This window comes from Grus americana, chromosome 13 (assembly GCF_028858705.1).
Source record: "Grus americana isolate bGruAme1 chromosome 13, bGruAme1.mat, whole genome shotgun sequence".
NCBI classification, from domain to species: domain Eukaryota; kingdom Metazoa; phylum Chordata; class Aves; order Gruiformes; family Gruidae; genus Grus; species Grus americana.
The window spans coordinates 4,397,294-5,531,531 of NC_072864.1; the positions used below are offsets into that span (position 1 = coordinate 4,397,294).

Consider the following 1,134,238-nt stretch of genomic DNA (forward strand, 5'->3'; position numbering starts at 1 on the left):
ATTAATGAATGTAAAAGATATTTTACCCAAATAATCTCTACTTCAGATTGTACACAGATAGTAACAATATGTAGCCTCTACATACATACCTTGTTCATCTTCACTGTTTATTATCAGGAGATATTTCAGACACACAGTTGTGAAGATGTGCATTTACACTTGTTTGGGCTCAGGTTCTGTAAATTGTTTCTTTGTGAACAAAACATCAAAGGAGACAAGGAATGGATATTGAATTATTTTTGTTTATGCCAGCTAACACCAGAGGCTTTGGGGATCACATATATATTGTATGCTGGTATTAGGATATTCACTACTTTATCAACATTTTGAGTTTACAGTCTTCTTGAGAGTGTCAGCTTTCCCTATTTTCCAGTGAAAAATTGTACTGAGATCCAGTACTTTTCCCTCACACCTTTCCCACTGCCACAGCCCTCCTCCTCCTCCTCCGTTGCTCTCCAGGTATATCAAGTACAGCATGAGTACTCTAGAGATTATTTTATCCTTTTTTATTGCTTTTGACTCTTTATTACTGCTCATCAGAATGTTATTAGCTTGGCCTCAGTTATGACAATATTCAACACCTGCTTCATATAACGAGCCCATTTCCTTTCCCTTCCCTAGCATTGCACACCTGGGCCTTGAATTATTCCCTTTGGCTGAGTTGAATGAAGGAGCATGAGAGAGTAGGTCCTTGTTTTTTCTGAGGTAAGAGGCTTTTAATTTGTGACTCGACATGGATCCTGTTATTATTGATTCTGCAGCATGCTTTTCATCCTGACTCTATGTAGTGACTGACACTGACAATTATTTTGGAAGAACAGTGACGTGAATGGTATTTCAGCAGAAACAGAGAGCCAGGATTTAGTCTGCTTTTATCTGAACTGGATTGTTTGCTGAAAAATCTTCATGGTGAGAACATAGACGTGTACAGACCTGGCGGTGACTTGACTGGAGCGTGCAATGTGCTAAAGGCCAGCAGTCCTCTAGAGCTCCAGCTCTGTCTTATTTCCAATGCTGTTATCAGCAGGTTGGAATCAGAGGGTCACTACTTTTTTTACCCAGAGAAGGCTCAGCGAAAGCCAGGATTTCTTTTGTTATGAGTAATGTTTCTGAACCTGATGCTATTAAGTGCTAGTGAAGCAGAGACCTATAAAAGAAAGGAAAAAGTGTGGAAGAAATGGAGAGCATCAGATGAGATTATCCTGGGATAACATATGTTACCTGAAAACAGAGGAAAGCTGCATTGTTTGGGACTGTATTGCAGAGAAATGCTTCCCCACCTCTCTGGTGATGGTTATGGCTTACAAATAAAGATCACAGGTGTCTTCTCTTCAGGGTTCCTGTTTTTCCCTTTATTTAGTTTGGGTTTTTCAGTTTTCAAAAATGGAATGAAATCACAGCAGTATCACACAGAGAGGAAAGCGAGGGCAAGGGAACAGGGACAGGATATAAACCTATCCATGTAACTTAGATTTTGTTTTTATCAAATTTATGAAGTACCAAAGCTTCTGCGCCTCACACACTGATAATCCTGAACCACTATTGTGGGAATAGTCAGCATTTGCAAGGAAATAAGAAGCCATTGAAATTCTATTTTTACCAGGGTGAGCCATGAGGCAATTGGAGAGTGAAGTTGTAATAAAGAATAAGTTTCATAGCCCCTTTTATCTATTAAAATTAGCCATTTACTTAAACAGGTTTTGGATCAGGTCTGAACTCCAGCGTGTATGAAACTTATATGTCTTTCTTTTTCACACACAATTCTTGTGCCAAAATTCTTTAAATCTGAAGAAAGATATATTTTTTGCAGGCTTTCTGCTATTTATTTTTCTTTTTAATAAAAAATTGAATCAATTTCAAATATGCAAATAGTAAATTTCTAAATGTACGGTTCGATATTGTAAAAGAAGAAAAATAAATTAATTTGGCTGTCTTCTAAAAGGGCCCTGTTGTCGCAGGAAATTTGGCATTTCCTTGGTAAACTGAAAAAAGTATTATTTGAAGTCATTGTAGTTTAACTGCTATGAATTAGGTTACTTTTAAGTAATTATAAAAAATCTTAAATCAACACTTTAACTGAAAAATAATTTTGAATTGAAAAATAAAGCATATCTTCTGGGAAATGTAGCCATTAAACATGTATATTTTTTAGCATTCAGAGTGGAATGGTTGAGATTTATTCAAGAAAAATTAGCAAAAAGTAATGGTTGTTGGAGGTCTTTTTCCCGATTTGTACCCAACTGCAGAATTTCTGCTAATAGTAAAAGGATACAAACTGTGATCTGTTTCTAAACTTGAAATAGGTAAAAGCCCAGAGACTCCAAAATGAAGTGCCACTGTGGAATGATTCACTTGCACCAAGAATTCTGTGAAATATTGAACTTAACCTCTTCACTTGTGTTAAGGTCTATATCAAGTAGGCAGAGTGCCTTTACAACAAACAGCAACACTGTATCTTGATATCCTTACAAAGACCTTAAGTAGAACTCATAAATCTTTTGTGGTTATAACAAGCCTTTTGAAATCAAGGGGATGCTCCTTTAGTTTGTCCCATTTTCAGAAGAGTTGAGTTTCCAGAACTCAGCTGAAGCTACTGATGATTAGGCAACTCTGAAAGTCAGCATCCTGGAAAAACTGCTGTAAGGCGGAGGACTACCTAATCTCCTTTTGTTGATAGATGGTTTGTTTTCTGGAAGGGGAGTTGAGGAGTTTACTGCTTGTTTATGTCATAGGAATAGAAACACAATGTGTTAAAATACACGACCTCTTGGCGTACATATGCGTTGTGAATATAGGAGTTGTTTGAAAGTAGTGAACGTGTATGCATGGCATCCAGTAGACAGAATTTTAAATTTTATAGCAAGTTACTAGGCAGCTTTTAGACATTCCACTATTTGTGGATACCTTCATTTTCTAGGCACTATAAGATGATAAAAAGATCAGGATTTTTCTTTATAGCTTCAACTCTTTGACCCAATCTGGCTGTATATCTTGATGTCTGGAAGTGTGAAAAGATTCAAGGCAGAATATTTTCATCCTAGGTCAACTTTCTCCAGCACCTAATGCATACAAAGGAGGCCTTCAGGAGATTTCGCACACACTGGAGAGTGATATTGGAAAGTATATGCTTATGACAGCTCTAAATGTAACATTCGTCACAGAATCCTTCCCGGCTGTACGCTATTTTCTGTTATATTTCAAAGGAAACGGAGGAAAGGAAATTCTCAAATGACCAGCCCAAGATGGCACTAATGGTTTCCTCTCCCCTGGGTTTCATGGGAGCAACCACTGTTGAAGTTACCTATGTAACTGTGTTAGCCATAAGTATTAATCAATACTTGGCCATCTGAACTAAAAAGGAATTAATAGTGGCCTTTAAAATAGAAATCAGTCTCACATTAGATACCTTTTTTATTTTATTTTTGTCATTCACTGATAGTAATAGATATTTATGTACGCAGTTTTCTTTGCATTATTCACCACCTATCTTTTGCTCCATTCATTCATAATAACGTGATTATTTGTCACAATAATAGCTGGAGTAACTGATTGTGCTGCTGGAATTGAGGCTATACCGATTTTTCTGTAATGAGCTGCTTTTTTTTTTTTTTCCTCAAGGCTGTAAGTCAGCCATGAAATAGCTAAGAGTGAGGCAGCAGAAGGTCATAATTTGGGAAAGCTTTTTATTTTTAAAGAAATATTGATACAATGGAACTGATTGTTTTGAAGTTAAAATGAGGCAACAGGCACACTTTTGTTTGTTTATTCTTTTGGATGAATTTTGTGTCTCAGTGTAAGAATGGCTTTTTTCTCCTCAGAAAAGAAAAAGTGACTTTTTCAGCCCAAAATGCTGTAATGCAGATTGCTTTAAAAATAAAATGGATGTCTGTGGAAGTAAATATTTTTGGGGAGCAATGAATGAAATCACTGTTATTTTATTAAAAAGTAAATTTGGAAACAGGAGAGAGATCTGTATTTAAACATAGTTACACAGCCAGCAATTTGGCAGGGCAAGGCTCGGAAACCCAGGAAGCCTTAGGCATGTGTGTTAGCATCTTAAGAACCCTCTGACTGCCATGCTCTCCCTTTGGAGAGGAAACACGCAGTTTACTCATTTAGCCTTTGGTAGAGCAGCCTCAGGTGTACGAGGCTGGGGTGTACTTTGATTATGCAAGGGAAGTTACACAAACCTCTAAAGCCTGGTTCTGATCAGTAGGGCTGGAGTGTGTGAGGTGGGTTACGCTTAGCCGTTACAGCCACAGCTGGTGCTCTCTGGTTATTACAGACTTTACTATGTCTTCTCTTCTTTAAATGCAACTTTTGTAATGCTTCAGTGAATCCTATAGCTGTAAAAATTACCAGCTAGGCACCCCAAAAACACAGAAATTAAACTTCTCAGCTGGCCAAAGTTGTCATGGGTTCAGTGGCCTCTACGAAGCTATGGCTGTTTGCACCAGCAACGTATTTGTGGGCAAGGAGAGGAATTGCAGGGGCGGAGCAAGTATGTTATGAGCTGGTCAGTTCTCAACAACATATACTGAGAGGCTTATGAAGGGAAGGGTAAGGATAATTGTGTGTCTCAGCATGGTTACATCCTGCTGAGATGCCCAGTAAAACAGGGTTGATGATTTTTGTACTCACTTGAGCATGAACAAAAGTCTTGAAATAGCAAAAATATCAAAGGCAACTTTCAATTTGTAAGCATGCTTTTCTCCATAACTAAACTGGCCAAGAATGTGATGATAATTAGATAAAGAATAAGTTACTCTTAAAAATTGCTTGATAATTTCCTTTAGCAAAAGAAACTGTCATGGATGCGTTGTGAAAGTAAAGGATCTAATCTGATAAGTATCAGTCATAGGAAAAATACAGTAATTAGACAATAAACCACATGTGTCCGCACTGTGAAATTTACCTGATTGGTACATGAAAGGCTGAATGTACCTAAATATTTGTTAAGAAAAAAGAAAGAAGGTTAAATTTGTGTTTTGTAATGCTTGCAGTCCAGGCTGATTAATAAACAGCCGTCATCCTAATACGCCTAATACATTAAAGGCATATTTTATGTCCAGTCAGTTTGAATTGTATTAGCGCTTTTGACTGTGTGCCTGCATCACGTATTGACAAATAGATTTGTATTTGATGGCGAAAGTTACTCCTGATTTTCATGGAGACATTTCCTGTACCTTATGTCACATCAGAGGAGCAAAAGGACATTCAACAGATGGCTGTTTTATTTCTGTATTTTCTTGATGCATAACCCACTGGGTTTTTTGGAGGTTGGTTTGTTTTTTTTTTTTTTTTTGGAGGGGGGAATAAAGTGGTATGTATTGTTTTTAAGTGGTTTCAGGGTTTCAGTAATTAGAGCGTATCATAAAATCATCCTGTTTTTCTTTACTCTCCTATTATGAAATCCTAGTTTAAGGGAAGCCTTTGGGAGTTATACTCACTGAAAGTGGTTGCAAGTTTTATCTTAAGGTATCCTGAACTGAGTACCTTGCCTAGAAACGCAGCAAGCCTCTTGCCTTCAATTTAAACACCAGGGAACATCTCCCAAGCATGTCAAGCCCAAGTATCTCAGTTCTCCAGAGCTGCCGGTTATGTTCCACTTTAGGCAATGTATGTACTATGGGGCTGATTACAGAATCTGCAGACCGAAGTGAATGACAGTTATGTGTCATGGGAAAGAGGAAAGAACATGACGCATGTAAAAAAATTAACCTAGAAAACCAATAAGGGAGGGTAAAATATGAAATAAGATATACTGGAGACAGGGTTGTTCAGAAATTTCCCAAAAGGGAATCCTTTCTCTTTGCAAAAAGTGTTACCTGATTTTTATTTACACTTTGAAGATTTTTCCTGTGAGCTAGTTATATGCCTTTTTATGCCTTTTTTTTAAATCCATATGAAAACTGTTTGCCATGTATAAACTTTGACCATTAATACCATGATGTGAATCTCTGTTACCGCTACTGACACATCCAAATACAGAGATCAACTTAAGAAAATGGAGGAGTGATTTAGAGAGCTGAGCTACCCAGTACACTGAGCTTTGTGCCACAGTGCTACTGAGACTCCTAGTTTCTTAAGATCTATTGATTTATAGGTTATTCTAAGTTGTGATGTTCTGGGGGATGTCCCACAAATGGGATATTTTGCAGTCCCAGTTAGTTTTATTACATCCAGGTGTGTTTTGTTTAGAAGGCACAGCTGAAATGTTTGAGTTAAGAAGGATGATTTATTGTAGATTGGAATATTGATAATTTTCTGTTTTTTCCTTGGAAAGGACTTAGTACTTCTTAGGACAGCTGGTTTGTTGGCTGGTACATTGATGACAAAATATAACAGTGAATAAGTCTATCTTCAGTTTAAGATGCTTTTTTGCTTTCTTATCTGTATTGGTTAATGCTTTTTCCCAAGCATGCAGAAAGCCCTAATGAACTTTTTTGAGGGCAGACTTTAGTCATTCTTAGAGCATTCTGTCCATGCCATCCCCTGCTTCATGGCTATTCCAGGTTATAGAAATGACTCTTCAGATTTATGGGCGTTTCAAGCATCAGGTGACATATAGCTGATCCATTTTTCCATTCAGAAAACTGGTGTTTTGTCTGTGCAGGGTCCCTTCCTCCCCCCCCCCCCCCATAATTCAGTGGAAAATAATTGGTCTTCTGCATAAAATACCTGCATATTTCTAAAACAAGCAAAAAATACTTTATAGGCCAGAAGGCTTTGCTAATCAGTGTGTAATGTGCAATATAAAAGCATTTGCTAGCTTTTGCTCCTGGAAAATCTGAATGCTGACAGAATTACACCATAACTATAGGGTCTGAACAGTTTTGTTTGTTTTCTCTCTTTTTAATATATTTCATTTGGTTTCACATTATACCGACATGCAGAACAAACCAGGGAAAATGTCTGGATGCCTAAATCAGCAATGAAGAGAAATGTTAGCTCTTAGTTCGGTAAAAAAACAGAAGGAACACCTTAAAGATTGCATTTTGTTAATGTCTGATGTGTCTCACCGTCCCTCTGTTTTCCTTCTGATTCCACAGAGAAATCTGGTGGGGTTTTTTGTTGTTTTGGTTTGGGGGTTTTTTCTGTTGTTTTTTTAACCTGGAATATATGTCTGTACACAGTTTCATGTACTGTGTTCACACACAGACAAATCCCACCCTTCCTTCCAGGTACCATTTCTATATCCTTAACTGCATAGTTCCTAAAATTAATTTCTACTGCTATATGTGTATCTTCTAATGCTATTTGCTGCAGTGATCATAGTACAATAATGCTTTCCCAACAGAAATGTTTATGGCAAACTATAGTACTGTTACAGAAACAATCACTCTATTTTGATTTGTATGAGAAATTGACACATTTCCTGCAGACTTTATTTTAATTTCCCTTAGATATCATGAAAGTCAAATCAAATCAACCCCAATTTATTGCAGCATTTAACACCAACACAGCTACTCACTTGTATGAAACTGCTTTTAAAAAAGACAGTTACATTTGTGTCCCCCCCCTTCCCCTTTTGAATAAAGCAGTAACCATAAAGAAACAAGGATTCTAGTACAGGAGGATAATTTTAACAGCTCCTTAGTCTGCTGCCTGAAAATTAGCTCCCCAGCCTATTAAAAGGAACTGGAGTCTTCCCAATGCCATTGTGCGCTCTGGGTCAGACCTGAATTTTCTGGAATATGCCAACTCTGGTGAGGATTTGCAGGCTGGATTTGCATATGAGAGTTTCATTTACTGTGCCTTAACCATATTGTTTGTCAAGCTTAATATTTTTTCCTACATTTTGATATGTTTGAAGTGTTTGTCTGATAAACTTACAAATTAAATTTTATCAATCTTTCAAATGTCAAGACCTTTTGTGTTTTCTCTGCACATGTATACAGAATAAAATTACTGCAGCGAGCAATGCTGGGAGACTAGCCAGAATATAGCTTTGATTAATACTTTGAACCCATTCCTAGATTAAAAATATATATATATGAAAACATTTAATAATAACCTTTTTCCTGGCTGAGATGATGTGCTTAGCATTTTATTCTCATCTGGTTTTGGGGGCTTCTGGTTTGATTTCTGAGGTTAGGTTTTGAATGTTGCATTTCTTAAGGCACACAGATAATGGACGTTATTTTAGTTGATGAGCTATAGGAAAATGTATTTGCAGCTGTACCAGAAAGGTTATAGCAGCAACACAGGTTATTATTCATGTGGTCAGGTGGTGATATGGTAAACATGACTCTAAGTTACTGTGCAGTAATCCTTTTTCTCAATGCAGTTAATTTGGAGACATTAAAGACTCCCTGCAAAATAATACGTAGCGTTTCACAGCAACTAATCTAACTTGCATGATTTGTATCAGCACTACAGCTCATCTCAGCTTGCTTTCTAGCTGAAATGCTTAGTAGGAGTATGACTTTAAGGCAAGCTCGTGGTCTGTATGTACTTTATAGACAGTAGGTAGCTGATTGAGGGAACTTGCTGGCACACGAAATCACCTGTGATTGGATGGATTTAACCAGAAAATTAGGTCGTTATATGAGAACTTATGTATAGCAAAAATGATAACATTTCATGTATCATAATTTAAGCTCAGAACCTCCGCGTGCAGTGAATAACAGAGGTGAGCAAGTGTTGTCTCAATGTAGGGCCAAGGTGGAGAGACTTTCCACCTCCAAGTCATGAATCAGAGGCTGGTTTTGGAGCTGGAATATTAGATTTGACAGGCTTTTATCAGAATGACAGGGCAGCAAGGCCATTGCTTGGAATATACTATTGCACAACAGACAGTTTTCTTTATTAGCTATTCCGGCTAGGCAGCGTTGTTATCCTTTAATAAAGCATGCTGATTAATGTCACATAGCAGGAATGTGTATGCATAACTGTCTGTACAGCCAGCTGTAACTCAGGTGACTCGGATGTCTAGTGCTGGCAGCACACAAACTTTACAACTTCTATTCTGCAACTTTCGAAATGTTAAAATATTAGACAAATCCAACTAACACAAGGAGCTCACAGATTTAATATGAAGCCTGAAACACAAAAAAGAAACCTTAACAATATTATTTATTCACTGATAAGATCCCCAAATCCCTTGCAGCTGAAAAATTATAGAGGATTTAAAAGACTTCATGCTCCAGGTTATGAATTGACAGTGAGCCAGTCACAGTGAGAAGTTCTGTCTTATGGGGACACTGAACCACTATTACTTCAAGCTTTCTAATTCTCTGCAACCTAAGTCTTGACAGATGATTGCAAAGAGAAGCCAGAAATGTCACTTGTTCCACCCCCTATCATGGTTTAGTTATTTACTTAAATGCTTCTTACACCATCCTCCCAGTGAGATGGAAGAATAATGAAAATGGAAAGGAAATCTGTCTTGAAAGCACAGTGAGCTCCTCCTGAGAATCTGCTTCACTGAAGCGCAAGGGTGATTCCTGAGGGAGAAAAACCATCTGGTTGCTACATTGACGGGGAAACCACAGAAAAGAGGGTGTTCTGCCTGCTGGGCTGCAGTAGCACAGACTTTGGGATAGGCAAGCAGAGAGGACAGTCAATGCTATAGGCTGAACCCAGCCTAAAACTCGGCAGCTGCTAAAGGACACGGTCCCATTGAGAGTTCCTGGTGCACCTCTTCTGCCCATTAGGTCTTGTACATTTATGTGGCGATGTCATCTAGTTGAAAACCAACCCTGATCTGTTGTGGTGGTTTTATTAGTGCTTGTGCCAGCAAAAGAGAGAAAACAAGAACACACAGGCAGCAGCAAAGAAAGGAGCACCTGTTGGGGGCTGCACAGATGAAGGTTAGTTCACTTTGTACAAGTGCGCCCACTGACTGCTCCAGTAGACTTGCCTTAGAGAAGCTATTTTCTCCCTATTTGCTTAGACTGTGAATTATGAGTTGTGCCATTCAGTTATACTGCACGGAACCCAAAGGGCTTTGAGCTAACAATAAACGAATTTTCTTGGCATTTTTATATTAATGGACAAGATGTGTAGTAAAGGCAGAGGAAGTTTCTAGGAAAAAATATTTACTGTAGCTAACTTTCATGCAAGACTCCTTTTCAGTTCACTCACTTCAGGTCCCAATAGGTTTAATAATAGAGCAGGTCTCTTAAAAGAATGTTTGCAGATACATAGACTTTTAAAATTGTTTTCAGGCCCTTTATTCCCTGAAATAACATAATCCCCCAACCAGATTAAATGGGTCCATCAACTGCAGACCCTAAGCAAGAGCTCAGGTGGAGGTAAGCTGCAGTCATTACACTGAAATGAAAGCAGCTGTGCTGACTTGCACCAGCTGAGAATGTAGTGAGGTGCGTAGAAATGGTTTCTTTAATTTAAGCAGTATCTGGGACAGAAAAAACCTACTTCCTCGGAGACAGCCTGGAAACTCAGGCTAGGATCATTTCTCGCCGTAAGTGCAGGGAGCTGTTCGGTACTGCATCTCAGCTGCAGTCCCCAAAGCACAGCAAGATCTTCAGGCAAGGTCTCTGGTGTGTTGAGTCAACACATCGGAACTCATGGGTATGTTCAAGAAAGCATAACTTAATGATGCAAAACTGCTAAGTTCTGCATTTATGAAAAAGGGAATGCTAATTTAATGAGTGTGTGTGTCTCACATAACTAGTTTCCTCCATGTTTTTTTCTATTGATATTAGTTATACTCTAACTACCTTCTTAAGCTCATTCTTATTTTAAGTCCATCAGGATGATTTTATTCATAAATGTTTTGCATTTAGCTATTTCATATGTATATAGAAAATAAATGTAGGCCTCCCCTGAGGAAAATAAGAGCTTTATTTTATCTAAAAGAGTCTTTTTCCACATGGATTACTACCTACATGCAACAGCTCAGCTGACTCATGGTTTCAATACTTACATAAGGGTTTTCAGCACAGCCCATATGTGTAAGTGCTTTCCAGATCTTAATGAAGGCCTCTTAAGAAGTGTTTTCCCCTAATGGAAAAGAGAAAACACATGGATCGGCCACCTGAAATCTCTTAATATTTTCTGAAGGCCAGTGCTTCTGGTGTAGTTAATAGGCTGCATATATGATACAAGGTTATGAGCGTTGTAGCAGGAGGGAAGTGCTGCAAACCTAGAGGGAAATGCTTAGTCAGCAATTCTTCTCATAAAGACACACTTTTTCTAGGAAGTGTCTGTGCTATTCTTGGATTCAACACTTCTGTTTCCTGCTACTGGAAGTCTCGGATGAAAAAGCAGGTGTTTGGGGTATGGATTTCTTACCTAGCTCTCAATTAGAGGTGAGATGCGAACTCATAACCTTTACGTATCACTAAATCTGTAGTTCATCCCTAAAATCAGAAAGCTGAAGCTGGGAGTGAGGGGCAAAATACTGATTAGTCCTTTAACTGTCTGCATTTTTTTTTCTCACTTCCCTCAGCTTTTTCTGAAAGTTTTTTTTTTTTCCTTGGGAGTACAGAAGATAAAGTTACTTATGGATAATTCATGAACTAGAGACTGAATACTTGGATTAAAGGTTTAAGATTTTTCTAAACAATTTAATGAAACGAGCAAATAATATATAGGTATTTTTCTTCCACATGTCAATCATTCTCAAACTATGTTAGCATCTTAATTTTTTTTACATGTTAATGACATCTCATTATTCCTTTAATGGTCTGCAGCAGGATTATCTGTATTTATTTTCCATTAGTGCTTATGCATCTTGGTATGCCTGAACAAGTATTAGAAAGTTAAGCTTCATCTTTCCTTGGAAACATGGGACAACTGAAGCTTCTTATAGAAATTTCCTCAGTATGCATATTTAAATGTTAAGTTCTAATTTTTATTTGAATTCTATTCCTATGAGCTTTAGTCTCTTAATTTTCCAATCACTGAGTGATTGAGAAGTTGGGAATAAGAGCTGCCCTGGTATCTAAAAGCAATCTCCAGGACAGAGTTTTTAAAACATGAATGGTTACACCTCCACTGATCACTAGAGCGCTGCTTGCTTGCACTGGTTAAGAATCTGGCTCCACAGCTTCAGTGAAGCTGTAAATATGCTGCAAATCCTTCGAATCTGCTGAAGTGGGTTATCTTTATTAGTTATGTTTGTAGAATATTTCTATTAGGAAAGGGTAGAATAAAGGCACTAAGTTTGACTTAGGCAGTAAAAAACGGAGCATTTCTCAGTTTTCTTTTGCAATTATTGTTGAAGAAAGCCCTGGAATCCTTGCTTAGCAACAGTGTAGTGCTTTCCCTTGTGATCTCCTGAATGGGTGCTTCCCTGACTTGGTGCAAGATTCGACAAGATCAGACAGGTTCTGGACTAGATGTGTGGATTGAAGTCAGCATTATCCTCTTGAAAATATTTTCTAGGTTGTGAAAGAGTATCTCTTCAGAAACAATTGTGCTAATACATCTAGCACAAGGAGGTGGAGGTGTTGAATATATCCAGTGTGGCCATTTCAATTCAGCAAAACTAATTAATGCTTAGAGATTGTCATGCAAGGAAATCTGAGCCAGGCAGTGACCTGATCTGTCCTGTTGTTACTAAAGCAAAGTAACTTGTCACCTTAGAAAACAGGGGGCTGGTGGCTTTTCTAAGACTTTAGAAAAAAAAATGATCAAATATAACGTTTGATAAATGGTTCCTGTGCATGTGGTTCCTGTTTTTTTCCATGCTTTTACCACCATTATTTGCTTAGTTGTCTTAGTAGTTTTTCCTCTCCATAATGATAAATCTTTTTGTTTAATATAAATTAAAACCTCTGCACTGATTTAAACTTCTCTTAAGCAAGTGGAGATTTAGTCTAGAGAAAACATTTTCTTCTTTTGGCTGTTTCTGTGTTTGGGGGAGCGTACTACATTTTGGTTCATGAGGGAATCCTCTGCCTGAGGCAGGAACCGAAGCCAGTGTTGAATGTGTTGGCTAGTCCAAAGCAGTGCATTTCAGTAGTACCTTCATCTTTACTGACTATGAATTGTTTGTTGGATTAAATAAAAATTTATGCTTTTGAAATATAAAGTCCTGTATGGGGTGGGGCTGCGCTACTAGAAATTTCTCTCTTCTTGGGTTGTATTGCAAGCATTGCAGTAGGTAGAGAGACTTGCATTAGTTCAGCACTGGTTTTGCCTGAGGCAGAGGGAGGAAAGGTGGTGGTCTGCATTAAGAAGCTTCAGCTGTTAAGTAGGCTTTCAGCTTGATTTGCAAAAGCCTAAGCCTGGTGATGTCCCTGTTTGTATGGGATCCTATGGGCTAGGTCTTTGAAAGAAAACTAATATATGTGGTCAAGATGAGCTTTATGTCCTGCAGGTTAATTAAATTATTGACTTTCAGCAAGAACACAGACTTTCAGGTGAGGGCTTCTTCAGTAAATTGTTCACATATGACTTATTTTTAGGCTTTTATAAAAATGGGTTCACGACTGGTAAGGATTCAGTGGTACTGTTATAGGAAATCAGTAGAACACAGTAATTCTTTTTTAATCTTTCAGCTTTTTTTTTTTTAATTCCTTTAAAATGTTTCTCAGATTGATCTTCTTTCCCCTCCCTGTGTTACATACTGCACTTCCTACAAGCTAACCAAACAGTCCTTTATTTTGGCCCAGCTGATTTGTGGTATTTCTATTTTGTGTGTTAGCCATGAGGTTCCTGTGATGCCTTGGAAAAGCACGCACCTTATTTATTCTGTACATTTATCAAATAAAGCCTGACATGAAATCATTGGGTTTGGCAAAAGATTTATGGTGGTTGCAGTTGGTTTTGCATTAGTGCCATGATATTCTTTGACACTGTGTTGAGCAGAGTTGGTTAAAGGATTTTTTTTTTAAGGCCTTCTGTCCCATCAGGTTTGTAAAACAGTTCATAGAATATTTGCAGTCCACCCCATCTAACCTCTAATAAATTTATGAGTGTAGTGTAATTTGTTGGCTTTCTTTCCAACTTCTGTAAAGTGAGTTTTTTATTTAATGCTAGTCCTGCTCCCCATCTTGGCACTTGACCATGAGTTGCTGTTTCCCCTGCCTTCACTTTCCTGCTTCTGCTCACGTCTCTCTCCAAAAATGGTCTGAAGCCTTGGAGAAATGCATTTAAAGTATGATTTTTTGGCTCTAATAAAGAAGAACAAGAAGTGGTAGAGAGAAGGATGGAAAAGAGACAAATATAATGGACATGGAGAAGAACATGCTGATTCATATTTAAGCCCTTAACCTTTGGTGACCCTTCTGAATGAGTGGTCAGCATCACTGTTTTGAGAAAAGATTCATCATGATTCTGACTCTGATATTCTATGAGACCTTTAAAGTTGAAGCTTGTCTAAAAATAAAATCAGAGATGTTTAATAGTAAACTTATTTTTTTAAAAAAGTGCAATCCAGGATGTTTTGACCTTTAGCTTAGAGGAGCCAGCTTGGGCCAGTTAACAATTAACTCTATCCCAACCAAAACTAGCACAGGTGGTGACTGCCTTTAAGAGCTACCTCTCCACCATGAGGGGTAGGTGATGTTTTAGTGGGACTCAGTAGAAATTTTGACAGAATGGAAATAGATGTTACTGTGGGAGTGTCAGCTATGTCAGAATTTACAATGCAAAGGTAATGGTCTAACTAGTGAACTGTTCTGCATGTCTAGGGTTTTTTCCCCTTTTAGGTTTCTTCATCTGCCTAGTTATCTGTAGGTGTTTTGCTGGGGCATCAGGAACATGTCAAAAATGAAGTTGCATGGAAATAAATTCTGCTGTGAAAAGTTGCAAAACTTTGTTTTATACTGAGCTGGATCATAAAGTAGTCTTCTGAATCTTGATTTCTTTCAAAATGATAGAACTGCAAAATATGTCCTGCAAGTCAGCACCTCCTGTATCTAAGAATGGTTTCAAAGAGAGATGGAAAACTATAAATGCATCACAGGGTTACCTAAGGTGGTTCTTTGACTGTGATGCAGTAACAGAGTAGGAGAAAAAAATCAAAATGTATTCAATGTAGAAATTAAGAAAAATGCTTTTGGGGGGGGGGGGGGGGGGAAGGTTGGCACTCAGTCACTACACCACACATGCATCAGTTATGCCATTGTTCTCAAGAATATCTAAAAGATCTAATGTTAGATTTGCCCCCCTCCCAGCTGAATTCAAAAGGCAGACACACTTCCTCACAATCCCCTTGTAGGAGAGCATACTAGAAGATACACAGGAAAATACCTGTAACTCTGTTCCCTTGGTGCAACATTTGAATAACTCTTCCTGACTGCAGTGGAAAACAATCTCAAATTTATTGTACATTTCAAAAGCCCTCACCACATAGCTTTGCAGCATTCATTTTTTCAGTATCAGTAATCAGTTGCACCACAAATTTTTTTGGAGCATTTTACCTTTCTTTGGCTCTGTCTTACATGACCACATTGCATTTACTGAGAGATGATTTTTACCCATCAGTTTGCAGAAGGTCCCACACAAGTTGTAAATAAAGAGCAGGCCATAGGGCATTGTGGGATAGTTCCACCTTTACCTCCTGAGTAAGGAAGCCAACCTAATTAATGACTTCCTTCCAACTGGAGAGGTGTAGAATAGTAATTTGGATACTGGCAAACCAGGGATTTATTGTCAATTCAGAAGACTGTGAGTGCCAACTCTGCAGTTCTCTACATCTCAACTTACAACTGGGATCAATACTGTACTTGCAGCTTCCACTTGTATATTTTATTTATGGAGCACGTATTTTGAAACTTTTTTCCCTGTTGTTTTTAAAGAGTTACTGCCACTACCTACTTTGATTTAGGGTAGCCAGAATTTATTTTGCTTTCTTTTGAAAGTGGGACAACAAATGCTAGTAATAACGGGATGTGTGTTTGGGTATACGAGCCCCTTTCCTTGTGTGTAGTTAGAGGTAACAGTACATGTAAATCTGTCAATTTGAATTTCATTTAACTTAATTTCTCCTTCAACCTCCCCTGGCAGTGCTATTGTCATGAACGCATATCACGGCCAGCAGAATGTAATAAAGTCTTTGGTATGTGAGAATTATGTTTTGGATATATCTGGAAAATTCCAGTGAGCTTTCTATGGGTAACTGCAATCGATGGTAGAGAGGTGCATTTAAAGCAAGGTCACAGATCTGAATATCCCTATCCTCTGGAGCTCAGGTCAGCATCTCTATTCAAATGCTCCAGCACTTTCTGTGATGTGCTGACACAGGTTATGCTTGATGTTGTATTTACTGAGGAAATATACATTAAATGATTGCTAAAATGGGAAACACTATTTCCAAATCTTCCATGTGCATTTTGTGTGTGCACATATATAATGTGCAAACAGAGATATGCTTTGGGTAGACACTGGAGTTACAGATGCAGTATCACAGTAGAAAAATAATGTAGTTACTCTGATGGGCAAGGGGATGAGATTTTTTTTTTTCCCTTAAAATGTCTAGTGTAAAAATCCCTGCTTAACTATGTATAGGTGTCCCATCCCACTCAGGGGGTGAGGGTGAGGTTAACTTTTTAATTCTCTGTGTGGTAATCAGAAGTAATGACACTTTAGAGGTTCAAACCAATCGTAAATTTACTTAAAACTCAGTGGAACTACAAAAGATAGAGGCTTGGCAAAAGTCATAACAATGCTCAAAATTTAGCAGAACTATGAAAGGTAAGGGTTTAGCAAAATCTGTCACAATATTACCCTAATGTGCTGAAAATTAAGTTAAAGACAGAGAGAGTGATAGAGAGGAAAAGAAAGAGAGAAAGAAAAGAGAGAGACAGAGAAAAGATATCACCACCCTTGGATCCAGCAATGTTCTCTGCTCATAGTTGTAGTCTTCAGGTGGTGGGCGCGCACCGAAAACTTATGTTTCCCCTTTTTATAACCCGATGTGCCTGCCCCGTAGGCGGGGGTCTCTCATTACTGAGCAGGCGCAGTATGTGCTCAGGAATGTTCAGAAATGTTCTAGAAATGAGTCGGTGGGTTGTGGGGGTCCTGGGGGACTCACTGCCCCCCCCTTCAGGGCTGACCAAGTGAGTGGTGATCTGTCACAGGCACATGGCACACAGGGCACAGATGGTCTTTGTTTACGTGTTTCAGGACTAGAGGAGTGGTCTCACAAGACGTTATCCTGCCTCCGCAGGCTCCGTCCTTGTTCAACACTCCCTGGTCATCATCAGCCCATCCCTGCCCATGTCAAGACGGGTGTTTGCGACATTCACTTGTTATCAGGGCCTTACAACAAGCAATTGGAAAACCAAGGAATTTCAGTATAGAAGCTAAATGACATGGGCTGTACAGTCAAATAGCAGAATGACACCTTGAATAAAAGTGGGAAAATACTTTAAATTTTGTCTCACTATATTACCTAGCTGTACTTTCTCAACAGTGTCACTGATGGCGCAGTATGTGAGTAGGGATCAAGCTGAAATCATCTACCAGTTTGTCTTTATGGGAACTCTTCTTCCTGTTTTGTGGGCAGAGGGTACTTTGGGGTCCACCTTTAATAGCTGTCACACACCAAGCAGTAAACCCTATCACTCTGCCTGCTCAGCTGCCTTCTCTGATGATTTGCCAATGTAAGATGAAAATTAAAGCATGTACCCTATAGAGAAAGAATAGATAACTAATTATTTGTGATAACAACTTCTCAGGACAGATAAGGTTTGACTGTAGTCTTTCAGTAAATCAGAGGAGCCTGTTCACTCAGGAGTGGGACTACCAAACTCATTTCACGTTTACTGCCGAACAGACACAAAAACGAATCAATGTGGGCTAGGTTTCAAGCAGTAAGACAGAAATGAACCTGCAAACCAGTCCATTATTAGTCCCCTTAACTCTCATGTGATAATGATTTGGAGGACCTAAAATTATTTAACTGTACCTCTGTTTTCCACTTTTCAACCTTATTTTTGCCTTTAAAAAACCCTATGCAGTTAACAATTATCTAATTAACACTTTTTCAGAAGGATTTCTTGCATTTTAAGTTAGTCACATTACCATAGTGCATCTGTGTGGGGGTTTGTATTCCATGGTTATTGTTCTCTATGAAATACCTGTGATTTTTTTTTTTTTTTTTTAACCAGGCAAAGAGTAATAACAACTAAACAAAATGGAAATCAGGCAGTTACATTTTTCATCCTTTGCAGTTAATGCATTAACATTCTCTGGATTTAGCACTTGTTTCAATGACTGTGTTCAGTCTAGTCACAATATCCCTAGATCTCAAGGCTTCAAGAAAAACAGCTAGAAAATTTTAATTAAATCCCTCTCTTTACTACCCCCACCCCCAGTGGGTTATTTTTTGTTTTTCTGTTCTATAAACCACAGACTATCAGTTTAGCTGTTGCCTAAAAGGTAATGTGATGGAAGCCTGGCTATAGATTTGATATATTGCAGGAAGGCTGCATTCATGAATTGTGAATAGGAGCAACAATTTTTCAAATATATATTGTCAAAGCCGTTTTCTCTCCAATAACATTGCACATAAAATGTTACAAGTGTAATGGCTATTTTACTTGCAGTTAAAAAGTGCATACAATTATAATATATCAGCTGTTGTTAAAATGACGTCTAGGAATATATGAAGGTTTTTTCTTATCCTGTTTCAGATTTCTTTACTACCTATATTTCCTGTTAAAGGTATTAGTATTAAAGAATTACTAGAGAGAGGACAGCACCTACATACGTATGTGTGTGTTACACATACACACACATATATATGTATTTGTTCTTGGCAGATCTTAGTGCCTGTATTTAATGCACATTACTGTCTATTGAATGACATAGTAATTTCTTTGTAGTTCAAATAATGGACCTCACTGTGTGCTTTCACTTGCATCTGTCAGATGCTGAGTGACCATAGTTGGCCTATGGTCATTCTGAATAGCTCTGTTTCCAGTTCTCATTGGATTAAATGGTTGAAACTCGTTGCTGCTCCAAAGATTGCAAAACTGTAGGGATGATCTTGATTCAACTCATCCAGTAAAGTCAGTTGCAGTAAAATTAATTCTTCAACTGCACTTCAAAGGTATTCTAATACAGGTTGTTAAAAGCTCTAAAGGTCTGACAAAGAAATTCAAAGTGACTTATCAAGAAGGATTCCTCTGTTATAAGCAGACAGCATGCAATCCTTGATCGGTTGAGGACAAATGCAAAGCTTTCCTTTTGCTGAGGCCAGGATTTCATCCACAGTATGGGATTTTTGAAAAGTTCTCATCATAGATGTTTGAAGTCTTTAATAGGAATACCAATGTTGAAAATCCCTCTTAATATGCTGTGCACATGGCACACACAGAGCATCATGTTCCTTCTGCCCGTCCTTGAAGAAGTCATTGCTTAAACTTAATGCCTTATTTCTACAGTTTCTCCTTGATCCTGCATAGGAGTCTGTACTTGCAGAATACATGCCAGACTTTCTGAAAGCATCTACGTTAGCTACTTCTACTTTGGACCAAGGTTTTAGAAGGCTAATCTTTGAGAGTAGGAAACTGCTTTTATTTATTTAGAAGTCTGTAAAGCTCCTCACCTTAGTTGTAGGACTAGTGTCTGACACTGAGAAATGTGGTCTGGGACTACTGGATTATCTGGAAGATACTTCTCCAAACTTCCCCTGCTTGACCAGCAGTCCTGGACTGACAAGCACAGTTTCTTGCATAAGATGACTGCAACTCCCTTCCATGGTCTGGGATGGAAATGCAACTGAGCTTTCATGATCAACCTTATTTCAAACCCTAGAAATGAGGAAGCTAAAAGCAAGAGTCCGTTATAAAAGTTAAAATAGTTGAATATTCCTGCTTAGTTTGAAGTTGGTGCTTTGTCCTTCCGCCTACATTTCCCGAGAGCTTTGATGTTGCAGCATGCACTTTATCAAGCTCTATTCTGAACTGGTTACCTCATTTGGTTTAATGTTTGATTAATGAGTCATTAAATACTATGTAAGAACACAAACTGTATGCAATTCTTCTTTGGTTTCTAGTAATGATTTGAAAAATGTTCAGAGTACATGTGATATACCTTTGTCATGAGCAGGGAATGATAGCTACTAAAAATCAGTTCTAGCCAAATATCTTATAACACAATATGTCATCCAGTATTTGTGGACTGAAATTACTAATCTAAGGGCATTGTTATCAAATTTCTAATATGATATTTGACAATAAGTTGTAAGTAGACCTTTATACTTTTAGTCTCTGGTGAGTGCCTTTCTGGTTGTGATGAACTGCAGACTTTCATAGGATTCAGTCCTCCTAAGAGAGAAGCAGTGGAGGTTGACGTAATCCTGAGTCGGGGATATGCCACAAGACAGTTTATGTCAGTTTCACTGACAGCATTCCTGAGGTTTAATTGTTCTTCTCACCCTTCACCCTCTTATATTGCTCCCTGCCCCCTGTTCCCCCAGCTGGTTTTCCTTGAAATAGTTTAATACCAGCCATTCCTAATATAATCATGCTGAAATTATGGAAAAATTGAGCAAAGCTGTGATCAAAGGCCTGTGAGCTTTTTTTCTCCTAAGCAGACTGTAGGCTACTTCTGATAATAAAATTGCATGTGTCAAAAGGAAAAGTTGCTATTGTTTTGTGTGATGTTATTTTAATGGTGCCACTCAAAAATTAAGTTCTCTTGCTGAAACACTAGCTGTGTGGAGCACTTCCTGTGCTCCAAAATGTCTACCAAGTATGTACCTCTTGGGAAGCAATCAGCAGTTAACCTTGAGCACTGTGCTTATCTAAACTGTAGATGGCAAGCTCAAGAAAAATGATCCACTAAATCCAAATTTAATAAAAACAAATGTGTGCTGAGGCCAACCGATGTGAATGGTGGCATGTAACTATATGCATATATTGTTGATGGGTAAATGTTCCTCTGCCCCTGCTTTCTGTGGTGGAGGCAAAGTGAGGAGCCTCTGAGAAGATCGAAGGTGCTGTGTGTCGGATTTCATCTTGCTGAGCAGCAGTGGGATCTTGTGCTGTGCTATCTTTCATTAGTGGGGCAGCCCTTTAGAGCAGGGGAGAGATTAAACACTCTAACAAATGTGTCTAATCCATAAGGTGAGAGAGAAGGGTATATGCTGTCCCATTATTCAAATGCTATTTCCTCTTCCTAAATAGCCAGAAGATTTTTCTGGATCATTTGTGGTCACTTCACTGTTCACATTTTTGTCCGTTTCTGTCACTATGTTACAGTCAGTGCATTTTCCCCACAAGCAGTCCAACCAAAGTTGTTTGTACCTAACCACTTGGTTTTCTTACTTCAATGGGAATAGGAGCAGCAAAATCTGGATGCTAGTGGGTTGGGTGGTGAATCTCAGAATGAGAGTTAATAAAACATGTGTGAAGTGCTAGCTCAGGTTACAGAAGCCTCTGGCAAGGAAAAGAGTATATTGCTTTGCTGTAGGGGTAGTTGCTGGCTTGGAGAGAAAAATCCATAAAGTAATAAGCATTCTGAAAGGTTGTTATTGTGTTACTTGCATAAAAATGAAGCCTCTGAACTATTTTTGTTTGTCATTGTATTGAATAAAGAATAGAAGACACTTGTTCCTAAGCAATTGAGAGGCAACAGGTAATTTGTGGAGGTGACAGAAGAGTTGATGCAGGTGAAACTATGCAGAAGGGGAGCAGAGGAGAAGCAGCATGCCTCAAATTCACAAAGAGCAGAGGATCTGAAGAAAAGGGTTATAGCTGGACATGCAGGATGTCTGTTGGCTTTGTAATTCTGCATAGCAGTCTTTTTCTCTGACCACCCTCTAGCAGTGTGTATTGATTGTCCTCCAGCTACCCGCAGAAATGTCTTACTTGCGGGATCAGTGGTCTCCAGCATTTAGTAATGAAGTAAAAAATCTAATCTATGTATTTAATTGTGTCCTAAAGCAGCTGAAGATAAATGTCAAAAGTTCAAAGGTTCCTATCAAAGGCTTAGTCATAGTGGTGGCAATGACAGATTCTGTGAGGGTCCCACCAGGCTGGTAAAGGTGGAAACCCAAAGCTGTGGCTTTACAGTATATCCTAAAATGAGGCATGAGAGTTGAGGGAAGCAGAGAAAGAATCTTTGTTTAAAAGGAATTTGGCCTAAACCAGTATTTTCCCTTGAAAAAACGCATTAATGTCTCGAGAATTATTCTTAGAGTTTTGGTTTGTTGTTAAAAATAGTAGTAAATCCCTTGCTGCTCTGGTTGTAAAGAAAAATTTGGAAAATATGACATGACCAAAGCTGAGGTGTTTCTGAAAGTCTAATGAATATAAATGGCTTCATGTGTTTTGGTGAAAATATTGGGTAATAGTCAACTTTCCCCTGGTTTTAACTGTTTTAGTCTTAACAGAAAACAACGTACCGAATCATCTTCGTACTTACCTGAAATTTCTGAATTTCAAGAAAGTATGAGGAATTGCAGAACTTTACAGTTTTACTGTGAATACAACCTCATTTTGGTCTATGCTTTTCCTTTCTTTATTCTGCTGTTTTTCCAAAGAGAGATTTTTCCAAGTCTTACGGCATTGTCCAATCTCACTCACCTGACAAAAACGTTCAGGTGTTCATGGGGTCTTAGGTACCATGCACTGTCTTTTGTTGAACATCTGAGAATTTAGGGTGATTATGCTTTCATGTTGATGCCTTGCACTGCCACAGGTCTCATCTTAAAGGTCAGCTATATTCCCTTGCTTCAGTCCTTTCCCCCAGTCAAGCTCTGACTACGTGCTCATCTTTTTCTCATGAAAACTGTTATTTATTTATTCCAGATCACTAAAAGATAAAAGCTACATGTAAAAAAGGAATACTTCAGTATCCTTCTTAATGTTGTGCTAATGGTGACAGAAGATCCAGGCGGCAGGGGTTGTGAAATTGATGATAATTCGATCCTCTCATTCTAGGAAAGACATTTTAATTTTACGAGAACTGGCCTCATAAAAGGAGGAAAAAGTTTAAGTAGGTAAGGGACGTAAAATTACTCTATCACCAGGAGGCAAGGCAGAGACAAGTAGGACATTTCCCTGGGGAATCCTTCCAGAAGCAGCAAGTAATGCCAGGAAAAATAGCCACAGCAAATTCAAAAGTAAGTTCGGTTCTGGTCAAAAAGGAGTAAACACATACTTATGATTGAATGCACATCCCCAGGGGAGATGTGGTTGGGAAAGCATACGAGCTGCAGATAAATACTAGAAGAGGATGTAAGGTAGGTAAGGAAATTGTGATGCTGAGCTAGTAGAAAAGAAGATATTACTAAATAAAACTGGGTACAAGTATGATGCTGATGCTCTTATTTTACATATTTCATAGACGTCACGTGGGGAAATGACATGCAGTGGGATAACTGCTGGGTGTTTGACAGTCTTGCATTGCGTCTTGCTTACACAAAAATCCTGCTACAGTCTGCAGGTAAGGGCTGTGGAAAGGGCGTAAGAATTGCAGCAGACGTAGCTTGTGATTATGCACCTGGTCCATAAACGGCTGTTTCCTTAGGGGGAAAGAATAGAGATGTGTTTTGAACACAAAGAAGCCTTTTTTTTTCCTGAGTCATAAACCCAAACTGTCTTTCCTTTGCTCTCTTTCTTTAAGTTATGGTGAGGCCTGAACCAAAAGTTAGTCTTGCTTCTCTATAAATCCAAATGACTTCAGTTTAGTATGCATGGGTGAAAGAGAGAGGAGATCCACCGGTATTCCTGTCTTCTGTTCTCTAATTTCCCTCAGGTGGTAGTTTTTAATGTTTGGAACAACTGCTACTGCATAACCTGTGCTGTTTTTGACACGTCCAGATGGTGGGTAAGACAACTTCATCTAGACAGTGCCAGAAGAGCTTTAAAGTCCATCGTAATAGCCCTCTGGGGTTGGCAGGAAAGATGCTCTGGAGCTGCCTCTGCATTGTCTGCCCCTCGTTGAGTTTCCTGCTCTGCCAAGATCACAGCTGGTTCAACCCCTCGGCAGTATCCCCTGGTGACTTGGAGGCTGCATATGATGGCCATGAAGGACATGGGCACATAACTGATCTCTTTTGTCCCCTGTTTTCAGTCAAGGGGATGGACTAGCTAGGGTTGGTGAGGGACTTTCTGAATTGGTTCCTTTATGTCAGAGCCTTTCTGGACAGTGAAAGTGAAGTAGCAAGAGTGGGGAGGGTGGACAACTGCTTTGGTCTGTGGGAGGAGAGGGCAGGGGGAAGATAAAAGAGCATTTTGAGACCTTTGTAGCTGTGCACAAGGCCCTGAGATAGATGAACAGTCTCAAGACTGTACAGCTGAAAGTAATGTTGGCTCTTGCAGTTTTTCTGGGGGGATGATTTCCTTACTCTGAGGGACTTCTTGAAGGGATGCTAATTAATTGAAAGGTGGGTTTAGTAGAAATCCACCAAAGCAGCTGTTAATGTTGTTTGTAACTGATTAGGCCTATTTGTACTGTCTCTTCTCTCCCGATATGTTTATTCTTTCTGCTAGATTGCTGCAGGCTTCCTGAGCATTAAAGCAGCAGTTTGGTAGTGATATGATATTGTGCCTGAGCTAGAGAGCAGCAAATTGGCAGCATCAGCGTTCTTACTCCCTGTCTTAGGCTGCTGTACAGAGTAGGTGAAGTCAACATTAATGTCATAAAAATATTACAAATGCACATTTGTTGGAACCATACCGTTGCCCTGATACTTTTTTCTCTCTAATGACAGGTGGCTGTACAGCAGCACTCAAATATTCATTTTGATATCTTCTTTCTCATGAAGTCTTTTTAACATCAAGGATTCTTTTTCTGATGCATCTCAGATTCCAGATTACTAACTTAATCCTTTCCTTTTTATCATTCTTGAGAGCTAGGGATTGACTAACAGCCACTCTCTTAAGAGACTTGGCCACAAGGGACTGGGATTAATAGTCATATTGATAGGAAGTTTTACTGCACTCTGGAGGCAGAATATCTCTCATAGTCTTTTTGGCACTGTGTGGCAAACACAAGCTAAAGCAGACCTGTCTGTTAGTTGAGATTAATTTTGATTTTTCACTTGTTCCTTTTTTGACATTGGTAACTACAACGGAGCAAAGGCATTTTGAGAGAAATTCTTCTTGAAGTTCCTTTAAGTTCTTGCTTCACAGGAAGTTTGGGCTCTGGGGAAAAGAGCCAGGGAGATGAGCGAATGCATCTGAATTGGACCGAAATCACTGCTGATGTGAAAAGGGAGCTAAGAACCTTTAATTAAGGAAAGGACTAGTAGTTTGAAAATTTATGAAGACAGCTGAATGAGCAATTCTTTCATATCTGCCTTAAGAAGCTGAGTGGTAAAGGAGGACACAGGTATTTTGCTGAACAGTGAATTAGTAGAACATAGTCTTTTAATATGAATATTTCTGCGTTGTTAGTATTGTATATCACATTACAACTTCCCACTCTAGAAAACCAGAACTTTTGGTGGCTGACAATACAAATTGTATTCTCAAAAAAAAAAAAAAAAAGAGATGCTTTTAGGAGTAATTGGAAATATAATCCCAGGCTTTTGTTTTCTTTTGTTTGTTTTAGTTATTTATGTTTGGGGATGAGGCTTTTGTTTGGTTTTTTTTTCTAAGAAAAAAAAGAGAAGGAAAAGGCCTGAGAATATAAACAGAAAAGTACGTGTAAGACACCTGCACTGAAAATCTCTGCCTTATTTTTCTATTACCGTAGGTTATAATCTTAAAAATCCCCAAAACAAATTTGTGGAAAAAGACAAGTATTTCCACACAAATTTCCATATGTGTGGACTGCTTTTCTTCAAAAATAATCTGATGGCTAACAAGATGTTTTGACTGTCTTAAAACAGTCTTAACTTCAGGTAGTATCAAAGCTGTTTTCTCACTTGATTTTACTATTGATCTTTCTTTTATACAAAGTTTATAACTGACATGATATTGCTCTTGCATTAAACAGTAGCTGAATTTTTGTGTGGATTCCTGTGCAGTCAGTAATGCAGGCTAATGCAGATATATTCTGGTCCTGAAAAATGATGAGGTCAAACAGCATGCAAGGGAATTCTTCTTTTAAAATTCAGAATTGCAATACTAACTGGTCAGGCCCTAGGGCACAGATCTGCAATAGGATATAGAGCAAGTACTGTTAAAGGTGAGGTTTTGGTTGGCTGCTTGTTTTCAGGACTCTACAAACTCTGCTGTAGGGATGTTTGCTTAAGGTCAGCTGTGGGAAGGGGAGGACAGGGAACAGTATTTCAAACCTCTCTGCCATTGCAGGGAGCATTGATAAGAATACTGAGTGTGAATTTGATAATTTTGATAGATTTCTGAATGAGAGATTACACATAGAAAGGCTTTTCAGTCTCCTAGTTTGATGGATGAGTGAGGAGTACTTGTATTACCAGTATGTTCAGTCTCATACACAAAAGATGAGGACAGGTGAGGAGAAAGAACTTGTGTTCTTCAGTTGTAGGTTTTTGTTTGGGCTTTTTAAAGAAAAAAATCTAGCACTTCAGTTAAATTATATTTAAAATCTTAACTTGAAGTGGTCCTAGCTTTGGCAAGAAATACAAGCTCGATCTGACTGATGCTTAAAACACTGATTGGTAAAAGTTTGGATGGACAGGAGAAAGGATGATTCAACTTATTTTCTTACTCACTTTTACAAAGCATCTACCGTTTGCTGGTAATGGAAAGAAGTTCATGGGTTACATGAATCTTCTAAGCAGCTCTACAGGAGAAGATCCATGCATAAAACTATTTTTCTGCAACTTTTTCCTTCTTTTGGGTATGTGTGAGGGTTCATTCCATCCTCTTTTCCCCTTTTCCATTTTGATACATGGGAGGAGAAATAAAGGACAAGGAAAATAACACACATCTTGAAAAATTAAACACTTTAAAAGCTTTCCATAGAAAAAATGTCTTTTTCATCTTGCTATAAGTAAGGGACTGAGCTGGTATGAAGTTGGCTTTACTCAGAATCCCTGTCATGGGATCAGGAGCTAATGACTCTTCTTTACCTATTGAGATAGTGGCATATTCTATTTACTGTTGTCCCTTGTACAGCTAGGGCAGAAGGGAATGAGAGAGGATGGGATAATCTCTTGGAAGGCAGCATTTAACACCTGTCTGGTAGGAGATAATTGCTGCATTCCTGGGGGATTAGCATGGTGGAACTTTATTATAGTGTAGTGAAACTGTAGCCAGCTATCTCTCACCAGGTGGATGTCAGACTATTTTGTCACAGAAGACACAAAGCACAGAATGAAAGATTCATGAAAAAAGCATGTTTGTGCAGATGAAATGTAGTTTGTGCCATCCTCTCTGCTTCAAAACTGGATAGATATTTTTCTCACTGCTGTCCTACTTCAAAACTGTTTGAGGAACACTTGGGAATGACTAAAGTGGTGTCTATATTGCAGTCAAAGGAGTGCTTGTATAGGAGGCACAACTATATGTCATCTAGCCTGCTGAGCAACAAAAGCAGTGTTTCATAGCGCTGTGGCTTTTGGATAGGTAGCCCAAAAAGCAACCTCAATCAGAAGGCTGGGTCATTGTGCTTGTGTTGCTTTCCACTGAGCAAGTAAAGTTAAGGATAGCTTGGGAAACATTTGTGCCTTCCCTGGCTGGTTCCTGCTGACATCCCTGGGAATTTGTTGATACAGTGAGCTATAGACCAGTGTACCGTCTGGGGGGAAAATGACTTTTTATCATCTGTACCCATAGTAGTATCCTGGGTGCGTCTCTTACTTTTGCTATGTAGACATAGCTTGGCATTTTTCCTACTGTCCTACTTTTCAGTGGTACTCTTTAATGTGTATTGATCCTTGTGGTTTACAAATAAAAATCATCATTTTCAAATGCATACCAAGAAACTGGAGCTTTTCTATAGGAAGGCAAGCCCCTTGACATCTGATGCTGTATATTAGGGAGTGTGTTTTGCATTTTCAGTAATTGTAGTTTGCCTATAGTTGGATCCTCAGCATGTAGTTTGAATTGTGATAGTATACTAAGAAGCAAATAAAACATACAAAAGAGAAATGAAAAGAAGATAAAAATTTAGCAAAGAGAAACTCCAGAATTGGCATATACTCTATAAAGTAGAAATATACTCTGCTAGGCTGTCTGAATGCCAGTTCCTTGCATCAGCAGGAAGAACAAGTTGATAGCTTCCTAATTCTGCTGTTCATTTGCTTTTTATTTGAGTCTGTTCTGCACATGGATTATAAAATACTGCATTGCTTTTTCTGTGAGCCTGAATGTAGCATTGCATCACTTGTTACTACACAGCACGTAAGTTTTAAGTCTCTCATGGAATGCTGAGTCCTTAGTCTGATTATTTAACCGTACTTTGACATAGAGGAAAATATTTTCTAATTTTACTCTCTGCCCTATTACATCTTCATGCTTTAAAATTGGGTGCCTAAAATGAGAAAATACTTAAAACCTTGCTTTGCAGTTCTCATATTGTGCTGGAATGCTGCTTGAGCAACAAAAGGTGTTATTTTTGACACTTAATTTGCAGTACAGAACTATTTTAGGAATAGACTTGATTTCATCTACTTAATGACCTTCACTATATATAACAGTCTAAGAACTGAAAGTTACTGAGAGGTTTGTGGTAGCAGCAGAATTCCAGGGGAGAGGAAAAATTGTTTACTAGTTTTCAGAAGAATAAACCCAGAGCAACACAATATTTGGTGTGCAGCATTTTAATTCAGCAGTGAAACAAAACTCCAGTAAGATTTAAAATTTCCATTGTAGCTGTGTGACCACTGTCAATATAGAGCACTAGTAGTACTGGGTAAGAGTAGTGTTCTTTACCTGCTAAAAGAAACACAGGAAATAATTTTCTACATTAATTGGTCCTGCAAGGAACGGGGAGTTGGACTTAATGATCCTTATGGGTCACTTCCATCTTGAGATGGTCTGTGATTCTATGGTGTTGACTGGCTAATTGCAATGGAAGAAGAGAGTCTAGTTTTGTGGACTTTATTTTGAACTTGATCTGCTATTTATTTTTTGTTATACACAGACTTGTATAATTTTGTAGAAATCCTTGTTGAATGAAGTCATGGCCTCTGAATCATAACTAAAAATCTGAACACTAATCTCTTACTGTAATAACATCTCAAGTTGAAAATCTTTGTATATATTGGCTTATGCATAATTTCTAATGCTATCTCAAATGAAATTGCAAATAGTTGTTGAAAATGTCTCAGGGATAATTCTTCTAAATCATCTTCATCCTGAGATCCTTTGAAAATTGGCTTCCATCTTGCTGATGTGTTGGCAATTACCTCTTGTTTAGCAGGCAAGATAGGTCATGACCCAACATACCGTCATGGCCTGAAAACACCTGACATTAGAATAAAGATTTAATCACAGTGGGGAGGCAAAAAATGAACTGTTTATGTTACAGTTGCTTTCCTGTCACACAGTGTGAATGGTGTTAATAGAGAGGGGACCATAACTACCAAAGGTGTTTTCAGCTAATGTGTTCTGCTCTGCATTTGTAATAGGCAAGGAATATGCAATAAAAACTGCTTATTGCATCATGAAGAAATATAGCTTCTTTAAGTGCATCAACTTAGTTTCTCATTATCACGTGGGCATACATGGAGAAAAGCCTTATGCCTTTGCATGCTTTGAGTGTGTTGGCTTTTTTTTAAACACACCTTCTATTATGTTGGAAACATTCAGCACTGTCACTAATTTCCTGTGAAACCAAATGATCAGAAAATAGTGAATGATCTAGTAATCAGAATCAGCAAGTGGAGTTTAATTCATTTGCCTGTAGAGTGCTTGCCAACACTGTCATGTAGAGCTCACTGCTGTTCCAAGAGCCACTTGTGCTTATAATAATTAGAGTTCCAATGATCTGGAACTGCTTGATTCAGCTAAAGTTTTGGCAGGTGGTTGACACACTGAAGCGTATTTAAACACTGTGCTAGCCTTGAAAAAGTCACTTCAAATTATTTGCATGCCTGTAATAGTCTTACAGTCATCAAAAAAGAAGAAGAAAAAAAAAAGCGGCCAATCTATCAGCTGTGGATGTGTAGTTATGTCACACACAAACCACACGAATTACTGATTTTGGGGAATAACTGGATTGGGAAAGCTCAATTGGTTAATTGTATTAACATTTTTACTGTTAGAAATTAAATTCTTCCTCTATTCATTTTGGTGTATGATAGCTCATGTGCACTTAGCACTATTAGTAAGCCTTCATAACTGGAATTATGCCTGATGAGCAGGTCTAGGTGTGGAATTAGCAGGAAATGGATGAAATGTATATACTTCCTCTTCTAATATAAAAAAAACCCAAAACCATGAAAAGCTCATAATAAATCCTTCATTTTTGAACCTTCTCAAATTCTCAAAGCCTTGTTTATCAGAAAATGTCAAGTTTGCCACCAGATGTCAGTTAAGACCTAAAGAGCTACTGTTTTCCTAGACTGCTAAACCCACAGGTACTATTGAGATAATTTAGCCTATATCAGTTCCAAACAAATGCTAATGGATTTTTCAGAAGAATTTTTTTACTTGAACATTAGGATACATTTTAGATCAAGTATAGGATAACACATTTTTTCATATGATGACTGACCATTCAGTTAGCTGATTTTGCCACTGTGTAAGGTTGTCTCACACAAGCTTTGAGGATTTGCTTGATCTTTTGCCGGTTTTTGTGCTGGTTTTGTGGAAAAGATGAGCACAGAGCTGTTGTTCTTAATCTGCACCTCTGAACCCACCAAAGTTGTACATAGGGAAGTTAGATAGGCTCAGACCATGATGAATTTCACATATAGTCTAGGAATTTAATAGATATGAACTCTCAATCTCCTCAAAGTTCCTGGAAATTTGTGTTGAGATAATAATGTTTCGGCTCTTTGTGTTCAAATTCCATATTCCAGGGTTAATGAAATATTGGTTACACAGGAAGCCAGTGTGATGAGCTGAAGTGCAACAAAGTGTATTTCTTTAGGATGGAAATGTTCCTGCCAGTTATGGAGGAGTAGTTGGCATAAGATGCAGAAGGGGGAGGAAACAGTTGGAAAGGAACTGAGATGAATTGAGGACTGATGGCTTTTTACTCATCACTCACTGGCTCTTTTAACATGATGGTAAACTTTCTTTTGTTATCACATGGAGTACCTGCATAAAAATGGCTGCTAACAACTCCTATTGACTTAAGAATTGGGGTTTTTAGCCTTAAAGGAGCTATCTGCCTCTTTCTAAAATTTTGTACACTGTTCCCTGTGATTAATTCTACTATGTCAAATCACGGTACTGTTTCATTTGCTGTCAACAGCCTTTTGTGATATATTGTTTACTTGTCACAAGTTCTCTGGGGGGAGAGAATTCCAAGTGCTTTGCACTTCTCATCTGATTCATTTGATAGCAGTAGTAGATGCTTATTTCAGCGAATGATAGGCAGAAAAGAAAATGAAATAAGCTTGTGTTGTTTTTATTTTAGGGGTCTTTTTTATGATGGTCTTTTGGCTGGATTTTTTTGTTGTTGTTTTGTTTTAAACTCTCAAAACTCAATACTAAGCCAATATGAAAGCAACTCATATTACTAGGTTTCCACCAAGAAAAAAAAAATATAGGCGGTTTTTCATGATAAATGTTGAACTGCTGAAAGCCAAAAAGCAGTACAAGTAAGAACTTGCTAGGCAGAGATGCCTGTTGTGTGGCTTTTTGATATTTGAGTCATGACATGTCTGCTTTGTGAACTGCTATTGTCCACGCGCACTTCGTTAGGTTCCAGTAGGAATGTTTCTTGCACCCAATACCAATATATCTTTAGTAAAAACTGTCCTGATCTACCCATAACAACCTGTCACCATGTAGAAGTTGTCACGACTGAAAACATGATAATGCATTGTGCAGGCGACATTTATTAAATACTAATTGGCACCAGCATAGAAACATGTTCTGGCTATGTGAGAAGTCTGCACCCAGTTTTGCTGCAATGCAAAGCTTTCCAAAACAACATGTCTTGCTCCCATCAATAGCTAGGACATTGTAGATTATAGCAAGAGGTACTGCTTTTCATTAATTAAATGCATAGAAAAAAACCAAAGGTTTAATATTTAGGAAAAAACAAGGTTTAGGAAAGAGCTTTGTGAATTACTTGGACTCTGGGACTCTAGTCCTTATGTTCAGTCTTTCATTTATAAAGAGACATCTGGGGAGGAGACATCTGGCAGTAGACAGTTTGTTAATCTTTGCTGGAAAAAGTATGATGAGATCCAGTGACTGGGGCTGGAAGAAGATAAAATCAGACATATTTCAGAATGGATGACTCTTGAAAGCGTGTCTTAAAGCTCCAGCAGAAGTGCATGATGCAGAAGTTGTCTGAAGGTTCTTGAGCCATGTCTAGGTAGAGTGCTGAAAGAGTTCCTCCTGTAGTCTTAAGATCAGTAAAGAAAGCTTGGAGTAAACCCGTGTTTTAAGGAGCAATAGCTGTGGTTCTGCATTGAAGCAACCCGATGTTCTGCGCTCCTGGATCCAGTTCCTATTTTGCTACAGATCTTGCATGTGATGTTGAACAGATTCCCCATCCTGCTGCACTTCAGACCTTTCTCTGTAAACCAAGCGTAGCATCATTTCTTGGATGTCAGGCTATGGATTAACTGCAGAGGTTGGATACAGAAATGTCAGTGCTAACTCTTTAGGAGCCAGTTTTCCTTGGGAAGTAACACAGCCTCTTATCTGCAGTGTGTTATTTGCCATATAAACTTAGATGTTCAAGTCAGTGGTGATGTGGGAATCGCACTTTGCCAGACTCGGCAGTAATACCGATTGTTATCTTCTCCCTTTTCCTCACTATGTCCTCCCTGCATGTCTGTCTTCTCAAATTTTTGCATTGTCGGTGTTTTCCCTTTGTCTAACCTTTTGTCCTAACCCTTCCTTCCCTCACCGGCCTGGATAATAGAGAGTTGACAGAGATGTGAAGTTAACTACAGTAAAGGTTGTGAAGTACTTACACAGCTTCTATTGTGATAGTGGTTAAGTACCTAAGAGAGATAGATAGATACATATAGGCACAAAACCTCATGACATACATACTTATTCTTGGTATCAGTAACATCTAAGCTTCATTCTTTACAAAGCCCGGTTGTATAGCACAGTAGTTTCCTCAGTCTTTTATCCATTCTGGCTCTAGTACTTTCTGAAAAAGAAGTCACTTACTCTCTGTCAGTGTCATACCCCCAAAGGAAGAACATGTAAATCATGTTTCAGTCTTTTCAGTAATAACATAAAAGTTGGCTAGTAAGAGCCTGAAATGAAGTCTGAAAATGGATTCTCTGTAGATGGGCATGATGATTTTTGTGCACATAAATGTCAGGTTCCGCATTACATGAACTAATTTGTAATTTTTTGCAAATAAAGCACCAATGGGCTTTCCAAGGTGCAGACAGAGGACTGCAATCTTGTCTTCTGCAGTGATTCACCTCAGCCTTAATATTCAAATGCGAATGCATACAAGTGAAAAGCGCGTGTAGAAAGTTGCACATGCATAGAGTCTGAACCAGCTCTCTTTGAATATTCAGCCCTTAATGTGTAACATTTAATCACTAAATACTGAGTTTAAATAGAGCTCTTTTGATGATGATGAAATGATTAATAAAGCGGTCTGAAACATAGTTCAGAGCCTCTCCCTAGGGAGTCTTGCTTTGCCAATTTTGGCAAGATGGCCTCCTACAGCAACAGAATCAGAAATGCCAATTGTAATTGAAGTCTCTAATTACATTTCCTGCTTTATTTCAATGTAACAAGTGTGTGGGTTTTGTGGTGTATTTTTTTTTTTCTCCTCTTTGAATTTCAGTAGTGCTGAAAATGTGTATAGGCTTCCTGTGAGTCCTTGGCTTTCTGAAAATAATAACAGATGAATACAAAGAAAAAATGAGTCCCTTCCAGAAATAACTATAGAGTTTTGCAAGCCTTTTCAAAGTTCTGTCAGGCCTTGTCACGCATGCTACAAGTTTACTTAAATATAATCTTCAAATTTCACTTCATGTTAAAGGAAGATTTGAGCAAGTAGAATGGTGCAGCTGAAAAGAATAGTAAGTGCATGGGCTCTTCAAACCTTACAGTATGAACCATGTCTTAAATCATAAATCATGAAGAAAGGGCAGAAGGAGACAGAAACAGCTAAGCCATTTCTTAGTGAGACAATTTCTTTACTTCTTGTTAAAGATTAAAGCTACCATCATCCTTGTCAATGCAAACAAACACAAAAGGGCCACTGGAAGGATGAGGGAGGTTACCAGGAACAAACCAGAAAAGTGGAGAAAATAACTCGTACTGTGCATTAAGAAAACATTGCAGCCTGGTCACCAGATGCTGAACGTACGCTGCTTTTATTATGGCCTGCAGAGAGTGTTCTGGCCTGCTATCTAGACCATGATTTGCTGCACTTAATGTCCTTTTTATGCCAAATTGTTCTGATGCAGCTATCTGGGATTTGTGCAACCCTGGAATAAACATAGTACAGTAGAAGACGAGACCTCACCCCAATTTTTTTTTTCCTCCTGTTGCCCATTTAAGCAATATGCAATTAAATGACTTCAGTTACAGACAGTTGCTTTTTGCAGTGATGTTTTTTGCACATCTAACCATTTTTTTTCATGTCCTCATGATTTAAAAAGATCAGTGGGGAAAAATTAAAGCAAGTTGGCATTGAGTAGGCATTCAGTATTGAATGTCTGCTCCTCAGCAGCCCATCAGTTGGCTTGATGGATGTCAGTGGTGCTCACACGTGGACCTGCTTGACAGATTGCAGCAAGAACCATGCTAGCCTTTGCTCTGGTCTGCTGTTAAAATCTGGTGAATTGTACCCTTTTGTTTCCTATGTGTAGAACTGAAGAGGAAGAAAGCAGATACAAGCCTTTGTTCTGACCTTGCTTTCCCCTGTTTTCTTCTGGTGCGCATGAGCTGCCACAGAATCTCTCTACTTTGGAGACATCTGCCATATCTTGTCTTCAGCAGCAGGTTTGCTGGTGTTTATACGTAGTAGCTCTTCTCTTTCAGATCTGCTTCCAGTCATGCTGTTTTTTCTGGAGATTAATACGATTCGGTACTGGCATTATCAAGTAGAGACCACAATATCTGTATCTTGCTACTGTGATGATTACCCTTTCAGATAGTTTAATTCTACTTTTCATACCGAAATAGGGCAAGCAAAGCTGAGGCTTTGTCCTGAAGACCTTCTGTTCAACACCTTTTACATTTTATTTTTAAACACAGTTTATTATTATGCTAGATGTCATTCTGACAGATTGTTGGTACATAAAGGTAATATAAGTCTTCCTGAAGAACTCCTGTTAACTTTCATATTTCAGTTGGCCATGGCTTTCAAACTGAAATTGTTTCCTTAAGGAAATGCAATGAAAAGCATCGCTTCTGTGATGGTTTTGTTTGTTTGTGATAAAGCTGATGGCAATATTTCTTATATGTAGCAGGGTCAAATTCCTCCTTCATTTGTCTTTCCACCTCAGAGAAGTTACAGCAGAAATCTCCTTCAGGCTGTGTTGTCAAAAGATCTCATCTTCTATTTGAGAACCAAAGTTGCCCAATTTTCAGAATATATCAACACAGCAAGGACAGTTTGGACACAGAGTATTTGTGAAAACATCTTGAGTTTTTAAAACTTTAATTTTTTTTGGATGTGTAAATTGTAGTTTAGCTTTTTAGAAAATCTTGTCTTGGAAACAGTGCTGACATGTTAAAGTCTGTGTTTGAACAATATAAAAATTAAGCTTTATTACCTTTAGTCTAATGAAGTCAATAGTTGGCTTTTACATTAGAGATTGCTGTAAGTATACACTCATTTTAAACATCTTATTTAAAAATATAAATTTGGAATTTCAATAAACTATAAGTGGTTTCTTTTCAGGAATTTCATAATGCAATTGTTTTGCTTTTTAAATAATTTTTAATTTCCAATTTACTGTTCCTATTTAATTTTTACTTTTCAGGAAACTATCTGTGAAGTTTAAACTATCTGTGAAGTTGAAACAATTTTTTAGATAGAACTTAAAATTCTCAATTTTTAGATCATGGGGAGAAAAAATGCAAATCCATTTTCAAAAGGAAAATGTGTCATGGAGGAGAAACTAATTTTTGAATCCTTAACAGGCTTTAATAACTCAGTTTAAACGCTACCATGTCTGAAAACAATTGTCGAAAATTACTTAGTGTTCCTTTAAGTATGAATTTGTAAAACCAGCATTTTAGCAGATGACATGGAGAATATGGTTTTTCTGGGAACTTGAAATACAAAAATGTGTCTATCCTTTTCTTGAGCAGAATTCTAGCTTTTTATTTATTTATTTTTATGCATTGGCTTATGCTTTGGTTTTGGCTTCATTGAGATGCCAACTGCAGCAGAGGCCCTGGAGTGCTTTGTGTTTTGTTGGTGCTTGTTTTACAAAAACTGCCTCTTGCATGACAAAAATGATTTGGGTTAAGGCTATTGAAATTCTGTCCCTGGAGGGGTGGTCATTGGAGAAAGACTGTCTTTATTTTAAGCATATGTATTTGCTATATGTAGCTTCATGTGGATAAACCACATCACCCACTTTAACGCTTCCCCTGAAAAACCCTCTTTGCATTTGCACCAGGGGAATAATCAGTGGCTGCAGGGGGACGTGGCAGTACCCGGAGTCCTACATACAGCACTGTCTGTAAGTTGCTGCTTTCTTGTCCTTGCTTTATTCTGCCAAAGGGTGATGCAGCACTTCAATGTCAGAATAATCCTTGACATGCCTTGCTGCTGCCGCTGTTTCTTTTGCAGCTGTGAGAGGGACCGTGGGGTGGTTGGAAAGCCAAAGCCCAGGGAGCACACGGTGTTGTCCCTGCTGTGCTGTCAGTGGCCAGGTAGCCAGCAGGTGACTTGGCTGGGTTGTCTAAATTGTGTTAATAGAATCTTTTTGCTTCATTCTGGTGTGTGTGTGTGCTGCTATTTTGTGTGTAGAAATATTGCTTACTGCCTCTTGAACATCTAATAAGGAATTTCTCATTTGCAAATAGGAATTTCCTTTGAAGATGAATGAAAACATAGCTACCAGCTTCTTTCTTCCTTGATGATGCAGTAAAGAAATATCAGACAGCAAAAGCTATTTTTATTAGCTCATGTTCTCCTTTCCTTTGAGTTTGTTGTGCCTCGCTTGTGCTGTATGCATAATTATTCTTCAAACTGAAATGAAAAAACAGCTTTATTTAAGAAACAGTTACAGATTCAGATTTAACTATGACTTAATGGAAAAGGTAGAGAAAGAAGCTGTAGATTGTAAGAAAAACTTACAGCTCTGCCTGCAAAAAATGAATGGTTTATAGCTTTTCTTCATATTTTTCCTAAATTGTTATAGTTTGAATGCTCAGATTTTTTCTCTGTAATGTCTCTGGAATATGCAGTCTTTCCTAACCATCCTTGCAGCTAACACTCTCAAGAAGTGCGTATATAAGCTGCAGCACCGTCCCTTTCTTTTCCCTTGGTGCTGATGCTTGAATCCATTCTTTTGCAAAGATCTTTTTCCTTATCTGCCCTTTGGACCATGTCACTTCTCTCTTTACAGTCCTCCTTTGCCTCTTTCTTTATCGCATCAAATCAAATCTCTCAGGTTCACTTTTAAAGCTATTTGCAGCCTCTCTTTGCCTTAACCCTTATTTCAAGGCTGGTATCAAAAGTCAGCTCCCATATCTGATCAACCTCATATACCAGCCATTGTATTCCAGCTGTTAAATATTATGAGCAAACAGCTTTGTGCATCTCCCGCATCTCCCTCATCCTTGGGAAAAGATTCCCATGCTCACAGCAAAGCCACATCTTGGTTCTCTTTCAAATTCCTCTTTTAAGACAAATTTCTCTTCTAAAAACTCTCTTTTGTTACAACACCTTCAAAACTCCTGAGTGGTTAGCTGCTGCTGCTGAGACACACCATTGGCATGTGATGTGGTTTTAGTACTGGCTTGCTGTTTAGTTCTGTTCCTTTATCTGTCTAAATTAATCTGTTTTCTCATGTATTAGATTCTTGGAATGGGCCATCTTTTTCTTTTGTGCCTATATAGACTCTAACTGGCCCTAAGCTATACAGAAACGCAAATAATGTATGTGTGTAATATGAACAGAAAGGTTTATGCTCTTCACGCTGTCCTTAAGCTCATGTTCCTTAAATATCTGTAACATTAGAAGGTAAGGATGTTCTTTACAGCATGAAATCTCTCATGTTTCTTAGAGGGAGATGCTGAATTTCACTGTTTCAAATACTTAATTGCTTTTAGCTCCATTTGAAAACACCACTATAAAACAATTAATCCATGCTGTGTTGGGAAGTTACATTTTAAGCAGCTTTTCTTGGTTTTGCTTTGTTTATTTTCAGGGTGTATAGAGGCAACCAGAAACTGTTAGACAAATACAGGGGTAAGAAGAGCTACCTCCTCCTTCGTGCTGTCACCAGCCATGTAGTTGCACACAAATAATGGAAATGATCTGGCTGAACGCTGACCCAAGAACAAAAAATAGCAACTTGAACGATGGCCACATAAGCTCTCTGCTGTGACTTGCCAGGAGGTGGTGTGACTGGTGCAGGCACAGGGATGGGGTGGAAGCAGAGCACCAGCCAGGAGGCAGGGACTAGCTATCTCTCAGCACCAGCCACCCCTTGGATTACAGCTATCGGGGACTGCAGCTGCAAACCAGAATGCTAAACATGAGCGAAAATGGAAACAGCGGAGGTACAATGAACAGAAATAGTGGAATTATGAACAGGATGGTATATCCACCACAATGAAAACTAGCTGGAAATGCCCATCTCAGCATTCGATTGTCACTTCTGTCTCTTTGACAGAGCCAGGTTACTTGAGAAAGAGCCATATTTCCAGAGTTCATATATGTGTATGGTCATGGTCTAAGACAATGGTCAGTACAGTATGAGTTTTGATATGAAAACCAAAAAGGTTATACGAGCGGGACTGAGTTAATCTCAAATGGGAAACCATTTTAACAGACTAGCAACAACATTTGTGGGAGCTTGAGAAGGTGAAAAGAAAGAATGTTTGAACAGAGATTATTGCAGCTTTTTTTATGGGAGAAATTGTGCTGTGGTTTTATTTATTTATTTATTCATTTAGGTTGCGTATGTAGGTCATCCAAACTAAATCATAAGTTAATGCTGAGTCCATAAAAGTGTCTCAGTCTTGATAGGAAAAAGGATGAGAACAATTCTGGAAAATTGAGAAAAAGTTTTTCTTATTCTTTAAAATTTTTATTCTTTTGAATGACAGCTCCTGCAATATTTTTTTTAATACAAATTTAACAGCTGGAAAACAAGATCGATTCATATTTCAAACTGGATGGTGTGAGTTCGGAGATTAGTGGAAGTATAAGGTTTTCTGGCCTTCATTAGGAGCTGTAAGACAAGCCTTCCCTCTGATCGTAGGGGTGTACAAATTGGATACAAAACTAGTGCCTATCAGACCTGAGATGACTGTGAAGAAAAGGGAAATTAGGATGCCCCTGTGTAGCTGTAGACCTAAACTAGATCTCAAAAGGTCATCTTGTCCATATTCTTTCCCCATCAGGGTCAAGTATACTTTCAAGATCTGTCAGTCTCCGCAGCTTCTAGAGGTGGACTGTTTCAATACATTGCTTAGTCTGAGAAAGTATTTCTTGTTACCTAATGTGACTTTTTCTTTTTTTTCAGTTTAAATCTATCACTTTGTTATAGACATAGGTAGAACACTTTCATCCCCAGCTGTTATGCATTTAAAGATCACTATCAGTTTCCCCTTCTGTTTTTTCTTTTTCAGGCTTCACAGACATGTTTGTCCTCTGAGGAAGGATGGGATGTATTTTTTGAAACCTCTGAGCCTTGTTAGAAGTTAGTGCAGATGATTGTTCTGGTCTTTCTTTATCTTCTGAGCTTGTATAATACTTCATTCCCTCTTTCCTACTGTGAAGCCATACACATACTTAAAATAATATGCAGCTTCATAGGGAATTTCTGTCTTTACTGGAGTTAAAAAAAAAAAAAAAAGTTTGATTTCCATATGCAAAATCAAAGACTTTTCCAAGTCCCTCAATCCAAGATGAAAAAGGATTTCATTGAGGAGAAGAGTTTCTGCAGCAGAGGGACAAATGGGTGATTGAATATTTAGTTAGGAATTCAATCACTGTATAGATTCTCAGTAGGCCTTAATCATAGTCTTCCATGCATGATCCCGCAAGCCTTATGCAAGCAAATTTTCATTAAAGTTGAAGAGAGATTTTTTTATTGCTTGAGAATTACAAATTTAGTCTGTTTGGCATGCATTGATTTGCTCGTTTAGTTTTGTGTAGTTTAGGTGTATATCCAATACTTAACTTTTTTAAGTTCTATGTTTCAAACACCCAGATGTGCCCAACTTTTATGGGGTAAATAAGGACAAAACTGTGGTTTTTATTTTTTAATTTTTTTTTTTTTCAGAGCAGTGAGGTAGAAAGAATTTATACCTGGCTATTGCTGCTTACCATTAGTCTTCGTAACTTCAGAAAAATATGCTTGAAAGTATGTGACTTCCTAGTTTTGCCAGAAAATTCCTCTGATAGAAGGAGGCAGTAAAGCAGATACAGAAAAATAGTGGGTATAAAGGCAATAAAATCTTATATAGGAAGCTAAATCAGATTGCAGAGCTGGAGCAGTATTTTGTATTTTGTTGGAAAGTTTTTGCTGGTCTTCATTCAGGAAATGTAAAGCAGTGGCAAATCTTGCTAAATATTCAGCCTCATAGGGACTGCAAGCTAAGTGCTCAAGCTCCCTGCCAGGAAGCTAGCTGACAAGCTTTCCCTTGAATTCTTATGTAAGGCTGGGAAAAAGTGTTTGGAAAATATCTATTCAAAGCTAGAATACTAAAACCTCTGTATTTTCTGTAGTGTAGCATAGCTTAATTCTCTGAAATTTCTGAAAATGCTGTGGAAAAAATGGTAAAAATCACTGTCTCTACTTTCCATAGTGATAGTGAGATATTTTTTTATAATCTGTATGCAAATAGGAAAGTGTTGCTTGTATGAGAGAGATGACATTTTTAGACTGAATTTTCAAATCTTCGCTCTCAGCGAATTGGCTATAGTGTGGCAGGGTGTGCATTCAGGACTCGAGATGAAGTGTTGCCTTTGAATGAGGTTATTGTGTTTCTGGTTTGGATATTGCATTTGGTGATACAGCAGAAGCAGTAACACATGATATCGAAGTTTGTGGTGGTCTAGTTCAAGTTCACTGCCTGTATCATGGAATGAGTTACACATCCTGTAGCATTTGCAATTGAAATAATTTGGAAATTATTCACATAAGTAATATCCAAATAATTGTGTATAATTGAATGTATTCAGTAAGGTCGTGATTAGAATTGGGTAATTTGCAAAGGATGAAGAACAGGAAGAAGGATAAGGGTTTTCTGTGAGCTGCACGATCCTCTTACGGCATTCACTTCAGAGAAATGAACCTAAGGATGGGGCAAGGGAAGAAAAGTATCTGGTCAGGCAAAGCACACGTCTGGCTGCCCTTGAGTACCAAGTGTTGGTCAAATAAATCTATGGCTCTGGCATCTGGATTCTGCATTGCTAGCAAAGTATGGTTCTGGTTTTGTGCCGGCACTTGGGGCTTGTGAAGAACACTTTTTATTCCCACAAGTTTAGGAGGTGCCCCATCACATGCCTTATCTGAGATATCGTCTGCTGCAAGGAAACATGTTAGTTCGTTTAATATTGAATCAGGAACTGGTGGGTTTTTTTCCTGGAACTAGGGCTTGAACCAGTTAGAGCTAATTGCTGTTCTGCCCCATAGAAGCAGAAATCCTGCCTGTCAGTCCCTGGTTTATTAAATCAGGCTTCCAGACACTGTTTGATTAGGAGACATACACATGCACCTATACTGTTAAGTTTGCTATCTCTTTTATCTTTTTTTCCTTTGGTTGTTAACTTCTGTTCCTTGCATTGTTTTTCCTTCCTTGAAATAGATGTTTTCACAGGCATAAAAAAGTAGATATTTAAAAAATGAAATACACCAACTATATATATAGAGAGAACTGCTCGTTTGTTCACCTGTCCTGAGTTTGCAGTTTTTACTAACATTTTACAGCCTAATTCTACTGATTCATCCCCTCTGAGAACAAAAGTATCCTGTGAAGGGAAAAAAAAATTCCTGTGTTTGTTTTTAATTGATTGTAGGTTTAGATCTTTAAGGACAACAGAACAAATACAAAGGAAATACTTTTATTTTTTTACCATTAGGTCAAACTTCAAAGGGGAGGATAAAAACTTGATGCTTCCTTGTGGTTTCTTTTCCCATTGTTTCTTACGTTACCTTTCTACTCTTTGGTAAGCCTTTTGTGGTGTCAACAGCTACTTCTGTCACAAACCAAAATGATATTTCCTAGGCTTTCATGAGAACTGTATGTAGCGATTTAAACCATGGCACTGGGCTTCAGGCACAAATGCACATGCAAAATGGTACATAGAGAAAACTGACTTTCAAGTATCTTAAGTGTTGCTTAGAACAGCACTGTTTGGTGCAGCACATAGAAAGTCATAGCTACTTCACCTGTTTTTTAATATTTTATGCATTATTTGGAATAAGTCAGAGTCTGTTATACATTCTCAAAAGATCCTATGTCTCTAGGTTGGGCAGCAAAAGACTTACTAGGGAATAAATTTCTTGCAAGATTCCCCTGTATTCAGTCGTCATAAGGTTTGTGTGACTGTGCAATAAGAAAAAAGACATTCAGTCACCATCTGTGTTGGAGTAGAAAGGGAGCAGCAGCTCAGGGAGAAATCAGAGGAGATAAGCAGTGAAGCCCTGTGGTGTTCAGGTTGGTGTATTCCCTCGTGCCCAAAGGAGAGCAACAAGCATCCTACTCACGCTGTAATACAGCCTGCACCTATGGTAGCTAACCCAGGAACGGCAGCCTAGCATGGGGGTGCTCGCAGAAGTGGTCTTGGTGTAGTGCATCACTGTAACTCAGTCTTTACAGTACCTTTCTGTTCTGACTACTACTTGAAAGGTACTGGAAACAGGTGGCTGTTTTTTCTCACTGGTCTTTCTTGTGGGTTGTTTATTAATCCAACTCTTATTCTCAAACCTCGGGAGACATTGTGCTCTGACTGAAACCTTGTAGTGTATTTACTCATTCCTCGGAAAATGTCCTGATCCACTGTAAGATCAGGCTAGCTCTGACAGATCTGCTATATTTATGGTTATAGTCGTTGACAATTACTTTGGTAACTATAACTACAGACTAATTAGGAAGAAGCACTATTAAAATGCTAAATAGATAAGGGAACTAGAATTCTTTTAGCTTGTCAAATTGGTCCATTAAATCTGTGTGTGTTGTACCTGTAATTGCAAAGCTCCAATTATCATACACTTAGTGAAAGGAGTGATAAGGTTTTCTGGAGTGGAAAGTGATAAGAGATAAAAGTGAAAAGTTGCCCAATAATAACTTTTACTAAAAGCTATCAACGGCAAATGTATACTTCTGATAAGAACCAGAAGCCAAAACTTTAAAGCCTGATATCTCCAAGCAAACAAAATGAGGGAAAGTAGAAGTTGGAAGGAAATGTCATCACCTTGTTTGTATAGGTGTTTTAAACAAGGTAAGACCCTCTAGTCTTCGCGGCCTATTCATATTGCTCCTGGTAAGTGCTGTACTGGTGTCCATGCAGCACTGACATGAAGAGACTATGGCCTTTGGAGACATTTAGTACTTAATGTTATCTAGGATAGAGTCATCTTCCATAAAACCATCAGAGAATGAAGGATCTCACCTAAGCTGACATTCTTATTCCTCTCTGGGGATTGTTCTTGACTGTAATCATCCCTGGGAGACAGCCAGCTCATAGGGATGGTTATAGTTTGTTTTGAAAATAGTTCTGCCTTACGGGTTCTCTTGAAAGTCTTTGGGGTAAGATGGAGAGAAATGACCAAAATACAGGTATGAATGAATTCAGGCACCGATGAAGACTGGCATTTATGTAGAGGAGAAGGGAATTAGAGCTGCTTCTATTCTGCCATAATTCACAATGGTGGAAAGCTGAATAAAGGTCTCAGTACCTTTCTGTTAATCTGAATCTTTTGAAGTGGGAGCTGGAGAAGTTTTTAGAAAGCCTGGAATCAATTTGTGAAGGGGTATAAAGGTGAAAGATTGTGTGAGGGACCAATGATTTTGAGAAATACATAAAAGGAGGAGAAGGGTGGCCTTAAGAGCGGGCAAGATAGAAAGGATTGTTGTTGTTAAGCAGAACTTACTTCACAGAAAAACAATACTGAACTGACTGCTGTTTGTGAGAAGGGGGGAAGAAAAAGAATCATTCTTTTCTGAGAACCCAAGAGGCTTTATCCATTTTAAAACCAATTCTGTGCAAAATAAAGGCAAGTGAGCATATGTATTCTAAATGGCACTTCAACCTCTCTCCAGAAAGTCATCAGTGTTAAAATAGGCGTCATTACCCTGTGGTGTTGCTTGCTTGCTTGCTTTCTTTTTTTGTTATTGGATTGAAAATGACAAGCCTGACTTCTAATTGGTTTTAGAGATATTGTTTGCAAAGCTTTGCATATAAAGGGAAGGAAACAGAATTTTTCTGCTTGTGTCAAAAGTGAAAAAAATGAGAAACAATACAGATAAAAGACAAGAAAAGGGTGACCATTTCTGCGGTTAAAGTGGCTTTGGAAATTTGACTTTAAATGAAGGAATGTTTTCTTTTGAATGGTTGAGATAAAACAATAAAAAGGTTTTGCCTCTGAGAAATCAAAATGTTTGTTCCAAGTGAGGGAAGGCTGATGGTCAGATGATTAAAATTACACTTCTAATGACTTCCTAAGCTGAATTGTATCCACTCTACAAGTGGCAGTCATGTATGATACTGGGGGCTTATAGGCAGCTGGAAGGAGAAAGACCTGGAGAAGAAGAAAGGAATTGGCTTAGAGTTTGGTCTTGAATACCATGTTTGTTAAAATGTAGGATCTACGTATCTACCAGCTGTAGAGCTGAGGATTTTAAGGGCAAGGTCTCCCATCCCAGCTCTTCTGTACTTGACCCCATTTGTGAGCTGCCTGGGTCTCCTTGTGACTACTTTCCCTCTTCAGGGTCAAATCCTCAGAGATGTAAAGCACTTTGCACCAATTCCTTCAGGAAATGAATAAAAGAGAAAGAATAATAGGTTGAGTTCACTCTGGAGTATGCATGTTTGAACTGTACTGACCATCCCTGCTGTGGTAGCAGATGTAAGCAGTTTGAGAGGAGGTGTTACAAGGCATTTAGTTGCTTCAGATTTTTTTTTTTTGATTGGCACATCGGAACAGTCATTTAGAAAGTAATCTGGCTTCATAATAAGACCACTTCAATAACAGTGGTCCTAAAATTATAGTTCAGCCATCATAATATTTGTCATCGTCTTCTTGTAACTATATGCATGTTTTTCAAAGGTTATTAGTAACAGAACAGGTTAAGAATTATTAAACAGTGAAAACTGTGAAACCTTAAATTTAATTATATTTCCTGAAGTGGTGGGAAGATCTGGTCATGTTGTGATTTGTTTGACAGGCTGCTAACATCCTATCTGACAGGACAAAGGGGAAGGCACCTACTCAATTTTAATTTTTTTTTATGATACTTGTTCTGTATCTTGGATCATAGCAAATGATTCTTGGGGCCATCTAATATCAAATTAATAAATGAAGAATTGAGGCACTGACAGTAGGGACAAGTGGTGAGAACTGGCTTAATATTTTCATCTGTGTGGACACGATGTCAAAGAATGCACTTTCCCAACGCCAAATACCGCATCCAAGTCCATGGTCCCCAAGAAGCAAATTGGTATTGGAGAAAGGTACAAGTATAGCTGTTCCAACAGTGACTTGACAGGAAGCTTTCCGCATGGAATAAGCTTGCTGAACTTCAATGTGAACAGAAACAACCAAGCAATATCCTTCTGTAAAGGAAAGCAGCAGCTTTCACTGTGGTTACATGAGGAATACGTTAGCACTTTTGGTTTATGCAGGTGTATCTGCTGAAACAGCCCAAGTAATTTCTACTAGCTATTGTAAAATAAGGGGTCTTGCAATTCCCTTCCTCACTGTGTGTCTTAATGCCTCAAACTTTTGAGCAGTGTGCTTTACCTACCTGACAAACAGTGTGCCTATGGTTTAAGACTGGATCATGGGATCTGTGAACGCTGGCTGCTCATCCACCTCTCTTTCATCTGCAGGAAGCAATTTAATTATTTATATGTTTTGAAATTCTGTGGGATGAAATATGAGAACTTCATAATAAAAATAATAATACCTGAGAGGCCACAAGTATCACTGGGGACTTTGATTTTATTAGCTAGCATTTATTAAGTGTGAATTAAAAACTAAGCACTGCATCAAACAAAGGTCTGCAGTGACACTTGCAACAAACACTTCTACATGATAAAAAAAAATCTGTCTTGGCTAATTTTAAAATTAAAAAAGCTTATGTTTAAATCCAGGCACTTTGTTTGCACTTTTTTGAACAATACTTTTTTTTTTTTTTGCTTGGGAAGTGAAGGATGACTTTTGATCGCGTAAAGAGGCTTCTTCAGGGAAATCAAACATTCTTGGAAGGCTACAAAATCCCTTCTCTGAACTGCAGCTGCAAAAGGAGAGCTTCAGACTACTGTGTCATGTTAAGTGCTCACAGCAGGAAAAGAACCAGGTACTTGAACTGACATGATGGATTCCCCCTTCACCTGCTGCCTCTATCTCATTAAACTGTAGTGATTAAAGAGTTATCAAAATTTAATACTTCAAAATGACTGCACAAAAGCAACTTCTCCTTAAGATAAGCTGTCTTTATAAACTGTCACCCACGTACACAGAATTTCTCCCACAAATCTCTTCCTCTGTGCACCCCTTCCCTCCCTACACATTCAGTCCTTAAATTTATGAGGAAGTGGTGAAACCTTTAGCCAGTGAGATCCACTCCTGAGAACAAATATGGGCTCTAAATTATTTGAGCCCATCGGGCATATTGGTTATTAAACCTCATCTGGTGCAAGAGGGCAGATGGATGTGCTGTGTCATTGCCAGCTATATTAATTGCATGCTAAAGATTTTCAATTTTTTAGGTAGAAATATGGATCGGAATAATACCAGGATTATTCAGGTGACTCTGACAAGCTGTAGCTTGAGAGATGTATTGAAACAAATTAGGAGCAGCCTAGTTTGATCAGGCATTGAATGTTGTCACCTTGCTGCTTTTTTCTTTCTCCTTTCTGGGCAGTCTGTGCACATGTGAGATTAGTCCAACAGAATACAGACATTAGAATTTGGTGCTAAAACAACTAATTCTTATGGTTTTTCCATCAGTAGATCTCAGTGAAGTAGATCTACCCCCACCCTCAATACTCAAAAGGAAATGCTAAGAAGCCAAGTGACTTGCCCAAAGCCACTTGGAGGGAGGTGAGTGCTAGGTATAGAGTCTGTTTATCTGGAATCCCAACACATTGTAATGTTTACTAAGCTACGTTGTTTCCCCATGTATGGGGAAAACACGGAGATGAAAAAGTACCTTAGAATGGTGCCTGGCCCAAGGATCAGTGCAGACCGTACCAGCTAGTGGCATGGCCCCTGGGCACCATTGTTTGTTCGTGAGGGCAGCTTGGAGCTCTCTCTGCATCTAGCTGCAGAAGCAAGGGGATGAAACAGTGGGGGGAAAAAAAAAAGCTTTGGAGCCTCCAATTCGTCAAGCCTACCTGCAGCTGACATAATGTGAATTTTTTCCTGGATAGCAGTAGATCCCGTGAATTATGATATAGTGCCTGGCAAAATTCAGCTATACAACGTGGGTACTGATAAAGCCGACAGTCAGTGTAGGATGGGGTGGGGTCCCTCAGTGCTGGTCCTTGTGCATTGCAGTTTTGCCATTTTGAGATTGGATGCCTTCTGTGTTTAGGTGTATAACGTTTTCATTAACCGAGTTCCTGGTGGCAAATAATAAAAGAACGACTTCTATGTAAGAAGAGGAAAAACTTCCTGCAGAAACCCCAAAGTAAACAAACATTACAGTACTACTTTTGTAGGCAGTGAAAGCATTGATATTCACCAGTTTGCAATATTAGTAATGGATCTAAAATACTCAGGAAAATATTTTAAGGTCTAATTTCACAAGGTCTGGGTTATACTGCAGGAATTAATGTAAAAGAGTCTCATGTTTAAAAAAAAATAAGCTTTTCAAATTAGTGTTCTTCAAGCTACTAGTACCACAATACACTTATCTGTGAGTGTGCTAGGAACCTCACTCACACAGTGGCTGTGCAGGTGGGGGATGTGTACAGAGATCTCTGGCCTCAAAAGCTTGTAGCTTGCACATAGGAGAAGAAACAACCCACCGGTATAGGCAAACGGTGGGGAAAAGGAAACAAGGCAGCAGCGTTGGTTAGCCTGATGGACAGTGGTGTGTGGATGTGGCTGCTCAGCTCCTCTCTAACTGCCTGAGGCATTACAGAAAGGAAACTCCAGAGAAAGGGTGGTAATGCTACACTTTCATTTTGATCAGGGTTGATCTGACTTTCCAAAGTGATGTCAAATACAGAAAAGTCTGAACCGCGTAAATCAGCTTAAAGTTGCATTAATGCCTGTATTAACTACCTGATATGATTCTGCTTATATGTTAGTTTATACCCCAGTGCAATAAATCCAGATTTATATGCACATTTTCATATATGCACTCTATATAGTCTCACGGATTAATTTTAAGGAAAGGGAAACAATTGCATAATACATGTTTTCGTTTTTGAGTTTTAGGGAAAAGAAGGTTATTTAATAAAAATTAGTCAATCTGCGTTCTATTCTCCATCAAAGACTTTGTTTAGCAAACTCATTCTCCTTTATCAGACAGGGAGGATCATACCTCTGCTTTTATATAGATTATTTACTTACTAAAAGGTTATGTTTAGTTCTTAATTTCATTTCCAGTTTATCAGCATCTCCCCCTGGCTGCCTCTGTGTTACGTATGTCCAAATGTTATGGCCAGAGCAAATAAAGGTTAATTTAGGGGCTGCAGTAACTGTTGCAGCACTGGGCTTGCTGGTCAAAAGTTCCTAATATAATTTTCAGAGCATGGGAGTGCGTGAAAGATGAAGTAGTTAACTATGATGCTGATCAGAGACAGCACAGCATGGCAATGGCTGGAGGATATCTGTGGGACATATGTATTGTACAAAAAGCTAGTGATATGGTTTGTTTGGTGTTTTTTTTACCTGGTGGAGATGCAAACCCTCCCCACCTTCATTGCCATATGTCAGCTTACATTAGAAAGTGCAAATGATAGCAGACACACAAACAGCGTGAGTGGAGTTGATTCTGTTATTTCTCATACAAATAACACAGGTCTGAACAGCTTGCACAAGTATTAATAAGCAGCGGAAGGCAAGAAACATTGGGGAAGCAACAGTTACATCTATAATAAGAATATGAGAGAGAAAAATTTTATTTCCAGGCACGCTCTACAACTGTTTTCATGATCTGCTATCTCTCTATATCACACAGTGGTTTATTATTCTTTTTCTAATTGATTGCACTTATTTGTGGTGCAGGCTTAAATGACCATTAGGACAAGATGCCTGTCCCCCGGAGCTCATAGTCAAGGGATTTGGCCTTGTGTAGCACTGACCGACTTCAGTCTCGTATAGGTACACTCAGTCCAATTCAGTTAACTTGCTGCAACTGCAAAGATGAAGAGGTTGATTTGTGTATGCATAGACACCTTTATTACTACTCTGGAAGCACAGAGGAGCTTTGACATGAGTGACCTTGTACAATGCACTACACCAGTATGCAAACTCTTTTTTCCCTTGGAGAAATGTAGCTAATGACAGTTTGTGAAGCTTCTAAAGGTCAATTTTCTATGGTAGTGTGAGTGAAAGATGATTATAAAGAGTTTTGTGTAGATGCAATGCTGGAATTCTAAAGTATGTTGCCAGCGTGCGTTGTAACTTGATTTACTCTGACCAAAACTGAGGATGCTGCTGTTAGCCAGATATCCCGATGATCTCAGAGCTGTTGACTGTAGATATGAGAGTTGTAGCTCTTCTGTGCAATAAGGAGCTGCACAGAAGCAGGAGTGATAATGATGGCATGAATATGCAAGTAGTTCTCAATGCCAGCATCATCATCGCAGATGTTCTCATGCATCTGGGGTCCATGCACGATTCATTCATTTTGCACATGTTCCCACTCAACCAGCTACTCTGAATATTTTCACCCAATTGGGGATGGCTGATTGTTCAGCCTTTATCATATTTTCCTCAAGTTTATTCTAGTAACATCTGTGTACAGTCATTATAGACCTGGCACTTGTTCTGAGTCGGTACTAATTTTCTTTTTTGGTGACAGGCAATGCTCTGTTTTTCTATCCCATTGAACATGTAGAATAAAGCAACCTATGCTATCAGATAATGTCAGGCTACGTTCATTGCACCATAACCCTGAAGTGTTAAGCCATCTTACCACTTTTGTGATAAACTGTGGAGCACTGGCAAAGCTGATGATGGCACCTATTCTACCAGGAGTCCTAGGCTGTGCTTTGGCTGGTGTTGCCCTCAAACTTGGTTGGCCAGCTGGACATAATGCTACAGTGTCAGAGCATTTTCTTAGCTTTGAGTGTGTGAGACACTCTACCAATATGCTGATCAGATTTTGCACCGTTTCCTCTATTTCTAGCATATCGAAAACAAAACCAACCCAAAAAACCCAAACCCAGCCTATTAGTCAAATGGTTACAGAACTCTTCTGGGCTGTAGGTCTGGTGGAGTCGATTCCATTTGGGTAAGGAAGTCCTAGAACCCTGTTTCCCTTTTTTGAGAGTTGATGAGTGACTTACAGGTAAGGTAGTTGTCCAAAAATAATCTGCTGCTTCTACTACACTATGTGGAGAAGTAAACGCAATAGCTGTCAGCTCAGCATGACCTTATCCTGCCGTATTTGAGTTTTGAAGCATCTTCAATTGTGTCACAGGAACCTATAAAATGTTGCAGTTGTGAGAAGTCAGGTGCCAAACAAACTGTGATGTTTGTAAGCTCTGACAATGGCTATAAATACAAGATTTGCAGCATTCGCTCACGTGCTCACTAAGGTACCTGTCTTCCTTTTGGAAAACATAGAAATAGTTTAAATGAAGGAGCTGAACAGTTTCAAGAATTCCCTCTTCCTAGGAGCAAGATTGGGGTGAAGTTATCGAGTAAATAGTGCAGTTTAGTTATCAAAATACGTTTGCACTAGTTTGGCTGTTTGGAAAGGAGATTGTTCTTGGCTTGCTTGTTAGTGGTGTGTGCTTTCCATGAGCAATAATTGAGATTAAACATTCTCTAGGGAAGTAGGTAATTTATTTTGTAGTAAACTGATATCTGTTGATATTTTAACATTGCTTACGTTATTTATATGTAGATTTGCATCCATGAACTGGAAAATATAATCTTTTATTTCATAAGAAAAGTAATTTAATGTTAAAAATTTAATAAAATATTAATTACATATGAAAAGGCTTATGTAGCACAGAACACGACCTGTATGTTATTACAAATTGTTCACGCTGAATAAATTGCTTTGCAAAGGAAATGGGAATACATTAGCACAAAATAAAAGCAGCGGAAGTTGGCTGTCCTCTTTGGTAGCTTGGTATGTATAGCTAGGCAAGTTACATGTGTGGATTCTTCTCCTGTGCCTGAAGACAGCAAAGCAGGAGAGAAATTGCTGTATCGCAGCTATTTATCCTTGTTTCTGAAAAGGATCTGCTGGCTAAAAGCTTCCCAACTGCAATGCACTGTATTACTGCAATACGTAATTGGTTTATGTCCCTTCCCCCCGCACCCCCCTCCTGTTGGAGTGTTTGAGAACCTGCAGTTGGGAAATTTTGGGCTGCCACAGTGCAGTTTTTCAGTTCATCAGAACACTAATGATTCAAGCAACAGTGTAATTGGGCAAAGAGTTGGATTAATGTTGTGACAATTAATTTAAGACTTTAATTCTTGTCAGGCAAAGGACAAGCTCGGCTGGAATTGGGGAGAAATGGTTAAATGGTGTTGAGGAGAGCATTTTTTTTCATTGACAATACCAATATTCTCAATTAGCAACAGATTTCATTGCAAGCCATCAGCACACAATTATCCCTGGATTGTACATTAATTTCTATGTTGAGTCTTGGCCTCACTTAATGTTTTATGTGCTGAACCAAATGACATCTGAAACAAGGAACTGCTTGCTTAGATGGATAATCTCCTGGCAGTAAATGCAATATATCTGAAAGTTGTTTAAATAATGTGCATGCTTTCTCAGGCAGAAAAACCCACCTGACTTTCATATGGTTGAGAAAAGTCATGCCTTTTAACTTTGCATTGCTTTTGGTCCAGATGATTTATTCTGAGGACATATTCTTACCTCATGCACTCTAACCTTTGCAAAACTCGTTCCATTACACATTTGTGGCCTCTTCTACAGGAATGGGGTTCTCCTCCTAATGTGCTCTGTGGCTTTATAACTAGTGAGGTCACATCTTTGTAGGAGTTGCAACAAAGATGGAAGTTCTCTCCAAGCCTTTTTCCTGAGAGCTAAATCCACCATAAAACCAGGGCTTTCAAGATTTTTTTCTAAGCTGAGAAGTGTTGAGCACTCAGATAAAGATCACACTTTTTTTTTTTTTTTTTCATTTAAGTAACTGCAAAAAGGCATATGTATTAATTCACAGACTCTCTGCATACATTTGGGTCTGTCCTGCAACTCCCATCACTTTTCTACAATTACTGTAATACTGAGCTAATTCGAGTAGGTTTTGTTCTTCTTGTGTAAGATACATGTTTTTCTGTGGGCAGGTTGTTGAGTGATTAATAATTAATACTGTGTATATTTCCTCTGAATATCTCAAAGCTGATGATTTTTTCAATATCTTTGAGTGCTTTAGATTATCAGGTGTCAGTTAAAATTTGTGCACACAAAGCAATTGTAAAATTTATGGTATGAGGCCTGAATACTTGGGCTGGAGCTAACTACATTTTTAGAATATCCTCCACCAAGTGATACAATAATATATATATTCAGTATGTTTAGCTGTCACTGCGTATCCATTCCTCATGTTTTCCTTTCCTTTCTTTATGTCAAAGACCCTCTTTGGTGCATGCAGTGATGTGTACATTTAAATTCACCATAGTGAAATTATTTTCCTAGAATTTCTTTGTACATTTTATGGTAAAATTCCACTAGGCTACTTAGTTTTATGATTCAGGATGATTCCTGCTTAGTTGTCTCTCAAAACTATCAAGATATTGAATCTATATTTCTTCCTTGTCTCTCTGAGCATCCAAGAACAGTGATGAATTCTATTCTTAAAAATAGGCTGTCATCTGGCAACACAAACACAAAAAATAACATTAACTATATCGGACATGATGAGTTCGAGGAAAGTGCTGTTACATTTCACTAGCTGTCCACAAACTATGTTCGGGGCAGCTGGAATGGAAACAGTATATGCCCTTTTAGAGCTGAATTTCAGCTTCTGTATGGCTACAACAATTCTGAGTCACTGCAGATGGAAACAGAAATTCCTCCATTCTAACATGTGTTCTCATGAACATATTAAATTAATATATACCTCTGAATCAAGATGTTCAGTTATTTTCTCATAGGAATGCCGTTGGGATTCTATGTGCCTGTCATAACATTGATCCAGGCAGTCTGCTCCAATGGATTTGTTAAACAGGTTTTTACATCAGCACGTAAAATCAGGAATTTATGGCTTGCCATAAGGCATACAAAGTGAGATTTCAACTCCCCGTGGTGCACAGCACATCACACATCAGGAATGTCACTATTCCTTGTAGCATCTATTACTCCAACCTGCTGCTAAAATGCAATTCTAGGCTGTGCTTCATGTGTTTCAGGAGCTAGGATAAGACAGGAAGATGGATAAATTGCTGTGGGGTGATGGCACAGAGGTGGTAAAGCCTATCGTTCTCCAAAACTTTTTGTAATTTTATTTCTGAACATGACCCTTTTAAACCCACTTTTGATAACCCTGACTGTTCAGATGGCCACAAACAGAACAAATTAAGTAGAAGTGAAAAGTCAAAGCACACTTAACACATTATGAAAAACAAGGTGATGAAATTTAAAAATTGCAACAAATAAATGATTGGTTATCAGTCTGAAATGAACTTTTCTTTCACACCAACACCCTCTTCTGCAAGCTCTATTTTGTATAGCACCTGATGTTAATTGTTGCTAGGAGTACTACTTGAGCTCTCCTCCAGTGCCTCTCTGCTGAAGGGCCCATTTCAGTTCTGAAGAGCAATTTTTTTTTTTTCCCCCATACAGCCGGCAGCAGTTACCTAGCAAGTTCTTGCAGGGTTTCAAAAGCTTCCACCAAGACTTTACAATTTCCGTTCATCTGCTCATGATCTCTAATCCTAGTATTTTCAGTGGGACTAGAAATTATCACCCATGAGACACAGAGTATGGTTGTGCTTAACCATATATAATAGGGTTAATATCTATAAAATAAATTATAAATATATATTATATATTGTAACCGCATATATATTAAAAATATCCAAACTTAATACTTTTAAAACCAATGATGTGCTTCATAGCAGCTAGTGTTACACAAGCTTTCAACACAACAGCCACTGCTCCAGGTAGGTTGTAGTCAAAGTGAACCTTTTTCTTTTGTTTTCTTCAAAGAGGTGGAGAATCTAGTGATGGTGATACTTTGGAGTTGACAGGCATAAACTCACTTGTGCAGGTTTTAATTACATGTGATCTGTGTTTCTCTGTGAGTCAAGGCAGCAAATCCATCTTCACATGTATCCAACGAGCCCTTGAGTTGACTCCTGTTTTGCTGGATGAATTTCAGCCTTGTTTCATTTTCATTTCACGCACCGGTGTACAAATTTCCTATCAGCTTCTTGCCAGAGTAATGCATGTGCTATGCTAGAGAACTGGATGTCAGGGTAGTGTAAAAATAAAGTTGTTTTTAATTGGCTGGCCTTTGGGAATGAACAGTGGACTGAAAAGCCGGTCACATCCTGGCTTCCATTTCATATGCTTCTCATGTAAATAGTGACCACCATCAAATAGTTGTCTGCTGACTGCTTGACACTTGGTATGAGGAGGAATAGTAGCACTTACTACACTGACAGTTGACAAGTCCTGTGCCTCTTACAGATACTATCATCGTTGACCTTGTAACCACTTACCAATAGAAGATGCCAGTATGTATAGTGTGCTATATAAACCTACACAGTCAGACTTCTCAAGAAAACTGCTACTCTGTCCCTCTCCCATCACACCCCCTCTCAAGCTTTCAGTGTCCAACTGTTCCCTGTGACCCAATGTAACTCTATAATGGGTGGTGGATAGCAACAGGGATGCTGGCTGGGTGCCGTCTGAGTTTCATCTAGCCTTCTGCTTCTCAGCCTTCTGGACTCTTGTAATTACAGAAATTTGCTTTCTTTCAAGATGTACACACCCTCCCTTTTATGCTGACAACACAACTTTCAACTGGAGGACCTTGAATGGAGTGAGGGCTGGAATTTGTGCTATCTCTTAAGTGAGTGAGGGTCAGCGATTGCAACAGTTGATTTCCTTTAGCCGATCAGCGCTTCTATCCAAGCGTTAGCAGCCATCCTGCTGAGTAGAGAGAAGGATCTGCCCATGCTCCAGATTGGGAATACGTTTCCCCTGCTATATTTATTCTTTTAAATGCATTCACTAAAGAGGCACAAGGAATCGTAGCTTTGTTGTCTGAACTTTGGTTCCAGCCTCCCACATTAATGGAGAACGTGGATAAAAAAATAATCCATTTTTATTTGCCACTATGTAACTTCTCTCTCCCTCTCATTTATTTTGGCATTGATAAAAACTGAGGAGAGGCTGCTGTATCACTGTGTTATTATTTGGCTCAGTTTCAAGAGAAACCTAGTTGATTGAGGTTTCTGTGCTACAGGCAGCTGGTCTGCCCTGCTCAGAGGGATTTCAAAATAGCCTGCCAGCCTTTGCATGGGTCCCTGCTCTGCTTCTCAGGCTTTAAGGCCATATTCCAATTACTCCTTCAGAAGGGCTGATTTAAGAATGAGGATAGGCATGCCAAAAAGGCATTTTTTTAGCTTGCTAGCTAAAATCAGCAGGTCTGATGCTGCTCTGTGGCACAGAGTAGCTTGCTCTGAGATATCAAATATTTCTTTAGTGTGGTTAATAGGATGTTTTGTACAATGCGGGGAATAAAGAAGACTGTTCAAGCAGGAATACAGGAGAGAGAGAGACAGAAGAGGGCAAGGTTACCAGTTAGGCAGAATTCTATCAGCCTTACCTGTCCCTATAGTGTAAGCTACAATATATAGCCAGAATGCCCAAGGTCCAGGGCTATGAGCAACATCTAGTTATGCTACGTGCCACTGGTTACTGTTGGCTGCTGCCAGCTGCGTACTACTAGCTTTTACACTGAAACTCATCCTTTTTTGTTGAGCTGATGCTTTTGCATAACTTTTTCAATATTTATATCTTGAGATGGAGCAAGAGTATAACTGTAAGACAGAACTGACATAATGAAAGATCAATCAGAACTTCACTGGGAAGCATCTAAGTGTCTAAGGGAGCTTATAAGGGATTGGTGGCTTTCATGTGTCTGGTGAAGTTGCATAAAATCAAAACTTTGTCCAAGATACTATCCATTTAAGAAATGGGAATTCATCTACTTCTCAGTCTGTTGGAGCAGTCACTTCAATGCTGTTTTCAGTAAACAGACAGGAAGAGAGAAGGAGAAACTCTGGGAAGTGATGCACTGGCAAATGCTGAGAGCCAATGTTCTACACTTTATTGCTCAAATTGCTGTTTGCAAAAGTTAGGTCCAAATAACCTTAATAGGTAGCCCTATGGGCAGAGGAGTTAACAAAGCCTGCTTTGCCATGTATTTGGGTCTATGGTTCATTGATCTAGAAGACCTTTTTTCTTTTTTTAAAAAAAACAAAGGTTTCATTGTGGCCACACCCCTGATCAGACACCGGGGCCCATTTGGAGCAAATTCTTGGGGTGCTTTAAATGGTACTGTCAAGGTTTCCCTCTCATTAGAGGTGAGAGAAGCCTTAGGAGTGGATGACCCTAGTGCCCAATAAAGGTCTGGCTCACAGTGCAGCGTTTTTCTCAGCAGATAACCTATATAACCTCTCTGTTCTCTGTGTGCTTCCTCTTTTCATAAAGCTTGCAGGAATTTTGTATCTTTGAGACATTTCCCCCATCAAATTTGATTGAAACTTGATGGACAGGCTTAAAAGCTGTTTGCTGGAAGAAAGACAAAGTTGTACACATACTCATATATCTTATTCTGTGATAAGATACCAGGATAAAAATCTATAAATCATAAAAGAACCACCCTAAATTTTGCAAGTTAGGCTTTGTCACAAGGGGGAGGGGATAAATTTATTTGTTTATTCTCTGGATAATGTTTCAGACATCATTATTCTTGGAACCCTGTAGTTTGCCACGTCAAGTGAAGCATCAGTTTCTAGACACCCTGCTGACCACACAAGGAAGAATGCCAAGTCCTTCCCAAACCCAGGACCTTCATGCAGCAAACAGATGTGCTGCCTGCAGTGCTGAGCCACCGAGTATAAAGGCTGGATCAGTTTCTAGGAAATTAACATTATTTAGCCTTTAGCAGAGAAATCCCATCCCTGGTACTCTTTTAATAATTTTTCTAGTAGTTTCTATTTCATTTGAATGTATTCCTCAGTGTCACATCTAATTTTTGTATCTGTATAGAATGCATTGTGGAGGATCAAACAGCAGAGGCTGAGAAAGCAAACATATGAGCATGGGTGATATGGCACAGAAGTGCAGTCTCCTTACTCCATTGGCTACTGCTCTGAGCACAACGAAGAAAATCACTTTCAAAATACAATACAGTGACTGTCTGAAGCCTATTCAAACCAGTGCAGGACAAACCTCAGAAGGGGCTGAGGTTCTGCTTGGCTCTGATAAGCTTCAGAAAGCATCCAACTGTTTTGATGATTATCGGAAAGTCTTGCATCTGCCAGACAGGGCTGGAAAACTTGTGAGAAGCTCCCAGCTTGCTTATGAGATTTTTGCTACTACCTGCTTTGGGCTAGATGTGCCTCTGGAAAGGCCTCAGTAGTAAAGATGAGTGGCACACTAGAAAGAACTAAAATGGACAGAAGTGTTCAGTCTCCAAGGAATGTGGCCCTGCATTTTCTGATTCCAGCTGGGAAGGGATGATAGAAAAGTATGTAGAAAGGAGGAACAGACGTTGCCTTTTAGATCTTAGTAACAGCAATAAAATGTCTGCTCTTCTTTCTGGTTGCAAGACTTTTCATCTTTCTGGGTCAGTTGTGTATCTCATCCAGAGCAGAGAGTGTGATCTCCTCCTGCCACCTCTATAATTTTAGGCGGAACAAAACACAGATCCTGGCTAGCATTCTTACAAAATACTGTAACATAAATATGTGGTGTTAATTTAATTGCTCTCTATTTCTTCCCTTGGCTCTGGTCATCTTCATGAGATTCCTAGTCCCATGCAGCTGACTTTTTTGTGGGTTGATCCTGCCTTTTTGCTATTTTCCACCACCTTTTCCTCTGTGTACTGTTTCCTTTTCCCTGTTAGCACATGGAGGAACTGACAAGGTAGTTGAAGTCCAAGTGTTAGAAAGGACCATCCTTTTAAGAAAGTACACACAAATATCCTTATCTCATCATGAAGATTCTGAACCTCATGCAGTATTTGTCTGTGGGAGTTGGACATACACATATTCTCAATACAGTGGGAGGGAGAAAGTATTCTTCAAAGCAAATGTAAACATTTGAAAGTAGCATATATCTTTAAGGCTTTTCTGTTTGCTAAATTGCAAAGCAGTTCTTTCGTTAGTTAAGTTTGTTATTAGGATTCCCGGCTTAGTGAAGCTAGATACTTAAGAAAAAAGGAAAACAGTGAGTTGTCTCGACTCTCTTTCACACTGCATCTCTGTGCTTTATGAAACAGTTCTGATGACTGGATTATCTTGATCTTGTACGTAGCACATCATGTGTGTTGTAAGGTATTTTATAGCTGTAAGGCTGCCACAGTAGGTCCTGGCCTTCTGCTGTACAACTTGGTGTAAGACCTCTCCAAATGCCTCATGCTGCTCTTTCTAAAGTTGATAACCAAACTCCCTTGGAATTTCGGTGTTACAGTGTGAAACTGAAAGATTTATCCAGATTTGGCTCACTCTGAATAGTAACAGACCTTTGGTCACTATTTCTGAAAGCTTGATAAGATCTGAGTTGCAGATCCACAGGTGGTGACAGTGTTCTTTTAAAACAGATGCATGTAAATGGGGAGTTTGGAATGCTGACATCCCAAAAACCTTTAGAACAGCTTGCTTTCTTCAATGGTTTGAAAAAAAAAAATTGCTAAGATCCATTAACATTAAAAACTTTATGCTAAAGCTCAAATATTTAGATTTAAAAAAAAAATAATCAGCTGTTAGCACATTTTATTGTGTACGGTGAAACTCCAAACAAACCTAGATCTCAGAAAGAAGTGAATTATGTGCAAGTATGAAACAGAGATGGTTTTGCATTTGGGAGTTTCCCTGGTTTTGCTTGTCAGGGACCTAATTCTAGAGGCAGCTTTTGCATTGTAGGCTGAAAAGTGCGTTTTGAAACCCAAATCCATAAAACACAACGGATGTCAGAGCATAAAAACAGCACAGGAGCTATGTGAGTAAGTTCTGAGGGAAGCACTCAATGCATAAACTCCTAGTTTGCATCAAAAGCCGTGTATTATGGTTACTTTTGTGTTTCCATTGTATTGATCCTTACTCTAGAAAGAAACTGCTTGCGTGTTCACATCTAAGTTTGACTGCAGTGAAGTCAAGGTTCTTCTTTCTCTGAGCTGTAGAAATTGGGGTCTGGTTCCCTATATCCTGTTGTTGTTCGGATGCCAGCTGAACTGCAGCAAGGGGTGTAAGTTTGCAAGATCTCCTTGGTTGTCATCAGTTCAAAATTTTCAGTTTCTTTTTGCAAAAAAAAAAAAAAAAAAAACAACCAAAACAAAACCTGTAAGACTGTCAAGTATATTTAGCTTTACATTGATAAATGCTATTTCTTCTGTTTTTATTCTTTCTAAATCTGAAGGGCCCTTGGCCACAACTTCATCCTTTGTTTCCCACAAGACCCACTGATTAAGTCAGTGGGAATAGTCAGGGTTCAAAGACAAAATATGTATTTCGGGTACATAAATTTCAATACATTACTCTCTTTAGTGACCTGCAATAATATATTGCATTTTTAAAAAGAAGCTTTTTTTATTAAGAAAAGTTATATACTTGCTTCAGAGCTTTAGCTGAATTAATTCTTAATATCATCAGGGCTAAGGCATCATCTTTACTTGAATGGCAAGGGAAAACCTCAGGGTTATTCTCTTTATATACCAAAAACATCTCCAGCAATAACATTCGCCAGTGGTTTCCATGTTATCTGTGTTACTTTAAGCAACTTTTGTGCAAAGGAATATGTTGCTGTATCTCTAATTGTGTACCGCAGTCACTCCTGGTGGAATTTTATTCCTTATTACTTCTATTGTCTGCGTTGCATTACTGGAAGATGACAAAGAGATCTGGTCTTCACTCTGTTATATTCTGGACAAACATATGATAAGTGACTTGGAGACTCTGCAGTGTAAAAGTGATAAGAGGTAGATTAATAAAGAGGAAGGCTAAGGTAAGAATGATAACATGAATGGACACATACTTGTGAGAAATTATTGCATTTTTAGCATTGCTAATACTAAATCTGACTTTTTTCTTTTGTTTTTTTTTTAGCAGCTGTAACAGGGATTTCTGTAGAAGTTATAACAATGGCACCCTCAAAAAATCAGTTAGGGATTTTCTGCTAGCTTATTTACATGGACTGCTTATTTTATTCTTTTATTTTTAGTTCTGCAACACATTCTCTATCAACTCGGACTGAAATTAACTGCCAGAAATAAAAATTCTAATTTAGATTCTTAATTACCTGCCTTCAGGTGTGCTCGTGGATCATCAGAGGCTAAGGAAAATCTGCAATGATTGTGTAATAATTCTGGACTGGCAGTACATTAAACAAATGTATTCAGGCACAGAGTTTTACTGAAGCAGTTACCTTGGGGACTGCTCCCCAAGCTGCCACGTACGTCTGTAACCTCAAAGGCACTTGAATTGTTGCAGATCTACGGACAAGAACAGAAACGTGCCCGCATAAGAATTTAGTCAAGGGGAGACTAGTCATGGTGCTTGAAGGAAGAAGTGCTTTGTAGGTTTAGTTCTGTTAGTGCAGAAAAGAGGCTTTTTTGTAACTAGTACATCACCATGTTCAATTATATTAACTCACTAACTAGTTACGCTCATTTGTAGGTCTGCTGATAGGTAGATAAAATTCTACACTGCTGTCCCTCAAGGGAAAGCTATTTAATCAGCCTGTCATTTGGGAGACAATCCTGCTAATGTTGTCCATGCTGATAGCCTCCTTATCTTTAATGGGATGATTTCTGTTTGATAATCTGGAATTTCTTTTGTTTCACCAAGAGAAAGATAGCAACAGCTATTCAGACCTTATTCCATTTTGTTAAGTACAGTAGTACAGTACATTAGTTTCTCTTTCATTTTACTGGCAAACTTCTGTTTTGATATATTTAATTTATATGGTAACTCTAGTAATTAATTTTCAGCAATCCAGCAAAACTGTTGAATCAAGAGGATCTCCTGGCAACAAGAACAAATAGTGTGAGAGAAAGCAATGGACCAAGGGTAGTGGCAACTGAAGAAGGGTCCTTTCTATAGACTAGTGAATTCTCTTTTGTTTTTCCTAAGAACCAGTCAGATTTGGTGCATGATGTTGGATAAAAGTTTTACATATATTTTATGTCAGATTTGGCAAAATATTTAATGGAGATACTGATTTTTTGTTTGCTTTATCAAAACAAAGATTTTTTTTTTTCTCTTCTCTTTAGAGTGGACTCCTTAGTGTATCTCTGCTTCTACACTACTATGGTCTGTGCTGGGTTGAATAAGGGTATCTGAAAAGTAAAAGAGTGGGGTGCAGGTTTGCTTTGTTGGGAAATTAAATGAAGCTACAGTGAGGTGGGTTATTGTATTTCCTGGTATCTTATCCCCTACAAGTGCTAAGTTATATAGGATAATCAGTGAAGAAGATGTACCTGTTTCATAATTGGTGTATGACTCTTCATGAAACTGTAATAGGCGACACAGGATTTTTGCACTGATTTAGTAAAGTACCTTTTAAAACAAGACAGCTGATTAAGCCGTGTCAGCCTAAGTGAGAGTGCATAATGAGGGTCCAAGGTTTAGGATGTACTATTAGATGGTGATTAAATATAATCCGGCCTTGTAGTCCAATCAGGAGTGAGGCAGCACTGAGAAAATAATGCTCACAAGGACAGATTTCCTTTCAGTCTCTACAGAAAGTCGTCGGCATCCGGTGTGCCAAGACAGCTACCCATCATGCCGAACGGCACTGTCTGCTTTTGCTCTGACTCAGCTGTAACATAACTACACAATGTCTGACAGAATTGGTGTCGGGTGGGTGAGCTTAGCTTGGCATGGAAGAGGAGTGGAGTGAGGTGGCGTGTTGTGCAATGACTGTATGCATCTCTAATCTCTTTGTTCAGCTATTGTCTTTTTTTTTTTAAAACTCTCTAGGACTGGAATTACTGTACTGGGAAGCTGTTTATGATGAGGCTTCCTGACCTTGCTGCAATACAGTAATTGTATAGAATAATATTTTACTTGCAAATGCTTCCCAATTGAATCACTTGGCTAAGTTCAAATTAAGTCACTGTTCACTGTGAATGAGGATGACAGAATTTAACCATCAGAGAATAAAAAAATCTACCACAATTTAAATTGTACTCCCTACCACTTTCCCACTTTTCTGCAGGAAAATGAGCTTGCCTTGTTGCCAAGAATAGCTCTGTCTGAGATATTCCAGCTGAAGCACATAATGTATGAGTCAGCCCAAGTTTGCCTTTGAACTGAAAGGTTCATTAAAGTCTACAAAGTGGTGCTGAGTTTCAAACAAAACCCAAGGAATGAAACAGGGCAAAACTTTTCAATTTTGATGAGTTCTGCTTTGAATTTTGGGTGCATCTATAGAAGTTTGGGTATAGGAAACCAGGCAAAGACAAAGGTTACCACATTAATATGAATCTATTCTTTAATAAGCTTCCCTTAGAGAAGTAGTCTTAAAGAAATGTCACCTAATTTAAAAGTTTGTCCAAAGGCCATTGGATTTGATTGCAATTTTTTCCCTTGACTTTATCAGGTTGAAGTGTCTGAGTGTCACACTTTAATCTGAAAATATGTTTCAGTGAAGCCAGCCATGTTTGCTAATACATGCCAAGTAGATTTTTGCCTTGTTAATATAATGAAATATTCAATTTGAACAATAGTTTAGTTTAATTGAGCAGTTATCTGATAATCTGCTCATGCTTAATGGGGTAAATGTGTGAGGCAGGTGCAAAAAAAGATCCTTTAGTAAATTAAACTAATACAACATTCAATGAACTAATGAGGTGCTGTGGGAGTTGCATTTCAATTAAAAATCTATGAGGATATAAGCAACTTATGAAAGTTTGTTAGTTTTGCCTGCTTGCAATGGAAGGGAGAATCAGTCAAAGGCTCCTTAAACACAACTGAGTTAGAAATGAAAGCTGAAAATACGTTTTAATGAAGATATAACTGTTTCTCTTCCAACTGTATTCGGCAGTCCTACTTCTTAACAACCTGCCTGGCCTCACTTACATTCCACATAGAGCGACTTGGATTTTCTCATAACACTTGATGAAAGGGCCAACTGTAGAGAATGACCAACATATGTCTCAATTCCTACAGGCACAGTAGAGACTAGCTGTGTGTCTGAGAAAACCATTAGGTTTATAGACTTTAAGAATGAATAACTCCCGATATGCTTGCAATAAGCTAAGGGGATTGATCTGTAATGGTTTTCCAGATATGTTGAGAGTTATTCAGCAATTTGAAACTCCAGAGGCTGCAGCTGAAGCGGCCAAGAACAGATTTGATTGTCAGCCTTGCAGAGGTCCAATGAGGATATAGATCATTTGTGAGAGTAGCGTGTTACAAATAGGCTATTTGAAGAGAAGCAAAGCAGTAGGGAGAAGATGTACCAAAGGGAGTGCCATTGGCAGGACTTCGGTGAGCCTGCACCAAAGTTTTTTGAAGTTTTTGAGACTCTTTTCTCTTAACTTAATGAATATTAAACCAGATGTCATCTCACTTTCATGATGGTCTAACAATGCTTTAACGATTTGTAATTGCACCTCTTGAATTGCGATTGCAATAACATTAACTTATCACCAATGTCTATCTCTTTCTGCATCTTTCACAGGAACAGCCAAGCTGAGGCAGAATTTCGCTTGGGCTTTCTGTTCTTATTTTGTAAAATGGGGAAAAATTCTGTTTTGTTAAAATTTGTGATGTGTTGTTATATGTGCTAAAACAGCACAGAGAGCAAAGGGATCCTGATTCAGCCCAGAGATCTAACAAAAAGTAAAAAGAATTAACAAAATTAGTGATAATATACCCCCTTTGCATACGGAAGGCCTTAGTGAGAGAGAGGGATGGCCTAGTAGTATCTTAGAACTCAGATTACTGATTTGGATTGCTCTGGTGTTTTGCCAGGGAACAGATCCCCAACTACTAGTAAAATTATATTCCTGCTTGATCTCATCATCTTGGTATGCCTCCAGAAATCAAATCTGTAAGTTTTGATTACAGATTTGTCTCCAAAATAAAGTAGAATTAATCCTTTACAGGTAATCTAATGAGATGCTTTCCACAAAAAGGTTACAAGTAGTCTTCTAAACCCTGAAAATGATAGGGGCGTTGTTTTTTACTAGAGTAATCATGGAATTAATAAGCTTGGAATTTGATGTTATTTTGTTAACTTGAATGCTTATACATGTCAATCGACGTAGGATTATTCTTGACAGGTGGACCTGTAATTTAGCATATCACTTTCTTTTTCTTGTTATAAAAGTAATACTTTATACCAGGAGGAAATTATTTGTCATACTCAATGTGTCAAAATATTTGGAAAGTTGCCCAGAACATTAGTTAACCAAACACCATACAACATTAGTTTTAATGTAAATTACATTAGTTTATAAGTTACACAGCGGTTGTATTTCCCATATCTCTACTGGTTTATCCCGAGGAGCATGTCAGCATGAAAACTCTGTTTTTATGATGCAGCAGACAAGCTATACAGAGATATTCAAAAGCTGTGCTTTTGACGAGAATCAGACTTTGGGCTGATGGGGCAAATGGTTCCCATCCCATGTTCTGCATGACCCTATCTCCAAACCCACTGAAATTAAAGGAAAAACTTCTGCTGACTTTAGTGGCCATTGAATCCATTTAACTTTCTGAAAATAGCTCAAACCCCTACTTTTTCTGAAATGGATGGCAAAATTCCCAGTCTTTATTATGGCTATTGTTTTAGACTCTGTTTTTGAAGGTTTTTTCAGCTTGCATATAAATACAAATTCAAGAATGAATGAGAGGTTCATGCAGCCATCAACATCTCATGGCATGTGCTGTTCTGTTTCAAGGTTCAGTGTTGCATTACATTGTAGTCTTTTGTTATTTTTACAAGTGCAGCTATTCCTCTCAGCAATTTTTTAATGTCAGATGGGTGTTTGCATTGTTATGCTTAGAATCAACATTCAGCCTTTCTTAATATGTTACATGACAAAAACAGAGTTTAGAATATCGATCAGTTTTGGCATTGTCATTGTGGCAAAGTATTTTAGAGATACCTGTGAGTGGTCTCTGAAAATAGATATTTCAGAGGAAGCATAATTCTCTTTGATGAAGTGCTTATTTTAAAGCAAAGACGTTATCTGTATTGCAACCTTGTATGCTTTGGAGTTTTGCATAATTTCTAGCAATCTCAGTGTCTGAATTCTTCTCCATTACGTATTCTGCTGGTTAATTTATGAAGTGTGAGGAATAAAGCTGGTTAAAAATAAATTTACTTTGGTGATACTTAATCTTTTTCCACAATACGTGCTGTAATTAACATATTAATCTGTAACAAATGCTAAAAGTTTCTTCCTAATCGGTTTGCCATACATTTCATTTGACATTTCAGTTATATTTCACTAGCTTGCCTGATGAGCATAAAGTGATAAAAAATTCAATGAAATCGGACATATTCATACTAAGAATCTGATTTTTATATAAGATTAGTTTGATTTTTGTGAAAAGACTCTGTATTTGGGAAGAATGTGACTTACACGAACAAAAATACCATTTGCTAAATGCCAAGAGGGGTGAATAGAATAAGAATTTGGAAATGATTATGTAACATTTTAGATATACTCGAAGCTATCTCACTATAAGTTAAGTGAAAAGCATTACAGAGGCACATTAAGTTGCATCTTTATGGGGAATAAAAAGCTTCCAAATCACAAAACCTGCTACACTCTGGAAATTAATGTAGAAATATGCTGGCATCGTACTGTGCTGTGGGTCAAATTCCTCTCTCAGCGCAACAGCCCTACTCAGTTTAACTTTGGGAATAGTTTGAAGAACTTTAATAAGATTGAGTGATTTTTTTTTTGTTACAATGACAGCAATATTTAGGATTTTAGTTTTTCCTTTCAGTGTTGGGAATTAAATACGGCAGTACTGAGCTTAATCTGTAAGAGTTATAGAAGCAAGGTGATTACAAAAATGCCTCATTTAGTTTCATCAGTGTTGTTTTGTATCAGCTCTTCTCTCTAACAGCTAAGAGCATTTTGGTAGACAAATTATTATAGTTATTTTATTGTTTGTATTGGAGTAGCAACTTAATGTGCTAGTCGTGGACAGTGTTCCACAGTGATAGACATAGCAACATAAGATCATGAGTTGGACCCTGCCTCAAGTAGTTTATAATCAAGTAGTTAGAATAAAACAACAGTGGGAAACCTTATGATGGATTACTGAGGTGGTACTTACGGCATAACATTCAACATGGTATGCCTAACTAGGCAAACTAATTAATCTATTTATTCATTTGGAATCAACTCCCCCCAAACCTCTACAATAGATGTTCCAATTTTCACAGAAGGGAAAACTCTTTTTCATGGGATTACAGGAGAAGTGTTTCATTAAATAGGAGCAACTGAGGGCTAAGGTGCCAAATTCCCCATTATTGCTCCTGCAGGAAACAAACTCCAAAACCCCAGATTCTCAAAATTACTGTTCATCTGCAATCGCGTCCTGGCAGCCAGCAATTACGGTTTCATGAGTAAATGATCCATAAGTAAAAGTTGTGATCCTGGGCTGGAGGACTAGGGGTATATAGGAAAAGAGCATAGTTCCAGATCCTGTCAGAGCATTGACCCGAAAAGTGACAATTACAGCACAATATGCATTTGTTTTGTTTGTGACCCTCTCTGTAAATCCTTTCCTGAATTTCTCCTGCCTGCTCAACTTCTCCTCATGTTGTATTTGTGTATTTGAATTTTACTTCCAAAATGAAGCCATTTGCATTTGTCTTTTTAACAAATTTGATAAACTTTGGAGTATTTCTCCATTTTATTAGCTCACTGATAACCCTTTTTCCAAAGTACTTGTTAGTTACCTGTCTAACTTTGTGTCATTTTTACAGTTGATGCCCAGACAAGCCCTCTGTGGCCTGCTTCACATATGACTGCTTTTGGAGTAGGTTATTCAGCTGATGTCCTCCCTCCATACAGTAACTGAATGCTGGATGGGCAAATGCACATGGGCTGTCCAGGGCCCACCAGAAGAGTTTGGTGCTCTGTGTGCTCCCCTAAAGCACTCTTACCTGAGGACCTCTTGCGGGCACCTGGATGCCAGGCTGTGGCATGTCTGGGTGCACATCAAGCCGTATCTGCAGCATAAGCACTTTGACAACAGCTTCAATAATCTATGCTGCTCTGTAGGAATTATTGATCAGAAGCCTTACTAAATTTAAGATGTATGACATCTACTGCTCTATCCATTAGGCAAGTTACCTTGCCAGAGATGGAAACCAGACAAGTTTGACATGATAGATTCTTGAAAAATGTCAGCCGTTTCTTGTCACTTATTTATTCCCCAGGCACTGACAAATTAATTCTCTAATAATTTGTTCTAGTATTTTTCTAGGCACTGAAATTAAAGTAGCTGTTCTCCAGTTGTCTGTATCTTCCTTTTCACCCCATTGTGAAGTTAGGTATGATATTTGCCCTTCTTATTCTTCTGGGGCCTCCCCTCTTCTTTGAATGCAAGCTTGCTTATGGGAACTGAGTTAATCATCCCATTTTGGCTTAGAGTTACTGCTCCGGCATGACTGGCATTTGATTCAGCACTTCTCTCATATTATTATTTGAGAACATACAGAAGAAACTGCTTGCTCTCTTTTCCTAGTTAGTATTCAAGGAATGACTGGAGCAGAATAGACAGAGGTGTCCAGGCTTAGCAGGATTATAATTAAAAAAGAACAAAGAAACTAAGAACAAAGGTGAAAAATAAAAGGGAGGGGTGAGAAAGAAAAAAAAAAAACCCTAAAGTGTCAAAGAGTAATAAGAAGTGGATCTCTTGATTTAAATCACCAATATGTTTTTAGGTCGTTTTTAGCTTAGCGTCTTACTGTCTCTCCCCCATTTTTGTCTTAAACAGAAAAAGGAAGTTTTACTGTATGAAGTTGCTAAAAAATACTAACATTGGGATTTCCTTCTGCCAGGACATCAAGGTATGTTGCATATCCCTGTATATATGTGTATTTTATGAATAAATAAATAAATATGTATATATACACACTTACCAAAACTGATAGCTGCCTATGATAGTTCTAAGCCTCCAATCTATGTAGAAACTGATTTTACTTGGGATACTGGCTGTGGCTCACGGCAGTGACTGCACATGAGCTCCCAGTGTTCCTGAATTGTAGTTTAGTTGCTGAAAGAAAAAATTCGTTACAGCTTAGCACCGGACAGCTGGTACAACCCTTCCTTGGCAGGATGTTGTTACAAATCTCCTCTAATATTCTGCTTGGAAGATGGCTGCCAATGTACTTGGCATCAGAGCTGAGACCAGAAAAAGCTAGGTTTTTAAGTCCTCATCTCTTATGTAATATAACACTGTGATAAGTGATTTGGCGCTCTGTGCTTCAGAGGAAGAAAATTATTCTGTAACTGGTGTATTTGTAACCCAAATACATTCTAGTGAATTCACCACTGAAATTTCGCTTTGTTCTTACACTAAGAACACTAAACTCCTGATTTGGATGGGTTTTGTTTTGATTTTAATTTTTTGTTTAATGACTCATTTTCTAGACAAGGTGAAGTAAATAGCTACTTTCTATTTTCCAACCTGTTTCATGCAGGTGCAGTAGACAGAGTCATTCGTTAAAACATAGGGGTTTTTTTGTTAAGAATTTTAGTTGTTTAAGAATTTTAGTTGCTAAGAATTCTAAGACCTTTGCTATTCTTTTTTTCACTTACAGTACACTGCATTTATCAGTTGAAGGCCACTTGTCCACTATGGTTTAGAGGGAATATGCTGTATATCTTCAAAAATGCCTATTAAAAAAAAAGGGAGGTAACCTTTGAAAGGATTTTGGAAGAGGAGAGTAATGTATATCAGTCTCCTACTGATTTTTGTTTGAATACAGAAGGGTTAATTTAGTTATACTGAGTGTTTCTGTTTTACTCAATGACATCACATATGGTTTTCATAGAATCAGAATGGCGTGGATTGGAAGGGACCTTAAATATCATCTAGTTCCAACCCTCTGCCATGGGCAAGGACATCCTCCACTAGACCACATTGCTCAAAGCCTCAAACAGCAGCCTCCCATTGGGGATTTGTGCTAGAGTTTGCAAGAAAGGCTGTTCCTTTCTAGGTAGAGCAGGGCTGTAAAATAAAAAATGCAAAGGTGGAGCTGTGTCACCTGGCCAGATAAAAGGGAGAGCCTGGAGGTGCTGCTGGGCTGTACCAGAGAATGATGTCTAGTCCAAGCTGTGCTCTGCCTGCACAGCCATGCAGTGAGTGGCCCTTCCCCAGAGGTGGGGGCCCGCTGTCCAGGGCAGGGTGACGTCTGTGGCCCGAGCAGCGTGTTTGCTTGGGTTCCTTCTGCTTCTTGGGGTCCAAGTAAGAGCAATTGTTTTCCTTTCAACTTTCCTGAACCATCTGCATTTCTGCATACTCCTGTCACACATTCTTTATTACTAAACTGAAGAGCCCTACCTTATTTGACTGTTGCCAGTACAGAAGACAATCCATGCCTCTGTACTAGGTGCCCTTCTTTGCACATGTCTAATTCTGCTAAATCCCTCTGGTGAAAAACAAGGCAAGGAACCAACCTGCAAATCGAAAAGGGGAAGACAAAAAATTGATGACAGAATGTCACACTATGGGCACAGATATGAATTATGATATTATGGCTGTAAAGACAATACCTGAAGAAATGAGGTCTGCTTATTGAATAACGGGGTACTGCCAAAGATTTTCATGTAGCTGTAGCAACTTGTACCCTTGGGGGAAAGCGCTATAGTGTCTCCTGGGTGGAGACGGAAAATGGATAACAATTCTAATGTGATCTGGTTCACAAAGAGAAAGATGAAAGTGAAATACAGTGAAAACTGAGTGTCATTGAAGGTAAGAAGAGGAGGAATATCATTATGTAACTCCTGGGAGGGGAAAAAACAAAACCCCATTATCCCATTGGATGTGTTCAACAGCTGCTAAAATATATACCAGATGATCAGAGATGAGTATATTACAGTATTGCATATGCTTTCAGATTCTGGTTATAGACTAGGGAATTTGTGAAAAGGCTGCTCTATTATCAACAAAAAGAAGCTATAATAAAAAAGGCCAGAAAACTGAATGGATAAGCTTTTAAGGAAATTAGGTACAAATTTATCAGCATATCAGTGTAATGAGTTTGGAATGAGGGGAGAATAAAATAAAATAACTGAAATCTGGAGCAGGAGGAGGATTTGCCAGCATCAAGACATGGTCTGCCCTTTACATGGTTAAGCTCTGCACATTACCTGTGTCACTAGGCAACATTATCACAGGGCTTCGGGCAAGTTAATTCTCATCACCCTCTTAATTCTCATCTCAAAAACATTGCAGAAAGCCTTCAGGCTGTTTGTGAGAACATTTTTGTTTTATTAGGAACTTGAACCAGGGGTGTCAGGATTCTCTAAAGTAGTGAATCTCTATATGAGGAATGACGATGCTCCACAGGGATTGCTAAAAGGCAACTCTGCAGTGGAATCAACAGTTTAAAAAACACACCCGTCTGTCTAACTATACCAAACTGAAGGATGCTGGACAAATGAAAAGCCAACATGTCATTGTAGAAATCAGAGTTCTAAAGGCAGAATAGGATGAAATCAACAAAATAATTTTGCAAGTGATGGAGCACTCATGTGTGGTCTTTGAAGGATATTTTTTAACGCTAATATAAACATAAAAATGTTATCTCTGATGCATCTGGAAAGCATACACATGGAACTCAACAGTTCATCACAAGTATATTTATATTGAAGTAGGCCACAGCTTTGTAGGTAACTTAATGTAATAGAAGAAAGTGAAAATGTAGTAAGTGTGGAATTTTATAACAATTACATCAACAGAGAGTTTAGTTACTAGTAGAAGAAGGAAGTGTGTGGCACTTACAGGTGAAGACAGGTAAGTGTCCAAAGTAATTTGAAAAAATACTGATGCGAGGATTGTAATATTTAATTTCTTTTTCTTAGAGAAAGCTCTTAAATGTGAAAAAACTGATGTCTTTGGGGCAAATTCATATCTAACATAAATTGCTATACCTCCAATGTTTCAGAAGAACTATGACATTCTATATCAGCTAAAGAATCTGTCTAAAATTGCACTGAAAGTAGCATCTGAAAAGAAAAATAAGACAGCCTGGTATTCAAAGACACCCAAATCAAAGAACTGTTATGATCAAATATTTAGAAATTTAAACTTGCTGCCAAAGTATAGCTCATTAAAACAATGATTAAAAACCTGTTTCATAGACACTGTTGTAGTGTAGGATCTGAAATTCATCTGATTTCTTAATTTTGCACAATTTTTTGTTATCTTTTACATTTTAAGCAAACACTTTTTAAAAATTGCATTAAAAATGAAACAACCCACCTTAATTACCCATTTTTTCCCCAGAAAAATGAGATCATAATCAACGTTATCTGTGACTGAAAAAATACACATATACTCATGCATAAGCCCCCGTGTCACTGTACTATATTCTGCAATGTTAAAAATCTGGAAGAAGTTTCTAGCAGTATTGCAAAACTATCAAAGATGTTGCCATTTTGACAAAACATTCAGTATTCAAGGAAAAGCCATTTATCATAGAAAACACATTGTGTAAAAAAGTTACAATCTCTAATTAATGCAGGAGATTTTCACTGTGCATTGAATCCCAGATTTGGAATTATCAGAGAGAAAGGTAATTAAGGATAAAGCTGCTGGAGATAAGTAACTCTTCAGCCATCTTCTGGGTGACATATGAAAGCATCTAAACACTACTGTGAGCAATTAATCTTCTATAACTCTCACAATATGCACATTAAGAACAAATCTAGTACTGAACTACACAACACATGCTGAAGTTTTGAATCTGTACGTATAGTCAGCATCACATTTCAAGTTTTGCCTTAGTGGGTCTTCCATAAAAGGTTAGTTCTGGAGACAAGAAAAATAATATATGCTGTTAAATTGTGTATTAGCACAAGAACCTCACAGTGGAAGAAATGATTGTTTATTGAAACAAGACCTTCAAGGGACTCTTTAATTATAAAACAGCTTGATATTTTAAAGAAAATGACACAAACAACAGAAAGAACAATTTACTGTGGGTAGCAGGTTGAGTATAGCTTGGGGCCTATTAATCAGTCATGCATAACAAGTATCCTATAAAGAAATTGGAGTAAGCATACAGAAAATACTGCTTCTGCAAGAAGATTGAAAGAAACATTACTGGGTTTTAAAATGTACTTAACAGTTGCATCATATTACATTAAGAGGAACAAAAGCAGTATCCATCTCGCAAAAATAGATTAATAAAATGAAGACATCGGTTCTCCAGCTTTGGAACCCTCTGACAGCAAAATAATTGCAAGTTCTGAAGAAGTTGGAGCATGTTAGCTACATACCATCGCTAGCTGCAGGCATTGGTACTGAGACACCAAGCGAGGCTTTGAAGCAGATGGGTTTTTTTTGCTGGGCATCTCCAGTTTCAAAGCCAGAGAGATAGCAGCAGAGAATTTTGTCGTGAAGTTTTCTAGAAAGTAAACACAGACCATAGCTGTTATCTTTTAAAAAACATACATCAGTAAATATGCGTAAATGCTTAATAATGGAAAGAGGATGTTTTCTCATCAAAATTGTGCACAGTGTAATAATAAGAAACGTGGAGGGGGGCAGACTTTTCCATGTGTGAGCTATTGGTGTGGATTATCTAAATTGCTGTTAGTGCAGGGCCCAACAAGGTTATTCAGTGGGCTGTGATAAATTCTGGGGTCAACCCTGCAGAAGCACGAGGTAACCCTTTGCTACTTTTGGGAGACACCAGGGAAGCTTTCCTTTACCCCAGAGCGCTATTCTGAAAAATCAAAGTCTTTTGAAAAGCATTATCTGTCTGATAATCTTGCCCAAACACAAGACATTGGACTACTCTTTGATAAAAGAGCAGTAAAATTTAGTGAGTGGGTCTTTTTTAATGAAGAAGACAAGCAGAACAGTGCGAAGGTATGATGACAAGTGTTTATTGGACAGATGAGATTAGGTGAGGTAACTGGTGTGAGGCATCTCAAGATGTTCAAGGAATTCAAGAGCTACAAATATTTCAGATGTTTTTCAATTTCATTTGACAGCATTGATGTTGGTTTGTTTCATCCCTTGAATTGTAGCTTAGCTATGATTATTTCGATACCTGGTATGTAATTGTGTCTAGTTTGGCTGTGATAACGCTTAGGTTGTCCTGCCCTTCTATCTTCCCACTGGCTGAGTGGCAGGGCAACCGTTATTTACAGCAGCAGAACTGGTGTCTAGTTCACTTGTGATTCCCAGCTGGGCAGATAATATTCTGATTAGTATCATTAAAGGTATAGCGTTTGGCTGCCAACATTAACACAAGAGGTTAGATGGTATAGTGAAGTATCTCCACAAAGTATATAGACAGCACTAAAGAGATTTCCCATGGTGCAGCAGGTGGTAATGGATGCAGAGAGCAATGATCTAACATCTTGCAGTGGTAGGATGTATTTCTTCTGGAAATAATTTTGGTATAGCCATCAATAAGCTGGGCAGCTAGTCTAATATACTCAACAGTTAGAAACTGGCCACTCCAAAGGGCAGTTCGTCCTATCCTAAAATAAATTAGATGAACCAACTCACTCTGACTGCAAAGGAAGGCTAGATAATTAGCTTAGATTCAATTTTTGGTTTTCCGTTGTCTGAAGTTAAGCTAGGCTGAATGTCTCTCAGATACTTTTCTAAAAGGGAACAGAGTCATAGCAAAGCTTCTAACAGTGCTCTGTTGATTATCCACATTCACTGGCAAACAGTGCTAACATGTTGAGCAAGTTGTGAGATTCTGTGGCTTAAGTGTTTAAATGCTGGCAGGTAAATGCTGAAAATACCATTTCTGCCTGCAATTACACATCCTTCAATAAATCAAAACAGACTAATGCACACATCACCGTGTGTAAAATGTGTAACTGCAGGGGACAGTAGCATGCATAGCAAGTTATATGGCTAAATGTAGAAATAAGTAAATACTCCTCTTGATCCCTCCAGATACAACCATTGGTCCTTTTTCAAGGCCTTACAGAATTTTGGAGGTAGAGACCAGACCGCTTGTAGTGGTGCTTACCCTCTATCAGGCTAGAATTTTAGCCACTCTGTTTGCAGCATCTCCAAATTAGATGCATTTTACCTCATTAATCACTGCTAGGAAATACCACATTTTACTCACCCTGAACCCAGAGTCTGATCCCCATCATTAACTGCCATCTGCTACTTTGTGATAAAGTTATCCTCAGGCTTCCTCTATCTGAGTCAGGTAAGAATGTCAAAATGGCATTATTAAAATTGGAAAGACTGTTTTGTCATTAGCATGCCTAGAATAAGGCATAAAATTAGGTGGGTTAGACTGTTTGCAATCTGCAGGTTGGTTTTGATAGTCAGAGACTGTAGTGCCAGATACCCCTGCCTTTGTCTTTTGCAGACCTGTTGCTGAAGCCAGTTCCATGTACAGGACTGCCAGGGAGGGTGACGCTAGGCCTTGTAGTCTGAGGTCTAGACAGACAAAATGAACTAAAGAGGCTGGTAGCATCGTGCTGTGTACCCCTGTAACCTATTATATATGGCATTATCATTGGTGGTGACAGACCGTACACTACATTGCTTCGTTTTAGCCCAAGGGATTTTCTTGACTCCTCTTGCTTGCCTTAGCAGCCGAGCAGTTGGGTAGCTAAAGTCTAGTAGCAAAAAGAAAAGGTTACGTGGTTATTGCTTAATGATGAGTCTTGTTCACTAACCTTCATCCTTGCAGTTATTTGGACTTGTTTCATTGAATTTTGTGATCCAATGCCTACCTACAGCATATCTGGTAATGCTGAGTGATACATACATGGCAAAAGCTTAGCAAAGAGCCTCTAGTGAGCAAAAAATTGTAGTATAGCATGAAATTGCTGATCATCAGGAGGGAAAAATGTTGACAGGCAACAAAATCAGAATTACTATAAGGCAATCCCAAAGCAGCACCATTGACACTGATCTCCTGGCAGGGGCATAAGGTGCTAACACCACATCTCAACCCCAAACTCTTCCCCAAGGCAGGCACAGTTAGCAGCTCCAGGAAACCAGGGGTGGTGACCCCCAAGGGGAGAGAAACCTCAAATAACAGGGACAGATATTAGGCAGCATATTCTATATATTACAATTTTAATTGCATTATTAATTCTTCTTTAATTGAACAACTTGTGTTGTTATGCAGGTGGCATTTTAACTGGGCTAGTAATGTCTTTTACTTGAGTTTAATTGGGGTAGCAATAAATTCTTGTATCCTTGTATGGTTTTCCTTTTTGCTCATAGCAAGTTTTGAATAAAACGATTAGAATGGCCTTCCTGCGTCCTTCTTTAACATCTCCTGCAAACATGTTCCATCTCTTTTTAATAAGCTTGCACAATCTCACCTAGAAGTAGTTAGGGTTTAAGAGGCTTTTCTGAGCATCTCAGTAAAGAGATGTTTTATTTGTTTTGTTTTTTTAAAAATGTTCATTTGTAACCATGAGCTGTCTTCTGACAGGAGCAGGATAGAGCTTGTGCTTGAAAGGCCTGAGTACGTCCACAGAGCATCTGAGGTCTCTCCTCAATTGTCTGAAGTTAGACGCCAACGTATGTGGCAGGATCAGGACCCTGGGCAAGGTAAGTGAACATGTGTAGTGAGTCTACCCAGTGCTTTGAGGGTTTAGCATCGATGTTCTCCTGCAGCTATACCTCCTGTGAGTTAATGAAGATTAGATCTCATCTAGATATATAGCTCCAACACACTGAAACTTCCTTAATAAATTTTAGGATAGACTTTAGTGCAGAATTACAGTGTAGGTCTCCAGCCATTAAAAATGAATTATTGTTACTGATGTAACTCAGCAGCAGAGCACCCTGACAGCAGTGGCCTGAGCTAATTCCCCCAAAGATTATTCTCTGTTCCTGGAAGATAACTGCTCTAGCCTTGTTTCCTTATGTTGGATTTTTATATAGTACCTTGTGTAGCACCGCACCATTTTCATTTGCATGTACTGTACAGGACTGTATCGACACTATCAGAGAAGATATTATATCACACCTCATTTGAAAGACTTGGTGAAGGTTATCTCTGCCTGAAGCAAAGATACTACTAGGCTGAATATAAAGCTGTTAGAATAATTTCTAATGAATAATATATCAAACAATTTTACTTCCTTTTCCCCTCCCTCTGTGCATGAATTGTTTGAGATTTTTTTTTAAATAAAAAAGGAACTATTTAATAATGAAACTACAATAATGTTGAATACATAAGTTAGTTACAGGTGGCAGATCTCGAGACAGACTTTAGTCTGGTTAGATACTTTAAATGCTCTCTGGTAAGTTTGGATTTGCAGGTCATTTATTAGCGAGCTGTTACAGGCATCTGGCACTCCTATTTTGACTGGATGCTCAATCACCTGTTGTCATTTTTCCTCCCCAAATGGCTAAGGGTGATTCATAGGATCTCATGTTTTGTACCCCTTACTTTTCAGCTTGAAGGTGAAATTTAGTTTATACCAACAAGCTGAAATGCCCATTGGTCTGATAGCCATTCCCTTTTTATTATTCGTACTTTTAAAAGCTGACAGAAACAAAACACAAAATGGACAAGAAGTGGGTTTTTTTTCAGAATATGACCCTTTGTGTATGATGGTCTTTATAACACTCACCTACCTGTTTACAGGAAGATAAATATAAGAGGCTCAAAGAGAGAAAATGCCTATGGAGAATATTTATTAAAGTCCTCAAGAATGTGCCACAGTTGCAGAAATTCGGTGATACATAGGAGTAGTCTGTAACATTCCTATTTTTATGGTAAGTCTTTATCTTTTCATTATGCCATTTTACCATCAACGATGATGTGGTCACCTGTGGCTTTCGGTGTCCTGGTGAGTGACAGCTGTGGACTGACTGTTCAGCCAGATCTCTTTAGGTACAGGCTGATCTGGGTGCCACTGAACCTGCAAGGCAATGTGTTCCGTTTTCAGAGTTCAGTTCTCTGGAAATGTCTTAGATTCTCTGAATTTCTTTTTGAGAATAAAAAAAAGAGAGAAAAGAACTTCATCTGTGAAAAAGGAGAACCTTATCTCTGCTCATGATTTTGTCAAGCTTGTTCAGATGTAACCACCTCAATGATAACAAGTTGTTGTAATTTTCTTGGGGAAAAACAGGAAGGTAACTGCCTTCAAAGAAATCAGTAAATATATTTTCATGATGTCTTCCCATCCTAGTAGTCTCACCTTTGTTTCATTAGTGGCAGTTTCACAGCAGTCTTTTCTCCTTATGTTGTTCTCTTTTTTTTTTTTCTTTTTTAAAAAAGCAAATTTAAAATTGCTAATTGCACCTATCCTTGGATGGGTGTGGTGTATTTCATAAAGATGAGATAGATTCAATTAACATAATGTGCAGACAAAGCTCATAATGTTTGAGCCCCCCCCCCCCCCACCCCGGGGATGCATGCTAAAACTTTTGGCTTTTTTTTAATAAACAGAAAGGCAAATCATTTGTGCAGGGTTGATACCAAAAGAGAAGGACTTAATGCACAATTTAATTGAACATTTGTTCTTAACTTTACTCAGGGACATTTGACATGAAAGTTCTTACCATATTTGGCAGGAAATCCCACTGATTTCACAGATGAAACCAGTTGCGTGTATCCAGAACTAGATGGTTTAGGGAGATAGTGGAAGATGATTGCATATTGTACAATCTCCCAGGCTTTCAGGGGCAATTAGAAATGCAAACCTGTTACCCTGGCAACTGCAAAATTTGCCAGGACTTGAAACCTCTGATCTCTTTGACTAAGGCAGCAACATGTATAAATTTTCCTCATTCACCTTACTATAGTTGTTATTTTGAATTGCATCAGCCTCTTCTCTGCTGAAAAGACCTCATATGACTATAAAGCTAATATATAACAGCAATTGTACAGGATAGAGGTTCCAAAATTTCACCCCATGGACCACTGGTGAACTGTCAAGTGCCAACTGGCTCCAAGATGGTGGTTCATTCCCTGTGTTTCCAGCTGTTAATATTTCACCAAAAGGCAGCTAAACACATTATATGTTCTCCTAATAGCTCCAGAGAAAAATCAAATCAACAGCAAACATCTAAACTGCTAATACCAAGCTTGTTCTCTTATAGGTTCCCTCTTCCCCATCCTCTCTTTTGGTGCAGTCGCATACTCTCAATTTTGTTGAATTCGGAGGTTTTGCTGCACTTGACCACAATAAAGTCACCTTTGCAGAGCTGCATATTTTTGTTATAAAATTGAAAGTGGGGAATTTTGCCTCGGATGGAGCTGGATTCTCTCCGGAATTCAGCAATGCTGAGATTAATACCAAAGAACCCGATTTAGTTCTAGAGTCTTTATTGTTTCTTTAGGTTTATGGCAAGTTTAGAGACAGCGGAAAAAAAGAGGCCCTAAAATGATTTTTGAGGACTGGAGAGAAATAAAGGTGATAAGTAGCATGTAAAAATGACTGACAACAAATTCAGTTACCATGTAGAAATAATTTAGTGGGGGAAAAGCACAGCAGGTACAAAAAGGTGCTTTTGCTAAGAAAAAAGATAACAGGAACTAACACCTAGTTAAACACAGAGAAATTAGGAGCAAAATGAAAATTTTTAACCATAAGACAACCACCGTGCATAGGGAAGCTCTAGATTCCCTGCCTTTTTGAACTGTTCAAGTAAAGACTGAATTTCCTTTTTTTTTTGTGGATGGTTGACATTTGGTATTTGAGTCAATACAGGAGCGATATTACAGAGATTTTCTTATGTAAAGATCTGACAAGATGAATTTCTATTCAGACCTTAGTATGAAAATGTACTTCACTCTTCCTCTGTTAAAAAAAAAAAAAAAAAAGTATTCCCACTTAATACTCAACATCACCATAATACTTTTATACAGTTGATTGGCCTACTTTAGAGTGTTTTGTATAAATTTATGAGTCTGAAATGGAAGAGTTCACTGAAAAAGTTTGAAATGTTGAAGATTTTGCATATTCCTGAGCTTGGAAAGGGCCTGCGTTCTCTTTGCTTCCTTGAAGTGGCTCCTGTATTGGGACACAGTTTCTTAAACTTCAGCTAACCTCAGAGTATCCCAGGTGAGATTTGAGAAATGTCAGACTCATTCACCACCACTTAACAAGAGTCTATCTCAGTTAGTCTTGGCTTACCCTCCAATAACTATTAAATGCTCAGCCAGCCATAAAACTCTTATTCTCCTAATTAGTGTTTTGGATTCTGCTCATCCTCTTTTCCTTTCAACTTTCAGGAAATTTGCCATTTCTGCCCAGCACTGGTTCATAGCCTTAGGAATAAATCCTTCTATGCAGGGAACTTCCCTATTGCCTAATTTTCTCCCCCCTGATGGGGAAAGAATTACCTCCAAACTAAGGTGCTAATTACGTCATTGACTCTGTGATACAGCTGCTGACTTCACTTACTCTTCTTAATAACTAGCACTAACTAATGACTTGGCTGCTATTAAGCTCTGGCTGACATTAAGTGGCAAACTCAGTGAAATGGCTCTGAATGCCTGCAGCTATCTAAACCCCTGTAATATTAAAACTAGATTATACTTTTCAGAAAGAAGTTTCATGTAATGACGTTTACTTTTCTTGCAGATGTCAGTGAAGGGGCTGAAGGATTTCATCCCAGCTGCATCATGGTTTCATTTACCCTTTAGAAAAAATACACATTTTGGGGATTTAATCTAGTGGCTTTTTCCAGAAGCACTAATCGTGCTTGTGTACAGATTCAGAGATGGACAATTCTGTTTTAAGATTTGGGGTTTTTTCCATTCTTTTTCTTTTTCATTTGGGGTTCTGTGCTTGTGGTATGTCAGCTAATTAGTTTTTAGGCAAATTAATCTTCAAGTGACACTAAGAGGTGTGGGAAGTTAATTCTCAGTCATTTCTTGTTTCTTTATGACTATCTAATTATTCATGAATGTTGCAGGGGTTATGTTCTAGAAAGGCAACTCAGCATGGGGTTAAGCAGTGCCCCAACAGAGGAAGAAGGGTAAAAAATTTACATATTTGACAGGCGTACAGCTGCTTTGAGATTGTCATTCCCCAATTTTCATTTCTGTCCTGTTGGTATTGTAAATTATTAATCAAACAATGATTACCTGTACGATCCTCTGAATTTCCAAAGAGCTTTGTTAATATGGACTAAGACACCTGTCATGTGCTCAAGAGAAGTTATGATCTCGGAGCCAGATTTTCCCTTGTATTATGCTTATGGAACGTGCTTATCAATCAAGGAATTTGGCATGCAAGAAGCAGCATAATTTTGTTGTGAATTAAATAGGACAAGGAAAGACTTGTGATACAAGTTGGGATAAGGCCTTTTAAGAACAGAGGAAGAAATGCTGGCTTGGGTGGTCATAAAGAATCTGTTTCAGGAAGAGCAAGGAGGTATAGAGATAGTTGTGGAAGAAATAAAGTAAATGAGGCAAAAAAAAATTGTAAAGTCTTGCAAGAGTACAATTGAATTTCAGGGATATCTAATACAAGAAGTAAACATTTGTGGAGGATAAGGGATGTCATCAGATCACAAAAAAGGAAGATGGGCTCAGCTGCAATGTCTGAAGGCTCTCTGGAAAGAAGAAGGATGAAGCCAGACAGGTAGGATTGGGAAAGGTTTGCATTATTTTATCTTTTTCATTTGCAGTTGCTAGAGTTGTATTTACCTACAAGAAGTAGAGATGGTCAAATGTGTTCAATGACTAGCAGAAATAAGGCCCCTAACAGCTCAGGTTCAATATTTACAGTCAGAATGGGGAGGGGAGAAATACCTCACTATAAAATAACCTTTCTCTCACAGCTAAATGTAAAATAACCTTACTAAGTTGGGCAAAAATGTGGGACGTATTCGGTTTCTTTGAACTTTTCCAGAGAACTTTTTGACTTTTCTAAACCCAAAATGTATTGGTTTAATTTTGTTCCACTTCAACCTTAGAGTTCTTCAAGACTGAAAGAGCAAACATAAAAAATGCTGTGTCCCCCCCACCCCCTTCCTTCCATTTTGACCTTTTTCAAGAAGAAAAGGAAAGTGTGGCCAGTGTTGAGACACCAAAGAGATGAGATGTGTAAGAAAGAGACACCAAGGTTAGCAAAAGGGTTCTAAAACTCAAAAGCCAGCTTTTATCTGAATGCAAAGCAGAACAGAGCAACATTTGAAACAGAGAAAACTCAGCAAGACAGATTAAAATGACAGATCTCTCACCTTTCCACTATTTTTGTGCAGGACCCTTGAGGTCTTTCTCAGTCCAAGAAATTTCAGTGCATTTCTTGTTTGCAGCAAGTTCTACCTTAAGTCCCTCTGGACATGGTGCTTTCTTCTTTCTTCTTCTTTGCTTTGCATATGCTCCCTATCAAGACCAACAGACTCATGTTGCAGGTTTCTTGTTTTCTACCTGGTTTCCCCACCTTGTACTCCAGAATCTACTTTTCCTCATTGATTTCTGCACTTTAGGTTGCTTTACAAGCAGTAACAACTCCTGTTCATGCCAGAGGGTCTCACCTTGGCCTGGGCCAGAGAGATGTAAATACAAAGCCTTCTTCCCATCTGTCTCTCTGCAGCCTTTTTAGCAGAACATAGCATACAAACCAAAGAGATGCCATCTGTCTTAGTAACATTTCCCCTCTCAATACCTCCTCTCCCCCACCCTCACTTTTTACACCACTATGAAACAAATTTTAAAAAAAACAACAACAAAAAGGACTAAATTAAACTTTCCATTATTGCTCACTCGAAAAGCCGCTGTTCATTAAATGATTTATACTGTGATGGTTTTGAAGCTGGTTTCAACTGTAAAGGTAGTGAGGAAGGGCCACATACTGATCACTTTAAAGAAGCAAATGAGTTTACCCATCTCAATTTCAGGTAAACAAACGATGCAGGTGTTAATAACATCTTTGGCTGTTGGTGCAGAGAACAGGAAGACAACTGGATTTTCAGTGGTGACAGTAGTATTAACTAAAATAGGTGTGGAGGTAATTAGCCTTCAAACTTGTCAATATTTCTCAGAACTGTAGATAAGACTACAAATTCAAAACAATAAGTAGTAGCTTTCTCTATGTCATTTTAGTATGATCCATCCCAAGCAGAATTTATTTTTCAAATAGTGCGTATCCAGCCAATTTGACTACCTCCTCCTCCTCTTGTTAAAATCAAAGCAATATAGCGCGCGCTCTCTCTCTTGCTCAAAAAAAAAAAAAAAGGCAGCATAATATCTTGATGGTTTCTTACAAGATCTCTTCTCACAGTTATAGGTATGTTAGAAAGGAAATTGATGTATCTTCCTTTCTTCTTTGTGTGTTCTTGGTACCACAAGCTGTGCACAGCATGCTTTCAATTAATTTAAACTAACTTTCCATCTGCTTCAACAAATGTAGGGTTTGAGTGAAAGACAGTATGATGGAGTGACATGAAATACGCTAATAGCAAACACTAATGTGAAAGCCAGTCTTCTGTGGAAAATGTAATATCCATAGTGCACTCTTTCTACTCCATATTAAAGGCTCACTTTAGTGAAAAATGATTATTGTTTTCAATATTTGCCTAATCAAGATGGGAAATGAAAGCTTTAGTGATGGAGATAGAGATTTACATTTTACAGAGCATGGTAAGAACAGGATGTATCAGATCGATTCCTTTTTAACTGCCACTTTCATCAAGCTTTATGTTATGGAATTATTTCTTTATATTTGTACACTTAAAAGAACACAAATGCTGAAAATGATTAGAACTTGCAAAGCTTTGGCTTTGTTATCAGTTTGATCAGAATACTGTGTATTTTGCAAATATTCTATTTTTCCCCAACAAACTAAAGTTCCCAGAAAGGAATTTAAATTAGAAAAGCCAAGGCCACAGCAAAACAGCTACAATGGCTACATTCAAGTAATGACAGAGACTAAATTATAGTAACTACGTACAACAAAAGCCTTTTCCTACTAAATGTATGCTCTTTACAGACATTACTGTAGTTCTTTGTGTGGGGGGTTTTGTGGGTTCTGGGGTTTTTTGTTTGTTTTGGGTGGTTTTTTTGTTTGGGTTTTTTTTTTTTAGTATAAAGTAGGAACCTAACTGTGATTCTGGCACCAGTCTTTCAAGCAATAACTGTTTAAAGCCATGTGGTAATTAAATTCTACCTGCAGCCCAACCTTGTTCTCAATCGAACCCCTGAGAATAGGGTTATAGCCTTTTTCCCCAATTTCAATTAGCATGTGAATTTGCAAAGTGGAATTTATTTTGGACCATAGTTCCTCCTCCCCATATTTCTTACATTAAGTACTGTGCTTACTGATAAAATAAATGCAAATCAAAATTCTAGACTTGGTGAGATGCACAGGGAAGCATGGTGGCAGCATTACTATGAACAATAGCAAGTAAAAGATGATAAAGCTTATTCTTGAGTACCTCAAACTCAATACCACTTGAACTTAAAAGTAGAGTTCCGTAGGGGATAATTCTCCATAATCTTGTGCAGATCCATGGAAAGTGATGTCATATTTTCATGGCAATTATATACCGGAGTCCAAACTTGCAGTAAAGACAGATACTTCTCAACTGCTGCAGTCTATAGCTGCCACATCTTTCAAGGTTAAAATTCCTCAAGCACTGACAGTTTTTTGTTGTGGTTTGGTTTTTTTTAAGATATGCCTGGAAGGCGTTCATTCTTGGCAAGGCTGAGCAAGTGCTGAATTGCAGGTGTCCTCGGAGCCTACCTATAGATCAAAGTGTATAAAAGATACTCAGTGGATGAAGGAGAGGGTCCTTCAAAGAAAGAAAATAAACACTGCATTTCTTTCTTTCCCTGGGAATATATAAGCATCTAGCACCTAATGTCTAGCATTTCGCAGCAGTGCACCCTTATCACCAATATATGGCAACCTTGGTGCGCATCTTCCATTCTGCAGAAAAGAATTAAAGATTTTCCAAGGCAAGATGATATGGGAGTAGACGATGTTTAATTTGCTTACGTTCCTTTTTAGTTTGCCACAAACAGACCCAACCGAAGAGAAGTCTGTTCATCAGCTGCTTTTCTTCATTGAACGTTTTAAATGTAGCAATGGTTTTGAAGATAGAAGGATATGAGACAGGAAAGGTTTGTAATACTTATATGTGACCAGCTGACACAAGCGAGTAAGAAAAAAGGACATTCTTTTGGACGTACAGTAAAATCATTCTTCACTGATATTTAGCAAAGGTCCTATGTGTCCAAACGCTTGTCTGTTTTCCCAATTATGTCATACGGTCTAAGAAACAGTATTAACCTTCCCTACATACCTTTCCTCTCTACGGTTCTACTGGACAGTTATACACTCACAGCAGATAATGTCCTCAAGAATTTATATGCTCAACCTGAAACCCTTGTAAGAGAAGTAATTAGACAGGCTTAATTAGGGCTGGCATGACAAAATATATGTCAGTAAATCTGCACAATTCTGCCCAGAAAGGCATTTTCAAAGGGCTTTGACTGCTCTGTTAGTAATGCTCATTTTTCAGGTGGTACATACAACAGTATAATATTTAACCCCCATTAAATGCTTTTCCAGTTGGGACTTTTCATGTGTAACTCAACTATTTAATCAATCTCTCTCATTGTTAGATTACAAGTGATGTGACTGCAAAAAGGGAGAAGAAAAGAGAAAATGAGATGCTCCATTAGAAAACACCATCCAGAAGTGACAGATTAAGCTATTTGAAATGAAGGCAATCGTGAATGATTTTGGGGATATTTTATTTTATGCGTAAATTGGATCATTGGCTGAAAAATAATCACTTGGTCCATCAAAGACATAACCCAGCAATGAGGTGGAGATAGAAGTTAACAGAGGATGAGTAATAGAGGTAAAAGATCAAGCGTGCAGCAAGGCAGGGATGATAATACAAGTTTATTTAACATGGGAAACAATGGCAACTAATGGTAATTAGCAGTAAAGTGAACACATTTTCCCCTCATAAATCTGGTGTTGGTGTCAGTGTGACTTGCCTGAATGCAGATTCAGGAGAGAACATGGCTCCAAAATGCTAACAAGAAAGCAGGAAAGAATTATCAGAGCATGACTTGGCCGGGGTGTGAGGAAGAGGGGGGAGTCCAAGAAGATGAGGGGAAGAAAAAGTCACAGAGGAATGTATCAGGAAAAATGTGCAGTCTACTGTTATATGTGTTTCTAGATCTTTCCTGTGCCCAGCAGAATAACAATCCCTTATGAACATAACTCCAGAGATAAAGCTGTATATTTTTAGCCTGTAGGTTCCAAATTATACATTGATAGACATTATTGAAGGAAAGATGTCCTTGTTGTGGGACTAATTGCACTTCCAAATACAGTCCCTTAAATCTCTTACAAGATGTAAATCATGTCCTTAAAATAATTCCTGGTTTATTATACGTCAGCCAGAATTTCTTATTATGTTATACAGAATGTGGTATCTGCAAACATTCACTGTTACATGTAGGTAAGTGTGAGTTTATAGAGATGAAGTGTGACTTTTATTAAAAAGTCTCCTTCTCAGAAGCAAAGGAAAAAAGATTTCTTCTCTCTCACATATGAACACGTGTGCCTGTACATGCAACTGCCGTACCTAAGGCCTAACGTCAGCAGAGGAGAACTCTTCTAGTTTGTCCTAATGTTTGATAGCCATAACATCTCCCCACTAAAAACTATTCCTAGCTGTGATGGAAGAAGGACTTAACTGCAGTTTCAGCATTTCTTGCCTTGTTAATACAATGGTATAATTTTTGCTAGAATAGGAGAAAACATCCTGAGTAATAGCTCAGATGTTATTTTCAGTAATATTTTGGGGCATGATAAAGAATAACATATATTTATAATTTAACCTGCCTGTTTATGAGGCAAATTACCTGGATCCATTTTCTGGGTTTTCTGCTTGTTTCTTAGAAGCTTAATCTGAAATAAACCATACATATATGGTATATATAAATTTATATACGGGGTGTGTGTTTGTGTGTGCATACCTCTAAACTGTTATTTGTGCAGTCTCTAGAAGTGGAAAATATTTTCAGACACAGATAATTCTGCATAGCATACAAGAGACAGTAATTCAGCTATCAAGTATTCAATATTATTCACTTAGTCATGTGTGAATGGTGGCAAATTGTCTCTCTCACCTCCCCATCCTTAGGAATGCTCATTACTTGAAATAATTTTGTGTCCCAGACCTGAAGGATGTGAAGGAGAGGATTTAAGATTAAGTACAGCTGTTTGTGACTAGAAAGACATGTCAATCTTGAAGCTTCTAGATTCATTTCAGAAGTTAAATTTGTCTAGTATTATCATAAAATGGAAATACACCATTCTACTGTCAAAGTAGTTAAATATTCAGGAGTAAGACCATGGTTAATAGGACATTAATCATTTACCATTATTCAGAGACAGTTTGGATCAGGCTGGAGGAATTATAAAAAGTATAAATGAGCTCCGAAAAAGCCATCTGAGTTTGGGTGACAAAGCTATCAAGTGGACAGGAAGAAAAATCTAATCTGTAGGTAGATAAGACTTGCACAAGTGACAGATTCATGGGCTATAATGAATGAACAACTCTCTGGCTGATTGATTTACTCGGATGTTAATAAACAGTTTGCTATCTAGACTTGTCCACAGTTGCAGTACATCACTGGTCTCCTGGGAGTCATTCATCGACGGACTGGTCTGTCTGTACAGCAGCAGGCTGGAGAGGCCACTGTATTTCAGTGTAATTCCTTCTGTTCAAGAACACCTTCTTACAGGGAGGATACACTGCCTCACAGGATGATTGCAGGGGCTGCACAGATGTTGTGAGAGTATACACAGAAGCGGTCAAATCGCTGACCTTGCGTCAGCTCCCAACGAGTGCATGAAACTTCTCCGGAGTGGGAGAGCCCGTTGTTCTGCATTAATGTACTCCAGAAAATGTGTTCCTTCAGAGCTCCCATATTGTATGTCCAAGCAAGACCTGATTATTTTTGGGACTGCACATCATTCCTGGGCCACTAAATAAATATAGATGTCTTTTTATAGTAGGCTACTAATAATACAAATTTATATATATTGCAGGTAGTGGTTTAAAACATGTAACACTTTTTAAATACTTGTAGGCATTAAGTTTTAGCTTCCCAGTCTAAAAATGTTGACTATAATTATTAAATATTTAAGGTATTCCATTCTTACAAGAAAGGTTTTCTGCTGTACTATTTACCATTTTCTTTGGTCAGCTTAATTTCTTGGTTTTTTTTTTAAAGCAAATCTTTCTTACATGTTTATAATATCTTAGAGGTAATTATTAAGATTAAGCACTTGGCTTATATAAATTGTCATTCCAATTCACATTCAAGTAAACTAGAATTGCAACAAGCAACAGAGATTTTTCTTGAATCCTTTTAAAATGCTAAGTTATTTGTATACTCCAGTTCTTCATATTCTCATTTTTGTCTTGGTTTGTGAAGACTGGTTTTAAATTAGTAAACAGGCTTTCAAGACTCGTGGTAGGTCTTAGATAAGGTGCAAAAATGATGCTAAAATATGCAGTGATAATTGCGTGTCAATTTAAGAACATGTTCCCCATTGAACAGGTGCCTGTTTTTTCCTGCGAACTTGAGGTTATTGTTAATACACTGTTAACAGGTTCCCAGGAGTTTCCATGCAGTTCATTTCACACTTGAACGTTGCAATATTTGCAACAATTTGCAGAGTTCAGAAATGTCCAGGAGACTTTGGCAGGGACAGCCAAGCAAAATGCTAATAAGGAAAAACAGAACAGAAGTCTGAGCCAGGATTCGACTGCTGCCAGACTCCATCGGCACTACACAATGTTGACATGAAAAAAAAGAGTTCTTTCATCTCTTACAGCCATAAACCAATGGGGATTTTATTTATTTATTAACAGAGAAACAACAGAATGAAATACAAGGGAGGGCTTGAAAGAAGCCCATTGTGTTAGGCCGGTGACCTCTCTCTCAAATGAGTATCTGTGAATGGGTTTTGCTTCATAACATAGCTATGTAACAGAGTGATCTAACAGTCACATCAGTGTTTGTCATCCTGCAGAGTAATTTACAGTTCTACAAACTGAGAGGAAAATACTAGTGAATCAAAGCTGATCTGATTTATAGTCTTATGCTTTGGCGCACCAGTTGTATAAAGGCATATGAGGTGTAAAGCAACAGCAAGTCAGCCAGTTGGACTTCCAACGTCTTAGCATCTGATGTTTGACTGACGTAAGAACGTCTTGGACCCATGCTTTACTTCTGGTTGGAATAGTAAACAGTAAATTGTGTTATGTAATGAAAGACTGACCTCCAAAGGGCAGAAATCAGAGGAGGCTGGCTTGTGAAGTGCCCACCAAGGTATATAGCAAGACCCAGACTTCCAGGGAAGCAGCTCATAAGCACCAACAGCATCATCAAACTCTAGTTTGGCTTTTAGTCTGAAGCCCATCCTGCATTTGGGCATAAGCAACTATTTTTAGCAAATCTCTGCAACAGGGCCCTCTGCTACTTAACTGTGTGACGCTAGTACTATCAAAAGTGAGGGGCAAGTTTTCAGAGTCTTGACTCATGCGACATTCTACTTCTAAACAAGTTAACTTCTAGATTGAGTGCTTAAAAAAAAAAGAAGAGGCTAACAGGCTCCTTCAGTGTTGTTTCCTTAGAGATTTGGCATCCTTCTTTCATCTCAATTATGAGAAAGGCTGCAAAATACTTTTCATAAAAGTCTGGTTTGTAACAGGTAAATGTCTTCTGACTCACAAGAAATTGGACAGCTTGTAAGAATGGTTCTTGACACAGTGGCCTTTGGTACGAACAAACTAACAGGGATCTCCCATAGTGAAAAAATTCTACGTGACTGAGGAGCTAAGCAGGCTGAGAGTTTCATGTTATTAAGTCTTGGGGTATTTCAAATTTATTTGTGTAAAGGAAAGATTTAGTGTCAAGAGCAGGTCTCTACATAAACAAAGTCAGAGCTGACTGTGTTACGGGGGTAAGTCATATATGAATCTGCTCTTTTTTTAGAGAGTGTTTTTCCAGACTTTGTGAAGACTCACATTAGAAAACACCCCCCCCCCCCCCCCGATTTCCTTTAAAACTAAAACCAAAAAATACAACTCTCAACAAAACCCTGAAGTAGCATAAAATCCCTCTGCTAGGCTAATGAAGATGACTGGTACAAGTCTGTCCTGCCTACTGTCCCTACTTCCATCTCTTTAAAAGTATTTGATTTGCCCCAATTCCCATATTAATTAGTCTGTAGTACAGTTTAATTGCATCGTACTATTTTTTCCCAATGAACTGAGCTTTTAATGAGTATTCACTGTTTAATAACCAATTAAAAAAATAGCCTATTATTTTGTGTGTGGGATAATGAAACTCATCACCTTAGCTGTTTATAGATATACATGCATATTTTAATACTTTGATTTGAACAATAAATCTATTAAATCCATCTATCTTTGTTATAAGTGAGTTATACCTTCACTAAATAATTGCAATTAAACGCACATACCGCCTTTCTCTCTTATTTAGCCTAAACAGGACAAGAGATGAAGAAGAGCTGCAGTAGCAAGAGGACTTTTGTTTAAAATTGAAGACAGAAAGAGCTGAAGATAGCAAGCTTTGGATTGCATCCAGTCAACCCCAGAAGACAGACTTGTGTACAGCACACATTCTCATTAGCTTCAGGTACTCAGTGCTCATTTGCTAAAGAACAAAGTACACAGTGCCAAGGAACAGAAATTAAGAGTGCGAGAAAGTACTGCAGCTCACAAGTTGTGTAAATGACGACAGACAACTACAATTAGAAGTAGGTTTACCACAGAACTGATAAAAGAGTAAGCCCTGATGGCTCTTTAATAAGGTGCCAAGCTAGAGCATCAGTGCAAGAATGATGACTGGATGTCACGGCACAGAAACCAGATGATGAGAACTGTCTTAACTGAGTGAGAAAGAGGGAGGAGGAAAAAACCATCCAAACTAAAAAACCCTTCCACATAACACCGTTGTTTCATTTGCTGGGGGGGTGCTCACTCGTCTTGTACGAATGGTGCCTGGCAGCCCAGCAGCGTGCGGGGCCTGACAGGCACGTCAGGACTGCTCAAAGGTATGATGTCTGGCAGGAGTCTGGGGCAGAGTCTGACAGTAGCTCCACAGGGCTACCTGACCTCCCCGGCCCTGTGTCCGGGTGGCCGAGGCGGCGTCCCTCCTCTGGGAAGGGTTCAGCTGTCAGGCCGGTGCCTGCCTGAGGTACGGGCGTGAGGTGCTGCTGCACCCTGGCTCTTTGGTCATCGTGCTGAGCTGCCTGCGCTTGCCAGGAGGGTAAGTCTCCAACTGGCTCTGCTGCCAGGATGGTTTTGAACTGTGCACTCTGTTTCTGTGTTTCTGTCTTTATACTGCAGTTCTGTCCCTAGCACTGAAGCAGAGTGAGAAGAGGGAGTAAAGAGGCAAGAGAACACAGCTTGATGGGTGCACGTAGGTCAGAATCCTGCAGTCAGCTCTGCCAGTGTGCTGGCCAGCAGCTGCACAAAGCCCTTGGCAGGGCTGAGGATATAGGGGGCTTTGCCCAGCTCAAAGGATTGCTCTCTATAGCTATGGTTGTTTTGACTTATCTGTGCAGGATCCAAAAGCAAGACATTTTCACATGGATAAATGCAGTTTTTGCCATTAGTAACAATGGCAAAATTCGCCAGGCACCATGACCGGGCTTTCTAGCACTGGTCTAGTTCTTACGTGATGTAGCTAATAGTCACAGCTTGCATGTATAAATTTTATTGCACCAAAAAGTCTAAATCTTTCCTTTAGACTTACTGTCTCATAACGAGGGTTCTTCTAATTACTACAATATATCATTTCTACTTTGCTTTATCTGTGCACTCTGTCATGTTCTCTATGATTCCCAAATGAATTAAATATCCCCGATCTTGTTCTTTTTCTTTTTTTTGGCAATCCAGTATATAAAAGGCTGAGTATTTGTTAATTAGGGCACCTGCTCTCTAGAGGTTTTGCTGGTTTTGCTCAATAGGAAAGTTGATGACAATTAAGTTACCTTGGAGATACAGGAAACATTTCAGTGTATATTAGCTCATCATGACTTTAAAAAAAAAAAAAAGCTTATAGTTATATAATGTTTTATTGGGGGCGGGGGAAGTTTCAGCTCTTAGGCTTCTGGCTTTTTAGTGGCACTAGTGGGAACTATGTGTTCAAATCCCACCAAAGGCTAGCTCCCTTGGTACTAACAAGTAAATAATCCATGCTGTAACCCCAAGGCAGGTTATAATCCCTGTTTTATGGCTACTTGGAAGGTGTCTTACTGCAGCTGATCAAATAGCACAAAGAATGAGACACAGCTGATGTGATTATTTATTTATTCATTTGTGTACAAAGAGGCGCTATTTGATTTGCTGTCATTTCCAAGCGCAGGCTATGCTCGTTATCTTACCACTGTGCCCAGCAAATCAGTTACAGCAAGGGTGAAGTTGGTAAGATAACTGGAATGGCAAAATTAGCCCAGTATAAAATATGTTCCCAAGTGGCTGCTGGCGTGAAGCAAGATATCAGGTGTTAATAACAACGGACACATTTATAAAAACTAAAATTTTAAAACCCTGTTGGTGACATGAAGATTTAATGCAGTTCATAAACACTGTCTACTTATGTTTCATTATCCTTCTGTTAAAAATAGATGTGGTCAGTTTGAAAAGACAACATTGAGAGTTTTGTTTTGTTCTATGTTTTTCTTTGAATGTACCACAAAAAGCTGTTTATGAACATCCCCCTTCCCAAATCAATTACTCCAGTATTGTAACTGTATTGCACAGCACTATTTGCAAGGAATTAATTAATTATAAGTGTCCAGCTATGAGCTATAGTTTACATTTTGATTTTTCAGCATGCCTTGTAGTAAACAAGCAGTGTAAACGCTTTTGCTTTTCTTGTTTTGGACAGTCATAAAAAGTACATAGAGCCACAGTGGTGGATGTAATGGTGGGTAGTGAGTATCCCACAATTGCATGTGGAAACAGTAAGTTGCAAACTGTGTCATATGTAATAAAATATACTGCCATATAACGTTGGAGTGTACTGGACTAGAGTAACTTGCTGCTGTAACCACAGGAGCAGCGAAGGTCATCAAGCACTGGGAGGTGGATGAGTAGAGTCCGGCCAGAGGCGTGGCAGTTGAGGAAGAGCATCCTAGTAGTTTTACAGCAGGAGTAATGACCCTTGCTTTGTTTCTGCAGGTAAGAAGGTTGTACTGAAGCCAGAAGGGACTGTTCTGATTTACTATTGCTGGAGAAAAAAAATGTAACTGGATTGAACTGTGCAAAGTTACCGAGTAACAGTAGGCTGCAATCCGGAACATGTGGTGTTAGATGAGACAGAAGAATGTTGAAAGGGCAACGGAAAACTTCTACACTGCTAAAAGCCATTCAGCATTTTCTATCTCTGTTAACATTTCCTTGCTTTTGATTTAACTTTGTACTGTTTCAAACACTTCTTTTTAGGTACAAGGCACAGCACTAGTTTAGGACAACGATCTCAACTGAGACCAAAGGAGGTGATGCTTTTTTTCCCTGCAGCTTTCAGGTAATGACCTTTTGCTCAATTACACCGCAAGTTTCACGTATGCTCTTTCATCCTCTACTTATTATGGACCACATTAAAAAGCTCCCTTTAGATTCAAACTCTGATAAAGCACTGGCAATGGGCAAAAGCTGGAGGTGGGTCTCGGTGGAAGCAAGCTGCTGTGGCTTGTACTCAAATGGTTCCTTCAAGTGCCCTCCCTCCCCCAGCTTCCTCCATTCTCAGATGGAGTAGAACACTATTTTCAGGGATAGTCTATCTTTATGTGTCTCTCTCACTTTAGATAACTTCCTACAAGAGCTGAAAAACAACTTCAGGAATTTCAGAAAGCCAACAGAATCTAGTTTTGTGCTGGAAAAAAGAATCCCTTGGTAAAGAAGCAAAAATGCCATAGTGCTATGGTGCACATTTCCTGCAGGATTTTCATTCTGCCTAGCCCTCTATTCTTTTTTCGGCCCTGGATTCTGGGCCAGAATTATTATTTAGTTATTTCACCTACTGGGCCCTTCTGCAATGTCTGGGAGCAGCTAGCAGCACAGGAAAGCGCACCCCACTTCCTTTCCTCTTACAATCGCAGATTATGAGAGTTGAGTGAAAAAAAAGAAAATCGTATCTTACAAAGCTTAGAGTCCTGCTACTGGGAACACATCGTGCTAAAGTGCTAAGCCTTGCCAGTGCAGTCTGCAGTTCCCAGTACAGAAGGACATTAAAGCAGCGCAAGCTTTTTTTGGGGGGGGGTGGGGGGGCAATCTGGCCCTGAGCAGTTTGAGCTTGAAGGCAATAAGGGCTCTAAATTTTGGTGTAAGGCTTTTTTCTGAATCAGGGCAACAAGTAGACCGTATCTGCAGGCACATCTGTGTGTTAAGCAGAGGGAGGGAGGGAGCAAATCAGACGGGACTGCAGACGGTGGCAATACTAGCAGTTAAAAGCCATCTTGTAATCAGCCATGACAGTGGCGACAGAAATGCAGCCCGAGAGTATCCCATGGTGGTCCTCACTGACGGATGTTTGTTCAGCCTGTTTCTACATTGTTGACAACAGTCACTTTTTGTGGCTGGCTGTTCTAGATATGCTGAAGTGATGGTGGTAGGTGGGGAAGGTGGCCAGGTGAAGCAGAAAGGAAGCACAAAAAAAAAAAAAAAAATCCATTACAGCTCCTGCACACACTCCAGCCTGGGGACATCTGACACAAATTTGGCTCAGTGCAACTTTTTGTAATGAAAGTGGGGCTTTGGAAGGCAAATCGTTGCTGTTACCTGAATGGACGCTGAATAACCTGCTGTTGCTTTCTTGTGTGGTCAAACCTTATTTACCTCTGTAACCCCCAGATTCTCATTCTATAACCATGGCATGGTGGTGATGAAGGCTGCGATTTAGCTCTTTTACTTAGAGCAACATGGGAGTTTCCGGTATTTCGCGCAGGCTATTCCAGTCCTTTGGCAGTCTCAAGGTCATTTGTAGTCCTCCATTCATGCCGTATTGCATCAGGAAGGTCTACGCCCAGACAAAAGGTAAAAGCCCATACATCCTTTATTTGAGCATTTCACAAATAAATTACAAGTTTCTTTGCAACCACGTCATAAATCAAAATGTTTATTTACACCTCAGAAACAGCAAGCAATTCAGCAACTAGGGCCCAAAGGAACGATTAACTGGAAAAGTAGCTGAATTAAGTATCTTTAAAATCAAACAAAATATTTTCCTCCTTGCTTGAACTTTAAAAAAAGAAAGGAAAAAAATTATCTTGGTGGTAACTTAAAGAAACAGAGTTTGTTATGGGGCAAATACGATGTTGCAGGAGGGTTCTGTCTGAAATGGCAGCAACAACACAGCTTGCTTGTGCTGAATTCACCATCACAGTCCACCAGACACGCTCTTATTCCACAGTCCCAGGCAGGACGCGTATGCATGTACATACACATAGGCTGTCTTTAGACTACATTCAGTTTAACCCCAAGTCATCGACTACAGTCGTTTGCTGATGCAGAGGAGGAGTGCAATGTTCAAAGGGTGGATGAAACTTTCCCAAATAGCTGTCCCACTGAAAGCGCAGTAATGCAGAATTCTGGCTATAAACCCTTCCCTTTCCACTACTGGTGACCTGCTGATACATAGACAACTAAAAATGAGTCAGTAAACAATTATGCATATATTCAAATGATATAATTGTGTGAGGAGGGGACAGCTAAAGGTAGCATAAATACAACATGAGAGTTGGGATAAGCCTGGGGTTTAGTGTGGGGGGTTTTTTTGCCTTTTTTTCTTTAAATCAGACTTGTTTGGCAGCTGTAACCCATGCTGTCCCTTAACTCATGTATTCATCCATAATTCGTGGAATTAAATTGCTTATTCCAAGACCCCATGTTGTATTAGTCTCCCTCCATCTGCATATATTTTTTTATATATATATTTATATGTGTATGTGTATATCTCTATATATCTACATATATACACACACATAGCAATTGTGCACCTAGTAACTTTCCACTGAGAGTGTATGAGTGTATGCGTTTCATTTGGACAAATATAAATCAACTAGCATATCTTGATGTGAGGCAAGAGAACAGTGTAGTCAATGGGCTATGTGTTTTACATGGTAAAATAGTCAGCTATATCTGCTTTAAACAGAATAGTTATAATGATAATTACTAATGTACTTTGCATGTTAATTCTAAAGATTATAGAGCACAGAGTTAGTTGAAAGAAAATAATTGCTATTTTAGTTATTTATCTTTTTGTTAACATTGGACAGTGTATCTCTCAGACAACAGAGTTTTCAGAGATGCAATAAAGGGAAGATAGGATCAGAGTTTTGCCTTAGACTTGGTGTTCTCAAGCTCATGTGACTTTAATATAATTAACTTGTGGGAATTTTTTTTTAATTAAATAAGACATTATTAAACCCATTCAGAAAGAAGCTTAGCCTTTAGATAAAGTGATGTAAAGTTATTTGCGTACAAAGTTCTGCTATGTTTCAAGTGGCCGAGTGTATTAGTAGCAATTGAGAAGAAAATCAGCAGCTTTCTCACTATTTCAGACAGGAAGTCTTTGCAAAGGCAGGACCAATGATGTAAAAGTTCTTAATATAACATATAGCTTTTTTTTTTTTTTTTGTAGTGATAAAACACAAGCTAGGGTCCTACAAACTGATTGTAAGTCTGTAATTTAATAAATGAGGTTTTTATTATAATGATCCCTAACTTAAATGACTACACAGGAGACCAGGACGAATTATTTGACTACAGGCCACAGCCATTTCAAATAAAGGTTAAACCAAATTATGCTGGGTGCCTTAGAGACACGTTGAAGTGGTCGGTTAAGAAAGTGAGTCATCTGTGGGAGGCATCTAAGCTGTAGGTTTCTGTATATGTCACAAAAAACAGACTTTCAATAATATGTAAGCACTCAACAATCCTGTGACTAATATTGCTGCTTTACTGTTCACATAAGACCAGTAAAAGCAATACGTGAGGACATTTAGATGAAAAATTTCATCTAAATATGATTAACTGAATCTCAAACAATTCTAGTAATGGAGTTGCTCTTTGATTTACAGCCGTGTAAACATGATGAGAACGGGGCTCAGAAAGTGTATTAGCCAGTGTTCCACTCTTACCTAATTTTCCTTGATACCCAGTGGGAAATTCAGCTCGTTTCCCTTTGTTTTAATCTTCAGACCTACAGTTACTGAACAAAATGTACATTAATAAATGCACATAGGCATAGTGTAAAAGCATACACGAGGTGTACAGACAAGGGTTCAATTAGCAAGTACACCACAAATGAGACCTTTGTCTTGCTAATAAACTCCTCTCACTGATTGTTATACCCAATTTGTGTTTTAACAGCAGCTACTCTTTTCAAGTGAAATGATTTTTGCACAAGAAGTTTTGTGCACGTTACAAAATGAAAATCAACAAGTTCACTGCCTTTCTGACTCTATACAGCATTAGTGTCTACAAACAGACCGAAGTAAACATTGTAGTGACCAAAATAGCTAGGTAGAAATAAGTGCTACATTATAAAACCAGCAAGCTTGGCTGAACAAATGTTAAACATAATTAACTATTTAGAAAATGACAACCAATTTTGTAACTTCTCTACTTTTTCATTATGTTGTAGAAAAAAAAACCTAACAAATTATTGTTGCGCCTTTGTTTCAGGAAATGGGCATCATTTTCTGAACCAGAGACAACAATCTTATTCAGGTAAGAAAACTCAGATTCTAATACGGTTCCTCACTTGTATAACGCTACAGCAAGTGCTGTAATCTCTTGTTAAATGGGGTTTGTTCTCAGGTACAGAGAGGGAGAAACATTAACACGGCAGCTTCATCTTCTCTTTGCATGCTTAGGTAGTCCAGTGATTAGCTCCATCTGAAGCCTAGAGACACACAGTAAAGGCTGGGAGGCTTTAATCTAGGTGCAGAAATAAAGTGATAATAGTGAATGAAGGCTTTGATGCGTCTTGATTCAGAGTTTCAGCCATGATACTGACCTCTCTACATGTCAAAAGGTTGCAGTGTTATCCAAGAAGAAAGATCTCTTGTCCTCGGGCGCAGAGTGGTAGAAAGAGTCTTCCCATTGTTAGCGTAGTTCCAGGCAGAGGAGATTTTTTTTTTTCTTTGTTCCTCATTTTGGATGCCCTTGAAATGATCCACCAAATGCTATATTAGCCTTGGTTTAAACAAGAAAAGGGTAGCTTTATCTGGTACTTGATAGAAATGACACTAATGTCAATGGGTGTCTTTCCAGAGGTGGGTTTTGCTGGATAGAGAGAGGGAGGAAGCAAGTAGAAAAAGAGTATTTGTCGGGGAGGATATTATAATTTCTTTTATTCAAATAGTGGTTTTGTAGATGAAAGCATAGGGTGCAGTTTATCTTTGGGTGCATCTGGATGCATTCATTAAATATACATGTTGAAAATCCAGTGGTGTTATGCATTTGTTGATTTTCTTGTTTTGAAAAATTTGGCTAAAAATTACATTTTTTTTAGAAGACATGTTTGTTGATGATAAAGCAGCAGCATATGATTATTACAAGGCATGGGCGGAGAAAGAGAACTAGAAGCATGCCCATGTTAATGTTTGAGATCAGGCACTTTCCCGCTGAAATGCCTGCAGCTGCCTAACAGCCCACTCCTGAAGCCCTTGCTCAACACAAACTCCCACTAACCTCAAAGTACCACTTTGGTAATTGAAACACCTAGAGCGTGCTGCAAGAGAAACAAGGTCAGTGGGAGATTTGACTTGGTCAGGACTGCAGGAGTTTCACTGGAAGAGAAAAATAGGTTCCTGTCTGAAGGCAGCTTGTATCTTATCAAGACATCTACAATGTTAGGAAAGTTCACAACACAAACTAATTTTTCCTCTGTCGCTGTTGTTATTACTCCTTTTGATTAAAAAAAAAAAAAAAGACCTGTTTCATATTTGGTACAATACAGGAAGTCAGAGAAAAGCTATTGTACAGCAATTTTTAACCACCAACACACATTTAATATCTAGTGTAGCATTATGGAGAACTAAATGTATGTTTGGACTTTTTAATGCTTCCAAAAAGCTTTACTATTGAAACGTATACGTGGTGTGGAAGATATGCTCATAATCTCACTGTAGTAAAGACAACATACAGTATGACTCATAAGTACTGTAAAAATGCTAACTAAAGACTGCAGCTGCAAAGTTCTATTGCATAAGGAAGCTTTCTTGTTTAAACTTTAAATAAGCAAGTTTATTAAAATATTCTAAGACACTTACCTTACCCTAGTTACTGGCAAGCTCTAATAAAAGCCACAGTCTGTCACTAGTATACTTTTTGTGTTAATTTTATAAAAATTTGGTGTGAGCTTTGATGGATCATTTACAATTTATTAACAAGATGATCATCTTGATACAGTTAGAAGGTTTGGTTTTTTTTTTTAACCTTACATGCTCACAGAATAAAAAAGGATCCATATTCATATATAACGAACACCCTTTTTTTTCCATGTCTGCAAACAAGTGTGGTAAGTTTACACACACAAAGAAATGCTCTTGTTACTCTTAACTGGAAACTGTGTGTACATGTGTATGTATGTATATATATATTCAAAACTATATATATGTGTGTGAATATATTTATAGAATAGGGTATCTGTTTTCCTCCTTGCGCTTACGTATGTGATGACGGCTGCATAGAGGCTGAGAGAGAGACCAGTGCTTCTGAGAAATACTTTGCTTTTGCTGTTCTAATCAGCTTCTCATATGCAGACTCCTACCTACTTAACTGTGTCTGCAGAGCTGACGAAAGACTTAAAATTTGTAAACCGCTCCGGCAAATAATAATCTGCCGGAACATAAAGGAAGCCCCTTTAAAATCAGGCCCAGCACTCCCACTGCTGTAAATCGTGACCCACGCAGCGCTGGTCGCAGCTGGCTGCTTCCCGCTTTCTCACAAATCTGAGCTTCGCAGCACCTCCCAGCGCTGCTCCCACCGAAACGGGGAGCGAAGCGCTGTGCTCCTGCCGGATCGTAAATTCCATTTGGGGCATAAGGAAAGCAGTTCAGATCCAAAACAAGCCAGGGGGACTTGCGTTTCTTGTTTGCTGAACCTGAGGTACAAGAAGTGACACTGCAGAGCCCTGGGCCTGCTTTATTTGGTGTCAACAAAGTGGCTGTTGTAGCGGTATGATTGCAATAGGCTCTCTCCTTCTGGCCACACTATAAACAGCAAATACAGTAGGTTTAGCCATGGTAGAATAGTTACAATTCATCTGTGGCTGAATTATTCTGCTTTGTCCCTTGCACGCTCCAGATGAATATTTTATAAAAGCTAAACCTGTCGTATAACTCTTCTCTCTATATAAATATATATATATACATACACTCATACATATACAAATACTAACCCACAGACAAAATATTTTCTGAACAGTTGAATAGCAACAAGTCAACAGATAGAAAAAAATGGAGTCAATCTGTTTTCTGCTCTCCCAAGGTCCAGTTTAGATGTCATGGTCTTTTAACATTCAGAGAAAATTCGCATAAACCTTGTGTCTTGCAAGAGGAATCCATTAATAAACGGAAGTTAGGGTAGAGGCTGTCAAACACCAATGTATAGTCGGACGGATTAGGTGAGGTTGCAAATTAAACTGAATCTGGAGCAACTGAGGCCTAGTAGTGAAGAACAGTAACTGTAAACTGCAATCTTCAGATCTGACGTTTTCTTTTTTTCTCGTTGCCATGGCAACTCGGTAGGACAGCTTCAAATGTCAGGAGTTCTTACAGACCTAAATGATGGGAAACGTGTGTGATTATTACTGCGCAGATCATAGTATCTTTTAACTTTTTAGGTTTTTTCCCCAATCAAATTACTGACTGAGTGCATGCACATTTGTCAGTAATTAAATATAAATTAGCCAGGTTCAGAAGCAATTATTTGTGAAGACAGAAATCTCCAAGAGGAAACCCAAAATGTCACCTGGGGCATTCAGAGACCTTTGCAGTGCAATTCAGAAAAATGTAGTGCAGAGGTCTGAGCATAAATCTCGAGCCAGGACCTGACTCTCCCTGTGCTGGGCTGACCTTGGCTGCTCACCCGGTGCCCACCAAGCTGCTCTATCACTGCCCTCCTCAGCAGAACAGGGAGGGGAGATAAATAAGATGGAAAAAACCTCGTGGGTCAAGATAAAGGCAGTTCAATAAAGCAAAAGCAAAAGGCTGTGCATGGAAGCAAAGGAAAAAAACAAAAGATTTATTCTCTATTTCTGATCAGCAGGCAATGTCCGGCCACCTGAAGGGAAGCAGGGCTTCTGTACGCATAGCGGTTGCTCTAGAAGACAAATGTAAATAACAAATGTCCCCCTTCCTCCTCCTTTCTCTCAGCTTTTATTGCTGAGCAGATGTCATATGGTATGGAATATCCCTTTGGTCAGTTGTCCCGGCTGTGTCCGCTCCCAAGATCTTGCCCACCCCCAGCCTACTGCCGAGTGGGGGCTGTTGGAGAGCCAGCCCTGATGCTGTGCCAGTGCTGCTCAGGAGTATCCCGAACACTGGTGTGTTACCAACACCTTGCTCGCTACCGATACACGGCACTGAGGGCTGCTGTGGGGAAAAGTAACCGTTTGCAGCCATACCCAATACACTCCCCATTTGACACCTTGATTATTTGTTAGTGCAAGAGTGCGAGTAAAATGCCAGGGAGTCACTCCCTTGTGTGCACACACACTGACAAGCAAAGAGCAAACAAACAGTATCTTTTTAAAAATGACATGATTATAGTGCCCGTTATGCGTGATGGAGCTCTGCTTTCCTGGACATGGCTGAATGCCTGCCTGCCCATGGGAAGTGCAGAATGAATTCCTCATTTTGCTTTGCTTGTGTGCACGGCTTTTGCTTTACCTATTAACCTGTCTTTATCTCAACCCACGAGTTTACTCACTTTTCCCCTTCTGACTGTCTTCCCCATCCCTCCAGGGCAGTGAGCAGCTGCCTACCCGGGTTAAACCACAACAGTGCATTGAAGGATTACGCTCTCTACCCTGGGAGGAGACAACTGCTGTATCAAAACACAACAATGCAAGTCAAACATATGCATCAAAACTCACAAACACTCAGGAAATGTTTGTCTAATATATATTGTGTTTGTACATTTAAATGATGCAATATCAATAGTTTTGTCACAACCATAGAGCTGCAGCATCAACAGTAATGTACTGGCCATTATTAGATGTTGGCTTGTGCTCTTTACTCATTTTTAATTACCTGCATTTGGTTTTGGGCAAATCAAGTTTAATATAATTATTGATAAGGCTATTTTACTTTATCTGTTTGTTTCTTGTTATTATTTGAATTGACTTCAGTATTAAATTCTTCCAGCTAGGGGCCTGTCCAGATGGGCTATGCAGCAAGGCAGACACCTGGGTAGCACACATCAGCATGTCCTTTCCCCTGTAGCATGACCTCAGTTCTGTTAAATAAAGGTAAGTAAAGCAAATTAAACAAGTGTAAGAACCAATAGAGGGACTGATGGATGGGACTCACTGAAGTAAGAAGGATCACAGATTTCCAAATATCTGGAAATTCTGGAATTGCTTGGCAAATGGATTTTTAGCATGCTGTTTAAAGAAAATGTCTGGCCACAAAATTAGGATTCAGACTTACATATAGGAAATTTGTGATCATGACTGCCAAAGTTTGTATATATTTGGATTAGGGATTCCAGCTAGGACTAAATTCTCATAAACAACTTGACCTCCTGAGGTAGTGAAAAGCAAGAGTTCAGGACTCTGATCTCACAGACCATCTGAAAAATAGCATTTCCAGATCGCAAAGAAGCCTGGTATCATTAAAGGGCATTTTTTTCAATCCTGACTCAAAGGAAATAACACTAGCTTTTGAATTGGCAAAGCTACTCTGAATGTTAGGAGATCCCTGGATGTCTTCCTGCCAAGGACAGGCTCTTGTATATGATGAATGAACAGCAGCTGTAGCACTGAATTTCTGCACAATCTATAGGCTGAAACTTCACCAGAGGAATCTGTCAGCACAAAATTTATAATTATCACACAAATTCAAGCAGCTAGTGACTGCTTTACCAATAGCTTGTAAATAAAGGGCAATATATGTTGATTTATGTGCAGACCTGAAGAAAAGCTTGTATATTTTACATCATATTGACAGATATTATGAATGTTACTACCTTATCATACACCTTGCCTTTTCTGAGTAAACTATATATTAAAACTAGTTAGTTCAGCTTTAATTATGAATATGTTTTTTCCTATCTTAGTTTTTTATCTACTGCAGGCTAGCTTCTCTCTCTCACAATATAAGCATGCTTTAGATGCTCCCTGTTACCCCACCTGCATCTTCAAGCACCACCACAGCTCTTCATTCTCAAAGCTCTACAGTCCCTGCCTAGACTTTCTTTCTACTGAAATTGCTTCTCAACTTCCTCCTTTCTGAGCTATCAGCTGCCTTCAACCCATTTAATCACATGCCTGGAAATGTGATGCTTCCCTTGGCTCCTGTGTCTCCTCCTGTCATTTTACTATGATTTCTCTAATCACTTTTCCAGCATGACCTTCTGTCTCATTCCCTCCATCCCAGGTTTCTGGGGAAACATTTTCCCCCCTACTTTAATTGCTTCCCTTTCTTTGTGGCACCATTCATACATGTTCAGCAATCCCTTCAGTGCTGACAGTTCAGAGATCTTACTCTCTTTACTTGCTTTTCCATTTAAACTAAAATGTCGACCTCTAGCTCTGATACCTTTTCGATGTTTAGCTGACAGCTCTGCACAGCTAAAACTGAGCTCTTAAATCTCTCCCCTAAAGCACTCCCTTCTAGTTCTTCCTTTGATTGCTCAGGACAACACTATCATCCTGCCTCTTATTCAAGCCTAAAACCAGAAAGAAACTGGAGAAGGATTTTGTCATGGAATCTCTCCTTTCTAGGTCTGTATATTTAGGTTATGTGTTAATCTAGAAGATTCTTTTTCACACATCATCCCAAAGGATTTTTTTTTTTAGCCGTTCAAACAGCTAAATCTCCTACCCAGGCTCTCCTCAGTTAGCAGTTTTACAACGTCTTTTCACAGCCCTTGACAAATTCAAGCTACTGTGCTCATATCCTGCCAGTCTTTTGCTGTACAGAGCATTTTCCTAGTCTGCCACTTTGACAAACCCTCTGTTACTCGAACGCCTTCATGGCCTTCTTCCCTACTACGCATATTTTCCTGGATTATCCCTACACGACCCGTTTTTCCTCTCATTCATAGCCCACGATGGCAGCTTTCATTGACATGTTTTCAAAGAAACCTGTTTGGGCTTTTTCCCAGGCTTTCCCATGTATTAGGAGGAGCTCCCTGCAAGCATCTATAAAGTCCTGTCTCCTTCACATCTGCTTTTACTGAAACATCTACAGAAATCTTGGCATTGGCAAAGGGTGACAAAACTACTATGAATTCAGCTCAGCCCTTTCACCAGTCTTAACTGAAGTTGTGTTAAAAAAATTATCTTATTCCAAACATTGTTTGGAAGGATAGTATATATGCCTGTGCTCATTAATGATGACTTGAACCTTTTGTAAAGCTGGATTGATAAATGAGTAGTTTTTAGCTTTTAAAATAAGATTAAAAATTCAAAATTATAGGCTGTAAAATTTCAGTAAATAATTTTTAGTAGTTCCAGCAAGAACATTTAAGATTGAATCTGTCTTCCTTATTTCTATTGCATACAAAGTTGATACAAAATTGCTTATGTCCAATACAGAATTTAATCTAACTTTTAGTTTCTGTGGTTAATATCAAAGTTTATCGGTTACAAATTTACTTTCTAAAAATATACTGATATAATCATCTAAAGTGTTACTGGACGATCATTCTGGCCAGTAACTCCCTTAATACAAACTCTACAGAAATCAAGAACAACCAAAGTATTGTGGAGAAAGTGCAATGATGAATGCAAGCAGATCTACTGAACTCAACAGAACTGCTCTATTATAAATTCTTTGGGGGGCTGATAAGCATCTGGTCCATATTTGAAACCTCTGTTCCCCAGCTGGATTTCCAATGTTCATTATTGTTTTCTGTATAGGAATTGTATTTTTCTTGTTTGCTTTTTTTTTTCCCCTCCCCTCTTTATTCTCCCCATAAAGCAGGACCAAATGAAAATTCCAGAAATACACACACAATGCCAAATTATTAGGGTCTACTTATTTGAGTCCGAACTCTAAACAACTACCCTAAAGACTACTGACTTCTAGTGTTTATCCACTGACTTCAGTGGGGTTGTGTTGATGGTTGCTTTTTTTTTTGGACCCATTCTTATGTATTTTATATCATGCACGATTTAAAGTTTGCAGCTGGCAACAGCTCGTAAAAGATATTAGTATTTAAGGAATACTGTGAGCATAAAATGTGCAAATAATGTGTGCAGGGAGCACATTTGCTGATCCATGCTAACTATCTCTTTTAGGAACTTAATGCCCTGGTAAGCCTGTGCCTGGCAGGTTTAGATCTGTACACTAATGATCATTATGCCTAGTAATTATTTTATTTTCTTTGTATTGGCTGTTAAGAACAACGCTGTCTCTATAGCTGGTCTCAGCACTCAAGAACTATTACACACCATGTGTTGTTTTAAATGTGATTTCTGACTACCTACAAGAAGTAATTTGCTGCATACAGCTGCAGGCATGAAAGCCACAAAGGCAGTCTGTGCATCGTTGTTCTTACGTGGTCATCCCCCACCTTTCCCTTAAGGTATCTGGGGGATGTGCAAGCAGCATAAAGCTAGCATTGCTGCATAGAACTTTTTTCTCCAGAAATCACTCTCACTGAAGTCTCTAATGTGATCTTCACCATTTTTATCTCACAGTTCTTCTCTGCTCTACCTTTTCGACACTTGAGAGGTACATTCAGCCACGTTTCTTTTAAGATAACAGTCAAATGGTGAGATAACAGTGAAATAGGCGGGGTTATTTTTATCTGCTTGCTGTCTGAATTATTACTATTATGGTTAATAGGTCTCAGCACAGCTTATTGTCATAAACAGATGGGGTCTGTTGGCATTAGTACTTTAGCACTGGAAGATGATGTTTGCTTTTGCTGGTCAAGAAAACTGACAAACTTTGTATATATTTCTCTGGATCTAATGTACCAATAGTATGGAGTGTGATAATGCTATAGGAATAATAGGTCTAAGTATGCAGTTTAAGGTAGGGACATCATGATATAGAAGCTTAAATGGAACAAAACCCCCTTTCTACTGCCACTAATATCTGTTGCTGTTGACTGTATTTGGAAGGTCAAAAGAGTTTTTGATGTTGGTGGCAAACTCCACAGGACAGATCTGAATTGTCATCTAGTCATGGAGTTTTGGATGCTAAATTGGTTTGGAAAAGGACCAAGTCACCTAATACAGACTAAGTGTTTATACTGTTGATGACTTCAATGTCTACAGCTACCTGTCTGTTTCAGAGTGGGCTAATCTAAGGTTTATTCCTTACACTGATCAACGTGATAGAATAAAATGGAGAAAAAAATGCACATAACTCTAAGACAAAGATTTCATAATGCCTTGTCCTAGGAAAAAGGCACCTGGTGGCATGTAACCTCATTCACTATGGTTCAGGTTGCCAAGAGCTCATATTCCACCAGAACCCTTCTAATCAACCAATAAACAATCTTGTTGTTTGCAAAACAGCTTCTTCTGATGTCAGAAAATGCTTTGGCATTTCCCAGGCACTCTAGCTTTCCCTGTTGCACCCTTAGCTTTCTCTGAACATATTTACATATTAGTGACTCAATTCCCTGCTTATTTTAAAGAAACAGGTTTAAACTGAGTAATTCAAAGCCTTTGAAAGATGTGTTCCTTATGAGACCAAACTCACTCCCCATTGCACAGACTATGCTTCCTACATTGCAGTTAAAACCTCATAAAAATTAAAGGCATTTAAGTTTCATGCTGACCTTCTGTACAGGAATGAACTTTACCCAAGATGCATTCATCCTCTAATTCCCATTTAACACAGAAGAGAGTTAACACAGCTGGAGTTTGGCGTTCAACTCATGCATGCTCCATTTCTTTCAGATTTCTTTCAATTACCCTCTCATCAGAAATATTACATTCATCTTTGCATAATTAAAAGTCTATATTACATCATGGACTTTATCAAAACCTCAGTAATGTTAAAGAGGTAATGCGAAAATTGTAGAAGAGATCAGAACCATGTTTCTGATTAGGCAGCTAATCAACATCCAGGTACTTCTTTCCTGGATTTACCATCCATAAAAGGACATTAATTAGATACACAGTTATTAGTTTAGCCTCCACATAGAACTTACTTAGAAAAACATAAATGGTTTTCATGTACATCACTGGTTGATTTATCATGGGTAGTTTTCAATACCAAAAATGTCACAGTGTTTGCACCATATGCCTATAAATTATAATATTTTGCACTTTTATGTAAAATAATCATTTAATAGCTATGCTCTTCTGTGACCTCGTCAGTGGTCCAAGCACTGTCTAGGCTTTGCTGCAAGTGCCAAAAATCTAGTGGTCACTGGTTTTTGCCTGTCCTGGTATTGTGTTCTCAAAAAAAAAAAAAAAAGGGGAATCTTTTCACCCCAAATGTCACTGAACTTGAAAGACTGACACAGCTATTCCCAGACACACACCATGTGTCCTTATTCCTGCAATTAGGAAACTTGGTTCTTAGTATCAAGTATAGCAGCAGGTATGCTTGTGACGAGAGCAAATTAGTGCTCTCACTGAACAGTAATACATTGTGGAAAAGTTTATAAGGAAGAGAATAGTAAATGAGTTTATCCTGAAAATTTGCAGCTTATAACATCATATATAATTTGTTTCCCATTTATGTGAGGAAATTATTTCAAAGTTCTTAATGATAGGAAAAACACAGTATGCATTAGCACAGTGTTTGTGAAATGAGTGTCTCATAATTCTACTCAAAGCTCCAGTAGGCCTTCATATATCAATGTCAATATTTAACTTCGGGAGCTAAAATGCCAGCGTGTGCTATGCAATTGGCCAAAATTGGCAAGACGGTGGAGAAAGATGCCAATCTAAACTAATCAGCTTGCACAGGGGAATAAGTTGCTCAGGCTGAAGTAATTTTCAAAGAGGATCTGTTTGACACCAGCAGATGATATTTCCAAGCATGTCTCTCTCGCTGCTAACTTATTACAAGACTATACTGGCAGATCTGAAACAGTGCTGATTTACGCCAAGTGCTCTTACTCCTCTGACTTCTGGCAAGGACCTTGCTCCCTGTTGAATCCTTGTCTCTGCTTCACCTCTTCCTTGTCATGTACCCACATATACTCACTATGTAATGGGCCATATTTATGAAGTGCAGAATGTATGTGCATATAAGCACCATCTGAGAGAAAAGTTCCTCAGATCAACTAAAAGACTAGCTATGCTTGCTTAGAAATTCAGAAAGCTGTACTACTCAGTCCAGTGCAGTGCTATGTTTCTAGAACCATAGAATGGGTTGGGTTGGAAGGGACCTCAAAGCCCATCTAGTTCCAACCCCCTGCCAAGGGCAGGGACACCCTCCACCAGACCAGGTTGCCCAAAGCCCCATCCAACCTGGCCTTGAACACTTCCAGGGAGCCAGGGGCAGCCACAGCTTCTCTGGGCAACCTGTGCCAGGGCCTCAGCACCCTCACAGGGAAGAATTTCTTCCTACTATCTAACCTAAATCTACTCTGCAAATCAATTGCAGAGGTGACTGCCTGCAGTCTGGGAGTACATTTTTCTCATGCTCTAATCTGATAAATTTAACCAAACAGTTAAAAATATTTAGCAAGTGAAATGAATAAGTACAGTTTTGAAATAGCAGCATTGCACAAGTCTCCTAATTTTTCATATTTGTGCTGAAAATGAAATGTATCAAATGTAACAGCTAGCCACCCTTCTAAAGCGATGTATAACTGTGTAAGCTGTCAGATCGCATCTTCCACAGCAGTACAGCTTAGTTTACTATCAGGTTTTAATAAGTAGAACATGAACATAAGTAGTCCAGACACATTCAGATCTGTAGGCATGCACTAATCCCAGCTCGAAGTACTAACAGAATCATCTGAAAAACCTCTTATTAAGCAAGAATAAAAGTGTGAGGAAAGTATTATGCTTAGAAGCCATGGAAAAGGAGAAATCAAATTACAAAATTGCCAGGTTTGGCTAAGTTGATATCAACTTGACTATTTCAAAATTTTTCAAGAAGAACTTGTAAGCATGACAGCTTATGTAAGCACTAACCAGTGACATATACAAATGAAGTGTATGGGTAAAGTAAAGCTTTAAGATTAGTCTGAAATACTCCAAACCTCAATGGCATTTTAAAGGACTTTGTAAGTATCAGCTGTCTGGTAGAGAAGCAAAAGCAATACCATCTAACCTTTAGGCACAACAACTCTCCCCCATTCATCATCAATATTATATATCACATTTAAAGCTGAGTAGCAGCTGTCCACATGAAGAGCACATTTTGAAGTGTTGGGATGTTATAGAGCGGGGAAATATCCAAGGACAGGCACAGTTAAAAGAAACAGAAATCCCATGGTGTATAGTGGCCATTAATGACAGAAAAAATATTTGAACTGGTCATTTATTCAGTTCCAGTTTTTAGTCATAGTCCGCTCCAGAACAATTCTGATGATAACTATCTGAAGTTATATATTTATGTGACTTTAAGAGGTTGTTCAGAAAAGAAATACAAAATATTATATATCAACAGTGACTGTTGAGAAAATGGAAACATAAAATGTTCATTTGAATTCACAACACTGAATGGTCTATCAAACCGATCTCTTTAAATGTTCATTTCATGTCTACAGAATGACCATCATGAACAATATTACAGCTCTTAGGGAAGGAGCTGTATTTGCTAGTAACATTTCTCTCTCTTGCATTCCAAACACACATCTTCTAAACTGTCGTATTTTTTCATGTCTATACTTCTGGAACATGTTTGGATGGTTTAAAATGTGCATAAAATGCCATTTCCCACCTAATTGACTCAATAAAATGTAATGTCATTAAGTACATTTTAAATATGCTGATGTACAATTTGAGGGTATTTCTATCTGTCATGTCTATATGACTAGGTATATAAACATCCTGTCTCAATTATGTACATACATATGGACTTCTGTGCCATTTCAAGCCCCATTAACTTTAGGTGGGCTCCCAAAGCCAACTGCACAACAAATTGCAGGACGGAGTACACTTGCAGAGAAACCAGAACACCGGACACAGAGGACTGTGTTAAAAGTGAGATTCAAATCAAGACTGTCTCAATTTGAATGCAGTCCCTTAACCCCCAAACCATCCTTTCCTTACTGGAGTCTAACCAACCACAGTCTTTAAGGAGACAAACAACAATGGTATTTTTCTCATACACGCATTTGAGAATGCATCTATACCCACTGACAATTTAGCAGTAACAATAATAATGTTAATATGGACAAAAGCATCTGTAATGAAGATAATAAGTATTAGAGTAACAGTGGATATTGCTGCTGTTATTATTGGCTTTAGGAAGTGAGATTTGTATCACTGCAACTCACTAAATGTCACTAATTTCCAATTACATGGGTAACATCATTTAGCTGCTACTTTAAGTAAGTACCCACATGGTACATGCACTAATGCAGGAATGTAACCTAAGTTATAATAGTGCAAAAAAACCCAAAACCAACCCAGCAAACCACCTTTCACAGAAAAACTTTCCCCATCTTGGTAGTTTTTGAAATTCTAGCCAATATAGGGATATTTTACATCTCAGAAATAGGAAAATTAATCTTGCAAAATTTCCTAGTCTTGCTAATTAAACTGATTTTTTTTAATTAAATGCCACTGCTCTGGAAAGTAGAAAATTGCTATAGAAGATTAAAATATGCTAAGACAAACTAAAACATAAAAAGTATTGCTTTTTAGCAAATTCATCTATTGGGAATGATTTCTCTGAAGCTTCATCTTTGGAACTATATGGAACAGGGATGAATTTTTTCTTTTTTTCTTGGGAAAAACAAAAATCCTACTGTAAAAACTAAATAGTAGTTGAGCCCTGAAAAAATTATACTGCATGCTTGTCTAAAACTAAGCTAAGTAACTCACAATAAAGGCTGAAAACTGTGTATCTGCAGGTAACAAATCTGCACTTGTAATGGAAAGAGCAATGACCTTAAAGGTCTTTTCCATTTCAAACCTGCTATGATTTGTCTTAGTCTTATGCCATTCAAGAATGCATTGCTTCAGTCTTCAGACATTTGATGTTCCTGCACAAACAACACAGGACATACAAGAAATACAGATGCTTCTCTTGCTTTGAAAAATGAACTAGGTGAAAGATAACGCTGCAGTTTTAAGTCTGGCTATGTTCAGGAAAATTCAAATCCACCAGTTTAATATAATTTGAATTTTTGTAATAGTTTAATACCAAATACATAATTTTCAAGGAAAAACAAAAGACATTTTGACTATTGACCCTGTAGCTTCATTCCTCAAATCAGAAAAACATGGTGGCAAGCATTAAAAAAGGAAAAGTTAGTGGAAGGTAATAGGAAGTTAAATTCAAGGGTATCTCTAAGGCTTCTTTGCAATCGCAGTACAGACATCTGTGTGAGTCTCTGTTTTTCAACACACCTGAGGCCCTTCACCCTCAGTTTAACAAATTAATTTCAATGTAGAGACCTCCAGCTTATTTAATTTCTTCGTAGCAGTATTTGCCCCCCAGTCTCTCACCTTACTTTCTGTTCATAATAATGGACTACTTATTTAAGCTCAAGTCAATGTACAACTTTGTAGTCCACTGGCCAGGTTAACAAAAAAAAAGTTTCTTATCAGTGTTTGACAGTCAAATAAGATATCATTTTTTTTTTCAACATGAAGTGTTTAAAGTCCTGTCTTTTTCTAACAAGGAAATTTAAGTAAAATATTATTGCTAGTGTGACTGAGCTATTAATGGAATTGCTCTGAGTTCTGCTTGTTCAGGACATGACTATTGTGCCTTTGGTTCTTCTTTCAGTCCCTTGATTCAACACATTTGAATGTAACTTGGTCTTTTATGTTGGTAGAATATAAAAGGAAATATGAAATGCAATTATCATGCCATGATTATGCAATTAAGTGAAATAATTATTATCAAATCAAAAGTCTAGAATCCAAATACTCCTTTAAATAATAGTAATAATATAAACCAATACCTAAATGAAATATCAGCTACCAATTTGTAGGTTGCAATAAAGGGCACATTTTTTCCCTGTCTCTCTGTTCCTCATCCTTATGGAATATTGTAGATACTCACTTACACAGAGTGAACTTGTTTATAATTCTAGCATTGTTGAGCACATCACTTTGGTTACACTCATTCTGAACAGAGCTATTTTAGCTGTGTCAGTTGAAAACATGAGATCACTGAGACAATACAGCCGTAAGGGGCAACATGGACAATCTCAGACCCAGCACCAGACATGCTGCATAACACGGTCTCTTTCTCCCACTTGTTATCTTCCTCAATGACTGATTTCTGTAGTCCTTCTCCCTGACTAGGAATCCAGATCTACTTTTTGATCTGTTCTTTTTCCTCAGTCTGAATTACTAAATTCTAAATTATATCTGAACATTTTGGTCCTATCTTGTCTCCAGTAGTGGCTAGGAAAAGCTGACAGAGGCCAAGATGCCACTACACTAGGTCTCATCTTAAACATGGTGTCTGCATTAATGACAGATAAGACTTAATATTCTTTCCATTAATTGTTAGCATTAACTATTATAGCTTCGGAAAGTCCTCTACCTGTCCACTATACATCTTTGCAGCTTGACTGCAGCGATTCCCCATGGTAATGTTAGGTTAAGTACAAAACATGAAAAGATGCCCCATTTTTCAATCAACTCTGTATTCACCATCTTTTAATTCCACCACACACCTTACTGTTTTGTTGTTGAAAACCAGCAGTCTGCCCATATACTTTGGCATCTTATATTTTCTATTTCTGGCTGACAAGAACTCCTATATTTTTCTTGTTCCAAGTATATCTCCCTTTCCAAGGGCTTCTGGGCAACTCTGCAGTCTGTATCCCATTATCCCTCAGTATACTGAACACAGTAGGGCAGCTACAGAATAGGCGAAACTGCTGCTTTTTGCATGCATTACAGTTTTAATCAGGCTCTTCAGTTCTGTGCTGAGATACTTCAGAAATCTACCACATATGACTTCTTCCATGATTTACAAAGGAGGCATATATTCTAAGTATAGATAATAATTGCACCATTTAAATGATAATACCAAGTTGTTTTGTATGGGGAGGAGATTCATGCAGGGCATTTTTATCATGAACAGCTCTTTCATAGGGCTATCTATCCTCACACCAGATGTCAAATACAAAAAGAAATACTTTGGCACGAATAACAAAGTTCATTTGACTGAAGGATTTACCTCCTAGGAACAAGAGCCTCATAAAACATAAACATTGGGAGCAAAAAGTAAGCCACGTAAGGGCTTTTGCAAAAATTAAACCCATAACTTGCCACTAGAAACAGGATATTTCATCTGTTCAATAAGCACTAAAGTTCTCTTTGTTTTTATGGCATCGTAATCTTTGATTACTCTGATAAATATTTGGACTACACAAAACATTGCAATGGAACTAATCACAGTTATAAAAAAACTATGTGTGAAAATGAATTGGGAATGCAGTGATACCAGCACATTTTAGAGAAGTTCAAATACAGAACCACATTATTTTAACTGGCTCCCAGCTGCATTCTTTTATGTCTCCATGTAGTCATTTACACCTGAGGAAGATGGTTATGAAAGTTGTTATGCTTGCTGGCTTTGCACAAGCAAAGTACGAGACATGGGTTACCAGCCTTGCTTTGTGTGACTGGGTGAACCCAAACCACACAATGGACTAGTAGCAAATTTTGGCAAAAAAAAAAGGGTGGTCCTGTGTTGAGGATTAGGTCTCTCTATGCTGAAGTCTATTTGTGGAATTCATGCTCCCACTCACAACAGCCTCGGTCTCCAGAGGGAGATCTTTCCTTCCCCTTCCCTTCAACTCATCCACTATTTCCCTTTGGTTTGGTTTTACTGCTCAGACCACAGACCAGATCATCATACCACTGGCAGATTACGTGCATAATCTTACTCCCTTTTTTGTTTAAAATTACAACTCTCTTCATACTTGTTACTGTACTCTGAATGAATGTAAGGTTGCAGAAAGGCTCTAGGCATGTCTGTATGGTTTCCCAGTGCAAAGACTATTCAGTGCTATTTATTCTTTTACAGTAGGAGAGGGAATCCTGCTGTAATTCAGGATTCAGAGCACCATGCACCATTCAGATGCCAGGGGCCTATATTCTGCCCACAGCTGAGCTGGAGAAGATCTGTAGTCAAGAAGAGCAATTCAAGAGCAGCTTTCCAATACCTAGAACTGCATTTTATAATTCAATGTAAGGAAAATGATCAGACTTCTTTGGGGACAAGAAAAAAGCAACACGATTACTTTCAAAAGCAAAATGCTTTTCTCTTCCTCATTGTATTCTGAGCAAATGCATTAATGTAAAGAAAGTTCAAGTGCAAATCAGGTCAGATAAGAAAGTAATTCCAGTGGTGAAAGTCACACCTAGTATAGCACCAGCAACATTTATGAAATGGTAACAAGAATATATTTGAATCAATGAGCTGCATATTTATATCACTGATGCGATAGTGTCACGTACTGTCAAATATTTTTAACATATTACTTCTAACAGCTGAAGTCTGCGTTTGGTTCCAGCAGACTAAACCCAGAATAACTGAACCAAAGCCAGTGGAGATACTTCAGATGTCACTGATTGGAACAAAGAACGTGAATTTGCACTTAGCATTTATATAGTCCTTTTCATCTTCAAAGAGCATCACAAACATTAGCTAGTTCTAATTCTCTCACAATGACCTTCATGCTAACCTTTTGGGATAAAAGTAATATACTGTAAGAAAAAAACTGACAAGATGTGTAATCAAGCATACACCAAGCCTCAGACGTGTAAACTATCTGTGCCTTGACCTCTGTCTCTGCCTCATGGTAGATTTTATCTTGTCAAGAATATAAGGCCTTTCACTATGGCTCAGGTATTAATTCACCATGCCATGTATTTTACTAACATAATATGATGGTAATAATCCTTGAATAACAGATTTACTATCATAGTTATAAGATACAGCTATTCCTTTTTAATAGATAAGGAACTTAAAATAATACTGCATCAAAACATTTGCTGGAACCTGTCACAGGACAAGCCAGGGACACATCTAGGTTAGATGTTGGGATTCCATGGCTTTGAGTTCCTACTCTTTAGTCATTCTGGGATTTGTTTTTACTCCTTCCAATTCAAACTAGGAACTTCATAAGTCTCTTTTAGAAAGCTTTCTTAGAAGCAGCAGAAGCTTCCTTTATGTATCAGTTCTCTCTGCCCTCCAACCCAAACTTGCAATTTGATTATCAAATCTGGGTGTCTCTAAGCCCAGAATCTTGAATAGGTTCCCCACGTTCCAGTTGCTTGCGCACTTTGTTATACAGAGGAATAGACTGAAGCAGATAGTACTCATTTTCATGGCGACCCAGAACAGCTATTGTTACAAGAACACCTTTAATCTCCTCTTTCTGTTTTTGAATTGAATTCACGTGGGGAGAGATGAAAGAAAGCATCTCACAAATCTGCTACCACAGCTGGTACTTCTTAGTTTATCATATGCTAGTTCTAATTCTCTTTGATTCTCCTTAAAATTATTGCTTCTATTTCTTAATTTGACAACTAGGCATTCATTGCTATTTTTTGACTATGAAAAAACCCTCCCCTCCCTCTTTCTTATAGCTACTTATTCAGGAAAAAAAGCCCCAAACTTACTGCATTTTGGTATCAATGTATGAATTTAACTTCTCCCTTGGTAGGTTTTCTTATGCAGCATACAAATGAGCAGCTAAATAACACTTCTCTACTTACAGTTCAGGAAAAGACTTACAAAACAAACTGAAGAGTGAAAGAAGAGTAAGGGTCATGCTGATATGAAGGGCATCAGTTGCGCTGCAGTCCATTTTGGATTTCTTGCAGGAACACACTTGTAATTTCAGTTCTGTGTTGTTAGTCAGAGGTGGTTTTCCAGAATCTGTCACTGAGATTGGGATGTTGTAATTGGCCTTTTTCAGGTTTTGAAGCAGGATGACCTGGGCATGAGTATCTGCAAAGGACAAAGTGAGAATTAGCCAAATAGCGGTTGTTTGGAAGGGAAGAGGAATCTGCAAATAATATTAGACATGCCACAGTTACTCATGGAAATTAAGAAGAAAATGAGAATGCTCTAAGGAAAAGATTAAAGAATTGACTTGGAGGTAAGAAGAAGCAGTTAGAGAAATTCTTTCATGGGCTGAGAGCTAATTGCAAACACATTCCAAACCCCACCAAAAGACAGACTTTTAAGAGCCCCTTTTGTTTAAATACATTATTTGGTCTGCAAATTATTGGTAGAATTTGCCTGTGGAAACTAATATATTAATGAAATGCTAAGGCATATCATCCCCAAAGCAACACAACAGAGAAGAATATATTTATTTGCCAAAGGAAAAAACCCTTCCTGCAAAGAAGTACTGGCAGAGCTGCTTAACTACATCCCCAGTTTGACTGAGAAGGCAGTGAAGGGAAGTAATGCCCCTTCAGATCCACAGATCTGCTCCACCTGAGCAGCAGTGGGTCATAACAGCTATCACTACCCAGGTGAACGTGCAGACTCTTTTAGGGGGTTAACAGAGTGGTGGTTTGATATTTGGAGAACTGCAAAGAAAATGACTCCTCTGCTTTGCCCACGACAACCTGCAGGCAGGTACAGACATCACATCCATCATTAGATTTTTCTAAGAACAATGTGAAATGAACTGCTAAAAGATTCGATCATGACAGAGATAAAGAATACATACTAAAACCCGAATAGAAATAATCTACACTAAAAAGAAATGTAGTAGTTTGTGCCCACAATTTGCCATACGAACATTCTGTAATTGCATAGCATGTGCTTTGATCCTCTTACCAATAGCGTACAGTCCTAGTGCCTTTGGGTATTTTATTTGCAAAGAGTTCAAATACTTAAAATCAGGAAGTTTTTCAAGTACGTTGTTAAAGCCCACGCAACAGTTTGATCCTGTCCTATAGCAAAGCCTTGTGCATCTTGTGCAAACAAATTCCATGCCATGAAATACAGTAATCTTTACAAAACTGTAAGTCATTAGTAGCCTTTCTTTAATGCAAAGCTAAAAGAGGAAAGTCTGGTCAACATAAGAAGAAGAGGAAAAAAGTTCAGATTTCAGAGGAAAAGGCAGACAATCATCCCACCAGGCAGCTGGTACGAGCACAAACAGCACAGTGTAAAGCAGCAGCAATGGATCCATCCTGCAGGACTTCCATGCACAACTGCTCCTGAATTCACATAACGGGCAGCCTCAGGGTGAGTATGCTGGGATGGAGAGGTGGGAGAACTAAATGCATATGAAAAGAAGGCAAGAGACTTACTGTTAAGCTTGGCGATTCTCCACAATTTTTCTGGGCCAGATTGCTTACTCAGTTCAAATTTGAATGGATCTGTGTTGGGGTGAAGGTCTTTGTCCGATGCACCTAGTACCACTACCTTGAGATCTTTTGCATCGTCACAAACTTTTGCCAGTGTTGGATAAAGGGATGGGACATTGTCATTGACATCCTCCAAGGTGATGTGTAAAGTTCCTGTACCTGTAGCGGGAGGGTTACCTATATGAAAAAACAAACATGTTTATTAAATGATACTTCCATAAACACTTGCTGTTATTTGTACCTGCATGCTTGCAAAGGGAAATAGTTTTTATAGTTCTTACCTCTGTTATATGAAAATTATGGCTTTAAAAAACTGTTGAGTCACTGTTGTAAATTTGTTGCTGTATTTGCAGAATACAGCCTGTCTGATTCTTTACAGTATGGATAATTATTCTAAGGAAACCTCTGGGAGAGGAATATTTTGAAGTTAAAATGAGTTTAGGACATTAATAGATATCTGGAAAAGATTCTGTTCATAACCACATACTGAGAGAAACATAGTAGGAAGCATCCCCTAGATAGACAGCATGGTATTAAAAGAATCAAGAACAAGACAAGTAAGAGGAAAAATGACAGCAGAGAGGAATCAATTTGTATGGTGGGTGCCCCTAAACAGAACAGGACCAGATCATTCCCCAACAGCCCTTGGAGCCACATTTAGTTATGTCAGCAGAAGTGAAACCTGTCAACATGCAATTCTGGAAAATGAGATCTTTTATTTACCCAGAGCCACCCGGTGTTAGCAGTGGAGTTTCAAGCTTTCTCAAATTATTTGCCAGCCTGCCTCAGCCCTGACCTGAAAGAACCAGCTTCAGAGGTGAGGATGTTGTTTATTCACCACGGCACTGCTACAAGCCTTTGCACCAAGGCTGTGACTGACAAACCAGCCATGGCGCTGGAAGTGTTTGTAACGGAGACGTCTGCCCACTGGGAGCTGGACTGAGACTAGCACCTCATTTCACAGAGGTCAGAGAGGAGCTGACAAGTGGTAATAACTTTCAGTCAGTACAGATGTGTGCCATGGTTGAGCCAGTAACCTACTGCTTTCAGTCTAAAGCTCAATATCTTATAATGGATCCCTTTGCCATTTTAACCGATCTCAAGGTTTTCTAAATGCACATTATTTCCTTCATTGTATACCTCACTTAATAATTTCTCATTTAAAATGCTGCACTTCTGGGTTGTGTTACTCGTTTTTCTGGTTTAGTACACAAGATCTATGATCTCTGCACTTCCCTTGGCTGTAAACCCTTAGCAGGCAGAAAGGATTCAAGAGGTTGCACTTAACCTGTAAAGCACTAGTGCAATGTGTCACGGTAGTTTTAAGTTTAGCACTGAAAGAGGTACGCTTTAGCATAATTACCCTGCCTATAGCAGCCCAATAAACTATGGAATTATTGCTGCACTGTGAATGCATCCTAAGGGAGAAGTAAATACCCTGTGGTCTGGATCTGATAAACTACTAGCTGTAGCAGAATGCAATTAGTCCTTTCAATAACAAATGTTACTAATGGTGACACTTCATCTGTTTCATGCACACATAAATGCGTAACAAAGACAGAATTTTCATAGTTCTTTAGCTTTCCCCCCCCTCTTCATCTTGCACTTTGTCATCAGAAGGGTTAGGGTTGAGTTCTTTTTAATGAAAAAGAAATTATTTTTCACTTTTTATTGGACTAATTGAATTTGCAGAAAGACTCCAATACATTTTTTGTTCTTGATATATTATTAAGTAAAGTCATACGGCAGAATGGATGAAAAGACATTCGAGTATTTGAAATATGATCATAAAAGCCAGCCTTTCATGCACTTAATTAAACTGCTGTCTTTAATTTTGAATGCATTATTTCCACACTGGACTGATAATGTCTTATGCACTGCCCTTCTTATCTTTCTCTGAAGTCAGTAATATTAAAATCTGCCTTTTGAAATTAAGAAGCCAACAGCATTATGAATGTACTGTTATTTTGTCAAACGCAGATATGGCTGCATTTTGTCTGCCATGCTAATGTTTCACTATCTTTGAACGGCTTACGGGCCAGTCAACTATTACGCACAAATAGAGAGAAAGGAAATTGCTTCTGTCCATTTCAATGACTTATTCTCTGGTTGGTTTATTTATAATGATTTAAACAAAATATTTTGGTGATTTATGAAGACCTCCAAAAGAAAAATAAGCAAATGTCAAGGTCATAAACTGAAGCTTGTTAACACACATGCCATAAAATATACAACAAGAAAGGAATCAAGGAAAAATGGTCACAACATATCCATTGGGAATATATGACTTTCATAACTTTGGCAGTATTATGCCTTTGAAATAATTCAAAAATCCCATGATCTCCAGACAGTTTTGGTTTTGAAATGAATGATTTCCACAGCATATTTTAATTCTGAAATAAGACTTCTCTTAATTTGTATTGTAAAACCTTGCAGCTGAAAGCAGAATTAATACATAAACCAGGACACAAAGGGCTCTATCCAACAACCCTTGGGAGCAGCTTTTCAAAAGAGCTCTGCTCCCATTTTTGCCACTGAACTGAACCGGCCATTCTTCCTGAGGCTGAACACTTTAAACCTTTAGGTGCCTTTAGAGCCATTTGGGATAGAGATAATTTCAAATTCCTGCTAAGGCTCCCACAAGCAGCATAGCTGTGAATATACCATGACAAGCATATGAATGAAACAGCATTACTCACGTGCGTAGCTACTAAAACAGAGACTGAAAGATGGCTAATTTCATACTGAAAGAAAGTGAAAGCTTTGTCTGGAATCCTGATTTCAATAACCTAGGGCAAGACCAAGACCTTAACGAGTAATCTTCAATGAGACTGAAATGCAAGTAAGATCTTTCAAGTTTGTTAGGGTCTGTGGGACTGGAACTTTGATCTGCAACGCTAAAAGTACAGATTCATCTTCAAACATGCTGCAATTGGAAATGTGTGCTACACTTATCTGAATTGGACCAGGACTGGTAATGTCTTCATATCCTGGCATTAGACTGCATACAAAGCTTCTAAGAGCAGTCTTCAGATAGGCAATAGCTCCTGCTGTTGTAAGATGCAACAAGGGCAAAATATACTAACAGAAGTAGTTCTATTTCATGAGTTAGAGTGTGCCATAGAATATGATGGGGTCTATTGTCTGGGAACTGGAATCTGTAATGCAAGGGACTGTTACCAGAAGATGTAGAAGTTAAACTGGATTTTAGTGCTATCAGCATAAATGACCATGTTGCTACCTTTATTTAAAAAAAAAATAGTTTCAAAAGAAATATTATAGAAACACAAACTTTGTATACTTCTGTGTACTTGAATTTTGATGAAAATCCATGCAGAATCATATTAGAATTATTAGTGCAAAGTCTTAAATTATAAGGCCTCTGTAGCAAAACACAGCCAAGAAATTTGAAAACTGGCATTCAGTTTTGGTGCAAAAAGTTCCCATAGGAACAATAATATCATTTAGACATCTAACTACTCAAATGAGACTGCCAATCAGGTAGTTAGTTTCTTAAAAGATACCAATTATGCACAATGATGGCCATGGACTAAGATGACATTTCTCTTAAGTATCAAGACTTGCAGAAAATGGCATGTCTAACAAGCAATCATATGGTTGAATGGCTGATGATGCATTTAATCTGGGCATAACATTTTTATGGTCATGAAGAGCCATTTTATGTTCCACTTTCTAGTTTTTCTACAGAAATCTGATGCTGTTTTGTACAGATTTCTTATATGGCTGAGTTATGCTCCATGAAATTAAAGACAGTATCTGAACTGCTTTGAAACTGAATTAAGACATTCCTAATCAGCGTACATTCAAATACCAACAGCTTTCATTTATCTGAGATGACAGCAAAAACACAGAGTTAGGAATTGCCACACAGCAGGTGAGATTTTCTGATTTGGCTTCCACAATTAGAAGTCCAACACCCCTAAAAAGTCAGTGGAAGTTGAGGACTTAAATTTTCCAAAGAAAACCTCATAATACGACTGAGGGTGTGTCTACACAGCACCCTGTTTCTTTGCACGATGTAAACACACCTGCACTTCTATCTTGTCTTCCTGCTATTAGCATCCTAAAAGACTGATAGAAGGATCCGCGCTGCATGAGTAAGTCCACAGTCATCTCTCAATGTCTCACCACATCTTGTGCAGACATGTCTGCAGATGCTAATAACTAGCCTCAAATTATTAATATGAAAGTTGTTTTTATTTATTTTAACTCAAAGTGTGACTTTCATGGAGCATTTTGAGTTCATACATTTTTTTCAGCATTGGGGAACACAACACTGGCTACACTGGTGGTATCTGGGACGTGTCAACCTGCTATTTTCACCTTCAGTAGTGTTTTTCTTCACTAACTGAGCTCTATCAGCAACAACAACAGTGGGAGACACAATAGGTACTTCATTGTTGGAATCACAACAGTTACCAAGTTTAGACACTATGTTCTCTTCTAGGAGTACAGCCGGGCATGAGGGTAGTTAAAAGTAGCCATCCATCTACACTAAATTGCTGGTGTGTACTTACAGAAGCCGGTCAGAAACATTGTTCTAAACTGGAAGAACATTTTCAAGATGGAAGAGATGTTTAAATGCATCTCAAAGAGAAAAAAGTCATAAAGATTTAATCCTTTTCTTCCAGCTTTCCCTTTCCAATTTGCAGCAAACCTCAAGATTAGCCTAAATTACCCCGATTACATTTTCCAAGCATTCAAAAACATATTCAGAACTTAGAAAATGAGCAGATTTGGACATTAGAGATTATGGTGAGTTTAGATTGTCCTTGAAAATGAGGATGCATATTCCTTAAAGCAGTGGAAAGGTTCTTAAGAACATATCCAAGTAAAACAATTGCTTGAACATTGCTGCTTAAAACATAAAATCATATTCTTTGGTCAACAGACCACCCAAAAATCAAAGAGTTAAACTGATGTTGTACATCCTACCTTGAGCTTTCTTAGTTCTGAAATTTTTAAATCCCTCTGTGGAATAACTCAGGTGTATTTGTTCTTATTTTTTTTCTTTTAGAATTGAGTATTTAAAATATTTTTATTTTAAGATTTAAAGGATATTATAAACTAAACAAACTGAATATAAAAAGAATATTTGTTTGGGTAAATAAAATTTAATTTCATTTGTGAAAACCAACAAGAAAATCCTCAAGAAATATTTTCCCTTCTAGTTTGATTATTCTTTTTAGTTTGACAGGAAACTTGACTTGATCTAAAGTAGAACAAGTTGCACAAGGGAGAACAAGGATTATCAAACACAAAAAAGTACATTTCCACATGCTACATGAAAATGAGCTTTGAATAAATCAGACAAAAGTCAGTTTACTTGTAAATAATATAATTTGTTTAGTGGCACAGCTAAGGAACAAAGCATTGATAATCAAAGCATTGATAACAAGAAAAATGCCAGAGACAGAAATCAAAATGTGTTAAGACTGGGAGACAATGAGACTGCACGTTTTCACGTATATTTAGAAAGTTCATCTAGTGGTATCAAAAGCCAAACATAAGGAATCTTCTCTGTTTAGACCTCTAATGGTTTCTATCTTACAGAAAAGGAAAAATTATATAAATGCCTTTACATAACAAAATTGAATTAGAAACAAATATGAAAAAAAGCAATTTAATTTGAACTATTATACTTAAAAAAAAAAAAAAAATAATCCGAGACCTTGGATTCTGGCAATATTGATCAAAATTCCAAAGAAGAAAAATCAACCATTCTAGAGAATTCAGCTTATTGCTGGAAGCCAGAACAGTTTTTAGGAAGAATGGAGCATGAACTGTCCCTTTTCACATGCTCATTATGAATGGTAAAAAGACTTCTGTAGTAATTTCTTCTTATTAAATTAAGCTTCCAGCACCATCAAATTAATACACATTATCTATGCCCTTCTATGCCATGATGCAGAAATTACAAGGCCATTAATTCCTAGAGCAAGCAATAGGGTATCCATTGCCATATAGATTCCCTCTCAAGCTGACAGAGTAGAAATTAATTTATTCTAAATTTTACTAGAATATTTATAGTTTACCATTTAGCAGCAGTTTTTAATCCACTTGCACTATCACTTATGTAACCCAGAAAGCTCAATTCCAACTTTTTTCCCTGCTTCTACTTTTTTTGCTGGCTAACAAAGTTACACAGATACAAAATGAGTGAGCAATTATAGTAAGAACAATTTTTCTTCATATTTGAGCAGGAGAAAAAGCCTTTGAGAATGTGGGTTTGCTAATTTCTGGCACAATTACCTTTCCTCTGAACCATCATGAATAAAGCCTTATCTCTTAAAACTTCCATAAACTATATTTGAATCATATTCATATCGAGGTCAATTTGGAACTGCAATGATGCCTACAGAATTTCCTTCATTTTACTCCCATGTAACCAACTGTAAAATGTAGGACTGCCTAGGATCTTTCCTTGGATATAGATTTTTCTCCCACTTTTCTATTTTCAGCTTCCTATTTGCCTGAAGGAGAATACAACAAGAAAGGAGGAGAATAAAGAATGAAAAGAGCATTGTAGAAGTTCCTAAATTGTTTGGAGAAAGCTATGTAGCCAGACTGCAGTACGTGGTTAAGCTAAGTACCATGTTCTCTCTTTAAATTACTATACTTCCAATATGGACTGTGAGGAATAATGCTTCATTCTTTCTAATGATACTGCTATGAAAATCTACACACAAATGTCTGTCTCCTCCCTCACAGTTCTTTTTTTCCCCTCCATATGCTGTTTTTCTAATCAGAAAACGTGTGCGTACTAGCTGATTTGGCAGCAGGTACCCTCTCTGCAGGCACAAGTCCCATTCAGACAGGTGTATTCCAGTACATTTTGTGTTCAAGCCCAGCTCTCTTAATGGTTCAACCACAGTAAATGGAACCGGTAGAGTGGGAAGATCCCAAACTGTGGGTGTGCTGCTCAGAATTTGACGTATTTGAAAACTGGTCTCAGAAATGCCATGTGCCGACATTTTGTATAAAAGAGGTCCTAAATTTCCCATGCGTTGAAATTTCCCATGCATTTTCTGTACGTATTGGCATATAGATATTTTTCAAAATTCATGGAATAGTCTTTAAAAGTTACAATCCTTCATTCATTCACTCAAATAATATATGCAGATCCTATTTTTGAGTAATTACATTTCAAAAGAGCACAGCTCTTTCAGCATATCAAATTGCTACTGACATATGCCATCCGTCTTAAATACTGTTTTCAGCATTCTAATTTCTTTTTCTAATCATGGGTCCGTGATGACAAATTAAAACAATATTTTGTGTGCAATTCATATTTTACTGAAATTTAAAATGGCAAGAAAAGGATGAGTATTCAATTTATTTTCTCTTCTCAATTAATATAGCAATTAAGATAAGGGGTATAAAACTGGCTTAATTGAGTTGCCATGGCAACTAATTGCCTGATTTCTTGAAAAGTAGCATGTTTTAGGTGGAATCAATCTGTGGTAATTTAATTATGTACATCATGAAGCAAGAAGACAGGTTAGATACATGTAGGGAAAAGTTCTAATTGCAAATTGTTACACATCCCTTTGTTACTCCATTTTTTTCTAGATGTTGTCTGTTACTGTTCATTACACATAATACAGAATGATAATTTTTCTTTTTAATGATTGGGAGTATCAAAACTTGCACAATAAATGAGATTTGGAATTGCTTGGGTGTAGTTCAGCTGGTCTTTGGAAACAAGGAAAAAAGTGAAAACAGACCCTGACTCACTTCTTCCTCATTTTGCTTTGCATGTACAACAGGGAAACTGAAACGGTGCCACTCAGCTATCTGATTTATACACATGCAACTGGCCACAGTCATCGAAGCAATATCCAAGATGTTTTGTTGCTTTTTTTTTAAACTGGCCAGTGTAGCTCCAGGCAAATGCTGAAATCATGCCGATCCAGAGAGACCTCTTTATTGTCCTCCATATCTCTTAACCTTTACCTTGCTCAAATACGTATACTCCATTAAATAGAGGCTACTGCTCCTGAAGGTTATGTCCTGCAGCTCGGCTCTCCTCTTGGACATCCTGCCTTTGAGTGCAGATGGCTGCCATGCAAATACTTACAATGTCAAACACTGAGGATGGTGATGTCATATAGGGAGCAAACCACTTTCAGAAAACAGTTTTCACTGATGCACTATGGCTGTTAGAAACACTGCTTACTGTGATTTAGTGCATTTAAAGCTACATCAGTTAAAATTTTGAACCCTTAACTCCATCTCTGAGTATCTTTAACATCTGGAAGAGATGCCACATTTTTACTGACATTTATCCTCCTCTGTGTTTAACGTAGTAGAAGTTCTTATATTCCCAATTTTTGTCTCAGTAGTTCGCAGGTGATGAGAATAGCAGGGGAGCGAGGGGGCACATTTAAACTAGATGAGAGTATCTGTCTCAGCAGGAGGACATTGCTCCCTGGCTTTGTGCGGGGGCTACTCCACCAGGGTGGCACGAGAAAAGTGAGGTAGGTAACTGCGTTTAACCAAATCAGCAGGGCGGGGTATCAGTGTTTCATCACTTGTCACCAGCAGCTGACAAACTTGAACAGCATAGCTGGTTTTTCCATGTATCAGGCAAACAAAGGTAACCAAAGTTTTTTCTCCTGAAGAGATAGAAAAAGTTACACAATGGGGACATTAACTAGGGTATCCTGCCCCTCTGCAATAACATGAGTGATTGTTGCATAACTAGGGTAAATCTGGCTATATTTTATTATTCATCATTCTTAAAAAGGGAGAAAGCAGTTTTAGCTTTTTTAGATTTCACACATTTTCCAGATTTTTAGCTTCACCTCCAAAATTTTCATGTTTTACTCCTCCCTTACTTTTCATAAATTGTGACTCTCAGAATACAGGGGAAAAAAAGACCATTCCTGGAGATTTTTTAGCATGACTGACCTTAGAAGAAAAACATACAGGTATTCTGCTTTATGACAGTCATCCTGAATACTGCAGTGCATAATAGAATCTGTAGGATGATGCTACAACATGGTCATGCAGCAAATCTCCTGGAAGGTCTGTTCCAAGCAGATTCCTCAAACTCAAGTGATTTCTTGTCGGTATTTAACATATGTGTGTTTTACAGCTGTACTCCCAATAATGGCACTGTGTGCTTGTGATATTGCATTGTTTCTAGTGATTAGAATGCTAAATTCAGGAAATAAAATGGTCACCATTATTGGCACTTTTGTTAATTGAAAGAAACCTCAGATGTCTTCCAAGTTTGCATAAACCTGACTTTGTCCCATTATGAGCTCATTCTCAGATTAAACACAGTTCATGACACTTTAATGTGTTAACTCTGCTTCATGATATTTCCTACCAGTGTTTAATTTCTTTTTTAATAGACCAGAGACTCTGTGTCCACACAAGTCTTTAATAAAAAGAGTTTTCAAATTCTAAAGACACTACCTTGACCTTTACTGAAATCAAAAGTACAGAGAAAATTAGGATATTAATTCCAAAAGTCCTTTTTAAAGTGAAATTTCCCCCAATAAAAGGTCAAACTTTATTATCTATAAAATTAATACTGTGTCCATCAAATTTGCTTTTACACATTGTTTCAATTATGTTTGGGAAGGTACAGGAACTGTTTAGATGAGAAATAACATAATTCATACTTAACTACTTTTCTCTGCAGTTAATTTGATAATGCTGACAAACAATATCATAAAGTTAAAAAAGAATATAATAAATAACTGAATTATTTCCTGCAGTGGAATGACTCCATTTTCTACGGTCCATTCATGGTTACTGCCCTACTGGTAAAGAATAGTTTTAAGATTTACTGAAAAAAGATAAAGATGTGATGGATTTATATAAAGAACTACCGAGCATGAAGCTTCTGGTTTTACTTCTGACAGAAATCTTCAACATTTTACAAATAAGAAAAATGCCCTGGCACTTGTCACTTGCACTGAAGTGTAATAACAAGAAGCCAGCGCCTGCTGAATCCAATGACGGATTCTCTGTTGACAGCAGTGAAAGGGTAGGGAAGTGAGTTTTGTTTTCAGCTGTCTCCACTCCTCACCCAGGATAGCATGCAAAGGTAAGGTCATTTTAAAAAGAGGTGGTCATGGAATATGATGGGACAACAGTATCTTTTCTGTAATTATATAAACTCTATATGCTATGAATACTAACAGAAAAGAATATGTTTGTTTACTGGTTTAGTGTATGACTGAGGTCCTTTAGCAAAGTCTAAGGTCCAAGGTTTTATTTGATTTTAGAACCTCGCCTTATTAGAAATACTGTCAAAAATTAGCGCACAACTGACAGACACCCTTCCACAGTAAGCATCCTGTTTGCAACCCCTTATGCTGACAATTAACAAGGTTAACACTGCTGAAACTCCTGGTAGTGCTGGGGGAGATGGATTAGGCATTGTTGATGTGGCCACGCAGACCTGTGACGGAGCTGGGCTGCCTAGGAAGCCTCGCAAGCACCTGTGTGGTGCTGGGCCTGGACTGAGGTGCTCTGTAACGCTTGGACTGCGCTGAGCACCAATTCACGCCGCTGTACTGCACAGTGGACATTGCCTGAGCTCTTCTGTATTCCCCAGTTAAGAAAAGGAAAGTGGATGGCAGCTCAGACTTCCTCAGTGCATGTGCCAGCACATCTCAGATTTGACTTAGAGATAAGATGATAGGCCAAAGGAAACAATAGCCTACATTGAATACTTCTGAAAAAAGTATCTCTGATTAAGTGGGGTTTTTTCTCCTCTCTTGCCTTTTAGCTCCGAGTCTGTTAGCCCAAGCAAATGCCTTGCTCTATTGGAAATGCCTCTGAATTTTCAATTTACCACCCTATCTCATTTAGCAATTCTTAATCCTGCCTTTGGCTGCCCTCTCACATAAAATCCCTAACCATATTCACTGGTATTAGATAGGCTACACTTACTAACCTGAAGAGAGAGAATTGCAGTTTGTGGACAAAGCTGTTTTAAAAAGAATGCATATAGTTATGTTCAATCTGATTTTTTTTTTTTTCCTTTTTAAGTTAACATAACCTCCTTTTAAAGTCCTGGAAGTATTCTGTATTCATTTCATATTATTCTACCACAATTTGGCTTGTCATCTAATCTAATAGCCCTTTTCAGTATAGACATTAGCTATGATGGCTAGAAAAATGAAGTGGGTTTCACAGCTTTGCTAGTTAGCATTACAGTTGCCCGGAAATAAATTGGGGAACACGTTCCCGGGATATTATCAGTCCCACTCCCCAGCACCGCTCCCCTGGCCAGGTGTGACCTGGCAAGTATCTGTGTGTGATGGAGGTTGTGGTTGGGGCTCCAGAGGAGCTCCTGCTCCTCTCAGCTCCCACAGATTCCACTCTTACATATTTATACAGACCAGCAGATAATTTTTCCAGTTACCAACCTGCGTCTAAGTTTAATGTGTTTCACAAGCTGTTTGGTAATTAATCCAGGGGTGATACAGACCACAAGGTTAATATCAGCTATTTAAGTTCTGCTATTTATTGCCACTTCCACGTGTGGCTGAGCTACATACAGTGAAGTAGTACAAAACTCCTGAATGATCATTATTAAGACCTTAGCATGACAGTACTAAATGCACACATGTGGCTTCTAATTACTTCATTCAAAGAAGTCAATAATGTTGGAGCAGATTAGCTCCTGTGCTAACAGTACTGCAGAATTACAAATAAACACAGTACCGGCCACTTGAATTAGATGCTGACTCAGTCCCTCAACTGAACAGGATTCCTTGTCTCTAACCCACGTTAAGTATCTTCTCTTGCTCTGCTGTTCAGCGCACAGACACCTTTCCCTTCTCTCGTTTTTCCGGAACGGAAAAAAATTCTGGGAATTAAGAGGGGTCACCTAGCAGTGAGGTTCTTGGCTTCGAAGAGACGAGCAATGCATGTTACTGCCCTAAGCGCAACATAAAGGTATACCCAAAAATCCACTTTATTCAGACTGGTTTCCACAGTTGGAAATATTCACCTTCTTGTTCCATCTATTCTCTTTGAGGATATTTGACTCCACCTTTACAACATAAGCAACTTTGTCCTTTTGATAACCCCTCAATAATATTATCCTGAATTTTTACTTTCATTGTAAAATGACATTTCCCCGTGTACCAGATTTTAAGATGCATTTTAAAAAATCTTTGTCCAATAGCAAGTAAAAGACAGAGATAAGTTTAGTGCTACATTTTTCCATACAAATTTCCTGAGAAAAATATGTATATGAATATATAAGTAAATCATCATCTCAACAGATTTTTTTTTTCTTTTATACTTAAGGCGATATTTTCTTTTTCCTGTCAGGCCCTGCAAATGTTCCCTGAGTCATGTGGTTACAAAAATGTAGAATTACTCTCCTAAAAAGAACATTTTACAATTCATCACCAGGGCTAAACCAGCTGCAGCTGTGAAAAAGCGTGAGCATATTAGCTGTTATATTACAGAGAAATCTTTTATTTATTTTGTGCCTTTAGCTCTGGAGATTTGGAACGTTCAGGATTTTCTCTTTCTCTGCTCCAAAGTCACTCACTGAATTTTCACTAAATAGTTTAATTTTGATTATATTTGACAGAAGGAACTTTATTCCACGCATTATGTAAAAAGTATTGCATTTTAACAAGGGTTTTTACTTATGTTTTTATTGTCACTGTCATTGTATTGAATAGAATAGAATTCAGCATATCAGGGATGAGTTGTTATTGGTATTTAGGTGCCTTAGGCTTACTAACTGCTCAAATATTATGAAGAAATTAACTCTGATAAAGATGATTTATTACTTTCCAAGAATGTTTCATAGACTATTTGCATCAGTATTAAAATCTCAGTGTAGGAATAAATGTGTGAGACGTAATTGTAAATCAAAGCTGTTCTAAGTTTGAAGGTTTAAGTTAATTTCTCTATTTTCTGTTTGTCACAACGATCTCTAATACCTTACATGGCCACCTAGCAAAGTGCTGAAGCGTATGCTTAAATCTACACCTGCACCTTTCTGAACAGGAAATTTCACACAGGGAAAAAAGTCATATACTTTAGTGAATATGATGCATAACAGTTACTCACCACTGTCTATTGCCAGAAAGAGAGCAGTGTATATGTTATTCTGAACATGAGGAGATTCCCGATCCAGGATAGCAGTGGTGCTGATGGTACCATTGGTTGGGTTAATTTCTAGCCAGTCTGCTGGATCCTTGTAAACCGAATACCTAAATAAAAATACAGAAGTTGTTAACAAATTGTATATCTAGACATAAAAAAATTACATTACTATAAAATAATTTGTCTTTGCGCTCACTAGCTTTCATGGGGTGGATTTCTTAATACTTAAAAAATTCAGTTTAAACCTTGTGCCTTCGCTTGGAGACACTTCATTATTGTTATGCTTACCTGGCAGGGGGAGATATAGAGAGAGGTTTGACTCAATTTCTTTGGATACATGTGTCCCAAAGCTTAGTACAGAAATCAAAATTCAAAACATTATGCAGGACCTGTTTCCTACTGCTGTGTTATACAGCCAGAGTACCTGAACACTTTCAAGGGACCTCTGCAACACCACAAGTATTTACAGACCTCATGAATCCTCTCACAGTCCTCCTTTTCCAGAAGCAAAACTCTGGCTGGACTAGCAATTATATTTTTAATTTGGTTTTTTTGTGTTTTCCATTTTTTTCTTACAATTAGTTATTTTGGGTGAGGCTGGAAATGTAATAAATTGGGGGTATGGTAGCCAAAAGAGAGTTAGACTATGGATTCATTAGGTCTGACGGGAGTGCGTTATATGCAGCCCTGGTTTGCACACATTTGTTCTGCAGTCTGTGATCTGTAGTTTCCTGCTGCTGCTGATTTCAAATAGATGCTCAGAATCTTGGAACAATTCAACCACATACATGTTGTCTAAATAAGGACTCAAAAATGCTGTCAGCCAAGATCCCTCAATACAAAATTCGCTGTTGTGCTTTCTTTGCATTAATTGGCACAAATATTTAGGCCTTGATACTGGAAACGTTTAGAGAGATTGTGGAGTTTATGCACTAAGAACTGCCCTACTTGACTGAAGTAATAAACATAAGAGTGTTCATGATTAGGGCCTAATTCTATACTCAGTTAAAATATATTAAGTAATATAACCACACAGAGCTGAATTAACTGGTACCAATTCCCTCTCCAATGAAATGTGTTAATATTTTAAACCAAAACTCCAATCATATAATCAATACTTAGTATAATAACCTGTTTACCTTTTTTGTAGTGAATTGTTATAGGACATTAACAGCCATACAATCTTCTATAGACATTTTAAATTATAAATAATTGGCATGAAAATTGTTATTGTTTAACGAGGATGTGCCTAGCCAGTGCCTCGCAGTGGCATTCATCTGAAAGGTGTGTATGTGATAACGCTGCCAAAAATAATTTCTCAGCACAACTATTTTCTGAGGGAATAATCAAAAATAACAGATGATTGTTAGGAGGGTAAAAAAAGTAAGTAAAATGAAACAAAATCTCAGTTGCTAGAAGAGGAAAGAATAAATTGCAGGCCAAAATAGGCAGACATGGTCTCATTGAATGCTTATTTCAGAGGCTTGCTTTAGTCTCTTGTGCCCTCTGGAAAGCAGAAAAATAAGCTGTGATTAGTTGCTAGATCCCTCCAGCAGACTGGTAAGGGATTTCCATTGTCATGGCTTACAACGAGGGGGCAATGTGTGGCTGTCCTAGCCGGCTGCCTCTGACCCCCCAGGCCTCATTTCAGAGCGCTCAGTCCCGTATAACTTGTGCTTTTTCACAGTTATTTTGATCAGGCAGACTTTGAGAGCTTTGGATTTTCGCTGGGATCTCGGAAAAGCTAGGCAGAGCCACAGCTCTGAGCTGTCAGATGTCCGAGATGGCCATCAGCATCATTCATTATTCATGCAGGAAATTTTACTGTGTTTGAGCAGTAGGTCTGATCACTGGCCGAAGGTAAAAGAAAAACAAAAGAAAATGACTTAGTGCATGGCTCAAGCTTAAATTCTGTCATTAAGACGGCACTGTAAAAGCCTATTGAATGGATCTCTTCCGTCCCTCATCCCAGGAACTTCCCCTCCGACATTTGAAATAATGCCATGGGAAGGTGTCATTAAGCAAAGATGGATTTTTTCCCCTATGTAAGTCAGGAAAGATTAGAACGGATTTGACTTATAATAGCCTTTGAATAATAAATTTTGGGCACGGACACCATACTATTCAGCAGGAAGAAAACTTAATTGTTAAAAAGTTCCGGGCAAATTGGTTTCCTCATGCATAAATGAGGCAGTGCACATACAGGAGCTCAGGCCTGAGAAATGCAGGCCAGAAACAGAGACATTTTTCCCCAGCCCCCAGATCAGGTATCCATTATAACCGGATTCGCTGGAGGCAGAACGAGACTTGAATTTATGCCTTAGAAAGGGCAGGGCTCCAGAATCCCTACGAATTTGCCATGTGGCCCACAGGTCCATTTAAATAAACTATTTTATAGATTGACATTATACTTCAAAGATCAATAAAGTACTGTTATTTCAAAAGAATGATAGTACAAAGAAAAAATACTGAGTTTTGTCTTTGAAAAACAAAATTGCTTTTAGCAGAAAGCCTTCTCTTAATTCATCAGAGAAATACCTCTCACCAAAAGAATCATCAGCTGCCTCAAAATTTCTTTGGTGTACCTCCAGGGGAAGTGATGTTGTCCTACAGAAGATGAGCATGGCTAATTTCAGAGGTGCTAGCAGACAACCCTGTCCACACGACTGCTGTTCTTTACCGAGACCTTGCTTCAGGCTGGACAAACGCAACCCCCTCAGGGCTGCTGGACCAGATTAACTTTTCCATGGTACACAGGAACCCACAGGTCTTCGGGCAGCCAGTTTCAGGATCAAAACTTCAATATATACAGCCATGAAAAATTCCACATTTTTATGAGCCATTTATTACTGTGTTAAAATAAACTAAAGGACAAATTTGGAAACCAGAACCTTTTACAATTTATAAGAAAAAGAGACAAATAGTGAAAACACTTGGCTTATTCATGCTCCCACAAAAGTCACTCAGAGCTTCACCAATGGCTTCCCCAGGGGCAGAAATTATCCCTTAGGAAATATGTGGAAAAGAATCAAAGGCAAATGCTAGTGCATAGTGAGACGTTCCATCAACCCAACATGACCTTCCACGTAATAACCATTTAAACATTAATCAATACTTGAGATTTATCTCCCGTAAAACTGAGTTACTAGAATAGTAACAATGCAGATCATTATTTCATTTCACTTCTTTGTTTCTTTTTTTATTGTTGTTTTTATAACTTTGCAACAAAGGTATGCACAAAAATATGAAACAAGGGCAGCCTAAACAATTCCTAGTCTATTGTAAAACTGCAAATTCTCAATTAACCCTGAAACAATTTAAGAAGATTCAACACTTCTAAAGTAATGAGAATTTAAAATGGATTGTATTATCTTCCCTGATTGCTCTACAAAGCACTGTTGGCTGTGCAAATAAAAACCTGAATTGTATAACCTGTGATTTGGCACAGGATATTGTAAAAGTAGTACTTTGTCTTTCCCACCACATTTTTTACTTATTGTAAGAGTACATTGCAGCACAGTTAAGATGATTGTTCTTTGTTCATTTTTTTGAGGGCACTGCTAGCAAAAGGTTTAGAATAGACTCATTAAGAAAAGCACTATAAAAAATAGTAGTATAGAATACAAAGCTTCACTTCCTACTTTTGACTTTAGTGGGATCTGCTGATTGCACAGCAGTTTTGAAAAATCAGACCATTTTTTTAGGTGGTTAAACATGAACTTATGTGCCTGCGTGTACCTACTCAGTTTTGATAATCATAAGCACATTGATACATCTGTATGGATGTATAGAGAACTACGTTCTCTGGTGTGCCAATTACTGTTTATTGGACTTATTCTACATTGCATTTAGTGCTGCTTTGTGGGGTTTACTTCTTTTTTTTTTTTTAATTTTAAACCATGCCAACAGCTTACAGTTCCCAAGGGCTTATATGACAACAGGGCATGGGCAAAGTGGGTGTAACCTATTTTGTCTGTAACTTCCTTGCACTAGGTTCATGTCCTTGAACTATCTATAAACCAGGTATTGCGAAGGAAGTAGAAAAAACAATTCCCTTTGACTGGAAATCGTCTGCTGCGAAGTGTAAGTACACACCTTAAACACAGACCTACAAACAGATGCAGAGGGATTGTAGATGCAAAACAAGAGAACACAAATCAAAATATGCACTTGGCCTATATGGTGCAGAACTAAAATAAAGTAGCAAATATATGGACATAATTTAAAATTTATAAATGGCATCTTCCCATTCCTGTAATACAGGGAAATAATTCAGAGAACACCTCCTGGGGTTGCTAGCAGATGTGATGGTGCCGGTGGCTGGCAGCTTGATTAGCACAGAAGATCATTACACAGAACAGTGGTGATAATATGGACATAGAAATCTAATCAGAGCCACAACCTTGCACTAGCCACAAAAAGAATTTCACAGCCGACAGTGCAATAGCCCAGGGTGCCACAGGAGAGCAGCCAGGCAGCTAGGCACAGAGTCAGATGCTGCTCTTGGCAAGGACTTCCAGCGCTTGATAGTTGCCAGACTTTTCCCATGTGGAGTCAAGGGGTCTTGGCTCTTACGCTTTAACAGAAAGACAAGACAAAACGAAGCAGAGCCAGATCTGTGCTGAATGACGCATCTGCGCCAGTTTGATGTGTGGCATGGACAGGAGTTAAGGTGAGCGAGTCAGAGAGGCTCGTCAGGATGGCGGTTTTCAGCCTTGCACATCTGGAGACTGCTCAAGTCACGTTGTGCGGAGACTGGATGACCAGAAAGATGCAACAGAAAGGAAGTGGTACAGTGGCATTGGCCCCATGAAAGAGCTGCCTGATGCTGCAGTTAGGCTTTGCTACGACAATGCGTTACGGGGCAAGAGACTGTAGGCGGCAAGCTGACACTGTGGTGGACTAGTGAGCAAGGCTGGTCTGGCTAAATTAGGACTTGGAGAATTGGACTCTGAGTCCCGGCTCTGTCACAATGGAATTAAGGAAGCCCTATAATTCATGCTATGCCCCCAACTCAGCTTTAAAATGGTGAAGATGTATTTCTGCCTTGAAAAGCCGTTAAAAGGATAAAATCTGTAAATCATTGCAAAAAGGACTGAGAACATACAGCAATGAGGGAGATCAAAAGTACTGAGATAGCCAGAATAGAAAAGAATAATTTGAATAGCTTTCCGAAGATGCAGAAAGATATTTACTGGCATTTTCAAATTGCGTAGTTGCTCATCTCAATTTTTTTGAAACTATGTTTAAAATGGAGTTAAACCCAGATGAGTAAAAATTCATATTCTCTGCGATACATACATATACATATATATATATGAGTGTGTATACTCACTGGCCTTGGGTGAAACCGAAGGAGTCAAAATACTGATAGTAACCATTTTCATACTGTTTCAATCTGACAGGCAGGAGTCAGTATCAGAAATATAACACAGCTCATTCATATAATAGATTTCCAAATCATATTTGCTGCTTTTATGGATCCTGCTCCTACTGACTTAAGTGAAAAAATATCAGTTGAATAGACCCAATATTTCATCTAAGAAGTATAGCTACACATTTGTATTTTGAATGGAAAGCATTCACATTATCCACATTTCTGAATCCATAGCAGTTCACCTACAATTAGGTAACATACTGAAGTTACCATATCTGTCTTGCTCCTGCTGGGACTATACCATAGAATGGCAGTCCCCGAAATTTTTCTGTGCACTCTTCATGAACCATCCAAGTAAAATGATCAGTGGGGAAGGTAACTTTGTATTGTCTGTGCCTAAGAGCTCAGCATGAGAACTCCCTTATGCCTCTGAATGAAAAAAATCTCTAAATACAGCCATTATGTAATCTTTAAATCCAGCCACTATGAATTTCATCTCATTATATCAAGCCCACCTGAAAAATCAAGAGCGACTACCTCTGGAAGAATATTCACAGGTATTTGGGAGAGACCAGTGCAGCAATTACAGCATAAATATAGGCGCCTTTGTAAACAATGGGGGTTCTAGGAGAAAGACAGAAATGCTTCAAAAAAATAGAAGTGTAACATAAAAAACCTGGATTAAAACTGCATTGTGCTTCATATGCTTCATGTTCGGATGACATAATGTAGAGCTTTAGAGATCAACCGGCTTCCCATCATGCTCCATCTTCTCCACTGTGCTATCATTACCTTTTGCCTGCACTAATTATGGCAGCATATGGCATCAGAAGGAGTAGAAAGGAAACCTTATTGCAATGCAATTCTCCAGCTGAAAGATACTCCAGGCTAATTAATGATGACACACTGCAATTCTTCTGCTATTTGACTATATGATAACAAAGGTATTCCTGCTCCCATATTGGTTTAGGTTATAAGCTTGGGGAGAGCAACTTACATTTCATGTATGTATAGTCACAGCCTCGCACAGCACGGTCTCTAATTGCTAACCCATGCCAAGTGAAAACAATAGTAGTAATTCTTTAATATATATTACATCTAATGTTCCCTAACTATATAAATAATTGATTTTGTAAAGCTATTTATTATGCAACTTCCAGGCTTTTTTTTTTTATTATTTTAAAATGTTTGTGTCAGTAAAGCCATCGGAAGAATATCCTTGGAGCAGTTGCAGGTTTTTACTTTTTTCAGCTATTGAAAAACAATGTTGATGAATAAAGTGTTTTAATTTCAAGGTGCAAGTGAATATACAGGTTTGTTTTCCATGCTATACCCAGATACAAAGCTACTGCCTAAAATCTGCTGCTGCAGCCCCTAAACACTATGTTGTACAAGTCAGTAACGTGATCCATGGTCCTTGTGTTTAGTGTGACAAAGCATGTCCTGACAACAGAAAGGAGGCATTATTAGGGATAACCGAATTCACCATATTAACAAAAAATTCTGGCAGTGAAATAGAGAGATTGCCAGTGAGGCTCATCTTTACCTTATCACATTAGCTTAAAGTATACTACCAGTAAGCAGTTCTGTGGAAAATCAGTTATTCAGAAGGGCTTTTCATACCTCCTTTCAATACTATGTCCTCATTTGCTTTCCCATTTCCATACCCAAATACGTTTTTCTTTTTCATGACCCTTGAAGAGCTCTACAGTTTCTACTGATCCATATTAGAGGATGTCTTCACATACTTCTGTATGAGGTAGACTCAGAGGCTGGTAGCTCGCTTTTCAACTTCAAAGTGCCTGGATCTGAGCCTGCACGTGAGCATGACGCTGTTTCACATCTCTCCAACGCTCAGCGATGGTCCGTGCTCTGAGAAAGTGCTGATGCCAACCACTCCTCTCCAGTGCCGTTGGCATTGGTCTGCCCTCACAGTTTTGTGCCTTCTTTTGCAACTCTGTTTAAATGAGTGCGTGCAGTCAGCGTGGCAGTGTTGTCAGAAGTATAAAACTACTATTATGGGCCCCAGATCGTGACAATTTCAATGTAACTCTGCTGTTGCTTAGGGTGTTCTGTTATGTAGGCATTACTGAGTAATAATTCAAACCTAAGCCTTTTTTTCATAATTCATTTGCAATTCAAATAACACTGCCTGAAATAACAAAAACACGTCAACAGGTAAATGGCTGTGTGTTGGGAGAGAGAGGCAAAAACTGATTGGTCCTGGTTTTCATACACACACCAGCTACATTGCTGTTGGCAAGTGGAAATGCAACACTACCTTGGCACTCGTTAAATCCCCTGTTCCACATTGCGTTCAACACCCTGCTCTGTCCCTGAGCGTGTGGGTCTGGTCCTTCCTGAGGGAATGCATCAGGGAATCTCACTCTGTTCAGAGACATACTGACTGCTCAGTGTGCTCTTTGCAACAGAGCTATGGGCTGCACGCAGGAGACTTGGCTACGAGCAATTCAGGTACACGTGTGACGTTTGAGGAGTTTGGCAGTTTAGGAGAACTGGGAACATTAAGTGTTCATGGCAGAGCTAATCAAGATCCCTGTTGAACAGTGGCAATAGGTCATCCAATGTATAGAAATAAGATGATATAACACAGGCAGCCCTACCAAGTCAGCCAGCTGAACTGGTTCTTTAGTTGTAGCATTTTTCTTTTCACTCCTGTAATATGAATCATCAGAAAAAAAATCCTGCATTAAGCTCAGTGCTATCAATAACAGCCTGTTACTAGTTCTAGCTTATTTAAAGCTAGCCTGGATATCTATCCACCGTGCTATGGACACAACCTAAAAAAAGCATTTCCATTGCAGGGAAGTGCTAAAAAGTAACCAGAGGATTTCACATCACAGCATAATGCTTCGTCACAGAATGTTATTGAGACAAAATGTAAGCATTTATTAATCAAAAAAGCTACAAGTTATAAGAGAAATGATAAAGGCAACAGTACTGAGAGCCCATTAAAGGGCTTTTTCCGATCTTTTCCGGTCACTTGGTTAAATGTACATGTTGATTACTGATCCTCAAGGCTTTCAGTAACTGTCTTCTATTTGTCTTTGTGATTCCACAAAACGATCACTGACAGTTTTAAAGACCTGTTTTGAATCTTAAACCTAACTGCATCTGGCCAAACCCCTGATGTACATATATCCCTTACAAACGTGCTCTGTTAACACAGTTAAGAAGTCCCCAACAATCTTCAAAAGATGCTATTAAAGTCAGAAATCTAAACTGTCATCTGTTTGTACTTTCCATTCCCCATATTTGACTTATACAATACAGTTGGAAAACTAAGCATAGTTAGCCATCTTTTCCCATTAAATATATGATCAGACAAAATGCATGGGTTTGAATTTGTTGAAATGCTGTTACTAGAAGTGTGTCTATATGCTAAATGTGCAGTAGGCTGTAAAATATCGCCTGCAGTGCTCTCCTGCAGAGATTTGGACGTGCTCAAATTACTTTGGCTAGATTCTTTACAATAAAAAAAATTAAAAGCAAATGTAACTAAAATATGCTATTATTAACCAGAATAAACATATCATTAAAAAAATCTAAAACCTGAAATAAATCACATTTTCTGGCAACATGGTTGAGAAAGGTATTAGGTCAGATGCATTTTTAAACTTACTGAAGATAGAGGATTTATGCAATAGCCATTTTTCAGCTTCATGGAACATATTTATGGGCTGGCAGACTGTCTGTATTTTCACAGGCTGGAAATGTCAACTTAGACTACAATTTAAAAAAAATAAATGAAAATCCCCATCAATGTTGTGCCACAAGTCACCCTGTGCATTTTTGGTCACTGAAAATTCATGTTCCTCTTTGATAAACCGGACGTATTCCTGGGTGAATTCATTAGCTACACACTAGTGCATAGCCCAGCTCTGCAGGTCAGGCATGACAATCTTTGTAGTAACCCACTGCAGCAGTTTTTTCCCGGGTCACCCTGAGGTGTCTCTCAAATTTCTAGGAGTTTATGTACAAACATAAGCACACACGTAGTGTATTCTAACCCTATCTGAATAGGCATCACACTTCTCTGGCTTCAGTGCCAGCCTGGCACATGAAATAATGTAATAATCCTCTCCCAAGTGCATGCGTATCTGTAAGGATGTACAGTAGACAGGATATGTACGCTACTAAATTCAGTGGTGCTGCACAAGACTGATATATGCTGCTTTTTAAGGCTTAAGGTTTATACACATTCATGTTTTGGTCAGATAGTTGTTGTTGTTAATACCAGTTTTCCATTGATTCAATCCCATGAAAAACTCATTTCAGCTTGGTCTAAAGAAATGTGTATTTTTACAGAGAACCGGAGCAGGAATGCTGGGGTGCAAGAGGGCTGAGCATAACGCTGAAGAAGCTCGGCAATTTTTACCAAAACTCCTCTGTGCTGGATAAGCACAGAATGTTCTCTAGGACAAGGTTCCATTTGAGCCACCTCCTTTCAGTCACCCTTCCAGTTTATCAGTAATATATAGATATTTACTGCAGGAAAAGGAGTCTGCCCAGTGCTCTGAAAGGACAACTTGGCTCTGCTACAGCCTTTCTTGGCTGGTATCTGGTTTATGTCAGCAAGTCACAGGAAAGTCTGCTGAAAATGTAAAACATCTTTCAGAAATATTTCAGCCTTTTTTTTTTTTTTTTTTTTTTACTTTGACAATTGAAAGGGTGCTTTTTTTGATACAACATACTTTAAAAGGCAGACAAAATAATAAAATGGATACTCTAGGCACTACTTGGTCTATACCAATATGCCATTATACTTAGAAACACTATAACATTCTACTTCCCATTTACACAAGTAGAAGTACCATTTAAAATTATCATTAAAAAAAAATCAGCTAGAAATAATAAAAAATAAATCCTCCTCCCTCCAAAGTATATTTTATACAAGCAACAAATCTTGGCAGGAATGATTTTGCTTAAAAACAAAACAAGCAAACAAAAAGAACAAAAAACTTGCTTACTTCAATCTTTTTTGCAGTTAATGGGGCTGCAATATAAATATTGTTTTATATGGGTGGGAGGACATTATAATGCTCGTATCTCTCTATTTGTGGAATTTTCTCTTGGCCTCACTCAGAGCCAAGGGCAGACCCAGCAGAGAGAATTAAGTAGCATAGCTCTCTCAGAAATGGGTTTTTGTCTCATTCAGGTGAAAATGAAGTATTGCCAATACAGGCAAATTGGAGCATATGGGACAGCATGAAAGGTCAAACGAGAGAGCTTCAGCCGCTCATCCTTACTGCTAATGACAGATCGATATATACCCAATATCATCTCCTGCTACTCACTGAATCAGAGGGAGCACAGTGGAAGTGAGAGTGTTATAAAAAGAAATGTTGGTGCTATTCCGGATCAGACTTAGAAGGCGACGAGCTCCTTTGCTCAGACGTGAGTGACCAAGCATTCTTCAGGCTGGGGCTCTAATCTCGTAGATTTTGGCACTGGAAGTGGTTCCTGTGCCCCGAGGGAGCAGTTTGCAGGGCTGTGGCCACATTACAGACAGTATTTGCTTCTGTTTCCATCTGCAGATCACTTTTTAAATTATACACCCCACCTCACCATCTGAGCAAAAAGATTCATTCAAAAAGCTTTATTTTGCTTGTCACATCAATGATTTAGCAGGTTGGCTTTCATCGCAATTCTCTATCTACAATATGATCAAAACAGAATGAAAAATTAGATGAAATTCAGGTTCTAGTCCCCTGCCAGTGAGAAATATCAGATGAGAAAATGGTTGACTAATTAGTTATTTGTGTGGAGAAACAATAGGAGTAAAACCCTTGGTAAACATGAAGAAAGTAACAGGAGAGTCATTGCAACTAGAATAATTAAAAACCCCAAACACAAAACCTACAGCAATTAATCAAATGAAAATACTAAAATTGTAATAATGAGGCAGTTAAATAAAATGTTTTGAAAAGGAAAATATTTTTTGTTATTATTGTACAGTCTTTCAAACATTTCTCTATGCCAAGATCTAATTTTCAGGTTTTTTCCTTCAGGGCAAAAAAATCCTAGAAGCTGAGGTGTGACAAAAAAAAAATCCACAAACTCATTTATGTAATTTTTAATCAGAAGTGATTAGGGCTATGGTTAAATGAACCCAGAGGCTATTCTTAAAACTAGGGAATAATACACCGTATCTGGGACTAACACACTAGTATAATCGGGTTGTTACTGTTAGAATAATTGTCGACACATGCAAATCAGTAAAAGATTTTTCATTGTAGCAATTGTGCCTCAAAAGCTAATCAACGTGAGATGAGCTGGAGGTTCTTTTATAAACTACCTAGAGAAGGTTTTGGCAGTAAAACTCTATCAAGTTTCCGCACATGCCAGTTCTTTGCAACCGTGCTTCCAGCAAAAGTGGCTTCTCCCACTGCAAATCCATTTGCTGCTTTCCCTTTCAAGCAGGGGTTCCGGTAGCTCTTGAAAAGCTAGGAAATTTTTTACAAGAGCCCAGCAGATTCACTACTAAAATGTCACTATTGAACGCAGCCACGAAATAGCGCATTTCCACAGAGTCAGTGCGAGTTATTTTTTTCAAAGGGACGGGCAGAAGAGAGGCGAGAAGTGGCTCACTACTGTGAAGCATTAGTCTATCCAGATCAATACAAGTCCTGGGGGACTGCGGGTCCTGCTGCCAGGAACTGGCTGGTCCCAGCACGGCATTACTTCTGCCAGCTGCCGTGGAACCTCAGTTTTGCCCTGGCTAATACTGAGGTCACGAAGAAAACGCCCTCACCTGGAAGCGCTCCCCCAAAACGGCAGGGGAGCCGCGAGACTCGGCTCCAGCGCGGGTTTGCAACCTGTGTGGTACAAACACCGTGACGAGATCCAGTCCTGGCCCCTGTTCACATCTACTGACGCTGGGACTCGTCTCATAAGGAAGGGAGGGAATTAATGTTTCTGCAAATTAATTTCCAAAAGGAAAGGGTAGCGAATTGGTGAATATGCTGAATAATCATTTTAGCCCAGTTTATGGCCTGTGCCAATCTAAGGCCTTCGCAATATCGATGCCTTTGGAAGCAGAGGTTGGTGCAGCAGGCATCCCCTGTGCACTACTTTATCTGTTTCTGTCACGCTCGCTTGCCTCTTTTGTTGCCTTTTTCTCATCAAAACCTTTCAAAGAATTACAGCCCAGTATAAATCTAGAAGACATTGGGACTGGGTTGCCCCAGAGATGGGGAATAACTCCTTGTCACTCTGAAAATAATTAAAAATAAAGCCTAGAACTATCATAGGCCATTCTCCCTATTGCCAGAGGAGCAAGAAATACCAAGGAGGAAATTTTTTGAATTGGTGTCTGCAGATTTAGCAGAATGACTTCCTTTGATACTAAACATGCACAACTTTTCCCATTAATTGCAGATGTTCTTTGGGAAGCAAAGAACGTTCACAAATGACACAAACAGAAAGAACGACGTCTAAATCCAAATATACACGTGGGATCTCTGGGATCACAGCTTTTGGCTATCCTCAAGGCATTCAGAATTAGTTATAGCATGACTTTCCTCCATCTTATCCCTTACTACATGTAGTAATTTTTACCTCTTCAGTGCTAGAGAAAATGCTAAGCAGGAGTGCTGAAACTGGCATTTGAAAGAGGAAAAAATGTCAGGTATTTTTGTCATCCTCACTAGTAAATAAAATAATTACCTCTAACAGAAGATTAAATTATGATCCTCAAGGTGAAAGATGATGCTTTTGTCAGTGTTTTTCTTTTTTTAAAAAGACTGCAACTTTTACTAGGTCACAAATACCAGGCACATTTTTCCCTTTTTTTTTTTTTTTTTTAAAACTAATACCTGAAAAAAATAAGGGAGGAGAAAGGGAAGATGAACTACAACAGAAGTCAGGAAGTAGGTATTAGCCAAAACAGTGCAATTCCAAATAAAGGAAACTTATGAATTGTTAACAGAGTTGGAAGAGACTGTAAACATTGCTGAAGAGACAGTTACTTAAAAGTTAATGAGACCTTGAAAATGTAGTAGCTCGGTGAAATCAATTCTACCACAGAGACCTACATCATAGCCACAAAATGCAAAGATATTAACAAGATAGACAGTTTGTTAGAAAATAAGTTCCAAACTCACAAACCTCAACCTTGAAATCACCGGACAACATTAGTTAAAGTTGTAAAAGAGATGCCACGAAGGAAATGTCTGCTCAGTCTGTCAAGTCAAGGTCAGAAAAGATAAAGTGAAAGGTTCCAAGCAATGAAGAACAAATACTTCAAAAAAAGTTCCTTGAGACCTGGGTCCTAATGACATGAGATTTTCTTAAAAAAAAAAAAAAAAAAAAAAAAAAAAAAAAAATTAGGGCTCCCCGGCTATATCAGGTATTTCAGCAAAAAAAAAAAAAATTGCATAAAAGTGTATTTACTGTGATGAACCAGCATAAATATTTTCACTAGCTTTTTCTTAGCTTAGCAACAAAAGACAAAGAAAAAAGGGACTAGCATAAGAAAGGACAAAATTTAACGTACAATAAATTGACTGTGCAATAAGTAGCAATTCAGAAAGAAAATCTGTGAAGAAGCTGATACTGCCAGAAAAGTAATCGAAGTAGTTTCCTGTGCTGACAGAGCTGGGGCATTCCTGAGTTGGCTGAACTTGCACAGGACTTATTTCTAAGATTCAGCTATTTCTAAGGCGAGCGCCATAACACAAGAGATGATAGGCGAGCAATAATGTTCTGCTGACTTCGAAAAGCTTCTGAGTTTCTTGGCAGGTTGCAGTTAGGGGCCTGGCAGGAAAACCAGCCCCATTCCTGCTCGTTCCCTCTCCTTTCCCCATCAAGTGCACAACGCTGTCCCCACAGCTCTGTTTAAACTGCGTGTATGTGACAACTAGCATAAAATATGCAGCTGGTGCGGGTTTCCCTCTCCAGAAGCTCATTTTGGTGAGATATTGGTTGCTAATCCTACGATTATAAGAGTGTGTTTTCACATATTTGACAGGCATAATCTTGAGTGGCAAAGATCCACGTTGGAATCCAGACTTCACTCAAATAAAAGGAAAACACTGATCCTGGGACTTGAGCTGAACCTGATCCAGGCAAAAAACCTGGCTTGAATCTTGTTTTTTCTCACATTAGAGCACTGCCTGAGCCATTATTTGTAGTCTTTGCTGAATGTGGAGCTGATCCCCAGAAGTATATTTCATGTTACCAGTTCACAACAACAACTGAATTAATAACTGCCATCTCTTAGAGAGGATTTGTTCAACAGGGAGAGCTGTGCGAACCCACAGCAGTCTGCAGCATCACCCCTCGGCCCCTCCTGCCATCCTACAGCCTCACGCTGCTATTGCTGCCGCAGGCTCCCGTCAACCCCTGCCACCCACTAATCCCCGTCGCACCCTACCGCACGTTTACACGTTTCCCATTACGTTTGTGTCTCTGTACCTCTGGGATGGGTGCCTGTGGGTAGAGCTTTATCAGCAAGGTCGAGTGGTTTCGCTAACCCGTCTCCTGCACCCACCACGACATCGATGCCAGCTCTAAACCAACAAAATGCCTCTACGCCTCTCCCCTGCCTGCCACCAGATCCCTGAAGCAAGGAGCTTGACAGAAGCAACAGCAGTGTGCCGGAAATTCAGGTTCCTGCTGGTACGTGGCACTGGGAGGAGGAGATGGGGAATGAAAGGCTTCTCCTGGCTCAAGCCCTTCATGTGGACTTCCTAAATGCTCCCTCTAGGGAGGTGATATGTGCAGTTCCAAACCCAGTCAAAATATTTTAGAAAGAAACAGAATCAAATCAGAATTATTTTGGTCCCAGTTGGGTGCCAACCGATGAGTTAGTTAACTCCTTGTTCCCTATTTAATCTACTAAGCGTCTATTATGAAGGCTGAATTCTCTAAAGGTCAGGACAAGAGCAGGAAATAAGGATGTGGGGGTTTTTAAAAGAGATTTTTATTAACCTTTTTTTAGTAGCCTATGTTTTCCTGTATTTCCTCTAAATTCCTATTGTTTCTTCATGAAAAATATTTTATACACACAGAAGCACATACAAATAAATTTGCCCAAGAAGGATTTCTCAAGGAAATTCTATGAGTTATTCATACAGATATGAGAGAATTACTCTGTGTAGCCATTCCTTCTGGAAAATTATAGAGGCACTTATGTAAAATCTTCTGCTAAATTGATGTCCTAGTAAAAACCATATCCTTACCATTGCTCGGCATCAGATTATGTTTTTAGTTGCATACTACAAGACATGAACACGATAATGTTCATTTCATGTCAATGTCTATGTGAAAAATAGATGCAAGGCTGCCTAGTGTTTGATTAATGGTCTGACTTTATCTGGAAGAACTGGAAATTCTCATTGGGTTTTATAAATCAGTGAAAAGCCAACAAATTAATAACTTTGTTTCCATAGAAATAGAACTCAACTAATTCCATAAAATATGTCACTTTGGTAGTATTATTGCAGCAATTAAGTTTTTTTCCTTTTAATTCTTTAGTTTAGCTTTGTTTAAAAATAAATGCATTCGTAGTAGGAAAATAGACTGTCTTAATGCTTTTGTATAGTTATGTAGCCCAGAGGAATTAATACCCACCAAGTAAAAATACTTTCCAACCTTGTAACATTCAATAACAAAGAAAGAAAGGGTAGGTGAGAAATTCAGTAGCATGTATGATAGATAATGTGAGTATATAATATTCAAGAAAAAATCACCCTACTATCCAATCTGATAATATGAAGAAAAAGGCACATTTATTCCTGCCTAACAATAACACAAATTAAGTTTTCATTTTTTCCAGCTGATTTTGAATACACTACGTACTTCATGGGTGCAGTTCTTACAGATGAAACTTAATTAATTCTCCTTCATTCTTTTTGTAATAATAGGCAATCTCCTATCTGAGGTTTATTTGACTGAGTACACTGAACTATACGAAAAACAAGCAACCATTTTCTGTCCTAAATGTTGGAGCAACGTGTGATATCATGTCACATCTTTTCCTTTATTTTAGGCCAGTTTCTTTTGTTTGCCTAACTCACTATCTTTAATGACCATGGCAAATGAAAAGGAAAGTGTAATTTACTTTTTCTAATCTCTATGAATCAGTTTCTTGGGCATTCAAGCTGTCCAAATGAACTGTAAAAGCCATGGACTTCCCTCTTACCTGTCTGGCCCTTATCACTTTTCAAGGTTGTGTATAACCATGTCTTAGTTGTTTTATTTATAATGTCATCAAGTCCCGGTTGTTACATTTGTTATAGGCTGCTGCACTGAATTCCACCCCCCTCCCTGGCTTTCTGCCTCTGCCTTCAAGGGATGTTAGAAAAATGAAATACTGCTTTTCACTTGTTGGACAAAAACATTAAAAGTCAAATTCCACACTTGGTTATATTCACTCAGGGGATATTCACTGTAACATCCCTTGTCTAACTGACGTTACTGCAAAACAAATTTGGTCCTCTACATGTAAATATTAATAGAGAATACTGCCAGAAATTAAATTCTGCTAGATATTCTGAAAAGCATGTCACAAGGTATAGTGGGATTGAGAAAATGGCCCTTTTACATATAATTAAACATATAATATACAACCTATGAAAAAAACCCTGTGTTTTTCAAAGACATAGAAAATTAAAGGATATTCTTTACAGGGAAAATAATCCTTTATTTGCTAAAAGGTGATTTTGTGCTAAACACTTCTCAGTAACATTCCTTTGGAGGTTAGAAAGCATCTTTTTTGTTAGGGTAACTATCCTGTGTGCATCTGAACGCTTGCTCTGATATACTGTCTACAACAAATCTACTCTATACAGCACAATTTTTATATCATGTTCATCATCATAATAGCCAAGCCCCTTTCGGGTGCACATTAAGCAACATAACAAATGTGTGTCATTTAAGAAATCTGCTGGCCAATGATGGAAAACGTGAAGAAGTTAGAGAAAAAAGCTCCACATAAGTATTCACTTATAACACAAAAAAGAGCTTTCATTAGATGTAATGGGATTAAGTGCTGAAAAGACAGGAAATGGAAGAATTACAGTTCTTTGTTTAACCTTAATTTGCAATTCTTTACCAACAGTCTTCCACTATTTGGTCATATATAGTTTTATTTTCTGCTTGATATCTATTGCATCCAGTGCACAAAATATATGGTGCTCTGTAAATTGGAGGTATTTAATCCTCTCCTACGCTTCTTATTAACTATTATGTCTTAGTTACTGTATGCTATTTAACCCTGATTGCATGCCCGAGTTAAACTTCTTGTGCATTTTTCCCTTGTCATTAGGGATCCGAATGTTTTGCCAGTGCCTTCAATGCATGTCCATAGTATCACTGTGGGTTGAATTTTAATGTTTCAATTTGACAGACAAAAAATAGAAGCCTCAAGACCTTTAAACCTAAAAGTATCTGCTATTTTTTTCCTGAAATGACAGAAACTGAAATGAAAAAACCTCACCTAACTGCACAAAGGAGGACTCATTCTAAGGGTTACAGTTATACAATGATTAAAGCTATTATGGGCTTTTTCTTCTTCTTTTTTCCTTGTACTTAAAAACCTAAACTCTGTAATGGTTTCCATGAGTCAAACTAACTTAACACAATTGACATGGAGATATGCAAAACGGAGACAGTGTTGTTTTCTCTCTCTACTAAAATGTCTTTTAAACACTAGTTAATGACTTAGAAGCTTCCAGGGCCAGAAGAAACTTTTGAAAGCTCCATTTTGAAGCTGCAAACCTTGTGCTCTACTAATACAAAAAATTCTTGTTTTAGCCCTGAAGCATTATCAGATAAACTCTGTGGCTGCATTTGTTTTTTATGTATAAAATGCTACTGAGGACCTAGGGCTGAATCTCCAGAGAGGTTGGGCCTTAGGCTGGTAGCATTCTATTGGAAATTTCCCATTTGAAAGGAAAGAGGAAACATTATTCTGACAGGCCCATTAAAACAGGTAAATGTGTAAAAATTCTCCAGGGTTTGGACTATTCAATGAGTCTGGGTGAGACAGGTTAGTGTCTCCAAGGCAATGCTATGCTAAGTACTACCCAATGGAGCTGCCCCAAGGGATCACAGGGCTGATAATTATCTAGCTATATGTAGAGTAGGCATGCATGTCTCTGTAGGCATATTTACCTAGAGCATAATGGTCATAAAATTAGGAAGAAGTCAGTCCCTAGCAATTCACATTTGAACCAAGAATGAATCTGCAGGCTTACTGCTGCTTAACAAAGTGCGTAATTTCACTCTTACTCAGAAACTATTTTACAGAAATTGGCATCCTTATTACTAAGTTAATAGAAAAATTCCAATTGAACTCTACAAGACTTTTTCCTATTACAGTAACATTGCATAGCTCCATTTAGTAAAAATGAGTGCTTAAACCTTCTGACAATTTCTTCACTGAACTTAAATTCTACTCCAAGAATAACTGCCTGTGAGTCTGAAAGAAGGTGGGGTTCTTTATGTCTTGAAACGCACAGACTAGGGAGGTCTTCTGGTTGAGCAGTAGCTGTAAATGTACAACAGAAGTTCTGTGTACTTGGGAAAGCTTCTGCTCTGAGATGCAATCCTACACCCAGATTCAGTGGGAATTTTGCCACTGAACTGAGTGTGTCCATGGTTAATTCTGACCTTAATCTGCAGATGGCAAATTAATGAAATATAGCCATAACATTAGCATCTCATATCTTCATAGCAGGAGAAAAAAGCTATGGAAGAATTACAGCGTTTCCCTTTTCCAATCAGGACATGAATGCCAGACAACACCTGCTCTGGCATCATCTGAGATCTATACTGCTTTAAATACAGAAGTGCTGAACTCCACAAGAAGAACAAGAATGGCTTAATCACATACTTTCACTTGATAATAGGATTCTGGCCTGGATGCATCACCAGTCTTCCCGGAAAACTTTTGAGTGCTTGGTTTTCCAGCTTTTGCCTTCATATAAAATAACACTGGTCACTGGAGCTACAATCTCACATATTACCTGTCCGAATAAATTTCTGTCAAAGCACCATTGAAAGTTGTAACTACATTCAGATGTGCATACGCGATCTAACTTGGCTGAGGGACTCAAGAATTCAATGGCTTTAAAATATTAACAGAAATTCATACCACCCCCTTCCCTGTGAACTTGCCTCCTCACACAGCATCCTCAAACTTGATAGCTAACTTATTATAATCAAGATACTCTTTACTTCTTCCAGAGGCAAAATCCTGCCTTTTCTGAAACTAGAAGAGAACAGTAATGACAAAGCGAGTTATTGTCAAGATCTGACTTCCACTGCAAGCATAACTTGTGACTGATATATCCTATTGTTATATTTCTCAAGAAGATCTGCAATATTGTTTAGTCAGTGACATGAAAAATGTGCCCTATAATTTCACAGTTCACAGCCATTCACTGAGTGCTGACATGGTTGAAATCATAATGTGGCATAATATTGTTATGCAGGATAAAGACAGAGGGTCTAATTAAACTCCCCTTAAATGTTACATTCATCCTTATTAATCAAGAATTTGGGATTCTTAAGGTAATATGAAGAGAAGTTAAAATTGGTTTCTATGGCTTATTTGATTACATGGAAACACAGATTCGCTATTCTATCATCTATAGCTTTAATATCAACATATTAAGTATGATTTATGCCAACAGAGTAGAGCAGATGGAAAATTTCAGTAATACGATCTTCTGACAAGTATTGTCAGGAGTGATGAAGGCTGGCTTCAGGTAGCTGGATTCCCTGCAAAACTATGAATCACTGGATTGAGAATTCTGGAGACCATGCTTTAGGTAGCCTTTAAGAATTTAATTCAGACACTTCTGCTATTTCAGGGACTAATCAAAGAGAGAGGGTTTAATCTTTTTCTCTCAGGAAAGGGACACTGTTCTTCAGAACTGCCTCATTCAGTCTGGGTGAAAATTTGCTCTCTGCTCTGCCTCCTTTTCTACTAGGAGAGTAAGGAAAAAATAGGTGCTATAGCGTCCTGTTTATGTGCATTAATCTTTCCCCCAAACCTTAACAACTGCTAGGAAGAACGAAGCAGTAAGACAAGGTGTTAGCACAGATAAGACAACGTAAGTATGGGAGTTCCTCCACCTCCTTGCAAGGCAGAAGCCAGCATACCAAAGCTTAGCGCCAACTGGTTAGATGGGATTGTCCTTAAGCACTACAAATTGATATACAAAAGCAGACAAGGACAGAAGAGGCCTACATTTGCCCCAACACAGAGAGTATCAGTAAGAAGAGGGCAAAAAGAAACAGCGGAGGAGACTTAAAGGTGTTCAATACTAGGAGAAACACCAGAAGCAACTGGGAAATCAGGGACTCCTAGGGAGTCTCCAAGGTGCAAAAAGGGAGGTGTTGACCGGTTGGTTATAAATTAAGAAAGCCAGGGAATGCCTATGAGTAATAATAGGACTGAATAACAGACTTTGGGAAGCAGACTATCAACAACCATTCACTACTCTGAGGAAAAGAAGGTCCTGTAATAGTATAGCTCCGATATTGAAGCTGACGGAGGCTTTCCTGAATGGTCAGAGTTAGCTGCTGTCCACAGCTTTTATAGGACCTGGCTTCCAGATTTGGCAGATGCTTTGATTCTCTTGGCGCTGGGATTTTACTCCAGTCACTTATTCTCATCAGTCTCACCTCAGTAGTTCCCACCAGAGACTTTTGTTTGTTTGTTTGTTGTTTTGTTTTGTTTTTTGTTTACCAGCTGCTTCCTCCATGTTAATTCAGGCTCAGGATATACTACCTGCACAGTGCTGGCCAGCTACAAATCATTTTCTGAACAGGAAAAATGGGGCCTGATTTTACTCTTAAGCCATTATCACCCTTCCAGAGTTACATCAGTGTGGGCACTGGTATGAGAGGAGAATAAAGGAAGCACAGTACCACTCAAGAAACAATTTTCCTTCTTTCCCATCTTGCTGTAGGCCTAAAGCATTTGCTGTATGGGGAAAGAGGGGCTTGTTTACTTTGTCCAGTAAACAAAAAGTGAAAGTCAGTTTGGTCAAACAATGACCAAAAAACAAAAGAAGACAACACATTCTTTCATTAATTTTTCCCTTCAGATATTAATATTATAATACTAACATATATATCACAGTGATTACCTACATAGATATTATTCACACATTTAAGAAACAGTTTCAGTAAAAAGACTGTTGTGTAGAATACTGTTGAGCTAACAGTTGATGAGTGAGTACCTGCAATTACAGATGATAGTTGTGTAGCATGAGGGAATTGGCCAAATTCTTTCTTTCAGCGGTGATTAAATCTCTCCTTTTCCAGCACTGCTTGCTGGATACCCCAATACATGCAGCTCTCTAGACTTAGTGTTTCTGTGTTCAAAATTTTGCAGGAAAGATGGAAGAAGAAAAACTTTTTGCTTCAAGCAGATTCCCTCTCTACCTGGCTTTACTTCTAACTAAAATAAGAGAAAGGAAAAGAAAAACAATGTGCATTGTCCAATATACAGTAACTTCAGATCTAGAGTTGTGCTACAAATTCCCAATGGCTGGGTTCAGACAGGCCATAAATAAAACTGCAGAGCCAACTTGAGATGCTCTCGGGTGTAAGTTAGAGTGAAAAACTCTGGCGCTGCATGCTGAAAGCATGGCTCAGCCATTCATTTATAACAATAGAACTATTCTTCTGTCTGCGCAAGGAAAACAAATCTCCTGTTGTTAGGAATCAAAGACAAGTCCTTCAGATTCCAGGAGACATATTTAACAATGACTAAGTGTATTACTTCATAAGCATTCACTCTTTAAGACTTTCTATCCCTCTCTCATTATACAGTACTTCTGTAAGTGATTGCTGTGTATCCCAAAAAGCAAGTTTATTGACCTTCACCTGCAACAAAAGTGCTTTAAAAAGGCTTGATGTGCAACAAAGTATGCAAAATTGATCCCTTAAGTGTTTGTGAGGAATGTGATTTGAAGCCTCATCCTTGTTCAGAGGGGGTTCAGGATCTCTGAAAAAATCCTGGCAAGAGACAGGAAAAAGGCTTTTTGAATTGTCTTTGAAATTCATGGCTTATGTATTCACTAGGTGTAAGGGGGGTGATTGGCAGCAAAGAGTAACAGAGGTAAACTTGCTTTTTCCAGTGAGTTCTCCTTAGTTTTCTCAAGTATCTGAGATTTGGAAGAAACTCACTGAACTATAAATCCCACTTCAGTCTAGTGTCAGCAGTATTTTACAGTTTTTTAGGCAGCCAGTTTTTTTGGACAAAAAGTATGCAGATCATGGTTGCCACCAATACAAGTTTGGAACATTTCCACTGATGTTCACCAATGCCATAGGCACTGACCCCAAAGTTATGATGATGTAATCTAAAGCAAAATGTGGCCCAGTAGCAAAAATTCCCATTCCCAAAGTCAATGGCCAGTCCATTGTCCAGTGGCTCTTGGTGAAATGACAAATAAACAAACATGGTCATTTTAATTCAGTGTCTGTTAGGTTCAGGCTTATCATCCCCATGGTCTGATGTTCAAGGGTGACGCCTCATTAATATATACACTCAGTTTGCAGTACAGAAAAATGCACTTCATGTAAAGGAAAACAGAGTCTGTCCACCTTTCAGATAGACCGGTAGCTGTTATTTGGAACTGACGACAATAATAAATATGACTTTGCTCCCATTTCCAGACTAGTAGAGCTCTCAAACACACAGCCAGTACAATGCCAGTGCTATAGCACTTGAACGTCCAGGCTGTCGGTTAACAGGCAGCTGGGTAGCTGGATCCATCACAGGCTATTCTAATTTGAAATGATTAATCTCAAACAAATGGAGATTTACTGGTTTCATATTTGTGTAATTCCACTAAATTAACAATATGGTGATATAAGGAGACCAGAATCAAATAAAAGGATGTCAACTTCCAAGCAAAAAATTGGCTTTCAAATTTCTACGGTTGAGACTTCACCGCTAAGACAATGTACGTATGCTTCCAGAAGCCACTTATACTATGTGGGGTCAACTGGATTCAGGGCCAGGTAAAAAAATTATACACACAAATATACATCTTATTTACATATATTCCTTCAGATATTTATGGCAGTCTTTCATATTCCTATGAAACTCTCTGCAGTTTGGGTTCCATTTCTAAGTTCTCCAGCTTCAAATACTGCATTTTAATTCTGCTTAATGAATTAGATATGCTTTAGAGCTATAATAAACTTTTCTTGTGAAGATATTTCTGAAGCATTGAATCACATTGCTTACTGAGAATAAATACCACAATAATATATTTACATAAATAATTTAAAATCCAAGAGCACAGTAGGTAATAAAAATATATTGCCATGATAAACCATGAAACCGGAGAACAACGTCACTTTAATTAAAAATTACAAATACACCACAGTAAACAACTTATTTACATGTAGTTAAAAGTCTAACTATCGAATATCCTGGACTTGTTGAATCCAAAAAAGGGAAAAATACTGAAACCAATCTCTTCACACAGACAAATATTGAGGACTGTAACTGTGTTTAATTAAGATCTACTGTTAATAATGGATTTCAGAGAGTGAGGTTCTTCTTTTAATTTCCCAAGGTAGAAAATGTTATTAAATTTGGCCTTTAACTTCTCATTGACATGTACACTTGAAACTTCTGATTAAAATTTCAGAGGTTGGGAAAATGCACCCAAAATTAAACTCTTAAATCTGGCACAAAAATACCAATGATCCCTGATTAAGAAATCAAATTTCAGAAACTTCATTACTGTTCTATTAATACATTGTTGGGTTATAATTAAAAAGGGGCCTGCTGGATTTCCTTCTTTTTTTAGTTCTAAAAAAGTTGGAAATTGTAGAGGGAATTAAATCCTTAAAAAAAATAATAAATAGGTTAATGAATCTAAGAAAGGTAATCCAACTTCAGCAGGTTCCTTTTCTTTCTGGGAGTGATCGCAGTGGAATAAACATTATTTTCCACCCAAAGGTATGTCTTCAGGAAAAAACACTGGTTCTGTCTGCTCCTTCCTTCCTACAACATCCACAGTCCAAAGCTCACTATATTCATTGCAGACTTTTCATAGGAAATCGTAGATCTGCATATAGTTGTGAAAGTCAGCGTTAACCTAGTTTTAAACAGGTATAATTTAGAGTAAGATTAAACTTGATGCCTACATTATTTAGCTGGTCAATATGAGCATGTGGTTCTTGTTTCCAGGATGATGTTCCTACCTCTATCTTGAGTTTCTTTGAAATGTTAACATCAGTAGATCAGAGAAGAGCTGACACCATGAAAGTTCACTGCTAATCGTGTGCAGACAAATAGCTAGAGCTCAAGGTACGTGCTTTTGAGTCTTACAAATACTCAGAGTCATATTTTTTTCAGTGTAATACATTTTTGCCAGCTTGTTTGAGCTCTTAAATGAAATTCCTTCTCAGTCTGCAAAAACACTTCAAGCTGAAGAATAAGAAAGAAAATTGCTTCAAAAGTACAGCTGTCTTTAGGAATTTTTACAAAGTAAGCCACTTTTTTCAGAGAGATAAGTAATTTGAATCTGATTCAGATATGCAACGTTCAAAGAATAAATTCAATATAGATGTGGACAATGGCACAAATGGTTTCTATATACCATTCATGGTTCTTGAAATGTATTTATGATGTTATATCTAGTAGAGTAACTAAATTTCCTGATTACAAATAATCAGCCCTCCCTACAAGTTTTATATAGAAAATTAACTAAAAATACCCCTGCAGTTAGACATGTATCAGTTGTTATAGGTTGAAAATAAAAAAAAAAACCCAACATTACTAATTCTCTGTTCTTCTTTTGTTTGTATCTGTCTGCATATTTTGAACAGTATGTGCTTTGTTGGGGGCGATGTACATTGTTTCCACAGCACACACAATATGAATCTGGTATTCATTGCGTCCCGCAGACACAAACCATTGCTTGCTCATGGTCACTGATATTTAGTGAAATACCTCGTTTAAAAGCCTGTATTGTGCCTAGTTGGCCTTTATGTTACCAGTATAATCATAGTAAGGACTCTGATGCTATAATTTATAGCAGCATAGTCTGAGAACCATGCAGTTTGGTGTGCATTCTCTATAAAAGTCCTGGACCTACGCCCAAACTCTAAACACAAACCTGCCTGTAGGAACTTAAGAGAAAACATTTTGGCCAGATCCAAACTAGTGAGTAGCTTTAGCCCTTATACACACAATTTTACACTACCCTTAATTGCAGATGCTGTTCTCATATACTACAGTCTTCCTTTTTCACTGCTAGTAGCTATGTGTTTCAATAATACCTGTCAGTGTTAAATGCATCTTTTAAAAATGCTATTTTATGCTTTCCTGTTACTTTAGCAAAAGAACATACAAGTAGTCAAATTAGCCTTTCCCAAATCATTCTGCCGTTCCCAGATTTCCATTGTATTTGCATTATTTTCTTCTAACTTATACAGCCACTTCCTTCCACAAAGTTTCTGTATATGATCGTGGTACATTCCCAGCCCAATCTAGCTTTCTGCTCTTCTTTTCTGAACATACAGGGTAAGAAAAGAAAAAAAATCTTGCTTTCCAGGTTTTGGCCATGCAGATATGGTAAAACTTCTGGGAAAATTGTATTTAGACTATAAGCTAGTTATAGTCAAGATTTGAGAAGTCTTTTGCAGTCAGCCGTGAGATGTGGTGGACTGCAAAAAGTGTTTAGGTTACTTAGCTGGTCATACACAATACTCAAAGTTTTCAGCGACTCATTGGTGTGTCCTATAATTTCAATGTCAATGTAGTTAGGAGAAATTCAGCAACATCAGTAGATCAAGGGGGACAAACTCAGATAATAGTTTCTGGATTGTTTTTTTGATAACCAAATCCTTATATTTTCTTGGCTTTTCTCTTTCAGTATTATAAAATCAACTGTTACTTATCTCCTATGAAAATACATAAAGTTACGGATAACTTCAATAATTATGTTTCTTAAACTCAGTCCCAATCCCAAAGAGAATAAATATCTTTTCCCTACAAAAGTCAGGTTCTGACTAATGCTGCTGAGGGTCATATTGCTTTATCTGACAAGCAACAGAAATTCCATAGGTTTTCCATCCATAGACACAAATTTGTGTGACCACAGTGAATGAAATAAAGAATCTTTGGAGCAAAAAATAAAATTAAGAATAAAAATACATTCCATAAATACATTTAGAAAACAAGGAGAATGACATATGCTAAGAATAAACTTGAGATAAACTGATATTTCAATGGCAGAACTCAAAGGTGTTTTTGATAGAGAAAAATGGAAATATTCATACTCCATTAACTAGGTATTTTTGAGGTGATGTAAAGAATTGACATTTTTAATTGTCTGCCTTGCCTTTTTCCTCCCTGGAGATGAGCACACTCACCTGCTTAAATTCACCTTCTCATCATTCGAATCCAAGGCTGTCAGTGCGGTCCTTTGCAATGGCATGTTTACCAATATTTGTTACTGACAGAGAACATCTTCAAGATCAGTAGCTTTATTTTTTTGTAGCACAGTACATATGCCAAAACTTCTTTAAGTAGTACACAATCACTGCTAAATAACCCTGTGATAGCAGAGAAATCTACCTCTATGGTATAGATTGACAGTGCACGTTGTTCAGGTAAAGCTTTGAAGTCATTCTCACAAAGATGTTTATGTCCTTTTATATACATTCATGTCTAGGGGAAATTAGACTCACAAGTAAGAACAAAAAATTAAACACAGATGTAGATTTTAGCTGTAGCACCTAACCTTCAGTTCTCAAAGGCTGAGAAAAGCTGTCTGGAAAGTCAATTTAGTATGAGAGAAGAAAGCGGTTGATCTTTCATTTTTCAACAAATCTAAAACAAAAGATCAGACCAGGTGGGTTAAAATATATGATGATGGCACCACTTAATACCTAGGTTTGCTCCTTGCAACATGGCACGTGTGGGATTATATTATCATAGCACAGAAATAATAATTTACTTTCATTTATCTGGGCAAGGCAAAGTCATAGCTGACTATAGCTTCAATGTGTCATTGGGAAATGTTTTGTCAGCCCTTGAACGTGGATGGACAGTCATTACTTCACTGAGGGACATTATAAATGATCATAAACTGACAAATCATATGTAAACCAGATAAATTATTTGTATACACATTTTCAATTTTTACACGTTTTCTCTGGCTCTCACGAAGGAAGAGGAATAAACAAGCAGGTTAAAAGTAATTTTGAAACACTGTGCAAAGGTATATCTATTGCTCATGGCATTTGATTGTTCTACTGCAGTAATCTCATAGCCTGGAAAACTACTGCCCCCTGTCTAATGCAGTTCTTTCTTTTCATTATACTGAATCTCTTCATTGCAGGGAAAAAAAAAATAATTGCCACTTATTATTATGTAGAGCCCAAACAACTTTAATTTAATTCTGTACTGGCAGGCAAATTCACGGGCACAAAAGACGTACTCGCTTCCTGATGGATGAAAATTAGAGGGTACTGCACTCACCTGATAGTCTGATGCTGCAAAGTATCTGGATCAGTGGCATTTACCGTTAACACGACACTGCCAATAGGGATGTTTTCTTGTTTTGTCACTGTCATTGGGTTTGGGTGGAAAAGCGGGCCTTCATTCACATCCTCAACAGTAATCTGAACTGTTGCCGTGGAACTGGGGCCATAGGCTATGTCTGGAATCAGAGGGTCTTCATTTTCTACTTTGATCAGCAGCGTGTGAAACGCCGAAATCTCGTAGTCTAAAGGCTGTAAAACACATCACAAAATCAGAGTGCAAGGTGCAAAGACAGTACTTAACCCTTTTTCCTTGTATCCCATTGCAAACTTGCAGAGCATAGAATTAGCCAGAAAGGGACAACGGCATTCACCGCATCTGATACTTGGTCAGTTTAGCATGAGACACAATGGTAGTTATAAAGTACATTGAAGACAACATAATGGACTTGCTGAAAGATGGAGATGTCCCTCTGCCCAAGAGCATATACTTTTTTGCCATACCTCATACATATAGTTTAATTCTCATATATACATACTTATTTATGATGTAATATGCATTTAGCAAACAAATCAGTCATAATTAGTAGCTTCTTATGATAAGTAACATAAGGCTATTTTCTCAACTCCTACCTTGAAATCAAAAGCACCACCATGGAAATACATGCCATTTATCCTAAAATTGAAAATGCCTCTTCTGAAGTCAAACAGAGAAAATTCTGGTACAGGCAGCAACCAAGGCTATTTTCTTTTTTTTTAAAGTGTGAGACAGAGGATTAGCTTCATACAAAGACAGCAAATAAATTTTTTCATGAGACTTTAGAAATGTGGGACCAAAGACAGCTCTCCAGTTCAGTCTGAAGCCACATCCTCTACTTCCCTGGTATTTGCATCTGTATTCTCTAACTTAGAACAAAATGTGGCCCTTCAATTCTAATTGTACCCTTAGTCACAAACAAAACTTTGTTGTAAAGTCTCACTATTAATTGTGATGCTTACTGCAAAACTAGCTGCCATTTAAGCACAATGACAATATAGTTAGCAACAGGCAGGTCCTCACGGCCAGAGCAGTAAGCCTGCTGTGACAGCAGAAGGGGTTATACATATTGTGTGGACAAGGGCTGATAGCCAGCTCTATATTTTTGAGTAACTTATCCTTGGTGTGCCTTCTCTTACGCAGTGAATTCAGTGGGTGGACCTTACACTAATAATACAGTACAACAGGAAATTGTTCTTACTTTGACAACTGAGAGCATTCCCTCATTAGTCTGGGGATTGGTATGGATTTCAAAGCTCTGCCCTGGATTTCCATTAATAATGGTGTAGACAGCTCTCCACGCTCCAGTTGCTGGGTCATCTCGGTCACCAACGGTTAAGTTTACTATTACACCTGTGACTCCCTCCTTTACTGTGGCTTGAAACTAGGAAAAAAAAAAACAACAAAAAACCAAAAAAACCAGAGAGGAAATTGTTACTATTTGCAATTAATGACCACACGTGCAAAATACCCAAGCCAGCATTAATTATTCACTATGACAGAAGAAAGATGTAATCCTTGACTGAAACAGAATGTTATAGGCTCTAAATAATACATTCTCATTCATGAAATAGAAGGTAGTGCATTACAGCTGCTCTCCATTTAACAGGTGACAGATAAGCAGCAATGTGATAGGAATCAAGCTTTGGAAGATTCTGATCACAAGACGACAGATCATCTCATATTACTGGAGAAGTGAATCCTGAAAATATATATGGTGTTGCATAGGTGCATATGCTATCAGAACGGGAACTATACTCATAGCTAGGCAGAAGAGGAAGCTAACTAATACAGCCCATTCTTGCCCTCGAATGTACTGTTGTGTGGTGGGTTGACCCTGGCTGGAGGCCAGGTGCCCACCAGAGCCGCTCTCTCGCTCCCCTCATTCACTAAACAGGGGAGAAAAGGTATAACGAAGCGCTTGTAGGTCGAGATAAGGACAGGGAGAGATCACTCACTAATTGTTGTCATGAGCAAAACAGACCGAACTTAGAGAGGGAATTCATCTGATTTATTACTAGGCAAAACAGAGTAGAGGAATGAGAAAATAAAATCAACTCTTAAAACACTTCCCCTCACCCCTCCTATCTTCCCGGGCTCAACTTCACTCCCGGCTTCAACCTTCCCCCCTCTCAGTGGCACAGGGGGACAGGGAGTGGGGGTTACGGTCAGTTCATCTCACGGTGTTTCTGCCGCTTCTTCATCCTCAGGGGGAGGACTCCTCTCATCATTCCCCTGCTCCAGCATGGAGTCCCTCTCACAGGGTGCAGACCTTCAGGAGCAAACTGCTCCAGCGTGGGGTCTCTCCCACAGGGTCACAAGTCCTGCCAGCAAACCTGCCCTGGCGTGGGCTCCCCTCTTCACGGGTCCACCGGTCCTGCCAGGAGCTTGCTCCAGCGTGGGCTTCCCACGGGCCGCAGCCTCCTTCAGGTGCCTCCACCTGCTCCGGCGTGGGGTCCTCCACGGGCTGCAGGTGGAATCTCTACACCCCCTCATCCTTCCTCCATGGGCTGCAGGGGGACAGCCTGCTTCACCATGGCCTTCACCATGGGCTGCAGGGGGATCTCTGCTCCGGCGCCTGGAGCTCCTCCTCCCTCTCCTTCTGCACTGACCTTGGTGTCTGCAGAGTTTCTTACATCTTCTCACTCCTCTCTCCGGCTGCAAAAGCTCTCTCTAACTGTTTTTTTCTTCTTCTTAAATATGTTATCACAGAGGCGCTGATTGGCTTGGCCTTGGCCAGCGGCGGGTCCGTCTTAGAGCCGGCTGGCATTGGCTCTGTCAGACACAGGGGGAGCTTCTAGCAGCTTCTCACAGAAGCCACCGCTGTAGCTCCCCCGCTACCAAAACCTTGCCACGCAAACCCAACACAGTTGTATACCAATAATCCAGTTTTGCATTTCAGACTATTATTTTTCATAAATTATCCCACCCATATTAATTTTTCACTACACTGTTATCAATACATAAAACATTTTTCACAAAAAGTGTTCCCATACTGTTTTTTGGAGGGGTTGCTCTAAGAGACTCAAAAATAATTGGACCTCATGCTGCCACTTGGTCTGCATAACTAAAAGTCAGTGTTACTTTGTTTTTTCAGTGGAAGAATTTTTTATGATCTTGTGAAATTTGTTGCACTGCTGTACTATTCAGCTAGCCAAGCCCTATGAGAAAACTCTAATTTAATATCCAGTCAAACAGTGTATAACATCATTCTTATTTATGTAGGAAAAACATTAAGCAATCCATTGGAAAAGCTTGTAAGGGTCAGACCTAATAATACTCCTCACCTTTCAAGTACTTGAGGCTGACGTGCTAAAAGCACTGTATATAAGAGTGATAAGATAATACCTACTTTATAGGTGGATAAACCAGAATGATAACATACTTAATCCTGAGAAGTGCTGAACATCAGCAGTACCATTATAGATCATTAGGAAATCTTAGCATTTCTGGGGATTAAGCCTTCAAAAGTCCAAAATTACAAACTTTAATGACACAAATAGGCTTTGCCGTACATGCACGGCTTAAAAGCTGCATCGTCAGTGACAATATATCACTCAAGGGCAAAAATCACCCAAGTGGCTTCAAGACCTGAATAGACTAAATGTCTTTTGCTCTGTCTTACGGACCACATGAAGTCATAACACTACAGAAGATTTTGTGAGAATACTGAATACAGAAAATGGCATTTTATTAGTATATAGATTTCACAATCTGGACAAATAGTAGGTAAAATGGATTTCCTCATAGTAAAATACAAGGAGACAACTATGTCTTTTCCTGTGTTCAGTTATCCTTTGTTTCATTTCTTCCAATAAATTTGACTTATGTTTCTAAACCCTTTTTCAATTTAGCTGTGTAATTTGAGTGTATGCATTCGGTTCAAGATTTCCAGCCTCAAACCTGATTTTATAAAAGGATGACATTAATGATTGCCTATTTCTATCTTCTTTGGTATATTTAACAATGAATTTAAAGATTCTTTTGATTTTGATAGTTAATATGTAACAGGTTGTCATTGAGCTTTGTTTCAGACACATCATTAAGCTCATTTGCAGTTTAATTAACTCTAAACGATAATATAACAATATTTTTGCTTGCTTTGAAACAAATAAAAAGAAAAGCTCTATTAAGAATCTTGGAAATAACAGAGGAATGATTACCAAGATTGTATTCCTTCCTACTCAGCAAAACGCTGTCACTGGAAAGCACACTTGGACACCTCTTACTCTAATTGAAAATAAGCGATTAGCATGATTAATATTTTTGTATTATTTCATATTGTCTCAGCTTGAGTGTGTGTAAAATGAGACATCAGAACCATAAGGGCCAGAATTTTTCCCAACAAGCGTTCAGTACCAAACAATTCCTATTTAGCAATGTAAAAGGTGACTAGACTTCAAGGAACCTAATCCTAAAGAATCTATTAGATTTGACTAGGCGTCTGCTCCTAATTCATATTGATCCTTCTGAAAAATCTTTTCCTTAATCCACTAGTCTGATTCAATTAAAGGTTCAACTCTCCCTGGATCACCTTGGGAACAGTAAGACCTGTTAGGGTAAAATATTTAAAGATCTGTTTTATTCAGATACATAATTGTGAAGCCAGTGAAATAAATTTATTATGCTTACCCCACCAGTGCCAGACTATGATGGAAAAGGTTGCCATGATGTGCCAGCTAGTTCGAAAAATACTGAATGTCAGTTTAAGGATATCCAATTCAAGGATATCTCAGCTGGGGCTGGCTTTCTTCTGCATTCCTATTTTCTCCGTATTTAGGAAGGGCTCTTGGTAGCTTCAATTGCTATGAGTTCATAGTGCAGAAAGGGCACATAGACTTGCTGGGGGCATAAAACTGACACCTACAGATCAAGGAAATGACAATGTCTACAGCCAAAGGCTGTGCCAAGCCAAATAATTCCAAGCAGAGTGGTATGCTCACCCCTAGCATTCTTTGCATTTTAGAAATGACCATATAAACACAGAGGGTATTTGAAGCTGTCTGGAATATTACACTAAAATCTGTTCAAGATGGATGAAAAAAGCAGAATGATCAAATCATAGAAGTTGTCACATGGGTCTACTATAAATTTATAACTTGAAAAGTGTAATAAATCACAGATGCGTAATTGCAAAAGGCAAATATCTACTGTGAAATAGAGGCACAGAAAAATATAGTGTATATTATCTAGAAGGTGAACTCTTTTACCTGTTCAGTCACCTTTATATAAAGAATAGAATTCCCAGTATTTAGAAAAATCTGTTATATTTATACAGGGTCCCTTTCAAAAAAAAAAAAAAAGGAATTTAAAAACTATGAAAGGACAAAAATAGGAATTAGATTTGCAAATAGAGAAAACATAACCACAGGTTCATCGTATTTCAAAATGAAAGGTTTACCTTCTCAAAACACGGTGCTTAACTGGGCAAGTCTGATCCAGTGCTCTAAAATAAAACCCCATAGTGGCTAACACAAATAATTGGATCACAAGTTAATTGATTTTACGCTTTTTAAATATCTGCACATCCCTTAAGCACCACTATAAATTAAGAACAAAATAGATGAGTTCAGTACTTTATTTAAGCTGCTATCATCTAGACCCATATTAAAAATACTAACTTAGAAGGCAAATACCCTGGGCCAGAGTTACATTTGGTTGGAAGGAGCTATGTTCATCTACTACAACTGAGCTTTGAATATGTAAGGCTAACTTGCTCTGCAGAGTGAGATGCCATATTGTCATTTATTGTGTTTGTCATGCATACAGCCTAGAAATTCTAGTCATTCTGTTATATTCAGAATTTTATAAACATAGGAGGGGAAAAAAGACCTGATTCCCCTTTTTCCGCGCCCAAAAGCTTATTAAAAAACTACAGAAAAAACAGACAACAGACTGATAGCAGCTTAGAAGGAAAAAATGAGTCAACAGTGGCCAGCAGTCTACCCTTAACAGTCAGTTTTTTCTAGACAAATGAGACTTTTAATGGGGAACTGAAAGACATGAAGGAAATATCATGATGGATATAGATGAAGAGTTCCTCCAAGAGTGTGAGGGTGGCTTGTGAGGAAGCACGAATAGACTTGAAAATGTAATGAGTGAGAAATGTTTGGTGTCATGACAGACTGATGGGAAGTAGAGATCGACCACTGGACATTCTTTTGAGAGATCACAAAGATGGTTCCACTAGGCATGGAGGTCCTTGAGAGTGAAAACAAGCAGTTTATATTTCTTACAACAAAGGAGTCGGTAAAGGTGTGGAAATGGTACCTAACCTCTATGAAAACTGGATTCTTATCTGACAGCCTTATTTAAAGTTTCTGTAGTAAGTGAGGTTTTATTTACTGGCTTCCCAGAGCACAGAGGAACAAATGAACTTAACTGCATCAGAATCACCTGAATGTCTACTGTCCAGCAACAGCACGAGCACACAGTAATAACCTTAATACCTTTATGAAGCTACCAAAAAACTGTGTCAGAGTGGAGTATCGATATACCCAAATTAAAGAGCTGCCACAAGCAGCAAACACAATGCAAGATAAATGTGTCTGGGATCGGTGATCACTACCTTATGGCTCATTAAGATTCTGCATGCTGTGATTCCCAGGCAAGAACAAACAAATTAAAACTGCATGTCAGTTTGCATTTATCAGCGCGACATTCCAGTTGAAGGTATTCTGTGCTACTATCATGTGTTTGTTTCCCCTTCTATATGTCATAAAAGATGAGAAATAATGGGATATATTAATTCACATGTCTCTATTAGAAATTCCCCAGGGAAATTGTATTATTGTACTTGTCCTCCTCTACTGAAGTCCACGGCTTTTGCAGACATATTTTGTCTATCTACTTTCTTGAAAAGACGAAGACAAGCTTATACAGTCTCTTGCAATCTGCTTGCTCATTGTCTGTCTTTTACTTTGCGCTCTGTCATTCAGTATGTGCGCACCTGAGTGGCCAATATTTATTTGCTAAGGAAACAACGTATTTTCCATAGTTCTGTACCTGCAATATCTCCAAGGACAAATGGATTTTCAGAGTGATCACAAAGGTTTGCGTTCTCAAGCAATCAGGAATGAGAATCTGACAAATGCCAGTAACGGTCACTTCGTGTGGAATTCACTGGGACACAAAGCCCAGCTTGCCAGCTAACGACAAACCAAGTAATCTGGTGCTTGGAGCTCATCAGACTTCACAAACTAGGCAGGTGAAATACTAGATGGAAATATTATCATAACATTTGTGCATCGAACAAGGTGATACTGACGATTCTTCAGTCACCTTTCATCTCAGCACAATGGCCAGACATGCTGGCCTGCTATCGGGCTGAAAAACAGGACCTGACCGACTGCAGCTTATACCGAACTCTCCATGAGCAATTTAATGGCCAATTTTGTGGTCAGGGCAAATTGAAACTTGGTATTACATTCTCCCTAATCTCTTCTACAGATTTTGAAGGTATTTCCCCTCTTAAAACTGTGCATAGCCTTTACTATATGGACACAAATAGTTGCTGTATTTCACTACAGAGCATTAATGCAATGATATAATGATATGCGTTGATATAAGTTGTGCATGAAGCAACATGTGAAGCACTTTGGAAACCATTTAGATGAAAGAAACTATGTAAATATAAAGCATAATCACAGTATGACAAGGATTTGACATTGTAAGTAGATGCAAAACACAAATCAAAGCTATGAGTCACCTAAACGGTCATCAGTAATTGTCATTGTCTTACTGCCATAATACTGGCTCGTAGACACTACATTATTTCTTAACTTAAAGTGTTTCTTTCAGCTTATTCTATATTTTTTCTAAAGACATAATATTCTTCCGTCTCCCTAGTAAAATTACAGAAAGAATTCCATTGTAGCTTAGAATTTTTTCCCCGAATATATTAAATTGACCATAATAATTTTGGATGCATTTTCACCTTTGACTTTTGAATGAATTTCACAGGCTATACATTGTAAATGCCTTGTGATCTTTCAAGGCACACACCAGTTACTTTACAAAATAAACGTACTGCTCAATAATGAAAGACTGAATGAATATTTTTGTCCACTATGTGCTGCAGCCTGCAACAACAGCAACAAATCCAAAAGATTAATTAGCTAAATGGAAAGCCAAAGATTAAATTCTGCTCTCTGTAACATGGCTGCAACTTCTGCAGGCTCTATAAATTTGTATCTTTTTATCAAAATGCTTAATATCATTGATACTAATCCCAAATGATCAACAAAAGGCAAGTTTCAACATGACTTTATCTTGTTTTGCTGCTCATCAGTCTGCTTGGAAAAGTACTGCTAAGGAGTGCTAGTAATGCAACAAACAAACAAACAAGAAAGTATTAATCAGGCTGTTTCCCTGTGCTGCAGGTACAAGTCCCTCTGGGAGCAGTTTTCCGTTGTGATGAAGCCAAGCTGTCTCTGGGAGTCAGTGGGACCACCTCAACAACTCTTTAGGTATTAGGATTGATGATTGAGTAGGGCAGGGACAGAACACAAAAATAACAGGGTAAGATGGATGGATGGACGGATGGATGGATGGACGGATGGATGGATGGAGAACCTGCTGGGTGCTGCAAGAGTTGACTGTAAAGTTGCCGGAGCAGCAATGTGAAGAGTCCTTCTATCTTTTTTGCAGACATCACAAATCTTAGAAAACTTTGGAAGATCTACAGAGTAAGATCCTCATAAGATTCACAAATGAATTTAAAGAACTTTCCTTTCTGCTTCTTTCCCACAGCAGAGCTGAAACTCCATTCAGAGCTGATGTTGTACTCCTATCCTCTCATTTATGTGCTTGCAGAAGACTGAAAAGCCATTCAGGGACTGTAAATAAGTGATGGTGAAGGATACTTGAAAATAGCCACTGTTTTGAATCATTTTGAAGACTTTTGTTTACACTAGACTTTGACACTTTCTCAGCTCATGGCCTCACTGAGTGAAGGCAAAAATATAATTGTAACATGTATTAATCATATGTTGAATGCCAACTTCAAAGTCTGTTACCTCCAGGGTACACATCAAATGTAGTACAGTTGTCTGAAGATTCAGAAGGAAGACAAGCGTATCCTCTTTTTTTCAAGAATATATAAATAATTTAGAAAGAATTCTTTTTTTTTTTTTTCCACTTTTCCACCTATAAATGCAAGGTGCATTCAATTATTTTCAGAATAAATCAAGTACCCATAAATACACTTCTAGAATGATGGTCGTATCATAGAAAAACAAATACTCTTTCTCCAGGTGGACAGAGGACAGCGAAAGGTCACTATAATATTTACTACACTTAAGGTACTTTTGAGAAAAACACAAAGAAATAATGATGTTATTTTCTTATCTATCAACAATTCCTTTCCCCTCAGGTAGAACAAACCTAATGTTTAAAACAACAGCATCCCAGAAAATTATGATCTGACCGAGCCTGAAAGAGCAAACTACACCTATTCACCTATTACAGCATCAGCGTTGCCTAGGGACCAGGGAGATATCTGCTTTTCACATTTATGAGATCACTTGCACTGTATTCAGCCAACCCAGCTACGTATTATTTCTTCCTCAGTGCACTTCCCATCAAGAGCAGTGTTAAGCCTATCTTCTTTCTAAGATGCTGGATGTCTTATTTAAATAGAATGAACTTTAAATACAATAGACTTAGCTGGATTCTTCTTTCTTTTCTATCCACTGCATTTTAGGAGCAGAAAGGTTTCACAGGCTTTTCCCTCCATCAATCCACACAGTTCTCTCTTATGCTAATGAGAGTCACGAGCAAAGGGAAGGAGGCCTTGTTAAACGCTCCTCTCATTTTCAGCAGAGGCTTTTTCATACCCAGACCAACTTTTCTGATGGTGAAGATTAACATCTGAACATATATGGCTGGGCTTACTGATACCGTCTTACTAATAGGAAAAAGTGTGGAAGCCACATACTCATGTTACAATGAATTTATGCAAACTCTCCTATGCCACTAAGACTGCTTGACATGCCAGTCCCAGTTACAGGTGGGATTCGTTTGCTCCATGAGTCAGAACAGTAAGCAAGAAATTCCTACTACTGGTTCCCAGACTGTCACGTTTTGGAGGTTCATCTGGACATGGAATGGGTTCAGAAAAGATGTCCCCTCTAATTGCTGAAGTTGCTACCTGTACCATTTAGGCTCCTTAACAGCAGGACAGATGAGTTCACTCCTCTCTGAACATCAAAGTGGTAGATAAAAGGGGAATTTTCTCACAAGAGAAACATTATTTTGATAGCATTAACTGTAACATGCATAAGCAGAGACCAGTCTATTTGCTAGAAAGCCTGGGAGATTTAGAGGAATGAAGCAGAAACTACGCTAGTGGGCTTAGTCTCCTCCTAGGTATAAATAAATGCAGTGCGGCTTCTGTTCGGACGGGGACAGAGCTGAGCAGTGACAAGACCTTCAGTAGATGAAAGCTACTGATGAATGTTAAACTATCGTCATGTTAATGTTTAGGGAGCAAAGGGCATTTCGTGACTTCTCTTTAGGAATGTAACTTCCAGGATTTCTTTTCCTACATGTATGAAAACTGTATTTTAGTGCTACACAAAAGCAAACTAATGGAAGAAGTTAAAAGAAAAAAAAAAAGAAAAAAAAAAAAAAAAGACTGCTGCCTTTTAAACAGGCCAAAGAACAAAAATTTCCTAGCTAAAATTCTAGAGGGATCTTGTTCATCTGTATAACTACTACTATAGTTACGAATGAATGTTCTGTGAAATCTTAATTTTGTGATTTATTACATTTTTATTTTTTAACACAATTCTTTTCACTCCCTTATTCTATTATTTGAGGACTTAGCAATGAATAAGATATATCCTGAATACTTTACCAAACATGCCCTTAGAACTGACATGAGCTATGACTGCACACAGATTTGATGGAAAAATTAAATGCCAAGAAATCCATTCTGACAAGCAAGGGTTTATACATGTCTTGATGGGGAAAAAGAAAAAATAAAAAGCCCTTTAAGACGATGCGCTTAATATTCAGGAAATCATTACCTAAAATGATGGAACCTGTTCTGGCAGGAATTTTTCTGTGTGTTTCTCCTGCCTTACATGAGCACCAAATAGAAAATGCATTCACAGTTTTTTGAATGCACATAGTCTAATTTAAGTGAATTCTGTAATGCTGTTGGCTGTTTTAAATATTTGATCACGCACATTTTGAATAGTCGTCTCCAGTGACACCACATCAATACTGACAACTTGAAGTTGAGCACAATTTTCTGAAAAAGCACCAATTCTAGATTTAAAGAACCTAAGTGATAAGCATATTATTAAATTCTTTGGCAATCAGTTTCGATGGTTATTTGCTCTCTATTTAAAATTATGATAATGATTACGTCTCAAACTGTGTATAAATAAGGAGATAATAAATTAGTCTATCAAGCTCATATATATAGACACCAACTTCATAGCGACTGTCACAATGTTTTGGAACACAGTTAGTTCAAGATCAGGTTTAAAATGTAGGTTAAATACAATTTGATTATTGAATGGTAGATGGAACTGAGTCACAATCTAGCAGTCTTTCCAAATAAGATTGCACTAAGGAAATCACAGATTAACAGGGGGCTTTTCAAATCCTTTAAACACTTTTCAGAGCATTGTGAAAATACTCTATTTTGGTACTTTAATATTGGAAGACTGAACCATATTCTTACCAGGTTAAGAAGCCAACATGTCTTTGCAGAGAGGTGGAAATTACAATGTAAATGAGATTTTCTCAATGGCAGAATCTTTGGGCTCTTTGATAAAAAGAAGCATATGCATCCAATGAGAAATCTTGCTTTTTCTGCCTGAGAGGACACTGCTTCCAAAGAAGATAGTTATTCACTGTGCCAGATTACAGCTGATCATGACCCATGCTGCCAAACAACAGATGTTTTGACAGTGGTTAAACTTCTTCACATAGTCTTTGGTGAGCAGTGCCTAGCAGCACCATTCAAAGCATTCAAAGCAACTTGTATCTCTAGAATATTTTAGCAATGAAATTTATCAATTCCCCAAACTTCTGGCATTTTAGGTTGTGCCAAGTGATGGGGATGAGATGCCCTAGATTTACAAGCCCCTCCAGCTGAGAGCTGTCTGAAGTTAGCCCAGTTTGAAAAGTCTTTTTTGGAAGCAGATAAGAACTCTGCAAGGTTTCACGCTGTTCCAGTGGAGGCAGGAGGTACAGATGGAAGTTTACAGGCAGTATTATCTGCAGTGATACAGAATTTGTCTGAATTTTAAAACTGAAATCTCTAGCCAGTATTTTGTTTTCTGTGGAAAACTGGGTGGGGAGAGGAGAACTTGGACTGAACGTTCCATATTTCAATCCATCTGAACACAGTGAGTCTTCCAAGTCTGCCGACAAAGTGATGAATGAAGTCTACTTCATGTAGTTTCTTCTACTGGATACACATGATTTTTTTTCTCAAATTGTCTAGCCTACATCCTGTTTGCAGAACATTCATTGAGCTGTATCAGAAAGTTGTGATACAAGAAGAATCATTTAGAGATCATAGACATAGGTGAACTTTTACAATTAATTAATCTCTTTCCTTTTCTGTTTTCCTCCCATAGCAGAAAAATCTTTATCATATCTTGAACACCAGGTAAGCACAGTGCTCTCTTTACCCTGACAGGGAACAATGAGGTCCTGGGGTCTCCAACCCTATTAGCACAGAAAAATTCTTTTCCCAAGGTCAAGAAAAAGAATAATAGAAATAAATGCAACCTATTTGAAAAATGCCTATGGAGTGATCTGAGCCTCCCCATATAGCACTGTGATGGGAGGTTTCAAAAGGCAGTTTGAGAGGAGTTCACTTGCAGCTGGGGTGGCCTGCTTTGAAAACACATGAGATTTAAGCGTATATTGAGACATACAGTGCTGAACAGCGATTGAAGCATGGAAAAACAGACGTATGGTTTGGCATTGCACAGATGTGGAAAAGGTCAGGAAAAAAGCAAAGATATGCTAAATGGTTTTATTGCTTTCTGCTTTAAGGATACCCATGGTCTCCATCTCCCACTGCCCACCTCCTTTTGCCAATGCTCATTTTGTCTTTTCTTGAAAGAAAAATATTTGTAATAAAGGAAAATGAAACATTCCTTTTGTAAGTGCCGATTCTGTGCTTATTTCCTGTCTAGAATGTCGCAGAGGGAACATTCAGGGCCCTTTCATTTTCTCGCCTGTGATTTATGCTTTCCTAACCATACATTCACTGTACACACAGCCATCTTGAACACAAACACTGTTGCAGCCTCAGCTGGATATGTTTTGCTGTAAATAGGTAAATATCCATTTGGTCCTTTTTATTAATAAGGAGGATAAAGAATGAACTAAGGGATTTTTAAATATCCTGTTACTGAATTCTCTCTAAGCTATTCGGATGACATCAATGACTACAAGTTTGATGGCGGTGCTCCTCAGTTTATGTGTCTGAGCACCAAGAATAAGGAGGGAGGTCAAGACTGGCCAAGGCACTACACTTGTGCTTTGGACAGAAAGATGTGCATGCACACCATGAAGTCTATAGCCTGTCAGACCTACCTTGTATGGCCTGCAGAGATTACCTGAACATCAACAGCAAATGTGGCCAGTCCCAGTGGCACATCATGCTTATTGTGCCTGTGAAGACCATCATTGTAATACGTTCATGGAAGGTGAAAAGCATCATGCCTAGCACAAATGTACTTCTTGGTCCATCTGGGTAGGAGCAGCGAAGTCCAATGCACCTACACAGCAAGTAATCACTAGAGCTGACTCTTGCTGGGACATCCAGAAATCATACAATTCCTTCATCCTTGTCACGCTAATGCTGTGGTATGCTTGGAAATCCTTGAGCAGCAGTTTAAGTCCTCCAATTCCAAGCAGACCAAATTTCTAATACACATAAAGGCAATTCCCAGGAAATACAGGTGACACCAATAAGATAAATGTTTGGTACTATCTTGGTTTATATCAAAAAAGCTTTTCCACAGGGTTGAATGCTTATTAAATCAGGACATGTATGAAGAAAATTAGTTTATTAAGCAACTGTGCTATTCCTCTCTCTCAAGACTGCTTTCCCTTCTTCTGTAGCAAATCTCTACATAATATGCTAATACATCTGCATCAAAATTGCCACACTGAACTCTTCCCAAGGAGAGCAAGCAAGTACACCAGCAATTAATTGGATCCTAAACCACATTTCTAGATACAGATTTTTCAACTGAGCTTGCCAGTTCAAGGGGAAATCATGTTAAGGGACAATAAATACCACTTTATTTCTATACACAGCAGTATGATATACTGTAAGCGGCCACCCTTTCTCCCCTTGGAAGGGAGAAAAATGCTGCGCTTGCAGGTAGCTTGAAACATATACTATTTCTTGCTTCTGAGTAAGCTCATAATTAGAGTAGAAACATGAGGAACAATTTCAATGGAGCTGTAAACTCCAGCAGGAGGAAAAATCTATTTGATGTTAGAACAAAATATTTTTTAATCTGGCTAATGCTACTTTTGTGCTGATGCTGATCATTATATATATTGCAAAACTATGGGACATTCCAAAGCGTTGATACCTGACTTCACTTGCTAGAAAAGCAATCACTTTCAGATATTCAGCTTGGTGATTAATATGTAGATACCTAATTTTTAGTGAATTAAACCATGTTGTATCAATTTGGTGGTCTTTAGGATTTATAATCAAACCCTGATGACATCTGATTAATGCCAGCATTGGTTCCCTGAACCTTACAATATTCTTGTTCCTTTGGAGCTCAGATCACGGCAGGCTGATTACCCCCCTGATTATCCTGAGTAACTGGGGTCAGAGGTTAGCTAGCACCACAGAACACATTTAATTCAATCAATTCAGTTAGTGAAGCGGTTGGGAAAAAAAATTACTCCAATTGCTGTAACACTGCATTAGAAAATTTGCCCAGGATTTCTGTGCTCCAACTGATGAGCATTTTTGCTTAATTTCTCATTTAATATTCTGCTGGGGTTTGCAACTTCAATTACTTGTGATATTTTCACTCATGAAGTCAGGGGCATGGAGCTTGGAGGGGGACAGGAAAACCAGCAGAAGAAGAGCTGCCTGTATTAAGCTGTATAAGAACCTTTTCTCACAGACGTGCACACGCACACTTTCATAACTCAGTTGTGGTTTTCCTGGTTACACACACTAGTGGTGGCTCAGAAAAGTCCTCCATTTGTCCTTTTTGCCACTGCCAGATTTTAGGTCTTTTACTTTTGGTAGATTTTCAGTATTGTTTAGCTGAGTATTACTTCATTTGTCTTATAAGCAAAGAGACTTTGATCACTTGTGATACGCCGCAGTCCTACATTCAGACAGCCCAGCATCCTTGTGTGTGCTCAGACGGAGTTTGGGGGAGCTCATTAAAGATACTGGCACCGTACTTCGGTCACCACAGCAAGTATTATGTCTGGGATGAGATATAAAAAAGAACCTCTTACTACTGTCTGAAAGCTTCAAAGCACTTCTCCCATGAATACAAATGCCCAGCAGCTCAGTTTGACTCCTGCTAGTTAGTTTTGCATCCTATATAACAATCCCGAATCTGCTGATACACAGATATTCTTTATTGTGAGTCCTGAGGCTACTGCCACAGCCACCGACTCTGCCTTCTGACCCCGAGATGTGTTGGTTATCAGAGTTTCAGAGGACTAACGATGATGGAGAGCTTCCATTACACTTCAGAATGAGTCAGTGCACAACACACACTCACCTCCAATCAAGACATGGGGCCAAAGTTGCACAAAGTCTGCACCAGCCACGATACTTAAACTTTCTGCTACGTATGGGACCCAAGTGCTGTCCCAATCGTTAAGTGCTAACTGCAGCCTAGAAAACACAGAACGATACAGTAACTGTGTAGCTCTGTAATATGGTACTGCCACTGCTAGCAACTGGCCATGTTTTGAGTTTGCAAGGCCTCAAACCTCAGGACGGAGGTTTGTCAGGCTTGCTCTGCCTGAACTTTCCTTGACCTGCCTGCAGCTTTGTTTTACTTGGTTTTGCTGTAAAAGTATTTGGTTAATTTATTTTTGCTCTTTTATCTTTGTACGGTACCACCAAAGTTTCATAACTCTCACATGATGACGTAGTACAGAGAAATAGAGGCCTTGTGTGACAAAAGAGGCCTTGAGAAGTGGTGGCACGGTGCAGTACAGAGAAGTGCAGCCACGGGATAACAAAACTCGAAGCACAGACTTGACAGCGGAGACCCCACGGCTATAAACACCTCACCAATGTTCAGCTAAAGAAATGCAGACCTGGAGCTGGACAAAACTGATTTTAGGGGCAACAAAGTATCTAAAAAATGTAAAAGGCATCATATATTTGGAGGTAATGTGGAGCTTCAGACTAATGAAGAAAGAGAAACATGTAAAAGCCTGTTAGCAAATGCATAAAAATGACCCCAAATGATCTCAAAGGGAGGAAGAAGAAATGATCAACATGAGCATCACGCTTGTCCTGGCAACGGACTCCAGGTGCTGACGACTTGCCATAACACCCCTACCACAAACACTGGAAGGAAACCACCAACTTTATGACCCAGAGGAACCAGGAAATGATCAGCATAACAGCAGGAAAAGGGGTAGAAGCTAAAGAAGGATGTGTACAATGATTTTATAACTGTCATGTTATCATTATTGAAAATTTTTCTGAATAGAAGAATTTTTTTTTTCTACAGTAATTCAATCTGGATTAATAATGATTCTTGGATTAGGATGGACTTGGATTAGTTTTCGGTTTTACTAACAATATATTCTTGGCTTTATATATAAGGTGGGCTTCCCCTTTGCCCATCAACAAGATTTTGAGTGTAACACAACACCACCAGGGTTAGCCACTTATTTAGAAATTAAAGCAACATTCCTGAGTAGGATTCTTTAATAAAGGAAACAAAGTCTTACAACTCCATTTTCCCTGCAAGCAGCAGAAAGCTGCAATTTAATCTTCTGTTTGCCCACAAAGAGGATCCATTTTCTATGTGTTCCTTTGGGGTTCTTTGGAATGAAAAAATGCTATATGGCTATAAAACATTCTCCTAATGAAACTCGCTCTGAACTAACTCTGGAATTGATGAATCTTCTCCTAAGCCCCTGTGTACATTTGCCCATGGCACAAAGTCTGATACAGCTGTCAGACTCCCTTACTTTAAGAGAAACCCAAAATAGGAACTGCAGGATAATTGGAGGTCAGAAGTTAGGTGTATTAGCAGAAGGATGTGAAGATCACAGTGTGCCTAAATGGGACATAAAGCTCCCTATCCAGTGCTTCTAGACTCTCATTTGTGTATGAAATATCCTCAGCCTGTTCTGTAATAAAACCCAAACCAAATAAAAACAAAACACCCAAATGATATAATCAAATTCTCCATATTAAACACGAACCCACATATATAAAAGAAAACAAACAGCAGCAAAACCCCATCACATCAAAATGCTCAATATATATATACTGTTCTCCTGTGGTGAGGATGAAAGAAGAAGAAACCACATATAGCAGATGTTAGTTTTGTCACTTACTCTGCTACTGGAAAAGAATCGTGGACAATAAAGGCAATTTAATGTTGCAAAACCAGCAAAACTGTATCGAGATGTGTAAGAAGTAGTACAGTGTGCAAGACAGAAGCAGGAATTCTTCCATCTGCTCAGCACTGGGGAGCCCCAGCTGTATTACAGCACCTGATTCCTGCCTACGGTATGGAAGGCAAAGAGCGATCAGAGAGGCACAAGACTAAAGCTCATAGTTTTGAACAAATCTGCATAGAAACGCACACATAGCTGCTGTAGATAAAAGGATTGTCTGTGTGTCACATTCATAGTGGACAAGGCCAAGAAGCGATGGGCTTCAGTGGAGGCAAGGACAATTCTCATCAGAGGTGAGGCAATACTTGCTACTAGCAGGGTAGCTGTAGTACTGTAGTATAGCACATTGCTGGGAGATCACAGAGACTGTATCTTCAAAGCTCTTGAAGGAAAAATAAGCAAACTGGAAATTATACAAATAGGAGGGAGGACTTGAGTATATCTTGAGAACAGTTTCCCTGCAGATTTCATGATAAGCCCAAATCCAAGAATCTATACAGAACAGAAATGGGAACTACACACTTTTGCATAGTTTTCTAAAATTTTTAAGGTCCAAGGTGCTCATTAACTTCCATGAAGCTCATGGATTGCAAAAAAAAAAAAAGAAAATTTCTGTGCCCTAAACCAAGCGATAGGAAGGAGTTCTCTCACTGAGATTCCAGTCTCAAACTCCCCATCCTACAAGACTCTTTATTATGCTGGATTTGGGGCTGACAGCTAGAGATACAGGGTGTAACTGCAAAATCACATTTGCCCTCCCTACAGCAGATAAAAGAATAAAATTATGCCTCTAGCATTTGCTTTCCTAGCTGGTCATATTCTCTTTTGGCAACAAAAGGTAAAGAAAGGAGAGAGCAAAATAATTATGATCTCAGCTTGGGGAAGGATTAGAAGGGAAAAAGAATGGCAGAACTAGATACCGAAATTTAATTGTTTTGAGACTGTCTGCAACATGGCCACTATAAAAAAAATACCTGCTCCAGTTACAACTCCGCCATTCTTACTAGTGAATTAACAACTTTTTCCTAGCAGTCCCATAGAGACAAACTGCTCTTGCCACTGCAGAGAAGGTTTCTGAAGAAAATCATGCTTTTTTACAAATCTCAACCATTACTTCATCATTTTCCTGAATTGCCTGGCAAAGAGGTATTTAAAGGCCTGCATTTAAATTCTGAAGCAACTATGAAATGAAGAAAGCAGATTGATTCACATTCTGTTCCACTACTCTCTTTTGCCAAAGTGATTTTTATCAGAGAAAAAAACCCCTAAAAAATCACAATCTGAGCCTGAGAATTCTGTCGTCAACTTCGAACCATCAAATTTTTTTACGGCTTGCTTACAATATAAACCCTTAGAAATGGGGTTTACAGAAGAAATGCTGCCAGAACCCCTAGGACATATTATCCACTCATTCCTCACATGGAATTAGTGCAAAATATCACCCTTACATTGCCCACAAACCTTGCCAACAAATAAGAATGGTGATAGGCTGAGAGCACACTGTCTGGGATTTTTATACTCATTTTTTTCCATGGCAACGTGTTTGTTTCATGCGCTTTTAAGCCTCCATAATTTTATTCCATCTAATCTCTGCATTGTCTTTTGTTTGTTTATCACTTCCAGGGAGCACCTGCCATGCTCCCAGGCTGCCACAAGACAAATAAAACACATCTTCATGAGTGGTTGGGGCCAGCTGACACGTGTTCCTTAGCTGCAAATTTCACTACAATTACACCCAACCTTCTCACCTCTCCCACTTACCAGTCATCATTTGTCCCTTCCTTGGCTTTTCCCAACTTGTTGCTAAGAAATTGCACAGCCCCCACTAGCACCGTAAATGCCAACCAAAAAGATTAAATGCAGCTGTGTGCCACCTCATTCTGTCAGAGAGAACAGATAGTGTCTCCTCAGAGTCCACCTGTCAATCTTCAATGTAGATGGCAAGGGAGTTTTCCAATCAGATCCTGGGTGTTCCAGTGCCTAGGTTTTGCTGAATAGCCTTGAAGAGATGGGATTTAAATTGTATTGAGGATATTAGTCTAAAGTGAATGAAGTGGAGAGTATACTTCTCGTTTATATCCCCAGAGTGATAAATGTGAGAGTGTAATTTTTTTTTTTTTCTAAGGCAAAGAAAATGGGAAACCAACACGGATTTCAGACACATGAGAAATAGCTTATGAATTTAGATGATAGTTCAGCAGAAATAAATTGTACATCTGTTCATTCATTTTAATAAAGCAGGGAAATGACACACTGCTGGAGACCTTTGAGAATGCCGGTATTTTTAAATTATGATCCTATAATAGTAGCATTAACATTTGTAATGCTGCCCATACTTTATGAATTTAAGAAAAATAAATTTATGGAATAAGTGAGTTTCAACCTATAGCCTGGACTCTGGGCATTTAAAAGTGAATAAGGTACTTCCTGAATATTTACAAATTAGTAGAGGGAAGACATTACAGTAGCTTTACTATGTAACACAGATAACCCTCTGTGTAAGTGTTGACAAACCATGCTTATTATTTCTGAATAAATAATTCAGATGTGCAACACGTAGCTGAATGCATTTATTTCTGCTGACTAGTACCTAGTGTTTGCATTTATAGGCAGCTACGGTCTAGTACTTCCCTTTGAAAGGAGTCTTTTACAGAAACAAACTAGATGCTTTTCTTGGCTGTACATATGCATGGAAACATGTACTACCTTCTGCTGAATTCAGGCAGGAATATTACCTTTATCTTGCATCTCCCAGAACACAAAAATGAGAAATGGAAAAAGTTATGAGCTGAATACAATTGCTTCATTGTTTCTTTTTAACCATTATTTACAAAGATGACATAAATTTAAGAAATAAACAAGTGAGACTGCAGGGGATGTCGACTTTTACAAGCTTATGTTTTGATTTTCCAAACTTATCACCATGGGAAATAATAAATTAAGAATTCAATAATAGCTGTCATGTTTCCTTTAAAAGCACAATTAGTAAGATCATTAAAATTCCCTTTTAATCGATTGCATTAAAGCAACTCCTACTAGAGTAAAGAGAATCTAAAACTGATTACTTGCTCACATATTGCCTCATTGATCAACTAAGATAAGCCTCATTCAAGAAAAGGGAAAACAGGCAACCCTGACATTCTTGAAAAGTGGTAAAGTTCAGCTGAAATCAGATGTCAGCACCTGAGACCTCTTTTTGTAATCCACCCGACACGGTTTCCCACTAACATGCCAAATGAGTCAAGAGCGCATGCTTAAATATTTAATCTTCCTAAAGCAAAGACTTCACAGAGGCTATGCTGGAACGCAATATTGCTAAAAGAGGGACCTTTCTGCAAACATCTCTATCTATATCCATCAGCATGTGAGTGTGTGAGTGTGCTCTGTATTGCTCACTCCAGTTCCAGCAGGCAGTCCAAAAACAATCTCAACAGGCAGTCTAGGTAAACAAGACTTATTGTAATTTGGTTCTCTCGTGAATACAGAAGAATTGAAGAAAAGAAATACCTCTGGGACACAGAAGACCCCTAGGCGAGCACTTACCATTGACAGAAACCGTACAGATTTATTGATTGGAACTGCATTTTAATCATATGGCTGGAGGAAAGAAAACAGTTCCTAGAGACTGCCAGTCAGCCCCAGCGTGGGGCATGATAAAACTGTTTCTGCCATTAATATCAGGCAGTGGTTATGTTAGAGTAAAAGGACATTAGAGAGTTCAGCATCTGCAGGCAAAGTTGAATTTATTTACTCATGGCTTCAATTATTATTTAAGATGGAAAACTTGAAAAGGTCAGAGCTGCTAAGTTAGAAAGCATGCCCTTCATTTGTCTTCAAACATACACTTTTTTCTTAGCTTAGTTCAACACTGAATCAATTAATCAGGTACAGTGTTCTCTGTTTTCAAATGCTAGTTGTGTTATTTTCAAGCACACATGTAAAACTAAACCAAATTTCATTTTTGTTTTAATCCATATTAGAAAATGTGATTTTAGGACAATAAAGCATCTGGTCCTCAGTTTAGGTAGGTAAACATCTGTGGGCCTATGTTTCCATGTCTATAGATATGCATATGCATAAAATCCAGATTTACATTATAGTCTAATCCTGCATTCACATCTCCATGGAGCACTCTGTTTGGATGGGAGCCATAGCTTGGATACAGGCAGCTAAGAATATCAATACTATAGATAAATCTTTTCCCTTGCTATTATTTCAGCAAAAGACAACTGTTGGTTTAGATTTAAACTTACTTAGCAGGATTGATTTTTCTTATGTATCTTTTGAAAGTTTCTCACATAACTCCTTAGATTTTTCAAACTTTTTTTGAACTAAAAGATTGCTTTCAACCCTTTAAACTTGTTGAGGACAGCAGCACTCTCCTTACCATCAGTCTTCTAAATGAAGAAAAATCATTGATCTAAGAACATCTGACAGTACTACATAACGTATGGGCACTGCTGGCCTCAGTGACTGAAGGCGGTCAAAACAAATGAGCTGAGGAGGAGGAAATAAAGCATAAAAGAAAAAAATGAGATGATGTGTGGAAGCAGACAGTGATGGTACTCGGTTTATAGAAGGCAGACAAAGTGTACATGGACTTTTGCAAGTCATAAGCAAACAGACAGTTTAAGTCATGAAAACAGAAAGGTGGTTCCCAAGGGAAGCAGGCAGTGAGGGGATGAAGAGTTCACTGGGGGACAGCATCAAGGAATGGAAAAAGGAAGGTCTTCCAGAGCTAATACTGAAGGAGCAAAAATATGGGGACAGAAAGAGGATCCCATGAGATGACAAAGGTCAGAAACGTAGCTTTTTATGAAATACTAGAAGAGTTTTCCATATAAAAACACAGTGGGGAAAGTGACGAAAATAAGAACAAAAAGAAAGGGGATATCACACTCAGCAAAAAGGAGTCAATGGATACATCACTGAAATTAGTCTTGGTACATCTGAACCAAGAACTGGAAACAGGAGCAGACAGGCATTTAAAGGATGCTAGATGTTCAGGCTCTGACAGTCAAATGACAGACTCAAGGAGTTTGGAGAGGAAGGAAAAAATAAATATTAAAATTCAGAGAAGGCTCCTTACATTCCGCTGACTAAATAGTAGGTTTGAAAGGGAGAAAACCCAAAAGATAAGTGTTTTCTGTTTGTTTGCTTGGTTTGGGGTGTTTTGGTTTGTTTTTACGAAAGAGAATGATGAAGCAGGCAGAAGGGATTTTGAAGGATGATGCAAAAAGACAACGATAAATTTCAGCACTGGGCAAATTAAATATCAAGACAACCGGACAATTAAGTAGCTGGAAGGAATCTTCCACAATATGCAGAGAAGTGAACAAAACCATGTCTATAAAAGCTGCATCAAGCTAAGTGGAAGAGGAGAACAGGAGTTAGAGCACAACCTCAAAAGTACTGGCCATAGAGCAATAGTGTTGGAGGCAAACACAGGATCAGGTAACCAACTGGGATTCAGGGATTTTTCCTAATGGGCTCAAAGTCTAGAATCGAAAAGCAAGGATAACTTTGATACACCGTGTAGCGTTGGGATTATATGTCTTGTGACATATGGACTGGGAACACAGGGGAAAATCTTTGTAAAAACAAATAAATATTAAGTGACTGTTAGACAGCCGGCTAGAGAAAGGGCTACCCTTTAAGCAAATAAGCATCTGGGACTCTAAGGCAAACGAATCCTGGAAATAAGCCAAACTAGAAAGTACAAGGATATGAATAAATTACACTCCTGAACCATTTTCCTCAACAGAGACTATAACTGCAAAGAGTTCTGTATGAATCCCCTAATCTGTTTTTTTCTTAAACGTATCAACACTGTTTTCATTCCAGTAAGTTCAAGAGACGATCAGCCCTATAGAATTTTATTGCTTTCCAAATGAGTCTCTTTCATAGGCACTTACTAACAATTTTACTTGAATAAATGTACAGCTCCTTTTAGCATGTTGATTTTTATCGGTTCACTATTTTAATGTTTCAGAGCAGAAGGAAAAAAGATATTTTGTCTAAATAATCCTGACATTTTGATTCGTATGCACAGATGGTTAGCAAATTTTGCAGTAGCCAAATCAGTTTTAGTGTTGCTGACAAAAATCTTAAAATCTCACTTGTCAGTGAAGAAATTGATAAACTGATCACAAAACTCATTCCACTCTAGTGGAATGGCCTAAGCAGTCATATAACTATTATTTTTCTATGAATATACTTCAGCTTTATAAATCCCTTCTGCTCATATAAACGGCAACTATGATACCAGCTCACACATGTTGTGTAATTGCTATTAAATAGGGTTTTGTCTGGTGCAAATTGAATACGTTAAGATCTATAGTGTGTTATCTTGTTTAATCCTACTTTTAAAATAGAACTCCTACAGATGCTAGAGGCATACTAACAGTGTGGGTTTCTTAACTCATGGGATTAGAGTGATATTTTGCTACACATCTAACAATTCCTCTATTTATTACTTCTCAAATCAGCTGTGCTGTGTCAGACAGGGAGATTTAGAGTTTTTGGTATTTCTGTTAAGATTCCCTGTTCTACATCTGAGGAACTGTAACCCTTTATGCACATAAAAGTCCCTTCAAGCCACAGAAAATTTTTGCTGGCTGCACCATAAAGGTAATACCTGGTCTTCTATTCCCCACTACCTGCCCACCAATTTACGTACTGTCTAGGCTGAATGAGGCAATGATTTAGGAGCCACTCTGCAATGAACACCCTATATGAAAACCATCGAGCTGCCACACAGAAAGTAGGATTTCCGTCAACTGGACGTTACAGAGTCAAATGAGGTCTCCCAATACAGAACCCAAAAGTTAATTTGAGAAAATAGACTGATGCATTCTTTCAGATCTTGAACTGAAAATAATTGTGTGAATTTTCTTTGAAGTCTGGGTGTCACGTGCGTGCAATGTTGAAGGTGGAACTCCTTGGACAGTTAATGAGATACAACATGCTATAAACCACTCTTGGAGAAGAGTGAAATTAAAGGAAATTTCCATGGAATGCTCAGCAGCACATTCAGAGGAAAAAAAAAATTCTCAGCCAAAAGACTCCAACTTTGAAATTTACAATAAAATTGAGATCTCTAGAAAGCAGTCCTAATGTGATTTGAAGGCAACTGCAAAATTCCAGCTGGAGACAAAAAATTTAATTGGAAAATCACATAGCCATTCCTAGCAATGACTGCTAATAATTACGTTTATATAGCTTCCCTGAATAAGTGGTCCAAGACTTGGTCTGGAGACATTACATTATCTATGTTTGGCTTGTGCTTCTCTCAAGAGCCTTTGTTTGAGCCTTTCTTCCTTTTTAATTTCTACTATCCAGTTACTTACGCAAACGTATTTGTGCTAGATGTAGTCAAAACTCTTACTGCTACTGTTTGCTTTGTAATTCAGCCCTTAATATCTATGGTAAAGTTCACACTTCACAGACCACATTGAGGAAGCATATTAACCTTCACTTCTTGTAGAAGAGAGCAATAAATTGTGGGTTTATGGCTTTTTTGTTGCTCGCAGTGTTTGGATATTTGCTGTTAGCAGAAGCAGATGGAAGAAGTCTTCAGAGGATAGTCAGCATTGGAATGGTTTTGTGGTGAGAATTTACCAGCTGTAGTGAGAATTGCTGTTATTACCACTGAGTTGCTCCTGACCTTCCAAGCATAACCAAAGGGTTACAAAAGGCAAGGACTCACACAGAAGTTTGCATCAGGAGTGCTCAGATCAGCTGATCATAACAAATCAAGGAAACTAAACAAAGGGCAGGAAAGGAACACAGAAAATGAGAAAAGAGAGAAGGACAGGCAAAAATACAAGTTTACTATGTGAGCTGGACAGCAAGAATGCTGGGAAAAAAATCAGATCTGGAGAAGTGCCTTTGTGTTCCTCCCCAATTTCACACTGTTTGAACGATCATTTTTATTCATAGAACCTTTCCTGTACTTATACAAGTGTTTCTCAGTTGCTTTCAGATTATAAAGCAGGCACTCTGTTGTTTTATGTACCACTGAAATGTGTTTATCTGGAGATTAAATAGACAACTTCATGTATTTCATGACCTTGGTGGAGAGAAACAAAGCAATGAACTCACCCCTCACAAGCAAAGATAAATGTAGAAGTCTGCTGCCTACTGCTATGCAGTGTATCCAGCTCTAATTATGTGATAAGTGGATGGACTCAGTGTTAAACATATTTTGCAAAAGTTCTTGAACAAAATGCTTACACTGGTTATGCAGATAGCTTGCTGAAAGCCACATGAATACAAATTATCATGCACACAGTATGAATCTGGATGAGTACAGGAAACACTGGTCTTCCAAACCTTGTTTTTTGCTGAAGAGTCCTCTATTTCGGTCAATGCACAGAATGAGCGTATTTGTTTTTCTTTCTCTCTCTAACATTATTCTATTCTTACTTGTAATGCTACAGCAGAATATTTGTTTTTAAGGTCATTGGTAATTCAATCCTGAATGGTGCTGAGCATTTCTCGTCACATGAGAAACCTGAAACCAGCTAATTCTGATGAGAACTGACACACAATATTGAAGAAGGAAAAAAAATAACAAAAAGGTAATTTCATTATCCAGAAAGCCAGATTGTTTAAATAAGTCTTCCAGATGTCCTTAGTTTGGTACCACCGCAACACAACTCAGACATATTAACAAACATCCTTCGTGATCGCAGGCATTTTTCCAAGTTGTTTGAAAGTGGTTAGGTTTAGAAGATAGACAGGTATTTGGGATCCTAATTGCACTGAGAGTCAAAGCAATCTATACTCCTAAAACCAGCTTTTTAAACTCCATTGGGAATTTGATGTCTTTACACCTATTTTTTTAAGTCAAATAAGCTCTTCTTTTTTATCTTTGACCTTTTTTTTTGGGGGGGGGGGGGGAATAAAAGAGGTCTAAATGCCTACATTATTTAAATACTTAGGTTCCTAAACTGCTTATGTGACTGAAAATCTGTTCTGCAGCTCATGACATCTAAGAAAACTCTGACTTTAACACAACTGAGATTAGTGACCAATTATTAACCACGAAGAAATGGTACAGTTAACAGAACCTTACTAAAAATTTCAAACAATGTGTTATTTTTGCAGTGAGAACAGAATGCTTGCAGTCTTCATTTAGAAAACAAAATATTTATCACTATTGAGATGCTTGTTTCCTTTCACATGGATTTAATAAACAGCTTTTCATTTCACTAATAGATACTCTCTAAACTAAATTAATAGATACTTTGCAAATGGACTCTAGTAGAAACACATATACGTCTACATCTTTGCCTCAGCTTAAACATGAAAGAACACGAGTCAGTTATGGAACAACTTGATCTCTTCCGTTTTCACCAAAACTGCTAGGTTAATATTTCTGGAAAAAATCTTGAGTATCACAGGTTTAACACAAGAGTTACCTATTTATTTTAGGAAACAGACAATTATCCTGAGTTGCAAAGTTGTCTTCTTCATGCATGGTCTTGATTATACAAGAATAAAAAAGATATTAAGGGCATAATCTGTCCTCCATATCTCTAAGGATAACAGAAGATGCAATGATTTTAAGTTCTAGCAAAGGAAATTCAGATCAGGCTATGCAGAAATTTTCATTGTTAACATTTGGTCATGAACAGACTGAGGAGCCTTTTGATTTTCAATCTCTGGACGTTTTAAAAACAGGTGAGACAGATATTTTACAAGTATGACACAGGAATAGCAATCCTGCCTTGATCCTGTTTGCTCTATTTTCCATGACCAGAGAACTTATCTTTGAATTATGCCTTTTGTATGTGAAAAATATACCAGGTAATGTCTTTCATTTGTTTTCAAGAAGGCTTTTGGGCACCTGGAGCTTCAGATATGTCAAGCGTGTTAGTGAGCTGCTACAGGAGTATGAAGTGGAAGTAAAGCTGAGTGAAAAGGTCAGTGCAAATATTTATCTAGTGTAGGGGCTTTCTGAAGGGTAAGATATGCTTCAGAAGCCTTGCTAGCTGTATTTACAGCTCTACAAAAAACAAGGATGGCCAAAGAGCTCATCTCTGATGAACCCTAGCCATCCTGAAGCTGCTCTTTAAGCCAAAGTTTACTAACAGCTGTAGAGGCTTTGTCCTGCTCTGCTGAGTTTCTGTATGAATTCTGCTTTCTCTGCATGTACATTGTCTCACTGTCAAAAAATGGGAGCCAAATGGAAATTCCAATATGCATTTTGTTCATGTGATTTTGCTAAAATGGTTTTATCCATTCCATAAAACTATTTCTCATAATAAAGCAGTACTGGAGACAGTTTGCTCCAGTTTGAACAGGCTGCTAGAATTCAAGACTGGTTCCCAAAACCTTTAGGCCATAGTACAGCTCTATTTCTTAACTATTAACCCGGCAATGGCTTCTTCTCATCTGTTCAGATCTGCTTATTGCTGCCCAAGTACCTCAGCTCGGTCGTCTGGCCTTCCAACATCCAGCGTGAGAGAGTGGTACGTGGAATGGGAAAAAGCCAACTCAGCTTGTTCTCACCACCTTGCTGAGCCATGCTGGCAGCTCCTGCTGGTCTTTTGCCTCTGCTCAGTCTGGTTTACACACTGACTTCCCTCCCAACAGAAAAGTGAAAGAGGGCTGGTACCCTGGCCATGCTCCTGAACTGTGTGTTAGTCAAAGGACAGCACTCTTTTGCTCAGTTTTGCACACAACTATGGTCCTCACTAGTGATTTCTCCAAAGCAGATGTAAGGGTCTAGAGGAGGGAGTTGCGGGGGACTCATCTACCATTAACAGAATTGTTAGTGCCCACAGGTAGGGTCCAGCTCACTGGCAAGACACACAGAGAAAGGAATAAGATTAATTAGGACTCCCAAAGGGCAACATTTTCCCTGTAAGACAAGATAATAAGGACAAGGGTTGACTTTCAGATCACAGAAGAATGGGAGGTGACATTTATTGTTGGTTTTAAATGTGCAAATTGAATGGGCAGATCTGGTCTGTGTCGGTAAGGTGTCTAGCATGGAAAATAACAGTATCATGTCTAAAAGAGAAATTTTTGCAAAAGAAGTATGGAAAAGAGAGCCAGGAGGAACCTTAAAAGTGCTTTTAGCTCAGTATTTGGTCCTCAATATGATTTAGCCAATACCAAGAATCAAGACAGGGACTCTCAAAGCTACAAGAGTGTTTCTCAACAGCCTGAGCTGAAAAATAAATCTCTCCAGATGGTGCTCTAAAAGTCTCATATCCTCTTTGAACCGTGAGCAGACGGAGATACATATTGTACTCCAGGGGCTGTTTTACCCCAGTGGGTAGCACAACTGAATCAGAAGACAGTGCTGCAAGTCATCATAAATCATGGTGACAAGCAACCTATTCACTTACAGGTCTCTATAGGAATTGATGAATCATTTATTAAAGCACACATTAGTCATTTATTACTCTTTTATAAACCATTTATCAGTAGGTATTCAAAATGTGAGCAAATCGTAATTCTCACTTAAGACTCACAGCACTACTATACCTCAAATTTCAGTATGGTGATATTTTGTCAAAGTACACAGATTTTATTCTGCTCACAGGGGGCAAGCTACTTTATTTAACTGGAAAATTCACTTCTGAGATCACATATTCCTAAAGTCTAAACTACGAAAAATATTTTCCCAAATCTTACTCTGCTGACATGACAGAATTCATTCTATTTTACATTACTTTATCCCAGAAATGGATGAAGTTGAAGGTGAGGATGGAAGGGGCAGAAAGAGAAATTGTCTCAAGAATGAGACTGTTCCCTGACCAAATGAAGTCTCTCTTTCTTATGAGCAAGTGACAGCACTCTAACAAGTCCCACTACTTTTCCATGTATGACTAGGGATGTGCTGCTGTCCCAAATCTGTGGTGAAGGACAGATGTGAGAATTAGGTGGACTGTAGAAAAATCATCCCCTTAAGCCACATCACTGCATTCTTCTCTCAAGCGCCTAATAGTATTTACTAAGGAAAGACAATACATCCGATATTAAGGAAAAATAAAGTATTATTAAAGAGCAGCAATGGAAACTTCTTCCTTGGGAACCGATACTTTAAAAAATCAGGACAGAAGCCAGAAGAGGGAGGCAAATATACTCAGTGGAATCCCATTTTTGAGCATATACTCTGCATTCAGTGATGGTATAAGACCAGAAGTAGGATTTGTTGTACTATTTTTTTGGAGCAGGAAGAATAGACAGGAAAGGGTGAAATCCATATTGTTGTCATGTCGAAACAATGTTTTTTCCTCCACTGGGTCTTAGGGAAGATCCAGGCAGAACCATGCCTCCAGGAATAGACACAAGAGAAGTATTTGCCAGCTTGTGGCTTCCAGCAGATGCTACATTGCCAGTTTTTCATCACACTTCAACCACAGTCACATTAATTGTAGACTAAAATCACTGTTTTGCAGGCATGCAACACTGAAGTGGTCTGTCCCTAATTGTTAAATTGACACAAGAAAATAATTCTCATTTTTCTTAATGTGCTAGATAGAAAAACTCAGCACCATTAGCATTCACTCTAACTAATTCCCACAAAATTTGAATATCCTGCAGTACGCAAACCAGGTATCAGATTTTCCAGAATGATCTATTCCTGCTCCTTGCTTTGCTTCGTTTCTTACTTTCACATAAGTAATCCTTTGCTGCTGAACAAAAGTTGAGCCTAAGCTCTTAACTTGCTGGAAAGGAAATGCCAAATTGCTCTTTGTGATACAAAATACACGTTGTATTCAGTAATAATTCACAAAATTAATTTAAAAACTCTTTCATATTACATAAATAGGGTTGTAAATTTTAAAAACTTCCTGAAAAAGAGGCCACTAACTTCACCAGTATCTCTGTTTTCATTCTCTATAATTTAAATCTGGCACAATATCCCGGTCATTGTGACCTTTTAAAAGGTAGACCTTGTTACCTCACCTGGGATTTTTGGAGAAGCTTTTAAAACATTGCTCTTTTAAGCATTAGAGATGAAATTATTTAAACCCCTGGAGGGAACACAGTACTGTTTGCAAGTCTGAATGGATTTTTGCACTGCTCAGAGCCCATTATGAACAGGAAGGGTATGTGAAATAGAACAAGGCAGATATTTTGGAGGTGTGTAGAGTGATGGGGCAGCAACAAAATAATTAACTGGGCTGAATTGCACAAAACAGTGTCTCATACATTAACCCATCAAAGTACCTGACACATAACCTCAAGAGCTTAAACTATTTCGCTGAAGTTAATGGAAGTGCTTTATTGGATCACAGCCAGGTTTGCTCAGCTTCTTTTGCGATTATGCCCTGATACACCATCAATGAATTCTTCCCCAAGCACGAAGGCCACAGCTGCATCAGAATGGCATGGGTGTGGTATGCAGGAGAAAAAAAATAGCAGATGGAAGAACAGATTCACTAGACAAATACCCCCTCTTCCAGCAAGATCTACATAAATCCAGTAGGCTACTACAAAACTGTGTACAACAACAGGACCATTTTGACCTTTCTGAAATATCAAATAAAGCTTGATAATGAGCATTTTGAATAGGTGTGCAAGGACCTGACCTCCAAAGAATAAATACGGTAAACAGGAGTACACAGAACTATGTCATTGCTTAGGGGTAGATACATAAACTTGTTTCTGGAGAAAAAAAAAGAAGAGGAGATTGGTCAAGTGTCAAAAGATAAAACTCATCTTCAATGGACAGAGACATGCTCATGCCTGACCGAGATTGCCTTGCACTGAGGACTCAAAGAAATACCTGTTAACACATATAAGTCTTCTCGGAAATAGAAATATATAGAAATTTTCAACTTTGGAGAAAGCTATGAAAAAAATCTCTAAACTTCTGTCTTGGCATTAATGTTATTGAAATAATATATATCTTTATCAAGATATATATAACAATGCATTCTACATTCTACAAAACACCATTTAGCGCACAGTCCGGGGTACCCGGTGTTGTATGTATACAGTGTCCAGAATTTTGAACAAAACCAGTTCTTATAACTTCATTATCTTTAACTGTGTCAGATCAGGAATGAATTTGGCCCCCGTGTTTACAGATGAAGAGAACACACTCAAAACTTGGCTTAATCAAGCTACATCAACACCATATGACAAATAAAGGCAGAGCTATTTTAGGTAGAAAATATACTATCACAGAAAAACACAGGCCAGTAAATATGCATTTGTTTTACAAAAGGGAAAAAGGCATTGAGAGAAAGTATCTCTAAAGAGAAGGAAGATAGCTGGGAAAACATATCAATACCATAAGAACCCAATCATAAGCAGCCAGTCTCAAAGTAAATAAAAGAAGATGCACTCTGAAATCAAATCGTCAGATTTACTGAATGTGAGCTTTCTACTTCAAAAGTTATCTTGTAAAGTAAGTCTCTTTCTTTCAAGTCTTCTTCAAATCAAGAGTATTGCAGCATGTGGTATGTGATTAGTATTAAAATACAATAACTAAGTACTTTAAGCAGTAAGCCAAATAAAGTGGCATTAGCTCTATTAATAGACACTCTCCCTCCCCTTACACTACTTATTTTAAATAGAGCATATGTTTCTAAAAGGGCCTGACACCGTATGTCTAAAGACTGATTTTTCCTGCCTTATTCATGGAATATCACTTAGCAAGGCAGGGGGAAGATTTCTGAGGTCATTAACATCTCTAAATATTGAGAGGTTCAAAACCATGTCACAATGTATTTAAAAAAAAAAAGATGTCTCTGAGAAAATTGTCATATAAAGTGCAAGAAGAATGTATAAGACGGGACTTTTCAAAGAAAGCTACGTAATGCTGACTCTTCACACCTGCTATTTTATTTCTATACTGAAACCATCAGACTTTCAAGAGTACAGAGTACCTTTTACTATCACTAACTGAACTGAATTTATAAACATTTCTGAATTTCCACAGAAATAGACAATGTCTAACAGTACATTTGGGGCTAAGCAGGCACCCAAGTTTTTTAACATGCTTGCCCAAATTACCAAACTATTAAGTTAAACAGAACATACAATTATAGAAAGATTTCTTCAAAAGAAGAAATCTCAAAGTTTGGAAATTCAAGAAGGTAGGACTCCATAACATGAATTGCTATCAGTATTGATTAATACAATACTTCCTATTTCTAAATACACAGCATTGTCCTTTTACATTGTTATGTTCCAGAGGGTAAAAAAACACAATGTTTTAAATATATTTTAACTACTGATTGTCAGGAAACATCTTTCAGACCATTAAAAGCCTGATCTAAAGGGTAATTCTAAAGGAATTAATAGTTTGATCAAAGCCACTTGGTACTAAGTGACTGAAATGCTCTTGCCAAAGCATTTTACTTAGGTAATTATAGCTATTGCCGCTGATTAGTGAAAAACACTATTCCTGTTGGCAAAATTGTCATTGTTTCTTATTTCTTCTCCCTTTTTAAAAAACCCCAAACTTTCTCCATCCTTTTTTAATCTAGTTATCCAGTTTGCATTTATAAAAGAAATAATTATTCAAGTAAAATTGCAGTAATTTGTTTCAAAATAATCTGTTGTCAAACCACTAAAATTAGGCCAGAAAAAAATAATTTAAAAAGTAAAAGATACCTTAAGGAGAAAACCAAGACTTTTACAGAAATAGGCTTTCCTTTTAGTTTTACCTTTAAAATCAGCATCCCTCATGCTTACTTCTCATCTTTTGGGAAGAAAATTTGCAGAGCCTCAGGAAACTTTTACAGCAAAATCCAAACAAGCTGTTATTAGGTAAAAATTTAGACACACACTAATTATCTCCAGATACCATAGTCAAAAAAAAGGAGGGAAGGGAGCAGTGTAGGAAGGGCAGAAAGTTTGGTAGATGCTTTGCCTGAAACCAGAAATTTTGCTGTAGCACTATTACAGTCTCCTGCAGGCAGTGGATATCTTTTTGTTTGGGTTGGGTTTCTTCCCAACTTTTCAGCATTCTTCAGTGGAATTCAGCTTGCAGGGAAAAAAAAACTTTCCTTGCAAATTCCACCTGTAAGTTAAATTTAAAGCTTTTAGGACTAGAGCTTTCATTACAGAACTCTCAACACTAGCTGTCTCACAGGTAAAGTACTGAAGCAAGGACAAACCACGTTGCTTTTATCCATGTTCCTGACCATCAAAAGCCTTAAGCTCAGCAAGAGGGAATTCTCTATTTTCCCCTATAGGAGCAAAAGGAGAAAGTTACCACTAGCAAACTTATTTCACCGGTTTTCATCCTGCTAGCCAAAATCTGAATGATATCTCTTGACACAAATTTACACCTTGTGGTTGCATTCTTTTTTTAAATGATGTATACAAATTTGTTAATGTAAAAGAAGAAAAGAGCAGCTCCAGGAAAGTCTGTCACATTAAGCTAAAAAGATGTCAAAGTATTTCCTTCCATTAAGGAACGTTTTTGTATTTAGAAACAAGCTAATTACAATTTCATGCACCATTTTGTAGGACACAGATGGTAAACTCTTACCTCCTTCTTGGTAAATTCTGGTGGATGGTCATTTTTGTCGTCAATAAGAATAGTGGCAGTTGCTGTGCCGGTTAGTCCCACATCAAGGCCACCCATATCTTTAGCTTCTATAACTAGCTCGTATTTCGGGGTTTCCATAGTCTGAAAAAATAACAGAAAATGAAAGATTAAAAAACCCCAGAACACCACAGATGACATACTACTTTTAATTCGCATTAAAATAATAAATAAAAATATCTAAATCTTCATTTGGCCTGATAAAACAGCATAAAACCAGATCTGTTATCATAGTGTTTTACCAAAAGAGAAACACATGTTTCTATCAGCTTCAGCTGCTATAATGGAAACCTTATTTGGGATACAGTATGAAGGAATAGAGGTGAATATTGGTAAACAGTACATAATCTATCCTGTTATTTAAGGAGATTAGGAAAGAGGAAAGAAATTAAAATATACCTGCTCTTTAAGAGTAAGCTCTCACTTCAGTGCACCAATATTTAGCGGCTTGCTTCATCAGAGATATGATGGGTACATAATTAAATACTAATGTCATAATCTACATATAAATTCACTTTATTAAATCACATTCATTCTGTGTATTAGCATTTAGAATGGTAATCTAGGTTTGCTTCACTGTAAGAAACAAGAAAGTGGTTTCTAAAATGGGCAACGGCTGCCAGTTATTGTACAAGCAAATGTGTATAGTAACATTAACAATTTACATCTATAATATCCAATTCCTATGTCATGGTTACTTATCTAACTGCCTACCTATTGTAGAACCAGACAGCACAGGTCCATAGCAAAAGCCACCCTTAATTTCTCTCCCCCAAAAGACAACCATAACAAGGAAAAAAAATTGTGGCCACCGCTCTGCAATGGGAATGTTACAGCATTTCTAATTCACCTCTCTTGCATCAGGCTTGAAAACACATATGTTTGAAAGCTGGACAACGGGGTAGTAATACATCCCATCAAAGGGAGCTATTATCAGCATCAGAACCTGCTCCCATGGAACTCGTAGAGAATTTTGAGATGGATTTCACTGGAGACAATACTGGACACCTAATTAAAATGAGTATTTTCCCGATTTGTATGGCTGCCTCATATGGAACCATCTGCCCAAAGACCGTATGTGCTGCATCATCAATGGAGGGCACAGATGGGAAAGTGCTGCAGTCACCTTTAAAACTATATGGTAAGAATATCATGTGTGCTCAGGAATGTTTTTTCAAACCTTCTTTGAAAACTAAGTCTAGATCTTAGGGGCAAAGTGACATTATGATGCCTGAAAAGGTGTCTAGGGCACCACTGCTAGAGGGCTTTTTTAACCTCAGACTAGCTCTATCAGCCAACTGTGTTTACAAGAACCAAGGCTACATATATTTGACATCCCTCATCCTACGTCCTTCATCTAACACTTTTCCAGAGAATTAACATGCAAGGAGACAACTGGTATGAAACTCTGTATAGCAACCCAGTAATCTCTGTCTACCACCCGTACACTGCCTTATAAAGCAGAATCAAGGAAGCTGAAGTAGGGCTTATCCCATAGCAGAGAAGATAGAATCATAGAATAATTTGGGTTGGCGGGGACCTTTAAAGGTCACCTAGTCCAAACCTCCTGCAATGAGCAGGGACTTTTTCAACTAGACCAGGTTGCTCAGAGCCCCATCCAACCTGACCTTGAATGTTTCAAGGGTGGGGCATCTACCGCCTCTATAGGCAACCTGTTCCTGTGTTTCACCACCCTCATCATAAAGTTTCTTCCTTCTATCTAGTCTGGATCTACTCTCTTTTAGTTCAAAACCATTACCCCTTTGTCCTATCACTACAGGCCCTATTAAAAACTGTCCCCATCTTTCTTATAAGCCCCCTTTAAGTGTTGAAAGGCTGCAATAGGGTCTCCCTGAAGCCTTCTCTTCTCCAGGCTGAACCACCCCAACTTTCTTTGCCTGTCTTCATAGGAGAGGTGCTCCAGCCCTCTGATCATCTTCGTGGCCTCCTCTGGACTCGCTCCAACAGCTCAATGTCTTTCTTCTACTGGGGACCCCAGAGCTAGATGCAGTACTCCATGTGGGGTCTCATGAGAGCGGAGTAGAGAGGCAGAATCCCCTCCCTCAACCTGCTGGTCACACTTCTTTTGAAGCAGCCCAGGACACGGTTGGCTTTCTGGGCTGCAAGTGCACATTGCCAGGTCATGTCCGCTTTTTCATCCACCAAAAGCCCCATGTCCTTCTCCACAGGGCTGCTCCTAATCCATTCACCTCCAGCCACTATCTTGCCATTTAAAATTTTAAAAAACTTATTTCTCATCTCTAGCTTAGCAAAGCAACCTCTCGGGCCACATAATCTTCTCCGTAGCTAAGTGATTTGAAAGCATTCACTAAAAAGTGCATCGTGCATTTTCCTGGGTACATCGCAACACCTTTCTTGGAACATGTGTAAGAAGGATATCCCACTTCCTTAGTACTTATATCCTGAAGCATTTTTAGGCCATGAGAGAAGCAACCATATCAGTTGTTCATCATATCAGCTATTATGAAGCAATATATTTGCATGTAAAATCAGTGAGTTAATCCAGAAGATATATTTAGTTCTAAAAATGTATGGACTACTAGAAAATCAGATGCCACTGCCACTTAGAGGATCCTAAGAAATGTATTTCCTTAACTCTTACAACATTATTGCATGAAATTAATCTCAGAAGCTAGCAAACCCAGAACAGGTTTTTGATTTATAACATTATATAAATATACACAAAGAAATATTATTGACATGTCTCCAACACAATGTCAGATTACAGAGTGGAACAAAATTTACAGTCTTCATATATTTATTTTCTAAAATATTTTCAATGTATTGAGACCCGAATGGAGCTTCTCTCCCCTCCCTCAGATTCATCTTTTTCATTATTTTGATTAGGAAGTTGTTATTATTGTATGGAAAACTTGCAAAGCCATTTATCATTTCATGTTTATAAGCCTCTTTGCTCAGAAAGAGGCCCATTTTTACTCACAAATTGGCCTTTTTTCCTTTGAAAACTGTCCCATTTTCTACTGAAAGCAAGCCCATTTGTGCTACAAATCGTGTCTACCACAGCAGAAATTTCTGTGACAGGAGTCCAATGTTTAAGCTCGCAATGGAATGTGAAAAACATTGAATTTTGAGTAGTATTTCATATCATTATGAATACGTCACACCTTCCTGCTATGTAACACTTTCTACATCTAGTTCTGTCACCAAATATTTGCTTTGTTAGAGAAAGCAACTCCTACCAGACCAAAACCTGAGAGCAGAGGCATGTTCCTATCAGATGCTCTCTTTACACCAGGAGATTGCATGTAAAGGACTTTTTAGCATTTCTCATACTTGTAGCCCAGGTAATTCAGGCACTAGTAGCAATTATTTGGATCTCTGATTTATCACACTACTGGTAAATCCTGCGACATGGGAGTGGGGATCTGTGGACAGAGCATGGGTTCCTGTGACCTTCCCAACCCTGTTCCTCAGCTGATGGCGCTGCGGAGGGCCAGGGCCTGTGCTGGGGGCATCCCGCAGGGCCGGGCTGCAGTGCAAGCTGTCACAGCAACTCCTTGTCTTTTCCCTCTTCACAGGGCTCAGGCCTTTTACCCCCGTGCTGTCTCTCCCTGCAGTTGTTCCCATCTTGTGAGAAATGAGTGCTCCTGGAGGGGGGCAGTGGAGGGGGAAAGCAGCCTTCCTTTACCTTCTCCATCCCTGCTACACTGTGCAGGTTAGGGATAAATGCAGCACCCACTATTGGTAGCATTTTGGGACCCCACAGTCGCTCAGACTGTTGTCCCACCATGACATTGCCTGTCACTAAACCCAGGCCCCTGCTTCTCAAAGCAGTGACCTAGCCCCTGAAGCACACTCTTGAAAAAATCCAATTAATACCATTTGTATAGCGAGAAGTTAGTACTATAAATATGCAACAACTCTCAGCAAAGTGGATCTACAGCTAAAAAGTATAATAGATGATTTTAAGAAATGAACATGTGTGGCTTATTATTTATCAATTGTGACTTTGTGGAGTGTAACACTGTTGAGAGGGTTTGTATAATTACAGCAGGAAAACCATTCCTGTCTCCATAAACTTTCACTCTAGTCATTTAGCCATTGCAGGGGTGACATTAGCAAATCGTCGGTTTGCCAAGGAGGTAAGCTGTGGCTTGAGTGTTTTTCTTTGAAGGTCCACCCACTGCCATTCTCACCAGTGTTAACATTCTATCAGATTTCACTCCCCTGCCGCCTTGACATAACTGGTTCAGCACCAGTAAGCAACAAGAGGCCAGAAAGGCACTTTTTCAGATTTCAGAGTCCTGACAAAGCCAGCAGGATCTAATCACAACAGAAGGAAATACAGTTCAGTGCAGATACAGGTGGAACAAACCAAGTGATTACTTTTAGGTTGTGCTGAATGAAAGCAGATAATGATGGTTGTCTGCTAGGTTTTATTCTTTTAATATTTCCTACAGAGACAACAAAAAACTGTCAGTGACTTAAGGGAAGCAAGCCATGGCTAGCATTTCACACCACCAGCAGTAACAGTCCAAGTCTTGGTATGGGCTATCGCTTGTCTGGTCGATCTTCACAACATTGTTTTTACTACCAGTATTTAAACTATATGTAGGGTGGTTGAAAAAAGAATCATTTTGGCAAATACCATTTTTCCCTTTTGTACTTATTCGCATCACCAGCCTGCTACCTAACTCAGCATATTTTGTAGTTTCTATTTTAGGATCCTGCTAAGGATTTCAGGCTGTGAATCCCTGTGTCCCATCAGCACCCAGCTAAAGGCTGCAGATAGGCACCAAAGTCTGGAAAGCAACAGGACTCCAGAAACCATCTCTTCAGTGTTTCCTCCTGGCTGGGTGTCCCCTGTGAAGTGTCTTTAGCTAGGGTTTCATCCCGTGCTCGCTAGTCCTTGTAAGAATTGCATGGCCAGACAAGGGCACGCTTAGTATCACAGCACCCAAGCCTTCATTTGGTGCTTCAGTGCTTAGTCTAAAAAAACTGGGGAGAATAGAAATTTCTAAATTCACATAAAGTACTCAGTTGCTAAGATCAAAAGAAACACTGTTTGGGAAGCAAACACCGTACAGAATGTTCAAAACTCTTGTAAGGGTTTTAAGTATCCTTGCAGGCCATCTTAATACTTATTACCAATAGAGAGGTTTTTCACTAATTTGTGGATATTAGTATTTTCTATAACAATGCAACAAGGCCTCAACACTTCTATTTATAAATCTGTTTATAAACTATGTATTCATGCATAATACTGTATCAGTAGTGTGCTACCATATCATAGTTGTTACTAATGCCTTTATAATATAATGCTAACCAGAAAGAAAAATTCTGAGGATTTAAATAATTTCAGTTCATGCTAAATAAATACTTGTGTTCATTTAAGATTGTAATTGCATATAGTATGTACTGAATATGTCTTATTAAGACATAATCAATGTTCTTGTTGAGTAACAATATCAACATTGAATCTAACATTGTTCCTGAGTATGCTGTCAGGATTTTGACAAATGCAGAATAAAATAATGAAGCAATGTGACTATTAACAGCTCTAAGAGACATAATGCTTTTATAATTATAATATCAGCATTTATTTTAAATGCCAATTGCTGCTGCATAAAAAGGGCAATGTACACAGAGGCTTTGCATTCAGAGCTTGAATTACAGTTTGATGAATACAAAAACGCAAATAATTTTGTAACATAAATACTCTTTAGCTCACCAATTTCCAATTTTTTATATCATAAAGGAAGGTCTACAGTTTAATCACTGTAATAATGTACTTCTATAATGAAGAAAATCAATATCTATTTACTACCCACAGAGGACATATAGTTCATAGGTATATCTGGAAGCAAAAGGAGGACTAAATTTTCTCCTTCAGCAGTTGCTGTTAAAAAAGGAAAGAAATTCTCCAAAGTACTTGATACAAATAGGTTTCCTGGCCAGAGATATTTGTTTCCCATCAAGAGGAAATCTGTAACTATTTAATACATAGGATGTATAGGATCAAGACTTTAATTCTTCATAATGCTGACATAACTATAGGGCTGATATACATGGCTATGTTTGTTGTATTTTACATGGAAATACAGGAACTGTATGTGCATGTTTCCTATATTTTGTGTAAAATTATCAGGTTTGATATGCAAATTAGGGTTTAGTGCTGCCATTGAATTTGTACAATTTTGGAGAAGGCTGCCAACCATGATGGGGTGACAAGCTTTCCTTTGAGAAATGTTAGAAATCGGCAGAGAAAAACCTGTTTGTTTACTGCTCACTCACTCACTGTGCAAACATCTGCATCTCTCATATACAAGCACCACAGTATTTGTGCAGATATTAACTTCACTTACATGGAGACTGTTATTAATAAGGATTTTCTCCTTAGGTAGAGATCACCAATTTCTAGGAAAGAACAGTGATTGAAACTGTTTAACTGAGATATTTCCATTTAAATTATCATCGTTTGTTAGGCTACGACCAAAAATAAGCCCTGGGAAGAGAGCAAATATTCAGTATTCTAAACAAAATCCTTAATTAGCATAAAAGATATAACACCATTGAAGTTGTACCCCTACACTGATTTTTACCAGCCAAAGATATTTCCCTGAGCATAATTTGTTTGGAACAGAGTGGCATGTTGATCTGCAACAGCTACTCACTAGATGCTCATGGTTTTGGAAAAGAAACATTTTCCACGTCTGCTGTGCTAGAAATATAAAGTACTATAATAATTTTGAATAGCAATGGAGAATAAGAATCACAATGTCCCAAGGAAAATACTTGCTGTCAAATGTCATTAAATCATCCTTTTTTTTTTTTTTTTTTTTTTTTTTTTTTAAACCATAAGCTATGTTTCAGCTTTCCTTCTGGAACAATGTATGTAATTTCATTTTTTTTCCAGGAGAAAAAAACCCAGTTGTTCCTCATAATTAAACAGTACTGCAGAAACCTTTCATTCCAATGTGAAAGCATCAATTATTATGTAACTTCTCTGCTGATTTTATACAATTTAATCACTCTATTATTATTACATACTCGCAGATGTCAGTAATACAACTACCACAACTCATCTCACCTAAACCGTTTGTCATCAGCAGACAATAGCTATAGTGAGTGTCTGCTCCCCAGTACTAGGTCTGAATAAAGACAACTACATTATACTCTATGTGCACTATAGGTCCTGACAGATACAAACATTCCCTTTGTGTTAACATGTCACTAAGACTGTTGTTACTGCTACGCCCTTCCGAAGATTGTCCTGAGTTTAAAGAACACGTATAATCATGCTTGCTAGATGCGAGTTCCTCCAAGCTCCGTGTTCTATGGTAGTCCAACTCGCTGCCTCAAAGCTCGCTGGAGTTTCATACCCTTCCTGCGGTCACAGACATACCCGTTAGGAGAGGAAGCGTGTAATTCAGAGGGAGGTGGGTTTGGAGGCTAAGGCAGCTGCAAGCTTCTTCTGGAGTTGCTACACACAAACATAACTTGGCCATGAAGCCTGCCCAGGTTGGAGCATCCTCTCCGTTATCCATAATTCTCCACAGCTCTGACTTTTCACAAAGCAACATGCTGCCCTAACACACCTTCCCATGTGCTGTATATTCCTAATATTAGCATCTCCCCTTTCACAGCGCTTGCACCAAAAGTAACTCTGAACTCTTCTTGTACAAGAAGCACCTAGTATTCTGCTAGCCTGGCCCTTTAACATAGAATCAAAACAGCGCTGAAACCATGGTGTTACATCTATTCCTCATTGACTAGATACCACCAGTGTTTATATTCCAATTTTTGATGCTGGATAGAAAACACTGTATGTAATTCACATTAATTAATTGCACCCAGATAAAAACTATTGATGGAGTGGGTGGCAAATAGTTTCCCTGATGCTTGACACTTTCCAAGCCTTAACATACTGAACACTGTAACAATACTAATAAGCAAAACCTTCCAAGGACTTTTTCATTAAAATCAGAACATATGATCAGAAATGTTAAGTCTGACTGACAGGTGCAGGAGCCACCATTCTCCCCAGCCCTGATTAATACACTTGTAAGGGAATCTTAAAACTACTATACGTTCTGCCAATTTATACTTAATTATTTTTACAAAGGTAACAGTTTGAAAAGAGCATATCAAAAGAGCTTTGTCTCAGGATAAATAAACGTCTGCATCAGCACACCCCACTGGATGAGGGAAGGTAAGATTCAGTTCTGTCTGAACAGGACATTCTACCTGGTTATCTCGACTGCTTCAGAAAGTACTAAACCTCAAGCTAGCTGTCAGGAGCACTCAAGATAAGAACTCCCTTCTGGATTACAGATATTTATTTCAACAAAGCTTTGTTTTCAAATCACTATGTTTCTGTAACAAATGTTCATTTCGACAAATCAATACATTTCCATAAAAACTGTTCTCCTGTAATACCCAATCAGCTCTGTTTGCAGTGTTAATTGTATATTTCATTTTAACAGTCACAATTTGCAACTCAAATAATCTGCAGACCAAAAGATATTTGCTGAAAAAATGTTCAAATAATTTTCATCCATTAACATATTAGAGCTGTACAATGTGTTTGCAGACAATTTATGAAGAGAAAGAAGGGCAAAGTTGTTCTAATAAATTATTAGTTGCAAATTATTGAATCATTCTTAGTCCCCTGCTGTAGGTAGAAATGAGTCTATTTAAATCCAAAAACATAAAAGGAGAGACAAGTTTCTCCAACACAGTAATCTACCATGGTTATCAGTAGAGACAGCTTTTCAAATATCTCTATATTAAAATACCTCTGCCAGGAGAATTCCCTAAGTATATGAAGGGTGTAAAGGTCACATAATAAACATCAGTACACAGAGATGAGTGAAAGTGTTCTGCTGTAACTTTAAGGGAGGAAAAATCATGAGCAACCCTCAAAGTATTCAAGCCTGAAAAGATCCTCAGCCCAGCATAAATCAGCACAGCTCCACTGACTTTAAATGGGCTACCCAAGTTTATTTACACATTTATTAAGCTATAACTTACCATGTTTATAAATGAACATGCATATATGCTTTCATATCACAATATAAGATGCTTGTGTCTCTTGTAAAACTGGCAAGTTCCCATATATTTGCATTTAAAACAAAGCAGAACTAAGTGCAAGAGGCTGCCTTTCAAAGCATCATAGCATCAAGAGCATGAGAGCCAAAGGTTCCAAAACATGTAATTTGAAAAAAAAAGTCCCCAAATTCTTCAATACAGGAGGAAGAAGGTGCTATTTCTTAGAATCACAGAATGGTTTGGGTTGGAAAGGACCTTAAAGATCATCTAGTTCCAACCCCCCTGCCATGGACAGGGACACCCTCCACTAGCCCATGTTGCCCAAAGCCCCATCCAGCCTGGCCTTGAACACTGCCAGGGATGGGGCAGCCACAGCTTCTCTGGGCAACCTGTGCCAGTGTCTCGCCACCCTCACAGGGAAGAATTTCTTCCTACTATCTAACCTAAATCTCCCCTCCTTCAGCTTAAGGCCATTCCCCCTTGTCCTATCACTCCATGCCCTTGTAAACAGTCCCTCTCCAGCTTTCCTGAAGGCCTCTTTAGGAACTGGAAGGCTCCTCTGAGGTCTCCCTGGAGCCTTCTCTTCTCTAGGCTGAACCACCCCAACTCTCTCAGCCTGTCTTCATAGCAGAGGTGCTCCAGCCCTCTGATCATCTTCATGGCCTCCTCTGGACTTGCTCCAACAGCTCCATATCTTTCTTGTCCTGGGGACCCCTGAGCTGGACGCAGTACTGCAGGCGGGGTCTCATGAGAGCAGAGCAGAGGGGCAGAATCCCCTCCCTCAACCTGCTGGTCACGCTGCTGGTGATGCAGCCCAGGATATGGTTGCCTTGTTGCAGGTATAGTCACATTAGAATTAGGGAAACGTTCATCATTAATCGCAAGAGGGGCCCTGTGCCTGTGTTTGTGCAACACAGACTCTGGAAACTAATGAGAAATTCTAGGCATTTAACCCATTGGGGAGGGGGATCAATCCATGATATAAATATTTCATACAACAGCAATAACACGCAGCTGGTCAGCACTCCCCTCTGTTTACTGGAAACAAATTGCTTTCCTAAATTGTGTGGACAGCAGCCAATGTCAGTTATCAGAGATCTCATTGATAAACATACATTATACCTGCAGCCCTGAAACGTGGGAATCCTTCACTGAGCAAAGAAACAAAAAGCTCTGTCAAGCATGCTTATCACTGCTTGAATTTGCTCCTCCTTGAGTCTGAATCAGGTTCAAGAATCCCTGAAGTGTTTCCTGCAGGCTTTGGAGGATGATACTGAACAGTTCCAAAAGGTAAAACACTGCCTTTCACAAAAGTCTGTCCCAGAAAAGGCATCTCCAAAGTGGGGCGGGGGGGGGGGGAGCAGTGAGCTGGATTTTTTTTATCATCTTAAGGTGCCAAGAAGTGGGTCTGAACAAGGCAGAGTAAAACTTGAAGGAGTTCAACCTAAGCTTATTCTCAACATCTCTCTTTCCTCACAAAATCAGCTCTGAACCAAGCAACAAACCAGTAACAAACCTTAAATCCTTAACGCTATGTCTCTGTATGCCCAGACTGCACTTATTAGCACACATTTTTAAAGGAATGCATCGCAGGAAACTAAGTGAAACCTAATGCTGATTATTTTATTATCTACCAATATCAAGCAATCTATCATCTCACCAGAGTTGAATTTAGATTAATCAATTTTGTACCACTGAGATCTGCCTGGACACCAGTGCAACACTTGTACTAATCTACCTCGTTATTGCAAGACATCACAGACCCATACAGTGCCTTTCTTCACTTCTTCATCAAATGTCAAACCCTAGATGGATGTTCAGGCAAGTCAAATTCATTTAAATGCATCCAGTTGACAAGAGCAACCCCAGAGAAAGCTGCCTGACCACATGCCCATGCAGAGTTTGTGCATACTGTTGCTTCAGAGCTGATCAGGAAAGCCCTTTTGACGTGAACTTTCCCATTGTTTACACTTACTACACTCCAGTTTGCATCACTCAGAGTGTGGCAACTGGATTTCTTTCAGCTGAAATTCAACTGAAGAATGTGCCCAGGGCATCACCTAATTCTTTCCAGCCATCAGTGTGATTCAGTTTGGGGGACCAGAGTAGAACTGTCTGAAGTGAAAAATGGCGGTGTACGGTATGGATGTCAGGTCCTCAGCATGAACTATTTTGCTCTACAGATCTGCTTCTACTGGTCTATCAGCTAATGCTGAAATAGCCTTACAATCTACAATAAACTAGACAGCTACGGAGCTTATAGTGTCTAACTAGTGACAGCAACCTCTTACCCCAGACCAGGCAAGGAGACAACAGCAGGGGCAAGAACCGATAGATCCTCCCAAGTTCCAAAGGCTGTGATGCAACAAGCACGGCAGTTGCAAGACAAGGATGAACCATCTGATAGCAGTTGATGCAGAAGCTTTTCAAGTAGATGCTTCATCTTTACCTCAAAACAGCACCTCTAGATCTACAAAAGCTTAGCATTATTTCTGTGCCCAGTTTATACTGAAGAATGCAAACGAGGCCATTTGTTCACCTAGATCTGTGACTGATCACTGGGAAACAGCTTTCCTGAGGATCTTTGCACAGCAGCTGAAAATAAAAGTTTTCCTTGAATTTCAATTTATAATCATCTAAACCAATATTCTCTGCCTAGGTAATAAAAGATAACAAGTTTTACGATACCTTCCTAATGCCAAGTCTTTACATAATCTGTTATCAAATGAATCAAAATGAAGCTTACTGGGTTAACGTCAGAAATCACATTCTCACAAATTAGGTGCACTTAGATTATATTTCCCTCCATAAACATTCCAATTCCCACAACAGAAAGCAATGTTATAAAGGTCAGGATGGAAATTGTGTTTCTGCTGCGTAATCTCCTTTGCAAATTTGTACCAGTGGTCAAAATGCCCAGAAAACTCAATTACTGACTTGCTATGACAACCATACATCAGCAGACCTAGGCAGACAGAGGTTATTTCTAAAATTAGTACCCTAATGCAAAAAGCATATTCTATGATTTCAGATGTACAACCTTTGCCTGATGTTTATATTGTTAAATATTAATGGAAAAACTGTCTATTATTTCAGGCATATTATCAGGAACATAATATTCTAGTTAAATAGGTGCATTCTAAGATGGAGTTGGAGTGGAAAAAACCTCTCCATGTCCATTTGAACTGTTTACCATTTAAACGTGGTATTTTAATCAAAATAGTCATCAAATGTTACTTTTAATCACTATTATTTTTTCTTTAAATTCAATTTTTTATGCAAATATTATTTTAGAGTTTATAATTCCAGGTAGCTTTTAAAATAAAGGACCCAGCTGAGAGTGTAATGAATCAATAAATAATACAGGCTTTGCTCGTGGACAAAAACAATTCTAGTGGCTGCATTTATACTCTCTTTGGGTTATATCTGCAGAATATAAATTGATCTAATTCTAAATCATCCAAGGGAAAATGGTGTAAAATGGATTTCAATTACACTATTGCCATTTTACCAAAAAACTTAGCACACTATGGGGTGAAAAATCAACCCCCCCTAGGATTTACTTTCTGATGAAAGACGTAACAATGGAATTTTCCATTTAAAATTTCTCCAGTCAATTTAATTCTTTTCTTACTTAATCCTACATATCTTTTTATCAGCTTTCTTTCATGATAAAAAATAATTAAATGCCTTATTTGGAACTCCTATACTTTCTGCTTTGGTTAATAAGTTCTATTTTTTGCTAAAATTTCATAATCCTACTTATATCTTCTGAGAGCGTCTGTCAACAACACAGCTCGCCCTCGGGCCCCTAAAGTCAGGCTTTGTTTTCTTGCAACCAAACCAAGATTTCTAGGTTATTCTCACTTTCAGACTTGGTCTGTCACTGCCCTGTGCAGATTTTGCACTGTAGTACAGTTGCTTTTGGTAAATAGTAAGGGATATTAACCTGCTACAGGTTGCTCCTTTTATAAGTTTATGTCTGTGCGCTAGAACTGTACAAAGCTTCTTTCTGTAAATCAATCTTCCAAAGCATTTCAAATTCACTATAAAAGGAAGAATAGATTTCGAATTCATTTGTTTTATTAGTAATACCAAAACAAAATCTACTAATAGTATGAATTTAGTGTGGTGACCTAGAGGAAAACCAATAGCAAATAAACATAAAAAAGTAAGTGTGGGAAGATCATGCATGCAGAAGAATTTTCCTTTCAAGGATTTTGGAAGATTCAATAAATGCATAGCTCTTTGGATAAATAAAAAATATGACAAAAAGGCATAATCACTTGAACTCTGACACATACTTGACATAAAATATAGGACACATTGCTCCAATAATAAGAAATTATACTGAGGTATAAACTTGACTTCCTTTCTGTACAATCCAGCAGCTGTATGTTCTTTTAAATGTTTTGCAGCATAGTTTTCTGGCCCAAAATCTTGCTCAAGACTTTGTCTCAGTGAAATAAATTTTGCTTTATAGGAAGTACATTATATTTTTATTCATTGCAATGCCACAGCATTTGTTGAAATTTTTGCCTAAAGTAGTAACGTTCTCAAAAAGTAAACATATAGCTAATTTTGTCTGCTTTCCCCCACAAAGGATCACCATAACATATTTATGTCAGGTTCCTGAGGACCTGTTATCCTGGTCTTTCTGTTCAAGGAAATACTCTGCCAGGAAGTCTGAGATGTGACAGATCAGGGATGCTTATGATCGCATCCTCACCAACAGATCCGCAAAGTTAATGGGAAAGTTCCCTTCAGCTTCAACAGGTTTGGGTGACACGTTCTCATGGCAAGCAGACTGTACAACTATCTTCTCAGGCAGAAACACTCAGTGATGCAGTCTTCATTTTAATCATTTGATCATTTCAATAAGGATGTTGCACTAGCAAAGATACTAAGAAATCTTACATGCTCTGCTTTAATAATGAGGCATTAGTTAACCTTTTATAATATTGCCATGTTGTAACTGTTTTATATGACATATAAAGTAACTCAGTAAAATGTATAGAACCGGTACAAATAAAGTTATAGTGAGCTAATACTGCACAGCATATTTTGTAGTAAGTATTGTACAAAAATATCCTTCATTCATGCTACTCAATGTCAGAAATTTCTGGAGGCTTGTTGCTCTACAAAGTGGTTTTATATAAAACTTTTCTCCAAGGAGAATTCCCAAAACGCACTGTAAAGAAAAAAAAAAGTCATTGCTAATTTGTAGAATTAAGAAAAAAAAATAAGGATAAGAGTTAATGACTGAAATCCACTGTTTTGTATTAAGGACAAACTGCAATTAAGTGAATAACATCTACCCTCATGGAGAGACAGAGGGGAGGTGGGTATATGAGGTAGGATATGAGAGGATGTGAGGGTGAGCAGAGGTCAGGGAACTATGATGAAGCGAGTCTGTAAAGAGTTTTGCAAACTGGAAGGCTCATTTCCAGGCAGTTCTTGTAAACTTAAAGCAGTAAAATCAGCAAAGGAGAGAATGGTGTGGGAGGCACTGCTAGCAGGAAAAGAAGTGGGAAGAAAGAATACTTGACTCCCTTAAAGAACTGGGAAGACACATCCATAATGTTATTACAAGAACTTTTCAAAGCTAGAAAGTGCTGAGTTGTAGCTGTATCTGTGGATTTGAGAAGCACTACCATACTTAGATTAGCCATGGGAAGCACTGCCACAAGCACAATTTTCAAAATCACAACCCTGTCCTGCTCCCCTCGTTTCTTGCAACGAAGGTGAAGGATTAGTAGTTTGCTACTCGTCCAGCAGCATATTGTGCTCCATGTGTCTATGGCACACTCTTAAACTGTTCATTTTGGTTGTCTCAGCTCTGCCAAATCCCCATCCATCTGTTCTGGAGCGGTATTTGTGCAGTGCCTGCTTACTCCTGTATGCCTGGAGGCCTGATCCAAATAGCATGGATGTCTGAAGGGATCCGTACATCCTTGTATTCCCCAGCATGGCATTTCAGCATAGCTCATATGGCAGAAGACAGATAGAGAACAATAGTACAGATAAATTGTGGCCATAGTCCAAATGTTTTGATAAGCAAGTTTGCCCACAAGCAAGGCAAGAGCTTTTAATAGTATGAAACAAACTGGGTCAAAATCCTTTCAGTGCAGTGCATCTTAGACACGTGTAGATAAATGTAATTTTGTATTACTGTCCAACATCTCATAAAGATTTGTGATTATACCAAATAAATGACTGAGGCACCTTTTCAATTCTCCACAGATTAGCATTTTCTGTGTGTAGAATGTGTACCAGAATGTATACGCAATTAATATTTAAGGATGTCCTTCAACAGCTGTTGGACCAACACCACATTTGATACTGACCTCAATCAGATCAAGATCTAATTTCTGACATTTCTGCAGGTCAGAGATTGTGCGTCATTTTGGAATGCCCTGCAACTGAATCTAAACTCTTATTCACATAATTAATTTAGATGCACAAATGGCCTGCTAAAACCAACAAATGAGTCAGAGTTGCAGGATCAGGTTTGTGTCCTGGAACTACTTCAAACCATATTTGTAAAAAGGAAATCAAAGTGGAGATGGCAACTGCAAATCTAATGGGATTTAAATATAATTAATAATGAATACTAAAAATTAGGGTGTGTAATCATAATGACAATTCAAGCTTAACAAGAGTAGTACAGTAATGAAAGTATTAAAAGCAATACCCTTTTTCTCTCTTGCAAAGCAAGTGCTTGAAACTATGATTTAATACAAATCCACTATTTGAACTGAGATTAACAAATATTAGTCTCATTATAAATTTTAATATTTGCATAAACTTTATTGAGAGAGGAAGAAAAGGAACAGAGAAATTTCAAATTCACAAGAAAACTGCAAAATAGAATTGAATGTTCTGCTGCCTTAAAAGCCTATCTAGGTCACTTTAAGTTAAACAGATTACTAGAGGTAGAAAATGCTGAGTTAATATTATAATAAACAGAACTGATTGGAAGGGAAGCTACAAGTAAAATAATTAGCTTAATAAACAGATGGAGAAGACATTTTTAAAATTCCTGCCCTTGTCAAATGTTCACCATCCTAAGCCTGGTAAGATGCTATTTATCGACGCAGGAATACAATTACTAGTGAAAATGTAAAATAAAGTTTATCTTAGCTATGTGTAATTTATTAAAGCAGAACTATGGTACACAAATGAAAGTAAAGCAGAATAAAAAAAAATTAGCATCTATGCTGCTATCTCTCTGGGAATTCAAAGGCTGGTAATGGATTATCAAGGCAGAATTCAGTTACTTTCCAGTATTCTCCCTCTCCCCAAACTTTGCCTTCCCTGCATCTTTCCCTGTTTCAAAAATATTTCAAAGGTACTGAATGAGAAACTTGCACATTCAGCCGTGCTTCCTGTCAGGAGGGGTACCACAATGGGAGACAAAATCGAGCAAGGTTATCTCTCCATGGGAGTGAAACTGTCTGCAGTTCTCCAGGCTTGACGAGGAAATGCTGAACAAAATGCATGATTCTCAATTAATAATGATGTATGCGACATGTTAAAAACCGTCTGTAAGGTCTGAACATGCCCCAGAGCATAGTCTGGCCCAGGATGGATGTGTTACACTTTCTTGGGACTTAGAAATGCAATGAACTCAGCTATTAAGATCAAGAAAATCTTTCCTTAATAAACACTTAAGTCAGCAGTTTGCACAATCCCAGTGCCTCAGGATGGGGACCAGGAGAACAGTGCCATAGGAACTCACTCACACTGCTGCCTGAAGGTTACTCCAGCTGAGTCTAGTCTGGAAGCGTACTAAAACATATATAGTGAAAGTGGAGCTTTGCCTGGCACAAGTTATGTTATTTGCTCAAAAACGCTTTTTGTGAAGGAGGACCTACAAGACAGTGTCAGAGGATAATGAGTTTGGACTCCACTGATTTCCCTGGACCTAAGGTTTTGCTTTGTTTGTAGGACAGGATAGGTAAAATGGATTTGTAATATCCACAAAGTTTATCAGACACATTCTCTTTTTTGGTGTATTCCGATTCTAGGTGGTGACCACCAGCACCAAATAGCACCCATTTTAGTAGGCATTCAGATCATTCATCATCCTGAGCAGACCACTGAACCGTACTCACAGAGAGATAACTAACAGCTCATTATTTGGTCCATACTGCATAATTCACAATGGAAATTTTCCCTTACAAAACTTAGGAGAGGAGAACTTTAAGGAAAATACAGCGCAAAGAAAGGAAAATACACAGTTTTTACAGTCCTTGCCAAATAATAGCAAATTACAAACTGGTAGCATTTCTGCCAGCAATCCAAGAAACAACTGGCTACTAATAAAGGCACCTCTGAATATAATGCTCTCTTCAAGGAAAACTATTGCAACGTGCAGTGAGGACTCAGCCAGGATAGCTTCAGTTCCACTTGGGAAGCTAAACCCAGCAGGCGCTTACTTCTGCCTTCTCACGTACACACTGTTGGTAGGAACTGCACATGGGCTGCTAGTGTAAGGTATCCAGCGCCTTGTAAATTCACATGCTGCTGTTCCATTCACTCATTTCTCCACGTAGACAAGTTACCAGGAAATGCAATTTGCTCGTCATTATAAAATGAGATCTCTTGATTACCAGTTAGAAAGGAACAGGAGAAAGCCTGTGAAGAAACCCACACTTACAGTGAACCGTACTTCATTAACTCCCATGTAGGCACCTGTATGGGTTCACGTCAATGAACGTATTTAGGAAATAACCAGTATTGGTTAAGCAACTTTGAGAAAAAGAAGGGTTTCATCCTTACAAGCACCATTTTTAACAGGACTTCTTTATCCAAGCTTTGCACTAAAGGAAGGATTCAGCTATTAAACAACATACTACTGAAATCGTATGACAGAGCAATATGCTACTCTTACTGTGTATAGCCATCTATTTAGCATGCAGCATAATAACCAGAAGTAACGAAATGTGTCTTTACATGACGATCCTGATGTACACCACAAACACCCATTAACTGGATACAGCAACACCCCATAGACAGGTTAATTGAAACAATGATAAATGACACGAGCGACGTCATGCTGAGAATCACTCATAGACTTAGAAGTGGACTGAGAGAGTTCCAGTTCTTAGTCCGTAACTCTAACCACTTCCTCTCTCTTAGTTATAAATGGAAAAGATTAAGACTCCCTTCCTGTGTTTATAATGACTTACACAATTTCCTTGCTTCAGCTGGCTGATGTACACATCCCCCGTGTTACTCCCTCGCCTTACTTAATGGCCAGCTTGCCTGTCTGGCTGAAAAGCTGCAGTCTGGAAGTTTGTGCTTCCCAGAAATATAACATTATGGTAAAAGAAAACAGCATGTGCCCTCCTAGTTTCTGCTGGCCATGGTTTCTGTGATGCAATGGTTTTCTTTTTTGAATACCATAAGCTTTGAGTGTTTCAGTAAAATCAAAAGTTTAATTGCTTTAGGAGGCAGCAGGAATGGCAGGGTTCCAGCTCAGGTCAGTTGCTGACTACTTGTTACCGAGTTACTCTAATTGGAATATTTGCCTCAGAATTTTAGAGGCAATAAGTGTCGGGGATATTTGCATAGCTAGTTTGGTTTAGGTATATCCTTGCTTATTAGATCTTCTAAGGAATTAACATTCATATTCTTATTTTCTGGAGACTAATTTTAAATCCTCTAAGCCTCTAGGAAGTAGTTTGTTTCTACCATTTAATTGCTGTCTTTTATTTGATGTGACAGGGCTCTCTGATGATCATAAAGTTTTACATGTAAGTGTTCAGATGGATGGAACATTTTTTTTTGATCTGTTCTTTTTACCTGGAGGACAATGCTTGAGTTTCACTGTACTAGGTAAAAAAAAAAAAAAAAAAAAAAAGAAAATTGAAATTCTTAAGCCACTGGCCCTGAATTTCTCAATGGCTGACACATGACTATTTTCAGAAGTAATAAAAATATTCTATTATTAAATAGATCATCACACATACTTGAAAAATATCGTGTGTGTCAACCTTTGAAGGCCTAAGGAACGATCTCTGTTATTCATGCTATTGTAAGCTCTGCATACCTTCCAATTCTTTATACAGAAAGCTTAATGGCCATGGATTATTTGCCTCATTGGTTATGGTGCTAGGAAATAAAACAATGGGAAATATTCATTATAATGCTCTCCTATATTGAACTTCCACTTGGTTGAAGTATTAAAACAAGCTGCAAGGAAAATTAAACCTCAGAAAGAAATGGCAGGTGTATTTATGAATGCAAAAGAACTAAAGGCTCTATTTCTCTTGGTTTGCAGCGGTTATACTGTAAGCACTCTTCGCTATCGGCTTTCTCTATCTACCCAACAGCTTTTCTCTCACTTCCATTACTAGGTGGCAGCCTAATAACAGAAATTGGGGGCATGTGGGAGGTGAGATTAAAACAAGAAAAAACCCACCAAATGACTGGAAAAAAATAAAAAAGAGATTCATTGTCATAGTCAGTATTTCAAGAATGATATTGAGTTGTGTATTATTTTTTTTTCATGTGTAATTGCAGAATTACAATACATGTTTTACTAGTAAAATTACCAGTTTATGATTAGGTTAACTTCTGTCCAGCAGTTGGTGTTGGCAAATTAATAATTAGAAAATTCAACACACACGGACTAAAGAGTAATCTCAGAAAAAATATTAATGGAACAAAATCTGTGTCTTAGGCCTATTATGTTGAAAATCTAGCTTTAATATCTTTGGCAGTTAGCATAGATTGTGAATGACAACATAAAGGCAAAATGAAATGGCAAGCCTTGATTTGGAGATGCTTGAAACAATGTCTCTGATGGATTTCTTCCTATGATATTCTCAGGATCTTCAGAAAGCAGATCAACCAGGTTGTTTGGGGGTAGGGGAGCACCTAGTCTTTTACATTTTGTACAGCTATATACGCCAATGACAGCCAGAGAGACATAATTGCTCTTTCCTTTTGGCTAAGGCTGGTGGAAGTACAACAATTTCACACTTTTTGCTACTGGTTTATCCCAGTAGCAAATTGTGCCAAGTTCTGCACTCTGTCAACCAATGCCAAGCTGCTAAGCAGGGCAGTCACCTCTCTGCCACATACATCTGCCCCAGCGAGGGGGTAAAATGTTATCTTGTCCCTGTTAGATGTGTGGGCAAAGATCCGGTGGAAAAAAAACCCCATAGGAGAATCCTCACTGCTATGCTCACATTTGCAACTCCAAGTCAGAAATAGCACAGTGGGTCCCAACAGCATTTTGCAGTAAGTTTCTAAATGGTAACATTACAAAATCAGTGCAAAAGGCTTCTTTATCTATACATACTCTTCAGTTCAATACAGTCACATATTTGAAATGAGGTAGTTTCGTTAGCCAGTTAGAGCCATCTTACAGGTGTGATGAGTTTTGGTTTCTTAAAAAAAAAACAGGCAAAAGCCAGGACAGTGCTGGTTTTGTCTTATCCCCGAGATGAATAAAATTGAGGCTCTAATCCTTTGAAACAGGAAGCAAATTTTAAAGACAAAAGTATGGTACACCTCACCCTGGAAAACCGTCACCTGCACTGTTACCAAAAATGCTTCTACCACCTACACAAGCCTCAAAGTCACAGTAATTTTTATTCATATCTGTAATTTGTCTAGGGACTACCTTTACCTTGTTCCAATAAAAATCAGTGTAAAGCTGCATCTCATCCACCTATAAAAGTATTACAAACAGTTACAGTCTTAGATACCACAGCTTCCCATTCAAAATGAAGGTGAAAGAATAAAACTCCCCTACCAGTCAAAAAGAAGCGTGTTAAACAAAGCCAGGAGTGTCTGACGCTCTCAAAGGAGAAAAGAGGGATCTCTCAAGAGCAATGCACGTGCCTTTCTCATAGCCTGCAAGACTTTTATTCAGAACTAATCAGTCACTTGTAGACTTGAAAATGAGGCAGACTTTCATATAGATAGGAAGAATCAACCAACTGTCACTAAGGGAAATGAAACTAGAGCAGATTCTGGGCAGTAATCAGCCCTGATGCTGGACTGACAATAAGCAAAAACCATGTGAGAAGTCCACATCCTGACATAGTTGGCTCATTACTGCTTTTGAACACCCTTGCTCTGCAAGGACAGATTATTCAACAGACATTAACCAGCAAGAATTTAGTTTCAGAATCTCAGCCGGTACATTCTTGCGCAGCCCAATGTGAAGCAATGAAGTTGCACTACACATGAGGAGGATGCAGCCCTCCTGTCCCCACCTTCAGGAGCTGTTCTTCTTCAGGAAGCAGGAACAGCAGCTCCAGTAACATCAAGAGATCCAACAATAAGACTAGTCTCTGTGAGGACAAGAGCAGGCACTTGGCAGTGAGTTGTTTATACCCAATTCAAGCAGGGGGATTTATTTATGACGACCATGCTAAATGAACTCTTTAAAAACTAGTCCACTGCGGCAGCAATCTTGCACATCTGTTTTATAACCTCCTTCAGTTTTTCTGTGTTAGAGGAGGTTTTCTTTTTTCACTTGTACTATGTAGATTAGGTAACAAAGCCAAGCCTAAACCCCAAATATAGAAAATTAGGATACATAATTTTTGAGAAACATCTGCAATATATTTTGACAAAACCAATATCAAGATATAATATAAAACAGTACAGAAATATTCATTTATGGTATTATTTTATTGTGAATAAAGATCGTAGATTCATTAGTTAATTAGTTTGTTATGTGGAATCAAGTTTCAAATAGGCAGAATGATCCCTATAAACCTTAAATTATGCTTAACTAAATAGTTAAATATAGTCTTTTAATGAATGCTTGTGAAAACTTTACATCAGGTATAGCTGGATATTGACAGTTTACTAGTCGAATATTCACGAATTACTTTTTTTTACGTCCTAATGGCTAATGCTTTCTTCTGTCAATAAGACATGTCTGTAATTCAGAAATACTGCCATAGGTCAACATGGAACTGAATCCACATCACTCAGTAAAACTGAAAAATAAGTACATTGAAAATATAATACCTTAAACCCTGGTTAGTACATTTGATGACTGCCTCATTAATAATACAGCAAAAATGCTCCAGGGATTTATGGTAGCAAGAACTGATGATTACATCTTTTTTTAGATTTAAGGGTGGCAAGAAAGTGCCATCAGAGATCTAGGAAGAATGATAGGGATTTAGTCTTGCTTGCTTCTTCCTGAAGATAAGGTTACTTCTTTCCCAGCACTTTTACATTTCATCTTTAAAATAAATTAATATTTTTAAAGGCCAAACTTGTGGTTTCATTTTTCACTTTGACAGCTCCTGAAATGCAGATAGATTTTGTATCATATAGACTATTTTCCCTGTTTTAGTTTAGTCTTCTTTTGTTCTAGTGCCATACAACAACCCACTGACTTTTCAAATGATCCTGTGCAAACACAAGGTCAGAGAACAAAGCTATCCCTGCTGGACAAGAACATCACCTTCTCATCTTGAGCAAGATGCTTTTTGTTCTTATTTTCTTCCTTTCCAACAGGTTTTTTTTAAATCTGTTCTAGCAAGGGGCTTAATAACTCAGGATCCTTTTGCAAAATCCTGGTAAAATTTATAATAGTGAAAATTCTTAGCACTTAAGTTCAAAGGTGACATATGAAAACAAGCTGCTTGTTTCACCTAAGTCCTTTCACTTTTTCCTATTTGGTAGTTGTTTCTGAAGGTTTTGCTATGCCAAAAGGAAACACCAAACACTGAGATTTAAGTAAAAATAAAATCAGCTGAATCTGGCACAATCTGTAAATATGATTCCAGTAGCTGAACTTATCATGTAAGTCCAGACAGGGTATCCATGAGTTGTAGGTGCATATCACATCAAAGATAACAAGTGTCCTTATGTGCATCGGCCCAGAGAAGCTTGAAAATACTGCCTAGATAATAGCTTTGATATTTTGAAGGGAATATTATTTTATTTGCCACTGAAAAGGATATCTTGTTTTCATTTGGTGAAAGACCATGCAGTTTTAAAAGCATTTTTGCCTTCCAACTGCCTGGATGACCCTTGTGTGCCCAGGGGAAGCTTTAAGAATTGATGAAAGATAACACAACCCTGTTGAGGTATTGAACTTCCACTTGTTTTTCTAGAGCTGTAGGTAAGAATTCTGCTTCCCAAAAGATGAAAAATTTATTTATAAGAAACTTGTCTACATAGTGCATACAAAAATGCAATACAGGTGACAGTCGGGTTTATCTAATGCATACATTAAAGCATTAGCACAAATGTGCTGATTATGCAGAACACACAATTTCTTGGTCTAGAAACTTGCTCTACGTACTGTAATTTTGATTTTAAATTAGCTATTAAACTATAATACGTGGTTTACTAAACAGTAATTAAAATTTAATTTTTATTAATGCTGTGAATATTAATCCATCCCAGGTTTACTTGTTTTACATAATTCTTACAAAGCAATGCATTACTGCTCTTTTAAAATATTTTTGTACACATTTCCTCCAAGAGGGACTGGAAAAGGCCCCTGTATGTATCCAACAGTTCTCAGTGTGATTTATTTTTGAGAAACTAACACCATATGGGTTCTAACAGCGTACACTATAATGGCATTGGGCACTGGCTTATTTTTCTATCCTGTTTTGTAGACACCAAAGACATGAGGTGAATGTAAAACCTGACTGTAAGGTATCAAAGTGATGGAGTATTAGTCAGTAAAAGAGAAAACTTTTCAAACTGATGATGACTAGGGATGTGTTTTCCTACAGACATTTTACACTGTATAATGAAACCATAATATGAGCATACATTATTCTGTGTCTTCATTAGAAATTTAAACAAGCTGTAACAACACAGAGTATAGGCCACAACGTGCAAAGCAGAGCTCAATGGGTGATTTATTATCATCTTAAATAGAAGCAGAATTGGACTTGACACTGCGAACCTTGATTTACCTGCATCAAGACAACTGTATGCCACTAATTCCGACATTAAGTAACACTCAGAATATAAATTAGTAGTGGAACAATATTTTCCAACTGTTTCAATTTATTCTAAAGTAACAGGCATGACATGACAAGATAGAAATTAATTAAAAAATTCCAAAAATATCAGTCCAGTATCTGATGGATCAATTGCAAAGTCATTCAGTCTAGCTAAAAGGCTAGAATTTTATATTGCCAGATTAAACAGAAAACACAAATCAATTGGTGTAAGATGCAACACTGAAAAATTTATGTAGCAGCAGGAGAAAAATGAAGCACAAAGTATTTCAATGTTTCCCCAGGTCACAGAGCAAATTTGTGTCAGCAGATGATTTTAGTATCCTCACTCCCAGGACAAAGCTATAATTGCAAATCTATGCATCTTGGAATAGCTTCTGATTCCTAAGATAAAACAGCTTTTTATTTAGCAAAGACATTCAGTCCTTTACCCTAGCTTATACGGAGATTAAAATGAGGCATGGATATTGGCAAGCCTAGGTTTGTATTTGGGAATAGGAGGATAAGAAGGAAAAGAGCTTTCTAAGGTATTGTCATATATTTACTTTAGTGAACACACAGCTCAGATATTGAGACTACAAACAAAAAATGACTGAAATTTCTCTTTCAGCTATGGGCACCTTTTCAACTGCTGTTGAACGTTGTGCTTGGAAACACAGAATTACAATATAGGTAACACAGGCAGGATTCAGCAGGGAAGACTGGCATAATGCACAGAGGTCAAGGTTGAAAATCTCTTGATATATGTAACTACAACTTTAACACAGCAAAGTAAATAAACAAGATTACCTCTCTCATGGACTGCTTGTACAGCTAACCTGCACATGTCTGGGCAGACCTGCCCATTGCCATCAAAGTATAGTAGATGCTTACATGCTTTTTTTTTTTTTTTTAAATTTATTTTTCACTCTTTCTTCAGGAACACTTGTGTGATGAGGGGCTATTTGGCTTAGACAACGGTCTTTTTGACAAGTGATCTCACACTTTGGCAATGCCAATAAGTGAACGGGTAGATACATTAACAATTTTTGAGACTGGAATTCATTGAAAAGTCTGTCTCCCCTGACTTCTATGACACACCAGATGATGTTCCCCAGTTAATGCAGAGCTGAATGCTTTTGATTGTATTTGGTTTTAAAGCTTAGGCTTTGATTCTGTCAACCATCATTACATAATGAGTAACAGGTACTCTTGTTTTTTTCTTGGGAGGAAATAACCCCCGCATTTGTATAAAAGTCAAGCATTAAGAGTTAAAGAGATTCACAAAATAAACTGAATTATAACTGAAATTATCAAACTTAAGTCCTTTATGCTTTAAAAATAGTATTCCCTTTCATATCTGTGCATCTAAATTTCAAAACACTACCACCTCATTCCGTCAATCTCCTTCCCCTATTTTCTCGCCTTCTATCTGTCACTTGTCTGCTCTGATAACAAACTCCTCTGATTTACTTTCTTTTAATTTATTCACTTTTAAAAAGGGCACAATAAACAATAATGGCCATCTAAATACCAAAACCAAGGATAATGAAAATCCAGTGACTAGCAGCTCAGACTGCAGTCTATCACTGACCTAATGATGAAAGACTGTTTAAATATGATAAAACTCTTGTTAGAAGTTAAAGTTTAAATAAATATAATGCCTGCCTCATTTAGGTCATTTGGTCTATCATTTAGTTTATGTGAGAAATAAATTAAACATTTCATGATCTATGCTGTCAGGAATTCCTTAACGTTATATATAACCATGCACTCCTCACTCTGCAAACACAAGTCTTAAACCTGCACTCATCAGATTATTCCATATTTATCATTAAGTTTAAGGGGAAGAGAGACAGGTTCAGTTCCAGTAGCACCAGTACTTGGCTGACAGTACAGAACAACCAGTGGCTTCCACAGCAGCACCTTTTGCACCACTACAAAATGATGATTTTTTTGCATACCACCTCAGTTATAAACACTTTACAGAAGAATTGTACATGAAACTACTACTGAACTGCATTGGCTTACGCAGCCTTCAAGGCAGAACCTGACACTGATTATTGATCCTAGCCTGAATATTGTTCCTGTCTCTGCTGGCACTGTTGCTATTTTTGAAAAGAACTGCTTTTCTGCTCTAAGACCTACCAATGAGTCTGATTCACCAAAACACCCTGAGGCACATCTAACCACAACGGAGTCACACAAAAAGTGATCCCGGAGAGTGCTGTTATGTGGCAAAGGGCAACAGAGGAAGAGATGTTGTTTGGTGTCCCATAAGGACTAGGGCTGTTAATACAGCCCTCTGTTGGACCTATGCTATGCTGCTTCCAGTCCCAGCATTAACTTGCTCCTTGCTAGCTCAAAGCTTCACCATGCTTCAGCTGAATCTCCACTACTCTGTGTACCTCCTAAGTTGGCTATTCGACTAGAATATAATTGTCAACTCATGGAAATTCAACAATGATTTTTTTCTCTCTCTCTTGCCCTTCTAAATATTTTTGCCTAGTGAGGCTTTACAAAAGGTGACTGAATAAGTTGATTTTAAGTGGACAAAAATGTACTCAAGAAAAATAAAAGTAGCACTGCTAACAGCTTCTCAAACCCCACATACAACCACAGGCTCGGAGTTCATCTCCTGAGGCAACTGTATAATGCAATCTTATCTCAGGCTGTCCTGACTTACTAAACCTCCCAGCAGAAGTCAACTTCAGGTTACTACTTTAGAGCATTTATCCAACACAATTCCCATTCTGCCACTGCTCCTGCTGTATATCTGTGACTCAATTAGGAAGTGCACCTTACCATTACTGGTGTCTCAGTGGCTCTCCAAGTGAGCTGCAGCTGTGCTGGGCAATATCTAATGTGAGGGACTGTCAGTCACTACTTTATTGCTTCATGGAGTCAGAATTTCTTGTTGGTAAAAGTCATCTGCTGCCATATACTTCAAACAAATAAAATATGCTTGAACTAAGAAACAGGTGAAAAAATAGGGAGTAAGTTGATATTTTTCCACCCTGCCAATAGATACCAATCTACCATGGTCAGATTAGCTTCCATTCTTGACTGTCATTTATTATCACTTTGCTACTTAAACGGAAAAAAATAATCCCTTTAATATAAAGTATGGATGGAAAAACTGTCTGCTACAAGGATTAGAAGACTGACTGATGTGAATGCCCATATATACACAAAGCATCCAGAACTTGTGAAGAACTATAACACCTCCAGGAAGAGAAGAGTGGTCAAAGCAAAAAGTATCTTTTCTCCCTTTCTGGTTTCTCCTACTAGTTGGAAGAAGTTGATAAGAAAAAAGCTAATCCTTTGTCTTCTGAGAGTGCTCTATTAAGACGACGACTTAGGACAAAGTGCAAAGAACCACAGGGTAAAAAAGACCAAGAAAAATCATAAAGCAGGCATTACAGAGGGGTTTGAGCACTTGTGCAAATATACAAAAGAGTTCTTACCAAAAGCACAAAACAAACACTGTGCAATCTTCCATGCAGTTTAGCTGCTATAATTCTGTGCTTACAAGCAGCCATTCTGCACATCGTGGCTAACGCCTCTCTAAAGACAAACTATAAGCTTTCCCTTGGTGCTACAAGGTACTGGCTTCCTAACATAGCAAATTCTGCAAGACTGGAAGGCAATTACACTTAGATTATTTTAGTGGAACACAAGCCAAATCTGAAGCTTGACATGCAGAAAAGAGTGCGTGGGGGAGATTGCAGGGGGGACAAAGACTTAAAACTAGTGCATTAACTTACTGAACTTTCTGTCACTTACTCTTATGTCCCTCTCTATTTAAATTATTTTCTATTGAAGTGCTCAGCAGTGCCTCCCCATTATGGTCTGAATATGTATAGACACAGCAGGTGGTTTAAAAATAGCTGCAAGTGTCACCAAAAAAAAAAAAAGTGGAATGTATTAGGTTGTTTAGGGAGAATTTTAATGACACCTACATTAATTTATGGTTGACAAATTTTTATGTTTCTGTGGTACAGAAATACCCAAAAAGAATTATCTTGTTTATCACTGGGAAAAGGACAGTAATGAAACATGCTAATTTGGAAAACAAAATTAAATTCCAGTCAAGGCAGTATTCAAACAGGTGCTGTCCGAATTACATTTATTACACCTTTGAATAACGTTCTTCAATATTAAAGGCAGAAAGGTATCACGGGTTTGTCCAAACAGATTTAAGCTCTGCACAAGACTACTGCTGCAAAAGCTTGGTCGCATGTTTTAGGCTACCTGCATTACATCTCAGTAGGCTTTGCTCATTACATGGTAAAAGGAGTCTTCTCCATGGGATATCAAGGAATAGCTGTGTCACCAAATCAAAGGCACACGTTCCCAAAACTAGATTCTCTACTTAAACTGGATCTCTTCAAATATATATCAGAATAATAATGACCTTTTCCTAAAATACATTTTATGGCACAAACTAAAAAAAAAAAAAAAAAAAAAAAAATTTGCTAGCAGTAAATTATAAATACTCTGCTATTTTACTTCTAAGGTCTTTAATTAGGAACTCACAGGTTTAATTCCAAGGAATTGTAGTATTAAACCATCTTATGAGAAGGTGATGTGTCATTCTGTTGAGACACATTTAGTGATTTGGATCTGCAGTCCCTCCTGTGGCCACCAATCATCATTTCTAATTATCACTTCAAATCATACAAAGTATATTTCCTGTTATGCACAGAAGGCAGGTGGGTGAGTGGAAATCTATCATAAAAACAGGCCTCCCAGGAATGAGAATTACATTATGCTATTTTTCTTGGTTTTCAAAAAGTAGTGCTGTTAGTTACAGCCCCTCTTCTAGAATAACTTAAAAGTTTCAGGGGCATCCCTGTGACATGACTAACCGCCTACCAGCAAGAGGTGGTTGTCATAGCACAGAAAGAAGAAAGTATGTTTCAAAGTAGTAAAAAAGTAGAAAAGCACCAATTACTACAGGATGACATACATGACAAAAAGCCTACAGGACAACACAGTTGTATATCTAGAAAGTAATTCTGAAAAAATATTGAGAGTATAACAGCTCACATAGCACCTTCTGAGTCTGATATTAAGATCTCAGTATCTAAAGGACAGACCAGAATTCATTGTTTGGCACAAGACTGAAATATTTGATAAAGCTAAGCCAGGGAACTAGGAACTACAAGATAACTAGTTAAAAAACAAGCAGAAGCTTCTTCTGTATCAGGGTACATTAGTGGCTATTTTAGTCCAATTCATTAACTCTCATTTAGTATCAAGAGCAGGCTCTCATGCTTTCTCCTGAGCAGCCCCTGGCCACAAAGCAATACTCAGTGTACCTGGAAGGTGTTTCAGTATCTGTTTTCACCATCCTCTTCAGCCTCCTCTAAAATCTGGTCTTCCAGGATGCTACAACTATTGTCCACCATGCTGAGAAAGTCCAGGGTTTCACCTGCATCTGTATTTCCCATTGGCTTTGCTTTTCCTATATGCTTATCATAATTTCTTAAAGGAAGGATTAAAGAGTTTTTATATCATATTCATATAGTTATGTGATATGTTAGGGTCCTGGTCCAAGACTGAGATTCCTATACACTAGTAGTTATAACAGTAAAACAGTACCAAACGTGAAAGAATGACCTATGACAAGGTCCAGGTAAGACATGGCAATAGGAACTGTGACAAAAGCCTCTTAGTCGTAGTGGAGATTGAGACTGGACAACACCATTTGCCTTTGGTAGTCATCAGTCAAAAGACAGTGCCTTCTGAAGGTATCTCCTGTTGCTCAGCTGGATATATTAGCTTGACTAACAAAGCTCTGCTGCTGTTTTTGAAACATGCCCTTTAGAACTATGCATTTGAATACAGGTGGCTAGGATGGAGCACTTAAGCTCCCTGCAGTAGTATGTCTGGAAAAGTTTCTTAGGTTAATAATGGTGAATAGTGGACAGAACTGAGATGAATTAAATCTTACATTGCTCTTATTTAATTTATTAATTTTTATATAAAGCCTCATCGCAAAAGTGCTAGAATGTTTTTTGCCCACAATGCTGTAGTACTGCAATACAAGAAAAGCTGCATGGATCTTTTATTGTAATCAAAGCTATTCCCCCCATGCCCCAAAAAGGGTAAGTAACCCATTTCTCAGTAAAGATACAGGATGACATATAAAGCACTGCTATAGACATGATAACGGCAATATTACAGGTCAACAGTATGTCATATTTTCAACACACAGTTAGAAAACCAGTCTTTTAATCTACAAGATTTATACTAAAGAGAAAAGGGAAGCAGATGGTGAGCAGGAAAAAATGAACAAATATGGCATTTTAATTTTTATAGGTCAGGGATGGAGACAGGATAAGAAAATAAGGCTATTTCAATATTTCTTTGAAAATCCTAGTGCCAGTTCCTCCACTGTCTTTTAAGGATAGATATAAAATACCAAGACCTTCTGGATGGGAAGCAAAAAAAAAAAAGGGGGGGGGGGGCGCGCAAAAGAGGAAAAGTATACCGTTTCAGAGAGAGTGTCTACTGGACCCTGAAGGGGAAAAAATCACCAAACAAAATCCAGGGGTCTAATCTGGAAAGCAAACAGAATCCATCAAAATTAATTTGGATAAGGGATGGACAGGTTCAGAGAAGCAGGTGCTCTTTACTCAAGGATGTGACAGGCTCCCCAATCAGCCAGGCATCAAGGTAGAGACAAAATCATCAATCTCTGAACTGTATCATATTAGAATACTAACTGTAGTAGCTGGAGTAAGGTTTGGGATGTGTGGTGGGTGGGTAGTTAGAGGCTTTTTATTTTTTAAAGAGAAAATTCAGCTTTGGTGGGTGAAATGGATTTAAAAAAAAAACTTGAAAACAGAAAAAGTTCTCCCCCTGAGCACGGTGCACTCTTGATGGGGATCAATTTTGTTCTGCTTCCAGCAACTTTCACTGCCTTCTCAATCTGTAACAAACTCACACAGACCTCCTAGGAATTCTCTTTTTCTCCATAATCACTGAGGCTTGGCTGGATATCTGCTCCCTGCTCTTTTTGGGTGTCTCCCGTTGTTTCCCTGTGAGAGGCTCTCAGCTTGCCGTCCTTCTCATACGCCTGCACTCCTGATACCTCTCTTCCCAAGTGAACACACTTTGTTGCTCTCCCCAGAGAAAGAAAAAACCTCCTGTCACTGCTCTCCTCCCACAGCCACGTTTCTCCACCCCACATGCCCTGGATCACAATGTGCAGGAAACAAGGCAAGGCAATCAGAGAGCGTCCCTTTCAGCTGCCAACCTGCCGCATTAACAGATCATACTGTTCCCACCCAAGAATAAGCAAATACAGCAGAAATACCTCCTGTCCCAAGGGGTTACTATGAAGAACCTTAAGAATGCTGGAACAAGGAACTAAGACTGAGAGAAGAGAGAAAAAAAGTCAGTGTCAGTGAAAAGCAAAGTGTGTTAAAGCTGATCAGCAGTTGTGAAGACACCATCTTTCCAAACTCTTTTCGAGTGCAACTTAATGTGCTGATCACATTTACTTTGAACATGTGATGGCAAGAAATAAGTATTCCATTCATTTCAAGAAACATTTTTCTATTTTTACTGTAGAAAACTACCAGCACCTCCAAAGTATACAACACAATCTTTGTTCTCATTATAACCAGTTTGTAGGTTTATTCTTAAAGAGACTTTTAATAAGAAAACACTGATCTTTCAAGACCATATTTTTTAATTGGAAAGCACCAGTTTCAATGAAATATGCATCGAAAAAACTTTTCAACATCAATATGGTCTCATTAATAACAGACTGAGGTTCAAGTCCTTATATAGAAGGCACAGAGAGCTTTCTAGCTGAATATTTTAACCATGTCACTGTTGGTTTTCATTTTTTAACAGTCTCTACTTCATCTTTATGCTGATTCAGATAATCACTGAAAACTAAACAGGACAAGACAGGTGTGCTCTGTCCTAGTCTAACTGAACTTTTCTTAAAATTTCCAATCTAAAATGTTGTCGTCTTTTCCTAATTAAACTTCTGCCTTTAAAGCTTCCAGTAAGGTTCAAAAGCTTAAAAGCTGTAGTAGGAACCCCTGCATTCTGATGAGGTTCTTTAAATCTCGCACCCTATAACACATAAGAGTCCAACATAAATCACATATTAAGTCACTACACTGCCAGATGGAATCCATTTGTATAGTGCTTGGAAGACAAGGACCTTCATTTCATTTGAGCATTGCTTCTTATTAGTTACAGGTCATTCAGTCACAAGATGTTTCTAACACCTAACGCAAACCAATTATGACAGCACATTCTGTGCAAGGATGAAAGTGTTACAGTCTCGCTGCTGAGTGGCAAGCATTGCTAAAGGGACTCTGATTAATATGCAATTCAACCTGATTTGATTTGCACATAGCAGAGCAGCCCTTGTTTCAGCACGCTGAAAGTAGGATGCAGAATCTCCTGAGCCGTTCTTATTTTTGAAAGTGACAGAAGTGTACAGCGTTCCTGAAAGGGAGAACACAGACAGACTCCATTCCGTTTGATGTGCCGTCTTATGTCTGTTTTTACTGCATTTAAAAATTCCATTTCATTATGTTCATAAAAGCTGAATCTATCACGCTGCTGAGTCTAACAGCTGTGTTGCATATAGATATTGATACCCACAGGCAAAACTCTTTTATGGGACATCTCGTGGGATCAGATAGAGAAGCTCCAAATGTTTCAACTAAGCAGTAGTTGGGATGACAAATAAATATTTGAGACATACAGACATGTACTCAGACTTTTCACTTTTGATTTCTAAATAAAGTCTATAAAATATGTAGCTATGCCTAGAATCAAATGCCTTGTACCACACGCATTGAAACATTACTTTCCTTTTGCAGCAATACCATCACCTGTTTAAGCATACAACTTAATCTATGCCTGTATCACTGATATAAAAGATTAGGTGTGATATTTATTACCCTTCCTAAACTACATCTAAAGCAACCACAACTGTTGATGCCTACTGCACAAGGAACTATTTGCGTGGGATTTCTAACCCAGCTAAAGCAGGAGCTGACTAAAATTGCACAAAAAGCTTTCTCTTGTGAGTTTTCAAGCCCAATTTTCTAGTTATGGAAACTCATTTTCAAAATGGTGGCCTAACTTGTGCAGGTGCAATTTTTACTGTCAGACAAATGGAAAATATACTCAAAAGTATTAAGCTCTTCATTGCTGTTGACTTATCACATTGCCTAAGTACAACATGGAACTGTAAAAGTATAAAATAATGCAAGCAGTCACAATTTTTTTCCCATATTGAACACTCACAGGGTCTAATTTAGAAGACTGTTTAAGCATAGTTATATTCAGTTTTACTTGTATATTTTTCTTTTATTTTAACAGTGATTTAAGTAAATTTTATGAATTCAAATTTCCTAGTTGATTTTGGCCTAGATGTTCAATACTTCCATGCATCATCCTTCATCTTCCCCATCTGTGCAACTGCTGTAATAATTACTTTTACTCTCAGAGGCACTGAAAGATATTCTCGCTATGGGGCAAGTACCTGGGAAATCTTGAATGTGAGGGGTCACCAACAGCAGAATCATTTGGAAGCAGACAGTCATCAATGTTGAAAGGTAGTTGCAATTTCAGCTTAGCTGTTCTTTTTGTCCTTTTCTGTTAGTTTTAGTGGTTATTTCTTTCATAATGGATTGCTGCAGCAAAGGACTGGAAATGAGTAATAAGAGTAATTTGCTGTTTTCATTGCAAGACAATACGAGTTATATTTTCAGTGTCTAACAGAGAGCATTGCAGGGAGAGCACACACAGAGATCTGGCCATAAGCGAATCCAAGGGAAGGTTAAAGGAAAATGCCAAGCCTGCAAGTAGCTCATTCAAAAAGAGACAGGCAGCAAAGTTCAAAGCCTTGTGAGGGTGAGGGCAGGGGAAAGCGTGACTCCAGGCTATGCAATTGCAGGGCCAGGGCACTAAGGAAGTCACGGCTGGAGCAGAGGGAAGAATGATGGTGCGTACAAGGCTAACAAGGTTGGGTCTTGGGTCTCTGGGACCCCAGAGATGGTCTAAACAACAGGGATTATTTTGAATTAAGTGCTATTGCAGAGCACTGGAAGTTGATGAAAGTATCACTGTCCTGCCTCCCTCACAGTAATCAAAAAGCAGATTTCCTTTCTCAATCAGATCCAAATCTATTCTCAACATGCATTTTTAACCTGTGTAAGTTAAGGTTGCATTTCAGCTGCCACATGCCCGTCAGTTCAGTTACCACTGAAAGACGGACTTACTGTTTGGCCTCCCTGCGTGACCCAGTGACGCTCGGAAAGCACAAACCCACTAGGACAGCACGGGATGCACACTCCTTTAAACACCAACATGGCTAGAGCCAACACCAACGGAAGCACCCTATGGCTTTCAGGGGAAAGAATCAGCTGGACTGGGAAAGTAACTGAGTCCTCATTCCAGAAAGTGTATCTGAATGCAGGATTTTGTAGCATTAGCATCCTCAAACATCCAGAGTTTATACTGTTTAGAGGGTTTTATTCTCTTCCCCCCCTTTTCAACCCCATTAGTGGCCAAATACCTGCAAGTGTGTTATTTCTTATATTTCACCTCAAGAACAGTAGCCCAAACTTATTTCTGGTGTTACTCACTCTACTCTCGTGATCGTTAACCTCTGTCCTTATAAACAGCAGCAGAATGAAGTTGTGCTTTTTGTTGAGATCACATCAAGGAATGAGCTACTTCACAAACTAAATGTTTTGGCATGGTTGTAACTAATGGTGTGTTATTTGTACATTTGGCATGGTTGTAACTAATGATGTGACAGTTATTTTAATTTTGCATAAAATTTTGCCTGTTGCAACTAAATACCTTTAAAATATACTGCTAATGACACAAGTGTTACTGATGAAAAGGATATGCACAACTTTAACAATGTAAAAATACTTTAATTGAGCTAATACATTAAAAATCATTATCAATGAATAAGAAATAACATATCTGGATGAAACTCAAATGTTCTGATTCAGGCCCAGGCATCAGTTTAAAGCAAATTAGCAGTTTCTAATATGATGAAACATGCTTCTTACAGCTAATGACTGACTGTCTTGCACTTGAAATACCTCTGTAATGCAGGGTCAGCACAGAGAACGGTCATGCAAGAAAGGTGAGCAGCATCTTGTTATTAGCATTTGTTCTAGGTCACGCAAATTGTTTCAGAGACATTAAAACTATTTCTAGACTACTGTATGAGAGTGTCAAAACACTCTGGAAAACTCTATGTTCAGCAAAAAATCTATCTTTAACTTATTTTCATGCACTGTGAAACACTTCAAATTTCTTTCTTGTATTAAAATTTTACAAAACTGGATTAATTTAACAACAGATTAAAGATGTGGTCCATAAAAGCCTCTACATGGGCCAAACATATATTTTGTAAATATTTTACTGAGCAGCTTAAATTGAGGTTATGTTGAAGTAACATTGGAAGTCAGACCCTCAAACCATAACCTGTTTTTATACATTTACTAAATGCTGCTAGGTAAAACAATTACGAGTAAAACAAATGCTATGATCATATTGTTGTATGAATAAAGTAGATTTTTGCTGTTCACAGGCTAGATTTTGATCTCATTACACTAGTGTAAATCCAATTTAAATGGTGTTAAAAGACTTAGAAGGCTTAAAGTGTATGTGAAAATATGAATTATGTGAAGTACCCCCTAGATGGAGCAAGTTAGCAAGGGCCATGCATATGCAGGCATGGGCATTCAACTGTGCTGCCACACTCAGCTTCACAAACGATTACTTCATAACCAAATTGTAATGAAGGACAACCATTTTGCAGTCCCTAAGCACATGACTGATCACATAATCAGTGTTGGTAATCTAAAAAAATCCTCAGCATATTTCTGTGCTATAAAATGGGATACAGATTCTTCTTACTCAACAGGTCTATGATCTTTGCCTAAAATAAGCTCCACCCCAATATTGTCTGGGGTTTTTTCCCCTCTTTGTAGCCCTGTAGAGCCTTATACAGCTACAAGACAGCGTGATGCTGGCTTTCCCAAATGCTCTTTTACTACATCAAAGGTCCAAGATGAATGAAGGTTCAAACAGAGGCTCAGGTATCACTTTCACTTATAACATTTAAAAGTCCTGAGGACAGAATATCACTTTGAACATCTATAGTGCTTAGCTTTAGGGAGACAAAACAAAACAAAAAATAATCATGGCTGTAAGGCAAGCAATTAGATTTGTCAATTATAAAAATAGGTTTAAGAGTCACCAGGGAATATCAATTATTGATGCCCCATAAAGCTCTGCTAATAACTACAGATACCCATGGTTTTGACCTTTCTATTATTTAGACTTATTTTTCCTTCTGTTTATATGGCCTGATAAAATTAATGATGCTTCAGCCTTTAACTAAACTTCCCATACTTAAAATGACTGCTAAAAATGATTTTGTCTCCTGTGTTTTGTTTGTTGTACAGACCAAAGCTAACAAGAAATCAAATGGCCCAGTTAAAATCAGGCCATGCAGAAAAGTTTTTGGAAGGTAAGAGGTATCTAGGACAGATCAAGAATTCTGTCTTTTAATGCAGTTAAATAAAATCCCTTCATAAGCATACCCAACTAACATTCTCTACGAAGGAGAAGAATTATATGAAAAGCCTCATGAGAATTTACAATCTTGTAAAGCATTTCTTCTCAACTTACCTCTGGTTTTTTCAAAAAATACTATAAATACAGCATATAGTCTCAGATGGCAAAAGGAAGGGATTAAAAATAGTAGCTGACTGTGAAATGGGTACTGTTTTCCAACATTTCAGTTCAGGGAATGAGCATTTCTGACACCCTAATTAACAGAATGAAATAAGAAAAGCAGCAATTTCCATGGGGCAGAACACGTATTTCTGAAATGAAAGATATAGAGTAACTTGTAAAAAAGTACGGTAGCAAATATGAATCAGTAGAACACTGGATATGAGAAAACCATTATATATAAGAATCCTCCTGCACATGCCCTGGTTGTGAATGCTAAGAGCCATGGACTAAAACCTAAAATCTGCTTCTGCTGTCCTCTGCCCAAGATGCATTAACTTCAGCGAGCATGTACATGGAAATCCTATCACCTGCACTGATGCAGCATCACGCTGCCTGCACCTGAGGCTCCAAGTCAGCAAATGGACCAAGTGATTACAAGTCTACTATACACGTGATGGAATTAATCTCTGCTGAACATCATCTGCCAACATCCTTACTCCTCTGAAAAGCTGTAACATAAGCCTTGTCTTCACTAGAGAGAGAAAAACGTTTGTTTTTAAACGTGTTTTAATTATTTAGTATAAATGGGGCAAAATTTTTGTGTTTTTCACCTAGGCAAGGAGTGTAAGAACAGGCTCTGCCACTATCTTTAACTAAGTATGCTCAAAACTTGAACTTCTGCAAAACTTAAAGCTCTTTTCTTCTTACTACAGTCTTCTCTTGTATTACCTACATGGGGATAAAAACATACCAGCTTTTCCTATACTAATGTCCTGGAAAACTAATGTATTCTTTATATAACGAGTTCTTTGTTCTGTGTAAGAATTATTCGGACTACATTGTCCAATATTTACATATTTCACTCCTTTGTTTCAGTCTTGTTTCACAAGTCTGGAACATGAATAAAATTTGAGGTACACATGTGTATTTTATACTGTAATAACACCAATCTTACACTATGCATTTGCTTGCATAACTACTGTCATCTCGAGTCAGGGCTTGTACAGCCCTATGCAGCCCGGTAAATATATTTTAGATTTGGAATTTCACTATAATTGGCTTAAGGGTTAGTTGTGTTGAATACATTTTCTTGTTTTACTTTAAACCATTCTGACATGGTTTACCTATTAGCTTAATCCTACTGATGTAGTAAATTTGAAGGAACACTCTTACGTAACTACTGCATGAACACACCTGATTTCCAGTATTTGCAACATTCAGAACCACATTTGCAACAATCAAAACTATTCCTTTTGTAAATAATGGGGCTGTTTGAACTTGAGCAGCAAGTATGATTAGCAGAATATATACAGCATAAATAAACATAATACAAATGTATAATTATATAAAATATGATCTAAAATATGCAAATATTGTCAAATAATAGGAATCACCGCCATTGTGCATACTGGGTTTTAATTTAAGATCACACAACCACAACGGCTCAAGTCTAGGAAGAATATAAACCCCAATTCTAGGAAGAAAATAAATCTATTTTGACAGCCAAATTACGACTTAATCTAAGTTTCACAGTTCAAGACCTCAGTCCAAACTAAAAGTTTCTTTGTGCAGAACAGTCCTTTTATACATATTCCATAGAAAATTACATTACTATCTTCCATATGAGAACTACTCTTCATCCACTCAAATAGCTCTTCACAATAACTAAGGATACAGAATTGCTCATTAATGTATAATAAGGGACTTGCGGACAGCTCCTACGGAGGTGGGATCTCTATAAGGGGACGCAGGTCAAGAGTAGTCTTATCTGGGCGTTTAAGGCTGTAACATAACATAGTCATGGCCTCCATATATGTTGTTTACAAAGAAATTGTACCCAAAGAAATAGTAACAAAAAAGAAGTTTCTGACTTGCTGGGGCCTGGATTCATTTGATTTAAAACCATTTGCTGTTTAACAAATTTCCATTCTGTTGATGAAACAAAGATTAAAAAGACTTCAGCTGGTCGTAAAATAAACACACTTTACTCTTGAAAGTTGTCTTTAAGCTTGTGATCTGTTATAAATGTTTTTTTTCTAGGTAAACATTTTTCAAATCTTTTCTATTATTTCTTTATCTGCTAATGTGTGTGCAAAAGGAACGGGTCAAGTGAACTACAGGCTTAGGAGAGGGGCATCTGCAGATGAAACACCTATTTGAACTTGCAAGAACCTATCATTCTGAATATCAAAAGCTGATTAGCTGAAAATGGGCTTTCCTGTGATTAAAGGGGATGTAATAAAACGTATTGCTGTCTTCCTCCTTCTATTATCTCATTTGATATCCTTCATGTCCTTTGTATTTGTAATGTCTTTGAGGAACATTTTCATGTAAATTATATTTTAAAAATATTACTTCCCCTCTGCTGATACCTGGAATATTGATATGATTGCTCTATTGCCATTTCCTTTTCATGAGATAGCTAAGATTAAGCCAATGCAATTGAATCTGCCATTCCGGTTGTCTAAAATGAGGTTCTTGCATCTTTCCTTCACCAACTATATAGAAAACAGTCTTAATTTCAAAGGCGTTGAGCAGTCCCACCTCTTGGCAAAGTCAGTACTTTTGAAACTCTGATCTTATTTATTTAAATGACTAAATATGGAGGAAAACATCTAATTTTACCCATCTGGACTGGAAATTTTGCCCCCAGTCTCTAATGTTCATGATCCTATTGCCACATGGTCTCACCCAGGTGAGGTATATATTTATTACATCCATCAAGTTTCACTTTGATTGGGTTAACTTCATCTTTGCCAGGGTGGGAAAACTGACCATTAAGCAAGGGCTTTACACCAGACAGAGAATTTGTGTAGCTTCTGGAGGATTGTGTCCTTGGTGTACTGTCAAGGCTTGGACGTGCTCGCTGTGGTGATCAAACTACCAGCCCACTCTCACAACAATAACCAAAGGAATATTCGATGCTATTAAATAAAGTACAACTTAACACAAAAAAATGAGGAATCCCCCCCCCCCAATAAAAGCATCAGAGACTTCCTACCAGGGCTATCTTCTCTTGAAACTTGAACTGTGAATGTCAATGGAAACCTTTGCAGGGTGCCTTGGAACTAGAACCTCTTTGAGGATAAAGAAATTACCCTCAACATTCATCAATATTCTCCCCATCAATGAACAGGGTCAGCATGCAGCAAAGCACTTGTTTCTATTTCCACTGAATCCCTTGTTATGTCCCATACATTTTTAGAAGCTTGAAATATTATTTATCTTCTGGTTTTGTTTATGCGACTCAGGCAAATACTGATTGCAGGCACTAGCCTTACCAGATATTTACTTTCCAGTAATATCACCATTACTTTTTTCACCATACTGGGAGCTGTTTTGCTGGTAATGAAAGGAGGTAGGGAAAGAATTTCTTAATACAAGTCTCACAAATATTTATATTTAAAAAATATGCTTACATTTCAGAAAACCTTGCACCTTGGATTAAGTTCAAAGTCTGGGACTAAAACCACAGTATTTGTTAGCGTCCATTTAGAGTGAGCAGATGTGAACAAGTGTAGTAAGTCTATGAACAAATCTGGAAACACGATTTTTGAGCTAACCGCCTGGAGCAATTTCTGAAGCAATTTTCTACAGTAGAGAAGAAGCTTGGATGACTCACAAAATCTAAAACAATGTGGATAAAATAACATTTTAAACCCTTTCTTGTTTCTATTCTTCTGCCATGCTTATATGTGTTGATTTGCATTTTTTTCTGAAGCGCTCAATTTATATCTTTTAAAAGACTTCAAAAGTCTGATGCTATCTAGAGAGATAGAGGGAAGTTTGTGTTAACTTTAAATAGCACCTTATTATATGAACATCTGGATTTTCAGAAATGAACTGTTCTTCACAAAAGTCATCAGGGTTCTTCAGAAATAGCACGGATGCTTTTCACCTGTTTACTTTTCCATTACATTCACTGATATTCACCCCACATATGATGAACACTGCTATCTACTGATTGATTTGTACTGTACATTCCTTAAAGGACTTATTTTAATAGGTCTTTCAAAATATATATTCCTTTTTGATTACTTGTTCTATGTTTCTGAAACCTTAAGCACAAAGTTATGCATGAAGATTCAAAAGTATTTTTAATTCCACGCTGTCCATTTACTTCAAAATACATCTTTAAGAAACATCTCTAAATGTAGGAAATGTAAGATTTTGAACCCTGAAAATTATTTTTTTCTGACTGGTACATTGTTCATGAATGGCTTTTTTTTTTTTTTTTAAAGCACACATAAGAAAGTTGTCAGGTTTTTTTCTGTTCTACTTCAAAGTATACCTGTGAACATTCATTTAGAAGGTAATTTCATACTTTAATCTTTGATAGAAAATGTTCCTGGATATTTTTCTTCATCCAGTTTCATGTCGTTACTCACAAATATAATACACACAAGTGAACTGGCCAAAATTCTAACTCAACAGATTATTTTTTATGCTTCATTGTCTTCTACAAATTTCCCTATCCCTGTTTCTCTTCTCTGACTATTTTTCCCATAGTTTTGCTCTGATGTATTCCAGAGTGGTATGTTGACCTATGTTTTATTACTGCAGTAATACATTTCTAACTCCTCTTGGTTCCTTTATATTTTTTTCTTTAACCTCATTGATGTTGAAAACTTTAAAAAATATATCATTTTCTTAAATATATGTTGTTCATTGAAAAAGAAATTCATCAGAAGGTGAGAGCCACTGAAAAGATATTTATCAGACTAGAACTTTAAAACAAAAAGGAAAATAAATAGAAGCAGATGAGAAAATAGCTTTAAGATAAATAGTTCAGAGCCAATCTTTTTTATTCTGTCATCATCCATCCAGTTATTATTTCAAGACATAAATTTCTAATGTACCGGCTACCAGTATATTCTGTTGCCAAACACACAAGGATTAGCAGAGGAATAAATCAGTGTGCCACCAGCACAGGAGTCTCTGGTCCTCCCAAGGAGACAATTATACTTATGAAAGATTGTTTCCCAAGATGAATTATGCAGGAAAAGGTAGATGTGTAGACAGGTCATTTGAGGTTTTCCCCACTGTAGGAAAGGACTGAACAAAGAGATAAATCTTAGTTGTGCCTTTCTTGGTCAGTCTCTGCCAACATCAGCATGCAATTTGCTGAAGAATTTTAGAAAAGAAATGCAAAAATGGATGGCTCTGCATTAGCTAGGTCCCAGCCTAGCCACTTGAGAAGAGTACTCAACAACGACAACAAAAAAATGGAATAGGAACAGCAACTAGACGTGCTCTTCTTAATTCATGTTACTTAAGAACCAGATGGATGCAGACAGTAGCAGAAGTGTTCATGAATCTTTTACAAGTAGACAAAAAACAAAGCCATGAATTATGCGACTGGTTGAGGCTCTTTGGAGATGAAGCATTGTCTTTTATCTGGTAAGGATGTTGTTATTTTTTTCTGCTATGACAGAGATTGCTCCTAAATAATACAATCCATGTACCACAGAAATAAAATCTTTGCGCTCTTCAGAGTTTTAGATGTACACTAAGCTAAAAGCCAAGAGGAAGAAGAAAATCCTAGAATTATATTCAACTGAATTCATGTGACTGAGATCTTGAATACACATAATTGTACCTCTCCAGATGTTTGCACAATAGTAAAACAGTCACACAGCAGTATTGCAGAGAGGAAATGATCATCCAAAAGAGAATTTGTCCTGGGGTCGTCTTTTCCCCAACTTTTCCATGCTGCTTTTGTGCAGTAGTTGATGAGAACAGTCAGTTACCCCTCATGTCTGCGAGGAGAGGGCTCATACCATCTAATATTTTTAACCATAGTCTGGCTCACTACACATCAGTGCAGAGAAAAGGCATTTGTAGTAGACTACGCAACACGCCTAAGATCCAAACCGCTCTTTCCTCATTGAGTATACAGAAGCACATCTTGCTCAAAAAACTAAATTAGGTAATGTGAATCCCTTCACAATTTCTTGAACAACTTGTATTTGCTACTTATTTTCTTCTCCACTCATCATTTTCTCCTAGAATTCTTACAAGAGCAACTGTTCATTTCTTAGCCTTTACCTTCTGTTTGCAACGGATTCCTTTTTGCCTACAAGTCTTAAATCAGCTATCATATCTTTGAGCAGTACTGTTATGCTCATATATGAATAGGAAATAGATTTATATGCAAAATGGTATCAAACACTTTTCCAGTTTTCTCCAATATTTATAACTGAGTGTTTAAAATTATATAAAATGTTCTAGTATGTTTTCCACAGTGTATTGTATGATTTGTTTTAAAGATACTGTCTATTATTTTCTGAGATGGGCTGTAGAGAAAATAGGAAAGTGTTTAGAAAGTTTATTGAAACTTAGAATATTCTGTTTGATCCATTACACTTATCAGTAATATTCTGAATTATACTATATAATTTATCTTCCTGGATAGGATTGGAAAAGACAGGTTTTGCTCCAACTAAAGCACAAGGCATCTTCTGCTTATCCATTTCCTCAAAATGTCATCTAAATTCTTCATTTATATTCCAAAATCTGTGTCAGTTTTCTGTCTTCCATCTTCATGAAACAAAAATTACATACTTCTTTCTATCATTTCAGGGATGAAAAAAGAAAAACATACCTTGCTTTATCTATTGGAAACTAATATCCTCAGTTTAATTTAAATCCCATCTCTTCAAGTAGGAGTAACTTACCAAGTCACTAAGATCAAATCATCAAACTCCTTTGCCTCCCAAAAATAACATCGACATGTCAGATCATGTAATCAAATCCTCTTTGCCTCATATGGAGGCTGATAAACTAAATATGATGCATGAACTACAGGGAAAAAAAACAAGCTGATACATTGAGGCTAGAGGAAAGTACTAACAAGACAGAAGTTTCTATTAAAACTTTTTGAACCCAGGTATTCATTATTCTGCTCCTTCCACCTGGAAGCAGACAAGACCTGCTTTACAGCTGAAAAGAAATTCTGCTCATTTACACAGCCTTAAATCTTAATTTTGTTCTTTAAAGACTACATCCTCCCTCAAATCCTGTTATGAGCCTCCATTTTTGTAGCTGCTTTAGTAAAAGCTTGATTCAATTGTATCTACACCTTTCCACGTGATGTGATTGGCCTTTCATGCTAAGATACGACGGCCACCACACAATCATATGAAATGCCCTGTCCCAGTTTCCAATTAAAAGGCAAGCCCGTTATAAAATGTCTTTCAAAGAACTCTCAATGCAAAATAAAAAAAGTATATGTATATGTACATATATAGATTTACATATATAGGCATCTATATGCACTTAAGCTGTTCACAATTACTAGTTCAAGGATCCCTGTTAGCCAAGAAATTTTGAGTCCTCCCTACTTCCAGTGCACCCAAAGAACTGAATTTTAAAGAATTCCTGTTACTTGAAGATAGTTGTTAGGAAAAACTAACCCACCCCTTAACAAATTTGGCAAGATGGAAAATCCGCTGCAGGCTTGAGGCTATTGCTAGTGGAATTTTCTGCGATGTAAGAAACAAATTCTTTTGTTATTCTCTGGGGAAGAAGGGCCATATTGTCAGTGATGACATAGTGCTGAGGGCATTTTTTACAAGGTGGAAAGTGCCTTCAACTGTGTCATTCTCTACTCAGGAGGAAATCAATGCACTTCACAGAGCCAGAGCCGTGTACAGTGAATTCAGAGTGGCAGCACAATCTGAGACACATTACAACTGCTACCCAGTGAGGTAAAAGTGTTTTGCCAGTCTTAACTGCTGTTCTGCTGCTGGATGAAATGGAGCGTAACTCTTGAAGCTTTGATCAGTTTGTTAGTTTGTTTATTTTGGGGAAGTGTTGAAAATTTTGGTGCAGCATTGTTAAATGCAATCTCTATATTGTGTTTCTAAATAAGCTTCCAGGTGTTACCCATGCTTGAAGGAAGGAACAATTTATATCAATAAAACTTTTTGATTGGACATAGACCTTTTCAGTTCTCATAGAAAAAACAGGCTTGAAAAAACAATCTATTTTGAAGTGCTGGAATTTTCTAACTGAATCACGCTGCTCGCTTCTCTGAACCTCTTACAACCATCTCTTTAGCCACATTGCTAAAAGCAACGCTTTTACCTATTGTTATCTCAAAGTGCTACCTTTAAAAGTGGAGTAACAACAGTGTACAGAAGCTGGGGATTATTTTTCCTTTAAGGTAGGAACATGATGCCTTAATGTTATAATTAGGCCATGGTGAGAAGTCAAGAGTCCAGCAAAAAGCCTTGCTATCTCTAATTCCCCTGTTCAGCTGCACAGCTGCCTTGGACCTGCTACAAAGTCTGCCACAAAAATCAATGGAAACAACTTTCCAGTTACCTCAAGAAAGCCTAAATCAGACCTTTATTACCATCAGCACAGATTTTACTGTCTTTCTCTTGTATTCTCAAACATTTAATCACATTAGTGTAAATCTCTGGACTTCCAGATATTAGAGGTACACTTTTGACAAATTCATTTGAAAAACTCTCTCTTTCACTTCAGTACTTACATATATCACTCATGGTTCATTTAAAAGGCAGAAATCCTCTAGGAAAACTGCGATGTCCCTTCAGTTTGTCTCTCCCATAAGTTTTGCATTTTATTAAGGATACATTAATGAAAGTACACAGAGACAATACAGAAATTTCTAAGACAACAGAAAGCAGGGTAATGGAAGATAATGCAGTCAACAGGATTTCTGTCACTTCTCATGGGTGAGATAGACTTGCATGAAAACATGTCTCTGAGCAATATTTTTCCTTTAGTCACTCTTTCTGCTGAAGAGTTTCATGCATGCAGTAAAGTGCCAATGCTAAGGTAAATGTCAAAGTAGCAACTGCTTCAATCTTGTCATTTTTCTAATAAACCCACATTTTTTTTTATTACTATGCAGGCCTTTTTCCTCTCTAATGTGCACCTTCCACTGAACTGTTACCTGGATAGCTATTTAGAGCTGCATTCCTGTACCTTCTGCTGCTTCACTGTCTGGTGACAGCTGAATCAGGTGTCAAAAAAAGCATTTTGCCAAACCAGAAATAGTTCAGAAGTGAGATATTAGGCCAAACGCCTATATTTGATCCCTTGTAGGCTGGGTCACTCTGTTTCAGCACAGAAAGGCACCATCTGTGATGACCATGGCATGACTACCATTGTTCTCTGTGATATCTAAATTAAGACATTAAAAGAAGAAACTCCTATTAGAAGAGGTCTGAAAGCTGAAAATGAAAGTATATTGGACAAAGATTTAATTAGGATCTTTTAGTTCATCAGAGGACTGTGGAATGAGTGTGAATGAACTTACAGGACTATAGAGACTTGTACCTCCCGTAAGATTGTGGCTCCATAACTTTCCTTCAACATTTTTAAAGGAAATTCAACTGTAAAAAAATTGTGATAAACCTAAATTGAACTGAAGCAGCATATCTAATTTTTACAGTCTAGTTACTGCTAATATCAAATATTCATTTCTCCCAACAAGGAGGTAACTATAGCAACAAACACAACATGGCTGTATGCAAAGGTGCTGAGGAACAAAAAAAACCCCCAAAACTAACAAAAAAAAGTAAAAATCTTGATGTTTATCTCAGGTTTTTTAATTTTTTAACCTTCTTTAGAATTATCAGTACAGCTGTCAACTATTTAAAATATCTGCAAATGATTAATTTAGTAAAATATTATGGAGACACTGAACAACAACTGTACACAGATAAAGGGAAGAATTCCATTCCTGTCTGAAAACTGCAATCAAAAATAATTTCCAATTAAAATACTTTCTGACAAGAAGAAGAAAATTAATTTAAATTTTAGCTCTAGGACGAAAGGAGAACGAGCAACGTCATGTTTCATTTTCTTCAGCCTGTCACTTCAATTCTCTTTTGAGGAGGACTTATTTTCAGATGATATAATTACAATCCTGAAACGGCAGTTTTAAATATACATGACAGATGTTTATTAAATTGAAATACGTTTGGAATAAAATTTACTTCCCCTCGTCTTCACTGCAGAAGCAAAGGCCAGATTCTAGGGCCTCTTTTCTCTTACAGTCCCTTAAAGCTGAGATATTTTCATGATTGTCAGTGGAATTATCCCCCATTTCAAAGACTATAACTCTCCTCCCCTGTCAGCCCTACCACACATTTCATCTGTAGCGTATACGTTGCCTGGCTCATCTAAGTGTAGTTTCAAACTTTATGCAAGGCAACATCCTGGTATAAAGACTATAAAGAAAAAAAAAGGTGGCAAGGATATCCAATTCTTACGTTGAAAATAACATCTCTCTAGGGAAGGCTGTGGTCCAGTATTCTAAAAATCATTAAATGAGCAGTGTCTGGCAACACGCTCTGAAGTAACATATGTTGTATGTCAAAAAAGAAAAGTCAACATTCATAAATATTGCTCCATGGTACCATCAACCTATAAGGCAGAATTCATATTTTAGATGGAGGTATCTATTTGAAGATGGTAGTATAATATGGCACAAACTTAAAGTGTTTACAAATCATCTTTCTGAGTGAGCAATATCTTCCCTTAACAGTGATTTATATATGGTCTTGAAGGAGCCAACTTATACTTGTTCTGCAGGGAGAATGATGCTTTATGGATTTCCTTTCAAGGAAATTGAGTTTGTCTTGAAAAAAAAAAAAAATATCCATGACACAAGACAGATCAAATTAAAGATGTCAAAAGCAAACTATAAAAAGTAATCAGCAAAACTGAATTATATGCATAAATGGCAGCATTTTGATCACTGACAGAGAATTCAGTGATCTTCAAGCAAGGAAAAATCAATCATTTAGGGAAGTTTCATAGCTATATCAAAAAAGTTTATAACTTATATAAAGAAAGGCTAGCCCTTCTGTGGTAAATTGAACTACTTTAATTCTACAGTAATCAACCACATGACTGAATGACTTCATTTATGCTTTAGATTTTGAGCTTCTGAAATGTTTATATATACATAATATGGATGTAATGTCCAACATTTACAACTAAAAACCGATTCAAAGGCTGTCACTAGTCTCTCTGGGATGTTCCAGCTATGTTTTAATTAAGATTTCAATTTTCACACTTTGCTTAATATAGAAAAATGAAAAACAAATAGGCAAAAAGTTACATGAATGTATTAAAAGTGAAACACTAGTGGATTCTCCAGTCCAAAAGAGAAGCGCAGAGGAGAATTTGATTAACATGACTCTTTACACCTGCTTAATTCGACAATTTATCTATCTCCAGGTCTCTTCAAAGGGATGTTTCTTCAGGATATTTCTATGCACTTACATGTGTTTATCTGTTCCAAGAACTAAAAGGTATAATTCAATCAAATATAGAAACATTATTCACATTCTGCCTTGTCAGATTAGCTTTTAATTGACTTACTGAGTATATAAACAGAAAACTAAAACCTAATGTTATTCATGTAGTCTAAGAGGGTTTTTTTTTTTTAACCTTGAGTAAAGTTTTATATAACTCAGTAGCACAGACTGAGGACTATGGGATGTTGACACAACTAGAGAAATGGTATCTAATGCTTCACAGAAGTCAAAAGAATACAATTACACTGAAACTAAAAGCTGACACACACACCTCCCCACACACTTATTTTAATTCATGTTATTGAAATTAGATACTCCAGCACAAAGGATAGGTACAATTAGGCAGAATTTGGAGAGAATTTTCTCGTTGATGGTGTTAAGATAAAATCTCTGACAAAACAGTATATTTTAAATAATACTTGCTGTATACACTCTAAAAATAGAAAGTCATAAGAAAACAAGAAAGATAAAAGAAAATGAAAATAAAATGAGAAAGATAAACATGTTATCTGATTGGCATTTGGGAAATCAAAAGTAATGTCCCATTAATGCTAGAGGAATTATCCCACAATAATGGCACTGGGAAATCTGAATTATGCTAGTAGAACACCAAAAATAACCATATATGTATTTGACAATACCTTTTTTATGTTAAAAAAGTGGGTTAAAGGAATCTGGACCCAAACCACAATTTTATAGCTAGATTATTTTTTCCTTTTTGGTATTAAACATTAATCTAAGGGTTTTCCTTTCTTTGTTTTCTCTTGGGAAGATGACCAGTGTGTAATCCTAATTTCTGGCACTGGGTAATTCTCTCCCTAGCCAAGGTGTTAATACAGAATACAGATGTGTGTATGTTTGGTGAATTTCAAACAATATTATGGTTAGGTGTTCATTACGGTCACAGGAATGTAAGTATATATTTCATACAGCTCTTGACTAAAGGTACAATTGTTACTCACTCAGTTTCCAAAGCTTTATTGCATTTTGAGAAAAGAAAGTATAGTGATTGATTTTCATATTAAAGCACACAAAACTTTCTCTCCTGGAGCATCTCTGGGGTGTCTCTTGTAGAGTCCCAAGCACTCTGAGCTGTAACTCTGATATAGCTAAGCAATTATTCCTATAGCGACTTTGAAGTAATTCTATTTATTTTATGGTACTAACTCTACTTGAGTCATGCTGGTTGTAAACTGACTACTTCCAGATGTTTTTCTTTTTGCTCTCTCAAGCACTGAGCATTCTGAAGCATTGATACTTGATGCAAAAATCAAACTTTTAAGATAGAAAAGTTTTAAAATTTTTTTTCAAGCATTAACTGTGATACATCCTTACTACTTCTATAACAAGGAGGAATTAATCTTATCCAGACAGCAAAATCTACCTGTTTGGAAACTAGGGATATTTACAAGAAAAAGAGGGTGTATTTGGATTAATCAATAGAGACTTACTATTACCTTTTATAGTCATACTCCTTGGCCCTAGGAAAGGATTGAAAAACACGAGCAGTGAGAATCTATCAGATTTTTCTCACATTTTGGCCCTTCCAATCCTCTCTCTTTTGAACTGAAACCATTGCCCCAGACATCTACAAAACACATGGTATGTCTCCGATCTGGATGTCTAAACTTTACTATCTTCCATTGCAGCTGAACTTTAGTAACCATCGGGCCCTTTGCACTAGCGGAATATGTGCCAGCATTTAGTAATTAACCAGCACTCTCTGCAAAATCTGCCACTTGAAGTTTTTTTGTTATAAGTACACGACTTCTTTTCCCCTCTTAAATTGTCATTTGTCACAGTGGGATTTTAACGTCTAATCATCCATAGAGCTAATATTCCTTTCAATTTTTTAAATAAAGAAACTCTAGTCAAAAAAGATAACATTTCAGTTATCAGCCTCTATTCAAAGCATACGAGCAGCTGATATCATGCTTTGTGTCACTCTTAGGAAGCATCTTGAAGATGATATTTTTATAAATCTCTCTGCAATACATCAGCATCAGAGAAACTTGTGATGTTTAGGTGAGTGACATGTCTAGAGGATCAGCAAACTATCTGCCATGGGAGCTAGTTATACCAAAACTCCTAACCCAAAATATGAGAGGGAGAATATAAATATTTCTCAGTGGAGCTACAGAAAACTGCAAGCTTGAAAAGTCATATTCACATCTTTTTGTGGAAAGAAGATTTCAGGTTTTTCCAGAAAGTAAGCTATTATAGGAGTATATATTTCAAAATTATGCTTGGAGTCATCAATAGTTGAGAATCACCTGTTTTTCATACTATGGTAGAAAATGTACTAGAAGAATGAATAGCCAGTAGCCTACCTAAGAAATAAATCCAAGATCCTCATGAAGAGCTGGGAATGCTTTTTCTTCTTCTGTTAGTGTCAAAGGGAAACACAGAGAAAGCAAGCAGAAAAAGATTCCTTTGAGAGATGGCTTGGAATTTCATGCGGTTCACCTACACAGAGGAGGGAAACATGGCCTTGCAGAAAATCTGCCTGCTAAGTGGTTGTTGTTTATCCCACCTGCAATCTACAATTTAAAAAGCTTAAGAGGTATATATAGTGATTATCCCAATTTATATTGGATGAAATTGTAAAGGAGCACCTACACATGGACATCAGCCAGCAGATCTGGCAGGATGATAATCCAGAGTCTGTAATGGCTAGGGGCTTCTACCTACAAAGTTGTTTTCAACAAGCCGGACTTAAGGCTGCAAAGGAAAACCTGCTGTGGCCTCCACCACCCCCACAGAGCAGCCAACACAAGAATTTGAAGGGAGCTCCAGCGGTCACTAGGGCTTTGCAGCTAGTCATGCTCAGTTCAGAGCAGGGAAGGTAAATACAAGACAGAGTATAAGCAGTAGCTTCTTCAATGAGCTTTTCATTTACAAAGAAAGGAAATGTGTTCACCCAAGGGTTTTATTTTTTCCAGAGGTAGGATTCTTACATGTTGTGCTTATTGTTTTGAAGAAAAGCCATTCAGTGATTTAACTGCCTTGTGATCTTGATATTATATTCACTGTCCAGAGTCAGTAACATTGTGCTGAAATGGCTGCCTGCAAGGTTCCTGATGTAATATGTTCATCCCTCACAGACTTTTATAGAAAAGAAAATCTAGTCCCTGTTATTGTCAGATAATTTTACTTAAAGAAAAAAAAGAGTCTCAAACTATGTGTTGAATTAAATTAAAATTGAAACAGATAATAACAATGTAATGAAAGATTTGCAGAAATTCTGCGACTACAGGTTTATGCAGATCAGAATTTTTTAAAAAAATGATCATTTTTTCTAATGTTCTGGCAATAGGAATCTTTACTATTCATAACCTGAATGATACTACTCATATTTTGACATACCGTTCTTACTTTATTTACCTCTTTTGCACAGTCTCTTTCAAGATTTAAGAATGAGTTAATGAGCTTTCTCATCAGAAACATAATAGGGATCAAACTAAGAATTACTAGTACATCTAGTAAAATGAAATTCTTACTGCAGACATTTAAGTCCAAATGCTGGAAAGTTCATCATCAACTTAACTTTAAATATGAGTTTACATCTCACTAAGAAGCACTTTCCATCTACCTGTCCATTTGTTCATAAGCTAGCATTATAACTGGAAGCTTTCTTCTCCCCTTTTTTCTACTTTTCTAATGTTTGAGATACAATGGACTATGAAATAATCTCCAAAAAGAGACCAAAGACCCACCACTTTTCCCTGGCTGAAGACCCACTGCTCACATTTACAGGCATCAGAAACTATAGTATAAGGAATGCATTAATCAAGGGAACAGGATGAATGCGCTGTTTATCTTGTATTTTAAGCAGAAAAGAAATATATTGCCATATCTGTCGCTAAAAAAAAACCCAAACCACAGAAATTAAGGTCCAACTATTGCAAAACAAGTTAAAGGTGTGCAAGTGGGAATTCTGTCAGAGAAGACAAGACAAAATGATACAATTATTCCAACTCAGAGCCGATATGCTCCAAGAATACGTTTTCCCACAATCACTGTAAATATGAATATTTTAGAGGTTAATATGAAGATCAAATGTGGAATATATTTGCTGAAAAGATTAATATCTTTTCATTAAAAATGAGAGTGCACTGTTGGTTCAGCATTTGCATTTAGATCGAGTAAGTAATAAGTATATTGACTGCTTAAGACACATATCTCCAAAATGGAAAATATGGATAAAGAGGGTAGCGTCCATCTGCAGAAGTGGACAAGCTTTTTCTATTTCCTACTGCTACCCCTTCAGAGAACTTAAGCCCTGTCAACAAGAATGCTGTGATTTACTTATCACAGCAGAACTGGTTGAATACTATAAAGAACATTTATGCAAGCATTCATTCCTTCACGCGAGCAGTGTATTGGTGTATATGTATCAGCGGGCTGCTGTTGACTTGAAAAATTGCTAGCCACTGTACAACCATTTATCAATGTATGGATAGGAATGGGTATTTGCTAATTGCTATACACTGCTTTTTGTTGCAGTTGTTGTTTAAAGCTTAGAGGCATCCGGTTAAGCGGGAGGCTCAGCCAGCTATTACGTTATTACCAGTGGTGCACATAAACATGAGCAGGATGGGCTAATGTAACTACAGGTTTCTCATCGCTTATGGCATTTGGCTTTCAGCTCCATGTTTCCAAGTAATAAAGAGACAGAAAGTTATATATGATTCAAATAATGGTAGACTGATGCCCCAAGATTGGTTCAAATGGTTACAGAATATAGCACTTGCTTACTGAAATGGCGTGTCTTGTGCAGGCACACCAAGCGTCAGTCTCCCCGGATAACATACATTTCATTTAACTGAATCTAGCCCGGGGTTTCTCGGAATCACAGAATACTTGGAATTGGTTTTCTTGAGAAGACTGTTTAAAAACATATGTAACAGCATATAGTCCAGCATGCAGTAAATATCTCAAACTATTTGTTAACTTTAATTCAAATTAAGCACAGCAGTTCCTATCAAAAGCAAAAGCATATTACTCCTCAAACTGTGAGAAGTAAAGTAAATATTTCACTTAAGCAACTGTGGTGGCAGCTTTCTTACAGTAGTCATATAAAATTTATACAAATCATACAGCTACTTTCCTGCAGAGCAGAGGGGTCTGTAACACTGGCAAAATAGCATTGCGAGTAAGCAGAAAAACTGATTACTGATCCATAAAGGAAATTTAAAAGTTGATTCTACAAGAATACAAGCATTTTCTCCTCCTATGCACATGAGGAGCATTATTTTTCTTTCACTGCAGGGAAGTGTCACTTTGAAATGGACTCTCCATCCCTAAAATACAAAATTCAGGACATTTCCTCAAGGTTTCTTTCTTCTTTTCTTCTCTCCCCTCCCCTCCTATTTTTTTTTCCTGTCGTGCTCTATTTTGGGTCATTTAGACCGTACAGTTTGATGGAGGAGATCCTTCTTCTCTGAATTTATGAATCAAAATGTATTCTCCAATGGATATCTGGAGGTATAATTTGCCCCCTAACACTCTTCAATCTTTATTGCTGACACATTCAAGGATGCCTATCTCCCACAAGAAAAAACCTCACATTAATCTTCACAAATACGTCCTTACCTTCCTTCTGAAAATGAAAATGGATGTTCTTTGAGAAATTATCTGAGTTTCACTACAAACCCTGAGGATCACGCACTTTTGGAAACAATTTTGAATCTGAAAAATTTATAAATAAAAAGACGCTGGTAGATTCAGGCCATACAAATCCTGCATGGTGCTAAGTCTTTCCTTGGAGGCATGAAGCACTTGGCTGAAGCAGATGTCAACAGAAATCAGAAGCACTCAGCAGTTTGCTGGATGTAATCTGTGGGATTCCTACATACACTTTCTCTGCATACTGGAATGACTTTTTTGCTTAATGCTTTTGCAGCTGATACTATTCTATGGAAATAGCTCCAAAGCGCACAGTGTCACCTATCTGTGCTAAATCAAACACCCATTCAATTGCTACCAAAGTTAAGAAAAATAAAATAGCTAGATTGGGGATCTGAAAACAGACTAGCAACTCAAAGAAAAGACCTAAGATGACCTTCCTGTTTCTAGATAGTGCAAGAAAGAAAACAACCCTAAAGACACAATGATGCCTTTCACATTACGTATTCCTTCTGCTGCCTTATGCACAGAGCAGCTTTGGAATAGCCTTTGAAGGAGAGACCACTTAACACACCAGGGAGCATTCCCATCTCCATACTCTCAAATTTAGCAAATTACCTAATAAATGCCAGTCACAGAAAAAGAAATTTTGAAGGCTTGTAGGAATTTAATGAAATTGTCTTCATTTTGAGCTGATCCTGTGTAGCTAAAAGAACAAGCAGATGCACAGTTGAGGTTCACCAGAAAAAATTTTCCTTTTTTCCTTTCTTTTAAATTTTGTTTTATTTTAAAAGTGTCTACTTAGAATTTACTTTTAATTCTAAAGTATTACCAGAAAAAATGTTTGATTTGATTTTCATCTCCTTAAAATTATTAACCTAGATACTTACTTATGCATGCTAAGTCCCATATCTATTCAATTGGTTATAAAACCTGAGCTCTCTAGATGGCCAAACTTCATCTTACTCTAGGGTAAATATCTGTATTTTGATTCTTTGTACTGCAACAAGAATTTCTGAGGCTGTGCCATAGCAACTTTTCTGAAAACATTGAAGCATGGAAAAGTAATATGGACTAGAGACTATACAGTATGCACAAAACCTGCCAGATGCTTTGTATCTCCACATCTCAGTACCTCCCACTGGGCAATATCCCCAGTCTCCTGTTCCCTCTGATGCACAAATATGAAATAAATGATACTTAAAAAAATAAACAAAAGACCAAACCGAAACCCCAAACAATTTATATTCTGTTAATTTGTCTTAAATGAAATGGAAATTTTCCCAAAAGCATCAAGATCCAAGCAGTGGTAAAAGTTACTAAAAGAGATGGAAAATATGAGCAATTTTAATAGTGTTTTAACATGTTTTAAAACAGTTCATATCAACCTCTGGTACACATACATATGGTTTATGAGAAATAGTTTTCTCCCTTCTCCACGTCCATCCTAGAGAAAGTTTTACTTTAATTCAACTTCTTAATTGGTGTCTACAGCTAAGAAAGTTTAAACAGTACACCTACAAGAAACAACTAAGAAGAATGCACTTTTGACTGGTACTTGCTTGTAAGATTCAAACAGAAAATAAATAGAGCTAGCAAAAGACAGAAAAATCACAGGCAACTGACCTAATGTAAAGTTTAAGTAAAATCTGGGAGAAGCTGCTGGTTTGAATTGGCAGTCATGAATAATGAGATTCACCAGGATCTTTTTTTTTGCAGTTTCTGGAGCTGTGGAATTCCCCAGCAGAAATGCACCCATCCTCCCTGCCCCCCTATATAAATACCACGTGTACCTTCATGAGCTACACCATTACCTGCAAATACTGCTGACTCAAATCCCAGTCATCAAAAAGGATTAGCTGAGTTGTTTGACATCCATTCTCTTTTCCAGACAATGGAAAACATTAATGAAAAGCTTGCTGTTCCCTATGCGCATCTACTGGAATACATTCTCCACTGAGATGCCAACAAAAGAACATAAGAACTGAGGAGGTAAAAGCATTCCTCTCTCCTGTTTGCAAATACTGCTTCACACGGTCTTTGTCCAACCATCATTCAATTTCTCTATCTAGAATTTTGTCCTCTGATGTTACACACCTACTAGGCAAGGCTTTCGGGGGAAAGACTGTTTCTTTGCCCTGTGTTTCTACAACGCACTGCACAGAAGATTGTGATAAAAAGCCAAACCAGTTAAGATTTGCAAAGGTTCATTAGAGAAAATATAATAACAATAAGGCACTAATATCAGCTGATATCCTACAGAGGAGTGGCAAATAGTACTCCCTCCCAGCCACCAATTTTCCAGCACCCTAAAAGTCACTTCTTCAAGCCCGGTGACATGCAGATACCTTACTTCCTAAGCAGTAGCTAGACTGACATTTCCTCCTCCAGATGTTACTCCTGTCTCTCTCTGAGGCAGACAATTCTTTTACAAAAATTCAATTTCATGAGCTACGTAGAAATACATGAGTTATTTATATAGTATCAAGATTATGTTGGTATCCAGAATTGTTCAGAATAGGATCATTAGGCCACTTGTCCCTAAAAGCTGCTATTACAGTTCCAAATAGAAGTTATACATCTTTGACCATGAAGGGCTAACTCCATAAATCTAAAAAAGAAGGCATGACTACTAGTTTCTACACAAAACATACATAAGCAGGAAGGGGGAGAAGAGGCTGAAGCCACAAAGATTACGGAGAGCACAACACAGAGCGCCTTGTGAAGAAATGGAAAACATACTTTTTCCCAAGTGTTTCACGTGACAAGACGATATTAGACTAGACTTTAACTGCAGATAATGCGTGGGTTTAGTGTTAAAATTTTACCCAGCCCTACATTTTGGCTTATAAAACATACAGCATTCACAGCAACAACAAAAATTACTTTGCAGTTTCAACAAGACTGCAGCTTGCCATGTCACCTTCAAAGTAAAGGTACTGAATCAACTATTACTAAAAATCATGAGGAATTCAGATCTTGCTTTCAGGATATACTACCCAGCCGTAATACCCGTTCGATTGAGCCCAGACTTCTTGTGTGGAGACAGCATCATTATTTCATGAATCACCAGTGACCTTTGGAAGATACTAGGAAAAGCAGGCATGTTCATTCCTGTCCATTGATTTTCTAATTTTGAGTAAATTGGTATAATCTGGGGAATGGTTATCTATCAGGAATAAAAATACCTAAACTGACTTTAGAAAACAGTATAAAGCTTTTGAACTGAAACAATGAATTTAGAAGGAAAACTTGAGGCAAAAAGGTAGCGATTATATAAATCTTAACTTGGGCATGATTCTGTGGCCTGCCACAAAAGTATGAAAGAATTGGAATCCCTCTAAACTTAAAAAGACAGATCTACAGACTCAGACCTTAGTTTTACTGCACTATGTGTCTGGGATATATGTCTGGTTTACCCATTAATTATCTGCTGTTGGAAAAGCCTGCAGAAAAACTACTCACTTAAAATGGGAAGTGGTATGGTCATAATTTTTATCTGGTTAATATGAAAAATAATGTGCTGAATATTGAGAACATTGGGTAGTCCTGAATCTAACCAACTTAGAAGACAAGTTCAGTAAATCAGCACGTACCTGAAACAGCCTGCAAGAAAAGAGCTTGGTCGTCTCCAGGAATCTAAGACCATACAAGGCTCCATAATCAAAGGAAATGGTGATTTATAGAGTAATTGATTAGGTCATCATTGCCTTGGTGCCCAGATCTCATATATTCTGATAACTAAACCTTTGTTTTAACAGATTGGCTCTATTTTATTATCTTCTGAAAATGAAATGATCATACCTAAGCTTTCTTTGCCATCAATTTATGCTCTCATTATGTTAATGATCTGTAATAAACATAGGTTTTGGCACTATGGTAATTCACCTTACAACCACATGCAAACTACTTGTCCCTTTACTATTCCTTTTCTGTATTTTCATTTTTTGCCTATGGAGTACACAAAGTTAATTAATCTGCTAAGCCCACTCAATAAAAACAAAGTTCTAGAGAAGGATTGAAAGCACCAAACTGTTACAATCTCATAGCAAGCTCTATGGAGCTATATGGACACTTTGGGGGCTTTTTGCCTTTTTTTTTTTTCCTCCCCCGTACCCCCCCAAGTGGTCAACTGGTAACTCAAAGTTGAATTCCACTTATTCCTGAGATCTTTGTTCTCACCATCCAACACTGTCCTGCCCAGAAATTATGAACTACTACATTTATAAATATTGATCAGAGCATGTAACTTCTTATGCCCAAATAAGAAATAAACAAAACTCTTTTAAGAGTCCTCAAAGTGGAACACCTGAGTCCTCACCCCTGCAATACTTTGAACCTCATTTCACATCATGGAAGAGGATTATAGGCACAAATGTTAACGTGTCAGACTGGCAATAGGAAAATGCTCACTTACCTCACGATCCAACAGTACAGGTGACACCACTGTAACAATATCTCCCTTTTCTGGATCGATATAGAACATATTTGGAGATGGTTTGGTAGGTGTCTGTTTGAGGATGTTATACCGCAGAAGAGCATTGTCTGTGCTAGAGTCATCGGCATCAAATGCTGTCATACGCATCACAGTTGTTCCTAAGGGAAAGGTGGACAGACAACAGAATGCAGTTAGCAAGAACATGTAAAATTACGCTGCCCTCACATGTGAGAACCAGATGGGTACAATACATAGTTATCTTATAAGACCACTAAGTAGTTTCACCTGATATTTAGTCTGCACTTGTATTATTTTTACTTGCTACTGAGCCAACCACAAAAGACTAATGGTTTTGATTTGCAACAGACATATGACTCTAACATAAGTTCCCCATATTTGTATGCTTTGTTGCCATCCATATTAACGGCATGTCACTTAATCAACTACTGATGTATCTTTTTTCACTTTAAATTCTACAGGTAGAAAGTCTACAGGATATTTATGCTGAAGATGAACCTTTGAGTGATGAAGGTTTTAACAACACGAAAATCCTAGAGCATACAGTTCTGCTGTAGAGTGCAATAAGGCAAATGCTGTTGACTGCACAGATTCCTAAATGATGTACAGAGGAAAAACCTACTCTACTTCTACATCACTGTTAATACAGCGAGGACTGAGATGGTGACAATTCTCTACTTCGTTAGTGGAACACATACTCCTGCATCACAGGATCAAGTCTTCTCCTCTCCCTTAGACAGACACACCAGAGGCTGACATAGCTCACAAGATTCTGTCATAGCATTCTTTTATTTGCTTTGTACAGTACATTGACAACCAAGGAAAGGAAACAATTAGACACTTGGGCTGAACTGTGAGATATTTACTGCTAGATCATTACAATTTCTTAATCATTTCATGTATAGGAATAAACATAAGCATTATTTAAAAAAAACAAAAGCCCCAAACTAAAAGTAATATATCATCACACCAAAACTAAAGTATTTCTGGTAATATTGACCTGAAGAAAGAATAAAATCCTACCAAATAACAAAAAAGTCATCATCAAATCAACAAACTAGTTTCAATGGTGAATTAAAGTTAAGCAACAAATTAAAGCGAGAGGTATTAGCAAACTTATACAAATGTGGGAAGGTCTCCATTCTTTTGCCTAAAAATTGCAACTAAAAAAAATAATTTAAATTCCGTCAGCTATACAATTTACATTTAAGTAGCTTAGCACTGAAACCATATTATCTAATGTGTACCACAATGTCAAAGTTAGTTATAATTCTTTGTTAGAGATTAATTCTTACGTGGTGATGAACCCTTTCTTTTCTCCCCGTAGACTTTCAGTGGGCAAGTATTGTTTTAACATATCATGATAAAAAAAAACATTTCAGATACAAATTATCATTTCTTAACAGGTCTGTAAGACCACATAATCTGTTCTCAGTATCCACATTGCCTTTTGTGGCAAAATAACTACATGTGATTAAAACCTGGTACAGACAAGGCCGGAGACATTACACTGGAAGTGCCTGCAGAACAGAAATATATATCATTCATGTACAATGATAAATAGTGAGTTTATATTCTTTGTGAAGGTTTTGAAGCACAGATCACTTAAAAATCAAATAAAAATGAAATATTGTGGTAAAAGTAAAAGCAAACCCAGCTTCATTTATAGGCTGACACAACAGCTGCCTGGTTCACTGTTAAACAAACACAACTGGCTTGTTGAGATATATTTCTTCTTCTTTTCTTTTTCTGTACTTCCCAGAGTACTAAGTATTGCCTCTTGTTGTAGTGACCTTGACTATAAGCTCTCAAAGGTTTTGCTTCATTGCTACTTCAGGCAGAGTTACCCCCTTGAGAAAAATAACAGAGATCTGACAGCATTTTGGTTTTATTCACCAGTGATTAAAGGTCAGACAGCTCAAAAAGAAGCTTACCACTGGATACCATGCCATGTTTTCCAATATTACAAGATGATCCTAGCCCTCATATTTTCACCTACTTTGTTTGAGATTTCTTCAGAAGAAAAAAGAAAAAAGAGCAGCTTTCTGTTTTGAAGAATGAAGATTCACCCTCTTTTCACAAGTACAACACACTGTGCTTTTTTTTTATATTTATTGCATTTTGACAAGATTATTTATATTAGATAATGTGTTTCACAAAGATCTGCTAAGTCACGAGACTTTAGTGAAATAAATAAGAATTAAGGCAAATCTTCAAGGGATCTTAAAGAGTGCCCAAGTATAAGTGAAATTCAGTGGGTTTCAGTACACAACTCTCTCCTGAAAAATGCAATTTAATAAGATGCTATGCTCAAGTACATTAGACTATATTTTAAATGAATATACAGTTACTACCATTAATAATGTATTAGATGAGTTGATGCTCAGCAGGGATTCAGAAACTGATTAAAATATATACTCAGGTACAAATGCTATTTATATATTTGTTCTAGACAGTTCTACTGAAATATTTCTGACAATAAGGCTGTGGAAAGCACATGTAGACTTTAAGATCTGATGTACATCCCTAAATGTCAAGTCACTCTGGCATAAAACTGGCTTAATACAATGGCTGAATCTGATTTGCCAGCTGCAATTCTTTAACCTTTCAACTGACTGGACATTATCTTGTTCTGTGCAATCATTCCTCTGGTGCATACATAAGAAATTCCAGCAACTCAGAAAAGCAGAATTTTACATTCATTTTGCACAGAGACGCTAGCCCCAGGAGGAAAGCTGTAGAGAATTACATCCATTTGTTTCTATGTTGCTTTTGACAAAAGCGTTGAGATACTGGTTTCTAGCTACCATCAAAGTGGCATTTACATTTAAGTAAAAGTTATTCTATTCTCCAAGTTCATATAACAGATGTAAAAAACGCACGTAAAATTTGGGGTTGTCTTTAGATGTCATTATGCATTAGTACAGTCTATATAAGATGGTACCTGTTTTCTGTTCATGAACATCAATACAGAAAACTACACCTCTTTAAATATCACCTATAGGCTTGCATGGCTACCACAACCAGAGGAGCTGCTGAAAACAAAAAGGAAGCCCTAGCACTGAGTTGAAAGTTGATGCGAGGCTTCTGCAGCCATGCTGAGAACGGCTTGTCCTCAGAAATGTATGCTTTGTGCTCTTGTGCTCACAAGCAGGCTTGCAAAACAAACAGAGTGCAACACTGTCCGTTCATTTCAAAGCACAGTGGTGCCTACTCTATATGGTACTCCAGTAAAACAAAACAAATAAAAACCCCCCACATACACAAAAAAGCTAGAATATATTTGTGGTTGATGCCTCAAAACTCACAACAGCTTTAAACCAGCAGCTAAAATATATTCCAGGGACCTTTTGGAGAAGTCTGATAGCTATATTTCCAGAGAAGAACTTTCCTATTCTAGTTGATGTGTGTTCACAGAGAGAACATACATGACCATACATTTGGGATTGGACCACCAGTAGAAGATGATGTTTATAGAGATCTCTTTCCTAAAAATAGTGTGACACCAATTTTTATTTTAAAAGGCTGTACAGCATACATCCGGTCCAAAAGAGTTTAATTCAAGATGCACGCTTCCTCAGTATTACTCCTTCATCATAAAGTTTTATTCTTCATAAAAGATTCATTTCCCCAGACCCATAAACTGACTACTTCTAATTCAGTGTCATTTTATAAATACTTCCATTCCTGGCATCAATCAAATGCAGCTGGCTTTCAAACCACAAAACAACAGCTTGCTACATTATCATGTTAAACAATATATATTAACTTATCAAGCTGCGGAAGAAATGTCTGCAAAATCAGCAACTTTATAGTTCTGCTGACGATGTGCAGATACTCATTGAGGCAGTCTCTCTCAGTAAAGGTACAGTTATGCCTTGGTGTATTTCAATATTCATGGTTTATTTGTCACACCTTCTGGGCAGTTTCACTGTTACCATAATCACTCAAAACTTCTACTTGCACCTCCCAGAGTTCCTCATTGATCAGACATATATCCCATGCGTCAAGCCATTGCTCCAGAGGCTGCAGCTATCAATCTGTTAATTGCTCATTTGGCCTGTAAGTTGGCTTGGAAATATTGGCAAAAAACCTCCCCTTAGGCATTAAGAAGGAAAACACAATGCTTGCACAATTTTGTGGTGATTGGAGCAGATGGTTTCTTGGGAAAAAGCTCTTTGGCATTTTGTTATTTACCTCTTAATAACCTTTCTATTTCCTTCTTTCCTTTTTTTTTTTTTTTTTTTTTTTTTTTTTTGTGCCTTTTCTTTCCTGTCAAGATGCTGAGAGAACATCGGGAACAGTTCAGCTGATGGATGAGATTACCACTACCCCCTATCCCTTTATTTATTATATTCAGCTGCTGGGTTTACAGAAAGGACTGGAATGTAGTAGAAGTGAGGCTTATTTCTAGTTTTATTAAACAGGAACAAGTGCCTTAAACCTACAAACTTTAAAGTAAACTCTGAATTTGAGTACTAACACTAAAATATTATCCAGTTTAAGGACTGAACAGTTTTAACTTTATGAGAGGTACAGTGCTCCAAAACTTCACACTGGAGTTTTCTCATGTTATTTTCATTCTTTTTGTGAGTCTCTACTGTATGTTCAGTACATTAAATGTTTTCTATATGTGCTACAGAAAGGGAAGGGTCTATTTTCCTAATTAACATGATTGGATTGCCAAGTCTTATTTCCACCTATGTCTCTAGATATCTCTAGAGGGTTACCTATATTTCTAGAGCACATTACATTTATTGCTACAGGAAAAAAAAAAAAAAAAGGCAAACTTTCAGAAAATAGAGCAAAGGAGGATAGCCTTCTGACTACTACACTCATCATAACTGATTACATGTTTGACTGTCATTTTGTACTTTAAAGACAACAGGTCCCAGGGAAGCAAAACAAATATAAGAAGAAAGGTCTATTATGGCTCCAATCAAGTGCATTTGAATTGCAACTACAGTTATTAACTTATGCATGTTATTAAAAACTTGAAGTTCTTGCTCAATAGAGAAGACATTTAGCAAGAATCAATGAATTCAGTCTTTTAGCGTATCTTATATTTGTATAGGGCAATAATATTCCAGCCTGCAGGACTTTTTCACATTTAGATGTCTGGCAAATCCAGGATATGTGTGTTTTTTGAACTACAGTTTAGATGGCACCACTGATCAGTACACTGGGCATGCCAACATATTGCAGCCAGCGGGAGTGGAGACATGTACCAGTGAACTATCAATTGTGGAATGAATAATAAACAAACTTCTGTTGATACACAAAAGAAACTTCAGTAATGTTAAGTAGAGATTAAAAACTATTAAGAATTGCTACTATCTATAGAGAGTTGATGCAGTCAGAAAGCACATAAATTGAGTAAGAAATAATGAGCCATTCCTAGTTGAACATCATGACAAAACAGTAAAGATGGATGGGCAGGTCAACCTTTAGCAACACTAGTATTTAACCTTTTTTTCTCATGAGTAGCACAGCTGTTTTGGTAGAATAAATTATTCACTGCTGGGATTTTTTGAGAATTAAGTTATATACAGCACTGTCCCTTACTATATTGTAGGGCAGAGTGTCACATGATTGAAAACCATGTTAAGACCTGCTGCTCCAGGTGAGACATTGATATATGAAACATCAGTAAATTAATTTTCATTAGCTGAAGATATGTGACGTGGATATTACTTCGGTATATTGTGCTTTGTCTCTAGTGCTACAAATGTTTCTTTCTTTAGGGTAAAATTGTTGGGCGAAAACACTGAATATTGTTAGCCCCACCAAGGATTCCCAAACCATGCATATATCATCAGTACATACCTGGGTATGAGATTTTGTGGTAGCATATGTGTACTGAAAGTTATGCTCTACTGTATGCAGATACAGGAAATTATGAAGCAAAGAAAAAGATCATTATTTATTCTTTCATGATACTAAGATCCCCATCACAGTTCTTGTGTTGTACAAAATATGAAACTCATGGTCCTTGATTGGGATAACTTACATTTTAGACACGGTGCAGTTTTCCCTCACAAAAACAAAAAATTGCATGTGAGGAATTCAAAAGTTTTGAGGGGCTGACTGCCAGACATATGGGTAGAAACACATGCTAAAAGTTAACTTACTCAGATGGCTTATTTTTACGTGCCTGTTTCTTTTCATTGTGTACCTATATTCAAACTCAAAAATAAAAACTGTTCCCAAGCAGTCAGTCCATCAAGGGAAAGCAATAGGCTGTTTTTTCTCTATGCCAAGTGTACTACTTATTAAGCTTCCCCCTCATCTGAACATATACAGGTATAGAAGTAACAGCAGAAACCTTGATATGCGGTGACATAGCTGTTAAAGGCTTTTATGTAAGAGGAACAGGGCTGGTTGGTGGAAATGTTCTCCTCTATTTCAGAGTACATGTCAAACTCCTCAACTTTATAAAAAAATATTAACTTTTCACATTTAAAAACGTGTTTAATATTTTAACACATAGGGTTCCTGAGAAAGAAAGTGTTCTGATGTGTTCCTGAACCAACTTTATACTTTCTTAAATGTGAATCTAAGCTTCCAGAGCACAGGTACAAGGGAAATAGGAGAGGAGAGGAATAGTGATTTGCTCTGCTGCTTTTAGAAGCTCCTCACCAAATTACAACAACTTCGTCTTCCCCTAAACAGTTCCCCCAGTTCTACTCAACATCGTTGTTACCCCTTCAGGAAATCTTCCTTGCTCAGACATGGGGAAGTCATCACACTTGTTCACTTACAGTCTCTCTCTTCAGATGGACCAGGATTTACAAATCTAATGAAAGAAGACTTAGAACAATAGAGCCATAGATGAAAAAAACAATGTCCTTCCTCTAGATATGAACTGGCCGCAGATATAAGCAAACCACCAAAGATTTTTTACTTAACTAAGATTCTACCTAAGTTCTGGATCTGTAGTAAAAATGTTGCACACTCATGACTGCTTTCCTTTTGACCAGTGAAGTCTATTAAGAAAAGGCATGAATTACTTCTTGGATCATGACCATAAGCTATAAAAAGTCCCACTGTTCTAACTGCCAATTCATAACATAATCTTATATGTCAGATAACATAATTCATAAAGCAATATAACACATTCTCTTGAAGTAAATGGTTTAATGTAAATGATGATATGCATTGAACTTCTCACAGCAGGCGAATATGACAGAACAGTGATTTATGTGTGCAAGAATAGCTATTCAACATACAAAGAGTAAGATTCAGCCCTAGGCGCACTCAGAAAACACAGAGGACCCACATTCTCTCTGGAGTCTGGCTGGCACTAGAAGTCAATCAGAAAAATCACAGACAATAAAGACTAGATGAGACATTAAAACATCATTAAATTCACCCCCCTAAAAACAATGCAGGATCGTTCTTGAAAAGATACAGAACAATACTGGCTTCTTTTCTGAAAATCTCAAACGGAGAAATTTCCACAATCCCTATGTAACTTATCACCATGACAAGTGCATTTGGCAAACACCTGCCAGAAAGCTACCTCAGATCCTAAGAGGAGATAGGTCAATGCCTAAAATAAGCAGCTACACACTAGACCATGACTGCACCAGTGGAGATGGAGGATGCTAAGCTCTTTCCTCACCTTTTAAAAAACTACCAGAGATAAAAGATCTGAGACACCTCTTGCCCAGAGTGACTTGCTCATTCACTCAGCCCTTTGATCTGAACTGTTTGACAGCTGAAACATTTTGTCAGCAATGCTTACAACTCACATGATTTACCATGCTTGTTTCCCTGTTCCCATGTAAAATTGGAATTGCCTGCAATCATTCGAATTTGATTTCAGACGTATACAAGCTGTTTAAATGCAGATGCAAACTTCATAGTCAAGAACAGCTAAGCAGAGAGCTTACTAAAAATACATATTCTGTACTTATCTCTGTTTTATAATCCAAATGTTTTCTTTCAGCTTTTCTCCACCTTCTCTTTAATAGTTTCCCATTCTTCTAACTCTTCCCTGTTTATCTGGGTGGTATAGTTCTGGCCAGAGCATTGCGAATTTCTATTAGACACCAATTTTTAAAGTAATACAAATATATAAAGCCTGATGCAAATTTCATATCCAGAAATACCCATGAGAAATTACCTTTTGAATGTGGTAGAAATCTTTCCCTAAACCTCGAAACATAAAATAAACCAGACAAAATTAGATTAATCATTTAACTTTCTCCCAAAAAAGAAGTTAATATCCAGTTTCTCCTAGCCTCTAAGCAGGGAGGCGTTCTTAATCAAGATAAATGAAGAAAAGAAAATTGATGTTTCAGAGACTTCACTTAGGTTAGTAAAAAAAGATTAGCAATTATATGCATTCTGAACTTCTGGGAGAGAACTGGCCATCTTTCACTTCAGAGCCACTTTCACCTTGTCTCTGTCCAGCCCTGTCAAGAAGAGTTAGTATTCTGAATATTTACAGGAACGGCAACGTGAACAAGTATAGACTCTTCTCTTAGCCCTTATTAAACAAAACATAGCTAATCACTGGGAACCTAGTTCACATTCAGCTATCCATCAAGCCATGAAGGCTTCTGAATTTGGAGACCTAACAGCACTTACCAGCTCTTGGAGCCAGGTAAACCTCCTAGCCATATTCTAGCCCACAACCCTTTCACAGCACCAGTGACCTTTGGAAACTTGGGTGCACTGGTAGAGAGGAAGCAGCAACGTGTTTTAATAGGTTCACCAATATTGACTCCTGGAGACCCCGGACTGTGAGGGCATACCTTAGCTGAGAAAGAATCAAGGTAACACTTTTTTTTTTTAAATAGAGAAATCCCATGCCAATAATGGCTCCAGCACAGAGATGTTTGTCAGTCATATTTTCTTTTTAAGCTAGGACTCTCTGTAAGGCAGGAGTGAAACTAGTTAAATAAAATCCATGAAAATGAGAGAGATCAGTGCAAAATGTGGGTATTAAATCAGTAGTATATTAAAATCTAATAACACTTTGAAAATGAAAAGGATATGAGAAGAATATTTTTCCTTTCATTTCAACAACAAATTATTTCAAAATTAAAAAAAAAGGAATGTAATGTGTTGACAGTGAGTGTCTATTTTTTTAGAACACAAAAATACAGTCTGCGTGGAATGGGTAATAAGAAACTCAAGCTACATAGTCTGCGTGCATACTGTGCATTAGAACTTGTTCAAGAACAACAACAAAATGGACAGTTTTTTCTAAGAAGGTAATATTTTCACAGATTTCAATAATCTTTTGATCAAGGCCACACTTCATAGATGGAAGATCTCATTCTTTGAATTACCTACTTTTGTAAAGGAATTGACTGACTCCTTATAAGAAAGGCAGCAATTATACTCCCCTGTCTCAGTGGGCTTTAATCAAAAACACGTCATTACTTTACAGGAACCACTTTAGACTATTCTTCTATGTCCAAGTAAGGTACACTGGCATCCTTCCTGATTAAAAGGTAATAATATTACATTTTGATAAGATCTCTTAGTGCAAGGTCAATCTTCCCTGATTGGAAATGCTTTTTGAGACAGTGGGCCAGATTTCTGTTGATCTAAATCAGCCCAGCACTACTAAAGCAAAGATATTAGATGAGGCTACAGAGTACAGGAATGACCTTGAAGGTCTATATTAGGCATACACAGCATTACATTGCCTTTATTCCTTTTTACCTTCCTAATTTCTCACTTCAGTATATGTGAAATGAAAAAGAAAAGCAAAAGATGATCTGTGCCTTTTTTGTGCCTCTTCTATATCAGACCCTTTTCCTTCTTGCTACCAGCAACTTATAGAAGCATCATTTTTTCCCCCAGGGATATAGGATAACAACAATATACCAACGTGCACTTCTTCAGTAACTGCAGCTTAGAAGTTCTCATCTTTATTCTCTGCCTCATACTAATATGAACTGGCTGTGCATTAATGTCATGTTACAAGTGAGGATACAATTGAAACACCCATCCTTGTTACCCATGATTCTGTCACTGTGATTCTCATCATCTAAATCAATCCAAAAATCCATATAAGCCAAGGGTGCTTCAATATTATAAAAGTAGTGCAAAGGAAAGAAGAACCAGACCTCATAATGAGGAGGTAAATCTTCTTACATAGTTTCTAGCTTCATCTGTAGGAACCAGAGCACACACTTATTTTAATGTATCAGTTCATCTTTGTATTGATTTCATAGTCAAGTCCTAGCCATTTGATCTATTCAACATCTGAAAGTTTGAGGGATAAGTGTTTCTGTCTTAATAGAGGATCTTTTTAGGTGAGTTTTGTTTTTCTTCCCCCCCCCCTCCTGCAGATGAACTACTGGATAAATTAGCTTCTGCTCTGTTGAAGTTATTAAAATTCATCCTGCCCAGACAATATTTCATAATGAACTTGTTCACTGCTATACCCAATAAATGAATTAGGCAACTACTCCCTGTTCTTCATCCAGAGAATTGCATTAAGTCCATTGCACTTTTCTAGATAAATCATATCAAAGATGCAGTAATTCCTGTTAAAACTACAAACAGAAGTGGAATATTTGATTGTAAGTTCTCAAATTTAGTATTGAACAAATCCTTACAGAGGACCATAAGGCATGGCTTGGAAAGATATCCTTTCCCTTAAAAAGGATTCATTCTTCCCACACACATTCTTCTGAACCAAGTTCAATAGCTTCCCACAGTAAAGGAGTCCATAGTGAGGAAGCATAAACACTATCAGTTATTCTGGAAACCTACACTTTGAATTGTTCAACCTTTAAATCAAGTCCATAGCAACAAAACTCATTCCCTAACAACATTGTAGAATAATAGAATATGGAATGTTTTTCAGCCATTTCCCCATCTTGAGATTGAAATATCTGCATATAGAAATCTTTGTAGCCCTACTCAAAATCCTCTTTTCAGTTAAATTATATTTTAAAGCCACTGATAGTTGAATTTAATAAATGACTCAGATGCTGAAAGAGTATGCTGTATGATTTTAAAACAGGTCTTCGAAGTGATCTTATAAATCTTATAAATCTTATAAATCACAGGCTTCAAAAACTCTATCCATGTAACAAGAATACAGTTTGGAGTGTATGGTATATGTTTTCAGTAGGGGTCTTGATATTCTTTCCTGAATTAAGTCATTAATTAAGACACTAAGTTCAGCAAGTTTGGGGTTAGACAGTGTGATTAATTTTACGCACTTACAACCATTTTAGGCTCAGATATCTGGTATTTTAAGTTTCTCAATAGTCACTGGAAAGGGATTGGCAATTTTGGGTGCAGTTCATCCCATTCCAAGCTAAATATTTAAGAAAGGTGAGATAAGGCATCTTTAGAACTGATGCCTTATTCTGGAGGAAATCTAACTCAGAAAAGATATCAAACTCCCTGGCACTTAAAATAGGTGATACCACTCCTATTAATTCTGCTCGTCAAAAATTATTCTCCCATACTTTTGTTGTAGCATCACACGCTCCAAAAGACTTTCTCTTTCCCACTTCATGACTACTTACAGCTGAAGGGAAGTCATGCCTTGTAGGAAGTGCGTTAGAACCTGCCCCATCTCTGTGCTGGACAGCTTTAGGGTCTGCGCTGACACTTGACCCCTGAAAAGTGGAGGTCTGCAAGGATTAACAGCAGGCCATGATATCACTGTTCTTATTCCCTTAGAATTGATGCATCATGTTAGGGAAGGACCTCAAGCAACAAATCAAGTTACTTTAACTTTGTGTGTAATTGATTTAGTATTGAAAAGGCTACATTATGTCCCTGCAGAGAAAAAATGGGTATGGAAAAGGCTCTGTATGTCATAAAACATCTAAATATTGACTGTGGAACTCCTTAATGTAAAATTAATAATTAATCACAGAACTGCTCACAATATATCCACCGTCAGCAATTGGGTATTTAGAGATCATAAAGATTTGCAGAGCTGTGTGCAAATATAGTGTCATTAAGTCACAGGCTTGTTCAAGTACATTTATACATATGCACATATTCTTTCTTAGGCCCAAAGAAAACAAGCACCAGTCAGTGCTATATTGTGTCAAGAAGGAAGATCCCAAACCAGGTTTTAAATGGTGACACACTTCTACCTTTCCATCAAGTACTTGTACACAGCCCTCAACTTGGACACACTTAAAATTCAAGTGGGTGACATGGCTTGCAGTGAACTGATTTCAACTGCTAAACCCTCCTAATTCACTGAGGTCTTTTTCCTTAATGTCTCTCCATCATGTCCTGTCTAGCTGAGGACAAAAGCAGGTTTGTTCCTTCACTCTCCAAGCTGATTGGCAGGTATCTAAATAAAGTCCAGAAGCTATAAACCAGATCTGAAGAGTGCTGATAAGCTCTCCTTCTGCCATGATGTTCATTTCTCCCTGGTTTTGAAGCTGAGCTGCTCATCTTACAGAGAACCTTCATATGAACCTGGCAACATGGTCTTTGGTGTGGAGATGGCTCAAGTATAGGACAGCCTGGCGTGCAAATGGATGAAACTGTCTTTAAGTATCCATGTTGACTACTTTTTTTCCTATTTTCCCATATTGTGGTGCTATACCTGGCTGAGTCCTAACTGTAGGATGGGAGACTTATAGACTGTTTTCTGAGCTAAAGACCACCAGAAACATGCATAGTGTCATATGGCCAACCCGTTCAGTCACCTCTGTACCCATTCTTGCACAAAGAGGATTATTTTTTGTCCTAAAACAAACTTCTAATTTCAGTTAGGACTATTTTTGTAGGCAAGGACATCAAATATATACTAGTAGTTCAGTCCTATTGTATTCAATGGCATATATCAGGCACATAAAGAATAACAGCTGAGCTTTTAATTTCCTTTTTACTTTTCAATTTCAGGACTACAGTGAAATACTGTGTCTTGGGGAGAAGGTGGGTCTGGTCTGTGTAAAAAATACACTGTATGGAGCCATGACAGGTGAATGTCCATTCCACCAATCTTCTTTCCCTATTAGAAGTAAATGGAAAAGCAAATGGGACTTGGGAGCAGACACAAGTGGCCCTGTCTTGGGTTCCCTGTTGACTTTTGCCTTCATAATTTCCTGTGTTGAAAATGTCAGTAGCACCACCAAGTTTAAAGGCAATCTGTAAACACAATGTGTCAAATACATGCATAAAGTTTCCCCCTTGCCTCAGCTCTTTTATAATTTTGAGTGGAGCCCTGGTACAAGGTATATGGGAGAATGACAATTTCAAAGATATCAACCTTCAGGATACAATCTCTAAGAGTTTCAGTGGGTTTCATCCATGAAAAACTTTAATTAGAAAAATCAAGTAAGAAATATTTTACTTCATACCCCTTGTGCTTCTGTGATTTATTAATTTGTTTTTTCACTAACTTATATGAAATCCTTTATATGGCTGCAAGTTGTAAATCTCCCTGCAAGTCAACAAAGTCAAGGTCAGTACTGAGTCATAGTTTTTGTCTCTGATATGTCTGCTAATATCTTTCCCTGACTCTACCATGCACTTCACAATTTAATGAGATCATCAGTATATTATTACCCATGATACTTATATAAACTCAAGGGAAGAGGACCACAGAATCCCTACTACAGTGATAGTGTAAATTCCCTGACTTTTGCATGACCAGTAATTTCTGAAACACCCCCAAACTTAATATCTGCTAAAGAAAACAAACCCCCAAATTTATCAATTTTGATATCTTTAAATTATAATTATTTTATGTCTGTCTACAGCAAAATACCTATGACAGTTATAAGTGAGCCACAATGATTTGTATCTATGGATTACATGTCAAATTTGAAAAATTGTAGCTTAAATCATACATTCATGACAGATCTTGAAAGCCTAAGAGGAGATACGTATTCCAATGAAATATACCAATGTCAAATGAAGTTATTATGTATTTTTATTACATTACCAGAAACATGCATTAGATAGCTGCAAACTCTTTTGTTCAGGGAATTCCCTTAGCTTTTTATTCAAATATACTACTTTAAAGAGAGAATAGTTTGTAATTTCATTCACTTGCATGCCATTTATGAAATAACCCACTGATACTAATCCCAGCAGCATTCTGTTAAGCATATTGTAGTTTCTATGCCTATAACAACCAGATCTGATAATGAACATCTTTGCATTGAATATATCTGTTGACATAGTGCAACTAAGAATTAAACCAAATGGATAATTTCTAAAGGAAATAAAAGATGGCATATTTTACAAGTTTCCCAGTTACACTGTAATGACACAGAATACCAACAAAGATTTAAAAAAAAAAAAACCCAAAACAGTCATGTATGCTTATGCAAGCACTGACTTTTAAAACTACACAACTGGTGACAATATGGTTATGTTGTCAAAAGCACAGAAATGGAGGTGCTGATACCCCATTTTTTTGCATGGTGCTGAGTGTAATGTTCTCAAAGAAATTAAGCTCTAAAGATATCAGGCATGCAATTTCTTCTGTATATATTTTTTTGAATTCTTCAGACTTTCCCTGGTAAATACAACTCCATCTGTATTAAAATATACACAAACACTTACCCCAAATAGCATATATTTATTAATACATATTATGACTTTGTAGGAAAACACTCATTTCTCTATATTGAATACCAGGAATATTTTTCTTGAAGTAATCATTGTTTGAGACAATGTTTTTCACTCGAAACTTCTAGATGCATTCAGATCTTGTGCTAAAAAAAATTCCCAGAATGAAAAATCTCCTCTAATGTTCCATATAGTTTTTGCATTTAACAAATAAACAACTTATGCATTACATTACTGCCTTCGTATCGTGCCATTCTCTCAGTTTCATGTACCATGAAATATTGTAGTCTACTAACCAGCATTTTATTTGCTGGCATCAAACACAATAGCAAAGAATAAAATGGAGTTTATAAACTTCCTTCAGTGAAAGCGGAGGCTCCCAGAAACAGGTCCTAAGCAAACTGCACTGTAGGCTGACTTCCTTCCACTTAGTTCCAACTTTATCAAGACTTGTTAAGTATCCTTCTGATTTTCATTTCATGAAGAAAGCTGCTTTTGTTCATGAAAAATGACAATTACAAAATTGTTATCTTGATGGCAAGCGATAATGCTAAAGTATTTCTATCATTTCCACTGACATTGTGTGTGTGCAAAGACAACATAAAGCAGTTGTTAGCTGAACAACTAAGCTGCCTATATCCGACTGGGATATGTACACCCTGGTGCCCAAAAACACAGTCCAAGCCAAAAATTCCTTCCCCCACCCTTGGCTGGGAATGTGCTGGTGGTGCTGGGGCATAAAATAAAGTAATTTTGCTAGAAGCGACATTCCCACCTGGGTTCTGTACTAAACAAAGTGAAAAGCACTGCCATTCAAAGCACTTTGTCCATAAATCAGTTTGTTCTTTTGCAAAATTAACTGGTAGTAGAGGCTGCAGAAAAGCACCGTTGAAGTTTTTAGTCCAATTTACCACTCTTAGCAGTAGTTCATAATATCATTCAGCTGCATCCTACTTGCAAAACAACCTAGTTATGCTAATTTCAGAGGGGTTTTTATCACATTTACAAGTAGAAAATAAATTGATAAATGCTCTGATGGCATATCAGTAATGGAATCTATACTCTTACAGTTCGTTTCAAAAATTTTCTTTTTAAACTAATGCTTTGTTTACTAACATGCCAAAGTCTGGGCACTCAATAAAAATGCCTGTGAGCTGTTCCATGTAGGACATCATGAAGGCATTGCTTCATCAGGATTTGAATGGAAATGCTACAAAGTGACACCAATGTACAGCAGTTGGAAAGCAGTTAGCAAAAAATAGTTAAGAAAATTTTTCATTCTCTAGTTGTGTGCATGTTTCTACAGCAGTGAGGTCTATGTACATATCTACAAATTAGATTATAAATTAAGCATGCTACAGATGTTTATAAGCCATAATTAAAATCAACCCATTGACCCTCAATTAAACATTTATGAAAGATTTATTCAAAACTGGTTAACCATTTATAAGGCATTTATATAGAAACAGAGTAGAAACGATGACTTTCAATTTTGTGGGCGAACTTTATAAAGTACTTTCATTTTATCTTCTGTCCTAGTTACTGCATGTGGAGACATTGCAATACTGGATATGTGGTAATTTCTTGCAAGTTTTGACTTCTCAATATTGGAATGACACTATGAAGAATAGTACAGGAGCATTACATGCTCATAAAAGCAAATGAATACTTTAAGACCTGACAGTACATACATTCTTAAAACTAGAATCAATTTAAATGTACTGATCTGAAGCAGAGATATATTTTAATATGTGTACAATTATAATTGCATGTTTTTCTTTGACATGATTTCATTTTGAATAGTACTATTTAATTATGTAATGTAGCTAACTTTATATTATACACACACACATATACTTAGTATAACATATACACAATATATATAGATATAGGAAAAAGATAAAATAAAGATATTTTAATGAAGTTACTTTCAGTGCAAATGAGTTTCAGACTTGGATTCTTTTCATTGACATTTTCATCTGCTGAATTATCCACATTGATTTGGCTTGACTCAAATAATACCAAAAGAACCCCTCATGAAATAAGCAGCTTAGCATCATCTCTTACCTTCTGCAGCCAATGTCCTTCCCATAAGACATGCACAGGAAGCAGGGCAAAGATGCCCAGCAGCTAACTGATCGCATAAACTCATACAGCTCTACAAAAGAATGTATCTAGACCAGTGCTCATTCTTCCTACAAAGTGCAACATGCTTCCTTTTCTGTTTTTCATATTTCAGGCACCTATTTATTTAGTACTGTACTGTCAATACCAGAAAATATAACTGTCCAGTGATGGAAAAAGCAGTTATGGAATTTGAAGGTAACACCACAAGCTCTCCTTTCATGCTCTTTTGACGCATGCCAATAGCGCTCTGGACGGATTGGAGTAATGATATCACCCATGGCATACACAATCCTCAACTACTCTGCTGAATATTCATCAATTCCAAATTTCCTTTTTTTTTTTTTTTTTTTTTTTTTTTAATTCCTTCTGATGCAGACTTTGGGAACAAGACTGGGATCTCAAATTAATTTCACATAGGTTACCAGAAAGGCATCAAAGTTTTTCACTATTGACACATTGACCTATTGATATGGTTTTGCACCAGTGAGCTTAAAGATGGAAGATTACACAGTCCATCAAGTTTCTGAGAAATTTGGGTCCTTGTGATTTCATTTTCTGAAGTAGGAACAATGTTATCTTCACTCAAAGGCACCAGTCAAGACCTGAACTCTTACGCGATCATCCAACTATGGCAATTAAAGATACATATGCTTTTGAAAAGTAATCCATGAAGATAAAGCATTCATATTATTCATGTTTTGCTGCATGCATCAAAAGCAATTAGTATTAATGAAAAATTATATATGTTGAGACACAGAAGAAATAAAACATAATTTCTGCTCCTGCTGTGAAAATACTTTCATTAAAATGCCTGGAAACGGAAATGTGACATTACAATAAATATATCTGTTATTCAAAAAGGCTATATTTTCACAACTCTACTGTACAAAACTGGTTATATTGATTCTTTACAAGGTTTAATCAATCAGAATATTTGGAAAATATACAAATGTGTAAGGCAAACAGCCATAAATAATTACAAAATGTAAGATATTAACTTTTATGCTCACAGGCACATTAGAAAGTATCACAAGTAAAATTTCCATTTAATGTTTCAATTCCTAAACACAGTAACAGATAAGTAATTACAGAATACTAACCAGCACTAGAATTTAGAGAGAGAAAAAAATTCTGATTTCCCCAATTTGTTTCATGTAAGCAAACATACAAGACCTAAACAAAAGCAGATTTAAGGATCCCTCTCCCTGTGTAAGAAAACAGCTTCATTTGCATAATCTCCTACAAGTCTAATTTCCCTTTATGATATTTTGGAATGTTTTCCTGATCAGTGAACTCCCTACAGCAATATAAAAAGTTCTACACTCCATAATGAAACACTTTTTTAAACCACAAAATGAGGACTTGCAGTACAAATTTCCCTGGCATCCTGCTGTAAGATAAAACTATTCCTTCCTTTAAACAGAATCCATATAATCGGTAACAGATTTATGCTTTTGTAATACAGCAAGTGAGAGTTTTCATGAGAGGGGGATAACTTGTGCTTACGACCAACCACCTTAAAATGTTGTTTAGACTGGCTGAAACTGTGAAAATGACTGGTTTGCAATCTCTATGCTTCCTGTCCTTAGTGGAACAGACAAAAGGACTTTGAAGAGAAATCAAAGCCAAAACAAAAGAATCCAATTAGTTTCATCCTGAGCAGCAGTGTATGTGAAGCATGATCCTAGCCACTACTTCATTAATTTGTGCTGCTAAGAAAACCCCATTACCCATACAGCGCCAGTGGGCCAGACTTTTGCACAGTGTTTTGTTGTTCAGGCTTGGGCAATTCATAAGGGGGCATGGCATCACACCTGCTGCTAGAAGACAACTTAAGATTTGCCCATTATCCTTCCCTCATCCATATTAGATATTATTTACTTGCTGACAACGGAGGGAATCATGCAGAAAACAGCTGTTTGAAGAGCCCTAGAGTTATGGTAGAAGTGAGTGACCTCTGAATCCATCAAGAATCCTTGTGATGGCAATATCACAGGAAAAGATGCTGACACAGAGACGTCGTTCTGATTCACTACTCCAACAGCTGCAGCATTGCCCTTAAAGAAAGACTGTGGGTAAAGTAAGTACAGTTAGTGCTAAGCTAGCAGCAAGAGCTCTCATAGTTATGCCCAAGCCCTCCTATGTTAGAGTCAGAGGGAACTACAGAAATATGCTCAAGACAGATGAAACTAAATGGAAATAAAAGCAGGGAAACTTAAAAACACAATCTAGGAAATCTATTACTGTTGATTCTGAAAGTCAAAATTATTTCTCCTTGCATAATTTTCAGAGATTGTTTCATCACTTAGAAAAGGAGTGAATGAAAAGCTGTTGATGGTGATCAATTCAAGGGGTGTGCAGAGTCATACTGTTTTATGAATCACTGCAATTTAATGTACTGCGCAACTGGTTAGTGGTCTCTTATTGTACTGCTGGAGAGTTACATAAAATGAAAAATGTTCATTTTGCTATGTACAACCTATGTAGAGAGGGTAGGCCAGAGGTTTTAGAAGGAAATACAGACCTCTTGAAATATATCAGCGCAAGACCAACGTAAAATAAACCTGTCACCATCTTTCTTGCCCTTGGATATACTGAAGGGGTATTGCTTTGGCAGGTTTCAACCTTCTTCAAATATTAAGTAACCATAGAATTTTAAGGTCCTAAATTTAAATCCACATTAGCAAGCAAGTTGGTTCCCAAGTACTGTCCACATGAATATTTCCAGGATAGTGACACTTCTGCTATGTATAAGCCTTTCTCTGAATGGAGGATGACTTCGGAGAGGTGCTGACGTCAAGTTCTTTGAAAGATGGACTATATCTTATTATACATACATTTGTATTAATGCAGAAGAACTGTTAAATAAATGTCACTACTGCTGACAGCAGTAATATTAACATGATGAGCAGATCATAATTTATTTAGTTTCCACATTTCCAATTTGTTCTATTTATTTCACAACTACACAAGCTTGAAAAGACTTCTTAAAATGAATCATACAAATGAGAGCATCAGAAAACCAATTAGATCATCAAGTTCAAGTCTATGTCATTATGCTGTTACTTTCTTGTTCTCTCCAGGTTATGTACATGGGAACATTAACATTTCCTTTTAAAGGCATTTCCAATATCCTTTTTTTGCTGATGTTAAGTCCAGATTTTCCTTTCCTTCCTTCTACTTCTCTACAGCATGCAGCAGTGACCAACAGGTAGTGCATTTATAAATAGTCTGAGGCTCACTAGAAATGTGGCAGTCCCCCAGCGCACTATAGATTGTGTTTTATTCTCAGTTTCAGCTTGAAACCATAAGCAATGTTTCTTTTTCTCTGTACTGTTTTTTTTCAGATCAATGATTTTCAGCTGCATTTTAATTACGAAACTGTAAAACAATCTATTCTCCTTATGTATACATAATACAAACTGCTCCAAGAAATGTGTATAAGAAATGAGGCTCATTCTGAACATATCAACTGAAAAGGCTGATTCAGCTTTTCTTCCAAACGCAAAAGAAATGGACTTGATTCTCAGCTGTATCAAACTAATACTAAAGGTCTTCCAGGAATGAGGGAGGAGATGAAGATGCAATGTGTCTTTGCATTTCCTCAGTCAAAGGAACAAGCAAAGCTTTTCAAAAGCAACCTCCATGCAGCCAGGTGCCCCATCGGTTGTTCTTGTGGCATTCCACAACCTCTGTGTTGCCTGTTGATACCGTTAAAACATTCCTTGTAATGTAATAGTGATAGCTACTCCAGAGGGGAGTCTTTGGCTGTCAAATTCACTGAATAACTCTGAACCCAAGACCAGGTAACTCCTCTACCCTAAGAGGTCCTCTATAGCGTGCGTAGGAACTGAAATTCCCATTCAATTCCAAAGCAAACCAACTTTCTTTGTAGAAAATCAGTATTGTTTTTAACAGACTAAATAATATATAACTTGAAGAAAACAGAAAAGCTTTTGTGCACGTATCTCTTACTTCAAGGGTACCTTTCAAAAAGGCTTGGTGCCCCAAAGGTAGTCTTCTGTTTATAATTCTGTTGGACAAATAATTAAAAAAAATAATAAAATTCCCTTACAAACCTATGCTACTCACACCCTTAGACCATCACAACCAGAGACTATTACTGTACAAAAGAGGTTTATACTGAAGTCTTTAGCCAAACACGTCCTGCCCTTCAACTGTAAGCCAGGCACAATAGATGATAATCTATGGTCGTTCAGTCCTATAGTAGAATATCAGTAGTAAAATAATTTCTGAATGTTTCTGGTTCACGTTAAATAATTGCATGCTTGTGCCACAGGAAAGATAGGACTGGCAGCCCAAATGCAGACAGAAAAGTGTTTGACTGCAAGACTCTTCCTACCCAGGTTGTGATCCAGGCAGCTCTCTCCACATGAGTCCGCCAGTCACGCAGTGGCATGAAGGGAGCAGCTAACACTCTGCCAACCAGCAGATCATGCCAAATTCTTGATCTTCATTTTCCCTACGCAGTGAAGATTTTGGTATGCACATGAGCATCACACTGCATAGACCTCTATGGAGTGTCTGTGGATAAAACCACTGAAGTTAAATTTTGATGTAACTATATAACACAAGCTGAGGGAAATATTTGACTGGCTACTGCTCTTTGTACTCTTCCTGCTTAGCTCTTTTATCAAGATTCATTTAATGGGGAAATTTAACTGCATCTGCATGAAAATCACACAGAGTATAGGGCAGAAATACATATTTTACTAATGTCAGTCTTTTTTGTTTGTAAACTTAAACAAGAAGACTAGTACTGTGTGTTTCAGAGAGAAAATCTACATAATGCCGTATGTAATAAATTGCTGAAGATGAAGATTGACTAATGTTTCTGTTACATTTCCTACTTTGTCCTTGGAAAACCTGCCTGTATAATAAAACATATATAGTTTTTCTGAGGCTGATTAACTAGCTTGTTTCCAGTAAAATTACTTTCCCTTGAGAGGAACATTAAGATTTCTTTAATGCAATCTTCTTCCATTACCATTGATTATAGCTTCATTAAATATGAAAATGAGGATTTACTCTTTGCAACAGATATCACTTTCTGCATAAGTGAGTAAACATTTTCCTCTGTATGCTTCGCTCTGAGAGAAGAGTGAACAAATATTTTATTTATGTACTATTTTGAAGGAAGAAATTGCCTGTGGCAAAAAAATAAGCACAGCTCACTGGCAAAATACTCTTCTCTGGCAAGGATGGAGCAGCAATATGAAAGTCTGGGGCACAAACCACTCACAATCTAAGCACCCTCTGTGGCACCAAGAGGTTAAATGCAATAAATATTCATTAGCAAGATAAGCTGATGAATCACGCAAATTCTTACTTGTGAATGAATCAATACATTTATGAAAAGGCTGGTTGAAGACAAAAAGATGTTTCAGTCAGTGTAAAGTTAACCGTCCAGTCAGCTTGGTAATAAGAATGGATCTGTGGCATGTGCAATGGCTTCATTTAACACAGGCATAAAATAGTGACAATTTAAGGGAAAACAGCAGAGAAATTACATATTAATGTGCTAATAGCACTTGAACAGCACTAAAGATTTTCAATTTTTTTTTTTTATTATCTTTCTTTCTAAAACATTTTTTGGAAATGTCTAATTTAATCCTATCTTTGGAGAAAAAAAAGAAGAAAAAAAAGAAGGATTTTAAGAATCTTCTAGTACTGAGAAAACATCAGAGGTTTCTCTAATTAATACACTGTTCTGTAACCAATATTTAGTACATGAAGCTTGAAATGTGAAATTCCAGGTATAAAGGCAACTGTTCTGCCTTGCTGTATGACTTGCCCAGCATCAGGTGAGCAGGTCTTGTACTGGTTTCTTTAAACCTGTTCACTCCCGTGGTGTAATGAGATATTCTGAAGATCACATTCAAATTCTACCTCTACAAGTTTTGCACACATTGTAAGTAAACAAATTCACCAAATACTCACTGTAATGGGTATTCCCAATTTCCACATTTATCAAGGAGATTTTTTAAAGGGCTGATCTATAACCTCAGGGATCAATTTGGGCAAAAGCATATCAGATCAATAAAGTAAGGAAGAAAAAGAAAAGACAGAGAGGAAAGAGAAAGAAATAGGAAGATATTACTTTTAAGAGGCACTGCATGCATCCCCTTGCAAACAAGAGCTATTCTCGTGAGTAGACAGTCTCACTCTTGGCTTCCCTCTAAACCAGTAAAAAGCACATTTTTAATACTCATGCAGCTTATTATTTTCACACTGAAGTGCCAGACACTGTTTTCTCTCTCAGGACCAAACACATTTCCATTGGTACCCAGTCAACTACTCTCAGCAGCTTATTATGGGGAAATACACTAAAATACATCAGAAAATGTGCCTACCTCTTACAAGAATAATCCTTTACATGATACAACACTGATGTAAACACCAGCATTTGAGCAAAGACACCCAGTCACTGTACTGCGAAGACTTCAGCTCACCCCAGCAGAGAGGCCTTTTCCTTCATGTTTGATCCAACCCTAACCAAAACCTATGGAAATATTTCCACTGAGATCAATGAGATCTAGCTGGGTCCATAGGAAGCAGTGATACCAGAGTATTGCATCCCCTGTGTCACGAATTTGCAATTAATATTAACAAGTTCCTGGTGAGGGAGGTGTATTCACCTATGATACATGTCCCCAGTGCAGGTAGTCCAGCGATCCCTCAAAGGTGACTCAGTAGGAAGTAGATTGTAAATAAAAGGTTTGTTTCAATTTAAATGTCATGTACTTTGTCCTGGTTCTCTCTAGGACTTGCTAGCACAGCCAGAGGGCATTTCAGTTTACCTCTAATGTAAAAAGCTAATATTTTGCCCTCAGTATCTTATGGGATAAAGAAACTACACAAACTTGAAAGCATACAGCAAGAAGTTAATTTTTTAAAAACTAAGTGCTATAATTTCAATGCCATATAATAAACTGTGCTTGAAAGAAAGTTAAATCATTCTGTCAAAAAGAATACAGATTGTCAATCAACAGCATTTCTTTGAAAACAGACTGTAATAAGCATAGCAAAAAAACCCATTCCATCAAGAGGACTGTCTGTGATTAAAAATGTTACAATGGTATCTTCTAAATTCCTCCAAATTCAGAAAAGAGGGACCCTAGAGAACAGTGAATACCAACATCAGCAGGCAAAATGCAGTCACATATTCTCAAAGCCCTGGACTAACCCAGCTCCACTGTTTTCAAAGGAATTAAAATAAGAATGAAGAAAGACTGTAAGAATCAAACTCCACAGTACTAAGTACAAAGATTTAAGAAGTGATAATCGGAAGCCCTCCACCTATAATTCTGCATAAGACACATTCCTCTTTGTTAGCCGTTTGACATCAAGTGCACATGGATGGCCCCTATTTTTTTCCTTAAAGTATTCCATTAGAAAGGTGAAAAACAGACACAAGAGTGACTTTTTTTCTTGTAGGAAGCTTATACTCTCTTAGAGTGGTCTATCTTTTCTGTGTAACTTTTGATCAGTACAAAATAAGAGCCAAATATTCAGCTGATATAATCAAGAGCCCAAAACAGCATCAATATTAAAGTCAGAACAGGGCACTCCTGCATTTACTACACTACATTAGGGAACAGAACCCTAATGAAAGGTGTAACTTTAAAATGTGTTAGCTAAAACACATAAAAACAAAAGACATTTCATCACAAAAGTGAAATGCCAAATAAGTTATCAATTTACTGAACTATCCAAATTCTGCTTTTGATCTATGACAAAAATCAGACAGATAAAGAATGGGGGATGGACTTACTGGGTTCATCCATGTAGGATCATCTCTATGTTTCTCATGAGGATTCACAAAAGCTAGCTTCTTTGAATACAGTGTAAACTTGGCAAAACATACACACACTTTCTTAATTTATAATAGCTTTATTGGAGCACTGAAAAGCAGCTGTATTTGTTTATGATGCTTTTTAATACTTTTTGTTTATTATCATCATGGATATCCTTTTACAACTGGCTCGTATCTACCATGAATCAACAATGATTAGCATTAAAAGCTATACAATATTTATCACACCAATGTGTTGACTGCCTAAGGGAAAAAGCTAAAGAAAATAAGGATTTCAGTCTTAAAAACAGATAACACAAAGATTTAAATATATTTGGCCAAATACTCTTTCTCCATAAAGGTACACTTCTATGAAGTTCTCTTCCTAATGAGTATGATCAGAGCAGCTCTTGTCTGACAAATAAAGACAGAAGAAAAGTAAAAAGGGTAGTCTTGAGAGCTAAATATAGCATTGCAATGGGAACAAGAGGATCTTTGTAATGCTGCTAAACATTCAATGTGACCTCAAAAAAAGGTATAATCTTTTTTGTTATTGTTCTGGTTCCCTATTTGTAAAATATTGGCAACACGTGAGGACAATATAGATGGTGGGCTGTCAGCCAATGTGTAGACTCAATTAAGTATTTTTTTGAATACTTTTCAATAGTGAACTCAAAAGGTAAAATTGACCCATCTGAAATAATTTCAAAGAGCTGGATTTTCACACTACACTGAAACTTTCCCTTAGGAAGGCAAACTCTCTAAAGCACCTGGTATTGAGTCTCCCACATTTGCTGCTTTTGAACACACGTCCAGTTCTTAATGTGGTCAGTGGGACTAGTTCTCTACAGTAAGACTTTACAGGAAGAATTTTCACTAACATCAAATGATGTTTCCAGGATGGTGTGTTAATATGAATGAGGCTTTGGTTACAAAACCTATTAAAGATGAAAACAGTCAGGAATATATTTTCCTTTAAGGTCACATTTTATTTTGAGGTCCTTCTGATTTTCCTTAAAACTTTTAAAATACCATTTAGAATTTCTATCAGTATATTTACATTTACTGTATACCAAAAATAAAACCTCTCTATACTATGAAGATACAGAGGTAGATGAAGACAACCTAACACCAGGGAGACTTTAACTTTTCCAATTCTCTCTCCCATCCCGATGCGGGGAGTGAGCGAGCGGCTGCATGGTGCTCAGCTGCCGGCTGGGGTAAAACCACAACACCCTGTATTAACTGTCAGAAATCAAGACCTGATTCAGAAATATAGCTACAGTAGACCTAAATGCTCTTTCTAATAAACACACTGGAAGTATAAATACCTTATACATAACTATGAGATAATTCTAACACCTATGTTACCAAAAGAACCCAAGACCAAAATAAAAGCACACATATTTTAAAGATCACAGTCTGATAGTATATCTTATCTCCACTTCTTCAGCTAAAGCAGGAGAAATAAGAGCAATGAACAAGTATACATTAAGGGTATCGTAACTTATCATCAAGCTGAAGGAAAGCACAAAGTTTTCAAAAAGATATACTGATCAGCTGGAGACTTGAGAGATCAAGGTAATGATGAATTTTAAGTGAAACAACATAGCTGGATTTGAGATTCATTTTCTCATTTGCATTTCAATAAAAACACAATTTTCTTAAAAATACTTTTTCTTAAGAAAGAAAAAAAACATAAAAGGTATGTCCAGTCCTGCTAGATGCTCCATTCTTAATGAAATATTGGGATGCTCAGGACTATACCTTAGATGTCAGTAACTGGTGGTTTGAAACAGCACTAATACATAAAAAGGAGCATTTAATCATGCAGTCGCCATTAGAGTGCTCATGGCACATCACCTTTTCAAGATCAGAAGTCTCCAAAAGTGGGAAAACACCTCTTTTGGCAGGTTTAGTCTGACTGAAACAGCAGTCAGACAATGTGGTGAAAGTTGGGGGCCATGCTCCCCAAAGCTTCCAAAGGTGAAATTCAAATGTTTCAGGGTTATCAGCCACCCTTTCATAAGTGATTTTACCCAGTTTCCTATAGAATACCTATACCTAATTAGAAAAATCATGAACAATTACCGTATCAATCAAATGTAATAAAACACACAGCGAAAGTCTCAAGATCTCTCTTCAAAACACTTAGTTTGTGCCTGTTCACCTCTTGTGCTTTGTGTCTCTCACCTGATCAAAGAACAGCTAAGTGAACACAACACTGATAGAAAGTCCATATCCTTTCTCAGCTTTAATTAGGGTCCACTACTGGAAAACTATCACTCCTGTTGATCTGTTATCTTTAAACCTCCATCGTGAATGCTTTGCTTCTGGTGCTCTCCTCCTAGGCACAAATACCCCAAGATTATCCCCAACTATCAGAAAAGGAACCCACAGAAAGGAAAATCGTTTTGTATTAAAGCAGCTTGAGAAGCCAATAGGGAAAAATGAGAAAGAGTTATTGGAATGACTAATAGCACAGCAGGTGTTATATTAAAAAAGGTGTAGTATAAAATGAGATAATAAAAACCAGGTTAGTAGAAATTCATCCCCAGTGAATCATAATTTTAAAATATTTGCAGAAACAAATGGAATTACAATATAAAGCCCCAATTATTTAGAATTGAGGTATCTTCTTGCCTTACGTATTTACCAAGGAACTACAGAGATGCTGGAAAAGCTTTTTAAAATATAAAGTAATGAGAAAAATAATTTTCTCATAATAAAATCCTTGACAAACAAGTGATAACTGCATAACAAAAAAAAAAATCACCTATTAAAACTGCCTAACTGCCAAAACTTCATGGAAATGCACTGAAAGCTTGTAACAAGAAAATCTCATTGCTGCTAGGAGATTCCAGTTAGAAATTTGTACAGAAAAGCTAGTAACGGGAAAGTGTTGACTTCCTGCTCTGTTCTTAACAGTTCACGCGCCCTCACATACTGACCAACATTTGAACACATAGTTTCCTGTTTCTTATATTTTTATGGGAGTAAACATTTTGTGGCAGTTTTTTCAGTATTTCCTAAGACTGCAAGTTTCTTTTGAGTATTGCTGAATTTTGAATTGATTGCAGAACCTACGTTGCTAGACACCATCTACATTTGGGAATGAAACTTTCTCAATTCTTTTGATTTATTGGTTGTTGCAGAAGATCACAACATCAGGAAGTGATGTTTCATTTATCCTAGTGTACTAAGAAATGGAGAAAAAGTCTTTTTCGTCCCGGTACGTACTATCTGTATTTTCCTCTCAAAGGCTGCAAGTATTTGTTGTGAAACCTATCCTAGACTTCAAGGCTGCTAATTAAGATGTGAATAGTTAGGTAGTTCAAATCAGTAGCAGTTTTCATGACCTTTTTGCAGCCTTTCTCTCTAAGGACACAGGAGAGCCTGCTATAAAACAGTTATCAATTGGTCAATATATAGTCAAAATTTCCAATTTGCTGCCATCATCCACAGCTTCTCGCCGTCAGCGATTAGTGCATTATTCTCAAAATGACGGTTCCGTATTACACTCTATATAATCCATGTGATTGTCAGCTGGCTAAATGTGATGGAGAATTTATTCTTGAATGCATTGCATGCATGCAATCATTTATGTTATTGGCATATCAACTGGCTGTATGTCATTAAAAAAGAAATTTACTAAGTGGCAGGTGTGAGTGGCTGTAATTTATTCATTCTTTCTGCAACTCAGCTGTCAAAATATCAACCTAAAATTACATTGTTAAAAATAAAAAAATATATCCAATAAGAGAGAATTACTTTTTTTCCTAAGGACTAGAGGCAGCAACCACATTCAGCCTTAAACACTTTATCCAGTCTTAAAATTGTTGTTGAAGTGACACTCAGAAAGCCCCTAGGAAAGCAGGAAGTGAAACATCAGTGTCAGGACAATGATTTTATCCAATAAACTCCATATATCAGTGCTGATTCTCTATAGTACTGGATAACAGCTGCTAAATCAGAGAGAGACCTAAAGAATATAGTACCAGTCCCCAAACACACATCCACAAAGTTCTGCTGTTGGAGCGTTACAGAAGCAGAGCTCTTAAGTCATTTGATAAATACTATAAAAATGATTAAAGATCACAAGAAAATGTCAAGGAGGAATGTCTCCTGGCAAAGCATCTAACCTAAACCCAACATAATCCTAACGGTCATCTTGAAATACCAGAGGAAGATCTGGATATGAACCCTTTGTTTGAGATCCATGTCTCTAGTTTTGCACAGTGGCTAGCTCCCAGCATAGTAATGATCAAATTAATCTAATCAAATTGTAGCCATGGAAAAGTTAAGCATACAATCTAACACCATAACCCATAGTCCTGTTACAGCCAAGGAGAGCAAGAGTCCCTTTTGTAGTGTAGTTCATCTGCTGCCCTAAAATTTCTTTGAGGATGAAATGAGCGGTCCTCAAGACCAGATAGTAACTAAATTTTTATTCAGATGGAATTCAGGGACATTAGTGTTGTAATAATTCTGTTCTTAGTCAGGTTTCCACCATCCACAATGTAAGGCAAACCTGACCTTCACACTGCCTTCACTTACTTTGATCCCCATGCCTAGACCAACCATCCCGATTCCCTCTAATCGCTCACCAGATCACCTCTATTTCTCTCTCACTTAACATTGAAGTCAATCTTGTGAGGTGCAAGGCAACCTCAGTAAAAAGCTGAGCTCCTTTCCTTCCACAGAGTAAAATGGATGCACTTCAGCATCTTGAAGGATCTGAGCCTTCCGGGGAAAATGAGAAAATTGCAGGAAAATAAATTGTTCGGATTTGAGACTATAAAGCCTCCTCAGTGGTAAAAGCAATGAAAAGATGTCACTCAACAGCAGGACAAGGCTTTAGACTTTGCTGATAATTTAGATATTGGTGAACTTTGTCTGTCTACAAATCCTGAAAGAAACAGACACTAAATTCCATTAGCAATCTGGCAGCTTGAGGTTTAGTTTAAGAAAAAAAAACACAACAAAACAAATGGGGGGAAAAAAAAATAAAAAGGACACCCCTTCCTCCCCAAAACCTAAGGACAAAACCCCAGAAATTGTGAGCAAAAAATTAAGCCCAGAAATCAGACTGCTCCTTAATGAGATCTGCATATATGGCACCAAAGGAGTGATTTATTAAGGAACAAGTTCCTTAATGAAGGTGTGGCTGATAGCTAGATCTAAACGGAATAAAAAGATCTCTTCCTGCCCTGCAGCATCCTTCAACGGTGTCTGTCTCATTGTTTTGATATATCATAATTACTCAGAAAGGTAGCACAGGCCGTGCCAAAAACAAAACATCTGTACAGTAAGTTGCAAAAGTGATATGCCAAAAGCCACACGAACCTCCAGTACATGTAGAAAGAAAGCACAGCATGAGACGGGTTGCAGAAACCTTTACAAAAACCAGTCAGCACTGGGTTCTGCAGGAATATCGAAGCAAAGAAATTAAACTACACTTGGTTTCTGTTCAAATAATGAAGGTGAGATTCAAACTGTTTGGCAAATGATATTCTGGGTGGAAAAAAAGCACCAGAAGCTAACAATCTTAATACAAGGGAGACAAAAAACCAATGACTCCTTTTTACATAAACAGTCATTCTGCACTTAAAATTTGTCTTTGCATACATTATATAATGCTACATATGCATCTTCAACTGCAAAAAGACTTGATCTTTCCACAATCATCCACTGTGATTGCTGAAAGCTTTTCACTCCCATTCCTGGTAACTGGAGAAGGGCACTGGCACTGACTGATGTCTGCGATTACTTCTTGTAACATGAGCTAAATGTGGATTTGTTCTTGAAAGTTCTACTTCAGAATGTGAGTTGTACCTCTACTGGACGCACACTGTGTGAAGGGTTTGCACTAATCTCACGTAGTAAAATAGCTCCTGTTGATTGTGAGGGGTTCATATCCATGCCTAGTAATCTTACTCAAACAAGACAAAGTCATGAGATTCCCTAAAACCCAATAAAAGATGCATTCCAGAAAACAGTACAGACATTTGTATATTGTCCATATTTTATTACTACGCTCAATTCATATTGATTTACTTGGTTGTTAGGACATCATTAGCATCAAGTTCTGAATATTATAATTAAAAATGGTTCAGAGTGACAGCTCTCCCGGAAGAAGAAATCTGAAAGCAATTCATCATCAGAAAGCCAGAGTCCATAAACACATATAACGAAGCCTAGCAAGTTTCAACACCATAGCTGCTACAAACATTTCAGCAAAGTTTTAACTAGTTTGCACACAGCAAGCTGTTGTGAGCTTGGTTAAAATATATGAAGTGCAAGTTTTCCATCTCTTTGAGATGTTTTCCAATTATTAAACTGTGCAACCAATTCCCCAAAGAAAACATAAGTTGTTTAGACAAGGTTGCTGCTTCAAGAGACACTAAAATCATCCAAAAAGTTTACTAAGCCAATCGCAGATATCTCATGATCAACAGGCTAATGAAATCTAGGGCAAAACACAGCTAAGACCATGCAAAGCACCACTGAAATCCACAGGTGCAGGATTTAACCAGCTGACTTCAAATGAGAGCTGAAACACCAGTGTTACAGCAGATGTATTTTTTCTCTTGCTAAACTAGCACAGAATGCAAACAGAGAAAGATCTATTAAAAGAATTTTTTTATTATTTGACCACACTAATTTAAGATACGTTAAATGCATGACTTGGGAAGAATGCTGTTACAGTAAAACTGAAATAGTTTAGCAGTAATTTCAGCATCTCAAATCATGCATCCTAAGCAGACCGTGGAAAATTATCATTGTACTATTAAAAATAAAACACTAAGCTCTAAAATGATTTGAGCACTACAGATGAAATGCAGCTTTCAAAATAAACATACATCCTGAAACGATATCCTTAAATCTGAAAAGCTGTAAAAAGCTCTGACATTACTTGTTATTAAAGGTGTTTCTCATGAGTCTAGATGATTTTGTGATTTATCTTTATTTGCCTACTGTAGTTCCAAGCCCAATGTACAATTTCATGCCAAAATATTAAGTAATTAGGAAATGATTACACCCCACTGCTTCTGAGTCTCTCTGTCCTTCAGATAACTGCTAATTTAGCACCAAAATGGCACATTAGAGCTCTGGACCCAGTGGCTGTGGTTCTATCTTGATTTACAAAGTCTTGGAAGGGAAGTACAGTACGACACTGTGACAGACAGCTACATGATGATTCACTGGTTTTACCTGCTACTAACAGGAAATTAGGGCAGAAAATAAGGGTAAAATTTCTATAGGACAGGAAATAAGGACAAAATATTTTAGCAGCTATGTTTCTTTCAAACAACATCTATGCACTCTCCTTGTCATAAATGGTAACTCATATTGTAACTTGGCAATCAGGGTATTACAGCTGTAGTTTGCAGAAAAAGAAAAAAATACAGACTGTTCCTGTGCTGGAGGCATACAAGCGGAAGGCGCTCCATGGTTGGTCTGCTGATGGTGTTGGGGGAAAGCGGGTTTGTAAAACCTGCTGCTCGGAGCTGAACTGAGAGAACATTCCAAACAGGGAATGGACCATATGTCTAGCTCTTGTTTCTATCAAAAAAGGCAAAATAATGGCTCCGCCCTGCTGTTGGAGGCAATGTGAATTCAAAGCACGGACTTGGAGCACTCTGCTAGCTCTAATGAACATAACATGATCCTGTGGTTTCCAGGCACTTGTGACATTGTAGCCATAGAGGGAGTGATAGTGCTTTGGCAAAAAACAAACAAAACAATAAATCAAAACCAACCAAACAAAAAAACCAAACCCCACACCTTGTTGTGATCATAAATTTTCTGTAAGTTCTCTACTGTAGCATTTGGCAATTGCCTAATTGTTTGAATTACTCCTCATGAATGTGTTTTAATACTTTTAACTTAGTATGTATCTTTTCAACTTTCATTTAATTGCTGTTTGACTCTCAGTTACCACCGTGCCCTTTTTCATGTAATAATAGACAGCAAGGAATGACAGAAAAGCTGTGAATTTTCAAGGGTTACTACAATTTTTTTCTCTTGTAAATCTATTCCTTATGATAAAAGCAGTATACATCTGTTCTGCAATAGAGAACTCATCTTCTTGGGCTTCCATTAGCTACAAGCTGTGCAACATATTTTTTATTTTAAAAAAAGGATGGTCATTTGCAACTGAAGTAGGGGATCTAGTGCATACAATACACTTAGCAAGAGATATCCTTTGTCATTTATACAGTTGGAACGTAACCCTAAAAAGTTAAGAAATTAAGGAAAAACAAGAAAAACAATGAACGTTTTAAGCTTGTTGACCAAGATGAAAACGTTGCAAGAGTACTGGAAAAAGACTAGCATTTCCTTTTGAACACATACTTTGCAAGAGGAGAAATAAACTCCAAAACCCAAACAAACTGGCAAGGCTGGGTCAAATCCTATGGGTATGGAAACCATGTGCCCTCATAGGAGCAATCTACCAAACCCCACCGGCAATGCACAGTGCTATGTCTGCAGTCCAGAAGGTAAAGCATTTCTACTTTATGAAACATCTTAACAACTCAAAGTCTATATTAGATTAATAAATGCATTTGGCATCCAAGATCCTCTGCAGAAAAAGTACTAGATGTACTAGATTTAAATATATATGGAAGGAAAAAACAAACAAGCAAGCCCATAACTAAAAAGCTTATAGAAAGCTTTAGCTGTCTGCAATTCACTAGCTGCCATCAAGAAAAAAGGGTTGATGAGACAGAGGAATTAAGAAAAGGGTATGCTTGTATAGGGGAATCCCACAACCATAAATGTATAGGATGTCCCTCTTTTTTGGTATTCTTTTTCATTTCTCACTTATAGTTTAAGTGAGGCATTAAAAAACATATAAAGTTTTAACACTATGACTTTTCAGTATATTTAATATACTGGAATGATGTCACCTTCAGCAGTTCTTGAATATCATTAGTAGGTGTCTCCCAGCCTCTCTAGAGGTCTATTTCACAAGATGCTTTAATTATTCCTAAACTATTCTTATCAAAAATTAGCACATCAAAGCAATGAGAAACCAATGAGAAAAAACTCCCTTTGTAGAAGTCTTCAAGTTCATGTATTGAGCCTGTGTGATTATAAAAGGTACCATTTCTGCAAAAATGTTGTAAAAAGAAGACAGAGTGATAACGTAATTTTTTCCCTAGCTCCTAAAAATTCAATTAAATGAAAGATTTCTTCAAAACTCTCAATGTTTTAAAGATTGGCTGCTGCAATCTAGTTTTTCAAAGTGCATACTTATTCAAAACCAACATCAAACTGGCTTGTTAGCTTAATCCAGCTTCTGTTCCAGTCAACAGTTAAGCAACAAAAAAAAAAAAAAACCCCACAAAAAAACCAAAAAAATCCAAAGAAGTAAAATTCTCACTTAGGAAGTCCTAAGAGGAGGCTAAGTCTGAATTTGGTTTTCTCAGTATCTGGGTCTTATTTACATTAATGGGCCAAATTAATCCCTGCTGATACTTAGTGACATCAGGTTTGAATGCAATCTTTAACAAGAGCTTTGTCCATGTCACAGTGAAAGAACTTGGACCCCCAGTATTTTGATTTTAAAAAGAATTCCAGGATGAGTTAACATATTAAAACCAAGAAATGAGAAATAATCAATTATAATCAACCCTTTGATAATTCCACTCCATAAAATAGAGCTCCCAATAACTCCTTTTATCCAATGCCATAGTTGAAAGTCCTGCTACCAGAGATCTCAAGGAAAAGGAGTTCCAGATCATTGGGCATTTTATGTTACTTTAAGGTTTAGGGAGGCAGCTGAGGAAATAGATTAGATTATGCTTATGTTCTAGTATTTATAATAGAGTTTATGGACTAAGAGAAGGAGCAGGTTTCTTTTTTAATAGATACCTGCAATAGTATTTCGATAATATAAAGTGTAATTAAATTCAAATAGAATTCTATTCCGCATTTTAACTTTAGGTGGAATCAACTAGAGATACACTTGCTAACTTGTTTTGCCAAGCTAACTGTCTGCAGGGAAGATTAACAAGGGAGACAGGCTGTGAAACAGATTCATTCTGGGACTTGTGGATTTTATGATTAGATTGGCCATTTCTTTTTATGCAAAATGTAAACATATTTGCAATTATTTCTGAGAAAGATAAGTACTCATATGTTATTATTAAAATGGTATGCTACTGTATGGAGACATATAGTTGTGTTTTTCCTTTTGCTTGACACTCAAGTTAGTCTACAGTAAAATTTGTCACTAATCATGTCATCTGAATGAACTGAGATTAGGAGGCCTGCTAAATGACTGCATCGTTACACTCTTTTGAAACAAAAAAACCCCCACAACCGATAAAGCATAATTTTTTTTTCCTCTCATGAAAAGGAACATGAGTTTGATGGCTAATGGCTATTTAGCAATCAATGTTGTTTTTGAGTCTGACGTACATGTTAATGAACGAAATTTGTGTTTAGATTTATTTTTACTCCATGGCTCTTGATTGCAACTGATAGATAAAAAATTACAGCAGTATCAACAACAACAAAAAAATCATCATATGATGATGAGGAGGAAGATTTGTTATTGTCCGCTGTTAAATTCACTAACTCAAAGTTGAGCAATCTCATCAAAGACAACTGCATAAAGATCCACCTTCCTGATTGGTACAAACTGTCGCAACCCAGTGTGCAAGAAAGTTGAGACAGTCCTACCCAGCTTCCTAGGTAGGACAGAACAACAGCTGTGACAACACAGAACACAAGGACAACTCCTACAAGTGCAGTTTCTCTTGAATAGCGAGGGGAAAAAATAATCTGTGCTAGTTAGACTATGCAGTTTTCACCTACCAACTTTTGCTAGCACCATAACAAATGCACTTAGAATAACAATCAGAATGAGAGCATCAAATCCTTCAAGCACTGCAAAGCTATGTTTAAAATTCCATTTTAGAACACAAATTGTAACCTCACAGAAAAACTCATAGTGATGGCTCTTCAGGGAAGAAACGTCCTTTAAGTTTCCTTCCATTCCATTTCCCACTATTCAGCACTGGATTAGCATTAAAGACTATCAAAACTGCCTCCAAAATTAGTAGAAAAGTAATAAGAAAGAAAATCTGTTTCTTTTTAAGTCTCTTGGACCTGATAGTCTTTCTATCTGGAGAATCCAGATGAGAACGCCCTTCTGAAGAGCTCTTTCATCTTCCTGAAAATGAACTTCCCTGGCCAAGTGTCACCAGAGGACTCTGCTGCAGCAATGCTACGTAGAGAGAGAAGGCTTTGCCAGGGCAATCTCGTCTCTCCTGCCCACAACATCAAGTATTTCTTCCATCCCCTATAATTTCTTGGGCTTTTTGATTTAATAGCCTATCCAACCACAGCTGCCCTCCTCTATTCCAGACCTAGACTTCTGTAGCATCTGAAAGAGAAGAGCCTTTGGAAAGCAAATTTAAGAGGACATGCAGAGTGGATTAAGTCACAACTGTTAAGTTAGGGAACTTTAAGAATCTTGGTTTGAATTTTATGAGTGTAAAGGACAGTATTAGCAACATAATTTTTTTAAGAGGCAGACCCAGAAACAGTGCCAATCTGCCTTCTGAGCATCAATTAAAATTTTGTCACACTGGATACTTTATGTAAAGGTATTTTTATAGAAAGGAAAACGTCATTTTTATTTTTAGTTTTTCATTGCAGAAATGGGTGATTTTTTTATGGTATGAACATTCATGCCTTTTAGCACAGTTTTGTATTTAAAGTAAAAGAATATCCATTAAAAACAAACTTAAACTGAAAGCATACACAAGCTTACAGTAAGTGAAAAAAGATCAAGTCAAACCCAAAATTAATCTGCTTAAAGTAAGACTTAGACTGTTCAGCACATGCAACTACAGGATGTTTCTTCATTGCTGAAACAAAAAAGTAGTATTCAAAATGATAACATCAACTATCTTAACAAAATGAAAGAATTAAAAGAAATTCATAAGTGAATACAAATGTTTCTCATCATTGAACACTGACTTTTTTTCCTTTTAAATTTAAAAAAATACTTTATAAATGTAATGTTCTAAACCCAGACCTGTCATTCAAAATGTGAAGGCAAATAATTGTTGCTCATTTATTTTTTCCTATTTTAAGTTAAAATTAGTCTTCAAATTTAATAAAATGTGCAAAGTTTCAGTGTGCCAAAACTGCAAATTTGAGATCCTGCCTGCTGTGTACACAGCTTCCAGTAATAACAGTAAAACAAGCAAATAAATGAGCAAACCAAAAATGAATCAAGAGCAAATAGAGAGAATTTGAACTTTTACTTTCCATTTCTTTGTTTCACTTTATTCTTCTCTAGCACAACGTGATCATTACTGGAATATCCATGACGTAGTAGCACATTAATTAAAAGTCTGCATAACCAACTGAATGTTTACCTTTATTAAACATACATATATGACAGATACCTATACAGTGAAAAACAATTTCATTACAAATATTGATTTGACTTAAGGAGTTGCCTGCTTTTAGCCTGATGATATCCAGCTTAAAGACATTTAGTTATCTGGGGTGACATTTAGTTTATTGATAACTAGACAACGTAGTTTTCTGAGATCACACTAGCTCACTAGAGGATTAATCACCCTTTAGAGACATCTATTTCTTCCCACTGACTCTAGAGGGAAGTAGAGGACCAAGCTATAATACACATCTCATTCATTAGCTAAATCCTCCCACTTTACAGCTATGTTTATTTTTCTGCCTTATTTTGAAGATGGTTGCAGAGGTATGTTAATGTATGATGCAGGATCTTCCACATTTTAATTTCTTGCTTGCTTTTTTTTTTTTTTTTTTTGTTTTGGTGGATGGATATTGACTGTACTTGGAAGTTTGAGGTAATTTTAAAAATATTTCTAAGACTGAACTTTAGAGTATCGAGTTTGACAGCAAAGCTTCCAATGTACTCATTAGAAGCAGTATTTCACCTTGGAGTGAAAGAAATTTTTAGAGAAAAATAAATCCCAAACTTCTCTTGAGCAGGCTTTATATCTCCATATTGCTTCTATTACAACAATAATGCGTGCCAACATGATCGGGTTTGGTGACTATTTTAAAAAAGAAAAAAGCATTAGTAACCCATATAATATCACATATAAAGTATCACATCTTTCTCTAATAATTAAAAGGAATTATGAATTCCCTTCTTGCAAAAATCTGCATGTTCTATATATTAAAAGTTATAAAAATTATTCAGTATTTAACAAACAATTTACATAATGTAAATATTCATGTAGCCTTTAGCATTTTAGGACTAAGGAATTCTGAACAATATGCATTTCATTAATTCTAATATTGCAGCTAGTTACTTATTGCATGACACTATGGAGATTCTTGGACGAGTTGATATTATATATTAATAAAATAAAATATAACATGATTTTTTAAAAACTCAGAACATTCTTCTAGAACCACTTAACTATCCCTCAACGATCCCTTTTCTATAGACCTTTATTTTCATTGTGAAAAGATTTGGGAGTGTTCTTCACTGGAGCTCTCCCAAATATATTTTGGTTCATAAATCTTAAGGCTTTATGATTTCTGTCCATAGCGTAACATGATTGATTGCAGGGAAACAATGAACCTTTTTTTCCTCCTATACCAAGCACTGCTTTTTTAGATACAAATAGGAATGGTAAAGCATGAGTTTAACATGGAAGCATTCTCTTGAAGACTGCAATGTTAAATACTTCTTTTTCACTGTTGGGTTCATAAAGTTATTAATAGCAGAAAACTATATTTGAAGGCAATATAACACACTGAATTCTTTCAGCTTTGAAATACACAATTAAAAAAAAAATCAGTATATGTGCATGGTGGTCAAAAAAGAAAATGAGGTTTTAGTGTCACTCTCATTAGCTCCCATCATCTTACTGGCATTTTCCATTCCTAGCATGGCCCTAGGCTGCTTTTCTGTCCCAGTGTGAACCCTTGCTTCAAACACAGCTGACAACCCTGCCAAACAGTTGCACATGATATGTGAAATTTTAGGCAACAAGACAAATTGCAATACCTAAAAAGTTTCACAGTGGTTTGCTTGCATTTCCCTAATAAACATAAAGAATATACTCAAGAAATTTCATGACTGAGCTTCATAAAAATTCTTCATATATGCTTCATAATAATTTTTAAATTGATTCAGATAATGCAGTTATTTGTTCAACCCTGAAAGGAATCTTCAAAATTTGGAATATAAGTAATTTTATTTAGCTGTAATAAATACTAAATCTCAACCACACAGTAGGAATTTATGAATTAAGATGTAAATATATATACACACTCCAGGTACATGATGAGTACATATAAATATCATTCACCTTTCAAAGCTTACAGAAAGTATCTCCATAGCAACTTGCAGTTGCCAACTGTGGCAGTCATTTCCAACCATGCAAAAAAATTAATTAGCAAGTAAGAATTGATGTTCTTGAAAATTAACTTGAAAAGTCAGAAGTAGGAGTAACGACTTCTGTATCCTATGCTAGTGGTCTCCCAGATTGGTCTGAAAAGCTCAAGTGATGTGCTTAAAAGTTAAACTATAAAGCTACAGGTACTCAGTATACTTCAGAAAAATTAGGAACCAGTATCTCAGACCAGCTTCACTGGGACCCATTCCCAATGGTGATTTGCAACAAAAGAAACTGCATATGTGTATACATGAGGGAGAAGGCATTTCCAAATGTGCCATCTACCAACACATAGAAATATGCATTGCTTGGCAGCTTATGGGCAATAAAATTCTTACCATGTCACAGATATTACTGACAAGGTTACAATTCCCATCAAAGCCTTTCAAAGAGAGACTTTCAAAGCCACTTAATACATCCAAGATGCTCACTTGACAAAATTCCTTACACATATTTAAAAAACAGCCCAAATTTGTACCTTTTAAGAAATAAACTAAACAAAACTAAAGTTAAAAAATAAATCTTCTGCGTTTTGCAGTTTAACACATAAGAAAATACATAGCATATGCGATGCAAAAAAGATCAGCACTAGAAGGCAAATCCCTGACATACACATTTAAGCCTGTGCCCTGGTACCCCAGAAGCACTTTGCAACTATTCCTCAATAAGGCATGAGCAGAAGCAATTCAGGGTCAGAAAGATGAGGAAACATGCTGCTCTGGTAGATATAAGGCATCCCAGATTTGCTACAGCCAAGGGAAGAAAAGATACTACACAGAGATCTGAAAGCAGCCACAAAACAAAGTCTGCTTGGAATGGTACAAACATAGCAACCATAAGAGGCCCCATCAACTCCTCCTCAGAGTTATCAGTCACTACAAGCATCTACAAACAGTCCTTCTATGGCTGTGGTGAGTGGACAGTAGAAGTAAGTGTTTATTTTTTCAGTTTTTGCTTTTTGTTGCCCCCAGGAAAAAAAATCAGCAAAAAAACATGACATTTTTTCCTAGTCTTCTTTCCTTAAGTAGCTATTTTTAACTGGCAAAATTTTTCAGTTGCAATTTTTGACCAGAAATCTCATTTCTGAAAAATATCTCCACCTTTGCACTATAAAGCAATCATATCCTTGAGAAAGATGTTAATTTTTAAGCTACAGCATAAGACCAAATGCCAACTAAATGGCAGAAGTTGTACCAAGTCTGCGGGGGATCTGTAAATGCATCTATAGATTAATCCTAAATGGATCCACAGACTAAATCCTGCCATTTGCCCTGAAGTCATTTAGAAGTAAACCACCTGGTTCTGGGTTTCTTAGAAATTTGACATAAATTAGAATTTTGGGGATACAGCACGCAGAGTTGGAAAGCAAGCACAATTCTCAGCTGGCACATTACCTTCAGCTTACAGTTGTCATTGCCCCAGGATCATAAAGAATGAAACCCAAAAGCTGGTAATTAATTTGCACACCTTTAAAACAAAAGTGAGGAGAAACAAGGATTCTCCACCCCCAGAAAGCTTTGTACCCCTTCCTTCCATGCACTAATAAAAATGAAGACGACAGTGTCAACCGCAAACTGACATATCCCACCAGTAAAACTGTCAAGGAGAGGAGACTTTAAGGACATCCAATGGCAATCACAACAACTATGTCTGCTGCCAAGACCCTATCAAGCAGCCATGTTCCACCATCTCTTGTACTCTGCAGACCTGTCAGGTCTGGGGAAAAAGTGGGCTTTAGTTCAGACCTAAGAAAACAAAATAAACAGAGCAAATATCTGTGAACAAAACTGCAAAAAGTTTTACTGGAGCACATGTCCTCGCTTCTTAGCATCAAGCCATTAAAATTCTTGGCAGCAGCACACACTCCTGGCTTGCCAATGGCCCACTTTCATGCAGCCTATTTTTGTTTAGAAAAAACTTCAGAAAATCCTGAATATTAAGCCTTTCTTCAAGCTATAATGATCATGGAGATTAGCTCTGATCAGCAGTTTTAGGCCATATGTAAATTTGGTATCCCTAGGCAGAGTAGCAAACCATGAAATACCCTTCTTTTTTCCCTTTGGCTAGCATTAATAAGGAGACTGCTCTACAGACCCTCATTAATAGTGGTCCACACCATCTACTTAGCATTCAACAGGTTGTAATTCCTGGACCATGTCAGGGACTAGCCTACAGCTAAGGTATACCAGATTTGCAAGAGAAAACATAATTTAAGCATTGAAATCAGCTACAATAACAAAGAAATCTTTACCTCATTCAGTTTCTCTTAATTAATGCTTTTTTATGTTTTCCACTTTGGCTGCTGCAGTTGAAGCAAATTTAGTAGTATTTAAGCAGCCTCACCACTACCCATCCTCACAGACATGCTTATGAAAATGCTGAAATACAGAGTTAAGGAAGATATTTTTCCTCTACGCTAGCACACATTGTTTCAAACCCTCAGGACAGGCCAAAGTAATACAAGGATGTAACAGTCATGAGAAAAAATAAAACGCGTTTTATACAACACTATATTTAATACAGAGCCATGGTGAGAATGAACAAACTCTGTTACCATCTGTCCAGTACAGCATCTCTCTCTGGATGAGGTCTGAGAAAACAATCCTTGCCTTTATCAGAAAATTTGATTTAATTTCATTTAGGAAAGAGACATCTACATTCAGCAGTGAACCATAAAGAACAAAGGTTCCTTGACAAATGGTTCCCAAATTGCAGTGCATGGCAGGAGGTGGTACAATCAGTAGCTCTGGATGCCCCTGTGCAGGGGCTTCTCTGACCATAGCATGGACTTACCTGTTCACACTGGTAAAAAGACTGTAACTGCCATTTTAATCTCTATAGTGATGGAGGAAAACCATTCTGAATTTTTATGTCCTTCCTCTACACTTGCCAGTTCCGAGTCACTACTTGTAAAAGACCTGACAGACAAATTGTAATCTGGAAATCAGGAAGAGGGGAAAACTAAAATATTTGTTTGCTTGCTTCCAAAAGGATTCTTCGGTTTGAAGAAAAAAGGAAAAAGAAAGGAAGATAAAAAGAGAAATGAGTTAAAACTTTATTCAATAGCAATGAAGCCTGAAGCTGATCATTTCAACCTTCTCGGATACAGCTGTAGCAATGAGAAATTAAGAGCCCAAAGGATGGATAAACTATATTATCTTAACTAGCAAAGGCAAACCTTCAAAATATGAAACTGGAATGGAAAAGCTATACTATTAACTTTTTTCCCTGGCTAAGAAAATACGATCAAATTTTCAATTCTTTAGTTCTTATTTAGTAAGCCTGCAGCATATACCAAACCTGCTGAAAGTGTAACCTCCCAAAATTAAACTGCCAAATAAGCAAGATTACAAGCCCAAGGGGCATATCTATCTTTTTCTTTTATAATTATTTTGAGTACTGTAGGGTTTTGTTAACAGAAACTATGACAGAGTTCAGCTTAAAATCAAGACAAAACTGTTTAAATTAAAAAACAAACAAACAAAACACAAGAAGTTTGCAAAAAAATGTTTGCAAGTGTGTCCAAACAGTAATGTATGCAATTTCATGATCCATTACGCTGTCTGTTAAAAAAAGCTGATGTGCCTCTATCGCTTTTGTTTTCCACAGCTATGGCCCTTCTCTGCTTCAGTTGGGAACTGAGCTCCTTCGCCAAGTTCTGGCCAACCAGATTTGGGGAACATTTATCACATCTGCACAAAAACATGACCTAACAAGAACAGTACTGCCTATGGTATCTTTGTTAAAGCTATCACACGCTTTGCTTGCTAAACTAACATTTGTTTTACTAACGTTGTATAGGTTGCTCCTACGCAGTGGTGGTGACAGGCAGTACAAAATCCATTTATTCATAGCTACACCACAGACATTTCAGTATCCCAGTATACCTCCTTTAACGTAATCACATTCCTTCTGTGTTATTCATATTTTTTGTTGTTTATATGACTATTCATTCAATGTCTGGCCACACTTTAACTACCAGAAATTCTCATAGTGGTTTTAGGGTATGAGCTTTCTCTCCAATTGGATTTGTCTGTGTATTTCTCAAACTTATTCATATAACTATTACAGAATTTCTCAGATGAAAACCTTAAACCACTTTTACTTAGTTGGAGCTGGTACTAGCATTATTATATCTGACTATCATGTAGATCCTGGATACCAAGTACATAGATACCATTTTTTCTGGATTAAAACAATGAACTGATGTCTGTCGGTGAAAGAATCCAAAGCAAGTTCAATTAAAACAGATCAGCAGGATGCTTCCTCATCTTACTTTCAACCCTGGCTTCATTCCAGGACTTGCTCAAAACCAGCCCAATCCTGCATACGTTTACAATTCCTCTGACTGTAGCACTTATATAGCCTGTGGGAGTAAGAACCTATTCTTGCATATAGAAAGGAACTCTATATTGTTTAATAGTTTGATTTGCTATTATATGCTACTGCATAAGTTTTATTTTAATATCATGCAACTGCTGTGATTGCATTTTTATAATTGGTGCTCTACCCTAGAGGAGAACTTTCTGAAGAGTAAAAAATGCTACCTAGGTGCTGAATCAGAGAATTTACTGAGAACGCTTTGGGTAGCAGTACTTAGCTACGAAGCTTCCCAGCAAAGGTGTTGCAGGTGCTAAAGAATTCAAACTACACGATCAATGGTATTAATTAATAGTTCATGTAACATAATAAAAAAGAAAATTAAGGTAGTGAATTATATTTTGAAAGAAAAGTCCTGGACAGAATCCAGTTGAAATGCTGATGACCTGAAATTTGCGTATATTCCATCAACAGATCCGGACCTACATTATCTCCGTATTCTGAATCAAAGGTGTGGTGATGTAGCAAGAATGGTTATTGCTATGATAAACAGTAATGGTTGCAAATTTTGTCTCCAAAGTCTCAGATTTGTAGTACATGGGTTTTTAGCAAAAACAAGCCTGCATGAATTTCATTGACATTCCTACATCCATTGATTTCACAATATGCCAATCTCAGCTCACACAAAGAATTGTCATTTAACAGGAAAACACAAAGACATCTTTCATTAATACCGCCTTTAACTTAAGTGTTTTGGATGCCTCCCAAAATTCTCAGATACATCACAGGAGCACAGGGTTCATGTCAAGAAATGACAGATGAAAAAGTCTCAAGTAACCACCGTTTTAAAAATAAGAAACTGGTTTAAAGAAAGATACTGTATTTATAATTGCCAATGGTGAAAACTAGTGATTGTTTAACAGAAAATTTTAAGTCAAGCATCATGGAATTCAGTTGTAAAAACATAATGAAACACTGGCAATGTTTTCAAAGCCCAAAGGAGCTGTATGGCACTGCAGATGAGAGACTACAGCTTGGAGCAACAAATCAACATATCTTCATCTGAGAAAAGTAACAAAGGTTTGACCAACTGAATCTGCAGAGTTGGGGGGTTTTTTGTTGTTGTTTTTTGAAGATTACATTTATCATTCCCTAACTCTTACTTTTCTTACACTGTGACTTGACTTACAGTGTTTTAGACACATAAAGGTAATAAGAATCAAAATAAATACCCTTAGCAGAGAAATGTGAAGAAAACTTATTAGAGTTATTATGGAACAAAAGTATGTAGTTCTGTTGCACTTCTGTTAGAGTTAAAAGATTAGGTGAATTTCCCCAGAATTTTTATATAGAGAAAAATCAGAAAAACAATTCATGGTGTTAGAAGCCAATCACAGAAAACTGTTCCACTTTCACTTTTTCTTACCAATTGCTTTGAAATTACTTTAAAGTTGAATTAATTTAGATTTATCAATGCAATTGTCTTCAAGGACAATTTTGCCTTTACTGTAATTGAAAGAGACAAATTTCAAACCCAAAATATTTTTCAAATAGACCTTCATTGTCTGTTATCCCAGTCATTCATAATTAGAAAACAGACACAAAGATATATAAGCAGTGGCTTCCAATGTTTTATTTCTGGCATTGTTTAATATGTTTTATTTCTGGCATCTGTTCAATATATACATTTGATGTTCAATAGAATCTCCTTTGCAGCAGCAGTTGCTACAAGTGAATGGTTTCTAAATTCTACCACATTATGTTTTGCACTTCCCCTCCCCCCCCCCCTTTTTTTTTTTTTAAGAATAAGTATTCCTGAAAAACATTTGTAAAACTACTGGTAAACGTATTCAGAATTACAATACAGTCCGCCCATCCAACTGGTTCTCAGATACTTCAAGTGAATATAATTATGTTTTTTAGCCATGAGACAACTTTCAGAGTAATCCTCTGTGTGTTGGCCAACAGAGCAGTCATCAGGTATTAAGCCCCAGAGAAATTACAGTGCTTCTTAAAACAGCAAAGGGAATTAAAACTCAAGTTCTTGACCAGTAAGTGATCCTTAAAGGGTTTCTTGTTGTTTTTGTTTGTTTGTCTGTTTTTCTCTTCTAGGTTTAGAGTTTTATAAAAGTCTAACTTAGAACCACATAAAAATTGTAGGATACCCTTTTGATAACAATTGCAATAACGATAACCATGTTTTACTGCCGTATGCTTAGATCATAATACTGATGAGCTACATTTATATTCCAAAAATCACTGTCTTGAAAATTTATCTGTTAATATTTTCTCAGATCCATATTTAAAAGACATTTCTACTGGGAGTTTCCAACATATACCAGCAGAAGATGGAAAGTAAGAAATCTGTACCAGTGTGAGGTTTCACCTTCAACCTATCTATCACATTTCTTATGTGTGATTCTAACTCAGTCATGCGTTCTTTGCATATCTTCTATACCAGCTGACAGCAACTTTTTTTTTTTCCCCTGCAAGAAATCCAATAATAAGTTTTCAACTTTACCAGAATATTCTTGGGGTACACACATCATTTTAAAAAAAATTTCTTTCTTACTTTCAAGCATGCTAGTGATTCTCACTAACAGGACTTGATTTCTAAAAATAAATGTAATTTCCCATCTATTTTTGGTAGACAGCCATGGAAAGCTGCTACACAGAAATATGCTTGCACTTAGTGCAACTATGTGTGTAAATGAATAGTTGCATGCAAAGGTAGACATTTTCTGTACTTAAAAAATGTAACTGAATGAAGAAATCAAGGAGTTACATTTTCTAGAAGTTTTGCTCAACATATGTAAGCCAAGTGAACTATTTTGAATATTTTTGTAAAAAAAAAAAAAAAAAAAAAAAACAACTTCTCATACCATAAAAAATACATTACCTATCATTATTTACTTTGTTTACTTTTTACTGTTCAGTCATTCTTGCTAAGGTTTCTTTTCCTGTCGCAATTGCTTTCAGCCTTCCAAATGCGATGTACAACTATACTTTGACTTCATGGGACTACAAACTGCAATTTAAACCCCAAGCGCTATATTTAATGGTGGGAAAAGAAAGACTGTAAGGGCATGAAATAAAGGGAAAAATGGGAGGACAAAGCAAAGAAAAATATAAACCCACAGTTTAAAAATAATTGGGTTTTTTTTTTAAAGACACTATCTGTCTGATAATATCTTTCAAATAATATTGGGAAAAATAATCAGATGAAAAGGAATAAATAATCCTGCCATTCTACAATGATGAGGTTTTTTTATTCAGTGACATATCTCTTTCATAATAAAGGTACTATGGATCTGTCTATTGACTGATCCTGGCATTGCATACTAAGGCAAACAAATCCTGCCTGCACTGACAATTTATAGGCTTTTTCCATTTCACACTTGGAGTAGTGGCCACACCATAGCATTACTGTCAAAAGAAATGATGTCCCATTGTTATAATACTTGGTAACACAACTCCAGGATTTACGTCCAGTTGAATGAGAGGACAAGGAAGGGGGTGTAGGGCTTCCACTACTGTATCTACTGCCATCAGTCTCCAAATCATAGAACAAATTTATGGCATATGATTGCAAGTTGTGAGGATTTATCACCCTTTTCATGCACTTTAAAGGGCCTGAATGAAATATAGCGGTGTGGATGCTGACAGTCCACTGACTTAAAGCACAACTCGCCATATCGCCTGCAGGGCTGCTGGCCTGCAAATAGGCAATGGGAAGGCAATATCCAGAAATGGTGATTTAGAAGTATATCAACACAAACTGTTTTATACCACTAATAAAGTCCATCAAGAGGGCCGCGGCATCCTCCTCCTCCTCTGCAGAACACCATACAGCAATGCATTTTTTCAGGTAACATTTTCCTGGCACTCCAGTATCTTTTAATTAATTGATTATGTGGATGAGGTGGTCTTGTGTCTAAACTGCTTGAACCTTTAAAGCTCATCCTTCTCTTTTTTGAGAGGACAGAAGTAGATGCATAAAACAGGTGCAAAAGCCACTGGTAAACATATTAATGCATAAATTTCCCTTTGCAAAGAACTACATACTGAATTACTCAAGTGAGTCTCTGTTTTTCAGTACCCAGCAAGGACTCCAGTATTTTTTTAAAAAAATAATTTGTTCTTTAATTAAGAAACATGCTTATTCTTATTTAATGAACCTGGACTATAATGTTAAAAGAGCCAAAACAGCTAACCATCATTGCTTTCACTGTTCTGTGCATGGAAGTACGAATACTTCACCACATGAAATGTCCAAGGTAGAGAGACCATAATGCTTTTATAACCTTTAACATTAGGCATTAATGCTGATCTAGCCATAACACTAATTTTTGGTATATCATTTTGTGTAACTACAGAAAAGAAGATGAAAGCTCATTTTTGCAGGAGGGATAGTGAGCAAACAAATCAGTTGTGCAGTAATAAGAAGAAAGTCAAAGGGAATTTTCTGTCTGGGGCTGAAGAAGAGAGTAGCTCCTCATTTCTATGCCTTATAAACAGGCCAGTAATTCTGACCTGTGCTCCTAAGCTGATCTGGAGCCTTTTTTGAGTCTAACCTATTTCTGCTGAAAATCAAGAATAATTGAACCCTGGAGTGAACTGCAGACTCCTGCTTCCAGACACTCATATCACATACTCAGTTTGAGTGAACTGCTAATTGCTACACATGAGATTATTTTAATTTGCTCAAAATGTACTGGTTTAACTACCCTTGCATGGCTAGGCACCTGTTAATTACAGGATAATACTTTAATGGGTTATTCCTCTCAACTTCTTCCAAAAAAACACAGACAGATTAGACTGGATGTACATCTTTGTCTGTGATAATACAATACATTATTAATAAATACTTATATTTTCTTTTCATCATGCACTTACACAGTAACTTGAACATACCAGAATCCCTAGGACCTCCTAAAGGATCAGATGAGTATTTGTGTGTCTGTATATATTAATGTCTGTAATACATATATATATGAGTAAAAATATACAGATACACATACACACGATATCCATATTTGTATACAGCTATATTTTATCCCACACAGATTTGAGAAAAAATTCCTACTGGTATATACAAAGCAGCTGTGCATAACTGGACAACTGGCTTCTGCTTGGCTTCTGTTTGAAAATTAAAATGTTGACATTACAGATGTTTCTACCTAGATTATAGGCTAGATTACAAAAAACTTAAAGGCAGTGAGTACATTTTTGCCGAAATGATGATTAATTCTAAGAAAAGATTGCTGAAAGTTTGCCATCAACAATTCTTAAAGTATGCATAAAACTACACATGTAGAAGAACATAAGAACTATGCTGGGTTATACCCAAAGCTCAACATCCCATCTCCAGCAGTGGAGGGACAAGGAAAAGGTATGTGAAAAAGGCTTGTATTTCCAAAGATAGACTTTTCTATATTCTTTTGTTTCCTTTAACTCACAGAGGCTTCCTAGGCACAGTCTCATTAAGTACTACTATGCTGAACAACAAAGTCGCTTATGAATTTTTCTCCCTGGATTTATCAAATTCCTTCAACCAATTTATACTTTTGTTTTGCACAACAGCTCATAGCAATAAGTTTCATAATTAAATATGTGACATTTGACATTTCAAACCTCCTCTAAAAATCAAAGTACTGCTGCAAGAGACATTGCTCTGAATCAAAAAAAGCACAGGTTCAAACATTTAATTTTGGGATAGTTTTGAGGTGGATTTACTGAGACATTTCAGCTTTGCAGCTCAGATCTATATATACTTCTAAGTTTTCTACTGCTGATTTTTAAAAAATTATGAATATTCTAATCTGAAATAATGAGCTTACTCATTACAAACCTCTAGCAGCCAACAGGCAGAAAGTGAAAATGAATTGATAGATCTTCAAAATCTGCTAAAGCACCATCCATAAGAAAAGTTGTAATGAGCACTTAAATTTTCAACAATTCTTTTAGTCAGAGATCTGGTTTACACATAAGATATAAAGACAAACTGTATCTTTACAAGTTGTTTGTTTCTAAAGAAAAAGAACAAATTTAAAAAATCAGGATGAAAACTTCTTTTGCTAAGCTTGGGACAAAAAAAAAAAAATGGATCATACTATTATAATACATCCAAGATGGGAGAAAGACATTCCTCAGGGTTAGCAGATCATGCCCACCCAGTTGGGACAAAGACAGGGTCTAGTGGGCAGGCTGTTAAGGTTTAATTTATGATGTGGTGAGACTCCTATAATTAAATTCACAACAAAGTGCAGTATTTTACTTTCTAGTACTAAAATGCATCAATATTCCCATATCATACAAAGCATTTCTACAATGCATATACGCAAGCTTCCATCATACAAAAATTGAATCTTTGTTTCTTATTTTCCTTGGTAAACCCAGTGGTAATATTTTTTTTTTTTTTAAAAAGCTGAATAACCCAAAGAGTTCATTATAATTATCTTATTACAAGAAATGTCATAAAGCATGAGTATTTAGTTCTCCTTATACATTGTAAGCAGAAAACCATTTCTGCTACTGTCTTGAACTAATTTTTTTTCATTGTTTTAAGACCATCATTAGTGTCAGCAGTATTTCAAGCATGTGTCTTTACTTAAAAGTACACTTTGAGACCCATCGAAATGTACCTATTTGCTTCAATGACATTTTTCTGCAATTCTTATTCAAACATTCCATATTTTATTCTCATTATGGTCATGAACTCTATCTACACTGAAACTGTTTTTCAAGTATTTGCCCCAGACTACTTTGCTTAGGAAGCATTTTGCTTGGTGAAACAGTTTTACTCAATGGTCGCATTCCACTAAACCGATTGCAGATTTTCTGTGCGGAACTCTCAAAAACTTTGTAAATCTCCCCATCACACTTTGAGTAAAATTCAGCACAGTAAGAATCATCAGCACAATAAATACATGCAAATCCACAACCTAGTTCAGACCTAGATCATCAACTGGCAGCTGATACTTAGTGGTTGCTCTGAAAAGGTGTTGATGTTGACACCATTTTGTGTTTCGTGCCTCTTAGGATTTGATATCCTGAACTACCTCTCCAATTTAATTTTCCAGGAAGTGTATTCTTATTTGTAAAATATGTGCAATGCATTAAAAAGAAAAAGAACAACTGTAGGTATATGCAGAACATAGTAACTTCTATGACAAAAAAGATTGAAGAAATAGTATCACCTTAACACTGATGAGGGCAGAATCAGAAGCCACTGGGAAATTTCAGATGCTACTTTTACTTAGATAAAAAGAAGATATATCCTTTACTATTCTCTTCTGACGGCGCTTTGTGAAAAATCTTTTAAAATTATTTTTAATTTTAATCTTTTGGCTAAAACAAAATTCTTAAAAGCACCCTTGTAGTTTCCTCCATGTTATTGGATTTATAGGTCAAAAGGAAGAAGTAAGCCTGAAGACTTCACCAAATTCAATGATATTTTCTTCATTTTACAGCTTTGGTAACCTTCTTATTCTATAAACCAGCAGGGATTACAAGGAACAAAAACACAAAACAAAACAAACAACAGTCCAGAAAATACTACCAGAATATTTGAAATTTATCAAGGATGACAGCAGGTGCCTATCAGACAAAGATGCCTTATATATCCTTGCCACTTTGCTGAGCCAGCCTGCCCATAGTTTACATTTCCTGGTATCTTTTGAGTCTCATCTATCATACCCAATCTCATCTCATTTATATTCATTCATGTACTAATCTTGTTGTTGTTGTTAAGTATTAAAAAAACCCCACTCTGGCAGGTTGTTCTTGATAAGAAGCCGCCATCTTTAGAAACATTTTGTTTATCTGAATCATAGCCATGTACTATTACACAATGCATAGCAATCAATAATACTTAGTGCTTCAGACCCTTCCTCATGCTTTATCCATTTTTACAATTTATTAGCTTATGATACTGAACAACCCCCTAGGCTACTCTTAATTCCTTCTGTTTCTTCTCTAAATGTCTTCAAATGTCCCTTTATTTCTAGCAATTATTTATAGACATCTATTAGTCCTGGTTTGGGGCTGCTTTGCTGGAATACAATGTATTCAGGCTATTGTGCATCATGGAAAACAAGTTACTTTTTTTACATGCAATTCTCAAGCAATTCTCCCAACCACTGTAGTTAAGATTTTACCCCACTGGGCTTGCAGCATATTGTTACAAGTCACATAATGTCAAATGTGTTTAAAATAATTTCTGCTAAATGCCTCCAGCAAGTGAAATGAGATGGCTGCCAAGTTCATTTAACCAGCCTTCACTTTCCAACCTTTAAAGAGTGAGATGTCCAAATGTTTCTGCCTGCCTTTGTAATCCAGAAGATTATAGTCACTCTCATTAATGTACTGAGGTAAGTCTGCAGCAGGACACAGATCCTAAATCCTAGAGTCGGCAGCTAGATAGACCAGAGATCTATAGGAAATAAACTGGATCATAACTTAGAAAACAAAAACGTGAGAAATCAGCAGTAAACACAAAACCCATTACAGTCAGTAGAAAAATTACTATAGGTTTCACTGAATCAGGCTCAACTATTATTTTCCTGGCAAATATATACTGACTTCAGTCTCATACAGAAATCAGAGACTTCATAAATTAAAAAAAAAGCAAATTATTTCTCTACTCTTTTTTTTTTTTTTTTTTAAATAGCCTCTGAGTTTACAGTTTGTTAAGGAAAAGACTTCCTATTAGAAATCTGGAAACATCTGTGGTCATTTTAAGCATACATTTGAGTGTACTTTTGTTAGAATTTGACTCTAGGCTATTTCCAGGAATACAACAATTTTCCATGAAAACAGCTAATTAACTGTAACTAACTCTATCATGAAATCTCTCCAGGAAAGATATATCAGGAAAGAAGTATGTTATTATATCACCTACCATTCACGTATTTTTATCATTAATTATAAGCTGTGGCAAGCCTTATTTTGAAATTCACGTGAATACTTATTCATGTAATGCATATACAAGTTTATATTCTCAGTAATTAGAGTAACTAGGTATTTGCCTCTCCATTATTATGACACACAAATTGTAGATGTCCAGATAACCAGTGGTGTTTACTGTGAGTTCAAAAATCACACACACCAAAAAAAAAAGGTAAATGGCCTAACACAGACACTATTAAAACACCACCAAACCACATCTTCACTGGGACTATGTGCAAAAGATTCTTTCATTATTCATAGACAGATCAAATAAATAAAAAAATACACACTATCTCCATGTTTTCTTTTGTTTTCTTCTACTTCTAACTATCTCCACTGGCAGAGAAAGGAAAGTCCTTAAAAGGGGCTTGGCACAACGTTTCACTCTAATCTTGTAAGTTCTGTGTAATTAAGGAACTAAACCTTCAAATCATTAAGGAAAAAAGTCATTTTGGAAAACAGTATAAAGCTGGAACATGTATCTGATAGAAATATCAAGAAAGTCCAGTATAAACATTCACTTGAATATTAAGATTTATATATTTAAATTTGTGATGCTAAGTTTCTCAAGATTTATTTATTAGTAAATCCTCTGATATTTCTGATGAATAATAGACAACATGTAAGTGCAATTTTAGAGTCTATAAGTGGAAAGTCACCAGAAAATTCCATTGGGTTTACGAATGCTAAAATTATGGCCCCACAGGAAAACACACAGGAACCCAGCAATGAATAACTTAAAGCAAGATAACAATATCATCTGAATCCCTTAACAAGGCCTCAAAAGCCTTCAGGCAAGTTTCACAGTCCAGTATATCTATATCTTTTTCTACATAATTAAACATCTCTTATTATTGGAATCCATGACATTTACACTTTGACCCAGTGATCATGAGGACAGATCCAAGATACCTATACAAGTATTACTTATTTTTCAGCGGAAGACTGTTTCAGTGAATGGGTTTGATTCAGAGCTTGAATGAGGATGAAGGTGGCTGTGATAGGAAATAACACTACGCATATAATGCAAAGCCTTTCTTTTGGAACTTCAGAAAAGAAATACAACAATACAATTTGAGTACAATAAGAAGGAATCAGGAATCATACATGCAAACACACGCACATAAAGATTTCTATCAAACTGTGCAGTGCAGCTATTGATTGGGAGCAGCAAGACAGCAGAACCTGATGAATAATTTTAAGACATATGCCATAAAATCTGAAGATGGAAAACAGATGTAAACAACATGAAATCTTGTTTGACTGGATGCCATGTGCATAGAGAACTATGACAGATTCTAGCTAACACTGATGCTACAGGTTCACTTTTGTACAAAATATTTTTGCAAGTATTGGTGTTCTTGACACCAGGAAAATGAGGTTATGAAGTTTAATGGGATGAATACCTGGGGGATACGAGGGAAAGGATAAGAAAAAGATGAAGTTGAGAAAAATTATTCAAACTTTGATTAACAGGTAGGACGATCAAAATGCCAAACACTGCATGGATAAATACCGAAGTGCAGCAAGAGAAAACAGATGAAAACAATTACAGAAGAATTCACTGGAAGTTGGACTGAGAAACATGTCTACTGAATCAGAAGCATAAACTTCCGTATAAGGAGTGAAAAAAAGGAAAAGTAAGCATAGTTTATAGATGAGCAAAAATAGGGAACTGCCATTTAAAAAAAAAGTAATCCTTGGCAGAGAAAAGAAACTTGATGTAGAGTTTGAGTAAAGAAAGAACATATAGCAGGTAACAAATATTGTCCCGTAGGCTAGAATTAACAGTCAAAGCTAAACATTAGACTAAATATTGTTTGGGAGGGGCACGTGGTACATCAGAGGTGTAAACTTCTGTTTTGACGGAGAGAGATGAGGCCACTGAAAGACTTACCGGAACTCAGAGCTCATATACTACCAGCAGGATTAAAGCTTAAACACTGCAGAGTTTGAGCTGTTTGGCACCACTTTCTTTTACTGAAATACTGGATTTAGAGTCTGTGAATCTACTAAAACTACACCATTCTCCTACTCAGTGGTCTAGGAATGTGTACCTAAATGGGTATAACAAAAAGATTTCAGTTAAATGAAAACGTAATAAAGTTGGTCCCTTGATCCAATTAGATAGTCACACTCTGCTACATACTATTGACTGATTGTGCAAAGGAATCTCTGACATTTGTTAGCAATATAATCTCAGTTAATCATGAAACTCTTGTGACAACACAGGGGGAATGGGAAGTGGGAATGTACTACAGACCTACAACAGAAAAGAGTGAGTGTTCCACTTGCAGCCATACTCACAAACATGAAACATATTTCTTGTTTGAATGAGAAGATTGTCAATTGGTTCATTACATGTTTCTCACAAGGTAAATGAACATTCAACCTGTTGAAGGATCAGCTTATAATGCAGTTCATACCTACAGGTTTTCAAACCATGGAAACCCTATGTGAAAATGCAAAACTCACTAAAAAGGTTACATGATTTCTAGAAACTACAAAGAATAACTTCTAGTGCTATCAATATGCAATACAAGGAAGTGAAAGGTAATGCCTATCCTTGTTCAGAGTAAACAAAGCACGTCACCGCATTAAGCTTCAATGAATATTAAATATTCATAAAAAGATAATATACTTGATTCAAGCTTTCATTTCAAAATGTTTCAGTACACCTATACAGCCAAATCCTTATGTCTGTACTCACAGCCTCAACTGTATAAGGAGGATAAGGCCTTCTGTTCAATGATATATAGAGACACATACAAATATAAAACCCACAACTCTGATGTCAGTTAAATTGCTGTCACTCCACTGATTTTAATGGGAGCTTCTACTTTTTTAGATTTCTTTCACAAGATCCAGGTATACTCCATAACATAATCTGATCCTATAATTACCGCTTTCAAATACAAGGGAGATACCTCTCGAGTGGAATGCAACAGCTGTTTAATAACAACAAAATTGCACAACAGCTGAGGACAACAGTTGAAAAAACCTAATTCAGCCTTCATCTGCAGGAAGAGTTTAGCTAGGATGGTTCTTTGTACAGAAATTGAAATTTGGAAAATGTTCTTATAGAATTTCATCATCAGGTAATATTAACAGTGAATTCAAACAGAACATCTTCATTATTAACTTTAATCCTAAAGTGTGCTTTTATTTTGTTGCAACAGTTGTACCTGCATTTACACAAGACTTACCTTAGAGAGAAAAGGGTGGAATTCCCAGTCTGAACAGAAATTGTACATGTTATTTGGTCTGAATCCTAATCATAACGTAGGGGGTTGTCTTCATTGATTCCAGATATGAATAAAAAAGTGTAAACCTAAGTGGAAGCTTTCATTCCAAACTATGCTATTTTACTTTTTTTTTTCCTTTTTTTACTGCAGAAACTTGACTGTTTTTTAAAAATCATTACCTGCTGTCCTAAAGGGCTGCTCCCACCTCTTTATGCAGGGGAAGGATTCAGGGAGCCACAAAATCAGCAAGAAAATTTATACAATACAGAAGTGCATTTATCAACACAGAATCTGTTCAGGTGTTATTTATGGAGATATGATTGGCATGGACTTACCTGTAGGGGATCCCTCCATGACATGACCAACATAGGGTCCTTCTTTGAACATTGGCCTATTGTCATTTTGATCAATAACAGAAATATCTAGGCGGACTGGACCATCAATGGTTTTGCCACTTATATCTGTAACTTCAACTTCAAGCTGTATGAACAAAAAGAGAGGAGTAAATTCATTAGTTCACTATCACAGTAAGCAAAAAGTAAGAAAAATACAGCTCAGATCAGTGCTGCTGTAACCAGACCCTACCAAGGATACCACTTGCAGCCCGTTCTTTTGGACTAGGCTCAGAGCAGATTTTAAATCTAAGCAAAAGAGATAGACAGATGTACATTCAAATCAAGGTACCCCTCGGCAGCTTGAAAACGCCATATTCCCTGAAGACGGAAATGACTAGGGTACAAGGAAAAAAGATCTCCTGTAAATTTGATGATAATCATGTGAAGATCTGGTTAGAATTTGTTTCTTTAATTTTTTCAAGCACATTTAGAGTGGACACATATAGAACTATCACAGTATAATTCACATGTCTCCTCATGCTCAGTTAAAAGCATTTTTCTTTAAAAAAAAAGGCAAGTATGCATTAGACAAATACATTTTCTCAATTATGATGGCATGAAGTACTACGCTAGGTAATTTTGACAGTTCTCCAGCTTTTCTAATAAGGTATGGAAGGACAGAACAACATATGCAGTCTTATATAAGCAGATATATATACACACGCACACTCTTATCCCAATGTATGAAATCACCTGTTGAACATAAAGCTGACATATGCAGCTGAAGATATGTTTGGACTTCCTTTACTTCAAAAAACTGGAAAGAAAGATCGTATCATATAGCTCCACCCTCCAATCCAGTTGCAAAGGAAAGTCACAATCAGCTACCAAAACTTAATCATTAGGGCAAAACATGCCAAATCATCTTAGATAACAGAAAAAGTCAATTTAGATTGCAATTGCACGCTATAACTGCAATTCTCTGTCCTCACCGAGACGTCAGTAAAACACAGCAATAAACTTATCAGAGGCACAGCTATCATTTTCAAGTACCCTACCTGTCCCTGGACTCAAGTCTTTAATGGATTTAAGCCAGCCACAAAGTGAACCTAAGCACAGACATTAATATCGCCCTCTTCCAGTCTTTTCCTGAGAAAGTGTTAGCAGCAGGGGCTGGAAGTCTCTAAGCATTTTGTTTATTCTGTTAATTTATTCTTCATTGCCATGTCTTATACCTGTAAGTTATTTATAAGCTAGTGATAAATCCTACTGGGAAAGAATTAGGTCAGAATTCTAAATCCTTATTAAAATGGATGGCTTATTATCACATCTCTCTGTATTTTGTTATGCATTCCACTTTTATAGTTCAGTGTGCTGGGTGTGAGTAGGAGTATTTGTTATGAGTAGACACTCTCTCACATACACTATTTGTAAATAGTGTCACAGTCCGTTTTAACATCTACTCACTGCTTATCCTGACTTCTCTAGCAATTGTTCTTGCAAGCCTTTTCCAAGCCTTATTTATTACTATATATCTTAGCAGCTTAAAAGCAAACAAATACTCTGACGTGAAGACAACTGATTCATGTCGCATTGGCACAGCTGAATCTTTATGGGGGCACACATCCCTTCAATTTCCAGGGCTTGTTTGTACTCTAAAGTCAATGCAGTAATCTTAGGATTGCATATGATATAATGGGGACTAGGAAGGAAAATGCAGTCTTATTACTGAACTACATTAAAGCTAGATCCAGTTTTAGATACAGTTGGAAACTGCTGACAAAAAGATTTATCTTAGTAAATGTTGACTCATTGGAACTATATTAATTGCTTTGGGAAATGGAAGAATAGCAGTATTTCTCTGTGAAATTCCAGCAAATTCATTTTCAAATTCAAGATAATTTGCTTTTAATCTATCTCTCAATATTAAGTGACTATACTGCTCACTGGAAAGAACAAAGGCTTTGCTAAATTTAAAAAACTACTTCAGCTGTTTTATCAAAATTGTAAGTCATCTAAAGCAAAGGCTGATCTAACATTAGGGGTTTTTCTCCCAGACTTTCACAGATTAAGGAAGAGAATAGAAGATTCTTATTAATGACTGAAATAGATTTGCTTTATCATTGCCAAACCCACTGTGTCTGAGACCAACTGTCCAAAAAAGTTGGCAGAACAGGTCTGTAGGAATGGTTACATAATCTCTGTTTCATTTTATTGAGATTACAGAGGACTTCATTTTATTAGTCTTTGTACAATAATTTCCAGGCTTGTCCTGAGTGTTATGGGTTAACTCAGCAGCTGCTTTTAAACCCACTCTTCAAAATAAAAGCCTGGAAGCACTGAAATTATGACCATCTATATTTACACAACTAGTTTGTGAAAGAAGCTGCCTTATATCTTATATTGCCCAACCAAAAACACCCCACAAAATAAATCCATAAAGCCCCACCATCCACAAAACAAAAAAATAACATAGCGAAGCAGCAAAAAACAGCAACAAAAAATATTGTTACTTAAAAAAACCCAACACATGCAAGGAAAAAAAGCATTCAAGTAAAAGACAATATTGGCACAAAAACCCCAAATTACTATGAACAGGCTGTAAATAACATCAGGTGGAAAATTAGATTGTGCCTAACTATCAGAAGAGTGAGATTTCAGTCTTTCAATATAGAAGAAAGGCAGGAAAGCCCATCTAGTTTTAACGTAAAACTTGACTGATACATGAAAGATGCTGCATTCATTCTTTTGATAGCAAGAGATTGTAATTGAGCATTCAGAAAGTATCTAAGTTCCCACCTGATTATAACAACATAACTCTAAGGATAATTGGTAAGCATAGAGACAGATTTGGGCAAATTGACAAAAAAAAAAAATACTGCAGAACTCTGTAGCTATTATGAGAAAACCCGATAAGATCGACTATGCTTTTAACGTTCCAACTTAAAAGTTATGAAATTATGTTCATAATGATGAAGGTATGTTCATTATAATCTAACCAATCATATTGTCAGGAACACTTGAGGCTAAATCCCAATTTCCATTTTGACAAAAGTATACATGCAAACTACAAAGGATAATCAAGGGTTTATGAGAACTCTTACACCTCACAACACGTCTCTATGATAGGATACAAAGCCGAGTTTGGATATTGCTTCTAATATAGCTGAGAAACACTGATAAAATTAAGCACACCAATAAAACAGGGAAAAGCAATATAAAACTGAAAACTGCAGGCAGTAACAGATTTTAGGCTGTTTGTCTAGACAAACTCTTATTCAATACTCTCCGTTCTCAAAAGGGACTTCTTGACTTCCCATCTAATTTCCCTCACTATATCTGAAGTGAGGATCTTTCTCATCACCCCAAATATAAGGATTTTACCAGAAGTTTAGTAAACTTATTCAAAGCTGCGCAAACCTGTTTTAAGCACTATGCTTTATTTTATATAGTCTTGATTCCTTTCCACTCTGCAGTCAGCAACAACATTTACAGGAAGAGATAACCAGTCTCATTCTTACGGTTACTTAAAGTAATTTCAAAGGTTTCTCTTCACAGAACAGTTGTTTCCTTTCATTTATTGCTTTTGGTGAAATGATTCTGGATAGCCACCTTCCTTCTATGCATATAAATGTCTATTTTTACTTTGCAACCAGCCAGCCAATGGCCCACACAAAATTAGATCATAAATTTGAAGTTTTTCATAAGTAAACCTGGAATATCTTTTAGTACTTAATTATCTTCAAAGTCTAATATAGGTTCTTTAGTCATTAACTGCCTTCTAATTTTAATTTCCAACTCATTGCTGATAAGAATGTTTCTCACAGAATTCTTCCAGTTGTTTCAACAGCTGGTTTTTTCCACATATTCCTCGTACCTAGCTTTGCCCAGCAGCAGCGTTGGTAGCGGGAGCCACTGTGAGGAGAGGTCAGGGCTGCCCCAAGCCGGTTCCAGCCGGTTCTGGCCAGCTCCAACCGGTTCCGGCCAGTTTTGGGCAGCTCCGCCCCCACAGGGCACAGCTGAGCCCTCAGCCACACTGGTGGTGCCTCTGGGAAAGCGTGTGAGAGAAAGGGCAGAACGCTGCACGGGGGGTTTTGCCTTCACCTCAACCCGTGAGCTCTTCATCCCAGTGCTTCAACCCACCACGGCAGGAAAAGCAGATGAGTAAAATTTGACCAAGACCAAGGAAAGGTGCATCATCCTGGAATTGGAGTACGCTCAGAAATCTGAAAGGAGCACTGTATCATTACAAAAGACTGCTATACCACTACCTGCCCCCATACCAGTTATTTTAGATTCATAGAATGGTTTGGGTTGGAAGGGACCTTAAAGCCCATCTAGTTCCAACCCCCCTGCCATGGGCAGGGACACCCTCCACTAGACCAGGTTGCCCTAAGCCCCATCCAACCTGGCCTCAAACACATCCAGGGATGGGGCAGCCACAACCTCTCTGGGGAACCTGTTCCAGTTTGAGGTTATCTATATAGATACAGACCACTGCTTGTTTTATTTATTCCTAGCTTGATTAGAATTATTATTGAGAATTATTATTGACAATACTTGTTAGGTTTATTTATCATCAATTCTTAAGTGTGCATTGACAGCAAAGAAAGATGATGGACTTACAGATCTTTCACGTAGGCAATTTCCTGGTAAGAAAGAAACATTTGACCATCGCAGGGTCACAAAAAGCAGTAAAGAAATTCTCTTTATAATGAAAGGTTTTAGTAAAAATTTGATGCAATTACCTAAAACAACTCAGAGAAGACAATAATTCAGACACATAGAAATTAATTACAATTAAATTTTCCTGCTATTAAGAATATGAATAAAATATTAGCTACTTTTTATATGGCACAAGAATAGATGGAGGGAGAGGATATAAAACCAAAATACATTGCTTCTAATAGGTATGGATAATTTTATCTCAAACTACTTGATGACAGGGTATCGATTACCTCAGCAAGGTTGTACAGATGATGGCAAAAAATGGCACCATTACCAGCAATGGGAGAATTTGGCTTCACATTCAGAGTTAGAGCCTAGGCGGGAAGGGATTATTTAGCCATTCTAAGTACTCCTATGAGCATCTGACTGAGGCTTTATCTTGCTAATGCATCCACTTAATTTAGATTCTGATTTCTTAAAAAAAACCAACATACAATTTATTACTCTAATTTTATTGGTTTCCTATAGTCACGTAACCTTTTATTGACGTGCCATCTCACAATACCTTCACAAGTGAAATATAAGCAGTTCCAGTCTGAAAGAATCATTGCAGTATGAGGACACTGAACATCTTTCAGTTAACGTTCAGTACGTTGACTTTCAAAAGGCTAAAGCACTACCTTGGTAATTATAGGTACCATTGTATTCTTCTGTACATTTCATACTCATGAAGACTAGAGGTGAAGAAGCAGTGTCTTGGCTTTTATTTTAAGATAGATGTCTGTCTGTATTAGATATGTTTTATCTCTAACATGCTTTCTTGGAAAAACACTATTGGAAGAAAATGTAGAGCATTAGAGAGTTTCCTGAATGCAGACTTTCTCTTAGCCTAAGCTGTAAAACATTTTACATACTATGCGACTGCTATAGGTCTTCTGATTCATTCTTCTCCTAACAAGGATCTATGCAATGTCTGAAAAGCCTTTAGTCTTAGAAATGCAAAGATTGTTTTGAATTCCTACTAAATCTTTAAAGTAATCATCAGCTTATCACAAAGAAGTCCTCACTTCAAGCGCTCCTAAACTCTATCCTATTTCTTTTCTTTGACATTTGCAAAATATCTTATTTTTTAATCAACCTTCAAATGCTAGTTGTCTCATGCCTTTCTTCAGAAAGTCATTTGAAAAGTGATGTAATTCATAGAAAAGTGCAACATAATGATCCAGTCTTGCTATGGGCTTATGTAAAACAAGGGAATTTTTTAGGCAATACTTCTAGTTAAAATAACCAAAATGTAGTTGGTTGAAATAACCAGAGAGTTTCATACTATTACTATAGTACAAATGGCTAGTCCTAGCACAAATATATATATGCCTGCCCTACTACACAAAACCACTGATGCTCCTATCACAGAAAATACAGATTTCATTTTGAAACATTAATCTCTGCAAAGCCTTTAAAGAATTTCAGGACTCTATGGATCTCACTAAGAAAACTAATTAAAACAGCAACCAAACCTTCTGTGAATGCTTACATTTTTCTCTGTAAAACACGGTAAGTTGGGCAATATATAGACTGTAACTGCATATGGTCTACAAATTGAAGAAAGCAATACTGTAGGAATTAACAGTGGGAAAAGATTCCAAACCAGTCATTCAAATAATTTTATTCTTTTTACTATTTTTTTAACCTCCATTAACAAAAGAAGATTAAAGATCAAAACGAATATAGAGAAAAGGATTTTCTTTCCAAACAAGTGTAGGGGTCTTTATGCATATACAATATATGACTTAAATAACATTCACTTAAGTGCATTCTTTAAATTAAACATTAGGTTTTACAATATCAGATGATTTCTATGATGGCATTGTTATCCAATTCTACTCAGCAAGTCTGAACCACTGAAATTCAAAGAAAGAAGTGAAAGCTAAATTAAAAAATTAAGGCTCATTGGAGCAGGACATTCCCCCCAGCTACCTTTAAGTAGTATTCTCCTAGATAGCACCATACAATTTGCAATGGCCCATCAAACTATAACTGTTCTGCATCTCCAAATCAGGTGAAAGATGGAAGAGCTTTAGCAAAGACCTCACTAAAATAAAAGTTTGCACTGACCTATCTTACAATCCTAGAATTGCCCTGCAGTTATTTCATAGTTCCTATTTTCAACTACCTCTTAACTGTGTGCATTAATTAAACAAAAAATTTTAAAAATCCACAAGATTTCTATCTCCCAAAAGAACCACAAAGGATGAATTCTTCATTAGGTAAAAGTCATTTCATCTTCTTTGATCAAATCAGATGCAAGGCATTGTAGACACATTAATAGAAGTTTTGTGAAAGGGAAGAAGAATTTAACATTATAAACAGTCAAAGATGTTCTTTTCTCACTAGTTTTAAAGGCTGTGGTCTTAATATTTTTATTCATTAGTCACATAAGTAGACTGAAAGGTCAATGTCAACGTCATAATCTGGTTTGTGAAATGTAACATATCAAGTTGTTCTGAGCAAGTACCAAGGAATAAATATTTAACTGGTACTCTTTATATGATTTAACTTTTTTTAATTTCCTGGAACTAAGCCTAATTAAGCAAAAAAACCCAGTGACAGTATGAATGTGTATTTACTTAGCCTACTAGAACTGGAAGAAAGGGGGGTTTAATTTATGCACTCACACTGGTACAGAACTCTTCATTGGGGAAGTGAGAGCAAAACAAGCTGGAAAGACTAGTCTGATGCTTGATAACAAGACCATACATCAATAGAAGAACAAGATAAAATGTGTTTAATGAAATTAATTGTGCTGTAATTTATGTTTGAAGATGAATGTCATTGGACAGCAAAATTGGGTTTTTTTGGGAAACGGAAGGGGGTTGAGGAGTGGAGAGATAAGCCATAAGAGCGAAGTAATAAAAAAAGATAATGCGAGGAAAGAAGAAATGATGACAAATACCGTTAACCCTTCCTAGGAGGCCTTGTCTAAGCTGACTCAAATTCAGCAATACTCCTCAGAACTGACCTGACTCTTGTCCCATGGTTGAACAGGAAGCTGTCTGGTAGCACACTGGTGGCAGGAGCTGTGTCATGCCCACCTAATGCAATTCTGACTGGTCCCTGCAGCTGTGTCCTTCCCAGCTGTCAAGTCTAACAATTCTTTTTTTTTTTCTTTTTTTTTCCTTCTTTTTTTTTTGAGAGAGAAAGAAGGGACAGAGGAAGAGAAACAGAAGTAGCAACTGCATCTTCATAGTTTATACATTTTTTACTAATAAGAACCTTAACCTTCTCAAAGCTAAAGTTGCATTTGAACCTATCAACAGAGAGGTTTATCTATATGTGGCTATAAGACATAGCAAGATTCCCACATAATTTCAAATGTTTTTTCTTTAAACAAAACCAGCCCAAGTCAAGAAAGTTGCCTTAATTAAATGATAACTTTCTGTATATTTTCCACATTAATTTTTGTGCAGTAAATCTTTCTATTGTGAATATCTTGCTGTTCATTCTTCCCTTGAAGCAGGCAAGTGCAAGAACATTGTCTTTGCCAGTTTACATTCAGTAAAGGCCAACCTCCAAAAGCCCATTGCACCTGCACCTCCTGTTGGCTTGAGATAACATCAGAAATAGTCCATCTCTCTGAAAAACCTGGCACTGGTGATCCAGAAAAGCCACTACATCTTGGGGGAAGGATCTTCCTCAGTGTAAGAAAACAAATCTTGAGTGACTAAACTAGTGATAACAGTATTTGGAGTTTTCCAGGTTCTTTATGCTGTACTGGCAGTACTAGCGTCTGTCTTCTAGCACCAACATGTCTCTTCATTTGCAGTTCACTTTACAGAATATGCCTAGAAGATGCCATCAGTGAAATATGCTTATTGCTGCAAAATGAAGCTAAAAAAATATTAAATGTATAGCATTTTATTTTAATATATTAAAATTCCTCCATAGGACTAAACTAAGCAATTATGATTTCACTAATTGAATGTATATACTGTAATGCTATTAGTGTCACAGCAAATGTATTTTCTTCCACAGCTGTGTGTCTCTGAGTCACAATATTGCTAAAAGGGTGCTGTTTTCTTGTAGAACTCAAGTCCTGAAAATTTTTCTCTGCTGTGAGCATAAAATGGTCCCTTTCCTGTGAACAAGATCATAGAGCAGGAAAACAGAAAAAAAATATAGAGAATGATGGCATAAAACTCAGAGAAAAGAATACATTAAATATACACTCATAGAAAGCTTATACCAAAGTGAACTCTGCCTTTTCTGCAGGACAACACTAAACCCAATTTCAAAAATTATTTTGAGGTTTTCAGCTCATTGAAAATAAAATAAATAATTTTGGATTTTGTAGAAACTTTCTTGTATGTCAACAGAAAAGTTAAACCCCAAAATGGATAACTTAATCTCATATTTTTTATCACTTATTCCTGAGGATCAAAGCTAGTCATCAAGTCATTTATTTGTGTCAGCTTGGGACAGACAAGATTTACTCTTGTGAGTTCTTGTATTTCATATTTTCATATTTTTAATATTTAAATTAATATTTAAATATTTGTAAATAGTAATTCTTTGCACATGGTGGATTCCTTCTGCTACTCACAGAATATTTAGTTTTATGTATAAGATCAAATGCTATTAATTACTAATTTTTCAAAGCTTCAGTCCATGTTATGCCCTAGATCCACCCCTCTTAAAATCCAGTCTCTGATAAATGTCACTGTCTAGAGAAACTCTGAGTGCACATGCAATCCTTGCTGCGCCTGTGGACTATTGAAATGCAAGCAACATAATAACTTTCAAAAATGGTCAAAATCACCATCCTCATTTTAGATGTGGACATAAAGAAGGTATGAGGTACTCAAACTGATCGTAACTATCCTCATTAATTATGATAGAACTGATGGAACCAACTGATGCAATATAGCATCAGTTTCAAGAGAAAATCAATTACATAAATAAGATAGGCAAAAGATGGGAGAAGAAACAGAGATGAAATGACTTCACCAAAGCCGTACACCAGACAAAAATTTAAATCAAGCTTGAATCTAGGTTTTTTGATCTCCGAATGCAAGACTGATAGCTAAATTCTATCTCTTGCTGAGCAAGTGATGTAAAATTAGATTTACAAAGGTTATTAAGCTACCAACATGTGCACAGTGTGATTTTTCAAAGTGCCTTACAAGACTGGATAATATATCCTATTAAAATCAAAACACCTTTGAAAGAGCTTTGAAAACCTGATTGTCCTCTCAGTGTCTCATTTTTCCCCCCATTAAGCACTATTCGACAGCTGTATAGACACAAAACCACAACTGAAAATAATTTTCTGCATCCTCACAACAGAAAGCTGCATATTTCTAAGGGTCTCTCATATAGCTACAAAAATAGAATTCAAATTACTTCTGAAGCATACTTCCTGTTAAATATTATCTATGAGTTTTGAAATTAAAATGCCCACTCCAAAAATAACCTTAGTGAACAAATGAGAAGTAAAGGACATCCCTCAAATCTGTGGAGCAATACAGCTCTTCAAAGGCAGCCATGTGTACTTCACACAGACCAAAAGTATTACGGATGATCATATAAATACTAATTAAAATCTTCCCATATCACAAGAGAACACATGTTGAGCCCCTCAAAAAAAGGGGGGGGTGGGGAGGGGGGAGAGAGAGAAGATCAGGATTCACTAAAGCAATCAAGTCTAATCACCACAAAAATATTAAAGAAAATCAAAAAGAGAGGAAATGGGACTGAAATAAAGGATTAAGACATAAGCTGTGCCAGAATTTTTAGGCTCTATGCTGCACCACAAAACCAACAAAGACCCTTACTACAATAATAAAAAAAAAAAAAAAAAAGGAGAGAGAGAGAGAGAAATGGCTTTGCACTTTTAAATAGCTCCTAGCAGTATTCAAGCACTGCTCACCATTCTTACTGCTTCAAAATAACTCCAAATGGCATGTAGGAAGTGGCAAGAGTTTAGCAAATTTCATCTCTCAGAAGGATTCAAGAAGCAACAGGGTCAGAGAGAGCCCATAACTAATCAGACCCACAACAAAATTCCAAGATCTAAAATGCATCGGTGACAAGAAAACTGACTTAGTTAGGCATAAGAAATAAAGGTCAGTGTAAATGTCAGGTATATATCACACACATATATATTTTTCTTTGTTATTATTGCTTAACATATCTCTTCCTACAAATGAGTAGGAAAAGGTCTTAGAAGTCAAGGATCATTCAAGCTTATACCAGTCTAGTACAGATGTAACCAACCAGGCTTCTCTATTTTGAAGAAACAAAACAAGGAATTACAAGAGCACTTGTACAGAGGACTTCACAAGCTGGACTGGAGGGCATGCAGCATACTGCTGCCTTGCTGCCCAAGTTTCTGGCTCTGTCAGCATTCCTGGGATGACATCTCATCCTCTGTACACTGTCAGTTTTCAAGTGATGAGCTGCAGCCAGGAGTCCTTCAGAGCCCCACCCAAGAAGGGAGTAAGAGTGCTTGGGATCTAAGTCTTGATGAAGAGAAAAATTTGATAATTTGGAAGCAAGGTTTTCCTAGTGAACTTTCTCTTTCTGAGAAATCTGCTTATTTTGTAAACAAACTGCTCTCCTCTCCAAAATTTGAAACAGTATCAGTCTATTTTACATACTGTATTTGCTACCGCCTCAAAAGACTCAATTCCATTGTCTCTTTTAATTTCACCTTTTTAAAGCTTAGTCTGTAGAAGTCAGATAAAGAGAACTAGATGAGATTTATTTGTATCTGCTTTATAGGATTTAGATGTACTGCACTGCAAATCAGAAGGGCCGTGCGTTATGAAACCTACTCAAACTGCAGAGCTACAAAACCCCCCTTGCCGAGAGTCTTTGCTGTGAAGTGTAGTGTTATGGTACAAAACATCTGCTATTCCCTTTTTCCAGCACATAGCGTGCCATGATGATAAACTGTTAAGTGTCCTCTTTTTGTACCTATATAGTCACTTTCAGATTTATTAACTTATTTTTATTCTGCTGCTAAATTTAATTCTAAATTCTTTCTCAGTCTCTGGCGGCCTCTCATGTACTCAGTACACCTGCCTTACCAACCGGAACCTGCCTGTTTGACCACAGACCTGAACTACCTTCCACAGAGTACACCTCTCCTTCCTCAACATAGCCTTCTCTACTAAACAGTTTTACACTTTGTTGATTCAGTTGGCTAAGCCAAAGATAACATATTTCAATGCTGATGATAAAAGGATTGGGTGCTGGAAATGCCATCTACACGATTCGCTACCTACTGTATGTTTGGTTATATATGTCAGTAACAGAGAGTTTATCAATCTTCCTCAAGATCAACAAAAGAGGTTGTAAACTGTTAGATTATGAAGGCTGAATTTTGACATCTGACTGGCTAAATATATCACAGAAGTATTCACAGTTAGCACTTTGCTTTCATTTCCCTCCTGTATTCTTTGCCCAGCCTTAGCAGTTACAATGATATACGAGCACTGAAGGTAACAAAGCACTGTTTATCTTTCCCTGTTATTCTGAACTAAATGAATTTTTGCTGATTTTGTCTAGAGTCAGCTTTATTGAATTTCACATTATGCCCGGTTGTTTTTTCCAAGAGGATGTCTATGGCAGATACTTTTATAATTCAGACAGCTGATCTTCCTGGTAACAACATCTAAAGAGATTAGCACATCGCAAATCACAAACATTTAGCAGCTTCTCTGTTTCAGTGTAACAGTGTAGTTGTTTTTCCTCCTTTGTCAACAATGGAAAGATATATATTTCATATACAGAAAAAAGGAAATATTTGAATGGTTTCCATGTTAGTTCAGACATGTATATAATGGAAAGATATGCTGAGGGCAGTCTGATCTGAAATATGTTTCTAATTACCTGTTTTCCGTCTCTAAAACTAATCTTTGTAACTCTTAACATGCTATACCATCTCTCTACATTAATTGTCAACAAAGAAAGATTTAGTCAGAGCCTCAAATTAGCTAAATTAACATGGCAATAGTCTCTTCTGAATAGTCAAACAGTTCTAATGTAGCTCCCAAAGGATCAACAAGGGTCTGCTACATAGTGACACGTCAAAAGACAGAATTTATTTCATGTTATTTTATTTTTATTGCTCACATTTAGCCCAGGAACCTTCTGAAATGCTTCACTGGTCTTCAGCTCTGATGACAGCATTACGTGTTAAAACTATTAATCTTAAGGTATAATTGACAGTTCTAGTGTGTCTCACCAGACTTTTTTTTTTTTTTTTAGGTCTCAGTGAACTCCAAATTACTGCATTGAGCATGTTAGTAAAGGCATCTCCTCAGTAAACTATATGCTCTACCACTTTCCCTTAATTTTGAACTCTCACTTGATGGTTTTACAACATACAAGAGCAGCAATTCCTGTGCTACATTTTCATAAAGTTAGATCTCAAACCAAATCTAGAGATTTCTGAATTACTGATTTTTCACTATCTTTCAGGACTTTATCTATGCTACATTTCTATATCTATTTTTTTCTGGAGATAAAATAGATAAACTGAAAATTATGACAACCCCATGTGAGCAATTTCCTGAATTCCAAGACTCGCAAGTAACTGTCATCTTTTGTCTTTTTTTACCCTTTTCAAACCCTCTGATAATTTACAAATCTTAACAGAAATTATGTTAAGTCCAAAAATAAAACATTTTTTGCAAGGAAAATTATTACGTTGCAGATCTCTACTTTTTCACTGCTTGAATCAAGTTGCTTCAACTGGGGGAAAAAAATGCATTGAAAAAGAAAACTTTACATATTTGGCAACTTACTGTTCAATAAAATAACAATTAGTTGCAAATTTCATAAAAGTTCTTCTTCACTCAGTTCTGCTACATCACCAAAAAGCATTCTTCTCTTTTAACTTGGCAAGGTCACTTTTCATCAATATATTGCTGGTTCAAATATAAGATAATTTCTTTTATTTGGAGTAACCTATTTATAAATCCATCACTATTAAGTAACTTGCTAGCTCAATGCAAAACACATACTGAAACTCAGTTCAATCGATACCAAGAGTTTGATTTTTGAGCTCAAATCAGTAGCAATCCATCAACCATACAGAGCCTATTAAAGAGAGTAGAACTACTCTGTTTGTAACTGAGGTGTCTTGCAGAACTAAAGGTTTTTTACTATGACACAAGGTAAATTCTATGGCATCTGAATAATAAAAAGTGCCTAAAACTGTATAGCAAATGTATACGTAGTACAGTATCTTAAGAAATATGGAAGTAACAAACAATAGATCACTGTAATATGATCACTTGCCATATAAAATTGTTCAGTGAACACAGATACTGAAGACACAAAAAAGTGTTGCGTGAACTGGTATCATTGAGCCAAGTTTATCATTTGGGAGAAACTCCTTCATACGGAATGCAGAATCAGCTGCAAAAAACCTTAAAATTATTAGGTCTACTTGTGACAGCAGAAAGATCTCCAAATATTTTCTCAAATGTAAAGTTGGCCAAGAATAATTATCTTTGAGAGTGTTTGTTTCATTTTATATTAGAGGAGGAAATGAAAACTAAAAGAAACATTCTAAAATCTCTAGTAGGCTGTTAATTTTTCTGTATGTTTTATGTTTTACAAATATGGTTGTGTCTCACCTCCTTTCAAACTGTTCAATAGATGGCACTGTATGTTCTTCTACAAATATCTTATACATACCATTAAATAAAGACGGCTGAGAGACATATGAGTGGATTGAGTCTTGTCACCTGCCCTAATTTTACTACACACACCACTTGAAAAGAATTACTCTTTATCAGAAGGTAAATGAGCTTCGTACTAAGTAATTGAAAGAAAGTGAAGTTTTAACCACAGAAAACATGCCTGACAAACATATTTCAAGTAATCAGACCTTCATCTTTCACTAAAAGGTCAAAAAAATAAGCCTGTCTGTGGACTACCTCTTCACCAAGGAACCAAAATTGTACAACAGCAACATTTTCCTGCAGAAAAAAAGGACATTCAGAGAAGGATGCACTGTCTGTTTAGTAGAATCTTGGGAAAAATTTTATAAAAATGTATACTCCCAAACACAATATTCATAGCTCATCAAATCCTGACATGTTCTGGAATATGCTAGTACCAAACTATGTCACTTCAACTGGGTTTGACAGCAGGTAAATTATATCGTGCAAGAGTTTAACTAAACTGAAGTTGCTTACCAAAAATATCTTGATCTAGATAGGATTGTTGATGTTAGAAAAATGTTCTATTGGTAATGAAACAACAGACAAGAAAAGTGACATTAAGGGGGTTTTTTCTGCTTTATGTTCTGCTTTACCTAGTGGAAGATCATAGAAAGCAGAACTGAATAAATGGGGTTTTTTACTTTCTCTCTGAACAGGTTCATTTTCAGAATGACATACATCTCAAAATTATCCATCAAGTGCTGTAACCAAACACATTTCACCCTTTAGATTTTGAATACAGTGTTGAATAGTTGTGCTGACTGATCTCTTCAATCACTTGGCATTGCTGGTACACTCTGACTTGACCTCCCTTATAAACATTTATAGGGCTGGAATAAGTAATTTCCAGCTCAAAGCTTCATGGCAACATATGGTAGTATGATTATCCTATCCAATAGTATTACTACTATTTTAATCTATAAATATTCATATCAATACCAAATTTCTTAAACTCTCATTATTAGAAAACAGATGCATGAACAGTGTGTTGGGTTTGCATGGCAGGGTTTTGGTGGCGGGGGGGCTACAGGGGTGGCTTCTGTGAGAAGCTGCTAGAAGCTCCCCCTGTGTCTGACAGAGCCAATGCCAGCCGGCTCTAAGACGGACCCGCCGCTGGCCAAGGCCAAGCCAATCAGCGCCTCTGTGATAACATATTTAAGAAGTAGAAAAACACTTAGAGAGAGAGAGAGCTTTTGCAGCCGGAGAGAGGAGTGAGAAGATGTAAGAAACTCTGCAGACACCAAGGTCAGTGCAGAAGGAGAGGGAGGAGGAGCTCCAGGCGCCGGAGCAGAGATCCCCCTGCAGCCCGTGGTGAAGGCCATGGTGAAGCAGGCTGTCCCCCTGCAGCCCATGGAGGAAGGATGAGGGGGTGTAGAGATTCCACCTGCAGCCCGTGGAGGACCCCACGCCGGAGCAGGTGGAGGCACCTGAAGGAGGCTGTGGCCCGTGGGAAGCCCACGCTGGAGCAAGTTCCTGGCAGGACCGGTGGACCCGTGAAGAGGGGAGCCCACGCCAGGGCAGGTTTGCTGGCAGGACTTGTGACCCTGTGGGGGACCCCACGCTGGAGCAGTTTGCTCCTGAGGGTCTGCACCCTGTGAGAGGGACTCCATGCTGGAGCAGGGGAACGATGAGAGGAGTCCTCCCCCTGAGGATGAAGAAGCGGCAGAAACACCGTGTGCTGAACTGACCATAACCCCCATTCCCCGTCCCCCTGTGCCGCTGAGGGGGGGAAGGTTGAAGCCGGGAGTGAAGTTGAGCCCGGGAAGATGGGAGGGGTGGGGGGAAGTGTTTTAAGAGTTGATTTTATTTTCTCATTCCTCTACTCTGTTTTGCCTAGTAATAAATCAGATGAATTCCCTCTCTAAGTTCGGTCTGTTTTGCTCATGACAACAATTAGTGAGTGATCTCTCCCTGTCCTTATCTCGACCTACAAGCATTTCGTTATGCCTTTTCTCCCCTGTTTGGTGAATGAGGGGAGTGAGAGCGCGGCTCTGGTGGGCACCTGGCCTTCAGCCAGGGTCAACCCACCACAACAGCCACTACTGCCATCACAGCAAACCTGGTGTTTGCTGTAAAAGCGTTTGACTTGCTGTTTTTCAAGATTCACATCATACAGCTAGTTTGGACTTTTAAATAGTATTTAATGTTTGTATAATAATAATTACTAAGTAATAGGTGTAGTTAGATAATTTATCAGACACAATTGAGTAACCTAGAAATGAGCTCACATTGAAATCTGTAGTGCAAAAACCTATTTGCAGTTGCTAACAGCTGTGAAGGCCCAGTTTTTACCTGAAAATGGTTTTATCAGTGATTTTGTTGCTGGAAGTGTCTTAGATCTTCAGTATTTCCTGGAAGAGCGCAAACTATTTTTTCTGTGATCTTGCTGTTATATCTGCTGTACTTTTGTAACCTGATCACAAGAAATAAGATTATTGAATAAGATGACACTTGGTCAGCCTGCAGGTATGGAGCTAAGGATATTTTAAAATCTTTTCCACAGAGACAAATCTAGTATCAGCATTCATTTTTGTCCAGTCACATAGCATACATGGCTGTTTTCTTTCTTGTCATAACAAAACCTTTATTTGTATAAGTTAACATCTGAAGATCAAGAGGCCCACTAAAAGTGCATCAGTCAAAGAATGAAAAAAAAAATAGGGGAATTCTGCATTTACCAAGGTGATAACTGATACAATAGCCTAAGAAATATTTCTCTAATTGTCATTCAACCTTCACATCATCTATTCTGTGACTTCCAAGAAATTGCACTTTTCTTTTGCCAAGACAGGTTTCTGTACATACATGTTCCCTCAAGTAAATTTTACTCCAAATTTGTGTAGAGTTATCGGTAACATTTCTTAGACTTATTTCTTGTTCCTTCCACCAACAACCACAAAAGTTCATTTACCTTATGCAGAATGTAATTAGTAAGTATCATATTTATTTGACAGCTTTCTCATTTTCTCAATTCTGCATAGTTTGACAGGGACCATTACAGATCCATAACTAGTCTTTCAGAATGACTTTCACAAGGTTAGTTCACTTATTAATTGACCCTTGGTAATGGTAATTTAAGAAGCATATTAATCTCATCTGTCAGTTCTAACACATACTAGATGTATAAAATAATTTGTCTTTTGCAAGGAGCCTTGCAACAGAAATGAAGTGTCTAAATTTTTAATTAATATGCATTTTCTTTCAACAAATGAGATTGGAGTGGAAGGAGACTTCTTTTCAGTGATTTTCTTTATTCTGCTTTAAAGCTCTTGCATTTTCTTATTATGAAGATAAACGCTATTTCACCAGTCAATAAAGCTATGATCTAAATAATCTTCTACAAAGGACATTCTGGTATTCTCAACACAGGTCCCTGAAACTTAAAAATGTGTGAACAAAGCATTCAGCTCTTCAACAGCAGTGTTTCTTAATATTGCATATACAGATTAACGTTTTCTGGAATTCAAGCAGATTTAGTTCACTAAGAATATTAAACAAAAGATTACTATTCAGAAATTGAAAAACCAGCCAGTATCAGATGCTTGAAGTTGTAATCTTTTTAAATCTGGTTTTCTAATGCATCAAAGGTTGAGCAGAGCCTGCAGTTTATGTCTAAGAAAGAAGTATATAAAATTCTTAATGCAAAGTACTAGTAAAGGCCATGTGTAAGCTCCTCCTCCTTTATTCCATTTGTTAACTAAATAATGAGACCAGTTAACAGCAAGGGGAAGAGAGGGAACTGTGTAAAAAACCAATTGTGCCCTTAGTGTGTGATCATCTGCACTTCATAACATGTGGGTGAAACACAGCTCCCTGCATAAAGTCTCCAAAAGGGCATCAGCATTTACTGATGAATGTGCACAGTTCTCATTAAGGTTAGCACAGGTTTGAGGTGGAACACAAATCCTTTGGTCTGTACTTAAAAGCAGAGAAGTCAAGAAAATACAAGGTAAAAGCTGAGGTCCTCCTCCACCCCCCTTCTTCTACTTTTCCTTTTGTGTCCAAAGGATGAAGAGACCTTCTGAAAGGTAACTTTACAAAGAGTAGACCCTTCTGCTGTAAACCCAGGGAGGCTATACTAAGAAAGCAGGTCAGGCCAATATTTCTGCTTTGCCCTACAGCCTCTTACAGACTCAGCTATCTTTTACTTCATGCTGGCAGCAGACTTCTACTGTTAACACATAGCAGCAATGCTAAATCCTACCAGCTCTACAGGGTATAAACCCCTTACTAGCATCACAGATTTTACTATGTAGACACCTTGCAAAATTAATCATGCAGAACAGACTGCCAAACAACAATTACAATCAGTGGGTCCACAACACGCTCAGAGGGGGCCTTCAAGAAAAAGCAAAGTCTGAAGCCCACTGAGGGTGGGTGACTGCCTGGGTGGCTGCATTCAGCCCTCTGGATGGAGTGGGGATCAAATGCTACAGGAATCCATCTCTCAAGTGCTTGTGTTTTCTACCACGGAAAGCTACTTGTGGATTAGGAATGGGAAGTAAATGTCGAGGACACTATACTAATTCCTCATATCACTCCACATGTGACTTATTCCCCACTAATGATGACTATCTGTTATTTAGATTAATCCAGGTCTGAAGTGGAGTAACAGATATAAGACCAAACTGTTACCAACCATATTGACAAATGCTGCCTTGCTTAAACTCCCACAAGTTCCACATGTGTTCAGATCAGGCCAACAATTCATTAAGAACTAACTGTTCATGAAATGAAACAAATATCTTATATAAATGCATTATAGAAGATATATGCAACAATAGCATGATCCCATTTACTGAAGCTTATCCCACTGGAATATTCAAGCTACTAATAGTTTTGATGATTAAAAACTAGAGGCAGCTAGACCAAAAACATGGCTTTGTCTTTACAGAATTTTACAGGTATACAAATATTCATTTCCTCACAGCCACCATGCCAGATTTTGTTGGCATGTATTTCAGATACTTAAGAAAATGGCAACCATCTTATTTATTGGCTATATTGTCACAAAATCTCCCCCGCTGTTACAGTCTACCGTGTAAACAGGTATTCAAGCTATATTTAAAAAAAAAAAAATTATCCACTTGACAGACTATAGTGTCTCCTTCAGAATCATTAGTGTCAATCATATGAGTACAAGTTTTAACTGCTGTTGAAATGCATGCTACTTAAACAATTGATCATCATATGGAACCACTTCAAGCTTAATACAGCCTATAAGCATACCCAGTATTAGCAACTTAGCTACTACAATACCTTCTTTATTTTTAACAGTAAGAACATACTATAAAAACCAATGCCTACTTCTTCACTCACAATTAATAAAATTAACTCAGTTTATTTTTAACCTTCTAATTTCTGAAAAGCTATGATTTTTGATGAAGATCACAGATGCTAGTGTACACAATGATCCTTCAAGAAATGATGTGGACCTTGTATGCAGATGTTAGGAGTCAGGGAAATCACATAAGACTCTAAAATTGTAATAAAATTGTGTTACTGCTTGCAATTCCCAGAATTCAGTGACACCATGCATTGATTTTTGCCCGCTGAACATTTGCATTTCATTTGAGGATCTGAATCTAAAATGATTCTGAAAACTTGCTAGTGTCAAAGAACTCTGTACAGAGAGAACAAGCTTTCCACTGTTGCAGTGTATACTTCTACCAGTTTATAGTACAGTAGAGATCAGCCTGGACCACGTATTATGCTTTTCCACTGTTATTACATGATTGGCAAACTACATTGTGATCAGCAACATTTCTGTTGCTGAAAGAGTTATTGACAGCTGGAAAATCCTGACTGTTATTCACTGTTTTCAACAGCAAGTGGAGAAACTAACCAAATTGCAAACCCAAATATATTCTTAAAGCTTTACTTTATAACTTTTCAGTCTCCATCCAGTATCTTCATCTAAGTTTCTCTAGATCAATGTTTGTAACAAAGAAATGAAAAATCGACAAGTGGAAGGAAAGGAGGACTCTTGGACTTTCAGTGAAATCACTTTCATACATTGCGAGGTTTCTGTGAGTAACGAAAAAAATATATTTTGCTGTTTATTCATTTTTATACTCTGTTGTGGCCTATTTTCTGATGATCACTTATCTTGTATATTTAACAGGAAACCCATATGCCCAAACAACTTTCTTCACTTCTTATTAGGGAGAACAAGAAAATTATCCACACACACATAAAAAGAAAGTAAACAGCAATACATTAAGTGTTTAATTTCTGGTTTGGATGATGTATGAACCTTTTAAAACCAGAAGCAAAATCTCTCTCTTGAAAACAGGTTGCTTCTGAAACTTAGAAGATATGAATGTCCTATTTAATACCTTAAAAAAAGCTGAATTACTGAATGGGTGGTCCTAATCTTAGCAGTTCTCCCGTAATTGTAGAAAAACTTCACACACAGTTTTGCAGACCTAAGGGGATTCTATTACATTTTATGGAACCCTTAAATAATAATAAAGGAATCTATGTTTGCAAACTAGAACGTATCTTTAATAAGAGAACAAATAATTATTCACAGTGGTGTGATACATGATGTTATTGTCCAAGCAACAGGAGCACAGAGACCAGGATGGGCCAACAGGAGATCCACAGAGCCACAAGTCAGTGATGAGGACCTGACACCCACACTCCGCACCTCTTGCACTAGCTCCTCTATGTTGATGTGCTCGAGTATGAAAGGTGTGCTCCTGAGCACACCATTCAGTTTGCTTTCATTCAAAAGAAGTCCAGATCATGATCTCCAAGCCTACTGCAAAATCAGAAGCAAAGCACAGTAAGAGGGGACAGCTGGAGGATTCATTTCAAAAGCTCCCTCTCAATCAAAACTAAAAGCTAATGAAGAGGCATCCTCAGATCAACTTCACTGTCTCTCCTACTTGGCCACTCTGCAACCCATGCGCTTCAAAGCCTCATGCAACTTGTCACCAGATGTACCTTCATAATCAGATTCAGTTCTGGATGATGCCTATTGCTGACCTAGCTTACTCATATTTAAAGGCAAGCTTGTGGTATGAAATATTTGCATCCCATCTGAACAGCAGGTACGCAGGAAACCTCATACATAAAGTTGTTTGTCCTTCATGGAGATGAAACTCCAATCGAAAAATAGGCCATTACGTAGAGAGGGCTTAATTTATGCCTCCCTATACAAGCCAGAATGAAAGCAGCCCACAGAAGAATCTGAATATTGAGCTTTATCTGTGTGCAAGTCAGAATTCAAGCTTTTAATGCTCATTTTGCTTTCCTGTTTTTCACATTGTCCAGGAGAAAAAAATAATAATTGAACACTTTTTCATATAAAATGTGCATTCTGAATAGCCATTAGCTGACACAAAAAGAAAAAGCAAGAGAGGAAAAGCAGGTAACACAACCGTATAAATCCTTGATGAGAATAGAAGCTTCAGGAAGATGTAAAAATCAGCATGGAATATACCTAGATTAAATGGAATTCTCAATTATGCTGTTTGAAAATGAAGTGGGTATGAATTTGATATGTGTGCAGTTATAATCCCGTAGGTTGCTTGGTAATGGACATTGACAAATAAGTCTAAGAATCAGTGAAATCTCTTCCTCAGGTTGCAGGATAAGGCTGTTTGAAGATGTCTATGTAATAAAGAGTTTAAGAGCAGTTTTCTCTTTTATTGGAAGATGGGAATGCTATTCATGTATGCAGAGATTAAACATGAATAGGCAGAGGATGGCATAAGCAGGGAGAAGGGACAGATTTGTAAAAACCCAAACATGACTTTCTAATGAGCCAAGCCAATTTTGTAAACTAAGTTTTAAAATGTAAATTGCCCTCATTCTTTCAGTAAACTGTCAGCACGGAACTGAAAAATGTGAAAGACAACATTTCTAAAGACTGCTGAATAAAATCTATGCTCTCTATTTTCACATTATTTCACCTTATTGCTGCATATTATTTCTATTATGGTAATAGCGGGAATAAATCGGGATCCTTTCTGGGATGAGCAGCATATTAACTAAACTACATTGTTAGAGACAGGCCCTGCTCCAATAAGGTCAAAATCTAAATTTAAAGATACTTGTGACTGCAAGAAAGATCTCACAGTACTATTATTTCAAATTAAAATACAATCTCCATGCCTAGTTTTGTAGTAATCTCTCAGAAACAATCTATGTTGCACTGCCTGGTCACTGTGCCATGATCTAAGCTGGGAAGAATGAATGTTAAGGTCTTAATACCATCAGCTAAGTCCTTTGTAAAACTCATGGATAGGTTTTCCTAGATCTTGATAGATCCTTACTTAGCTATTTCATCATCCATGCAGGAAGCACTAAAGGCAAGTTAGCCAAAAGTGAACCACCCACATAATAAGAGATAGGCTTATAGGTAATCGGTTATTAAAAGAGCTGAAGAGAAATTGGAAGTAGCATCACTCTCTACCATGGCTTCAGAAAGTCAAAGCTAGCAACGCTCAAAATCTAATGATTACTTCACCTAGAAAAACGTCTGTGAGATTAGCTGTAAATCCAAGCAGTGGCCAGACATCAGGAAAGCAAAATAATTAAAGGCATAGGATGATACCAGCACGAGAACAAATAATTAAATACAAGTACATTTAGGATGGACATACAGGGAAATTTCCAATGAGAGCAATGAGAGTCTGGATAAGTTTTTCAATGGGAATTTGAGTGTACAAAAATCAGATTAAAGATGGAGCTGGATCGGTTCATGCAATTAATTGTAATGACATAGATCATCATGTAAGAGACCCCTTTCAGTTCCTTTCCTAAGACTTACGATCTTTCTGGTGGTGGTCTCACTCCTTCTGTACTTTTCCTTCCCTTTGGCAGAGAGGTGTTAAAACACAGGGAAATGCAAAATGAGATCATCTTCCTTTTCATTAATAAAAATGTGATGTTTTTATTCATGTTACATTTGAAGAAAAAAAAAACACGCTATTTTTTAACACATTCTGGCCACTGTGGCCAATGACTATGATTCTTTCTGCAGTCTTTGCTCGAGACACTTCTGCTCTTTTTTCCACTGTCAATCTTTGTGAATTTCTGCTCTATTGCTGTGAACTGCTGGATTTCGCAAATGCAGAGAACTTGTTAAAAGTGATAATGGTAGCTAAAGTGCAAATATCATAAGTCTTTTCAAAATTAAGGGAAATTAATAGCTAAGACAACAAACCAACAGTTGTACTCACTGAAAGCAGTAACGAATCTGGCTTGCACTGTCGTAAAGCCAGGATTTCACCTTGTGTATGCAATCTGAAAATAATCAGTTTGCCATATTTTGCTTATACCATATGGAATGTAAATATAAAAACTTCACTCCCACTCCAGAGCAATCAGCCTTGACTACAGCCACACCTAACATCTTTGCACAAACAGATGGCAAGTCTCTTAATATTTCATGGCATTGCCCCTCATAATTACAGGTTTTGCACAAATAAACAAAACACAGATTACACAGCAGTTTGCATCTTGCAATAAAATAATTCATTGGTAACATTTAACAGAACTTTAGTAGATAGAACAGAAAAGCAGAAAAAAAGAGCAGAAAATAAGGATTTTTTTTTTTTTTAAAAGAATATACAATAGACATTTACTGCCTGCATAAATTCTTTGACTTTTCAATAAAGAATGTCTTTGGTGAATATGCTTTTAACATTATAAATGTATCACTGAATGATAGTTACTACTGTAATAACTATAATGTCTAATGCACTACTTGTTAACACTTGGTAGTTGACCCCTTTGCTTGTTTAGTGCTCTCACTTCACTAGGATTATTTAATTATAAATGGATCCTGTTATCTAGTATTAACCACCACATCAAGTATTATTGTCCGATTAGTGAAGAGTAACTATTTACAAAAAAATATTAGATAGCATTTACAATGAACAAGATAAATATTTAAGACATATATGTATGTTTGGCAAACTAAGCTTAAGCAAAGCTAAAGGTCTGTGCAAATAGTCACAAGTAATTGGACAGTAAAATAGTAAATCACTTAATGATTCTGATTACTTCTCCCTTTCAGCTGACTTGAAAGACAACAATTTTCCAATCAAAAGCTGTTTTCTGTATTTTTAAGATTTTGACATGAATTGAGGAAATGAAACTCAAGATGAGGAACGACATTCATTTCTCAATGTTAATTATCTATGGGTTCATCTCTCTCAGATATGAATTACATGTTTAGAATATAATCCAAAAATCATAAAAGCCAAGGGAAGACTCCCTGATTCCTTTTGCTTTATTTTGCTACACTATTTGCTAATCTAAAATCCATTGAAAACACAGGAATATGCCCAGTAATATACTGAATTTGTGTTATAGTCTTGCCACAGGAACCAGACAGGATTCTTGAGGTAAGAATTGGAGATTTTTATCATCTCTGCCATTGCCATTTGGACCTGCAAAAGTCAATTAATCTAAACAGCCATTTCACATCATTTCATGTATCCTTCTGTTCTATAGAACATCCATATGGAAGGACACTTTACATGACCTATGTTTAATTTCCTAAAGCTTTTTGCATAGGTTTGGTATATGCTGATCCGTGATAAATGCCACTGATTTCAAATGTGTATATTCAAGCAGTAAGGAACACTTCAGAAAAAGGAAAAGTAGTAAAATCTGGATCCAGGATGGAAATTTCTGCATGGGGACAGCTATAAGACTGGACTAATTTATCTTTTTTCAGTGGTTTTTTTTTCCCCACGCTGCTTTCCTTTACTAGCCACAGAGTAAAAATAGGAGTCCACGAAAATGCCACTTGTCAGAATGTACTCAACTATCTTTAAAGTTCTTTAATATCAGTAGCACTCAAAGCTATTGTTACAGTATGACACATGCACACATTTTCTTTTCAGAGTGAAAGAAAGTAGGTCTCTAAAACAAGCCGTGAGTAATTACTTCTTGAGGTTCTATTCATAAAAAACATCTGTTTTATAGTCAGGTCACATTTATTCCACATATGGGTTTCTGTGCAATTCAAGTTGATTTATTCTATTCACTAAGGAGGGAAAAGAGTTGTTTTTTCCTGGTGAGGACCAGTATTTTGCTGGGGTCAGTTGAGTGCTCCTTTAGTCTCCTAGTAAAAGTAACAAAAATCACTGAGAGAAATTTGGTATCAGAATAGCTTTGTTTCCTCTGAGTTACCTGCTAATTGAAGCACTATGGTTCACAAGCACATGCACATGTTTCACCCCTATTCAATGGCTCATCTCAGGATCACCAGCTACTGAGCTCTTGTTGCTAAGAAACAGTACTCGGCTAAATTTGAAATATATATTATGAAAAGGTGCTGCTTTTCTTTGTGAAATGAATATGTTGCCAGATTGACAGCCATGGAAACAGGCTGAGCGGTAGGTATTGTTTCGTTCAGTGTTTCACAATATAGCCAACCATGCTACCTGATTAATGCATTTAAAAATGTGAAATGCCTGTTTAGCTGTTGTCAGTATGCTAAGACAGCTAAAAAAAAAGTGTATTGTGCCAATTAGATTCAGCCTTTATTATAAAAGATATTTATTCACATTAAGCTAGAAACTGAAACTCAGAATCCTCATTATCTGAGAAAACATGGAATTGATACATGCATATGATATACACATATCTCATCTCTGTGTATATACACACACACATATATATATGCTATAGCAATAAGATGTGCTACTGCTGCTCTGGAGCAGACTTACACCCATGATGCTGTCCTCACTGAAGAAAAGTATTTCCACAGGACCATGCTGTCCTGGCACAGAATTTAAATGCTATGTCCACACCTTCCTCTCCACTCAAGCGGACCCCCTTAACCTTCATCAGTAAATAAAGTACACCTAACTCCAGATGACTATTTGAGGAAAAAGTAAAAGCATGGTTTCTTGGAAGATATTATTTTTTCCTAGGTATAAGTAAGCAAATAAATTAATACATAAATTCATAATATCTTAAAGTGCTTCTCTTGACCCTAAGATTTTGACTATTTTGCATTTCCTGCTTCAGTAAAATTACTTTTTGCCAGCACATTAATAGTAGTCATAAAACACACACATTAGGAAGGGTTAATTAATCTTAAAAAGACACATAAGATTAATCTCTTTTTAACAATGTATTAAATTACCACTTGTTGAAACACAATTGAAAAATAAGACTACCACCTCTTCAGTTCCATTGAATCCCTCAATCTTTTTTTTTTTAAGAGTATTCATTTCACAGATTATCAAATCTCTTATCCCGTACTTATAACAAAAGTTAGGACTTCGACAATGATAATTTACCATATCATGGTTGCTCCTAAGGTAGTAGCATTTATAAGAAACCTTTTTGAATGGAAAGTTATTCAGCATGTTACCTCTTTAATTAATTAGGGCTGAATTGCCACCCTCATGAGCTAGTGATGACTTTGGTCATTCAGAAGATATGATAACTGCAATATCTGATTATGCCTAGTGTTACTGCAGTAGTTGTACACCCAACATACTCAATTCAATTTTCAGTTCACAGGAAGGCTGCTTCATATTATATAGTAACAGTGCAATAAGGTCTGTCAAAGAGTCGTTTAAATCAGGAACGTTCATTGGCACAGTGTAACGTAACATCTTCTGTGATCGTCTTCAAATAATGAGAGTTTGAACAAATTAATGTCCTGAAGAACAATAATGGTAGCAGAAAATTGAGTTAGGATTTGCTGATGTAAGCAAATTTTGACAGAAATAAACAAATTTTCAATCGATGCAAAGAGTCATTCAAACTTCCTTACTCTTTTCTCATGAAACTCTCGTTCTGACTCTGGCTTGCATCAATGACCCTTTAGAGTAGTTTTACAATGTGAAATAAGATGTGAAATAAAAGTGGCCGTGAAAGTAATTTAGACATAATTTAGGAATACGTAACAGTACCCTGTCATGTGAAGTAATTTTGTTTTAAGTTATAGTGTATATCCCATTCCTTGCTGATATGATACAAAGCCACAAAAAAATATGCTGCAAATTCTTATTTAATAAAATCCTCACATACTTCCATTCTAAAATATGTATGTGTTCATACAAATAGATACAAATGTATGTATATTTAATGTTGGTTTTTAACACAAGGATGTAAAAGTGATCCTCAACAAAGTAACTGTTCAAAAGAAAATGAAGTAAAAACCAATCAAAAAAGGCAAAGAATTCAAATGCTTTCAAATTAGTTGATGCCACTGATTAAAATTGGAATTTGTTATTTGAAAATTTGATCATTGTTGAATAAATTTTTATTTAGTGAAATAGGATCACACAAAGTGGAAAAGCAGAACCCACAGAAAATTCCCAGGTTGTTTTTTGCTCAAAACTTAAAAAAAATATTAGGACATGAATAGAGTCCTAATAGCAGTTTTTATGTTTTTCAGTTAAACAAAATTTGAAATGAAGCTATTCCTCTAAATATAAAATATAATTTTAAGTTTTAAAAATAAATTTCAAAGAAATACTTCACTTGAATTATCTACTTTGAAATAAAGTATTTGAATTTTGAAATCACGCTCCTGAAAAAAAGTAAAAAGACCATTTTTCCATAGAAAAGTGTATATTTTGGATACCAGTCTCTTAAAATATCCAAATACAAATCCCTGAACTTTCCCTCAACCACTAGATAAGACATAAATAGGCTTTTCTGGGGAAGTAGCTGATAAGTATATGTTATTAATATTGTCAACAATCTTGAACATGACATAAATGTTCTTTCAAGTAGTTGCTGATAACTCAGAGTGGGGTGAATCACATCATGAAAGAATCACCAACTACAAAATTATTCCATCTAGAACCACGAAAATAATTCAAACAATAAAAATCACTGAATTAGATTACAAATAATTTGGTAGTCTTAGACAAGGAATATCTGATTCAAGGTTAAACCTTTATTTAAAATATTTAAGTTAGTCAAACAGTGACTGCAGAAATAGTTATGTTGAGTTGGAAAGAGAAGAATCTTTTACTGTCTGTTGGACTAACTCTCCTTTAATGTCCCTGCTCTTCACGTACACACACTACTACGTATTTCTTCATCAAATCTGCTTCATCCATTGATAATATATCATGTGACTAGAACTATCAATTTCTTCATCATACAAAGTGTATATATAATTCTAACCATTTACTCCTCAATATAGAAGGAAATAAGGTAAAGAAATATGTGAAGTCTTCTAAATCATTCTGGCTTGTAAGGTGTTGGAAAACCGCAAAACAAACCCTAGTCCTTACGGGTAATAACAACAACAAAACTTCGGCTCACTGGTTGTCATCTTTAGTACTGATGATATTTACTGAGAAGGGATGAAAAGTTTACAGTTTTAAACCTGGAAATTCTTTTCAATGAGTATAAAATTACTTTAAATAAGTAAATAAGTAAAAGTTAAATGGTCTTAAAAGGTAGCATTTTTTTTTTTTTTCATTAGATAGGACAGATTAAAAAGATGAAATTTCATCAACCTTCAGGCATACTAGAATTAAGGGTTTAGTTCACATCATTCCTTACTTCAAGCCGCTCCCTGGAGACCTGATTCTCCCTTTCAATGACAAAGCCTCCTCTGATTTAGCAGCAAACCTCAAGGAAAACGACATGGCACAAACAACAGCAGGGTAATTGGAAGGATTTTAAGAAGGGCATGAATACAGAGAAAAGTGATACCAAATCTGCCACACAGCCTTCCCTAAAGGAGTCTGGACACAACAACTTAAGGTATGAAGAAAAAAAAAAAAAAAAGGAAATATATAGTACTTCTTGTCCATCTACCCATCTACGTGGTTTCTAACCACTGGAATTGACTTCCTATGGTGCTAACAGCTCAAACTGTTCTACCCTCAAGACCATTCCCAACACCGAGGTGTGATACCAGAGACAAAAAGATGAGGTTGATTGACAAAAATCTAATAAGAAAGAAGAAACAGAAGAATATAAACCATATAGCCTTAGAGTTTATCATAACCACAAAATAAATTTTCATGCCTCTACGGCCCATCATGCATAAAAATATATGAATTGCAAAATACACAGTTTAAACTGTTGTCATTAAGAAGCTTACAATCTCAGAGGAATAATATAAATTACTTGTCTCAACTTCTTATCTCTATCCATTTTGTAAGGATACATATTTTTCTTACGCCAATGACTTAATCCATGCTTTCAACTTTGATTCCCTTTTCCTAAGGTACAACTACCCTTCCTAAAATATGCCAAAGTTTCTTTAATCACTCTTTATTTATGTTTAAACCAAATTCCCTTCCAATAAAAGATATCCAGTGCGCAGCTTCAATGAAGGCTCAGCATGTTAATGAGGTTACTTAATGAGCTTAAAACTGTTAGCTTTGGCACAAAGGATAAGACTATCCGAGATGTATCTCAGCATACATACTAAATAAGTGATTTCATATCACAGTATGGTTTATTTTCATGATGTAAAAAATTTTATACATTAAGACAGAAAGAGAGCTCACCACAACTTCCAAAACAAGAACACAATAAAAAAAAAAAATCCCCAAGCTGAAAAAAATAAGCTGATTACTGTCAAAGTCTATGTTCTTAAAAGCTACAAAGTTATAACCTGGGATTTCAATTGCAGTTGAAACATTGTGACTTCAGTCCCCAGCCACCTTACAGGCTGCAGCCAAAACAAATATGTGACGCCTTAGTATGAGACTTGCCATCATAATATTGTGCTATAAAGTTAAAATATAAATATGTAGTTGCAATAGATGTAGGTGATAGAAACAGTGCAGAGATAGTGGCTCTCTTCTGTAGAAAATTTGGGAATTTTGAAAATTTTTTTTTTTTTACTAGAAATGAAAGCCAAAACCAAGTTTCAATTCTGTGGAAGATAATTAAAAGAAATCATTAAGGAAATTACTTAGTTTGCTTTAAGCTACAAAAAAAGGAATTTTTTTTGAAGTTTGGAAGATGGAGCTGAACTGGATCTTCGGAGTCTTTTGACCTTGGCTCCAATACATCAACCAGGATGAACTTAATTCTGAAATTAACAACCTATGTGAAGTTTCTGAACATAATCACTTTTCAGACAGTGATCCACAGAGAATTTTAAAAGTGTGGGTTTTCATTTAAGAAGGCACCAATATATCTTCTCTGACCAAAGAATATCTTCTGTCGTGGTTTAACCACAGCCAGCAACCAAGCACCACGCAGCCGCTTGCTCACTCCCCCCACAGCAGGATGGGCCATAATAAAAGCTGTGGGTTTGGTTTTATTGGGAAGGGTAAGGGATTGGGTTTTTTTGGTTTTGTAAATATTTAACCAAGAAGAGGAAAGGCTATTCAGGTAAGTTACTATCTATTCCTACTTCAAGACGCCTTGAGGATCATCTTTTCTTAGCTTGTTTGGACCAAAGCTAAGTCTTTTTGATCCCAGAATGTGTTTCATTCTTTGAATAAATTCTGACATATAGAAGCCGAAGACAGCAATATTTTAAACTTGTCAGCATTGGGGAATAATGTTGCCATGACCTAGGTTTATTCCATCAATTTGCATAGTAAGAGACTGCTGCAAAGACTTTTTTACTAGTGGCAGAAGAACCTAAGTGGTAAAAGAACAGAGGGTTATAATTTTCTTCTGGCAATTATAGAAACAAGGAGAAAGGCTGTTCTCCAGCTAAATACAAAACAATGCAAATACACTCTTTTACTTTATACAAGTGTTTCTATACTAAAAAGAAGCTTTATTGTAAAGTGTAGCTCATCAAATCCATAAATTACACCACCCCAGTGGAATTCAGAAGAAATCCAATGGTAATCATTGCCAGATTTGATATGACTATGCAAAACCAGCATAATACATACTCTAAGAAATTCTTTCATCTCTCCTTTATTTCTTCTCCTTTGAAACCATGGACAAATAAAGCAACTAAGTTCACCTCAAGTATTAATGTTTTTATTATTAAATATGCTTATAAAGGGCTTGGAATGGGCTTGACAAATAAAAGAACAATCCAAACCGATTTTGTTTTCCTGCTGCTGTATATTTCTTCTGAGTGAATAATAATACACAAGTTTACAAGGAGAGGTTTGCTATGGCTGAGACTACAACTAAACAAGAATGCAAAAAGCAGAAAATAAGAGCAAAAAGACTATTTCCCAAGCCACAGGATCCTGATGGTTGGCTGTCACAGCAGGAGCCACTCCGTGTTACTGAGACTATTAGTCTCTCTCACAATTTGAGACATAAATGATCCATAAGAGAATTCATTGCCTTTCTACCCAATTAAAAAAACAAGTTACTACAACAGAGAAACAAAATCAAACCAAAGTCCAAATTAAACATGTCAAACTTTTTCTGTTAAAGTTTCTGAGAAAGGAAAGTAGAGCTAGGAGAGCTGAAAAGCATCAGGACTTCATGGAGCCCCAAAGTGCGGTGAAAGGGAAACTTTTACTGCTCGGTGGAAGCAGATGGCAAAACATGGGAACTTCTTAGCAAGTGCTTCTTATACTACACTGCTTCATCAGATGTGAGCCGAGAAATTGGCTCATTCTCTTAAAGTTCACTGAAGATCTTCCCATACGGGATTTATTGGCAGCTTGGATATTATTTCAAGCTTGTTGTAAACCACCTGGTTTAATCTTAACATCAAAGAGCTGGGGATTTAATTTATGAAACTTTTTAAAGTTTTTCTGAGCCCATAGCAGCTAAGTGTATTTCACATCCCATCTGCTTTCATTCTTGTTTCCTCCTCACAAGAAACTGTTCTGGTAACAATCATATTTCGGCAGAAGTTGAAGGCGGGAAATGCAATAAATGAATATACTGAAAAATAGAGAAATAAGGAGCACGGTCATACCTGCAAAAGCCCAATAGAATTAGACTCAAAAATTTTTCCTCAAAAATATTATAGAATTTTTTTTATAACCATAAAAAATGAAAAATACTTGATCAAGTGGTTCTGAGGCTGAGGGAAGAAAGAAGAAAACCAAATACCTAGTAATTCAGTTAGTTTAGAATAGCAGAATTCCACTTCAGTCATTATCACCTATTTCCATTTTTTCATTAATAAAAGCAGAATGGCATATTTCATTACTTTTTTTTTTTTTTTGGTGGTCCATTATGCCATCTTTTTGACAGTTACTTCCATTTATAGTGTTGTACAGTCACGTTAATATTCTACCATGTTGTAATGAATGAAAAAGTAGAAAACACTTTCCTTTATCTAATAAGTGATCTTCTATTTTCAACAGCACTCAGAACTTCTGAACATGCCTTTCTTCCTAGTCAGATTTCTTGTTATTTTTCTAAAAATGGCTTGTTAAAGGCATGCATTTTCTATAATGATTCATTACATTATTTAAATCAAAGCTGAAACAAATTTTAGAGAAAGAAATTCTAGAACATGCACTATAATGTAAGTGTCCTATTTAGCATGAAATTAGATCAGCCTTTTGTGCCTTTAATATCTAAGGTATTTTTTTCCCCTTCATGTGTATATAAACAAAAGCATAAATAATTAATTCCTCCACGCAAAAAATGGGTGTTAAGTTGCACAATATAATAAATCTCAGTATAATTTCCAATCTGTGGACTTTAAAGCATCATCAGAATTCTTCTATTATAAATATCACTTTCCTTAGGTCTCCCACAAGCTTCATGTGATCACAAAATTTTCATTACAGCAATCTCTACTGAGTTCCACCACTACTGCTCCTAAACCAAGATATTTGCAACAATAATTTTACTGCCACTGATAGAAATTTCTGTTTTCTTAGGTGCTTTTTTTCCCCTGTAGATTCTAACTACTGATCTCCTTCCTTAAATTCCCAAAATACAATCCCTCAGACCCCCATCAATCACAAAGTATTTCCGTTTCAATTGTTTATTGGACTTTAACTAAAAGTTCTCATACATCTTATCCATATATTCTAAGAAATCAGAAATGGACTCCTTATAATTGAGGTTCTTTGCTGATATTAGAGATGTTTGCAAATACTTAGTAGAAAACTCCATTTCTCCTCTTCCATAGTAGCTGATTTGTTTCTACTGCAGCTTGGCTGCTTGTATATCCCGGTCCTGATCAACTGATATATGCTTCATTTATTTACCAGAAGCATATTAAAAAAGACACGGCTTTCACTGGCTGTCCCCTCAGATGAGATTACAATCCAGAAGAAAGCTTGTGTTATTCCCAAGAGATGGTTTACATGGTGGGGTCTATGCCAAAGCACAATTTTAAATATGTGGAGAGTCACAGGTTATAATTAGAAAGGGCTTTACCAAAGCCTAATGAAACTGAGCCTCTCACCTTCAACTGAGGCTTTTAAAAATGTATCTATTACCATATAGACATCAACTCACTCTGCAGAGATCAGTTGTTTCATTATCCCACATGTTGGATCCAGCATCATCCAGAGATTTGAAGTAAAACTGCCCTATTTTTTCTTTGAATTGAGTATACAGAAAATACTTGGAGTCCAACAAGGACAAAAGTTATCTTTTATTAGATACACCTATGACCCTGTAAAACATCTCTCTAAATAAAGAAAAAAACCCACCAAAACCCAGATCTGGTGGTTGTGATAAATTAGACAAAAAGATTTGAGTACAAGTCCACTCCCTGCCCACTGTGTCCAGTTTTAGTACTCAGAGGACGAGAACCCCATTGTACTTTTTGAACTATGACACCTTTTTCATCTTAGTCTTTACTCACTTCTTTGGGTCAGTTTTTAATGTTAAGCAAAATAATACAATGAAAGAACTTCGCAGCTTTAGGGAAATCTGCAAATAGAGTTATCATCAAGGGTTTTTTTCTGTTGCTTATAATAGATTATTGCCCTGCTGTGTGATAGTGTCTAAAGAAACACTAGTATCTCTCACTGGTGTTTTCTGAAAATTAAAATTCCTGATACCATGCTAATTAATTTCCACAGGGAAAACAGTTTACTTTAGCAAAAAGATTAATGAAAAACATTGCAGAAGACAAAATTCTGTTAGGCAGCTGCAATGCCAAATTTCCTCTCATTGGAATTGTTTTAAGTGACTATGCTATCTGTTACTGAAACATTCTGCCTTTTTCATGCTATTTAGCTTTACAGAATAAAGGATTGAAGAAACTGCAGGCCCACAATAGATAAAGATAATGGAAGAAAGTGTTAGCCTACATAAAACTGATGAAAACCAGTAATTTTACTACATCACTTTCTCAGCATAAGGAGCCTTTTCAAATACAGCATTATTTGTGCATCTGTATATTTAGAATAACATTTACCTGTCTTGCATTAACCTGGTCATATTAAAATGCCTGATTTGTACATGGAACCATAGTTCTTGGAAAGAAGCATTTCATATCATTGTATTCATTATATTTGGACAGTTCTAAACAAGCCATGTGAAAGAAAAAATACATGAGGAAACAACGAAAAGCCTAACCAGCCCATTTATACTCCCATATATATATGCAACCACTTCACTACATTGTAGAAAAGAACCATGTGGAAAACAACTGGGACAGGACAATTTTTATCATCTTTAAAAAGCTTAAGGAACTTTGCATTAAGGTAAAATAATATATCTTTAGTATACAAGACAAGTCAGACCTTTCTTCTATCTAAAGCTATAAACTCTTTTAACCACAAAGTAAGCTAGACAACTTGCCACTTTATTGCTTGACAAAGTAACTCATCGCTTTCCCATTGAATGCAAAATTTCTATGCTTTCACCACAAATACATGCTCATGGTTCCATATGTTTATCAAAGTGTGGATGCTAAATTTCAAACTAGTCCTTGATCAGATTTAAATGCATTCTGGATCAAAGGGTAAAATAAGGGAGTTGTTACATTTCATGTCAGTCAAATGCCAAAACTTGGGAAACTCTGTAACAGACCATACAGATAAGGGGAAGTTTAGACTATTTCCAAACATAATAAATAGAAATATTTCACTTTTAAAAGGTACATCATGTATATATGCCTCCCAATATGTTAACTAACATCAGCTGCTCAGCCTGAGGTCAACGCCATTCATCTCTCCCTAGATATGTATCATTCCTGTTAATGTCAGAGAGAGTTTGGGCATGATCAGGGAGAAAAAGATAGTGTGATGGCTGCTAGTAAGTAACCACAAAACTAGATTTAAGAGACACGTGAGTTCAAGGTATCATGCCATGATATCTCCTGTAGTCAATCAGTATTAAAGGTCTTGTATTAGAATACAGTATTGATCAAACCCTGAGTGCAAGAGATAAAAACCCACAGGAATATTAATTGAATTAGAAGCTGGTTGTATGACATTAGATGTCCCCAAGTGTTTCATGCTTCATAAAAATGCACTAAGCAATAAAGAACAAAACTAGAATTTGAAAACAGAAGTTCAGCAGCAGGAGTGGTGGAGAGCTCAAACAACTGATTTTTGGTGACCATCCGGTTCCAGACCGACCCCAGCCTTTCTGCAGTAAGGATAACTCATGAGCAAGTGGCTATCCTCTGATGTAGTTGAAGCTTCCTGTGATGTCCTATTGACAGTGCTAGAAATATAAAGTCACAGTGCTTGTCCTTCAAACAATCCTGAAATAAACTTTGTTATCCAAAGGATGAAAATGCTTGTATTGATCCAATATATAACCTGGGAAAGCTCAGAATTTATATTATCTTTCCTCCAAGTAACAAAATTTACGTCTGGCTTCTTTGAAAACAAATACTTTGCTGGGCTTCCTCAAGAAACACACTGGTAATTTCTAACATCTTACAAAAAGATTTTAAAAGCAACATGACACAAACCTGTATTGTCATTTTATATACATTTTCCTCTGAACCAAAAACTATTTCATTTGAGAGTTCATCTTAATAAATATTGAAAAATCTATTAGGAGATAGGATTTAGACCAGTGGACTCCAATATATATTTTTGCATGCATTAAAGCAGTAGCAATGGTGTTTTGCACCTCATACCACTCACACAGAGCACAATGCTAGTGTAAGCCATGACATAAGGAGCAGGTATAGTGGTTTTCCAAAAAGAAGTGCTCAAGTGAGAACAAAAGGTGAGTGATGGCTAAACAACTCATAAGAGCTGAAGATAAGTAAGTGTTGACCAAGGGGAGAGCTGGGAAAGACCAACTCATCCAAAGTTTCAATATAGAAGTAGCTTGAATTTAATCCAATGGGAAGACATACGGTGGGCAGAACACTGTGGTAGCATGATACAAGTACCTGGTAGTAGAGATAATAGCAGCTTCATTTGCAATGAACAGGAGGTACAAGGTATTTGTGCTGCAGAAAAGCTGGAAGAGATGTTAAGACTGACAAGACTAGGAGTTGGATGAAGGATATAGCATGCAAGGAGCAAATCAGTTTGTAGTTATAATGGAGGAAGATCTGAAAGGCTTGGACATGGCAAGGGTATGCAGAGCAAGCAGAAAAGATGATAGCCTGTTGGGTTGATTGGCGGGAGGATGGTCGGGTTGCCTATATTGACAGAAAAGGGGGAAGGTGCAATGATTATTTCTGAATCAGCAGTCAGACATTCAGGAGGATGTGTCAAACAAAGGTTTTTATATATAAAACTTCATCAAGAGAGAGGTCAGGATAGAGATGGAGCTGTCAGTGTACATATAATTGGAAGCTACAGGAGCAGACAAGGGGTGCAGAGACAGAAGAAGGTGAAGACAGCCTAGGGAAAATCCCACAGAAAGATTCATCAGAAGAGATGCTGACAGAACAACCAGAGATAAGACACAATTAGAAAAATATGGATTCAAGAAAGGTGAGGAAACTGAGATTTCCTTTTCAAAGTATGATGGACAATGTCAAAAATGGTATCCTTCTCTTAAGGTAAACTTGAATTTTCTTCTATTTTACTAGCACTCTTGTAAAGTCAACCCTTTCCTTAGCAAGGTAGTTGGAAACATCACATGTCACATTTCCACTGTGATATAATGAACCAACCTAACCTTTGTCAAGCTTTTTAAAAATAAGCACATTTCTACATGCCTATTCAAAACAAAAACTTTCAGTGATGTGAAAACAATTACAGTGCATTTCCAAAGTGCCAATATGAGGCACAGTAATTGAAAGCACCATTTAAATAACAACAATATGGATATGAAACATGTACCCATAGTTTATAACAACATGATGTGCTCTATACCATTAACTTTTAATTAACTCCAATTTTGCCACAATTAAACTCAATTAGAGCAGAATGTCTGACATTGCAATTAGCTGTATATAAACACCCCACTTGGTGTCACATTGAATTAATGTCTCCTGATGGTGGACTCTTTTTCCAAGGATAATGGATTTACCACCATTAGACTGTTAATTGGACCTGGCACCTCATGTGTTGTATGTATCTGAGACACAACACCAGAACTTAGTTTCCTGAACAACTGTGCTTGTCAGAGCTATACAGATTCCAGATGCAACTAGCCAAATTATTTACTGCACTGTACATTCTGTAAACATTCCCATATAGAAAAGCTCTTAAAAATTTGAACAACCCATTTTTTACATCCACTTTTCTACTCACTTGCTCATCAACAATGAAAATTATTGTACAGTTAAAAATACCATAGGTAGAAAAAGAAATAATGTCTATCAGTAAGCACCGTATTTAACACAATAAACCATTGCTAGTTAGCAGAGTTTATTTTGAATGATCTATTTCTTGTGTCCTTTTTCATAGTAGAAGTTCAATCCTATCTCATGAACTGAAATTATCAGGTTTTGGCTTAATATATTACAGTCTCAATGGGAAGCAGTTAGATAACAATTGGTCTTAGTTCTGTATCAGGCTGTTGATGTAATTATGCTACCCCAAGGACAGATATTAAGAAGACAACACTTGGTTGACATTGCCAACCTCACCACTGTTGAGCAATGCGTGCATGACTTAAACCACTTGGCATTAGTCATACAATGTCAGCATTTACTAGTAGTAACTGCACTAGTATCTGACTTTAAGCAGCAAATCTGTGAGATTAAGGTGACAGTTAGCATAAGTAAAGAAAGAAAACTGATCCTAACACCTTAAGAAAATGGTTATTTAAATCCTCTGAATTCCCTAACAACTGTTAGAAAAAATTTACAACCAAATCTAACACAACAGAGAAGCAAAACTGAAATGCTGGCTTCACAAGGGAAAAAAGGAGCATTCACTTCCCCTGCATATTTAATCCTAAAAAAAATTTACACCAAGTCATATAAAATACAGAAAATTGGAAGATAATCTACCACATCTTTTAAAAAGCAAAATCTTATTTTAAGAGATTCTTCATATCTAAAAATCTAACACTAAGTAAAATTAATGGCCAATAGAGTTACTTAAATATTAAGTGCTTGGTGGTTTTTGTATTTTGAAAATTATACATTTCAGCTCCAATTTGTAAAGAACCTCTGGCTTCCTTTCCTACCATCCTAATTTCTCCATTTCATTCCTGTTTAGGATAAAACAAATAGCCTGTAGAGAAGCCGGTAAATTCTCCACACTACTCGCATAGGACAAGCTTTGTGTTATGAAAAGGAAAACATTCTCATTAATAAGCAGCTTTAATAAGTCTAGCTTAAAATGATGCTTATAAGCTTCATACATATGTTCTAGTATTTTTTGTGAAAAGATAAAAGAAAATTGACCTGGTGGATATGACTTGCCATAATTATATGCTTCTCAAAAGTTTTGAGATTCAGAGCAGAATGCATAATTGGTTCAAATCATACCTTTTACATTTGTCATAAAATACCATAATTTATGGTGCTGAATAGCAAAAATTAAAATTGAGTAGCTAATACCAGCACATTAGCTTCTCACATAATCCAAATGACAATATCAGCAGGAGCAAAAGATCCTTCAACATAGGTGCAGCTTTGCATCACTACTGATGCTGTATGAGCAGTAGCATCTACTGAATGACTAAAACTACTTCTCTGGGGATTAGAATGTGCTCTTGATGTCTGCAGAGTAAGGTGATTAAAATGTGCATATTTTGCAAGAACTGCTGTGATCAAAAGGTCAGGACCAGTGATCATTTCCAATAACATTGGACAATCACATATACAGACTGAAAAGGATAAACGATGGAGATAGAATAAGTGATAGAAATGCGTTCAGAAAGACAATAATGAATATTCTAACAAAGCCCAGGACAGGAAGGAAGGAAGGAAGGAAGGAAGGAAGGAAGGAAGGAAGGAAGGAAGGAAACCTACCTCATAACAGGGTAGCAAAATGCTGCCAGTATTAGGAATAAACATGCTCAGAAAATTCTTGTCATTTTATCTGTCATCGGGGCAGGTTCTGGTTAAGTCTCATATGCGAATGTGTGTGCCAGAAGTATGCCCTGAGACTGCTACAGCAAAGCATATATCAATACACTGTAAATACTAATTGCAATTGAATATACAATGCCTACACTGTCATTTTAAAATACTTTGAGCAGAACCTATTGGAAAAAAATCATTATATGCCACTGACGGCATTTATTTGTAATTGTTTTCACTGAATCACGTTTAGTATTTTGAAAAATCAATGGAATTTCCTCTGTAAGCTGAAAAACTGTAAAAAATATATCACATCTTTTTTGCTTACTAATTGCTACTATTCCAAGAGTTTGATTTACAAATAGAAAAAAAAGGTTATTGAAAACAGGTTTTATCCACAATACAAACCTTTGTCAAAAGCCTGTAATATGAATGCTATACTTTGGGGAAATGACCTGAAGCCTTTCAAAGAGATACAATTTTGCCTTTAATTGCAATTTTAATTCAGAACTCAACTAATCAATTCACTAATCCCACTCACTAGAATTTAGGAGGCAACTTGCTTTTTACATTTCAACCTAGGTAGATCAGCCAAGAATTGACATGGGAAATTATTTATATGCTTGCCTCTACAAGTTCAAAGCATGTGGTAGAGGCAGTAAGCACAGCATTGATCAAAGCTACCAATAAAGAAATGGAGTGAAATTAAATGCATATCCTCAAAAAACTCAATTCCTTTAAAGCATTTTCTTTAATAAATACATTGCAAATAGGTTTAACAGGAACTGAATATCGGTATCATTAGATGACTTTGTACCTTAAAATTAATTGTGAATGTTAATTTTGCAATTTAAAACCTGACAAAATGCAGTGTGTTTTTCAAATTGATGCATTGTTAATATATTAAAGGTTACAAATGCAGTTACAGTCTCCTGCCTCTTCACTGCCACATCTGTGTTCTGCAAAGCTGAATGACAAGCAAATTACATGTTTGGAGAATCAGTTTACTGGCTCTTAAAGCCCATAAACATAGCAGATTGCGCTGTAATTTACTGGTTTCATGTACAGCAGATCCATGATTCAATAAGGTCAGTGTCATTAGATATACCCTGCAGAGCACAGCAAATATACAGAACAAATTTTCATATCCCAAGATTTGAACTTAGAAACACTTCAGGCCTGACAAGTACCAAAATTGCTGTTTTTTCTCTAAGTCTCTATTGGAAGCTCTAGATTTCTGACTGAGATTGCAGCCCTCTCTGAGGAAAAAATCCAGTTTCTGGGAATAAGGCCTTCAGACCTGTCAATCTCAAGACTGTTGAATGAAACTCAGTCTCTCTGTATACAGAGATAGTTGTCGCACTGATCAGTCATGAGGAAACTAGAAACTCTCATAAAATGGCTAGCCAGTAGGGTATTCCATATTCTTCCCCTCTTTAGAGGGGAAAATGTAAAATACAGCAAAGTTGCACAGTTTTTAGGGAATATATGTTATTTTTAGAACAATTTCTTTACTCCTTTTTTGTCTTCTCCGCTAGGTTTCCCTAGTAGCAAGGAAAAAATGAAGATTTTTTTACAAATTGTTTTAGATAACAAGAAAAATTGGTAGTTTAAAACTGTCAAGATTTTCCTCCCTTTTAGTAATTTCTAAGTAGTAAATCATAATCCTGTTATTTAAGTCTATTAAACCTTCTAAAACTAACAGAAATGTAATAGCAGTATATTGCTTTATTTGTTCCCATCCACAAATAAAATCTGTAATCTGTATTCATATCACCTGTGTATTATGTATACACAATACATTTAAGAAATATATATAATAACAGAGCCTTAAATAGATAATAGATATTTTCAATGCATTGCATTCAGATATGTGAATTACCATTATGTAAAATAAATACCAAGAATAGCATCAGAGCAGAGGTTGGGAAGAATTCCGCAAAGATGAACTATCTCTATTTTGCAAATTTAAACTGCAAGTACAACTGCATAGCAATGTACACTATAAAACACATGTGCTGATGACAAAAACTAGAAGAAATTGTAATTAATATTTCTTCAAGCCTCTCATTAATATAACCATTTCATATAGAGGTTTTCTGGCTTCATACCACCTTATGCAATATTTTCCCATGTACTTTCCCACTTAGAAGCCTTCAGTCCCAACTGGACTGTTTTATGATTTCACTGTTCATGTTTGTGACAGTTTGGCTGGGATCTACCCAGCTGGGAAGCAGCTCTGTGGAAAGGGACCTGGGGGTGCTGGTGGACAAGTAGTTCAGTATGAGTGAAGAGTGTGCTGTGGTGGCAAAGGAAGCCAACAGGATGCTGGGTTGCAACAACAAGGGCATCACCAGCAGAAATAAGGAAGTCATCATCCCACTCAGCACTTGTCAGGCCACACCTGGAATACTGTGTTCAGTTTTTACAAAAAAAGATGCAGACAGCCTGGAGAGGGTCCAGAGAAGGGCCACAAAGATGAGCAAAGGACTGGGAAACCTGCCACGTGAGGAAAGGCTGAGAGAACTGGGTTTGTTCAGCCTTGAGAAAAGAAAGCTTAGGGGAGACCTTATCACCATGTTCCAGCATTTAAAGGGTGGCTACAAAGAAGATGGAGACTCCCTTTTACACAGAGTCATGTGGAAAAGATGGGGGGTAATGGGTACAAGTCACTCCTGAGATTCCAGCTGGACACAAGAGGAAAATTTTTCACAATGAGAACAATCAGCAACAGGAATAATCTCCCTAGGGGAGCGGTGGATTCCTCAACACTGGAAACTTTTAGGATTCAGCTGGACAGGGCGCTTTGCCATCTTGTCTAGACAGTGCTTTTTCCAAGAAAGGTCAGACCAGACGTTCTATCCTCTAAAGAAAAATTGCAGGCAAAGCCCTCAAAAAAAAAAAAAAAAATTACAGAAATGTCTAAACATATGGTGTTTTACATGAACCAATATAAACAAATTATCTGTTGAAAAATCTTAAACTAAAGTCACATCTCTTGTAAATAAGCAATTAGAAAATAAAAAAATAAATCAAGACATTCACATAAATATAGCTTAATTTTTAAGGAATATATCTAATTAAGAAATAATTAGTATTGACCTGAGTAAACCAGGAAAAACACAGCAAGACTTTTATCATTTACATGTTAGCAAAATGATGCCAAGTAAAATTTCCATAATATTAAAAGTCTCTTCACACAATGCTAAGTATTTGTAACTGTAGTCCCCCACACCTCTCTCTCACTCATTTGCTATTATATATTGAAAAAGATCTAAAGAAGGAAAAACAAGAACACAGACGCATCTGTTTTCATTAATGTCTTCACCACAAAAGACTAATAAAGGGAAAAATGGAGATTCTCACAGCTCTGCTTGCAATGTGTAGCATTGCCAACATTTTTATGAGTTTCATTACTGTTAGTGGTTTTCTTGAAGTAAGTTCCACCTATCGAGTCCTGTCATATTTTCATTTTAAAGAGATAAATATGTAACTGCCAAAAAGAATTCAAGAGTTCAGATGATGCGGATCAAAAAAAGCCCAGAAAAAGGAACTCAATGCATCACTCAAACTCTCATGCAAGTTTTGGGGCTCTGACATATTCGAAATTCTTGGGACAGCTAACATTTCAGATGGTGAGAGTAGGATGCCTAAGGTTCAGCGTGACTGAAGTCTCCACAAATAACTTAGAAACACTGTAATTAAGAAATAATGATAGTGCACTAGCGATTTCATGCTGTCAAGCATGGAAACAAGATTTCCATTTGACTGCAATTGAAGCGAGATTTGAGTGGAATAGACAAAGTAGTTGCATATAAATCTGTTAGGATATGCTAAGGTTTATGATATCATACATTTGTGTTCATGCACTGACACATACCTTTGGACATATTTGTAGGTATTTAATCAAAGTATAGCAGAAAAGCAACCTGCATGCACACATATATGCAACGGACTGAAATGCAGCTGTATTTTTTTTTTTTAAGTGAATTGGTATATGAATTAGTCTCTTAATGTTTCATTGGTAAATGTTATCAGCCAGGACTATATTCACAAAACATACATTTTCATACATTTTATTTCTTGCAAACACTAGAGTTCACCTTTGATGCAAGAGAAAAATGGATTCTATTTACGCTCATGCAACATCAGTCAATTTATTAACTTAGGTCCAGCTGTAAGGCCAAAGTTTGCTGCTAGCTACACCCACGGCACACTACTCAAGAATAATTGCCATCAACGTGCTAACAGAGACAGCTGATATATTGGGGGGTGGGGGCCAAGATGACTCACAAAGGGTTCTAATTTCATTTCCACAGATCAAAATATAAAATTTTAGTATCACCCACCCACAGCTGGTCATCTGCCTCATCTGTGGGCCTGAGAAACAGATGAATCCTGCAGTGGACTTAAAATATAGCAGTCAGAAAGCTTTGAAGATGGCATGGGCAAGTGGATCCTGCACTCCAATAATTTTTTTATTATTTTTTTTTCTCCCTTTACAGTGCATAGTAATTTTTGTATCATTTCAATAGAGAAGACTTCATGGTCCATACTGCCATTTTTTCCTCAAAGTCTCTTACAGACACAGAAAAAGTACATAACAATAAACATGACCTATAAATAGAGGGCCCTATGAAACTATTGCATCATATTAGGACCCCTAAACCTTGATGCAAGAAAAAAAGGATGAAAAAGGATTGGATTTTGTAGATAACTTAACTGCACGTTCAACTGGACCATGATATTTAAATGATGAGATTTGTTGCAGCCTAATTCCCTCTAATGATGTTAAAGAAACATGCACAATGGAACACAGAATCCACAAACTGAATCTTTGAAGCATGCTTATTTCTTAATTTTATACAAATTCTTTTCACACATATTGCAAAAATATCATGCCACTCCACATTAATTAAAACTTACCTCTGCATAGAAATTACAAACCTGTTTAGTGTTTTTTACCACAAACACAGGCATATAGAGCTTTAAAATTGGGGCCCATTATCCTACAATGATTTTACAGATATCAAGGATTAAAACCACAGTTCTGAAGTCACGGAACTAATTATTACATGAGATGTTCTATTACACAGCTTCTTTTTTGAGGCTGATCACTTTTGAGTGGACTGCAATTGCATTGTTGACAGAATTAAGTATTAGAATTATTTTTAATGAACTAAATGCTAGGAAATTCCAGCCAACCATATACTACTTACATTAATATCCATAATTTGATGGAAGAGACATACAGTCTAAAAAGCATTAAAATGGAAACCAAACTCAATTTTCCACCAAAATTTCTTAGCATCGCTTATTAACTACCTGGGCTGTTTCACAAAAATTGAAGAAAAGGTAGGCTTGTGTGGTAAGTAATCCAAAGTCAAGGGTTTCCAGAAAATACAGCAGATTAGAATGGATAAAGCAGTACAGCTTTTGTGAAGACAGTGGAAAGGTTCTATACAATAGCAAAACAAATTTATTCTTAGATGATGGTCATATATAAAGAGCATAAAACAGGTCAGTATGTCTGAATAAGGAAATGCAGAAAGTGTAGGAAAAGTGTAAGTGAATGACATAAAACATCAAGAAAGCCAGAGGGAGTAGAAAGGTTAAGGAATGAAGTTAAAAGTGCAAGGGGAAAAAATACGCAAGAAGGTGGAAAATGAAAAGAAGATTGCAGGAGAGGATAAGATAGGTAATGTGATCTTCTTCAGGTACATAAAGAACAAGAGGTCAGAAAGGAGACAGCAGGTCCTCTAGCTGCAGATAGGAAATTATTAACAAAAAAGCATAATGAATTCATTGCCTTAGTTCTCACCCCCCCCCCAAAAAAACAAAAAAAAAAACCCCAACAACAAAAAAAAAGAGAAATAGTTATTACAGACCATATTTCATTTTTCATTAAAAAAAGAATCTATAGATTGTTATGGACCCACATTTCCAAGACAAGGAAATACCCATAGAAATCAAGGTCTTTCCAGCAATTAGAACATTAAGATTCTGAATTTTGACCAAATATCTAGATAAGACAGGCTTCTTTCTTTATTGGGAGGAAGAAGAGACATGGAGATTTGAGCAACCAAACTTCAAAAGCTTCTGTATTATATTCTGAACATTACTAATGGACCCGGAAAAGCTTATAGTGTTGCAAAATAACAAGTAAGGCCAAACCTTCAGGAGTTTGACTTGAGCCACAGGAAAGGTACTCTATTTCAAAATACACTGCAACATTTTTGAATGCTTGGCAAAGGATCAAGCAGCTCAGAACTTGTGCACTTTTTCCAGAGGAAAAAAACAAACAAAACAACAAACCAAACAAAAAATATATACCTAATAAGAGATTAAATAGGACCCTCCTTGGCATTCATAAAGACAAGATTAACAGTTTCTACTTAATCTATGGTTAGTTGGTAGAATGCCAATGTATCAAAATGGGTTGACTCACACAAACTAAAATAACCTGATGTTCCCATCTTTCCTCTAAACTTCTAAGGTGCGCCTTTGCATACATGAATGTAATCAGGCACATCTGAGTACACAGCAGACAAAAAATGTGAGAAATTGTACAGAACTGGAATATACAGGGTAACAGGTAGTACAGATCTAGGCTGTAGGAGCTCACCTAGTCTTTCCCTCCCCTCCATTCAGACCTGACATGCCCTTGCTAGAGAGGCACAACACATCAGCAGTCTCCATGAAATTGCTGTCATATCCATCATTGCAGAAGACTGGGAACACTTATGAATGTTTGCAAGGCCTGACTCCTTCCTTTCACTGTTGGAAAACATAAGGTCTGGGGAAAGGGCAAAGTGTCTTCCTAGGTATTTATGCTGCACCTAGAACAGTGAGCCTTCAGCAAGCTATTTTGAGGGTTGCTATAATAAAAAATAGACAAGGAAAAGAAAAAAAACCAAATGGATCATGCTAAAGAGTGAAGAAGTACCATGATTATCCAGCTCTGGGGCCCCCAGTACAGGAGAGACATGGAGCTGTTGGAGCGAGTCCAGAGGAGGCCAGGAAGCTGATCAGAGGGATGGAGCACCTCTCCTATGAGGACAGGCTGAGAGAGTTGGGATTTTTCAGCCTGGAGAAAAGGCGGCTCCAGGGAGATCTAATTGCGGCTTACCAGTACCTGAAGGGGGCCTACAGGAAAGATGGTGAGGGACTGTTTATCAGGGAGTGTAGTGACAGGACAAGGGGTAATGGGTTTAAGCTGAAGGAGGGTCAATTTAGATGAGATCTTAGAAAGAAATTCTTTACTGTTAGAGTGGTGAGGCGCTGGAACAGGTTTCCCAGAGAGGTTGTGGAGGCCCCATCCCTGGAAGTGTTTAAGACCAGGTTGGATGGGGCTTTGGGCAACGTGGTCTAGTGGAGGGTGTCCCTGCCCATAGCAGGGGGGTGGAACTAGATGATCTTTAAGGTCCCTTCCAACCCTAACTATTCTATGATTCTATGATTCCATTTAAATGCCTTAAAATGCAATTAATACGTAATAGCAAAAGTAGTTTCACAGATTATTAACATAGTATGACAAAAAAATGTTATTAGTCTCCTCTTGTTTTACTGAACACATCATTACTCTTTCCAGGAATGGTATTCTATTAGAAAATAATAATAAAAAGCCAAACAAAAAACCATGAAACCAAATTTTGTGTCATTTGTTACTGTCTCAGTAAACTCCATTTTTTATTTCTTACTGCTGTGCATTTCCACCTCCCACTCTTCAATGAGAAAATACTAATTTTGCCTGGTGTTTGGAGTTTGGGTTATTTTTAGCATGGAAATCCAAGCACACTACCTTGTCTTCACAGTTATAGGTTATAAACAAACCTTTGCTGATTTTCCCCTTTAATGAAACTTCACTGTTCCTCCTACAAATGACAGGACAGTGCTGTTGAACAGCAGGAATGTCAAAGCCATGCAAGCAGTTAGGTCTAAGAATAAAGCATATGCCCTCCAACAAAACTAACCGTTGACTTCTGTATGCTTTCCACATAAATGATATGCAGATGCTAGTGGCTTCTGAAATGAACCACAGTACCCTGCTGATATCTCATAACATTAAGATCTACAGTATGTATTGAATAGACTATTTACAGTAAAAATGAACAAGATATGGTAAATTAGAGTTTATATAAAAAAGATATCTTGTTCCCCCCAAGAGAAGACAGAAGAATATACATTAAAATAACATGAATTTTAACTTCATTTCCTGTCAAGTTTTCTTTTTATCCCATAAACCAACCTTGGGAGAAAGAAAGATATTTCCAGTAGCTGGAAATCTCATTTATATCCTAGCTGTGCAAGCAATTATTTAAATCTTACTTTTAAGAAATGTAACTCTGTAAAATTTATATGCTAAAATATTTGATTTGTGCACACACTTATGGTGACCACCTTGTTTTTGACCTTAGTAAACAATCAATGCCAAAAAGTTCCCTGTGAATTCAGGAGTCTGCCCGTACAGATCTCATTGAAGGATCTAGACCTTTGCTTCTGCTGGGTGTGTTCCTATTGTTGCATTTCTTCTTCCAGGTTTGATGAAATATCTGTTAATACACACTCTTGCCATTTCCTAATCTCAATGGAAAAAAAAAAATACTAATTATCTTTTAACAAACAATACCTGGTTTTCTCCAATTTATGGCATTCTAAAAAAAAAAAAAAGCCTTCTATGTCTAAATCCATTTGTTACAGAAGAATGGGAAGCAACAACTTTTTGACTAATCCATCACTCTCAGTTTTTAGATAAAAAGCGGGTTTTTTTTTTAGTTTGACAGATTCATTTACTTCACCCTTTCCCCATAGTAAAAGCAGTGCTAAGTCATGAACAATCATGTCAGAAACAAAGTTCAGCACCATGCCGGTACTGTCAGAACAAGGAACAAGCTTCCATACGATTCCTAGAGCGCTCTGTAGCATAATGTCATTTTACAGACAGAATGCTCTATTGGAGATTAGAGAGACCAACAGTCACTTGTTAACGAGACACAGACAGAGCCTCTTATCAAGCACCTCAAATCCGTTCTAGGCATCTCAGCCAGGCTATGCTGAAAGGTTGCACTGGAATAAAGGTGTTGCTGAGGGATGAGGTTTGTACAACCAATGGAGCTCTCCATCAGTAATAGAACTTGTGTGGTCACATGCACACTGTATCGATCTAACACACCATCAACAGTAGTGAAACTTTGCTGCTCTGAAACTTTTGGCCACAGTGAAACTTTCAGAAAGGAGCGTTAATGACAGAGTAATGTTAACCTCAGAGCAGACTACGTGAGCTTCTTGCATTTTGCATCTTCAAGACTTGTTGAAGTAGAAGGGGTTCTGATATAAAAGTAGAGTTGATTTCCTCTTCCTATACGAAAATGCCTATATTGGAATAATACCAGTATAACTGAGTTTCGACTGTGAATTGACCAATTTCTGATCCTAAGCCCGATGCTGTGCTAACATAGGTTTATAGAAATTATAGTCTGTAACTATTACATGAACAGGAGTGCAACTGCTGAAACATAAATCTCTGTGCTACGTTAATATTATTATGCCTACCTCAGGATATGGAGTAGCCTGCAGTTCCTTCATGTCAGCCATGACAGAGGGAACTCAATGTTTTTCAAGTGGCTGCCCATGGGTTTTTTTGAGATCCTACCTGTAGCAATTCATTATTTTTAGCATTCACAGTGACGAATTTTCCTCTTTTGCATAGGCATTATCATCAGCTTGCTTACTTAAAAGTCCGTGTAGGGATAGCTCTATTTCCTTCCATTCTCCTCCCCATGCCACTGGGCAGGGAGGGGTGAGTGAGCAGCTGCCTGGTGCTTAGTTACCGCCTGGGGTTAAACCACAACACAGACGCAGATTGGGAGCATCAGTGTTTTAAGAGGTTTTCTCTGTGTATCACTGATGTTTTAATTAAATCAAGCACATTTTGCTGAAATTTACATCTGCACAAGACCAAGCCCCTCCTCTCATGGAAGGCTGAGTGCCTTCTTTTTTTCAGGATATTAGTGGTAGATGACTGAGGTCTGACATTCCCCATCAACTGGTTTCAGCTCAAGGCAGAGCAGATCACTTTAGCTTCAGATAATTCTGCCAGTGCAGGCAATGAAGATTAAAATACAGTTTAGACCAGTCTTGAAGTTAGAAGTAAGTTTGTGGTTTTCCTTCTCAAAGAAATGCATGCTTCTGTGTGCTGACTATATATCTCCATACCGCATACTGCAGAGATGCAGTATCGGGGTATGATAAATCATTCTGAAAAGGATGTGGCTGCTGTAAAATGGACTTACAGAGAAGACAAATTCATTCTTCTGTACAGGATAAATTACAGCTGTTCACTTCTAGTTTTTTGCTACAATACTTTCAGTATCTGCAAAAACGCGTTCAAGTACTTAAAAATCCTCTCAAAATACTCCTTGGCACCTGACCAAGCTAGTTTTCTTCATGATTGTGAAGCATTTCCACTATTTGCTCCATATTAACCACAGAAGTCCATTAAGACTACAGCATCACCCTAAATATTTGGCTCAGTCACATAAACAGTCTCACATAACCTAAACTGAAGCAGTTCACACCAGAGATTTGGTTGCTGTTTATTGGTCTGAATTCTTTAGCCTGTTCTCAGTCTATTTGTTATCCAATGTACAGAAACAATACTGCATAGAGCTAATAGTCCTAATTTGCTTTTCAGTCCTGTAACATAAGTTTTCTAAATATCGCAGCCTGTCAATACCTGTTGCAAGGCATCCTTTCACAGAAGTGTGATCTGTCATTATAAAAAAAAGCTGAAAGCTGATTTCACACCTCTGCTTGTTAAGTATTTTCTAAAGCAAATAAAGCTCTTTACTTAAAAAATAATTAAAACTAACTCTTCATTAACAGTTCAAATTGCCTAGGTAAATTTGGTCACAGCTCTAATTTGCACGCTGTCACTGAATAGTTTTATCAAGCTTCTTCATTTCATGCTTGCAAAGGATCACTTTCTGATTATTTTTCTTCCACACATATTTATATGTGGCAAGCAGTTATGAAAAAGCCCATCAACAATGGCAACACCCTTTAAAATCTTGAGACCCAATTGAAAGCCCCCTCCCTCGTTGACCGATTGGCAATTTGCCACTGATGCTTAAGAGGTTACAGAACTGGACTTTACTGTTGTAGGGATTACATTCAGTGATGGGAAACAAGTTTATACAACTTCAGGCTTTCTCCTGTACCCAAGGAATGCCTAACCAAAATCTCATGCATTACCTGTAAAAAGTTAATGAAATATTGTTCTGATTTCTTCTGAGCCTACCTAACTTTGAGTAAGGAACAAAACATAGTTCATGGTTGCATGAAAGCATTCTGCCTACAAATACATTATCTATGTAAATTTGAGGTTTTGAAAATGAGCTCAGTGTTTTTAAGAGATTACCCCATAACCACTGCTTTTTCAGCCAGTCTTCACTGTCCCTCTATAGTTGAACCTGTTTCCTAATTCACTAGTCTTTTGTCAACACTTAGCACAACCAGGCTTCCAACTTCATTGAAATCCTTTAGTTGTTATTGCAGTTCTTTTTCTAGAAACACTTGTCTTGATTTTTTTACTAAAAGATACAACTGAAAAGTCACTAATATTTCTGCTCTGCTGGAATCAGAAAAGACTAGGGATCTGAAGTGAACTCAGAATTGCACAGATTATCAGTAATTTTTGCATGGTGTGTACCTCACTGTTTTGGACTAGAAAATCCATCTTAAAACTCCCCACCAAGTTCCTTCATCTTTTTTTACTCATCTGAATTTTTCAATACTAAATAAATTAGTTGCCACTGTCTGAAATTTCCAACTAGTCTTATTTATTCACTTCTTGAGAGAAAACCAGAGACGTTATTTTTGAGAGCATATTTGTAGAACTGAACAACATTTGCTCCCACTATATAGGGGCTCTAGGCTACCTGCTTATCTCACCAACCCAGAAACAATTCAATGATATGTCTGTATCCTGCTTAAGCCCCTTCTTCAGAGCATCATTTAGTAGTTTCATCAACAGGCTGTAGCAAGCCTCAAAATAAAACCATTCATTGTAAATCCCACTGGTTTACTCTGACCTGAAGAATTCCTATCAGGGTACTCTTTGTCAAATCTCTTTAAAAGAAAAAAGGAATTACTACACACTTTTTTAAAACAGTCTGTCTTTGCCGGGAATAACATGTCCTTACATCCTCTTGGTGGTCTTCATAAACAGCTTTCACTTGAAACTGAACTTGACTGATATTCTCTCACCTTTAAGGAGGCACCCCACAAAATTACAGGAACAAACATACAAGAAGCATCTACCTTTTTCCATTTGCAAAGACGATTTCATTAGCATAGTTCCACGCACATGAGAAAAAAAATAATTACCAATGGCTAATTTGAATGTAGTGGCTTTCAGAGTTTTGCTCTCTCACCCAGCTCTGGCCCAGTTTCATTTTCTCAACAGAAGCCATCATATTTTCAAATTTGCACATGATTAGGTCAGAATTACTATGGCACTTAATCACCCCGACATTAATATTTTGGTGGAATTTCACATACTTGTCTGTTTTTGAACTATTTAACTGATTTAATAAAAAATAAACTCATAAATCAATTGAATAAATAAATCTGTTTCAGGGAGTGGGGTGTCATTAACGTAGATGCCTTATATTCCTCTTGCAAGCTTGAGTTTCTTTTGCTAACAGACAAAAAATCTAAAGTCATCTGAAAACACAACTGCCATGCAAATGGGCTACACAAAATAGACTGGCAGGCCCTGACCCTCATACAGACTTTTTAAACTGTATTTTAAAATATTTTCTATCTTTTACTAAAAATATCTTTTTTTAAAAAAGGCATTAGAAAGAGGGGATTAACTCAGACAATCAACAATTGTCTGAGTAGAATTGAGTACTCCTAATTTAATCATGTTTCTCTTCTAATGAATATAGAGAAAAACTCCCGCAGGTTTTTCAATATTCCTCCAGGAGAAAAAGGGCAGCAAAAAGCAGAATTTCAAACATTCAATGAAAGAAATAATAACAAATTTTTATAATAGATTACATTTTGAGGTACATGGATGGTAAAATCTGCAGAGTTCTATGAAATACTGTGATCACCAAAGCTCTATTTTATGCCCTATTAACATTTTTTTTAATTCTCATCCCTTGCGTATATACGCACTAAGCATAGGAAATGAATCAGTGCTCATGTACAGCAGCCCTCTGTGCAGCTGGAAGGATTCAAACAGATTTCATCTTTTTATCCTTGCTCCACCACTGATTATATACTTGATAGTATGATGGCTTGCAAAGAACTTCTTTGAGATCTATTCTTTCCTTGTTTGCCCTTTGCTTTGAACTTTTTCTTTCAGGACATCAATACTAGTCAGGGGGGAGCTCAAACAAAACCAGAAAACAAAAACACTTTTGAGAGAAATTTAAGGGTCTTTCAGGTAATTCATCTTTTGATGTACCAAGGAAATCAGGGAGAAAATCCTGCTGCCTTCCTGACACCGTGAAACATCTCTATTGGAAAACAATGGGCTAGATTCAAAAGACAGACTAATCAAGTTGAGGGTTCTCCTACAGAACTTTTCAACTACATTTTGCACAACAGGATGCCAGTGAGCATGCTGAGCAGAGTGCTATATAACAGGTTAGAAAGCACTACAGCCTATTAGGATATACATTCACATTGCTCTGCATAATCTACTACACTGCACTATTTGTATATAATTTGCATTGCTTCAAAAAGGCTCCTCTAGGGAAATGTTTTTGTCTTAATTTAAGTGTATACTTTGCCAGATCAGATAGGAGGATCATTTGTGGTTTGATGCATTAGGTTGAAAAGACTACTATGATTTCCCAGTAAAAAAATATTCAAGGTTTATAGTGCACACATTAAGGTGGAAAGCCACTGACAAAATAAGAAACAGCTGGTAAATGAAGACAAGGAACAGTGTTAAAAAGAGAAACTGCAATGTTTTTCTTTTAAGAAGGACATCAGTAACTACCATAAATCCTATGTGAGTGGTTAACATACATTTCACTGTAGACCTGGATGAGAAATAGATGTTTCAGTGTTGAAAACCAACATATGGTAAATTTTAGCAGTGCTGTTTGAGCAAGTATGACTAGTCATCTAACTGGCAAACTCTTCCACAGGAGGAGAAAAGCAGCACAAAGTACAAGTATTGATTACTACACAGCAGAAGACAAAACAGAGGTCAGGGATGGCAGTAGGGCTGTCGCCAGAGCCTGTGCCCCATGTGGGTAGATGTACCGCCTGCTCCCTGCTGCATGAGGATATGGAGGTCAGCCCCTCATGGTGTGGCAGAAGTGGCAACACGCAAACGTACTAGCCATTTAGCATTTTGAATTCTGCTGCTCGCTGGATCAAAGCTGCCAGACAATTTCTCTGACTGCATATTTCAAGAGCTAGATAGAAAACATGAATTGACAGATCCTCTATTTATACTATGCATTTCAGGACATTGTGGTGCAGTTATTTTACAGATTTGAGAGATGGAATTTCAATGCAGAGAAACATAGCATTTATTGACAAGGAAAGGAATCCTTAGTAAAATCTTTGTAGGAGACATACATCTGACAGAGATGTGTGTGCTAACATTTTCATATTAACAGAATCTTCTTTATCTCTATTAAAAGATATCCATTATATTCCATTGATAACTTGACAATTAAAAAGAAAAAGTATAACCATGCAGCACCTTAGTGGCAACTTCCTGGAAAGATCTCCTGTTGTCCAAACACAATTTTGTATTCACAAATCAAATGCATACACAATGTTCAGTCAGTATTTCGACTAAAGATAAATGACATAGATTACATGCAGAAAGCAGAGTAGAATTTTGATTGCATGTAAAAATAAACACATTTACCATTTCCTAAGGACAAACAGTTCCTCTGGAAATTTTATAGGACAGTAGTCACAATTTAGCCTTCAATGACTGCAGCCCTTTCAAAAGCAAATATGTATTAAAAAAAAATGTATTATCAACATAGAGGCAGAGATCCTATTGCTATAAGTACTCACCTCATAATTGGCAATTGCTTCTCTATCAAGGCTTCGGGTCACGGAGACATCCCCACTGATCTCATTGATTTTAAAAATTCCTTTTGGATCTTGATCTACTCCCTTACCAGAGAGTCGAAACTTTGCTCCCTCTGTCCCTTCACTGCTGATGACCTGCATGGTGGAAGACAAGAAGTTACACATCGTTTTATAAAAACTTTTAAAGTAATTCTAAAACCACATCTTCTACCTAATGTTGAGGTATGTTTCCTGCCAATAATATATCAGTATAAAATACAGTTCATGGTAATATATACTATGTAACTGTAAAATATAGTTTCAATCATTCACAAAACACTATGCAATTCTTGTGTTAAACCCCCGGAAAAGCCAGCCAAGTCCTTAGTCAGTTCCTATCTTATCTTTACTGTCTTCTATTTCACTACTTAAAGTTTCTATTATTCCATTGCTACTGTATTCACTCTATGTCTAGAATTTGACATTTTATTTAATTCTATTTCTTTTTTTTCAGTTAAATTGATAAAACAGCTACAAACTTACAAAAAAAGACAAATTCCATTGAGTGGCATAAAGCATGCTTATTTCACAACAGCCCTTACAAAACCAGAGAACCATCACACATTATTTTCCAATTAGTCAGTTCTTTTTATTAGCCATCATAAAGTCATTACAAAATAGATTACTTTCAAGTTCCCCCCCCACCACTCCCTTCTTCACTCCTCTTTTCCCAGGATTTTAAACCAAGGGAAAAAACTACTCATGAAAATATCTGGGTTTCCTGCCCAGAACTCTGCTTAGTCACACAGTTGGAATTCCTCCACTTTCCAAATTTACATGTATATTTATATGTATACACACGTGTGTACAGGAACTCCTTGTTACTATCACTACCTTATTTCCCCATAAGAAAAAAATCCCTAAAAATCCAATTTCAAGGTTGTCTCACATTACTGACAGTAGCATATGTAAACTTGCAGAGCTACACAATGTCTGTTATAAGCTACATGCTTTGCAAATTTGTATTTGTACATCAGAATCTAGGAGGATTATAAATTAATCTTGCCCTTTAAGGCTGACAATCTTGCCAAGCCATTCCTTCCCTCTGTTGTTTCATGTTCTTTTGTTTCTAGCGATTTTATATCGTTAATATTTCCACAGAAACATTAAGTCAAATATTTATATGCTGGTCTGAATCACAGCTCATGAAGAGGAAGGGAAAAAGTGGCCTTCGAAATCTGGACCTGCTCCCATTTTGAGATAATAAATATGCAGAGCGTTTAATAATGTCCCTGAGGAAATACATGTTTGTTGCCCTATTGCTGTGGGTTCAGCAACGCTGGTTTGCAGATTACTGGGCAGTGAGACTTTGACTAAACTCCATAATCATTATTCCTTTATTTTAATTGAGAAAAAATTGCCACAAGTTAGGAAATAGGAAATCGGCATTTTCAGAGATAAAGTTTCAATTCTCAAGCCCTTTGGGGAAGGGAGAAATTTCAAAGTAAAAACCTGATTCACTTTTTTTTTTCTTCCTTCGTCCAAGTCAGAAACACTAATGGGTGAAGTTTTCTTCTTGTGTATTTTTGAGTATGTCATACCAAAACACAGAGGCAGACAACACTGCAGGTGACAAAAGGGCAAAGTAACTTTGTGACTTCAGGTTTTTTTGTCATGACACTGAAATTTAATGGTTCCTACTGAAAAGGTTCCTGCTGTTCAATTCATTTTTTGCCCAATCCCTGGTGTTTTTTACACTAAGCCTAAAAAAAAAGTGTTTTTCTTAATGTAAAGTTATGCTTACGATTTTACAATGTCATGACCATTGCTCACTTTTGTAGGGAAAAGATGAATTGATCATCTTTTGCCCTGATTTCTGAGATCTTATTACAAGACAGGTACACCTTCCCATCCAATATAAGAGCAGTGGTTTGAAAGGCCTGAAGTCAGCCACAGGTCAGCACAAAAATCTAATTCACAGGTGTCTACACAACAGCCATTTCCACCGTAGCCATCAAACATTACCTCACTGTTTATGACAAATTTAAGATGTAGTATAGGCACAATGCCCCAGTTGTTACAAGTCACAGAAAGCAAAACAAATCATGGGCTGTGCAAAGGAATTTATCAGAAAAAAATCCAGATAATCATATGCAGATATTTCTCCACACTAGATAGAAAGGCAGGAGTGTAATAATAATAATAGTAAGGGTCCCTGCAAATCTGACTGGAGGGAAAATTTCCTCTCAATTCCAAATTTAGCAAAGATCTTAACCTTGAGTTTGATGGCAAGACATCCCAATGTGGTACCTGAAAGATTTGTACACCTTGAAGCTACGACACATCCCATATCTCATCCCCACTTGAGCTGTAAACCATTCTTCAGCATATAATGTATAGGACCAACAGAGTTACCGGACAGCAGAGTTTTTTCTAAATGACTGGATGTGCCCATTCAGCTTTTTCAAAGCTTCAGGAAGCAGTCACATTCACGGTGCAAGTACGTGCAGACCCTTCTCTCCTATCTATTTATTCATCTATGCATCTAGTTACGATGCGACTTATGATACAGCAACCTATGCTTGATATAGCAATAAGAAGCCCAGGTTAGACGTGCTGCATGTATCACTGCATTGTTTGTTCAAGAGCAATGGTCGTTGCACAAAAAGTAATTTTCAGAAGTATGATTCTTTAAAATGTTCAATTAGCCACAAGAGGGAGCTACATACTCCCAGGAACGTAAGAAAGAACATTAACATCTCCTAATTAAGATGCTTATATAATGGCTGCATAGTTCAAAGAAAGTGCATTTCCCAGTTCACACTAAGCTCAGTACAATGAAAAGTTTAATAAAAATCAGACTTAATTTGCCATATGGTTTGGTGCTTCAACAAGAGCAAGGAAGAAAGAACAGGAGGATTGTCTGACATCTCCTCTGGCAAGACTGCTATTCTGAATACTGTCATAAACACAGCACTGTTCATATGAAAATTTCCTAGCTTACCATGTATTTACACAACGATGCTTTCCCAATTTACTGCTTGAGAAAAAATAAGGCCAGATTTTTTCTGCTGGAATGTTTACTTTGGGATGTCATTTTTACATTTCTAAAATACGTAAATGACTTTCCCACAGTTACTACTACCTGAAGCCCAGACAGAAGCACTTATTTCTGTAATTTGTTCATGGCTTTAGGAACTTCAGTGCAGGTTCTAATATTGAAAAATGTCTGCACCATGTGACAGTGGCTACATGTTGCATATAAAGACGCTTCAGTCTTAGGAAATGGTCCAGTTAAGGTAGCACAGACCCAAGCACCCACCTACTAAGAATTTGGATGAGGCAGGCATACTTTATCTGGCCTCCCAATTTCTACCTATTTCATTTTCCCTTGTTCTGATCTCACAGTTCAGAAGGGCCTTGACATTGCATGGGCAGATGGCATAGACAGAACAGATGCCAGCTGAGCATCCCACAATAATACGGACTGTTAAAGGCCATTTCCTCACCCAGCACCCAAACGACAGTATTCGATGTAGACTTAGACAGTACTCACTTCCCCACACCTGATAACACTTTCCCATGTCAAGGGTACATTGGAGAATAAATGTATTGAAAACTGAAGTGATCCATGCTAGCCTTGTCAGGACCACATATATAGCATCCAAGACAAACCAGTATTTTTTTTTTCTTTTTTCTTTTTCAAAAAGGCAGAGATTGTATTATTCTGCTCAACTAAAAGACGCTTTCAAGAAAACAGAATGTTACTTAGCTGACAGGATCTGCTTTTTGCTGAACCATGGCCAAAACGTATTTACCAAGTGCTATTTTTCAGCTGACATTATGTATCCCTCCCAGCTAAACTCATTTCAGCAATGTGATCCCCCTGTTGCTACGGGTTTATCGCAAAAGTAAATCAGACTGTTCTCAAGAGAAGAAGAGTAATAGAAGTACAAAAACCCACACTACCCCCAGAGAGAGACTTCACAGTTCTGCAACCCCAGCAAATCTGTCCTTAACAGCACCATCCCTATTTACCAGGTTCTGTCTTCTGTCTTGTTTGCCTCAACCACTTCCATAATTTGTTAGTTCTTGACACCACCTGCATTAGAGAGCCATCACATTAGTTTCACTTTTTAATTAAAAAACAAATCCTGCCCTCAGACAGGAATATTTCGTTCAAATCCCTGTACTTTTCATTTCAGAGTGTTACACTGTTTCTCGTGCGTTTTTTTTATTTTGGGGGGGTTGTTTGGTTTTGGTGTTCCCCTCCTTCCCTAGCCTCCCTGGAAGCAAATTTATCCATGGAATATTAAGAGGTGAACTATTTTTGCCTTTAATTACTATATTCTACAAAAGGAAAACAATGGTTTAGGCCCATTGTTTAGATATCATATATGTAAACAGACACTTCCTGTCCTGGCACAATGAAAATCACTCTTTACAGGCAGAGGCTCCATCTGCTCTGTACTGACTCAAATAATCTTTCAACCAAAACAAATGCAAAATATTCCCATTATTATTCAAAAGCACTAACAGAAACTGCTTCATTACTATAAGCTAAACATACAAAACCTGTGGTTAGAAAGCACTTTATATAATTTGCTGAGTTTAATAATTCATTAAATCTATTGCTTTTCAATGCCTCTATCTTCATTAATTAAATACTAGATATACTAGTTTAGTTAAGCATGGGAATCAAATTCTGCTCTTTGACAAAGGGAGACACATTGGTCCAATCTGACCTTTGCTTTCTCTCTGACCAGGACTTTCTGCAGAATTCATTCAATATACAGGTCATAGCCAAGAACATCCGGGTGATTTATTCACATAAGTAACAGTAACAGAAATTATAAAGCTCCTCTGTAACAATGTTCATGATAGTTAGGAATAAAACCAACACACTATATACGACAGCATATATTTTAGGTAACACTTTTTTCTTGTTCGTAAACATAAGCGTGGCTGTTAGCCTTATAGCTTCCTTTCATGGTCACCAAACTTAAAAAATAATTAGTAACCAAACCACATCTGGACAAATGCCCATTCAGTATGTTATCTAAAACACAAGCTAAGTTAATATAGACACATATGAACAATATTTGCAAAGTTCAAATAAACAACACAACAAAACTTCAGCAATTAAAGATGCTTATGCAATACAATAATGCAGGCAATATCACAGTCCTAAATTTCAAAACATTTCCAGAGAAGTTTTCAATCTCTAGTCTATGTATGAGGCAAGATTTTTCAAAGCTGTATAAATCTCCTAGACCATGTGTTTTCACTGCAAAGCTTAAACCAGCCAGTCAATCACCCAAATTCTAATATTTGTGCTTGCGCTGGAACAGCACACCAGAAACCAGAAGCACAGAATGAAAAGGGAAATGAGACAGCAATAGGAATATACAACACTGACCCAACCTCCTATGACAGCCGAGGCAAAGGAACGCAGCCAAAGTCAAGGTGAAGTGTTTGGTTTCTCAGGGAGCCAAAGCTGGGGAAAACTACATTTAGTAGAGCAGGCATTGCTTCTGTGTCATCAACTACAAATATTTTGCTTGATGCTGTTGACGGTTCTACTAAGAATACATAGATATATTTCCCAGAGACAGAAAAACGTATGTAGACAACAGACTTGATTTAACTCAGAGAAAGCCATAATTTAGTAATTTTAAACTTTAAAATCTATTTTCTATGTCAGATCCCCAAGATTCAGTTTTAACTGGGTGAAACACATGACTGGAAAGTGTCTGAATTTTGTGCTTTAACATTAAAACATTAAAAACTCAGTAGCCACTGGGCAAACCTGCTATTACAAGATTAGCCATTACTCCTTTTTTACAAGGGCATCTAGTGATAGGACAAGGGATGATGGCTTTAAACTGAGAGTAGATTTAGATTAGATATTAGGAAAAAAATCTTCCCTGTGAGGGTGGTGAGGCCCTGGCACAGGTTGCCCAGAGAAGCTGTGGCTGCCCCATCCCTGGCAGTGTTCAAGGCCAGGTTGGATGGGGCTTTGGGCAACCTGGGCTGGTGGAGGGTGTCCCTGCCCATAGCAGGGGGTTGGAACTAGATGGGCTTTAAGGTCCCTTCCATCTCAAACCATTCTGTGATTCTTATTTGCATTCTTTTGCATCGGTTCTCTTAAGACTTATGAATTACAGAAAAAAGTTCCTCAAACAGAAAAACATGTATTATTAAGATAGTGCATCTGTAAACTGAAGCCTTTTTAATAGCTGTAAAAAAATTCTGAAGTATTGAGTACTGGGTGTACTAATACCTTGAATGTGGAAACTTTTATACCAACTGTCAGAGATTTAACATGGGAATAAAAAAAAAAAAAATCAGGAGTTGAAATTAAATGAATTGTGAAAATGAAAATCATACACCAATATTCTCAAGAGGGGTTTTTAGCATCTTAACTATGAGCTTTGTCATGGAAAACATTTCAGGAAGTGTCAAATTTAGGAACAACATTGTGAGAATTAAAGCACATAGTTTTAGCATATTTTTGATCAGTTTGCAAGACTGATTGGGTGCTGCATAGTACAAATGTTCCTTGCCTGAAGCAACCCAAACAAAACTACATGAATACTCTTGTCAGGTATCATATGCAGAAGTTTATGTACATGAAGGAAATAGAATTTGTATTGCTTGAAATGTAGATGTTCTGTTTAAGTATTTTGTTGGACTGGGGCTCTGCTTCCTATAGAAGTTACTATACCAACTATTATTTCATTACGTCAGTGCAAATACAATGTTTTAGCAGCTATAATAAAAACAATTCTAAATCTGAAATTTGTCAAGGTTAATAAATTCCATAGATAAATATTTCAACAAAATACCTTAATGTATGAAAATGACACAATATATTAAAAAGCAGTGAAGTTGTTTCACCACCAGTGCTCATTTTTTGAGGTCTTTAGAATAATCAACACAAATAGGATATTTGATATTCAATCAAAAAATATTTTCTCAACATAATGGCTTTTTATCATAATTACGCATAAACTTTTACAAAATTCAGATCAATTTTGTAGTAGCACACACAGGTGTCCAAATTAAACAAAATGAATTTATGCACGTGGAAGCCCTGTGCAGCAGCGGCTCCCTTCAGCTTGATGTTCATTATTGTAGTTGTACACAAATGCAACAATTCCCCTTGAAGAATCAGTTGCAGCACTGAGGCCTGCAGGCTTCATCTACAATTGCACCAAATTTGAGGATTTAACCAATATAAATAGCTAACAGCGAGCATTTGTTCATAGACCAAAGTAAAGCAATTCAGTGAACACACCAAGATATGCATTCTCTTTTGTAGCAGGTAATCTTTCAGTTTCCTTTTACTCTTAATTAATAAAGAGCGAGAAGATTTATTACAAATAATTTTCACTTCCCCTTTTCCTAAGTAATAGTCGATTTCACATATATACCTGCCAACTCTGGATTCAGTACACAACAATTTCCTCCTACTGACAGCACAGAATTTATAAACGCAGTTTTTTGTAATCTCAAAGGAAAATGACCTGGAAGTACTTTCACAGAAGGCCTGGATATTTCACTGGCTGATTTGGCATTTCAGTAGCCATTTAATCACCATATTTTAATTGCCATTTAAGTTACTAACTTGCAACAAACCCTGTTAGTTGGAGAAATTTGAGGACCACTGTCTTTTGAGTGACAGGCAGATGGAGTAGTGCAAAAGCTATGGTTAGTTGTTAGAAAAAATCTAACTGTGATTGACAATATTAAATGAAGAACTCCTCAAAAGATGCCCCCCATCCCCCCCCCCCTAAAAAAAAAAGGAGGCGGCTTATTTGGATTTATAAACATGCTCTATTGCAAACTTATCACCAATCTAAAAAGGCAGAAATGGAGAGACAACATTTAATGATTTCTAATTGCAGAAATTCAGGACATAGAAGAGAATAAATAATGTGTAATCACCAGATACGTAGCTAAGTCTACAAGAAGTGCAGGAAAAAAGGAGAACCGAGCCAATTTACGGTACCTTTTTCCAGGTATTTCACAGTACTATCTATTCCAAATAAGATCAAAGTCTTAATTTATTACTCAAGGCCACTTTTGCAGCATCCAGGAAAACACAAGGCACTCTCTTCTACCACCAGAATAGAATCAACACAGCAGCATCTCAGCTGCACTGTGCTCAGGCTAAAATAATCTGTGGATAAGGTCCAGAGAAGTCTGCCCGGGGCTGTCTGGGAAATATAAAAAACCTAGTTGCCTCCCTTCCCTGCAGCTACAATTACTGCCCATGGGACTTAGCTACAAATGTTATGTTCAGATCCATGCATGCAGCAAAGAAAGAAATCAAGATCTGGATTAAGTGGGAACTTCCAGCCAGGTAATTGGAATTGCAGAGTAAGACATTGAAGTTGCAGAGCCAACCTGAGGAACTGAATAGGAGTGTAAAGTGAGAAAAATGGAGCTGGTGAGAGTAATTCACCTAAAACCACTCTTGAAAATTAAAATTCAGTTTAATTTGAAGAAATTTATTGGAAGATTGTGTCTAATTTTATTTTTGCTTTAACTAGCAGCCTGACAAGTCTTGACTTAGGAAAATATTTTGCAGTTAAAAGAACCTAGAGGAATAAGTACTCTATCAAAAGTATTTAAAATTTGTAATTGAAGATATTAAAAAGAAATATCATGATGAAGGGCACTTTTTTAAAATTTGGGTCCATTACATGAAGTCAGTGTAATACTTCTGGATACGGTAAGAACCTGCTTAGCACCCAATTCCCATTTGTAGCAAACAACCCACAGATCTAATTATAGATTTTCCTCAGTCACTAGTTCCCTAGGAAACAAATCCATGGCTCATGTCTTGTGCGTGGAAGGTCATAGTAGGAAGATAAATATTTTTCTGTGTATAGAAACTTATCTAGAAGTCACAGGTCTGCATCTCAGCAGATGTTGGCACTTCCGTCAAGGACAGATGGCAGTTATATTTGACAGGTATCTCGGATATTTAAAACTTTAAATATTTTAATCTAATGAAACACTTAATATTTCTATTAGTATCAGCGCTCTATGGTGTTTTATGCTACAAAGGAATTTAATTTTCATTCTCTAAATTCATGTCAGTTTTTAACAATGGGTCCACCTCCCTTTTCATCTTAAAAGATTAGCCATCACAGGTCAATTCAAAACAGCTGTAAGTAAGCTACAACTTGTTAGAAATGATAGGCAGACATTTAGCTTAGAGTCATGAATAATGAATATAATTTGTGTTTTCTGATATTGGCCCTTTAACTTAACAATGTCATCACAAAACAGATCAAAAATTTTACCTACATACATGTACCTGCAAGAGCCTTAGGAAAAAAAAAAAAGTATAATTATTGTTACTCCTGATTTCATTCCAATTCATTGCTGAAACAATAGACAAAATATAATTCATTGGAAACTCAGTTATATATGAATACATAACTTGAACAGGGGTGAATTAGAATGAATTCAAGGGTGGCAGAGGGAAGCTTTTTCGGATTTGTCCTCATTTATGATACAAACCCACCATTCAGCTCTATCCTGACCCATCTACAATGACAGCTATGCAATTAGGCAAGAATCCTACTCACACTTAGTATAACATTCAGCCTGACTTAAGATCAAATAAAGGATTTAAGCTAAGGCAGACCACCTTTAACCTGTGGGAAGTGAGAAGAAAGCCTATATTGTCAGCACATCTCAAGTAACATGCAGCAGCTCATGACAACTGAACCCCAAGTCTTGTTCCACTTGTCTCCGTGGAAAGGCGACCATCCAGATTGAAGCCCACAACTAATACCAGAAACCTGGACTGCTTTCCTTCCTAGATCACTGGATGGGCACATAAATGGATGCAAAAATACTTGATTCTCAGAAATGTTTTTGGTTCTGTACTTTGTTCTGTTAAATTTACATTCTTTTTTCAGGTGCTTCCTTTATTTTTTTAAGTTCCCTCCATCTGTCTTCCATCTATTGCAAATACTACCAATTGTGCTACATTACCTTTGTTTCTGCAGCTCTGATTGATTGAATTCTCACTAACTAGAGGTGAAAAAATCCACATGGTTGGTGAAATTGCTACTACTAGAGAGCATTTCAAATCTCTTAATGACTCCTAGTCTCAAATTGGTATTTCTTTGCTGAGTGAGGTGTTACCCAGTTTATTGCACAGAGTGTCACAGACATGATTACCCAGCCAGGGAACGCTTACAGAAATCTGGGATCTCCATACACATCATGTTCACTCAGGAAACAAAAAGTGCAAGTTTTCACCACAGCGCAGCAGTTCCCTCCCTCGCCAAGGCTCAGGCAGCCCCAGGCATTTGCTCTGGTTTTCTGGGAGCTTCACGCCTTTATGCTCTCTTCTAGGTCCAAAGGACATACTAGCTTTCTTTAGTTCTTAATTTCCAGATGGGGCCGATAAGCATTTTAACACCACCATTCCTTGATTAGCTTATTTTTAATAGTAACAGCACTGATTGCAACTGGTTTTGTTAGCAATTCCTAAGTGACTTTGCCTCCCTTAACAAAGCTTCAGATTCCAAGTTTATCCAGACTTGGGGTTCTGAAAGAATTTGGTTTTGTCAGTGATAGTGTCACCAACAAAGCATGGTGAAACATGCCTTCGGTCTTCTATTATGATCTTTCCAATAAATAGTTTGCTCCTTTTCTCTTCTTCCTGCTTTTCTCCCATTTTCCCCAAAGGTAAAGGTTTGCAATCCACAGTACTTTTCACAAGTATTATCACCTTACAGTTTAAAAGCTACCACTAACTTGGATTCACTTTCCCACTTTAAAGAGGTCAGTTTTTAATGTTACTGAATGCTTGACTCTTGCTAGAATTAGAAACGTATTGCATCAAAGTACAGGTTCCAATGCGCAAACATCTTTCTTGATAGATTTGCAATTAGTGACAGAGTTACATTAGTCTCTTAAGAAGCTTTCAGATTACTATATAATTGCAATACAGTCTTCTATGTATATCACCTCATGGAAACATGCTGGGGAATTATGGATCAATCAATCAACATGAAATTAGCTGAAAGAACACACAATTTCCGAACTAGCAATTGTCAAAATGCAGAACTTAAAACTTGGATTTGAACTTCTAAAAGCTGGAAGATCTCTAGAGTAATGGAACAATTAAGTTTCAATAATACATAGGGTACACTGTTGTCCAGCGTGTCAGTTATTGTCTTCCAGGTATATTATTACTGTCTTCAAGTCAGAATTAAAAGTTACCTAACTTTAATATTCATTCACTGTGCTACAAAGCTCTACCCTTTTCAGTTAATAGCAATACCTGAAACAGCCTTCCAAGACAAGACCTGTATGTGACAAACCTGGACTGAGAGGAACTCTTAAACTTAATAAAAGAGGAAGTATAAGTGAAAAGCTGCCTAACAGGAAGCCAGAAATGAAAGTCTAGCCTGGGAACCAGATGTCTAGAAAAACCTACTTTATCCAAGTAACATGTCCTACCACCACAGGTCTGCACAAATCTTTTAAGATTGTAACAAAAATGCTAATAAGATGGAATGAGACTGAAAAAATTGCAACTCTGAACTAATGGAGTACGGTATACTCTTGTGTAGCTGAGTCCAACATCCCATTCAAATTCTTCAGTGATGAACTTTCTACTGCCTAGCTGAGAATTTTGAGCACAAAACCATCAGTACACACCGCTTAGTTTTATCAAACATCTCTGAAGTAATTTTGTCAACAGTTAGAAAATATGTTTTAACAAGCAGACATAACAGAGGCTATTTTTGCTACATTTATAGACATACAGGAAAACAATAAGTCCTAAGGAGTATCGAAATTCAAAAACCAAATACCCATGAACACTCTTTAATGTTATTTTCCCGTCTCTTCCTTTATCTACTGAAGTTCATTTTAAAGTTAGTTTCCGCAAACGGTTTCAGTTCGACATTACAGGACACACTGTGACCAACCTCAACTCCAAGTCTATTAGAGTCAATAGAAAATCTCTTGTAACTTGTGTTTATTCAGGCCCTCATTGCTTAGGCTGTGTTTGGAGATCTAACACAAAAACAACGTGGCAGTAGCCAGTGATGATGTTATATACTTGAAAGTTATAACTACACCTCAATAAATTTGTTTCTAATTTGAAATAAAAGCAGTCTATTGTGACTAAATGAGAGAATCAATGACATTTTAAAAACCTAAAAATAGGTAGTTTTTAAAATATTACATTAAGCTATTAGTACAAAAACTATTCATACTAACATTGAAAAGAGCTGTACATATTTAAAAAACACAAAATAAGTACCTACCAGACTGACTTTTGCTTGGTTTATGTAAAACCAGTAATCAGTTCATAAGGTAGAATCATTATTTGAGTAGGTAGAAAACTCGAAAGGTGAATCTCTGATTCCAACATTTTCACTGGTTTTGCCATTTATTCCATGGCAGTTTTATTTCTACCTAACAGCTTTCAGTACAAGCATACTGTATCTCAAGATACAACATGCTAAACATACAATAATTCAAGGTGTTTGTAGAGCCCCAGAAAATGGATTGTCTGTTCTAAGGCACTTGACAAAAATACAGAAGGTTTTTGGAGTGTACTTTTAAAATTTCTAAAAACCCCACAAATGGATCAAGCGTATCACAAGTTGCTAGTAGTTATTATGAAATCAATATGGTTCTTTTTACTGGTGCCCACCAAGAACTTACTTTATCTCCATATATACACTGTAAAAAGGTCTTCACCTGTTTGTAGTTTTATAAGTGCTCCAACAAAATCATAATAAAATCTTGTTCATGTTTATTTGCATCAGGATTCCTCAGTATATCTAATTCTAAACTTGCAAAACTATTTAATTCAATTTTGCAACACCAATTACTCAATTTATGGAGAAAATAATCACCCTAGGTTAGTGTGATAGTTCATTCAAATTTTATCATTTCCTTCCTCTAAATACTAGAAGCTGAGCCATAAAATTTAACTATCCATAATAGCTACATTTTCTGACTCAGCAAGTCAAAAGTTGTCTTTGTTCCAAGCAAGGATGCCTTTGTTTCAGTCTTTTCTCCTATTGACACATATTTATAGAAATACATATGCATAAACACATGCATGTGTAAAAAAATGGCATTTATATATTAAGATAGTTTAATGCACGTACATGCAAATATTAATGTACTTTCAGAAGTTTCACTTCAGTCTACACTAGTCAGCAAGGGAAATAACAGACACCTAAAGGCTTGCAGGTAACAAGTCCAATACATGCTCATCATTCGCAGTTACCGATACAAATCACTACTTCAGTTCACTGCACTGAACCAAACTGCATATCAAAACCTGCAGTACTGCTGGAACAAACGCTTTACTAAGGAAGTAAAGCACAAAGCAGTAATATTGTATACCTAGGGTTACCAGACCTTTGTGCTGTGGAAAAAGGTCAAATTTGTAACAGAAAATACAGGTGCTATTAACTATCCTTTTAAGTTAATGAGAGCTATTACAACAACAGTACTTACCAAGTATTATCTTAAGTATCTCAATTGCCACTGATTTGCTCTGCCAGCAAACAAATATTAACTTGATTTAATCTAATGACTCATTTCGGAAAAAAACTCCATAAGTTTCAAAAAACTACTACAGAAATCAGTTAAAACACAGGTCATTTCAAGGATATTGGAAAGAACTGCACAACTGCTTGCTTTTAGCTCTAACAGGTGATTGTAAGATTATAAAGAAGATTTATTGATATCTCTTTAAGAATAAATAACAAATAATCCACAGAAGCAAACTTTGAATGTTAACTTTGTTGAGGCATTAATTACATTGTATTTAAATTTATGTAATTTCTTTAAGAAGCCTTATGCAAGAATTCAGCCAAATCAGGATCTTGTTCACCATCACAAGCAAAAAAATGCTCTTTAAATCAGATGACATGGATTCTTCAAAATATTTTCCCAATTTTCAAAGTTCATTTATAAACAAATATCTTTTCCTCAACTTCCACTTTGTAACACATAAAGCTACTATGTAATAATATGAAGTTCTAAGTCTCACAATCAGCATTCCCTACTTTTGCAAAAGACTCCCAACAACAAAAAAATTAAATTTACAAACTGAAGATTTAGTAAAAGCTTGAGTAATATCTTCCTTTCTTAAAGATTACGTATAGTAACCTTTGGATGTTTTAACCATTAGAGATGGGCTTAAACTGTAAATGGTCTGTCTAAATATGAAACTTCCCCAAAGCTTAAGATGACCTTTATAGAAGCTCTAGATTGATCACTAATATACTATCTATACTATATTCTTTTTAGAAAATAACTTTCTAAGCTACCTAACAGGCATTACTGTTATCATGTACATCACCATTAAAAAACAAACAAAAAATATTCAGCTTCAAAAACATTTCTCTTGGTCACTTATCTTTGTTTTTCTCCTATGTACAACTGAGCTTTTCAATTTTCTGTGAAACCTAGTCCATCAATACATAGCTTAAGTCTTTTCATAACAAATACACCTTCAAAAAACCCCAATATTTCATGACATCTAAGCCTGCAGGAAAAAAATATTCCCTATCATAATCCATTACTGTAATAATTATATTTTCAAGCTCCCATCACCAGATATTAACAATTAAAATTTTACCATTCAAGAACCCATATAGTACAAAAAAAAAAAAAAAAAAGGAATTCTATTACTGAAGTTGAATGAAATTCACTTTTTAGAAAAACAAAACTAGGGTAAATACACACAAGGTCCTGTAATGAAAGGTTTGTTTTTGCCCCATGTTTGCCTGAAGCCAAGAAAAAATTGTAGGCAATAGAAATAGATTAAATCTTTGGTTGTGTGGGTTTTTGGTTTTGGTTTTGTTTTGGTTTTTAAGGCAACAGTACATTTTATAAACTTGCTAGTTAGTATCAGCCTGTGAATTTATCAGTTATCAATACATAAATCTTAATTACAGTTATTATACAATTAAAACATCACTTTTTTCCTAAAGAAACAAGCAAAACATTTCCAGGCTTCTAAATGCATTTGTGGCTAAATACAAGATTTTTTTTTTTTTTCCCTACCTGTAGCAGCATTATGTTTTCTAACTCTGAAAAATTAGATGATTTCCAGTCACATACAATTGCTTACCATAACATTGTTCAATGTCAAAAAATACAATTTAAAGCTAATGGTACAATTTTGTGAAAGTTTAAACTGTTAAATTTTTAAACTGTTCCATACATTAGTTTGGTGGATAATGGCTGTGCATTCTATGTCTTGCAGAATGTAAATGTAGCTATTAGTGTGGCGAAAAAATCGGTTTAACGCTTTGAGACGGAAGAAAAAAGAATAAAGACATTCCAGAAGCAAAAGGCTTCACACTGAATAAACCAGAGCCAAAAAAAAAAAAAAAAAAAAAAAAAGGATATTTGTATAACATATCTAAATGTTAGAAAGAAATTCACTCTCTTGTAGCAATGAGGTCTTGCTTCTAGATGAGCTTAGCAGTCAAGGAGGTTCTCCTGCATCCACCAGAGTAAGCTAAAGCAATTTTAAACCTGTATTAAAAAAAGCTGTTCAAACCTGTTTAGTAGGAATGAATCTGATATAGCCTGGTCCTGCTATTCTACGAGACACATCAAGATCCAACAGAAAAAAGCCACATCGAGCTGTGCTCTGGTAACATCTGGCACAACGGGGCCTCGGAGGCAGATTCACACTGGGAGTTATATGGATGCCAGAGCAGCCTTTGAGTGGCTCTGATCTGCGCACGCGGCTTTCTGCGTCCCGTTGGTCAGAAACGTGAAGCTGATGTTAGAGTCTGGAAGATGGTCTGCTCTGAGTAAACCGGGATTTTGGTGGTTCCCTTAATTCACTGATATCAGGGTTTTATCCTTATATGCTTAAAAATCATATAATCTATCTTACAATGATGGAATTAAAATAGGAATCAAACAGTAACATAGGTCTCCAGTGCCATTTTAAACTGGCAGAACATAAATATCTAAATCAGGACCTGCTCCACCAGTACTGTGCAGAGGATTCAGCTATATTGTGCAATTGCTGTAAGTAGCCACAACTATTCTGGGCCTTGGTTTTAGACCTTGTTCAAAACATAGCCAATACTGAAGCCTTGGATTTAAAGCCATAACAAGGTGCTGGCTCACTGCTAATACAGAGAAAACAGAACCCACACCTAAAAGGAAAACATAATTTAATTTCACAGCTGTTACCACTTCACACCAACCATTTCTTACTGATACTAACTGACATTATTAAGTGATAATCTATAATCACCTATGGCCATATTTGACTTCAATTACATAGGTGTTAAATCCAACACATACCTAGTTTTCATACACTTCAACTCAGTGTTAACAAATAGCACAATCTGTGCTTCATCACCTTATAGAGGTTCAGATTATTACTCTAGTTACATGATTTAGAAATAATGAAAGGGTTAACCACTATTTCTTATCTAATTGCTGTCTGCCTCTATTTAACTGCAGTTATAGAATGACTAAAACATCTAATGATAACAAACGTACAGCATGTTACTTACAGTAGTGCGCCAGTTTTAATCTTATCATATGCTGATACAGTAACATTTATATTGCACTTTCAGGCAAAAAGGACTGGACATATCTAGAATATTAGTGAGTCTCATATGAAAATAGAATCAAAATATTTAGAGATCCTCTGAATAATATGCTCATACATATAATGATGAAGGCACAAGAGCGCACCCAATCTTCACAAAGAATTCAGCAATATAGTTAAAATATATGTGGTTTTCTCTTCTAATTTAAGGGAAATGCAGATCTGAAACTGTAGGGATAAGTAATGAGGTAAAACAAGCGTTTAGATTAATGAAGCAAGTTAGTTTCCCCAGGATCAGACTTTGTTGTTTAATTTTTACTGAAAATTAAGGCTGCAGGCATATGATCACAATTCGCAAATAAAAATAAAAAATGATTTAATGGTATTAGTAACTATTTATTTTTTGAAAACTAGTCAACAACACATCATGGAGTTATAAAAATAATTTAACAAGGTCTCCTAATTTTACTCATAATGAATACCACCTTAACATATATGTTTCTATGGCTACACTTATTGTGCCTAGAATACAGAAAGATCTTAAAGCATCCCAGGATTACCAGCTCATATGAAGAGCAGAGTCAGTTTTGAAATTGATATTTAGAAAGAACAGTCAAGTCTTTTCAAATACAAATCATTCATTTCAATTTCAGCCAAAGAAATAAATAGGCAAGAAAACAGATCTCTCATCAATTAGGACTACTTCTCTAGATCTATCACACTGGCATATCTTAGAAATTTTCAGTTGACGACACAATATATCAGCCTGAAACTAAATTTACAGAGTAGTACAACAATTTAAACATGACACTGTTCAAAGATTTAAACCTACAAAACCCTCAAGTTCTACAGTTAAGACTAGGGATATATTTCCCGTTACAACCAGAGGTCTGAGGAGTGATCTGTCATTTGATTGCACTATTGTCTTTTTACAGTTTTGATATTTTACCCCAAAACAAAGGAACCATAAGCAATTTATAGCACAACACGTCTGTCTACCATACGCTAACAAAAACATTGCTAGCGTACAATGGTATTCAGCGGATGTCAGACATATTCCATACACTTAAATTCTGTTACCTATCACAGCATTATATTTACTGAATTATAGATATTGCATTTTTCTCACTCATAACACACAGCATCTCCTTGCCGCTCACTTTCTCGAGTAATAGGAAATACATATATCTAGAAAATAAATATTAGAAAATTTAGTTAAATTTGGCCCTTCTCCAGTGCCTTGTAGAGGACATAGAAGCCTTAAATCACCCAATTAGAAAGCCCAGCTTCAAGTGATCCTAACCTCCAGGGACAATTTTTGCATGATTAACACAGCAGGACAATTTTGCCTGAAAACAGCATACATGCCAGCCCAGCATCCCAGGTGTGAATAGCAGTAGCTATTTAAGAGTAGCCCTTTAAAAAACAAGACAGCACTTTTCTCCAAAAGAAGCCACACTGAAGACAAAGGACTACTTTCTGAGCAACTCTGGAAACTACACAATATTCAGGAGCATTCAGAACTTCTCCAGAAACTTTTGGGGCCCTACTCAGGGACTTGTACTCAGTGTAAGACAGAGTGGCTCCAATTGACCACTGTATTTTTCTACCTATTTCAATAATCAGACATTATAGTATTTCCTTTTATATTACAGGAGAGATGGAGGTGCCCAAATGCTCATAAATGTCAGAACAAATAACTGTTTAACTCCACGTCTAACCGTGGATTACACACCATCATGCTGAAGGAAATGAGGCACCTAAATTTCCCTGAAAATATGGGCCTTAGTAACTTAAATCTCACTGCTTTCAGAAATAGCCTTTTATTTCTACCATTGTCTACATGCTTTTGAAATGTGGAATGACTCTATAAATAATAAAGCAATATCTGAACACAAGTAAATGAGTTGGACATTCCCCACCCTTTCTTTCTGCTTTCCAGATACATTTGCATGATATAAATTGTATTTAAAAGAACAAAAACTTAAATGTGAGATGGTTTGTGGGAATACAGAACTGCAAAGGAAATATTTGTGCAGACACCCTGAGATCTTTTTGCAGTTTATCTTTGCAAAAACCAGTAAAAATAACATGCAATTCAAAGATGAGCCATGCACAGCAAATTACATAAGAATGGTCGTGGGTCAGCCACAGGACACATCTGCCCATATATTCTATCTGTAACGATGGCACGTACCATCCTGTACCAGCATCAGAGCCCAAACTATCAGGTGTGATAGCAAGAAGTATACCCTCTACTTTTGGCCTCTACATCTTGTGACAAGGCGTAGACTATCACAATGCTCAACAAAAATAACTTTTTTTTTCTTTCAATCCACCACCTGGTAGTCAATTGAAGTTCCTTAGCTCTTCAGTAGTAAAAAGAGTGGATAATAGTTCCCTATGTTTCCTCCATGCAATCAACTATTTTCTTAGAGCACTATCATATCCATCCTTAGTTGTTTCTTTTCCAACATGACAAGCCCTGTTCTGTTTAAACTCTTGGTTTGTTACCTCTGATTATCTACATTGCCCTTCTCTGAAGCTTCTCTAATTCTACTGCATCGTTTTTAAGATGGTATGACAAGAACACAAAACTCAACTTTCTATTTGACATCTGGTAACTGTTAAGGATCAAGTTGACTTTTTCCAGAGACCAATTCACAATGGTTCCAGAACTGCTCCTGCATTTTACAGATATGATTAATCTGCAATTATCAAACTCTATCATTCAGTACATTTAAATACTTCTGCAACACTATAATCTTTTCATTACTTGTCACTCTCTTCAATTGTTTTGGATGATCTGCAAACTTTGTCATCTCACTGTCTCCTTTTTTCAGATAATTACTTACAATGTTAAACATCACAAATCACTGTATAGATCCTTGAAAATATCCATTGGTAAAAAACCTTCCCTATGAAAATCTATTTTCACAGTGATGTTTCAATCTTTTTTAGCCAAAAGAAGGCATTCCCTCTTAGTAGAGAAATTCAGATATGGTTTATTGATCAGATTTATCTACACCTTTGACTCCTCCATAGATCTTAATACATTTATGAGATATGACTTGCCTTCAAAAGAGCCATGTTGACTATTTTTTCTTCATGATCATATCAAGTTTATCTACTCCAGTGACTGTTACAGCTTGGCTTTGACTAATTTACCTAGTGTGGGAGTGGGATTCAGTGGGCTGTAGTTCCTAATGCATTTCAAGGCTTTCTAGGGTCCTTTTTAAAAAGGATGGACAGTATGACACGCACATTCCACTGTAAGTGAAGCCAATGCTTGTTAGTTACTTGCCACAGTTAGGAGTTCAGCAATTCCCTGTTTGAGCTCTCTTCAAGTTTGGTCTTTGCTATTTTGTAATATTAATTTTTCTGGTTTGCTCTGCACTCATTTGACACTTCAGTTTGAGATGCTCCTTCAGACTCCTGGCCCCTTCTTTCATTGAAAACATCTGCAGTGTGACACAGCCTCCCTTGTAGGGAACATGCTCGATTCCAAAATACTTGAAAAACTTTTCCTGGTAGTTTATAGGTTACTTCTCCATTTCAAGAGGACTTCCACTTTTTAAGGGAGGTTGGGGATTTTGAAGAACCCTCTTACAGTCTTTCTGAACCTCCAACAGAATTAGAACTGTTTATGTTAACCATCTGTCAGATTTTGCTTGTCACAGATTTATGAAAACTCAAACATCCTAACAGTAAATTCATTGCAAACCAATGGCAGATCCTGCTACTAAATTATTTACAATAAGATAATTTCCCTAGCTCTTCGACACAATAATTTCTTACTTTGAAAGCTACTGCTTCATTACACAAGCAGCAGGGAGCCCCTCCTTGAGAGAATGATATACAAAAAATGGCAACCTAGCTGTATTTTGTGTCTAATCCTTGTTTTAAAAAAGTGATGGGGAAATTTCAGTGTAATTCTAAAAACATAATTAACTGACAGTCTAATAAGAATTTTAGAAAATTGTTCTCTTGAAAAGAATGTGAAGAAAAAAAATTTTTTGCTCTTACCTCTGCTTAAGTAAATATTGCAGTAGAATGCACTGCACTGAATGCTATACATTATATATATATATATGTGTACACAGAACTTATGATCAGTGAACACGTGTTTAATCTGTTCCCAGAATTAAAAGGCTGTTCAGGATGGGAAAGTTTTCAACATAAAATGTAGTCGAAGCTTATTTTCTTGTAAATGAGAAAAAGAACTGGAGGATACATTCAGCAACTAGCATGTTCAGAGCTCATAGCAGTTGCTTGTGAACTGCATCTGTATCTTTTTATCTTAAGAGTTTGAAATCACCAGTCTTTGTGGAATCTTACCTCCCCCAAAAAATACAATCAATTTTCTACTACTTACAGAGTGTCCTTCATCAGTCATCCCCTAAAGGAAACAATAATTCTTGTTTTTTAAGACTTCTCATTAACATGTAATTACACTTTTTTCCCAAAGCATTATTGACTGTACCATGATTGTGTTCATTAAAAAAACAAAAGACCTAATTTATTAAATAATAATTATTCTAAGATTCTCACAAGAAAATAAATGAATAAAATTCAGTAATGGTACTATATGCCTTCTTTAAAACATAATCCAAATATAATAGATTCTATTAATTCAAATTAATTTTCATATTTCAGTGACCCTGAGCAAATTCAGATTTGAAAGCCCAACAGCACAGTCATAATGGATTAAGTTGATTTATTATGTTTTCCTATTTACACAATTTCAGCATGCTCTGTATCATTCATTAATTTTTATTGGTGATAAAATTCATATAGATTCTTACAGTTTTTCCCTTACATAAATACTGAGTTCCCCATAGAAAACATTGCTTTTTGCATATGCCTGATTTAACCATTATTCCAACCTTACAAGGAACAACAGCTTCTTCACTAATATTTAAGGGCTCTTTTGTTAAGTAGAAAAGAATCTGTTGAGGAAACACTGTTATGATAAACACCTACTTCTTTAGTCTGCTCTCCTACAAAAAAAAAAAAAAAATAAAAAAAATAGCATTTAAGTGATTATGCTGTCTGATTCTTTTTAAGCCTATTGGGTAGTTTCAGCCAAATATGACCAAAAAAAAAATCCAAGATACAAAGTTACGAAAAGTTCCATGAAAATTATAGCAACGTAAAGTGAAAAAACCTACTAACACCTGCAGAGACAGAAAGGTAGGAAGAGTTTCCATTTTGCACATGTATATTCATTGCCCAGTCAGGCAAGCTCTAGCTCCAGGATGTGCTCTCTCTTATCCCCGTTTGAAATGCCAGAAAGTAGAAAATAACACCAGTGGTGCTGAGGGCACTGTGGGATGATTTAGGGTCATTGCGCTTGAGGTGTTATCACAGATAAGAGGAACTGGGTTTGTTGCAGGAAACAAATATTTGTAGGAAACCAGCCTTCATCACTTCAATTGCTTATGAGAATACTTGTAATATATTTTAAATCAGGTTTCAACATGAATTTCCCTTAAGTTAATATAGCCCCTGAATTCAAGTTGTAGCCACACTCAGCCACATCTATACTTCCTCATTTTTATTGCAATTCTAGTAAGTAAAAAATATATTAAGACACATGTTATTGGATTATAGGGATCACTACTACTTTCAATTTCTGGACTTCATTGTTGTACAGATTTCTATTATCAAAATCCATTCTCATCTCCAGCAAGCTCAATTGAAAATGTAAGCTTAATAGTTTCATCCATGCATTGTAGAAATGAAAAGAAAAACTTCTGAAGCAGTTCAAAAATACTTATGATATCAAGAAAAGGCAAATTTGAACCTTGATGAAAATCCTGTTTTCCAAATATACTTTAATGTTTCCCTACAAATATAGCAAAATAAAGTATAACCTGATATGTACATGATCAGCTTAGTTTATGCTTCCTTCAAGTGTCCTTTTTTCCCCCCTACAAACTCCCAAGATGGTTGGCCTGACCAAAAGTTCTCTCCCACTTTGATGGGAGAATTTCTGTTAGCTTCAATGATTTTAAGGTCAGACATCATCGTACAATGGTACAGTAAATGCTTTAGTATGTGGTTAACAAACAGAATGCCACTCCATGGAAGTATTGATGAGGACAAGCTTATAAAGACTGTTACATCTCAGCTTAAACTGCAACTCAAGTTAAATAAAATTGCTCAAATAATGTGCTAGCAAAATTGTGCAAATATTTTAAGAGTCATTTCAATTCCCAGAATTTGTATAAATATTTATTCCATTTTATTTCACCTGTTCTTCAGAAATGAGACAGATAGCAACATGGCAGGAAAATAAGGTATGCAAGAACAACGACGCAACTGATGCTTGTTGACATAAGATCAGATGAAATTGGGAGACTTTCCAGTAGAAGCAATATGTACTCACAGCAGCATCGTATAGATTAAAATGGGAGAAAAGCACATACAAAGTCAATAGCATCAACCCAGAAGGCAGTACATGAAAGTCTGGATGTGTATGTACAAGCCTGTACTCATTTATTGTTATGCATCTTTGAGTACGTATGTGTATATAAATACAGTATGGAGGGCAAGATACCTGTATTTAAATTCCAAATATTTAAATCCCAATAACTAGTATGACTTTATAAACAGCCTCAGAAAATGTAAAGAATATGATAGCCAAACCAAAAATCAACATTCTTGCTAATTTAATTACGGAACATTGGAAAGCAGGTTAATCCAAAAGTACAGTTGTCTGAATTTTCATTTGCCTTTGCTTAAGTAACATTTCAGTGGCAAAAAGTGATTTTTCTCAGTGATTTTAAAGAAAGTAGAGTTGTCAAACTAGAATGTGCTTTTCAAAAGATAAGCAAAAGGAAATTGGAGATTTCAGTAATTGAAAATTCTAGTTCAACAATGGATCATTGATTACAATGAAATAATTCATATTTTTATATATTTGACCCTGAAAGAAAAATAGGTCAATAGAGTAGAGCAACATTTACTTCAAAATGACATGTTATTAACTATGATAAAAGACATCAGCTCATCTTTAAATAAGGTAAGGCAAAAAGATGTCCTCATTATACACTTAAAGGTACAACGATACCTAAGACATTTCAGATGAGGCCCTCTACAGACAGGAGCAGCCTCAGGTTCGCAGGCCCTGGTCCTCACAGGAGACTTCAACCACCCCGATACCCGCTGAAAGGACAAAACAGCAGGACATAAGCAATCCAGGAGATTCCTGGAGTGCACTGATGATATATTCCTCCTCCAAGTCACAGAGGAGCCAGCGAGGAAGAAGTGCACTGCTGGACCTCAAACTTGCCAGCAAAGAGGGACTTGTTGGGAATGTGAAGGTCAAAGGCAGCCTTGGCTGCAGTGACCACAAGATGGTGGAGCTTAGGCTCCTGAGAGGAGGGAGAAAAGTAAAAAGCAAGCTCATTACACCCTAGCCTTAAGGAGAACAGACTTCTGCCACTTTAAAGATATCCTTGAGTCCCATAGGAAGAGAGACTCAAGAAAGTTGGTTAATATTCAAGGATCACCTCCTCCAAGCTCAAGAGCACTCCATCCCAACAAATAGGAAGTCAGACAAAAATATCAGCAGGCCTGCATGGATGAACAAGGAGCTCCTGGCCAAACTCAAACACAAAAAGGAAGCCTATAGAGGATGTAAGAAAGGATGCGTAACCTGGGTGGACTATAGACACATTGCCTAAGCATCCAGGGATGAAGGAAGGAAAGCTAAAGCCCAAATGGAATTGAATCTGACTAGGGATCTCAAAGACAAGAAGGGCTTCCCTTAACAAAAACTCAGTATAGTTTCATGAAAACCACAGAGAACAGAGTTAGGGAATGGCAATTTATTAACTATTATTCTGCATCCCTAGAAGTGGCTTTCTGGCTGCTTGCTGTCAATGGCACTCTCCACTCATGGTATGCTCAGTAAGACCAGGTATAGTATCACACCCAACATGTGATTCTTAAAATGTGAGCCTGAGGGTTTCTTTGGGTTGGGAAAGCTGGAACAGGCCTGGAATTTGGGGGAGACTCTTTGGGTTTGTTTTTGCAAAGATAACTATAATAAACCATTTGAGAAAAAAAACATCATGGGAAGGTGTTTAACATCAGGCATCATTAGATAAAATAGCTGTTGTATCTAAAAATAATCCAAACATTTTCCTTAAACTTGAATCTAAAATTCAATTAGTGTGAACAATCAAAAATTAGTTGCCATGGGTTTATTTCATCTTAGTTACTTTATGTAGGCAATTTACTGGCAGGGACAGAGGTTTTTCTCCCCCCTCTACCTTCATCTACAGCACAGTTTAAGATATCAGCTTCTGAGATCAAAGTTAACACAAACAATGTGACAGTTAAACTGTAGTATACTTTGCTGAACAGCTTCAGCACATAAAATCTCTTCTGTTTGGTGCACTCCTTAAGGTCATTAGCATGATTTATTAAAAGGCAGGAAATTAGGTACTGGATATTTCAATATTGGGTAGAAAATATAATTCCATTGTTGCCGTAGAACTGCTTTATCTCCAAACTTGTAACCATAGTAACTAGATTGGAAAGTATTCCTCAAATGTTTTAAAATTCTTTTATTCTTATTAACACCAGCAAACACTGAAAAATAATGGTAAATTCTTATTATTTCCCAGTTTTCCAAGGCATCTGCTGCTCAAGTGTGATTCTTCTGAAAGATCTTAAGTAAACAGAAGTATTTTAACAAGGCTTTCCATTAAAATTCCGTTAGCTTAAAGAGAACAAATGTATTCTGTTGGAATTGTTTATGTGACTAGCAATATTTTAAAAAACAACAAGAAAAAGGTTGAAGAGAGACCTTTCAGAAAAAGAGATAAATTTGAAGTGCTGTCTTCACTTAATGGTTTGTTAGGACATCAAATACATATCCTTTAATGAAAATTAATATGCTGTAGTTTAATAATTCATGTACTTGCATCGAAAGCCCTTTAATTTAATGGAGTGCTGTTCATTTCATTACATTCATTGCTGAGGTAGGCTGGTATTTTTCCATGAAGGTCAGAAGTCTACCATTCCTTCATGCAAGCCATGAATTTGATCAGATGTCAAACTCTGACATCTCCAACAGTCTGTTCAGGTCCAACCCAGCAAGGTATTACACATTTTCAAGAACACTAGACTAGCAGGAAACCTCTAAGTGTCTGTTCTTTCAGGATTAGAAACAGTTGCATTATGCAACTGTGATCGTACAGTTATCAAACTTTGTATTCCCTCTTCAGTACTTCTGTTGGAAATTAATTCCTCTTCTCTGGGGACTAGAAACTTTTCTTCTAATCTTCCACCAAAATTTATATTCATTAGTTATTACGCCAGTGTATTCTTTTTGCTTAAATCATTACACTCACTCTGGATTTACAGAGAACACTTACTGTGCTAGGCTGAACAAATTGAGCTCATATATATTTCTGCCCAATCTTACTGTGCTAGTACCATAACTTGATTTTTCTCTAATCCCAACATTTTTTCTTGCTGGATTAGAAAGAGCTTTATTTATTAAGACCGTCTTTATTGCCTAAGTGCTATTCATCAATAACACTTTTTTTCTTTTTTCTTTTCTGTACATCTTTCTACCACTCTTAGTTTGCTGCTAGTTTATATATCCTCATCTGTGGATGCGTCTATTCCTACACAGAATGATAGACACACTTCTTCACACTTCAGCTGACTGCTCTCCTTATATGCCACCAGACTTTGATGCAAGAAACCGGAATTCCCTGTTGTAAGGCCCTGATAACAAGTGAATGTCACAAACACCTGTCTTGACATGGGCAGGGATGGGCTGATGATGACCAGGGAGTGTTGAACAAGGACGGAGCCTGCGGAGGCAGGATAACGTCTTGTGAGACCACTCCTCTAGTCCTGAAACACGTAAACAAAGACCATTTGTGCCCTGTGTGCCATGTGCCTGTGACAGATCACCACTCACTTGGTCAGCCCTGAAGGGGGGGGGCAGTGAGTCCCCCAGGACCCCCACAACCCACCGACTCATTTCTAGAACATTTCTGAACATTCCTGAGCACATACTGCGCCTGCTCAGTAATGAGAGACCCCCGCCTACGGGGCAGGCACATCGGGTTATAAAAAGGGGAAACATAAGTTTTTGGTGCGCGCCCACCACCTGAAGACTACAACTATGAGCAGAGAACATTGCTGGATCCAAGGGTGGTGATATCTTTTCTCTATCTCTCTCTTTTCTTTCTCTCTTTCTTTTCCTATCACTCTCTTTGTCTTTAACTTAATTTTCAGCACATTAGGGTAATATTGTGACAGATTTTGCTAAACCCTTACCTTTCATAGTTCTGCTAAATTTTGAGCATTGTTATGACTTTTGCCAAGCCTCTATCTTTTGTAGTTCCACTGAGTTTTAAGTAAATTTATGATTGGTTTGAACCTCTAAAGTAGTTGTCATTACTCCTGATTACCGCGCAGAGAATTAAAAAGTTAACTTCACCCTAACCCCCTGAGTGGGACAGGACACCTGTATCTGACCAATTCCATCCACCCTCTGAAAAAGGTCCTCATGCTGCAGTGTTTCCCAGGAGCCAATCATTCCAACATCTCCCTGATGGCACCACTTTTTCAGCTGTCACTGAAATATTCTTGTCTTCTGGACAAGCCAGAATTCTTGCTGATGACCACCTCCCCTTTTCTGAGCATGGAACACCCTCATCATTACATCTGTTGTGGTGATGATTTGAAAACAATCAGATGATTTTATAAACAAATAATTTTAAAAAATCCACTAGATTTTTCCTGTAGACCTCAGACCTACTTCTAGTTCCATAGTAAGAAATACAGTCTCTTGCTTCTGCATCATTTTTAGTAACTGACATGAAGATTCAGACCAAGAACTGAGATTCAGACCTTTACCAACTGAGAAGCTGGTAAGGAGTCACACAGATCTCTCTCTCGGTATTGGAAAGGCTTTTAGATATAGCTCCTGTGTTCTGCACGTCATTTTATTCTCTGGCAGTGCACACCATTACTTTCCAGACTTGGACACCCACCCTGGCTAGGTCCTTTCCTTCCTCCTCTTCTCTTTAGACTCTGTCTCCCCACCCCCTCATTTTCTGCCTAATTTTCTAGTAAAACAAATGCACTTAATTCAGCTTTTATTTTACTGTTGTTCTTGTTCTTCTGTTGTCTTTCATATGTCCTCCTTCTCTCTCTCAACAATCCTTCTCTCTAGGTTGTCTTCAAAGGTTGATGGATCATGACCATCTCTCCTGACACTTCTATCATCTTTTCAAAGTTTCGCCTGAAGTTTGGCATGTTTTCCAGCTGCAACTTTAGTACTTACCACTTCTCTTCTGTGAAACATATAATTTATCATATATAAATAGCCTCAATCAGATAGCCACTCAAAAATAATAAGCTTCCAGCAGCTTTTCCATCCAGTTATCTTCAGTTTCCTCCCCTCTTCAGTTTTTTTCTATTGCTGCATTTACAGACAAGCTGTGTTTTCTTAACACAGCCTTAAATTCACAGCTCAGAAGGTGGAAAAAACCCACCTCCTCATAGATCTTAAAGATTTCTATCCTGTTTGCTAGCCTGCACTACTTTTTCTCTTGAGCTTTTGTTTAGGTCAGTCCTGCAATTTAATTGTCATTTGGCAGCTAACTGTCCATCAGCCCAGATCAAAGGCAGGGAGTATATATACACTATCTAATGCAAAATATGTGAACAAACACCCCCTCCTTCCAAAAGGACAAAACAGCCAAGTAACAAAGAAAAAATATTCTCTTACTGGCAAAAAATAAGGTTTTGCTTTTTCTTCATTCAGCACCAGTTTCCTACAAAGTTTCCTGTGTACCTCTCTATTTTCTGGCCTTCATTGAGCATAAATTTTTACCAGGCCACTCGTGGCTTCCAGATCTTATGTGTCAGCAATTTAAATAAATTAAAATACTCATTCTTATGAAGCACAATTCCATTAAATTAAAGAATAGAATCATGGATTCATCATATGTCCATCAATAAAATCAATAGGAAATCCTTTCAGCCTATATTAAAACATTCTTACTTTGCAGATGTCCTTCTTTCCTAATGTCTGGAAGAAGAGCTAGAACTGTTGACTATTTCCACAATTACCTTCCTGCACTTTGAGCTCTGTGTTAGTGTAGGATTAAACTTCAAGTACCACCATATCATGCATCATGTGGTCATCACCACAGTTATAGTGTGTCTGGAGATTGTCATCAAATAGCTGCATAGAACTATCACTCAAGTTAGTCTTAGAAAACATTTCCATAGCATAGTGACGAATAACCTATCACCATAATTACAAGATAATCCTGCATCCCACTGTTTTGTACTTCATTTGACTTGATGTGGACAAATAAACCAGGAAAGTAACATATGGGGAGAGATTAAAAATTGAATATCGTATCCCTGTGCTATATCAGCAAGAGCTAAACAAAACACATCAATAACAGACAACACTTGTAGCCTGGGCCATCTGGTCACAAAGGCCCCTATTACCAAGACTGTATTAAAATATTTTAATTTTACTATTTTCCCTCAGGAATGAAGGATAATATGCAAAAGCTTAAATTCTGCTAAAAGGTAAGATTCCTCTACCTACCAGCACAGCACACCTATGATAGTTATTTAATTAAGAGATACTCTAATGAACAGTGTGCAAATGGCAAGGCAATAATCTCATTCCTAAGTGGGTATGCTGGAAGGCCAGTAACAGCACAGAGAACAGCCTCTACACATGTATTTCCTTGTTAAGCTAAATACTAATTTGAATTTTTGTAATTAAAACAATTTTTTTCACTTTTCAGTGCAGTACCTCCTTCCTGATTTATATTACCAAATTTTAATGAATAAAGTTCTCTAAAATTCCCTTTTATTTCTGCTATTGTTTCCTAATTGTGAAATAAAATGTAATTAATTATTCTCCTACTGCTCTCCTATTTTTGCACATCTGCCCTGCTCCCAACTAAGTGCTAATAAGCAGCTCAACTGTTGGTGGCTGCTGCAATCACTTCCAAACAACCTTGTGCATTTCCAGGCAATGTAGCATGGGTTGGAAAGCAAGAGGCAGTCAGAACAGATGAATAAACTACATTGGTAATTTGCTAAAGCAGATGGAAAAAAGGGAAAATAAAACACTCAGGGTGCAACTGGAAATCTAACTTTTATGTGGACATCCAAACTGGATCACATGATTGTATCAAACAGAACTAGTCATATCTGAAATTATCACTATCTTATTTTTAATTCAGTCAGGAGAGCTTCACATTCCCAATGAGCAGAAAATGCAGTAAGAAAGATGACAGGAAAACAAAAGGTGGAATTATTTTTCACATAGGAAAATGTGTGGTTATTACACACACACATATATATACATATTATTGTATTGGAATGCCTTGTTCCTAAATGTTTTTATTATATTTTATTCAGACATAGCAATAAACATAATAAACTGCCCCACTGTGGAATCTCACGGAGATTTGACCGGGAACACCCATTACAGAGGAACTCAGAAGGACACTGCTCACAGTGTTGGACAGACAGGATGAGTACTTGTGAGCCCCTGCCGTATGAGACAAACTCTGCTGTTCCCATCACAGCCAACCTACATGAGTCCTCAGCCCTGATTGCTGGCAGTTACATGACAAAACTTTGATCCAGAATCTGCTTTCCTTTCTTGTTCCTTCTCAATTTTAAAATTCTATTATAACATGCAAATTAACCATTCTCTGTATGTTTTCTCTCTTCCCCAAAACACTATAGAAACCACAGCTACAAAATACATCTGCAATGTCCCTTCACAGCAATTACAACAGACCACAGACAGCAAAGTTTAAGTTCAAGAGAAATTCATACACATCCGCAGCTGTAATTCCTCAGTCCATGTAGTGCACTGGTGAGGCATCTTAAGATAAGCCCCAAAATAATGTGGAAAAGGAAATAAATGGGTGTTCCTGCCTGCAGCAGGGGGGTTGGAATTAGGTGATCTTTGAGGTCCCTTCCAACCCTAACCATTCTATGATTCTATGATTCTCATGCCTCACAGAAGTGTGCAGCTAAATGAATTTTTGCAAATTCATGAAGCTATGTACAGGTAACAATAAACATCTGAAGTTAAATGAGACAGATGATTAACTTTTTCTACAGTTTGTGCAGGGTCTGAAACAAGTACATGAATTGAGTGTCTAAGGCTCTGTAGATTAGTACAGACTATTCTATTTCTGAAGACTTCATGGCCTGTCTTATGAAGATCTGTGACATGCCAAAATGACCTAAAAGCATTGCTTTTGTTTTCAGCATGGACTCTGATTGAATTTTTTATTTAGGGAACAATAGACTCTCTTCCCTACCATCAGCATGTCTGAGGCTCCAAACCATTTTATTTATGCTTTGTTAAGCATTCCATTGCAAATTACTACAGTTGACCTAGAATATTTCACTCCATTATTTTAAATATCTCTAAAATTTTTATCTCAGTTGACACATATACACTCTACGCTGCTACTTGCAATAGACTGTAGCCAAAATACTCATGTCTAGATACCCAAATTAGAAATATACTGTGTGAAAAAAATTATATTCAAAGACTTTTAAAACTGATGACAGCTCAACGTATTTCAAGGTGCTGATCATTTGCAGTTCCTATAATTTAAACATTAGTTGAGGATAGGTATCTTAGGGCCTTTGAAAAACAGACTGCCAGACGCTTTTGTACTTCTGTGTTTATACATCATCTAAGGCACTTGTGATCCCTGACTAGCATTTCAGGAACGATAACAAATCAAGATGACAAGATGCTAGGAAAACATTTAAGTACAAACAGGACCTGATTCATCTCATTCTGCGTAAGGAATCTCAGTTACCAGGACTAGCATTCTAAACTCCCAATAAAAATACATAATGAAGGCACTTCTGGAGAGAAACTCAGACTACCTCAGAACTAAAAATTCAGTGTACACAAGCAGTAGGAGTGGAAAGGGGCAGGGCGAAATAAATCAATAACAAAAAAAAGCACTACAGATCTGTGTATAAGTAACCTTTTTAATTCCCTCACTGCTTTAAAATTGCACAACAGAAGTCTTAAAAATTAACTATTTATCACTAACATTAACCAACAATATTTACTTTAGTTATTGATCATTAATTCTCAAATACTGAAATGCAAAAAGTTCAGAAATAGCTTTAGAAAGTTTAGGACACATTAAAAAGTACTTCAGAAAGATAGAAAAACTTAGGGAAATTTATGAGATCAGTATAAATTATTGATGAGGAAAGGGGAGAAAATTAAATTTTCATAGATTATTCTTTGTTTTTACTGATTGGAAAACAACCTTTCCTAATTATTAAAGTAACTGATTAGGTGCCAGTTGGCTAAATTACACATCGATCGTAGAGTAAAATTCTGCCCTCGAGCTGTGCATTTAGCTCTAGCAATCATATTGGTGGGAATTAGGACTAGACTTTACAGCTGTACAAGCCACCACGCCATTAACACACCTAAAGTCAGCGCAACGCATAGGAGTCCCTGTTTCAAAACTGCCAATATGCAAAACATATTCATGTAATTACACCTTCTGATGCCTAAATGGTCATTTGAACAATTATGGGTATTTTAGTTTTAATGATTTTGTATATACAAGCTGTACATCTGAAGTTCTGGAAAACTGGCTCTTAGAACTTTTGTCTATCTGGTTGCCTGCAGACCCAAGAAAAACTTTCTGCTTTGTCAGACCTTTGCAAACAACAAAAAATAAAACTGAAAACACACGTGAAGACTTATTTTGCCTTTGGACGCTAGAAATTAACTAAGGAATGAACAGAAGGTGTTTTTACATTGAATTCCTTATGAATTCCTTCTAGGTCTTCAGAATAGATTCTATTCTTAAACATTCTATGATTCTATAATAGTAACAAGATAATCTACACTATGAAATAGAATATTCTTCATAACATTCCTGGCCTAGATTTCATCCCCAGTCTAACACACAGATACACAAGTTGGCAGTAACCTCTATTGAAGATAGCAACTGCATGAAAACGTATGTGTTTGATTAAGGCTTTTTATACCAGAATGTATGTTATTTAAGTCTGCCATGAATACAAAGACATTTTCATCTGTCTACACAATATAGACAGAAAAACAACATTCTCTCTTCAGTTTTAAGTTTCTTAATTTTTTGTGGGATATTACTACCAACATGATAGGCATTACAAAATTTTAAGAGAAATAGATCTATTACTTAATATCAAAAATTGATCCAGTTCTTTGTTGACTTACCTTGCCAACGGATCTAGGGAACGGTGGTCTCTGATTTTCAGGAATTAATATTGGAGTTGCCAAAATAGCTCTTTTTTGTCTTGGAATTCCAAGGTTGCCTTCTATCTTAAAGATTTCCTAAAAAAAAAAAAGACCAATTACAAAGAATTTCAAAATAATATTCAGTTATTTCCATTCCCTGCATCTTTAGGCAAAATTAACATGAACTACCAGATTCTAGGTTTTGTGTTGTATGTTTTCCAGCAACTATTGATAAGATATCAAGCTATTTATTTAAATCTGTCAGGTTACTGCACTTATTACACTGATAGCGGACAGGCTGTATTCATTTTGTATTCCTGTAGACTAGCTTTAAACCTAAGCAAGTGTGTCTACCATCCTAACCTGACGACTGCTTAAATCATACATCTTAAACAAGGTCTGGCTTACCTCAAATACTAGCACAACACCTGTAAAAAGCCACACTTTAAATGTCTTACATAATTTTCACATCTCAAGTCACATCTATACTTGGTCAATTCTCAGTCCAGGCTTTTAATCAAACAGAACTTACAGGTGAATTTGCTGAGACTGTCCCCAGCTAATGAACTGTCAGTAAACACCAAAAGCTTGTAAATTAAAAATAAAAATAGACAGCAAAACCCAGGTGTAAGAATATCAGCTAGTAGAGGTTTTGTGTCAGGGGGTTTTTTTGTGTTGAGTGTTGGGTTGTGGGTTTGGGGGTTTTTTTTCTCTTAGAGAAAACTTCATGCTACTATATTAGAAAGAACAAAAGTAGAAGTGGTTTATACACCAGCCTTCCTTTAAACCCACTGCATTTTCTGGAATATTTAGTTCCAGCTGAGCGTCAGGCAATTCAGCACTTTGAGCTACAGCAAAGTCTTCACAATGACCTCTGGCCCCTAAAAAACTCTAAAAACTCTGTCTGTCACACCTTTGCCTTCCCTTCCCTTCTGCTCTCTGATCCTCTCGCTGCTCTCTCTGCATGAGCTGCAGTTTCCCAGAGACCACCCTCTCCTTTTGCTTCCTCCTACAGACTCTGCAACTCTCTTCTCCAAGCACAGTTACTACCAAGGTCAAAAACAGCCTCTCTCCATCTCCCAAAGATCTCCCCTTGGATCCAGACCCCTTTTAGGGAAGGGAAAAAAAAACAACAACAAAAAAACACCCAAAAACCAAAAACCACTAAGAAAATAAACCCCACCCACCCACAAACAAACAACAAAACAAAACAAACCCGATGCACACACACAAATTTGTACTGTGTTGGGAATTGTGAAACTGAAAAAGATTTAGATCGCTACTATTCATTCAGGTTGTCATGACAGTTTTACTAAAGAAGTCATCGGTTGAATTAAATGTCTAATTCCGATATGGCAGTTATCATCCTACAGATAACACTTTTTTCTCTGCTCTCTTAATGCAGAAACTCCAGAAAATTAAGTTTCTCAGTCAGTTCTGGAATCCATGTTGTTGTTTTAATAGCCACTGTTTTATTACATCAGGAGAGCTCCATCCCTAGGCTGTGTTTTTATAAAACTGCAAAGCTGAATGAGTTTTCTTGGTGGCATGGTCTGGACATCCATCAGTCAAGAACTCCACAGGCTGCTTCTGCTGCCATCTGTATAGGTGCCTCCCATCTAATGAATCCATCATCACCAAAACACTGCTCTACCTCTGTTAGCTTTAGCATCACTTTTCAAATTTGACAACAAACAGTAGCAAAGGAAACACAAGTCTTCAACAGTCAGCTTTAGACATGATAAAGTCAAAGAGCAGTGGGAACCATGCAGAGAATCCCTTCTCACAATTTTGCCAATTTTCATGACTATTTGAGGCTCATCCTGATACAGAGTTCCCATTTCTCCCAAAGGGTTTGCCACTCCTCTCTAATCTTTCAGTCGGCAGGCCACTTGGGTCCCTATTTTTGTCTTTCAATTCCTCTCCCAAAAGAATTTTCCCTAATAAAAATTCATGAGAAAGTTCAAGATAAAAAACACTTGAAGTGTCAAATAAAAAGGAAGGAGCTGAGTTCTATCCAAAGGCAAATGCACAGAGCAGTAAGCTTTCAAAATCACTTACACTGTAAACACAGCAGACAGTTTGGCTGGCATGTGTCTGTGACATTTCTAAGGAGAGTAGAAAGGAAACATCAATTCTTTAGCTCAGCCGCAGTGCTCAACTGATCACAATGTTCACTTGTGCTAACTGCTACCTTCATGGTTGCTCTTCAGCTCGTGGAAGTATAAGGAAGACTTCCTGGATGCATGCTTTTTGCAAATGAGGAAGACATTTATTCACATTTGTATCTCTTTGTATCATACAATGGTCATCTACTCCAACCCTCCTGCAATAAGCAGGGACAAATTCAACTAGATCAGGTTGCTCAGCGCCCTGTTTCATATTTTTTTCTATGGTAGTTTGAGGAGTAAAAGGAATTTTCAGATTGTTCAATGTTTAGATCTCCCAATTTTGGTAGTTATAGACCCATAAGCAATTGGCTCATCACTTCCTCATGACAGGTTATCCTTACACTTTCCCAGAACATCCACAAATGGAGGAAAAAGCCAAATTATATCCAATGAGTCAACACTACAGTCATTAACACAAAGAAACTATATTCTAAAGGAAAGCAGAAGGCTGGGAAGACTTAAGGCCTTCAAGTCCAGATTTCCAAGCAGTACTTTGGAATAAAAAAGGAAAAATAGTATTATTTGTTTTTAAACACTATTAATCTGTTGCACGGAGAAGAAAGCTTCAGCAGATTGGGCACTCTAAATGTAAGCACTTCTCTGAGTATGTTTCATGCTGTGTATTCTTCAAATCTCACTGCTGCTTTTTAAATACTGATTTCTTCATGATGATTTCTCTCTTTCTCATCATCCCCTGGTGTCTAACAGCAACATGACTGATTAAATGAGTAGCCAAAAGCATCACTATGGAATGCAGGTAAATAGAAAGGAAGAAAAGGTCAAGAGTACTTCAACACATTTAATAATTCAGTGCTGTTTGTGGTTATCACAATGATTTCCCCATTTGCAAAGAACAGGGAAAAAGAAAGAACATTTTGCTTAATACCAAGCAGCTGCACCTGACGGTTTGATGCTCAACCAACATATAAGACAGAAGCCAATAAATTTGAAATTACATGTGTACTTAGCACCTGATTCAACAGTTAAAACACTGAAAAGATTCTCATTCATGAGTGGATATACTGCATATATAACAATTTTTACTGAATCCACCTATTTGATTTCCTGAAGAACCAACTCACAAGAGATATGAAATTACTCCAGATACAATTGGAATTTTTGCTTCAAATTTTCTTACAATATCAGGCTGGCATTACAACAGGAGTCTTCCTTTGCCCCCTTGACACAAGTTAAACCTGCAAAGGAGTTTTCCTGTCATCTTTGCTGGAACCAGCTGTACAAAGACTACAGTACTTGCCACATCTTTGTAGCAGCTGTGACTCCAGACAAGTATTTATGTGCCAGGAGTCTGGAGCTGACAGTCTGGAGAGCCTAGAATGACATGTCTCAGATGGGTGATATTCAACCAGCACCCAGAGAGCTAAAGGCTATGATTACCATCTCCTTCTCCCATGCCTGCTGCTTTGTACAACAAACAGAAACCTAAGGTGCGTGTCCAGAAACATCCATCCACAAGTAAAATTAATAAAACCCAAAACAACAAAAAACCCCCAATCAAACAAAAAAACGCAAACAAAAAAAACCCCAATAAATATACGCTTTCCTATGAAAAGTGCACCAAACATAAAAGTTCTAGTTTTCTGATTGAATTTTTTTTTTAAACCAAAATAGTAGGAGAGAAATCCTACCAGGTTCTTTATTTTTTACTATTTAACTGCAAAATCACATCTGTGATCTATCTTTCAACTGCTATTTTCATAGAGATTAATCAGAATCCAACTATCATTTCACTATCCACCATTTCATAACCAGCTTTTACACCCTATTTTTTACTTCATTAAATTCCCTTTCCAGACGTGGAATTGGTACAGCAACAGTTCAGCACGCAATATGCTGATTCGCTGGCAACAAAGCTTGGTTCCCTATTCATGTTAAGCAAGCAACAAACACAGCCGCCTCATTTTTCCAGCATTTAGGTTAGGCTTTTACTGAAAGATGCCAGTCTGCCCAGACCACAATGCTACGCAAGTTGCAATTTCCCTGGATCCCTTGAGAACTCTCCACTCTGTTTTGGTTTTCTTTCTTCTTACCAGGGGTTCTTGTGGGTGTTGCAGTACTTGAATACTTGAGCAAATGGCCTAATCGCTACCCAGTAGCAGGCACCATTACTCTTGGCAAAGAAAATTTCATTCGAACTTGTCATGGGAATAAGGGGGCTGAATACAGATATCAATTTGTCACAATAAGGGTTGGAAACATCACTGGAGCAGCAACCTGTAATCCCCTATGGTGACCAGAAAAGCAGTTGAGTTTCTTGCCATTTAGTTGTTTATATATACTAAGCTTGATGGTATAAAGTGGAGTCAGTCCCAAATAAACAAACAAAATTAATTGGATGCTTGTTGCAAGCAAAATTCCTTTAAAATAGCAAATGGGGTGTGGTATTCAGCGGTATATCAGTCTTCCTACAAAATCACATCACTACATAAGACTGAAAAACCAAAACTACATGCAGATCAACTTGACGCAAAAATTTTTATATAATTCTCAGTTGAAATTTCACAAGTGTAATACTTAGTTGTTTTATGTTATTTGCATCATCAGAACATTGTTATTAGCAGTATTAATAATGATTTCTAAAATCATGTGCCAAAACAGGAAAAAAATTTTCTCATGGTGTTAATAATATGAAAATCTAAGAAATGTGCTGAAACTTTACCTGTAAGTTAAAAAACTACTGTTTATACAAATCATTAATTCAATGAATAAAGTTAAGAATTGTAAAGGTCAATAGCATATACACAAACATCTGCTCAAAAGTAATCTGTCCTCAATGCCTGTAAATGTCACCCTAGAAATCACATTGTATACTTTAGAAGAACAAATCCAGCTAAAATCTAGCATGCTAAGGAGAATCAGGTATGTCAGAGCACATAAGCTTCCAGGCTTGTGAAGTATGGTCAGATATAACATCTGGGTGATGGAAATTGCTGGTGGAGCTTGGTTTAATTACACCGGGTGTTTCTACCATTATAATTAATACAGAGAGAGGCAGATCCTTATGCTGCCTAACCGATACACCCATTAACTTCATAGACACTTGGTAATCTCAGACTACAGGTTTGCTAGCATGCCATTCAGCTAGCTGTGTGTCCTGGTTTCGGCTGGGATAGAGTGAATTTTCTTCCTAGCAGCTGGTTAGCGCTGTGTTTTGGATTTAGGATGAGAATGATGTTGACAACACACTGATGTTTTTAGTGGTTGCCAAGCAGTCGTCAAGGTCATTTCAGCTTCTCATACTGCCCTGCCAATGAGAAGGTGGGGGGCATCCAAAAAGCTGGGATAGGACACAGCCAGGACAGCTGACCCAAACTGGCCAAAGGGATATTCCATACCACACGACATTGTGCTCAGTATATAACAGGGACAGCTGGCCAGGAGGCAGAGCAGCTTGGGAGCTAGCTGACTATTGGCTTCAGGTGGTGAGAAACTGTGCTGTTCATCACTTGTTTTGTATATTCTTTTATTATTATTAATCTTTTTCTGTCCTATTAAACTGTCTTCATCTCAATCCATGAGTCTTACTTTTTTTTTACCTTTTCGATTTTCTCCCTCATCCCACTTGGGGATGTGAGTGAACCGCTGTGTAGCTGTTTCAGCTGTTGGCGCTGGGTTAAACTATGACACCGTGCTACATGTATTTTTATAGGATGGTGGTTCCTTTTATCTTTAGAGGAGGCAAGAACATATTAGGAAAAATTTTATTCTTGCTCAAATCATTTGGTCATGTGTAAATCATAACTATTTTTATGCTAATTTATTCTAAAGTATTTTTGTAATGCATATGTGATAATATGTCAACTATCCCGGAGAAAAATCTGAACTTTGCTTTGTAAAATGATACATTCTATTATTGCCCTAAACCTCTACAGTATCTTTTGTGATGGAAAAGTCCTGTTTCTATTCAAGTAAGTTTCATTTATCCTCACACCTGCCTTATTCTGTGTCAGGGAAAAGTTTTTCTAAGATGATAATGGCCTAAATGCCATTAACTTTCCTTTTGTACACATTAACCATGGGAGTTACCTGTTCTGAGAATAACACAGAAATGACAACCAAGTGCCTTTTCTTTTTTTAAATTAACATTTCAGACTTTTCTTGTCATTATTCAGTGAGTGTTATTTTCATTTTGAACCATATGTGAATCACCTCCTCTTTCAGGAAATCTCCTATCTGTTCCACACTGCTCATTAAATATAATGAGGTATCCCTTATACACAAACAACCAAACATGCTCTGATTGACTGCATCTGTCAAACAGCACTGCAAATACAGGCTTAAGGAAAAAAGACAATGTCTGACCTTATGCCTCTGTCTTCACCAGGATACACTAACAACACATCCCTTATCACTATTAAAAACACCCTTCTGTCCATCTCTACTGTGCTTACACTGGATGCAAAGCAAACATCACCAGACTGCTTTTACAGCATGCCAGAAAAAATTCAAAATTGTTAAAGATGTCCCAAAACCCTCAGCACCTTAAGTAGATGTAGCGTAAACAAGGAAAGCACCTGCTGACAGAATTGCCAAGGCATACAAGTCTTAAGAAAATAAACTCCTGCAATCAACATTTACCATAAAAACAAAGCAAAAAAAAACCCCTTGTTTTCCTTTTTTCTTTTAATGAAGGCATCTCCCATTGGGTTAGATACCAAACTGCTATTGAAAACAGTACTAGACACATAGCAGAGTTCTGAAGCAATTAAAACCTTTCACAAATCTGACCCTTTTGAGACTTAACCAAAGCCACGTGGAAAATTCATTGCACAGCATGGACACAAAGCCCTAACTTCTTTCTCTTAATATTCCTACTGAGTCCACTGAGTGCACTCCTTTCTTCGCTTATATTGGATGGACTCAAAATGCGAGAGCTTCCCTTTAATCCCTAGCAAGCTTCACACATGTTGAAAACACCTTGATTTCCAGAATGAGAAGGATAAAGAACATACAGAACAACATATCTCAATTCTAGGGCATGATAAATGAATCAAAGGCAAACGCTTTTGGTGGGGGAGTAACATATATAAAGCCGCAAAATCTGTGGATCAGTAGCAGACAATTGACAACTCAAATTTGGAACAACACAAGCAGCCATGAAAAAGCTGTTCTATGTTTCACTTCTGGGATATAAGGGCAATTTCTAATAAATAAAATTTATTTCTTATGTAAAATAAATCCTATTCATAGCAGAAGATGTCCCACCTTGGAAAAACAGCTTTCTATGTCTTGCTGCAGGGCAGCCAGCTATAAGTATACAGAAGAAAACTAACACATTTTATACTCGTGTTCTGGATTGCTCAAGTGCAATGGAATTCATTGCATTATAACCGTGCTGCACAAAAGCAATTTCATGATACCCGAAAGCAATAATACTGTATGTTAAAGTCATGTATACTGTTTAATAGAACTAGTGGCTGCAGTCCTAGTCCCATGTCTGAATGGATGCATAAACACACTTCCTACAGCCAGCAAGGCTCTAAATTGTGATTACATGGGGAGGGGAGTAGGGGATGAGGAATTCAGCCTTTGGCTTGAGATGTCACAAAACCCAGAAAAAAAAATTTACAGTGAGACTCTGAACGTGTGTCCTACAACCCTACACTGTACATTTGGGCAACCTGAACTGTGCACGTGCAGTCAGTTGGGCGCATCCCAATGAATCATCCACTTAGCACAGATTACGTATAGCAGACCTGATCATGGGTATTGCAAAAAAAATTTGCCAGTTACCTCGTGCTGAAAAACAAGATCCCTTTTATTAAGGATTTGAGAAGTCTGTAACCAAGGACAGTTTAACTGAGAGGGAGTTCCAATACTTTTCTTTCCATTGGTACTAGCACACCCTTGCACGTAATGTAATGTTGCAGTCATGTGCCTGTACCACTGCCTTCCTCCTTTCCCTTAGCTCAGAGCTGTATTGACTCCTAGCAAAGATTGTACGTTACATAAGACTGCAAAGCAGGAATGCATTATGTTTAGATCATAGATCTGCACCACAAAAAAGTCCGGATATATTTTATTAGACTTGACTATGCATGCATGGAGCTCTACAGAGCTGGCATTCTTGTGCTTTCCCATACAGAAGCTGCCAGACTGACAAATGAATCGGTAGTCTGTGATGAAGACAAAATGCCCACTTAGATCTAGGCTACGGCAAAACTCCTCATTCACCCAGCCAGATTTGAAATTTGGTCAAAAGAACTGAAATGTTAGTACATTAATCCACTTCACCGCTTGGTCCAGCTACTCAGAACAAATTAATTAACAGGCATTAACTGAGTCCAAAGAGCTGAAATCGTAGTGTATTAATCCACTCCACAACTTGGGCTGTATTTTTACTCTTCAATACAAACAAGTTAACAGACAGTAACTGTCTGATACCAGAAGTTTAATTCTATTCTGTGATACAAATAAAGAGACAGTGTTACAGTGTCTCGTGGACAGCTTCTTATTACTACTTGAGTGGCACTGGACTTTGACTGCATTTGTCAAAGATTAAAATACAAGACCTAAACATGCCCTCTGTTATTTGTTCTTCACCATAGTGACCCAATTAAATTCACAGGACAATGCCCTTTAATTATAAACTTTTCATTAGTCTGGACAGTCTCAGAGACCCACATAGTATTACTGAAGAAGAGAGTAAGCATGTGAAGTTCTGACTTAGATGAGAGGTATCTAAAAATTCACATGCAATAAAACAACTTTTAAAAACATATGACTAGCAAGACACTTAAACTCCAGTCATTTGCTCAAATTTTACTTCTAGATCCAACTTCTATAGAACTTGCAAAATATGCTAGTTAGAAATAGCAACAGTTTAATTTTTGCCCTATCTATTTTGGGGTGGGAAGTCAAAGCTCAGTTTTTTTGCAGAACATTTCCAAAAGTAAAGTAAAACATGCAAGATGGAGACCAAGACATAGCCTTGGAGATCTCAGTGGATTCTCACATTTCTCCTTAATCACATGCTGGCAATTAAGTCTAATTCAGGAAATTCAAAGAGTGTACCTATCGGGAATCAGGAGCAAATTAATTGCTATACTGGAACAGATCAATGATTCATAAGCTGTAACATCAAGCTGCTAACAATATTAATTGCCACATACTTCAGGAAAAAGAGCCTAAAATGGCAGGAATTATAGTTTGCAACGGTTTGAAGGGGTTTTTTTTCTGGATTATAACAGCTGAAACTAAAGTTGAGTGCAGCTTTACTATACCTGAAATGTGACATTGATAGTTCAATACTGTATATCATTAAAATTCATATGTTTGGATCTGAGCATTTTTCCCTAAGAACCTGCAGCCAGAGTAGCATACAAATGTTTATATTCCCTACTTCACACCTGTTGACTTTTAACTGAGTGTCTCCATGGGACAAGAACAGTCACCACCTACACAAACACCGAGTAAACAGGTTTTATTCAGGTTTCTTGTCCAAGAGAAGACAGATCCAACCTTACTCCCAGCCTGCATGCCATCTGTTTGGCAACTCCACTGCTACTCCTACTGCCTTGGTTTTGTAGCATTGGCCATGGGCTACCTACTTTGGGTTTCCGGTCAGTGGGAAGCAGCGTCCAAGATTGTTGAAAAGAAATAATACTCTCAAAACTGTCAGAGCAGGGTTGGAGCACTCCATAGCTCCTTATTGACTACAATGGAGTGACTGATTAGGGACAGATAGTCCAGCAGTCAAAGCAATCACAGGGGATAGAGAAGACACAGATTCAGTATTGTTCTAATAATTGCTTCCAGAGACATTCCAGTGAATGGCAGTATTTTAGCACTTAGACCCACAAATCTAAAACCTCGAGTCTTTTGATTTCTAATCCAGTGTCTTTCTGAGGAAGAAGTGATGCATTCAAATGGGTTCAAAAACCTGAGCTCCGACCAAAACAGAATATTATCCACCTCTTAGTTTCCACTTTAATTTTTTTGTTCATATTTCATATTTGTTCAGTTCTGTCAGATAAGTTTTATTTTTATCTATACTCATTGTCTTGCTCCCAAAGTCACTGAAGTCATTAAAGTCAGACCTGTGATGTCTGCTGCCTTTACTGACACATTGGAATTTGAACAGGAGAATTCTAGAATTAAAACCCTGAACTCTCACAGCTTGAGCTAAATCAGCAAAATCTCTCTACTCCTCATAATTATCCATCATGCAGCTAGCCCCAGAAGAATCTCGACTGGATTGTATTTAAATGGCATTATGAATTCGTAAGATGAATTCTTCAGTTCTCGTCGCACGTGCCAAGTGCAAATGTTCTGCTTCGAAATGTGACCAAAGACCCATTGTGCATATCAGATTATGCACAGCATGTTGCTTCTATGAAGTACAGAATTTCCAAGGAATGTAAGAAAATTAAATCTACTTTGTGTTATTCAACTTTCTTTGCACCTTTCTCTTTAGTATCTTAATGTAGCACTGCAACAAAATCAAACTATCAGCTTAGTGTTTAAGGTTCTGGATGCTATTGTCTGACTATTTCAGAGTGGAGTGAAGCACAGTATCGGTTTCTTAGCTTAAAATAGCTTTATTTTGCTGAACTTATCTAATAGAGACAGGTTAATAAATTGCAGCATTCATAATGTGATACATTTTTGGCCCTGTTTCAGTTTACAAACTGTCCATTAACAGACCTTGAAATCTGTGAACAAATACATTATCTACCATTATACGCAAGTTTCTCAGATGAGTAATTTTTGATTTTCAGATTGCTCAGGCAGTTGCTTAGAAACATTTGTCTGTATTAGTTACACAAGTCATGTGGTATTATTTTTCTTTTCAGATTGGATGACTTCTGTGAATAAGCAACAGAGCATGAAATGCAAATTTCATGATATAAAATTCAAAACTTGCTTTTGGCAACGATTTGATTTATTACATTTACAGCACAAGATGAAAACAAAAAGGTTATCTCTGTGATCTGAATGACTTGACAGGGGAAGTAATGCCTGTACCTCTTGGAAAACTAGTGGCATAAATTGCAAAAACAAACAAAATTTAAAAAAGGAATTGCATGGAATCAGTGGAGAGTGTGGCCTAGGGAGCTTACTTGGCGGAAAAGATCATTCACAGAAACATGAAGATGATAAATAGGATCAAGTTTGGAAAGTCTTACTATGGAAGGAAATGAAAGCTGTGCAATAATTCATTGTTCTAGTTATCTACATAGAAATTTTGGGTTTATCCTCTAACAATTAGTCCTTTCCAGGGATTAGTACATTCCTAGATTAAAGCACAGGTAGTTAGGTTAGGAGAAAAAAAACAACCAAACCAAACCAAACCAAAAACAAACCAAACAGAGATTCAAGTAAATTATTATTTGCTTTTTTCAGAGGTTTGAGCAAACAAAGAAAGAGAAGCAAGTAGTCTTATTCATAATGCTCTCAGTCATATGCTCTGATTCGGCTGGTCCTGGGTGGAGCCAGGAGTTGGACTCGATGATCCTTATAGGTCCCTTCCAACTCAGGATATTCCATGATATTGATAGGAACAGCCAGGTCTCATTCAATAAAGTTGAAAAAAAAAAAAGTATTCACTAGTATTTCATTGTAGATTATATAGAAATAGAGTAGAATCTTTTTTCTGCTAATGCTATCAGTGTGAGAAACATGTAAACTCACACCTTTTTCCTTGTATTTGCCTAAGTGTTTCTCCACTGATAATGATTTTTCTTCTCTATTGGATGCAATGATTTGTAAAAGCAAAATCATTGGTTCAAACTAAATATAGGGTTTTACCAGCAGAGACTGCTGCTTTCAGTTGGAGAGAACCAAATATGGTAAAACTATGTTACTGAGCAAACTCTTAGATCATGATCCAGGCTACTTCTACAAACTATAAAGCCTACATTCAAAATATAGCCAAAGTCATGAAGACCAAAACAAACAAATCCTGAAGGAGGAAATACTGCTAAAACAATGGAGAGAAACTTAGAAAGCAACAGTAATTTTTTTTCTCCCCAGTAAATATTTAAAACCAGGCTGCAAGGACTGATGGACAGTAAAACCATTTGCAAAGAAGAAAATATATCTGAGTTTTTGCTGAATTGTAATACCACATTGGAATATAAAGGTATGATTTTTAGTGATACTTGTGGTAGCCAACAGAGATACATCTTACCTCACTACTAATTAAGTAAAGCCTCTAACTTTCCTGGTACTCCCTCTCAAGCTAGCAGTTCTGCTAGAAACTAATGCCAGTGGGTCCCCAAAAAACAGCAAGCGTGCCTCACAGCTGAAGCCTGACATCAGCGCAAAATATTTGTGCCCCCTGTGATTTCAAATAGGCTTAGTTTTGGGTGGACTATGACAAACCCATGATTAAGATCAAATCCTTCTGCTAGCAGAAACAGCATTGAGTGAATATGAAATACGTATGGACAGCCCTTGCTTAATATTTAACTGCCTATCTCATAAATCCTAGTAAAGGATTTATTCCACAAAATCAGCCAGAAGTAGTGTCACGCTCTGAGTGCTTCTCTCAATATTCAGTCAAATACCAAAGTGTTATTAATGAAGTATTAACACACAAAATATGATTTGGATTAGAAAACGAAGGTATAAGTTTTGGTTTTAGCAAAAACAAAGTCTTCAATAACCCCAGATTTCTCCACTGCATACTTTCAATGTTTGTATAGGAACTTACACTGTTCTTAAATACCAAAGAACCACTTTTTTCCCCTCCTTCCTTACTCTAACATGCACCTCAGATCATGCTCATCCCTTTCCAATATTACATTTCTTCCTTCATAGTTGCACAGAGAAACTTGGTTTAAGGAATATGAACTTATAAATTGCCATCCTTTGCCTGTCTTTTAAATAAGGCAGGAATAAACCCCACAAAACCACCAACCAACATCCTGAACTAAGATTAAAAGCTGCATTCATATTAAAGAATGGTGTCTTTTTACCATTGAAACTGAAGCTGTAGATTATTCCATGCTGATAAAGTACTACAGTGGGCAAAGAACTTTCTCATAATGAACACTGCTGTAAAACAATTTATCTACAAGAAAGCAAACAAGTTTGCATAATCCATTTATGGTTGATTCAGCTTTAGAGGAATTTGTTATATAAATATATCTCGCCCTAGGGAACTGTTTTGCCAAAATAACTAATGAAAGTGTTTGAGCAACACTGATAATTAATAGGATTTTTCAGTATCACAATGGACAATGACATCTTCCCATGTATGTTAACGGTCTCACCAGTGAAGAGACAAAAACTTGGCAGAGCCAAATACATTAGAAAGCAGAAAACGAATTAACTTAGCACTTGCAAAAATGCTAAGAGGGTGACGTGTTTTAACTAATCATCAAAAGGTGTTTTATAGTACCTTCTTAAAAAACATTCCATAGCTCAGTAATTATCACTTTAAAAAATCTTAATTAATAGTCCATCAATTGTTCAACTGACATTTATAATATTCTGCTATCATGCTGGAATGTTTGACTAAACATAATCAAGTACATTATGTTGTTATACACTTTGATAGCAATCACAAGTTATGTTTTAAGTTTAGGTGTCAATGTTAAATCATCAAGAAGGATTACCACAGGTAACTCTCACAATCTCATCAATAATGCCTTGCCAACTACAATCCTGTAGAGACTTTAAATTTACAGTGAACCTTACCTGCTTTTGTGGTCACATAATTATTTTTATTATGCTTTGTGGCAATGTTGGCTGCCAAAAAAGGTTGTCCTAAAATCCCAGTGTGACAAAAATCAATTTTCAGATGCAAATGAGGGTGCCATAGGTGACATTTTTCATACCCAATAAATTGCCTGTCTGTGGCTTTGAACTAATGGACACATAAACAAGAGAGATTGGTGCCAAGGTATTGCATTATAATCTTATCCACGCTTTATGAGACTCATGCTACAGGCTGCAAAGAGAAACTAAAACAGAGAGAGGGGGCATGAACAATTTGAGGAAACGTGTAAGAATAAATATCGGATGGGGGGTTTGGTTTTGGGGTTGGTTTGGGTTTGGTTTGTTTTTTTTTTTTTTACATTCTTCTCCTTTATTTTTTTCTGAGCTCTGATTTCCCATCTATCTACTTTCCCCCCTTTTTAAAAATAATTTTAGTGCTCTTCATGACTCCTTCTGTCTGCCACAACTTTTACCTCATTATTATTCTCCACCTCTCCTCTGTCCCTTACCTGTCTTCCTAATTTCTCCCCTAGAAAATATGTACGAACAGGATTCCTTTTTTAATTCTGACAACATGGTCTCCATTTATTTCCTCACTTCCTTGAGATGATAGGCATTCCCTGGCAGGGAAATTATTCAGAGCCACCCCACTGTAGCTGCCTCTGCAAAACCAATGTGAAGAGCCATGAAGGTAGACCTCAAAACTTTGGGATGTACTTCTAAAGCAGTGCTTCTTCAGGCACTGGGTCCACATGAGACTTCAGTTGAAGTCTGCAGTTTCAGACTGTTTACTACACAGATTCAGGGATTACACAGCCAGATCACTCTCAGAAGAGTCTTTTAAAATTTTTTTTCCCCCTTTCTTTTTCTCTGGATCTCAAGCACTTCAATTTTTGTATTAAATAATGAAGGGATATAAACTAGTTCTGTGGTACTCAATCTATGTACTTGCACCACAAATACATTTAAACTTTCCAAGAAAATACAAGAAATACACTGAAACTAGCATTACCTTTAAAACCAACAAAGACATTAAGCGACCCCACTGCTCATGTCAGATATGGCTACACTTTATGAGGAGGTCTGCATTTGCACAAAACAAGTAGCAGGGTTTTTATAGGCTTGTCTGAAGCTTATCTTGAACAATCACAAACTTCTTGAGCCTGCAAATTTAGAAGTCCTGAGAGATATTTACTCTTGCAACACAAACAGAACCATGATAAAACCAATATTTTTATGCTATGTTGATAGTACTGTTTCCAGCTATAGCTGAAAGATATGATTACATAATAGCTTTTCAAATCTCTTCAAAAGGTTTAAATAAAGTTCAAATCTTAAGCTTTTGAAACTTTAATCTTGAAATAAAGATCAATCTTTTTGTTATTTCACCTTTTTCTCATGTTAGGAAAGTATGAACAGTACTAAAATGACAACCGAATCCTGTGTCAGGCTTATCTGCATGCATAACTAGTTGCGAGACTGGGATAATAATTTGCAGAAAAAAAATTTAACACCCTTTACTACCTCTCATCCTGGCATCCTCAATAAATATTATTGCTGCTGGTGCTCCTTAGTTTTGTTTTGATTTCTGTTTGTTTTGAGGTAAGAGGAAGGAAAACGTATTTTCTTCTACTGCACTTCTAGCTCCCTCCTCCTGAAAAAATCAGAGCTCCCTCTAAAGTCAATAAACCAGTGCACCTTGACTTTGTCCTGTCAGCATCAGCGGCATAACAGGGAAGCAGAACAGGCTTCTAATACTGTGCAGGCATAACTTAGAAAATACAGTTTTAAACTTTTGTTTATGCCATTTGTCTGGCTGGCCAAATACCATCAGTGTATTCCTCAGAGGCAACAGTTTATTCCCATTGCCAGAGCAACGCCCGGCAAGGCATGCATGTGGAATTCAGGGCAGCATGCTACAACCATTTCCATCCTGTTGTTCTGAAAACAGAAATTATGATGGAAAGTATGAAACATACTGTTCCCTGCCTTTTAAGGTCACCACAGAAATTTACTTCATAAGCTACCTAATATACACAGCTACTCTTTCATCCATCACTCCATTTCTTCATGGTCTTGTAACCCATGCAAACATCTGGAAAGCAAGTCTCTAATTCCCAAAGTCCGCAAGGGACTTTGGTGGCCAAATTCCCTGATCAGATTAACTATGCATCACTACTGGTAATGCAGTGATAGATTGGTATTTCTTAATGTAGAGCTCAATTTTATCCTGTTTTACAGTTCTTCCTTTCTAGAAGCACCTTTAAGTTGTACAGAAAAAGGAAAAAAACCACAACTCATAAGACTAAGTAACAGACCCTAGAATTTTCAGCTTTTTCTGATGCTGAACCAGATTTGACCAGATAACAACTCCCAGCAGCAGAAGATACCAGCCAAAAGATCAATTGCATCAGATTCACCAATTTATCTGTGTATAGACAGCAAAACAGGAATTGCAATAATACGTATTTTGAAAAAAAAAATAAATCCAAAACACAAAGGGAAAAATTCTCAGATACCAGATATGTTCATTGACAGTATATCAGGGGCAAAAGATTTACAAACAAGTTTAGTGAAAAATCTGCTGAGAAGTAGCTCTACAGTCCTGTTCTCCACTACTAGTGTACAAAGCTATTAATTTACACAATGTTAATTTAAAAATAGAAGATATAATGCAGCATAGTTTTATGCACCCTTACTAAATATAGAGCCCTAGGGCTCAGTGTACTTTCATTTTAAGTAATTGTATTCCACATGTAAATATTGAAGACTTAAATATACTGGGATAAATTAATTTAGATTTGCTAAAAGGTTTCTATAAATAGCCCCCATTATGTCACTTCTCCACATAGTCTGCTTTGTTGACAGTTACTATAAGAACAGAGCATTCCAGTTTCCCTGTAGTGAACATGAAACAGTCACCTAAGGAAAACCTTTCATAATTAGAACAAGGCAGGTACTAAACCTATCCCTTGGCTTATCTACGTATTGGTAGATGGAGTTCATTAACTTGTCAGCACTGATTCTTTTTGAATAGGAAAGTGAAATGAAAAAATGACATGCAAATCAATATCAACTGTTAAGTCATGTTCTCGTTTAGCACAGTGTCAGATATGAAATTGAGAATTAAAAAGAAACTTTCTGGTGGAAAAACATGCTTAGTATGCCACTTTTTAAATAAGAGAATTAGTACAGTTAATTAAGCTAGTTGTCATCCCATGATAAAAGTTACAGCATGTTAAAAGTTAAAGAAAACCCTATTTTTAATTTTCAGGTATTTTTTTAAAAAGACATTAAGCTTAATAAATGCGAGAAACATTTAAGAATATATAATTCATGCTCATTAGGTGGCACAAAAGCTGTGTAGCACATCCATATATATCTAAAGAGAGAGCGCGCCACTAAAAGCACATAACTCAGCATTACACCGCAAGTCCACAGACATATTTTTGGAAAATACATTTCATACATGTAAATCACACTATTATCAGAAGGGACTACAAATTAGTTTTCGTGGACACATGAAATTATAATAATGAGGTGTCAAAGGCCAGAGAAAATTTGCTGGAGATGAGCATAAGGTAAAGGCAAAGATCTGTTTGTATATTGTGATATATGCTGAATTGCTTATTACCTTTCTAGAGAGAAACAAAGTCAGCAAGTTCTACCTGATAAACTGCAGACCACACGAAGACCTCCAAGATGCCACTGCATGTGGCTCCTGAAGTTGAGCTCAGATGTAACCCACCAAGTAGATGGCTTGGAATAGAGTTAAATCAAACAACCAAGTGTAACAGCCTTAATTTCAAAATTGCTAGGTACCAGCAAAAGGTAAAAGGTCCCTATTATCCCGTATCTGAATACCTTACCTTTAATGTACTTCTAGAGTATCTCCATTTTATACTCAGAAATCTGAGGCAGAGAGGTATAGAAGTCAAGATTGTCAGTATTATAACACCTTTTCTTTTGTCCAACCTCTGTTTTGTCGGGAAGCTCTTCAGGCAGATGCTATCTTTTATTACAGGTATGAACAAGGTCTCAAAAGCCACAATCTTTGTCAGTGCTTCTATAATACTACAGTAAAATGAAGGAGAAATAATGCAAATACAAAATGTTTTTACTCTCTCCCTTGATTCTCCTAAACACATACTCTTGCACTGGAAACCAGTCTTATCTTCCTATTGTCTAGAGTCAAGATTAATTTCACTCACCTTATTTTCTCATTTATAGTTTTAAAGATTGAGTCTTAATCAAGTCACTTATCTAATTCAGAATTGTTCTGAAACACATTTTCAATTAATAAAATGATCCTAAATACTGCCTAATGCACTGAGCACCAACTAAAAGAAAAGACACAATAATTACCAGCAGTGACAAGGAATTGGGAAAGCCATTAAACACCACCAAAATAATACTGCCCCCCTCCCGCAAACCTCTATCTAGCCCATATTTTTGTACCACTAAAAGATACAGTAATTATGTCCCTTCAAGTAAACCAGCTACTTTTCTGTATAGCAGGCAAATATTAAAGGACTCTTTCCCTTTTATACTTCTAATATATTTCCCATATTTTTCCTCTAATTGAATTAAACATGATATGTTAAAGCAAGAAATATTTCCATTTGGGATACAGATGATTGAACTTTTCTAGCAGATGTTGAATTTATTAAACATCATAGTACTGAACAGAATCTGCCTTATGGTATTTACAAATTTAAGATACAATTTTAAAGTAATTATAGTCAATACACAAAATCTGGGATTAAAAAACACTGAGTAAGTGTGAAACTTCTGAGATCCTCTAAAGAGCTACTTGATCAAAAAAGCATTAATTTTGCAGTGATTCAGCACAAGGCACAAACAACATTTAAAATAATCGAAGAAAAATGTTTTTCCCTGTTTCATAGACACAAAATATAACTGGCATACTGTGACTGCCCACTAACATTATGCACAATTAATATTGTATCTATCAACTTGATGCTAACAGTATCCAATGGAAAGGGCTATACCACATGATAGTCCCACTAATACATTCAGTTTTCCTGGCAATTAAACAACACGGAAGCACTAACAATTAACATCAAGGTCACCCTCAAATAAATTTTTATTTGGACACTCCTCATAGCAGATTTGTGAGTAGATTCAAAACTCATTAAAGTCAGTGGAATGACTCCTGTTGACTTAATGGAGATTGCATTTGGTGTACTGCTTTCTATGTATTCCTATGACAGATTAATTACACGGTTTTGTCAATAATCATGCCTAAAAACAACCCTGTAGCTTGAAGCTTCAAGCCTTACCTCACATACACATGTAACTTTGTCAGCAATGAGTTTGAGTGCTATAGATGTGAGCCAAATTCAGAGTTAAATCTTCCCCAACTTTGACTTTTAATCTTTAAATGGAAGTTTTAACATCCCTTCCCCTTACCTCTACCTTAATTCCTGATTTGAGGGATAATATGAAGCATGACAGACTTTTCTGACTTCAATGACCTTATGATGTTCAAAAGGATGGTTGTTGGGAGTGGGGGGAACAGAGTGAACCACATAAGGACAACACAATATAGTGGTACAGAGGAAATAAAGTCATCTGAAGATGAAGTCAGAAAGTTACTTAACCTGCATTGCACAGCTACATAAGCCTTTAAGGACTCATAGTTTGAGCTACCCATAGTTCTTCTGACCTAGATGGGAGAAATCTTCCCCCTTCACTAATTCACATGGCAACAGAATAACCAAAAAGACAGGAAATGGGTAGAACTTTGCATCATATTAAGTTGATCGCACAGAAGAGTTGACAGTTTTTCCCATGACCTGCTACTGAAACAATTCACCTCTGTTAAAAACCAAGAGGGGCAAGCAAATAAAAATTGCTCAGTATCAAATTGTAGGCATTACTGAAACAGGGTGGATTGAACAACCAATTGTATCATTTTTAAGATTACAATTTTAATTAAGTAGCAGGAACATGACTTTGTTGAAAAATTGTCACATATTGTTACTCTTTTTCATTAAAAAACCCAACTATACATATTCTTATATTATGTTTCTCAACACAAAACTACAATGTTTACATTAAAAGAACATGTTTTAAAGTCTCTCTTGCAGGATATCCCACACTAATATACTAGTAATGTTTCTATGGACACAGCTGGAAATTAAATACACACGAACAGTTCCAATAAACCTCTGAGTGAGGAGGTTCAGGTTTTGAAATAATTAATGACAGTAAATGAATGAGTCTATAACTGACGTCTGTAGACTGAGCCAGTACCAAAACAAGTAACAAAATCCCCATTTCCTAAATCAGGAATTTAGTCTAAGTATTTCTAGCAGGCAATTCTGCTGCAAAGGGCTGGTAGGATAAATACATGCCAAATCAAATACAGAATACTAGTACAATAATCATCTTAATCTAAGGCATGAGTTTATAGCAAGAACAGCAACAAAACCAGAAGATCTAGTCTGAATATTCTTGTTGCCAGATGTTGCCATGCTCGGGCACAATGACTGAGTGCACCTGGTCCCACCAGGGGTTTTGTCTACCAACATAGTCTTTCAGCAGTCATGAATTTCCTATCAAACAGAAGTAGCTGACTTTTTACTTCATCTTCAGGGAAAAGAAAATGTCACAGATATGTGAATATTCTTCCTGTGCAGAGAAGAAACTGCCAAGTGTAGTACTTGTCAGCCAATCAGGAATTGTGAATTTAGTGGAATTTTTGTGAGTTCAACAATATCGGAATCAAAATAATACACCTAACGAGAGCACAAGTGCCCTATTTCATAGGGGCTGACATGCTATTTTATCACCACACTGCTGTGCTTTAAGACAACCCTCTGCATTTTGGTGTGGCCTTTTAAACTATTACTAGTGCAAACACAAACAGATTTCTTCCTAGTGTTTCTTCTTTGGGGAAGTCAAGAAACTCAGGTGATACTAATGTGTACTAATGTCAGTGCATGTAGAAAGTCTTCAGCTTCTCCTAGAATAGTCCAGTACTTCACAGAATCATATCCTTGAAATCCCTATATTAAAAATATTTAAGTTGAAATCTGGGAATGAAAGTTTGGTACAGTCTTCCAGATTTTAAAAACTCATACTGTCACTTTTATTCCAAGTGATTAGGGGATTAATCTTTATACAGCAGAAGTGTTCAATACTGTAAAAAAAGCCATCAAAGAGCAACCCACACACAAACATTCAACATGTTAACATACAGCATCAAATGGGATCTAGAAGAATTAAAAAAAATTTGGTTTCTTGTATCTTTTAATAGCTCATACATTATCATCATTAAGTCTGCAAAGTGTATAAATCATCATCTGATGGATATATTATGCTCGTTCTAGCACTCTGAAAAGACATTGGGCAAACATCAGGAGGATATGAAAACGCTTAACTCTGTGTTGTTCTTATTAGCAAAGTCCTTAAATTTTGTGATATATACACTTATACTCAAACAAGATATGAGTAATCTGAAGACAAAGTTCACACACATACACAAAAAGACTCCAAATTTCCATTTATGAATACACAGGTCATGTCACAACATGTTCGACAGAGACCATTCTAAACAACAACAGCGCCTACAAAAAACCACACCACGAAACACTTCATCGATACTGCCTTAATATTAACTGTAGAACACACTGTGGTACTTAGCCACATAAAATATTCAGTAGTTCTCCAGTGTCATTAGTACCATTATAGAGACAAATGTACTTTACTTGAAGTTAAGTATGAAGATGATCAGAGGGCTGGAGCACCTCTCCTATGAAGACAGGCTGAGAGAGTTGGGGTTGTTCAGCCTGGAGAAGGCTCCAGGGAGACCTTAAAGCAGCTTTCCAGCCCCTAAAGGGGCCTACAGGAAAGCTGGAGAGGGACTGTTTACAAGGGCATGGAGTGACAGGACAAGGGGGAATGGCCTTAAGCTGGAGGAGGGGAGATTTAGGTTAGACAGTAGGAAGAAATTCTTCCCTGTGAGGGTGGTGAGGCCCTGGCACAGGTTGCCCAGAGAAGCTGTGGCTGCCCCATCCCTGGAAGTGTTCAAGGCCAGGTTGGATGGGGCTTTGGGCAACATGGGCTAGTGGAGGGTGTCCCTGCCCATGGCAGGGGGGCTGGAACTGGGTGATCTTTAAGGTGCCTTCCAACCCAAACCATTCTATGTTTTAACCCATTTCAGACTGATGATGCAAATAAGGACTCTCTTAAGCAGCAGAAGCTACAGTGTTGTACCAAGACCATACAATTTGGTCTACAAGAAGGCCAGTACACCAAGAGCTAGATCCAGTTCTCATTTTAAAAGGATTATAGTCTACTTATTTAAAAAGCTGCATATACTAGATCCATAATTCATTTATCTCAAAACCACAAGGTAATTCTAGAGATAGAAAAGAAACTAAAGACAAAATGATTTCAAGATCATTTTGTGCTGAGTTCAAACATATGCCAAATGGTTCAACAAGTATTGAACACCATCAACCACAAGGTTGTTTGCTGACTTGCAGGTAAATTAAAGCGTATCTGCTCACAGTAGTTTGAACAGTTGCTGACTAAATGACTTTGTGTTGCTAAACTTGAATCAAACCAGTTACCACAGCAATTATTAAAAATATTTTAACAAATCTATTCCTATTCACCAGGAAACTTCTTGTTTATTGCTACGCATCAAACTACAGTCATAGTGAGGTTATTAAGAAACTAGAGGCAAAATTCATCCTCTCCTTTCCTACTAGCACATTTTTTTGCCAGTTAACTTAAACAAGATTTCTTTTTCATAGTAATGAAGGACACTGAGGAATTTTAGTGGTACCAAGAGTATTAGCAGCAACCAATTACTGCACATAGCAGGACTACTGGCCAGTTCAAATCGACCTGCTGCCCCTCCACTCTCTTCCTGTGCCGCCCCAATAAGAGGGGGAGATATATAAATACCAAGTAAAACTATTTTTTTATAAGATGGGCCAACTGCTTAATGCAAAGGTTATTCAGTTTGATTTAGTGTTGAAATGAGAAGGGAGGAGTTGGGTGATTAACAACTCCAAGATGACTGTAAATATTAGCAGAGTTGTTTATTATGGAGATACCAAATTGTACTAAGCTTTAATTTTGTCATTCTTATGCTGAATGGTTCTTCAACTTGCCACATTATTCTAGGTACTTCAGAAAACTAGCTGTAAAATAAGATGCAAAGGAATACTCTTAAACACAACAGAATTGTGATGATCAACAAATAAGGAATTTTAGGTCCAGAAGGAGCCATCTGTCCTTGCAGTGGCAGAATCAATTCTTGGGGGAGGACAAATGTAGATTTTTATTCTGTGATGCTCCATTAAATGCTTAAGATGCATGCTGAGATAGGTGTTACTATAATAACCATAATAAATGTTCCTTCAGGTTTGCAAAAACCGGTATGGAACTATTGGGGCAATCATTAAGAATGATTATTGATGTGTCTGATGGAGAGAAATAACTAAACTCTTACTCAGGAAATCATCTTTTCATGTGAATAATTACTCTTATTATGGCTCTCTCTCAAACCCACCCTGTTTCTGGAAGCTGATGGAAAACCTTGTAGTGGGAAAACACCAGAAATATTTTGTATCCCTGACACCAAAAAGAACCTTGAGCTTAGTTTTGAACACAACTTAGTTTGATCTCCTATTGGAATTGTCTTTGTTCCTTAATAAATCTGAGGTATCACTGGTGAAACTAGTGTAGTAGTCATACATTGACTGCATCATTCCTACATGCCAGATGAGAGAACCACCATGGAAGAAATGGACAATTTTTCTTCCGTATCAGAAGCCTCACAGGTTCTTCTGGTTTCTGTAACATCTCATTCTTGTTCATTATGGATTTGAGGACATTAAGGATGTCATGGCAATTTTAATATCACATAGAAATCACCATTTCCTTTTCCCAAAGCCCCTATTTAAAAATTATTGTTCCTACCCTGATATGAACAAGTATTATGAAATAAGTATCAACAATAAAGATATCTATGCAAATACCTCTTTTTACCGATGTATGTATATAGACATGCACACGCATATTCTTTCTCTGTGTACTTAATAGTTACACTTTAAGGATCTTACAGGATGAAAGCCACTTATATAAATGAAAGAAATTACATATCCTATGAGACATCTACTTATCCTTTATGATCTTGCTTGATGTCCTACTAAATCATGCTTAGCCTGTTGCTTTCCCACTTATATCCTCATTTACTACAATGAATTTTAAATTTAAACCTTTTCCAAATGGTTCCCTTAAATGTTCCCCACACCTCTGGCACAAATTTCCACACAACTACATCATTCTCTGGAGATGAACGCATAGGATTGGCATAGTTTTCGCTATATCATCAGAATACTTTCAGACTGGACTCAAGAACAATAACAACTTGAAAAAAAAATTATAGGTCAATGCATGACAATTTATCACTCTTCCAAAAAATTTAGTGGATTTTTTTTTTTAAATGGATAAAGGACATTTAGCATCCTAGATTATAAAAAGAAAATAATTCCATTCAAAATGTCTTCACACAAGTCATCTACCATTCAAATTCTCATAAAAATGTTCTAGGGGCAAGAGGTAAATAGGTATTTTCTTGGCACTCCATGCCAAGGTGAATTTTAGCTCAGATAAAAGACTTCAGCAATCTTTGAATAATCGCTCTCACTGAGATTTATGTGAGCTTTGCTATTAAGTCTTAATGGATGAAGGATAAGACCTAAGTGTGTTTTAAAACAAAACAGAATAAAATTGGTTACATTCCAGAACTACAATTGGTTCTGAGCTTCCACAAAAACCTTAAGTGTACACCAGAAGCACACCAAGCAATAGTGAAAATGTCCCATAGATGATACCTGTTACTGCAGGGAGAACTAACTGAGAAGTCTAAATGAAGGTCAGGGCTGAAAGGAATTATGATTTGAGATGTTTTTAATAAAATATGTTCATTTAGAATATTTTTGCCTGCCATTTTTCATTAGTCTGTTAATAATTTGGAATAATTAACAAGGCTTGCATTTGTTTCAAAAATCATCTCATTTCACCTTTGAATCGCTGTTATATGTATTCTGTACTTGTCTTAGCTCTGCTTGCTACTGAAAAGCAAAGTCCCTTTTCCTGGATAAATACATCCCCAGTTCACATAAAATCTGAATGTAGATTACTCATAGAGAAAAGCACTGAACATTCACAGAAGCTAACACCTTCTTGTTTCACAGTCAATTGTTCATGTTTCCAGTCTATAAGACCATTTTTCTCTCCTTAAATAACCAAGTACTTCTCATTTACATGCTGAAGTTGCGCACTGAGGGAAATAGAAGGAAAGCTAGCCCACACGTTTGATCTGAGCATTTATACATACAGTGAATAAACTTACAAGACACACTTTGCCCAAAAAAGGAATGTTAAATTAATGAAAACCACCAGTGGCTCATGTTCTTTATAGTATTTACTCTGGTATTCAACACAATATGTAATTGTTGCTATGGCAACTGCCACATCTCTTGGCACCATAATAATTCTCAGATAAATGGATCTTTGTCAGAACAAACTCCAAAGCCAGTGTATATGAAACCTGCATTTCTTTGGTGATGGGAATCTGCAGAGTTAAGTTGGAAGTATAAATTCAGTCCAGGCCTAAGGGAAAGCATAAGCCTATCAATAGAGGTGAGGCTCTGCTGCAGCGCTGAGAAAAAGGGGAGCGTGGCTATATATAAAAAACTATATCTGCTGTGCACTGCCACAGGACTCGCAGGGTCACTCAGAAACAGTCCACCAAAGAGGTACGGGAGTCACGTCTGTACGACACTGTCAGACAAAACTCCTGCTTCGAGGGTTTGATCTAAAGTCTGCTGGAATCTGATTATTTCAGCAGGTTCTGGATCAGGCTGAAGGATAAAAAGGGAAAGTAGGTGACTGGAATTTCTATGGAAAATAGCTTATTTCAGTGGTTAAGGAGATTTCTTATATAAAAGGAGCTCTTTGTTGTTTCCCCAACAGCAAGTGGTCTGCACAGAGGAGTTTTATAAAAATATAGCCAAAAAGGCAGCTAAATGATACTACAGAATGAGCCATTGATGAGAACAAGCTATTGCTTTCGTTGACATTAATTAAAATATATTCTGTGAAACCTGCAATGTAGCATTGCAGACTTTAAAAAAAAAATGCATCCTTTCACTGGTCATTAAAGCAGGGAAATGTCATTTACCAAAATACCATCAACACACAGGTATTAAATTTTAAAAATCACTTATACCTCAGCTTTTTATGTAGGAATTCAAAGTCAGTAAGTGTTTGCAGTGTGTTAATGAACTAAAAGAAGTAAAACCAATTTAATCATTTAATGGCTAGTAGGAGAATGTTACTATGTTAAGCTTTCTGCCAAACTGAACACAAAAGAAAGAAGATGAATTTTCTTTTGCTTGTTCTTTAAGAAAACCCATCTTTATATGCCTGAAGGACACCATCATATCCAAAGGCAAAATATCTCCACAGCTTTTCTGAAAGAAATGGTATTCTATATACTGTTTTGATCAGTATAACTCATAACTGTACTGTAGATATTGATGCACCCCTGTGACTTACTCTATTTTGCGCCTTAAAATTAAATGCAAACCACGGTATTTTATTTATGCAGTGCACTACATTTTGCAGCAACTGCTATATGCAAAATCTAATAATATGAAACTCTTCTAGCCTGTTTGTTAATATCTCATATAAGAGTCCATCTTCATACCTTTGCACAGTAATTTTCAGCTATTCTAAACTCTATTCTAAACTGAAAAAATGCTAATATACATTAATGGGAATGATTGCTTGCTATATCAGAGAGGCTGATTCTTGATCTTATTTTCCAAATAAATTATTGAACTGCCAGATGACTAAACTCAACTATTTACTTCCTTGCGTGAATATTTTTTCTGTGAGAGAATCCTGATTCATAATAAGATTATTGATCCTTTATCATCTGTTCTAAGGCAGAAAGACATACATGTAGGATTTAAGGCTCTAGGGACTTTTTATCAATAAAATTTGCAATCTCTATACTGCAGGAATAAAGCAGAGAGTAAGACACAAACAAGAAATGCTAATGTTTAAATCCAAGGAGCTTAGTTTCATTATTTCTGTTTGATACTTTAGGAAACAGAGGCACAGGCATAAAGCAACTTGCACAAACACATACATCTAGGCAGTGGCTTAGTAGGAAACAGAATTCAGGTCTGCAAGGTGCCTGGGGAAATTTTTGGCCAGGCTGCCCCTCCTGTGCCTGCTATAATAAACATAGCAGAGTACTGATGTTGGGAAAAGGAATGGTTTGACAAAGAGAAAAGTAGAAGCAGTGTATCTACCTAGCCCCTAGCTGTTACAAAGTGGATTGGACAGAGTAGCAGGACTAGAGCAACTTCATTTCCTTCAATCTAAACTACTGCTGGAGATGATTTTAAACTTTCTTTGTCTACAACATGCTGTCTCAGGGTACGCTTCTCCCTCTTATCTCTTCTTTTCTTTCCTCTTTTCCTTTTCCATCTAGTGTCTGAAAAGTGTCCTGAGGGTTTGACAGTTTCTATTTAATCATTTCATCCTTCTGTATGGAAGACTGCTGAGCACTATACAGTGAAGTTACAACCAGCCTGGAATTTCTGAATATCTGCCTGCCCTCTTATCTGCTTTAGTGCCAGACTCTTGATATCTCACTCCCCACCACCCCTCACCTTGTGTCTGTGATGCTGTAACAAATAAAAGTCCTAAATAACTCCCTTTGTTATGGGGAGGAAAAAAAAAAAAAAAAAAGCAGCATTTTGCCAACACACAAAAAAAGGCAGAGAAAGATTGTTTCCCAAGGTTTTCTTGTAGCTCACAGTGTACTAAGGGTATATTCATTAAAAACAGCATTAGATTACAGCTGGGGAGAAGGACTAGCAGACAACCATTTTATTTAGCCTTGGAGGACACAGTTCAATTCCCAGCTTGCTGCATTTTGCAACTCACAGTCTGTTATGAGACTTTGCAAAAGATTGGCTACACTTTCTGTCTTCCACAAAACCAGACTCTGTAAATAAATAAATAAATCCACTAATGTCTGGTCAAATGCTCAGGTATGATGAAATTTCCAACTTTTGGTTGTCCTACTATTTCCATAAAACAAAGCAGGGACCAAGCATTAGAGAAGACATAAGTTAAAAAAATAATTATTGCCACTCATCAGATTGGTCAGTTTGTTCCCAAGTAGGGTTTGCAAGTGATTTATTTTTCCATTAGGGATCTGAACCTTAGCAATTCTATGAATTATACAGAATGAACCCAAAGTTCATTTGGGGAATCCTGGCTATATCAAAACATTTCCACATCTTTTTTTAATATCACCATGCACTCAAGTCCTGACTGTGTGAAGGGGTATTAAGCAAACATTGGGCAAAGCAGAGCATGAGCACAGGTGCACACACCTCGCCAGCACTGCCCCATGGTGAATGCAAGTGAACTTAATTTCTTTCACAGAGCACTCTGATTGCCTGAGGCTACAAGTGTGTACATACACAGAACTCTTAAGAAGATGACACACTGTAATGTTACACCTTCCTTAGGCCCATGGCAACTCTTCTGTGCGGTCATATTCCACATGCCTTAAAAATGACAGTAGCTTTTACATGGATACTCTCCTCTGTCAAGACACACAGAAACCAATATATCTAGCCAAAACCATAGGAGGAAATGGGCACTAACACCAGGTTGTAGAAAGCAATCTAACTGTAATCTGATGTACAGATTTCTGCTCTCAACAGCATGTATGCATATCCGTAGGTATAGACATTCATGGGTTTTAGGGTATTTTGCAGAAACATCCAGACATCTGCAAAAGCAGCAGTGCTGTATCTACTCTTCTGTCACTAGACCCTGCAAAAGATTCTGTGAGCAGAGAGCAACTGCCAAGTTGGCTCATGATATTGAGGAACCATCTATCTTCTCATCTTGTGGTCATGGCCACCCTTTGATAGAAAGCTGCAGGCTCTGCAGATCTAATGTGTTTCTGGCAGAAAAGTAAGAAAATATGCCCTTCAGGCTCAAAAAGCAGAGTTAAATAGTAAGTGGTATTCTACAGCCACTGACTCTACTATGGCCATGAAGTTAATTTAATCACGTAGGACTGATCAGTGAGGCCAGCTGGAATCTTCCCACATCTTCAGCAGGAAAGAACCACACCTCTCCACCACTAGAATACCAAAGCTTTTCTGCACAGTCCAGATTGCACCTCTATAATATTTTCAATATTCATCTAAGGTATGGTTGGTAGCAATCACAAAGTTTTAGGAATTATGCTATCCCTTCCTAGGCTCAGACTGCCAGTCAGCACATTAGAGATCATTGTTGTCAGTCATTTCCAAACATGTTGGGAATCTGCAATTAGAAACATTAACAATGGGATTTCACAGATGTAGGTTACATGCTTTCAGAAAAGAAACGGCAGTTGCTGGCAGTGGGGAAATACTTAAGAACTACTTATCCCCTAATTAAACAAGGTACTGTACTCTAAGTACTGAATGCTAAGCAGTGCTCTAGCATGTGCTCATCTTAACCCTACAGAATTATGCTGAATTACTAAGGCTCCATCTGAGCATTTCTTAGCCAAGACTCCTTGCATAAACAGATGGAGCAGTTCTGTTTCCATGCTGACACATTCAGACTGCAAAAGTACAGGATTAAGTTCAAATTTATCATAAAATCACTTTAGATAGCATGCTGTAATCTTTGTATCCTTCTCAAGTATGACAAACAGAAAGACAAGACTGTATTGTGTTTAAAATAGGCAAACAATAGCCAAAATGGTTGGTAAAAAAACTATTGATTTAACAGTTACAGAGTGCTGGCTGAGGGCAGTGTAGGACAGCCAGCCCCAAAGATCTTTATATTCCCTTGAAAAAGGGAATGATCCTCACTAGATGGATTTCCCAGGACACATTAACGCATCAAGTAACTCCCAACAGCACTGCAGACACCAAGGAGCACCATACCAAAAGGGTAATCTAGTTATGAGCTAAATATCAAAACCTGTAAAGAAGTGATGAATGTAGGTAGAGATGATGCTGTGATATTACTTTGAGGAGTCACCTATGAGGGAAGACTGACAAGTGGCAGAATATGCCAGATTTAGAGTGGTTTTCTCTCTCTGAAGCAGCACAAAGTGGTTGGAACAGAATCCAGGAGTGGGGCCAAATTAGACTTGGCTTTTGAATGTAGTCTGGTGATAGATTTAAACACTGGGCATTAATTAATACTGCTGGAACAGTTTGAGGGGACACTACCCAGAGCCCAAATAGGGCATAAAGAGAAAAGGTCACTGACAAAGCTATGTCATAGCCCATGCAAATACACATCTGTTAATTCCTACTCATGAGACAAGATTTCCCCTAGATTGTATCTTCCATAGACTATTTCCCCTCAAAGACATTGAAGGGCTGGGCTGCTTCTCTAAGAAAACCAGACTAAAACTTCAGAATGTGATTCTCAGAGAGTCAGATCTTCACACGTAAACCAATCCCCTAAAGTTTAACTCCAGAACTACTGTCTGAGACGACCACTCCTCTGTGGTTTCAGTAACTTCTAACTGAAGAACGAGAATCCCCATTTTGAAACTGCTCCTAAGATTTCAAATCCTGGAGTGAAAAGAAAATAGTTTGAACATTCTTGTGAACGCACCAGAAGGTGCATGCCTTGCTTGTTTGAGACACAGGACAGCCAAGTACCCAGCTCCTGCAAGTGTAGTTTTCCTACTCTGATTTTGGCAGTGCATGGTCCTAAATCCACAGCTCCACCATGTAAGAGGCTCTCTCAGGTATGACCTTGTTAAATTTTAACTTTGTGAAGAAACATTATTATTTAAATAAAATTAAATTCCATTTAAGTGTTCTGATCAGTGCTCTGCAGTTACACATTTTGATACTTTCTCTCCTGCTGGCAATCTACGTTCACATCACATGCTGCTTAAAGTGCAGGTCAAAACTCTTCCTCAGCCACAGACTTTCAGAAATTTATTCAACCTTTCCTCCAAAGCTTTTTTTTTTTTTTTAAATGGAAAACTTAAGTTATACTACGCTATGTTTGGAAAGATAATGAGAATGCTGGCAGGCGAAACTCTAAATACTAAAATAAGACAATAGATCACTCATTTTTATTGTGGCTTCTTTATAGTTCCTTGAAATTATAGGTCTGTAAAGGTAACCAGCCTTAATTGTCTAGTAAGCCACTGTCTTGCTTGCTTCTCTCATAAATGCCATGACACAGATGTGAAGGCTATCTCACATTTCCTTTTGCTACTTTCACAGATGTGAAGTAAACAATTCAATCAATTTGTGAAGCACTTTTCCCCTATAGTATGAGGTTAGTATTACACTGAAATTCAAAAGTGGAAAAGAAAGGACATGGCATTCAGTGGACAAAGTGGAACAGAAATCACTAGTGCATAGAGACAGAGTGTAAATGTGTTGCTATTTGCATGAAGATGTTTATATAATTTAACACATAACGATATCAGATAAGCAGAAGTATACAAAAAATTACATTCCACAGCATAGAATTCATTCCCACATTCTTAGACTTGGAGGAAACATGAAGGTTCTGTAAATTCTAAGTTACACATTTAGACTATGCTTTTCCATTTTCAGTTATGGCCAAACTGTGGTTTATCCAGCATAATGTACACCAGAAGTACTAGCCAATTTTGATAGTTGGGCTCTTTCATTTGAATCAATGTTTAGCATTTACACCTGAAGATGTAATACATCTTTCAAAACCTGGAAAATATGTATTTTAAGTTAAACTAAGTGCTAAAACATTACAGCAATATCTGGATTGAAGACTGATTTTGATCTCTCTGCTAACACATTAAAACTGCTTACAGTCCTAGATAGCACATCTAAATATCTAGCAGCTTCTTCTTGGCACTTTCTTCTAGTCCTTTGTATTTATCTTACCTTTAATGCGCCATGTTTTTCATTTGCTCCAACAATCAAAATTTCTGCCATATCCTCAGCATGCTCAGACCGCGCGTGGACAAACAAGGCTCTGCCAGCTTCTGATATATTCTTTAGCGCAACTAAAGACCCGTCGCGTTCCACCTTAAAGTCTGGGTTAGAAACTTCGAAGTTCAATTTGTTATTCCCCTTGCAGTCATCAAATTCCACTGGGGGAAAAAAAAGAAAAAAGAAAAAAACCCAAACAATTATAAGTATCCACTTTGGAACATAGACTTCAAATATCTTTATGTTAATGGCTTGTCTACAGATCTCAGGAAGAAATGTCTCCTTTGTGTGACTATAATTCATAGACAAATCTTATGAAAACGCATTTTCAGAAAGATGAAGAGATTTTGACCATGCTGATTGGGAAGGTAAGAGATAAATGAAACACTTTGGACATGAGAATTTGGGATCACTCAAATCAAATGCACAAAATGCACATCTAGTTCTACAAATTGGGCAGTAGCAGTAGAGACCTTGTTATCCTCTCCATCGTAACCCAGGATCTCTAAAGGCTCTTCTGCTGGCAAAGTGATTTCAGATATCCAGTAAATCTTTATGCTTGAAATTGTTTGTTTACAGAATATTCAACTTCATAGTCCACTACAAAAGTGTTCTATAACAGGAAAACCAAACTATAACATTTCTTACTGCCTACCAGGATTGTGATATAGTGCATGAGCTGCACTATCAGTATAACTAAGGATTATGAGAACTTTTAATTAAACAGTAGCTGTCAATAATCCTGTTTCACTTTACACAAAAAATTTAAAGTATTTAGGAAGGCTGGCATAAAGAGAAAAATGTCTCTGAAGTACAAAGTTTGAGACTTTGCCTCAAATTCCTTCTCTGAGTCTGGTAGATTCACTTTGCAAAAAATACTGGGAAAAAAACATTGGTGCTGTAACTACCAGCTATATGATTAAAAGCTCTTCACCGCAAACTTGTAATCGCTAAGTAAATTCTTCAGGTTTTGACATCTCTGAACAATATATTTGCATATGAAGGGGTTTTTTTTCAGACAATCTGTTCTGTATTCCCTACCTGCTCCTTGAGTTACTGCTGCAGTAGACTTTTCACTTATCTGTAGGCTCTTGCTATTTTGATGTTACATTTAATTTCTATTGGATCTTTAAAAACTGCATTAGACTTTCAGAAATGCATACAGACAGGGATACAGACTACAGAAGATCAAAGACAATAGAGTTTTACTGAAAAGAAAGCACTTGGCATAATTGTTTAAATTCACTGTACAGACTTTCTGTATTCGGTCATTGTTTTTTTTAAAAAAATAATCACAGATTCTCTCACAGCCTGTCCAATACCTAAGCTTTTCCTGACTGTGTAATATCTATAACTGGTCCTAAAACACAGATAGAATCTCATACTGGATGGCCTAGCAACATTCCTGGGAAGTTACACAAATCCTCTTCAGCAAATTTTGCATCTGTTTCCAGACATACAAACTTGAAGACAGGGCTGCCAGGGGACCTCATGGAGATTCTTTCTCCCTGGGCATTCATTGGGTTTGAATCCCAGAGCAGGACCACCAGTTGCTGGCTGCAGAATTTAAATGCAGCTTCGTTTTATGATGAATATTGATGAGAAAGTTTAAATTAAAAATAAACCAAGAGCAAAAAATCTGAAATGTCAAAAATTCAGAACAACGCAGAGAATGAGACGTGTGACACTATTTGCCAAATCAACAGTGGTGGGTTGACCTTGGGCTGCATCCAGATGCCCACCCAGCCACTCTCTCCCTCCCACACCTCAATAAGACAGGGGGAGAAAACCAGATGAAAAAGTTCATGGGTCAAGATAAAGACAGCAAGATCACTTACCAGTTACTGTCACAGGCCAAACAGACTTGACTTGGGGAAAATTAAGTTAATTGCCAATTAAAATAGATTTGGATGGTGAGAAAGAGCCAAAATTAAAAGCAGACTGTCCCTCCTCACCCCCCACCCCTTTCCCCTAGGCTCAGCTTTTCTCCTTCATTCCCAGCTCCTCTGCCTCCTCTCCCCAAGCAGCACAGAGCGATGGGGAACAGGGGCTTACGGACAGTGCCTAATGGCTGCTCTCTGCAGCTCCTTCCTCCTCACGCTTTTCCCCTGCCCCAGCATGAGTCCCCTCCATGGGCTGCAGCTTCCTTCAGGTCAGACCCACCTGCTCCTGTGTGGGGTCCTCCTGGGGCTGCATGGAGTCCCAGCTCTGGCCCCTGGAGCTCTCCTTCCTTCTCCTCCTCTGCCCCTGAGGCTCACACTGCGCTCTCACACTCTTTTTTCCCTCACTCCCAGGCAGCATTTTGCCCCTTCCTTAAACAGGCTTCCACAGAGGCTCCACCAGCCTCGCTGATGGGCTCAGCTGTGCGCTGTGGTGGGGCAGCTGTGGAACCACCTGGAACCGCCCGGAACCACCTGGAACTGCCCGGAACCGGCTCTGTCCAGCACAGGGCAGCCCGGCCTCCCCTCACAGAGTCCCTGCAGCCCCCGCTGCCAGCACCCACACACGCTGTACGTGGGCAAAGACATTAGCAGCCTGAGGTGGGATTTTAAAAGAATAAAATTATGATCTTGTGAATTTGTGCCTGACTATCCTCTGAGAAGTGTCCAAACTCTATAGTCACCACAGTCTCTTGCACAAAAATTATCCTAGCATCTGAAGGATCTGCTTCTGCACAAGTTTTAGGCTTGCTTACATATTTTTAACTAAAAGCTGCTCCCGTTTCCTCTGCTTTACTTGAGGGCAAGAGAACTATCCTTGGATTCACAGTGGGATAAGAAACCAGAATTGCATCAGCCCATTTGCCATTTCATTGAATTTTGCTGAAAGCAAGAGGGATTATAAATAAAAAAAGAAACAAAAAGCTCTTCTGCTCTTTCCCCTCAGATACTCCAATCCCTCCAGATAAACCTTTCTCGGTCTGTCACGTCGCAGACCCCTGCTTGCAAAGTCTGACACAAAATTTGGAAGCAGTAGCAGTTTAAAATAAACTTCACAGTGCTCAGACCACGCTGGTGGCCGCCTGCCCCAAGACACTGCTCCTCTCCGAGGCCAGGAACCGCTCACAGAAAGGGTCTTGTGCTCACAGGAGGGTTTTGATGGAAGGCTCTCTGTTAGCAAGGCCTCCCTGGTGTAAAACCACCTGTTGCAATTTGTGTTGGTGATACGACAGGCATTTTAACAGATTTACTGCAAACTCCTAAAGCTATCAACCAAAAAAAAAGACAAAATTTCTCTGTCACCACAAGTGTGGGAAGTTGAAATTCGCTTTCCTAATCACTATATAGATTGCAGCCTTCATGAATTGTAAGTAGATTTTATTTTAACTTATTCTTTTCCTCCCTTAAAAAAAACAACTAAAAAACCACACACCAAAAAAACCAATGATACGGGGTCTTCGGAAGGTACCTTGTTATATTGACTAAATATGTGATTCTCAGTCAAAAACTGCTGGTGATCTACTGTCTATTAATAGCTTACAACTGGAAAAATTTGGCATTGCTCTCTGAGAAATTAATTATGTCGGAAGTAAAAAAAAAAAAAAATAGAAAAGCCTAACAAAACTATGATAAAGTAATCACTTAAAAACAAGTGTCAGTTCAGAGCTATAGCATCACCCAGCCAAACACCACAGGTCACATTCCAAGAGAGGCCACACTGTGCTGTGCTTCAAAGAGAGGGGTGACGCTGGCTGGCATACGCTTCTCCCACCTTGCTGCTCAGCTTTCACAAACCTCAAGATTCCTGCATAGCTGCCATCTGTGTGCACTGCAGAACTTCAAAGACCACATGCAGATTTGACACATGGAATCAGGACAAGTACTTGGATCTATATTCTATATTCCCTTGGAGTTATGAATTTGACACTTTTAGACCTTTTATATTTTGCTCATCCATTGACCTTGTTTAATGAAATCCTGCAACTTTTCCCAACAAGGGTAGAAGCAGAGTTGTTGGAAAGTGGGAAACTGTTTTCTTACCATATCTCATCCAAAAGCACTGATGCTTTTAATTCCCAATTCTACCACAGAAACAAGAGTATTCGACGAGGTTAATAGCAAGAAGAGAGAAAGAAAATGAAAAGGCTCTGAGAAGTACTGATATGTAGGAGAGAAATTAGAAGTGGGTGGAAGGAGATGAAGTGATCATAAGGATACAGAACACTGAAGATTATTTGGACCAAGGGCACACAGAGATGAAGCTGAAGCCAACTGTTAAGAGAGTTGAAAGAGAGCTGTAGCCTTAGATAAAATCCCTAGTCTGAAGTTAGGGGCAAATGTGAACTTTATCAGAATGACGATGCCTCCCGGACTGGGATGACCAGGGAACGTCGCACGAGCATGCATTCCATTCCCAGTCATTCTCACCAAGCCCCTCCCTGGGAACGTTTTCTTTCTTAAACTCACGTGGCTTCTAGTGAAAAGCCAACGCAGACACTCAAAATTTACAGCACTAGAGCTGCCTGCACCAGGCTCCAGTAGCAGCCACACAGCCTACGGAGCTGGCCCTGCACTGACCACGCTTTCCTGCCCTGCCAGGCACTCAGGAGTGATGTGAGGAGTTTCAGCAGCTTACTCAGATTTTCCACCTGTGGCTCTACATCTGTCTCTTAAACACACCTACATATTTCTGATGCTCTAACAAAGCATAGCCTATTAAATATAGGGCAAATAGGATTCTTGGTTCTTATTCTCTGGTGAAGAAAACTTACTTTGTACACAAAGTCTGTCTACAAGTCTCTATGTAAAAGCTATAAATAGTGATTAATTACTCATGTCCTCCAAGTACTAACCAGTATAACAAGATGCTAGACACAGTTTTGTAGATATCAGTTGTGAGAAGGTTCAGACAGATACTAAAGAAAGCTTTCCAGCTAACCATTAAAAGAGGGTGCTGAGGACATGCTGAATATCTACCATTGCAGGGTTTTCACATGAGGTTAATCAAATACCAGCTTAATCCAAAATCACTCAAGACCAATCCTGCTTCAAACCAAGAGGATAGACTAAGTGGCAGCTTTAAGTCTTTTCCACACAGGAAAGTCCTAGATTCAATTAATTTTCCTATCATTTTAGGTCTACATTAGGCCTATATACATGAGGTTCATTCAAGAAAAGAAAAACTACAAAAATGCAGTGAGCTAACCAGTGTGTCTCAGCACACAGTTTATTCATCTAGCTGAGTCCTGGACACTGAACTCTTTCCTAAGACTGAAGGAAATCTGGGCACGGGACTGATAACTTCTGAATACGAGATGAACGAGCACAGGCAAGAAAAAACAGCTCAGTTCCACTGAGAAGTTATCTAAATGATCAAAAGTGCCAGGTTTCAGGAAGAAGGTATGGATATCTTTTCAGAAATAACAAATCCCATTACAGAGACTTCTTCCAATAAGATTTTTTTGATTTAGTATTTAAACACTCCCCAGATACCAAAGACATAAAACTAGTTATCAAAAAACCTATGTCGGTTGGATGTATAGTGCATGCTCTAAGGAGTCTGCCAAGGTTCATGGAGAGAAAGAGACCAAACCGTCTGGCAGTCTGCCTTAAAATGGATGAAAAGGTAGTCTCCCAATATATAACACTTTGCTGCTTGGCAACCACGATGACGTAAGCTCCTTATGATGTACGATGATGATATTTATAATGTACATGCATTTGTCACAGAGATGAGGTGTGAGGAAAGTCATGAGATGGATAACTGACATTATTCGTGCTACCCAGCTGCGCTGTAACAGATTGGACAAATAGCAGCCTGATGAGAGTGGCCACACGCACTAAAACCTCCCACGTCCTCCTGCACACTCACGTTGTGTTAGCGCTTAAGGTGTTTTACTAGATTGTAAGCTCTTCAGAGCAAAGACCTCTTGTTCACTCTGTGTCTGCACAGCACTTGCAACAAAATGATACATGTTTGGTGCTCAAGGCCTACAGAAGTGCAAAAAATTAATAATAGCTGCTTAGCTATAGCCCTAAAGTTTTGGTAATGCTACATCAGACATGACTAGTGATTATGTCTCATTGTTAAGAACTCAATGGGCAATTAAACAATGATCTAATATTTATTTACATGAAGGCGGAGTTCTTCATTTAGTGATGCATATATGACTCTTTTGATGTTCCTAGTCATGCTCCAGCTGCCAAATGAACATCTTTATTGTGCTTAATATGCCATATGGTATGAGACAGTCTCCAAAACTCCATGCAAGCAAAATGAAAATACTGCCAAGCATCTCCCAATGAAAAACAACATGCGTGTCACTCATCGCCCTCTGTTCATTTCTCAGCCTCCTGTATTAGACTTTTACTCCTTTCTGTAAGAAAGCTCATTCACATGTGAATTGTACAGAATATTTTTGTCCACCAAGCACTATTCATTATTAGTAATACCTGAATGCATCCCAAGGCTTTAATCTCTGACTTTGAGCTTATTGTCATCAAAGGACCTGTTGGAAAAAGGATTCTTGTGCAAGATCCCAAGACCATTACCATAACGATGGGAAACTGAAGTTGCAATTGGAAATATTACCCTTTATAGATCTCAGCAACAAATCTCAGATTCCTGGGATTCATCATTTCAGTGCATCCCATCCTCACTGTTATGATATGCCACATATGTGAGGTTTCTGTACAACTGTGATATTTATGATAATGAACCACAGATTTTTAAAGAATACCATTTTAAAACATTGAAAGGTTAGCAGTTGGATTTCTTGTAAACTATATAAAAAGAAAACAAGCTGAAATAGATTTCTTATATTCAAAAGCATATATTAGGCTAATACATTCCTCTTCTGAAGTAATTTTTTTCTGAGTTTATTTCTCAGCAGTTTGATTTGTTTTGAACAGAAATACAGAATCCATAATTTTCTCTCTGATGAAATCTCTACAGAGGTATTCTGAATAATTAAATATACGTATTTATCTATAAACACACAAAAACTTACTTTATATGTCTCTATGTACAGGTATTCATATTTTTATGTTAGCTAATGATAGCTAGCAACAAAATGGCTCCTCTGTGAGGAAATTGTACATTGAAAATACACACCAAACACAGACTTAATTACTCTATCAATGAAGGTTAGGATCCTTTTTGTAAATACAACCTAGCCTTGTTCATATCAGTGGGAATTACAGCATCAAGTGAATATTATCCCATGTATTTTTTCTTATCCCTTTTAACAAGTAACTTTAGATCATATTGAAACCACAAGTTGGAAGCTGTACCTGTAAGAGGTCTAGAGATGCAAGAAAAGTACACTACAGCTGCACAAAGGCAACTCAAGTTTCCAGCCTAGCAGGGATCCCTCAGCTCTGCTAAGAAGTCCTCCCTGCTCAATGATATTAGCAAAACCAGAAGTTAGACAGAAACTGGCAAAGCTCAGCTTCATTAACTACAAAGAGAGAAAAATGATGTGTGAAGCAAATGGAAATGCTTCCAAATGCTGCTCTTGTATATAAAAATTCATAAAGTACCATGACCTAGCAAAGCTCTTGTTAGCAATAAACATTGACGCTGACTGAAAACAGCAGGCAAGTAACTAAGAAGATGGTAACAGGCCACCACGTGACAGCGTTTGTTGCACTGTTGAACGCCTGACTCTGGTACAGGGTGTCACACAGCAGCCGAACACAAACTGATAGAAATGCAAAGTGTTATGAGTCTTCAAGAGATGAATTATCCTGTCAATGTGGAGAGGATGAAATCTACCTGGAACCAACACATCTGGACAACCTAAATCCATCCAAGAACAAAAGAGGAAACTGTTACAACAGCTAATGACAAAGGCAGCTGAGAAACAAAAGAAATCCTGCCAACAATATTGTCAATTAGGAGAAACAGCTTCTCTCCCTTCCTTTGAGATGCCTTCAAAATCATCTCTGGAACATGGGTTCTGGCAGGGAGCACACAGCGTGTTTATTTCTGCTGTTTTTCTGTAATACCTGAACAGCAGAAGCAAAAAGAATAGAAAGAGAACAATGCTGCCCTGTGACACTTTTGGGGCAGACTGACGTCCAGACAAGCCACTTTCAACAGTTTAGTCAGACAGGTTGTTCCTTAAGATATGAGGTTATCATTATTTCATATCTAAAAGTGCTCGGGAAATAGTGGATTTGAGGCTTAGAAAAGCTACAAGCATGACTAAAATATTTCTTTTAAAAAAAATCTTACTGAACATTTAAGAAAATGAACAAAATTAGTTTTATTAAAATCTTTTTGAAGGTTTTTTAAACAGTTTAATGCTAAATTCTAGCTCTGCAGCAGAATTGCTACAGAACATTTTTTTAAAAAAATCCAACATGCAATACTAGATTATTATCTCCCACTACATGCTTGTGATTCTTTTGTATCGATATAAATGCCCTTGAAGTAAATTATAATGGTGACTTATTTAGCATCCAGATAGTCAAAAACTGAGGAAAGACGAACAACAGTAAACGTTCATCAACATATAACAAGAATTGCTTAATACAAACAAATACGTATCTATATTTGACTTCTTTGGAAGAACAAATACTAAACAACAGACTTTATCCTTGCACACACTTGTAACATCTACAAAAACAAACTGATGACCTAAACTGGCAAACATCCCCATGCAATTTGCGTGTGTTGACCAGTTTTGTGCATAGCCCTGTTAAGATGCAAAAATTAGACCAACAGTTCATCCAGCGGACACTAGAGTGTACATATCTGCCCTTCAGAAAATACCCTTTCCACAGTGTAATTAGTACCTATTAATAGTCACAAGGGTTTTTTTCTGTGTTCTCAAAATGCATAGCAAGAATATATCACAGATAGGTGATAAGCTTCCCATAGATCAAGAAAGATGAGGGATTTCACCCAGAAACCAACTGCAGCCAACAAAAGATGCGACATTTTCACTGGAAGAATATTAGTCCCTCTCCCACGTTACCTGGCTACCACCAACAGTCCTAGCAGAGCTGGAAAAACTGGTAACAATTTGAAATTCTGTAGCGCAGTTCACCTGAGCCACAAGTGACACTAGACTGAAGGCTCCCTCTGTGTAATGGGTATGATGTGTGATTCCAGAACGAGTGACTCCCTTCCCACTGAAGAGCCACGTTAGCGATGCTCTGCTCTGTCTCTCTCCTCACCTTTCTGCTATGCCTAACACCTGTACTTGGCATCTTTTCACATCTCACCAAGCTCTGCCTCTCTTCTCCTAGCACATCACAACACCACTTGGCTAGATATGAGTATAGCATCAGGTACACTGAGCTAGAGATGAACAACCCTGCCCTAAAACCAGAAGCATCACAACTTGTATCAGCCCAGCACTGAAGCAAACTGTATTAGCCCTGCAGCACTGGGGTTGCTGTTTGGGATTCCAGCGAATATTTTCACAGAGCACAATGTACTATGTAAGCAAAATAGCTCTGTCAGCACCAAACTCAGGGATTCTCGTCTTTTTCAGCACAGATATGTTGCTGCTGCTCCTTGCCTTTTCCCACCATGCTCCCTCTTTCCTTTCTCCTAGAAAGAAAGATCCCTCAATTCCTCGTCTTGTTCAGCAAATTTATTTTACCAACAGTGCTCTATCAGCAGCCTCTGGCTGCTTGAAATTACAGGAAAATACAAACACTACAATCAAAACTGAAGGCATTCCCCCTGCCCCGCAGACTTCACCAGCTCACATTACATGATACCTTCACACATCCTTTTGCTGCCTGTTGTCTCATTTAGGGCAAAAGTCTGATCAAGTGGAAGGAGTTGTAATGAGTTGTTCTCAGCTGGAAGTTATCTCCTCTTATTCATTACGATGTAGACACATTATTGACTGATCTCCTGGGTCAGCGGCTGCATTATAAGGCATGGTGATATTATAGCTTCTGCTCAAAAACCCTAGAGAAAAATTACTATTTCAACAAAAATGTGATATCAGTGAGTGTGTCTGAAGAAAAATATAAAAATCAAAACTTTAGATGTTATATCACAGTCATCGATCTGAGCACAACACAGTTCAGTTTAAATGGAGCTGTTGTCTCACTGAGAATGCAGAGGACACTTAAACCGATACTACATTTGTGGAGCTACGGTCTCAAAGGAACTGTCACATCTGTGGAGGAACATGACATTTCACTACTAACACTGCATTGATTCTGAACAGTCCAAATGACCCCAAACCCAGGAGCAAAATTTAGAAAATACTCCTTTTAACTTTGTTAGTTTCAGTGAAGGGGCTTCCCACTGCATTGCAAATGATCGCTATTATTCCATTTTAGCAGATTTACATAACATTTTGCTAAGAACCCCAGGAGAACACAAGATGAAATTAACTTTAGATTCTTACAAAATCTTCACTGGCTGAGCCCGAGACACAAGCAGACAGAATCGACATTCAAATATTTTCAATATGTTGTGGCTCTGCAAATTGAGAAGTTTGTCGATGTGAAATTAATTGTGTCCTATAGTGGAGGAAGATGGGACAGAAGTCGGAGTTTGTACAAGAATTCCCAGTGGGATATAATGGCTAAATTCCTTTGAGTGCTGGCTGAATAAAGCATCAAGAAACAGTAGACTACTGACCATGAATTTTCTTGGCTTCTGCACAAGTACACATCTGATCTTTGAGCAGTCACCCCAAGTGCCACCCAACCCAAATTTCCTGATATATGTAAGTTATCGAAAACTAATCAGTTGAGGTTGCATTCAACAGAAGAAACAGTGTCCCAGGAGATTTAACTATGTAAATAAATTGCTGCCAGCAGATGTCAAAATGTAACAACAAGCAATCACTCACAGGAAATAGCTACAGTGCAACCAGCACAGAAAGTACCTTATTTACACCAGTATGTTTTTAAAATGTCTCCAAAGCCACAAATTTATTTAGTAAGGGTTTTCAGTTAACTAGACAATTAGCCGCAGGTCATGGGGATTTTTTTCCTCTCAAGTTCACAATTAAAACTGTTTGTCTTCAAGGTCGGTTTCTTATAATTACAGTGATCTGTCATTTCTTAATGTGATCTGTCATAACTTCTTGTTTCCCCTCTTTTTTTTATTTTTTTATTTTTTTATGGCACAAGCTTCTGTCAACATTCAACTAAGACCAGTTTACTGAGAGTCTTAATTTAATTGAAATTATTATATACTATTAGATGAACAGAAGATTCACTAAATTATGCACACATTTACATTTGCCTGAAGTTTTAGCCACTAGTGAGAAGGCTTACTAAATGACTGCTCACTGGAGGAATGGATGCTTTGTCCGCTCCTTCAGTGGGAAGTAGAAATAACTCAGTTATTTGAGGGTGGAAGAAGAAATTACTATTCTAAAACCCATCTTTTGTCCTATACCAAATCCATGGCAGCCACTTGCACTTGCTTTTTTCAGAGATGGGAGAAAAAAATATTGCTTGATATGTCTCTCTTGGTCTTGTAGTACATTGAGACAAGAAATCAAAGTACGGGAGCTTTTCATTAAATAAGCTACCAATACAAAGTGCTTTTTATACATTACTCACAGATACTGTGCAGAGGCAATATTGCCTCCATCTTCTCAATCTTGAGTCTTGGTTTCACCTTCTGTGTGAAATTACAACTAATCTGTAATTCAACAGTGAGTTGCATAGACTGCTTCCTAACCTCAACACTCGGATAACAAGCAAAACTATTGATCAGTACATACTAGGAAATGTTAAAAAAAATAAATACATGGACATCTACATACAGCTGCCCTTCTTCTGGAACCATAATGATAAAAAGTTTTTCCTGATGTACAATAATTGTTTTCTTAAAAGGCATCCCCAGGAATAAAAGCTTTCAGCTTCTGCCATGTGCAACTAATTTCCAAATGGCACTCAGTGGTAGGAGTTTGTTTCAGAAATAGAGAATGACACATCATTTACAAGACATAAAAGGAAATGAGAGTGAGTAATAAATCCACTGTGCAATATTTTCCTTTCAAAATGGATACTGTAGGTTGCTGGCCTATTTTCCCAGCTGCTGAATGAGTAATGCCATGCCTGAAAATCTGCTCAAACCATTTATTCAGTGGATTGTTCAACTTTCCCAGTGAAAGACTGAAACAAAAGTTCCTCCTGTTTCCAGGGGAAATCTTTTGCCTTCTCATCTTCTCCATCAATGAACCTGACAGAGAAATAACTATTTCTCTTAGTGCTTTTTACCAAGTTCTCTCAAGAGAGTTCCGTCAACCTTTTTTTTAAGAGTCACCAGTAGAAAGTTGATTTTTCCAGACATATCCAATAAATGCACAAACAACAGACCTATACTCCTTTCCAATACTCAGTCTAAAAATTGTGTTAATAAAATATAGCCCTTGGACGCAGTTTATGGATAGCTTTTCAGAATACCTCCAAAAATCTAAATTGTGTTTAAATTTGCAAAATTAGTTGGTAGTTAAGCTTTTGTTTTACTCAAGTATCAAGCCAATTCCAACACATAGATCATTCTATAAACCATGCAAAAATCAACTGCTTAATTGCAGCCTACTAAAGTACAAAACTTCTGAGATTAACAAGGAAAGCCGCCTCTCAAAACTCTGCTGGATTTTAAACTTGCTGAACTTGTCATCTCTTTCAAACAATATCAGCGCTTGACTAACAGTTACAGAACCAAATAACCTTGGTTTAAATTTTGACTCGCACACTAAGATCAGACAAGTAGCACTGCTGAGAACAATGTAATTAAAATTGCACCATGTAATCTTACTCTGCACAGTCATTCCCAGAACAGTTTCTATTCACATCAAACACAGGCTTTTATATTTTAAAGAAAGACAGGCTTTGGCATCTTCCACAAAAGAACTGACCTGAGGGAAAGTATGTTCTGTCAGTCAGGATCATTTATAAGCAACCTGAAATTTGTTTACATAGATAAACCAAGGAAAGAACATCAGGCTACTGAAGTTTCTACCTCTTTTTAATAACTAAGAAACAATTTTTAAGAAAAAGTAACATATACAGCCCAATAGCGATTATTTGATGAGCCAAGTGATGCTACTATTCACATTAGCTACTTAAACGGGTAGCACATTGCTATGCATGCTCAGATTTAAACAAGTAGCATTGCACCCAAAGCAAATGACAACAAAAAGTTGTGTCAATTCATTAACAGAATCTACTTTTCAAATACATGCTATGGCTGGTGCTATTGGGCTGATGGCTGATTGCTGGTTTCCAAAGGTGGATCGATGCAGTGTTTGATTCCAAGCCTTTTTGTCAGCTTCAGGAATATGGATCGGGCCAATACCTGACAGTTTCTGCAGTGAACTGTGACCAGTGAATAGAATTTTACCTTATATTAAACTCCATAGTCAACAAAAGGGTGCAATGAAAAAAGCTATCTGAGCAACATCCAAGATAAGAACACCCACAATGGGGACTGTTCTTAGAAACAAGCATTACACAAAAAATGAAAACAGAACATCTCTAGTGTGGAGATTAAGGACGCCAGAATACCCCTAGTGAATAATATTTCTTTGAAGTAATATAGTTTTATATTATTTCTTATATTTCTTATTAACGTCATTTATTTTCATATGGTGATCACACTGGAGACAGATCAGACAAGATGCTGGCCTACCACTCAGTAATATCAATACTGACTTGGCAATCAATCTATAACTAAAGTGTTATTACCAAGTACTCTCTTAGATTTAATAAATTACAGTTATGCCTAAAACTACCTGAATTACATGTACCATCAGTTGCCAGCAAAACAACATCCACTCATTTATTTTTTAAAATCTAACATTTACTTTTATTTTTCCAAGTCAAATAGATGAAAAAAACATGATTTCTCATCTTTCCTTCTCTTTCCTTAGGCTTGCCATAGGTACCATTAATTGCAGATGCTCCAGTGACTGCACTGAGGATTAGCAATATAGATTTCCTACACTATCACCTGACTTTGCAGTATCAGAATGCAGAAACCTTAGCATATCCGTTTGAATAACTGTCTCTTTTCTTTCACATTAGAAGAACTGTAATGATTACAATGCTTATGAAGTTTAAAGAGGTAAGATAATAATCAGTCAATCTTTACTTTGCTTCTGGTTATAGACACATTTAAAAAAAAAAAAAAAGCCCAACACTAAATCCATGCATTTGACCAGCTCACGTCCCCTTCCAAAGCATTAGGCTCTTGTGACAAAGCCCCATCCTTCTGTGCGCTGATATACCTCATTTGTGTTGCACTTTGCTAATGGCTACAATCACGACAAACTGAGATTGCATTTGGTAAACGTGATTTGCCAAAAGTTTTCAAGTGACACAATGTTATATATTTATCCACATGGCTGCTCAGCAACTTTGTAGTAGTTCTATCCAGGAATTGAGGCATAAATAACTAGTTATGCTATATCAGAGAGTACATATGAGACAGTTACAGATTTAGGGACAGAAAGGTTATCAGAATTCATCACCTCGCAACAAATATAATATTGTTAGCTCCCCTGTCTAGCAAGCATCTAGCAAGAAATATATTATAAACTCTGCTAACTAGCAAGTTAACTTGGTAGTTTGAAGTTTAAATGAACTCTACAGCTAATTAAACTTAGTTCAGTGCTTCTGTAGGCTGTATGTTTGCATTTTAACACATGCTTTATTCTGGAATAAACAGTTGCCATTCACTCATCAACAGATGGGTCACATTCAAAAGCTGTCAGATTCCGAGGAAATGAGAATATAGAAATGCCATACACTTTCTTATGGTTCCCAAGAAAACAAGAATGATTACGTAATGCATGTAAATACAATGCACAGAAACAATGCTGAGAACACGCTGAGTGCCCTGCAGACTCCAAGAATAGGATCAAACTGTAGTGTCAACATGGTTTCCCCAATGCCACTTTGGTGATGATTCCAGTACAAAAGATTGGTTTTACAACTCCACACTTGTCTTAAACATTTCAAAGTGATGGATGTAATTATTCACTAGAATCATTTAACAATAGACTAGAACTTGCATCAATTAATATTAATGAAAAATAAAATTAGCTTTCAAGTACCAAAGGCTTTGTGTATTCAGCCTGCTAGACAATTTCCACTCCCCCCCTCCCCTTCTCTCTCCCCTCACTGTTTTGCATAAATACTCTATTATTATAAACTCCCACTGTCTTGAAACTGAGGAGACATTATTGTATAGGCAATGCCTGCTATTGTATTTCAATGTAGAGTGATATAGGTGCAGCGTTACCATCATACTTTAAAGTTGTTCATCTCATATTATTTTAAGAAAGCAAATTCTTAGTCACCATCTCATGAGATATTTGTCTTGCAAACCTCTTTATTAAAATTTCCTTGCAAAGCTGAAGGCTAAACAAAACCAGATTTCATTACAACCCTGATAGATGTCCATTAATGTTTTGAAGTTCTGCCTCAGACAAGTCTAGAACGAGTACATTCTTCACCATGGAAGCTTTCACAGATGACAAAGTCACAGAGAACTAGACCCTGAACTGGCATAAACACAGCCTTACTATCCATTTCCTACGCATAGAGCAGTTATGTTAGATGTATCGCAATCCCAACACATGAGAACATTTGCTTGCACAAGGAACCAGAACCCAGCAGTCCTGGCTTAGTGAAATTTGGTTACCTGGCCAATCACGACAAGCAATCAAGAAATAAAATATAGACTCTTTATGTTCACCCACATCGTTGCCTGTCTTTGCAGACCAAGCCTTTACACTACTTGTATACTCAGTCTCAAAGCTACTCCACGTGGCTTACACTTTGAAAGCACATGACTGAACAAGCACCAAGGATGAATGTGCTCAGTTCTTCAAGGAAGAGTCTCTCTCACAGTGATCTACAACTTACACGTCTACCTTCCATCAGTCCTTCTGCTGACACTGCCTTTCCACAGAAGGCTCCTATACAGTAATGGACAATAAATTGTACTGTTCAACTTAGCTACCTTTCCAGAGTTATTTCCCAATTCTGTGTTCCTCCTCCAGCTTTCCAAACTACCAGAGGAGTAAACGCTATTTTACTACTACATTCACTTGCTCTTCCAGGAGGAGACTCTGCATTTCTCTCTCCTTTTTGTTTAAACTATCTAGAATACCTTCCTTCATAGTTGTGGAAAACAAACCAACTTTTATCCTGACTTAACATATTGGGATTTCCAGGTTCTGTAACTGTAAATTGTTCGTTTGAGGTCATGCAACCATTCGGTTCCAGAGCCAGTGCAAGAACTCAGGCTGGCTCTCTCCACTGCAGGAACCTGCCAACCGGCTATAGGTCTGCAGGGCACCACTCACATATAATGCTCTGAAATTAGCACACTACGTGAAATTGTATGTACCCCAGAAGAACAGCAGGCCTTTTGACACAAGCATCAACACTTGCTTGGGAAGAAATCCAGAACTGCAAGGATAGTTGATCTGCGCTCGTAAAATAGGCTCAGAAAGTTAACTACCCCCTGAAAGCACCATTTGACAATAGACAACGTTACAAAGACTGTCACTCAGAAACTGCAAAGCTTTTCGTAGGCAGAGGCACGTTAAATTTATTTCATTGTCTCCTTGTACAGAAGCCGTCAGTTCTTTATTTGCACTGAAATGGGTTTTGGCTACTAGTACTGAAAATTCATTTGTTCAAAATGCATACTGTGACCTACAGAAATCAGGCACAGCCACAGAAACTACCTGAAAAAGTTCAACTCAAGGGCAAGCACATATATAAAGTGTTGAATGTGTTAGACAGGTATGCTCAAATTGGTATCTAGGATTAAATAAGGATATTTAAAATTCAGTAGTACCAACATGAGCATCCAAATGTTGAATATGGACAGTAACTAGACACTAATATTTGGAAACTCAACCACCTAGTGCATTTAATTGTTATTAGGAATGGAATAAAATGCACCAAAGAAGCTTCAAATATCACAGCTCTATTCCCATTCCCAGTTAGATATTACTCATACACCATGGACCAGCCTCTTAACAGACAGACATCAGTTCTTCTCCAGTTAGTACAAGTGACACAACATGGAATAACATCAGTGGGAAAAAAAAGTCCAGAACCGGCGATAAGATTCCATAATGTTACACAACATTATGGTTAAGACACAAATGGAAAAGGAGTTCACATATTCAAAAGGAAAGTGTTTGAGTGAATTGTTTGATTCCCTAGGCCATAGGACAGACAGGGATTTCACTCATGGTGAGTACAGAACAGAAAAACTGCATCCAAAATCAGTTCTCCTATTACTGAGCTCCTGGAGAAAGATAACACTACTACCTTTTTTTTTTTTTTTTTTTTTTTTTTATAATTCTGCCTCCACCAGTTATTCCAAACACAGTTTTTCACTCCAGGTCAAACAAAATCATCTCTCAATATTAAGAAAAAATTTATTTTTAATTTAAGGGGGAAAACAAACAAACAAACAAGCAAAACACACAAAAAAGAAGCCATAGATTTTCAAATTCAAAAGAATTTCTAAGCTAAAAAGCAATTGTTCTCAGAGGTCCATAAGATGCATTATGAGACATTACCCCAATAAACTAATGTGTAATACTACCTAAGAGTTACATCAGAAACAGAATTTCAATATCTTTAAATAAACAATGAGATTAAATGGATTTTCAAAAAAAATACAAAACCATCAGTATCCCATTAAAAAAGCCACCACCTTCCAACCAGTAAAACTATTTAGTGCTGTTTGAAGTACTGTGATGCCAACAAGATAAATATTTTTTCTATTAGTTTTTACATGGACCCAATATCCATTCTATGTGGAAACAAATACTGGTGCTGTGTAAATTAATTTCTTCCTTATTAATACCACATTCCCAAAGGCACAGAAGGGAATTAGGGATTTCTCTTTTCAGATGTTACCTCCTCCATAAGTCTTAAAACTTTATACACAATTAATTAAAAACTGATGCAGTGGGTATCTCATCATTATATATATCAGCTAACATTTCTCATTAAGGCTACAGATTTTGCAACTGCAACGTGGCAAATAAGGTCTTTTTATATGCACCCCTCATAAAACAGCCTATGTTACAGATTGGTATTGTTTTGTTGGTGGTTTGTTGGTGGGTTTTTTCCCCGGCAGATATGTACATTTCTGCTATTCATTCAAGACAGCATTTACCCGAGAAGCAGGAGTTCAAATGCAGCATTTTAAGAAAGCCCCCAAAAAGACGCTTCTTAGCAAACATCAGAGCAGAGCATATAATTCAGAATAATCATTTATTTATTGGATTTGCGATTTATTTTTCTATTCACCACAGATTGCTAAATTCTTATATGTAAATTATTCATGAATTTCTGCCAATGCTTCTTCCATTTAAATTACTATGAAAATGTAGTTGCAATTATTCAGATTTCAACATTGGCTCTGTCACTTTTTGGAGCACTGGTTCTGTTCCATGATTGGTTGCAACTTGCCAATTTGGAATATGTTTCAAGCATTACACTTGAGTACACAGTTCAAAATTTACTTTGTCAGGTCTATACTTGCAATTTGTGCTCTGAATATAATGTTTTCTGACATTTCCATACTGACAAAAGCTCCAGTGTAGACACAGCTATATCTTGCTTCAATGGACGTTTCAGTGGCATTATTTCAGTTATTTTCAGTGCCAAAGCCATTAGCAAAATACATAAGACAGACAGAAGAGTTCTTCGACATTAACTGCCTCTGTGTTTTCTACTCTTTATAAAGGTGCTGCCTGTGCCTGAGTCAGTAGGGCTCTTACTAACAATCCCAGCTGGTCGCTGCTCAAGCTGTCCTTAAACTGTACCCCCAGCATAGAAAGGGGTGACACCACAGACCACATCCCAAGAGTCCAAAAGAGAGGTAAGGGGATGGCAAGTAACAGCTCTGAACAGGAGGTTCAGACCTTGGCTCAGCGGTTGATTCCCTCCACCCAGGAGGGAGTACTCTGCCATACGGAGCTGTTAATCACTTTAGATAAAGCATCCTGGCTTCCCATCAGGCCACCCCCGGCCAGAAGTCCCTATTCTTCTCCAGCACCTGGAGCTTGTGCGTGTGCACAGCAGCAAGCCCTCATGAGTGCCCTACAAATCTCTGCCAAAAAAAGAGGCTGGCGAAACTTAAGGACACAGAGACAGTTTGCTACCAAATCAAAACCAGAGTTCTGCTATTGTAAGGCGAGCCTTAGGGGTTCTTATTCTTGAGTTCCCTTACTGTGTTTTGTTTCCGGGGTTTCTCCCCAGTGGTTCACTGCACCTGCTTCAAACTCAAGTACAAGGGTAAATGTAAAATTTTTCCACCTCAATATTAGTGCTACTAAAAATCACCACATTTTCATCTCAAAATCTCTAAAGCTACCTGTGAATCTACATTTGCACCTTTCTTACAGAAAGAGTGTCTCATGCACACATCAACAGTCGAATGACCTGACTACCATGCGGTTAAACACAGATCAGAAGGAGGGACAGGCAGAAAAACCACAGGGCTACAGAAAATATTGCAAGTTGCAGAATGGTATTTCACCATTCTTTTAAACTTTCAATAGTTTACTTTTTCCCATCACTTTTTTCAGAAGACGTGTCTTGGAAGCAAAAGATTATAACTGAATCTCCCAGTGTTAGCAGAAATGCATTTTACATTAGAGAGCCTGATCTTGCTTCACAAGGTTGAACAATGTTTGCAAGCCAGTAAAGCCACACCGCTTACTGTAATACATTCCTCTTTCCTCAAAACAGTAAGCTCCAGCAGTGATGGAGAAGGCACTCAATTGAAAAGATCCAAATAAGAAAGTATCATCATGTGAAATATAGATAGATTATGTATTATATTCAGACTGCTTATTTCAGGAGTGAGGTTTACATAAGAAATGCACCTTTATAATGGTACAGACAAAAAACAGTCAAAGAAATAGTAATATAATCTAAAATTAAATCTAATGTAATCTAAAAAGTCAACCTAAAATTATGTTAGCAATTGTAACTGGGATTTATAAACAAAGCATTTTTTAAGAGGATGTATTTTGTTTAAGTTTTTCTTTGAAGTCCCTGGGCAGCACATCAAAGAAGGGAACGTAGCATACTTATTCTCTAAGGATGATTCTTAAAAAGTCATCCTGCCACAGAACAGGGACCCATAAAAACTGTACTGTGGACATGTTTTGTCACTCCTCTCAGCAGAACAAATGCGCGTAGGCAGGCTCTGTCTATTGCCGTCAATGAAGATTTGATCAAATCGCAGCTGTCTGATAATTACCTTTTGGTACAAAGAACAGCATACATGCTACTGAGCTGGGGAATTAGTCATCCCGCTTCAAAAACACACACAGGAACACAGTATGTCACTCCGAGAATTGCACAGTGAGCCGTCTTACTGGGACCGTTTGGAGTAGATGGAGATTCTCACATCACTGCGTCCTGATTTGTAGTGGAAAGCAGGCTTGAGCCGTAATGTATGAAAGCAAAACAGAGGGAGAAATGTGCATTTCATGCAACTTCTTTCAGCAGCACCAAGCTTTTCTTTTTCATTTTCAAACAAGTATTTCAACAGTACTTGAAGGATAAACCTGAATGCTTTTGCAGCCTGGATACTAGATAGAGGAGCAGAAGTAAATCAGCTAAAAAAAAAAAAAAAAAAAAAGAGAAAGAAATCTAGATGGTGCACTGCAAAATTTTGTGCAAGCCACTGATGCCGCAGAAAATTGATTTTCCCACAGGTTCTGCAGCTTTGCACTGCCTTTTGAAGTACAGAAGCTAGATATATTTTGCTACATATATTTCTCTGAACTAGAGCCCATAACGGTTTTATATTTGGCTGAATATTTTCCAGCTGATTAATGTTATGTTTACCAAACTATAAATATAGAATGATGCCTCCTTGAAGAAGTAATTTAACTTTTCTCCTCTATTTTTGTAAATTGTTTTTGCTGTGTATTTTTAAATAAATGGTGTAAACATAAAACTAAAAATAGATCCCTACATTACATTTTATATATAGATTTTCTTTTTAATAATGAGCAGTATTAAAATAGCTGTAACCATCCTATGTACAAACATGACTCTGATATTAGCCATACAACATATCCTGAAGTTTAACTAGTTATTCAATAAGACAGAAAATTATTGCGTCATTTAATCAGATGATATTATAAGGCTTTTTAAGTAGAGCCTGAAGTTTAGTTTCTCCATGTCCTTTCTAGGAAACCTCCTCTTTGCTGTCATAAACACAGCCCAGATTCTTGTTTGCTTCAGAGGGGAGATTCAGGACATGTGGTTCTTTGGATTTATCTGTTAACTGGAATATTTCTGCTCTTACTGCCAAGTGCAAGGTCCTGCACATGGGTTGGGGCAATCCTGAGCACAAACACAGGCTGGGCAGAGAACGGATTGAGAGCAGCCCTGAAGAGAAGGACTTGGGGGTGTTGGGGGATGAGAACCTCAACATGACTCGGCAATGTGCACTTGCAGCCCAGAAAGCCAACCACATCCTGGGCCGCATCAAAAGAAGCATGACCAGCAGGTCGAGGGAGGAGATTCTTCCCCTCTACTCTGCTCTTGTGAGACCCCACCTGGAGTACTGCATACAGCTCTGGGGTCCTCAGCACAGGAAAGACGTGGAACTGTTGGAGCGAGTCCAGAGGAGGGCCATGAAGATGATCCAAGGGCTGGAGCACCTCTGCTATGAAGACAGGCTGAGAGATTTGGGGTTGTTCAGCCTGGAGAAGAGAAAGCTCCAGGAAGACCTTAAAGCAGCCTTCCAGTCCCTAAAGGGGCCTACAGGAAAGCTGGAGAGGGACTGTTTACAAGGGCATGGAGTGATAGGACAAGGGAGAATGGCCTTAAGCTGGAGGAGGGGAGATTTAGGTTAGACAGTAGGAAGAAATTCTTCCCTGTGAGGGTGGTGAGGCCCTGGCACAGGTTGCCCAGAGAAGCTGTGGCTGCCCCATCCCTGGCAGTGTTCAAGGCCAGGTTGGATGAGGCTTTGGGCAACCTGGGCTAGTGGAGGGTGTCCCCTGTTGGAACTAGATGATCTTTAAGGTCCCTTCCAACCCAAACCACTCTATGATTCTATGAAGATGATACTACTCCTTGCCTGCTGTAAGTTCTTTTGTACCCACTGATTAACAGATTTGAACTCGGATCCCTAATGTCAAAGGGGATTTGCATTGGTCTCAGAAGGTTTTGATTAGGTTGTAATTAGAAAATATTCTGTTGAATTGATATGTAACTGTACCAACCAACATACCAGTCTTCAAAAAAATACTTTTCCTTCTCACCTTTCTTCATTTTCACAATTGTATATTGGTAGTGCCCAGAGGTGCTGGAGAAAGTGGAGAGCCTTTCAGTGCCAGGTGCAAGACACACATATTGTAGACGACATTTCCCCCTTGGCCACAATGTCACACAGATTCTTCAAAGCTTTGTGAAGCAGTGGAAATGCCATTCTTCAAACTTAGACTACTTCATCCTGGTGTAAAGAAATGTCTTTGCTAATGATTTTTCTGATTCAAACTGGGGCTTCTTTCCAAAACTCATTACATAACTAATTTGTCATATCTTGACATTTTTTACATAGCTCAGTACTTTTCCCCTGTGCTAAGCATTCTGTATTTTGTGTAGTGTACAGATTATAAACAATGCTAAAATTAATTTGTATCTCATGCATTCAGCTTCACCTCGACTTAATCATTCTGCTGTGTGTTTACTTAGATAAATGCCTGACAATGTTATTGACACTTCAAAGAAAATAAGCCATTTTCTTTATGCACGTACATCAGCACTGCTCACATTCACAAAAAAAAAAAAACAAACCCCAAACAAACAAAAAACCCCACACCACCAAAAAACAGAGAGGGATAAGATCAAAAATAATCCTGGCTTAATCCAAATTCCATTTCTCCAAATTTGCAAGCATTGTAGTGCAAATATTTCACTAAATTATACTATTCTGTCCTCCAAACTGCAAGAAGCCATGAACAACACACTGATTAGTCAAGCCCTGTTCTGAATGGCATTAAAATGATTTGTTTTTCTCACCTCTCAACTATTTCCCATTTCAGAGCACTGTTCATTTTAGTCCTAGAATAAACTCCATTCCAAATACACTGATGACTCCTGACACTTATTGGGGAAAACAAATTATTTCCATCAGAAATAAAGAATCTACCAAGGTAACAGAAAATAATACTTTTTTCACTAAATAATTTTCCTGCATCAACTTGTTTAGATCTTACATTTAGACTCAACAGGTAAAGGAAGTATTAGTTTTACAGAAACACAAATAAGGCAATGTTTCCTTACCCACCTTACCTAAACTCTGTAATATAATTGTGAAAAAACTGAAGAAAAAAAAAAATCCAAGACTTTTTTTTATTTCAATATCAAACTACAAACATTTTGCAGATGCATGTTACGTTTACTTTGAAAATTTGGAATAAAAGAGTGTTTCATTTCCTTTTTTTTTTTTGATTGCATAGCTTCATTTCAATCTCTTCAATTCATTTCAACAAGCTCTGTGGGGTCCTAGATATAGCTTTCATAAACTTATCAAATAGTCACATTATTCAGAACCTGGTAAATATGCAAACAAAATGTTTTGTCATTAGAACTATTAAATGTTTTACTGTGTTGTCAGTAATGTTTCTACTTCCAAATTTTTCCATTATTATTACACAGCTTTGAATTTTTGTCCAGATCTAAAAGAAATTAGTTTGTTGTTATTTCGGGGTTTGTTTTTTTTTTTACAAAATATCCCAATTTCTGTTGGATAAAGATTTTTTTCAAGACCAGATTCAGTTTGTATTATGGCTTCTTAGAGCACTGCAAGGCTATAACAGAGTGAAATATGAAGAATAAGCACTGATGTGTGCAGAAAAAGTGACAAAAATGAATGTTACACAACAAAGCAGTTTCTTAGCCTTTAAATCTGACATCCATAACAGCACTGACAACATTATAAAAGCTAACTTCATAGTACAACTTAGGTAAAGAAAACAAATGGTTATTTTGCTAAGGATGAAATATAGACATACATTCTTCTAGCCATTAACAAATTTATTCACTAAATAGTATAGGTACTGGATTCCCCCCAAAAATTAGGGGCACTGCAGCTGAGTCCACTTAAGTATTTGATGTGATACTAAAGGCACTAGCAATAAACTGGGGAAACTCAAAATCAGAGTTTATGGTATTCGGTTTAATGGGACCTGATTTACTATTTCTAAATTACGCATTACACTTTCTGCAACGTTACAGGGAGTATTATTTGAATTGGTAAAAGTAAGATCCCAGGAAGTGTATCCAGATTCACGAGAACATCTGCAAAGACCTTAGATCCAAGTTAACGTCTAACCTTTCACACAGACTAGAGTGAAGCCATCTCATTCCAGATTTTCAGTATCAGTCACTAGTTCTGGGGACCCAGATTATCACATCAGAGGTGAAATTCTCTTAGATTAATAATGTGAATTAGTGAAACTGGGATTTCTCCCTCATTATCCCACCTTGCTCATTGAAAACAAGTGGCTGCTATCAAAGCAGTTGCAGTCCTACCTCCAAGTAAGTATATTTTTCCCATTATGAGGTGCTTGCAATTACACATAAATACTTCCTTCACATGAAGGAACTCCATTAGAAATTCTTTGTGATTTAAAAATGAAAAATTGGTCCAGAGTTGTCAGCAGCCATCCCAACTTGACAATACATTCCACCTACATTGTGCATTTGATTGCAGCAAGGCTTTGCATAAGATCAGGATCTGCACCTATGGAGAACACTTAAGGAATATATTTTTAATATGTGCTTTTCAGGTCAGATTCTGCTCACTTTATTTAGCTGAGTGGTCTTTTTGAAAAGACCTTGTCAATATTAAAAGAGTATGATTTCGAACTACACTTTTATAGACGTTTGTTGAAGTTGTAGGTGGAACTCCCACTGGTGGAGCATTAAGCACACTTCTAAAATAATACGTAAACCACTTAACCAATTATGAATATCAATAATCACAATAAGTTTCTGAAACATTTTTCCATCTTGCTGTGTTTGTTTCACTTTGAAATATCTTCTGCATAAACATTCAAATGTACATTTTTTTAAAGCCAGCTTACACTAGCTCTTCTGTGTTCTGTGACTAAATAGTTGTCATCTACTATAATTTTGCAGAAAAAAAAACCCCATTCAATAGGGATGACGTCAAGCATGGAGCATTTCTGCAAATAACTCCTTTATAATAAAAACTGATATTGTAGGCTCCACTTCAAACTTTCCCCCATGCTTATTAAATATTGAATGAATTTTGAGTGAACAGTTTGTGATGTTCCCATGAATATGTGGTCAGAAAGACTGGCAGTCACATCTTTCTTGTCTAGTTTCTCCACAACTCCAACAACCCAGTGACCACTGTCTGAATGCATAAATATGAGTCGCGTTATGCACTCTGATTACCAATTGTAAGAAGTGATAGCTATCTTTCCCAAGCCTGAACACGTTTACAAAATACATGGGCCCTCCACGGTTCCTCTAGCACTCACTGGAAAAACTTGAACCAACTGATAAGACCTTGTGTGAAGTCCCAATATATTTAAGTAATACTGAAGCAGTTATGCATGCACTCCCCTCAGTCACAGGCGCAGATGTATGTTTGCGTACCTAATAGATCACCTGTGTATTTACTTACCATAATAATTTGTGCACTTTTGAGAATTGCATGCACTTAGGAACGTGCAAAGTTCTGAAAACCTGTGCCTTTGTTGTTAACAAAAAATGCCCTTCTTTTCCCTATTTTAACGTTAGGGTTGCATGCAAGCAACTAGGACTTCAGATAAGGGTGAAAGATATTTATCTTCTAAGAATGCTGCTGAAAGTATTAATTTTGAGAGTTAAAAACCACACCAGCTGGCTACATTTATGCAACTCTTTCAACAATTCATCAGGTGTCATTAAACCTAGGAAACAGACCCAATTCAGATGTTAAGGACCAGGTAAAAAGATTCATACAAATCCACCTAATTAATGATAACAAAAGAAACAAATATCTTGTGCTAATTTCTATCTCAGATCACAAAAGAAAAAGGGAACACTTATGGACTTTTATCACAGATATCACAGCTGCAAAACAAGCAAAAAAAAATCCCAAGCTCTGAGCTGTCAATTAGTTATTGTGCTCTTCTGTTGTGAGCTTTTCTGTCAGTTGTGCATTAAGAAAGCATAAATGATAACTTCATGACTGTATTTTCTATAAACTTGACAGCTGCTTTCAATACAGCAGCTAACTCGGACTTGCATTTAATAAAGTCTCCTTTCTATATTATTGTGAGCAGTGCATTATAGTCTGTCTTTGTTTAACACCTTTCTTTCCTTGCTGACTGTCCTTCACTGATAGTTTAGGCTTTATCAGCTACTACTTGCTTTGTTAAGTGTTCCTGATACCCAGAGTAAGCTGACCAAAGAATCATGGTTGGGGGCTTTAGAAAATACTCCCCAAAAGCAACAAGATTTTGGTCTCAGCGGCAGAAATATGCATTATTACAGCAGAACTCAAAACCAGCTTGCCACACATGGAATAGAGCTAAGTATCTCAATAACTGTGCTGAAAAGTGTAAGGGATTTATTTGTCATGGCACGTTCAACAAACTACTCCTAATGCTCCATATAGTCGGCAAGTCACCCGTCCACAGCATCATTCTTCCAGAAAGAGGCAATCCTTGCAAAGAAGGAGGAAAAAAAAAAAAAAAAAGGAAAGCTCTCATCAAAATACCTCCCATGGGACTGAGGTAGCTGCACTTCAATACATACAAAAATGGATCAGCCTGCTCAGCAAGCTTTTCCACTGAGCATCCTTCAAGAAATGGTTGAAAGTCAATTCGTGGGCTCTTCCCCTCCTCCAGCCCTCCGAGACATGAAAGAGGGCTACTGAAGGCTGCCTCGGTAACTGCTGCCTGCCATGTTTGTTTTTATTCTGATAGAAAGTTTTGCATAAAGGGGAGGGATGTCTTGGCAAATAGCAATGACTGGAAAACAAAGGAGTTTTTTGAGGTATAATTTTTTTCCAGCGAGGCACAGGGCATGCAAAGTTTTATACAGCACTGCATGCGACATCCTGAGTTCATCGCAAACTAAGAAAAAAAAAAGTACAAGTTCAGAAACAAGACATTTTATGTGTTAACAAATTATGCATACTATAGCATCATTTCACTGATTCTGCTACTATGAAGGTCACACATACGTGAAATTCCTGAGTAACACCAAGGCCACTTTTCCCTTGAAGTATTATCACAACTGAACAATAAATTGTTCAATGCAGTTTTCAAAAATGTCTAAAAAGACATTATAACTTTTCTTCTGTTCCTTGTACACTGTGAAGAACGGTTTAACGACCGGAGAACAGAACTTTGGCAGTCACTTTGGGCACAACAGGAGAAGAGAGAAATTTAAGGATTATGAAAACAGAAAGTAAGTCAAAGGAATAAGACCGGAAGCTCATAATGAATCGTAATATCAGGCTTGAGCACTCTCAAACCAAGAGCCAGCTATGGGCCCTAAACAGTTTTTGGCATGGGTTCCCAGTGTTTAAGTCCCTTACGTCTCAATGTGTATTCAGACCTCACGCTTCTGGTTCTCCACTTCCAACTTTAACAGCAAGCAGTTCACCTAGTGGGACTGTCAGCTTCTCCCACAGGCTTGGACAGTTCCAGCAAGGGACAGAACTCTCCGAAAATACACACATGGCACTGCACCACATCCACAAAGAGAGGGGTTGGCCAGAGATGAAATCAGGAGGGGCCCTCTAGCTGTCACATCCTATCTCATTCCATTGTTTTATTAACTCAACCACTTGGAAAATGGAGTGAGAAAAAAAAAATTAAAACCCTGCTTTACAAAGTGTGGCAATGGTTTCAAGGCTCTCCCCACATACTGAGGGGTTGCCTTTGGCTCTTTTTGCATGTATTTGGGTGAATTACTACCACACTGTGGGAACAGGGGTTAGAGAACTATTTCCCTGCTAGGTTCAATTTACACAATTTGCAGAAAAGGGTCCTTTTTGGCCTTTTTTTATAGACTACAAAATAGCAGGATAGTTTTGAAGTAATAGTAGCTATTAGGAGAAAGAAAAGGAATTAAAATAAACTTTTATCCCTTGAGAAATAACTTTAGGGTCAAATCCTCATATCCTTTGTAAGGCAAATCCTTCTCAACATCAAGGACATGAAGTTTAGGATTCTCAGCTCCTCTCTTCCTCAGCCTACAAAATGATACAACTAGGAAAATAAATCCCTCTGTCTGACTTTTATAATCTTGGAGGAAGAACATTTCTGTCTTTTAGGAATTCATGATGGGAAAGAATGCAAGGCTGTGCATTATAAAGTAGAACGAGAAAACAAAGTCAAATATTTGAACAGTTAATTTCATTCTGCCCCAAGCAATTATTCCATAAAATATATTGCTACAGAAGAGCATAAAATGTCAACGTTCTTCTGCAAAAAGTAGTACAAAATGTCTATAAATAAGCATGTAACTACTAACGGGTCCCTTTATTAGTATTATTATTTTTGCTGTAGATATTTAAGTTTAAAGCGTACTGACTAGAAGATACTGCCAAATGAAGAGAGGGAGTAGTGAGGAAGACCATAAATGTACTTTTTTGTGCATTTTTTTAGTAGGGAAAAGCTTCTTATTAGTTTTAGAACATTTGCCGTGGTGACTAACTCACCTTTGAAAGAGAACTATGAACATATAACGGCCTGTTTCTGTGCCATTTCACCAACTGGCCTCTTCCCATTGGCTTTGTTATCAGGCTCCACGCTGGATTCACTAACAGAAACATATCCCTTTAGTACAGCAATCAGCATACGCATGCAGGAAGAGATTAAAATTTTAATCAGCTGTAGCATTACACAATTTAACTCATATCATTTATCGTATATTGACTTCTGTACACAACTACCTAGTTGTACCTGCACGTGCAGATCAAAGACTTTTCACCATCTGTCCTGGTTTCAGCTGAAATAGAGTTCATTTTCTTCATAGTAGCTAGTACGGGGCTATGAATTTTTGCTCAGTAGGTTTTTTAGCTCTATGTTAGTTAACATTAGTGTAAAGCTATCTTGTACTTGGGCAAGTCCTCAAGGTTTGGCAAGAGTCAATATTTCCCTAGACCTGAACCAGAAAAGATGAGAGCGTCTCTTCTTGAAGGTATTGTCACATGAGACTAAAAGCACAATTTTCTCTCTGAAAATTTAGTTGTCAGCTTTGACCAAGTTAGTCGCTATCACACACAATTTAAGACATATTTCTTTTGTGAAACGGGCAGAAAGACACACATTTAAAAGATCCTTCCCACCGCTTTGTCAGCTCAAAATTCTACTGCCTTCTACCAAAGCCCTCATCATTCACAGTAAGTACATAGAGTGACTTGAAATAGAGTGAGGTTTTGTTTGTGTAAGTCTATGGGACAACATAGTTGAACCATCTTAACAAAAGGACAGAAAGCAAGGCTGTGGTGGGTATTGTTGATTCAGCCTGGAGACAGAGATGCAGCAGCAAGAGAACAGCTGGAGGAGCTGTAACCCCCCCCCAACTTTCTACCTAGCATTTTCCATTAACTTAAGGTCTTTATACCTATCTGAGATTAAAACAAAAAAACCCCAACTAAACAAAAAACCCCCACAAACAAAAAAACTTAACAGAAAACCCCCTAAGTTTTCCACCACTGTTTCTCTCCATGAATGCTTCATTTTATCAAGCAAAATTAACCCTATCTGCCCAGATTTTTCCTCTTTTCCAGCCTTGGAATTATTTTACATCTCAATATAAAAAAAAATAAATAGGTCATTTTCTCAGTGCAAGAAACTGTAACAATAAAGAGTCTGGTCTGCTTGTCTGATCAACCACAAGGCTTACAGTAACATAAAATCTTACCTTATTTCTCTAGCTCTGACACAAGGGTATATCTGTTCATGAAGGTATATCTTCTTAACCATTACTTCTTATTTAAGAAACCTTTAAGTTAGTGCAAACAATTCAATTTAATTCCAAGGTAGATCTTTTTTCACAATAGTTTGGTTTGGGGTTTTGTTGTTTTGGTTTCGGTTTTTTGGGGGTTTGTTGGTTTTTTTTTTCCCCCCAAGAATAATTTTAATATAAATAAATTAGAAAGCATATTTATAAACATACAAGCATCCAAAAGGGAAAAAGCGCCATTCACAGTAAATCTAGGCGTTAAGGAGCAGAACAATTAGTGTTTAAGGAGTTGCATATACTATTGTGATGGTCTTCTAGTCTTGGCTACTAGATAGTACCAATGACAAAGCTTTGAGGTACTTCTCAGACTTGAACCATCTTTCATTTTGGATTCCAGAATAACTATTCCAAACACACTCATTAAAACCCCTTAGAGATTCTGGCACAGAACATAAGCACATGCCATTCAGGTCTATAAAATCTCTGGAATAGATCCAAATAAAAAGAACACAATGCAAGTAATTTAAAAGACGACGACTGATTTAACTCTCCCTTCTTCATGTAGAAGTCTAACAGCTTCAGCTGAAGTTAGGCATAATTGTAGTAGCTGTAGTCTTCTGAAGAAAGATCTCCAGTAACCAGGATTTAGAAGCACAGGACTAGATTGCATAAGAATAGTTACACAGGTAGCACAGCTACATTGAGGTACTGCATCAGCTCTGCAACCCAGTCCACAAATCAGGAGAAAACATGCAAAAGTTAACACATAAATTACTGGAAATGCTTGAGAACCCCAAACAAATCCCACGCTATAGCTAAAAAAAAAATAAATTAAAAATTGCTGGAATTGATATGGTAGGACTTGAACATCGCCATTACCCCATTCAGTATTTTGCTAAGTACAGTTCCCAGGGCTGCAATCCTAAAGCAGACGGTGCTAAGCAGAAAGAGAATTGAAGCTATTCTATTAAAATGAGATTGCTCCAGTGGCCAGTCTTTAAAGCCTCCCACATTTGTATTAAACAAACACAGCTAGCTCAATGTTTTAGAGTTATTTAAATTTAAACCAGGATATGCCTGAGCTACAACGCTTGCTGAGGCAAGACAGTGTATTGGGGCAGTTGACAATATTTGAAATACCAATAACTGTATACGTATTTGCCAAATACTTGAGGACCTTTTAAAGCTGAAGGCAAAATATAGGTACCAGAAATTCTGTACAGACTCACCCTCCAAGAGGATGACAAAATGATTCACAAAGGTCCATTAAGCATATTCTCTGCCCTGCTCACCCTTTAAGGTCCTAAATAACGGATATAGTATAAAACAGCCTAGATTAATAGGGTTTTTTTCAGTGAAGAAATTATTTTACATCCACAGGCAGGTTAGGAATAAAATGATAAAAGGTATGTTATACTTCAGGAAACATTCTCACCCCTTTCTCCAAACCTGACTAACACCTGATCTACGCTGCGATGCAAGTGTTGCTGCTGACAGTGATTTCCTTAAAAAGCAGTCTATTAGCATGGATTCAATGATGCCTGACATTATATTTTTCCCATAAATTTTACATAGCAGCTGTACCATTTAACCATGCAGGTTTGAAACAAAGGAAGCAAAGGCAATACAACAGCGTCAGAGGCTTTGCTGGTTTTCTGGTCATACTTTCAAATCCCTTTGATGTTACTGTGGTCTCTACCTGTACCTTCCTGCAAAAAGAACTATACATCAGGTCTAGCTTCCAAGGTAACTGTGCAAGATCCTTGCTAACCTTTCATCGAGGAGAATTCACCAAGGAGCAGCTCTTACTATACTCTCACTGACTTATCTTTGGGCACTTATCTAAAACTAGAAAGTTCCTTGGCAAAGGTAGCAGGGTACAGGATGACCCACAAGCTGGGATCGGAGTTCTGTGGGGCTGTGCTCTTTGGAGCTCCACAGGGGTAAGGGGAGATGGGGCAAAAGGACACGTACTGGTGGAGCAAGTGGAATGACTACAGCTTTCACCAGACAAACCCCTTCTGACAGCCAGCATGCAACAGCGCTAGATTTCACCACTGCTGACCAGTCTGCTGAGTTACAGATTTCATCGAGAACTGCAATTTCCTTAATGCTTTGTGCAACCAAACAGGACTTTCCCCAACCTGCATAAAGCAGAAGAAAACAAACACCTGGTTTTACAAATTACACATGGACGTGGTTACAACATCAGAAGATACACAAGAGGAACACATTACTGCAATCCAATCAAGAACATATTAGGGAAATCGTTGCCTATAGTAATGTTGTATCTTCAGCATCCATGACCTATGCCTAACATAGCCTCTCCATAGCTGAGAGCCCATCACAACTTCCAGACCTCCCTGCAACCCTGAAGGAAGACCCAGACATAGCAGCAGCTTGCTGCAGCTCCATCACAGCAAGCTGCAGCAGCATTAATGAGGAACAATGGTTAATGCAGCTGTTCAGCAGTTGACCCTTTTATCACCAGCCAGGGAACACTAAAAACACCACAACTGAGACCAGAGCACGAAGATCTTTACTATAACACAAACAACCCGCCCTGGTAGGCATTAATCAGACTATAGAAGTATAGAGAGCTGATTAGACTAACAATTCCTCTCTAAGGCTCCATGATTAAAGCAGAATGAAAATACGTACACAGTCAAAGACACACAAGAGGATACTGAATACAACGTAGGTGTCAGCACTGTTAAGACTATATTTTGTAGCAGCCATAACAGCCAGTTATTGAGCTGTTTTTTAACACTGGGCAGTTGTGTGATACAAGCATAAGGCTTTGAAGCCCTCAAAGCATTTCATCTGAGGCTTAAAGGAAACTGTATAGACCTCATATGTGTTATCAGTGAGGCTGTATTCAAACTGATTCCCTGCCACTACACCTAAGAACAGCCTTGTTCTGAGACTGTTATAAATACTATTTTTTGAAAGCAAAGCAGTATCTTCTGGTGTTCACCTCTAGTAAGTGGAGTTTCAACCAGCTCTTGTTCCTTTTTCATCCAATTGTCCCAGCTGAATTTCCCAAGAGAGCTCCCTCATCTAGGAACTGTTAATTTTTAATCCTGAGAATTAAGTGGCAAAGCAAACATCAGTTTACAAGGTGCTTTCAATCACTGTTTCCTACTCAGCAGATGTTAAAATAAAACTCATATGCTGAAAACCTCACAAAACTGTTGGTTTGTGTAACTCCAATTTTGTGTTACTAGTTTTTTTTGCTGTATCTCCCATAATTAGTAACATAAGTATAATAGCCTAACACTCTTTATAGAGGGAAGATATCACTTTGGCATTATTTAGCACAATTTATTGTTCTGATTTATTTTGAAGTGGAGGAAAAAATAAAATAAAATATTTTTTTTAAAAAATCCCCACACCCTGGTCTATTGTCTCTTCTGGTTGATCCCATTTTCCTAATTGGGTCTTGTGCTCTGGCAAAGACTGTACAGAAGACAGAACAGCAAGGAGGGGGAAATGTACGGTAGCCTTTGAGCTCCAAAATAACTTTGGACATAACACGATGATATTCTTGCCTCATCAAATTCAGGATTCATGCAGATTTTTCTTGTGCCTTTATATATTGTAATGGATATAAAACTCATCCCATGGATGCAGCCTTTGTTCTTTCCTAGTTTTCTCCTGACAGTCTCCTGTTACATCTGTGACCTCTTCCAAAAATGTTTGTTCCAAAGCCTTGTTTCCCCACAGCTGGGGCTACTCTCATCCTGTACCACTTTTCCTCTTCTCTTGCATTAGGCACTCTTCCCACACCCCCACCCCAAATCTTTTTTAAAAATTTCCTTTTCTCAGCTCCTTTTAAAGTTTTCTCTCCTGCTGTTACTAGCCAAATAATAGACTTTTAAAATTCATTCACCACTGAATAATCTTAAATTACAATAACCTGTAATTTCTATTGCACTGCATTTCCCTTGTACCACTTAATTCCAGAATGTGTTCTGGGAGACGGAACTGCATTGGGTAAGTGGAATTGGGAACAACAAATGGCAAACATATAGTTTGGAATTTTGTGTTTACACTGAAATATGTATACATGAGATACAGTTAATGGATATTGCAGTATTGCCCTTCTTCAACTAACACAATACTAGCAAAAAGATAAGTCCACGAACATCAATTTTTTAATGTACATAAGCCAATGAAATATTATCACCGTATAAAAGTCATTTTAGGTATTTCAGAACTAGAATAAGTTTGCAAAACATGACATCTTTTCCTGATTTTGTTACTGGAAATACACCATTTCACAGGGAGTGGAAATTAAATTAGCCTTAATGTCATGTACAAGTTGTGCCTATTTTAAGTGTTTTTCTCTCACTGGATTTGATTGTATAATCCTAGCAAAAATAAATGTTTTTTTTAAAAAATATCTGGTTTGTGCTGTAAACTATTGTAAGGCTCATTTTTAAATGGGGAAAAAAAGACAGGTTTCTAGACTAAATTATCTGTTTAAAAGTTTCCTAATTGGCCTATAATTTACAAAAAGCCCTGGCTCTTTTTATGCCCTTAAATATAATTTCTTTTCAATTAAAAAGAAATTAATTATCAGAATGCAAGAGAATTGATGACATCGACTCGTAATATATTAACTTTCATGTACGTGTAACCTGACAGAAAATGAAAAATTTGCAGGTTTTGTGTGCAACTCTGCTCTGCAGTCTTTATTTGCAGTTTTTATTTGTCAAAATGTACACAGGAGAAGTCAAAGAATCAAAGCAAAAAATCGCCTAAGATTTGCAGTAGATGAAACGAACAGATGATCTTTCTAGAGGAATACACTTTTCCAAGAAGAAATTAAATTGTTCATGTTTATGATGTTCCCATATACCTGAGTATTTCTCCAGAAGTTTGATGCAGCCCTCGAGTACATTCAAGTGGAAACTGGATTTGACCAGGAAGAAACTCAGTCTAACTGGATCTCAGCTAAACATCCCACACTGAGGATCAAGGTCATCTTTCTATTAAATTCTGCATGGTATTAACTACAAGAAACTCCCAACAAGAAGCCTGGAAGATCCTTGAGAATATACAGCTTGAATATATCAGTGTAAATTTAATTTAATTCACCTTATTGGCATATGAGGAAGTTTACACAGGATTTCAGAACTGTCCTTGGAAGATGAATTCCTAACCTGTTTTTTGGGAATAACTGGCATATAATATTAGTTGATTGCCTTTATTTTACATTAACCTAATGAAAACAATCCATGTGAAAGAAAACTACCACTAGCTGTCTTATTTCATCTTGGTCATAAATTCAATACCTGGAGCAAGTTCTCAGCTCTAAATTCAGTGGACTCGAAGCAGTTCCATATGCAAAGAACTACGTGAATGGGAATTTTCTAAAATGTTTTTCTTAAGAGGCACACAGTGATCACCTCTGAAAGGGTAGGATTTTATCAGTGGTCCCATCCAATGCCATATTTAAGGCAAATTAACAGAAAACAATTTGTTTCTTTATATACACTTTTATTTTAAATAAAAGAATTTTTTCAGATGCTCTGAAGTGTCAAAAAAATAAAACAGTTTTGCAAAGGATAAATCATCTTATGTCCCATACAGATCACATCACACCTACATGAATTTTGAATTTTCAAAATAAATGCAGTATATATAGATACATAACCATTCTACCATTTGCTAAGTATAACTGAAAAGAACCTAGCCTAAACTTGTATTTGAATGTATGTAATATATTGCAGTACATCTGAAAAACCTTTAATGTTTCTATCATAACAGTGCTTTTACCACGTTCTTCTAGTAAGCAACCAAGAAGCAACAAAAACGTGCTACAAACTTCAAGTTTAACACTTGCAAATGGAGCTGCAGATGCTCTCCAATATATTTATGTAAATACAGCATCACTAATGCTATGGGTAAGTGGGGGAAAATGCAAAGGAAATCTATTTTGGTATATAGATTTAGAACTAAAAATCATTTGTGCTTTAAAATAATGTCAGTGAGGTCTGCTCTGCCATTGATTTTTTTTTTTTTTTTTTTAAGCAGAAGTCTCCATTTAATTCAACTGGGGAGTGCTGCTTGAAAGTAAAAGGTTACAGCATGACTGCTATATTTAGGGCCAGCTGATGTAAATCAGAACAACACTGATTATAATAGACATATCCTGATTTACTTCAGCTGAAAATTTGGCTTTTAAAAGCTGATGGAAATTATTTGTATGTGCTACAGAAGTATGATGTAGAACAGAAACAAATTCTGAGATTGCATTATTCAAATGTCAGCAGGTAAGCCATCACTGTAGGAGAGAATTTGCTTCTAAGCTAAATTAGCAACAAATGAAAGTTGCCTTTTCAAAAAACTTTACATAAAGCTGTCACTGTGGTTGCTTGCTTACATGTTGATTTTATCTGACATGATTTTACAAGTCTGTTTGTGATCAGAACAGCAGAGGAACATATGTTCAGTTTCCTATTTTTTATCTGCTGCTAATACAGTGATGAAAAAAAATTATGACTCAAGTACCTTTAACAGAATTTAACTGAAGCAGGATAGATTAGGCTTAATTTATACTTCCTTTAGTAAGAAAAATACTTAAGTACCACGCATATATTCTGATAATAAGTGCTTTGTTTGGTCTCAACACAAAAGAACGTGTGCATTGAAGCAAAATAATGGAAGTGACAAACAATCAAGGATGTGACTATACCGTATGTGTCGCACGCTGTAGTTAAATCCTGCAGTGGATATTTTCCCATTACCTTCAGTTCATTCTGAAGGGGTTCTGTCCCACACAGACTCTGCCTTAGCTTTACGCTTGTATGACCCTCTTAACTTCCAGGAAGATATTGAGGTAGTCAGTGAGGAGCAAAAGAACAACTAAAGGATTGCGAGGCATGCCGTACAGTGACAGGCTCAAGAAGAACAATCAGTTTAGCTTACAAAGCTTGCCAAAGAAATGTTTACAGGTTAACTTGATCACAAGCTGTAAGTGAGCAATATGGGGAGTACGATGGACACTCCACTTTGCTTTAGAAGACAAAATAGAGTAAGATAGTATGTGCAAAGGTTGAAATTGAATTGCTTCTCTCTGGTAATTTTTGATTTTTTTTTTCTTTCTTCTCTTAACAGAAATGCTCAGGGTCAAATAAGAACCAGTTCAAGGAAATCATCTGATCCATAAATACTGGGGGTAAAATTAAGTGATCACAGGGGTCCTATATGGATATGTGATTTTTGAGTTTCCTCCAGAGTAAGGCGTTAATTAGTAAAAACAGACATATTTGTTGACCTCACAATGTAATGAAACATATTAATTTCTAATTATAAATTGGAAATACACATCTCATTAAAACATGAAAGAGAAGAAAGCACAGTTCAATAAAGAAATCTCCTCCAACTTAACACTGGAAACAGAGGCAAAAATGATAATATACATCTTATTTTAAAACACAATTGAAAAGAAAACATGAAGTTTAAGATTAACCCAAATCTGATATGTCCACTTTAACATCATTTCATCCTATTTTCCAAAGAGTATGTCGATGTAACAAGAGAATGTGCCCTCCATAGGCAAAATGTAAAATAGGAATTAAATGTTTCATCAAGAACTGTAACAGTAATGTTGGTCCGTTTGATAGAAGTCTGGTAAGAAATAGCTCATGTGAAGAGACACTTTAAGAAGAACTTTCACACAAATGTCATAGAATCGTAGAACGGTTTGGGTTGGAAGGGACCTTAAAGATCATCTAGTTCCAACCCCCTGCTGTGGGCAGGGACACTCAACTAGACCACATTGCCCAAAGCCTCACGTCCTAACATCATGTTCCACAGTTCATTGCAATCCTTCCCCCCACCCCCCCAACAATATTTCACTGAGTCTTCACGGAAATCTCAATTATAATAGCCAGATCCTTATTCTCTGACCAGCATTTAAACGCTCCGTAAGTCCCTACCACTTCCCTACTACAAGAACGAACATTATTTCTTAGCAGGGTTTGATAAACTGAGCAGTTGCGTACCATGGTCTTGGAAAATGAGTAGTTTTTGCTTTGAAGGGAAAGAGACTTTGACAGATTGATCAAGACAAAACCTTTAATCTCTAATCAAGATTCTAATTCTCCTTGCACAATTCTAGTAGTCAAGCTTGCCTGTTTTTATGACCTTCAGCAGTAGCTGCCTTTTTTTTTTTATGTTGCAGGGGGAGTAGGACAGACACTCATCTTCAGCAACTCACAGAAGTTCAGGGCATCTCAAAAGACAGAAGGTTAAGCAGTTGTAAGTTTACTGCTATAGTAAAGATGTGAATCTCACTGGAATTAAATACCTGCTACTAAATTACCTAATGAGCATTCTGATTTCATAGTTTAATGGAAATTTCAAGTCAGTTGGAAGAGAGCGTACAGGGTAAACTTCTTGCCAAGGGCTCAGGTTTGCGTCAGAGTTAAGGCAGTGACAAACACAGCTAATTTCAATCAGGGTAAAAAAAATGGTGGTATGTTCAAAATCATACCAACACTCTTAGTAAAGGCTTGTATCATAATTCACTTTAAATCAGAATGTTCTGTATATTAAAACTAAGATACAGAAAAAAGAGAAAGTTAATTATAGGGTTAATTTTCTACATCTCCAGGAAAACCTCACAACTGTCCCAGCAGCTTTTAAAGACATTTTTAAATGCATTCTGTGATATTACAAGTCACAGTTTGAAAAAGATAGCAGAACCTTTCTAGGCAAAATGGTTTTACAGTACATTATACAACAATTAGAACTGATTGGCACTTAATTAGGGAGTGTTACTGATTGATTATTGATTCACCATTGGGAGATTTCATGTCTCTGTTTCTTATTTTAATGTAAAATTTCACCCTTGAACAAGGTTATCAGTACTACATAATTTCATATCTCAGATACAAAAATAGATTTTAATTAAAAATAACTAGTCAATATAATGTTATATTAAAATTATTCAACAGCAGTATATCTCTTCTTCTTTTATATTCTAATTCAAAGAGATTAATCAGATCTCTATTGAGATAACAGGTTTTCTGAGCTTCTCAATCAGAGGGAGATAAAAATCAAAAGGAAAAAAGCAATTAACAAGATTCATGGTTTTGCTATTTTATTTGATTTTGACAGTCTACTACCATGACTTTGCTGTATCCAGCATCCAGACTACTTTAACAGGATATTTACCCACATGCATAATTTAAAACATATTGACAAAAAGTCCCAACAATTGGTTACTGGGGACTGGGACTTTAACTTAATCTGGGAAGGGATCAAATCTGCTTCTACTTTTATTTGGAACATAAATGAAATGTGGTCTTTGCTTTGGTATCTCTACATTATTGTCCTGTAAATAAAAAGTATTGACTGTCTGAACAGAGGCCCCAGAAACACAAATGCATCCACAGTTAAGTGAAAATGATACTATTGTTCTTGAACTCATCCACTAAAACCATGATCCCTTGCCATTCATCTAGCTAAATAAAGGATAACACAATTTAAGATAATTATCCCCTGCGCATTCATAGTGTATTTCATGCACAACGTGCCTCCTTAGTCATTCTAAAATTACTTTGAGAACAACAACTATGGCAGCAAACCCAATTATATGCAAGAAGCGTTCTTTCTACAAGGTGATGTACAAATGACACTCTCATTCCTTCTGCGTTACCTATAACAAGCCCCAGTTTCCAGAGCTCAGCAAAAGAACCAGAGCCACCTGGTTTGGAGGTGGTGTTGATGAGGAGACATGGGAAAAAGCCACAAAGGATAGTACCCTCTCCTTAGGAAAAGGCTATGCAGTTTTAAACCTACCATCAAATTAGCATCGTTTAAAAACAAAAACAACAAAAAAAAAACAACAAAAAGACACCAGGAAAAGGAACATCTCACCCTAAAGTAAAACTGTGATTTGATCTATCAGAGCACGGTCACCTCATAATAGCTGGTATGTCCAGTACTTACTTGCAGGATTCTCTGACAGTAAGAAAAAACTAAACTGTTGCACCTTATTTTTGTATATGTAATAAATGTAATCATAAAATTTTCATTTAAATAAATCAGAAAACAAAAAAGTCCTCTTTTTCATTAGAAAATTCCTCATAAATGGAGCCAAGAAAAATGATAACAAAGCATTTTGACCAAATTGTCCTTGAGCATAAAGTGACCTAGCTCCATTGGTTCGACTGAAAACTTGTCAGAATATAAACCTGTCCAGAAAGCAATGAGGGATGTCTTAGGCTCATTGAAGTATCATGTCCTACTTGCAAAAATGACATTTAGCAAGTGAAGTGCTAGACTCGGACCTGATCTTCTAAGAGGCTATCAAGCATTATTTGCCCAATTTAAAAGAATCTTCAAATCCATGTGTTATATAAGTACACTAATAATCCTTCTCAAGTCAAAGGATCTATTGGCACATTGAATATTTAACATCAAGTGAGGCACTCAAGCACATATTTAACATTAAATGCATGGGTCCTCATAGAATCTAAAATGACTGCTCAGTAGCTTGGCTATTTGGGTAAATCGAATGATGGTTTAAAAGCACTCATTCCAAGCCAAGAATCTGACCTCCCAATTTTATTGTCCTAATCTTTTACAGACACTAATTTATGAAAACAGAAGTAAATTTATGCTTAGTTTGGCTTATTGTGCATACTAGCATCGTTAGTTGATGTACCAAACAATATTATGTTTTCTCCTATTTAAAATGTAGTACTTCTAGCACATGATGATTCCACATTGGAGATATTACTCAGTTTTACTTATTCAATTACAAACCCTACTTTTCAATTTTCTATTGGATTTCATCAGCTACACACAGTAATAAACAATATTAACTGGGTCATCATGACATACTGTTTTAATTGAAATCCTGCATTCTTTAGGATCACTGCAGTTGGGTACCAAATTATTTCAGGAAAGACACCGGCAAAACCAGCTGGATGCTTTATCAAATGAACATTTGACACAAGTCAAAATAATACCAATCTTATTTGTGGAGGTTACCAGTGAACTTTCTCTTAATGATATACCCTAAGATTACCTTCTAGAAATTCCTTTTCTCTCTCCAGTCTTTCAAAATAAAATCTACGTTTTGATAAAAAAAAAAACCATTGCCTTCATTCTTCCTCAAAGTTTTCCATGCCTTTGATCTTTGAAGAGCCCTGAAATAATGATTTGTTTGTCTAGAAATGCTTCTTCCCCAAGGATAAAAAGTAAATTTATTTTTCTGACTACGTTATATTCAATAACACAAATAAAAGTAAAAAATAGATGTAACTTCTGAACATGTCGGTTTTGAAAGTTTAACGTTGTCCTGGTTCCCTGCCAAAACCAGCACAAACATGTAAGACCTAAAATATGCATCTTAGTCCAAGAAGAAAGAGCAATTATTACCAAGATAAAGACAACAATTTACAAAACAATTGCTTGACCACAGTACCTGAAATGTTACAGTAAGGGCCTGACTGAAAAATTTCTGGAGTCCAAGGGAATTCCATTATTCTAAGTAGAATCTGGGCTCAGCCTTTGCTTGGTTTTCCAAAGAATCCTATTTTAGCATTACTTGTAATGACAAAAAATAAACACAAATAAAATACTCTCATAATGCAGCTGCTCGGTGCATTCGGGGGCACAGGGAACGGTGTCCTGAATTCAACCAACACGGGCAAAACACACATCATGACATGGAAAGGGAGAGATTATACGCGTTTAGGCAATAGTTACAGCAGTATCACTCGCTTGACGCAGGAAGACAGCAATCATGCTTTTTATAGCTCTGATGCGATGGCATCTGGAATATTGCACTCCCCTGCACATAAATATTGACAAGTCACTGAAGAGAAATACAAATAATCAAGGCGCTAGAAGTATTGATCTAAGGTAATGATTGAGAGTGCCAAACATATCAAGCTTGGCTAAGAGAAAACAAAAGGTGGGCTCTGATAGCTCTGTACAAACACATGAAAAGGGCAGCTTTCAGGAAAAGGAATTATTTAGGGTCTTTCAGAGAAGAATCAGCAGCAGTAACGGGGAAAAAAAGGGGGGGTGGCACCCTCATCTCATTCCTTTCAAAAACCAATCTACTCTGATTAGAAGTTTGTGCACAGAGAACGCAGGGGAGAACTCCGTGGTAGCTAACAAATAACTCTCAGAACCGACTGGGCCATGCACAGAGCTGCCCTATGGCTTTTTCTTTGCTTGCAAAAACCACTTGACCTTGTAATTAGGCTGAAAACTCTTCTAGGCAGAGCACAGCATAGTGGAGTCTTTATCTTAATTGATGTTCTGGGTATAAATAATGCACTAAGCTAGTTAACAACAGACTTGTTAGAAAGCTTTAGGCTGGAAGTATGTAACTGCAGAGGAGTTCTGCCTGTACGTAAGTGCAAACTCCAACTCAGCTCCATTAGGGATCTAGTATGGAGAAAGTCTAATTTGGAGACTTTGTGAAATCTATATGAACATCTGTTTTATTACTGTACTAGCAATCTGTAAACCCTCCAATTGTGCAAATTCCCTTGCAGCAAGACCATTAGTGGAAGAAAAGCAAAACCAAAGAGAGTTCACCAAGTAGCCTTCTTCAAGAAAATCAACATGTTTATTCGTATTTCTAAATTACAGGTGGAAATTAAGTTATGAAATCATGGCAGTATTAAATAGTATGAAGTAAATTTTCCAGTGTTCATTCATATAACTTAAAATATATACCTTAGATACTGCATCAAGCTACTACAAAAGAAAAAGGTTATATGAACTGAATATGAACAATGTTAATATAATAAAATAACACTAGAATCACAACACAGAAAACTGCTGGTTTCCCCATTGCACTCCAAAACGTCACATGCTGTGAATATCCACTTATTTCCAAGCTTGTTTTTAGCTATATATGGTGACAGATGGGCTTTAGGCCTGAGTTCTGGGACTTATATTAGGCAAACAACATTTATAGTTTTTCTAGTTTCTATTTTAGAATTTATTTATTCTCAAATCACAAGAAGAAATAAAGTATGATCAAAGAGATCCTGGTGCTCAGGAGGGAAAAAAATAAAAATGTATTTACAAAAATTCAGATTTCTTGAATTTTACAGAAATTTGGTGCTTTGGACATCACAGGACCAAGTCATAGGTCCACTTAAAAAACTATTAAGATTGCAAATTCCACACGGACAAGAAAACATCATCCGTGTAGACTGCCATCTAAAGAGAATAATTTTCAAATAGATCAAAAATGAAATTGAGTTTTCTGTTTGAGTTGAGTTTGAGTGACTAAGAACAAGGAAAACCAAATATTCCAGCTCTGGGTGAGACATGGACCATTCCTGTTTGAGATTCATCCTCTTGCTTAATCTGATGATGCAAAAAAACCCCAGATCAGAGCAGAAACTTCAGTGAAGATACAGATTTTGCCTATGAGGTGACTAATCCCAGTTTAAACCAATACAAATAATAATCCCATATCTCCTTCATACACTACCCAAATCCTTGCAGGCCTCCTGGGACACATGACTACTCAAAAACCCTACAGACATATCCCATGTTTATTTGTGCCCTCAGTAAGGAACAGAGAAAAATAGAAAACACTAAGATCTATAAATCCTCTATATCCCCTCAAAATTAGCCCTATATTTCCACAAGGCCCAAGTAAATAGCTTGAGTACATTGGCATAATTCACCTCGCTAACACTTATTTATATCAGAAAACACAGCTCACGCTACGTTTTCAGTATGATGATTAAATACAGAAAGACAAAAATAAAATCATTCCAATCCAGACAGTCAATGTGCTATCTGCAACCTGAACGTGGTCTTCAGCCAAGGCAGAGAATAAAGGGCCCAAATAAACAGAAATTGTGTCCAACCTTGACTCCTCAGCCATGGGTGATTCTCACAGGCTTGGCGTGTTTCATAGTATGAGCTCAGTACGTTACCTGTAATAAGTAAACCCTATGTACTCTGTCTTGAAAGCTTATTTTTTGAAGTATGATGTTTAGTACTAAAAAAAGGACTGTGTTTAATTGTACAACAATGGAAGGATTTGAAGCAAAGCTCTGAATAATGGAACTTTATCCTCCTGCAAACAAGAGAGCTGACACAATGTATTCAATATTGTAAATCCTGCTGTGCTGCCAAAGTTATAATAAGGCATTCTTAGAGGAGAGCCTAATGATGGGGGAAAATACAACATTTTTTTTCCTTACATGAATTCATAAATTTTCTCTGAATCACATTTAAACAGTAAGGTACTACCTGCAGGAAAATAAATTACCATAAAGCTGTTATGTTGGGTTTGGGCTTGCCTTTTTTTTTTGTAATCTGTTACAGATTATGCCTTCTTCCTGAATATTGCATTAAATGTAGGTATTATAGCAGAGCTTTTAACACAAGCAGTTTGCAATGTATGGAAAACAGCTTTGGTGAAAGAGATTTTTCTCAGCCTCCTGTCTGTTGGATTTGTTTAAAAGCCTCAAATAAATTCATATCTGGTTAACCCTGAAGTCTACAAATAGATGACATTACTTTTGTTATGCAGTTTTGAGGGTTAAGCTATATCTGCCAGGAATAACCCCAGAGCATTAAGAACACATGTTCAAGAAATTCAGAGGAAAATTTCCTATTTCCCTTTCCAGATGTGAGTTTGTGGGTTGGTTTGGTGGGGTGGGTGGAGGAGGGAATTGCTTTCTTTTTTAAGTACAAAGGCCTTCGGACACCAACGTAATTCTTAGCAGTGGAACAACTGACCAAGAATCAAGTGCTCCAGAGCAACAGAAAATGAGCCTTTTTTTCCCCCCATTATTTTTACCTTGCGGTAGACAGAATGTCCCCTTTTTTTGTCATCCAGTAGGAAAGAAACACAATGATTTCCAATATATTCACAAATATTCCTATATCTAAGGATTATTAAGTCTCTCAACTCATTTTACAGTTTAATTACCCACAAAAGATGTTTATTGACTAATATACTTCTCCGTTATGAGCAATTAATTAATGTCACCATTCCAGCTAGGGTTCAGCATGCACAAAAACATAACTCTGCATTGAGACGCAAAGACAGTAAGTATCCCATGTGGAAGCTAAGCTAAATTTAGCTTTATCTTATATTACTATTTTTAGGTCATATAATTGACTGACCAACACTTTGTCTCCAGATAAAACAAACTTCATGAGAGCATGAGGCTTTCAAAACCGTGTGTGCAAAAGAGCACCGGTCTGCATGTTGCACAGCGATCCTCCATTCATCACTGAAAGCTACAGAGAAAAATATCATCTGCAGCAGCAGGAGTTAGATACCGTATACTAAGACAGAGAGTCATACTTTAACAGGCTCACCACTCTCACCGCATTGGGAAAAAAGGTGAGGAATGTCATTGCTTCTGTGAGATGTAATAAGAATATTACCTCCTGCTGTAATGATAGTGATGAATTAAATCATGGTTAGGTAATGAATTGCTCCCTTCTAGGTCTAAGGGGTAAATCATATCTCGTCACAACGATTCCAGTGCCAAAGATATTTACATCCAAGTTTCCAGGGGTCAGAAGACTGAAGGCTGCAGAGTTGAATATAGCTGGGGTACTTGTTTCATGGTGGGGAATTTGCTTTCTTTTCACACCTTCATTTAAAAACACCTGCTCCATCCTAACAGAGATTTTTAGTGGTTAATTCTGGCTTAGGAAGAGCTAAACCTTTCACACTCAACCAAAGCTAAGAATAGATGCCTCACAAGCTGAGTTTATTGGAAGTTAATTCTGAACTCAGCGCATATTGCAATGCTCTCTCCAAAAGGCCAGCTGTTCCCTCTGGCTTCACCGGGGCTGCTCAAACACTGCGCCGTGTGGGATGCGGCCCATGGTCAGCGAGGATACACTCACTGCCAAATTATAGTAAGAATTTTTTACTAAGTCTAACACTGACAGATACAGGAAATCCCTTTTCATCGAGTGATCATCCAAACAAATGTTGGGACAGATCAAATTTGAAGTACTAACAATGAAAAAAACAATAGCTTGCGGGTTTTTTTAGTGCGTCTTTTCAAAGATGACTGTATGCAAGTCATCACATTAAGGGAATCATGACACAAAGAACCAGCAGATTCTTGTTACCCAATTCTGAGCCATCACCTTATTCTTGACTTTACAGAATTTAACTGGACTTACGCCATTTTATCTAGGGGAACAGGATTAGAGACTCAGAAACACAATTACTAATGAAAGCCTGTGTAAGAATTATCCAAGACCTCTAAAATGAGAGGACAAGCACCCCAGTTGTTGTAAGTTAGTGCAACGCCACCACCACCAACACAGCTAAACATGTGTTCAGAAGTAGGGGGTGAAATGAGTTACCACTATGAAAAGGAAAAAATAATTCAGTGACTAATTCTGTCCTGAACCTTTGTATGGGCAGAAAATACTGAATAAAAAGCAAAAAATATTTTAAGAAAACATTCTAATCCTGATTCTTTTCAGACAGCCTCTGCAGCAATGACAAAAAACATTTTCAATAATTACAAAAAATTATGACTCTGAAGAATTTTTGCTAGGGCAAATTAACATAAGAGTGTACCTTCATAAATGCTGGTAGAGTTTGCATCCCAGAGCAATATGTTTCACTTCATCTGAACAAGATCAGGGTGTGGTTTTTTTCTCTATCAACTGGAATGTACAGCTTCTCTATTAAAAAAGGACTGCAATAGGGTGGTAAATATCACAAGTTTGTCGTATTTTCCAATAGGCACATTAACAATGTATTAGTTCCATGACACATTGGGCTATTAATGTAATTCCATAATTATATGGCTTAACACACGTGTAAACAAAAGCTATAATCGTGAAACAAATATATGCCATGTTATTATTCTGAAACACCAAGTCTAACACACATTTTACTCCTGAATGAAAAAAAACCCCTTTGTATCAATTATATTAAGTATTAAAGTAAGTAGCAGCATTCAGGAGTATCAAAGGATTTAATGAAATCATAACCAGATTGATAAACTGTTTGTTATGCTACCACAAAGCTGTGTGTCTGATAAATTTAACTTTGACATTTTAGATAAATGCAGAGATAAAAACGGAGACCCTATTTTGTATGAAAACACCTTTTACCTAATCTCACTTCATGAACTGATACAGGAGACAAAAAAGCACCAGTCTATCATGTATTTCTTTAGAACAGTTTTTAATTTGCAGATCTGGAATTGAATGTCTCTGGACAGACATTTGGGAAGCATTACCAGTGAAAGATAAGAAAATAGGGTATGCTTTACAAAAGAGGTTGTGAGAAGCTGTCGGGGGAACTTCTGAAGCACTGGTGTGATAAAAGGTGAAGGCCCCAGTGGAGTACATCTCAAACAACCACATTCCATATGCTAATCTTGTTATAAAGAATTGCTCTAATTAAAAAAAAAAAAGCCAGACTGACAAACCCCAGCATTCTATAGTTCAAAACATGCTTCCTTGACAGTAGATAAAGTCCAGTGAGAAATACTGAATGCTTCTGTAGCGTACTCAAGAAGAAAGCCCTCAATAATTAAACGATGCTGTGAAGAAACATTGTAAGCATGTCTATCTCCAAGAGATCAATCCACAAAATCTACTGCTTTACGGACCTGAAGTAGAAGAGTCTTCTAGCATGAAAAGCTTTTCTTTCTGTAGCTTTCCAGGTTTGCCTTAGCTTTCTCGTTTCTAGTGGACAAGAGAAGTGGATGGATTACAGGGAGCAGCATAAAAAACCCAACATATTATCTGGCAGCTGTAAACAGTTGAACCAGGAGCTGCCTTGATATTTATCTTCACATCCAGCACACAGAAGCTTTAGCTATTTCTGTGTATCACCATATACCACACCAAATCATACTCTAGGTCAGTAGGGTGTAATAAATACAGGCGGTACAAGAGATGGATAAACTTTTGTGATTAGTCAGCTCTTTACAAAGGTAACAAAGCTAAGCTGAACTAAAAACACCCCTGCTCCTAGATCTACTTGAGGAGGAACCTTGCTCCCTCTGCTTCAGAGCTGAAGACTAGCTTGTGAAGACAGAAGCTTATCTGTTTCTTCTAATTATATCAATTATTATAATATACTTCCACCTGAAACTTTCATCCTACTAATATTCCAAAAGCACCATGACTATAAAATAATATTTGTCACAAAACTTCTGTAAGATAAGTAGACAATATGCCTTAGCTGAAGCAGGACTCGGATTAAATTAGAACATTTGTATATAGAAGCAACTACTTCTGTAAGATCAGGCTTAGACATCCACATACCTTTCTGAACTATTTTGAACTGACAACAGAGTCACAGCTTTTGTGACCAGAAAGCAGTCAGAAGTGCTCAGTGTTTTGGGAATACTCCCCACTAATGGAGATAGTTGCGTGAACCAGGTTTGTTTACACAGATTAGTAAAATGTTTCAAATTTAACACAGAAACCTGGCTTGGTAGCATAATGTTGTGCCTCATTACTCCAAAGCTCACTTTGTCCCAGCATCTAGCATTAGAATTCTGGATACTGAAGTATTAATACAGATGCTGCATGAAAAATAATCTCAACCCCACCAAATCTAGCTTCTTCCACATTAACCACTTCCAAAAAAGTATGTGATTGCATTTAAAAAAATCCCACATTTTAAAATTCTGCTGTTCCATCGTAGCAGTTTTGAAACATTTATAAGCTCAGCCTGTGTGTGTTCTAATCCCAGTGGCTGGCGTAACAACGGCCTGAGGATCCTCAGCTGTCAGGAACAACAAATTGCCAACAAGAAACACATCCTGTAAAACACTGCCTGGGTAGTTTATTTAAATTTGAATCTGTATCTCTGTTGTTGGCACATAGCATTAGTCATGACTTAAACCATTAGTAACAGAACACTCTCCCCCACCTAACACAATGCAATAACAAATGTGACTACTGTATCAGCAGGGGACAGGCTTTTTATCGGTTTATTTTAAAATGCTAGTTATTTGTAAAAATAAAATAAAATCACAAAAACTAAAAAGAGTATGCAGCAATTTTCAACCGGTTATCTAGCTTACGGAGCAACTACAGCAACCAGAGTATTAAAGGTTGTGGTGTAACTGTTGCATTGATTTTCATGCCAGCATACTTGGCATGGTGCAAGAGCAACAGTACATCAGTGATAAACTGCAATGCATTTCATAATGGGATGGTTTGCATTAAAAAGGGAAAACAACGGAGGTTTGCTGGGTGGAGGCTATTGCATGCAATTTTTACTGTCTCGGGGGCAGCGTGATTTACGGTACACTAGCAGACACTGGTTTGTATCTAGCTCTACCAGCTGTGTTTAATAACCTTAGCCATCCCTTTTGCCAAGAAGAAAGCACCCGTGAGCCAGTGATGCAGTCAGCAGGGCATTACTGTGGCCATACCTTTAAGAAACTGATGCAATCCAGCTTGAAACACAATCCAGTCTCCTACCAAGACTCAAATAAATAATCAAAGTAAATGCACAGATATGTAGACCTCGTCCACTTAATTCAGGCTTATAAAACACCTTCAACAGGGACCACAGTCAGTGGATGGGTCACCTCCAGAGATGATGACTATATGGATTTCAGGAAGGTTAATAAAAATAATAATTTTAAAAAAATCACCCTCTGATGGTACCTGTTTTCCCTCCACACAATCACTTACCAGAGTTCTAGGTACATCTCACTTTGGTATCTCGAATAAATGCTAGAGAGAGGTGGGATAAATCTATGCTTCTGTAGCCTTACTTTATTTGCTTGTTATTTCCCCAGGACCAATGGCTAAAGTCTAGCCATGCTTTCAGGTGCAGAAATTAAGCAGAGCTAGGACTAGCCGCACCTGGGAAGCTTATGTCTCAGCTAGAAGACATTTAGCAGCCAAAATTTACAGAAGTTTGAGTTTCTATTTTGCCTCCTTTTGCTCAGTCTTTTCCTGCATTTGGAATGCATTTCTCCCAATCCAATTACCTCCGTCTCTGGCTTACAAGACTGCTAACCACAGCACACATGGTTCTTTGACATCGTAACCTTGCATGCTTGTCAGGTTGGGGATTTTTTTTTTTTTTTTACTATCCCTGAACAAAACTACTTTGCTCACATAAATTCCCTCTCCCTTTCTCTCCCTCAGGGTCCAGTTTTGGTTTAATGTTCTCTTTTGAACCAACCCTTAGCCTTGCAAAAAGCAAACCACTTGTAGCTTAAGTGCAGCCATGAATATGGCTCTTCTACGAGCAATAGTTTCTCTCCTCTTTTCTCAAGGATTCCAGCTGTCATGCTTTTGTCTCTTCTGCTTGCATCTTTCAATAAAGACCTTTGATTTAGGAAAGAAAAGATAATAATATACCAGAAAAACTAAGAGGCATAATGCTGTACAAATCATTCATGAGGACAGAATTTTGGCCAGTTGTTTGTGAGCGGTTTGGTTATTCGTTAAGGTTTACTTATGCTCAAATGTTTACAAGCAAAACAAATTAAAATCAAAAGAGAAAATTGATATTAAAACTTTCATTATTTGGGGTTGAGAAAATGCAGATATTTGAAGCTTAAAGTATTTTATAAATGAAATTAAGAGTTGATAAATAACCATTTTCCCCTGAAGTGCAATAGTCTGTTGAAAGATAACAAGCAAAGGAGAGCTAGTAAACAAATAGCAAATTTGATCACAACAGACCTGTTAATTTGGAATGGACTCAAATACGTAGATAAATACACATTTATTTTCATGCTGAATTTTCTTTTAAGTGTCCTGAGATTTTTATTAATCACTCTGCAGGCAATATATATGTCCCCTAAGGTTTTTCATGTACTTCCTACTGTATTTATTAGAGAATAATTACCAGCTGCCTTTTAGTGGCTTACATTTGCAGCTTTGAAGAAACTTATGCTTTCATATAGTATCAAAAATGAAAACTGCAACTGTTTCTTCCAAAAGCAGTTGTTATAATTGCTTCAGAAACCTTGATCAATTTAAAACATGTAGCTCTGCTTTGAACTAATAAGAGTCAGTCTAAGCAGAAATATTAAACGTGGTTCAGATATCCAGTAAAGGTGACAGGCAGAGAAACCAGAAAAGGCTGCAAAAAAAGAAAATCTTTAACTCCATGAAAATGGGATTAAAAAATTAATCTTAAAATAAACATAAAGAGAGAAGATATTAAGCTCCTAATCCAACACAAGTGAGCTGAAAAACATGTTGTACCATGTTCATAATCATCTGTTTTGACAAAAACACGCTGTGGTGACTGTTTAATATGCACAGTGTATATTCAAACCCTTTTTGCAAATAAAAAAAAGTAAACCTGTGAATATAATTGCCTTAAGTATACACTGGAAACAATGATTAAGGATAAAAACAACAAGGTATGAATCACTGTTCAAAGATACACCAGATGGAAAGTTCTCAGCCTGGTTCTCAGTTTTACAATTTCTCCAGATCATTTCTGCTGCTCCCCCTTAAATATTTTATAAATATCTATCTTGCAAAGGTCTGTATGCACCACATACTGTCTAACGAACCTTCAGATTCTTTATTTATCATTGCAGGCTGAACTCCTTGCTCCAGAAAACTGACTGCTCCCCTCTGTTACTCTGAAATAGAGGGTATTTCCCATTTAATTCTCAGAAGTTTTCCAACTTTGCTTACCCTGGAGAAACAATTCAGCTTTTTTAACAACTATGCTTTATCTATACACTGGCCTTGGAAAGATTTTGCCATGCGTTCCTAAGAGATCATGTTTCTCTAGCCTACTAATTCTGCATACAAGTGCTGCTGCCATTGCAGCCCAGAGGCCAGCTGGCAGCAGATCGGTATTTGAACCAGTGGTCTGGTTGCAGATACGACAGCTGGAAGTTTGGCATCCTTTTGTGATACATGGTCTTTTGAATATTTGGGATACGACAAAATGTTTATCATCATCCTTCTCCAGAAGCCTCTTTCTATTACTGCATTTTACAGTTGCTTTTCTTCCTTCTATGGCAAAATAGGATTCTGACCCCTGACAAGGTCACCCAGAACTGGGCATTTCAATGTCTCCTGTGCTGTGATGCCTGTATTCCCACAGCTCTCTCATGTTTGTGTCTCTAGCTTGGTCCTGGAGTTCATCTAATAATAATTAGCCATCACTGCTTTTATCTGTTCCCCAAATTGCTGAAACAATACCCCAGAATCTGTTAGCTATTCTAATGATTTGAGGAACTCCAGGCAATGTTCTTTGACTCCTCTCTTTTGCTTCAGAGACAAATGGAAAGAGCAGGTTACTTGTGTCACCCTCCTTCCTTTCCAAGTCTAGACGAGTGCACGATCTAGCAGTAGTTCCACTGCTTTTGCAGATTATCAGTTGTCTTGCAATCAAATAACCTCAAACATCTGTAAGTCAGCACACAGCTTGTTTTGCTTTTAGATGTTGTTTTATTTGCACGTTCAACCTACCCCTGCTTGGCAGTGGATTGTGCCAGACTGATTTCTGCCACTACGCTTGACATGCTGCATGGGCAAAAAGCTCCATGGTTCTAACACAGAATGATTTATCAAGAAAATTAATTAGCCAGAGAGCCATCACATTTCCGCCTAATTTCTCAGTGCTTCCAAAGTCTTGCATTGTCTGTTCTCCTTCTGGAGTCCTGTGCAGGTTACTTTGCTGGTAGGTATACACCTTCTTTTTCAATAATCCAGATGAAAGTCTAAGGCAATCATCACAAGAAATTTCAACATGTGCTGGAAAAACTACAAATAGACAAGCAATGTGCCAAGCTAATTGTATGAGAGCAGCGCATGTCTTACTGGTACGGTCAGGAGCAAATCATTCAGCGTCTGCTTCAAAAGCAATTACATAGATATACGACATCTCTCCATTAGTGCATATTGCAGTGTTTCCTTTTATTATCTTCCACTCTACTCCCCAGGTAAATCAGGAGAAGGACGGACAGACAGTCTCTCTACACAAACTACCATTTGAAGTATGACTTGGAATAAGCAGTCAAAACAGTGTTATTCACCCTTCAACTATTTGATTGCAAAAGATGCCTTTCAGTTGACTGTGCAATGTCAAATTGCCTCACTTGAATTGCAGAGGAGAAATTATATATGACCTTTATCTTTATGCTCAGTCTTCTCCATCCTGGAGCTTTTTAATACAATTTAGCACAATTATTTAGAATGATTTCACAGCAGTATGAAGGCAACATTTTTTCTACAACCTTCTAAAAGGCATCTAAGATATAAATTAATTTCATGGACACTAATTTCGCTGAGCTCTCAAAATAAAATATAACTAAGTTCCACTGACAAATAGGATGCAACTATGCAATTACAGAACATTTTTACAGCGGAAAAAAAAAGCTGAGTTTTCATGTAAACTTACCTTTGGCATTTTGTGCCTTTATTGGAAGGATTTACTCTTCATTTAATATACAGAATTTTCTGGCATTTTGGAATCATGCTTTATGGGAAGACAAGAAAAATTTAACAGCCCACACTTTTGGGGCAGACATGACTTGATGCCACAAACAAAGAAAATAAGCTGGTTTTACCTGAGCCTGGATCTTATAAAGTACCAAAGCCTCTAGAAGGCTACATCCACGCTGCCCAATAAAGCAAGCCACGAACACACACTATATACTATTTTATTTATTTAAACACAGTCCTCTACCCCTGCCAAATCAAAAGCAGCTTTCACCCAAATAAAAACGTTTCTTAACAATGAGTAATACTGTGTTACTGAATTTCAGCTGTCCTCCTACGCTAGTTGAACTGTATGCTGCAGAAGATTTGTTTTTACAGAAAGAAAATGGGCATTTTTATTTCTGCTGCATATAAAAATACCTGTTTTCCTTTTTGAGTTGAAGAGTGTGTTTTGCTCTTTTTGGTTTGGCTTTTGTTTTTTCAAGATAAAATAAAATGCAAACTCAATAAAAATGAAGACAACAACCAAGGAAAAAGAAAATCATAGAATGGTTTGGGTTGGAAGGCACCTTAAAGATCACCCAGTTCCAACCCCCCTGCCATGGGCAGGGACACCCTCCACTAGCCCATGTTGCCCAAAGCCCCATCCAACCTGGCCTTGAACACTGCCAGGGATGGGGCAGCCACAGCTTCTCTGGGCAACCTGTGCCAGGGCCTCACCACCCTCACAGGGAAGAATTTCTTCCTACTATCTAACCTAAATCTCCCCTCCTCCAGCTTAAGGCCATTCCCCCTTGTCCTATCACTCCATGCCCTTGTAAACAGTCCCTCTCCAGCTTTCCTGTAGGCCCCTGTAGGGACTGGAAGGCTGCTCTGAGGTCTCCCTGGAGCCTTCTCTTCTCTAGGCTGAACCATCCCAAATCTCTCAGCCTGTCTTCATAGCAGAGGTGCTCCAGCTCTGTGAGCATCTTCATGACTCTCCTCTGGACTCGCTCCAACAACCTTAGGCAACCTTAACGGTACCTACACTTATTTTTCCACCTATACTAAATCCATTCAGGTACATTAACTTTAATAATTACTGGTTTTTATTACAAATAGCTTAGGAATACTTTACAGAACTGATTGCCAACAAAACTTTAAATGTTGATGTTTGGTTTGGGGTTTTTTGGAGGGTTGTTAGTTTGATGGTGGTTGTGGGTTTTTTTTAAACCAATACTATTCACAAACTTGGGGTGGGGGGATTGGGAGGGGTAGGTATCGTGATTTTAAGTTTAGAAATGTACAATTCAGGATTCTTATAAGTGTGATCAACATCCCAGTACATGAGGAAGATAGAGGAAAAGTATTTTACTTTTCTAGAGAAGAAATTAATTCTTGAAAGGTTTGCATTATACATAAAAGTTAAATTTCCTAATATACAGTAATAACTTCTGCAACCAACAGAGTATTTTGAATGAGGATAAATGATTAAATAATTAAGTAGGTACTCAAGAGAGAGAGTTATTGATAAAAAACCCTCTCTGGACTAAAACCACATTTTTGAGCTTCTGCTTAGTCTAATATTTCTCCCTCAGAATGGCCAGCACTCAACATTAAGCTTTAGAACAGGATTCAGCTTTAGCCTGACAGATAACAATGACTCTTTCTTCAAAATAAAAGAGAAATGGATAAAAACATTCTTGGAGACTTGGAAATTTTATAACGTGTTCGTGACTTCCAATGTCAGTAGTTCTTCCCTATGTATTTTGAAATAAAGCGCCAATTTAGACAGAAAATTCTTACAAAATCTTCATCTTCAGTTTTGCTGACCTTGAGTCTGTATCTTCACATTCACAGATGCCCAGCATTACCACAGATAGCAAACATCTAGCAGAAATCATAAAATAAATGGACATTTTTGAAACTTGATTTAGTTCTTCTAAGCGTCAAATGGAGATTAAAAAAAATACTGAATGTTTCACTAGTCAGTTTTCAAACATGTGCCAAATAAACTGCTATTACTGTTTTAACTGTTTTTATCAAAAAGCTTATCTTGTATTAAGATTTCTAAAAGTAAGTTACCAGAAGACAGTTGTATACCCTGAATTAACGACAATTGCACAGGTACAAACATTGCAGTCATCCACAGAATGACTGTCATTTACAAGGATTACAAATTAAAGATTAGCTCAGAGACTGATATTGCTGAATTTATACAAGGTAACAATGAAGAATTCTCTGGGAAAACATTGACTTTCTAGAACTGCAAAACAGTCCTGTGAAAGGACGCTTAAACTTTGACCATTTGTAATTATTAAACAAGTAGGTTTTGTCAGCATATTCAGCTTATTGACAGACCAGGAATTACAGAGTGTTTAACTGAGTTCATTACATTGGTTCCATACTGTAGCTAATTCAAATTGAGTAGCCTTAACCTTGCAGACGCAGATCAGTTTAAGAAAAAAACACTGCTACAAACATTTAGACTTTTTCATTGCACAGGTAAGGATCTGCTGTGCACGCACTGTAGCCCAGGCAAAGTAAGTTAACCAGTTCTTCAGTAAGGCTACTCACACGCAAAATATTCTTGCCAGGGAGAGATCAACCGCCTTGCACACCTGCAGCAGCTCTATTGAGAGCATGAATGTTGTGGATCCTCCCCTTAGAAACCCGCCAGACATGCCTGGCACACGCTGGCATTGCTGCACACACTCACATCAACTGTCAGGCATGCGAACAATAGCTTTGACGTGAAATGTTGCTAACAGAAGTGGTAAATTTGGTCTCGCTACCAGCTACCATGGAGTCCATAGAACTACCAGGCCAATAAGATCTAAACAATGCTGGGATGATTCATTTATATACTAAAATTAAGAGTTCACTTGGGAGTCTTGGGAGGTTTGAGGGCTGTTAATGTGAAAAGGGCTCTGGAGAAGAGAGTTATTTCAAATTAGGTCTCCTCCAGGGAGACTGGGAGCCTTTGTGATGGAGCAGCCCAAGAAAAGGGCCCCATTCTCAAAGAAGCCAATTCAATGTCTCCTACTGACTAGTGGCAGAGCACTGCTGCTAATTAGTGTGTGTTGGGAGGGAGGAACAAATAATATTCTAAGCACAACTTTGGTCTAAGTCTTTGAACACTGAATGAGTTATATTCAGCAATATATTTCACACAACATTGTCCATTACTCATAAATTAGTGTTATCCTCTGCAGAGTCTGGTGGGTTTTGTTAATAGATGGCCAAAAAGAACGGCAATTAAAGTGAAACAAAGTATGCAGTGATGGGTACACGTTACAAAAAATGCTCTCTGATCCTGCAGGTTGAAAAGCCTTCTGAAAAACCTTTGTCTTGCAAGGAGATAAACACAATGTTTTAGAACCTTTTGACTTATCTGATATCAGCCTTGAAACTTTATTTTTAGTCAGTTTTTAATGATTCTCTATGTAATTAGTAGCACCAAGGTAGAAGCTGATTGACAGGCTACCAGCAAGCTGTTTATACTGAGAAACCCAGGAAAATTGTAACACAGCACAAGATATTTAACTACCTATGCAAACACGACACAATTTTGCATTACCTGCGCTGCCTCAGAGCCACCTTACAAATGACATGGCGACGAAAAACATGCTGCTCACAGCTAGCCAGGCCTTCTTCTGGCATGGGAAATTACTGTCAGCCTCCACAAGTTCAAAGTCACATCCATGTGCTCCTCACTGTAATCACCACACAGAGTCTAACCTGGCACTGAGATTCACTGGGATCAAACCTCAAAATTAATGTTTGGAGAAGCAGTCATATCAAACACCTAAAGTCTTCCTCCCCACCCCCAAGTACATTAAAATAGTTCACAGTTATGTCATCACCATGCCTTCTTCTCTTAAATATAGCTCCTTAAACCTCACAAATGTTTTAGACTAGGTCTGTTTCTCTGCACTCACCCTAATAGGAGGCAGACATACAAATAGAAAGAAGTTTCCTCTTTTATTCTATCGAGATTAAAAAATGGAAAAAAAAAAGAAAAATATTTTCCAAGTGAATAAACTAGTAGGAAAGACATCAGAACAATGGCCCTAGGAATTAAGTTCAACTTCTCCAGCAAGTAGCTGGAACGTGACTGGAATCTACTCAGTGCCTGCAGGTATTTGATATTAATTCTTAAGCCTTCCCATCACAACACCCAAATAACTTGCAAACGTGAATTTAATCAATCACATAACACACTTGCAAAAAGAGAAAGATTTCTGATTCCATATTTATGTGGTGGACAGAGAGACGAATACCTGGGCACAGATGATCAAAAGTACTTTAACACCTTTTGAGGATCTTGGCTCAAGTGACCTACCCACATAAAATCTGTGGCTGCTGGGCAATAAGCAGAAGTCTCCTTAGTTCTGAACAAGTGCCTGGTCTCTAGACTGATACTTGTTCCTCACTTCCTACTGCTGTGACCATGACGAGTTTGAACAAGTACTCTGCTTATCTTCCTCTGCAGTTCTGCTCATTTTTGCTATTGAACAATAGCTTTTGGTCATTGGGATTTTGATTCAACTCATCAAAACTTGGTAGGATTTGACTTTCCAAAATGTTACCTTGTATTTGATCTATCTCTATGTTCTATGATTTCAAGAAGGGCATGACTCAACATAGGAAGAGAGAAGAATGTACCCATCAGAAGAGCAATATCAGACAAAAGCAAAACATTATTTTCACTCCATTTCTCCCACTATTTAATAGCTTGACTTTTTGTATACTGGCATTCTACAGTTATAATATGAAGACAGCTACAGCATAACGTGTTTTCTTTTAAAAGGTCATCGTTATATTAGCAGTATTTGATGCATTCTGACCACAGCACACATTTTTTTGGAGATAAGAGTGTATCTAACATTTTTCTATAATTTGTTGGCATCAAGAAAGTCTATTTAATTTTTGCTTTCAGAACATCTGCAAATGATTGGCATAACTCAAGGAACCTTTGCAGCTGCAACTTTCTCTAAGAGTAGAGCAGAAAGCCATGTTTGTCAATATGCCTGAGTAGGATTAAAAAAAGAAGACAGAGATACAAAAAAATAAAAACCCCCAAACTACAAAACAGTTAATTATTGGAAATAAATGTTTCATGATCTGTGTACGGCACCCAGAGCTGAATAGATCGTTAGCTAAACTTCTACTCAGCATTCCACATAAGCATATGTTTTCCTCATAAGGGCTTGCATAAGTTTGCCGGCAGTCTCAATGACTTAACTGGAAGTACTTATGTGCATTGTGCAATAAGCAGGGCCAAGGAAAAGCAGTGATTTTTCTAGGGTCTTAACTTCATAATCACATGCATTTCCAACAGTTCTATGAATTTTTTTTCCAACTCTTGCTGCTCTTAAATTTTCCCTCCATATTGAATCCTCAATAGAAAACCACTACATCTGGCAAATACTGTTAAGAGCTACATGCAAACTCACAATACCATTTAGTACAGCTCCTTCTATTTTCTGTTTGTGCTCCCCTGTTGCAGCCTAATTGCATATATTCTCAGACCTAGTTTGAGAGTGTGCATGGGTCAAGGATCACACACAGCAGACAGTTTGCATCCAGCCACCCTGGTTTTGAGAGTAAGAGAATTTAACGGTACGGATGCAGTTCAGTGCCAACTGGCCCTAGTGCCACTGCGCAGTCCCAGGCATGTTTAATTTACTACTATGGATGTAGCTGTAGTGCATTAATGAGCAACATGGACAAGGCTTTGTGAATTCCCATCTCCTACCCTCACAATGTACACACTGTGCTGCATGAATGCTGCCTGTAAATTAGCTGACAGCTGAAGATCAATACACAGAGAAACCAGCTAAATGAAAGCAAGTCCAGGTGGAAAACACTGCAAAGATCTTGAGGGAGCCCATACAGGAGTAAGACAACAGGTGCTGACAGCAGCTCCATCCAGGTCTGATCTAACCCATAACTATTTTGGTGTGATGGGCTCAGAGTGACCATCTGGGTGTAGAGGTCCCTTCAGCATTAGGTTCCCAGCTTGCCAGAAACAGCCTGTGCACAGGACAAAGTGCCCCTAAACAACCCTGAGAAACATCCCAATTCAAAACTCCCAAGCCTCAAATACCCTATTCATGGTGATCTTTCAAGAACATATTAAATTATTTTACTATTTTCAACATTTTATAAAGAGACATGAAAATGTACTAATCTCCATTTATTTCCAGCAGTGATCTACTAAGATTCTCACTAACTGAAAACAGATGTAGGAAGATACTCCCTGCCTCAGAGGTCATATTACTTCTAGCAGTTAGAATTATTTACCAGCTACAGGATGCTTCTGTATGTGGTGTAAATAGGATGCAATTTCAATAATGGATCTCCCCTCTCTATTCCCCCCAAACAGGCTGTTCTGAGATAGGTTCTGCATCTCATTTAATTTTAGAACAAGAGCAACATGCTGTTTGCTAAAACCTTCTGGTCAGATCTGTTTGTTTGCTTATTTCTGGTCTGTAGGTGGGCTGGTGCTTGGAGCGTTTGAGCTCGAGGAAGCAAGTGGGTGGCAGGGACCTTGCTCTCCCCACTGTACTAATTTCCAAAGACTGAAATAAACATAAAAGAAAGAAGTGCAGCTCACAAAAGGTGTTCAAGCACATGAAATGAGTTCAAAAGCCTCCTGGTGGTACAGTCTTCCTGAACAAAGAAGCTACAGTACTAAAAGTGCAATATTAATTAAATATATCTTCATAGTGTCTGCTGGAAGACACTTAACAGGATCCTGGTTTTTCCTGGAATTCTCAAAAGTGTGGCCATGGATGGAGACTGGGTAAGGAGAGACAAATCCTGGAATTTCTTTCATAGGAAAGATTTAAAAAAAAAAAAATCATTTTCATGGATATAGAACATAAGGGATACGTTAATAAAGAAGAACTTTCTACTCAGCTTTAAGTTACAGTGGGAGACGTACACCTCCCAGAAAACATGATTCCTCCTGAATAGTCAGGAGACCTGACACAAAGTGCTGAATTTCTTCCTAAAAAGTCCAGTGTCTTCCTCACTGATCCCATTTTTCATAAGCATCATTACAATACTAATTATTGGTATTGATGAGACTTTGTACTGATTGTGATCTAAGCTCACTTTTCATTGCTATATATATATAGCCCATACATGGCTGCTGCATCATATTCTTATAAAAATCTAATACCAACTAGTGAATTTGGTATTTTGATTACTAGGGATCCCAGTTCAAAAATATCCTCAGACACACAGTGTTCAGAGTGCTTATATAACCTCTTCCTTATGCTGAAAAAAAAAAATTACTTCTCTACTTAAGAAACCTACCCCAAACTACACCAAAACTGAAGCAATCAAGCTCATTAGTTAGTTCACATTAGTGAAAAACAGTCCTGGACTGTTGGGACACAAAACCCCTGCTCCAGGCCAGCAGCGGTGCACGAGTGACCAGCCTGCTTGCAAGAGCAACAGGTTGAAGTGCAGCTCTACGTGAAGTTGAAACCCAGCAATATGTTTTCAAATCACAGAGCGGGGTTAAAGGAACTAAATACATTATACGTGAAATGAGTAAATAAATCTCAAGAAATGGAATTAAGATGAGCATTAATCAGAAGGGTTTTGAGCATGGCACACGCATGGACCAGTTTGTAGGAATCTTGCTAATTGCCTTTCAAAGGCCACTTTATCCTATTAAGATTATCCTCAGGAGGCTCAAGGCTTTGGGGGCGGCAGGGAAGACTGAAAAACCTAGCTATATTTATCATGTTTAGAAACAAACAGAAATTGATTTGTATTTATCTTATGAACCAAAACCTCTGTTATCTTTCTCTCCTGGTATTTAATCCCCCCCTTTTTTTTCCCTAGAAATATAAATAATGAGACACACCAATTAAGCTGAGGGTAACCTTCTAAGCAGTGAGAGATAAATACCACGACACCAACTTTAGTAAGCAGTACATGTAATTTCTCTTGTGCACAAGCATTGATGCAGATTACTTGACAGTTTTAGACATATTGCTGTGACCAAGCAAGGTATAAATTATGACAGGTCCACATGGATTACAGATGATTTGAAGCAAATCAAAGGTATTAACTTTAATAAGGTGCTTTGTCTCTCAAATGCCACTCTTACATTCTGTAACAGCAGCCACTAAAAATCAATGATCAGAGACCTCCGCAAGCAACAGAGCTGTTAACCTCTGGAACTTCAGCCAAAGGAGCCCCTGCAACCAGAGCCGCAAACCCAGCTCCCACTGTCCTCCTCTAACACACAGCATCTGCAACAGCTCCATCAAGAAAATTTGCAATTAAAAAATGTAACCAATTTTTACTTTTAAAGTCAACTCTACAAGTGTCTCCCTAAAACCTACAGTCAGGGACTGCACTACCCTGCATGTTACTAGAGGTAGCAGGACCACGTGCATAGCAGAGCTAAAACATAAGACCATGAAAGAGATTGAAAATTCAATCAAAATGCTTGTTATACTTTCAATAACATGGCAATAGTTCAAACTGAGTCTCAGCCAGCTCTCAGTAAAGTCAATGAGAGTTGTTTCATTGAAATCAAATGACGTATGATTAGGTCCTCACAGAAATATATGGTATAGTATATTCAAAGTTATAAAGACTTTTGGGTTGACATCTGAAAACCTATTTTCCTCCTGCAACTCTGCAATGAAGCTACTGAAAAAAGAATCAATACATAATTCAGTATAGTGGAAAGATTATTATAATAGAGTTATTAAATATAGCTCAAAGATTGTGGATAAAAAGAATGAGATCCCTCATTGCTTCAATCATGCTGTACTGACTTATACCAAACACCGTTTCAGACTACAAAAAATCCTGTTCCAAATTTCAAAATGGATCATTTAATACAGCAAAAGCAATCACAGCATTGTTTTAAAAAAAGTGTGTGTGTAAGAGCTTCTAAATCTCAAGATAAATTTTGGTTTTGTACATCAATAACAACTTAAAATTTGGTTTTTCATTAAGGATGCCAGGACAAGTCGAGAAAGTGTTTCTTAACTTAGTTTACCATATTTACTTTCAGGCTAGCACTGTTATTGATAATATCCATCACAATTCTTTGTCTTCCCAACAGGCTGGCAGAAATCTCTGACTATGTGCTGACTCACACACCTCAACACCTCCCTGTCAAAGTTAATCTGAAATTTATTTTACTTTCCAAAGGTAAAACAGAACTGCATGAAGTCAGCTACAAATAGCATTCACAGATCAGCGTTCAGCACTTTTAACAATTCCTGTAAGATTTCATGAGTATACCACAAGAATTTTCTACCAAACCCTTGGAAGCTTCACATCAAAATAGTCAATTATATTTTTATCTTTCTTCAGGGGGAAAAAGTTTATATGTATTTTTCCCTTTTTTTTTTTCAGTTCCTGTAATCCTTCTAATTAGATTTTTTTTTAGCACAAAATTGGGAGGGAAGTACACAGAACACTGTATTAACATTCATTACTCAACATCAGACTTTGCAAATTCAGTTTCAATTGTAGAAGAACTGGCAAACACCATTGCTAGTTTCAGCATAGCAGAAAAGGAGCTTTAAGATCAGGTTTATTTCTTAGAAGCAAATGAGATATTGTTATTCAAAAATTCTTCTTTGAAGAGAATTTGTTCATCCTTGTTTCATTCCCTTCTTTCAAGGGAAGATTTCTCTATTATTTTCCCATCTGAAGTCTCCAAAATAAATACAGCTGAAGAAGTACGTGCTGGCTAAATCCACTGATCTCATGAAAATCAACTATTATCACTTCGAGTTAAGGTCTTCAGCTTTGTTCAGAAAACACAAGTGAAATACCAACCATGCACATCTCCCACTGGCATGCAGGACAGCAAGCCCAGGTAACACGGCTCCATAATCTCCTTTGCTTATGATAATACTGCTCTTAATAGAGTAAGCCAGATGGCAAATAAATCAGAGTACGGCTTTCCTATAATCTATTCATAAACAAGGAGCAGATGATGTGCAAAGGAAGAGATGTTCAGGATCCTTCAAGGGCATCCATGTTGCTGTTCTCATTTCATAGCAACATCCATGTTATTAATTTCTCTGCAAAATTTCTATTGTCATTTATCACCAATAATGATCTCTTTAGGGCATTCCAGAGAGGCAATGCAGTCTTGTGTTCTACAGAAATCAATTTACTGACACCTTTGGAACTATGCAAATAATTTATTTTTGGTTCAGCTGCCAAGCAGAAGGTGTTGAGGGAAAGGGTTCCACCAGAACCAAATTCAAGAGAAAAATCATTTTCTTGCCAAAAAGAAAAAAATAAAAAAATTGTTCAGTGCAACAGAAAGCATTCCTCTTGACAAATAAAGGATGGATTTCTAAGAAACGTAGGAAAAATAAGGTCCCAAGAATTACAAAACTATAAGGTGGAAGAGGAGAGCCATGATATTCGTAATGTACCCAGTAGCTCCAGCATTCCACCGGGATCTGGAAGGCTCCGGTTCAGCTGCTCTGCTCGCTCAAAGCTACAGGAGCCTGTACTATCCCCTCCACTTTTTAGAAAACTCTCCTAACCAGCAAGCTGTGTCAGCCCCTTTTGTTGGAGCCATTTCAGTTGTATCTAATTAATCATTGCAGAAAAAAAGAAAAAAGCAATTCACAGGAATGATACTCTAGCATGTGGCTTGAAAAATCCAGAGAATAAGGCACTTTTTCCCCTCTGCTTCCTGCTGAAATGGATGCTTAAATGTTTCGACATACTTTGAAATAATTATATCCAAATATTCTCCTACACACATCACAAGCGGGTTCCAGTTCCAGCTCCCTGAGTACTTATTAAAATACTTATAAAAATCCTTATTTTAAAATCACTAATGCTTGTCATGGTTTTAATCGTATTTAAAAAAAAAAAAAACCAAAAACAAAACATTAAAAGAGCATAAGCACTCAGGTGAGCAAGGACCAAAACAACAACCTTCACTCATGTGGAAATGGGCAAACTACCAGGCTATGGAGTCGCTCCTTTAATCCATGCATAATTAATTCATTTAAAGTATAACAGTTTCAACAGAAGGAAGAGGCAACAGAAGGGTAAAGCAGGGGCATATCTGCACAGCAAAAAGATTTCACTCTCCTGGGTATATGGCACATGTAGATCTAAGTAAAAGCTCTGCTCCTCAGGAAAGCCTAGATGAGAAAACACTGTGTGGCACATAAGATCCCAGGGACTGTCACAAAGATTTTCAAAGGCTGTGAGAGAGATGAGAGGACAGGAAGAAGAGCAAGAGTACGCTGTATTTGCCTGAATCTTGCTTTGAGGGCTCTATTCAGTGTTTGTTGGTGTTTTGGTGGATTTTGTTTATTTGGGGTTATTTTATTTCTTTTTATGGGTTTTTTTGGTTGTTTTTTGGTGTGTTGGGTTTTTTTTTTTAAACAACCCAAAAAGGCAGGAGGTGCCATTCTCACTTCTGCCACTGCCCAGTCAAGTCCCACCTGGAGCAGGCTCAGCGTGTGCCATCACACTCACTGCATCTCACATCCACCTAACTCCAGTAAGCTGCCATGTGCAGACCACACAAAACGTGCAATGCCTGGGTACCTTCCAACGTTCTTTTGGTCAAAGTAGGCTCTTTAATTGATCTTTGTGGGCACTGTTTCGGTTGTTTTGATGGAAGTCAGCACTCAAGATTCCATCTTGAGTGAAACTGGCTCTATCCCATTACTAGACTGGCAATACTGTATTAAACTCGTGCAGATACTTTCACAGAGGACAAACTGAAAGCAGGGGCAGCTACTGGGTTTTCTAAACCCCCAGCTCGAGCAGGAAGACTGTCTGTAGACCTGGCATTAGAGACCAGTATAAATAGTAAAGCTAGAGAGAGAACAGTTTTATGACCTTTACCTGTAACCTACCATTTCCAATCTGGTCACAGTAAGTCTGAACTTTGATCTTACTTAACAAATATTTATATCTTGATTAAACTTTTAAATCTGTCAGTTCTCATGGGGGCAGTGCCAGCTGTTCTAGCAAGGGCTGTTCCCCCCCAACCTCCCTTGGCAGGAGCGCTGCCAGCAGCCTGACTTCCTGAGGCTCTCGCCTACGTACCGCAGGCAACAGGAGTGCAGCACAAGCCTTCTACACCTATTTTCAGTGCTCATCCCTATCCAGGGCTTCATTCTATTTAAGAGGTCATTAAGAGAACACAAAAGAAGACCAGGCTAGATTTGTTTGGTCAGTCACCTAAAATCCAGTAGCACTCGCAGCTACGAAGAATACGAGTTTTGGTTCAGACTTATGCAGGAAACCAAGCTTCAGCAGAAACAGCACTCATCTGTGGAAGTTGAGCTTCTTGCTATATTTACGGTTCTGAGCATAATCACTCCAAATCATCTGTTTCAGCACAGAAAACACATGTGCATTTTCTTTTGCATGGCTGCATAGGTAACAGTCACCTTACAGTTCTGCCATTGCCAAGCCTTTCCCAAAGGACAAACATTTTGCATAAGCAAAAACTTGTGCTGAAGCTGATAGAATTTAGGTCTATGGTACACTGAAGTAAAGTCAAATTCCTCTATAGAGTGTGGAGGGAACTTAACTTAAGGTGCTGCTTAAATACCTTGCCAGATCAGGATCTAAAGCATAGCTATGGTGCCCAAAAGAGTTAAGTCAAATGTGTCCAGCACTCATTCATCGTACAAGTAATTTCATTTCAATTAATTATCAGCGCTAACTGCTGTTAGTATCATACAATTCTGGGAAATGATGCTGACTTATAAAAACAGTAGTAAGTAGTCAATGCCTAATATTTCCAGAAGCATTAAGATTAATAGATTTATTATGTAAGTGTTAAAGCTTCTAGATTTCAGCTTCTTCTAACTTTATTGGAGAAGCTATTAAAGACAGCGTCTCAAAGAATAAAGGTAAAGTGCCAGTAGTAATAATATCATTTTTAATAAAGTTTCTTATTTTGATTTACAGTCAGAAGCTGCTATTCTATTATGCCAAAAAGCTTCTGCCTACCTGCATAAGATCTGACATTTCTCAGAAGAAACACCAAATCTTACAGAACATTTGGAGCATTGCATTTTCTTATTAATTAGAAGAGTCAACTGATCAGCTCCATTAGTAATGATAATTTTAGACTATTTCTTCTGTGTCACAAACCTAACGTTTAAAAAATGAAATGAACTCTTTGGTTGCAAATTACACTGTATAACTCCCACAATACTGCTTTCACTTCTCTAGAAAAATATTATAAAATCACTATTTCCTATTTTCTTCTATGCCACACTTGAGTTGTTTCTCCACAAATACAAGCTACGCTGAATACCGCTTTTGCCTAGAGGAGCCAAGATTAAAAGCAAAGACAGACACCAAAACAGCCCCCCCAAAGCAATAGTAACTAGACAACCACAGATTCTTAGGCAACTGAGTTCATGGCCTGCCTTTCAGCCACAATGAATCCCTGGGAAGCTCCCTGACCACAATACTTAACAGCTGCCTTGCTATCCTCCGTATCATTTCTTTGCATCCAGCACGATGTTTGAACACAAACTCATACAGAGGAATTACAGAAACTCCCTCATGGTTCTGCCAGGCCTGCCTGGCCTTCAGGTCTAAGGAAGTTCTTTGGTCAACAGGCATGGGGCTGAGCATTGCACACCGAAAGAGAGGAGCCGTTCTGCTGCAAATGTTTCATCCCCGCCTTCCTCAAGCACCAAACCAGCAGAGGAAGCCTCTCCGTGAATACAAACAGAGCAATTATTGGAATCATGCTGTTCCCCACAGCAACACAGACATACTACTCCATGTGTGACAGCTCTTCAAGACAACTTTTAGCCTTAAATGAGCCTGTGAACCATTAGGTTGGTGAAAGCTTGAATTGTTCCATTCCCAGAAACTGATAAACATTCTTACTCTTTCTTTCTCTTCCCCAGTTTATCTAGCATATACCATTATGCATCACAGAATTAGTTGCATCTTACTAACAGCAGCTATGCATAATATGTGTTGTGAAACATAACATCAGGAGTACAATTAAAGAATGATAGATTTGGGCAGTTAGTGCTTCACCTATCAAACAGCAAAATAAAGGTGACGTAGGCAATGAAAACAAAAGTGGTTTAGGTCACATAAAAGCAAACTCATAACCTTGGCATTCAAACATCTTCAAATTTGATTTTTATTATGGGACATAAAAACCAATTCATTTAAAGTATCCTTATGTTTACAGCTTCAGTTTCACAAAAAAAGGGGCAAAGTTGATTAAACTGTACTTTGAATGATATTAAAGACAATGGAAGACTTGTAGCACACTCTTAATCACCTTTCCATGATGACAGAACTACAAAGTACTGTGAGCTGCCACACCACGACACAGGGACTATTTTAGACAGAAATAACCCAAATTGTGTTCATATTTATGACCGTTTATAGTGCTTTGTACAGCTGGAGCCAGTACTGTTATCCATTTCATGTTCCAACAGTACTGTAGCATTGGCCTTCCCATGCAACTTGGGCATAGACCGTCCTACTCCCTCCTCTTCAGCCCCACCTCGCTCTTTCGTCACTACGGGCGGGAGAAAGGAGCACTCAGTCCAGGGTGCAAGACACAACAGCTGACTGTCGTGAATAGTTCCCCCTCCAGGGAATACAGCAAGGGAGAGAAGAGTGATAAGAAGAAATTCAGAGGGAGCGAGTAGGCACCTGAAGTTTCCTGAATTGACTCTTCTGGCAAAGAAACAGGCTGTTTATTGTACATCAACATTTTCCATATGGTTTGTTTAGTATCTTTTATTCTAAGCTTCGCAGCAGGACTGGTTTCCCTGAGGCATGATAAAACCATGAAGAGGTTCTTCTGCCAAATATGCAGCACTTTTATATGAGAACCAGAAGATGGACACAGGGAACCAAACACACCAACGTAACTTTGGTGTCCACACTAGCATATTTTTGGGTTTTTTTTCCAAAAGTAAAAATATTATATGCACACTTTATTTTCATAATTCCTTGAATTCTGCCTCCCACTGTATTTATTCTTTACATTTGAAGTTATATTTTTGTATAGGTTGGTATTACTGTTTTATAAAGGTCAAATTATCATGGTCTCCCTACTGTTTTATTGTAGGAGTTGAGAGCTGGCACTGTAATTAAAATTCTAGCTAAATAAAGTCCGCAGGAGTCCACTTGTAACCAGGCAATTTGGTTTTCTAGAAAATCAGAGCACATTTTCTGTTGCCGCTAGTTCACTGCCACACAAAAGAAGGTAAACAAAACCCATGTGCCTAAATGCATTTACAAAAACAATGTTTCTTATCAGTATAGCTAGTAAAGAATAGAAATATATTGTAGATACAGAATATAATATAAATAAAATGAAAATTAAAGATGCACTCATTTTCTATAACCTGCTTTTCAGTATTTTGGCAAAAATTGCAAGACAGGACAATTTGGTTTATACAAAAACCTAAGTCTACCCAAAGTGTTCACACCACTGTTGACAAGGGATAGAAGAGATCTGCAATCTGCCCTTCAGTAAAATAAACCTAAGTTCCCAGATGCACAAGGGCCCTGTGCATGAATTAGATTATCATTTAATTCAGTCTAACCTGCATTTAAGTTCTGGTACTTGCTAGGAAGTGTTTCAAAAGTGTCAAAGATACACCAGCACTGGCTACAGCTGCAGTGTTGAATTTCTTTTTTGATGTCTGCTACCTGTAAGCTGCGACAGTATTGCCTCCATTTTGCTGCTTTCTTTAAGGCCCCTCAGTTCTGCTTCAGTTCTCTCCACAGCTGAGACAGAAAAGGTTGCACTGATTTTCTTTTCTCCCCTCCCTGCCTTTTTTTTTTTTTAGAGAAAGCAAACAAATCAAAGCTAGTATTGGAAGCAGAGGTCCTGTCTAAAAAGCAACATCCCAGATCACCATTAGCATCGTCTTTTAGGCCTTCCCAGGGCTCCCAATTTTATTTTCACCTTGTTTAAAAAGAATTCCTCGGTAAAGGAATTTCAGATTTTTGTTAAAGATAATCCCTTTCAGGTAGGCTTTCATTAGCCAATTTCTTTTTTCAGCAAATCCTGCCACTCACCAGGGTTGATTTTTTTCAGGGATTAAAAAAACACAACACAAACATTTTAGTTAATATTCACATCACAGGACATGACATGCACTTACTCCATACTTTCTTCAGCTTCACTTGTCTGCCCAAGAAAAAGCAGTAAGTACAAGGCATACCAATATGCACAAAGTCATTCTAAAGCAACCAGGGTTTTCAGAATCAATCCATAAAAAGTTACTTTTTCTTTCCCTTCTCTAGAGGAAAGGGTTAGGGTGGATAAGCTGAACAGAGATATAAGACAAAGTCAGGAACACTAGCCTCTAGCTAGAAAAAAAGCATTCAATCTAATAAATTTCTGAAAGACTTCATGAGTTTACTGCCAGTGTTACTTATTCTCAAAGCAAGACTGAGAGATCACATGCCACAAGAAAGCTGTGTAAAAAGGAGATGTGTCCATTAAATCAGACAATAGCTGATGCATACAGACACATCGTTGTGTCCAGGAAAGAATGCTTTAAATAAGCAAAGGGAAAGAAAAACTGAGTTGAAGCATAAGCATAATTATATTACAAAAGTTATAATTTGATTTGGATTAGCAGAGAGAAATCCTAAAAGCTAAGAATTAATTATGAACTACATCTACAATTATTTTCAAGAATACTTGCATGCTTTAAGATATCATTAACTTAAATGAGAGTCTATGTTTAAAGGAAGATTTAACCTCACATACTCCCATTAATTCTTGCTAAATGTCCACCCTGTGCTTTGAAATGTAATGGAAAAGGTTGGCTAGCCATGATTCTTTTGAATGGTGCTTTCCTAAGATCCTCAAATTAAACGTTCTGTCAGAAACGCATCTCTGAAAATACAAAGCTACGTACTACAGAAATGCATTAACATCTCAGCAGGTAGTAATTTGTGTTGCATCTGTTTGTCAGATAGGAACAGCTTCCTCCTGGCAAAGCTGGGCTGATGTGGTAGCCACTTCAGCATGACCCCAGCTCTAAACTATAACCAGAAGTCATATGCCCCTTCCCCTCATTTCCTCAGGAAGATGACCCTGTCAAATTTTGTCAGCCATAAGCAATTATTGACAGACTATTTGCTTGCTGAGTTTGTCCAAAGCTGAGCAACCTACATTTTCCTAAAAGACAGAGTTTGGCCTTTCAAGATGTTTGTACACCTGCGGAGAACGAGTCTGCTTCTTGGCCTGCATTGTTAATCAATTAGGGAGTAATATCTTAGTTAATCTGATTTCTTGTTTGGAATTGCCAACTGGAAACTAACAGAGAAGTCTTCCATTGAATCACCTGGGGACATCATTAACAGAAGGTTTGCACTGCACTGAGCGACAGCCCCATCCTGCTAATACTGAGCAGCTGGTCATTGATTTAGACTATTAGAAGAACAGTTGGCATGCTTCAGCCAACCAAAGGCTACATGAATTTGCAAAAACAGTCTCCAGAAACAAATCAAATCTCAAACCAAGTAATCTGCTACTTTTACCTTCCTAAATCCAGACCAACCCATTAACAGAGCCTTCTCTGTCATTATAAAGATCTGCACCCACCTTTTTTTTTTTAAACCAGGGTTGCACAGCTCTTCAACAAAACAGACAAGATACTTTGAGTTTAAATCTTCATTTCCTCCACCTTGGAATAATAATGTCAAGAGGAGGTTTCACCAACACATATGGCTTTCCTTCCATTACTCTACAAGAGCCGACTACATCCCTGACAGGCTTTGACTTAGTCCTGAAGATGTTTTTCAGAGACCAAATAATTCTTTCACATTAGAGTGAACAATGTCCTACCTTTGCAAAAGGTAGCTTAATTAAATGTATATGCATAAAAATCAAACAGTCTATTTTAAACTCATTTCCCCTTAGGTCCTGTTAATAAGCTGACATGCACTGTTTGGAAGACAAGTGTCTGACCACCTGGTACTCAAGAACTATTTTTTCCTATTTTGCTTTGCTTTAATCATGTGCAAAAGCAGTTTAACAGATGATATGATACTCTGTTATCTTGCAACATCAATATGCATACATCTATTCAGAGATATCCGAGGTATTCTATGTCGCTTAGTCACAGTACATATTTGCAATACACACACAGAAAGCTTTCTCCCTCTCTACAAGAGTTTGGCATCAAACTTCAATTAAAAAGGAATGCCTCAGGTATTTAAGTGCAAAAGGATCTTCCCTTTGAAGATCCTCCTCACTCTGCCTCCCTGAACATGTTGTAAAGTTCCCAGTCTCCCACTTTAAAAATTACTTCCACAATTTTGCAACCATTTTGCATACCGCCAGATATTTTCTGGAATTTTCATAACATGAGTTTGGCTTCATACAGCCATTTAAATGGGAATAGTGTGATTAAGAGATATCCCAAATGTTTAGCTTCAAATCCTGACCAATATTTCTGCCCACACGGTGTAACAGAGTCACAGATGCCTGCTCTTAATCATGCATCCAAGTGTCAGAACTGAAGCTCTAGTATTCAAGTCGTATACATGGGTATGTGCACGTTAACGTATATTTTAGAGTATAAAAAGCATTCTGCTCTCTAGGTAAAAAAAGTTGACAGACATTTCTGTAGAACCTGCTACCACATGCCCAACACAGGAGCCAACTCATTTTTCAATGTTTTCTAACAAGTACATTTCTTAACATAGTAATTTATGTGAAATGAAAGTAATTTTAAGATGTTTATAGAATTGCATTAGAGACTTCTTTATTTTGAAAAGCCACAACTATGTTTCAACAAGAATGCACTACAGATATGTACACCTGAACAGGTGAAAAATCCATGATTATCTAGCTATTACCCCAAAGTCTAGACAGTTTTCCATGCAAGAAATTACTAAGCCAAAAAAATCTTACCTCACAAACATGTTTTTGCAAACTACAACTTCCACCTATAGTTCCAGTTACCTAAAACCTGCAATATTCAGCATGAAGAGTTAACACTGACATATAAACCTCATGTTAAAGCTCCACAGAGGGTTTGGTATGTTCTAGTATGTTGAATTAGACTGCCACATTGGCTTTATACAAGCTGCAGAAAGCAAAGCAAGGGGAGATGAATCAAGTGTGTGTTATCACACACACCGTATGGATCAGAATAAACAAGAGTAATAGCAGTACTATTGATAGCATGAAACAGTCACGGAAAGAGGTCACCTGTACAGTCAAATGGCATGGTAATCAGTGGGAAGATGTGATAAATCACAAATCTCTTATGGCAGCAATTGAGAATCAGTAGGAAATGCTTTGATGTGAACGTGATGAGTGCTGTGATCCATGTACACATGATATTGTCATAGTAGGAATAGTCTTCTCTGATCTTTCCACAGGCATTATTCAATTTGAACAAAGGAAATCTTGTTGGAGGCTACCGCTTTGCTAGACAACAGAAGAACTGCCTTTAAGCATTAATGATAAGCAGTCTAATATATTTCCCATCATATGATTAAACAAAGATTTTCAATATGGTTGAAAAGTCTTTGTTAAAATCCACAGAATAACAAAAAGTACCCAAATGCAGACAGACAAAGCCCTGATCTTGAAGCAGCCCAAGTTCTGAAACATGCAATCTATCACGTAAGAGACAGAAGAGGTCAGCCATTAATTAACATCCAAATTAAAGCTTTTCAAGTAAGGGTCAAAATTTCCTTTGTTTTGACATTTAAATCACTGGCAACGTATTCCCCAGTTTAGTATGCACAACACATCACCTAACGCCTTTATGTTAATTGCCTCAATTTTTCAAGTGCGTTATTTGATTCATTGTCAATTAAAAATACCCCCAAAAGCCAAGAGTCATGTATGTTAAGTATAAACATGATTAATGGAACACAATTACATTTCCACGTTTGATGAGTCTGATTAGGAACTTTCTATCAGCTTGGCATGATGGAGCATTGTCACTACCAGTGACCTGTCAGCCTTACCAAAGGCAAGCTTGCTGATGGGGAAGTATTTCACAGCCACAAATCTTTTAAAAAGGTGTAAAACCTGTAATTAAATGCTGTCAATTATCACCTTATCAAGAATGTAGCAATCTTTATGATCTTCTCTATTTGATTGCAGAAGATGGTCCTAGGTCTAAACTAAAAAAGGTATAAGGAAGAAAAATCCAGTAATGCCATTTCTTGTTAAAGCAGTAGTTATGTGGACAGACCATCTAGTATTTCCAGAAAGTGGCACTATGAATCCTCTCCCACTACATCAAGGGAACATCTGGTTTAGGAAAACTGCACTCAGGGGAAAGAACTGGGCACACCACAAGCAGGAGAGCAATGCCTGATTTTGTTTGTGGTCATAGAAAACACAAGTTATTATGAGATAAAAGGGGTCTGAAGAGAAAAATGTAAAAATTTGGAAAAATAGATGACACAGGAAAATAAAATGGTTCAATTCCAGAAGTTCCTGTTAAGTGAGATGCAATGGTAAATAAAAATAATAAAAAAAGCAGTTCAGTCTGAGCACAATGAGAAAAAACCAAAGAAATAACAACTGAATTTCAGTGAAACTAATGTGAAGTAGGGCATGCATACAAACTGGACTGATGTAATTGTTATGGCCAACTTATAAGCAGGCTTTGATAAGAATTGGTACAAGTCAGAATAAGAAATAAGATAAAATTCTGTACCCTCAGTTTGGGCTTCTCTTCCCTCTTGCCATCAGTAAACGTAAAATATAATTAACATTGCCATATTTAGAAGTAATAAATACATAAGAATGAGCCATAACCTATATTTAATTACAAGAGAGATACTAGCAATGAAACGTACAGTAGGTCCTTGTTTAAATTGAAAAATAAAAAAAAGAAAAAGACTGTTTTATTGCACTTCAGAAAAGAATTAAGGAGCTCCTCGGCTTATCGAGGACTACAAAAGCAATCACTGCTATAGACCTGCTTTGCATATTCCCTCTATTAATTTACATAGCCCTGGTAAGCCTCACATTGCAATGCAACTGCTAAATTACACCGCTCTTGGGTAATGGGTATAAAAAGATGCAAGAGCATGCAAAGTGTATTCAAACAGACAATTAAAAATATCAATTCTGTTGACAGCTAAAATGAAGAAACTGCGCAGAGGTTTAATGCTGCTGCGTGAAGGACATACTGTTTACGAATGATTGAATTAACTCAAATCATGCATCGACAGTCTGCCTTTGTCGAACATTACATATTAGGCCAATTTAGTGTCTGCTTATTAAAATAATTTAATTCCAAGGATTGTTTCCAGGCATTTCTAAATCTTCTCCTGCTCTTCACTCCTCCTTGCATTAATGATGGCATCTTAATTATTGTGCTAGTTGCACCCCAGTGCAATTTGCTGGGTCACCACAGAGCAGCCCAGTCAACTTTGGCTTAACCAACTCGTCTTTAAGGCACTTGGGAGGACAAGCACAAATCAGCAGGAGATCTGGCCAGATCTCCTGCTACAGCCTCAAAGTTCAGAAGCAGCCAAAGAATACAACAAAGGTTGTTTTTATTCAGCTTAAGTCTAACTTGATAATTTTGCTTTTCTTTACATAGGTCTTCAAATTTGCATGCTTACTAAATCTATTATACTTCCTATATTCTATTAATTTCTACTTTTAGCCATGTAGGAATGAAATGTTTATCAACTGTTTAAAATAAGAACGTAAAAGAAAACAGAATTGCCTAGAGAAATTAGAAGTTTGAACTCTCTCTTCTAAACTGAATAATAATCTCACATCTCTGAATAGCATTACTACTTCTGATCTAAGTTTCCTCTGAAAACGTAACTCAGACTCACTCACTCAAAATGCTTAGACTAAAAATATTGTCTTAAAGGTTTATTTTTGCACCTCTTAAAGGCTGAATGACTTAAACTTAGAGTCACATCAATAGACTCTGGAAACTAATTTTGACATTTCATTTTGAAAAGTTAGTATTATTTTAACATAAATGTGCACAGTACACCTTCATACAAACATCCATAACAGTGAAAATATATCAGTATGTGGTAATAATATCTGGAGGAAACTGAGATAAGAAACGTGCATTTAATGAGTAATAGTGCTTTGCATTTCTTGGTCTCACCAAACTATCACTATGTATCCCGTTCTACGATCTAGATATTGTATGTAGATGCCAAGCACTATTGTCTCATGCTGCATACCTCGAAGTATTCCTGGTTTAACACCAAGCAACCAAGCATGACAAAGAAACTATTATTAATATGTAGCACATGTAAAAAAGCTGGCGTGTTTGGAAGTTATGAAAATGGCAGCACTTAGTATCTTTTTTTAAGTCTTCAACATCATTGACCATTGGATAAGGTACTACCTTAGTCTGACAGTCTTGAAGTCTGAAAGCCACAGAACTGAATGAACAAGTTGAAACATTTGCTCACTAAAGTACTTGAATGAACTAACAGCAGGACTGAAAGACAGTTGAATCTCCTTCAGTTTAACGCTTTGAGTATACAGTGCCAGACTGGATTTTACAATGTGACACCTGATCATTGGAAGTATTATTGAACATCCCAATTCTATGACACACATAATAACAGTTTGCCATCAAATTTGAATTAAACTTCCAAGATATAAGCTTCTAAATCTTAGTTGCAGAGATGAATTAATAGTGAAACATTGATAGGCAAGCCCTGATTTCTGAGATTATAGGAAAGGCTATAAAAAAAATTCAGAGTAAATTTATTTTTTAAAAAGAGTGGATGATTCTAAGTTTCACAATATTCATATTGTCCTAAATGCTTATATATAGTATTTTGCCACCTCTAATACATGGAACAGAGTTGAGTCTGTAGAGATATAGGATTAATGCAGGGGAACCCAGACAGACTCATGGCAATATTGAAAATCCTATGTACAAAAAAAGCTTTCTGATAAATGACAGGAGTGGTATGAATACATAAGCACCTCTGATTTCTGCACAATAGTAACATATGACAATAACATACGGTTCAGAACTGGCTGGTCCTCTGTGAATTCAAATGGCCGTTCAATATAAAAAACCTTTTGCTGGAATCCAGGGACACATTCTAAATCTTCTGCACATGCAAGCAGCAGAACCTGAGGAGAAAAAATAAAAAAGGAAAGGACTTTTAACATCCACTCATTCATCCATCATGTTGTCTTCTGGGAATGACACTGGATTTAGGCTCAGTGCTCATAAAACAAAACATTGGGGTCCATGTTCATAAACCAAAATATCCATCACATCACACTTCCCTTTCAAATCTTGCTAAAGATTTTTTGTGTGTGTGGTGTGTAAGGTGTTTCCTTTTCTATATGTGAACTAGTATGGAAATTACAAAACAGTAGCTTTCAAGGTTAAATTCAGTCCAGATTATCAATAAAGGGTGTTATTGGTCTTTGTGAAAAAATAAGATGTAACGTTGCTCCTAAAGTCACATGTGAATACAGCTAGGCTTAAATATATGCTTAAATTAAGCACTTTAAAATTTATTTAAACAATTTATAAATTAGGATCTGCAAACCTAGTTTCAGAAAGTCGATCACCAAGTTACCAAAGGAAATTTTTATTTAAAGGTAAAGTTTCAGGACAGAAGTTTCCTTTATAAAAAGAACTTTTTTGCTAATAAATGTAAACTGTTGCCTTCCCCTCCCCTTTCTGAGCCACAGTTTGTCCATTTTCTGTGTAATCAAAAGCTTGTTTACACCAAGGGAAGACTGAAAATGGAATGTGTGCACCAATGGAGGTGGATCTGAAGGTTAAAGTTGAATACAGTTTGTGTCACTTAGTACGTGGTCAAAGGTCCCTGTCACCACAGGAACACCTTAGCAAAGGAAGAAGTTTAAAAGCAAAATAAAATTGTTTGAAAATAGGTACAATGCTAATCTCAGTCTATGAATGTTTGTGGTTCTATCCCTGAATAGAGGCAACAACCTGAAAGGCTATTTTTCTTGGCAGCTTTTAAATGAGAGCATGGGGATAAGAACATCCGAGAAAAAGGCAGCAAGAAAAAAATTACTAAAAAGTTTAAAAGGTTAAAGAGAGAGGCAGAAGGAGGCAAGTTCAAAAGTAGGAAAAGCCAAATCTGTATTTTTCAACCTGTATATATGTAACTGCATTTTCAAAATTATTTTCTGCTTCAGAACCTCCAAAGGTGTTTTTCAAAACATGACTTTCAGCTCATGCATGGAGTACTCTGATCTCAAAGTTGTTATGGCCAATTGCTGCTCGTTGGGCAGACGAAGAAAAATCAAGGGGAGAGGGCACACGTAGTGACCAAGAAGAAAATGGTCAAGCAAACACAGCGGTTCTGAACAACATTCACTCTAAATTTCAAGCAGCCATGCACAAATGGGTCTATTTGCTCAAGACATCCTCAACGTGCAATTACAATTTTGCAAATAAAGCTCTTCAGCTATAAAGCAAGGGTAATTTCTCCCCCTATAGGCAAATGCTAAAGGCCCCTTTCTCTTTCGCCAGCTCGGGTGACAAACCACACTCTCACTCTCTCAACCCAGTAGCAGCATCTCACATGTTTCTCAGTTCTAACTCTACCACATTATCATCCAGGTACACTGATCCTAGAGACATGTCCTGCAAAATTTTAACATTGCATGTTTCCTTCTTAACCATCACTCACAGTCCATCCACTAAATCAGAGCAATACATTATCCGCTCTTTCCCTTCACACACCTCACACTCACTGTAAGTTTTACATGATCCCATATATAAAACCCAAAGGCAACAATACCCCACCTGGTTGGCATTAGTTCTTACTGAAACCAACTGCTGGATCATTTGTTTCATGTCACTGACATTTGCTATAAAAGCTTGGCTAGAAGTGCTAGCAGACTGTGAGAAACAGCCAGGATATTTCATGACAATTAAGCTGGTGGTAATCAAATGCAGCAGATGGACACCTTCGCCTTCCATCCTGACCTGCTCTATGTTTGTCCCTTTGAAGGATTCACCAAGAAAGAGGAAAACTTGAAGTAATACACCAAGCGAGGTGCAATACATTTGACTACTATTCACTTCTGTCTGTCCACATAACTGCTGCCTTTCTTACCAAGGCTTAAAGACACAGTGCCTAATCCCTCAATCAATTGTTGGCATCAATTGTTGGTATCTTGATTTTATTGGAGATTCTGGACTCTATAGGGGTTGAGAATTGGAGGTGTCACCCTTCAATCTTCCAGCATAAGACATCTGCAAATATGAACTGACATACTCAGAGCCTGCCCTCAAAACTGTGCATAAACCTTGATTACTGATTATAAAAAAAAAGCCTGATATGCATTTAAATGGTCACATGCACAGATAGACATGCATTTTCTGCACATATTTTCTGTGGGCACAGGTGCATTTTTAAAGTACCTTTCTGACTCATGGTGTTACTGAATGAATATGCATAAAAACGCAATCACAGCAGAAGGAAAATTCTTCCGATCAAGATACAAGCAACAACTGAAGTAAAGTTATATAACAAGTCCACACGAGAAAAATAACCCAAGCAATATATGTTGAAACTTAACTACAAACAACTCTTCCTCTAAAGTATTAACACAGCAAGTAAGACGCAAATCATGTTCTGATCTCCTAGCTACTGGCATCTTAAAGTTGAAACTCTTGACTTATGGAGCTATAAATAAAAAGCCTGCTTTGGACATCATCTATGTCAGTACTTAGAGAGGGAAATATGTCTACTTTATCAGATTTGTGATGGTGTAAGTTGACTTTGAAATCTGGGCAATCTAAATAGGTCATAAGTTAACTTCTGTAAGCCTGGTACAGAAGCCTCACATAATACGGATGTAGCAAATAGAAAATGACCTTTACTCCCTTTGAAATAATTACAAGACTCAGGCTCGGCCTTGCTGTGAAATGGAACATTTTATTCTACTTGTGCAATTCCAGGCATTTTCTTCTTCTCCACATGTCAGACAAGATGTTAGATTTGTCACCCCACCAAGAGTTTTTAATTAATTATCTTTTAAAAGCACAATTATTCTTTTAATTTATTTTTCTCACGAAGAAACTTCTTCTGTTGAACTAAATGCCTACCTCATTAAAATAATTTCTGTTGAGGTTCTTCACTTTGGGGAAAAACAGTCCTTAAAAATACCTTGAAAAAATAAGCCAAGCAGATTTGTCTTGAAGGCAAAGAGAATATTCTTCAAAGCAGAATACATTCTGAATTTAAGCACCATGTAGATTTCATATTTTTGGATATAACAAAAGGGTTTATGGGCTGATAGCCGTCTAAAGACCTCAGCTAAATACACTGAAGATAAATATTTAAATATCATACATGTAGAATTCAGAATATATAAATATTGTTCACACATCTAGTCAAGTATGTACTGGGCAATTAGTACAAAAGGATCCTTCACTCATCACTAAGAACAAAGCTGCATTCTTGGAAAGAATATGACAATTATGCAGCAAACATCATTTGTTCATGAAAATCCAAAGGGGTAGAAGTCTGAAAAGCAAACCAGGGAGTCGTGACTACTCAGACCTACAGATCCTATATTCGCTGTCAAGCAGAATCAAAGTTTTTCATAACCTACTGCTTTTCAGAAATGTACAGAGTGAAGACTCATTTTTAATATCCTAACAATTTGTCTTTCCAAATTTATTACCAGTCACTGTAAGTAAATGTCACTAGTTCAAATAGCTCCTGTGCAAGTTTGGTCACTGGGCTAGAACTATACTTCTGATCAAGCCTATGAAACACCTTTTTTTTTTTTTAGTTAATAATACAGCACACACATGCTGATGACCTTGACTGACCTCAACATTTGCACTGAAAGCTGCTCACATAGAACATGGATCGGAAAGCAAAAGAGGATGGCAATTTTATACCATGCTGCAGAGGAAATTAATAAAGTCCTTTATGTTAAAGTACCTTTGGGTATTACCACATCTCAAAAACTAGGTGGCTTCTACCTCCTCTGTTGGAGACTGAAAAATCAGTCTCTGAAGTGACCTTCCACAGAATTTCAAAATCTTTACATCCTTTTTGACTCGCCCAGTTTCAGCATATGAAGCAATTCCATTCAGGTTTGATTGACCAGCTCCTCACTCTGGAAATTAATTTTCTCACCTTTTACTGTAACCACTCATATCTTCATTAGCCCTACCTGTACGAGATCAACTTTCTACCACAAAAATACGAGCTTCAGAGGATTAATTGCATTTTGCACACATTCTTATGATGTGAAATTCGTCCTTGTGCAAGGCTTTATTTAAGCAGAAATGTAAATGCAAACACCTGTGAAAACCATCTGCCCAGACATGAATTTTACAGCAAATCAATGCAAACAAGTCCCATTTCATAGGGCAGGATCCTGTAGGACCACAGTCTGCCTTTGACTTCAAGAGAGTAATTTGAAATGCAAACAAACCAACATAAAACCCCACAAAAGAAGAGCTAAAATAGAGATCACACTCATTTTTCATAATAGTAAATCTCAAAAGTTCAAAATTTGAGCCACTTGCTAAGAAATGAGAGGTTTGGTTGGGTTTTTTTTGTTTGGAGTTTTAGGTTGGGTTTCTTTGGAAGTATGGTTTTGGGATTTCTTTTTTTATTCAACTCATTGCCTTGGAAGCGAGTACTGAAAATTTATGCTTCTGAGCTTTTCTCTGGAAGCATGAGAACTAGAAATTTGCTTTTTGCATATGAAAACTTCAGATTTTCATATAAAATACGGTGATCCTAAGAGCTGAGAACTGAGAGGAAAAAAGTAATCAGAATAATGAGAACTGCCAACACTGAATTAAATTGCACATGACAAAAATATTTTTATCATGCAGATCCAGATCTTTGAATCTTAAAACCTTTTCTATCTTCAGGTGCTGCAACACTAGACCCACAAAAATGGATGGGGAGGAAGCCATCAGAGAAGATAAGTAATAAGCAGCACACAGTCACAATGATTTGCAGAGAGATGATGAAATCCTGCCCTCACTGAAGTCAGTAGGAACTATTTATTGATTTTCATTTTTTTACTCAAGATATTTAAATGAGGGAGTTATTTAAATGAAATTAACAGAGGGATACTTAAACAGAACAGAGAACACACTGCTTTAAGTAAGGTTCTGATTCTGCATTATGCAGACTCCAATTAGAGCGTCAGCAGGTCCTGAGGCAATTGTTTCATCAAATCACATAAGGACTGGACATGAAGTTCTCCTCGTCTTCTGTATTTTTTTTAACATCAGTTGGAACAGGGGAAAAAAAAAAATCAAAAGCCTGAATAACTTATCCTCTGACTGACATAATTAACAAAGGTATTTTAACATTGCATAAAGGTATGTTGAATTGTTTACCTATGAAAGTGACTAAATTAAATAAAACACACAGTTCTTTTCCATTAATTTGATTTCTAGAGCACTGCTACTTGGGCAATTTTTTATTCAATATTTTCATTTTGAAGGGAAAGTTTTCACTGTTTTAGGCTTTAACCTCTCTTCATTTTATCAGGAAAGAGGTTCAGAAAAAGAGTATTCACAATCTCTACAGCTCTACCACTAAATCTGATAGTGAATTCAAGTCATTTTTGTAAGAAATGCTATTAAGATTTGGCACTAAGATTCTTCAAGGATGATAAATATCCTTTTAAAGGGCCTACATATCCATTTACTGCATAGCTTTGTCCTAAAAGTGAAAGTCACACTTGGAGTAGTGAAGGGTGGGCTATGAAAATGCAAATTAGAATTACTTTATTGGCTCAAATGAATTCACTTCTCCTGTCACTAAGCGGTGTGACTGCAGTAGGCATCCATTAACTGGAAACAAAATCTGACAAACTCTTTTGTGAGGCTATCTAGCAGAGGAGCTTTCTTTTTATGAGCACTTTCCTTGTGAATGTATGTTTATTATAAGAATTTTATCACATATTCACTAAAATTTTCCATGGCACTGGAAATCTTGTCAAGTTATTGAAGAAGCAATTTGCCAACACTAGCGTCTGAACAGACAAGACACTTCTCAAAAATCAAAATCTCTGGAAGAAGCACTATCAGTTTGTTAAGGTATGACCCCAGGGTGCATTCAGAGCACAAAGTGACTCTGGAGCCCACGCTCCTTAGGGTGAAGAAGAAGAATAGAAGTGTATTAGAAAGTATAGGAGCACTTCAATGGCATCCCCATTTGAAGCCAGAGTTGTGACAACTCCTCTCTCCCCAGGCATTGACCTGCCTGGAAGCCAACCACTTTCTGCTCTTCTTCCAGACATATCTGCTCCCTGAATCAAGTCATCAGGTAGCTCTGTGAAAGCCAGTGCCCACAGAATAGCATAGCTAGAAAAACACGGTTGGGTGCAAGACCATCACAGTCTACACTTAATCTGGTTAAGCTGCCATGGAACTGCACCCTAAAATTAAGTTTTTTGATAAACTTGTAGTAACACATCTTCCATGCATCAGAACTTGAGCTAGAGTTCCTTGACTTGGGAACCCAGAAAAGCCTTCTGTAGGCCTGGAACGAACCACCTCTGGAATCACAAGCAGGCACAACATACAGTCTTCTGGCCAGATCACTTGATCCCGTTCACAAGTAATTCTTCCCGCATTGTGCGATTCTGGACACTTATTCTGATGGTCCTTTCGTAGCTTCCAGAATAAATTTGTTCATGGTCAATTTACAGCCGTTTATTCTCGTACAAGTCTTGTCTCATAACTTAATTAACCTTTCTCCTCTCTAACTCTTCAATTTGTTAGGCTAGACAAACCCAGCTCTTTCAATCTCCTCCCAAAAGGATACATTCCTTTGATCACCTCAGTAACCTTTCATTGTGCCTGCTTAAGTTTGCACATGTGCAAAGTACACAAGGAATTCCAGATGAGTGTTCTCCAGGGTCTGGTAACTAATAATAATATTTCCTTAAGCCCAAAGCATAGTGCCTAATGCTTTCTAAAATTCCACTTTTCCTTTTTAAGGTTTTGTCATACCGATGGATCACAATCATTCTAAAAATTAACACACAAAGAGCTGAAAAATTTGACATCGACAGAGATACTGCCTCCATTTAGCTACAACAATGTTAAGCAGCTTTTGCAAACAGAGTCAGGATTAATCTTTATGAAATACAAACACAGATGCAAACCCTCATGCATTGCTAAATCTATGCCCTTTCTGACCAGATGGGAACCAACCCTGCTCACAAGTGGCAGACATCTTAGAGCGCAGAGCCCAAGCTTAACCTTCCCTCTCCACAGAGCTTATTAGCTGAGACTCAGGATTTGCCGATAGATGATGGCTTACAGACTCAAGATGGCTTGTACCCATATGGCTCAGAGTGCAGGACCAAGTTACTGTTTCATCTACATAGACGTATCTCAACATTGTTCAGATTTTTGTAATCCAGGCAATAACTATCATCCTGGTTCATTAAGTATTTTAATGATTAATAACAGAGGCCAAAATGTGTTACTGGTGCTCAAGGTAAGTAATATTTTAAATTACTCAACTATTTAACAAGTAAATACACACCCATCATGATTAATAACACCATTTAACAAATAAGACTCCTCAGACAAGAGGACAGGTTGGGCTCCAAGGTTATTTTTTTGTTTATTTTTAGGCATTACAAAAAAGTAATCATATTTTGCTGAAACCCATACACCACTGGAATGAGATTACAACTGGTTAGCCTATTTAGAGAAGCTGCATAATAAATTCATTTTACAGGGCACAGAATAATGCAAATGAGCCATTCGATAGCACTCCTGTACCAGTGAAAGAGGCATAAAGAAGAAACATTGAAAGTCAGAGTTCTGATCTAGTTATACTGCAAGGTATGGAATTACCGAAGCCTAAACTGCATTACAACAATAACCTGTTCCAAGATCTGCTTATACCAAACATTTTAGTTATTTATCACCTAATGAAATAAACAGGTTGATCCTATTTTCCAGCAGTAATGACTTCATGAAACACTTAGATGAATGAAAATACAGATCTCTGGGTTTTTTAAAAAGGAAATAAATTAAGAATTGTTTAAACATATATTTATAGCCCTTCACATGCAGTGGCACGGGGCAAAGTCATTATTCCACACAGGAAAATACTGATGTGGCAAAAGCCATTAGAGAAAAGAATTAAAATCATATTTCTTACAGCAGATAGTGGTTTTTGGATAGGATGGCAGGAAACTATAAGGAATATGATACATGTTTAATTTCCCAACAGTGTGATCATTATCAAAAAAAGTGCAGCCTTCCACCTATTGTTTTCTTTATACTCCACAAAGTTATAGTATAAAGCAATTATTACTGCACCACAAAACTGAACTTAGTGTAACACTGAACATCTGTCTTTTCTGCTGGCAAGCTAAAACCAAAAATGAGCTTGCCAAAACCAATATTTTAAAGAATAGCATTGGTTTAAGTATTAAACACAGACAGTGCTATCACGTTGAAACATTACAAAAATAGGAACCAAACCCCAGAACTCATAAAAGTATAAGGAAAAGTGAAAATGTCTTTTTCAACTTCAAGAAAGTATTGAACATTTTCTAACCTTTGCCTGTACAGTCACAAATGTAAGATTTTTAAAAATTAATACTTTCAAGTAAAGCTCTTCATTCAAGCAAAAGTATTGGGGGAAAAAAAGAAAACACAAAAGGCTAACATCCAAAGACTCATAATAAAAATTGAAAAATTGCTACAAGACAAGAAGCCCAATGCAAACCTGTCTACCAATTTTGACATGCTTTTATTTGACTTCAGGAGGCAGAGGACAATATATTCTTTAGAACCAGCTATAGACAATTTTTTTTTTTGCACAAAGTTATGTGCACATCACATGGTTATTTTTTTCTTCACCACAAATCATACTAGGTAATAGTAGTATGACAGCATTAACATAAATGGTTCCGAAGACTGGCTTCCTATTGATTTCTGTTTAAAAAACCAAGCTGATTGGCAGACTCTTTTAGTAGGGACAAGGTGTGTTAATCACCTCAATCTTTCTTTCAGTGGGGATATCAGTATGGTCTCTATCTTCTTATCAGCTTCCCATTTTTATGAAACTCCTATGAACTTGACACTTAACAGCTTGGTTTACCAACTGTAACTGAGAGTACCCAGTAGTTTCAAGCATTGTAAGAGGGAATGATGAAAACCATGGTTAAGCAATAAGAGAATAAGGTTTATACAATCTCAGAAAACCAGCCCAAAACCATGTAAGTGATACCTGGTGGCATACAGTACTATTTACCAGTTCCAGAAAATAAAGATGTGTATGCCAGTTTTTATTCCAGTTGGTAACTTTCAGGGACATAAATAAGTTTGAGATGTACAATAATTCTAAGAAATCTCTTTTTAGCTAAGAGGACAAAATATTGTTACATCATGTACATGATATATGCTTATATGAGAGGGAACTGAGCTTAGAATTCAAAGTATGAAACAAAATACAAACCAGAAACTGCTCACCTGTATGCTACCTTTTGCCCACAGGATAGAGGAAAGACTTAAAAAGTAGTGTAGTGAATAGATAGTTCACCATCAAAAAAAAAAAAGGGGGGGGGGCACGTGGTATTTTAAGCCTTTGTTAGATATACAGACTGAGATCATCAGAATTGCGGTAGGTTATCCTAGATAGTACACTATACTTAGACATAATACCTATATTACCTTTACCTCACAACCCATAGAAGAGAAATTCCAGGAAGGAAAATGGAATTAGATTAGCTGTTACCTGCCTAAGAGACATGCTTCTATACATCACAGAAAATCAACCTATTAAGCTGAGTTATATAATTACACTGCAGTAAACTCATTGAAGTTCTTTTTTGCTCCTATACACATGTATACCTGTCAAAGCACCACTATCCACAGTTAACCTTGATGGCTGATCAACTACTGCAAGAAGTTAATCGGTTTTAAGAGAAAGACAATAACTGATCAACTTTGAAGTAACTACAGCAGAGGAAGAAAGATACTTGAATGAAATGGAGAAAAATATATGCAACATATACATATTCCTATAATACATACATATATTTAAATATATGTATATCTTTAAATTGTTTTAATGGGGACTGATACAGAGAATTTATAGTTTAATTTAACTTTATTTCAGCCTAGAATTCAATTCTAAAACTGATTATTAAAGTTATTTGCACACTTTTGAAAAACAGCATTGAACAAGAAAATACAAGTGATTTTACTTTCTTTTACTAAAGCATTAACCATACCTTATTAATAGTAGGCTAGTTAGCATACATATTTTTAACTCATTTAACTGATATGACCCAAGTTGTTGTATCACTGCTCATTTCACCAGTCAAGGGTTTGTGCATTTATTTACAATCAGCAGTAATTTTCAAGCTCCTAGAGTCATCCAGAAATAAATAGAAAAGGATTTTAAAAAAAACAAAAAACCACAAAACAAAAAAGGACCCACATCTTTTCAGCAATGCCAGCTGCTACTTGAGGAGTATTTTTAATGAATTGTAAGAACACAGTCAAAAATGTAAAAAAAACTTGTACTGACTCTGAGTTTAGAGAAAGCACGCCCCAGGGGAAGACGGCAAGTAGTTGAACATTTTTGAGCACATCACAATAAAGCAAAATCTCTAAAGCTTACAGGCTCCCTTGTGTCAACAGTGACATTACATCAAGAATGACCTTTCCAAAGAAATAAAACCTATTAATGCTAGGAACATGATAACTATTCAAGATCAACACTTAGTAGCCAAAGCAGGGAGGGGCGGGGAGGGAGGGGAAGTCAGTCTAGTAAATTAATTAGAACATAAATAATATGAAACCAAGACCTTGGTCTGTAACCCTCTCTCTTATAATTGCTTGCCATTTAAAAGCTGAATGAAATCTTTTATGTAAAAGATACAGCTATTGACCCCACATGTATTAGGAAGTCAAAGAAAATCCTGACGGGTTGAGAATGAGACCTCCTGAGTACCGCAGAATGCCTTAGCAACACCCTATTGAATACCTCTCTCATTTCTTTACAATAGACCTTCCTTTCAACCATCAAGCAAGAATGCTGCTGAAAAATAGTGCAAGTTAATTGTTAGATATTTCAGGGCTTGCTTTGCTTGGCTGTAGAAGCAATCATCACAGAACATATTGGACGAGTTATCTGTACGCTTGAGAACATGATGGGGTTTTTTTTGTTCTTACATGAAGGGACAGCTGTCAGTCCTGAGGGGTAAGGACGCACATATGGTTGTACCCCACAAACTCCATCAAAACACTACAATAAACTAACACTTGCTTTTGAAATTGTTAGTTTAAATCAAGTTAGGTTTCTGCGGTGGTTAAGAAGCTTAACATGTTCTTGTAGCCCCCCACCCTTAACATTGCAGACAGCACTTTTAGTACATTCATTAGTTCTATAATTATCTGTACTTACCAAGTCTATCATCTGTTCCACATGAGATTCAACAGGGAACAGACGTGAGCAACAAACATAAAACACATGAAAGGTGGTGAAAAATGTGAATCTCTGCCTTGGATATTGCTTTTGCAACTTATATCTACATCTAAACATGAATATTATCACTAAAGTAGTTGAGAGGTCAGAGACACTTTTTTTAAAAAAAGAAAAAAAAAACAACTCCTGGACAGAAAGCATGTAAGGGCATGCTTTTGCATCTGTCTAGACTGATCAGATATAAAGATCTCACAATTCAGATTTGGGGGATCCGAGAGACATGCTAAAAAAGAATTTTATTTTTTAAACTATTTTCTTTATAGGGCTATTTTTTTCTGAGCAATACATAATAATGAAAGTATTGAGAATTCCTACACCAGGACATATGCATTTGATCATGGAATGTCTTACCGTTACTATTTATAACAGGAGTTAATTTAATTTTTTGAAAGTTTACACAATCAGAACTTTTGGTTCATTTTGTCAAAGTAAAGCTGTTTGAGTTGTACATACAGAAATCTTAAAGAAAAAATCAAGCATCCAATAATTTAATGGCCCTTTTCCTTGTACATTGTAATTTAAATTTACTGGAGCACTTCAATTTTTATTTTTTTGGTAAGTGCTGCAGCCTAGAAATGATTGGGGTTCTGTGCTTGCACAGTATAAAGCAATTTAAAGTTATTCAACTGCTTCAATTTTTTTTATAGGTATATAGGTACTATTATTTGAAAATGATTAGTGTTCTGATCGTGCTCAGTATTAAGCAATTTTAAATTATTTAAAGGCATTTTTTAATCAATGCTTCATATTTAGGACTGAATTCTGGGAGGCAAAGGTACATTATCATGCAGTTTAAATTATACGAAAATTTTATATTTAGGATATGAAAGATTGTAGAAAATAAGAATCAGTTTGCTAGGATGAAAGCATAAAGCATTACACTTCAAAATAAGTCAGCATTAGGCAAAATCAGAAACCTAATTTTTCTTTTTTTAAATATTGTAAGAGACCCTTTTTCCATAATCAAATTTCCATGTCTTACTACATACTATGAAGCATAAGCATTTCAGAAGCTACATACTTTGGTAAATTGAAATAAATAAGTTCAAATGAGGAGAACAAAGTCTAAAAGAAGTTTTCTGAGTCCATGAAAAATGAGAAGGATTTATTCCCACAACATTTGACTTATCAAACTTTATGTCAAGCAAGTATTCATGTCCTCTTGCAGCATGGATACAGTGTGCTCAACAGTTCTGGTTCAAGTTTATGTAACTATTAAGTATATCCAGTAGGAAACTCAGGTTGGACTTCAGGGACATCATTCCAGATTTAACAGGACTGATACACAGAAACCTGTTTTTAAAAAAAAAAATAATGGAGTCATTGTTCTCAATAGTCAAGAAAATGCTTTGCTCTTAAGCATTTCCCTATGAGAGGAAATTAAGGTGTGACATTTGAAAATAGCGCTGGAGATGTACAAACTGAGAACTGAGAAATACAGCTGATGGGTCACATTATTAGTGAATCCTCCGCTTTCTTCTTACCTGGTACCCTTCATTAATACTCTGCCAATATACTTACATTTACTACCAAACAAAAATCAAAGCAAGTCTTTCTGTACTTTCCAGAGAGATGTTCAAATATAAATGCGATCTTGCCTCTGTTTTAAAATGTGACATCCTAGAAATAAATAATTAGTGACTAATTTCTTCAAAAGGCTTCTCTTCATATTTCACCTTTTGCTTTTCAACAAAAATGACATAGAAGAAACACGATAATTTCTCACCAAGATAAACAGCCCAATGTTCCTCTGCGCATTCATTTGAAAAGATAGTAGCTAGTCCTTAAAGATATTGGCATGCCTTACTAATCATAGGCTTTTAATTCTGTCTCTCCAATTTCAATTAGTGAGTAAACACTGACATCCTCAATTGCACCACATAGAGCTCCCCTTTATCCAGTTAATCATGTTCACTGCAGCTATTCCCTCGGCTGAGGTTTCAGAATTCCTAGCTTCTGTAAATCCACGGTATTACATCTTTTGATTCAGAAACAAAAAATACTAACATCTCTTATCACTCAAAAACATGTGTCCTGGGTTCAGGAAGGACTGTGTTTTCCTCTCTCCCAATAATTCTGTACATGGAACACAGCAGCTGACTAAGTTGCAAGGCATCACAAAACTCATCTGAAATATTTTGCTTAAGTTAAACCTCATAGTAATTAAAGAAGCTGTGAGAAACCATAATTAGACTAAGTGTCCAACAAATATTAATCAGTACAGTAATATTCTATTATTAAGAAGCAGCTATTCACAGTAGGAGTTTCTCTTGTGAGAAACAAGATTAGGAACTGAGCCAAAAGCAAACCAGAAGGCACAGCAAATTGGGTCATTTGGTGCCTCATTTCAATTTATGAATGCTTTCACCTGTATTTTACTTATTTTATATGGCCATTTTAGTGGAGAAGGTATAAACAGGCTCCAGGCTGTGATCCTAGACCTGTTGATTAGTCCCCATGTTCCCAGCCACTGTGATAAGGGTTTCCCTTCCTCAGTTCTAATCCCAGCCAAGAGACAAACAGACCGCACACCATGGGCAAACCACTTAACCTCCCTATGTTCCCCCATCTGTAAATGAAAACAATACAATTAACATACATAGCAGGGAGGCTCTGTGATTTACTTAAGTGTTTTGAAGAGATTTGAAATCTTCAGTAAGAAGTACTGTAGAAATGCTGACAAATATTGCCTGTTTGAGGCACCATCACTAACCATTTGGGCATACAAGAAATAGGATCATGTCAACAGCAAAGTTTCTAAAAATGTTAGGCCTGCTTTAGCTTCTTATTTTCTTGTTACACCCTCTCCCTACATATCAGTTAAAAACTAATGATAGCAATCTCATAACAAGTTTCCTTTTCCAAGATCAAGTTTAGAGCTTTCCTCCTTTAAGTCTGTTTCTCTGCAGTGTGAAAATACTGAGACTCAGACTGGAATCTAACAGGAAGATAGATAACCAAGCCCAACTTTTAGTTCCATAATTTCCAACACTGATAGAAGGTTCTTTATTTATTACTGAAGAAGCAACAAGCAAACGAAGCATATCATCCACAGTTTCCAGAATTGCCTTTTATCCATGATGAAATGCAACTCAGAAGAGTCATTCCAGTAAGTTCATGTATACTACGTTACCCTTTTCCATTTTGCACTCGTTAGCACCTTGACAACAACAAAGGCTTCATTAGTAACTAACATACGATCAATATTAACATACAAAATTGAAGAATAAAACTCTTGCAAGAGGTTCATGCTTAATGTGATACTTGGTTTCAAGTCCACAAAGCAAATAATTTAAAAATTCTAATTTTAATTAGTGATCTATGTTGTAAGAGACAAGAGAAATTTTGAAAAACAAAGCCATAACGCAAATGAGACAGCTATGTTCACTTCTGCCAACAATAAAATTACAATCCCTTATTATATCCATTGGCCGCAGAAATAAAAGCCAAGTAGCAACAGGACCAAATATTATATGGAACAGATGGAGAATGAGAAAGTGCTTGATCAGATGTCAGGGGGACTCATTTTATTATTTTTATTTAAAAAAATAACTGAAATCCAGGAAAATAGACACAGTAGATTTGGCAATAGGTATCTACTAGTAGAAAAGTTTCTGAAAAAGAGGTTGCTGCAATAATTTATTCCCATGTAGTGAGATAAGAAGGCACTCGCAGGGCCTTTTTTTTTTTTTTTTTTTAATCAATTGGTAAAGAACTAGAACAACTCAGTGAAAAATCAATTAGCTCGAGGGGGAAACGCCACAAAGGAGAGGACTTGATGGAGAAACAAGAGTTGAGGGGGAGGACAAAAATCTTGTGCTTGCTCTGAAAGCTCGTAGATGTTACACAACAGTGCTGTGTGCATGATGGTTCTACATTCAGCACCCCCAAATAGCTCATATGAAAGCATGTAGTCTAAGATGCTGTCTATCCAATATAAACGCATCAGTGTTTCTTGGCACATCATTTGTTTCACTAACACAGTTCATATTGTTTCCATGCTCACCAAAAACTGTTTAAAGAGGGTAAGGAAGAAAGAATAATTGTTCTTTTTTCATCACTTGCTCTAGTCAGCTTAGAGGATACAGAATCCTCCTGCCAACCTGCAAGGGCAAAATCCTAAGCCCTCATGGCAGTGTCATCTGTGATGGAGCCAGAATCCCATCCCACTTTTTTTTTTTTTTTAAACTCCATGCCTTTTCACTTGGCATTTTACTTCTTGTCATTAGCTAGCTTGTATGTCCTAAATTTGGTTTCTTTTTTTTTTGGCTTTCACTTCTACTCCCTTATCCTACATCCCAGAGGCTGCCAGGATTATTGGCCAGTTGAAAGTGGCACATGTGCATGAATTCCCTTCACAGCTATGACAAAGACAAGAGCATCCATTTCACTTTAAGTAGTGTTCAGTTGCCAGCTATAAAAACACAGGTGGTCTGTGTGCTTACAGTAAGTAGCTTCAGAGAGGATTTCATACAAACATAACCATAATTGTAACTCAAGTTTCTGCCGGAAATTGCGCTACAGCTCACAGACTGCGACAAGACTAATATACTTTATAATCTTTACCTCCACAACAATATCAACTTCTTCTAAAACTTAGTGCAGTAACACATTAAGACTTGAAGAGCTACAAGTTACTAGCTTAGTTAACTCATTAGTGGACACCCGTCTCCAAGTTCAAGTATAAATGCAGCAAAAAATCAGCGTGTTAAAAGGTCTGTCTTCAGTTAAGATATCAAGGGAAAACTTTGTCAGGGAGAAAATTTCTACTGAATAATTGATATCCACCTTTCTGCCTGTGAAAAGCCTAGGGAACAAACAATAAAGTCAATATCTTTAAGGTAGGTCAATATTAAAGCATTGTGATAGGAGAGCAAAAGACCATCTGAGACTAGCAAAGATTAAATTAGGACCAGAAATTAAACTGTTTTTTCTCCCCAGAGCCAAGCGTGGAGATGAAAAGACTTCACAAAGCAAAAATAAAACTATCCAATTCTGTTTAATATTAATGACATTTGTTCTTATCTGTTATGCATAGTTTAGATAAATATTCCAGAAAAATAATTGAAATGTGGGGGTTTTTCCCTTCCCCTGGGCAATATTGCTGGGTTGGGGGGGGGGGGTGTACATTGGAACAGTAAAAACACAACAAAACATTTTGTAATTTTAGAAGTAGGTGGAGGGAAAAAAAAACCAACACCACAACATTCTAGAAGCGTTGAATCATTTTGTTTTACCATTTTTTAACAAAATGAGCAGTTGAAAGACTCCCAAATCAGAGTGTTTCATTTTTTGTTTAAGAGCCAAATTGTATGATTTCATTCATGTTAGCTCAACATGATACTTCAACTGCTGCTGTATGGTCTGGAAGCCGGTAATTTTGTCTCTGTCATTCAGATGGAGACCCTATCACACAGGACAACTCTCATCACATTTCTGCCATTCAGCCATACAGGAGAACTGGGTCCACAAATGAGACACCCGACCTGCAGCCTTTAGAGGCCACATATCTCGCCAAGGAAGCAAATCACTATTAAACTAGCACAAAAGAGAGCTCCTCTTAACTAAACTTTCAAAACTGACATATATCAACTAGAGAAGACACAATCTAAAATATATTCCATTTCTGATTTCAAAATGGAGGAGGAAAAAGGTAAAATTCTTTAGAATATATCAGAAACAAGTTCCAGATAAAATATTTTGAGTTGCCTGTATGGCTCAACTTCACTGGCTCACTGAACCACTAGATCCTACCTATTTTTGTCATTGTTTAAAGTCATTTCAGTATGCCATAATAGAGGCAATTAACATCTTCATTAGTTCAGCATAGCATTCTATAGACATACCAAGCTGGCACAAGCAAGAATACAAGACCTTAGTGAAGCATCCCAACACAGGCTGAACAACTCTGTTGGGAAGCAGGATGAAACTTCAGCCCGCAAGGAAAATTGCTCAAACGTAAGAGATTTGTTTCTAGTGACCAAACTACGCCTTTCTGAGTAACATTGACAAAGCCAAGATCTGCATAGCTCTGGAGACACTTTTCCAACCCTCAGCAAGGTTGTGAAATGGGTAATAATTTTTTCCTATAACATAATGTAAAACAAACCAAAGAAATAAATGTTATGAGAAGAAATGGTAACAGGGAGTAGAGACAGGCATTTTCAAATCAGAACCACATATTGAAGTAGTTCAAGTATCAACCAAGCTGCCTGCATATAACTTCCTAAAGTATTGAAAACCAGACTTAACACCCTTGCCCAGTTTCAATGTACTGAATCACATGGTAGTTTTGCAATGGCTACTAATGACAACTACCCTTTTAAAAATTTTTGATTTGAACATTAGATCTACAGATGATGAGTAAGTAAAGCTACAATAGCATTTCCAAATTACCTGACCTAGTTTCTACAAAGCTATATTGTAAGCTATACTTTCATTACACTTAAGTGAATGCTCAAAGTGAATTCTGGCAAGCAGGAATAATGCATGAACTCTAAAGGTATTGCGGGATACCTCCCTTCTCTATTATCCTCCTTAGTTTGTATTCCCCAGCATATTTAGGGTCCCCCGTTGTGCCATAAAGAATGGTGAGCATAAATTAATGCAAAGCTATTGCAGCAGTTTCTTGCTTCCCCCTAATGAATTCTTCCCACAACACACCTGTTTTAAACATGGAGTAATTATTTTGCTGTTACCTGCTACTAGAAGAAAGCAAGCTTGATAGCAGTGAATTGAACTTGCCCTTTATCCCCTTTCATTGTATCTACCTACAGCAGACAGCACCAAAATGCAACTCAATTAAACACAACCCTCTTGTCATAATATAAACAGGAGCTCTTCTCACAGCAGAAGCAGGGAAGTTACGCCATGACACTCCTTGTTGCATTTGACAAGTTTATTCAAAAGCAAAATATTTCAGTGGGGAGGTCTGTCATTCTAATCCTGTTCTTTATGCGAGAGCAGCTAATGCAATTTCAGCTACCTGAATAGAAGGGCTCTCGCTTCCAGATGTTCTATTGTACCTCGCAGACAACAACTGCTATAGGACTGACACCAAAAGACAGGTATTATGAGTATTTTTTTCCATCGTTAGCTTCCTCTTAGCACAGGGTTTACAGTGTCCCTGTTGATTCCTGTAATTCTGATAGGCATAGTAGAAGCCAGTGTAATGCTATCCCTCTATAAGTAATAGCAACAGAAAGAGGGCAATTGTACTGAACAAGGTGGTAAACTTAAGTTACTCCTGAACTACTGAAAGACTGTTTGAAAGATGAAAAAGATCGATTCAATGAATCAAAGCTTGAAGAAAATCATAGACTGTTTGTACTCCCAGGACACAAACCTCAAATTGCAGTGTTACAGATTAGCTATACTTACGCTGATTGGAGATACAGCAAACCTGCAGGAACACCTCTGCAGGGGACACCGGGGCACTGAGAAGGACAAGGAGCTAGAGTAGCCAACCCGGTATGAATATTACAACCAGCTGAGGAAAAGACCTGGAAGAAGGCTCTACTAACATTTGGCAGCAGCCCTAGTAACAGACCAGGCATTAGCTTTTTCTGTTGCATGCTGCATGTATTAACATTGGCTAACCAATAAGCTGGTTTTATTTCATTAATAAAGTGCTAGTGTTTATAATCAGCATAACACACTTTTTTTCATCTGGCCTCTACAAGTATTAAAGAAATAAGCCTTGTCATGAAACTGTTGGAAGTTTTTTTAATCCCATTGGAAAATAGCAAATAAATGCAAATAAAGCCATGAAGGAAGAATAATAGTAAAAGAGCAAGAGTGTTTAAGTCTACAGGTAGAAAAGCTTTTAACAGACTGATATTAAGAAGTAAAGACAAATGTAAATCTCAATTTACATTATTTGACACGCTGTTTATTGTCCAATAGCAACATGTTTTCTTCCTATTACTTATGATTTGTGATGTATAAGCAGGTTTTATTCAGATATTAGGCTTTTTTTAACCATGAGCTTCTGCTAGGAAATGAAGAGCTTGCTTTATAACATGTAATGTAACTAATAGGCCACTCCACAGGACTGCCGAGCATTTGCAATTCTCACTAAAGTCAAAAGAGGCTGTAGGTGCTCAGTGATTTTCCATGCCTGTTCATACATCGGTTGGAAAACAAGCACTGCCCGAGAACAAGTCTACCACCTATGCCAAGTACATTGTGCTTTGCCCAGAGGAACTGTGAGCAAAGACACTTGCTATATGGGAAATGCAGGTATTGAGTATAATAATCAGAATTTCATTCCACATACAATTACTCAAACATATGAGCAATCACTATGTAACAATCTCACAAATACGTTTTCTAGTTGCCAAAACCTTGTGGAAAACAACCTGTTCTACTCATTTTCTCCTTCATAATAGAGGATGTGTTATAAAGATAAAGATCAAAATCTGATCCAGCTGGATCAGGAGTCAATGATATTTAAGAAGTGGCATCACCACAGCTTCTCCTATTCAACAGTAGCAATCCATTTCCTAAATGCAGAGACGTGTTCATACACCACCAACGGCTCACACTCAGTGAGACAGAAAGAAGTGGTAGTCTCAACTTACAGAAAGATTATTATTCTCTAGGCCATTCGGAAAAAATCTTATTTTCAATTACTGTAAGCAATCCCCTATTCTCTGAAAGAAAAAGAGTAATTGCTTCTGATTTGCTTGTTATCAAAGCATGATGATGCATCCTTTTCTTCTCTACCAATTCACGTAATAGACATACATAGCCATTCAGATATGCCACTTCTCATCCATATGCTATTTTCTTTGCCTAGTGTTTTGGAAAAAAGGGTATAGCACAAAGGAAAGCAGGCGAAAATGCAAAGCTGTGCAGCAACGCTAAATAGCAATAGAGATGTTCTTCCAGAGACTTGACTGCAAACAGCACCCTCCCTTGTTAAACATACTAACTAATGTGAGCAAATGAACGTAGACCAGGTGGTTAAAATTCTTTTCAAACACTAATTCTCTTGCAATTCCTTCCCATGTTAATCTAGGGTTGAAATAAGAGAAAAATCTGTACAACCTTAGAATATAAATTGTTATTAGACGGTAAAGTGGTGCTCCATATGAAGTATATTGTTTTGCTAACTGCAAAAGGATAGAAGGATTGGCTTGTAATTAAGGCACCGTACTCCACCTTGGAAAAGTGGGTCAAGATTCCAGCAGACTCCTTTGTGTTATCAAATGTCTTTCAGAGTGGCTGGCAGACTGACTGACATCCGTGAGGTTTGGCTCAGGTCCTTCACAACTTCGAGGAAATGTGGATAACAGCTGCCTCTGTCTGCCTGATTCCCACCTCCTTTATTTACTCAGTAATTTTGGGGGACAGATTATCAGTTACGTCTCTTGGCAGCACATTGCCTCATGCTTCCCAAGCTCAGTCAAGGAAGACATAAGAAATCCTTGAGGCCACGTCTATATTTTCTCCCTTTTCTACAGCACAGAGCACACAGCTCCTGTTATAATAAATCATTCCCTGAAATGGTAACTGACAGAATAAAAACACTTTGAATAGTAGCATATTTACACCAGATGTGAACATAGGTCACCAGAAAGATATTCAAATTAAACCAGATGGAGAATCAATGAGGCAGAGAGCTATAGGAAAGCACTTCTGGATGGCAGAAGAAGTAGAGAAGGCTGTGACTTGACTCTAGGCAGGGAGAGATACTCCGAGGGAATACAGGGAGAAAGCCGCCAAGGTCCCTATGATCTTCCTTTTTCTACACTGACACAAACTGCTTTTGAACTGAAAGCTCCTAAGAACTGTTACAAAACTTATGGAAATCAATGGGAACCTGTCCAGAAACTATAATGGGTTTTGGATCAGACAAACAGTTAAATATTTCCTCATAATAAAAAAAAGATCAGATTTACGAGATCATGAAGTGAGAGTAATAAGTATCCTAACATCCATCATAGTGTTTGCCAGGGGATAACAGTTCATACATAACATAGGCTATTCAGTTTTACACTCACATACAAAGTGAGTGTTTTCATGATACCTTCTACATAGAGGAAAAAAAGATAAAGAATAAATGGATAGAAATGGATAAAATATTATAAGATCTGACAATAGAAAAAATAATATAAACAGAAACAGAGTACCTTAAAATCAGTCATAGATGATATGCTGAAAAGATCATTAATTTTTTATACTCATGTGAATATTCATTTTCTGTAGAAAATATGTCTTGCTAGCTTATGTTTCATTCCAGCAAGTCAGGGCCTACAGCAAAAATAAATTGTGCTGTCATGTTCTTTCTCTGAGACTTTGAAAACTTTGTTGAATAAGTGACATTGGTTTGTGTCCTTCCTTTTCCTCTTTGAAGTTCTGTTTCACTTACCTGCTCCCTAAGTCAACAATAGATGCTTCAAAATGCCTACTTCACTGCAGAACAGGTTTTAATGTTGTTGGTACAATTTTACAAGAGACAGGAAGGCTGCAAAGTATGAGAACTAGATGACCTGATTGATTTTTAGCATCTAGAATATATTTGCACACTGGTGATGCTTAGGTACAGTGATGACCCAGGCCATATTGGTCCCTGAAATTACCTTCTTTTTCAGAGCACTTATGCCAAAGCAACATTAACCATATCTGACTTTCTCCAAAGTCTAGTAAAATTAATGGAAGTCTCTCTTTGGGCAGATCACTAGTTTCCAGGGCACAGATAAGAACCCTGGATTCTTTTTTTTTTTTTCTCTGTAGCCTTAAAAACAGGATTTGAGAGAAAATCTTTACTTATGTCCATGCACTAGCAGCGTGATAGTAGTCTACACAAAAGAAACCACAGCATTTAAGGAATAAAGCAATGATGCCAGAGATGTGTTTGCTACTATATTCAGCATTTTAAAAAAAAATGCAACAAAACACCACCAAAACAAACCCCCCAAAAAAATCCACAACACACCACACAAAAACACTGGGTTTGATTTTTAAATGACATGGCTCAGTAAGGGTCCCTCAGGTGTGAGGGCAGGCTGACAGATGTAGAGAATAATCATTTGCAAGAACAGTCTTTGAAACGAGGTACTGTACTCAGTTGAATAATGAAACATCAGCAGCTCCACAGGCAATATTTTTCACTTCTATAAAGAACAAAGTTATAGGACCTTTTCATTTAAAGGGCTTTTAAAAAAAAAAAAGCAATAGATGCCTTCTTTACTTAGGCTCTAAACATTTTCTTCTCACCCATCACACCTTTCTGCTAACTCTTTTCAACACTCCCTGTATGAAAATGTTCTATAGCTATGTAATTTGATGATAACTTCCTTCATTTCCTCACTGCCTTAAAACGTTCCCTGGATAGGCACAGCAATCACATTAGAAAGATATCTAGTTGCCCAAAGCTTGCTTTTTCTCTTAGAGTGTACCTACCCATGTATCCACTGCCAGAGATTACAATCTGCTGAGCTGAAACAGAGTGAGCACGCACGTTAAATAGCGACCATCAAACAGATCCATCCCTTTTTATGCTACTAGACCTGTTACCAAGATACTTTGGCCAGGCTTGTTCACTAATCCATGACTTCTCCTCCTGTTGCCTACCTGCTATGCAGCAAGGGAGTTTCCTTTTCCTATCTCATTTCCACAAGCCTATTTCAATATAAAGCCTACCTGTGTGGCAAAGAAAAGCCATCTGTCAAAGGGAAGAGCTGACTTTGCTGGCAGAGATTTCAGTCCCCCGTATAGGGCACTGCAGTGATCCCATTGCGCTACCTGTGTCTTCAGTAAAAGAAGCTAGGAAATGTGGATGAAAAAAATTTATCAGACTGGTAACTTCACTCCTGAGGCAGCTTCCCCAGCCTTTCGAAAGAAAATCCCATCCAACAGTGCTTCTTCTGTACTTTGGATTCATGATCACAGTAAGGAGACATAATAGCTAGGTGGGAATGGGGTAGCACTAAAGAAGAACTCCTTGAAGGGCTGTGATAAATGAGGAAGATATAGCAAAAGAAGATATACTTAGAAATCCTGTTGCTTTTGCGAGCTGTGACAAATCACAAGAGTATTACAGCTGCAAACCCAAGTTTCAGATTGCATTTTTAATTCCTCCCCCCCCAAACTGCTACACAGTGGGCTCTTCAGTAGACTGAAGTACTGTGTGACATACAAGGCTCATGGCTTTGAGACTACTTTGGATCCCTTTTAATATTATAGTGATACTATCATTGGGAGTATTTCCAAAGAAGCAATTATAAGTCGTCTTAGAATTCTACAGTTCTTAAAGACAACATAGATTTTAAAGTCCAAAAAGAAACACAACAATCATTCAGGTCCAAACTACTACATAACAAACGCCAAATATTTTTCCTCAGTAATTCCTCCTTCTAGTTCAATGACTTGAGCTGTGAGCCAAGGATGAGATGATGGTTTTTCTCATTGAAATAGCCTACTTAGGGACTTAATTTCAGCAAGGGATGTAAAACTATTAGATCACAGTCCTCATGTGATAGAAAACCTAAACACAGAGCAAAGCCAGCGTCACAGAGCAGCAAAACCCCCAGCAACTGCTAAAAGTGTTAATAACTTCTTCCCACTCGCTGGAAGATAAGACTCATCTACCTCAGCCCAGAGGGGCTTTCCATGGTGTGGGGCTTCAGGTAATGGTCTGCAATAACTCAAAAGTAGCCATATATGATAATTTCATCATGTAGCATATTTTAAGAATAAGCCTATACCACATTAAGTTGCTGATATAACTATACCAAAAAACAGAGCCCATAGGGGATAATATTTATTATTTCTTCTTACACAGCATGCATGAACATATGCATGCCAAAAACCTACTTTTTACCCACATTGCAAATCAGAAAATAGCAATCTAGAGTCTGGTAGAAGAATCTGCTCAGAAAAGAGCTGGTAATATACAAATGGGATAATCCTTTCTGAAATACAGAGGTGACCAGTTAGTTTTCAACACAGTAGGGTTTGTTTTGGTTTTTTGGTTTTGTTTTTTTTTTTTTTTTTTTTTAATCGGAAAAGGCAGTTTTACCAAGAATAAAACATTTCAAGAGCACATATTTCTGTTTAAACCAAATTTCAGTGATGCCAAAATCAAAATACAGTATTTCAGTAATGAAAAAATACAGAATTTAGACAATTCCAGAGAATTTTTGGTTGTTTGTTTTGGCATTTATGTTCCATAGCAATTTTTACTGGGAAAAATTCAGAACACAGTTTTCTTGAAGTGTTTTCTTTCCCTCAGAATATCAGTTCCACTTCCCAGCCAGTGCTAAACCAAACTACTTCACTGAAATTTTGTTTCATTCAATCTCACAAATTCCCACGCAGATGCTCTAAACTTGTCTCCTAGGGGTGTCATCTCTAATTGTAACTCTGAGAAGAAACATGCATTATCTCTGTTAATGCCATAAGCAGGGGAAGATTCCTCAGCTTATAACATGCCCAGCAAAGCAAACCTTGGTTATAAGCCTCACAGATATCTTCTAAAAGTACACACCTCTATCTGAAACACTTTTCACGTTTGCTACACAGTTCTCAGGCATATTTACTTCTTATTTTCAAACACAGCTACCCCGTTCCTCTAAAGACACTGGGACTTCTATATTCAACTCTAAATGAGGCATGCTGATCATTTTAATGTGTTTATACAACTACAGCTTATTCCCCAAAATTAACTAGGGTTTTCAACACTGACTACATTGGTTTCTACTCAATGTGATTACACGGGTTAAAAAAAGCTAGATGCAGATCAGACTGCTTTTAACAGGCAATGCTAGCACGCATAGGCATAGTTTAATCCTACAGGGCTGCATCTGCCCCAGGAGAGAGATGTTCTGCTGATACAGATAAACTGGCACAACTTTTGTTGTATCGGCCAAGAGCTAAATGAAGGCGCAATTAGGACAAGAATAAACACTTCTGAAAAAGTCCACTTATCACTCTTAAAGTGGGGTCCCAAACAATAGCACTCAAAGTTAATATGAGGCAACGATAGAAAGTGGTGGCACACGTCACCCAGCCTTCATTGCGGCACGCAGGGAAGCGTATAATCAAATGAAAAGCAGCACAATGCGCATGCAGTTACACACATCTTGGAGGCAGAACTACTCCATCCCTCCTGCCAGTGCAGTTCTGGAAATTGTAGGCTCACCTCCTTCCTACAAGAGTTCACCTGAACTCTTAATAGAAACGCACAGGACATCAGAAGTCATGCATGCAAGTATCTTCTTTGACACCATTTCACTAATTTCATACAAACGATGACACCTGGGTGCCACATCTGAAAGTCAGCATGATTTCCCTCAACCCTTAATTGTCATGCAGCATATTATACACCTTACTCTGATATTCCTGGCAGGAGACAACAATATTAGCGATGAAATCTGTAGGCTTCTGCCAAATTCACAAATACTGGCAGCAAAACCTATGGAAGGGGCAGACAGGGCTGGGAAAATGAGGAGTAATTTAATGCAAATATTCTGTAGTGCTCCCCAGGCTCCATGATTAGGGATGTCAAAAAATTTAAGTGCTCCTTCTGGTTAATATTATGGAGAACTGATTATTACTCACTGTATATAAGGTTTTCTGAAATGACGGTACTTTTCATAAGTAAATCTTTCATTATTTTGTTCACTAAAGTGTATTTTGCATTGTGCTCAATAATTTCCCCCCCAAAGCAGAAGCTAATTGTTAAGTTCTGATTTTGACCATGATTTTCTTTTACTTAACTTATTTTTACTCCCTGGTGTAGTAGATAATGGTATGTGTTTTTAAAAACTAGAGAGAGGAAAAAAATACATTTGCTAATGCAGGTAGGCATAACTTACATTGAAGGCTATATTGTTTCAAACACAAACCATCTAATTTTCTCGGAGAAATGTTTAAAAAGCCCATTTAGAGATTGCTTTTGAAGGTGAAAGTACCCATGTGTGCAAGGTGAGTGGAAGTTATATTTATATATCTGTCCATACTTCCAAATGCTGAAGAGTACGTTTGTACAGGTCACTTTGATTCATTGAGCTGGATACACCTTACAGTCACGTTTATGTAACAGAAATAATCCTGATTAATTACTGAAAATCTCTGGATTAACAGCTGTGCTCTCATGCACAGCTGAATAGTTCATTAGAGAATTCAACCTAACTGCAATATGTCTAAAGAATAAAATATATTGAGAAAGAACTGTAATGAGGTAAGCATAGTCAGCAGTCACCTGTTAAAACAAATGAAGTAGACTTTCACTTAGATTTTTTTTTTCTTCAAGGAGGGGGTGAATGTGGATACTTCCTGTAAAGTACCACTGTTTTCCAGTATTTAATCTTTGTGTGTGCTGAATCTCAGTATTGAGCTAACATCAAGCACCAGTTTGATATTCCATTGTCCATCAGTTGTCCACAAATTCACATCCAAGAATGCGATTCACCCATTGTTAGTCTTCTGATCCAGAGAGACATTTCTTTACTATGACTATTCAGACCTATTTTAGGATTGTACATCAGGTAAAGATTAACTACATTCCAAAAAATACCTAATCTTCTTCACTATTAAAATAGCCAGAACTAGGTCAGATACAGACATACACAAAGTCTAAAACAAGATGAGATGCATGTAGTGGAGCACCCAAAGAAAGGTCATTTTGAGAATCTGGTTATCTTTCTTTCTACATGCATGAATATACTTCGTCTGATCCAACTGCTCCTGTAGTTGATAAAAAGCCACCTTCTTCTATTGCAGGGAAATCCGATTCCTCAGTTCCTATCACAGCCACAAAACTATCTTCAACTGCTTTTAAAAGGTGTATATATATATTTTATCCTTCCTTACTCACTGAAAACAGTCATAATGAAACTCAACTGGTTTCTTAAATGTTTTATTTCTAACAAGAACATAGTCGAGAAAGTCACTGCTGGAAAGCTGATGGAATGAAAGTGTTCATTAATCACTAGAGCATAAGTGCATGGGAGATGCAAGTCTATATTTTGGTTGAGAATGAGGTAATTTACAGTTGCCCACATTCCTCAGAATCGATCCAAATTATGTAAGAGATGCATAGAATATCAGTACATAATCAAATGTTCTCTAATAAGATTAAAACTTGTTTGTTTGGGGGTTTTTTAGGTCAATCCACAGGCAATGGGAGGTTTGCTTATTACCCAAAGTCTAGAACTGAATGTGAAATTAAGGATAAATTACTCACCACACAAAGACAATATCTGCCATTGGAATTCGAAATGCAATTAATTAGGCACTTACTGAGTGATTTATACTACCCCTGTCTCTACTGGTGTTGCGAATGCCTGCTGTCCAATATCAGGCGTATTACTCTTCTTTACATATTGATCTGATTCTAGAGCTGTGCATTAAACACTGTTTTCAAGATTTACTAAAATTCTCCAGAATTTCATAGTTCCTAAGATTTCCAGCCAAAGCAACTAATATCTACAGATATACCCAAACTCAAGACTGTTACTATACACCAAAGTATGTAACCAGGGGATAACCACACTTAGCTACAGAGTTCTGCACTTTTGTTTTCACATTATTTTCATCAGGTTTCCCCACACACACTGGCAACAGTCACACACAGATGTTTGGCAAAACATACGAGCGCTTCCTCGAAACATTTTGCTGAATTAGGTTTGGTGTAAGAATACACTTGAATACTTTGGCCAACAGCTTCAGCCCAAGTGGGACTGGCTACCTATCCCAAGTAAAACAACAAACCTTCCAGAATCTTGACTGCCCTATTACTATGTTGTTTCCTTGTAAGAGTTACAGAAGTAGCTCATTTTGTAACTAAAGCAGAAAGCCATTTACTGCGAGAGTCTGCTTGAATTTTTTTCCTGAGTTGTTTTTAATCAAACATTCCATCATTTGTGGAAATCTTAGAATTTACTAAATTGCTGGTGATTAAGCAGCAATAAACAACATGAAAAAGGTTCATATGTGGAGCATCTTCTGTAGCTGAAAGTTCTTCCTTGCACGAGAAGCCCAGGAAGCAATTCTTTTTCAGTGAGCACGCGCACTGCTGACGCACTTGCAAAGCCAGCAGGATCCACAGAGCTGCCTGCGTTCTGCTGTCCTCTTAGTGATGTGCCACTGGCTGTCGTCTATGCCCCCAGAAGCTTTAAAAAAATAAGGAATCCCAAGTGTCAATGAAAAGAGACAGGGAGAAGGTTTTCTTTATTCTCCGTGCAGCACTTCACCTGATGACAGAGAAAGCTCATTCCACAAAGGTGTGGAATATGTGGTGGTTATTTATTTGCACAAATGCACCTTGGTGAATTCATATATCTATCTCCTTTTCTAGAATCTCCTGAGATCACATGAAATCACACAACTAGATTGAGGCGGGGGGAGGAACCCTAAACTTGAATGCTCAGAGATTGTGTTTCTTGCACATACTACCCAGCTGTCTAAGCTTAGGCTTGCCTAACTACGAGGTACTACAGCAGTTCACACTGAGCAGTATTACACCTCAGAAAAATACTGATGGGTGCTCGGCTTTAGTAACACAAGTGCTAGAATTTCTAACGCACAGAAGTGTAGTTCCTCAGCTGGAAAGGCTCTGCAGAAGTCATTGATTTTATGGCTTCAAGCCATCACTTAATCTGACTTTATATCTCTCTTCTATGCCAGCAACACACTGTAGTTTCTTGTTTGGATGCTCATCTGTTGTCATTCATCTGGGCAATAAAAGGGGAAGATAACAAAGGGTAACATGAAATTTTGACAAACATCTGGCAGTTAAAGGTACTAAGCTGCAATTCAAGAGATACAATTGAAAAGATTAAAATAAATAAAAATAATTAGTAAAAATAATAAATGAAAATAATAAAAAGTAGCCTTTTTCTATGACACCAGCTCTGAAGCAGAGAAACAACAAAAGGTAAAAAAAAAAAAGTAAACTCTACCCATTAGACCCCAAACACTTACGCTTTGTTCTGCTGGATTTACAGACATGCATCATTCTGACTCATGACCCAAAAGAACAGAAAGCTTTCTTGCTTAGTAAAGATGTTCAGAAGGTTGTTTTACATTTCATTTTTGCTTCATCAACTTCCCAGCCCTCAGGGGACTCAACCTGAATTGCCTAAGTATGGAAAAATGAGTTAACCACCCTGCAACATCCAAGCTGTATATAAATACACATTCATCCAACCATTTTTGACTGGTGTCTGGAGAAGCCTATTCAAGAGAAGAATATTGAGGTAAAACAGCATAAAGATCTCTAAGATTAACAACCCCCTGCAAAACTGTCAGTATGTCTAAAAGACCTACTCTCTTATATATAAAAAATCAGATTTGGTCAATTTTCATAACTGGACCATATAAAGTAATAAGATTGCTTTGCTTTCTAACTGCTTGAACTGGTACAAAAGTCAGATATTTACAGGAACTGATCAAAAGAGAACATTGATTTCTGAACCAAACCAAGCAATCAAAACACACAGTCTTTGCTTGGCTGCCAAAACCATAACATCCAGATTTGTGTCCAAATCGAACCCATCATAATGCAATCATCAATCAATTTGATTTAGAATAATGTTTGCAACAACTGATTACTGCTGCACATAACCATTTATCTTTTAAAATCTGAAAATGTTTCCCCTACTATTCAAGACAATGCAACTAATTCTGCCAGTATGCTGGGGCTGGGCAGAAATGCCAGTGACTCATCTCAAAAGGATGGAGTCTTGCCTAAAATAAACAGTGCATACTTTCAGCATATTCAAAGGCTAAAAGCCACCATTCCTCTCGAACCACTTATGAGAGGCATCTCTACCCTTACACTGCAACCCGTGACTTTAAACAGCACTGCTCCTGAATCATGTGCTGCGAGTATACAGAGTTTTGTTGCTCTGATTATCAGATCAAGTTTCCATACGTTAGAGATAAAAGAAACAACTTCATGCCGCACAATAGCAGGAACTATGGAAATAACTCTCATGCATGTAAAACAGAATTAGAATCTTCTTTGGTGACTATCATTTGAAATAAGAATTTATCAGACTTGGTAAAAGGTTGATTCAAGGCAGATTTTTGTTTATTCTTTCACGATGTATACAAATGAACTGTTGCTGGTCAGGTTCAGAAGTCACTGGTAGGTTTCCACTTGGAGATATCCCATTTAACGTGGGGAAAAAATAGCTCTGATGAATCCAAAGATGGGGAGAACTAGAGTATTTTTTTTTTTGCTGTGAGGGTACCTACTCCAGGTACAGGTAGAGTTGGGGCAGGCAAAGGCAACAGCTCAGCATGCACAGCAGGGCACCAACACTAACGCGATGGCAAGTAACACGCTCCTAGTCCCTGCGAGCATCTTTGTGCATCTATTGCTGTCACACCAGCAGGCAGCAGAGGCTAATCTCCCTTGCAGTTTGTTCTCACCACATTGAGAAGGGGCCAACGTGTGACAGTGTTGAAGAGGCAGAAGGCAAAACAGAAGTCTGAAGCGTTGCAAGAAGCTTAATCCCAGGGGTAACAGGACAATATTTATGTACAGCTGCCCATTAGCTACAACCTTTTTCCTGTCACAGGCATCCTGCCTAAAAGAAGAGATGTAAATAGATAAAGGGTGAAGGAAACGTGTTAGAAGAAACAGAATTAATTCGGGTTGGGAAGAAGAGGCTGTACCCATCTAATCTTTCTGCTTCTCCAGAGCATAAGGAACAGGGGACATTTTTTCTTGTGCTGATGATTGCTAAACACCTCATTAAAAAAACAATTTCAAGTAATTCAGTAACTGGGCATAATTCCACCTAATTCAAAACTGAACATTTCACTGTTAGCATCATTGAAGGACTGAGTCAAACTACTTTCACATGAACAAATTGTTTTATCTGCCTTAACGTACAGCTTGGCATGTAAGTAACAACACAGCAGTGATGTCAGAAGACATCATAAGAAAGTGCCTACACAGCACTGCTCAGCATCCCTATTTGTCTCAGAATTAGATGTACTTTTCTCCAGACTTGTCTAACCACTTGATTTGTGTTTTGGCACTCCAAAACAGTAAAGTGAAAACCTTTCCCCACCAAATTTAAATAATGCTGAAGTTGCAAGAGTAGATAATGAAGCCAACATTCAACATTAACAGTGGAATCCATTCTTCATTACTGCAGGCTTGTTTCAAAGAAAAAGAGAATATTTTCGTCAAAACATTCTGATTACTTTAAGTGCACCATCTTCCATAGGGATCCAGACTTCCTTATGCTTTTGCATAAAATATCCAGTTATTTATACTTTTGCATTCACTTTAACTCAAATCTAAAGTCAAGACATGAGAGGATCTCTGCCACAGGGAGCTTGTAGCATAGCTCTACCTTTTGGGGAACAGAAGAAAGATTTAGTTGGGGGGGAAGGTTGTTCATTTTTATTAGGAAAAAAATATTGAGGATCATGTAGTGTTTCCTTTCAGAGGAATTCTAAGGGAGCTTTTTAGCATATTAACAGTGGATACCAGCTCCAAAATACCTGTATCCATATCACAGTAACAAAAAAAATCAGTGGAGATCCTTATCATCAGTCTCTACAAGGACCCTATGAGAAAACTCCCAATACAGCTGACTGAGCAATTAACTTCAAAAATCCTCTAAGGATGTGTTCTCATTGCTCAGCATCACATTTAGCATGATGGGGTCTCAAGGAAAGATTAAGACACAACCAGTGTAATTATTTAATTATTTTAAAAGCTCAAGAGCCTTCATTCCTCTTACTTCAGAAAAAGGCCACCTTCTACCAAAACAAATCCCTAGTACAAAAAGGGAAGAAAAAGACTGTCAAAGATGTCACATAGCACAGAGCTAACGAGAAAACAGATAGAAATGGAATTTTCTTGTAGATCTCAAAGTAGGTTTGAGAAGCACAAACATCTCTTCACCAAGTAAATTCCCCCTGGATGGGCAGCACAGCATGCTGAAGAGCTGCTTCCAAGCCACATGCATAAAGCTGGAACTTGATGGAAGTTTACTTATTGGGTGGTCCCATGTTGCTACATTAGTTTCCCAAATTCCTGCTGCTAAATTCTTTAACAAAAAGCTAAAAATCCAATTATTATTTTCCTGTTGCTACCTTCTCATTCAATTGATTACCTAGTTACAAGCAGGAATGCACCACACTTCTGATTTGAATTGCAAGATTTAGATGACTTTGCCCCAAATAAAATGACACCACGTCGTGGTTTAACCATGGGCCACAATGCCTTCAGAGATATACCTGCTCCAGCACAGCCTTACCCACAGCCACAGTCCCTTCAGAGGTAAACCTGCTCTGTCATGGGCTTATCCATAGCCACACACTTTGATGTGCTCCAGCATGACCTCGCGCACAGCCACGGATGCTTCAAGGCATACCTGCTGCAGCGTGGACTTATCCTCGGGCCACAGTCCCTTCGACGGTATACCTGCTGTGGCATAGACTTAACCACAGCCGCTTTGAGATGTACCTGCTCTGGTTTGGACTTATTCACAGCCACAGACGCTTCAGTGTGTCCTGCTCCCATGTGGACTCATCCACAGGTCACAGTGCCTTTGACTCAAGTTCACACTGGAATTCCAGCCTGTCCAGTACAGTAGCACGGAAACAGCAGTGATGCCCTGGCCATCTGCCAGCCCAGGCACATCGCCATTGCTGTTATCAAAGTGTTCCCAGACACAGCACAGTAAGATGATAAGCAGTATAGCAAGCAGCTAAACCAAGAAGCAGCCGCTAACAAGCACTAGACTCTAATATACAGAAAGGCAAGCAAGCCCCGTATCAAGCCAATTAATAGCTAAACAACAGTAACGGTTATAGATTCGAACTAGCACATTCCAATCAAACCTGCAGTTACCTCAAACCCTTTGAGCCCCATGTTGGGTACCAAAAAGGATTGTTGTGGTTTAACCCCAGCCAACAACTAAGCCCCACACAGTTGATTGCTCGCTCATCCCACAGTGGGATAGGGGAGAGACTCAGAGGAGTGAAAGTGAGAAAACTCATGGGTTGAGATAAAGGCAATTTAATGAGTAAAGCAAAAGCCACACACGCAAAACAAAACAAGAAATCTGTTCCTCACTTCCCATCGCAGGCAGGTGTTCAGCCATCTCCAGGAAAGCAGGGCTCCATCACACATAACAGTGACTTGAGGAGACAAACACCATCACTCCAAAACATCCCTCCTCTTCCTGCCTTCTTTTTATGCCAAGTAAGGAATATCCCTTTGGTCAGCTGGGGTCAGCTGTCCCGGCTGCGTCCCCTCCCAGCTCCTTGTGCACCTCCAGCCTACTCACTGGTGGGGTGGGGAGCAGAAAAGGCCTTGACTCTGCGTAAGCACTGCTCGGCAGGAACTAAAACATCCCTGTGTTATCAGCACTGTTTCCAGCACAAATCCAAAACACAGCACCATACTAGCTATTATGAAAAAAATTAACTCTATCCCAGTCAAAACCAGCACAAAGCATTTCCAAGCTACAAAGGTACATAACCTGAGTAACTGAACCCACATATGCAGTCTTGTGGTCGCATTTTGACCAACAAGACTGTTCTTACAGAGTACACATATGACTTGTGGGGTGAAAAAACTGGCCTTTTCCCTACTTACCTGGCTCATCTATGAAAAAAAAAAAGTTGCAATATGATTTTTTTTTGTCTCCCATTTTAGAGACTTTTTGAAATTAGTATTCTCCTGTTGCTATGAAAAATAAAATCAAAGCCTTTCCTTAGATTCTGAAATAACACTAAATATTTCACTCTACAGCTGTAAATATTGATTTGATAAGACTGAAGGCACACATTTACTGGTAAGGAAACTTAATCAGTTTCTAGAAGGAAAAAGTAAACTAACCAACGGGGCGGGATACGCAATGTGTGTGTGTATGATCTCAGAGATTACACCTTTGATGAAAAATTACATATTAGTAGCTGTAGTGCAAAAGTGATGGAAGAAATCAAAGCAATTAAACATGCATAAGTACAAGAGGATCCTAATATTTAGTATGGAATATGCACATGTTGCATTTCAATAATTATCAGTAATAAAAAATGAGATTCCGTTATATAAAAATCTAATTACCTTCTTAAGTAAATTATGAGATATTAAAAAAGGTTGCTGGAATACCTTTGAAGCTATATCAGGAATAAGAAATAGCATAAGCCCTTTGGTATCACTGGTTAATTAAACACCAAAAAAATTAATACTTGTAGTTTAGTCAAGAAAGATCCTTCCTTCAAAGCCACACTAACACCAAGCAAAAGTACGGCCTGTACTTTCCTTTACACAGACCACCACGAAGGGTTAAATTCTGCCCCCAAACTTTTCCCAAGCAACTAAAATGTGGGTGCAAAGGTGAAATTAAATGCAGAATTTGTTCCTGCAGTGCGGTCACATTTGCTCAATTACCAGCTCGGCAGTAACGCCTCTAGGCCACCAACTGAGATTGGTGTTCCTTTGCTTTAGGCAAAGCAAGCATCCAAGGAGACCTGGTCCTTGTCCTCAGGAGCTTAAAGTCCTGAGAAACAGAGAGACAAGGGACAGAACAATGACAGATCACAGCTAAGAGCTGTTCCCCCTCCACACATCTTCTTTGCAAGTCTATAAGAGTTCAGAAGGCTTAAAGAAGTTTACTTTTTTTTAAAAATACAAAGAACTGCAATTTAAATAAGCTCATAATAAAACCAGGATGCAGCTATATTGCACCTGCAACTTCTTCATGGACCTATATTGGTCATTAACTCTGTCAGTGTTCAAACACCTGTGGCAGCTCAGACACTGCCTAAGTTATTTTCAGAGCTGGTGCAGTCTAAAGAGCATTTTAAATCATTCTTTCATATCACATATCCTAACTCAATAGCACAGGTAAAAAGAAACCATCTGTCTGTGTCTTTTTTGCATAACCTCATTTGCATGCCATCAATACAATTAATATTATATAGGAATTCATACCAAAGTAATTTCAATTCTTCTAGCTAGCAACACCCCAATTTGTAGACCACAAGATAATTTCAAACATAAGTGAATCTGAGGTCACTTCTGAAGCCAACTGAATTAGGAAAAAAACACAAACATGTTTAGTGTGAAGTGACAGGTCACTTGAATTCTAACAAGTTTATATGAACAGCCAGTTACATTTTTCTCGAAATACAAGAATTAATTCAAAGGAACATTATAGCGCTACTGAAAAAAACTATTGAGAATGAAACAGGTTCTTTTTAATCATGTTTCTAGTTTTGGTAACACCACACATTAAGAGGCAATTAAGGTAGCTATAATGTCACTGGGATTTTTGTTTTGTTTTTGTAATGACACACTTTGCTTCAAAAGCAAATCCAATAAGCCATCTGAAATTATCTTTGAAATTGTGTTCATAACAGTTACTTAAAACTACAGAAACATAATAGTTTTGCTAGCATCATTTATTTTTTGACATCAAGAGGGAACCTTTATTTTCTGCACTCGCACAAGGAGATTGATGTTAGCCTCTGATTAATTCAGAGCATCAGGTTCTCACCCATGCTTGTCAAATGTGCTGCTTTAGACAGTGGAAAGCAACTCCCCACAAACCTATCCTATCCTTTTCCCCATGATAGTTATGTTGATTTAGAAACAAATGTGAGGCCAGCTTACTGCTTGGGCCATATATACCTACACTACATGGTATGAAAGCACCATGATATGTCCTGCAGTTCTGGTCTCAGCATCCTTATCAGGTCTCCCAGAGCGCACAACAGCTCCCATCCAAGTCGTACCCAAACTTCCCAAACACAGAGAGGGAAGCATGGAGCAGGATGAAGCCAGTCATCCCCAGGAGCACAGCTGCAGCGCAGCACCAGGTACATGCCATAGGCTAGAGGCTCAACCATAATTCTTTCAGTTTGTTGCATGTTTCAGACATTTATTTGGTACTTGCAGACTTTCACCTCCAGTAAACATACAGTCACCTCCTTCAAGTATTAAATGGGGCAGTCACAGGTTCGCTTTCAATCAATGCCTTTAGCCCAACAAGACTGAAATCAAGCCTTGCCATTCAACTTCACTTCTTTCTTTATAGCCCTCTCGCCCCCCACCACCATGATGCTAAAAAAAACCCCAAAATCACCAGCATTCTGAAACTATTGCCTATGAGTAATTAGGGAATTTAACTCCTTTCTATTTTCCATCTCTGCATTCCTTACCTTATGGTTACACCAGAGGCTGCTTTCAGAAAGATCATCTCGTTCCATTTGATCACTACAGTTTTAGCCCATTCAATAACACAAATAGCCCGTAACAGGTAGCAGGCATCAACTCACACAGCCTCTGCTGCAGAGCAGCTTACTCTTAAGAACAGGGAAAACATCTGACCAGAACAGATCTGATGCTGCAGTCAGTGGTTCCATTATGAGAGTTTAAATCAATCTCAAGCCTTCCTCCCCTATTAGTTACTTGTAAAGTTCACTTTTTTCCTAATACCTTTCATATTTCCTACAACTATACTCACTTTGGGGAGGGTTTCAGGATTTCGATGATCCTCTATCATCATTTTTGACATATTAAATATTTAAATTATAATTAAATATTAACCTGAGATGAGCAAGAGGAAAACAGCTAACACTTTATCATCACAATTTGCTCAGGGACACGCATCCAGCCAACTCACAGAAGTACCAGACACCACATAGAACTGGAGATATGGCAGAGTACAGACAGATTCACAGCTACAGGAACTATTAACATTTAATGTGGAGGGGTGACAAAATGGTGTGTGTGAAGCGGTGTTAGTATTAGCCAATGGCAAATGCATTGCCAGAGACACGATAGTTTTGCAAGCCATTGTGCTACAACTGACTTTTAAAAAATGACTATTCTACTGAGGGAATTGCTCAGCTCAGTTCTAGTCTAAGAAATAAAGTCATATTACTTTTAAGGTCATGTTTAAATTGCTGTAAAGTGAATAACCTACTAAGGGAGAAAGAACAGTATGCTGGTCTTAGAGGAATCTGCTGTCAGGTGAACCACCACCTGCATTACAGTGATAAACCATTAAGAAGAGAGAACATCTCTGGCTTGCTGTTTAACCTGAAAAATTCATTAAGAAGCTCTATACTGGACACACCAATATCGCATGAGTCAGACCGGTTGCTTTATCAGTAACACTATGTCCCTCTCTCATATCAGCTATTTCCAATTGTGGAAGGGGTAGAGCCAGGTGAACTGTTTTACTAAGAACCAGGTCACTGCCTGCACCACCATCATTTCAATAAGCCTGGAAGAGATTAACTGGGTGGATGAAATAAGCCTTGGCTGATTCTGTAACCTTCAGAGACAGCAGAGTTACTGGAGGTGCTTACAAATCAAGGCATGGCATCACTGCAGGAGTTGGGAGTAAGAGCTGCACAGTCCCAGCCCCAAACTTGTCCTGGAATCAGTTTTGGGCCATTACAGAGTATCATTTGGAGTCTGTTAAAGAACCTTTTATAATCACATTTACCACTGATATACATTCTTAGCCTTCATAGTTAGTCCAACTACTTAAAGGCATGCATTAAGGAATCGTATTTTAGGTGAAACAAGGTTAAATCTGGTGCCAAAGAGAAGCAGAAAGAGCAATTTCTATTTTATGAACAGTAGATAATGCTTAGAGGCAATCAATTTAACTCTACTGAGCCCTCAAAATCTTGCTTGAGTAATTGTGGTTCAGCTAGGAAGTGTCCTTCTGCACATCAGGCCGATGGGTTCAAATCGGCCTTCTAATGAATAAACTAACCTCTTCAGATATCAGATTTTTATTGATGTTCATTCCACCTTTTTTCCACTGTTTGGACTTAAAGGTAATCAGAGTTCATCTTCCTGACTTTCTCATAAAGACTTTTTCCCCAAAAGCTATTTATTGTCCTGCTTTTGTTTATGCTAATGACCCTGGCTTTGTTCAAAGTACTTAAAAGTGTCAGAATAATATATAAAAGGGTCTTTGGGTAACCAAGAGTTGAATGCTTGGAAAAGAAGGATGACACTTGCAGCTGGAGCACCAGAGAAAGAAATTTGAAAGAAGGAAGATAGGCTATGTAAGTAACTATAGAGACACTGGCTAAGGCCAAGAGATCCCATTTTCCATTCAATCTCCCACATAGAATTTTTTTTTCATTTATTTTAAACATAAATCTACTATTCAAGTAAATCAGGACTATTTGGATTATAAATGCTTTGAAGTAGCAACTCTGTTTTAGACTGTGTCCAGGCACAGAAGAAGAATTAAGACTGACATTTGAGGTAGAGCTGCAGGAGAATTTCTCTAAATGCTAATCAATTATAATTACTGAGAGAAGAAAAAAGTCTGTCAGCTTGATTTCCTCTTCCTGGATGTTAGGATGACCTATATATAAATGTGTCCAGCAAAGTGGGTTCTGTATCCTTGAGGGACATTTTGCCTCTGTCCCAGATCTTTGAGATTACATTTAGCACTCCAGAATAGCTCACAAAGGCATGCACTACTGACTACAAACTGAAGGCATTCCCTCTTCATTAGCAATGTGATCCTCTCCAGATAGTCAGAGGGGACTATGTTAGTGCACATTGCGACGATCATTTTAGCTAATTAATTTTAGCTGAGATACTCAAGCTGACAATTTCTAAAGTTGTGCATCTGTGAGTTGGGATGTGCTTCCCCAGCAGAGATTCACTTATTCTGAGAAGGCTTGCCCCAATGAGTAAGTCTCTTAGTTTGTTCCTCCCTCTCCACTAGTGCTGCTAAGAGTCTTCAGGCATTAAGGTATCATGTCACCTGTCCCTAGACCCATGGTTAGTTATTATCTCATGGTTAATCCCTTGCAATGCAGCTACTCCCATCACATCCTTACCAAACCTAACAGCATGCCTGCAGCCATTCTGCATTAACAAGGATGTTTTTTCAGCTCAAGACCAGCCTGCTTAGATGGGATAATTTAAAACCTCATTCGTTATTTTGTGTTTTACTTATCCATGTGAAACATTTTTATCAGCAAATTGAGTTTTGATGGAAGAGAAAGAGATGGTTCTTATTCATGCAGAGTTGTATATGTTACCATTCTATGTATTTTTCCATTGTTCCTGTAAGGAAACTAGGGACAGAAATAAGTAATCTGTAACATTAAAGTTGAATATAAATTTCATATCTACATAACAAAATTGTTGAATTGCGGCCAGTTCACTACCAGAAGGAAATATACCTTCCAATACTACAAAGCCCAACCCAATTATTCTTTGTTAGAAGAACAAATTAAGCAACTGCTTCTATAGCAAGTACTTTGTCAGTGGTGTTTAGCTTACTACAAACACTAGTTCTATAACGCTCCCTCTGGTCACCTTTTGGCCTTGAAGAATCTCTGGCTTTCCCAGGATCTTTTTGCATGCTGCTGTAGAAAGTATCTTACCTCCCAAAGGCCCTTTCCCAGCTTTCTTCTATTTTATTACTGACTTGGAACATTTGGGGATACATTTATTTTTTACTTTTAAGACTGATATGGAAAAATAGAAATGCTATGCTGACTTACGAAATGGTAGTCAAAATGATTACAACTATCTGTCCTGTCTCTGAAACAGAAAAAAGCAAAGATATACTTTTTTTATATTGTCATTTCTGTAAAAGCCCTGTTCAACTTCAGTCCTCATCTCAAGCTTAATGCAACTACTTGGATACTTTGAGGTAGCAATTCAACAAGACACACAAGACGTTTACACAGAGTATGGCCTTTCCCAGATTATTAACAGAAGGCAAAGAAGGTGCCATGTGTAACTATTCAGAATCAGTAGGGAATACGTTAAAGATTAATTCAGTACCTAACTCACTTGTTTAATACATCTCACACTTTCACCATCAATATTTAAATAAAATTGATTACTGCATGTGAAGATAACAGATACAATACATTGTCCTGTAAAAGGAAAGTTCTGATCTTTACCCATATTTCAGACTGTTCAAAAACTTACAAGTCAAACCAGTAGCTTACAATTTTAAATGACACCCTCACTACCAAGTAGCTTCCTGACCATTACAAAAGATCCACAACCTCAGGTTTATTACAGCTTTAGCCATAAATCATCCCGTGATGCAAAACAGAGACAAATGCTGAGGGAAATTCATATGCCTTATTTGTGCATGGAATAACCGTGATTGCATTTGTAATTTGAGTAATTGTGCATGCACAACTGGCCAGCTGCATGCAGAATCACCCAATTTGCACGTTGCCTTAATTGCCACTTGAATTATGACATTTTACAGTTATGTGCATGCAAATATGAGCAGAAAAAGACTCATTTGATAAACAAAGCACTTTGCACTGGTTTTCAGTCCTTCCTAATCAGTCTGAGTACTTGAGGCTGTTTCTGCTGACACTTGAAACGGTAGATGTATTCTGAATTTGGCAATAAAGAAGCTTTTCCCAGCCTTATTTAAGCCTGATTAAGTACTGGAAAACAGAGTAATGCAACATAGCTAGAACTTCAAAGCAAGTCACTTGTCACAGTAGGCAGAGGTAGACCTCTACCACATATCACTTTCATTGATAATGAAAATAAATACGTTAATTCCTTTGTAGTTCTATGAAATTTCATCCACTGGTCTCCAAGTAAAGCAAATACTAGAGGCCAAAGCAAAGAAGCACCCAGGAATACCACAGAAGTGAAGTTACTCTAGTTTGCTAAACTTATCTGGTTTGGATGATCTCAATTACACTGAAGACAGAACAAGCAGAGCTGGATCTCCCACTTTAGCAAAGAAGTTTGCAACTCAAGAGAAAGCTATGAAGAGTCATAAGCTAAGCACTTTGAGGCTGTGCCAGTAATATGCAGATTCAACGAGCTGAACTGCCCTTAAGACCACCTGTTAAAAGGCATAATATCAGGATTCAATTCATCTAGCAAAATTAGCTCTAAGATATATACTGCACCTGGAATAGGTAATATTGGAATTCAAAAAAGTTTCCCGCACAGGTGAACAGAAGTGGCCAGAAGGAATTAAAAGGGGAAAAAAACAAAACAACACCAGGCATATGACCCAGTCTTTACAATGAAAATAAGCTATTTCATTGGGTAAACTACTCAAAAGTCAAGAAATTACCGTTTTGCAAAGGTAGCTTGGCATCAGATGTAGGAAGTGTATACCCTTCTCCATCTCTGTGCACTGTACCTCTACTTTATATTGCATTCACAGAGCCCTGTGTATGCAGGGCTCTAGTTTTGTCACATCACCTGATGTAGCATTAAATGCTGACTTCCACCACACAGGAAGAGTACTGAGTTTCCTGGACTATGTGGCTCTCCATGTAGATATTCTCATCCCAATTACTTTGCTTTGCAAAGATGAAAGTTTATCTTCCTCTCCCAACATTCAAACTGAATTGTTTCTATGCATCTTTAGCTTACATCCCTAAATTTGGGATCAGATTTCTTTATTTTTTACTTATCTGCAAAAATAAATGACTTCCCAATAAACAGGACTGAATTTATTTAGAAAAATGCATTTCAAGAATCAGTACAGGTAGGGCTAGAAACAATGCTAAAAAGCGCTGGTAAAATTGCTAATATTATCTGAAATTATGAAGGTTATCTAGTTCTTTTATTCAGATCTTTTTCCACATAGGCTACATCACTGTGGAATCTGGAAGTCTTCTCAGTTTATGAATTTGTTCTCATAATACTTCATTGCAGCTGGGAAGTAAATTTGACACTTTCTTTAAAGGATAAGGAAAAAAGGAAAACAGGCACACAGAACTTCATGGCCTGTTCAGATGGACAGAGAAGTCCATATCAGATGCGATACCTTTCTGTCACAAGTAACAGTCCAAATAAACTCAGGTTATCAACCCAATAACCTCAAAGTAGAACACTCCCCCAAAAAAACTCTTCAGTCTGTGGCAAACGATACAAAGACTGTCTTCACAGAACTAGTCTTACCTCTCACTCCATCTCTCCTAAATCATTCACATTAATGCTGCTTACCACCATAATTATAATAGCAAACCTGCACTCCCTTCTGCATATGCTTCCCAGGAGAACACAAGAGGCAGATAATAGATGCTAATTGATAAGTTAGCAAGGGCAGTTATATGAAGGCTGTAATTGCTAATTCACACCTATTAATGCAAATTGTCAACATGTTAAGGAAAGAAGGATAAAACTTTGATTTCCTCAATACCATTGGACATAAACTACACTTTCCACTTCTTTTCTACACTCTATAAGCAATTAATAGACACTGACAGATTTGAGCAACTATAAAGATATTACACAGTATATGAATTTTAAAATAATCATTTTATAGAGCCATATAGCCTAGTTCTCATGTGAGACATAATTCTATCTTTATTCCTTACATATTACACACAGGTAGTTGAAGAACAAAGTTTCAGGCTCTGGCAGTCATCTGCCAAAAAATATGGGATACTCTGCCAAAGACACAGTATTCAATTTTAAACAAAAAATGTTTCTTACTCAAAACTTCCCACAGGAAAAAAAATTCAACCAAGATTCCATACGCTTGAAATCATCTCATCCAAACTGTGGTTTCTTCCTGTCTCTTGCATTTCACAGATTTTGTTTAGCCTTGTTTTAAATGTAAGTATTTTCCTATTGAGTCATGGCACATTGATGCATTTCCTTAGTGTTACTAATGACCATCTGAACAAATAACCTTCTTTACTGTTTGGTAAAGCTAAGGCCCAGCAGGGATACAGCAAGTTTCAGCCTGTGATAGGGTTGGGTGTGTGTCTCTGAAGGTTATAGCTACGCTCCCCAGCTTTTTAAATCAGCTGCAGTTCCAGGAAGCTTGGTAAACTCCTTGTGGCACAGGTAGAAACCCATAGATAAAAACCTCTTCCATCACCTTCCAACTTTCAAGAACAAGAAGTCTGCATTTACATAAAGTATGTCCCTAGAGTTTTGTTTTTAAGCCACAAAATTTGAGGGACAGTAGGTTTCAGTTTCCCTCTTTTCAGGGATTGGAGATTAAAGAAATATTTCACACCCCACTGAAATACTACAACCTGCTTTCTTTCAGCCAAAACCTTGCCGATAGTTTAAGGTGAAATAATTTCTGCTTAAATTCTTCTGCCTGCAGTTCTGCAGCATTTCACACTGTTTTTATAAATGCCCTTTGTTAGTGAGACTACAAGAGCAGGAATAACCACACTATTTTTACCTTCTCCCCCATCTTCCCATTTCTTAGTTTTGTGAATGTCAGTTACTCCAAACATTCCTTGTTTATCTGTCATGCAGAAGCAGCCATAATCATAGGCCTTCCAGTGTTATGCCCCCAACCAACCTTGCCATTGCTATTTAGCAATTTCATGCTGACAAGATAGCATCCCAGCTTAGTAAAGGCAGAAGCTGATCACCACCACCCCCCCCCCCGCCAAAAAGCCCAAACCACAAAACATTTAACCATTTACTCACTTAGCAAGTTCTAGAAGCCTAAAAAAATAGAATAATGAAAAAAAGAAAACAGTGCTTCAGTACTAGCACTTTTGTCATAATCTTTTGCCCCCTTTCTTCCAAGTATTTGAATGGACTCATGTAGAAGTAGGCTCTGTCAAAAGTACATTTCTTAAGCAGTATTAAGAAGGTGCTATTAAAAATATTTCAAGCAGTGTAACAAAATAGGAAATAGCTTCCAGAAAAACAGCAGAACTCAAAGTCACTGAGATTAGGAGCACAATATGTTGATGGGAGCCAACTGAGAGTTTGGCTCAAGATTGGGTTTTTTTTTAAATATACAAGTTCAAAATTATAGGCTACACTCTAGATATCCACGCAGACAAGGAATAAGGGAGCAAGGGTTCTTGATAAAACAGTCAAAGAGAGCTCAGTGAAAACACCACTTGCCATATTGCAGCTGCTACTGTGTGGGTTAGACACCTGACCAAATTTCCCATGTTTTTATATTTAAGCACATCTATAGATAAAGGGAGGACAACAAACTATCATTGGTGAATAAGAAGCAGCAGCCAGTAGTACTAAATGGAATTCATCAATCATGGTGAATAGCAAATGGGTGAGAAAAATAATAATCTAGCCAAAACTCAAAGTATCTCACTTATATCAGTCACAAAAATAAAAGTCCCATAAACTCTGGGATGCCACTATTCACCTCCTCAATATTCCCTCCCATAAGGTGCAGAGACCTCTGCTAATTTTCAACTGTTCCAAAGAATTGCAGTAGGAAACAAAAGGACCCTTCAGTTGGGAAAGAACATTAAGATGGGAACAAACCCTTCTGCAGTGAGATATCCCCTCAGTGCGCACTGAAGATCTCCAAAATGCTCATCTCCTCTGGTGATGTGCATCATTCCAAGTTAACGTCAGTAGGATACCAACCACCCTTCCTCTGTGATCTCACAATTTTATATTAAAAACCCACTAAAAAAGAGAATTTTTCTACCCTTCAGAAGGTCTTCATTTAAAGCCATAAAATATACATACATATATATTTTTAATTATCTATGAGTGAACAAGGATTTATAAAGTGCACTTTCTGATATCTATTTTTAGAAAACCACTACAAAGCCTAGGTACATCTAAGTTTCCTACCACCACTTTCCACACTTTGGCTTTCACTGTTAAAAACTTACTGTGCTGCTATAAATCTGACACTCACAGGAATAAAGATCTAAATTAAATAGTAGGCATTTTTACCAACATGATTTATAAATGCACTAATCATTTCCTAAAAGGAAGGTTTTATCCTCTATAGAATAGGAACTACTTTTGATTATACTGTACAATTGCTGTCCACTAAGTTTGCAATTATTAGCTTTGCACGTGGCGGGGAGGGGACATGCATGTAACTGTCACTTACAATTTATTACAATGTCCTGAAATTAAGTCGATCAATTTATTTTTAATGGACTCCTAAAAGAATTTTTAAGTACATTCCTTAGACTTATTGTAGTTCACCAACACTTCTTTCAACATATGATGGATAGTTTCCATTTTAAAATATGACATTTGTTGTAATATAGTTTAAATTACTTTTCTTCCTGGAGCATGTGTTATTCAGAGTTACCATTATGCAGTAGGAAATTGTACATTATGGTGCTGCTTTATCTCCTTTTATGGCTCGTGTTACAGTTGCATCCATTCAGGTACAATTACATTGGGGGAAAATGATTTAACATTTGTATTAAGAACAGTCCTGTTCAGCAAATTTATTTTAGCTTTTGGTTAATTACTAAAGAGTAGCGAGAACAACCCAAAAAACAGCTACAGTATGTAGACTTTTTAATTAAGTAAATAAAACATATTTCCCCCAATACATGTACTCACAGTAAAACAGATTTATGGCTCTGCAAAGTTATAGTAACCTTCGTGTATTACATAAATTAATTGTAACATAGGTTAAAGAAATTTTTCCCTAAAGACTTAGGTTTTAGTATTAGTTTGCTTAATGCCCAAATTCTCTCAAGTTCCACTGAGGAGAGTTTCACAGGCTGAATTTTCTTGGAAAAACAACATTATGGTATATGCATGTAGTAATATACAAATTTCTCAGATTCTAGGCACTATCATATTATTATTATATAATATTATAGGATAATAATTATGCTCCAAGTAGCGTAATTAATATCTGTTCAGAATTAAACTATTTCTCTGTTCTGCTTCCAATGTAAATCCAAAGCATTGCCCACCCCTCCAATTGTTATATCTATGGACGCAAACAATAAAAAGTTGTGCTGTAAATTAGAATCTGTTTTGTTCCGATTGCCAGTAAGACAGTGAAACAATATTTTTATAGATACAGAGCGTAACCTGTTGGACAAGTACAAAGACATTTTAATCAGGATGTAATAGGTATTCTTATTCTGTTCATTAAGATAAAGAAATGTTTGGCAGGCAAATGTTTCATTAGGTTGTAATTTGCTTTGATATGCAAATTAAGATGTAATTAGTTTTGAATTTCTGAGGAGGTAGAGGCTATGTGCTAGACATATTTTTATGTGTTGAACAATGAAAATTTAAGTAGCTCCCCTCCCTTCCCCGCAAAATAAACCTCCAAAACCCCACTCCATCCTCTTGTATATCTTCTTAAAACCAAGAGCCTTCCATACCTTTCCCTCAGATGTTTTACATTCTTAAAAATTTACTTAAAAGCATAGATAACTGGGAGGATGCCTGCTAAATTTGCATTTCTTTTTCCTGTTTCAACTCTATTCCGCAATATTAGAAATTGTGAGACAGAATGAAAAACTGTTGTAAATAAACTTGGCTACAGTATCAGTAGGACAGCTATATCAATGTACACCAGCTGTGAACTTGACATATATACACTGGTGAAAAGAACTTGAGGTTAAGTAGGGTTGCATATTTGAAATGAGAGAATTAAGCTTAAGACAGAGGTATCTAGGGTTATTAATAAGCAGCTAAGGAAAGCACAATTAATTCTATACTTGCCTTGTTAAAAATACAACTTAAAAAGACAGAGTTAAAATTTAAAATAATCTATTTTGTTCAGCTCACTACAATAAATCTGTAGAAATTAGTTAGCGTTGTAAGCTTGGAAACAAGCCACAACAGTACAGGTCTTGGGAGTTTCTGCACATCCTAAGTTGTCACACTTGACATCAAGTGCTCAGTCCACAGCAACATCAGAAACTAAAACAGAGCTTAATCCAGTGATATCATCACCCAACAACAGCAGTACCACACAGCAACCCCCCTGTAGCGACACTTACAGAGACCAGGCAGTGCTGTTTGACAAATGGGTCTCTTTGGCTCTCTGGTGGGTCAGGAGAGCCGCACTCAAATCCCTGGCAATGTTTCTCGCTACAAATATACTGAAGGAGTGGAAGTCACGCTGGAGCCTGCCAGGCTCCACACATTCCGTACAACAGCTGCTTATCCCTCTTATACATCACAAATTTTGAGCAGCCGTCACAAGTTATGAGCAGCCACTTCACTAAAGTTAGGGCCTGTTAGTGTTTCATCTTTAAGACATTTTGTTAGAATAAACAAACCTTTTCACTTCATTTAGCCAGAAGCTTGGAAGCATGGTAGCTACGAAAGGTTAAAACATTTGAGTTCAAGATCTCAGGTATCTTCTATCATGAGCCAAGCAGTGACTGAACTCACCAGTTTCATGAATATTGTTGAGGGCTTCCTGATTTTAAGAAGAAAACCCGCACATTTTGTCAGTGTTTTAAGAAAGTATCACTAAGAAAAATTTACACAAAAAATGTTAAAGAACTCTGTCAAAAAGGAGTTGGGAGGGAATACTGCCTTTTACTTGTTTTACTCATTTCTGCATCAATTCATGAGTGCCTTAATCATTTCAGTGTCTCAGTGCATTGATTTTCAACAATGAATGGAAAAAAATAACCAAAAAGTTAGCTATAACATCAGTAGAAACATTTCATAAAACTTCCAGATTTCATATAAGTAGTTTAAGGTACATATTAATAGATGTATTTATTTTCATTCCAAACCAGGCTGAAAGTCATCTAAAATACTTCATACAACAGAGAAACCAAGATATTAACCAGCTCCATCCTTGCTATCTTGGAAGTGAGAAGACTGACTGCTTCTCTGCTCAGAAAGGTTTATATAACTGACTAACATTGTGGAATGGATGTTTAACTCTGTACTCTTGTTCGAATACTCCCAGCCAGTGTGAAGGTGGCTGATACTGTTCTACTAGGACTTTTAAGTGCCACTCTAGCAAAGCAATCATTTTACTTCGGCATGAGTTGTATCTGCAGGACTTTGGGGCATTTACAGTGAATAGACACACTTGCTGTTTCTACGGGACTAGATCCAAATGTTAAGGTCAGCAACAGTATTAAAATGTTAAACCAGTATATCGATGAGCTCTATCAGGCTACCAGATGACAGACATGCATTTGCGATGTTTGACTCAGAGGACTTTAACATTGCTCTGGCTCATATAGGTTGACTGGACAGTATCACGAGTAGAACACAATTATCAAGGACTAAAACAACATAGTTTGCCACATAACCATCAGTGGCATTAGCATGTATTTAATCAACTTTATCCACTGTTTCTATTTCATGATCTGTTAAAACAGGGAACTTTGAAGATTACAAAAATAGCCCAAGCTGGATAAGAAGCATCCAGAAATCCAGAGAAAGTGAGGAGGGACAGAACAAGGAGTCCTCCTCCCAGGGACCAGGCTTCTGCTAATGTTTTGCTGCTAGACTAGATCTCTTGATCTTTCAAGAGACAAGGAGGGAGTAGAAAGTGATTTAGTAGTGAAATAGCAGGTCTGAATTTGAAAGAGGTGAAGAGGGGTGATAAAAGAGCATATTAGTCCATAAAATTGAAGAGTGCCTGTTAATTCTAGACAAGAATTTTGGCTTAACATGCTCAGAAAGAGTAATCAGAAACATGAGGTAACACCACTTCAGACTGAGTTCCAAGAAGTTTGAGATGTGTATGTTCTTAGCCCATCATGACAGCAGTTTACTTCTTAGCTGATGTATTAACATTTAGAAGTTTCTTGCAGTCACTTCCACCTAACAAGCAGAACCTGCCATAAGTCTGCTTGGTATACTTGTATACTTTCACATGACAGCTTCAAACAGGTAACAGATGTCACTAGAGAGTAACAAAATTTTTCTTTGGATATAACCGGTACAATAGTAGCTCTTAAATGCAGTAGTAGCACTTACAGATCATCTACAGCTTTTGGTCTTTAACATAAATCATTCTTCAGAATGCATGCATCTTTTATCCCACAAGGATAAGGTCTTGAGATATGTCATACTGAAAATTTACCTTACTTGCAAACAAAAGTAAAACTTTCAGTAAAAAAAACAAACACAACCCCAAGATCTTTCATCCTGACACTACATACTATGTAGCACAACATTCGGTTCCCTCTGTCTTTATTTTCACTATCTGAATTAGGAAGATGACATGGATTTAATGAATTTACATATGTTTTATCAAGACACGACCCAAGAGAAGAGGGTTGAAATTGAAAAACTTCACATTTTGACAATGGAAATAAAGAGAAGACATTCACAAGAGATAAGGAATGATTGATACTGATCCACAAAGATTTACAAGTGTGATTTGTCATGTTCTGAACAGGTCTGATTTTATGCCTGTCAAACTCAATAGAAATACTCCCCTGAACTCCACTATGCTTGGGTGCAAGTGCTTAATCTGTAATCTTAACAAGATCTACAGGCTAGAATTTCAAACTAGAAATGCCTGACTGGAAATGGGATCACAGTTTAAGTGAGTTGCTCCCCAGCTTTCCAAGATATATAGTAGCTAGATCATCAGTGCAGTCTTTAGAAAGACATTGAATATTGATTTAAAGATAAACTGTATTTCAGTCAAGATTTGAGACAGAAATTACCATTCAGATCTACAGACACACCACTGATATCCCCAACTGCAACAGTTCATTCTACTCTGAAAACCCCTTGAGGTCACAGGCTGAAATAAAAGTGTTGATTAAACTTCTTAGCTGTTTGCGGTGATAAAAAAAATTCAAATCAGCATTGTCATTAGGTGTTTGGTGTTGTCACTGTTCCTATGAAGGGAGCACACATGAACCTCTCATTTGCAAGGGGAAGAGCTGCACAAAACCAGTGGGCAGATAGTAGTAGTATGCATGCAGTATGACATCTGAGGTGTTACGCTTAAAACAAACAGCACCAACGCTCCATCACAGTGATATCTTAGAAGCTACTCCAGCGGTCTAGAATAAAAATAAAATTGTTTCTTCTGTGGCACCTTCCCTTTGATAATCTTCAAGTGCATTGCAAACATGAATTAATCAGTTCTTAAATCACTCCGAGCACAAAAAGATGGCTTCAACTGTCTTACAGACAGGGGAAAAGATAAAAGAGTTATGACTGCTACAGCACAGGCAGTCAGAAGTAGCTAATATAACACTACATTATCCAATGTTCAAATAGAAGAGCTTTGTGATAGTCTACAAGAAATTAAGGAACGACATATTAAAGGAAGCAATTTAAGAGGTCATTCTGCACTAGCCTACCTCTTGTGTTTATTATCAGCCTAATCCTGCTACAACAGCAACATCTAGGTGCTCTATTGTAGGTTTACAGTTGCACAGGAAGACCAGAAATGCATGCTTTCTGCAGTGTCACCCTCAGCCCCTTGCTCATGTTTATCAAAGTGCTGTATGGAAATGCTCATTCTCTGGTCACTAGTTTTATTATCATTTCAAAATACCCATATAACAGTATAGCTTTAAACTAATTTCAGTAGAGCAAGGGATCTACTTAATTATGTGATGAATTCTTAGTTTCATAGCTCTAATGCGAGTAGCAATAATTTTATCTTTTACTGTGTAACCTTAGCAAACAAGTTGTAGCTTTAACGCACCTGTCTAGCCCATGAACTTTTTTCATACACAGAATCATTTTAGTATATATTTGCAAAAGAGTCTGTCAGACATTTAATTGATAGTGATTTAGCTTTCCTTAAGAGTTTTTTTTTTTTTTTTTAACAGAAGCAGTGCTGCAGACAGTTGCAGACAAGGTCTTGAAGTGTAATTCAACCAACCACAATTAGTGATATGAAATTGCACAATTTAAGTTACAGACGTGATCCACTTAGCCAGCATAGCAATGTTAACTGCTGTTAGGAGAATATAAAAAACCCTTTGCAATATTATCTTTCAATAATCCCACAGATAATATTCCTACTGCTGTATTCTTATTACTAAACTACTTTTGAATATCTGCACTAAAGCATGAATTTATACTTTTTTTAAAAATGTCAAGTTTCTCCTTTCTACTGAAAATATGTATCTTAACTGTTCTTCATTATCGACAACAAGAGGCACAAAGCTTTGGTTTGTATAAAAAGTTTATCTGAAAAGGAGAGAAGCATACAAATTTAACAGCATGGTCTAATCTGCTTTAAGCTTGCAGCACAACATGATTCTAAAGGAAAACAGATTCCAAGGAGTTTTCAAGCATCCTCAGTCAGCTTGTGAGTATGGGCAGATACGATAGATTCTGTGTCATCCCTTGAGATCTTTAAATGAAGGTTCAAAGTCTTTATTAAAAAAATCTAGACAAGACAGCAACTTGACACCAAGATGAAAATATGGAACTCAGGGTCATTTAACTTCAGAAGTTTGCCTCCTTGGAATTGTTCTCAGAAACTCCTTTACGTACACACCTCTAACACCTCACCGTCAGTCTCCCACAAGTGTACATGAGAAAGTGTTTCAGTTGGTTGCTTGGACAACAGAAAGATGCAATAAGCCCATCTTTATTCTTTTCTAGGCTGTTATGAAAAAGGGTTTATAAATCTCATCATTGACCTGAAAGTTTTAGCTATATGCAGACAGATGAAGTGAAATTTTAACTACTCATCTTGACAAAGAAGAAAAATATGTATGTGTGACAGTCACAGGATCCTAGCAGTTACTATGTTTTCTGCTCACACAGTATTAATATATAATGAAAAGAATGTTCTGCCTTATTGATCTTCAGACCACGGCTAAGTGCTCTAATGCTTGAAGCATACCAAAGATGTTTCACTCTTTTCCTCATTCTATCCTTTTTTTTTTGTTACATTATGCTAACCTCTGCAAAGTGTTTTTTATTACCTGGTACATTGTTGGGCTTTTCACCTTGAAATTGTTGACAGGAGAATAGACTGCTCTGTGTTGTATTTTTAATCTCTATTCAAATATACATCTTGCTGTTTTTCACCCTGTCAAGTTAATCCCTTGAAAATATCATAAAATAGCAGCAAGGTATAAAACTGTAGAACTGCTCAGTAAGGGACAGAGCTCAAACGTGCTGAGCATCTGCACAGAAGGTTTGTCTCTCCCCCAGAATGGGGAAAGAATTCCTTCGGGCTTTTTGTTTGTCATCTTAAACTGAAAGCTGTCTGAACGATAAGGTGACTTGAAATAGAAAGTGTTGCAAATGAAGCAGCCTGCCTTTGTGCTTTCTAGGATCAAGTGGAGTTTTTTTGTTTGCTTGCTTTTATGGTATGTTTCTTTACTCACTGCACAGCTATTGCTCTCTAGGATTTTAATTATAAGCTGTATGGAGTCTAATACTCCTTTTTCCTCCCCTTTTACTACGTCTCAACTCATGTTCAGAAATGTTCATAACCATCTTATTACAAGAGATACCAAAAAAAAGCCTTTGAAAGCGCTGGCACATAGAACAGATTAAATCACAGGCAGCGATCAGCTGTTATATTCCCACAAGCATACATTCCAGAGATCAAAGGAAGCGTTAAGATTATGATCCCTCCATGGATCCATAGAAAAGAACAGATGAAGGTCACTCTTTCATGAGACATGTACAGGACATCATCACTCTCATTCATTCAAATCACATACACAATTCGCTGTCAGGATTTCCTCACTGCAAAGCAAGGAGATTCTTCTAAGATTTGTGAGGGGTATTGTGCCTTTTCATATACCAGGTATGAAGGGCAACTAGAGTAACTCCTGTAGAAGAAAATTAATTGCTTAGGTTTCCACAGCCACTCTCAGCCTTCTATAAAACACAGACAATTTGCTTAGATGTTACAAAAGAGATATTAATCAAAGTTTCATAAAGTATAAATAAGGAAACAAAGATACTTTAGTTTGCTGTTTAAGATTGTTCACCACTGATGCCACATTCATTATTTATTTTTGTTCATGTTATTTTAAGTTAGATGCAATCTATACCAAAAATACAACCTGTAACTTCAAAGTGATATGCATGAAAAGCGAGTCTTGAAATTTTAATTAACTTCCCCTCACTCTTCTGGACACTCTACTGCAGTCAGGTTCACAGGAAAAGAACCACAGACTTCTCTCCCACATAACAGCCATGGCAGAGAACCAGATTAAGCAGTCATATGACAAAAAACCCACCAGTCCTTGTCTAGAAATATCAAAATTCTTGTCACACAGTCTCAGCCTTGACCTGAGGCTTTGTAACAACGAGGTGTCATACATAACCTGGACTCAAATTCCACTTGAACAGTTTCCTATTGACTAACATGAAAGCTTCAGCAAAATCAGTTTTAACACAATGCTAATTTCAGTGTCTTTTGAATCAGGACCTATATTTTGTAATGACTGAATGAATCCTGGAGCTATTGTCTCCATTTGAAGCTTATGTTAACAAAAGCTGTTAAAAAAGTTGAACTATTCAAACAGATTCTCTACTTGATTTTCACTACAGGCAGTCACTCTGTTCCTCTCTTCAAGGAAGAACAGTAGGATAAAATTGAAATTGAATTAATAGCAAGTATTATGTGCTAATACCATCACACTGATATTAACTGGACACAGAGTATAGGAATACATTTTGTGTTCAGTTTTAATCCATTCCCATGAGACATTTTAATGCTTCATTCTGTCATTTGCCAGCATAATATTTGCATGTATTCACATTCAGTATAACACAATAAAACACTGAAATCTATAGAACCTAAGAGTCCAAGGGTTAGAATACATAATTGGGGTACAAGCACTAAACTTCTATTTCTTGCATTTAAATCTTTCTAAAGGATATAATTGGCTAAGTTTCTGGAATAAAAGTATATTAGTGTTTTTACTGACAATGATTGGCTCACAACATGAAAAATGATGGACCAAGTTTGGCTCAAGTTGGCTCCGATTCTTCAGTGAACCAACCAATATTATCATTTTTCTATGGCATCTAAATTCAGGGAGAGATGTTTTGGAGTACACATTTTGAGTGAATCTACAGGCAAGGTCACGGGGATGCTCCATCTATGTTATACCCTCTGAGCAACCATTCACATCTATCACATAACATGCAATTAGAATTGCTAGAAGGTTTTCATTTCCTTTTGAATGATTTACAGCTGTTAAAACTCAAGCTTTCTGTGGGAATATGCTGATTTGATTAAGGTTTTGTCAGAAAAACATTCCTTAGCCATACATCTTCAGCAGGTACAGATAGGCACTCTCTCAGGCAGCCAACAAATCAATGGGTAGAGCAGATCAGATCAAGCTGTTCTAGCTTTCTTTTCCTACTGGCTATTCAAGAATGCCTATATTGATTGTTTAAGAAATAAATCCAAAAAGCTTTAGAACAACTTTGGGTCATAACAGTATGCCAAAAGGAAAACCAGTAAAATCTCAAACATTTTCACAAGAAAATTATTTCCAGTGAAAACCCCTGTTAAAAGTATTTCGACCTGAGCTTTACAATTTATGCTGAAGTGCTCTTTGCTGAATCTTGTAAGAAGTTATGCATCCCACTACTATGTCTTACGAGATCTTAAATTATGCTTCTTTTATTTAAGCCTTAAGGTTAAACATGTATCACGAACACAGAAATTAAGATCAGGACTTCATTTAAACCTGCCATCACTTCTGTTTAGTAAATAAAATATTCATTGTTGTTTTAGCTACAACTACATTCCCGTTCCCCATCCCATACAGATAGAAATATTTATGGTTTTACAAAATATGTTGTACTGTCAGCTCCGTTTATTGCTATATCAAGCATGGACAATGCATCATGAAGATTGTATAGTATGAACACCTGCAGAAATTAAAAAAGACAAATTCAGGCAATACAACAGAAGTCAAGTTGCATTCAGAACGCCGTGCTGCATTCAGCAGCCATGAGAACCACTAGCAGCACCACAGAAAGCAGATCAGGCACTTCAGAGAGCTCAGGAACCCTGTTCTCATCTGCCCTAGCTCAGGGAAAGCAGGAGCAGAGCCAGAGTTATCCCCTGTATTGTAAAAGGAAACTAAAAAAAAAAAAAAAGCCTTGAATTGGCATTGAGACATACTGTAGAAAGTGTTGCCAAAAGGAGACCAGACAAAACAGCATCTATGCTAATACATGACACAAAGAATATTATACAAAAATTCTTTTTTAAATAAAATTCAGTTCGACCATTTCTGACTGAAAGAGAACAAAACAGACACAAAATTTTCTGGGATTGTAGAGAAAGAATCCATTCCAGGTAGTTATAGTTTTTAGTCAGTTGCTATCCTAGGTAAGTTCACTATAAAACTAGCCTATCCCATTCCTGTCCTTCGCCTAACAGCTTAAAGCATTGTATGTCATATACCACATAGTTCGCATGTGATCAAGAGACATATTGTTACCTTCAAGGGGTCAAATAAGTTTAACAAAACAAGTTTTCCGTTGTCAGAATGTGCTCTTCCAGTCATAGTAAACTTGAGATTTTTGCTTAACCGCTGAAGGAGTACAAAGAATAGCAAAACTAGCAACACACCATGAGAAGGCAAATTAGGAAATCTAGCTGAAGGGGAGCCACAATGCATAGGGGTCTAAAAAGCGTACTGATGCATAGGAAATTTGTAAGACTAACTCCCATTAGCACTGATTGAATTTACACAGTCCAACTCCCATTAGTACAAGTCATCCCCTGACTCTGGCAGGCAAGTAGACCCTATGAAGTCAAGAGCAGAAATAAAACTTGAGGCAGAGACAACAGTGAGAAGACTCAAAACCTGTCTCAACACCAAATGCATCTGCTGAACAAAAGCAGATAATGAGAACAAAAGGGGGTGCAAATAGAAATTTCATGTCAGCACATAACATCTCAACTGCTTTTTCTACTCAACTGTTCAACAAGTTTTGAAATAGTCTGAGTAACTACAAACATGAGAATCAATGACAATGTAACCAAAGAGGAAAAAACACATCACTGCGTTACCTTTTTCAAGAGACATGTAAACACTTCCAATCTATTCATACTCCAAACAGAAATGACTGTAACTGCATTACATTTTAAATTGCTGACTACTATAAGCATGTAAAATTCCTGATTGCTCTAAACTGAGTACAGGCACAGGCAGGTCAAAGCTGTATGTTTCTCTGAAGTTCACCTTTGTTATTTTTAATAAGGCTAAGCCTGGAGAGCTGCTCTTGCTCTTATTTCCCTTCACACCCAAGAAATATTAGCACCTTGAATAACAGTGACCAGAACAAATAAATCTCAGCTAAATTAAAATTAGAATAACTCAGCAAAAGTGAATCTGTGTGTCTGTAAGACTCCAGCATCTGTCATCACTGATGACACAGCAGAAGATCTGTGCTTTCACTGCAGAGCCCTGGGATTTTGCAAGTTAGTCCATCCTGAGGCTTTACAGAAACAGTTTCACATTACTTATTACAAACAGGGATGAACAGAAGGTGAGAGACAGGACACGATAGCAAAGATGCTGGTAGAAGTTGTTTATAATAGCTATAAACTACATGGGGAAAACGTTGCCCTTCTACATCAGCAAAAGGCAATTTTCAAGCAAGATAATGTACATGTCGTAATAAATCTTATTGTGCTATTCATATATCTATTAATCATTTCACAGAACATGCCCTAGTGTCCCGCTTTGCCTGTTGCAATGGCAGGGATAACCTTCTGAGGATGACCATGCCTCTGTTTGCAAGAGATTGAGTAAACTTGCCTAAAGTGACAAACATTTCACTCTACATGCTGTTGGTGAATATACACTTCATTACCAGCGCCCAAAGCACAGCATAGCAGTTCTTAGCTTGTTGAAAACATGAGAGTAATTTTTGCATTCAGCCCTTGGGAATGGTGATCAGGATTCTTATTGCCTTCCAGGAAGGTGGCTCCATTTAGAATTTGGTGATATGGCAGCTGCTACTGGACTCTGATATTTCAGTTCAAGTAAGATACTCATGCTGTGAAGAGAAATCTGCTCAAGGTTCATTTCCCAACGCTGGAAAGATGACAGTCACATGCACTGGCTATACTCTAGCCATAACAGAAATAGCTTCAGGTTTACCCCTTTTGGCACATTCCTTCTGGCTATGCATGACATCTTTGTGCAGGATCTCAGTGGGCTTTCCAGAAGACCATACCCGCTAATGGGAAAAGGGCCAGTATACCGCATGCGTAAAATACAGCTCCTACAGGCATGTAGCTGCCTAGGCCCAGAGAAACAACTTGCTTTCTGTGTTGGGTGAATCTGCCCTGTTCAACAGCACATGGGAAGATACAACAGGTTTTATAGCCCATCATCGTTCTCACGAGCTCTTTCCTCCTTGACCACAGGATAATAGAAGGCTTGTTTGAGAACTAGGGATACTTTTCTCATGTCTGTTCCACTTGCAACACCTTCGGTTTAAATATAAACTGAACATCCACTCCTGTTAGGCAATAGACATCTGCCATAAGGTACTTAGGGTCTACCAAAGGCAAACACAGCTATACATCACCAGCCTTTCCAAAATCATGTTCTTAATTGCACACTTTATGACTGGTAAAAATACAGATTTGATGCATAAACAAGCAGCTGCTTCATCTATCCGGAACCCATTAACTTAGCTCAAAGGCTATCAGAGAAGTCATCTGTCCTCCCATTTCTTACGCTAAAAGCGCAAAACAACAAGTGCAAGCTAATAGTACCACCAACACTCACATACATGAAACATCAGAAGGGGTTATGAATGGAACAATTTTGGCCATATTTCAGTAATGGTATTTCAAACAGAATCGTTCTGTCTTACAAGCTGAATCCAAGGGGCTTTTCCTTCAGGTCAATAGTAAGGAACAATGTTAAATCTTAGCAAGAATGCATTTAATTGAAGGCTGGCAAAGAGAAGTCTCTAGGATAATCATGTACAACCAATTAACTAAGTTAATATCATAAAAATTCATATCGAAAAGAGAAAAATTATAGTCACCATTTCTCAGGTGAGTGCCCTGCTATGAAGCCAAAACGGATCTAACTCTTAACCTTACCACAGCAGTCTAATCCTCAGCAAAATTGCACAGATCATGTTCCCTGGCTTTTAAACAGGGCCCAAATTAGCATAGCATCAGTATGTGGTCCAGGTATGATGAAATATGCGCACAGAGGGAACTAAACTACAGTGTCTGAGAGCAATTGCTTATATCTATTTTTAAAAGTAATTTTCTAATGCTATAGTGAATTCCACAGCTAGGTACTGATAATTTGGACATAATCTACCTCAGGCAATAGCAAGGCTGAGAAGCGACCTCCTCCATCCCAGTCAGCCCCGCTTAGGTATTGTGCGAAGATCTCTCTCGTCTGCTGAAATAAGAATACACTCATTTTTGCAGCGTTCACGATAAAACCAGAGGAGGGGAGAGTGGAATCGAGTCATGATGCCAAGGGACGATTTAAAACAGAGCCTCAAAGTCAGAAAAGTGGAAACTTACAAATATAAAGTAGTTTAAGTATTCAGTGAGTAACTCTAGGAAGACAAGAAAGGGAAAAAGCTCATGTGTTTCCACATTAGATGAAGGGGAAAAATTCACAATCTGTTGCCATCAGAGTAAGTATCATACAGACAAAGAAACTGTACTTGCATGGGCTAAAGCAGACTAGTCTTTCCACAGAAAAGATCCATTTATCATATCTAATCCAATTTTTGCTTCTGAAAGAGACAGTCAAGAGGGCACTGTCAAGGTATTTTGGCACAACGATTGATATATCCTGACAGCAGCTGCTCACCTGGAAGAGCTTGCCTCCTAGAGTGCAAGGATTTAGCTTTCCTACCAGCTGCCACATGCTTCTTTTTCATACGCTAGAGCTTGAATTAGTGTAAATAAGCCAATCTGCTGTTAAACTGACAGAGTCAAGTGCCTCCTTTTTACTTAAGTTTCATAGGAAATATTGTCAGGTTGAAAGCAACAAGGACACCCTTGAGTTCCTGTCAAGAGCCAAAGTCAAGGCTGGTCAGGGTTTATGACACTGGAAACAGAGAGCATTGCTTTGATCCAGCTGTAAGTTACACATCTTTTCTTCCACACATAAAGTGCCCGTTCACCATATAAGCATCAATCCTTAGCAATAAATATTAAAGATTAACATACATGAATACTGACTAAATCCCAAATGTCTCGTTCCAGCAAAATCCCATTGACTTTTTGGTCAACATTTAACAGAACACTAGAAGAAAGGCACTTATAGGGTTTTTTTTAGATGAATGTACAGCCAGTGTGGAATGAATCGTGTATGAACATTTCATTAACAAATTTTCGTTCAGTTCATAAATATGCATAAATATTTGGGGCTCATTCTTTGCCATTTAGAGCCTGATCTGAAGTCCTCTGAAGTCAATAGAGAGATTTCCATTAACTTCTCTAGAAACTGGGCCTGCCACCTAAGCTGAAAGGATAATGAAAATGAAAATAAATTATGTGCACTGAATATTTTTAAGATATGATAAAATTAACAGGAAAAATGTTTTTCTGTCAGCTCTAGTCTTTATCCTTATCTATGTACATTTTTTTCCTTGGGAAATCTGTAATGCTAGTTACAATCTTTTTTTTTTTAATTCAAATCCACTGGTTCCTGTTACACATTACAAGGTCACAAATGAAACTGGCTGTTTGCTGCAAGGTCCTGTACATTTTGTTGATATGCTCTTCTCTTTATGTCAATCAAGAAGTTAGCACTGAATAAATTCAGCTCTGTTGGAAAAACAGCTTAAGTGCACTTAAAGGCTAAGGGTAGTAAAATAAACAGTCTGCTAATCCTCCAAATGCAAATAAAGGCTCAACATCCAAAACAGGCTATATCTTCAGGCAATTATATGGCAAATGCATGCACAGGCCTTTGAAGTGCCAACACTTATGACATTTTATTTGCATAATAAATCTCTCAAACTTTTCTTTGCATAGACTACAATAAAGCATGACGTACAGCTGTATGATATTTACTCCAGTGCCCCAACAAGCCTGTACTTTTACTCATCCTGCAGCCCACTCTGTTTTCCTGGAGCTTCAGGACAGCTTCCTTAAGCCTTACCCATAGCTGAAACACTGCTGCTCCTAACTTGTGAGTTGTGAAATCTGTCACATTTTACAAGCAGTTAGACAAAACATTTCAATTGCAATCATCTGATACAGCAGTCGAAAAACTAGTTGGTTACTTCACTTGTAAGCAAGTATTAAAGAGACTAATCCTGGTAGTTCTTGTGTATATACATACAAATGTATTACCCAGCCTATTAAAAGATACAAGTCATGTCACTTCAGAAGTTGTAAGTGGTATTACCCAGGAGTTATACTTGGCTAAACCAAGCCTGCTTTAATAAATTCTTCTTTCATGAGGAAGGTGGTCATTAATTAAATGAACAGAAAAGCCTTTCCAAATCATCTCCAATACTTTCAATTATTTCAAAGTTGTTATATAACTAGTTTTTCTTTTGAAACTTAAGTAATAAAAATAGACGTCAGTTCATCATGGTTGAGTATTTATGGGATAGGCAGCTAAAATAAAAAATTCACAGTTGGTTCAGTGTAACCTCAACTCTTTCATAACTACCTAGTGCAAATATAACCACTACACACACCACACTGAAGGCAACAGAAAGGCTATAAGCGATTCAGTTAGTCTTTTTACAAATGCTGTACCAAATTGACTCACACTGTGTGCATCCCAAGTGATTCCATTGCTTAGAGTCAGAAACTGTCACAGTGCAAGGTTTGACGTGGTCTGTCAGACCCTGCTGTGGAAGATGCTGAACATTTCCCTGCTGATTCTGAAAAAACTCCGTTTCATAGTATTGCTGAGCTCTTTAAAGATGTTAAAGTATCTTATTTTTAAATTGCTAGTAACCATCTCATCATGCCTCAATTCTATAAGAAATAGAAAAGCACTGCATAGCTGATACAAACTTCTTTTGGGGAGTAAGGAAGAAGCTATTACTTTAATTCCATTATAATCCAAGTAAATTGCAACTGAAGAACTTCCTATCATTTCATAGCAATGGTGCTTTTTCATTTCAGTTATGTTGCTATTGAATTCAAATGTAGGAACAATACTTGCATTTTAAAGTGGCAGAAGTTGAAATTTCATTTTCATGCCAAAGAAGCTGCCGTTTTTCAGTAGACAGCCAGGAGACCTGCATATAGCAGAGTAGGATAAAAGTAATGGTGTCAAGAGTAAGCAAGGGAAGGAAGAAAAAGGGCAAAACCAGACTTATCCTCACTGAAAACAGAAGATTAGAATAGAAAGAGAAAGCTGCAAAGAGACAGCTTTGAACTTTTGATTGTCTTTCCATAAAAGCATATTATAGGTTTCCCAATTTCTTCATCCAGATTTAATTTTTTTTTAATTTAAGATCAGGCTCAACTGCTTTGAGCTTACTCTTCACAGGTCCTACTAAATTCTTAGAGCAGCCTTAATCAAGAGATTTCCAAATACTATAGGTTATCTACTTTACCTCATCTCATGTAAAAAAATCAGCAAGCCCCCCCCCCCGCCTCCCGCCAGCATCAGTGGAGCTAGCTACTTACGCAAAGAATGAACATGGTCCAATATTCCCTAAACACTTCACTTATCTAATTAGGACAGATCGAAAATCCTAGAACTCTTCTCCTTGAATTGCTATTTCAGAACTCCCCAGCTGCCTCTCCCATCTGCTTGCACAGAGCAAGGGAATTTGATTTTTCCGTTTGTAAGATCTCCTATGGACTGTTTGGTAAGGCATCTTCTTTGTTAGAGAGTTTCTTTACTTGGTTCATGTTTAGCTTCTTGATTATTTGACAAATAATCCTTGTGTTCCATATATTTTCATTACTTTCTTAGTTTATCCAAGCACATTCTGACCATCTCCTTTCAATATGCCGGGCAAAATATTAACCTACTGCTAGTAAGAAAGACATTTGTGAAACATATCAAAACAGGGCATCTGTCAGGCACACAAAGTTAAAAAACCTCCTGGATAACTCTGTTTTTTTGTTGGTTTTTTTGGGTTGGTTTTTTTTTGGGTTTTTTTTTTTTTACAGTAGCTGTAGTACCATGAAGACCAGAGGAATGATATTGCACATGTGTTTCCCTGTTTTCATCAATTCTTGAACATCATCACCTGAAGCTGCCCATGTGAGAAGATCAAGATTTAGGGAAAGTCATGTATGCTCATCTCTGGCTTTACACACTCTTCCTACATGAAACATCAGACCTGGATCAATTTCTTGATTTTCTTATCTAAATTATTCCATATTATGAAAACTGACAGTCACAACTTGTCTGATCAGTTAATATAAACTACCATAAACTACTGTACCTAGCACCACAAGCAACAAGACAAGTCTCCTATTCTTACTCCCAGCTTTCACTTACCAACCCGAGTATGCCCATGACAGGGAAGGATCAATCTGCCCAACATTTCATTATGAGGATATGGGAAGTCAGCAAATAGGAATGTCCTGACTTTCCCAGAGTAGGCAGGTAGATGAAAAGAGAAAGTGTCAGACCTTCCCAGACTCCATTCCTTATATTACCACTGGGAGTCAGCCCCTAGAGCTCACTGCAAAGGTAGGAACTCAGCATCTCTTGCTGTTCCCTCCTCCCTACAGGCTTCCGATTTTACATTTCCAGATTTAACACGGCACACTTATTTATGGATTCCTGGAGAAAAGTTTACAACTTAAAACTACAGATGATTACAACAAGAAGAAATCTAACAGTGTCTTCAAATGAATTCAACAGATTTAAGACTAAAAGTTAACAAAACCTGACAGACAAATTTCTGAGCTGCAGAAGAGTTTGGCAATACGCATATAAAGTTTTAAGAAGAAATGAATTGCGGTTTCTCTAAAACATGAGGTTAAAGGAGTAATACTAGATAATGGGATGGACTACAAACTGCTTGAATCAGGAACAGACAAGTCAGACTAACATGCTCAGCACAGAAGAAAACTTCTTGGAGAACTAGATCAAAGAATACTTCTATCAATGCTTTCAACAGTCATGTTTAGTCTGAGAATGACTAGTGATCTTCCTCTATCCTTCAGACTCCCTGCCTCTCATTAAAAGAATTCTTAGATATAAAGAAACATTTTTCAGAGGGCAAAACTGCAGAGAACATGCAGCAAGTGATCAGTGTCACGCACAGAGACAATGAAGAAACAGAAAGTAAACTTGTTAGTGAACAGATTTTACAAAATTAAATGACAAAAATAAGGACTGCTCTTATGCCATGCTGATTCTAGCTGGTCGCATCTGTTAGAACATAAAAATTAATCATTTGTGTGTAACACTGCATGGAAAACCCAGGAAAAAAAGAACAGTTATTCAAATTCCTTCAGAAATAAATCTCCTGTGGACGAACCTAGCCTGAAGCGGAAGCATTTTGGGATCATGTGGAAGACTGGAATAATTTCTACATCTCTATCATATCCAAGCCTTGAAGCTAATGGATTTGTAGCTTTCTTATTTAGAATTGTCATAGCTGGTTGTTTCCAGGTAGCTCTGTTTGTAGAAACCTTTTACTATAAAAACACTGTAAATAGTTAACAAATTTGAGAGCAACTATTACCCTGTCACCCAACCTAGTAACAGCAACATCCCAGATGTTTTGTTTTTACAGTTAAGGTTATAAAACACTAATAGCCAGCTCTTATATAGTGCTTCAACAGTGCATTAGTAAAGCTTAATGAGATTTACAAGAGATCTCAGTATCATTTTCCACATCTTGATATGTGGAATATGAGGCAACTGAGCCTGCAAGCAAACACCAGAGGCAGTCACCCCTAACTCCTAGGGCAAACCCTATACCAGGTTATATCAACTTCTAAAGACAGTTTAATGAAACTGCTAATTAAAAGCAAGTATAGGAACACTACTTCCCTTTAAAGCTTTTAAAGAAAACATCTCAAAACTCTAACAACAGGGAACACTGTCATTTGGTTTTTTTATTCAGACTTCAGGTTTTAAAACCAGCTGATGCTTATATCAGCAACATCTTGTTCGATCTCAGCCAAGCAAGTAAAACAGAAAACAGCAACCTATCCTCCCTATCTGCCATGCCCCCTTACTTTTCCATCTATGACAAGCAAAATTATACCAGCTTGACTGCCATAGACTCACTGTAGCATACACTGACATTCACACCTGGTACCCAGCATTCAATTAGTCATTCATAGACGCTGGATTTGTGGCAGCAAGGTCAAAAGCCAAGTTTGAGCAGGTATTAGTTGATTTGGCATGTGAACAAATACTGAGCAAAGATGCCAAGAAACCATTGAGATAAATTGTCAAATGAGCAGGTAGACAGGGGGAAAAACCTATTAAAGTTCTTGCCGGTGACAGCACAGCAGAGCCAAGTATTCCTAGTGTGAGCATCAGAAGCAAGCCTGTAAAAGGATTTGCAAAGCATGCGGTTTGTCAACATTTGTTAATAGATGCCATACTGTTACCACTAGAGCTAGGTGAACCACGCACAGACGCACACATTTACAGCTATGCTGCTATGAGGTTATACCCTGTGCTCAGTACAAGCATTCACCTGTACCTCAGATGCCCAGAGCTTGTCCTGGGGGACAGCAGTCACCACTTCTGCTGGAGTAAGTGGGTGGCGTAAAAGCCGAGAGGGCTCTTTCCTCTATCTGCAGTGTGCCAGCTAACAAACCAAGTAGGTATGGAAGAGATCAGCTGCACGGTATGAATCTCTATTGCAAGGAAGCATTGGAAGAAATTCTTGATGAAAGCTGCCTCTGAATCTGTATTCATTCTAGCATTAGCCCCTTTTTGCTGTATTTTTTTCTTTTTCACAAGTATCCATGATATTTTTATTGCATACATGCCCTCCTCCCGCTACTCTTCTTTCCTAAGTTCTCATCTCTCACCAGTTCCTGAGCATTCAGACAACTTTTGTCCAAGTGTACCTCTAGCTTGGCACTGGGAATTACAAGGAAGAGTATGCGCTTCATAGAGGGACAAGTTTTGAGAAGCACCTTTCCTCAAGAACCTCTTCTAACCAAGTAATCAAGAGTAGATGATCCAAAGATTGCAACATCTCAAGTACTTGAAGAGTCAGGTGACCTAAACCCTGTGGGTAATAAGGCTGACAGATAGGTCTCCCAGGATTGTGGAACACTAAATGCTCAATAAAATAAATCAGTCTACAGATTATATAGTCAGTGATATTTTTTTTTTTTTCATCTAGCAGCTGGCTGTGCAGTAGAGGAGAAACCACCATCACACTGCTAAAGTCTAAAGTCCAGTCCAATTTGTTTAGCTGTTTTCACAAGCATGAAGTGACTGGAACAAGCATGGGATGACTGGAATCACCTTTTTACTTCGCAATTTTAGTGTTTGCTTAGCTTGCAGGTGCTGTTTCTGGCTATGTCTCACCATTATCACGTACATGCCTGAATACATTTTGTTATCATCCTCTAAGAACAAACTGCATTGCAGCCTACAATGCTTACCTGCCTACTGCGTTAAATGGGCAAAAGCTGTTGCATTCCTGCTATATGAAAGTGGTCACATAGTAAACCTTTGTCTTTTGGAAAAAAAAAATCTCAGTTAACAAAGACAAAGCAAGAAGCAGATCACATGCCAAATCATCCTAAGTGGTCACATTCATTCATGTGTATCAACTTAGGACCCTCTTAGTGCTCACACAAGAGCAATACAGCACCTGTCACGACCAACTGAGTATTATGATACATCACACTATTCCTTAAATGCTTTGTTTTCCCTCCTTTTGCATACACTCTCTGATATAGGTTTGCATCTGATATCAATCTCCCTACAGCATCTGCCAACACTCATCATCCCAAGGGTCCTGTGACTTTGACCCGGCCCATTATTTTCCAGGTGCATCAGTATTCTTCCTGCTGCTATAAGACACCTCACTAGGGGAACACAAACCAATAAAGACTTAAGATGGAAGAGGCTTTTTGGAGCAATAGTCTAAATCTTTCTTGGTGAGAAAGACATTTGAATACTAAAATTTAATTAGTCTAAATTAAGATTATTCTGAGAAAACAAAACCCTTTCATAAGCTAGGTTCTAAAGCATATTATCGCCCCTTCTTTCACTGAGGAAAGGATGTTGGATGCATAACTGCACTAAGGATGGTGGTGATCACATTTTGCTTAACAGCTTTCTGCACAGATATATCATCTCACTTAAGAGGTAGAAGCTGCCTGATCATGGTACTGATGAAACACATTTAAACATTTGACCCAAGCCAAAACACATGGCAATAAGGCTGCTGCCACAAATTCAGATCTCTACAAGCTCACCCATAGCTCACGTTTCACTTGGGTATTTCAGTAGTTCGCTCCCCGTGAGAAGCATCTGAACACTCTGAAAGATTTCATACATGTTCCTGTAGAATTACCCTTACAAAGACATAAACTTTTAATTTGTAAGAAGAGCTCTCCAGCAAAGAATAAACAGTAGTTGTCTCCACTTTTGTTCACAAAGCATATTGTTGCTTCTGAATAACATAACTGGATCTAATTGTTAATAAATAACAGCAGCTTGTAGCAGACAAGCTATGGAATTCTATGTCATTTTGCCACTTTAGAGTTATTTATGTGATGTCTCCACTTGGCCTGTATTCATTTGAGTTACAAGCTAATGGAGGCTGACAGCACTAAAGCTGTCTGACCTCCAGTATATCGGCCAGAGATGCATCTCATGTCATTCAACAGAATAAAGGGTGATGCCTTTAAGTGCAAGAGTATAACATGCAAATGGCAAAAAACCCTCACACACACACACACCACAATTTTGCACCAGATTTAAAGTATTATATCAAAAGCCTTTTTATCTCAACCATAAAAGATGGCACAAGGTCCAACAAGAAAATGCTGGAAAAAGTAGGCATAATGAAATTGTGAAAACACATAGGACATTTTTGTAATGATTACAAGGTGAAGAAAGTTTAGTTACACTTGCTTCATCTCTCAGACAGCTCAGATGCCTACAAAACATTGTAAACCAGTTAGCTAGACTCTTACTTCTTTTCTGTTCATTAACTCTATCATTCCAGTTAGGTATTTGCCTAGTTGTCACAAAAAGGGAAACACAAAACAAATTGTGTAGAGAGCTTCTAGCAACATTCTCATCCAGTACGCCCAGTCTCTTGGGTCTTGCACCAGAGGGGTCTTGCACCTCTTTCACAACTCTCATGTGGTGAAGGAGTTCAGAGGTCTGTCTCCACACCTCAGTCTCCCCTTTTCATGCTCATAGGGCCTTGAAAGATGAGACTGTATCTTAGATTATTCACACCTCAAAACTTGTCAAGATTTGGCACACAGCTTCACGATGCTATCAGAAGAAAGAAGCAGGCTCCAAATTTCAATGCTTTTGTTTGCTTACTAAAGGCTCAATTACCATCAGAAAGCCTAGGTATCTAGCTTAGGCTCTTAGATCTGGATGGTATAAATACATCTTCTCCTACCTTACACTGCAAGCTGCCTTTTATTCACTAATTGGTAAGCACCAGAAGGGAGCAAAACAAGAAACACCGCTAGCAAATCTATGTGTGAATTAACACAAGCATCACGAGCATGTTCTAGAGATTCAGGTGCAGAGTCAGCATCACAAGCACAAAGCTTGCCCAGATTGATCTAATGCCTCAAAAGCTCTCTGGGATATGCATTAACCTTTGCTTTTTATATGTATAGTGGTAGGGTTCCCTAGGTCAGGGCCTGTCCACACACAGATTCAGAAGCAAAAGTCAAATGCCCCAGGCATCCAGCCTAGGATATAACAAATAATTCAGAGAGGCGTATAAGATAGTACTGATTAGTGTTACTTGCCAGTGACTCCACAGAGCAGTTACTGATTCATTGCAACAGAGGAGAATTTTAAAGAACAGTTGAATGAGGACTATACAGTTATTTTGCAAATATTTGTAGATAGCTCCTCCCAGGTCAGAGTAGCAGAATGGGAGAAAGTATTTGCATCACTCTTTGCATTGCTGATAGAAGAGATATCTGACATTTCAATAAATAGGGGCAGAGATTGTAAAGGGCCATAAAAGTGCCCATATTCAATGAGGGTTGATGCTGCCCCTCCTAAAAAATTCTGAAAATAAAAGTGTACAAAGTCACTATGTTATTCAATCAAAATCTCCTCAAAATTCACTTATGCTTGCAGCAATAGGCAACTATCAAGGGCTGCTAAGAAGCTGAAAAGCCTGTGTTACACTCATAACAGTACTTGCATTGTGCTCTCCCCATCGATATCTTGCCTTTTTCTCTCAATGAGAAATACAAGCACTGTTTTAAAAAGATAAGCAATATATTGAGTCTGATACAGAATCTCTAAATTCTGCTGCAATGCAAGAAAAAACCAAATTATAAATATGTCCACACTTGACTTAGCAATATTAAAACTTTTATTTAACAAAGCCAATGAAGCTCTTCAGAACACAGGCACAATCCAAGCCCAACTCGCTTGCTACAGCCAACTTCAAGAAGTCTAGAATTTTTTTAAAATAATGAGATCAAACACATCCCCTTCCCCGCTATGCTTAAACACTGAAAGAACTTGTTCTTTTCTTTTGGAAAATATCATGACAAGTATGAGCACAGTAGAATGTCCTCCACAATACCAACTCACTTATTGGAGCACAGATGCAGCAAAATAGAAAGCCTGTATTAGCTTGCTAGGAACAGCAAGTCAAATTCAAAGCCTATCAACTGTAAGTTGCTATTACATCATGACACGAGCTACCAACAGCACTTGGGAAATTGTTGAAGTTGCAGTTGATACAATTTGTCATCAAAAAGCCAGAATGAATTCTAGGGAATGAAAGACATAAGCAGAAGTGCTGACAGCATTAGAAGTTTTTCTTCCTGTTCATGAAATATCAAAACCCTGCTTTCAGTTTGCAGTCATACCAGGGACTCATTTCCCTTGCAATATGTAGGTTTTATTCTTCCTGTTTTTAAAGGTACAATAAGACAACAAGCCAATTTGAGTTTGTTAGATAAATATGTCCATAAGGAGAAAGGAGAGTATTTTACAAGACTACTACAAATAACAAGATCACTACAAAGTCACAGAATACTTTAGGTTGGAAGAAGTCTCTAGATGTCAACTAGTCCAAAGTCCAAACCCTGCTCAAAGCTTCCAAGTCAGACCACATTGTTTAAGGCCTCCTCCAGTTGAGTTTTGAAGTATCAAAAAATCCCCCGCTCTCTCTAACAGAGAGGTACTGTAATACCTTCACCAAAGCTCTCCCAAATGAAGTGAATTAAAGCCTTACAAGTAGAGTTTTGCTTGCTTTGGCTAAAATATATTAGAAAAGCACACATAAAGTCCTTGACATGATGTTACTTGGCATGCATGCTCTACACAAAATAAATCTTTGCCGTCTTAACCAGCTTCTCTTGCAGGTTTGAGATTAAATAACCTAAGGCGAAGCAACTGTTGCCTTTTACGGGCTTATTGGCTACAAGGAACTGGAAAGGTCAGAGCCCCATTAACTTTCAGATTCACAACCCCAGAACCCAGGAGCCCCAGAGATATCTATGGTCTCTATCCTCTACACAGGGAGGGTCAGGCACAACTGTAGTCCAGGAGGCTCAGCACAAAGAAGGGGAAATAAAAAGTCTACACAGCATGCAAATGTTTAGAGGCAGCTAGTGCTATGAAAAGAGCTCTCGGGCTATCCCAGCTAGCTCCCACTAACAGTACCCTAGCTCATTTGGGAATTAACGTGGGTAGAAGCCATTTCTAATAGGCATTCCACACGCAGAGGAAGACAATTTAATAGTACAGACAACTGCAAGATAGTTGGCTAGTGCTAGATCAGTCCTAAACATGTATGAGAACAGCTAACGTCACCTCAAGAGCTGTAGGATGAAGCTCCTTCTACCCGAGATGTTGAAGACTTAAATTTTGTCCTTTTATTGTAACCTACTCCTCCTCATTCAGGGGATCAGTCTTTTCAAGGAATAGAGGAAGATGACAAGGTAATGGTTTTGTATCCTCTTTATTTTCTTGTCTAATGCCAAGAGCATTTACTCACACTGTTTCATCCTCCATTGAAAGTGACTCAAATCCACACTTTCCTCTTTCCCATGAGAGGAATCTAATTTGTTAATACAGACTGAAAACTCTCCTGTTCAAGCTGCAGTACCTGTAACCTGGTGATGATTTCTTGCATTTGCTGTTGGAAAGATCATCATATTCCAGACAGCAACAGCTAAGATTTAGTTGCGAGGAAATACACTGTACACACAATCAAGCCAAGATCCTGTAAGCACTTAGAAATGAAGTACCCTATGTATGCACGTACAAGAACTTCTATTTCATAGATAAGTTAAAAACTACAGATTTTAGGTCACAGTTTGTGGTGTACTTCCAAGCCTTTGGAATAAAGTGACATACAAAATGATTATGCAATTAATTAGATTAAGATTAATGAGATTAAGTAAGAATTGAAATGTCATAATTTTATTTTTTAAGTAACACACTTATGGTGAAATCCTGACATTACCAAGGCAGTTTTACAATCAGCCCACTGGGAACCAGAATGTCATCCATAATGAATTATTATACAAAATTACTGATATTTAGCATCCTCCAGCATGAGGCTATCATTATAAATTACTTGCACTTGAACATCAATACTGCAAAATGTTTTTAAAATCAACTTATAGGTAAAGCATCCGATTCATCCATTAAAAGTGTCGCTTTGCTGTAACAGAAAATACTAAGGAATTTTTCTAGTTAAATGTGCCTAGAATGAATCAAAAATGTGCCTACACAGCCACAGATCTACTTGTTCTGCAACAAATATATTCAGATTCATGGTAGGCACCGATCAAGATGCCGGAAGGGTGACTTTTAATCACTGCTGGAAATAAACAAACATCAAAAGAAAACCAATGCCCCAGACAGAAATAAACTTCGTTGTGTTCATGTTCTTAAAGAGTCCTCTTGTGTCCTTACTAGGAAGTGAAAAGGAAGAACAGACAGCCAGTATCACAGTTAAACGTTTTCCCCTCATCAGGGATCCTTATCGTAAATACAGAGTGAGAAAAAATCTATTCATGTGTCAAATATCAACATTATTCTATCCTTGAAGTGATATTATTCTGTACAGGCCATTTAAACATGACTGGATAAATGGAGTGCTAGAATATCAGAGCCTTTGAGAGAATTCACACCCCAGAGGAATCAGGAAAGGGGTATCAAAAGAGAAGGAAAAGATGCCGGGGCCATGTGTACTTTTTCTGGTGCTCTGCAATATTCCGAAATCTTCATCTGCTTCTTTATAAATCCCACCATTGACTCCAGAATCTGCTACAAGTAATACTAAAGTCAGATTATTTGGCTAACATCTCTGCTTCTTACAGTGGCAAGATTGAAAAGGAACAGTTTAGAGACACACGAACAGCTACTCGATTTTGCACCGTCAATTCTACCACACACCACATTCCTATTGCTAGGGGTGTCTGAAATACACTGGATGGGCAATACCCAGGTCAAAAAGAAAAGTTCAATTCCCAGTGTCAACAGAAGCCTCAGCAGGTGCAACTGATGCTACATCATCTTCTCGCCCTCACTGAACAAATATATCTGATGCCCTGGGACAGAAAGGGAAAGCCGGAAACGTGAAACTTCCGAATGGGCATCTGGGTGATATTACAGGTTGCAATACGAATTGCAGCAGCCCAAAGGCACATTTTCTCTCTCTGCTCTCCGGTCCATGTGACAATGCAGCCTACACATTTCCTTTGAATCCCAAGTTAGAACAAGACAGTAAAAGCAGCAAGTGAACTGCAGAAGAGAAAAACATTGCTGTCATTTTTACTTTGTTTTCAGTTTTGTTTGTGGGTTGCTTTGGGGTTTTTGGTTTGGGTTTTGGTTCTTGTTAGTTGTTTTTTTTTTTCCTTCTAGTGCTCCAGGGACAATAATGCATTTACATGTGTGTCAATACAGTCAAAGCACTGGATAATTTCCCCTATAGGAGTTGGGGATGAAAAAACCAATATGAAAAGTTTGTGATCTGTTAAAATTGTGTTAATAGGATGCACGTCAGTACCAAAGCACAGTGTATTTAAGGACTAATTAATTTTAGAATTTCTTCTATTTTAGTAGGGAAAAAAATTATAAACACACCACTATTCCTAGTCCAGATTTTAGGCAATCCTCTGTTACATTTGCTCAAGTTTTGAACAGTATCTTTCTTTCCACCCATTCTTTCTTCTGACTAGACATATTTCCTAGTACACCTACTACAAAACTAGTACTTCCAGGAAAATTAACTGTGACAACTATGGATAAAATCATGTTTTGTTTATATTTCAGGTACTAAACAGCTGCTGCTAGATATTGCTACCAGATGTTCTAGAATTATATGCAACATTATGCTCAATTTTAACTTTTACAAAATTACAAGCTAATAAAAGATGACACTGCTGTAGTCAAATGATTTATTAAAGGAAAAGCCATTAAGTTCCTTTTAAGCTTCACACCCTACTACCCCAAATAACTCGTCATTATATACATCAGTGAACAGATGCAAATGTCTGTACCATTTTGCGATTTCAGTACTATCCCTATACCAATTATATATCCAGATGCCTTTTGCTTTAACAGCCTTATGCACATCTGTCCATCTTAACCTGAATGCACGATGGCTGTTCATTTCATGGTTAAACTACCTGCAAGATGACACAAGTCTTGGTTTCACACAGTTCACGTAAGGATCTTTTTCTGCCACACAAATGATCTTGTACATAGCTAAGGTGACATTTTACACACTGAAAACACTTGGAATTTAAACACTGGGATTATCAAGTAACAGAACATACAAAATTTTGCTACATTATATTCAATTTCATTTAGACATCTCACTTTCCAAATAATTTAAAAAGCTAGAACATTTGTAAGGGGGGGCAGTGGGTTTTTTTTTTTTAAATGAAGTCTTATGCCCTGATGATAACCAAAGTACAGGCTTTGTTTTGTATGAGCTCCCCAATTAAAGTCACAGAGCAGCCTGCAATAGCCAATGTAGCTAACAACCTTTCCCATCCACAATCACAATAAACATAAGTAACATCAAACAGGAGTGACAGCCAGTAATTATAGAACTGAAAACTGTCGTGGATTCTTATGTACTAATGAAGTCAGGAACAAGTATAGTAAATCTAAATAGCTCCTTTCAATCTAACAGGAAAATACACACATTAACTGGTCCACAGAGTACTTTAAAAGTTTGTATAAATCTGTGTCTAGGCAAGCAAATAAAATATTCCACCTAATTCTACCCTCACGTGGAGCAGCAGCAGGACTTCACCAAGTAAAGCAAGTTACCCCAACCTGAAGCTTGTAACAGAGCCCATTAGAGACAAAAGCAGTGAAAAGATCCTCGAACTGTGTTCTAAGTCAGGAGCAAGTTCACTTAAGTCAATGAAATCCTCCTGGGATAACATGAGGAAAGAGAAATACAAGTGCAGAGTGGCTCCAGCTTAATTTTAGTAGTTAAACAGCTTAAACTGAAGACAAGAATATACATGTATTACTTCATAAACTTATCCTACCGTAAGTAGGTAGAGAAAAATGAGTAAACAGCAGAAAGGAAAAGAAAAGGAGAAACGGTGAGGGAGATCAGCCAGAAATGATTATTTATAACATTAGATATCAAACCCTCAGTTAATGTATACTACTCTAGCTCCACTGAGGTTGAAGTAGCCACACAATTTACACAGCTGAGCATCTGGCTCTAAATATTTAACTGTTCAAAATTCTAGTGTGCATCCTTGCGTAACAGAGCTTCTCTGACTAATCACGCTAGAGGTAACCACATCTTAAGTGTGTAGTTCTAAATTGAGTAATATTACCATTAATAACAGTGCCTAATTAAGACATCTATAATGTTTTTAATGAGGAAAATTGAAAGTCCTTCTGGAATTTTTCCAGTCAAATTAATTCTGAGGACTTTAGACATTATTACAAGTAATGTTACAGGAATGAAAATTAGGTCTAAATTAGGACATGTCACTATATTTAAAAGAAGGAGAAAAGAGGAAACACATTCTATTTCCCCCTTTATAGACAATTCTCTGCTATAACATTGCACCACAGGGGAAAATAAAAACACCATTCTGTAGTCTGCTCTAAGTTGTTCCGCATATAGTTATACCTGAAGCATCTCTAAGATCTGCACATATTTTAACACTTTGCTTTCAGGCTCTTTTTAAACACCGCATCAGTACTCTCTTGGGAAGAGGTATTTCCAGAATCTTAAAGTGACAACTCCTACAGCTTATACAGGCCCAAATCCTTTTGGCTATAATTCACATGAATCACGCTTGTCCAAATAAGAGATCCCTCTGTGAGGCTCTGCATGTTTAAGCAGGGAGCGCTTGTAGTTAAAAGTTATCAGATCCAGCCTGCTAAAACTGTATAGAAAGGAAAGAATCCACATCCATGTCCCAAACAATGCTCTTTAGGATAACAACCAGACATTTTAAAGGCTATCAAACCTGGTGAGTCTTTACTTGTACTTCTAATAGAGCAGTCCTTCAAACTACTCCATGCATATTTCTGGTTCACAGCTGCTGTTTCTTTATCACTGTTTTCACTGTAAGAATTTAGCAAACAAACCCACAAGCCTACTATGTAGTTGGGCTAGGTTACTTTGAAGATATAGAGACACTCAATCCTTGCTCTTCAAAAAGAGCTTATTTGAGCACTTGCTTTCATACCAGTAATGCAAGTTTGAGCATTCAAAAATACAAACAGGTTCAAAACATAAGAGCAAGAATCGTGACTCTGTTCTCACTGGATTTAATACAAAGAATCTCAGGCTCAACTTAGAGGAACTTGAAGTAAAAGCCAAGTTGAGCCCAATTTTTTTTTTTTTTTTTACCTTTTTTTTTTCTTAAGTTCAGAAGCTTGAATCTTAAGGCATGAATATGAGTTAAGAGAACAATAAGTTACAAACCAGGTATCACCTTTGGGACTTACAAAGCCATTGTAGCATGACAAAACTCACAAAGCTTACCTTCGCTTTTGCCTGACCTACACTGTGTATATGATTCTACATACATACCTTCACATGTGTATGCATATGCATCACATTCTCTTGATTGCGGTACCTAATGCCTTCACGTTTCATCTTCCTTCTCTACTGTGAAATGCTTCTCCCCAGAATCTTTCAGATTCCAAAACCCAAATTCGAATTCTGCAATTTGTTGTGCCTTAATAAACAGAAACACAACAGTGTGTTTCAGGCAGGTCACCTAATTAGGGAGTCTGTCCTTGAGAGCGGAGATTGCACAGAAGATTTTCTTTTATAGGTTTTTTAATGCATTATACTAACACTGAGGATGTTGTCAGTGTTTAGATAATATTTTGAATGGGCTTACAGCTTATGAGGATTAGAGTTAGGAGACTAGCAAAGACATTGAGACATATGCATGTTCCCTAAAAGCACAAGGAGGTTTACCCTCTTTCAAATCGTAGTTTTGTTTACAAAATCCTAGCTTAATTGAATTGTAAGGACTCCTCAGAGAAAGAAAATCTGATTTTTATCTTTTGTTAATACTATAAATATTAACAACAGAATATAAACAAAATGTTTCAGTGTTACTGATACTTGACAGATACACATCTTGGATTTTTAGAAACAATGTCACAAACTTTGCTCTCAAGTATAATTACAAAATGATGACAAAGTTTAGAAATTAAACATTTCTGTTTAAGGTCTTGCAATTCCAGTGCAACATGCCACCTAAAACATAGAAGTTTAAGAAAAAAGTGCTAGTATTGAACCAATATACACACATGGCTGCAATAAATGCCAATTCTTATTTAAATTGTATCACCCCTATTACCTAATATTACTTTGTTTCTTGCCAAGTGTTTCACCTGCAGGAGTCTGATGAAATATTATTCAAATAACTAATGTTTAGCTATTAGGTTTAACCTCTAGTTTGAATTGTGCTATAAAGAAACAAAAAATAATCCATGTGCAACACTCAGCTGCAAATTATTTGATGCAAGACTTCTAGCTAATTTTTCCACTGAGGACACTAAAAATTTTTATATACTTCTGAGCTGCACAGGATACATAGAAAGGAGACCATCACCTTGGTCACGTGGGGAAGTTTGGGCAGATAACACTTCTCACTGTTTCCTTCCTCAGACCATCTCAGAGTAAGACTGCAAACAATGGGAAAGAGTGACTTATGTGGCAGTCTGAGCCATCTGAGAAGAATTTAGTGTCTGCACCAATACTTTGCTAAAAGAGTTGTTGACTGAGCTCAGAAATAGGTAGATGAACACGTTATTCCAATGAAGGAGAAAACTGTAGTAATTTGTTCTTTCATGCAGAAGGAGAAAGGCATTCCTAGTAGACCACCTCCACTCTCATCTTTGATCACAGCTAACTGCAGACAGCATGCAAAGAATAGGAACCCAATTCTTTCAACAAGTTTAAAGCATGACAGAAACATGGATCCAGCGATTGTCACATGTGCTACCGAGTTGTTTCACATTGTATGTCTAAGAATACCTACAATTTCATTTCATAATTCCCCCTTTGCACATTAACACCTATCTGGCTAAGAAAGGAGCATGAACTTGAAGTGAAGGGCAGTCTGATGACTTCTGTGAGCCTGTGCAAGATGATGTTTATCCAGCGATGGTGAAGAGCAGCTGAGAGGACTCCGTTGTCCATCTGACAGGACTTAAATGAATCCACATATAAAATGTTTTTTCAGCATCTGCTTATCATGATTTAGAGGCCAGAGGGAATGAGGTGTAGTAAATACAGGAGGAATAAGCGAACTCATTACAAGAGAAATCTTTTCCACTTTTATTCTCAGATTTGTAACCACACAACTTGCTTTAAATGCTCACAAGCAAGATTTAATTTAAGTTGCCAAACAAAAAAGATCAGAGTACTCCTGAAAGAAAAAAGAAACTGGATGGGGGGGAAAAAACGTATTCTTAAAAACCCATTGATCCCCATCGTATTTTACTTTTAGTAAAGCATTGATGTCAACAATGTATTTCGGATTACTGAACAAGAACAAAATTACAACAGTCAAGCTTTCCCTTCGGGTGAAATCATTCTGTTAACCGCAATTCCCCAAGCACACTAAAAATACATCTTCATTGTCACAAGAAGACTGCAACATATCTTTAAGACAAGGATTAAATGCTGGTAGTTAGACGCACTGCAGAAATAGAGGAATGGATTTTTCATTAAGATACAAAGTAGTTACTGTAATTAAAGTTTTAGTTCTAATAAACAGAAAGAGTACAAGAATCTTTCCAAGATTCCGCCCCCCCCCCCAACAAGGCATGTTGCTCTGAGTTCTCAGTACCAGGGACATTGTGTACTGATGGGTGATTTGGGGCTCCTGAGCCATGACTGCATCCTACTTATTAAAGGCTTCCTATAAGGAATTTGCACAAGCAACTTCCTTGCTTTGTACTTTAGTTTTCCCTGCTCTTAAGTAATATTACCATCTAACTTCTGTGAGAAGTGAGGAAAATAACAATTAAAGGTATAGCATCATACAGAAAGTAAGGTCCCTTCATTATGTAAGGTTATTCATAGCCTGCAGTGATGCAATTCTGCTGTGAAAGATATGTTCACTTGGTCTTTTTAACTATAATAAGTAGCTGTAAAAGGCATTTGAGAAGAGGCACTCTGAGCATAGGTCATCTGTCTTTCCCCTGTATTTGCACTGCTCTCCAACTAAGGGCTTGGATTCATGCAACACCCACGCAGCTCTGTATTTGCAAAAGGCAAGTGCCCTGACTTTAGTCAAACCACAGAAGACAAGTGCCCAGCATCTCCTGGTATTCAGCTCATCTGCCTCGGAGCTACACTTCTAGTTATATCCTCAAAAGGACACAAAAGCTCATGGCTTAATTTCTCACTCTTCTAAATGCTAGCATCTTTTGACTAACAACTTGTTTTTGTTGGATTTGGGATTTTTTGTTTGGGTTTTTCATTTGTTTTTCATTTATCAGTTTCTGGTACTCTGGAGGCAACATATCAAAATCCCTTACTGATTGGCCTCCAGCAGTCCATAAAAATCTTACAGTATATCCTGCAGCTGGACACATACTGCTGGTACCTTGCTGGATGCACTAGACAACAAAAAGAAATAAATGGCTAGTGTAAGAAAGAGTATTAACTTAGTTCCACAGAGCATTTAGAGATTTTTTTTTTTTTACTTTTGGTCTCACTTGGTTCATAAAGCAATTGAAAACTTCTGAAGTTCTCTGCAAAGCACAGTTATTGTTCCCTACCAGAAGATCCAGCTCTAGAGCAAATGGTCTGGGAGATATACTCAGAAACTCCAGGAACCTTGGAGGCCCAAGTCCAGGACAGTCTGTCAGACAGTAACTGACCCCTCTCAAAGAAAACAGAGTTGCTTCTTTACATTAGCATACTACATATATATAGTACACTAAATATTTTGCACTATTAGGTTTCAAAGCCCTTTGCAGATGGGGAAAATGAGGCAGTCATGCTCATTACATCCTGGGAGCCTCAGGATAGCAGAAGCTCTTCTTTCTAGTCATTGTACACACACAGGACACAGTCATGGGTCCCCAGACCAGTGCTGCAACTCTGAGATTTTGACACAAGTCAATTCACAGACATATATTAAGACTCCTGGTTTCCAATATACTTCCTTTATGTCTAACAAGCATAATGCAGCATTAAACATGTCAGGGACTACTCTTTGTGGCAAACAAAAGGTTAATGCTTTCCAAAGTGCAGTTACTCACAAGACCATTCTGACATTTCAGAAGTCAAGAGGAACTATTATTAGCTGTGTCTAATAATATTGCAGGTTCCCACCCATGGAATCTGTGTGCAATCCTCCATTGAACTGGCAGCCTTTGGCAGTATCACTGCCACATGATTTGAACCAGGCAAGTCTCAAAAACATTGCCATAGCACTGTGTAGCCAGCTTGAAAATATCTTCACTGCTCTAGGGAGATGAGTGATCCCTTTGGAATTGGTTTTTGGAACTGTAAACTAATGAATCACTAACAGCTTTAAAGTAGACAAAATGTATTGAAACACAGCATGTAGTGCCACAGAACCGAAGGGAGTCTGTTTACAGTGCTTCAACAGACACTTGAAATCAAGATGCTCAAGAAGGATGAGGCTGTTGAGAGAAGCAAAGCGCCAAGTGCTGTGAGCACAGTTATCCCTACCAGGGCTGTCAGCCATTCCTTGGTGCCAGGGGTGGGCTCCGACCCCAGGCATGCTAGCCAAGTCACAGCGCAAGGGATGGTGTCCACATGGAAACAGGGCAAGGGACAGTGCAAGAAACAACCCTCTTCTCCTGGGCCTGTGTGTGCATGTGCTTCAGTGCTAGGCACAGAGATCAGAAATTATGTCTGTGATTCAGACACATTCACTACCTACATCCCCACAGCCACCTGCAAACCTTGCAAGATGGCAAGTTTGATGTACTAGTGCTGCTTATCCAGGGACCAGTTACATATTTTACAGCAAGGAGTTACTAAATAAGACAGAATACCAAGGAACACCTTCCTTGAAGGATTCTCTCTATCTATTAAACTGCAGTCACACTTTCTAGCCTCCCTTCCTTTTTAGGCTCTGGGAGTACTACACCCCTTCCAGTCCAGCAGCCACACTTCAGCAAGAAGCCTTGCCAATAGCACTGAAGAAAACAAGAGAGATTTGTTTACAGGTGCTAAGGTAGCTAGCGGATCAGATAGTTCACCGATTCACAACAAATCTATAGAAGAAGGGCAAATTAAAAGACATGCTGATTATTAAAAAGTGGATCGCTCAAAATTTGCTATTAATGAAATTCATGTAACCACAGCCACAGAAGGCAACTACACAGTGAACCAGGAAATAAGTGGAATGAGAAGGGAAAAACACTTATCCCTGCTGCACTGGATTTGACCAGTATATGAGAGGCAGCAGGGTAGTACAAATAAATCAAGGAGGGGCTATCATTTACAGTTAAGCAGCTTCAGACCCAAAACCCATTCAAATTCCAGTGCACCAACTGCAAAATAGTTTTAGAAATACCAAAACCAGTTGTAGCAGTACCAGATCAGAGCTCTACTCCAGGTACTGCATAGCCTTCTCTCCCTTCCCCAAAGGGGCTTAAGAGAAAAATTTACCCTTATCACTTGATTCAAAACCTACCCCCTACTGCCTGAGCTTGGCACAAAGATTTTGCACACTGTGTACCTCTCTAGCTTGCAGGCTGGGAGATACGTACTGCATGTACTTCCTCTGCTTTTAAAGCAAAGGAATGCACTCACAAATCAACAACAGTTTTACGAGGAAAAGGAGGGAGGACCTTCAGTTCCCGTCATATTTGGAGCCATATTCAGAACCACACATATTCCCAGGGAGCAGTCATGACATGGGGAGTGGCAGCATAACAGGCTTGGCATGCTCCTGACTCAGCCACACTGCTATTTAAAAACCCCAGCCCTTCTAGAAGGGGTTAACTCAGGACAAGGCTGAACCCTGCAGCAAGCCCGCTGCAGTGCTAACTGAAGTATTTACACCACACAGTATCCATGGAATTATTGGATTTTTAAAGCAGCTCACCACAGTATTAAGAAGTGGCTGCATCCAAGCTAGCCAAGGTTGCAGCTAGCTCAGGATTTTGGCAGAAAATTTCCATTGGTGCCTGAGCCTTACTTCTGTATTGGTACTACTGATTTAAAGTGACGGTTGCAGTGATACTTTACACTTGAAATACAGGCTCCTGCCCATCAAGCAAGTGAACCAAGACCAGCATGCCAATTATAGAAGCACAGCTTATCAAACAGTAAAGATTTTGGGATGCAGCAGACCTGAACTACAGGCCAATCCCTGAATTTGAGAAATCAAAGTTGACTTGAACCTCCACACATGCTGTCCTGGGAACAGCAGGTATAAGACAGTGGCTCTCAGGCCTAGAAGCCTCTGGGCTACCCAGGTTCAAGGCAGACATAAGAACACTAGTTTGCTTGCAGTCATTACACATGTATAAGGAAAAACTGCAAAGCAACTATTTTTCTATTTTTGTTTTCTTTTCAGTGTTTTGAAAGGTCAAATGTATTTGCACTCTGCTGTGTTCTCTTTATCAGTACTTAAACTCAAGCACTGCCAGATGACTCATGAGTTGTGCAAACACCCCAGAAATACAGCGTCAGAAGTAAATCCATTGTACATGAATTGTATGCTCAGTTGTCAGGGGAGGGTTGTTTCCGTTTTAAGCGTGAAAGAACCTGCAGAAAACTAACAGCTATTTTGCAAGTGTGCCTGATGTCAGATTCTCTTCCCTTTAATCTTTGCTCTTCAGCTAGCCTCTAAGAGATGTCAGAAACTAGGAGAAAGGTGATAAGTCTGTGAAATTATATATCAGGAAAAGTGGTAGGGAAATCACATAATATCTGACAAAACTTTAGAGCATTTATCTCTCATAACATCTGACCCATAGTACTCATTTCAGCAAGACATTGCCTAGCTTCTCCTGAAATCTGGCTTGCTTCATATTTATTGCTGGAAAGCCGTAAAGAGCTGTCCTTTCCCTCCCAGGTTCTCTGGCCCTTTCCTACCTCTTCATTTTCTTTGGGACATACTCACTTCCACCAATACACAGTTTTGAAGTATGCTTTGTTACACAGAGAATGTATGGGAAACAACCTTTCCAATATACACAAAATAATTTCTGACAGTGACACGCAAACAGTTTCAAAAGAAACTGCAAGAAAGCACATTGCAATGAAGACTGGTTTGGCCTCACCCAGTTTGTTCTGTGTTCTCTCCTTTCCCATTCCCTCCCCAGCCAACTAATCAATTAGTTTTATTTCATCTGTGTGATAACAAGTTTCCCAAAGCAGCAGTAGAATGTATTTAATGATCATGAACACAACAATGTCAAAGCAGCAGAGATAGATATTGTTCATTAAGACATACAGCAAATGATAATGAAAAAAGTCCCACCAAAACATAAAACAGAGGAGAGAAGAGTTCTATGGCTGGGCAGCTAATGAACACTGGAAACAGATGCAGAGTTTTACAAAGGATTACGTTTCCTGCCTCCCGTAAGCCAGCATGCTGATACACACACAAGTGTGCATAAAACAGAGTAAGGTACTGCTGTTTCCTGATGCCAACAACTTCAGATCCAGATATGAGCAAGAGCTCTGGAAACGGGTGTCAGCCTAAGCTCCAGGTAAGTTTGCATGTAACTGAAGATGTGGAAATCAAGCAGAATTGGACTAGATGCTGCACTCCATTCCTGTATATGCCTGTTAACCATATTGCAAATATTAAAGGCTGCTTTCCAAATCTTAACAGCTGCAAAAAGTTCCAGGACACTGAGTACCATTTGGTTTTTCTTTTTCCCTTGGTTTTGTTATCTCTTCCATTTTTGTGTTAAGGTTTGATCCTCTTTCTTGTATTCCTTAGTTGTTGGATTTCTTGTCCCTTTCCTTGTCTATGTCAAGATGTTTATTACTAAATAACTATTCTGGCTCTAAGAGATCACTGACTTAAAACCATTAATGGGGCAGCTAAATTAAATTCTTTTCCACAGGTGCAGATAGAACTAGACTGCCCTAGGGGGACTAGGGGAGAAAGGAGTAGGGCAATATGAACACACCAAGAAATGCGCAAGATTTGGGCCAGATACACAAATACTAATAGTACAATGCTTATAGTCGCCTGCATTAGCTAAAGGTTACAGTTTAACCCTGCACTAACTCTAGGCAATCTGCAGATTACCCAGTGAAAATAACCAGGACCTATGTAAAATATGCTAAAGGAATGTGACTCCTCAGGTGTGTCTGGTTTTCTTCACACTGCAGGAAAATCCCCCATCATCTTCTCATCTATCACGAAAAGAAAAACATCTAAGCACCAAGAAAGGGATGGACTTTCCAAAAGGGCCTGTTGAAAGCCATCTAAGAGAAGTTAAAACACAGTAGTAAAAAAAAGTATTCATCCTTTCCCCCCCAACACTAGCAATTCTAGAAGAAAGTTTGAGTAAAAAAAAAAACTAAAAGCACTCAGACTATCCAAGTTTTTTTGAGCAGGTGAAGTGGAACAGAGAAAAAGTAATTTGAACAAGGAAATTACAGGAATGCTGATGCTTCCAGTTAGCCCGGAGGTAAGGCAGGGAGAACCGCTCATGCTGTGCACGATTGCTTTTTCTTCCTTCATATCCCAGCTAGACTCCACAAATACAGAGCATGCAGAAATCAGAAGTCAAGAACAAGTTGGAAAAACTATTTTGTTCAGGTTGAACACGAGTGATGGCAGACAACCAAGTCTGTTTCTATTTTAGTCAAACTCCTTCAGCCACCCATAATCAATATTTAGTTCCCATGCACAGCAACAGACAGGTTCCATGTTTGTGTACCTTTGACTCATGAAGAAAAAAAAAGCTTTGAAAATTGTATTCTTGGGAAGCAACTGTAAGAAGACTGAATCCTCACTTCAGAGGGACATAACCATACAGGAAGAGGCAGCTATTCTATAAAGTCAGAGACTTTAGCTTTCAGTAGTCCAAACATATCTACAGATTCTCAGGTTTCAGGCTTGTAACAAATGGTCCATCCAGGTGTCTTCATCCCCCCAGGAATTCAAACATTTAGGTGCATCTCACTAACAATGACACTTTAGGACAGCAACATCCCACTTCCAGAAGCTATATGTAGGAGCAGAACAACCATGACCAGGCAGCTCACCTCCTACCAGAGGAACCCAAGTTTTTGGTACCTCTACCTCCTCCAATCCAAGGAAAGGAAGGAAGATGGGAAACTATCAGTGAATAGATGGAGGAAAATATTCTGCCATTGAAACTATGTTTCACATTGCAGTGTAAATACCTAGCACCTCTCTCCTACCCAAGCACTGGAAGTATAGTTGGTTGCATATTATCTGCCTCCCCCATCTTCTACCCCAAAATGTTTTGGTCTCAAACGCTGTGAGTGTATATAGCACTGCTAGCTTCATCCTCCTCTGCTCCAACTGATCATTTTGCCAGCAGCCATCACGAGCACCAGTTATAAGCAGGTACACTCCATTTTCCTTGTGCCTAGAACGCTGTGCAGTTACGATTAGCTAAACATTTTCTCTTAGTTTCTTCTATATGCAAAATACTAGCTGTATAGGGATAGGCAGTTCTTTGGCAAATCATAACTAATTATATTCTTGAAAGTTGAGAGGCATTATTAAAATAGTACTACACACACCAGCTTCTGATTGGCCTAAAACTGAATTTATGCTGGGCTACCTCCAATCAGAATTAATCTTTCTATAGTAGACTGAACTGTCACTAGTGAATCAACACCAGCAGCAAAAGTGACAGCAGCCTACATCATTACTCAACTAAGATAATAGGACTAAAGTCATTGAAACAGGCAGATGTTGGAGGCTGTCTCCCATTTCAGAATAATGTTCCTGTCATAACTCAGCATTTATTTTAGGGAAGCAAGGATAAATTCATTACCATTTGCAGGGTGCTCAGATGTAATAGTAATAGAAGCCATAGAAGCCTCCCAATACGTACACAGTAAAAACTCACATAACGTTGATTCTACCCATCCTTCACCTAGATAACACAAAGCAAGGCAACGCAGTCAATCCATGTCCACTGAAGACCCACTCCCATGTTAGTGTGAGCAACAGCGTTTTGCTATTGCAACCTCAGAAAACTAACTTTGAGATATATACAAGACCAGAAGTCATTTCCACAAGATAGGAAAGTTTCATGATTTATTCCCCAACATCTTTACCTTATTTCCTGGTAACACATTGTATCCAAAATTATCATCTAAAGAGCTGCTGTTTTGTCAGACTGCAATAATCAATACCCTCACTGTACAGAACGCCACACTCTGCATTGATAACTAAACTGTGTAGATTCAACAGTTAGAGAAAACTATTGATAACATTTAAAAATGGAGATTGTATTCTTCTTTAATTTTTAAATGAGATCTTTTAATTAAAAGCATTAGAAGAAAATACTGATTCAGAAAATAGAAGCAAATGTCAGAGCCTTATCTATTTTTGAACAGAAGTGTAAGTGGGTGCAGAAAGGCATACTTCCCTTTACTGCTAGGCTTTAATGTCTACCCTTACATCTTTGTCCTAGTGAATAATGTCCCCTGCAATTATATTGCCATATATTAAGGGAAGGTGATCAAATATGGGCGTTACTACTTTAGTGTTCAGGTCAGAGTTGTATATCAGTAAATTAATAGGATTGATAGACAAATTAAGATTTATAGAGTTCAGAGTCCAGTTATTTCAATCAGATCATGAATTATGAAAACAAAAGACATTTTTCAAAAGACATTTGAATAAAACCACTTAGCCTGATGCACAACACAGCCTTCAGGTAGCAGGTTAATACAAACGCCCAGAAATCAAAACTGGTTTTTATGTATTGTCCTATTTTAATTTGATTTTCATTTATCTTTACCCACAGGTTTCTCATTTTGCATTTCACCTGAATAAGGATGGCAGATAATATCCATGACTTTCTGGCACTTGCAAGACCAGTTATCTTATCTTGGCAGAAGGTCAAACTGAACACCTTTTAATTTGGCCAGTTATCTAACTGTACTGAACAGCTCAAACCTGCAGCTGAGATATCCATTCCTGCTTTGTAGCACAGTTGGAATTGCTCAGCTTCCTCTGACAGAGCTCTGAAACAATGGGTTTAATGGGGAGGGAAATGCCCGTCCAATTCTAATAGCTAATTCCATCTCCTTTCACTTAGAGCAAAGTACCAGATGCTCTGGATTTCCTGCTTTGTCAACTATAGAGCAGTGCTATGTTCAGCTCTCACATTTTGATATAGCTGTTTGTTGTTTGATAAAACGCAGTTCCTCAGGGAAAACAGAGGGCTTTCTCTAGAGAAATGTATAAATACACCTTATTTGGCAGTAGGGGAACTCAAAGCCAGCAAGTTTGCCTATGGGAAAATGCAAGATCTTGGGAACATTGTTCCCAGGGTTTTCTCTGTTCCCAAGCAGTTACCAACAGTTGGCTCAAAGTTAAAATGCAATAGACACACTTCAAAGACCATCTTACATCAAGAAAGCTACAATAAGCTGGGGAAGGGGCAATTTTACATTATTCTTCCCCACCCCTTGTATGCTGTCTATACCAGCAACATACTCCTAATTCATGCACACTGGATAGCTCTCTAGTGGATCCAGATGAATTTACAGCAGCTTGGATTTTCTGCCCTTATACAGTGACTCCATGGACAGTTGCCAACTTTTATTTTACTCTTACGGGTTCAAAATCCCCTATGTTTGAGTCCAAGGCTTCTCTTTAAAGATAGTTTGCACAGAAACCCTTCTTGCAATTCCAAGTTATGCCAAGACAATGAAAAGAAATAGATTAAGTGTCTATAAAGCAGATGAGCCGATTATCAGTGTAATAAGTATGTTGTAACATGCTTTTTTGCTCCATAGCAATTCACACAAAACTCAGTGTGCTAACGGTTTTATGGATTGATCTGAAGCAATATGAGAAGTTATTCATCCTCTTTCTACCTCTGTCACAGATATGTTACTGTCCCTGTGGCAGACAGCCATTATGTATAGAATCATTACTCCCCCAGCTACATTTCCAGCCAAGCTTGCCAACTTTGCCTTGGAGCAGATAAGGAGCACTTACACTTAATATAGCTCAGGGGAAGAAAAGGGGGTAACCTTCAACAGTAGTCTTCAGCACACACGTAGTAAAAGCTGAGAAAAGCCTACAGGTATAGATATTTGCAAGTGAGCATCTCTTGTATCCTAAATTCAAGTGGTAAACCTGTGATATGTTCCATCTGTATAGATATTTCTTTGCATACAGCCATATTAACAGTGCTGTGACAGCTTAATGGTCTAGAACCTGTGGTTTTCAGCTTTTTGAGCCCTTGTTACACACAAGTACCACAAGGTCCATCTGCCATGATCACTCATGTGCCAAAAACTTCTTCAGACTTTTAGAAACCCACTTTCTGTCTGTATTCCTATTAACACAGCCTTCATACACACAAGAATTATTTGATCTTCATTACATACCAGACTGCAAAGTCCTTGGGAATTAAATATTAGCTTTTAGAAATATATATATCGCCATTACCAATAAGGAATTAAACTTCAGTTGTTCACAGCAAAAGAACAAAAGAGTTTAGACTGAAAGAAATTGCGATTATTAGGGTGGGTTTTTTTTTTTAAAAAAAATCATAGTTTGGGGAGTAGAACCTCTATCAAATGGAGCCTGAGGAACCTTAGACAATAAAAACCTATGCATTCCAGAAAGCTGCATATCAGTGCTCAATTTTGAGGCAATTCAAAAGCTTGAAGGTGGATGTCAGCTCCCTAAAAACAAAGCCCATAAAGATACCAAATTAGACATCCATACATGGATATTCATAGATATCAGAAGTTATTTAAACACCTTAATCAGCTTTTCCAAGTGGTTAGAGATACTGATAAACTGCTTTGTGCTGAAAAGATTCACCCCACTCTTAATAGCTCATATTTATTTTAGTCTGTTCTTAGAACTGTTTTAACCATCTCCAAACCAAATTTAAATTCCTCCTTTTTTCTTTAGCCAAGAAAATTAATGGTGCAAAAATCATAGAACATTGGAGAAGTTAGTAGTGGAATGAGTTCCCTTCATATAAAACAGTAAGGCTTTAAAAGAATTAGATTCTTCCATCTGACAGAGAATACAGTCCACATCACAACACAAAAAAAAGCAGTGGGCAAATTTCCAAGACCTTTGAATACTGAAACAGCAGTTAATAAAGCAAGTCTTATTTTTCACTCATCTTTGGCATTTAATATCCTACTGATTTGTATACACTAACATTGTGCTAGCTGCAGGACACATGAAGTGACAGAAAAACACAGTCTCCCATCTGGGCTGGTCCCATCCATCTGGTGATTAGGGCAGGGCACAGTGCAACCATATGGCCATGATCAAGAACCCACTAATATCATCCAGAGTTAACTGGGAAGAGCTATAGCCCACTTAGTCTCCTAAGGATGATAAATCCCTCTCATTCTGTCTCTCCTCCCCAGTGGATATGGTAGATTTGTTTTTGTGCCTGCACAGATGAAGCTTTGCTGGTTAGAATGCCAGTGATACACAAAAAAGTGAATTTGATGCTTGTACCTGTCAAAGAGACTGAAGAAATTACTTCCATGAAACAATTAAAAAAACACTAACCTCACATTTCTGCCTCAAGTCCAAAATGAAGCCCCCCTCCTCCCAACAGGCTTATGCTGGCATAGGAACTCTGAAACTTGAGGCCAAAATCCTGACACACAGCCCATTGGTACAACCCAGCAGCTAAAGGTAAGAGATATACTCTTCCTGCACCACTGCTGGAGTCACAACAGTAACAGCTTTGTTATCTAGCTTGCCCTTACGTATTAATAGAATGGGAAGAGCCTACTTAACTAACAATGAACAGGAAGAAAGTGAAAGGCAGAACTTCACGTCTTCTTGAACAGGCACCACTGTTGCTATCTACATAGTTCTAATAGTTACTGTTGCACTAGCCTATTGAAATGCCTTTTAGAAATACTTATTTCCTAGCTGACAAATCACTAAAAATCAAGCCAATAACCTCCAATGGATCACAGCACAAAGATATTACATGTGCTAGAATAACCTTTTTCAATTTTTGATCATTAGAAACAGAAACCATGTCCCAAAATATTGCCCAAGCTACACCTTAAATTGAAAGATAGAGTCTTGAGTGGTACGCAACAAAACAGGTTTAGTTGTAATGCCATAACTCTAGCAACATTTTCATGACCAGTTTCCACTCATTTATTGTAATAAATCCCCCTTGTTTAGCAGTAAGGAGTCCAGTCAGGTCCTGTGTAAGAGTATCTTTAAAAGGTTAGAGCTGTTGCCTAAAGTCACACTAATTCAACAGGGCCAACCTTCCCTCCAAGGCAATATTTGATAAATAACACAGCATGACTGCTGGAATGGCTCTGCTTTGGGAGACACCATCTTTTGAATGCGATATGCAAGTGGAAGATCTTTCTGACTACGTAACCAAGAACGATGGCCTGAAGCTGTCAGAAGCACGTCAGCCTGCTCCCAAAATGCTCATCAGTACAAATAATTATACATAATAATTGGCAATTGAGTTTCTCTTACATTTTTAAGGCATTTTCACAACTCTGATATAGCACAAGAGATATAGGACTTTTCCCCTAGAATTCTTAAATAATTAGCAGTCTTAAACTAAATAAGAGCTAGAGCAACAAAATACAACATAGAAATGCTTGGTCAGAATTTGAGCACAATCTTTAATGTTATATCAACAGACTTTGTGCAAGCAAGATTTTTCTTTTTTCCTGAAGCTGATAAATTTCTTTTTTAATATATGGGTGCTGACTTTCAAGCTGTGCATGGAGCCCTCTTCTGGAGAAATTTGAAAAAATAAAAGCTTAAGAATGCAGCAGTATGGTCTATGCATTTAGGGAAAGAATTTTAGGACTAATTTTCTCTATTCACTGTAATGACAAGCTTGTAAAAATCTACACTTTTTTCCAACTGACTTAGTTGCAACCCAGTGGAACATGACAGTTATTGTTAAAGCTATCAAAAAAGTTATTTTTCTTCATCTTGTAAGCTTTACTTACAAGTTTTATGTTGATTCATCTGTCTGCATGAAAAACATAACATATAAAACCCAAGCCTGTGAACAACTTTTGGTTTAAAATAAATATTTTGTGTTTAGACCTTAGAAAATATCCTTTGAGAAAAGTGTAAAAACCACTCTGATTTGCTAGATTTAGAAATCTGTATGTATTTACTGCCTACTGTACACTGTAGAGTGAACTGCACAAGCTACCAGAGTACACTTAGTCTTTATTGTCAGCTTCAGATCAATAAAGCTGTATATTATAGATATGCTTTGTAGTTTTAAAGGTGATCCTGAATTAAAGGATTACATGAAACAGCTCTTCCTCAGCTATTCCAGTTAATGTTCAGTTTTCCTCTTGGTGAAAACAGGACAAACAGTAGCAACATAGACTAAATCTTTGCAAAAGAAAAAATTCATTTATCACCCACCTGTTTACCACAACTTTTAAAAACATATTTAATGGGCTGAAAAAGCAATTCCTCATCCTTTCAATGCCTCAAAAGGCAAATGTTTTTATATTTAACACAATGCAGTTGGATTAGATGCAGACCAAGAAAACACAAAAGTTACTAGTTTTAGAAATGATCTTTTAATTAAAAATAATTTTTTCAGTTCATGTTCTTATGAACATAAGAATTGCCTCAAACTTTTTTATACACTGTAAACTTTGCTATTATTACTTTGAAATGAAGTTATTCCTATCTTCTACTTCCACAGGAAGTATTGCATTACTAGATTGCTATTGCTTAGAAATCATTTTATCAAAATTGAGCTTTGCTAGTTCCACTAGTGTTGCATTCTATGAGGCCTTATTGCTACTGCTAAGGGAGGGGAAAAAAAAAACTTATGAAAAAATCCCAAAATGTGTTACAACCACTACAAAGCCAGATGGCTGCATTTGTTTAATATGTTGTTTCTCACATTCATCTGTTTACTTTTCCTGTCACATGAAAGTTGTGCATGTGGTGTGTCAAAGAGAAAAGCCAAACAGCATTTCAATAATCCCTATTCCTTCCCTAGTATGCTATCACCTTCAGCTCATACCTTAACCTGCCAATATTCAACCACCTTATACCTGAAGACAGATTTACATACACTTCCTTATAGCCTAATTCATTCCCCAATTCATTAACTCTCAGACATGATCTATAAAGTGAACTTGGAGATGTGTTAAATCACCAGGTAGAGACATTGCCAGATAAAGCTACATATGCTAATAAAGAAGGTGGGGTGCAGTTTAAGCACTTCAATACAAAGCGAAGCTAAAGCACCACAAGCTCAGCCCTGCAGTATACTTGAACTCATCAGCCCAGCAAGAGAAGGAACTCCAAAGTATTGCTGAAAGTTATCAAGAAAGTGCACACTTGTTTTCAGAATCAGGTGTTCTGCACCTTGTCAGATTTTAAGTAGTCATTGATGTGAAAAACAAAAAACCCACCAGCAACATGGTTTAATAGGCCTTAGAAGTCTGCCCTCCTCTATCAAACTGCTTTTCCTACAAGGAAAAAGAAAATCCAAACTCAAGCTGATTAATTCAGTAGCATGCTAAAGAAGATGGACAAAAAGACGACTGAAAACACAGAGAAAGCCAAGCAAACTGCAGTCCAGATGACAGGTCTCAAGCATAAGGTGAGGGAGCACCAGCTCAGTATATCCACAGGTTACCCTCACACTGACCATGCCCTCTCCCCCCAGCCCCTCTGCCCCCAAGCATTGCCTCCCACTGGCATCTTTGCCAGCCCAGCTGCCTGCCCAGGCTGGATCTCAGCCCACTTTGACAACTTCTTGTCCCCAGGAGCCCATTGGGCATCCCCAGCCCGCCGGAGAGCCATCCAGCCCTCCCCAGGAGCAGCAGCTTGCCCACTCGCTGCAGCCAGTCTCAGCAGAGCTGGCGAGCTGCCCGCTGGCCAGCCCTCCCACACAGCCCACAGAGCCTCTGCCTGAGCTGTTAGGGAGGCCCGGTGAGAAACTCTGCGTATACCCCCAGCACATGCTGCTCTGGCTGCTCAAACTCATCTGTCCCCAGTGCATTCGGGCACCATACCTATGACCCAAAGCAGCTGCCTTCATTTGTTACACTCCCCAAAGCAGGATTGTTATCCTGAACCCACCCAAATGCCTACGTGCTTGCTCACAAGTCCACCACTGTCCCATAACTTCAGCCACCCACATTAATGCTTTTACTCCTTATCAGGTTAAGCCAGGACCCAAATATCTTAGCCTTGATCCACAGCATATATGCATTCAGTTCACCCTATTGCTTCCTACTTACATACTCTTGGCGTATCTCCTCTCAGCAACAGTGATCCCTCACCATTTTTCTCTTTATCATCCTATTTTGAAAAAACAGACTAAATGTCTGCTGGAGATTGCAGTTACACAAACCCAAGTGCACAGACTCAGTGTCCCAAGCAGTAGTTTGATGCTCTAAAAACTTACCAACCCCTTAAGGGTTAACAAAACCACTCTATCACAAGTCAAAAAGGAATTAACTTTTATCTCTACTCAGCGTACAGGATGCTAGTGCCACTGTCACTAAATGCAAGAGTTTACAGAGCTCCTAAATGCATCCTTCCTTCTTTTGTCTTAAGCTGGACAGCAACAAAGGATTTTTCAAACCTCCCCAGAGCTTCCAAAAAGTGAGCCCTGTAACAGCAGCAAAAGAGAGCAGCCAGAAGGTATTGAGAAGTCAAAGCCCAGCAAGTCCCTCTGCTTTGACAGACAGCAGCAGCAGCGCTTTAGCAGCTCCGCGTTTTTAAGGCTGGGTGTTTTTTCCTCTGCTTTCTGGCAGAGGGGGTTCTATTACATTTAATAAGAGAAAGGCTACATAGCAAGTCACTAACAGAGTATTACACATCTATCAAGAGAGTATGGGGAAGGGAACCTTTTGCAAGGTCTGATTTTATTTTTCCTCCATATTCCCCCCTCCTCTTTTTTTTTCTTTTAGAAAAGCAATAAATAATGTGAGCTGCCTATAAGCCTACTACCCGGCAAAAGCCACAGAGGAAAGAGGCAAATCAAAGTTGCAGCATTTGATATGACAGAAAATATTGCTGCTGCAGCTGCTACCGAGACACTTGAAAGATTCCCCCACCACCCTTCCTAAAGGGAAACAAAAAAATGCTATATATCACACAGCAAATTTGTTGTAATTGTAAATCAAGGAACTATGAGATTCTACATTCCTAGCAACTGGCTTATAGCAGAGATCTTGCATCTTTCAACAGTAATTCAAGCAATGTATAATTACTCAGAAATCAGACCTGAATTACAAATACTTTCAAATCCAAATGCACAAGAGAAGGAAGATGAAAGAAAGCAAGGAAAAAACACACATTTCTTACCTGGGACAGCAGAAAGGACAGAGTAAGTTGAGTTTTCTGCTGCATTTTGCCAGACTAGAAGGTACCAGAGGCTTTTTCATTCATGCACTCGGCTGCACTGAGCATATTTTCACTGTGAAACAGCCTTTGAGAAGAGACTCTGCCTTGAGAGCCAGCCAACTTCCCAAATAGATCAGCAGCATCATCACTAAAGCATTGGATAGAGTCTGATGACCAGAACCAATGGCTTTACAAGGATGATTTCTTCACAAAACATCCCCATTTTGCATCACACATAATGGGCAAGCACCTCTCACAAACACAGCACCTTTAGAAAGCATTTTGCTTTGGTGTATTTCTGTGTTTAGTTTCAGTCTAACAAATCATGCCTTACAGATCTCAATAGTATTTTCCCTTTGAAAGAATGGAATTGCACAGAGAGAAATAAGAGCAACCCTGAGCACCACTGCAAAGAGATTCTCTTTATTAAAATGTTAATAAGGTATGCTTTATTTTCAATAAATCAAAAAAATGACCACTGTAGCTTTAGTTACTTCCAAGCTTTAGAAGAAGAACACAGTGACATTTTTCAGTGCAGCAGAAATACAGATTATATTTTGTGTTTCCCCTCAATCTCACAAATCACAATGAAGACAGATCAATTCTAGCCTGCAGAAAAAATCCATCATAAGGCAATAGATTTTATTAACTGCTCAGGTAATGGCAGAACTGGCTTTTAATTCTACAAACTTGAATCTAGGACAAAGTTTCAAAGGTGCATGCCCTTCAATTACAAAAAACTTTTCCTGTTTGGAAGAAGGGACCTGATGCTTTAAGAACCTACTTTCTTTAGAAAGGTTATGTTGCAACACAGCAAGTAATACTAGGCAGATGGACAAACAATTTCAAATGAATTCCCATCTGTATTTGCAACTCCACCTCTCTTGCCACTCCCCATTATCACAACAGTCCAGTCCTTTTTTGCCTTGTCTTCTTGCAGTCACCAGGGTTATTTAGCAGTACCCTTTCCCATTTTCAATAGGGTCAAAAGTCTCCTCAGCTTTCATAACTGATGCTTTTCCCTTGCTTTCTGATCCAGCAGAGCCAGCTGCCACCACTTTCTGCTCTGCCCCACCACCAGTAGCTATTGCACCAGTAGAGATGAGTAGAGAGATGGGGAGGGGAAGGCAGGTAGGCAGATGGGAAGGGATACCTATTCAAAGGAGCTGCCAACCACCAAGTTCCTCAGTATCAGCAGGAGCTTCCTGCCATGAATAATGTTGTTTGATAGTTTCCCCAACTGCTGCTAGTCTACTGCTCACATCTTCCTTTACTTACAGACTGGATGAAAACTGAAGGAAAACACTGTCCTTCAAGTCTAAGCCCTCACATGCAGCAACAACTCTGCTCTAGTACGTTAATCACACATGAGGATAAATTCATACTTGAGACTGATCAGAATTCAAATCAAACCCAGCAGGAGCCACCAGTAGCAATTATGATGCTCTATATAAGTACAAAAGGTTCACCATTTATACATAAAAAAAGCAGGTGGGTTGCTTTCTTTTTAATCCTTTTTCTTTTCCAGTAGGAAGCCAGCTTAGCAGGGTAAAAAAAAAATAGCACTCTTTATGATTAAAAATAAGCAAGTGACCATCTCCCATTGTTCCTTCAGGGTCCCAGCCTCAAGAGAAACACCTCAGAGATTTATAAACAAGGCTACAGGGTTTTCTTAGGACACAGCCTGCAGCCCATGGCACCTGTTGTACCACAGTATGCACAGCCTCTGAACAGGATTTGGACAGTGTCTTAAACCCCACAAACAGGGGCAAAACAGCTGAGTGAGTTACCAGACCAACCAGAAGTAGGTGGTAACTGAGAGAAACAAAAGCATATCTGCATCCTGTTTCACAGGAAAGGGACTCATTAAAAAAAAAATTAAAAAAAAAAATCAAGTCATGGGGTAGATGATTCACTCCAAAATAATGCTTCCAGTAACATGATTCAAGCTAATACAAACAGCTAATCTCTGCACAAGATCCAGCATGGCTAAAGGGCCACCCCCATCTCACAAGGGAAGCAGAGAGGGCAATGAGGAGTTTGGGGCCATCCCCATGCCACCACAGCACAAGGAGCAGCGCTAGGCCTGCTGCCATCACCTCCCTCCTCCTCACCAAGGGGCCCTGCCCAGCCCTTCACAGCCAAAGGGAGCCACATACCACAGCCCTTCACCTCCAGAAACAGCAACTACCCCCTAATAACCATGAAAAAGAGCATTATTTAAAGAAGAAAAAAACCCTAATTCACCAACTTTTTACCTCCAGTTCTACACAGCCCATCTCTCCTGCTGCAGCCTGTCCCTCTTGCCTTAGCCCTCTGCTCACAACTGCTCCTATTTGTCCCCTGGAGGAATAATTAACCACTCCTGGAGTGGTAATTAACAGCTCCCAGGGGTTAACCCTTCACAGGCTGCTGCCAAGCCCAGGCCTAGCATGGCACACCAGTACAAGGGCACCTGCAGCCTTCCCCAGCACTCACCCATGCAGGATCTGGCAGTCTTTGGGAAATGGCCTTTTTGGCTTTGTTCACGTGAGGTAAAATCCAGCACAGAGTGGCCCTGGATGCTGAGCGGGGCTAACTGGGTTTAGCTGGGGCCTCCAGCAGTGGGAGGTGGGCAGCTGCTGCAAATCAGCCCCTGAGGGCCAGGTTTGGCCCCTGGCAGGTGGACTCCCAGCCGGGCTGTATCTTCTGGGGTCAGGAGCAGCGTCTTCTCTGCTAATTAGATTACTAATGAAAAGCTGGTAGGTTATTAATCAGAAATTAAGAGTTGGTTCCTCAGTCCTTCACAGCCTTAGGTGACAGGAGGAGGTTCAAACTCTGTAAAGTACCCCTGAGGAGCAGGCTGGTAGGAAGGCTGCAGGTGATGGAGGATGGTTGCTCTCTAATCCTTCCCTTAAAGAAATTTTGCTGCAGAAACAAAACATGAAGTTGTGGGGCCATGGAGCAACAGCAACACAAATAATAGCCTGAGGGTTAGGGCATGGTGAGAGGAGAGGCTTCAGGGTTCAGGCCTTCCCTTTAGGGTAAGCTGTACTTCTCTTTCCTCATGCCTGCTGATGTAAAATGCATTGTAAGTTCAGGCAATGACTGAGAGGGGTCTTGGTTTGTGAGCAAAGAAAGCTCCTGCTGGGACCTTTTCTTGATGCAAGCCTATGTTAACTGATAGATGCAACATGTCTAGTTGCTCTATAGTCTTTAGGTGTGTGGTGGGTTGACCCTGGCTGGAGGCCAGGTGCCCACCAGAGCCGCTCTCTCGCTCCCCTCATTCACTAGACAGGGGAGAAAAGGTATAACGAAGCGCTTGTAGGTCGAGATAAGGACAGGGAGAGATCACTCACTAATTGTTGTCATGAGCAAAACAGACCGAACTTAGAGAGGGAATTCATCTGATTTATTACTAGGCAAAACAGAGTAGAGGAATAAGAAAATAAAATCAACTCTTAAAACACCTCCCCCCACCCCTCCCATCTTCCCAGGCTCAACTTCACTCCCGGCTTCAACCTTCCCCCCTCTCAGCGGCACAGGGGGACAGGGAATGGGGGTTACGGTCAGTTCATCTCACGTTGTTTCTGCTGCTTCTTCGTCCTCAGGGGGAGGACTCCTCTCATCATTCCCCTGCTCCAGCATGGAGTCCCTCTCACGGGGTGCAGACCTTCAGGAGCAAACTGCTCCAGCGTGGGGTCCCCCATGAGGTCACAAGTCCTGCCAGCAAACCTGCCCTGGCGTGGGCTCCCCTCTTCACGGGTCCACAGGTCTGGCCAGGAACTTGCTCCAGCGTGGGCTTCTCATGGGCCACAGCCTCCTTCAGGTGCCTCCACCTGCTCCGGCGTGGGGTCCTCCACGGGCTGCAGGTGGAATCTCTACACCCCCTCATCCTTCCTCCATGGGCTGCAGGGGGACAGCCTGCTTCACCATGGCCTTCACCATGGGCTGCAGGGGGATCTCTGCTCCGGCGCCTGGAGCTCCTCCTCCCCCTCCTTCTGCACTGACCTTGGTGTCTGCAGAGTTTCTTACATCTTCTCACTCCTCTCTCCGGCTGCAAAAGCTCTCTCTAACTGTTTTTTTCTTCTTCTTAAATATGTTATCACAGAGGCGCTGATTGGCTTGGCCTTGGCCAGCGGCGGGCCCGTCTTGGAGCCGGCTGGCATTGGCTCTGTCAGACACGGGGAGCTTCTAGCAGCTTCTCACAGAAGCCACCCCTGTAGCCCCCCTGCTACCAAAACCTTGCCACGCAAACCTAACACAAGATGCAAGATGCTATCATTTTCACTTATAAAATCTTGGGCAACTTGACACCTCAGCTCACTCTCCATGCCATACTCTGGCAATAGAGGCTAATGCTGAGCTGAGGCTAATATGAACAGTATTAATTGCCTGTAACATGTAAGGTGTTGTCAGAGATAGACCCATTAGCAGACAAGGGAGTGACTGTATGCTGCCAGAAATGCCTTTTGACCTTCGGAAGATTTGCCCTGACTATTTTGTAAAAGCTGAGGATTAGCTGCTATGAATCTATCAGAACAAGGGAAGTTTAATTTCACATTAAAGTGAGTCACATAAGAAACCTGGATGCGAGAGAGAGGGATTCATTTCCCCTGCTGTAGTACTGGCAATCTGTACACTCCTGGCTGCTACACCATGCTGCAGTTTCTGACTCCTTCAAGCCTCAAAAAAGGTTTTAGCACTGGGCAGCAACTGGGGCTGTGAAAGCTTGAGTGGCATGTCTCTAGGACAGTAGAGACAAAAAGGGCACACCCCCAATATGAGAGCCTAACACAGTCCAAGACAACTCAATCCTCATCAGATCAGCAGCTACCCCTAAAGGACAGGCATAGTTGAATTTCTTTTAGGGCAGATGGGACAAGTATGTAGTAGAACAGAAATTCAGTCAAGCAAATTAATTCAAAGAGTAAGTTTAGCTGCAGTGTATTTGACATTGCCTTTGTTATTAGATAAAAATGTGCTGGTTAGGGCTTTCTGAAATCCCACTCGGTTCACTCCAAGAATGGCCAGAGAACAGAAAGCGAGCCTGACCTGTTATGTCCATCAGGTTTGGCATATCACCCTCCCGCTATGCCTGCAGAGTCACCACCGCTTCCTGAAGGTAAGAGGTAGTAGTGAATGTACCTGGCTAGAGCTGGAACCTGTAGCAGGAGTGAAATCACATCTTCCTGCCTAAGGTTCTCCAGGAGGAAGAAATGAAGCAACTGGCTGCAATAATGTTTTATTCTGGAGGATGGAGATTCGGAAGACTGCAATAGAGTTGATTTAATGAAGAGTTAAGGAATGTGTTTCCAGGCACTGTGGTTTTCTGCTTGGCAGTTCTGCCAAAATAGGTTTGGGTAGGGATTCTCAGTCTTAGCACAGCTGAAGTTTCTTTAAGAAAGATTCACAAAAACACCAAGAATTTTGCAGTTTGAAAGTGAGCCCACAGCTTTTCATTACGTACCCAACTCAGTACTTCCATAATACCTCAAACTCCTACCAGTATTTCTTACACTAGGGCTTATTGGCAACAGAAAGTTTGGCATTAGCACAGCTTTCTCTAAAACCTGTGGGACTGCTGAATGCTTTGTCTACTGTTTCCCTACATCCCAGCCCAAGCTCTAGGATAGTAAATGGGGTTTGTTTTCTTTCTCACTAACAGGCAAGTCACAGGCAGCTATAACAAACTGATACTTCAGTGAAAAGAAATAGGGTGTGTTTCATTGTCAGAAGAGGACAAAAAACCGTGAGTCAAACAGGAATCTTACATTTTAGAAAAATCCTTAAGAGACCATCACACCCTTTTGTCTCCAAATAATAATAATCCCTGTTTATCATGACTGCAGGAGCAATTTCTTCAATTTTTAAAGCAAAAAAAAACCCTATTACTTTTTGGTTTTGCATCCCTGAGCCCTTTAAGCATAAACAAAATGTATGTTCAACTTTTAAAATTGACCTATTGTAAAGCATTCTAGAGTGACAATTTGCAATGCTGTACATCTAGTCTTCTAATCCATACTTGAACCAGAAGCAAGCTCTTCCTTAATTCACCCTTTATGTGAACTAAGCTGGGGAAGGAGTGAGAAGAGCCTTAGGTATGTGGTGGGTGGGGTGCTACACAGCATCTGCTTCATAGAAGCAAGTTTATTTCTATCCCCTTTTCCCAATGGGCCAGGAACTCCTGCTCTTTAGTGGATCTTCAGCATCTAACTCTGTTTTCTGGAGTTGTGGCAGTTATTTTATGTATCTGTTATGGACATGTGCCTATCAGCTGAACCATAGCAGCTGAGGTTGCCCCGGCTGCAAAGCTCCCAGGCACTTTGATGTAGTGGTAGTCCACAGTAATTCAATCACTTGTAATCCTACGCCCATACCCATGGGCAGGTAGTTGAATTATGGCCCTCTATTTACCCACTTTTCAGTAAGACAAAGTTACCTCACACACATTAGCATATTTATCCTCCCCAAAGCACAGGGATTTAGCAAAATATTCCTGCAATGTTACAGAAGAAGGAAAACTGAGGCACAGGATGCAAAGGGACCTGATTAAGATCATAAAGGTGGTCAAACACAGAGCTAAAAATTGGACTGCTTGCTAAATGCCTTAGGCACTGGCTCTTCCGTCTATTGAAAGAACCAGTCAGCCTTCCTGGGGGACCTGGGAGCTTCCTCTGTTATTGTGCAAAACCAAAGCTGAAATGCAGTTTAATTTAAAAAGTCTTCATTGGCTGGGAAATCTGTTTCTGTTCCCCACATGTGCTTCTCCCTCCTCATTTTAACACCACAATTCCGTTGCCCTCCCTCCATAGATATGATTGTATCTGGCCTAAATACAGGTGTTCTGGAAGCAATTATAGCTCCCTTGGAGCAGAATATGATGCATCATAGCTCATTAGTGGTTTGCCCATATTAAGGGAATGACTCCTTGTTTCCCTTCTGACCTCACCTATTGTCTAGGAAATGAATGGATGTAGGAGTGAGAAAATTTGTTTTGGCAATGGGATCTGTATTTTCCAAGACTCTGTTATACTGAATTCTGCCCAGAAATACAAATCAGAATAATTAATCAAATAAATGCACAAAAGAACTTATCATTCCCTATTTTGGTAGCAACTATACAAAGTCAAAGCCATTATTTAAAAATTCACTGTGCAAGTTTCTTAGAAAAGTTACTTTTTTATAAATTAAAAAAATAACATTTCCACAGGAAATGGGAGAAAAAGCAAGTTATCACTGTCAGAGGTTCTTCTAAGACATATCCAAACTCAAGATATTCATCATGAGTTATGGGAAAGTTAATACTGCAGGAATAAATTAACCACAGAATTTTAATGGCTTTATTGTGTGACAGTTTCTAAAGCCCAACCAACTATCAGCGAGGAAATTCAAATGTGAGAGATATGCTCTTAATTCCCACAGTTATGGATTTTTTTTAAAATCCCTTCTTATGATATAAGGGTCATTTAAAATATTCTACCATGAATATACAGCTTACTTATGGGTAGCACATTTCACCATTCTTATCCAGCCAGAAGCCAGCTTAATCTTTCATCTTTTCACAGAGGAACAGCAGATGCATAAGTATATTTTAGGGGGAACAAAATAGTTGAGAGAGAGAGGGAGAATGTGTCAGTCTTTGAATATTTCGGTGCACAGGACTTCGGCTGACACATAGGCCCAGAGATGTTAAACCTCCTGACTTTGGGCATAGCCGCTTGCACTGTATGTGTTAAGAGAGTGGTGCACTGCTCTGTTTAGTGCTATTTTCAGCTACTGTGTTTGCACTGGCCAGTGCAGCTCTGTATTTCACATACCGTTATCATAAAGACATGGTTGCAAAGCCCCTCAGTCAGAATCAGAATTGTATCTGCCCCGGGCATGGCAGTAACCAAACTGTCTTGGGTTAAAAATGGGGTCAGATACTAGGGGGGTATGTCCTAATAGCTGCTCTAGCAGGAAGACACGGTTGTAGGAAAAGAGACCTGAGCAAAACTTCCCTTATAAAATGAAAAGGTACATTTACAACCTGACCTGGAAGAACAGCCTGAGCTCTGTAACGGGGGCAAAGCTTAGGATGAGCTAAGGAATATCCTTGCCCCACTGAACTCAAAATGCCATAGATTTCTGCTGCATCAAGATTTCACCCTCCATCCTTAAACTCTTTCTTCCCCATTTATATTCACAACCTTTTCTTTATGCAACTGTCATGGCTTTTAGGCAGATAAATATCTTACATGCTTCTCAAGGGTGTCATACGCTATTTAGTATTTTCCCTCTGGTATCAGCACCTGTTAAGCATGGAAATAAAATGATTAGTCTTACATGTTTGGCTTCAAAAATTGATTTTAGGATACATCTCCTCATCATTGGCAGATTTCCCAACTCAAAATAATGATATTCTCTCCAATGGTAAGTTTTCTCAGTTTGGAAAAGTAGGAATTACATTGGGAAATTTTCTGGATTTCCCTTTCTCATAGAATTTTCTATACCTATCGAACCATTTGTGACAAAGCTGTCTGATATAGCCTTAGAGGAAATTTGCCTCTGCAGACCCAGAACTGACTTAAAAAAAAAAAAGTCTTTGTGATGCAGGGGAAAAAAAATAACATTTGAAAATTGAATGTTCTTTAAATAACCAGAAAGCTGTTTTGTTTGTTTTATTTAAGTCTGAAAATAACCTGGTATTTTAATCAACCTAAATAGGCCTGATGATCAGGTTGGATAAGAAGTAGCACTATACTACTGTGCAGTTACTTTAGATCTAACCTAGCAGCATCCCAAAGAGCAGCTAAAACCAGCTAGATTCAGTTTTAATAGGTCATTAATTACCTTTAAATTAGCTGACTATTCCACTGTAACAATTTATGCAAGTATTTCTAGAGACAATTATTAGTGAGCATATCAAAATGATCCTCAAAAATGTACATCCATACAGAACTCAATCTAAACTACAGGATCCTTTCTGCCCTCCTGCATCCGGAAGGTGCATTGTGCCTGATGCATCTTCAAGTTCCTGCTCCTTCAGGAGGAATACCTCTCAAACAAACTACTCTGCATACACCAAAACCATCTGATTCTTGCACTGCTTCTTTACATGTCTTTGAAATATTGTATATTATGCATGAATTCTTGGTTCATCATGTATCCTGAGATCTCTTTGTATTTTGTTGTTTGTCTTCAATTTTGTATCTATCTTATGTAAAATTCATTAAGCCTTTGTAAATATGAGGAAAAACCTCTTCCTTTTGCTTTCTCCCTTGGGATTCTAGAAGGTTACCTTACCTTCTGCTCAGCCATAATATCTCTCTCGGGCTTAGTTTTTAATGCATGCAGTACTCCAAGAAGGAGGCAGTCTAGAATGTTTTACTAATCTCAGCCTTGAAGTGAAACAAATAATTTCTTTTGAATTGATGGAATTGGATCCTCTAGCACTAGAGCAAAATATTCTCATATTATCTTGCCTTGGTCAGGTTGTGACCATAAAATTACCTGCTTTTTGCTGATTGGGACTCTCAGAGGAGGTAAAAACAGATTGCAGTGGGTCATTCTGGAGCTCTGAGGCTTCACATAGCTCTGGTACTGAGGTCCCTTGCAGCTGCTCGTGTGATACAGCGTGGGTTGGAAATTTGCTTTCGTTGATGCAGGAAGAAAGCACTTAACTTGGAGGAAAGGAATGCTGTGGGAATGACCCACATCCAGGTATTTAATTCCCTATTTTTTCCTATGTTTTAAATTTAAGTAGGACTTTGGTAAATCTAAGAAATCCTACTGGCCATGCTTGATAAAAACTAGCACTGCATATTCTTGTGCATACCATACAGCAGGTCGTCGGTCTCCTGGGAGCTGCAATCAACGGGCATATATTAGAGCAGCTTGGGGCATGTTCTACTTTAAGCTGAACCCAGCACAGACAAGCCAGTAGATCAAAGAAGCCACAGTCAGCTCCACAATACCTTTTTTCCTTATGCTGTGGTTAACAACATCAGATCAGGAAATCCCCTGAGCTGCAAATAGTTGGAAGCTGGAAAAGCACTCAGGGGAAAGATCATATGAGAGTGGCTTGTTCCTGCTCTTTCTTAAACATCTGTTTATGGCAACTGTTGCTGTTGGTCTCCTCTGAGACACAAGTGTAAATGCATTCCTAAAAAAACTTGAACTCCTAAGAAGGTGAGGGGGCACAGCAAAAGGAGTTGAGGTGGTGGAGATACTGGTGTAGTAGTGCCTGTGTAGCAGTGGTGATGGTGGCAGACATCGTCTCAGATAAGAAGGCAGGATCAGCTCTTGCAGGCAGCAGTCCCTCCCCATGGAAAAGCGGGTGGTCAGCTGGCTGACCCTTCTCACTCTGCTGATGGTTATCATTTTGCTCTCTTTCTTTCTTTTTTTTTTTTTTTTTTTTTTTTTTTTTAGCAGGGGAAAGGGTCCTTTTCTCCCTTTCCATTAGTGCAGCTAACACAGGCAGCTTGCTGCCCAGGGGGGAAATGAAAGGGTCTGCGCAGCTGCGGGCCAGGGACTGTGCTCTGCCCACAGAAAGCCATGTTCCTGTCAGGATGCTGTTAGCCCAAGTAATGCAGGTGAGGTGGATGGAGCCAGTACAGCTGTTCTTGTGTTAGGTACTGAACAGATCTTAGTAAGGAAAAAAAAAAAAAAACCACCAAGAAATAAGAATTATTCTGCAGTACTAGAGGTATTCAATAGAAACAGAGGTATTTTCTAAGAAGCAATTTTTTTCCTTATCTAGAGAGTAAAAGAAAAAAGTTTCTGACAGCAATTTAAACCCAATGAAACCAAAACCACTTTCTGAGAGATTCCTTGCAGTGATCAATGTCTGGTTCCAAAAAATGGCCAACATGAGCTCCTAAAACCCGTGCACCACATCCTGTGTAGCAAGACTGTCCAGCTTCAGCCCTAGGGAAAGCAGCTTCAATGCAGCTGAGTTTGGGGATGCAGCAAAGGTACTAAGATGCTGAAAGGTGCCAGTTTTCCACTTTGCAGCAGGTCTCAAAAGGATTCAGTAGCATCAGGAAAACAAGAGCTCTTAGTAGAAAGATCAGGTGAAAGTGTCTCAAGTATCAGTCCTGGATGGGTGGCACAGTGTGGGGACAGTCCATGGGTCTCTTCCTGAGGTCTAAACTACTCTGGGAGCAAAGAGAGTGAGCTGTTTGTCAAATCTGTCCCACCCTTCCTGGGAGCCTAGCACATGCAGGGCGCTGCAAGGACATTTCAAAATTAAACATATAGCTTAAGGTATCGGCTCCGTGCCTGAAACCCAGCCTATGCAAGAGAGATGCTATGATTTTGTGCCATGGCAAAGGAGAAATTGTTTTTTTAAGCTTTTTGCATCTTTTTATATCTTATTTGTATTTTTTTCCCTTTAAGTAAAGAGGGATTAAAATAAAACTCCAGACCAGAATGTACAAACTAAAATACTGCTTTATTTTTGGAAGAGAGCTTGTGGGAATGCTGACTCAGCTATTAGAATCAGCATTTCCCTGATTTCCTTCGCTTTGAGGCCAGAATTTAAGTAGTTAAGTGGGATACACTGAAATGAAGGGGCACAGATGAGTTTGCTACCCAGTGGGTAGAGGGTGCATCTGGGATAAGAAAGGCTGTTCAATGGAAGTAAATAAGGTAATTAACTCTTTCAGTCTATTGAACCCTGAAAGCCAGAGTTATAAAATAATAGCAATCAAATGTTATTAAACATGCCAAGTGTCTTAACAGATAATCATATACAATCAAGCTCCAATAATAAGAAATAAAATTTACTTATGATTAGATCCAAGTCAAAACAGTCAAAACAGATGCAAAAGGAGCTAGTAAACTCAGCAGAAAAAAATCTTCAGGATATCTACTTATGTCAAGATCCAATAGAGTTTATTAAATAAGTGAGTTGACTAAAAAGTGATAAAAGCTGCTCTCTGAAGTAAGCAATCAGATTGTATGCTCTTTGGGAAACATCATTATATATCTATATTACACCATTTCGAAGCATGTAGTTATAATGTTGCCAGGGTGCCATCAGCCTTAAAGTAGAAAACAATAGTTGTTGAACTTCCTGAAAAACAGCTTTTAAGCCTGGAAAGCTGAGAAGAGATAGGTTTAATCATAGACCAAGTTAAGAAGGAAGAAAATAACGAAACAGAATTCCAATGTAGACAGAATGCTGTTTCAACATGTAAAAACAGTTGCAAAGATTAGCTGCAGACAATGTTTTAGCTTTATACTTTATTGAAAAGATGTCAGCACATAAATTAGAAGCCCTATTCTACCATGACAGGATATTGGATCAGGAATACAAAAAAAGTAAGTACTAGTAATATTTTCTGTTTAATAAGCAGGAATGAATAGAAGGGCATTTGTTGATCAGTAACTTTCAAGCAACTTTAGATGGGTGTTGTCTATGTGCAGGTATGCATCCAGCTAACATGGGAGATGATCCAGGTTTTTCGTAGCTTTGAGCTGAAGAGAGAAAGCTGTGCACTGACCAAGACAGTAGTGAAAGTAGAACTGAACCCAGGCTCCTTAGAGCCTGTTTTTCCAACTGTTTAAAAAAAAAAAAAAAGTATAATTTCTCCCTATAAAGTGTGCCTCACTGTGAACTCTTCTGCACAGTGTCATTACTTGGATGGTGATGCAAAAACAGAAACAGTAAAATGTGTAATATTGTTCTCTTTCAACCAAATCCTTCAGTTCTGACCGAATATTGCTAGCGTATTGGACAGATTTAATATACTGGGGTTTGGGGAGTCAATTTTCCAATGGAGTGTTGGAGTAAGCTGCCAACTCTGTGTGAGCTGATGTGACAGCATCCGGAACCACAGCCTACTTCAGCCATCCCTCCCCAGCGTAATCCAAACCGGCAGCAGAAAGCAAACTCGCTTCGGACTGCCTGCTGCTGCTTTTATGCAAAATGCTTGCAGACCATAAACCTCATAGGAAGAACAGACAAAACTGAGTTGTACACTGAGGAAAAAGCCCTGGAGGTCTAACTGTGCCCACTGGTGACACTTGCCCTAACTGGAAACTGTGTTTCTATTGATTAACCACAGAGGAGTAAGGAGGCAGAGTGCTGATACATCCTGAGGGCATTGATTAGAGAAATCAATGCTGTCACATATTTATGCCAGATTTGGTTTCTTGGCATACCTCTTATTTTATGGTTCTATGGTTACGCAAAAGCCTGGTGAGACATTGCTGCTTCAGACACTCGCTGCTGAGCACGAATTTTGCCTGAGTTCATGTGGTTTCATGGGGTTTAGCAGCAGTGAGTTCAGTCAAGCTTAGCTCCTTGCTCTTCCAGTTTGTAGGGAATTTATCCCAAACCACGCCAAGAAATACATTAACCTTAGTCAGCAAGTAAGATGCTGTCAGAGACGACAGGTTGCCTCGTTCCTTATGCTTTGCTATGAAACAACCAGCATGAAAACACATTTAGGCTGATACATTTTTCAGGCCTTTTACAATATGTACGCAGCTGCTTCAGTTGACGGAACTATCCAAGTATTATAAAGCATCTAAACATTGCATCTTTATCTCCATCCTGGACTAGCAGGCAAAAATAATTTTATTCCCCACCAGAGAACTCGAGCAGGTGCTATTTGTCTACAGTTACGTCTTCCACAGAAGTTCTTTCTTACTTTCTGAATTTGCTTTAGGCAATTCATAACTTTGGCATAAATGGTCAATTCAAAGCATTGACCATTACTCATGTGAGTAATGCAGACAACCTGGTTTCACAAAATATTTTGTTTCCTTTTACACAGAAACTAAAAGGGCTCATGGATTTTGTACCTTTGAACATAATTCCTCATCAGGGAAATTCAGGCAAGAGACAAGCTTTACTAGTGATTTTGGTAGGAACTGCACCACAGCTGATGCTTTGCATTTCATGAGGAGAGTCTCTTTATATCCAGAGGAAGAGAACCAGACAGACAATGTACAATAGCACCATCTGGTGACTCCCAATAACCCTACTGTTGCCCCAAATTCCCAAAGACAGGATCCATTACAAAAATAAAGAAAAATAAGAATATATGTAATCGTAAAAAGGAGCAGGATTCAGTAAGAAATTATTTTAAATTAAAGAGCCAGTCACCTCCCTATGTGTGCAATTTTCATATTGCATGAAGTGGTAACAGCAAAGGAGATGGTTCGTAAAGGATTTGGGGAGTCTACTTTTAGTTAAATACTATGCAATTTTCCATCCTTATTCTAGCAGATTCCAACATTTAATAAAATATTCAAAAATCAACCCAAACTCCAAGAAAAACATACTTGGCTAGTATTTAATAACCAAGCATTCTGCACCTATGCAATTCAAATGAAATGGATCATATTTATGCTTTCATTGTAACTTGGGCTGAAGATTGTTTCCTGTAGATGGATCTGCAGCCTCTGTGCGGAAGGGGCAGAACTGTGGGTTCCCTGGGACACAATGACACAATCATAAATACTGGTGAAATAATTACAGAACTATTTTCTTGTGAGCATCACCAGGAAAGACATCCTTAATGGTTTTAATAGATCTTCCAAATTCTTTAGTTTCATTTATTTTCTTGCTGGCCTAGCCCAATCTATTAGCCGAATTTTGTAAACACTGCGTTACCCAAACCCGAGTTTTCTGCTACAAATGGAGGCTGCTTGTGATTAGAGACTACATCTAGGCAATAAGTTGATGCTTGGGTAACTGTCTATCTTCTGAAATAGGAAAGGCTGAAAGGTTTTCTGTAGAGCACAGGAGAAGCATGAAAAAGTCAAGGAGCTTCTTTGCATAGTTATGTGGTTGGTTATCATTTATAAAAGAGTTGCAGGAGAAATATTGAAGAAAAAGGTTCAACTTGCTGTGACTGCAGCTGTGTTTATCTTTTCTAACAAAAATCTGGAATACTTGAGCACAATAAAAATTTCTGCAGAGCTAAAGCCAAAGGAGAAGGCTTGGGAATTTAAGTAGCAGTCCTTGAGCTGATGAGAAGTCACTGGAGAGTGAAGTCAGTAATTACAGGGTCATTGTATGTCTCGTGGGTCCGAATGATACCCTTAATGCATTTTTCTGCTGCACATGGATCCCAAAAGATTTCTGTTTCTCCATTCAAGTCAGCTTGGACGTGAGTTCGGTGCTGTGCCTCAAATTCTTCACTGACAGCACTGCATGATTTTACCTTGGCTAGAAATGGTCTCTTCAGGTGCTCTTTTTTGTATTCAGTCTTGTTGAAGGATACATATGAAGGGACAATCTTGCTGCAGAAGATTTTCCATTTAGGTATGTCTCAAAACTGTAAAGAAACCATTTTGAGCTGTCTTCTGTGGTTAAGAATAAATTATTGTCCTTTTGATTTATTATATATTTACCTAGTATTGCAATGACATGCAGCCTGCAGGAGCTGAGAATTTTGCTAGAACATAACATGCACCACTTTTATTTATTCATGAAGAGCGCACAATCTGCTCTCCTACTATATGTATATGTATATTTTTTTAATGAGGATATAAATTGGAAATGTCCAGGGCATAGGATAGGAGGCTATTGACTGAATGCCAAACATCTTTCCAAATCAAAATAAATAAGAACTAATAATCCTTGTTGTGCTTCTCAGCTGTAGCCAAGTTAATGATATGATGATAAAAATAAACAAGCTGTTTCACAAATTGGCTGTAGCACATTATGGAACTTATAATGCTCCACTTGTGATTGGTCTTTCCTGCTGATTTTTCCATTTCTTGGGCAACACTGCTTCTTCCATGTTGTTTGCCGTCTGAAATACGAATTCCAGAAACTGACTGTGGCTTAGTGTGCTCTGTACGACTGATAGATGTGTATGTGTGTGAAAGAAGCTTCGCACATCATTACATCCTCTGAGGGTTTGAGCCATCCAAATCTTTCGGGCTGTGCCAGTTCCCTCTTTTGCAGAGAAAGGCAGACAGGAAATGCTTGCGCAGATGGAGAAAATTTCTTCAAGGAGACAGAACTTTGGTTTTGTTCCGTAATGTCATCCTCTGGTGAGCTCTTGACTTCTTGTCTGGGATCCATGAAACATCATTTTGAATACAGAGAGCCATTTCAGGATGATTTATTGCATCAAAACAATCGGCACAAGCAGAGGAATATATTCTGGTTTCCACTTTTTTCTGATCCCATGTGTGCTCCTATTCCTCATGTTCCTTTGCTAAATACACGGGGGAATAAGTATGTAGGTGTAAATATGTATTATTTATTTGTTAAGCTGAGAGTGAGGTCTGACACATAGATGATTTGCAGCATTTCCCACATCTTACTATAGGGAATGCATGCAATGAGAGAATAACAATTATTTAGTTCTCTGTAAAAAATGGTAAGCTTTTAGGAGAAAGTACAGTAAGTATTTATGAATACAAAGCACCAGCCCCTCATATTGCCTACCTCCCCCAAGACACATTGACAGTGTCACGTTAGCACCCAGAGCATTGGGATGTTGAAAGAGATGCACAGGCAGCAAATTACTGCTCCGTACAGAAAGAGTGCAAGATGGGCCTGGCAGTGCTGTAGTGGTTATTTCTGCTGCCATTTTTATCTTTTTTTTTTTTTTTCTTCTGTTGGAAGTCTTTTGAAAATCCCCTCCTGAATCAACTTGCATCTTTAGATACTTAAATATTTAAACAGACACAGGATATGGTTCCCAAGAGAGTATTGTTCCCTCCACTTGTAAACCTCATTGTATTTTCTGTCATTTTTAAGTAGCGTATTAGTGTCCTTGGAAATCCTACCCATGCTTATGATTGGAAGAAGCAACCTCACAGGTATTACTGCTTTGAACATCAGGACAGAAAGCTGTGCCTGGTAAGATGCTCGTATAGAGAACTCTAATAAGCTCCTGCATCGACATGTAACTGCTCTGCTTCATGGGCTGCGCAGTGCCCTTGAATATGCACAGGCACGTCAATGCCTTGTTCTGATGATTCATGGAAGGTGTTACCATCTACTGTAGTGAGTGCTAATGTAACCCCTTGTATTCCTATAATCACTTAACTCCGGAGCAGTTCTTAGTGTTTCAGTATAATTCTTCTCATCAATTCAGACCTGCTTTTCAGATGTTCTTTCTTTATATCCCACTTTCTGCACCTAGTAACTAGGTTGGGAGTTAAGGAAATTGCTGTTTGCATGAGGAGAGGACTGTTTAGGAATTCAGCCTGTTGCAATTAAAAATAGGGCCCTGCTCATGTTACAGCTCATTTTAGTTTTGCAGTCTTCAAATTTTAAATCATTTTTGCTAGGTGTTTTTTAAAGAACAGAATTTTAAATGTTGGGGAAAAAAGTGAAGAAGCAGAGATCAATTTGTTCTTGGTATAGTTTTCTCGTCATGTCCTAAACCCTTAAAAATGAGGGTTTCAGTGTGGCCAGAGATAGAAACATATCACGCACTGAGTTTCTCAGGCTTATAAGCCATTCACTGAAAGTCAAAAGTTTATTGAAGGGTAGCTGCAATTTAAAGTTGTTTCCTCTAAAGTATTATTAGCATTTGACGGACACTGATAGATGTTACTAAAACATCTTTGAAAGGCAAAGGAATAATTCAGCCAACAGTTCCACTGATTTTGCTTTCTGATATATCCCCTCATAAAAATAATATCCCTTTGATGGGTTTTTTCCAGAATAGAGTGCTGTATCTGAAAAAGAGAAGCAAAATATTTCCTGCAGTATTTTCTCATTGATGAAGAGCTTGCAAGAAGGAAAAAGTCACTGCACTAGGATGCAATGAAATAATTAATACCTAAGACACAATAGCGTAGAAATAATGGACGGGCTCTGCCTGAAATACCCAGTGCCATGACATGGGTTGCTTTCCTCATATAAACAGGAAAATTTGTGAGTTGATTCTTGAGGAAATTCCTAGCTGTTTTTAAATTGTTTCTTACTTATTAAAAGCTATTAAGTAAAAAAATTCGTGTCTCTTTTTCCTTTGTGTAGCATCATTTTCTAACTCTCAGTTCTGCTGATAACTTTGGGTAGCTAAAGCTTTGTATGAGACTTTTCTAAAACAACTTTTGCGTGAGCATTTCCCCTAGCTTCAATCCCTGCCCTCTTTCTCTTGAATTATTTAGTAGTGCAGATAACTTATTGGCATGAATCTGTCACCTTTGTCAAGAGTTTATCTACCTCTTTTCTATGATAATCCCCCATGACTAGCTAATCTTTCTTTTTGACTCACGTTCCACGAACCTTTGAACCCTTATTTTTTTGTTTTTGCTACAGCACTACCAATTCAATCTCTGCTGAGTGTCTTATATTTCAAGGACTAAAATTGCTCATAAAATGTTAATGGTGTCTATCTTATTTCCCCATAATGCTAAAATAACTGTAATGTTCTGTGGGCTTGTCTACCCCAAGAAACTAGCGCACAGTAAAGCAAGGTTGGAATTTATAGCTCCTCACTTCTCTCATAGACATTTTAAGGGCACACTGAGTAGCGGATGACTTCTTCCACTATTAAACATGGAGTAAGCCACCATGAACTTAAATGTGCATGGGGCTTTACAACGTAGTAACTAGGGCAGAGAAAATCCATAACAGCTCCCTACATCCTGTAGTAGAGAAGTCCTATATTCTTAAGCAGCTTCTTACCTGTCTCTAAGAAGGATTTTCTTGTGGTTATAGTAGCGTGGAAGAGTTGTGTCTAAGTACTCCATGTGCCTCCTGTTGGGTAGACACCAAATAACAGTACAAGATAGTTGAAAAATTTCTTTCAAGTTAGTGTTTCTTTAAATTGGAAGCTTGATTTGCAGAGAACTAATGTGCATATTAATGAATTCATGCTTCTGCTTCCTTTGAAAAAGCTTTTCTTGGGAGGGCGGTAAAGGAAAAGACATGCAGGAATGTTTTCATTGGTTTTTGTTGTTACCCAAAACACCGAGGTTTTTAGCTGCAACTCAAAATTTCCCATGAGAATTGTGACAAAATTTAAATATTTTTCATTTTCAGCTGTATTTTTAATTAAAAGGTCACATTTTCCAAACAGCTCAAGCTTTACCATCTCTCTGCCTCAGTTCTCTGTCTGTCATTTGGGATTATAATTCTTTTCTATCTTTTTGTTTCTCCTGTCTATTTAGATTATAAAATGCCTTTTACTGTGTGTTGATACAGTGCCTAGCAGAATCAGATCCTGAACTTGGCTGGGATATAAAGTTGCTACTGCAATGCAAATCAATATTAATAAATGAGCATCAACCTACTTTCCTTTTCACCTTTTACATTTCACATGTTTCAGTCAATATGCTCTTGAAATTTTTGCTGGACTTTCTCTACTCTTATAAGTAACACAGTATTTTACTATATCATCTACAATTATCTTTAAGCCCCTACCTTGATCAGTGTTTCCCGAGTATAGCCTTACAATTATTTTCTGTCCCCTGCTGCATTACCTTATACTTCCCTACTGAAAAGTGTATCTCACATTTGCTTGCGCATAAGCCTAATTAATTTTGTCAAATTATTTTTAATTTGTTGGCTTTGTTCCATCACATTTGTTGCCCTTCTTCCCTGATACCAATAAATTTATTCTCTTTTCAAAATACACCTGCTGCCAAGTTTACATTATGTAATATAAAAAGTAGTCTCTAAATCATCCTTGATGGGACCAATCCTATTGCCTCACTTACCCTTTTGAAACATTGCCTATGACTTATTTCTTGTCACTCAGCAGCCTTTTTCTGGAGCCAAATGAACAGAGTTTTCCCACTTACCAGGTACACTGACTTTGTAGATTAACCTTTTGTGTGGTATGGCTTTTAAATTTGCATAATTTATATCATCTACTTCACCTCTGTCTGCTAATTCGCTAACGTACTCAGCAATTTCACACACATCCCTCACGGGAGCATGGGGAGAGAACTGCCGTGTGCACTGAGTTTAGCTGCACGTCCCCATGATTGTCCTGTGGGGCAGCCCTTAATTTCACCTGGAGATAGCAAATGGTAAGAACACCACTGCACCTCATTACTAGAGAAAGAAAAAAAAAAAAAAATCCAGAGTAGAGACACCAAATGTTTAGGAAAGGGTTCACTTTCCTTTCAGAAGGCGAGGAAAAGGGACGATTAACAGTGCTGTGATGGATTAAATGAAAGCAAGCAAGACATGGCACAAACCATGCTCCAAAGCTAAGCAGACTTTCAAATGAAGTATTTTAAAGATAATTTGAGAGGAATTTCATCATTGCACTAGCTGCACATTTGTCAAGATGCTACAGCAGGTTGACCTTCCCATGCTGCTTAAGAGATCTGAACCAGAAGGGCCTGATATCTCATGACTTCATCAGATATCTCAGGTAGCTCTTGAGATTGACAGGCCTTTTTTGCATCCATGTAATTAAGCTGGAGCATCTTTATTCTTTGGTGCTATCAGGTCTGGCCTTCTGAGCTTCTTCCAGCAAAAACACAGAGATTTCACGGGGGGAAACTGAAACAAAGATAGGTGGTAATCTGTCAAAAAGAGAGAATCAATTAATAAACTCTCCTGGATTTGCTCCAGGTCTAGCTTTGCGGTACTGCCTTTGGAAGCACTGCCATCCACGAGCAGTCAGGACTCCCCAGACAGCACAAGATCATTCAGCATGTGAATTATAGACTTCAGTCTTGAGACTATAAATGATGGTCAGGAACAAGAGGGCAGATACAGAGTGGTAATCATTCCAACTTCAAAGTTAGCTCAGTACTATATTGCTTCATTACAGTGCAGCAAATCAGCAGAGAGATCTGATTAATCCTTGATGTAACTTTCTTGACATGCCCTGGTTGTTAAAACATACTGTCTTTCTCTAGCACCTTCACGCTGTTTCAACAATAAACATTTGAACAGCTTCCACAGCACACGGACATCAGGAAAGCCGAGCGATCTATATTATAAGTCTATCCTTAGAAAGCGATGAGTCTAGAGGACAAAATGTCCTGACCCACTGCGAAAATGCACTTCCTTAATCAGTTCATTGCCCTTTATTAATAAACTGATATGGTGCTAGACTATAACACAGAAGGCAATATTTGGTCTGAATTTAGTGATTGATAACTTTTTAAATGGCAACCATTAAAATGCAGCCAGCTAGGTGTAGTTGTCCCTGCCTGGAACAACAGGGGAGGCAGGACGGGAGCTATTCTGTTGTATCTGATAGCAGTCTGAAAATCTCTAAAAGCTAACACAAGGTAAACACCTGCACAGAAGTTTACAAGATCAGAGCAAAATCTGCATGTGCAGTAAATACAAATCACAAATGACATACGTATTCTGATAGATTAGTAGACAAGGGGACAGGCTCACCAATCACCCCTATATAAGACCTGATATGTGTATAGATATAGCTATATAGCTACATAGATATATATAAAGAATGCATTAAATGTACAATTTAGTTCCTATAAATCCGGAAGAGTAGTCAAGTATGAGGGGTAATTGTAGTCTACTGACCTGTAGCCCCTGCAGCTAGTCACAAAAGCACAGAGCTGATTATTTCTCAGAAATGCTCTCTGGGGTTGTAAAATGTATTTTGCTTAATACAGCGATGGTGGAGCTTGAGGTCATGGGGAGAGTGAATAGTGGGCTTTGTAATGAACTTTAAAAAGAGAAGCGTCTCAGAGCTTCATCTTTGTACGTCCTGACACACAGATCAGTGTTTTCCCTCCCTGCATTTCAACCCTAGCTGTCAAGCTGAAGCACGAACACATGCACCCATGTGCACACACAGATACACTGAAAACAGCTCACACTAAAAATCCCTTTTAATACTGTTTCTCCCTCTTAATAATCTCTCCCCTTTGTGAGAAGTCTCACTTTGGGATAATCTCATTATGGGGTATCTCCTTGACAGGTTAATCTTCTCAGTTACCTCCTGAAGATTTTGTCATCTTTTAATCTGGAATACGATTGGATAACATCTACAGATCAATATCTTCTTTGTAGTCATGTTCCAAAGGCTATGAGAGCTGTTCTCCCGTGCAGTTCAAATGCCTCATTAAGGATTTCTCAAACTGTAAACCCCTTCCAGAGATATCATGCCTTCATTTGCTATACATCAGTATAATGTTCCTTAATTCACTCAAGTGTTTTAATGTCTGTCACAGTGACTGTTCCTTCCTTAAAGCCAATATATTTCCTTAAAATAAACTTAACAGCTCCTACACATTTTCAACAAGTAGTATATTAATTTGAACAAGTTTTAAGTGAATTATATCAGAACATTTCTTATGATGCACTGTCGTATTTGCTGCACATTTCAACATGAATATGGTATCTTCTCATTTGTTAGCTTTATGTCTCTTGTGACAGTAAATTAAAATGATCTATTGAACTCTGATTTTCTCTTTTTGCATTCACTTCCTGACATAATTACTTTCCAATCGTTTATTGACTTTTTTCTGTAGTAGGATGATTGACATATATTAAGAACTTTGAAATTATATTAAGAAAAAAATGTAAGGTTGCCTGTTGAACATTCTTTGCTTTGTGCATATTGTTAATCATTAACAAGATTTCTGATGCATTCACAGAAATTTGAACATGCTTCTTTTCTAAATAGCACTAATAAGGAGATTATACAGGCCAAGAGGTTCATAACCCTTACCATTGCCAAATGCTGTTTTTTATATTCATGAATTCTGCTCACCAAGAAGCAGTGAATAAATGAAGTAGACATTTCCTTCTGGGGGCAAATATCCTGATGACAAAAAGAAAGAATGGATAATATTAGAATGACATATGGAAAAACCTACCAAAAATATATGAAGAAGTAAGACTAACACTGAATATTTCACTCACAAAGGAGAAAAAAAAAATTATTTGCCATTTCACTCTTTTGTAAGCTTCAGTGATTAAGAGTCTGAAAATATACCTGGTCTCAATTTACACAGCAAGGTGTTTATTAGTTTGTCAGATCTCACATAGGCAGAAGCTAATTTGCTCATAGGGTATGCTGTAATTATATCACTGAATAGTTGTTTTAAGGGATCCAGTTTTAATTTCTTCCTCTTTGATATAGTCATTTAATTAAAACACAGCGCGATTGATTAATTGCAATTACACTTTTTCTTTCTGAGAATTCACCTACAAAGTACAGTAGAGTACTAGAAAGTGAGGGGAAAGAGCTGCAGAATTTAGTTTATGAGGCCAACAGAATATATACAGAATATATGCAGAATATATCCAGAAAATATACCTGTTTTCTTTAAGAAGAAATACAGCATGTGCTATACTGGTGAGATGATTCTGTGTTTAGTTCCCCACTTCCATCTCTATTTAATACCTGGTGGGGAAAAAAAAATTCTAATGTCTCTATATGCCCACTTGTCAAAGCTCTCTTAATGGCCCTGATCCACAACTCACTGAATTCAATGAAAAGATTTTTCTTGACTTCAGAAGCCTTTGGACTTGGCTTGGTTACGAGCTCATCTTTCTTTCTGATTTGCAAGTTACCTCAAACCTTTGAGGGCAGTACAAATAGTCGTAATAATTGAATCAGTATGGACTCCTCACCTCTGCTCGCCACTTGGGTTACACCACCTCTGCCCAGAAGAGCTGATGGAAATCCAAACCTGTCAGGTGATGTCCAAATTGCCTTGCTACCTTTGTCTCAATAATTTTTCCAATAAACACAAAGGTTAGAGACAGGCTAATAGCCAGTGAGACAATCAGTGTCAACAGAAAGCTTCTTCAGTGAGGGTCTAAACAGCAGTTAACTAAGCACAAGAGAGACAAAAGGATATAGGCATTGCAACGCTAACACAAAACCTGGCTTTTGGGCACCCTCAGGAATCCACACAGCCTTGTGTTAGGTCAGAGGCTGCCAGTAATAAGAGCAGGTTAGCCTGTGTACAGCTCTCTACTAATGCAGCGATATTTCCTATCATCCTAGCTTTGGTGGCAGAGTCCTGACCTACACTCCAAGCCCTCGAGAAACAATGCCATAAGCCCAACTACACAAGACTCTTTGAGGAGGGGGATTGCAGAGTCAGAGTGACTCCAGGTCACACTCATGGGGTAATGCTGAGGGGGAGATACAGCCCTCTTCACCATCTCCACCGATGCATCTATACTAGCGCACCTAAGGAGAGAGGTAGGAGGATGGGGAGCTGCAGTCTTGAACCCAAACACCTTAATTCCACCAGAGTCCATTTCAGATCTCAATATCCTTTTGAGGATCTTGGCCTTCAAGCCTTAGTTTCTCAAGCAATTTACTGCGATGATCAGTAAAACAATACAGGAGTGTTCTTTAACTCACCATGAAAAGGTTGAGCTTTAAATCTAATGAAATTTAATTACAGCATTAACATTGTACAGATACTGATTTCAATTCAGAACTCCAGAGTCGTACGGAGCACCTCAAGAATTAACTCTGTCCTAACTTACCCTGCTTTATGTGGTGGATTTTCTCTGTAGACAGGAGGGGAAGTATTCTAGTACTAAATTCACAGTTAAGATGCTGCTTTGACATATCCCTGAATAGTGCACTCAGCAGAGTTCAACCAGCCTGACATTCAAAATTAATACTATAAATATGACCCTAAAAACGTCTGGAGTTCTAAAGTAGTGGGCCATTAACTTTTACAGTGTCGACCTATTCACTCTTACATCAGTTTAATTAGTGTAAAACGTAAGACATAAGAGTAAATATCACATGGACAAGCACAATAATCATTGTTGACTTCAAACAGATAAACTTTTTGATGAGCTGCAAAGCATTAATAAAGCCACCTACACATTGCCCACACATACCCATGGCAACAAATATACATCAACATAAAGCAGAAAAAAGCTGCAACCTATCAAAGTTTTAATATTCATCATCTGAGGCTAGTGTGATTGCATTTGCATGCCTTTGCTGCCTTTTTTTTTCCCCCAAGGATGAAATGAGGGAAAAAAAGCGTAGAAATGTAAGAGAAAGTGCTTTGAAGCTTCCGAACGGTTTTGATCATATGTCCAAAATAAATCAACAGTTACTTAGTGCAAGTCTGTGTTATAGGACATTGCCTATGCCCTCTGAAAATAAATCAAGATGGACATTAATCAATATGTGAATGTGCACAGAAAAGCAACTGGTGGCACTACAGCCCTGTTAGCTTCTTGGGTGAGTGAACTGCCACCAAAAGGACAAAAAGTGTCATAAGTTCAAAGCAATTAAGAATCTTTTTCACTCTCTTGAAAGTGGCCTGTCTTTGCTATTACATATCTATTACTTTTCAATGACAAAACAAAACATCTGATAAACAATTACTCTAAATTGCTATAAAACATAGCATACATTCCTTTCCATACATGTGTATTGACATTCTTTTCCTGACATGGGCTCAAATCCACTTCTTGGATGCAGTAGGTTTTTTATTTCATTCTGCTTTTTCCATTCTGGTTACCTGGCATTTATCCGACTCTGGACCTTCTCTTCAAATTGTTTTTACAGCAGCAGAAAGGGGCTCAAACTTCCAAGAAGCCCAACCCTCCCTGCAAAACACCAAATGATTTCTGCTCAGCGAGATGAGAACATCCAATATCCTGCAGAACCTGTCTGTGTGAATGGGTCTCAGGGCAACATCCAAAGGGTTATGAGCTTCTGTTGTTGTGTGTTTTTTTTCTTTTGTAATAGGTTGTGAAATGGGTCCTGACATTGTTTCAGCTGTGACATTGTAGCTTGAATTGGAACCACTGGCCTATGAGATTCTTCATTAACGTCAGTTCAACAACATTCTTTCCTGCTCTCCTCTGCAAAATTTTATGAACTCTACCACCCTATCTCAGAGAAGACACAATGTGCAGATATAGGCAGTAAAAGTGATTAGCAGTCTGGAGAGGCTTCCATTTTAAGGGAGACAGAAAAATAGACCGTTTAATCTGGAGGCAAGAGAAACCCCATGGAAGGGACAGAGGGAGACAAGTAAATTCAGTGGGATAGGAAAAAATGCATCTGTTACTAATATTTACCTTCTCACTTAATTAAGTCATAACCAATTGATCTGCAAGGCAACAAATTAAAAGCTGATAAAAAATAAAAGAAAACCCGGCATGATCCATAGCGGCACTAACGAAAATGAAATATCATTGAGGACAAAAATTATATTCAGTCCAAAACCAGATTAGATATGCAAATAATGTGAAAGTGGATAGTTACACTACAGAGAAACACAATTGATTTTATTCATATCAAGTAAAAATTACTGTGATACAGGTCATAAGTCAACTGCCACTAATAAGGTTTAGAAGAATTTTCCCTAGGATCATTTTCCTCTGGACTAGGCAGACTAAAGAGCCAATAACTCCTGTGTTCTTCCAGCAATTACAGCCGTGCTTTTCACTGTAAATATATAGCTATGTTGGAGGGTGGAACAAGGTTTGCATATATGCTCAATATACAAGACAATGTCTGGAAAAAAATAGCTCTGTGCACAGTGGAACCAATGAAGCTTCATGCAACTGTCTTAAATCAGAGCTGCTGTGTGAATTCTCTTTTAATACCACTTTTCTCATTAAGTACAAACAGATTTTTTCCTTCTGTTTCTCTGAAAAGCTGAATATCCCAGGAAAAATACACTTGGGTGCTGGTCACACACAGTAACCCTTGTCTCAGTGGGATATTAATAGAGTCTCTCTATTCTCCCTGTTTACCTGTAGAAAACTTACAGGACCTTAACACCTATCAGATTAGCCAATGGGTATAAAATGGATATAAAAATATTTAAAAGAGACCAATAGATTGAAATGCACACAGAGCATAATTGCATAAGCATTACAGTGAGAAACCAGGACAGAAACATTAATATGGGAAGTGTGCTCCAGCCCAGCCACTTTCCTCCCCCACATTCCCCAAAAAAAAGCATTCAGGAACAGCAGATTGCAAAGAGCAATCACGCCAGCCACAGGTTGGCAATCACATCTTCTCCAAACAGCAATCATGGCTCCTACTGATGGACAACAACATGTGAGAAACTGTCATTTTGATATTTAAAATCTGTGGTGTGTAAAACACTGACTGTCAGTCTCAGCTGGTGGGATCTGAGTTACTGGAGAAGGAACTACAGAAATTACTGGATCTGAAATGGACCCTACAAGTCAAAATGTTTATTTTTTTGCAACTTTTCAACATTATTTGTCTATGCTGCAGACTACATAGCTCATTTATTTACCTGACACTGTACTTCAGTGAACAACATTTGGTCTTAGGACTTCAAAATTGTATTTTTTCTCCCAAGCTCTTCTTACCGGGTATGTCTTAACTGTGTAGGGACAAAAAGGTGTATTCTTGCCTTCAGCTCTAAGAGCTGAAAGCAAAGCTGTCTAAGGCCACTTGTCAGGAGAGAAAGACTATGTTAGCACCATCTTGCCTGTCCTCTTCCTATATATAGTACTGCTATAACGATGGTAATGTGATCGGTGGTGCTGAAGAGGGATTAAGGGCTTGACCTAGTCAAACTTTATGGTTTCCCAGCTGGCAGTGAGAAATTACTTCCTGTGTTCCCAGTGCCAAAGAATGACTTAACTGGAGGAATTGGATTTTTTTTCTTTTTTTAAGATAGACGGAAGGAGGGAGCCCTGATGTTTTTATGAGAAGAACAGAACAGCAAAAGTCTTAATGGATTGTCCAGCACAAAATGTCCATGGGATGAATGAGGCCCTTAAAACATCATGGCTCGGACTGAAATATTGCCAGGCTTTTGAGTAGTTTCAAGACTTTGCTTTCAATTTGAACTTTAAATCAATTTTCCCTTTCATTTCAAAATAAAATTTCAATGCATGTGGGATGATGTAACCTTTTGACTTCACTGATATTTATAAAGAGGGGGAAGGGAATTTTATGAATATTTTTTCTAAATGCACCACTTTTAAATCAATAGACTTCTTGAGAGACCAAAACCTGCCCATCTAATGACACATCTAGTAGAGATTCCTTCTGAACAAAACTGGGGTGCACTGCTAACACTGAGCAGCAAGAGTCTTTCCTGTCTGTAACCAGTAAACTTTATGTGTTCTACTACACATTACTTCAAAGTAAATTGATGCCTATACAGAGAATGGGAAAGAAAGCAAGAGAAGTTGTCATGAAACAAAACACCAAGGTTAAAATATAGGTGGGGACAACATCCAAAGATGCAGTGTACTGTTGCAATGGACCAAATTCTGTTTTCTTCATCATCTGAGAGAATTGTCTGAGAACTGTCCTGATATGTCTAATGACAGAGGAGCTACAGTCATTACATAAATTGAAAAAACCCTGATTCAGCAATTTACAGATTTAGAATGGGCTAATGGAAAGATCATAAAATGAGGAAAAGGTGTTCCTTGTTAAGTGACACCTACTTATTCCAGCTGGGTTTTCTCCATTAATCTCTATAAGCTTTGGATCAGGAGCTAAGTGTGCTTCTGCATAGTCTGTTCTGAAGCAAGTATAAAGCTATTTATCTCAAAGAATATCATCTGGCATATTTCATTGCAAAGACTTTAGTCATTTTTGAAGCCAAAAGACTTTGTTTTGCATAACCAACATCTAGGACAACTCAGAGAACCTGCACCTTTTCTCTGATTTTAGTATCGGTTAATGATGATGTAACACAGCTTATGGTAGCCTCAGCACTGCTTTAAGTTATGCTGCATCAGCACAACTGTGGTCTAGGATGGCTGCTTACATGCTTTCCTCCTTCGGTGTGCCACGTATAACCAGCTGTAGGCAATGCAAACCAAAACCAGCCTTTGCCTTCTCTGCCAGGGCAAGCACATCTAAGAGATGTGCTAGTCATGCTGCGGAGCCACAGCTGAAACTTCTGCAAAAGCGCCAACTACAAGAGTTGTTGCTCTTGTTCGTATGTTGTTGCTGCTGCCTAAGTCAGTGTCCTTTAGCTGTCACTAACTTGAGCTGCTTTGGCGCTCCTTTAGAGAAATAAGTAAACTCTCTAACTGCATTTCCATGCTACTATCAAAAAAAATTGGCTGGGTGGCTTTTCATGGCCATTATTTTGGGTTTTTGTTTTATTTCTTGGAGATCTACTGACAAGGCCCCTTCTTGCACACAGCGCTTGTTAGTAATTCATGAGTTTCAGGCAAATGTTCAGTTTCAATGATGAAGAACATTGCCGCTATTGGAAGGAAAGCTGATCTGGAGTAGAGACCCATCTGTTCCTTAATAAAGTTCAGAGGCAATATTCCATTTCTACCTGGAAGGCAAGCCTAGAGACAGAAAATAATCATTTTTGATGAGATATTTAGATAACTATCAGAGACTCCTGCTTCTTATAATCAGCAGTATCTGCTACTGCTATTCCTCATGCTTTAGTGGTTTGGACTTGTGACAGAAAATTCATCTTTGGGAGGATACATCTGTGGGTGCCACAGCATATAAGATTGATCAACTTCAGCTATTGCTTTGCTGTGTGCAGTTCTGTTTCTAGATATATATAGCCAGTGAAATAGGTGGTCAATTTTCCCCTCTTTTTTAGACCACTGATTACTTCCTGCTCTTAAGGCATAAAAAGATGATAATAATGTACAAGGACATTGGACACTATCCAGAATTTGTACTGGAGAAGATGGTGGAGTGCCTCCATGCATCCATTTGAGCTCACCTAAAAGAAAAGCGGGCTGCCAACTCTGCAGAGTTTTCTGCATAGTAAATCTGAATTTTCAGGTTCTAAATAAATATGAAGTTCATTCCACTGAATGACAGGAATGGAAAAGTAATCACTGCAGGAAAAGGAAAAGATAAAATTCCTTCGCTCTATGGTGCCTTTCATGAGAGGATTTTACTCATGTTAATGAGGCCTTGTAACATAATAGTGATATTGAATTTCTTATGGAGGATGAATTCAGGCTTTCCAGAGACGTGTGGCATAAAGTCATAGCGCTGAGGGCAAAAGTGGAGCTTGGGTAACAGTTTGGCGGTCCAGAGTTGTGGTCTTTTAAACTAGCCATTAAATCATGTTGATTTAAGGGAAGAAAAAGAGCAACTTCCTCAGGCTCGCTCTATCGCATTGCTGTGCATGCCAGCTTCCCCTCTGCAGTGAGGATTATGCAAAATTAGCCAAAGTGGGGAAGGAACCACATCTGTTTAACCTTGCTCCAATTAGTCTTCCGAAGGGGCTAGAAGCTGGAGCTGTACCTGTTTTGGGGTCTATGCTCTGTGGTCCATTAGGAGTGGTCAGCACCATCCATGACAGTAACCAGAACTGACATGCTTGGCTGGTTGGGGTGAGGCTGTGTGAGTCCTTTCCAGTGCAGAAGCCATGCCAGAAGGCAAGGAGTCCTCACAGGCTGCAGGTTCCAGCACTTCTGAGAGCTCCAGTCCTTTGCATTCCTGGGAGCTGGGCTGATTTGTTTTCAGCAACATCTTCACTACAGGAAGGTGTATTAACCGTTTATTTGATTTTCCTTTTTCCAACACACTTCTAGCTAAGGGACACTGCAAAATGTAATTGCTCATGCCAATATCTCTTTTGCCTGCAGATTTCATTCACACAGTTTCATTCTTCTCTTCCTTCTCCTCCTCCCCAGCTGACAGAGCCAGGACACCCTCACTGCACTTCACAAACAGTATGAGCCTAATTATAGATTTTTTCAGACTGGATCTTAGCGAGTTTAAGTGGAAGACAAAATATTTAGTTTCTACAAATTAATGAGGACAACAGAGCACACATCCTTTGTATGTCAATTAGCAACATATGGTGTAAGGCTTGCAAAACAATCAAATGATCAAACAATAAAGAAATGAAAGAATGTAGCAGTTTCTCCCTCTCTTATTAGCTAAATATAGCATGTGATGCTTGTTTTACAGATTTTCCAAGCAGATTGTTGAACACCTGCAAGCACATAGGTATTGTTTTATCAGGATGAGCAGCAGGTAGATCTTCTATATATAAACCATTATGTCTAATTTCTTTTAAACAGTTGGAATTATATTTAGAAAAAAATGAAGATGTCAGCTTTCTCCTCTCCTCTCCTCTCCTCTATAAAAATGATAGGGGAGACAGTGAGATCTCTTAAACCCTTTCCACCTACTTTTTTCTGTGCACCAAGCAAGCATTGAGTTTTTAATATACTCAGGAGCAGCAAAGGGAAAACGGGAAGGAGCTGTGGTGCTCTTGCCTGTTGCAGCCCCCGTAGGGCCGCTCCCTCAAGCAAACTCTCCATCCCAGGCAACAGGCATCTCTTTTGTATTTTCACTTCTGAACCTGGCTCATGAGCCCAAGAGAGGCAAACTTTTTTGTTAACACTTCTGAAAATCTGTCCATTTATTTAAATGTGAAATACAAATTAGGACTCGTATTGAATTCTGGCTCTAAAATTTTGCATACCTTTGTTATATGAAACCTTTATTAGTCTCACACTACAAGCTATCTGTAGAAAAATCTCCCTATTACTATAGATAGCTGTGCTCTTTGTAGATAATATATGTACATCCTCAGATCCTGATTTTCTAAGGTTATAAATCCAATACTCCGAAGCAGAGCAGCAAATCTAGTACTTGAAAACACACTTTACTCATGATGATGATGAACAATAGTATTCACTGGTTTCAGCAGCAGAGCTCCTCCTTGATCCACTTTACCTAGATGCCTAAATTATAAAGTGAGTTTATTTACCTGCAGTATGATGCCAAGGGACTGAACAGAAGGACATATGGAGATTACTAGGCCATGGAGATCAGGAAGAAGAGAAGAAAACTGGAGTATAAAGAAGAATATGGGTGCAAATGGCCTTCTTTAGCTGTGTTTTTGTGACAGCTCATGGCTTGGGGATAAATGATAAGAAGGTATCACCATGTAGTACACAAAACCAGTCCCAACCAGAAAAGAATATTTGGGGGTGTTGAGTGCCAGACAGTCCATAATGGAAGTTTTACATCTAAACTTTCAGAGGTCCTAAAAGTAAAGAGAAGGGTAGGAGGGAAGAGCATCATTACAATAAATAAAATTAAAGATGGCTAATTTCCCCCCCCCCCCCAAGCCCCAGAACTGCATATCTCACCATGTTTCTCTTCTCAAGCCATCTCCATGGTCCCCAATCTGTCCTTCAACTGCCTCCCATTCAGCAGGGGCAAGACAGGAGTCTGGAGGAACACAGGGTATTTCCAGAACTATACCGGAGGGAAGTATAGTGTAGGGAAACAATAGAACAACTTAGCATCCTGGAAAAGTATCAGATTATAAAAATAATAAAGTGATAAACCAACTGTTCTTCTTTGGGGTCAGTCATGAGAAGCTGTGGGCTGAAGATGAGATTACCTGGAGTGGCAAATGCTAATAACTTCAGTTATGGTTTCTATAAAATGAACCAGGACATTATCTCCTCTTTTTTAATATTGCATGGACAGATTCTGAGATGAGGCAGAGCAAGTGCAAGAAGGAAAAAATACCCAGCCACTGAACTATAATATGGTACAGACCTTAAATTGCAGAGGAGGCAGGCAATGCAGCAACCAGAAGAATGGCACTGCAAGGAGGGGCGGAGGAGAGGAGGCATCAATGCCACACTGCCGTGGGCTCCAGGGACAGTCTCAGCACAGACAGGAAAGTTCAGCATCTGTGAACTGAAGAGATGTGAGGATCAATGGCAACATGACCAGTGACGCTCTGCCTCTGTGGCAAGAGTGAGCTATGTTTCTGATGCAAAGATATCCATCATAGAATAACTTCTTAGGGGAGAGAAAGCCAGCTAGCTTTCTCAGCTGTTCAAGGTCAAGTCCAGATAGGGAATATAATGCTGTCCTTGACTATACTGCAAAGGAAAAATTACTTTGGTGCCTTGTCAGAGTTCAGCCATTTCCAGTAAGTAATCACAGTGTAAAATCATGCCTGGTTTGTGTAGTGAGGAGTGAGCCCAAGTGGATTTTTGTGGCCTATCCATTGAAAACTAAAATGAAAACAACTCATTTATATAGGCCACCAATTAGCTATTTAATTATAATAGCTTTCACTCTCCACATACAGAGCTGGATTTGAACCAGTGATTAAAGGATCTATAACTCATACCAATAGCATAAAGCAAATATTCTGGATTGTTTTAGCTCATACAAGAGATTAAACAGTCCTCTTTAAGCATTGTGATTTCTTCTTTCTCTCTTGTAGAGTCAGAAATAAAAAATACCCTTCCTCTTTGTTGTACCATGAAATCTCCCTTTTCTAATGAGTATATGAACCAGTCATTTCGCTCTTAATAGGCCACTTACTGAATTTGATGGAGGAGATAATTAAATGTGACAGATATTCGCATACATCTATCTTAAAACTAGCACTCAAAGATTATAAAAGCCATAACATCCTCTTAATGAAATATAGCTGAACATGAGAAAAACACATTACAATGTATCTGAAAACAATTGCAAAATTTAGAGATAAACACTGTTAACACTTGATAAGCCTTTGCAGTGTTGGTATGTACAGCAGACATAACAGTAGCAAACAAAAACCCCTTTTTGAAGTAGATGAAAGCTGGAGATAAATTTGTTTGGCATCCAAACAAGAGAGAATGAGTTTGTAGGTCTAAGAGAATGTATGCATTATAACTACTGAAGCAAGAGAGAAGCTTTTTATAACTTGTAAAAAAAATGCCAAGGAAAATTCATTTAAATAAACTCTTTCGAAACTGCAGTGCTGAATTTCACTGGCCGTCAGAGTCGGGCCTTGTGTTCCTGGGTGGTGTTAAAAGACTGGGCTGCATGGTGAAATATGTTGGGAAATCAACTGGATTGATAGCTCCCAGAATTTTCTCAATTCCATCTCAGTCCTGTTCTATTCACCCAGCTGCGTTCTTGGCACTTACACTTAGACCATTTAACTAAGGGACAAGGACATGTTATGGAAGGTGGAGAACTAATTATAAAAGCATTCAGAAGCCATGAAAATGGGACAATTCTTAGGGCTCATGAGATGACAGATACAATCAAGTGCACTGTCAGAAAACCACTGGTGTGCAGGTGCGACCCAAAGCTGCTGCAATGAGAAGGGAGCACCGGGGAAGGGCGATGCTCCCATTTCTTGCTTGGCAGAGCACTGGTGCCACATGAATCCAGATACTTGTTGAGTAGCAGCTCTGGAAATGCTTAAGTAGTTAAACCTTCAAGACACTAGGAGGAAAAAAAAAAGTAATTAAAAAAAAAATTTTAAAAACCCCAGTAAAAAGGAAGGCTTCCTTACCAGGAGTGAAAATGTTGACAACCCAAGAACCCCCAGCCACCTAGGTTTGACTTTGTGCAGTCTCATCCATGATGCTAATCAGCTCTAATTTAGTCCGTTTGGACTATTTATTATGACAAACAGCTAAAAAATTTCAGAGCTTGTTGAGTTTTTTGTGTCTTTCTTCTGAAAGCATGAAACGCTCCTGAGTCTGAAGCTGCTCAGTTTAGGCATCGTTCCCTGGGTAGGGGAGGATGGCAGATGCCTGTGAGACATGACAAGTCAAAGTGTGGGAATAACTGAAGTAGAGAAAGGGCAAAGGCAATAGCTGTTTATTGTGACTGGACACTTTACACTGACTTCGGAAGAATGGTGGTGTTGCTGATTACTATTTATATTATATGAATATTTATAATCTTGCAATATTTCCTATCTTCTTGATTTGACTGCCAGAGTTGCCTACTTTGTCCTGAGACCTACTGTGGGAAAGATTGGGGAGCAAGCATGGGCACTCGGTAGCCTTGTTTCCAGGTCTCAGATGTGGCAAACATGGACTTCAGTCTATAGCAATCCCTATATGTTGAACAATATTTCAGTTGGATAGGTCAATATCGTGGGCTCATCTGAGACTCCTTCCAAAGCTGATGATGGGATTCCACTTTAAATTTTACGCTCTTTGAAAAGTACATGCTTGCCTTCCTGTGGGGAAGGAACTGGTTTAAGTATTGCTAAGACTGCTATCTTGTCCAACTGCATCTCATGTTGCTGTGGTTTGACTGCCTGAATTCAGAAACCATGCCAGGATCCAAATGATCTGAAGGGGAATAACCTCCTTTTTCTGTTTAGGGTCAATTCTCTCAGACATCTGCACAATCATTACTGACTCCTTAGCTTTATTTACAAGGGTTCTCTTGTTTACACAGTATTTAGACTTGAAAGTCTCCTCAGGGGAAAAAAACCCACATCATTTCAGGGCTGCAATACCTATTTCTAGCACAGATAAACTCTCCTGTTCCTCCTCTGCCTCTAAGGATGTTGCTTCTTTTAGGAACTTCTCTTGGGTTAAATGGTTTGATGAGCAGCTTCTGATGGAGAAATTTTTATCCCACAGTTGTGCATCAGGAGCTGACTATGAGGTTCTGAGGCAACGGTTGATCTCTGTCATGCAAGTGGTTGGTACCTGCCCCCTCAGATGATTACTGCCATTAGAACCCAAAACTCAGTCTCTTAAATAGAAACTGGCATTTTGGAGCAGAGCAATGCCTGGCAGTTGCAGGCCTTGTTCCAGGAGTAGAGTTCGCAGAGCTGAGCGAGATGCCTGAATTCCCTCTGGGGTGAATGAAGAGGATTAAGTGCCGCAGAATGAGATTCAAAGCAGGCAGCAAGTAAAGCAGGGAACGCTTAAGCCTGCCTTAGGAAATACTAAAGAGAGGGTTGTATTTGAAATCCTCCATATGTTCTGGGTTTAGCATTGACCCACATCCATGAGACAGGAGATGCTGTGAAAATGGGAATCAGAGCCCATAACCCCTTTCCAGAACTAATTTGTCACTTTGAGTAAAAGACTTCTGCTTGCTGTTGATGCCAAGGTCAGAAGCCAGGTGGAGCGGGAAGTGGAGGCAGTAACTGCAGCCACCTTTTATTTGATTTACGATAGACTATTTCAATCGGAGGGGACCTACAGCAATCGTCTAGTCCAAGTGCCTGACCACTTCAGGGCTGACCAGGTTAAAGCATGTTAAGGCCATTGTCCAAATGCCTCTTGAACCCTGACAGGCTTGGGACATCGACCAGCTCTCTAGGAAGCCTGTCCCAGTGTTTGACCATCCTCTCGGTAAAGAAATGCTTCCTAATGTCCAGTCTAACGCTTCCCTGGCACAGCTTTGAACCATTCCCACGCATCCTGTCACCACATACCAGGGAGAAGAGCTCAGCACCTCCCTGTCCGCTTCCCCTCCTCAGGAAGCCATAGAGAGCAATGAAGTTGCCCCTCAGCCTCCTTTCCTCCAAACTAGACAAGCCCAAAGTCCTTAGCCACTCCTCACAGGACTCTCCTTCCAGCCCTTTCACCACCCTTTTTGCCCTCCTCTGGATGCATTGAAGGACCTTCACATCCTTTATAGTAGCTTAGTAGTTAAAACACTTGCCTGGGAAGCTGGAAACCTGCATCTGAGCTCCTTCTCAGGTTTGAAGAGGCAAAATGACATCTTTCCCTTTCCAGGAGGGTGCACGTTAACCTCAGGGGCCACTTTCCACTTCCCCTTTTGGAGTAACTGTACAGCAAAATTGCAAGATTTGAGGGACCAGAGATGGAGAAGGGAAACAAGGCAAGGGGTGGCAAATAGAAAAGAGTATTGTGAACCCTCCTTCAGTGACCTGCAAAGTGAGGAGTCTTAGTTGCTTGTAAAGACATGTAGCTATATGATTCACTCACCTCTGTCATGTAAGGAGGGATACAGTAGGTCTAATGGTAAGAGGAAACCGTGTTTTGATCTCGAAGAAAATTTATTTCAGGCCATGCAAGAGGAGAGAGGCTTTGGGGCAAGAGGGAGAAAGTAGTGGAGAGGAACCAGACATGGCAGCTGCAGGCACCATGAATGTGGTTTGGTTACCCAGCTCTCATCTCACACTAAAAAAGCCTTTGGATGAAATGCTTAAAACAGCAGCCTCTAGGTATTAGCTGAATTTATTAATTTCCATATATGTGCCCTTGCAGAAGGTTGAATTTCTTTCTATCTATCTCCTTCAGCCCCAGTGTCCTCCAGCCCTCTCCCTATATTCTGTGTTGGCAGCACTTCCCAACATGTGTCTTTAAGGAATATAATCCACACACTTCTTCTTGTGTCTGTATCATTAATGGGATAATTCAGCAGGACCCATGGCAGGCATGATTTTTAGTCTCCCACCTCCTCTCATGACCGCCTTTAGTCAGATAAACCAGTGCCACTTCAAAGCTCCCTGCTTTCTCCAGCATCCAGAACACCCTATACCGGCTGCTGTACAGACACTGAGATAAATAAGATTGGCTGCATTTCTTCTCCTTACTTAATCTATTGCTTTTGAGGCTTTGTTTTCAAACAAAATATCAGGACAGTTTGGCATGAGCTATGTCTAGCAAATCGTAGTTGCATTTTCTGTTTTCACTCACCAAAAGGTTTTTTCCCACCATTATTAGCTCTGAACTGCACACAGAGGCTGTACCAGTGATGGGGAACCTTTTTGGTCTGCTGTGACAAATACATAGATTTTTTTTAAGCATAGTAATTCTCTCTCCCCGGTAGCACCCCAAATCTTTCTGCATGCCAAACTTGACCGAATGACCAATGGCTTGCCATCCTGGGTTAAATAAAAGTGCCTTCTGTGGCCTCTGTGATATTTTATTTGCTATTTTCCAGTCACATGGGTCTCATACCGCTTTGAGCAGTTTATTGCTGGACCTGCAGTTTGTTTTGCCAGTTCCCTCAGAAGTCAGGGATGGAAATTATCTAGTCCCCCTCTGTGGATGCATTAAGCTTTTTTCTTTAAAGGAATCTTAAAAATGCAAACAAACAGTAATGGAGGAAAAGAAAGCTTTTTGGTCTTCTTGAGTGAAGGGATTTTTTTCCTTTCAACATACTGATATGAGGAGGTTAATGTGTCACTATAAAAGAAATGTGGTACTCTGCTGTTCTCTCACAGAATACATTACTTAAATTCTCACTATGAATTTACATCTTTTTTTCCTGAAATGTAGTTTGGCACTTAGTAGGAAATGAATCTTAAATATTTTGAAAGTATAATTTAACATCTCAGCAAAACCCTGAATTGTGAATTGTGCTTTATGGAAACTTTAAGGGCTAGCTGAAGCTGACTTTAAAAAGAATAGAGAATTACATCTTTAGGTGGTGCTTTAGCTGCAGATGAGTCTCCTACAGTTTTTATATACTGTGTTTACCCAATTGTGTACTTGTGATATACTCTTTATAGATTTCTTTTTGGGTGATTTTTATTTTTAATGACTTTTCATTCTTCGTTTAAATATCAGCTATACATATACACATATACATGTAAAAAGTTATATACTACCAAAAATTAATTTTTAACTAAACTACAGCAAAAATCCAGAAAAAAAATCCCAACACAATACTCTAGAAAGACAGAGAGATGTGTATGATGTGTAATTGTTCATCTATATGACTTGTAATTTCTGGAGGCACATCTAAACCATGCAGGTCAGCTCTGTAAGACTTGAGACAGAACTGGTGTTGAGCTCATCATTCTCTGCTGCTCGCATCCAATTTGTCAGGAATAATCTGCCCTTCTGCCTATATCAATTTTACATCAGTGCAAATTGATGCTCACATCAATCGATTCTATTTTACATGGATTTAAGTCAGAAAAGAGGGATGCTCTGAGTATACAGCTGGGAAGCCCAAAACATTTACAGGGACAAAAAAGTAGTTTTACTCTATATAGAGCCATTACTGGATGTCCTCAAGCCATTGTTCACGTGCACAAAAAAGCCCCTGCAAAACCACTCATTCATCTTTTATTTCTTTTTACAGTGAAATAATATCAGCTTGTCCTGGGGCTTGACGGCTTCTGATGGACTTAAATGCAGCGAAAAAGCACAGCTCCTGTAAGCACTTCAGGATCCCAGAGATGTGAGCGCACTGGGGCACATTGAACTTGGCAGGCTTACCTGAATGGAGTGCTCTCCCGCACTTGGTACTTGCTTGATGGTTGGTGCTTGGCATTAAATGTGATCATTATTTTTCCTCCTGAAGTCCTGATCCAATATCCATTAAGTCAATGGAAATCTTTCTTCCAACCTCAATGAACGTTGTTTCAGTGCTTGGAGATGTGCCTGTTTTAAACTCTGGTTTTGATAGCGTATTGAGCATGCACTGGAAGGGGTTGTATTTTAGTAACCTTGCCTCTGGACTAATTCATTGCTTTACTTTGCAATTCATTAACATCTTAACGGTCATCCAGGTCTTGTTTGCAAACAAGGAGAAAGAAAAGAAAAAAAAAAAAAAAGCCTGAAAACTTAGAAGAATGGTCATTATGTAAGAACTGAAATCAATGTGTGCATGTAACAGCTGGTAATGGTGCTGGTTCATACCAACATGCAGTTCCCCTTAAATCCAGCTGGAATATGTTACATAGATTAATTATACATTATACAAAGAATCCTATTCTTCTTCATCATTTTCAGTATCATCTTGTTTTTATGGGAAATGGTGAAAAGGATCATCTGACTGGCCTTCACTGTAGCATCTTTGATTCGATAACTGTCTCTTGTATTTATTTTCCATATAAAAATGCAGAAATGTTGTATGCCTACTTTTACTGAAGCTCCACCTATTTTCATCTTTTTCCTTTTTTTGGCATTCCCCTGGATTCTGTCTATTTTTGCACCTTTTTTTTTTATTTAAAGAGGAATGCCCAAATTAAACACACGGCATATACAAGGTTACTGAGAGTCTTGTACTTCTCTTTCATAGTCTCACCCCTGGGTTGGTCTGCATACGCTGACTCAGGAAGTTTTCCTTTCACAGGATGGCTGCACCTCTATTTATTTCTTCTAATCAGGCTGAGTCAAGCATATGCTCCTTTCTGCTGGAACTCTCTCCTCTCTAAAATTGTTTTGGCTGAGGCTTTATTAGGGTTTTAGATCTATGCTGCTCACCCTCTTGTTCAAATCTGCTTTTGGGCTTTTGTTTTTTATGCTTGTCTCCCATCGGTCCTTTTAAAATGAGTAAGTGTCAGAGCTATGTGATTTATTTCTACTCTTGCCATCAGCTTCTGCTAACAGAATGACCTATTCGAGAGCATGTTCCTTTGCTTGACTTTCTTTTCTTTCCCACCATAAGAAGTAAATGTGTATGAGAAAACTTGGAGTTTTGACACTAGGAGCAAGAGGGAAGTAGGAGATCCAAGCATCCCCAGATCAGAAGAGGAGACACAGCCAAAAGAATTGCATTTCTGCTGCAGACTGATTTCTGAGGCTCCTATTTTGCAGCTAAAGAAACAAAAGAAAAGCTGGGGGTGGAGGGAAGGGAAAGAGGTGGAGGGAAATGAGAGCAGTGTAGAGGGCAATAAAAGTCTTTGTGTTTGGGATAGAGTTTTGACCTTAATTTAAATGATAAATGGAAGCAGGATGCAATGACCAAAAGCAGACAATGAGAATACAACAAAACAAAAAACTGACCAGGCTAAATGTGAAGAAACATCAACAAGTTCTTTTAAAAATCAAAGGCAGAGATTATGTAAGCTTAGAAAAGCCCTTCCTCTAGCCATTCAGTAGTTCAAAAAAGTTTTGTTCAAAATCAGAACAAAACCAATTAGCATATGAGAATTCCTATCAGAAGGAGAAATTAATTTGGATAAATCAAACTGTATTAGCTTGATGATCCAGTGCAACGGGGAGCAGCCAGCTGCCCAGCTGTAGGAAGCAGTCTGGGCTGGCAGGGGAGGGATGGACCCGAAGTCTGACAACCCTGGACTGAGTCAAGGCACCCAGGATTTGGAGGCTCAAAATCCCAGGCTCCTGCAGGACCTGTGTTAGAAGTATCCTTCTGGGGCCAGCGCCTCCAGGCTGCTGAATGAGCCGGGATGCCTGGACAGGGCTTTTTGCAGACAGGGAGCTGCTCCCACATTGCCAAACCAGGCACTTCAGCAACTCAGCAGTCAGCCAAAATCTGGCAGAAAGGAACCAACCCCCCCCCCCACACACACACATATTCAAATGAAACCTGGTTCATTTTGGCAAATGGATATTTTCTGATTAAAAAAAAAAAAAAAAAGCGCCCAATTAATTTCCAACCAAAATTTTCACTTGTCCTATTTTATTTTCTTCTGACCGGTGCAGCAGAAACCAGAAATGTGAGAAAGGATGTGGTGATACGTGATGCTGCTCCTTACTGTCCCCAGACCATGGCAATTACTGAACTGCACTTTTTTTATGCCATGCAAAGATAATGGGCTAAATTTCATGAATTTTTGAGCTCAAAACATCAAGTAGTAGAGAATTAGTTTATTGCAAACCCAAGACTCAGACATCTCAGTTTTCCCTACCTAACTTTAGTAAGCGGTGTGCACCTGTGATTTAGAAGAATTTTATTATACTAAAGGGGCAGTTTTCAGAGATGGAAGCTTAATTTGCCTCTCCATCTGCATAAACAAATTTCTGTGCATGGTCTTTGATAGCCATATGCAAGTAGTAACTATTCACATGCAAGACATCTGAGTAAAAGTCTCCAAAATAGTAACAAATTACAGCTGTAATTCAGTTTATCATGTCAATGCTATGGGCAGCTTTAATGATTCCTCTATTGATACCAGTTGAAGTACTCACTGGCTGAGTACTCACCAATGTGAGATGAGGTTATGCACTCAGCCTCATAGAAAGCAAACATATCAAAAAGTTGTTTTCCTTCCCCAGGGTTTAATTTTGATGTCCTGGATGTCCTGCCTTCTGAAGCACATCACAGCATGTCGAGAAACAGCAAAGGGAGAAGTACAGATCCCAGGTAGACAGCGATACGCTGGACTGCTGTTTTCATATGCAGTTCCTGAGCCAAATCCAGCCACCTGCATTTTACTCAGCATTTTGGCTTGTGAATAGAGAATATTTGCAGCTGGGTAATTAAATCTATTTGTACTTATCTGCATATGCATATTTTTCAGGTAGAAGTTTAGCATCCATCCTGCAAAATGTAACCTTTGATGTATAGAGCAGATAGCAGTAGTTATTAAAATAAACATTATTTCCGTAGCACGATGCAGTTTTCCTCAAAGTTTTCTCTTGGATTTTTGAAATTTTTAAATGGAAATTTGGCCCCAGATATTTTCAGCAAAAGCATAAGCAACCAGGGGCTAGAAGGAAACACATCTCTTAAATGTGTATGTGCAGACACATGGCAATTTATCACGCATCTAGTGTTCCCGCAGTACAGGGGTCTTAACACTTGGCAAGAGACAAACTGTGATGTTCCCCTGACATCTTCTTTTGAACCCCTAGCCAATTATATTTGTTGTTGTTGTTGTTGTAAATGTAATGGACATAAAATTTAGAGAGCTTTCACAACTGCACAACTACAAAGAAGCTATTCTGTGAAGTGACTAAGATGTGTGGTACAGAGGAAATCAGCTATGATGATCTAATGAACCTAAAATCTGTAAATCTATTAAACTGCAAACAGAAAACTCAGCACTAGGCAGCTGCTTGTGTGATCTGTTATATAAAAGTATCTCTGTTAATGGGCATCATTCTCAAATGGGAAACACACTTGTTAGTAATGCAGGAAATTCAATTCTGAAGCCAGTCACGGTATATTATACAATCTATAACAACAGCAGTAACCAGAAGAGCCATTTTATCCTATGTTTTGACAGAGTTTTAATTCACAGTTGATTTATAACATGATCATGAAGACCTGAAAGTCCATGCACTGGATTTCAGTCTGGGGAGAAATTTACTTTTAATACTTTGCATTAAATATAGCTTATTGTTGGCCCATTCTAAAGGTATAGAGAAGCAAGGACAAAATAAAACAAAAGTTGGTGTCTTTTGGCAGTTCTGTGGCAGTTCTGAGCATCTTCTGAGCAGGGATCACAAATTACATCCTACTGACAAGCTGAACTATTGTAAAATATAAATGAAGTGAGGGAAGTTTTGGTTTTGGCATTGTCTTTCTTTGTTTTCAAGGGGTTTTTTTTAAAAGAATTTACAGTTTAAACCCATGAGTAGTGCTTATGCTTCTTTTGAAGCTCGAAATGTGTCAGGTGAAGACAGGCAATAATTTATAAAGCAATCTCACCACTTCTGTACCTCTCCACCCCTTTCTCCCCAAGAGCCCAGATCCTGGCATCGCAGCGAGCAGCACCTTGGTGTAGTCCTCAGTGCCTCTCAGGCTGTCCTGTGCCCACCCGCAGCACCATGTGGATGACTAGAAATACTGTGAGGGCACCACATAAGCGCATATAGCATCCAGGAAGCCTCCAGAAGTTAGATTCCACTTAATGGGTCCTCTGAGCACCTCACTAATGTCTCTCTTTATCCCACCAGCCCTATAGCAGTGTGCTGGCCACGGGCTGCCCTCTTCATCTCTCAACAGTCATCTCCCGTCACCAGCTGGATGATGACAGCCCTTTACTCAGGAACTGGAATTGCAAACAAACCTTTTCACAGATGCCTCTCCTGATGTCTGGGAGGACCTCGATACCAGGTCCATGGAGCACACTGACTAACTCGTGTATCAGAGAAAGGCATCAGGCGCTGCCTGAGATGTGCAACTTCCAGCTGGTAGCAGGCTGGTAACAGGGAGGGCAAGATAACCAATGACTGTTTTCATCCACGTGATCTGGAAAACATGAGTGAAGCAGTATTGTCCATCGCGTGCCCTGCTTTACCACACTCCCTTTACTCTCTTACTAGAAGCAAAAACTTCTAGGAATTAAAACTCTCCGGTATGTCAACTCTATTTGCATCCCTGGTGGTCCATGGGGCTGTGATTTTTATATTTATGACCAACTGTTTAAAGTCCATTGCTGTTTTGTTTTTAGTGCCTGACCATGGCTTGATTGCCCATTACTGAGGCAATCACTTAGCTCTTTGTATTCAGTGAGCAGCACAGGTTAGAGGATGAAGAGATTGCTCTTGGCATTTACCGGTTGTGAAGTTTCTCCACGTTAAATACTTGATTCTAAAGTAAATTTATAATCTTCATTCTTTTGCCACCACAAATAAGAATTCTACAGATTTTTTCCATTAATTACTATTTTTCATTTTTAGATGTGGATCTAAACATTTAGAATATCGCTTATGAAAGCCCAAGGAATGAATATGAATGTATGACTAATCCTAGTAAACATGCAATTCGCGGCATAGGAGTTGTATCAGCAAATGCAAGTTAGGCAGCCTCTTAGTACCTGTGCCACAAAAATGCTGCCGTTGTACCCTCCAGACATGGTAGTGAGTAAATTGTAGAGTCACAGATCCAGAAACCTGACACAGAGGCTTCAGCAGTACGGAAAGGCTGAGGATTTGAAAGGTTTGCCAATGCCCTGTGAAAAGGGTAAGCTCACAGCACAGACCATACTCTTCATGTAAGGTGTAACGGCAGCTGCAGGGAAGACCCCAGGCACTGAATTTTAGCTGTTTGATGCTTGTTATACCCAAGTTTTCTTCTAGTCTTTCACCACTGATGTAGAGGTGCACCAATTTATTGACTGTGGGACAGGATTTGGTTTTAAACCCTAACATAGTAGTCACAACAGCATAACTGGTAAGGAGGCCAAAGCTACAGTTAATTGTGGAACCCCAACTCCAGGCTGCAGCTCTGCCTTGGTCTGCTCCAGGATTGCCAGAGCTACCCACAGCCAAATGGTAAAAGAAGGCACCCCTGCTGCCCCCAGAAAAGTAACCAGGGGGTGAAAGGCAGCATCGCCCCTTCTGTGCAATAGCCTTGAGGTGGAGCATCCTGCTAGGAAACAGGGATCCATCTTCCTCCCCCACCAGCATTCTGATTTCAAGGTGGTTAGAGGGTGAGATGTCCCAATCTGAGAATATTTCTACATTTCATAGGAAATCAGCTGAAATGAGGAGCTACCTCTGAGGCAGGAACAGGAGGCTGGCAGCCTGGAGGAGGGGTAGAGCATCATAGGTTTGGTCCTTAGCTGCATGACCAAAAAGTAGCTTCTCACTTTTGCTAATGTTTCGCTCCCTGAAAGCTGTGTAGAAGGATTTAGAGCTTCCTGAGTAGCCAGTGATATTCTAATGGTAGCTTGAAATTCATCTAAATATTGACTTTTTCAGAAGAGGTTTGATGGAGAAAGGCAGTATCTTGGACCAGAGTATTTGCACTAAACCCCTTGAAGATCAATGAACTAGAGTGATCAGACAATTCCAGTTGCTTTTGGGGACTGCATTTATCTTACAAGTCAGCCTTAAAATTTGGATTTCATACATTATTCAAAGTCCAGATGCACCCAGTCTTTATGTATTTCTTCTTGTTTGTAAAGTCTCTTCATCGCTTTTATTGACACTGTAATAATAAAGCTAGCTTTTTAATATTCATGGTAGGACCTCCAAAGCTGTACATATTAAGCAAATGCTTTGGATCAAGTCAGTTCTGTGTAAAACAGTCACCGATGATTCCAAATGGAAACCTCTCTCCTGCAGGAGCTCCCGGGAGTTAGGAAATTAGACGTAAATGCTGCCATATTGCATAACACAGAGGAGCCTTGTAACCCCAGGAAAACCCTTCTGTGGTGTTGTCCCTATCCGTGTTGCAGCAAATATTTTCCTTTAGCTTAAAATGGTGGTTTGCAAACTGTCAGGATATATGTATACACACAGCACAGGCCTACGTGGTTACTTCTCTTTGCTTGGCTGTTCTGTTGGATCAAGGCTTTAGGGCAAATATAAGAAATTATTAGCATACATAGGCACATGATGCATGTATATATATGTTTATATAAATACATATATACACACACACCTACGTACACATATTTCCATTAGTATTCAATGCCAATAATTCACATGTATAAGCTGTGGTCACAACTTTCAGGGTATCTGCCTGCTCACGGGCATGCTGCAGACACCAAAAGAGCCTCAACTGTTGGAGCAAATAATTCAGAAGGATCCAACCATTTCTCAGGAAATCCTCCTGAATCCTCCAAAAGTGGGATCTATCCTCCAGGTTTCTCTCACTGCGGCCAGTTTTGATGCCATTGGGGCTGGATCAGATCTTACACTCAGGAAAAGGCTCTGCAGGTGTGTGATTGCTGCAGCCTGTGTAGTTACTCTCAGAAGTGTCCCCAGCTTTGTCCTCAGGTGTGTCTCAGCCCCTCGTTGGCTCTGACCACCTCCCGTACTCGCAGCTTCCCCTGCCGCAGTACATACTGTTGCTCTCAGAGGGAAGAAGCTTTTCTCTGTCTCTGACTGAAGTGGAGCATGCAGCCTTCATCTCTTCAATTAGTCACATCCATCATTCAGAGCGAAAATTTGCAATGCCCAGTCTGATGCTGGCAAAGCAATTCAGAGGTAATGATGGGCACACAGGGGTACTGGGACATGGGGTGGTACGAGGGCCTGACTTTTCTCCTTTCTTGATGGCAATGACTGTGCTTTGGTCCATTCTCTGCAATAAATACATAGCTCTTGCATTCTTCATACTGCTGCTTTAATTTTATATTTCTTCTGGAGTAATGCAGTCCTAAGGGTTTTGAAAGCTTGAGCCTGAACTATCAATATCCATGCTATATGTAACCAGAAAAAGGAGGAGATAGATGGGAAGAGCAGTTATGCTGGCTCTCAGATGTGGTTTTCTGAGCTCAGGGTTTAAATAGTTTCTTTGGATTTATATTGGTGTGATTAAGAATGGTACATGGTCTACTGTGGTGAGCAGGCTGGGAAGACACGACCCATTAAAAGAGGCCCCTGAATTTCTACTGTGTAATTTCAGCTGTGTTTTATTCATTTGCTCTTATCTTGCAATGATTCTTTTTTGTGTTTTCTTTGTTTTCTCCCTGCAGCTTGTTTATTTGCCAACACTTGGGAATTTTGCTTTTACAAGGTGTTTACAGTATTTGCTTTAAGGCACTTATTTAAGTATCTGAAACACTTTGGATTTTTAATGTTTGAGGTAAATAAAATATTACTCTGCCATGTACAACATGTAAATATCTACGGTATAAGCATTTTAAAGTATTCGGAGCTGAAGTCCCATTCCCCTAAACAAGTGCTCTTTTCAATACAAGATTAGGATTAAATATAAAATGGCTGCATAAACGAACACAGGGAAGTAAAAATTCCCTTCTCCCAAGGCAGCAGCTTACATCCGTCTGGACTGCATTAATGCCCAGGGGGGTTGTGTTTGGGTGGTGGGCTGCTCAGATGCGGTATTTGCTGGGTATGGTGTGAGCAAGAGGCTCGGGAGACTCGGATTGAATTCTTTGGTCTGCTACAATCTGCTTTAATTCTCTGTGTGCCTCCGTTCGGCCAAAAGGACTGTTTCTGATGAAAGTTGAGATAAATGCACTGAAAACTGTGAAAGTCTGAAACGGGAGGTAGCAGGGCCGTGTTGGCAGAGGTGTGTTCTGTTCTGCTAATTGTTTGCTGCTGAAGTCTGCAGAGAGGAGGGAAGCTTTATGCTGAACGAGTGTGACAGGGTCACGCAGGACTTTGTGCACCTCAGGGACAAAGTTTCAGAAAAGAGTTTCAGTTTTTTATCAACAGTCTCTGCAGCTGAAATTCAAACAAAATTGTTTAAAGAGCTCCAGCAGTGCCATACAGATGACTGTCTTGGGGGAGCAGGATGGTTGTTAGACCATCACCAGTGTAAGCTTATTGACTACAAAGTTGTGTAGACAATAAGCACAGAAAATGTAAGTGTGAAACTGAAAAACCTTTGGAAAGCGTCTTTGTGAACATGTAGGTTCTTGGAGGATGTTTCCCACTTCTCTATCGATCTGTTGATGTAAGTCACAATGACCGTCCTGCTCAGAAGAAAAGGATTCCTTCCCTCAGAACGTGTATTTGATAAAGATTGTAATCATTGCTCCCTAACAACAGCAAAATCCATCTCTAACTTCACTGCATGCAGTGAATCTGAAAGTCTTGTATGCAAGGAGTGCGTCCTTAGTTAATTGTTGCTGTCTGGATTATTAAGGTATTATCTATATGTCAAGCTTCGTTTCACTTAAGGGCCCCAGCTTGCATTTTAGGCAGAGCTTTGACGTAGGTAGGAACAGAGGGTGCTTGGCATCTCAGAGGAGACGGCAGCCTTCAAAGAGGCACTCAGTATGGTGGGAAATGCTGAACCACAGCCCGCATTTCCCATACCGCTCCTTACCAGGCTGCTGCTGTATTTATAGCAGCCGTCTGTATTATGTGGTTGTTGCATTCTGCTGAGAATTACTTTGGCGGAGGAATGAGCTTCTGCCTCCGACTGGCATCAGTGCTCTGTTCCGGCTCACGTCGCGGCTCCAGGAGGGCGAGAACCCAATTGCAAAACCATCCGGACCTCATTATTTATTAAAGCTGGGAAAAACAAGTTACCCGAGTCATAAATACATGGGTAACATCGGTTAATCCTGCAAAGGCAGTGCTCTTATCACAAAAAGTTCAAGCACGAATAAATTGTTTCTGGTACCAAGAACACATTTACAAATGTGACTGAAGCTACTGGCAGTATTAAGATGAAGATGCAGTGGGGTTTAGATCCTGAAATGAGTGATACTGGGGATAGTCCTGAAATAGGCACTATTATCATTAGTGCTAAGTATGCTTAACAGAAGTCATGTGGCACAGATTTAATGCAATGGCACAAATAAAAACCATAATGAAGCATATGTTGATGGTAGTGATGTATTGCGTGTAATGAGTTGAACATATCTCTTGCACTGCAGTTGTACAACCACTTGCCTGCTGTGGGGGATTGTTTCCCCAGCTCCAGTTTGGAAATGATTCCTCTTCTTGAAATCGGGAGTTTGTGTTCCCTTCTGTAGATGGTTGCACTGAACTCAGTCTGGTTTGCCTCTGTGCAGGCATGTCATTAAGATCATTGGTATAAAAGCAGAGATTAAGATTACTCAAAACTAGGATTGTATTCTTCTAAAAATAATGTACTGCCCTTCTAATGACTGTATGCAGTGGGCATACGGTAGGATATTGCCAGCCTGTTACGCGCACTGTAATCACTGTTTGATGGATTATTAATTGCCTACTATATGCTGCAAAACAGAGAAACACAAGTTTGTATAAATTTGAGTTTAATTGCTTCTCATGCTGGTGGGTTTATCTTATTTTATTTCTAAGGGATGAGGGTCTGCAAAAGGTCTGGTAGGCAGGTTTCAAACCCTTTTGAAAAAAAAAAAACTAATCTGCATCTCTTCTTTAGATCACACTTTAATCCCTTTGACTGTTATGATTACAGCAGACTTCAGAAGGTTTTCCACCAATTATAGTCTTATTTCTGGATGTCATCGGTAGAGCTTAGAAGGGTGCTTTTTTGTCTTCCTCTCTCCCCACAGTAAAGCAGCTGCACAGAGAACAGATGGTGCAGAGTCAATCCAGTTGAAATTAATGGAGTCAGGCTATCGACACAAATCTTTACAATGAAAAAGGAGAGATTCTTTTTTTCAGTGGGTTGCGTACAAGATGTATGTTGTTTGTAAAGGATTTTAGTTCACATAAGGGATAAAAAGCTGTAACCTGTGAAGAGGAAAGCCTGCTTTTAAAATCAAAACTCAGTAAGTACACTGGGAGCAGTCACACTGCCTTAGTGAAAGCCTCCGTGTTTGTAGTTGAAAGATGGAGTAATATTTCTCTTCTGGCAAAGTTCTGTTTAAACCATAACTGGGCATGCAATGATACAACACACAGCCAAGTTTTACATGCAGATTAGTAACAAATTTGTGACTGGACTCATTTGAACCCACATATGGCAAGGACTACATAAACCTCTAACAATGCAAATAGTCCTTAAACTGATCAAAACTGTGTGATTGCATGAATAGACATTTGTATGTTGATGTTTATAGGCTGTGTCCATAAAAATCTGGTTGCACAGGGTAGCAGGTTTACAAAGGTCTTTTGATGTCTACCGGGAGTTTCAAAAACACTTCAGCAATTAGGCTCCGAATACCTTTACGACTGGTACAAATTAGGTGACTAACTTATGCAGGTGCTTTTGTGAATCCCACTAGGCTCATATATGCATAAATAGGTGCCTAAACAACGTTTATGTGTTTGCTCCATGGTCCCTAAACCTTTCGGTGACATATTTTGTTCCTTCCTCTGAGTAATAGAATTGTTGTCTTGTTGTGAGTAATCCGCTTGTCAGAAGCTAATGCTACGTCTTGCAGCTGCTCCGTGCAGGTGGGGTCATGGCTGGTGTTGAGCCAAGTGAGCTAATTCTCCTTCTTCTCTTGATGCTGCTTGGAAGAAGTCCAAAAATGCGTTGCACGTACAGAGGGAACAAGCATGTTTGCTGGAGCACACCTGTGTGTGGTACCAAGGACTAGTAGCCGGGGTTTCTAAGAACGGTTCATTAAATACATGCTTGTAGAGCATGGTAGATGTGTACTAGCCAGCTTGGTTAACGTGGGGCTGTGTCAGGAAAAGTGCTGGGTGGATGTGTTAGAGACTTCTTACTGTAAGAATGCGTCACAGTCTGGAGGTATTAAACATATCTGTGTTGGGGCTCTAGTCTTACACTGTTGTGATCAGACAAAATGACAAGTGTACTCTAAGCAACAATCCTACATATTTTCAACAAAAATGTAAAAGCTTTTTTTTATTCACAGTAATCAGGGAGTTAGAAGGAGAAATGGCAGATATAGCATAATGAGGGTGAAAAAGCATTTCAAGAGGAATATCAGAAGATACTGATTAGCCATGAAATGTGGCAGGTTATGTACAAACAGAAAAAGCTGCCTCAGGATTACAGCAGAATCCCGTTGCCAAAGGTGTAAGCTCTTTACAAACAAAGCATTGGGAAACCTAATGCAGCCCTCGCTCCTGGAGTGACAAAGAGAAGCTCCAGAGGCCACCAGGCAGCAATTGGGGAATCATATTTTCTGTCTCTTTGACACGAGTGGCATTACATGGTGCGTGGCCTTTATTTGCGTTACATTTGGGCTTGTGCACTGACATTTTTGTTTCTGCAAAAGGCGCATCTAGTTAAGTATTGCCATTTCACGTGTGAGTGTTGGTTGAAGAGGAGGGAGAAAAAGAAAACTTTCTAAAAGTGAGCCTGTTAGCAGAAAAGGGAAAACTGCTACCAGCTGATATTTAGGGTGAAGTTTTACGATTGTCAGCCAAACCATCAGGCGTTTTATCCATATGCTTTCCTGCTTGAAATATTTTATTCTCTTCTACTTCGACTCAAACAGCCTTCAGGAATTTATAGCATTTACTTAAAAACAGCAAACATTTTCAATTATTTCCACACTGTTCAGGGACCATAATTTACTTAATGCTATGAACAATTGCATTTCTCAGGGACTGCTGTGAAATGTCACCTCTAAAGGATGGCTCCCTTGTTGGTAGCAGTGAAAGGCCCGTTTGTAGTTTTCATTTTTTATTTTGATTTAATTTTCAGACAATTCAACTTTCACACCATGCATGAGTGACTAAATTCATTTCACTTGTCAGAAGAGAAAAATTTTCATAATTAAAATCTGAAACATGGGTGGCCTTATGCTTGCCGACCACATATTTCACATCTGCTTTATTTTCTTTTCTTGTGGTTGGCTTTTGTTCTGGACATAGTCTGGAGCTGGGGTTTGGGTATTGTGGGTTTTTTCCTTCCCGAGATATTTATCAATGGATGACCTTCAATAATTTGTCTGAACTTTGGAAGAACTTCAATGAAAGGACCAGGTGAGCCATTGATGAAAATCCTCTCTGTCTACATAGAGACAATCCACTCTTGTTTTTTAGGCCAGTGCAATACAAGTTGATATCACGTGTAACTGAGCTTTTTACATGCAGGAATTCCCCTGAGTACCCTGGTGTGAAAAGCTGTGTGATCTTGCTTGTTGCTCTGCCTGGACATGTTCCAGCAAGGTCATCCTGACACATTTATTTCATCCCTCTTTGGTTGATCTCCTGTAGCTATTGAGTGACCATCAGTTGTGCAGGAGGTCTCTTTGTTGTACTAGGAGTTGGCTATTGCATGGGAATAATCTGAACTTCATTCCTGTGATGTGGACAGTCATTGGGCAGAGAAGCTGGAGAATCCCATTCCCACCAACCAGCTAGTGAGTAAGGACTAATTTATGTAGTTTGAACTGGCCTTAGATCCAAGGCTAGTGCAAGGCAGTAGACAAAGCTGATAGCAAAATGGCTGTAGCTCCCCTACCCACTCAGTCTAGGCATGCAGGCAAATTTCTGGCTGTTGGGGAGGGTCTGCCATCTCAAAACACACCTGGAAAAAGCACAATGAGTTCTTCTCCCAAAAGTCGGGCTCGTTTTCATTAAGAATCCATGTGCTATTTTCTAAATGCACTTGCCACTAAAACCTTATGCAAATAATTATCAGAGCTAAGCCATGGTCACAATTTCCATCCTACTGAGGTCAGTTGCGTTACATTTTTAGGATTAGTTGCTGGTGGTATAAAGGGCTTATGTTCCTCTTTGAGGGTGCTGGTTTTAAATTAAATATAGAGCTGGGATGTGTGCATCTGCTTTAGGCTTGCAAGCCACTAACGTTCTCTCTTTTATCAAAATCCATTACCTTTCATGAGATGTGAAGGATTAACCCTTAAGTGACTCTAGGGACACTGTTCAGTTAAAGTTGCACTGATAAAGTCAGTGTTACACAGTATTTATGCTCGCCTGTTGAGATAAATGGTCCCTGGGAAGTGCTGAACTAGGCAAGCCAACAAGCATAGAATTTCAGAGGTTAATTGTATTCACAGTCTTTTCCAAACATGGCTGTAAAAGGATTATTTCTCTTTTTTTTTTTTTTTTTGTAAGCTGTTTAAAACTTTTCTAAATGCTATATACATCCTTCATACAACCTGGTAATGTTTTCCCTGCTGCCAGGAACATGCCTTGTTAAGATATGGAAACACAGATGCACATGCACTTATGTTAACAAAAGTTTATATTGCAGTTAGCCAAGGTAGAAAAAGTGAGAAAATCAGAGGTTTCAGTTGCTACAAAAAGGTGAAGGAGAAATGAGATTTAATTTTAAGCTGTGTGGAGTGAATACTGGAAATGAATTGTATTTTTAATTAAGTTTGTCAGCATGTTATGCATGGCTGAAGCTTAAGGAAATATTATGGAAGTGTGGAAATGTAGAGCTAGAGCAGTAATTTATCTGGTATGTTCTTGAGGAGAAACACAGTACATATGAAAGATTAACCCCTCTGCAGCGAATCTGAGTTATCAAAGTAATGGTTTAATTAGAGAGATCTCCCCACCACCCTTTCCTCACTAACACTCATTGGCATCTGAACTGGGGCTGCTGTAGTAAAACCAAAGCTATCTTGATGCAAAAAAGTATTATTTATTTCGCACAAGCATAGTTGCAAATTTATTAACAAACTTACGAATTTAGCCAACATAATGGGTTTATCCCAGCTAGTAGTAATCTAAATATCTGAGTGTTAGGAAGGAAATGAAAATCCCACTTTTGTGTCTTCTACAGCCTTGGAGAGGTTCCAGTCCATGTCTCCAAGGAAAGCTCCCAGTAGAGCTGGCTATGAGCTAGCCTGGGCAAAGGGCAGCTGCTACCCTGCTGTCAGCAGCTGAATGGCTGCTTGTCCTTCCTGACCCAAAAAGGCCACATTTTTACCAAGCTCTAATTTAAGGATGTTTATTTACATGTTCTAAACTTCAGCATGTTTTTTTTACCTTTGTGCATGAACAAATGGAAATGTGTGTGGTGATCCTGGTAAATCTACTTAAGCATTGATGATTCTCCATCAAAGGGAATTGAAGCAATTAGCTGTCCTTACAAGTATCTTTTTACCACTTTTTTCAAGGAGTTCACCACTAGTTCTTAACCTTTGGGGAGGAGACTATTCTCTTTCTCTACTAATGATTAATTTTCTTCCCCTCCTCCACAGAAGTTAGCAAATAGGGTCCTGTACATCTCCTCTCTTCATATCATCTCACCCAAGTAATCCTCTGAGGTTGGGGTGGGTGGCAGCATTCTCTGGGTCACCTTTGGGACATGAGTATCAGGTGTGACTAATGCTAGCAGAGTGGGACAAGACATGGAGGTCAGGAGGTCTTGCTGGCAGAGGACTTCTGTGTCCAAAAGCTTTGCTTTGATAATGCTGGTACCTCTAAGAAACACACAGCTGTCCAGCCTGAAAAAGGGTGGAATTCTGGTGGTCATGCAACCAAGGGAAGTTTGCTGCCATTTCCCTCCAGGAGTAGGATTTTATCTGAGATTTTTGCTGTCGCTGAGAATTGACAGAATCCTGAAGTCTCAATTTGCTTGATGTGAGCCAGCTTGCACTCTTATTTATTTGCCATGCAGCATGCTCAATATGCCACAGGAATCATTAACCTACGTAAATTAACTGCATCCTCAAAATGTATAAACAAGCTAATTTTAAGCATCCTCTAGATCTGAGTGAAACGTATTTTGTATGCTAAAACATTGAAAATTAGAATACGTGATGGTGAGAAGAATAGTATTTAACACTGAGTGCTTTTCATCTTCAAAGAGCTTAACAAACATTAGTTGATTAATAATTTAATAAGTGATGTATATTAAAGTGTAAATAGTACAAATATGAACCTCACTTTAGATTTTGATTTGGCTTCCATGACTAAAGATTTTTTCCAAATAACGTTGGTGTAAAAGTAATTGAGCAGCTAAATGAGCTTGTGCATTCACTTACCTTTTAAACTTGGAGTTTCAAAAGTTATTGCAGTAATATAAACCCTTAAAGTATATATATTAAAAAAAGAATTGCATTTACTTTCTTTTTAATTTCTGTATTGGAGGCTCAATAAATAAAATGGCTGATAAGTAAACAATTGTTAGAAAAGTCCTGTGCTGGACTCTCACACTAGCTGTTATGTTAAATTGCATTTCCAAATGACACATCCTCCATTTGATACTTACAGAACAAATTGGGCAGAAAAGCACCTCATAGCCCTAAATACTTTTAGCCAGTGGGCTTTTCAAGGTTAAATAGACAACGTACCTGATCTTTGAAGTAGCAAATAGTGCTACTAAAAATCCATTAATATGCCCATTAGCAAAAATTTGACAGGCCCTGGTGGCAGTTGTTGGAGACAACTAACAAGGGATGTTTCACAGGACCAGCCAGACTTTCATGAGGTTCACTTTGTTAATTATTTGTTACTCTGAGTGCAGAGATAAAAGCATACTAATATGCCATAGAAGCTTTTTCTTTCCCCTGGCCTAATTAAGGACAAACTCATCTTTTGGGCAAGACAGTACAGTGGCATGTCTTCAAAAAGGTTCTTTTAACTTCCTTTTCTTTTCACTGTGTTTCTGATTTTCCTATAATGATTATCAGGGAAGGAGCAATCGGCTGACTATGGCTAGGTGAGTAGCATTAGCTGTCAAATTAGTAAATATCTGTATTTGCAACAGCCAGCAAAAATGCAACAGTATGATAAGAATACTAAATGAATTTCTGGAAAAGAGATCTTCATCTGCTACAAGCTGTCATAGGACCACTGGCCTCCTTGGCCTATGGAAACTTATACCAGCAATGCCTTTGCCAACTGATTATGTGGACCGAACATGCAGTGAGTGCTCCTGCATAATCATCTTTTTGTAAAATCTAGCTATTTATATAGAGCTCTTGTGACTGACAGTTTTAGTTTAAGGAAACACCTGGGCTGATATGTTGTGGCTCCTGTATAAGTGGACTGGATGCTTGCTAAAGTTGAGGTTTTCTGTAAGCCCTGTTTCTGTTCAGCAAAAGTACTTCAACATATGCTCAGCTTTAAGCTGGAGGATAATGACTTTCCTGTCCAGTAAAGCACTTGTGCAAATGCTTAAATTTCAGGGTAACAGCAGCCTTGCATTAAGTAGATGCTTGCCTTTAAAGAGACAAGCCAATATTCCTCTTTGTCAGTATTTCCTCACTTAGTAGTCATAGATCACCCAACCCTTCCTGCACTTTCCTTGCAATCAGGAACGGTACCATTTCAACCTTTTGCAAGATCAAAGATTTATACCTTTTCTGACCTTCCCATGAGATTTTCTTGAAAAAATAGTCTAGAGGTGGTTCCCCATGTGGGTCTAGAGTTGAACATGGGGATTGTGCAATGTGAGGCAAAAGGCTTGTGTTTCCAGCGTGTTTAACACTTGCAGTTTTTACCAGTCCTGAAGCAGTACGTAACGGTTCACACTAGACTAGCGTCATCTACCTCTGAGCTCTTTCCTCCTTGCTCAGGACACTTGGGAATTTTTCTTGTTTCTTTAGTTGCTTGTACAACACTTTCATCTATCCTCAAGCCATCCCCAGATGAATATTTTTAGTATGCATAAGAAAATTTCTATCACTGAAATCCTTGGGGCATTTTGAATGCTCTGAAAGTTAGCTTTCGCAGCGTCAGAAGTGTTTGCACTACTCTTGCCTTCACAAGCGCTATGGCTGTTGAGAAGCACTGCCACTGCCCACTTCTCAGAGGTGCTCTCCCCCTTCGCTGTCTTCCCAAGGAGGTGCCAAAAGTGCTTTGTTGCATTTGTTCTGCGGCACGGTCCCCTTAGAGATTGTGATTTGTGTACTTGACCATCACATTGCTTGGGAGGTGGGAACATGCTGCTTTTTCTGTGCATCTCTCATGAGGCCTTCTGGGGCATCGTGTTACCTCCCCCTTTTCATATCAGCTCAGCCTCCACTCTTCCCTCATTAAACACTGCATCACCACCTCTTCACTTAAGAACATAATAGCTCTTTTAAGCTGTTCTGTTTCTCTCCCCTTCAGAATTACACTGTTAAATCCATTTGGCTTCTTGTCAGTTTACTCTCCCTGAATATTGAATTTTATTTTATTTTTTTCTTTAGATAATCGCTATGGAGCGCCATTAAGAACTTCAGCATTGCTTAAACCTAAAAAATAAATGAAAATGAGAGCAAGGTGATTCATGATTGTACTCCTGCACAACAGGCCACAATGTTCTACATAATCAGCATCTTTCAATATGTACGAAAAAATTAATTTCCATTCTGTCTTAAAAATAACACCTTGTTGAACCAAATTGAGGCAGTAAAAGTATTATAAATGGAAAGATGATATTAAATGTATGGAAACCACCTTCACAGGCTATTCAGGTACTAAGGAGAGAAAAATAAGAGGAACAATGAAGTATTGATGAGGAAATTATTACTAATGGCTTGAAAATTTAACGGTCCCCAGGTACAGCTTGGCTTGAAATACGGAAGTGTCAATACCTGGCTCAGATGTGAGCGGAGCGTGGATCGGTTGGGCACACAAAGGACTAGAAGTGCTGGGTTTGGGCCAACTTCTGCCACCAACCTGCTGTCTGAGTTTATTAGACCTTTGCCTCATTTTTCCCTGGTGCAAGATGATGAGATGCAGAACCTTGGGTTCATGGGGATGACGCTTAATCAATTCGAGCTGGCATTTGCAAATTTGCAGCTTGGTTGCTTTACCACGGTGTTCAAAAACCTCACAGCCTTTAGTGCGTTTTTCTTGCAATGAGGAGCTGTTTGCACCCACCTTGTTGTGTTGGCATTTGGGGGCTGTGGAGCACCAAAAAAGTCTTTAGTGGAGCAAGAAACCAAACTTGCATCACAACATGTCCCAGTGTTATACCATCTCCCATCATCTGTGCTCTTTTAGCAAGGTAGAAGGATTTTGGAGAAGAAAGTCTACATCTGCTGAAAATGGCAGACTGGTTGTTTGAGCCATTCCTTGCCCCTACCCGTGTAATCAGAGCTGGATCCCTTCTCTCTTTGAAGCTGACTAATGTAGTTTATCATATAAAACCCATTTACTCAGGCTATATGCGGGAGGAAGAAGGGTGAACTTCCCCATAATACTCACAAAAGACTTTGATATCTTAGCCTGGAAGGCACCATAGAAGTGCAATGGATTATTATTAATGAATTAACTAAATGATTAATTTAGTTAAAAGCTAAATTATTTAATTATTCATTAAATTAGCCCCAAATGTGACAGCGGCAATGAGACAAGCACTCAGTCTGCAAAGCAGTAATACAACTCGCATTAAAAAGTTGTTTTCTCCATTATTTAATGAATTAAAGCTTTGGTTATAAACAAGTCATCCAAGAGCCTTTTCAGTCATGGTACGACTGATGCCTCTCCAGTGTATCATTACAGATGATAGCAGTGTGAGATTGGAGACAAGATGAGGTCGTTCCTAATGAAGAAGAACTTAACCTTTTTGGTAGTGGGATGTCTAAAACTAATTAATCCTATTCTTAGAAACTCTAACTGAGGTGAATGAAGATATGTTGTTTAACAGAAACTTCCCTCAGGAGAACAATTGGGGGTTTACCAAAACTGCAGAGGTTTTCCAGAACTTAAGCAAATTTTCTAAGTAAGACCACATGTGTGAGAGAAGTGAAGCCAGATGCATTTCTGATATGTGGCTTCACTGAAATCAATTAAACACACAAAAAAGGAATTTTGGCTTGCTTATTTTTCAGCTGCACAACTAAACCAGCCTTTTAGCATGTCCCTATTCCTCCAAACAAAACAATTTGGAAGCAAAAATGAGGACGGGATATTTTCTGCCATGTTCTGGTTTACCTTCCCTGCAATAAGAGAAGCTTTTGAAATAATCAGTTGCCAAACAACTGGCTTGAGGAGATGTGTAGGTTGGACTGCACAGATCCAGCAGTGACTGGTGAGCCTGTAGTGCGTTCAGAGCTGGGTGACACCCCATCCAGGCAGCAAGAGAAAACTCCTTTGAGAGGATCATAATTTGAGTACACAGGGCAGACCTCTGCAGAGGAAAAACTGCCTCTGCAGGAGTTGTTGAACATAAGTTCAAGGGCAGGTGTTCAGGAAATAGCTGTATGTGCAGTGGATGTGTTGAGAAAGAATTTCTCTGGTCCATCAAGGGTTTATGGATTTCATTAGTGGAACTACTGTAACATATTCCTGAGGGTTTTTTCCCCAAAATAAGAGCTGACAATGTGACTGTAGAAGGAGCATTTCTCTGATGGTAGGCACTCATCCAGGACGTTGGAGATCAGAGCTGAAGCCAGGCTTGGGCTGAGTTACCATGTGCTCATCCAGCTGCCTGTCCACATGGAGCATTCCCAACAGAGAGCCTGGAGAAGCTCTCTTCCGGAGCAGCGGCAGGGAAATGCCTCTGGGATGTGGCAGAACAGCTTCCTGTTTCCAAGAGCATAGGAGCATGTATTTCCCACTTCTCAGGTGAGCGGTCCAATTAGCAGTTTACCTCTTTCTCTCAAGGTACTTCATCTTGGAGGTTAGAAACCTTCTGCAACAAACATTTTGATGAATTTGCTGTAAGAGGTATTTTCTTTCCTGGCATACTAATGTTTCTGAACAGAAATATGCTCCATCAAAAATCCTCAGTCAACTTTAGTGAGCACTTAATGGAACTGATCTACATCCTTAAACCTCTAGGGCACCCTGGCCCGTCCTTAAACACTGCCCTTTCTTCCTGGAGACGGCAAGGACTAGCCCAGGCAGACATCTCTCTTTGACCTGGGCAGTCAGAAAAGCCGAGGCAGCCAATCCTGGTAGGGAAATGTACCTTCAGTCTCTGTGCAATACAGTGAATTCTCTTTTTGCTCAATCCTGTGTTCCTTTTCCTTTCCAATTCTCTTTTACAGACGCATGAATGCTAACTGACACTGCCATTATCATCTTACAAGGCAGAAGTCAAGCTGCATTTGGGAAAAGCTATTTAGCAAGTTCCATGAACTCTTGCAATTTAGATCATCTATCAACCACTGGAGTCTAGGCCTTGATTCTGCAACATCGCAGGTATACAATTAAATCTGCCATCCTAACTTGTCCTATTGAAGTCTGCTGGCAGACACAAAGCTTAAGTTATGTATGTCCTTGAAGGATTAGACCCCTTATTCTTCTCTAGCACTTCAAATAGAATAGTTGGAAGCCAATTTCTTGTAAAGTTCACTGTATCTCCACCTGCAGAGCAGCTGTGGGCAAAGGGCCCTGTGTTTTATGACTATTAATAATTCTAGCCTGTGCTACAGAAATATATGAGAAACTTCAGCAATTTTTTCAGCTCAGTTCTTAAATTCTAGAATTAGACTTTGAGACATCTTGTTTCACACATACTGTGGAGGCGGAGAATGGAGACAAGTTGTCATGCATGAATGAAGATGCTGGGAATTAGATGAAAGAGATTTTCCCACCTCCTAATAAAAGTCAAAAGTGACTCATCTGAAATAGAGGAGATTAACAGTGGCCAATAATTTGAGTACTGCTTTGTTAATGTTTGTTGTTAGATAGTCTTATGAAGCATACGACCCAAGAAAATCTGTGTGAAGCACCAGAGAGCCAAAGAGACTTGATGATTTCATGTGAGCCATTTTTAGGCCAAAATTTTGAAACAGAAGTATCTTTGCTCTTTTCTTCCTCAAAACCGCAGTTCCTTAAATCTGAAAAAAGCTTTTAGAAGGATTTTTTGGTCTGTTCCTAAAACAAGAGCTGACAGGTTTTAAAACATCTCTTGTAAAACAAGAAAGAAAAATGATCTCAGGTTAGTGGCCATTAACATGTCAACTAGATAAATCAGATGTCTTCTACCCTGGGTCTTAATAATAATAATAATAAAAGTCCACTTGGGACAATGACAAGTAGGAAAATAATCACCAGTAGACCTTTATTTCTGGAGATTCCAGGGGGAAACTATGAAAATGTTAATTCATAGAGGGACTTAAAAAGACATTGCTTAAATTTATCTATATCATGAATTCTGGCTGACAAAAAGTTACTTTAAACTAATTTACACTATTCAACACGAAGTGTCTCTTCAAATGAAAAGACTTAGATTTTAACATAGGACCGTAAACTCCCAAGGACTTTTGGATGGTGAACAATGAGTTTAACCATCCTCTTGAGAAGACAGTGTGATCTACAGCCTCCAGAGGCTCAGTATCTCACTATTTATTGCTGCAGGGAGATCCTTCAAGACCTGTGTGTTTGACAAGCTACAGATCTCAAATACTGACTGAGGTTTGGCCTGGATTCTTACTACCTGTAATTTCTAGCTGTGCAACCAGGTGTGAGGGGATTTGCATCTGATACAATCCTTGCAAACAGGAATTTGGTTTGGTAGCAACAGGAGTTGACTTGGGACCAGCAGACAGACAGATTCTGCAAAGATTTTTATTAGTGTGCTGTGCGAGAAAATGATCTGTTTCTTTTCCATTTCAAGAGGGAAAAGGCCATAAGGTTTGTGATTTTGGGGGCCGCAGTAAGGTAGGTTTCCAGGCTTATTCAGGTACAATTGTCAGTGAAGCTCCAGTGAAGGAAGTGATGAGATTAAAAACAAGTATTGCCTGAACCACCATCTTTCTGTAGATCAAGTGGAGAGCACCAGTGGTAGTGAGGTCTCTTCCCTTCTCCTGCATGAAGATAAATTACATACTGAAGAATTCCTGTTCTGCAACCTTTTAAATAGGATTCCTACCAAAAAGCTGCAGAACTGTTTCCCTGTGAATCTCCATTCAACTTATCTTACAATTGAGCTACTTTACAAATGAGGAAAGAAATCCCCCAGCTTCATTTCAAGTTAAGGATTTTCAGACATGTAGACTTCAGTCTCTTTAATGGGAGAAAGCTAAGAGAGGTGACATAATCATATATTAACAATACGATAAGCTACTTACTATCCTCTCTGACACTGGAACTTGGCTCTGGGGAGGCAGTCAAAGCATCATCTGTTTGAAGGAGCAAAGGTGAAGCATCACACTGGTGTTTTTATGAATATTTCATAGCTTAGAGCAGAAACCTGTCTATTCTCCTTACAGATGCCTACTTATGCTTTAAACAACACATAGTGTAGCTATAAGCAGATGTACATTTGTTTAAATTTTCCTTTGTACATCAATAAGTTGACTGAAATTGTATGGGCAGAGTGTGAAAACACTCTGGAGTAGAGGAAGAAGGGAGGAAAAGAGACCTCGAGGGTTTAACAGCAATTTTCTCATACTCTCAAAAGACAAAAGCATGTAATCAAAAAACTGATAGCAAACCTCACCTGCTGCCCATGCCTTGCACCTGGGGTGCACTCACTGCAGCAGTGGGACTGGTCCTGCGATGTCCCGTGGCAGGATGCACTGCTGCCGTGTGATGCTGGAGGAGAGGAGCAGTCCTCGCGTGCCGTTTATGATACGCAAAGAAGCGGCTTTGATTCCACCACGTCAAAGGCAACAGTAGCATGTATGTCTCTGACAGTGATTGCCCTTTCTGTGACTCTTGCTGTTTGATTTACTCAGCAGTTTCAAGGCCAGGCTGCTGCTTTGGAAGATATTACTAGAATAAAAAAAAATCCAAAGTCTTTCTCAACAGCATTTTATGTTTTGTGTACTGGTGTTAACCTCTAGCAGAGTTCCCCAGAATTATCATTGATGGTGGCCTATGGATCAACTTAAATTTTGTTTTCTGACATTTTCTGGACTACTTCACAGTATAAAGTACTGGTGACTCTGCAGTAAAAAGTGAAAATTGCGTGTAGCTTTTTGGTATTAAGGTAATGACAACTTTCAGCAAATTTTTTATTTCACAAACTTTCACAGCTAACAACCTTCAAAAGTAGCAATATCCTGGTGTATTTTTCTATGTGCTTGTACTGCAAGAGGGAAGTAGGTAGCTTAGAGGACTAGCATCTAAATGCCACGTGTAGTAATTTGACACACAACTGCCATTAACAATAATGGGAATTGTATGTCTGATGATCCATCATGCAGAGCAAAGAAAATTCAGCCCTGGGGGTTTACTGTGCAGTGTTCAAAAGTGCAAGGCAAAATATGGAGACTAGGAAAGACTAAGAAGCTTGTTTCTCCTTTTGTGCCCATAAAGAGATGCAAGGAACAGCATTTTTAAGTCTCATGAATAATCCACACCCCTGTTTTGTTTTTTGAGGTTTTTTGATACAGAAAAATAAAGACCTTCTAAGCCTGACTATTTAAGCTCAGACTTTGAACCCAGCTGCTTGTAACCACATGATTAAGAACCCAACTTGCTCTCAACCTCAGGGCTAGGCGCTTACAGGGTCAAGAGCTTTGCTCGCTGGCTCTCTTGCCTCTTGAAATAAGCAGGCTAAGCTGTGTAAATGGCATGAAGGCCCAGAAAAACCTTGGCTGTGCTCCTCTCCCTGGTGTTATTTGAGCTACCTCAGCATTGGAGCTGATTTTAAAAATAAAATAAAAAGACAGTTTTCATCTGAGTTCTTCCAGCTACTTTTAATTATTCATTTCTTGAAATCACAAGCATAAAAATGTTCTGGGATAATTTTGATGTTTGTTTAGTCTCTTTTCATGGAATTTTTTTTCCTCCAAAAAGAATACTCAGTTTCCTAACCAAATCTAGTTGGGACCCAGCTTGCCACACGCATCTGAATGAGGATGAGTTACAAGAGGCGATCTCCCTGGGGGAACAAGACAGTGCCTTGTGCACAAGGACAAAATCTGGACCAAAGCAATTCATTAGATTTCTAAACCAAAATGGACCACTGGATCAACTTCTCTGACTTCCCATACGACATAGCCTTTAGAAGTTCAGCCCATTCTTGTTTACTGACCCAAAAGGCCATTGCATGGTGAAAATTTTTTTCTTGCTAATATTCTTATTTAAGGCACTGTCTTCCTCTGAAAAGTCAAACTCTTCTTGGCAAAAGGTCAACCTCTCTTTGCGCTCTGGGCTGTGTCCATCCATGTCAGCAACAAAATATATTTTCCCTTATTGTTGCTCAATTAGTGATGGAAACCAGACATGAGTACGGGGTAAGTGTTGGACCTTAGCTATAGCACACATGCTGTCATGTACACACAAGCTCAAATGAGTTACATTTGTAGGAGTCCACTAAAAATGGTGAATTGGGGAGCCAATTTGACTTAAAATTCCTTTACTATTTGTGAGCATGTGTGAAAAGAGAGCAAATGGGAGAAGAAAGCAATGGGAGCTTCAGATCCAAAGTGGAATCTGCAGATCTGGCACGCAAAGATGCTTTTGAGTTGGAAACAGGGCACATCTCATATCAAGGTTCGAGAGAATTAATACTGGTCTCCTGTGCATCACTTCCATCTTCACATTTTGTACTAAGTTGGAGTTCACTTTCCCTGAAATTTTTTTTCCCTTCAAGCTTTTATTTCTTGTCTTGTCACTACCTGCAGAAGTAAGTTACATGGGATATAAGTTGAAGAATTTTTCTTGGGTATAAGGTATTTTTTTACAGCTTGTAGTTCCTCACCACACCTCTTTGAGGCATCTCTGCAGTGTGGCATTTCAAAGGGAATAGAAGAGCAGCCGTGGGCTGCTAGCAGGAGAAGAGATTTGGTTCATTTAAGTTCTTTCTGTGGGAAGTTTATATATTTTTTTTTTTCTGGAAAGTAGAATTGTCTCTCAAAGTGGGAAAAGCTCCATCATTTGGAACATTTAAGAACAGTGAAGAAAGCATTAAAAATTAATAAACTGGCTCAGCATGAAGGGTTTTTGTTGGGTTAGAGGCAGAGCATGGACAAAGTGGCCTAATAGCCTTTTTCAGCTGCGGTTTTCATGGTCCTAAAATACACTTCACTTAAATAATTCACTGCCCTGTGTTCCCAGTAAGTTCCCACCTGTGCCTTTCACAGCACGCACTTGTACTGTATTAATAAGTGACATGACATTTGTTAAGTCATTTTATCACCAACTTGCCTATTTTTGTGACCTAAGAAGTCCTTTGGGAAAAAATTCTTGCTTAATCTTTTAGTTACACATGTCCCAGTGTTATAGCCACGCCAAACAATGGAAGGATGGATATTTTTAGCAGTATAAATGCAGAATCATGCACTTGGTGATACACCTAATTTGATTGTGGAATGTTTGAGACTGCACACAAATGACACAAATACAGCTTATGCAATTAAGTAGTCATTTGTCCATACAAGTTCCTCCCTTGCATGCACAGTGGCACACGTGAGATATTATGCGTAATTGTTTATGCTCTGGCTAGGACAAATAGAGTTTACATGTTAATATTTGAGATTTGCATTTATTTCTTTTACTTTTTTTTATTTCCACTTTCTGATTGACAGCCATTCAGAAGAGTGTTTCTCTGGGCTATGTTTGTATTTTCTGGGTAGAAGTGTATACCATATCTATTAAGACCTTGTGTTGTCTGTCACTTTCATTTTATTCAATCACGTACCTGTCGTTTTTGCTAAAACATGACTCTTATTTTTGTGGCCTGTTTTTTTTGTCTTGTTCTTCCAACATCCCTTGAAAGTTAGCTTTTCTGAAATCACACGCTGCATCTTCACAACCAGCCCTTAAATGTGCTCCAGCAATCAACTGCAGGTGCAATTTTGTGAGTACAACCAATTGCAGGAGGAAATTATAGAACTTAAAGATCAAGCATCTCCCTGATTTGTAAGCACAAATAGCGAGTATAAATGAAGTCAATGGGAACCGTGAGTGCTCAGGGCTTCTCAGGGTAAGGCTGTTGTTTGCACCCACAAATTAGATAAGAAATCAGATCCTACTATCCGCAGTGTCAGTTGATTGCAGGACTGATGTGGGAGCCTGAGATGAAGTCCCTCTAAAAATGTGACCCTTGAAGCTTACTTGTGCTTTTCCAATAGATACGGGATTCGTCATGCACTGTCGACTAATCTGTCTGATTTGGTGTCTTCAGCAGTGGATGGTATCCTTTGCTTTGTATTTAAAAAAATTAAATTAAAAAATGGGGAAACAAACTGTAAGGCTGTGGGAATGCTGAGAAGTTGCTAGCAGGAAGCTACGGGGTGATTTTATAGGATTCAGCCCCATATATGCTGTTACCCTCCTGTAAATATCAGCTATGATATATTAGCTCACAGGTCCCGGGACAAGAACCGGGCAAGAAACTTGTCCTGGCCCATTCCCCTTCCCTTCCTTAGCATGTTTGGGGGTCTGGATTCCACATTCCTCAGGCAAAGGCTGTCTCGCACTATGTGTCTCCATTTATCTTGGTGTGGCCAGGTGGCAACAGAAACCACAGTGGCTAAGTCAGTGCATAATCTCTGTGCCTTCTCGTAAGTGTCAAATGGTTTATGTAGTCACGCTGTTGGGTTATAGGTTAAACTCAAATCCAGCCATATTTTTTGGTATCGTTTGAGCATCTTACGCTTTGGACTAAAAGGTAATCATTTACTACCGGCTATCCAGAATTTTATATCTATATATATCTCAGGGGTTTCCTAATATACACTTAGTAGTTTGAACTCGACCATAATTACACCCTTACTATCTTCATAAGCTTTACTTATCTCATTATCAACTCCTTCCTATGTTGGAGGTCAGTAGCATATCCCTTTTATTAGCCATTTAATCCTTTTACCCAGTAGCTCTATTCTCATTGATTCACTTACTATATTTCTCTGCAGCTAATATTTCTGACATTTCAGACTAACCTCTCCCCTTGCCTTTTACTCTGTCCAAAGTAATCTCTACCCCTATAGATTCCGAGTTCATTACCGCCTGTTTTAGGAGTACTGGAGGTCGCCATTAAAATCTTTATGGTTTTGCCTTTAGAGTCGTGCACTGTCATGTCACGGCAGTTTGCTGGACTGCCTGTCCTTAACACAGGGTGTAACTGGGGAAGACTATCGTAATGCGTATTATTTGCAAAGAGATAGGTAAGACTGCCGTGGTGATGACAATAAATAAAAGGAAGCTGTTCCCATAACAGTTACAAAACTACTCTGAAATTACCATTCCTATAACACAGTATTTTTGCTCATTTATTTTATATCAGTTATCTTTGCTGCTGAATGCTGCATTTTTTTTAGAAATAGCGTGTATTGATTTTACTCTCCCTTTGAGATATAATTAACATTTCGGAAGCTTTGTTTTCTTATTCCCTTTCCATCATATTGTCACTCACATGTGATCCCTTTCAGTGTGAATTCTTGTTTATATCTCTGACTAGGATTGTCTCTGCAGACAGGAACTTCTGTGGGGAGAAAGAGAGAGTTTGGTTTTGACAAATCTTCCAACTATTTTCCCAAAGAAATTATTTCCTGCATGCTAACTTTAAGTATCATTAAATTATGATATTATTTTTAAATGACCCTCTTTTTTTGTTATTGTTGTTTTAATAAGGTGGCAGTTACTTAGGCATTCTGAGTGTTCTTCAGCTCTTGGCAGTCTTAAGTGTACAGCTGAGTGCATGCTAATTCTAGCAAGGATAATTACACCAGCTGTGACCTTTTTGAACATGTGTTTGGACCAAAGCAGTTCTCAGTCACTTTGGATTGACTTAGAGCTTACTTGAATTTGATTTCTGTAAACTTCAAATATTACCTTCCTGGTGCCATGGTTAAACTTGGTAGTGTGTGTGTCATGAGCAGTTTTATCATTTGATATTTCTTCCTCTTTATGATGTCTGGTGGTTTTGTGGAAGTTTTACAGCAGATTGGGCCATGTGTTCGTTGCTGCTTTGGGCTTGGGTGGCTGTAGCAGGCTGTGAAAGGTGTCTCTGGAGGTGGGCACTGCGTTCCTGCCCTTGGGCCAAGGAGGGATGAAGTCACCTCATGGTGCTTCAGCAGCTCAGCAATTCCTGTTTTCATGCCCTGTGTCATATGACTCAGCTCTTAGAAGAATAAAAGAAGATGAAAATGAATAGAGATGACAAATTACTGGTTTGGCCATTGGAAAGTTCTCTTTCTCTCTTTTTTTTCTTTGTTTATTTAAATCAGGATATTATTGGTGTTGCTGAGAATCTCCTTGGATCCGGAGTGGAGTTTTGGATCTACTTAATGGTTTTTACATCTGTAATGGTACGTGTTTGGCTCTGGTCTATTAGTAAAGGACAGCTGCTATATTAAGGTAGCTTTATTCAAGAACAACAGGATTTTTACTTCTGTTTTAGAGGTACACCCTTGAGTCTGCGTGCTGGGCAGAAGGATCAGTTTACATAACATCGTTATTAAATCTAATGAATGAGAGATTGGTGCAGACTTGCCAAAGTGCATGACAATTTTGTTATTTATGAGTACCTCCTTTTTATAATTCTTATGCTCACAAGAGTTATATAGTTCTATTTTCTTATTTTCACGTTTAAAATTCCTTCCTCACACTAGATAACCTTTTTTGGCTTCTGTGCTACAGGGCAGGCAGAGTTGGCAGCGTTCATTTCCCAGAGTTGGTTGCTTTCCACCAAACAATTTCACTGTTGACCAAACAATATGCTTGTTTATATCAGAAGGGTACTCTTTCTATGAAATCCAAGTAACTGTCATAGTGGAGACATATAACTTTAGGCTGCTGAAAAGATCTTGGGCTTCAAGGGCTCCATGGTCTCTCAGTAGCCCTTCTAGAAGGCTACGGTTGGGGCATCACCATGGTTTCCATCACTGTTGCTCTTGCATTGAATAGAGCCGGGTTTTGTGGGAATGAGTTTCTTCCAAAAGAAGGTAAGCAGGGGTAATCCTATTGTTGAGTAAACTATACCCAAGAGGATTACAGAGGTGGCACTTGTATCGTCTCTCTGATCATTCACCTCTGGTTAAGACTAGGGAGGGTGCTATACTACTCTGAATGCACCAGGTTTATGTCACGTCTAACTGGGACTGGGCAAGTGAGCTACTTGCCTTGAGAAGTCCATTTTGGGGATATTTGTGACTACCAGATGGAGTCCTGTAACATCACTATGGCTTGGTTACATCGGGAAGCCGTGCAACCCAAACAGAGCAGACTTAGAGTAAAGCAGTTGGTGCTGAGGACCAACCATCCCCATAATATTAATTTCAAGGGATTTTGCTCCCGGGTAGCTCTAATCTGGCCCTGTTGACTGTTTGACTATTAGTGCTGGGAGTACACTGCGTGCCTCTGGAGCATCTTCCAGGGTCATTTCATCCTAACGTTTACATCCTCGGGGACCGCTCTGTGATGTGAACTAAATCAGTGGGGGATGATCAAGAGGTGTAGTCCAACACTGCACTTCAGGTCTGCAATAAAACACTAACACAGAGGCACCCCCTGTATTTTGCAGGAGGAACAAAGATTAGAAAGTGCTTTTAAAACAACCCACAGTCTACATGCATCCATCTCACCTGAAACCTTCTCTCTGTCTCAGATAAGTCACTTGCATTCAGATCCAGCTCATCTAATACCAGGGCTACCTGTCTCCTGTTAAGCCTTGCTGGTATTTTTTTTTGTCTTTGAGTTCCCCGGCTGTGAGCTTGGCCAGAGCTAGTTCTGCCGCAGCGGGGGCTCGAGGTGGAGTCTGCAATCCAATTACCCAGGCCTTGTCTCCTAACAGCCCTTAAGTGGTGCTGAAGGATTGTTCATCTTAAATCATTCTTTCTGTCAGCTTTTTTGCTCTACACCACACTCTTGTTTGTTTAAACCAATATAGTCACATATAAAACACTGACAGCACATGTTCAACATACTGGTAATAAAGAGGGCATCCTTTCAACAGCTTATCCTCTTCAGCAATCCTTATTTTTGTGTACTGCTGTTCCCACAGAAATCCTGCAGGTAGGGATTTTGCTCACAGGGAGACATTAGGCTGAGCATTCCTGTAAATCGCACCCTAACTACGCAATTGGCATAATCATGTTGTTTTAAAAGATGGTAAAAGCAAATAGATGGGATGTAATATCCCATTAGCTAATAATGCATGCTCCACTGAGCTGGATTCATTTTCCACACAGGTTAGGTACAGTGCTATAGATATTGTGGCCAAATTTTTCCCTGGTCCTATCGTTTTAACACAGAGATGGGTTCTGCTGGATCCCAGACGTGAAAGTGGGACATGAAGGCACTGCAATGCCCAGAAGATGTGTGAACCCTGCAGCAGGCACCCCGCTGTAGGCAGTGTGATCCAGCAATGCCACACGTAAAATAGTAGCATGGTAAAGGCTCCAAGCAAAACTGATTTTCACATTTGAGCAAAACAAAGGCCCAGCATGAAGCAAATCACTTCAGGAACGTGGATACAGACAGGTCTGCACCCGAGAGACTGCAGTACAAAGGCCAAATGCTGCATTGATTTAGAGGACCTGGAAACGAAGTAGACTAGGGTTTTTTGTTGGTCCGCCGGGGGGGTGTCCCCTTTTAGGAGCATTTTAAGCATCCGTACTGACTAATGAGTGTGACCCACTGTGAGGCATGTTTCAGAGTCCCCCCTCCTCTGACCCGTTACCCACTAGGATGATATAGAGAAGAAAGCCCGAAAACTTCAGCACTGGCTTTTGCATACACCATGTTCTAAGTTTCATCAGTGTTTTAAAGTAAGCTGTACATTTCCCCCACGCACAATCCGACCTGCACAGTCTCTGCTGCGGGGCTGCCGCAAGGTTAGCACCAGGACCGGCATTGTCCTGCACCCAGATGATGTGGTGGGAGCTGGAGAGTTTCCTAGATGTTGGTGTTACAAGACACTATACTGAAAATTTCTCTTGCAAATATATCTCAGGATATATTCCCAAGAGGTTTTTTTCCCTTGGAGAGAATCCAGGGCTCATTCTTCAAGGCTATAAATTCTTCAGTGCAAGGATTTTTGTTTTCTTTTATGTCTCAAACGCACCTCATGCCACTGTATGCACAGTCCAAGCCAAGTAATATATTACCATATGAAAACATCATTTACATTAAATCAAGGTTCCTTTTATTCTTTTCTGAGAAAACTCAGACATCTGAAAACCAGATGGGGTAAATCACACCATACTATCTGAAGGCCACCAGCTATAGACTACCCGAAACCCAGTGCTCTGCCCCGTGACATCCCACCTACCTACAGTTCATGATCCTTCAAGAGTACAAAGGTGTTAGATTTGGCCATTTCCAGAGTTAGAGTTTACCTGAGGGATACAGTCCCATGTGAAAAATCAAGGCAAAACCACAGAAAATATTCAGTGAGGGGGGAAAAGAAAAAAATAGAGGTGAATTTCTAAAGTACAAGTCCTTATTATCTTGTGAATTCCTGTAGTCTGCATAGTATTAAAGCTCATTAAAATGAAAACACTCTGCCATTGCAGCCAGGAAAGGAATCTATACCACTTATATGATAATACTATGAAGCTACATAGAGGTTCATGAAATATGGATGTGCTTATATGCAACATACTCTAACTTAAATTTGTAATGCTAAGTAACTACCTGCAAAACATACATTCGTTCAAAAACATTCAAGTGGTGAAGGCTTAATTTGATTTACCATAAGTTAGCGCTTTATTATTTTCCTGTTATTGTGATGTTTTGGTGTGCTTGTTATGCAGAAATTCTGGCATTGGGTGCTCTAATATTTATATAGATAGATGGGAGGTCATTGAGGTTCAGCTCTGGGTCATTTTCTGCTTCTCCCTTTTCTTGACAGCTATCTTTTGTGTTAGATTCTTGTTTAAATCTTGGACTCTCTACTTTGGAAACTGCATCAAAATTATGCACACATGTTCTATATTTGAATGTGCACTACACAAGCAGATTATGTGGGATTATTACTATTTGATAATTATATTTTTACAGTTTAACAACTGGGGGTATTGATTGATGAGAAGTGCAACATGAGCCGGCAGTGTGCGCCTGCAGCCCAGAAAGCCAACCGTGTCCTGGGCTGCATCAAGAGAGGCGTGACCAGCAGGTCGAGGGAGGTGATCCTGCCCCTCTACTCCGCTCTTGTGAGACCCCACCTGGAGTACTGCCTCCAGCTCTGGGGGCCCCAGTACAGGAGAGACATGGAGCTGTTGGAGCGAGTCCAGAGGAGGCCAGGAAGCTGATCAGAGGGATGGAGCACCTCTGCTATGAGGACAGGCTGAGAGAGTTGGGATTGTTCAGCCTGGAGAAAAGGCGGCTCCAGGGAGATCTAATTGGGGCTTACCAGTACCTGAAGGGGCCTACAGGAAAGATGGTGAGGGACTGTTTATCAGGGAGTGCAGTGACAGGACAAGGGGTAATGGGTTTAAGCTGAAGGAGGGTCAATTTAGATGAGATCTTAGAAAGAAATTCTTTACTGTTAGAGTGGTGAGGCGCTGGAACAGGTTTCCCAGAGAGGTTGTGGAGGCCCCATCCCTGGAAGTGTTCAAGGCCAGGTTGGATGAGGCTTTGGGCAACCTGGTCTAGTGGAGGGCGTCCCTGCCCATGGCAGGGGGGTTGGAACTAGATGGGCTTTAAGGTCCCTTCCAACCCAAACCATTCTATGTCAACAGCCACATATACAACACAGTGTCCAAATACACAGAAAATTAATTTTCACTGCAAAGAAAGAGTTTACAAACTAGGGCTACACACATTTAGCTTTGCACACTGTAGACTTCAGTGAAACTGCTTCCAGCATGTGAAGGTCAGCGTGGGTATAAACCTTTATAAGTCTGCAGCCTAAAGACTAAATGCATTAAATGAAAGGAGGAGGTGATCGTAATGAGAGAATAAAAAAATACATCCTGAACTCACAAAGGGTTAGGGCAAAAATTAGGAGACTCTGGATTTATCATTTTAATATAAGTTTATACAGCTGAATTATGGTTTCAGGTTGCAACTGTTGTGAATTGTCAAGTAAGCATACAAATTCACTGAAACAACCCAGAGTAAAATGTACTTTATTAGAAAATGAACTGCAGGAGATTTAATAAAAATAATGGTGACTTAGCTATAAAAGACTTCTCTATTGCTCGTTGGTACTATATAATTGCTTTAAAGTGTCATGTTTTTGGAAAGGAAAGAAATACTATTTGAATGATCAAGAGAGAACCGGACAGATCCTGCTGTGTCGGTGGACCCGACCCAAGGCACCAAGCGCTGCCGCTGGCAGCCCCAGCCTTTGGCTCGCTTCCCTCCGTGGCAGGAGCTGCAGCTCTAGGATGAATCTGCAATCCAACCCCCCCTTAGTTAAACGGGCCCACGTTGCGAGTGTTTAACACAAAATGCTGCTTGTCCACCTGAACGTCCTGAGCACCGGGTATTGCACAGGCTGAAAAGTCAGTCTTGGGGGGAATCGATGTATTTTTAGGAATTAAACTTCAGTACTACTTCAAGATATTTCCCCCAGCAGAGGCTGTCTGTAGCACAGTTTGCAGTCATTGGGCTGCCCCACGGATTTGGGGACACTTAAAAAAAGTTATGGTGAAGCCTCTGGCTCTTCCGGTTGCCCAGGGGATTTGGTGCATGAGGAGTAATAGATGGACTGCAGTGGATGCTCAGCCTTGCTCTTGCTGATGCTTCTTTTCATTGCCAATAGGTGACATATTAAAGCTTTCAAATACTGTATCTCATTCTCAGCGTGGAGATTTTGTTGGGGGTGTCTGTTGGAGGACAAAAAAACCCGCAAATCTCCTGTTGCTCCACCAGGACCCTGGGGCCAAGCCTTGCCCTAGCAGAGGATGGTGTGTAATTGCACAGACAAGAACAGACAAGGGCAAATCAGAGATAAACTCTGTTCCTGCAGTTTGATACGTTTATAAACACTTTTTTCTTTTCTTGCAGCATTTAGGACAAGTGTCTAACAGTCTATTTTTCCTTGGGTTTATTTTTTGAAGTCTGTTTCTCCCCAGGAAGTTGAATGGATGAGCAAGAGTTTGATATTATCTGCCCCTTGCTGTGGAAAATGTCAAAGGCATGCCATGACAAATGCCACTGCTCTCCTGTTTCATAGGCAGGAGCATCAGTTGCCAGTCACACACAAACTGGTGGTGTATATTACCAGGGAAGTAAAGCTGGCTTTTACCCAAATCCGCATTTGTGAAAGAAAAAATGCCTGTGCATTCTTTTGTGGCAGAAATGAAAACCAAGATCAATGACTTACTCTTTTTAAGTCTTATGTGCAAGGTAAAACTACTCTTTCACTCTGTGATAATGTCAAGTGGAGAGAAATATACACCTCATGAGGTCACGGTCAGTTCAGGAAAAATATGTTAAAGAATAAATCGCCTGCCTTTTCTCTCTGTGTGTGGTGGTAGGGGGTGGTCTTCTCTTGTAAAGAAAAAGAAATTAAATTGATGATTACTGTATCTGGATTAAATATAATGAAAATAAAAAATGATGGGAAATTTTATCTATTTATTTTTTAATCAATGTAATATTTCTACTCTCTGCTTCCTGGCTGTTCCAGCTCTTTGGTGAAGGCAATCTGCTTCTGGCTCGCTCAACACGTTGATTTAAATGTTGTCAGCTGCATTTTGCAGCACAGCCCCATAGGTTTCCTAGTATCTATGGCAGTCTGAGGGTGAGGTACTCATGGAGCCACTATGGAGAAACTGGAAACCAGGGGATGCTGTGCTGTGGAGGGTAGAGGGGGATTTCCCAGCTCAGGGATCTGCCAGGAGATGAGTGCGATTGCCCACAGGTTATGAATAGTCATTTCTTATAAAGAAAACCAAGAAGCCATCCTGAAGGTGCTAATTGGGTGAAAGACAGATCCATATCCAGATCTTCCAGAGCTTTAACAACAGTAAAGAGCTGGTGGAGAACCACAAGGTGCAGCTCCTTGCTCCAGAGCCCAAGCTGGGGAAGAGTCAGCTGCTGCCTTTGCCCTCTGTAACACAGATGACCATGGTATGGGGCATGGGGCTGCCTTGGGCAGCGTTTGCCACCTCAGATGGCCCCATCAGAAACGGTGGGAGGTAGTAAGGGTGCTGCTGGACACCACTGATCCCATACACACAGAGCAGCATGTGCAGCTGCTCCAAAAGCTCCGTAAAGGCTGACTTGCCCACCTCTGGCTGTTATTTTAGTTCATGAAGAATGGGGAAATATGAGAACAAATGAGGTAATAATGTTTTGAACAAGTAGATAACAGTAACCAGTAATCCTGAACCTTCAGACCCTGATGAAATAACGTAAGAAATATTGAGATGATAAAATCTGTAAGTACCTTGAAACCCATATAAAGGGTAGAAGACCTAAACTCTCATATTTAGGATAGCTTTTACAAGTCTCAGATTCAGAGCCTGAATTACTAATTTTTGCTGCCTTTTGGCTTGACTACCTGGTAGGGTGACTGCAAAATAACTCATGGTACCGACTCTAGAGGTACCAGCTGACTTTCTAATGTTCTGCAGTAACTTTCTGTGTGGACAGTTCTTCTGCACTGAGCACCTTTTCATTCCTTTAAACTGATCTGTTTCCAGAGTGAACTAAGCAAGTCAGAAGCTAATTCGGGGGGGGGGGGGGAATTTTAAAAAAATCAAAACTTGGAATATCTACAGCTAAGCGTTTGCTTAGGAACATCTTTTCTGCTTTGACTTCACATCTGTCCGTAATTTGAATTTACTGCCCCATGTAAACAAGCACTGCTTCTTAATAAGAGTTTCCATGTTAAGTAATATTGTGTGATAAGTATTCCAAGGGTTTTTTTTCTTTATAGATAAACAATGATCTTGCCTTTAGTTTGTGTATCCCTGTATTTAACTTAGACTTTCAAGTAATTTATTAAAATTACCATTGGGCAAGATCTCCCTTCTTGGTTCTAGCACATAGCACAATATTCCAGTTTGGGAATCCTAACTGCTGCTACAAAATATATAATAGGTAATAGGTGGCCAAAATGAACGCTTTGCTTTCTGTGTGTAGATCTGTTCTTCCAGCCTTGTGCACCCAAGGTTGAAATTTGGATCCCTCAGAGAGGAGGTTTGCCAAACCATTGTTAGCTTGATTGCCTCTTTATTAAAATTACAAAACTGGTCATTAGAGGAAAGGCAGTACTTATAATCCATCTACATTTTATAACAGGCTGACTCCAGAGCCTCGCAAAATCCTACTTGGAAAAGAAGCGCAAAGGAAGCTGGCTGTGAGCATGATCACATGGAGTCCACACTGGCTGAAGGACAAACAGTGGTGTATCAATTTGGAGAAAAATAGTCATTAGGAGTACTTTGGGGATTGGTGTTAAGCCTCATTTTATTTAATGAACTGAAAGATGGGGTAAACAGAAGATTTATGCAAGGTTTTTCTAAATTGTGAAGCATTGCATCCATTTGCGGGGGGGAGCGGGGTGGAGAATAAATTGAGAGAAAAATAAAGGGGGGGAGGGGAAAACAAGCCTGGCCAGCATAGTAAAATTCAGGTTGTTGTAATATGTAGCTATAACAACTGCAAAAGAAATAATTGAAGAGGTAGATAATCAGTTGGTGGAGGAAAAGGGATTTAGGAAGCAGTTATGACTTCAGGCAGTTGTGGAAAGCAAAATGAGTATAATGTTGCCATGCAGAGCAGGAGCGCAGAAAAGGCACCCAGGTTTAGTGCTCTATGTGTAAGTGTCGCAGGTAGATGTCTCTTTAATGCCACAGAGGAGGGCACTATTAAAATATTGAGGACATTTTGTCCTGAAGGCTGGAATTTTCATAAATGTTCTGTACTTGCCAAAATCTGCTTCTAGCGAGGATCCCGGGAGTTTTGCCATTGATTTCAATGGGAGTAGATTTGGGCCATTGCTGAGACCGTTCTAAAATTGACCCATAAAACACAAAAGACGATGACAAGTTAATTTGGCCTCAGAGGTAGGCAGCCAGAATGATTAGAATGATTCATTTAAAAGACAATATTAAAATAATTGACTACACGTTGGCTGCGCGGATGTTTGGCTAGATAATTGCCTAAGCACCGGTTATCTGTGCGTGGCACCAAAAACTGCGGTGCTAAACACGGATCAGGAAGGACTAAGGAGGGAACATCTGGAGTGAAAAGCAACTAAGCAAAATAAAGGTTGCAATTCAAAGTCCTTTCACAGGATGAAGGTCAGCCGAGGACTATTCTTCAAAAAGTGCTAGGTTTTAAAATACAGTGAATACAGCACATGAGATCATAATATAGCAGTGTCTAAGTGGACTCTTCCTCTTCTGGTCTCAATTATTCCATAGAAATTAATTGTTCAGGAATATATATACAGGAGTTAGAATGTATTTTGGCTGACCAAAACCAAACATTTCTCATCCCAGATGCAAAGAAATAATTTCACTTTTCTTGCATCTTTCTGAGTGTTTACATTTCTCTAAATCCCTGCTGTTATTCTGCCATGATAGAGGTTTAAGACGACATTAGCAGCTCGGTTTCTTTTATGAAGCGGTGACATTTGGGGAACAGGAATGTGCAAACGCACCCCCAAGTCTGCGAAGAGCACTTGGTTGGTATCTCCGTGTCACCGTTCACGGGTGGACAATACTGGACCGATCTCTCTCTGAGAGATTTCCTCTAAAGAGATAACGTCCTTCATGGAAAATAACTAGGTATGATTTGGCAGTACAGCTGGAAACACTGTTTATGAGAATCTGAATGCAGGTGTTTAATTTTGCTTTCATCTGGGGTCTGCTAATGGACACCTTGTTAAATATGGCATTTTATATTTCACTGCAAACCGCACCGCGCTGCTGAAAACTTTTCAGAGCTGATTGTCATTAATGCCCACCGGTATGAAAATGCTCTGCAGAAAATGATGCTCTGCCTGACATGAGATGAATGGTGTAAAACTATGTCAGATATTGCTTCCATCAAACCCATCACGTAGAGGTTATCTGAGGACATCAGAGGGTAAATTCCTGCGTTTCATTAAGAGCCAAACTAGGGTGGTATCACAGAGACACATTGAAAATTGTTAGATCCAAGTCAAGGGGAATTTCAAATGTCTCGCTCCTCAGATGTCTGTTTTTGGTTTATTATATATCCTTATTTGATGTTACATATTTCATATCCTCACCCCAACCCAAATATAGTGAAATTTGCAATGCAAAAAAGGTCACTGTGTTACTACAAATGAAAAAATCGCTACTGCATTTGTTAGCCTTAATCTATGATCTTGTCTGCAAAATATTTTATTCATAAATGTGTATCTGCAAATCTAAAGGTAGTATCTACATAAAATATAATAATAAACAGCTATACAGAAATATTGGAGGATAAAGAGGTGAAACAAATCTTTTCACTGATATTCTGAATTAAAAAAACATTTTTCAATCAGCTCTTATAAATAAATGTCTTGGCAGTGAGGTAAGACCTAATGTGCTTCTTGTATTTCAATGGAGATACAGCAAGTTTGGGTATGAGGAAGGAGACATCTGACTAAGATTCAGTATTGCCACCCTCAAGCACTCAAAGATTTTTGATTCCACTCTAAAAAATATATATTTGCAACTTACCTCTTTAAAAGAGAATAAAAAGAAGTAGATAATGTTATTTACCTAACGGGTTCTGACACTTCAGGGTTACGTTCAACACCACCTATCATCTTTCTGCATATTAACTATCATCGGCGTATTAACTAAATGCCGATATCCATTCTTAATTCTTACATTCTTTCCTAATTTTTCTCAGTATTGGACAGTGGAGAAGAAAAAAGCTCAAATATTGTCAGATGTATGCTGTTGCCAGAAAGCTGACAAAATGGAAGACTGATGGGAAACTGTGAAAATTGCAACTAGGGAAAAATTGTTCACAAATCACGAAAGAGAGCGTGGGGCAGACCACAGGCCATGGAGATGCTTGACACAGGGACTGGTTTCTGCTGGTCGGGACGGGAGGGATTTATGTACTTCGGCTGAGATCCCGCCTGGGCCACAGAGAACTAGAGCTGCAGTGCCAGCAGCATGTGTCTGGAAGGGAAACGGCAAATGCACACGGATTTTACAAGCCGTTCGGCACAGTACTGCAGCGATGCATGCTGCTTTTGGTAAGAATGGGTGTCTAAATGCCGCAGGAGATTTCCGTTCTTTGCAGTCTGTGAGGAATGTTTAGCACCGACTTCTATGTGCAAAAGTTACACTTTAAAAGTCCTAAGGATTTGGAAGCAAGCTAAACCTAATATGGAGGAAACTTTGAAATTATAAATTTTAAAATTAATATAATTCTAAAGGGTTTTCTCTGAACTATTAAAAATCATGCATTTCTATGCAGTCAAAGAACCATAAACTGGCATGATTAAGCTATAATCCCATGATTCCAAGAGCAAAGACGTTATAAAAAAGCTTCAATGATCACAAGGCTCAAAATAAAGTCCCAAAAGCTGAAAGAAGAGGTTGGGCAAGAGGTAATAATCTTTCCTTTTAAAAAACTTCCCCAAGTTTTTTCAAGTGTGACCCCAAGTAAATTTGCAAGCAGGGGCAGTATCCCTCGGTGCACACAGGCTCCATTCTCCAGGTTCTGAGCTGACTACAAGTTAGGACATAGTGCGAGGCTAGGGCCAACCCAAGCTAATAATATCCATGTGAGGGCCAGATATGGATTTATACTCATGGAATTGCATATATCTTATATAGGTGATGTCTTATGTGCTGTGTAGTCAAAGCAGAACTCCACTGTCTATTCCTGCAATATTCAATGTATGTACATACATGTATAGATAAACACATGAATGATGGTGGAATCAACGTGAACAGTCAGTGAAATGTTTTAAAATAATAAAACAGTTTAGATATTGCTTAAAAATATTTTTGAGATTGCAGTGCTGATGTTCAAGAGGCAGTACCCCCTGTCTCCTCCCCTAGCCCTTTCCTGCCAGCAACCTTTAAAATGCAGTGCATTTATTCCAAAATCAAATTTACAGCTTGATAAACTTTTCTTGTCTGTTCAGAATGCACTCGGAGAATGAATTTATCAGAAATAATTAATGTTTTTATAGCCAACGCTGATTGCTATGGCATCACGTTTCAGCACTGTATATAATTGCAAATCATTTCCTAGAGGTGTCATGCAAAAGCAGAAGATGCCTTTTGGAGTAGTGTAGTGCCCGTGGAATAGAAGATTAATGCTTGTATAGTACAAGAATACATGTAAAGACTCCCTATCTTTTTTTTTTCTTTCTAACCTTGTTGATGTCGTGAATATCAACTTACATCTTTTTTTTTTTTTTTTTCTTGAGATAATTTAACACTCCATTTAGTCATCCTTGGTAATGCAAATCATATCAATTCTGCTGCCAGACTACAAGGTGATCTCCATTGTATCCCTTGGAAATGAGAGATCCATTTTTCTTCATTTATTTTTATTAAAAGAAAAATCTTTCTTTTTAAGCCTTTTGATAAGAAACAATTGAGAATTTCAGAAATTTCAATCAGGGAGCGAAGTTGTAACCATCCGAAAGTATTACCCTTTACTCCTCAGTTTTTCTGTCTGTCTCCTTCCCTCTCAGCCTATTTGCATAATGTGATTAAGAGAGCAGTAATAATTACAGCACCACCGGAGGAATGTACAGAGTATTGCACATTCCTTGTAGGAAGAGCAACGCTGCCCTGTGCCTTTTCGAAATGTGTGAATGAGCATCTGGTGTCTTGGCTAACTTCCAGGTCTACCTGAAATGTCCTAAAATCTCTTCTTCGTGGTACTGTGGGTCATGCGTGGGCAGCCCTCTCCCACCCCCGTGGAGCTGTCTGGTCTCTCAGATCATCATCAAAACCAACGGAGGTGTTGATCTCCTCCAGGGCAACACGGTCCCCTGAGTGTTTCATTCTTCTGGACTGTATTTCATGTTAATACAAAGCCATAAGGTGTTTGTTCTTTCTAGTTTAGTCATTTTAAATTTTTAACATAAGCTTTTTCATAGTTACAATTCTTGCTGGCAACATGGGTTGCAGATATTTTGCGTACTCGGTGTATTCTGTTCATGCTTCAGGCTTGTTCTACCATTAAAGGCTACTGAGGCACTTAATATCTTAGAATGAGGTAATTCAATGTGGAATTTCAATATTGTAGTATACCTCTGGTAACCAGGATCAGTTAATTCAATAATCGTGATTGCTTAAAGCCTCTGAGGTCCTTTCCAGCCTCATACCAGCCTCATGAAATGGGGAGGTGTCAGGGCAGGGCTCGCTAATCAAAGCACCAGAACAAGCTCCTCCTGTCGCACAGAGCTGTGGTGAGACAGCGGCACGTGTTGATTAGTGCCTTCCCATCCTTCTGAATACGTACCTGTTCATATTAAACTGATTTTTAAAGATCCAAAAATATTTTTTCTGTTTATTTTCATTGCACAAATACAAAAAAGGAGAGCTGAATAATACATGCAGTAAATGAGGAAACAACTCGAGGACTTGTACCTTTGCAACATACATCTGAAAACAAGTGCTCAGTGTTTCAGAGGGAGGAAGAAACCATATCCATGAGAAAGTAGGCTTTTTTCCTGTTGTATATGTCCAGGTGCCAAAAGAACCACAAAAACCTTTGGCTGTGCCTTCAAGCCAAATATAGATTATGGGGTTATTTTCTTCTAGAAAAGATTATCTATTTTGGTTTGGGTGGGCTTGCACCCAGATACAGGATAAGGACTGACACACGTGGTACCTGGTAATGCGTTGACATTGCTGCCTGGCAGGCAAGGCAGGTTGCCGCAAAGCGGAGAGGTGCTGCAAACACTTGTAAAAATAAATACATAAAATGAAGAAGGAAAATAGAGTACATCAGAGCTGAGTAACAAACCGCAAACAAAAAAACCTTTCCCTGCTTCTGCAGGAAGACCGGGAGGAGAAGAGCTCCTGGCGACCATCCAAAAACTCTTCTGTCCTGCAGCACCTGGTTGTGTTGGTGATGCAAGCTGGGGTGGTCCAGGCTGCGTGGACCTCCCAGGGCTCTTGAGCGATGCACCAGGGCTGTAGGGAGGAGGAGGAGAAGGAAAGCAAGGCCAAACACCTATTGCATAAAGCATAATGGGTTCTTGGCTTCTCATGGAGAACACTGGGGGGGTGTTAATGCAAATAATTCAATGGGTTTTTTCAATTTATTTTTTGGTAGGGTTTTTTATTCTTTAGTGATTCACTGGTTGAGCACTATTGCGTAAAGACAGGTCAGTTTAGTCTGCTGCGTGCAGTGCTTACAATGGGAAATTGGCTTTCCTGGAGAATGAATATCCTTTGATTTCTGTGCGGGTGTCTTACTGAGAAATTCGTTTGTGAAGAGCCGTAAATCCAATCGTTTCCCTTTAAAGTGAGTGTATTTTTATGGGGACTTAGACCTGGAAGCTCATTTCTGCATAAGAAACAGAGTGTGCAGAGAGAGGGCAGCTGCCATCTCCCCCTCCTGCGAGTCAGTATTGTCACTCTGCAAAGGAGAACGCCTTGCCAGGGCTTCACGTGGAAGCAGTATGGGGAAAAGCATCCATTTATTAATAAAAAGTCTAATTGCGTACTGAGATATTAGCAGAAATCACTTTTTGGGCCATTTCGGGGGGGTTAATTTGGAGACACATTTGTCGCCAATCTCCAGCAGAAAGCTTTTGCTTGTATAAAATAATGGCACTGGTGAAATTCTGATTTTACCGAGGCAGAAATGGCTGAGAAATTTTCACTCTAGAGGAAAAGATACCAAAAATATTCTTTTAAAATTCTTGTTTCCATGGTTTAAGAGCTGTAATTATTTTAAATGCTTAATGGTAGCTCAGTATCTGTATTGGTGACTGTTCACTTCTGTTTGCCCTGTAAATTTATCCTATTAGTACATGTGTGTGAATGTGTGCTTTTATGTATGTTTAAAATACATATGGTATGGAAAAAATATATATTTATCCATTAGAAGTTACTTGTTCTTCTGTCTTTTCAAATATCTTGCTGCCAGCTGCCTGTATCAAAGGAAGTGAACAGCTGAAACATTACAGCAGTCTAATTTTATGTCTGTTTATCAGGCACTGCTGCTTTGCTGTATATTTTCTAAAAGAGTTTATTGTCCACTAGGGCTCTTTTAAAGGGAGGCTTGGATACTAGGGACCTTAAAAGTGATGAAACTTAAATGCAAATCCATTTACCTTTTCTTCCATGCAGTATATTCTACTACCTGCACTCTGAAATACAGCAGATAACTGTTATGGTACCCTATTTTTTAATCCAATGTTGACTCTTTTGCACTAACTTTCTTATATTTACTGTTTCCAAATAAGATGCAAATTGCAGGATAGAGAAATCACCCAAAGGCGGTTATTTGTTCCAGGTAGAGTAGGATTTAACGTGCTTGGTCAGTGCTGTGCTGGTTATTTTACTTTCATTTCATCTTTGCTAGAAGGTCTATTCCTGAATAATGGCGATGTCCCTGGATTTGAAAACGTAGCTACAGGAGAGGAGGTGCTGATAGGAAAAAGCAAAGATGGGTGTGAAATACTGAGGTGGGAAAAATATTTCTTCTTCAGACCAGGGGAGTAACAAATGTGTTTCTGGTCTGTCTTTTGACTAATCTCTACAATTAGAAATAAACACTGCATCCTTGAGGAGAGATTCGGTCCTTGATTCAGAAATGCCTTTACCAGTCTGTGCTTAGCTCCAAGCTTGCCCTCACTGCTGCTGGGATCATGGCAAGCCACCTTCTTAAGAGTTTTGACTGATGGCAGAAATAATCATTCTGCGATGCTCAGTTTTGTTGGGAAAAAAATTCTGCTCATTTGGGGGATTTACATAATCAATTCCTAGGGCCATCTTTTCAGTTTTAACAACATTAATTAGGAAAAGGCGCATCAATAGCAGAGCTTATCTGTGTTCACGGTACTTGGTGGGGCCATTCACATAGGAGGTGGTCTTTAGGCTCAGGCAAGATGAGCAGGTAGAAAGCAACATCTGCTCATCTCTTCTTAGGTGCATTTTGCAAATGGTTTTCTACCTCTTGCATCACCTCTGTGGTGCTTTTAATAACGAGCCTCATCACAGGCAACCTTTTTGCGCGGTCATGGGAATATGCTGAGGCAAGCGAAATACTGTATATCTACTCGAAGCATCGTTCTTTTCATACCAGGCAGCTGCAAGTGTAGAGTTGATGCTTCATAAAATTCTGACATCCTGGAAAGGGAGTCCTAGATCTGTTTTATATGCTGTAGTAAAGGTGATCTTTAGAAATTGTTTGTTGAATAACTCCGCAGTCTGCTGTACATCATTTTTATTGATGATAAGGAAGATGTCATCAGTATGGCTTGCCTTGGAAAGGAAGGTGGCAAGACATTGAGTTGGCTGAAAACATTATATTCTGCGTTAAAGACTTCAGTGGCTATTGTGGAAAGAAAATGTTCCCACGGGTACTCCTGGGTGTATTGGCTGCAAAGTTTATCATCATCCCCCAAAGCTGTACAAGCCAGTGGCACATAACTGCAACTTCCAGGAGGTCCTCTGCTCTTGTATTAGGACTTATTTTTCAGTGCCATTTGGTAGTAGTTTGTGAATTACTGACTTCTGTTAGCAGTCCAGCCATGGGGATGGACATGTGCAGGTCTTTAACCTTCAAGCTCAGAATTGCACCCCTGCCTGCTAAATATGGTTAGGGTGTTTTTATGATAGCTGCAAATTGTAGACTATTAGGGGAGAATGATTGGGTTTATGAGAGAAGCAGGATCTCTTTCATCTACTGTATGAGCTGGGTCATAAAGGGGTCACCTATCTCGTGTGGGATTTACATGGGCAGCTGCCCGCTACGCTACTGAGAGCGGAAAACCATTATGGGATACTATGAGAAGCAGTTTACAGATTAAATTGTAAAGCATACACTGCTACTAAGCAAGACTACTTTGCAAATTGTGTCTGTCCTAAATCAGTTTGTGTCCACGGAAATCACACCAAACAATTAAAAATTAATCTTTGTCAAGGCAAATGCCTTCTTTCCCCTTCAGATGGGTCTTTAAACCTCTTTATAGAGCTTTCTCTCCTGAAGTGTTCCACCTTTAGAGGAAAAGTATTATTTTAGCCCTGGGCATAAGGGATATACATATATAACAGATTTGTCATGTTTCTATAGATCTCTGGGGTTACAACCTCAGTACCAAGACTTGAACAAAACTGTTTTATGCTTATGAAAGGAATCGTAAGACAAGATCATCTGCAACTAGGAAAATAAGGACTTAATGACTCCACAGATCACCATTCTGTCTTATTATTTAGTACTTGTGCTCATAACTGCGATTCCTGTCTAACCCAGATGGTCTTGTACGTTCTGTACTGTTAAATCCTGTAAGTTTTCTGGTTTAGATGTTACATGATAGAGGCATCCCTGAGAGCCTTTTAGAAGCTCCTGTTAGAGGGCAGCTGCCATAATCTCGCTTCTAAGACATCTCAGCTATTTTCATCTTTTCCTTTGGGTAACTGTGGGAAGAAACCATGCTTGAATCTTGAGAGCCCACAGCATTTGTCATACCTGCATTTCATTTAATACCTACTACTTCCTCCAGACATTTGCTTTCAGAGGCGTTTTCCTCCTATTTGTAGTTTTGATGGATTTTCAGCTTTTCCCATCCATTACTGAAAATGGGAATTAACCTTGAGTTTGAAGATTCATAGTCTGGTCATTACAATATCCACAGTTCAGAGATCAGTCTTGTGTGAGGGGGCGAATGCTGCTGCTTGCATCCCAAGTCATGGCAGTATTTTCCTGTACCTGTGCCACTGGCTAGCCAGGGACTGCCAGGATAGGTTGATTGACGTGTGCCCTATATGTTTTTCCTTCCAATGTAAGGACTGAATTGAGGGAAAATTTCATAAGATTTGGGTTTTCTTAGTGCCATCTGTTTTGTGACTCTGGCTGGTCTTTCGGTCTTTGCTTGGTTGTTGGGTATACTATGGCCATGGGTACATAGCGAACCATGGTTAGACCATACAGTGCCTTCCAGATCTGTCCATAGAGCGAGCCACAGCACTGTACAACAATACATCCTCTAACTTTTCTCCTTAACCCTGCTCAAAGAAGTCAGATATTTCTTTCTGCTTACCCCCAGCCACTGATGCCCAACACATCAGAAGATCAGAGAAGATGAAGGAAATTTCTGCTGTTGGTATTCAAAATTTCCAAAATTCAGAGAGGCAACAATTACCACTCAGGTGGGCCACCAGGGATTTCTTCAGATCCAGCATATGTGAGCCCAGGCTAGACAGCTATGTCCAAAAATGGGATTTCTTCCCTGGCTGCCCACTGCTGTCAGCAGCGATTAAAAAAAATTAAAAAGGTGAAAACTTATGGCAGTGCTTAGTAAGTCCCAGGTTATTTGCTTGGTGTATTAAGAGACCTGTGTGTCAGATTTTATATTGGTGCGTGCACCAGAAGCATATTTAATGTGCTGCACGCAAAGCAGTGATATTCTGTATTTAATAAATGTGTGTGCATGTGAGTATTGATGTATGGCACTCGGTGGTGCGAGGAGCAGCCTTTTTTTGCAAATGAGGCCACCTGTTCCTCCTTCCCTGATTTGACAGGTTTTAGTCTCTTCACTGCAAGTGGGCGGACAGTTGGATTTGATTTACTGGATACTCTCCTCTAGTGTGATTGCAGCATAATTATATCGATAATCAGCTCCGTTTGTGGTCAAAATGTTCTCCAGCATACACACACTGACACACACACGCACATCCCAGATCATAACACATTTAGAAAATGTGTCCTGCTTTTTGTTCAGAATGGTTAGGTTACATGATAAATATAGATTGATTTTTAAGAGCTCGTAGCTGTTGCTCAATCGACCAAGTGTGTGTGGTACACGATAAAATTTACAGTTACGCTTTGTAGGTATTTCATCAGGTAAGACTGGTCCTTGTTAGAGAAGTGCAAAAAATTGGATAATTGATTTTTTTTTCCTACTAATTTTGATTTGCAGGTTCACCTGCAAAACGGGAGGGAGACTAAAACCATGGAGGGGGGTCATGCTACACAAGCAAAGAATGTACATTTTTCCATCAAAAAGATTGATCAAAAATAATTTTGGAGAACATATAGTTTTTCACTCGTCTGAAAACAAAAAATGTTCCATTTGTTTAGGCTTTGGCTGTTTGGGGTTTTTTTGAGTTTCAAAAAAGTATAAAAGCAGATATAATTAGAAACACCATTTAATTTTTAATAAGTATTGTTGAAAATATTTTTTAAGGGGGTTTTTTTCAGATAAGGTTAGGTTTGGGTTTTATTATTTTTCAACAGTTGCTACATTTGATGCGCACTTATCGATTATCAACTGAACAAGTATTTTACCATGGGGAAAAAATCGTTCCAAGCACTTAGTCTAGCTTTAAAACACACACAGCAGTTTGCCATCAATGTTCGTGCAATGTGTGTCTTTTAAAGTATATTTAAAGACAACACAAGTGCTTAATGCGTTGGAAATTGGGAGGGATCTGGAATGGGTGTGTGCTGGATTGGTTATACCCTTACCATAAGCAAAAAAGCAGACACATGAATGTGTGATGAGATCCGAAGCTGAGCAGCTGGTGAGGCATGGAGTGTTACCCCGCTGTCAGTGGCACCATGAACTAGCATTTAGCAGTTTTTTCTGCACTTCTTTCCACACCACTTCAGCTGCTCCAAAAAAGTAGCTTGTGGATGAAGGTGAGGATGAGTGGTGGCTCCCATAGAAGCCTTTAGGCAGGGGTAACCTGGCCCGGTCCCCACTGGAGGCACCCCTTCTCATCCTGCTGGCAAGGCTGGACCTACCAGCTGTCAGCGGTGGAGGCAGCAAATTTCGTACTTTCTCCATGTGCTCAGCTTCAGGCTAACACCTTTGAACCTCCAGCAATGCTTGTACAAAACTCTTCTGTTGAAATATTATTTATTTTTTTTTACCAAAATAGCCATTCTTGTTGAATATCCGCATACTCAAAGTGGGGCACCACCACTGCCCACACTGGACCTGTTTTGGATAAACAGACAATGTCAGGAGTGTAGGTCCAGTCCCTTCCCACATGTGTGAAGTTAAAAAGACCCTCTCCAAATTGCACGTATATTGTAACTTCATCAGGGCTGACAGTTTGTCAGTGATTATATTTCTCTTTCTATCCAGCTGCTACAAAAGCTCATTGCTGTAAAGTATTCCTTGCCCTCGCAATGTTTTATGATGACCAAGCTGTGCCGAGCCAAGTGTGCAGATACCAGAGGTTACCCCACTGCTTGGTGCGATGCACATCAGTCTGCAAGACCAGGACAGACCAGTGGTCATTTCATTTTTGACAGCACCAAAAAAAGGGAATCTCTCAACTTTAACTGTTGTAGCAAAGCCTCCCTGAGCCTTCAGCTCTGCAGTTCTCTCTGCAAGGAAACACCAGGCTGCAGAGGAGGGGATGTTTTTCTCACCAAGAAAGTCTTCATGAGCCTCCTTGGCTGACTCCCACAGGCTGGCAGATCTGGAGCCAAAGCAAGTTACGATTGCCTTGATTTTTTGGGGGGCTGAAATGGATGACCTGACATAAAAATGAGCAGAAGGAAGTAACGAGGAACAATGTTGCTGGCTTTAGTGGCTGCCAAAGCCAAGGTAACAGAGGATGCTCCAGAGAAAGTTATGGTTTTGCCCTGTCCTATATTGGGCAAGGTGTGGAAAATCAGTCCTGGGCAAATTCCCTGCATGGTGCCTCAGGTTTGAAAGTATTTAGTACAGAAAATAAATCCTAGCTAGCTGGAGTTTATACTGGTTTTCTACCCTTTGCTCCCAACCCTTGTCCTCCCTGCTTCATGGACGATATCCCAAAATACCTCCCTTGGTGAGGTGATGGCATTGATGTCGGTGATGCTTCTGAGGCTTATGACATCACCACCCAGAATATTTCCAGGAAATGAGACAGGACTAGGATGGTTTGCCAAAGTGGAAAATGTAATTTTATTGTTGGCTACACTGAAACCTGGTTGTTATAGAGTTTGAGTTTTGCCTTTGTGTTGTTCTTCTTGAAGGTAATTGTATGTTGTGCATCGCAGTCCACCAGCAAACACCACTAATAACAACAAATCTGACACCTGTAATTAATGCCCTTACTGGTACTACCCTGTATGCAATCCTACATTGGGTAGGACAGAGGAATAATTCATCAGAGCAGTTTTGCTTCTTTACTTACATGCTGGAGGGAAAGGGTAGAAAGGAAACTTGGCAGGGAGGAATACCTAGTATCTTGCTCAGAAGTGATCTTAAAATGACACATCGCTAATAAAAATCCATTTCTTATGGATTTTCTGGCAGTTGTGTATTCTTAAATAGGCCAAGCAAAAATTATAATTTTTGTTTTGTGAACAGAAAGATTTTAAAAAAATTCATTTCTGATCAAAAAAAACCACAAAAGAATTCTTCCCCTATCCACAAGGAAAAATTCTCAAGATCTTAAAAGCATGTTTAAATAAAATGCATTGTGAAAGACGACAGTTCAAATAAGCTCAACTCTTTTTACATATAAAAAGCTAGAAACTATTTGCAGAGACAGATTTGTCTGACTTGAAGTCACATTTTTGGTGGTGAGGGGACCAAAATTCATCAGTCTAGTTATAAGTCAGGTCTTTGATTAGTGTTTTGTTATCCTAAAAATAATGGAAATATATAGGAAGGCTGGAGAGTATTCAGTGTGTATGCATGTGTGTGTATTTATATGGGTATTTAATAGGGGTAGGTCTTTATCTTTAAAATTCCTATTTGAGTAGACATTTAACTAGACCTTTGGTGGCTTCATGCTGTGAAAAAGGAGTGCGTTAGCATTTTATTGGTGAAACACGTGCATTCAAAGCAGAGCATGGCATTTAAAATCCCTTGGGAACCTTGTTTGATCATTTTCTCCCTGATAATGTTTGTGTTGCTCTTGTGTGGCTCTCCTGTTGTTGTTTCCTTACTTTGTGATTTTATCTACTCACCAAACAAATTGTTTTATCTACTTTTATGAACCTGTGCCAGGGAATTTATTAAGATAATTGGTCCAGAGAAAGGAAGAGCAGGAGATTTCCCCTCCAGACAACTGAACTTCAGTTAAACTTAAATGAAATTATGGAAAGGAACTGGCTTCCTTCTCTTTCTTCTTCTGTGTGACCTGGAGGTGGACATCAATTCTTGCACCCGTGATACAGTCCAGCCTGAAACAAGAACTCAAGGCAAACCTTACTTCTAGCATCAACACTTGGCTTCTATCTATAACGTGTGGCTAGGAGTACCTTTCATTGCAACCTTCCCCCTCTCCTTCCTGGTAGCTACTGAGGCTGTTACGATCCTCTCTAAGAGGAGTGTCTCTCACATGTGGTACCACGTGAAGTGTAATATCTAAGCACAATAGGATCAGTTAAGAAAAGAGCTGCAGAACTTAAATGTTTTCCTGTCACTTGTTTTAGAGTGTTATATTGTTACTGTTGTGTTATAACTAAAGCAAATCGAAGAACAGACCGTGGGAAACTTTTTCTTGTTAGTGTTCTTCCAGCTGTAACGCAGCGAACAAATTGCTAAAAGCAATATCCATGCTCTGAGCTTAATATTAAAGAGGAGGTTATTTTTAGAAGTTTTACCCGGGAAGTGCAAACTTTAGCAGCAGTGGTGCACCAGTGAACTGACCGCGTGCTTTGGAAAGCCCTTTTTGTGGTCAGTGCAGATGAACGTGTCCTTGCTGAACCTCTGTGCTCCGCCAAAGCCTCTGCAGCTGGAGTCAGGCAGCAACGAGCAGCTCCGGTCTACTTACAAATCATGTGTGGTGTTAAAGAAACTGTGGACTTTCGGAAGAAAACACATGGGGGTGTTATCCTGTCTGGTGATCATGCTAATTTTTCCATTTGCTCGCCAGCACTCCCCAAGCAGCAGTGCCAGGCACTAGCACAGGGCTGCCCCAGGGACTGTGACATGAATGGTGACATCATGCTACTCTCAGCACAGCCCAGATGGAGCAACTTGAATTTTTCCCAAGGCGTGGGCACCCTAACAAGCCACAGCAGCGGCATAGAGGGAACCCAGGCCACAGTACCTCCGTGCATGCTTATCTCAGGTTGCATTCAGAAGTCCGTATATATAGATGGTATAAACCATCACTTGGAGTTCTGCAGCTGGATGCAGCTAGGCAAGGCAAGTTGGAATTTTTGGGAAAGCAACAGCAAGGAGGAGGTAGCAAAGCTCAGAGTATGGTTCATGGGTTTCTGTAATGCCCATCAGCACAACAGTCAGCAAACTGATCAGTAGCTCGGCAGGACAAGAAACATCAAATAGTGCGTGTCCATACAGGATCCGTTTCTTCCCACTGTAGCAGCTGGTCTAATAGAAGCTGATACCTCTGCTTCCACCTTTGTCTCTCTAGCAATAAAACGTGGGTGTTAGCTGTGCTGAAATGCTGTGTCCTCATCTTGCTTCAGTGGCAGCCGTTGTTGTGCGGCGTTGGCCTTTACAGGCTGAACGCAGGTGAAAACCAGTCTGGCACTTAGCAGATGTTGGGTCCAAAAACTCTAAGAGCTGCTGACTACTTCAGAATTTAAGTTTGCCTTCACAGCCATATTGATGGAGCCAGCACCGACTTAGCAATCGTCCCTAGCGAGAAATAGATTGTACAAAAAAAAAAAAAAAAGAAAAAGTTCTTTACTGATAAATTAAACCAGATTTCCAAGTGATTTTGGCAAAAGATATATTTGGATTTTTTTACATTGCTGTTATGTCAGTTAGAGGGTGTGATTTTTTAATTTATTTTTTTCCTTCACATTCCTATGTGTCAGAGCTGGGCTAGCAAAAATTCAAATATAGACCAAGCTTAAGAATGAAAGTTGTATTTTACCATTACTCTTAAGACTGGGAGTATGGCACGTATGAGAGCACTTCACTTCCACGAGTAGCAGATGAAATGAAACACCCATTTACTTTTCATGCACAGAAACGGTAATAGCGGCTGGAGAAAGGAGATGACAATTTATTTTGAACACCGGTAATTGCAGCACGGTTATCGCAGAGTTAGGACTTGTCCAAGGCTGTGCTGCAGCCAGCGGGTTTTAGAGTGGCGATTTTGCCTCTCTGCCTGCCCAGGGATTGTCTGTAGGTCTGTGAAATGCACTTGTATCAAAAAATGGTCTCAGGACAGTTTACGGGACAGGTTCTCGAGCCTGTAATACCTTCCCTCCAACCCAGTAGTGTTCCCAGCTGGAGCTGTGGGTTGTACAAGCTCTGCACTCCCATTTGCTAACTGGAACCAGTTCAGTGTTAAATCGTTAATCCAGATTGTCCATCAGGTTTCTCTCCTTTGTTTTTAGAGGTCCCGATTCAGCAGGATATTAGCGTATACTTGAATTCAACCATGTCACTATTTCCACTGAAATAAAGTAATAATAAGAATAAAATTGAAAAATCTACTTTCAGGCCTAAAAATAAAGCTTATGCTTTATTGCCATATCTGATCCTAACCTGAATGCTGATGTCTGAAGCATATAGCAAAGGGTTTTAATGGAGCCATAAGCTTAATCTTAACTGTTTGGCACTCTTAATGAGTCAGATGTTGAGTTTCTAGTTTAGTCTTGAGCCAGGCAAAGCTCTCCCTGAACTCTGCTGGCACTTTATCAAAACTTCAGGATCTCATTTTGCTCATAAGGATTTTCCTTTTCCCTTCCTCTCATCTGCCCGCTGTAACACACCGTTCTGGTGTGCTCACCATCCACCCCATCTTCACAATCCCTTCTCAGCCCACGCTGCTGCTGGGAAACTCATCAGCTTTAGCCCACCCCTTCAGATTGAGGGGAAAAAGAGAGAGAAAGGAAAGGAGGCAAGTAAGAGCTATGTATCAAATCATCTTTTGGAGCCCTGGGGTGTTTTGTCTCTGCTTTGTGATGTTTGTCTCCTTGTGCTGAAGGTGCTTTGGGCAGGGATTTGGTCTCCCTCCCCGGTCCATCCCACCAGACACGCTCGCAGCAAGGAGCAATACAAGTTCCAGATGGCATCCTGCCTCCGGAGGGACTTCCAAGGCTTTTAGGTTTGTTGCTAAATGAGCTGCAGCCTTAACCCCGGCAAAGGGGCTCATTCCCAACAGGCGCCAGGAGAAGACTCAGAGCGATCCAACTTTAAATGGCAGTGCTATTAAAGCAGCTGCTCTGTGCATCAACTCAAGTCATGTGCACTTTAAAAATGCATCAAATAGGTAAAAAAGACTTCAGTGACTAGATGCTTTTCTTTGAGGGAGGCAAGAGTGGATTAAAAATCATTAAAAGGCAAAAACAAAGTCAACTAATAAAGATATAAACCGATCGAGGAGGAAAGGTAACTGAAGAGAGACTTTGTTCAAAAGTTGCAGGAATCTGAACAGCAGGCGAGGTCCCCAGGCTGCCACAGAGACATAGATGACCTTGGCCAAGTCTCTTTGCTTTTACTGGGCTTATGTTTTACCTGGACTGTCTTAGGTATTCAGGCTGCAAACTCTTCCCAGCTGGGACTGTCACTGTGGATTCACACAGTGCCAAGCATGAAAGGTCCTGAGTGATTCTGCATTTCTGGGCACTTGGTATAAAATAACTAATAAGGTCCAGGGTTAATGCATGAAGATCGGGTATTACAGTTGATGTGAAAAGAGAATACAGCCTGCACAGAATATTTCTATCCAGAAGTCCAATTTATTTATTTTTTACATCTGCAAGGAGCCCTAAGCCACAGCTGAAAAAGTCACTTCTGTGGAAAAAAAAAAAAAGAAATAGCTATTTTTACAGCACACAGTTGTTTTGGACAGGATATGAAGAATATTACATCTGATTGAAAGTATAACAGCAGCAGAGGTGGGCAGGATGTAATTACTCAAATTGTAGTTTGGCCAGGGCACTAAAAATATCTAGGATAAAATGCCACCAGGTTGTTGATTCCTTACAGTGTCCAGGACACATATCTAACAGCTCCTCCAGAGACGCACCTCCCCCAGCACAGCTAATTCTCCATCGAAGGACAAGTATAATCAACTCAATTGCTCAGCCCGTTTCATGCAATACTTTCTGTTTTGCTTAACAGCCTGCTTTTCCAAAGCTGTCTAAACCCAAACCTATTAGCTTGCAAAAGCTGCCCAAAACGCTGTAGCTGCAGGGATCCACGATGTCCTTAAATTCCTGTAACACATGTGGGGTTTAAATCTTCACTTGTTCCATGGGATGGAAACATGCTCCTTGGATGGATTAGCCAAAAGAGGTGAGTGGTAGTGATGTGCATGCATGAATTTTAAGAAGTGCCTCAGAGGCTTTCCTCTCCCCCCGGCTGTGATGGGACAGAGGAACTCCTCTATTTGAGAGTTAGGAGATCTTGCTCCAGCCAAAGAACCAGTCCTGAAGCCATGAACTGTAATCAGAGCTGGATGAGTGAAGGAAATCACCCAGGGGGGGGGGGGGGGGGGGGAGGGGGGCGGAGGTAGTAAATGTCAGGGTTTTGCAGACATTTCACATTCCTTTTATCATATCAAATCTGCAGGGGCAACCTACAGTAGGTCCAAAGCCCTTCTCATCTCTCCCTGAGTCGTGGGGTGGCTGTGCCTCCTCTTCTCCCTTAGAGAATGGAAGGGCTTCTGCAGTAAGAAATTATTCCTTGAACTTTGTAGGCTGGTTTCGTGCATAGTCTTTAGACAGCTCATTCTCACCGATTTCTGGTTCTGGTGGTACTATTCATGCAACCAGACTCTCTTTAGTAAGGATTTGAAAGAGTAAGTTGACAAACCCTTTTGCAGGGAAAAAAAACCCAACTTTTTTTTCTTCACTAGAAGTAATTTGTAGCTCCATATTTGAAAGCTGCTCTTTACTGAATATAGAATGACTGCAGTCCCAAAATGGTCTCCAAAGTGCCACAAAGTTGTATTTAAAATGTACGTTAATCTTTACCTCACATATGGCCTTCTTGTTTCCTGCTTTTACAATTCCTTTCACTTCTAAGAATTGTTTTTTATTTACACCTCTGTGAAAACAGAATCAATTCCCCCATACACACTGTTGCATATTCTTTGGAGAGAATATATTGATTGAAAAACCTTCTACCGTCTTATTAATCTCAAGCAGTATTGACTACGTACAGTTGTATGTACCAGTTGTACATGTGGAAAGCTCACAAAATAACAATATCAATAATGTTCTGCAACAGAAACAATCATTTTATAAATAATGAATGTGCCATATTGAATTCTACAGGTATTTGGGGCACTTTTTTACTTTTACAGCCCCTGTGTCCAACTTCGTTGACACCAATATAAATAAAAAATAAATCTGTTGCATTCAATGCAGTTACATTCGTGTGAGAGTCAGTATAAGAGAGTCTTAGAGCAGTCATTTGTCAAATGAGAAAGTAGGACATGGCATAAGTACCATCTGTGGAGAGTGATTCATAAGACAAGAATGCAGCATAATCAGTTAAATAAATACTACCCTTGTGTTTTGTAGTCTAAATGGACCTTACTCCAGCACAAATCATAGTGCAAGGTCAAAGCAATTGCAGGGATATGTGGAATTTGTTATTCTGATTCCTAGAGCTATGAGGAATTAACTCTGCTTTAAACTGGAGAAAAGCCAGAGACCTGCAACTATTCTTTTCCACACAGAGCAGGATCTTAATTTCTGCCTGGAGGGTCATGACACAAGAAGCTGAAGCCGGTCTTAACAAATCAACTCACCCAAAGATGTGAGTTTTTGAGAGAAGATACCCAGCAGCTAGTGCTAAGCTGTATCTTGGCCGTGCTGGGTCACCACGGGGTCTGTGTGAGCACGCAACCAGTGTGGAGAGGTTGGCGGTGTATAAAAGCTTCTGTGCAAGAGCAGCTTAAACCCAGCTGCAGCTCTCAGGGCGTAGGCAGGTTTGTTAGATGCGTGGATTTGCTGGTGCTTTTGGGAAGCTGCAGGAGTGTCCAAGGTCTTGGAGGTAGAGGTGAGAGGACTCCAGGCAGAATGAAGGCACCTCTCAGGATGGATTCTCACCTGCTGGGGGAGGACGTGACCACAGCATACAAGTCAAGGAGATAAGAGGTGGACAAATATAAAAGCGGTGCTCAAATGTCATCTGGTAAATAAAAATGATGACTTGTGGGCAAAAATATTTCACCCTTGTTCTCCTTTTTCTCTCAAAATTGGATTTGCAAGGAGTTTGCTTTGTGTGTCCTCTGTTTAGGAAGAGGAGCCTGTGCTTTTCATAATTTTGACTCCATCAGAGTTGTGATGTCCTTCAAATACAGAACAAAACCATAATAAATACTTTAGCAATGAGTAAGCCATTTAAACAGTTACTTTAAAAGGTACAAGATTGTTATGGTGAAAGACACCACATATATTTTATTTTTTCTTCACTGTACTATTATTATTTGAATCATCATAGGTCCTAAAGGTTGCTACTAAGATTAGTATTCAGTATCACCAAACTCTAGTGGCACAAAGACTGTGCTCAACAGGGGTCCAAAATGTCAAGTGAAGAGAACGAGAAAAGAATTCGAAGCAAAAAGGTGATGTGACTTGTCCCAGGGTTACGCTGCGAGCAGGCAGCAGACCAAGGAACAGACCTTGGTGCCTGCAGCTGAGCGCTGTGATTTTTCTTCCAGATTACATGGCCTCTTGGTTATCTTTTCTATTCAGATCTGTTTCTTCACTTTTTAGCTATTGTCACCCTCAAACCCAGCACCGTTTTAGGTTGCAGTGGACTGCACCAGGAGGAAAGTGCCGTTTAGTTACGAAGCGTCTGACGGATATCTGAACACAGAGTGCTTTAGTTTACCACCCCCTGAGCTTCAAATTCTTATTTCAATAGTGCTCGGGTTTGGGTGTGCCACTTTGGACCAACTCCCTCATCATTTTGATTCGGTTAATCACGGCTAACATGACTCAGGCGTGTACGTGCAAACAGGGCTGGGACCCAACAAGTATGTGTCTCCCTCTGAATTTCTAGAACTTCTTGTTCTCGCCTGTTCCAATGTTGTTATTAAAAGGAAAAGCCTTTCTTTGGTGGCATTTTGGCATTTCAGCTGCTGTGAATCATCGAGAGGTATGTAATAACGAGAGGAAACTTTTCAACATTTATTGGCACTGGAAGGAGGCAAATGTTTATTTTAATCCAGCTTGCTTACATTTTCCCCTCTCTTTTACAATTCCATTTGTAAAAGGGAATGCAAATTACTGACATAATCTTAAACATGCAAAGAAGATGAGCTTTTACAAACTGTATGGAATGTACAATTCTAAATCTCTACTAAAGTGCAAAACATTAAACTCAACCAAATTCTAGTATTTGGGCACTGTCTGAAGGACAATGGATGTTAAAAACATTACAAATGCACTAGCTTAATTTTTCAGTTTTTGATGGATTAGCTTTAACATGCATTTTAATTTGTAGTTGGATTTTATCAGCTGTAGACAAAGTTTGATAATCTCCTCTTGTTTAATTAGAACAATCCTCTTAGGAGGGAGAAATGCACAGACAATAATAATTCACGTCCTATGAACATTTCATACTGACAATCTGAAATATCTTCTTTCTTTAAAACATACCTACGTATGGTTCTTTTAAACATTTTTATCCAACTTTCTCTGTTTGTAGTGCGTGCGTGTGTGTATATGTAAGGGGGGAAAAAAGCGAGGGAGCTTACACTATAAAATGTTTCCTCTGCGTAAAGAGCCAAGAGAATGTGTAAATAGACTGCATAAATAACAGCCGGCTCCTTAGAAACCAAGAGGCACACTCATATAGAGGCTCAGCTCCGTTACGCTGTTGAAATGTGAATCAACTCATTAACATTGAGGCTTTACTCCAGCTCGCTTTTGCACGGATGAGGTCTGAATCTGGCCCTTTGTTTCCATGTAGAACTAAGCATTTTTTGTTTTTCTGGAGACTTGAATCCTTTCTTTGGGTCGGGGGAGGGCTGGTATTTTCTCCTGTTAGGCAGGAAAGTTTCTTTGCTCTATCTGTTTAAGTTTCACGCGATGGATCCATCCTTTTCACACTGGTCCGGTTTGACACGCTGCACGGGGCCCTTCGAACGCAGGAATAAGGGGCCGCTCACGGAGGTCCATGGGACTACCTTCATCAGGACCTGGGGGAGGTGGGTTAACACTGAACCAGTGACCTGTACATCTGGTTTGGAGTTAAGCCCACATCACAAAGTTCTTATGGTTAGCACAGGCCTCTGGAAACCGAGGGAGTGCACTGAACCACCCCACGCCAGGAGGTGCTGGCGGTGCAATGCCTCCGCAGCTCAGATGCTCAGGCAGCCTGTTGTAGAGCTTCCCGATATCCCCAGAGCGTGCTGGAGAGCAGAAGAGATGCCCTGAGCTCTGTTCTCCAAGCTAGCAGGATGTTGGCAGGGCAGGGGGCAATGGTCTGGTAGCTGTCCTGTCCCATCGGCTCATCTGCGCGGTTAATGCAGCCGTGTCTGCTGACCACAGTCAGGCTTTACCCTTCCGCTGGGAAGAGCTCTTTGAGTTTCACAGTGTGTAAGGCCAACAGCAGCAAGGTTGAGTTTGCTCTATATCATATACATACACACACGTATAACCATAGAAACCTGACATAAATATTTTAGTGCATATTTTACACTGCAAGGTTTTTCAGGTCAGACTTTTAAAGGACTGAATATATTTTTTTCACTTGTATCTTCCTTTGACTCTGTTCTTTAAAGTCAAAATCTTCCTCTCTGACTCCGGCAAGCCCTAATGGCAAATTAATGTTGTTGTAATAACTTGGGCGGTGCCTTTGGAAGGCATCAGAATACTCTCTTATTGCAGCTGTATCCAAAAAAGGTCTCTCCAGTCCTTATCCATCTGATGCTGCTCTCAGTGAGGCTGTTTTCCCGTCCTTCCCTGCCAGTTTCCAGGCTGGAATAGCTGAGCATTGCTACGTAACAGCTGATGGCTGGAACAGCACTGTCAGAGGTATCATTTTCAGACACGGTTTCAGCGTGCTTGTTCTGACCTTTAGGGGAAACAACAGTGCCCTGACATTTATTTTGGTTTATATCCCCTGCAATCCCTTTTCAATTAAAACTCACATCTATAGGGCTCCCTCTGAGCACCTGCAACCACTTATGACAAATTCTTGATGAACCAGCGCTGAATAGACCGGACTGTGCTTTCACCTGGCTTCCAGGCTGCCCTGAACATCAGGAATCTCCTTGATTTGACCCTCTCTGGATGTATTATTTTGGTCATGAAAATCCCAGAGCTGCCTTAAAAAGCTGTGGTGTTTCGGATAGAGGCTATGTGGGAATATTCAAGGCTTCAGTGATGCAAAGCAAGAGAGCTGCTATCCATGTTGATGAGACCGGTGGTGTTCCCCGTGGGGAGCTCGGCTCTTAATGATGTGTAAGAGTGGCTGCTGGATTGGGGAGAGGCTCGAGAGCAGCCAGCCACAGAGATGACTCCATCCTCTGTCTTGCAGCGGGCTGCCCTGTGTCGTTGTGAGCTGCTACATTGGAAATATTGTGAAGAAATGCACTTAATTAATTAGCTGTTAAAGCCTGGTTCCCCTATTTGTCTGGTTCACACCGATGCCTCTACCTTCTGTTCCCCAGAATTCTACCTTTGAAGTAACTTCTTTGAAAACTCATCTTCTGTGTGCTTAGGCTCAGCGGACTAAGATCACGCTTCTTAAACTCCTTGCATCTCCTGATTATTTTTTTCGGAATAAATATATGCAGATATTGTTGGATTTCCTTGCTTAATCTCAGCAGGCAACTTCACTTTAAAGTATCTTCAGGTAATTACTATCGAGCCCTTTTCCCACAGCAGCTTTTCTGACACAGGACACAGCTTCCCGCATGACAATACCCAGATCAAAGAGCGCTCGAGTATTGTTTTATCTTTTGCACTAGTGCTGCATCAGGCCAACACGTGAAAGAAGGTCTCACCTCATGTTCAGAGACCCCAAAAAAGAGCATAATTCAACATTTGAAGTGGTTTATCGCTGCCCATGGGTGACTCTCTGGCCAAGGGAAGGGTTTCCCAACAGGAATCTCAGCTGAAGGGGCTGAAGCTTAGGAGGGAGGATTGCAGTAAAATATAAATGATAGCAACTGTAGTCATTTTTATTTGGGGCAGAATAGAGTTTATTTACTTCTTGTATATACCAAACAAAAGAGCTTGTTCCCTTTTTTTGTATTCATCTCTATTCTGCTGCTTTCCTGGTTCGTGCAGGGTGTTTGCAATATTGACTGGTTAAGACTCCCTGGGCTGGTTTTAGGCAGGTTGCTCTTGGTTTACCTGTTTTGCTGCTGGCTATAGTATGCAAAAGGAGTTAAGTGCTTTATTCAGAGAGGCGGTGGGAACTTGTGTGCAAGCTAGATAGAAAACTCAAGAATTCTGCTTACAGTAAATCACATCCTGCCTTTTCCTATCAGTAAATATTATTATTTTATTATTATTATTATTAAAATGTTAAGATTATCAAGCAGTGTTTTGCAGTACAAGCATTAGGAGGCACAGCTGAGCTTGTCTGACTTGATACAGCAGAGGCAATGCATGCATACTAATGATTTCATTGCCTTATTTGTCTCCCGATATATTTTAAAATGTAAATTAATGTTCTTCTACCTGGTCTTTAACGAATACCTTACATTCTGCATTAGGAACTCATTCACTTTCCTAAAATATTGCCAGCATCAGTGACAAGGAACAGTTAGAAATTTGCTGGTGCAGATAATGGCAGTCTTCAGAGCTGCAGATTACTTCGATAATGGGAATTCTTCCTTTTTCACACCTATGCTTGCAGCTAGGATAGCGTTTATATCCAGCAGATGAGCTGTATTGGAAAGAGTTCTGAAATAATTAAGAATTCAAACAAAAGTAGTTGCACACACCCCTTTTTTTTTTTTTTTTAGTTTTCTCAACACATATATAGGAGGCTATGTCTTTTATCAGCGTAAATAAAGAGAATGATTGATGCTCTGTTGACATTTAGGGGCTGTCTTAAATGCAGTGCTATCATTTTCTCAACATAGCAACTTTTCAGAGAGACTTTTTTTTCTTTTACACAACCAAAATGTTTTTTCTGCTTTGCCTCATGCACCCTGCCATCTCCATGGGCTCTGTAACCACCTTCCCCCAGGAGTAACAGCAGGCTGCAGCTCTCAGACACAGCTGTGAGAGAGTATACCCAACCTATACAGCCCATAATAAAGATTTCTCTTTTTGTGGATGGTAAAACATAAGGAAACACCACATGGGGACAGCTCGAGGGTCCATCGAATCTGTTCTGGCAGTGGCCATCACCAGATGAAGCTACGAGCCCTCCAGATGTGAGCTCCTGTAGCACATCTCCTCCAAGAAGTTGCTCTTTCCCGTCGCTCTCACGGTCTTACCACAGTCGTGATCCTTTTCAGCTGGTTCGAACCAGCTTTGCATCGTGCTGTGGTTCCCCACCTCTTGTGCCATGAGCAGGTTAGTCTCCATGCCAGCTATTAAATGCTGGACTACTTTACAGGCACTGTTGCACCTTTGGGCTGTCAAATCACAGCCGTTGCCTAGATAAATACGGGATGCGTGTTTTGAGCAGAAAAGTCTTGCCCTGTCTGTCTTTGCTTTCGCATCCCCACTCAGAAAATGAAGATAAGGACCCTTGATTCCCTCCCGAGAGAACAGTGAAGGGTGTTTGTTTATGTGTGCTGAGTACCAGAAAACACGGAATGGCAAATGTTTATTTTAATGTTGCTCTGGGGGAAGGGAGCGGACCTGAGGTGGTGACAAGAGGAAAGTTTGGCTAATGAATGGTCCAGGTCCCTGTCAGTCACTGCTGCTCCGCGGCAAGTTTTATTGCTCTTTTGTTTCATGTTCCAGTAATCTGAGTGTCACAAGCACAGAGTAAGAGATGGCCCAAGTCTGAGAGAGCTTTCACTTTAACTGAGCAAGAGATGAAAAAGCCAAGGAGGAAAAGAAGGCAGAGGCAGGCCCAGGTGGACCAGCATGCCCACAGCACAAGGTGAGGCGCAAAACCCACCTCTCCTGCACTTTTCCAGGCTCTTCCCCCAGAAACACACTGTGCAAATGAAGTGTTGGCCAGAGACACGTGCTGTGGGATGGTCCTTGTCGATGTATTGAGGGTGATGCATAAAACAACCAACTACATACAACGGGGTGTAATAAAACCCTATTGCAAAGCTTGGATTTTCTCTAAGGCTTTTTTTTTTTTCTTTTTCCCTTGGGTTTCTGGTGGCAATGCAGCCCAAGCAGCACCTGCACAGGTGTGTGCTGTGGGAATGTCCTCCCACAGCCTCCTGGTCCACCAGCTCTTAGGGAAGGGGTCTGCCATGGACATTGCCCTGCTACAGCATCATCCCAGCTGCTGGACAATTCTTAGGACTTTGGATTACCAAAGCCCTTTAGTGTCAATGAGAGTTTTCACACAGATTTTAACTGGCACTATATCCAGCCCTCACTGGATAATTTCTTTGACAAATATAGTCATTTAACATTTTCAAATTAAATATAAATTAAAAAAAAAAAATGAAGAAGGAGGAAAAAATGGTCGGTTGTCTACTACCAATTTTAGAGTGTAATATTTCTGACAGTATGTGTAAGTTTCTCCACGGACAAAAGATCTTGTGATTTATCGATCCATTTATTAATTAGAAGATTACAGCAAGACGGCTTCCCAGTAGCAAAAAAAAAAAAAATAGACTTAGAGTTAATTATAAATGCTGTAAAAGAGTATAAGAAGATTCATAATCCTTTCTTCCTGCTTCAAGTTATCCACAAAAACACTTAAAATATGTTGAACTTTAAAGCTGCTAAATCCTCTTCAGCAAAAAGACCTTAAACTTAGGTAGGTCCTGTTATGCCCATTCTTAGCTAGGTCAGGTCTAAATGCATAAAATATATTTCAGCATTAAAATCTGTCTGCATCTCAGTTGTACTTCTCCTCCTTTGCCAGACCTGTACCTTGCAGAGGCCTTTTCATTCCAGCGTCTGCAGAAGTTCTGTCCATTCCCTGTGACATCTCCCCTGATTTACATCTCTCTCTCTTTGCTCTTTAAAGACCAGCTCCGTACCCTTAAAACACTATTAGAAGACTACAGTTCCTGATACCTGTCCCTCCAACATCTCCACTTCTGTGAAACAAGAACATCTGATTCTTATCTTTTGCTAAGAGTTTTGCTCCTATTTCCCATCGGATTTTTTTTTTTTGTCAGCTTAATAGCCACAAGCTCTCTCTTTGCGGTTGATAATCCCTTTGATCTTCTTCACTCATTGCTCGGCAGAGTGCCATAAGGATGTTACTACCTTTAATCTTTTTTTCCATTGATCAGTAATATTCCTGTCTGCTGCTTCTCTGTGATTCCTTTGTTGAAATTGCCACTACATCCCCTCTATGTTTTTGTGGAGGAAGTGTCATAACATGGGTAGCGCTTCAGGAGAAGATCACAGTTGTTGGAATGAGCAAAGAGTTTGAGGAGAAAGGTTAGGACCAGTAACAGTAAATTTATCAGATGTTTTACATATTTGTACTGTAGTATTTTTTCTAGATAGGGAAAAAAAAATTACATTTAATCCCAATTTTTGGCCTCTCAGATTGTCTCTGCTGCCTTTCTCTTCAAGGCATGAAGAAGGAATGGAATAACCTTTATGGTCTCCCATTTCTACTGTCTCTCAATGGTTTGTGGATGGAATAATACCCTTTTAAAAGGCAAATATGATATTTCAAGAGCGAATTGTAGCAAATTCAACTCGAGATCCGAGAACACCTAGTGTTCCTTCAGCTTCTTGAAGCAGGTCATTGCCAAGAGCAGATTAGCTGATGATGTCACTGATGATAACAGGGGTTGCAAAGTAAAACCTAACCTTCTTTCCACAGTTATGTTGCCTAACAGCAATAGTAATAATTAAAAAAAAAAAATACACTGTGAAGAAAGTGAGACCAGCATGACTCATAGATTCACAAAAGTTAGGCACTGGATCAAGGAGGAATCTTTTGCATATGTTCATTATTCCAGATATAATTACACTTCACGGCAAACATACTTCACCTGCCACATTTAGTATATAGATTTTTAATCGTCTAGGTTGTGAGGCAGGGAAAGGAGGAGACAGATTTGGTTTTGCCCATTATAGGTATCAGTAGTCTTTGCAAAACTGTAATTCAAATATGAGTCAGAATTTTGAGTGCACTAAGGAATGAGCCACAATTACAGACTTTTATAAAACTACGATTGTAATGCATCAGTGGGACAAATTACTTTATGTTAATCTATCAATTGTTTTAAGAGGCCAGAGTTTGGGGCATAACAAAGCTCACACTTGGTTACAAAGGCGTGATCTGCTCTGCCACAGGTAAGGAGATGGAAAAGGGGGGTGTCCAGGACCTCATTTTTTTCTAAGTCCTCCCAGACGGAAGGTCACTGTGTTGGGTGGGGGGAGACCCCCTCCCTGAGGGCGGGTGGACTGGGAGGCTGTGGGAGGACATTCCCACATCACACACCTGTGCGGGTGCTGCTTGGTCTGCATTCCCACCAGAAATCCAAGGAAAAAGAAAAAGTCCTTAGAGAAGCTCCAAAAAGGAGCTTTGTTGGATGTTTATTTTGGTAGTGCCATCTCCACCTGCTATGGTTAGAGGTAGTGCCATCTAACCTGCTTATATTTCTTTTTTTTTTTTTAATTAAATTAATTAAATAAATAACTTTTTGCTTGTTTGAACTCTAAGCAAGCAAGAGGTGTTGCTGCTCCACTTACATGACTGAAGGGCTTGATTCCCAGAGGAAGGAGTCTCTCACACCCTGTGTTCAGACTTATTTTATAACCAGAAGCAAAGCCGAGTTCCTCTACTAGACCAGAGGCTGCGGGTGCTGAAGTGTCGGGGTCTGTGATGTATAGTGGAGTGTCACCTGTACAGAGAGAAATTCTCCTCTCCACTCCCTCTGTATTTATACCTCGTATCTGTGAGTTATTGCATATTTTCCTGCCCAAGGTCTTGATTGCCTGAGAAAAGAGTAATGGACGTAAGGGACAATTCCTGTCTGGCTTCACCCTGGAATCTGGAAGGTGGCTATTTCAAAGCATCCACCCAGACTGTGCACGAGAGAACTGAACATAGAGCTTAATTCACTACATAAATTCACCTCTTACTCCCATATCATACAATTCTGCAGAGCTGTGAAGCCACCTTAATCTTTCCAGCCCTCTCCCTTGTGTAATTACCACTGCTGTCACTTGTGTCACCACTGGACCTAACAGCCCCTCCTGAGAATGGGAGATCCATACTGCAGGCACCGGTCATGGGCAGTTCGTGCCCTGAAGACTGCTCTAAATGAGACAGATCTAGCATAGGATGAGGCTTTGGGCAGCGTGGTCTAGTGGAGGGTGTCCCTGCCCGCAGCAGCGGGCTTGGAACTAGATGGGCTTTAAGGTCCCTCCCAACCCAAACCATTCTATGATTCATTCTCTGATTCCATAAAGGGAAAGGGGAGGTGGTTCGCCAAGGTTGCACAACTCAATAGTGGCAAAACTTGAAACCTGCTGATAGCCAGTGTAGCACCCTCACTGCTAGTTTACATAATAGTTCTGTATTGTCACGTAATATTGCATAAAATGCCCAATTGTGTAAAATGTGAGAAGGTAGACGCAAGCTGGTTATAGGCACCTGCAAGGTAGCGTTTGCCATGGCGCATTGGTGGAGCAGAGCCAGAAATGGTTGGGACGAACCAGAAAAGCAAAAGAAAGGGGACCAAAATCCTTCAATACTGCTAAGTTATGCTTGGCATCTTCTGATCTCACGGCTCATCTCCACTGGCCTGGAGCACTGCTAGGAGTTATGACTGGTGGTATTTTAGGGACCATGTATCGGGGGACTTAACAGGAAGGGGCTGGAGGCAGAGGTGGTGCAGGAGCAACTCTGGATTTCTAGATGTTCCTCAGTTTGGGGAAAATTGTAGGTTTTAAGGGAGTTGGAGAGCCCACCTGGGAGCCAAAGAGTGCAAACACATAATATGTATGGAGTAGAGACAGGCTGTCAGAGGGACTGGCTGTCCGTCTGCAGCCCCATTTGATCACCGTCAGTCCTGTGGGGACCTGCTGTGCTCCCCAGCACCTGCTGCCCACCATGGCGGGCGTCCTCGCTGCAGGCGAGAGCATGATCGACTGTTCTGCAAAACTGGAGGGTTCGCTTTTAACATCATTTGTTGTTTCTTGAATTATTTATTGCAATTATGCCGCGGATCCACAGAAGCATTGCTGCTGTGCATCATATCCAGATGTCTGCAAACACATTCCCAGGGCCAGATCCTAATTTTAGCTGCCTCTGCAAAATATTCTCCTCCGGACTGTGGCCCTATTTCTGTTCCTGTTGAACTCTACAGCTAAGCAGATTGCTGGTTGGCAGAGCTAAATACTGTTCCTCCGAAAGAAAGGGGTGAGTGAAGAGCCCAGATTTTACCTGTGCGAGATGTTAATAAGTTTTCTTCCTTTGAAGTCATTTAAAAGTACAGGTGGTGGCATGGAGACCTCTTGCGTGGTCAAGAAGCAGAGAGCTGGAGCCAGGGCAGAGTAAGGGTGAAGATCATTTGCACATATTGAGGACATTGCAACTGTGCAGCTCTACCCCATCCTTCCCCCGTGCGCGGCAAAGCCCCGCGACTGCAAATCCTGAGCAAGCCTTTGGTAGCGTGCGGGAGCTGAAAATGGGGCTCTGGAGCTTTACTAAAGTGAGAGCTGTGGTATCCATAAAAACTAACCTGTCATCAGGAGATACTGTAATCCAACCTGCGATTCCTCATCCAAATGAATTACTAAGCGTACGTAATAAGATGCATCTATTTAGCGACACGTATATGTTGTTTATCAAGAACTTGGTGTCAGGATTGCTATTGCTTTGTTTAATGACACGCCGGGCCAGCCTGGGAGATGGAGCTATCTTCCATTACCTGAAAGCAACTCCCCAGGGAAAATGACCACCCAACATATACCAGAATTCAGGCTTTATTTATTTGGTTACTTCTGAGTTGTTTATATACTGGTTTTGTTAAAATTTTTAGGCTGAAGTTTATTTTCCTGTCCTAATCAATTGGCTCATAGGCCAATTTGAACAGTGGGTAGGGAAAGAGTAAATATCGGGAAAAAAGAGAAAACGTGTGAGATGGGGAACCAGTCCTGCTTCTCCTCACAGTCCTCTTTGCTTACCAAATTAAGCAACTGATGTGTTATGAAGCTGTGCGTGTGGGAGCATACCAGGTTGTCCCAGCACGAGGGACTTTTTGCACTGGACTCACATCTCTATTTATTGCTGGCATTATTCTTGACACCGGTAGTAATTTTATGTATACAACACCTCCTGTCTGAGCATTTGGGGCACGGTGCAACTTGTTTCCAGAGCGATGCAGGAGGCTTAACAACATGGGATTCAAATCCATGCTGCTTGTAAAAGGTATAATTATTGTATGGTGTGTTTATTAATAATAAAAGTCATGGTGGGTAGCTTTCTGGCTGAACTGCTGTGAGAAACGGGATGCTTCCACCATCTCTCAGTGGGCCTTCCCATCCCAGACAGCAATGCTCTAATTAACTTTTGTCAAGTGGTTCATTGAATCTGCAAAATGGAGCGATCCGGAGGTGCCTACAGATCTGTCAGCTGCTACCTGAAAAATGACTTTCTGTTCTCCACAAGGAAAGGGGGAAAAAACCACTTGCTAATGATCAGTTTTGTAAATGTGGCGTGTCCTGGGACAACAGATGCACACGAACTGAAGGGACGCTTGGGGGAATGGAGCAAAACCCAAAACTGTCAGGATTCATAAAAGAAAGAACCAGAGGGGAGGAAGTAAAAAAGGAAAATCTTCCACAAATCGCATGGCTCAGTAAGGAACGTTTATGCAGAAGGTGGTAATAGCATTTCTCTTAACATGGAAAATAATGATGAACTACCGGGACTGAAATATTTAGTGTCCATTTGAGGAAGAGTTAAAAAGCAGCAGTACAGCTTTCCTAGAGTCTGCATGCATGTGTAAAATCAAAAGCCTGAATCGTAAATTCTTATCTCCCTCATCTTTCCTCTCTCCCAAATTCATAGATTTTAACACAAGAAGAGACTATTATGATCATATTTTCTGACTCGGAGCAGTATCCGAAGGGAGCTTATTTCCATACAAGGGTCCTGCTGAGCTTTTCCCATCCTTACGGTTTTGTCCCCACACTTGGATTTTACATTTTCCTGGGGTCTCGCGGCCCACCGCACCCTCCGACGGCACGGCTGTATTCCCGTTGCGGTCTGCCTGTGTACACAAAATTGCAAGATTGGCACCTTCGATTGCAAGCTTGTCGGGACAGGAGGCATGTCTTCTGTTCCATGAACTGCCTAGCACATTTTTAGCACAGTAATGATAATAATCACACTTCTGAAATATGTTCTCCAGGCATAAAATGACTTTGGTGCTTAAAGTAGCTCTTAGCTGCTTCAATCCACTCTTTCGATCTCGAAGACCCTGCAAGAAGCCTGGGGGTTAGTTTTCAACCTTAAAGGTGCTGGAAATACTCAATACTTATCCAACAGCAAACTCACATCAGGAGCCAGAAATATTGCATTTCTCAACGCAGTAAATGTCCTCAGAGCGTCCCCTTTTGGGTCCAAACACACCCCAGCGTCTGTTAGTGTTCCCTTCACCGCATTTCTATATGCTTTTCCATATTACAGCACCCCTCCTGTACGAAAGAGGTAAGATTTTAGCTCCCCTCTGTCTGAACCCCAAATCTTCTACTTTCCAGGGAAGAGGGAGGTCTGCATCAGAGCCCTGTTTCCATGCAGTGGAAGCATTCTACATCACTGCACGTAAATACATTTTTAGGATCGGTAGTCTTCCAGCTGTTTACACATGTTTATACATATGTGTATATCTGTTGAAAAAAATCTGCATTTCTTTGTATCTGTGTGTATATGAAATAGGAAATGTGGATTCCTTTTTTACTCTCAATCTTGTTATCAGTTCCACAAAATACACCCCTAATAGCACACGTAAAACTGCATAATTTCATAGACCTGAATACTTTTGACTTTATTTCAAACAGGGAATCTAGGCTACAATGTGGAAGTTCATGAGATCATAAAATCTCACTTCTAAAATTGTGCCAGACAGTGAAACTACAAGCTATTCCCTTTACACATGCAAGTATTATAATTATAGGTTTTATAAAGTAAATTTGAACATAAATGCTTGCTTACATTTTAAATGTAAGGACATGTAAATGTTAATTACATGGTCTTTAAAGACAGCAAATTAATTTCTGAACTTAGAAACTCAAGGAGCAGATTTGGAAAGTCCCATTTTTGAGGCTGCCTAACAATTTCAGCTGCTGTTGACATAATGTATTTTTTGCTACATATTGTATTTTCTGGTGATAACATAATAGGCATAAATTTGATCCACTGTAAATGTAAGACTGAAGATAGAATTTAAAATTGTTGGCTGTTTAGGAGGCTGCACACGATATTTTATTGTTGGACAGTATTTCACGTAAAGCTTAGAACAAGCCTTTTTGACTGTAGATGCTTTTTTTGTTTAATTTAAGTCTTTGAACAGTATTTCAAGAATCATTGTCGACTTTTGAACTATATTGCCTTGTGGAATCATAATATTAATTTATACAAACTGTAAACCTGTGTCATTTCCAAATTTGCAATTCACCATTCAGCTCTGCTTGAATAAATCATACAGGTTTTTAAATGAAAAAATGCTTTTTGCTGTCAATGCTCCATTGCAACTTCTTGTTTAACCTGGTTATTTCTCAGGGTGGATTTTTTCTCCTGCCATAATTATTTCCAATTGCATGTGATTAGCTGCCATTCTGATTTGCGCAGGAGCGGCCACCTATCAGTAGAGCTTTTAAATTTTTAATTGGTGATCTGTACGATAAGGCTGCATTTGACATATCAGTGCAACAGAGGTGTGAGGATTTATGCAGCCCTGAATCATGCGGCAACACAAATGCTCAGGTGTGTGAAGATGACTGTCCCACCTGGTCGTCACCGCTGTTGGAGTGAGACCCATGAGCCCAGCCATCCCTTGGCGCCGGGAAAGCTGTTGCCCTTCAAAGCTTTGAGTTCCCTGCTCTTCTTTGTGCATATTTCATATATTCATGGGAGTCGGCCAGAGTTTGTTGCTAGAAACTAAAGATTTCCTATTTTAGATAGCCTTTCTTCAGATGATCTCAAAGCAGTCGAGGTGCCCTCAAGCACGCAGGAATTAATGCAGCATGGTGGCAAAGCGCAGGTCCTCCTCCCCACGCAGGCACTGCCGTTGTCAACTCTAAGTTCAGCCAAACCACACGTGTCTGATGCCACGGGTACGAGTCTAAGAAGAAGGAACAAAGGCTCCGAAGGTGCTTTACCGGGCCCCTGCTCCCTCCGCATGGATGGGCAATGCAGCGCCTCGTGCAGCTCCTGTGGATGAGCTGCTGCGCTGCTCCGCTCTGCCGGGTGTTGGCTCTGTTGTATCCGCGCTGCAAAGCCGGGATCAGCGGAGGAAAATGAAGTACTCATGCTGCATCATTAAAGCAAACCGCTGGGTTTGCTGGTCCCCCTGCGGAACTGGAATTCTTCACGGGGAGAAGACTCAGCATTTCTAGCAGGGTTTTCGGAGTTGCCCCAAGAGCTGTTCGGTCTCTTGGGATGTGACCTCTGCCAGCCCGGCTGGAGAGCCACGGACCACCAAGCTCCCCACCAGCCCTGTAGCACTGCTGGAGCAGGAGGGTTTAAACCACTCATCTTCCAAAATTTGCCCTTCTTTCATCCTTTGCTTTGTGGGATGTTCTCATGCTATTATTTTGGAGAGCTGGAGCATTATCCCCGTGCTGCCAGCAGCCTCTGTGCCTGCGGTATGTAAATTTGTCGTCTCCAGAACTGTTTCCACATGAAGTTGTGGCTCAGGCCTATTATCATTATTTAATGTCACTTTTGCAGCAGCGTAATAGTAAAGCTTTTTATAAAATATATTATAATTCTGAACTTTGTTGTTAGCAAGACAAAGCAGAAATAACAGTATGCTGGGTTCAGCCATCAATATAGAGGGTATATCATCAATCAAATCCATAAAGCTTTTAAGCTGTCTTGTTTTAAATTAAGGTTTACAATGCATTACAATGGGATATTTAAAACTGTGTACACGTTTTATCAGCTCCTCGTGACTCTGTAAATGCTTTCTGATTAGTAGGTCTAAACACAGCAGGCTTGATTCAAAGCTGACTTTTACAATTAATTCCATGTATTTTGCAGGACGTTACCTCTATTGTATGGGGGGACTCAGGGCTCCACTTTCATTTCTCATCAAAGGCAAAATTAAATTGGAACCAACTTTGACATTCACTAAAATCTAACAAGACTTGGTAAAACTGTCAAATTAAAAATTTGCCATTATAGTAAGACATTGGGCAGGATGTGGCATTGTGGTAGTGAACGGGAAATACGTAAAAAGGGGCAATATTTATAAGTGAACGCATGTCTAGTATATATGTCATCCATTACAACAGTGCTTACATGTCTCAAACAATGTCACGGCTGCACAGCATTTAATGCCGTTTGGGTACGTCAGGGAGACATTAACGTGCTGTAAAGATCTCACATTCATATAGACAGCACAGAAAAGGATGGAAAGTGAAACAGATGCGAGATGACTTGTCTGCAGTCAGACAGCCATTCAGCAGGAGAACTGTGATTACAACCAAATCTCCTCATTTACAGTCTGGTGCTCTGAATTCAACCAGCCAAAATCCCCGTTCTTTTCCTTATCATACCTGCGCGCCCTGGCTGACAGCTGTGTAAGAGAAGCCCTGCTTAATTTGTAAGAGTAGATGCATCATTGTCAGTGGCAGGAGGGGCTTCATCTGCAGCAGGAGAAGGTCCCACCTAATCCTGCTCCCTCACCGCTAAGCGTCTGCTCTGGAGCTAGGTGTTTAACAGGGGAGGAGGTAGGTTTGACACGTAATAATAGTTCGGGTTCCATCCCTAGGCTTCTCCAGTAAATCTGCCGAGAAGGCAGTCCACCTGCCAAGTTTGGTGATCCATGCAAAGACAAAGAATGGAGAGGTGAATTGGGATACAGAGGCTGTAGATGCAAACATAGGTGGCATGGATATTAAATTTGGTGCTTAAAATGGCTTTCTTCTTCCCTTTTCCATTTAGAAACTTGACACCCCATTGGCAAGCACCTTTGGGATTCAGCAGAAGGGCAGCAGACAAGCAGGAGTGGAGGAGTAAAGGGGAATACACAGAAGGGTGAGGATGGAAGAAGGGCTCAATGCAGAAAAGTACAGCGTACACGGACAGGTGAGGTGAGCAAGGTCCTGATGGGAATGGAGTAGATCAGCAGTTTCAGGTTGAATCATAACTGCATTGCCAAGTGTGATTGCTCTCTGAAATCTTGGTTGGCAGTGTTAGACTAAAAAGAATAAGCTTCTAAGTTTCAAATTCAACCCACATTACATTCATGGTTATTTGAGTCATGCCCACAATCTGCGCAATGGCAGGAGAAATCGGAGACATAGATCAAAAGCTCAGATCAAACCTAAATATTCTCTTCACAATCTTAGTAAAGGTTGCGGTCAAGGCAGGAGCTGGCTTTTAACTGTAACTATACAAGACTGACAACTAAATGAACGGGAAATGAAAAGCCAGTTTAATTGTTGCCTGTTGTTATTGTCAAAATGACCGGCTAATTAAATATTTATTGTTTACTGGTTTCAAGCATACATTTGGCATGTTGGGATACTGTGTAATCAGTAGATCATACATTTCCCCAGAACAAAATAGTAGCCTCACAAAAGCCTGTTGTGAGGATTAGCTGGCTAATGGGCTTGACTCACCCCCCTGAGAACCGAGGGTGCAATTTGCAATTGTGGTTTTGAGTTCCCAGCTGGAAGTGCTTCATGCTCCCATTGCATGTCCCAGCGGGGGGGCGCAGCTCTGTGCCTCCAGCCTGGGCTCTCTCGGAGCCCTGCCAGCAGAAGCTGCCCAGGAGAAGCGGTGATTTAGTACAGCTGGCTCTGTCCTCCTCTCCCTTTCCTGCCCTCACCTCCTGCCTGGCCACATCCAACTCCTGTGCTTGATGGCTCATCGACTGCCCTGAGGAATGAGGTTGTGCTCCACTCTCCTTCCTAAAGGGAAGCTTCCTGGCAAGCAGGGATGTCTGAGACTCCAGAAATCAGGATGCTTTCTGCTTGGGCTACAAAGCCCATCGGCAGCAAAAAGAGAGATCTTACAGGATCTCACACTCCTGCCAAGTCTTAGATGAATGATGGTCCTTTGGGGTACAACGGTGACGTGTAAGAAATGAGGATAATGCAAAGACCTGCGAAGATGCACAAAGTCTTAAGATGTTCCTTGTGCTCCCTGCTGCAACTGCAACTTTCCTGGAATGGTATTTTAGGGTGGGGGAGAAAGAACATCTGCACCACACCGCTGCCCAAATGGATGGCAGCAGTCAGGTGGCAAACCTGAGAGATGTTCCTGTGAGCCCCTCGATGGATGCAACGCTGCCAGCTGCTCTGGGGACGGGGAAATCATGCTCACGGATTACGGAGCAAAAAACACTTCATGCTGAGGCTCTCAGCAGAGCCTTTTTTTCCTGATTTCCACCCCCGGGCGACAAGGCTGGGTCTCAGCAGACTGTCAGTCTCACTTGCGCCTGCCTAACAGTGAGGAGCGAAGGGGCAGCAAGGCAAAGGGAGAGCCAGACCACCCGCTCTCAGCTAGCAAATGGTGCAGGGGAAGATTGCCAAGCTGCGAGTGAGCAAGGCTCAGGGACGCTCGCGGGCCTGGAGACGTCTTTATTAGGAAGGAGGAGAATCCAGGCAAGCAAAGCCAGAAGGAAGGAGGGAAAGTCTACAAAAAACGCAAGTGGGCTCGTTGCAAGGAGCTTCTCTCAGAGCTATCCCACTAACAATCAGGCCTTTTTAGTAACAAAATAAAAACAAAAGAAGCAAAAGCTGGCGCTTGCAGTTTCTCAATTAAAATGTAATTTACACCCTGTGCCGTCTCTCAGATAAAAGCATGCTTTGCTCACCCAAGTGTGAAACAATATTTACAGAAACATTTTGTGGCTTAATATGCTGCTCTGATGTTACGGCCATCTGCACGCTTACGGACACGTGCACTGGCTCTGTCGGCCAAAGGCAGCTCCCCGTCCACGGCTCCGGGCTGGTATCTGGGGATCATTAGGAGTGGAATTTCTCCAGAGCTGCGCTGGCTGCCCAGGGCTCCCTTTGTGGCCAAGGAATAAAAACATACTGCTATAAAGTGCGCCCCATCAAAGCCTGAGCCAGCTGGGCAGGCTGAGACCTTCCCTAGGAACCATCCCCGTCCACAGCAGGTTCGGGGCCCCGGCAGAGTGTGTTTAACCCTGCCAGCACCTGATTCCAGGGATGTTTTCCTGAGTGCATAGGGAGTCTTGAGCCTGAAATGGAGTTTTCCTGTGCTGGTAGGACTGAACAGGGGTGGGAACAGGGCTGCTCTTGTAGAGGCCTGTGTTAAGGAGGAGCTGAACTGCGGAGGGATGCTACGCTTCCAGCAGCTACTCAAAGATGAGAAAAGATGTGTGGAGAAGGGGTTGCAGTCTGCTACATCATTTCTGATCCTTTCAGTTTGCTTGTGAAGGCAATTGCCTTCCAGCTCACTCAATCCCAGATTATTCTGAAGAGCTTTTGGCATAAAAAGGATTGGAACAGCTTTCTGGTACTTACCTTTTTGGTATGAGGTCTTGGCATGCAGTCTTTCAATGCAAGGATTTAATTTCCTGTACAAGAATCACATACTCCTTGCAATACCTTTATTAGAAGATTCTGGTTATAACAACGCTCTTTTTTTCCAAAGTTATCTAGATGTATTCAAGGGCAATGAATATGCAGTTTGTGTTTAGGAAAAAAATCTGCATGAAAGTTAATGGAAATCTTATAACAAGCACCCCACTTCCATTAATTGATTCCCTAATCCAGTGAAGCATTAGTCATATGCTTAATTTTAAGCATTTGATCTCCACAATCAAAATTGCTGGCTCTGATCCGAAGCCAATCAAACCATCAGCAGCCTTGCCATTGATTTCCATGGATGAGATCCAAAGGAACTATGCACATGTTAAAATTAAACACATCCTTAATTGACTTGCTGGGGGCCATATTTAGATCTCCTTAAATCACCTGTGCAAACAGAGCCCTACAAATACTTATAATAAAAGTAAGAAGAAAAATGTAGCGACCTCCCCAGAAATGGTGCCTAGCCCTGAACATATAACCTTACCCAATGCATCCTTGTGTCTTCCTGAGGTTTGGCTCATGTCCCTAATCCACTTGCTAAATTAGAAAACTCTAGCCACCGTGACACAGGCTGTCTCAGACTGAGAAGTATTTGGGACAAAAACCTCCCCTTACCACCTGACCTGGTGACAGGAGGTCAACCGCGTCTCCTCAGCACAGTGACAACGTGACTGCACGGTGGTAAATGTCTGCAAAATCAACCACAAAAGATTGATGGGGGATTTGGGGGGGTCTTTTTGTACAGCAGAGCCTGCCGGCATAATGCTTCTGTCCTACATTTATTATCAAAACTCAGAGCACAACTCTAGACTGAACTCATGTCGTCTTATTTTTGAGTAGTTCACCTGTAGATATGCTAAAACCTTTGCCAGGAGTACATGGACCTGTCTTAGTCTTAGTCCAGGGGACAGCAGGGTTTCCTCAGGACCTATGGCAGAGAATTCAGTCCTGACCCAGAATATCTCCACCCCCTCAAGACCCCAGTGTTGCAACAGCTGCCTAAAAAATTATTCCAGACTAGAAAACCCTCAAATTAGGCAATTAAACTGGCAAAATACCTCCAGACATGAAGAAATCTAATAATTCCCTGGTTAGGGGCTTTTTGTGTTTCCTTATTATTATTATTATTATTATTATTATTATTATTATTATTGCTATTACTATTCAGATTAGCTCTACACACTCTTATCTTATTTGGAAGCCAAAGAATTATAGATAGTAATTGGATAATTTCTCAATTATCCCCAGTGACTCAATTATCATCATTAACTGTATTTATATCACTAATTCGGAGGATTTCTTTGGGGGGTTTCATTCTCCAGGCCTATTAGTTTGACTGATAATGGGGCCTACTGGCAATAGCAAGGCAGAATTACGCAATTATTTAAAAAATGATGGGTCATATCTTACAGAACACAAGCAAAAAAGAAAATCCCATTCTATTTTAGGGGTATGTCAAAAATCAGAACTTTCAGCTCAGAACTTGATTATGTAAATTATGAAATTTCATCCCTATTGCACTGAGTTTCTGCATGTACAGTGAAATCTGTTAGGTTATGTTACAACAGGAAAAGGGTCCTGTAAATAGGAAGGCAACGCAAACATAATGCCTTAAGGAGAGAACGTCATGATCTGAAATTTCGGAGGTAAGGCAACTTCTTCGTCTGACTGGTACACTTCTATTTGAGCATAATTAAAAAGCCCTGGAAATGAAACTAATTCCTGCAGCTTTATGCTGGGAGATGGATCGCCTGACTAATGAGAAAGATCTCATCCACGTAGTCTCCAAGTACAGGGGGGCTTTGAGCCCCATCTTGCTGCTGTTGACTTACAGAGGACGGCTCGCGCTCAGTATCCAGCACTGATAACTTTAATATTTAGGAACACACGTGATAGCTGGTCCAGCACCAGCAAGTAATAGATGACATTTCTTATTTCTTTCCACCTCAATTTTCTGTGGTTTTGGGGTTTTTTTTTTTTTAAGAGCCTGAAGCAGAAAAATATAACTGTTGGAAATTGCTTTACATTAGTTGATTATCTCTGGCTAAGTTGAGAGCATTTGGCCTTGCTTATTTGAAATAATTTAACATGAGAACCCCATGGAGGGTGGTAATTTACAGGGGATAGTGTCAATTGTGGTATGTACATATTGTGAGGCAAAGGGTGGGAGAACTGCCAAACATATTTAGATAAATCTTTGAACTGCTGCTTATTATTCCAGGCCGTATCTTGTTTCAGTAGACCAAATGCTGTTAAAATCACCAACATGCTCACATTAGAAGCAAAATAATTTGATGCACTTTGTCTGATCAGAGCCGCGAAACCTAAATTTTCAATGTAGCCAATAAATTCATTTAAATGTGCTGTATACACATATATATTTGCGAAGTGTATGTGAGGTGCTCTGTTGTAGGTGGAAGGTTGCTTTTTTTTTTTTCCTAGCTCCCAAGTTCTCCAGGTTTTTCCCTCATTTTCGTTTAGGCTAAACCGCCCTGTCAGTCATCACACTGTCACCTCCTGTCTTCAGCGGTCAGAGCTTCGTGTCACCATCTGGCAAGGCCAGGGCTGGTTACTAGCACTTGCTTCTGATGCAGCTTTTGATTACCTAAAGGATTATCTTGAGTTTTGATTGCTATTTTTTTCAATTAGAATCAGTGAATCGCTATGCTGTTTCGGTAACCAGATATCCATTTTATACATAAATATTGGCTTTTTGGTCTGACGCAGCAGGAGCATACTTACACCTCTGCCAATAGCTTCCTCATATGTATGTAATTGGTTTTCTCAAGGTTATTTATTTAGACGACTATTTGATATCAGACTGCAATTTTGTTGTCTTCAATACATGTAAGAATAGTTTTTCTCTATTAATTGTCCTCTGAACGTTATTCTTTCACTCAAACTAGAGCCAAAAGACCGAGACCAGTCATAGATCAAATGCCAATATCTGGTGTAAATCCATGTAAGCCAATGGATTATACAAGCAGAGAATCTGGGTCCATATATATTAGAGAAAGAGAGAAATAAATCTTACCTGTGCTGAGAGACTGCATTAGCTTATTGTGCTTGTACGACTTTGAAAAACCTAATATAGATTCCTGTAGTGGATGAGCACGGGGAGCTCCATCATTTCCTACGTGCATTTGGCAAGCCCGACCATTACAAAGTCAAGCTGCTTCGTGCTTTTATTTTTCTGCCTTGTTAAGACTAGTTTGCTCACATGGAAAAGTTAACTAGTTAAACCGGATTTCATCTCACAGCGAAGGGAGCCTGATTTCAGTGTAGAGCAGTGATGTTAAAATTTAATGTGGTTTAGCCAGAGTGCTTTTAAATCACATCTCTGTTTAACCCAGACACCTTTCCTGAGTGTCCCCTGAATAGCTAGGGCAGAAATTTAGCCAAGATTTGCTGTATTTTTCACAAGGCATGAGAAATGAGGTGGAATTTAGTCTGGGGGCACTGGGAGGGTGCCCGCCCATGCAAGATCTCATCCCTTTGGCTCATTTCAATGTTTCCAGAACAATTTTTTTTTCCCCAAAGGCAGACCTGGAGATATCTCTGCTCAGTCTCTTGACACCCAGTTTCTCTCAGACCTGGAGCAATTTGATAAGGTGAGAAGCTCAGCTCTCAGTTAAGATACTTTGAGCTTTCCTCATTGCAGAGAAAAGCCTGAAGGCATGAAGTGGGGATATCTGGGAGGCTCAAAAGCTGGATAGCAAAATAAACCTCTTGCCTCAAACATTAACGCTTCAAGCCTTTTCTCACGATCCTGAGCAATGAGAGCAGTGTCATAATTTTGGGGAGACCTGAGCACTTGTGGTTAACCATGCTGCTCATCCCTAGAGAAGGAGCCGCTGAATCCCCCGAGGGTTAGCGGCCTCAGTGGGAAATCAGAGATACAAATGAGCAGGAACAAAGGGACCGTATTCTAGTCGTTTCCTTGCTGTTGCTGTTACATGGGGTTACAGAACCGAAGGATTGTATTTAAATCCCCAAAAAGGTTTTCAATTTAAAAAAAATAAAAATATTCAGGTTTTGTAAAGTTCACCCTTCAGTGTAATCTTCCAGTGATTTAGAAATGTAATTATAAAGCCAATTGACAGTGCCCTTTAAAATATGTCATGTAGGAAAATTAATTTTAGGATTTCTTCCCCTTTTTTTTAGATTTTATTTTAGCTTCACTGTCACATCTTGGGCTAGAGAGAAGAATTTGAAGGTTCAGGGAATCTTCCTCATAGGAACAGGGAATAGTGGGGCAACGACTTGCAATCCCGTCACACTCCTCTTTCTCGCCCCTCATTTTAACATTTGTCTGTATCGCAGGCCAGATGTTCTTTCTTTTCAGGACTTTCAGCAAGCACTGAACATGGAATGGGACTAACCTGCTTAATTTATCAAAAACCTTAGGCAGCGCTGGATGACAGTACGTAAGCGCTTTGGGATGAGAGGATGGGAGGTGGAGCGGGATGGAGCCGGCGGGGAAACTCAGGTCTCCCATAGACACCTCGCTGCGTGTGGAAGGGACCTCTTTAGCCTCACCCGCTTCCCACGACCTGAGCACAGCCTGAATGAAGTTGCTGCAATGCAAGTTGCACAAATACAGACTAATATGATTTGTCACAATTAGGGCTTGATTGGATGTTTTCATTTAGGATGATCCAGGCCAAACTGTTACAAATGACCTCTTGGGCTTAGAGCATCAAACAGATTTGTTAAATTGAGGGTGAGACTGGAAGGAGGACAACGGGAGCGGCCGTCTCTCATGGCCACGCACCTCTGTTGCACAGCACCTGCAAGGGCAGTGCAGTGGGGACTTGCAAATGCTTCAAAGCAGGGAAACTATCCAGCGCAGACAATTTAGGAACATTCCTAACTTAGGAGGAGTATTTTAATCTCTCTGAGTATTTTCATCTCTGTGAAAGTGTAATCCACGTGCTTCGTGCTTGGCATTTGCTTCCATTTGGCTGGAAAGATGGGAAGGGAGGGGAAATGGGAATTTTGTCTGCAGCACCCTCCAGGTCTGCAGCGAGGTGAGGGGCAGCAGCACGTGTGTGCTGGGCATAGGGGGGTCCCACTGAAAGTGGGGACAGTCACACAGCTTGTGGGAGCTGGTTTGGGGCTTGGGAGGAGAAAGGGGCTTTAGGCTGGGCTCCTCCATGCTCTCCTGGGAAATCGTTCCACTTTGCAGGGAATGCTGCTATAAATACCAAAAAATGCTCACCGGGTCACGGGTGGGAATCCACACTTCCACCCCGGTGAGTGCCCTAACGCACATTTCTCCTTCAAACCTCCCACAGCAGAAGATACAGCCCGGCCTTTCATTTCCTTTTTGCTGCTGGGAAGCCAGTGGAAGAGCTGCCAATCCCCAAAATGCAGGTCCATGCTGCAATCAGCATCCGGGAGCCCTCAAAGCTCATTAGAGGACAGCGAAGGATTGGAGCTGGAGGCAGGGTGAGGTGCTACTGAATGTAAATAAAAGTTTGAGGCTGTCAGCTTGGCTTGCTCTTTCAGCGGCCAGGGCATGAAGCATCCGCTTCACCTTGCACTCTGCATCACTCGCAGAACAAGTGCTGATAATGATGGGATGACCGCTCTGCTTTCCTCCACTTGCAAGCAGTTGGTGGTAATGATGTTCATTATGCATTCAATTGGCTATTTTACAATATGAAGTCATTTAGAAAAGGATAATTAGTCCACAGCTTGCTTTTCATTTTATTTAATTTTCTTTACTTCTCTTTGGGGAAAAAAAAAAAAAAGAGAGAGAAAAAACCACAAAAAGTATGAAGGAATTGTGTTATTTCTGCAGCAAGCAAAATGGAGCTGTCTGATTTATCCTCACTCACAAGACATATTGTGAAAATGGTGCCCCGTTTTTTGCTGAATGATTTCTTGCAATTGAGCATCCAAAAGAGCATTTTAATCTCAATGTATGCTCTGCTATTGTATCAAATTAAGAAGAGCAGGCACAGGAGGCTGCTCAGTGAAGAATCCTCTTTTCCATTAATTTCGATGTGTTAAGTGCACTTTCAGAAGCCAAAAATATTCTTGTAAAAACAAGATTGCGCAATGGGATTTCTTTCTAGGGCTTCAGTCATCTACCAGCATTCATCATTACTAAAATTAAAGTGGGGGTGAAAGAGTAACATCTCCAATTAACAGAGGCACATCACTTAGCTGTTTGTTTTGGTTAGGTCTGTTAGTTTGATCCTATGGGGTAGGTACCCTACAGACCTACCACAGCAGAGGATTTGGGGCTCTGAATCCTTCCTCGCACTTCCAAATACCTTTTGCTTTTTTTACAACGGCCCAAAACAAAGCAGTCCCTGTTAAAAAGACATTCAGGCACAAACTGACTTTGCAGCCTATGAAATGGTAATTGTTATGCTCAAGAATTATATATTCTATTAATTATATATAGTTAATATAATTAATATTCTATATTTATATATTATATATAATTGATATTATTAATATATTAATTTATATATCGGCAGCTGCAGTGCAATGAATTGATAGCTCAGGGAAGATGGTTCCCAATGGTTTCCAGAAGCAGTGGAATAAGATTTGTACCGGCACCCTCATTGCTTCAGGCACTGAGTCCCCGGAGATGTCTCTGTTCCCTGCATGGCTGCAGCCCCGTCCAGAGCCAGAGAGCCCCCCTGGATCAGGTCCCTCACCCCAGCTGAGTTTAAGGTCTAGTTACAGGGAGCTCCCTCACCCCATTTGTGTGTCACGCACTGCACAGGCAGCACAGGCCACTTAAGTCAAAAGGTTTTCTGTTTCTGTCAAAGGGAAATGAAATTCATATGTTTGGGGAAAAACACCTGGAACTGCATTGCTGCACGGAAGCACTTTTAGGTGACTGACCTATTTATTGAGAGCTCAAGTACGATTTTAGGTAAGTAGTCCCTTGCGTCTTGGGCCAAGCGCTATACTAGGCATTTCCTAGAGGTGATGTCTCCTGCGCAGTTAGAGTCAATAAGGCATGAAAGAAATAAGATCTGAAACAGTCTAATGTATGAAATATGAATTGCACAGCAGCCTTGGATTACAGCGAGTCCAACTGAAATGCCTGGTGCTCCCCTTTACTTTTATTTCTATTAATATTCCTCAAGCAACAGCAAAGATCGATTTGAAGTAGAGAGCACAGAGAGTCATGGGAGCTTCATTAGCATGCAAATCTGAGTGAATTCATTAGCCCTGCAACTGATGCTGATGCTCCTGGAAACTAGTAAAAGAGTAAAGTCTGCAGAAGTAAATCAGACCGTGCTAATGAGCCTGTTAATAAAGCTTTTGTAAGCCTTTTCCAGAGCCAAAGTGACAAAGCACACTGTCAACATTAAACCTCTGGTACTGTGCCTTAGATGAGGGACTCTTTTTTTTTTCTTCTTTTTTTTTTTCTGTTTTTTTGGTGATGGGGAAGAAAGCAGAGAACCGTAGCAAAGGTAGAGAATGAGACAAAAGCAGTTACAATATTTCCTCATCAGAGATAAAAGTATTGTGTGGTTGCAGAAAAGAGACAGAATGACAAATGCAACTGTGCAAATAAGATCCATTTGACTGAAATTATATTTTAAAGAAAAACAGGAGACCAAATTTTTCATAATGGGGCTTTCACCTTCTGGCTGTATGTTCTCATTTTCCCTTCACATTATTAGGCATAATTTCAGGATTGCATTTTGTTTCATCTCCTTCTAAACTTGCAGAAATGCTTACGGCGCTGGTGTAGTGCCCAGCGCTGGGGGCCACTGCAGCCCACGCAGCTCCTCGCCGCGCGGGATGGTTTGTGGTGAAGGGCAAACATGCAACTGGGCAGCCCTGGGGTTCCGACCCATTTATTATAGGGGCTCGAAGTCCCATACCAGAGCAGTCTCTGGTCCCGGCCCCTCATCTGTGGGACACCCTGGTCTGGGAGAAATCTGGTGGGCTCTGACAGACCCAGCCCCCCCAGATCAGGGGCTGTGTGGGGCAGGGAAAGGCTCTGCTGAGGGCAATTTGGCCCAGCTGGGTCCATGGCTGCTGATGCAGAAGGGTAAGGGAGCTGATAGCACACGTGTTATAAACAGCAAGTGGTCTCCAGATGGTGCTCTGATCTCTTCTGGTAGAGGCAATGCCGAAGAGGGGAGCACGTTGTCATTAACACATTGAAAACTGCATTTTAGCCCATACTGCCTTAAAGCGGACCCATTCTCTGCACACACATTGCCATTTTTGGACCCCCATGGTGGCAGGTACCTAAGGGACGGGGTGACGTTTAGTTTGAAGATCAAAGCTTAATTTTAGTACTGAAGCATTTCCTCCTTTACCTTCCATTTGGCCACCATTTCAGGTGTTGCAAAGTTAGAGATCGCCTTTCCCTGCTGTTGCACCAAGGCTTTAAGTTTCCAGGTGGGAAATAAATCTCAGTACCCAAGCCACAAGCCCTGCCAAGATCAGCCGGGCACCTGCACCGACGAGCCGTGATGCTGCTCGTCCCCCTCGACCTTGTGTCTGCTTCACGTGGCAGCAGCAACCGAAAAGGCTGTGGGTTCACTGGGCTCCGAGGCAGAGATAAGGGGGAGGCCAGTTAGAAATCTATTTGGTTTCTTTTTGCAGTAACCTCTTTGTGTAAAAGAGCTTGATGCAGGGGGAAACTGATTACTGCTTTCTCATCAAGTGGAAAAAGAAGTGCTTTATACACAGGCTGATGGAAAACTACTGGAATGCTTTTCAGTTTCCCTCTCTAACCCTTAGTGCTTTCTGGTGCCTTAAAGGGAACAAAACGCTGGACTGGAAAAAGGGGGAAAATATATCAAAATATATTTGGAGATAATGGCCAGTAATACAATAGACAATGCAGCTGAGCGATAAAAAGAGAGGCAAGGGGAAGGCATCAGAAATACCGTCAGAGAGTGGAAGGAAAGAAAGAAGACAGGCAGAAAAGGTAAAAGCAAGGAAATGAAGAAAAAAAGCCACTTGTATAATGGGGTGGCAAAGGACAAAGAGGAGATGAAGGGAAGGCAGAGTGAGAGCAGCGCAAGAAAAATGAAGAAGAGGCACTCAGTGAATGACGGAGCAGGGTCACCGGCAGGCACAAGCGGGGAGGAGAAACGGAGTGGAAATGAAGCAAAGGGAAGTGTGGAGTGGCGGTGATGCTGCTGACCTGTTTTTCTTTTAGCTGCAGAGTGATGGCAAGTGTTTGCGTTACTAATGCTAATGCTTGGTTACCCGAGGGGACAGGGAGCCGTGGCTAGCTGGTGTCAGGGATGCTGTTTGGTCAGTGCTGTGGGCTGAGCTATGCTGCGCCTTTTTCACAGCCTCTTTGCACTAAAAGGGGCGGGAAAGTGTGAAGAGGTAAAGGATGCCAAAGTTTGGGCTGAGACCCGTTGGTCTGACAGCACCCCTACAGATTGCACTTTTTCCTCCGGTGCTGGTAACCTGCCCAACCCGGGACATTTGGCTCGCTGCCCTTCACCTCCAGATAGCTGAATTTAATTTGATATAATATCAGAAATCTTTCTGCCCTGGTTTCATACACAAGTTCACCCAGGTAGTTTGTCCTGCCTATAATCTCATAAGCACGGTGCGATAACGTTTGCGCTCAGCTGCATTTCTCATAGCCTGCTGCATATTTACATTGCACAGCGATCGCAGCACTCGACATGCCACACTTTAGGTGCAATCGCACTGGCGCCTTACATACCAACTGCACCATCTGTTTTGATTCCTCTTTCTTTTGTATTACATTGCAGTGTAGTGTTTTCTTTCTTTTTTTTTTTTTTTTTGCTGCAGCTGCAAAAGCTTTGGGAACATTCCTATAATAACTCCCATACAGCCTGGTTTAGCAGATATTTGGGCTTTTTCATTCTTAGCTGCCGAATTACATTTGGTTATCAACATGCATTATATCTGCTGTCAATTAGCTGTTATCTAACACCGTGAAATGACTTAACTCCTTCAGCCCGTTCAGAGATCTGTCCCCCACCAGCACATCACACAAGCTTGTATCAGCTTGCGAAGATCCAGGCAATTTTGTCACACTTATTTTTTTACTGGTGCTCATTACAGCTAAAGGTCAGTTGTGTTTCCATTGTAAGCCTAGGGATAATGGCGTGATCCAGCAAACTCTTTCTTGTGTAAAGTTAACAGGACCATTTGCATAAAAATCCTTACTCTGGGAGTAATTTGCAGGGTCACACCTTTAAAACCTTAGCCTCAAGAGCAAGGCAAAAAGCTGGAACCTGGAACAGCAATCTTCCAAAGCCATATTTTATCAGAGAAAATGATCAAAATTTAATGAGGAGAAAAAGGTACTTAATGGCTGTAGATAGTGTAATTTCAGCCATAAAAACGGGATCATCTGATGAGGCACTGTGCTGTGGCCTTTCAAATCAATGGTGCCGCTGGCAGCAGCCTCAGCGGTTGCAGGGCGAAGCCCAACAAGGTGTCGGGCAAAAGTCCTAACCCACTGCATAATGCACATGGCGGGTCCGTAAGTTTTAGCCAGATGGACCACTTGGATGAGCTTGGTCCTCCACGAAATCTGTGCTTGGCTGCAAGGTCTTTGCACGACCACCTTTTATAAGCAAGCACAGTGAAACCCGGCTGCAAGGCATGGTGGCCTTGCTATCACGGTCAAAGCTGCTCGCATCTCAGGAGGGTTTTCATCTGCTCCCACAGCAAACGTTTCAAGTGATTCACCAGCTCGGTTGTTTATAATACTGGAGACTCCCTGAGGCTCAAAGCTAGCCTTGAAAATCTGTTTACATTTTTAAATATATGCCAAAGTGTAAGCCCTGGGACAATTAAGAAAAGTTAGGTAGGCAAAGCAACCCAAATAGAATCAAAAAAGGCCTTTAGCAAGTCTTGGGTGAATATCTCTGCATATTTTCTTGAGCAGCGCAAGTGACAAATGCTAGCCTTCATATCCCACGTCAGATCTGAGAAAGGCAGCGGATGGGTTTGGCCATTGGTGAGCAAATATTAGTCCCGGACAAAGGCACTGCTTTATTTTCCCAGTGTACCAAAATTAGAGAACCCCCTAGTGCTAAATAATTTTGTTCTGCCTCACTGTGAAAATTCCCGGTGTTCAATAGCCCTCCACAAGTTCTCATTTTATCCCTGTAGTGCAGTGCTCCTGTGGTTATATGTCAGCTGCAGTAGTGGTAAACATGTACACACTACTCATTTAAGAGCTTTTAAAAGACTTCTTACCGTGCCCAGAAATTACACCTGTGCTTTCTTACTTACCCATGCTGTTGTCTTTGTTTCTCAGGCTATATTAAGCCTTTTTCTTCCCCCCCACCCCTTTGAAAGAGTGCGAAAGTGTAAACACCCTTAAGTCCTGGCTTCTTCTCTAGCAAACAAGTTGTGCAGAAGGACAGAGACAGTTAATCTGAACAGAGGGAAAAAAATACGGGTGCATTGCAGTAGGGGATGGCAGAAGATAGCTGCCCCTTCTGAAGCCACTTGACTTTTCAGGAGCTCCGCGGTGTTAGCTGAAATCCCTGGCAGCTGCAGTGCTTGCCTTCCCCGAGATGGGGACCTGTGATATTCTGACTGTGGTTTCCATATCTAGAAATGATGAAGAGAGACAGAGCACGTAGTACCCGGAGGAGCTGTGCCAGCAGAGGAGAACATAGATGCAAGGGTGCCATGAAGCATTGGCCTCCAATAAACTTTTCCATCGTAGGAGAATCTTTCAATATTCGAGATGACTTGATAGAAACAAGAATAAGAGGAGATGTGGTAAGTAACATAAAATACCATATCTAAAAGAATGTTTGATCTGTTTACATGATACTGCTAAAAAAAGGAAAATGAAATAGAGGTCCTGCTAATGTCAGTGGTCAAATTCTACATTGGTCTCATTTGTCCAATATTTAATGTGGGAACTGTCACTGAAACAAAAGACAAAAACACCCCACCCCCCCAAAAAAACCCCAACCAAAAAAAAAAAAGGAATGAACTTCAACGGGTTAAATATCTCTGAAAACACAATGGTACTTTGGATGGTGTGAAGATGATCTGTGAAGCTTTCTGATGCGGGGATATGACTAAGAAAATAACTCAAAGCCTTTTGAAGTAACAGGCTGGTGTTTGGTACCTCCCCTCTGACAGTGGCGTAAGCGCTAACGGTGAACCTTCACTGAACGTATCTGATCCAGTCCATCCCAGTGACTCTCCTGAAAAAGTCCCTGCATGTACATTACGTGGTGGTGGTGGCTGCTGGCAGGTCTGCACCCAAGTCTCAGCAGGCTGCCATCTTCCACAGTTTTTAATGTGGTTTTTTATGGGACCAGACCCACCTTTTTTCCCAGCACGTGCCCAATTCGCAATGCCAACATTGGCTTTTACTGCTAAACATCTGCTGATGCACCTCTGCTGAGAATTTAGTCTTCGTGTTTTATCCAATACATTTAAAAATAATAAAGCTCTTGCTCTGTATTTCACAAATGTTAGAACAAGCCTGGAAGGCATCCACATTAATTATGTTTAAATCTTTCCGAACTGCCCCCTCCATTCATTGCAGCTCTTGAACCCCCGACTGATCATGTCAGGAGTGACCAGCACGTCCCTTCTCGAGCTCAGATCCTGCCTCTCCATTCTGCGGGTGAAATTCTCTCTGTGCGTCTGCACCCATAAAGTGAAGCGCACTTGTGCTTCCAAGTTCCGCAGAGTACCAGACAGGTAGCTGTGCTAGGGCTCCTGTTAACACCTGCAAATACCACTGACAAAAGTGCTGTTCCCCCCGCTCCTCAAAACTGCACTTCCTGGATTATTTTTTTAGAAAATCCCAGTGCAGTATAGTATCTCCCTGGTAGTCATGTTTCAACAGAACAGTGAAGTTAGTGAGGCATGACAGTGCTCTTTTTTCTAAACTTATACTGAACATCCTTAATCAAGCTTTGCTTTTTTAAAAAATAATGAGTGTAATTCTCTTTTGTCTTACAGTATATTCATGCTTGTGTAACTCCATCAGGCCATATCTTCAGCTCCTGTAAACTGGCAGAGCTCTTTCTACTTCATTTAAACCCCAGGAAGATTGGTAATAGCTGAAGATTTGGGCTGCTGATTTCCAAGCTATTCCTGATTTATGCCAGTTCAAAAGGATAATGGGTTCAAGCTTTTCTCCTTTTTTTTTCTTTTTTTTTTTTTTTTTTGCCATTAGATCCACATTCTTTACCTCATTTACATCAAGCAATACATAAAGTACATCCAAGCAACTGCCTGTTTCCTTAGGTCTTGATCGCTCTCCATTCCTGCTGGCCCTGTTGTAAAGCTCTCACACCCAGCAGCTCCTGAAAACCTCCACCGATCTCCCTAAAGGCCCTCAGGAAGGTCAGGCAAAACTATCAGGGAAAGCTGCCTTGTACCACTACATTGCATTTCTGTGTGTTCTCTAAATTAGATGTTGTCTTCCCATATGTAGACAGCTAGACTATGCTGTCTCTGGAGATCTTCTGGGAGGAAGATCTGGCAGGTCTGCACCCAAGTCTCAGCAGGCTGCCATCTTCCATAGTTTTTAATGTGGTTTTTATGGGACCAGACCCACCTTTTTTCCCAACACATGCCCAATTTTCAATGACAACATTGGCCACATCCCTGGAAGTGTTTAAGGCCAGGTTGGATGAGGCTTTGGGCAACCTGGGCTAGTGGAAGGTGTCCCTGTCCATGGCAGGGGGGTTGGAACTAGATGGGCTTTAAGGTCCCTTCCAACCCAAACCATTCTATGATTCTGTGATTCTATGAAAACTCTTGGATGCTTCAGCACATCTCTGCTACAACCCAACAGAGACAACATGTCCTGAGCCATTGCACTTAGCGGGTCCTGCAAAGGAGTAGTTGTGTTATGTTCTTCTCTCTCCCTTCTTTCATTCCTGTGTTCTACAGCCATATGTCTGCTGGCAGTAGCCAGCATCCACAGCTCTGGGGATAGCAACAGGCAGGTAACGAAAGTGAAGGGGACAGAGTCAGCATGTTTCTTCTTGGTGGTGTCAAATTTGTCTTTGGTAAGATCCTGGCTAATTTGAAATGCAAGAAAGATGTGAACCAAGAAAGAAATGTGTTGAAGGGCTGCTGGTTGCAAGTCCATTCCCATGATCAGAGAGCACATATTTATACTGGCAGTACAGGGGCTTGTCTGATATTAGACTGACGTTTAAATTAGGTACAGACTCAACGATAGCACTGATTGCACCTGGGACTTCTGAGTGCAGCACAGGGCAAATAAATAATGATGTCTGTAGCAGTAGATAGAGATGCTGTTACTAATTTTGATACAGCAATGTGAAACACTGGGTGAAACATCACACAGGCTGACAGATTGGAGATTTCATAGGCTTCAGGTACAAGATAAAGAAAATAAAACTTGAAATGAACTTTCTTTGATAAAAGTAGTCATGGTAGAAGCTTCCAAACACCTGTAAAATTACTATGTGGTTCCCACTGGTGACTGCACCCAGTACTTCAATGTAGGAATATGAACTGTAGCAACTCAGCTGTAGTTCTTCGATAAACTTTCTATAAACTTGGGGTTTCATGGATCTGGAACACTACAGAATATAGAGTATGCAAGCTTTCTGAGAGGGAAAGTGCCTAATTGTTGGTTTTGCACCGACTCACTGCATTCAGAAACATAACTTGTGATCTATACTGTACTATACTGGCCCTACGTACCCGCAAAAAGAGTCAGACTTGTAAATTCAGTTCTGAACTATCAGTTGTTTAGTCCTTCCCCATCCCCTTTCCCGAGGAGCACCTCTCTGCAAGGACAGAAGGGGGAAAGACACGGGGAGGCAGGTACCAGAAAACTAGAGGAGTGTTTGCATAAGCTTTCATGACATATTACACTGTATAAAATACCGAGATGCCTGCCAATACATTTTTGGGACTTCCACATAATGATGTCCCATAGAGGGCATCACTTCAGTACTCTGGTACTCTCAAAGTTGTAAAGTCAGTTGCCCACAAAATGTTTCTCTCCTCCCAGTTGTGCTTTGATGTCTTCATCATTCTGAACCTCCAGGAACAGGACATGTCTCCCAGGTGCAATTAAAATGCACTCAGCTTTCTGAAGCGCTTCGTTTCTGGTTTGTGTTTGGGGCTTGGCTGCACAAGTCAGAAGAATTTGGTATCATCTGTTTTGGAGGACAAACCCGGGCACTTCAAATGTTTCCCTTCCTGTAGGATTACTGTCATCATTTATCATCCTGTATATGCAGTACATTTGATGGTATGAATCCTTGCTCCTGACCCCACCAATGACATTAATAGAGAGAACACCACACTTTTGTGCCAATTGTTTCCTCTCAACTGCTGCTCAGCTTTTGATAGTGATTCGGATGAGTAAATCAGCACAATTTTATGGAGATCTGCCGGTTGTGGCTCACTGATTTTTCCAGCACTCCTGATATTGATGTTTTTGTCCCCCAGCGAGAAGCCTTTCCCAGCATCACTCCAACCCTGGAGAGAGCAGCTGAGGCCCTGCTGACACCTCGAGCAAGGCTCCCCACCTTGCCGTGCCCACCGTGGGGGGCTGTATGAGGGAGGTAAGGCACGGGGTAAGGGCTCAAACCAACACTTATTAATAGTGCTAATTATGAGAAGGTAATGCAGTGTCCTCCCTTCATCCTCTTCCCAAAGCTTCGGTTTCCCCATGCTGTTAAGAAATGGGACTTGATGTTGGTTTCAACTTTAATGTGATTTCTGACCTACGTAGAAGCAGGACTAACCACGACTATAAGCTCATGACCACTTCTTTGTTAGCTTCAGCCTGATTCAGATACCACATCCTGAGATGTAAATCAGAACTGAGATACACTGAAATAAAACTGGCTTATGTTAGAGGGAAAAACCAGGCTCGGTTTGGTCTAAATTACCCTCCTGCTTGCTAAAGCGTCGATCAGTACTCCTTTCGAGGAAGGCAGGGATTCTCCAGGGCATTAGCTGTTTTCTCTTGTGGATAAGATATATTTGCTGAAACTTACTGCATTTTTGGAAGCCTCTTACAAGATGCTGGTTCATGAAATCAAGTGCAGGACAGTGCCCTCCCTCTACCCCACAGTACATTATGGTTGAACTCATAGAAATAAAACAGTTCTTGAAAAACACTTGGTGAATCTATATAATTAAAAATCTTTCCTGCTGGGGGTTAATGATTTGGGTAGATTAACTTGATAATGTAATGTAAAATGTCAAAATCAAGGGTGTGCATCTGGAAATACTGGTGCAGCTCTGCAATGGGAGACAATTTTAAGTAAATAACCAGAGAAAGTATTTTGCAATTAAAATAAAGATGTTTCCAAACTACTGTACTTTGCTATAAAAAACATCATCTTGAAAAGTCAAGTTTCATTTATTTTAATTAGCGCTGTCATGAAGTATTCCATTCGGCAAACACTGACTAACAAGCCCTTTTCCAGACACCAATTTGAAACATGTGCATCAGAGAAATGATCACAGACCCTTCCTGTGATATTATCTGGGCGCAGTTCTCAGGTAGTCGAGATCAGCCTCTCTCCACTGAAGTCAGTGTGGCAAACTGATTTACATCAGGTGAAAACAGAGGCTTTAATCTCCCTGATACACCCTGCGGGAGGTGATGCAAAGTCTACCAACATTGGTCGGAAGATTCCCGTTGTCTTCAGAGAAATTCAGGTTCAAAGCTGCATGTGCCAGGATGAATCTCCAGTCCCTTTCACTGTTCTTGCACTTGAGTTATTTAACTGGAGAGGCATCAGTATCAAATTGATGGAAAGCCAAAGTGATCTTGATCCTCCTTTGAGACTTAGTGTTGAATTGCATTATATATAAGCAGAAAAGCTTTTTTATTATTAATGGGATAGAAAATCAGAACCATCAAGGAAAATTATATAAGTCCTATTAAGATGGGTGAGTTGGAGTTAAGTCCATGTATTCATAACAAGATTGTTCTCTGCGATTCCTGTAAAAGTGTACTGTCCTCTCATGGGAAGACCTCACCGGGGTGGAAGAATGCCGGGGGAAATGCCACGAGCTTCTCCTGGGGCAGCTTCCCAGCCTGGTGGGCAGTTGTGTAGGCTGTGGCCACACGTGTGCGGGCACGAGGCTGCTTTGGGGGATGGTCTGCTCCAGGGTGGTAAATCTGGGGCTGCCGCCCCTGGAGCCAACCTTCCTTAGGATCTCCTGCTTAAACCCTTTTCTCTGTCATCCGACATGTTTTCACATCTGCCAAGTATCGTGGCTCCTTCTGCATGTCCAATGAGGGGATTATTAAATCTCACTACTTAAAAAAGAAACTTACACAGATAAATACTTGTTGTCTACACGGGGCTAGCGAGGAATAAGCTGTAGTGAGTGTGAAGGGCACTGCCAATTCTGTGGAAATGCCTCTTATTTCACACGGCTAGTGTCACATCCAGACTGCTCAAAGCAGTCTTTGTGCAGCACAAGGTATCCTCCGGGGAGCGAGTGAGGAGCAGCTATTCTGGGCTGCCCCTTATTTAGGCAAGCCCATGTATATAAAATCTGAATATTCCATTTTAATTTCATCCTGTTGCTCCTAGCTAAAACCCCTTGTTCCGCCTTAATTTATCCCTTCTCTTTGTTAACACCCTTCAAATACTTCTAGACTCTTCCCCCTTCCTCGCCATTTAGCCACGCTTTAATCTTACCTATTTATTCATTCATCATAAATCAATCTCTCCTGCCCCCTAATCAGTGCAGTGCAGCAGCTCTGCTGGGAGCTCCCTCCAGTCCGCGTGCCGCTAACGAGCAGGACCAAGTGCCAGGAGCCTCACAGGTGGCAGAGCATCGTGCCGGGAGGGATCCTTAACACCCAACCCCGGGGTGTCATGTTTTCCGTATGCTGCCCCCCTGCCACCTCCTAATGCAAAACTAAGGTCTGCTTTCCTCCTGCTGGCAGCCCTACATGTCTCATCCCCATTACTATCATTTTGGGAGAAATGGTTTTGTCCAGATAATAACAATTTTCATTTCCCCATTCAGAATCTCCTCTTATCTTCTACCTCTGCGTAACTGATTGAGCGATAAGGACATTCCCTCTTTCCTTCGTACCTTATAATAAGCACCAGCAAATCTCTGCCGGTTTTGAACTCAGCAAGTGTGCACTCTGCACCTTCAAGTGGCTCCTAATCCAAACATTATATGGCTGAAAGCATTCGAGTGCTTAAAGGATCCATAGCTTTTCTCCCCACTCTCCAGGGGTAATACGCACAAACCCACCTGGCAGCAGGTCCCTCCCCAAACCTTTATGGCAGCAGCATGACCTCCGAATAGTTTCCATCTACGCAGGCTCCCGCATCTGATTTCCTCTCCACTGTTAATCTGTGATCTTCATAAAAATTACTACTATTAGGTTGTCTTTCACAATGTTATTCCCATGCTGAAAGCTTCTAACGCTCTCAGCACCTTTCATCTTGGCACCCCACAGTCAGCTCTGTTGCCCCTTTGCTTTGAATTATAGCAGTCTACGAAATCCTCCCTTGAAGGATATCTTTATCTTGCTCAGTGTTTGCATTCAGTACGGGTGATGGGCAAGCTGGTCCGTGGCTGATGTGCCTTTGGGCACTCTGGAGCAAGCTGAGTGCTAGATTTGGAGCCAAAAGGAAAGTTGCCCCCCAGACCAGGGTGGCAGGACTTTGTTCTGGTTTATATTCCCTCCTACTCCTTAAGAAAACAGTGCAATCTCTTTCTGATGTTGCATGGTCTTAGCATCCAGACAAGTGGTCTTTCCTGCCCTTTCTGTGGTACTTTACAATTGTATCTTCTCATCTTTCGCTGCAAGACTGCATGTTTTACATGGTAACTGGGAACCCACAGCTGGAGGTACAGGGTATATGTTGTGTGGACTCCTCCTGAATCAAACACTGAGCTCACGATCATCTGCAGTAGTGGCAAGCTGGACTGGATGATTGCTCTGAGCTCTCCTACTTGTGTTTTTACCCTTTCTCAGTCTGATTTGCTTATGTTTCACTGTCACCGGGCTGAATATCTTTTGTTCTGTGCCTGGTTCTCATTGACGGTGTTTTTCTATTCTTCCATTATTTTCTCTATGTGAGGGGAACTGGCCTTCCCCTTGAATATCTCCTGCTAGCGACCACAACTACCTATGTCTTCTCCTTTCTCATCACGATGCAGTCATTTCTAAACACAGTGCTTTTTCTGTGCTCCATCTCCTCTTCATCTGCTGGGAAGCTTTGACACCCTTGCTTACCATGTATGCCTTCTCTTTTCCCTGGAAACCACTTCTCCCACTTGGCTCTCCCAGTGCGACTGCCCGCTCCCTGGACCCCACGGAGCACGGGGCTTTGCCTGCTCCCTACCTGGTGTCTCCCAAGCAAACCGCCCTGCTTTTCCACCTCATCCCGGTTTTCAAGGCAGCCCAGCCAGTGCAATTAGCTCACTCCCCAGTTCATCTCACATTCAGTTTGGTTTAATGGAGTGAAATTCAGATGAAGTCAGAAACAATTACTCCAGCTGATATCTCCCCAGTTCCTCACACAAATCTGAAAAACATATGAGATCAGATACTCATACCCTACACTTAAAATGAGCCATTTCTCAGTAGGTTAGTAACTCTGCTGCTTTCGATGCCTGAATAGCACGAAATTATTTTATTTTTTTCCCTCAGCATGATGGACTGAACTATTCATGGCAATGTCAGAGATCAAAGGGAGAAGGAGAAGGCTGAAACGACCAGGGGAGCAGAGCCAGGGCAGTGGGAAGGAGGCTTGGTGATAAAAGAAATTGGTGAGATGACAGCAAGATGAGCTGCGATCTAAGACCTCCTCATACACTGTGTTTTTATACATACACTCAAAACATATTTCAAGGTTTGAGAGTGTTTTCTCCTTTCTAGAGATCTATTTTGTCATTACTTTAGCTGACAGCCATTGGGGAGAATGAAACACTTTGGTTAGCCTCAAATACCTTGCTAAGTTCTCCTTAGGTTGAAGCACAGCAATGTTTTATTACAGCTGACACCAATCAAGGCAAATAGACAAAAGTGAGAACTTTCATTTGGGATCCATGAAACAAAGGGAATAAGTAAAGTGAATTTGGACTCACAGTTCAAAGGAAGGGGTAAGTTAGTCCCAGGAAAGGGTTTATCTTATCAACACCTTGTGCTTTGGGGTGAACGGGCTGTTTTACAAGGGATTCTGCAGCCTCTGCAAAGCTGTTGTGGCAGGATGAGTGCTTGGTACCATCTCTGTTCCTGGGATTTCATGATGCACCCAAGGTCATGGGAAACTGGCGGCGGGGCGGTGGGGGAGGGAAGAAAAAGAAAACATGACCTTGTCCATCATAAAAGATTGAGCACTTAGAAGTCTGGTCCCAAAAGCATTAAAGTATTGTATATTTGTTCTGAGGTGGCACCTATGGTCCACAGTGAGTCATTACCCCCCTGTACTAACTAGTATACCACGACAGAGAGCTGTCACAAAGATGCTACCCAAAGGTAAGAGAAAGCCCTGTCCTTCCACTGGCTCCAATCCCAGCCCCTACTGCTCTAAATTACTTCTGAACATCCTTGTGGGGCGTTAAGCAAGAAGAAAACACTACAAGGCATCAGTGATTGACCTCGATGGATAGCCAGAATGGGCTCATGACACACCAGCCCTCAGCCATCGAGGTGTCACCAGGCAGGGGAATTTTAAAGCAAGATGTGTTGGAGGCTGAACTCGGCTGGACGGTGGTGAAGCCCGTGCCATCAGGGGAGCTCCCCTGGGTCGGCATCGGTGGGAATGGCACAGGAACCGTCCCTGCAGTGCCGACAGGGAGTTATAATGGGGCTGGAGCAAACATCTACACTGACTTGCTCATGTGAAGAGAAGCGAGAAATTTTTGCAACAAAATGTGGAACTGTTTGAAATTCACAGTTTGTCGCAGCCCATTGTGAATTCAAGAACAGGCCTTCTTTCAAAGCAAATTTCTGTGATGGCATATTAAGAAAAAACAGGCCACTTTCTAGTAAAAATGGCCAGCAAGCAGGCCTGCTCCTGAGTGAGGCTTTGATAACATGAGCCCATTTTCCACGGCTTTGGCATTAAAAATACAGAGAAGTGCACTCTGTCCAAAGTTTGTACAGAAAACAGACATGTTGTCAAAGCTGTGAATGAAGAGAAATAGGAGACACCTGAAGAAAGGCATTTATATCCTCCTTTAGGAGAACACTACCTAAACATCTGCTTAATATTGAGCGTGTGTTTAAGATACGGAAGGAACTTACCCACATAGCCATGCAGTGGGGAAGAAAAGTCCTGAGGACTACACCCAGGTCGCAGCAGGATTCATTGCTCTGATTGAGTATTAAGCCCGTTTGTTTGTGCCGATGCATTACGGCGCTTTTCTTTTTCCCTCCTGCAGCATTTATAGCAGCAAAATCAAGTCGCCTACAAATCCCCACACTTTGTATATCCAAACAAACCCCACGTCCTAGGCATTGCTCTGCTATGGTGATTTAGGTACGGAGATTTGTTTGAAAGAAAGGATAAAGCCAAATCTCGCTTTCTTTGCCTGCTGTCCTAAATTTCACCCCGCTTTTGAATAGCTTCGCCTCAGCACTTTGAACTTTGCATAACTCTTAAAAATAATGAGAAAACGACAAGAATAAAAGAGCGGTTTTCTTGTCCCCCCGCCAACCAGGAGCGGTCCTTGGGGCTGCTGCACCGGCGCAGCCTGAGCCCGCCGGCAGCCCGGGGCGGGGGGCGAGGGGAGCAGAGAGCCCGGGCACAGGGACACTGCTCGGGGCTGCCCGGGGCCTTTGTGTGACTTAACAGTGACATCCAGCGGTCACCGAGGGCCCGCCGACATGGACCTGCCCGGGAAACCTCGCAAAATCCCTTTTCTTACTGAAATGTAGGGATATTTGTGCATCGGCTGTTCCCTCTCGCTCGGGATGCCCGGACACAAGCTCAGCTCCAGTGGGCCTTCAACTTTTGTTTTAAACCTCAGAGTATAAAATAATCTTAAAATCATCCTGGTTTTCCTCAATTTTATAACCCCCATGTGTTTGCGGCATCATGAATACTATTCATAATTGAGCTGTTATAAATGTAAAAGTAAATCAAAACCCTATTAAACATTAACTCACAGAAACTTTTCCTTCTAATAGTTATTACACTAAACACGAAAATAAGCAGTTTTCATCTCAAGTTTAACATTACAGGCATATTTTTACATGATAATTTGGTTTTCAAAAAAGTCTAACTGTGAAGTTTAATGATACCACATGAAGCAGCTTGTCAGTTCATATTTATATTCAAATCTGAGTTTTCACAGTTCCCAGTGTGTTTCTTTAGTATTTTGTCAAAGATATTCTGACAGTCTTTCTCAAAACTGTCTCTAGGAAAAGCAGCGTGGAAACCTGCAAAGAAACAAAAAGCTTCCTATACTTCTGGCTGCTTGAGGAGGAGACTTTTATTTCCTACATGCACACAAGGCTGATGCTCAAAGGCTCAAATGTTTGGCTGCCGCACCGCAGCCCTTCTGGCTATGCTTCTCTTTTCCTACAGCAAGGGGTGGTCACACCAAAGTCCCGGAGTCATCCCCAGAGGTAAAAAAATACAGGAATCTGAAGCATGGAAAGCTGCAGCCACCAGAACATCGCTGAACCCACCCATAGAGGTCAGGTACCAGTTTTGGGACTCCCCTCTGCCCTTTCTATCCCCCTCTCCTAGTCACAAGCCAGGCTGGCCAGGCACATCCAGGAGAAGAGGTATTTGGCTGGTGGCTTCTGAGTGCTGCTCTCAGTGCCAAGATGGATGCAGCCTGCCAAGCACAGCTTCGACCTCCCGGGTTACAGGACCTGCCTTACCACAGGTAGCAACACCTGAGCCATTATTCATCATCAGTTGCTATACAGTGAAAAACAGGGGTCACTTCCCTGCTGACAGGGGGTTGCGAGAGAAGGTCTTACTCCTGCCCGCATCCTAGGCAAGGACACATCACCGAGCCCAGCCTGGCTGTCTTATTTAAAGGAAGATTTCAGTCTGTAGTTCCCACCAAAGCTGCACGCACTCTGCATGAGTCTCCTGTTGCTCCCTAAATCCCTTCTCCTCCTCAGCTGGTGCGGCAAAGAAAAAAGAAGGGTAGGAGGAGAAAGATGTGCCCGAAATCACAGGCGCATCCCACGACGCGGCTGCGCAAAATGCTCACTGAGGGTCAGGAAGGAAAAACCTGGGGCTGAACCCTGCCTGTTCTAAGTGGAACTTTGCACTAGAAATTCAACGTGAAACCCTCAGCTTGTCGGAGAGCTCGGATGCCTCCTCAACCCGCCCTGCACTCAGAGAAGGTCACCCCATGTCACAGGAGGTGCAAGCAACACTGTCAGGAGCCAGAAGATGTATTTCTTTTTAATATAAGACGTGGAGTGTCTAAAATGACTGCAGCTGCCATTGCATTAAAAAAATATATGTCTTCTGCCTTCAGGTTTTTGACATTAGATGTTCCTTTCAGTCTCTTCTTAGCTGACAGCTGCATTTCATGGTCTCATGTCCACTCCAGAAACAAAAGCAACCTTTTAATCCCAGCAAGCCAGGCTGAATGATCTCTCTTGCAGTCCCTCCTGATTCATGAGTGTTAATTTGCCCTGGTTTTCCTCTTCTCTCTCAGCTACACTGCAGGAGCCGGGGGACAAGGTGACTGGAGCTCGGGTCCGTCCCTCTGCGTGACCTTGGGTGAGTCACTTTGCTCCCTCGTGTGCTTTGCTGTGTAACAGTGGGGCGGGAGTCGCAGAGGTGGAGGAGGTGAAGCGATGGGCTCTGCGCACGATGGCCTCAGCAGCGATCCCCCCGTGCCCCCCATCTCCTCGTGTCTGCCAGTGCTGCCCACCACTGGGCTGCACGAGCGCAACGGCCGCATCCTGCAGCCCCGACCGCATGTTTCCTGATCGGCTTTTAATGATCCCAAACCCCTCTACTGACTCAGGCAACTGCTAAATTTATCCCAAGGTTAGGGTGACTCTGCTGTACTGAAATCTATTTAAAGTCAAAGCAAGCACTTCAGAATAACAAGTTGTTATACAACTCCAGAGACCAGGCAGCTTCCCATAGTCTTTTTTTAATGTAAAAGGTAACATATTTCCATATTTTGTACGTGCTAATTGTTGGGAACACTGTCAGATGGTTCGGCAAATTGAAAATGACAACATCAACCTGTTCAATCCATTAAAATCTCTCCAGGATCATAAGGGACATTGTCAGCCAAGTAATGGTGGCATCCCTGTGGTAAAGCCATCCTGCTTCTTATTAACGACTGGCTTTACAAATGAGCAGATTTTCTGAGCGTGCACTGCTCCATCACATTATCCAGGAGAGGCAGAGGGACAGTGTAAGGAAACCCAGAGGTTAAAAGAGAAGACTTTAACCCCAGTGCAGACTTAATGAAGAGAATGGATAAGTAAAATTTAAACAGGTCCTGGGCCACGCAGCCAAGATAAAAGGTTGGGAATAACTTTCTCCTTGTCCAAGGACCACTGTGGGAGTTTAGAGGGACTACGGTGCAGATTGTGGACCAGTCTTTTAAAACAGAGAATTGGTAACATTTTGAAAAACTCCCCAAGTCCCATCTTCAGGAGAAGCTAAGGAAAACAGCGACCCAAACCCCACCGTAATTCAGCTCTGGATAGTCATTTGGGGGAGTCAGGTGTTTAATACCTTGACCTGGACCTTAGCTCCTTTGTGCAGCAACACAAGCCAGCTCCAGTCCAAAAAGCTGTAGAGATAAGTTAGTGCAGCGTTATGCCCAAGCCAATATACCGTGGTATTTATTTCTACTAGTATTTATTACCTTGGCCGTGGTATTTCCCAAAAGCAGAAAGCAGCTGTGTATAACTTCCACACGAGAATTTCCAGCTAGCCGGGACCGAAGGTAGAAAAAACTTGCATCTGTTTTCATCCATCCTGATAGACACATCCAAAATCATTTTGCTTCTGAAAATGTTGTCATAAAGCTGTTAATTCATTGTAGCCGTGAGCCTTTCGACCCATCCAAAAGCTGAATGTGAGGATCCCGGTATGTTACCCAGCTCATCGTGAGCAGGGATGCTCCTCCTCGAAGGATGGTAGCACTGGCATTGCTGTGGACTGTCATAAAACAAACAATAGCTCATTGTCCTAACACTTATGGATCTCTAATACTAAAATAATAATTATTTTTTCACTTCTCTAGTATTTTCTGCACTCTCTTTGTCTCTGCAATGTTCTTGTGGGTATAAAAATCTACTGAGATGGGTCACAAACGGAGAGACAGCATTAATTTAAAACAGTGATGGAATAATGGCTACGACACAGGGGAGAAACACAGGGCTGTTATTTAAGTCAAGAGCAAAATTCCCATTGTTTTGTGTTTTAGGGCTGTGGAACATGTCCCAGGAATAGCACATTTTCTCCTTCGGTGTCCCCAACCGCTTCACATTAGTGTCTCACAAGCTAAGCTGTTGTTCTGGGAATGTTGCAGACTGTTAGTATTTCTTTATCTTTCATTTATGCCATCTTGTTTGCTCTCCTGGGCTGCTCTAAAGCAGGCTGACATTGCCAAAGAGATTTACCGCGTGTACTTTGTATACTCTTTAATTAGGTCTCCATTCATGTCTCTTACCTGACACTTACATAAGAAATCACTCATAAAGTACTAGCAGAGTACGGAAATCAATACATGTCTTAAACGCACACTGACTTTCAGGCTGAAATTAAGTACCTTCACTTACTCGGGTTGTGTCCACCTCCGCTTCGTGGCACGGAGACGTATGGGTTTGCTCTGAGGGTTGTACTGCAGCCAGGCTCAACATTTTTTGGTCAAGTAGACGCATGAGTTGCCCCAAGCACAAGGGTCCGAGCACAGCTGGGACAGAGTATTTCCCTTCTCCGCTCATTTTGACATACAGCAGCTACAGCAGAAATTAAAGCTTTAACAAGGAATTGTTTCTTTTTGTCACTTCAATTTCATTTTATTAGACTTCCTGACAGCTCCAAGCTTCAGACATCGGTGGCAACAGTGGCTGAAGCATAGTACTGTTGTATTATTGTCACTTCAATTTTTGCTTGTGTTTCTAATAGAAATCTAAATGATTAGGTGTTTAACTTTCATGTTCCATCAATGCTAGGCAGAAAAAATACAACTGGCTATATTAAGGTCTGGTGGTTTTCGAGAGAAGATTTTCTTTCAACTGTTGGGTTATACGACTTTATTTGTCTCTCCCTGGGTGAGAGGGGCCTCCCATTCACTGGACAGATTATCTCCAGAGAGGGAAGGATGGATTTTTATTTTGTTTAGGGGTGAATACTCGGCTTTGGGTAGCACCGTAGTCGTGTGCCCTTGCGCATCCCAGCCAAGACCATTGCTGTCAGCGAAGCTAAGCTGTAAGCACGCCTCTGAGTGAGTTTACATCCTAATGCCTGCTTTGTTATTCGTCTTGCAGGCTTGCGAGTAAAGACGTTATAAGAAAAGGGTCTTTTTAAACTCAACTCCTCAAGTTACATGGAGGAGAGCCCATTGCAGTCTTTATTTCCAGGCGGTGGGGAGACAGAGGTGAGAACCTTGCAGTTGCCTGGGCTGCTTCGCTCCTTCGGGAACAGGGTGCCACCAAGTGTGCAAGACACACATGTATCTACAGAGCAAACCAGCATCTGAAGTGTAATCACTTCCAGAACAATCATTTTCTTCCCTATGATATTCATATGGAAACTTTTTAATAAATCCTGAAAAAAGATATGGCCTATCTAAACACCTTTGCAAACACGTTTGCAAAAATACAGGTACACGATAGCTGCTGGGTTTTTTTTTTTTCCTTTTTCTACAATAAATGCATAGTAGAACTCAATTTACTCTTTTTTTGTTTGTTTTTTAAAAGAAGATTAGCTGGGTGCATACATCCAAAAGTGCTAAGGAGGCACAATCAGTCATTTAACGAGTTTTCCTTCATACGCTTCATTTCATGTGTCCATTTCTTCCCGGCTGTGACATTCAGCTCCAGAGCTGTTTCTCCTTCTGCTTCCTGACACCCTGGTAGAGTCACTTATAACTTATTCTGCTAGAGTCTCCTTTCGAGAAGGGCGGAAACTTCATCAAGGGCAACAATTTTGACAGCTGGGAACTTCATGGAGACCTACAGAGCAGCCCATTTATGGAGGTGACTAAATTGGGGTTGGAAACCTAACTTTTGGCTTCCATTTGGACTCACTTTTATTCTTCCAAAAACCAAAACTCATTTTTTGGCTTCAATGAATGGTCCCACAGGCTGTTTTCCCCTTCTTAGAGACACTGGGCTACAAAACCTTTCCACCAAGCAGCGCTTTTTCATTTAATCTGAAATAATCATACTGTAATCAATAGGATTTCTCCTAACACAACACTCTGTGCGATAAGAGCAGCAGCACTGTTTTAAAGAGCAGGAAAGAAAGACTACGATGTCCGTATCTGGACATTCAAAATCTACATTCAAAGCCTCAACACCAGGTGTCAACTTTGAAAGTGTAAATCTTCAGATCTGGAGAACTTTGGGGGGGATTCCCATTCTTACAGTTCAGAGGAAAGAAATCCCTCTGCACAAGCACATCCAGTAGATAATCTCATGCTGGAAATTAATTTGTAAGCAGTGTAATAGTTCCATTAATAAGATTAATGCCAGGTACAGCTCTATAGATTATTGAAAAGACAAAGCGGCCTGATCCATGCAATTAGAATGAGATACCTGCATTAATTAGGATGCTCACCTGACAGTAATGGTTACATCAAACAGCTCAAGGAACTCAATCTCCTCCTCTGGTCTCATAATTCTTTCTGGTTTGTGCTGTCAATAGCTTTATTAGTTTTCTTATATCATACATATTCAGGAAGAATAATAGTGTTGTTCTGACATGCAAGTGTAAAATCATTTCTTTCTCCATCTTGGTTCTGATCTAAACGATAATCAAATATTCAGCATCAGTTTTTGTGTTGGCTTATTTGAATTACAGAAAAATCCGGAGGTTTGGTTGGTGAGAAACAGGGCAGCATTGGCTCACCTTGTTCGCACACCAGCCACTTTTCCCCTTCAGATGAAAGCAGAAACCACCGCAGCAGATTTCATCATGGTCTCTGCACCTTACCCTCCATTAAGCAAATGGAGAAGGTCACACAACAACCAAGGCAGGAGACAACTTACTTTCATAATCAGAAATTCTCCTAAAATATTACTAAAAAAACCAAAATAACATCCTGTCCAAGCAGAGGATGCAGCTCAGGCCCACAGTGTGCTGATGCTCAGGGCTTTACCTCCGCAGCGGGGCATCCCGCCTGCCCCACAGCAGCCGCGTGTTGCCGGGCTTTGTGCAAGCGCCGTGCAAACTTCTGGGTTCTGCTGATGCAGAGCCCAACACACGAGTGTGGATGAGGCCCCTGGCGCCCAGTCAGCATCTCCTTGCTTGCGTACCTCCAGGGCATGTCCCTGTTTTCCAAGGAGTTTACAAACACTCATGAGTCTTCGTTTGCCCTGTTCTGCAGCATGACTAGGAGGGTTTTGACCGAGCAGTGCCATGTCACCCTAACAACCATCCCTGGGAAAGGAAAGCTGTTCTGCTCTGTTGTACTCATTCCCAATTACAAGCCAAGTATCTCAGTCATGAATGTCAAAACAGATACTATCTGGTTAAATGATACAAGACAGGAGCAGTTAAGCCATAAGCTGTCATGCACCCAGATGTGATTGACAGGAAAGTGTCTCCTGATGGTACTGGGGAATTAGCTTAATACTTAAGGTGAAGAGATGCCTGCTTAGCAGAGCCCCTGTGGTTCCACATTAGACGTAATGCTGGCAGTGTTACTGTTACAACACACTATTTTCTTTTTTTTTTTTTTTTCCTGAAAGATTACCATGCTTTTGTATCTTTCTAAAATGTGTTAGGCCCTCTAACCTGCTGTGATTAATTTTCAAAAACCAAAGCTACAATTTAGACTAAAGAAATGTTCCGTTTTTTTATCTCTGCATCGCATGAATCACGTTGTGTTCAAAACCAGCGGTCCCCTTTGGGGGATTGGTACCCTGGGTTCCCTTGAACAGCGCGACCTATAAATGGCGCAACGCTCCTTTGATTTCTTTCTGTGCAGCATTTTGGCCATCGCTAGTTATGCCCAGCTGTGAGACTAATGTGTCATTCTTGTTATGTCAGAATTACTGGCATGCTGTTCTGCTCGTTTTGCTGAGCTATAGGAGCTGCTGGGCAGCGCTGGATCTTCTCCAACAGAGATGAAAGGAAGTATCGGGCGAGCTAGAATTGGGGAATCTGTGCTTGAGATTTCGCCACTGAAGGTCTCAGAGTCACCTGCTTCATTTCGCCAAGTGCTAGGACCATTTCTGCCTCATCCTCTATTGTGAAGGTATTTGCTGAGAGCTTACAGATGAGAGGGAATGGCCAGGTCAGCCTAAATCAGTCTACCCGCACGGTCACCCCAAGCCCTGATCTGTCCTAACGAGGTGCTGAACCCATCTTTTTTCCCTCTACCCATCAAGCCATTGAGCAGGAGGATGGCTGAGGGCTGACACAGGTCTGTGCTCGGAGCAAGGGGCTCCATCCGCACCCTGTGTGCGGATCATGAGCACGCACCCCTGAAACAGCTGAGTGCAATAGCACAGAAGCACGAGGAAGGCATCCTTGTGCTGGATGGGGAGATGTGAATTTCCATTGGTATAATGACTTCTAGAATAAGAGTGGAAAAAATAACTAAAAAAACCCCACCAAACCCCAAACCATAGCAGCTGGATGTTGAGTCTTCATTCAGTTTTGAAACCCCTACCATCGGCTATGCTGAGAAGTGTCCTCCTTCCAGCCCACGTACCCGCAGGTTGGAATGCCCCCGTGGAAATTCAGAAATCATTCACTAAGTGGAGGGAAAATTGTAAAAATCTTTGGATGTTTTTCTGCCTAATTAGAAAAAAAAAAAATCTAAAAAAACAACTGGGGGGAGGTGTCAGCACTTGTTCACAAATCTGAACTGCCATTTTTGTGTCTTTACGCCCAAGCACTTGGGGTCACAAATCTGAACCCTGTGCTTATTTGGCCAATAAAGCTGGAACATGAATCCTAATCCCAGACACACCAAATTTTGTAGAGCCCTTGCTCTAACCCAGCTTTATGAGTGGCAAACCCTGCTCTGGACATTTCCAGATCAGCACGCATTCGGGGTCAATTTGCACCTTTCAGACTGAAAGTGAAATTTAGCCTTTTGCCGAGAGCGCTTTCCCTCAGGCACGCAGGCACCTCGATAAGTGCCTCAGGAAATGGGGGGTGCTGGAAGGAGCATGAGCTTTTGCATCCTGCTCTTCAACCACATTTTCACGGTACCTGGATGCTCCAAGCAGTCGCAGAATAAGCCCTGCTCCGAAGCATCCCACGCCGGTGCAGGCGTGCACCAGGGACGCCAGGTGTCCGTGATGCTTAAACTTCTATGTTTCTCCAAGATATATTTGAACTCTGTCCATGATGTTTGTCGAACAGCGAGGTATTTGGATAGCATTCAAGTTTGCTATGTTTGAAATGTTCTCACTCTGCATAAATTTGTCATGACTGAAAATTATATTAAACATAAACTCTCACAGGGAGATCACGCAGTCAGCCTTCCCTCCCCCATGCACACTCGAACAGACTTGCTAACTTGCTAAGTGCACAGACAAGGAACCCTTTAAGCCCAAGTTCATGATTCAGTGAACCAACCCTGAAAGTAAGAGACGTTCTCATTTTACTCCCATATCTGCAGAGTTTTACTTTTTTTTTTTTTTTTCTGCCCTGGTGTTTTGCCCTGATGGGGCTTGTTCTTCATTGCAAAGAATTATATACTTGATAAAAGAAAATCTGGGGGCAGTCTGAAAGATATCTGAGGAAGTCTTGAACGTTGCCAGAAGGCCTGAGGAGGAACAATTTAGCTGGCAGATAAATCGTTGCAATAAGTGACCTGACATTTCTTTCGTGTTTGACCATGTTGCACAGTGAAAATTGACAAAATCCTCTTCCAATTGCAAATATTTTTTCCTGGTTGTGTAGCTGGTTAATTCTTAAAAAGACCCAGATTTTCCACCCCATAGCAGAAGAGCTCAGCTGTAGCAGTGCATTCATTCTTCCCAGCTGGCTGGCGTTATTATTTGGCTGTTCTCGTTCCGGGCTATTGTTCTAGTTCACCTTAAACCAGTTACACTAAAAACATCTTCGAGAATGGCAGTGGCACCATTTTCTGGGCGGTTGAGGACTCCAAAGCATGACAGTCAAATAGGCAGACAGAGTCAATCTGCAAAACTCAGCTCAAAATCAGTAAGACGATACATTTCAGGTGAGAAGATGCTGAATAGTTATTTTAAAATACCTTGGGATTAGACAAAACGTACTTCCCATCCTATTCATCTATAAGAAGTCGTTGGCGCTTTCTGCATGATTGAATTTCATTTCGTATCTATATTGTCTATTAAGGTTCACCCGCACTTGGTTTTTTTTTTTAGTCCACAGACTATTTTGGAAAGTTTTTTTAAAATAAAACAGTATCAGCACACAGAAGGCAACCGGAGCAAATCGTTCTCTGGGATGTGCCTCCTGTTAAAGAGAATTGTCCTTTTGGGGAGGATGGACGAAACGCGCCATGCAAGAGGGACGCCAGAGGAGTTAGCTGCGGGATGGAAGTGGTCTGCAAGCCTGACAGCTTACCTGAGGGCACAGGAGCGAAATGCTGCTTTCTGCAGGTGCCCACACATCGCTGGAGTATCCAGCGATGGCACTAGCTTCGGTTTCCCACCACAAAAGTCAGCCCATGCTGGGAAAACCCCCACCACCTGCATCTGTTAGTCCCACGCTTGCCAGGAGCACCCTCCGCTGCAAATAAATCTGCCAGTCTCTGAGGTTACTAATAATTTTAATGCATGATTAGTATAACGATGGGAAAAAAAAAAAAGTAGCATAAAGATATACATTTTGCCTCTAGTAAATCCTCCATCTGCTGATAGGCCTAGCAGGGTGTGATGCTCAGCCTCTACAGATTTCAAATTAAAGGTTTGCCAAGATACTTAACTGAGTTAAAGGCAAACCAAACACGGCAGCTTTAGGAAATTACAGCAACCGCCCCATTGTTTGACTTCCACAGTCTCTATTTCTATTTCAAGCCTTCCAATTTTTAAGCAAAGCAAGATTCAGCTTAGTATTTTAACAGTGTGAGATTCAGAGGATTGATTACGGGTGGGACAACTGGTCTTTTGAGGTCAGAGGGACTACACCGCAACTTGTTGATGCTCAGCACACTCTCAAATAACGTTAGGTGTGTTCAAGTACTTTTTAACCAGCACTTGGGTCCCAGTTATGGAAATCACAAAACTTTTTTTAAACCTTTCACTTGATATGAGTAAATAGTAATAATGTATTTTACACATTAACGAATATAGGGGTGGTATAAGATGTCCAAGAGTGATAAAGAGAAAGTAATGCTTTTTTCCTACGTAGTTAATGACTCATGAAATGGCATATGGATGAATTAGCAGTCACAAACATACAGGTAGGTGAGCAATTTCCTAAATGCAGTATTGATTTTAAAGATTAACAACATTTTCAGAGCTTGTGTACGGCCAAGAGTTTTCGCCAGCTGTCCAAATACCTAGCTGTGTAGCTAGAATGAAGACTTAAATAAGAATCTGAGTTGAAATAAATGTCCTATTTCCTACTCTCTAATCTTGTTTGAAGCTCTGGGAGTCCCGCCGTTCTCAACACTGGTTGGTAGTCAACAAGCAAATAAAGCCTATGTTGGATTAGTGGATTTTATTCCCCCCTTAGGACCTGAACATTTTTTCTTTTCTTTAATGTTCAGACCGAAACACTTACTGCATAATAACAACAACCTGAGTCAGATGCAAGATGCATAACTGTGAAAAATATGTTCATTGCTTCCCATGCAGCCTGCCAGTTTGGGAAAGAGAGAGCCTGGCTTATGTTCAAGGTTTGGGGATTGTATCATAATTTTGAATGGAGCCCAGGATGCATCTGAAATGGGAAAGTCGAAAAGCCAGAGGGCTTCATAATATTAAAAGCACTACTGGACAAATATGAAATGGACAAAGAAAAAAAATCAATCAGATGACAGCTGTAATTAGCCTGTGCGAGCTCCTTGCAAGAAGGACCGTGTTGTACTCCTGGTGTATATAGTACTGAGCTGGTGCCAGTTCTGCCCGCTCTCCTCGTGCTGCCTCTCTCCGCAGCCCATCAGAGAGGACCGCAGGGACTGGCTTCCTTGTTCTAGAGGAACAGAATTGGTAAAATCAAGCCTATAGCCAATCCTGTGCTTTAATCTTCTCTCTTTCGAATGACAGACCCCCGACTTGGATCCGTACATCCAAAGATGTTGTGGTTTCACTTAGGAGACAGCTGATGGGAGAAAATGCTTTGTTTCTGGGCTCTGTGGGTGGTTCCAGCCGAGCTCGTCTTGATGGCAAGCAATATGCAGTTCTGAAATACATGTCCTTTCATTCATTTATGTAGGAAATAATTACAGGTGTATACACATAATGGAGACTTGCAGAGATCAGCACATATTAATGCAAACTGTGTCTTTATTCTGACATAGGAAGAAAGTTCATCTAAGCTCCTCTTCCCCCATCATCTTGGTTTTAACTGTGCCCAAGCACATGCGTCCCAGACAGACTACAAATGGGCAAGGATCAGTGATATTTTCCAGATGTAAATTCACGATCCCCAGCAGTCTGTCATCACGTTTAGTGACGGAGCCAGTCAATACAGGCTTTCAACTGAAGGGCTGGCAAGCTCAGAGTCTTCTCCTAGGAGTTTCTTTCTGTGGGTCTTGCCACTGATTGAATGTTCTCTGGATTTTCCATGTTTTTTCTTGATGAGGAAAGACCTTCAGTGACTTTTCCTACTGGTTGTGAAAAGCCAAAATTCAGCGGTTCGTGAAATATGGCATCACAACTTCTTTTGCAACTGTCATCATAGAAAGCCTTGACACTGCTTCTGGTGAGCTCAGTAAAAATAAAAATAGAACAAACTCTCGAAGGGTAAGTCTGTAGGAATGCATTTCCCTCTCTGGCTATGGCAATGACCTTATAACACTGCAGACTGCCATTCAGGCAGAAGCAGCTCTTTCTTCACGACACATGAATCTCACATTCTCACTTGCTTCTTCTGCGAGAGCTGAACCTTAATTTATTATCCAGGAGCTGGTATCTGAGCCCGCATCCTGCATGCAGACACCCCACTTCAGCTTTGGCACCTGTTTCAGCACTGTGCGATGTGCAGATGCCAAGTTCCCCATGACATGACCCCATCCCCAAGACTGCTGGCTCTGGGGTACCACCACCCCTTGCGGTCCTGCTGGGATGGGGATAACATCTCTCCCATGGTTTTGTACTGTGCAGTCACTGCCAAAACTCATACTATTAAAGGAGAAAGGATTTCATTCAGCTATGTTTGAAGAAAGAAATAAAGACTGAGCCCTGGCTGTTCCCTGACCAGGCTCTGGTCCCCACCAGTAGTCAGAGGTTCAGATGTTCACTATGGCCTTCACTCAGTGATCCTGTTTGTACATTTTGTGCTGCTTTGCTCCTCCAGTCTGTGCATCTTCGCAGTGGTTTCCTAGCCAGATACTGAGACCATTTATGACAGCAGCCAGGAAAATTTGGCACAATAAGCTACCTATTTTTAATTTTTCTTAAGGCAACTAACCCTATTCCATATGCACAGCCTGCTGACATCTCCTCTCTTTTTTTCTCTTTGTTAAAGCATCTTGAACAGCATCTGTCTCATTCCAAGAAAGCTGTGAAACAGCCTCTTCCCTGAGTAACACTTCTTTGGTCTGGCTCAACTTATAGAAGTTATTTTCATATCTTGCACGTGCTAATTCTCTACTTGGAGGAAAAGACTCCAAGAAATGTAGAGGTTTAAGCTTACACATTTTACCTTCAACACATAGTAACCAAAGAGTATGATTGGACCAGCTCTTCCTGCTGGTGCACAATAGCAACCTGTTGAGCCATGGTAAATTGTGTTTCTAACCTCCTAGTCTGGTGTTTCAACTGCCTTTGAAGGTGCAGTCTTCCTTCTTTGCACAGCCTTGCAGCTTGGTTGTGTCACCAGTGTGTAAGTGAGCTTTTCCTGAGGACCTTCAGCTCTCCATATGAACACTGGGCATCTTGAAAGTTTCAGCAAAACGGCTATGCATAGATGAGATGCCCGGTCAGTCAAGGCCAGACCTTTTTGCACATTTTAGAGATGATGAAATAAAAACATCTCCCTCATCTGGCTCATAAAAGAGATGTTCTGCTTCCATTTTCTCCTGCCTTCACCAAAAAGCGGGGTTGAGCTTGGCATCATACAGCAGTCTCTTCACCTATTCCATTGTCTACATGGAGAAAATGGTCAAAAGTGGGAAAAGGTAGAAAAGATAATCCAGCTCTAGCATGGGCAGTGGAATAGCCTACAGTAACAAGAAACAGGCTCACTTCTCATCTTTACTGCTAGCATGAGGGAACACAAAGTTCCCCAAATTTTATGATCTTTTCTGCAAAGCTGTTTTGAGAGTCCCTGCCTTCCATGGAGTCACCGAAGGAACAAAGCTAGGAGCCACAGATCAGAGAGGTCCAAACCTGCAGGGGTGAGCGTGTTCCCCAGGGAGTCTGGGGTTTGATCCCTGGTTTAATCCTGAGGATACATAGGCTGAGATATCTAAGATACCTCCAGTTTTTCTCCTGTATGCTGTCACTTGGGGATTGTCTGAGTATCATCTAAGCCCATGAAAGTGTAGCTGTGTCACCTATGCAGTGGGACTGAAGTGCTCCTGATGACCAGGAAATGGTTGCTCGTTTACACCTATCTGCCCGTTATAGTCTCCGTGGGACAGTTTTATTTGATCTCAGTTTTTCCAGCTGTGCAAATTTTCCACCATTATGTTCCTTTTCCTCCTCGTTCTTGATGGGTCAGCAGCACTTTAACATGGTAATGCTGGCCTGCCACCGAGTTTACAAAGTGCTGCAGTCAGCAGGTTGCTCCAGCAGAAACCTCTTGTGCTCCCCACCGGGCAGCACCGCCCCAAAGCTTGATCCAGCCTTTGAATACCAGAGATATGAGGATCCTAAAGCTGGAGGCTAGCCCAAGTTCCTTCAATAACAGCCCAGCATGAGCCCAGATGAGCTGTCAAGCTGGCTGATGATACTGTTTTAAATTCACGATAATATATTTTTCTAATTTAATCTCTAAAATGGAAGTGCACATTTCAGCTCATGATTTCCAACTTATCTTCTATTTCCTTTCAGCTTTTCAATGTTTCTGAAATGCCTTATGCTACAGGCAAAACACACTGATTATGATGGGGCTTTTCTTTTAGCAGCTGCCACTGAGCAATGTCACACATGGAGAAAATGGAGTCGACTCTGCCCAGTTGTGTCAAGCATTTGAAAAGAAGAGAGAAAAAAGACCGGATGGTAAAAAGCAAGTGGCAACTGTTGCTGTTGAACCCTGCTTTAAGGAAGAGTACAGGAGGGATTTTTAAAGAATTTAGACATGGTAAAGCTCTACAAGGTGAGTAATCTAATAAAAATCAGTCCATCAAAAATGCATTAGGCACAATGATTAACTGAGCTTTGGCTTTACAGCATCAAGACAAATGCATCTGTGTATCTTCAAGAAGGAAGGGGAAGATAGGAAAAAATTCATTTCCGTAATATGTCTGAAAGAAGTGTGGCCAAAACCTTGTTTATACCAATGCAGCAAATCCCACCCTCTCCACAACAGGGACAATTGTTTTTCTGGTCCAGAGCACAAGTGGCACACTGGAATTTCAGTTCTGAAATTAAAGAGAGTACGTGTACCCCCTCATTTGCATACCGTAGCCTTCTGAAAATACTACTGATGTATACATTTGCTGATCCCATCTTCATCATTAACACCCAGATAATTGGAATAGTGTAAGAGCTGGGGGGGTTAATGATGATGTAAAGTATATCACGTAGCACTGTGGGATGCAGTTTTCTGTTCAAGTGTGTCCTCTGTCTATAGATGCAGAAGATATTATACTTGTACCCAAACTGGGAAAAATGCAGCAAGACATGTAGTTACTTGTTCAAGTAACAGCTGTTCCGAAGCAGTGCATCTCTCTGCCTTTTCGTTATCGAGAGACGTTGCACTCTGCGAGGGCAACCTCGATTAGAAGCAGCTTGTTGTGACAGCCTAGGGAGAAGTCTGCATCGGATCAAAAACTCTCTCTGGCTTTGGAGAAGAAGGTTCTCCCTCTCTTTTTCAAGGTAACCTTCTCTGAACCGTCACTTTGTGCTCTCACCTCCATTTCGGATAAAACCGTTCCCCCTTAGTGAGAAGCTGAGCCCCGCAGGTGAACGGCCAGGGAAGAGGGACTCATCAAACCCAGCAGCTGTGAGTGACTTTCTTCCTGCAACAACAATTTTGCTGCTGATAGGGGGCATTGATTTTCAATGGATTCATTACCCTCAACCTGTTTGGGAGTGGGGAGCTGGAATTTCTCGGTCTAATTACGTGGCCAGAGGTTTGACATTTCTCTGCTGTGAAAGAAGGGGCAGGGAATATCATCTAACAAAAAGTTGCCGGATAAAACAAAGCCAGGGAGAAACTCTAAACACAGGTTCTCCTTGGGGCTGCGTGTTCAAGCTGGGCGCTGCAGTCGGTCACCACGCAGACCCAGATGGCACTGAACCATGGGTGAGGGCTGCTGGCTTCCCTCGCGGCCAGGAGGGTGAGAGCCAGGCTGGCACACCTGCAAACGGCGCCTGCGTAAGAGGCAGCCTGGCAAGCCCTGCTCCGCTCAATCGGTGGCTTTCCAGCTCGCTCCCGTCCTCCGCAAGGGCACCTACCGCCTGGCAAAGCCAGGACGCAGCTGCTTTTTGCAGTCGTGTCTCTATCTCTTGGCCACTGCTCTCCCAGAAACACGGCAGACCCTGCCTCTTCGGTCCTTTGAGCCCATAAATGCCGCTGGCTCAAAGGCAAGAGCACCGAGAGGCAATTTTCCACCCAGCACAGCTGCGCTCTTTGCCCACGCGACACATTTTGGAGGAGCGAGAGGCGGTGTGTACTCCCAAAATGTCATATTGTGCAGGTTGGGGTTTTTTGTTTGTTTTTTTTTTTCTCCTGTAACCCTTTTTCACAACAGCTCAGACGTTTCCAGTTGTGGGATTGGGAAAAAAGCTTTCCCCAAAGCGATAGCGGGAGGACGGATCCCGCAGGATGGCCGTCTGCCACCCCCTCCCGCGGCGCTGAGCGCGGCAGAGCCGGGCTGCGCCACGTGTCGCATTGGGGCTCATTGGGAATTAAACCGAGGGGACCCCATCTCCTCTCCCCTGCTTTAACCGCTGTGGGAGCTGAAGTTCAAATCTGTGCCATGCACTTTGAAAACGTGAGGGATTAATTTAGTCCCTCGAAATATTCCTGCCTTCCAAAGTACACAGAGCGAGCACGGCTCTCATTTAGTGCTCATGCTCTGTGAAGAGGTTTTCATGCTCGCTGCGGGGAAGCAGGGATTGTTTTTATTCAGAGCAAGAAAGAAAGGCGCATCTGATGTGGAGCCGACAAAAGATGCGATGAAGATGTAGCGCTGGGGAGGGAGGGGGATGGAGAAGCACTCGTAGCGTGGCTTTCAATTAGGTGCCCTATTTTGTTCGCAGGGGTGGGGAGACATTTTAATCTGAACTGTTTTGTAGGCAGATGGTGATCACACAGGACCAGTGCCCTCTGCAAGGATGCTCATATCTCCACACGAAAGCCAATGACAGAGGTACTTTCAAACAAACGTTAAATAATGAAAGCAGCCACACATGCCCATTAACGGCTGACAGAGCACCGTTGCATCCGCTTTACTGATGGGTAGCTGCACTTTCAACTTCATTTCACAATACGGGAGATGCTCATCACATGCGTGGCTCAGCCGTTCCCCGGACTCCTCTTACATTAGCAAGACCTGAATCCCACGCTTGTTTGCCATTAGCAGGTAGTTTTCAGAGATTTAGAGTGGATTTGGCCTAGAGGGTGGGATTTGAGAGTCTGTTCTTACAAACTTGGTGGAAAGCCTAATAGCGTGTTCCCTCAAAGACTTCATGTATTTTCTGAGTTGTTGAAGACAGCTCTTGAGACTTGAAAAATGTATTCCTCATGCGCTTTTTTTCACAGTTGCTTTAATATAGTTTTTCTTTGGATTACATTTCCACCACGGGATGTCCACGGAAACTGCGGCTGAACGGTTTGTTGGGATATACTATGGGATTTGTCACTAACATCGCTTTGCCAGCGCATCTCCTTCTGCATCAGAGAGGTCTAATACAGCAATTTACCCCCGCCAGATGGCACGAGGAAAGGCTTGAAGATGAGGAATTGTTAAAAACAGCTATTTGGGCATGGTTCAGAGTTCCAGCCCATCAGGGGAGAAGGTCAGGCAGCTGCTGGAGGGAGCTGGAAGGGCTGGTGGGGTGAGAGGCACCGGAAAGTGGCCATTCAGCGAAACCAAGCCCCAGTTCCAGTCTCTGCACCCAGGGTTGGGGCAACGCTGTCTGCCTGTTGCTGTCTGAGATTTCTTTATTTTTTCTGGAGAAAAAGCTGTGCCTTGAAGGAAGTTGCTTCAGCTCTGCCTTTAGGCCTTCTTGGGTGATGGGAACAGTCCAACTGTGTTATGCAAGAATATAGAAATACCACGTAGCTCATAACCTCAAATGATGAAAAGCAACTGAAAATGTACAAAAGTTCCAGAATTTGCAGGTGTTATCCAAAGTGAAGTTATCCCAGTATGTTAAATAATCCTCCGTGCTTCCTCACAAGATAAACTGTAGCACTAATTTACCCTGTGATTTTAATTTGTCCTTAATTTCTCTTTGCTTCAGGTTCCTGGCTGTAAAAGGTTATACATTTGGAAATGTAATCAAAAGGATAACTCAGCACTGAAATTAATGATTTAGGGGAGGCTGGGGAAACTCCATCTCCAAGGGGCTCAGGAACAAACAGTCTAATGAGTAATGGTTTTGGCAACGCTGATGCTGCTCTGGTGCATGAGGATGGAGAAGTCATCTTCCTGAATTCTCTTTCCACCCTATTTTCTCTCAGTGGCCAGCCATGCACCAGCCTGAGAGGGGACTTCCCAGGAATAAGTAATGTGTATTTTAAGAGCACCAGGAGATCCTCAGTAAAGAGAATATGTCCCAGGAACTGTTACATTTGTTCCCATCCAGTTCTTGGATTCGACCTACTGCACTTCATTGGAGCTTGTTCTTTCCTAACAAACAGCAGAGGAAAAGGCAGAGTAGCAGCAGGTGGGTGAGCAGAACTGGATCAATTGAGAGGCAGGCACTCCTCCGGCAGAGCCCGCTGTTTCTCGTACCCGACATTTATATTAGCTCCACTGCAACACCACGCTCCGAGGATGGGATTCGCCTTGCCTAACTTTAAACACCTACAGTGATTTGTCTCTTCCCAAAGTTGCTCAGGTGAATCATACCTTAGAAGAAAACCTTTCTCCCTGTTTACTGTGGAGGGAGTATAGCCAAGGGCTCCGTGGTAGAGCATTGGAAAACACACCAACTCAGGCAGGATGAGTCCCTGCTGCCCAGTTCTGCCTGGGAACGCTCTGCCCATACAGTAAGTCCCACTGAATAAAATTAGGCTTTCACATGGCATAGCCTCATGGTAAAAACATCTAACTTTAAGGATGTACAAATCTCTTTGGAGCAGCAGAACCCATAAAAACTAGTTACCAGTGTCATGCTGTCTTGAAAGCCAGCAAGTAATACTGTAATACAGTATTTCTCTGGAATAAATTTCCACCATGTGAATTTTCTGCTGCCTAATGAGACCTAAACTAACACTGCGATGGTTTTGTCAGCAAGCTTGTATAAAACCTGTAGAAACTAAATATCTCTAAGACTCTCCCCCCAGCCAAATTTAACTGAAGTCAGTCCCTAGGTTGACAATGTGCACAAGTGCGCAAAGCACAGTGGTGTTGGTTTGATTTCTGGTAGAAGCAAACTGAAATGAGATTCTGACTCTGCTGAAGACGATCATGTCTCTGTGCCCAGGAGTTTCCTCAGAGCAAACCTGAAATGATTTGTCTCCACAACAAGGGGGTGTTGCCAGCCAAGCTCTTTGAAAATGCAAACACTTCCCCATCATGCTTTATATTCCCATTATCTTGAGTGCTCATAAACCTATTGCCTTAATTTTAATAAGATTTCATAGAGTTTGGTATAAATACCTTCTATCCATCACCATATTAGAAGAAAGAGAAACAATAATAACTTAATTATCTCTTACGCAGAAACTAATTATAATTCTCTGGATTCGTAATCAATACTTTAAAGCTGTTCTATCTCAGAGAACAGTTTGTCAATATTTTATATATGGTTAATAATTCATGGGTTTATTACATAATCAAACAGGAATCTAACTGCAGAGGGGCTCAGCACAGGAAGAAACAGCACGGGAAAAAATGAAGTGGAAGAATGCAAAACCTCAAGGTATTAAGTGAGGGGGACATCGACAGCTGCCCATGCACGCATCGCATCACCAACCTGCTCTTCACCTCTGCTCTGCGAGGGAAACCTGTGGTGGTAAGATAGAAGAGCTGGTCAGAGAAAAGAATATGCCAAAAATCCACATTGCAAGAATCAGTTAGAAGGGAGACCAACGCTTTTCAAGCGTGATGTCGAAATTTAGTATTTCCACTAGGAATGTGCATTTGGGAGTGGAGGAGCGAGGGGATGAGGACTGCCCCTTTTGAGAGGCAACCAGCATGGTATTGGCTCAGCTGCATCATCAGCTCTGTCCTAAAAATGCAGAAAGGCAAGGTTAAATCATGGTCTTTCATAAGTGAAACACTCGTCCCTGGTTACTGCAATGACACAAGTATTGACTCCATTGTCCATATGCCTGAACCCAAGTCACCCAGGATGACGCAGTTTATGAGTAATCCCTGCAGCGATCATCTCAGGAGATACAAAAACTGCCTAAAACCAATGGGACACATAGAAGCAAAACCTCTATGATGTGAAAAAAAAGTGAAAGATGATTTATGATGATCTAACCAGCATTTGAAAGAGCTCATTGTCACCTTTCAAAGAGGAGAGAACCCAAGGCAAATGTAGGAAAAGTGCTCCTCAGGTCAGCCTGACATTTGTTGTCCCATGCGTGGGAAAACATTTTCCCTGAAAATAAGATGTTACAGTCAGGAGGACTTGGAAGCAAAATGGGGAAACTGTTGGCTGTGATCCTGAGCAATTAGGGACAGCTGCCTCTGCCAGTGTGCTAGCACGTGTGTTGTAGGAGAACGCAGAGCCCACAGCAGAGATGCAGTTCTTCTGGAACCTGTGCAGAGATGTGATAAAAGATGACTTCTGCCTCCAAAAGTGTGGAGTCTAAGCAGGTGCAGCAGTGAAATCAAGGCTTAGCATTGCTTCCTTACCAAAGAGAAACCCAGCAGAGAAGCAGCAAGCGCTCTCGTTGGCGCAGGGAGCATGCAACTCTCATCTTCTGAGTGCCGCTGCAGCGTCTTGCACACAAAACCATCCTCTCTGTCAGTTTGGTTTACTTTAATGAGTGCAGAACAGGAGCGCTCTCTATTTTTCTCTCTCTTGGCATTCATATTGCACTTCATTAGGAGCAGGTTTGGTATGTCTGTAGTACAGTCCTGGACAGAGTAGTTCTCACTGCACACTTGTCTTTTTTTTTTTTTAATTACATTATTCTTTTTATATCATTATCAACTTTTTATAAGCATCTATAAAATAGGTGAAGGAAAGTAAAAGTCTTCAGAGTAAGTAAATGGACATTGTGCTAAATGAGTTATGTCTTTGATGCTATTATCTCTAAATCAGCATAGATTATTCAGGCTAGGGGCTTTTAGAATCATAAGTGGCTGAGATCATTTCTCAGTTCATCATTCTATTACCCGTAATGAGAAAATACTTCTAAATATGAAGATTACTCTTCCAAAAGATCCCTTGTGAACAATTCCCCAGGCACTAACAATATTTATTAACTCTTTTCTTTCTGCATGGAAGGGACTGAGAGAAACTCAAAGTCCTCAAGGATTATCCTGAAACATTCAGCAACTGTGCACTTACTATCACTCTCCTGGGACCCCTTTGGCTCTGCACTCCCATCTCTAACAGCATTTTCTTAATTTCCACCTCTGCGGCTGCTTTTCTGCAGTATGTAAATTCAGCTACTGGTGCTGAACCTGGAATGCGATAAAGCCTTTTAAAACTTCATTTCATTATTTTTGAGTGGCTCTGTTTATGCTGGTTTTACATTTCCATTTCATCAAGCGTAAGTTTTACCGCTTCTCCAGCAGAAGATTTCTACCTGTAAGCTTGACAAAATGGCAGGCCCCCTTCCCTGCCCAAAGTGAGGAAGACCCTCAGTGCACTCGTGATGAAGCTTCCCTGTCATTCCTTTATTTTTTCACACTGTCCCTGACTCATTTCCTTATTGTATGGGTAGAATTACCAGCTCTATTTATTGGGCTGCACATTTCTAAGAACCCATTTAATGCACAGTTTCATGAGACAGTTTTCATGGAATATAAACTTCATATTCCAGCTCTTGAATTAAGGATTCCTTTTACCTTCCACCGAGTAATGCACCGGTCTGTAAAAAAAAAAAAAAAAAACAAAAACCTTCTTTTTCTTCTGGGCAGGGTGAGATTTCAACATACCACACCTATGAGCTAATCCCATCTGAGGAATGCTGCTGCTTTCGCTGAGTTTGGTCCAATTGTATTTCCAGGGAAGAAGTTCAGGTCTGTGATTGAAGAGCTGTTGAGGTGTCAAAAGCCTCCATACAGCCCTCCTGCATGTCCTCTCCATACTGTCCTCCTGCATGTCCCTTGCAAGGCCACTCTAGATCAGCTTCTGCTAACTGTGCTATGTAATTCCCCTATAATGTCCATCACTCAGGTAGTAAAAATCAAAACAGCTACAATAAGGTCAACATCTGGCTTAACTATAAATGCTTGGGCATCGCAGAGGAGGTTTCACAAAGTCTTATGCACTGGAAGTGTGGTCTGCTCCACCTTTTCTTCTTTACTGCAAAAATTACCATGCTTAGGTTTGCCAAACTAGTGCAGTATTTTTCATTTGTGTAAAACGATAGTTCTGCGAATCCCACATACAACATCTTTTCCTTTTACAACAGAAGGTGAAGCAAATGCAAATGTGGGGTTTGCTCTAGGTTAACTGGTACGCTTTGCATGTTAAACAAAGAGCAACTGCTGCTTCTGACTTCTGCCCTCCTTTGTCCTTGTTTTCTTATTCTTTTTTCATTAAAAACTACCCGAGCTGGTCTAATTATTGTAATTTATGTGGCAGTGAGGTTTTTTCCCAGAGATGTACATCTGCAATCAGCGCGTGATGTTTGCAAATCTTTTATTTCAGAATTGTTTGAATGGCTTTATGGGCAAACGCCAGCCTGGTTGTTGACAAGCAGCTCTTTTGTGGCTGTTTAGGACCAACTTGTTTCGGATCATCACAGAAGTTGAAAGAGTCTCTTGTTAACACCATGTCAAACCCTAAGCCTGAGGTTTACCTGCTGGAATCCTTTACTCATATAAAACTTAGGTAGCAAGAATTTACAAAAAAAAGGAAGGCTGAGACCTAGTGTGAAGGGTGAATTATTCTGTAATTGCTTCCTGCATGATCTTTACACTTTCGCCCGCAGTATTTCATGTTGGCTGCTGGCAGAGACAACATACAGGATGAGAAGGACCCCACGTCCAAGCCAATATGACAGTCAACACGATCCACATTCATAAAAAATAGATACCAGCTATTTGTCTAATCTTTCATCATGAGATAATTTTTCATTATTCTCTACGTGTAGCTCCATAATTACAGCTAGAGTACACTGTAAAATGTCAAAATTTAGAAAAACATCACTGCAACTACCACTGTCTCCCAGATCTGTTCCATCACAGTTTTGCACACGCATGTACGTGTGATGATGAGAGGTTTATACACCATGAAATATAGTTTTGAAATGATATTTGGTGGGTTAACACATCTGTTTTACTTTGTCTCATTGCACTGAGTCTTTGAAATTCTGTGTAATATTATCCTTTTTCTTTTTTTTTTTTTTTTTTTTTTTTTTGCTTAGGGAGGGATGGGTAAAGCAAGAGGGCCACACACCTTGCCTTCCTTGACATAAGGTCAGAGCCCAAGCCATGCTCCTGATACCGTAAGAGCTGTTGCCATTATTAACCACCATGGAGGCAGAAACAACCACACTGACTTTGCATTAGCCAGAACCGCTAACGAAGTAATGCCGTGCTAAGATGCTCATTTCAATAGCTCATGGCATGCTCCTCAGGCCCCATGGCTTAGAGCAGCTGAAAGCCCTTGGTGAGCCTCACAGCTGCTATGCTTTTGCCCAAACTCCTCCTCTTTTCAGAGCCTTTAGAAACTTGCCTTAGCATTGAGCTTTGCTTTAACAAAGTGCAGTTGCACCGCTCTGCAGCTCTGAGGCATGGGATGTTTGGGGGAAAGTGTGCAACTAGGTCAGATTCAGGACAAACCCCAAAGTTTTGCTGATCCCTGCCTTGGGCTCTGCAGGGATGGGTGTGACCAGCCAACTCACCAGCTGGAGGCTCCAGAGGGGCTTGGAGAGAGTGCCTGGTCAGACCTGGAACAAATCGTGCCGTTGTGTGGCCACTATTGCTGTGAGTAGAGCATGTTGCATAGGGTACCAGGGCTTGGCTTTTTCTTCTTGTGTAAAAAAGCACCTTCCTAAATGGCAAAAGTCCATTTTTTTTACACTTTCTGGGTGTATTAGATGACAGTTGTCATAGAAGAGATCACTGGGTGGGACTGAACAGAATATAGTCTTGTTACATCCCTTCAAAGGATCCTTTCAAACACATTAAACTAGTCTTTGAGATTATTTTTTTTTTCTGAATCACATTAGTGTTGGTTTCTGAATTTAATGTGATATATAAATCAGCCAATTTCTGTTGCATTTAAGAGCCAGCACTATTTCACTTTTCCTGTCTTGACCCTGCTCCCCATAAAGAACACTAATTTTTCTTAAAATAAAATAAAAAATAGCCTATCTGTTTTCTAGAAGAAATGTAATTTATAATTTCAGAATGTTTTGTTTAATGATTGTTATCCAGCCATTTAAAGTAAAGTCTTTCAGGAAAGATGTCTTTATCCTAAAACAGATTTTAAATTGATTTTTCTATTTTTCATTGTTTAAGACTCAGTTCAAGAAAAGCAAAGACAGCTTTTCAGTACAGACAGGCTCCCAACATGTGCTGCCAAAGTCTGTGCTTGTCATTCTTTTGGTGGGAATAGCTGTTTTAGCAATGTTTATATATTATCAAAATTAGGTTCCAAAATGAGCTGCAGTATCTATTAAAAAGGGGGATAATATTACTTTAGAGAAACTAATTGGAAACTTGTTTTTGGCTAAAGTAGTTATTATTTCTATTATGACAAGCTGGAAGCAGATGAAATTCACCTTTATCTTCCCCAGCCTGGTGTCTCACACTATTTATTCAAACTGAAATTAAAACCTGACAAAATCCCAGTGAGGCATTTTGCACCAGTTAAAGATTATTATTCTGGAAAAGAACTTTTGTTCAACAATTTCATTATGTTGTAACAAATGTATTTATTATAAAAGGGCGATACATAAATCATAAAGCTATCTGTTCTTATGTATCTTTGCCCCACTCCCAATAAAATAAAAAAGCTTAAGATTGTACTTTTTCCCAGGAAAGTAAAGTTTTAAGAGAAAATGACCATCACTCTTCATACAGTGGCGAGGGCGTGCTACAGCGCAAGGAAACCTGCCATGGGAAAACCGATGCTCTGCAAGCTCTGCAAGCTTTCGGCTTTCTAGCTAGTCCCATGCAAGGGCAGAGCCCAGCCAGAGAAGAGCGGAAAACAGGGTGGAAAACTCTGGTTGCTTTATGCTGCCTTTATTCCGCCATGCCAACCCGTGGCTCTGTGCCCAGGGACAACCGGGGTGTCCTCCTTAGGTTTGCACAGGAGAAGGAAAGGGGGGAATTTCGAGCCTGCACATTGCACGGTTAAAACCAGCACAAAATAGCAGCTGGTTGTATCATCTGCCAAGGACTAAACACACTGGTGTTATTCTTGGGTGAATTTAAAGCTTTGAGTCCCGTCCCCTCGTGAAAAGTGGCCGGCCTTAGGCCGATACAAAGCAAAGTGAATCGGCGGAGCACGCAGCACGGCAGTGGCGTCGGGCAAGCATCGCTAGCCTACGGAAGCAATGGGGTGAAAAATTGTTTCCTGCTCTAATAACTAAAGGATATTAAGAGGGATAGGTTCACAGGGGTGTGGGCTACTTTTCATATTTAGGAGAAATTTTCCAGAAGTATAAAATGATAATTGCATGAGGAAAAGGTGGTTAATAATTTTCCCTGTTAATTCAAACGCACAAAAGTTAATTGTGGTTTGGCAGTCTGAGATATACAAATTAGGAGAGTTTAATTGTGCTAATCCACACTTTAAGTTGCAGGGTGTTGAATATAAATACGATCGTGTCACAAAGGGACGAATCCTGCCTCCACTGAAGCCAGCAGGAGCTTTGCCATTGACTTCAGGAGGAGCTGGGTTCAGTGCTAGGTGCCTGCGTTAGCTGTGCACGTACGAGTGAACTGGCTCAGAGAAAGGGAGACCAACAGGATTTTTTCTCTCAGAATGTGGGCCAAAAATTCCTCGGAGATTCTGAAAAACTTTGGAAAACTTCCCCAGCCCCGTTATTCTATTCATGCAGCTATTTGTGGCTAGTCACGTGCCCTGCGGGAGAGGTTGAGTTTTCTGTGGTTTTCCATTTCCTGCTCCCTTGTCTGATTAAATAACCAATGCCAAAACTCCCGAAAAAAATCAAAGGCTGCACTACAAACTGTGCTATTTCACGTTCCACACCCTGCAACGGTCTGTCTGCTTTACCAAACTCTCCTCCCTTCCCTGTACGCTGTTGCCATCGCTTCTTGTCTTATACATCTCATTTGAGACCGTGTAAGATGTTAGCCCCTTCCTCCTGTGAGTAAGCCCAGGTTGATCAGAAGAAAGCCAAGCAAACTTGCTGCCAGAGGCTGGATATTCTGCTTTGACGTAGCTGAAAATTTTGCTGTCGGCTTCAGTGGATGTAGGATGAGGCTACGCGTTACGGTGGAGGAAGGCTGCAGTTCGGACCTCTGCCTCTGAGCTAGTGGGGGCTTTGGGGGTAACTGTTGTCTTTGAACACCTCTAAAATGACAATAAAGCTATTTATCCCTCTTGAAGGTATCTGCAAACCTGTATAGCTGAGAAGTGTAATTTAAAGTTGATCAGCTGAGCAGGGCTTAATCTCTTACGGTGTGATATATCTAGGCCAAGTGCCTTGCCATCATTTAATTTGAAGTCATGTGTACAAATGACATGAGATAAATAGTACAAAGATCAGTCTGATCAGTCCAATCAGAAATGGATATTGCTTGAAAATACCCATTTGGCTTGAAATATTGCAAGAAAATCAATCCAGAATCTCTACAGAACTGAATAAGAACATAAGTCACCAAATACATCTGATATGAGCCAAACCTCCTCATTTTGAGTTCAGTTATCACTGACATTTCAGCTATTATTCATCAATTAGGAGGAAAAGCTGAACCCAAATCGTTTGCAAAACCTGTATGGTATTTCCAAACACTTCTGCCTTCCTGGCAATGATTATTATATGCTGCTCTAATTAAACAGATTAATTTACATCTCCTATCATGAGAGGATACGAGTACCAGCGCAGATTTCTCTCTGGATCGCTTCCCTCAGTCACTGCTCATGGCCATGAGGCTGCTGCAGTATTTTCTCCTTGGACCTTCAAAAATGCAGAAGCTGAGATGCTCTGTGATTCCAAATGAAATAATTTTGATGTCACAAGAAATGTCATTAAAACTACTGCAGTCTTTTAATAAGCTCCTTCTTGGGAGAATGGATTTTCAGCCTCTTCGCATCAGCGCTTGGCAGAGTAACTACAGCGAAGCTTTGTGCCAGTGTGCCTGTTACAAAATCCGTTTCTCAAGGGTTTATAATTACAACACGCCTATAAAAATTTACTTTAGTCTGAAACCCAGGATATAGTTTCTCAGACGGGGAGGAAATATTGCTGGCTGAACTTGGTTTAAATCAATTTTGAGTTTCAAGAATCCAAAAATAATAAGGTTTGTGGGTTTTATATGCTTTTTCTGTGGTTCTATAACTCAGAAAGAAATCACTTTGTAGAATAAAGTGTCATGTTTGTTTATAAAGCAGAGCGAGAGAAAAAATAACACAGATAAAAGTTCAGACTTTTTATAGTGGCTACTGAAAATTCTAAGAAAATAATTTTCTCAAAGAATTTCCCTATAGTGTCCTCACACACAAGCCTTGCCCCGAACAGATATAACATATATTGCAGGAACTCAGTGGTTGTGGTTCATATATGTGAACTGGAGAGCTACTTTAAGCAGCTGGAGAAATAAGGGATGGTAGTTCCTACATCATACGTTCTTCACTGAGGTTGCTTCAATGAAGATTAGTCTCTTCCATTCCCATAGCCCAACGAGAAGGGTCATCGATGGGCAAAGATGCAAAAAGTCACGTTGCTGGGACACCCTGCCACTGTGCTCAAACGTATTTATGTTACGCTTGTGGCAGGACAGAGATGTGTTCAGTCAAAACTGTCTTACAGTTAGCTAAGTGCAACAGGCATTTTCCCATTTTCCTCATTTCCACATTAGGGCAGTGAGAAGGAAGACAGAATGTGCCCTTATAAGGGCTGCTAATAAAAACATCAATAACTGGACTGCACACAGCTGAGAGTTCCCATTTATATTGGCATTGCCAAATGTCTCGCAATATTTAGCCTTTGGCTTTTACCAATAAAGAAAATAATGCTGCTGCTAAACTGAAATATTGATGACACAAGCAAAGCCCGGCACACGCAGAAAGAAAAAAAGTCAGAAAACGAACCCTATAAATCTTAGTGCAATATTTTTAATTTCATTTGGAATTCACAATCAGGTCAGTTTTATCCAATTAAGCATTATTCAGTCTGTCTTTGTCAGCTCTTCCCTATTAGACGAAATGTTCCACTTCTCAATATTCTACTTCTGTATCAAATTGACAGGGTCATTTTTCACATGGCAAGCTGGGATTAAGGTGATATTAAACCATTTTGCATACAACAACTAAAAGCATGCTGCAACAAAGAACTAGCTGTTTTCTCTTGTTGGTGTCATTAACAACGCCCTTCCTAGCTATTCTTGGTGGGTTCTTGAATATCTACGGTTTCGCTAGCCCCATGGGATACTGATATGATATTGCAGGTTCGGAAATTGTGTTTGGACCCATAATCACAACACTTTGATTTTCCCATTAGCAGCTTTCGGCATAAAGCAGCCCAACATAGCTAGTCTTGGGGTAACCTTAGGACCCACTAACGGGCAGTACAGGTGTACCCCCAATGTCTTGCAAAAATGCACACTTGCCACAGGTGAGCTTTTTCCTTCCATTTTGAGGGAAGGAGGGGAAGTGATTTTAATTACATCAGTTAAATTATTAATTTTATGCTTAGCACTATGACTTCTTTAAAGTCAACCTATATAAAGAGAATGATCTCATTTTGAGTGTGATATTTCCACCTTGCAATGTATCAGGTATTTCATCCTCACAAAACGATTGAATAAATGATTTAAAAAAACCACCTTATCAAGGAACATGGTTATAAATGCATTTTGTTCTTCCTTCAACTTCAGGCTTTTAGTATTACTGATTCAGATCCCATATGTAAAGAAATATATTGAGTACGTGCGTGGGTATAAGAGGAAGTATGTATATTTTCCACAACTGGCTGAAATCCAAATGTATTCCTAAATTCTAAAGAAATTCTGCCTGTGAGTCATCCTGGTAGTGCAGTGTAGGAGTGTGTAACTGTGTGGGAAACGGTGGGCTCTAATGAAGAGCGTATAGCGCTATGCAGAGAGACTTGGTAATAAACTTGATTATGATGGTTTACACCAATCTAACGGTTGTCCAGGACTTTAAAAGCTTCATTTCTATAGCAGTCCTGAAAATCCTAGAGGAGATATTGAACATAAGACAGATGTTTGGGTAATATAGTCTCAGCTTTCTGGTTTTGGTACCGTGTTTGGTTTCCTAACTACCCCTGCAACTCAGTTCAGTCATGGCTCTAGGAGAGGTGGTCTCTGGTGCTGAAAGCCATGAGAGAGCAGTTTTTACTCTAAATTTGGACTGAAACCATCAGGGCTTAACCATGCAACCATGGTTTCTGCAGCCATGCAGAAACAAAAGACACAGGAGCAACGTCACAAAACTAATCACTTGGTATAGTCCCATGGCATGAAGGAATCGATATACCATGAAACTTCACTGTTTATCTACCATCTCTTTTCAATCTTTTCTTTTTAAATGTCATGGAAAGCTAAGCAGTCTGATTTTTCTAAGTGAGCTTTTAGAAATACATTTTTCTTCCATAATAGGAAATTCCTCATGATCACTTCTCCGCTTCCTTTCTTCTACAGATTAGTTGGCAAAACAAAGCAGATATTCACCTGTATGAAAACAGTGCTATGCAATGGCCCATTGCAGGAGAATTCAGGAAGAAAATTAAAAAAACAACTTGTGAGAAGGGTAACCAGATAACAGATACACTTCCCAAATGAGGAAAAGTGAGATTCTCACTGGCCTTTTTCCCAGGACAGCCCTAAGCCAGCAGCTTTTCCCATTGTTTTACATTATCACTCCATCACTTTTATTCTCCTTTTAGACCCTGCAGTTTCTTAGCCGGTATTGCAAAAGGTCAGGGAGGTTCATCAGTTCATCTCTTCTCTGTTGTACAAGACTTTCAGATGGATTTTTTTTTCCTTTCTCATCCTCATGTAGCTTTGTAATGAAACGCTAACTTGGAACCTATAAATCCAATTACTTTCAAATAAATTTCAGATAGACATTGGGACTTTAAGGGACATATTAAAAAAGAAATGTTTTTTTTTTCCCTGGGTTTGTCCGGGAGCATCCAGGATTCATAAAACTTTATCTTAAATATCAGCCTCACTTTTCACAATATTGCAGTGATGAAGAACTAGCTCGAAATTGATTTATTGATCCCTAAAAAGACAGATATATAAGGTTATTAAAGTTAACACTTCAATATGTGCAAAATCTATTATTTGAGCTTGTTAACATTCATGTGTTGGTTAACAGTGGCTATAAAAAGGACAAGGCAGACACTTCCCTTCTGAAACACCTGCTCATGGAGAAGAATTCAGCACTATGCCGTTTCTGGTAAGTGTCCACATCTAGGCTGGAGTCACTCAGAAGCGTCAGTTGATGGTTAGTTCCTTCAAAAATTAAACCATGTACTGAGTCTACGCTCCAAAATTTGTACTCTGTTTTTCCAGCTTTGGTGTCTATAGTCGCACCAGGACCTTACGTATATGTCTGAATTATTTGGCTAATTTTTCTTCCTATGCAGTTACTTGCAAGAAGAAGTAGTAAATTCTTACTGTGTTTGAAAATCAGCCATGAGCCAAAGTATGGATTTAAGGACTGTTGAGTGTGCAGCTACCTATATATTCAGAGAAAAGTGTTTCACTTTACAGATGTAAATGAAATACTTTTTCAGTCAGAGAATGCAAGGTTCTTGTGGTCCTTCATTTTGAATCCATTAGAGTTTTCAATAATTTATTCATATGCAGAGTTTCTGTCGCAGTGGGTTTGCATTTGTCACATCACCTCAATTTTTCTAATGAGTTGCTAATGAGAGGTCAATTACTTATGGAAATTAGAAAAACATTCATTGAGGAACTATTCTGAGGTAAAGTGTGCTACCTCATAATGTTATGATATAAATCATTACAGCTTTAATGAGTATTTTACTCTTTTTCATGTTACAGCTTATTTCCCACCCTATAAAATAGCCTCAAGATGATTTTGAAATGAACATGAGCAACCCTCCCAAAAATGTTATCACATTGTATTTACGATAATTGCCGAAGAATACCTTGCTTTTTGCCTTTGTCGTTAAAAGTTTGCTCATGCATCATCATCTTGCTGTGAAATCTTCAGCAGATTAAAACAGAGGTGTTAGGAACACCAGATTTGCCATGCTGAATCAGAGCACTAATCTGTCATCTACCCCAGCTCCGTTTCCAGCAGTCACCTTTCGTTTGGCACTACGGGGCGGGGGGGAACAGACTTCCTGTGAAGCACCCAGCCAGCTGGATCGTATCCAAACTGGTGCTTGCAAAGAGTCCTCCTGACCCCTCTTTCAGGTAACCAAGCACTAGCAGCACTGCAAGAAAACAGCCAGAACCTGCAGCACTTCATCCTGACCCCAATGTTGGTGAACTCTACCCCCGTCCTTTTAGTGAAAGACCTTCAGGAACTGGCGGCGGGGAAGAAGTTTCAATGTTCCTTTCACAATTCACCTTCTTCTTGGGCACCTATTTTGCACTTTTTAAAGGTCTTGAATGAATTGTATAGAAACAGAGGAAAAGAGGCAAAAAGAATTCAAGGACCAAGATGGATAGTGGGTTAGTTGCTGTATCACACAATTAAGTTTAGAGGCCATCGATATAATTCACTGCTGAAATTCAGCTTTGCACTGTCATAAGTTATTATTTCAGAGCAGAAGCTGAAACGGCCAGAGAGGGGAAAGCGTACAAGCAGAAGTATAATTGGACTTCAGTATTTCATATTGATACCCTGAGACTTCCACTGCTAAGCACAGTTTCAGAGTCTGACCAGGGTAACACTGCAGTGAACAAACGTTAAGATCTCCCATATTCAGACCATTAGATTATTCCACTTCCCCTGTGGGCGCTGTAAATCAAAAGCAAAAGACACCCTGTTATGTGCTACAAGACAGTTTTGTTGGCCTTTCTTTCCAAACACATTCTGAACACACATGTTTTTTATGTGAGTCTCATTCACTTCAGCTTTACTGTCTTGAATACAGATTTAAACTGGGGGCGGGAGGGGAAGAGAAGGAAAGAAAAAAAATATCAGACCTTGAAACCAAGCAGCTATCCACAGAGAAGGAATGTGGCAGCTGGTTAAATAAAAAAAATGAATGCATCATCACATGGATGTGATTTTCTCAGTTTCTAAAGAATTACAAGGTCTTTGTGCTTTTGAAACAGGCCCAGTCTGGATTGAGGTGGAAACCCTGCAGTTATTTGACTAAGCTGTGTTCAGAGCCCATCTTTCTGGTGTAAAGAAATCCACTGTGTGTATTAAGGGGTAAATCAGTTGGTCCAAAGTACAGTTCTGCCACTTACTCTTAATATCACATTGGGCAGCACTCACATTTATGTCTCCAATATCCCCCCCCCTTCCCTTCTCCCTGGAAAGATAAACATGTTAACAACAACAAGGTGTCTGACTACTAATCGAAAGCAATATAATACTGCACAGATCAACTTCACGATGGAATAAAGAAGAAGTGAGTATGAATTTAAGTACCTTCTCCCCATATCATAGCCTCTACATTGTTTTCAGGAGCATTTTTGTCAGGCAGTGATGAAAGGCTGAGAACAAAGTGAGTAAAATTTCCTTTTACTGCTTAAAAATTCTCAGCTGGTTTGCTATATCAAAAAGCTGTCTGTTTAAACAAATCACACGGTTAAAAATGCCAAGTTATAATTCAGCAACTAACTCAGAAAATGACAATTTAATCAATCAGAACCAACCCTCCTGAAAAAGAAGAAAGAAAAAAAAAAAAAGAAGAAAAAAAATCTTCAAGCTTTCATGCAATGTGAGTGGTTGAAACTATAAAAAAGGTTCAATCACTGTAGAACAAGCCTGCAGCATCAATGTTTATTAAAGTCAGGGGAGCCATTTATTGACCTGGGAAATAGCAAAGCACCAGCAGCACTGCTGGATTGCATTTTTATAGTTAACAAACGGAAGGTGATCTTTTCCTTTTCTTTTTTAATTGTGATTCCATCAAATCCAGAAAGTTAAAAGCCTCTCAATTTTTAAAGGATAGCAAAGAGAAGGACGCTCCACACCGTTCTTCAGTCATTCTCTCTGCTCTGACTCCTAGCACTGGGATATATCAAATCATTGCAACGCAGGATCAAATTTTTAGGCTTATCCACATGCCAGCAGAATGACAGACTGGTGTGTGTTCCCCCTGCCACTTTAGGTGATGGCAGAAGATAGGGAGCTACCATTATGAAGCTGCTTCTTTCTGTAATCAAAAAGGAATTACTGTATTTATTCACATAAAGGTCACCCTGCCACCGGGATAGCCAAAAGCACTCAGAATGAATTGTCTTCTCCCAAACTGACAACAGTCACTTCCTCCAGACAAAGACACGTCTTGCTTGTTATGGAGATTTTGTAACTCTATTTTGCTACAAGCACATTTTTAAGGCGCACCTTTTCACGCTGCATAAATTGTGAACCACGTAAGGGAATTAAAAGGAAAGCATCAGCAATGTGAACTGTGCTTAGGGATCTGCGTTACCCAAATTACAGGCATTTGGTTTCCGCTTCATTCTTCCCTATCCTTCCCCATCCACAGGAAACCTTGGTGTCAACCAAGGAACACGGGGCCGGGATTTAAAACACTCCGCCTGTGTCAGCTGCCACCTAAACCTGTGCCAACGCCAGAAAAGGGACTTCAAAAGCTAAGAGGATGCGTCAGTGCGGTCTGAGCTGACATGTCGCACGCTGAAGCAGAGAGCTGTAGCTAACCCACATCCTCTGCGGGTGAGGTACAAAGCGGGCTGAGCAACGCACGCGGGCCAGCGGGTTATACATGCATGCATCAAAGGGTAATGAATATTGTAACAAATCCCCGGTCACCTAGGACCTCAGCAGTTGTCAATACACTGCATGCGTTAGCGGCTCAGAGCTCGGTGGGAGCAAGGGAGATAAAAACTGAGTCCTCCACTTCAAAACCGCGCCTCTCTACCACTTGGAGAATTTCACGCTATTTCTGTACGGAGCATAGGGTACAAAACTGCCTCTCTGATCCCACCCAGCCGTACACAGCACTTCACACCTTCCTTTCAGGTTTGCAAACAGACCTCCAGCAGCTCTGCTTCTCATTTTCTTTCCCTCATTCATAGAGAAAAACACATAATATCCTTACTTAAAACATAGTGGAGGAGTTTGACACAAATTAATGACTCATCTGTCATACTATAAGAATTTTGATATTTGCGGAGGGAAAAAAAAGGCTTCCAGTATTTTGAGAGATGTAAAAAGCTGCTCCAGAATTCAAAGACAGCTCATAAAAAATCAAGTCAACTGATAGGTTGGTGTAAGGTTTGAGATACCCGTTCTGCACTAAAATCACAATACTGCAAGAATATGAATAAATAAAAGGTTTCGGGAAAAGTAACCCAGGAGTTCCCTCAAATTAGATCCCATTGGTGTGAAATTAGTTCACAGCTGTCACTTGTGTTGCTCCAAGAGAGATTACTTCTTAAATAATGTTAATGACAACTTTGATTTGACTTCTGTAATTACTAGAGGGAGAAGGGACCGCATTTCCTAGGACGAAAAATCTTTTATCTGCTTGTTTAATGTACAATCTTTGATGAGATGGTGCTCCTTTCCCCCAGTTATTTCCCTGAGCATTTTTGTTTTGAAAAAGAAATGGATTTCCAGGTTGAAAGCAGAGCTGCTGTGCAGCTGTCAGAGCTGTGGGAGAGGTGTCTAATTGTCATTTACAATGACCCTTGATTCTTCTCTAAGTAGAGCATCTCTCCTACCTCCTCTCCTCACCCTCGCTCCGCCTCACAAGCAGGCATATTTACAGGGCTGGATTCTTCTCTGAGCTACCTTCACCACCACCAGTAAATCATAAAAATTTCTCCTATAATCAATGGAGTGTCTTCAGATTTATCAGACAGTATAATCTGGTCCACGAGACAGCTGATTGTTATCTATAACCTCCCCATCCAATTCAAGCGAAGGGAGATGTAATCCAAAAATTTCCTTCAGACTTTTTTACTGCCAAAATAGATCAAATTCCGTGGCAGCCTTTTTACAATCTCCACTTTTCTAAATAAACATCACACAGCCTGTACTGCCTTTACTGCAAAACACTTCTCCCTGCCTGTATCGAGGTGGGTTGTTAGCTGATGTGCTGACACACAAGACAAACGGTGGCAGCATCTCCGTGCGAGCCCGTGGTGCAGCACCAAGACACGGGGTGCAACGGGGCTCAGGCTGTGGATCCTGAGCTCTCGCTCACCAGGGAGCACTGGGAATAATCCTGGTGATTAGATGAGTTGAAACCCCTTGCACTGGTCCCCCTCCCCGTTAAACACAGCATGGTGTTCTAAGTTATGAGACTCTGTTCCCAAAGATGAAAGGGTTGCTGGCATCACACTCATTTTCATCAAAGGTGTGGGGCAGCTGCTATGTGCAGAGGCTGTGTCCAAAAAGGGCTGCAAGCAGAGTCTGCTGAAGAGGGGGCTGCAGGAACTGATGAGCCAGGTTGCTCTACGGGCAGGACAGGAGATGGGAACAGCTCTTGCAAAGGGCACCAAGCAAAGCTGGGCACCGCCATAGCTCCAGGCTGGAGAAGCGCTGATGGGTACGCAGCAATGTATTTAGAAGGAATCATTCAAAGTTTGTTCCTGGACTGTGAATTAACTGAAACTGCTCAGAAAAAGCCCTGAGTGACACTGAAGGCCATGCAGTTAAACCCAGGGCTCTGATTTGCAACGATCAACGAAATGCAAATACATTATTAGAATGTACATCAAATAGAAAATAACACCAAAAATGGTGAGATTATGGCTGTATTATATTAATTAACAGCTTTCCCCTATTGGTTTGCTCACTAAGATTCAAACATACTCATTCTTTGATGCGCATTTGTATTCCTAAAACTGTGAATTTCTTCCCAGCTTTCTTTTGTTGGGAAGGGTTGATAGCTGTTAATGAGAAAGTGAAGAGGAGCTAAACACGATGGGGCCAAACGAAGCAGGGTAGCTCCCACACTCACAAAGACACTTTCTCACTGGGGCCTTGAATTTCAGAGCAGCTTCAACTCATTTACAGAGCCTGGAAATGAAGGTGCCTTGCCTATATGAAAATTAAACACTTCCACGCAGTGTTATGACTTTGCCTTGAAGCAGTTGTGGTTCTGTGTTTCATTCACGTTTGTGGCCATTTTAACCCACTGAGTTTAACTGTGTAATAAGGACGCCTGGATGTGGATAATTCTTCCTCCTCCTTTCCCACTGCAATCAGGTTTTGCCCTTCATTATACATTTTTGTGGACTCTATTAGAGCATAAATCTTTACAGAGTTCTTCAGGCTTTGACCTACATCTTGCATATACAGGAACTTTTCTCCCTAGATTGTCTTTGGGAGCACAGCAGTTCATTAAAGTTTTGAACACTGAACCCTCACTCTTATTGCTTTATCGCCTGGTTTATGTGCCGAATGTCAAAACAGGCATCAGAAATCTGATTTATGAGGATATATACAGAAATTGTGGTACCTGCTTGTGACTGGGAGCCAGCTGGCAATTTCCTATCAGGATTTTCCTCCTCAGCTACCAGGGCCCAGCCTGGCAGCCCAAAGACAGCACTGCCAAGATTGAATTCAAAGATCGTGATTCAGGACTAACAAAGCTTTGAAGCTTTCTGTAATATCTTTGAATTTATGTGCTTTCCAGTTTTAATCACAGTTGACCATTTCATGATTATTTTTTCTGGAAGTCAGTGCTGATTTTAAAAAATGAAAGCTAAACAAGTCGAGCAGTCTCCAAATGCCACTATGAGATAGATTTTATAGTTTCTTTCCTTCTCTCTTTGAAATATCAGTAAATTATGGATGAAACCGTAAGCCTGCAGCGCTACAGAACACACAAGCGTTGATAAGACATCTCAGGTTCCCCTACTAATTTACCATCTCATATCGAGTCAGATTTATCTCCTGCTTGCACACCCGATCTCCCTCACCCCACATCACCGGCTCTGTGCAGGAAAATTGCTTTTTTTAACGTTGTTTTCGCACCAACCGCGCACACCCCCCGCCCCGACCCCTGCACGCCCCGCCGCTGCTCCGGGGTGTGGGCAGGGGCCTGTGTCTGCAGCCGCGCCCCGGACGCCGAGGGTGGAGCCGCGCCGCCGCCTCCAACCGCTCCTCCTCCGGCGTGCGCGGCTTCGGCGCTACGCGAGCGCGGGGATTCAGTGCGGCCTGCGGGCAGCGCTAGCCGCCATGGCCGGGGAGGTGAAGACGAAGCTGTCCAAGAACCTGCTGCGCATGAAGGTGAGGCGGGGGGCGGCGGCGGAGCCCCGGGAGCGGGGCAGGCGGAGAGGGAAGGAGGGGAGGGGGGTGCCTGAGGCCTGGTCCGCGGTGGGGTGAGGAGAGGGCGGCGGGGCCCGGTTGCAGGGGCGCTGGGAGCTGCGCCCCGCTGATGCCGAGGAGCTGCCCGCCGCGGGCCCGGAGCCGTGAGGCGACCCTGGGGGGCGGGAGGATGGGGCCAACCCCCGACGCGTGTAGAGCGGCCCGTGAGGGGCCGGGCCGCGCTGTGAACCGGTGGCGTCCCCCGGCCAAACCAGGCCTTCTCGGGAGCCCCTTGCCTGGTTTGGGGCGTTTTTCCATGTCTGCAGCTGGCCACGCAGCGTCTGTCCTGGTCTGACACACGGGCACGAGCGTCTCCGACCTCCCATAACGCACGTTTTAAAATACGTTTTAAAATCTGTGTATCTTCAGCTTGGTTTGCCCTTTCACTCAGGCCTGCAGCTTTGTGGGCTGCTGCCTTCCAGCGATTTCAGAGACTGCTTAAACAGTAGCAGGAGATCGCGGGGGGGGGGTATAAACTGGAGGGTGCTGGAGGGTTTGATCCAGGAAAGCAACTTCATCATTGCAGCAAGAGCCAACTTCTGGGTACCATTTGAGAGTCTTTTCATTCCACCCAGTTTCTCTGCAGTTAGGTTGCTTATCATGAACAAAAATGATAAGACTTCTTCCCCCACCATGCACACACACATTGAAATTAAAATATTAATGTTGCTTGCCTTACTTGGGGGATACTTTTAATCTTGGGGGAAAAAAAATCTTTTTTTTTTATTATGTCCATTTTTTTGTCTTGTTTACGTTGATGGCTAATAAACTACCCATCCTGAATGGCAGCGTTAACCGCCTTTCCCAACTCATAAATGCAAGGGCTGTTAGTAACATCACAACGTGCCCGTTACCCTTGGAATTGTGAATCTCATGTCAAGTCCAATGTGAAATTAGTCTCCGCTTACTGGCTAATGGATTCTGCTTCATGTCGTGTCCTACAACAGCTAATTCGGTAGAGTACATTCTCCTGTGATTGATGGTTCTTTATTGCTGGAAAACAACCAGTAAAGGTTGAGTTGCCATTAATTTTTTTAAAAATGTTAATATCCATTAAATTTTTATAACTGAATATGACAGAGCCTGTGTGGCTTCTTGCTTGTGGTGGTTTAATTAACCATTTTCCCCCCGTATATTTATATGGGACTATATGTCAGACACTGGCTGAAAGGAGTTTAGCTGCCTTCAGTTCAGTCTTTCATGTAAAGTGTACTCTGCTACAGTAAGATGGTGGAATATTTACCCCAATTAACACATGCTGCTAATGAAAGACTAAAACTCCTGCACAGAGGGAACGGAGTTGTCTCCCTCTCAAGAGGGAGTAGACATTGAGCTTAGTTAGCCAGCAGTGTATGACAGAGTCCCGTAACCTGGATTGCAGTGTTGTTATTTTTCCTTATTTTTATGTAATACTCTCTCTTAAATTGAAATTTCTGCTCCTGTTTTTTACCAATTTATTAACCCCCTGGAGATTTCAAAAGCCAGTTTTTAGATTTTCTTCCTTGGAAGGCTGTGGAGAACCAGCCTGTGAATGTGCTGCCGTGACATTTGCAGGTGTACAGTCTGGGCCATAGTAACCAGCTTTGAAGAGATGAGTAGGCTTTGAAAAGGTCATACACAGATCTTGTATTTAGCATTTTCCTTCTACAGATCTTCTTGTTTACAAATGTTTTAATTAATCCTTTAGCAGGTGCTTCCACAGGTACTGATAGGATGTATTATCATGATTCAACGGGCGAGTAAAGTGGCACCCAAAGATGACCTGTGTGCTAAGAACTGGACCGCGTGTGCTCACCTCTTGATGTCAAAAGATGACTCAAGCTTTTAGATCTTGCACTGTTTGATCCAGGTCCCATTGCTTGGGGAAACTAATCCAAATAACCACTCAGTTACTGACTGACTTACTCTGTGTCTACCGCAATGGGTTTTAATTCATCCATGTGCGTTCACATTTTAGATAAATGTGATCACATATTTTTAATCTAGTTATTACTGTAGTAATCTTTAGGAACATAATCTTTAAAATGTAATGCAAAATGATTATTTAATTGGGTGCTTGTAGCAGAAATTTCCTGTTGAGATTTCTGACTGGCTAACCAATTTCCTTGAGCAATATGGTTTTCCACATGATAGATTCCCTTATTTTCTTCCAGAAGATACTGTAATTTTAATTGGAAAGCTTTGACATATTTTGAATCGACTCAGAAAACAAAAGTCAATTTTTCTTTCATTAAAGATCTTGTACAAAGGGATGCAAATAGAAATATAAATGGAAAATGAGACACCAGCGCTATATTGGCTTTTACTTAAGGGTTTGGTTTGTTTTGCTTGTATATATTATATGTATATATTATTATTTGCTTGTATATAATATATGTATATATTACACATATATATTACCTATATATTTTAAATAAGCTCAATAATGCAGGATTTTCGTGGGAGGGAAGTGTTTTGTGATGTCTTCTTGGGCTGTATCGCCAACCAAGCCCATTTTAGCTGGGACCTGAACAATGCCCAAGCCTCTGCTAGTGTTCAGGAGACAGATGTGCCCCACTGGCACGTTAGCTGTCAACCTGCAGGCTTATCTAAACACAAAAATGATGCTGTGTTAAATGAGAGGGGTAAACTTAGTTGATATAAAATTCTTCTGCAGTGTTGCACATACAGGTATGCTTTGATAGCAGCAAAGCAATTTTCGTACAGGAGTGTGTATAAACTGTACTGGTAGACTTGCCTCTAGCTGGGAATTACATAGGTATAAATGTACGCCTCTGACAGATACATTTATTCAAATGCTTTCTGTAGACCTTAAGGGAGGTCCCAGCTCCTAGGGATGAGAGAAGCTAAGAATTATTAATGTAAAATTGTGAAGAGTTCTGCTTTTTCCAGAATGTTTGGTGAAATGGGTTAACATTGTTGATACTTTACTTGTCACTCAGTTCAGGCACCTGACTTGAGACAAATGGAAATAAAAGGGATGTTTCACAAATCTTAGGTCTGTAGTTTTGCGCTGTCCTCAATTTTTCATAGGCCGTGACGGATGGCCTCTTTTACTCCCAGCTGTGAGAGGGGTTACTGTTCCAATCTGCCTGTTCTCATCCTCTGCCAAAGGTTATCACTGAGGAAGCAGTTTACAGGAATGTCCTTGGTACAAATAGCAGTCTTACCCTAAACTAAATTATTAGTCTCAACTAACTTGGCAGAGTGTTGCTGCAGTGAGTTAACAGGTGCTTACACATACTGCTTGGCTGGTACTTGAGTGGGTCGTCCATGAGAAGTTAAGAGCAGGTAACATCTTCCCTTAGCACAGCTGGATACAAGAGACTTCTTTTCGTAGCCTCAGTTACTTTTTTCCACTTCCAAAGGCAGGTTCCAGCCTTTGGAGCTACAAACTCAAACCAGTTCACTAAATGAAATCGGAGGGAAGAAGAGGATGGTTCAAAGTATAGATGTTTCAAAACGAGACCAACTTGGTATGACCTAGTCATAGCCCTGAGCTCCAGTGCTGTTTGTGTGGGTGATGTTGGTTTCTGATAAGCAGCAATAACTTCAACACCATTACACTCTTTCTGGCCTTTGCTGAAACGTTAGAAAAATCTCAGTTGCAGAGTTGTAACAGCTCAGATCCATCAAAACTAACCAGGAAAGGTTTCTTTCTTCGTATGACGGACAGATGTGGCTGACTGTGAACTTGCAGTAGATGGTTGTGATGTAGCAGTTGTTTACTTTTGCATTGTCTGTTTGCCCAAACTTAGACCAAACCCATAGAAAAATCACAAAAAGCCCTTGCTTTTTATATCAACTGTTAAATATTATGTAATGGATAATTATCGTCATGTAATTATTGCATGTTCAGAACATACTTATGATGCAAAAAACTGAAGCTGTGTATTTATGTGTTTTAGTTCATGCAAAGGGGTTTGGATTCACAAACTAAAAAACAACTAGAAGAGGAAGAAAAGAAGATAATTAGTGAAGAACACTGGTATCTTGATTTACCAGATCTAAAGGAGAAAGAGTAAGCTTGTACCCTTTTGTACTTCTTATCATCATTGGATTGTTGTGGATTTGGAATAGAATATACGCATTTTTTCCTATGAAACAAGTATTATTAACTAATTAACAGAAGCACAAATAGTGAGAGACTGGCACTACAGCTTTTTAATTTATTTATTTCAGGGACGTTCTCAAGGTTGCCTAGTGCAGTTTGACCTACTTTCATTTCGTGTGCGTGTTGTTTTCTTTCACTCAGTTTCTTCTAGATGCATGTAATTAGTTTCTTTCAGGCAGAGACCACTTCATTCATTGCTGCTTTCTCCCTTCATTTGAAAAAAGAAGTTTGAAACCTTGTGTTTGTAAATTCAGCTCCCGTCACACAGTTAGGTCCATTCAGGACAGTTCTGTCTTCTTGAGTCCAGCTCGCTTCAAATCCTGTTTTTGAAACAGGAGAGGTAATGGCAAAAATAAAGGAAGACTTAGCTAATAAGGAAGAAAATGTCCACTCCTGCTACTTAGAAAGGTGCTTTAAATAGCAAGAGAACAACTTTTAAAATTGCTTGATTTTCGTCCTTTCAAAAGAGGACAAAAATTCCATTGAGGGAGAACATACGTAATTTTTTAAATGCTGGGATCCAGGGAATTAACTGCAGTTGAATAAGGTCATTGATAAACTATTTTCCATGACTGTTGGTGGATAAGACAAAAAGGTATTTGAGCTTCAGTTGCAGCAAGGAAAGTTCAAGCTGGACATTGGGAGAATTTTTCTAACAATGAGTCTATTGAAGCAGTGGAATAGATTGCCTAAGGAGACACGGGATTCTTCATCGTGGGAAGTCTTTTTGAGGACAGGTTAGATGGACCTCTGCTGTTCATAGTACATGTTTAACTGATCCTACCTTGAGGTAGGAGAATGAGCTTGATCTCTTCAGCCTAGCTTCCTGTGATCGTAAGAGTGTGCTTTACGTGAGAGATGAAGAGGATGAGGGAAGAGGCGCGTATGTGTGCGAGGAAAAGAAGGATGGAACAATTCACGGAAGTACTTTTATCTAACACATGTATTATGAACGCCTGAGGGTCATGTTTCTTTTCTCGCTCCATGCTCATTAAAAGAGGAAAAATTGAGGGAGAAAGGGGAAATCTTTCTCTGCTGAACAGACAGATTCAGTGTTTTATATCCTGACAGACTCAACTAATGCCATGTCTAAAATCACAATGAAAAATTAATTAGAAGCTTTTGCTGGTATAGTAATGCCACCTGGAGAGTGATATTTATGTGGTATTTTTATTCTGGCAAAAGCATTAATGTAGGTGGAATCATACCAGCAAAGAGTGCTTTTCGTCAAGAGAGTTAATTTTGCTTGTGGAACTGGCACAGCTTTACTGGCAAAAGGTATTCCTTTGCACTCCAAGCTCCTTGTTTTGAAAGATTTATCAGGGCAATTAAGCTTCAGAAAGTAGTTGATGGTTCAAAATACACTGTGGTTTTGTTTATTTGTGCGGGGGGAAGACAGCAAATGCTTTTTGCATTTGTTTAATTTGATTATTTTAAAGCACACTGTTTGACAAATGTTGGGTTTGGGGTTTCATGCAGGAGCTTTATAATAGAAGAGAGGAGCTTTATGCCATGTGAGGATCTACTTTATGGCAGAATGTCCTTCAGAGGATTCAATCCAGAAATTGAGGTACCATTTAAATGTTCTGTTTTGAGGTGGTCTTGGATTAGGATTGAAGCCCTTGGGCATGGAGATTTGAATGTTCACGCCACATGCTGTTTGGCCTTTGCAGCACCTTCCATAAATCCTCCCATGTACAGGAAATCCATGATTCAAACCAAAATGTTGATCAATGCAGCATCTGGTAAATAGAAGCTTTTTATCTCCTTGTGTTGATGGTCAGTAATTGCATGACTCCTGCAGATTTTCCCTCCCTGAACTGAGGAAACTGTCCCACATGGTGCTCCCTAAGCAATAGCTTTTCCTCCTGCCATTCAGAGTCCAATCCTACAAACATTGAACCCTATTTATTCACCACTTACTCATGTAAGTAAAGACTTAAATCTCCAAAGTAAAAATTCTGGGCAAGAGAGTCTTTAATTTCTTTCTGGCATGATTCATGCTGGTAGAACTACACTGAGATAGTAATAAAAATGTTACCGCTGAACTCAAGCAAGAGGATGGAGGTGTAAAGACTAAGAGGTATGCAAAAGGCTATTCAAGGTGATTTACTAGGGGATTCTTTTAGTTATTTTGAACCTGCTCTCACTGTGACTTAGCATATTATTGCTTCATTGTTTGTACTAGTAGTTTATCGTAAATCCTTGCAGATACTTTTCCTTCTTAACAAAACCATTTCAAGGACTATGTGCTAACATCACAATGAAAAACTATTTATGATCTAAGTCTCTGGTCTCCTGAAGATGTCTGGCATGCCCTTGAGGATATTTGAATAGCGCAATTCATTGAAAATCCTGTCTCTGTGTTGCCTGTTTTCCCAAAGACAAACTCTAAGCTCAGCTTAGCAACAGGCAGGCATGTTGCCTTTTCTTCATGAGTTTTTGTAAGAGGTGCTCTAGCCTGACCAGGGAACAGCAAGTAATTATTAAATTTGATTCTCACCTTTTATGCATTTCTCCTACCAGTGAATTTCAGCGTAGTTGCTGTTGTGTCAGGGTTACATGTTTAAGCTATTTCTTGCTTCATTTTCAGAAGTTAATGATCCAAATGAACTCTAGGTGCAAGGAAGAAGAAATTGAAGTGGATGATAAAATGGAAGCTGATGTGTCAGATGAAGAAATGGCCAGAAGGTAAGTTATATTTTATGACATAATCAATATTAGCTAGGAATATGATATGTTACTGAATTATGTGTGGGAAAATAAACCCAAAAAGCAAACAAAATTAAAAAACCAACAGAATTTGGTACTTTACAGAACCAATTTTCCAGGCATTCTGGTGTGTATTCAGTGGAATCTCCCTCACTTTTGGGGGTAAAATATCTTGTAGGGGTTTTCTGCCCTTTGATACCCAGGTATTCTATGCTAATTCCCGCCTTGTTCCAGATTGCTAACAAACCCAAACTATCAGAATGAATTATAATGTAGTAAGTGATCATATAGTACTTGTGCTTCTGAAGTTTCTGATGACAGGCTTTTTACGCCACTTAAATTGTTGATTAGATTTATGATTTGTTCCATTTAAGTTTTCTCTGGTTTTAGTAAAAGCTGTAAATTTTTTATTATCTTTACAGATACGAAACTTTAGTGGGAACAATAGGGAAGAAATTCGTGAGAAAAAGAGACCAGCGTGTACTCCAGGATGAAGATGAAGATGAAGATGGAAATAATAACACAAGACCTAGCAAAAAAGCTAAGAAAAAGTTCTTAAAACCTCAGGATTAATGTCAACTGCACAACTGGAGCTAATAGAAATGTTGTCTACCAAATATAGTACCACGAACTGGAGATTGTTTGGAGTTTTTGCTATTTAATGTAAAGGATAGATTTGTAAATCTGAGTCTGTTCTTATTGAAATTTCTACCATCCACATGACAAACATTTTTCAAAGTGGATGTGTATATAATGGATGTCATACATCCTTTCCTCTCTCAGCAGCTTTTAATATGCGGGACACTAATCCCATCAGCCTTTTTAAATGTTGTGCATAACTAGATCGAGTGTCACAGGCAATTGAGAGCAACATTATTTACAATTTATGATAATATCTGAAAGAAGTATGTGGAGTAAAGACGAGCTTTGTCGAATCCAGTAAGACAGTTCAGCTTTCACTGCATTTTTTATTAGGAAAATGAAAACCTTTGCTATCTTCAAATTGAAAAAAGTCAGCAGAAACACGTATTTTTTATTTTTTTTTACTGTGCTGAAATAAGATGGGAAAACAACAGAGAGATAAAATTCATTTTGTTGAATTTTATTTTTTATAAAGCTTATTTAAAAATAGAGGGGTTTATAGTAAAACAGTTGGGTTTTTTATTGAGCAAGCCAAATATTGGGTGACATTTACAGTTTGACACTTGACCAGATTGTGAGTCTTAATTCTTGTCTTCCAAAAGAAGTTTGCTAATCTTGTCTCTTTTTCAGGGAAAAAAAAAAAATCCAATCTTATAATTATCTAGATCTCTTCATAAAAGCATAAAAACGGCTTCAGAAGCATATTTGAAAGCTGAATAAAAACTGATTTTATTTGTGGTTAATGATTGTGGTTTAGCTAATTGAATGTAAAAAAACAATGCTTAATACAATCTGATATAAGAAGTGATCCTGGCTTGTGCTGGCCACAGATGTCCCCAAATATTAGTTGACTGTACTGACTTTTTCTGTTTAGCATGCAATGAAGCTGTCTGAAACAATGTTAGGACGGAAACATCATGCTCTTTGGTCAGGCAGTGCTCCGGGCCTATTGAAAAATGTCAATGCGGTCTTGTCTAAAGTCATAGCAGTTCTCTGTATCCTGCCTTTCAACAAGAAATATTTCTATTACTTCATTTCCCCAGCTAGATGTTTAAGTTACTCATCCTTAACGCTGACTCTCTGGAGAAAGAGGATTTTGTTAAATTGAAGCAAGTAGTGGCCATTCTGTCATGGACACAAGAGGGTTTGTGGGTTTTTTTTTTCTTTTTTTAACAACTCAGTGAAACAAGGCATGAAACTCAATTATATAAAGAAAGAGCTTGTGTGTCTGGTGTATTTTGTGTGTGATATATGAACTGCAATCTGTATATCAAGAGTGCGTCATTAGATATTCAAGATGAATCACACATGGAGAGAGAAATATACTTTTAACCTAGTAAGAGGACCTCATACAGGTGGAAAGTCTGTGATTCATGATCTGAGAGAGTTTTTCAGAGCTAATTAAATACTACTGGTTCAATTACTTAAAATCTGATCATATATTATTGCTAGCTGAAAAGAAGTTAATGATGGCAAGACATTTTTCTTCCCATGGAAGATGTGACCTGAGCTAAGAAATGATTTATTGTTGGTCATCACAGGAAAAACTCAGAATATATCCCATTATTCTTTCTTGCTTATTAGTAGGAAAATGATTCCCCTCTGTCTGAACACATTTCTTCAACAGAGAGAGAATTTCTGCGTAGCTCAAGCTCTCCTGGATAGTCGAGGGGGAAAGTGTGCTCTAGTGAACCACCAGCTACCAGGAGATGTCACTGCAATTGCATGCACTGAGAGAGAATGGATTGGAGAAGGCTCCAGTGGTGTCATGTAAAGGAGCTTTTGGGTAATTTTGATAACAATTAGTGGCTCAGATGAACTCTGTGGAAGTCTGTCTTTGTCAAGGCTCTGTGCAGAGAGCTCGCTTGCATTGCAGAGTTCTGTTCAGTCCAATGTGGGGGTAACTTTGCACATTTAAAGGGCATTCTGCCATGTGTTGGTCCTTAATTTCATGTCATTCTGTGAGGGATGTCTGGAAATGTGAGTGGCGTGGTGCATGGGTAAGAGCATGAGTGAACTCTCAACAGCTTCCTAGAAAATTCATGATTTTGAAATTTGGCAGGGGGGTGGGAAAGGTGGTGGTTCTGTTTCCTAAACGTGCCCAACACCAACTATGAAGAAATGATAGGTTTTGGATTATTGTCTTCAAATCTGGGTGCTCTGCTGTTCACGTTTAGCTGGTGGCTAGGTGAGATGTTAAAATGCTACAGTAAGACCAACTACTAATTTTTAGCACAATCTCTTATTCATGGGGAGTTTGTAAAATGCACCTTTAAAAGCACCATTCATAATGCATTATTATGAGCAAGACAAAACTAAAAATCAGCCCTACATGACTTTTTAAAAGTACTTTTAAGTGCCCAAAGTTACAAGCAGAAATTTTATGATGGGATCGTTTGAAATACCCATCTATATTTCCAACCTTATAAATACATGTGTGTATATATATATATGTATGTATTTTAAGTCTGACTGTAGTTTCCTAGCCAGGGTAGGAACATTCTGCTACATAAAATCTGTGCTTGAGCTACTCTTGACAGAGATGTAAGTATAGTGGTGAAATATTCATAATGCGAACCTACATTAATTCAAGCTTTCTCGGCTCTGACAGTCTCAAATGCAGATCCATTTTCATGTGCAACTTCCTAAGCTGTAGAACTTTCCCACGTGGTCATGTTTCCTAAATGAAAAGCATTTCTTCTTTGAGAACAAAAGCAAGCTGGGATAGGTAGTAAGCATTTTTGTTAAAGAAAATGGCTACCTGCAAAATTTAATGGGTAAAGAGTTACCAGGCACCAGAAGTGTTTGTGCCTGTTACAGTAAGGTACCTATTAAAGCGAACAAAGCAAAGTGTGTGTTGTAGCTCGTGCTCACTTGACAGCACACTGTTAAGTTTAAGCAAGTCTCTTGTCAGGTGAAGTTTTGTCCCTCCCTTTGACAGGCTGACAGTGTTATTTTTGTAATAACTGCTGATGTTGGAAACATGGAAGTATTGAACAACTTCATCGTTCTTGCTGATGTTTCTTGTTTTGTTACTTTTGTTCTGTTTAGTACTGGATCTTAAAAAGTCCAGGACCAGAGTCCAAGTGAAGTGAGCCATCCTGTATCCTCCCTTTAGTAATGCATGAGCTGATTAAACTTTGATTCTTTGGGGAGGGGAGAGGATGTGGAGTGGTGCCATGGAGTTTGAACCGTGTTTCTTCTGTTATGCTTCTTGTTTTCTAATAAGACACTCCATTACACAGTTCTACAATCACGGATGGCTGTCGTTGCCATTGGGCATTGCGTGTGTGTGTAATGGGCAGCTGGGCTGGGATTCTGGGACTTAATCCAGCTTTCAAACTTTAAAAGAAAGTGTCTCGTCTTTCTGTTAATTGGAATACCACACTTTTAAATTGTATTTGGAATTAGACAAGTTCTGAGTGGGGGGGTTCGAAGCATTTGTTCTACTTCATTTTAACAACAGTCAGCAACTAAAACTGCACAATAGCTTAGCCTCTCATTAAACCTTTCTCATAGAGTGTTAATAAAGCATAGTGGTGGTGAAGGATGTCAGCATCCCATGTTTCCCTTCTGCATGTGAATGCAAGTTTCTCTGAGAGCCGATGCTTTAAGGACTTGATTATTTCTTTTCTTTTTAGTCTGGGAGAGCATCTGCCTTCTACAATAATGCTCTGCTAATGGAAGCCCAGCATGAGGCCTCTGGGTTGCTTTGTTTTTACACCATTCTCATCTCAAACCTTTGAGACATTTGGGGTCTGGCATTCACACCTCAGTAACCTGCTTTCATCAGCTTTTGGGGAGGTTTAGCTAAACTGTGAAACTGTTCCTCAGCTGGACATGTTGCCATTTCTTCGCGTGATCTGATGTTGCACAGTGAGGACCTGGTTATAATTGTCACGTTGAGAGGAAAAATCCCACTCAGAGTGGTTATCAGCAGATTGAGTCAGAGAGAGGGTTGAAGCTTCAGTCATCGGCAGCCCCGTAGATCTTTAGGAAGAACTGAGTAGTAGAAGGGGGTATCCGTGTTAAGTCCTGTCATTGCAGGCACAGTTAAAAATGCCAATATGAGTCTGTAAACTTGTGCCCAAGAAAGCCTTGCACACCATAACCTGAGCAATTACCTGGGAGCAACAGCAGGAAAATCTCTAGAGAAGTGTGGAGGCAAGATAACCATCTGTTAATCGCTGTCCTCAAGACGAGAGGCAGCAGCACCAGAAAACAACTGTAGTTCATGGCATATAGAAATATGGTTTGGTGACCTGGGTGAATGCAGATGGGAATTTCTGTCAGCTGGAATGGAGGTGGTGAGTGTGTTGAAGCTCGTTATGTTCCTTGGGGTCTTGGGGAACACCTCAGTTTGATCAATCGTTTAGAAAGGGGTAAAAACCCTTAATGGGACCTTAGTACAAGAGAATAATATGAACACAAATTAGAGAACAAAGTCCTTAGGTCCATTATTTATAGAAAAACTGTGTTCCCACCTCAGTAAGATCTTTCAGTGTCCCCTGTTGCCTCCTGCTTGGCCCTTGGTTCCTCATCCCTGTGTAAGTGCGTGTGCACGCAAGCCATCAGCTGCCACCATGGCCGGTCAGCAGGCTGAGCCCAGCAGAGGAGGTGACTATGGGCCTCCTCTTCAGTGATGATCTTCTTCCTCAGCCTACAAGTTCTTTTTCCAGGAACCTATAGGAACTTCCATCTTCAATGCTGCTGTAGATTTTATTCAGTATTGTCCTGTTTGGTTCAAGAAGTTTGTGGTGGGTTGAGTTGGCCAGCAGATCGATAGCACGATTGAACAGACCTCATTTACTTCACAAATGGTGTGTGCAGGAGTCATGCAGTTGGGGAGGAGGCTGTATTTACAGCAACTGTTTGTGGTTTTATTTTCCTTTATTTATTTTCAGTTATACAGTTAGATCATTTGTGAGATTTATCATCAGATGTGGGAGGAATCAACATTTGTCCAATACTCAGGATTATCATAGATCGGGGAGAAAGGGTGGGTTTCAGTGTTACTGCTAATTTTTTTGATGCATTCAAGAATGTTTCCCTTTTCTCAGTGGCTTCCTTGTTTGGGTTTTTAATAAAAATGGGGAAATGTGATTGTGAAATAATTCTAAAGAGACTCCTTTAGATTTGGTTGGCTCTTTGATTTTTTTTTTCACTTTGATACAATGCTAAAAATACAAAATTTCCACCCCTTTTGGGATAGAAGTAAATCTAAGCCAGTTGTGATGTTTAAGCACCATTCGCCCTTTATAGGCTGATTACTTACCAGAAGCAAAGCTTGTAGGTATCTCCTTAGAGCCCATCAGCCACTGTAGTGCTGCAATATATTCAATTTGCATCGCCAGCAAGTATGTGCATACCAAAAATTACTTTGGGCAGTTTACTGCAGCAATGGAAAAAGGGATGCACGTGATGATAATTTTCATTTTGTACTATGTTTTGTCTAAGGATGACGGTGAAAGAATTATGTCTCCTAACGCTCCTTTCAAAGATGACATTGTTTTACTTATATTAAAGGTAGAGAAATGAGATGAGCTGCCAGTGGTTAGCTCTTGTGTAAAATGAAGTTTTAAATGTGTACTTCATTGTCTAAAGGCTCACAGATGACTTTTCTCCCTATAATAACCATAGAAAATGTGTTGGCAGCATATCACAATTAACAATCCATACTCCTATTTATGTGCTATAGGCACTCCAGAATTCTCCAGACATATTTATTACCCAAGTTTATAACCAGATTCAAATCAGATCCTACATTTGTGCCAAAAATCGAACTGCAGTCATCTCACAGCAAATAATTCTATCTACCTGACAGAAGAGTCTTAAATTCCTGATTCTTCCCAGAGTGAAATTCACTTTAATCTGGTATTAATGTATTTTTCCTTCAATCACCTGCAAAAGAATCCCATAATCTTACAGTAGTGATTGCACAGACAGTGGAAGGTACTATACATATGTAGCATTATTGTCAATTTTTCTGGTCATCTAGATTGTGTAAACTCCTTTGACATTAATTGGGACAAGTTTTTTGTCTAGGGTTATGTTGAATTTTTCTTTGAGTGTTTTTTCCACCTCTTCGTCTTCGAGAGTTACAAATTCCACCAGATCCATATTTTCCTTGTAGTTGTATGTGGTCTCAGTGAGTGTCCACCCAATTAGCGCTCGAAAGCCATCGGTGGTCTGGAGGGTGCAGATGGACTTCTTTGTAAAGAGGGAATCTGGAGACGTCTGAAGGTACGTGCACTGGAAACGGAAATCTTCCACTGTCCGTGGCTCAAGGCTGAACATATAAACTTTCCGACACTCTTTTTTCTCCAGAAGATCAGAATTAGAGAAATTTTGATTGGGGATATATTGTTTCCGTCTCATTTTCTCAAGATACCAGATGGCGTTTTTTTCCGTGAAGCGAAAGACGCCGGGAGCCTGGGGCTGGTCTTTCCCCGACATAAGCTCCATCGGTTGCCACATCTGATAGGATACACCAAAGCCTCCATCAACAATGTAGGCTTTGCCATCGATAACGACCTTTACAAGGAGGTGGGTCATGATGCTGGCGTATGCGTTTTGATGTGGATTGAACACATACGCTCCCAGAAAGCTGGCGTCGTACCCGAGGCATTTCAGGACCCAGCCCAACAGCTGGTTGTTTTCCATGCACCAGCCACCCCGCTTCCTCCGCACGATTTTGTTATAAACGTGCTCCAACTCCAAAGTAATTTTCTCCCCACAATGGATGCTGAGGTTTTCGAAGGGAACAGCACGGATGTGGTGCTGGAATATATCAGTTAAGGTTTCCAAATCTTGTTTTTCAAGGGAACCTTTATAGCCAGTTCTCGCAAAATACTCTTCAAGGTTCATGGCACCTGTAAAGGAAGGAACTGCGTTTTAGTTTTGTTTCTTTACATCAATGATTTATGATGCTGTGAAAAACCGCCCAGGCTGCTGCCAGCAAAGATGCTTTAATCTACTGAACCTCATCAGAGCAGTTTTTAAAGGTGACAAGCATTCATATCAAACGGTTCCCAGAGCAAAGAAGAGCGGTGCACGTGAGGGTTTGCTTTTTGTCTTAGAATCATCCCTACAGCAAACCGCCGATGCAATTTCAGCTTGCTGTGCGGTGGCTGCGAAACGGGGATTTGCTGTATTTGCATTGTAGCAGCGGGGTTAAGAAGAAATGTAAGATCACGCTAGGGAGTGTTCGGGAGGTTTCATGAAAACCGGTGTAAATCCCCTGTTCAGTGAAAGGAGTGTCAGTGGGGGGAGCCGTGTCGTCTGCCAGTTGGAGGGAGGATAATTTGAGCCAGGATTCACATGTTCTTTTCATGAGTCTGCCACTGATCTATGTACGGTAAATTAATTGCTCGTTCGGTACACGTCGCTCTTTTACCATTTACAAAAAGTGAAAATGATACTCCCTGCACATTTTGTAAAGTGTCAGGTTTTATTCAGATAATTATAACTGAAAAAACCCTCTGACCTTTGCAAGAGTCGCAGACCACTGAGTCTCTTGTCTGCTCTGAGTGTTGCACAAACTCATTTTGGTGTTGGAATAATGAATCTGAATGGAGGCGAGTGACCTAAAAGACAGAGCACATCTCTATTCCCTGCTGTGCCCCACGTCTCACAGGGTGCCTTGAAACTGGACAGGGGCTTCTTTACATCTCTGTAGTCCTGGCCTTTCTCAAAACTCACTTTATTCCTTCCAGAGGAGATGTAACGGAGAATTACCAAAGCCTCGTACAGCACATCCCTGCTCTGTCCGGCCACTAGCAGTGCCAACCTCCTGGCCTGCCTTGGTGGGACTCCTCATGAGCAAGATTGATGGACGAGGAACTGCTCAACTTATTTTTTGCCTTCTGATACCGTGGAAAGTCACGCACAGTCATCTGGCTTTGGCAACGGCCCATCACAGTCTGCTAGCCGCCACTATGAGCTGGATGCTCTGTAGGTATCTGATAGATGCTGTTTGTAAAATATAGTGTAGATCGTCTGCTTGGGTATGGAGCTGGGCACAAAATGTTTTGAAGGCTTCAACCTTTGCAAAGAAAGCGCTAAGCACTTCAGCAGTCTAGCGTTACTGCAAATATTTAGCTTCTTGACAACCCACAAAGCTACTTGGAAATCTTTTGTGCATGCAGTAAGCTGAGGTTTAGACAGTTAATATTAGCGACTCAGAAAGACTATTGTATTCAAATAAATTCAGCAGTGAACCACTGAATGTTTACTGCAAACTAGAATTTCTCCAGATGATTTTCAGTGACAGATTCATGATGTGCATACACATGGTATAGACGCAGCTGTCCAAAGTGAATGGAGAGCCCCATCAAAAACCGCGTGTTATCCTCTACAGAAAGGAATTTAGCCTCCAGTGATATTTAAGTGTATTGTTGGAGGATATTCTCAATGTAATATTTGTTAAGTAGAACATAAGACTTCTAGCACTTTCTTCTTTTGATTTGCAGAATCCAAGTCTATCCGATCCTACCCACTCAAACTGTGAATGCTAAATAGCTCACACCAGCATAAAGCTGGTTCTTGTGTTTATATTGTTTGTAATTTCTCTCTGCAGCTCCGTACTATGATTGATCAGCGTTAGATCTTGACTGTAGGAGATGAAAGCTTTTGAATTGCGAGCAGATCAGATGAAAAGCTAGATACTGAAAAGGTAGTCCCACAAATGTGGCTATGATTTATGCGGAGAAGAACATCAGCCAAAGAATTTTAAGGAACTATTTCTAAATGTGCAAATGAAGGTGTTCGTGCAAAAATATTCCTTACCAGGACTACAGACGCTATCAGCAATTCCACTGTTAAAATACGTTATCTGTCTACTTTTATCCTAATACGTCAGCACGTGGTCTTTCTGGGGTACGCAAACCACCGTTTGTAATTTCTTTTTTTAATTGTTTTTAAAGGACTGTAATTTTATTCCCATAAAGCAGAATCTATTGATTATTAGATCGCTTTTTCACTTCCTTTGCATTTGTAATATTTTTAAATAAAGTTAAAAATCTGCAAGACTAACTTCCAACGACAGGCTGTAGTTCTAAATTTACATCTACTATTGTCTCTAAACAAAAGCATCTCTCTCATAGTCAAGTGAATCTCCTCCTGAAGAGCAGAAAGACGGAAGATTTGAAATTGCAGTATCATTGTTTTGCCCTCTTTAAGAGCCCACGTTTAGCAGGCAATATTTTAGCTCTATATCCACACAGTTTATAACACTTTTCCTAAAGAGAATGCCGCTTATGTCATTGTCCATGACCTTTACTATCATAAATAAACCAGGGGGTTTGTTTGTTTGGAGGTTTTTTTAAGAAAATAAACTTACCTCTTAAAATAGCCTTATTTATTGATGTATTCAGCTTCTGGGTTGTTTATTGCTGGGGCAGCAGTCGGTAAACCAGGAGTGGATACAAATCGCGAGGGTTGTCTTCCTCTCTAAGCTCTGCTGGCCCTCACTCCCGAGTCTTAAATGCCAACAAAGGGCAGAGTCCACCCAAAATGAATGCACGTTTTTGGACTTCACTGATCCATGAGCAAATTAAACTTTGTTTCTTTTCTATTAGTAGATGTTTATGTTTTCCCCTGGTTAAGACCAGACTGAACTTGTTTTCCGGGTAAAATAATTACAACAGACAGTGGCAAACGGCTCCGTAACTTTTTTTAATTAAATTATTGTTATTTTGCAGGCCAGCACTTTGCGGTGAAGGATAGTCATCTCCTTCCTTGGGGGTGCACTGAATTGCCAAGGTATTGCAGGCTATCTTTCCTCAGGCTCCGTGGATGCACAAAATGACCCTTCTTTGCCCACAAAGGAACTTTTTCAATCTGTCGAAAGCTTCCACTGCAGCAGGTAGTTATTTTGGAGCTGCCACACCTAACGAACGCCATAACAAATATTTATTTGCACAGTGTTGTCTGTGAGAACAAAGTACTGTATTTCCTCTCTAAAACTTGGCCTTCTGCATCTTCACAGTGTTGCAGGACCGTTTGTTTGATTCTCTCCCTGTCAAGCATGTCTCCTCTTCATTTGCCGGAGGTGGAAAGTCAGAGGTCCCTTTTGGGAAGGCAAAGAGCCATTAGACTGTATCTGGGAAAGGACCTGAGTTTTAGGCACATCGGGTGCCCTGTCAGTCTGTGGTTGACTAACACAAGCGTCAAAGTCTTCTTCTTGGCCGAGGACTGATGCTCTTCTGTCACCCTCTTTCGTGACACTACCTGTACAGTACCTGCCACGGGTATCGTGAAGTGGTAAGGCTGTTGTGCTACACATAACGGGCTGTGAAACCACACCTAACTTCCCTACGTTTCCTTTCGCATCTGCAGTGTTACTTCTTTAAGGTAGCTTCCGTGCAGAATACTGTTTGTAATAAATATGAAGAGTTTTATCTATAATACTGTCATGCCTGCTTGACATCCCAGGAAGGTTAGGCCCCAATAGTTTATAGTTTGCAAAGGCTGATCTAACTTTGATTGTTTCCATTTTTGATACCAAAAGCCTGATTTTTAAGAACTGTTGAATCATCTCAGTGTCATCTCAGATTTTGTTTTGATTTCAGAGACATAGAAAAATCAGATTCAGAAAAATTGGACACTCAAAATTAGAGAGCTTCGGGGGTTTTTTAAGTGCCCTTGCATAAATAGCTCACTTTAAGTCAATTTCTGATAAGGGAATAGGACTCAAATCTTTCAACTTATTTCATCATAAGCTAATCAGCACCTAATAGTGGCTTGTTTTGAGAAAATCTTAACCTTTCTCTTTTTTATGAAGTCTTTGAAAGCCAAATTCAGCTCAACTTTCTATTTCAGACTGTTAAAGGAAGTGAATAATTTGTAAAACTCTGCTGAGAAGAAGATTGGAAATAATACTGAAAAAGGTTAGAGGTCTTTTGTGTAAAACGGTAACACAGCTTCTCCTTCTGAATGGTTTGAGCTCCTTTGCTACAAAATATATCTGAAATAAAATGAGATCCAGAGAGGTGGAACAAAATGTTATGGAGTCAAAAGGCAATTTCCATATAAGCAAATTAGAGGTAGTAAGATGTCTCAGTTTCTAAAGAAGGAGAAGCTTAAGAAAAAATATGCAATTGGTATATGCAGTTAATTAGCAATGTACTTGAATTTACCAAGTTTTGTGTTCATCTGACTAGCTCAACTTTAAAATCAGATTAATGTTATTAATGTTAATTTTAAAACCTTTTATATTGGATATTTAAAGATCCATCTAGCGCAGCATTAGAATTAGATCGTATCCACTAAATTTGGTGGCAAGCCACGAACGTTTACTGGCACGAGTTTGTTCTCCAGCACTATATTGAATTTGTCTTTCAGTGTCTTCTCAACCTCTTCATCTGTAAGAGTTGTGATCTGCACCAGGTCCATGTCCTCCATGTAGTTATACTTCATCTCAGTGAAGGTCCATCCAACTAAGCCATAAAGCCCTTCAGCAGTCTGGAGACTGCAGATTGACTTCTTCTGAAGTATGTTATCTGGAGACACTTGTAGGTATGTGTTTAGCTCCTGAAAGTCATTTATATGTCGTGGCTCCAGAGTGAATGTATATATTTTTCTAATATTCCCCAGTTCTGGAGTATCAGTGAAAGGGACATTTTGCTCGGGAATGTAATGCTTCCTTTTGACTTTCTCAAAGTACCAGGTGCCGTTGTCTTCCATGAAGCGGAAGATGCCGGGCATCTGGGGTTGATCCTTCCCAGAAATCAACATCAATGGCTGCCACGCCTGGTAGGCACCGCCAAAACCAGCATCTACTATGTAGGAATTTCCCTTGATCACCACCTTCAGTAGGATGTGATTGATCTCAGCAGTGTATGCCGCCTTTGCTGGTTCATAACTGTTTCCTCCAAGAATACAGATGTCGTATCCTAATTCTTGCAAGGCCCAAAATAAAAGGTGGTTGCTTTCCAGGCACCATCCACCACGTTTCTTTCTCACAATCTTATTGTAAGTAGACTGTAAATCCAGTTCAATGGTCTCCCCACAATGCATGCTGAGGTTTTCAAAAGGAATTGCCTGGATATGATGCTGGAAGATGCCTGTTAAGGTTTGCAAGTCTGCATCCTTATGGGACTCGTTGTAAGAAATTCTCGCGAAATACTCTTCAATGTTCATTTTGCCTGTGTGAGCAGAAAAAGAGCCAGTTACTGTTCTGTGACTGTCAAGGGGTTCACTCCTATTTCTGTAGCACAGGTTAACCAGCCTGCGAATGTAGCCTAGGCTGCTTCATTGAGGATTTGAAAGAAACCTGTGCCCTTGATAGGACTTGACAGGCTAGACCTGCCCGTGTCTTCTGTATTTCCTAAAAAAGAGATGAGGATAGGAGCAGGTGACAATCGTGCTTTTTCTCTCTGAGATGTTACCTTCAACCCCGGGTGGATGTCTTTCCTATGGGAAGACACGGCACGTGGCACAACATAACATCTGGCCCTGGATGAGGGTCCCACGTGACAAAAAAATTATAAAACTGACAAACAATAGGTTTGCAGAAAAACAGCTAGACCATACCAACGTAAAAGTCACAACAATTTCTTACTGTTTCTTTTGCCAGAACAGGTGAGCAATTCTTTACTTATCCCACAGGTAATTTAACCGCAAGATTTTACATTCATGGCTTCAGCTACCTGGGATTACACAGTGTGTCACCATTTTAGACAGGCTTCCACATGAAGCAGCTGGTTGTTTTCTTAATCTCTTTAGTTCCCCTGCGGAGTTCAGACAGAGATTTGACCCCGGCTGTTGAAAGGAAGGAATACATTCACGGCATATTCATCGGCTTTCAGTTTCTTTTACCAACTTTTACAAACCAAAGGCCTTAGTTTCAGCTCAAATTATTGGGTATATTTTGTGTCTTCATGTTTCTGATCCCCTTCCCTTTCATTAGCAGAAAGAGACTGTCATAGGTACTGTTTGCATGGCCAAGATGCAAAAGGTTCCCTACAACACTTCTAATCCACTGCATCATCTGGTATCTGCAAGGATTTATTTCGCCTTTAATTTAGATTTAATTTGGCTTTTTTCCATGCAAGGATATTTGTTTTCCAGAACAATTCACAATCTGCTAAGAACTGTATTAATTTCCAAAAGGTCTGAGGATTTCTCGCTCCTTGGAATCGGTCACATGTTCCCTGGGAGGATTTTCCAAAAAATCATTTGATGTAAATGAGACAGGAGAGATTACCTTCCAGCGACTATTCTCAGCTTTGGTCCAGCTGCCCCCCTAGGAGTGACCAGCAGTTTGACCTGATGTCCACGCCAGCACTCAAGCGAGTCCTGGGAGATTCTGAAAATCCCACCTCAAACACATAGGTGGAAATACCCCTGCCCCAGCAGGTAAGCACATTAGATGACCTAATGTCTAGATTTTAACCCCAATTTTGATGCCAGCAGCACAATTCACTTGACTTAGTTGTATTGCTCCTGATCTGCACTGGTACCAGGATTCAGACTGGCTGATGAAAAAGTACAGGAAAATGTAATAAAATAGAGGACTATCCCAATAAGGGGATAAAAATTAAACATGTTTACTTTAAAAGGACCCAAAAAAGCTACATGGAAAAACAGTAATGTGTCTTTGATACTGCATTTTATGGGTTTTTTTTCATCCCTTTTTTAGGACAGGGGCACTCATCTCTGGCAGGATCTCCTTGGAAACGCTGGTTGTAGAAAGCCATTCCCTCCCCAACAGACGGCACACGTGTACGCTGGCAAGCTCGTCCTGTGGTCCTCTGCCTCGTTTTTCTTTCTGTTCCCACCTTTAGCAATTTCACGTAGCCAGACAGAAACATCTTTTCCCTGTGACGGTGTCGAGCTGAACCTCTCTGACTAGGAGGGGCCCAAACAAGTCCATTAGCCTGGTGGGTCTGATACACTTGAAATTTGCTTTCAAGCAAAAACCGATCAGTCCCTGCTCTGGGCCAGCAGCAGCAGACCTGATGCCTTCCCCATACTTTGTCTCCTGGGTCTGGGTGTCCCCATCCTCCCAGCGATAGTGCAATGCACAAGCAGCTCCCCTCCCAGCCACGAGCAACCTCCCCATCGAGAGCCTCCATGGGGTGCTGGCAATGAGGCTTCGGGAAAACTTATTGTGGGAAATTCGCAGCCCATGCCTCAGTTTCCCCAGCTGCCCCTTCTCTGACCTCATCAATTTAAAGGGCTGTGTAGTAGAGACAGCCTCGTGGTGGCTGACGAAATGGGCTCTGATCTCAGTGAATACTATTGCGGTTTCAGTATGAAAGCTGCAGTACAGAATCATTGGCGGGAGGGAGCGTTCACACAAACCAGCGTTTACTCCCTCGCCTTCTCGGAGGCAGTGTTTCTTCTTGGCACAACCGTTCCCACCGCGCTAGTGACAGGGCTGCAGCAGCGAGCCAGCCATCACCCAGGGGACAGTTTGCGTTCCAAAACCAGGTTGCCAAATATCTTAAGCCTCAGTCCAGCTCTCAGCCCTGTTTACTTTTGCTCCCATAGCGGCCGAGCTTCATTCAGCATTCATGCGTGTTTGCAGGAGCGGCACGGTGAGTAGCGCGATTCAGACGTTAGTTCTGCCTGTTCACAAGCGTCCCTGGGGATCACTGTGTCGTTTCATAATTAGGCTGAATAGTTCTTCTCTGCTAAAATTCATGAGATGCTTCCAAGGTTGGATCCTCTTGTGCATGCCTATACCATTTGTTTGATTTTAAGCTACGCCGCGAGTCAGGAGCTGGGTTTTTCATGCGCTCTGGCTCAGCATAAAGGGGTTAGTTTAAGTCTCGAGCGCTTGATCTTTGTACTTGGACAATGACCTTGCAATGCAGCGTATGCTGTCAGCTGTGGGGCTGCTGTAATTTATACTTTGCTAATATGCCTACAGTTCTAAGCACATGGTATGCAGACACACAGAGGTGGGCTTTTCCAAGCAGGCTGACCCACAGCTGCAGGATGAAGTTAAAGATCAGACGCTCGAGTGCTTACCTCTCAGCCAGCGAGCTCAGGATTTCCACCCTGGTTTGCTCCAAAGTTCCCAGGAAGAGTTGTACTGGGAACTGCTGCTCTTAAAGGTCCAGGCTGCCTTTACTGCCTGGCAGGGACAGCGTTATCCTCCCACAGAGCAGGAAAAGCGGGGAGAGAGTTTCTTTTTTTTATAGTAATTTATATTGTGATGGTTTTATTGGTTTATTTGTCTTGGCATATGCAATTGGTCGTGCAATTCATTGTGTTAGGTGCTGTACACATTGTGTTAGGAGCCTGCAAATGATCCAGTCCCCAAACTGCTTACAATATTGGGTAGATTTTAACCTCCTACGTTACTGATTGAGAACTGAAGCCCTCCAGGAATGCAAAGGAGAAACACAGTGTGGGTATCGCCAGCAACTTCTGTCAGTGGTTGTAACGCGGTCCTCAACCCCGCAGGTCACCCGGGTGCTTCAGTCTCTGGGACACCTTGATGGCTGCACCCATGCTGAAGCAGCAAAGCAATAGTTCCAATTTTGATACGGATTTTAAATTGTTGACAGTCATGTGGCCTGAGCGCTACTAATCCAAGCCAAAGAAGTCACTGATTATTGGCAGGGGATGGCAGCCGTTGCATTAACCACACTGAACCGACCTATTCTCCGTGGCTGATACCAGACCTCCAAAGCAGCGAGGTCAGATTTGCAAAGTCCCGTAGCTGTCTAAATCCCCTTGGGTTCAAAGAGAAGCCTTGTCCTTCGGCAGCAAGGATGCTGCTCCTGGAGAGCACTGCGCTCCCTGAGCCTGCTATGCCTTTAAGGATTTGCCTCCAAAGTTAGTGATAAGGAAAAAGCATACTAGTGCAATCTGAGATGAAGAGCCTCTTCCCCCCGCTTCCAACAGAGAGCTTCATGCGATTGCTCAGCAATAAAATCTGTTTCCGTGGGTGTGCTGAGCAGGAGGCCCAGGAGCGTTGAGCTGTGCCATGAAGCGGGCAGCAGCCAGAGCAGCGGATGGGCTCGCGCTGAAGGAGATAAGTCAGCTGAGAGGAAAGCAGAGTTTTCCTACTATTGTTTGCCCCTCACATGCTGAATCTCTGGGGCAATGGACATAATGCCCTACTCCTTTCCCTGAGCCTATGAAACAGCCTGAAGCACGAGAAGCACCCAAGCATGGGGAGAGGAAGGGGCACAGCCCTTTCTAGGTGTTTCCCATGTCTGGTCCCACAAATGATGGAGCTTCTTGGCTCTGCCACGGACCTTCTCCTGCCCCACACCTCTGCGAGACCTGGCTGGGCTTTCACCTCCGTCCCGATGCTCTGCCCCAGCTGCCAGGTTGCTGCAAGGATAAACCCATCCAGTTTAGCTCCCTTAGCTCTTCCGCTAACGCAGGGACCAGAGAAGGATACGGCTTGCAAGCAAGCCAGCCCCTGGGACAGTTTCTTCTGAGCATCTGCGTTGCAAACTGCTGATCCACGCTATAAGAAGCCCCTTTTTCTTCTGAGATCCACTGCAGGGCCAGTCATTAACATTTCGTTTCCCTATAGCGTGGGGAAGCCTCGTGTGCTCTAAGGGACCATTGCACACACGTAGCCAAGCACATATAGATGCGTTTGGCAAGGCAGGGATTTGGGGAACTCACTGGGTCTCGCTGAAATACATCTTGAACGTGCAAAATAGCAGCAGCTTTTATTAACTATAAATGGCTTGTTTGTTATTGAAATTGTTATAGAAAGCTTCACTTACTGCATAACAAATAAAAAAGGGTCAGTGTGTTACTGTATTTTTAAAAGCCTTAGCTGCAAAATGTTAGCACGTACAAATAATCAGGACAACTGCAGGGATTCATGAAATTTTTTACTTTGGGGATACACGTTGTAATTTGGGGAAAAAACAGCTGAATAGTTCTACTTCACAATTCCTGATTTTTTTATTTAAATAATTCATTTATATAATTTTCTTAATTATAAGTGCATAGTTGTAATACTTCCATGATTTGTACATAAAGGAACATCAAGCATCATCTCAAAGGGCAAATTGATTACATTTGAGTAATTTCTCACACTAAAAATCTTAGCCTTTAGGTATCTGATTAAGATTCATCGTTTCTCCTTATATCAATATAATTAGTATCACTGTAAACACATCCTCAGCAGAACAGATATGTTTCAGAAAAATAATTCTGCGCATGTGTTTGAGTTCAGACACGATAATTAATGTGCAATAACACTCAGAGTAGAGTCTTAGGAGCGGAGTGTGTACTCCCAGCATCTGCTGCTGGGTGGGAGCAAACAAAATGCATGGGAGATGCTTTCAGTTCAAAGAAACTCCGCTCTTTGGTCATGGCACCGAGAGAACGGGAGTCATGTAATGTCTGAAACCAGACAGAATTGTCCGTTAATATTTCCCACCATCAGTTTTAGGCCATAAATAGCCCATCCGTAAGTATTCACACAGTACGGCACAGGCACGGGACTGTCCGACTGCCACGTGAGAGCGTGTTGTGAACGCAAGAGGAAAAAGGACAGGCTCACGGCTTCACTGTAGCAAACTTGGCGCTTGACATCTTTGTTTTTTTCTGGCTATTAAATTCCAAAATAATATGGTATTCATTTAAGAGGTGGGTATGATTTTCCCCAGCGCAAAGTAATAAAGAAAGAGACACACAGCTCCATCGCTCTGCCCTGCTACTCTGGGTGTATTTGGAAAAGCTTTTAAGAGATGAAAGGAGTAGGGAATGGGCAGAGTCTGCTTCCAGCTAAGCACAAACAGAAGGGGAGTGATTTGACTGAGCTAGGAAGAAATTATTTGTACCCAAGCCAAAGAAAGATGCAGGAGCAGTTGTGAAAATCAATTTCTTTTCCAGATTCATGCTAATATGTTCTGCCTTACACTTGTAGATGGAAAGAGAAAGCTTAACCTTTAGATGCTAGGCAGAAATAGGGGGAAGGATTGCACGTAATGCCACTGGATTGAATTATAATTCAAGCAGTGAGTTAAAACAGAGACAACCTGCTAGTATTGATGGGGACAAATTTCTTGTCTAGTGTTATATTGAATTGCTCTTTCAGTGTTTTCTCCATTTCTTCATCTGCAAGGATTCTGATTTCCACCAGATCCATATTATCCTTATAATTGTACTTTATCTCAGTGAGTTTCCACCCCACCAGAGCCCGGATGCCATCGGCGGTCTGCAGGCTGCAGATAGACTTTGTCACAAACAGCGAGTCCGGCGCTGTCTGCAGGTGGGTGTTGCGGGCTCTGAACTCTTCGATGTCTCGTGGTTGAAGGGTAAAGAGATAAACCCGCCGGCAAACTTCTTTTTCCGTGTTATGGGAAGTGGAGATGCTTTGGTTGGGAACCCACTGCTTCCTTTTCACCTTCTCGAGGTACCAGACCCCGCTCTCCTCCAGGAAGCGAAAGACCCCAGGAGTCTGCGGCTGGTCTCTCCCCGAAACCAGCTCCATTGGCTGCCATATCTGGTAGGACATCCCAAACCCCCCGTCCACGATGTAGGATTTGTTGTCAAGCACCACTTTTAGGAGCAGATGATCGATTTCATCTGCATACGCATTGTACTCCGGGACATAAACTTTTGATCCCAGCAGGGTGACGTGGTAGCCAAGGGTTTTCAGGACCCAAGATAAGAGGTGGTTGTTTTCCATACACCAGCCCCCGCGTTTTTTCCTCACTATCTTGTTGTAAGTCGCTTCCAGGTCCAGCTCAATGCTTTCCCCACAGTGGATGCTGAGGTTTTCAAAAGGGACCGCTCGGATGTGGTGCTGGAATATATCCGTCAAGGTAGCCAGGTCTGGCTTAGCATAGGAGCCCTGATAAGAAATTCTGGCAAAATACTCCTTGATGTCCATGCTGGAAAAAAAAAAAAAGATTGTGACAGAAGGATCTTACCCATCCCGTATAACGGGGCGCTAATCAGTATGGGCAGCCTGCTCGGAAAAGGAGCGGGATTTGACTAATGGCCCTATCAAAGGCAGCTGAGTGTGAGTATTAGCGCTGAGGGAAGCCAATGGGACACTGCTGATGAGCACAAATGTTATTTTTAATTGTTTCTTTTACAGCTGTGATGAGAGGCTCCAGCTGTGCTAAGCACATTTCAGCAGAGAGTTCCTGCCCAGCAAAGCTACAAATCTCTGTCGGAAGGAACAAAACCAGTAGCAGCAGTTTCCCTGCTAGAAATTATAGGAACTGAGACTCTCCAGATCCAAACTGCTTTACTCGTGGTTTGACTCAGCGAAGCAGAAACAGAAAACAAACCCTCCCACTCTTGCAGAGCAATCCAGAGCCTCCTCTGCAACCAAACCTGAAATAAATCTGCCCTGCCGCGGTATTTCCTTCATTATTTAGGCAGCCGGGCATGAGTTGGTCTCACCTGCTCCTGCTCTCCGTGCTGGCGGTAGCAGATGTGACCTGGAGCACAGAAGGGGGTTTTTTTAGGGCAGAAAAGGCTGTGGGAGGTTTTTTGCTGCATCTGCTGTGATCCACCTCCCTGCAGCATGGCTTAGCTCGCCAGCTCTGCTAATCACAGCCCTACGCCAGCAGCAGGAGGAAACCAAGGTTTGGGCCAAAACTACAAGTTTTCGGGGGGGTGGCTCACATTTTCTAACATCATTTTTGGGATGCATTTGGTCTTTCAACTCGTCGTCTCCCCAGTGGTGGGTGACTGCCCGTGGGTAAGGGACCAGGCATCGCCCTCCCTATGCCAAGCGCAGCAGAAGGGCTCCGTGGGGGGGGCTGTGTTTCACGGGCCCGGGGGTGGAAAGCAGCTTGGGCCCTCCCAGCCCTCGATGGGAAGGAAACAAGAAAGAGATTTTGATGTAGCCAAATACTTTTGTTATTTCTCCCCAGGCACTGCTAAATTTCAGACATCTCCAAGTACAGAGCAATGTTGGTTAGATTACTGACCCAAGAGGTCCCAAAATGTTCAGAGAACCATAGAATGGTTTGGGTTGGAAGGCACCTTAAAGATCACCCAGTTCCAACCCCCCTGCCATGGGCAGGGACACCCTCCACTAGCCCATGTTGCCCAAAGCCCCATCCAACCTGGCCTTGAACACTGCCAGGGATGGGGCAGCCACAGCTTCTCTGGGCAACCTGTGCCAGGGCCTCACCACCCTCACAGGGAAGAATTTCTTCCTACTATCTAACCTAAATCTCCCCTCCTTCAGCTTAAGGCCATTCCCCCTTGTCCTATCACTCCATGCCCTTGTAAACAGTCCCTCTCCAGCTTTCCTGTAGGCCCCTTTAGGGACTGGAAGGCTCCTCTGAGGTCTCAAGTTCCTGTGTATGATTCCTAAGGTAAAAACATAAGAAAAAGTCCAACTGTTCCAACAGGATTAAATTCTCAATCTGACAAAAAAATGGCACACACCAAATTGTATGGGAATTTTGGAAAGATACGTTCAGTATGTAAACAAAGCAAAGAAAATGCAAAATTTCCATTTGACGTAATATCCTGGCAGAAGCAGAGGGTGGCCCCAGTTCGGTTACCCACATTTCCTAACCTTTCGGATAGAAACATCACAGAAATCTGTAAGTATTGCATCATGACCACTGCCACATCTCTGACATCCAACAAGCAGGTCTGAATGATTCCACATCGGGTTAAGAGCATCCAATTATTCTGGGAATTCTCTTTGTTTAGCTTTTGGCTTGTTCTTTAGCTTTTCCCCAAAGCCCCAGAACTACAACTCTATTCGTCTTTGAAGACTTGGCAGAAACTTGGCTCTTGCCAGGTGAACTTTAAACCAGCATCACCAGTAATGTGGTTTTTCCCTTTCTTTTTCCACTTCTTTTTCCCTTTCTTTCACTTGGCCACTGCAAGCAAAACAAGTATAGGAAGCTTTACTTAAAGGGAAAATACTGGTGTTGGGTTTTTTCTGTCTGTCTGTCCATCTCTTGCGGGTATTTATAAGGCCCTTTCAACAGTGGTATCTGAAATGAGTCAGATGGCACGAATGCCCGATCTGCTTGAGGCTAAAAATAAGTAAATAAGCCAGAGTATCTATTATATCTACAAGGCAGCCTCTGCAAGCGCCTGAGCGTTCCCCGCTCCGCTGTTACACCATTTTCTGCTGTGTTTTGTCTTCAAACATATTTAACTTCCTGGTTAGGGAGCGCTCAGCTACCAAGATTCAGGGTTTAAAAAAAAAGCTTACCTGGAAAATCAGTTCAACTGCAAGTGTGTCTCCGGGGCTTGGGGGGGGTGTTTTTAGGCTAAAGCAAGTGGCGTGGCTGGCTGTCCTTTACCTAGCGCAGACAGGGCTGGAGGACTGTTCTCCTGCTCCTCTTCAGGGGAATGTCTTTTCCCTCAACTTGCTTTCACCCGCCTCTGTCAGATTGCAAAAGCTGAAAAAAAAAAAAAAAAAAAAGCCAAGCACAAAAAAAAAGCTGAAGGGTGGAGCATGGTTGCTGTAGTGAGCGAGCAAAACCAACAGCGCTGACTCAACACACATGCGAAACCTGGTTGTTATTAGATCAGAGGCTGCTTCACATTTTCACTCATTTCATGCTTTCTGCAGGGGCTAGCTTGGGCTGTGACAAAAAGGGTATTTTTTGTTTCAATAGCTGGCTGAATGCACTCAGGTAATATATATTTTATTTTTTTTCCTAGTTATTAGGTTACTATTTGACTGAAAACATGGGGAAGAAATCTTGCATGCATTCAATCCGAGAAGGTTTTTGCAGTGTTTCTGAAAAGCAGCGAGATTTCAGCACAGTAATTTGCACCTGCAACCCCCTTGCACTGCACGTGCAAGAACTTCAGCACTGCCTTTGCTTAATTTGCTCTCTATCATTTATGTGCACTTTTTTATTACAGGAAATGTCATAGAATGTAAGAAACACTGGGACAGCAGCGTGTCTTCTACAGCCTTTGCCCAGAAGTAGCACCTGAGGGTGCCGTGGCGGTCGAGATGTTATTGGCAAAGCGATGACTATGGAGTGCTAACACACAGGGAGCTTCATCCTGCGTGTTCCATACTGCTTTTGTATCTACAAATTTTGCTTGCATTTTGCCAAGCTAAGTCTTATGAATTCTCTCATGTATACAGCTGGATTGTTTCCTGTTAGTTCCCCAGTAGTTCCAGTCCTTCACATTGAGTATCAACAGCAAGTTTCATTCAAATGCTGATTTATTGGAATAATTAGCAGAGATAATGAATCAGTCCAAACAGAGATATCTGTGGTAACCCATTACACAGCTCCACTCCCTTATCAAAATTTGGCTCTTTATCATCCCATCGGTGGCCGGTGTTTGACCCCGCAAGTGAGAACCAATGGCCAAGCTGAGAGGCGCTGAAGGGGATGGATTATCTGCCCTCACTGGGCTCCTCTGGGCAGACCCAGTTTGGTACAAAGAGAAGGTCCATATTCCTGGGTGGATCTTGCTGTGCGTGGAATAATCCCTTCTCTTCCCACAGACGAAGAGCCCCTCATTTTGACAAAGATAAGCCAAAAGCCGAGCAGGCAGACCTGCGGTCCTGGTGGGAGCTGTACCAAAAAGAAGCCCATGGACCCATCTCTGTGCGATGTCTAAGCAGACCCAGCCGTGCTCCAGAGTCATTTGGGACCATAGATGGTGCCAGAAGCATCTGCTTACTGTGCTCCCTTGAGCAAATGTGTGAAGCAGTTTAGGATCTGTTCCAGCTAATTTTGGGTTCCTGTTAAGACACGAGTGTTTTCTAACCAAGTAGGTGCAAAACCCATTTCTCCTGTGCCTTTGGTACTCAGCTTTTCTCAGCTCCTCTCCTTATAATGTAGCTCTGATATTGAACATTTTCTTCCCGTGTCTTTCAAATTCTCATCCCAACTCACTATCCCATGCTGTCATTCCTGCATCACTCTCCTTTTTCTTCCCATGCTGCACATTTTGCTCCTCGAGCCGTTAAAACCAAGAGCGTTCATCCTCCCCAGGTGTGCCCAAGGCCATCAGAGGGCAAAGCTCACTCGATGCGTGCTAAAGGTAAGAAAAGGCCCAGGAGCCTTGCCAGAGTCCGTTTGCATTTCAGCTGAGGGCCAGATCATCGGGACTATTTTCAGGCTTGGTGGGACAACAAACTGCAATCGCGGCTGCTGGGTAATGCCCCGACGTGCTGCACATCCCTGCCTGAACCCATCCCCAAAAGTACCAAAGGGCAAAGCCCAGCCCAGGCAGGCTGGGTGGCGCAGACTGTGACTGCGGGATGAAAGTGCAAATGGGAATGGCCATGGAAAGGATCTTGCTTTCCACCTGGACACTGTAACTCAGTTTCCCAACCTTGGCAGGAGTTGAAGCTGGTTGAGCTTTTTCCAGAAGAACCTCAATGTAATTGCACTCGCTTTTCTTTATTTATTAATTGAAACGGCTGACCGCGTTTAATTTATTACTGAAATCCTTCTCTCATCCTAACTCTCCTGTGAGGCTGCATCAAAAATCCCTCCCTCCATGCTTTAACAGAGCTTTATAAGCTGCAATATTTGCTTGGGGAAATAAAAGCATAGGGTGCCCTGTTTGGGGTAACAGTCAAGCATCTGCTCACTGTTAAACAGCTCCCCTTTATAATGACTTTGGTGATGGGCTGTATAACAAAGAAATGTGTAGTGTATTATATTATATTATTACATTACATTAACTAGATGCTTAATATACAAACTATATGGTATTCTGCTTAACTGTCTGGTTTTTGTGGGGAGGAGAGATGAGAGACTTTCAAAGTAATAAAACAATTGAGGTGTTTTAAATGGAATCAGCATGAAATCTTAAATTCTTATACAAGGTCAGCTTCTCCCATCCTGCGGAGCTCTGAGTCGCTGGAAAAGGAACCGCTGCACACGCTGAGCGGAGTGGCTGGCTCTAGCCCATCATTTCCAAGGGGGGTTTAATAGACATAGGCTGCTCTAGTACAAGAGTGGTAAATAACATTCACGGCCTATAAACATATTCATAATGGCAGAACTCTGTCATGCTTTATATTCATTGCCTTCCTTATCTAATTATAGATATATATCTTTCCAATTTGTGTCCACAGCATCCATCTCGTGCAGTTTTGGTGGTGTCCCCACCACCGGCTGAAGGATGAGCACCAACTTTTGCCTGTGGGATTACAGAAGGCAGTAGCTGTGCTGGATTTTGCTTGGCTTTGTCTCAGTGAGGAAGAGAGCAAATACCAATTTTAGTGTTTCCACTATCTGAGGCATCTTTCTGAGGGCTGGTGAGTGTCAAAAATTATCTCCTCCACTTATCTTTACCCTGCCAATATGAGGGTTTTCACACAAGCCAACACCAGGGTGTTAATGCAGACTGAGGCGACCACTTTGGTCTGCGGGGCCTTCCAGCCCTCAGAGTTTCAGCATAAATCTCTTCCATGTAAGTGGTGGTAATTCACTTAAATTCCATTACAAGGGGAACAATCGGCTTTTCTACATGAATGGCTTTATCTCGTAGAGGGTTTGAAGCAAAAAACCATTTCAAGTAACTGCTTTGATGAAAAACATGCCCATACATCTGGCTGTTATTTTCCCATGAATCATGACAGCTGTGGTGGGATATGTCTGGCCGGGGTCCTCACTGAAGCACGGTCAGAGCGTGGCAAGGACACCCTACAGCTGCTTCTGCCACCCCAGCACGAGGGTCCGGGGTGCATATTAGAAAGGAGAAGTTGTCCTCCATTTCACAAGCAATAACCACACTCTCAACCTGCTGTTACTGTCTCTTATCTCACGGGCCACCTCTCTGAGAGATGCCAGCGGCATTGTCAAACTATGAAAACGTGGAGAAGAAAGTCCCGCAGACTGGAAAGCAGGGAGTCGTGCTGGGTCCTCTGAACACGCCGGACTGCCAGTGCCTGCGGGCTGGGTAGCTGGCGAGCGGCTGGGGAGGCTCCGAGCCACGGTAGCCATGGCTTTGCTGGCATCTGGGGACAAGGAGTGGTGGACAACACTGAAGAGGAGGATGAAGAAAAGGAGAGCAAGATGGTGTCTTGGTAGCTGCTTGTCCTGGTAGCTGGAGAAGGGGCTGGAGGAGCAGCCTGGGAGCTTTCTGCACCCGGTCCTTCATTGCCTGCCGTGCCCAGCGCTGCTGCAGCCAGTGAACTCTTGACCAGACATTTGAGGTAACTCAGACTTTTGCAGCAGCTCTTCGGCCAGCTTTGCCCCGTCCCCACTAGCTCCTTTGTGAGAGCGATGCTGTCCTACCTGGGCTCACACACTTTTCCTGTTGCCTACCTGGTGCGTCCACAATCCCCATGGCCACAGACGACTCCGGTTTTCCCTCCTGAAGGGTCTGGTTCGGGACCGGCTGGTCAGCAGTCAGCACTGGTACGCCAGGGCCTAGGGTGTGCACGTACTGATCCTGGAAACAAAATAAATCCAAACTCACTCTGCCGCACTCAGACACCCTTTTCTCATGCAGTGCTCGGGCGTTCCGATAAGGGAGGTCAATTTGTATGGGCGGGCAAGGAGAGGGGTCCCCCCGTCACAGGTGGGGAAGGGATCTGGTGCAAAGGACCCTTCCCGTGCTGTTTGGAGCAACGCACATCTGCAAGCTCCAGCTGCGGTGTGCACTCCTTTCTTCTGCGTCTGATTTTTCCTCCTCCCCAGCTCCCAGGGGTGCTGCCCGAAATGCCTCTTACCAAACCCGAGGTAAGGCAGCACCAGGGCGGTCACACGTAAATGGTTTCAAACAGGAAATTTGCTCTAGAAGGAAGAGGATCAGAAACCAACTCTCCTCCCCAGGGCCTGGAGGCAGAGCCAGCAGCTCCCTCCCCAGCCCCGGGGCACCTCCGGCTGCAGCTGCCCCCCAGCAGCCGTGGGGCTGCCCCCCATCAGGGCACCCTCCTGGTGAGAAGGAGGTGGCTGCGTGATTCATCCCCTTCATCCCCATGTTAGCAAATGGGGGGGGGGGGGGGTGGTTCCTCCCTTCCTGAAAGTTCAAACCACCACGTTACCACGCAGCGCCTCCGCTTCCTGCAATGCTTGGCAGAGCGGGTCCGTTCCCCCCATGGGGCGCAGGGCTTTGACTCCCTCCCAAAATCATCAGGGAAGTAGGGATTGCCTCTTGGCAGTCACCCACAGAGCTGGGACACCCAGCACTGCAGGGACCTGAGAGTTTACTTTTGCAGCTTAACTTTGCACGAAGTGCACGAACTCCCTCCCTCCCTGCATCTGACCATTGCACGCTGCTGCAAAAATATTCGAGTACTCCCCAAACCAGTATGTAATAGGCACCCAGGGCACTTGTGCAGACCCAGGACGTTAATCTTTCTCTCTTCATTTCAATGTCCTATCTAGAAATTGGATATACTCTGTTTTACTGGCTTTTTGTGCAGATAAATGCTCCCATGATTAACCAGTTATTAATTGCCATCATGCTACGCTGTCATTGCCGAAGGGAAGTACGACAGTGTAATATGTAATGGGGCAACGGCATTGCTAGCTGGACCCTGAGACAGTTTGATTTCACGCTTTCTAATGAGAGCTGTCGGTCACACTGTCAAAAGCCTATGCTGGACATTTTCCAGATGGGAAGATTTGGAAATTTGGAAAAATTTGGGGCTGAAGCACTGTTACAGAGGTGCAGTCAGGCAAAATGGACATCCATGGCAGGGCCCACAAACAAAGCAGACGGTCTCTGGGGAAATACTCAGTTGCTAAAGACCAGTTTACAATTCTGTTTAATTTCACTGCATTTTCACCATTACCAGTAGCTGCTCAGTAATTGCTGGGCAATGCATTTTCCTGTGCAGGGACGGAAAGGCCTCATTTGAAAATAAAGATGTTATGTTGGTCTAGTCCAAAAGTGAACATAAATTAATTAGCTGATCATCGCAAAAATTCTGTACAGTTGCTAAACAAATACATAAAATAGTCTGTGACCTGGGCACACGTAATTCCACCCATTTAGGTATGAGCTGCCTGCACAAAGAGGATTCACAAGTCAACAGTCTCTATCATTATCAAGTACATAAATGCCTGGGTATTCAAACATGTTCCATATGCCAAAAAAAAAAAAAAAATTGTTGCAAGATATTTTAAGAGGAAAACATTCCCAGCTAATCAACAGATGCACTGACTGAAGGAGAGTTATATACGTCTATGAATACAGTGGGGAAAAATGAAAGTTCACTCAGCCCTCTGAATTTCCTTTGGTGAGCTCACGTTTGGGATGATAGCAGCGAGGTACTGAGGAACCAATTGCTCTATTTCTGTGACTGGGATATGAAGCAACAGAAAGAACATCTCAAAGGGAAATATTCCTTAATTTTCCTAAATGGAAAATACCTTGGCTTTATAATTCATGTGTTCTCCATATAGTGACCTAATTTATATGACTGGCCAATCTATATATTTATATATATACACACATATATATTAGCTCTGGAAAAAAAAAAAATCTTTGTACACATGCCTAAATGCAGCAGCAGTCACCATTTATGCGCACTTATTCTCGCAGGGTTAGATTGTCCTTGTTCCACAGAAGCCATTGAGCAATGCTTCTTGCGTGCACCTGGCGCTGAGCCTGCTCCTCCAAAACAAAGCTGCTGTTTCAGTGAAAAGGCTGTCATTGACTTCAGTGGGAATTTGGATCAGCCCTAATTCAGGCAATCAGCCTGGAAGGATGCAAAGTGGGAACAATTACATAAGTTCTGTCATTCCCATTGCTCAGATTTCTTTTTTTCTTTTTCTTTTTTTTTTTTTTTTTTTGGAGGTAGGTAGGAGGGAAACCTTTTCTCTCAGTGAAGAGTAGTAAAACAGAGACTCACAGTGACAGCAGAGAAGAAAAAAAACAACAACTGTGCCTTTGGAAAACACATTCATTACAATGCACTAACACACATCACAGAAATAATATACGTTTGCGATGACAATGTATTCCCTCCACCCCATTGCTGAATCAGGAGCGCCATTGGGGAAAAGAAAGGAGAGATGCTCTGGATTCCAGCTGTTCCCGCAGACTTACCTTTACTGGGGTTTGGGCTGTGTCGAGGAGAGGCTGGAAGTTGTGGGAAGATTCAGAAGCAAGAAGCAGGTCATGCAGGGCTCTTCATTGATTCTTGGCAGTAAACAGCCTCACCACAAATACTATCGGTGTCAGCCATGAACACGGAGCTGGGTGTTTACGGAGCGAAAGGTTTTTCCTGGTGTAAAAGCCAAAGGCGGCAGAGCAAGGGTTACTGTGGCAACCCGGACTCTGGAGCTCTCGGCTTTCCTCCCGGCTCGCACTTGTGGGGAACACTGGTGTGACTTCGAGAGTGGCACCGCAGGGACCCGTGGACACGTACAGACCCTTTTCCGCATGTTTTTTCCGCCTCCTCATGCACCCACAGCTGGTATACACAGCACAAAGTAACGTGTACCACGCATAGGTGTATGGAAAAGGAGGCAGAGTCTTCACACCTGGAGCAGGAGGGGAGCAAACGGAGCAGGGGGGAATCGCCCGTGGTTTTGCAGGCTGGCACCCTGTGCGCTGCTGTACCGAGGAGGGGTGGAAGGAAGAACACAGCCCTCCAGGGGTTTGGGGGGAACTGAAAGCTGGGAAGCAGATTTTAGGTACGGTCAGTGCAGGGAGTCAGATTCTGGAGAGCAGAGTGGGGAAAGAAATTCGCTATGGACAAGGTAAATTGTCGTAGCTGCTGGGGCTGAAAATGACATCAGCCTTTGCGTTGCTTGATGGGAACTGAGTCAATCTTGTAAAAAAAAAAAAAAAAAAAGTCAAGTTCCTGAATCTAATCCTCTTCCAGGAATGAAGCTATGCCAAGAAGCAGCCCTTTCCCAGAAACCAGCTCCAAGCCTGCTGTGCTGCCCCATGGCCAATACTCACAATATTTTTTTTTTTCCTAGCAAGGACCAGTTTGATCTTTGACCCTCTGAACTGGTGAATGGCCTTTGCTGTGGGATGATGAACCTGATTAAAGTGACATCAACCCCGTACGTTTTCATCCCATAAGGTAAAAGGCAACTAATTTTCATGCAACAGCAATGGTACTTTCTTTTCCTCCTCACACCATTGCAAATTGATGCTACATCCAGGTCAGCGTTTCCTCTCAGGTGGATGCTAAGGATGCTGTCATGCTGGAAGATTGTCATCCGCCTTTCCAAACCTTTATTTAATAGGACCTGTGGTATGAAATTTTGGTGAAATAGTCCTCGAAAAGAAACCACCTGCTTTTTAAGGGGCTGGAGGCCTGTCTCTGCTGCTCCTCTATTTAAAATAAATAGACTTAGCATGGGGAAAAGCCTTTGGTTCGGCTGCACACCAGGAAGTCCCACTGAGACCAAACCCAACACTAAATCTGTCAATTCACAGTAATATTATTTTTAATTGCTTTCTCAGCAGTTGTGCTCAGAGCCCACCTAGCACTGGGCGCCGTGCGTGGCGTTTCATCGCAGCTCCTGCCCAGCGCAGCCCACGATCCCCCCGGGCCAGAGCAAATGGAGACAAATGTAATATTGACAAATGTAGTGTTGTCACTGGGGCTGCAGAACAGGACCCCGAACCCGTGCAGGCAATGGGGGAAAGTGCCTTCAGGTCAGGATAGCTTTCTGCTAAAATATCAGAGCTGTGCAAACCCTTTGGGAAATTTCTGTGCTGTGGCACAACTCAGTGTCCAGCCCGGGCGAGCAAAGCAGCTACAATGCCCTTTTTCTCTGATTTCCAGCTTCCACGAGCGGCACCAGGTGCTGCCCAGCCCTGCAGGGAAGATGGGGTGAGCAGGTCTGTAAAGCATTCAGCAAGTGAACCCCATCCCCTTCATCACCCGTGAAAGCACTAAGCAACCTCACCAAAAGCAATCGCCAGTCCTCGCTCAGCTGTCTTTTACCCACTTTGCAATTATTATTCTAATTCCTGCCTTTGCCAGTATAGCTAATAATTTTCCAAATAGTGGCGTATGGAAAGCTGTACTGAAATGCAGAACCTGAAGTCCCACTGCACGTTTCTTCCTTCTAGAAAATCGTTTACCTAATCATAGAAACTCGGTAGTTAGTTTGGGCTACCTTTTTTAATAAACTCTCGTTCCGTTGTTATTGCGCACACCAGTCGGAGGCAGCCATAGCAGCCCGTGTGCCCGGATCTGCCTCTCCCTTATGCGTGTATACCTGAGGCACAGTCTCCAGCAGCATCTGAAATCAGACGGTGTGACTGTATATTCTGCTTTCAGCTAATAATTGAGAGACTAAACCTGCCTGGCTGCTAGAGACTCAAGGGAAGGTCTCGGAAATTGGCTGGGAGCTTCCTTCTCAACTTTTATCGAAGCAGCTCCTGAATGTTTCATCGTAAGAAAATTTGACTGCATACTTACATGGCCACGAAGATACCCGGGTTAAAAACCGCAAAATCCATTCACCAACTGCATCAGTTATCACTCTCTGTTGTTAGTCCAGTTAACCCAGTCACTTGGTTTTCATCACTTGGCACAATGAAGACATGACTAGGCAATGCCGTGCCCCGTCCTCGTCAGAGAAAGGGTTTCTCTTGATCAATTTGCTCAGTAACACTTTGGCCACCTAAGGCTTCAACTGCAGCAGGGTACTTCAGCAGGACAGCAGAATTTAACCCCAGCCTGACCAAGTGGGCATGACTGTAGTTATACTGCCCGTATGACATTCGTAACAAGAAGAAAAATCCTTTTTTTTAAAAAAAAACCCTGTATCATCAGTCAATCGGTAACCTGGAATATAAAACAACCAGCTGATCTAAACATCATAAACCAGTGAGTTCCTACTGCTGCCGAATGCAAACCCAAATCCCGCTTTGACTCGAGATGCAAACCTGAACTGTGGCTTTGATGCCCGGTTGGCTTTCTCTCTTTATTTGTTTTTGCCTTCAGCGTTGGGCCAGTGCTCAGGCAGAGCTACTGCAGCACCACGCATCCCTACCATGGAATTGTGCTTTGCTCTCCCTGGGGACTAGCACGTACTTTTTGAAGCTGCACATCATTTTATTAGTTCTATTCCCAGTCTCCAAAACGTCGAGCTTATTTTATATGAATGTGCTGCAATTTAGTACCATCAGCAAACTCTGCTGAAACTGTGAGAAATACAGACCTAGGAAAGATCCCTGCGGAAACCCACCCACAACGCTTCCCCAGTGCCGGCACTTTGCTCTCTATCATCCCCGTAGCACTTTAATTCACATAATCTACTCTCATTTGTATCCCAGCTCATTCCCTGGCCTTGGTTAATGAGCTGATTTTGTGTTTAAAATGCTGTCTAACAATAAATGTTTTATTTTTTCGCTGCTTTGTGAAATATTTATGATCACTAGATGTCACTGTAATTTTACTCTCGCTGGCCCTACTGAACCAACGCGATTCCTGGGCTTTCGTGAGCATGCTTTAGAGTCCTGTTGAAGTATTTATTAGTGATCAGAAAAACACCCAGCTGCTGTCCTGGTGGAGGGTGTCCTGGGGCAGGAAGGGAGAGCTGGCTGGGCTTTGGCTGAGGCTCTACGGGCAGTTTTAGGCTGTGGCGGTGGGAACGATGCAAAACCACGCGACTTTGGAGCTGAGCGCTCCCACGTATGTGCGTGTAGACCCGTATCATGCGCGGCTGCAACACACAGGTGTCTGCTCAACACGTGCATGTCCTGTTAATTTTATGCTGAGTTATTAAATCCCTCCGGTGCGTGCATGCAGCAAAATGCGTGAGTGGACACGCGCTGCCCTGGCTGCGTGCAGCTCAGGGGGGGCTGGCATATCTATAAGGCCACTGATGGACTGCAGACTTCGCCGTAGCTTTAGAGGACCAAATGCTCTTAAAATTTTGTTGTTCTTTAATAATGCCCACACTTCTCCCCCAAACACACAGCCCAAATTGTTTCACAGTCATCTGAGCGATCCCATCTCCTTCCTTTTAGTCCCATCATCCCATTCCTAGTGTTACTTAAGTTAATCACACAGGTTTTAAGACTCAGAAATCTCTGTAGAAGCATCTTGCATCTTTCACTCGCCTTCAAAGATTTTACAGAATATATTTCTTCCAGGCCAACTCAAATCCACACTCCCTATTTCCTGAATTGTTGATTTCTCCATCGGACTCAGCCTTTGGGATATGACAATTTAAATATTATAGACCACACTCCTGCATGGGCACACATGGGATTTTTTTTTTTTTTTAATTGGAAAAAACTCACCACTGAAATTAGAGGAAACGCCTGCTTAAAAATCATTTGTCTCCATCCGATGACATTATCCAGATCAGCAGAATATGCCTTCACTCTGCACTCCAGGTCCCGCTGGGGAATATGCCAAAAGCAGGTCTTTCAAGGAAAATCAGTTATCAGGTGTGCAGCGCAACGCAGCGCTGGCGGCTGAGCCCGAGGAACCAAAGCTCTTTGCTGGCATCTTTTGGTGAGCAAGGAGAAGGGACCGAGTGCCACAGCTGTCTCTACATCGCTGCAGTGGCAAGGGATGGATGGCAGAGCCCGGCCACGTCCAAGGGAGCTTTGCAGCCGGGGAACATAGGATCTGCTGTGAAGCAGTTACATGGAACCACGACAGCACGAGGGATGCCGGGGTGATGCTCTCTGGGTAGAAGCTAAGTGCAACATCTGCAACAACGTATTTCCCTTTGAACTAGTCCACACGGACTTTGTAGTTAATGGTCCAGTCTGGCGGCAGCAGGTTTGCAGAGGTTCGTGGGTGCCTGCCTCTCCTGAGAGCGGGAGCAAGAGGTGGGCTGGCTGCACAGGGGGTAACGCCACAAATGAAAGGCACCTTCTGGTTTGTTACTTTCACCCGAATTGTATGGCCTCTCCACCTCTATGAATCCCAACACCTCAGCTGCTCTAATACATTACGTACTGGTGTCGACACCATCTTGCTTTTGATGAGTCTTGCTGTTCAGGAATCATTAAAAAGAGGCTAAATGAGCAATAATGCCTGTAGACAAGCATTTTCTTTTTCTGTGGAACTACTAAAGGAGCTTTGTTGGGTCCCATGAGGTCAAACACCTTTCATCTTCTGTACCAGTCGTGGCCTAAAAGGTCCTAAATTTCCTTTGAATTCTGTTGATCAGTTGAAGTGACAGTCTTTAGAAACTCTCCTCCACACCTCACCTAACAGGATGCACCGCATTTTGCCTAGTGAGAAAAAGCAACACACAAACCAGAAGTCAAAGACATTTTTAAAAGTTTTGCCACTGAGTGTAGACAAATGTTAGGGCTACGTTGCTAATCCTAAAAAAAAAAAAAAAAAAAACCAAAAAAAAAACTGGGAACCTTGTTAGTACGACCACATCTATGTTAGATTAGTGGCTGGTAGACAGAAGTATCGCCTTGTTAATTGGAGACTCATTAGTCATGGGTTAAAGCTAATGCAGAGTCACTGGTGCTATGCCTGGGGCAGGAGGAGTGGGTTTGGGGTGTGTTGGGTGCAGCACCCCAGCTTTGCACCCACCCACTCATCAAGCCCGGAGCCCAAGGTCCAAAGCCCGTGATGGACACTCGCAATTACACCAGTTCTCCCACTGGGTTCCTTTGCCAGGAACAGCACTGAAAGGTCTTTCATCAAGATAACTGGTTAAAAAGGTAGGGAGGGACAGAGAAACCAAAGGACTGAAGTGACTAAGCAATGAAAATGACATCCTGGAGCTACTTTTGTATGTGTAGCAGAATCTTCTTAAGGAATTGCATGATTTTTCTTATTTGTTTTGAAGGGTTATAAATTACCTAGGAACCTGATTGTGCATACATAAAAAGTGTTGAAACAGTTCAATTACAGGTATGACAACTTTAAGCCCCGCTTAAACATGGGCAACACCCTATACACAGAATCTCTCTCCAGGTCATTGACTTATTTCAACATAATTCAACTCAATCGGGAACCCTTCCAACAAAATCCAACATAAACCTTTGTCAATCCAAAAATGAGGATATGAAGAGTTAGCTCACATTCCATTTCATCAGTTGAAAAACAGATTAATATTACATGGAAAACATGGACAGTTATGTGGAACACCCTTACACAGACATTACTGTGAATCATATTTTTTTAAACAGATTTAATCTTTGTTTAGCCGGAAATACCCCAGAAGACTAAACTGAACAATACAGGGCTATGAATTCATAGCATAGATTAGTTAAAGCAGATGGCGAGCCTGTGTGGATGCGCTCTATCAGACAAAATGTGGCCATAATTGGATTTATTTTAATTCACTTATACTTTGACGACAGGAGAAATGCTGGTACAGTTCCTCAAGCAGACAAGCCCTGAGGTTAGGGCTTTCAGGGAGCTGCTGGTTTCCTTGTTCTCAACTCTATTTTGAAAATTGGACTTAAATGCAAAAATAACATTAGGTGCTTAGAAATGGAAGTGAATTCCCAGTCTTAAAACCTTTATTCATGGTCAGCTCTTGCCTCCTTCATTCACTCTGACTAGCACTTTATGCAAGCGGCCCTGAATGAAACGATACTCCCCGTAAACAGCATCTCACTTAGTGTTTTGCACAGACTAGGCTAATGCTGGGCGCGGGAGGGCGTATCGCTCACCTCCAGCAGTTTCAATTTTCACATGCTTTGCAGCAGAGAAAGGAGACGAGTTCCCGACGGGACGTGCCATCCCTGCCACGGAATGCGGAGCTGGGGGAAGGCAGGCGACAGCCTTCTCCAGCCACATCTGCTGCTGCTGCCTTGGCTGTGCTGCATTCCCACCTCTGCAGCCTGCCTCCCTTCAGGGATTTTTCTTTCCTCCTGTTATTTGTAGGCTTCTGGTATTCCCACGCAGCCTAGCTGCTACCTGGATGGTACCTAATCATCACTTTTAACCAGGGTTCTTGTTAAAAAGATCAAGGCTTGCTTTTTCCTCCTAGAAAGGTGCTGGTGGTCTGAGTCCTGACTTGCCGGAGGATGCGCACAGCAGCTGTGGGCACTGTGCCCCAGCCAGAAAGGGAGAAGGGGTTCACTTCCCTCCGTACTGAGCTGTAATGGCTATAAATATCGCCAGTAATTACAGGCATATTGCTGTGCAAACACATGATAAGTGCAACTCTCATTTCCTTAGGAATTGTATGGATTGAGCCACCCACATTCCTAGCTGGACCACACGTTGCATTGATTGGCACCTGTCAACTGCATCATCACAAGCCTCAGTTTCCCTTATAATTGCCCAAATGTTCTCGCTTTCAAACTGCCCCAGCAAATTGTGAGCACAGGACACGTCTGAGCTGCTGACCAGCTGCCAGCGACCCGCAGCCAAGCCGGCGGGATGTCCACGGGAGCACGTGGAGATGTGTGACTGCAGAGGCAGATGGTGCATGGGGTGGAAAGACCTGCCTGTAGATACGCCTCTGATATCTGTTCGTTTCACCACATTTGACTGATGCTCGGTCTCTTTTTTGTGGGCTTACTCTATGTTTTAATCTGAGAAATACTGGCTGGGTGCGGTAGTGCCCAGTTACCCAAAGGCTCTGGTTGCCTGCTGAAGTCTGGCGAGCACACCGTCAGAAACACAGTGCTGCCACACGTGCTCAGCTCATTCCCAGGGTAGCCTCTCTGAAATTATTGCTGATTTGTTTGAGCAGAACCCAAATACAATTTCACTCATTCATCACTCCAAAAATCAAAGCACATTTCTCCATTCAAGGCACGGAGTGGAGAGCAATGGGGAAAGACCAACCTGGGCTCTGTGCTCAGCCCTGCAGCATGGTTAACCCTTCCCTGAGCCTGCCCTGGGGGAAACAGCTGCCAAGAGCCCTCCAGTACACTGATGTTGCTTCCTTCCTTTTGGGTTTTTTCCAAACATTTCCTCACCCTTACTTAGTCACGTACCTCTGAGATACATTGGCAGTAGCCGGTTCTTGCAGGCTGCACAACCTATGTCTTTAAACTCTGATCACATCAATGTTTCTTGTGTCAGTACCAGTTTTACCTGGCACAAAATCAGGCTATATTCTAGCACCCCACCCTAAAGCTTCCAGCTTCACAGAATGTTTCTGTTTGTATTTGCTAATTAACAGATAAAGCCATATTACTTTCCTTGCAATCGACTTTTCAAAACATTTCTGTTATTAGCCTGAATTTTTCTTGCTAGACATCTGCAAACCCATCTTTCTGTGTTTCGTTCCAGCAAACAGCCAGTCTGTGGGTGCCAGTGAGTGCATTGCCTCAGGGCAGTGGGACACAGGAGGCTGTGCTAAAGGACGGTGGGGTTTGGGGGACAAAAGGCAGCGTTGGCGATGTTACCTATTTTTGATCTCTCCGAAGCATCCCAGGTGCTGGGTGTGAATGACCAGGAACGTGGGGACAACAGGGGAGTGTGGTGGGACTGCTTGGACAGCTGTGCTAGTCAAAGAAATTCCAGCAATATTCATCTTGAGCAAGATGGGGAGGTCTCTAAATTCAGGTTGTGTAAGTTTATTGGTCTTGAAAGGCCCAATATTTCCATCTCCGTTTTGTGCTCAGGATGGTTAAACGTCCAGAGTGAAGACATTCTCACTGTGAATTCCCAGCAGCCACTAGATGTCACCACGATTTTGCTTGCTTTCTAGACTTTACCCAACCGGGGACATGAAGAACACGGTAAAATATTTAATCATTAATAATAAAATAAATATTTACTTATTACAACGAGCTTAGAGAAGGGGGAAAAGTGACCCAGACTCCTGCTCTTGTGCATGCCATCTCTGAGAGTATTTAGACAGAGTACCTGTATGCATGGATACAACTTTTAATTTCTCTCTTGATGGCAGGAGGATAGTTTGATAGCTTAAAGATTGATTTTCTCCAGGTAGGCAGCAGGCTAAAACTTAGTTTTGTTAATGCAGTTATCAGAGCCCTATTTAATTCTCCAACTTTGCTAGCTTTAAAGTTATCTCCTCACTTGGTAATCCTGCCCGGAGAGAAGCAGGTAACAGAGAGCAGCATCACCTGGGCAGTAAAGTGGACAAGGAAAGATTTGGGGATGAGATTAACCAAATAGCTCCACATGCCAACAAATTAGGAAAGCCGTTTCTGAGAATACCCCTGTCTCCAAAAGGCATGGAGCTGTCAGAAAATGAAGGGCTCCAGGGATCAGTGCAGCTGACACATCTGTTTTCATTAACCTTCACTGGTTAATTATTAACCTGTAACCATGTCATTCACAATCTGGAGGATAAAGATTAAAAATTGTGTTCATAATCCCACAAGACTCCACTTTATCTCTCACCTCACAGGCACAACGTCATGAAATGCAGCCCCAGGCGGAGGTGGGGTTTTGGCAGCCCACGCAGGCTAGGGGAGTGCTGGAGCCCGCTCGCGGTGTCCCAACTTGTACACCTGTGCCAGCATAAAATGCAGGAAACATCCCCAGATATGTGCTCAGACGCGTGATGCACAAAGCAGGTTGCATGTGCAAATCCTACCGGGTACGTGCTGAAGCCTCCCGTGGTGGTGGCACAGTCCCTGCCGTAGCCATGCTGAAGTCTAAAAATTGGTCTTTGCTTCTGGCGATTCTCTCTCTCCGTAACGCTAAGGAACTGGTGCTACTTCATGTGTCTGTCCATTACGCATTGAATTTAAGGTCTGGCTTTTAAGATATTTAGATACTGAATTGAGCAGAATTCTTTGCTTTTTCTTAAATTCCTTGCTCTCCAACTGTTGGGGTTTGTTAACAGAGATATTTTCATGGTCCTCTGCCACTGACCTAATACTAGCACAAGCCCTAATGCCTGCCTGTTCTTCTTCAGCTCTTAAACTCCTCATCCACCTCATCTCTTGGTCCTGTTGTTCTGCCGCTTTGATCCAAGAAGATGTTTGTGCAAGTTCATCCCCCTCACTTACCCAAAACCCAGCAACAGAGAAGTCCTTCAAAAGGAACTGAGCTCAATACCTCACTTCCTAAATCATACAGTAATTCAGCAAATCCCTGTGAGACTGTTTGGCTTTGGATAAGCCCTGAACAGCATAAATTACTGTAAATAGAGGTCCCTTTCTGAATACATTTCCTTCGAGATTTCCATAGTCAACCCTTAGCAGGTTGAAAGTGTGCATCCCCCCCCGTCGGCTCCAGTTCCATCCCGTTTCTCTGCTCAGAGCTAAAGGTGTCTACCCCACAGCAGTAACCACTGGAGATGCCCATGTCTGCTTAAAGGATCATTCTGGGTCTCCTACAGCACATATTCTTTCAATCTGAAGTCCACTGGCTTCCAAGAAAAGTCAAACAAAACAGACTTTACAGCTCTGTCTGAAGACAGCTGTTTAAGTTATGTCTGGGGTTATTTTCATTTTTGCTTCATTACACATAATATATTTAATGCAAAAGAAAATATATGCCTGGCTCAGAACTTCAGCCAAAGATGACAAGTCCAAAATTGTCTCAACTTAGAAATATTACTACCCAGGTTATTCGTCTTAGGGTTGGTTTATGGTCACTTCTTCCAGCAGTGCTGCTACACTTGGAATTAATTGCCGCTTGTGTACGTTCTGTAGAGAAGGTGAAACAGAGTATGCGTTTTATGACTACTTCTTGCACAAGTACAAAAAGAGCTGAGGTTGCTTATTTTAATTTCTTTCATGCAAGTATATCTGTAACTTTGTCACTTTGTACCCTGCTACTGGTTACGAAGTTGATGTAGGTTATCTTTCATTTCACAGTTTTCCTTAGGAAGTAAGTATCCCTCTTTTAGGATTAAGAAATTCATTTAAATTTCAAATTACCTTTTTTGACAGAATGTCTTCAGTTGGGTCTGATAGTAAAACGTGTATAATACCCAGTGGGACTGGCCAAATCTCGCTTCCATAAGAAAGACAAAAAGAAGTGCATATCTACTTTTATGCCTTATTTCCTGTAATCCTCTCTTCTCTTGCTTCCCACGCCACCCTGCTCTACATATAAAAGATCCACCTGACAGACAGGGAAGGTGATCCTCTACCCTGTGCCTGCCCACCCGGAGACACAGCTCCCACCCGTGACAACCTCTCACAGGAACAGTGTCTGCTCAGAATTCAGACATTGCTCAAAATCCCCAGATTTAGGCACTGAGATTTTTATCTTTTTTACCAGGCAGGTATATTCTTCCAGGGTTATCGTTCCTTACCAGGTGGAAAAAACTACCATTTTATTGCTTATGTCTAACAAGAGGTTATGGCTGCTCCCTATATATTGATCACACCATCGGGTGCGAGTGGCCACCATTGGGGTAACCTCTGCCTCAAGCAATGACGCTGCCAGCATCACCAGAAGCCCCCAGAGATGGTCACCTCAGCAATCTGCTATCAACTCTAATTCACAACCAACACTTCAAAAAAATACAACTGCAATGGCCGCAGATGGGTAATTCCTTCTCTAGGAGATCACCCAAAAGCCTAGTGTCTCAGTGCCAGGTAGATGATTTGGGGGCCAAACTTTCCATGACATCCCTAGTCCCTTTAACAGTTTGCCCCCCCCTAAAGCAAGGGCCAAAGTGAGTGATGGATGCTGGGGAGGTAGCTGGTGTAGAGGACCTACCGCTGCCATGAATAATGCAATGGAGCAATGGCATCTTGCTATTTCTCAGCCTTGTTAGTTTAATACCACTTATTTAACTTGTCTATTTGCATTAAGCCCAACATTTTGGATGCCCTGATGTATTTTACGATACTTTCTTGCCGTTGCTTTTCATGGTCCCATTTGTGATTCAGCAAATAGTACCTAAGTAATCAATATTCTGTCTGGGTGGACATTGTATTTATCTACAGAGCCACCATATGAATTCAGTTGATTTACTGGAGGTCAAACACTTTTCATCTTCTCCATGAGCCAAAGAAAATTGAAAGATTTAAAGTCCCTTTGAATTCCTTTGATTAACTCAGGGAAAATATCTTACTTTTTTTTTTTTCCCCCAAACTCAGAAGCAGAATTGTCTTCACTATAAATCTACCTCATTTTGATACATTGATCTCTGCATAATGGGCAATGTCAAGTGCTGAGGCATAAACTGGAAGATGAAGGAAGCTGTAGAAGAGTTAAGAATGATGCTGTTATCAATTATCATCCATACATACACACCTCCTTTGGATTGGATTTAAAAAAAAAAAAAACCCAACAAACAAACAAACAAAAAAACCCCAAACATAAAATTGATGAGAGCTGTATAATTAACTGTGGGGGAACAAGGGCTGGAATCCACTCATTTGGGAATTGCACCCTTGTGGCACAAAGCACCCGCACCGTGTCATTAAATGGTGCATCAATGTTACATTGGTATCATCCCCCAGTTGGACCAAATTCAGACGGTACAGGTACATGCAGTGCCACTGCTTTCATAACGCTGCCCTTAAAAAGCAAGAATAAACCCGTTTTGTTTCAGACATGGGGAGGAAAAGGGAAGCTGAAGACCAGATTTCAGCTCCTTCGCACCTCCCTTGCGCAACTCTGCAGTGCCCCAGCTCGCAGGGCTGGCAGGGACAGAGAAACCCAATGACTAAACCAACTGAAAATGAAAATAACATCCCGGATCTCTCTCATGTGCTTTTCCTGCTGGCTTCCATGATTGGGTGGTGGGTTTTTTTTTTTAATTTGTAAGGTTTTAGAGTTAAATTTTTAAGATTGCTTAAATGATCCAAAGCTTTTCACATAAAAGCTGGATCATTTTAAATAAAAGCATGACTTAAAGGCCATTTAATTAAACAGGGAAATCCCTACACACACACACACTTATATCAGTTTCGGTGACTTGTTCCTAGTTATTGCATTTGATCTGGAACTGCTTTAAGACTAATTAAAATAAGCTGCTTTTTCAATACATTGTGACTTGCATTCATTTAACTAAATTAATGTGAAAAGCGGAGTCAGGTTAAGCAAGTGCAGATCCTTCATGCTGACAGGACTTAAAGGCGATTCTTCAGTGTGATTTACACACTACTGCCCAGGATCACGGAAACTTCAAATACCGTTAGTTTAAATAGCTTATACTTTATGCAAGCGAGAACTGATTTCTTCCAGTACAATCACGGGCTGAGCACCTGGACAAAACATCCAGAAGTTTGCCTCGGATGGTTTCCAGAGATACAGATCTGAGGTTATGAGAGTCCCAGGGATGCAGGATGGGAAGGGACAGCAAGAGCTGCTGGGGTCCCACCCCCTGCACTAGGGCAGATTCAAGTAGACCACGTCTGCACTGTGCAGGAGGAGAATTAAAGAAAGCCTTCGTATTGCAGCGCCAAATCCCAGGTTTGGCACGCGGAGCCGGTGAGCTGTCTCAGCCCCGTACCTCCCACCCCACCAGCCCCAGCTGCTGCCGCGCCAGCTCCCTCCTGCTGCCCGTCGGCTCACCGCTCGCCTCCAGTCATCTCAGACAAAAAAGTTTGTTGTCCATCCTCAGCTGTCTCCCTCGTGGACTAAACAAACCCTGTACTAGTCACAGCTTCTGATAAGAGTTTTGTTTTTTTTTTAAAAAGCGTGAATTATTTTTGTTGGGTTTTTTTTCCTCTGGGTCCTTTCTCCCCTTCAGTGCATCCCCTCCTTCATGATGTGCAATAAAGCTGGACACGTCTTTGCCTTTAAATCACTGTGGTGCTTGGACCACTACTCGCTGCCCTTTGTAAACAGTCCTTCAGTTTTAATACATCCACCTTGTTGCAAATTTTTTTAGCCTGTATTTCCTCTAGTGGTTTAAAGGAATGTCAGAGGCACAGCGTCAAAAGTCCTGTGAAGATAAAGACAGATCAACACATACTGAAGCTCCATCCTAGAAATAAATTAGATTGGCTTGAAATTATTTGTTCTCAGAAATCTGTTTAGCAATGTATCTTCCTGTAGACATTTATATATTGTTCCACAATACTTTCCAGTAACATGCTTGGTACCGATGAGAGAGAAAGAAGGAATACATGGGAATAAAAGTCATGCAGTTGAACCAGTGGAGCCAGGAGCTGAAGGATAAGGAAACTGTGGTGGACAACCCCCCCACATGGTTCCCAATGTGGTTTCAATGATGTTCTTCAGTTCTTGTTTCATTTAGACACAAGCAATGCTTTTTTGCACCTTGGGTGTATTTTTTTAGAGCACTGTGTGTTTTAATCTTTGGCTCCAACAGGCAGATGGGTGCGTGCACATCCCCAAAATGCCGTCTCACGGTGTTCCACCTTTGGGCTCATTTCCACCCTCTGCTCATTCAACCTTTGTCATGCTTCATTGGCATCACTAAATATTTACACAAGGCAGCAGTGATTTCGGCTGCGGTTAACAGGGAGTTACGCGTTTGCAGCATCTGTCAGGGTGTTTGGTTTTGTTCCTGTGCTGCTGGCTGAGCGAGCACCCACATGGCCTCCAGCACCAGTAGAGAACCAACCGCTTCCTTGCAGCCATCACAAACAGTTTTTATAACAAATTACACCTAAGAAAATGAGGGTATTGAATCCTTAATGGGCTTCCCCTCCGTGGAAGAGAAAAATAAGCACTGAGCTTTCACTCTCCATTGCAACACTGCACGTCCCCGCTGCCCGTGCAAACATCTCTGGGTCACGTAGTGGTGATGGAGAGTGGTCTCGCTGGAGCCCAGAAGTTGTAGATATGAAATGCATTTCTCAACATCACAGCAGTAACAGGAGGAGGTTGCCACAAGGTCAGGATAGAAGTGTCCAAAATAGGTACAAGAAGCTGGCAGTGAGCAGCAGGGGAGGCTGCTGCAGCCAGCAGGAATGGTCATGGCCATGCAGGATGCGGCCCCTGGCTCTCTGAATGGCTCTCCTTTGCATGGCTCTTTTCTGTCCTTAGAAAACTTGAGTGAATGAGTTTCCATTTCTAAACAACTTCCAGGTAATAACAATTTGTTTACTACCAACCATCAGACACAGGGGTGCTTGGTAGCACTGTACAAGAATAGCAGGGCTTTTCCTTCTGTCAGACCCCAAGCTAAAAAGCAACCATCTGCCTCGATCCATTTTGGCCACGAAAATGCTTGTGAAGCGTTCACAGCAACCCTGCCTTGTGAGCGGTTTGACTCTGAAGACCTTCAATCGTGTTTCTGGCCGCCTGATTTTCTGCAACTGGGTAAGATGACTGGCTGGTGGTCAAGGAGGGGAAAAAGCTAGAGAGGATTGAAGCAACTTGTGGGTGGTGATGAGTCTCCTCTCAGCGAGCAGAACAAGGTGACCTTCAACTTAGTAGTCTGAATGATGTCCTGACAATGTTTGGGTGGTTCTTTTTTAAGGGCTGATCTTTTACCATGTTGAAATAGTCTTCCACTGAACCCTTAAAAACCATATCCTGGTGAGCTGACTCATGGCTCCATGAATCATCGGTCGTTCAATCAATCATTGACTTCTGTTTTCTGTAAAGTAGCTATTGATGTTGTACGTTATTAGTTTCTTGGCACCTTATACTAGGCTTTCATCAAAGCAAAACGCTGATGCAATTAGCAAAGGATATCAATTTATGCAGCAATTCACATTATCCCTCAAAGCTTCATTAGCCTCAGAAGCTAAGGCACTGGAGAGAAAATCTGGGGAAGTGCTCTGTTACCTTCTGCAGCTCAGCCCATCTGCGCTGCCGCGGTGCGCCGGCGTTACGCTGCCCTTTGCGGCCAGGAAAGGGAGATTTGGCAGCGCCCGGCTCCGCAGCGCAGGGAGAGGACAACCACCACCCCCATCCACCCTGGTTCCGCCTGAGAACCTACGCACACATTTTGCATGAGTCCGAGCTATTGTGTGGGACTGAGCATGTTTTGACAGCCAGAGTCAGAGCACCCAGGGGTGTTATTTGAAAGGAAATAATAAAAATAAAATTCAGGTTTCTTGGCCTGGAGGCACCATGGAGCTTCTGCCGGTGGGTGATGCTCTGCTACCGTGGTGGTGTGCCCTGACCGACTCGAGCTTCTCCTCTTGTTCCCTACAAACACTCTTGAGGTCAACAAGGCGAAATTGCCCCATTATTTCACAGAAAAGCCACCGACATCAGCAGGAAGCAGCTGCTGGTGGGATGGAAACCTCACTTAGCGGCCCTTTTGCTGGGAAGGTAATTTGGTCTTTACAACTCTGAGCACAACCATCTCTTTATACCTGTTTCACTGCATTTACCAGCAAATATTTGGTCTCCAGGTTTTTGGTGTAGGTTTTTTTTTTCTTTCAGCTGAATAATTTTTATTATGTTGATCCACTTTGCCATCTACTTCTCCACAATTCTGAATACAAGCCTTGCCCTTGACTGCACAACACAATGAAAGCCTTCAGGTCACAGCTTTTAGAACACTTGATATTGTTTTTTCTTCTTGGAAAGAAAAAATAACGTTAACCTCTCTGTTAGGGGGGAGGAAAAATGCAAAGGAAAACGCTATCAGAGGCATGTCAAACAGGCTGGTATGGAGCTTGGATGACTCTAAACCCATTGACTAGTTTGCACAGCTTGACACAAAAATTATCTCATCTCCCAATTAGCTGAATAATTGAAGTGCATCATCAGATTTCCAGTTACATCCTGTAGGCAGATTTACTGGGGCAGCCATGGCCAGGTGAAACAATATTTTCCTTTTCCCTGCGCATCGCAGCTGGAGCTGGCTTGTACAAAAGACAGGTACTGCCCCAGTGCTGTTCCTGGAGGTGAAAGCCTGGGGGGGGACACGGGCTGGGGGACAGCTCGGGCTGCGGCTTGCAGCAAAGCAGGCTCCGTCTCTGGACGTCTTCAGCTCAGGAGCGGTGGATATGTTTCAGTCACGCACAAATCGTTTGGCTCAACAAAAAGAAGCTGATGAATGCCTCTGCCAGCAGGACACATTACACTATTTAGTGATCTGTGGCAAGCTTAATATCTACGGATTTATAGAAAATTGCAAAAAGTGACAGAATTTAAGTGACTCTTTCATGTCTGGTATAAATGCAGCACTGGAGTGTACCAGAGAAGTCCCGCTGAATGCAGTCTTGTACAAATCCAGTCCCAAAGACCGTCAGCAGCTCCCCTCCCTCGCAGGGATCCCGAGTCCAGCAGCAAAATGCATTTGTGCAGGGTTGGCTCGCTCTCTGTAGGCATCCCATCCTTCTGAGTTAGGATCGTTTGAATTTTATACAAACAACTGTACAGCTGGAGGTAAAAAAAAAAAAAGAGTGCAAACACAGGAAACAGGTTACAGCCCTCTTCTCCAGCTGCCTTCTGCTGGGGAGTCGCAGCCCACACAGCCAAAAGCAGGCAACGCCAGTCATTTGAAGAACACCTTATTGGAGGGATGGGGATGGCAAGCGTGCTCCTTTGAGAAGGTGCCATCTCATTTCCTGGAGCTCACGTCCTGGTTTACAGGAGCAGGAGGAACTTCTCGTGCTTTCCTGGAATGGTAAATTCAATTCCAGGCTGGCAAAAGCTCTAACAGCCTTGAGCAGAATAGATTGTACAACTGAGAATAACTTTGTTTTCTTACCCACTCTTTGCCAAGCGGCCCTCCCTTTCTACAGATCCAGGAAAAGCAAAAAGAAAATGGTACGTATGTTCCTACACAGAGATGTCTGATACATCCCACTAAAACAATAAATGTGATCTGAGGCAAAGCCTACCTCTTATTAATTATTCTCTTTCACATCCTTTCATCTAGATTTAAACCTTCTTGCAATTTTGCAAGATGCAAGATGTTACAAAAATGTAAAATTTAATTAATTGTACTATTTTACTTGTCTACAACAGCGTAAATTATTGTCTTTTTAAATTTTTTAGCAGCTTGGAAAACAGCAGGAATTAGCAGAGGGTTTTTTTTTTAAGTGAACCAGTCCATTTAAATTGACTGCATTATCCAACTTTCTTCTGGCTTCATGCTTGAAAATGCAGGCAAGCCCAACTGCTAAAAGAACAGTGTTATTGCTGTGCTGGAGGTGAGAACAATCAGGTGGTAGAGACATTCGCACGGGACTTTGAAGATGTGCACCCAGTTCCATCTCACATCCAGAAGCTCAGGTCCGTCTCCTACGGCCAAAACTTTAGAAGCAGGCACATGCCTGACGATGCAGATCAGCATCCCGGCAGACTCGTGGGCAGGAACCGGGCATTTACCTCTCTGAGACGATGAATAGCAGGTTCCCAAGTCACGTTAACATATTTCCAAATTCTGGCATGCACAGACCTTTAAACTAACCGGATCTTAAATTTAATTAGAAGACTGCTTTAGAAGATCAGGTAAAAAGAGCCTGGTGTGCCCTGGTGCAAACAGCACGCGCCACGAAGCCGTAATGTCTGTGGCATGGTCAGATCATCCCCGCAGCTGCCTGGCATTCAAAGACCCAGAAAGAAAATAAATCCCACTCTCGGCACCTCGCAGAGGAAACGCTGGAGCTGCTGTTCACTTTTCTGAGTCTCACAGCCAGGGTAGGGGACGTAGCTCAGCTCTGCCAGGAATTCCAGGAGCTTTCCTATTTCTGTGTTTTCTAAGTAGGTGTTTCAGCGGTGTCTATTGGCACCCAAAATTTACACCTAATTCACTCTCCTGATGCAGCCGAGGGTCTCTGTATGAGCTAAAGCAAAGATTACTTGGCTCTGAAATCCAAGACACTTCCACAAACTAGTGGCGAGGCTGGCTTTGCAGGATTTACTATGTCTGATGAGATTATCTTGGTGCTATCTCCAGTTCTCCCTTCCCTTCGCACCCTGCCCATTCAATCCACGACAGAATCATGTACATCAAGACGCAGAAAGGCTGAGCCTCTCCCGCTGCCATCTGGGGTGTAAAACTTCAGGAAGAGACCGTATCGTTCGTTAGCACGCAGATGGCCAGCCATCCATCGCTGACCACCGTATGGCCATCTTCACAGACATCCATCACTTTTGGCCAACCACAATTTTACCTCGTTGAAGCCAAATAGTATTTCCACAAGACAAAGAGGACACCAGGCACTGCAAGGATGCGATCGTGCTCTAAATTCCCTCCTTTCTGCCTTTTCAGCTGTATTTTCATGACAGATGGCAGATTGCAACACAACTATAGCATCTCCCGCTTAACTGCAGAACAACTTGCCCTTCTGGCTGCATAAACGCCATCATCGTTCAAGCCCCCTGTGTCAGCTGCTGCAAAATCATGGAATATTAAGAGACTGTCATTCATATTTCTCTGAATCTCTGCAGAATTGATAAAAATTGTATTTCTGGATAAGATTTAAAAGAATAAAAGTCAGTCACCTAATTAAGAAGCATGGCCAGACAGTCACCTAGATAAAGAAGAAGCAAAAGAGGTTTCAAGGTGAAAAATTGAAATCTGCTTAGATGTTGTTAAGGGCTGTAAGGGCTCCGGGGAGAGAGAGAGATGCGTGTTCATTAATGCTGTCCGGTGGGGACCTCTGCCCACATGCAGCCTGAGGGCTATAATGGGCACAAGAAAGAACCCAGGAGCCCGCTGTCAGGAAAGGATTAGGTGAGAAGGAGGAGAGAGCTCTCTCTCCAGTTTAACCTTAGTGTCAGTAAGATGAGACAGTTTTTCTCATTTTTTCATGGGGTTTTTGGGGGTTTGTTTTTTGGTTTTTTGGGTTTGGTTGGTTGGTTTGGGGTTTTTTTGCTTTAATTCATACATATTCAGACACTATGAACAAAGAGTTAAGTCCTGCCAAGGAGTTGGCGGGCTTCAAACCTTTTATGCTTCCCAGGTGACCATTAGATGACCACAAGAAAAGAGGCTGCTGGTGTTGGGGCTTGGCTTCCTCCCCTTAAAATGCTTTTTGCTTAGAACGAACAAAGGGAAGCCCTGGCAAGACTCTGGACAGCCAGCTGCATGTGCATGAAACTCCAATGGTTCTCATGCCTGGGAAGATTTCACAATTTCTTCTGAATTGTGCATGAAATATGATTTCATTTGCAAATTCAAGCCCTGTATTTTTTCCCTTGGCTTTTGTTGTTTGCAAGGATCCAGATTTTAATCAGAACATCCTGTGAATCCCATTCTAAGTATTTCTGGCAGTAAGCATTTACTCAGGATGAGAATATCAGTTGCCTCAGCTCAGTGAGTTTAGCTGAAGGAGGGGAGGCTGTGTGACTGCAAGGAGGTTCAATGGTTGGCACCTCTCTTTCCTTAGTCCAGAAAGAAAATTTGCAGAGTTAATTTCTGTTCTAGCTAATTAAAGCTTTCAGTTGGGACAGCGTGTACTGCGTACCTGATTGCAAACCACCTCCGTGGCTCATGCAGATTGGCTCCTGCTGTTTTTATCACTAGGTTTACATTCATGAAGTGCACAAACATATTTTTTTAAAAAAAGAAAAAGAAGTCCAGACTTGCTACCTATAGGTCCATGCAGACAGTGAGAATTACCTGCTGCAGATCTGCGACTATCAGCAACTAGACACACATCCAGTTCCAAAAATGCAGACGAGGGCAACGATGCTGTTTTATAAAAAACAGCAAAATCTTTCTAGAAAATGCATGACCTCAAAGCTGCTAAGTCAGAGACCTTCCTCTGCTTTCTAGAGCTGTAAGATTATTGCACCCGTAAGAGCTAGTCTGGTCTGGGTGCAGTTTAGTGTTACCAAGTTAAGCCTTTGGTACTCCCCCGCCCACGTGGGTCGTGCTCGCCGGGGCCGCAGCCGTCTCCTGGCTCCTTGGAAAGGCAGCGTGAGGCTTTGATGGGAGATGTCCTGCAGCTAACTCCGAATTTACTGCGCCTGGCGTTCGGGATGCCTCATTAGCTCCCTCCTGCCAGCTCCTCACAACACGCCAGGACGCGTTCCCTTGCTCCTCATCATTTTCACCTCTATCATTCAGAGATGGGACCTGTTTCACCCAGCCCATATTGAGGTGACGCATCCCCAAAACAGCGCTCTCCCCAGATGCAGCTCAGCCATGGAAATCCCTGCTTTTCTTCATATTCTCCAGGTCGTTACCTCCACTCCAGCCCGATTTTCCTCTTCATCTACCACTACAACAGAAAAACAGCTCAATCATCTGCTTGTCTCCCTGTTAAATCCAACAACAATTAGATTATTTGAGGTAAAGAGACCATAGCTCAACTGCAGAGGAGATGTTTATGGTGGGTAAAACTAGTGTGACTTTTAGGGATTCTTGGGATTCTTTTTTTTCCCATGTTGCATCTTTCCTCACAGCCCAAAGCACCTCTGTATGTGAGAGGATTTGTTGCTAAAATTCAGGTGTAAATATGCTGTAAATATTTAGCAAGGTGTAGTAAATTGTCTAGTTAATATGCTGGCAAAGAGCTGCTGGCTCTGACTGCTGTCTAAACAGAGTTCTCCGAGCAGTCGCAGCCGAGCAGGCAGCAGCATGTTTTGGTGTCTGAAGGAGGATTTTTACCAGCACGTGGTGGCCGGCAAGGTCCTCCCCCCCCGCCAGGTCCCCCTGAGCAGCAGCACAGAGGTGCCAGCAACATTCCTCCGTGTGACCACGAGAGACGGGCTGTGCCCCAGCAACACCTGCTTTTCACTTTTACCCGAGTCCCAAGTCATACTGCACTCTGTGAATAAATCAGGTCCGGGAGAAAGAGGAGCTTTGTCTGGTTTAGGTTGGAAGTGGGTAGGAAAGCTGTTCATGGGAGAAATTAGCAACCAGCTCCACTGCCTAAAGGGAGTTGGATTGTCAAAGTCACCCCTGACACAAGCGGAGAGCAAACAGCTTGATGGCATGGAGGGGTCACAGGAGAAACAAACCGCTGTCACCACTGCTTCCCAAAAGATACCAGCGATATTTGGCAGAGAGAGATTTCTGTGATGCTGAAACAGCTTGCGTGATAACCCGTGGGGAACGCCAGTTCATTAGTGTAAAAATTAAGACACTAGAATTAAACGCTTCGGTACTGAAAACTTAATTACTGCACCAGGAATTTGTTGCACACAGAAACATCCGTTGAGAACCAAGAACAACGCACGTTACAACAGGGCTTCAACAGGTTAAAGAAACCAAGCCTAAAGAGCTTCCTTTTCTCTACAGAGGTATTTGCTTTATCTCTAGGGGCTCCTGCAATAGCGGCGTGCGTTGGCCGCTGCCCTTGGCCATCCTGGCGCACATGCCCAGGGACTCCGCAGGCGTTGCTGGTGCTCTGGCAGCGTTCCTGCCGAGCTGCACACATGCCAGTGACATACTGATGGACGTAATCTAGCTGCCCATTCCCTGGAGGAGAGCCAACGTTTATCTTCACTCCCAGTGACTCTGCTCCTAGAGATAAATACACTCAGGAGCTGTCAGATGTGCAAGCTCTGATGTGCGAGTGTTGTCCTGCTTGAGCAAGCAGTAGTAGTGTCACTCTGGAAAGAAAAAGGCCTGTGTAGGTATGTCACACGTTCAGGTAGGACCTTGCCAGGTACCTCACAGCTGCCACAAACCATAGCGGAGCGAGGATCAGTCTTACAGTGGCTGTCCCTTCACGTTAGCCATGGCAATACTGCTTCCAATTCAGCACGCGAGGAGCAAGGACTTCTCAAGACCAGCCCAGATCAAGACCAAGCAGAGGCTCTGGGCAACGAGATTCCACAGTGGCACGTGTGACCCCAGGAATATGAGACCATCAAACCTCAATAGAGGGGCAACCACAGGCAAAGCCCATGTCATCAGCCCGGTTTCCCTCCTTACCCGCATACACGCGCTGCCAGAACAGAGCATCCTCTGGAGCTCACGAAGTACTACAGAGCGAGAAGAGAAAACCAAAAGCAATGCCTGCTTTCAGGGGATATCAGGAGATTGTGCAAACTTTTACAGAGAAGATTAACTCTTCCAGAGACATCTGGCACTTCTAAGCCAACTCGCTCAAAATGGTTGGACTGAATATTTTCTGCAGGCACTGGGTGTTTTTAGTGCAGTAAGATACACAAAAGGTCACAAGATCTGCCTCCCAGCTCACAGTCAGGAAACATCCCCATAATCCTTTCCTCGTAGCCAGAAAGACTCACTTCTTAAGACATTAATCCCCTAAAAGACAGACAGCAGGGTGGAGACACCATGCATTGCAACTAAAAAGTCTCAGATAACTTTAGGGTGAAAGCCCGCATTTCCTCCCTTCCTCATGGAGGAAATCTCTGATGCTTAGCAATGCTTTCAGGAGACTTCAAAACCAAAACCAAACTAAAAAATCCACTTCGGGCAGCTCCCTGTCCCTCAACGCAGCACTCCCCGCTGCTGCACCTCAGCACTGGCGAGGACACAAGCTCTCCCCGACCAGGAGCTCCCTTTACCTCCGTTGCACGAAGCCGGTTTGCTAGATTTTTAGCTTTAAGCTCTACCTGGTGCACGGCACATCCATCACGTCGCCCTCGTTTATGCTTAGGCACCCTTTGCTGCCTGACGCTCCGGTTCAGCTGACACCGCTGGAGTTGGGCTGCTGTGCTGCTACCCCTCGGACACAGCCATCCATTACGCCGCACGTGGGTCTGTCACCACGTCCCATTTGCTTCTCCATACCATATGTTAAACCAGTAGGCTGAGCACAATCATTTATCTTCTTGTTTTTAACAGCTATTCTTTTTTATTATTACTATTAGCCCTTTCTTATCCTTGAGGACACTTGAAAAATGCGGAGGGAGCAATAGCATGGCCCAAAGTCATGTTTTCAGGTCACTGCTGGTGAGTGGGTTTCTTTTTGGGGATGTTTTTTGTGACTTTATTTTTTTTTTTCCTTTTAAGAACAGCGCTTCCCACTCTAACATGTAAGGCAACACGTTTGCAATCGTAGTTGCAACATTTGGGGAGAAGGGATGTAAACACCATTATATTTTTGCATGAACATGTAATTCAAATGAAACAGCCAGCTCCCAACATGAACTTTTAATGCAATTCTTCATGACAAAACATTTTCAAAAATGCTATGGTTTTAAGCCTCTTATTCCCTTAATTCATCTATGCCAAGCATGCAACATGATTACATTGCTGTATATACATTAAAACACAATAATTGTATCATGTTTGCTCTGTTTTTCCCTATTCATCTTTTTAATTAAATTAGCCCTTTAGGATTTTGTCCTTCAGGCAGCAAATTGAGTTTGTTTGAGAAATTAAAGGCATTAAGATGCTTTCTGAGATATGCAGAAGCCATAACAGTGATTTCTAACCCTTTTTCTGAAAAGGTAGGATTCGCCTACACAGCAGGGGAATAAATCACCCTGGGGCCGTTCTCAGATGCACATCTTCTTCTTCATCTTGTTTGCTTTGTTCACTGTGTCATAAACGCATCAGAGATTTCCACATACGCTGGTGGATTGGTGTCAGCGCTTGTTGCTGACAGTGCATGCCCACAGGAAACCTGGGACAGACAACAACGCCTACTCTCACAGATTGCTGCTATGGAAATTACTATGGCTAAAGGGCAATTTTTATTTTTTTTTTCCATTCTGAAACAGAGTACAGTGCGATATTCTTTCCCCCAAAGAAAGACAGCGAAGAAGGAAGAACTGCCAGACTTGTGCAGGCTTAGTGTGGGAGCGCCGATGTGCGCTGTCCCACCACCACCATCTCCTCCTCACTCCCAGGGATGCAAAAATAAAAGACCAGGTTGTCCCATTACCACCCAAAGCCACTGAGAGCAGGTCAAGCCTGGAGCACCCACCCTTGTCCTTACTGCAACCCCCCACATCAGAGCAAGTCACCCCCATCCCAGGGCTTTGTGGGATGGGATGCTAGAGAACCAAGTAGCACAAGTAAGGCTTCAAAGTAATTAACTTTATCACAGTTCAGTCTCTTAAATAGCACTTTTTAAAGTCAAGTGTTGAAGGGGGTGGTGGAGGAGGTGTGGAAGACAACGGGTAGGTTAACATGACGCGAGCATGACGTGCCAACGGAGCTGGACCGGCTCAAACGCATTTCTTGAGCATCACCGTGCTTCCTTCCTTCCTTCCTCCGCCTCCTGCGCTGTCTGCCATTTGTACTAATCACTGTCATTTCGTTTTCTTTAGATCTTTCATTCTCACACCCCTTGATCTTTGCTTCATCTTTCATCTCTTATTTTGAAGTTTGAAACGTGTTCTTTTATGCCACAAGGGGAAAGTCCCAAATCCAGATGGGCTGGGTGGAATCACGGCCGGAACGTGAAACTCTCGGAAGACATATAGGCAACTTAAGAGGTCACTTCCAAAAGGCTCTGTAGAAAGTGCTACACACTCTGCACCTCACAGAGCTCTCCTGATTGATCAGACTAGGAGCAAAGGCTGAGTTGGCTCCACTAGGATTTGAGAGCCATCCTTTGACCCCTGAGCCGTCCTTACTTTTCTCACTCATGGTAGTTGGCAAGACCAAAATTCTTCGCTCACAGGATTAGTTCCCAGCCTGTTCAGTGCTCTTTCCAAAGCTAAAGGCAACAAGAGGAACAGGCGTATAAACTGGGATTGTTTAACCTACATATTCCAGGTATTAAACCTGTGGAGACTGTTTATATCACTATAATTACTTTCATACAGGTTATTAAAGCCAGATTCATTAGTTTAGGTTACAATGACCTATACAACATGCTTAAAACCTGACTATTAAAGAGATTTAAAACTCGCCTCCTTTCATGAGACCTCAGGGATTCTTGATTTATGATGTGGTCATGCTTTAAAAATAAAAGCAATTTCCTCTCTTACTATGGTAAAAGCCCAGTGCCTCAAGGTTGCCACAATACATCTATAATTGAACAGCAACAGCTCTAATCTTCAGCTGGGATGATAAAAGCAGTGGCTATTGAAATACTGCTTACCATGGCGTCTGCATACCAGGGAGCACTACCTCAGCTGACAAGTTTCAGCAAGAACGATTGCACCTCAGGCATCTCAGGATCCACTGTGCTGGGTGTTTCCTGGCAGTGTCAATACTTTCCATTTATGTATCCCAACACATTTAAGAAATGAGAAGAAAAAAACCCCACACCACCCTCCTGTTAATTTCCTTGCAAGAGCCAAGATCTTTTGTTTGAACACTTTTCCTTTGAAGCCTGCACAGATTTTATTTCAAAGGAATTTTCTTTGAGCGTTCCTAGATGACTCCATGATGCACGGTACACTTGGGTGTTGCATCATTTCGGGAATCCAGCTGACTTCCAAATTACAGCCATAAAAAGGCTAAACCAGCCAATGTTTTGTCCCAGAAAGGATCCCAGAACTAGACTTTTTAGGAAAAATGACCAAACTCACATATTTTTCCCAAACATGCTGTAAATACGATTGGTGCACAGATGGGTGCTGATGGCCAGATGTGGACTCTCTGAATCAAGCAAATGAAATGTGACCCCATTTTAGTTGTATCTGTGCAATGCTGTGCCCAGAGTAGTTAATTTACAACAAAACCGGTGTGTTTTGACATCACCAAGATCTGAAAGTTCCCTGAAAGCATCCTCTTGATATAAAGAATATGTACAAAAAATTATAACAACTTTTCTTATGCAACTATAAACAACAACAACAAAAAAACCCCTACCAAAACCAAAAAAACAAACCAAACCCAAACCACCCTCATACACGCCAGGGTACGTATTCATAGGAGCATGAAAGTTATTCCCTCTCTTCTCAGGATAGCAGGGACTCAAACTAGTAAAATCTGGAGATTTTTTAATATTCATATATATCTTTACAGTAAAAAGTCAGTTTAACAGTCACAGTCAAATTTTAAATATTTTAGTTTAGAAATAACTAAGCTTCTGTTCATGCTCATTAAATTAGAAAAAGTGACTATTCCCTTTCTCCCCATCCCTGTTTTTGGCCTCTACTAGTGAAAAATGGCTTTAAGATTATTGTACGTATTTGACGCTATATTGCTGGCTTTGGCTTGAACAGCAAAGTTGTGCATGAGCATTACCGAGGCAGCCAGCATCAAATGGCCCGATGCAGGAGGGTCTGCAGACCTCCCGCAGAGCTTGAAAGCGGTTTGAGGATTAATCCCTGTCCCCACGAGTCCGTAACCCTCAGTGACCCAGAGCTCCCCACTCTCCTACACCTCTCCTTTGAACACATTTTAAACTTTCACAGTTCACATTAACACTTCTTGAAATGCAGTGATAGTCCTTCAGCAGGGAGCCACCAAAACTTCCCCACCATGGCTTTCTGCCGTGACCGGCCGGTGACACAACCGCAGAAACGCCCGATACGTTACATCTCTTCCCCAGCTTGCAATGCTAGAAGCACGCACTAGATACGGTTGCCATCAGGGGCCCCGTAAAGAGAGCAAACGGATCCAGAATAAAAAAAAGTTATAAAAACAAATGACTTTATAACTCATCTTTTGTCTCACCAAAGCTACGTATCTTAAAATCAGTTGTTCACATGAAGTAAGAACAGATGTCAGCCAGAGTAATAAACAGAGAGTAGGAGAGCGGGAGCCCCAGGACACCAGCCAGGGATTTGCTTGGTAAAAAGCATCCGACAGCATTTACTTCTTGGTCACAGCCTTCAGTCCAAAGGCTGGAACAGGGGATGTGTATAAAACCTACCCTTTAATCATGATTTCTGCAGCTTATAACCCCTTTTAAACTATACACGTGTGTGTTTTTAATATATACACACTTGATTAGTGTGGGGCATGAAGTGACATTTTTAGAGTATTATTTATTAGCCTTTTTTTAGGGCTACAGACAGTTTCTTCAGTCTCACAGAGGCTTTTCTTCATGCCATATGCTTTTTGTTAAAAATGTTATCTTTGAAAATAGGCCCAAGTCACAGTGGTTAGTCTGGGTTATTTAATACCTCAGTTTCCACTGCTAGAGCCAAGCGTCCTCCCTTCCCACCCCAAGACCAGCTTTGTATTAGCTCAGCCTTTATAGTAAGCAAAGGAGCATAACACCTAGACACCGGTCCTTGAGAGCACGAGCTAGCATCAGCGTTCACATCCACATGGGCGTGTTGGCCCCAAACACCATTTATTCTGCAGTTCTCCTAGCCCCACAGTTTGGATTATTTACAGAGCAAGCCACTGGCAAAAGAAATTTAGCTCCAATACTACAGCCCATTAAATGACACATAATTCAATGTGTTACAACAGAATTATCTTTAAAACACAAAGATCCCTGTAGGAATAAAACAATAACAATCTTTGATACTGCAATTATTTGAGACTTACTAAAATGTATTTGTAGTTAGGTGAAGAGATGTAAAATGACTAGCTGGAACACAAATTTCCTGGGAAATAAAAGTAAAAAAAAAAAAAATAAAATAAAATCAAACCTTCCATGTAGATGCCTTGTTTAATATGTCTGCAATGTGCAGGATAATATTCCTATTGATAAAGTGAAGGAGAGAAAAAAAATCGTATTTTATAACCACAGCCAAATAACAAAGCAACAATTAAAGATTGTTATGAAGATTGCTACACAAAACAGCTAACTGGCTGCTAAGAGGAATTTTGGTTGTATAATGCGCCTAAGGGCAAAATTCCAGCCCAAGTTACACCTAGATTGGGTGTTAAGTGAAAAACAACCACCTCCTCCAAGATGGCGATGGAGACAGGCGGACTGGCAGCAAGCTCCCTCACCCTGAAGGGAGCCAATATTCCCAGGCTGCCGCCCAGCATGCTCCCGGCTCTGCCCCCCCATTGCATTCGCCCTTCCTTTCAGCTCACAAGCTGCCTTTGAGCCATTTGGGATCATGTCCTGCCCAAAACAAAGCACCGACTGCCATCTTGTCCCTTTTCCCTGGAGAAGGTCCCCACCACCTTCCTCCACGGCACTGTGCTATGGGAACAAGGGAAGCGAAGGGCCGTAGCGCCAGTCCTCCAAAGCCCAAAGGGTCAGATGAGACAGAAAAAGAGTCAAAACATACCAGTTACTAAATATTATTTTTTTATTATGCACTTTTGCTGACAAATAACAAATTTGGGAAATAGATAAGGGAAGAAATGGGAAGGGAGATTGAAGTAGTACCAGATTTTCTGAGTGAAAAACATTTTTGGTCACACTTTCTCAAAGGAAAGCAGAAGTCTGTAATCAGGGGACTGATATAAACCCACAAGGAAATAAGCCTCAGTAGCAAAAGCAGTAATCACAACAATACGTGCAGGACAGGAGGATTTCCATACTGGGGCACAAATTAAAATAGTGGACCAAACCTGCTGAGCATCCTCTGTACATTTACAGGAGTCTTGCATTGATGTAAAAGATGCAGGAGAAGATGGAAGAAATACTACAGATGCAAATTAAATTGTGATTTTCTTCAGCTGACTGCAAGTGTACGTCACATGAGTAGGATTATGACAACAGACTAGAATTTGTTCAGAAAGGACAGTAAAAAAAAAAAAAAATGCATCTACATTTAAAGCCCAGGATATAATGACTTTCAATTTTCTGTCATCTGAAAAGAAAGAGATCTTGTCAAAGCAAGGCACAGGACAGATGACCAAACCAGGGAACTGGGAGGGGGGGATGAGGCTTTCTTGCCAAATATCCCAGCTTTCCAAAGCCAGATGATGTGACAGGCAGTGCAAAAAGAGGGTGGGGTCGGAAAACACAGGCGTGCTGCCCAACCTCTTGGCGTTGCTGGGGGTTTACGGTAGGGCACAGGGACAACCAGCGGCAGGGAGGCACCTGATGCTCCTGGAATTAATTCAGGCAAGGGGAGTAACCAAACCCCATCAGAAGATGGACACCGCCCTCCAGTAAAGCCAACCTGAAGACTGACTGATCTTAGAGGAGTGAGCACAAACTCCAAACGCAGAGGGAGAAACAGGAATGTGTCAGGAGAAATGGGCAAAATTGCAAGTTCTTCGTAAACCCAGAACAGAGTAAGGAATTGTACAAAAGCAGAAGTGCAATCAGAGCTTACTAATGATTAAAGAGGCACAAGCATATACAGGCAAAGCACAGAATGACCGAGACAGTGATACCAAATTAGCAGCTGATATACTTACTATTACTTTTTATAATACTGTAGGAAGGAGATTGATTGCTTCTTCATGAAACTCTTGATTTGTCTTTGTTCATTTTTCCCCCCCAACTAATTTATGTTGCTTAGTCTAGCAAAAAGGACACATTATAAATATCACAATTATATTTCACAAAACTTGGAGAAAAACAGTCAATCATTTCTCAGGTCCAACAGCAAGAGAACCAAAATAAACCCCGTACTGGGCTGAAGCTGCTGTGAGAAAGATTTGCATTAGACTCTTCTAAATCTTTCCAATAATAGGAATATATGTAGCTTCTTACAATGTTTAAAAAGGTTGTCAACTCTCAAGGATATTTTGTTTTGTTTTAAAAACCAGGTTAGACATCTGTGTGTTGGTGGTGCCTTTTGAAGCAGACAAGAGCTATATAACCTCGTGAGATACCTTACACAGAAGGCAGGATACAAGACATCAGGAAAATATTGAAATTCCTCCAGAAATGTCCCATCTGGGGATAGCTTTCTATTTCTGTTTATCTACCACTTTTCCTGAGCGTTACCCTTAACACAAAGATATACCTCTGTTCGCAAGGCAGTCTAAATGCAATTTAACAAAGACAGTAAAATAAATAGCAGCATCTTAAAATAGAGTTTTTCCCAGTTATCTCATCAAGGCAAATGCTGATGGATACCTTAAAGATCCTTGCTTTCAGCTTCTGATGTTCTCAGCGCCCTTGGGACAGACTCTATACTCAGCATCTTACTAAGGAAAAAGTCATAGAACCAGAGAGGAAAGTAGCAGAAGATGCAGAGGAACATATAAGACCCTTTGCCAGGGGTGTACAAGCCATGCGGTCTCTTGGCCAGCAAAGCGTGCAGGATAGCACTCAGCACAGGGGAGAGGTTGGCATCACAGTACGTGGGTATGTGCAGGAGGTAGCTCTTCAGCCCCAGGAGGTAGTCCTCACCGTAGTCCTGCGTTGTGTCTGCTGGGAGGTTCTCCATCAGCTCCTTTTCTTGCTTATCCCATAGGTCAGCTGTGCCTTGTATACCTGCAGTGGCAACATCACAGCATAGCAAGTGGGTTTGGGTCTGAATTTGAAAAAAAAAGTTATCTATAATTAATAGTCAATAAGTTGTTCTTCACCACCACCCTGATTCACAGTTGTTCTAAACTGTCAGAGCCCGGTGCCACCCCACAGGATCCCTCCCCAGGAGGGGAAGCATTCAAGGGCATGGGTTTTTATGAAAAAGAACCATTTTGCTTTTCATCAACATAAAATCGTCTCCAGCAAGTCACTAGGACTTTCTGAGTAGGCAGCAGTAGGACTTAATGTTGTCCTCAGGTGTGGTGTGACACCCCCCCCTGCTCTCAGGTGGTCACAGGGTGCAGCAGGAGATGAGTCTGTAACCCAGAGGGGCTCTGCAGAAAATGCTCAGAGCAGAGGAGGGAGGATTTGGAACAGAAAGCAGCACAAGCACAGCAGAGGGAAGGAGTGGAGAAGAAATCTCAGGATTATATAGCGTAATATTGACAGCAAGTAAGCATGATGACGGGTATCACTGCAGATACTTCAATGCAAGACTGAGCAGCTCAATAAAGAGAGCTCCGATATTGAGAAAGGTAGGACTGACAGTGAGTCCTGAAGCTCTCATGCAGGACAAGCAAGCCGTTACACTCAAATCAACCACAAAGCGATGCTCGATTATTTTTTTTTTTAACTTCAACAAAGCTAGAGCAGAGAGAAAGCACCAATTGCCTGAACATTGCCCTGTCTCAAAGCAAAGAGAACTCTCCCCCCTGCCCAAGAGAAAGGCAGAGGCAGCGTGCAGAACTGGAGGGAACAGCTCTCACAAAAAACCGTGGATCTTAATTTCCATAACCAACATGAAGAATGGGAAAAAAGTCCGACTGCTGAGAATCATTCCAGGCTCTGAGCATGCTGGACTACAGGGAAAGAGGCGAGGCAGAACTACCCAAAATGTCAAATACCAACCTGTTCGGAAGCCTGACGGATGAATTGCAGCAACTTTAATTCCCCATTTGGAAAGCTCTTGCCTCATTACTCCAGAAAACATGGACAGAGCTGCTTTTGATGCACCATATGCAGCGTACCTCGGTAGTGGAATGCCTCCTGCAGGAGCAATATAAACATGATAAAGCTCGACGGCGGCTCTTTCCAGCCTTTATTTTCGTGATTTAGAAGGAAGATGATAGCACAACCAAAATTATGCGGCTCTCGGTGAGGTTAAAGACAAGCCAGGGAGGGAATAATTTCTTTCTGGAGGTTAAAAAAAGTGAAAGTTGTAAATTAGCAGTCGCTTATAACAGTTATGCTCAGTAACACCTGATAAGACACCTTGTACAGCAGAAAAAATAAACTGTATTGCATTTAAGGGTAAAAACTGCTGAAAATTACACCTGTTGGTTTCAGAAACACAGATAATGTTTTAGTTCATATAAATAGTGAAGCAATAGCTTAATGCCACTGTTCTTGTCACTGTAACACGAATTTCAAGCTCCTACAATAAACCACAGTTACAACAGGGGAAGAATCTCAATTCTAGCCTTATAAAGCCAACCTATCCTCCCAGTTCTTTCCAGCTAGTTTCAGAAAGACCAGAGACAACAGTGCAGGAGTGGGGAAAACCTCTGTGGACAAAGCAAAGCAGAAATCACATCCCCTGAGCGACAGGACTCTCCAAGACCCATCATGGAAGCAGATCTCCTGCCTATAGTTATATCCAATCTTCTCCAATCCCAGCAGCATTTGTTCAGATGGAAAAAGATAGAAAACAGTCAGTATTTTATTGTGACTTTAAAATAAATCCATATGTTTACAAAACAAAAGCTTCCAGAAAATAATATCTTCCAAATACAGATATTTCCTCTGTTCCAAAAATTGGCAGTCACTTCTTCAGCTTTAGAGAAGTCCAAGGACCCTTTGATTTGAGCATCTTCCCCTTCTTCAGCTCCCCCCACCACTTTCTCCACAAGGGAATTTTCAGGTAAGCCACTGGTGCCATTTATGACCAAGGTATCTCGGGAGCTTCTTACACAGAGTCACTCTTTTGAAGAAGTCAGGCCAATTAGCTGCTAATTACTCTTCTGTATGCATCTGAATAAGTTTGAGCTCCAATTGCTTTGAGCCAATTGAACCATACACTACTTCCCTCTGAGGTCAGGGTAACCTGGAGTCCAGTTAAATTAGCTCTCCACAGACAGGAATAGATTTGGCACAATGAGACATCGCTAACTTTTCTGTTAATGTTTTAAAGGACGCTCATACCCTGCGTTAAGAGGAAGCTATTTACCCAAACCAGCCCACATGCAAGAACATCTCTCTGAATAGCTATAGTTTAAGCAGGGTCACTATCAGCTCCTGTAAGGGCAAGCGACTCGGCACAGGGAAGCTCTCCATTTATCCCTGCAAGGCAGCTCAGGGATTCATGCCAAGAATTAAGACATATGCCCCAAAACACCGAAAGTGCAAGCTTCACTTGGGTGCTCACAGAAAACAGAGGTCTGTCCTCTGTCTCTGTGCTTGCAAGGGCTGGTGGGCAGAGCAGCACCAGGAAAGTCCTTCTGATAATTCGGCCCTGATTTCTTCAAGTGTCAGCAACAAACCATACACACAGGCATGCAGATACAAAACATACTTGGGATTAAAAAAAGAAAGCAGAAGACGGCAGTGTCAAAGCCAGGCTGAGGCCACATCCTCAACGCAAGCCACGAACGCAAGGTAATGCTTGCACAGGCCACCTCGGCAATACAGCAGGATTCGAGTGGGCACCAGCTGCACAGAAATAAGGGTCCAAGAAGACAAGGCAAAGGAAGATGTGAGAAGCAGGGGATATGGTAAATCCTTAAGAGGTCTTAAACCAAAATACTTTCCAGCATCATGGCATCCTGCTTCTAGCAGGTCTCATTTTCAAAGCAGCATTCTTGCTCCTCAGCTGTTGGCTACCAGATACTGTATTACTTCTGTTCCTACATTTTAACATCTCAGCTGTCCTCCTAGAATAGAAGGTCATGTTGTAAAAGGCGTATATATAGTAGGCACAGGATCCAATTTATGGGACGAAACTGGAGAGCATATTATATGCTGTAAATAATTTTTTAAAAGTTATTTTATTAATGAAAAAGTACCATTTTGCTAATATGTTAGGCTAAAGTATTTTTAAGAAAATAAAATATTTTTAAAGAAATATAAACACACTCTCTTCAGGTCCCAGGTTATTAGCAGACCACACTCTAGGTCTGTGCACTCTGGAAAGAGCCATAGGTTGCAGCAAAAATATAAAACTGCCTTCTGCTCTTGAAGAATTCAATGTGTCTCTTCAGCTGGTGTTTTATCATTGTGCTTTCTCACTCTAACTATAGTACTCGAGCCCTTACAAGGGCGCAGAGGTGGAGCTGCCCAACTGAAATATCTAATATTTATTATAGACTGTTACAAATAGCAAATGTCATGAACATACCCAAAATATATTTATGCTTCAATTTTAACCCAAAGTCTTAAAAAAAGGCCAAAACTTTAGCTGTAACTAGTCCAAATGGAAGAAAACCCGTCTCTGTATAAGATGGACAGCTTTGAGGCATCTCCATGATGTGGTTCAATGACACACAAACTGAGGTGGTCACAGACTTCTGCTGGAAAGTCTGTCATTTACCACCCATCCTTCTGAAAGCTCGCAAAGCTATCACTCATAGCATCTATAACACAAGATCCAAATTTTACTGTCTTTTCTATAACGGCATATTTTTAGCTGTATTAAACTCTTCTGCGTCAAGGGCTAGTTTCTGGGAATAGTTTCCCAAACAAAAGAAAAACCTGTCCTTATGACCCAGATACCAGTTCCCTAGACTGAATGGGGACCTAGACAAGCAAGACTGACCGACACCTTCCTCAGCACTTTTCCCAAGGAAGTTAGTCATTTTTCTTGTGGCACCAGAAATTTATTTGGTGCTTTAGTTCAGCTCACCTGCCATGCTGGACATGTTAACCAGCCTCCCCTGGGATTTCCGAAGTAATGGTAAGAAAGTCTTGGACACCTCTACAGCCCCAAAGAAATTCACCTCCATGCATTGCCTGTACGTGCTCATGGGGAGCAGCTCGCCATCGGCAGGGAAGCCCAGGATGCCTGCGTTGTTCACGACTCCCCAGAGCCCTGGGGAAAAAGAAAAAGCACAGGGCTACTACGCAGCAGGAAATCAACTCCATAAAGATTAAACTGATGAGCTGGATGGTGCCTTGAGATCAAAGCAGTGATTATCTGCAGATACAAGTACACAGTATCCCCTCCTTGAACAGTCATCACCATTTTTCATATGTCCCAGAAAGCAGGATTCATCAATATAAATACCCTGACTGCCCAGACTGCAGCATGGAAGTGACCTACACCCCTACATGCATAAGCCCCGATGCAGCCAACAAGTAAGAGACGCGCCTTGTAAGCAGGTATGTTAGTATGCCCATTATCATGGCAAGAAAGCCATACCTGTATTTTGCACCTTCTCGGAGACTTTTAGATAGGCTTCCTTGATTTGAGTGGCATTGGTTATATCCAGCTGCAGGAGAAAGAGTCTCTGAGAACAGGTGCGTCGCAGTTCCTCAGCGCCAGGTCCATCCTTGTTCAAAACCCCAGCAAACACAATGAAACCTAAGTTATCCAGGTATTTAGCTAGTGCATGTCCAATCCCAGTGTCGCTTCCTGAAAGCATAAAAAAGACACCTGAAAAGTGGGGCTGTCCTAAATCATCATCTAAAGAGGAGGTAAAAAAAAAAAAAAAAAAAGTACACATTGGAAATACATGCAAATGTAACCAAAAAGTCACTGAAATACATATGACAGTAGGAAGAAAGGTTCAGATCTGCAGGTTTGAGGATCTGGACCTTCGCACGTTCCACAAAGACTGATAGACCATGTCCTTTTTGCTCAGAGCTGATGGCATCAGCTCATGCTCTACCACTGACAGACTTACTTCATACATACAGAGGAAATAAAACCTCATATTGGGTTCATACAAATATTTAGACTGAAACCAGATAACAAAAGTATCTAGGAAAAAAAAACAAACCAAGAAAAAACACAAAAATATTTCAATTTGAAATCTCAGATGGACAAAGCAATTATAGGGCATTGGAATTCAAATAAATTGTTGGGTTCTATTTCTTAATTCAAAGCAGTAACGTTATTTTATTCGAACATCTACCAGCCAGATCCTTCTGATAAATACATTTTTGTCACAGGCTCTCACCAAGCCAAAGCTAATCAACTGTTTCTTTACCTGCAAAGCAGTTCAGTGCTTTCAAACCCTAAGAAAGATTCAGAATGGCATTTTTAGGTGAAGCCAAATAGCACTAGCTATTTAATTCATGCAAACTTGAATCAGAATTCCTCTTATCCTCTCAGCTTATTCCCAAACTTTGTCCATATAAAGCAATGAACTACTAACTGCAGGAAGCACCATTAAAGCAAACACACAACAATGATCTTTGCAATCATGATTGTGCAATTTCTCCACCAGGTAACAATGATGAATACTTAACAAATAATTCAATTGATTCACAAGTCTCTCCCTTTGATACAGTATTTTGCTGCCACTATCTTAAGATAATTTTAAGTGTTTACTCTCCCAGTGTCTTTTTTTTTTTTTTTTTAATTCCAGTTTCCATTCTTCCCATCTACAGAGAAGCATCTTCACAAGGGAGGAAACATCTCACCCATCTGCCCACCAAGACTCCCAATGAAGCGACACAGGGCTCTGCTGGAGACAGGGAAGAAGTTTATAGGGAGTGTGCTGCAGGAGTTTTGCAAAGGACAGTATCAGGAGGAAAATGAGGAGTTTAAGAAATTAAGGCAGTTTTTACACTGCAAAGCAGAGATACATCAGCACATCCCACAATATTGCACCACAACCACCACTGTAACTGCAGCAAAGAAAGCTCCTGGATGTGCACTGAGATCCGTGGAGCTATCCCAGGACTTTGCCGTCTCCTGCAACAGCTATTTATTATGTAAATGCTCAGCTTCCAAACCCACCTGCAGGGCTGGAAACCTGAATGCAGGGCAAAGGGCTGCCAGGTTTTTTATTATTTCCCCATTTGTGCAAGAGCTGCAATACTCCCTACTTAACCCTACCAGAAACTTAAAAGGGTTAATCTGTGATTTTGGCACACCAAGGTGGATATTATCATATTTATTCACAGGCTTGCTCCTGCACTCAAAATTCATAGTCAATAGACTTTGACTGCCAAAGAGACTCATCTTATTTGTGCTAGATCTTCATTTCTGGGTACTGTCTTTTAACTGGGGCTTTAGTCCTGAAAGGTGAAAAAAAAAAATTAATTCCAGGTTTCTTGAGAGAAACACGTACGAAATGCCTGGATCAATCAGTGCAAGATGTTGAGAAGAATTACTCATGCTCTACTTAATCCTTTTTTTTTAAAAAAAATGCATTTTGGCATTTTTGAAGTCTGCAGTTTGTTGAAGATGCACCAGAGCACCACATATATCACACTTAGCTTCTCACAGCCCTGAGAAAGAAGAGAGGAACAAACCTGCATTCTTGGAATTCCCTAAAGAGACATGAAGAGGCCTGCAAATATCCCAAAGACATGACAGATATCTGGGTTTGGGGGTGGGGTGTCTCCTTCTTTTTCTTTTAGTGAAAAACCCTGTTCTTTGATCAAATCCTTCCCCTTTTGTCCTTCCCAGTAAGTACACAGCCACAGAGCTACATACTACTTAAGTTTTACAATGCAGCTTTAACTTGGGAAAGGGCAGAGTGCTCAACAACTAGGGACCGGTGTAGCAAGCCCAAGAAGGAAATAAGAAGCAGTGTTCATCTGTGCCTGCTGCTGGGTTTGTCCCCAGCTTTTAACAAAACCAGTCTGATTTCAATTTCAGACCTGTTATTGAAGTCTAGAGAAACTTTACCCTTCAACTCATAAAATTCAAAGAGTAGTAGGTCTCTATAGGGAAGAAATAGAGAATTATACACACATACCTTGCTTCTATGTCAAAACCAGCAATTTGTGAATGATTAGAAAGGCTATCACTACTAACTGTAACTGAATTGTTACTGAGAATTTATCATCGACTCACTGAGCATCAGAAATGCCGTCACACATCAGGAACAAACAGACCAAGTTAACTGGAGACATTCATCCCACGGCACACAGAATAACCAAGGCAACAATTTTACAATTCCTGCTACTTTGGATCATCATGGTAATTTAATTTTTAGGGAAGCTGGCTTTTGGGTCTACCAAACTACACTAAAGTGTTCACATGCCCAGGAGTTTCTATTTAAAGACACTGAAGCACTCTCTCTCAGCAAGAGGATCAATAGAAATGTCTCACCAATGACTTCAAGACTGCTCACATGCCCACAGTTATTCACATGAAAAAGCATTTTGATGGCTGGGCAGTTTTCCCTTATCGTGGTAGTCCGGTGAACTGCCTGCTTACCTAAACAACATCCAGCAGCCCCCCTGCAAGGGACATCCAAAGAGGACCAGAACAGTATGTGACAAAACCCAGGAAAGAAGCACAGAGACAACCCCATCCTCTGGCCAAAGGCAGCCATCTCATGAGTGGTATGTGGCAGCTGCCCAGAGCACAGCAGCATTCCTCAACCTTGCAGGGCCGAAACGCAGGAAAAAGAAGAAAATAAACCCCATTTCCCCTGAAATGCCTGCCTCAGGTTTTGTCTAAATCAGAGAAAATGACACCAAAATTGATTTAAAGACATCTTGCACCTGCACGCAGACACAGATGCTACAGTTACCCCCCAGGTAAAGGGAAGAGTACTACAATCAGAGCAATTTAACAAAGAAATGTGATGAGTAAAACTTTCATATCAGTTGATGGAGGGTTTGATTGATTGCATATCAGTCTGGATTCAAATGAAGACCAAGAAGAGTCTCCTCAGATGCATCAGCTGTCAGAGGTGCCCAAACTTGCATTTCTTCAGGACAGTTGCAGCAGAGGTACAAAGAAAGCACATTCACTTGCTGGAATACACCCAAATGTTCTTCACTCCCCTATACTGCTCTAATTCAAATCCTCTAGAGCAGGTAAGCTCTGAGAGTGCTTTTTCCTGAAAAACTGCAGTCTTAAAAAAAGCAAGAAGATGCCCAAGTGCAAGAGGAACCCCTGTGTCTGCAGGGTGGAAAAGGAGTGCTCCCTATTCCCCCTGCCTGCTACCCATCTTCATCTGATACACCTGCAGGGAGAAACCCAGCTGGCAGGTAAACTGCAGGGGAGAACTTGCTGCTCATCTTGTCCTCTCTCAACTTTTGTATTTAACCCCCATATGAATGCTTGCTAGGCAAATCTAAATTATTTTCAGGTGCCCCTATAAAAGAAAATTAAATTCTGCAAGAAATAGCTATATAAACCAAAGCAACTGAATTCAGCTTTCCAGAGGGGGAAAATAGAAAATAAAATAAAAAAGAGCAAGTTAACAGTGCAAGCAGCAGTTGGCAGGCACTCCGGTTTAAAGGTTTGATTAACACAAATAAGCAACATTTAAAGTTTTAGAAGAAAGAGGAGAAAAGCCATAAAACTACAAAAATGCCATCCTTGCAAACTAAAAGTAGGTTTTGAGTAGATCAGAGTGTTAATAGAGACTGAATTCATTAGCTCCGAACTTTCACTGCTAGTGAAGGAAATTACTCACTCCCAAATGATTTCGTGCATCGCTTCAAAGAGATGGCACCAAACCAGTGTCTTGAAATATATGCATGATACACACAGTGTGCACTGCGTAAATGTGCACACCAAAAGATAACCATACATCCGTAACCAGTGCAATAAATTCAAGTAAACAAAAGTAATGTATGAACGTAGTGTTCTGAGGGCTTCCAGAAATTAATGTCTCTCCTAAAAAATTAGACCATTGTAAGTATTCCTATGCTTTTTGCACCAGTTAATTTCACAAGTATGTCTAAAAAGCTACTTGTAAAGATTCAATGAGACAGTAAAAAATAATAGCATCTATTAAGATGCTTTTCTACTTAATTCCAGAACACTTATTTACCTGGAAAAAACATCTCTGGCAAAGCAAACAAAATGAGCAAAAGAAAAAAATATAAAAGGAAACCTTACAAGCATGCATTTCATAGATACCTAACCCGAGGACACAAAGTTTTCCAGCCCATTTGTGAGAAAAACCAGTTTCTGCTTCCCAGAGCACGTCTGCGGCACCTTACCTGTGATGAGCACAGCTTTGTCGCCCACGGGCAGCAGCACCCTGCCGCCCAGGTACACGGAGGAGACGAGGCACACAGCGCAGAACACCACCAGCCCCCCACCAGCGCCCAGCGTGGCCACGCACAGCAGCCCCAGCAAGGCGGGCAGGAGGCTCCAGAGCAGCACGTTTCCTTTCTCCACCAGGCTCCTCTTGGTCGTGCGGAGCACAGTCACCCCAAAAAACACGGTGACACCCACGCAGAGCCATCCAAGGGGGCTGCTGGCAAGAGCATCCATCGGCAGGGGCAAGAAGCAGGCACGCACACCCCACCACTGGCTGGGTAAAAGCAGGTGTTGCTAAATGCAGCATGTGTTATATAGGAGCAGGGGGTGGGGCAGAGAAAGGGGACTCTGTTTAAAGGTTTGACATAATCTCACTTACCCTTGACATCAGCAAGAAGCAGAAGCCTTCCTTTTCTTACCTTTTATTCCTTCTGCCTGACAGCTCCACCTTCTGAACAATATGCTGGCTGGATAATGATTGGGAATGGACATGATGTAGCAAGCACTGGCTTCAGGAAAAAATTAACTGCTATATGTTTAAAGTACATTTTCCTAGACACTGAAAAAAGAACAGTTTCCTTTATGGGAAATAGGTGGAATTTCTTGCCTAAAAACTTAAGGTATAGTTTCAGTGGAACTGATTTTTGATGGGCAGTGACAAGAATGAGTCAGGACAGGGGTATTTACTCTTGGTAGTGCAAACTGTGTGGTTAGCATTGGGCTTTATCACCCATGGGCCACTCTCCTCTTTCAACAAAAAGCCCGAAATGACCTTCCCTGCTTTAGTGCATACCTTTGGCTATTTACCTACTCCACATTCAGTGAATACCTATGGTTAACTGACATTTGAGGGGGGCTGGGAGGCTGGAAGGGGTGATTGCTGGTGTGCCATTAAGGGCACTTTTGTAAGTGAACACATGTAACACACCTCAGACTGAGTCTTCAGCTGACCTCCAGTGTCGACACCCACCCTAGTTTTGACAGGAATCACTCGTTCAACACCCACAGCAAGTTGGGGAAAAAAACATAATCAAATAAATATATTTGAGAGATTTAACACCTGCTGTGGTGTACTCCAAAAGTTATTTAAACAATAAGAAAATTTTAAAATCCACCCCGCTAAAAGGATTGAAATACAACTTAGGTATATTTAACCCTGTTTAAAAATCCCTGCTAATTGGTTTGAGAGACAAGCCTAAGTTATCACACAGCCATCTAGCATGATGTAGCCGGTTTTCTGAAAGAAAATGTAGCGCTGACCTATTTTATTTTAGACAGACGTGGGAAGATTGAAGTGCAGGGTGCAAACCTGAGACACTAGCACATTTCCACTCCATTATTCCTTTGGGGTTTTATGGGATGACAAATCTGTTGAATGTAAGTTCTTGCAGCCAGTGAAAATGTTTACATACCTCTATAGGTAGTTTACATTAGAGATGAGGTCACTTGCTTAAAAGAACATTACCCTCAAGGTCTGCTCGTCATTCATTACTATTGTGAACACTCATTCATTCCTTCTCCCACTAGTGCACAAAGTGTAAACTATTTTCACTTCTCTTTCCCATTTGCTGCTTCTGCTTTTAGTAGCACACTGATCTCAAGGTCAATTATACCTTGCCATCCATTAAGGCATCTTCTTAAAGATTTCCTTGGAGAATTTTGCTTTCTCTCCCTAATTGGTCTTTATTGCATGATTTAGATGATCATAAATGTACTGGCATTTAAAGTATCCTCTCTCACACTTGAGGATACAGTGAGCTGGAGTTTTTGCGCAGTGGGATGAGGGGCAGAAGTGACCACCTCCAGCCTGATGTCCACCCTGGCTCCCCTCAGCCTGTGGGGAGGGTACAGAGCGGCCAAGCCATGGTGGCCACCATGCCCAGTCCCTGCAGAGCAATCTCCATTTCAGTCTTCCCCTCTCCTCCACACTCTGCTGCTACGTCCCCCACTCAAACGTATATGTGCACATGCACACCCTCTCTCTTAAACACTGAATCGGAGGGTGGGGGGATATATGGACTGCTGGGGATGCCATAGGCATGCATTGTGCACACACCTGCTGCTGTGTGCTGACACAATACCCATCTGCACCCACAACACTGCAGAACGACTGTGGGAAGGGCTGGTGGGGACTGATCTCTGAATTAATGTTGAATTTATATTTTTAATATTAAATATAACCACTGAAGGCTTCTTTTAATGAGAAGCTGACAATGTGTTCACCCCAGTGTGTGAACAAAATTATACGGAAGTGCATAGATCACACACACCATGAGACAGATTGCTATCAGAAAGGAGGGTATGATCTACAACTGGCTGAGAAACGTTAACTTGGAGTAACCACCTCATGAACCCTCTCCACTTTCTCCAAAACCAGCAGAGACAGATTGCTGCTTGAGGATTTTTCCACACAATTTTGCAACGAGAAAAAATGTATCGTCTCATGCCCACTATCCATCTTAAGAAAGCATCTACTTTCCTCTCTACTCCTTTGGTATGTCTCCAGTTTTCACAGCTGTACATTAAGACAAGATTGCAATTGAGTTTCCATTATTTCCTATTGCTCTATGCCATGCCTACTCATGCTACGAATATACACCCTTATTTCATCTCCGTCTTGATAGTTTTGCTGGAAAAGATGTGGCTTCTCCAAATTATTAGGATGTTGCATGAACATGACATCTGTGTTACAAGGAAGATGGATTTGAGCTAATTGATTTTGAGCTAGGCTTGACCTGCCTTTGCCAGGACATTTGTCTTTCTTCCCAGCTTTTCAGAGCCATCGTACAATAACTCAGTGCCCTGTCCCTTTATGTCCTGGCAACCTACATTCTCTACACTGAAGCCTGAACACTGCTTCCATAGTCAGTCCATGGCAATGCCAAACAGCAGCAGAGAAACAATTCAGAGCAGCCTCCTGGCTGAACCGTTCTGTCGTGTGATTACTTACCCTCACTGAGCATTTTGATCTCTGTGCATCTTTCTGATGTTTCTAACTGGGACCTTGCAGATCTCCAGTGCACCCCACCGTGTACATTTCTTCATGCTAAGTGATAACTTTGGAAGGTCAGTGAAAGCAATGGCAAAAGAACATGCCTTTCATGGAGAACAATCCTTCCCTGGTAATCTGCAATATGAATGGCCAGTCTCTACAGAATCTCTTGAGTCCAAATCCAGCTTGTTTTTCTCCCAATTCTACAGTCACACCATCTTTCACCCTGTGTAGTTATCACCGCAGAAGACTTTGCCCAGGACAAAGCAAGGACACCTCTCCAGTGTGTGAGATCTTTATCACAGGCATCCACCCATTGACTCCACGTTCTCATTCTTCAGGCACAATCATTCCTTCCTGTTACTTTAAGCTTTTCTCCTGTCATCCTTTGCTGGCTCTATATTTTACAGAATGACGGCTGCAGCCTGTGCTTTCTATTTCTGCTCTTAACACAAAAAAGGGCAAAACGTTCAGGTTCCCCTGTTCCTCTGAAATGTCGTGAAGCCGAGGTTGTTCACAACTTCTTTCAAATGCACCACCAAGCTCTTTTTCTGTTCTACCTTGGTAATGAGCACTCTTCTGTCTTTGCTTTTCATGGCTCCATTTCTGGCTCAGAAGTTTTCCTGCTGTTTATTTTTTTAAAGCCTCTGTGACTTTCCAGCGTAGTAGAAGCTTCCAGTTGAACCACAAGGCCTTCAGCATGTCTCTGTTACCTTTCCCTGCATCATTTTTCACTTCTTTGGCCACATTTCTCATGTGCTTTCTTTGCACTTTCCAGTAATTTACTAGTCAACATTTTTCTTTTCAGCACTTTCCCTTCATCCAGAAGTACCATGTGCCATATCCAATAGTTGCTGTCTGTTGATATTCTTCTGTCCCAGCTGCAACTTGAATTACATTGTCTAGAAACATGAAACATTTTTTCTACATGTCCAATCTCTATCTCGGCGTCCTCTGCCTCTGCCAGTCTCAGATTTGTCTTTCAGTTCAGGCTAGAATTTCTCACAGAACTCTTCAGTTTTCCATTGTGCTTTATTTTGCTTGCTGATTCAGGCTTTTCCAGCTGTGCAACGCAATGACTGTTGCTTCTGAGAGCCCCTGCCCTGTAAGCTTCGTGTGCTTTTGTGGCTTGGGTAGGGGATCTGCATTTCAAGTTCTGTAAGGAGGTTCTTGGTTACAAGGCTTTTCGTAGAAAATAATTTCAGCAGAAAAATAGGTTGGAATCTCTTTCACCGAATGAGTCCTTAACCAAGACAGAAAAATTATTGTCATGAATAAATACATATATGAGCAGAAAAAATATGAAATTATTGATTTTGACAGCTTCCAAGAGTACATAAACACCTTCATACATTTGGATTTTGGTGGACTTAATGGCTACACGGGCACTTGTCAGGCTACAAATCCGGGATGCAGAAGCTATTGAACTTGCATACACAAAACTCATTTGGGCAAACAGACTTTGCTCTCACAAACACTACTGAGCTCCTATACAAAGGTTGAGATAATCCTCTGCCTTCAGCCAGTTATCTGTCTATGCACTCAACATGAATTGTCCCAGTAAAGACAACAATACTATTAATCTACCTAAAGCTAGGAATGTAGCCAAGTACCTTTGTGAATTAAGATCACTGAACTCACAGGCATGTACTGAATAAGGGCAAAAAAAGATTATGTGCAACTGAAAATAAGGCTATGTAACCTCTCCTTTGTCTTCAAACTATTTCTTTAATAAAGAATGTATCCATTAAAGAAATGTAAGAAATATATTTTACCTCTAAGTTACTGGAGATTTTGTTTTTAGAAAAATAGTAATTGTACAGATTATAAATTCAAAGATGGACAGTAATTCCTGGACATCACTTCGCAGTGAAGAAACAGTTGTAGCTCGCCATTTCCCAATAATCAATTCAAACAAAAGCTAATAATAATAACAATAATAATTACTTCCTCAGCTAAATCTCCTGTTACTTTCTCAAGTGTAAGAACCTCAGAGTGAGGAACTTCTGTACTGATGGCCAAACTGGACCTGTAAACCCTTTTGGCAAGTACCCATGCAACACACACCTTAGCATTAGACAATCTCCAATAGAAATAATTGCAGCCTGCATTTCCCACGTGAATCCAATGCCTGCAGAAGCTCTCTCTTTGCTTTGAAGCAGTAGGTCTTGTAATAACGTGCCATATGAAATGAAGCCATGGGCTGTAAGTTTTGCTTTGGTATTTACATAAACTCTAATCACCCTTTGTAAATTTTCTGCAATAGACAAAACATCTTAAATCAGAGAAATCATTAAGATTATGAGCACTCCTATTTGCAAGGGAGGTTTTCTTCTCTAACTCTTCAGACATCTATGGATCTCTAGGCTTTTGGGAACAGCTAAAAGTGAATTGCACTCTTTCCAAAATAAGTCATTTTTTATCAACCCAATTGTCATTATTTTCCAAAAAGAGGATAGAATCAGAAAACCTGAAGGCACGTAGGTACTCTTTAGAAAGTTAGCCAGGAATCATCTCTAGGTTATCCTCATGAGAAATTACCCTTGCCTGCCTTTCTTCTGTCATCTGATAACACGAAATGGCTTTCACAGAAACATCAGTGTTAGAGAAGAAAAGATACCAGTTTATCTTCGTCCACTTCTCTGACAGCAACAGACTCTTCCCGAAAATTTTCCTTGGTACATTCAGAGTAAAATTCTAGCCCTGCCTAGGACCGAGCACAGCATAGCAGTGCCTCAATACATGAGAAATAAAGATATAAGCTATACTCTGGACTGGAAGATTAGTTTGTTTTTCAAACTAGATTTTTATTATATCTCTCTCTTCCTTTCCCTTTCCAACAGCTTCGCCTCTCTGAAGTTAATGGTAGCATCTATGTGCCCAGAACACAAAGGATTTCCACATTTTCTAGCCCACAGTCTGCTTGTTTCTTTGCAGGTGCTTCCTTGAAATGCCACTGCCATTTTGCGTGCCTTACTTCTAGATGGCTTCTCCTAACCACAAGCTGTATAGACCATATCTACATCAGAAAAAAATACACTTCTGCATCTTCCTTCCGTAACTTTTCCTCCTGCACGTCTCCAAACAATGGCAGGTTGGAGGAACGTCTGGTTTACATCTGATCTTTTCCACACATGTTAAAAGTAGACCGCAAAACATTTTCAAACATTTAGGTACTATCTATGCAAAAGTCACGTAATTTTTATTGTAGTTAAATTCATAACTAGCAATGTGAATATGGAAGCAAACAGAAAATTAGGCATACATGGCAATGAAAAGTCTGATTAAAGCATGGGTAGACAAACTGAGTAGCTAAGGTAACAATAGTGATGGAGATGCCAACTTCAGCAATCCCAGCTCACCAGGGACTCCAGGTGCACGTGGTAGATTATTAGTTCCCATTTAAATACGGGCCCTATAGCACCCTTATAAATATTTAACCAAGTAGTGCTAATTTGCAGGTAGCGTAAACGCATACTTTTAATCAGACCTTTAAGTGCAATCTGACATGGACCAATATTGTCCAATGCAAGATTTTGACAAAAAAAATCCTCAACTCTGCACGTCTCTCTGCACGTCTCTCTTTTGCCCCCAGAAAAGAGTCCCTTCAAAGTGGGGGCATTTACTACATCATCAACATGACTTGTCATTCATGGTAGATAGTGACAACATTAAAAATAAATCACATACAACTTGGATCTTCAGAACATATCTCTGAGCTTTGAGCACGGATTCTGCAAAAGGGATGAAAGAAAACAGGTGCTAGCACCTCCTCGTCGTCACTTGGGTTATTAACTACGCACATCTGCGACATGCCTTCCCTCCCATCTGCAAACTTAAAACCATCTCTGCCACTCATAAATGGAATTCACTTATTTTTAGATTTTCCTCACAGTTACATCAGCTAGTCTTTGAAACGAAAGCTGAAGCAAAATGAGATGAAAAATGAGCGATGATTCAAAAAGCATTGTGATCAACTATGACGAAGTGTCACCTGCCCTAAACGCATTCTGTTTTCTGTCACTTGAAGGACAAGTCCCTCGCTTCTGAATGGTGAAGCCATGTATTTTTCCTGTTGAGGAATCGTGACCTCACTCTATGTGTAATCAATGACTTACATTATTATTTTGATTGAATGTGTGTGTGCTACATACCAAATGTCACCAATTTCTCCTTTAATGCTGCTGATCTGAAGGGCATTCCCGTCGCTTTTCAGCGATGTTTGTGCTGCTTGTAAACTACCACAATTGCGTTCAAATGTTGTCAGCGAGACCAGCTCTCTGTCAGGAATGACTTAGTGATAGATGATCCTCCTGTGGAGCAGGGGGACAAACTAGATGACCTCTCAAGGTCCCTTGCAGGATCTGTGGGGGGTTTTGATGGTTCTATGGCAGGTAGCATTTTAGTTAAATGGTATTTTTTCTTTAGGCAATCCACTAACTAGGGAAAAATCTGTATACTCAGTGTCATTTTTTGTTGTTTTGTTTCCTTTTATTATACTGTCCATCTTAGACATTTTATATCCCGCAATAACCTTAACCCTGACTCAAAAATTGTTTAGATGTAAGCATATCTAATCCCATTAAAGTCACTATGACTATCCACACATAAAACTAGACAGATGATTTAATAGGTTGCTGAGTGACAGTCCCAATACCCATTAGATCTAAGCGTTCCCTGAGAGCTCAGACCCACAGACACTTACATACATTCTTAAAAATAAACACAGATATGCATACACAAGGACAGAAATATTCATACCCATGTATTTAAACATGTGCACATCTGCAGAATTAGACCCTGTCTTAAAGATCTCCTCCACCTTTGAGACATGCTAATAGATTCATGCAAATGAACCTACACCATAAAACTATTTATTTCACTTTCCAGGTGACACAACTATCAAGTGCAACTTTAATGAACTTCTCCAAGTTTTAAAGTCAGTATTAAAATATTGTCAAGTCCCAGGTGGAGGTCGTACCCGAACAGGCACAGATTCTATGGGGATAAGTCTGCACAGGCACTTTACACTAATCATCCCTTGCAGGGGATTCCTTCCTGAGCTGCGCATAGTTTGTAACTTGTTTTATTAATACTGTAAACTATCACTTGACTTCTAGTTTTCATTTCAAAACTGCTTTTTAACAACATATATGACAGCCTTAGGGCAAACCTCTCTCTTGGATGCATGCAAACTTTGCTAGAATCACTAAGGGCTATGCAGGCTTAGCTTCAAAGGCTGATTTGGGACCTATAACTTTAATTCATCCACCAAATGGAGCTCCAAAATCCATTAAGGAAAAATAACTAGTAACCATCTGTCTTTATTCATCAGGCTGAAAGCACTTAATCAAACCTAGTGGACATTTTTACTTTCTTCTTTCTCTCTCAACAGCTTTGAACACAGATGCAGCCCTTCCATAATTAAGCTGAGCACAGTAGCTCCTAGACAGATTAATTCTGGAGAGCTTGTCAAAAATGTCAGATGGCATACAAGTTCTGTGTCTTGTCCCTGGGATTTTTATATTATATATATTTAAATATAAATATATATACTTAAATATAAATATATATATGGGCAGATTTGGGACACTATTATTAAAATTTACAGCTATCTATAGCCCATGCTCTTAACCCATCACAACGACAGCAGCATTAGGAGAACTCATGCTCTATGATAGAGTATATTTTTTCTCTCTGTTAGGGATGCAAGTCAGGATATCACCTCTGCAGTGAACAAATGTCTCTGTGAACTGAACCAAAACAGGGGGTGCAAATGGCCACCAGAAGGCAGCTCCTTTTACTCACTGCTGAACCACATTTTTACTAGTAACTGAACAGTAAAAATTTTTGTAAATTCATTGACAGTGTTCTGAATCTACCTAAAGATATTCCAAGTTACAGGAGTTCTATTCTAACAAGCTGGAATATAATTAGTTAATGCCTAACAACTATTCCAGACACGTGTTTTTAGGAAAGTTCTCAGATATACGATATGGTTTCTATTAACTTTAAAAGAATATGCACAAGTATCCAAGATGGCTTTTAGATCTTGATTACTATTAATAATGAGCTCATATGTGTTTTCAATTTCCCTTTTTCTGAGTTCTAACATTTTAAAGCAGAGAGCATCTCCAATTCTGAAGGATTTTATGTTACTTGTTAAATATTCTGGTTTTTCAATTTAATTCTACAATGAAATTTATGGACTGAAACTAGGATTTAAAAGTACCAGCCTAGGAGCAATTTTTGCTTCCTTTAAACTGGGTTTTTATTTTATTTTTAAATAAAGTAAAAGCTCATGTCAAATATATCTTTGTGCTGTTAAAATTAGAATTTCAATGTCATATAAAAGCTTAAAAGTTCTTAACTTTGTAACTGTTTACAAAGAAGAGTTGATTACTATTACTTTGAATTAAACATTGCAGTTTGAAAATTAGTTGTGCAAAATAAGGAGAGACTGTCCTAGAGAAAGCCATTCAATGACTCAAGAGACAGGCTTTCAAAGTCATCATGAAAACTGGACCACAGGAAGTACTGGTAGAAATCTGCAGATACCGTCCAAACTTCAGATGCCAAATTCAAATTAAATTAAAAAAATTACAGGAGTCTAAAACATGGAATCTGTTTGTGTATTTTAGGAGTATAATTTTGCCTCCACATGTTTAATTGCTGGTAACTGGTTCATCTATGAGTCTTCTGTCCCCATAGACATTAAAAATGGCAAATGGAAATGAGGCACCCAACTATACTTGGAAAAGTGGGCAAGAATTAAGTAGCCTTAGTACCTGTGGATATCGGACTCTACAGCAGAAAATAGAGACAAAAGAGGTAATTTGAAGAGAAACTATGCTGGCATGATCTCTCTTTAAATGGTACTCCTTTCCCCAAGGAATATTTAAGCACTTAGCTACCATACATGCTCTAAGAGGCAAGATAGAATTACTGTTCCCACAGTACAATGAACTGAAGCAAAGAGAGGTCATCTTCTAATTAGTCAAAAAATCATAGATGAAACCTCCCATATCATGGCACTCAGTCCTGGACCCTGCTGCTTGAATATGCTGCCAGTGGTGATCAACTTGACAGGAAGCACTCTTTGAATACAAGTAACCTACAGATCATCAAATAATGTTTTATAGACATCATGATGGAGTTTAAAGGTCAGCAGCGAAACACACTGTAGATGCTTATATAGAATTGCTCTGGAGAATGAAAGAAACATGAGAAAAAGTAGGAAGATACCTAGCTGAAAAATACGAAGTGGGCAGTGGAGACTGGAATTGCGAGCTCATTGGAAGAGCGTGTTAGTATCTCTCTGTTGAATCAGAGATAAGTGTAGAAGATATACATATGTAAACGGACAGACACAAGTGAAAAAAAAAATGCTTTTAGAAAGGCGGCCAAGGAAAAAAGATATTACTAATCCAAGAGAATTATGCCAAAAGCCTGGCCTCCCTGGTGTGATTCACAAAAGGGTTTTCTACACACAAGATATTCCTCTTCACTTTTTCTGATGTTATCATCCTCACTTGGTTCACGTCTGTTATCACAAATTATTTCCATATTGCGAAACCCAAGCATAATTACTCAAAATAAATAAATTAAATTTAAAAAATGGCAGGTGTCTAAAAATTCTAAAGGTGAGGTTCTTCCTACTTACTCTTTGGTTTTGAAGGCACAGTGTGGTCAGACTTGAACCAACTTGCCAGCACAAGTCTCAAACCCCGGATCTTCACTCAGGCACAAACTGTATCTACATTGTGGCAGAGCCACATTCAGCTAGAATATGTGGAAAAAAGTACCAGTGAGATGCGAAGCCAGGTGAGGTTCTATGCAGGACGCTGTTTTGCAGAACTGCTACAGGTTCCGTCCTGAGCACTGCCTCAGTTTCACAACTCTGGCAGGAATTGTTTGCACTCCTCTCTTATCTTTTCTATTCATCTTTCATACATCTTCCTTGAATCTAAGTCCAGTTAGAAGAAGCTGAGTGGGACTCTTGCCACCTACTGTGTGGGACTCTTGCCACCCACTGTGTCCCTTTTGAGAAAGGATGCTCCATGCAAAGCTCTTTGTATTTAACCAACAGAGGTCAGAGAGGAGGTATGTCACAGAATGGAAACGGTACAAAGCTGGGCCTCAGCTCTGGCAGATGGGTATCTCTAAGGGCTAAGAATCACAGAATCATTTAGGTTGGAAAAGACCCTTAAGATCATCGGATACACGGCAGACATTAGTAATACTGGAATCTTTAAAACTGGAACTTTAGACTCTGTGAAACTGTCAGCAGCATGTTAAACAGCTACTGCAATCTCATGAGGCTAAACTACAGCCCAGCATTGTACGGTAACACACCTGCACAAATGGGGGTACCTTCAACAAATTATCCATTAAAATGAAAGTTCAAGTCTACAGTAATGCAAGCCAGAATATTAAGAGACAAATACAAAGACTTTTAATAAAAAAGTGAGAAGTGGCAACAACTATTTTCATCCATTTTTTTTGAATGCCACTACATACTTGTGTGTTGTTTTGTTATAAAGAAGTCTTTGTAATCTCTGAAGTCTCTAAAATGCCAGAGAACACGTAAAGCTTTTATAAAATCAGTACTTATACTAAGAACTTAGCTGAATGGTATTAAAGGTTTACATTTGGTACCTCACCTACAAGAGTACAGTTCAACTACTAAAAGAGTCAAAATTGGACAGCTCCATCACCCAGAGACTTCAGAAAGTGTAACTGAAATACAGAACACATGCGCCAGAGGAAAAAAAAAATTATTCCGACAACATTTCTTAGAGTGCTGGTGTGCAGCCCTCCAGCATGATGCACTAAACAAGCCATAGCCTATGTGTGAAGTATATTCTGCATTTACACACATATGTTTAGTTTAACCTTAATTTTTGTACTACATATTCCTAATTTTATTCCATAAAAGGAGAAAGTAAATTAAAAGTTCATAACCCACAGGACCTTCACCCCAAGATATCAGGCCATGATATTAACTTCAGCTATTATGGCCAGAAGCACCCAGTGGTCAACTCGTTATAGAAATTTCATAACTCAAATAATCCAATAATTCTAATTTTAAGAAGTCTAAATTATGGAACACATCAATGATGTAATATTGCACCCAGATTACCTATAAAAGCTGGGTTCAGTGGCAGCAGATGTTAACTGAGACCCCCTTCTTAAAGTATAATCTACAGGAATCGGAGGCCTGCCTCCTTATTCGGTCCTGGTTGGATTGCTTCATTTCTTACCAGAGGTAATAAGGGGAATAGGTTTCCTACCTAAAAGGAAGGAATGCTTGTAGCCTATTCTTATAAGGGTTGTTCCAACTTTGAAATTCTCTTCAAGTTAATAAACTTCAGGGCACAATGAAAAGTCCATCACCGACAAAAAGCCTCCTGAAAAGGCAAAAGCAGCATGATCCCTTTGCAAACAAGACACAAGGAGAGTTTGGCTGCATAACATATTCTCATTAACACTTACAAACTGTGAGTCATTTTGGTTTTTCAATTACAATTATGGATGGCATTTTCTTCATAAACAGATAAAACATCATGGGAGGTAGGATGAGTCTGCCTGATATGCTAATAATTGCATGTTGCTTAAGTGTGATTAACTGCCTGCTTTAGTTGATGCCTGTTCCTAGCAGAGATTATCTTTATTTATGATGGTAGAGAGAGGAGCCAGGACCAAAACTAGACAAGAAACACAAATGGTGAAGTCTGTCTGGCTTTACTATTAACAGCATGGCACTCAAGGGATCCTCACTGGCCACTCAAACTGCTTTCCCAGAGTACTTTTTAAAAGGGCAAAGAAGCTCAGGCAATGTCAGTGACAAACTTGGGGAAAGAATTGTATGAGATTATGCTTTCTCTTGGAAAGTGTTAAAATGACAACTGCTAAAACAGGCATTCTGGTAATAATTATAAATTGTTAAAGCTGAATATCTGACTTGATTCAGCAAGTAATTTTCCTCTATATCATTTTATTCAGCTAGTGTATAAAGAACTCCTTAGGTACAAATTTTTTTTAACTTCAAGATCGCATATTAGACTTGAGAAACTTTCATTATTCAAGAAACCCAGTTACTAGAACATGTTGTTCTTCTAAGTCATTTAGAAGAACATTTCAGTTTATGCAGCTTGTCCATAATGTGTTTGATGTTTGACTCTTCCATGTCGCTAGGATGAACGAAGAATTAAGCTAATGTATGCTGTGGAATTAATCCAGCATTTTCACCTGGCACAAATTCCATTTCAATGAGCTGGACACTCTCTGAAAGACAAAGAAGCAGCACTTTAAATGCAAAGCCCAGTCAGAATTCTTTCACTGCAAGTATCAACAAAAAATTATATACTTCAATCCCCCAGTTATTCAGATCTTGATTCTCCCTCAAAAGCAGCAAAAATTCAAAATTAGTTATAATCAGGTGCTGTGCCTACAACTTCTGTTAAGTGGAACGAAAATTAAGAGCAAGAATACCTTGCCGTAACTTACTTCAAGTTACAGCACAGTCACACTCGCAGTTGAATAACTCCCACTTTGAACATGTTCTTCATGTTACCATTCCAGGACAAAATATGTCCAAGTAAGGCTTTTGAACAGAAGATAAATGCATCTTATAACTCTCTCATCTTTGTAACTTTAGTAACCTTGCCCCATTGAAGAGTTAGGGGATTTATTTTGTTTTGACCAAGTGTCTTCAACCTTTGAAATTTTTGGTTCTGAGCAAATCCACTTCAAAGGAAAACTCAGGTTTGTGCCAGCACCATTTGATTTGAGATAGCTCAGAATTAAGTCACACGTCAGGCCATGATAAAATGCTTATGCATTCTGCAATCATTAGTTTTGTGGAACAGAATAAATAGCATCAGCGATACATAAGAACACTGTGCTATCATAAATACCAAGATGCCATTAAGTAAGCCTTATGGAGGTTACCTAATTTAAACACAGTTAAAGCAAGAAAGAGATTGCGTCCTTTTTTTGAGGTTGTTTTCCTCTACTTACATGTTCAAACTCTTACCTAATCTTTCCTCTGCAAAATGATGTAGTTTTTGCAGTGTTTTCAAGGAAATTACATAACTGAAATGGGTAGTACCATTTTTAAGCCAGTGTCTGTTCTGTTTCCTTGCTGTTCTAAGTGCCTGAAAATGGGAGGCCACTGCCTAGACCTTGAACACCATATCATGAGTGTGAAAGTACCAGAAGTCTGAAGATGGAAAGCATTTCCTCAGCAAATATATTTCCTCCCCCCCTCAGCAAATACAGCTTCCACTGAGAAACCCACAGAAATTCTACAACAAATTCAGGCTTTGGTGTTCTTCCTGACACATCTCTTCTCATCCTCACCACCAGTACCTCCAGACTTCTTATTCACAGAAAGAAAATTCACATGGTGCAAAACACACATTAAAGAATTTTGCCTCGAGTTTGTTCTACATACGGTATAGCACATGATTAGCTGCCTGTGAAGCCAAAAGAAACTTTAGATCCTTCCAAAAGATCAAAGTAGTACATCCCCAACCATCAACTGGACGTTCAATTATTAGTGCCAACAATTGACAGCAGACCAACCTCATCTTGGTTTTGCTAGCGAAGAGGGTAAGATTTCTGTAAACCTCTTGGATAGCTGAATTAAATTATAAATTATTACAACAGGGAAGCCATTCCTCATTATCAGTGTGGTAAACAAGGGCAGCTGGATGCACATCAACCACACTTGTAACCAGATCAGACAATTACTGAAACAGAAGTATATAACCACCTTCTGAAATAGTTCTCTATTTAAACTGTCAAGACGACTCGCTTTAAATAACTGAATAAAAGACATTCAGCATTGCATTCCAAAACCTATCCTCCCTCATTTTAAGAGCAAAAACATCTGTGAAAGTATTTTCAAGAATATTTTGCTAGTATTTTCATGTTTCTTACTGTACTAACTTTTAAAGCATATAATCCTTTCCAGTACAAAGAGGCTTTTGCAGTACTGTGTACATCCTCTGCATTACTGAAATTATTCATGAAGGGACATGATGGGCTAAAATCTCAGTTTTTACCTCTAAGGTGCCACAATTATATTGGATGACATCCTTTTATACTTTTAAGTACTAATACGTTTGCAACATATTTTGAGAACAGATCTTAGCACCTCAGAACATCAGATAATACATCAGGTCAAATTACAACTTTAAAAAACCCGCTAGGCTTAAGGGAGCTTAAGATCAATATTGTTGGAGCAACCACTTACTTCAGACACCTAGACTGCAATGCTTAGGAGTGGCTGGTAAGAATCCCTTGAGACTCTGCTTAGCTCCATGGAGGGTATGAAGATTAACATCCATTCATTCTGCAAACTGGATTATCAATGTGCTCTGCAGAGCACCCAAAGAGACGCCACAGACCATAAACAGCTATTTGTTATCAAAGTAAAAAGGAAGAACACAGGTTATTCTCAGTCCTGTGCTATAACCATTCACTTATCCTAAAATATGCAAACTTTCTTTCTTCCTTTCCTTTTAGGATCAATAACTGCATGCTACTTTTGAAAATATGATAATCTACATTTTTGAAGCATTACAGAATGGAAAAGAAGTTCATTTCTGGTGGCTTCACAGAAGACATGCATCACTTTGTATTGCTGAATAGACACCTCAGAATCAAGCTTGTTCTTTAAGAGTCCTTGCAAAAATAATTCAAAGCATTTCCAGTGTCTTTTATAGTAATGATTTTTCATAACTAATGCACTAAAGATGACCACAGTGAAACCCACCCATAAAATTCAAGACAGTCAAGGCATGACTATGGAGCCTAGGTTGTTCTGATCTGTGAATAGCTACCTGGAAAGAAGGCTGACTTGTGTAATCTTGTTGTTTACAAGATACAGTGCACATACGTTGCATGAAATACCTAGTTGGTAACTAAGCCGTAATATCTGGTATCACAACGTCAAATATAATGCTGATATTAATGATGTCAGCTATCTGTGCTGAATCAGCACTATGGTACAACAGCACCTTCGCTCAGGTCACACTGAAGAATACATAACTGCAAAAGGAATCGTCCAGACACTTTAAGAAGCTATTGCAGCTGGCAACTGCTGGATATTTCCACCCAACCTGATCTTTTGGGGTGAAAATAGCCAAAGTTTGGGCAGTTTGTACCTTTTGAAGAGCTGACTGCACCCTTCTACACTCACCATCACAGGCCAGAGCTGCTGCCATCGCCTGGTGAAAGGAGGCTGTGAAAGGCTCCTGGCTGTGCACAGCTTTGAGCAGAGCTGCCTTGACCGAACGAGGCGGGACAGAAATCCGTGAGCAGGGCCCTGCACTGCTGCACCAACATCACATCTGAGTCCCTGTTGACTAGAAACTACCTTCCATTTTGTGAATTCCTATTTTGATAAGGAATCCACTACTCCCCACACCTCCTTCTAGTCAGGACTAGAAATGTTTATAAAGTCATATCTCCTAAAATGAGAGAACACAGAAGAATTAGATTAGGAAAATGATATAAACCAACTGTTTGGATGAACAATTTTAATCAGCCTTAGCAAATGGTGTTCACTGAACAGTGAATACTATTAATGTTGAAATCCTTTTCTTTTCCCAATGTGAAAGAGATAGGATAAGTTTTTCCATTACTGGAACTCACAGGAAAAAGAAACTATAAGTACTTTGGTTTGTTGTCTCCACACCACCAAATTTATGACACTTTCCACAAGCAATACTGTACAGTGAACAAGTGTTCTAAGAAGAAGTCAACGTTAACATTTTGGAGGTCCAACTTGCATACTTGCCTAAAGTCTTTAAACCCCATACAATTTATTTCCTCTTGCACAGCACCTCTGATTTCAGCTTCAGAAACACAAATGAAACAAGCACCACCGCAACCTCGGGCAGTGAAGAAGTGCAATGGCACCTTTGTTACAGAACAGACATCCATTTTCTGAAGGTCACTCAAAAAACCAAGAGCCAAGAATAAAACCCAGACTAGTGGTTTTATCCATAGCCCTGTCCTCCTTTAAAAACATTGCAGTCTAATTTAGATGGAATGTTTGATTCTAATTTTGAACAATTCTCTCTACTTCCATGCACAATGGAGATACCAATTTCACCTTTTTAGTACTAGTCTAACCAATTGGTTTTATATGTTTTAGTAAGACCATTAACGTGGTTGGTTCTGACCTAGTTTTAAGTCTCGTTCTCTTCTCCTCTCTCATCCTATTGCTCAAAGAAAAACAAAGCACAATTAAGTAATACCAAAAAGAAATCAATCAAGTAATACAAAAACAGTAGAATAAGGTTTATTTCCCCAGATGAAATATTGCCCTGCTTCCTGAGACAGCTCTGTTGGCATGCTTTGTATTTTTACGACAAAAATAATTTTACCAGCTAAGTATTTTAAATTGCAAAGGGAACCAGATGAACTAACATACTATGAAAGAATAATTAATGATTTCATTGCTCATTCTTCCTAACTTGCATTTCTCACCACAGCTGCTTATTTAGCTCTGTTCAGTTGCTGATTTAGGAATTTCTTTGCAGTCTATATCAGGTTCATTTCAACTCAGGTTGTGGCAGATAACACCCCATTTACACTGCAAATGCTTCTATCCTGACACATCTTGTCCTAGCCTGCAATTCCACATATCAATATGATCTCTTCAAGTGACTGTAACATAGTCTGATTCTCTGCATGTTGGGATATATGCAAGGCATGCTACAGCATGACACAGGCTCTGAAATGCTTGGTTCTTTACAGTGAAAATTGGTAGGGGAGACTGGGTTGACATGTTGGTTTGTTTTTTTTTTTTAAAAGAAACAATCCCAGGGCAAACATTCCATTATATATAAAGTAAAACTGGAAGTCCATTTATTTGATGGCAATACAGAATTTACGATACATTCGGAAAGTCCATAAAGTCTTGGGAAAAGCAGGGTATCACAGGAAATGAAAGAGCAGGAACAAAAGGGTTGTGCAAAACGATAAGATCTGAGAATGTCAAGTCTTAAAGTCACATCTGTCACTGTAAAATGAGGACAATATTTACCCACAGCTTTCACAGATGTCACCATTTTGAAGGAATGAATGTTCCTTACTATTCTTTGAAGCCAAAAAGGACTATTTATTATAATGAGAAATAAAACTGATAGTGGTTTAAGAGCAGAAGCTTTACAGTGTCTTAACTACAGCTTTATTATATTCATAATATTTACTTTAATTATGAGATAATTCATAATATTTATGCTAATTATGAGATAATCTGACACAATCCATTCACTGTAGATAACATACCAGGCAGAAAGAAAGAAAAAGCAGAGCGTAGAGAGAGAGAGAGTGGTCTCAATGCTGCCAACTGTCCTGCATGGACCTATTACAAAGCCTGGAGGACAAAATGTCATCCTGAGGTTAACACAAGGATTTACCCACACATCATGGAGTGCAAGGTCAGAGACACCGTTCAGGGAGTACAAAGCTCTGTATTAGAGGAAAGTGGCTAAACATGCAGAGCTTCCATCCTTGAGGTAACAGTTTCCACCCTTGGAGATATTCAATACCGACACGGTCTTGGGTAACCTGCTCTGGCTGAACCTGGTTAGCACAACCTGTTTGATCAGAAGACAGACATCAACTGTCATCATCCACTGTGAGACTCCTAAAAGATAAAACACTTTGTGTTAGCAGATCTCAGGGAAAATTCAGGACTCTTGATTAAACACTTGGGAAAATTTTCTAAAAATCTTCACCAAGCAGCTTGAGGTATTATGCATAAATCCAGAAGACATATGCAGTGCTACAGAATTCTTGTATTTAGTATTTAGGAATACATGCATGATTTTTCTGCTTCTAAGCTAGAATTCTCATACCTCTGTGAACACACATCCGTCATACACCTGCATGGCATTTTAAAGGATGCTTCAAGGCTGCCTCAAACCCGCTTTTCTGCCCGTGCAGCCAGCAGAGAGGGAAATCAGCTATGACTGAAGGATGCCCTCCAAACCGGACACTCCACATGTCTACACAGACGCAGCAGCTCTGCACAGTCGGGTTGTACAGCACAAAGCTCAACGCTTGAAATTGCTACTTAAGAGTCACAGAGGTTCACCAGCAAGAAATAATTGCTAAAAAAATTCTTTAACGCTCAGAGAATTCTTTTTAGAATCTGATTAGTTTTAATTCTTGCCAGCCATCAATCAAAATAAAAACACAGCATACCAAGTCTACTTCTGCCAAGGTTTTGCACAACAGAAATTTGCACGTTTTAAGTAGTTTTGACACTGAATCCACTTTTTGAGTTCTAACATTCCCCAAATGACTCACACTTCTGCAAAAGAAAAAGGCAAAATACCACAAAACAGACTTTAATAGTGAAATTTTTTGTTGTTTTCCTCTTACAGCTCTCTGTCGCAGACAGCTTGCCTGGGATTGCTGGTGCTTAACTCAGGAGCAATTCTGCCGCAGTCTGTCAGCACTGTGCGTCGTTTTCCCACTGATGCACCAGGACAGCCAAGTTTACAGCCCTGAGATGCTGCAAGAGCACAACTCCCCCGGACACGATGGGTTATTTGAAGGTGGCTGTAGTACCTATCAGTGTGTTCAGCAGCAAGGCCAGAAACTCTCCCCTCCACCCAAAACAAGAGATGAAAAGGGCTCTTTAGCCACCAGGCCCCTCTCTCAAACTTCCTGGATCTCTGCAGAGCCTCACAGCCCTGGGCTGATACTTGCAGGCACACACCAAAGGAAAAGTACAAACATTGAGACATGACACAGCTGGAAAGGGCTCAGACTTCAAAGACAACAGGAGATTCCCCATTTTCAAGTGCCTTAGTGAGAGCCAAGCTCTGGTCTGGTGTTGCTGGGGAAGGCAAGGGGAAAAGCAGCACCTTTCGGGCACACAAACTGACCCAACGGGGCAAACCCCAGCTAACGGACCTTCACCAGCACAAACATTCTCCAAGCTACCTCTCTCCAGACCGCCCTCCCCGCCCCGCCGCCATCTTGTCGCTCGGCCACCACCCACCGCTCACCGTGAAACTCCATTTCCCGTGAAGCCCAGCGGCGCCGTCACGGCGGCAGCGTCGCGCTGCGAGGCGGTGGCGGTCGGCGGAGCAGGTACGGGCGGGACCCCCCTCCCTCCTCCCCCCCCCCCGAACCCCCATCCCGCCGCGGGGGCTCCTCAGCGCGGCCTGAGCTCCCTGCGGCTCACTTCGGAGAGGGCCCTGGTTGTACGGGGGCGGGGGGCCGGATCCCGCCCCGCCTGCAGTCGGTGTATAGGGAATGGCCGCAAAACAAGGCCCCGGGAGGGAAGTTAGCTAACTTCATAACTGCAGCTGTGTATTTGCTTTTTTTTCCACAACAGTCATCTTTTCTCCGAGTGTAACCTCCTCATCTGAGGAATACCAGGGCAGAATGTCTTTCTGCCTTGCCTAGCAGATGGTGAAATGAAGGGCTTTAATTAAAACGTGAAATAGATCTGTGAATAACTGAATGTGTAGTGACATTAGAACTCAGATTGATTTTAATGTGTATATTTACAATGTGTTTTATAGGTCAATTTCCTTAAATAGTGCTAAAGGAAAGAGGATGGAACCAGAAAAGACTGCCAAGGAAAGAGTCCTCGTTACTGGAGGAGGGGGTTATTTTGGCTTCCGGTTAGTGAGTTAAATAGTTATTACATACAAGAATAAATATAAAAGACTGCAGCTGCTGAGGCAACAAAATCCACCTGTAAAAGGGAAAACTGTGGGCCTGAGCTGCTTGATTCAGTTCACTCCATTCACTCATCTTGTACCTCAGTTTTGAACAAACGTTACTGTTTCCAGATGTCAAACATCAGCTGACTTGCAGACATTTACCTCTCTGGTCACCTTTGTAATAGGGATTTAGATCATAATCTTCCACCCTGCTCCGAAGAAAAAAGCAAGATCTTTATTTTGACAGAAGGCCATGGTCTGCAAATAGTTACATGCTGTATAGATTAAATACTCCAGCTGTTCTCTACTCTCAAGAATATATTTACTTTTATGGACGGTGATGTTTTAGGATTGGAGTTGTTAATAAGGTACCTGTTTCAGTGAAATCCATTTGCCCTTACTGTAGATGGCTCTGCAGGCCATGTAAAAAAAAAAAAATTAATAATAATCCTATTTTGAGCCCTCGACTATCTTCTAGAGTACTTTCAGAGTTGTAACTGCTTCCTCAGGTGAGGGAGATTACAGTCATAACCAAAAAGTAAATTTCAAGTCAGGGGCGGGGCGGGGGGAATTCTCAGAAGATACCTGAATTCTGCTTGGCTTTTTCCTCCGCTGTCTCCCCCTTTGAGCACTACAGAAATACAACAGTTGTAGGAAAGGAGGAGAGGAATACCAGATTTATACTTTGTGTAAACACCTCTGTTTATACCTGTCATTTGGAGTAAAATGCAGACATGTAGCTAAGTATTTGTACCAGCTTAGAAGCATCTTGCTCACTCCACAAATTTCAAACACAGTGGCAAAGATCAGCCTGTTGGTCTGACAGAACTGGGATGGCACAAAAGCAGTAAGACAAAACCAGTAAGATTTTTTTTTTAATAGTTGGCTGCAGGTATACATCTAAAAGGTTTGCTATTGCTGATCTCTAGGGGACAGAGGCAAAGAAATTGGTGGGTTCTTCCAAAAGGCTGCTGAAAGCACTTCAGTTATTTCTGTTCTGAACTTTACAGCAGTTCCACTTTTTTTCCCCTTTTTTTTTCTCCCAAGTATTGATGCAACATGAGAAATCAGTTCAGTTCCTAAAGTATCACAGTTGAATCTTCCCCATAGTAGATGACTAAACATTTAAAAGACTTCCAGCAGAAAAAAAAAGGGAAAAAAAATCAGTATTAAAATAGTTAATAGTCTTCTCTTACCTCCAGGTGAAATGTTTCATGCATCATTATGCTATGTAAACTAACAGACGGTTTCTGTCATGTTTTAGTTTAGGTTGTGCCATGTACCAAAAGGGAGTTGACGTGATTCTCTTTGATGTCGTGAAGCCACTTCAAACCGTGCCAGAGGAAATAAAGTTCATGCAAGGGGATGTCTGTTGCCTGTCTGAAGTGGAAGAGGCTCTTAGAGATGTAATCTGCGTATTCCATATCGCTTCCTATGGAATGTCTGGCAGGGAGCAGCTGAACCGAAAACTTATAGAAGATGTTAATGTGAAAGGAACAGAAAATGTCATCCAAGCCTGCAAGAGCGCAGGAGTGTCGAGTCTGGTTTATACAAGTACATATAACGTGATATTTGGAGGCCAGATTATAGAAAATGGGGACGAATCTCTGCCTTACCTACCTCTTCACCTTCATCCAGATCACTACTCCCGGACAAAATCTTTAGCTGAAATGAAGGTGCTGGAGGCAAATGGTGCTGAGCTTGGAAATGGGAAAGGTGTATTAAGAACCTGTGCTCTGCGACCAGCCGGCATCTATGGGCCTGGGGAACAAAGACATCTTCCAAGAGTAGTTAGTTACATTGAAAGGGGACTGTTTAAATTTGTATACGGAGATCCTCTTAGTTTAGTAGAATTTGTACACGTTGACAATCTAGTTCAAGCTCATATCCTTGCCGCTGAGGCCCTCAAAGCCAACAAAAAGCACATAGCTGCAGGCCAAGCCTATTTTATTTCAGACGGCAGGCCTGTAAATAACTTTGAATTTTTCCGACCGCTGGTGGAAGGTTTAGGTTACAAGTTCCCAACCTGTCGTCTTCCTCTCTCACTTGTCTATTTTTTTGCATTCCTTACTGAAATAGTTCATTTTCTTGTAGGTCGTTTTTACAATTTTCAGCCTCTCCTCACTCGCACAGAGGTTTACAAAACTGGTGTCACGCATTATTTTAGTATGGAGAAGGCCAGAAGAGAGCTGGGGTACGAGCCTCAGCAATATAACCTGAATGAAGTGGTTGAGTGGTTTAGATCTCGGGGATGTGGACCAAAGCTGAGGAAGTATACCATTATGCACCTTGTGAGGGACGGAGGATTGCTCTTGCTGCTAATTGCTCTGATGATCTCATGGCTTCCATCTGCAGTTACATTTTCAGTCTGAAAGATGAAACGCTGAGTATGGAGGACAGAATTTGGTTATGTTCTCTGAGTATTCTTGGTTCTGACAGACAGGTAACAAAAAAAAAACCCACCACAACACAAAAAAACAAACCCCAAGAAAATACGTATTTCTGTCATTCAGATAAATATCTTCAACGGTTTTGCCCGAAGGAATAGAAATGCTGAGTAAAAAGGTGTAATATTTATACACAGCTCCTCTTCAGAGTAAAATTGATCAGATCACTAACAAGATGCAAACAGCACTTTATTTTCAGCTACAACAGCACACTACAGTGACTGGAACAAGTGTCCTTAGACTGACCCTTCTTCCTCCCTAATGGGATTATACTCGATCCCTGCCCTTTATTCCTAAAAAGTTTGTGCTACATGATCCAGAGGAGAATGAGCTTATTCTTTGATCACATTCCAAAACCAAATTCTGCTCTCCAGCTTGAATGTATATATGTTTAACCAAGATTAACTGATAAACTGCTAGACAATAAAGAAATGGTTTTTTTTAAAAAATGAATACATTCTGGTATGCTTTTCTGAGTTAACTGTGATATCTAATGACACTTCTGGAAAATGCAGAATGGTTAATCTAAGTTATAGCAAAGTGCTTGAAGCAGCACAGAGTTGTAGATTTGTCTAACAGTAAAATATGCCTGTTTAAAATGAATGAGCTAGCTAAAGTGCATTCATAAATAACAGCTATTATTTTTCCCAGCATTATTGAGTGGTTAAACAAATAATCCAAAGACATTTGGTAAGTGATTACATTAATGTTCCACTGTTTATAAAACATTTTTAGTCTTTAATAATATTTCTTTATACACCTGATCCCATTTGAATAGAACATCACCTTTGTAGAAGGATGATAAATGCTTGATGCAATGCAAGTCATAATTTTGAGGAGATTTAAGAAAAGAAAATAAGACCTTGTTAAGTACAGGTCACTACTATCTCTAGCAACTCCTTCATCTCTGTCAGTTTACTATAGGAACCAAGAAACTTCACATCAAAATGTTAAATCACAAAGTGGTTTTCCCTTAACCCATCAGCATTACTGTTTCAGTACTTCTTGATAAAAGGACAGTCCTTCAAGAAGTTCACACTTCTCTTTAAACTTTAGTCTTTCCATTTTAATAGCTGAAACTACACTGATCTTAAATTAATTTTGTGTAAGTTCCAGTTACTTCAGTTCTGTTAAACTCTACTGTAATTTAAATGGGGAAGTGGCGAGGAAGAGACAGACCATAGTTCTACTGCATTGTTAAAGTATTCTCAGAAAATGAAAATGCCTAAATAGAGAAACCAAGCTACAAGTCCACTGCCACCTGTGTTGAGAAGATGGAGATTTTTGTAGCTTATGCTGACTGTAGACAGTATGATTTTTTGAATGTTGAGTTCTTTTCCTGAGAAGTTTACCTTTACAAAACAAACCCAAAACAAACCACTATTGATAACAAGATGTTTTGTTTTGCTTGAGATCTGACTTTTCTCCTCCTTCACTCCCCTACCAGTGTGTACACCATGAAAGAAACCAAATTTAATACTTAGCTTGAGGGCAGCTCGAGAGAGAAAAAATATGTTTTTTCCCCTATAACAGCAAACAAATCGCAGGGGCCTGGGGCAGCGGTGTTTGAGAGCGGGAGTGTTGCACTCCTTTATAAAGAGCCGCTGTGCCTCCAACGATGTGCTGACAGCAGAAGCGCCACTTCTCAGAAGTCATTAATATACATCATAGTCTGCAGAAAGAAGCTTTCTTTTCAATAAAACAGAAAAAAGACAGTTGTGACCTCATGAAACATTGGAGTACCGTTCTCTTTTCCAAAGGCCGTGCTTTTCAAGTGAAAACCACTTGGTTATTTTCCTCTTTAAGTTCTCTGGTTTTGACATAAGGTTATCTCACAAATTGATTAAGAAATTTTAATGCCAGCAGAAGCAATAGACAAAACCAAACTGTAGAAGAAATCGCACAACCCTGTTGCACAGAACCATAGCATTGGTATTTCATGCTAAATCTTGTAAAGAGATTTTTTTTTTAAGATATGGAAAGTATCTCCTGTACCCCAGAGGAATTTCTTCTGCTATTTGTGATCTTTTTATTAGCAAAATTCAGCTACTGCCATTCATAATTATCTCAATGGTGGGTGGAAAAAAAAAAAAAAAATCTATGAAAGTGTCCTAAACTCATGGAGCCTAAATCCATGCTGTTAACACTGGCCGAGGTTAAAGCCCTGGATAGCTTTTTAGGTACAACAGAAGAGGAAGCTCTTCAGAAGACAAAACAAAACCCCAACCAAAACAAATACCACATCTCCAGCAGAAGCTGAGCTCAACACATGAACCTTTTCATTTGTCTAGAGTCAAGGACAGAACTGTTCACTGATAACAGAGTAGGAGGCATTATTTTGTCCTAACGGCTCATGACTTCTGCTTGAGCACAGGGCACTACATCAGGTACTTGGTGGATGAAATAGGCAGCGGCTTGGCAATGGCTACCCCGACCCCATCAGCATGCACTGGTGTAAGCGTTAATTCCCGTCATTCAGCTCCATCTAATAAAAAAAGCAAAGTCCTGACTGCAGAAGAGGCAAAGGATACTTTTCCTCTTTCCAGAATGAAAATAGGAAATCTGTGGCTTATGGAGACGCTTTAAAATTGCTTGAAAATTACATCTGTATAAAGCCAGTCACAGCTGCTCTACTTTAAGTATTTTACAATGAGAATTCTCCCTCCTTCTTCCTTGTTTTTATTTGTTATTACTGCTCGTGTGAATAGCTGAGTAAATTAAGGTAATTAATTACCGTGTTGTGTCTGTTTCCAAATTTTAATCTATTAGCTGTTTTCCTGAAAGTGAATTACTAGAAATGCATCTAAAAACTGAAAAAGCGTAAGTGAAAATACAGCACAGCTTCAATTTTTCCTAGTCCTCAAAATTATTTAACAATTGATAGGTGCCTCACTGTAAAGAATGATGCTGATGTTGTGAATAGTTTAAGAATCTTTGGTCGGCTGTTTAACCTCACATACACAGCACGCCAAGGTAAAACTTTGCCAGATATATGTGAACGACTTATACTTTTCATGTATATTTAAATATATTTATTTTAGAAGTTTAAATGTCAATCATCCTTAGAGTAGACTAGATTTTTATAATGTTTTCTCTTAAGAGACTCAACCAAAATTTTCCTTCATTTCTATTCAATACTAATTTCCACATAGTTTCAACAATATCATGGCATATTTAATAATTTATGATGTGATCTTCAGATAAAAGTGTCCTGAACACCGATAATTTACACATATTGTAAAAGATGTGGGGATTAAATTGCAATTCAGGAGTACACCAGTGGTAAGGGAACTACTTCTGCTTTATTTTAGTCAAGCTCATGATTCCCTGTTTTGCTGTAGTAATAGCTAAGAATGTAGACTAGCAATGAATGAAACTGCACTTTCAGTTCTTTTAAAACAAATAGCTGTGCATGTTTATAAATACTGCGATGGATCTAAAGATAAATTTGGATCCCAATTGATTCTGAAGGGTTTTCATTATATTTTCATTATATTTAACCTCTATTTCTAATGATATAAATGGAATTTCAGTCTGGAACAAAGTCAACAAGTTGGACTGCACTTGGAAATGCTGACACAAGACTATAGCAGAAGTCAACAACTGAACTTCAGCTTCCATGCTGCATGCCGAGTTTTACAACTAGTTTGGAGAACTCAAAGATAATCTTTGGTACGCAGCTAATGCCATCTCACCATCTAGAAGGTTAGTTTGAGAACTGCAAAACTGAAAAAATGTTTGCAACAGCGAAACTTATAGATACGTTCGGATGGAAAAAAGTGAGAACATAGGCAACAAAACAGCTGAATGAAGCAATATTTTGGACTTCAGAACTCATGCATACCAATATTCACAAATTGAAAAGTGATAAAGACCTTTTGGTTCATTTGATGACCTCCTATAGAAGACCTAGGCTGCAGGTACCTCATATTGATTCCTGCTCAATATGTATATAACTTTTATCAAAAGACTGAGAAAAAATTTGCTCCCAAGACTCCCAACAATGAAAAAAAATCACAACATAAAGACAATGCACGTTCACCCGGCAGCACTTCTGCCCACACAATTAAGGCGAACTTACCGGCAGAAATAATGCTGATCCAATTTTATGGTAAACATCCATATTACTGTGCTTCCACATTACTACAAACTCATCTTTGCCTTGTTCAGACTTTATTGTTCGAGTTGATCCAAATCTGATGCTCACTAGGGTTGAAGTTTCTATCTACCTATGACTGGAAAAGGTCGGTTAGGAGTCGCAAGTTAAACATGATCTTTGACCTTTTCCTTCTGCCCTGTTTGTTTGCAGCCAGATGAAGTGCAATAATAACCAGGTCTATGGAAACAATCAATAAGTCAGTTCATCTTAAAAACACAGAAATGCCCTTACTCCAACCTCTAGTGGAACACACCATAACACACCAGCAGACCACTTTTCAATAAGAACTCGCTCATACTGCCTCAAATGACCAGCAAAATTCATGAAATCCAATAAGCAATGTTTAAACAAAGAAGCATCTGGCATCATTCACATCATTGATGAGATATCAAAAATTATTTATTAAAAATAAGTTATTTTAAGGATTTAAAACAGTTTCTGTAAGAATATAACAATTTAACAGATATTGTTAACTTCAAAAGAATTACAAATGTTTTTCCTCCTAGATTATAAAATTAGCACACACATTCAAACCTACTTTCATATTAAAACAATTGCAACTGTGAAAAAGTTGCTACAGAGTCTGTCCTGACTAAGAATTGAGAGGTGACATTTTGGAGTCAAAACACAGAATGCAAGAAACAAGAGAAGAGTTAGCACGTAGCCTTTTGCCATCACTTGCAAGTCAACAAAATAGCCAATGCAGTATTTTCCTTCTGAATACAGTGTAACATTACACTCTGGGGAAAAGTCTTACTGTAAAATGAAATGCGTTTTCATAAATACTGAGGGAGAGCCTCTTATAACTTTTGACATCACGTATGTGTGAAGAATGTGCACAGGACTTTTCAAAGGACTGTAAAATGTGCTAATTCTTAAGTATTTGCACAGCAGCAGCACAAGGAACTCCCGTGTCCATCACACAATGGCTGTCCTGTGTCAGGAATACACATACCAATGACAGAAGCCAGGACAAATGCACAATTTGGTTATGTCTGCTCTGGAACTGAGCTTAAAAAAAAAAAAAGAAATCCCCACAAAATGAAACAAAAAAACTCACCACAGCAACAGCCTTGCACTCCAGGGTTTGATCTCCCTAAGCCCTCATCTTGTAGTCTCCTCTTTTTTGTGATCAGTCCAAGCCTATCTGGTACTCAGCTGCCTATAAATCCTGGCCCCTGTAGCAACAACCTCAGGACCCTCCAGACATGGCTTTGGGCCACCTTCTCTGATCAACACTGACAATGCAGTGTTCTCACATTAAATGGGAACCATGGAGGCTGTTGGATGAAATATATAGCACAGGGACTGATCATATGACAAACTAATGACATCCAGGAACATGCTACAAAATGCATGCGCACCAAAGGTCCCCCCTCAAGGAACAGCAACTGAATCATCCCACTACAACTGGATACTGCAGATAAGCCCAGCTTTATGCAGCAGTCTAGGTTATAGCTCTACCTCCTAAATCCACAGTTGATGTGGTTTTTTTCTTTGTTTGAGGGGGGTCCGCACCCATCTAATCCTTGAACAGGTCAATGAAGAGATCTCAGGCAGGAGGAAGAAAAGCAGAGAATTGCCTTTAACTTTGCTCTCTTTTTCAGTTGGGTAATTAGTAATTAATTTCTTTATAATAAATTTACAGAAGCCACCCCATCGTGGGACACACTAGTATAGCACTTTCATCTTTGAGACAAGACTGCCTTTGCAGAATAACTAAAAACTCAAGGGGGTTCTTCAAACCATCATCTGTGAATGCACAATGGCATCAATTAAGTGCCTCTTGAAACAACAGAAGTCATAGCATGGGGAGCAAGAGAAACTGGAAATAGCTGAGGCAGCTTCATCAGGCCATGAATCCCAAACCCATGCAAGTTTTCCGTGATCAGAAATACAGCATTATGTATGCAGCATTTTATGCCTCAGGCAGTCACTTAGACAGAAAAACTTAACTCCTCTGCACACATTTGAAAGTTAAAGTCAAGCATACAGCTAGCAAAACTCTACCCACATAGAGATAAAGCTACTAGGAATTTGATAGTAATAACATAGTGCTAGCAGAAAGAACCAACACATACACAAATTATGACAACTGGTGTTAAATATGCCATCAAAGGACTTCAGTTCTGCTCTGGCAGGAAAACACACTTGCTAACCTAACAAGTTTTCTCATCTGTAGCTCCATGTTCTTCATTTGATGAAAGCTGTAAGAACGATGTACCTCTATATTTGTGCATAATACCATTCTTGGATTAGATACATTTTGGGAAAACGGTCTACATTTACAGAACACTATCATTTGATGCTATCATCTAAGTAGGATTGCAAAATTAAAAATGGACAGTTCATTAAAAAATTCATTTCTAAGCACACGAGCAGCTGAAAGGATTTGCAAAATGATACTATACCAAAGTAAATGCTTTTCAGAATTTGAAATACCTTTCCTTTTTGCAAACAGACAGGTATTTCCTCCTGCATATCTTAAAACTTTTCCTTCCAGTGCCTTGAGGTTGTGAACATACATTCACAGGGGCTATGAATACAGGTTCCCACATCGTTCCTTTCTTAAACCTTTACAGAGTTCAACAGGAAAAACACAACTACAGTCACAGAGGATATTTAGTTTCAACAAAATTAACATACTATCTAGTTCTCAAAAATGTAACAGAAAACTTTTAACAAGAGACAATATGGTATCAGCTATCAGCTGCCCCAAATATTTTATACAGTATCAGAAGTACAATCTGCTGCCTTGGGCACTGTAACATACATGATGTAACAATGCTGGTGTAGAAGTGCTTTTCCAGCATTTAGTAAATTAAAAACTCACTACCAGTTAAAGTGGTGTGATTCCATGCATGCAAATTGTTGTTAATGTCTTATCTATAGCCTGTGTACACAAATACAGTAGATGATTTATAGTTGTACTTCAGGTATTGATAATGAGAAGTGAGGTCTATCCAACTAAATGCCCTCAAATTGTACAAATCCTGAATACACAGAAGGTCTGGCCTGCACAGAGGGTATACTTTGTACAGAATATAAATTATTAGGAATTAGAACAGTTTTTCTTATAAAAAGAAATTGTTAAGGAAATCCATCCTTCCTCCTCCTCCTCTTGGTCCAGTCATTCAGTCTGATGAGACCGTCATTGAGTAGGATGACCAGGATAAATTAATATCTCTTCCTGAATTGCACCATAAAGCACGCATCAAAGAATGATTGCTTTAAGAGTAGAATTTGCTGTTACTGACTTTCTTCTCCTTTAATCTTAAGGGAAAAGAAAAGGAAAAAGTCAAATCTACTAGGAATTCCTCAGAGGAAAACAGCCCACCAAGTTCAATTTACGTAGATACGAACAGTAAGTAATGTATTGACAACAGGCATTGCAATTTTTTTCCTCAATAAATGGGAGTAAACCAGTGATTCATGCAGCTGTTCAGCACATAAGAAAGGGTAAAAATATTTAAAGAAAAATCTTCCTCCCATCCCATCCGGAGATCTACTCAAGACTTCCTCCTGGTACACGAAGCCTCTGTCTGTCTCCTTCACACCCAGCCCAAAGGTGGTGGCAAAGGAGAAAGATCCTTCCCCTAAGCCGTGGATAACATACTGACGCTTCACTGACAATTCTATGCTGTTACAACTCAATACTATCTTTTGTAGTTTGTGTATCTGGAAGCGTCTTCTGTTCCCACATATTTAATATGCTAACGACATTTCCAGGGACATAACTTTGATAGCGTAGAAGGATTGTGGCAGTTTATTTATTTGGCTGTATATACCTCCTGGCTTTCTTCCTGGGAAGCAGGAGAAGAGAGAAATATAAACTCAGAGGAGTAGATGTTTCACTGTAATCACTGAAACTGAGATTCCACTGAGCAGACATTTCACAGCATCTGCTGGCCTCTAGCGGCTTGCAGCCCAGCCTTGCTTCACTGCAGCCCTTCCTTGCTTCAGACGTGCTCATTCTACCCTCACCACTCTTTAGATGCTCGTTTTGATAAATCTGAGATTTCCTTACCATCAATCATGTCTAGAAAGAGCTGCCTTGGAAAGGAGAATGATTATCAACTCACCTGCGGTTGCATGTGTCTTGATATATCTGTAGTTTGTGCTCATTCACACTGAATTCTTTTAATATAGCATCTCTGTTAGGATTCCTTAAATTCATATGGGTATCATAAAGGAACAGCTGGTTATTAAGCTCCTCCTGGCGCTTCCGAAGTTGCCGACATGAAGAATAAAGCTCTTCTTCACTTTCCTTCAAAAGAATATTGGAAATCAATGTAACTTGTAACCCAAAATGACACAGAATCAACATAGTTTGGGAAATTATTTTGTTTTCCTAAACACATTCCATTAGCTTTATATAAAATTATTTTTAGACGATGTTTCTAGAATGTTTACGGAAGCAAACAAACAAAGGAAGCGCTAAAAAACCCCTCAGGCCCACAGTTATGAACAGCCATACCCTCTAACCCTTCCAGCACAAGTCATGAAATGCGGATATTTAAAAACTTCTATTGGAAAATTTTTCCCTAATAAAGCATGTCAGTCTGTTGAGGAAAGGACAGCAAATGGCGTATCATAGGGGGATATCAGATTATAACAGTTTTAATAATATTTTTTAAAAATGTTTGATTTTTGACTGTGCCATCATATTTGTGTATTATGCTACATACTACCAATCCTCGTGCTTTCCTATTGGAATCTAGACTAAAGGTGGAAATACTGACTAGTAAATAGGACCCCTAATAGCAGCAAGTACTCAGATGATCAAGAAAGGACAGATCCTGTGTTTCTGTGGAGCTATGGCAATTCCATTCTTGCAGAGGAACTAAGTATTTGAAGAATAATTTGCAGAAGTCTTAGTTTCTGTTGTTGTATGCAGTCTACAGTAGAAATTCTCAAAATACTCCACAAGCATAAAATAATCATCATTCCCTTTATGACTTCAAATTATTTTAACACTTCAAAACTTTGGATGCAAAAGCCATCTCCTTTATAGAGTTACCAGTGGGGAATACTACTGGTAGGACTGAAGTCTTAATTTTCACATCAGCAGCAAAACAAGATACTCATCCTACAAGAAATGACATGCAATCAATAAATATAATAAATCTAAACATTTTCAGGGGCAGCATATTAAAAGAATGCCTCTTTCTGCACTCAGTTCAGATCAGTAACATGTCCCAGGGGTTTCAGAGCAACAAGATCCTTTCCTAAACCTTCTTTTTCCTCCTGAAACACATTCCTACAGCTCCCAGATACAGCCTAACTGCTATGTTACTAATTAAGATTTTAAAAGTCTTTTTTTGTCTTTTTTTTTTAAATGGGAAGGAAACTTTGCATTCCCAAATGGCAAAGGGAAAAGCAGATTGCCAATTACCAATTTGCAGGTGTAATCATCAAGATGCATATGTACTACTATTTGTTCTTGTAAATAAATGTATCCACAAAGCTAGACTTTAAAACCCCATTTAAGAATGTCCACTTCAGTCTTTATGTTAAAAACACATACAGCATTGAGGCTGATTGTAATCAGAAAATGCTGAAGAGATACACACGCTTTCTGAAGCAAGTACATCAATTTTCAAGCAAGCAAGACATGCTTCTAAATGTAACAACAACCTCAGTATTGTACAAGTTCTACAATATCAAGAAAACTGGCTAACTTCAACAGAAACTGCATAAGGCCCCACATAATAATTCACAAATGTGCATGCTTACGTCTACAATATTCTTGCTTCTCTATTCCTAAGAAATTCTACAGCCATCTGTAATTCTCCTTTATAATTTTGTATTTCATCTCCAAAAGCATGCAGATTGGCTCGTATATAAACAGGCCTGTTATTAAATTATATCATTTTATGGAGGGTCATCATTTTAAAAAAAGGGTAAAAGAACAGATGGAGACAGCCTTGATCTTTTCTGATGCTTCTTGAACGATCTGGCAAAAGTTCTAGAAGTTGATTAACTATGGCAAGTCTTGGTTTGTTGCAGACTGCCAAACAAAAGGGAACTTTTTTCAAAGTTCTCCTGCCACTGCATTACCACCCAGAGACATCAGACATTGTAAACAACACAGAGCTGTGCTGCATCTTCATTTAGCTTAACAAGCAGAAGGGGCTTCAAGAGTGCGAGATGTGCTACTGTCAAAGGACTCGGTGCTAACAGATTGGGAGACATACTGCTGCTACGTACAACACTTTAAGAGCTACTCCTGCCCCAGGCAAATAATGATCTGAATTTCTGAAGAGAAACCACGGCAGGAGGAATTCGCAATATATCTACAAGCGATGTCCATGCTCAACATCTTAGGCAATGGTGAGTTGCTGCCAGTTTGCTCAAAGGCAGCAAGCCAAAAAATAGCAGTTTATCAGTCCTCCTCTATCAGACTTGTGTCCATGAAATATGAACATTTTAAACATTAACTTCAAAGGACATAGGTCTCTCTTGTTTACACACACGCAGAGACACACACACTCTCGGTCTCAGCTTCTAGCCCTCTCCTGCACTCATGACTCTTTGCTAGCCAACAGAAGGAACCCACCACGGCTGCCAAACACAGACATTACACACATTTTACATCATGTGTTATAAGGTGGCTTTGTAAAAATCTTGACAAAGGATGTTTGAAAAAGGCTGCCACTCTCCTGTGAGGAAGAATGTGACTGAATTCAGTAATTTCCATTTCAGTGTACGCAACTGCAGGCACAAATCCCTCCAGAGACATAATGGCTTACAGTTAGCAGAAGTTGGTGTTTTAATCAGGAAAAATAATGTACACCGGTGTGAACTGCAGCGTAAGCCTGAATGGTTGTAAAAGACTACAAATAAGAAATTGGAATTTTTTTTTTTTCCTCTGAATCCGAAGGGTATTGGAAAGCACCCTGAAATACCCACTTCCCAGAAGCATCTTTAAACTTTCATCACATGGCATCTACACCAGTGTATTTAAATTACATAAAATATCATTGAGATAGAGTCTGAGAATAATCCTGCTTTAAATCAACATACACAGTAGCACCTTTGGAACACCAAAAAATGCTGTTCATAGATCAGCGACTTTCATGTCTGGCTTTCATGAAGCCAGGATGCATCATTATTTTTCCCCCTGTATGTTTAAAATTATTCGTACTTCAATTATGTGTTTTAGAGAGGCTTAAAAGAAGCAGATTAGCACTTCTGTAGGAACTAGAATATGTCTTCCACCTGACGGGTTGTTTATTTTACTGAAATACCGGGAGAAATTACTATCTTCTTTTCCTAAAGTGATTTCTTTTTATGTAGGACCTTTAAAAAAAGATTATTCTACAAAGTCAAAGCTGAATTTAGCTAGTTTTGCATGGCATCAGTCAGTTAACAGGGGAAGACAATGACCATGCTGTTACAGCAAAAACTAGTGGAGGTAATAAGGCTTTGTTAGTGCATTATTTAACAACTGTGTAATGTGTCTATCTAGAGGGAGAGTAACTCAATTTGTATAATTGGTCTTCCCCAGTACCTACAGAAGAAATGCCTGACAGTAACACATCAGACACAGAACAGAAAACTAAACCCTCATTTCCTGTTTTCCACAAAAAAATGATAACATACACTCTTAAGCGCACAAAACCCCCAGCAGTTCTCACCAGAACTTGTTGCATTTCACAGTGAACCAGAAGTGAGGCCAGCTCTATATCTTCACTATAGCCGTTCTTGAGAGGAACTGATCTAAAACCTGGTGTGTGTGGGGAAACATATGCAAAGGACAATTAAAGTCAAGGCAAAGGGTTATCTGCAGTCACAAAAATGGTGCATACAGTCCTGAAGGCTAACAGATCCTTCATTGTTCAAATGCTCCACAGCTGAGAGCAGGCTTTGCTGTGACAATTACAGGGATGCAAAAGGCGAGAATGGCAAAATTGAGAAACAGGCGATTTCACATGCTCTTGAAAACTAAAGCCAAAAGCAGAGGAAAGCAGAAAATTTACTCTGCATACGTGCATATCTAAGATAATGAACAAAACAAATGCACTGACACCAAAACAGAAAAAGAATCTTCCCAGATTTTACTCAGAGCACTTAACCCTGCTGCTGAAATGGAGTATGTGGTAAAGAGAGTGCAAATCATTCTACGTAATGCTTTCCTGTGTCAATTTTTTAAAAGGAATTTCAAGAAGGTGAGAGGATTATTTTAAATACTTATAGGCTACACATCCAGTATCATAATAAACAATGGATTGAAGGAACTCAGATCAAAAGAGCACTTGTCCTTTGGCATGCTGTAGCTGCTACTGAGAGCAAAGTCACAATACAACAATTCTGAACAGCATCTTTCTGACTTAGCACCTTATTATAGACACTGATCTTACCTGATTTAATTCCTTTGATGGGAAAAGTGGCATGTGCTAAGAAATTGGGATCACTGAACATATCCTCCTCGTAAACAACAAAGCGCAGAAACGCTAGATTTGGATCATAAATTTCAAATTTCACTTGCTCTGGACAGGGTGCCCAAACTGGATTAAGGCCATTGTCATCTGTAATGAAAAGGAAACATTTGCAGTATGAAGCAATAATTTCACTTCATTCACATATGGGTATGTATCCCAGGACGTTTTCTGGGGATACAAAAGCCCAAAAATCCTATTTACCATCTGTCTCCTATTGTAACCTTGCTTAAGAAGGGTCGTATTTGTTTATTTGGGGAGGGACATAGGAGGAAACCTGGCAGAGATGCAAATCCATAAAGAAAAGCTATTATTTGTATTTAAACATATCAAACCTCCTTGGACATGTATTTGTTAAAAAAACTAATTCATTGCTCATATTCATGAGCCTCATGCTCTGTATCAGATTAAAAGCATGAAAAGCACTGAGAAGACCAAGGGCCCAATTCTTACAGATATTTATAGAACACCGAGTAATTTGGTACGTGTGACAAAACCACAAAGCTTGCTCTCTGAAGTCTTGGCCACTTCCCACATAAAGTTAAAATCATAATCATCTTCTCTGAAGTACTGAAGAGCCACAATGCACATTCTGCTCCGGAATCCATGTTTATTTTCCACTGGTATCAATGGTTTGGATAATTAGAACCAAAGCCTCTTGTCTACTAGAGGAACACTACTGCATCCAGAAATTTTAAATGGTGAAATATTAAGTGGCTGAGATACTGCCCCATTTCAGTGTGATTAAACAAAGCTCGTGTACACACAAACGCATATCTCTTATCCAGAACTCACCAGGAGTGAGCTGTGATCAAACTGCTATTGCATTGCAAGTTACAGTACTTCATAGCCCTATATACCCAAGCTGTCTCCAAGAGGATGCCAGTCGTAGAACCCGAGTTTAAATAAACACAGTCTGGATCTCTCTCACAGTAGTAACTCCCCATTTGAGACAGACTTTTGGGAACTGACTAGCACTGCTGAAAGCACTTTCAAGACAGCATTTTTTTTAAATATGCAAATACACAAACTTATGCATAGGCAAAACCAACAGAATTACAACTTTTTTTTCTCCTTTTTTCTAAACTGCAACATTACTTTTTTTCCTAAATTTGATATACATTGAAGTTTCTCAAATTAACTGGCCCTGAGGCAAGCAAGAGAATACCATTGTATGACTCATCAATCCAGAGCAACAGTTAACTTATTCCTCCCTATATAGGTTGCTGGCCAATTACAGACAACGTAACTGCACGGTCATCCTCTACTTGCTTTATTTAAGCACACTGGAAGTATAACCATATCCCTACAACACAGAAAACCACAGATACTTACTCACAACTGTTGTCTTGAATTTGTTGTTATCATATTCAGCACCACAAATTTCTACCTCTACAAAGGGACAAGCGATGCTTCTACCAGGTTTAGGGAGATGACGAGCACCTAAAACCTGCAAAAGCAACTGTAAATGATAACCACCTCCAAAGGAAACTTGGCACCATTATTTCAGTGCAGAAGGTAGCCTGCAGAACTAGAGGGGGGGAAAAAAATCCAGAAGGACATGCAAGACTACACACTCCCTCTCTTGAATATGTTTGCATGTATTAAACATACTGTCTGGGCCACCAACAACAATATCTTCCATTGTTTGGGTAAACCAATGATTTTCATTGTAAGATACTGTAGCTGACATTCATTACACACAGTATGCTGTTCCAGACCAGGTCTGTAACATAAGTTTTGTTACTTTTCCTCAGTCTTTATTACGTATCTATTTTAAGACGTTACTGCTTGACATTTACAGGCCCTGTTTACCTCTTCTCTAAACTGTAGTGAAAAGCAGTTAATGTGTTTGTTTCTTTCTCAGAAAACATATTTTTAAAGGACATCTCTTACTGTATAGCAACTGAGAACAGAAACAAGTTCAATTTCTGTTTGGCACAGAAGACAACATGGAGTAATTTTCAAATGATTTCAAATGATAAACCTATCTCTCCATGAAAAATGAGAATGACATTCTGATTAAGTCACAGTGTACTAACTATGATGAAGGGGGGGATTAGCTTATTATTTTTTCTGCTTAATTTCTATATTTCTTTATAAATATCTTTCTTCCACACTGGAAATCTCTGAACTAGTTAGTCTGCTGCTAACCAATCTCCAATAGGACCCTTCTATTGAGAAGTCATCAAATTGGAAATGCAAGTTAGTACATTTGGAATTTTTATTAGCAATTACATAAAATTATCCCAGGATTGTGTTTTTAGTCCTATAGCATGTGCTTTGTTAGCATGATAAAGATATATATTTCTCTTCAGGAACCAGTGGAATTAGTTTTATTCTCAAACACATTGACATTTAAAAACAGTATTTTGACAATCTGTCAGATCTTGCTCTGAGACTTAATAGCTTTATTTTTAGTTTTATAGATATTTATGACTTGTAAAAAACATAATTTACAAAAGAGATTTACCCTCACTGTCATAATCATCTGCAATTTCCTCTTCGAGTCATTTGGCATTGGGTCATATTCTTCATTTCGCATGCTTTCTGGCTGCAGAACATAGCCAGTGCGTCCATTAAGTGAAAACAAGGCATGGTTCAATTGCATGTATTTATCTAGGGAGAGAGTTAAACAGTCATAACAGAAGATCCCCATTTGAATAAAGCTAAGGAAGTACCAGACTAATGGCTCCACTCTGTAATTCTTTCTGGTCACCACTTTATCAGAAAGAGCTGGAAAGGAAAGTTGGAAGACTCAGTTCCTTTCAGTAACTGAACCTGACAGGACATTTCTCACCAATTTTAATCCCGATAAACCCATCTCCATTCACAAGCAGTTTCCTGTCAGTGTGTCATAAGCTAGCTGGCCCTGACCCAAAAGTGGAGCACAGCCTTCCCTGTGGCTGAACAACTGTTCATCCACCTGAAACTTACTGTAAATATCTCTGCTTGTTCAGTACAAAGAGATCAAGGTGAAATAAACCTTTTAGAGTTTGGGGCTAGTTAGGCTCACAGATGGCTTTTGGAGACTGACTTTTGGAGACCAGCTCTATCAGGCGATCCACACATTCAAAACCAAACTTCAGTTCTTGCACATCCCTTTTTGCTGGGAGTACAAATAAATAGGATGGCCACGGTGACTACAGTGGCAAAGGGGCCAGAAAGGGGCTCATTTATGGTGAAATGGAAGGTGGAATTTTTTCAAGATAATATTACCTGGAGTTTGGAAGTTAAGAGCCACCATCTGGGAGCCACAAAGCCAGAGGCGGAATGGGTCATAGTTGGATGAGTCGACCCGCTGTCCTTTAGGATAGACACGTGTCAGTCCCTTCTGGTTGTACTTCAACAATTCAACTGGCTTTTGCTTAACAATGCTCTCTGCCTTGGTTTCCACAAAAGAACGGATTTCTTTGAAATCAGGATTTTCTACACAGGTAGGGAGGAAAAAGAGTGGTTACTAAAGGGAGAAAGACGACGACATTTATACTGCATTTCTACTAACACTTTGTTTTACTTTGTTTTGCTTTGTCCTTTAATGCAATAATTGGCACAGTTTTCATGCAGACACGGCAAATTGGTTGAGCATCAAGTCTGAAAGTTAAAATCGCCTGCTTGCCACATGCTTCGCAACAGGGCAAATAAGAGTCTATAGTCATGTTCTCATCTCATCATTGCTAATAATGTACTTCTGACCACTGTAACACATATTTAAATGAGACATTTTTTCCTGGGTTTAAATGGGGAGAAGGAAGGGTGAGCCAGGGTTAGCCAATGCCTCAAACAATGACTATAATTATAATGTCTTAACCACACTGACAGCTTATTAAAAACATTTGCAAAGAAACTTCTAGAAAAAGGGCACATTTGCTGGCTTCTCCAGCAGCAATGACAAAAAATTGGAATAAGAAGTATGCATTTCAGCGTCAGATTCCACACCTGCACTTACACAGACCCCAGTTCTCATTTATATTATAAAACCATATACCATTCCAATAGCTTACATAAATGGCAAACAGGTTCTTACAGTAAAATTATATAATGCACAACAAATCCATTTTGCAGGTTTTTAAAAACAAATGACAAGTGTTAGCCAGAGTTTTTCATCTCAAAAAAGTCAATTGACACATAACTAGTGAGCTTCCCCATGAAAGACACCTACGAGAGGATGTCTCTAGTTAACTAGTTAGAAATTTGTGACAGTTTTTTATGACAGTTGAATAGCATCAAGTTCCCTAGTGTACAATTTCAAAGTGCCACTGCAAACTGAATGCGTGAGGCAGAACTTTGTTTTCCGGTAGAGAAAGGCTAGATTTTATCTTCAGTTCTAAGATTTCAACTAACATCTGTAAAGTTAGTAGAAAGGGTAAAATTCAGATGTAATATTAAAGGAAATTACCTAAATTGTCCTTCGTTTTGCTTGTTGGCTTGCAGTAGATTACCAGATCAGATAATTCAATAGCAATCAATTGATTCTTTTCCCAGTATTTCCTTCTGTTCTCCTGTAAAACATTAACAAAGTTTTAGATTACAGATACACTGAGTATTATGGTACAGCAACTCCAGGGTATACTCTAATGAAATGACAAAGCTGATGCATTCTTTGTTGCCAAGATTCGTATCTGATACTTTAGACACTTGCATAGATATAACGTACTTTGAGACCCAATTCAGAGAACAGCCTAACCAAGCGGATTTGGGTTTTAGTTGGGGGTGCGGGTTTTTTTTGGGGGGGGTGTGTGGTGTTGGGTTTTTTTAAGCAAGTGTTTCAGTGCTTCCCTGATCAGTCCTACTCAGCATCCTGGCAACAATTTTTATTTTTCCTTTTAATGTGGCTCTACCCAATTTTAGTTACATTCTCAACTCTATACCTCATATAAATGCAAATGCACGCGGAAAAAATGCAAAGGGTAGTAAAGTGTCTCTCTATGTATTTACAATCCTGAGCAACAATTAAGTCTTGTTAGTAACTCCCAAACAGCTAAATTCAAACCCTGTGAGCATCATTCCTGTAGTTTTCTATTTGTGCACCAAACCAATAATGTTATGTATGGAAAATCACGTGCAATCACGCAGGCATCATCCGTAATAAATCCACTATCTACTTCCATGTTGGCAAGCACCTGCTCTGTGGAAGCTGAGCAATGGTCCCTGCAACCAGACTGGGAACTACTCAAGACTTGTCCTGAGTGGAGACATGTGGGCTGGAGGCTTTTCAGTCATAAGAAGCAATTACAGGATAAAACATGTTAGAAGAGTCCCATGCCGAACAGCGATTAGCTTTGGTACAAGAGGTTATGAAGCAGCAGCAATTAGGAAGTCTTCCAAAAGAATTCCCTCAACAAGACAAATTGAAGAGGAATGAAAATCAGAGCTAGGGAGCCATGGGTTTCCAGAATGTTTCACTGAACCAGAGATTATATGCTGAAGTCTAAGAAAAACAAAGAGGAATACAGCATTTAGACTTGGAAATAGCTTTGTGAAAAAGCTGTACAAACCTAATTGTACTTGGTGATCCACCACAGTTTCCCAGACATTGCTCAACAGTAATCAGAGCTCCAAATAGCAAAGGGCCACTTCTAGATACCACGAGCTCATGTTTAGACACAACCCTCTAGTGATAAACAAGCAGGAGAGCTAGCAATGAGCAATCATTCCTGGGAGCATGGCAAGTGTCAGTATTAGAGATTACAAGATATGTGAAGCTTTGTTTTACTTTTTGCGTATAATGGACATAACCCAAAAATAAACTCATAAAACACCTGTATCGTATCACAGCGTAGTGTTGGTTCACTGTGCTTTTTCCTTCCCCAAAATTCAGCCTCTTAACTGTACTGGCAAAAAGGGCTTTTCCTCATCTTTTTCCCCTCCCCACGCAGCAGTCTATCGTGAACTTTCTAGAGGACACACTGTGAGAAAAGCCTCCTGATTGACAGAAATGAGTTTTAAAGCATCTTTGAACACAGACTGTTTAATACTTCTCTAACAGTAGAGAGGGAGAAAAAGCTGCCAAACTCCTGAAAAGCCATTGATGTACCATAAAAACATTCCATTTAGAGGCACTTCTGGGTCATGCTTCTCTTTTTCTCATTTTTATTTCTAAATGAAAGCCTGGCATAAGAACCGTAGCTCTCCTCCCCCAACAATAGGTCAACAGCTCCTGTTGCTTCTTCCCTTCCTGAATCTGCAGTCCTCTGCTTGAGACACCAACTTGCCTGCTATAAATAGGATTATGATGACCCTCAGAGCACAACCACTCCAGATGACAGATAAACAGCATGAGCCAACATGGTACTGAAACACATTTTCCATCACTCATATCACCCACTTAACAATAAAAAGTGAATAAAAGCAACAAAGGAAAGAATATACTTAAGCATAGTCATTGTAAGGGCTTTTTTGGTCATGTCAAAGATTTCTTAAATAATAGAAAAGTATTTCTAGGTAAAGGGAGGTAAATTAATACATCAGAACAGGAAAAGCAAGTCCTAAAGAATGTCTTTAAGTGGCAGAACTTGTAGAGGGCCATAAAACCTAAACTTAGGCAGAATCCTTAAATCTTTAAGCAAGGATTTAGAAATACTACTACTGAAGATCTGGCAAATCCAGATTGTGCCTATTAGTTACAAATAAATATAGTATGAACTAAACAATGCCCTATCAGTGCCACTGCATTCACTGGAAAGCAGAGTTAGTAAACAGGATTAAGAACAGTTTAGGCAAAGGCAGCTCAGATTTCACATATACTCACTAGTGGATTCCCAGCTCTGAACAGAACAGTCTAGTATCTGAGTTTTTTCTGCCTAACACCAGGATTGAACCAATGTAACCAGATGTAAAACTGTAATGGCATCTACTTTGTACTACTAAGCACACTTCTCCACTGAGGTGCAGGGTGCGACACAGACAGTACTCTGCTGAAAGACTCCTGTTAACATAAATTTACATGAAATGCTAATTTACATAGCATTCCCAAAAGAGTTTAGGGAACAAGATTCACAGCATCAACAAAATGGACAAAATGCAAGACAGTGAAGGACCAGGCCTTAGCAAGGTTCAGCAATGTATAGCAGCTAAAGACAAATCCTACTGTAAATTTATAGCAGTACATTATAAAAAACAATGGATAGATTTTTATCAATACCTCTTCCGTAGTTTTCCAAGTGATTTCACGGATACTTTGGTACCATTCAAAGAGTTCTTCTACCTTATCAGTCGCAAACTCAACACACGGATCTTCTGGATTCTTAGGTTCCAGAATGAAGACAAAAGGCTTTTTGTGTTTCCCTTGTGGCATTTTCACTGTTAGGCAACACAGTAGTAAGAAATTTATAATAAAATCTAACAGTTCTTCTTCTAAGTCGTCATTGTTGATTTATTGCAACAGTGAGTATAATCAAGTTTCATCATATTAATTGTATTAACTGTATTAATACAAGGAGATGTTGGGGGTTTTTTCTTTAAAAACCAAAACCATATCTTTCCTGCAACACATTAAAGAGTCTACTCAACACAGAAAGCTCAGGAGTCTACGTGTAAGCATCAGAAAATACATACCAACGCTGTATGCATTGAGTACCAGTATGCCACGACACAGAGAGCCTAATGGATTGTCCTCGATAATCTGAAAAACATGAGTTAAGTCTCATGACCCTAAACCTTCTCTTGAGTGAATATGCACAGGACATTAACAAATAATAAACATGCACCATTAAATCTAACCTCAGTTTCATTGAAAGCATGCCCAGTATAATGCTTAAAAGCCTCTTTCCACATAAAGAATTTCTCATTTCGAGAAACACATGAGAATCTCTACAGTGAAAACAGTCAAAAAGAGGAGTGCAGCTTCTGTCCTGACACAACTGCTCATTTTTGAGGTCTGCTTAAAGCTGCAATGACCGGGGAGAAGGGTGAGGAATTTAATACGTGTGTTTTCCTCCAAAGACTCCTGGCAAATCATTGGAAGTGTTACAGAACAGCAAAAGAATTCAACGTTTTATTTTCAAAACTACAAATTGTCAAAACTATCGAGTTTTGTTGAAGAGATCTTTGTCCAGGGCTCTGGACTAGATTTTTAGACAGTTTTGACACACACAGTATAGGGTTAGTTATGCATAGAAACTTAATAACAGAGTGTGGCTAGTAAGATGTGTTTGGACACACAGTTTTCTTATTTTCAAATATTAAGGCAGTAATGATACAGGCAAACTGGTTAAAAAGTCTCAGGCACATTACCATTTAGCCAAACTATCTGAAAAATCTAATCTGGTGTGATTTTCATTAGCAGGAAATCATCATGATCTCCTAAAACCCCACCAAATTAGCTATCTCCTTAGGTAGTTTTCTATGAGGGATGTCCTGACAAAACCATTCAGCAGCAGAGAACAGTGAAGAATGCATTTCTCTGTGTTCTCGCAAATACAGCATGCAGAGTCATAATTCTATAAACCAGACTTCCACTTCCAGTAGGTATCGTCATCCAGGGAAACACAGCAGACAAACCTTAACCCTCACCTGGCTTTCAAGCTCAAAAGAGTTAGCAGATGACAGGTCTTCAACATAATTAGATGGAAAATAGTGTTGGACTTTTTCTCCATAATCCCCCTTCCACCTGAATTTTAAAAGAAAAGTGTGTATATATATATATATAAAAAAATAGTTAAAGAGCTGAAATAGGCCATTAATGAAGCAATAATCCTCAAGAAATTGGTCATTAATACCCCACACGAGCTTGTCTAGCTGGCTATCACCAAAATATAAAGTGATGAAGTAGCTAAAAGCTTTAACAAAATAATCATTAACTGTAGTAACAGATGATTTCAGAGGGATTACAGTTACTGTAAACTGCAGTTAATGACTTAAGAGGCTTTTTCCCCCTCCAGTATTAAAAATACTATTATGTGGTTGATTACCCTGCAGAAACTACAGGGAAACATTAGATTCCCAAGCTTTCCAAGCAATTTACAAGCCAGCTAAGAAAGAAAACCTCTTACGAAAGAGGATTGTACAAATAACTGAAAAAGGTGGGGTTGATTCCCAAGAAGTACTTAGCGGAGCAAGGAAAGAAGCAGCAATGATGACAATGGTAACAGATGCATGACTTCCCAGAATGCACAAGAGTCCGGGAAGGATGAATATAGTAAAGGAAAAATACTGGATACACTGGGCTATGGAGGTTCTGCAGACTGAGGTTATTGCTGTAGGATAGAAAAATGGAAAAGATATGAAAGGAGACGTGAGGATGAGAGGGTTTTGGTTGGTCTTTTTTTAAATGCACTGGCATTAAGATTTATAAGGCCAAAGTTAATAAGCAGCAATCAGATAATAGGCAAAGTTTTTAAAAACTACTACCCAAAGCTCAATTTTTTTCCTCCATCTAGTAGTCACCAGAAGTTCTCCTATGAGGAATATTTGTCCTTACCAGCCTCCAGTTTCCTTTGTGACATTATGAATTAAAGCTCCTCGAGAGAAGCTCAATTCATCACTTCTTTTGGCTCTGTAGTCATACAAGGCTTTCACTGTTCTCTGAGGCTTTAAGAGAAACAGAGCAGAGGGGTCATCTAGGGGGACGGGTCATAAAATGATCAATAATGCAATTTAAAAAAAAAAAAAAAGAGGGGGGATAGGATCCCTTTTTGTTATGAAGCTTAGAAAACATAATACTAAAGTTCCAGAGTGACATCTATTGGTGGAAGCAAGTGATGCTACTTAACTGCTATTCTTCAAGTACCAGCTTAGACAAAAAGAAAAAGAAAAAAAGAATCTTTTTTTTTTTTTTAGTGCTGCAACAGAATTACTGTGGAGGCAAAAAAAGTAAAAAAAAAAAAACCCCACACAGTGAAATAGCAATCCTCTATCTTCATTACACGTATCCATATGCAGTCAGTTTGTAGCCTTAGATGCCTACAAAGCCTCCACTTCAAAACCACATCAGCCATCCTGCTAGTCACATTTCCTTTATGAAGACAAACAGTTTCAGCAGGACAAGCATTTTTTAATCTGGAATTTACTACTACCCAAATTCTTCAGCAGCAATGCAAATTCATTGGCTAAAAAGACTAAAGAAAATTACAGCCATAAAATTTACAAGCAGGTGAACTTTTATGAGAATTTACAAGTAGGCAAGCCCTAACAAGAATTAGAGGTAAGTAGATGTTCGCCGTGCCACTTGTTTTAAAACATTACATATATCTTAAAAGACAACAAACTTTAATAACTCATTAGTAAACCAAAGACATCATTTTTACATAGAAAGCACGTAAATGAATTCTGCACCTATTTGTGCATGCAGGCTGTGTTTGCTAGTGGAACTGTGACAATTTTGTGCACGGACAAATAACAGTGCTCATAAACACACAGACAGACACAGATACACTTGGGGGTTACACGTTGTACTTTCTTTCCATGAGGATTTGGCCTTCTCAAATTGAATCTTCTCATAGGTTATTTCATTTGGAGGCGTACCTGCATAAGCATGCATGCCATATCAAATTGCCTCCACAGACTCAATAGCAAAAATTCATCCATACCGGAAATTTGGGGAATCAATACAGGATTTGCACACAGGAAAATGTGTGCATACAAATTTTAAAGAGATGCTAGATAACAGTCACACCCTTCAAATTTCTGCTGTCCAGTCGCCCATAAATCAAGCAGCCTAATGCTTTCAATTATCCTTTTCATTACTGCTAACAGGAAATCAACGAACAAGTTTCATAACTTTCAGAAGTCTACAGTAAGTATGAATATCTCTCTAAGCGTACCACTGTAGGGGTGATTTCACTGGGTTCCACGTACATCTTGACATCATAAAGGGAGTTAATATCTTTTTCCTAAAAACAGGAAGAAGGAAAAAAATAATTAAGATACAGGAATCAAAAATTATAAAAGTACTTAATAGAACATGCATTGCTGAAACCACCTTTCTGACAATACATAGGCAAACAGAAGAGGAGGGAAGCCAGACACCTATGTTATGCTTATTTCTATAGTTGAACATAGCAGAATGTGAGTTTGTTATTTAACCTGCCTACGCCTCAGTTTAATGAGCGGTAAAACACAATGAAACAGCAATACCCCACAAAGGTATCTCTTAATCAGTCAAATAGCTTTGAGATTGCAACCAGGGAAGGCAACACCTACACTTATGATTTCTGTGTTACAGTACTTCAGTTCCAGTATTGGTTTCACTATTAGATAAAAATTCTAAAACAATATACACCCTCGTATTTTTCATTTTATTATCTCCTTGTGTTCCCATTTGGGCCCAGTCCTAGGATACAGAACCTCAGCTATAGGCAACATTATCAAAAATCCTGAGGTCTAAAATCTTTTCAGACCCTCTTAGTCTCACCAGAAGAAACAAAAAACCCAGATTTTGATTTCCTCAAACATGCCAGACATGTTTTTCCTGCAGCTTCTAACAGAAATATATTTGAAAACAGAAGACAGCATCTCAGGCTTTTCAAAAGCCAGTTACCTTGGCAAAGCTCTCTCATCATGAAACACATCCATCAGGAAAGTAGACCTCTATTCTGAGCTAATTATCCAGGCTCCTAGTTTAGTCAATGGACAGAGACAAGTATCTCTTGGGGAGATTTCCTCATGTTTATCTCAAAGAGTGAGCCTTCAGAAGTACCTCTCACTTTTACCACAGAAGGCAGTTGGGCACCATCCCTGAGATGGCTCCAGTGCAGTGAAGCAAATGCCGATGCCCATCCAGAGCAAGAGGCATGGCAGAATATTTCATTTTTTCTTAAATGCTTAGCAATTGGTATCTGCATGATCGTTTTAAGATTTCTGCCCACTCCAGCAACAGAACAGAGGGTCAACTGCAGGCAAGGTTATTATCAAAATCTCAGTTTAGCAGAGCAACGATCCCCCACTTCACAGAGCAGCTTTTCTAACTAAATCATGAGGAAGGCAAGAGTTGACCTGTTATCGAAGGTGAAGCGCTCTCCTTCATGTATTTCAAAACCTTTGTGAGAGAAGTCAGTATAACCATCTCAATTTCACAGATAAGAAAACTGCCTGCTTAACCTCCCCCAGAGGTCATCTACCACTGCCAGAACCAAACGCAGCACCCCCAGGTCTAGATCTGGGACTCCGTCCACTACAGCAACTGGCACTCGTACAAAGATCATCACTTACCATGCTGTAGCGTTCCAGCAGCTCCTCAGTCACCGGGTAACGCAACTTCATTTTCCTGTACAGTGGATGCTTCTCATAGTATGTTACCAGCTCCACTAAACTCTCAAAATAGGCTGAGGTTCCAAGCACAAAATGGCGCCCTTCTTGCTGAATTCGGAAGTGCTTCACCTTCCCCTCCGCTCTGTGAAACAAGTGCAGGTGCTGTAAAAGGTATTGGTACTTCCAGTGAGAGCACCAGTGCTGCAAACTGGACCAAAACTGCTTTGTGCATCTTAATCCTGTGAAATAATTTCTCCCTGTTCCAAAGCCTCTTATTCGAATTTAATTCCAGTTGCTTGATTAAATTCACAACAAGACATTCTCACTTTTCTACAACGTACAGGGCCTTGGGACAAATCCACGTTTTTGCTTAGATTAAATTTCCCTATTTTTTTCCTCTACAGATAGGTATTCTGTCTTCTTCATACTAACACAAATGTCTGTGCTCAGACTGAGAGTCCCTCTGGAATCCACTGCTGCTGATCTGCTGCTGTCCCTAAGCAACAGATACACTCCCTTTGAAATGAGTACCTATCTCTTCCCTGTACTCATTGTGATAACTACAGGAATCAATTTTGAAAGAAAAATAAATAAATAAATATCTCTTGTGCTTGAACACAAGGTTTGTGCTTGCACTGATAACAGTAAAACCATCTGCTGACAACCATCCCACCCACAGAAGACCCCTGCATCCTCTTCAAGCTGCTGAAGTTTTGGTACTTTTTGTTTTCCCCACTATGAAATGGTTTTATTGAGATGCTGCAGCTCAAGTTACTTATCCACTTTGATAACAGCAGAAAGCTTAAAACTGAAGTACACAGGGGACGGGGGAATTCTGGACATCCTCTATACACAGTAAGGCATGTAAATAAGAGGAAAACAAGTATTTGTTTTTCCAAAGCAATTTTATATGTTGCAGAAATATGCATTTTCAAATAAATGCAGTTTGATTTGAAGGCACAATGGAGAACAGCAGAATTCTACTCATTTTATTAAAGTTGTTGCAATAACCACACTTTCAAAAATATTTTCCCTGGCAAGAAAAGCTGACAATTTCATTTTGACATTTCATTTTGGCCAGTTATACAACAGGGCAGGATTTCCAGGGGATAAGGACCTAGAATCACTGCTGAACTAGCACCAAAGAAAACTTCAGAATAACACCCTGTAGTAAGGAGCATCAAGGAAGTGAGGAAAGGCCATGCACAGTTCTGTATGGGAAGAAAGGGACAGTCGGTGCCCAAATATTCTGTATAAAAGCATAAAGGTTTATTCTAGTCACAAATTAACTCTTGTACACAGTCTCATACGTCAACCTGCTGCACAAATCAACCATGCTAATTACTCAAAGTTTGAAAGCAAAAAATTTATGACTCTAAAAAGACCGCAGTATTTCTTAAATAAGAGAAAAACAGAACATCGTTGGGCTACTAGGTAATGTAGTCATATCTGTCTTTTTTTACCTGAAAGTCATGGCAAACGAATCAGGCTCATCTCTCTTTCTAATCAGAAAGGCTCCATCTCGAGGAATTCGCATCAGCATGTCTTCTGCTTCTCCCCGACTCAAGTTGCTATAGTACCAACTACAACAGTTAAAAATCAAAATGGACAAAGGATTACAAAGCTTGTCATATGTCATTCAGTAAGAACAACAGGTAGTGCTATTAACAATAGAGTTGCAAACATTACAAGAAAAATTATGCATTAGATTTTCCCCATCTTGCCACCTATGACAGCAGCTTATTACAAAACATTGTAACACAGCAGTTTATTTTGGATGAAAGCATCAAGAATATATGAGAATACCTTGTCTGTCTGAAATGATAAAACATAAATCTGCATTTCTTCCTGAAACAAAGGCACTGGATCCTGCTTTTAGTCTACCATTGCCTTTTCAGTAGTTTAACCAGTTTTGACATAGCAGATTTAAGGAAAAGCCCAAACACAGACAAAAGAAAAACACCAGGCATTTGAATTCTTTTATAAAGAGCTTGATTTTATCTTTCGCTGTAGGGATGGACCTATCTTGGATCTAACGCGTCTTCAGCGAAGGTGTGGCCACTTACACTGGCAGTACATCTCCACCTTATATAGAAAGGCAGGAAAACCTAAACCTTCAACTCTACCCTTCTCTCTCACTGGTTTCCAAAGTTATCCATGGGTGGTCAGTGACTCCCAGATCTCCAAGGAGGCAAAAAAGAAGTTTTAGTCACAGATCAATATTTCACATGCAAAGGAGATTTACTTTTTCTCATTGTAAAGAAAACAGAACAAAGGGAAGTGATTACAGTGTTCTGCCAGCAAACATGAGCAAGCTCTGCCCAGGATCTACATCAGGCAAATACCAGCTGGAACTAAACACCAAGCTATACTACTTCTCTCAGCATAGGGCGAAGTCAGCCGAACCAGCTCTGACAGTGGCGGCGTGGAGGGCGGGATTAGGAAAACGTAACTGTTTGGACTCACTGCCCCAGTAACAGGGTTTCCAGATGGCACAGACTGTGACCACTTAGTTCCCAGACTACGGCCAACTACTAAATATCTAATCCAACCCACTGGGTTTTGTAAAACACTGAGCAAAGAGAGAAGGCGTTGGCACGCTTCCACAGCATTACAGTTCTCACTGATTTTCTTAGCTGCTGCTAGTAAATTGCTTTCCCAGTGACTGTCCTCTGTTGTACCGGGTTCTCACAAAGTCAGTGATCTTACTCAGCATCTTTCAGGGAAGCCTACTCCTATGATAACCGTGGACAAGCAATGCTCAGGTGTGCTCCTGAATCCAGGGAACTTTCTATGCAAAAATCCAAGACCATCTAAAACAATGCAAAGGACACTGACATAACAACCCTGGTGCTTGCCTTCTGCTGTACATACTCTTTATTCTCATGTGGGCTAGGATTAGGCACAGCATCAGTCAGACGCAGCTCAAATTCAGCACATCGTAAGTGGGCCTCCTTGTAGTGTTGAATGAGATCATAGATGCTATCAAAAGTGAGGTTGTCCGTCAGGTAGTATTTCACAGTGTCCCCATCACTTGAAGAACGGATCCGGCAGTGCTGGACTCTACCTGATCTCCTGAAGAAGTGAAAAGGGGCATAAGGAAAAAAAGGGTTTTATAACAGGCTTTCTTCTTTTGAAGCATTTCCTCACCTGTTCGTGGTTAACTACTTGGTGCGCTTGCAAAGAGGCAAGAAATCTGTATCATCTCTTAAAACAACGAAAGTAAAAACAGCAACAAAAATCCTGACAAGTAAGATTACAGGACTGACAATAATAATTTTCAACCCACAATGGTTTAAAATCTGGCATACACTTACTTCCTGCAAAATTTGCTCTGACAGCTCCTGGGTCAGAAATTCATCTGGTACACTGTTTCTTATAATGTCCCAACCAGAAGAAAAAAAACCCCAGGCTACCAAAAAACCCCCACAAACTACCCACCAAAAAACCCTAAAAATTCTTTATTCTTTTCCCTCTAGAGGATCCTTTCATTGAAAAGATCAATCTCCGCTAATAAAGGTACACTCACATGACTACCTTTTCAGTGTGGAAACGAGTAATTTACACCTAAATTAAAAGATCAAATTTTGGCCCACTCATTGAGGAAATAACAAATCCTATATCCTGCCACAGCACTAGAAGAGGGAGGCAGGGAATCAAACCAGTCAGTCCTCTCTTGACAACACTTCAAATAAAGCCTGCTCTCCCAAAATACACTATGCTACACTGAAGTTTAATTTACCAAATAGTCTTTCACAATCCCATCAATAACATTCCAGTAATTATAGAAACTCTTTATTCCTATCTTCTCGCAGCTATAAATGCCTACTTGAAAAATACATACATTTTTATGCAATGCCATAAAACAAACAAAACCCACATAAAATGTTTGTGACAATCACCATACCAGAATGACAAGGTGCAATCGTTAGGGAAAGCCTCACTTTCCCTAACTAGGAATGTCCCATCCTTGCCACCCATTTCAGCACAATATTCCTGGAGCAGTTTCTCAGCAGTGGCTCTCCCCTCTTTCATTTTCCCATGGAACCATTTCTCTTTTAAGTGTAGTTCAGTACGTTTCACCTCCTAGACCAGAAAATAAGAATTTTTATAGTGCATTTCTCATTTTATGATTTTGAAACAAAGTACTTATTATTGATATAACAATATACTATTTCAGGATTTCAGCTCTTCCTAGCCCTGAACTCTCCCTTCCACAAATAAGCCAGTCACCTTTATAGTCACCCTGTCAAGCCATCTCTTTGGAGCAGTGATCAGCTTCAGCCTCATTCAAATATGTAATCAACAGAAAGTGAAAGAATGCAGCAATGCAAACACTGATTTATATTTTCAAGGCAAAACACCCTACTGCTTATTCAGAGTTTCTAATCAGCTTTTTCCAGGATACATCTGTATTCTTCCTTACACATTAATTATTTTACTGACATTGAGAGATCTCTGAACCATGCATGTACATGTTAGCAATGAAAGCGTGTGCATGGAAACCCAAAAGGTCAGAACAAGAAACCATGCTGAACATCACCGCTATTGCAACCCTTACTGAGCCTCAAGTTTCTGCTTCACCACACGCAACAGCCAAGTAACACGTGCTCACCTGTGACAAACACTTTGCAAATGTGACAGAACAACAGGCACTGTGTAAGAGGTGTGCAGTATTACTAACACAACAAACCTTAGCCCATCATACTGTCTAGTTTGAGAATAGCAATAATACTTAGCCAATGGCATATAGACTTTGATTGTCAGTGCACACATCAGCATTAGCATTTAAGTACACAAATTCTACTTCATTGTCTTTGTACTCCTCTTTGCAAGTCTTTAATTAGCCAAGGGAAAAAGTTATTTTATTAAAAATAGGGTTAACGGGAGTACCTTGGCAAAGACCCTTTTTAAAATTTTTTTATCTCCAGATATACTTGTTATCTGACACGGATCCTCTACAATTTCAACAGCAGCATAAAAAATACACATCTGTAGAATCTGAAATAATCTGAGAGACTAAAAAGAACACGCTTAAACAAAAAAAATATAGCCATCACCTTTGATGAATCTTCATCAGCATTCTGTTCTACATCATCGCTGAACGAAAGCTTTTCATCAGCAATAGCACAGTAGTGCCGAGTCCATTTCTACAAGTTGAGAGATATTAAAATCATTAACAAGACAGAGGGAAACTCACTAACCACAATTTCAAAACAAGGTATAACTATAAACAAAATATGTTCTTCCCCTCATTCACATTTGTTCAACTGACAATATTACTTTCACAAATACTGAGACAATTCATGTAAATTTTCAGTATTACACAACCTTGTAACAAACTGCAGCAAATACCAGATAAATGATACCTGTTCTATTGTGTCCCACATGTAAAGTTCTCCTTGTTGCTTTTTTTCTTCTTTCTTGTCTTCCAAGTTCACATCAATGTCCCCCTTCGGCCCCAGTTTTTTGTGCTTAAAAATGAAAGAAAACCACCACATTCATACACTCACATAGACTCATATATAAAACTGGTCATAATACTTCTTCACATTCAGTACTAATGGAAGAATTTCCCTCCATTGCACAGCCTTCTTCTGTCATTACCATAACAACAGCTGTTCCACAAGGCTTTATGCAACAAGGCTGGAATTTCTTTCCTTAAAATTTAGATCTCATAATAAAGGTTAAAAATTTACTAGAGTTATCATTCAAGCAATGAAGAAACAACTTGTTTGAAAAAAGCTCACCATTCTTTAGAGGACAGAATACATGAAGTGACACATACAAAGAAATAAGGATAAAACAAGCATCCCTCTGCAGACAGCAGGACATAAGGAACAAAAACCAAAACAAAAAAAAGATAAGGAATTAAAATGAATTGGGAACTCACTCTTCTACAAGAAAAATGAGCAGAAGGGAAATCTTTTACAAGAAGAGGGGATAAATTTTACTTTCTTGAGAGTGCTCGCAAAAAACAGTGGCTCAAGAGGCTAAGGGTAACATCAAATACTTAATTGCAGTTAATGATGGGATTGTCTCATATCTAGTAGCTCTCAACTACATTGAGTTCTGCATAGCCTGTAGGTAGATTTCAACTTGACAAGCTTATCTGAAAAATCCCTCAGGCCCATACAGCAAGAATTGCTCTGACTGTTTACTGACAACATTTTCCAAACAAAAGCCAAACAACACAACTAGTTCACTGGCAGGTGCTGATCTATTTAAAGACTATTTAATGCTCTGGTACACAGGACAGAGTGATACGGATGTTCTCTTGTGCAGACTCATAGTAGTTTATCATCTCATAGAATCATATCATAGAATGGTTTGGGTTGGAAGGGATCTTAAAGACCACCTAGTTCCAATCCCCTGCCATGGGCAGGGACACCCTCCACTAGACCAGGATGCTCAAAGCACCATCCAACCTGGCCTTCCAGAGATGGGGCAATTATTTTTTATAATAATAATAATAATAACAACAACATCATCATCATCATACATAATTCCCTTTAAATCAGATCTGTCATGTTGTTATTCATGTGCTTATGCAACTCCCCACTATGGTCTGCAAGGTAACAACAGTCTGGAAGGAAATAAACCCAAAAAATTAAACACAGAATTCTTGCACCTTATAGTGGGGTGCTATTGTTTCCAGTCTTACATTCAAGAGCTGTACGCTTGTATCTATCTACCCTTATTTCTTCTGGTCAGAAGTTTAATACATAGGATGCAGTGCTGTTACAAGAGCTGGAAAACTGAAGCATGGACAAAAGTAATTATTATTTTACTACAGAGATCACGAGCAGCACTCAGATTCTCAACCTAATTTTGCCTTTTGAAAAGTTCTACTGAGTTTCAACCTGAGAAGTCTTCTTTTGGTAATCTGCCTCATCTGGTTGCACAACAGTACTGAGTAAAGCTTCTGTATTGCCCAGAAGGTAAGACACTAACAGTGACTGCCTTCTAATAGGAGCACCTCTGTGTTTCACAAGTGGCTTGCTAAATTGCGTATTTAAATCACACTGAGTTAGTAAACACCCATCAATTTCTGAAGTTTGGAAGGTGACTGGTGACAGCCAGCATGGCTTCACTAAGGGGAAATCATGCCTGACAAATTTGGTAGCCTTCTATGAAGGGGTTACAATGTTGGTGAATAAGAGAAGAGCAACAGATGTCGTCTACCTGGACTTCTGCAAAGCATGTGACACTGTCCTGCACGACATCCTCATCTCTAAATTGGAGAGACATGCATTTGACAGACAGTCCACTCAGCGGATAAGGAATCGGATGGATGGTTGCACTCAAAGAGTTGTGGTCAATGGCTCGATATCAAACTGGAGACCAGTGACAAGTGACGTTCCTCAGGAGTCAGTATGGGGACTGGTGCTGTTTAACATCATTGTCAGCAACACAGACAGTGGGATTGAGTGCACCCTCACAAGTTTGCCAACAACACTGAGCTGTGTGGTGCAGTCATCATGCTGCAGGGAAGGGATGCCATCCAGAAGGACCTTGACAGGCTTGAGAGGTGGGCCTGTGTGAACCTCATGAAGTTCAACAAGGCAAAGTGCAAAGTCCTGCACATGGGTCGGGGCAATCCCAAGCACAAACACAGGCTGGGCGGAGAATGGATTGAGCTCTCTCAATCCTCTTCCTGAGGAGAAGGACGTCGGGGTGTTAGTGGACGAGAAGCTCAACGTGACGCAGCACTGTGCCCTTGCAGCCCAGAAAGCCAGCTGTATTCTGTGCTGCATAAAAAGAAGTATGACCAGCAGGTCAAGGGAGGTTATTGTCCCCCTCTACTCCACTCTCATGAGACCCCACCTGGAGTACTGCATCCAGCTCTGAGGTCCCCAGTACAAGAAAGACATGGAGCTGTTGGAGCAAGTCCAGAGAAAGGCCATGAAGATGCTCAGAGGGCTGGAGCACCTCTCGTATGAAGACAGGCTGAGAGAGTGGGGTTGTTCAGCCTGAAGAAGAGAAGGCTCCAGGGCAGACCTTAGAGCACCCTCCAGTACCTAAATGGGGCCTACGAGAATGCTGGAGAGGGACAGTTATGCTGGTTTTGGCTGGGATAGAGTTAATTTTCTTCATAGTAGCTACTATGGGGCTATGTTTTGGATTTGTGCTGGAAACAGTGTTGATAAAACAGCGTTGATGTTTTGGTTCCTGCTGAGCAGTGCTTACACAGAGTCAAGGCCTTTTCTGCCAGGACACACAGCCCCACCAGCGAGTAGGCTGGGAGTGCACAAGGAGTTGGGAAGGGACACAGCTGGAACAGCTGACCCCAAATGACCCAAGGGATATTCCTTACCATATGACATCATGATCAGCATATAAAGCTGGGGGAAGAAGAAGGAAGGGAGGGGACATTTAAAGTGATGGCATTTGTCTTCCCAAGTCACTGTTACGCGTGACGGAGCCCTGCTTTCCTGGAGGTGGCTGAATACCTGCCTGCTGATGGGTAGTGGTGAATGAACTCCTTGTTTTGCTTTGCTTGCAGACACGGCTTTTGCTTTACTTATTAAGCTGTCTTTATCTCAACCCAAGAGTTTTCTCCCTTTCACTCTTCCTATTCTCTCCCCCATCCCACCATGGGGCGAGTGAGCGAGTGCCTGTGTCGGGCTTAGCTGCTGGCTGGGGTTAAACCATGACAACTGTTTACAAGGGCATGGAGTGATAGGACAAGGGGGAATGGCCTTAAGCTGAAGGAGGGGAGATTTAGGTTAGATAGTAGGAAGAAATTCTTCACTGTGAGGGTGGTGAGGCACTGGAACAGGTTGCCCAGAGAGGTTGTGGCTGTCCCTGGCTCCCTGGCAGTGTTGAAGGCCAGGTTGGATGAGGCTTTGGGCAACCTGGCCTAGTGGAGGGTGTCCCTGCCCATGGCAGGGAGGTTGGAACTAGATGGGCTTTAAGGTCCCTTCCAACCCAAACCATTCTATGATTCTATGAACATATTTTTATCATTTTTAAGCAGGCCACGTTATGGAAGAAGTCCATGATGAGCATCTGCAGCAGCGAATCCTTGCTGAAATTTAGCACTGACGTTTCAGGAGCTGGAAGACTAGAAAAGAGCTGACATTCAATCTGGCACTTGAACTAGCAACACTTATTGCACAGAAAACCAACAGCAAGCACTTTAATATGTAGTTTTACAGAACTCCATATAATATTGCAAAATGTTACTAGTACACACTTCAAGCATGGGGTTTCTCGCCTCTCAACAGAAACTAACAGCTAAGCTGTGAAGCCGGAATTAGTATTTCTGGCTCCTGCTCTTGTTTTCCTATTTTATTTACCAGCACACAAAGCAAGCCTACCTTGATGATGATTTTTTCTTTCAGCTGGGTTGGTGACGGTAGCTGATCTGCACTGGCTTCAATAGGCTTCATTAAAAGTTGATCCCCAAATACCTCCTTGAACACTTTGGCCATGTGACGCTGCTGCTCCACACTACAGTGCTCTTCAATTGACAGAATGACGGGGTATCTTTGATGGAGAAAACAAAGGTGAATGAAGACAATTTCTTTTTGCTACAACTGGCAAGATAAGGAAAACAGCACCATCCCTCACCCCCAAAGATCAAAGAAAATATTTAAAGCAAACAAGAAGACAAAAGGAATAGAGATGGACACACAACAAATAATAATAGATGTGCAATCACAGAATCGTTGAGGTCAGAAGGGACCTCTGGAGGCCATCTAGTCCAAACCCCTTCTTTGGGAAGGCCCAATTCCTAGATTAGATCAGGTTGCTCAGAGTTTTGTCCAGCCAAGAACTGAGTATCTGCAAGGACAAAAATTCTTTCCAAGCTCTTTGGGCACAGTTTCAGTGCTAAAGCACCGTTATGTGAAAATTTGTTTCTCCTCTCCTCAAAATTGTGTCTGTTTTCCTTCACATACACTCTGAGAAGAGTCTGGCTCCATCTTCTCTATAATTATCCACTAGGTAGTGGAATTCGGCAACCAGACTCCCTCATTAACCTCTTCTTGAAACTAAACAGACTTAGTTCTGCAAGCTTCCCCTTGGATATCATGGGCTCTAGCCCCAATATTTACAACAGCGGCAGAGAAAGCATAGAGTACTTCAGCCTCCTCCAGTCACAAAGTCTCCTGTCTAATTCAGTAGCAGGCTTACATTTTTCTTAATCTTCCTTTTGTTGCAGTTGTGCCTGCAGAAGTATTTCTTGCTGTCCTTTAGCAGAAGTTACTGAAGGGCAGAGCAGAGACACAGATTTAAACCCACGTTATCAGTTCAGGAGGTATGCTATGAATTCTACATCATCTCAGCTTGGACTTCCCCTACAACATGAACATCATCTGATAGGTATGTTCCTTGTCACTTTTATTGATTTTCTTTTTTTTTTTTTTAAAGACATACTATTCAGCATTTGAAGTTTCACGCTTCAATTTAATAGAAGAAGACCCAAGCAAGGAGATGAGAACCACTTTAGGGTACTCACTACTTTCCTTAGCCCCAAATTGTTATGTAATGGGACTTTTCCTCAAAACTGAATCTATTAAAGACCCACATTCAGCAATAATGAAGACTACTAGAATGTCATTATTCCTCTATTACTTTTTGCTCCAGATTACAGAGAAAAGAAGTTCAGGAAGGTCTGAGCATATGAAAACAGACTTAAGGAAAATAAATCAAAGCTTACTCAGATGCAACAAAGGCGTGATCTTTGATTGCCTGTACTACGTCATCAAATTTGATCTTTGTTGTCCGTGTCCATCCATGGTAAATGATGGGTTTCCCATCAGGACCATCCCAGCAATCCACTAGGAAAGACAATCGGTGGAAAAAGGAAGAGCCAAAGCAGTCACTTAAGTAACTCCAGTAAAAAGAATACATCCAAATCTTTGGTGTTCCACATATGGAGTCATAGACTTTAATGTCCTAATAAAATATTCTATTAGATTAATTTATCTCTCACAGAGAAAATTAAGTTCATTTAAGTAGGAGCAATACAAATAAAATACAATATAAAATTTTCCCAAAGCATTATCATGTGGGAATCTGGAAATTAGGAATTCAAGCAGCTATACTGTCACTCTACTAGTTTACAATAATTTTCCAGGGATAAATACACTCCAACAAGTGGCAAGCTGACAGCTTATCTCTTTTGTCGATTTTAACCCTGAAACTCTAATTTGAAATACATTTTGCATTAGCCAAATTGAATAGGCAGCAGCAACTAGTTTTATGAAGTAACTTGTGACATGACATGAAATTAAAGTCAAACTTTTCAATAAGGTACACAAGCACAGGGATGAAGACGCATACACAGTTAGAGAGCAAATGCACAAAGACATCAACTGATTTACAAGCAAGTTAAACACGATGACAAATGGCACCAAATTACAAAAATTTCTGTGCTTTAGGCTTATCTGTATTATAATGAAGGCAAATAAACTATCTATCTATCTACACTATGCAAGTAATTCCAGTTTAAATCCTATTCTTTCATATAGTAGATCCAAGATTGAATTTTTGGTGTACAGTGAGGTGAGATTTAGAATGATCTCCTTAAAATTCCAGGGGAACAAGAAACAGAGCAAGTGAACAGGTATCCTGGTTTTGGCTAAGACAGAGTTGAATCTCTTCCTGGTAGCTGGTATAATGCTGTGTTTTGGATTTAGTATGAAAAAAAAATTGATAACACACCAATGTTTTAGCTGTTGCTAAGCAGTGTTTACAAATAAGCCAAGGACTTTTCAGTTTCCCATGCCTTGACAGTGAGGAGGCATGAGCCTTCCTTCCGCAGGAGGTGCACAAGAAGCTGGGAGAGGATACAGCCAGGACAGCTGACCCAATCTGGCCAAAGGGATATTCCATACCATATGACATCATGCTCAGTATAGGGAAGTTGGCCACGGAGAGCTGTGGCTCGGGAACTAGCTGGACATTGGTCTGGAGGTGGTGAACAACTGTGCTGTACAACACTTGTTTTGTATATTCTTTTATCATCATCATCATTATCACTATTATTATTGTTGTTGTTGTTATCGTCCTTTTCTATCCTATTAAACTGCCTACAACAATGGGGCAATAGTGAGGCATAAGAAAAACAATTTAGGGAATCAGTGTTTTTTATATGACTAACGTCAATTTCAGAAAACAAACCAGTTCTTGATTTCAGTTCTTTTTTCTTTCTTGGTAAACAGGGGAAACTCTACTTATATGGAGAGCATGTTAAAAACCACTCCACAAACTCTTTACTTACACTCAATACATCGACAACCCATTCTAAGGCACCGGATGTAAGCTTCTGTGGAGGACTCACTTCGAAGCTGGTCTCCTGTCAGATATCTAAGGAGTAAAAAGAAATTGTAAAAGACAGATAGTCTATTTCAACCATTTCCCACTCACTCCCTGGGCAACATTTTTTCTCCTGTCATGGAGACTGTATGTTGATTTTTCTTTTTTCTTTCTTTTTTTTTTTAAACTTGTGATGGAAGAACTGCAATCTGCTGAGCCTGATGCTAGCAGATTTTTGACTGGACCAAATTATAGGAGGTTCAAGGCTCAAGCTAAACATCAACCAACTCTAACTGACACATTTCTGGAGAGCAAATAATGAGCTTTGAAACATGCCTAAACCTCATCATGCTGAGGCATAATCACGTTAGAGGGATGTGGAGGGTATTTAGAGAGATACCACACCCTATACTTCAAAACATACCTATAAGGTATATCTATATCCACTTTACTTCATTCCCTGCAACATTTTATTTGTTCACCTCTCCTCCCTCTCTTTACACCTTTTTTCATTACAATGCTAGATGAGCAAATCCCCTTCATTTGAAGACAGTTCACACTCATCACCACACAGGTTTGTACTTGGCCAAAGAGCTTGCATACCACAGATTGTCAAGGAAAAGGGCTGGATACCTTAGACACAAACTACAGAAATCAGCAGCTAAGTTACTAAGCATGAAATTCTAAAAACAGTAACAACAAAAATACAATCCCCAGGCCTTCAAAGTTCTGGCTGTAAAATAAACTCAAAATAATTAAGAAGAGTATGGATGGCAAACTGCACTCCTCCTCTGCCTCAAGCACCTCTGCCTGCTCTAATCCATGTCATCCAGGCAAAGACCATGAATAACCAAGTCCTCATCATCAGATGTGCTAATTTAAGGTCTCCATATTCCTCTCCTGCTCAGGACCAAATCTCTTCCACTTTATGACACTGTAAACTGTCAGAGTATCTATTAATAGTACACTGCCTCCTTTCCCAAGGCAACAAATCACACTAACAGTATCGGATTTTCAACAGGACAAGTGGGGTCCTTACAGCATTCTTATCTTCAGGTACAATTAATTCTGACACCAGCTCAGTAACTTTAATTTCTGAAAGCAGAGAGGCTGGAACAGTTTCAATTCAAGAATTTTTTTATTTTTGTAACAGGATTCAGGGTCGGGGTTTTCTGGGAGCGTAGCTCGGTTATATCTCAAAAACTCTAAGATCTTAAGAGAAGTGGAAAAAGGAGTCCCACAAACTGTATTTGCCACATTTACATCACACTTCAGGAAGGTTTCACACATCCATGCAGTATGTTTCTGGCAGAATTTAGAAGTATTACTTTCTCCATACACGTGCTGGTCTGTTTGAACAGGGATAGACAATGGGAGTTTTGGTAACTTACGTGTTATGAGAGGAAGAAATCCAGTAGTGGGACAAAGGATTATTCATGTCCTGTGCATCTATTGAATCATATTTCTCATCCCAAATACTGTTTTCTTTTGCAAAAAGGTAAGTGAGGAACTACAATACAAACAGAGAGACTGAATTTAAATGTTTTTACCATACAAGACTAAAAGAAATCCAGAAATATAGAAGAGAAGCCTAGAGGATCTGCCATCCAATTAACAAACTAGGAACTAGCAGTGCAAGAAAAAAAGTCCACGAGAAACTATTAGAAAGTATCGTTATCTTACCTCATCAACAAAGAGGAAGGGTTCAGCAGTTTCTCTCATAGTGTCATCAATAAACTTCGTCATTCGTTCTCGGACTTTACTGAGATCTTGTGCCCAAGATTCCTTCAGATAATAATAATACAGTAGAAAAAAAAACTTTAGAAGTTGTGTTATTCTATATAAAAATCAAATAAGGAACAGAGACCTACAGAGGTGATTTACTTCTCTCTCATCTGGCTAGTTTACTGCCAATATATTTTACACATATCTTACAAGTTTCCTCTATGATGTCTAAGGGGGAAAAAAAAAAAAGAAGATCTCCATCTAAGTACCTTTATATAGACTGGAGGCCCACAACATACATAGTACATATGCACAGATATGCATGCACACATACAGAAAAAAAGCCGGCCTCCTTGAAGGATATGCCTTAACTATAATCCCTCTCATTTCTAAGTGCAATCTGAACATCCTTTTAACACAGTGAAATAGGAAGAAAAAGAAAGTAGCAAGTTTATACAGGAAACGTAGGTCTCACTTTTCAATCATATTTGCAAATCTGGAGCGTAGCAGCGCCTAGCAAATATTGCACAATTTTTACCCATGGTGTCTGTGGTAAATAACATAGAAGACTATGAAGATACAGTTCCAATCCCTGCCTCCATCCTTATCTGCTTGCAGGTATGGGACATGGAACTGCCTTCATTCAATAGAAAGTTACCTGTGACTCGAATGCAGGCAGTCAGTTCAGCTTTTTATGTAAGAGCTGCTCAAATGGGGCCATGGCCAAGACATTACCCCAGATGCACCTATGATGACAGCTGTAACCAGGCCAGGCTATCATCTTTGACATACATCCTTGTCTGTTTATGTACATGACTAAATGGAGACCTGTTAAAACCTGATTTACTTTCTCCTCCCTCTTGTTTTCTGGTGCACCTTCAGAGTCTTTATAGAGATGAAAAATAATAGTTCTTGTGAACTTCAATGGCAACAAAGAAGAAGAAATCTTTCCAAGGCCTACTATCACAGCTGACATCAATCATATTCTATGACACATCATATTTCTTTTTAATGAGCATAGAATTCTGAGAGACAATCTTAAGAAAAAGAACTCAGAATTTCTACACCCTTCCCACCTGCTGCTCATGTAGCAGAAATCTCTGAAAATCATGGAGATGAACTGCTGAAGCATCTGGACGGTCAGTATTTCTTTAAAAAAAAAAAACAAAAACAAAAACAAAAAAAGAAAGTGAAGCTAAAGAAATAAGAGAGCAAGTGTCATCAGATGTTATAGCAGAAAATGACATGGATTTGTATCTTGGATTTACAGTATGAATGTGCTGCCACCACCAAGAAACTTTTTATAACTTCAATAGAATTTAGATTAGGCTTGTAATATTGTATTATCTAATTATTGTATTTTGAGACTTTAAATAAAGCCTCCTGGATTCCTGATGTACTTCTGATAGTGATTTTGGTACTGGGAAAAGTACTAAATCTGTGCTCATTGCTTTGTAGCAAATGAGCAGCATTCACTTGACAGGGGTGGTGTAAGTTTAGTTGAGGCATATGGAGACACTGTTCTTTTAAATTATCATACAGCCACACTTCCACAAATAACTCTGTCCACGTATTATTCAAATGATCTACTGTGACAGATCAAAACCTCCTGAAAATGGAGGCGAGATGCAGCTGCACCAAGTGGCACAACTGCTTTCCCTTTTGTAGGACACAAATGCTGCATCATCTGGTACCAATGAAGTATTTATAATCTACCTATCCTTGATAAATATGTGCTTTTAAGCAGCCTCACAAAGTTTAATTCATATGACATGACCAAGGGCTAAGGAAATACGCAGTACATTCAGAGCAAACTTTTAAAGCAACTTCCTTAATCTATTTGTGTAATATTTGAAACCAAGATACACCGGTTTAATTCACAGTCAAAATGTTAGCAATGACTGTGACCTCCTTTTTCACACTGTACACATCTTGCTTAAATTTTCAAGTCTGCCAAGTGAAAGATGCAGAAACTGTTACTATCGGCATTCTGCTCCAGTTTAGGCAAAGCCTTTGCACCACACCGCTGTCCAGACTGAAATTAAAATTCCTCCATGAAATTGTCCTTTGATAGGTCTGTTCAGCTCTTAGTAAAATCAGATAGGCAAATGTGCTTCTTCAAGTCTATACCATTTTTGCAGTCAAAAGGTAAAAAACATTTATCAAATTATATTCAGGACTTATTTCCATGATAAATTCACTTTTCTGAATGCAAAAACATGTGTTATTTCTTTTCACTTACTAAAGCATCAGAAAAAAAACAGCAATGTAATTAAAAAACAATCCTGCAGCACTACAATCATATGGAAATGTGGAAAAATAATACAAATGAAGAGTCTCACCCAAGAATGAACACAGAGGAATCCTTTTTGAATTCATCAAGAATCTTAAAACAGAAAACACACACAAAAACACAAAAGAGGAAAAGATAAATAATAAAATAATATGCAATTTTCTATCTAATTCTATCTTATAATGTCCATTGGTTTGGGAAGGGGAAATAAATGCATTCCTGCTCTAGAGAATCTGCAGACAGGTTGGCAAGACACATTTTGAATTAAACACATAAGAAAAAAAAACGCTGCCAAGGCTGGCAAGTGCACTCCAGGCCTTTCAGTGTGAACACATGCAATTCTCGGGCAAAAAACTTGCTATTGATAAGGCACCTTATACACACAATCACTCAAGCTTCTGGGGAGCTTTTCATGTTTGATATCCCAGAAAAACAGAAATTACGTATCATCCATCATATTTATTCATGTGAATATAAAACCTAAATTGCTTCCAGCTTGGAGCAGCATAGTTACAGATTGCAGGAAACTTATCAACTGACCCAAAGCAGTTGTTGAGCAAACTGAGGAGTTTCTCTGAAATGATCCACAAGGGGCGATAACAAGAGTTTAAGGAAGTCAGATAGCCTCCTTATTCTGTCTTTTACTCTTCAACTTTCTGCTCGAGCTGATTAACTAGACTTTCATAGGCAAAACTAAAACCCTGTCAGTAAATGGAGATTCTTTATTACTTCACAATAATTTCAGCATCAATTTTAAACAGCATAAGAAAGCTCTATTGCCAAAAGAAACAGTACTGGCTTTCACTATCAAAGCTTCTATTTTAGCAACTGCAAGTTGAATCAACAATAAGCACATGGTCAACAAAGACATTACGCAAGTAATTTCAAATTATGTGTTTTCACACAGTTTTAAAGGGTTCCTAACTTTCAGAGTCACTAAATGTATGCAGATTCCACCAACTTCATGAATCTATGCAATAAATACATGGAAACAGTAGTCAAAATGTAAATTTACAGTAGCTTTTACAGTAAAATGGAATTCCACTGCATTCATACCTCCCAAGAACGTCTTGTAATGGACTCACCCTCAGTAATCTCCAAGCATGAGAGAAAATTAGAACAATAGCTGTTACTTGATGCTCATAATACATCCTTGTGATTTACAGAATGTTCTTGGCAATAAAAGATTAATACGAGTATGGAAAAACCTTGCTCCTATCAGTAAACAGATCAGCGAAGCCAAATGAAAAGACATTCTACATTCTGAACAAACTCACAAGAAAAGTTCTTCCCAGAAATCCCATCATATCTGTGCATATCTCTACTACCAACACACAAGAACCAATGTGAATGACTTATTGATCTTCTTAAGCCAATTGCTGGTGGTGACTGTTATGTACTCATCAAGTACAGTACTATACCTTTTTTCTGTTACAGGAATGGGGAACAAAGAAAATTAGTAACAAACAAACAAAACAAAAAAAAAAAACCAGCATTCACTCTTTATTCCAATCAAGCAGTTTAACAGTATGAAGACTACTTATGAAAAAGCTTACCGATTTCTGTTGTTCAAACATGATTTTCTTGTAGAACAAATGAAATTGTTCAAAACTAAGCTCTTCCTTGTGAGCGCCTATTTCCTACAATAGAAAGTAGCACACAGTGAATTTAGAATTCCCTGAACCGCATTTGCGCAGCAAGCAAGTTACTCCAGCTGCCACTCTCTCACGCATTCTGTTCTACTCCAACTTCATTCGTTTTAACCACTTGGGACTCTTTAAATTTATTTATTTTTTTAAGAATACCAACAAGTTAACAGATTCTTGGTTTGTGACATAGTGCTCCTAGCCCACATCTTTGGCCTTGCATTTTGTACCCTGACTCCATTCCCAATATGTAGTGCCTCACCTAGTCATTGTTAGCTGGAGCAACAGAAGCAAGAATGTATGCTTTAAGGGTGGAGAGTTGAAAGCAGGAAAAGGTGGGGACATTTAAAATTCCTGCAGGAATGGAAATGACCTTCAGAAGTTATTAATATTAGCACAAGTTGGAGTGAAGAGGTTATTACTTGATCGTATTGCAAAAAAATTCTTTTTCTTATATATGAATTTTATCTTAAACATAAAACAGTTACCTATGTACTTGCACAGTATCAGCACCGGAGATCAATACCCAGTGTTGCCTTTGGTCAACCGCACAAAGAAAAGAAGGAACATTTATATCTATATTTTCTTATAGCCTGAGATATAAGCAAAACCAAACTGAGAAACTAACTGATATTATTTTACTGTACACAGTAAGAAGCAAAAACATAGGCAGTATCCTGAAAAGACATAACACCACCTATCAGATAATACCAAACAGATGTAAGTTATCAGGTAATTACCGCAAATTTATCCTTCAAGAACTTCATGCTGCTCACTTTGAAGTTTACTTGGGGAAGGACAGTTTTCAGCTCTCTAATACTGATACTGGAAAAAAAAAAGAAGAAAAAAAAATTATAGCAAAACCCCCACAGTTCTGCTGTATCTAGTCAGCTACTAATAAATTTTCTATCAATACAAAAATGTGACTAATGAAACATTTTGGGTAGGGCTCATCTCACATAACTGTAAACTTCTATAAATATAACACCTACATATAAGCAAGCTAGACATGTTTTCTAGTTAGTGGGGAGAAACAGGCATTGCAATTAATTTGGGCATCCATATTAGGATAAAGAGAAGCATGCTGCAGAGACACCCCTTTCTCTCCGTCAGCAAATAATCAGATCTAGATGATCAGCTCAAATGTAGGTGTTTACACATAATCAGATGAACTGCAGCCTTTCTTCCATTGTTCCAGTCCCAGTGAAACTGGAATATAGACACAGAAAACACTATACAAAGGATATACCAAATGGATGAGCAGAAACAGAAAATAAGAAGCTCCAGTTTTCATTATCATTATAACCTTTTTCTCCAGATGTTACTCACTTGGATGGTAAAACCGATTTGGAGCAGCAAGACTCTCCCTTTCTCCAACATCTGAACATGACCTCGTCCTGCTCTCACAACCAAGTCTCCCCAGAGAGGATTGCTTTCCAGATCCATTTACACAACCTGCTGACCTTTCTTACAGTTTCAGAATGTCCAGTGATATACCAGCAACACATCAAACCCCGAAGTTTTCTAGATAACAGCATGATCTTTCAAATAAGACATGCTTATTTCAGATTTTAAGCAACACAGTGCCTACATACACCACGTATTTAAGGAATACCTATATACAAAGCTAAACTTATTAATCATTGCCACACTTTCTGGCCACACATACTTTCTGGCCATACATCAAATCATGTATGATGCATACATCAAACTTCTTTTGTTGAAGGAATACTTTGTATTAGAAACAAACCTATGAATAGCTTATTTCGAAAATCTCAATTTCCTTCACATCTTCCAGTTTTCTCATCAACCTCAGATTTTATTCCAGTCTCCTAGCTGCCACTGCTATAGCATCCTTCACTGCAAGCTCAGAGCACCTCACAATATTTACTATACTGTGCTGGTTTTGGCTGGGATAGAGTTAATTTTCTTCATAGTAGCGGGTATGAGGCTGTGTTTTGGATTTGTGCTGGAAACAGTGTTGATAACAAACGGACATTTTAGTTCCTGCTGAGCAGTGCTTACACAGAGTCAAGGCCTTTCTGCTTCTCATCCCACCCTACCAGCAAGTAGCGGGGGAATGCACAAGGAGTTGGGAAGGGACACAGCTGGGACAGCTGACCCCAAACGACCAAAGGGATGTTCCATACCATATGACATCATGCTCAGCATATAACGCTGGGGGAAGAAGGAGGAAGGGGGTGTTGTTTGGAGGGATGGCATTTGTCCTCCCAAGTAACTGTTACATGTGATGGAGCCCTGCTTTCCTGGAGATGGCTGAACACCTGCCTGCAATGGGCAGTGGGAAATGAATTCCTTGTTTTGCTTTGCTTGCATGTATGGCTTTTGCTTTACCTGTTAAATTGTCTTTATCTCAACCCATGAGTTTTCTCCCTTTCACTCTTCTGATTCTCTCCTCCATCCCGCCATGGAGAGAGTGAGCGAGCAGCTGTGTGGGGCTTAGTTGCCAGCTGGGGTTAAACCACAACACAGACTTACCAGCAAAATTAAAATAGGAGGTAGGGGAATGCTACTGTAACTCCTGTACAGAGAGAGGGGTAATTTTTAAAGCAGCTGGGTGTCCAAATGCTTTAAATGTGCCATAGATACAGGTGAGCCTATCTAACAGCTCACTGCTGTTACAAGAACAACCCCAACTCCTCTCCTTGTGCCCCACTCAGTTCTCCTGTTGCTATGGTCCCACTGCTTCCCCAGGCCAGCTGTGATGCTCATCAAAACTTCTGCTAACCCGATTCAACTTGCTAGGCCAGCAGAAAACTATGTGGCTGTGAGAGATAGAACAAGTTTCCCACTGGCTTCATAAGCTCATGCAGCTCACCTCATGTCCAGATCAGCATCACAGCCAGAATAAGAAAAGGGGCTGGAATGCCTGATTAGCAGCATTTAGAGATGGTAGAGGAAAAGAAAGAGTGAGACTTCATCCATTCAGCAGCACCAAGCTGGTACACCAACTCAGCTGTCTCCTGTAGCTCCATTTCAATCACCTGCTATTCAACTTGTCTTTGAATAGCAAGGAATGGAAATTAGGTCGCACATTCTAGGACAGGGTGTCAAACTACAGGTACTCTGGGTAGGCACTGGTGTGAGATCTCAATGAGAAAGACACAGCATTACAATGGGACATGTGAAGGGCACAGGGACAAGTTCTAGAGTGGAAGATGAGGGGAATCCATGGCAGCAAAAGGAAGTGGGGAAGAGTCAAGAGAACACAGGCACAACATTCTACTGGTCCTACTGCTAGTGCCCACAAAACATTAGTGTAATACCAACAGTACCCAAGAAAACAAGGCTAAGGTACTCTGTCTTGACCTATAGTGCAATTCATAAGCCATTAACTCTCTGCAAACACAAGGTCAGAACAGTCACTTGAAAGCAACAAAAACAATTAGCACCTAGACGAAAGTAACACTTCTATTCTACAGTGTTCATACAAGCAGCTGCCCTGTGAGATATTCTCATCTCCATTGTGTAGAGAGGGAAAGAGGCAAAGCAAGAAGGAGCTTAGCCAAAATCCATGCCAAAACCAGATTAGAACTCAGGAAATTCCTGGCTTTCCGCCCTGTCGCCAGACCTCTGGAAAATAACACTTCTTTTAGGAGCAAGAATGAGCACTCTGTACCCTAAACACCAAGAAAAGCAATTTCCTCTGGCCACACAAGTGCAAGCCAAAACAAAGAGCTGGGACTTCATTACCACTGAAAAAAACTCAACCTGTGAAACAGGACTTGCCTGGAAGCCTAACCTTTACAATTAACCTCCCTAGAAACTGCAACACTAAACACAATGAAACTCAGGCCAAACTCCTTTCCTGAATTTTTCTAAAAGCATGAATCATCTATCAGGAGAACGACAGACTGCCCTGTCCACAGTGCAAATCCCCTTGATGCTAACCAGACTGCCTTATAGTGATGAAACAATCCTAAAGCAACAAATGAAACCTCTTCAAGCAAGACATAGACTATCAGCCACAGCTTCCCTATGCTAACATTTGCTTTTGCCTCATGATCCCTGCCAACATATCCCCACTGCAGGGCCAGTTTTTCAAAATACATCAGGAGGTGTAAGCCAATATCCAGTAAAGGATGGTACCTTCCCCATCGCTACTCTTGCCAGCTTAGGAAACGCTGTTTTGAAATGGCATCTCAGCTCACACTGACGCCAGCCACACAGTGCCACAGGCTGTCTGCAGAATGGTGTTATTTCCTGCAATAACAGTGTCATTCACACAATGAAACACCGCACTTTATTTTGCTTTTAGGAAGAGGCCTAAATGAGAGGAAACGCATGTACTTTTCTACACCTTAGAATAAAATGCATGTTCCAGACAAAGAGCAAAATCATGGTAAAGCAACAGATATGGCGCAGGAGGGGTTAACATTCTTCTCGGTGTCGCATGATTTCTGGCAATTCTAAGGAGAGGTATGCAGCTGAATTCATTAAAAAAAAAAAGTCTCCTTTGTTGTGCAAAAGTTACAAACCCACATCACACATGGACTTGAAATGAACTACTGAAACAAACCTAAGAAGCTACACAACACACTGGGAACTACAACCCATGGGACTTTTTTCACATGAGAAACACCATGTCAGAGGTGTTTTGGTTTTGGTCTATTCAAACATGTGGCAAAGAGACAAGCCCATGTAGCCAGGCCAATTGCTCAAACCAAAAAGTAAGATTTTGCCCTTATTCCAAACCACTGACTTGACTTCCTTCTATATCTATCCTCAAAAGTATCTTCTGTTTCCCACTGTTAAAGTAACTCTTCCACATGGTACTACCCTGTCATACTAGCAGTCCTCCTCTCCCCTAATACCCTCGGGTATCTCTGTTATCTCCTATTCCTCTTAATATTCTCTTCCGTTCTCCGCACAGCTCTGACCCCTGCAGGCAAGAATTCATGTTATTGCTGGGACAATCCTGTCTCTGGATATATCTGACACTGCTGCCGTGACTAGTTTCAAACTAGATACCACACATACTAGCCACGTTCAGGCCCCATCAGGACTGAAACAAGGGAAGGCTAATCACTCAAACATCTGCACTGGATCTTTAGCAGCCCATGTTGAGCTCTTCTTATGCAACCTCATTGTTACAAATGCCCAAACAAGCTTTTAAAAGCTGGCTCTGCTCTGTCTACATTAGAGTGTAGTCACTCCAGTGCAAACATGGAGTGCTCCAACTTGGCTATGAAAGGGCAAAGACCTCTATAGAGCAAACAATCTAAAATACCTGCATAGCTGAGCTGAAGCTCTACAGTAAGACTGAAAGAAGGTAACTCCCTTTCCTCATTCTGGCAGCGTAATTGTAGGCTAAAGGCAAAACTATTTATTTTTCATCATTTGCTTCCTCATTATACCATGTACATGAACATGAGTGAGTGCTATGAACACAGTGTCTTCAGCAAAAGGCAAAACTCAAGTTGTTAAAGCAAGAACAAATGCCATTTTCAGGGGTCTCATATTCCACATCTTGGATGAAGAAGTATTTATTTCTTTTCATTCCATGTTAGAAACTGCAACAAAAGTTCACTAAAAACAAACTGAACAAAGACAGAGCTTCTTACCTATTTCTTCTAGTTTGATCAACAGAATAGATCTGCTTTCTCAGCCAGCTTGGGGAAAAAGAAAAAAAATGTTTTATCTAAGAATTATAAAGAAAAGACAGCCAATGAAATATCAAAATCCGTGGATGAAATTCAATAGAACATTTAAAAGTCATAAGATACATCTCTTTATTTAAAGCAAAAACATTTTCAGTGCAGCATCTAAGGATTCAGCCAGTTTTATAACCATATTTGTAAATATATACTTTTCTGCTGCTTAATACTGCATTTTGAAGCCACATAAACAGCACAGGAAGGGGAAGGGCGGGCAGGACAGAAAAGAATGAGCAACCAGAAGCTGTAAAAATATAAGTGCATAAAGTGAGCCAAAACTTCAGCTAGTCTAAACCAGAGTAACTCCATCAAGTCAATGATTTATACCAGCTGAGGCTGCTGGCTCAAAGACCTGTTAGATGCATAAAAAATAAAAATTAGGGGGAGGCAGAGGGGTTTAGAGAATTTTAAAGAAAATCCTCATCCGAGTGCATGTCAGTTTAAGGTGCAGTGCAAAATACTATTAGCAGCATTAATAGTAAATATACACACACATGCAATTCTGATGTAAAGTATGAACACAGCATGTCATTATTAAGCTTAATCTCAGTCTTTACAGGAATCACTCCGCTGCACAAACATAGCCTGGAACCCAGTAGTGCTTTGTATAACAGCTCGCTGCAATACCATAAAATAGATAAGAATAGATAAGAATACTTTCTCCCCAACTGGAACAGCAAGTAGGTAAAGACAACATCAATGTCAAAGCCACAGTTTGGTCAGGTAGCAAGCAAGGACAGAGTATATCCTCACAACAGGTAACAGCCGTGACCACAAACAAACATGTCAGCAGTGATGAAAAGCAACCAGGTACGGAGACAATGTTAAAAGCTTCTCAACAAAAGCGGCATTCTGAGTATGAGTAGTTTCACATGCAGCACCCTCAGAAGCATTAAGGGCACAGTTTCACCATCATATGGCTGGCTGCTAAAGAGTAATCCTTAAAAATATTCATTTTCAGCCTGGTTCTCCGAGTCAGCTGATCACATTGCCATACAATGTAAGGGGTCCAATGAAGAGCAGAAACCGCAAACGTGCACCTCAGAATTATTGGGACACAGGACACATGGACATCCTCTAGAGCAAGCCTACTGTGATAGCATAAGACATTTAAATTTTCCAAGAAGTCAACATGCACTTACATCAAATGTTGTTGTGATCTCATTAAGAGATTTGTTTGGGGGTTTTTTGTTTTGTTTTTGGTATACAGAACAAGGTAAATTGCAAGTCCACAGTAGTGGACATAGCAGAGTGCGATTCCAGAACATGTATATAGCAAAATAGACATGGAGAATTTCCATACGAGCTTTTGTATCATACACTAACTGGAGAATAGTTGTTCTTAAGGTAACTGGCAAGCACCACTTGTTGCACCTTAAAAATTTCTGTCAGATTTTCCACTTCCAATTCCAAAGAAACATCAAGTCTCATAAAGTGAAAATATGTCTAATACCTTTCTGTGATCGCAGGCGTGGGAGCACTCATGACCTCTTGAAACAAGATATTCAAGCCACACAACCATTTATCAGCATCATCTTTAGAGTCAGCTGAAAAAAATAATATGCTATGAGAAACATGAAAGCAAAATCAACACAAAACCAAGACATAACATGTGATGTTTAGATAAACCCTAGTATAAAAAGCTACTGATTAACCCTTCTCTTTGATAAATCTCATTGCATAGCTTCATGTTGCTAATAATAAAATAACAACCAGCATAAATTTGGGGGTGGGAAGGTTAATTCTGGAAGCTTTGTCAAAAAATACCTCCTTTTAGAAGTCTGCTTATCAGGGTGAGTAAGTTTCAATATCTCAGCAGAAAGACTATGAAACTACTGCTGAGCTCTTGTAATAATACAATCAAAATTCATTTTCTTATCCACTATGTCGACAGTGGTAAAAGTCCAGGGACCTACATCTAGAGCAACTTGAAGCGCACAGACAAAAGAACTCAGTGTGTTATAGTATAACGCTAGTTCATTATATCCCAAGCAACCTACAAAAAAATTGTGAAGTACTGGCTTTTGATGGACATAACCACCTCCTGTCTGTCTTAATTAGGCCTCTAAACACGGATTGTTCCAGACTAGACTTAGGCAAGAGCAACAGGAAAGGCACAATGTACAAAACTGGTGTAGCTTACACAGAACAAATTTTAATACAAGTTAAGTTAAAAAAAGGTCTAAAATTCCCTATACGGCTTAACACTAGGAGCCAGGTACTACTACTTCTCAACCTTACAAATTGCTTTATCAGTGTATGTTTAGTTTTAAATAGAGTTTGCCTTCCCATTCTCAAACCAGAAGAGTTCTCCACATCATTTAACATGATCACATTTGGTAATGCTTCAACACAACAGAAGCAAGATGATGAACTGCGTGCTGGGTATAGCCTTCACTAGGGAATAACAGTTAAACTGAAACCAATTTTGGGGGCCTTGGATGGGATGCTATCACTACAACCTTCAGTTGGGCAAAGTCGATTTGCTTTAGTACGCTGGTTCTGAAATTTCTTCAATTAAACCAGTTCTGAAAAACTACTTTCACACAGGAGCTCCAATCCGTGCAAATTCTTTTAACTGCCTTCAAAGCAAAACAGTTTCTCAAAAGATGAAGTTTACATTTAAGCATACTTTCAAACAATGTAATCCCCTAAAGATGAAGCTAGAGCCTAGCCTCAGCTCCCCATGGAAATGTTTTTCAATTCGTTACAATTTTGGAAAGAACATCCACTACCACTGCCAAACCAATTCTTCTCCCAAGACAATTCTGCCCTTTATGACAGCTACCATTCCCTCTAAGTAACAATTATTTTATATTGTTTTAAGAAACCACGACAAAAAGCTTTAACAAAGAAAAGGATTTCCCCCTTAATTGAAAGTTATATCATGTTGTTCTGTAGTTCAGCATTACAGCAACATATCTCATGGTAGCAAGTGCTTCCAAAGCATTGGCAGAGATCTGGTTTTGTGAACTGCCATGGAGGAGGGACAGGGGTTGTTAGAGGAAATCAGTCTGAAGTACCTGGCACAGCTGCACTTAAGCACAGGCGCTTACTCACAATTTTCACAGACTTGATCCAACAATGGTAAAACTTATCTAAAGGTAAAAGCCTGTAACAACCGGTTAGTTCCAAGCAGTCTTTAAATTTCCAGTGCATCAGACTGCAAAAAACCAATCTTCTAGTACTGCGATCTATAAGCAATTAATTCAATTTTTAAAAAAAGCTACCGTTAGTGTTAAAATGTTTACAAAGCACTTCTTTTTTCTCCCATTTTTGCAATGGATTTTGCAATGGATTTCATTATTTAAATGGACAAGTGTGTTCCTGCACAGGACAGAGAGAACTACCACTCCAAATAAATTGTCTGCATGATTCTAAACCAAGGATCAATCACAAACTTTTCAGAAAGAAATCTCTTTGTAAACTCCGCTAGTTAGAAACTGTATTCCGCCTGCACTACGAGAATTTATATCCCTTTTAATTTCAAAATCTTTCATTTTGCAACTCTGGATAATCTCACCTTAAATAAGAAGTGCCCCAAACGTTTCCATAGATACAGGATACAACTTCCCTTTGTTTCACATGGATCTCTTAATTTTCAATTTATCACTTTCCAATTTTATTTATGGTCCCCCAGTACTTCTTTAGAAGAGGTTTAGTATTACCAGGTCACAAGCACACACATAAACCAAACTAGAACTTCATTTTTCCAAATTAAGTCTGCAATTGATCATATCAATCTCTTACTAGAGATATTTAACCAGCAAAAGTCTACCTTACTAGAAATGATTGAGCAAATCGGAAACTACGCTCACACGATACACTAGTTGAAAGCAAAACATTACAAATGCAGTTCACAGACATGAAGGGCTGAGTAAAAAGTCTGTGTTCAGATTTTAAACATCTGGCACACTCCTGAACTGCAGAAGTCAAAACCACAGTATTCTTTGCATTACTGTTCCATCAACATATTTGATTTGTTCAGTCAGTAGGTTTAAATAAGAAATAAAGAAGAAAAAAGTACCTGCTAAGCTTAAGGTGTTGAGCACAAACTGGGCACCATAAAAAATAGTAAAGCAGTGTTCTTCTCTTTGCTTTGCTTTGCAACGCTCAAAGTCCTTTGAATTCTTTCCTGGGCGAATTTCTTTTATTTCCATCAGATCCACTGGAAGGAAACAACATTCAGTCAGTACAACTGTACTTACATTCTAGCAGAACCTGAAGATGAACAACTCAAATATGCATATTTACATATATAAAATAGATCTATATATAAACTTACATATATTTATTGGGCAAGAAACGCAAATTGCACCAGCTTGCAATCCACGAAGCCACAACTAAATATATTACTAACAGACAACAGAAGGACCAAAAGAAGAAAACCAGCTTGTCGTGTTTTTATCATTTCACTATCATCGATTATCTATGGACAAAGCGTATACACATAGCCCCTCTGGGTTACAGAAGGCATGATTTTACATATGGCATTTACTCTAAGCAAGGAATTTCCCATTGCCATGACAACTATTCAGAGACACAAAAAAAAGATACAATTTCTAACTTACCCACCTAAAAAATTATGCATCTTAGATAGTCAGCTAACCTCATCAGCTAGTATAGTCACTGGCACTTGTAAGAAAAATATTTAAAGTAGGAATATAAAGAGAAAATTCAGCCTAGTAATTAAAATGTTTGTGAGCTTTTTCCTGGTCAACTCCAAAGAGATCTCTGTTATTTAACATAACCTATTGTATCACTTGTAACTTGCTGCTTTCTACAGAACACAGGTATGTATTAGAGCACAGCAGAATGGGAACACTGCATGAGCACACATTTTCTTAAGTCAGCTCCCTTTTTATCAAACCCTTGCTACACAGCCTGCATAACAGTAGTGAGACAGCACTGAAATAGAAATATGTGCACTCTCAAGATAAGATACTTATTAGAAAACTGAGGAAGTGGTTTTGTTCTGCCTGTGGACCAGACAAATAATCAGCTCTTCCCACTTCTGGACAGTCTTGACTTATGGGCTAGAGGATGAAGAGTGAAGAAAAACATTTCATGGGTACTCTTGAAATGTGTTTATCAGACCTAGCAAGATCCAAGGAAAACAGCTGAGGGTTTCTGTCCATGCATTTAAGAATGCCACAATATAAAAAACCTGTTTTAAATGAGCACTTCATCAGTAACAGAACGCGGTTAATCACATAATGAAAAAGCAACTCTGCTGCCAACAGAGGGGGAGCTGAACACTGGTTAAAGCTTCAGCCTGTGTCAAGTTGTTTTTCTGTGGTGCCAACATGGAAAGGAGGGAGACATAAGCAAGGAAGTTCATCAATAAAATTCTGAAAATGAAACATTAATTCATCTTGGAATTCCTTATTTTTTGCAAAGTATCCCAGGCCAAACTTTCCACCAAACACTCCTTTCTCCCAGTCATTAAACAACTTACCTTGGGAAAATGGGACCTCAGAGGTTAACCTGAACTAATTGTAGGACACGAGCATTTTTCTTAAACTTATTTTTCCAAGTATAATTATCTTCAAGATAGAGTTTTTGACGTTTCAACCTCTGTGTCTCAGCCACCCTCTCAAACCATGAAAACATCTCCTAAGATCTGCATATCTGATTGGCCAAGGACCCTAAATGTAGATGCAAACTTCTAAAATAAATTCATGACGTGACCATAAATGACCAGTAACCAAAAGCTCCAACCGATGACTCTGATCCCCTCACCATCCACAGTCTCATTTAGATCCCTAGCGGAGTATCCAAATATCCATCCCAAAATGCCACCTTCTGGAAAACATGATCTAAGCCCACGTTAATATCAGCAGAGAAGAATCAGGATGCAGAGACAGAAAGTACCCAAATGGAGAGGGAAGGAGGTTGCATGGCTGCAATAAATGACATGGGACTGTACACCAACTGGCTCATTTTAATCATGGGCAAGAGCAACCTCAGTCACCTCCTCTGCTTTCCTTTTACCCAACAAATCCCTGATGAAAAACACAGTTTTAACTTCAAAGTGAAGCACACCTTTCATTTCAGACTCCTATAAGTCCACATATATGAAACACCACACCACAAGGCCCCCCTCAAAGTATATACTATAAGCAGCGATAAACCAGATTTCACAACCTGCACTGCTGTTGTCATTTCAAGTGGCTCTTACCTCATACTGACCTCTGAAACAAAGAGACTTACTCAATGTCTCCCCTCAGTTACATATACTCACTAGAGTTCTTTTCCTTGCATTACAACCTTTCAACCCTACCATCCCATGCTCCTGTGTGAACATATGTGTATATACATATAGGCCCAAGGATTTTTCTATGTTTGTGCAGGTTTCACACTGGTAACCATATTATTGTTTCTCCCATTGGTCTTTGAAAAAGAGATTACTGTACGCTAAATGCTAAACAGTCAGTAAACAGAAGAATGGTTTGATAACAACAACAACAACAAAAAAAGAGAGAGAAAATATTTATATAAACCCCCCCTCAAATTCAGATTTTTACATTCCTGTACTTTTCAGGCAACATATATAATATGTCCTATAAAATTCTAGCAAGGTATCATTATGTTTACTTAAATAATTTATGAAACAGACATACAAAACAAGTTTTATTAAACATTCTTTAGATTTTTACAGAAAGAAAGATAATACATGTTATAGTTTCAGAAAATGAATAGCAACTACCTGCATATATTTTAATGACATTTTATAGTGTTATTTAGGATGTATTATTCTATATTATTGAAAGAAAAGCCAAGGCAGAAAATCAGAGAGGGGAAAGAGAGACATGCACAGCAAGCACCAATTTTGGTCTTGCGCTAAGCTCTGCTGTCTCCCCAGGTAGACCGGAGTTGCCCAGCGCCCTCCACACAATGCCCACTAAGTCCAGAATGGCTGATCCCAACTGAACCCAGAAAGGAACAGGCCAGGAAAAGCCACAACATGTTTCAGACTCAGATTAGTAAATCAGCTGTACCAGTTTAGCTGTTACGCAGTTACTGTGAACTTTTCATAGCACAATCTGTCACTGAACAACTAAAATGTAACTTCATGCCTGTGCCAGAACTACAAGCACAGCACCTCGGACACTCGATCTTCTTAGTGCCTTGAAGTCCTCCTCCTTAATCCCATGTCCAAATGGCAGAGCCGTATCCTGACCTGGCTTCCTGGAGCCTGATACACCTGAAAAAAGCACAGACCTGGACATACGCAACTTGCAGTGTCAGACCAAACCCAATACACTCGCAGGTGCGATTTCCACAAAATAGTGCAAGAATATTAATGCATTTCCCAAGGAAACTGTCGCGGTTTTACCCCAGCCGGCAGCTGAGCACCACGCAGCTGCTCGCTCACTCCCCCCCATCGGGATGGGGGAGAGAATTGGAAAAGTTAAAGTGAGAAAATTTCTGGGTTGAGATAAAGACAGTTTAATAGGTAAAGCAAAAGCCACACGCACAAGCAAAGCAAAGCAAGGAATTCATTCACCACTTCCCATGGGCAGGCAGGGGTTCAGCCATCCCCAGGAAAGCAGGACTCCGTCACGTGTAACGGTTACTTGGGAAGACAAACGCCATCACGACAAATGCTGCTGCCCCCCCCCCCCCCTTCCTCTTCCCCCAAGCTCCTTATAAACTGAGCATGACGTCATATGGTATGGAATATCCCTTTGGTCAATTTGGGTCACCTTTCCTGTCTGTGTCTCCTCCCAACTTCTTGTGCACCTCCAGCCATCCCGCTGGCAGGGCAGTGCAAGAAGCAGAAAAGGCCTTGGCTCTGCGTAAGCACTGCTCAACAATAGGTCCATATAACAAAAACATCTCTACATTATCAATGCTGTTTCCAGCACAAATCCAAAACATATCCCCTTACTAGCTACTATGAAGAAAATTAACCCTCTCAGCTGAAACCAGGACAGAAACATAAATCAAAGTATGCCCTGTAGAGAAGTTGACTCATACCCAGCAAGACACGGAGGACACTCCCAAGGCATACCATCCCCAGCCAAACAGTTTAGAAGTCTAGTGCCACTCTAAAAATCCTACAACACTAGTTTACATTTCATCCATTCTTTTATGTGGTTATTTCCACAGGTTAAAAGGATCTCCTTGGCAGCCTCATCAGTCACCTATTGATTCTGACAACTCCCTCAAGTGGCTTTTCATCGAGACCAGACTCCAAGGCACCTTTAATTTCTATCCTGTTTCAGGCTCTGATCTGGGCATGCAGTATTTGTGGCAGTTCAGAGCCTGAAGCTGCTGAACTTCAGCTCCTGCTGTTGTATGTTGTTTGGCAGATCAGTTAACTCAATGGATCATTACACTACTACATAGTGACTTTCCAAGGACTGCACAGATTAATTGCTCAGTGCCTTCCAGAGCACCCGCTAGAGCTCTTTATTGTCATAACTTAACAATAAACTTTTGATCCTCGACATCTCCACTGATCTCCATTCAAATAACCTGGCAGTAGCTATCCCATTCAGTCACACACTGATAGGTAGGAATTGCTGTTACCTTCCCTTCAGTTACACTTAGAGGCAGACGGTAGAACAAGACTTGGATTCCACTACAGTAGGTGCTGTGCAAGCTGAGCAGAAGGACAAGACATAGGGTAAGCACAGGCAGAGAATGATGTGAACAGAACTGCAAAAAGCATTACATTGCTGTACACAACTACACTCACGCCAGAGTGCTCCTCATTCCAGAACAGAACCAGCACTGCTATTCAAAGGAGCAGTTCTGCCTCTGTCTGCCCCCCATGCTCACCCAACACCCACCTCCAGCTGGGAGCACAACAGTTAAGCACCCAGACAGACAACCAGGTTAGGGAATGGACCCTGCTTAAAACCAGCCCATGCCAACAGCAGAACACCTTGTTAGCTGGAAGTGCCCATCTAAGTTCACTGTAGGAAGGCATGTTTGCATAGATCACCTTCAGTCAAGTCGAGTAATTTTAGGATGGCAAGTCAGGCAGATTGTATATAAATGGGGTAATTCAAAAAATCTTAGAGGCTGTCAACCTAGCGAGGTATCCTTGACAGAACAGTCTTGATAAACAGTGTAAAAGTTCAACTGAGAGTGGCATTACGGACTACAGAGTCTTGTAAGACTGCGGCCACAAACGACACTTGGATCAGAGTTCAAAGTTATGTATTTAATGGAGGAGAAGAAAAAGCCTACACAGAGATTCAAAGGAGGCTTACAGAGTCAGAAAGCAGGCCATGAGCATTATTTACTGCAGCAGGTATTTTTAATAAGTCTCAAGAAGGCTAAAGAGAAACTACTGGCAATGTTTTGTAGAGGAAAACACAGATCTCTGATCACCAAAGTGCTGTGGGCCAAGACACGGGGTGGGCATTCTCTATATGCATATATTTGCATTTTTTGTGTGTGTGTGTGCATATTTATATATATCTCAACATTCTGCACTTAAGAACCAGTTTTCAGAATCCATATTTTTTTTTAACAATTTGCATTACAAAATATTCCAAAGAAGGTTTCATTTTGGAAAGGCAGAAACTGGCCTCTGCCACATAGGTTATGTGCAAATGAGCGCCCAGTGAATGAAGAAAGCCTTTAGTATCCTTTTGCAAATGTACTTCGTGGTGGTTAGTGAGGACAATGGCTTTGTTCTCACTTCTGCAGAATTAAAGATTAACTACACAAAGTGTGTCTTAACAGCCTGTTTTATTCAGAGCAGCAATGAAACATGGATCTTGTGCAACTCTAAAAGGAATAGGTGAGGCTTCTCTCAGAGAAGGACAAAATCACATGAAAGCAGAAATCTCCTGCAGCATGACAGTACAGATGTGGCATGGAAAGTAATTCAGCTCATACAAACAGTAAAATTTAGTAAGACATTCAGTGGCCCAAGGAAGTCATTACAGGTAAGCCACAAAATAATTTAAAAACACAAATACAAGGATGGAACATGAGAAACAGTGAGGTACGTCTTGAGAAAGCACACATGACTACCTTTCCAAGGGCTCCTCTGGGGATTTAGCAGTGTGATTCACATAAGCTTTAGAGAAGTGCACCTTTTAAACCCATAGGTTTAAGTAATCAGGTCACACAGAGCTGTCATGTACAGTAACAACAAATTACCATTAAATTAATAACTTCTCACTGGACCGCTCCGCACAGCAACAACGTATTACAGCCATTCCCAGTTTGAGCTCTGAATTCAAGGGGCCATAAATCTCAAATCGCTATTGGTTTTGTATTAAAAATTAAAAGACACCTTCACAAAGTGAGATAAGAATAGGGTAAAATTTACAGATGTGCCCTTAAAAGTTTACAGTCTATTCCATGCAACAAAACAAACCAAAAATGTTGCCATGTAAAACTTTGACTTTGGGGAAAACACACTGGAGTACCTGCATCTCGCACTCACTTTGATCAATCACATTAGGGCTGCTCAGATCTATGAAGTTCATTCCATCCCCGTTTCACCGGCTGGCCATGACAGGAAGTCTGGTTGTTGTAAGTTAGCATTAAACATTGCAGAACTGAGCTGCTAAAGGGAAGAAATGATTTGAAAACAGCTAAAGGCTACACACGTTCATTTTTTCATTTGACCACAGAAACCAAGCTCTAAATACTCAGCTGAAGACTTACACAAAGATCCCCTGGGTAACAACTGAAACATAGTCATTTTAAAACAGAAAAAAGGTTAATTTTACGTTCCTTTGAAAAGATATTCCACGAAGAGCAAGAAATGGATTCACTTTTGCAGTGACATACTGTTTTTTAACAGTATTCAGAATACAAAAGAGAAAGAAAATGACCGAATATGAACGTGGGGTTTTCAATGCAAGTAAAGTTTATTTATTATTTTATGTCTGAAACAGTAAGGAAATTCATACAGAAAGAAATTCTGATAGCAGAAAAAAAAAAGTCACTACTAGAAACTAGCAAGGTCAAGTCTAACATTCAAGCTAAAAGAAGCACTAATTTCACATTCCTCAGCAGAATACATAGATATTCATCACTTCTCCCAGAGAGGCAGATGCTGTAAATGTTTATACCATCTTCTCCAAAGGGAAAGAAACAAGTTTTCCATCACAGAGGAAGTTCACATTAGCATTAACAATTCCACTAATTAAATGACTTAGCTGTTTAACCTATGGGGAAAGAAAAAAAAAAATCCCTCATCTATGTTTAAGAATGTAAGCCACTTAAAAAAACCTAACACCTAAGAGACTATTTATGCAAGTTTCCCAGTGTATCTGACAGCCAAAAGGATGCACAGTATCAAAATTTGCTCTCTTTGGCAGGTCATTTTAGCAAAGATTTGAAAAACAAAATTAACAAAATTTAATTTCAGGGAAAACATGCTACAGGATAAAATTCATAAAATACAACAATGAAGATTAAAAAAAAATTACCTAGAACAGCACCACCTGTGGCAACATACATAAGTGCCATTACATTATACATCCCTGCATTTCACCTCACCCTGTAAATTGTACGTGGCCTGATCTGATTCTGTTATCTACATGACTATATAGAGGCACTGCTTCTCCAGTGAGCTTTGATCATTAAATATCCAGGTGTAACATTTTGCAGAAACTAGTGATTTCTGCTTGGCAATGTAACACAATCTGAAAACACAATTTTGTGTGAGCACAATCTTGCAGATCGAGAAAAATCAGAGCAGCTCCCACAGGTTCTAATTCTACTTATAAGATGAATTTACTAAGTTAGTTCTTTGCTTCCGTTCACTCCCTTTCTTAATATACCTGTAAAACATGAAAATTCAATTTATTTTTATGTGTTTGGTTTTTTTTAAATCATATTCTAGAGGAAAAATTCTGTAAAATCTCCTCTTTGGAGCAGGAAGAAAATCTCAAGTGATCTTAATCTTTGATAATTCTTTCTCATAATTTAGATGAACGATCAGTAACACTAAATGAATTTGAGATGGCAAATGTATCAAAAAAGTGGGCCACACACATTTTGATCTACAAACTCTGGAAAAATACTACAGGAAAAACAGGAGAAGAGAGGCAATGTGAAATTAGCAGCCCATGTTAATCCTAAAATAAAATGTTAAGCATTGTTGGTCATACTTTTCTATTGAAAATGAAAAAATATATAAAATAGTCATCCTACATTAATAAAGGTCTGGACTGAAGAAAAAAGAAATGGTCACTACATGTTATAATGAGTGTGTCCTGGTTTCGGCTGAGATAGAGGTGATGTTCTTTCTAGTAGCTGGTATAGTGCTGTGTTCTGGATTTACTATGAGAATAATGTTGATAACACACTGATATTTTTAGTTGTTGCTAGGTAGTTGTAGTGTCTACACTAAGTCAAAGACTTTTCAGTTTCTCACGCCCTGCCAGCTGCACGAGACGCTGGGAGAGCACAGCCAGGACAGCTGACCCAGACCAGCCAAAGGGATATTCCATACCATATGACATCATGCTCTGGATAGAACTGGGGAAGGTAGCCGGGAGGTGGGATAGCTGCTCAGAAACAGAGTGGGCATCGGGTTGTTGTTGGGTTTTTTCCTTCCCTTGTGGTGAGGAACTGCACTTGCACATCACTTGATGACAGTGATTATTATTACTGTTATTATTATTATTCTCTTTCTTTGTTATCCTATTAAACTGTCTTTATCTCAACCCATGAGGTTTTTTTTTCCATTCTCCTCCCCATCCCCTTGACAGGGAAACGGTGAGCGAGCAGCTGTGTGGTGCTTAGCTGCCAGCTGGGGCAAAACCTCGACACTGAGACATATCATTAGCATCAAAAGCCTGAATTTAAGCAGGCTTTATTTCTCTGCTTCATAATTTGGCAATTACATTGACAAGAGGTCTGCATCTCTGGCATTCCCAAACACAGGTATTTCATCCTCTGAGAAACAAAAAGTTTTCAGAATGAATTAATACTAATAGATTTATTCCCTTTTCTCTTTCAACCTTATCTATACCCAAACCTCTTGGTCTACATAGAGAAAGAGCATTTTAACAGCTGATATATTACAGAGAGATATATATATTGGCTTTTCCTAAACATGGCGCTTCAATGCTTTAAACCTACTTCTTGTTGCATGCTTGCACAATTGAACGGTCACTAGATATTTATTTTTTTCTTGAGTATTTTGCAATAAATCAAGAACATCAAAAAAGATAGGTGATCTTTCTATTCTAAAGATTAAGGGATAAAAATATGGTTTAAATAATTTTACAAAAGCAGGACCTCTTCACATAAAAAAAATAAAATTCTAGGTAATCAAAAAAAGAGAAATCATCTTATGTCCTCAACATAATCTTCCTTGAAGCGTGCATGCTTATATTACAGAGAAACACACACTTGCACATTCAAGAAAGGCACTATGGATTTCTCAGAGCATAAATTCTCCTGGCTGTGAATCATCACTTAACATAAGGATTCATGGAAGAGTATGCAGAAACTCACATATTTTCCAGTGACTAATCAAACTCTAGTCACCACAAACTTTCCCTTAACATTGCCCTTAACGCCCTTTGCATCTGATAAAGAATGAAATATCCATTATGGATCACCTTCCTGGAGATTTACACCTTGCCACCTACTTGCTCTACAAGCTTAAATACCATAACTTCTTTGGGCTCTAATTTATTCACATGTATATAAATGTGTATATCACGAGGAAATCTGGGAGGCCTTATTTGGTAGTATTGAAATGTACTCTCAGTCAGCAAACCCCAGGTGCTGGTTGCACAGACATGTCTCTTAGCAGAGTACTGACAAGCACTTCTTGCTCTTGGCCACCCCTTCCTTCCCCTCTGCCTTTCACTGCTGTCCAGTAGTTCCCTCCACCGCTATCTCAGCTGTGACAGTACAGCTATTTGTGGGCCATTTGGTATCCTAGCAAAGAAACAGTGCAGCACAGTAGCTGACGTGGAGGCAGAAGTGACCCTCGGATACCACAAGGATGTACGACACACAACCATTGCATGGCCAGCCTGTGACAGTTTAAAGTGGGAAGAAACAACACAGCGTGTGTGTCACACAAGGGCCACCACACAGACTCATGCACAGTTGTAAATGATAAACATACAATAAAAATACACAGCAGAGCCATAAGTGACATGCTGGGCAACACATTGCAATAAATCATGCTGGTAAGTCATAGCCTCATGTATCTAGTATGCATAAACTAGTTTCTGCAAGAAAAGGGCCCATTACAAATTAAACAAGCAAATCAATTCCCTTCGTACAAGGAAACCGAAGCTTCCTTCTCTCGTGTGTTGGTAAAGCAAAAGTTAGTTTAGCTCGACTCTAGTTACCAAGATCTGTAGTTCTTAAATTGCAAACCCATGAACGTACAATGGTCAATAAAACCTACGGGTAAATGATCCATAGCCAAGTCATACCGGGTCCCACTCGCACTAGGGCATCACTCAATGAAAAACATGCTCCCTCACCACACACTTTCCCCTGCTACACAATCAAAGTTGCCAAATGCCTTCCCTAGCACCAGGCAGCTTCTACATAAGGCTGTGCTACAGCAAGGAAAAGCGGTGGGGGAAGACTGTGGCCCACCCTAGGCTCCTAAGAGATTTCCTGATTTTTCCTGGCAATGGTATCTGATACTAGTTGCGGAACTAGTGCCATGAGTTCTAAACCCATGGCTCTGCAAAAAGCACTCCTATGTTTCTGTGCTCTCTCTTACACCCAAAATTCCTCTCAACATTCAAATTACATTTTTACACTTACAATGCTTTGCAACAGAACTCTCATAGTTAAACCAACTGTATAGATGAAAGAAACAAAGCACAAAAAACCCACACTGCCTCAGAGTTAGGAAGCTGGTGTTATTACGCTTTTTATGTATTCAATGGCCGGAGCAAAAGACTCCAGCAGAGAGTAATTGAGAGCAGGAACTAAACTTTGCTCTGGAGGAGCCTTTCATTCTCCCAACTGACTATCTGGGGAGACAGATGAGACTAACCGTGTAAGTTACCTGCTCAGTATTACGCTGTGAAAATATCACCTCAAAGTTATTTCACACACAGTCAGAAATACCATTCCTATTTATAACACTCACTCGCCAAGACCCCGTGCGTTCTGCATGAAACTCATTAACCTGTCACCAGGTCAGTCTATCCATAGGGCAGTACTTCTGCAACGCTCACCAAAACTTACTTCTCATCCAAGAAACGGAGCAAATTTCTCCTACTGAAATCAATGACAGGGGCTCCACTGAAACCAGAGTTAGTGTGCATATCAAGAAATATAAACGAGGAAAAAAAAAAAAAAAACAAACACAATGGCTTCAAAGCGTGGGTGATCTGATAAAGTATTAATACCACACTGCAACATACAAAGCACAACAGGGAAAGAAAAAAAAACAAAACAAAACCAAAATCCACAGAACTCCTCCAGGGAAAAACATTTGTCATCAGAAGTTAAACCAATCTTTCGGCACTGATGACCTAGGTAACTTAGAAACAACAGCACTGAGATTCTGAACCCCACAAGTAGTCCTACAGCCCACCTAGCAAACTTCAAGTTATCTTTAACAGTTTAAAATGAGGACAATGCAGAATACAAGGAAATGCCATTAATAAGTAAGAGGCTGAAGAAAAAGCTCCGACATTTTGTAGCCAGTGTCTACAAGTATTTCCCTCAGATGATCTTAGAGCTATTAGGGCATCTAAAATGTCTCTATGTATAGAACAATAGCAAGATGACTAAAAGAAGCCCAAGCATGGGTGAACACAGTCACATGTAGCTCAGACCTGCTTCCTTCAGCTATTTGCATAGCTCTCTGCATGCCCACATAAGGAAGCACATGCTGCTGGCATTCATTTTAATGCACCAATGAAACCCTGCATGCCAAACATCCGTAATAAAAACATTTCTCAAAGGTGCATTGCTCCCTTCTATCAATTTCAGTTTTGGCAATGGGTTGTGTTGGACCCAGCTGATGTAGGAAAGGCATACATAAGGTACCCTGCAGTCTTAGCAGGTGACTAAAAGAGCAGCAGCACTAAAAACCTTCCTGGACTCCCCTAAACCTGGAAAACACTCCAGGATGGGCAGCCTCTCTCCTTCCATTGCTAATCTTGCTCCCTTCATCTAGAAGGAAACTTGGAGCTCCCACAAAATGGAGAACATGGACAAATTTTATTTAACTTTTTCTTGAAAGGTGCTCATTTACCAGTCTCTGCTAACTTTACAGGCTAAAAAGGCAGACACCCCACAGTCACTTAAACTGTCTTTGTGCCGACAGAGCATTACAACAGCAGAATCACAGTAAACCCAAGAAACACAGATTGTACAAGAGGATCAGTTTCCTTACAAACAGGAAAATATACTGTCCTCAACAAGTCTGATTAGCTTGGACAAGCTCAATGGTTAGCTTGACCTCATGAAAACTGAAACACCACCCAAGAACTCACTTGACTTGAACAACTCTTGGCTGCACAGCTCTACACGAAAGAAAGACTGCTCATGCACAGGTTACCAACACCATTAGAACAACTCAGGAAGGATGTGAGCAGACGCTGATGGGTTGCTCCTTCCCCTCTCTTGCAGGTGGGCAGGGAGGACTAGCACGAGTAGAAGAGCTGCTATATAATGCTCCCTCTCTGATTTGTAAAGCTAGAACTTATTAGAAGCTAAAGACCCTGTATTTGAACAATTAAGAAATTGTGCGGCACCATTCGCAGCACTGCAGTAACTTCCAAGCTAAAAATAAAATGACCAAAAACCTCAGTTGCTCTATTAAAATGAGGGGACTTACTTGGTATGTATCAGCTTAAAATTTGGCCTTTTGATCTACTGTTGAAATAACATATCCTTCCCTAAAGGACACAAACAACCTGTATTCTTTCATTTAGAGGAAAATACAGAGGTTTCTCCCCAGCTCATTTTTGTTGGAAAATTCCTTTTGTATATGGTGACTCAAGTCTTTCAGAAGGTCAATGTACAATTTCCAGTATTTAGCCATTATGTAGTCTGAGCCACACAATGAAGACAGAGACTGTTTAAACCAGATTTCCTAGCCTTTCTATATCCTCACTTATTACCACACCAACGGCCTGGGTTTTAGAGTTTTCTAAAGAAAGGTATCTCCGTTTTACTTACTCATCCAGAGCAACACATCTACAGTGAGCAGAAAACAGCCATAATTTTAGTAACTCTGTTGCTCTAAACAGAAATGCTGACAGGTTTTTAATGAAAGGGATCCTTTCAAAAGTAATACAATTTAAAAAACACAGTGCTGCCATTTTCAGGGCCATGGGGTTGTCTAAACATTTATATCAGTATAGCTAATCCTACATCTCCCTTGCTCAGGTCAACTTATTCCAGAATAAGAGTAGCTGCCTTTTTGTTATTGTGAGGCTTAATTTAAATCATTTCCAAAATAATATTAACCAAACTTGAAAAAGGCCCTTGCAATAACTATGAGTAACTGGTTTAGAGGAATTTGAGTGTCTTTCACACATTTACAGTTCACCAGCAAGAAAATCAGCACTACGACATCCACAATTCCCAACGCTATGCAGGGCAGTTTGACAGAGAAAAAAACCAAACAACTTTTTTTCTTAATTTCAAAGGGAAGAGTATTAAAATAAAGTATAAAAGTTGGTCTCCATCGTTTCTATTTATTAGCAGCCTATTTTTGTGTTCCAAAGCTTAAGAACTCTCCTCATTGTCTGATTTAGAAACACAAACCCCATAATAGATGCAAACATTCCATTTTCAGCTTCTGTAAAAAGCAGTTGCCAAACTTGAGTTAAAAAGCACACGCACAACAGGAAGCCATCTTAACTTTCCCACCCGTGCTCAGTATTAATTCTTATTGGACTGTAGCACGTGCAAATAACAACCATTACGATCACATCATGAATATTATTTCTGGTACAGCACAAGCATATTAAACAACACAACACTTCAGATGACAATTGTATGCCCTCAGCCACTTAAAAAAAAAAAAAAAAAAGTGTTTTTTCCACAAAGTCAACACAATCTACCAGTGAATACTTGGGGTCATTCATATGTATATGCCAAAACAGCTTTTCTCCTATCACAAAGTTGGTATCATCTCCTCAGTGTAGCTCCAGAGAAATAAAAAGTTTAATTCCCCTCTCATCGGTATTCAAGAAGCCCATCCATTTAATTATCAAATACAAAAGCTTCAAATATATAATTTATCCACTTTTTTCCCACTTTTCAAGCAAAAAGGAAGCCTGAGTCTCAGTCAAAAGAAGCAATAGCAGAATTTAAATAACTTAGTAAATAAATAAATAAATATTTCCTTCCTCTTCAGCAAAAACACTGTCAGCAAGTTAAAGCTGCTTTGACTTTCATTTCAAGTAGATACAGTTCATGGTAAATTGTAACAACTGTTCATATTATATTCTGAAACAATGCCCGCAAAATACGTCTGTTTTGGGCAGCCAACAGAGCAATATTCTGCATATTTGTGCTTTAGAGTATGACATATTCTCAGACCTAAAGTCCCCATCACTACAAAGGTCACTTAAATGTTGCTCCATTTAAAAAACAGCTACAGCACTACGATTTTGGGGGAAGGAAGCAGATGGCCTTTGGGTAAATCACAGGTCTATAGCTATATTCCCTGTTCTAGTGATGACTGCCTGTGTAACTGGAAGCAAGTCATTATCCTGCTGGATTATCCAGGTTTAAGAGTCAAATTACAATATTCACCTTCTTTTAAAAGTGTTAAAATCTATGCATAGAGCAAACTGTTTAATTATCAGGATGTATTACCACAAACACACACCATCCCCGGGAAGCTTTGATAAAAGAAGATTACAAGTCAAGTACTGAAAAAGTTAACCCCAAAATCTGGAATGCACAGTCTGTACAGCTTTAAATTTGGCCCCTCTATGCAAATGGCTATGATAAGTCTTAACTACCTGATCACATGTTGTTTTTGCCAGAGGACTCTAATGCCTCGTTCATCCACTAAGTAGTCATTTTCTATTTTGTTTTAATCTTATTGCTCTGTGCGTAACCCCAGGCTTTATTTGCTAAGCGTATTCAAGCCATGCTCTCATAACTGAATTATTCATCTCCTCTCAGGACTTTTTTTTTTTTTGCACGCTTCACTTTGGGATCTGAGCATATTAGAACCAGTAACATACTTGCATTCACATGCATCATTATGGGAAGGGATAATTACCCTCATTTTCCACATGAGAAACTGGGGCACTGCAAGATTACGATCCAGAGTACCTGTTAATTAGGGTGTCCAGACCTGTTTGCTTTTTCTCAGAACAGTGCCTATGACCATATTTTCACCACAAATGATAAAAAATTCCTCCAGACAACAGGTCTTTCCACATTACATTTCCAGTGGCAGGTCCAGCATGCACAAGGAATGAGACAGGAACCAATGGAAATAGTAGCAGAGATTTAATACTTGTAAGTAAGGAGCATGAAGGGAAGCTGCACAGACAATCCAAAAATCATGCAACTTCTCAGTGCCTGTCTTTGCAACCTTACAAACTGATGCACTTTTAACTTACTGTGTATTTACAAAAAAAACCCCACCTTCTAAAAATCCAAAACTCAACAGACTCCATTCTCCTCCTTCCCCATTTCTCTCACACTAGTGTGTACTCACATCCAGGCAGAGCACCAGGAGCATGGCTCCTGTCTGTTGCACTCCTGGAGTAATTGGTGCCAGTCACAGTTGCTCTGTGTATGGGGTAGCACTGAAACAGGACGATATATACCTGCTCAGCCTTCCCAGCTCTACAACTCCAAACTCTGACTTCTTATTACAATTCCTCTTCCCAAACAGTCCCAGTTCCTCAACTCCAAGCTACTCATATTAGCTGAGGCTGACCAATGCATGATTCTGGCAATTCAGGCAAACAATTCAATTCCTTTATTGAAGACAAACACCATGTAAAATCATGCCCATAATACATTAAAAAAAGGTTACCATATAGTCATATGCAAGCGCTGTAATTACATTATATTAACAGGAGCTGTACTAATCCCAAAAAATGCAGGCTGAGCTTGGTTGACATCAGCCATGCTCAGTAAGAACTGAAGATTAGTCTCACTATTCTTCTACCATAACTTTTGCAGTCCTATGTAGCTTTACACATCCGTTCTATTTCCCGACCTAGTTATAAATAGTAGGTTTAGTCAGTTCAGATATTAACTAAAGAGACAGTATCAACTCCGAACTTTGAAACCATCTCTTACATCTCACAGCTTCATCCTCCTAAGTCATTGATACTTTCCAATAATAGTCCTAAATAATTATTTCTATCCTGAAACAGCAAATTCCCTAAGAAAACAGGAATTTTAATTCAGTTTCTTGTACTTGGAGTTTCTTTATGGAGAGAGAAGGGCTAAAGTAGTACTAATCATTGAATTTACGAGGCATCTTGATGCTTAATGATGGAACACAGTTGTCAGTACTCAATTCATAAAGAACACAAGATCCACTATATTCAAAGATGAAAACTTTGAGAACAGGGCGTAGGATAAAAGCACGTTAATCATATTTAGATATCTAACACTACTTAAATAACGAGCTGCAGAAGATTCTTCACCTACATCGCAACAGTTCAGAATATTCTCTGCAAATTAGCAAGCTCTTTTCAGCCAAAAGCTTCATTATGTTATCAAAGGCTCGTTAAATCAATATTTGTCAACGATATCAATTTATTAGTAACTCCAAGTTCTGGTACACTTTGCAAATACTCACAGAAACCTTCAATCTTGTCAGCTGTCTTGCTCCATGCTACCTGCCTGGTTTCCATTATGACTTGAATAGTCCTCCTTTCTGGACTACTCTTCTTAAGACTGAATATTGTCATTACAGTTCCCAACTCCAAGGTCCTTTTGATCTGGCTTTTCTCATACTCCGGCAGTGCTCCATAGTCTATATTCTTTCTGGGCATTTTTTTAATTTATTTTAAATCAAACTTTTATGGGTTTCAGTGTCCTGAAAAAAGAAAGAAAAGGGAGAAAATTCAATATTTAAAAGAACATTTTTATTTCTTTAAAAATCATATTTGTGTAAGTTAAAGCTATCTAATAGAGACTCCTGTCCATACAAATATAAGGCAGATAAATGGCTAACATTAACAGCATCCTTGCTATTTTATCCTGAAAGAAAGCACGAACAGTCTTCACAGAGGGTGGCACTTTGGTAGACACACTGCTGCAAATTCTATTAAAAATGAAGAGCTGGGTGAAGCAGCTACTGCATGCAATAAATTGTGATCTAAATTTCTCAGCAAGACCAATGCCGCCCTTCTAGCTGCACCATACCATGAACTGCTTCCTCAGTCTTCTAACACTTCTCAACACAGCAGCATGCAGAGTTCCAGACCAAAATAAAGTCAGCAAAGGTCTATTTAGCGCAAATACATAAAAATCACATTAAGGGGCATAACTCCCCGTATGCTTTTATGCATGCATATCTTCAACTGCATGTACAGCCCCATCACTACAAATAAAGATTTACATCTCTAAAGGCTTAGCATTATAACAGAAAAAAAGCAGGGAAAAAAACCAACAAAAACCAAGAAAGAAGACCTGGAAGAAATACTGAATGTAACTATACCTGCATAATAAGGACAAAAGATCAAAATACAAAGAACGCAAAGCACTAAAATGCCAGAGAAAATAATACCTAGGTTGTAACAAATAAAGCATTTAAGTCTAAATAAAACTAAAGAACACATCAGAAACATGAAAAAAGAATGTGTTAAAACTAAAGCAGTACTATGTTAAAAACCTCTTCTAAAGGAGCAATATTTGGTAGCACTGTAGCATTTTCTGCCACATTTTCTACACCCTTTCCTACCCAAAAAATAGTGTAAATGCAATTATACTGCACTAATTCCTTTGACCATAGCAGTTTATTTCACTTACCAAGCCCCCAACTTTTTTGCCAGTATAACCAGTGGCGAAGGAAGGATTAGTTCCTGGGACGGTTACACAGTTCACTCTTGAATAGTTAGCCAAAAATGGTACCTCATAAAATTATTAATAGAATCCTGTTCTGCAATATCTAGCAGGTTTTTTGTACTGAGTATATCACTTATAAATTATACATGCACATCAAATGTAAATGTAAGGATAACACACCACATATTCTGTCCAAATGCACTTTCTTCTACCAAAATAGCACCTCATAGCACTAAGAAGTAAGAATGCACCTCTAAAGTCTTCAAATAGCAATGATGTCTTTTCCCCAGAAAATGGCAACTGTTACCAGTAGGCCCAAACTAAGATCGACTTCTTTAAACAAAGTTCAAACCCTGACTATTATTTATCTTGATTTGATGACTTCAGAAGTCTCCCAAGACATCAAAAGTGTGCATTTCAACCTTGCCAAATTCCTTTCAAGCATCAGATCTGCTTTTATTTACTTTATATAGAGATACTATTAAACCTTCCAGAAATATCTGGAAATCCATTTTGTCCTAAGTATTGACAATTTAGATATCAACACGAGAAGAGACATATTTGCAACAGATTTGAATCATACTCAAAACCCTTCTACTCTCCCAGGATTATTTTTTTTTATATTCCCAATGTTATCTTCACATAACCAAAGCTGTCCCCATGGTGAACTGCAGCAGGTTTGTTATTCTTCTTGCCCTGTATCGCTAAAGAAACATCAATTTGCCGCCTGAAGAGAACTCTGAAATCTGAGAAGGCTCACAGGCTCTGCAACCAGTGTTGCTGTCTTCTTGATATTACATCAGCAGGAGTGAAAAAGTGCAGATGATTGAAACCTAGCAATCCAATGACTACATAACACAAGAAATAATTACATCAGCTTGCATGAACTCTAACACTCTGATCTACATAATAATTTAAACCAGCTAACTGTCTTTCTGAGAGCTGTAAAGAAAATGAAGGGATAATATGAGTAAATTCAAATACCAAAATAAATATTGGCTATGACTAAAAAGTCTCAGTTTATGGACTTTTAAAACTTCTGTGTTTTTCCCACACAGTCCACTTTTCCTTACTCACATATCAGGTGGCAAGTATTTGTGCGCATACATTTGGGACACATCTTGGCACAAAACAGCTAAAAGAGAGACGCGTACACAGCAGCTCTCATAACTATTAGCAAGTTTCTGTGCTTTGGTCTCCCACACACCATTGCAGCAAGCAGCTAATTACAAGCCTGATTACTCCTCAGCGCGATTATTTACAAACAGGATGCCCTGGAACCTGCTCTTTCATCCATGTGCAAAGAAGGAAGAGTATCATTTTCACACAAGTAGCAGCAGCTGCTGCCACACAGTTCCCAACCGTCCCGCTTAACCACATCACTGAGCAGGACAGGTTTAAAGAATCTCTGTGCACATGCAGCCACCAGCCATAGCATCTCTGGTTCTCTTCCTCTCTCCTCAGTCCACTACTCTCCATCACAAGCTGTTTCAGTTTCCGTGTTGATAGCTAATTCGACCATGCCACTTCTCGCTTCCCCTTCCAACCCTCCTCCCCCTCACCCCATGTCACTATCTCCTGACCTGCTCTTCACTGCAGAGTGCTCTTGTCTGCTCTCTCTCATTAATACCACAAAACTGTCTTTCAACATCATGTCACTAACTGATTTCAGTGCAATGTCTGACTTTGAAGCTGTCCAATGCAGTCTTTCCAATTCCTTTTTAAATTCTACCACTTCAATAAACACTTTTTTTTGTAACCTAGCAGAGAAGCAAACAACAGTCCCTTCTTACCTGGAGAATGGCCTCTTCTGTTTTGCCCACAGTAAATTTGAAGTGCTCTACAGCAGTAACCATGTCTCGCTCCATGTTTTATAAAGCATTATACAGGTTATTTGGTGTTTAATACCTATAAGCTTGTTGTTGTAGTAAGAAAATGGAGTACCCTTTCCTTATAATACTGAAAAAAATATATATATACCCCAATCCTACAACTGAGAGGGAGTGAACAACTTTTAAGCAACAGCAGATTTTTGCCAAAATGTAACTGATCCTTTCTGACTCCCTGGAACTAATCAGATAATCATTCAAATTACCACAGGCTTGCATCTAACAAGACAGTCATAGTCATCTTGTCTTGCTACAATGACTTCTAATACCAGAAATGAAAGGAGGGCAAAATAAAAAATTAAATTCTTTGTACGGTGTCTTGTTTTCTGACAAAAAAAAGAAACGCTGACTTCTCACTTTGCTTCTTCATTAAGAATTGTAATAAAACAAATATGCCGTGATTTGGAACAATGTTTAACCATTTTAGTAACACTTCACTGCAATAACAAAAACCTCAACTTTTAAATGAGTATAGTTTTTCAGGAGACTATAACAAAATATACATCTGCTCTGCCTTTTACAGTACAAGGTGTAGCTGTAAAATGAAACGTGACTTAGAACAACACGAAAAGGAGTTTCTAAATACAGCTATTTAATAAAAAGCAATGCAGTAGGTTTTTTTAGAGATTAGTCCCTTAGTACAAAGGAACTGCCTCTCAGAGGTGGCTTCTTAAACAGTTTCCGCTGAATATAATATACTGGACTTCCCCTTTTAAATTAGCTCTTTCTTCCAAAAACAGAGCGAACGGTGTTTTTAGTCTAACTTAAATCCTAAGTCATAAGCTGAGTTTTTAACTTACTGTGAAAAAATACTGTAGCTGATGATATCTACTTCATCAGAAAAGGTGGAAAGAATGTTGTAATAGTTGATCAAACTGACTGTTTCTATAGTGTTTTGGCTACCTGCTCCAGTTTAAGAATGATGTCAGAGAGCTTCCTAATAGTAAAATGCATTAGACCTCCCAAAAGAAATAATGGAAGATCTTGATATCAGACTTAACCTTTCAAATATTAAGAGTCTTCTTACACTCACCCACAGGTGGCCCTCAGCCTTCTTACACCCATCACTGCACAACTATTTGAATCAACAATATTTCTACACATTCATGCAGCAAAACTCTGTAATGACCCTCATCACCCCATTATCTGGGTATGTCTGCACCAGCGGGGTATGAGCTACAAGACATCTTTATCTGCAACAGAAACATTACTGGTCTTCTACTAAAGAGTTACTAAAGCCTAAAGTAGAAAAGTCTTTACTTGCATGATTCAACAAGTGAGCTAATAATCGCAGAAACGTATCGTAAGCTTTGGTTTAGACACAGATACCAATACATGATTCTTTCCCTTTGATGGTAGGCACTACAGGAGCAAAACTTTGATGGTGTCCTGTACCACATGCAGAATTGGGACCATTTGTTACTGTTTGTGTAAGAGTAGTTTCTATATTGTTTTTTATTGAAAAGTCTGACTAATTTGGACTAAAAAGTCAACAAGACTCACTGCAAGTAACCAAGAGAAAACAAACAAAACAAAAAAAAAATAGTCTATCCAAAACCCTGTCTTTAGTTTTACTTCATTACAGTACTTCGGAGTTTCAGAAACAAACCCTTCTTATCTGAAGATCAGTCTACAACTCTTAACTCTTTGTGATAAAACAAAGAAAGAGAGGAAAAACTGTTGTAAAGGCAAATTATAAATGTACAGGCTGGCAAAGAACATCTCAGATAAGCACTGCTGAACCCATACTCTGTTACAATTTCACCCATATGACACAGCAGGTACTTTCCAGGCACACAAGGTCAACCAAGAAGACCAATCCAAAGTTTGACTCCAGTCAATTTCTGAGCTTTCCCATGAGCTCTGGGCACCCCTAGCTCTACCTTTGGATTCATTTAAGGCATCACCTCAGGCCAGCAGGCACTGCCTCAGCACAGCACCACCAGTACAGATATCCACCAGCAACACCAGTTCAGTACCAGAGCGCTAATAATTAATAACAATCAACACACGGCTCTTTGCACAGAAATTTGCAATGCAGCTGCTGCCCTCGGAGTCCTGCGGTCTGGCGAAAAGCAGGGGAGGGGAACCGCAGCAAGACGGTTGCCCACCTGCCACGGCCTGGCCGGGACTGCAGCCCTGGGGCCCTCACCCCGGGCAGAGCCGTGCACGCCGAGGGGCAGCTGTCAGGCACCCGCCGACTCTGTGAAGGTTTCCTTCCTTCTTCGGCAGGCTGGCCTGCAGCGGAGAACGGCCAGCCACAAGGTGCGGGATGGCAGGGTCCCCTCAGGGAGCCCCCAGGCTCCCTCGTCCCCTTCAGGCCAGGTGCCCTCCACCCCATGCACGGCCCTCCCTCACCCCAGCTCCCTGCAGCCCCTCGCCCGCTGCCCAGCCCTCTCAGCAAGCCCGCTCATGCCGACAGCCCTCTGCCCCCTCACAAGCCCCTCCGTCCCCGCCAGGTCAGAACCTTGCAGGACACGGCCGCCCCGGCCCGCCCCAGCCCTGCGGCACCTGCTGCCCGCTGGGGCCCGAGCAGAGCCGGCGAGCCGGAGCCGCGACCGCCCCTCACCACCGCCGGGCCACTCTGTGCCCCCGGAGACGCCCTCACCTGCGCAGCGGCGGGGAACTGCCTCCCGCGGCGACGTCGTGCTGGTGGCGGCGGCGGCGGTGCCTCCGCTCCCCACGTCCCGCCGCGCCTCTCCGGGGTTCCCACTTCTGCTTCTGCCGTAACCGGGAAGGGGCGGGGTCACGTGACACCACCCCCCCCACCCCCACCCCCCGCGGCCACCTACTGGCGCGCGGGGCCGGCCGGGCCGGGGCAGCGGTTGTTGCCCCGGGCGCCCCTCAGCCCGCCGCGGGGCTCTGCGTGGGCTCCCTCAGCGGGGACGCTGGGCCGGGGCTGCTCGGGACGCCTCGGCCCCGTCCCTGGTGGGACAGCTGGTGTCGAGGCGAGCTCCCTGCTGTCACTGTCCCCTCAGGGCCCCGGGCGCGGCCACGTTCCCCCGTCCCCCACAGCCATGCCCCGAGGCGGGAAGGAGAGGCGCGGTGCCCCCCTCCTGACAGGGCGGGCTGTGCGGCTGCTGTCCGGCCAGTGAGGGTCAGATGTTCTGCTCGTCTGAAGAGGAAATTTCAGTAGCTCGGCTGAGAATCGCTAAATGATTGAACAGTAGCTTGAGAGGGTGAGTTTAGGAAAAGGCTTTAAAACGTCACTGTTGCCAAAGTTTTAAAGTTAAAATTGTCTTTGTAGTGGATCCCATAAAGTGCATTATATCACAACCACCTCAGTTTATGAATGGAAATACTAAAAATATTTAACAGTGTGGGATTCAGAAGAGTAGCGATAGGACATGACATGCTGCTTCCAGGTCAAGCCCAGACACTGCCATGAAATTTGAGGTATCAGTCTTGTCCCAGACCTATTTGACAAAGCTGGGGAGAATTACTACAGCCATAGGCAGAATATCAAAGTCATCACAGGGAACAAGTCATGCCAGTTCAGAAGACTACAAAACAAATGCCTAGAAACCAAAGCTGGGGATGGTACAGTGTTTGCAAGGAACACATTTCCCTATGCAGAGGAAGCTCTTGACCATTTCTTGCAAGGGCCGCTGTGTGTTACAACAGCAGAACCCATGTTCCAAATGCCGGCTCCCAAACACTGAGTCTGGCAGAGATAGCTCTTCATCTCCTCTCCTTCCAACACTGGTATCTGGCACAAAGGAGTGAAAAGGACGTGCCTTTTGACAGACTAGAATCTCATCTAATCTATTGAGAGGAAAAAAACTTTTCCATAATTTCAGTCAGCTTTATAAATGGTTGAACAGTGGTCAAACATTAAGATATCTGGAATGGGTTAGCGACAACAAGTTTTCTAACAAACACCACCACCAATACTGCCTAGATGCTTAGATCAGAAAGAGAAGAAAAGTTGTAGGAGCAATTTGGGAAACTTTTCCCAAAAGCAAACTAACAAGCCTTTATCATATTCAAAAGCACCTGAGGGTTTCAAATGAGTATGACTTATTGGGAACAGAACTGAAGATGCATTCAAAATATACCACCACAAAAGGAAAAGAGCCTAAAACCCAATACTTGTGAAAGGTGTGGATCATTTTAAATGCAAAATAAAAAGACGACAATTACAGTCTCATCATTGTTCACTATTTCATGAACCGCTAAAGACTCTTCACATTTTTCCAGATGCCAAACCTGGGAAAAGTTTCCCTCTTTCTATCATGTGACACAGTTTCAAATTCACAGAACAACATCTTACGGGAGACATGATCGTAAAAGAATGAGAATAGCAGAATATGTATCAATCACACCAAAGTGTCTCTTCCATACCTTATTTTTAGCTCTTCATCATTTAAACCTTTAATGTTTCATGTTGAAGCTGCCTTTGAAATTTTCTGAACAGTGACAGAATCCTAGGGCCAAGCAGCCAAGTTCCCCAGCTGCAAAAGCTAATACCTATGGCCAAAGCCACAAGGCACACACCACAGAGAGCTGAAGGGTGCAGGTGATCCAAGGCATTTTACAAGCAGAAGATAACAGTATTCTCAGTCCCAGCTGTCAGATCCAGGATTCATCTGGGTACGTTGACAGTGAATCTAAGTTCCAGCAAATACCAGCCTCAGCAGCCCCTCCTGGTTCTGCTTCACTGTGCCAGGTACCAGCAGTCTCCTCACCAGTCAGATGGCATAGCTTCAGCACAGGAACCACCCTTGAATAACCCACAAGCCACACAGGCATGGACTTGAGCATCTTTATGACAGTCAGAGACTTTGCTGCAGAAGTTAAGCACTGCTGCAAAGTATACCGGACTTTGGTCTAGACATACTTCAGTGTGGTTGTGCTCAGTGGTGTCCTGGAAGGAAGACTAAAACCTCCCGGCTCTCAACATTTCTTGCACAACCTTAGACGCACCTGATAAAACTCTCTCTTAAGCTGAAGAGTCATTATATAGTCAAAGAAAATAGGTATGTGGAAGAAAATCATAGCTGCAGTGGGGATCATAACATCAAATTCCCTAAATTGCTGGATGTAACAAGATCTCAGCCGTATAGATGGAGTAAGCAATCCTTAAAAACAAATCAATAAACTTTTAGAAACACCAGCTGTTAACTCAGCACATCCACTACACTAGAAGTAACAGTACTCAGACACCCTCACAATCACAACAGAAGATTCAAGTTACTGTCAGAATCAGCAACTCTGCCATCCAACTTTCAAACCTTGAAAGCAGGACCTTCCAGGCAGACAACAGATTTTCCTGTAAAGACTATGGGCCTCAGTCATAGATAATTACCATGTGACACGTTCACTCCTTTTTTGTAGCAAAAAAGCCTGTATACGTGTGCTGAGGAGAGGTGTGAGAAAATTAGTTCACTGAGTTGAAGAATCTGGCCCCAGCAAAGCCTATGTTTTTAAAAAGGAGAAGGTTAGCCACTAGAATAAAATCTTCCTTTTTTCCTTTCTTTTTTTTTTCAGTTTAACTTTCTTATTACAATTTTAAAAAGCTTTTTGAATCATTAAAAATATAACTACAATTCATACTATGAGATCTGAAAAGAGAGTTTTTCAGCTGGGAGTACATTTTTACATTTCAGTCATAAATCCCTCAGAAAGCAAATTTATAGTGTTGACGCTGACACTTTCTTAATTACAGCACGGGAAACTTCAACCCTGTCTTACTGTTGTATTTGGTAATGAAGTGTTGATTACTTCCCCTGGAGAATAAAGCAAGGCATGAAAGAGAATCACAGGACTGCCTAGGCGGTCTCATGGATATAATAAATAACGGTCACAAAATTGGTGCCACTGCCTCACAGGAGCTGCAAAGAAAACAAAGCTTTTGTGTAGAAGGCAGAAGTAAAATAACTTTATCCCATCAATTGTAAGAAATGTTAAAGAGTCATTAGGCAGGAGGAACAAATATTTTAGAGACTGTCACTGACAGACTGTCTCACCTAAGTATTTACTACACCGTCATAGATAGCACTTGCACTCCTTAGCAGGATGTACTTTAGCTCAGTTAGATTTTCTGGTTTGAGCTACAAAACCTATAAGCAGAAGTTTCACAGAGAAAACTTCATTTTCAAGCTTTTCTTTTATGACCTTTTCATCTGCAGGACTCCGAAGCAGATTTTACACTCATCGTCAAGACAACTTGCATACCACCATTTCAGGATTAGGTGTCAATCCAGTTTCCTATCAGAAAGCACATGCCAGTTTGTGAGCGAGAAGTCTGTGATCATTCAGGACTAGCTGAAGACAGTTCCTGGACTGGTATTACCTCTGCAGAACTGTTTACTGCTTCTTGGCTGGATTTATGAGACAGCATTCACACACACATCCACATGAACTGTTTGGCTGCTGGGATTCTAGAAGCCAGTGAAAGCAGAGGGCACATTGCTTTTTTGTAGCTTTCATTAAAAAAACTAATTTATTTCATCAAAGTTTTTCCCTTGCCAAAGAAAATGAAATTGCTTATGTACAGGATGTAGTAATCGAGGCTAGTCCTCGACTCGATGTTGCCTGAGGTCGCCCAGCAGCCATTGACCAGCTGCCCCATTCCAGAGCTGAGACGGCAGCAACTGCTGCAGCCGGGAGGGAGGAAGGGAAGGACATGGCTTCCAGTGATTGTTGTCACTGGCAGAGCAGCAGTGTACCATCCCAGCTCCTCACAGCAGAAAATTCAGCTATGCTGGGAAGCCTTGATCGGGTTTTAATGATCACCTTTAATGTCTCAAAGGGCCTTCATAGCATGAAGCTGGCATTTCAGAGTATTGTCCAGCTGTAGCAGCACAACTCAGGTAACGAACTTCACAGGGGAGCCACCTTCAAACACAATCATACTGGGTGACAGGTCCAACAGCCTCAGTACATCTCAGCATAACGGACTTCAGGCTCCTTGCAAAGTGTATTTCTTGTAAGAATCGTTCTAGTGTATACTTGGCTCTGTTCTTATCAGAGTTTATTTTCATCTTGGTAAATTACTGTCACTTAATCATAATATTTAAAGTAAATACTGATTTAAAGTAAACTACTTAAGCCATTAGCAGATAAGCTGACATGAAGGAAGGGAGGTTGTACTTTTAAGCGGCTGGCCTCTTGCCTGCTGCAGTGTTTGCCTGAGTCCTACAATGTTCAGCTACTCCCCAGTGGAACCACCCTGCCCCTTGTTATTTGCAGGCACTGCGGTCAAACAGCTTCTGGGGACTTACTGCCCTCTGCCCTCATACACAGAATACAGTACTATCCCTTGCAGTTTGGGTAACAATTTTCATTTGTAGATGTCAAAACAATTTGAAAAAAGAATGGAAATCTTTATTTCACATTTTCAAAGGCATCAGACCCAGAGAGTGGGGAGGTTTGCCGGAGATCTCACAGCAGTAGCACGCCTTGGGCAGAACACGTCTTCCAGGTTTTATACTAGTGTCCTGACTTGGGAATGGTATTTCCTCACAGCAACGCTAGCTATGCCAGAGGAAAAATTTTCATTTGTCCAAATTATTTTATTTAAAGTTTCAGATGAGCAGCAACTCTGCTGTGTGTGATTTGGGATGATCAATAAAAACCAAAAAATACGTGCAAGAACATTTGAACTGTCAAAGCGTGGGGTTTTCATACACATGCTAAGTATCTATTTACTCAGTGTCTTGGGCTAGTTTTGCTGGCTGCACAAAACACCAATGTATTTAAAGGGCTTGCAATCACACCTTCAGATGAAATGTGAAATACTACATCCACTGCATCCACAGTGGTGAAATGCTAGCAGCTCGTTACCAGTACTGCCAACAGTGAGAAATTCAATGTTACCAAGGCTTCAGCAGAACAGGAAAACTGCAGGAGGCTCTGCGGGGAACTAGGAAAACTTTTCTCCTGCGGTTTTTAAGCCAATAAAATGAAAATCTTTCATAAAAACAATGTGATTGCAAGTGGAAAGCACTGAAAAAACCCAGCATTTGACAATAGTTTTGAATGAAGTGAGTTGCAACTCAGCAGGAAAAAGTCCCGATCTTCCCCCTAGTTACCTTTCAGCCTTTCATTTCTTTCCCACTAGATAGCACCATGGGTGAGGTTAGGAGAGAAAAGCGCTCTGTTCTCATCTGCTGTAGCCTCCTGCTCTCACTCACGATCCCCGTAAGCTCTGAGAGGTGTAAAGAAGGATAACTTAAGGCAGGCTGGGCACAGTGATGAGCAAGGAGTGTTTAGCCACTGCTCTGAACTCCTCACCGGGAGCCATGGTGGGATCTTACGGTGTGCTGCACAGACAGGAAGAATACACGCCGAGCACTGCTGCAACCTGCCCTCTCGCTGGTCACTTCCCATTTTCCTCCCATTCTGCTTCAGCAGTCTTCTTAACGTTGACTTTGTTACTGCTGGTGGAAGATCTTCTGGGACCATTAAATAGACATAGCCCAGGTCTTTCTCTACTTTATACACAGCTGGTTGCAGGGATTTATTATTGTCTAAGGCCTTCCCTCAGCGTGCACAGGAAGGGAGGAGAAGTTCCTTGCATCTGTGCTCACTCATGCAAAGATCAGCTTTAATCAGTCACATGCTACATCAGAAAAGTTTAGAAAAGCCCTCTAGCTAATCAAAGCACTAGAATTAGCTGGGAATGGAGAGAGCATGCTGGTCCTAATACAGATAAGCATGTAATCACGTAAAAACACATGTCAAAAATCTCACTAAAATCAAAGTGGGATTGAAAAATGTAATGATGTACTTGAGTGATAATTTCTGAATAGGGATAGAATGAGAGACACTCTTCTGGAATATGCATCGCAGACACGTGTGCCTTGGAAGAGTGTCCATCTGGCATATCTCTAGGATCAGCATATTTGTATAGCATGCAAATCGTTATTGCAACTGCTGTTATCTTTATGCACTATAGTCATAGCTGAATGAGTCACACAAAAGGGTCAAAACCTTCTGTTCTACTTTTTATGATAAGCATCTTTTTAACATACAGTGTTAGAGACCCTGTGCGTCAACAGATCGAGGTAGGAGTTGGTATGGGGTGAAGTATAACAGACCTGGGCATAGGGACCCAATCTCGTTAACATATTTGCTAACAATTTAAAAGAGAAAATTTAGGTAATATATCTACTAATGGCTAAAATCCTAAAAAAATTAGATAACTGGGATAGGCTGCTTAATGTTTATAGTCTTTCAAACTGCCTTCTAGCTTGTAGAATAAATCAGAGTAGCTGTGGTAGAGTCTGCTGGGTACTCTGGGGCTGGTGGGTGCAAATTCGCTGAGGCCCATGGTCTGTAATAATGGTCTTCTCAGTACCGTGCAGAGAAAATCTAACTTTGCAGCTTCAGAATCACCTCTATTGGCAAAGGACCATTTTTCAGAAATTCAAGGAGATACCAACCACCACGACATGCTCTGTTTCTCAAATATATGTTGTCATAGTAGAGTTGTATTATTTCACTGATCATATTAAAAACATATGTAAGAAGCCTTTTGCAGCTCCCAACAGATTTTATTTGTGCCACAAAATTCAGAAACTTTGCTATATGTTTGTAAGTACCAGCTACCAACACCTTCTCAATCAGTAATAACTGACTGGAAATCTGAACATATACCCTGCATGAGATGTTTTAAAAACGAACATTAAACCTGAACTTTTCAAACAGAGAGAAAAACATAAAAAACCAAGTAACTTTCTTTCAAAGGAAAATTTCTAACATTTCTCTCATTTAACAGGAGGCAATGTCTAGAATGAAGAAAGAACTAGCAATGTGAATTTGCAAATGCTTATTTAGCTTGAACTCCAAATTGGAATGAATTAAAAATAGCTCGGTTACCTTCAGCTGAGCATCCAGGCCTTATTTCTGTGTGGTCCTGACATTAAAAATTTCACACACACACAAAAATTGTGTCTTCCAACTTTTTTTTTTTTTTTTTTAGATTGGGCTAGTAATTTTAAGATACCATTCCCTCCTTCAAAGAAAATTATTTTTACATTTGCTTTATGATTAAGAAGTCCTTTTATTCTGGAGCTAAGCTACAGAATATTTTACAGGAGAGCAGACAAAAGCTAGAACACAGAAGGCTCTGCTAGGTAATTTAAACCCAACTGTCTTCTCTCCAGAACCTTTCTGCCACACATCAGGAATTATTTAAGCCCATTTCTGCAAAGGATAGCTGCCCTGCTGAGTCTCAAAGGCGGCAATACAGAGCTTACCTTTAATCCTGTGCAGAATAATGAATGATATACTGCTGAGATTAGCAAGTCAGTGTCAAATGGAGGTTTCTTCCTCTTTGTACTCTGATTCCACCTGGGTAAAAGCACACTGTTAAGACCCCCTTAAGCGTACAAAAATCTCTAATCAAGTTTTCAGCAGCCTGGGCCTTTTGATTAATTTAAATTTTTTAAAAAAAGCTATCACCTTTGATGGCACGCTGTTCTCCTTCACAAGGACAGATTTTGTTATGGCTGTTGCTAACAGGAAAAAAAAAATTTAAAAAAAAAAAAAAAGGAAGTCATAAGAAAGAAAGTGGAACGCTAATTCTGAAATAAGTCACTTCCAGCCAGCAAGACTCTCTCCTCTTCTACTCTCTTCTTGGGCTGAGCTCTTTTTATGCTGTGTCACTTGCATCACGCAGTAATACCTTAATAATGCCCCCACCTGAGCTCAACACAACAATTGTTACAGTTTCTGATTTGTCTTAGGCAAATTTTGAATTGGTTGCTTTCTGGTTTCTAAACTTTTGGGATGCCCTCTCTTCCTGTTTTTAAGGTTTTTTTCTGTAACCAAGGGAGTTCATAATTTACTTTTGTAACAAACACTAAGAGTCTCGTGGACTGTGCTGATTCCAGCAGCTGGGCTTTAAGGAAAACATCTAAAAACTCTAATCCTTAAAAAAAAAACCAAAACCAAAAAAACCCCATGAGAATTGAAAGCACTCATTTCTGTTTCAAGATATGCATTTCTAACATATACATATATATATATATATATATGCAGCCTCTGTTCAGCCACGTGCTGTTAGGACAAAAATAGCTTACACGTGGAACCAAGGATTTAAAAGTTAGACCAGAAGACAACTCCTGGTTTATTACCCCAGAGGGAAATAGATTAAAAGAAGGTTCCCTTTGTCAACAACTGATAATTTGCACTGATAATAAAAATGTTAAAGCTGAATAATACTAGTTTTCTATTGATTTATACTCAAATAATAATCATAATTTATAAATAGATCTATAGATAAATCTATTTATAAATAAATATGATTTTTAACATTAAACCAAAATCCAAATGTTTATATCAAGACAGTGTTCAAATATGGCAAGACAGAGTTCATTTTTCAAAATATTTTATGAAAACTAAGCAAAACATGACACCATTTGACCAAAAAGAAAACATAGAAAACTAAAAAAAAAAAAATATTGCAGAAACATAACTGGAGAGGTGGTTCCTTGTAGGACCTCTAAAGAAAAATAAGAAAAACCTGCTCCCCATAGGTAACAGGCACCAGCTTCCACTGGTCTGGCTGCTGACGATGGCAGAAGTCTTCAGTGGGACGAGGAGACCTTGGCTACTCCAGCTGAAGGAAAGCCTCAGTTACTAAGCAAAGAGAAGAGCTAAAGGCGCTTTTGGATGGTTTCAGTAGCCTAACAATAGCCTGACATTGGCACCTGGCTTTGCAACAGCAGTATAGGATATATTTTGCTAAGAAAATAGCCAAACTAAAAAAGCAGCAAAACAAAATCCTTGCTACTGTAGAAAACCAAAATGTTTTCAGCCTCCCCCTACAGAAGAGATCAGTGAGGGGCTTTGATGTCAGGGAGGAGACCAGTCAACAGAATCAGAAAAGACCAGGGCTGGAGAAGTGGATGTCTCAAACCCTTCTCATCATGCATCATGCTTGGTGTTTAGCTTACCTTCTTGTGAAGAGTAGCTTGCTACCCCCAGAAGGAGAGAGATAAGGTCAATGGGAAAGCAAGGTATTACCAGACTGTGGCTAATTTTTTTTTTTTTTTTTTTTTTTTCAAAGAGAGGAAATAATGTGTGCAGAGCAGCAGTGGTTCATACTGGGTCAGTCAGGAAGTGTGGGGCTGGCTATTTAGAAGACATATTTTTGTTTCATGTTTCTCTCAGAGAACAAAAGCATACAAGAAAACTTTGTTTTACCTAAAAAAATGCAAAGTTGGAGTTCACCTATAATTAACTATGTTATCAATGGACATCATGTTTCACAGTGAAGAATGTCACTTCAAGTGGAATACTTTGCATCTGCGACTGCAATCATAGAAATGCAATTATAGCTAAACCCCATGCTCCTTTGGATCGTAGCACAGCAAATAGCAGAAGACAGGACAGGAAAACAATGGGAGATTATTAACTCTATTCCCGCAGGTGAATTGCTGAGGCATAATTGGTTTAAAGCTGAAGTTTCACATACATCTTCATCCAGCGTTTATAATGGAAAAAGGCAGTCCCTCCTCCTGCTGCCCTCGTCTGCCTCTTGCCGTCTCTACCCCAACAGGTCCCTGGTGCTGGCACAAGTGTTCGTGCAGCTGCCCCGTGAGCTCCGTGTTGATCTGCCAAAACAAAAGCACCAAACAAAAAAGGAAGCAATTCAGGGTTGGCCCATGTAGATAAGAACAGGGCTAAGGCATGTGAAAACATGAATCCAAAACTGACATTGTGAATGTTGCAAGTAATGGAAAAGAGAGAATCAGCCGGAGGAATGTCTCTTTAAATTACAAAGCAGCTTTTAATGTGATCTTTCATGATCATTACCCATTAATGGTAAACTAGCTGATAATCTTTACTGCTGTATCTGTTCATGCAAAATTAATGCAATAAAACCACTCAGAAGCTCACAATAGTCCTTGAACAGCAGAAGTTGGCTGAAATACCTGCAATTCGATCTGTGTGTTACAGTTAGTTACATCTATCTTCTGATGAGGAAGCTGAAAAAAGTGGCTCTGTAATTAAGCAAAGCATTGTGTGTTTTGAACTTTGTTAATGAAAAATCCACCCAGCCAGTGAACGACTGTTTCTTGTGATGACAAGGAGAAAAGGAAAAATCTATTGTGCCAAGACATCTATGAATACCTTAAAATCCATCAAGAGGTATCACAGTTGATTTGCAAAAAGAAGAAAATAAACAATTTGTCAATGATACGCGGGGGGGGGGGGGGGGGAAGAGCATTTTGCAGACAGAAAAACAATCACCACATTTTGTGAAAACATCCATGATGATTAAAAAAATTCACCCACACTAATAATTTTTGTTGAAATATCAAGCAGAAAAGTTGAGAGTAGAGCTGCTTTGGAAATGCTATTTCTTGCTGACATACATTTATAAATTTTTTTAGACCTTCAAACATCATGGCTTTATTTATGTGTGTGGTGAGAACAAATTCGCTGCCTTCCCAGACCTGTTCAAAAATGATGTTTAATCATTCTATCAAAAAATCAGCCTCTGCAGAAAAATTTGGATCAGCTGAAGATAAAATAAGCTGCAATTGCTCCTCAGTGTGTGTGGAGCTCCTGCGTCATGCTGGTTTAACCCTACCTTCTTTTCATTTTTCCTGTTCAAAGGAAAGATAAATGTTTTGGGGATAGGCTGGTTCTACTAGCATAATGAGGATGTTTTATAATTAGTCTTTCCCTGAAGTACAGAAGAACATCAGTCTTTCTGGACATGTTTTAGTAGAGAAAAAACAAGGACTAATGGCCAAACTTCTTGTACAGAAGTGCTGGGTTACTGCAGAAGGAGGAGAAAGCCCAGGCAGGGTGACAATCCTGGTTGATTTTACAGGATTTTTTTTTTTTTTTTTAAGAAATTACAGACACATTTTTAGCAGCTGATTTGCAACCGCTTTTTCAAAAAAAATACCCTAAAATCCCGAGCACAGGCACTCTTTATTTCTGCAGGGTTGGCTACAGGCCCCTGAGAACAAAGAGCATAATACTAAAACAAAGGACATAACTAAGGCTGTGCTGTGGTTTTTTAGCATCAGGTCACATTTCAAACGCCACCATCTGATGCGCTGCTGTTGTGTGACCACTGTCGGGCCATTTATATTCACAAGATAACGGTGGCGGCTCATTTGCTTGTTCATACCACTAAGGGCGGAAGTCAGAGTAGGGCTAAACAAAACTCTTGCAAAGCATCCAGGAGAAACCGTGAACCCTATGGAAAGCAGCTGGCAGTTCGTTTTCTTCCCTCATTTGACCTCAAATTGTTCGGACAGCAGCTACAATGGAGGTCACTACGGCAAAGGGGACAGGGACAGCTATCTGCAGAAAGCGCTGCGTAGGCATCTTGAGGCCACAGCAGCACTGTCAGCCTTTTTCAAGGGACTCAAAACATCCCATTGCAATGTGGTCTTCCCAGTCCCCTCACCAGAGCCCCTGCATGGGTGCAGCGGTCTGCACAGCACGGGTTTGGCATGTCGGGGCAGACTTCCTCCTGGGATCGCAGCCGCAGCTGCACTCTTCTCTCCCCAGCTCTACTACTGCTCCTCAGTGACTTTGAGCAAGCCACTCTGTGCCTCAATTTCCCCAACTGTAAAATGGAGAAGAAGGTACTTCTCTTTGCTGAGGTCTTCTTGCTCCAGGAGTACAGGAGGCAGAATTTGTGAATACAGTATTTATCAGCAAGACAACACTGCTAATGCTAGCATTATCATTACGATTAACATTGCTATCATTTTACTACTGGAACGGAATCTATACTAAGAAAAAACTATGTTGCTGTATTTAGAAACTAAATCTGCGTGATTGTAGCACTGAAAAACAATTTGTAATTCTGAGGCCAATATGACAACTCTACTTATTTATATTTCTGTTTTCTCAGCCACCATATGATAGAACCATGTTGGCAAAAAAAAAAAAAAAATTTAAAAACATTAGTTGTTTATGGCAACTTTAACATCTTCTATACTGGTTTCCTGAAGGCAAAAGATTATGTAATAAGAAGAAAGTCATATTACAGCACTGAGGGTTGAAATTAGCGTGATAGATTTAATTTTAAAACAATACTGGCCCTATCATGTACTTACAGATAATAAAACATAGCAGATGATTTATAGGTGCTGCCACTGAGAATATAACACAGGAGGAGACTCCCAAAGTAATATTCCTATTCATATATGTCACATTACATTTATATGTCCCTTCTGTTTCGTTTCCTCAAGCTGGAAGCTGTGGTGTGTGGACTGTAAGCCTCAGTCAGCAAACGTGCTCCAGCTCCAGTTCCACTCCTCTTGCCTAGAGCTCTCAGCTATGATAAAATATAAATATAATGATATAAATCAGCAAGCCTTCCAGGAGCTCCTGGCTGCCGTGGTTTCAAACCAGTGACCCAGAAACACCAGCGAGCATCTTTGCATTATTCAGATCCCTAAAGTTCTCCTCTCCCAGAAGATTAAAATAGCATCGATGCTATTTGAGAGCACTCTGACACTTGTTTTAACACACATACCAGGATTCGTGCCCTTTCTTCTAGTACCCTCTACGCCATCCTCCCTTTTAATGATAAACTAGTAATGGCTCAGTAGGTCCAAACGTACCAGGTGTTTCCATGATCAAGATCTGGTTTTTATGCTGTGCATTTTGACGAGCCGTGAAGAAGGCGCATGGAGAGACGTGGCTGCTTTTCTTGTCGCTGGGGGCTGCAGGGCAGAGAGGAAGGAGCAACATAAGCTCCACTGGCAAATAACTTTATTTCCATAAGCTGCAGTGTATACAGCTTATCATGCTTGGGCATATGAACAGGACACTGAAATACAGGTAGGATCCTGTCGTGGTTCTGCCCCAGCCGCTCACTCGCTCCCACCCATGTCACGATGGGGGAGAGACTCAGAAGAGTGAAAGTGAGAAAACTCGTGGGCTGAGATAAAGACAGTTTAAAAAAAGCCACTGCACACAAGCAAAGCAAAATGAGGAATTCATTCCCACTGCCCATCACAGGCAGGTGTTCAGCCATCTCCAGGAAAGCAGGGCTCCATCACACATAACAGTTACTTGGAAGACAAACGCCATCACTCTGAGCATCCCCCCGCTTTTTCCCCCAGCTTTATATGCTGAGCATGATGTCATATGGTATGGAACATCCCTTTGGTCATTGGTGTCAGCTGTCCCGGCTGTGTCCCGTCCCAACTCCTTGTGCATCCCCAGCTACTCCGCGGTGGGGTGGTGTGAGGAGCAGAAAGGCCTTGACTCTGTGTAAGCACTGCTCAGCAGGAACTAAAACATCCCTGTGTTATCAACGCTGTTTCCAGCACAAATCCAGAACACAGCCTGATTCCAGCTACTGTGAAGAAAATTAACTCTATCCCAGCCAAAACCAGCACAAACCCCCATCCTGAGAATAACCCTTCCTCAGCCTCTCCTCTGTCTCTCTGCTGTGGCTAATCCTCGGTTTTTTGTTCCGCTGCTGCTTCTGTGATACCACGATGCCACTCACTGCCTGTATCCAGTATTAGCAGCCTTTCTGCTCGGGATTCATTCAGTAGAAATGTTGCTACCTCAGCAGAAGCGTACAAGTTTCTGGCTTGGCTCCTAAGCACTTTTCTTCACGCTGAGCAGCCACAGGGTCTTTTCGACTGGTCTCTTTCAAAGGGGAAACATAATTGAGCAGCTAAATCTGACTGCATCAGCAAAGTCACCTCCAGACACCCCAACAGCCAGCAGCACGAGGTGTACTCCAGCCCTCTGACAGCTATAAAACCTTACAACACCCAGAAAAGATGCTCTCTTTCTGTCTGTGCCACAGCCCTTCATCCATCCATCAAAATGAAATCACACAACATGACCAAACGCTTCATCCCACCATCACCAGTTGCATCTGCTCTTCCCAAGGGTCCTGCGTTTGCACGGGCACATGGTAAACCAGATCAAGGAACTAATCCAGAGTAACCCCAGCCAGGTTTTGTTTGCCTGGCACCAAGAGAAGAGGGTTGCCTTTCTTCTGCCTTGCACTTCATACAATTATGCCATTACAGTAGGTTTTAGGCTTCAAAATCTTGACTTCCGCAGTTTCTCAGTGACTTTTAGGTTTTATCGTTTAGCTCATCCACGCAGGCTACTTAGTGACTAGTGATCTCTTTCTAGATCATTTACAACAAAGGTGGATTAAAGATCACTTTAGCTACTAGCTCAGCTGGTTTAGTCTGCCAGCTTGACTTTCTTCTGGAGATAGGCAAGTTTAGCAGCTTATCTTCTCCAATCTGCTCTTGTACGTGTGACCGATATTTGAATATGTACATATCCCATGATACGCGTTTTTAGTCCTTTGCATGCTATATGTTACTAGCCATAGTACAACAAGCTTTCTTTGGTTTTAGTAATTGCTACAAGAGCACGTACACAGTTGTGCATCATATTGCAAATATTATGTTGGGATTTAACAACAGGGAAGTGAACAATAAGAACAACCTTGTACTGACATTAAGCTTAAATAAAATGAAAGCAAAGGTCTACTAAGTTATAACTAGAAGTGGATGCAGGATACTGTATTGATCACATTCTGAGTACCAGAGGTTCTCATAGCTGAGAAGCAGACTGAATTCAGACTTTCCTGATAGTTAGATCTATAATTTGAGACTTTTATAAAATACCGTGTTTACTAGTAACAGCAGGAAGAAGACCCTAACGCAAACAGAATTTTTACTATTACCATCAGGTTGGAACATCCTTCTCTTATATCTACATAAAGCAGGGTTTGGGGTTGTGTGTTTGGTCTTCAGGATGAGTAATATTTTCCTAGGTAATGATTTGCTCTTGGGAGGTCCAGCTGATTAGCTTCCTGATAACCTTGGATGGAGAGCATTAGTGAAGAGCAAAATGACATTATAAAGGAGAAAAAAACCCAAAACCCAAACAACACTTACCAAAGAGCAGACAAGGACTCCCTGTCTGGATAAGCGCAGCTTGATAGGTTGCTTTGTTAGGTATATATTTCAAGACTTCTTACAGAAGCTCAGATTTATTACTGAACATGGCTTTGAACGTGCTGAAGTCCAGCGAGGATCAATTTTCCATATTATTACTGCGGAAAGGGTTACATCAGCACTTGCAAAACTGCCTGCGAGTCTGCATTAGCATTCACAAATGAAAGATGTCATATTCAAACCATGCCTTTGAAGGTGCCCGAAACAAGCTCGTTTTCTTTCCTAGACGAGCCATGCGAGGGCAGCAGAGATTGTGAAACGGGGAGCTGCTGTGCCAGGGCTTGCGGGGACAGGGGTGGCACTGCCCAGGAGGGTGGCCCCGGCCACCCTGGCTCCTGCCTTGGCTGCCTTCGTGGCTGCTGGGGACAAGCTGTTGCAGGGACTCCAGCCATCCGTGCAGGACATCTCACGGGATGTGGAGGCCGTGAGGAACTGGGGCCGATGTCCGGAGAACCAGAAAATACATAACTCTACTGAGGCCACAACATTTTAAACTTTTAACGTTTTCGATTTAGTTCTAGTGGGAACGGCAAGAAGCATGCACAAAGCGCAGCTCTTCCTCAAGCTGGCAAATGTCACATTCCCAAGCTGAAACATGAGCACAAAAGCGGTTGAAAAGGAGAATAATAATGTTTGAAAGTCTGTTTAGAACAGATGCACGTTCACATCCCTTTCATCCTGTGTCCACAAACAACTAGTTTACTTTAGCAGCAAGTTTGTCCAAAGCAGACACTGGGCCTGCAAATTCTCAGCCTCCCCAAAATTTTAGAAGCAAATATTTATAAACACGTGAAAACAGAATATGATGATGGGAGGTATTGGGTGGCCTTTACGGTGGGCAGCACTACTCACTCCAGCTATAAAGCAGAGAGGGGAAACGGTACAGAGCAGCCAAAGCCTGCGTGCAACTTTCACGCCTTGAGTAGAAAAAGCTCAACACCGAGATTTCGGCTGCGCCTAACCCTGATTTCCAGTGTCTCGGTTAAGCCTGTTTGACTTGGTGACACTCAGCTATTATTTTACAAAGATGGTGCCATTCATCACTCCATGGTGAGGCCAAACCACAGTTCCAATTTTTTCCTTGCGTATTTGTGCAGTTGCCATGAGATGGAGCCACACACCAAATCCCAAACGCAAGCAGATGACTACTAAGAGCTTTTAGCTCTTTTTTTTTTTTTTTTTTCCCCCCACTTCAGCCAGGTTGAGCCTAAAACTCCATCCAAGGTCAGCCGGTTGCTGACAAGCACCGATAAATCAAGCGAAAGTGCTGATGATAAAGCTGCTCGTTATTGATCAGGTGCTATAGGTGCTGTTCAGGGGAGGGTTAGCCATTCCCACCAGTCACTAGGTAACGGGCTTGCCTCAGGATGCAGTCAGCCACCCAGAATGAAGCTGATGAGATAATGCTTTGGGTTTCTGTTTCAGTGACTGTGCGGTGCTGTCCTCATCACCCTTGGAAAGGCCACTTTATTCTGAGGCTTAAAGAGGGCTGTACAAGTTTGAGTGGATAAACCCTACCATGGAGAGGCAGCTGCAGGTACTTTTTCTCTAAGCTGTCTCGCTACCCTGTAATCTTTTACCCTACAAACTGGAATCTTCAGCTTTTCCTACAAGACTACAGAGTGCTTCCTTTTACCTCTATGCCCAAGGGACACTGTGTTTCCTGGCTGCCAGGGTGGCTTGCATTGCTCCGACTGCAGGTGCCTTGGGAAGCCAAGCCTGTTTGCAGAAACTGGTGGGACAAAGCATCTGAACATAAATCCCATACGTCGAAGGGCAGCACAGGCAAGGATGGGTGGATGTTTTAACCTGCTCCAAGCCAAGCACTGTGATTTGGTTTTGTTCGAACCACTCCACCTTGAAATAGCTATTCTATTCCTGGCATAATTTTATAGAATCATAAAGTCATTCAGGTTGGAAAAGACCTTTAGAATCATCAAGTCCAATCATTAACCTAGCACTGCCAAGTCCACCGCTAAACCATGTCCCCAAGCACCACATCTACACGTCTTTTAAATACCTCCAGGGAAGGTGACTCAACCACTTCCCTGGGCAGCCTGTTCCAATGCTTGACAACCCTTTCAGTGAAGAAATTTTTCCAAATATCCAATCTAAACCTCTTTTGGTGCAACTTGAGGCCATTTCCTCTCGTCCTGTTGCTTGTTATTTGGGAGAAGAGACCAACACCCACCTGGCTACAACCTCCTTTCAGGTAGTTGCAGAGAGTGAGAAGGTCTCCCTTCAGCCTCCTGTTCTCCAGGCTAATCAACCCTGGTTTCCTCAGCTGCTCCTCACAGGACTTGCTCTCCAGACCCTTCACCAGCTTTGTTGCCCTTCTTTGAACACACTCCAGCATCTCAATGTAGTGAGGGGCCCAAAACTGAACACAGTACTCAAGGTGCAGCCTCACCAGTACTGACTACAGGGGGACAATCACTGCCCTAGTCCCACTGGCCACACTACTTCTAATACAAGCCAGGATGCTGTTGGCCTTCTTGGCCACCTGGGCACACTGCTGGCTCATGTTCAGCTGGCTCTCGACCAACACTCCCCATGTGCTTTTCTGCTGGGCAGCCTTCCAGCCACTCTTCCCCAAGCCTGTGGTGTTGCCCGGGGCTGTTGTGACCCAAGTGCAGGACCCAGCACTGAGCCTTGTTGAACCTCATACAGTTGGCCTCGGCCCATTGATCCAGCCTGTCCAGATCCCTCTGTAGAGCTGTCCTACCCTCAAGCAGATCAACACTCCTGCCCAACTTGGTGTTGTCTGCAAACTTACTGAGGGGGTACTCAATCCCCTTGTCCAGATCATTGACAAAGATATTAAACAAGACTGGCCCCAGTACTGAGCCCTGGGGAACACCATTTGTGACTGGCCACCAACTGGATTTAACTCCATTCACCACAACCCTTTGGGCCCGGCCATCCAGACAGTTTTTTACCTGGCGAAGCTTATACCCGTCCAAGCCACAAGCAGCCAGTTTCTCCAGGAGAGTGCTGTGGGAAACGGTGTCAAAGACTTTAGTAAAGTCCAGGTAGACAACATCCACAGCCTTTCCCTCATCCACTGAGCAGGTCACCTTGCGATAGAAGGTCAGGTTAGTCAAGAAGGACCCGCCTTTCCTAAACCCACGCTGACTGAGCCTGATCACCTGCTTGTCCTGTAAATTTTCTTGAAGGAAAATTGAAAACCTGCAAGATTTTAGTTTTGCAGGAATGCTATTTTCCACTTAAAAGCAAACCTCTTGGAAAAATTCCCAAGAAGGTCTGAATAATCAGGCTGTAATACTGACAGGCGTAAACCCTGCGATTGTATGTCTTTCAGTGCCTGGGGTCTATTTAAGCTATAAATCCCATCTGTTGTGCACAAGGATGGCTACTGAACATCCTGATAAGAGAGGTGCTATTTCTCTGGAAATACATCACGTAATAATGTTTTCTAATATTTGCTGTAATAAAGGAAATATTGTCGTCGGTTACCTCACTGATCTGTAACTTTCTGTCGGCAAATCTTTCACAGTAAGGTTATAATAACATCACTCTTTGGCATCTCTGCCAGATACTCAACTCTTTATTTTCTGTTCTGTCATATAAGCTGAGTAATTTATACGCCTGTTCAATACAAAAGGTGGTTATTATATGTTTGAAGAAAGAGATTTGACAATACCTGCCTTGTAAGAAATACTGAGTCGTAGAGAGGAGAGGCAAAGGCAAATGCTGTAAATCAAAAGGTGACAAGGCAGTTTTCAGACGGAAGATTGGAACATTGTTCAGAGTTCCACAAACAAATATGTTGAATTATAGACAAAAAGCCACTTTCTAGCATTTGTCCCCTGTTGTTGCAGTCCTTTTAGGGACAAAAATCCCACTGAAGTCAAATCATGTCTATAAACTAAATTCCAAATTTAATCCATAAGTAGAGTCTGTCATGGAAATGCTTATCATTAGTTTGATTTGTACAAGATGTATAGATATGATTTCAAATAAAAGCAGCATTGTGGAAAAAATTACGTCAATTGCAGTTTTGTCTGAATAAGGACTGCACAGTATGAATGCTCTCCCAAAATAACACATCTGCAGTGATCTAAGCGAAGCTTAGCTAACATTCCCTGCACCGTATTTTTACACAGGTAATTTTTGTATGACTGCTTAACCACAGCTCTAAAATGACATCGATCCCCAAACTCTGATAAATGTATAGCGAGAGCGCACCTTGCTCTACCCAGCGAGATGGACGCTGGCCTGATGCCAGCGCTGCTCTTCAATCCATATAAAGATGCACGTAGATGTATTTTAGCTGATGGAGTAAAACCACTTCGCCGTTTGCAATTGCACAGAAATGAACCACCACGGCTCAGCCTCCTGCCACACGGGCCAGCAGCCGGGCACGCACTTGGAGAGCTTAAATCAGGCAAGAGCAGAAGGTGACAGAGAGCCCGTTTGGGTGTGGGACAGCTGCGAGGGACCTGTGGAAAGCTCCTGCCTGGGTCTGCTTTCCTGCAGACGAGCAGGCTAGTTAACCCCAGCCCAGCAGACAGGATTCAGAGCACAAAATATCAGAGCTGGTGGGTTGGGTGCCAAGAACTGATCGTGTGAACCGCCTTAAACCCCCTGAGCAAGGCAAAGGAGAATGCCTGAGCACCGTGGGAAAGAGCGGTTCGTCGTGGACAGACATCCAACGTTGTCAATCTAACGCTGAACTCCTCTTAAGAGGCTCAGGGGATGAGCCCACCCTGCTTGTGCCAGCCCTTACTGTCCTGCTTTCCAGGGCAGTGCTGCTCTACCAAGCAGCCAGCTCCTGGGCCACCTTCGTGGGGACTATCCTGTTGTCCCTGGGCACCACCATGCACCCCGGTGGCCCCGGCAGCCACAGGGAGCAGGGCTTGTCCTGCTCCCAGGCAGCACCTGGCTTTCATGACATCGCAGAGGAGCTGCAGACCAACACATGGGAGGAGAAATTCATCCTCCGTTCAGCTTGCCCTTCTAGCAGAGACGTCGTTTCCCACTCTGTGACTGGAAGTCCAGACCCCAATTCAGAGAGCAAGGCAACTCTCAGTTGAAACAGGAAAATCATCGCCACTGAAGACAGAAGGGGACATTCCCTGCCTCAGAGGGGTCCACTTGGAAAAGAAAAAGCACTCTCACATTGCACCAGGGAGAAGAACGTGGGTTGCTGCTCTTTTGAAGAGGCAGCCTGGTTTGGAGCCCGGTGGCAATGAATGTAATCCCTCCTCTAGAGGAGCTGCTGAACTGTGAATATGCAGAAGTGGATTTCCAAGCCAAGCAACACCTGCTGTCTTGAGTGACCTACTTTTTTTTGCACGCTATCTAGATAGGTTTAGGCAATAGTTAAATTGGTGCTGAAAACTAAAACTATTGGGCAGCAACAATTATCACATATCTGATGGACCCTGTGGAAAACCTTACCGCCCCATGGCAGCGGTTACGGGGTGATACCCCATTTCAGACCTATGTTTTGGGTGTGTATCTCGCAGGCACACAGCCATTTTCTAAATTGACCATAATCATTCAAATTTGTATATCAGATCTGACAGGGTTTTTTTCTTAATACTACGCACAGTAATTTACCAAATGTAGAGTTTTTAATGTTATCTCATAAATCACAAAAAATGAAAGGCACTTTCATGCTGAGGATCCAAGCAGTCCTGTGCCTCTGGATGAGCAAGGCTGAGCAGACCGGCAAATCCAGCTTTTCCAACGGCCTTGCGGCATATCAAATCACAGCAGCTATAAAATCCCACCCTGCATCACGTGTCACTCTTCGCCTGGCCCTGTGCTAGCACATCTCTCATGACTCTTCCCTGCCATCACTTCATCTCATCCGGGCCAGGGAACGCTCAGCTGGATCCATACCGAACCATCACTGGCTGAGTTTTCACTGAGATTTTAAACATCATCACCCATGTGGGGAGGAGAAATAAATTAACAAGTTCATCACTCTTTTGGACTTTTAATTAGTTTCTAATGCCTGTGCTAAATGACTAACAACCTTTCAGAAGTTGGGATTTAGTATGATATGTGCTGATACTTTGACTCTATACAGATTTTTTTTTTTTAATAAAATCTGATTTCTTGATACATTGGCCAATTAAATTAAACAGCTCTCATCAAAACAATCCCCAGTTACCAGCAAGAAACTTGACCCTGATGGTTGCAGCTTGAAAACCCAGTATGTTTTATCTCCTTTTTTCTCCCAGAATGAGATCCTAGCACCCTAATTCACAGGCACCGGAGCCGATCTCCACAGAGAGTCGCAATCAAGTCAACTCTTCCTTTGCAACACAAAGGAAATCACATTTCTTTGAAACGCCGAGGAAATCTGAATGTGTGTTCCTGTTTAGCATGATTAAGGTGTCACATAGCACTCCCACGCACCCCGACACAGAGAACTTCTTGCCGGCTGCTGATGTCAAAGCAAATCAGCTGAAAACACAGAGGGGTTCTGAGAAACACAACTAGGACACGCCAGGCAGGCTGCCAGCGAGCTACCCAGCGTAGTACGGACCGGGCAACCTCGAGGGCCACCTCCACGCAGGGGATGGGGATGACACAGTAATGTCCCCTGCTCTCCCGGCAGGTTTTTAATGCAGGCGTGGGGCACATGTCTTTTGCCACGTAGGAATTTCTGCATGTGAGCTGCGTGTTGCTGCTTATAAAACCCTGATAAGTAACAGCACGTGTACCCATAGCATTTGGGAACGTGTCCCCAAGGGGTGCACTTCTTTGCTTTTGGCTTTGCCTAAAACCTTCTCTGCTTGTGTCCTGTCTTGGTCCCAGTCACCTGGGACATCCCTCTCTATCCTAGTGCTGTCTCTCATCACCCTGATGGTTCTGACTGCCATCCTCTTGCTTTTCTTCAGCTCTTTCTTCTGTATATTTTTACTTGTGTCCTGTGGTTTGTCCACTATTAACATTAATAATTTAGGGAATTGTCTGCTTCTGCTGAAATCAATTCCTGTGCTAAGTGCTGGGCCTGGGCCCAAGAACTGCTATGATGTGACTCAAACGAAGCAAGCAAAATTAAATGAAAGCAGAGGAAAACAGGCGCTTCAACCTTCACCACCCCGTGAATTTAGGTGAGGATGCCCAAAGCCTAAGAAACATGAGCATGAAATTCGAGTTGAAATCCCTTCTTTTTCAAAGCTCTCCCACATATGTGTTATGGTCCTGGTGCTGGAAGAAGTCAGCTTCAGTGCAGGAGCATCACAAGGTCCATGTTATCCCTGAGGCTTAGACAGAGGCAAATGGGAGCGACTCAGCAGAAAATACATCGCTCTGTGTTCCCCTAATGAAAATTGTAAAAGACCAAAGTGCTTGTGCAAAGCTATTGATCCAAGTGGCTCTTTCTAAGCCCCCTGTCCACCTCCATCCCACTGCTAGTACCACCTCCAAGAGCTACACCAACCTCGTGCAGAAGACCTTATTTTTAGGTTGTTTGCTGTCTTGATGGCAACCCATTTCCTTGTGAATGGCAGAGGAAGAAAAGCACCTTGTGTCTCAAGGCCTAAGCCAGTGGGGACCAAGTTCTTCTCATCTCCTTCTCCAGCATCACACAGGTACATTGCTGAGGGCCACACATGGGGAAGCTGTCAACAGGGCATGGACTCTGCCTTGGAGAGACATTTTATGTTCTTAAGCCCAGGGCTTTAGTAGCTCTGTGAAGGCGACAGAATAAATAACGAGACAATGTAGACCATGATTTAGGGACCAGGTATGCAGACAGTTTGACTAAGGCTGAGGGGATAAATTCATCTGATATAACATCATTGAAGCTCAGCTGTCATCATGTCGCTGAGCTGTACAGCTGGGCTTCTCTGTCCTTCCTTGAACAGCATTTTAGCAAAGGAAGACTTTTTTTTTTTTTAAAGCAGCCAAATTAAGCCACCGCCCCCAAACACAGGCAGGCTGCAGCTCTCCCCCGATGGCAGCAGATGTTGGCTGGTTAGGGGAGGACTTGTGCAAGGTCTGGAGCTTGGCTCCCACCAGGAGCTGCCAGCACCCCGCAGAGGGACCCAGCCCCAGCGTGCCACGTAGCCTGGCTCTTCCCACACCCCGGGGCCGGGAGGATTACCGGGAGCACAACGAGGACGCCAGCGTGCAAATCCCAGCTTGCGCACCCAGGGAGCGGGCATGCCGAGGAGGGTGTGGGCACCCAACGCCTCCACCTGCCTCCTCCTCAAGGGCTTGGCTGATGTCCCTCTGGGGCCACAGGCCTGGATGCTGGGGACCCAGCACTTCGCTTACCGAGCCATGAGCTGAATTCAAGTCGTTTCCTTACTCCGGTGTTTGCTCATCACTCACGGCACCCGATAGGCAGAGATGTGAGGACACGCTTCCCTTACCCACCAGTGTTTGAAGGACTTGGAGGCTGGGCAGGAATGCGGTGCCAGTTGTGATGGGTTATGGACAGAAGCCAGAGCAGCGTACCATAGTCACGTAATTAAATAACAAGAACAGATTAGGCAATCTCTGTGCTTCACGTTGACAAGCCTGAAGGAAAGAACAGAACATGTAATCAAATGAGGGGGGTTTCTTTCTTTCTTTATTCTGAAACGAAGACAATATTACAGCAATATAAGAGGTGGCATAGCATGTATTAATCATGCTGAAGTGGATATTTCTCTCTTGCAGCTCTGAGGATAAGACTGAGATTTTTATTGAAGCCCAAGGGAGCAAAGAACTGGAGGAGCTGGCATTCACTGGGAATTAGGCACCCGATTCATTTAATGCTTATTCAATAGCTTTTGCCCCTCCATTTGGCTAACCTGCGCAAGAACACATTCGGCTCGCTCTCATCAGCAACCTGCAATCAGAAAAATCACCTGTAATCCAACTTCCCCCAGGGACAGACAGGTATCTATATGGTCTTCTTGAAGACAGATCAGGCTAAGTAAAAAGCACAAATTCACAACCTGCTATCAGGAAACATTTAAGGCTTCCTTCTTTTAATGATTTCTGCAGAGCTATTCCTGCTGAGTCACTGGGTTTGCAGTGTCATGTGCCAGTGGGAGCTGCAAGAGCTACCCCAGGCAGGGGCTGCCGGCTGCGGAGGCTGAACGGGAGATGTAAGGAGCACCCAGGCGCTTTCCTCGGCCAAAGGCACAAGCCAGGATTGGAATCGAATTATACTGAAGAAGTCATCTGACCTGTACATGAGGCTTTTTAGCTGAGTTGCTTTACTGGCTTAACAGGCAACTAGACATCCAGTTATCCAGCTACTCATTTCCCTGACCCAAGGATGTCATTTGGTGACTCACCACCATTCAGGTACCGGTAATGACAGCTGGAGTTTTTCCCCAAACAACTGATTTCAGATATGTAATTCATTTAGATCCCATTAAAAAAAATCTGCTCCTGATTTTTGTCTCTATGGTGCTGAACACATCAATATCAAGTAACGCCTTCTGCAGCGGTGACCTGGCTTTTGGGATAACGTGAGGCTCTTTGCTTTTTTGAATCACTGAAGTGATCTGCAGAGAAATGATCTGCCTGAAAAGCGGCAACCCCAGATTGCTAATAAATGTCCCCAGGCTTTAGCAAAGCTCACTGAAATTAGCCCAGCATCTTTGGTTTAGTAAAGACCTCCTGCAATGCGCAAGACGGCGGATATCCTGGGCTGCAATGAGACTCCCGGCGTACGTGCAAAGAGACATTTTGCCCTATTTAGGAAAATGCTGGCTAAGTTTTGGGTGACACTATTCACTGGCAGTGTCATTTGCCCCAACACCTTTTCAGTGGGAAGACAACTCATCACAGCTGCGATGTGTGTGGAGTTGCCTTATTTACTCTCCTGGGGTGGCATGAATCAGAGTTGAAAAGTGCAGTATGTTGAAGCCAGCCCGTATTCCCATGATGTGCGAGCGTGAGTCACTCAGCGGGGAGATTCTGCCAGGGTCCCTCCTGGGCGACCCAGCTCTGCTAAACGCGCCGGAAAATCCGCAGATAAAAACAGCCCCGGTGACGCACGGGAGCTGAGCAGCCTCCATGCCTTTTTGGGGAAGCTTCTGAAACGCCGCCGTTTCCTCTTGATCAATAATCTGGCGGGCAGGGCAGGGCTTTGAAGCAGTCCAGAAAACACAGCTTCTGCTTGCACAGTCACTGCTGTTTCTTCTCCGGGAAGGTGACAGGCTGGGTAACTCCAGGCGCAGGCAGGGGAAGGATTTCTCTTCCATGTATATTTAAAGCCGGCTCTCCTGTAAGAGCTCTTGCTTAGAGAAAAGATAACGTGGGATGCGAAAGAACTTTCTGTGGCATGTGCAAAAAAAAAAAAATAAATTTAGAGTCCCATGCCAAGGTCCCACAGCTGATTTCTTTTTCCTTCATCATCTCCCTTCTCCATTGTCTCCCCAGTAAATACTGCTGGTGGGGTTATTGCAGGAATTAGGAAGCAAACCGGGCTGCGTTCCGCAGCAAGTCCACCTGAACATTCAGAATGAGGTTTTTTGGCCTTAAAACCCATCTCTCAGCTGATGCTACGCTTACCAGAGCTGATCCTCCAGTCCCTGCAGCCATCACAGCGACAGCACCGCTGTCCTCAGTGATGATTTCCGTGCTATTGTCCTGACTCGGACTACAAAGAAAAGCCACTAACAGGAATATTTCCAGATAAATATCTCATTAATTTTAACCACAGGCAGCCGTGAGTCACTTCCCCTTGACTGCACTCCTCTCTTGTGACCAGAAATTGGGCAGTGGAGATCTGGTACTGTGTAAAATTCATAATTATTTTGAAAGGATATCAATAATTTGATAATTAGTCTCAAAAATTCAAGCCTAAAAAAATTCTTCATGTTCTCCAGAGATTTGCTATTAGTTAATCGCCTTTGCTCCTACCACAGCTACATAATAAAACTGAATAATTTCACTGCAAAACTGTTGGATTTTTTAAAGCATCTTTTAGAATTCAGCAGCTCAGGCTTTCCTCAAACCGTGGTTCCGCCTCCTGGTAAATTATGTCTTTTCCTCTCCAAAATAAAAACGACGTGAGGCGACACTTACCCTTGGTAAGCTGCCGCAGCACACCCTCGGTGGGGGTTACCCCCCGCCAGCAGGCCGGCTCCCGTGTGCCGTGTGGGATTTGGCAGCTCTGCCGTACCGTACCACTGCCGAGCTTTTCTTTTCGGCAACAGGCAGCACCACGACTCGGAGCCTGATTAATCACAGACCCCGAAGCCTGAAAGCCAGCAGTGTCTCGCATGCCAGCAGATGTTTCTCTTTTAGACTGACCGGTTCTTCTTTTTTTTTTTTTTTTTTTTAATCTTTTTCTGAAATAACAACAGCTTGACCAAGACAAGCAGACAGGCAGGCAGAAGGTCTCCGCTGGGGTCGCACAGGGCTGGCCGCTGCCCCGTTTGAAGCGAAGCAGTGGCATCATTTGCCACGACAAATCACTGGAGCTTTTAAGCCTGTACTCAATATCCACTTAAAAACCAAAACCAAACAAAAATCCCCAGGCTACTTAATAACCACTCAGACCTGCCTTAAAATACACTAAAAAAGAACCTTTTCCATCAACTTTGGTGGGCTTCGGATTATACTTGTTCATTGTAGGTGAATTCCGTGATGCCAGAGGGCCCTTTGGGGCCGGCCAGCTGCCGGGGGAGCTGGGGAGCACTGGTCAGGGCGCTGGCGCTACAGCATGGCTTCGGCTGAGCATAGCACTGAAATCGGGGCTTCGTTCAGACCCAAAACTTCTCACCAAGTATTTTCCTTACTTCTGTCACTGCTCGGAAGCCCATGGGTTCACCCTGGTGACTACTGACTGCTCTTGCCTGACATCAGTGGATTAGGAGGGAACAACCAAACCTGAGGAGTTTGTACTGATGAGGAGGAAGAATGGTTCCGTGCTGTAGTGGCACGGCCTCACGGCAAATAAATGGCCGCAGCTGGGTTTGCTTCATGCTGTGTCTCAAGCCACAGGGGAATGTGGAATGTCCCAGCACCTGCTCCTCCAAGGTCACTCCTCCAGCCACTCGCTGCCCCAGGGACGGGGCCATGCCACACTGCGCCTCATGGCCGGCGCTCACCTGGGAGAGGAAGGGGCCTCACACCAGGCTGGGATCCTTGCAGCCCTTCAGCCTGGCGTCCCTCCAAACCAGGCCCCAAAAAACCAAAACAACTTCGCTCATGAGCAGGTGGAGGCCGACAGCTTTGTTTGAGCCTCCATGAAGAGGTTGGATTCCATCAACAGACAGGAGGTGACTCGCGGTGCCGGCTATGGCCAGGCGCAGAGCCACTGTGTCCCCACGTCCCTGCTGATGGCAGCTCTCCCTTGTCATCCCTGGGATGCGCTGGAGCTGCTGGGACAGAAGCAGGGAGGGAAAATTGAAGATTTCACCAAGTAACTTCCATGAGGGACGGGGAGCAGGGTGCAGCCCAGAGCCCCTCTGGCAGCAGGGCAGGGCGAGGAGGAGGAGGAGGAGGAGAAGGAGGGGGAAGGCCTAGGGCCGCTGCAATGGCTGTGTGCCGGAGCTCGGGCGGGTTTCCTTGGCAGCCGCAAGCTCAGGGCGCTCACCATACCTAAGTGAAGATTTTGTCGCCATAGCAACATTGATGTCATCGGCTCTGCGGCAGAGAGTGGTGTTAACCTCAAGTGCAACTTTTTTTTTCCTTTCCCTCCCCACCCCGCTTTGGGGGTTTTGTTTGTTTATTTGTTTATGTCTCTCAGGAGATGACCCCACCGCTGAGGCCTGCAGCAGCATCAATGGATGTCCACCAGCCCCAGACCCCTCCTCACGTCATTTGGGGTGGCGGGGAGCCCCATCACTGGTAGTGGTGGGACAGGGCTGTATTTCAAAAACCGAGCTGCCAGAACAGCACTCTGCCCTGCGCACACCGACCTGTTTCCTCTGTCCTTGTGAGCTGATGATATTTCCCAGGAAGATGGCTTGGAAGGTCCCAAAATGGGAAGGAGGTGACCAGGGGAGCGGCTTTGCACCTGAGGAGATGCTTCATGCCGGCAGAACTGCTCCAGATGGTGCTTGCGGTTGTCAGCACGCAGGATCGCAACAGGCTCGCTGTCACACCATGTTACGGCAGAGCCACCACCGCTCGCTGTCCCATCAGGAGGAGTCAGATGGACCCATCGAGGCAGAAGTCCCATGTCTCCATGGGGGACACAACGTGAGCATCCAATGACCACGTGTGGCTCTGGCTGCACGCTGGAGGCCGAGCTCTGCCCTTGGTGCTCAGGTGAGCTCCCCGCATGCGCCAGCGCTGAAACAAAAATCCCTCTTTAAATGACACACATTTTTTGAAGAACAGATTCACGAGGGAGTGGGACCTGGCTTCTTCACTGGGCTCGAGCAAGGAGACTCAGACCTCTGCCGGCCCCAGTTCCAGGGACGGATACAATCCCGTTCGACAGATCCTCGATTCCCCTGGAGCCTCCTTTAACTTCCACGTATCAGGGCTGCTGCCGCTAACAGTCAACCATTGCAGAAGTCTGGGCCAGGCTGTTCCAGCCAAAAATATTCTACGTGTTACCCAGTTCACTGCAACGTTAAATAAGCATTTCACCTAATTAACAGGGCAGGAGTACCGTTACAGCTGAGCTTGGCTTTCCTGGCCACCCCCTCACTCACAGCCCTGCTCCCCGAGTCATGGTGAATTTTTGTTTTAGCTCTGGCTGGGATTCTTATCAAAGTTTGATTTTTTTTTTCTTTTTAATTTTTTTTTGTTACACTCGACAAATTCTGCTTCTGCACTAGCTCACCACGCAGACAGAGCGGGATCTGCTCTCTTCCTTACCAGGAAGGAGATCTCAATGAGCCTCATGCCCGGCGCCAGGCACAGGGATGCTCCCTCATCGGTCAGGGCTGGAGAACGCACCACATGGAAGGGAGATGGCTGGTAAAACCAGGTCAGAGAACAACATAAAATCCTAGTCAATGGGCTAGTTTGCCAATATTTTTCTCTCTTTTAGAAATAAACAACAATCAACCCAAATTTACATCTTTCTAACACTACGATGCTTAAACTGCAATCCAAAGCATTCCTGATGGATGTGTTTCTGCAGCCTTCAAGGTTCACAACCTTGCCTCTTAGCACAGCAATAAATAACAAAATCTAGCTCCGTGATCTCAAAGCACCTGGCAAATGCGTCGGTAACATTAGTTACCCTTAATGTCATCCTAACTGGTAAAATGCGGAAAGAAAAGTATCCCTAAGCCAAGGTTTCTCTATTTTACATATAATGAAATACACTGTGTACCAAAGGCACTAGCAGCACTTTTCTTCAAGTGAGGTCTACGACCCCATATTCAAAGCAAACTTTATTTTTTAAAGAACTTCATGTAATTTAATAGAAAAACACTGATTTGATAGTAAAGGCATATGTAAGAATGGGAGATTCTGTGTGGGAGGGACTCTGCTGTGAGTTAAAAGTATCTCAGCTGCTGTGAACAATTCAACTTAAATGTATGCTGTGTTAAAATCAAAGGATTCATGTTTTCATATTATATTCTAGCTAGAATAAAAATTAAAAAGAAACTGGTTACTGTATCAACTGCCAGATCTCTGAAACAAACTGGTTAATTCAGGTGTTGACACCAATTCAATGCCAGTAACGAACTGAACGTGTGTTGTGAGCCTTATTCTGATATACAGACCTTTGGTTTGATCTTTGCAGAGACCGGAAGAAAAAGGACACATATTTACACTGGCAGCGCTATATTGATGAGGTTCTTGCATGAGCATTGGGGTCACTGTGAGATTTTTGTACATATGCATTTAAAATCTGATAAGGCCTATTTTAACAGTAAAAATATATTACAGTACTTGTTCTAGCTGGTTGGTGAAAAGCATGAAAGTGAGATTGCCTAAAAAATAATAATACCTGCATGTTTAATATTACTGGCAAAAAGGATATTCCAAGATCTGTTATTAATAAAAATGGCTTATCTCAAATATTTACTTAAGATGTTCCCCAGTCAATAGAAAAGAAAATGGAAAAAACCTGGATGATAACAGCCACTTAAAACAAATATTTTGATGTGTGTACTCTATTTAGTTGGAAAAAATCATTAAAAATTCAAGACACAGCAATATAGTTGACTGATGTGTTCTAATAGGTACAGCTGGTCGGCTTGACAGAGGCTGGGAGAGGTCAGCATTGCCTTTAGCGTGAGAACGATGGTTGTACTACGGTCTTACTGCTCACAGATGTGTAGATATTTTCAAGGAGCTCTTTTCCAGATTAGAAATCTTTGTACATATGAGACCGGAGGTTACTCCTGCTCCTAGCCATCAGGGGAGTGGAAATCCCAAAGATGGGAACAGTCCTGCTCCTGCTGTTGTCCAGAAGATGGCAGTGGGGACAGAGTGGCATCCATGCCTTGCTTTGGAGCCCATCATTCCTGTTTCATACCTGTACTGCATTAGGGATTGCTAGTCCAGAGTCTGGGCCCTACACAGATCTACCAGCAAGGTCTTTCTGCTCGCTCCAAAGACCTTCCTGCTGTATTTCCAAGAGGCCTTTACCTGAACAGAGGCTTGTTGCTCTCTGGGAAGCATAGAGCATGAAGATAGCAGAGACCCTTTTGGTGCTCGGGGCTGAGGCACAGAGATGAAGCTTCTGCCCTGCTTGGCAGAGGTGGCCCTGACATGGGGACAAGGCCTGCTCAGAGCCCATTGACATGGCTTGCCCGCTCTGAGGACATGCAGCCAGCTCTCAGGAGATTGGGATACTGACAGACCTCAAGAGGACACTGAACAACCTGCAGATCTGCCCTGAGGACAGTCCAGATGCTCCACACCCTCCCTGGTGCCACCAACTACCACATCTCCGCCTGAAGGTCCCCCAACCAGCCTTAGGCAGACAGCCTCAGGCCATAGAATCATTAAGGTTCAAAAAGACCTCTAAGATCATCAAGTCCAACCGTCAACCCAACACCACCATGCCTACTAAACCATGTCCCGAAGTGCCATGTCTACACGTTTTCTGAACGCCTCCAGGGATGGTGACTCCACCACCTCTCTAGGCAGCCTGTTCCAATGCTTGACCTCACGGACAGGGCTTGTAGATAACCCAGGCTCCACCTCGTGCGAAAGGACCGCATGAATGTGAAATACCAAGCTCTTACCTGGTAAAAGTATGACCAGACAACTCTTCAGATCAGCAGCTGTTTCAGCACTTGCCTCCAAGCGAAGCCACGCTTAATTGTCAGGATTTTAGGCACGTATTTTACTCTCTGAGCAATGAATAAGCTGTACCCACCCAGCTGGGAAACTGGAGGCAACTGGTACTTTGAGAGATTTATCTCTGCATTTGGTCGTCTGAAACTCAAAAATGTAGCTGTGAGCAGTGGAAGAAGCAACAGGAAGGTAGGACAACTGCAGGGTTTTAATGAGAACATGAGAAAATTGCCCTTGAAACAAGGCAGCGCTGCAGCTTTGTGCTCTTTGGACTTGCATCAAAGCTATCACACTAGTTCAGGTTGAAAGCCAAGAGCTGTAGGTTGGACAAACCCCCAGTATTCACAGTCCCTGGGAAGATGGGCTGCAGTCACCTCCCAAATGAAATTGGGCGGTTTTCCAATGGCTGACATTATCAGCAAGCAGCAGCTGAAAGGCAGGCAGAAAGGCATCGTTATCCAGGTGAAACTGCTGGGGCCCTCTACCAGCCCCACTGCTACAGTAGAGAAAACTCAGAAAAGCCTTTCCAAGCGCAAGCAGAGATAGATCTCTTATTACACCATGTCTAATCCTCCCATTTTGCAATGGATACAAGAATCCCCGGTCCGACGCACTCCTTAGAAATTTTTAACAATGCCGCTCTGTAATTGCCGTGGGCTGCATGCCAAAGACACCTGCCCTGGCACAGAGGTGACTCCCGCAAGGTGAGACAGACCACAAGTACCATTTTATTTAACAGACCGATCATCTTTGAGCTCACTCCAATTTTGTTTAGCCTGCTGCTGTCGCAGGGATGAGCACTTGCTGGTTTGGGAGAGGGAATGAAGCACCAAGGAGCAATTTGTTGGAGGTGGCTGCAGAAGGCAGGACCGGGGTGAGCGCTGAACGGGGATCTCACGCATGCCCTTTCCCTGCTTGCTCCACGTGACCCGGGTGGCATTACAGCAAAACCAGCGCACCGTGGATGTTCAAGCTTCTTCCGCTGCCGACGAGCCAGCTGAGGCTGCAGAACCCGACCGCTGTTGCGGATTCCCCAGAAGGCAGAGCCTGGGGAGCAGCAGGGGAGGAGGTCACTGCCCGCGGGAGGAAGAGCGGCTGTCCCCAACGTGTGCCTGCGTTTCCCCAAGGCCTAAGGCTCTCCTTCCTTGGGCAATGTCTCAGTGCCTCATACGACATCACGGAGTATTTCTGGCTGTTCAGGGTCCAGAAAGGCTTTGTGAAGTCCCTGCCGTTGCCAGGGGAGGACAGCCCATAGGCAGCAGTGACTGCTCAAGGGGAAAAGACTCAAAAAGCCTGACAGCCTCAACTACAGCTGTCTTCTTTCAGTGGGGAAAAAAGCGAAGGTACCATTTATTCCCTTTATTGAGGGCCATCCTGTGAGCACTTCTTACCTCGGCTGGAAACACAGTACAAACACTTGTGTTTCTCCATGTCCTCAAGTCTGTTTTGTGGAATAGGACAGAAATACAGATAAAAACGCGAGTATAGGAGCCAGGTCACACAGGTGATAAAGGTGGCTCTCAGAACATCTGCAGGAATTGGCTTCAAGTGGGACCCATTTGTTGAAAAACTAAAGTAGTTTAGTAATTGTCTAGACAATCAAAGCAGAGTTGTGAAGCTCCAGCTGGATTTTCTGCTGGTGTCCAGCCCACACACCGCCGTGCTTTATCAAGGACAGTGAGCAGAACGCAAAGGCAGCAGATCCCTCTATTTGGATGCTGCCTTGAAATGTACCTTAATATACGGAAACCCCTCTCGAGTCTGGAAATGCCCCAGCGTTTCCAGTACTGCCTACTTCAGGCAACCAGTGCAAAATAAAAAAACCCCTCACCAATGCAACTCTTTTGATGGCCCATGCAAGAACTCCTTGAGCCCGTGAAGGATTACGAAAGGTGCAGAGATAAACGGTCTTGGGGAAGGATGCAAGAACTGGACGGACACGCAGAGACTCGGCTGTCCTCCTCGTCTGTTCTAGGTGACAGTGCCTGGAAACCTGGCGGCTGGTGGAAAACACCCGCAGCAACTGCCGGCCGGTCCCCCCACTTTGCGGTTGGAGGAAAGGGGCAGCACAGAGGAACCGGTGCGCAGAGCAGAGCAGCAGCACGGAGCAAGCGGCGAGCGCACGGCTCATTGAGACACCGTCCTCGGTAAGTTGTCGTCCTCTGGCTCTGGGGTCTCTGCGCCTCCCACAGCATCCCTGCGTCATCGGGCCGGCGAAAGCTTCCTTCAAAGAAAACACAAAGCATGCAGCTAAAAGATATTCACTTACATTTTATTTTTGCCTGAAATTATTTCACATCTCTTTGTACACAGCTACAGAACAGTAGTAGTAAACCATTGGTAAAAGCAACAGTGCTAAGGAAAATGTTGGCATAATTTTTCTTTTTTTTTTTTTTTTCTTCTTCTTCTTTCTTCCCATACTGCATCCTCATACAGTTTGGGATTTGAAGGGGAAAAAAAACCTGGCACACTACGTGAGTTAAGACTCAATTTGTTTCATTTACTTAAAAAAAAAAAATAAAAAAAAAAGAAAAAAATAAAAAAAAAAGAAAAGAAAAAAGAAAAAAGAAAAGAAAAAAGAAAAAAAGAAAAAAGAAAAAAAGATGATTTGGGCAGGGGTTGTCTACATAGCATCAAAGTTAAAAAACCAACAAAAAAAAAACAAACAATAAAAGCTTGGCTTCCATTGAATAAGATTAAATATATATATATTTATATATAAAAAATTACATTGGCTGTATGTGAAACCCTTGAGGTGCTGAAGGATAAAATAAAGGTGTTAAACAGAGGAAAACCTTCTTTTTGTTTTTTTGTTTGGTTTTTTTTTTAAATAAGCAGCTCTGTACAATGAAGGCTCATTATGAAAAAAAAAGTCAACAGCATAGTTATAAAAGAAACAACAATTTTTAAAAAAATCATCTCCTAAGCAGTTGTGGAATTTGAAAAATGTAGCAGTCACATTTACAGACAGGTCAGAGCTATCGGATCAGCAACAACGCTATTTTTTCAGTCTCCCCAGAGGAACATGCAGAACAATGCGTGCACAGAACAGGTACAGGGAGGGAGGGGAGGGCAGAGAAGAGGAGGGGAAAAAAAAAAACCCCAACAAAAACAGAAAAAGCTGATGCAAAATGGAGGGAGAGCTTTTTTTTCTCTTTTTGAAATATCGGACGTAAACAGAAAACAACCGAGGCAACTTGTAAAATCTACAGTTTTGTGAATACCCCGTTGGCAAAATAAATGACGTTTTTTCCCCCATCTCCCGTGTTTAAACCTGACACGGTTTGAAAGACTAAAGAAAGTTTTCAGACTTCGGAAGGAAATGGGACGTTTATTAATCCCTTCACCCCTTCCCCCACCAACCATACCCCCCCTTGATAGTTATTTTCCTTCCTATTTGATAATGTTTGAGGCATTCTGAAATCAAAAAGAAAACGCGATGAATGTTGTGACAGAGAGGGAGTATAATACAGTATGCATTACTAAAAGGCAATTCTTCAAGGAGGACATTTCCTTTTAAAAAAAATAATAATAACAACAAGACAGCAAACTAGTTTATACAGTACTATACGCAAAAAAAGGGTAAAAGAATTAACAATTCATAAATAAAAGACAGGTCCCAGACCTGTTATTTGTGAACCATTTTCTTAAATAGGTGTATTATGTAAATCTTATGTACAACAAAATTACTTTGCATAACAACTGCAAGGACACGGGGGGAGGTGAAAATCATATTGGTTTTGGTTTTCTTCTCTCGAGATTTTTGTAAGTTTGATTTTCTGGAGCAAAACTGGGGAAAGAGGAGTTCTGACTGGATGGATACCAGCCAAGGAAACCCAGGTAAATAATGACAAATTAATTATTTTTTTTTTTCTCCACACGGCATAAAACACAAAGGCAAATAAAATCCACAAAGGTGTTTTTTTCCTCTTTATAATCCTCTTGCTGCTACAAAGTCTTTTTTTTTTTTTTTTTCTTTTTTCTTTTTTCCTTTTCTTTTCAATTTAAATGATGTTGATTCCAAAATCACAAAGCTGAAAGAATCCGGCCGGGTCCAGGCTTGCCCCGTCCCCCCCGACACACACAACGCCACTCCTCTACCCCACAACCACAACTCCTACCACCAAAGTCCCAGGACTCACTGCTCTACAGGTATTAGCCAAAAGTTATTTTCTGGTTTGTTTTTCTCTGTTTGTTTTAAAAATCTTTTCCTTCTCACGAGAAGCAAAAGAGAAGAGTCAGAGGCAGGGAGAGTTCACCACGCTTCGGTGTAGCGGACGTCCACTTCTTTCAGATTGGGTAGTTTAGCCTGTGCGGGAGGGTAGGAAAAAGTCAGTTAGTGACAGGCGTTCAAGGACTCAGGAAAAAAGTTCCTGTCAAATCTGTACCGTCAGCAAAGCGGAAGGATTGATCTATCGGCCACGAACTGCAAGAAGATGCACTACAACCTCAGCCCTGAGGATTACCAGGGCTGAGTTCAGCGGTGAGCTGAAGCGTACAGGTGTTCGTGAAGGAACAAGATGCTGAGCCTTTGCAGATGCACAAGACTAAGTCACACCTGCGGCAAAACCGAGCAGCTCTAGTAAAACCCACGCACCAGCGATCGGACCCTGACTTTTTTTTTTTTTTTTTATACAAATGTTTAGCAAAATTTGTTTGCCAAACTCCAGCCGTGAAGGCAGTGGACTCAAACTGCGGCAGATTCCACACGTTCCTTCTTCAGCCTCCACACTAAGTCACTGCTTGGTTTTACCCTCCAGGCATTAAAACATTTTGGAGAGAGTTAGTTTGGAGCGGTGTGTCTGTGGTCTCCTTTCTGTAACTCCACTGCATTTGGATGTATTGTTCCTGAATTACCCTGCACGAGGCAGATGGGAATCGGCTGTTCGCACTGTTCCTACCTGTTGATCCCATTTCTGTGCTCTCTGACCATGAGTGTATGGCTAATTCTCTCAAAACAAACAAACACGTTTAATTAGGCTAGGGCATAATTGAGGAGTTGGAAGTTTCTAGGAGTCATTATTACCTCACTCCTTGATTTATGTGCACGCATATTTTGATAAGAGCAAGTCATAATCCTACAGACACTGCCAGCAAATAATTTTTCAGTTAGGCAATAATGACTTCAGTAGTGGGTGTTTATTTATTGTCTGGTTCAGCCTGCCTGGTACATATGTGGGTGTCTGTGTGTGTGTGCAAGCGTGTTCAGTGGGGTGGGGGATGGAGCCGAGAGGAAATGTCATCACTGGCTTGTGCCCCAAATGCTCTCGCAGACCAAGGGGAGAAGGAAAGATTTGTATCAAATCTACGTTCTTTGAAGTCTGAGCTGTTCTCAACAGACCTACAACCATGTGCCCCAGGGAAAGAAACTATTACCCTCCCTTTGAACAGACACAGAGCTCAAAAAAAATGGCTGCTAAGATAAATCTCAATGAAAGAGGTGAGAGGGGAAAAAGTGACGCACGCTTGTTTTCTCAGCTTTTTAATTCTCTGCAATCATCAGGACTTTGCTGACAGCCAGTTTTGCTGTTTGCCCTGGCAAGTCACTTTCTTGCGTTGCTGCTAAGGACTGCTCGTGCAATACCAGAGCAGAGGGAATTGGTTAGGAAAATATGAGTTTTGGTCTGAAGTTAGTGGCAAATGGGCTCAGAAGCAGGGGTAGGACTGGAGGAGCCTTTCAATAGATTTCAGAGCCCTGGGCCAAATACTGCGTTGACCTTGATTGTCTGTAAATGCTTGGGGCCTGATACAAGCTCCATTGTGTGAACCCATCTGCAAGCCAGCTGTTAATTCCAAAGACGACTTCTTTGCATATACAATTGTGACACAAGTTTTGAAAACTGGATCTTGAAAAATCCATACTAGCAGCATTGCAGCTGAGTCCCTGGGGGAGCCCTGGCTGCACGTTTGCAGTGAATTTTGAAAGCAGAGCAGTTTCAGGACTTGCCTCAAGTTCGAAACTCAGCCCAAGGCTGTGACCTTTTTGAATAAACCTGGCACGATCTAAGGTTTCAACACACAAGACAACACAATGTGGAGTTTCATCTTGAGCGCTTGGGATTGTAAGGCAAGACCTTGGGAGATGCAACTCACGCAACACCAGAGTGAAGAAAAATTCCATGTGAAGTCATGAAAGCCAACGCATGTCAGGCAATCTTAGCCTGAAATCACCTGGGGCCATTCCTCTCCCACAGCTACATTCTAGTTCTTTACTCCATTTTGCCAAAGTGGTTGTAAATTCACAGTACAAATAGTAACACCAGACATGCCGAACTCGGGAACTGGGCATTTGTACAGGTGTTTCTGTTTAAAGCCCCGTTCCAGTCTGAGAGGTGTCAAGATAAACTTGCACCTTCTTCAATGCTTTTAACTCTCCCTTTGCATTCTGAATCAAAGCTCCATAATGCTGTTCACCCACGTTACTTTTGGTCCTGTTAACACTACAGGACATTGCTTTGGAGGTGTGCACTAGAATCATAGAATCATTTAGGCTGGAAAAGACCTTTAAGATCATCAAGTCCAATCATTAACCTAGCACTGCCACGTCCACCACTAAACCATGTCCCCAAGCACCACATCTACACATCTTTTAAATACCTCCAGGGAAGGTGACTCAACCACTTCCCTGGGCAGCCTGTTCCAATGCTTGACAACCCTTTCAGTGAAGAAATTTTTCCAAATATCCAATCTAAACCTCTTTTGGCACAACTTGAGGTTGTTTCCTCTCATCCTATTGCTTGTTGTTTGGCAGAAGAGACTGATCCCCACCTGGCTGCAACCTCCTTTCAGGTAGCTGTAGAGAGTGAGAAGGTCTCCCCTCAGCCTCTTTTTCTCCAGGCTAATCAACCCCAGTTCCCTCAGCTGCTCCTCACAGGACTGGCTCTCCAGACCCTTCACCAGCTTTGTTGCCCTTCTTTGGGCACACTCCAGCATCTCAATGTCTGTCTTGTAGTGAGGGGCCTAAAACACAGTACTCGAGGTGCAGCCTCATCAGTGCCAAGTAGTGTTTTACTATAGTAGATTTTACCCATCTGTGTATCCTCGTCGAAAACAACCAATATGCTCCTGTTTATGAAACCTTTACTGTTGATAGTGCTGACGGATTCAGTTTCTCAATCTCATACTCATCCATTCAACATATTAAATGTTTCTTAAGCCCATCAAAGCCAGCAACCTCAGAATGCTGTTTTCAGTCATTATCTCCCCAATATAATCCACTTCACTTTCTTCAGATAACTTTCATGCTACCCACTCCACGGGGCCAGTTGTCTCTGCACGGGGCACTACCACTATGCACTTGCTAAATCTACAAGTCCTCCTGGGCCAGCTACTTCTCATCTTCAGTGGATGCAATTCATAAATACCTTGAGATCTTCATAGGTATCCGCTGAAAGTTTGGTGCTGTTCATATTTAAACTACACAGGCTCTTCATGGCTAAAAGAGAAAATACACATACAGATATTTATGATCATGCTGCATTTTCTTAAAATATCAGGCTTACAGTAGGCCAAAGCATAAACAAGACAGGACTATGTGCAGCACTCTCAGGAAAAAGCTGAATAGTGTAAAATATAGAAGTACGAATGGATAAACAGCTGCGTGGGCCCTCATCCAGGAAAAAGTCCCTATTTAGGAAGGGCCATTAAGCATATGCTTAAGTCCGAGACTTCAAAGGAGGTCAGGCAACTTCTCATAATCAGTTTCCTGCACATTATTCTGAATAGTGCCCGTTCTCAGTGCTCTGCGTAGTGCACACAGGGGCCATGCTGATCTAGCAGTCCTCCCTCTCCCCTCCCTCCCCCCCATTACCATTTTAGGCTCTGGTACTTAGCAGAATAGTTTCCTAAGATGAGCCATAACTACTGGCCTGTCTGGCACGTCTGTGTAGGATCAAGCCTATTAAAGGAGCCCTTTAAACCCAACAGGCGAGGTTCATAATACACTGTTGGATGTAGAAAGGGTCTCACTCCGGCACGCTGAGCAGCTCTCAGTGCACAAGGGAATCCTGAACACTGCTTAGATGGCCCCACGTTGCCTTGCCCTATTTAAATTAAGAATAGCGAGAGTTTCACCTCCCCAAAAAAGAAGGAACAAAAAATGCCAGAGAGGGTACGAAACCTGCTGTGCACGGTTGCTAAACACGCTAGTAAGTTGCTACATGGCTTTGCAATCTTCCCCTCCTGCACCAAGAGGTCAAACTCCCAGGGGGAACAGCCACAGCAGGGTGCGTGAAAAGTGCTGGGAAGTCCCAGGGCAACAGGTCACCACGTGAGATCGAGAGGAGTGCCATCAGTAAAGTCAGAGGCAGGAGCGGGAGAACGATCTGGGACAACAAAGCCCACAAGAGGCCACTAAGTGTCTGCAGGCTCAGATCACCATCCCGCTTCCCCCGCCACTTGAGTGGGTAGGGAGGAGGGAAGTTTAAACCCAAACACAACCACGGCCTGTCCTAAATCCCTGCGGAAGCTGGGCTGTGGCAGCCAAGAAATCAATCTTCTGTCTGAACCCACGTGAATTCCTCCGAACCCACATAAATTTTCTTCCATCGCTTATTTTGGTGACTTACAACTAAGTGCCAGCAGTCCAGCATCTGTGACAGGAGTCTCGCACAGGTTGAGCACTTGCAGCATCGTGAGGTGTTCAGAAAGAAGCCGCAACCCTGCATCTCCGAACTGTGGGGCACAAGCAAAGGTGTTTTCAAACAACGCATGAACATCATGTGCAAGTACCTCAGTGCAAACAGGGCACATGAAAACCAAGTTTGCAGATGAGCCCTCAAAGCCATGCTCAAGATTGTTTACCGCAATCTCAACTGACAGGAGAGAAAGCAAATAGTTTTAGCCTTATTTTGCAGATGGGGAACAGAAAAACTAAGTGACTTGTGTGCACTTAACCACAGGCCATCATTTAATTAGAATGGTGCCTTTGAAGTCTGGACTTTGTATGAGAGAGCTCCCACCCAGGCTATACAAGATGGTTATGGCAGTCTCAGCCAGTTCCCAGCCTCATCACAAAAAAAACCCACCACCATAATGCAAGTGGTATTAATTAGCTATTTTGGTCTCAAGAACAATGTACTATTGATTGGTAATTGTTCTATTGGCCGACTTAATTTCTGCTGTTTCTACATTCTAGATTAATGGAAACCAGGATATCACAAAATAAAATGGTATCTAAACTCTTTTTTGTTTTTCTAAATTTAAAAAAAAAAATTATACAAAAAGCAGGCTCTTTGTCCAGTGAAATCAAACTCATTTTGAGCAAGAGGCATCTAAGTTTTCACATCCAAAAGTTACATTGTTAGAACAAATCTGGAGGAGATACAAGACAGTCTTAAAACAAGCAAGCAATCAGATTCTACTTCATATTCCCCACACAAAAAGACAAAATTTCTGGGATACAAAAGTAGTTAGGAAAACAAAGGAAGATATTTACATGACATGTGAGTGGAAAAAATGCTGCTTTTCGTGGTTGCACTGAGAATAACCATATTTTCATTGAGCACTACAAATAGGTGCTAACGGAAAATGGGGAAAACCTATTCAGTGGAGAACCTCAGAGACCAAAACCAGCAGGGAAATGTAAAAGAAAAGTTTAATTTTAAAAGCTCTTTCAATTAACAGCTGAATAATTTATTCAGTTAACTTGGCCTCTTTTTGCTTACAAAATAACCATGTGCCCATTATAGTTTCCTTCTATTTAATCACTATTTGAGTTTCTTTTTGTTGCTATTGTTTTTAAAGAAATTCTGGTTGATCAGCATTCAGGGCAATTCACTGCCTACACTGCACAGATTCTGTGTTTTGCTCGACCAGATGAGCTGCACAGCATCATTGTTTTCATCCTAAATGGGTGAAAGCATAAGCACTTCTCAGATAAACAGCAGAACATGTACTGTGAAGTACAAAGTATCAACCATGCCTAACGAGAACATTCAACCCAAGATAGCAGCAACCCTTTTATAATTAAAAATAAAATCAAATTTAAAAAATAAAGACGGAAAAAGAAAAAATCAGCCTGCAAGATGAGCTAGACCATAGAAAGGCCCTGTAAAAACAACATGAGGACAAACTCATTCTAAGCAAGCCTCTTCACACACACTTCTAGTGCTCACGTAATGCGAAATTTCAGAATTAGTCAGCATTGGTTCTTGCTCTGAGTTTCAGTCTGCAACACACTTACCTGAGTTGACCACAGGTTCAGCTGCTTGAGTGAAGGCAGTTTAATGAGGTGCTCAGCACAAGCACTTGTCACATTGGTAAAGGCCAGGCTGAGGTTTTCCAAATTTCCAAAAGACCCCGAGCTTAGCAAGCGGGCCAGGTCTGCATCCTGAAAGCAAACAACAGATTGATAAGCAAGATTATTGACAAGTCAGCCTGCAATCATCTGCAGTGGTGTCGTTGATACTGTTAACCAGCAAGAGTTGCACAATTATACCACTTGTTTACAGTAATACAGAACCACACAGAGAAGTTTCTGTTTGTTTGGCAAGCAGCTGGGCTCTTGTGGCAGTGTTGCTTCACACACCCTGGGAAAAATTTATCCAGACATCAGGACAAGAAATTTCTTTGCATGTGTATCCTTATGAGACACAAAGACTTCAGTGTCAGAACAAACATCGAAGATGGGTCTTTTAACTTAATGAAGATTTTGCTCCAAGGTCTAGATCCAAACTGTGGTCAGGACCGTTACTTGGCCTCAGTGAAGTTAGTCTGGGTTTACACCAGGCTTAACTGCAACAGCGATGGTTCTCTTTCAGACTTTCATGTCTAAGATCCAGAACTGGACACTGTGAAGTCTGCTTTTTTAAGGCAAATTTCTGTCCCCAAATCTATCATTAGATTGCACTGTAAATTCCAAATCTGCACACCAGTATAAACCTGACAGTCTGATGCTTGTACTGGCATTGGAAACTGCTGCACAGACCCAAGAGCAGAAATGTGCCTTTACTTGTGTAAACTCCAGTTGTGTTGACAGAGCAAGTGGAATGGCTCCTCTCTCGACTGACCAAAAAACCACTGTGCCCAATGGCAAACATAAATCAAGTGTTTAAACACAGAAAGACAAAGCTCATTTTTCTATTGATGTGATTAACTTACTGTGGACTTGGATGGCAGTGTTAACCTTGTGGGACCACCTTTTCTTTGCTGTAAGAGAGAAGATATTTTGTTCAGACAAGTTGCCATTCTACATTTCAGACCAACTGAAGTATAGCAAGCTCTTCACTAGAGCAAACCCTGCTCTGATTTCAAAGCTCCCTCTGCCAGTCCTTTCACCTCTTCCCTGCTTTTTCTGCACTGACAGATTTTTTTTTCTGAGTGTGCTAAATGCAGGCCTATTGCTACCCAGGGGATGTCCGCTAACCGCAGCTAGTGGCCTTCATGCCATGGGTCAGCATTTTGTCTGATTTAGCCTGCCATTATTTGGTTACTTTCTCTTTAAAGGAAACAGCCTTAAAATGCTGGACTAAGATAGCAAAGGGGCTGAGATTCTGCAGCTGATAAAATAATTTGACTTCAGAAAAAGCATATACATTTCAGGCTGGGAGCAGGAGTTAAGGAAGACAAATATAAATGTGAAAGAGGGAAGAGGAAGACTGTGGGTATGTTTGCATAGGTGAAAAAAAAGTGCTAATGAGAGCAGATATATCTTCAATCTGTAGATCCTGTCTTTAAAATCAGGAAAAAAAGATCTTTTTTCTCATAGGCTCTAGCTCTGAGAACTAGACCTAAAGACCATCTCAGTGAAATGCTGTGAATGTCAAAGCATTAAGAAATGCTGGCCAGCACTAGAACCATTTGCTACTCATATGTCAAAAGGTGGCAGAATTTGACAAGCTGACTTGTAAGATCTTAAGACAGCAGGATTTCACCTTTATTCTTTCACACAGATTCTAAGGTTATTGAATATCATTCATAAACATAGTATGGGATTAGAGACATCAGTAAATATCACACAGTATATATATTCACAGTAAAATCCTCCAAATACTGCTCCCATCCTGTTGTTAACTGGGAATTTCACACCCTGCTTGTCTTTCTTTTGTACCTCCATTTCTGGAGAGTACAGACCACAATGTGCTATGGCAATACTGCATGCAGGGCGACATACCAGCTCTTTTAACTCCCTCTGCCTGTCACACAGCTGTTCATACATTCTCTTTCCCACGTCTGTGCTTTCCAGGGTAGAGATGATCTGGAGCTGGGTGTCGTTATTATCGATGATGTTGTATTCCAGCATCAAACACAAAATCTAGCAGCAGAATGAAAGAAGAGTGGTCACTGCAGTGCTTACATTCAAATTTCTTCCCAATATCCTAATTATACTGGGCATGCTAGTTTAAATTACTGGGTAAGTTTTTAGAGGTGCATTATGCAGGCTAGACTAGAGGATCTTAGCAACATTTACTGACCTTCCAACACAAGAAACCAATTTTTTATTTGTAAAGAATGAACTCTAATCTCTGAAAGTCAGCCTATCTATCCTGTCTTCCATTAGTGCTCATTTCTTCTGACTGAGAGGTGCAATTACTTTGCATCAGTCCTGGAAGATGGCTTCATGCCACAGCCCTCTTCAGAACAGGTACAATCGATCCAGTATTTCCCAGGTACACTGGCTAGACTGCAGATTGGCAGACTTGGGACATTACACGTGAGCAGCAGAGCCAAGCACTTCCCTAAGTGCTGGATTTTCTGTCCCTAAGTGCTGGGGTTTCTGTGCAAGCAGAATGCATGTGAAGTGTATCCAGTCTGTGAGGCAGGATGGGGAAAAGCCAGACAGGCTCCAAGAGAAGATGATGCTGTGAGCTCACCCCTGTGGCTGGGACATCCTCCATCACACAGGGAACACGACTGACTCGCCCCTGGGCAAGGGGCTGCCAGGAGCAAGTTAGACACTAGGGGATTCCAGGGGGTCACACGGGCTTAGGACATAAGCTGCCCCCTCCATGCTGCCTTTCCTTTTCAGCTACATATCATGTCATTGCAATTAAAATGCTAAGGTTTTATTCTCTCCATAATTTTAATTATTTTTAATGAAAAAAAAATTTAAAAATCAAGCAACATTTTATTCACATTCATGCAGCACGCTCATTTATTTACTGGATTAAATTAGCATGCACAGATCTAAGGCAATGAAAAATTGTAACTCCTTCCCACCTATTTAACCACTCTCTATTTCCATTTAAAATATATGATGACATTTATCAAGAAACTTCTCTAAAGAAACGCAGAAAAATACACATAAACTATTAGTGCAACAAAAATAACCAATCGTAAGCACACAAAAAAGTGTATTAATGCAAGTAAATAAGTTTTTGTAAATGCACTTCTTGTGCACTGCTTGTTTTGCAGGTGGCAAGACAAGCATCCGGCATTTAGTCACAGAAAAGCCTTGTAGTTCTGAATTCTGACCCCCTGCCACAGCCTATACCATCGTGGCCATTTGTTTCCCATCTTAGGCTCTCCAACTGAATTATAGTAAACAATCTCTCTCTCCAAAAATTCTTGCACCCACCTTTCATGTAATTCACACTCGTATCTACAGAACAACTATATTCCATCCCACTTAATCAAGAGAAACACAACTGCCCACTGCTGGTGTTTGATACGACACAAACCTGAACTCGGCTTCTCTAGTTCCGCTAGATCTAATTCTGGGAAAGGCAGTGTGAAACCAAATCTGAATACTGCTCGTAAACCTATATGACTATGTATGTTTAGGGCTTACCTCTACCATCGTCTGGTTACCCCTCAAAGCCAGTAGCATGCAAGGTCCTAATTTATTTTCAGCCAGTGAAAGCAGGAACTTCTTTGTTTTATAGCAAGATCCCATTAAAATATGAACCTATTGGAGAAACAAAGCTAGAATTAGAGGTGTAAGCCTAAGAAACACATATACCTCTGGAAGAGACATTGTTAGGCAGTCAAACAAACGTAAGTATTTGCAACAAACCTAAAAAAAAGGATGCCCTCATTGCGATTATGGTTGCACTCTCTCAACAGCTTTATTCCTGATTGGAAGTGACTTTTTGAAAAAGGTGATGCCTAGTGAGATCTGAGGGAGCGGGTAGTTTTCTTCCATAACAGAGCTCAGCTGACAGCCCAGAGGCCTGATATAGGCTCCCCAGGAAACATCAGAGCAGCTGTGCAATTGCCCCCATCCCTGGTAACATGATGAACCCAGCCCCAGGGGAACCACAGGAGATTTTGCTTTCGCATCTGTCTGTGGTTCAGTTTCTCTGAAAATGCCAGCTGGTGAGCACGGGTTGTGTGGGCTCGATGCCTAGGCAAAAGGCAACGGTGCTGGCGATCTGCTGGCTGAACACTAGCCTTGGTTAAGGGGTGGCGATGGAAAAAATCACCTGTTCGGAATGAACACACAGGAGCTGACTGGGAAAGGAAGGAGTGCCTTAAGAAAATCCAGCAGTCCTGAGCCCTAAGTCAGAGATGACTTCATGTGCTTTCATGCCCTTGGGTCATTATCTTGCTTTCTCTTTTGCTCAGCTTTCCCTGAAAGGAAAGAAATGCTGAGAACACCGCCTGAGTAAGACTCCTCTGAGTACACTAGCTGACGAAAGTGTCCTACAGACTCTCTCCTAGCTCCAGAAAGCATCGGATAGTATCACATAGTAACACCTATGGCAGAAATGCAAAGCCACTTGTACAAATCAAATATAAGAGTCTTCTCACCAAAGAGGTTGGCAATATTCTTTCCCATTTAAAAGCCCTAGAGATTAGCTACAGACAATTTCGAGTTCCTAGCTGAAAGTCTTATTTTACGGCCCAGACTGCTGATTCATCAGCTTGCTGGCAGAGCACTGTGTGAGAATTTGTAGTTTCCAATGACCTGGGCAGTAAGAGCTCCATTATGTAGACTCAACATCAGTACTACTCTACAATAAGCTTGTAAATCAGTTCTGTGGTCCCCTTGGTTCACGGTATGGCCTGGACTATGTTCAATACTGCTGAAAATATCACAACAATGCCACGATGGGGTCAGTTGTATGCGGATCATGTGCTACCATGCAATTCTTCTTCCTCACCGCTTCATTACCAGCAAGGCCTTTAAAAAAAGCACAAAATCTTTTTTTCTAAAGTATCCATCAGCTCAGGTGGCCTTTAAAAGCAGTAAGCTTCAAGCCAAAAAGGATTTTGTTCCACACAGTTATCATTAAGCATTTTTGGAGGTTTTCTTGAGCGACTGAAAATATTGATGCTAACACTAATGTGAGGTCCATCTCAGAACAGGATGTTTTTCAAACGTTATGGTTAGTTGTCAGCAGCTCTTTAAGTATTTATCAACATCCTTGCAAAGGGCACAGAGTACTGCATATTAATGTGTGTTAGCATTGTGCTTTCTCATGCACGACATCTCCTGATGCTCATAAATATCTCGGACCACAAAAGCTCTCAGGAGAAATGATACAGTTCTGAAGAAATTTTCAAACATAAAAGACATAGAATCAGTGAAGAGGGATGAAACCTTTTGTGAACAGTCTTTGTCTATTATCTGTTTCAAAGGTATCTGATCCATCTGAATTTAAGAGTATAGACAGATATGCATGTTCTTTACATCCCAAAATGTTCAGCATGTGGGAGATGCACAAAGTGTAGATCCCCCTAAAAGGCACTTAATTGTATACCCCACAGCCGACTTTAACAAACGTTTTTCCCCTTACCAAGGAAAGGAAGTAATATCATTTCCATCTTGCTTGCTATACAGAGAATTAATACACAGTGAGACCTTGAGCCAGGTTGCATAGGAAGACAGTGCCAGCATCAGTGATTAAAACCTGTCTAGTCCTTCTAAGAGTTACAAAAGAAGTAACTGCGGGAAATGGAATGCTGGCTTCTAATTATACCTCCCCACAAAAATGTAACTGGGCAGAGAAACTGCTAACACATTTTTATATCTATCCATCCTTTGATTAATTCAATGTTACTGTTGATTTTAAGTTCCAGGGTAGCCTATAAATGAAAACTATAGGTGTGGATGTGCAGAACAGTCTGTCTCCTGTCTCCCAGTATTCCATATTCTCTGAGAGAGTTTTTTTATAGAGACACACAAACACACATATTTATAAATACAAGAATACATACATGTATGTGCACACACATGCACACACATATCAACATGCACAGTTTTGTGCATTACACCACCAGTGAAAAAACACGGCAAAGTTCAAAAAGAGTAAGCTATCACATTAACCAAATTGCGACTGCAAGGAAGTTAAATGGATTTGGTGACAAAGATTTAGATTTCCTGATAAACGCTTGTGGTTTACAGAACCGTGATTTTGATAATTTTTTGACAAAAGCAAGTAAATCTTGTTACTGCCAACTATGCATTAGCTACTTACTGCAAAGAAGTCACTAAACTTGCATTATTGCAGACACATACCATACTGGCAAACAGCTCTCCATCATCATCACATGCCACTCCTCCAGGGCTGTAGAGCTGGAACCAGCCGTCTTTGCCAGCCCGCACACTCAGCAAACATGAGTGGACCTGCCAAAAAGTGAAGACATTGGGAAGGTTACAGATCCTGCCAATAGTCACCAGCATCTCCCACACTGGGCCAAAAGAAGTAACTGCAAAATCAGGGATTGCTGGAAATTTCACGGTTAATATTCCAATCTACAGAGCTGCAGGCAAGTCCCCACTCCCAGAATCCATTTTTTCAGTATAAACACGGAGGGAAGCCGTATCATCGCTAATTGCATGGCCTTTTTCATTCCCTTTACACAACTCAAACACAAAATGGCTCTAATCTAGAACAGCTCTTTTCACTTGGGGAAAAAAAAAAACCACCACCAAAAAAAACCAAACTCAAAAAGCCTCAAATTTCTGAGCTTCTGCCATTTGCCCCCCATCCTCCCAGCATGTGTGTCTATACTTCTGATGTGATCTGCATGCCAAATGCCTGATGGCTTGCTCATTCCAATCATTAAAATTCATACTACTTCTGCTGTAATAAAACTTGACCAGAGTCAGGGTGAAGGAAGTCCACAAGGAAAATTCAAGAGGGATACATTAGGCAGAAGTTGCACAGAAGAACTGGCACCAGTGAGCAACCATTAGTCTAAATTTGGCCCACTGTAGAGATTACTGTATCTAGTCTCACAATTTAACAGATGAGTCATAATCAAGCTTCCCCCCCCCCCCTTTTTCCCCCTTTGAAGAGACAGATGTTCTAGTTCAATTTTTTGGGGGGGTAGGGAGTGTGGGAGTTAAAAGTCCAAGCTCTTTCCTTTGGGCATGTAACACTAGTGACAGATGAAATTCTGTTGCCATTCTAAGACGAGAAGGTCTCTCTTATCTGACCAGGATTACTACTGCTCACGAAGGCTAAAACAATGAAAATCAGGAGTTCTGGGCAATGATGATGATGATGATGACACAGCCTCCTCACCCACAGTTTGGGGAAGCTTTCTTCCCTTTATGCCAAAACCAAAATTAACGCGGATGAGAGGTTCCCTCTGACTCAGCCAAAGCTGCTGATGTTGAACAAGCTACATGTGCACCTACGAAGCAGTCAGCCACCATGGGGCTACAGCTACGCACTCATTCCAGTAACACACCTCCCACACCCTTTCTCCTGCTAATTCATGAGAATTACGGTCATTTGCACACAATGTAGCTGAAACACAGCTAAATAAAACCTGTTATTTTGTAAGCTGTATGGATCCATGGATTTTGCTTCCCTTTTTTTGTACAGAAGATGAAAAGCTGGGAGAGATTCAACAGAAATCTTGCTGGTTGCAGTTTACTGCAGAACAAGGACATCGACCGATGCCAAACAAGGAAGTCACAACACATGTTTATACATAAGGCAAGAAACCATTCCTACTAAGACCGTGTGCCCTGAGTGGCTATTACTCCCTGAGAGACTTAAGCACAGCAAAACCACACCATGTTTTGAAACAAACTACTTAAGGAGAGATCTTCCAAACAAATATACTTGCAATCCTTCCAATTAATACTCGGTGTAAACTGTCAATAAACTCACTTCTTGCCTTGGGTCTTCTGCAAATCTCTGAATCACGTATTTCAGCTCCCTGAAAAATAAAAGTTAATAGGATAAGTAGCTGCTAGTTGCCGTATTCACACGTGTCACATTTCTCTTGGATTGCACTTTAAATGGTATATATTCATGCACTTTAGAGAGAAACAAGTTGAACCGCTTCCACAGGAAGGAAACACGAGGTCTAAAAGTGATTACCAAGGACAGCATCTGTTCAAAATAGTCTAGAAAAGGTTTCAGAGATGTGCAGTGACAAACTGGTTTGTAAATTCTATCAGCATCCAGTGTCTTTAGTCCTTGGGCTCCTGCTGTCACAGTGAATTAGAAAGAAAACTACATCTTTTTATTGCTAACAGAACGTGCTTGCAGGCCCTCACAGATAAAAAACATTAGAGGTGCAATATTGAATAATGCATCATTGCTATTATTGACTAGTACAAGTATTTTAAGTAATTACCCCCTTTAATAAAACAAACAAGCCCCAGAAACTTACTTTGTGAATTTCTCATGTGCAAGAGCCCTGAAATTTAAAACAGGAAACAAAATGAGGATTTGGGACAAGGTGGGGTGGGGAAACAAAAACCAAACAACCACTTTTCAGTTCTTTCCAGATAATAAAAGGATTTGCTAAGCAACTGCAGCACACAAGACAAAAAGAATACTCTTTCCAAAAAAGATCAGGTAAAGTCTCCTTCATTAATCTAGAGGGGGGAAAAATGAAGCGGGGCGGGTGGGGGGCAGGGAATCACTCTGAACACATCTTGCAGCTCTTCCTGAGTCCTGTCTTAGACAAGGCTCTGACTAACATCAGTGGGAGCTTTGGGTCAGAAGAAAGTAAGTAAAAGACTTAAAATACAGCTATGTAATTAAAAACAGAATTTTGGCTACCTTCAAGAGCCAGGTGAATTCTTTAATTGCAATGCAATTATGGTACGGTCACGACTAATTAACATCATACATCAGTAAAGCAATTAATGACCATTCTGTGAAGTGCCTTGCATCATGGTATGGTTTACACCTCCCCCAGGACTCAGGTTTGACTTAGGTAAATGATGTCTCTGTTGCCTATCTCCAAGCTCTCGCAGTAGCCCAGGTAACCTGGCACGGAGGATTAGACTTCTCTGATTCAAGACATCAGGTCATTAGGGGATGTGATAAGCTAGCAAATTGTACAATTATAGGTTGTAATGTTTGTCCGTGGAGGTCTGCATTTTATAAACACTACTGTTCATTAATAGGTTTCCAAGGGAGCTTGGCTGATCTGTAGGGTAGCTTCTTCATTTAATGCAAAATACAAATGATACAAGTCTCTGTGACGCCAGTAAAGCATCCTCCTCCACTAAATCTCTTACTTTACTCTCCTCCTCACCAGCTTTCCTTCCTTTCTTGTCTGCCTGTGTCTAGTTAACCATTTTTCTCTTCAGGATCATCTTGGAGAAACAGGGAAGGAAGATGAAGATGGGAGAAATCTTTACATCCCTCTGCATCAGCCAAAATCAACTCCAGATTCTAAATCAATACTAGAAGCACAAAGCTCCTATTACCATCATTTTTTAGCTGTCGTTATATTTCATCATAAAACAACAGCAACAAGAATAACCTAGTAAATACTAAGATGGTACAAACTTACTCCTTGGGAAATGGGATAGGTTGAAGCAAGCTGGCCAGTGCTGGTCTCCAATCATCATAGTCTGACCTGAAAAATGAACATTTTATTAGTAAGTTACCAAGTATTAAATACAGTTTGTCAACAGTTAATTCAAGGAGTCAAAAGCTTTGTACTGCGGGGACCAGCAACCCTTCTGTTTTACTGCGACACTCTAAAGATCTACAGTGACATTTCCCTCTCCGTTTTCAGCACATTCTCCACTGAGGCACAATAAATCTGGTATTTAGAATGACCTCCAGAGAGGCCTTCTTTATGTCAACTTAAACACATTTGCTGTTTATGAAACCTGTTGACATTTAATCACTAAGTAATACTTTCATCTAAGTTGGTACAGCAATTACCAGGCCACTGCTACTTACAGCTCTGCTCTGCATTTAATTGGACTTTTTATTTCTTTTTTGCTATAAGACATAAGCCCATTTGTAAAAACAAAGACATCCCCCCAGTCAATTTTTGACCTTGGCACAAAGGAATGGGTCAATTTAAATAGTACAAAGTCTTTAGCTTAAGAGGTGAGAGACTAGAGAAGGAAGTACTGTCAAAATTAAGAGTGAAAAAGGACAAATGAGTATAAGCAGAGCAGAGGTCAGGCCAGTGGACCCAGTAAGAAGTGTCTCCTCCCTGTTGTGTTAGCACCACAGCTCCCAGCTGATGAAAATTGCTTTCATCTCTGCATCAATATACAGAACTGTCCTTGTACGAGGAGCCGTCCATAAGGGGATGCTCGTGTGCACCAGGATAAAGAGAACGTTTTGCTTTACAGCATGCGCCGATCAGCGCAAACCAATCTCACAGCAAAACGCCAACTGCTTGAACACGCGTGGTGAAGCGGGTACGGCTTCTCGTGTAGGAATGGTGCTTTGCACACTGCCACCCCTCCCCTTCAAATGAGCTCAAACATTTAGCAATTAGTTAGCACTAATTAGCAGCTGTAACAACGCACTGCACAAAGGGTACTGCCGTTGCAAGATAGATGAAGTGAAGAACACAGAGGGTAAGTGCATTTGGCAAGTCAGCACCAAAACAGGGCACAGAACCTACCAGCCAAAGCCCTGATCCTGGCACTGCCTGCTAGCCCACTTTCACTCTGATTAACACCAATGAGAACACAGAGAGAAACGTAGGAAACCTCATGTGGGGTGAAACACCTTGGGATGTCTGTAGAAGATTGTGTAGAAGAGCCTACAGTCTGCTGTTACCCTTTGGATTTCAGTTTTAAAAGTCAGATTATTGGCTGCAGCTTACTGCAAACTTGGCACAAAAGTATGGTGCTTCTTTAGGAAGGAACGAAGGAACGAAGTGTAATGTTCTCAAATGGACAGTATCTACTGATAGTATTAGAAACAGACAACATATGCACAGAAAGCGTTCCAAAATAATGCAATTTTTGCAAAGAGAAGGTTCTAGCCCAGAGAAATGGAAGATGGATGCATTTCCAAAAGTCTCATCCATTCTTTGAACTGCATAAAACAGATTTCCATAAACTAATAGTACAAATGACAGCCCACAAAGGCACATTCATGGACACAAAGAAAACTTACGTGCATGAGCACATAAGAAGCAACATACAGAGAAATTTTAATTGAAGGGGTAACCATGACGTAAAAATCAACCAGGGAGGGAGTTATCACTTGCCCAAGAGTAGTATGAGTTCAGGTTACAAACATATATAATATCGCATGCAAGTAACCAATCCACAAGAACAACTGTGATGTGATAGTAGCTTAACATAGTAAAAACCAGATGAATGCCGTACAAACGCACTGTGGGATGGGTTAGTAGCTCTTCTTCCATACCGCTGTGCAAAAGTTCCAAGTCCAATACAGACATTTTTCTTTCCCATACCAGGTGCAACCTAGCACAAAACTAAATGTCTATCATTTCAGTAGGCAACTTCACCAAGTAGTCCTGCTCTTTTCACGGGTGCATCACCAGAGAATCCAGGCACGTACTTTCCAGTCATTTCCTGAAATCCCTCTACCAAGAGGCCAAGAATGACAACACTGCGTTGGGTTCAGGAAGATGCCTCCTTCCCCACCTGCAGTTGTTAACCATAAAAGCACTTAGGCACGAGGCTGGGGCTTACAGGCAGTTCAGCAATTGAGGTGGCACTGGCCAGGCAACAATCTCAGTGCTGGTTCTCTTCAAAACACCGAACAAATAGCATTTGAGAGTCTTGGCTATGTCCCCTAATAAATACAACTTGTTTATTTTCCTCTTGTTCTCTTTAGTGTGAGACATGAAGCACAGAACATGTGAAGCTACAGTAATCCAAAAAAGAAACCTCATGCCCATGCCAGTTGTGCTAGAAGACATTGAGCCTGATTTTCTCCTCCATCAAGAATTCTGTTCTCTGGTCTAAATTAGGAGCAACTCTGAGATAAGATAAGTTAGTGTTACACTAACCTAGAGTGGACCCGAGTCAGTCACAGACAGAGCACTTTGTGATCACCCATTCACAAGGTTCTTTCCAGAGACAAAAACCCCTTACCTGCATAGACACTAAAGAAATAAGGAAGATGACCAACTTTGTTTACTGCCTCAGAACAGCAAGACATGAAGCAAAACTTCATTGCAAGGGGTTGTTTTACTGCTTAGTCTCTGTAAAATGAATATCGTGAAACACCTGAGGATAGGGCTTTCATACAAACGGAAATAAGTCAAGGAAACCTCTGATGTAGCACTTCTAGGATGAGCTCTCTGGTTCTTTTAACAAAGCTTTGATTAGTTAAGGCTCTCCACAAGACTATTTGTTGTTTCTGACCTACACACAACTTGAATGGGTCAGTGACACAGAACTCTGACCTGTGTTCAGATTCATCTGTAAATGTCTTGTTTACCTACCAGGTATTTTTTTTTTTTTAATGTACACACCGTTTGGAAACTCCTACTTAAACCAGTAGCTGATTTTACTCTTAAACCAACACACTTTTATTGGTAGATACAAACAAATTTAAGAGGAGATTTTTGAGCAGAAGAGACCCGGAAGTCAAAAGGCTGAGTTAGGAAATTCAAATGTGTTAAAGGTGTTTCACATCACACAAGATAAAACACATACAAATCTTTCCTAACAGAAGCTTAAAAGCTGAGACCCACTTGGAGGCTTAGTTCCCATGACATCTCAGGTTGTGTTACACCACTAAAATTCCTCCTTGAGCAATCTGGAGAGTTGTGATTAGTAATAATGTGAACCAATCAATTTTTCATGGCTGATCTTCAAAGGAAATTGCAAGAGGAAGCAAAAAAGCTGCTTTGTAATAGACCAAGACTGAGTGAAACACTGCAGACAGAATTGGATAGTATCACACTCTGACTTTACTTGGAGCTGGGAGTTACGTATGGCATTCATTTGCAGAGCAGGTCTGCAAGAGGGCAGTGAAAATAAATCATAGCCCATTTTTCTAGGAGGAGAAGAAAGAAAGAAAACCATCTCCTGTGAAATATATAGTTTGGTCACATGAGTGGGACCTGAACATAAAATCTACACAACCCGTAATCCCTTCAATCTGAGCTAGGAAACATGAAACAAACATAGCACAAGAATAAAACTAAACTACTTATTAAAAGCCTACGGTGTTTCTCCTCCTCCCACCTATTCCCTTTTCAAAAACATTTTCCTTCTGTCTGTGCTCATCTCATCTGCACTCTTCTTTCATTTCAGACAGTTGCCTTTTTTTTCCTTTTCTTTTTTTTTTTGTCCATTCACAGCTCTAACACGAGAGAGAAGTGTTTGAAGCAGGGAAAGAAAGAGAGATAGATTAGCTCTGGCTGCAGTTAACAACCACAGCGATGAGCCAGACAAAGAGGCCACACCGGGAGGAGGAGGGAGCCCAGAGCTACCGGGAGAACTCGGGAGAGCGCCTGTGACAAAATCCCATTGGAGATCTTCAAAGGGTGCTGGGCTGAAAGCTCATGCTCATCACACAGCTTAAATCCCAGGACTGGCCTAATAAAAGCAGAGGGGGAGAAAGACTCCCTGACGTACTCAACGGCTCTGATTTTTGAAGGATTTGCAATTTCAGGTGAGTAGCAGAGCAGACAACCTGCAGCCCAATCTATGGGTTCCTGGGAAATGGGTGCCAAGTGGGTGAAAGCTGTCAGAGCAGTCACCTGCTATTGCACACAGCTTTACTTACCCAGAAACCGTTTTTAGGGGACTGGCCGGAACATTGGCCAACCATAATAATTAAATAATCCCTGACTGCAGTGACTTTTGCCTTTGGGCCATCGTCGCTATCGGCCTGCCAACATAATACATTTTCCTTCCCGGGATCACCTTTCACCAAAATGAAAACCTGCCCATATGTCATGTGCGGCACAAACAATCCAAAACATATTAGCAGCCCAGGGCAACCCTGATAAACATGACATAAGAGAATCCACTTGGGATATTCAGAGCATGCCACTGACCTATTGGGGAATGCAGGGAAGGCAGGGGAAGCTCCAGTGGGAGCTTGCGTTTGGAAAGCTGTCGGTCTTATCACCAAGAGACTGCAAGCCCTGAGCCCTCTGTTTTTAAAGGATAATAAAGAGACAAGAAGCAACTACTTGGAAGCAGCTTGTTTCTCCAGACTGAGCAGCTTGACAAGATCAAAAATCTTTTAGGTAACTCTTCCGTTATCAGATAATAATAAGATGATCGAGCCCCCCAGAAGTGTACCTTACCCCTTCTTTCCCTGGCTCTAGGTCCAATTCCTCTGAATTGTATGACACAAGGTTTAGCTGAGGGCTCCAGGGCAGGCTGAGAAAAAGCCCCATCAGACCTCCTGTCATATAAGGCACAAACCTGCGATCTGCAAACAGTGAGGTGCCTTTTCATGTTCAGCCTTCTTTTGCGCTGGGCTTGTTTGTTTTTTCACAAGAAGCAAATTTAGCACCATTGAAAGGCCCTAGAAAGGTCCTGCCCATGCTGCTGAGAACAGAAAAGACCTCCACTGCCCACAGTTGGCACGACAGCATCAGGAAAAAGCAGTGCAAGTTTGCCCAAAGGAGCCAACTCTACCCTGGTCACACAGCCCCCAGAAAGGGGTAGAAGTCTTTGGGCATCTGGAAGGACCCTTGCCACTACAGGCAGCCATAGAAACAAAAAAATAACACGCACAAAGGGTGACAGCTTACGATACAACATCGTCACAGCCACAGCCTCCCTGAGAGGTGTCTGTTCTTGCAGCCACTTTAGTTTGCTATTTGTTGATCCAGATTTCACTACAGGCACAGTTTAAGCGTTCCCCCCTTATGCTGGGTGTTTCCAGAGGAATCAGCGGGGTCCTTCAGGTGACACGCAGACTTTGAAGATATCCAGTCCAAGGAAGAGGACACACAGCCCCTTTTACTGCAAACTTGTCTGACCACGGTTGTGCTGTTCAAGCACAAGTTTGGCTGTACAAGAAATTCTCTAATGCATGGAAACATTAACATGCAAGTCGGAGCTGGACAATGCTAAGCAGCTCTCACAGCCTCTAATTTAATACGATGAACAGAAAGATTTCAATTAATTTAGTGCATTTCCTACGCACCAGTTTAAGACTTGCAGCATTTAGGAGGCACTGACTGGCATCGATAACACGATCAGAGTCCAGAATGCATTAGAGGATATTGACATAGAAGTTTGATCCACTTTTGAGTGCAGGACAAAAATAGCACGTTCCACTAGAGACCATGTCTCCTTTACAATCTGCCCGGACTTTGGGTCATCTGCCAACATCTTTAAAACCAGGATTTTCTGTTTTCCTTTAGTATGCAATAGTTGGGTTCTGTTACTCAACTACATTAGAAAAAGGGTCAAAGATATTCGTGGTGCTATGATAACAGCCACACAGATGAACTTTCTAATCTGCACATTTAGACTCTGTGCAAAAAGTCAGGTATTACAGTAATTATTAAATAATTGCTGTTACATTTTAATCGATATTAGAAGCGCTTTTTTCTCCAGGAAAATAAGTATTGTGTAGGAGTTAGGTGAACAATAAAACGTCCTCTGCTGAAGATACTGTTAAGAATTCTTTTTTGCTAGACTTTCAATAATTAAAATATGCCTAAATAAATTACTCCCTGCTGCCCTAAGTTAATTATGTAAAAAAGATATCATTGTTGGTGACTCTCTTGTTTTGATGATGATATTGAGTCAGACACCTAAAAGAACAATTAAATTCAATGCTAAGCAACTTATTTATGTTTGGCTTACCACCATTATTAATAAGAACATTATTTTAGTGACTGCCTGCTGAGAGCTCAGCTCCTGGATAGCAGTTGTTTTATAATTAATGTTTTCTTCCTACTGGCATGTCCTTCAAATCTCTTTCTTCATATTCTCATTTTTTCAAAGTACAGTAACAGTATTTAGTGCATCAGAAAGCCTGTGTTCAAGAAGAGTTAGAGCATGCAAGGAATCAGCATCACAACAGTGTTATCTTGCATTTTTGTTAATAAGTACTAGTCCTTCTACAATGCTTTTCCATCACTGGTTACAGAGTGAAAAACAACATTCAAAATTTTTACCTATATAATACAGATAAGAAAACTGAGGCACAAAAAGAAGTGACTTATATAAATGCTCCTAGTCAGCCAGTGGCAGAATGAGGAGCAGCACTCATTTCTGCATTAATGCTTTCAGGTCCGAAAAAAATCAAAGGGTGAATAGGAATGGAAGGGAACCCAAATCAGTGGAGCCACAATATATACCAGCCATGGCTCTGCCTTAGAAACCATCCTATATGTGATTTCTCAAGCAGGGTGTGGACCCTGGCGACACACTCTGCGGAGAGTTGCACCGATTTTGTAGTATCGCTGGTCCTTCACTCTAGACATCCTGTATAGTGTTCCTTCAGAACAGAATCCTTCAGAATTACCATTGTACAAGCTGAAAAAGGGCACAAAGCTCCTCTACACCTACAACCTGTGCGATAACAACAACAGGTTCCCATTTTCACTGTTGCTATTGAAGAGCTTGATTTTTTAAAAAGACAGCGAACACATAAAACACTCACGTTATTTAAAGGTATGGAGAGAAATAAGAGTTCTTTGTGCAGGAAATTATATGGGAATTGAGACCTGGCATATCAAATGTCTAAAATGTGGAGAGACTCTGAGAAAGAACATGCCCATTCGTGAATTTGTTTATAAGCTGCATGATGAAACCAAACTGTTAATGCTTAGTGAGTCAGCATCCAAGCCAGCATCAGGACTAAGAGAGTTCATAGGTGTTTATGGAAAACACCTAGATCAAGGGGACAGGAACAAATACACGATGTGTTTAATGTAGCACCTGGGTGCATGAAGACTTAGAAGCCACAAGATGAAGCGAAGTCAGATGCTGTGCTTTTTTAATGCAAATATTTTTAAAGGCAGAAGAGGCTAGGCCAGGGGGAAAAAATATAAAATAAGCCTTCAGCGACTTGCTGCTCAAGAATTTAATGGGAACGGTATCTTGCATTCACCTGTCCTGCCTCCAGTTCTGAGTGCGTGCTTATGTATGTATTTGCAAGCCAGCTTGCAAGTGAATGAAAGAATAATGTTGAAAACTGGTACTATGTATTTTGAAAAAAATGGAAGTATGGGACAAAACTTTAACAAAATCCTCCATCACGGCAGCTGGACTTCATTTAATTCCTTGAGAGCATACAACCCAGACTTGATTTGGACTTCAGTGTAGCCACATCCTCAGGGTTTACAGCAGAGTCCAAATTTTACCCACCATGTCTTGTATTCTAAAAAACAATAATTAATGTAGAAATATAACAGCTTGCCCAAAGACACACTGCAACACAGGAGCAGAGCTGGCTGTCAAAGTCAACAAAGTTGTTTTGGGTTGGTTTACTGCACTTCTATTATAGCTCCCATTCTGCAGTCCACCTTTTGTGTTACTCCATTTATTTATCCAGGAGAAAAACAAGCTTTTCCTGAAGAACTTTTTATTTTTTATTTTATATTCCTCTTGAAGATATTCAGAGGATTTGCCTCCCAGGAAACCACACAGCCATCATTTTGTATAGTCTATTTGAGCATTTGTTCACTAATACAGGTCCACTGTACCAAAGCAACTGGTTGATAAATAGAGGGTCCACTCTAATACAAGTAAATCTGAATAAGCCAGAAAACTTCTACGAACATGTGAAGGGAGAACACCTAAGTGACAGACGCTGACCTCACCCAACTCCTGCTGAAGCCCGGGGAGCAGCGCTGCCTTTCACTGCGCAGGCACTGAGCCTAACGCAGACCTGTGTTTTCTAGCTCTGTCTTGGGTAATTCCAAGAGCCCTGGAGAAGACAAATAGATTCTTTTTTTTTTCTGGTGGGCAAGAACAAAACAGAAACCACTGGCAACAACATCTCATCTTCTGTAATATGCCTGAGGCTCACTGTACAAATAAGCTTTCCGTTTTCATCTTCCTAATGCTATTTTTAGAACGTATTGGCAGTGCCAGATGTCTCTTTTCAAAGGCTGGACTCTCTAGAGCTGGAGTTAGATTTATAACAATGTGCTTGCTGGCTACAGATGTTGAAGATGACAGGTCTGTGGGAAAAGCCCCCCATTGTTAAGATGATATTGTTCAAAAAGCTGCTTAAAATAGTTACTCACAGCATCTTGAGTATTTCAACATAACAGCCAAGGATCCTGTCTGCCTGGGCACTCAGCTCGATGCTCATGGTGCTGCAGGTAGGGCTGACCATCAAGCAGTCAATCAGGTTGGGCTCACTGTCATTGCCAACGTTGGCTGTCATCTTCTGATTAGCTGTGTTGTTGCGCTCCACTTCCACATGGATCTCATTTGAAGTGACAATAACTGGTTTCAGACGGGATTCAGTCAAGGTGGCCTCTTGAGAGACCAGGTCAGGACTTGTGTGAAGAAGGCGGAGGGGGAGATTAGGCTTTCGGTCACACTGCTGCTGGCAGCCGTTCCGAATTTCCTTCAGGCTTGGCGAATTGTCTCGACTGAATTTAAAAAAAAAACCCAAATAATTTCAGTAGACAGACATAACAGCAGAGAGCAGGAGAGAGAGTGCAACACTGAGAAGCCAAGATCTTTTGCAATTTCCCACTGCATTTCACCCCAGCCCACCAGATTGCTTTCTCCTGTGTAATAGGATTACTGAAATCAATTAAAACATTAAAAGGCTCCAATAGGACTGTTCTGCAGCCCCTATTCTACAAAGATTTGAGCTTTTCATTACTCTAATTGACATGCCAGTTTAGTATAAAGGTGAACTTTCCCATCCAAGTTGTGCAAAGCTGTAACAGAATCCATGCCCAAGTATGTATCTGGCTACAGTACATGCCCAGACATTTGTCTGCAGCCCTCACGTCTGGAATCTTTGTTGGACACTAAGCAGCCCCTGTCCGTGCTCTAGCATGAGGAAAGTCAGATAGGCATAAACAAACAGGAAACACAGCAGAGGGGAACCCTCAGCGTCTACTGGAAACTGTCTCGTGTGTCAAGACTGTGGCATCTATTTTGCGGTAAGTCAGGAATCAAATTTTCCACAATAATGGAGACAGCATTGCGAAACCAGCTCAGGTTCAGAGCTGTAGATACACAGAGATTTACAGACAACCCCTTCTCAAAGATCGCACCTTTCCCTTTGCTTTAGGTGTAACACACACTTCATGTGCCAGAAAGGGAGCAAAACGGACACTGCTCTGGGTAGTGCTTAATTCCTAGAGACTCTGTGGAGCACTCTCACCTTCTGCTGGCCTAAAAAGGCTGGGTACAGCTGCAGTCTGCCTTAGAGGAGTATCTCAACAGTGGCCAAGACCAGCATGCAGCTGGCTCTTGAGCTTCATCCTGGAAGTTACTGCAGCTTGCAGTACATCTGTACTGGGAACTGCCGAGCTACTTGCGTCACCAGCACTGCCCCCATTTTCAAGCATGGGAGCCAAAGATGTGCATTAACAGATTGCCACGCTCACTGCCTCAAAACATGCTGCAGTGAGTACAAGTGAATGAAGGTCCAGCATCTTTCAGGTGTTCGAGCTCAGAGAGTGTAACAAATATAGTCACATATCTACAAAAACACACATGTGATTGACCAGAACTCCCACGTGTAACGCTAGCAATGAGCAGAGTGAGAACGAACACATGCTCTCACGTACTCACACCCATGCTAACACCAATCATGTTCACAGATGCCATGGGTTTGGAAGTAAGTAACATGTGGTCGGCTGGGAATTCATACTGACCTGTTGATAAATTCCTCATAACATGAATAAATGGCTGCTAAGCAGACAGCTACAAGATTTGGCAGGACCCTGGGATGGGGGCATTGTCCAGTTGGACCATGCATGCTGAAAAACAAAAACCAAGATGACATCATTGTGAGGAACATATCTCTGGGCAAAAACAGTCAGACAGAACAGGGTGCCACAACTGGATAGACAGCCTTGGGGAATCTTCAGAAGGGCCATAACAGAAGAGTTATTTTAACCCTGTAAATCCCAACCCAATGGCCCTGTTTATGAATAAGACTAATGCATCTTCAGTTTATTTGATGATGTGGTATCTCTACAGTCCCCCCAAAATCTCACACATGACAGTATTATGTGGTCTAAAGTTAATGGGAATTTCTCTGTAGAGGCTCTGAGTCTAAATGTATAAAAAGAATGTACACACAGCAAAGTCCATTTGCTTCCAGTGTGTATCTAGGCAGAAAATCCCAGCTATAGTAGAAAATTAGTTTAAAAAAACCAAAAAAACCCAAAGAACACCAAAGAAAACAAAACACCGAAAGAGACTTCAGCAACATTGCCTCATGGACTCTTCTAATTTATTTGCTGTTTGCCAGTACCAAAAAGCACCAGCTGCTCTTAACAGCCAGTAAAGAGATGAGCAGGGCTGGGAGAAGTAACACAGCGAAGCACGTACACAGGACTGGAAACACGCCGTAAATTAAATTAACTAACCTATGAATAAACTTCTTCACCACCTCCATTCCAGCATTCAGCTCATTCAAAGCCAGAATATACTCCTGAGTAAACAGCCGCAACCGAGGGCACTTCCCAAAATCCTGTCCAAAAAGGAGAGACTCAGTGAAGACGGTGAAACATGCCTGCAATGTACGTCGAAACTGTGGGTTTTCAAAGAAATCAACTCAAACACAACTGAATTCACTTTGTTATTATGCTGACAGCTTCAAGAGCACAGTATCACTGCATGCTGAAGTAAGATTCTTCCCACTAATAATGACATACTTTCCAATTGTCCTTTTCCCCATACTCACCTTGAAACAAAAGACATTTAATGAGAAGAAGAAAACCCCATCCTACCTGCACTTACATTTCTTTTGTACACTTCACTTTCTACCTTTATTTTGAAACACATTTTTTGTTGTTTTGCATTTTTGCTTCCACTCACAACTGCAGTTTTTTAGAAATGCAACTCAAAAGTACTATTTTACTTCCATGTTTGACATCGTATCTATTCTGGTTTTAGAGAAAATCTGTCTGACATCAGATCAATAAGTGATCAAGTATAAAAGCAGAGATCAGCTCTCTCTCTGGGGATTTTACTCCAGCTACAATGTGAATTTGACAGGGGAGCTCAACAGTCACTTTCTTTAAATCCTGCAGTCAGAAAGGCACCTGGTAACTGAAATCCTGCATCTCCTCACATCACCTGCTATTTTTAGATGTGAAAGGAGTAAAATCTGCTGTCTGGTGAGTGTTATTCCACAGAACATTTCTTCACATTGACACAGGTGTAACCTTATTACACAGGTGTTACAGAACTACAAAGCTCCATTTCCAAGCGGTGAAGACGACCCAGTGGGGACAAACAAGCCCTCCCAGCTTTACCCTCAAGCAAATCCTTAAACTTCTAACAGCTCCTTCAGGCAGGTGCAAATACACTCGCTTCAAGGGCGTGCAACCATGTGTATTTGATGCCACTTAATTTCATGAATGCTCCTTACAAGATATCTTTTGCAGTTGCAGTATGTGTAGGAAATTTTTCAACCTGTGTAGGTGTCCTTACTGCAGTCAGAACGAAAGTCAAAGAGATCATAAAGAGGATGCCATTGCTGACTGCTCTAAAATAAAATAACTCTCTAAATATAACATGATGCCCTGTCACCATATCAGGTACAGAACAATACACATACGCAACCAGTAGTATCAGCAAGACAAAAAGCTATCCTAGTTCTTTTGAGATTTCAAAATGTTAGATAAATGCAGCACTCTCTCACCATTTTATAGGTGGGAAACTGTGGAACAAAACTCGTTATGAACTTATCAAAGACCACAGAGCAAATTAGCAGGAAAGGTGGGAACAAAGAGCTCCGTCTCCTGCTCTAAGCAGACTGAATTGCAGGGGTCCTCCTAAGGTTATGAAGTTTACTGCCAACACCACTGTCCCCCAAAAGGATAACTTTATTTACACGCACACATGCACATGTTCTCTAAAAGACTATTCACTACTGAAATCCCTGGAGAGCAGTAAAGTGCCCAAATCCACTCCAATTAATACATGACACTGTAAATTCTCTGACTACACACTGCGGTACAGACATGTTGATTTTCAATCTGCAAATGTTAAGTATGGCAAATATACCCAATTCTCTGAAGCTAACCAAATACAAGCATTACACTATGCGTTTAGATTTTATTTGAGACCCCTCAAGAGCTCTGGATGCTTTAAAAAAATCAGTCTGGAATCCAAGAATAACATTTACAGAATATTTCATTGAACACTACAGAATATTTAAAAATGTTTACATGTCTGCAGAGTGCAGGCACAGAGCCAGGAAAATGACCTTTTTGCCATCTTGGGCTTTCTACCTAGTTCTGTAAACTCAAGGAGTTAAATAATAATACTCTTGTAAAAATAATAAATATGAACTGTTTTCTACTGGGTTCGTGCTGTACACAGCAGGACAGCGGATGGTCTCTAAAATTATATCAGTTAGTGAAAAAAAGTTGATTGTGTAGTTACAGAGGTATGAGACCCTTCCTTGAGACCACAGCCAAGCCAACAGTCTTAAATATTTGATTTTATTTATTTGTTACTCTGGCACAGCATTGTGAAGCAAAATTTCTTTATGTAACTTAAAAACCATGGCAGGAAACTTAATATGCCGCAAAGGATGGAGGGCTGGTAAACACCCAGACCTCTCTTAGGAAAGGAATATGGATCATGTAAGAATATCTTCAGAGTCAGGGGGTGGAGAAAGGAAAGCTGGCAGGGCAGTCTCCTAGCATTTATTTCCATCACTAGCAAGGAATTGATCGGAAATGAGAAGAGAGAAAGCAGCCTGGGACAGAACAATCATAAAATGACAGAGTACATGATTCCTGGAACAAGAAGGAAGAATAGCAGAAAAGCATAAAGAAATTCAGGAAACCTAGGTAAGAACTTACTGGACATGTTATTTAATTGATTTTAAACCATTATAACTACAAGGGAATAAATAAGGAGCCAAGTGCCAGGTGGGGGAGAGCTGGAGTTGCATGTGCTGGCACTGCTGCCAAAAGAAACGTTCCTCAAATCATGGTTTTGTTCAGATGCTTTTGAAAATTCCACTGAATGCTTATTCGTTCTGCATTTATAAAGCAACACACGATTACATGCAGCATTCACAGTTTGGGGGGTTAGATTTAGATATCACGGAGCTTTGTGCATTACAGGCAATAGAGCAGCTGCTAATTACAGAAGCTATCACAGTAAAACTTCTCCAAACTGACCAAGTTCCCATAACACAGACACTCACCATGTTGTGTTTGAGAATCCTCTGTACCACTGGTGTGAACACTTCTATCACAACCATGGACCGCGGGCGCTCTCGGCAGTGCTGTAACAAGAAACAAGTCATTCTGTGAGCTGCAGAAATTATTAAGGTGGGTCTTCTCTGGCTTCACACTCCATGCGTGGATTACCCCAAGATTAACAAGATCCAAGGGCTAAATTAATCTTTCCTGGGATTAGGGTACGCGTAACACTGTTCTCTCCTATGGATTTGCTGGCATCTAATAGAAGATGATCATGGGAGCTCATGAACTACACGAGTTCCTTTCCCTACCGCCTATTATTGACAAAACTCACTGGAATGTAGTATTTTTGGGACTTCTACCCCTTTTTGTCAAATTTGGTTGAAACTTGCCAACAGTCTTAAAGATAAAGGGGTTGGGGACAAAAAGATGTATAGACACAGGCAGTGTAATGGGACAGACCTCCTGTCCTGGGGATCCAGGCTAAAAACCTGTGCTGGATCTTGGAGGGTACCAACATCACAGGCTAAAACATCCAATCATAATCTATCAGAGTAATTTAGGTTGGGAAGGACCTTTGGAGGTCATCTGGTCTACCTCCCCAGTCAAGGCAGGGCCAATTTTGAAGATACATTAGCCTCCGCCATTTCAGTTCCGAGTATCTCTGAGGAGGACCATAACCTGTTTCCCTTCCTGCAGCCATACACAGCCCATCCCACACATTTAAAGATCACTAGGTGCCCACCTCTGATGAAGATCAAAGGCAAAAAAAACCCCAGGAATGAAAGTGCCTTGAATCTGAGGCTAGATATGACCCTAAGCCTGGCTTATAGACAATGCAACAGAGGAGTTTCTGGACTTAATTTCTGTAGGAAGAAGATGGTGATGAATAACTCTGGATGGGAATTGTAAGCAGCATTCAGAATATTTGACAAATGTATACCCAGCCATAGGTAAGCAAATTTAAGCAGACTTGAAACTGAAACACAAACAGGCCTAAAGAAAAAGTAGTATTTTCAAATCCAGAAGCTCTGCAATCCAAAGTACACAGAAGTTTACAAAAAGATGCAAAATGCAGCACAAGTATGGATTTACTAGGAAAGAGGATGGGTCCTTATGATCTTCCAACTGCCATTACCCAATGACATAATACCATTAGGGCTGAGTTATGCTTCACATTACCAACTGATCTGAACACAGTGACTCCAATGATTTTTGCATTAGCTAAATAGAACACGCAGTAGGACATCTCTTCTACCCAGACTGGGGTGTAGGAGTCTGAAGATTTTAACTCTCACAGAGTATCAGGACAGTGCAGTCTGATGTACTAAAGATATGGATCTATTAATCATAATGGTGCTATTAACTATTCCAATATCATTGGTTGTTGACCAAAAACCAAAATCAATTTGGGCACGAGGTAAGGAGTTAAAGAAAAAAACAACAAACCCCTCAAAGAACTATGTTCATATCAACTGTGAGATTTCAGAAAGCAAAGCTGTTCTGATACCTTGCAGAAGAATTCACAGAGGTCAGGAGGAGGATGGTTGTTTTCCAGCAAAGGTGCAATTGCCTTTAAAAAGAAAGAGAGAAAGAGAGAAAAAAATTAATTAGAGAACTGAAATTAGAGTAAGCATTTTGCAGGGAAATATTTTTCTTGGGAAAAAAACCCAACTCACTCTTAAAAAAGGACAAAAGCCTCAATAGAGAAATTAGAGGTGGGCTGTGTGTTTATTTTATGCGTAAGCACACCTCTACTATGAATCCACTGGAAAATTTTGCTCTTAACTACCTCAGTGTAAACACATAAAACACAGCAAAGGAGTACAATTTTTATAATGGTTTAAATGAAAACAGGAGCAGCCCAATTGTTTTAGGATGTAATACAGCAAGGATGAATCTGGCTCACTGTTTCAGTTACAACATCTCCCTAAAAGAAAAAACTGAAGAACACCACGTACACGCACATCCTTTATAAAAGAGTTCAAGCTCTTTTGGTGAGAAATAACTCCCTAAAAGTAACACAGCACTGTTCTTACCTTGGAGGACCCCATCCATCAAAATCAAGCACCTAACTCTGTGAAAGCTGACATCAACCATTCCTGCTTTGTTGCTATGCAAACCAATGTGCTTATGCTCAGTAAATACATTAGAGGTCATACCTGCCACTGAGGGTGTAATGAACTTATGTTGTTGTTATTTCCTTTGTAAATTAGGAAATGGTACTAGAACAATGTATTCTCTCTATGTGATGGTGCCTTCGGGCTTTTCCAGTCTTGAGCTAAAGGGATTCCCAGTACCCATTTAAAAGTAAGACTCTAAATACAGCAGCTAGGACATTTTGTATTAAGCAACTGAACACCAGATATTTTATCTGGATGGCATCTGGAGTTTTACTAAGGCAGCCTGCTTTGGTTTTTTTGCTCGCTCTCTCACCTCCTTAAGGATTTCAGACCCCGCGAGTCTGCTTGCAATTACTGTGTTTCACAATAGCCACTTCCACACTCAAACAGGTCAAGATTAATGTGAATTTTAACAATGAAACTCAAGCACATCTGCAAAGATCTGGTTACACATAACATTTGTGAAGTTTCTGTTCATTATCCTGTGCCATCCCTCTGCAAGTGTTCACTCTTCCTCTGGTGACGGTCCAGCAACAGTGGACTGATGGAGAATGAGACACTATTCAGCAGGACTAGAATATCCTTGCTACCCATCCAACACCCGCGCTAAAGATCTTCCTTGAATCCCTCTTTTGGAGTGTTTGCTACAGGACCTGCCAAACCACAGGAGCCACATATTGCAAAATCACAAAGTGTTTATACCTGTCCGGTAACTGTCCAAAGATCACTGCATCAAAAACATAACTGGCTGGTTTTCAGCCTACAAAAAATGAGCTTTATTGTTTCAGTTCAGTCCTTACCGAATGTAGGCAATACCACCACGGACACTATCAAGCGGGTCACGGCTCTGCCTGTACGGTCAGCGTGGAAGAGTGACAGCAGGAAAACAGCCTGTATTTTCCTTATGCGCACTGTGGTTAAAAGCAGAAACTCGCTGTCTCGTGTTGCCCAGTTATAGCAACACGTGCTTCCCCTTCCTTACTGGGAAGGGATCACTTGTAATACTGACCTGTTCCAGCACCATCTAGAGTAGGAAATCACTGTGTACTTTTAAGATACTACATAAATACTCAGCATTAGCAACACTTCCTAAGAATAGCCCAGGTCAGCTGTGTAACAGCGGTGAGCTCTGAATGCCCAGAAGGTGCTATCTCCTTAACGGTTCGGGCACAACCTACAGAAGGGCAGGACTTGAACTGAAGAAGCCATCACCCAGAACTCATGAATAATGTAGAATGAAAGGACCTTTGGAGGCCACCTGGTCCAACTTCCCTGCTCTCAGCCAGGCCACCTTACATCTTTTATTAAAAAAATCCTTCCCTCAAAACAACCAGTTGTAACTGGAGGCCTGAATTATCCTTGGCACAAGAGTAAAACGAAAGCTATAGCAGCTCTCAAAGAAAAGTAAATGCCACTTCAGAAACTTATCTCAGTGACTGATTCCAGCTAAAATAGCATCTTAAGCAGCAGGTAAGCACAATTCATACCGCTAGAAGCTACATGCCACTTTTTGTCATTTTGCAGAAAGAGTCATGGAGATGTGATATGATCAGGTAGTGGTGAGGTTCTAGATTAGGTCACTGGGAAAATCTCCTGGAAATTGCCAGTGGCTGAAATTAAATTACAGTGATGGGGACCCAAGTTCCCCCTCACTGATAAATTGTTGAGATTTTGTATTTTGTTGCACAAGGAAGAGAGATGCCATTTGTTTCACTTATTTCTATGTCTAAATAAATGCAACCTACAGAAAAGAAAAAAGTTGAAGGGGATATTTTTGTAAATCATGTAAGCAGGGGGTTAAAGTGCAGTGACACATACCCATATCCACACTTAAAAAAACAATTGTTTGCTCACATACCATCAGCAATGGAGACAGTCTGTATATGGTAGCATTAGCCCCTCAGGAAACTACTAAGCCTAAGGGTTTTATAGGGCACATCTGGAAATGATGCTTTTTGACTATTTAAAGTACATATATAGATATGAACATTGCGCTGTGTAGCCTAGTAAGGATGCCATTTTGGGAGACGATTAACCCTCAATGTGCTGTGCTGTTTCACATAAGTTGACAAGGAAACCTTCTTTTTATTCATCTATGAAAGAAGAAAAGAGGAATGACAAAACCACACCAAAAACCAGTAGAACAAATGGGTTTGATCCTGCCTAAGTCCACCAGCACCAGTGGAAATGCTTTCATATTTGCCCTACTTCACTGAGGCAGAGACAAGCATTAACAGAAGTGTTATCAAACAATACAGATTTGTCCTCGGATTTTGACTGAAAGTTACTCACCACAATAATGCTCTCATGGTCTTGAGTGGTTAAGTTGTTGTTCTGGAAGAGTTGAATAGAAGAAATGAATGAGCAAAGAGTACTCTGAGTTGGCACATCAGCATACACAGTCCTCTTAGCTACCACCAGGCACAAGCCCAAAGGCTCAAGACTGCTATTGCTTATTTTCATAATAAAACTAATCAAATTTAAATCATTCTCTTAAGGAAGGTGGTATACTATCTGCTATGAGGGTTTGTGCGAGCTTCCAGTTCTTCCTCAGCACCTTCAGATTCAAGCCCCCGTCATGAAAGCTGAGCACACAAACACCAAGATGCCAGAGTAAGACTCCATCAGTTTGAAAATTAAAGCTAGCGATACATTTCTTAAAAATGTTTTCTTAAGGCAGGCTGTATGTTTCTAAGAAAATTAATAAAAGGATTGTTGTGGTGTTGTATACCATTTGTTGGTAGTAAACTAACTGCTGCAATCTTCCTGAAATTCCTTCTTCACACATGGAACCAGTAAAAGCCAATATATTTACTAGAAGTCACTTATGCTACCACCTAGGCAAAAGAGTTTGCTTTTGGCTTTCTCAGCAGCGTGATCCATTCAGAGATTACGAAGTGAGTTGCTAAGACCTCTGCCTACTGCAAGAAAATAGTAGCAACTTTTTTGCTTACCGTAAATTTCTGCATATCAGAACTAAGACAATGAAAACCTGCTTGGCATTACATGTCCTGTCCATGAAAAGTTAACTATTTGAAATAGATGCTATAAAAAGAGGATACATACCTCTGAAGAAGGAAAATATTTTTCTTTGACAGAACTGGTAATAATAATATAGCTGCACAATGAATTTTTGCTACAAGAATGCAAACAAAGCCAATGGAATTGAAGTCAAGGGGAGTTTTACTACTGACTTGAAATAAGACATGAATTAGACCCATAATAAATTTACCATAAATAATCAACAACAGCAACAACAAAAAGCCTCAAGAGAAATGTCGGGGTTTTTGTTTCTAGAAATCTACCTAACGAGGGTCAAATTCTCCTTCTCCCAAGCAAGTACAAATTCCACTCAAGTCAGCAGAAGTCACGAGCAGACTCAAAGCAGAATTTTGACAGCCCAAGTTAAAATAAAACCCACTCACAAACTTTTAACTGCTTGTCTCTCGTCTAAATGTGACAGTGTCTTGCAGGAGCACTGCTGAGGTCATACCTCTGAGAGCAGTTTTGAGACGATCTCCAGTGGTGCTTGGTGAATAGAGTCATCCTGAAGCGGAGACGTCAGCGCCATGTCCACCAGCGTCCTGATCTCCTTCAACACCACCTCCCAGCGGCTGGGGTTACTGAGCACCTTCTTGTACTTGTAAATCTTTTTCTGCAAGAAAAATGAAAGGGTCACATTGACACCACCATGAACCCCTTGAACAAAAATCAACTGGATATGTGCTTCCTACATGCAACTGTCAAGTGGGCTGCTCTGTATATTGAGTTTTGCCTTTTTTGTTTGCTGAAAAGCTGTACTTAAAACATTTAAATAGAAAAGAAAACCTTGTATGTCTAAACCAATTTCTTCTGTGAAAGCAGTGAAAAACCATGACTCTCTTTTATTTTAAAATAAGTTTTTAAACTCCAGAGCATCTTTCTTTCTATCATCTCCTCTTGCAAACACGTTACTTCTCACACTAATAACAGATACCTGCTATTGCACTGTTTTCCAAGCTCTAGGTCCTTTTAAAGGGAGATAGTCATTAAGAAAGAGGGAGAGAGAGAGGCCATCAAAACATCATTCTACAGATGCTTTATTCTACATTGCTAATTGGTGAATTCACATTCAGAATGAATTAAAATCAACTTCAAAGTGAAAAATTCCAGTAGACCCACACGCTTTTTTTTTCTGTCTTGAAGGATCCTGAAAAGCTGCGCTGTCACCCTCCAGTTGTAACAGAAACTAGCTTGTAAAGTCTCCAAGTCTACCAAGCAACAGCATTTCCACTCTCAAGAACAGCATTCCTGGCTGCCTAATCCCATCTGCCGCAGTCCTCTGCATGCCCCTGCATTACTTCGGGCTGTGCCCGAGCTGTTTCACCAATTGCCCCATCCACAGACCAGCTGGATAAGCAAAAGATAAAGATAATTCTTACCTCCTCGGCAGCCATGTTGCCACAAATGACTGGAACAGAGGCTGCTTTGTATTATAAATAGTATTCTTTAGAGAAAACCCACCCTCCCGAATTCCCAGAGGTGGGTTGATGAAACTCTAGAAGTTCAAGGAAGCGATGACGAGTGTTAAAACGCCAGTCCCAATGGCAACACGAAGCTCGCACTAGAACCAGGAGAGGCTTGCCAAAGCGGGCATGGCCACGGAGCTGGCAGGGAAGGAGCTCTGCTGGCTGACGGACAGCAACTGCCAGGACCGCAGCATTTTGTTTAGTTCACATGCCCTTCTGCTCCTCTCCGCGTGCGAATCTGGTCCCCTGGTCAAAGGGATGTCAAGAAGCCTGGATACATCCTCAGGTTTATTAATCAACACAGGCTGGACACTCCTCTGTTTACATGAAAACATCTGTGTTTTGCACTAAAAATGGATCCTACATTTCTCAGCAGCATTTCCAGGGAAATCACAAAAACTGCTCACCATGTGCAGCTTGCAGATTCAGCTGCACGTTTTGGGCTATACATTGTATATGCTGCTACACGGCATTTCCCTCTCCACTCGCACAGGGCAGTCCCTGCAGGAACCATCTGAACAGGCTGGCTCTCTGCTTATCAGCCGCTTCCTTCCCACCGTGGCAGCAGATCCAACGCTCAATAGAAAACACAGTCACCTCTGCACCCCATCCGAAACACCAGAGAAGAGAACAATACAGAAAAAAATAGAGATTTCAGATGCCTTGGGTTTGTCAACGCTGTTAGAGGGGGGAGAAGAGGGTGGCGCTGGGCTGACATGCAAAGGCTGATAAAGCAATCCAATTATCCTTTTAATTAAATTCATGCAAGTACAAAAGCATGCTGGCAGTAGTTCATGCTTTCAGTGCATTTTAAGCCACTGAAAAGCTAAAGGAACATAAAAACACACGCTGTGGACACTATCAAATGTGTGTGGGATTTCAGAACTGAGCAAAAATCTTTGTAGTTCTGAGCTCCTTGGGGCAGAGAGGGTCCACCGGTGTTTTTAAGCTACCAGCACTACTATCATCATCACAGATTTCTTGCACTCTTTAGGAAACTTGAATTATAGAGTTTAATTTCTGTCATTCATGTAGTGCCTTTTTTTTAGGGTCTTTTTATTAGACCCTCTCCGGCACTAAACAAAATCTAAACTTCAAAGCCAAGCAGCCAGCTTTGTAACTTGAAGCAACTCTTTTCTGACTAATTGAGGACACTACACAAATCCAGCTCAACAGATACATGTTCCATGCTGAAATTTATTCCTTGGTCCTGTACTATGAAGAAATCCCGTTCAAAGCAGAATTAAAAGCTAGATAAAAAGTAGGGGTGGGGGGAGCACAAGAGCTAGACTGCTAGGTTATCGTATCCCTGCCTGCGCTGGGCTGCCCCTTCCTTGGGTGAGTTACAACGTGATTTCGGAGAGCAGCTCCTCCAGCCTAAGGGACAGCTGCTGAAGGAAACCCTCTTGCCAACAGGACGCTGCTCAGACAACCCTACCACAAATATCTTTCTTCCGCTGTCAAACCCACTCTTGCTTGGGGGGAGGGAGAAGCAAGGGAGGTTTCCTTTCGCTTTTAGACATGTCCATTAAAAATTAAAATTCTGATGATGCTGACGTACATAAGAGAAAAGACAGCAGGAGTTGCACTCCCTGCTATGCAAGGAAGACCTACAAAAGCTGCTGCTCAGACCAGGCAGACAGCGACTCAAAGGGAGCATCAGGGGACAGCTACCTTTGCAGACACGCTGAGCCCGCCGCAAGCAGAAAATCCAAACTTATCAGTCTCTGCTTTACGTTTTCAGCAGAAAGGGTTGCGTCGCACTGATACACTGAGCTGTAATCTGCGAGCGACGTTACAGAAGTCTTGAATGATGGTGGGAAAGCAGCAGAAAATAAATAAATAAATCAAGGAGCCATTCCCAGGAGGGTTGAACTCTGCTATCCTGAACCTTTGCCCATGATTATGCTGCTGTTTTTCTCAGCAGAATGCTTTTCACTGTTGAGTGCCTTGCTGAAAGCCTCAATTAAAGCTTGAAACCTATCAGTCGGTTACAGAAGCAATTTGCTGTGTATCAGCAAGCACTTAGCCAACACCGAGCCATCTGCTCTATTCTACCTGCGCTGACTCCGGAGCAAGGAGAAACAATCGCTCACGAGCTTAAAAGCAAAGCTGCCTGGTAAAGACTGATATCGGAAAACAGGCATGTCAACACGTGCGAGGAGTCCGTTCCCCCTGGATGTAGGTGTAAAAGATGCCTTCAGTTGCTGAAAATACTCACGCAACATTCATCATTAGTAGCGTGTACAAGAAAAATATTGGGGTTGGAATCCAGTTTCACTGGAACTTCACTAAAAGCAGCAGCTCCTGCGACAATTTATGTCAGTGAAAATAACACATGCCAACTTGGAATTTGACCCTCCTAGTTACTGACCAGCCAGAACCACACGGCCAGCGTCATTCCAAAATCTTGCTATGCTGACTTTAAAAGCAAAACCACTGAATTTAATAAGTACCCAGAAGCAGCAGCACGGGGAATAAGTGACACTGACAGGGCATCTTTCATTCTCAAATCACTCTAATTAATTAAGTCTTGCAGAAACCCAAAGACCTAAGTCTCAATCCTCTTTTAGAGGAGGAGAAATTGAAGTCCACATGTGAAAAACTGCTTATTAACCAAGAAAATGTGACAAAAATCTGTAAGCAGTGGATTTTCCCACCAGTGCTCAAAAGCTCCAGAACACGGCTGTGAAAAGAAAGTTCAGGAGAGCCTAGGAAACTTTCAGCTTTTTTAAGTAACATCTTCATATGTTTTTCTATCCTGTAATGGCCTCATCCTGTAGCCCTTGCTCATACACCACTTCCTTGGACAAGAATGAGAATACTGATGCAGCTGACCTCTAAGAAAAATGGACTTTAATGCACAAAATCGGACAGCATGGAACAACTGCCTTTTTCAGCCCTAGCAAGACCTTTCATGTTAGGAACATCTTAAAGCAGCTGATCCAAAAAGGGCAAGATGAAGTTGGCCTTCCTGATGACCAAATTGCATCCCCGCTTTGCTACTGGGGGCCACAAACATTCTGTACTCTTGGGAATCTGTCTTCCCGTCAGCAAGTACTATCTTCATCACATGACAAAAATTAATTGCCAACCCTTATCCAGAATAGCCTGTTAAATTCTAGCTCTCTGCTCTTCAGCCCTTTACCGTGCCACAGCACGCAACTAATCGCTTCTTTATTGGAGAAGCTGGAGCTACTGCAGGAACGTATGCTGACTTTAAGGGTTGCGTGTGCCAGCAATTGTTTATTTCTTGCTGAGCAACAAGGGCAGTTCTAGCAAAAGGGAAAAGGTCAACCTCCCGCACAGAGGTCCTCCCCAGCTCATTGCGGGGATGGCTGAGCCAAGCTAGTGTTACAGTTTAATGGTGATGGCGCTTACGTAAAATGGAGGTGCCTCTTGCTAGACGCAAATGTACAGAGGAAAAAAAAAAAACAACACAGAGAGCAGACATTGGAACGCTTCATGCAGCAGAACATTTTGTTAAAACACTGCGTAACAAGAAACAGGAAGAGTTGCTTGCGATGTTCAACACACATGCTTGGCTTGTCCTACAAAGCCCAGGAGCTGTACCAATGTATTCTTGAGCACCACCTGCTGGCATTTTGTCTTTTAACTTGTTACCTTCATTAAAACAAAGACCGCATGGCATCCTGTGAACTCAGCTAGATCCATATTCTGCTTTTAACACTAGCAGGCATCACCTACTTCACGGTATTCTAAAAAATACGTAAGAATAACTTGTTGCTAACAGAAGTTTCCCTGATAGCCAGAGAGGGGCTTAAATCACCAGATGGATCCACTGATCCACAAAGCCTTCTGAACAACATTCCTAGCTGCAATGTTTACCAATCTGAAGAAAAAAAGCAACCTACCTGAAAAGACTAAGTCTATAAAAAGTCCCATTCCAGGCAAAGAGCTGGGACAAGATTATAGAAACTTTTCCAAATTGGGGATTTCATACTGCTCATGCTGCAGTAATCAAACTCTTCACGACCTCCTGAAGGTTTTGCACAGAAAGACTAATGTGCTGCTCTCTAAAATAGCTGCAAAACAGCAGCAGCAAACTTTTGCACTCTACCATGTTTCCAGGTCAAGGCATTTTCTGCATTTTTCATTTTACCCTATCAACTTCTCTGCTTCGGTTGCTTTTCTGAATGCAATCACGTTGGTCGAGGCTCACTTGCCCACAAGCTCCTTGCAACAGGCTAAAGCACTGGAGGGAAACATTATAAGCTAGACACTTCCTGATTCTCACTCAGTTAAGCTGTAAGTAACACTTCACTTTTTTGCCAATTCTTATAAAAACGATCCTGACGAAATCGCCATTATTTATTGCACTGAGATTGGCACCCATGAAGCTATGCCCTGAATAAATATACCAAGTGACAGTCTCTGCCTTGAGCAGCTCACGGTCTTGATTAAAGGCAAGAAGGAGAAACAGAGCAAGAAAACAGAGGTGATTTCCTTGAGGTCACATAGCAAGTCATGACCAGAGCAGAACTGAGGTCTTCAGATTCTCAGGCCTCCACGCTAATTGCGAGATCATGGCACCCCTACGTAAAAGCACCGCTGACGTGCACTGGGGCTGTAGCAAGTTGAATGTTGATACCATTACTGTGCTTCCCCATCACAACATCTTCCCACACCCCCTTTTTCAGTCTACATTCATTCACCTATTTTTTTTCCCCACTAGCGTCTACCACTTTGCTCCAGATCTCAGCTAATCCAGGCAAGAACCCCCAAACTCTCAAATCGGCACTGTTTCAAAGCTGACAGAGTTCAATGGGTTCAGCAAGTGGTGATGTGGGTTCAGCTGTTACTAATGCACAAGCTGGAACAACCACACAGATACTTCCCACAGACACAGAGTTTGTCCTTTGCTCAGATACCACTGGGACAGTACCACTGCAAAGTAAAAGAATGCTGAAATAAACAACATTTTAAAAAGGACGAAACACGGACGAAACACATTTCTGCTTGGACCAAGAGAAGTGAAAAGTGGAAGTGTGACCAGGGGGATCACAGGGCAGCCTCCTCACTGACCTCCCAGCATGACACCGGGCAGCTGCAACCTCAGTGCACCGAAGAACTTACTCCTGAAGCGTATTAAGTATCTATACATATATAAATATACCTCTACCTCCTTTGCACACAGCTGTCACGTGACTGACCATCCTTATGGGCTCCTGCTATCTGATGTGCTCATGACTACTGCAAAGATATCCTTCAGCAACAAGGGGGGATGAGAGGATAAGAAGGATATTCTATCCAAGGGAAAAAAGAAAACTAAAAACACTGGGCAAGCAGTTCTTAAATTTATGGGCTTCACTGAAGACAAACCTGCATGCAAATACAGTGTGCGTGCCTCCAAAAACTGAAAGCGACTCAAAAACTGTGGTTTCCTTCTAGCCCCCTCAGCAGGAAGAGGTTGCCTTTGGTAGACCTTCCCACTACCAAGCAGAGAAATTGGGCTTTGGTTTTGCTGGTGTCTTTCTCTGCATACAGCCCTTTGGTCACTACGATGCAAGAACAGAGCTGGCCGATCCAAACCCAGCTCTCCCTCAACTGTGCATTTGAGATGCTGTTTTCCTAGCTAGAAAACGCAAAAGGCCAACTGTGGCTCCAGCTGCACTTTGCATGGGCTAATGCGGTTACTATCGTAATCAGACCTGTCCACAGGGGAGACATTTTTTGGCACAGCCGACTTTGATGCATTCCCCGAAACCCTCCATCCCTGCTTCCATTTCCTTTTGGCAAACACTCCCATTCTTCAGGCCCCAGTTCCAGCACCAGCTTTACACTTCAGGTTGGCAAAACATCAGCTTTCATCCTGCACACAGCAACTGCTGTTCCGTATTTTTCGTATTGGAGCCAAGCTGGGGTTTGTTTTTAATGTTGCTTTGGCTATGCGGAATTTCACTATGACTGCAGATACGTTTCTAGCAGAAGCACAAGCCACTCCTTACTTGCAAAAAGCGTTGGTAGAGACACAGCTGCGATCTTGGGTTGTAAATCCCATGTTACATCTCCCCAAAAGAAGAAATATTTTAAAATATGTTGTCCAGGGGCATTTGGGGGTTCTTTGTGGTTGTTTGGGTTTTTTTAAGCAAAAGTCACACAACACCTTTTCTTCCTGACCTTGGGCAGGAGGAAAAACTTTGACAACTTCAAGACAGTTGAACACCACAGTTGTCCCACACGTACAGGAAAGATCTGCCCTAACGGCAGGCTGGTGGGTTTACAAACCCTCCTGAGTTGCTTTAAACTCTTATGCCAAATGAGTGAGAAAAACCTTCACATAGAGGTTGCTGGACTCACGCAATTAGGGCAGGAGCCAGACACCCTGCTTGATCTACAGCACTTTAACAGCCTCTGACTCATCATCAGAGGGAAGGTTTCAAACATGTTTAGGCACAACTACCCCCTCCACTTGCAGGACGTCACTGCTGCCTGCTGCAGCATTTTTGGCCCTTTTTTCCAGAGCAGCAAATGCTCGACACAGACACTGTCTGGATGTCGGGATCTCAGCGTTCTGGCACAACCCACAGTTTCCAGAGGGGTGCGAGTCTGACGTGCTCCTGTATTTGAGATTATGCAGTATGAGCTGGAGTCAGCAAAATCATGTTCCACTAAAGAAAAAAAAGGAGAGTAGACTACTAGATGAAAAGCAGGAATATGAGTACCATATACACTCCACTCTTTCCAAAACCTTCGGTGGACTAACTGCATTGCAGTGCATGGGGAGGGGAGTGGGGAGAATAGCATTAAATACATAAACTATAGCAGACACTGTATGACTGTGGAGTTTAGCATGCATCAAACAGAAAGCAGAAGACACAAAGCTCTGTGACATTAACTGCCACCTAGGTGCGGTCCTTGCTGTGTGCTTCTCTGTGCAGAGACCCACCATTACTGACTGCATGACAGAACGCCTCTGACACCAAGCTGAACGGATCCAGGTTCCTAATACCTTTACATTCATGCACTTTATATTCCACATGTGATGCCTGTGTCTGTGGAGCCTAGTCCTTGATATCCACCAGTTCTCAGCCTGCGGTGGGAATAAATGACTTTGCCACTGCAGAAAAGAGATAGTGCGTAGGAAAAAAAGAACACGCACAATCTTATCGTCGCTGCACTTTGACCAGGTATGCCAAAGAAAAAGCTGTGCACAAGGCCACCGTGGAGAATAGCCAGGCAGCATACCTGCTGTGCAGAACGCCCCCCCCCCCCCTACTCTGACACTACACCCTTCAGATCCCACTTGGGCACGAGACAGCTGGTCATCTCCGAGAAAACAGGATGCCGCCTCATCGGCAAGGCTGCAAAACATATGCCAATAATTTCAGGCATCTAAGAACTCTGATCAGATGAACTCGCCACCTGAGAAACCACCTCAAATTGAGAGTTAGTGGCTACTAACGCTAGACATAGAAACTGTTAACAAAAGATAATCTCTGAAAGAGAATCCATTCCCCTTCTATTTTCTGGGAAATGCCAGTAAGCTTATATAGCACCAAGTAGCACACAAAGCAATTATTTCTTCCCAGATATGCAAACCGGATTAAAAAGCCACGTCATCCCTTTTCCTTATTACTCTCCACTGCTAACAGTGGGCACCCTCGGCTTTCCCTGCCCTCCTCCCCTCTCACCAGTCAGCAAAACCTGCTAAATGGACGTTTACCCACCTGTTTCACTTTCTCTTCCTTGGCAAATGTATTATTTTGCTGAGTTTCTAGCACTTCAACACCATAAATGGCTTTGAAATTGGCTTCTCTCTCTTGTGCACCTGCATCATCAATGTCGTCAGCAAGAGAGATGTGCACGGCTCGAGGAACATGTTTGTGTCAGAAAGCTGCTGCAGAGCCTTAGGGAAAGCACGGATACTGGATACTGATATGATGCTTGCAAGCATCTTAAAGGCACTTCAGAAAAGCAGGGTATTTCTGTCTTCAGATCACTGGGCTTTGGAGCTCTGAATTTTCCAGTTTCTCACAAGGAGATACCAGATTTCAGAGCAGCATTTACATCTGAAACAGTCCCATCACTTTGTTCCACGTTTTTATATCGCATCTTATTGCGCCATATCAGCACAAAGCCCCAAACCTCCTGCAACTCTTTAGCCTACCAAAATGCCACTGAATCTTTGCAATTTACTTGTTTTCTTTCTCCTTTGTACAAATGCTGCGTGACGTGCAAGAATGAATCAAGTCTCGCAGCATTCAGTTTTCTGATCCCAAGGCTAGCTTCCTCGCAGAGGATCAGAGATCACTGGGGTGCTCCCGAAACAACTGCCAGCCTCAGAAACCACTGCCCGCCTCATGTTCAGAGATGAGTGATGCAAGTTAAGTCACTCACAACAGCCCCATTGTCCTTGATGGATCTTGCCTCTGGTCACACAGCTTAATCTAGTATTCCCATCTTAAATACTACAGTAAAGAGCACCAGAGACCAGGCTATGGTAAATAGCTGTGATGCAATGGCTTCTTAATGAAGACGGGGGAACGAAGGGCATATTTTTACAAGCATTGTTTTCTGATACTTTTTTTCTAATTTTGAAACAATGACTATTCTGGGGGGGAAAAGACAAGGTGTGACAGACAAGCTGAACATGTGACTTACGGCAAGAGCTGGGGCAGCTGATACAGGCTATGACACTTGCAACATACTGTTTCAGGTTTTTTGTGGATATTAGCAGCAGTTTTATAATCCTTTAATACCTTATGTATACTATGATGCACACGACACACTAATTACATTGGAAGAAATAAACATAAGGACAACACTGCAAGAAAGGGAAGAGAAATTTAAAACAATGCCTAGATCCCCTTTGCTCCTTCAGGCTCACGTAGGTCTTCTGACACCGAGAGTCCTCATAACATCCATAATGCAGAATTGGGCCCCAAGACGGCAGCTTAACAAGGCACTTAGCATGTGTCAACTCCCAGAGTTAGGCTTTCACACCCAATGCACCGCGTGAGGAGGATAATTACACTCCTGGGAAAGACTACTGGCCTTGTCCTGTCTTCATAAGAGATCTCCTAAAAAAAGATTTTTCTGCAGCTAGGAGCCTGAACGAGAGACTCATTTTGGTGCCGCTCTATATTATGACAGCTATAAAGGAGAAGTTGTAATTTGGTGCAACTAGTGGTCATCATGACCTGGAAGTCCTGAATTGCAAAGAATTAGTCATAAGGTTAGCCCTGGAATAATGCAGAGGAGCCATTTGCCAGGATAAAAACCGAGGATCCCTCTTGGCCAGCAGCTCAGCATTCCTGAGAAGCAACATACTCCAGCAATTGTATTTACTCCTCTTCAGAGGTGAGACCTAAGTACACAATAACACGCTGACCTGTTTATTCAGCTGTTTTTGACACCCTTCTATCTTCAGACCTAATACTAGTTTGAATAGGATAGCATCCAAGTCTAGAGGGGAAAATTTAGAGCTGGTCCTGACTTTGCTAAAGCAAGATAGAAAATAACTATCTAGTTTCTACTCAGATTTCACCACTAGGCCATTAATTGGCTTGAGATCTGTCTCCTTAAAAAAGTCTGTTTTGGCAATGCAGGAGGCAACTACGGGTATCCAAACCATGTGTGCGTACGGCTGGTTGAGGGCAGAGCAGCAGCTCAGATCCAGGCTGGCATCTCAGCACATTGCCGAGAGCCTCTTTCAGTTGGACAAAGTGCTGTGCTGACACAGATATGCAGCTCCCAGATCTCAACCGATTCGTGTTGAGCCAGCACAGAGCACAGATGGTGATCAGCGGCCGCTGCTGCAGATGTACCTTACGGAAGGAACCTGCTCCAATGTCCCCCAGAAAGAATGAGGTATTTCCCCAATGCAAAGGCAGTGAAAGCTTGAAAAACCCCTAACTTCTCTACCTGTTCCAGTTCTTAAAGCATCACCAGTGATTCATAAAAAAAAAAAAAAACCCAAAAAAAACCACACAACCAAAAAAACCCAGAAAACCACCCAACTTTGTCTAGATGCAGTTCTGTGAACATCTTGTCTGGTTTTCATCTATTCATTTCCACTTCCCAAAGTGAGATCAATGCCTTTCTGCTGCAACAGCACAGTTACCTCTAGCAAAGTGACATCTCAGAAACAGAAAACATGGCCAAGATTTTTCAAGTGACTTCTGGTAACAGATGGCCTAAGACTGTCAAACTTGTGTGGGAAAATAAGAGAGCCAATGGACTTCATGTGCTCATGAAGAATACTTAACTACAAAAAATAAACATTATGGAAATAAAAGTCTGTATGACAAGATTTCCACGATGTAGCTCCTGAATTTGCAATGCGGTTGTTCAGACTATAGGCTGGGCAGTGTTATCAATCACCACATGAAGAGCAACGGGATGCCACTGGAGAGCTCCATGCAGGCAGACACAACTGCATTTCACGTTACCTTTCAAATACAAAAAAAGAACAAATCTTGGCAGTAAACATCAACCTAACCATAAGAGAGTGCATCAGGAACTGAAAAATGCTAAGATCCATTTTTAGTCCCACTATGTTCACTAGAAAGCTCTAACTGGTACCAGCTTCTCTTCTTGGCAACACACATCCATTAACACACTGCTCGGACCCTGCATCTGTTCCCTATGGAGTATAAAGTCCAGCCTGAAACTCCATCAGGATGCTCAAAGTCCCGCAGGGGAAAGGCTCTGGCTATCTTAAAAACCTGCTTGTGGTTTCCCACAACCAGTACCCAGGCATTCCATGGAAAGAAGAGTAAAACCACCAGCCAAAAACTTGTGGTCTGCCTTTTATCCATTAAAGCAAGAAACTTGCTCGTCCAAAATTTGTGTGTCATCAAAGCCCACAACGCTTTCAGAGCCCTGAGGCTTTGAAAGGCAAAGCTTAATTCCGCAGCTTAGGTTCCCATCCATATATTATTGACTCGTATACAGACACAAAAATAAAAAGAAAAATTACAAAGGAAAAAAAGCTATAGTTGGCCTAACTGTATGACAATTATTTATTGTTTTACCTCAAAATAACAGAAAATGGGAACTTCTGTGTTCTGAAAGAGTATCTCTGGTTTTCAGCTAGAGAAAGCACAGAAACAGCCAAGACAATTACAGTCGCGTGTGCTGCGTAACCACCAAAGAGAGGGTCCGAAGTCCAGGAACTACCACTCCAAAGAACTGCTGAGCTCTTTGAATAGTATTTTCACTACACAGTGCAGCACGGGGCTATTGAATAGTCACAGGGTATCAAAGCTTCCTCTTTCAGATCATAAATTAGGTGATTAAATACAAATGACAGACATGGGCCTTTTTAACCACAGCCAATGGGATTTTTTTCCTGATCTCATAGTTTTAAGGCATGATTTACCAAGATTTAAGGCTATACATTTCTTTAATGTCATCATTTAAATTCTATATAACCCCACTCCTGTATCAGCACTATTTTTAATCATTACCATAGCGACAAGACCATAAAGGTGCTTTACACAAGGAAGGCTTTACCACACTTTGAAGAACAGTTTCTCTCAACTTAATTTTTTGCAGTGGTAAAGCACAGAAAAATAACTCCCTCCTAACCATTAGATACAAAAACTGATACCCACCCACAGTTATCGTATTAAAAAATATTTGGTACTAATGAACAGGGAATTTATAACCTGGACACAGTAAAGATCAGAGAGCATACCATCACTGAGGTCAAGTATGACTTTATATGACAGTCAATCCCTTTGCAATTAATAGGACTGCTTGTGTATGGAAGTATCTATTTCCTGAAGGCACAGACAGAACAACCCCTATGAGAACCAGGAAAGTATTAATCCAAAATTAAAGTTTTTGAATGAAGGCCAACATTACTGGGTTTAGCATTCAATGCAAAACATTTGCAAATCCCAAATGACAGCATTGTTCCAGTTTCCCAGTTCATGGTTATCAAAACATGGTGTCTGTGTAGAAAATTAATTTTAAAACAAAGGTAATGTGATTGTTGACTGCAAGTCAGGGGTGGGTATGTACAGTGGGCTGCACAAGCAGAGACAGCAGGATGAGGGAAGTGACTGGTCCCCTCCACCCAGCGCTTGTGAGACCACATGTGAATTCTGTGCCTCTTTTGGGGCTTCACAGCTTGGCTGTACAGGCTCTCAGCAACCTTGCACGACTTCAAAAGTATACCCTGCATTGACTGAGGAAAAGGGCAGCGTGGGTGGGGAGAGGACCAGATGATGTTCAAAGGTCCCTTCCAACCTAAACAATTCTACAATTAACACATTTGCACTATCCATGCCAACAGATGGCTAAAACCCCTAACCAAGCAGCACTACTTATTCGGGGACAGTTGAGGACTGGTTAATAGCATCCATAGGAAAAGACAAGGTATAGGCAAGCCTTTCTAGAAGATCCAGGTCAGAGGCACACAAAGCTCAGCTTGAGTCATGCTTCATGCTTTACTGCAGACCTAGGTGTGTTCTTTCCGTATTGTGTCAATTCAGGACATTCCCCCAAAGGCCGTCAACTGACATGCTTCATTGCTGCATCATTCAGCTAAATAGAAAACACAGGCAACCCACATCCAGCAATGAGGGTGGTGTTCAGAGTTTACTATCGAGCATGCCAAAAAATGCAGCATGCCCTGTGTAACCTACCTTCAGGTGTATTCCCCCCAACAGATACAGATCTACACCTGTACTCCATATCACAAGAGAAGACCTAAAGACCCTGAAGGCGACCTCACTGATGTCTTTTAATTCAAGTGCAACATGGTACTAAATTAGTCAAGTGAGTCTTTTAATGACTAATAATTTAAGCATGTGATGTAGTAGGTCTCAATGTTTTCTACAGAGGACGGTACCTCTATGTGCTCAGCACTATACAAATACATAGAAAATCCCTAGCCCAAAGACGGCAAGATAAAAACAAGCAACAAAGTAGATGGATACTGTCTGGGGAAATGCCGCGGGTACATGTTTGCTTATTTGTGTGTGTCCCAAAATTACTAGTCACGAGCCAAGCTTAGCCATATTCATCTGCTACAGAAGTGGTTGGTTACCACTGTATCTAGCCTAGATCCAGAAAGGGCAACAAACTGCATGTGTTATCCTCTTTTGTATATTCAGAGAAAGTGTTGTTATCTTTATTGATACACTGTTATGATTTATCAGCTTCCAAATACCCAAGATTACATACCATGGTTTCAATCCAACCTCCTTGGTTGAAAGGAACAGCCCTTACACAATGGATTAATGATTTGTTTACATTTGAGGGTCTGGACAGTTGTTAACAGGTTCTGTTTACTCTCTGGACAATGATAGTTCGCCTTAGCTATAACCCGAAGGAAATCAGGATTTCTAAAAATAGGCTGAGGTGGCCAATAATCCTTTAGGAGCTGTGATACGCACTGATATCCAGGTTAAATGAGGAATTATGAGCAACCCTTAGTAGGAGGGTTGAAAACGACTACATAAGGAACAGTCTGTCCCTACATCCATGCTCTCTTCAATGAGCACAGTATTCAAGGAGAAAGTCACATCTAAAAAGCTGTGTAAGCATCTTGACAGCTAGTTAGTTGGATGACACATAAAACCTCTTGGAGCTGGATCTAAAACATGGATAATTATGTGTTTGGTTTTCTTTTATTTTTGTTTATCTGTAGCATCTCTTTTATTATTCTCTGGGATGCAGAAATAAATTATTCTTGATTTTTATTTCAATGTTTGTCTCTAGAACAGAAATTACTTCCAGGGTGCTGGCTGGCAAATTGAATTCCCACAGCACGTTAATCCTTAAAACTGCACCACATTAAAGGTCTCTCACACACCTTACCACCTTCATACAAGACCAAAGGGTAACCAGTATGTGTCTGAACCTACAGAGCTTCCCCAAATATTTAACACCACAGCTATTCACTGGGCACCTATCCATTTTCCAGGTAGCTCAGAGTACATGAAGCATCTGACTCCCAAGGCTTAAAGCACAGGAAAAGGAGCCAGAAGGATCTTGACAGAATAGGAATCTGCTCCCACAATTGTGATTTAAGTATTCCAGTTTTAAGATTAAAAGGAGAAATTCCCACTGCTGGAAACTCTCAGAATGTTGGTTTGCCATCTGTACAATGGGTTCCTCCAGCCTTGTTTGGGCAGGGCAGGGGAAGTGAATGTCTCCTGCTCCACCTACATCCAGTGCCTTGTACAGTGGGGCTCTGGGTTCAGCTGGATCCCCTAAATGCTTCCGCCATACGAGTATGAACAATAGCAAGCTCATCTCTGTTGAACGTTTTCCTCTGAATAACTGCTTCAGCTATCTGTACCAGTTTGCATCTGTGTTCTACATGCCCGCAGAAACATTTTGACCTATTATTTCTAAGACCACTGGACAAATATATCATTCATCAGCACAACCACCCAATTACAATGCAGCTGCAGCGATCTCTCTGCCAGCTGGTGCTTTGTGTAAATGACCCATTCCAGAAGAATAGGCTTCCTGTTTTTTTTGTGGGTTCCCTCACTACCTGCTTAATCATCAAACCATACAAATTATGGAGTGAGATGAACCTTGGCACCTGGCTCTTAAAGTCATAGGCTATGGTGCTAGTAAAGTGATGAACTTCACTAAGGCAGACCACATAACCACGCTCCTCCACTCTCCTTCCAGACACACCGCTTGTCTTGCCTCTTAGTTCTGTTGTGATCACACTTAAACCTGCCAAATATTAACCAAAGTAAAGAGCAGAATTTACCAGGTGCTCTTCCTCTGAACTACTAAGCAACAAAGCCCATCAAAACTACCTCCATTTTAGCAAAGAGGAATTTATTAGTGTAAAGTACCTGGGCAGTGACTAAACCCTGTTGCTGTTCTTATGGGAACAGGCTACTTGCTATTCTTGGTAAAGGGAAGGTCTTTCAAATCAAGATAATGTTTCACTTGTTTTTCAGAAACTAACTTAATGGGGGTGGGGAGGGAAGCAAGGAAGCAAAAATAAGTTCTACTTTACAACAAGTTAAATTACTCAGAGTTTCCCAAAATGAGAGGCTTGGTCAGAAGCATTGGAAAGTTTAAGAAATACTCCTCTAAAAACAACTCCCACAGAGCAAAGCTCCCTCTCCATGACCGAAAGGCATGTAAGCAAGCCAGGTCATTCTGTCTAGGCTTTTTTAGTTTCATAATTTAATTGATGGAGTGGATGGTGACAGGGCCAGGTTGCATCTTTACCACTCTTTACTTTTTTTTTTTCCCCAGAGTCGCACCTCCGACCCCAATTTTCTCCTCACTGCAAGAGCAAAGTGGGCACATACCACCAGCACATTAGTACCACAGCCAGCCTCGTTGGGGGCAAGGTAGAAGACGAAATTCCATCATCATTTCTGTCCATGCTTTTCTGATCATCCTTGCCTGCCAAAGCAGGAAGGAAAATAACGGCCACATGGAGATACTGTCTCTGCAAGCTTTAAGCTCTTTGTTATCCTCAGGAGTTGCAACAAAAGCAAGACTGGCTAGGTATTGTGTTAATGATACTGTCAAGAGGCCAAAATAAAGTGCCACACCACAGCTCAGCCTTCTGCTATCAGCACTACTGTCCCACACTCCTTTATGCAATCAGGGTAATAGGCTGGAGAATATGCCAGTGGTCTGGAAAAGGAGATCTTGACACTTGGCTCTTACTGATAAGAACCTGGATCCACTCAGAATATGATTCTGCCAGATGCTGATCGCTATACAAAGCACACCAATACTGTAGTTTTGCCACACAACTGTTTTGCAACTCTCAAACACACCTACAACAAAACCAGTTTGGTGGGAGGGACTTCCTTGTATTTTCACATGTGGTTGCTGTCAGCAGGCTGAAATCTTGATAAGCTAAACACAGCCAACCTGGCTGACTGCATTGAAACCCTGCCGAAGACAAGTCCTGAGCTGAAAAGCTACTGCTTGTGTTTCCCACTGCAAGACAAGAGAGGACAACCATATTCAGCATCTGGCCAAAACTTGTTTCCAGCTGCATCAAAGATCCATAGAGATTCCATCCAAAGGTCAGCAGCTACAGTTTTCAATGAGGAATGTACTGCTGTTGAGAGACAATGTTGTCACTGTGATCCACTTCCCCTACTCGGGGCAATTAGCCCGTTGTTCCCACTGAAAATGAGAAAGTGCTTGAGACCTCTGAAATGGAAACTGCCTTTAAATCCAAATCATCCTAAAGCATAAACACAGACTGATGCACAACAGATTGATGCTACTTACAATAAGCAACTTTGAAAGACACTCTTTCTCCCTAGTTTCTCAGAAAAAGAAAAAAACAAACCAACCCACCCCCCACGTATCTCAAGAGTCCAGAGCATATGATTAGGCTGAGGTCATTCTGTAACGTATTGCACTTCATAGTACAAAACCAAAACCATCCAATCTCTATGCTGTTTAAATGTGAATTTACGGGCTATCTGCTTTTTCAAGCCAGTCGTATTTTGATAAAGCTGGACTATGTAACAAGTTAATTTATCCCCTTTATTCACTATATGAACAAGTTGAAACTGCATACGTGTTCTGATTTAGGGCTTCTTTAAGAAAAAGACTTTATCCATTCAGGGCTCTTACAATGAAGGAATAGGGAATGCTAGAAAGTATTCTTAGAGGCAGACAAGGAAGACAGTGAAGTGCAGAACTTACCTTCCACTGCAAGGAATGGAACCACTGATCCCTCAGGTAACTGTTTGCAGCCTGCAATAAACAAAAGTTACAAATAGAATCATTAGTTTCTACCAGTGTTTCAGATCACCCAGCCAAAACTAAGCAAATCACCCATTTGTGCCCCAAAACCAGGAAGGCTGCACACACTGTATTCTTCTGAACTTTATGACCCTGGTTAACTTCAGCCCCAGCCTCAAAGTGAGGGAAACTTTGCTCAAAGCTACAACTTTACATTATAACCAGTTTATTTTCACAGAAAACAGCAAATGTAAAACACTGAACCAAAACCTTACAAGACATTAACCTCCTATGAAACAGTGTCCAGCCCAAAGACTCTGAAAAATCCTCCCTGATTTGAATCAGGTTTGGGTCAGATCTTTAATAGGAAAGGCAAATGTCCTACAGACATTAATCATCGGGAGCAGAGCAAGACGACGGGTTGACATTTTACTAGGAGGGGTGGGTTTTTTTCCATACTCTAGTTTCCCTTCTTGTCCTGTTCCTCAGCTGGCCCCAAAGCAATTCGAGTAACATCTTAGCTCTTTCAGCAATATTAAAACAGAGTGAAAAGCATAACACACACAGACGTGCAGATACATGCACAGCCTGTTCGCAGCGACGGCATAAATGTTGCAATAATCACTCCCAGCGATCACCCGTTTTTGTCCGTATTAAGCAGAGCTGCCAGAAATTCTCAGTGTGAAGCCAGGTTCGTAGCCAATGAAGGAATAGTTCAACACTCCTAAAGGTCAAAAGGCTCGGTATCAAAAAATAAAAAAGCATCTACAGTGACGTAAATATGCATGCCTTAACAAGGTGACATAAGTTTGAAATATTTGAGTGGGTAGAGATGCCCTTTGGCTTTTCCAACTCTATCTCATCGTTGCCACTGGGCAATTTTTACTTACTATTCAAAATGTTTTACACAATCAGTGAAAAATCACAGAAAAGCCCATAAATCCATGTATTAAAAGAAAAAAAAAAAAAAGTGAGGCTCTTCACCAGCTAAAAACCACATGCTTCTTGCAAATCAAAGTATCATTCAACAGATTTCACTCTCCAACACCTTTTCAGGTAAGTATTCAAAATGCACACCACAGAATGAATTTCGCTTCCTGACACTGGATCAGTTCACTGATAATGGCAAGAATATTCAAAGTAAAAATGCTGCATGGTTACCAAAACAGTTTTTAATCTCAAGGTCAGATACTGATGTCTCAGTGAAATAAATCTGGACCGATTTCTCTGAATTACATGGAGTAATGCTTTTATATACATATTATATATTATTTATGTATTAATGAGAATCAATTGCTCTTCCAGTAGATCTCTAGGTAATAAAGCAGAATAAATCTATCACAAATAATCCTGGCTGACCACAGAGTTTATCAAAAACAATCTTTCCATTTCAGGAAGAATGCTGACATATCAGAATACGAATTTATTACAAATGGAAACAAAAAGCATAATTTCCTTTTGTTTCTTTTTCTTTTTTATTCTCTTTGCATGCAAAGAAAAATTGTAAAAACATTTAGAGTGCAGATCTTCAGGATATTTGGGGTTGCCAATATTTAATTATTTTCTTTCTGTTATTTACACAGTTTTTATGTATATGTGTGCATTATAGCATATGATAAGATATACCTTTTACCTATATATGTTATAGAATTGAATTTCAATTCAATATACTTTATACTGTATTTTAATATAATAAAAAGGTCAAAAATAACTTGCCAAAAGCCTAAAGAACATTTTTAACATAACTAAAAAGACATGCTTAGATATTACTTATCTTTGTCCAGACAAAATGCTTTAAAAATCCACCAGATTTCTTTGAAAGATTCAATTTCAAATTAAACCTTTTTCTTTTCTTCTTTTTTTAAAGAAGAAAACTGTTTCATGGAGGGGAACAAAAAACCCCTTCATTTCAAATGCTAGCATCAAAGCCCTTTAAAGAATAAGTAAAACTGAAAGTTTTTTTAGGCTTGAGCATGTATACTAACCGATAGCAACAATAATATTGCAAGTTACACATCCATTACTTCCTTACAAAAAAAAAAAAAACCAAACATATGCAGATGGAGTATATAGGAGCTATGCAAACTACAATACTGTTATTTAAATTGATAAAATCCAAAATATTCTAGGGAGATGAAGCAACTCTCTCAAACAGGCAAAACATCAACCTGATTTAGTCAGTGGTCTGGCCATTACATGACTTGAACCAAAAATGCACTGAAGTCTAAAGAGCAAATGCTAAAGCCCTAGATGGGAACTGTTGAGAACTGTTAATTATTCTCCTACTTTTGGGATGTCAGTAGCTACAGATTGTAAGACCACTACAAATAACTAGAAAATACTATGTGCAGATTGTGCAACCAACCGGAGCCTTGCAAAAACTGGATGACAGAAACTATTAATGAGGACAACAGCATCAGGCAGAGGTAGAGACAGAAGTGGACTGCAAATACTGGAGCAGAAAACAAACAAACAATGCTATAAAAAGGCAAAACCAAAACTGACAGAGGAAAGACTTGTTTAATTTGACAGCGGCAATACACAAAAAGCATTTAAAAAGCAAAATTAGCAAAGTGACCAGGTTCCAAGTGTGGGACCAAGCACTGTCTACATGTAGTGTTACCTATTGTAGTGGAGAAGGAATCAAGAAAACTTGCATCTGGATCTAGGCTAGGAGTTTGAACCACCCTAAAACTACAAATGTGCAGAGCTTGGGCTGTCGTTCAAGATCACTTCCAGGAAAAACGAAGACAAAGTGAACACAAAAGTGGAAAAACAAACCTTGAGGGAATCCCCAGACTTCTATTAATGATCAGGACTCAACAGTAATAGGAATTTGGAAAGTCAACCATCATTTCACCAGCGCTCCTTCCACAGTGTTCAACACAGACAGACTGACTGACTGCATTTAACCCAAGCACCGTTATCTGGATGGAGCTGTCTGGCATCAGCATTCCCCACTTCTCCCGGGCAGCAGGGACTAATCCTTCCAGTCCACCCTTCCGCCTGCCTGACTCCAGCAAGCTGCAAAACCACAGCGATGCGCAGGAAACGCTGGATCTTTTGCGGGGGACACCAAAGAGCTCACTCGTACACAGCATCCCTGGTTCCTCCCTCCTCTTTTTCAGGCTTACACTGAAAAAGGGACTACAGCAATATTTCTTTCTTACCAAAAGAACTGGGAGCTCCACAGCATGCCAGGATGACAGAAAAGCCATCGGGCTCTTGGTGCTCATCCAGACAGCTGTCCAGCCGATGGCCACCTCTGCACACACTTATTCAAGCGTACAGGTTATTGTGCATAAAATTTCTGAAGTTTGGAGCAATAAGCACCAAAGTGCAAGGCAATGGAGGGAGCTACAATTCATTTGTAGGAGCTGCACACACACATTTACAGTTTTATCTGATGTGCATTCCTGGAGCCCAGCACTTCTGCACTGAAGTCATCACTTCCCAGGAACTGACACCTACATTTTTTTACTCCAGCTGAGGGCATAACCTACTATATTTATTCATCTCTAGGGTACAATAAAGAAGAGAAAATGAGACACAAAAGAGTTTAAAACAGGCTTTCCTTAGGCATTCTGACCACACAGGGAAAGTTTTTCTTACTCTCAGCCTTGCCCACATGGTGGGTCCGGTTCTACACCACGAATCTTACAGCCACCTTTCCAATTTAAAAAAAAAAAAAAAAAAAGATTCAACCTGGAAATGTTTTGCCTGCTGTTGTTACAAAAAGTCAGTGAGATAGGATGGATAATGGAGATTTTATAACCTGTGTAAAATAATAGTTTGGGCCCCCTGTGTGTTTGGTATGTTTAGGCCCCAATTCCGCTAAGAATTTTGTTCTCAAATGCAATGGCACACGATCCAACTGATTGGAGCTTCTTGCACAATCAAGGCCTCACGCTGGTTTTGCACAACCACAACATAGTGGAAAAGTACTTTAGAAAGCAGGAAAATGTGGCAGTAAAACTCTTTGAAGGTGCAAGAAGATTCAAACTACTTGTAGCTTATTTATTATTATTCCAATGACGAGGAAAAATATCTACTTTCAGAATGTCTACTGTAGGTAGTACTTCTCACTTCTCTTTTGCCCTTTTTTTTTTTTTTTTTTTTTAAGATGAGTTGATCCTGAAACTGTTTTCTGAAGGATTTTATATTCTAATTTTTGGGGTGTAAATGTTCAGTCAGAGAGGAAAAAGCCACCTGGGATAAGCTGCAGTACCAGCTTTACTCATAGGATTAATTTCATCAGCTTCAAAAAGACTGCTCATAGGAGGGAAACTGTGCAAGAGATTAAATGCATGCACCTACAGAGCTTTGGTCAACATGAGTAAATTTACATCTTTGCTCAAAAAGGGAAGTATTTTTCTCTGCAAGCAAACTACTTTATTTCTTAGTCAACAAGTAGGAATACACTTTTTCACGAAAAAGCAGCAAACTTTTTAAAAGTAGATTTTCTTGTCACTCAGAAAAATAGGAAACTGAGCACTTGTTTCATACCAGTGTTACAGCCCCAGCAGTAATTTCCACCCAGGCGAGGTGAAGACAAAACATGAATCTGTGTGTTACTGAGAAACAGAACTCTGCAAGAAACCAACCACTCCAGAAATAATGGTGAAGACCTTTAGCTAATATAGATAAATACTCACAGCTCCACTGATATCAATATGTCTACAGCAACAAGCATCAGCAGAAAATTTGTCATTTCCACCACACCGCACATGCCATGCTACCAAGCTCCTTTAACGGTAAGTTAGCACCACGGCACCCCTTTTTACTGGTATGCGCGTTACTCAGAAGAATACAAGAACAAGCTTGTCCACGTAGCAAAAAGTTCCCAGATTCTTCCTTACAACAGCGTCTTTCACACATACTCTCCTAAGGGATTTTGCCATCTGAAAAGATGTGGCAATAACTGGGATTTGATGATCCAGATTCTGCTTTTAACTCTTTCTGGTTTTATTCTGTGTTTCTCTTTCCCTCGCTTGCTCTCTGGTCAACAGGATGGGGTTTTGTTATTCTTTCCTCCAGCGGATAGTTATTACTGTGACTTGTAAAATACTGCAGGCTTCTCTTCACCAATTTATTATCACCCACAGAAACAGCGGAGGAGAGCGGCTCAGGGCTGCAGGAAGTCGAACCCTCGCAGCATGCACACTGCTGCCTCACGCAGACCATACAAAACCTTTACATTGCTGAAGCACATCTCACCGTTGCACCTCCACAACACGGGCAGGCGTGCAAGGGAAATCTGCCACTCTTCTGGCTTAACTCAGGCACGGAGTTGCTGGGAATTGCTAGAAATGCCGTTTTCCTCCTGAAAATATTCCCTGTCTCTGCTGGATTCTGGTGTTTGCATTACCTCTCCACACCAGCAACATCAGCTGGACTCATGCTTAAAACAAAAGCCAGGTTCTCCGAGGACACTAAAATAAAACGTTACTAAAAAATCCAGTGGAAACATACACCGTGGGGACTCCCTGGCAAAAACAGCGTGCTCCAACACAGAGCTGAACGTGTGACTGTTGTGCTTGTCAAGGCTTCCTGTTCTGTTTGTTTTTCCTTCTGACTACACTCAATTGCCAAGAAATGAATAAAACAACACTAGCTGTAGGGATGGAAGTGGCAGCTTTAAGGCATTTAGGACCCATCCGAAAGAAAGGACGCCACAGGAAAGCAAGCAGTACTGTCATGACTGAAATACCAAAGCCTTTTTCCTGGGACTCTTCCTACATTTGGTGCTAAGCAGCTTGCGAAATTATACTCTAAGGTTTTTTTTCAATCTCTTTCAGAAGGGTATTCCAGTTATTTGACTATCAGTAGCAGCATCCTCTTCATAATCATTCACACAATACCACAATTGCACTTTGTGCTTTACGAACGGAAAGCGAAGAGCAGAAGTTTAGCCCAGCACAAGGAGGCCCAGCTATTACTGATACTAAAGAGTTCACGTGTCTTCAAAGGCTAAATTTAGCTCCTATTTCCTGGCCTAAAGAGCTTGTGGCCTACGAGCCAGCTTCAGCAACACCTTCTTTCATACCTGCTATCCCAACTGTAGGAAAGAAAAAAAAAAATCTGTGAGAACTGATTGCTGCACATCAGGAGCAGGGACCACATCGTTTGGCAGGAGGGAAGAAAACACAAGCCCTCAGCATGTCCAGAAAATCAACTGTCCGTGACTCCCAGAAAACCAACCATCCGTACTCCCAGAAGGGACGATGAGAATCCCCAGTTGCCGGGTGGTGAAACACGCCTGTGCTCAGACAGTTGCGCTTATACAACAAACACTGAGTGGGAAGCACATGCATGCAGACCGACTTTTTGATGTGATCCCAGCCCTGATTAAGCTGTTTGCTGCCTGAGAACCAAATCCTCCTCTGAAACCCAGGTGGACACGTCCTGTTATCGTGATCCGATTTCCTAAGAGGAGCTGCATCACCTCCGGCGCCGCTTGTCAGATTTCATGTGTTAAAATAGGTTGGGATGGGTCAGTATTGCTACGGGAGGACATCAGGATGATGTAAGGAAAGGTAATGGCACTCTTCCTTCTCTGACTCATTACTGTGCAGTAATAAGCCAGAAATAGACCTTGGTGACAGCAGACAAGGGGGGATGAGAACTTGACCATGGACTCGGACTCTCTTGTGGCATTTGTCATGCCTAACACAGACAAATACACGAAGGATGCTCTAACACCACGTGCTAACATCCTCCCACAAGGATTGCTGGAAATTAATTTCCATCTGAGGGAAATGCCAGTTGTCCAAAATTTGCTTTTGCTTCAAATCAGTGAAGCAGAAATTAGAATTTTATATTTTTCTGCAAAATGAAAAATCAGGAAAGCCTGTGATTCAGAACTACTAAAATGCTTCATTTTATGTTAAACCATGTCAATAGTATCCCATAGTCTTAAAGAATTTAAAGCACAGCATGTGCAAAAACATTTATCAAAATATAAAATTCAAATTAATCAGAAATATTTTAAAAATACGTCAAAATGGTTCATTTCGACAATTTTCCTACAAATAGACTTCATTTAGATCAACTCTCTGGAAAAAATCCAACAGATTTCACCAAAAGTACACTTCAGAAGAAACAGTACTGGGGATGTTTTGGACTAGTTTTACTTGTTCCACTATCATACACTTCCTGATACCAAAGTTGTACATTACATCAGAGCATGCTGCTGTCGGACGAGCAGGGCAGAATGATTTTATAAAAGACCGGAAGTGCCAATTTCCCATAAATGTATTGAAGTCTCTCGGAAATCTGGAAATAATTGAAGTATGCAAGGGCTAATTTCTCAGCATCTCTGTTTCCCAGCACCTCAGTGAACATTTTTTTTGGATATTCAGACTCTTTTTTGTCACATATACCAGAGAATTTCTGCTCAACTCAACTACAAGATAAATCCTGGTTTTGCATCTTGATTTCTTAAGTATACTAAACATTACTTTTAGTACTGTTTTAGATTTGTGAATACACATTACAACTGTATAAGGGAAATCTATTTTTACGCTCCCTCTGATCTGGCCACAGCTGATGAATCAAGACACTACCAAGGACCAAGTCATACTAAAAACATTTTTAAAGTTTGTATTTTCAATTATGTTGAAATTCCCATAGAGTTATAATGTAATCTGATCCAGTTTGCTAACCCAGCCAGCAATAAACATAACAGAAGCCCAGCTCACTCCACTTCTTTATCAGTCCCTACGAGGTTACATAAAGACACCAATCTTTTCGAAGAAAATACCAAAGCATCCATGCTAAGATGTTACTTTCTCACAAACGTCATTATTTGTGTGTTGGGGTTTTTTTCAAGGAAACAAATGGCAGGCTGCTTCAGATTAAAGCCTGCACGCCCTACCAATTTCCTTTAAACTCAGCAGGGAGCTGTGGGTTCAAGCTTTATCTTGTTTCCTATTAAGCAGGCCCGTAAAGGTGTCTACCATAAACTATAGAATAAAGACTCAGAAACAGAATTTGGAAAGGCATATGTAACTATTCTAGCTGTTGAAACAGATATAAATGTAAATTTCCTAGCACCACTAAGGAAATTTATGGAAAAAACCTGAGTCAAAATTATCTCAAGAAAAAAATCAAAATCATCCAACTTGACACATGAGTTTCTTTCTAATTAATTCAATTAACAGATTAGGGAAGGAAGAGTTCTTCGATAATCTAGCTGTTTCTTCTTCCCTAATCTAGCTGCTGGGAAACAATGGCTCGTCTTCCTACCTTCCCCAATGTCACGCACAGTAGAGGCTTTTCAAACCACAGAATCAGGACTTAGGTGGACTTGCAGCAGCCTGTCTGAAATTCAGATTCCCTACACTCCCCAGTAATGCCTAAAATCGGTACGTCATTTTGAGCCACAGAATTTCACTAGGCACCAAGCAGAGGCATGTACGTACGCTCCGTGTGCAATGGGACACATGCCTCTGCTTCAAGGACATGTGCAAAGACACACAAATGCCACCTATGCACCAGGAGAGCCCACAAAGTTAGATGTTCTCAGGTCATCCCAAACTTAACTTAGCTGCATCATTTTCAGATTAAAATGGGGGAATGGCTGCAGCCCCCTTTAACAGGGCTGCAAAACCCCAGGATTACACCAGTGCAGTAAGTGAAAGGGAGCTCCAGAAATATACTCCACAAAGGATGTGGCGATGAATGTTTCCATGTACACCTCTAACCATTTCAGAGTGAAAGTCTATTTGCTATGGTGAAAATCATGATATTTTTATGGCATTCCAAAACCACCCCAAACCCCAAGCACAGGAACCACGTGAAGGACTCAAGTCAGGTACTGTGTTCTCTGAGCTGCTGGCAAACAGCTCTGCATATGGACAGACCCACCAGCCTGTCTGAAATGAAGGCAAAGGAGAGCTGGACCTAATTTTAGCATGACCTAGTGTTACTCATACTGGCTTCCCAACTCAAGAGTCCACTTTGCTGTTCCACATCTCTACAGGAGACCAGTCTGGCACCTAGTCTTGGGTTGCTAAATAGTAGCACTTGGATTATTTTCTCATAATCTGCAGGTAGAGCCATTGCCACATACTTTGTGGCCCTACAGGGGCTTCAATTCACCACCAAGAAATAACAAAATTCCTTCTGGAAGGAATGTCCTGTGAGGAGTGGCTAAGGACTTTGGGCTTGTCTAGTTTGGAGAAAAGGAGGCTGAGGGGCAACCTCATTGCTCTCTACGGCTTCCTGCGGAGGGGAAGCGGACAGGGAGGTGCTGAGCTCTTCTCCCTGGTATGTGGTGACAGGATGCGTGGGAATGGTTCAAAGCTGTGCCAGGGAAGTGTTAGACTGGACATTAGGAAGCATTTCTTTACCAAGAGGATGGTCAAACACTGGGACAGGCTTCCTAGAGAGCTGGTCGATTCCCCAAGCCTGTCAGGGTTCAAGAGGCATTTGGACAATGGCCTTAACATGCTTTAACTTGGTCAGCCCTGAAGTGGTCAGGCACTTGGACTAGATGATCGTTTGTAAATCCTTTTTAATTTTTCATGAGTTATCGACAGTTTAAACTCATCTTTTCTTCACATTTTCTGCAGGAATTGGCCACCCAGTCTGTTTACAGTCCTACCTGCATGAAATGCATATACACGAGTGCCACAGCTATATATTCCACAGAAAAAGTAAATTCCCAAAGGGTAATAGGTAACAAATTGTCTTTGAAACAATGTTGAGAACTATCATAAGAGTTAAGGTGGAGTCAATTCAGTCTTTTTCAAGTTATGACTGTTCAAAGTTCTTTGGGAGCCAAGCAGCTGGGTTTTCAGTTGCTTTGCTTTTCCTGAAGTAGTTCCAAAGCACTGTGGAGTGCTTTTCTATCATTCAAACTTGCAATGACCTAAGGAGTCCTACAAAGCCTCACAAGTGGATGAAAAAATCTGGAATAGCTTCCACGCAATGTGTTGTTTGAAAACAACACTTAGAGAACTAGCATATGTAGATATCCATACAAATATACTGAAATCTTCCAGTGAAGATCAAATATCTTTTAAAAAAAAGTTATCTGTCAGTTTCAGTGCAAGTTATGGGTTTCCTATATGAATCGAATGATGAAAATTTTAACTTGTTTCATGCAGGAATAGGACTCTATGTAAAAATAACAATTATCCCAGGCCCCATCAATGTGCCTTTCCACGGAGCACTATTTTGATGCACAAAATCAGCAATAAGATTTAATCGCTGTGGCCCAAAATTGCCATTCTGACTGTCAAACAACATGAAGACTTTCAGAGCTATCACCCTGAGCAAATTTTCTGGTGGTTAGGTAATTTGACAGCACTGAGTTCTCTGACTTTTCTGAGTCCATGTAATTAAGATTTCATGCATAGCAAACAGAAGTTAAAGGAGATTCATAGTAAGAGAGAAAGAAAATTGTACTTCTGTGTTTACTGTACCTGCAGTAAGACAGTACCCCCTGGGATTGTGAGCTGTAAACAGTACTTAGGGGCATTCTCCCAGGAGAGCAGTTGAACATCTTCAATAGCACTGTAGGAAATGGAGTTTTCCATGTACCCAGTTGGCTGTAAGAAAACAAAGGAGAGGAAAAAAATGTTTACTTAGCCATCAGAAGTTTCACAATTTCAAAGTAAGAACAGCACTATCAAAATTGCTCTTGACTTTGAAAATAGCTGCAAAATATCTAACTGGAAAGCAAAACTCCTACACAGACATCCAGCCAGCCAGCTTCATCCAACTTGTTCAAGTGTTAAGATCACCCACATAAGACCAAAACCAGGCCAGACCTAGGTGCCTGAAATACAAAAAGGTCAAACTGCATTTGTTCTGGACCCAAAAATCGATGGAACCTAATCTCATGTTGAACTAAGCTATGAAGGGGTCTGGCCATACATGTGCTATCAATGTACAAAGAAGCATCTCAATCGTACAGGCAGAACAGCAGTGTACTATATTACAATAGTTTTATGCCACTCGCTCTTCTCTCTGCCTGCAAGGTTGATCAAGCACATCATCAAAATCTAGACTGCTACATGTAACGGTGGTATTTGGGCTCCAAAGATTCAGCCCTCAGTTTTTAGACTCCAGCAAAAGCAGAGCAACCAATCTACTCATCTCAGCCTATACATAAGTACCCGTTTCCTGCACAGCCTGCTGATGCCCAGTTTAAAGTGAAAGTCACAATTAAAACATAAGTAAGTAACTGTGCTTTGCAAGTACGTGTACAATATAAATTGATAGTAGCAAGGAAAAAGTTAAACATGAAACTCCTTATTAGTATCCCCATAATTCTGAGGCATTACAGAAGTACAATTATCTCTGAGATAAGCTGAAATATCAATGTATATATGCAAGCACATGTAAAATTATGTCCTAAATATAAGTAAGCACACAGAGATATAGCTGTGCATCTATGAAGTATGCATACATACACCACACTTTACACAAGTCTTCATGTTGTTTAGGTAATGTGATTATTTCACAGAGGTCCTCAAAGACATCATTTTTTTTGCTTTGCTATAGCATAAGCAAACTGATCAGTATTGCAATGGCAGAGAAACTATTTTTATACAAATATGCTGATTAATCCCATCATGTAGATAAATCCTTGGGTTAGCCATGTCTTGCAAGAGACTAGAACTCATTGTGTTTATGAATTATTTTCTCACTGTTACTGGGTTACATATAACTTAAACTTCTCAAACTTACTCCCACTGTGCCCAATACATAAGTTATTTTTAACTCATAGACTTGAAATAAAGAAGGCAAGGGAGAAACCACTTCTATTTCAGGGTCAAACAGGGCCAGCTCTTAAAATCACAACACAGGATTCCTGGGGGCGAGTGTGAAATAAGCAAATTGCATTTGGAACGTCTCTACTTCTTATTGGTACAACTTTCTTCCATAAGTTAAGTAGGTGGTGCATCTGGAAATCATACTTTGAAGTTATACGCTTCATACATGTTCATAAGGCCATAAACGTCATCTCCAAAATGCAATGATGGCCCTGTCATCCACCTCTGCTGCTACAAAAAGTCAGTTGCCTTTTCAGCAAGAAAAACCCAGCAAGCCAGGGAACTGAAATGTAATATATTTTTCAGTAACATTTGTTGCGGCGGTGTTCATTTTACACTAGCCCTCGCTGAAAATAATTTTCGCTGTCTCTTTAACGAAAACCTTGTTATACAGGAAGTATGATAAACTTCTGCTTATTCATTTACCCACAATATTGTTCTACACTAGCGACTGGAATCCCAGTGGCTTAATGCTGATACTGTACGTCATGCGTTGCCTACTGGAGAGTAATTATCTCGTTCTCACAGGAAGCCAAAGGCCCAAGATCCTTCAGTAATCAGCATTACAACACTCGGTGAAAAATATGAAAACAGCCAGCATAAAATCTAGTATTCTCAGGAGGCAAAGTTATCAAAACCAGGCTCTGAAAGACTGGAGAAGAGAGAAATCCAGAACCAGACGATGCAAATATAAAATGAATTAAAGCAATTTAAATTTCTCTTTTAAGAAGGTGCTGACTCCCCTTAATACCCTCCATTAACTTCAAAGAGGATTTGAAGAATTCTCACAGAATCTGTTCCCAAGAGAAGCCTCTTCTATACCTTAAACTATCCATTTAAGCAGCATTAAAGACAACTGATCTAGTTCAATCACAGCTCCGTAGCCATAGACAAGTGATTTCATCCCAGGTGTAAACCTCGCCTCATAGGACAGTCCTTTTTGTTAAGGAGAATGGAGGAACACAGAGTTCTGCAGTTGGCAAAGGATGGGAAGACTACCTAAACTATAACCTGGAATTACACAGATGGTTAATCTCTCCAAATGAAAGTGTTATGCCAATGAGGTAGTTTATAGAGCACTCGTATGATCTCACTTCCATACCTTCTATCTAGCCATACCACACACAAAGCTTTACTACAGTTGTTTGTTATCTTACTCAAAAAATGAATAGCCCAAATCTACTTTAATCCCTGTAAGCAATGTCATATGCATTGTTTCTGTTTTCATTTAAAACACCATGTTCTATGAAGTCAAATATTTTCAATTCTGAAAACACCAGCTACAGGCAGCTTCACCTCTGTTTCGCAATTGAAAGAGTCTAAAGCAAAGTGATTTATCACTCTGCAGAGCTCCTTGAAATTGTGCTTGTAAATGCTGTCAAGCACTGAAGACCACACTCCCACATCAGGGCTGTGCAGAAATGCTCTGAAGAAGCACTGAAACAGAGCTGTCCTCAGACCCGAGACTTCCTGGACCTCACAAAGCTATGGTGCTCCTCATAGAGAGACCACGGCACCAAGGAGGTGAAGGTCAGCCCCACACGAAGGTGTCCTTTCCCTAATCCCTGCACACACACAGATGCGAGGACAGAGTGGTGTTCCCCGGTTCTGTTTTCACAAGACCAAGCATAGTTCAGCCGTTTATCAGGAAATGGCCTGAGGTAAAACCACAGCCTGAGTCACTGGTTCCTCTTAAAACACAGGTTATTTTGACATTCAGGTATGCAAACGTCAATCACAGTGAATCATTGTGGTCGATAAATAAACAGTGCAAGTGTTGCACGTTCTCATGTTCCAGCTGGTCTTGCTTGCACACCGCCCCCCCCCCCCCCCCCCCCAGAAGCTGCATCCTCACCCCCAAGTCGCTCCATGGGAAATTCAAATTAGAACAACAGGCAAGACCAGAAATACAGATTCAGAGATTTGAAAATACCTAAAATGACACCGATCCTCAGTGGGTCACACCATGAAGCATCTGGCATCAACGCCAGTCTTAAGCAGCGTTCCCTGCTCCATCCACCCACCTTGCCTCTGCCCGTACAAATATTTGTCTGGCTGTGATGTCAGGCAGATCAGGGAACCCATCCAGCTTTTGCCAGATTACTTTTTAGCTCCTTCAGTCCCATTTGTTAACATGAAACAGAAATTAGTATGTTAACATAACTTGGGGGAGGCAGCATATCATGGAGGGGGTGAGCAGTGAGGACCTCAATATTTCAGTCTAAATATTAGTACGAGAGTCTAAAGCCACAGCCTCTTTCAGCAGTAATACATCAAGTTCAGTTCAAAATGTCTTTATTTAAGAAAATAATAATTCTTATTTTTATAGCTGTCATTTTTGAAAGGAGATTGTATTTCTTGGCAAAGTCTGATATCTATCAAACGAAGCAAGATAATGCACTTTTCTCATTCACTCTACAAAATTAATCCTGACTTAGGAAACTTTGGCCAGAGAATCTACATATGTCAGCTTACAGATTTACAGTTTCAGTTTTAACTTGTGGCTGTTTACTGTTGAACATGTTCTGAAAAACTGTAAGAGACTCATAAATGAAAATGAAATTTATTACAACAAACAAAAACCCTAAATCAAGGAAACATTTTTCTCTTCACATTAGCCTTTAGCCCCCTAACGAAACATGTAACTTCTCCATTGGGAAATCAGGTATGTTTTAACCTCAGTGAGAACTTTGTCTTTTTTCAGTTTGATAAAGATTTATTAATCATACAGCTTTGAAACAACTTTGTACCAGAATAGCCACACACCAAAACCTACTATAAATCAAATCTTAGGGGAATCCAGTGCTCCCAGAACTGGCACAACTTGTAAGCTCACGCATAAGGCTAGTTTTCTCTTAGTGCTTCTGGGAAAAGTCAGCAGCGGCAGACTACTCAATAATGCAAAAATCTGCCCACTTGTTTCCATGGGAAATTCTAAAAGGGAAAGAATAAACATGACGTCCATTGTTAATATGGGGCTTGTATGCACTTACTCATATAATAATGTACTAAATCTTCAGCTGCGTATTTTCTGAAGAAAGCATCTAGAAAAGATGAATTCTACAAATAGAGATGGTTATTTACATTAAAACATATTTAGACTGACAACTCCCACCAACACAACAACAATGAAGAATGATTTTCCCAATTAAATACTCCAGATGGTGGGGGGAAACAGGGCTATTCCAGACCCTTGCTCTTCTACCATCAGGTGCTTATTTCTCTCTTGGCTGCTCGCAAGAATGAGCCATGCTGCTGTAGCCCAGGATGATGAGCATACTGTATTACATATAAGTTTTCCATACCCAAATAAGATTCAGTCCTGCTGAATAACATGTAGGAAGCATTGATCACTCTCAAAACTTTGACGGGGGTGGAGACTATTCAGTCGGCACACTGAAGGGTAATGGACTCTGAAACTGCTGAAAACAATGGATGATTTGAAATAAATCTCTGTTAGGAGACATCCATGGCTCCAGAGAACGCCCCTGCAAATGTAGCTATTTCAGATAAGAGCAATTAACATCTTTGTTCATTAACTACATAACCTATCAGAAGACATTTATCAAGTTAAGCAATTAGTAGTACTATGCCATAATATGCAGCGCAGTACAATTTGTCTCACTCTTGATATGGAAAAATTTACTGCCACGCTCACATGTCATAATGACTTGAAAGAGTTTAAAGTTAATGTTAATCTCTCAGAGATTAACATGATAAGAAAACAGACTGAAAGACTAACAGCAGGGAGACACCCAACTCTGCCCCAAAGCTGCCCAAAGGAATTTCTGAGCCTCCTTATAGCATTCTCATCTAATCGATCACACCTCCCAGACCCCCAGCCTGCCCATCATCACCATTCCCTTCCCACTTCTCCTGATAAATCAGAGGTTTCATGTGTTGAACCATAAGACGAGACCTCACTTGCTCTGGGCATCGAGAGTAGGACTACATTGGGTGACAAGGGTGCTTAATCCAGGGACCCGCAGGGATGGGATCTCTCTGTGGAGCGAATCTAAATTATTTCTGCTTGGAGCTGCTCATTCACAAGTGTCTCCAAGTTTTGTACTGATGCTTGTCAAGGTTTTGGTTGGTTGGGTTTGGAGCAATTTGATGCATGGAAACAAATTTGGACACGGTGGCTCAGGTCTTCAGTGAGGCTCTACCCATCCATGTCAGCTGAAGCCTAGAGCGTACTAGTGAGTAATTAATGATAGGAAAAAGAGGGAGGGGTTTTCCTACCACATTTATTTGAGTGTGGGTGACTCTGTGTATAAACCTCCGTGTGTGTATAAATGTACACACACACATACCTGTCTTTATAGCTACACAGAGATAAAAGATAGTACAAATATATCTCATATTTCTCTATACACAAATACAGCAACAACTGTCATATGCTCATTGCAAAATAGCTCAACATCAGTAAGTGACATGATTTAATTAAGAAAGGTCAGATCCTCAGTTGAGCTGATCATTCAAAAGACTTCAGCAGAACTTCACTGATTTATAACAGCTGGGAATCTAACTCAGAAATTCAACAGAAATTCAACCACATCTAGCTTTGCATCAAAAATGTGCATAAATCTCTTTCGCTCCTCTCAATATTTAAGACAACTGGGACTGAGGGCTGTTGCATTAATTAACCTTACAGAACTGATAAAAATGTAAGAGCTGCCAGTGAGAAACAGATTACCCCAGACTGTGCAGAAAACAAACCTTCTAGTCTGCAGTGGGGCTGAAGTATCAGTTCTGTGGAGCTCTAGAACACGGGCAGGCCAAAACTCTTCACCAAAGAGCTGACAAGAAAAAACTGGTCTCAATATTAAGACATATAAGCTGCAAAATCTGTGAAATTGGTGCAGCAGACACCAGCAGAGGGAAGAACTTCAAATTAATTCAGATCTGAAATAAGTTTCAAGCACAGAATAGAAGCTCATCATTAAGAAGGGGGGAAAATAAGGTCATATTATGGGATATGTATCATGACAGGAGAGTCAAATAAGCAGGAAAAATATATTAATTATGTTAGCTGAAATGCATACAGAATTTTATTTTTTAAAAAATGAGGAGATCCTTCTCTTTTACTGTCAAACCCAGTTGAAGACTCACTTATGAGTGTTCAGTTTATTTTACCAACAGAACTATTTGAATTTCTGGGAGGAAGATAAGACATGGATCTTGAAGACTTTCTGATGATGTCCATCATCAAGATGACCCTGTCTAACTAGTCCATAAGAAATCAACCCTTTCTCTCTGGCTAGCTTAGCCTGAGAAAGAAAACCACCAGAACTTCCGGTACGGTTGGACACTTAATCGATTGCAGTGCTGGTGTCCAAAAAGCTCTCTCTGAGGTCAAGCCTATATAAGAAACCTTGTCTCCTGCTTTCAAACCTCTGCTAACAGGGATGACATGCTGGAAGGTGCATCTGCCCCACCACCACAGCAATTCTCCAAGCGTGTGCTGCAGCCTTCAATCTCTCCCAATGAACATAAGGAACTTGAACAGAAGAATTACTGTCCCCCGCTTACCAACCTAGAAGAAGAAAATCTCAGTTCAGGTTGTAGCTGCATCATGTTCTTGATCATGCCTCAGAAGACATGAGAAGCCTGAGAAATGTGGGAAGAGAGCTCAGACTTCCTGACTCCAACCACGTGAATCAGCTCCAAACACATCCTCCTCCTGCAGAACTGCATAACCAATTCATAAGAAGGACCATTCCTTAGCAGGGTTCATGTTCTCCATCCCTTTCCATTCATCACTGCACTCCGTGACTTCCCTCCTGGAGAGGAAATAGTCGATAATCTTGACAAGACGGGTAGGTTGTTTATCCACCTTCCTTGAAATTACTTCAGGAAGGAAGGGACACCACAAGCTAAAATAGAGTAGGTACACACCTTCTCACAGAAGCAGCAATAAGTAACAAGAGTAGCAGGGTCTTACTGCAGAAGACTCTACGCGTATGTACTTCTGTAAAACAACTGTTAGAGGAATATTGGAAAATCCCTAACGTTTGCCCAGAACATGAAACATCTAGTGACTGCTAAACAGATCTTTCCTAAGTCACCATAGCAACGACAATGTGACAGAAAACAAAACGGCATCCACAAACTGTTCCTGAGTCAAGGCTCCTCTCTATTTTCAATTCTTTTTCAATAAATCAGCCATGTCACATGCCATGAAACGTAGCAAATGCTGATAAACCAGAGACAGGAGAAAGGGTTGGGGTAAGGATATCAGACCAAGCCAGACTTGTATGTAATGTATGCTAAACTAAAATGCCACCCTTTAATGACTACTTTAACCAGGGGCAGCCCTGAGAGCTGGAAATGAAAGATCATCAGCTGATTTTGAACACAAAGTTGGCACCTGGAAAATAATCAGTCTATTAAATAACTGGAAACGTGGCCAAAGTGACATGTACTACAAACAGGAGATCTCTGTTCAGTTTTGTTTTTCAGAACTAGTTTAGGTAATGGCAACAGGGTGTTTCTAATGCATACTGGCCTTGCACTTACAGTGGTTTTTACTTCTGGTTTACAGATCTCCAAAGGCCTGTGGTCCATTATCTCTAGGAGGTCAACAAAAGGTGAAGAAGGAAATCGCATTTCTTATCAGTAGGGCCACATCCACCGTGCAAGGACCTGCACCTCCCATGGAAAGTTTTAGGGTTTCACAAACTGAAGAGGCTGAAGGCAGCTGCAAGGGAAGCAATGCATTCCCCTCTTATCACCTGTGCAAGGGAAGTCTAACCCGAAAGGTGATCCAAGTATAAAATACTGAATTGGTAAGAAGCTGAGCTATCGAGGATCCCATGTCCCGTTAGAAATGTAGAATTTGACTCATGGACTCTGCAATCCTGACAGTTGTCACCACCTTCTTAATGCACATCCCAGCTCATTTCTCACTACATTTTATTTACAAGATCTAGAAACTAAATTGTTGTAAAACTAAACATAGCATAAATATGCTAATATATTAAGTTTTTCTTCATTTAAACAAGCATTCTCCAACACTACTTATCACACCCATGCCTTTTACCTGTAAAGCCATGAAACCCTTAGACACTGTAGTCATTAAATGGTTTCCATTAACAATTTCTTTCCTTTTCTGTTTATTTATTTTATTTTTCTATTTAATGTACTTTTAACCCTGCAGCTCCCAGGACGCCATATCCAACCTCAATCTGATGAGCAAGTACAGGACAGGGAGTGCAGTAACCCAACTACACTTCTGAATTCCTAACAGGGAATGCCCTATTCTGATCTTTTTTGGAGAAAAAATGATCAAGCCTTCAGTTCCCAGTAAAATGTGAATACAGCTGTCTGCTGTATGTTAGATGAGAGAAAGGATATGTAGCGGAGCCTTCAAAAAAGCTATGGATAATCTGTTAATGATAGTCTCACTAAACTCTCGCTGTTATGAGGCAAAAAAACACAGGTACCTCCTGAGGATGAGTCACAGCCACTTGGAATCACCTTCTGCTACAGGAGGAGGTGGGAAAACATGGCTAAAGTGCCAGTGTTTTGTTTCACATGTCTTACCTTCAACAATAATTTGGACAGCTCTACATAATTTTAAGCGAGATCTCGTCTCTGCAGCAGTGATTTCCTCTTGATTTTGTCTGTCTCAGCACTACAGAATGACACCCTGACGCTAACGGAAAGTGTCCTTTTCTTCTCTTCAGCAGGAAGTCTTTTGCAAAATTGTGCTTGCACACTCCTGTCCCCACCCATAACCTCCTCCACTGTTGGTCTTCCTCATTGTTTAACAACTGACTGACTGTTTGTACTGGCAGGGAGTGTTGCTATTTAAATAGAGGGTAACTGAAATGTGTGTGAGGGAGATGGTGAGGGAATGGAGAAGGAGGGGGCAACCGCAGTGAAATATCAGAGTAAATATTTGAGAAAAGTGTCAGTTGACTGGTAAATGCATAATGGAGAGGACACAGAGTACCAGTTAGAACCTAAATTACCTTCGTAAGCTCCCTTACTATGCAAAAGAATACACTGAAGTATTTAAAGTGATGTTTTCTCTTTGGTTTAAAAAAAATGAATGAATTAAATATTTACCTAAAACCATAAAGGCATTGTGCTCACAGAGAATGAAGTAGTATGAAACTGGCATACCCAACTAGAAAACGTTTTGTTTCAATACAACATTTTGTATTTGCAAGTTATTTTTCAACATAACTAAATAACAGTGCCTAAAGTGAAGCCATGGGCACATGCTTATGAAAGGTGTCATTATCATCATCTCAACAGACACATTTTGAAAAGCAGAACAAAGAGCAACCCTACAATCAGGCGGTGTGAAACTGGCAACTCTTATCTGGGTGGCTCCTGAAAGGCTGGAGAATTCCAAGGAATTGCAATAGTCCCCCCAGGAATCATGATGCATGTGTTTCCAGAGAAGCCTTGTTTATCAAATGCTAATGCATCATGCACTGCTCTTCTCTCTCACACCGCTTTTTGGAAAACTAAACTTAGTCCACCAATAGTATTTTCCGTTCCAATTGGATGATTCAGTCCTCAACAAGACACACTCATTTATCTCCTCTGTATCCTCTGATACAGGGCTCACACATGGACAAAGAAACAGAGGTGCCTGCCCTCCCTGCTACCGTTTCACACCACAACACAACACACCAGACCACGTAGGTATTTCTCTAGGTGATGCAATTTTGGAAAAAAACAGCTACTTACCCAACCAGCAGCTAGTGATGCACATTTGAAGGTGAGAAGTAACACAAGGGCTTCCCAGGCTGCGGGAAAAACCAGATGGCTTTCTGGATTTCCTCTGCCTATTTATTTGACCTTACTTACATGCTCAGACCATAAAGATGGCCACAACGCTACTGCTTAAATGAAGAAATTATGTAGCACACTACCTATCAACACAGAGATAGCTTATACAATATCACTTGAGAGTTACACATTCAGTGAAAAAACACCCTCCCAACAAAGCAGCTTTACATACTAGACTAGGTTGACTGCCCCTCTTCCTTCCAATTTCATATATAAACCTGCTTTAAAATAATTCCAGCCTTTTCGACAAGCTAGACCTTCAGGTTGTGTCAGCACAATGGCTGCAGGTTTCACACCCACCCGCAGCAATTCCATTTTGGTTTTCAAGCTCAATTACGTTGTCAAGTCAGCTTTCCTGTGCATAATTCTGCAGCAACATCCTTGCCCTCTGTCAAGATTGTTTTATAAATTTATTTACTATCTCTAAAGGAAATAGCTCGTTTCTATAAAACTTTGTAGACTGAGTTTTCCACTGAGGGAGGAAAGGGCGAGAGAAGCATACCATTTCAGAGTTTTGACCTCAACAATCAAACTATTATTACTATTAGACCAAGAAATTTCTACCAAGGAAATCTGAATGGCCTTCAGTGAATTGTTTGCCCAAAGTTAAGCTAGCCACAGATTTTCCAATAGAAAGCTATCAGAAAGACAATACTACCAAAGTACATTAACATCTAATGGTAAATCTGAATCCAAACCACCATAGACTTACGACTACCACTGAATGTTATGACGTGGACTCCAAACATTGATGAAACACAATGCTTTACACAAGGGAGGAATGGAAAAAAGGAAACAGCTCCTGCCCTCCTCTATGTAATTAACATCCACAAATACCACCACGTCACTGCATGACACCGCCACTGCGCAGCACACAACCATAATGGTGATCAAGGAAACATCCTGCTCCCTCTAACCCCAAGCCAGGCTAAGGACAGCTCTGCGTTACACCTATCCTGCTTCCCCGAACGGCAGAGGATCAATGCAACAACAGGCCAGCCCTAAAGTACAACCAGCCACTCAGGCTCAGCTGGGCACGAATTTCTTTCTCATCCTTCAGTTTCTTAACATTTTATTTGATAAACTCAACTCTGACTAAACATGGCTGAACAAAAGGTATATATGAACTTACTGTTAATATCAGCTTTCTTCCTTCTAATTGCTTTGGCTATATGTTACTACAGCATTAACAGAATCTCACGGCACTATTATGTTTGCAGCTAGGGAGAAAAATCTGGCTTATCAGAAAAACCACCAGAGCAGAATTAGTAGGAAGGGTTGAGCACCAAGAATGTAATAGCCTCATTCTCCTACTTACAGCTTTCCAGATAACATTTAAAGAAGAATGCCTAATATAGAGATTGTTTATCAATCATTTCCCCAGAGACAAAGAAACAGGGTAGGTATAAAGCATCTTAAAATAAGGTGTATCATCCATGTCTCCTCTGAAAAAGGCCCGAGTGATCAGCAAGTTTCAACTAGATGTTATCAAGGCATTTTAGAGAAGTATTATTATTGGAAAGGAAATATAAAGCTTGCATAATAAAGTAACCTCTGCCTTTTTCTCTAGCCTGCACCCTGCTGAGAAAGACCTTTTTGCTTTCTGTTTCTAAAGAATGTATAATTTTAGAATTTATATCTTTGAATTCCAAATCAGAATTTGTTCTTGTTTCCTTACAAAAAAATTACCAGCTTTTACTGGAATAAAATAGAAACCAAAACCAAATTCAACACTGTAGCAGATTATTTCCAAATACTCCAATATTTTGCAAGATTCTGAATCACTAAACCCAACTCAAAAGTTCAGAGAACAACCAAGGAATATGCTTCTCTGCTTAAGTTCAGAAGCTTAACCTCAAATTCTGTTCTTTGCAAAATTTAGGGAAAAAAAAAAAAATCACTCTCAGATCCAAAGCACCGATATAAAGTTTCAGTTTGACCCACATCCTAACGCCTCCACAGCCAATCTTAATAATTTTCTGCCAATACCTCTCTCAAAGCACAGATCAAAGGCTTTACTGTACATTCAGAGCCATTCCTGTGATGCAAGGATTAGGCATGAAGCAGGAGCGTCACATTTTCAAAGGTGCAACTGCTATAAGCGTATCTTGTGCATATCAGAGCATTACAAGCTCAGCCACAAACGCCAGCACCAGACAAACCACACCTCTGAAATTCTTGTCTTGTCTCCCATTTTCTTTTTTATCTCATCTAAGCACACTGTCTCTACACACCCAGTCACAAGGAAGATATACCTAGTCATCAGCCCCTCTATTCTTTTATTTTTATTAATATTTTCATCAATATTTCCAGTTACTTTCCAGTATATCATTCATTTGGGAGGTTATTACACAGAGCTGGAAACACAATGTTCCAGCTTGCTGCTGTGACCCCTGCAAGAGGCAGCAATGCAGCAGTAATGCCTCAACAGCAGCAGAGGTACCATAGATGTCACTGAATTCTAACAGCGCTTCTTAAAACGGCCTGCACATGTAACCCTGGCAAGTAATCTATTGTTAGATTAAATATATTGTTGTCACTCAAAGTATTATATCTGACTCTAAATACACAGCTGCAGATGTAAACAAGATTCAACAACATTGCACAGAGACTACTGTCTTGAGGATAAATACAAGCCTTGGTGCTTTCAAGAACAAAGGCTGCATCATGAAGGACGAAATTGGTTATTTCGGTGGCTGCACTAGGCTTTACTCACGTGAAGAAAGTGAGAAAAAGCTCTGTCCTTCAGTAACTAAGAGCAGCTTGAGCAAGTCATTAGGAAAACTGTTGGTGCACTTCATTTAGAAGTCCAGATCCTGCAGATGCATTTTGAGACAAGCAACCAGTGGTTGCAACAACCTTCATCATATGAGTAAAGAACTGAGATTTGACCCCTAAGCTTGCCCTCTATTCCCTCACACTTTCATGAACAGAATGAAAAGTTAGTGAACTGCAAATTACAAGTCAATGCAAAACTCACTGGATGAGGTTTCAAAGACGTCAGAGTAGGCAATCACAATGTTTCTTCTCAGGCGTTAAAAACTACGGTCCTTGACTAATGCTATGCCCATTTTGTTTTCCCAGCGTGAAAAAAAATCGTACTAGGACAAACAAGAATGGTAACTGTATTGTCCTTCAGGAGAACTAAGTACCACAGGCTCTCAACACGGCCACAACAAATACACAGAGCTATTGACAAGGCACATTACGAGAACTGTCCATCAGCCTTACCAGACACAAAAGCATAAAGAGCCATGTCAGATCATTAAAATGTTGGATAAGAGCTGAAGATGACACTTTTGCTGCCGAAAAAACAGTGTTTAAGGCATACACACACATAAAAAAGATCATGCATTTCACTACTCGCTGCAGGATGAATGCTACCCTTGACTTCGCTGGTCCTCTTAACAGCATTCAAACCTGTTCTGGGCATCCTGAAGCAGCTCACAGTTGCTGAAGGTCTAGGGGAAAAAAGAAAACTCACAGTGACTGAAGCTTTGCAGAATTTATTTTTTCCCCTAATAATCCACATCACACAATTGCTCTCCACAACACCTAATTAAAATGCCTTTGAAATGACAGTTCTACAGGAATCTTGGATGTGAGTTATCAGACCATTCCCAGAGATGACTCCAGCCGCTACCCAAGTCAGACACAGATGATCAGCAGTTTCTATGCCATTACACTTGAAGTTTGGACTCCTTGAGATCTTAGTCATCTCATGAACCATTTTAATCAATTAATGACATTCATTAATGTGCACTGACATAATCTGGAGACAGAAGTCAGCAGCTCAACCATCAGCACAGCTTTAAGAAGGCTGAGACTGAACCAGGCTGGGGATGGAGATGACTCGATGCTCTATGTGACTAATCAGAGGCTGACACTTTTATCTTGAGCTGTAACCAGGTCCAATGCTCTCCACAAAGGAAAGCATCAAAGGTGTGAATTCAGACTACAGACAGAATTCAAGAGGCTAAAAGACGTTCCTCTGAGTTATGTGAATATGAAAGTAGAGTAAATCTAGTATAGCCACATACAACTGCATTATGAAAAATAAGAAGTAAACACTCTTGCATCTTCCTTTTTCTCCTGAATGGCCCCAAAATGCTCTAAGGATATCATTTAAACCATATGTGAAACCTGAGAATTTAGTAAGATGACACAAATCTTCACTTCCCCAATTCCCATGAGCAATCAAATCAAGCTCAGCAAAATCCAGCCCCCCGTGAATCAGACACTAAGACCCAAAATCAGGTGCCCTGTGTTCCAGTCCTGGCATTTCACCATGTCACCAGAACAAGGTGCAGCCAGATCACTGCCCAAAAAACAGACATTCATGTGCCAAAATCTGCACTTCTGACCTAACTTGCTCAGCTGGCCAGGCTCGTGCACATCCTGCTAACATCCAGTGCTACCCAGGTATAGATTCCTCTGTGCTCATGTTTTGATCCTGACAGAAAAATCTTATAGAACGCAGGATCTCAAAGTTTAAAGATCAAGTGGGTTTTAGCAGAATTTGACCTGAGGTTTACAGAATTGGCAAACAGCAGCAGCTGAAGTCATCTCTCACAGTGTTAACAGGAGTCCTACCCCCTACCCCCTCCCTAGAACCCAGGTTCACCGGAGTGCCCGAGACAAAACTAACTCCATGCTAAAGAAGTCTATAAAATTCTTAGAAATACCCTATGAAATATTACAAGCTTTACACACAGTAAATTTGCAAATCCAGTGGGATTGATCAGAAATTACGCCTTCTCAGATGTTGGCAAGAATTCATCCAAAACATGCAACAATATCTCTTCTATCACAAGAAGGTAATCTAGGACAACTTTCTACAGCCACTGTTCAAATACAAGCCTTCAATTCCTGAACAGGGCAAGAACACTGAAAAACTGAAACCACTGATCTGGCAAACGTAATGGCAGGTCTTTTGTGCTCTCATTCTACAACGCTGCACTTCATAACTTGTGCATAACTCATATCCACAGAAAACTGAAGAGTAAAACCACCATATGGTGACAAGGAACAGGACTGAAAATAGTCCCTTGCTAGATGTTCTAATCCTCTTCTGTTAAAACAGTGTGTCTGTATTATGCTAAATAACAAATTATGTGTCTGCAGAATCAGGCTCCCTTTTCAATTATGAGCTAATTATTTCAATACTGCAAAACAGAAAACCCGAGTCATCTTTCCTGCTCCACTCAACTTCTTTATAAATTATTCTCAAAGAGCAAATGAGATTTCTCATTCCAGTTGTATTCCAACGTGATCAAGACTTACTCCTTCCAACTCAGAACCTGTAACACTCTTTCATTTTAGGGATGATTAGAAATAAAAAGGATGCCAATATTTTATCTGGCAGTCAAGCAAGGCTTTGAAGTTTGATGTCTACAACGTCAAAAGACAAGTAACTACAAAACTTAATTGGTACAGATGAACAACTGTTTAAAAATCAGCAAGCAAAATTTCAGCAACACCCAGTCAGGACCTGGGCTCTCTGAATATATTCCAGTAAACGCTTCCACATCCAAGCAGAATGTGCCGGTACACAAGGGTGTGACTTTGAGATAGTGACCTTAAATACACACGAGGGGAGTTTAACATCCACTCTCAACATGCTTAAAAAGAGTAGGGAAAAAAAGCACAGCATACTTTTCAGTTTCACTGTACTTTTTTGGACAGTCTTTCTGAATGCTCGCTTCCTAAGCTCGCGTTTGCTGTGCTTGGCAGTCACTTTGGTGTCTTTTGCAACACTGCGCACACACAAATGGCCTGTGGTTTCATGCTTTGCTTCCCATTTAAAACTAATACTTAAACAGTAGCTTTATTTTTGTTAAGTAAAAGCTTTTTTTTTCCTTCTGAATTCTGACATCTATTTCTCTTTTTTAACATGAGGGAAAATAATCTTTTACAACTGACACCAACCATTCATATTTTGTCTTTACCATTTTGATTCACTAACTCTCATTTGTGTTACTCCTCAACTTTCTGTGCTGTGTTCCACAAAAGCAATGAGAGCAGGTAGCATAATGTTGATTTTTGGGCAGTAAGCTCTGATGACATATGTATTTTGTTTTTGAGATTCCAAACTACAAAGAAAAAAGCTTAGGTAAAGAATACATAACACAACAAGAACCACTTTTTCTCCAACGCTTATGCTGGGGGCGGGGAGAATTGGATAATTTCTATATAAAGCTGCAATCCACCTCCTCCTGAAGGCAAGGTGGATTTTTTTCATTATCCACTTAATGCCAGACGAAGCCTGTATGGTTGACAATCTGCCTTGGGACAAGACACGCCTCGTGTTTGCTCTGGGGTGTTAACAGCAGCTGGGTCTGTGCGTTCATCTTTCCAAGCTCAGCCAGCGAGCTGCTGGCCACCAGGTACCCCCCACACGTCACAGCGGAGACAGCCTCAGCGACACGCAGGTGACTCCGTCCAGCGCTCGGCCCCAGAGACAAGTTCCCCTCCGGGGAGAAGTCCTGTATGTTTTACACACCCACCAAGTCTCCACATTCCAGCAATATCGGCTCCTCGCACCAACAAAGCGACCAAGGGTGGAGGGAGACTTTGTGTTTACTACTCCATATCAGTGTTGTGATGCGCGACTTTTGAAGACGTTTCTTTGCCGTGACGTGGTCTGCCTTCCCACCAAAGATTATGAAACCACTTTCAGCTGAGGAGCTTCCTCCCTCACACGGCCTTCCCGGACCAGCAAGGGGAGTGCAGAACCCTGCTGCTAGCACTCCCTAATTGCTTCAGCAGAAGCTGAAAGACGTCAGCAACTGGACTTTCTGCTCCTTATTCCCTGAGAAAACAGAGAAAAATCTGCAGAGAGCAAGCCTCCGATTTCAGGTTTGGTGTTAAAAGCAGCCTGATCTTTGGCCAGCCATGCAAATAAGATAAAGACTGACCTTGCATGCAGCAAGCTGCGCTGCCTGACCGAGGCTCAGCAAGGGTTACTCCAGCAAGCGCAATGTCAGTGAATGTACTGAGAGTGCTACTGTAATCTCACAAACATCTGCAGCTAAACACATCCCGGGGGAGAGGCAGACCTTTCAAATGACCAAACCTGAAAAATCAGAAGGGTTTTAATTGCATGACAACAGAGAGGAGCTGATCAGCTGCTAAGTTTGACCAGCATGTCACTGCATTTCTGGTAGCTTTGCCCTGGCTTCCAGCAATCTATACTGCTGATTTTAACAGGTTGCTTTGACCTTTAAGGCTCTTAAGGGTTTCTAGGTTTCATATGCCTTCCTTCAGGCTGTGCCTTAGACTGTATCACCAGCTACCTGCAGACTTGCTTGCTTAGCTCATTTTGAAATGTCTCAGGCGCAGAATCTGCCTTCTCTCTCTAGAGAGTTACTTTTATTCTCAGCCAAAGGAAACAAGAGTACGTCAAATACAAAAACCAAATGATCCAAACCCATTTGCTGTCACAGAGAGATAGCCACTTTGTCTTTATTTTGTATGAAACAGTGAAAAAGGCACAGCCCCAAACTTGAAGAATCTGTCAAAATCATTTCATGCGTAAGATGCCTTATCGCAAAGTTGCACGCAACAGCTGAGCTTCGTTTGTTTTCTGAAACTGCTTGAATTAACTTGGCCAAAGTAAGGACAGCACCACTCGTAACATGCTATTGTACAAGCTTACACTACATGCCATTTTCACAAAGCAACCGTCCAGCCTGCAAGTTCCACATCCTTACAGGCACAGCTCACCCTAAGCTTCTCAACTAACACTGTCTGCTTTCCATTAAAAAAATTACGAGAGCTGCTGGGATTGGCTCTCCCTAAGAGAGTGGCACGCTGTCAGAGCACAGCCTGGGTATAAAAGTGCAGATACCAGCAATATCTGGAACATAGGACACCTAGGTCATCCATCCCCCCCCCGCCACTACTGCTTATATTCCTGTAGGCCACTTACTACCTCATGCCAGCAAACAGAACCTCTTGTTTTGACCAACTAGTCAACAGACTTAAGTGCAAATGAGTTCAAACAATGTTAATAGTTCATTATTTAATTCAACGGCAGTCAGTCCATAAATTGTATTGGTGCCAGCTTTTGATGAAGCACAGGCTACTACCACATCCTTGGACCACAGAAGATGCACATCCCAACCACAAACATGCGCAACAGTACTGACCATGGGCGCTTCATAGAGTGAGAGCACGAAGGACGTTTCACTGTGACTTACATAAAGCGGCAGAGAAATAAGGGAGAAACATACCCCCTAGGACAGGGGACAGCAGTCACATTCCTGCTCTTGATCTGAAAGCTCTTGTTACGAATGCAACACTGGGGCTTTGCACAGTGACAGCTGGCTATCAATGAACAGAAGGAAAGCAACGTCATTCAGCCTCGAAATCTCTTTGTCTATCCCACTTAATTTCTTTGTGCTAAAATCTTGGAATACAGCAAATACAAAGCGACCACATATTTGCTTCTGTAGGAAGGAGACTGGTAATTACCACTATCTAGCACAACTGCGCTTGGTGTGGACTGTCAGTGACGAGCAAAGTCAGAACGAAGGCCAAAGGAAAAGTCAGGTCAGGAGTGTTAAAGCACCTCTGACCTTGCATGCTGTCCCCAGTGAGCAAGGGATGGGATGTGTAGTAGTGGGAGACTGTATTGTTGATACTCCAGCTCTGTAGATAAACAGAAAGATTTGATTCTGGAAGCAGATAAACAAACATCTTTCATCAGGACTAAACCAGATACATTTCAGAGCAACGTGCAACTGCCACTGATCTCTATCAGAAAGACCCCTTTCGATTTCAATTTCAGAAAAAGATCAGCTTACACGCTGCAAAGCAGCATTGCAGCTAAAAATCACTCTCCACTTAGAGAAGCAAAGCCTTGACTAACCATATGTGGGATTATTTACCTACATCACATATCTGTATGTCAGTGAAACCACTGTTTCACCAGCCACTTCCCGAAAAAAGGCGTCAGAAAATTAAATGCAACACGACTCTCTTTGCTCCCCTACTATCCTACTGCCAACTCTAGAGAAAATGGGAGATGTTACAGACATCAAAGAGAATATAAAACCCAACAGAAAATGCACACCTAACTTACATGCAACAGCAATCTCCAGAACCACAAACTACAACAAAATCTGAGAGGCTTAGAAGGAAATTACATACGACATTCACTCAGGAGAAGAAATGCAAGACAAATCTTCTCGAAAAAGATGGGCAGGCAGTTACACAGCATGTAGCATGAGGGTACATAAGTAGTCAGTAACGGTGGGCACTTGTGCAAAGAATAAGTGCCACTTAGTCCGCAGGGATTTAGAAGACCTGGCTTCCCCTTGGGGTTCAGTCACTGTCAGGCTGGATATTTGCTTTGCTTCTCTGTGCCTCAGGTTCCCCATCTTCTAATACGAAGGAATTTTCTTTGTAAGGCACTTGCAGATCCAAAGATGAAAGGCACAGCAGCAGAACTAGGTCAGACAATGCTGATGTATACAATTATCTCTGCAATTTACATGGCTGGAAAGTGTAATTAAAACTCTAGATCACTTTTCTCAAAGGTTCAAAATAAGACAGGGTAGTTTTGATTCCAAAATATAAGGCATACATTTGCACTTTGGTTTGTATAGTTGCCTAACTTTTTAAAGTAAATGCTGTAGTTTAGAAGAAAGCAGAGGACAAATCTAGGGATTAGCTAGCAGCTGTGTAATTTCCTATGACCTATCTATTACTTTACTAAAACCTTTAAGAAAAAAGAAAAAAAAACACACCACACACAGCAACACAAACTTCCTGGACTCTAACCACTGAATGAGCAAGCACAGTTACAGTTCAAGAGATCCTGAGTAGCTGTACTATTGCACAAGCCACTGCATACAACACCCAAAACCCGAATCCCAAGCTGTCGGTTTCTTTCAGTGCTACCTCACTGTAAATCTAAATATATGATTGCACGTATCAGTTAGACTTGGCCAAATGGTTTCTCTTGAAAGATGTACGCAAGCAATGGGCTTTACAGTGACACGCGGTGATAATGCAAGATACACATTTCTTCCTTTCTTTTCTTACAGAACCAAATCCCACAGGTTTCCCTGATTTCAATTAGTAGTAGACACAGCACGAAAACCACCATCACAGTTGGTAGCAGCTGGCACCTTTTCAAAGAGCATCTGCGGAGAAGGCCAGAACTTACTGGGATGGGATCTCTTAGAGGTGGTCTCGCCACAAGGGCAGAGCACTGCAAGGAAACTTTTTTCCAGCACCCTGCCCTCACTACCCTCGGATGACATCACTAGGCAAGGCTGCCTGCAAAGCGCCTCCACCAGCAGTAATTCCAGCCGTAGGAACATACCAGCCACTCATAACCAAAATTATCAGGCTCCATCTCCAACGCAGCAACCAACGCTGCCTTTGAAGTGGAAACCGAAGCCCAGGGCTTTTTCACTGTGTGAGGAGGGTGCAGATAAACAGAGGCAGCCTCGGTTTCCTGGCAGAGGGGACAGGAGCGAGGGAAGCAGTGCATGGCTGCGGAGGTCTGACGTTTGATTTAGCTCAGCACTCGGTCTCCTCTACTTGCATACCTTTGCACAGAGGGAGCTGGTAGGTTTACAAAGGGCTCTGGCTGCTCGCTGGAGGTATGACAGGGACTGGCAGCTTCTGCTCAGGAAGTGACCGAGAAATATAACCGCTCCCAGAGGCAACTGTTGCTTCACCCATGCTTCTGTAGAGGAGATGGACCCCCATGTGTTCCCGCCCCCAGCTCCGCAGATTGCAGAAGAAGACAACACAACAAATGGAGCAGAAACTGATGTTACTGTCTTTCTGTTTTTGAAGCTGGGCTTAGCACTGGTGGCATGTTACAAACTGTGCTTCTAGAAAACAATTTAAAACACAAAGGAAGTAAGTAAATCACAGTAAATCCTCCCAGAAGTTACTCATTTCAGTGGGCTGAATTTACTGTGAAGCAGCACTCACCCAGAGAGCTCTTTTTCTTGTCTGTTATACAGACAAAACCATAGGTAAGGACATTTTCAGGCTAGCAATATGGTGAAAATGTAGGAAAACAGACACAGATAATTGCATAATCTTTCCTACTACCCAAAGGGTTAATGCTAGTCTGGATGATCTCCAATTGCATCAAGATGATATACTCAAAATGAAAAGGCAATGTAGAAGTCTCTGTTGGAGCCCTAAATGTTAAGGGTTTTTTTTCTCCTCTATCTCAAATATGTCAGCTGTTACTGAAATTTATTGGTTAAATGGCAGCAGAAGACCATTGAAGTAAAAAGAAGTAACATAACCACAAGGGAATTTATTTTATGATTTGCAACAAGGTGCAAATCCTGCCAACCACTTTAAACAATCAGAGCAAACCTAATTTCCCCTCACTGGAAGGACAGAGAGTATATAAATCCAGAACAAACAGAAAAAGGTCTGTCTCACTTCTGATCCACGTGAACTTTCCTGATAGCAGCTCTGATGAGTTATGGTATCACCCCTGCTTTTTTGACAGGAAAACTAAGGCACAAAACAGTCATCTCCTCTTACACAGCAAATCAATACGAAGGCTAAAAGGATGCTTTGCCCACAGGTGCCCAAGGTGCTGCAAGAACTTTTCCCAACACGTTTTTCCCCAACAGCCCAGCTGTCTAGTGCCATTTGGGAAAGAGCAAGATCCAGCAGCCTCTGCAGAAGGACTCAGGTCTACTGCAGGTTGTCGCGTCTGCCAGCTTGTGTATGTCCTAGATATCTTTAAGTATATAAATGGCCCCTCGCTCTTATGTATAGGTAACTGAATCACATCCTTTGTAACCACTGTTCCACAAAAAAGTTATAGTTCTATGTCAGACTGCACTCCCCTCTTTTCTCCGCCCTGTTTCAACACCATTAAACTCTAAAGAACATTAAACTAAAATGAAGGTGACCGAACAAGGCTTTCCTCAAAGGGCTGGCACTAAATAAAAAATAACCTGTTGGAGATGCAGTTGTATACACCAGTTGCACAAACCACCATTGAAATACTCCTTTTGTACATTTGGCATCTGTCAGAGAACAAAATAGGGAAAATAAAAAAAACAGAGTCTTTATGGGACAGAGCAGTCTCCCAACACTGTTTATGGCCTGCCTCTTGTTAAAATGTTTATTTGTTTTGATATATTTAGATGGGTTTTAAATGCAAATGCTCCCTTCCTCATGCCGATCTTTCATGGAGCCCACTGGTTACATCTGTTAGTATTTAGACGAGAAACAACAACAAAAAATTTGCAGCTCTTGCAAACATGGGTAACCAACACATTATCGTGTGTGTGACTGCGGTGCACTTATACATTCCTTGTGGAGCAGATGAAAAGGCACTAGGCTGCAATCCCAAAGCACCACGCAAGACCAGCTACTCCGAAGAGCTCGAACGTCAAGTCTCTGCTGTCCCACGGGAGCTCAGCGGCTTCCCTCTGTGTACTGGAGCCTGCGGTGCAGCCCAATGCAGCTTGATCCCAGGAGTCAGCAGGCAATAAAGGTGGTGTTCTGCTTCGTACGCAGCCAAACGAGTGCACTCTCAGTGTCTCCTCCTGACTCAGGGCAGGACAAGGCAAGGGACACATTGATCTGTTGCCGTTTATGCCAGTGACTGGCTGACCCGGAGAGAGGCACGGCATCAGCACGCTATCAGGGGAAGTTTGCAGGAACATTGCAGTCACACCCTGATTAATTAATTGAGAAAGCTACCTGATGTCACAAACATTGATTTTAATTCAAGGAAAAGGATACATCAAAAACGGCTTCTTGCATTCATGCAAATCCTCACAGCAGAGCCTACACCCAGGACTCCTGTCTCTGCTAGACCTTTACTTCTGTACCAAAAAGACAAGTCTGAAAAGCAAAGCTACAAAACTGGGAAGGACCAGCACCTGAGCCTACAGCTACAGCGAGGAACCAACTCCAACCATCCCCATGCACGTCTCAACTAGCAGATTCAATGGTACACACCACAAGGATGGGGTGCTTCTCCACTATCCAATTCTGATCTACAAAGATCGACCATAAATGGGTTATCCTAGAGAAATATTTTTATCTGAGAAAGAGGAGGAGTGAAAAAAAAAACAGAGGGCAGAGACCTCTCCTCCTCCACCAGGCCAGGAAGCCCTTTCTGGCTCAGAAAGGCAGAGGTGGGCCCGCAAGCAGAACCAAGAGGCGGACCTCCCGCATCAGGGCTGGTTGCTGAGGAACACGGGAATCATTCATAAACGTGGCTGTTCCAACAAAGGGCCTCAAAAGTGTGGTCACTGTATATTTACACAGTTGCTTTATCTACTGTAACTAACATGGTGTGTTTGCTTCGGTTTTTAAAAGTACAAAGTACCCACAGACAGGAGCACCACAGAGAAGATAAATTAAATAAATAAATAGAAACCTAAAGAAAAACTCGCCAAGAAGGAGTCTTCACCACCTGACCTAGGAAAACAGGCACTGCAATGTCCGCATCTCAACAGTCGAATTCCACTGATCGTCCTAAGAGATGACCCCTTCCCCCAGAAAAGATTCAGGCCTGAAACATGGCCAATACACTTTTCTGTCTAGCTCTACATTTTTGGGATGCTTGTATTTACGAATCGCTGTCATCCTAAGAGGTCAGCATCAAGAGGAAAGAAATTATCTGAAGATCAGCACTGCCCATAAGTAAACAAAGGAAGAGAGACCCACACCAGGAGGCAGACACACGTATTAGGGTTCCCACTTGCACACAGCTGCTGCCTCTAACAAAAATCGATTGCAGCGTGATTGGGAATGGCTGAGTGCCTGGTCCAAAGGCTAGTTGGTAAATGCACAGCATAGGTGTTGCTTCCTGCCCAACTTGTTGTAAAAGTTGTTGATTGGAGATTATTTTTGTTGTTGTCCTTGCTGTCAGCCTCTAGCAAAATGTTAACTAAGTTTTCTGTGCAGAAGATAAACGAGTTCAAATTCCATGTGTCAAAAATCCCAGTGGGAACTGTACGGCGTTGATGAACAGCAATCAAATGAGCAGTGAGTGTGACAGACAGATTAGACATGTCAGGACATCAGATTTCTAGGCCTGCAATTAACCAAAACCTCATCACAACTCCTAAATTAACTCTGGTCAGAAAAACTACTGTTAGACTGTAAAAGAAGAAAAGGGGATAAAAGGGAAGTAGAGTATGTATGCATATGAGGAATAAAGAAAATACCTCAGGGTAAACAGCTAGTTAAATTGATTACCTTGTTCATTCAATCTTCTAAAACGAAGATTAGAAACTCAAACAGAAAGCAGAACAACTCATTTGTATTTAATGCACAGAGCCGTGTTCCACACTCATCTATCAAATACCTGAGATATGACCAAGTTTCTTGCAATCAAACATTTTCTGAATTTCCCATTAATTCTTGGTGACTAGACATCCTGTTCATTTCAGCCAACAGTATCTATCCACCCAGGATACGGGCTCCTGAAATCCCCATCAGAACCAGGCTTAGAAGAAGATAGGTAGCTCCTCTGAAAATGGCTCACAAGTATCTTAACCCAGTCACCCAAAACTAGAGTCACCCAACCAGCCAGTCGCTTTCAGAGCTTATCTTCCAGCCTATCATTTTCCCCTCAATTAAACCAGGCTATTAAAACTTAACTGTAAAAGGAGCTATTCATTAAAGTTTTGTCACATCCTTGGATGAAAATGCCCAAAACAGATGTGAAGAGTTACAAGATTTGCACTCACAACTGAACCAAAAATGAACGTAAACAGTTATGGTACATTTGCACACAGCATGGGAGATTCCCCCTCCTCCCACCTCCCTTCATGCTCCAGTGCTCCCTTTTCAGAGGATGGCAGCTGTTAGCAAAACAACGAAAGAAGAGAGAGTACAAGAATATTTACACCAAGAATATAAGATCAGATCTCAGCAAGCAATTTTCTCTCCTACTTACACAGGCCAAGTACTCACGCATATATATACATATACATACACACACACGCGCACAAAGGATTCTGGAAGAAGAGAGGATCTTCAGCACAATTTGCATCCTTACAATTGTAAAAGCACAGATCACTTAGATATTGTTAGAAATTACTAGTTGTTCAACTTCTGTTTGTAATTATTATTTGTACACTAAACAGTAAAATGATGGTAGTCTCCACCCAACTCCTGTGTTGGTAACGCATGTCATAATAAAGGCCACATACCCCAGGTGTGTGTGAAACAGTGGATCATTCTTCCCAAATTTACTTCTAACATACTTTGTCCAGAGTCAATGTTCAGAACCGGATAAAAGTTAGTGGAAACGGTATAAATACGGACATTCTTTTGAATCAGAGATGTACTTTACAAAGTATAATTTACAAAAATCACCAACAGTCCAAAAATGGACAGTTATGTGAAGACGAAATATTAAATAGATCTAATTTTGTAAAAAAAAAAAAAAAAAAAAACACCTCACGACAATTTGTTGTACTACAAAGGACTGAACTCAGTATGTTCCCAGCTATCATAAAAGTACTTTTTTCTCCCACAGCAAATGCACTTTACCATCGTATTTGCTGGAAAAGATGCCTACTTCTAAAACACTAACACTTTCTTTTAATGACTGAGAAAAATTACAATCACCAAATTTCCTGACAAACTTGAGCAAGTGAAGTCTTCAGCAACCATACAGAACGCCATGCATTTCTGCTCACACCCTTCAGTCTTCTCTACTCTTTGCTTGGTATTTAGCAGATTGTTCACATAGTATTAGCTGGAGTTGAACACACTCCATACGTTAAAACAGAAGTACCGTTCCCAAAAAAAGTGTAGCTTGTTCATGTGCAATCTTCGTGCAAATCCAAGAGCCTTCCTTAAACGCGGACAGACCCACGGTGCAATGGCTGAATTCATCTCCACCTGCCCTGAACTGGTTAATGGCGTGTGACATGAAGAAAGCAGAGCAGGAGGAAGGGACTGGATCGAAAGAGATGCAGAGTGGTATTTTGAATGTAGCCAATGGAGGAGTTTAATAGTCCCGGTACATGAGTTTGCTGGGAGATCTATTACGCAGGTTGTGACCTTCATCAGCCCAGACTTTTATCAAAAGCCATTTTATGAGAATGTCAGAATGCCACACCACATTGCAGCATTCACATCGAGTCCGTTCTCTTTGCCTCTCTCGCTCTCTCGAAAACTGAAAACTTCATTCAGTGCTGAAAAGATTGTATATCTGTAGTCCAGCAGATACTGGAATACAGAAAACAAATTTTCTGCTCATATTTCAAGGGAAAGGTTCCCCAGAGTCCTGAGGAGATGAATCAGACATATGTGTTAGTGTGTCAAAAAAGCCTGAAAAGTTTGTTCATGTGCTTAGATAGGGTCAAAGACACAGTAAAATACTCCCTGCCCAAGCACATCTTTAATAGTGTGCTTAGGCCATGGGTGGTCCTTCAGAAGCCGATTTGTCTATCTGCAGTAATTAACAACTCTTGTGTGCTCCTTTGGTTTTCCACTCATCAGAGCGCCCTACCCAGCAAGGCAGCAGTTCCTGGCAGGCAATGCTGGCACTGAAAGCAAAAAATACAGATGCCAATTTCTCAGCTCAGTGAAAACCGGTGAGAGTAAAGCCAGATAAATTGAGCTGTCTTTCTCTGAACGTTCCCATGTGAGGTCTCTTCCCCACCACAGGTCTGCTGCCACAAGGCAAACCATTTCACCTTAGCAGAGCACTTTTAAACAGTAAGTAAAATCACTTCTCTGTGGACTAAACTTTACAACATTGCCTCATCACAGACACTGGACTAGGGAGAGATACACCACATATTCTCTTTTCACACAACTGCAGATATTTACACTGGCTGATGAAGAACATGGGTGAGTTTGGGGCCCAAACTCCATGAATACCTGCAGATACTTCCCAATTGGCTCAGAACAGCCATCTGGGGAAAGGCAATAAGAAAAATCTCCCTTCTCAACATGCGTTTACTGGTCAACCGTTTACCTATTTATGGTAAAAACTTCCAAACCCTTGTGTCATACATGGCACCAGCCTTGGAAAGGCAATACAGCATCCACGTTAGCAAGCCAGTGAGCTCAAATATGATATTATTTGTGTCAGACTTGCATATTAGTGAAACTTTGCTGATCTCAGTGTAGGTACTCTCAACGGATTTTGCAACAATGAGCAATTAGTTTCCAAACAACAAATGGTGGAAAGCAACCCCTCCCAAGGAAGGTAGTTCTGTAACAGTTACCACCAGAATTTTAAAACCAAAATTTTAACTTTTTACCTAAAAGGCTAGTACAACATGCCAGCTGATCTTGGGCACTGAGTAGGGCATTTTAGGATGAATCTACAACTGGTGCTATGATTTGTAGCTACAAAGGCCAGCAGAATCTGCTCTTCTCCTTTGCAGCCCAGAGTGGAATCCTTAGCCTGACATGAGCTCAGGGGGATGTTCCCTGGGATACAAGGTCATCAACCCACCTTTACATTTTACTTTCATAACTCAAGGCTTGACAAAACAGCAACCCTGAAAGCCGATCTGACATCAACAAGTTAATCCTCTCTAATTGCACTGTTGCCTCCAAAATTTAATATACTACCTGATGAAGAGAGAGGGGGGAAAAAAAACCCCCACTACCTCACACGCACACAGATTGCACCACACCTTTCCCAGCAGTACGGTGCTGGGAGGAGAAGTGCATGTTACTGTTCCTGGCATTTCAGCACGCAATTCAAGAGTCATGCCTTTCTGGAGCAGACTGGTGGGTGGCTTGCCGGTTCCACGTCTTTCATTGCTATTTGGGTCCCAACGGCAAGAGGCTGAAGGAGTAGAAATCCCCTGCTTCGGTTTTCAGTCATCCCTGGTTGTTGTTCTTTTTGTTCTTTTTTTCCTTCTTCTTTTTTATTCTTTAAGGAAGACTTCAAGCAAAGTTTTAGTTCTAAAAATTCCCAATAATAAAACTGTAGTTATCACAGAACTCTAGTTAATCTATAATCTTTACAGAAACAGCGTGGCAAGAACATATACCTATACCAAAATGCATACAGCTGAATTTGTCCTAATGCAGATCAAATCAGGTTTATTTTTAAAGATAATTTGATGCTTGGAAAATGAAAGTGATAAGAGCTGTTTCTATAGCTTACATGAGCCAGCACAACATAAAATAAACCTCTGTCCAAGAAGCCAGGCTTGAAGTTTTTTATTTAACCTACAACCAGTGAAAATGGACTATTTCTCTTGGGCAGAGTCGTGCTCTAACCCTTTCCCTCCTCCTGCATCCCATTTCTGCTTTACCATTGCCCCTTCAACTGGGCTAGTTCAACCATTTGCAGGCCTGGATGGTAAATGGGGTCAGGGAACTGATCCAGGCCAAAAATAATCCCCCTTCTTTTTCTTCAGTTCTGATGAATTTCTTGACCTGACTCACCATGCTGCCTGTAAACAGCTGGACCACCCAGGCAAAGGATGGCGTGGGGGCGGGAATGACCAGACAGGAGGCCTGAAGAACATCAGCCAGCACTTACACAGAGACAACTTTTCAGTTGACAGCTTTTGTCAGGGCAGTGATGGCCTTTTCCACCAGGTCAGAAACATCTCATTCCTACCACAGTACCTTCCTCTAGAGATGAGGAGACCTCCTAGTTTCACATATTTCCTTTTCTAAAACTAGATTCTGCTTTACTTTTTAAATTCTATCTCGCTTCTTTGCACAGATTTATACTACTGAGAATTTGTTTCTATTTATAGTCTAGTATTTTTTTATAAAGCACTTGATTTACAAACATTTGATTTGGCTTCACAAGACATACTGAACTGGTCAGCAAAGAACAAGTTGAAGGGCTGTGATCTGCAGCATCCATCCTTGCACTGTGTTAAGAATCACCAGGGGTATTTTCCCCTGAGCACAGATTTAAAGAATGAACAGCCAAATACATATACACAGGATTTCCACATGTGCAGGACCAGATACTCAAAACTGCTGAACAGCTACCAACTCCTGATGGCAACAATGCTAGTGGCAGCATGGCAGACCCTACTGAAAAGGCAGTCACCTAGTTCAGAGAGATGCATGCACTGATTTCCCCTAATTTCAGCAACTCTGAAAAGACACAAATCAAAACAAGTAGTTTGGGCAAAGGACATGGACCTGCTGGAGGAAGTCCAGAGGAGGCCATGAAGATGATCAGAGGGCTGGAGCACCTCTCCTATGAAGACAGGCTGAGAAAGTTGGGGTTGTTCAGCCTGGAGAAGAGAAGGCTCCAGGGCAGACCTTAGAGCAGCCTTCCAGTCCCTACAGGGGCCTACAGGAAAGCTGGAGAGGGACTGTTTACAAGGGCATGGAGTGATAGGACAAGGGGGAATGGCCGTAAGCTGGAGGAGGGGAGATTTAGATTAGATATTAGGAAGAAATTCTTCACTGTGAGGGTGATGAGGCACTGGCACAGGTTGCCCAGAGAAGCTGTGGATGCCCCATCCCTGGCAGTGTTCAAGGCCAGGCTGGATGGGGCTTTGGGCAGCCTGGTCTGGTGGAGGGTGTCCCTGCCCATGGCAGGGGGGTTGGAATTAGATGATCTTTAAGGTCCCTTCCAACCCAAACCATTCTATGATTTATTACAAATAACTTCATATTTTACAGCTTTCATTGAAAGCTGGTTGAAAGTTAACTAAAATTTTTCATCACTTCCCAAACTGAACAATCCAATGCAATGAGGTCAATGAGTAATTTCAGCTTTACATTGACACTATCAAAAATATTGAATAACTCCCCAATTCTACAGTATTTTGTCTTTTTTAAAGAATCCTAATGCAAAGACCAGGAAGAAATGCAAACACACCAAGCTCAGCTACATGCAGAACCACAGACAGGAATTAGCATGTGTCCGATGCCACGCAGCACTGGCAGCCCGCTGCTTCTCACAGCTGTGAAGAGCTTTGCTTAGGTAAATGATGAAAAGCAAGTCAAAGCTAAAACCAGAGCATAGAGTCCATACACAATGTGGAAAAGCAGTTGTCTTCCTCTACAGTCAGGCCTAGCTGTGAAAGAATTTCAAGCAGCAATGGCCTATCTCTGTGTTTTATCCTTTCCAAGCCCAACAACAGCTCAGAACACAGGATCTGTGCTACTCAGGTCATAAAGATGAGTAAATTCTCTAACCAAGTATCACTGGGTTAGTCCACACAGTTCAAACCTCCAGCAGTGCGGTGAAACGTAAAAGCCTGCTTTAAACTGCTGCTGGAGCAAGTTATTGCAAAAGTAAAGATCCCTGCAGAGTCTAAGCCCATATCTGCCCACTTTTTGGAGACAGCACTGCTCTGGCTGCCACCAGTCAGTACCTGTGTACAAAACACACACTATCTGGTAGTTCGTAAAGACCATTTAGACACTGTTTCAAGTGTAGTAAACTGCTCTCCTTATGTTGCTGCTGCTTATCTCTGTCCAAACCAAAACCAGAGCGTTAAATTTAACTGTTGCTCAAAAGTATATTTTAGCATCCAAACAGGAAACTTAAATGGTTTTAAAACACTTGTCTGTCTTTGAACTATTTTAACAGAGAGCAGTTCAACCTCTAGTGGCACAAGTAACATTTTCATAAAAAGTTGAGAGTTCTGCAGATACATATACATGCTCCTCTATTCACAACTACGCAGCCAACTTTTAAAAGTGCAAAAGCAAAGCACATCCAGCAATTGTTTCCACTCAAAATGCCTTTTGTAATCCAAACTTGGGGGGCGGTGCATGGAGGAGATGGGGTTTCCAAACAAGGATGTTGAACTACAGGCCAAATTTGAGAAACGCTGAGCAGTCTGTAGCGTCCTTCATCAGCATCTCCAAAGGGCTCCACTCTACTGAAAAACCGGGCATTTGTATAAGAGACTAACTTCAGATTCTGGCCAAGGAGATTACCAGCTTTAGGTATGCTCAAACCATGAGCTAGGACACTTTATCTGCCATTCTGTATTAGCACATCGAGGCACATTCGGTTTCAAAAGTATCTGTGCTTGTGTATTTGTATAAAAGTCTTTGCATTATTTAATAGAAAACCCTGAGTGCATACACACAACTGTTGCCTGCCGACCTACAATGAACTTGTAGACATGTTGATTTTATCTGTTTAACAGATTAGGTTTGCACTGACAGATGGACAATGCTACTGTTAAATTAATTAAAAATGAATACCATTAATGTTGGATGAGCATGAAACAAATTACCTTTGAGGTAAGACACTTCTAAATAGGGGGAAAAGGAAAGCAGTTAATGAGGTTTGAAGATAATAGCTCCTAGTACCTTTAAAGATAGGTACTTCCATTTTTTTCCCTTTTTCTTCTGTTTCTCCTTTGGCAATGTTTTTACTAGCCTATGCTCCTGTATTATCTATTTTATTTGTGTTAGCTAACTGCTAGTGTACTTACTCAAATTTATAGAACGTAATGTCAAGCCAAATCATTTCAAATGTCCCTTTCATAGAATATAATGTACTGGTCAAGATTTAGAGAACTATTAAAAATACATCCAATCACTCCATTTTCTACCATTAGCTTTCTGTTAGCAAAAAATCAAATTAGTATCTCCTTCAGTTTCTCCTAACTGGCATTCTTACAAAGCCCATCGATCACTTCAGTTCTCATTCCCATTCTCCTTATAATTCTGAGGCAGAAGATTTAGGCTGGTTAACATGCAGCTGGTGAATTTTTCTGACACCACTACCCGCACAATTTTGTGAGTGCACCCATTCAACCATTGTTTTCAAGCAAGTCTTCAAAATTACTAACCAGGGTAAAAATTCTGCAGTGCCAAGAAGTCAAGCTGAGCTACTCATTTCTTAGTATCCACAATTCAATTAGCTGCAAATACCACACCAGCAGCAAATCAGTGTTTCAATTTCTCCTGGAACGTAACTCTATAAACTCATTTTAGTGTTTGGATTTAAAACAAGTAACCTCTCCACCGCATAAATCAGATACTGATACGTAGAAGTATGTTTCCAAAAGAAAGATGGGGGGAGAGGGGGGGAGTTAGGAGTATTTTTGAGATCTGTTATTTTAAATCTGAACTGTAAGATCATTTACTACTACAATTATCAGTTTTGCATTTTTATATCCAACACTGGAAGAGTAAATACATGGTAACAGAAGAAAACTCTTATCTCCACAATGATACCCAAATACTAAAAATGTGATATGCACTGCAAGCCTACAATGTAAAGAAACTGAAGAATAAAACTTTCCAATGGCCACGCTGGGTGTTCAAGTTATTAAAAACGATGTTGTTCTTGACTTCAGTGGCAGCACTTACATGCATAAACTTCAGTCATATGTATAAAGGGCTGTCAAAGGGCACAATTCACACACATTTTACTGTTTATGATGATCAAGATAAACTGGCAATTGGTGCAGACCTCTGTGTATTTTGGCCCCAGCTGTAAAATTAGCTCAAATACAATGTTTTGAGTTCAAGGTGGTAAAAGACCTTGTAGCCCATGAGCTGCAGGGGTAGGTTACTGGAAGGTAGAGAATAACAAGCAGAATATGGGTAACAGCATGAAGTGCAGCAGTTTTGATAGCTCAATCCTCATAAAACTTTATGTCTCAGGATGTTCAATGAAATTTAAAAGAACTTTTGCAATCAATTTCAATGGCAGGCCCAAGTGACAGACTGCTAGGGTTTGGCATCACCTGAATACCTACGACACAACCAGCTTTTTACAGGTCCATGTATGATTCTGGTATTCTGTGTTTCAGCTCAAAATGGCTCAATTTCAACACATTACTCAGCACAGCATGTAATTAAATACATTTAAAATTACTGACAGGTTTTTTTTTTAACTGTCTTTTCATGCAACTATTTCACCCTAAGGTTGTATAAAACCCTTCTTTTACGTTTCTCCTGTGAGGGCAGGGAAGGGGGAGGAAAAGAGAGAGCTCAGTTTCTGGAACATCTCTTTTCCTAACTACTGCTTCATTGGCTTACACTGCTACGTCCCCACCATTTACACACAGACCCAGAGCATTAGCAGTCTTGGCCCAACTGTTCACCCATGCAGTCCAAGGCAAAATGTTGGTGCTCTCTCCATGGGACAAGCTCCACTGGCAACACTGAACAGGGAGGACATCAAAACCACTCGTCACGTAGGCTCTTCCTCTGGCCTCTGCAGCTGCTGAACTACTTATTAACTTTGATGCGTTTGACTTGTGCCACACTTTGAAAAAGTAAGAGAGAAGCTGTTAAACAATCACTTTTGATGTCGAAGAGCTGTCTGGCATCCCCATTGAACAAAGCCTGTTTGCACTTCAGTTGTCACAACAGAATTTAGAGTAATGACTTGGTTTCAAAGGTGAACTTGAACAACAGATGTGAGCAGGTGAAAGGTGTCACGATGAGTTCACCACCCTATTTCACAACAGAGCAGCCCCTACATACAGAGCAATACAGCTTATGTCCTTCAGTCACGGCTGGACTGAGTCTTGCATCCAAAAAGAAGTGATATTTGAACCTCCACCACTAGTTTGTTCTTTGGCCTCTGATCTAAGTCCTCCAACAAGAATATTGATAGTTGCTGTGGAACAACGGTTATCTGACATTTTGTTTGAATTTGTAGATGGCACAAATACTTGGGGACAGATTCACAAAGGAACAGAGGTGATACAACTCTGCAGTACCTAACTTCCAGGCGCACGGCCTCCCCAGGTAATGCACACAGCACCAGTCCAGGGCTTTACCACCCAGCCACAGCAGTCACCTCTCACCAAAAGGTGCCTGTGTACAGAAGAGGCATTCCTAGAGAGGACAAAGACTGCATCAGATGTGATATGAGGTACACAGATGCAAGAACATGCTGGTAGTTTTCCTATGAAATCAGTTAATTCACTTACACCCTTGATGCTTTAACGTCTTCTGGGTAGTTACAGGGAGAGAGTATAAATAAAAAGAAAAAAATCCAAAAGATGTAATTCAGTTGTCAAAAATAACAACCAACTTTGCTTGATCCTGAGATGCGCTAGAAGCCAGACAGCCAGTATCAATGCCAGTAGAGATCAATACTCCCACAAAATAGTGTTATGCTATGCCTAGAAAGCAGAGGGAGCAGTAATAGATATCCAACACAAAAACACCCAACTCTCTTCAAGAATAGCTGTGTGAGTAGTAGCAACGATTGTACCATACGTACAAGTAATTACTGTCAGGACTCCATCTGGATCAAAAGTTTGGCGACTGTTTTACTAGCAGAAGAATCTCCAAGTTAAAACTGAATTTTGAGTTATGAGCCAGTAACTCCCTGTAGTTCTCCCTTCTCCTTCCTGTACAACCACAGCACTTATCTAAGGATTCTTGTTTGTTTGTTTCTTGCTGATCCTGCAGGAGAATTTTGATTCACCCAAGAAATTTTTATTCAGAGGTACAAGCAGTATTATTCTCACCTCAAACAATTTTTATTCAGAGGTACAAGCAGTATTATTCTCACCACAAACAATCCCACTTTTCATTTTCAAACTATTCTGTGGCAAGCTTTTTGTGTTTGCAATAAATATAAGTAAAATAAGATAAAAACAAAAGCAAACATGCAATCTAGGTTTCCCTCTCTCAGACCCTGATGAAAAGAACAGAAGCAAGCCCTGCACAGCTGTAAAGCCAGGGTTTTCACATGTAAACACAGAGATTCAGGTTCAAGCTTTGTTCTGTCCAATTCTCTGCCTTTTATAAAGGTCTTATTAGTGCACAAATGAGATCATGCAGGAGGAGCTAATTAACCATACCTTCTCACTGCCACTTACCTTGCAATAAATTATCTATGTAGAAATGTCCTCAGAGCAGAGACTCGAAACCCAGTCTCCCTCAGTCTACAAGAGGACCCTGACCAAACTAAATACTCTTTTTTAGATGACATCTGACCCAGCATCCATTGCTAGAATTGCCCCCCATTACTCCCTGGCAGACAGAGAACATAAGAAAGCCCTACTGATAAGCACAAACATCCATCTCGTCCTCTTCCTCCAGCGTTGTCCATCAATGCACCTCTAGTGAAGAATCCAAGAATAGGGAAACACAGTCATTTCCCCTGTAATACTTTTCCAGCCTCCAGCAATTCATGAAAGAAATACCATGTAGATCAGTTCCACTATGAAATACCTTCGACTACATTAAAATAAAAGTAAAATTAAAAAAAAAAAGTAGGCAATAAAAATCAAGGTCCAAAAAGTAACTTTTCAGATTTGAACAAACTTTTATCATACTCCCTTTGTAAGGTCCTTATTCCTCCTTCCGCAATAAAACCATTTTCAAGGCCAGAACTGCAATAACCCTGGCACAACCTGGAAATTGTGTAGCACGCAGTCAAACAGGCCACAGCTAGAGTTTAGACAGCACATGGAAAGTCACCGTTTTGCTTTTCTATTTCTACTCTCAGCATGGAGCTTCTTGCTTGGAGTGGCAGGTTTCAAATGAATATGTCAATATTGACCAAGAGAAGTTGTTTCTAATACAAATTCTTATTAATCACTGCTTCTTGATTTTTTTTTTAATTGCCTTTTCCTCCTTGAAATTAACTTAGGAACAGCTGACTGCATTATTGCATTTCAGGGCAGGACTGTGTTTTTGAACACAGGGTCAAGCCAAGTTCTGTGGAGTAAAAATAAATAACGCTACAGTTCCACCTGTAAAGACTTTTCTTTCTCATACTCACAAGCTCAAACTGTAACTCAAGTTTCATCTTCACCCCGTAATGCTAGTAACTCATCAACCACTTCCTGCTGAGCCAGCCTCTCTGCTGGGCCAGTTCCCTCGCATGGCTCTTGATGTCTCACTCCGCAGTCACTCATTTCTCCATCCGAGCTCTACAACGTGACTGTACTCATTTAAGTGACTATTGCACTGAAGACAAGCCCACAAAGGCACGGCGAGAACATTAGATGACTAATGCTTTCAGAATCTATTCTGCAAAGAGTTAAAGATTAATACTGTTTTACAGGGAAAGAAACTAAGGTGGAAAGAGAAAATAAATATCATTCTGAAGACTACGTACAGAGTCAGCTGCAAATAAAAAAATCCTATTGTATCACTCAGCTAAACGCAAAGTTATTACGATAAGACATGTGAACGTTACTTATGTCCTAAGCGATCATCTGCAAGTGACCCAAAGTAAACACCCACTCAAAGGTTTCATGTTCAAGGAGAAGTAATAACTGATTAACCTAAAATTGATTCATTAGAAATATGAAAAGAGTTACTGCCTATTTTTGAGGAACCATGACTAATTCTTCTTAGGTATGGACAACTTGATACAATGTTGTTTTTCCTCATGCATCTCAACAACTCTTTCTTCACCCCTCTGGCATTGTTTTTCATTGAAATCATACCTGGTTCATCTAAAATTAAATCAAACAGGAAACAACGAACATGTGCGTCTGTTACAGCCCCTTCAGTGCCTGAGGAGTATGAGCTGGAGCAAAAAGCATTCACCAAGGCTGGAACTTTTTGGGACTTGATCCCACTCTGCGTGAGCACTGCTTGTACAAAAGGTTAATTTAAGAGGAGACCACACTGCTCAGTGAGCACCAGCCCAAGAAGTAGTCAGGATTTGGATGGTAAAGGGACAAATCTGAGATGATAGGGGTTGGGGCCCAGGCAATGTTGTTTGTTTGCTTTTCAACTGCCTGCCAAGTTCCTGTGCAGGTCAATATCTATGAATCACATTCTGAGATGTCAGGTAAAACCTGGTCAGTAATCAATATTATGCCAGTCTTGTGTTTATTTCTCATACAAAAAAATTACCCTGTTTTCATTCCACAGGCTGGTTTACTAACTGTAACTGTATCCTGCAGGGATGTAAATTGGTGTGGCTTTTTCAGTAAAACAGGAATAATCTGGACTATCTTCTGTTCTGATCAGAGAATTATCCAAGAAGTTGAAACACTTGGTTATTTATGTGGCACAAACAACCTTATCCAAGGACACGTATTCTTCTAGAAGGAAACAACCAACCTCAAAACACAAGTGGAAAAATGCAATGTCAGCATCATATTGTTTCCTGAACTGTTCTATATTAGGTAATACATTATTTTCATCTAGGATACACCTAAATTGTGTAATTACCACAATACCTCACCTAAAAATGGGAAGACGCCCACCCAAGGTCTATTGCTGCTGCAAGATGAAGGGAAGAAAAGGGCAGGCATATTCTTCCAACAGCACTACCATCTTCAAGGTTTTTTCATGTCTCACCATAAATGTAACAGCTGAAACAAACGGCGAGCATTCAGACTAGACCTTGGAGGTGAGTGTGAGCAGCTGAAGTAAAGCTGCATTCACTGGTGTCAAAAAGCATAGTGAGGGGATAACCAAGATTAAAATAATAGTGAAAATACTACAAGGCCATCGTATTAGATTGATCCATTACAACAGACCAGGGGAAAAAACCTCCCTGTGATCCTTGGCCTGAACTGACCACAGTATCGCCTACCCCTCTGACTGCAAAGCTCCTGACAGAGGCTACCCCTGTGCTCGGCATCAGTACAGCCCCAAGGCTGGGGCTCACAGACACACCACGACATGGGGAATACAAATAGAAACCGATGAACCATTCTTATTTACAGTACTGCACTGAAGACAAGTGACCCTACCTCAGAAGCGTATGAAAATCTCAAAGGCTCCAGAGACAACTAAATTAGTTATTTCTAGCACGCAGGTCTGCCTCACGTTAATCTATTGTTGCATGAGCTGAACAGCGAAAGCACCACTGTGCTGCCAAATCTGAAAAACATACATTAGAGAAAGCTGAAGTTTTAGCAAAATAATTTTGTGGGAGGCTGAGGGATTATGAAACAACTCCAGTTTTGAGATCTTCCCAACAGTCCAAAAAAAAAAAAAAAACCACAAAACCATTTTAGATTTTTAACTGTCTGTAGAATAGATTGCTCAAAGTACAGAACATACATAAATGGATTATGTATGTAGATCATTTATGTAAACAAAAACATGTGTCATTTACAAACAAGGAAGAGCAGCTAGAAAGAGGTTTTTGTTTCAAAAAGTCCCGTCTCCCTGTCATTGCAACTTGTGCTCCAGAAATCCCATTTGCATGGCTTCCATGGAAACTCTGCAGTACTGCTCATTTTTACAAATAATGATCCAGCCACAAAGACAGCAGCCACTCAAGGCTTATTCTAAGGCCAGTCTCAAAAGCCATGAAGGAAAAGAAAGGGGGGGGGGGAAACAAACGAACAAACAAACAAAAAAACCCAACCAACCAACCAAGTTCAGAACCAGGTGACTTTACATTATTCAACATCATCAGTGAAAACTGTAAGGCTCCTTCAAAACAGAACGAGCAAGCTTATAGAATTACTTATCTGTTCCTATGGTCAACAGACACAAACACAGCCTCCTGCTACAGTCCTCGGTCATCTGCCATATATGTGAGAAGAGCAGCAGAGTCGTATCACATAACGGGCAGGACCTCATCCTTTTGCTTGTCAGACTCAAACCCTACCCTAATGAAGGCTGTAAACCAGCTGACAAAAGCCTGCGGCTTTGGAATAGGCTTTTAAAGATTGGTAGCAACTGGGAGAACCCTGTGTGACTTCCCTGATACCTCATTTACGGCATGCAGAAAGGTGAAAAGGCCTTTGGCCACAGGTAAACTAAAGGAAAGTTACGCTTCTGCTGCCTTTTATGTCTCCCCATTTAAAATACATAATTGTTTTAAATGGCTGTTTGGTTGTGTGTTGGGTTCAAACTTTGGTCATTATGCTCAGGTAATGAATCCAGTTCCTCAACCATGTTGTTCTTAGCATGTGTTTTTGCATAATTATTTCTTTTGTAAAGACTATACTACCACAGAGAGCCCTTCTGACCGTAACACAAACACTGTTTGCCTCTTTTTTCCAAAGAGCTATTTCATCTTTGACAGTTTTCAATGCAGGATCACCTCAATTAAGAAGTATGCTTTAAAAGCAAGGTCACTTTAATTTAATGAAAGCACCCCATCATTTAATAGCACTAAGTTAAGGGAGCAGCACTATTCACTATAGTAAACCACTTCCCAGCCTTTTGACTAAATTTAGTGAACTGGATTTATAATTCTTCTGTTAACAAAAACATAGCCAAGATTCCCAAGATACTGCTCCAAAACATGTATAGTGATTTATGCTCCCCCAACAGTTAGTCTTCAAGTGTTTGCTTAAGAGAAATTCTATAGGCGGGTTTAGGTATTATTACTTTGAACTCAGAAAAACAACAATCAAAAAGGCAAAATATCAAAAATTGGAAAAACACTCCCAAACAACAGCGTTGGTAACAGCTGAGAAGTCTTTACATACTGAAAGCTTCTGGTCACTACCAAAGTAGGCCAAACTCAAAATGAGATATGGTTTAAAAGCTTTGTTAATTCGTAATTTCCTCATCTCTGGAGGTTTTCATACAGTTTCAAACTGCCTCTTTAAATACTTTTGAAGTATACTTGCCCTACAAAGAATGGTCCTGCATATTTCAAAAACCTTAGTTCTGTCGGTTGGTCTCCCTAAGATGCTTGCGGTTCAGTGTGCCACGCAAGCAACTACGGAGCAAACCAGCTGCAAGTGCTGCCTGCTACCCCCAAGCGTTTACAGACAGTCGAGTGATTCCAAACCTGTAACCACATGTGTGATGTGCATGCACTGGGGACAAAGAGAACTCAACATACAGGTCCAATTAAAAAAAACCCTGTAGCATCTACATCCATAGGTTACCTACATTCAGGACTATCACCAAGACCCTACAAAACAGCTACAGAAAGGTAGCCTCACTGTAACCCGCACAGCCCGAGAGTATCCATGCTCCATAAACATCTGATTCAAGTCCCAACTACATGACTGCCCTTTGGACACTGAACTATTAAACCTGTGGAGTTTGAATTACTCTCAGCAGCCACTGAATTCAGCTGACAACAAAAGGATTTTAGCAGACTGGTTTAATTAGACGCCCTTACAACAAGCTTTATGCTGTTGAAGTCAAGTAAGCTGAATTCCATTCCAAGTCTTTCATCTCAAGTCAGCAGTCTGGCTAAAGTAGACCTGTCCACACCCAAGGAAAGAGTGAAGGGAAGGAGATCAAATATTCTTCTAGTGGAGATATCAAGAAAATACTCAGAAATTTTTTATGGTCCAACTATAATTACATTTACACTGTAGGCTATTTCCTTCCATTTCTCCACAGCATCCACTTAGAAGGCACTGAAGGCAGCAAATCTTGATTTCCATAGACCTTCCTTTCTCCTTTTTAATACTGGCAATCTGCACTTGGAAGAAAAAAAAACAAAACCCAACAACCACGTAGAAGAGTTGCTATCACGGAAGATAAGCAGAAGTGATCAACCACTCAAAAAACATTGTCCTTGATGAGAAACTTGCTTGGGGCAAAATAAGCAAGTCTTCAAAGGCTAGCTGGGCAATAAGTGGAAGTTTCCAAAGCCTGAACCCAGGGGGTTGCAAGGCTGTAAAGAACTTTGATTTCTATTCCTAGCAATGCTCGGAAACACTGGTACTGCAGTAGAGCAACCAATTCTTCTGCAAGTTTCTGAACTCATGATTAGCAGAGCTAGTGCTGAAAGCAAAACGAAGCCATATGAGCAGGACCTGCAGGTCTGTACAACAGCCAGAAAGGGGAGAAGGGAGGGAGGGAAGCGGCAGGGATCACATTTCAGCCCTTAAGCATCTCATCTCTTTCACCCTCTGCGTCTGATTCCAAGCTCAAATACAGTTCTGACGTCCAAGGTGTCACCCTATCTCTAATTAATCAAAGGGGAGTCCTGTTTAAATAGCCCCTTCTCAGGAATCCCATGGCCTGGCTTGGAATTTGATCTCCGTCATAGCTGTCAACAGATCCACTTCTTGCTTCTCCCTTGCTTTTGTTTTTATCAAAGGCAGCTCAGTAAGCCTGGCATGAAACACGGATGGACAAAGCAGAGGGATCAGGGCTTTTTAGCAGGAACGAAGCATCATTTTTTTGCTATATGGAGTAGTGTCTAGCTGGTGCTGAGGACAGAACTGCTAAAGGTATGTTAAATGCTCTCAAGTTACCACTTAAGACCATGCATTACTCTTAAAAATTGAGGGAACACAAAGCTTAATTAAACCTGACAGTCAAAATAAATACCTACCAGGCTCTATGTCATGAAGCCCAGTGTTTTCTGATCTCAGATTTTTTAATTGTTTACCAATCCATCAACAAACCTTCCCGCAGTGCCCCCATGAACATAAAGGATCTGATCTTTAAACAAACTGCCTGGAGAGACCAGTTTGATAAGCAGTGAAGAAATAATTATGCCATTCAGAAATCAATTTATTCTCAGGCAGAAATATATTGCAGCAATTATCTTAAATATGGGGTGAAGTCCATGCAAAATCACTGAGCCAGACTTTAACACAACACTGTATTTCAGTAAGTATGAGAAAGCTGACAGTATTATCATCTCTGCGTAAGAGATTAAGAGTGAGACTGACATAGCTTTTTCAGTGGCTTTTGATCAAAACATGTCTAATTGTGTAGACAGAGGTCTCTGCTCCCCGATAGCTATAGCTTTCAAAAAACATCTTTAGGAAATCAATGCCCAGCATTTTCAACATACACCTAACCTTTGTCCTGTCATTCATTGCTGTGCATCTTAGATAAACACCATTTCTTTCCTCACAGGATACACCCATCACATGCAAACTGCTTAAACAAAACCTTCAGAGGCTGAAGTTATGAGAAATTATTTGAATTTTTTCTGTACCAGAAAAGCAGGAACTCTCCCACTTTTCCCCAAATAATCTTCTACCCAAAATATCTCAGGCTGATCTAAATATGTACACTGTGCAAATCACCACAGCACTTTGTGGTCTAATCCTGAAAAACACCAACGGCTTCCCGTAAGGGCTGAGTACCCTCAACTCCTACCCACTCGCAAGGGAATTTGAGAGACATAAATTTTGCAATTTAAACTGAGAACTGAGGGCTAAAAAATTAACCCTACAATAAATAAAATAGTAAAAAACACCTGCAGGTTGGTCACATCGTTAATCCAACTATGCAGCTGCACAAATCAAGCAGGTGTACAGGAGGGATGGGACTGCATGGCAATTTTGGGGGAGATAATCTGTACTGGAAACAACAGGGTTAAGTCAGGCTTGAACCAAACCATGAAATTGCATCCTCGGGAACTTTTACAGTTCTCGAGCCCAGACAATGCATGAGAGAAACCCAGCATCAACAGGAGCATTAGCTGTCAATGTACCAGTAACTCTCCTTTTGATGTTTTTGGTTATTTTTATTTATCGAATCAGAATCATCACAACAGGACAAAATAAGATGAAAAAGGATAAAAGAGAAGACAGCACTGATCCTAGAAACATATATTTGGGTCTGGTTATGATCAACTACTGAAATGAATAAATGAAACAAAATTCACCTCTCTATCTCCAAGCTCATCATAGCCCCCATGTGAATCTGGGAGAGCAGTCCTCCTAATTAAAATCCTGAGCAACATCAGAGCTCCAGTTGAGAGGAAAAGCAAAACAAAACAGAGCTAGAATGAACTACAATAGGCAAGTAAGACTAAGAAGGGTTTTGGTTGGGGTTTTTTCCTTTTTTTTTTTTTTTTTAGTCAATGAAAAAGAGATGGCTGTGAATAATGTTGGAGTTAGTCTCTCACTCTGAATCTACTTCCTGAGTCTTTTGACTAATAAACCTTTCACCTTGCAGATATCTCACAATAGTTCACAAAGCAGAAAGCTGAGACCTATGAAATGAGAATTATATGAAAGGACTAACCCACTTCCTCTCTCCTGACATCTCTCACTGGCAAACATGCTTATACAAACATGCAGTCAACTGGCAACCAGTCTTGTTTTCTTAGTTGTCTGCAGAGGAGAATATAATCCCAGACTTTCACACAGATTTTAACTAAATTAGAACGTTTCTGTTCTCTCTTCTAGTGTTATATTTTTGTTTGCAATATTTTCATTCATTTTCCCTATAGAAACACTTTCTGTCTTGTAAAAAACAAAGGAAAAGATTGACTGAAGAATTTCTAACCAGTTTATACCTGAGAAAAAGCTTAATAGCTTCTCCAACCTCACTTTGCTCTATTTCCTTTCGGGGCTGGTTTTGCTTTTATTTTTCCATTATTCAATCACTACTGTTAGGTGATTAAGTATGGAGAAACTGCCTGCATTTTACAGATTGCAAATCCAAGATTTTAAAAGTTTATGTTAAGTAATTTTTATAGCCAAGAACAACTCCGATCTTGTGGCTGCCCCCTCTCCTATTTTTCCCATTCACCTTGCAGAATGTTAATGCACTCTCCTCATCTCAAGGAGGCACAATGCATATTGCACAGGGAGGTCCTGAAGTCAAAAATACCTCTTCTACAGTATTTGTCATGGTGAAACTGTGAGCCCCTGGTACAGCTGTCTGAATGCATCCCACCAGAAATCAGTCCCTCCCTGTTCCTGATCTCTCAAAGGGTACCTGGTACAGTAGCATCAACCCCCCCAGGAAATGTAGAGTTAAATTTTGTTAAAACAGGGCATTCCCCTCCATAAAGCTGATTAATGTGCTGAAAACCCAAAGCCAAGACACTGGGAATGGGAAGTAGAATTACCAAATGTGCGTCACTGATTCTAGCTTCCCCTTTTCTCCTGTTGCTGAATTACTGTAGCTTGCATGTTCTCAGGGTGCGAACTTGAGTAAGAGCAAGAAAGCCATTCTCCAAATCCACTGAGCTGAAGACGTACCATCATTTTTGGTGGAATTTCACTAATCAGTTGATTCAATGAAAAGAAAAAAGGCCACTGTGGCCAGTAAGGACCAACATACTCTGCAGCATTTTAATAAGTTAAACCATTATAACTTGCTCAGCAGAAACATCAAGAGGTTTTGTTTGCTTAAATGGAAACAGTTAAAGTAGCTGGTACAGTATTTGCAGTGACTCTTTCCCCAGACTCAGAGCTATTAATGACTGTAATTCTGACTAGAGTGTGATTTAGCAATAGTCACGTTGACCCTGTACAGCGTATCATGGGTTCATACAGCTTCAAAGCACTCAGCAAATATTAACCTGGTTATTCTTGAGGACACAGAATTTCTATGTGTATTTTTCAGGTGAGGAAACAGAGACTGAAAGAGAAATGGTACCACACGAAAGCATCAAAAGATGGAAAGAGAGGAGTAGTTTTGGGAAATAGTGGCACTCTTGCTGATGAAGCATTGTTCAGTAATAGAAATGTCATATTTTGATTGCAGAACAGCAACTTGCTTAAATCGGCCATGGTATTTCAGTGGTACTCATATTGTGCATGGCTTGTGCAAACTGATACTAAAGGTCAGTGTATTTAACAGCTACATAAAGTTAATATTGTTTATTGAATGCTACTGGCCTAACGCAGTAAAAAGCACGCAAATAAAGACCCAAGGATTTGCTCAGGATGACCACAAGTACAGCAAAACTCTGTTTAGAGCAAAAGAGAATGAGTGCCCTCAATCCTTTAAACAATACAGTACCATTGAATGTCTGCAGTTCTGGTCAGGGCAAGTTTCCCATGTGTAGTAAAATTCTTCCTGAGGAAAAAATGCCTTCGTTTTCAGAAGGTTCCAGTCCCAGTGTTTATCACTCCTCTGCTGCTCTTTGAAAGACCCAGACAAACAGAACAAAAATCTGACTCACTGAAACGGAGAAAACATCACGCCTGACATCATGTTGATCCTGTGAGCTAAAGCAACTTTTCCAACCAGAACTACTCTCTTCACTTTCGTTCCTTGCAGCAGTCCCTTGTAACTCGGTAATTTCAGGTAAATCTGCAACACTTGCTTTCTTACTCTCCCTTCAACACTGGGAAGGTATACTATTAATTTCCTCTTAGCTGTTACTAGGGGGTTTTCCAATTCATTCCCCAAGGGACAGAAATATAGACTTACCCATAAACTCTTCAGGAAACAGTCAACAACACCACTAATGAAATGGAAGAAACACTTGCCTGGTACTATATGGAAATTAATAATAACATTCATCAGGCAAGCTGAAAACCTGCTTTCTAAAATTCATCTCTGACCTCCAGAGATAAAGAAACAATGAACAAGCAGCACCAAGAAAGTCACACGATGTAGGAACTGACAAGTGAGGTGTTTTAGCAGTACTGGAGATAGAGATACTGGCTGATCCTGACCTATTTTCCTGGCCTTTATTATACATTCATATGTATGACTGGGAAAACAGATTAATAATGCCACATAAGGCACAGAGGATCAGAATACACCTTCACCACTACAGAACAAGTCACCCATGACTAAGAAATATCCTTTTATTTTAAATCCTTTGGTCAGTGAAACCAGAAAGAGAAAAGGCTGAACGAGGCATTACAGTTGAACACTGAACCTTATTTTCCAGTAGCACATAGTTAAACGCTTTATTTCGTGTTTGTACAAGGATTTGAAGATATAAACCTGTCACCAAGTATTAGAAACATCATTTCTCAAAAAAACTTCATGATGGAGGGGGTGTTGGAACAATTCAGTAAAATTTCTTGAGTGTTTCCAGGAGGGAATATTCTTTTAAGAACAGTTCATCAGCTGCTTTTTCTTTTGATGTTTGTACAACTCAAACACAACTTGACTTGAAAAACCCTAATCACCAAAAGTGTCTGTAATAACGACAACGCGCTTGCCATGTTAAGAGAAGGTTGTATCTGGGTTAGAAACGCTCATATACAAGACAATCTTTTTTTTCAATATTCATTCAGTTCCATTGTTTAACTTGGACTTCTGAAGCTGTTCTTCCACTTCTTCCTCTGACACAGACTTTGGATTTGGACAAGAGTATGGGTCCACATCCTCACGAAAGATACACAGGTAATACTGCCCAATGATAAAGCGTGTCATGAGAAACCACGTCATGATTTATCAGATTCACTGGGGTAACAGTCCACGATGGGTATCTTAAGAAGTGGCAGAACTACACCAGACAGTCTCAATGAGTACTAATAAACACTCCTTTGTATGACACCACCCCAATAAGCAGTTCGCCACTTGACATGTACTATATACAAAACTTCTAAAATATTTTAGAAATATTCTTCCTTGTAAATTACACTTCCCAGCAGAAAAACAAAGCACTCTCCAATAATAACAACTGTTAGAAATCATGTTCTTTAGCGTATACATTACTTGTACACTAAGTAAAAGTCTTCTTCAGAACTAAAGTCTCAAGTTTTAATCCAAAGGCCAGTGTGGCCAGTGCAAGAATCCACCGATATAATTAGGCTTTGCATCAAGCATCTACACTGCAGTTGTGTGTGGCTGCAGCTCAGGACGAAGGCATAAGGATCCTGTAAGCACCTATCATCACAAATAGCTCTGTCGTGATGAAACGAGTGTTTGCCAAATCACTTCCCAGCGCACATCTACCTGGCTTCATAGCTTCTTGGCTCCAATTCTGCACATTGCACTCAATTTCTAACAGGATTTCAGAGCATGCAGTACTTTTGCAGTATCAAGACCTACAAGTCCTAGCTGTTGATTCCTCGGGATTCATTTTTAGCGTGCTTGACACCTACAGTTTCATTTCCACTTGGGACTGACAGAAAGCAAAGTCTGAAATTAGCACACATCTCCAGCAAGCTGATTTTCTAAATACATACCTCAAATGAAAACAAACAGAATACTAACATTAAAATTCAAATAAAATAAAATATTTTTCTCATAATTTCAGAAGAGTCTTTTGTCTCCAGTACAAACTCATCGCCTTCATATTTTCAATTTACATTTCTGTAATTCAAAACATTTTGCTTTTGTTTGGTAGGCTTTACAATTTCAATTCAGTAAGCCATCAGTCGCATATACAGACTGGGGCTTCCTAGCGGGTAGCTGTTCTTACTTGTATTATTTAAATTCCCTTCTATTGACCTGAACATCATGCAAAATTATACTAAAGCAATTTTACATTTGTAAAATTGTAAGGGGAACCCTCCAAAATTCATGGGGGTTTTTTTGTATGTATCTGTTGCAAGTCATTCAAATGGCTGCAACACAGCTTTTTAAACACCCAAGCAAAATCTCTTTATGTTTTGCAGGCAAACTGGCCACATTAAGTACAGTTAAAATGGACTAATTTGTGAAAACTGCTGCTAGCATATAGCGGAGGCTTTCTGTTTGCACATTAACAGTCACTGCAAAAGTCTCAATGGAGTAAATTAGATTAACATGCATTAGCATTATGTTGACAGTTTAGAACAAACATCTACAGCTTCTCAAAAAAAAAAAAATCAGACAAAAAAAATTAATTTCACTTCTACTTTCTCTTTTGCACTCAAAACCTAAGCAGACTTCTTGTTATCCTGTCGGTGACCCCCACGTACCATGGCAAAGGCTCTGCAGGCAGAGGTAGGCTAAACAGGGTATCAGTGTTACAGTTTACTATCACCAAGATGACTACATGTGTAAGAAGCACATTCTTCCCATCACTGCACTTACTCTATAAGGAAACCAGAAAGGGCACCAGGCCAAAGTCTGGTAGTTAAGCAGACAGACTATCAGGTTTCCTACATTCAAAAATCTTGCTGCCAGGGAAGCATGAAAACTGCTTCCTACAGCCTGGGTGGCAGAAGGAAAATTAAGCGAAACCTAGGCAAGACCATTATTCTGCTGATCTGCACAGGGCTTTTAAGATTTTTATCTAGCTGAAGTCCAGCTCTCAAAACACAGAAGCTTCCTCATATCACCAGCAGCTCTTTCATTTTCAGCCTCAGTTCTTTTATCATTGTCCCCTGACAGCTTTATCTCCAACTACCCCTTTTTGGAAGCCCATAAGATCTCCTGAGCAGTTTTTATCTATCATCTGCACAGACACACATGAAGATTGTGCCCACTGCAGCCTTTCTCCCAGCATCTCTGCTAAGCTGTTTCCAGCAAGCACTGAAGGGAACAAAACCTCCCATGACTCTAATATATACCTCCTGCTCTGGCAGGCTGATTCCCAGTTCCTCCAGGGCAGAGCACAAAATCCACCTTTACCTTTACATCCTTCCTGATGTAACAAAGAGAACCTAGTTTCGCATATCCCAGTAATTTCTTACGTGGGGTATATCATACAGGTCGCAGTGGTTAGGCTGAGGGTGCTACAACAATTTACCAGCAGCAGAAGACCAGACTGAGTCAGGAATTGGTCTCCTGATCCCATGCCAGCGAGCTCGGCAGGTCAGCCCTGATGGAAAGGTCACTCTTCAAAACAACCAGGTCCAGGCCCTGTGCAAGGAGCCAACAGACAGAGCAGAGAGGCTCTGACATGGAGTTCAGATGAGGTCCATGCTCAGGGGAAAAACCTCTGCACAGTGCACAAGCAAGGGAAGCTTAGGGGTGACTGGTCAGTCCATGCCTGATGTTCCACGCAGAAATGAAAACAGTCCTGAACGTCCAAGAGACGAGCACCAAACACGGCATCTCACAGGAAACAAAGTGTGAGTATACAAAAGCTCTGCTAAGTGATGAAAGAATTACAGGACATGCCAGGGCTGAAATATTTCTTTTTTTATGGCATTTCTCTGTAAAAGAGCTCATTTACTGCTGTCCCTGGTATTCACTGTTGCACAACAACTTTGTAATTGCATGTCTAACTGCTACCCCATAGCATGTGAACGTGACGGTGAACATTTAGCTCAAGTTAGAGAATTCATCATGAAAATCATTAATTATTTTTATGCACGTTGCTGTTCTGGCTACTTCTGAAAGGTAAATTTTGTGTTCTCTGGCCCCAACGCAGGATCTGTTAGTTACGCATTTCACGTTTATACAGAATCCAGCCAGAAAGACACACACTGGCTTGAAGACCAGAGGGAACAAAACTGTTTAATAAAACTAAAATAATCCTACTTGCCCAGATAATATGTAATACAGTCACGCAAGTAAACCTTCCTAGTCATGTTTCTATCAAATAGGGTCCCTTGTTAAACAAGGAGCTTTCTTTTATTTTACAGAAAAATTTTACAGTAGTATTCCCTGAGTGACCAAATATACACATAAAATTGTAGTGGGAATCCCAAAAACATGAACTGAGGCCAACACAGAGCATGCTGCAAACTCTCATTCCCCACTGCAAGACAGTACTGTCTGAAATGTCTCCAGATTCCTGCATCCTACCTGTTTTGACCACTGTCTGTACCAAGGATGATCAGCTACACCAAAACACTCGGTAGATCACACACATTTGAGGACCCAGTGCAAAGCCTGCTAAGCCAGAGAAAAGCTTCAACATCAATTTCAGTGGAAACTGGGTCTAACAAGGGCTGGACAATGGATATGGTTTAATTAAACTTATCTGAACCTGGCCAATCAGAAGATAAAAGCTAAAAATTGAACCAGCAACTTTCAAACCTGCTGATGTTCTGCAAAGAATTTTTTTTTTTTACATATTATTAAGTCTCCTTTGGTCCAACAACTCACTGTTGCTTAAAATAACACTACCTTCCCAATACTTTGTTCCCCACACAAGCTGCTGTGCTGCCACTAAAATGTTAAACAAGGATAGGTGGCCCCTTCAGTCTCAGTTTATTTCCATGCTAGGCCAACTTCAATGGAGTGCTTAAATACAATGGAGACAAGTGCTTGCGTAAGTAAAGATAAAGGACAGTCAGTTTATCCTAGAACTTAGTTCTGATGTTTTGAGGGTTATTGGGCTTTTCCTGTCAGTGATTTCTAAGACATCTAGGCTGCAACATTTGCAAAAGAGCACTACAGAATATTTCCTTTGGTTGCTATCTAATTGTTGACACCATGCACGCCTCCAAATAAATGCTTTTCCAGTGTGGTCGTAATGTGCATCCTGACCCAACAACAGGAATAACGACAAAGATTCACAGCGCTGGCAAACATTTAACAGGCACCGGGTCCCAAGTAACGCAGTTGCTTCAGCTGCACGGATGTCGCACAAGCCTCTGTTTAAATACTGCAAAGTGGTAATCTCCTGCTTTTGCTACTTTGAAACTGAGGAGGCAAAGGAAAATATTTGAATGTGCAGTCCTGAGGTCAGAGCTAAAGTTTGATTTGGGTTGGTTTGGATTAAGGAGAGACGTCCAAGAACAACTCACTGATTTACTTTATTTCAGGACTTGGCACACAGCTTGGACCAAGTTCAAAATCCAACGACACTGCGCCAGAAAATGCTACAGAAAGAGCAGAGATAGGAGACATCTGGACTGTGTTAGGAACTTAGAGCCATAAATTCCTTTAAAAATATTCTCTGCTCATGTTGGGACTTCTCTTGTTTTTGTTTCAAACAATCCAAATGTTAAAACTGTGTTTCAAATTAAAAGTAAAAAAAAACCCAAAAACAAAACCAACAAAACCCCAAAGCCTCCCCTCCCCCAAGAAGGACAACCTAAGCCAATTACAAAAGTAAAAACAAGATTATTTTAATGATCTCAGATGAAAAGTGAATGCTCCTACAGTGAAAGCGGTAATTTCCAATAGCACTGCATCAATGGTCCTACAGTGAAAGTGATAATTTTCAATAGTATTGCATCACTGCAAATTTCTCACGCAAGCAGGACAGCAAAGGTGTCCTACAAAAACATGGCCTCTCTGATCATTTAGTATTCCTGCTTTGACACACTGTTTTAACCTATCCAGGGCATACTGAACACAGTGGCATTACCCAAAAAACTTCTTTCCTTCTGAAATATTGTGGCCTGGGTTCTAGGATATAACTGAAAAAAAATATTTTAAAATGGTCATTTAAATGTTTCCATCGTAATTCCACGCATTTGGCAGCAGTCATGCTGATCATTTCATAGTTCCTTAAATACAACATAATCAGTTGCGTGCTCCCTTTCCGGGAACGTCCTTACAAAAATGAATGAAGGAGATGGATCTGGGAAAAGAAAAAGCTATTGTCAATTTTTGGTATTTATTACAAAACTAGAAGAAATATAGGATGAATTATTCAGAGAGCTCTATCAGAAAGCCAAGTAGTTTTATAAATGAATTTGTCTCCAAAATTCTGGTTGATGATGCCTAATTGATTAACCCTTAAAATACCCACAGTAGGAAAGCCTATTAACACCATCTCTCAAATGGCAAAGCACACAGGGCTCCCAAGCACTTTGCCTGGTGGGCCGAGCCAGCGGCAGAGCTGGAGGAGCACAGGAGCCCCTGGCCCTGCAGTCCCTGCCGAGCAGCAGGAAATGGACACCGTAAGTCTGGCATTTTCCTTGCCTCGGATAAATCAACTGTTTTGTTTTTATTCAACACTTTCTGTATCTGCAGGTTTCCAAACTGGCTGGAGTTGCATGACAGCTAATGCCAGAGAAGTGCTGAGATCCACAGCACGACATGCACGTAGTGTCCTCGCCTGCATGAGATTGTGCCTCCACTAGCTCTAATGAATGAGCACCTCTTGATGGAGCAAAGTCTTGAACAGAGTGCTGGGACCTTTTAAGATCCCACAAAACACAGTTTAGGCTAGCAGAAGAGGAATTTCTCTGTGTAGAAACTGCGCTTCCCAAAGCTTGCTCCATGTGAAGAATTCATCTTACCTTTAAATAAATATTTTTCATTAAAAGGCAAGGCAATTCTAGCCCAACCTGTCTTCCACTACAGGTTCATGCAGAACACTCAAGAGTAAATAACAAGCAAAAACAGAGTATCAAGAGAAGAGTCTGCACAGCTGAATTCAACACTATGACCAAAGTCGAGCTCAAATATACTCAAACAGCTTTGAGTGCAAAATCCTTAAAGTATTCTCCAATAGTGAAAACTTCTGGTAAGGGTGGATTTCATTTAAAAAGATGCTACCCTCCCTCCTTCCACTAGTTGGGAAAACTTTTTTTTAAAAAAAAAGCGCAGTATTTCATTTATTCCATATTCTTGATTATTTATACCAATTATATAGGACAGAGTATCCCATTCTTCCCAGTACATGCCTCAGCACAGCAAGGACTATTCTGCATTCAGCAACATGCATCATTTCCGGCAGTCCAGCTCCAGGAATAGAAAACCAAGGAAAGCAAGACAGCCAGATAAACAAATCATTCGGATACCTGAAAACCCTGGAGATACTGTAGCTATTGTCATTTTACACCTAAGCTCCTTTGAGGCATTCTGACAGTGCCAAATGTAGATGAAAATAAAGAATTAATGGGCTTCTCGGAACTAAAAAAAAAAAAAAAAAAAATTATGCTCATAAGCAAACAGCCCACAGACAAAATCCTGCAAAGGACATTTTTGCAAGCACTGAACACCGCCCCATTCAACATAGTACACTGTGTTTGTTGACTGCACTACATTTGTTCAACATTCAATGACACACCCCACTGAAGATTATTAGTTGTGTCATCTGCAAATTCTTCAGAATTTCATAGGTGTGATACTGCTTCTACCACTTACAGTCATTTGCACCAGCAAAATTTAAGTGTAAACTTTTACCAAAACTGTATCACACACAGCATTTTACATGCAGCATGGGAGAGAAGATTTTTAGCTCTCATTCAAAATATTTTATTTCAAAAGATAGTAACAGAAATACAGAAATTACACAAAAAATACCTGCTAAAGACAGCACATTAGAGTAACATCTCTGCAACCAATTAACCTCAGCAGTGACAGTCCTGCAAAGACATCTAGGCAGGAAAGTTCTTCCAACCCAATGGAGTTGTGCCAAATATAAAATCATCTCCCCCACCAAAGTCCAACAGCAAACAAGCCCTCTTTAGTGCAGATAATATTCATCTCCTACTTTCCCTTAATAACTCAGAAAGCCAAATCAAGGAGGACAGATGCAGGCCTGAGCTATAAAATCCAGATTTCATTTCCTATCGCTCCCCTCCCCCAGGAGCTCAGGGGTGTTTAGATTCTGGGCTGTGGTTTAAGTCCATCTGTGTTCTTCAAGTATAAACATCTTCATTGAAACCAGACTCATCCTGCACAGCCATTCATTTAGTGAGCTCATCTGTGAGAGACACGGACTGGCACATTTCTATGACAACCAAAAAAAAAAAAAAAGTAGCTTGGCACAAATTAAACAGCTTTTTAAAGCCTCCCTATTGTTCCTGAGGCTGCTTTCTCTTCCTCTAGCATCTAGAGTTATCTTGGATATACTGTCCAGAACATCAACTCTCCCTAAAATGGTTCTCTATAACAGGAAAACAGGCATTTTGTAAGATTTCGATGTGGGGAGGAATGCTCAAAAAAATAAAACAATCAAAGCAAAGGGAGTACTGTCCTATCTAGTTCTCGACTGAATTAGACATACATATACATCCTAAAGAGACAGTCCAAAGAGGAACCATAGAGTCTGAACCCATAAAGTGTTCCTGAAAAAAATCCTCTCTTCAGAAATGAGTGCAAGTAGCTTGTTTCATTTAAATATCTTTCTGTGGATTGCTCTTGATAAGAAAAAGTACCATTTTCTCTCCATCAAGAACAACAAAACTCAAAAACAAGTGCCACCATTTGAAAGCCATCATTCTTTCACTTGCTGGATCTCAATCTGGCTTTTTTGTTTTTACACTAAGCCATCCTAATTAAAAATAATAATAATTAAAAAAGGCAACAGGGCACAGGAAGGTTATTTCAGTATAACCAGTTCAGGTCAATGGTTTATTTTCCCACCTAGTAAAACCAGAGAGATACAACAGGGAAAACATGACAGCATCTTCTCTTCACAATGATTTCATGTCACAATACACACAATGACATAAAAGTACACCATTTTTTCAGCCAAGATATAGGCTTCAGTTCAAGCAACTGACACACTTTCTTAAAGCACTGCTTATTTAAAAGTCCACACTCTAAAGCAATCCAGCACCAGATAAATAAAGCAGTTCTTTCTCTGACATACATTGCCAGTCAGTGCAGAATTCACATTGTCCTTGTGTTTGTTATTCCATCCCCTCAAATCAGTGACTGCCAGCTTACACAATTCATTAATTAATAGTAGTTAAGATTGTTTTTACTAGTATGGTACAGATGCCAAATCACTCATAGTGATTCCCAACGAGAGAGAAAGATGCTATGAGTAAAAACAATGGAATGGACTCCCAGGATCTAGACGTGCCAAGCCACAAACACAATGCCAGAAGAATAATTTTTTTTTTCATTCTCTCCACCTTAATTTTTTGAGATTTAGTCTCAAGCCAGACTGAAATAGGCAACCTGTTGCATCTTTTACTAAAACTCCTTGTGTTCGCAATAGCTTGTGGTCACGTGACCACAGAAATAATAAATCACAGGAATTAAGAGATTATTTTTTTTTGAGTCACAGAAACCTCAAGTGCAACTTTGTCTACTATGGTCAATTTTTTCTCCTGGCATCATTAAAGGTTTCCCAGTCACATATAGACTGCACCCATCAACTCAATGATTTTCATCTCAACAGTGTTTTGACTTGATCTTTTACTCACAAGTCATTTTGTTTAATTTGCTTCAGACATTTTTCCGTGCACGATTCAGAGTAGTGATACACTGCCAGGCAAAGTACTGAAATGTTCCCAGAGGCACAGATGAAGGAAAATTCGGTTATTAGTGGATCTAAAAGGTACTTCTTATTACTTAACCAGCTTGCCACAGACAAAGAGCATAGCTAGCACATTATGGCCTTCCGTGGTAGATGAGAGCTTGAGGCATGCAGCTGAAACCACTGTGACCTCCTGGTGGAATTAGATGCTAGAAAGACCAAAGGAGGCCAAGTCCAGCCCTAAGTTCTCATCGATCCTCCCAAAACTCAGGGTAGCAGTGGCACATAAAGCCACAGAAAAGGGCATCTCCTCTCACTGACCAGCTCTCCTTGGTCAAAGATCAGATCAAAAGCTGTAAGACACAATCACCTTCAGAAACGCTTTACACTTAGAAATTCAACCAAGATGCAGAAATCTTGTTTTTGACTAATGTCTAGTCAAAAAAAGTAAGAAAAGTCCACCCCTTTTTTCTTAACAAGTAGCTATTAAAGTGTTAAACTGTCTTTTTCTGTACAATGTTTCTTATGTTATAAAACCAATACAGGGATAAAAATTCGGTCTGAAGCAGTGTCTTCGCAGGCCATGTGACAAACTATGGCAAATGCCACAGGATTCGTTCTGTACTAGCTCTCACCTGGACCTGCAACTGGCAAGACAGTCAGAAATACAAGCACTTGGGGAAAACCAAAATTAGGGTACATCTTGTTCTGAAAACTAAGATATCACACACAGCAAGACTGATTTCCATAAGTGCAGCACACTCCCTTCTCCAGGTTAACTCTGAACGGTGGGCTGCACAGTGTATTTACTGCTGCCTACACAATGCATCAGATCTACCTACTAGGAACATGCTACTATCTGCAGGAGTGTGTTCCCCAGAGATACGTATGCTCCCATCTACTCCAGAACAGGCAAAGACAACCCAGTATTACGCTGTATTTCCAGCTCTCTGCAGAGGTATCCTATGCTACATCCTGCCTCTCGAATATAAAGACATGTCACTTCTTCTAAGACCAAAGCAATCATCGCAGATGATAATGAATTACAAACAGGAAGCATCCATCCTTCTGCTGCACTTCACTGAAGAAACCAGCAGCAAACAGTTCCCTCCTCGTCTCCACTGCTCACTTCCGTGCATTCAGAAATGTACGTCTTTACGCTGCTGTCTCTGTCCCAACAGCTGATAGGATGGCAAGAAAAAAATTCAGGCTACATGGCAGCAGGTTCAATACAGGACAATATGCTTGCTGGGCAACATATACAAACTCTTTTTTACAAAAGTTAAGATTTACTCAAAACCAGAAAGCTCCTGTTTTTTCCTATACAGATGAGACTTCCAGTTCTCTGATGAGGAAATTAAGTGATGTGACATTAAGCAGCTCATGAATCTCTTCAATTAATGCATTCTGCACAACGGAGACTTCCAGGGAATTATCTGCAACCACAGCAGTGCCTCATTCCCACTGCCATGTCCCTGAGAATGAGTCACTTCAATTCCCATACTCTTGCTGCAGGCAGAGAGCTAAGGACTGTTCCCTGTCTTCATTAGTCAGGCAAATGGTTGGAATCAAATGCTGAAACTACTTGCACAAAACTTTAATTAGGGTTACCTTATTTTCTGCAACTATTTGAGCACAGTTACCATCAGCTCTCCACTCTTCATGTGGATTAGGGCTTATGCTACAGGAGCTAACATTTCCATCCCACCATCTTCAGGGAGCAACCAAAGAGTCTGCCACACAAACATGGAGAGGATGGCAAAAAGAATAAAGAACAGTACCAAGACAGCCTGAACTGCAGGAGGCTTGCAAGCAGCACATCTCCAATGCTGAGCTGTATTACAAATCAACTGCAAAGCTATCCTGGCACAGGACCCTAAGTTGCGGGAGGAAATAGGACAGCAAAGGCTGAAGAAGCCAACATCAGTAGATCGCTCTGGGACCCAGATGTACAACCAAGCTCAGCAGCGTTCCACAGTGAGATCCAGGGCCACCACTCTCATCTCTGAACGTGCCGGCCATTTCCAGAAAGTCATGGGGAAGTGGAAGGGGGAAGAAGAGAGTTTAGAGATAGGTGGTATGCCTTGCTGCTCTCCATCATATGAAGGGTCAGGAAGGCCAGCTACACCTGCAACAGGGCTCTCCTAAGCCACCAAACTCTTTATTGCAATACTATGCCAATTTAAAAGAGATTTTATCATTAATAAACTAGTTTGAGGGACATAGGGGTGTGACTGTGGCTGGTTTTACACATTTAGGGATACTGTAATTTTCATTTTAAAAAAATTTTCCCAGAAGAGACACAAAATCTGTGTTACAACTGTTTCCAAACTTGAGAAAGCCTTTGCTGAATACAGCTAGTAGTCTGTATGTACTTCATGTGATTTGCAAACTAGAAACACTGGAATTTTAGGCCAGAAGGGTGTCATTGACTAATGGGGATTCTCCCTTCCCTCTGGAGTATAGGTTTATAGAGGAATAAGATCATGTTCTCCAGGCAAGTTTATATGAAATGATTCATCTCTAGCCAGCTGCAGTCAAGACATCTGCTTGTTTTCATTTCACTACAGGGAGATTCACCCTCCCCCCCCCGCCTTACCTCCAAAGGCGGCCAAGATTATATCGAATCGTAAAAAGAAAACTTCAACAATTTCAAAACTAAAACTTAAGAAGTCGGGTAAATTACACAGAGGCCACAGATGCACCTCTGTCCCACCTAAAGCACTCCTACGAAACACAAAGTGAATACTAGGCTGAGGAAGTCCTATTTAATCAACAGTCTACTGACTTTAAATGCATCACCTCTGTATCCTGTGGTTTACATGCCAATCTGCCCAAATACATGAAGGTATTTCTTTGTTTTAAGAATCCCTCACACATTCCACATGGGATCATGCAGACAGTCCTCGTGTGGTCAAATAAAGTTTGTGAACCCATGCCTTTATAGCTTTTCCATATAAATCTGCACTCTGGGCATATATCCAATTAAAACCTCATGTATAGATCACTAGGTTACTAACTGGCTTGCATACTTGGGGGGAGGGGAAATAACAAGCTCATGACTGCATAATTTAACACTGCCTGCGCTTTCACTTTTACATGCACAAGTCTCTTTTAATCTAGTCTTACCATAAATAAAGAGTAATAACGTTTACTGAAGAGAAACTCAGGTCCCTACATGCTGGAACACACAGTAGCTGATGCTGAATGCATTTACATTAACACTAACCCCAGTGCAAAGAAGACAAGGTCTTTTCACAAACACACTACAAAAACAGGAAGCAAAAGGGGAAAACTTCACAGTGTTTGGAAACAGCAGAGCATTGTTTGTACAAGCTTTTCTTACAAATGCAAGAAAAAAAATAAAAATCGGGTAACATGAAATCTGAGCACGGCAAGAGTCTTAGATCAGACACAAGGGTCTCAAGACAGCAGCTCTCAAAAGATCTCCAGGTACAGACCATACAGGCAAGAAGATGCACATGGTAGGTTTTTTTCCTCCAATTTCTGCTAAGAAAATCCAACAAGAGACATAACCTCTTAAACCCTTGATGTTAAAGCTAGATAATGTAACACAGCACTGCATTTTTATCTCAGTTAAAGCAGGTATGATAAATGAAGAGGCATTAGAAAACACATAATTTAAACATTTCCATTATTTTTAAACTGCATTCAAAAGGGAAGATACAATAGCATAGGCCTTGCACGCTGTGGGCTGCCCCAAAAGGCCATCTTTGCCTCATATCAGGAGGCTGCACTGTGGACTACACCCCTTCAAGATGAGTCAAAAAGCTCCCTTCACAAGCACACTGCGGTCACTAACTCAGAGACTTCCCTTTTCAGCTGGAGCACACAGATCTGATCTCTAACTTGAAGCTGCTTTGTTTAAATTTTTCATACCATCACCTCCTTTCTTTCCCTTCCCCCTTCAAGTCCACTCTGGCCGTGCTGTAGCACCATAAACACATACAGCCTGCACAATATATGGATAATGCATATAGTTAATGCTGCCTTAATCCTGACCCATCCCAGGTTTAAAACCAACCTACAGACCAGTCCATAGGTTTAAAGCAAGAGAGGATTAGTCCTATATTTGGGCAAGCACCAAGGAGGGCTCAGTACTTTCCCACGTCTTCTATTGCCATGAGGGAGCAGCTTTATACACGGTCAACTCCCACAACAGATTTGATTTCACCAGATTTAAAGTACATTAGTCAATCTAAGTCACTGGGGATATTTGAAATAACTTACAATAAATCAGAGAAGATTAATTGCAAGGGAGGCAGTGACCTAGCACCAAAATAAGTGTAAGTTAGTGTTAGGAGAGAAGCCATTAGCAATATTTCTCAATGCCAATAATTTTTTCACCATAAACACGAGAGCAAGATGATGTTACAGTCTTCAGGCAAATGCTGGGCTCCAAAGGCAAAGTGGTTACCTAGAAGGGCTATGTCAATATTTAATACCAAAATGCATGTCTGGTCCTGCACATTTAATTTCAAGCTCTTCCAGCTTTATTTGCTGTTTCATTCACAGCAATCACAAAAGATGAATTATCTAACCTTAGAAAATGTGTTTTCAGTCAGACGAGACATGTTGACTGTGTCCGTACTTTCACCTTCAGCAACACAGTTCTGTGCCAGCACAAGTTTTATGTGTTCTTCAATGTCCACATTATTTGGTTGCAAAGTAGATGGGATTTTCAGTGCCAGGATTCCACTCAAGCCATTTGCTCCTCTGGGAGAGGAGGAAGAGCCTGTTCTGTGCCTCTGGATGTCAGGCTACTTTTTATTTAAAAATTTTAAAACTTTCCTCAAAAGTCACCATAATAGCAGTGACCAAAAAAAATAAAACTCTGAAAGAACCGTGAAGAGTTGAAAGAAAAACTAAACAAAGTAATGACTAATAATTTGCACTTGCATAATACCTTTCATCAATGCTCCTCACTTCCATATACCGGGAAAGAAAACTGGCTGCATTTCATAACAAAAAGGATCAGGAATACTACTTCTAGCCCTTACTACACAGCTGGAGTTCCAATTCCTTTTGTACAGCATATGTGAAGAAGTATCAGTCTTCCTGCACTGAAAGGATAAGCTGAAGCTCCTTTCCCAATCCCAGTTGTGCTGCTATATACTAAAGGTAGTATACAGTAGTTTACAGAAACTAGTTTCTTCTAGTTTAAACAATGACTGAACCATATTTGTAACATGATGTTGTTTTCTATTTCTCCAGACATCCAAATAAACCTCTGTGTTCTACGTTACTGTTGGATAAGGAACACAATTCCTTCATTGAACAGGATTCATCTTCCAGAAGGAATCAACATGTACTCAAACTATGGGCATTTGACTACAGGGCAGTAAGACAAGGACATGGATGGATCTCATTCAACACAGTCCACTGAAGTAGATGGAAATCTCCTCTACTGCAAAACTAAGTGCTGTTCTTCAAAAAAACACTGGGCCTGACAGTTTCAGTCCCCTCCTCCCACTTTCTTTCTCAGAGTCAACATACTAAATGAACTGTTCAGATGACAGAACACCTTAGCTACAGTCAGAGCATCATGGAGCCAGAGCACCCAAGGAAGGCACACTCTCACAGCTCTCCATCACTGATATCCAATGCCCTGCCTGGCATTGTAACAGCCAGGGCAAAGAAACCTCTCATTGTGCAACTACCTTTTCAAGCTGCCAGGAACAACTCGACACTCAAACCCCCAACTAGAATAACTGCATAGCTACCAGAAAAATATCTGCAGAACTGCACCAATGGCTCATACATCCACTATTTAAGCGTCCGCGTAACTTTCTACTTTCAGTTTCCTATCTTCTTCCAGCTTACGTTGTAGTAGAGAGAAATGTGATGTTTTGAGATACCTCTGCAACCATATTCTTCTGAAGTGATTCCTAAATTTAAGAGCATAACATCAAAAAGTTTGTATATTAAATCCAAGATATGAGAAGGGAGAGCAAAATGCTGACCTTTTTTCAAAAACTATTCGCAATACCCTGTTTCTACAGTAATTTTGCAAGGTGACTCTCATCCTGAAAATTTCAGTGCAGTCAAGGTTTCCCTGACTTACTCTCTACTTCTGAAATCAATCTTAACAGCCTCAAAAGCAAAAGCAACTTGGTAGGTTGTCAGAAGGGACTATTAGGAGAATACACAAAGCATGCATGCCACAGAAAGCAAGAGACTTGCTTGAAGGGTAGTAAGAAGAGCACAACACCCTGAGCCACGTTCTGCTGTCAGTCACTCTCCCACACTTTCACTGATTTTTAATGAGATTTACAACCATTAAGAAAACAAATAGCTATCAAAATCAGGAGGGACAACGCAGCAGAAACTTTGTTTCTGCTCCAACTCCTGTTGGGTCACTGTTCCAAGGCACTTCAGTTAATACTGTCAGGACATGCAACTGATTCTTGGTGTCCACCCTAAGACACTCCAGAACGAACCACAGATGCATACACCAACTGAGAAGGAATTGCAAATTAAGCATGAACCAACAGTAGCAGACATGTCTGAAAAGTCTGATCTACATTTATTTGCCTCTGTTGTCCCCATGTATAAAAACACTGACCATGTGCTGGTCCACTTTGAGACAGTTGAAGCACAGCAGAACACAGAAGTTGAAACCCAAGGACTTGTAGAGCGAAGTCATTATAGTGTCATCCAAATATCAATTTTCTGATTGTTTTAAAGGCCAAAAATAATCCCTCTTTCTTTTTGTTTGCAGAAGGTCAAACACACATTCATATTTATGGAAAAAACATACCCACCCTTAGTATTTTGATTAAAAAATTGGATTCCACTTGGCAAGTTTCATAAACATTTTTTTAAAAAGCAGTTTCTACTTGACTGTTAACAATGCCCATGTCTGAAAATGGATAACGAAGTCATTCAGTTTTATTTTAGGTGCTCACACAGATAGAGCAAAACCATAGCCTGCTCACAATACGCACTAATTGCATTACAGTAGCAAACAAAAATCTCCGTGGTACAACAGAACCCCATTACAACAGGAACCAGACATGGTGAGAGACACTTGCCGATCCCAAAAGCTAATACTCAAATAGCCAAAACAGACAAAGACTGGGAGGAAAGGATCGCTGCCATGCAAAAAATAGAAACGTCACAGCTCTTCCATTGAGAAATAGCTGCTCCGTACTGTTTGAAATGTACTGTTAGGAACACACCATGGGTATCTGCAGGAGGTTTAGGGAAAAAAGAAAGAAAGAAGAGTTTCTTTTAAAAATTATCCAAACTGTCTACCCACATATGCAATTACCTAATTTTGTTCAGTTAGATGTTAATTGTCCATACACAAATAAAGAATTAGGTGACTTTTTTTGTTTACAAAATTCTTGCCTTACCTTTGGGTTAACATCACCAGAATTCTCATCCACAAAATATGCATAGACATCTGTACACTTCAAAAATATGTATGACTTATTTCTAAGAGAAAAAATATTATTTCTGATTATCACTTGCAAATACGGTTTCTCTTTAGGCCTAAGAAAAATATTATATAAAATATAAAATAATTCTATTTGGGAATACAATTACATATTCTCAAAAAAACCCCTCTGATTTAGCTTAATCTCAGCTTTCTTCAGGCAATATTTATTGTACCACATGTAGCACTTTTGTAAACAGAATCTTACAAAACTTAAATCCATTTCTGTGTGCTTTAAGATTTGAGTTTTAATTTCTTCCAAAAGCATAAATAGATTTTTTTTTATTTAGCATATCTTTAAGCACTGGAAATCCAACAAGCAAAAGCCCTTTAGTGATAGTTCCAAGCATTCGACATCCCCATTCTTAGTATCATGAAATTAGAGATCTGGAGTTTGAGAAGCATTGGATGTTCTCCTTTTATTCATCTTTTTTGAAGCCCTGGTTATTACTCTTCTCCTCAATGACAGTGAAAGCAATTTTCCCTTTTAAATTTTTCATCCAATGAGAAAGTCATGCAATCTCTCGGCCACAGGAAGAAGAACTTTAGGGAAACTGCAATATACTTTGAAAAGTGCAAGAGCTCTTTCTCCTGAAACAAGTGGTAATTCTGAGCAGACAAGGGAGAGAGACACTTCAAGGGCCCATAAAAGCCTTATCTCATTTTAAACCTCACACTTTGCCACTGCCTCCAAAGTGAAAATGGCTACAGATGCAAATATCAACAGTAGAAGCAACAGCACCGTCTTCCTACACCTCCGAGTAATTGGGGGCAGCTGTCCCTGTAGAGGATTCACCCTCACGCAAGCTTCAACCAGGACCACATACCACAGCACTATTTCAGCAAATTTCAAGACCAAATGGGGGAAAAAGAGATGAATTTGCAGTGAGCAGCATTTTCTTCTTAATAAAGCTTTATTGCAGGGCAGAGAGGCAGGAGGGAGCTGGCGCACACCCCGCGGAGCAGCAGCAGAGGCTGGCAGGACCTTTCCAGGAATCCTGAATGAGAAGGGCAGGCACCCTGGTACAGCCTGACCCAGGGCCGCTCAGCAAGCTAGATCGCATTTCCTGCATCACTGAGATCAGCTCACTCACCTCCCACGGTACCTTGGCTTTTCAGCTACGGTGATGTGAATTTCAAAAAAAACAAAAACAAAAAAAACCCCAAAAAACCAAAACCCAAAACCAAAAACACCCACACCCAAAACAAGCAAACAAAAAAACCCCCTTGCCCTGTCGGTAACTACATTTGCTGATCCACCATGACTCTACCAAATAATTAAACATTCATTAATACACTGCAGCAGATCGCATGAGTTTTCCCCAGCTTTGCAGGGTATGAAGAGGATACACTTGGTCCTGTGGTCTTTCACGTCTTGAAGATGTTCATTACTGTCCTTGCCAGGGCTATCAGACTGTGGTAAGCAGACCTCATTAGTTTCCCTGTCCTCAGCCCCAGTTTTCCCCATAGAAGAAAGTAATTTCAAAAACTAACTTTCCATCAGGACAGTGCTGTCTAAATGTTGGCATAAAATGGGTGAAATAGCAACAACTGGTTCTGTCTAACAGGGAAATTTCCAGCAAGCCTTTTGCTCATAAAAGACACTATTTCTAGTGCAGGCTGCTCAACTCCTCGAGATCTGCCAACCACAGAAAAAAAGCGGGGCTCTATTTTGTAAAAGCCTAACAGTCGAGTCAGCCATCTCCCCCAAGCAGCAGTCAACCTGAAAGCCGCACGGTGATCTTTTGCTAAACCTTTCTGGCTTTCTGAACAGCACATCCTGCCATTCACGCTACAAGCAATGAATGGTAATCCCCCTCCTCAAATTACCCTACTGATTTCAACAGAGCGAGACCAAGAATGTACGTGACCGAGTGTACTTCCAGTTCAGATTTTAGTCATTGCAACGAGTTTCTTGAGCTCAATTAGTAACAGGCACATATCTAGCAGACATGCTCAAATCCAGAAAAAACAGATGCGTTTTTTTCTAAGTTTCTAAAGAAAAGGAAAAATACTTAAGATTATTTAAAAACATACTGAAAACTCAGATTAAAGTGGAAGAAAACAGCCTTCACCATAAACTCATGCCCTCGACACCACAGTCTGTGACCTGGCATGATACCTGCTTTTATATTTCCCACTCTATTGGCCCTGTCCCATCAGTCATGGGACAGCCCAAGAGGCAAAGTCAGGAAATCACTTTAAGTACTAGAAATGCCAGCACTAGTAACATCAAATGTCCACAAACCCTGAAACAAGACCCCCTCCTCCAAGACCTAGATATTTTAAATTCTCCTAATTTTTAAGCCTATGATGTGAAGGCCTTTTAATTTAGCATCTGGTTCTGACTTCTTCGTGTTTTCCTCCACAACCACAAGAACTAAAACTTCACTCACCATTGACGTGTTCGGTTATAATGTATGCTTTTCAATTGTCTTTTCCCTTTCCTGGTATTGCCCCTGCATTCTTAAATATTGTGCAAAACAGGAAAATTTTACGCAAGGATTTAATAATACTTTTTTTTTGGCAGCGATTCCAGCCTACCATGTTTCCCCTCTCCTTCCTCAACAGTCTGGCGGACTATACGCTGAAACAGATCAGTTCCCTGATCCAGTGAAAAGACAACAAATCCACAAAAGGTTCAAACAGAGAAAGTGTTCACCAGCCAGTTCACACAGATTTTCTCAACTTGACCCTGCAAACCGTTAAGCGCGTACAAAAGACAGATTGAAGCAGTACGGTACAGATGCAGAAGTGAACAGCACAGGCCAGGACTACCTAAGACAGCAATACGGCCAATGACACTGCACCATCAGACTGTGCGAAAAACGTATTTTATTGAGTGCACATACATGCGCAAGTGCTCTATATGGATTATATATGCTAAACTATCAATCATCTTCAAACATGCAATTGTTTAAGGAATTAAGCACTACATATCTATAAGCACATGCAGATACAGAAGAAAACTGATACAACTAGCACTGCTCAAAACACTAATAAACAAGCCACAATCTACCCATGCAACCCACAATCTAATTACTTCTAAAGACTCCACAAGGCTTGAACTATTTGAGGTAGGTCTCTTCTTTCATAAATCATATGTGGAGAGATGAGTAAAAACCCTGTTAGTCCAGCCACGCTTACTAACACAGAAGGAAATGAGATGCCACTTTATCGTATCATGTTAAAACTCACCTGTTATTTAGGAACTTCCAAAGTACAAACAAATTATATGTAATAAATTAAACCATTCCAAACAAAATCACTCTCCTCTACGTACTAAACCTACCACCTTTTTTCCTCCAAAAAGTCCCTCGGTGTACAGAGATTTGTCAACAATTTTGGTGGGACCAAGGCTTCAGCCTCTGTTCTCCCACTCTTGCTAACAACGCAAACCTCAGCTTGCAAACTGGAACACTGATGCAGATGCGACTCTCAACCTAGCCTTTCACCTCCAAAAAACTAAATGTCCTTTTTGTGTTTCATAGAATCATAAAATGGTTTAGGTCAGAAGGGATCTTTAAAGGATCATCCAGTCCAACCCCCCTGCCATGGACAGGGACATTTTTCACTAGACCAGGTTGCTCCAAGTCCTGTCCAACCTGGCCCTGAACACTGCCTACAATAGGGCATCCACAGCTTCTCTGGGCAGTACATCCTTTCCCAGGAGGACCGTGCTCCGACTTCAATGATCTAGCAGACTCTTCCCATCACTAGTTACGATGTTGCACTACAAAAAAAATACAGATGATGTCACACCTCCACAAAGGCCCAGCCCTGTGAGGGATGCTAAGCACCTCCAGTCCCTGCTCTGATGCAGGATCAGGTCCCCACTGAAGACCAGAGGCAGTTTACAAGTTTCCTCGGGGGGACTATTACCACCACATACTGGCTAGCACCACATCTTTACTCCCTGGCCAAAATGAAAAATGAGGCAGAAGTATTTCTGAGTATCCTTTTTATTTATGCTCCTAAACATGTAAAATTTACTGGCTGGGTGTTAACACTAATAGCCTTAAGAGCTCTCACTCTATCAATGAATATAGCTTCTGTTTTCATATTTTATATAAGCTCTGTGACATATAAACACGTACCTTAACACTACTGACTTATAAATATGCTTTTTAACCACTGTAGGAACTATATATTCAAAGGTATGTTTGATAGGCATTAAACAACTTTAAAGAAATACCATTTTAGGTTTCCTTATGCTGAACTACAAACTAATATAGCAATAAAATAATTTTGTCACAACAGAGTAATATTCCATTAAATCACAGAGTCTTCAGAAAAATGTGGGTTTCGTTAATGCAGACTCATGCCTGCCTTCACTTCTGAAACAGAATCTCAGTTTCAACAGCATAGATAACATGAAGCAATTTGTTCTCGATTTGCAGAGAATTCTAAATGATCATGGGCTGTATGCAAATTACGAGATTCAATGCTCTCTCTGATGTGCCTGAAGAAAATACCTGATAGATAGCAACAGGGTAACCCACAATAGGAAAAAACTATGTGCACCCAAAACCTGTAGGTACCACTTCTTGTCAAACAAAAACAATCATGTGCAATAGTAAACAATGAGAAATATTATTCTTAAATAGTAATTTAGCTTTCAATTGTTATAACAGATTAAAAAAAAAATCTGAAATTGCTTTGTTATTTATGTGTTCATAGTTATTCACATATGTAATGATGGCCCATCAAGCTACTTTTAAGTCACATTCATAGAGCACTATCAATAGCACATGACTTAGGGATAGTACTTGGTTTACTGAATAAACTGTTTATTTTACTATTATTATTATTACTAATTCATAATCATTCTATTTGGAGTCTGAATAATGCTAAAATATTCCTTTTCCAGGAAAGCTTTAAAAAAATTCTTCTTATAAGATTGTTTTGAAACTTCTGAGCTCTGCATAATACTTCCCACTTGAGCTAATTGTTTTTCAAGGGAAATTTAATTTTAAAAAGTATGTTTTTCTAACTAATGGGAACCTGTGCTAAAGTAAACAATGAGTCCTGCTTGATAGGAATTTTTGCTCTATCTTTACCAAAAAAAGGAAGGAAAGACATGTAATAGCATGCTGAAACACATGCGGTAGCAAAATTGTTGAATTTTAAAAAACAATTAGAAGACAATTTTCTACTCCACTTCTCCTCATTGAAACAGATCATCCTGCCCTGCCTCATTTAATATTAATTGGGTATGTTCTTGTCTCTAGAAGAAAATATAAATGCAGTTCCCTAATCCACTTATGTTCTTGCTTCAAATATATTTCTGATTAGCTAGCTTGTCAATAAACTATTGTCCTCACACATCACTTTTGTACAGAAAAAATTTTAAAAGACACTCAAATCTTTTCAGGATTGTCACCAGCTCTGAATATAACATCACACTCAACTTATCTGCCAAGGCAAAACCAAGAAATGTGAAATGGGCATGAAAAGCCAAAGTTTCCACCTCCATGAGGGATATTAATGAGTAACTTCATGGTTTCAATTATATCTTATCTTCCCAGATGGGAATTAGAGAGGTCATCCCTAGCCAGCGAAAATGAATCACTTATTTATTCTTCCCCTGTCTGTGGCACATAAACATGTATCACAAGTCTTTCTTGCAACTCAGTACCTTAAATTCATTGTCCTAAACATCTGCTCCCAACTGGTGCAAGAAAAAAAATTAAAGAGAAAAGCAGGGCAGAGACATGAAAGGGGCAAGGCAGAAGGATATCAAAGGCATGGAAGTTCAGTTATGACAGCTACCTTTAAACTACTGAAAATTAAATTTAAACATTTCTGCTGAAGATAGCCATAGGTTTAATCTTCACACGCACGCACACACACACACACAAAAAAATAAATCACACAAGGAATCTTAAATTGGATTTTATTTCCGTCTTTGTTTTTACTATCACTGCCCTTCAAGCTGTGCAAGGACAGAGCTCACTGAAAAAAAAAAATTAATAATGGCACTATATTTGAGTTTGGTAGGTGTTTGTAAAATAAACATTATTCCTTCCATGGGGGAGAAAGTCAGATTCATCCCCAGGCAAGCTGTTGTTTGGCAAACAAAGTTTGTAAGTATCAAAATTTCCTACTGGGACTTTAACATTTACATTTAAAAAAAAAAAAGTTACAGATGTGTATTTACTTTCACCAAAAAAACCTTAACCAGAATGAAAGCCTGGACAAGATGTGAGTGAAGCTGTAATGGTCAAACTGTACTATATTTAACCCATTCTTTGAGAAATGAGAAACATGAAGCAAACAATGGAAACAACGGGTAAATCAGATAAAGTCCCAACACCTACAGTTACGGGACTCTCCACCAGCTAATACCTTTCCATTCGTCAGCTGAGCGCATATACCAATTCAGAATACTATTCTTATTATTCCTTTTTAATGAACATGGGCTTATTTTAATTGAAACAGTCACTTGTGATAATGTCAGAAAAAGCACTTTGTAGACAACATTATTTTCTTCCTCCCTAGATTTTGCTAAAATAAGATGGCCTAACACTTGTTCCGTTGCACTCTTGCATAGTGCTTCTGCTACAAAAAGCTATCTTGTCAGCACAAAACACCTAACTGCCTTATTAAGCAACAGGAGTAGTTACCTCTCGCAAAAAACTTGTAGGTAGGGTCTCATTATTCAGACTTAGATGTGGACTACCCGTGGAAAAAACTGCAGATGAATAATCCATACACAAACTAATGCTAACGCCTATGTTGCAGCCCAGGCATTGACAAGTAAGAGCTTGTGGGGAGACAACTTTAATTCAAATATATATCTCGAGTGACAATAAAAAGGACAGAAAGTCCCTAGAATCAACAAATAACTTATCCACTGTACTGAGGGACGTAATTTGCCAGATCTGGATTCAGCTGTCATTACAATTTTTGCTTTCAAATGCAAAACAAAGTGATGTTATTTTCCTGTTCAATTTTATTCATGTTATACAGAATGCAGTAAAACTCGTCATGCCAGAGGATTTGCAAAGGGATGATGTGAAGATTAATTAGTCGCTGCTCATAAAGCGCCTTGCCTGTGGAAAGCCCTACGTGTAAAAATGACCTTGTTATCAAAGTTGTTGAGTGCTCCCAATGCTCACTTTCAACGGACGGTATGGATATTTTTCTACAGCTCTTGAAAACCAAATTAGTTGCATTTAAATATCTATCTGCAGTTTCAGGAGGTTTTGGTATTGTGCCTGTACCCCGCTTCTGTAGGGAGTGGGGGTTAAACTACCACATATTTTACTTAAATCACATCTTTTCAGCTAAAAAAAAAAAAAAAAAGAGAAAAAGAGGGAAGAAAAAAAAAGAGTAAAATCTACATATCATAGAACCAATCCCTGAAAGATACCTGTTAAATGTACCCATACGCTCAGGCAACAAGTGAATGCAGATCTTACCCTAGCACCCTACTTACTCCCTAGAAACCAAAGACACTACTTGAAATAATAAAGCACAGATATTTCTGCGCACAACAGTATTTACTTGGTGAGTTAGCGCTGGAAAAAAATGCTAAGGCGCAAGACGAAGCATGAAGAGCACTGCTTAACAAAATGGAGCCTGCAATGGTACATACGATGTTTTAGTATCCTCTTGCTATTTATATACATAAAATAATTAGGAATGAGAACACCTCAGTGGTAATTAAAGCACAACCCCATAGGATTTTAGAAATTTTTCAGAGATGATTTCTTTGGCAACAGCTTTGCCAGTGAGCAGAGTTTGACGTCTCTTGTACAAACACAACTTCATGCCTAGTATTGCCACATTGCAGAGATTAACGTCTGAAGCATGATCATGCCTCTCTCTACCGGTATCCTTCTCCTCTGCCCAGAAATAATCAACTATGGATACTGCCAGGAAAATGCCTCATCTCCACTGATATTCAACTTCCCCTCTACGCTGACAGTATCTTAATAAAATGAAGACCTGCAAAAACTCCTCATGCTTGTGTCTTTCTGGGTGGTTTTTTTGTTTTTTTTTTTCCCCAGCAATGCTCAACCGAGTCTTCCTTCTCCCTTTACACTAGTTCTATCAAAGAAAGAAGAATATTCCCTTGGAAACATCCTCGACAGCCCACTGGAAATGGTAAGCAGAGATGTCATTGTGGCACAAAAAAGAGCTCTGTGAGAACAGGCAGCTGGCCTACCTGAAGGTAGCTCCCACTGAAAACCTGCTTTGAATACTCCACGGCAGAAACCATGATGTAGGAGAGACATTTACACACGCTATGTGTCTGCGCACCAAAGTGTGAAAAAAATCCAACCTCCGAGCACAGCACAGACTGGATGAAACCCATTTAAATACACCATTAACAGAAATCTGCACAAAAGCCAATCCACTCTCGCATATCACGAGTGTCCTATAGGAAGGCCAGAATGAAGCCATTGAGAAAAATGAGACATTTACATATAAATCAAAAAAGGACATGATCGAAGTAATGAATGATTAAAAATCAGTGTGAAGCATGTTTTGTGAGCTGTGTTAATAACTATGAGACAACATTTGGGTGTAGTCACATCACATACTATATGAATGTTCCAATAACGCTGGCCATGAAATTTTAAGTTGTCCGTGTAAATAAAAATTGTATTTTTAAAGATTGTATCTGTCTATTGTACATCTTTTGTGCTGTCGATATCACCACCTTGCATTTTTCTCTTGCATCATTTTCCATTAAGAAGAAAATCCTGAAGGAATCTCCATATTTTATGATCACATTGCCTGTGTCTGAGCACGGTATGTGACCGCCAAACCAGAGCCCCAAAACCAGGCCTAAAACAAAGCAGAGCAAAGACCGTGCAAACCCCGAGCCTTCGCTCTCGAATTAAAAGCATCCTCCACCTCCCTCACCTCCAACTTGGCCAACGTGCCAGCAGATTTCTGCCGACTTTGGTTTCGGGTAGAAATGGCTCAGCGTGGCGATTTCATGTCGGTGTCGTGTTGAGAAGGGAGGATTTAAAAAAAAAAAAAAAAGAGGGAAAAAAGGGGGGGGGGAACAGTAATAATGACGATAATAATACTATTAATAACAATAACAACTAGACTTGCTCGAAAAAAACCACCGAAACTGCAAATTTAAATATGCCTAGGATTACAAAGAAGGAAAAAAAAAAAATCCCCAGAGGCATTCCGGGATTCACTCAAGCCGAGCCCCCCCTCACACACCCGACCCCCTCGGGGGGGACCCCGCACGGGCCGGCAGCACGGCGACGCGGCACAAAGGCGCAGGCATTTCCCCCCCTCCCCGAACCACCTCGGCCCCGCAGCGGCGGCGGGTCCGGCCCCGCTGATGCCCCGCGGGGCGGGGAAGCCGCCGGGGCCGGGGCCGCGGCCGCGCTGTGGCCGCCCCCCGCGGCGGTGGCGACGGGCCCGGCCGGGCTCTTACCGTGGCCGAAGCGACGCTGTTGTCCGCCAGGGTCAAGTGGTGCGGCTCCCACCGCCGCAGGAACTTGGAGGTGAGGATCTTGCTGAGAAACGTCCGGGGGTGCCGGATGACACACACCTGGATGTCCCCCTCCTGCAGCAGCTTGTACCTCATGCCGTTGCAGTGGAGCAGGGCTCTCCGGCACGGCGCGGCACCCATTTTATTCCCCTCGGGAGCGGACATCTCGCCCAGCAGCGGCTTGCTCTCCTCGGTCTGCCTGCGGTCGCTGCCCCCGCCGGAGCCGCCGGTGCGATCCATGGCAGCCCCGCGGGTCGGGGGTGGCGCTCGGCGGCGGCCGCCCGGGGAGACCGGTCTCTACGGGCGGTAGAGACGGGTATACCAAATAAAATAAAAAAATTATGAAAAAAAAAAAAAATCCAACCCCACGCGGTGGATTTAAAAAAAAAGCTCAAGGGAAAAAAAAAAAACAAACTGTCAGGGAAGATGGGGGAAGGGACTGAACCGCACCGGAGGGGGAGAGAAGGGGGAAGGGGGAAAGGGAAGCGATAAAAATCCTTATTCAAACTTCAAAATCCGCCCCCGGCGGGTCCCCCTCGCGGCTCTCAGAGCGCCGCGTCCATGCTCCCGGGCGGTCGCCGGCCGAGCGGAGGGTCGGCTCCCGGCGGGGGCGGCAGACAAAAGCCGGCGGCGGTGGCGATGGTGGTGGGGGCTCCTGACGGCGGCGGGGGCTGTGGGGCGTCCGGCCGCTGTTCCTTCCTTTCCCCCGGGGCGTGTGCGCGAAAGCGTGCGGCGGCGGGCGCGCGTGTGCATGTATGTGGGTGCGTGTGTGCGTCCGTGGGTGCGGGTGCGTGTGTGGGCTGTGTGTGTGTGTGTGTGTGTGTGCGCGCGCGTGTGTGTGTGTGTCCACGCGCGCCGCCGCCGCCGCCGCCGCGGGAGGAGGCGGGCGAGAGGAGCGAGCTTTGCCGACAGCCTCTCGCCGGAGCGGCTCCGGGAACAGCCGATTGGTTCCGAAGGGGTCATGTGCCGCCGTCCCTGACGTCAATGGCCGCGGAGCCGATGAGGGGCAGCGGCGGCCGCGCGAGGTGCGCGGGAAGTGCCGCGCGCGCGGCCGTTGCGCCACTCCCCTCATCCCCCCCTTTTTCGCTTCTTCTCCTCAGAGGGAACGGCGTCGCCCCCCCGTCGTTCCCCTTCAGCCCGGTCACTCGGCTACCGCCCCGCCGAGTGACCGGGCTGAAGGGGAACGACGGGACTGCGCCGCCCGGGAAGGGCTGGAGGTGTACAGGCACACCTGCGCACCCGCGGGGGGGAGCCCGGCTGCCATCAGGCCCTTCCGAGCCGCGTACACTCCGCCATGAGGGAAACCCCTCAGCACTGCGGGGAGAAACGCGAGGAAAATGTGGCGGGTTAGTGAGGTAAATCTCCCTTTCTTTCAGTCCCCGCGCTGACAGGAGCCCGGGGCAGGTGGGTGGCCGCCTCTCCCGTGAGAAGGAGGGAAGAAGTGAAGCAGTGAGGTGAGGGCACGTTGCAAGTTGAGGTTTGAGCATCTTCACTCCGGTATTTAAGCTCTTGTGCAAACGCTGCATAAAAGGCTGAGGGAAGCCCCAATGCCTGGTCGTTGTTACTTGACCAGTCCCACTGGTGGTCCTTTTCCTCTGGCTTTACAGGGGAACTGCTGCGCTCCCCTGAAGCACCAGCCCTGGAATGGCAGGGGTTGGTGTGCAAGCCCGGGAAGAGTGGCACCTCGCTAGTACCATGCTGAGCAGGATGTTGAGTATCCTCTGATTGTCCACGAAGAAGAACAATTGTTTACCAAAAAAAAAAACCCCGCAAAAAAACAACCCTAATGAAAAAATGAACTCCCTTCTAAGACCCCCAAACACTTAACAGCTCAGTAATGCTGTGTGCAATATCAATGCCATGTCAAGAGAAATGGTACCGTTTATACTTGCCTTTTTCTCAGCAGTTTAAAAGGTAGTGGTAGAACTCAGATCTCCTTTCCAATTTCTTCCTTTGAACAACCAGGTTAGGACCAACAAAAAAATTACTTTTTTTTTTTGCCATTAAACTGTGGAATTCATCATAGTGGGTATTGCCAAGATCCAGAATTTAGAAGGAATTTACAGGGCTGTTTTACTTGATGCTAGCAAAATATTCAGAGAAAGTATAAAACTTCATGCCTAAAAGTTTAAGCTCGTCTCTGAGTGAGGTTGGGAAAGGGATGATCTGCTTTGCGACGAGCAAATTATTTCACAGCATGTACCTGCGGCTGGGTTCCTGGCGGCGTATCCTAGCGCGATAGTTCTCATGAGAGGTCGCGATGCCAAGTGAGGTGCCAGTGGTTACAAGTGCAGTCATAAGCCTGCCCAAGAGAAAGCTCTTTCATCTGGTACATTCGCATCACGAGTCACACAGCTTATCTGTTGGAGAGGCGAGCTGCAACTGGAAGGGTTTGGGAGCCTTTGCCATAAAGCTTTTTGTAGTGGCTGCTGTCAAAGACAATACGTGACTGGCTGGACCACAATTACTGTGAGCATGTCCATCACATGTGCTATTATAGAGCTGTTGTGTCGAAATAGGCTTGCATTTGACAGGAGAATTGCTGTTTAAACACTTTCAGGAGGAAGGTTTTTGTAACCTATCAATTACTAGCAAATTCAAGGGATGCTTTTGTTGCATGTTAGCATCAAAATTATTTATAAAACGCTAGGAAGTTTCCAGAGTACTCCTAAGTATCAGTTTATAAAATGATGCACAGAATTACGCAATTTGGCAAAGGTTAGAAGACATTCATTTAATGACATGAATAATACAACCAACAGGAAGACAAAAATCTCTTTTATAGAGGTTCAAATTGTCAGTATCTCATAGCCCTGGTAATTACTTACCTCCTGAACTTAAACAAACGGACTGGTCATTATGCACTGAACATCACAGGCGGTTCCCACAGAGCTTTGTATACCATATACTGCTAGGGGTGAATGACACATGCATTTGCACTGAAATAAAACCAGATCTACTCATACCTGTAAATATGTGGGGATTTGCAATTAAAATAATTAAAAAAAAACCGACTTGCAAACCAAATTTTAAAAGGACAGTTTTGTTTAGATGTAAGCTTTTTACTGCAGGAACTGTCTGTTTCTAGGAGTTCCTAGGGTGCCTGGTACAAGGGAGACTGTTCTCGTTTGACCCAAGGCACTGTTCCGGTACAACAATAATAGTGTCAATAGTAGGGCTATTTGCATACACTCACCTGCACCAACACTTCACACAGTGAGAACTGCATCCAGTGTGACTATTTTGGTGAAAGTTTGTGCAAACCGGCCCCCTTCTCAAACCACTGCTCTAAATCTATCGCAATTGTAATCTCTGAGAGCTGCTCGCCAACAGGAGGACAATATGTGAAGAGTCAGGGGCTCTTAAGAGAATTTCTTGGCAAATTAGAGCAGATGTTTTCCACTCGTGTTCCACAGAAGATAGCAAAAAAACCAAGGCTGCTCTGTAGTAGTCAACCCAGGAGTTACCTGAAAGGATCCAAGCCTCTGCTGGAAATCCACCCTTCCAAAGTGTTGAAATCCATTGAGATATTGCAAGAGCACAGCACATCGGGCAGCACCACTGCTACCAACCCCTGTTGAGGACAGAGGTCCAAATCCTCAGAGGTGCTCTGCATTTGCAGCTCACGCTGAATCCACCCTCTCAGGCTGCAGGTGTTCTCTCTGAAGTAAACTCAGCACAGCACGATAAGATCAAGGTGTGAAATCTCACATTGCCTGCCAGAATGGGGCAACCGAAAACTCTGTCTAGACAAGTGAAATTGAAACACATTGCTTGCTGCACAGCTCACCAAAATGCACGTTAGCCATCCAGCCTGCAGTAAGTGGCTGCAGCCGAACACATTAAAACCAACACTCCTTCTCCTGTCCCTTAGAAATTATACCGAGCAGAAGTTGGATGAATTGCATTCCCGGCTTTGTGTTTTTCCAGACTTCCTTTTCTGGCTCCATGCAGACCAATAGACATCTCGGGTATACATGCTTGGCAGTATTTCAAGGTGGTGTTTGGGGATTGCTGTATGGTTTGGGTTTCTCCCCAGAATCTAATTTTTGTGAGCAAATCCAACCAGAAGTTTATCATGAAAGTAGGACATAATCATTCACTCATATAATAAACACTGAGCAAATAATTCATAATAAATAGCACATCAGTGAAAATGTACCTCTAGCTACTCACAAGGTGCTTATGGGCATGCTATCAGTTCTGAATAATTCAAGAATTTGTGAGGTTTTCTATGAAATACTTTATTTCTGTGCTAGAACAGAAATGCAGGCTTTGGAAATGAAAATTGAGTAGTGTATTTATTATCATTGATATTCTACTGAAGCTCCTTTAAGTCAGGGCCTGTAGGTACAGGTCAAATTTGAAGTGGGAAAGAGAGAGACTTGTCCTACTCTGCAGAAAAATCAGTGCAATTGGACTAAAGTGAGAGTGGGGCTGGCAGGGGAGCAGGCAGAAGTTAAGATGTTTCCTCCAGAAGAGAGGTCAGTGGCAGAAGGACAATTCAGCTCCACCTGCCAGTCCTGTGCCCTGCTCCTGAGCTCTGCCCTTTCATTTTTGCTTGTTTGTATCTTGCTCTTTTTTTATTATTCACTGCCATTTCACAACAGGCTTTGTAAACAGAAGCATCACTTCCTGAACAACACCATAGCCTGGAAAACTGGGATATACCCACCATGCAGTTTAAGGCAGTTAGACTTCTGGGGCAGCAACAGAAGAACAGATTTAGACTTTCTTTTTCCCTTCCTCAAAACTAATTTGGTTGTGATCTGCGTTATTCAGAATATTCATCTGCTCAGTTATATGCCCGTCAAACCAGGAAGGCCCATAAACAAAATCATTTGCAAATACCAGCTGGGTCTCCAATCTTAAGAAAAAAACACTTTTCATGCATGTCCAGAATTTGGTCTCTTGCCTGTCTAGACTCAAGTCCATCAGGTGTTCTGCAGAGGTCATTCCTGGGTGGCAGAACAGAAGCACTGTCCTGACATACCTTCTTAAACTTGGTAACACCCACTTATAACCAAGTGTTAAACAAAACCAATGTGATATTCTGAAGGCAAAACCGACAACAATTTGTGAGTAGTGCTCAGTGCCAATAACACAGCTTGCATAGCAGTGGGGGGCTTGGAAAACCCATGAGAAAACACTTCAGATGCCAAAACCTATGCAGGAAGAAAAATACTGCCTAAAGGCACCTCGCTTGAGAGTAACTCCACGCAGTGGTATTATAAGCTGTATGAGGGGAGTAATGGAGCAGCTGTGGCAAGGGCCAGATATAAATATTGAGATACCTCAACAAAGGATGCGCTTACCAGAGGAGAGAGCACTGTCCCCAAAGGGGCTTTGCTGGATTTGTAGTACACTTTCAAAGGGAAAACAAGAAAAAGGAATAAAAATAAGCCCTTACTCCACCTCTGAATTATTCCTAATTTATTTTACAGAATCTGTTACAGTATCAACAGATGTTTTGGCAAACTCTTTCCCCAGTCAATAAAAGAGGGAAGAAAAGAAATCTTTTATCGCCTCTTGCTGCAATTTTCTGTTGGAGGCTGTAAGGGCCTACCACCTTCACGCTTTTTGTAAAAAATGGCCACTGCTGTTGTCTGTGCAACATGTCCCTGAGAGCTGTCTGTACAGAGATGTGAGATATGGTTTTTCCAAGCAGAGAAGCAAGCACCAGGAATTCCCAACTTGTATTCAATATCCGTTTAGGCTCTTACAGAGCAGCTGTCCCTCTCATCTTTGTATCCTTGATGCATATTAGAGATAATGGAGCTTTCTTCCCTTATTCACAGAGGTGCTTTGGATTATGGAATTCATTAGTCAATGCTTGCAAATTGCCACTGTTGACTCAGAGCAAATTCCTGCTATCAGACTCACTAGTCAGCTCATTTTCATAACAATGCTGTATTGTTAAAAAATACTGTTAAGCCATTCTTTAGTGAAACTAGGGAATACAACACATTCAAGCAAACACATAAAACATAAAAGAGATGGTGTATCAGTAATGCTAGAAGTCCTGCATTTGAAGTTCAAATTAATCAGCATGGTGGTGATGAGAGGATTAAGCAAGTCATAAAACTTTGGAAAACAGAATTGTTTCCCAGAAGGAGTGATGGACATTTAAAACCTAACTAGATCAAGATTAAAGTAACCCACCCTGCAAGGAGCGGCTCTGTAGTTGCCCCTAAGGAATGGAAGGGCTTGATTAGGGCACCACTGATCACAGACACATAAAATGAAGATTGCATTTGCAAGCTTCTCTCTCTTTTTCCCAAATTTCTCACCACTCACTCCTCCTGAGCCTAACATCAGACTGATGTGAACTTGTAATTCTCTGCCATCTCTGACATTCAGATTTCCACTGTTCTCAGGTTTACTCAGTCACCGTGGTCGTTTCCCCAGCTGATGCACATTACACTACAGGGCTAACTGCACACCACACAGACTCTGCTGACAAATATATCTTTGATTCCTCACTGACATAATGCACACTTTTGAGTGCATGATGCAGATATCATACTTTTTTCTGCCTCTCACCATCAGATGTTCCGATGTCGGGGGATGTAGGATGAAGCTGGTGGCATCAATTGCTAGAAGGAGTCTGCCATCTGCTGATCTGAACAGCACTCCAGCCTGACTTTTACCTGATCTGATATCAGAAGGATGGAGCACTATACCAAGTAGGTAAAATACATCTGAACAGGAGCGGGATTAACAGACTTGCTGTGGTGAAGGAATTTATTTAAGTGGAAAGAGGAAGTCTCAAGTCTATAATCTCAGGTCTAAGTCTGAATTGGACAAACAGAAACAAAGAGGCAACTAAAATAAACAAATGAGTAGATAGGAAGGAAATAAGCAGAAGATACAAAGAAGCGGGGGAAAAGCCTGAAATTTTTTTCTGCTTTGCTGCACCTGATCAGATAGTGCAGCGAAGGTATCAGCTGTCCTTCCCCTGCATTCACCCTCTAAGTGACAGGAGCTCTAAGCGGTAAACTACTTCTCTGTGAGCCTCTGCCTTCTTCCAGGGCCACACACACATCCAGGAATGGAAAAAGCCCTGGAAAAAGAAGAGCTCCCAAGCAAATTCATCAGGCTGCCATCTCTTTTTCCTTTAGTGCTTACTGTCATCAAGATGTATGTCGAAAACCGTAGTTTGGCAGGACGTAGTGAAAAGTCACCATTTCCGTTAGACTGTCTGCATTATTGTTCCCATCCCCAGCTAATATTTCCTATTTCATCAATAGGTCACATCCTACCAGTCATTCCAGGTTGTGAGTGCTCGTCAGGCCAAAATGCTCTATTAGCTCTTAACACGTATAAAACATTACTATAACACAAATGAGCATTAAAAGTCAAAGGGAAATGGGATATGATGCAGAGCTGTGAGCTTGTCACAGTAAGGTGAAGTTTCCCCAAAACAGAGGAAGAACAACTGAGAAAGAAAAAGGTAGTCCACAGATTAGGGAAGTATAGCTTCACTCACTGAACCAGCAAACTGGGGAAGTGAAATTAGAAGTGGATGAAATGCTGAAAGACTTGGATTATTTTTTGAAAGACCATGGGGGAGAAAAAAAGCAGAATGGGAAAGTGTGTCAAGTATTAGCAGGATTAGTATCCACAGATTGTCTGGTGAAGAGGTGTCAGAGAGGAAGAAAGAGAAGATAAAATAACATCCTTAATTATTGGTTTTAGTATTAAATTCCTGTGTTACAATCATTTCAAAACAATGTTACACAAAAGGCAGGTGAAACTCTCCCACTTGTCCTGGGTCCTTTCCTAACCTTACCTTAGAAACTCCCATCCGATGACAGTGCACATCATGCAATGCTTGTGGCTTTGTTGTGCTAAGCAGCTTCTAAGACAGTCCTAGACCTGTGAAGTCTAAGAAAAGAAATACAAAGGACAGAGAGAAGCATCAGTGTAACATAGTTATCTTTCACAATTTATAGATTCCCAGATACAACTAAAAAAAATCAGCTGTTTGGGTATGCTTTGGTAATTATAAACCTTGCCATTTTTACCAGTCCAACAGCTGAGCACAGCTGATTTCTTGAAAATATAATATCCTTGGAGGCTTTACAGTCCAAGGGGAAACAGAAAATAAGAAAATGGCAGCGACTTGCTTAGGACAGTCCCCAGCTGACATGCAACAGAGCAAGATGATGACAAATCCAAGAGAATTCTCTGACAAGAACAGATGGTCAGCAATGGTAGATTTCACCCACATGGACAGACTGTGCCATATACCTAGAAGAAATGCAGCACACATCATAACCGGGGAAAAAAAAAATCACGCATATAGCTTTGATAGTACCCAAGGCTGTGGCTGACTACAGAAATCAGAGTTTCTGAGCTACCACAATATTGCAAAATAGAGGGATTTTCTTTGCTATAGAAATTTGGGGTTCAGTATATAAGGCTATTTTTCCATAATATGAAAAAGAATTAAAAAGACTACATCTTAATTAAGCTTTTCTTTGATGCTATGGAAAGCTTTGAGATACAAACACAGAACAAGACACTGTAAGAAAGAATTATCTATCTAGCACCAGCTCTTGAAGCGTTTATTAAGACCTTGAGAGTATTAGGGATGGTACAGCTGTTACTGCAAAACAACTTGTGAATTGGTTAACTCCATCAGCAAATTGCCCCAATGTAGATAATCAATTTCCCTTTGTTTACCACATCCACACAGGTGATGGGAGGGAAGGGAGGAGCTGCAGCAGTTACTGGATGGTGGGCAGCCTGGAGCTGGGCTGGGTTATCCTTATCAACAGCAGCAGAATAAAGGCATTCTGTCTGTACCAGGTCTTGTTTGGGGAGCACAGATGTCTGGGGTTTGGCCTCTTGTTTGTCCTGCAGTCAAGAGTGAAGATCATTACAGTTTTAAACACAATCCGAAACAAGAAATAAAGAAAATGTTGGGTGAAATTAGTGGGACTGGGGCACAGGGTAGAAAGGTGCAAGTGGGGCTGGTTTAACATGTTGAGACCTCATACTATGTAACTTATAACTCAGTATAAGAACGCTGAAGATATGGGTGAATCCCATGGTTCAAGGACATCTAAGGAGACTGCAATTAGCTTAGCAGTAGTTTTTTATGTGAAAATCCTACATGTGGGCCAAGAAAGAAATAAATTCAGCTGGTTTACTTCATGCAGCTGTTTCAGTTAACTTGGCTAAAATGTCTCCTGGGTGTGGGGGTAACCAAGTACCAGCCTTTAATAAAGTACAGTATTTCCTAATGCCCCACACCATGAGGACAATGGGCATGCAAGAAGTAGTCTATTTAATACTTTAGGAGCAGTGTAGCTAGTTTCTGGGCATAATTCTTCTTGTGACTATGGGCAGGGAATTCAGTTTGTTTTCCTATCTTTTAGAAAGAAAAAAGGAAGATAAGGCTGCCCAGACCGATCAAAAGTGAGAGTTTAGGGATGCAAGTTCTGGAATCATTCCTTGCCTGGGAACAAGGGATGATTTCAGGAAAGACTGCTACGCTGTTTTCGCACTGATTTTGATTATGAAAGGGTATGGGTTCACACTTGCTATGTAGCAGTTGCCATTTCCTAGGATAAGCCAATTAGTCTGAGAGAGTGAATCGAGATATTATCACCTTTAATATCTGGTGCTGCTACTGCCACTGCTTTTCCAAAATACTCTCCTGTGGGCATTAAAGTGATGTTTTCATTTATCCACCAGTAAAAATGCAGCCTTAACCCATCTGCCTGTCCCTCTGTGTATATATCTGGGTAATTTAATAAATGCTTCTGGGTGTTGATTTACGTCATTGTCTCTCTATATAAGCACGCCTCTGTGAGCATGCTGTTGGTTGTCTGTGAGCGTTCATTGTTCATGTTTTGTGTGTGTATGTCTGTGTGGCTGAATGTGGTTTTGTTTAAAATTTTTCCCTAGAAAAACCAAGCAGTCAGACGTTTCATGAGGTTGTTAGTTAAAACCAAGAAAAGGAAGGAGGAGACAGTAAGGGATAATTTACAGAGAAAAAGGGGTAGATTTGGCTACAGTTAATCATCTGCCTCAGTGTTCACCGGAGAAGATGGGGGAGTTCATTCCAGACATCAAAATGTCTCAGGGGAGGATCGTATAGGTCATGTTGGAAGAGAAATGGAAACAGTAAATTATCTAAAGGCTGACAAAGTGATGGAGCCAGATGTCATCTGATCCCAAAGCAAGGATAAAAACAGGAGGAGAGAACCTTCCCAAGGTACACCCAGGATTCCCTTGGAAACTGTAGGTAGAGATAGGGAAAATGATTTCTAACCTCATCAGTGAGGTAGCTCTCTGGGGTACCACATTAATTTTGAACCCTGGTTCCAGCTGTAATTCCGGCTCACTAGGAAAGGCATTATCCTGAGTCAGAATGCAGAACAAAAGAACATTAAAATGGAAGTAAATGCAAAGTTTCCCAGCGTGCTAGCATCCCTTGAAAAATAAGCCTTAATAATGGCCCAGGAACACTTTCATGAGTCTCCTCAAACCAACAGCAAAAGGGTTCGGATGGATTTTCCAGCTCCGGTGCCCAGATCACTTTGCACACACAGCTTGTTTTCCTGCACTTAAACAATCGTGGGCCTGAGTCACCCCCCCCTTCACTGCACTATTCGGCCAGTTCACTGCAGCATAAACAACTAAACCCAGGGCACCTCACCAGGGTAAACACGGGGGAGCAGCAGTGGCCCCGTATACAAGACAGTGACATTCTCCATTTCAAACAAGAGAAAGGCAATTCCTATTTGGAAACCTGGTACACATCCTCAGACCACAGATACAGTCACTGGATGTGTCTTTATGTACCAGAATCAGAACTTTTCAGCATTGGTGGCCAGGTGTTCAAAGGACAGCAAATCTGCTCACCCCGAGCTTGTATTGGCCTTTGTTAGCCAGACACTGCGAACACAAAGCTGTTTGTACAGGGAAGTGCTGGGTATGTTGCCTACGTCCTGCATGACATTTTGGCTGCAATCCAGTATAGTTCCTGAGAAATACCTGGGACATTTTCTATATATCCTCTGTTTGCAGAGGGACTCCTACGCAGCACAACTCTTCCCAATAGTGCTATTAGACACGAATAACATCAGCTCTGATTGTTGCATGCATTTCCTAGAAGAGGTAAAACAAACTGAGGAAATTAGGACTTCTATCCCTATGTAGCATCCTTCAAATGAAAACTTCCTAATGAAAATATTTTCTGCAACAAAATAATATCTTCTTTCTTACAGAGAAAAGCATGACTCAGATTTTGAGACAGCCAGACACTTAGAAACTAGCTTCCCTATAGAAATTCCCACTAACTTTGTAACCCTTTGATGATCCTTTTTATACTTGTTCTTTCCAGGAAGTTTTCCCCGTGTTCCCAGATATGTTTCCCCTGATTAACATCCTCCATAAAGTCATTTCTTTCCACAGCACACTATCAATCAGCACCCCTATGTTTTTCCCCAGCCCGCTGCCTGCCAGGGGTGCTGGGGGTGACCCCTCTGCAGGGACCACCAGTGCCAGCAGCCTCAGCCATGGGGCCCATCTGCCCCTAAAACCCACCCGGCCGTTCCCCCAAACTTTGCTTCGTGCGTTACAAGGCGATGTGTCAGCCAGGGCTATTGTTTTTAACAGGAAGCAAGTTTGGCCGCCTCTGTAATTTAGATTGTGGGCAATAAGCAGGGGTGTGGTGTGCAAAGCAAACAAGGCAGGATTAACAGCTCTTTTCACTTCTGGACAAGGAATTGGTATGGCGGCGGCCCACAGGATCCCGTCCCATATTGGCTACGGCTTCTCCTCGTGACTACAGCCAGGAGTGAAAAACCAGAGTGTCCTCCAGGTTTTCAACTGGAGAGCGAAGATAAAAGTCCAGGCCCCACGTTCTGACAGACCTTTACGAGCTACACATCTTGAAATGAGATTAGGAGAGAAAATTAAGAACAGTCTTCTCCTTTCAATAGGTCTTTAAAAACAATAACCAGGCTTTACTGTAAATTCATTTATTTACCCTCAGCGTGCCAATTCCCAAGCTGATATCTCCTCTGTGTACCAGGGATAAATATAGATCTAAACGTGGCAAGAAGACAGAAAGATTTTCTTTATTTTGCGTAAGGATAGCAATGTGGGGAATTCTTTTTTCCAGGAAGAACTCACATCAGAGAGCTTGTTAAAGAAATACTATGAGGTAAATAAAATCCAAATTATATTTAGCTCATAGGAGGTGACAAATACTAGTCAGGTTGACTGTTGCCTTGCTGGAAATCAGTCAGAAACCACTGTCAAATAGAGCACAAAAATAGAGAAAATAATAGAAAAGAGAGCATGTATTCAAGATGGGTCTTGCATTTGCTAAAGGGAGCAACACTTTGCTGTTTATTGCCAGTTTTGGGGTTTTTTTTTAAACTAGTTGTGAACGCAAGCAAAGGTACCTCAAGTCAAATCCTGGCCTGCGTTCTGCTGGAATCACATAAACTGGTTTGAACCTCCAGAACGGTCCGAAAAACCCTCGTACTACACACAGGACTGTTAGTGGCAAACACAAACCCTGTGTCCCTTGTGCTGCCGGATCACCACCTCCGTGCACCGCACACGTGCCTTACCTCCTGTACCTTACCACAGTCAAGCGCGGGCATCATTCCCCACCGCAGCAGCCATGGGTGGGGCAGGTTGGATGAGGCATGGGCAAACAGAGGAAACTTGGAGGTAAGTTTCCTTGCAAAAACCCAAGCCTGTGACAAAATTGGCCTAGACATCAGTGTGGCAGTGTGTATTAAGCCAGGAGTAAACTCAAAGCAAGGATGAGGCAGCCATAAGCATTCAGATCCTTAGATCCAGGCATTCGTTTAATCCGTAAGACTTCACATGCAGGGCTGAGCTTTGTGGGGATGCCCTAGATCTATCCAGCGATCAAACACACTTTAATTTGCTCATAAGGCAGAGGTGCCTCCTCTCACCAAGCACTCCCTTCCCTCTTCACAGCTCTCTTCTGGGTCATCCCTCCCCACGGGGCGAGTGGGTGCTGCAGGAGGATCGTCATTCTTTCCTGGCACAGCAGCTAATCCACCCAGCCTGACTGCAGAGAGATAGCTGGATGTTTGAGAAGGAGCAACCCTGCGAGGGGGGATTTTTTAACCTATTCTTGCCTTGTTCCATGTAAGGAAGCCGCAAAATTTCTCTCACTGAGGCAGTTGATAAAATTGCCTCCTTTGTTCAGCAGGAGAGCAGGAAGGACATCTAACCAGAGCAACTGGAATGCAACTTCAAGAGTTATTCGAATTTGCAAGCACTTGCAGTCATTTATATGCACTCCATCAAATGCACATATAATTATCGAATGATTCCCTCACCTCTTCTTGGTTGGTGGGGTTATTAAATGAAAGCAAAGGATTGTACTGCTCTCCTGAGATAAAAGAGCCTGCAGACATCAGCCTGCCTTACATTAGACTTTGCTATGCCTACAGTTGCTGTCCACAGAGTTCCTTCTTGAAGCACTTGAGCACAGTAAATCGCTTGAGGGGACACCACCTTTGCCTAGAGATAGATTTTGGGTGAGATTTTGGAAGAAAGGTTTGCATACAAGTAGCATGTGATTGCTGGAATGCCGGTTTCCTGCTAGACACACACACAGATTTCCTGACCCTGTGTTCTTTTGCAAAAGAAAAGTGACCTGCAAAACCCCAGCATTTCATATCTCAAAGTGGTGGGGCAATACAACCTACATAACAATAATGAGTCACTGGGAAACAGAAGGATCAAGCTCCAGGGATCTCCTCCTCAGCACAGACCTGCAAATACACTGGAATAATTTGCATTCCACAGCTTGCCTTGCAGAATCCACAGATAAAAATCAAGCTTGGCATGGCTAGGATAACAGCAATATTTAGCAGCAGAACAATGAACCAGCTGGGGAAGCACTACTTATCCAAATTCAAGTGGGCAAGTCACTTTGGGCAAGATGGTTACTTAGGGATTGCCTGCACAGGGAGGTTGGTACAAAGTAAACTAAGGTTTGAATGCACGGTATGTAAATCCACTCCAGACAAAGGTGGTGTAAACAGCCCAGTTGTTCTCAGAATAGTGGATGAGAATTGCCTGTGGCTTTTCTGGCTGTATGAGAGCGGAGGTCACCAATAGCTGGGGAGCTGGCACAGCCGCTTCCTACTTCTGCCCATGGCCTGAGACCTCAGCTTGAGCAGCAGCTGTTCCCTGTTCCCTCACCCCTTGCAGAAGTTCCTGCCTCCGTAACAGGAACTGGAGAAGCAAACCTTCCTCAGCCCTTCAAGCCCTCCAGCCTTTCTTTGCTGGCATGATTACATGAAGTGATGTGAACATGGTCTAGTAGACATGGTGGTGTTGGGTTGAAGGTTGGACTTGATGATTCTAGCGGTCTTTTCCAACCTTACAATTCTATGATTCTGTGAAAGCTACACCAAATTTGGGATGAAAAAGCAAGACAAAAGCAGCCTGCATAGAACTCTCGGTGTAAGCCACCAGGCTGTGAACTGGCACAAATGAAGTGTCCTATTATTTAGGGCTCAGGCTATAAATTGCAACCAACCACTCTTTAATCCCAGCAGTCACAGGTCTGGGTGACACTGCAGTCTCCTTCTCCAGCATGGCAACCCAAACAGCGATGATCTTAAGGGAAGCAAAGACAGAGGCAGTCTCAGGGGGCGCTCACTGATGGCAATGTGTAGATACAGCTTTGCTGAGCCTTTTTAAGGGAGGAAAAAAAAAATAAAAGAAAGGAAGAAAAGACTAGAATAGGGCCCAGGAGGAATGACAGAAAGGGAGCAGACCCCAGTCAGATACACACAAAACTAAAGGTTCTGATCAGACTTCCCTGTCCCTGCACCCATCAGACATATGACCTGGTGTGCTAATACTGAAAGAGCATCAGAGGAAGTGGGATTTGGCAAGTGGCGGGGAGCTGGACGCGCTCGGTCCGTAGTACATGACCAAGGCCACGTGTGGTTGCAACACCATGGCATCCCCAGGAACCTCTGGCCCTGGCTGCGTTAGCTCTGGTGTGCAGGTTGGGGCTTGGCCAGCACCAGAGAGAAAGGACGCGTGGGGCTATCCTGCACGGCCCACCCAGGCAGCTCTCCATCCCCCGTTTTGGGAGCAAGGCCATCTCTGCCTGTGACAGCGGCCACATACAGAGTTTTTCCCACTGAGCAGCTGCTGTGGGTTTCCCTGTGGCCTGGGTGAGGGCGGCTCCTTTCTGGACAGAGGCACGACAATGCTGATGTGGCAGAACAACGCCGCTGCCGTGTGGGAGGGCTGGATGCTGCAGCAGGACTTTCAGAGTGTAAGCTTGAGCCCAGGAAGTTTTGTGAGCCACCAGCGCTCCTAAATTCTCTGCCCCTTGGGGATACTCCAGGTTTGGTGCGTGCCTCGGGGGACCCCTGGTAGGACATGACGCTCTGAGCCCCAAGACATCCGTCAACAAAAATGGCATTCAAGCATGACTTATCTCACATGGTGAGAGTAAGTTTACATACAATTTGCATAATACTTTGGGTGAGAAGTCTCAGAGGAGGTTATGATGTCACTTGTCACCAACTAGCCTTGTGAAAGCAAATTGAAATGTGTGAATCTACCAGAGAGGCTTGTTTAAATTTCTAAGGGAAGGGACTCAGCCTTCCTCCAGCCATTAGAAGAGCAGGGGCATTCACACAAGGTTCATCTCCCTGGAGAATACTGCGCAACGTTTCTGCTGAGCAGTAGAAGAGGATTAAGATGACCGGAAAAGCAAAGAGAGTTGAGCGGGTTGGGGGGAGGGGGGGAGGCTGAAGGTGCTGGAACAATTTCATCTTGTTCATACTTCCTCCTTCCAGCAGCATCACTGTGCACTGAAGCATTAAAGGCATCTTGCATCTTGCTGGGCCCCAGGGCAAAAGGAGATATCCTATCCATCTGCCCCTACAGCTACAGGAGAGTTTCGAAGCAGTAGTACAAAAAATTACGCGTAGCTCTCAGAAGTAGCCAGCTGACAGCAGGCTTTTCTGTGTGTCAGAAGCTCTAAGCAAAGTTCTTCCGCTCATGATGGTATCAGCCACCTGTATGGGCAGCCTTTCCTCCTTTCACCTAGTCTACACCCTGTCATGGTCACTGTGCTCCCCAAATAACATCTGGAGCTACCACAGGTGCTTGAGCAGCCCCTGTTAAGGAGGAGTGAGAGCCTTTCAGTCATCACAGACCAGCACTGCAGACCAGTCAGTTCTGTTTTCTCCTGTTTAAAAACAGGGGAGAAGACAGAAGCATCTCCTCCAAGGTATGAGCTGACTTTGAAGTCAAAAGATCAGAGGATGATCTTGAACGACGTTCTGGCACATTCGAAGATCTGCCTCTCTCTAGCTGGCCAGTCACATAGGTGGTGCAAAGAAGGGCAAGGACCAGAACTGAGACCACCAGGGACCGATTCTCCGTCCTCGTTGCTGGACCATTTGTTTTCATCTCTGCTGAGTTTCTCATAATAGTTCACCAGCACTACCGCTCCTAACTGCTGTTCACTTGCTGATAACCAGCAGGTAGGTTACCTGCAGTTAGCCAAAGCAAGAACAACAATTAACTGAGGGAAGCAGATAAAATTTTAGATGCTTTTCTGGCTCATATTGTCCAAACAGAACTACTACCTTTGTGACTTTTTTTTTGACATGGAGAAAATTTAAACTACCATAAGTTTCTGGGAGCCTTTTGTTTATAGGAAAAAAAATAAATGGTTAAGGTTTGAGGGTCCCAGCATAAATAGAAACAGATCATATTTATGAGATTAGGATTTAATATTTTTAGGTAATATTTGTGAATTTGGTGACATTCATGATTTAGTAGGACTGCAGTGCAGAAACACTAAAGCTACTTTTTGTGCTTTGGACAAATCACTTAATCATTCTGATTCATGGTATCCAGCACTAATGAGAAAAGTCTCTTACACTAAACTTATCACACATGCAAGCTTTGTTTTGCCAATCAGGACTGTGCCAGGAAAGTGCAAATACCCAAAGATTAGAGGCAATGGTAATGGGTGTAGCAATAAGGATGATCTTGATAATTATGTACCTTCAAGAGAGAGGAGAAACTTGTTTTGACTTGCAAATGGCATAAACCTGTCATAGCTGTGATAAGGAGTCACCCAGGCTGGCAAGAACTAGGTTTTTTTTCAGGTGTCTCTATTAAACTGGTACAGTGGGGGAGTGGTGGAAGAATGTGTGAGAAGCTCTGCTGAGAACACACTCCCTTGGTCCTCCAAACTTTCGGATTTCCCGATCTGTTCTGCTTTCGACCATGTGTCATTCTAGGTCCAAGCAACACTTCCCTGTCTAGCAGTCTGCTACATTCACAGGGGCCTCACAAAGTCAGATCAAAGATTTTGCAAATACAAATCATAAGCTTAGCTCTAAATATTTGCTGGATTGGGGGCCTACTTTGCAATCTTAATGCTGCTTATAACGGAGGGTCAACCCCAAAGGCAACGCTGACATCGCATGTTGGAAACAGGGTGTTGATTCAGCCCAAGGAACTTTATGGAAGATTCCTTCCTTCCAGATTTCTCTAAAAAACAGCATGGGGGTTTAGATGCCTGTGGCTGTGATGATGGCTGTTTCCTCTATTAAACTACGTTATTCTAGTGTTCTCCAACTCAGATAACTGTCTTTTCCAAATGGATAAATGCAATAATAAAGAAAGAGGACCTTTCGCTGTTTATTTAACCACAAATCCGAAGTACATCCACAGAACTGAATGTCCCAGAGAAATCCTGTAGGAAGATGTTCTCTCACCACGCTGCCAATGACAGCAAAAGAGTGGAAACAAGAGAAGACGTCTAGTTCAAATTCACTTCTACAGACATGAAAAAATTTGGAATAATGTTATATCTTCCTTTTCAAACTCAAGGATAAAGTAGGCAACAGCAATGCTACCCATAAATTATTCTTGGAATCCATTTAGGCAAGAAAAAGTTAATCTTCAGGACCTTTATAACAATGTGCTTGTACAATGAAGAGCAAATCCAAGGACCATCTGTCGTCTCAGAGCAGGGTCTGACGGTGGTGCCATTTTCATTACATCAGCTCCAAGGAACACGTTAGGTTAAGTGAAAAAAGGAGCCCAGAAAGCTGGAGTGGGCAATTAATAGCAGGTAGCAGGAAATTATTAGATTTGGGGTTATGGCGATCACCAGACTAATATCTGGAGGATATAAAATGCCATTCAGCATGGAGAAAAAAGTTGGGAAACGCTGCAAACACTGAACTGAGTAGTGGCGCGCTTGGTTCTGACACTGACACTACATCTCTGAATGGAGACAACTGAATGGAACATGCGTTTGAAGCCACTTTTCCAACTTAGGAAAGTATTACGATGGCATAATGTTATTCCCGCACCAAGTAGTGAGTTCAGCATGTTTCTCTGAGCAGGGACTGTTTAACCTTTGCCACTGCCCCACACCTGAAGGGTTTGTTTCAGAACGTTCTTCCTCAGCCCTTTTCTCCTCTCATTTCTTAACATGTGGGTTACACAATCATTCAGCTGCAAACCAGTTTTGTTTTCATTTTAGTTTGCACAACCTTCCTGTTCTCTTTAAACAAGTACAAGGTAGTGGAGGGGGGGTGTTCTCTTTTCCAACTTCCATTGAAATATTCATAAAAAAGATGGAAAATTCCAGGGAGAAGGCTAGATTGCTGTACATCAAAGGGAAGCAGCATTTGCTAACTCCTTCGTTTTACGTGCGTATGATTCACACACTGCTTTATGAAAATGGAAAAATGATTGAGGAATTGCTCAGGTCCTGACAAAAAATAAACTAATAGTAACAACCTAATTTCCATGAAAATGGGCTGGTCTCCAAAGCATCTGCCAAGACCAGACAGCGTGGTTCTTGCAGCTTTCCTTTGTTTGCTCTTCAAAGCAGGTAGAGCCAGGAACGTTCCGTGCCTCATGGCAAGCTCTAAGATGTGGTACGTGACTTTCAGATGAGGGAATTTCACATTTCTCCCTGAATATTTCACACTACAACAGCAAGGAGAACAGCACAGATGCAGCTGAAATGAGTAGATGAATTGAAAAGCCGAAAATGGATTCTTCAGCATTACTCTGTAGTATGGGAAACCAAGAGGGCAATTAAAGCCAACATGAAAGAAGATTTAATTGCAAATCAGCAAAACTTGCTGAAGCACAGATAGCAAGAAGCAAAGAATCACCCCACCTGATGTCCAAGCCCTTCACAGAGGAGGGCATTGCCCTCAGCTCCCAGGGCAGCTGATGGGAACAGATAGGCCCTTCCCCAGGAGACATCCAGATCTCAGACCGAGCAGTCCCTGGGGGGAAGCGCCTCCCTCTCCCCAGTGACTCACCCTCAGACACAAGCATATCAGGAAGAAATCTAGGACAAACCCACTCGCGGCGCAGCACAGCACAGCCCTCCCCGTCCCTGCGAGGTCACCGCATCCAGCGATGAAAGAAAAACCCAGGTGAACTGTAAGCGGCGTTGATGGCAGGCCACAGGGCCGTGCCTAACCCGCTGCCTGGCCGACTCATCGCACGGAGACGGCAGCACTGTGCCATTAGTTCAGTGTGTGGGCTACAGCTTTGAAATCCCAGGCTGCAAAAAAGAGCAGGAGTGGGAGCATTGAGGGCTCAACCATCCTCAGAGGAGGCGGCACTGGGGAAGGGCAGGAGAGAGCCTGGGGAGGGGGGGAGAGGGAGGTCTTGCAGCTGATGAGGATGCCTGCGGGAGGACAGGCGAGACTGGTTTTGAGGAGGTGGGCAGCAGCGCTGCTTGCACGCAGGAACGGAACGCCCTCAGCCTGTCTCTTTGCTCAGGCAGCTTTTAGCATTTCAAAGTGTTTCTTTTCTTTGTGACTCCTACCACTGACTAAAACAGGCAAGCGGGTATTTATGGGATCAGCAAAACCCCTCCTGCCTAGGTGTCCTGAAAGGCATCGCTATTGTCTGTCCTGCGAGCAAATTGCAATGTGTCTCATTTAAAGGCTTTTCCAGTGCCTGGGCAGGATTAAGGAACGGGAGAGCAGAGCAGGCTGTGGAAAATGTCAGGGCCCCGCTGCCGTAAGGTGAACCTTGCGATCATGTCCCATGCTGAGGGCGGGCGTCCCTGGGCGCAGGGAGGGAGCGGAGAACAGCCACCTGCGCCCAGCCACCGCTCTCCTGGGCCAGCAGAGTTCAGCCAGGCACTGCGGCAAGCGAGGGGATGTATCCAGCCCCTTCTGAGCAAAGCACCCAAGACAAAAAGCAGCCCATGATCGCAGGCACCTGACATGCTGCTTGTTCCAGAGGCAGCAGGGTGGGGTAAAGGACTGCGAGGGGAATCTGCTTTCCTCTTCAAGACAAAAAACATCAAAGTTGCCCTTAAAAATTAAAAGCTTCTGGACGGGCTCTTAGTATATTTAAGAAAGGAAAACAGACCCGCTTCAAAGCACTGTTTCCAAAGGTCTTTCCTGAACGTACATCACATGCAATGGAAAAACACTGCATGCCTGGCATTTAATATTTTTCACCTGTGACCCAGGACTGATGTCTGTTTAACTCCCTGATTTAATCCGACGAATTGTCTCAGCAAGGAAAAAAAAAAAAACAACCTTTCAGAGTTTGGAAAGGAGCTGGACAAAACTAAAGTCACGCTCAACACTTCCCCTTCCCTGGAGAGATAGGAGCGCTGCTTGCCCTTTCCTGACGATAAGCATATCCTGGTGGTTAAAAATACATTTTGCTCTTACCGTAAATTCTCCATTAGCCAACTCCTTCAGCCCGGCCCATGGTGTTGGGGTTCACGATTCCTCAGAGGCCACACGTGACAGAGCTTGGCCTGTGCGCATCCAGATATGCTGGAATAAGAGAAAAAATAATAGGTCTGATCCTGCTGCTGTTGGCTTCACCTGGAGCAGCAGACAGAGTTTGTTGAGCGGCAACAACATTTATCTCAAAGGACTTGCACCGTTCCCAGGACCCTGTGGACTCTGCATTCAGTTTTGACTCTGACTTTACAGCAGCTTCCAGACAAAAAGTAAAGGGTTGTATTGAATCCTGAACAGCAATTAATTATTCAGTTAATTTTCCTGTTTCCAGCGATCATTGTGCCAAAAGGGCTGACTTAGCAACATAGAGCTTAGCGAAAAGCAGAGCTCGCTGCTTGAGTTGAGCTTCTGGAGGCCAGGAGCCAGTTACCTGCTCTGCAAAGCTTCTCTTCCTTCCCATATCACCTCCTTTCTCTTCTTCACCTGGAAAACTTGGCCTGGTGAAAGCCTGCTCTGAGACCTGGGCTCTGCAAAAGACACAGATGCCACCTCTTACCAAGGAGGTTCTGGGAAGAGCCTGGCTTAGCAAAGCTGGGTCCACTCACACACCCAGACACCTCCACAGCAGCTCCGACCCGCAGGATGCCAACTGCATCGCCTCTCCTAGCACATTCCTGCCAGGAAAAAGCTGGCGGGACACTCTTCTCTCAGGTTGGGGTAGGAGCTCGTGGACAACTGCAATTCCCTGTGGCACAGGCATCACGAGAATCGTGAGTCCTGTTGTGTAAACTCAGTACGTAGCCTTCTTGGCAAGTACCTTGCCGTCAAGGAGGCCTTGCTGCTAGGCGATGAGGGCCTCAGCTGAAAATCCAGTTTAAGGAACAATTTCTGGATTTCTTCTGCGATATTTTAGAAGAAAACTGAGGGGGTAAAAAGAGGAAGAAATGGAAACTTCAAGTTATTTCTCCTCTGTGCATAAAAGGTAAAGGAAACCAGGCAGCAGCCCTCTTCCCTTTCTGTTAGGATTCGAGGCTGTGGATTAAAGATAAATCCAAGTTCACCCTCCTGTCTTTTTTTCCAAGACTCAGTAAGACAGGGGAGATATGGCAGAGCCCATTTACGGAGCCATAACCATGGGAACACCAGCAACAAGGGTGAATCAACATGAGATTCCCTATCAGCCGCCCGTGTTTACACCGGAGGCCTGAGGCGTCTGCACCAAACTGGCTGGGGGCTCAGGACCTGTGCTTCACTTGGTAGGGCTGTTGAACTAAGTAAGAAAAGGTGTCTATTGAGCAAATGCC

General features: G+C 39.7%; 9 protein-coding genes across 16 annotated transcripts; 2 read left to right on the forward strand and 7 right to left on the reverse strand.

Moving 5' to 3' along the window:
- Positions 1-94,850: 94,850 nt before the first annotated feature.
- Positions 94,851-595,552, reverse strand: CDH13 (cadherin 13). Of its 3 annotated transcripts, XM_054840727.1 has the most exons (14): positions 595,399-595,552; positions 502,247-502,358; positions 425,931-426,139; positions 394,061-394,177; positions 361,185-361,337; positions 306,507-306,651; positions 250,718-250,896; positions 192,579-192,719; positions 159,684-159,866; positions 158,444-158,697; positions 130,536-130,678; positions 117,396-117,629; positions 115,858-116,073; positions 94,851-100,604 (listed from the first exon to the last, which is right to left on the reverse strand). In XM_054840727.1, exons 1-14 carry the CDS (start codon positions 595,441-595,443, stop codon positions 100,597-100,599), a joined length of 2,139 nt encoding a protein of 712 aa, XP_054696702.1. In that variant the 5' UTR covers positions 595,444-595,552; the 3' UTR covers positions 94,851-100,596. The 3 variants fall into 3 exon arrangements, with proteins under 3 accessions (XP_054696702.1, XP_054696703.1, XP_054696701.1); XM_054840728.1 differs by lacking the exons at positions 502,247-502,358; positions 595,399-595,552 and adding an exon at positions 467,322-467,461; XM_054840726.1 differs by lacking the exon at positions 94,851-100,604 and having other exon boundaries at positions 115,820-116,073.
- A 172,987-nt stretch (positions 595,553-768,539) lies between these two features.
- On the forward strand, positions 768,540-777,001 carry MPHOSPH6 (M-phase phosphoprotein 6). Its single transcript, XM_054840403.1, has 5 exons — positions 768,540-768,713; positions 772,700-772,812; positions 774,385-774,475; positions 775,499-775,596; positions 776,040-777,001. Exons 1-5 carry the CDS (start codon positions 768,663-768,665, stop codon positions 776,188-776,190), a joined length of 504 nt encoding a protein of 167 aa, XP_054696378.1. The 5' UTR covers positions 768,540-768,662; the 3' UTR covers positions 776,191-777,001.
- Positions 776,964-785,754, reverse strand: LOC129212174 (arylamine N-acetyltransferase, pineal gland isozyme NAT-10). 2 transcript variants are annotated; one of them, XM_054840401.1, is made up of 2 exons: positions 785,600-785,754; positions 776,964-783,131 (listed from the first exon to the last, which is right to left on the reverse strand). In XM_054840401.1, the coding sequence occupies exon 2, from the start codon at positions 783,124-783,126 to the stop codon at positions 782,254-782,256; it is 873 nt and encodes a 290-aa protein (XP_054696376.1). In that variant the 5' UTR covers positions 783,127-783,131; positions 785,600-785,754; the 3' UTR covers positions 776,964-782,253. The 2 variants fall into 2 exon arrangements, with proteins under 2 accessions (XP_054696376.1, XP_054696377.1); XM_054840402.1 differs by lacking the exon at positions 785,600-785,754 and adding an exon at positions 783,746-784,357.
- Positions 785,755-785,950: 196 nt separating this feature from the next.
- On the reverse strand, positions 785,951-792,167 carry LOC129212172 (arylamine N-acetyltransferase, liver isozyme-like). Its single transcript, XM_054840397.1, has 2 exons — positions 791,239-792,167; positions 785,951-788,405 (listed from the first exon to the last, which is right to left on the reverse strand). The coding sequence occupies exon 2, from the start codon at positions 788,398-788,400 to the stop codon at positions 787,513-787,515; it is 888 nt and encodes a 295-aa protein (XP_054696372.1). The 5' UTR covers positions 788,401-788,405; positions 791,239-792,167; the 3' UTR covers positions 785,951-787,512.
- Positions 792,168-793,079: 912 nt separating this feature from the next.
- LOC129212173 (arylamine N-acetyltransferase, pineal gland isozyme NAT-3) lies at positions 793,080-802,002 on the reverse strand. 2 transcript variants are annotated; one of them, XM_054840400.1, is made up of 4 exons: positions 801,845-802,002; positions 801,438-801,564; positions 797,393-797,582; positions 793,080-795,086 (listed from the first exon to the last, which is right to left on the reverse strand). In XM_054840400.1, the coding sequence occupies exon 4, from the start codon at positions 795,083-795,085 to the stop codon at positions 794,213-794,215; it is 873 nt and encodes a 290-aa protein (XP_054696375.1). In that variant the 5' UTR covers position 795,086; positions 797,393-797,582; positions 801,438-801,564; positions 801,845-802,002; the 3' UTR covers positions 793,080-794,212. The 2 variants fall into 2 exon arrangements, with proteins under 2 accessions (XP_054696375.1, XP_054696374.1); XM_054840399.1 differs by lacking the exon at positions 801,845-802,002 and having other exon boundaries at positions 801,438-801,809.
- Positions 802,003-832,894: 30,892 nt separating this feature from the next.
- On the reverse strand, positions 832,895-845,594 carry HSD17B2 (hydroxysteroid 17-beta dehydrogenase 2). The gene is made up of 6 exons (XM_054840989.1): positions 845,571-845,594; positions 844,485-844,524; positions 839,342-839,554; positions 838,826-839,011; positions 835,837-835,974; positions 832,895-834,891 (listed from the first exon to the last, which is right to left on the reverse strand). Exons 1-6 carry the CDS (start codon positions 845,592-845,594, stop codon positions 834,533-834,535), a joined length of 960 nt encoding a protein of 319 aa, XP_054696964.1. The 3' UTR covers positions 832,895-834,532.
- Positions 845,595-864,170: 18,576 nt separating this feature from the next.
- Positions 864,171-867,701, forward strand: SDR42E1 (short chain dehydrogenase/reductase family 42E, member 1). 2 transcript variants are annotated; one of them, XM_054840904.1, is made up of 3 exons: positions 864,171-864,224; positions 864,662-864,763; positions 866,070-867,701. In XM_054840904.1, exons 2-3 carry the CDS (start codon positions 864,696-864,698, stop codon positions 867,175-867,177), a joined length of 1,176 nt encoding a protein of 391 aa, XP_054696879.1. In that variant the 5' UTR covers positions 864,171-864,224; positions 864,662-864,695; the 3' UTR covers positions 867,178-867,701. The 2 variants fall into 2 exon arrangements, with proteins under 2 accessions (XP_054696879.1, XP_054696880.1); XM_054840905.1 differs by lacking the exon at positions 864,171-864,224 and having other exon boundaries at positions 866,075-867,701.
- Positions 867,702-871,798: 4,097 nt separating this feature from the next.
- PLCG2 (phospholipase C gamma 2) lies at positions 871,799-950,076 on the reverse strand. Of its 3 annotated transcripts, XM_054840716.1 has the most exons (35): positions 949,880-950,076; positions 949,675-949,768; positions 936,370-936,609; positions 919,678-919,818; positions 917,104-917,197; positions 915,558-915,605; positions 910,713-910,797; positions 909,883-909,966; positions 909,383-909,421; positions 908,376-908,419; positions 907,110-907,182; positions 905,992-906,093; positions 905,700-905,818; positions 904,274-904,359; positions 902,708-902,828; positions 901,365-901,533; positions 897,411-897,515; positions 897,102-897,191; positions 895,949-896,127; positions 894,916-895,116; positions 893,505-893,624; positions 892,003-892,183; positions 890,616-890,684; positions 889,274-889,383; positions 888,367-888,463; positions 887,410-887,476; positions 886,997-887,154; positions 884,252-884,354; positions 883,072-883,281; positions 882,326-882,471; positions 881,188-881,302; positions 879,775-879,942; positions 879,052-879,140; positions 875,494-875,678; positions 871,799-874,684 (listed from the first exon to the last, which is right to left on the reverse strand). In XM_054840716.1, exons 3-35 carry the CDS (start codon positions 936,563-936,565, stop codon positions 874,642-874,644), a joined length of 3,837 nt encoding a protein of 1,278 aa, XP_054696691.1. In that variant the 5' UTR covers positions 936,566-936,609; positions 949,675-949,768; positions 949,880-950,076; the 3' UTR covers positions 871,799-874,641. The 3 variants fall into 3 exon arrangements, with proteins under 3 accessions (XP_054696691.1, XP_054696690.1, XP_054696692.1); XM_054840715.1 differs by lacking the exons at positions 949,675-949,768; positions 949,880-950,076 and adding an exon at positions 942,078-942,231; XM_054840717.1 differs by lacking the exons at positions 909,383-909,421; positions 949,675-949,768; positions 949,880-950,076 and adding an exon at positions 942,078-942,231.
- Positions 950,077-975,699: 25,623 nt separating this feature from the next.
- CMIP (c-Maf inducing protein) lies at positions 975,700-1,113,160 on the reverse strand. The gene is made up of 21 exons (XM_054840297.1): positions 1,112,128-1,113,160; positions 1,040,680-1,040,805; positions 1,030,211-1,030,261; positions 1,012,561-1,012,722; positions 1,011,360-1,011,401; positions 1,008,455-1,008,517; positions 1,006,947-1,007,027; positions 1,004,146-1,004,249; positions 1,003,426-1,003,530; positions 1,001,827-1,002,180; positions 993,211-993,276; positions 992,074-992,100; positions 991,566-991,614; positions 989,957-990,064; positions 987,284-987,400; positions 985,667-985,807; positions 984,655-984,702; positions 983,738-983,884; positions 982,122-982,227; positions 980,919-980,989; positions 975,700-977,863 (listed from the first exon to the last, which is right to left on the reverse strand). The coding sequence occupies exons 1-21, from the start codon at positions 1,112,422-1,112,424 to the stop codon at positions 977,810-977,812; spliced, it is 2,319 nt and encodes a 772-aa protein (XP_054696272.1). The 5' UTR covers positions 1,112,425-1,113,160; the 3' UTR covers positions 975,700-977,809.
- Between the last annotated feature and the right edge of the window lie 21,078 nt (positions 1,113,161-1,134,238).

What these genes read in the sequence shown, in the direction of transcription:
- CDH13 (XM_054840726.1), bottom strand. Translation starts at nt 595,443, where the DNA reads ATGCAGCAGAAAACTCAACTTACTCTGTCCTTTCTGCTGTCCCAG. An exon ending in TGTCCTTTCTGCTGTCCCAG is followed by an intron (nt 502,359 to 595,398) that starts GTAAGAAATGTG and finishes TTTTCTCCTCAG; the next exon opens with GTTCTGCTGCTTGCATGTGC. An exon ending in GGACCAGCCAGTTCTGAACC is followed by an intron (nt 426,140 to 502,246) that starts GTATGTTATTGT and finishes TTTTTCCCCCAG; the next exon opens with TGGAATTTGATGACTGCAAG.
- MPHOSPH6 (XM_054840403.1), top strand. Translation starts at nt 768,663, where the DNA reads ATGGCCGGGGAGGTGAAGACGAAGCTGTCCAAGAACCTGCTGCGCATG. An exon ending in GATTCAATCCAGAAATTGAG is followed by an intron (nt 774,476 to 775,498) that starts GTACCATTTAAA and finishes CTTCATTTTCAG; the next exon opens with AAGTTAATGATCCAAATGAA. An exon ending in GATGAAGAAATGGCCAGAAG is followed by an intron (nt 775,597 to 776,039) that starts GTAAGTTATATT and finishes TTATCTTTACAG; the next exon opens with ATACGAAACTTTAGTGGGAA.
- LOC129212174 (XM_054840401.1), bottom strand. Translation starts at nt 783,126, where the DNA reads ATGAACCTTGAAGAGTATTTTGCGAGAACTGGCTATAAAGGTTCCCTT.
- LOC129212172 (XM_054840397.1), bottom strand. Translation starts at nt 788,400, where the DNA reads ATGAACATTGAAGAGTATTTCGCGAGAATTTCTTACAACGAGTCCCAT.
- LOC129212173 (XM_054840400.1), bottom strand. Translation starts at nt 795,085, where the DNA reads ATGGACATCAAGGAGTATTTTGCCAGAATTTCTTATCAGGGCTCCTAT.
- HSD17B2 (XM_054840989.1), bottom strand. Translation starts at nt 845,594, where the DNA reads ATGAATGACGAGCAGACCTTGAGG. An exon ending in ATGACGAGCAGACCTTGAGG is followed by an intron (nt 844,525 to 845,570) that starts GTAATGTTCTTT and finishes AAGGAATAAAAG; the next exon opens with GTAAGAAAAGGAAGGCTTCT. An exon ending in TAACATGTCCAGCATGGCAG is followed by an intron (nt 835,975 to 838,825) that starts GTGAGCTGAACT and finishes TTGCTCCTGCAG; the next exon opens with GAGGCATTCCACTACCGAGG.
- SDR42E1 (XM_054840904.1), top strand. Translation starts at nt 864,696, where the DNA reads ATGGAACCAGAAAAGACTGCCAAGGAAAGAGTCCTCGTTACTGGAGGA. An exon ending in GGGGGTTATTTTGGCTTCCG is followed by an intron (nt 864,764 to 866,069) that starts GTTAGTGAGTTA and finishes GTCATGTTTTAG; the next exon opens with TTTAGGTTGTGCCATGTACC.
- PLCG2 (XM_054840716.1), bottom strand. Translation starts at nt 936,565, where the DNA reads ATGCCCAGAAAGAATATAGACTATGGAGCACTGCCGGAGTATGAGAAA. An exon ending in TTACAAGACGTTCTTGGGAG is followed by an intron (nt 908,420 to 909,382) that starts GTATGAATGCAG and finishes TTCTGTTTTAAG; the next exon opens with ATTCTTGATGAATTCAAAAA. An exon ending in TTCTGCTACATGAGCAGCAG is followed by an intron (nt 906,094 to 907,109) that starts GTGGGAAGGGTG and finishes TATTATCTGAAG; the next exon opens with GAATCTTGGGCACAAGATCT.
- CMIP (XM_054840297.1), bottom strand. Translation starts at nt 1,112,424, where the DNA reads ATGGATCGCACCGGCGGCTCCGGCGGGGGCAGCGACCGCAGGCAGACC. An exon ending in GAGAGCTGTTTGCCAGTATG is followed by an intron (nt 987,401 to 989,956) that starts GTATGTGTCTGC and finishes TTTCTCCAATAG; the next exon opens with GTTCATATTTTAATGGGATC. An exon ending in AGAGGGAGTTAAAAGAGCTG is followed by an intron (nt 984,703 to 985,666) that starts GTATGTCGCCCT and finishes TCTCTCTTACAG; the next exon opens with CAAAGAAAAGGTGGTCCCAC.